General features: G+C 37.4%; 3 protein-coding genes, 9 long non-coding RNA genes, 1 other non-coding gene and 1 pseudogene across 29 annotated transcripts; 10 read left to right on the forward strand and 4 right to left on the reverse strand.

Moving 5' to 3' along the window:
- The first annotated feature begins 22,291 nt into the window (after positions 1-22,291).
- On the forward strand, positions 22,292-24,799 carry LOC140624131 (ral-GDS-related protein-like). Of its 7 annotated transcripts, none has more exons than XM_072810860.1 (5): positions 22,292-22,869; positions 23,287-23,364; positions 23,907-23,939; positions 24,227-24,382; positions 24,573-24,799. In XM_072810860.1, the coding sequence occupies exons 2-5, from the start codon at positions 23,347-23,349 to the stop codon at positions 24,747-24,749; spliced, it is 384 nt and encodes a 127-aa protein (XP_072666961.1). In that variant the 5' UTR covers positions 22,292-22,869; positions 23,287-23,346; the 3' UTR covers positions 24,750-24,799. The 7 variants fall into 7 exon arrangements, with proteins under 7 accessions (XP_072666961.1, XP_072666965.1, XP_072666962.1 ...); XM_072810864.1 differs by having other exon boundaries at positions 24,261-24,382; XM_072810861.1 differs by having other exon boundaries at positions 22,292-22,866.
- Positions 24,800-73,656: 48,857 nt separating this feature from the next.
- Positions 73,657-215,166, reverse strand: KCNJ3 (potassium inwardly rectifying channel subfamily J member 3). 5 transcript variants are annotated; one of them, XM_072811486.1, is made up of 3 exons: positions 214,359-215,162; positions 204,239-204,455; positions 73,657-76,949 (listed from the first exon to the last, which is right to left on the reverse strand). In XM_072811486.1, exons 1-3 carry the CDS (start codon positions 215,058-215,060, stop codon positions 76,363-76,365), a joined length of 1,506 nt encoding a protein of 501 aa, XP_072667587.1. In that variant the 5' UTR covers positions 215,061-215,162; the 3' UTR covers positions 73,657-76,362. The 5 variants fall into 5 exon arrangements, with proteins under 5 accessions (XP_072667587.1, XP_072667591.1, XP_072667589.1 ...); XM_072811488.1 differs by lacking the exon at positions 73,657-76,949 and adding an exon at positions 127,683-127,708 and having other exon boundaries at positions 214,359-215,165; XM_072811487.1 differs by lacking the exon at positions 73,657-76,949 and adding an exon at positions 145,734-146,189 and having other exon boundaries at positions 214,359-215,166.
- LOC140624292 (uncharacterized) lies at positions 120,507-125,520 on the reverse strand. The gene is made up of 2 exons (XR_012023776.1): positions 125,264-125,520; positions 120,507-121,636 (listed from the first exon to the last, which is right to left on the reverse strand). It is a non-coding gene; the product is annotated as an uncharacterized lncRNA (long non-coding RNA).
- LOC140624578 (uncharacterized) lies at positions 126,017-128,848 on the forward strand. The gene is made up of 3 exons (XR_012024053.1): positions 126,017-126,144; positions 126,524-126,605; positions 127,211-128,848. It is a non-coding gene; the product is annotated as an uncharacterized lncRNA (long non-coding RNA).
- LOC140624577 (uncharacterized) lies at positions 166,445-174,709 on the forward strand. Its single transcript, XR_012024052.1, has 4 exons — positions 166,445-166,601; positions 167,229-167,387; positions 172,703-172,847; positions 174,396-174,709. It is a non-coding gene; the product is annotated as an uncharacterized lncRNA (long non-coding RNA).
- A 129,829-nt stretch (positions 215,167-344,995) lies between the features above and the next one.
- LOC140624607 (uncharacterized) lies at positions 344,996-363,247 on the forward strand. Its single transcript, XR_012024077.1, has 4 exons — positions 344,996-345,317; positions 358,891-358,992; positions 360,383-360,533; positions 363,117-363,247. It is a non-coding gene; the product is annotated as an uncharacterized lncRNA (long non-coding RNA).
- Positions 363,248-414,840: 51,593 nt separating this feature from the next.
- GALNT13 (polypeptide N-acetylgalactosaminyltransferase 13) lies at positions 414,841-957,402 on the reverse strand. Of its 5 annotated transcripts, XM_072811433.1 has the most exons (14): positions 957,305-957,402; positions 953,963-954,150; positions 888,281-888,351; positions 846,106-846,351; positions 705,519-705,687; positions 614,050-614,216; positions 613,189-613,396; positions 610,389-610,559; positions 597,571-597,688; positions 569,633-569,813; positions 467,947-468,086; positions 453,439-453,537; positions 429,598-429,732; positions 421,203-421,489 (listed from the first exon to the last, which is right to left on the reverse strand). In XM_072811433.1, the coding sequence occupies exons 4-14, from the start codon at positions 846,245-846,247 to the stop codon at positions 421,304-421,306; spliced, it is 1,716 nt and encodes a 571-aa protein (XP_072667534.1). In that variant the 5' UTR covers positions 846,248-846,351; positions 888,281-888,351; positions 953,963-954,150; positions 957,305-957,402; the 3' UTR covers positions 421,203-421,303. The 5 variants fall into 5 exon arrangements, with proteins under 5 accessions (XP_072667536.1, XP_072667534.1, XP_072667535.1 ...); XM_072811435.1 differs by lacking the exons at positions 421,203-421,489; positions 953,963-954,150; positions 957,305-957,402 and adding exons at positions 414,841-417,260; positions 927,474-927,598; XM_072811434.1 differs by lacking the exons at positions 953,963-954,150; positions 957,305-957,402 and adding an exon at positions 927,951-927,969.
- LOC140624516 (uncharacterized) lies at positions 421,631-422,699 on the forward strand. Its single transcript, XR_012023980.1, has 3 exons — positions 421,631-421,764; positions 421,981-422,097; positions 422,192-422,699. It is a non-coding gene; the product is annotated as an uncharacterized lncRNA (long non-coding RNA).
- Positions 491,390-496,699, forward strand: LOC140624514 (uncharacterized). 2 transcript variants are annotated; one of them, XR_012023978.1, is made up of 5 exons: positions 491,390-491,679; positions 491,800-492,681; positions 494,372-494,476; positions 495,371-495,417; positions 495,588-496,699. It is a non-coding gene; the product is annotated as an uncharacterized lncRNA (long non-coding RNA). The 2 variants fall into 2 exon arrangements; XR_012023979.1 differs by lacking the exon at positions 495,371-495,417 and having other exon boundaries at positions 491,391-491,679.
- On the forward strand, positions 531,675-572,208 carry LOC140624517 (uncharacterized). Its single transcript, XR_012023981.1, has 6 exons — positions 531,675-531,839; positions 565,364-565,516; positions 566,160-566,231; positions 568,166-568,514; positions 569,607-569,877; positions 572,071-572,208. It is a non-coding gene; the product is annotated as an uncharacterized lncRNA (long non-coding RNA).
- On the forward strand, positions 618,087-620,739 carry LOC140624285 (uncharacterized). Its single transcript, XR_012023772.1, has 2 exons — positions 618,087-618,226; positions 618,332-620,739. It is a non-coding gene; the product is annotated as an uncharacterized lncRNA (long non-coding RNA).
- Positions 870,181-872,687, forward strand: LOC140624108 (60 kDa heat shock protein, mitochondrial-like; annotated as a pseudogene).
- Positions 957,403-981,934: 24,532 nt separating the features above from the next.
- On the reverse strand, positions 981,935-982,098 carry LOC140624642 (U1 spliceosomal RNA). The gene has a single exon (XR_012024098.1). It is a non-coding gene; the product is annotated as a U1 spliceosomal RNA (small nuclear RNA).
- Positions 982,099-1,000,822: 18,724 nt separating this feature from the next.
- On the forward strand, positions 1,000,823-1,073,612 carry LOC140624518 (uncharacterized). Of its 2 annotated transcripts, none has more exons than XR_012023983.1 (4): positions 1,000,823-1,000,929; positions 1,002,735-1,002,777; positions 1,064,654-1,064,762; positions 1,072,996-1,073,612. It is a non-coding gene; the product is annotated as an uncharacterized lncRNA (long non-coding RNA). The 2 variants fall into 2 exon arrangements; XR_012023982.1 differs by having other exon boundaries at positions 1,000,833-1,001,167.
- Positions 1,073,613-1,077,218: the final 3,606 nt, after the last annotated feature.

Consider the following 1,077,218-nt stretch of genomic DNA (forward strand, 5'->3'; position numbering starts at 1 on the left):
CTCATCTTGTTTTGGGTTTTCATAAAATAACCAGCTAACTCAATATCATCTATTTCCATCTATTTTTATTCTCAAGCTTATGCACCATGGGTTATAAAACATTTCAGCTGCTCCATCCTAGTTATAATGAGCCCTCCCTAAAATGTATCCCCTTCACATCATTAGCTTTCTTACCCTTCCTACTGTTGCTTACAGTAGTGAGTTCTCATATTGCTATAGACTTGCTTACTTGCATGGTTATAATGGGCTTCGGTTTCTCCATTATGCAGAAAAGTGATAAATGAGTACTAAGAATTAAAGACCAAACATGTAGATGCAGACTATGCATGAAGTCTGACTATTGATATTGTTGCTAATGAAATTTGGGTTCTTACTAAAGTCTCAGCATGATTTTATGCCCCCATAATTACAAACTCTTTATTCTTTTTTACCCTACCTTATTATTCTTCTTCCATAAGAAAATCGTTAGACAAGTTTCCCAAGCAGTAAGTTAGTTGTCACAAAGGTGTTTGTTACCCTGATGCCTAAACAAACCTTGAATCTGAGAAGAGTAAAGTTTACTTTGACCTTACATGGAGGCAATACTGAAAGGAAAACATGAATGGGAAGAGTAGAGAGACTTTGACACCACCGGGATTTGTGGTTTCAAGGTTAAACTTCAGTGGAGTCTAGAGCGCTGTATTCCGTATGCAACTGGCTCCTGATGAAATTTTCATCCCTACATGAATAGGGCTCGAACCTTGGGTCTCAGACAGATAGAGAACAGAGTCTCAAATGTACATTGTGACCCCTTGCTTCTTCGTTGAACCAAGAAAGAAGAGCAAAATAAAACAAACCAAGAATTACTGGCCAGGATGAGGGGGCATGTAATTTTCTAAGGCTTATAATTTTCATGTGATTTCATCTAACATTGTTTTGAACCAGATGAAGATTATTTCAATTTGATTATAGTATAATGTTTGAGTATAAACTCTTCTCTATCAAGACTAGACCTATAGGGGCACCTGGGTGGCTCAGTGGTTGACCATCTGCCTTTGGCTCAGGTCATAATCCCAGGGTCCCAGGAATAGGTTCCTGCATCAGGCTCCCTGTAGGGAGGCTGCTTCTCCCTCTGCCTGTGTCTCTGCCTCTCATGAATAAATAAATAAAATCTTTAAAAATATATATACCTATAATGAAGTCAGTTTGTTATTAAAATTGTTATTGGGGATCCCTGGGTGGTGCAGCAGTTTAGTGCCTGCCTTTGGCCCAGGGCACGATCCTGGAGACCCGGGATCGAATCCCACATTGGGCTCCCTGCATGGAGCCTGCTTCTCCCTCTGCCTATGTCTCTGCCTCTCTCTCTCTCTCTGTGTGACTATCATAAATTTAAAAAATAAAATAAAATAAAATCTAAAATTGTTATTGGTGTGATTATTATCAGCCTTAAAGTAATAAGAAAAATTAATATTATTCCTTAAGACTACTCTTTGGAGTAATGCACTTAGACAATAGACTGTTTAATATAAGTTCATATTTTTTTTGTTTTTAAAGATTTTCTTTATTTATTCACGAGAGACAGAGAGACAGAGGCTGAGACACAGGCAGAGGGAGAAGCAGGCTCCGTGCAGGAAGCCCGATGTGGGACTCGATCCGGGGACTCCAGGATCACACCCTGGGCCAAAGGCAGGTGCTAAACTGCTGAGCTACCCAGGGATCCCCATAAGTTTATCTTTTTAACAGCTTTCGTCACTTCTAAAGACCAATATTTAGAAATATTGCTATTTCTCATACATTGAAATTTTCCTTTTTGAAATAAAATGTATACTATGTTATAAAGTATAAAATATACAAATAAAAGTTATTAAAAGCAAATAAACTATAGTGTGAGGTGTACAACAGGAAGATTTTTCTGTGAACTGAGTATGGGACAGAAAAGTGAGCCAACAACTCCAACGATAGTGCAAAAGCCCAACTACAGATGTGACATAGTTCCAGTAGTCACTGGTAGGAGAGGTAGCCGTAAATCAACACGTATGCCAGAAAGGAGGACTGAAATTTGAAATGTTTCATCCCTTTTTTTTACCCAAAGATTGTATTTATTTACTCATGAGAGAAACAAAGAGAGAGGCAGAGACATAGGCAGAGGGAGAAGCAGGCTCCTCTGGGGGACCTGGGTGTGGGTCTGGATCCCTGGACTCCAGGATCACGCCCTGAACCAAAGGCAGACACTCAACCACTCAGCCACCCAGGTGCCCTGAAACTTCTCATCTTTTGAAAAAACATTAGAATTCTGTCTCTTAACATGTTAGAATATTGATCTGGGAGGAAGCTTCTCTCCACAGCATCACATAATAAAATTAAAGGACTGCAAGGGTCACACGAGTGTCAAAATACTTGGATCAGGCTAGGTATTAAATAAGGGGGGGGGCTAATTATTTGAATAGAGACTTTTACATTTCTTATCTGCAGCTAGATTCATAATCAGTCTGCTAAACACAAACTGGGAGATCATTTTATATAGTAATATGGGAAAATATTATTATTTTTATTTAAGTAAATGATAATAGCAAGAAGGAACACTCATAATACTAACTTACACCAAGCACTACTCTAAGATGTTTTTTATATATTGATTAATTTAAGTCATATAATAACCCACAAGGTAGATACTATTTTATCCCCGTTTTAGAGGCGAGGCATGGAGCAAGTAGGTAGTTGGTCCAAGGCCACATGGCTATTATATAGTGTAGCAAGGATTAAAACTCATACAACTGGCTCAAGAATTGTGGTGTTTACTTTGACCCAACACTGATTTTGACTTTATACTACTTTGACTTTCAAAAAATGAGAGTTACCTTTCTGAAAATTATTAATTAAAAAATAAATTTTTATGCTTGAGACTTGTCAAATTTTCTTAAAAACTCAGTAAGAGAACCAACATATGACTGCTAAGACCCACGTTCCATAAGTACAAGTTGATGTATGAATAAAATCTACCAGGATGTAGACTGCCACCCTGTTGCAGAGGGAGACCCACTTAAACTTAATGAAATCGGTTTCTGTATTACCATAAATCTTCTCATTAAATATCAAATTGTTTTTAATTTTATAAAACCAATAGTAGGCAAATAATAGTCTAATTTCAAATTTTATTGCTAAGAAGAGGAAAAAGAAAGCACAAGATGGCGATACACATATTTCAGCACAACAAACCATTTGTGTAATACTATGTCTTCTATGTATACTTCTCCACTGTGTTTCCTTCTCATAATACGTGTAATTAAATGTTTGAGCAATGAAAACTGGCTAGGGAAATGCAGTGCCTTCTCATATTTGTCAAAATGTAATCACTCAAGATTTATAGGCAATATCTGAGTTTCTACCTTTATTTTTAATAACATCTTTTTTTTAAGTATAAGGCATAAAAAGACAGAAAGTTTATGCTTTATGGCATTTTTAGCCTGATTTATCTAGATTTGCTCCCCTCCCCAACCAACACTGTTTTATCTAGATTTGGTCCCCACCACCCAACTGATTTTTAGTGAAAGCTAAGACACCTTAAGCAGCTGCTGAAAAAATCACTCAAGCTATTTTTTTTTAATTTCTGATTAACATAGGATCCCAGGATGAGGAAGTCATGTAAATTAGCTTTGGACTAAAAGAAATCATATTCTAGGTAAATCAAAGCACACTTTACCACCGTATTGCAACCTGTCTATACTTTGGGAAATAGGAGAATTAGAAACAATTCAATTTAGCCAATAAATTGTGAATTTGTCATTTGTTGGTTAAAATTACTAAAGAATTGTATTTTGCTCTCAAGAGCCTTATGTCCTAAAAAATTGTAAATGCTGAATCAAGTAAAGATACATTGCCTATTTATATTTGGAGCCATCAAAGGGCAGAGAATTACGTGTCATTCATTATCACATAAAAACCATTCTAAGTGTTAGATGATTGATAGTATTTTTCTCATACTGAAATGCAACAACTGTCTAATTCTAGAAGGGAGCATTCAAATGCATGTATGTGCTTAAACTGATGGTGTTTCTTGGTCCCCAACTGTGAGGCTGTGCAAATAAGGTAAGTGTCACTTGTGACAGATAATAAATTCATAAGAAATATCCTTTGGGGATCCCTGGGTGGCGCAGCGGTTTGGCGCCTGCCTTTGGCCCAGGGCGCGATCCTGGAGACCCGGGATCGAATCCCACGTCGGGCTCCCGGTGCATGGAGCCTGCTTCTCCCTCTGCCTGTGTCTCTGCCTCTCTCTCTCTCTCTCTCTCTGTCTCTCGTGAATAAATAAATAAAAATATATTTAAGAAAAATTTGAAATGGTGGGATGATGATGAAATGTGAACTCTATCCATTTGGTCAGCTCACATTATCCTTAGTTTGACTTTTTCTTTAACTGGGAACATTAGAGTTTCCATTGATTGGTTCTTTTATAAATTTCTGGCAGTTTGCTATAGGAAAATCTGGGAATTTCATGCTTTTTTAAGTACCTACCAGAAATGTTTATTTAAAAAATTTAAAGCTCTGGGCACCTGGATGGCTCAGTGGGTTAGGCATCTGTCTTCAGCTCAGGTCATGATCCCAGGGTTCTGGAATGGAGCCTCACCCACATCAGGGTCCCTGCTCAGTGGGGAGTCTGCTTCTCCTGCTCTCTCTGCCCTCTCTCCCCACCCCCAGTTATGCTTTCTCTTTCTCAAATAAATAAATAAAATCTTAATTTAAAACTCAATTCAGAAAAATCTGTTTTTTACATAATCATTGATAGAAAAAAAAAGCATAAACATTTTGTCCACAAGCTGATCAATAGACATAATAATTATATGGTGATCTTTGAAATATCTGGATTCCCAGTTGGAACACCTCTATTCTTCTGTAATACTCCTTAGTTATAAACTCTGTGCCTCCAGGATTTAAAAGACTCAGTATTTTAATGATTGTAGATTAAAACCACAGTCATTTGGCACATAGAAAAGGTTTAATGCATTGCAGGAGGTACCAGCAGCAAGAACAGCAGGAGTGAGCTTTATTAAAGTAGTTTTGCCACCCTTTGCCTATAAAACTCAAGCTGTTCTTAAATATTAGTCCTGATGTAGGTTCCCTCCTAGAAGTGGAATTCTTTGCAAAATTTCACAATGCAAGTTCTTGCCCAGGGCATGTCAATTGGATTTAAAAAAACAACAAAAGAAATAGGAACAAAAAACCTCTTTTATTGGTTCTAAATATTCTGACATTCTTTCTGTCTATATTTTCAACTTTGGCTCTTAAACATATGCTGCTAGATTTAAATGGAAACAATCAAATTATATAAATTATAAAATGTGTTGTTACATTATGCACTTTTGTCCTATAGTATGTGTTCTAGCCAAGCTCCTTAGAACTTTTCAATTTTGGTTGACATCTGGTACATTTCATTTGTCAACCCTATTTTGACATAATTAAGTCCATTTTTAGGAGATTCTAAAAAGTTGAAGTATATAATCAGATCATATATCCAGTCACATCATGGCTTGGACCCAAATGATTCTTGATAAATTTTTAGATTGATCTGGTTCTTGAAGACTGGTTGAGTCTTCTGTTGTGTGTTCATCAGACTGAAAATATCCTGGATTTCTAGCTTAGCTTTCTACTTCTTATAGATTCTTACAGGATTAAAGAAGCAAGTTGTTTCTTAGTGTTGTAAATTTTATAGTGATGCTTTTGGATGTTCCTTCATATGTTATGTGAAAAAAAAAAGAATGAAAATAATTCAGTTTGTGCCAAATTCACCTTTACATCTACCTACATACAATGTTCATGTAGCATGAAGGCATCTGATTTTTCCTTATGGATCCCTGCTGAAAAGCATTGCATGGTCAAGGATTAGTTTTTGAATTTGCAAGAAAGAGAGGTTAAAAGGAAGAATTGGAATAAAGTAGCAGCAGGAGGCATTTAGGTAAAATATAAAGAAGAATTTTACAATCACACTTAGCTAGGTTTTAACTTTGAAAGAACTGAATAGCAAATTAGCAATCCACATTTCTCCCAGCATAACCCCCCCCAACCAAAAGAAGATAGGAATGCAGAGTATCAGAAAGTCTACTGCAGGAACAAGTGCCATTTGGAAGCAGTCTTGTCCTATGCCAGGAAACAAAGCAACCACAGCTTAACAGAATCTAGATACCCCGGGAAACAGAGGCCTCATGTTACTAGATTTGCCCAGAGTTTTCCCACTTCCTTGGTTCAAACATCTCAATCTGTGTACTGGGCAAAGAACAAGAGTGCTTCTATTTTTTTTTTTCTTTTGTCTTTAACATTTCCTAGTGCTGGACCATATCCTGATATATTTTTTATTTTCGTTGATTTGTTTTCATCCCTGTAATCCTGGCTCTAAGAAAGAAGTCCAAAATGCGCAAAGACACATTTCCCCTTTGCCCAGCCCTGAACTCTGTACTTATTAAAGTAGGTCCTATAGATGTCTAAATCCTGTCTGTTCAGGATTTTTGTTTTGTTTTGATTTTAGTTTATCTTTCTTTCTTTTTTTTTTTTTTTAATTACCTTAGTTTCCTTCCAGAACAGAAGAGGCATCTGTCCTGCTTTGAAGTTTCTCCTCTTTTACTTACTTTTCCCTCAAGCCAACATTGCTCTATGGATCTCAGTGCTTGTCTAATGTGAGAAACAGTAGATATGGAATCTTATTGTGTTTTTTCTTTCCAGGGAGGTTGGTAAGGGATAGTGATCTTATGTTTGTGCTTGTTATCATTAAAAAACGTAATAAACCTCTACTGGTCAGTTATATCTGAAGAATAAAATAGTATGGGTCTTTAATTTTTTTTAGTCTCCCTAAGCAAGATAAGATAGAAAGTTAACAATAATTGGAAATCCAACATCACTCTTAGGTGTTAATAATGAGAATTAAGGCACTTACCTTGATTGAGCAGGTAAGGAGTATAGGTAAAAAGAATATTGAATGATTATTGACTCGCCGTGACAGGAAGACCTACTGTAGTGCTACCTTACTGTTTACATGCTACTCTAAGGATTGACCCAATCTCCTTGACTTTCCCTAGAAGAGTGACATTGGAAAATATCTACTGCAATCTAGACATAATTGAAAAAGAGCTAAGATGCTGAATCCATCACCACCATTCATTTAGAGAAAAGAAACCTTGACCATGGACACAGCTGAGCAGAGTTACAATTTTCATGGATTCCTTTTGAAAATGATGGATTGTGAAAATGCATTGCCCTCCTTTCAGCCACAAAACCTTCCTGAAAGGAGAATATAGTTTTACAAATAAATAAATAAATAAATAAATAAATAAATAAATAAATAATAAATAAATAAATAAATAAATCTGTAACAGCAATGACAATGGAAAGGAATGTCCTTATTATAGGACAAGATTTTTAAAACTTCTAGAAGCTATAAGCAGGAGTCTGCTGCATAGGTGTTAAAAGGTGCAAGCATGTAACTGTCGGTGAGAACCCAGGAGAGAATGAAGGTTCTAAATTAGCAGGTATATGCAGTTTGAAGTGACGGATGAGGGATGCAGTAAACTGAAGGCCTGACTGTGGATTAACTGCACTACTCAGGGAGAGTTATGTTAGAATGAAATTGAACTTTAGCATACTAGAGATGGACAACCATTCCTCATCAAAATAATAATAAAAATTTTCTCAAATTATTCTCAATTTTCAGAGTCAAGGGGCAAAGAGTTAGATGGATTAGGAATACAATATAATATCAATTACCTTGACAATGTAAAATTAAAGCAAATATAAATAGTATATGGAAAGGGGGAAGTAAAAAGAAAGGATTTCAGAAGCACTATTTATCTCATATTCAAAAACAGGGAGTAAATAAATACTATAAAATGTAGATGATGCAAAATAATAATGCAAAATAGCATTTAAAGTTATGTAAGCAATCAGTACCAATAAATTAATAATATAACTATCAAACATTGAGAAAATAAGAACACAGGGACACCTGGGTGGCTCGGTGGTTGAGCGTCTGCCTTCTGCCCAGGGCATGATCCCGGGGTTCCGGGATCCAGTCCCACATCGAGTTCCCTGAAGGGAGCCTGCTTCTCCAACTCTGCCTCTCTTTCTGTCTCTCTCTGTGTCTCTCATGAATAAATAAATAAAATCTTAAAAAAAAAAAAAAGAAAAAGAAGAGCACAGAAAGGGAGGGGTAAAATGAACGAAATTTTTTTTTAAAGATGTTATCAGTAGGTATTTCCCCAGTTAATGAAATAAGAAATTAAAGCAAAGCACTGTTTTATAATTATGGAAAAAATATCACGAGAAAAAAATATAACAGAAAGACTGTTGGAATATTGTCCAGGATAGGAACACTGGAGTTGGGGAGGGTGGTTTTAAAGACATGATTTTAACCATAAACTTTTCTATACTAATTGGTTGATATTTATTACATTTTTTTATGACAGACTAACAGAATCAGGTTATTTAGCTCCTGAATTTAAACATGGCTCTAATGTGCATTCATTCTAAGCCACGTTTTCTCAAATGTGATGATGAAGGTAAACTATTTAGCATGATGCCTCTTACATAATAAGAGCTAAGTGAAACCTTTGTCGTTAACCTGCAAGTCAGCATTGACATAGTGATTGTAGAGCGATCACTCCACTACTAGTGTCTGGCCAGTAAGCACGGAGAGCACGTAAGCCACTCTGCTTCAGTTCATATCATATGCGACCTACTAACAGGCAGGAATGATGTTTGGCATAAGGCTTCGAATTTTAACTTGAAGTATTTTCCATGTATTAAAAAAGAACTTCTGTTTTTTATACATCGTTCTACTTAAGTGTAGGTTTGATTGAAGATGACATTAATTATAAGTAAGTCTAATTTGACAAATAGATGATAATGAGATAAATTGAATGACCAATTGAGAGAAAAATATACACTTAGAAAATGACAGTGACTATTCACTGCTCATTTATAGACTATATATACAGTATTTTAAATAATCAGATTTAGTATATTAATAACTTTATTAGTACATACATACCATAAATGTGAGTTATGCTTACACCAAAATAAATCATTTCAATCACGCTGAAATAATATACCTATATTAGGACATTGCTTTTGAAGGGGCTAAAAGTTGAGACTATAATTCCATTTCCACAGAATCCATCATTAAGTTCTATATTAACTTTTAAATTTAACACAGTAAGTTAGTATTTTTTTAAACATAATGAAGTGGTTGCATGAATTTCTTTAAATATTATATATATACATAGCATATCATATAATAAAATCCTAAGATGCTTAATTATTTTCAATGCTGATTTAATAACATTTTAAAAAATAATGATTCAACAGTTTCTTAGGATTCTCAGTTCTCATAGGATAAGTGTACTCTTAATCCCCTTTATCTATTTCACCCATCTCCTACCATCAGTTTGTCCCCTGGATTTAAGAGTATGGTTTTATGTTGTTGTTTGTATATCTCTTTCTTTGCTTATTCATTTGTTTTATTTCTTAAATTCCACAGATAAGTGAAATCACATGACATTTGTCTTTCTCCTACTGATTTATTTCACTTGGCATTATACCTCTAGGCACATCTATGTTGTTGGAAATGGCAAGGTTTCATTTCATTTTTTATGGCTAAGCAATATTCCATTATATACATGTATATATGTATACTACCTCTTCTTTTTTTTAAATTTATTTTTTATTGGTGTTCAATTTACTAACATACAGAATAACCCCCAGTGCCCGTCACCCATTCACTCCCACCACCCACCCTCCTCCCCTTCTACCACCCCTAGTTCATTTCCCAGAGTTAGCAGTCTTTACGTTCTGTCTCCCTTTCTGATATTTCCCACACATTTCTTCTCCCTTCCCTTATATTCCCTTTCACTATTATTTATATTCCCCAAATGAATGAGAACATATAATGTTTGTCCTTCTCCGACTGACTTACTTCACTCAACATAATACCCTCCAGTTCCATCCACGTTGAAGCAAATGGTGGGTATTTGTCGTTTCTAATGGCTGAGTAATATTCCATTGTATACATAAACCACATCTTCTTTATCCATTCATCTTTCGTAGGACACCGAGGCTCCTTCCACAGTTTGGCTATCGTGGCCATTGCTGCTATAAACATCGGGGTGCAGGTGTCCCGGCGTTTCATTGCATTTGTATCTTTGGGGTAAATCCCCAACAGTGCAATTGCTGGGTCGTAGGGCAGGTCTATTTTTAACTCTTTGAGGAACCTCCACACAGTTTTCCAGAGTGGCTGCACCAGTTCACATTCCCACCAAGAGTGTAAGAGGGTTCCCCTTTCTCCGCATCCTCTCCAACATTTGTTGTTTCCTGCCTTGTTAATTTTCCCCATTCTCACTAGTGTGAGGTGGTATCTCATTGTGGTTTTGATTTGTATTTCCCTGATGGCAAGTGATGCAGAGCATTTTCTCATATGCATGATGGCCATGTCTATGTCTTCCTCTGTGAGATTTCTGTTCATGTCTTTTGCCCATTTCATGATTGGATTGTTTGTTTCTTTGGTGTTGAGTTTGATAAGTTCTTTATAGATCTTGGAAACTAGCCCTTTATCTGATACGTCATTTGCAAATCTCTTCTCCCATTCTGTAGGTTGTCTTTGAGTTTTGTTGACTGTATCCTTTGCTGTGCAAAAGCTTCTTATCTTGATGAAGTCCCAATCGTTCATTTTTGCTTTTGTTTCTTTTGCCTTCGCGGATGTATCTTGCAAGAAGTTACTACTGCCGAGTTCAAAAAGAGTGTTGCCTGTGTTCTTCTCTAGGATTTTGATGGAATCTTGTCTCACATTTAGATCTTTCATCCATTTTGAGTTTATCTTTGTGTATGGTGAAAGAGAGTGGTCTAGTTTCATTCTTCTGCATGTGGATGTCCAATTTTCCCAGCACCGTTTATTGAAGAGACTGTCTTTCTTCCAATGGATAGTCTTTCCTCCTTTATCGAATATTAGTTGACCATAAAGTTCAGGGTCCACTTCTGGGTTCTCTATTCTGTTCCATTGATCTATGTGTCTGTTTTTGTGCCAGTACCACACTGTCTTGATGACCACAGCTTTGTAGTACAACCTGAAATCTGGCATTGTGATGCCCCCAGATATGGTTTTCTTTTTTTAAAATTCCCCTGGCTATTCGGGGTCTTTTCTGATTCCACACAAATCTTAAAATAATTTGTTCTAACTCTCTGAAGAAAGTCCATGGTATTTTGATAGGGATTGCATTAAACGTGTATATTGCCCTGGGTAACATTGACATTTTCACAATATTAATTCTGCCAATCCATGAGCATGGGATATTTTTCCATCTCTTTGTGTCTTCCTCAATTTCTTTCAGAAGTGTTCTATAGTTTTGAGGGTATAGATCCTTTACATCTTTGGTTAGGTTTATTCCTAGGTATCTTATGCTTTTGAGTGCAATTGTAAATGGGATTGACTCCTTAATTTCTCTTTCTTCAGTCTTATACTACCTCTTCTTTATCAATTCATCTACTAATGGAAATTTATGTTGTTTCCATATGTTGATTTAGTAACATTTAACAATTTTTAAAAAGATTTTATTTATTTATTTATTCATGAGAGACACAGAGAGAGAGAGGCAAGACACAGGCAGAGGGAGAAGCAGGCTCCCTCAGGGGAGTTTGATGCGGGACTCTATCCAGGACCCCAGGGTCATGCCCTGGGCCGAAGGCAGACGCTTAACTAGTGGGCCACCCAGGGATCCCACATTTAACAATTTTTAAGGAAGTTACAGGTATTATCATGAGAAAAAACAAAAAGTCATTTAGGAGAAATGTATTATGCCGCTATCCATTTGTTGACTGATTAGCACAATGGTGAATGTGATAAGCCTCCATTACTGCTCCAGAGCAATCGCTTCTCGGCCTTTTGGCTAAGATCAAGTGTACTGCTCCAGAGCATATTTAAAGAGTAAGGAATGTGTTTACAACACTACTTTCACTCTCTGAACACAGGAGAGTCTCATCTAGAAGAGACTACAGTGCGTATATTCAAAGCCTTTGTTAAACATGCTTTTGACAACTCCACTGGTGTTCAGGTATGTCAACAAATTTTGCCTTAAGGAATTCTTTTGCATATAATTAACCAACTAGAACAAGATATTTAAACATGAACATGAACAAATATATTCCTGAGGTTGTCAATTCTTTATTAAGATTTTTTAAAAGATTTTATTTATTCATTTATTCATTCATAAGAAAGGCAAAGAGATAGGCAGAGGGAAAAACAGGCTCAGTATGGGGAATCTGACGTGGGACTCGATCTCAGGACCCCCAGATTACAATCCAAGCCCAAAGGTAGACGCTCAACCACTGAGCCACCCATGTATCCCTCTTTATTAAGATTTTTTTTAAAATTTTGTCTCTACATTTTGATAATAACTTAAACATCATACACACACCCACCCCACAGTCTATACTATCTTGATAATCACCTTTAAACCAGGCATTAACAATTGATTTTAATGCCTACATCTCAGTTTAGGATAGATTTAAGAGCAGACAACATATTTTTACTTATTCCTGACTGTTGAAAAAAAGGACTCAGACCTAATTGCTAAGTTTTACATTTGTGCAAGTGAAATTCAAATGTTTTCCACAATGCTTTATAAAATATATATATAGGTTTTTCAGTTCAATTAAAAAAAAACTATTTAGAATTTATCAGATAGGACACCAAAGCACAGGCAACAGAAAAAAAATAGATAAATAAGACTTCATCAGAATAAAAAATGTTTGTGTGTTAAAGGACACTAGCAACAGAGTGGAAAGGCAACTGAAGGAAGAGACTAGACTGCAAGAAAATATTTGCATATCATATTTGTGATGAATGATTAATATCCAGAATATGTTAACTTCTTCCACTTAACAACAACCTGATTTAAAAACAGGCAAAGGGCTTGAATGAATATTTCTTCAAAGAAAATATACAAATTGTTAACAAGTAATGAAAAAATGTTCAATATCACTACTCATTAGAGAGATGCAAACCAAAGCCACAATGATATAAGCCCATGTTGATGACTGGTATAAAAAAGCAAATAACACCCCCCATAAAAACAGAAAATATTGGGGATCCGCAGGTGGCTCAGTGGTTTAGCACCTGCTTTTGGCCCAGGGCATGATCCTGGAGACCTGGGATCGACTCCCGCATACCTGCAGGGAGCCTGCATTTCCCTCTGCCTCTCTCTCTCTCTGTCTCTGTGTCTCTCATGAATAAATAAATAAAATATTTTTTAAAACACAGAAAATATTAAGTATTGATGAGAATGTACAAAAATTAGAACCCTTGTGCCCTTTTACTTTACTGGTGGGAATGACAAATGATGCAGCTCCTGTGAAAAATGGTACGCTCATCCTTCAAAAATTAAATATATAATTTCCAAGTAACACAGTAATTCTACTTCTGCGTATATACCTAAAATAATTGAAAGCAGGTATTGAGCTGATATCTGTATACTAATCTTCACAGAGCCCTTTTTCACAGTAGCCAAAATGTTGAAGCGGCCCAAGAGTCTATTGATAGACGAATGGACAAACAAAATGTGATACATACATATATACACACATACATACAATGAAATATTATTCAGCTTAGAAAGGGAAAGAAATTCTGACACATGCTACAACATGAATGTGACTTTAAGACTTATACTAAGTGAAATAAGGCAGTCAAAAAGGAAAAATATAAAAAAAAAAAGAAAAAAAAAAAAAGGAAAAATATTGTATGATTCTCCTTTATAAGCTAAATCCACACCGATGAGTCAAGGAGAATGGTGGAAGCAGGGGCTGAGGAGAATGGTGAGTTACTGTTTAATGGGTATGAAGCATCCTTTGGGAAGATAAAAATAATTTCCAAAACTGGATAGTGGTCATGGTTACAAACAATGTGAATGTACTTAATATCACTAAATTATACACTTAAAAATTGTTAAAACATTAAACTGTATATTATACATATCATAATTTTTAAAATTATAAATTTTTAAAAAGCTGTTTTGAGGCTGTCTAACATTATAAACATCAAGTCAAGGGAACTCCTTTAAGGCAATTATTTCTTAAAACATGACATTTTAATTTGGGCAGGGTTCTATTGGTCATGATAATCAATAATATTGTCCTTAGCACAAAATAGAAAATGTGTTGTAGGACTTACAAAACAGATTTGAAATTGACCCTCTCAGAGATTATTCCTGTTTAAACATGTTATGCATTTCTTGGCATAGAAGTCATTAAAATTGAGGAAGAGATATTTCAAATGCACAGTCCAAATAATTAATTTCAGATAGAAAGTCATAGCAAATGCATAATCTAATATAGACATTTGTAACTCTCAGAACTTCAAATCTCTGGAATGATTCTCTTGTGTCTTTTCTCTCTGCTGGGACTCAGTCTGAGGCTTTCAAGGACACTAAATCTTTTCTGAACATTTCCCAGTTTTATAATCTGAAAAAAAAAAATCTGTTCTGTTGATACCATTTCTTCCAAAAGGTTTCTAACATCCCTGGGTGAAACAAAGTTAGAACATAATAGCTGTCTTTTCTTCCTAGTACATTATGACAACATATTCCAAAACAAATGACTGAACTTAATATTGCTCATCTGAACAACAGTGAACCATATTTTTTGTGAAATCAACTTACTGAGGTATATGTTGCATTATATAAATTGAACTATTTTGAGTGAATAACTCAGAAGTTTTATCAAATATATACACCTTTTAACCACTAACATAATCAATATATAGAATATTTCTATCATCCCAAAATGTTCCCCCAAGACCCTGTTCAATCAATCCTAACTTCTACCTGTGATCAAGAAACCACTTATCTGATCAATAGAGCTGTAGATTTGGATTTTCTAATGTTCCATTTGTGAAATTGTGCAACAAGTGCTCTTTTGCATCTGAGTCCCTAAAAGTGGAGAAGTTTCTGGAGGAAGAAGAGATATGATAGGTCAGAGAGATCTGAAGCACAAGGAAAACATGGCTCACTGCTGCTGGTTTGGGGATGGAGGGGCCACGCCAGCAATACTGGTGACATTAAAGAACTGAGAGAGGCTCCTAGCTGTCACACTGCAGAGAAATGGAAGTATAGAAATGAAGGGCTGACCCTATGACCACAAGAGACTGAATTTTATCAATGCCGTAAATTAGTTTAGAAACAGATTCTCCCTCAGATAAGAAGGCAGCACCTGGATTTTGGCCTTGTGAGACCAAGAACAGAATCAGTAAAGCTCATCTGGGCTTCTGACTATACAACTATAAAAGCATTGAGTGGGTTTAAGCCACTTGGTTTGTGATGATTTTTTTACGGTAGCAACAGAAAACAAATATAATATATAAAGCAGGAAGAAGAGGAATAATGATAATTGCAAGAATAATTACAATAGAAAAGGACCAAAAAAAAAAAAAAAAAGAAATGATAAATATAGGAAAATGGGGCTCTTGAAAACACTCAGGAAAGAGAAAACATCACAGAAAGGAAAACAAGAAACCTAAATTATTTTAGAAATATAAGAATAACAAGACTAAAGACTTATGCCATTGCCATCTGGATTTATTCCATATTATTATTATATTTAAAATATGGTAATTGGGGTGTATTTAGGAAAGTAAATCATCGGAACAGAAAAGGGTCTGTAAATAGACTTACATATATACAGTAATGTTATTTTTTTTTTTTTTAAAGATTTTATTTATTTATTTATTTCAGAGAGAGAGAGCCAGAGAGCAGGAGCAGAGGGAAGGGGCAGAGGGAGAAGCAGACTCCCCACTGAGTAGGGATCCCAATGCTGATGCCAGGCTCCATCCCAGGACCCTGGGATCATGACGATGTGAGCTGAAGGCAGACACTTAACCAACTAAGCCACCCAGGGACCCCTACAGTGACTTGATTTACAACCAAAAACCCACTACAATTCAGTGAAGAGAAAAAGATTTCAAATAAATAGTACTCAAAAAATAGTACTAAAATAAATATTCATATAAAAACCTCAAAACTTTGTCTATTGCCCCAAACCATGTATAAAAATTATTTTGAAATGGATTTGAGGCCTAAACGTTAAACATAAAACAAGTGGCTGCTAGAGAAAAATCTAGAGCAATAAATTCATAACCTTGGGATAGTAATAGATTTTTAAAATAAGATGCAGAAAATATTTATCATAAAAGTAAAAAATAACCTCTGTTCATCAAATGACAATAATAAGAAAGTGAAAAGGAAAGTCACAGCCATGCAGTAAACATACTTATATAAAATATATCCATAAATATCCAGCATGCATATGAAAATATGTGTGACATTATTAGTCATCAGGGAAATGACAAGTAAAACCAGGAAACAATTATACCCCATCACAGTGGCTATAATTAAAATGATTAGTGATATCAAGTATATACCATGGACGGAGACATCTAGAATTCTCATACAGTGCTGACAGGAGTTCAAATTGATTCAACTGGTTGGAAAATTGGGTATATCGATATGTAAAAATTTATCAAGTCATACATTTATGATTAGTGTATATGTCATTCTTCAATAAAAAGTTAAAAAGCAATGTAGAAATAAGAAAGACAGAGAGAAAAAAATAAAGACATAAGAGAAGACAGTAATTATAGGAAAGTACTATAAACTACATTATGAAAATGAATTTGAAAAAAATCAGTTCTTTAATTAATCCAAAGAACTATACATCTTTAATATTGAATCAAATGATATTTTTGTCAATTCAATTAATTAGTGAAAGAAATGAGACTTAATGACTGAAAAAACCCTGATTATTCATAAATAATACATTTTTAAGCACACAAGCTCCGAAAACAACTAACGAAAAACCTTGAAAATTTATGAGATGTTTCAACAATATTGTCAGCTCTAAAATCAAATGTAAAAATTGATATTATTTCACACACCAGGAACTAGTTAGATAATATAACTTTTAAAATTATCTTCTAAAATAAAACAAAATAAGTTTTAAAAATAAAATTTTTTCTAAATATCCAAATTGTTATAACAAATCTAGAAGTAAGGATAGGAAATGTTGTCCAAAATCATAAAAGATAAATTAAGAAAACATTATTAAAGAGCATGAAAGAAGATGCAATAAAGAATGAGAAATACCACATTGGGAGCAGCCCCAGTGGCCCAGTGGTTTAGTGCCGCCTTCAGCCCAGGGCGTGATCCTAGGGTCCCAGGATTGAGTCTCACGTTGGGCTCCCTGCATGGAGCCTGCTTCTCCCTCTGCCTGTGTCTCTGCCTCTCTCTCTCTCTCTCTCTCTCTCTCACTCTCTGTCTCTTTCTCTGTGTGTCTCTCATGAATAAATAAATAAAATCTTAAAAAATAAATAATACCACGTTGAATGTAAAAAAAAAAACATTTTAAAGATAATAATTCTCCCCAAATTGACTAAATTTTAGCATACCTCCAAAATAATATCAACGTGATTTTTCATGAAACTTACTAAGATATCTAAAAGGCATATAAGGGAAAACAGGAGTAGCCATGATATTTTGAAAAGTAACAAGTTACAGGAACTTGTCCATTAGATGTCCAAACTAGGGGGTTTCAAAGTAATATTAGCCAAACATATTATGGTATGTAAATAGACCGGTAAAAGACTCAAAAAATCATGAAAATGTAGCATAAACAGACCTCTGAATATACTGGAAGGTGTTTTTGGCAGCAGTGTTATACATCAGCAAAGAAAAGATGCACTCTTCCTACAAATTATGCTAGGACAACTGACTCTCCATATGCAGAATGATAAACTAGATGCCTACCTCATACACACTCAAAAATAAATTCCAGATTAATTAAATACCTATATGTAAAAGCAAAATACTGCAACATTTATAAGAAAATATGTGAAAGCATCTTTATGACATCGATGCAGAAAGAGAAAACAACACAGCAACCTTATCCCTGTAAATTAAAAGGAAATCCATGTCTGGGGAAAGTGTTTGCAATACCTATAACCAATTCAATTTTGGTGGTCATTTTTCTTCTAGAAACACAACATGTGCACGAGAGGAACTTGCAAAGAAGTTCTTTGTAGTTCTTTGCAGTTTGGTGAAGTATTGTTTGGAAGAGTGAATAAAAGTGAAATTTGGAAGTATGCGCATGTATACATACGTATATAGAGATATATATGTGTGGGCATAGATTTTATATGTTGCCTATTTGTTTATGCCATTTTTAAATACAGTTTTAAGACATTGCACTTTCCCTTACAATACAGTGCTCATAAAGTGCAGTGTTACTTCTTTTCCCTGTGCACACATTCCATATTCAAGTATCAAGAATGGCCAGATATTTGCTATAGCATCAACTTTGAAACTGCCATGGACTTTGCTACAAATTTGAGTGCTTCAATTTTTATTTATTTATTTGTTTGTTTGTTTGTTTGTTTTTGGGTGTAAAACAATGCTAGTCTATGCTAAGATGGACTTAATCAACATTTTTAATGGTGGACCCAGAGGAGGCACCAGCAGGGCAGGACCTCCACCACCAGGGAACTCCCCAGCATTCCTGCTGGCAAGCCTCTCACACCCTGGGACTTGGTAAGGCTGTAATTGCAGACTTCCCAGCTCTTGCTGTTGATGTTCAGACTCTTCTTTCTCTGAAGTCTGATTCTTATCAAGCCACTTGATGCTTTCATTACATTTGTCAAGAATCTTTTTGTCCTCATCCTTGATCTTGCCCTCAACAGTTGCTTTCATGTTCAATGCATAGTATTCAAGCAAATTCTTGGAAAACACCTTGTCTCACTACTTTTCATCTTCAGCTTTGTACTTCTCAGCTTCCTAGACCATATGCTCAACTCTTCCTTGCTCTCATATGTATACATATATGTATATATGTTTATGTATTCTCTTTGTTAAAATACACACAAACACACACCTATACATATATACGCATACACATATATGCACATATATATTCACTTATGTATATTTGTTGAAAATCCATAAAGTGGAATACTATATGAGTTAACTAATCTGGTTTTTATAATATTTGGATCTACAAAGATACTTACTGAATACATAATAAAAGGGCAACAGAAATGAGGAAAGAAAGATTTTAAAAGCATGTATAATATTCTACATGAAAACTTTGACACAAAATTATATATTAACTGAAAAATCTTAAGCATACATGGATTCACTTATATTTCATTCTGTATTTTATTGTTATTATTAATTTCCTACTTTGTAAGACATGCTGCATTTCATGATTAATGTCCCTTTACCTATAAATGTTATAGTTGTAGATGTCATGGCATGAAATGTAAATATAATAGGACAAGAGCAAGGGAAGACAACGTAAATGTAAAAGAATTCATAATCTCAAGTGGGCCTCAAAAATCCTACAATTTGGGAAGAGCAAGAGAGTATAGTACAAGAAAAAGAAACAAGTCAGCAACGTGAAAATTACTAGGGTCTGTTGAAGGATGAATGAGGAGCCTGATCTGAATGGAGCAGATTTCACATTCTGGGGTGAAGTGGTAGATAATTAGGGATTTAGAAAATAGTATGAGATTATGATGAGCTTTGAAATGAATCAGACACATTATTAGTTGATGTATATATTTCTTACATGAACAAATTAAATATTTTTAATTAGACTTTTTTTGGTTGGTTCCACAATGGGTACGTCAAGTTATCTCCTAGGGAGGATTAATTCTGGTATTAATTTGTTGGCTTCCAGCTGCTTTATCACAAGTTATAGAATGGTCCAGAATGACAATGATGTTTCTACCCTTTAATGATATAAATCTTGCCTTTCTATTCTCCAAAGTTTTTCTCACAAGAAATACAGTCTGTATCTCAGGGAAGTTTTCATAATTTCTTGATGAAAGGAGCCAGAGATGGAGCACCTGGGTGGGTTAGTGGTCTCAACCATCTGCCTTCCGCTCATGATCCCAAGGTCCTGGGATTGAGTCCTACATAGGAGTCCCTGTGGGGATCCTGCTTCTCCATCTGCCCATGTCTCTGTCTCTCTCTGTGTGTCTCTCATGAATAAATAAATAAACTCTCAAAAAAAAAATGTAAGGAACTGGAGATTATTCCAGAAGAGTAGCCTGTGATTGACTTGGAAAAGTCAAGCCACAGTGTGCTTGATTTCTGGATTTGTCCTTTTTCCTGGGTTTTTCTGAATTTATATCTGATTTGGACACTCCCTAGACCTCCACAATCTTCCCTAATTCCCTCACTACTTATTCCCATTTTGATTTATATTAGAAATAAACATTTTCTTCTTTTCATTTAACTTTTCTCCGTAATGTCCAAAAAAAGTTTTGTTTTCTCTGAAACCAGATTGCCTAGGTTGGAATATGAGTTTTGTTACTATCCATGTAACTTCAGGCAAGTTATCACTTTCTTAAATTCTCCATTTCCTCAGCATTTTAAAGATGCATCCCATAGGAGTTTTTCCAAATATCAAGTAAATTAATACCTATTAAGCACTTATAATAATTCCTGTCACTTGGTAAGTATCAGAAACATTAGTCGTCTGCTGTTTCACTATCTGGTATTTATTTGGCATTTCCCCTAGTAACCTCCCACTGATATCCTTGAGGAAGCACCAGTAGTCTCTGTGCTTCTAGAGAAGATTCTACTCCTTTTGCTAGAAGTGGACATCGGACCACAGCATGACAGATTAGAGCAACACATACCCCTAGCCGTAGGATTGATGAGGGGAGGGGCATACAGTCCAACTGAAGGCAATGAGGGGGAGTGGGAAGGGAAGAGTAGGGAGAGGTGCTAGAAATGAGGCAGGTATACCTCTCTTTTTACTTATATAAATTGTGAAAAATGCCAAGTGAAAGTTATCAGTAGTTATTTAATAGGACACAGTCAGAACTAAGACCATGTCTGATTATATTATACATTTTGTATTTTTCTACTTTGAGTTGTGTTTCTTGTCACCTGAAGCAAGTATTCTAAATTATGTACTTGGTCTAAGAAGCTAAGAGAGGATAGTTGCCTTTCTATACTTAGTTTAATCACAAAATCCTTCTTAAAATTAGGAGGTGGTGTTTAAGAGGAAATTGGGTGAATTTTCACAATATTTATTCTTCTAATCCATGAACATGGAATGTTTTTCCACTTCTTTGTGTCTTCCTCAATTTCCTTCAGAAGTGCTCTGTAGTTTTTAGAGTACGGATCCTTTACCTCTTTGGTGAGGTTTATTCCCAGGTATCTTATGGTTTTCGGTGCAGCTGTAAATGGGACTGACTCCTTAATTTCTTTTTTCTTCTGGAATGAAATAGGAGAGATCACAACTAACAGTGAAGAAATACAAACAATTATAAGAACATATGATGAGCAACTATATGCCAACAAATTAGGCAGTATGGAAGAAATGGGTGCTTTCCTAGAGATGTATAAAAACCAAAACCGAATCAGGAAGAAATAGAAAACCTGAACAGATCCATAACCAGCAAGGAAATTGAATCAGTTCTCAAACATTTCACAATAAATAAGACTGGGCCGGGATGGCTTCCCAGGGGACTTCCACCAAACATTTAAAGAATTAATAGCTATTCTTCTGACGCTGTTTCAAAAAATAGAAATGGAAGGAAAACTTCCAGACTCTTTCTATGAGGCCAGCATTACCTTCATACCAAAGCCAAACAAACACCCCACCAAAAAGGAGAATTACAGATCAATCTCCCTGATGAACATGGATGCAAATATTCTCACCAAAATATTGCAATAGGACCCAATAGGACATTAAAAGGATTATTTACCACGACCAAGTGGGATTTATTCCTGGGCTGCAAGAGTGGTTCAACATCTGCAAATCAATCAATGTGATCCACCACATTAATAAAAGAAATGACAAGAAACCTATGATCCAATCAATTGATAAAGAAAAAACATGTGACAAAATACAGCCTCCATTCCTGATCAAAACTCTTCAGAGTGTAGGGATAGAGGGAACATTCCTCAGCATCTTAAAAGCCAGCTACAAAAAGCCCACAGCAAAGATCATTCTCAACAGGGAGGCACTGGGAACTTAGGGGAAGCACTTCCCCTAAGATCAGGAACAAGACAGGGATGTCCAGTCTCACCACTGCTATTCAACATAGTACTGGAAGTCCTAGCCTCACACCACGTCTGCCTTTTGAAGCATTTCCACCCCATCGTGGTGCCCCCATTGAAATGAGGCCCGAGGGGACGTGCTATTGCGATATTCCATCGCTGGAGCCCAGGCCACTTTCACGTGGTGCTCCATGGCTCATCCCACCCCTTCGGGTCAATCTTCAGACCTTCAGCGAGTGGAGCCTCGGCGTGATCGTGGAAGCAGCCTGGGGTGAAAATCCACCAGGGGTGGAGAAGCCGCTGCTTGCTGCTCGACCAGGATCCCCGGGGTGGACACACGCTCCCTGTCGCCAGCCGGTCCAGATGGGGGCCTCTCCCGAACTTGAGAGCCCAGAGGACAGGCCTCCGCCCAGCGAGGGGTTTGCATGGGATGAGGGCCACAAGGATGGTAGGAATAGGGCCCCGGGTCCTCGGGAGACCAAGGGAGGGAGCTGGAATTCTCCCCTCTCCCAGTGAGGAGCCAGGCTCAGGGCGGCCAGGCCGCAAGCTCCAGGTCACACAGGGAGTGAATGCTGGAGCTGAGGTTGTTCTAGAACCGCTCAGGGCAGGCTTAAGGATGACGTAGCACGCAACCCTCTGCCTTGGGTCGGATGTCCGGGTCTGACGTCCAAGATGGTGGGAGAAGCGGCCCGAGGTGGTCCCGGTCTTGAGGAACCTGTGCTTGGCCCTGCAGGACCGGCCAGCTAAGCCCGGAGCCCTGGGGACAAACGTGCAGAGAGTATGGAAGAGGCGGCAGCAGCAGCAGCTGAGCGAGCCCGGATACGTGGCCCCGAGCCCAGAGGAGAGGGCTCTGCCCTGAACGCTGGAAGCCCCCAAATGAGGACAGGTGGGGCCTTCCGACCCCGGCTCTGCCTCCCGTAGCCACAGCTTCTACAACCCTCTATGGGAGGGACCCGGAGGAGGGTCTGTAAAGCTGGAGACAACGTGTCTCTGGGGCAGGGCCCGGGCCACCAACACCCCGATGCTCTGCAGCTCGCCCTTGACCTGCTTAGGAGGACGCTGGTGTTCTCGGAGGGTGAGGGGGGGAGCCCAGGGGAGGCCCCAAGGGTCCTGGTCTGCACCACGTGGGAGCTGGGGCGGGGGCCGGGGGGCTGACCTGTCCCGGGGAGGGTCCCCGTGGACACGAGAGCAGGGCCTCACTCCACACCCCACCCCGACACAGGGTGTCGTCCCCTTCCTGGGCACCTTCCTCACCGACCTGTTCACGCCGGATACTGCCATGGAGGAGGACCTGGAGGTGCGTGGGCCCGGGGCTGGGACGGCCGCAGTCCTGATGTGGGGGAGCACGGGGCCCCTGAGCCGAGCCCGAGCTCTCAGTCCTTGGCAAGTCTGCCCTCGTGACAGGCTCCCCGCTGCCCTGGGAGCGAGGGTCCCGGGCCCACGCGTGGGAGGAGTGGAGGGAGGCTGCGCCTGGGTCACGGGCCCGAGACCGAGTCTGCGGCCCGAATGCCGAGCCGCCGAGGTCAGGCTGGGGTGGCCTCCGCCTGTCCCTTGAGGTTGCTGTGGGGGCAGAGTGACGTCAGGGTCCCCGCCCGAGCGGGCACCGAGCGAGCCTCGCGTCCCCTGCCCACCTGGGGCTCTGGCCTCCCCTCCTGCGCTCCGGGACGCCAGACCCGCCCCCCAGGTCTCCTTTCCCTGGCTCCCGCGGCCTGGCCCGGATCGCAGGCCTGTCCCCGGGGTCCTGGCCCCTGCGTGCCTGGCCCTAGGGCGGTGAGGGGGTGGCGGCAGCCAGGAGCACCCGAGGCCTCTCCCTGATGGCCTGTGCTTGCTGCTTTCCAGGGCAATGAGGTCAACCACCGGGAGAAGAGCAAGGTGAGGCTGTCTCGGGGCTCCCGAGGAGGGGGCGGCTGGGGCTGTAGAGGGGGCCCGGGAGGCCCTCGCCTGGCCTCCGTCCCCGCATGGTCACGCGGTCGGAACGGCTCCCTGACGAAGGGGAAGTCCCCGCAGGTGGCCAGGCCAGCGGCACGGCCATCAGGGACACCTGGCCAGGGCGGGGCGGGGCGTGCTCCCCTCTGAGAGCCAGCTGGGCCGGGGGGAGGGTGCGGGATGGGGCCGCCACGGGTCCGAGACCAGCCCCGAAGGCCTCGCCGCCCGCCCAGGCCCCTCATGCCCCCGGCCTCTCTCTGGGCCCAGGAGTACCGAGTCCTGACCGAGATCCTGCTGCTCCAGGTGCCCGCGGGTCGGTACCACATAGAGCCCGAGCAGCCGTTCCGGGCCTGGTTCCAGTCTGGGACGTGGCTCAGCGAGGAGGAGAGGTGAGGCCCCCAGGGCTGAGGGCGGGAGGGGAGCCTGCTCGGGGGGCCCCTCGGGGATCCTTCTCCTTTGGCTCCCGGGGCGGCCTCCGGCCCTGCTGCTGGGGCTCCAGGCCCCAGGTCCTTGGAAATCCCAGGGAAGACTCCGGAACCGAAGCTCCTGCTCCACTCACACGTGTCCCTCTGTCCTCAGCTACACCCTGTCCTGCCAGCTGGAGCCCCGAGCCTGCCCCCAGACAGGAGGGGCCGGCCGCAGTCACCCCCAGGCCTGAGCCGAGGTGCAGGGGCCTCGAGGGGACGGGCCCGTCTGCGCGACACCACTTCCTCCCGCCTCTTCACCCATCGGGAGGACGATATGTCATTGTCTTAACCAGTAAATGGAAGACTTCAATGTTGTGACATTAAAGCCGCTTTACAGTCCAGGAGTAGTTTGCGTCTTTTACGTCCTATAGTAACCTAAAAGAATTAGAGTCTCATAGTCCTTTTCCATCTTTTTCCCCCAGATATTCTTTCTTTATTCACGAGAGACACACAGAGAGAGGCGGGCTCCCTGTCGGGGGCCTGTCATGGGCCTCAAACCCAGGGCTCCATGGTCAGGACCTGAGACAAAGGCAGACGCCCGGACACTGAGCCACCCAGGCGACCCTCTTATGCTCTTTTTAAACGAGAAATCTTAGAGTCACCAACTCCTGTACGTGGGAAAAAGTAGAGGATCCAGCCTCCTCCCCAGCTACTGAAGGGCATCCCCAGGCCCCCCTTCCTCAGAGGACAGTGTCAGGAACTTGGGCAGACAGCAGAGACACCCCTCAGGGCTGCTGAGATTTAGAGGGTGCAGGGACTTCCACAGGAACAGCAACACCACGACCTGGGGGGCCTGAAGGAGACCGCCCGCCAGGACCACCTCCTGCCCAGGCCAGGGGCTCCCTTTGCACATTTTAAAGGAAGGAGGACATTTTCTTGCCACTTTTTCTGATGTGGATTATTTGGGCTTGGGTTTGGGGTTTGACATTCCCAGTATTCGGAGCGTGGAGTCGTCTAGGTCAACCTCTGCAATTGCATCAACACCAAAGTGGGGACGCACGTAAAGAGACCCGATGCTGCACATGGGCGGCATGGGGCCAGGGGAAGGTCATTAGTGGATGGCATCGGGGCAGGCAGGGCTTTCCAGCCTCAGGCTCGCTCTCGGGGTTCCAACTTCGGCCCGGACCAAGCCTGGAATCCTCCTGGGTCCTCGTCAGCGACCTCTGACGTCCTTTTCCCTCTTGGTGTGCATGAGGGGGAGAGATACTTGTGTTACATGAAGGCCACACCTGGGCCAGGTTCCGTGAACCCCTGTGCTGGCTTCTGAGCTAGGGTCTGCTGCCTGCCCGGACCTCCCTGGGCAGCTCTCAGGAAGGCAGACAGTCCCTGAAGGCCCCGGCTTCCTGGTCGGGGGCCTAGTGGCCGCTCTGCCCTGGCTGGGACCTGACGGTCACGGATCGGTCCCCCTGGCCAGAATAATGGTTTGGCCGGAGACACCCGCACATGCTCCTTGCTGCACGAGGGGACTTTTAGGTCTCTGTTGTTCTGATGTCCGTGGTCCCAGACATTCACCAGCTTGCACACTCAGGCTCAGTGTACACACTTACACTGTCTTGTCTGGAATCGCTAACCGAGCCTGACCCCTCAGGTCTTGTACTTCGGGGGTGTCATGGGGGCGCCTGAACCTTCCCGCCAGGAGCTGCGAGGGATGCCGAATGAGAAGAGCCTTCGGGGGGCCATGGGGGAACGCCACCAAGCTGATGACCTGAGGGATCAGATGGCAATAAATATATCCCTGTGGATGATCACTCCGAATGGGGGAGGGGGCGAGGTGGCGGAAGAGGAGGGTCCCCAGGTCACCTGTGCCCCCACCTTACCTGGATAACTTTCACATCATCCCGAAAACCTCCGAATTCGGCCTGAGACTTGAAGAGAGCAGCTGGAAGGCCGCGAGAGGAGGGTTCGCGCTTCTCGCAAGGTAGGACGACGGGGACCGTCAGGACATAAAAAGGCCTCCGAGGGGGAGGCCCCGAGCAGCCGGGCTAAGTGGGGGGCGAGGGCCCCAGGACAGGAGAGGCCCCCGGAGGAGCAGGAGCTCTCAGGGAGTTGGGGCGGGACCCCAGGAGGGCGGGGAGGCCCTCGGGCTCCCCGGGGCCCCTAGAGCACCTGCGCCGGGGCCCCCACCCCGCGGCCGAGCTCCCCGGAGGGCTGCAGCGCCTGGCGGGGCGGGAGCAGATTCCAGCGGCGCAGGGGACACAGCCCGGGACCCCCTCCCCCGGGACAGGCGGCTGCCGGAGGGCCCAGGACAGCGAGGACGCTGCGGCCCGGCCGGGCTGAGCAGGTGAGTGCCCCCCACCCCGGAGCATCCAGGCCCCTGCGGCCCGGGCGCTGCGCTGGCCACTGCGCGAGCGACTCCAGGGCTGGGGAGCGGCCGCGCCACTGTGGCTGTGCCTCCTGGGGCCACCTGGTACCTGGGGCGAGCAGGGCCTCACGGATCAACGGCTCCCACTGAGCCGGCACCCGGCGGGGCGGAGCAGCTCCCCCAGGTGCACACACCTGAGAACCAGCACAGCAGGCCCCGCCCCCAGGAGACAGAGACTGACCAGGCAGCACAGGGACGCCCCAGGGGAGGTGGAGGGATGGGCAGTCCACAGAACAGGGCAGCCTCGCCCTTGCTGTTTGTTTGCTCTTTGCTGCCCGCCCCCCTTGCTTTTTTCTCTTTTTTTTTCTTCTTCTTTGTTCTTTTTCCTTTTTCTCTTCTCTCTTTTTCTCCTTTTCCCAATACAACTGGTTTCTGGCCACTCTGCACTGAGCAAAATGACCAGAAGGAAAACCTCACCTCATAAGAGAGAAGCAAAAACAGTCCTCTGTCCCACAGACTTTCCAGCAGCGCAGGCCAGGGACCCCAGGGCGCGGCGGGCACAGCCCCCCTCCTGCGGTTCTGGGAGGGGGTGTGGGGGGCCACAGGATGGGGGACCCTCCTGCCTGGGGGCAGGGGGAGGGCACAGGACGGGGAGGACGCTCCCGCCGGGCGCCCCGAGCTGTGCAGGTGAGCGCCCCCGCCCCCGGGTCACCCGGACCAGTGCGGACTGGGAGCTGCGGTGGCCACTGGGGAGCTGACCCCTGGGCTGGAGAGGGGCCGCCACCCCTGGGGCTGCTCCTCCCGGTGTCACCTGTGCCTGGGACGGAGCAGCTGCCGGGGAACAGGGGCCTCCCGGTCAGCGGCTCCCACTGAGCCCGGCACCCCGGGGGGCATCTCCCCAGGTGCACACACCTGGGAGTCAGCACAGCAGCCCCTCCCCCGAGACCAGGGGAAGGACGCGGAAGAGCGGGTCCGGGGCCAGCAGCGCTGGGAAGCTCCAGGGGAAGTCGACGGATTTACAGTATACGCCCCTTTTTTTCTTTTCTTTTTTTTTTTTTTTCTCTTCTTCTTTGGGATTCTTGGCCTTTTATTTTTTACTACTTTGTTTTAAAATTTGTTTTTCTCTTTAGTGGTCCTTTTGTTTTGTATCTTTCTGATCTTTGTTTTCAGTTTCTGGTCTCTGATCTCCCCAGAATCATCCCGGGTGAAATTTACTTGGTCGTGGTTGACACTGTTGCTGCAGGCCGCCCAGAAGGCCACTGGCACTGAGCAAAATGACTAGAAAGAAAAACTCACGCAACAGAAAGAACCGGAAACAGTACTCTCTGCCACAGTTACAGAATTTGGATTACAATTCCGTGTCAGAAAGCCAATTCAGAAGCACAATTATAAACCTACTGGTGGCTTTGGAAAAAAGCATAATGGAATCAAGAGACTTCATGACTGCAGAATTTAGATCTAATCAGGCCAAAATAAAAAATCAATTAAATGAGATGCAATCCAAACTGGAGGTCCTAAGGCCGAGGGTTATGAGGTACAAGAATGGGTGAGTGACATAGGAGACAAGTTGATGGCAAGGAAGGAAGCAGAGGAAAAAAGGTAAAAACAATTAAAAGACCATGAGGAAAGCTTTAGGGAAATAAATAACAGCGTCCGAAGGAAAAATCTACAAATAATTCGGGATCCAGAGGGCACCGAGATGGACAGAGGCCAGAAAGCATATTTGAACAAATCATATCTGAGAACTTCCATAATTTGGGGAGGGAAACAGGCATTCAGATCCAGGAGACAGAGAGTTACTCCCCCCCCCCCCCCAATCAATAAAAACCATTCAAGCCCTCAACATTTAATAGCGAAAATGGCAAATTCCAAAGATAAAAAGAAAACCCTTAGGGCATGGAGACAAGAGATCCCTAAGTCATATGGGGAGAACTATTAGATGAACAGCAGACGTCTCCACAGAGACCTGGCAGGTCAGAAAGGGCTGGCGGGATACAGTCAGGGTCCTAAATGAGAAGAACATGCAGCCACAATACTCTATCCAGCAAGGCTCTCGTTCAGAATAGGAGAGATCAAGAGCTTCCAAGATAGGCAGGTGACCACCAAGCCGGCTCTGCAAGAAATACTAAGGGGGACCCTGTAATAGAAAGAGGAGGCCCAAGGGAACAATCCGAAAAACAGGGACTGAATAGGTATCATGTTGACACTAACTTCTATCTTTCAATCGTAACTCTGAACGTGAACGGGCTTAATGACCCCATCAAAAGGCGCAGGGTTTCAGACTGGATAAAAAAGCAGGACCCATCTATTTGCTGTCTACAAGAGACTCGTTTTAGACAGAAGGACACCTCCAGCCTGAAAATGAAAGGGTGGAGAACCATGTACCATTCAAATGGTCCTCAAAAGAAAGCAGGGGTAGCCATCCTCATATCAGATAAACTAAAGGATCTATCCCACAAGAGGACCTAACAATCATCAATATTTATGCCCCGAATGTGGGAGCTGCCAAGTATATCAATCAATTAATAACCGAAATTAAGACATACTGAGCTAATAATACACTTATACTTGGTGACTTGAACGTAGCGCTTTCTATGATCAACAGATCTTCTCAGCACAACATCTCCAAAGAAACAAGAGCTTTACATGATACACTGGACCAGATGGATTTCACAGATATTTACAGAACTTTGCATCCAAATGCAACTGAATAGACATTCTTCTCAAGTGCACATGGAACTTTCTCCAGAATAGACCACATACCGGGTCACAAATCAGGTCTTAACCAGTACCGAAAGATTGGAATCGTCCCCTGCATATTTTCGCACCATAATGCTTTGAACTTAGAACTAAATCACAAAAAGAATTTTTATTTTATTTATTTTTTTTTTTTACAAAAAGAATTTTGGAAGGACTTCAAACACGTGGAGGTTAAGGACCATCCTGCTTTAAGATGAAAGGGTCAACCAGGAAATTAGAGAAGAATTAAAAGGTTCATGGAAACTAATGAGAATGAAGATACAACCATTCAAAATCTTGGGGATGCAGCAAAAGCAGTCCTGAGGGGTAAATACATCGCTATTCATGCATCCATCCAAAAACTGGAAAGAACTCAAATACAAAAGCTAATCTTGCACCTCAAGGAGCTGGAGAAAAAACAGCAAATAGATCCTACACCCAGCAGAAGAAGAGAGTTAATAAAGATTCGAGCAGAACTCCATGAAATAGAGATCAGAAGGACTGTGGAACAGATCAACAAAACCAGGAGTTGGTTCTTTGAAAGCATTAATAAGATAGATAAACCATTAGCCAGCCTTATTCAAAAGAAGAGAGAAAAGACACAAATTAATAGAATCATGAATGAGAAAGGAGAGATCACCACCCACACCAAGGAAATACAAACGATTTTAAAAACATATTATGAGCACGTATATGCCAATAAATTAGGCAATCTAGAAGAAATGGTCGCATGTCTGGAGAACCACAAACGACCAAAATTGGAACAGGAAGAAACAGAAAACCTGAACAGGCCAATAACCTGGGAGGCAATTGAAGCAGTCATCAAAAACCTCCCAAGACACAAGAGTCCAGGGCCAGATGGCTTCCCTGGGGAATTCTATCAAACGTTTAGAGAAGAAACAATATCTATTCTACTAGAGCTGTTCGGGAAGATAGAAAGAGATGGAGTACTTCCAAACTTATTCTATGAGGCCAGCATCACCTTAATTCCAAAATCAGACAAGGACCCCACCAGAAAGGAGAATTATAGACCAATATCCCTGATGAACGTGGATGCAAAAATTCTCAACAAGATACTAGCCAATAGGATCCAACAATACATTAAGAAGATTGTTCACCATGACCAAGTGGGATTTATCCCCGGGATGCAAGGCTGGCTCAACACTGGTAAAGCAATCAATGTGATTGATCAGATCAGCAAGAGAAAAAACAAGAGCCATAGGATCCTCTCAACAGATGCAGAGAAAGCATTTGACAAAATACAGCCTCCATTCCTGATCAAAACTCTTCAGACTGTAGGGCTAGAGGGAACATTCCTCAGCATCTTAAAAGCCATCTACAAAAAGCCCACAGCAAAGATCATTCTCAATGGGGAAGCACTGGGAGCTTAGGGGAAGCACTTCCCCTAAAATCAGGAACACGACAGGGGTGTCCACTCTCACCACTGCTATTCAACATAGTACTAGAAGTCCTAGCCTCAGCAGTCAGGCAACAAAAAGAAATAAAATTTATTCAAATTGGCAAAGAAGAAGTTAAACTCTGTCTCTTCACAGATGACATAATACTCTATTTGGAAACCAAAAAAAAAAAACAAAAAACAAAAAACAAACAGAAAAAACAAAAAAACCTCCACTCTGAAATTGCTAGAACTCATAGAGGAATTCAGCAAAGTGGCAGGGTATACAGTCAATGCACAGAAATTAGCTGCATTTCAATAAACTAGTAATGACATGAAAATGTGATCTTAAATATGTATCTGGCTATTCCTAAATTAAAAGATATCCTCCTTTAATGTTTGACAGGTTAGAAACATTTTTAACTCCTAATGTCCCTTAAGTGTTCAATTTTTTTGAAAGATTTATTTATTTATTTATTTATTTATTTATTTATTTGAGAGAGAGTGAGGGAGAGTGAGAGAAAGGAAGGAGAGCAGAGGGAGAGGGAGAAGCCGACTCCCGGCTGAGCATGGAGTCCCACATGGGACTCAATCCCAGGACTCTGGATCATGACCTGAGCCAGGGCAGACACTTAATCTGCTGAGCCACCAAGGCACCTCCCTTAAGAGTTTAATTTGATAAAATGTATTTCAGATTAAAAAAAAAAAAAGACTTGAAAAGCCTTTTGGTTACACATTGGGATATTTTCTTTGCTTTAACATCACCTCAACGCTTTCTAGGTGTATTTACAGAAAGAAATATTTTGATTTTGATTTAAATTTTAATATAAACTGGAGTTAATACTGATCTTTCAAAGAAGAGTCCCATTTCACTTTCCCCTTACAATAAAAGCCGGTCATTCTGATTTATTTACTCAATATAACCTGAATTTTAATGTATAGTAAGCCTGCATCTTACGAATTAATGCAAACAGAAAAATAACCTTAAATTAAATTTGGTTTCAGAACAAATGCTTATCCATTTCTTAAATAAGCATTTTGTTCTTTTTCTAAATTTTAGAATAAGATATGTTAGAAAGCTCTCTACCTCTTGTATTGCAGAGATGAAAAGGGAGTCTAAAATTAGAAGCATTATTCAATTAATTTTAAGAATCCTAATAAAATGCAAATACTGATTTAGAAATCTATATATATATATATATATATATATATATATATATATATATATATACATATATATATATAGCACTACCAACCTCAAAGCATTTATTACACCACTGATTGTTCACGGCATTATTTTAAGCTTTGATAATAATCAAGTGTCTTTAGTTACAACGACATCTGTTATATTGTGTTTTTCTAAGGGATAGAAAATACATTATTTACTTTCAAATTCCTCTGCTGTGTGAAATACCACTGGTGATTGGCTGATAATCATAAATAAATAACAAGAAAGCCTATATCAAATTCAGTGTTTGGAAAAACCTTTCCCAATTTTCAAAGAACTATGATTATTTTAATTTAATGTGTGTAAGTAACATTTCTTGGAATATAATTCATATTTGATAAAAATCATCCTTCTAAAAACATATAATTCCATGCATTTTAACAAATGAATACTGTGTTGAAACTATGGAATAATCAGAGTATATTTCACCTCAAAATATCCCAGCAGGGTCTAATCCATCCCCTCCACCCATCCCAAGCCCCTGAAAATCACTGATCTAATTTCTGTCTCTATAGTTTTGTCTTTTCCATAATGCCTTATAAATACAATCATAAAATACATGACTTTATCAATCTGATTTTTTTTTTTTTAATGATAGGCACACAGTGAGAGAGAGAGAGGCAGAGACACAGGCAGAGGGAGAAGCAGGCTCCATGCACCGGGAGCCCGACGTGGGATTCGATCCCGGATCTCCAGGATCGCGCCCTGGGCCAAAGGCAGGCGCCAAACCGCTGCGCCACCCAGGGATCCCTCAATCTGATTTCTTTCACCTTGCTGAATGCTTTAGTGATCCATCTATAATGTTACGTACACCAGTAGTTCATTCCATTTGATTACCGAGAACTAGTCCGCGGTGTAGATATACCACATTTGTTTATCCATTCTCGTGTTGATAGTCATTTGGACTGTTGCCACTTTGGGGCAGTTATAAATCAAACTGCTATAACTATTTGTGTACAGGTCTTTTTTTTTTTAATTTTTTTTTAATTTTTATTTATTTATTTTTTAAATTGTATTTATTTATGATAGTCACAGAGAGAGAGAGAGAGAGGCAGAGACACAGGCAGAGGGAGAAGCAGGCTCCATGCACCGGGAGCCCGATGTGGGATTCGATCCCGGGTCTCCAGGATCGCGCCCTGGGCCAAAGGCAGGCGCCAAACCGCTGCGCCACCTAGGGATCCCTGTACAGGTCTTTATGTAGACATATGCTCTCATTTTTCCTGGGAAAATACATAGAAGTGGAATCTTCGGGGGTCCTATGTTCTGTGTATAGTTTTTTTTTTTTAATTTAAATTCAATTAAGCAACCTAAAGTACATATTTAGTTTCAGATGTAGTATTCAGTGATTTATCAGTTGGGTATAACACCCAGTGCTCATCATGTGATGAGCCCTCCTTAAAGCCCATCACCAAATTACCCCATTCCGGCACCCACCTCCTCCCCTTCCACGCTGTTTGTTTCCTATGGTTGATACACTCTCATGGTTTCCTCCCTCTCTGATGACTTCCTATTCAGTTTTCCCTCCCTTGCTCTGCAGTCCTCTGCGCTGTTTCTTATATTCCACATATGAGTGACACCATATGATAATTATCTTTCTTTGATCCATTTACATCAACATGGAAGGAACTGGAGGGTATTATGCTGAGTGAAATATAGTTAACTTTATAAGATAACTGCCAGGGACCCCTGGGGGGGCTCAGTTGGTTAAGCATCTGCCTTTGGCTCAGGTCATGAACTCAGGGTCCTGGGATGGAGCCCCAAGTCAGGCTTCCTGCTCAACGGAGAGTCTGTTTCTCCCTCTGCCACTCCTCCTGCTTATGCTCTCTCTCAAATACATGAAGTATTTTTTTAAATAATAAGATAGATTTTAAATAAGATAGATTTTGTTTTTTAAACAGACCATTTTCGGAAGTGTTGTACTATACTGCCTTCACAAAACAATTTAGGAGAGTTCCAGGTGCTCTGCATCCTCACCAGGATCTGGAATTGCGTATTTCTACATTTTAGCATTATAGCGGCTAGGTAGAAGTAGCTCAGTATGAGTGTAATTTGCATCTCCTTCATGATTACTGATGCTGAGCCTCTTTTCATGAGTTCATTTGCTATGCATATGTGCTCTTTTGTTCACCTTTTCAGCCACATAATTCACTGGGTGGTCTTATTCTTATTGTTGAATTGTAGTGTTCTTCATAGTTTAGATACAAGTCTATCAGGTCCAAGGGTTTTCTCTTCTGTTTCTGCCTATCCATGGCTTCTATGCTTATTCTTTTTACAATGTCTTTGGTAAAAGAAGAATAGACTTTTTAATTTTGGTGTTTCAATTATTATTTTTTTCTTTATGGTTCATTTTCTTTTTGTCCCAAGAAATCTTTGCCTAATTCAAAGTACAAAAATTTTCTTATGTTTCAACTGAAATTATTATAGTTCACATTTTATATTAGAAGTTCTTCAAGCTAATTTTGTATATAGAGTGAAATAAAGGTAAAGGCTAATTTCATTTTTACATATGAAAGTCTAATTACTGTACCACCCTTTATTCAAAGAACTACACTTTTTCCCTTTGAATTATTTTTATTTCATTGTTAAAAATCAATAAATGTTTATGAGGGTATTTCTCTATTCTGTATTTTGTTTCTTTGATGTCCAAAATGACACTGCCTTGAATTTTCTCAGCTACTGTTTTTTCTGCAGATGTCTTCATTTATAGCTAAGTCTTAAAGTCCATTAATTTGTATCCTCCAATTTATACCTTTAAAAATTGTTTTCCACTCTGATGCTTTTCCATATAAATTTTATAACTGAGTGGCCAATTTTTAAAAATATGGAATTTTGATTGAGATTGCATTGATTTTCAAGTCGTTTTGGAACCAATTTGATAGTTGAACGTATTTTTTTCTCCCAATTCCCAAACATCATACATGTTTCCCTTCACTTAGGTCTACCTTGTCTCCACAATATTTTATAGTTTTTGACATAAAAATCCTTAAATTTTTCATATTTTTGACATTATTACAAAAAGAGATTGCTAAATTTCAATTTCCAATGTCTCATTGTAATCTTCAAATAAAAAAGTCTTCTTGCTGTCCAAGTCTGATGTTTCTGAGTATGTTGGAGATGGAGGTTAATGTACAGTCAGAGGGTCTTTAGTTAAGGTAATAAAGCAATTATTTACAAAAGTTGAGTAAAAGGAATAGCCCATAGTAACAGCTATGATCTCTCATAAATCTAACAGTCAACTCAGTATGGAAGATATTGGATTACATGCTGGTCTTAGTTATTCTTCTGCAACAAGAGGTAAGAAATGATCAGCAGTGGTAGGTTATTATACAAAAAAATAAATAAATAAAACAAAGAAAGAAAAAGAAAAAAGAAGTCTACATTATCTCTCATTCAAATATTAGGTTACCACTGAGTAACTCATAGTTTTAATGTGTGAATAATATCACATTTGTATTCTGGCATTTTAATACACAACATGTTTTTGAAGAAATAGCTTCCATATTTAGAAGTTGATAATGAAACACCCTGGAAAATAAAAATAGTGTAGAAATTATGCAAGAACCTATCAGTACTTTGAAATGAAATTCTCATCAATCTAGGTGTGAAATGAACTTAAGTTGAACAAACCATCATTCAACAAAAATAATGCATCATAAAATAGGAATTGAGTTATGTAGAATTATCCTGCCATATATTAGCAACAATAATTAGAGATTTGGTCCTCTACCACATAAATTTTTGGGCTATGTAAATATAAATATTTAACTGACTTCTGTTTTCTAGGTCTAGGGGCTATCACAATATTCATTTCTGGCCCATGTTACCTTTCTGCCATTTTTATGATTCCAGATTATTTTAACTAAATAATGACCTAAATAAATATGATCTAATAGTTAAAATGATCTAAATTTTTGTCAAAACTAAAATATGATAATGTTTATATCCATATTTTGTTTTGATTGAGGGAATGAGAATCTAAACTGTAAGTCTAGGACAGCCTGAGGGGCTCAGCGGTTTAGCGCCACCTTCGGCCCAGGGTGTGATCCTGAAGACTAGGGATCGAGTCCCGGGTCGGGCTCCCTGCGCGGAGCCTCCTTCTCCCTCTGCCTGTGTCTCTGCCTCTCTCTTTCTCACTGTGTCTCTCATGAATAAATAAATACAATCTTTAAAAAATGAATAAATAAACTGTAAGTCTAAATGTCATAAAAGAAATAAAGGAACAAAATTCTGAAATAAAATCTAACCAAAATTCTCCAAAAATTTAATTCATGAAAAAAATCTGTTTTGCATTACCTCTTCATGTTAATATTTGCTAAAAGAAGTAAAAATCTTTTTTTTATTATAAAACAGACTATCCAGGCAGCCTGGGTGGCTCAGCGGTTTAGTGCCGCCTTTGGCCCAGGGCATGATCCTGGAGTCCCGGGATAGAGTCCCACGTCGGGCTCCCTGCATGGACCCTGCTTCTCCCTCTGCTTGTGTCTCTGCCTCTCTCTCTCTCTCTCTCTCTCTCTCTGTCTCTCTCTCTCTTTCTCTCTCTGTTTCTCATGAATAAATAAATTAAATATTTTAAAAATAAATAAATAAATAAAGCAGACTATCCCATATAGTGAATATCCCTAGGTCTCAACTTATACTATATGCATGTTTTTTTCCATTAAAATAAGTCAAGATCCCATGGAAAAATCAGTGGCTCCATGTCTGAGGAAAGAAACAAAGAAAATGAGCCTGAAAGTTCTCAGTATAATAGAAAGTAAGGGTGCTTTCAAGACTACTAGAGATGTAGATGCTAACCTGCCTCCAAAAGGACTGCCAATGACTTGCATATCTTGTCATGTGCTTATGTAGCTCCCCCAACAGTGAGGAGAGCAGGCTCATGTAATCAACAGGGTATGTAGAAATAATTGTGTGTGTATTCTGAGTCTATGTCATAAAAGACATTGGTACTTGGGCCTTGCTCTTTCTGAAATGAGTTGTTCTGGGGGAAGCCACCTACTATATCTTAAGAACCCTCTAGAGAGATCCATGTGACGAGGAATTGAGGCCTCCTGTCAACAGTAAACACAAACTTGCAAACTATGAGTAGGCCAACACAAAAGTGAGTCCTCGTTTTCATTCAAGTCTTCAGATGATTGCAGTTCAGACAATTGTCTTGACTGTACATTCATAAGAGATCTCAATCCAGAATTACTCAGCTGAGTTGTTTCTGAATTATTGAACAGAAACTATGCAAGATGGTGAAGACTTTTTATTTATTGCTACTAAGTTTTAAAGTACTTAGTAATATAGTAATAGACAAAGCAAAAGGTAAAAAGAAGTAAGGAATCAATTGAACTTGACTTCCACTATAAAAATAGGATACTTTGAACTGCAAAAAAACCCAACAACAACAACAACAAAAAACCTGCAATAGGTTAAACCTCTTCAAATATATTTAAATCCATATGATAATAATAGGAAAAAAAACCCTTAAACTCTTATTTTTCCTTTTGGAGGATACTGGATGATCAGGGCATCACATTGAAAACTTGTAAATATGAGGAAGAACTCAAGTATTATTTATTCTAACCTTTCCTGTATTAGCTAAACATTATGGTAAACAGATATTTGGTGGTGGGGAATCTTATAGATTTTTTTCTACTTCTATGGATGTCAGGAAATGGGAAATCTCTATAATAAAAGCTAAAGAACAGTTGAAAGGTGATGATATTTTAACTCACCAATTCTGTTTGAGATATATAATAAAATAACTTTATAGGATTTTAGCTTCGAGTAAGATGGACTGGATTTTGCCTATTCCTACCACCAGTATAACTAAAAAATATGGATGTTATATATGAAATAGACATAAGGAGACTCTCAAAGGCAGATGGAAGAATGTAGATGGGTGAGGGGCCTTGGGATCTAAAGAATGACACAGTGGTAAGTTTACTGGTTACGTTCACTTCATGTGTATCAGACATGGAAATGAAAAAGCTGGTGACAAGAAATGCCAAATAAGGAGAAATCAAAAACATGCAAAAAGCCTGCTTTCCCCAGCCAACAGACCAGAAAAAGAGCATCTTCTTTGTAAGACAGAAAGTTTTAGATGATACTGAATAACTGCTCTACTTCAACCAAACAACAAAGAAAAAGCTGTGGCCCATCTGCCTGCATGACAATAGAATCTGAGTGGGGAACCTAGACTTCCACCCTGAGAAGGCAGTTGGGAAACAACCCAATCCTCCAGCTGGTAGAGAGACGGGTCGGGGAGGATGATATCAGAAGAGGGTGTGTAGAGAGGTGGGACTTTCATCCACACTGGGTGGGAATGATGACCTTCAGTGACAACGGAAACCACATGGGGAACCTGAGCTTCAAGCACCAGCCGGCAGTAATGAGGTGCCACACTACTGACAGTGGCGTTAGAGGAATCCTAGAGAAAGTCAGGAGTTTCACTTCAACATAACGACAATGAGTCCTCTTCCCACTGGTTGGTAGTGAGGGTACATGAGGAGGCGTAATGAGGCACTTCTCTACTTCTCAGCCAGTGTGTTCTACTGGTGAGCCAGAACTATTACTCTTACCTGGAATCAATTGATGTCAATTTGGGACCTGGACTTGCATTCCTAGAAGGCAGTAGTAACAAGGCAATTTCCCCATTTCCCTGCCAGGGCAATGCCAGAGAAACCCAGCTAAAATGCAAGTTTTAAATAAGATCCAGAGTCTCAAAATACAATACCAAAAGTATCCAAGTTTCAATTAAAAGCCAATCAGGCTTCCAAGAACTAGGAAGATTCCAAACTAAATGATAAAAGGCACTCAGTGCTAATATCCAAATGACAGAGATGTTTGAATTATCCAACAAGGATTTTAAGACAGCCATCAAAAATGCTCAGAGAGAAATTATGAACTTTTTTGAATGAAATAAAAAGTAGAACCTTAAAAAAAAAAGTAGAACCTTAGCAAATAAATGAAAAGGCTCAGTAAAGAAGTAGAAGATATAATAAAAAGACAAATGGATATTTTAGAACAGAAGAAATTCAATAACTGAAAAAATATAATACAATAAAAATGCAAAAAAGTACTCGAAGCAGTAATGGCTAAAAATGTTCCAAACTTGACAAAAGACAATTCTACAGATTCAGGAAGCTTAGTGAATCCCCAAAAGGTAAAATTTAATCCACCTGATTTCAAGACGTATTCAGTTACAGTAAACAAAATTGTAGCATTTTTAATAAGCAGTGTTAGGGCAAGTGAAGATCCCCATGCAAAATATAATAATAATAATAATAATAATAATAATAATAATAAATCTCAATCTATGCGTCCTTCCTTATACATTCCTTATACCAAACTGACTCAAAATGGATCACAGACATACATATAAAACAGAAAACTATAAAAGTTCTAGATTAAAACAACACAAAATATTTGGGATCTTAATGCAAGGCAAAATGTTTTAGACTGGACACCACAAATAGGATCCATAAAAGAAATATCAATAAATTAAACATTATCAAAATTAAGAACTTTTGTTCTCAAGAGATCCATGTAAAGGAGATGAGAAGAAAACATACAAACTGAAAGAAAATATTTGCAAATGTTATATTTGACAGAGGATTATTATCTAGTACATAATAAAGAATTCTTAAAACTCAACTGTCAAAAAAAAACATAAAAAAGACTCAATGATGACAAACTGAGGGCTGCTGATGGGGAGGTGGGCAGGGCATGGGCTAAAGGGATGATGGACGTCAAGGAGGGCACTTGTGATAAGCACAGTGTTATATCTGTGATGAATCACCAATCAGGAATAGAAAATCACTGTTTCTATTCCTGAAACCCGTATTACCCTATATATTAACTAACTAGAATTTAATAAAAATTTGAAACATTAAAAAAACAAATATGAAAGTGGACAGAGACTTGAACAGACATTTCACTGAGGAGAAGGTACAGAAGGCAAATAAGCACATTTGAAGATGTTTGACATCATTCAGCTATTAGGAAAATGCAAGTTAAACCTTCAGTGAGGTACAATACCTATCAGGATGACTAAAATAAAAAATATCGCAACCCTCTCCCCCCCCAAAAAAAATGTTGGCAAAGAGAACTAGGGACAAAAACAAATGCTGGGAAGGAATCCTGGTTAACTTATATATTGCTGGTGGGAACATACAATAATATGACTCTGGAACACAGGTTAACAATTTCTTTAAAAACTAAACATGGAACTACCATATGACCTAAAAATTATATTCCTGGACAATTACCCCAGAGAAATAAGAGCTTATGTTCACACAAAAATCTGCACACAAATGTTCATAGCAATTTTATCCATAATAGCTCAAAACCAGAAACAACTCAGAAGTGTTTCAAGGAGAGAATAATTAAATCGTGTTAACATTCATACATGGACTACCACTTAGCAATAAAAGGAACACACTTTTGATACAAGCAATAAATAAGTGAATTTCCAGAGAATTCTTGATGAAAAAGCTAATCCCCAAAGATTACATTCTGTATATTTTTATTTATTTTTAAAAAGATTTTATTTATTTACTTGACAGAGAGAGCAAGAGCATAAGCTGGGGGAGCAGCAGGCAGAGGGAAAGGGAGAAGCAGGTTCCCCAGAAACCAGGGATCCCAATGCTGGACTTGGTCCCGGGACCCTGGAATCATGACCTGAGCTGAAGGCAGACATTTAACTGACTGAGCCACCCGGGCACCTCTACATTTTCATTTACTTACCATTTTGTGATGACAAAATTACAGAACAGGTTAGAAGTTACCAGGGATCATGGACAGCGTGGGCAGAAGGGATGTGGATAAGGTCCAACATCAGGGATCCCCGTGGTAATGGAAATGGTCTGCATCTCGATGGAGATATACAAATGAAATCTAACTTATGCACTTGGAAATATACTGGTAACATTTGTTTATTGAAAATACATATATATTTCAAGTCTAAATTAAACAACTATAAGTTTTATTAGACTGCATAGATATTTGCCTCATAGATCCTTATGATATTATCGTAAGGCCTAGAAGGTGCATCATGTTTATAGTGCTGGTTTGTATATGACATTGTTAATATTATTAATCATATCACTTATATTAATGATAACCATTCAATTTTTAATAAACATTATTTTCCCCATGTATTATTGCAAATATCAATATTTATTTGATGAATATATCTCTCCATATTTATTCATGCTTTCTTCCATATTTTTCATTAGATGTATTCCCACAAAGAAAATTGCTTAGGGGATAAGTATGCTTTAATTTTGGAAATATAATGTAAAACTACCCTCCAGAAAGGCTGTGTCATAAAACCTTTCCATCAAACGTGTGTGAATGTTCCCATTTATCCAATATTACTTGACCTCAAGGAATGGATACTAGCCAGGAAACTCTCACTTTGACAGTCCCAGAGGGGAATTGCTAGCTATTGTTGTAACAGAGGCGAAGAGGTATTCAGGTAGTGAAAACTTTTATTCAAGGTTGAATAACACAGAGTAAATCCAAAAAGATGGAAAGAGAGAATTTACACTGTTTAAACACCTAAGAAGGAATTCAAGTCAAAATGGGGTAAAATCAATTCTGTTTTTGATAGGGCTGCCTTTATGAAGGCAACAAATGATTGCATTGCTTCAGATAAATTATTATAACAAAAAAAATGTGTATTACTATCTCAAATTGACAATGTGTTATACATTTTCAGCCCATAGTTTGGGGAACATATTCTGATGAATTTCATTTTAGTGCCAAATGATTCAGATCCCCATTAACAGTGGCCAATGTCTCTCTCCATTCCTCTTAGAGCTGTCTACACCTAGCTGTAGGGCTTATGTCCTGCTTTGCTCCACTTTACAGAGGAGGCAATTTCTTAGGGTCAAGAGATTTTAAAAGGGACAGACTTAATTGTAGCTCATCAAATCCCAGTGAAGACAGAAAGACACAAAATAAGCTCCACAGTTTCAAAAAAGTGTCACCAAAACAAAGTCTTTGATTTCTCAAATATAGTAGACAATTTATGGATAAACAATCTAGAGTTGATTTTGATTTTGTACAGATATAGCTGTTTTAATGAATTAATTACATAGAAATTATTTACATAATCCTAGAAAATAACTATAAAACATATAAATTGTCTTTATATCATTTTGATTAAAAAAATAGATTCATGGAGTAGAGATTTCAGGTAATTTATGAAGTCATAAGCACAGTCAGCTAGCCCTGCAGTGTAATCCTGACTCCACCCATCCTTTCCCGGCGTATGACATCAACAAGCTATTTATTACCTCTTTAATCTTCCTTTTTCTTTATCTGTAAAAGGCAAAAGAAAACCTGCCTAATAGTGTTTTTGTGATAACTATAGGTAATGTCATATCTAGTGCCTGATAAAGAAAAAAACTAGCCCGTAACTATTATTTATTGTTACCTTCATAAAGCTGGTGCCTTACAGGAGATTCCACCGAACACAGTGAATTATACTTGTGACCTGCATGTCTACACTGGCCACCCAAACTGGGAGTTCTCAGTGCTCAGCAATCATGTCTCATCTCTGTGCCTTATTATCCAACACGTGGTTGGTGTTACATAAATGTTTGCTGGGATCAACTGAAAAATTCTTCAAGTTCCTAAAACCATCTCATGCCAGATACAGGGATCACCATAATCAATTTTAAAGAAATGAATAGAATTTTTATGTGAATAATTAAAGTAGTCCACGTGGATTTTATGCAATTTAGATCCCTAGTGAGTACAATATTTTTAAAGCTAATCGATGTATCTAAAAATCAATAGTTCATTCTTTATCACCATTATTAATATGTAGTTAGTAGTATTCTGAAGGTTTATAAGCCAGGGTTTGATAAATGTTTCTGAGAATAATTCTATAGTTTATTTAAAATTTATTTAAAATTTTCAGGGGATCCCTGGGTGGCGCAGCGGTTTGGCGCCTGCCTTTGGCCCAGGGCGTGATCCTGGAGACCCGGGATCGAATCCCACATCAGGCTCGCGGTGCATGGAGCCTGCTTCTCCCTCTGCCTGTGTCTCTGCCTCTCTCTCTCTCTCTGTGACTATCATAAATAAATAAAAATTTAAAAAAAATTTAAAAAAATAAAAATAAAATAAAAAATAAAAAAATAAAATAAAATAAAATAAAATTTTCAATAATTTCCTGAAATACTTTGTCAAGTATCAGGAAGAAGATAAGCTGCATATTAAAAATCCTAAAAGAAGAATATTTAAAATTTCACATATTCCAAGAGAATGAAGAAAAATGTTTAAATACCGACACTCACAGGAGAGAAGTTAACCTTGATCTCTTTGTGTTTCTCTTTGGTGATGACCTAGTATAAATGCAAATACTGTTGATTAACGAACTTCTGATGCCAACTGTCTCTATCTCTTATTAACATATCTATGTTCTAGAAGTCTCATTGTTTACTATTATTTATATCATATCATACCATAGCATATACAGTATATATTATAACAAACATATTTATTGTATTAATGTTATGTAAATATTAAAATGTTTTTTGTTTATCAAGTATATGTTATTTCCTATTACTTTTATCCATTGCCTGCGATTCACTCATGGGGACCCACAATCAGAGTGTGGACAGTTTTAGATCTTTTTGACTTTTGTTTTCTTTCTTAGGAATTTTAATTTACTCATCACTTCTGCTATCATTTTATTCCTTTACACAGAGTGTGTGTCTGTTTGCGTGGTTACTTGTCTATCTGCCCCCCACCCCAACATCCAGTAGAGCCAGCTGCTTTTCCTGGAGGAGAGCTCTCACACTCTGTCTTCCAAACCCCAATGTATGCATATGATCTCTACTTCTAACATCCTGCTGTTACGGTATGTTTCAGTGTGATGACTAGTGTGAGTCATACTAATGTGTTCCGATAGAGAAAGGGCAGGTAACCACCTCTCATGTAGGTCATTTCTGCACATTTTTGAAGTGATCTTTTAGAGGAAAGTCCATCCACTATGTTGAACGTTTCAGGCCAGAAGGGAAGTGAAGTTACCTTTATGTCATTCCACCATCCAGTCTACATCAGCTATCTAGAAACACAGAACTGCTTCTTTCCTCATGCATCCACATTTACAGCACGCGGGCAATCACAAGGTTGAGGCAGTTTTCCCCTTTACACATTCCCTAACTGCTCCCTCTACCCCACTAGCTTCCTTCTATCTGAAGAACTCATCATCTCTTGCCTGAACACCCACAGCTGTCTCGCTGGATCCCAGTACCTGAGTCCTTCCAGCTATCACCTGTCAGGGAGACTCTCATGCAAATCACATCATGCCAGGACCTTGTTCAAAATTCTTCACTGGTTCTCATACTGAAAGGTAAATGTTCATGCTTACTACACGACATGCAGATCCTTTGTTGTTTGGCCCACTTTCCCACCACCATCCCTACTCTAATGCTCCAGAAATGTTGAAATATTTGTAGTCTCCAAATCACAGTGCACCGTACACAGTGAGGTAACGCTGTCTCTGCATTTGTAACCCTTTTCTCTGAAGTACTCAACCTGATTTAGTACCAGAAAAACCTTAGTCTTCTTTCAAGTCTTAGATTAATGTCTGTTTTGTGACACTCTATGTGGCTCTTACAAATTAATCTAAAATCTTCAGCTCTTTTCCCATGTATCTTATACATGATACTCATTACTATTAGTGTTTTTACAATTTTTAATTTGCATGATTATCTTCCTACTAACCTATATACTTTTTGAAGATAGAGACTAATTATTGTCACTGCTGCATTCCCAGGCAGCGACATAGTCATGACACATATTAGGAACTCAATAATTATTCGTTGAATATGAGTGCAAGAAGGCCCTGGCCTACCACTCACATGATTGGATACATGAATGGCTAGTTCATTGCTTAATCAACCCATGTGCTTGTTTTTAATATTCATGGATCTGTGGGGAAAAGCTCAATATAGATCACCTGGTTTTCCAGCTCCTACTCTGTTAGTATAAAGTACCCACAGAGAGTTATAGTGGAAAGGGGAAACATGGTCACTGCCAGTGCCTAAATCATATTCCTATGCAAGAGAAACATTAATATTATCTACTTGCTTATCATTTAACATTCTCTAATACATATTTCTAATACTTAATATTATATGCTCGGTATCCTTGGAAATATTCTAAAACTTGTTCGTGGATTAACTCAATCAATGTATAGGTGCTATATAATTATTTTGATTTTATAGATGAGGGAATTGAAATACACATGTTTTGTAGCTTCCCCAACATCTTAGGGAAAGTAGGTGAAGGAGCAGGGATCCAAACACAGGCAGCGCAGCTTTAGAAGTCTATGTTCCTAACCATTACACTATATCACCTTATAATTGACTGTGGTGCTGACAGATTTTGACTCAGTCTGTTTCTAGCCTTGTCTGATGAGCAGTTGGTAAGTCCACCATGAGTTATTTGCAAAAGAGATTGTTTTTAACCTGAAAAAAAATTGAAAAGGTTTCTGTGCAGGTGCCTGGGAGAATTGGAAAGGACTGCAGAAGATAGCATGGTACCTGTCTTGGGTGATAGTTCCTCAGCAGGAGCAATGAACCTGTGCCTGAGGCTTAAGGGGAGAGGAATTGTAACTGAAAGTAAGTTGTTTTTACAAGAGGCACAAGGCACAAAGAAGGTCTCACAATTCCAGATGACAACTCTGGGGAGATTAGCATTTATCTTACTTCAGCATAGAGCACATGGAGGATTTGGCCTCTCAGCACTTTACGGTAGTGCTTCTAAAACTTTAATGTACATAGGAAACCCTTGTGGGGTTGTTAACACGCATTCTGATTCAGTAGGTCTAGGGTGGGTCTGAGATTCTTCATTTCTAACAAGGTCTGGGCAATGTTAACGCAGCCGGATGAGGGATTGCACTTCGAGAATGAGAAGGCTCCAAGGAAAAATTGAGGGATGTTGTTCTAAGGTCTGTCCTTTGAAAACCTTGGCCAATGCATGGACCTCCTAGCTGCAATAGTGATGATGTTCTCTGTAGTCTTGTAGGCTGTGGCCGCCAACAAGGGAGCTCTAACAACCACAACAAACAAAATGCGGGAAGACTCTGCAAAAGAAGTATGAAGCAACCTGCAAACACAAAGTTATTTGCCTGAAGCTTGGAGGTTATTGAGATTTCCCACGTTATTGAGCAGCAGTGGGAAGTCCTACTTAAAATACGAGCAGACTTCTGGGGCGTCTGGATGGGTCAGTCAGTGAAGGGTCTGCCTCCGGCTGTGGTCATGATCGTAGGGTCCTGGGATCCAGCCCTGCCTTGGGCTCCCAGCTCAGTAGAGAATCTGCTTCTCCCTCTCCCCCCGCACGTGCTCTCTCCCTCTCTCAATAAATAGATAAAATCTTCAAACACACACACACACACACACACACACACACACACACACACACACACGCAAGATTCTGATAGTTTGTATTTTCACTTTGCAACTTTGAATTAGCAATTCTGGCCTCTGCTGAACTAATTCTTACTTCAACTCCTCCTTCTGTGGGCATTTGTTTTCTGCTTTACAGCTCTGACCCAGATGGACAGTTGAAGCACTTTTTCTCATTTTTCTCTGAAGACATTGCATTCAAAAACTTTAATGCACAGCAACTTTCAGTGACATTTTTGGGCTGTGAAGGACTTTTATATATCTGAAAAGCGTGCATCTGCTATTTTTTATAAAAGTTCTTTGGCCTCTTCACCTCTGTGCATTTTTCTCCTGCCACCTTTCAGCCTCATGTGTCCTGTTACATGACTACTTCCCTCCACACACTCCATTTCTCCTGGCTAGTAGCAAATTCAAAATTCCCTATTAGTGTTTTATGAATAACAGTGTGGCTGTTGCAGCTGACTCTTGAATAACTTGAGTTTGAACTGCGCGGGGCCACTTATATGTGGATATTTGTTGACAGATACAGCACAGCACTGTAAATGTATTTTCTCTTCCTTATGAATCTCTTAGTAACATTTTCTTTCCTCTGGCTTACTCTGTTGTAGGAAAATGGTATCTAATTGTAAGAATACGGTATATAATACATATAACACACAAAATATGTGCTAATAGAATATTTGCATTATTGATAAGGCTCCCAATCAACACTAGGCTAATAGAAGTTAAGTTTTGGGAGAGTCAGAAGTTATACATTTGTATTGATTGCATGGAGTCAGCACCCATAGCCCCTGTATTGTTCAAGGGTCAACTCTTCTTTGTTTTACATAGACCAAGCCATCCAAAACCCAGCCTTACCCTCCCAGGGCTGCCTTTCAAAGAACGCTCCCCAAACTAAAAATAAAAAGAATTTAAAAAAATTCCTGGGATGCCTGGGTGACTCGGCCATTGAGTGTCTGCCTTCAGCTCAGGACGTGATCCCAAGGTCCAGGATCGAGTCCTGCATCAGGCTTCTTGAGGCGAGCCTGCTTCTCCCTCTGCCTGTGTCTCTGCCTCTCTCTCTCTCTGCGTCTCTCATGAATAAATCAATAGATAGATAGATAGATAGATAGATGATAGATAGATAAATAAATAAATAAATAAATAAATAATTTTTTTAAAAAATTCCTCCTTTAGAGAGTCCCTAGTGGTAGAAATTAAAATAACTTTTCCACCTTTATCATCTATGAATGCGTATTCTTTATTGATTGTCAAATGTATGGGCAGTACAATCCTATGTGTGTCATTAAGGTTTGCAGAGAATTCCACTGGCTTTCACTAATTATTTACATAGAAATTTCCTCTCATCAAGGTTTTTAAAACACGGTTAACTAGTTTGCGTTTTTGAATTATCTTAGCAATTTAAATAAAAATAAAAGTATGTTATTTTTACATACATATTTAAGTTTACATAAATGAATAAAAGTAACCATATACTAAAATGTTTTTAGTCTAGGATAATATTTTTCTTTCTTTTCTTTTTTGTTTTGTTCCTCCTTATTCGTCTTCTTCTTCACTCTATATTTGAGCCCTACTCACACCATACTTGTTAAAAGACGAGTTTCTTCTTGTATTATTCATTGTACTAATAGAAACATAAATAGAGCCATGTCTATCACACACATATGTACACATATATATGGCATGTATACCTGTGCAGAAGAAGGGAGACTGCCCATTTTCTCAAAAATACACCTAAGGAGTACCTCTATAGAAACTCATATAGTTATAATAAAATCTTTTTAATGACTATATTTGACTTATTAAAATATATAAATGATAGAAAAATATGTCTACAAATGACCTTTTCTCGAAAGCAGCAAATTTATCCCCAAGAAATTAGCAAAGAGCAATCAATAAAACCATATCTTTTATAAACTTTAAATTATTTTATAAAAGCAAACATTCAAATCACTAAGCCAACTACAGAATTGTGCCCTCGGGAATCTCACCGTACTTTGTGGTGTAACAACCAAAAATTAAAGTTGTTGGTTATTGTTAAATTTATTAGTAGGAGGTAATTATGGTTTCTCTTGGAGAGAGGCATTGATTTAAAGGTCCGGTTGTTTACAATACCTTATGAAGCCTACATTTGGAACACTTATTATGCTTTTTTATTGACATAAGGAGGTTAGACAATATTCCTTTCTTTTACCCAGCAAAGATCATAAGTACTTTTTCCTACATTTGTAACTTCATTAGAAACTCATAAAGAGCCACAGGCATCATGAGTTGAATGCAGGATAGTTTCATACAAAGACTCCTCTGCATGCTAGCTAGTATTAATAGCTCAGCGGGCACAATGCCAATTAACCTGCATGACCTAAATGGAAAAGGAATACAGGTTGCATTTAAATGCTAGAACAATGCAGAGGATTGTGCTAAAATGTCAGGCCACAGGGTGATTCCAGGAGGGAAAAAAGGAAGATATAAAAAAGAAAAGGCATCATAACCGCCAGAGTCAAATAACAACACATCTGTTTGTACAAGACTGTTTAAATAATGGCCATCTCATGAGTAGTAAATAATGTTTCTGCTTTCCCTTCTGCAGTAGCAGTTCATTATTAGGAGAACAATACAGATATCACCCTGGTCAGTAAAAGACCATTTTCATATCTCAATACCTATTTCTGGAAACCCTTTATATCAGATTGCTGGATTTTTGCACCAGAGCATGTCAAAATGTGCTGTGTGTTGCCACGCTGGAAAGTAAACTGCATTGCTACAGAGGTCTCTTTATCTAGATCTCTTGTCCTGGGTCCCGGCTTGGCCCTTAGTCTTTCTTTTCACAGTAGGAAAAACTGCTAACAATGCTATCTTTGCTTCACAGAACAGATAGCACACACCATTTATGTGTTATTTATTTCTTGTATTTCTTCCCAATAGATGCTCTGTGGCGCTGAGACCTCGATCTATGGTAACATCTTTTACTTCAAACACAACCAGACTCCAGCAATAATCGTCTGGTGACAATAAGAAAGATAAGGGAAGGAGAAATGTAGGAGAATAGGTGTGGTGGAAGGGAGGTGTAGGCGAGAGTAAAGCGAAAGGTAAGAGGTGGAGAGACACAAAGTACAAGAAATGGGAGATGAAAAATAATGCAACTGGGGTGCCTGGGTGGTTCAGTTGGGTCAGCATCTGCCTTCAGCTCAGGTCATGATCCCGGGGTCCTGGGATTGAGCCCCCACATCGGGCCCCCTGCTCAGCAGGCAGAGGAGCCTGCTTCTCTGTCTGCCCCACCCCCAGCTAGTGTGCGCTCTCTCTCTCTCTCTCAAATAAATAAATAAAATCTTTAAAAAATAATGAAACCATTAAAAATGTAAGGACTTCTGCTTAGGAAAGATTCTTTAGGATCCTGTGGCTGTTGAATTGTCTTCTTGACTCAATAAATCTGAGTTAACACCTGAAATCTGTACTCCAACCCCAAATTCTTGTATCATAAATGCTGAGGTCTGTAAGTCAGTTACCCAATAAGATTAGTAAACATTGTTTGCGGTTTCCATCACCCACACATTGTTGTTGGTTGCCATACAATCACGCACACACACACACACGCACACACATATAGACACACATACATACAAGGAGAATTTTTCATGTTATATTACTATTTCAAAATATGTATTGTGTGTAATAATTATAACCTTAGGCAATTTTGCTGAGAAAATAGTGCCAATGAAACTTGGGCAAATTTACAAAGATCAACAGGCAGCTAATAAAACTATCAAATCATACCAAATTTACATTTCATCTTTGTTATCTGACCAAACAATATGGTAAAAAGCTCAATCACTATTACTGATTTATACAATTTAATATAGTTCTTATATTGTATTTCCATTTATAATTTATGCTCACTTTGGTGGTTTCTTGGGAGGAGTATTTTTGTTTTTGTTTTTAACTCTTATGTAGTATGCTGTATTGTGTTCTTTGCTTTAAAAAAAATGCCATATTTATTCAAATATATTTCGAGGGTGTCAACTCAAACATGAAATTGCAAAGTCTATGTCTGAATTTAAAACTCATTGCTTCATTGTTCTACTTAATAAGAGTTTATTTGAATTTTAACATTATTTTAATTCTTCCTTTTAATGGTAAAAAGATTATCTGTGTTCTTATGATGACTTACTATCTGTTTTGCTCTGTGTTAAATTATCCACTTTGAGGACTTACTACCTTCCAATCTACAATAATCTAGATAGTATGGTCATATCATAAAGACAGACAATTTGATGGATAGAATAGCTTCATAATCCAAAATTAAACCTTGCATTTGTGATATATTGATTTTTTTCACAAAGGTGCTAAAGCAATTTGGTAGGGAAAACATGGACTTTTCAACATAATGTCTTGATTGGAAGTGTATATCCAGTCAGATATACACATGCAGATCTTTATCCTTATCTCACACCAAACACAAATCTTAGCTTTAAATAAATGACAGATTTAAATGCAAGAGCTAAAACTAAAAAAAACTTATAAGAAAACATATGAGAACATTTTTATGACTTAGAATTAATCAAAGATTTCAAATATATGACACTAAAAGCATGATCCATAGAAGGTACAAATGATTAACTGAATTTCATAAAAATTTAAAACATTTGTTTTTAAAGACACCTAAGAAAATGAAAAGCAGGGACACCTGAGTGGCTCAGCGGTTGAGCCTCTGTTTTAGGCTCAGGGCATGATCCTGGGGTCCTGGAATCAAGTCCTGCATCAGGCTCCCCACGGGGAGCCTGCTTCTCCCTCTGCCTGTGTCTCTGCCTCTCTCTGTATCTCTCATGAATAAATAAAATCATTATAAAGAAGAAAAGAGGGCAGCGCCGGTGGCCCAGCGCTTTAGCACCACCTTCGGCCTGGGGTGTGATCCTGGAGACCCGGGATCGAGCCCCACGTCGGGCTCCCTGCATGGAGCCTGCTTCTCCCTCTGCCTGTGCCTCTGCCTCTCTCTCTCTCTCTGTCCCTCATGAATAAATAAATAAAATATTAAAAAAAAGAAAACGAAAAGCAATCCATATACTGAGGGAAAATATTTACAGTTCAGATATGAGAAAAATATTTAAATTTTAAATATCCAAAAATAATCTTAGCCCAATAAAATGATAAAAATCTTGGAATTGATAACTCATCAAAGGAAATAAATGTTTGGAGACTAAATACATGGAAAAATGTTCAATGCCATTTATTATGAGGAAATGTACATTAAACCACAATAGAATATCACTTCACAATGAAGTAGACAGTAGTAACTATGGTAAGAATAAGGAGGAATGGGAACTCTTACACCTTGCTGGTGGGGAATAATGGTTTTCAAACCAGTTTGAAAACCTGGTAATTGTCAAGATATTAGCCATAACTTTACATACAAACATTTGGCATACAAAATTCACTTTTGAGATTCTGGCCAAAAGAGAAACACAGGACCGCAGAAAGACTTGTGTGAGAATGTTTATAGCAGCATCATTTATAATAGTCAAAAACGGGAAACACTCCACACCATGTGATATATCCATACAATGGAACACCCATCAGCAAATAGGAAGGAAGAAAGTCCCAAGCATTGTGCTACAACATGGAAGACCCACGAAAGTATTATGGTAAGTGAATTAATTTTATGATTTGATGATTCTATATATAGGAAATGTTCAGGGAAAAAGGCAAACAGGGACGCAGAAAGGAGATTAGTGATTGCCTATGCAAGGGGTAGGGAAAAGTAGTGATTGCAAAGGAGGGAAATTTTGGGGGTACTGGCAATGTCCTAAAATGTTCTAAAACTGGGATCGAGTCCCCCGTCGGGCTCCCTGCATGGAGCCTGCTTCTCCCTCTGCCTGTGTCTCTGGCTCCCTCTCTCTGTGTGTCTCTCATGAATAAATAAAATCTTTAAAAAATAAATAAGATATTCTAAAATTGAATTAGGTGACTGTTGGACAACTTTGTGGATTAACTAAAAATCATTGAATTGAACGTTTAAAATGAGTAAATTTTATGTGTGTAAAAAAATTCTACCTCAGCAAAGGGTTACAAAACAAAAACCTTGTGTACCCTCAGCAGTGAATTCAGCACTGAAACGGTGCTTTGTGTGATGTCATGAGCGTGTGATTGTTGCATAATCATGATTGATTGCATGTGATTTGAATGAATTATGTGTGATTTGCCTGTACTTTTTAGAGGTTTGTACCCGAACTCTCTAAAAAAATCCATACTTATTAAACCTATGTTTACTAAGACTACCTTGAGACTTTTCCTCTCAAGAAATACATTTGGATTGCCTGCGAAGTGGGATGCAGGGACAGAAGGAGAAGTTGAAAACTGCGAGATAGGACAGAGTCAGTTCACTGAAGAGTGTGTTAGGAAAGAATTTAAGTGAATATATTAATTTGTCTATAAGGAATTCTAATTTCCAGAGCCACTCTTTCATTGGACTCCAGTTTCATGTATCCTTTTCTCTGTATCACTAAAGTAATACTTTAAAAAGCTGTAGAAAAGGAAATTATAATCCTGGAAGTTACCAAGAATGACTTGTTGTAGGTTTGGAAATAACACATAAAATCCAGCTGCATTTCTGTAACACATTTGATAGCGCTTCTCATAATACCCTTTAGTGCATTTAGAGTAATGCATCTTCTCAATAGATTATTACATATTTGGTGATTTAGACTTTGGCCTAGAAAATCACATTAAAATCTAATGAAATACACACACACACTGTCATATGTGTCGTATGTACTGTAAAAGTGTGTATGTATATGTGTGGCATATGTGTATATATACATGTATATGTGTATTTAGGCATATGTATGTACTCACGTGTATACACACACACATATATACACACGCATGCTGCCTACGCTGTGCTTTTAGACATACCAAGAGGTAGATCCATATATACTTGTCTTTTCTTTATTATTGTCTTTGCTTTGGATGAAGAACTTGATATTGACAAAGTATTCATCAGGGGTCATGATGGACAAAGGTACAGAGGCAGGAGGTCTAAAGGACAGCAGCAGCTCAGAGTGACCATAATTTGACAGGCCCCACTTTCTTCTCGAGGCATCTGGAGCTGCGGTGCGTCTATGACCTCAGTGTAAGTTGCGGCATAGACTGTCCCTAAACGTTGTCGCTTGGGTCAATGAAAGGTCAGTTAAAAACCAGAGAGGGTGACAGACACGAGAGCCTCCTACTGGGAAACGAGCACGGGGTGGGGGAAGGGGCGTCACTGGGTGACGGGCACTGAGGGGGCGCTGGACGGGACGAGCACTGGGTGTCACGCTAAATGTTGGCAAATCCAACTCCAGTAAAAAAAAATATGTAAATGACGGGACGCCTGGGGGGCTCAGCGGTTGAGCGTCTGCCTTCGGCTCAACTCCTGACCCCGGGATCCGGGATCGAGGCCCGCGAAGGGCTCCCTGCGTGGAGCCTCCCTCTCCCTGGGTCTCTGCCTCTCTCTCTCTCTCTCTCTCTCTGTGTGTCTCTCATAAATAGATAAATAAAATCTTTAAAAAATAAAATAGTGGCAAAGTTGAAATGTTGTTTTAAATATGGTACTAGAGTATACTAGTATCATAAAACAATTTGGGGAGTGTACCTCATTCTCCATTGTCTGAAATCGTTTAATGTTTCAATAACTTAATCCATGACTGATAGAATTTACTAGAGAAACCATCTATCCATGGAGTTTTCTGTCATAAGAATTTTATTTGCTGATTCATTTTCTATAATTACTGTAGAATTATTTACCATTTCTATGCATTCTTTTGTCTGTTTGATAATTGAAATATTTTCTAGGAAAAATTTCCATTTACCCTGAATTTTCAAAGGCATTGACATAGAATGGTTAATAATATCCTTTTTAAAAATCATTTTATTGACTACACATCTATAGTGATACTCTTTTTTTTTTTTTTCCTTGATGTTTTGGTGCCTTCTTCTTCTTTCTTCTTCTTCTTCTTTTCTTCTTCTTCTTCTTCTTCTTCTTCTTCTTCTTCTTCTTCTTCTCCTTTCTTCTTCTTCTTCTTCTTCTTCTTCTTCTTCTTCTTCTTCTTCTTCTTCTTCTTCTTCTTTTTTTCAAGAGGGAGAGTACAGGCACACGTGCATGCGATGTGGGGGAGAGGCAGAGGGGGAGAAGGAGAGAGCCATTCCATCTCAAGCGGCCTGCACACCCAGCATGGGGCTCCATCCCATGACCCTGAGATCATGGCCTGAGCCAAAATAAAGAGTGGGACACTAAACCCACTGAGCTACCCAGATGTCCCATTTTTCTTCTTAATCAATTTTGTCAGAGGATTTTTAAACCTTCACATCTGTTAATCGCCCCTATCTTTTATTTCCTTCATGGTTCATTAATTCTGGTTATTATCTCATTGTTTTGGATATATTTTGCTCTTCTTTAACTTCTTGAGAGATGTTTTTAGTAGATTACTTTTAATTATTTTTCTTTTCTAATATTTGATTGCATTTAAGGTACAAAATTCCTTTGCTTTAACTGCATCTACACATCTTTATAAGTAGTATTTCTGTTACCAGGTCATTCAAAGCTTATCTAATCATTATGACTTCTTTGAACCATGTAAAATTTTGAAGTGTTTTCTTACTTTTTTAGTATGGATTTTTCTAGTTATCTTTGTTTTATTGATTAATACTTAAATTGTGCTATAATTAGACCATAACTTTTTTTAATTAAAAAAATTAAAGATTTTATTTATTCATGAGAGACACACAGAGAGAGGCAGAGACATAGGCAGAGGGAGAAGCAGGCTCCCCACAGAAAGCCTGACACAGGACTCAATCTCAGGACCCTGGGATCATGACCTGAGCCCTAGACTGATGTTCAACCACTGAGCCACCCAGGTGACCCAGAAGTTTTATTTTTGATTTTAGTAGTTTGAAATTTTTTGACACTTGCTTCATGACTCACTCTGACCTGTTTCCTTTTGACTTAAAGTCTGTTTTACCAGTTATTAACATACCTTCCCCTGGTTTATTTTGGACAGCATTTTCATTATCTACCTATTTGCATCCTTGATTTATGTCTCAGAAAAACAACAACAACAACAACAACAACATAGAGTTAAATTTTCTTAACTACTCAATCATACAGTAGAATTGGTTGGTAAATTCCATTTCTATGAGAGTTTGCCGTTTTAACCATAATGGAATTAGGAGACCTGCCAGGCAATTTCTGAACTATGGAAGTATTAATTAAATCAGAATGTGCTTAAAATACCTAGTGTCACAAAATTTAATACATTTTAAGGGCTATTTCAGAATTTAATTGACCAATATTGCAAACTTGTTCCATTTTAGCTGTGATAGTCCCTTGCATATTTATTTGCACTATATAAAATATTGATTGGCAAGAATAATGAGTTTGATTATTTAGTTGATTGATCAACTAAAAGGAAAAAATGACAGTGTGTAGAAGTACTTTTGAAATAGTCTCATTTTTTCACTTTTTCCATACTATTCTTGTTCTAGTTCTGTATCCTAATCACACTTCTAGAAATTACTGGTCTTTCCTTTCACTTACTTGGTTTATGCTCCCATCCAATTTACAGGCAATTTTTTGCTAAACCTCATTGCAATATACTTTATTGCAATAAGTATACTAAAAAATGCTTCCAAAGTATAGTGAGATCTCAAATCATTAATGCAAAAGTGGATTATCCAGTTTTTTAAAAATATAGTAGCAATATTGTTTAAAAACTGAGAACCTGAATAGTCCTTACAAGATTAGGAAGTTCTTATAATTAGCTTGGCTATAACACAGGTACAAGTGGCATCTGAATTCTGGTCCTTGTAGACTCTAACATTATTAGCCAGTCTGGGCCATTTTCCTGGTGAAAGTCATCACTGAAATCATTAAAATTATATCATTTTTTTAAAAGTTTTTTTTTTTATTTGAGAAAGAGAGAGTCAGAGAGAGAGGGAGCACAAGCTGGGGGAGAGGCAGAGGGAGAAAGAGAAGCAGGCAGACAATTAATCAACTGAGCCATCCAGGCACCTCTCATTTGAAACATTCATCTAGTCTACACTAAATAAGATTTATTATTTTGTTAAACTTAAAAAATGGTAAGCTACTGACAAATTAAAATATATCTGTATTTCCATATACATAAAGTAAAACTTCTCTTTATTTTGATTAGCTCATAAATTTAAAGTAATGTAAGAAGCCTCATTATTTTGGGGATATAATCACATATTTAATCCATTTCTCAGTCATATCTGTCTCTAATATTGTATCATTGGTTTCCCTCTCAAATGTTTCTAATATGGCCTATTTTTCATTTGTTTTAAATTTCATGCATTCTTATTCAAAATAGGGAAATAACTTTAATATTTGGACACATTCAAATGTCACCTTTCTACAGGTTTGAGATAACTAATAACTGCTGATCAAAATCCGCTGAATGAAGCCTATCCTTGACGTGGTTTGTAGCTGCATTGTGAACAAAAAAAAAAAAAGGAACAATTTAATCTCATAAAAACTATGAAGACTTGCAGCCTCTTAACAATATTGCTAATATATTTAGAAAAAAGAATTAAGAACTCCTTTAAAGAACAGAATTAAGCCCATGTCAAAAATGTCAAAAAAGAATGCATACATGTGATTCAAATGTTATTCAGTGCCAAGTACCATACACACCTGAAGTGAATTAATGACAGAACAGTCGTATTCAGGCTTTCATCAGGACTCTGTCCCCATCAGTTGTGGATGCTGTGATGTATACCCATCCAATGCCCCTATAGGGAAGAACTTGCTAACCTTTGCTGTGGGGCCGCTATGAGCACAAAGGTCCCAAAGCATCAAGCATGTTTTCTTTGGCAGGCGACTACATTCGGTGTTTGATCAATGAAGGTACGTCTGGGTGGTGTCTCCAGGGACATGCAGTCCCAGCGCTCCGGGGCTGTCAGCAGAACTGTCATGGGACCTGTATCAAGCTTGACTTTTCCTTCTGCTGCTTCCCCAGGTTTCGATGCCCAAGACTCTCCATAATCAGCACCTCACACTAAATGCTTCTGAAAGAATCTAATCTGTGACATCAGAGAATAAGTTTAAGTGTGTCCGTACAAAATAGAAAAAGCTCAGATTGAAGCTTCACAGAACTCTAAGTAGAGGAATTTACCATCTGCATCATCCGACTTGTTGCCACAAGAGGATGTAGATAGAGGTTGATGGATAAGAAAAAGACAACTCAACAGGAGAATGGGCAAGGGTTATAAAATGGACATTCACAGAATTTTGATATGAACATATGCCTAATCCCTCTCATAATGAAAGAAATGCCACCTAAACTTGCACTGCACTTAGGTTTCATCTGCCATTCTGAAAAATGTAAAATAAAACTGCTAATCAATCGTATAGGTGAGGATGGATGGAAAATTGGCCAGTTGATCACACGGAAGGTGAAAGTGTAAGTGGGTGCCGACTGTAAGTAGCTCAAAAGGACAACATTTATGAAAATATAAAATTTATACAGTATTCTTGACCCAGCAAATCCAGTGCCAGGCCTCCATCTTACAGGAGTATCCCAAGACATACTAAATGAAAATAAGAAAGGTTTGGATGACTAAATGTGTGTTTGTAGTATGTTATAGTGTGTGGGAGGAAATGAACTTTAAATATATATATAATAGATAAAGTCCTAAATAATTATGTAAAGACAAATATGTGTGAGAGTGTGTGTGTGCATATAATTTTCTATCATTTCTATGTTTAGAACTGCATAAAATGTCTCTAGAATATTGTGATTAATATGTGTGTTGTATATGGAACATTTCCGGATACATAAAAAATGAACTGGCTATAGTCTTTGCATCTAGGGATGAGAACAAAGCAGTTCAGTGAAAAAATATAGAAGACACACTTTTCACTATATCATCAATTATAAATTCTGAATTTTATACTTGAAATTGCATTAACTATTGGAAAAATAATATTAACCAAAAATATTGAGACTCAAAGTTGTGTCCAGTATGTTATAACAATTACCTTCAGGTCATTAGCTGGAGATGAAGAGTTAATTTCTCTTTAAATCAAATATGAAATTTTTGAGTGCTCAGATTTTTTGGAATTTCCTTGAACAATTCTAGATACTCTTGAATAATTATAGGTTACAAACAATAGTCTCCGCTAACAGCTGTAACATCCTTTATCATTTTTTAAAAATTCTGTCATTAATATTTTTGTTTCTCTTAATTATTTTTAGAGTATCACAGGTATAGGACTTTTTTTTCCTGTCGTCACATGTTGGCATGAACTTGAAGACAAGAATATGTTATTTAGATCAGTCATAGTGCAGTATAAGATGCTGCTTTCAAAAGCTCAGCATTATAGCATTTTTGTAAAAGTTAGATAAGGGAAATTTTCTATAAAGACACATTAGAGAAAAATTTCCTCTCTGGACTGAGCAAGTACACAAAAAAGATGCCCATCTGGGGCACAGTGCAAGTGTACAGAAGCATGACCATGCAGAAGCTGGATATTGGCCCCCAGCCAAAGCACAGAGCACCCAGTACCGCGGGGGCAGCTGCCTTGACCCACCTAAGGATGGAGACAAATTCTAGGGAAGGTTCGGGAATATTGGTTTATTTCATATCAACTAATATAAGTTACATCAAAGAAAACTGACACCTTGTCCTGCCTCCACTTAGGGTGAGCCGTGCATTAGAACTCACATCAGAGAAAAAGAAAAATAACTTTATTCTCTCAGATAAACCAATATAAATAAATAAATAAGCTCTCCTCCAAACAGCCACCCAGTCTCTGCTTAGCTCTAGCCCCTAAATAAATGACACCTTGAGCTTTTTCAGAACCTTCCCTCAGGGGGGAAAAAACAATTTTCCTGATTTTGGAGGGCTAATGTCTGAAAATCTATGACAAGCCTTGCAAACATGATAATTACATGGAAAACATAGCTTTTTATCAACAACTAGTTCCTGTCAATAATCTTGTTATACTTGAGGGTTTTTTCCCTTTATAAATACCTAAAATATTTTTATTTGTGAGTCAATACCTCTTTTTGATTTTAAGATTTTACTTATTTATTCATGAGAGACAGAGAGAGAGAGAGAGAGAGAGAGGGAGAAGCAGGCCCCCTGCAGTGAGCCCGACGTGGGGCTCCACCCCCGGACTCCAGGATCACGCCCTGGGCCCAAGGCAGATGCTCAACCGCTGAGCCACCCAGGGATCCCCCGTTCTGCACACTTCTTAATCTTTCTTTTCTCTAAACTTTCTCTAGACTTTTTAATCTTTCTCTTCAGATCTTTGTCTTACTTGATAATTATCATTTAGATGATGCTTTGGTGGGAGAGTTCGGGTCATACAATATGTACATAGTTTGATTTGTCACGTGTTGAGCGAAAATGATAAAGGTTCGTGTATTTATTCTACTACGCCAGCAAGTCCAGTCAGTATTCTCGAAAAATACTCAGATTGCACCACTTCTCACTAAATACACGGCTGTCTCCATGGTTCTTCTGCCAGCATGAAGCTGTGTGGATTATTGCAAATGCCTCCTAAATTATCTCACTGGGTCATTCCTGCCCCTCACCGATCTATTTTCTTTTTTTTTTTTTTCCGATCTATTTTCAACACAGCAAGTGGTATGACCATGGTAAAATATAAATGAGGTCAATGTCACTCTTCTGCTCAAAATTCTCCCAATAGCTTCTCATTCCACGTCAGTGAATTCATTAAAAGATTCCACACATCTCTATGCATTTCCACTCACCACCACCTCCCATTTCTTCATCTCGCCCTCCTCAGTTATCCCTAGCTACATTGTCCTTGCTGTTTCTTGACATGACATCATCAAACATGTTCATGCCTTGAAATGCCTTCACCCATTTTCAAGAATGTCCTTCTCTAAGAGAGTGTCTGGGACTTCCTTCCCATCTTTATTCAAATCCAACTACCAGGATTCTCAGGCCTTCCTCGCTCCCTCTCTGGCACTTCTTGTCCTTCTGACATTCTTCTAGATAGAATATATCACTCTTTGCATATCATTTTACTTACCTATGTAAAGTTATACTTGCAGCACTGCAATATAGGCTCTGAGAAAATGTTTTTTTTTTTTGAGCGTTTTGTCTTCCGTAAGATGTATTTATTTATAAAATACATCTTTTTCATTCATAGACCATTTGTTTGCCTGCAGTAGAAGAGCACTGGCCAAGCTGCTTAATGCCTCTGTATGTCAGTATCTTCATTTTTACCTTTTTTTTTTTTTTTAAGAGAGCTCTATCTACATCCAACATGGAACTAGAACTCACAAGAGCAAGAGTCGCATGCTCTACCAACTGAGCCAGCCAGGCACCACAATATCTTCAATTTTAATGGGAGCATAATCATTACATTTATCCCCCTGAATTCTTATCTTCATGAGAATATTATGAAGAAAGATGAAAAAGATTTAAAAGAAGAAAATGGACGTAAAGGAGGTGTTATTATACCAGACACATAGTAGGGCTCCATTAATAATAACTACATTAATAATTATGGTGAATGACAAGGATTTACTACATAATTCAGGGAATACTTGTTGGATTTGGTTTCTTCAAACACAATAACCAAAACCAAAGCCAACTGCCTTTTCCTTAAAGAGCTTAGCCAACGAGAGGCTAATTGGCCAGAGAAGACTTGTGTTCTCAGAAGTTTATTAGTATTTGCTTGCCATTCTACATTTGCCAGTACACTTCAAATTTATAATTCCATCTCCTTTTTTTATCTTGCCAATTTGCTTTATTATAATTTTCCTTCCTCTATATACTGTCCAACCAAAAATCATCTTATGAAACAAAGGATTCTCTTTCACCGGTTCTATTATTCAAACTGTGCAATCCAAAACACACAGGCAAACATTTCATATTCCCAGGGCTTTGATTCTCAGAGGGAATTGCAGCCTCCAATGCATTCATCCCAAATAATTCCACTTTTCTTTAAGGTTTTTATTTATTTATCCATGAGAGACACACACAGAGAGAGAGGCAGAGACACAGGTAGAGGGTGAAGCAGGATCCCTGCGGGGAGCCCAATGCGGGACTCCATCCCGGGACCCCAGGATCATGACCTGAGCAGAAGGCAGATGCTCAACCACTGAGCCACCCAGATACCCCTCATTTCACTTTTTAATGTACCTTCTGTTGAGATGTATTCCATTCCCACTAAACAGCAAACAACTTTCCCTTCCACATTATTGGAATTTTACTTATAGGTACCCCTACCTCCTTTCCTGCTGTCATCCCTAACCATATGCTTTTACTCTTTTGACACAAGGCCTAAATGCCATTCCCTAGAGAACTAAATACTGTTTTACAAGCAATTTAGTGATACTATTATTACTTCATTAAAAAAATTACAAATGCAAATGTCAAAATTATTAGGTATTGTTCTTCTGCAATTGGCTTTATCTTAAAGATCACACTGATTATGAAGTGTACTATAAAAGGCCTCGTCTTAAATATGTTCCAAACAAATTTTTGTATTGAATTTTACAAATTAAAATTTTAATATCAGATTTGAAAACTGAACTCCGAAGCTGAAATATGTATATGGCTGTAGTTTTACTCAACACAGTTCAAATATTAGCACCAAAAAGTTATTTTGTTTTTACCCAGAAAAATGATTATTTTAAAGCCACAATTATAGATTGTCCCCTCCCCCCAAAAAAGGAAAAACAAACTTCAAACAAATAATGAACAAAAACAGAAATAGACTCATAATATAAGCAATAAACTAGTGGTTGCCAGAAGGGGTTGGGGTTTAGGGGATGAGTGAAATAGAGAAGAGGATTAAGAGACACAAACTTTGAGTTATAAAGTAAGTCAGTCACAGGGATAAAAAGCATAGCATAGGAAATATAGTCAATAATATTATAATAACTGTGTATGGTGACGGATGGTAGCTACACTTCTCATGGTGAGCATTTTGTAATGTATGTAATTGCGAAATCACTATGCAGTAACCTGAAACTAATATAATATTGTGTGTCAATTTGACTTCCAAAAGATTAAAGATAAAATACATAACATTAAAAAAACTAGTGAAACACTGCTCTTATTTGCACTTTTAAAGTTTTATTTGTGCTTTGACCTCACCTCAAAGAGATACGTGTGTAGATTAATTCAGTTTTAGAAGTGCTTGCTGTTTGAAAGTAATTATTGAATTCAATGATAGAGTGAGCTTGTATGCACAGACTTGTCTTGATACTGGAGTTTCTTCTGTAGGGTATGATTTTTTTAAGGGGAAATGAAAAGCCTAAGTTATCAAAGAGATAATTTGAAAAATCATTCCCTTTAAATGAAGGCATTAGTATAATCTAAGTACTTACATAGAAGATACAAAAAACAAATTCAAAGCAACAAAGATAAATGCCATTTTGGTTTTGGAAAGAGGATAATGTTTTGAAAAGAGGATAATGAATATGTGCAAAAATTGTCATTTTATTGTCTATTTTTATGGGAAAAGCAGTATCACCTTTATTTCTGAGCTTTGATAAATTGTTATCCACATTCGTGTTATTAGAACGTCCTAAGTGTAGCTTGTGAGCTTCTGCGGTGGTTGAGCCAGTGGGCTGTTGGGTCTCCTGACTTACAGACGCAGGCTGCGGGGTAAACTACATGAGGCCCAACTTTCAGTAACCGGCTGCAGACGGAGTAGATTGGCGACTTCATCTACAGTAACTGTCAAGCTGTCCTTCGCAAAAATGCATGTGGGAAGTTAGTTTTCATTTTTCTCTTTTTTGTACAATATTATGCTTGTAAGATTAACATTGCTGTCTGTGGTCTAGTTCCTTTATTTTTATTGTTTTAGAGAATTCAATTACACAGACTTACAATTTATTTTTCCTTTCTACTGTTGTGGGACTTGTGGGGTTTTTTGTTTTATCAACATTATGGACAGTGCTTTTGTGAACATTCTTTCATGTATCCGGCATGAATGTGCCTGAGTTTCTCTAGTGTGTGTATGGAGGAGTGAAAACGCTGACTGCGGCTGGAGATGCCTTTAATTTTACTACATTAGGCCATATTTTCCTATGAGATTTTCTGTACAAAAATAACTAATTGTCCCTCATATCATTTTGCCGGCAAAGTCAGCCCAAATTCTCAGTCCAGTTAAAACACGGTGAAAGACCTTTTAAGCCACATATTTCTGTTTCATTTCTCTGTCTTTTTAGTTTGGTCATGCTCTTGTGTTTGATGTTTTAAATAATTTTATTTAAATTTGGCAATTCTTTGTATTTAAAAGGCTACCTCAGTGTATTTGTGGTTAAGAATCTAAAAGCAGGAAAAAGAGTAAAATAAATTAATAAATACACAAGTAAATAGAAGAGGCACATATTTATAAGGGATAAAAGGGAGGGAACATATCAATTTAAGAATAAACAGGAAATTATATATGTATCTGTTTAGCAGTCAGTGGAAAGCATATTCCAGTAACAGTCTCATTTAACATCGTGGGTAAGTAAGATCTGACTCAGAGGCATACATCTTCAAGTCATTTTATAAATCTCAAAACTTCTGTAGGACTGAATAAAAATGTAATTGTTGAGCTACCTGGAGGTTTGTGTGGAGTGTTACACATTTGATATTTGATATTTTTTTAAAGATGGCAAGAGCAGCAGAGGACATATTCTGGCAAGTTCCTGTTGACCTAGAATTTGGGGAATTTATCTGCTTAAATTGTTAAATTCTTTTCAGAATTTTCATAGTCTCCAAGGCCGAGAGAAAAAAAATTCCTCGTACAATCCCCGTCTCCTATTATCAATGTCTTCACGTAATCCCCAGACTCGAGTGTGGGCAGGACCTGTGGCTGGCTTGAAACAGAGAGTGGCAAAGCTGCTGGGATTTAGACGGTTACATGCACGTGACACATAAGAAGTGTAGCACCTGTCTCTCTCTCCGTTCCTAGCTTTGAAGAAGCAAGCTGCCATGAATCCTACAGCCCCAAGGAAAGTAATATTTCTTACCTGTCTTACTCATATTACTTCTAAGTAGGAGAATTCTTATAATGCATAACTTAATTATTATTCAAAGATAAGCAGGTCCATCTATTTTTCACCCAAGAATGGGAAATCATGAGTCATTTTAATTACACTGTATCAGAAAAATAGCACTCAGCAGCTAGACTGCATGTTTTCTGTTGGAAGCTACCATTGTGTTGATAATGAAAATAATGCAGATTAAGTTCAGTGTCTAAAACTTTCTGCAGGTTGGGAGGAATCAGAATCACACCCCCATTATTATTTGAATAATGTTTCCTCGTACTCTTGTTCTGGAAGAGAATCTGATGTATCCTCACTGGCATGTCACTAACTTCTATTTGGAAGATATCGTGGAAAAGAAAATGAATGGTTCTACACTTTGGCAAATAAGGTGTCATCCCTTTACTAAAAAGAATTATTGGCAAACAATTCAAGCCATGGCATGAAGCAACGGGTTTGAACCATCCAGATTGTTTACACAGAGGCCTGGTGCAGACTAGATTCACTGAATTTTTTATATTACAATACTAGTTTCCTCCTCTGGACTGAACTGAAATTACTTTATAACCTGAGCATCTCCTTTGTAGATAAATACAAAAGTAGTCCTGATGTGTTTAAAAAAAAAAAAAAAAAGCATCAGAGTATTTTATCTATTTTTCATGTCCTTTTTCCACTTGCATATTTATTTTGAAATCACATATATGTGAGTGCAGGTCTCTAAAATAATAATTGTTGCCACTTTCTTCCCTCTCAAGAGCACAATTTTCACATTTCAAACTTTCTGGAAATGTATATAAATGTATGTACACTAAAACATATTAGGTCATTTATTATTTTCAAACTATAATCTAGTTATTTTTTATGCATTGAATAGATATGAATTCTAACACTAATTAAAATAAATACTTGGCTTAGTGATTTGGTGGCTTAGATTTTTTTTTAAACTGTTTTGAGATGGAGTTTGGCTGACTTGTTTCTTCAGTATTGTTTCCTTTTTGTTTTTTGCCAAGTCAGCTGCCCGGAAGCATTTTGAGGAGTCAGGTAAGTCCAGAAATGAATTTTCTCTGAGAAAGCCTTTACACTGAGGATTTTTTCTGAGAGAAAATTGAAAACAAACCTGTTAATCAGATCACAATGTGTCTGCCATGTTTCTTTAATTTTTTAAGAGATATAAATTAAACTTGAGTTGTATGGACACACGGAGTAGAGGTTGGCACATGTCTGACCTAACTAACTAACTCAGACAATATACTGTGTCTGAGTTCATTATTCCAGATATTGATTAGGGGGGGAGGGGGTCAATTCACTTCAATTTCTATTGACATTCCAAATGATCTGCACGATTTTGGGGAGACCAAGAGATATATCACTGATTGGCTATGACTTCATTTTTCTTTTCATAGGTGTGAGAAATTAGCTATAAGCTAAAATTGTAAAGGAGCAATTCTGATTTGCATCTCGTCAAAGCTCACACAGTTACAGGGATGAAAATATATGTGGCTTATATATGAATATCGGTTCACATGTGGTCTACATTGATGGGTCACTCTGCTGAACCCCTGGGTTGAAAGAAAGGGTCAAATGTGTAAACATTTATTTCTTATTGAGATGCCTGATACCAAGTTTTTATTTCTATGCAAGTAGTTATCGGAAAAAGATATTGTGTTCTATATATTTGAAGCTCTCGCAATTTAATCAGTGAATCATTAATTATTAAACTTTATATAGTGGAAAAACTATGGTATTGTGTCAGATGACTCCAATTTATTTGCCAACATTGGGTATTGCATTTTTTAAATTCCATCTTGTACCAGAGATGAACAGGAGTTAATCCTCTCACATATGTATCTGATACAAAATCATCTGATTAAGTGGGTCAATATCAAAATTGTTCTGTTTTCAATCTTCACTTCTTTACAATTCGCATTTTACCATCTTTATTTAAATCGACTTAATATTCTTAATGTAACAAAAAAAGGAAAGAGAGGAAATAAACTTTCAAGTAACACTTTCCTTTGGGGAATGGGTCAGGTAATTTGGAATGCTTGATTGCAATGGTTGAATAAAGAGACATTGTGTGAAAGTCTAATGAGATCTAAAAAGATCTGAAATTATTGGTTCTAAAAAAAAAAAAAATGAAATTATTGGTTCTTGGGGGGAATTGTTGGTTTTATCTTTTTCAGATAAGGAAAACCACATAAAATGATTTCCTTTTGTTTTTCTTACCTGCCAGGAGTGAAATATTACATTCAGTTACAGCATGTATATTAACCTTTGCAGTTAGAATACGTTTTTTGCTTTTTTTTCTCATCTCTCTTGTGTATTTGGTTTTATGTATATTTTTCTGTAACATTTTGTTAGCCTCATAAATTCTTTTTCTGGGGGGTATAAACTATAAAAGTTTAATGAAAAATATATTGGTTTTAATGGAATGAAATTGTGGAGTTCATTTTTCCCTAGTGTATGTTGGAAGAGCAAACTTTCTAAAATACATATCTGATTTCATCATTCTTTAAAAAGAACTTTTGAAGTTGTCTTCAACATAAAAACCCAACTATTTTCTGTGGGTTATAATATCCTTTATAAATAGGCCTCTACTTACCTTTCTAATGATCTTTCATATTAGTCTACTCCTCACATCCCATGTTCTAGTCTTTCTGAACTACTTATATTTGCAAAACATAATTCGGTTTCCAAACCCCGTGAATCTATTCACACCATTTCCTTGACTTTTCCTTTTCATTATCTATGTGATTTCTCTGAAAACACAGTCTTAAAACAAAATACTTTTGAAGATCTTCCCACCTTCTTCAACCTCACCCAATCCCACCCACGCAGATATGAATTTGTCCACCTTTTTTCCCCACAGACTCCTGTGCAGTTATGTTTCAAAACATTTAAAATAAAACATATTTTATTTTTTTAATTTTATTTTTTAAGAGTTATTTATTTATTTATTTATTTATTTATTTATTTATTTATGATAGACATAGAGAGAGAGAGAGAGGCAGAGACACAGGAGGAGGGAGAAGCAGGCTCCATGCCGGGAGCCTGACGTGGGACTCGATCCCGGGACCCCAGGATCGCACCCTGGGCCAAAGGCAGGCACTAAACCGCTGAGCCACCCAGGGATCCCCTAAAATAAAACATATTTTAATTAGCAGTTCGCAATTCTCAAGCAGGAGCTCCCCCTATATAAAAAGACTGACAATTTGGAAAGTTTTAGTAGGACACAGGAGAGTTAAGTAGGACAAGTTTTAGAAGGGAAAGAAACCAAATAAATTATGTAACCAGTGACTAAAAAGTAACTTAGTGATTCAGAATAAATTATTGATATGAATATTGGCCATTCACAGTTTGTGCTCCATTTCAACTGCAACCAACATTTAGATTCTCATCTATGGGGAAAACTGCCTTCTTCAAGACTATATATAATACATAATTCCTGAAGCAATTTTTTCCCTCCAATTTGGTCATCAGTAATTACTTTATCCAGATAGTAACAAGACTAGGGCTTATAATTAGTCTTCACTTTTTAAAAGAAACTGCATATTCCTACCATGGTACAAATCTCATGTACCTAGTATTTGGCACTTAATGTTTTGGCTGAAGACAATGGCTGAATATTGATTCTGTAAGTCATCGAGAATGAAAAATGCCTGGTGTTAAACGTGAGTCTTATATTAGTCAAAAAACTGGACGGATGACAGAGTCCAGTCACATATCCAAATCTAGATATTTTAGTTAAAGGTGTGGATAATGTGAAATATGAATCTAGCATGTAATGTAACATATTATCATACCACAAATTTTATATGTAGGGAAATAGAGAGCCAGTAGAGTCACACTTATATAGGGTTACAAAAATACGACTCTATAATATAATTAATTGTCTCATTCTATACACAATTTCCCTTTAATATAGCTTGCTTTATAAAGCTGAGAAGTCACTTTCGTAGTGAAGAGGGAGAGGAGATAAAAGTGGATAATAAAATAACATTTATTTATTTAGGAATATTTGGTAAGAGAGGAAGCCATAAATCTCATTAGACTTCACAATGGATATAGGGTAGAGGACATGCTATCTTCTTTCATTTACAAAAATAAATCTGCATCTAAGTGACATTTTCCATTTTGCCCTTCTCATTTGGTTAGCCACTAAAATTTAAAACTTGATCAAAGTGTCATCTCCCAAGGGCCCACCCACGGTCTCTGCATGCAGTTCATTGATCATTTGGTTAAAATACAGGGCATTTATTTCTAAAATTAATTTCTAGGTTATAAGCCTTCTGACATTTTAAGGGTCTATGTGGCACAATAATATTTATCTATCAACAAATACTGACACCAGCTTTTAGGTTGATCTAGTGAAATTTAAATACATCTTAATATTGTTTGTGGATCAAAGGGTGGGGTGGCCAGCCAAGAAAACGGTGAATTTGACATACAAGCTTAGATTCAGGATATTTAAGTTATGGATGTTAATTTCAATCTATTTCATGACACAGTTTTACTTTTGTTTTATTTTGTTTTGTTTGGTTTTTTTCTTCCTCTATGAAGAACTGTAAAATAAAACCTGGTCAGACATTTGCTCACAAACTATGACAAAAATAGATTCCTAAGGGAATAATTAAATAATGTCTTGTTAAATATGTTTCCTCACATGGAAGGATGTCATTAATGAAAATAAATGTCTGCCCTTGTTTTTAACTCTACATAAAAATATATTTAGATTTGAAGAGGAAAATATTTTTGTTCAAATTATATTCTCTTTACATAAAAGAGGATAAATAAGAAAAGGTATAAATAAGAAAGGGTAGTAAGGTGGTCAGAATAATGGCCCCTCAACTCCACACCCTAATCTCTGGAACCTATGAATTACGTTAATTTACTTGGCAAAAGGGACTGACATTTGCGATTAAATTAAGGACCTTGAGATGGGAAGCTTATTTTGAATTTTCTAGGTGGGCCCAATGTAATTACAATGGTCTTTAAAAGTAGAAGAGCAAGGTGGAAGAGTGGGAACAAGGTGTGTCCAGCAGGAAAGGCACAGAGAGATTCAGTTTTTCTGATTTTAGTGATGGAAGGAGAGGGAAACCAGCCAAGACTGTGGGTGGCCTCTGGAAACAGGACAGATCAAAGAAATGAATTCTCTTCCAGAGCCATTAGAAAGAAATGCAAAGCACTGCATCCTTAGGGGTATACTGATTTTAGTCTGGCGAGACCCATGCCAGGTCTCTGTCTACAGTCTGTAGGATAATAAATTTCTATGATTTACATTGCTAAATTTGTGGTAATTTATCATAACAGTGGCAGAAAACTAATACAGTTAACTAGGGTTTCTTCTCAAAGTGGCAGATCAAATACAAGAATCAATCTCTGATGCTTCCTGAAACACTCAAAAGAAGGCTTTTAGGGGATTTTAAAGGCATAACAGAGCAAAGATGTCAGAAAAAGGCACACTTTCCTTTGTTCTAATCAAGTCAACTTGTTGATTGCCCCTTTGGCATCCTAAAGACTTATTTTTGGTTAAGGGCAAGACATTATTTAGAATTCAGGCCCCTACACACAACTGAGGATGAGGATGCTGTTCTGAAATCCAGGGATAAAGATAGTCTTTATCCCTGAGCTCACTTGGTTCTCGGAACATTGGTCACCAGGTACCACCTCTGAAAAAGGTGATTAAGAGAGTCTTATCAGGGCAATGTTATTGACCTTAAAGAAGCAGCCCAAAGATACTGACTTCAGGTACATAGTACAACCTTGTCCCTCAACAGCGAAGATGTGGTTGGACTTACCCTATATATTTGCTCGGAGCCTCAATCATCTTTGTAATTGGCCCACTGGAAAATAGGCTAAAAACACATATATTAAAAAATACTAGAAACAAAATGTAAACAGAAGAAATATTTAAAATACACTATCATCAATATTTGAAAGTCCTAAGATCCTCTATCCATGATACAAGGACAAAAACTTCTAAAAAATAGCAAAGGAACATGTAGAGAACCAACTTTTTAAAAAAATCTCAAAAATTAAAATATTATCCAATAAATGAAAATCTTGGAAGATAAATGAAATCAAATAAATGGACTTAAATGCTGACAGATTTGGTAAAATTGTTTATTTGATAAAAATTAAGAAACCTTCAAAAGAGTACAGAGTTAACAAATAAGAAACGATCAGACTATTAGAATGTAATTCCAAGAGGTCTAGCATCCATATAAGAAAAATCCTAGAAAGACAGAAGAGAGGAAAATAGAGGGGTGTAAATAAAGAAACAACTTAAGGCTATGAATTTCCAGATTGAAAGGGTACTGCAAAATGGACTAAAATGGGCTCATAATTAGGCGGATCATCTTGAAATTTTAGAACACAGTGGAAGACTAGAATACTCTAAAACCGTGAAAGAGAAAAATGTTTCACACGAGGGATTAAAACTCAGAATGGCATCAGACATCTTAATAGCCACATTGGCAAATAGAAAACAAAAAAACAATGTCACTGAAATTCAGAAGGAAAGTAATTTCTACACTAGGCCAAACTATTAATATTAATAATGAGGAAAATATTAATTTCAAGATATTAAAGACTCAAAACATTTACTGCTATATTTTCTTTCTCAGAAACTCCTAGAAAATGTGCTGCTCTAAAAAGAATAAACCAAGAAAGATGTAAGCATATGTTCCATGAAACAGGGAATGTGATGAATGGAATCCTCCAGGATGATGACAAAAGAAGATCCCAAGAGAACAGCTATGGAGTAGAATTAAATTTACACAATTGAGCAGGTCAGAATGCTTTGGGGAGAGATTTCCTCAGAAGATAAAACTGTTCAAATATTAATGTGTTTGATGAATTAATAGAAAAGTGTTTATAACTGGCAAAGACACTGGGCTGAATTAATGGTAAGTATACATATAAATAGGCAAAGAAAAAACAAGACAGTTATTAACTCTATGGGAAAAATGCTGTGAAACGTGAGAAAAATGATCAAAACACGTAGGGTCAATTGTGATAGCACTAATGAAAACACTGATAATTAATCTAATTAAAAATATAACAATATAGGAAACTTAATGTAGGGCAGATGTGGTGGAGGTATCCTGGATAGCAGGAGTTGAAATTGAACTAGATCTTTATCTACCACAGTAAAAAGCAAATAGATAATGCTCCCCAACCCCCAATGGAAAATCAAGAAGCAAGATTAGAAGAATGCTTAGATTTGCATATAAATAACAAGAGAACCACCCAGAGAGCAGGGACTACTGTTTGTGGATTTAATTTATCTAAAACTGGCTCAACAGCCTCTCTGAGAATCAGTTTCTTCAAGTGTAAAATAAGGATAATTTCTGTCATGCAGAATTATTGTAAAGACTCAAATGATGTGTGTAAATCACCATGCCAGTGATTGACATGGGAGCTGGGAAACAATAAGCAGGAGCTAAGGATGTGATTCCTAATAGGCAGCAAGGAGCCGTATTTGCTGTTTATAGCATCCACTGATCATGTGCAGCCCAAATACTCTGAAATAGCCATGATTGCAAAGCAAATTTTTTTCAGGTAAAAAAATCAGACTTGGGAGAGAAAAAAAATTCTACTTACTGATTGACGAGGAACACATTATTTGAACTCCACTAGAGCCATAAACTTCAGGAACTTGGCTTTTCAAATCAATTCTAGAAGGTGCCAGGGGAGTTGGGACACATTACCTATCACAGAACTCATCTGATCTCAAATTAGAAACACGTTTTCCTTAAGAAACATTTTCAGGAAAGCTGACTCACCACTTTTTTTAAAGGTGATTTGATATTTAAACAAATTTGGGAAGACTATGCATTTTTCTACTTGACTTATTTTGGCTTTTGAAATACCGATTCGGTGAAGGACAGGATGATCATGAAGATTCCTTTCAGAAATGCAGGTCCGAAATAGTCTGTATTATTACAAGCAGGTTCCATATTACTGAGGCATCTCACCAATAAAGAACAAAAATAAAAGTAACCCTCAAGGAATGAGTTATGATGCATTAAATCATTGTCTCCTGATAAACTGAATCAAGGACTAAGAGGCATTCACTGTTGGAAAGAGGAGAAATGATGAACACACTGTAAAAATTAAACCCAATCATGTTTTGAAAGTTTAATATACTTTTTATAAAACTGAACTTGCAGTACTGAATACATGAATTTATAGTTCTGTAATCTAAATGACCTTGCACATTTAAATAATTATTAATTGCATGCCAGAAAATGCAATTAGCTTGAATCTAACTTGAATAGACTACGTACAATGTAATTTAAGCACAAATTCTGAAGTAGAGCCCACAGAGGTGCTGTGTCAAGCTGAATTCTCTTTATAGTATGGAATTGTAAAAAATTTTCATAATACAGGTAGACTATAAGCCACCCTCTCCATAATCACATTCTCTCCCCAACAGAAGTAATTCATTATTGCCCCATCCTCTCTAGACAAATAGGCTCTTCAGTACTGAGACAACTAAATACATTTCTTAGTATTTAAAGCTACATATAGATGAATTTAAATCCACATAAGAATTTTTCAGAAGTAACTAATGATAAAATATCCTTATTTTTAATTTGCATATATTTACAAAACTGTATTCACATATTGCTGAGAATGAATATTTCAATTGAAGATAGGCATTATCAAAATAATCATATCTCTTTTATTCACATCATTTTGATAAATAGAATGAAATATTTTACCATGACAGGAGCTATACCATGAAAGGGACTAGTTTCTAGTTGTTAAGTAGAATTATTCAGTTCAGTGAACAACATTACATTTTGCTTTCCAACAGTCACCACATTGGTGGGCTGACAATTATCCTGGCTTCAGTTGACTTTTATTCTCTTTGATTTGAGCTCTTATAACTTCCTGAAATGGAAATACCAGAGGTTTATGTTTTATTCAGTCAATAAAATGCATAACTTTTCACTGCTGAGAAAACATGTCATATACAGATTGAACAAATGTTACATGAAATCACTTTGATAAGAAGTCCTGCAGGCTGAAATATATGAAACGGAGATGATCTTTCTTGTAATGATCAGTGTCAAAAAAAAATCAGCAAAAAGAGAAGAAAAAGCAATTCTTTATTTTTATCCAAATATATCAGACTTCATAATTTAGTTTCAACAAAAACATAGAGTCACCATATAATGTATCATCCAAACCAGGACATTCTAAGAGTGAAGGGAGTGCTATTATTAATTACACAGGTACGACAGGTATAAACTGGAACTCCCCTGGGTAAACTGGGACCTCTGATCAACTTAGCAATACGGGCTAACCTGCAATTACATGCAGAAATCATACCTTTCCCATACATATGTGGAAAAGATAAAGGAATAGCATCATTAAGAAAAATTAATTTTGGCAATAGTGTTTCTTTCTCATTATTCAGACCTCTGTTCATGTATCTCTTCCTCCCTAAGCCAGTCACCTCTTCTAAAATAGTCAATTCTTATTCCACCCAGTCATTTTTCCATTTTGCTGTCCTGTTTTCTTCACCTTAAACTGATATTTTGAGTATCTGAAATCATCTCATTTGTGTTCTGTCCCCATAGGGCACCTCTCCACTCTCCTACCAATATGCAATGTTCAAATGGGCAGCGACCTCCTCTAACTTAGTTGTAGCCAAATTTCCAGGAGCTAAAACTACCTAGGACATGAAAGGCATGCAAAAATTTTTGTTGAATGAATGAGTGAATACATTCGGAGAGTTTGTCTTTGGTCCCATAGTCTCCTTGGTACCAAAGACAAATTAGAACGACTCTCCAAATTAAATTATGGCTCTATTTAGTTTTAAGTGTTTGGACTAAATGATCTATGGAGTTTCTTCCACTGATAAGAAATATCTCATGCCCCTTGGACCCCTTTCTCTCTCTGTTACTATTTCATTTCCTATAACCAGCCATGGGATCAAGGGGTAGAGCAGCTAACTCTATTCACAGTGGATGAATGCTCAAGGTTGATCATTTTGCCAGTAACAATTCCCTGGGATATGTTTGCACCTACAGAATTTGGTTGATACAGAGGTAGCCAGACGGTATTATTGTAGTTAATGACAGAATTGTTGATGTAATTATTTTCCAATAAGAAAATCATCACAGGATTGCTAAAAAATGGGAAATGATGAGAGCCCAAACCAGTCATTAAGGATAAGTAAGGATTTTGATATTAACAAGGGGAAATAGCTTAATTCTGAACAGACTTACAGTGCAATGCCCAAAGAAATTTTATAGGAAAATCCATGGTATTTTGATAAGGAACACTTAAAAAATTTCATAAAAGTCTCTGCATTCCAGATCTCTATTTCATAGGTGTTCTTCTGAGCAATAGTTTTTATTTCCACTAATGAGTAATAAATATCAGACCTCGGGGTTAGAAAAATAGTACTGCTAAAATTACTTTGGTAGGCCAGGGATCCAGGACACCAATAAAATCATGGTTACCAAACAAACAAACAAACAAGCCCACATGGGTAAAATATCTTCAATTCATCTAATTTAAAATTCTCTCGGGTATATACATAACATTCTTCCTGAACAGAGTGACAGGCATGGGTGGGATAGTTTCCCCAGGTGCAGAAAAAAGTCTGTCCTGATACAATAAGTGCTACAAACAAGAGAACAGCATTAAAAAAGAGACTCATTTAGACATACGTATTTTAAGCATAAATATTTATCATCTGTTTCATTGTATTGTTGTATCTCCTCAAGAATAAATTATTGGTTTTTAAAATGACAGAAATTCCAGAAAAAGGGTGGAAATGCTACCAACTGACTGTTTGAAACAGGGACCATTAATCATGTAATTTCAAGCAGATTCTGATATATTCAAAGTAAGTTGGCTACTGATGGCTACAATGATTCAGCATTTGTTCAGAGCTCATGTTTGTATTAGATCATATACAAAACAGATTTCCAGGCTTCAAGTTGTCCAGAAAAGGACCAATTCTCAAATTAACTAATTTTCACCTAGTACTAGCAACTTTTAAAAATTGTAAGAAATTTTTAGCATACTGGTATGCTCTACAATTTACAAGTTAAATACATGATGGTTATATTTATGTAGGGCCATAAGTAGCATAGACTCAAGTGACTCCCTCATATAAAGTACAATTGATAACCTCCCAGGACCTTAAACAGCAGAAAACATTAAATCAAATTTTAAAATGACAAATAATTTAAGGCTAAAATATTTGGTATTAATAATTAATGCCAGAAGCCTTCCTAGCCTAATAAAGTAAACATGCACAAGAACTACAACTTTGAACAAAACATCACAATTTTATTAGATATATATGTATGTGTGTGTGTGTGTGTGTGTATACATATACATATACACACACACACACACATATATATAGTTTTTATCGCCCTGAAAGCTATCCACTCATGTTTGGCTTAATACATATGTTAGAAATGTCGTGAAGAGTACCACCTCTTTAAATATATATATATATTTTTTCCAGAATATACAATATAAATATACCATATATAAATCATGCCATAAAACTAAATGCAAAATTTGCACATTATTGCATGCTTGATGTGATAATACATGCCCGTTAATAAGAACTTTCTTACGATGTCCTCCCTTTACACAACTTTGCTTTCTGCACAGTGGCAATACTTGGGAAGAAAGGGTTCTCAAATATGCATATGTGACTGGGGAGAAAAATGTGCCTTTCAGATTCCTTCGAGGATTACCTCATCAGCCAAATATTGGACTATTACTAATTCAAACAGTAAATAATGCCTACGGGGGTGTTTTGTTATGTGAATCGATCAGAGTTCATTTTTCGTAGTTTGGCTGGGAGATTCCCTTCCATCCTGGCTGCTCCTCCAGCCATCTTTTGAAGCTTTGGTGGCAAATCAGCCACTGACTGGCTCATGGGGTCAGACAACATCTTGGTGGTTTTAGACACCAGTTTTTCCTCTGAGTTGCCTGGAACCGAACTTATTCGTTGAAGTTTCATGGGCAAATCTCCCAAGCTGTAGGCTTTTTCTGAAGTCGTAGAACTCATCCTCAAGAGTTTTTTGGGAAAGTCTTCTCTTCCAGTAATTTTCTGCAGCTTAGATGGAAGTTTTGTTGTAATGTCATCCAGTCCATCTAAGCACTCCACAGAATTATGTCTTTCTTTGCTGTTAGTTATGGCTGGTGCTATTAAAGGGGACGACATAAGAAGCATCTCCTCCTGTTCTTTCACACTATAGGGTGGGGTGGGGACTTCAAACGTCGCGTGGAATTGGGAGTAATCAACTTTAAAGAACCCTTCTTCTAAGGAGATAACAGGAAAAAAACGATGACCCCAAAGAACTTCATCTTCAGTGTAAGATGTTCGAGCTTGACAAGTCATCCCTACAAGCAAAAAGAAAATCTTTGATAAATCATGCATAGGAGAAGGATATATGTACAGTCAGTTTGACCTAAGAAATTCATTTTGCTTTCTTATTTAAGCTTTGAACTGTTTATCTAAGTACATGGAATAAAAGAATATGTTAAAGGTTAATAGTTGTTATGCATATACTTTCTCCTAATGAAAAACACGGGTGACTTTCACTGCACATGTTTGGAGGGCAGTACATCAAGGCATAATTAATTGCTTTTTATCCAAAAACTAAAGTAAAAATGGAATAGACCAATTTCAGAACATGTATGTCTCTAGAAGAAGTGGAGAAATCACAAAATCATTGTGATTTTGCTCATGAAGCCATGTGATATATGAAGCAAACCTGATTTCGCATCCAAACGTAAGAAAGATACTTAACTGAGTATAACTCCTCTTCTGTAAAGCATGGAAATACCTGCATCACAGGGACTGCTCTGAGCATGAAATCAAGTAACATGTACAAAAGTGTAAAATGTGTCGTATTAAAGTCCTAACAAAGTTGAGTAAATATAACTATCCCCAGTATTTGCTTAATGAAAAAAAGTTGAAAATATTTTTATACCAGATAATGGAAGGTCACTGTGGTGGTTCCATTCTTCTGGACCCTTAAGGCTTGATGAACTTTTGCTCAAGTCTTAGAAATCTATGCTACAATCAGTAATCTGCGATGTTACCAATTTTATTCCTGCTATAGGAACCTCTGAAACTGGATGCTGGATATGAGAGCTAAAATTTTGCTACTACACATTATGTTACTTGGATATCATTTACCTCATGCTACTCTTATTTACTCAACCATATTGTCTTCAGAAATCATATATTTAGAGTACGTTACTATTAAATCAACCTCTGATATTAAGATGTGAACCATGAAGTACATGAATACTTTTAAAACATATTATCAAATTTCAGTCTTATTTTAGTTCAAAGATGTAATTTTCTGTAAGTTGTAAAATCTACTTTCTTCTACTTGTACTATCAGACTTCTAGTAGAGCCTATTGAAGTGTAAAATGATAGACACATTTTAAAAATGCACCTCTGTAAAAATAAGCATAATTTAGCCAAATAATGATAGTCTTTCTGCTTACATTTTTATTCTCCCTCTGTCAGTTTATAAATAATTTCTACTGTGTTTATGCCTGGAATAGTCTGGATAAAGGGATTTCTCTCTGACTAGTGATCACACATACGATACCAGAAATTAGGATAAGTGCATACTTGAAAAGCCATGTTGAAGATAATTTCTTCCCTAAATCTTTCCAAAATCTTGCCTTTTAAGTATTAGTCATATGTTACACTCATATACCATCTTTTCCCAGAGTTTTTAAAATAACTATGCAGAAGATAAATGCCTATCATATCTCAGGCACTGGGTTAGGTGCTTTCTGCATATTATTTCTAATTCTAAGCATTATTCTAACAAGAAAATATTCTTATGTCCAATTTAAAGGTAAGGAATATAGTGTTCAGAGAAATGACTAACTCTTGACCTTCCCTGGGCACAGATCTAGGAAGCTGTAGAGAAAATACAGTATTACTCCAACTTCTGGGGGTTTGGTTGTTGCTCTTTCTACTTTGCCATGTCTCTATTATTTTAGTTAGGAACCCAATTCTAAACAACCTATCAAATGAACTCGGTGTCTTTCATGAATAAATAAATAAAATCGTTAAAAAAAAGGATGTAGGTACACAAATACAAACATTTCCAACTCAGCAACTCAGTTTTTAAAAAAATTATTTATTTATTTGTTTGTTTATTTGGGAGAGAGAGAGAGAACAGAGGGAGAGGGAGAAGCAGGGTCCCCAATGAGCAAAGGAGCCAGCTAGGGGGCTCTATCCTAGGACTCTAGGATCATGACCCGAGCTGAAGGCAGATCCTTAACTGCCTGAGCCACCCAAGAGCCCCTAAGATTATTTTTCTTTTTAAAATATTTATTTAAATCCCAGTTAGCTAACATATAATGTAATGTTAGTTTCAGTAGTAGAATTTTGTGATTTATCACTTATGTACTCCATGCTCATCACAAGCGCCTTCCTTAAAGATTTATTTATTTATTTACTTATTCATGAGAGACAGAGAGAGAGAGAGGCAGAGACACAGGCAGAGGGAGAAGCAGGCTCCATGCGGGGAGCCCGACGTGGGACTCGATCCCAGGTCTCCAGGGTCAGGCCCTGGGCTGAAGGTGGACACTCAACCCCTGAGCCACCAGGTGCCCCACAAGAGCCCTCCTTAATGAACCCATCACCCATTTAAGTCATCTTCTGCCTGCCTCCCCTCCAGTAATTCCCAGTTTGTTCCTCTATATTTAAAAGTCTGTTTTATACTTTGCCTCTCTTTTTTCTTTCATGTTCGTTCATCTGTTTCATTTCTTAAATTTGACACATAAGGGAAATCTTATGGTATTTGTCTTTCTCTGACTACTTATTTCACTTAGCGTAATCCTAACTCTATCCACATCATTGCAAATGGCAAGATTTTGTTCTTTTTAATGGCTGGATAATATTCCATTGTGTGTGTGTGTATAATATATATTTACATATATATATGTATACACACACACACACACACACACATACCACTGCTTCTTTATCCACTCATCAGTCTATGGACATTTGACCTCTTTCCATAATTTGGCTTTTGTTGATAATGATGCTATAAACATTGCAGGTGTCTCTTTGAATCAGTATTTTTATGTTCAAGATTATAGTTTTTAAATCTGGTTTCAACTCAAGATATTAATGTACAGTCAACCTACAGATACTAATATTAAGCCACTGTAAGCTGGATAAAAGAAAAATGCCTATGATGGTCAATCTGCAGGTCAGACATATATATGACAGACTTCTTTTCACAAACGTTTTCCCAAAATGATGTTGAAAAAAATAAAATACAATTGAAAAGATTTAAAGGAAATAAATACTGTTTCCTAAGGACTTGTGCATATCATAGTACTCTTCCTTGTGGAATTCTTTATCTTATGCTTCTTACTCTAAATCATTTTTAAATAATCCATGCTTAGATTCATAGTTACAAATGTCATTTGAATCAAAATAAATGCAGGTAGCATTAAATGCAGCATTATTCACAGGGCACTATATGAATGCAATCTTAACTGGCAATGGGACTGTTTGCGTACTTTAACCAGATTCCAGACTTGAACAAATGTGATGAAAACTAACACGAGCTCATCTCTGTGGAAACTGGTAAAGCAACAGATGCTGCTACTGGAAATAGCTGGGACTTTTGATCCTTAGATGAAAAACATTTTGTGAAGAAAAGATTTATTCTCTGTATTAATTCTTAGATTAAAAAGCTATAGATTGCTGTTTAATGTATTCCAGCACTACTGTGTTGATTGAAAATGATAGAGGCAATGGAGTCTAACCTTTGTCCCCTTTTGACTTTCCCCCCATCCTGATTCTACCATTAAGCTCCTCTTTAACTGAACACTCATTCAAATAACGAGTCTGAGAGCTTTTTAAGTGAAAATGGCAAAGCGAGTTGCTATTTGACAAGTTATTTCTATTTTTTTTTATTTGACAAGTTCTTAATGAAACTTTCAGAATACCTACAACTCAGTTATTTTCTACTCTGCTGGTCAGAGGTGGGTATGAGATGCTTAAATAGAATAGAGCTACAGGCCAAGGGGAATGTCCAGATGCTGTGACACAGAAAACATCAAATAATCAATAACTTCTGCACAGCAGAGGCTTTATCTAAACCTCAATATAGAAGTTGCTGAGACAGAGAGAGAGAAAACTCCTATAAGGTGGCTGTGTTTTATGTGTGCACTAAACAAAAGGGGAAAAAAAGACAACCTCCTTTAATTAAGCCATGTAACAATAATGATATGCAGTAGTAACAAGTAGTGTTCCTATAGGGCTTACTGTGTGCTAAGGATCTTTCTATTCTAAGCACATTGTACAGGTTATTTTGACTTCTCACAACTCTAAGTACTTGAACCCAGCTCCACTACTAATTAATGTGGGCCCTTGAAAACAGCTATTAAATCTTTTTAATCCTCAGTTTCATCAGCTGTAAATTAAGACCCACTTCACTGATTTTACATAGAAATTGTGAGGGTTAAATTATATAAATTGCACATACAATAAATATTGCTCATTTTCTTCCAGAACAGTCCCTAAATTCAGGCTATCTGACCATGCTACGAGTTTCGTTTATATGCATACACACAACTGGAAATTTTAGTCAAAAAATATATTATTTTTCTTCATCAAATCTGTCCTTTTGTCTTTTTTTTTTTTCAAGTTGGCAGGGTTTTTATAACTGAATCAATTCATAGCTTAGCATGTGCAGCATGTGCTATGTCACCAGCAATTTCCTATTCGGCCCTATGTTATTGGTCTGAGGCTACTGAATAAAGTCTGTAGCTGTTTTTCCTCTAAAGTGCTCCTAAAATTTTGCGCATCCCCCAAGATATCATAACTGTGACGTTCACTTGGCACTCTTTGCTTGCTCTCTGTTGTGTTGCACTGAGCTGAACCCAAGTTTAAATTATAAACTTTCTGAGGAAGTATATGATGTTTTGTTTTGTTTTGTTTTTGATCTTGCTTATAAAACAAAGACACTGTGTACACCATTGTTCAATAATACTAAGGTTATGGCATCAGACTCCTCTGGGATATAGGTTGCAAAGCTATTAAGAATATATAAATTGCTTTCAGAAACTGCAGTTTTCAAATAGATGGAATCTCTTTAAAGCTCAATATATTCTGCTCAGACACTTTAGAGAAGAGTAGAAGTTTCTGGCATGCATTCAACCCAATATTATCCTCTATTATTTACAAGCACTTGGTCTTACAATGTGTTCACAGACATAAACTTGCCATTATTGCTCAAGCTAGGTCAAAAAATTGTTAAAAGGTCAAAAGATAAAAAGAAGAAAAAAAAAACTCCAATTATATTTGTTAGAAAATGAAGTGTCAATGAGAAATTTAGCAACAAAGATTTCAAATGTTAAGTTTCTCAGTTTCCAAGATGAACAAAAGAAAGGAAAATAGATTTTTAATGACAACAAAGAAAATGTTAGATTCCCCAAAAGGAATATAAGTACAGGTGTGAAGAGTCAATGGCAGGTAGAAAATATGACAGATAATTCATGATCATACTGCTAGAAACCTATTTAAGAGACTCAGGGTAGTATTAAGCCAAAGAACATGGGCTTTGAATATGAACTTGGGGTTGCTGTGGTTTTAACCATACACTATTAGTAAGATTTTAGGCATATTATTGAAATTATCTGAATCTTAATTGCTATAAAATATGGATAGTTATAAGGGATAAAAATATATAATTTATAAAGTTATTATTATTACGAGTTATATAATCTATGTAATGGGTCTACCATGTTACCTGGTAAATAATAAAGGTAAATAATTGCTAGCTATTATCAATCATTATTGTTATTGGGGCTCCAATTAGTTAAAAGGTCATTTTAGATATATTTTGATTCTTTAATGATAACTCTAGTTCTCAGAATCAACTCCAAGCTAATGAAATAAATTTTTCACTGTTTCTATTAATTTGACATAAACCATGTTGTCTATACTTATTTGAAATAAGAAGAAAGGCCTATTCGTACATGCAATATAAACAGAATAATGTCTGGAACGGTCAACATGGTTTACCCTGCACAAATGTGACTGACGTTACCATAGTCAATATCTCCCTCAAAATACAATTAACTTCTCTACTGGGTTGACAAGGCACTACTTTCAGTTTTCCACTCTCAATTCCTACAGAAGTATTTCAGAATTTAACCAATACACTTTCAACTGGTTATCACTGCCTTAACCTAATAGTGAAAATGTTCCATTCTTAGAGTATCTCTTTCTCTCTTCCTTTATGGTACCTATTAAAAACATGTTTCTCTGCACTGACAATTAAAGAGCCAGAACAATAGCTACCTAAATCTATCCATTCTATAGTTTTTCACTAAAAATCATAGAATGATTTTTCTAAAACTGATGATGTAAATATAATGGAACCAAATTACTGTTGGGGAATACCCTGCATCATTAGACTGACAGCAGAAAAGATACCTTTCAAAGGGTAAATATAATACACTTCTTGCTTAAAAAATTTTTTTTTCAAATAATGCTGGAATTTAATTATTTTGAAGAACATTATCTCTAGTCGTAGGGAAGAAAACTTTTTGAAATACTGTCTAAAGCAGTAACAGACATGTCAGCTTTTTAAAAATGTTACATACAAATCACAATAATTAAATGCTTGCATTATTCCCTGTTTTTTAAAGCTATTCCTAGAACTTTGCTTTAAAATGTCATTCATAACCACTTTGTGTGGTGTTATGAACTGAATGTTTGTGTCCCCTTAATACATAAGTTGAAATACGAACCTCTAATGTGATGGTACTGGGAGGCAGGGCCTAGTAACTTTTAACATACATGATATTTAAACAAAATAAAATTTAACAAGAAATAAAAAACAAACCACAAGCTTATGAGCCTATCTTCCTAGTTCCTTCAAAATCTAGTTCTAAGTGTCCATTATAGTTTTATCTCTTTAAAAACTCATAACAATAACTACAGCACCTAGTACAAAAAATATGCTAGATCCAAAGTATCTTCTATAAATAGTGATTATCTCTACCATTCTATGAAGTATGTATTATTCTTTTTCTCATATGATAGATAACAATACTGAGGTACTGGGAAGGGAAATAGCTTGTTCAATGTCACATGACAAGACATGGTGATAGTCAAGGTATAAAGTCAAGCCCTCCAATTCCAGAAGCAGTCTTTTTAACTTCTGGGATATCCTCTCCAATGTTCTTGAATAGATGGGTTTCCCCTTAATAATTAGTATTTTCCAAGCATATTACTTGGTCCATGTTGTATCAACTGCTTGAAATGTCGTCTTTCATCCCTCCACCTCTTAACATCATTTCTCATATTTAAAGCTTAAATCAGATGCCATTAAATGCCATCTTGATTTTTCTATTCTAATTTGTCTTTGAAATGCACTATATCATCATGCACACACACACACACACACAGGCACATACACTCACACTTCTCACCCACTAGGTACTATAAATATCTCAGTGACATACATAATAAACTTCATTCAGTGATAATACTTAACATTTATTGATTTATTAAACATCTCCTTTCTGCCAGGCACATGCTGCATTACAAGATGCTATGGCAATGGAATCAAGGATCAACCTACTCAACCTCTATGTTTAAACCTAATCTTGAAAAATGGGTACAGTTTATTACACGGTGCCTGTCTACATGTGAGAAGGATACACTCTAGGATGGGTAAACAGCATATGCAAAAGCACAACCAGCCGCACCCGAATTTAACACACAGTTCTATTTGTCCATTCACTGTGGTTACAGACACGTATCAGATTAGAAGAAACTTCTCAAGGGAGCTCTTATCCATCTTGGCATCTCTAGTATCCAACACTGTGTCAGGTATTAGGTACTCAATGCATTTTCAGGAGAGATACTAGGAGGAATGGAGGAACAGAAAGAATGTGAAGGTTAAAAAATGTCAGTGCCGGGGAAGTCAACTTTTTGAATGATACAGAAAACTCCCACACTGGTCAGTAACCTCCCAGATTGCCAGATCCACTAGAAGATGTCACTGACAAAAATGCAAGGGATATAATTATACAAGAGCCTCTTATTTTGATTAGTGCGGTAAGGCAAGGGAGAATATAAAAATAAATTATATATAATCACTATATAAAATATGAATGAACTGCACAAAGAAGAGAGACTTGCTCATAAATCATATTCAATGATAACCAGTTAGTTTTTTCCTTACACTTTTGTGAAAAGATACACTGACAGATATATGTCTAGATACATCTTCTACAAGGTTAGATTTATTTGCAGTTAGCCGTTAAGCCACATGATAATTAAATTAATTGGATATTTTTATATACTTGAATATGTGACCTTTAGTTAAATCTAAAATTTTGGTGAAATTTCTATCCCTCATGCAACTGTAACTGATCACCTTAGAAAGTGCAGTATATCTATTTTTACCTGACAGTTTAAAACTTGTTTTCTTCCTAAGTCATAAGGCTTACTTTTTGTATAGGCTGCTACATCTTTTTCAATCTCAAACTATAGCTATTTTTTAACATCTTCTTTGGCAGAAATTCAAATATTTTTTTGTTTGCTTGCAGGCTTAGAACAGAGCCTGGATAAATATTTGCAATTCAGCAGTTATTCTGGTTCCATACTTTGCAGTAAAAAGTCAGAGGAGTTTGCTTCTAATTTTTGCTCTTAAGTTATTTAGAGAATCCAATTTAACTGTAAAATAAAGTCTCTATAATTTTATGGACACTTACTGAGTATCTTTTATTCTAGATGTGAAAATGCCAGTTTGCAGTAATAATTGTAAATCTATGATATTTAGCACATGTATTTTAAAAGAAAAATGAATGATTGGCATGGACATGTACATACAAGTCTTCTGAAATAACTGAATTTTCAGCCGCAATATAAACAGGTGTTTAAAAATTAAAGTATTAAAAATGTCCCTATCAATATCATTCATCATCAGGGACATACAAATCAAAACTACAATGAGATATCAGTTGTCAGAATGTCTGTCATTAGTCACAATGGCTAAAATAAAAAACTCAAGAAACAGCAAGTTTTGGCAAGTATGTGGAAAAAAGGAACCTTGGTGCACTATTGGTGGTAATGCAAAGTAGTGCAGCCACTGTAGAAAACAGTAAGGAGCTTCCTCAAAAAACTGAAAACAGAATTACCATATGATCCAGTAATTGCACTACTGGGTATTTATCCAAAGAATACCAAACAAAACAAAACAAAACAAAACAAAAACAACTCACCAAACATAATTTGAAAAGATATATGCACTGCTATATTTATGGCAGCATTATTTACAAAAGCCAAACTATGGAAGAAACCCAAGTGGCCATTGATAGATGAATGGATAAAGAAGTGGGATGGATATATGGATATATATATATATATATAGATATATGTATATCTATATAATGGAATATTACTCAGCCATAATAAAGAATGGAATAAATAATGGAATATTAATCATAGTAAAGAATGAAATCTTGCCATTTGCAAAAGCATGGATGGATCTACAGGTTATTAATGCTAAATTAAATAAGTCAGTTGAAGAAAGTTAAATACCCTATGATTTCACTTATGTGGAATTTAAGAAACAAAACAAATGAATGAAGAAAAAAAGACTTAAATACAGAGAACAAACTGGTGGTTACCAGAGGGAAGATGAATGGGGTGATGAGTTAAAGGGGTGAGGGGATCAAAAGTACATTTATTGTGGAGAGCACTATATAATGAAGAGAATTACTTTTTATATATATATAACCAAGGTCTAAACAAGGAAGAAGGAGAGAGAGAAGAAAAGAAAAGTCAGTTAATCCACTTGAGATTTTGGAAATCAAGTTCTTTGGCCAGATACCCACATAGGAATCGTGAGATAGAATTAATAATTGGATAGTTTGACATACTTGAATACCTCTAGTTAAATCTAAAGTTCTGGTGAAATTTCTATCCCTTCTTTGGTGAAGAAGCTTGCATTTTGTGGCCATACGTACCCATAGGTACCAATTTCCATGTCATTCATAATCAGAAACTGCATTTCTATATATTCTACCAATTTTAATAAACTTTTAATTAGTGATGTTTATTCTTAGATATATCACTTTTGAACAACAAACCAAAACAAGAATTAGAAAATAATTTAATTATGCAGTAAATATTTTCTCTTGCCTAATAAACATTTCAGAAATTAACAAGGTAATACTTCATTTAATCAACCTGAAAAATACACAAACAGTGTATGATTAAATATATATATTATATATGCAATATATAATATATTAATAATACATACATATATATATAAATGAGAGAGATACCCAACATCATTCTGAAACAGTTTGTTCATTAATTCAAAAATTCCATAGGAAAAATAATTCACAAAATTTGTCTGCATCTAGAGGATGAGTCAGAAATGACAGAAATATTTTAAGCCAAATCAAAAAGAAGAAAATTGAGAAACTGATTTTTTTTTTTTAAATGGGAAAGGAAGCTGGTTGGTAGGGTAGGGTGTGGAGAAGGTTGTTTCAGGCATGTTATTATGAAGTTATGTAGATAGTTCATAACAAAAAATATCATCTAATATTTACTGCATCTATATCCTAGGGCCTATGCTAAGATATCTAATTGAATCAGTTTGTTTTTAGGATCCCCCTGGAGTAGTTACTATCTTTTCTTTCAGATGATAAACGTGTCCCTAAAATAAATGGTAAAAAGATATGAAGAGACCTTTATCAAAGAATATATACAGATAGAAACTGATCATATGGAAAGATGCTCCACATTATATGTCATTATGGAGCTAAAAAGTAAAACAACAATGAGATACCCCTAGATACCTACCAGAATGGCCAAAATGTGGAACACTGAAAATAGCAACTGCTGGGGAAGGTACAGGAAAATAGGACTGTTTATTGCTGCTGTAAATGAAAAATAATACAGCCACACTGGAAGACAGTTTGACCATTTCTTACAAAACCAAATATACTCACTCTTACCCTACGATTCAGCAATTGGGCTCTTTGGTTAATACCCAAATGAGCTGGAAATTTACGTCCACACAAAAATCTGCACACAAATGTTTATACTAACTTTATTCATAATTGCCAAAAGTTAGAAGCAACCAAAATGTCCTTTCATTGGTGAATGAGTAAACAAACTGCTGTATATGTAGACAATGGGATACTATTCAGTGATCAAAAGAACGAGCTAATAAGCCACAACAAAACACAAGTAACCATAAATACATATTACTAAGTGAAAGGAGACAATCTGAAATGTCACATACTCTATGATTCCAATTACAGGACATTCTGGAAAATGCAACTATGCAGACAATAAAAATATGATCCGTGATTACCAGGATTTGGGGATGAACAGGAGCCAGGCCGCTCCGTACGATACTACAAGGGCAGATACACGCACTGTGCGTTTGTCTAAACTTAGAATGTGCAACACGGGGCCGCGGGGGGCTCCGCGGCTGAGGGCCTTCGTGGGCCCAGGGCTGACCCCGGGTCCCGGATCGAGGCCCGCGTGGGGCCCCTGCAGGGAGCCTGCTCCTCCCTCTGCCTGCATCTCTGCCTCTCTCTCTCTCTCTCTCTGTCTCTCATGAAGAAATAAATAAATAAAATCTTAAAAAAAAAAAAAAAAAAAAGAATGTACAACACAGCAAACGCCCTCTGGCGTACCCAGGGGCTTGGGCGGCGGGGGCGCCTGTGGCTGCCGGGCTGTGAGGGCGCGCGGGGGCAGCGGGTCGCCGAGGGCCTGCGTCCCGCCCTTGCGCTGTTTCCCGCGCTGTTTCTGAGCCTAAAATTTCTCGAGGTCATTAAAGTCTACTGATAATAAGTAAATTAAAAAGTTTTAAAAATTAAAACAAAAAGAAAGTCAGTACCTAAGAGAGATTATTAAGTAACTTGTACAAGGCCTCATGGCTTCCAAGTGATGGAGCCAGGTCATTCTTTTTTTTTTTTTTTTAAGATCTTACTTATTTACTCATGAGAGAGAGAGAGAGAGAGAGAGAGGCAGAGACTCAGGCAGAGGGAGAAGCAGGCTCCACGCAGGGAGCCCGTCGCGGGACTCGATCCCAGGACCCCAGGATCATGCCCTGGGCCGAAGGCAGAGGCCCAACGGCTAAGCCTCCCCGCCCCCCTCAAGCCCCCCGGTTACTTCTGTTCTTGGAGTTAACTTGTGCATCTCAAGAGCCCTGGTCTAGGTTTATATGCAACATGCCAACCACTTCACGAGGCCATCAACATGGTGGGCCCATATACCAGGGTGCATACGGTGAAAACAAAAAGGCAATGAACATATAAATTTGTCACCACACTTGTCTTTTTCTCTAACAAGTTCTAAATTTTGCTTATTATTATAATTTATGACACCGTAAATAAAGAAGTTTTCAAGACTTTTAAAAAATTTACTTTTAAAAATTGCTTTTGAGGTCAAAAAGAGAAGTCACATAATCAAACACCCTATTTTGTTGTTCTCAAATTTTGTATATTCCAAACACCCTGTTTACTGCATTAGACAATATCTAGCCTACTGTGAGTACACACATCTGTCTTGCTTTACCTAGATTTTTTTTCTCCGCAAAATGAAGGGAGGCAAGAAATAGATATGTTTTCTATGCAGGCTGAACTCATTTCCAAAACCCATGTCTACTGTCAAAGTTTCCACAAAGATAAAATTACACAATTATTCTTTCAAAATATAGAGAAAATTCCCCTCTGTGATTGGAAACCATCATTAATGCTTATCCCGTCAGTGAGGGCTTCATTCCCTCTGATGCTGACAGCTCCGAGTCATTGTGTAGGCTGCTCTCATGATCTTTTAAATCCACTTCTTGCCTCCAGCAATATATATTGTTTTCTTCATCTTTCTTGAGACATCAATTGTTTCAAGTGTATATAACATCTAACAAACCGTGGGAGAAGTAGAGCTCTCTATACACCACTACCATACAAGAGCCAAGGCTCACACCCTCAGAATATGGTAGGATCTTGATGCGGAAATGTTCCTACCACCATACAAGAAACAGAAACTACACCGACTATATTTCAAGACAAGCAGAGTAAACATTCCAAAGTCCAAACTGCCAGAGGTGGATGAACGTGATGCAAAGCTCAGGTTTCTGGGGCCTTCACTAGCACAGTAAAGCACATTTTCATACATTTGATGTCATAATTTTATATTATTTTTATGTTAAAGAGAAGCCCCCAAATGATGGAAGTGTCCATTGCCAGACAGACTTGCACCTGCCAAATGTCACCCCCATGTAATCCAAACAAGGCTCAAGGACTTAGCAGGCCTCCAGTTAGAAAGAGTCACCACTGTCTTGGTGATACTGTTTTAGAATTCATCTGCCCTGAATATTTACTAACCTCGGAAGGAGATTACACGGTCCACATGCCTTTTATAGGCATTTTTTATTTCACCTCAAGTGTGTCCTCACATCTCCTTCATACAAATGGCTCACAGAGCCGCGCTCCTGACCTGACATCAGGCTCCCCCACCCCAGCTGAGCCAGGATCAGCCTTCCACGGCACCTGGCGATCGTCCTGACTCGGGACTCTTCCTCACGATTTCCATTCCTGTCTTTCATGGGCCACTTGATAAATTTTGGCTATGATTACTATTACTATTATTACTATTTTAATATCTACCCTCAGAGACCAATATCTTATTGTGCAAAACTAATTTTTACAGTGAGAGGTTAAACTATTTCCTTGGGATGCTGAAAAAGCTCTATCAGATAAAGAGTATTTGGTGTTGTATCTTGAGGGGAAATTGTACTTATCACCTGAAAAACTGCATCAGTCCACTCACTAGGGGGTAATTGGTGTGTTTTATCAAAGACTGTGGCATAGTCTGACACTGAGAGAAATCACCTCAACTGCTCTATGGAGAAAGTATCTGATCAGGGCAAGACTGAAGCAGGCAGACCGGTTGGGAAGCTTTGGTGAGGGATGCTGGCCCAACAAATGGCTGTGGAGATAGATCTAAAAGATATTTAGGAAGCAAATCTAACACGACTGGACAACTGATTGGATGTAGAGGGTTAGAAAGACTGGCGACCAACAATTTCATGTAGTTAGAATGATGAAAATGGACATGCCATGAAACTTTACTTGTACTCATAAGAAAGAGAAGCTATAAATAGTAAATTAAATCATACCCTTTTATTTTCTGAACTTTCTGATTAAATTTGTCTGACAGTTTTGTACCATCATGCCTGCCAACTTAGAGTCCAAGCAGCCAGTAGCATGAGAAAAATAACCATTCTCATCTAATCATGTGCCATTAAACTAAGAACAATTACTTCCAACTAAACTGTCTCTCCATTCTACTAAGCTCAAAGGAAATGTTATGACCGAAATGTCACCTCAAATCTCAAGTTTCTATATCTGGCATTAATTTCATTAATTATAGCTTCATTGTTTTACTCCTGATCTGCTGACAGAGCACTGCCTGGGTCTCAGCCAACTAATCAGATTAAATACATTGTGCTTTGAAATACACGATGTGCATCTTAATGAAATTGTTTTTCCTAGGCTCCTTTCTGAACAACCAGGTATCAATAATCTTATGGCAATTTGGTGATGTTAAAATATGTATTTAAGGGAAACCCTTAACTTTCTTATAATCAACAGGAATCTGTTGGAATTTGGCCATAATTCACTACTTCTTTGTCAGGAATATAAGAGCAAAATAGGCAAAAATAATGTAGTTTAAGAGCTCTGATGAGACAAAGATTTCTGCCTGTTGTAAGCCAAATAGGCTTATTTCCTGAATACTGCAATTTAAAGAAACATGTGAAATTTGAGTTAGAGAGGCCTCAGGAAATGTAATCTAAAACACTAACTTGTATCAAAGAGGGAAACTGAGGTACAGAGTAACCAACTTTACTTATTTTCATTTTTCTAACTTACTTTCACTTATTATAACACACTTTGGTTTAAAGATGATGTCAACACTAGAAAGGTGAAATGAGAACATAGGCTCAATGACAGATGATTTGAACACAATCTAAATCCTTCCTTTAAAATAAGAAAGGTTATTTTGTCTAAATTCTTGACACTAACTTAGTTCTCTGTATGGGTTTAGTCACATTCTGAGCTGCCCCTTATTTTACTTAACAGCTCTAGTTGCTATTAGAACATGTGAAGGGAACGGCCATCTGTCTCTTTCTCTACTGTCATTTAAAAATAATCTTTGTGTCTCAGTCCTTGGTATTACCTATTCTGAAGGCCTACCAGTTCCTTTCAACCCCTACTTAACCAGGGCAAGGAATCAAATAACAGAACCAAGATAGTGTGGTGGATGAAAATACACTACTAAAAAAAAAAAAAAAAGAAAAAAAAAGAAAATACACTACTAAATAGAGGGTTTTTTTTTTAAGCTTATTACTCTAGACCGAAGTATTATATAAAAACCTACTATATGAAAGAGCATAATAATTCTTTGATATGGTTACTTGGTTAAAAATATATTTTCCACTGTCTTCTGTTTGAAAAACTCAAACTAAATATTCTATCCCTAAATCTATCTAACAATACAGAGCAAATTTTCTTGATTTTGAAGGATATAAAATTGTTCACGTCCAAAGGTATGGACAAGCAGAGAGAGTAACAAAAAATCTTCCACCTTCGCCAGAAGGATCACACTCAAAAGAACAGCTTAGGTGGAAAGCTTCTGTTTTCCATACTGAAAGTGAATAAGCTGGTTTTACCTGAGCTAGGAGTCCATGTTTAACTGCTGTTCTCATTGCCATCCCCTGTTGACCTCTCTCAACCCTGATGGAATTCAATCGATTACTTCAAATCCCCTGGCCAGTGCTGAGAAGTCACCACACAGAAATGCCACCATTCCTGCATCACCCAGCAAACTGGATGATCTTGAACATACTGGAAACTTCCAACTCAACCTTCCTCCCTGCCAGCATTTTGGAATCTACCTTTCCCTCCCTTGGTTGTTCTTGCATGTAGGAAGTAGGCAAGGCTGAGATCACTGAGGGTCCAGTGAGCTATCTAAAGCTGTCAATGACCTATTCTAAACATTTGGGTAGGTTGTCCAAGGTTCAAGTACATAAGTTTTTCAAAAGATGGCTGCTGTCAATGAAATCTATACATCCAGTGATCTTGTGAAAGTGATGCTTTATGATTTTTAAATGCAGATGATAACAGATAACTACTTAGTAGTGATTTCAAGAAGGACTCATTCATTGTATTCTGGTTGTTTATTAAATCTTCTAGGATTTAATTTGAGCATAACTACAATGCAAATGTCAAACTTGTATCACCTATTGAATATGAATGTAATGAAGAACAGAAATGCATTAAAAACCATGTTTTTGGATCTAATGTATTATTAGACTATACTAACATATACATGTTAGTGTGTGTGTGTATTTATAAACATACACTGTTACAGATGGAATACATAGACACCAGTGTATATACACACTGGTGAATATATTCCATCAGATACAGCTAATAAAATAAAAGCCTAGTTGAGAATGAAATATTTAAAGGCACATGTTTAATTAAAATTGATAGTTTTCTGAATATTTATAGAAAGCACCTTTACAAACCTGTCTTTAATTTGCTTACCCCTCCCCATGCACGCCGTGTTCTTCAAATCTCACTAACTTGTGAGACTCCTAGAGATTTAGAACCTGCTGTAGGTTGTATTACAAGCAGGGGCCATCACAAGAAAGGGGTAACATTCTCTTCATACTTGCCATGCAGAGACAGTCTCATTAACATGGGGCAGTCCATTTAGTAAAACATCTGTTAAGCTGATTTAGCAAAAATACACTTTGGAAGAACTGGGGGGAAATTTCTAGGTTACAGCACTAAGCCACACAAATGGTAATGGCTTTTATTAACAAAAAGAATGAGGGCCCCTTTAGAGAACTTCTTAATTGAAATATATTTTTTAAGTATTTCAAGCACTACCCAAAATTATTGCAAACCTATGCTTAGAACATTTTGCTTCCAAAAGTTAGACTTTTCTCAGCAAATCAAAGAAAATATACATTAGTTAACAGATATGCTTATGTCATACTAGCAGAATGGAGAAGTGAAAGAAAATAAAGGCAGACTTATTTATCTGGAGAAATGAAGGATTTGATTTGTCATCTTAGTGAACAGACAGTACCAATAAGAAAGGAAAATGGGGACCTTGGGAGCTCAGATAAACAGCCACAGAAAGAAAAATGGAGATATCCACACTCTAACCTGCTCTTGAACATGCAAGTGTACAAGATGCCTGGAGGCCCCCGAACCATGTATGCTATTTTTGAACAGTCACTAGAAATATATGCAAATTTATTAAATTCAACATTCTGTTAGATGAAGTGCAGGTGCTTTAAATGAAAAGGAAGTTGCAGAAAATAACCCGCTACAAACACACACACACACACACATCTATAAATATACAGGTAGCTTTTATTCAAAAAAATAAAACATTTGGTCAAAATATGCATCACAGAACCGTGCTCTCTGGATTCATCATGCAGCATTTTGCAGCACGTTGGAGCAAAGCGTGTAGCCTGAACTCATAATATCCAATCTAAATACCATGATTATCAGGGTGCTCTTGTCAAAGAGAAACAACTATCCAAAACATACCCACATATGTTTATTTCTAGTTCAATATAAAATTAGCTTTAACATTACATCTGAAAAACAAATTTTAGTGACAACTCTTAACAAATTATCCGTGTGGAAACAGTAGAGGTTTTTCCCACTTTAAATCAAATTAGCAAAACTCCATGAACCGACACTACAAATGACTGATGTCTTCACTAGATTTCCTTTTGCATAAGTAGAAAGAAAATAAGGGTTAAAGATTGTTTAATAAATATTGATGAGTATCTGAAAGTTTTCAAATACAAGGGTTAACATTAGAGAGAAAAATACAAAACAACCGTTTCTGGCCAAAATTCTATGTTCTCTAAACTGTCTCTTTAAGGACATGTGGACATATCCCACAGGACAAAGACCATTTCTTATTAATCTGTTCCCTTTCTAATGATTAGTTGAGGCTGGTACATACTTGGCTCTCAATAAACAATTCATGAATCGTGAGTAGCAAGCTACCAAGGATGACAAGGGGGAAGACAGGGCCTCAGACGGTGTCTCTCCCTCATTCTCCCCTCTCAGTCAAATACGCACCACATCTACCCTGTAAGGTTGACAAATAGGAGAAAAGTATTACTGAGAACTTTTTTCAACAAAAGGTGAGTTCGTGTTAGTTAATTTTACCACTGATCTTCGACTGCTACGATTTCGAAGCCAGCCTGTGTTGTTGGTGGAGTTTAAAAGTGTATTTAAGCTTGCTTGTGAGAGATGACTGCTAACAAAACCTTCTGCATGGGCCCCTGGGGCCCTGAGCCATCATTCCTGAGATTAACTTCTCAAAGTTGCTATTTAACATTTCTCCAAATATTTTAGTCATGTCAATATATTCCTTCACACATGTAGGTATTGAGCACCATACGAGGCACTCGATATAAATTGGTTAGCAAAACAGGTTTGCTCTCCACACTGGTGGATGTGTGAGTCTAGCAAAGGATAGATTTTTCAACACAACATTTCACTGAAGTGTGACAGTGTGATGAATTCCATTCCAGGCCCTTTTGGAACACAAGGCTGAGGCGTTCCCTTGGTTAGAAAGTGAGCTTCCCGAGGTGGATAGTACATGGAAAGATGACAGAGAACAGATAGATTGGAGGAAGACTGTCCCAGCCCAAGACACCCGCATACCAGAACGCCCAGAGGGGAAGCCAGAGGGCACCTCGAGTATACCGAAGGAGACCTGTTATGGACAAAGAAAGTGCAGAGTCCTAAACAGAAGGAAGGGAAAAGACGAAGAGACACCAGCTGGATAGTGACCAGGTCACGGGAACCATGAGGCCATAGTAACCGACTGAACCATAAGAGAAATGCGTAAGCATCAAAGGATTTTAAGTGTATCACATACCTCGCAAGTGATCACTGCCCATTCAGAGCTGCCTCCCGAACACAGACTGCGTAACACTACTGCTGCCAATTACATTACAGCAGTAATACGTACTTAATACATAATACAACCCCATACAGCAGTTTTGCATGTGCTTCACAGGAACCCTTTTGAAAAGACCCCATGACAGTCATTAGTTTGTAGTAATTGCTTTGGCCTGCATCCCCTGAAAGGTTAGCCATTAATGTGTTTTTGTTATAAGCCATCTTGTAGCCACGCGGTCCTTCAGCTGGCTCTCGCAGGATGCTTTCCTTGCGGCTGCACTGGGCTTCTTGGTGTCCATGCGTGACGTGTGTATGTGGCCTATGTCATACGATTTAAAAATATACACAGCTTTCCAATTTAGCAAATGCATTTGCATTTTTCTCAACAAAAAGAATATCATTGCAAGCAAGAGGTATATCTTAAGCTTCTGGTAGATTGTTCACTGGTTTCATTTCAGTGATAGACCCTCAATGAATGAGTGATAGACCCTCAATGATTTTAAATTACTTGGAAAGGAATCAAATTTCATATAGTGTGATAATAATGTCAATATTACAGTGATATAAACTCAAGTGTAGGATAATTTAAGGCAAATAGACTTTTCCTAAATTCACATCCCTGTAGGGAAGCCCAGGTGGCTCCGTGGCTGAGCGTCTGCCTTTGGCCTAGGGCATGATCCCAGGGTCCCGGGTTCAAGTCTCACATCGGCCTCTCCTCAGGGAGCCTGCTTCTCCCTCTGCCTGTGTCTCTGCCCTTCTCTGTGTGTCTCTCATGAATAAATAAGTAAAATCTTAAAAAATAATAATAATTAGAGCACCGAAAATTGTTTTTCTATCTACTACTACATCAGATTACTTTATCCTACTCTTTATTGGTATGCTTGTACACTCAGATGCTGATATTTTTAGAAAATATATTTTAATAAATTTAACAATTTAAAAAATGTCTTTAGCAATATCATATTAGTACATTAATTAAAATAAAAATTCATTTACTTGAAACGATTAGAACCTTACTCATAATCTCCCAGGGATCTTGTATTCCCATTCAAACACAATGTCCATTCTTACACAATAAAGTTCTTAAATGGCACTACATGACTATCAACTACACGGGCGAAACTGATTATAGTTATCTTGTCAATGAAGCAAAGGCAAATAAAGAAAGGTATCTATTTTCCATATAATAATGAGTGTACAGGTTGCCATGGCTCCAATTCTTCTAGTATATGCCACACTCACTATTTCATTTTGCAATGACAGAAACTAAACATAATATATTAAATGTTATGCTAGGTCAGTTAGAGCAACTCAAATGCACCAATGGTTCAAGATAATTATGAGGCACACAGATTGGAAATGAAAACATTATGAATACCTCTGTTAGCATTATAGTTTGAAATTTGCATATAAAAAAAGCTTAAGTGATCTTTTTTAAAAAGATTTTATTTATTTAAGCATGAGAGACACACAAAGAGAGGCAGAGACACAGGCAGAAGGAGAAGCAGGCTCCCTGCGGGGAGCCCGCCGCAGGACTCGATCCCGGGACCCAGGGTCACAACCTGAACCAAAGGCAGATACCCAACCACTGAGCCACCCAGGCGTCCCTTCAGTGATCATTTATATACAACTTATTCCACTTCAGATATTTGAAAACCTGCTCAGTCTCCTTTGCAAGCATCTGCAGATACCATACTTCAAAACTAAATACTGGATTCAGGGAAAGAGTACGCTACTACATGTCTGTAATGTTTTTGTGCAGAATATCATCACTAAGCTTGACAAGCGTACTCCAGGTAGTGAACAGTAACAGCGGCAGGCTGCGGTACTCCTAAGTCCAAAAATAAGAAAGTCGCATGACTGCAGGCTTTGGTGTAGTTCTGCTGTCAGACGGATGCACATTTGTTTGAAAAAAATTAGCATATTCTTTTGGCTTTTTTGGAAAGATTTTGGTACTAGATTCCCATTTAGTCACTAAGCTTCTGAGGTAGGCTTTGCTTTCTTGCAACTGGAAAGCCATCCCAAGAAGGGGGCAAGATACAACTCATGAAGTTTTGTTAAAGTTATTGTGCAGAAAATTATTTGGAGATAACATGGTTTTTCAAGGGCTGGAGAAAAAAAATATTTTTTTGTATACGAATTCATTTCATTTAAGCAAGGGGTTATATTATAAATATCTACATATTGGATTACACATACACGGACACACACACACACATTTCCCCAGTGTTTTGATTGAGGTATATTTTATATACAGTATTATATTAGTTTCATGTGTACAATGCAGGGATTTCGTATTTGTATACCTTGTGAAATGGCCACCACAATAGCACAATTACCGGCTGTCATGCTAGGAAGCTATTACTATTACTGAATACGCTCCCCGTGCTGTACAGTACATCCCCAAGACTTATTTACTTTATAACTGAAGTCTGTGCCTCTTAAACCCCTTTACCCATTCTCCCTCAAGCCCCCTCCCCTCTGGCAACCACCAATCTGTTCTCTGTATATGAGTCTGAGTTTCGTTCTATTTGTTTTGTTTTGTTTTTAAATTCCACACGTAAGTGAAATCATGTGGTATTTGTCTTTCTCTGCCTGACCTCTTTCTTTTAGCATAGTAACGTCAACTTCATGTTGTCACAAATGACAAGATTTCGTTTTTATGGCTGAGCTGAGTGGTGTTCCATCGTGAGTGTGTTTGTATACGTGGACATTTATGTTGTTTCTATATATTGGTTATTGCGAATACTGCTGCAGTGAACATAAGGGTGCATATATCTTTTCAAATCAGTGTGTTCCTTTTCTTCTGATAGATACCTACTAGTGGAATTGCTGGATCATACAGTAGCTCTATTTTTAATTTTTTGAGGGTACTCCATGCTGTTTTTCATAACGGCGACAAAAATTTATACTCACCAGTGCACAGGGTTCCCATTTCTCCCATCCCCACCAACACCTAGATGTTGTCTTTTTGATAAGAGCCACTCTGACACATGTAAGATGATAAATCCTTGTGGCAGGAAATACTTTTAAAATAAAATGTTTTATTTTTTAAAAATTTATTTTTTAAAAGTAAAATACTTTTATTTATTTGAGAGAGAAAGAGAAGAGTAGGGGGGAGGGGCAAAAGGAGAGGGACAGAGATCTCCAGCACATTCCCCTACTGAGTGTGGAGCCCAACATGAGGCTTGATCTCACAACCCCAAGATCATGACGTGAGCCAAAATCAAGAGCCAGACACCCAACTGACTGAGTCACTCAGGTACCCTCAGGTAATATTTTTTAAACATAACTTCCAGCCTCTAAACTTTTGAAGTAGATCATTTTCTAATAGTCAATCACCTAGGGTTCTGCCCATGAAAATCATGCACTTCAAAGGAAATCGTGTCCATGTTGTTGACTCTGGGTGTCCAAGCAATGCATTCTCAATACCAATTTCACACACACATACAAAGGATCCTAGACTTTTTGAAGAATTGGTTCATTTGGGGTCTCAGACAGGAAATGCACAAGATGAGATTCAGACATTTTGTTATTCTGAAAAACAAGAAAACGGTCAAAGTCCAATGGGGTTGTGAGGAAAGAACGAAAGAACCAGGTTGTGAGCTAGGACTGATAAGAGATGGGGAATTTCAGCATGAAAACGAATAATGGGGACCATGAATGGAAACAGTGAATGTATACAAATCTATGAACTCACAGCGGTACTTAAAACCATAGCTGTGGATATAGATGTGTAGATACAGATACAAGGAGAGACAAAGTACTCAAAGAACCAAAAGAAAAGAAAAAGAAAAAAAAAAAGGAAAATCTCTGGTTTTCATTGGACATAGCTAGAACACCAACCCTTTATTTTAAAAATTAGTAATTTAAGGGAGAAAATTAAATTTCAGGGTGTTATAGATTGATTTGGGTTTCCTTAAAATTCATATGTTGAAGCCTTAACCCCCAGTATCTTAGTATGTGACTGTATTTAGTGACAGGTCTCTTAAGGAGGGAATCAAGGTTAAATGAGATCATAAGGGTGAAGCTCTAAGATAATATGACTGGTGTTCTTATTAGAAGAGGAAGAAAATTCAGAGATTCACAAGCCCAGAGATAAGACTACGTGAGGACACAGTAAGAAAATTGCTATTTGCAAGTCAAGAAGAGAGACCTCAGGAAAAACCAAATGTGTTGACATCTTGATCTCTGACCACGAGCCTCCAGAACTGAGACAAATTGCTGTGTTTAAGCCACCCAGTCTGTAGTAATTTATTAGGGCAGCCCTTGCCAACTGAGCTGAGGGCTCTCTGTGTATTATCTTCATGTGATAAACGAAGATAACGCACAGGGTAACTAAATAATTCTAGCTGTTAAGAGCAAATTTTTCTTTGCAGTGTGATTCCAGATAATAAATTATAAAACAAACACAAAAAATTAGAAAAATATCACCATTTTGAAATCCCAAATGAAATAAATGATTATGACAATGATAGTTAACGGATACTGAAGTCATAATATGAAAAGTTTACGGGGGAATTTTCAACATAATAACCTCACTGTGATCACCTGCAGCTCCAGCCCATCTCCATCATTAAAATGGGACAAGTGTGCCCTGATGTGATACAATATTAAGTACACAGCATAGGCTTTGAAGTATTTTTGTCAAAAAGATAAACCTAAATTGAATCAAGCCTTTTGACATAACTTCCAGTTCTTAAGAAAAATACTGGATCCAGTTACATATTCAATAACATGTAATAACATACATAAACCTAGCTCTTCGATAAACACCATGAGGAAGCAGTCAGACAAGTAGAACGTAGGACATTCATCAATTTTTAAAAAATGTTTATAAGGGCAGGACTGTAAATTAAACAAGGAGTCCTTTGAGCCCTGGAATAAAACGGACACCAGTAAAAAAGGACAGGTGAAATCAGAATAAATAAAGTACACAGTTTAGTTAATAATATTGTACCAATGCCAATTCCTCATTTTTATCATGGTTAAATAAGATGTTAACCTCAGGGGAAGGTAAGTAAAGGCTTTTCTGCAACTCTATATGATTTTTGCAGTGTTTTCATAATTGAAATTATTTTAAATTTAAAAATATTTTTAAAAAGAGAGAATGCAAAAGTGCACAGCATATTTGGTTCCTGATTTGAACATATCAACTTATGAGGGTATTTTTTAAAAAGAGAATCTAGAAAATTCTAATATGAATTCAGTATTAGATACTGAATTTTGTAGGTATGAAAATGGTACTGTGGTTATAGAACTACTCCTTACTTTGAAAAAATACAAAAGCACTTAGTGATAAATATTATGATGCCAAGAATTTGACTTTAAAATTCTGTAGGGAGAAAAAAAAGAAAACAAAGCATTGGCTATTTTTCACTGATAGGGTTAATCCGGGGATGGCAAATGGGAGTTCTTATAACATGCTTGCATATCTGTGTTTCTTGGCAAATGTTAAAGCTACTAAAGTGCGTGTATTCCACAACTTTGGCTTGGCCATGCAACTACAACAGAGTTCCAGGAATATTCTCAGTGTCTACCCCCAGCGTTCACTGCTCTGTGTTGCTGAGTGGGACAACTGCTTCAGGACCTTGCGATTGTGAGGGCTGCCTCGCACCTTCTGTGCCTACTCTTAGGCCTGCAGGAGGATTTCACAAGGCAAAGAAAGAGTTTGCAACTAAAGCTCAAATGCTACGGGATTTCCATTACATTTAGTGAGCTACTGAATTCTAACAGAACAAACAGAATGTCATCGTGTTTTGTCCACAATGATGATTTTCAGAAGTCTGAACATTCCATGCATGGAATCACAGAGTAATTAAAGAAGTGCAGTTTCTTAAACATCTACACACTTTGTTACATTACGTAATGATGGCGCTATGCGGATTCTGTTCTCAAGATAGAAAAGTAGATGTCTCTGTTGGAACAATGCTGGTCATATGACAGGATATAGATAGCTCATATATGTCCAATTTCAAAAAAAAAGTATGTAGTTTCCCTCACTAGCCATCTCTGTGAGAAAACATTTTCAAAGTGAACTCTAATCCAAGACCCATGATTCAAGGAGATTTCTGAGATCAGGGAAAGATGTGTTGTTCCCCATAACCTAGAGGAGCCCAAAGTCATATGTGGTATGATAAAAGCATACTCCGTGTCCTGATACCTGTTGTTTTAGTCTGCTTGGCTTATTACCACAACAAAATACCACCCACTGGCTGGATTAAACAATAGAAAGTTATTTTCTTCTGTTCTGGAACCTAGAAGTCCTTAATCAAGGCATCAGCTGATTCATTTCCTGGGGAGAGCTCTCTGCCTGGCTTGTAGACAGCCACCTTCTTGATAAGGCCTCACAAAGCCTTTCCTCTAAGCACACATGAGGTGAGAAAAAAGATCTGCCCTTCTTCCTCTTCTTATGAAGCCATCAATCCTACTGGATTCAGGTCCTACCTTTATGACCTCATTAACTTTAATTACCTTCTAAAGGCCCTACATCCAAAGACAGTCAGTCACACTGGGGATTAGGCCTCCAACATACGAGGTTGGGGGAGGAGCAAACAATCCAGTGCATAGTACACGTCATAGAGTATTTGTTGTAACTCTCCCTCCATCCTAACGAGGAGCTGGGTGGTGGTGGGACGGTGGCGGTGCAGGGAACATCTCTGATTTTTAATGCAAGGACATGGAGGCAGAGACGATTATATAAAGATGACTACCACAGTTTCTAACAGACACGAAATCAGGACATTTCTCAGTTGAATAAATGACTTTGGTTGGACAAGTTTTTTTTTACCCTTCATGAATTTTCTTATTGCCCACATTTTGAATCTGAATTGGTTAAATGTAAAACTTATTTGAGATGTGGGCTGAATATAAGGCACAGAAACAAATGGACAGTAAAACAAAGGTTAAAATAAGAGAACAGCATGCAATTAAAGGGAAAAGATGTAGCAATTAGGAAGCACTTCCCAACAATGAAATCTATTAGAGCAGGGAAAGTTCTCCTGGGGGAAGGATAGAGGTCTTATGGACCAAGTCATTTCAAGTAGACTAGACAAAAATAATCAAAAATGGCATTAGGAGAACAGTCCCTCAAGAGAAAGGCAGGGTAGGAGGTTGATTAGATCATCTAACAGAGCTGTCTCATCTTTAAATTTCCTTGAGTCTAAAATTCTATGAGATTTTTAGACAGTTTGATCACCCAGTAGAGAGATTTTAATTTCATTTTTTATGACATATCTAATAGGTGAACAGCAGTGATCATTTAATCTTGGCCTGGCTTGCTCTCTGGGGCTTGGGTTTCTGGCAAAGCACTAACTACAGCTCTAACATAAACCTCAATGAAACCAATAATTACTAAGTAATCCCTGTGCAGAATTTCCATCAGACATCTAAGGCTCATACCAGCACTGCTAATGTAGAATTATTGAAATTTAAATCAGAAGTGTTTATCCAACACTATGATGAGATAAAGTGATTTGAGACTGCTTATCATGATTAAGCCTGCAGATTGCAGGTTATTATTAGGATGCAAAAGGAATATGAAATTAATGGGAGGAAAACCAAACATAGGTTCTTATTACCAGGGGAAAGAAAAAGATTGTGTCTTGAACGCAATTAATGCACTAAAGCGGTGGCGGTATTTTCTTGTTTCCTCACGTTAATCACTTTTATAACCAAGGACTGGCATGGCTATGAAACAATGCCTCAGGGCTGAGTGACTTGCCAGCAGAACAAAAACAAAGTCCTGAGCTGTCTAAAATCTCTCTCTCTTTCTCTCATAGGCTGCATCTTTTAGATGTGAAACTATTATTAGTGACTAAAGTAAGGGCCAATGAGAAACTGCAGTAAGTTTATCCTTACTGACTCTGAACTACAATTTAAATCCACATTCCCAAGTATTCCAACAGAATAATTATTCACAGTTATATGAAAATGGCATCCCTGGGAAATTATTTTTTCCAAGACTTACATAAACTGAACATTTAACGGTAAATGTTATTTGCTATGACATCTGCTGATGTATACAGAATTTTCTAAGACTTTATAACTCAAAGTTATAAAGAAATCTGTGGAGTCTACCAAAACATAATTATTTACACTTATTAAAAAGCATGTGTATAATGTATTATAGTTCATTGTTTGTGCTTTTATGTTTTCAACAGTTTACATCTCCTTAATATTTGTGGATGGGCTTACAGTTCCAACTCGAAAATGATCTCCCCTGGCTTAGGGATCTCATTCATCCAAATACTACATTGTGTGGTATACATACAGCAGGCACTCCAAAATACGTGTTGTATGAAGGGGAAAAAATTTAAAACAATTCAAAATGAAAAACTATGATTTTGGAGTTTTTCATGAGTTCATGCCAAACTATGATTTTTTTTCAACAGTGATAACCATACTGTAGTGTGCAAACTATCTCTAGAAATGCACAGCTTTTCAAAAATATTGATCAAGTCTCAACAATCAATATTACCTTTCATATAGTTACAGGCAGCAATTTTTACTCATTGTAGGGATTCTTTTGTTTGATTAGGTTAACTAATTTACTCCTTTTTATTTAAAAGTATTCTGAATTTCTCATAAATTATTGCTTCATCATTTCAATTATAAGTAATTTTGAGAATCTACTATATGCCAGGAAAACGAAAAGCTCACGAAATTGATATTCTAATGGGAAAAGAGACAGAAAACTGATAAATAATTGAATAACACCATACCAGGCAGTGATGTGCTCTCTGAAGAATAATGAAGCAGTGTGGTGGGGAACGCATTCACATATTGCGCATTAAGAAACATCTCCCTGTAGATGCATAAATAAAATGAGCAAAGGAAGCTGTGAAAATATTTGGCAAAACAGGGTTTTGGCAAAAGGACAGCAAATGCAAAGGCCCTGAGGTAGATGCAAACTTGGCAGGTCTGAGTAATGGTGGGGAGTTTGGTGAGACTAACAGGCAGGGAGTGAGGCAATAAGTACTAACAATTGAATCGCAGAGTTAGCTCAGATAGGCATGTAAGGTCAATACTGGGTTGACGCATACATTTTCCATCTATCCAGCACTGACTATTTCTGGTGAACATAGGCATTTGTAATAACCTATAAATAAATTACAAAGAAGAACATTGTAGAAAGGTGACTATGTAACCAATATTAATATCTAACACAATTTTTAAAAGAAAAAAAGAGGAGGAAAAATAAAGACCTGAATAAAATACGCAGGAACTTTCCACTATTACCAGTTACGAATACTGACTTTTGAACAGAGGTAGCTGTTGAGATTTTTTTTTTTAATTTCCTGAGTATTCTCTACCACAGAATTAAGAACCATGTGTATTCACCTTTTTAGGACTGAGCTAAATTCAAAACATATGTTGAAGAAGCTAAGAAGAACCTCTTCTTAGGGAGAAAAAAAATGATACAGAAAAATAATTTATAGAGAAATATGGCTTTAAAGGAAGTGTTTATATCAAATAGAAGTCAAATCAGGCCACTCTTCTCAGATCTGCCTGACTCTGGGGGGCAGCAGCTATTCCTGCACATTCAACATGCCATAAATACACACGCCTTGCTTCTGGGTAAGTCACGGTGCCTGCTTTAACTGTCTTACCTATTTATGGCTGTGATCTTTTCCAGAATGGCTTTCTGGCTCCAAAAGTATTTGTTAACTTGTCTCTCTTACAATAAATCCTTTTGTTATCACACTTTATTCTTAGGATTTTACAAAGATTCTAAAACGTTTCTGGGTGGCTACCTTTCACAATAATGCACACGCCATCACTGGTTATAAATTTTCACCTGAAGGCCTTGAAAGGCATTTCTACTCAGACCATTCATTATAAGAGAAAAAGATTGAAAAGTAAGCAAGAATACTTTTTATTAATATACTTCAGTAATATACTGAAGGATTTCCTCTCTTATCAGACATTATTCTTTATATTCTATGCATTCATGTGACCTATACGATTAGCATACCAGGCACTATATGTTTATTTGAAAGCTTTGCTCGTAATGCACGGAATTACATCTGTCCCCCTGGAATGGAGCTATGTCATCTTTGATCAAAAGTCAGACACTTGAGTAAAAAACAAGAGAAATCATTAAATTTAAAAAGTGAAATAATTTAATTTAAAAAGTTAAGCTACTTCTTTTAAAAAAAATGTGTATCAGGTCATAATTTTGACAGAAGTGTTGAGGCATTAATGACAGGGTGGGAGAGAATGTGATAAGACCAGAATTCATGACATAATTTAATTAAAGAGGCATGCGGTCATTGACCAGTGAGTGGCAGCTATGTAGACAGCACTACCAGTTAATTAATACACACATCTTTAAAAGCTACAAGTTGTGACTATTCATCCAGGGCAAGTAAGCTCAATTTTGGAATATATTATAGGGACAATGCATTTATGGTATTTACATATGAGGAAGATGCCAGTTGACACCATCAGAGTTTATAACGCAAGCCGTCCCTGAGTCTTAACACCTTGTACTCAGGGCAAAAAGGCTGAGTTTACAAGATCAGTATGAAGAGTTACATATTTCAATCTCTAATGTGAAATCTGTTTCAGCTCACTGGATAGTATCAACACCAAATACAGGTTATTTCATATTTTGTTGAGCAATTTATAAAACGGGTCCCAAATAATAACAAATATGTCTTGAATAGCGGTTAATTAGTACATCTATCTAAACCTGCACTCTACCAGAATTCCCTGAAGTAGGCAAAAACTTGTCAGAAAAAAAGGGAAAAATGAATTAAACTTTGGATCTTAAATAAATTCTGCCAAATAGAGTATAGAAAGTATCAGACAATAGAAAGATGACTCTGGTCCATGATTCCAAGTATGATGAAAAAGTCTGCTTGGGAAACGAGTGGAGCAGACCTCAGAGGTCGATGAACCACACGCTCTATCTTGAGAGGTCATGGGCGCTGGGTTCTTTGCAGCTGTTCTTTGGGTAGAGGCTTCAGAGGGCTTCCCCCTGGTTTGTGCTCAGAAAGACCACTGTGCCAGCAGAAAGAGAGGCTAATGTGGGCAAACAGGCTTACAAAACGAGGGTGGGCTGCCCCTCCCCACTACTAAGCATGTGAAACTCATAAGCTATCCCAACACACCACTTGGGAGTATGAGTTCCAGCTACTTACTAGCTGTGGAACCTGGGTTAATAAGTTAACATGACGTCCTTACCAACATCAATTCCTGCATCTGAAAAACAGGAATGATAATAATAATATTAACTTGTGGATACTGCCTGGATTGGTGGAGACACTGAATGTAAATATATGAGACACGCAGGAAGAGCTCAATAAATATTGGTCAAGATCATTATTAATGTCCATAACATCTATAATGAAGCTTTTATTGTCCTTTTGTGTGGCTTCACTATGTCATAAGACAGGCAAGTGGACATAGGATCTGGCAAAGTAGATGACAAACTATTTCAATATCTCTTCACCAGATTATGGAGAACTATACTAAATCAAAACAAAATTCTGTAGAGTTTATATCACCTTCCAATAACTGTGCCTACAGGAATGAGAATACAGAAAGATCCCCGAAGTTTTGTTAAAAAAAAAAAAAAAAGATCCTTAAAAAAAAAAAATTCTTTAGTCTGAAACAGGGGGTTTACCCTGGAGACACTGTTACCCTGGAGAACCACTGTCTTACTGCAAAATCAACGTCCTACAAGAAATACGAAACAATGTCAGAAAATTTCTAATTTATTTTCTCAACAGAATTCAAAAGATTCTGCAGCTTTCACAGTACAGCACTCGTGATACACTAGGAAAGCTTAGAGATTTTTTTTAAGGTTCTTTAAAAGTATAAATATATATGCTCTATATAGATGTGTAACCTATTTGTTGTCATTTTTGTCCTTACTCTTCTTTGTCAACTAACACACTGGATGCACTCTGTGCCCTACACACCATGACACAGCAGTCTGTCAAAATTTCATTGATTATATAACCGCCTGTATGGTCTACTGTGCTTTTGATTAGAATTGCATTAAGTTTTGAGATCACTTTGAACAAAAGTTTTCCCTTCTTAATATTCACTCTTCTTGTCCAGGACAACAGCATTCAAATTTTGTGTAATAAACAGTCAATAAGCATTTATGAAATGAATGAATAAATGCTACCCAATTACTTTTTGAAATGCTCTTAAGAAAGGTCCTAACATTTCTCTTCAAGATTATTTCAAAGCATTTTGTGTTTTTGGTAAATTAAATCTTTTTCTTCCTGCAGAAGAAAAAGATTTAATTGTCACTATTTAAAGGTGTCACTATTAAAGTTTAAAGGATGCTGAGCAGAACTTTTTCCTTTGCCCAACAATTGGCAGCATAGGAACAACTTTTTATGAAAACCCAAAGGAAGCTGTATTTTTTTTTTAAGAGAATTACATGCAGCAGGGCTAGATCCTTCCACCAGACTAGTCAAGTGTGGCAAAATTGTACAACAATACCACCTATCCACTTCTCTGTCTACTATCCCATTTCTCTAAGATGGCTGAAAAGCACACTAAGAATTACTTCCTACCTGGGCATTTCTGAAGAAGGCTGTCTTACTGGAGGAACTCATACTGTAGGATGGAAAGGGACAACGGTGTGGTTAGCTGACAGGGGCCAAAGGGAGACAAAACTGCTACTCTCCAAGAAGTGAGGGGTGGACTTGAAACAAAGTTGAAAACTGTCTCCCAAATACTCTTATCTTTACTGAGGAAGTTACTTTCTTGGCAAAGACTCCAAACACATACAGAACCAATTCAGACTCACCATCCTCTTTTCCCTATCACATAGGGATGAGATATGACATCTCATGAGATATCACATCTCATCCCTGTCCCTGTTAGTTAACACCTATCATATCTCCTGTCTCTCCTTTGACCATGCATTCCAGACAATTTAGAAGGGGCAGAGGACAGATGTCCCCTGAACACACTTTTTCCCCATAAGACTCTAAATGGGTATACCACGGTCTTTCCCCACTCAGGTCCCTTACCTGAATTGGACTGTGGCTGGGTTTTAAATAAGTTATTATTTGTGCTTAAAGTAGTGTGTGGCACTTATTAAATATACAATAAATGTAATGAATTTATAAAAGTGAAGAAAGTTACCCAAGCTTTATCTCACACAGAAACAAATCTAGTCATCCTATTTCCACTCTGGACAAGAGAATGCAAAAGACATCACAACAAAATGTTCTAAAATAACATTTAATTAGAACAGTAAAAGGGCTACCCATGAGCAATAGCAAATAAAATGTCTTCATTCTGACAGTTTTTTAAGAGTTTGAAACTGAAGTACTTGTCCAGAAAGTTTTATATATCTAGATCTCAGTCTGTACCTATCATAGTTTCTTTTTAATTGATCTAATAAATGGCCTAGCCACAATGAGTTCAAACAAACATTTAAATTAGACACCCATCTAGTTAATTTTGGTTAAATATTTATTTATTTTTATTCATCTGTACTTTATTTTCTTTTAAAGATTTTATTTATTTATGAGAGACACAGAGAGAGGCAGAGACACAGTCAGAGGGAGAAACAGGCTCCATGCAGGGAGCCCGACGTGGGACTGGATCCTGGGATTCCAGGATCAGGCCCTGGGCTGAAGGTGGCGCTAAACCACTGAGCCACCCAAGACTGCCCTATTCATCTGTACTTTGGTACACTTTTGGATATTTTTCAAAGGGTAAAACAACTGCTATAGTAGCATTTAATGATTTCATTAATATAAATTTATTTGGGAAGCCAGGTTTAAGATATGCTGAAACTGTTTCTGGGTCTTCTGTTTTGGTTAACTCTCTGGTCTAGTCTTATGATTGTTTTTTGTAAGTACATAATCTCTTAATCTCATTAATTGCTTTAAGAATTACTTTTATGATATTCTGTTTTTTATTTAATTTTTAAAGATTTTATTTATTTATTTGAGAAACTGAGCAAGAAAGAGAATATGAGTGGGGGAGAAGCAGAGGGAGAGGGAGCCTGATTCGATGTGGGGCTCCATCCCAGGCCCCTGAGATCATGACCTGAGCTAAAGGCAGACGCCTAACCTACAGAGCTACCCAGGCACCTCAAGATAGATTGTTTTTGTTTTTTGTTTTTTTTAACATATCCTTGTCTTGCCTGTTTTTCTTACTCCTTGACCTTAATGTAGAGAATATATCTTAACCATTTAAAAAACCCTATTTAATGCCCTGTGCATATAAAATACTCCGTATATGGAGTACTAAACTAAATCTTGGATAAATGTAAGTAAAATAAACATGTGTATGCATGGACGTGTATATATCTGTAACCTAAATGATGTATAAGGTCATATGCTTTATGTGAAATAGTGTTTTTTTTTTTAAAGATTTTATTTATTTATTCATGAGAGACACAGAGAGAGAGATAGATAGGCAGAAACACAGGCAGAGGGGATCCCTGGGTGGCGCAGCGGTTTGGCGCCTGCCTTTGGCCCAGGGCGCGATCCTGGAGACCCGGGATCGAGTCCCGGTCGCGCTCCCTGGAGTCTCCTTCTCCCTCCTCCTGTGTCTCTGCCTCTTTCTCTATGTCTATCATGAATAAATAAATAAATCTTAAAAAAAAAAAAGAAAGAAAGAAAGAAAGAAAGAAAGAAAGAAAGAAAGAAAGAAAGAAACAAAGGCAGAGGGAGAAGCAGGCTCCATGCAGGAGCCCGATGAGGGACTCGATCCCGGGTCTCCAGGATCATGCCCTGGGCTGAAGGCAGACAGACACCCAACTGCTGAGCACCGCCCCCCCCCCCCCAGGCATCCCTCCCATGTCTCTTTTATGTGATTCTGTCTGAACTCATTTGAACCATCAAATTTTTCAAAGTCCTATTTTCTAAATTGGTAATCACTTTAAATTTTATCATTTTCCTTAATTTGTGAATGATAAACAATTTCAAAACAAACTAATTCTAACATGCCCAAGTTTCATGCCATAACTATCATCTGAATATAACGAGCATTTAAAAGGAGGTTGATTCGATATCAATTAAAAACTAATTTAAATCTAGGTATAGCCCTTTAATCGAAAAATTCCAGAAACCTGGATGCCAAAGTTTTACAAAGTAAAAATATAATCTTTTAGTTACACCTTGTTTCAATTTGTAATTCATAGGATGTGCCCACTTTGAAATTATCCCTGTACTATCATCTACTAATTAACTAGGAAAAGAAAAAAACAAATTTACAATCCAAAGTGTTATGAAAATGTTTTCTGAAACAGAAAAAAAAAAAGACATGGATATTTCATTTATGAGTACAAAATAAGCCGACTTCCCAAGACTTCTACTTCATCTTAGCTTAAGGCTTCTCTACTCCTCAAGTTTTTGCTCCTCGCCAGCCACTTACACCATTTCAGCAACTGAGCTACCCCGGATTCACAGCAGGAAACACAAGAAGGATATCCTGCCCCAAATTCCCGTCACTTCCTTTTAGCCTCTGTTTAGTCTGTTAGGTCAGGGTTTTTACCAAATACTGTGCGTCTACACCTATTTTTTTTTTTTTTACTTTTTTTTTTTTTACACCTATTTTTAAAACCATTCTCCGCCAGTTAAGTCTACCTCTTATGTACACACACCTACAGATTATGATTTTTCCCCTACACGTCTATTCCAATTGCTGAATGGACTTCTTAAGAAAATTGTGTGTTCTTCTCAGAATTGCATTTGTTTTTCAAAGTACTCAGAAGGCCCCTTTTGGGACTGTACCTATATACTTCTCTGTCCCTTCCGATTATACTAGCTTTTCACCAACTTTAAAGCAATTTTAAATGTTATTTTTTATCCTTATCTTTAAAACTGATTTGGAAATGAACTGTTGGGACATAACCCATGTGTAACTTGGGGGCTCTCTAGAATTTTATACTAAAATATAGAAAATTTCAAATGATGTAATCATGGAAAATTGATAACATGTAAATATTCAGTATTATACACTATTATGTCAAATGTTTAATAAGGTTAGGACCATGGCAAACATTGGCAAACATTTCTACAGCTGAGAATGTGCCTCTGAGTTAAATTGACCCAGATTTTAACATCAGTGCCATTACTTTTAGTATGTGAACATGAATAAGTGCTTTAACTCTCTCTGTTTTGGGTTATTCATCAAAAATGTGCATAGCACCTAGTTTACAGGGCTGGATGCTATGTCAATGCATCCTGCACGATACCTGCCACCTGTCACAGTGGGTGATGTAAATCTAAGCTATTATTATCTGATAAGAAATTCAGCAGAAAATCTATCACGAGATTATGGTAGTATATGAGAATATGGTCCTCCATTCCTACTCATTGACTACTTCTTCACATTAATAATGTGAAAGATTTGGTAGACAATTGGGAAACAGAGTTTTTGCAAATATGAACAATAAAGAAAAATTAAGAAGGATGTGTGACTAAAAAGCAAAGCAAGTGACAATATCAGAACTAGCTCTACAGTAAATTCCCTTGTTTAGGTTTTTAGTTAAAACTGGCATTTGTCAGTTAAGTTGACAATATAACTATATCTTTATAACTATTTCCTTAGAGATATCCCACAAGCCTGTATCCTGGATTCAATGTCTACCAATATTTTGTGCCACATACTGTGCTGGGCTATTTTTCATGTATTATCTTTCATATGTCTGGAAAACTACTCTTTGGAATAGATACCATTTTTCCTATTTTTTTTTTTTTTTTTTAGGATTCCTTTATTATTTTAGAGAAAGAGTGTGTGAATGAGTGCAGGGGAGGGGAGGGCCTGAGGGAAAAGGAGAATTAGAATCTCAAGCAAAGTCCCTGCTGAGTGGGGACCCAGAGGCAGGGCTTGCTCTCAGGACCGTGAGATCCTGACCTAAGCTGGACCGATGAAAATGAACCATCCAACCGTCCTTATTTTTACTATTTTATAACCAATACCAATGCTCAAAAAGTAAAATGTCTGCAGAAAAATCATAGCTAATAAAATTCTAGGATTCCAAATTTTGCAACAGCCCCTCAGAACCCTGAAATCTTTCTTAGAAATAGAAAAGCTTTTTTTAAAAAAATAAGGTTAAATACCTTAATATAGACTCAATTTTAATACTAATTATATACTAACACATCTCTTAGATTTTGTAACTTTTCGTGTGCTTTTTAATTGTTTTTTTCTGTTCAAAAACAGCACTTAAGTAGCACAATTTTCTGTAGCAAGAACACCATTATTATTCATGTACAATGTAATCAGCATTATTTACTCATTTTTTATTACACCCCAGCTCAAATTCAGTATTAATCTTGACTACATTTCATTTCCATGCCACAACATATCTTTATTGTAATAGATAGCTTGTTAATGAGACGCTCTAATTAACTTCTCATTCTGATTTCAAATCCATGACAGAGAAAACAATGTCCGCGTACCCCCATGTCTACATATGGATTTTAATCGCCAGGATTTAAATCCTAGGTTTCTGGAGTTATGATTAGAGATACATAATTGAGTTCAAGACTAAAGGATACAAGCATAATTAAGGACAGGCAATCTAGATTGTCCTGGTCCTTCTCTGAAGCAATTTGCTCAAAACCACCATGGAAATATGCACAACTGGCAATATTAGCTGCAAGCACATGTGAGATGACACAACCAAGTCGCAGCAGGGGCCGGAGCAGACAACTGCAGCGCTGCCGCAGGTCCCTCACCCAAGCCACACTGAATCATGCTGCCTCACCGAGGACCCCCCCCCCTTGTCCCCACCCGCACTCCCTACATCCCAGGAGACAACTGAGAGACCGAAAGGCTAGAGACAGTACAACAAGGGAGCTGCTGCCAGCAAACCAAGCAACCGACCTTCAAAACCCTGGAACCACCACCTAATGGGTAAATGGGTAGCAGGTTCTTTCATCAAAGACCCACATAAGCAGCTCTACATTATTCTTGATTAAAGTAGGATCAGAATCAAATAGCCAGAACAGGAGAAAACCCCAAAGCGGCAGCAGCAGAGCCAAACTACGTTACAACATACTAAGAAGATGAGGATTAAAAAAAAGAAAAAGAAAAAGAAAATGGGGCTGAGGGGCTAAACTATCTTTTTGTTCTTTTTTTTGGTTCTGTTAGAATTCTCTGTGTACACAAAAGGGGAGCCTGGGAAAACAGAGGGAGGTAAACACAATTCCTTCTTGGCAACCAAATCTAACAACTGATATATGTGTTCTCTCTTAGAGTTGAGTAAACAGAAGCAAATAAATACAAACTCCAGGATCAATAAATTATAAATACAATTAAGAATAAATTTGCTAACACGTATAGCTCTATTTGCCAAGCAGTCTTCTGAATATTTAACGTTTCTCCCATTTGATCCTAACAATAAACTTCTATAGTCAGTGGCACTTTATTTCCATTTTTTAGATCAGAAAAATGAAGCCAAGTAACTTAGCAAATTAAGGTAACTGATTTGCCTGAGGTCATGCAGCAGACCTGAGTGAGTAAAAGTGAAATTTAACTCCGGCATCTGGCTCCAGAGAACACAGGCCTAATACTCACTTTTTCTTCTAGATCTGTGCTTTTGAAAAAAAGAAAGTAAGAATGTCTAAGAAAGTTCTAAAACACTTAGTGGGCACCGCCTCCAAGTCAGGGGGGAACCAGATAGGCAGGTTTTTAGAGACTGAAACGTCATGGGAGCTTGCTCCTCTGATAGGAAGGATATCACCAAGGGTCCTGCTTTCACACAGCCACCTGCCAATTAGGCTTTTATAGTTTTTACTTAAGGCGTAATCTATACAACAAGCAAAAGCTTCCTCTAAAGAACTATGGAAAAACACAACAGTAAAAAATTATTTTAAAAACAGGATTCAAAACACACTTTTGAAAATGATTATTCGGTATCATCAAAGAGTGTCAAGCTCTATGAAACAAGACAATGGGCCAGAAGGAGAAGACAAGCTAGAATAAACAACATATTATAAAGAAGCTGGCAGAAAAGAAGGATAAAATGCAAAATAGTCTAAACACTGATGCTTAATTAAAAACCATTCTGAAAGCAGTAAAAACTCAAAACTGAAAATTAGTAATATAGAGGAAAAACATTAAGTACTCTGAAATTTTTTTTAAGGTCACCGAACGAAAAGCTACAAAAATACAACAGATGTGAGGGAAATAGAATGAAGAGCAAATCTATATATGCATTCCCATTCCTTCATTCAACAATATTTATTTTTTCCTAGTACTGTTCACAACTCAAAACTTCTTGCTTCCAAAATCATGTCCAAAAACAATAAATGAATAAAATAAAAAAAATAAAGGAGTGCTTGGGTGACTCTGTCATTGAAGTGCCCAACTTTTGATTTCAGCTCAGGTCAAGATCTTAAGCCCTGTAACTGGGCCCCGGCTGGGTGGGTGCGGCCTGCTTAAGATTCTCTCTCTCCCTCTCCACATCCTGCTCCCCACCCCGCTCCAGCTCATGCACTCTCTTTCACTCATAAATAAATAAAATTATATCCATTTTTTAATAGAATTCATAAATGGAGAGAAGTTGACCTCTCACCCTCATTTGTCTGAGCTGTGATTGAATTCCAAGAATTCTCATAGAATAAATTAGAAAAAAAACTAAGCTATATTCAAAAAATATGAACAGTAAACTCTCCAGAACTAGGGACAGAGAGGAGCTAAAGCTATAGATCAAAACAAGTCACCAAAGAACAGACAAATGTAACACACAAGAGCCAGCATGTATATATTTTCTTGACTTTTTTTTTTTTTTGGAGTGTCAAAAGTAATGAAAATAAACTTTTTACTGTAGAGTCCAGTTATATGCATTGTTAATCCCATTGCCTCTTTCAAGACCAGGCATAAATGTTACCTTTTCATTGACTTGGTCCTGACCATCCTATTTAAAATTACAACCCACTCCCAACGTAATCCCACTCCTCTGCTTTTATTTATCCTTAGCACTTAGCACATTGTGCCATATAATTTCTTATACATTATGTCTAGAACATAAGCCCAAGGAGGAATTGAATATTTTTCTACTATTCATTGATAAATCCCAAGAATAGAGAAGAGTGCCTGACACATATTAGATATTGTTAGTTTTATTAAGGAGCGAAGTGCCCACCAAGGGGACAGAGGGGAGGAGGCTACATATCAGGCCTCAAGTACCCACACTTGGGAGAAAAACCAGAAATGTAGTTGGCATAGAAGACTGGGGTCAAATCATGAAGAAGGGTGTTTTATTCTAAGAAATTGGAAGGTGGTCCTAGAGGCAATGGAATTTAGATTTTGATCTGTCCTAGGTAAAAGAAGAGCTGGCATTTGAATCCAATGGGCAGAGACCTAGAAACACCCGGGAGTTGAGTAGACCACGGGCTTCTTCATCCCTCCTCTCATTCCCTGCTGATCTAGCACAAATTCATAGACCCTTAGGTAGAATCAGCAAATACTCACCATCTTACATATTCAGTCTTGTTTCTGTCCCACTCTAACACATACACACATGCCTGCATGCACACACACACACACACACACACACACAGCCTGTTCCTCAGCCACAGCAGTCTTGTTCACCACATACCAAATATAAGAAACATGCTTAAATTTCAAAGGTTTCCAGGTGAAGGTTTAGTACTTTACGTATGTCAACTCTCCCAAAATATATCTGAAATTCAGTGCAATCTTAATAAAAATCTCAAGTTTTTGTTGTTTTTTTCTTAGTAAAACTTGTCAAGTTGATCTAAAGTCCATCTGGAAGAAAAATTGTGCAAGAACAGCCAAGATATTTCTGAAAAAAAGTAGAACAATAAGGGAGGATCAGCCTTTCTTAATATCAAAACATACAAAAGTTTGCAGTAATTAAGATAGCATTGTTTCAATGCAGGAATACCTCAACGAAAAGGAATAAAGTCTGTAAATATTGGAACCTGAGATTTAGGATAAATTTTAGGATAAATAAACTATATGACATTTGGTGCAACTTCATTTAGTGTTAAAAACAACAGAGGCAACCTAAATGTTCAACTTAATAATGGTTAAATAAATCATCAGATATTCCATAAAGTACAGTATCTAGGGAATAATGCCAACAATATAACTTCCAGGAAAAAAAAAGAAAAAGAGTGTGTGTGTGTGTGTATATGTGTGTGCAGTGTAAATACATATGTATGCACATTCTATATATATATATATGTACATACGTGTACATATATATACACACACATAAAATATGCTTCTATTTTTGTAAAATAACACTAAAAACAGCAACAATAACAAAAAATATGTTTGCATGTATGCATGAACATGGCTAAAATCAGAAAACACATGAAAACTGAATGGTGAGCCTTGAGAAGGAGGGATTTTTCACTTTCTACTTTGAAGAGTTCTATATTATTGGAAATTTTAAACAAGGGACATATTTTATGTTTTATTTTTGTAATTAAATGTATACTTGTGCATGTATCAAGGTATCAATTTTCAGGTTTTAACACATTTATTATCTAATTTAAGTTTTATATCAACTTTGTGAAACACAACCATATATTAATATTCAATTTTACAAATGAGAAAAGAAGTAAAAAAATGCTCCATTAAATATAATCAGAATGGTTATACACTGGAAAGTGACAGCCCTCTTTAGATGCCAAGCAACTAGAACATTAAGCGATGCATGATATGTCTTAGTGAATGCTCAGTGACATGGATAAGAGACATATTGCTTCTAAAAGCCAGGACTGTAAACACCACGTTTGAGACCCTTCCTTCTCCCATTCTCTGAACAGGTAAGCCCTTTGCTCGACACCACGTAACAGCAACGTCCACAGGCCTTTGGTCAGTAACGCTACAACAGAATGGGCCTAAAAATGGGCCTAAAAAATAGAATGAACTCGGCCAGTTAGAGCCACAGATTCTGAAGCAAGGATTTTTAAAAAGATTCTACTTTTAAAGAATAGTGTACACAATTGAATTTATGGCTCCTCCTAATAAATATATTCTGCAACTGTTAAAAACCCTTCCAAATTTAAAGTAACAAACAGCAATAAAACTAACAATCATTTGGCTTCCTAGGTAAAACTTTAAATGGTGCCTGCATAAAACCATTCATTTCTGTCATACAATATCTTTTTTCATAAGTATTATCCCACAGAAAACGGTACAACACGATTGGAATACAGCGACTCAAAATTTAATAAGCAACACAGACATCTATATTAGCTTTTCAAATGTTAAATGCTGTGCCTGAGCTTGATAGAAAAACATGACCCAGGATCCTCAACTGGATTAACAGCCAAAAGTTGTAACTTCATTGAACGAGGTGGTTAGTATTCAAAAAACACAAAACAAATAATTATGTTAATATATATCAGTGAAATCTCTAAAAGAAAATGAAAAAGGCAGGTAATTGGAATACTTAAGCATTGTCCAGACAACATAATTGGAAAAACTGCATTTTTCACTTTTGTAAGAAGATATTCTGAGCAGCTTGGGTGGCCCAGTGGTTTGGCACCGCCTTCAGCCCGGGGCGTGACCCTGGAGACCTGGGATCCAGGCCCATGTCAGGTTCCCTGCGTGGAGCCTGCTTCTAACTCTGCCTGTGCCTGTGCCTGCCTCTCTCTCACTCTCTCTCTCTCTCTGTATCTGTCATGAATAAATAAATAAAATCTTAAAAAAAAAAAAAAGAAAATATTCTCCAGGATTTTATTTAAAAGATTTATTTATTTATTTTAGAGAACTTTTGTGAGAGAGAGCATGAATGAGGGGAGGGGCAATGAGAGAGAAATCCAGCAGACTCCATGCTGAGCAGGGAGCCCCACACAGGGCTCCCATCCCATGACCCCAAGATCATGGCCCCAGTCAAAACCAAGAGCCAGACACTCAACCTCCTGAGCAATCCAGGCGCCCCTAGGCAAGACTTTTTATGTGCACAGAAATCCATATAGTTCTGTTGAGTGCCTACTTGACTTGGCATCTCTTCTGGATGTATCTCTTGAGTGTCATTCCTAGAACTGACTCTCTGTTGTAGATCGTATATCCTAAAGATAGATTTTGATTGCTTCAAATAACCTTACATGATTATGCAACTTAGCATTCTATCACAACCTCTCTTTGGACGCTCAACTGCTGCTTAATCCATCACCCATGTTATGCAAGGGATAGCAGGAGAAAGGCCAATGAAAGAAATCTGAGATTTAGTAAAGAATAACAATGGTCCGGGGTTTTGTGAATTGGTCTGCAAGGATATTCCAAAGGACACCCTTCTCTTAGAGTTTGAGCTACTGTCATTCATACTACAATGGGGAAATCCAATTCCTCAAAATCCAATTTCTCAGGTAGAAATCTAATTCTCTAAGTCTTCTCCTACTCTGTAATGATGCATTGGGCTCCAGATCAATTTAATAGGGAGAATAAAAAGGAAAGCACCTCACAAAGAAATGCAAAAATAAAACACTAGGTATTCTTTTTATGACTCCACAAAGGCTTGCTTTTCATCTGTGTATTAGACAAAAGAACCATTCATAATTTATTTCATCAAAATGAAGGATTAAAAAGAAAAGACTTTCAGCCTGTTAGGTGCTCTTAATAAGCTAAAAAAGTTGAAAATTTTTAAATATGGAAAAAGTTATGTTCGAAGATGGTAAAAAAATGTGTTTTAGCATTTAAAGTTTCTGAAACATTTATAAAAATCTAATAGATAATACTATTACATTATAATAGTGAAATAGCCAAAGGGAATTAATTTTAACAACTGACTGCCCACTAAACGAGAGGATTAGATATATGTATGTATATATATGTATATACACAAACTCACATATACATGTAAATATACATATATGCATATGTACATGAACATATATGTATAAATACATAATATAACAGGCAGTAAAATATAACATCAGTTCTTTTACAGAAGCAATTCTACTTGATTTTTGTTTTTCTAGGTGACAGATTTGTGATCTTCAATTTTATAAAACTCATTTTCCTCTAAAATTGTGGAAAATACATCATAAATGTACACTAAGCCCATCTAAAGGAGAAATGAGAAAATGGACATAATAAGCTTCCTTAGGCATAGAACATATGGAAAAAGTTAGCAAAAATGAAAGAAGCTCTGCACAGATGAAACCAGTATATATATATTTTTTAATACTATAAGTCTGAATATAATCTACTAAAGATTCATGATGTCCGCCAGCTATTTACTGAAGAGCACTGATTTGTGACAAGAGATACAGATGTTGCATTTTTCACAGAGAACATAAAAGGAAATCATGAGTGTTCAAATAGTAGATTTTCCAAATTGGCAGCTTGTTAATCAGATTATTCCAAGATACTTGCAAATATTACTAAGCAAATAGCCTTTCTTGATCAAGCTTCCTTAATGTCCTATATTACAGATCTGTGTTCCTTACTATGAGTTTCCTGATGGCCACAAGATTGTTTTTTTTTTTAAGATTTTATTTAATTAATTAATTAATTAATTTATTTATTTATTTATTATTTATGAGAGACAGAGAGAGAGAGAGATTGAGTGAGACTAGGTGGGGAAGGAGAGAGAGGAGCAGAGGGAGAGGCACAAGCAGACACCACGTTCAGCGCAGAGCCCAGCACAGGGCTGGTTCTCACCACGCTGAGATCACGAGCTGAGTAAAATCAAGAGTCGGACACTTAACCAACTGAGCCTGCCGGGCACTCCCAGTATTTTATACTTCTTTTTAGATCTCATCACACAGTGGTGGGATATAGTTTGGGCATTAGAAAAGAAAGCAATACACTGTAACTGCTCTTTGATAAGGAAAGTATGAAACGATGTTGACGGATGTTCAGTATGTCCTCAGTTACCAGACTCACTGAATACCTCCTATGTGCTGAGCGTTGCGCACATACTTACATGGACTGACCCGGGAGCTAAATTACCTTGGATTGAAAAGGATGAGGAGTCAGATCACTTGTTTATTATTCAACAACCTTTAGTGCTTCGCATAACTGGAAATATCCATCAAAAGTAATGATCACACTTGTTCATAAATTAGATTCATTATGACTTTGAGGGCAAGATGCCATTTGGCAGGTTAATCCCCTTTGCTGGGGAAACGAAAAGAGAATTTAGCTGTTAGTGCTCTTCTAGATATATTTATTCCTGGATCTCTTTCTCTCCTCCACTCAGTCATACCGCAACATATTGCACACTGCTTCAACTTGGAACAAGCACCAACTTCAAAATTCAATTTGGAAAACCTTAAAAATAGACTGAACATATCATGACAAATCAAACGTTTTGAAATAACACTGTTGGCAAGGTGGCTTTTACTTAAAATTGAAAATGTTAACATTTTGCAAGAAGGTGAATTATTTTTCTTGGCAGATATGCTTTAAAGAACATTGAAAGAAAATACTGAATAAGAACAAAAGTTTCTAAAGTAAAATCAGTTCTCTTCAAAGAAATAAAAACATCAAGGAGAAATGACAACAAAATATATATTATTTCCTATCTGACAAAAGCCACACTATCTGAACAAAAGCTTCCCACCAGAAAGCAACAGAAATTCGTACTCAATAGCCCCGGATACAACATTACAAAATATGTTCATCCCAGTCTTCCAGTTCGATCTGAAATGTCAGCTTTTAATTCCGCGAAGCCCACCTTCCCCATGATCGGCACCAAGGAGTTTGCAGACACCCGCGCCCCACGCCCAGCGAGCGCGATCCGCCCGGAACACCTCGCAGCAGGTGCGGGGTTGGGGGGTGACCTGGGGGCCCAGGGCCGCCGCTGTGCCTCCAGGTGCTGCCCCCGCGCCCTCCGCGGCCACCGCTGGTGGGGCTTCCCACTCGCTCCTCAAGCGGTGAGTGTTGGGGGCGCCAGGCCCCCCGGACAGTGGCTGGGCCGACAGACGGAGGGACTGAAGGTCAGACACCGGCCTCGGAGAAGCACAGGCTCAGCCCCGTGTGTGTAGCTGCTGATACGGGACAAAATTCCAGAAACTCAAGATGCGAACCACGTGACGTGATGCTCTCATGCAGAACGTGTGTGTCCGCGGGTTCTGACCCACATGTCGCCGTGTGCAATCACCTGGCAAAATTCGCGTGTGTTGGGGGCACGGGACGGGACGGAGGGGCACGGGGGCCAGGAACACGGGACGGGACGGAGGGTCACGCGGGCCGGGGACACGGGATGGGACGGGACGGAGGGGCACACGGGCCGGGGACACGGGATGGGACGGGACGGAGGGGCACGCGGGCCGGGGACACGGGACGGGCCAGAGGAGCACGCGGGGCCGGGGACACGGAACGAGACAGAGGGGCCGGGGACACGGGACACGATGGAGGAGCACACGGGGCCGGGAACACGGGACACGACGGAGGAGCACGTGGGCCGGGAACACGGGACACGACGGAGGAGCACGCGGGGCCGGGGACATGGGGCACGACGGAGGAGCACGCGGGCCGGGGACACGGGACGGGAAGGAGGGGCACGCGGGCCAGGGACACGGGACGGGCCAGAGGAGCACGCGGGGCCGGGGACACGGAACGAGACAGAGGGGCCGGGGACACGGAACGAGACAGAGGGGCCGGGGACACGGGACACGATGGAGGAGCACACGGGGCCGGGAACACGGGACACGACGGAGGAGCACGCGGGGCCGGGGACACGGGACACGACGGAGAAGCACGCGGGCCGGGGACACGGGAGGGAGGGGCACGCGGGCCGGGGACACGGGACGGGAAGGAGGGGCATGCGGGCCGGGGACACGGGACGGGACGGAGGGGCACGCGGGCCGGGGACACAGGACACGACGGAGGAGCACGCAGGGCCGGTGACACGGGACGGAGGGGCACGCGGGCCGGGGACACGGGACACGACGGAGGAGCACGCGGGGCCGGGGACACGGGACGGGAGGGAGGGGCACGCGGGCTGGGGAGACGGGACGGAGGGGCACGCGGGCTGGGGACACGGGACGGGACAGAGGGGCACGCGGGCCGGGGACACGGGACACGACGGAGGGGCACGCGGGCTGGGGACACGGGACGGGACGGAGGGGCCGGGGACACGGGACACGATGGAGGAGCACACGGGGCCGGGAACACGGGACACGATGGAGGAGCACGCGGGCCGGGAACACGGGACACGACAGAGGAGCACGCGGGGCCGGGGACACGGGACACGACAGAGGAGCACGCGGGCCGGGGACACGGGACGGAGGGGCACGCGGGCCGGGGACACAGGACACGACGGAGGAGCACGCGGGGCCGGTGACACGGGACGGAGGGGCACGCGGGCCGGGGACACGGGACACGACGGAGGAGCACGCGGGTCGGGGACACGGGACGGGACGGAGGGGCACGCGGGCCGGGGACACAGGACACGACGGAGGAGCACGCGGGGCCGGTGACACGGGACGGAGGGGCACGCGGGCCGGGGACACGGGACACGACGGAGGAGCACGCGGGTCGGGGACACGGGATGGGACGGGACGGAGGGGCACGCGGGCCGGGGACACGGGACGGGACGGGATGGAGGGGCACACGGGCCGGGGACACGGGACGGAGGGGCACACGGGCCGGGGACACAGGACACGACGGAGGGGCACGCGGGCCGGGGACACGGGACGGGAGGGAGGGGCACGCGGGTCGGGGACACGGGACGGGAGGGAGGGGCACGCGGGCCGGGGACACGGGACGGGACGGAGGGGCACGCGGGCCGGGGACACGGGACACGACGGAGGAGCACGCGGGCAGGGGACACAGGACACGACGGAGGGGCACGCGGGCCGGGGACACGGGACGGGACGGGATGGAGGGGCACACGGGCCGGGGACACGGGACGGGACGAAGGAGCACACGGGCCGGGGACACGGGACACGACGGAGGGGCACGCGGGCCGGGGACACGGGACGGGAGGGAGGGGCACGCGGGTCGGGGACACGGGACGGGAGGGAGGGGCACGCGGGCCGGGGACACGGGACGGGACGGAGGGGCACGCGGGCCGGGGACACGGGACGGGACGGAGGGGCACACGGGCCGGGGACACAGGACACGACGGAGGGGCACGCAGGCCGGGGACACGGGACAGGAGGGAGGGGCACGCGGGCCGGGGACACGGGACACGACGGAGGAGCACGCGGGCAGGGGACACAGGACACGACGGAGGGGCACGCGGGCCGGGGACACGGGACGGGACGGGATGGAGGGGCACACGGGCCGGGGACACGGGACGGGACGAAGGAGCACACGGGCCGGGGACACGGGACACGACGGAGGGGCACGCGGGCCGGGGACACGGGACGGGAGGGAGGGGCACGCGGGTCGGGGACACGGGACGGGAGGGAGGGGCACGCGGGCCGGGGACACGGGACGGGACGGAGGGGCACGCGGGCCGGGGACACGGGACACGACGGAGGAGCACGCGGGTCGGGGACACGGGATGGGACGGGACGGAGGGGCACGCGGGCCGGGGACACGGGACGGGACGGGATGGAGGGGCACACGGGCCGGGGACACGGGACGGAGGGGCACACGGGCCGGGGACACAGGACACGACGGAGGGGCACGCGGGCCGGGGACACGGGACGGGACGGAGGGGCACGCGGGCCGGGGACACAGGACACGACGGAGGGGCACGCGGGCCGGGGACACGGGACGGGAGGGAGGGGCAGGCGGGTCGGGGACACGGGACGGGAGGGAGGGGCACGCGGGCCGGGGACACGGGACACGACGGAGGAGCACACGGGCCGGGGACATGGGACACGACGGAGGGGCACGCGGGCAGGGGACACAGGACACGACGGAGGAGCACGCGGGCCGGGGACACGGGACGGGACGGGGGGCACGCGGGCCGGGGACACGGGACGGGACGGAGGGGCACGCGGGCCGGGGACACGGGACGGGACGGAGGGGCACGCGGGCCGGGGACACGGGACGGGACGAAGGAGCACACGGGCCGGGGACACAGGACACGACGGAGGGGCACGCGGGCCGGGGACACGGGACGGGAGGGAGGGGCACGCGGGCCGGGGACACGGGACACGACGGAGGAGCACACGGGCCGGGGACATGGGACACGACGGAGGGGCACGCGGGCAGGGGACACAGGACACGACGGAGGAGCACGCGGGCCGGGGACACGGGACGGGACGGGGGGCACGCGGGCCGGGGACACGGGACGGGACGGAGGGGCACGCGGGCCGGGGACACGGGACGGGACGGAGGGGCACGCGGGCCGGGGACACGGGACGGGACGGAGGGGCACGCGGGCCGGGGACACAGGACACGACGGAGGAGCAGGCGGCCACAGGCGGTGACTCCGCCCTGGCTTGGTGCCCCAGCGCGGAGCCTGCGGAGGACGCGAGCCGGGCCAGCGGGGGGCGGGCGGGCCTCCGAGGCCGAGCAGGGCCGGCGGTGCGTGGCCGTGGGCAGGCGGCGGCCCAGGCGCCCTCGTCCCCCGGGAGCTGCACACGCGGGCACGTCCCCACGCGGAGGCGCAGGCCGCCGCCCACTCGCTCTAACCGCAGCGTCCGGGCTCGCGCTTGGCCCGAGGCCTGGAGGCGCCCCCGGCCCCGGAGGCCCCGCCGGGGTCCGGGGAACCCCACGGTGGGCCAGCCCGGGCCTAGGCGGCCCCGTTCCCTGGAAGCTGCCCACGGGAGGGCGCCCTCGCCAGCGCTCCGTGGAGGCCGACCCCGGGTTCTCATTCCCAACCAACCGCTTTACGTGCCGCCCGCAGCCGGGGCGAGGCGTCTGTGGCCACGGCCTCCCCGACTCCGTTCCTGCCTCCACGACCCCGGCTTAGCATCCCAAAGGGTCACTTTCTTCCATTTCGGCGGGTGGAAGCGTGTCTGCGAGCACGCGGGGCGGCACAGGTTAGGGCCCAGGGGCAGGGCGGCCGCGTGTCTAGCAGCCGGGCCCCCGGAGACAAGCGACCACGCGGCGACCAGCACTGCGGGCGGCCACATTCGCTGCCGCCGCGGCCACCTGCGACCGCTGTCACCCCGCAGGACCTCGCGGGCCGCCGCACCGTGGCGTCAGCGCGTCCACCGGAAGGCCCGCCCCCGGACGCCGCGCCGCAGCACACACGTGCCCTCCTGAGGGAGCGGCCGCTCCGCCGACGCCCACGGAAGACACAGGCCCGGGCGGCCGCGCTGAAGCTCCTCCCGCGAGCAAGACCGGAAACAGACCCGCAGCCTGGCGCAGGCGCGGAGGCGCCCCGTGTGCGGGCCGAGGGGGCCGCGTGGAGCGCGCAGGCGCGGAGGCGCCCCGTGTGCGGGCCGAGGGGGCCGCGTGGAGCGCGCAGGCGCGGAGGCGCCCCGTGTGCGGGCCGAGGGGGCCGCGTGGAGCGCGCAGGCGCGGAGGCGCCCCGTGTGCGGGCCGAGGGGGCCGCGTGGAGCGCGCAGGCGCGGAGGCGCCCCGTGTGCGGGCCGAGGGGGCCGCGTGGAGCGCGCAGGCGCGGCGGTGGCGCCGTGGGCCGAGCCGGAGCCCCGCTCCCCGCTGCTTGCACGGCCGGGGCCAGGCGCCCGCTCGTCCCCGCGGAGAGCCCTGCGGTCCTCGGACCAGCGCCTCGCGCTCCGGGACCTCGTGCTGTACAAGGTCGGGCCGCGGGCGGGGGGCGGGGGGCGGGGGCTGGCCCTGCACGGGGCACCCGGGAGCCGCCTGCGAGCCCCGAGCGGACCGGGGCGGCGGGAGGCCGTGCACTGCCCCGGGGGCCCTCGCAGCGGCCGCTCCCCGCACCCCAGCCGTGCCTCGGGGGCTGCTGCGCGCGGGGGTGCCCCGGCCAGCGCCCTGCTCTGGGCTCAGCTCTGGGCGCGCCGCGGGGCCTGCTTGGCACCTGCTTGGCACCTGCCGGCCGCGGGGCTGGGCCCAGGCTCCAGGACCGGTCCGCGGGCAGCCTGCCTCCTCCTCCCCGCCTCGCACGTAAATAAGCGAATTCTGCTTTTATTTCTGTTTTTTTTAATGGTACTAATAATAGAAATCACTTCAGGAGAATCAAATGAGGTAAAGCATGTGTCAGCAGTTCGCAGAATACGCTGGACTCAAGCATCCAAACAAAAGTAAGACTTTTAAACATTATAGCCTTTTATTTTTTTTATTTTTATTTTTTAATTTACTTATGATAGTCACAGAGAGAGAGAGAGGCAGAGACACAGGCAGAGGGAGAAGCAGGCTCCATGCACCGGGAGCCCGACGTGGGATTCGATCCCGGGTCTCCAGGATCGCGCCCTGGGCCTAAGGCAGGCGCCAAACCGCTGCGCCTCCCAGGGACCCCGCATTATAGCCTTTTAAAAGTCCCTTGGAGAACATTCATCCCCGCCCTGAACAAACTTTAGGGCTCGCCCTTGAGAGTTCTAACTACTTGCAGACATTACTACTACAACTGGTCTTCTAACCATTAAAACTGACAAACTGCCCTAGCTCAGGAAAACCAACCAACTTCAAAGGTCAAAAGTTGGGGCAGGCCTTACGTTTTGTTTTTGTTTTTTAAGATTTTATTTATTCATGAGAGACAGAGAGAGAGAGAGAGAGAGAGAGGCAGGCTCCGTGCAGGGAGCCCGACGTGGGCCTCGATCTCGGGTCCCGGGGTCACGCCCTGGGCCGAAGGCGGCGCTGAACCGCTGAGCCACCCGGGCTGCCCGGGTTCTTTTTCATTTATTTTCAGTCTGCTTGTCCTTCAAGCCCCAGCTCCTTGTCTGAGCCTCCGCCTCTAAGCATCCTTTGGGCCTGTACACTGTGGGAGAATGAAGAACCGTGAGGATAAAATCAGAGTCTCATCTAAGGCTGCTGACATCGGAGCGCTAGGAAGCTCGACGGGGACCCTCGGAGTCATTCAAAGTCCTCCCTGTCTTCTCCGTGCTCCCCTCACTGCCCACTCCTCAGCAGAAGGGGCGAAGCCTGTGGCCAGACTCCCCAGGACTCTGCTCAACTCCATTCCCTCTGCCACACAACTTCTCTCAGCTACAGTCACCAGGGCCACTGGAGGTGCCTGGACTTGGGAACATATGCCTTCCCGTTGAGAGCTCAGCCAAAACCCCCCCAAGATCTTAATCATCAACAAAAAAGAAACACTCTTACATCTTACGATGACCTTTATAAACCTGTTTGATTTCTTTGAGGGGAGGGGCAGCTTTCTTCAAAGCGCTTCAGTCTCACAACAAAACTGCAGTGAGAAATGAAAGACAAGCAAAAATAGTTAAACATTGATGTATCCTTCATCATCCCCACCAGTCATTCACTTAGGAAGCCTCAGAGTAATCGGAGAGGCTCAGATTCAGGACAATGACGTAAAAGGAGTAATGAACACAAGTGGAGGATATAATTGAGGTTCATGCAACAATAGGGAATCATTAAAAATGTCAGAGGAGGGTGCAAGTTATGTTTGGTGTCTGCTGCTCTATTTCCCTAGCACTCTGCTTGTCAGAGTAAGGCTTACTTTAAGATTTGTTCTACGCAGGACTGTCTCACCTGTGATGGCAAGATACACGTTCTAGGATACCCTTTTAGTGCTCTGTGTTACTTTGAACAATTTGGTTAACATGTCTTAAAAGTTGTGCTACTTTGGACTTCTGTTAAAGCACTGTCTGTTACCAATCTGTCATGAAAGGGAGCCAGGGCCATGCTCCCCATGAGAACAGTGTTTGCAATACACATCAGATCAGTTGTCCTCCACTTCTCCTACATGTAATAAAGCAGCTGCTTGTTACCAATCAGACATAATGGAACTTGATTTCTATAAATTCTCAGACATCCTGAAGTATTAATAATATCATTATTAGAGAAGCCTGATCACATTAGTGTTCATTTTATATTCTTTTATTTTGCTTCAAATGCTCTCTGTTGCAAGTTCCCCACAACTTCTTTAAACTTTCTTCTATCTACCTCCTTATCTTCAATATCCAAAGCTTTTCTTGTTTTGGTGTTTTAGCACCAATATTACACATTTCCCCATAGAATGTCAACAAAGACTTCAGATCCTAGATGACAATCTAAAACATCTGGGTGAAAATACACATCTATAAAGTTGAAGACAGAGGATAAAGGAAAATAATATCTCTACATATCTTCTGTGGATATCTCTTCATCTTGCCAGGAGGAGTTAATGCTTAAATAAACTAATAATATCTAACATTTGAATGCTGCTTTGTATATTTTAAGGCACTTTTGACTTCAGAGTGGACGTCAACATCATTCTGTAAAGTATATCAGAAGCACAAGTACAGTTAGTATTTTCCAAGGAAAGTTGGTTTTCAAGCTCCCTTTGCCTTCTACTTCCTAATAAAGCCTCCCATAAAGCAAACTCACACAATTCAGATTCTTCTGTGTTTTCTTCACATAAAAGCCCCATGATGTTCCAAAAAAAAAAAAAAAAAAGAAAGAAAGAAAGAAAGAAAGAAAGAAAAAGAAACCAGAGTAAATTCAAAGAGATAGTGGGTTTAATTTCCCCTGGGGGCACTATCTTTATTTTATGCCTTGCCTGATGGCTATGAGGCCCTAGATACATGGTAACTTCTAGGCTTGTTGGTTAGAAAGAAATCTAATACTCAAAGATCCTTGTGCTTCTTATTGCAATATTATATAGCTAAGAAAAATATCAGGCACCAAATCTCTGCGTCGTCAGCAAATTAAGGATTATGGAATTAATATAACACAGGATAACCAATACTAGCAAAAGTTAACACTCATATAAAAGTTATTGACCACCTGTTAAAGGTTCCTCAAACTATAAAACTGAACTTCAGAGTAAAAATCACAAATAAGTCTGAATCAAGAGCAGATAATAGACTTTAGAACTCTATATCCACACCAAGGCAAATTTGGGGTAATTTTTTTCTCTTCAGTATATCCTTATTTTTCATGCAGCATGTACTTCATTTCTTGAAAATCAGCTGTCAAACATATTTGACTAGTAGTTCTCACACTTGAGTTGAAAAACATTTCAAAATCACATAGTGATATTTTTTCATCTATCTTAAAAACTATAGTAATATTAATTGCAGGAAACAAATATATTTGAAATCAAGATTTTAAAAATAGGGAGAACGGGTGACTATGCAAACCACATGTCTACAATAAATATTACTAGCTATTTTAAATTTTTCCATCAACATTTACTGAAAAGACTAGTTTTGCAAGCAGACAAGCAGCTGTGGGTATCAAAGGAACAGAGAAAACGACAAAACACCCACTTAGGCATAAGAAAACTCTATCCAGTAATTTTGCTTCTTGTCCAAATTGAGAAAAGACTGCCATATTTCTCAGTTGTACCAGCACAGCACCTGAACTCAAATTTGAGAATACCAGCAACCTATGGAATACACCAGGACCACTTGCCCAGTTCACAAGCTTACATTTAAGTAGCCCCTTACTAGCAACTGGATACAATTATTTGAAATAATTTGCTATTTTCTTTATTATGGCTCGATATTTCTCCTTTGCCAGGTGCACATTTTAGATAAACTATATTTATGTAGCTTACATTTACCTTATATATGGTAAAGGCTATAGATACATGATATGCATGTGTTTCTTCTTACTCTGATTGGCCTCTTTTCTGTACCTTAAATATTGGTTATCTTCAAGGCTCTGTCCAAGCACCTCTTACCTAGCTTTTCATGCATTTTGTAGCAATTTCAGCTACTCCATTTCTTAAATTTCCAAACTGAAGAAATGGGTGTAAACAAATGCCTAGGTATCTTTCCGAACACTCTTCACTCCACTCAAGGAGTTTTTGGCCAATTAACACAGTGTGTTGGATTATATTACAAAGGATAAGATTATTGTCAAAAACTATTGAATCTCATTTAGTTGGAGAGCACCAGAGAATGAGAGTTAGAATATTTGAAATGATTAGCAAAGGATGGACAACTTTTCAAAAGGCAAAGATGAAAGATGTTGTGTTCCAGTTACACAGAAAGTCATAGGAAAAAAAAATCATGAATGCAGAAGGACACAGAGTAGGTTTAAGGAATCTGAGAGGTAGGGCTCGAATAGTAGGTATGGTACACCACACTATCTACATCTAAATCCACCCAGGCATTGGCTTTTCCAATATTTCCATCAATATTTATTGATGCTTATTATGAGAACTGGATTGGGGAAGTTTGAGAAAACAGGAAGAACAACAGGGGGTTAATAAACAACTCTTTAATGCTTGGGGCAGTCACATTTCTACCTGGGTCCTGGGTCACTGGGGTTTCCAAGGGGCCCCCAGTGGTCGCTGCGGTGGGAAGGAGGTTGAAAAGGAGGGAAAAGCCCAAAGGGTTGACTCAGTCATTTGTACAGAGAAGCTCCATAAAGATATGTTGAAATTCTATTGAGGTTTTTATTCAAAAAAAAGGTGAAAGTGCAAAAAAGAAACTTGCACACATTCTTTCTAGTGGCAAAAACAAAACAAAACAAAACAAAAAAATCACTTATTAGAAGGATTCCAACTAAAAAAAGCCAACCAATATCATTCATTAACAGCAGGTCCCCACTTGATAACTCAAGATTCCTCTAAATTGTATAGTAAACTACATTTGAAGACACAAAATAGTATTCTCTGGTGTATATTTGCAAACATAATGTTCTGCTTCCCCTCTCACATGGAAATTACCCTCTGATATACTACGGCTACTTCATTTTGGGTTTGCTTTTCAATTAACAATAAATTTCATAATTCTGCTTTTGGCAAATACTGTGTTAAACAAGTATATATACACGTTCTTGTTTTTTTCCAGTTGACTAAAATGGAGTTATTTTTATGGTTATATCTTTATTACAGCAATACTGACGGTATCAAAAATATTTTGATTTATTTTGTTTTGGCCCAAGTAAGATAATAAATAATAAGGAAGTCTTGTGTATGTATGTGTATGAATATATATTTCTCTCCATTTATTATTTAAGAATCCTCTCTCTTCATATATATCTGCATATGTATAGATATACACAACTTCATGGTACAAAATACAGTAGCATCAAGTACTAAGAAACTTTTAACTGCAAGGAACCTGGAGATGACATTTCATTCCTCATGCAAAGTGTGTCTGATAACTGATTGTTAATTATATAGCTTTGATTGATAGTACCATTGATCTCAAAAACATTCTTTTTTTTTTAAGATTTTATTTATTTATTCATGAGACACAGAGAGAGAGAGAGGCAGAGACACAGGCAGAGGGAGAAGCAGGCTTCCTGCAGGGAGCCCGACATGGGACTTAATCCCGGGACCCCGGGGGTCACGCCGTGAGCCAAAGGCAGAAGCTCAGTCACTGAGCCACCCAGGTGTCCCATTGATAAACACCTCTAAGATCCATTTTCTAATGTCTAAGAATTAGTGAAATATATTTTTGAGTAACTTTTGTCAGGAAAGGCTTGGTTTCCAGTGTCGGCAATGTTCCTGGGGGTCTCTGGAGGGAAACTTTTATAACTTACCCTCTCTGGTTCTCAGAGTGACAGGATAAAAATTTCATCAGAAATTAATTGAACACTGAATGGAATACTGAATTCTCTAACTGGTGATTATTTCAGTTGTAAATATATGGAATCAAAAGTCTATTTCGAATTTTCTATCAGATGTGGAACTCTTTAAAATAGCTTTGGTCTGATTAGAGTATAATCAATCCATTCCTTAGGAGATAACCTTCATATCACAACAGGTAATCCTAGAGGACACATACCCATCGATTTCAGGATTGAGGCGTTAAAAAGAGATGATGACATTTCACAGTTGGACCAGACATTTAGTCACTGGTTTTAAATTCATTTGCTCCAAATAAAGCGGTGAAGGGCTAAACTGCGTTCTCCCACAACTGTTATGTTGAAGCCCTAAGCCCCACCACCTCAGGAGGAGATATAGATATAGGGACTCAAAGATGTAAGTTAAAATGAGACTATTAGGGTGGGCCCGAAGCCAATGTGAGTGACGTATTTATATGAAGAGGAAATCTTAACACACAGAGAGACACCACAGATGAGCCTAGACCAAGGAAATCCTTTGTGAGGACAGGGTGCGAAAACAGCTATCTGCAGGCCGAAGACAAAGATCTCAGAATAAACTAAACATGCAGACACCTTGATCTTCGAGTTCTAGTCTCCAGAACTGTTAGAGAATTAGAAAAAAAAAAAAATCCTGTTGTTTAAGCTCCCTAGTGTGTGATATTTTGTTATGGCAGCCCTAGCAAAGTAATACAATGATTTTACCATCCATCATCACCACTCACGTGAAAGAGAATTGCACATTTTCATTAGTTATCATAAGTTCTCTCTGAGAGGAAGGCTGATAGCTGCAACATTTGCAGTAATACTTCACTTACATAATGCGGCCCTGTCCTACCCGCTATTCAGAGTGCCTGGATCACAGGCCAGTGAAGCTCTCCTCTTCTTCTTCCTTCTCCTCCTCACTATCAGCTCCATCACCCCAACAACAAAGTCGAACTAGAATGTTGTAGGTACTATTCAAAATGCTTTCTATATGAAATCATTTAATTCTCATGATTCTAGATTTACTGTGTTCATTTTATCAGCTGGGAACAGACCCAGAGAGGTGGGCAACTTGGCCAAAGACACAGAGCTAGGATAGAAATCTAAACAACCCAACTACAGACAACTCCATAACCACGACTTTATAGGGTTTAAACACCTCTCTGCCGTTTAGAAAGTGAAACTGTCTTCCATTTGGCTCAATTACTCTCCTTGAAGAACTTGAATCTTTTTTTTTTTTTTTTTAAGAACTTGAATCTTTATTTCAAAAGTCCAGTCCACTTTTTCCCAAAGATTTTTATCATTTATATAATGCCATTAGCTTTTTGGCTAAAATAGATAAACAAGCTAACATTAAATTCTGTTCAATTTAGAAATGGTCACAAATAATATCTCTCTGATATAGGATAAGTTTTAAGTATTAAACATTGTTTGAAAATCCTTGGTAAAAAAAAAAAAAAGAAAGAAAATCCTTGGCAAATCTACCAATTGGAAAACCAAATTTACCCTTGGCACGCTTATTGATATATCATTAAAGAACTACTGTAAAACATAAATCAGGTATATTATAAACCTCAAATTTTACCTCCCCACAGGAAAAAAAAAATAAATTGGGATTTTTTAAAAGCTTATTATATGAGCAGAGTAGCCAACTCCTCCATCATTCACTCATAAATCAATGTTAAATTTCATTATGATATGTGTTTGAGAAATTGTTTTTCTGCCATCTAATCCAATCAAATAGCAATAATCCAAATACATTCTAAGGTTGTAGCACACATAGAATTTAAAGTGGGCATTTAAAAAAAGAGTAATGGAAATAGTTATCATTGAGTTTCTTGTATGGAAAAGAAATTCTGTCTCTTTTTGTTCAGAAATACTGAGTAAAGGTACCTGAATTGAAGAAATCTAACTGTACCACTTTCTAGCTGTGAGACCTTGGCCAAGTTGTTTCACCTCTTCCTGCCTCAGTCTTCTCTTCGGTGCGTATAATCACAATGAGTAGTACCTCAGGGTTTTTATGAGGATTTAGCTAATATTTATAAAGCACTTAAAACTATAATTTGGCCGTAGTATCTTCTACGTATGTTTTTGAAAGACACGGAAATACTATGATTCTGTAGTAACCCAGGATGTTAGTGGGGCGGAGACGGTGTAGTAGGAACCCTTTCCTTACCGCCTGGTGAGAACCCACAGCTCCAAAGTTTCCCTGTCTCTGTATCATTCCAAGCGGAACAAAGAATCCAGCAAACAAGGAATAGATCTGTGAACATTACTAAAACTCATTTAAAAAATCTGAATCATAAAAAATGCACCAGGGAATGCAAATAAAAAACTTTAAACATCCCTGACTATGCCAACACTTAAAATCCAAGTTACTTTTTGTTGCTCCAATGTTGCCTCCGGATGTTTCCTCATCAAAAACGTACTAAAAGGACTGTTTCATGATTTAAATGCGGAGCTCTTCATTCAAAGGAAATATGAAATTTTGTCTTAAGTAATGTAATTTTAGCCCTTATTCTGCTTTTGTATCTTTTTTTTTTTTTAAGATTTTATTTATTTATTCATGAGAGACACAGAGAAAGAGAGAGGCAGAGGCTCTCTGCAGGCTCTGTGCAGGGACCCGACGTGGGCCTCGGTCCCGGGACCCCAGGATCACACCCCCGGCCTAAGGCAGGCGCCAAACCACTGAGCCCCCCGGGGATCCCCTGCTTTTGTATCTTTACACACCCTGATCAATGGGGAAAGGGGACAAAACAGGGATGGAATTCCCTGTGCCTGATCGGAGCAGGACACTACAAAGGCCTCTCCTCCGAGGGGAGCCCGGGCCGCTCCTTCGGGGCCGGGGCGCGCAGCAGGCTGTGCGCTCACTAGGGGCCCGAGATCCCGCCCGCGGCCGCCAGGGCTGACCTGCACGCGGCACGCGGAGGTCCCGGTGTGCGCGCATCTTACGACCCGGAGCGCATGGGCACGGTTCTGACCGCCTGCCCGGGCCTCACCACACTCCTGCAGTCCCGTGCAGGTCACCGACTGCAGCCGACGTCTGCTCAGCGCCCACGATGCGCCACTCGCTGCTCTGCAGACCTCGCTGCTACAGACGCCTGCAGCCCTTCCAACGCGGGGAGCAGCTGCACCCTACTGCTCAATGGGTATGCGAATGGGTTCGTGAGGAACCCACGGAGCTCCCACTCGAGACACGGGGGCAGCGTGGGAGGGAGAGCAAGTCACAGCCGTGCCCACAGCCCATCGCCATCGGGAGCCGCTGCGTGAATGCGATCGAGGTTATTAAGCGGTTCCGACAAGGAAGATTAACAAGAATTGATCCGCTCACGTCGGGGCCTATTTCTGGCTCCGGCAGCCTCGTGCCTGCCCCCGACTCTCCCCGCGCTGCTCAATTCCACGAGCATTTTAGTCATTAACATGCACATAACTTAAGCACAAATTTCTAAACAGACTCTCATGGCTAATTCTTGCATCTGTACTTTTGTTTCATCGGGTGCGCTTTCTTTCTTCCCTTTCTAGCCCGTTCTTTCTACCAGCTAAAATGCAAAGCTAAACCTTCTTTGGAAAAGTTGGATGCCATGTTTTACTATTAATGTATTAATAGTAATAATGTACATTACTATTAACGTACATTGTATACATATATATACATTGTAATCTTAATGTATATCATTGAACGTGGGATGGTAGAAAAAATGTAGTCTTAAGGCTCATCTATGTTCCAGAGGTGAGTTAATTTCTTAGTGCTACTTCAACAAATGATCACACATTAGTGTTTCAGACAAACGCATTATCTCACGGTTCTGGAAATCAGAAATCTGAAATGGGTCCCTCTGGGCTAAAATCAGCATGTTGGCCGGGCTGCAGTCCCTCCTGGAGCCTGTCGGCTTTTTCTTCTTCTAATGACTGCCTTACTTACTGGGCCCATGGCCCCCTTCCATCCTCAAGCCACGAATGGCCAGTTGAGTCCTTCTCACATCTCAGCACTCTAACACTGACTCTTCTGTCCCTTCCCTTCCATATTTAAGGACCTCTGTGATCACAACGGATCCACCCAGGTAACTCCGAATACTCTCCCTAATTTAAAAGTCAGCTTGTTAACACCATTATCTCACCCACCACTTTAATTCCCCTTTAGTAAAGCCATGTAGTAAAACATAAGCAGAGGTTCTGGGAGTCCTAGGTGAACATCTTTGGGGGGACATTATTCTATCACCAAAGGCATTCTTCCTTGATATTTAGAAATCAGGGGCAGCCCCGGTGGCTCAGCAGTTTAGCGCCACATTCGGCCCGGGATGTGGTCCTGGCGTCCTGGGATCGAGTCCCGTGTCGGGCTCCCTGCATGGGGCCTGCTTCTCCCTCTGCCTGGGTCTCTGCCGCTCTCTCTCTATCATGAATAAATAAAGAAAATCTTAAAAAAAAAAAGAAATCACTCCCATCAATCTTTCTTTCAAAACAAGAGGAAAGATTAATAGTTTCTAAATTGCTGTGTATGGCATCTGCATGCTGTATATGTATAAAACAAGGACACCATAGCCACCAACTTCCTGAGAAAAGTTTGTCCTTATAATCCAGCTCAAATATTTCTTCATAAGTAAATTCTTCCCTGGCCTTTCCAAAGGAGGCTATTTTTTTCTCTGTATTCCTTTAAATGAAATGATATGTTTATTAGTCCATTAGTGAATTTATTACATCACTCTCGAATCTGTACTCTCACATCTCATTCTGTCTCTGTCTCTCTGTCTCTCTGTCTCTCTCTCTCTCTCTCACACACACACACACACACACACACACCCTTATCTCCTGTCCTTTCTGCTACTCTCTCCTTTTTCTTCCTCTCTGCCTGGGATTTGATCCCTTTGAGAGCAAGGGCTATACAGTTGCCATTTTTTCAACCCATTCAATATGTAACAAGCTTATTGGTGGCACTTCAATACTTGTGAAATACAACTTATTCTTTTATTATGTCATATACTATTATATAGTGTTATATATTATATATAATTATTATCATACTGTTACTATTAATATCTAGTTACCCTACAATAAGAAAACTGACTTTCTCACAAGACAATAGCACTGAGGCACATTTTGAAGGCCATAGAAAATAAAATTCCAATACCTCATCATCATAATCATAACTAGAAGAGCACACGAAGAGTCAAATTCTTTGAGAATCTGAACTTGGGAGCTAATTTGGGAGATTTCCTACCTAGTGCATCATTCAACCATCACACTAAAAACTAGCCTGGTAAATCCCATTAAAGCCCATTAAATGGTTGGTAGTGGGAGCTCCCATGTTAGAGAAGCAAGTATTTTAAACAACTTCAAGTTGCTAGGTATCACTCAGTCTGCTCTATACTTATCAATTACTTTGTACAAGTTCCATAGACACCAGTTCCAAGACAGAGATAAGTAACTTCAAACTGACACACTTAAACTTCTCAAATCATTGTGCATTCAGTGTTCAAATTATACAATGTGATGAATGTCAAAATACTGTAGTACATACTCTGTACTACATAAAAGTTGAATAAACCACTAATAGATTAGCAATAAGTCTTCTTTCATTTTTGAAAAAGTAATGCTGTTTTATTTGATGTCTATTTTGTCCCTATGGAATTTACACACATTTAATCCTTATGGGAGCTTACTGAGAGGAATACTAGTATCTCTACTTCATAGGAAGAAACTAAAGTTTAGGGTTTTATAGCAGTCCCTTGTTGCTAAGGTCACAAAGCTTTAGCCACCTCCAATAACTAAGCCCATGCCTCTAAACTGCAAGCTTTTCTACTTCCCATGAACCTGAACAAATTACGTGATAAACCTCTTTCTGCCATCAGAAAAGGAAGAGAACGGAGAACATGCCCAATCTCAAATATATAGTCAAATTATTGTTCTTCAAAAGAGGCCTATGAATACCTACCATGATGATTAAATAAATCAATAACAATCAAATGAAATAATTTCAGTTTCTGAAGCTATCATTTACATGTTTACATACATAACTGTCTTAAGGTAAAACTATGCATGTCTAACTCTATAATAATTCCCCATTATAGGCTAAAAGTTTGAAAAAAGGTTAAAATCTTAAATGGTCAAAAACAACACTCTCTGAGTGATACTACAGAAAACACTTCCTAATCTAGAAATCTCAGTCTACAGGCAAAATTTACCAAACAGGGATCTGTCATTTATTGTTGAAAGAGTCTCAAAAGAACAACTTGATTTGTCATTTTGCTTTGGCCTTTAAGTACTTCAGTTCAATATAGTAATCTTGTTTTTTTTTTTAATTGGAGTTCAATTTGTCAACATATAGCATAACACCCAGTACTCATCCTGCCAAGTGCCCCCCTCAGTGCATCACCCAGTCACCCCAACCCCCCGCTTACCCCCCCTTCCACTACTCCTTGTTCATTTCCCAAAGTTAGGAGTCTCTCATGTTTTGTCACCCTCACTGATATTTTCACTCATTTGCTCTCCTTTCCCTTTATTCCCTTTCACTAATTTTTATATTCCCCAAATGAATGAGACCATATACAGTAATCTTGGTAACAGCATACTAACCAGAAGCTGTAATTGATCATTAACTGTTTTAATTTCTTAAAAAATGAATATTTCTTTATATCAATCCTTTGAAATTTACTTTTTTTCAAAATACAAGTTCTTTCAGTGAAAATACAAAATAAGCCTTTCATTGGAAAAATTTTGAAGAAGCCTTTAGTGTTTAAGTAATCATATTGTGATCGATATAAAGATTTTTCAATAGAGTCAGAAGACAACACAACTTTACAGGTGTCATGCCTAGCTAGTATTCTTCCTTTGTGATTTCTAGTTATTCCCCTTGTTGTGAAGAATAAGTAAGAAAGAATAAGTCAATGAACACACTAGGGAATATCCACTATATGGCACACAGAGTTTGTGGATGAAGTGGTTCATTAACTTAGTTTTAGGTTCTTTGCCATTAAAGCCCCACCATTAAAGCTCCATAGTCATGTTGATATTTTATTTCCTAATGAAACCATAAAGTTATCACCTATATCCCTTCAGTTTTCTTTTGTCAACTTAGTCTATATACTAAATTGGTTCAATTGACTCAGAGTAGCTAAAGTTGACAAAATCAGTAGGTTTATACAAAAAATCTTTTAAGCCTTTGAAATGAGCATCAATGAACACTGCACTTCAAAAAAAAAAAAAGTTAAAACACTCCCAAAGTCCCACATATTTTAAGAGAACAGTTGGGTTCAGAAGAAGGGTAGTTGCTGATTCAACTAACAATATCACCACTTTCTGATATCCTACACTATGCAGAAATATTAAAAGTATCAGTTCATTAGCAAGAAATGGGAGAGGAGAAAAAGGTGAAATTTAAAAAATAACAGATTTGACAGAAAAGAAGGAAGATAAGTTACGAATTTCATAGGATTGTTGATGGCTGTATAGCTTGCCCTGGGTCAGTAATTTCTGACAGCAAAGTCAACCTGGCTAAACCAAGAAATGTATGTGATGTTAACTAAAATGAAAAAAATAATTTTGCTTAAGTTTGACATACAGGCACACACACACACCACTACACACACATCCATACATTAGAAGAAAAAAAAAACAGGAATATGATCTAGTCACAGAGAGTTAATGAGGCCTCTTGCTATTCAATCCACACATTCTCAATGAAAACCATTTGTAAAGACCCTACTTATGAATAACATTTTTATTTATGTGTATTGTGTATGAAGAGATGTTTTCAGGGTGGGTTTACTATTTTGTCCCATCAGACAAATTTAACTCATGCTCCAAATGCATCTTTCCAATTTGATGACCCCTGTGTGTGTGTGGAGGGGGAGGGGGTGGCAGATGGGAGGGGAGGCAGAAAATCAGGTGAGAGATTTCTTGAAAAAATTTCTTTAGAACATTTAGAAACTGAATGATTGATATGTGTGATGATGCCATTTTAAAAAAGAATACTAGAATATAATTCCACTGTTCTGAATTATTTTTAAAATGTAGAGGTGTTTTGTTTTTGTTTTTTCCTATTTATTGCCAAGATTGTTAACAAATGTGAAAATATAAAACAAAAGATAATAAGATATCAATAACCTTGTGGAACATTGCTAAATGTCTAGTATTGTCTTTTTTTTATAAATCTTTTTTTTAATTTTTATTTATTTATGATAGTTACAGAGAGAGAGAGAGAGAGAGAGAGAGAGGCAGAGACACAGGCAGAGGGAGAAGCAGGCTCCATGCCCCGGGAGCCCGATGTGGGATTCGATCCCGGGTCTCCAGGATCGCGCCCTGGGCCAAAGGCAGGCGCCAAACCGCTGCGGCACCCAGGGATCCCCTAGTATTGTCATTTTTAAGGGATTATCATTTACATCACTTAACCACAATAAATTGGTTTTTTGTTTTTATTTTTAAAGATTTTATTTATTTATTTATGAGAGACACAGAGAGAGAGGCAGAGACATAGGCAGAGGGAGAAGTAGGCTGCTTGCAAGGAGCCTGACATGGGACTCGATTCCGGGGCTCCAGGATCACAACTCAAGCCAAAGGCAGATGCTCAAACACTGAGCCACCTAGGTGCTCCAGTATATGTTTTTTCTTCAATGGAACTAGATATTAACTCAATATAGTCAAGAATTAGTTTTTTAAAGTACTTATCTGTCTTTATGAATCATATCATACAAATATGACCATGCCACTGAAAGAATGCTTCCTATACTAAGTATATGTGACGATTTCAACAATGGAAAGGACCGGTTTTATAAAATATACCATTCTTACCATGGTTCGAAAATTACCATGAAATGTCTGGTATCTTCAGTCTCAAGTGCATTAAGTTTAAATAGTTTATGAATTAATTCATTAATATGTATATCACTATATTATGTGTACTGTAGTGGCCAAGGCAGGCCACTCCCAAATGTGCCACTTTGGCAGGCTCATTATATTGAGCTGAAAACAGTCAAGGCTCAAAAGTCTTAGGAAGAAACTCTGATACTGTTCTCTTTCCCACAACAATGCTTAAAAGAATTTAGATAGAGAACCTGCTCTAGAAAGAGAGCTGTCAACAGTGATAACTACATTTAATATGAACTAGGTCTGGGAACCAGGGAGAAACCTCCTAAGGCCTGTTTAATCAAAGTCTTCTTTGAGTTCCCTTGTTTCCATATGGCCCAACAAACATTTATTTACCAAACATTTATTCCTTTTCTTCATCTTGTGAATTGCAGTCATTCCTTTTGAAGTCCCAGACCAATACCCCTCTTTTCCTTAGTTTAGGATGACTATGTACCTCATTTTGCTTGACTGTTTTGGAATCTAATGTCTGTGTGGATTTTCGATACCTACAGAATGAAATCTGATTTTCTTCTATTCATCCCTCATGTCAATTTGATTCTTAACTAAGCTAGAAGAATCTTGAATGGTAGAGAAAATATTTCCTCCCCCACAGTACCCACAGAACTTTATCATAACCAACAGTGAACTACTGCTTTTGTTGAAGTTCCTTCCCATTTATTCTCCAAACTTTCAGGCCGATAGGGAGGGTGAGAAAGGGAACCATGTGAGTGAAAGAGCAGAGCACCAAGTATCCCTTCTGCTGAATTCCTTTTTAAAATGTTCATGGTTTGACAAATGAAGATGCTACTATGAACACAAAATAAAATAAGAAAATGCAATTTCAGTATTTTAGAAGGAAATTTTATTTGCCTCATAGACAAAAACTGGGTTTAGCTAAACTGTTTTCTCCCCCCTTCCCAGAATTTCTTTTATCTCCCAAGTTTGTCCTAGCCTAGGTCTTGCTTTTTCAATGTTCATTGAAATTACTCATGCTTATATAATTTAGCTGATTTTTTCTTTAAAATCCCAAAGGGACAGCAGGTGTCATTTGCTATTTGAAAATAGAGCCTTTTTGTGAAACCTTTCACAAGCCAAAATGGTGTAAAGCAAAGAAGCAATTACCATTATTTATATTGAAAATTTTTAAGCATTCTCAGACCCCAAAAAATAACCTCTCCTGGGCTTTTCTGATACTTTAGGACACATCTTGCTAATGATTCACAAAATAAACTTAGATTTAAAAAAAACCCCAGATGGTCAGAGATGCACTTCTAAACTACAGTGGCTGGATACTCAGATGCTGAGTGTAGTTCCCATAGAAGGAGCTGGGTGGCATCATTCTTCTTGTTCCACGTGAGTACTGCCCCTGTATAAGCTTGCTGCAAAACATGTTTAACATTTTGTACTTATTTATTTATTTATTTATTTATCTTTTTGCCTTTTTTAGTAAAAGAGAAAATACCTTTTGGATTTTAGTTAGTGAAAAGAGGTCATAATGTAGGTGGTATAAGGGATCTTTTGAAAAGCAGACTTTTGAAAAGAAGGATACCTGTACATTGAATTCTCTTGATTTTAAAATAAATATTGTTACATAATGTCACTTATAAAAATGTGTTCTAAATTCAATAATATATTTAATTAAACAGTGTTATTTGATCATTTTTTATTTTGGCTTATCTCATAAAATGTACTTGAACTCAATTTTTTTTTGTAAATGCAATTTTTTATACTTTAGTAGTCTGTGATATTTAGAAAAGGGTTAAACAAAAAAAATTATGTATTAGGGAAATATTCAACATAGAAAAAAAAAGATACTGAATTCTGGGAAGCAAGCAGCACTGTACTACAGAAATATAATACAAAAAACAGAGATAAGTGGTCTGGCAAAAATGTCCTGCAAAATGGTGGTTCCTGAATAGCAAAAATAAATTGGCTAAGTTCCTTCATGATATTTAAAAATTTTTCTCAACTAGAAAGATATACATTTTTTGTGATACTCCATAAATATAATGAAGAAGGCCATATCTTGAAAAAAATAAAAGTTAGCAAAAATAAACTCAATGGAAGAGGCTAAAAATAATAGAGGAATAAACATGTGGTTGTTTATCTGAATTTATTAAATAAAGAAGTGTCCCATTATTATATTGTCATTATAAAAGCTACAATAAGTGACAGACAAAAAGGCTAATTATGGTTTTTTAAAAAAACTGTCTTTTCCCCTTTTCTAGCAAGTTAATAATTCTAAGTTTTTTTCGATGTATTATAGAATTGCTTCCACACATTACTTATAACACTGGTAATTTTAAGTGGAGTGCTTGGTTTTCATCAATGCTCATTATAGTTTTAACCATTTCATCAAAATACTTGCCCCTTTATTACTGTAGTTAGTTCCTTAACCAATGAAAGCACATTATTGCTCTAAAAAAATAAGTATTTTCATTATAATGATGAATTTAAATAATTAAATCCTAGAGTAAGTTAATGATGTTGCAAGAAATTTTAACATTAGTTAGTTCTGAATAAAAAACATTAAGCCAATCAACTATCTTACTTCGGATACTTCTATTATGGGGTACAATAAATATTGTTATGTGTAAAAATATCTGATGTAAAATATTACATTGACTCTCTGACCACAAATCACTACCTTAAATTGAAATACTGAATCAATGAAGTGACCAAGAGGTAGTACATGCATGCAGCCTTCTTTTATGTGAGAGTTGTTAAGCCATTCTTGGAGATGGAATGAGGCAGAGTTACAGGCATGGAAATTAGTTTCTATTTAAGGGAACTAGTTCTACTTTCCTTTAAAGCATTTGTCCTGGACCAGTGAGTTTTTTTTTCATTGGGAAGATGTATCATTTTAAGCCTTATTTGCTGGAAGTAAATGATGACTGGCAAATGAAAGTGGGTTTACTTGTAGGTAATTAAAATATTAAAGCATTATGTACTATTTTTTATTTAATAAAATAGGAGACCAATATCTACTCTTGGTCAATTTAATTTGTCAAACCACATCTGATGACCTTTTTATGCAGCTCACTGGGACGCCATAAATAGAAATACTAAGGAAGAACAGAATTAAAGAAAAACATTCTAACAATTATGCATTGGTGGTATTAATAGCTGCACAGTAAGTTTAAAAATGGCTGAAGACTAATGAATTTGTATCTAAAAACTCACTCTGTCAAAGTATTAAGAAATAATATAATGATTTACACAAATGTTTATAGCAGGTGTAATTTACATATTAAGAGATGCTTTCAAGTATGAATATTAGACATACAATCACTTTAATAACTCTTTAAAACTTCTAAAAGTGCATAAAGGAAAAATGTGCAACCAAAAAAGGGATAGGTCTGAATTATTAAAATAACATTAAAATACAGAATACTAGTGCTATCCAAGTCAGCATAAAAAGGCATTAATTAAAACACAATTTCACATGACTCTGGCTCAACGGTTCTTGACATGTGGGAGAAAAAATCAGTTTGGCAGCACCACGGATCTGCTCAAAACCGAAAAATATTGCAAAGCCAAAAATCATTTCTAGATCATAAAAATCTGTCCCCAAATTCTAGGTACCTCATATCCTAAGGCTGTCCTCAAGCTACCCTCAAATTCCTATTTTCAGAATCACACTTAAGCCAACCACTTAGTAAAACAGCCATGGTCCAAAGATATCCCAGATTTAACACCACCCTTCACACACACAGTCTTAAAAATCATATTTTGGTGCTAATCTCAGCAGTTACAAAGAAGAAAGCAACCCGTGGTGTCATGCTTGGAGGAAATACAGTAAGTCAGTCAAGGAGGTGTTTACAGATTAAAAACAAAGACTAAATGTATTAAAATAATTAAAACAATGTAAATTAAAGGTTAATTTTAATAGGTAGAACATGCCATTTCCCCCATATAAAATCTGATAACTTTTAATCCAGGGTCTCTTGTTAGGTCCCATACTTAATACATTTAACTGTCCTGTCCCAATCTGTTCACTGGAATTTGCCACCCATTTCCTAAGGCCTGATGGATTATATATCTCAGAGCACTAAACATGCCAATGATTTTAGTGGAATAATAATAAGGTAAATTTAAATTTGCAATTATTATTTTAGTGCAAAACTGAGTCAGTAAAAATACTTCTGTGAAAAAAAATCCTCATACGTGGTTAACTGCACAGCTTGAGGGATTAAAACTTTCTGAGCTTTTTATTTTTTTAAGTTTTTATTTAAATTACAGTTAATTGACATACAGGTAATATTGTTTCATGTGGTTACATACATGACCCAGTGCTCATCACAAGTTCACTCCTTGATCCTCATCACTTTTTTCACCCATCCCCCACCCACCTCCCCTCTGGTGACCATCAGGTATAGGTAAGAGTATAGGTAAGGTATAGTAAGTGTCTGTTTCTGGTTTGCCTCTCTCTTTCTCTCTTTTCTCCCCCCTTTGCTCATTTGTTTTGTATCTTAAATTCCACATGAGTGAAATCATATGGTATTTGTCTTTCTCTGACTGACTTATTTCACTTAGCGTAATACTTCCTAGCTCCATCCATGTCACGCTGAGATTGGTAAGGCAAGAAGGCTTGAAAAGATTGCCACTGCCATTTCTGATCTGGCTTATAAGAAATAGCCTCTAAGAGCAGAAGCTTAAGGATAATAATTCAAAATGAACCTCAGCTTTCAAATTGCTCTGATTTTCTGAGTTAATGTTTAAAATCAATCAAATGTTTTAGACTAAGGTGACCATGTATAGTCAAAAATCACATACTGTCAAAAATCACACTCTGAAAACAAAACCAACTGTTAATGTAGATTTTATATTACTTGTGTTTCAACCATTGCATATTCCATGATGCATTTTAATATCCATGAATTGCACATTGGAATTGTCTTTATTCCAGCAGTGATAAATTTTTTAAAAATGAACTGAGAAGCTGTTACCCATAGTCATTCTCATCTTTTATCTCTTGCTCTGTCTCTTTATTTCATATAGTATCCCATTGAGAAAATACATGAAAATGAAAATTTAGGATGAGGCTGATCTCCTGAGTATATTATGTAAATACAAACATATCCTGCATCTCTGCAAAAAAATAAGTAAAACATTTATCACTGTTTAGATTTCTTCCTAAATTCAAACTTTCATTACAGATGATTGGTTGTCAGTGTTGGCTTAAGGCTTCACTCAAAATCTGTCACCTTTCCCAGTATTGATTTATGTATTTTTAGCAGCTTGACACGAGCTCTTCTTTCATTTCCATCTCTGTATCTGTTCCAGCACACGTGGAGCTAAACTTTCTAAACACCACATGGTTTCTGTGATTGATCCTAAACATAAACAAGAGGAATTTAAGCTACTATATTATTCAAATACTTAATGATGAGTCACCTTTTGTGCGAAGCTACCACTAATATTGTGTTCCAAGTTCCTGATCCAGTAACATGCATAGCTCACCTCGCTATTAATCCCTCCTTTAAGGATCCGGAGTCTGGCCCCTGATCTCAACCTAAGGCTATGGTTTTGCCACCTATTAACAACATTGTCTGCTACCTAGAATCTACTTCCCTCTTGACCACTGTCCATTCTTTTTCCACTGGACTTGTAGAGCCTTCTAACCATGTGGGAAATAGCTGATATCACCTGTAACAGAGCACAACCTCTTGATAGCTGGCCCAAGGTACAATGGGTTCACCCTTTTAAAATACAGAATCTTTCAACCGTGTGGTTGGGTCTGCCCTATTTTGGCCCTTCACTCTTACCTTTTCAGCTATCCCAGCCCAGTAATTCCAAACTTTCCTGTAGATTCTTTCTCACTACCATGAAATTAGTTTTTCATTCCATTCCATTTTTACAAAGCAATTCCCCAATGTTTTTATCTAGTACTTTCATGTTTTCATGGTTTATATTTGAATATTTGATACGTTTGTAATTCATCTCATGTTTATGTGAGGTACGGATCCAAATTTAGTTTCTTTTCTTCACGGCTGCTTACTTGTCTCAACATAATTTATCAAAAAGTCTTGTTATTTGGTTTCTTTGTGGGGATAGAACTACTAATTTCCCCTGTTTTTTTTTTCCTCTTCCAAACAAATTATTTTAAACAAATGACTATTAAAAATCAGCTTTTTGAAATCTACAGTTTATGAAAGGAAATTAATATTTTAACTATCACAAATATATCACATAAATCAAATTATTTTGGCACTTTCAACATGATGGTTTCAGTATTTTACTCTAAAAGAGTCCAACCAGGAACTAGAGTAAAGAATAGCAACACTGCTTCTGATAAACTAGTTAATGAAAACTACAGGATCTTTATTGATTTTTATGATTCCTAACCTACATCCAATAAACAAACAAAAAAAAATCTTTAAAAATAACCAGGATTGGATGACAGAAACAGAAAGCAACTCCCTTACATCAGAAAATCATCTCATTAGTAATGGCATGAAATGATCAAGATACTCCACAATAATACATTTTCAAAACACTGCAGGCAAGAAAGAGAAAAAGAAAAAAAAAACTGAGGCAAAAAATCCTATTTCTCAGTTTCTTCAATCTGCCAAATATGATGTATCCCATTTCCAAGAGCTGTGCTGGAACAGAATTCAGGGCTAGGACAACTTCTACCCACATGACTTCTAGTCATCTTTCCAAGAAGTCTCCATGATACAGATTGCTAACTAGCTAGTTTGGTGCATAGTATCTGGAATTTCAAAGAGAACTGTTGAGAAGAGGAGTTCTATGCAAAGGTATGAACTAAGGAGAGGGTGTGAGAAAGTAAAAGAAAGCTCATTATTATATGCATCTGTTGTAAGTATGTTTAATACTGGGAACTGCAGATTGTTGAATTTCCTGAAATGACACAGTTAAGAGGTAGAACTTATTCTTAGTTTCAGCCTTAATAGGCAGACACTATGGAAATTAAAACATAAGTAACAATAGTTTTTTAACTAAAATTTCTTCCTCTTGTTTTGAATAACCCCCAAGTTTTCTAAAATCAACCCTATCTTCTTTGAGGATTGAGCTTCAACATAATGGCAAAAGAAAACCTGCAGCCCATATCCATTTTAAGTTTCTTATCATATTTTCTTTTCCAAATCATCATGATGCATCACATCATAAATACATTACAGTCAGACCGCTTAAAATATGTTACTGCTTATATAAGGAACTAGAAACTAGTGTCTATAAAAAGAAAGCATTTCGAGTGGAAATGGTTAAACTGGGTAATGCTCAGACTTCCAAACTGTCTCTCCTTGTCACTCCCTGATTGCCTCAGTCATTTTCTTCATTAGTCCTTTGTCCAAAAGAGATATCTATTTGTCTATTCATTAAGTAGTTAGGTTCAAACAACCTACTCATTATTTATGTCCTTAACAATTTGGTAGTTATTTTAAAAGCCAGTAATAGAAATCAAAAGAGAAACAGTTTTTATTCCATTCTTAAATAGCCACAGTTACTTGTTAATGGCATGTGTACACCTATTTGTCACCAAACCATTTCTCAAATCCTAGAATCAGTTTGAACATCATGACCCTCATAATCTGTTCTATGTTGATTTTTCTTATGGTAGTTGCTTTGTATCACAGCAACCATCAAAAACCTAGCTTCCCAAGATACGACATCGTCAATACAATACAACCTAAGTTGAAACTGAACTAATGTTACATAGTAGGAAACAAAGACAACTAAAATCAAAGTTCATTGAGTTTACAAATGCATATGAGTGCCAGATCTACACAAGGCAGCATGCTAGACATTAGGAATATGGGGAGGAACCAGGCAGCAAAGGTTACTTCCTTTCTGGAATTTACATTATAGCAGAAACAATTAATGCAAAATATGCCAATAAGTATTCATTCCATGATTTTTTTGTGATAAGTTTTACAAAGGAAACCAACAGACAAATTTGAGAATAACGGGTAGAAGGAATCAAGTAATTTCAGGACATAAGCTTTCCCTCAATAAGGAAATACTATTTGCAATAAACTCTAAATTTAATGGTTTTCAATGGAGGGTGAGTTTGCCCCCCATGGGACATCTGACAGAGTCTGGAGACATTTTGGTTGTCACGAATGGGAGGTATGCTACAGTCACTCTAGTGGGTAGAGGCCAAGGATGCTGTAAACGTCCTACAATGCATAGGACAGTCCCCATGCACTACCATACCCAACAAACAGTTTCTGACACAAAATATTAATAATACTCAGAAAGATTTAAATAGGCAGAAGTACATACGTGGGTTACTTTTGCAGGTAGAGGGCATCAGTGGGCATTCCAAGAAAAAGAACTGCACATGCAAATACTCTTAAATAGTTAAGAACATAGTACATATAATGAATCAACAGAAAGCTAGTATGGATGGAGGCTAGTGTAGACAACTGCAATAATTCTCAAAAGTAACTCAAGGAAATTAGTAGGAAATATAATCAAAAAGGAGATTTTACCCAAATAATTCTTAGGGTACCAGGACAAAGAGTGGTAGATGGGTAGAAGAACAAAGAGCATTTTAATTATTGAAGCAAGTGCCTATATACAGGATTCAACTTTTCCTTCTGCTGTAAACTGTGACACAGCATGCAAAGTAAATGATCTACACAAAGGTCTACATAGTCCTTAAATGGCTGCATCATAGCTTGTGTTGGCTACTGAACGGCTGTAAGATTCTGCAGGTTGATCAAGCATAATTTGATCAAGCCAAAAAACCTGGAAGGATGGAAGAGAAGGGCATTTTATAATCAGAGATGTTTTCACTCTTTAGCTTCCATTATAAATTACTTCCATTACTTCAGACATTGACATTTCTTCTGGTCCAAAACTAATTGAGATATTTAGAGCATTTTTAATACTTAAAAAGTCAATGATGTAGTAAGCTGACGATGACATTGATAGCAGAATGGAGGGAGAACAGCTCATTATTTGAATGATAACTTTGGATAATTCAGAAGCAGAAGAAGTGACTGGAGGAGAAGGAATATATAATCATGTTGGTAAGAAATACTGGGACTCCTAACAGTCTAGACCTATGCAGAACCATCTGAAAAGGACAAAAATAGAATGCTATATAGGAAAAAATCCAATGGGAGAGTCAAAGATTGCATTTATTTTTTTCTCCATACTGCACTGGTTTCTAAGCCTTAGTAGGTAGCCACAGGCAAGGGACTATATAAATTCTGGTAGCAGCACATAAAACAAATTTAAAAGGTGTACACTCTAATGTATTTAAACTTTCAATAACTAGGTAAAATTCTCACAAAAATTGTTGTTAGAAATTTAAATCCCAAAGTCACAAATACAAACATTGGATTGATGAGTATTTTCACTATATTAACTTATTTCATCACCACAAGAGCTCCGCAGGCTTTAGGACTGTCCCAATGTTACAGAGGAAGAGACTAAGTCCTGGAAAAATTAATTGGCCTGAAGAGATAATTCACGATAGAATGAATAATTCTCTGCACTTTCCAGCAAACCACTTGTGGGCCATTCCAAGCCCTTGCTCCCGGTTGCATCCTACCCAATCTCCCACCCCTTTCTTTCTCTAGGCCAAATAGCTTAAAGCTTCCCAGTTTTCCCAATAAGCAGGAGAGGTTACTTATAATATTTTCCAGTCAATATTTAATGCAACGTAATGGCCACAGTTAGAAAGGAACAATTCCATTTTGGTTACCAGTTTGTTTCCTCCTTCTAGCTCCCCTGTGTAGGCCTTGGGAAATAGAGTCTTTCTTACCGTATCCCTCCGTAAATCACTTGACAGCTTGTATATACGATCTCAACTTATTTTTCCTAACAACTCCTGGAAGTCGGAGATGTTATAAACCCTATTTTTGTGCGTGTGTGTTTGTGTGCACCCATGCACTCATACGCATGTACGTGCACAAAAGTTCCCACGAGGTGAACTGGCTGGTGAACTTCGTAGATAAGTGACTATCAAGTCTTCAAATGTCTACTTCAGATATCACTTATCACAAATGATTGTCTTTCATATTTTCAAACTGGCTTAAGCCCTGGCCCATTCCCCAGGGGCCTATGGATCCATCACACATGAACATTTGATAAATGCTGACACATCTGTGTATGCCTCAACTCCTTGGTCAACTTCACTAAAGCAACAAACTTCTTAAAATAGATACAACATTTGTTATTTGATACATAATCGTAAAGACACTTTCTTCTTCACACTGAATCGGATCAGAGCTTTGCAAAGCAATTTCACCAGAAGGCACACTTGTTTCCTTTTGCTGCTGTAACAAATAACCACAAACTTAGTAGCTAAAAATCAACACAAATTTATTGTCTTACATTTCTTGAGGTCAGAGGTATAAAACTAACGTGTTGGTAGAACTGAGTTTCCTCTAGATCCACTTGGGGAGATGCCATAACTTGCCTTTTCCAGCCTCTAGAAGCTACACACATTCGCTGGCTTGTGGCCACATCAACCTAGCCTCTACTTGCATCAGTTCCAACTCTTTCTCTGCTTCCTACATCCCTCAATCACTTATAAGAACCCCTGTGATGACATTGGGTCCACCTGGATAAGCTGGGATACTCTCCCCCTCTCATGACCTTTAACTTATATGTCTGCAAAGTCCCTTTTGCCATGTAAAGAATATATTCACAGGGTGTGGGGATTATGACACAGACACCTTTGAGAGGTCATTTTTCTGCCCACCACCAAAGGTAAATTTTAAAAAGTATCAAAATAATCACATTTTACATAATTCTCACAGGCTCTGACATAGTCACTTCAAGAATTTTTTTTTAAGATTTTATTTATTTATTCGTGAGAGACAGAGAGAGAGAGAGAGAGAGAGAGGCAGAGACACGAGCAGAGGGAGAAGCAGGCTCCATGCAGGGAGCCTGATGTGGGACTTGATCCCGGGTCTCCAGGATCACATCCTGGGCTGAAGGCGGCGCTAAACCGCTGGGCCACCCGGGCTGCCCTCACTTCAAGAATTAAAAAAAAGGGATCCCTGGGTGGCGCAGTGGTTTAGCGCCTGCCTTTGGCCCCAGGGCGCGATCCTGGAGACCCGGGATCGAATCCCACGTCGGGCTCCCGGTGCGTGGAGCCTGCTTCTCCCTCTGCCTATGTCTCTGCCTCTGTGTGTGTGTGTGTGTGTGTGTGTGACTATCATAAATTAAAAAAAAAAAAAAAAGAATTAAAAAAAACTAATCTAATTCATATTTAATGATTAAAACTAAAAGTATTCCCTTTAAAGTACAGAATAGGAATAATATCAATGTCAATGAATGTCATATACTTTATTCAATATGCTTGAGTGTCCTAGAAAGCATAAAACAAGAAGAAAAATGTAAACCATATGAAGATGGAAAGATCATGCAGTTGCAAGTCTCCCCAAATACATCTAAAAGTTTCAATGAAATTCCAATCACCAGTTCAATAACATTTTTTTCTCTAAAATTGAAATCCTGAAATTATGTAAAAGATAAAACAGTCAAAAATAATATAGGGGCACATGCTTTATAAGATCTCATGACTTATTTTAAAACTCTAGTAATTAAAATAATGGGGAGATGGTATAGGGATATAGACAGATCTCTGAAATAAGATAAAAGACTAAAAACTGATGCAAGTATAAACAGAAACTTGTGAAGCTGGAAGCAGCATTTCAATTTGGTGGAGAAAATATCTGATATTTCTTTTACCTAAGTCATCCATCCACATGCAAAAAAAGATGAAGTTAAATTACTTCATATAATACAGATAAATGAATTCAAAAGGGATTACAGATCGAAAATGAAGAATAAAGCTTTATAATATTTAGAAAAATAAAACAGAATGCCCTAAGACTATTAGATTAAGAACAGATTCCAAAGATAAGAGCAAACTAATTTTAAAGAAAGACAGCAAATCTAACAACAAATTGAAATCTACTGTATTACAAAAACTCCTCCATAAATGTTTAAAGCCAAAAACTGGAAGAAATAGTTATAAAACACATACTGCATAAAAGATTATATCCAAAATAATCAAAGTATGTCTACAAGTCATAAAATAATAAGCAATTCTGGCAATGTGTTATAGTACTTAGAAAATCTGTTGAGGTACACTCCTACCACCCTGCATTTCCTTCAACAGTTTGTAGCTTTAAACAACTGTCTCATCTTTCTAAAATGATATTCAGTCAGCAAGGCCTGTAGTACATAAAACTGGAAACAAACAATCCATCAATAAAACATTGATGAATGAACATTATATTCATGCCATGGAAGACTACAGAGCTGTTAAATGCAGGAACAAAATCTAAGTTTCCACAACATATAATGAAGTTAAAAAAAAAAAAAAAGCAAATTGTGAATGATATAATTTGCCTGCATTTTAAAAACAGAAAAAGCAGGACACCTGGGTGGCTCAGGGTTGAGCCAGGGTCCTGGGATCGAGTCCTGCATTGGACTCCCTGCATGGAGCCTGCTTCTCCCTCTGCCTGTGCCTCTGCCTCTCTCTCAGTGTCTCTCATGAATAAAAACATCTTAAAAAATAAAATAAAAATAAAAACAGAAAATCACTATTTATAAGGAAGCATATAAATATAATGACATTTAAAAAAACTTTTCATGAAGAAATGGAAAGAAAAGTATATTTAGGTTCTAGTTATTTGTGTTCTTAAAACACAAAATCTGAAACAAGTATTTCCTAAAGTAAACAACTGTTAGATTTTGCATAGGAGATACGCAAATGTTTCTTTTCACTTGTATCTTTAAAATATTTTAAAATTAAATTTAAAAAGAACCAGATCTAATGGTAATAAGCAGACTTCCAGAACCACATTGATATCAAAATTGCAAAATCCTTCTGGTACATGTGAAAGCTATCCTTGGTCCAAACACTGGACTGAGGTGTCTGTTTAATTCCACAAAGGACTAAGAATTGACAAGACTGTTCCAGTACTGTTTGTTCCAAGGTTCAATCCGATTCCACACAAACCTGTACTTAACAGCTCTGACACTCATTCTGGGTTGGGCACAGATACAAACATCATAAAAGGGAATTTAATGGAAGGATTAGGAGTACCATCTGTTCATGAGTCAGCAAAAACAGAGAATTTCCATCAGCATTTTAATTCTTTATTTATGAAACTTGTTTTACTGCTGTCAGAGGCCTCTAGGGCAAACCCAAAAGTCCAATCAACAGTGTGAACTGCAAACTTGAAATCACTAGGCATAATGCCCTAAAGAAAAAACTTAAAAAGAACTGTCATGACAAATACTTTCAAAGCACCCTTTTGCTTTAAACTGGGCTCCCAATATACCCAGTTTATTATTTAATCTAATAAAGGGATCAGCATTTGTTTCACATCAAAAAAGAAGCTTTATCCCTCAACACATTTTACCTATTGTCCAAGATGGTAATTCCTCCCGGAACATTCAAAACCAGATATGCTCTTACATCACTACCCTGTGTGCTTCATGTCTTTATTCTATTGCATTTAATCTACTACTTCTTTCAAAGGCAACACTGGGTATAAATTCTGAACAATGTGCTGACGAGGTGCCATCCTCACCACACTAAAAACAATCCTTATTCTGGGATTCTGATTCTCCACCAAAACCCTTGTAAATACACTGAGTTTAATGTAAAAAAATAATCACGAGATTTTCTATTGTCAAGAGATTTATAGGAACTTCACTTGGTTGAGATTATGTTCAATAGGCTTGCAATGCTATGTCTCCAATCTTAAGCACAGAATTTTTTTTTTAAGATTTGCTTATTCATGAGTGACAGAGAGAGGTAGAGACACAGGCAGAGGGAGAAGCAGGCCCCATGCAGGGAGCCCGATGTGGGACTTGATTCTGGGACTCCAAGATCACGCCCTGGGCTGAAGGCAGATGCTCAACTGCTGAGCCACCTACATGCCCCAAGCACAGAAATTTTTTTAAGATGTCATAAAAATCAGAGATTAAAAACTAAGCTTACAAAATAGAGCAAGGTATCCAGTTTTTTTTTTTTCTCCTTCATACCACATAATGCTATCTCATAGGGAGAGAAAAAAGCCAAAATGTGCCTATACATAAAGTTGGGAGATACAGGAGGAATTTAAAGAGGGAAAAGGGGCAAAGAGTTTACTTGGTTGAGTGAAAATTATATTTTAAGCTCCTATTCCTACTTTTGATAGTCTAGAAGCACTATTTCTGATAAGGGAACAGCCTGAACCAGCTGTCGCAATACTAAACCTTCTTCCCAAAAATATTCGTTTCACTTATAATACTGCTCTACTGCTCACAAATACAAAATCAGCAGCTTTCCTTAGTTGCTCATCTAGAAAGAGCCAAGAAAAAAAAAAAACAGAAATGGAAAGAACATTCTGTTGCATTTAAATACATCTTGATTTATACTCTTGATTTATACTATTTTATCTATTAATATGTTGTATTTCATTCTGAAAAATCCATACTTACTGTGAAAATATTTATATGGTACTTTGACACTTGAAAGTATCTTTTAAATTCATTATTAATGTCTTCATAATGGCCTATGAAGTTATCATTATCATTTTTCTTTTTACCTATTTCACTTGGAAGGATACAGAAGCCTAAAGATCTTAAGTTCTTTAACTTTTCCAAGATCGTACAGTTCCCCAAAGGAGATTGGAGTAAAAAATCCTCTCACATAAACACAAGTTTTATAGAAATCTAATAAAGATATTCCCAATATATAAAAATATTAATTTATTTGATATTCATTGAATTGTCAAACATGAGTCACAATTAGGCTAGAGGATATCAGCACTTGAGTACAAAATACAGTGTTTTTTTGAAAAATAAAACAACAGGCAAAAAGTTCTTAAAATAAAACTTTTCAAACAGGAGGTAATTAATATATTTATAATGATGACTATTACAATCACTACTATTACTTATATTCATAGACAATCACTAACTCCCTTTGGTACTAGTATCAAGTCATATTGCATTTACACAAAATGAAGAAAATAAAAAACTTAATGGAGGTGGCATCCATATCTAAACATGAAATTCCCATTGATTTGAGATGAGGAAGACAGAGATTAGAATCTAGGATTGGTCAAATGTTGAGAATAAGAAAGAACGTACCACATATGCTGTTTACAGAAAGATATAAACTGTCAGGAAATCCAGGAACCATGACGTAAAATGATAAAAACCATCAAAAATGAAAGGAAAAAGAGAATGTCCTCAAAGTAGCATCTTCAAGGGCAGATGGTGCTGAAGAATGCCAGCATACTTAAAATGCAACAGAACTAGTGGTAGAATCTTCCAGATATCTAGATCTATATTAATTATCACCAAGTCACAAAGTGCAGGAAAGTTTAATTAACCTATCTAATATCATAAAGCTAATAAAAGCCAGAATCAAAATCCAACTGTCCAATCTAACACACTAACTTTTAGATGGAACTGTTATATTTTTTATAGTCTTTTTGTGTAAGTTCATTTCTATGTAAACTTAAGAAGCAATAAAGAATATATCAGTCTAGATTCAATATCAAACAACAACAAAAAAGAAAATGTGAATGAGAACTTTAGGATAAAATAAAATGTCTGTTTGCCCTCACAGGCTTTATGAACTTAAAATGCTAAACATAATCTAGTATACTATAATAAAAATAAAAATTATTTGAATTTGACTACTTTCTGTGGCCACATATATTCATAAGGATTCTCCTTCTTTTGGTTATTAATTTTGTAGGCGGAATAATGTTTGTAGAAACCTAAAATATCAGATTAAAAGTAAAATATTCAACTAATCAGGAATTGAGCAATTAAATTCTAAAAACAGCCTATGTGACAAAATTTGTCAGAATAAAAACTAGGTAATATTTTGAATTTAATGACAAGTCAAGAATCAGTCATAAGAAAGTACAAAAATATGACAAGTCAACCCGAAGAAAAATTAGAAGAAAAACGAATGTTAATAGAAGAAACCAATGACAAAAATGGCATTTGTATAATAAAGAACCTCAATAAATCCAAAAGTTTATTCTTCGAAAGCTTTAAAAATGTTGAAAGACCTGAAGCAGGACTGATGAACAAAAAGAAGAGTAAAAACACAACACCAATTACAGGAAAGAAAAGAGAGGCATCATTATAGATCTTACAGATATTACAAAAAAAAATACATAATACAAAAATATCACAAACAGATTTGCATCAATAAATTTGACAATTTAGAATAAATGCACAAATTCTTTGGAAATGCAGCTCACCAAAACTGATACAAGAAAAAATAGAAAATCTGAATAGTTCTCTATCTGTCCAAGAAGTTATATTTGCAGTTAACACCTACTACAATCTAAATGTCCTATAATGGATGAATGGATAGAGAAACACACAGACACACACACACAGAGGAATATTATTCAACCATATAAACAATATTATTCAACCATATAAACAAAGGAAATCCTGCCACTTGCAACAACATGAATGAAACCAGAGGGCATTAATGCTAAGTGAAATAAGTATATTCCATAAAGACAGAAAACAGAATGGTGTTTGTCAAGGGCAGGTGGGAGGGGAAATGGGATGATGCAGGTGAAAGGGTACACGGTTCAGTTACAGGAAGAAGTTCTGAGGATACAATATACAGCATGGTGACTGCTGTTAATTATATGGTACTGTGTATTTGAAAGTTGCTGAGAGTAGGTTTTAAATCTTCTCATCACAAAAAAAAGAAAAAGTTAACTATGTTGTGTGAGGTGACAGATATGCTATTTGCTTGATCTTGGTAATTATTCCACAATGTATAGGTATATAAAATCATCACATTATACAGTTCAAATATGTACCATGCACAATTACTTCTGTTGATTACAGATGACCCTTAAAAAACTTGAGTTGGAACTGCGAGGGTCCAATTATACACGGATTTTCTTCAATAAATATGGCACAGTACTGTAAATGTACTTTCTCTTCCTTATGATTTTCTTCACAGCCTCTTCTCTAGCTTACTTTATTGTAAGAATACAGTATATAATATGTAGAACATACAAAATATGTGTTAACCAACTGTTTATATTATTGGTAAGGCTCTAGTCAATAAGTAGGTTGTAAGCAGTTCTGGGGGAGTTAAAAGTTATATATGGATTTTCAGCTGTGGGAGGGGTCGATACCCTTAACTCCACATTGTTTAAGGGTCAATTGTATTCCTCAAAAAAAAATTTTTTTAAACCCTGCTACAATAAAAATTCCAGAGCCAGATAACTTTACTAATAAACAGTATCAAATATTGAAAGCAGAAATAGTATCAGTCTGAAATTCATTCAAGAAGAGAAACTGTCTTAAACTTGGCAAACGTAAAATATGTATAATGTATATATTTGTTATATAGACATAACAAATTGTAGAATAATAGATCTTATATAAATAGATGAAAACTTGTATGTTAATTCACCATTATATTTTTTAAAAAAGGATAATATACCACATATTGAAGGATTTACTGAAGGAATACTTGTTTGAAGTTAGTTGAAGAATGTCAGGTTGATTAAATACCCCCAAATCAATGTAATTTAGTACAACCATGGAATAATAGTACTTGGTAGAAATCAACAATTATTCATGAAACAAACTAAAAATAGAAGGGAACTATTAATCTCTGAATTTTTCTATAAATCCAACACTAATCTAAAATTAATAGTTTATTTTTAAGAAAGATAATTAGTGCAAAACTAGGAAAGTCCAAGTAAGGTATGTAGTAAGGAATCATTCAAATTAATGTGAATTTCCTGGTTCAGACAATTACACCATAGCTATGAAAGATAACATCAAGAGAAGTTATGTGAGGTTTTAAGTTGAAATTCTCTGCATTATTTATGTAACTTTTCTGTAAATATAAAATTATTTCAAATTAATAAAGTTTTTAAATGAAAGATAAGGCAAACTTTATAGGTAAATGAGCATCTATGTATTTATGAAGTAAACACATACTTTTTTTTGGAAATATTATCTGAATGATATTTAAAATCGGTCATATATTAATGCCAAAAAGTCCTTCTCCTACACTCCCACCATAGCCTCTGGAAGTGTTTCTCGCTTGCATTCTTTCAGAGTTTCAGATACACTCTATTTTCAAAATATAATTTTAAAACTTGGAGTAAAAGTCACCACACAGTTAAAAAAAACCAAAAACCTATTCACGTTGTGGTATGCAGTTTGCAGAAACAGAGTAAGTATGAGAATAAATTCCCCCTGGAAATTAAAGCTTGGGTGAAGGACAAGGTATTTATGCTTCAGTACTAAGACCTAGAACAAGTTCTTTTTTTTTTTTTTTTAATTTTTTTATTTATTTATGATAGTCACAGAGAGAGAGAGAGAGAGAGAGAGAGGCAGAGACACAGGCAGAGGGAGAAGCAGGCTCCATGCACCGGGAGCCCGACGTGGGATTCGATCCTGGGTCTCCAGGATCGCGCCCTGGGCCAAAGGCAGGCGCCAAACCGCTGCGCCACCCAGGGATCCCGAACAAGTTCTATAATTAAGATAAACTCTTATAGCCTTAAATCTGGGTGAAGGCAAAAATGAACAATAAATGAAATAAAGGAGAAAATGTTCCTAATGTTACATCAACACAATTTGAATAAACCAACATGCCATGCTTCTTTTAAATGGCAAATCATTTTGAGTTTCAAATCAATCAGAAATGCTGCTATTAAAACATTACTAACTTCATGGGAAGGGCATACTTGGCATAACCTGTACTGAAAGTAATAGGGAGGTGTCATATTATTGGCCTTTGATTTCATAATTATAGTTTTAGCAATCCATTACAAAGAAATATTTCAATAGCTCAGAAAGGTTTGCTACAATAATAGTTATCACATTTTAATTCACTTGACAAAATCTGTGTCCAGTAGAGAGGATAAGGGTCTTCATCTAATATCAACCAAATACAATTGCTGTCTTAGGACAATAACTGGTACATAAAAATTGCTTAATATTACTTCTATTAGACGGTCTCATACACTGATTATATCTATTAAATGTTTTAGACATGATAACTTGTTACATGTCATGTATGCTTTGTTTCTGCCATTCTTCTTTTATCTCTATTCATGATAGTTTTAGGTTACAAAAGATTTAACCTGCATTTAGTCATGTTAGGAATAGCTTTCTTTCCTTACTTAGAGTTTTATATCTTTATGTTTGACAGTTTAACAGAATTCCTAACCCCTCATGTCTTACTGGAACAATTATTATCCCAATTTTACAGTTGAGAAGACCAAGGTATAGAGAAGTACAAAGGATTACAAAAGATCTAAAGAAGAATAGTTGAGAAATGTTTGGACCCAACAAATAATACATACTTAAGAAACTCTAGAAGCCTACAAATAGCAAATATTTAAGGAAAGGCCAGTATTAAGCTATCACTAATATTATGATTAAGGATGCACTAAATAGATTATTTTTAGTAAACTATTTTACATTAGAATTTTGTTTTAACCAGAAATATGTCTCCTTCCATTTCTTCAACTTTTTCTTATATCCTTCTATAAAATTTCATACTTTTGTGTACCTTCCACATTTCTTCTTAGATTTATATATATATATTGTAGTTTGTTACTATGAATGGATTTGATTTTTCCCATCCCATTTCCTAACTGGTTATTGATGTTGAAAATGAAAAGTAATGACTTTTGTTGTATTACTTTTATGATGGCAATTGCACACTTTAAAAGAAAAAAACCATTATCACTTTGAATACAACAAAATGTTCTTTCTGTATTCAGTAATATTTTTTGTTTGTACTCAAGATAACATCAAGCCACTTCACTTACATGGATAGTTATAAGAAGGAATTAATTGAAATGAAAATAAAAGAAGCAACATTTCTTTAAATGAGTCAAATGTAATTTTAATAGATGTTATAAGCTGAATGGTGCTTTTCCAAAATTCATATGCTGAAATCCTAACTAAGCCTCAACATCTCAGAAGGTAATTGTATTTCAAGTTAGGGCCTTAAAAGAGGTAATTAAGTAAAAATGATGTCACCAGGGTGAGTCCTGGGCCAATATGACTGCTATCATTAAAAAAAAGAAAGAGAGAGAGATAAGACCTACAGACACAGAAGAAAGACCATGTGAACACACCGAAGGACAACGTCAATCGATAAGCCAAGGAGAGAGAACTCAGAAGATACCAACCCAGCTGACACCTTAATTTTGGTCTTCCAACCTGTAGATCCATGAGAAAAATACATTTCTGTTGTTTCCACCACCCAGTGTGTTGGCCTTTGTTTAGGCAACCCAAGCAAACTAATATAATAGAAGCAAATAATGAAGTCCCTTATTGTATACTGGGAGATATAATTCTATGATTTTGTGATGTCTTATGAGAGATCATCTTAGTCTTTTAACCTTTTACAGTGAAATGTAATTAATATACAGAAAGGATCACTTAATAAAGATGTATACTATAGCTTACTGGATACCAATAATATAGGACATATTCTTTGTCTGGAAATCAATTAAGGGAAACATTAATAATAAAGGTAAATACGGGAGAAGCAAGCTCCCTGAGGGGAGCCCAGTGTAGGACTCAATTCCAGGACCCCAGGACCACAACCTGAGCGGAAGGCAGATGCTCAACCACTGAGCCACCCAGATGTCCCGTTATTTCTATCTTGTAATAAGGTTATATATGGCAGATATAGCAACTATAAGATTGATGATAAATAGTGTTTTTGTTGTTGCTTATGTGTTTACCTATTTATGACTGACATGAAATAATGGAATCATGCCACAGTTCAGAAGCTATTCTAATAGAGGGCATAATTTCAAGATAAGAATTCAAAGACAGCCATAGATAAAGAATTCTAATCAGTTTTGAAATAAGTCATCCATTATATTAAATAACAAAACATCAATTTTTTTAAAGTTCCATGGCTTACATATATCTGTTTTATCTAAGACTTCAGTATAGATATATTTTTTAAAGATCCATTTATTTGACAGAGAGAGAGTGAGGAAAAAAGAGCTCAAGCCGATATGGAGAAGCAGAGGGAGAAGCAGAATGCCCACTGAGCAGGGAGCCCAATGCAGGGCTTGATCTCAAGACCATGGAATCATGACCTGAGCTGAAGGCAGACGCTTAACTGACTGAGTCATCCATGTGCCCTGCAACATAAATATTTTAAACATATTAGCAATAGTAGCAGTACAATATTATTATGAATTAGCAAAGCTTATAACCAAAACCTATAGTTACTAAAGCTAAAGCTTCTATTAATGGCCTGATTAATTATAGCACCATAACATGAGTATGTTCATATAAAATGTAAAAAAGCCTTTTACATGGACCTATTTCATTTCTATGTTGTACATAATGTTTATATAGGTCAATAGTTTAATATTGTTTGATGGAAGAGGAACACCTGGGTGGCTCAGTCAGTTGGGCATCCTACTCTTGGTTCCATCTCAGGTCAGGATCTTAGGGTTGTGGGACTGAGCCCTGCTTTGGGATCCACACTCAGTGGGGAGTCCGCTTGAGATTCTCTCCGTCTCCCTTTGCCCCTGCCCCTATCTGGAATAACTAATTAAATCTTAAAAAGATATTGTTTGATGGGGGAATTACAAGAAAAAGATAATTCTGGAAATGTACCATTTTTTTTGTCTGATCTTATTTATTTTGTCACTCTTAGAAAATCTCATTTTTGACTGGACTCAGACTTAGAGGTAGAAGCTCTCAGAGAGGATAGCCTCAGCCTCCGTCTCTTGGCAATGGAAATGTACCATTTTAATTGGAGAGCATAATTTTCAGTTTCAAGTCCCTACAAAGGTAAGTGAATGAATATTTATTTAGTGGTTAATACACACTATCACCACCCCCTCAGAAATAATCTCTTCCCATTTTACAGATGAGAGAAATAAGTATCAGAGAATTACATTTCTTTGCCAAGGTCATAAAACTAAGTGACAAAACCAGTAGTCAAGCACAGTTTAATATACAGAAAAGCAAAAGACAAAATTATCTTGAGTCATAACCTTCTGAAATGAGTTACATCCTCACAGAGTTCAACAATTTTGAGTTACATTTATGCAATATTATGATGATCAGATACAACCAAAACTTGCATTGACTCTTTGTCCACAGCACACCTGTAGAATGCTGAGGTCAACAGAGAACTGGTTTACCTCCCAGGCGTTGGCAAATTCACCATCTTCATGAACCACAATGAGGCAGATTTCCTGAAACTTTTGAGCAAATCTAACTTTTCCATGGAGATGGAAAAGACCCTCTACTAAAGTAGATATCTGAGAAAACCTTAATGTTTTAGGGCTACTTGGTCTCAACTAAATGCATTTGAAAGGTTTCTGACTTATCAGTGAATCTAGGAAGTAATGCTCAGTGACTAAACTCCTAGATGATAATTTACACAAATCAATAGCTTCTATAAGAACAGTCTGACTTCTCTGTGGACACAATTCACTGCACCAACTGCCCATTCCAAATAAAAATGAAGGCAGTGATTTCTTATCATGCGATACATCTGGTATCTTTAAAAATGAAGTGAAAATGATCTCTGCTAATGTTGAATCATGGAAATATTAATAGTCCTCCACTACAATGAATCTGGCCAGTTGAAACTTATAAAGTGCTTTGCAAACCATTTCATTTTTCACTATTGCAAGGGAAAAGTCAAGTAGCTGACAAATAATTGTTAATATATCCATATCTGTAGTATATTTACCAAATATCTAATCTCGTAACATCATATGATGCAATTTCTGTTTTCTTAGTATATCTATCAGTGTTTCACTGACAGTTTGGTTTAAAAAAATTCAGATTTTATCACTGCTTTTTGAGCATGTCATTACCTATTCTATTTTCCTAATATATCTGACTGAAGAAAAGTATAGGTTTCTAAGCAATCTGTCAATCAGAGTATAACTCATAGTTTTCGATTCACTCATTGTTATTTTTTTATTTTAAATTTTTATTTATTTATTTACTTGAGAGAAAGTGTGTGTGTGTGAATTGGGGGGAAGGGCAAAGGGAGAGAATGGGAAGCCGACTCCTCATGGACTATGGAGCCAGAAGCAGGGCTCAATCACAGAACCCTGAAATCATGACCTAAGCTGAAAACAAGAGCCAGGTGCTTAACTGACTGAGCCACCGAGGTGCCCCGCATTCATATTTATTCTAACCTACATCTTACAATTGAATGTGTTTGGTTCCAAGTCACTGGACAAAGGGTACCAGGTATCCAGGAATGTCACAGAGAATTGTTTCTTCACTTCCTCTTACTAAATCATATCATACTCCATAACAATCTGAAAGAAAAAAATGGCCTCTAACAGAAAACCCACATAGAACTTTCTACTTCTCAGGGTTTTTTTTTAAGATTTTATTTATTTATTCATGAGAGACACAGAGAGAGAGGCAGAGACACAGGCAGAGGGAGAAGCAGGCTCCACGCAGAGAGCCCGACGTGGGATTCGATCCTAGGACCTCAGGATCACGCCCTGGGCAGAAGGCAGATGCTCAACCACTGAGCCTCCCAGGCATCTCTATTTTTCAGTTCTTAAAGGGAACAATCAAGGTAAGATATAATACTTCTAAGATGCAAAGATATTTTTATGTTTTACAAAAGTTTTATCTGAAAGGTTGCTATATCTCTAGCACATAAAAGAGAAAGAGAAAAAAAAACAGACTCAAGCTATTTTAGAAACACTAATGTTGTGCCCTACCACCTCACTCCATCGCTTTCCAGAATAGGAGCAGAAACAGCTAAGATTCATCCTTGTTTAATGGTCCACAGGAAAAAAAAAATATTGTATACTAGTCCTCTTCTTAAAAACACACCTTGTTATGTTTTATTTTGAAAAAATAAGCAAAAGAAAAAGTGAAGTAGAATACTAATTAAATTTTCTTAATTTCCTCCCAAGAATTCTTTAGTCTTATCTCTCACAACTTTTCTATTTTGCAAATAATTCTATAAGAACTAGAGAATATTGCCCTAATCACACTGATAAATGAGTAAAAGAAGTAACTGTTAATAGTGCAAAAGGCATATATTTCATAAGTATAATAGTGACTTCTCAAGAGAGACATTATTTTCAGTTCACTTATTACTTAATAGACTATAGTACAACTTTAAAGCAGTACCAGTGAAAGTAGCAATGAAAAAGTACTACAAGTTTGGTACATAGCACTTATCATACAAAAAATAATGTTCTGGGGCTTCCCTGTTCTTTCACTAGCAACAGCAGGAAGTATTTTGCCTGTTAGAAGCCTCTTACTGTCATTTTACAATAGGCAGGCTAGATTTTATTGCTATGATCTGAACAATGTGCTATTATTGCTCATTTAGATAAAAACTTGCCCATAAAAATTATGGTGTAATTACTTAGGAAATGTATTTCACAATGATTTTCCAGGAAGTTATAGCAACAAAACATCCAAGGAAAGAGTTTGCAGCTTATTAATTTCCTATATTGCTTCAGAAGCCTTTATGAACATTGTGTCCACTATGATCTTCTTCAAAATAAATAAATTTCTGAAATATATATACTTATATATAACATATACATATGTGTGTATATACGCACATATATATATTGTATGTATGTATATCCTTACCACCAGTAACGATAACAGAAGCAATGTTAGTACACGCCTTTATCATTTTAGTATGTTTGTCTAAGAATCAAAAATTTCATGAATTTCCCTGAGAGGCAACCAGCAAGTAGATTAGACTAAATACATTTTACAAATAAAAAAAGTTCAGACTAGATATACTTATCCTTGTTCCTCTGGTTGAACATAACTCAAAATCCTAAACACTATATATAAAGGAAAAAAAAACCCTGAAAGCTGGAGAAACCGAAAAAGTCAAAATGGCAGGGAATCCCAATGACCAAAGTAAGACATGGCAACTAAATCAGTGTTGGTTCCTTTATTTTCTGTTTTAAGATTTTATTTATTTATTTGATAGGGAGGGGGCAAGAGAGAGCACAAGTGGGGACAGAGGGAAAGGGAGAAACAGATTCCCTGTTGAGCAAGGAGCCCAGACTCAGGGCTCCATCCCAGGACCCTGAGATCATGACCCAAGCCAGGGGCAGACACTTAACCAACTGGGCCACCCAGGTGCCCCAATTCAGTGAGTTTTCTCTTTGCTTCATATATTCCAGACTTGAAGTAAAGAACTGGCAACTGAGAAACTCCAATGGGCACAGATATAAAAGCCCCCCAAAAAGTCTGCTTTTTCTAGCCAAAGGACAAGGACAATGGCAGTCCACCAAGACTGAGAGTCAAACACCACCGAAAAACTTTTGTTCTGTCCCATTCGCATCTGCAAATATTAAGTGAGGAGCCTAGATTTCCATCCTTACTGGACGCTAACAAATTATCCCCAACTTACTGCTAGAGAGGTCTCACAGAAAACTGAGTAGATGCCTCCCACCATCGCCCTTGCTGGCAGGGGAGACCACATGTGGAACCTGGACTTCTACCCCCAGTTGGTAGTAACAAGGTGCCCTCCTCCTTCCTTCTTTTGTGATGGTGGTGAGAGTGTCACAGTGTAGTGTCATAATGTCAGGGAGGCCTACTCGAAATAAAGAATTTTCATCAGTAACCATGACAACCCCTTCAGCTCATAGAGTCAGTAGAAGCCACCTGGGGAGCAAGAAAGTGGCATTCCTAAACTTCCCAGCCATGGACGTATTAGTGGAGGCCTAGTAGGGGGACAGGATTGCCACCCCTGCCTAACAGTAAGGAGGGCACTCCGATGTCAGGATAGGGTGAGTGAGAACCCAAGTCTCATAAAATGTCCATTAGTCATCCCAAGAACCAGGAAGGTCCCAAACTGAGTGATAAAAGACAACCAGCAGATACCAAAACAAAGAAGCAGATATATTAGTTATCTGAGAAATAATTTAAAGCATATATCCTAAAAATGTTTGAATGACCAGTTGAAAAAAATGCTTAAAAAATGGGAAAAGTCCCAGCAGACATACTGCAAATATAAAGAAAAACAAAATGAAATTTTGTAAGTGAAAACACAATAATTGAAATAAAAATTACCAGGGACAAAGAATATTAAAAAATGGTAAAAGAGCCAATCCACCAAGAAGACATAACAACTCATAATGTGTATGTAACAAACAGCATAGATGAAAAATACATTTTAAAAAAAGAGAAAAAAGAAAACTACATGAAACAAAATTTGATAGGAATAAAAAGAGAAATACACAAATTAACAACTATAGTTGGAGACTCCAAAACCCCTCTTTCCACAATTCATAAAATAACTACAGAGAAGTGTAAGAAGGATACAGAACAACTAGAAACATCATTAATCAATAGGATCTAATCAACATTTACAAAATATTCTACTAATCAACATCAAAATTTGCATTCCTTTCCAGGACCCACAGAACCTATACCAAGATAGAGTATACACTGGGCTATAAAACAAACCTCATCAACTCGGAGAAATTTGAAATCATGCATCATGTGTGCACCAACCACAACCAGAAATCAGTGACGGGAAAATAAAAGGAGGGGTTCCAGGGTGGCTTAGTCGGGTAAGCATCAGCCTTAAGCTCCTGTCATGATCTCAGGATCCTGGGATCAAGCCCTGCACTGGGCTTCCTACTCAGTGGGGAGGAGTCTGCTTCTCCCTCTTTCTCTGCTGCTCCCCCTGCTTGTGCTCTCTCATTCACACACACACACACACACACACACTCTCTCTCTCTCTCTCTCTCATATGAATAAATAAAATCTTAAAAAAAGATAACAAGAAAATTTCCAAATACTTAGAAATTAAACAACAAACTTCTAAATAATTCATGGGTCAAGTGGAAGTTTTAGAAAAATCAAAAGAGTACACTGAACTCATGAATAAAAAATACAATGTATCTTACGTAGTCCAAGACAGCTAAAGCAATGCTAGAGGTAAATTTACAGCAGGAAATACGTATATCAGAAAAGAGCAAAGTACCTTATCTCAAGGACCTAGAAAAAGAAAAGAAAAAAAAAAAAAAAAGTAACCAGAAAAAAAGAAATGAGCACATGCCAATGAATTGAAAAAATAAAAACAACTAAAAAAAAATGTTACAAATAGCTTTTTGTTTAAAATGATCAATAAAAGTGACAAATCTTTATCAAGATCTAACAAAAAATGAAGATACAAATGGCCAATATCAGTAACGAAACAAGGGACACCATTATAGACCCTGTAGACATTAGAATGTTATTAAGGTAATACTACAAACATTTTACAGACAAAAGTTTGACAACTTTGATAAAATGAACTAATTCCTTAAAAAAATAAACTAACGGGATGCCTGGATGGCTCAGTGGTTGAGCATCTGCCTTCGGCTCAGTGTGGTCCTGCGGTCCTGAAATCAAGTCTTACGCCAGGCTCCACACAGAGAACCTGGTTCTCCCTCTTCCTATGTCTCTGCCTCTCTCTCTGTGTCTCTCATGAATAAATAAATAAAATCTTAAAAAACAATAATAAAATAAACTAATACAAAAGAAAATAGAAAATTTGAATACTCTAGCTGTAAAGAAATTGAATTCCTAGTTAAAAACTCCTAAAATAGATATCGTCAGGCTGGTTTCACCACAGAATTCTACAAAATATTTTTAAAAGAATTAATACCAATTTCCAAATAATCCCTTCCCAAAATATAGAAGAGAAAGAAAAAAAATCATTTTTTAAAAATTTTTACTTATTTATGATAGTCACAGAGAGAGAGAGGCAGAGACATAGGCAGAGGGAGAAGCAGGCTCCATGCACCCGGAGCTCGACATGGGATTTGATCCTGGGTCTCTAGGATAGCGCCCTGGGCCAAAGGCAGGCGCTAAGCTGCTGCGTCACCCAGGGATTCCAGAAAAGATCATTTTATGAAGTTAGTTATCACCCTATTACCAAAACAAAAACAGTAAAATCCAAAGAAACCTACAGATCAAAATCCCTCATGAATACAAATGCCAAAATCTCTAACAAATATATGCAAATAAAATGCAACTACATATAAAAAGAATTATAAACCATGACCAGTGAGGTTTATTCCAGGAATGCAAGGGTAGTTCAATATTTAAAAATCAATCAATATAATCCTATATTAGCCTACTAAAAAAGAAAAATTAATCAATTGATACAGAAAAAGTATTTGATAAAATACCCATTCATAATAAAAACACTCAGAAAAATAAGAATAGAGGGGAGAGTTTTTCACCTTTATAAAGAAGTCTACAAAAACTATATGTAATGCTATATTTAATGTTCAAACAACTAAATGCTTCTAAAAAGGAGAATAAAGCAGAAATGTCCACACCAGGGGCTCCTGGGTGGCTCAGTAGGTTGAGCATCTAACTCTTGATTTCAGCTCAGGTCATGATCTCAGGGTTGTGAGCTCTAGCCCCAAATCTGGCACCTCTCAGTGGGGAGTCCGCTTGAGATTCTCTCTCTCTCTCTCTCTCTGCCCCTCTCCTCACCACTCATATGCACTCTCTCTCTCTCTCTCTCTCTCTCAAAAAAAAAAAAAAAAATGTCCACACCAATAAATTGTATTCAATGGAGTGCTAGAGGCTCAAGAAACATAATTGTACAATTATGCAAGAAAATAAAATTCATTCACATCAGAAAAAAACCTTATTAATAAAACTGTGCTTTTTCATAGACGACATGATTTTCTATATAGAAAAATCCAACAAATAAAAAAAAATTAAAAAACCTCCTGGAACCAGTGAGTGCGTACAGCAAGGTTACAACAATATGTCATAGTCTATTCAGGCTGCTAACAGAATTGTTATAGACCGAGCAACTTATAAACAAACAGAAATGTCTTTCGCATGGTTCTAGAAACTAAGAAGTCCAAGATTAAAGCACTAGCAAATTTATTGTCTGGTGTAGATCCACTTCCCGGTTCACAGATAATCATCTCTTCATTGTGTCCTTACATGGCAGAAGGGGTAGCAGAGCTTTTTTGGGGTCTCTTTTCTAAGGACACTACTGCTAATCAACCTCCAAAGGGCCCCTTCCAAAGACCACATTTTTGGGGGTTGGATCTCAATATGGGGGGTGATGCAAACATTCAGTCTATATCACAGTAGAATATATATATAAAAATATCTATTTTATTTCTATATATAAGCAATGAACACATAAATACCCAAATAAAAAAAGCATTTGTGATTAATTAAAAAATACTTAGAAGTAAATCTAACAAAACATATACAGGATCTGTATGCTAAAAAACTACAAAATGTGATGGAATAAATCAAAGATACACATAAATGGAGAGACATACTTTGTTCCTGAATTGGAAGATGTGAAATAATAAAGATCTCAATTATCTTCCAAATTGAACTATAGGTTTATTTTTTTTTTAACTTTTTTTTAACTATAGGTTTAAAGCAATTTATTTTAAAATCCTAGCAAGATGTTTTACATTGATCAGTGAAATAAAATAGAGTATTCAGAAGCAGATGCACACAAATATGCCCAATTTCAGTTGAGGTATCAAAGTAATTCAACAGAGGAAAGACGGCCCCTTCAATAAATGCTGCTAGAGCAATTCAACATCCAGTGTCACACACGAAAAAATGAATCTTGAGCTAAATCTCATACTTTATACGAAAATTAATTCAAATTGATAAAAGATGTAAAGGTAAAATATGAAACTAAAAAATTGTTAGAAAAAAAATGGAAGACATGTTTTGGGATCTAGGGCTAGGGAAAGGACTTATACCCAACACCAAAAACACCATTTGCAAAGGGCAAAGTTGATAAATTGGATCTCATCAAAATTAAAAACTTTAGACCCTGTAAAGAATATCTGCAAACTAGTGTCTGGAATAGATAAATTTCAAAATTCAAAAATTTTAAAAACTACAATTAGAACATGGGGAAAGGAAATTATCCATTTTACTGAAAAGAATATACAGATCTATTTTTTTATTATTATTTATTCATGAGAGACACAGAGAGAGAGGCAGAGGAAGAAGCAGGTTCCCTTTGGGGAATCCAACACGGGAACTCCATCCCATGATCCTGGGATCAAGACCTAAGCCAAAGACTAAGACTCAACCACTGAGCCACCCAGGTGCCCCAGGATGTACAGGTTTACAGATGGTAAATAAGTCCAATACAGTTAACCAGTAGGTAAATGCAAATTAAAACCACAATGAGACACCTATGGGAATGGCTAAAATAAAAAAATTCATCAATACCAATACTAGCAAAGATGCAGAGATGTAAATGGTACATTATGAAAAAGAGGTTGGCACTTTGTTAAAAAAAAATAAACATATATCTTTATGTTTGCATTCTTGGTCATCCAGAGAGATTAAAAATTTCTATTCATGGGGCAGCCCAGGTGGCTCAGCGGTTTAGCGTCTGCCTTCAGCCCAGGACGTGATCCTGGAGTCCCAGGATCGAGTCCCATGTCGGGCTCCCTGCACGGAGCCTGCTTCTCCCTCTGCCTGTGTCTCTGCCTCTCTCTCTCTCACTCTCTCTCTCTGTCTCTCATGAATAAATAAAATCTTTTTAAAAATTTCTACTCATATATAAATACATGAATATTTATTAGAAGCTTTATTCATAATAGCTAAAAAATAGAAACAACTCAGATATCATCCAAAGGGTGAACGGTTAAACATAGTGTGCTAGATTGATACCACAAGGTTGTACTCACAATACAAAAACAAACAAACAGAAAACCACACTAGTGAAACGTAAAACAATCAGGATGAATTTCCAGAGAATTGTGCTGAGTGGAAAAAAAATCATAAGGTGTTACATGTTGTATGCTTCTATTTACATGATAGTCTTGAAGGGACAAAATTAGAGAATTAGAGAACAAGTTAGTGGATCAGCTGTTATGGAAAAGGAGAATGTGGGAGGGAAGCAGGGATGGCTCTAAATGGGCAAAATGGGCAAGCCACGTAGTGATGGAAATGTTCTGTATTTTGACTGTTCCAGTGTCAGTTTGTTGTGATACTGAACTGTGGTTTTGTATTTGCATATCCCTTAGGGGAAACATGGTCAAGGGTACAGGGGATCTCCTGTATGGCTTTATAAGAGCATATGAATCAACAATTATTGCAAAACAAAAAGTTTACTTAAAAAAATTAAAGCTCAAAAATGTTAATTGGCCCTGAAATTGGCAAGAAATATGCCCACACCCTTTCTACTGAGTCACTCTGCCTGAGTTAATCAGAGTAAAAAGACAGGATAGAGTCACAATAAATGCTTGAAATGAAAGAAGTAATCAGAAAGGAAGAGCTGACTGTTCTAAAGGAGGCAGATCAGGAGAAAAAGCCAAGTCGGAAACAAGGTCAAGAATAGGAGGTCTCCGTCAAAAGGTTAAACCAAAATTTTAAGATTTCTGCTTGAAATTTTTTTTAACAGTTCACTGATTTATTAGATGAGCAAACATATATCCATATAATCAATGAAAACTGTATGATATATAAAATAATTTTTTAAATGTTGGGAATTAGCATCACCATCCATTATTGAAATAACAAGAAAAACTTCACAGATTTTATTCAAACACGAGAAGTGGGTAACTCCTTTAAGACCTCAAATGCCAGTGGGTGTCTGGGATGCTGGAGAAAGGCACCTTTGTAGGCAAACACACTCCCCTAGAGATTTGGAGAGTACATCTGATGACTAATGTTTCAGAAAAATGCTACTGAGTTAAAAGATACTGCATGGTATTTTAATTAGGACAGGGAGACTAACACCAAGCTACTCTCAGCATGGCTCAACACTTCTGCTATGAAAAAAGCAGACGTAGGGAAGAGGAAAATGAAAATGCCTAGGAGTTTCAAGCACTTGGCTACCTTACTCCTGATGGCACTTCTCCATTTTCACTGGTTACAGGTTAGCTGCCATGTGACAAAGCTACCCAGGGACCAATCTGAACCAGAAGTCAACTGACGAATATTTATGGAGGACCCGCCAAGAAATAGTACTTGGGAAAAGCATTGCATCAAATCTGTCAAAAGGATTTAAAAATGTAATAAAGGTAAAATTACAAAAAAAGTATATTATAAATAGTGCCATTATGAACATCAAGTTCAAGAATAAACAGGTCAGCGGTATAGCACTATGACTTGTTCCAACATTGACTCACTATGTACCTTTCTTTGCACAAGTTTCTGAATGTCGTTGAAGTTCTCAGCTTCTCCATTGATAAAGTTAGAAGATTTTAAACATAGCGTTTTTATAAAGAGCAAATGAGAATACAGACATTGATTGCTTGTAAAAAGGAAAAAAAAAAAGAAGCAGAAAAATCAAGTCTAAATTTAAGTCTTGTTCCCAAGGCTAAAAAAGATATTCAGGTTATAAGATATTTGACTAAAGCTTCTTTTGTATCCTACAAATTAAATTGCCTTACAAACTTAAAAAAAAAAAAACAGTTTACATTCATCATATTCCCACCTTAAAATATAATTTTGTGTTTTTAAACAGTAAATATGCTTTTTTAAATGAGTATTCTAATTAATGCCTATGAAATTCATGAGTTTGCCCAGATCCAGATCTTGTGGACTCAGCTGAATTGAACCTAAACCAAATACTAGACTTCCTAGTGGAAATATCAAATATAGTTCCACTACAAATCTGAGTAAGAAATTTAATGAGAAAACTGTCCTTATGAGGAATCATCATGATTGTAAAGCAGTTGACTGAGTCTTTGATTTTTTAGCTCTAGCTCAATACTATAAAGAACCTAAGAGGTATTCATGTTAATTTCTAAGCCCTTTCATCAGCATACTCACACTATTATCACATATCTATTTATGGTACTTAGATTCATTGCTATAAAAATTATGACTTTAACTGTCATATACATAAGCCTATCTTTGCAGATATGTACTTTTTATAGATCATTTTAGCAAAGATAAAGCTATTCTAGAAATCTATAATTATAAATAACTATGGGATATAGTTATCAGTAATTTAATAGACACAGAAACTTTGTCTCATGACAAAAAAGACCACAAATAAAAGATTCCAATCTGTAATCTGAATATATTCAAGTATTTTTCATTAAAGCAATGTTATTTCAGGACAAAGTCATCTGTAGATATGCTGCAATACATAAATGTCTTTAAATAAAGCTTTCCTAAGCTTTTCTTCCTAAGAAATGTCTTTCCTAAGCTTCCCTTAGGAAGCTTTATAATCTGAAATGAGTAATTCAGTAAATCCTTTGTGATTTCACTTTTAAAAGACTTCAAAGTAAGTTAAATAGAACCAACAAGTGACATGAAAGTGTGCCTTGTGAATAGCAAACTTGATTCCACAATTGTACTACGCGTTCTTCATCTTATTGGATTTGTTGCTGATGTCAGGATTGCTATTCACCTTTCTTCCCAAGAGCACTTCGCACAGTGTATTCTCTCCCTCCTTCCCTTAGACTTGCCAATAATCCATCAATTTTCTTGCCCATTTGAACAAATCAAGCTTGGAGTTCAGTGCTCCTTCCTGAGATATAGATTCGGGTTAGGGAGGCAAAGAACATATCTTTTTGCTCTGGTTTTTTTTTAAGATTTTATTTATTTATTCATGACAGACACAGAGAGAGAGGCAGAGACCCAGGCAGAGGGAGAAGCAGGCTCCATGCAGGGAGCCCGACGTGGGACTCGATCCCGGGTCTCCAGGATCATGCCCTGGGCCGAAGGCAGGTGCTAAACCTCTGGGCCACCCAGGTGCCCCATTTGCTCTGAATTTTTACTTGTATTTCACGGTAGCAAGAAATGTGGCCAATGAGCATCAATTTTGGAAATACACTGGGATTCTCTCCATGACCTAATGTATGTGTGATGTCTGCAAATATCCATAAAAAGTTATTCTTAGTAAGGTACAAGTCACTGTACAATGCATCTAATAAACTGAATTTTCTAACCTTTGTGATAACATCCTTTATATGCCAATTAGATTTTGTTGTTGCTGTTGTTTATTACTTTGGACAGAAATATTGTATCATTGTAGATTTGTCAAATTGCCCTTGTATTTTCATAGTTTTTATTCTTTTATATTTGTTTTTGAGTCTTTTTTTATTTTGTCATCTAAAAGGCAACAGCACTATCATCTAACATACTGTACCTTTTTTGACAATTGTGTTTTTCTATTGAAGGCACCAGTCTCTATCTATTACCTGATATTTTCTAATCATTGAGTTCCTTTTGCCTGGTATACCTTTGTCTATCCATTTGCTGTAATATTTTCCTCTTCCTAACGGATTCATTTCTTTGTCATGCTAAACATCATGAACGAGTCTAAGAACCCCCTTCAAACAGGAAAGTACCTCTGGTCATCAGAGGTGAAGTACTGAGGTTTCAGCCAGCTTTATTTTGCTCTTCTTTTAGTCTCTTTCCCTCAAACCAGAACAAGGAAATTCTCGTTTAGACTCAACAACTGTTCTCCTAGGTTTACCAAGGTCACAAACACTGAAGTCAGCAGAGGAGCAGAGGGCCCCAAGGGGACCAATGCTTTAGCAGACTCTTCTCTGGGGGGGAAGAAATCTGTTGTGGTTCCATAGTGAACAATGTCTCTTTGCTCTGAAGCCAATTTCAGCTTCAATTTTTGTTTTAAATTTTTCTGCTCTGATTTCTCCTTCACCCCACTTGTTGAACACATTTTAGAAATTTATCAAACTGTCTTATTTTCTGGGTGTATATGCTTCCTGCTTACCAGGATTCTTGCAGCCTCCTTTCTCCGCACATACATTTTTCTGCCTTTTCAGTGAAGTTCGGGGAAGGATGGGGAGCTTAAACTCCTACGTGTCACATGCCATTTTGAATCTCAAGCCAATACTATAAATTACATTTTCAGCTATGATTTTCCATATAGACATTGGGAAATAAAATTTTTTGCTCAAATTTATCCAAGTCTAGCTACTTCCATAACCAGAAGATTTTAACAAAGAAAATACATGTCCTGATATCAATAAAATGATTGAATTCTCATAATTTTTAACATAATCAATTCCTTGTCATCCATTTAAAGATCAAATGAAGAAATAAAAAGCCTGAATTGGGAACGGAGAGGAAGCAAAACTTCTATTAAAATACAAGACTGGAGAATGATATAACAAAGTTAAACAAAGTATATTATTATTCCTCTGTAGGAGAAATAAGGCAAATGTGGCCCAAGACAGGTTCATAGAATCCTGGAGGTAACCGAGCAGTGCAGTATGCTTCCTATCAGCACGTGGCCTAGAGTCAGGCTGCAAGGGTTCTTAGCTCAGATGCACCATTAGCCAGCTGTGTGGTTTTAAGCAAGTACTTAACTTCTGACAATCAGGTCATCTGCCATATATATAAAATATGGTACCAGTGTCTGCCTCACAAGGTGATGAGAGGTTTAAATAATACATGAAAACACTTAAAATAAGGACTCGCACATAATTGCTCAATAAATATTTCCTAAGACTTTCTAGATTATTGAAGCTGTTTTTTTCTCAGAAAGTACAGATGTAGTCCTCTCTAGAAACAGTAGTACAACATTAATTCCAGTTACAGGATTTTCTAAGAAGCAGTGTCGTACTGAGTAAAATATTCAGCTATGTGGTACCTAGTACAAAGCTCAAGAAAGATGACTGAAGTGTTTTGTATTGATCTTATTTGTAATTTGTATTATTTTATGTCTAGCTGAATGCAGAGCCAGAACTTGTAGACTCTGACAACACAGAATTTGTGTTTTGATTTTATATCGTGTGCCACAGTAAAATGATTTTAGATGAGAAAGTTGCCATTTTTTGTTATATAAAATTTTCACCGAAAAATATAGGAAAATTAAAAAGAGTCAATACTAAAGCCGACTCTTTAAAAGCAAAAACCCACCATCTGTAGCAGGAGGACTTCATAAAACCCAGGGGTGTCTTCTTACCCAACTGTCAACACCAGGAAATGTGCCAAGGGGACAGATGCTAAAATTGGAAAGTCTCATCTAGGGCGTGACATCAGAATTCTATAATTTCTCTCTAAAAAAGCATCAGTCACCAACACAGCAACAAACTATTAAGCAGAAAATAAAACCAACCTCCTTAATGAAGAATGGCTTCCATTAAGTAGTTTTACTACTAAAACTCTATTACAAAAATGAACATACTGGTTTGTGGGATAGGAGGTAAAATCTGTATTGAGCTCGTTTCCAAGAGACCAGGAGGTATTTTTTTTAATTATTGGCAACAACAGGGAACATATGATCAATAAGGAAAATAATAACAGAGGCCATAACCAAAAATAATTTCCATGACAGTGCAGAGTCAAAGAAAAACAATAAGGAAATCTCTCCTACTGTTTTAACAATACTCTAACGAAGACTTGATAATGAAAATTGATAACACAAAGGTTGCATCCGGCATTGAAAATGGACAACAATCTATAATTAACAAAATTACATGGGGAGTTGATGGTCCAGAAACAGATATCCTTCACTAAAACATACTTCATGCTCATTCAAGAATTGCTGAATTTGGATCTTCACTCCCATTAGATTTTCACTTCTATCAGACAAGAAATTTGGCTTTTAGGATTTTAGAGTCTTCAGCTGTTTTACAGCCAGGCTGAATCTGAAAGTGCACTTGCGGCTTTAGTATCTAAAGTAGAGGTTGCAAACTTCAAGCATGTGCCAAACAGGTGGGTAACACGAATGAGTGAAGCCAGCTATGTGAGAACTGTGGGAACCCAAAGAGAGGATGCCCCGGGTACAGGAGACAGATGCTATTTAGCTTCCTGATAAAAAGCAAGTCTGATATTGTGAAATCTCACTTTTTAAGAGTTAGTTTTAAAATCCACATTTGTATTTGATTCACCAAGTTATGAAGTGTTAGAAGAAGAAACAAGGGGAGGAGAAAGAAATACCAAGCATTACTTTAAAACTATGGGTACCAAATACAATAAACTAAACCCACCACACAGGTTGCCAGATGGTGATCTCAGAAGGGTTTCCATTATAATTAAAGCTCATAAGGGTAAATATAGCTGTTTTGCTTGTTTTGCTTTGTTTGGGGAGTATGAGGATTTAACAATACATACCCCTAAAAATCACATGACTTTTTAAATAAAGATAAAGCCTGTGATTTGCAAATTCTGTTCAGGTTTTTAGCATGTGTGTATACATAGATCTAAACTGGCTAAGAAAAATGAGATTATAAAGCTTTATTCAGCACTCCAATATCAGAAGTAATGCTAGATTTCTCAAGAAATCAAAAGAAAATGAGAGAAATCTAGCAGTTATTTGCTTTATTTCTAAAAGGTAAAAGAGTAATATAAATTTCTATTTGTGTTTCAGGTGAGAAGCACTAATGTAACCCAGTGTGGTTGCTCGTTGGCTTACTCAGTGTTTCAGAGGAAAACAAAATCATGAATACTGACTGTTTTAATGAGATATGAGCTACTAAATACAATTCTAATGAAAGACACTGAGATAAATATATCGTCCTTTCTCCTTTTTAATATATGAGTAAAAACAAATGCAGTAATAAAAATACACCAAAGGCAATAAGGAGTACCAAAGGTGAGTCAACTTCAACTGCTCCTTCACTCCAGGAAACCCTTATTACCCAACTTTACTTGATTTCATTCTCAGGAAAACCTATAAGGAAATTTTCTTACCACCTGCCAGACTTTTCCATTTCTATACCTAAATGTCTATTTACAGAAAAGAAAACTCCTATATATGCTTATATGACATCATCATGCCATATTAATCAGTTGCCGAGCACAAATGAAAATGCTGATTTTTCAAATATCAAAATAAGGGCAGAAAGAACACATTTGTCAAAGCATATATGGCAGATTATATCTTGAAGTATTAGCCTGAGTCCTATAGCTTGAGTACTATCCTGTATATTTGTGTGCATTCTTGCCAATACTGAATATCCTACCCAAGGCCCCACGGATTACGGGTTTTCTACTTGGGCTGGTGTGAACCAGAATTCTCCCTGGCTTTGTGTGACTTCAGCTATTGTTCTCTCTTAATCCCTTTGAGTGATTTACTCCCTAGCCTTGGGTAGCTTCCTCAAGCTCATCAGTTGAAGATCACAGATTTCCAAAATTCTAACTCTTTGTAGCTCTCTTCTCTCAGGCATTCTTCCTCATGAGCAATAGCCCCTTTGGTCCTTCTGGGCTCCCAATCCTTTCCTTCACCTGAGGGAAACCTCCAGGCTCACCCGGGTGCCCCCTCTCTGGTCCACAGTCTGGAAACTGCAGTCAGTGAGCAGGAGCAGTCGTAGGCCTCACTTCATTTGTCTCCTGCCTCTCAGGGATCATTGCCCTCCCACGTCTGATAGTCAACATCCTGAAACTTGTTTAATACAGTTTGTTCTTTTTTAGATGTGTCAGGTGAGAAAGTATACCTTGTCTCTGTTAGGCCATCTTTGCTTCACTGAATTTTTTTTCTTTCATGGATCTATAATTTAGAGTAAGAATCTAGGGGCACCTGGGGGGCTCAGTTGGTTAAGCATCTGCCTTCAGCTCAGGTCACAATCTCAGGGTCCTGGGATCGACCCCATGTGGAGCCTGGCGTGGAGCTCCTTGCCCAGTGGAGAGTCTGCTTTTTCCTGTCCTTCTCCCTCCCTCTGCTCATGTTCTCTCTCTCTGTGTCTCTCTCTCAAATAAATAAATAAAATCTTAGAAAAATAAAAATAGAAAGTAAGAATCTGTTCTTTTCTCCCCACATTCATCACCCTTTACAATTCCTATTGCTTCATTAAATATACCCATTGTCAACCCTCAGCGTAGGAAAGTAGTACTAGAAAAGTTAAACCAGGGTAGCCACAAGCCGAATCCAATGTTAGGTCTTCTTGTTTCTGTTTTCTTGCTTTTCTTACTTAGGACTAGTGACTCCCTGTCACTTTCACCCACTCTGAAAAGGCAAGAAACAATGGCAAGAAGGTAAGAGATCCCTTATAGGTTTGATTCTCTTTGTTTTGAAATAGACTCAGATTCTAGACATTAAAATGACTGCAACAAGTGCTGAAATACTTAGGTTTGTGATTTGTTATACCAACCAATGTTATGCTAAGTTCAGGAAAACCATATATAACTTACAGCAATGAGAGAAAAAAAGGATGGAACAAAACGAACAAACTCCAAGAAACACTCAAAAGTCACTGAGTTTCCAGAAACTAATGTCATAATAATACATTGTACACTGTACCCTGGAGCATTAAAAGAAACATAGAAGCCTTTTCTTACAGCCAAGAATTATAATATAAAATCCAAAATTGAACTTACTACATATTTTATTGTATCAAATTAGCTAAAACTGCTTAAGCCACACCATAATATCTTTCTATGAAACAGGCCAAAGCCAATCACTCAAAATCAAATTTTCTCAGTTCTGTTCTCTTTTGCTTCTTCTCAAAGATATTAGATATTAATGGGGATTAAAAAAAAGTGAAATATACACCACTGAGGACTTTCTTCAGAAATTCTGACAATCCTGAAGAAATAAATATTAAAATGGTAATTAAATGAAGTCATCTATGATAACATATAAAGAAAAAATTAAATTTTCAGAACAATTGGCAATGTCTCTAGATATGCCTAGTTCCACTTTTAACCTTCTTAATATTCAAAAACAGTTTGTACTAGCATCAATAATTCAAGCAAATTTAATTAACTACATCCCAGCTGAAAACAGAATAATGTAAGATTTTACTAAGTGTATTTCCAGGGTTTTCCCTTCATGTTGGGAGAAAAGTTGCCATATAATTAACCTATTCTTACCCTGTAAGGCTGACTGTCCTGCAATCTCAGGTGGTTTGTGTCAACAGGAACACTCAGTGGTGCTCATTCCAGGGGCCTGGAGCCAGGCCCACAACAAGGGGGCAAAGTCTAGCGAGCTAAACCCCGTCACTACCCCTTGACTGAACATAAATGGAACCTGTGTACTGAGCCGCCTGACTTGTTGTGGATGAGAAAAATGTCCATCTTTTTCCCCATTTTCCTGCTTTCCAATTCAGTCCATGGGATCTCATTTCTTCAGTAAATGACAACCTCTCAGCTTTTGGGTAGCCTTGGGGTCAAGAGCAGTCCTTTACTGATGGTAACAATTCACTCTTACTCCTAAATGGTTCGTTCTCATCTAAAATCAAACTTGGCGGGATGAGCACTGGGTGTTATGCTCTATGTTGGCAAACTGAACTCTAATAAAAAAATAATAATAAAATAAAATAACTTGTATTTCATATGTAATTTTTTCAATCCACATCAGCAGGGGCATGTGGTGGGATCCTTCACTCTTGGTCTCCTCCCTCACCCTCTGTGTCTGCTGCTTCTGTGGAAGTGGAAAGGGCAGTGGGAGTTGGGTGTAGAGAGAGAGCTGAGAAACACTGGCACCTCCGGGTTGCAGCTTGTCCAACACTGGCTGTCTTGCTCTCCATCCTAGCAGTCACTAGTTGCTGGTTCTTTTATAGGACACGTGTATGTGTATGTTGTGTGTGTGTGTAGGGGGGAGACTGAGGCACCTTACCATTTCTTATGACTGGTATTTCACAAATTCACTTTCTTTGTTGAGGCAGGCAGCTGGGATATAATGACTTGCTAGCAAGAAGGAAGACTGGGTGGCTCAGTCAGTTGAGCATCCGGCTCAGGTCATGATCTCAGGGGTCGGGGGACTGAGCCCTGTGTCAGGCTCCCTACTCAGTTGGGATCTGCTTGTCCCCCTCTTTCTCTGCCACTCCCCCTGTTCACACACACACACTCTCCCTAAAATAAACAAGCTTTAGAAAAGAAAGAAAGAAATCTCAGACCACGGGAAATCATTCCAGATTTTCTTCTGTTAGATTCCCCTCCCCTCCAGCAGGCAGCCTTCTTGGGCAGGATTCCCCTGAGGGCCTCAGGATGGATGCAGCCCAGCCTCCAGCAAACGAAGGCACCCTTACCATGCAAAATGCGAGATACGTTGGCTGTTGCCAGCAAATTTCCAAGAAATCCCAAGAATTCAGTCAGTGAGAACCAAATATGAGTTTAAATTAGAGGTGGTTGTATCATAAAAGTAAGGAAGTTTAAGCTTTGTATCATTCCCTCCCCTCTTGCACGGCCGTTTCCAAGTCTCTGGAAAGAGCCTTAACAATGTGTTCAGATCAAATCAAAAACTTTGTAAAATTCACAAAACTAATGTAAAGAGGAATATAATTAAACCACATCTTGCATAAGCTTCCGGTCCCCTGAAACTAGAATCTTCCCTATATTCATTTGTGCTCACTGAACTGCAAGAGGGATAGACACGTACCAAATTCTCTAGGAACTCTCATTAGGATTTCCCCTCAGCCATCTTCTATGGGATGCGGTGGACAAATGCCCCAGGAGAGCGAACTCCCCAGGAGGCTGACATTCACATTAATCAGTCTCAATAATACCTTTCAAAATGGAAGTTGGCAATGGGCGTTAATAGTAACTGAATCAGTTCTGCTATTTTTTGGAAAATCCTACATAAAGGTATTCAGCACCTCCTTTATATACAGCAAATATCATTTAGTAATTTCAGCTTTGAGCTTCAGCTTTAAAATGCAAGACAGTAAGACATTTTTGTGCAATTCCCTACCACACAAGCATTCACCTGAGACAGCACAGGTGGGTATCACTGACTCAAGCTTCCCCAGGCATCTAAAACAGCTTCCACTTAAAATAAAAATGATAAAAATATTCGGAAGGATATATTTATATTTTATTTTCCTGAAAAAAAAAAAACACTTTTTCCCTTAAAGGGACAATGAAAACAAAGCTGACAGTTTGCCAAAATGTTTATTATATCTCAATGAAAAGCAAAACACTGTAGATTATTTTGCAGAAAGTAAGAATCTATGGTTTTTAAATTTAAACTTACAATTAATATAGAGTAAGAAAAAATTACTTAACAATTGGGTTTAAAATAGCCAATTCAGTAAAAGTTATAATACAATAACTAAAAAAAAAAAAATAAATTTAATTCTACAATTAAAAGAAAAGGTAAAATGGAATCTGCTAAAAATAAAATGTTTTGATACTCAAAATGGGTTTTTATCATAGGTAGACTGGCTAGTTTAAGTTGGTATAAGGAAACAGATTTTGAAAACCAAAAGGCATACATAGCAGCAATAGGCTAAACCAAAAATCAGTACTGAAATTTTCATTTGTTTCCTTTTTCCAATGTTGTGCTGGGCTGACTTGGCCTCTATTTCTTGGAAATGCACTAAACATCTGATTTATTTTCCACTTTTAAAGTAAATTACTGATAAAAGCTAAATGTGTTTTTGTACTTTCCATCCTTGATTAATCCCCTAGTGCTTTCAAGTGATCTGTAAATAATACAGATCACATAATGCTTCTGAGTGATATCTTGCCCGATTGTTTTCCACAGGCCCAGAGCCACATACTGAATTTTGATGTGCAGTTCATGAAATAATGCAACGATGAACAGCTAATGAGTTACTTGGGATGCCAGTCTGGTATTTTGTCCAGGAAAAACTTCAAACCAAGTGATGATACAAAGGGGAAAAAAATGATTAAAGCCACAAATCTTTTGAATCCTATTCCAAAATATGACCCTGTAAGATGTTTTTATGTTTCTAAAGAGTCCATTGAAGTCTAGAATTCATTTACCTAAACACCAGTGGGTGAAAGTATGGACTGCCAGGAAGAAAAGGAAGTGAGGGTTGAAATAGGGAGAAAAATATATATAAATCCTATGCTAATTAGGAAACAATGACAAATTTCATAGCAACAAAATTGTCCTGAGATATCTAGGACATTTAGAAATTTAAAATAGAAAGACATGTAGAATCAGACAAGGTGCAAAACTTATTTCTTAACCAGCTGTGCCTCTACAGATAGTTTCATAATGGCAGGAAAAAATGAATATATTGTACTACTAGCAGTTTTTAACCTATAATGTAGGTATCTTGGCTTTTCTCACAAGGATTAAATGAAGACTTTGACATATAAAAGGCAAGTACTCTCAAATTGTGTCCTCATCCACAAATATGAGAAAAATAATGCCTAATTCATGTGGACGTTGTTGAGTAAACAAAAGGCATATTTTAATGAGTTTAAGCGCTTTCCTGGCACATCATAATCAATATACTACAACTGTACTATCACTACATGTCAGTAGAGCACAATGCTGACTTTTTGGCACAGAAAGACTCCCTAAAATGAATTAGCATTTTCATCTTAACAACTCATTTAGTAGGAAAAAAAAAAAATGTTTATCTGAAAATCCATAGGCTGATCCAGGAATCCTCTCCACTTAAAAAAAAAAAAAAAAAAAAAAACTGAATTGTTTTGTTTGAAAAAATACTGAGAGACTTTTTTTTTCAGAGCAAGATACCTGTCTCCTATATGAAAAGATAATTTCATTTGACAATAACTATATAAGACAGTAATGTATAAATATGATCATTAATTCTATAAATAAAAGGTACTAGTTATATGTATTAGAAGCTATCCAAAGAGGTTATCTGACTGATTCAGAACAAGTTAAGTATGTTTATAACCTGAGTATTTTTTAAAATGTCCTTGAATTAACTAGGGAAATTCTCTTATTTGCAAAATAGCTAAACTAGTGTAGGTACTTTGACAAAAAGCACAAAGGCAATAACAACAGAAGCTGGTAATTTTAAGATAAAAATTTTTACCATATATATTTGAATTTTTAAAATGGTCCAGAATTCTACTCATCCCAAAGAATATCTTCATTATCCAACAACTCCATCTCTTATTTTGTGTTCCTTACAGAAGGACACATAGCTAGGGGATCCCTGAGTGGCTAAGCGTTTGAGCGCCTGCCTTTGGCCCAGGGCGTGATCCTGGGGTCCCGGGATCGAGTCCCACACTGGGCTCCCTGCAGGAAGCCTGCTTCTCCCTCTGCTTGTGTCTCTGCCTCTCTCTCTCTCTCTGTCTCTCATGAATAAATAAAATCTTTTTTTTAAAAAAAAAAAAAAAGGACACACAGCTACCAAATGATACCACACTGCCTCAGTCCTTCAAGCCTTTGCTCTTGGTGCTGAGTAAATTTCTATTCATCTTTTATTTTTTTAAAGATTTTATTTATTTATTTATTTATGAGAGACACACACAGAGAGAGAGAGAGAGAGAGACAGAGACACAGGCAGAGGGAGAAGCAGGCTCCATGAAGGAAGCCCGACGTGGGACTCGATCCCGGGTCCCCAGGAACATGCCCTGGGCCAAAGGCAGGGGCTAAACCGCTGAGCCACCCAGGGATCCCCTCTATTCATCTTTTAAAATCCTCATGAAGTGACACTTCATCACAATCGGCTGCCTTGATCTCAAACTCGCAGGAACATTTAATCATACTTTCCTCTACAGGGCACTTCTTTATTCCATGCCCTTCTATTATTATATGAATCACACCACAGAGTTTAAATGAATTACGTATTTTCTCTTTTAAAAAATACACTAAATTACTTTTTAAATATGATTTAAAGTTTCAGTAGACCCACCACACCACACCTCAAGTAGGAGTAATTACAGCTTATTGGAGGATATGATTTAACAATACCTTGTAGATAAAGGACCATCAACTGGAAGTACATTTTTAATCTGTGATGAGATTCAAACTAGAATATGTTTAGGAAAAAAGCTCCTTGTATGAATGCACAATTAAGGATAACATAAAATTGGATATTTCCATAATATTTTATATGGGCTCTAGCATTTATTGTTGTACAGTTAATGAGTTAGTGAAAAAACTGTATGCACTTTTCTTTCCTTAGACCTTACCCTTATTTCATACTAAAAAAAAAAAAAAAATTGTAGGTTAACACCAAATGACTAGACTGAATAATTTTAATATTCCTCTACCACTAATTTTTCTTACTTTATATTAGCTTTTATAGGAAAAACATAAAACGCTTGCATTTTATTATTTGCGTCTTTAAATAGAAGATATACCATTTAAAATCAACAGTTTTCATTATATACCTATTAACATAACCTTTAAAATTTGGTTAAGAAAGATTTCCTTTTTTCTGAGATTATCCATTCTCCCATCATTCTTACAAAAACAAAACAAAACAAAACAAACTACCAAACACCTCACCTTACTTAATTCAAGAAATTACATACAGGTAAAAGCAATCAATTTCTAAGACTCTCTTCTGGTTGGAGCAAGGGAGTTGGAGGACATTCAGACCAAGGCAATGGAGAGAAATTTTCCTAGGACATATCTTTCCTGAATACATCAAAGCCTCTCTAGGAGAAAGCTCTGTTGGTCTTTCCTCTTCCCCATTCTTTCTACCTGTAAAGGTGTAGTAGCCTTCACAACCACTAGTAGCAAAGGCAAGTGTTGAAGATGGCAGCACACCACTGGAGGAGTCTCGGGACTCCAGGTGGGCCTTTGATGGCATCCTGGAGCAGCATGACCAATCTGACTGGCTGCTCTGAACACAGGGTTACAGGATAAAACTAAACTTCTAGCTGTTGAAGTCACTGTTGGTTGGATCTTTTACTATTTGCCATCAAATGCATGGCTAACTCATATAATCTTATTTAGGAGGAAACACTGCAGATATAAATCAAGCTTTCTGATTTGAAGTTATTCTGCTTTAAAATTATTTCATTAGGATATGCTTTATAATAAAACATTAATTGTTCTTATTCATTCTGTTTTTAAAAACTGATTTATATAGTGCATATTTCTCTAGATATGCAGCTAGTCCCCAGTCCTTGCTTGTCACTAATGATGAGAAGTCACAATAATTAACCTTTTTTGTCAGTCATTATAGGCCAATATACTGTTTTACAGGTGATTGCTTATAAATGGAGTAAGCTATTGAAAGATACTTTAAAAAATATAGTATAACAGAATGAAATTAAAAAAGCCTAAGTCAATTATGAGTTAAATACACAGCTTCTGGGGATTCCTGGGTGGCTCAGTGGTTTAGCGCCTGTCTTCGGCCCAGGGCGTGACCCTGGAGACCCAGGATCGAGTCCCGCGTCAGGCTCCCTGCATGGAGCCTGCTTCTCCCTCTGCCTGGGTCTCTGCCTCTCTCTCTCTCTCTCTCTTTCTCTCTCTCTCTCTCTCTCTGTGTCTCTCATGAATAAATAAATAAAATCTTTAAAAAATACACAGCTGCTGATAAAATAAGATCTGAGAGATAGTCTGAATGTTGGATACTATATTCAGGTTCATGGACCAGTTCTAAAGGAACTTACATGACCATGGCTTAGCTAAAGGAAAGGCCCTTACTCTTGTTATTCCATGACATTTTGTAGCATTTAATTAAAGGACAGGTGAAATTCCTCTATGTCTGCTGGCAAAGATAATTTTAAAAACTAAGTTTTGCATGCAACCTTTCCTAGCATAAATAAATACAATTTTCAATTCATTCTAGTCATGCTAAACCTGCACTTGTCCATTAAAACCTGCTGGAACTGAGGAAGCCTTCACTTCTGGTACTTATCAATAAAACTGCTTTGTAATTTCAGATAAGAGCCCATCTTTGGTCAAAGTTTTAGAGAACTATTCTAATAAGATAGGTATATATTACATGCTAATTCATTATTATTCTCCAAAAATCTGTTTAACAACTCCCTATTATTTTTTAATATTTTATTTATTTATTCATGAGAGATACAGAGAGCTAGAGAGGCAGAGACACAGGCAGAGGGAGAAGCAGGCTCCATGCAGGTAACCTGATGCGGGACTCAATCCCGGGTCTCCAGGATCACGCCCTGGGCCGAATGCAGGTGCCAAACCGCTGAGCCACCCAGGCGTCCCATCACAACTCCCCATCATTAATGATTTTGATGACAATGATAATACTTATTAATTTTATTGGGTGATCCTTAAGTATTAGATCATATACTAAGGACATCCACTATAGTACCTTATTTTAATATAGTTTAATCCCAACCTCAAAAAAGATACAGAAATAATATCCACCTCCATTTTACATATGAAGATACAAAGGAAAGAGAAATTCATCATGCCCCAAATCATGTAAATACATGGTATAGAGACTCTAAAACCAGACAATCTGATTCTGAAGTCTATACCTGTAATCAGTGTGTACACTTATTCTCTCAAATTCAGTAGCCCAACACCTGAAATATTTTAAAATCAGCAGGTTGAAATATCATGCAACACCTTCTCCTATAGCGCATCAACTCTGCAAACACTGTATCTTTTTACTAAGCATGACACATTTGTTCCAGTGGCTTCAGGAACCCACCATACAAATTCTCAGAAAGTGAGGCTATTAATAGAGAAGAGGTTACTGTGACATCACCAAAGTTTTGAAAATATATGATCTTTTTGAAATCCCCCTTCCAACCTGACATCAATAAAAAGTGGTCCAGAGAATTATATGGCTACTCCAACATCAGAGCAGAGTGTTTTAAAATACATAAAGATGAGCACATAGCATGTAGACAAAAGTAAACCATGAGACTATTTCTATAGAGAATAAACAATGTCAAGGGTGTCAGTGGTTCTACTGGCTATAACTACACTGTCATGAAAAAAATGAGGCCACAATGAATAACCAAAATTGTATTTTTACTAAACATATATGCAAGGACACAAAATATTATTGAAATTTTGATACAGACAGAAGAGTTAAAGAAACATACCTGAACAATAATGGCATAAGTGAAATACTAATAAGTTGAAAATTACATGAAAAAATATTTATTTTCATTGATCAAAATCATTATATTTTACATATTATGGAATTTTATGATCTTGTAAAATATTAAGTTCCTTTTGCCTTAGCAAAAACCAGACAAGGAATATTATTTATATATAGTAAATAGAAGAATTTACTAAATATTATTGGATTTAGTAAACATAACATGGCCAGTTAGAAGCAGAACTGGCTTCTAACTCAGAGTTCTTTTTACCATAGTAGCAGGCCATGTAGGTGTAAGACTATTCTAAATGCTATTTTTAAAAGCTAATACCATGTATAACCTCTGCAGTCCAAAAGTTTTCAATGATAATCAATATAATCAAATTCCATAACCTCCGCAATTCTAGGAGTTTTCAATGTAATCAAATTCTCAATGTGAGAAACCACATAAAAGGACCTATAATATTCTCTACACACCAAAAGATACAGCTTTGAATATAGTTTATACCCTTTCCATAAATTAAGTTTCAGATTATTGGCAGATGTTTGTAGATAACAAATAGTTAATAAAAATGGAAAGTCAAGACTATTGTGGAGCTAGTTAAACAGTTTAACACAGAAAATTAAATACTTCTAAAGAAAAATATTGTAAACAGAACCATGAAAGTTCATGTCTTTAAATAGGTGGCATAGGGGTGGGGGTGAGTAAAAAATAGCAGACAGACACAATGAGTTTGAAGATGCATTCCTACACAGGGCTTAAATGCAATACATGGTCTGTACATCAGGTCTCTAAATTCTTCGAGTCTTTAAATAACTTCGAGAGGTAAGTGGAGAGGATACATATTATTACGACTTCCAAAATAAATGAAAACCTTCAAAGAAAAAAATATCTGGCCAAAACACCCAGATGTTTGTTTGGTTGATGAAGGATACAAGATATAAAAGGTAGAAATAAGAAGAAGAAAAGTCTCCAAGAGATAATTTTGGAGACAAAACAAACAAACAAAAAATATTCATTGTGTGACTAGTGAATGACAGGGCAGGAATGTGATCAAACTAGTAACAATTTGAAGAATTTTTTTTTTGAAAAAAAAAAGGCTATAGAGGATATTATTACCAATGAAATTACATTTCTCAAAGGAGATTTTTAAATGTAAGAAAATTATTTTTGAAACATGGACCATTAAGCAGCAAAAGAATCTCCTATGGGAAACATTAAAAGCCCAGATGAGTCATTAAAAACTCTTCAGAGTCAGATAATACTTCTGCATTTCTCAGCTCTGTATTCATTTCTCAGCTCTGCATTACAATATATATGTAGGTTCAATTTTTTTTTACTTATATTTATAGAGAACGTAAGGTAAAACATTACATGGGTAATGTAATAGTAATACAGAATTTACTTTCACCCATTACCTCGGATTTTATTCTCTCAACCAGTTAAGATCCTTATTTTCCATTTTGAAACCATATTATTATAGGGGCATAGCAAATTTAAGACACAAAAACAAGCAACCCATTCCCATGACCCATAATTGTTGGCATTATTCCAGAAAATGAAAATGAGTCGGAGAAGGAGGCATTTTTCAACAGGTTATGCTCTCTTCTCACTTTTGCTTGCAGAGTAAAAGCCACTGCATGAGAAGGAAATGTATAACAACTTAGATCGACCTTGGCAACATGTCAAAAGAAAGTCTTTCAGCCCTTAGGAAAATGGACTTATCTCTACCTTTCCTGCCTCCTAGATCAAGTTGAATGCATTTGGTTTAAAAATAGTGCAGAATTTGTCGATATTTAGGACTTACTGAATTGTTTATCTTAAAACAACATAGATCAAAATAATAATAACATAATAGCAATAATAGCAACTCTTAGTTAACCTTAAGTGAGCTCATCAGAAGACATATATGTACACACACATTGACATTTTCGTGGTATCTCTTAATTGGATATTATCACTAATGGACTAATCTCCATTAGGATAAAATTTGTCATTTTATCTTCAAAGTGTCCATCTAATTTTAACATATATCAAATTTCTGAGAAATTTTCTTAGCAGAGTTGTAATATTTCTTAACTCTCTGAAAGACAAATGAGGCATGATTCAAAACCATCTAGAACTTCATGTTAAACTATAGAGTACAAATGCATAATTGGATGAATTCAAATATCTTCACAGATTTCTTCTAAAAAGTGTTTTTAATCCCACTTCTAATTTAAAACTATTTTTCATAAGAGTGTGTGGAGGATCTTTAAAAGATCACGTTAAAGACAAATTCATTTTAAGTATCTAAATATTTTTTAAAAGAATAAATTTGTGCAATGAATTTTGGTTAAAAAATAGTAACTTCGCCTATCTCATCTGACAGGCAAAATGTACCTATCATATTGATGTAAAGGTTTTTTTTTTTTTCAAAAGCTAAATGAAATGAGAAAGAGAACATTATATACAGTACTATTTACTTTATACGTTATAATCTGGAGATTTTAAGTACAAATCTCATTGTAGTTTTTGATTATCTACTCAAAAACCTGTACTACTTTCTTTTCCATCTGATAAATTGAAGTTCTGGCATTCTAGGCCACCCACAACCTTCTTTCAGTACCTTTTCTGGCCTTACCTTTTACCCAGACTTCCTACATCACACTCTTCAGTCCAAATATGAATGTAGAAGCTCTTCTGCTATGTAGTCCCTGCATCTTCACACTCCAAACCTGTACTCTTTATTCATAAGTATCTTCACCTTCATCCTCAGGCACGAAACTTCATCAAGGGCAACAGGGAAGTTTACATACTTCAAGTTTTCAGCAAACCTTCCTCAATAATCTAACCAAAATGGGTGCTTCTTCAAGCTCCCATTAGCAACAGACTGCCCACCTCTCATTTGAATTACTGCTGCTGCACCCAACTGAGCCACCGACCGCTGGTTCTGCCCCCTTTACTACTTTCTCCATGGTCAGCCAGAGTGATTATTTTTCCTAAAACACAATCGTGATCATGTCACTTTCCTGCTTAAAAGCTATCTGTGGCTCCCAGTGACTCATAGCAAAAAAGTACTAACACATATATAACTTAAAAGTACTACATTTTCCAGCCTTTACTTTTCTAGTACCGTCATCTGAAACTTTTTCCCATTACCCCATATACATCCTGTCTTTAGCCATATGAATCTCATTCAGAACCTGAAACATAGGAAGTTTTCACTTTTCCTTATTGTATTTGTAAAAAAGGACTTGGCAATGCCATTCAAAACCAGACCGATTTATAAGGCATAAGTCTCCTAACTACCCTTCCCCTCTGCTCAGCTAGGCAAGTAGCTGATCTGATCTAAAACCTCAACCCTAGTAATAGAAAATCCTTGACATGTCTTAACAAATTATAGTCTCCATAATCATAAAGTATGTTAAATTAGAGAAGCCAGAAATGCATTTAAATAACTGAATCATTGTTAGTAATGAGAATGCCAGAATAAGAGGCAAAGCGCAAAAGTATATTCCAGACTGTTCCACCAACTGCTTCTGACAAGATAAGCAAGTTGTTTTACCTCACTGAATCATGCTTTCCATTTCCTTAAAATGGAAAGTTTTAACTAGATTATCACTAAGAAGCATTTTATCTTTATAATTCTATAATTCCAATTCTACAATTATAAGACAGTTGTTTCAAAAACCATGAATGTGTCTCTTTTCTTCTTCCTCTCAACTTTTTCTGGTTCTGATGATACTATGATTTCCTGTGTAAAGGAAGAAATATTGCTTCTTCAAAGCTAAAAGTAGCATATTAGATTTTACCAAGCATATCCAAACCAGGGAAGACATCATACCAGGCATATATAATTAAATGACCAATTCAAATAAGAAATGATATTTTAACTGGTATCTGTACTACTGGTCTAGTAGAACTAGGAACATAGGAGGGAACTCTATAAAGGTTAGGAACCTTCCCTTGGCACATTTTAGACAAAATTTAAAGAGCAAAATTCAGCTCGGCTAGACTGAATTTAAGCAATATTCAATAACTGAATTAAAAACAAAAGACCATCAGTATGCTGCACAGAATGGACATAAAAAGTTCTGAATCAAACTCTTTCCCTAGTTTTAGCGAGTTAGCCTAAAAAACTTAAGACATCTAAACCTTATAATAAAGGACTATTGTGAAGCATTACCAGTCCACAATTTACAGGCTATAACATACTAAAATCTTAGCTATGTGAAGAGAATAAGCCTTATACGTACAAGAAAGCCTGGCATTTCGTGTATAAAAATGAAAACGGAGAGTAATGAAGCATATTTGAAAAAAGGCCACTGGGAGAAATGTAGAGCAAAGCAAAACCAGGAAGAAACAGATAACACATGTTAAGACATTTTTGGAACCGATAACGCTAATCTGAATAAATACACATATACAAAGAGGCTACATCATTTTCTTTCTACATTCTCTAAGTAGTGCTGCCAAATATGGAAGGATTGGAGCCATTTCTGGGGAACTGCTGACTCAGGAGCATGAGTCAGAAAGTAAACCCTCAGCACAGAGAAAGTACTAAAAAAAAAAAAAAATTGTTGAGAGCTCATACACAGACATTCAGTTCATAAGGTCCAAACCTTCTCTAGTCATCAAAGGGCCATGCACTCCTCCTTTCCCAAACTTAGCCCCTCATATTATATGCATTTAGAAGAAAGTTGTCCTTCCAAGAAACCAAATTACACCTATATCTAAATGTTGAGGTGGGGCAGCCCGGGTGGCTCAGCCCAGGGCCTGATCCTAGAGACCCGGGATCGAGTCCTGCGTCGGGCTCCCTGCATGGAGCCTGCTTCTCCCTCTGCCTGTGTCTCTGCCTCTCCCTTTCTCTCTGTGTCTCTCATGAATAAATAAATAAAATCTTTTTAAAAATAATAAATAAATAAATTAATTAATTAATTAAAAATAAATAAATAAATGTTGAGGTGTAGCACAGAGTTGGTACTGCATGTGACTATGATGGCTCTAAAAACTAATGGCAGGACATTTTCCATCTTAAATGACAAGAAATCTAAAATAAAAATGAAATTAAAATAAAATAAGGGCTTAAATTATATTAAAAATTAATTTAGAGACATACAAAAAATTGTTTGACAGTAATTTAAGGGAGACTAAGATGCTCTTTCTCCAAAAGCCTTTAAGATCTAATTATCTCTCTAAAATGGCCTAGACGTCACTCTTCTCTGAACTAGGCAGCAGCAATGGATCTGAGCTATTCGCAGGCTTATGAGTATATTTTTGGCAGAGGAGGTTCAGCAAGTACACCCCATACATAATCAACACAATTAAGGTCATTCTCCAAGGGTAAGTCTTCCTTGAAAAACAAAAACATTATCTTCCTCCTTTCTCCTCTGCCCCTTGACAGGCCCTTCTCAATTTTGTGATGGCACTCTGTTATCATCATTAATAAATATTAAAATACCATAGTTTATACAATAACTTTATATTATTTATAATCCCATTCAACATATGTTGAAGAGCAGCAACGACTTTCTACTTGAACATCAATTCTAAGCTCTCCTGAGCTGAATGGGCCAATGACCTTAGCTCTTTTTCAGACATGGCCCAAGCATAGGAATCACAAAGGAGTAACTAATCAAAACGCAGCAATGTCAAATTGGGTCTACGATCCTGATCTGTCAAAATAAACTCAGTCTATCTGAATCTCAAATCTTACTCACTTACTATATCACTTTTTATTAAAAAACATATTTACATTTTTATCTAATCTCTGTAGTCTCTACAAAATTTATCCCAGAAAACTCTTAAATAGCTTAGCTTTAATGACTAAGAGCCAGTGTTAGTCATAGTAAAAAATTGTGAAATTATTCTTTTTAACTTTACAGTAAGCATAATGATAGTCTCCTATGAAACAATAAATAACCATAGACAGTGTTCTGGTCTAATGTATGCGTTGCAGTTTCAGTGATCAGAATTCTCTCCATCAGTGAGTGGCACTAACATCCTTACTTGGCATTTATATTACATTTTCACACAATGTTCTACAATAACTATCACATTTTGTTCTTGCTTATGATGATGAACAGCAATGCATTTTAATTCATACTCATGATTTTCACTGTTTTTCTATCCATATTAATTTGCATTTAGCTACATTGATCAGCCCAGTATGAACTGACACAGAGCTTCATCTCTGAAGATTTCAGAAATTTCAAGAGCTATGTTCTCTTTCATTTTTACAACATATCAATGTGATAGATTAGGCCAAGATGTTGCAGTTGAGTAGTTAATTCAATAGATATACGTGGCTTTCCTAGTTGCAGGATTGAGGCATTCTCAAACTGTAATATTCTTAATAAGAATCACCCAGTGCTTGTTAAAAATGCAAATTTCCTGAGCCACAAACACCAAACATTTTAACACTGTAAATCTAGGTAAAAACCCAGATGTCCATATTTTAAGAACTATACCATGGAATTTCAACACACGTAGTCCCCAAACTTCACACTGAAAAATATCTGAGAATGTGTTAGTTAACGTCTAAACTGTGAAGTTACTGGTCTTTGGACTATGCCACATCTTATCCCAAAACTGCTTTACCCAATTACAATTACCCTATGCATATATTTAACAATTAGTTATAGATAAAATTTCCTGGCTTATTTTATTCATATAAACCATAGGTCAGATTGTGACAAATTTGGTCTTACCTTCCCCAATCCACCTCACCCACTGTAACTAACTGACCCAGACCAACCTCCTGCATGGCAAATGAGAAACTTCTATCCTAAGATGCTAGAATTCTACTAATTAAATATCCTATAAAATATGCAGTGAAAATAATCAAGAAAATAACATATGTGAAAATAGTCTTTATAACTTTTTGGGGACTCCAGTGCTGACAAAGGTGAAGTAAGGAAAATGGTGGAATGATTCAATCATGAGTCTGAAGAGACCCAGTGCACTACTAATAAAGTAAACTTCTCAATTGAATTAAAGCAGGCATTTAGGAAGGCTTAGCTAAACATTCCTGACTACTAAGCAGGATGACCAAACATCCCGTTTTGTCCAGGACTCCTGATTTTAGCACTGAAAGCCCCAAGCCTCAGAAAGCTTTTAGCCATCCTAATTGGCCACTCTACTCATACTTCAATATTTAGGCATGAAATTCGTAAAGTACATTAAAAAATCCCTATAGTGGTCTATCAAAGAAAATTCTGATTAAGTAGGATTTTACTTAGGAATTGCTCATAAAAATTGAGGCCTTAAATTAAAAAAGAAATCATGGCACCCTAAGATCTGAGTTTTATTTTGATAGAACAAAATATTGAAAAGGAGTCTCTAAAAAAGGGAAAAAAAAGTCACAATTAAGAAACAATAAGTACTGGGACGCCTGGGTGGCTCAGCAGTTGAGCGTCTGCCTTCGGATCAGGGCGTGATCCCGGGATCCGGGATCGAGTCCTATTGGGATCCCTGCATGGAGCCTGCTTCTCCCTCTGCCTGTGTCTCTGCCTCTCTCTCTCTCTCTCTCTCTATCTATCTCTATCTCTGTCTCTCATGAATAAATAAATAAAACCTTTTAAAGAAAAAAGAAACAATAAGTACTTAACAAATATGTAATCATAGAAGTTACTAAGAAAAATGTCCATTGATATTTCCAATATATACAGATCCAAATGTCATGGACTTTTAGCTGATAAGGTAGAAAGTCTTCTGAAACACAAAAAATTACTTTCAAAGGTAAAAGCAATCTGGGCAGGAACAAGAAAATCAAAGAGTTAGACAGGCCGCCTGTGATTTAGGTCCTGGCTACAAGAGTTATGAGCTCAATGCTAACAATTTAGAATCTGCAATGAAGAAGGATTAATAAAATTTCCAATGGTCATAAGAGAGCTGCCTCATTTACAGTTATGACTAGAGAGGTTCTTGACTACAATTTTCTGATGAATCATTTAGGAGTAATGATTAATTACAATTAATAAAGTTAAATAGTATAAGATTAATTACAATTAATAAAGTTAGTGTAAGGGAAACTGAGGCACATCTCAATTACTCAGTGTTGAACTTCTGCTCTGTGACTTACTCATTAGAAAATTTCAAACTGTTTTTCACTAGTGAAGAGAAGAGTCAATGTCTTATTTGTGCTGTTTTTCTTTTTCTCCGTCTATCATTTTGTTTCTTTGGGTGCCTCAGCTTCTAAGTAGCCTGCACAACTTCAGTGGGAAGGATCCTGGGGCCCTTGTTCCCATTCCTGTTTAATCACAACTAACAGCTTTGAAACCAGAGGCCTTTTTCATTAGTTTCAACAGTCACATAGTTGCCTGAGCCAGACAATCTCACACAGGACCCAATTACCTCTGGTCTGGCCTACTGTAGCAGCCTAATAACTCGTCTGTCTCCGGTCTCAGTTCCATTCAATCCATCCTCCACCTGCAACCAGAGGGACCTTTCAATCATGCAAATATAATCATGGTATTTTACTGCTTAAAATCTTTCAAGGGATTCAGTGCCTGCAGAATTAGGTCCAAACTATGACTCACCGATAGGCTCATCTCCAGCCAGTTCCCCTCCACCTGTTCTATACCCTTACCATACCAAATTACTTGACTCAACAAAATGAAGTGTCACTTCCTGTCCCTGTGGCCAGAATGCCCGGCTCTCTTTACCCTCCTGATGACCTTCTGCTTCCCCTTCCTGTCTCAACTCATGCCACATCCTCTAGGGAGGGCCTTCTCAGACCTTTTTAGGAACAAATCCATCAGTGGTCACTGTTCTAGTCCCCTACACACATGCTTCACACACTCTGTTTGAGCACATTTGTTAATACTCAATGTCACTCAACTTCTTTCTCCCTGTGGATATGAGCTTCTTCATTAATCATTTATGTAGTACACTAATATAGATAATCAACAAATATGTATTAACTGATTTCCTTTTGGGACTTCGAAAGCCAGCTTTTAAAAAGAGAGGAACTCTATTAAAATCAGTTAAAAATAACAACAAACAGATCAGAAGTGTTTCCTGGAACCTATGAAATACCACTTAAAAATATCTATTTAAAAAGTCTTCTATCAGTCTTAGAAGCTTACAGTTTATCTGGAGATATATTAAAGCACATAAGTGATAATTGTGAAAAACTATATATATATATATATATATATATATATACACACACACACACGCACGTAAAGAGAATTTTTTTAAAGATTTTGTTTATTTATTTAAAGATTTTATTTATTTATTCAGGAGAGACGAGGGCAGGGCATGGGGGGGGGTCGCGGCAGAGACACAAGCGGGCTCCATGCAGGGAGCCCCATGCGAGACTCGATCCCGGGACTCCAGGATCACGCCCTGGGCCAAAGGCAGGCGCTAAAGTGCGGAGCCACCCAGGGATCTGCCCAGAATTTTTTATAGTAGTAGACAGGCTACTGTATACTGGGGACATGGTTGTTCATAATAATGTGTTAGTTATGCAAGCAACTTCTACATAAAAAGAAATGCAGACAAACGAGCAATATTAACTGAGAATTCATTAAATAAAACTGATAGCCCATAGGTACAATAATTTCAATCTCACTAGTAATCAAAAAGAATAATGTCAGATGGGCAAAAAAAATTATAATATCCATTGTTGGCAAGGTTATGAGGAAATGGGTGCCTTCATATACAGTTGTAACCTGTTACCAACTTTCTGTAGAGCAATCTTAACATACGCATTAAAAACTAACAGATTTATATGCCTCTTTCTCCAAGAATTCCATCTCTAGGAATTTATAGAAAGTTGATGGTAAATAAATTAAAACTATGGACTACAAAATATTTACATTATTAAAAGGAAATGCCTAAAAATCCCAGACTATGAGACACCATAAATTAGCATACGATAAAGGCATTAAAACTAATGGTATAGAATTATAATTTGATGTGAAAGGTGCTGATGTTATACAATAAAGTTATAAAACAGTGCATGTAGCAAACTAACAGTTTATCTGAATGCAGACACCCAAAAGGTTAATGACCAATATGGTAAGAGCATAGTGGTTGAAATCAAGATTAGTTTATATTTTGCATATTTGTGTTTTTATTTGTTCTATAACGAGCATGTATTTAATGGCCCTTTCATAGTAAATACAGCTTTTTAAAGAGAATTATTAAAGAAAATATAGACTAAAGAAAAAACACATACAAGCAAGACAATAAATATGGCAGTGAAAATGGTATTATTGCAGACATGGGAGTCAGGGTGAGCATCAGTGTATGGACATTACAGCAAAGAAGAGCAGCCTAATTTTCTCAGGAATAAATATGTGCATTTTGATACAGCAGTCGTTAGGGATTTTTGAGCACAGATATATCATGGAAGTCATGTTGCAAGCAAATTTACTGGGCAATAATAGCGTGTAACCTGCATGTAAGAAGAGATCCTGAATCCACTCCTGAGACAGCTACTGTGAGGTAGAAGTATTATTAGATAGGCTTAAAGAAGAATTGAAAGACATCAGTAAGAGAGAGAGGGCAACCAAGTACCTTCCCCTTGGAGGCTTTACTAATCCCCATACCTGGAAGGCCCCTCCATTAAGCTCCACTTATATTACGGTGTTTGGTCTCAGCTGTCACCATCTCATTGCAGCCCACCCTGATTTCCCTATGCTCCCAATCCCTCTTGCCTTGCTTTATTTTTCCCACAGCACGGATCACTTTCATCATTTCAGATGAAACCCTTCATTTTGTTTTCTGTTTCCTACATAAGAATAAACGTCCCTATAAGGGCCAGAATTTTGTTTAACATGTCCCCTAGGATCAAAATAGTGCTCAGCCTATAATAGTTCTTCAACAGGAATTTGTGGAATGAACACTGGATGTAAAAAGGGGAAAAGGTGAAGAGTATGAGGTAAAACTGCAAACACTACTAGCTACACACCTTCCAAATGAGGATATAATTTGAATGTAAGATGATGGCTTGGTATCTGGACCAGGTGACTGAGTTCAGATGGTGGCACCCACGTAAGGGCAGTGTTCCAGAAATTAACCCCACGCACAAGAGCGAAGCTGGTGAGAGGCTTCCTAGCTGAAGAGAATTGGAACGGTGAACCTGTATTCTATGAATTTGTTTTTTAGAAAAAGAGCAATAAAAGGTGAGTGTCTAGATTTGAAAAGAAAGAAGGCAAGACAGAGGTTTACATTTATAGGAAAGAGGAGGAGGCAGTGATGCAGGACATAAGGAACAAACAGAAAGTAGAAGTCTCCGAATTCAGGGGAGAACCCTGAGTATGAAGGGGCAGATAATGGGTTTTGTATTTTTTTCAAAGACCTCGAAATGTCTGAGAGCAAATACAGTCAACGGGATTTTAGGCATCAGGTGTGTTAAGTATAGGAGCTTGAGTCACGGGTGGTAGGAAACAGAACTAGCTGTAAAGGAGATGGTTTTGGAGAAGAATAAGGACACTTTCCCCCATAGACACCCAGAAAGAGAAGATAATTATGAGAAAAGGATAAGGAGAGTAAAAAAAATGTATAAAAATTGAAGTGTCACATTCTTTTTGATAGAATAGGTGGAGATGATATGCCAAGGAAAGGATAGGACAGCTGGGACTGGGGACATGGAAAGAGAGAAAAGGTCTAAAATAGATCCCACGGGGAGAGAGCCTGGGAGTACAGAAAAGACAATTAAAAAGACTGCCAAATAGCAGCAGAGAGCAGATTGAAGTTTGAAAGCATCCAGTTCTAATGAGCCAAATCTGCAATGCTGTTTGCCTCTAGCAGCGCGCTCTCTCCTGGGAAAAGAAGCAAAGGGAGCAAGAGTCAGAGGTAACACGGGTTTAGGAGTTTGCCGGACCAGTAAAGAAGCAAAGGTTATTAACGAAGAGGCAAATCTTGGGCTCCTTGTTGGGAGTGAAAACCCAAAATCATCTGAAGCAAGGAAGGCAACAATACCTGAGTCTAATCACTGAGGAGTATTTCCAAGGAAGTAGGGAAAGTAATGATTGCTTAGCTCTGAGCTGAAAGCTAAAACTTTCAAGGAAATTCTCATTTCTCACCACCATCACCACCATCACTCCTGCTGAGACTACAAGAGTAGGAAGAAGCAAAAACTAAAAGAGACCAGAAGATTCGTAAGCGACTCCTGTGTGTGTGTGTGTGTGTGTGTGTGTGTGTGTGTGTGTTGGGGAAGGGGGGATGGATATGACCACTAATACAAAAAGAAGTGGTAACTATCTAAGGTTTTATGCATTTCTAAGACATTAGGGTCATTTGTTTTAAAATAAACCACAAGGCAACCCACTAGGGGGAAAAAGTATATTTTCTTTGTTATAGACAATTTGAGATTTTTACCATAAAAATACAGGCTTTGCTTTCTCATCAAATTCCAACATTTCCCATTGGTACATGACAGGCAGAGACGGCCCGTCCACCTCAATGACCTCTCACTCAACTCTCCACATTGTTTGCTCTGCTCCAACCACCTCTGCCTTCTTTTAGTTTCTGGAACAAATCAAGCGGACTCCCAATTTAGGACCCTTGCCCACCATGCTGTTCGCCCAGACAGGCCCAGGAGGGCCTTCTTGACAGTCAGGTCCCTGCTGAGTGTGGCACCTCAGAGAGAACTCCTCTGTCAGCCCACAGAGCTCCGAGATACTCTCTTTATTTCATCAACTGGTCTTGTAGTGGGTTTTATTACTGACACATTTTATCTGATAACATCTTGCTTATTTATTTTTCTTGTTTTGCCATGTGCCTTCTCCACTTAGAATATGGCCTCCATGAGGAAGGGACTCTGGCTGCCTTGGTCACCACCACACCATCGACATTCCAAAGAACTACCAAGCACACAGCATACATTCAATTATTTGTTTAATGATTGAATGAATGAAAACAACTTAGTATTTTAATGTTAAACACAATGGAAAGTTACACTGTGTACATGTTTACTCACAAAACTGCATACCAAAAAACTAAGAAGTAAAAATGGCAATACTGCTTTTTCAAAACATCCCAAAATATCATACCTGTCTTATCATAAGCAATGAATATTATGAGAAAAAAAAACTGGATTGTGAATGCAAGGAGAAAGGAGGAAACATCCCTGAAGATGAGCCTAAATATATCTCAGAAAAGATATAAATGATCAAATGGACATAACAATGTCTATGTTATTTTTGCCAGGCTCAGAGAGGTCTGGAAATATATACAGATTTTACAGAATTTGAACAGTGTGGGATTTAATTAGTTAGGGCACATACGCAGATAAAATGTCATATAAGTTTCCCTCAAAATAATTCTGTAAATTATGAGTAATGTCTCTGCTGTTTGTCTTTCTATATTAGATCTAGCAACAGGCTTAATTAAGAGGGTAAGAAGAAGGCGATTTTAATCTCTTCTCCATAAACAGCAATCTCAAAATAAGAAATTCAGGCTCTAGTCAAGTTTTCATACTTTCTATGGAAAGTATTTTCTGCTGGTTCATGGTTACCAAAAAAAAAAAAAAAAAAAAAAAGTAGGGAGTAGGAAATGTTAAAATCTGGAGTCTTAATGAACAATTCTATATACAAAACTCTGAATGACCCTATGTAAGACAGTATTTATGAACCCAAATCCTCTGGCATCCGATAAAGATGTATCAGTTAAGTCCATTACACAGGTATATTTTCAAAACAACTCCCTTCAGTATTCTCTTAAGATGCCCATGTAGAAGCCAAAAATCAAATGGTTAATGAATAAGGAAACTTCAGACAAATCCAAATTGAGAGACTTTCTACACAATACCTGTCCTATAGGAGCATCAAGGTCAAGAACACAAAGTAAGGTTGAAGACTATTCTGTCTAGAGACGGAATAAAAAAATAAATAAAAAACAAGTAAACAAGTGAAGGGCATAATCCTTCAACTGATGTTGAATAGGGCTGGTGGGAGTGGCGGTGGAGGGTGGCTATGATGGAAACTACTAGGACAACAGATGAAATTTGAACATTGTGAGCTAAACGGTAGTATTCCATCATAGTTAAATTTCCTAATTTTTTTCTTAATTGCACTATGATTTTATAGAAAAACTTTCTCATTCTTAAGTAACACAAACTAGAGATAAATAGGAAAAATGAATGGATGAATGGATGGATGATGCATGAGATCAATCAATTGACTGACTGGCCTAGTGAAAAATTTTGAAAACTGTCAAGTGAAACAGAAACCTCACTGATGTTAGTGTTCAGAATAACAATAATTAGTAAACAGCTGTGTCAAAGACAAAACCATATGCAATAAGAAATAAATCAATAAAAATTGCAACATCTCCTATGTAAGCCCTAACAATATATTAAGTCAATAAACAACATGGATAAAAATTTAAGTTGAAATATACTTATTGAACTAAAAGCTCTTGTAATTGGTTTCATTATTAATAGATGTTATATTAGAAATATGCTATGACATCATGTCAATTTTAAGTCAAAAAAATAATTGGAAATAATATTTTAACCATAAAGTAGTCCACAGAAATCAAATTCCAGATATAGGTTGATGCTTTAAATCTTTAGTCACTATCCTTAAAAATCTTAATTTTTAAACTGAAGCACTAATGAAAAAATGATACAACAAGCAGCTTTGAGGTAGTTATTATATCATTCTTACTTTACAGAGAAGGAAAAGAAGCTTATAGAGAGATTAAGCATCTTGCCCAAAACTGAAACAGTGGTATGTGATAGATGTACAAAGATTACAAGGGCTTACCGTCTCCTACTCCTGGGACAAAACTCTATACCATGGTGGGAGATTTTTCTATCTATTTATTTATTTTTAGATTTTTCATTATGTAATATCTCCCACCTTCGTATAAAGTTTGAACACGTCCATGTTACCGCCAATGTTACTTTCAAAATTGCTATAGTTTATACATAATAATTAGCATTTTAGGATTGAAACGATATTGATAGAAAAAAAATGAGAACTAAAATATCTTTCCTTTACTTGCACAAAGCACAAAATTCAAGACACACATATATATGTATACATGCATTTGTTATATATGTGTGAGTGTGTGTGCGTGCACGCACGTGCACGAGAGTATAGATGTACTGATACTACATCAGTATCAATGATCTAGCAGGTTCCTAACCAAATGGGCAATACTCAGACCCCAAATAATATACTCTGATTTATTGTTTCTTTCCTTTGCAACCTTGCTCTCCCCACAGCCTTAGCAAATTGTGAATGTTTGGAACACACCAATGTTATAGTGCATCTTAAGGAATAACATACAGCACATAGCTATACCAAAGCAGGAAAAGAAGAAAAATCTCTTTTGAAAAATTTTTTGGTCAAGGTTCAGCTGAGGAAATCTACTGACCCACTTTGAAATTAAAATGCTGCTTTAGCACAGACACACACAGGGGATTTTCCACTGAGGTTGCACATAGCAGCATATCAAAGCTTTACCAATGACACCCCGAATCACCATCCCCAAGGCAAGAATATGCATGCTGAGTTTAGGCAGCTCACTAATTACCCTGAACTTATTTTAACCTTAAATCTTTAAAGAAAAATTATGATTATAGGAAATCCAAGTTTGCAATTAAACTAGAATATCATAATCACTTCTAGGAGTCATCTCAGTTTCCTTTTTTTTTTTTTTTTTGCCGTATTCCTGAGTTAACATTATATATGCAATCATCACAACAGTAATCTTCATTTTCAAAGTGGTGTCAACTTAATGTTACAAAGCAATAAGAGAGAAGTCATTACTTTCATTATTATGAACTGAGACATTTCGACCAATTCATGACAGATACTGTGCATGTAACATAATGCTATTATAGAATAAAGAAACTTGATGACATAGCTATGGTTTTACTCACCAGTTGTTTCCACAATGCCTTCTAGGATGACGACAATCTCGAACTGTTCAGTTTGCATGCTTCGCTGGGATAGGTCATAAAAGGGGCTTTTGGCATCGATCACGTGGCAAATTGTGAGGGGGGAAACAAGAAAAAGTTGATCTGCCCCTGTACTAAAACCTACATCCAGTTCAAGCTGGTCAAGGGGAAGGAACTCACCCTCAGGTGTCTGCCGAGACTAGACAAGCACACAGAAAAAGAGAAGAAATCACCACTTGTACTGAAATTTTCAAGGCAGCCCAACAGTAATTTACATCATTGCCAACATTCTGCACTATCAATCATCTGCAACAAAATCCAAACAAATCATTATGCAGCTATGTTCTAGCAAACGGGCCGAAATCCCACATAGCTCATGGGGAACATACATGCATTATTTATAATATACGACTTACTATAATTATCCTTCCCTAACTCATGAGCTTTGGAGAAATGCCTGGTCCAACAATGGCTGTTAGCACAAACTGTGGAACTGAGTGTGCATGTGCTACCGCTTGACATAAATCACTTCAGGATAGCTCACTGCGTGCCAGATTTGTTTTCCTCACAAAGCCAATAATAAGTAGGCAATTCTTAGGGAGTTTGTTAGAGCTGAAAAAGGTCGATCATAATTTCAGAAAAGATTTATTGCGTCGTTACAAAGCAAACCAGTGATTTTTCTAGGACTTTTGAAAGGTAACAGATATAGACTTTAGTAGAAACGTGAAGATGCTATCATGTTATGTTATGTACCCAACAGCTCATCTGATACAAAGAAAGGCATATGCTGTTAGCTGATGGCTTTCAAACTCTAATAATAAACCACATTAAAGTCGTTTAGCTATTTATTTTATGAATTTTAAAATATAATGTAAAAATTGTGCTAAACTCAAGTTTTTTAATAGAAATGCAATTAAAAATCTACACTGGGTAAACTTGCAGCTTACTAAAACTTTCACAAGGTAGTGGTATTCGGTCTCTATATAAATCATTATGAAACTTAAATTGCTTACGTGCTAAAACTCTGAAAGACCACCTTAAAATGACTATGAACAATCAGCAAACCATGAAAGTTACCTTCTTTCTTTTCTATTCATTCTTACTTTATTTTCCACATCTGTTCCTTACAAGGATCATATATAAGCAAATATTTGTTTGATTTAAATTATGATACTGATAAGGGTTAAATAGTTGCATACAGAAAATTCTGTCGGAGTGGGAGCTTGCTGATGGTCCAGTGGGGCTTGGAGGAATCCAATATATTTAACAGACTCTGCGAAGCTCATGTAACAAACGAAACAGAATCTGTAACCCTGCTCTGTCCAGTGAAGTGGTATTTTAAAGATAAAATCCTTACTCTCTGGTAGGGTGAGGGTTCCAAGAAATACCTTGGCATTTTAAGTGGAGTAAATGAGTCTGCAAACACTGAGAAATATGGTTTAGTAAACTGTCTTCTGACAACACTGAACCAAGTTAGTGGGAGACCGTGGTCTCCACAGCAGAATCAAGCAGGGAAGCTACTTTGTAATTAGTGATCCTCCAGAACTTTATTTGTGCAGAAAAAAAACAATGAAAATGTTGAGACTATTTTTCTTCTACGCCTTGTGAGTAGTTGACTAAAGAAGAGTAAAAAGAAAAAGAGGAAGAGAAGGAGAAGGGAGAGGAAGGAGAGGAGGAAGAGGAGGAAGAAACAATGATCAGTGACAAGAAAAAAAAATCCATGGAAAAGCCTGATGGTCCAAAAATAAAAACAGCAGCTCTAACAACCAATGCTGGAGAAGCTAGACACTTCAAAGCCAGTAGAAGTTACCTATCTCTCTAACTTATCCTCAAATTGATAAAATATGGATGAGATCGGCATCCCTCCAACTAGAGAGCTGTATAAGAAATATTGATTAATGCTACAAAATAAAAGCCAAAACAAAATAAAAACAAAAACCTGGTGTCATTGTTCTCTCATCTAGTAAGAAACAGGTGCTATATAAACACAAGGTGGTATTCTGGTATTTATAATTAGTGAACAGAATTTGGGTCATTTCACTAATTAAGCTCTGCTTTTTCTAAATGTTCATTAAAATAATTCCTTAAAAAGTCAATTTCCTATTTATTTTAAAATAATTCTCCCCCCAAAAGATCTATTTTTTTCTGATTTTTATATATACACATCAAAACTAAAGTTAATCTTCCTTTTTTTAACATTTGCTATTTATACCTCTGCCTCATTCTAAAAGCTGTAATCTGTTAACTTTTATATTTCCTGATCATCCAACACGCCATGAAGAGAAGTGGCCTAGAAACAAGCTATCAAGAGAATGCCAACCTAGAATAAGAAATGTCTCATTTTTAGCAAAGCAGTTAATTCACATAAAGGTAATTTAGACTCAAACATATATGAATCTGTTCCATTCACTATGGAGCTCCACAATTTTGTCTTCTGGGTCTTGTTCCTTCATGCGAGGCCAACAAATATTTCAATTAGCAATATGCTCACCTCCCTGATTTGTGTTTGTTTCTCTGACCCTGTAATAGACTGGGAAGCCTATTCATCACTGTGATGAACACAAAGCTTTTCTATTTCAAGGAGTGAAGAGTATGGTTTTCGTGTGGCAGGTGCCTGGAGTACTGGGATTGTTTGAGGTCGGAGCTCCTGGCTAGAGCAAGGTCATCTATGAGTGCTCAGCCCAATACTTAAAATGGTCCCCCCCCCAAAAAAAATGGTCCCCAAACCTACATATGCTTACCAAATACATTTTCAGAAGCATACACATTTTACTACAGGCTTACAAGGAATTCTAATCTAGGCTTTTCTAATTCTGTTCCAATTCCAGAGATTCTTCTGGAGCATAGGGCGGAAAGAAACCCTATGTTAGTTTGAAGTCTCTCAACTTGTGTAAGTGGAGCGAGAGAACTTTTGTTCCAGGAACTGTGACACACACACGTAAATGAAAAGGAAGGACAGAAAGGAAGGAGCTATATATGTGCCGTCACAAAGTTAAAGTACGATCTCTATCTCAAGCGTGTGATAAAGCAATAGCACTGATACTGTCAGTTTCTAGTTTTCTTATTCAGCTATCAATTGCCATATTTCATCCAGGAATTTTGATAACAAGCAGAAAAACTGTAGACAAAAATCAAGCTAACCTTTTCTTATTATGTCACCTTAAGAATTATGACATAAGAAGAAATCCTTCACTGACAGAGCAGTGTGCTGATAGTCTACACTATCTCCTTTAGCTCCATAAGCCTCCTAATCCCAAAGGGAATTAGGGAATGCAAAAATCATGACTATTTCCTAGATAAAAATGTATAAACAGATATGGTCAAGATCCATAATAATTCAAAATAATTGCCATAGATTAGATTGATGCTAGTAAATTATTAACATTTCTGAAAATCTGATAACTAAGGCTGGCTTAATTTGATGAAATAACCATTTAGGATCATAGAATGACTGAATGAATAAGAAAGTAAGAAGGAGGTACAAAAACAAAAGAGTCCGTGGAAAATTGGTAATTCTTAACAATTTAGAAAACAATCCTAAAACACTAGGACCTGAGAATGATCCCCATACGATCTTTATTTTCAATTGTATGGAATTTGGGGAAAGAAATAAGGACCTTTCTGCCATTTTAAAGCTTTTCTGGTTGATAGCATTATAGCAACTTCTGGGAGATAAGAAAAAAATTAAAGAAATCTAAGGCTCGTAGTTTATTTAAAGTTACTGTGTAAAAAATTAGGAGTAGAACATCATCGATATTTGAAATGGTTTTGTAGAATTTAGGATGTGGCAATAATTTCTAAGTTATTCTTCATTATAAAAATACTGCTATTTAAAAGTAGTATTTTGTTTATATACATTTTAATTATATGTAAATGTGTATATGTGTAAAACTTAGGACTTATGCCTCATCTCAGAGTCACATGTACTGATTTCAAACAAGCAGCTAATATCAAATAACTCTGAACTTTCTTAAAGTCTAAAAGAGGCCTACCAGATAATTACAAATTCTGACTAAAGGTGGAAAAAGATTCAAAAGTCACAGATGCCTGGAAGGGATTATCAATGTCATGGACTTTATAGACAAATAGCTTTTATATTACAGATGAAAGACTACGGAGTACATGTCCAAAGACACACACACACACACACACACACACACACACACACACCACTCTGGGTTGCACATTCAGAATGGCTCTGGCATCAGCAGATCCTCACTTGGCCACCCTCCTCCTGTGGGATTTGCAACCAGTTGTCCACATTCATTCAACAGGAACACACTCCACCAATACAATCAATCTCTGCGCAGCCTTTCTCCCATCTCTCTAACCCATAACAGCATTCTAATTATAACCATTGTGCTCTTTCCTAGCTCGGAGGGAGGCTAGGGGAATTCTGAAAAGAACATTTAATTACTACCATCTGATTCATGAGATGTTCCTCCATCATATTCTAAGCCTTGTCCTATACCCCCACCACCTCCCAGAAGTGTCCAAAGGAAAAGGGTGCTGAGGGCCAGAGGAAAGGACAGGAAAAGACAGGAAAGGAAACTACGAAGAGAGGGCAAGCCCTTCTTGCCTACCAACTCCCATCACTTTACATTTATCTGTGATTTCATTTCTCCTCTTTAAATGTGCAGTATGTGAGAGACTGCGTGTGTGTGTGTGCGTGTGTGTGTTGAATATATGCTGAAGTCACAGAGAAAATCACAAATGAAATGAGGCTGGAATGCTATCTGCAAGCTAAAATTAGGAAATAAGTCGAAAGCAGGTACTAGAATGAGCAAAAATGCCCTGTGGCTTGAAGCTGTTCTGGCAATGGTTTTGGGACTCAGACCAAAATTCAAGTCAGGTATTGCAAAGAATGGACCCAAAATTTTATGTGGGCTGTCTATAATTAAATTGTACATTTCTTTTGACTCCATGAGCTTGAAATCCCGTCAATACTCAGGTAGATAAAATATAACCAACATCAAGTCTAAAATAAAAAAATGTAATGCTAAGATAATCATCCCATTAAAATGTTTGTTTTTTATGAAAAGAAAGTGCCTTATAGAATGGAATGTAGTTTATCTTGTACTAAGTTGTGTGAGGCTTTTACACTATTGAAATGAAAGAACAGCTTTATAATTCCCTGAGGGCCTTTTATGGAATTTATAATAACCGTGGACAGGATTTGTAACCCTACGTGCACATTTCCCTCCTACTCACCAAACACCCTCAAATCCATCAAATGCTTTTCCTTATTTCTCTTTATCATTTGTTCTTACCTACTGCTGTTTATTTGTGGGTCTTTATGTCCCTTATTTCTGTTCACACTGTATTCCCCTGGACACAAGCCACCCCATATTTTTCAGGAACCATAACAAACATTTTTTAAAAATATTACTACTGTTTTTTAAAAGAATGAAAATTCTATTTTTAAAAAAAGTTCTGTACCTATTGGAGAACTGTCCTTGTGTCAAACAAGGCAAAGCTAGACTAAGTAGGAACTGTGCTTTCTCTTTAAAGACATAATGAATCCACCTGAAAAAAAAAAAAATCACCAACCATAACAGGATCTAGCCCTAAGAGTTCTGAGGAACTCGGTCTTAGGCTCCTGAAATATTTTTTTAAATTTATTTTTATTTTGAAAGAGAGAGAGAGAGAGTGCAAACGGGAGGAGAGGCAGAGGGAGGGTGAGAATCTCAAGCAGACTCCATGTTAAACACAAAGCCCGACCTGAGGCTCGATCTCACGATCCTGAGATCATTACCTGTGCTGAAATCGAGAGTCAGATGCTTAACTCACTGAGCCACCTGTGCACCCCTCCTTAAATATTTTTACTGACAGCCTGTATGATACTAAGAACAGGTGTGTTTATTAGGCATCCACTTGTGGACTTACTTTTGAACGGAAGTAACTAATTATCAAAACTAGTATCAAAACTAAATTGGCCAAGACCAATTGGTGAAAAGAATCAGTCCTACAAAATAAAGTAACACAGAATCAAACACCTAACTGCATTTCAGTGCATGGTATGAGGCAATAACAAATAAGTATATGAAAAAAATCAGGAATCATGTGGTCCAGAAATAACTGTGGTTAAAAGACTAATATAAGGTTAGGACACATGAAGGAGATGGAGACCTTATTGGTTTTAAAAATAATAAGTTTGCCTTTTATTGCATCTGCACTTGCTGACATTCATATGGGGAAACCAGATAACATCCAAATTGAGTATCCATATAAATAGAAAATAAAAGAAGAATACAAAAAGAATCTTTATGATACATCAGAAGGTGACTGCACACCAACTGCCTTTCAATAAGTGAAAATTAAGGCTGCAGAGCTGCACTCCTAGGAAAGAAAATTATTTGCTATGGGTAACAATATGAAGAAGTACAATTATACTTCCATGAAAAAAGTTATCCTTACTTCCATATTTCAAAATCTGGATCCAGCAATAATTGATTTTAAATTTTCTTTATGTAAATATACTTTGTGTGCCCATATAAGTCCATGATGGCCTCTGGATAATAAGCCTGTAAATTCCCGAGCAGTGTATCAAGAAAGATTATTTAAATCTTCCCTAACAAGATGTACATCTAGGGCAGTCAACCATTTGTGTTAGATTTATAGAAAGTCGGACTGAGATTTCCAAATCCTTTAAGCCTACCGCTAAATTACAAGGTCCAGAGTTTGAGCCATTAGCCTCAAGTCTCAGGCATTTTTATTAAAACTTGCAGCTAGATGATACAATAACTTAACATGAACATGCTATTCATTGGTTCCTATATCTAGAATTTTTAAAAAGAAGATAACTAAAACAAATTAAAAGCCCAAATAAAACCTCAATATGGGAATGAGAAGAGGAAAAGAGAAAGAATACTCATTTTAAAAGCATTTTCTAAGCTATAATTATAATCAAATTACAAATTTCAAAGAATAACTTCCAACTGTATCCTTTAATTTTTACTGAATCTGATTTTTTTTAATCTCTGAGCAGAAAAAAATCTGACCACTTCAGACATAAAGTTGGAAGAACTATATTTGAATATCAAAATTCATTTCAGTATTTGCAGGCTTAAAAGACAGGAAGAGAGTTGAAATAAAATCTGCATTCACATAGGGGTGCGTGATTGGCTCAGGAGGTAGAACATAGGACTCTTGATCTCAGGCTCCTGAGATCAAGCCCCATGCTGGCTGTAGAGATTCCTTAAAGAATAATTCTTTTCATATAAGTCAATAACAGAATTAAAAATAAGGAAGTTATAAAAAAAAAACTTTTATCAAAACTTAGAGAATTCAAGAAATATGCATGAAAATTTATAGTAGCAAGGATATGAAAACCATATCCACATTCTTACTGTCTTCCCGAGAACAGAAAATACTTTATAATCATTAAATAAGACTCTTCCATCAATACTGGTAGATAAGCTTTTATTCAAAAAATAAGTAAACCATAGGAAAATATAAATGAAATTAAATTAGATAATAGGAGGAACATAGACTATAACTGTTATCATTGGATGTTGTTTTTATTGCCATTAAATTCCAAATATTTATCTGTATTAAAAATACTTCAACCTTATATTTAAAATGCCAAACAAGGCTTAAAAGAGGAAACTAAATATGGGTAACAATATTTAACAAGAAGACCGGTATCAAAACATTCTACATATTACTTATTCCATGGAACAGCTAGCTCCTTCTTTCAAAATACAGTTGGCTGTTTTAGGTCACTTCAATCTCAGTCCCTAAGAGAACCTAAGAGTAACTTATTAAAGGTAAATCTCCCCTCTAATTCTGTGAATGTTATTAGTTCCCTAATAAAACAGGACTCCTTTTTAATGAAGTCTAAGGAAATGACAAGAACTATGAGAATTCATTTTAACTACTGTGGCTACAGGAAAACAAGCTGCATGATGAACTGGCTGGCCAAAGAGCTGCCACTGGCCAAGCTCTCATTTCACAGAGAGCAGGACATCATTTCACCATAATTTTGTTTAAATATAAATTGACACCACATGTCAATTTTTTTTTTTACTCCTACCACTGACATCTTCTAACAAATCAAAAGCAAAGAATTTTAAAAGAGTATTATATACATTCTTTTTTTCCATATATACATTCTTTTAATTAGAGATTGTTTTATCACCTTGTGTTATATATAGCACCCTGCTCCGAATCTGTCAGCACCATAAATCTCTTATTGTTCTTAATCAGGACACTCCTTACGGTATATGCATATGTGGTACGTGGCCTTTGCCTAAAACTCATTATCAGTGTCCTGCACCACTGTTGGACTGGATACTCCAGATTCATTGTACCTTTGTAAAGACAAAACAAAACAAAACACACAAACACAAAACTGATATGTACATTAATTCTAATTTTTCCGGCTTTGTTAAACCACAATTCGATCAAGTCTAGGAACATCTAAAAGATGTTGTCTCAAAAGATACTTCTTTCAATTACTGACTTTATATATTTGAAAAACTAGAGAACAGCAATAGACGACCGTTAAGGGCTAATTTTATTCTTCCAATATTCAATCAATGTGGTAAACTATTCTTCAATAAGAATCTCAAAGTGACATGTAAGCGTGAGTTCCCTGACAGGGATGTCTGCACTACGTTAATGAGGTGTTCCTGTCTTCCACACAGGCCTACCTTACAGAGAGGTTATCTATCTTGATCTATGCATAGGAACAGGCACATACAACTGACACCCATGCAACAAACATGTCTACAACACAGCTGCCTAGCCTAATCCAAACGACTCAGTTCAATTAATGGTCAAAAACACAATATGCTAAGTTAAATAAGAACTAGTATGCAGCACATTGAAATTATGAAGAACATGATTTGAGATTATTTTTTCACAGTTATTTTAATGAACATGCACATCAAAACTCAGTTGAAAATTTGCCACTAAGCTTTACAGAAGTTAGTGGTTTTTACCGTCTATAGTGTACGATGTGGAGTGACGGGACAACTGAACTACATTAATTCTAACACTTTGTTGAGCAACATGATTGAGGAATGATTAGGGCAAGATCTTATAAATGAATAATGAAAATGACACAGGAGCCAAACTTTCTAAAAGCACTTTTAACTACAACGTAAGTCAGGGCAGTGTAAAACAATACACTTGCAGAGTGGCACTGAAATTTCGAAGGCAAAAATCTCCAATATTCATCAGCTTTTCATTTTTTTGATGCTAAGTTCTGAATCTGGCTGTCGTTCTCTATGCAATCTCGGATAAATTCTTAAGATTTCACTTGAGGTCATCCCTTTCCATTTATGAACATTTGAAAACTACCTGAGGCAAATGCCTCAAAAAGTCGAATTGGAAAAAAAAAAAAAAAAAAAAAAGTTTGAATTGTAAGAGACACACCGAGAGAGGACTGAACTTTTTATTTCTCATTGCCCGGCTCTGGGCGGGTGAATGAGCAGCGCGGGCTTCTCTGGTCTGCAGGGTGCCCTTTGGGGGGGCCCGGCTGCGGCACCGGCCGAGGGAGGGCAGCGCGCTGTGCACCCACACGCGGTGCCAAGAAGCAATCTTCTTAAATGGATGCGGAGAAGCTTCAAGTGAAATCTGCAATCGACAACGGCTTCATAGAAACTGGCAATTAAGAATAAAACCAACAAGAGGCTCTAGAGAAAAAGCACTCAAGCTTTCCCGGAATACTTTTCCAGGAAAATATTTAGTAAAAGAATGAAAATCGGAACGAACCAGGTGTCGTTTCTCCCACCTCACTGACTACTTCTCAGGTCACTGCGCTGGTCCAAACGGCGGCCCCGCAGCAGGTGCCGCGGAGCCCACAGAAATGATCCACCTGCCGATCCGGGGGGCGGGGGCGGGGTAAGGCAAAGCCCGAATGAAAGTTAAGGGACTTCGGCACCTATTTCTCCCGGACGAGAGCCGCCCGGTGTCGGCAGGGCGGGGGGCGGCCGCAGGGCCCAGCAGCCCGAGCGAGGGCCGGGGAGGGCCGGGGAGGGCCGGGGAGGGCGCCCCCGGGCTGGGCTCCCGCCACCCTCGCGGCCCTGGGGCTCCCGGCGGCCTCGAGGGGCCCGCGCCGGGGGCGGGTGCGCGGCGCGCTGCCCGGGGCGCCTACCTTGAGCAGCTTGCAGCGGATCTGCGCCGACACCATGTGGCTGTTGCGCAGGTTGCCCACCCGGAACATGAGCGTGAGCTTCCCGTCCCTCATGGAGATGACCGCGTGCTCGCTGAACATCAGGGTCTCGGCGCGCTTCTTGGGCTGGGACATCTTGATGAACATGCAGCCGATGAGGAAGGCGTCCACGATGGAGCCCAGGATGGACTGGAAGAGGAAGAGGATGATGCCCTCGGGGCACTTGTCGGTGATGTAGCGGTAGCCGTAGCCGATGGTGGCCTCGGTCTCGATGAAGAAGAGGAAGGCGGACGGGAAGTTGTAGACATTGGCCACGCAGGGCGTGTAGTTGCCGACGTGGGCTTTGTTCAGGTCGCCCCGGGTGTAGGCGATCACCCACCACATGGACGCCATGAAGAGCCAGGCCACGGTGTAGGTGAGGATGAAGATGAAGAGGTTCCAGCGCCACTTGAGGTCCACCAGCGTGGTGAAGAGGTCCGACAGGTAGCGGCTCGTCTCGCTGCCCAGGTTGCCGTGCTGCACATTGCACCGGCCGTTCTTGTCCACGAACCGCTGCCGCTTCTTCTTGGGCACAAGCTGCTGCTGCGGGCCCGGGCCCGGCCCCTGGGGCTGCAAGCCCGCGCCGCTGGACGAGGTGGTCACTACCTGGTAGTCGTCCCCAAATTTCCTTCGGAGTGCAGACATAATACGGAGGGGCGAGCCAGAGTCCGAGCGCGAAGCGGAGGCGCCGGCGGGCGCTGCGCACCGGCCCCGTAAGGAGGTGGGGGCGGCGGCGGGGGGGGCGCCGAGGGGCGCAGCGGCGCCGGCCGGCGGGCGGGCGGGGGGCGGGCGGGCGTCCCGGCGCTGCCTCCGCGCTCAGCCCCGGAGCGCAAGTGTCCTCCCGCGCTCGCCGCACGACGGACGCGGAGCCCAGGCAGCCCGGCGCGGTTGCGGCTCGCGGCGTCCCCGGGCTCGGCCCCCCCGCCCCCCCGGCATCCCGGGCGCCCCCCCCCCGCCCCGGCCCTGCCCCCCGCGCCCGGCTCCCGCGGCTCCCGCGGCTCCCGCGGCTCCCGCGCCCGCTCGGGAAGCTAACGGCTCGCCAGCCGAGGCCCCGCGCACGGCCACCTCGCCGCGCGCCCAGACCCCGCGTCCCCCGCGCCCCCGCGCCCCCCGCGCCCCGCGCCCGCCTCCTACCCTGTGGCCAAAATCCCGCCCAGAGGCGCGGCGCCGGGCCGGTGCGACACCGCCCCCCCGCCCCGCGCCCCGCGCCCCGCGCCCCGCGCCCCGCGTCGGAGAGTTGCCGGCGCCCCTGGGCCCCCCGCCCTCGCAGGGCCCGGCGCCCGCGGCCGAGGGGCAGGAGGCGGCGCTCCGCCGCGGTGCTCACCCCGCTCTCCCGGCGCCCGGCTCCGCCCCCGGGCTCGGACGGGGGCGCCCGCTCGGCCGGCCGGCGCGGGGCTGAGGCTCCCGGGGCGGGCGCTGCAGGGCCCCAGCCGAGCTGCCCGTCAGAGCTGCGGTCCGCGGCGGCGGCGCTCGGGCTCTCCGCGTGCTCCGGCGCCCGCCTCCGGCGCCGCCCCCGCCCCGCCCCGGCCCGGCCCCTCGGCGCGCGGCGGCTCGGCTCGGCCCGGACCGCGGCGGGCGCGTGGGGGCGCGTGGGGCCGCCCCGCAGCCGAGCCCCGCAGCCCGCGCCCCGCCGCCCGCGCCCCGCCGCCCGCGCCCCGGGCCCCCGGGCTGTGGTCGGAGCCGGGGCCCCGAGGCGGGCAGCTCCACCGGCCTCTGACCCCGGCGCCGCGGGGCTCGCGGGGCTCGCGGGGCTGGGAGGGGGCGGCGAGGCCGGCCTGGCGCCCCCCGCCGGTGCGGCTCCCTCCCCGCCGCCGGGCTCCGCCGGAGGCCGCGCAGCCTCCCGCAGCCTCCGCCCCCGACCGGGACCCGCTCCCCGGGCGCCCCGGGCCCCGGTGTCAAGGGAGCGGAGGGCGCGGGCGCGGGCGCGAACGGGAGCTGGCGCGGGGCCCCGGGCCGGGCGGCGCCCCCGAGCTCGCTGGGCCCCGCCCGCTGCAGGCGACCCCGGCCCCGGCCCCGGCCCCGGCCCCGGCCCCGGCCCGCGGCGGCCGCGCCCCCCGCCCCGAGCGCCGCAGCGGCCCCTGCAGGCGCGGGCGGCAGGCCTGGGACCGGCCCTCCCAGGCTGGCGGGGACCGCAAGGGACAGCGGAGGGCGCCCGGCCTGCGCTACCCACGTGCGGCCTTGCGCGAGCCGCACGCCTCTCCCTCTCCGAGGCCGGCCTGGCCCTGCCCCTGCCCCTGCCCCCGCGCTGCTGCGAGTGGCCTGCGGGCTGTGCAGGGCGTCACGCGGGCGCTGCAGGGGCGCGGGCAAGGTCGGGCCTGCGGCTCCTGGCGGGCTCCCCCTCTCCTGCCGACCCCTCCCCGACCCGCTGCCCTTGCCGGCTGCCTTCTTCCAATGGCTGAAACCCACAGGGCAGAAAGGATCCCCAGCCTTGTGCCTCGGCCCCACGTGCCCCCCTTTCTGAGTGTTCTTGCCCTGCTGTTGCAGGTTGCGGGCGCTGTCAGCCCCAATGCACCCGGGGCAGGGAGGCCTGCGCCGCCCCCAGGCGCCCGGGTCAAGGCCCCTCGGGTCATTTTCCTGAGCGGGTTTTCATCGTCTGCGTGTTGTCTCTCCGCCCCTGCATCGCAGCAGCCCCGGCGCGTCAGCTCCACGGGAGCAAGAACTTTGTCTTGGTCACTGCTACGCCGAGGGCCGGGACCCTACCAGTCACCCACCCCCCACCCCCACCCGCGGCCCACCGCAGATATCTGTGGGCTCAGCAACAAACGTGCCATTCTGTAACAAATGTAGCAATCTGCAGGGCTAGAAACTCCACATACCTTGAAACTCTCTGAGTAGTACTGAATTAAGTCCTCACTAAATTAACTATACAATTTAATATAAAAGAATGCATCAATTTTTAAAAAGCGTTATTTTCTGTGCTTGTTAGCTTTGGAGCTGCTATTCACCGAGCTGCCAAGTCCTTTTGATTGTACTGCTGCGCTGTCTCTCAGGATTGCCCCCCCCCCCAAAAAATGTTACTTTCTTCAAATCCCCATTTCATTTTAAGCCCCAAGTCAAATGATTTTCTTGTCTCCAGTCTTTGACTCCTTCAACGTGTCTCAGTGTCACTAGATCTACCTCCTTAGAATCATATAAGCTTAGCAGTGGAATGGAGACCGAGGAGTTCTCAGATTATGTCATTTGATGATTTCATTTCCAAACTTTCATGCATTCCTACTCTTCAAAAAACACTTCTCTATGAAAAACCTTTGCCATTTTTCCAAAACCAAATTTATAGACAGATAACTTTATACTTCAAGAGACATGGTCTAGTCTAATCCTCTTATTAAGGTGCCCGGCCTGGACTCTCCTTGCGCTCTGCTGTGCGCCTCCTCCAGGGTGAGAGCAAAGGCCCTCCACATATGGCCTCACCTGTCTTTCCACAGTTATCTCCTACCTTCCCTTAGTGTGGGCTCGGCTCCAGCCCACTTTGGCTCCTAGCTGCTTCCCAGACCTACTCTGCATTAACTTCACTTGCTCAACTTCTTTCTTGTCACGTAAATATCCCCTTTTCTATCCCTGAAAGGTCCAAATCATCATCACTAGAGTGTAGGGAAGGGAACAATTTCTTCAGCTTTTACTTCAAGTGCCCCCACCTCCGTGAGACTTTATTCTGTCTCTGTCTCTTCTCTGCATTCTCATTCCCCTAGATTTGTAATGTGGCATTTATTTTTTTTACCCTCTAATCTGTACCTGAGCTCAAAATTCACCAAGATTTCCCCTATACAATGGCCAGCACCCTGAGTATCCACCTCTTAATATTTTGATACTACCTGGTACCGTGGATCTCCAATCTTTCCTTGCTCCTGGTAAATAATTAATAAAATCTTAGAGAGAACCAAAATTTGCTTAGCCTACTATTCTGTGTCAGGCAATGTGTTTGGAATTTTATGATTAGTATTTACATAGCTCGAAAGATGGTGCAGCAGGGATTTCAAAACACGTCTGGCCATTCTCAAGGTCCTTATTCTCTTAGAGCGACGGTACTGCCTGATAAGTTACATATTTTTCAGGATGCCGTCATGTCACACTCTAAATGTGACTGAGCCTTTGACCTGTCTGTGACATTGAGTCCAACTCCTTGGAAATGTTTAAAGATGAACCAAACTCATCTTCCCCTGTCAGGACAGCTGCTTCCATGATGCTGCTCTGGAGGGCAGCCAGCCCCGCCGTGCTGAGGCCAGGCCGGGTGTGTGGGGGGATAGATGACAGAAGGCCACCTAATCAGGTGCTGTCTGATGAGCCCAAGTAGAAACACCGCCAACAGTGGGTCAAAGGAAGGAGAGGCACACAGCTTCCGTCAAGGCCACTAGGCCAGAAAAATCGGGAAACTGTAACTACAGAATACACAGTGGTTCGGAGTCTAACATTTAAAGATAAGGTGGTGGATTATAAACAGACTACCATACCGTTTGGGGGCTGGGGAGGGGAGGCAGGCAAGGGGAATCAAGGCTATATTTAACAACAAACTCCGTTAAGAACAAGCTTCCTACTTATTCTGCCCAGAAAGTACTTCTGGCGATATCTTATTTGCTGTGTCCGGAATTAGTAATATCATGAATAACTATAACTCCAAAAATGAAGGATGTGATTCTGTGTCTTAATACTAAAAAGACATGACTTTGCACATGCGCTCACCCTATTATGTAACTGAACAGTGTAGGGAAGAGTATATTTAATGTAAAAGGAAAAAAAAAAAAAAAAAAACCCTCTGCCCCTGAGAAGTCCAAATTCTAAAAATGACTTAATCGGCCAACTGTGAAAAAAGCAAGGCTTTGAACATCTCCGTATACCTGGGTCCTTCTTCTCGTCACTTACTTATTGCCACTGTGACTCCTACCATGTGACAGTCTGCATGGCCAGAAACATTAATTACTCTCAGGTGAAAATGACATTGTATTTAATATCCTTTTACTCCTAATCCTACCGTTTTCCAAAGTACAATGAAGACATGGGCAGGCCTGGGGATCTGAAGTGCTTATGCTTCAAAAGGTGACACATTCCGTTGCCACCATAAGTTCTGCTATATCTGGGAAGAGGTCACCCTTTGAAATTCTATATGCAATTTTTGGCAATAGAATGGTGTTACTTTTTTTTTTTTTTTAACCCTCCTAAAAAAAGAATACTGAAGTTATTTTCTCTCTTGCCAAAAAGAGGGGAAAAAATGAAAAGGAGAAATCAGTTGGAGATTTGATTGTGCAGACTAGGGACTAGAGAAGCACTGCCATGCCATGGCAATGACTCATCTAGCCCTTGATCTTGGCTCCAAACCCTGGCCTCTGCCTGAGGATTCGGAGAAAGGCAAAACGCCATTGTCACTTGGAAGCCATTTATTTAACAAGGTTTTCCTGATTTAAACTTCTCTTTACTCCCCTCTTTACTCTTGTACATGGGAGTACTCTGGTTTATGAAAGAATAAGGCCTTTTAAAAGAGCCTTCCAGAACTCAACATCTGTTAAAAAAAAATAATTATTATTATTCTATTGGCCCCAAGGGTTTGTTGGCAGAGCATCAAGGAAAAATGACAAATTCCCGTCTTTATCCATATGAGTTGAAATTCTATTTCTAAGGATCTCTCCCCTGAGAACATCAGCGAGGTCCCAGATATCAAAATAGTGTGCAAGAAAGTTGCTTAGTTCAACACTCAACATGCACAAACCATGTGCCTAGTCCCATGCCAAGGACTGTACAGGTCATAAATTAAGACAACATCATACCAACAAAACCATTACCGACAACAAGAACAGTAATAATTAATACAAGGTGGCAAGCGCATGAAGGAAGAGGATTGCTGTCAGCATTCAGAGAAACAACTCTTTTTAGGAAATACTGCTCTAGCTAATGTGAATTTTCCTTTTTTTTTTTTTTTAATGTGAATTTTCCAAACCTACTAAACTGGCATTGCTTACATGTTGCTGAGCATTAAGTCACCTCAGTCCAAATGACTTTAGAAATCTGCAGATTTATTTTTAATGACAAGGTTTCTAGCAGAAGAAATAATTTGTATTCATTTTATGGAGCCTTGGAAACGCGGACTAAAATTCTGGAGGAAAAAAAATATAACCAGTAGCATTTTGGAGTTGGTGGAGTAGATTTTTCATTCTACTTTTCTGTGTGGGTAAATACAGAAAAGATTGGGATCATTTTCCAAGATTGGAAAACAAAAGGGCAAATTTTGTAATTCTATTTTTAAATTGTAAAACAGATGGACAGATTGTGTCAATACAGTTTATCTTGGAAGCAGATACTAAGGCAAAGCTGGGAGGTAAAAGGTTCCTTAGAGGGCAACATCCAGCACAGATAAAAGGGAAGGAGCAGGATGAAGCAGCAGGTGCCCATAGGCTGCGGTGCTAATGGGACACCAAGGAAAGGCCAGAGGAGGCAAATCTGAGTAGAGAGACGCAGACTATGATGCCAGTTTGATCAAATCTTGGCCGACCTGGGGGAGGGCTCGCGGGCAAAGGTCACCCAGTAGAGTGGTGTCATATTGGGCAGGGGTGGCCTGGCCTGACGGGCCACAGAGCTGTCACGGGCTGGGGCTTCTCTCAGAAGGCAGGCCCTCGGGGCTGCTCGTGGGGGGGCCCACCCCAGCAGGAGGCAGGCCTTCGGAGAGGGGATGTGGGCGGTGACCCGGGGCCGCGGGGAGAGAGGTGGAGCCTGTCAGTGTTGCCTGAAGCTTTGTCACCAATTGCAGACGCACCAATCGGACAGCGTCTGTCTGAGTCTTGAGGTTTTCCTGAATCACGCGCACCTGCTGGAGTCCGAACCTTCCTTTCCGTGCTTAGGGGGCCGCGCTGATGGCCCGCGGCTGGCCCAGGCGCAGGTGCGAGGCCCGCGCCCTCCTCGGCCACAGCGGAGCAGGTGCGCGGCGGGGACACGCGGCGCCCGGAGTCCCCGGCCCTGCCCCGGGCGCTGACCCTGCCGCCCGCCCGGTGCGCGCCGCGGGCTCTCCTGGAAGCCGAGCGCCCACCTCCCAGCGTCTCCCCGCCCCTGGGGGGCCGCGGGCGGGCGGGGGGCAGGGGAGGAGGCCCCCGGGTCGCGGCCTGCAGCGCGGCTCGCAAGGGGCACGACCGCGCCGGGCTTCTGGGGCCCGCCTGCCCCGTTCACCGCCCAGCCGTGGGCCAGAGTCGCGCGCCGGCCGGAGCCGCGGGGCCTGGATCCCGCGGAGCGGCTCCTGGGGGCGGCGGCGGTGAGCAGGGGGGCCGCGCCCCGGGGGACCACCGCCCCCCACCGCCCCGCCCCGCAGCGCGGGGGGACGGGGACGGGGGGGGGACGGGGACCGGGGGCCGACGACCGGGTCCCGCGTCCCACGCGCGGGGATGTGCGGGAGGCCCTGCGCTGGAGGGCAAAGCAGGCCAGGAGGTGCCCCAGGCCGCGGCCCTCGGACGACCGACGACCTGGGGCCCGCGCTCCTTGGCCGCTTAGGGACGCGCTGCCGAGTGACCTGTTGGGCGCCGCGTGGGAGGTGCCCCCCGGGGAAGTGGACCTGAGCCCTAGGAAGTCTGCCTTTACGGTGTCTCCTCACCATTATAGGAATCAATAATATAATGAATCAATTTAAATTTACCTGAATTTAAAGAGGTAAAAAGAAAGGACAGAGGGGGAAGGAAGGACGGGAGGAAGGAAGAAAGGAAGGCAGAGCCCCAAAACCCGCGGCACAGCGGAGGGACACGGCCGCGATGCCCGCCCCGCCCCGCCACCTGCCCCGCCACCTGCCCCGCCACCCGCTCCGCCCCGCCACCTGCCCCTCCACCTGCCCCGCCACCTGCCCCGCCACCTGCCCCGCCCCGCCACCTGCTCCGCGTCGTCTGGACCTGGAGACGGAGGGACAAGAAGTACAGAAATAAAGACAATAACCGCTGGAAACCAGACGTCACTTTTGTGCGGGCTTATTTCTAGGTTTCCTCCTAGTTTTTATTCAGGAAAAACTCTCAAAAACTGTGATTTACCTTTTCCCTCAGGCACAGATAACTGCTTAGAGTGACCCGGCGAGAGGACAGTGCGGACTCGCCCGGTCGGCGGTTCCGCATCCACCACCCGCAGCCAGGCGGCCCGCGCACGGCCGAGGAGGGCCTGGGGATCAGTTTGCAGGTGGAGCGGCAGTGCATGAAGCCTCCGCTTCCTTCTCATGCGGGTCCCCCTCCAGCCGACAAAGTAGATGCTTAAAGCCATTTAGATTTCCAGTTGAGTAAGTAGCAATGGTTCAAAATTGATCTGAAAGTAAAAATTAGGGGGAAAAGTAAGAATTTCATGCAACTTGTTCATGGGGCGCTTCTCCCTATTGAGTATGACCTTCTATCTACTGATGATAATACCGGGGCTCTAGAAATATCTTGGTGTCGGAGTGATAATTAAAAGTAATGATTCTCCAAAGCCATTCTTTTCCCTCTCTCATCTTTATCTACTAACCGGAAAGCCAAACAGAGCTGAGATGATTGACAAATTTTCTTAGATTAGTGAATTTTTCTGTTAGAGAGAGTGGATGGGTGTTAGTACTCTATTATGCACAGAACATAAAGAAGATGCCTGCTGTTCAACACTGACATAGCAATATTGTTTTTGTTTCACACCAAGTTTCCTTTTGCGTTAAGATGAAAAAAGAAAGAGAAATATGCTGTGAGATGACCAAATAATGAGTTGATTTTCTCTACCCGTGGAATGAAATTTCTTTCAGGGAGTTCTTTTTAGTAAAATCAGAGGATAAAGGTGTAACAATTAGCAAGCAGAAAGAGAGAAGAACGATGTAAAAGGGCGGGGGAGGGGAGTGTCCGGAGCCCAGTCCCGGCTTTCAGTAACACGCATGTTCTTTTTTGCATTCCGTCAGGCTGGAGCTGCCTTGATGAAATGTCCTCACGTATTCTGTCAATGTCAGAATGCAAACATCACTAAATAAACGCTGTGTCAAAATGTCACGTAGTGATTATTTATGCTTCTTGACAACACCAATGAATGACAAGGCTGCCTCTATGGCAGAAAAAGGTTGCATACCAATTGTGAGAGGTAACATAGATGAAGGACAATGTAGACATCAGAATTCATTTCAATTAGGCCATTAAATTAGATATGTTACCAATAGCCAACACAGTAAATACTACTCTAGTTCTCCTGAAAGAAAAATATCAACTGAACAACTTAATGCAAACCAGTCAGGAATTAACATGCATTTGTGAGTCTCTGCTATCAAGTAGATAGTCATACTGAAAGAGAAGGGTCATTTATTTTTCTTCTTTATTTGCTCACTGTTTCAAAATGTTCCTTCTTCTGGAATTGAATTTGGAGTCCACAGTTTTAGAGGAGGCTGCAATCACTAATGAAGTTTGGATAACACAGAACAAACCAAATGACACAATGATAAAGCCTTGGCAATATACACACAAAGTAGCTAAGATATTCAGGCCCTTGATTGTTCCCAAATCCCATAGTGTCTCCAGTTCCAATTCTGGGTACTCATTGAGGAGTAAGAGGCATAGCATCAGTCATTGGACAACAACACATACCATGAAAATATTCTAATCAAATTAATCAGTAAAACTGTAAGGTTATTATAAATCTGTTATACCTTGTAAATATTGGAGAATAATTAATAGGTACTATCTTATTAGGGTTAACATTCTATTAACATACCACTCTATTAATCATACTGACACATACCATGCTCAAAACACAATTCAAAGTCATGTAAATCACTATGATTTTTAGGATCTTGACTAGTATGACCTTTGATACTGCCATAGAATTGTTGGAGTATGAACCCTTGCTTTGAAGTTTCTAGCTGTGTGATCTTGGGCAATTGATTAATGTCTCTGGGCTTGGCTTTTCTCATTATTAAAATAAAATAGAAATGGCTACCACCTCTTTGGTGTAGTCTGATGTGAGAATTAGATGGGAAAACCTAAATAAATCATAGAGCCTAATATCCAGCGCAAGATACTTTCAAGTTCAGTGAAAAGCAAATCAATTCAAAAATTATCTTTAACGGAAGAACAAATCCTCATGGAGAACCTCTAATTTACCATAGCCCACAAATAATTTTAGAACTACAGACATGTACTGAAATGAAAAAAAAAAACTTAATTCAAACATTTCTTATGTTTTCACCTTTCTTTACAACGTTGTAGGGTCATAAGTTACATACGTACTCGGTTTACTCAACTCAACAGAACTAAGAATATGTTTGCTTTTATTCCCTACACTTTCCCATTGTCTTGCTCCTGTTGATGTTGGCTGCATCTGAAGTGAACCAACACTGGCTCTGCTATTCATGGTTTAACTAGTACCTTATTTACTCAGGATGCCTTTGCCTATCAATGGAGAAGAAATCCACTTACCATCTTAACCCCGCCACCCAACCTCACCCCAAGTCTTTCCCTTTATTAAGAACAAAATTGGCTTCTTGGCAGTTCAACAAAAAGACAGCCCCCATGCATTCTCAGCAACAACAAAACTACTACTAGAAGCAGAGTAAAAGAAAGCCTTTCTTAATTTTTCTCTGTAAGAAAATGATGAAAGAGCCATTCTCCAAACACTTCTTATGAAGTGAAAGTGTTTGGGCAGACTCTAGGACATTCTGGGAGTGGATGGAACTATTTCCAGGAAAGAACTCAAGAATTGCTTGTTAGTTCTGGAGGGAAGAAGAAAGAAACGAGTCAAAGTGGCATTAGCACTGAGATGGGCAGCCTGCCACTCTAGGAGCTGACCCCCTCCCCACAAGATAGTCTTTTCCAGAGTTCAGCAGTCTGACGATTGCTTTTCATGCCAAAGAAGTGCCTGGAATCCCCACTCACCTTGATACAAGGCAAAGTCAAGGTGGTCTTGTAGGTGTAAGAGCTGAAAGGTAAAGATATGCAAGAAGAAATAGCTCCTAAAAACAGAGAAATCTCTTAGAGATTTTGCATTGGATTAGGCCATCAAAGTTCAAATCAAGCAGGAATCATTCAGTGAGGGCAATGGGACTCCAAAGTGACCCTTGCTTTATTCTTAATTTTGTTTTGAGGGTTCATTTAAGAACATTTTCCTAAGTCAAACAGATTATGCAAATCTGCTTTTTCCCCATTAACCTTTCATTGTGTTCTGGTTGTGTTCAATGACACAACTGAAAAAAAGCTGTTTAAAATTCAGAGATAGGGGTAGACCCGGCCAGCAAAACAACTGTGCAAATAAGTATATAGAAACACTAGCAGAGTGTCTCAAATAATGACTTGAGAAAGTAAATCCACATGACATAGTAATACACATTTAAATTGGTGCTATTTAAAGCCAAAATAGCTGTACTATACAAAGTGTCACTGATACTTCAATTCTACATGACTTTCAAACAGTATGAAAAGCTGTAACTTCAGGGGATGCTCAAATAAAAGCAAAAAATGCAGCAGTGATATACATATCTATAAAATTTCCCGAGAAACATTTTTATGCACACATTCTAGAGCAAGAGAATTTCATTTTCAAAAGCAAGAACACTTATATGTAATATATTAGCTTCATATAACTGTTATGAAGAGAATATGGGGGAAGAAACATTTTGTATGGAGAGCATGTTTCTCAGAATTACATACTATTCACCATCTATTCGCAGGAAGTTATGATTGGCTGCTCTCATACCAGGGCTAAGTAACTCATGATCCTAAGCATCTTCTAGGACTGTGACTGGAGGCAGAGGCAAGTACAATTCTTAGAAAGAAGGAGGATCAATAAAACAGATGGAAGCCGATCTACCCCCACCGAAGCCGGGTCGGGGCACAGAATCCCACCAGCTTGGATCTTCCCTCCTTTCTAATGATCCCCAGGAAAGCTCGGGAACTCCGAGGGCCCTGAGGGGTGTGGTCGATCTTCCCTGATCCTCTGGGATTCAACAGATGAGCTGGAAGGGAGATGGAGTCGGGGAGAAGAGCCCACCTCATCACAAACCACGGCCACTTCTGGGGTTCTCTGGCATGGGGGTGAATGATGAGGCCAACCCGATGAAAATCAATTCCTCGAGGGAGCTGAAGGCTTCGTGAACTACCCACTCCTTCGAAGAGAAGAGACACGGCGGGAAGCTGGCGAGCAGGCCCCGGTCACGCGGGGGCGCCTGTGCCGCAGGTGCGGTCTCGGGGCGCCTCCCCGCGCCCCAGGGCCTGACCCCCCGAGCGGGGCCGAGCGCCGAGGGTGTCCTTAATCGAGGGCACGACGACCCGCTTCAGTCAGGGCTGTGTGGAGGAAAGTGTTGGGTGTCCCCACGCGGGGCAGGATCCCTGTGAAGTATGGACAGGGCAGGACAGGGCAGGAGGACTTGTTTCTGAAGAAGCCTGGTGTCTGCGCATCGCATCGCATCGCACCTGCAGGTGCTCGGGCCCCGGCGGCCGCGGCGGCTGTGAGCCCCGCTCGGGGGCCAAGGCCCGGGACAGGGCCACGGTCCTCGCGCAGGGCCCAGCTGGCAGCGCGCCCGCCTGAGGGCTTTTGTTCTGTTTTGCTTTGTTTTTCTCTGCTGGGGCCCCTTCCACTCCCTAAGGGGAGGCAGAAGGGGACAAAGGAGAGACCCTGTCCCTTGGCCAGACCTAGACGCGCGCCTCGACAGCAACAAGCCACCAGCAGGGGATTCCCTAAAAGCGGGGTGACGACGGCAGAAGGCGCATTGATTGCAAAAGAAAATGTGAGCATCAAGCACCAGGGATCAAGAGGTTAGCACAAGAATGGGATTGCATACACCTTAGTCTTTCTCTTCTTTTTTTTTTTTTTTTTTTTTTAAGATTTTATTTATTTATTTGAGAGAGTGAGACAGAGAGAGCACTAGAGAGACAGAACGAGCATGAGTGGGGGCAGAGGGACAGGGAGAAGCAGGCTGCCTGGCGTGGGGCTGATCCCAGGACTCTGGGATCACGACCTGAGCCAAAGGGAGATGTTTAACCAACTGAGCCACCCAGGTGCCCCTACACTTTACTCTTTCAAGCTTTTTTTTTTTTTTTTTTTTTTTAAATTTTTTTTTTTTTAAAGATTTTATTTATTTATTCATGATAGTCACAGAGAGAGAGAGAGGGGCAGAGACACAGGCAGAGAGAGAAGCGGGCTCCATGCATCGGAAGCCCGACGTGGGATTCGATCCCGGGTCTCCAGAATCGCGCCCTGGGCCAAAGGCAGGCGCCAAACCGCTGCGCCACCCAGGGATCCCACTCTTTCAAGCTTTAAGAAAATTGGGCAGATTCCTCGCCCCACTTAGAATATTCCAGTCATTTCACATTGTGTTAACTAGACATCAATAGCTCTCTGGGGCTCACGTGCAGTAGGTGCCCTTCCAGCCTAGTTGCCTTACAAAAGATTGGATGTGTGGGTCCCCTCCCCCTGTGCTCTTTACATTACAAGACAAATTGAGACCAGGAGTTACTGGGGAATCCCTGCAGGCAGCTCTGCTTAGAAGACTCCTCCATCTCGGAGGCCCCGGGAGTTACTGTCCCTAAGCGGAGCGCGAGGCCTAGACTCCCGAAGCCCCGGGTGCTGTGTTGGCCTCCGCCCTGCCCCGGCGCTCTCGAGACCAGATGTGTCTTCCTGGAGACACAGCCGTGGCTACGGTAGAAAACCCCAGTTACCAGGCCCAGGAGTCTGGAGGGAGAAAACAGTCTCCTCGGTGTGCGGCGGACACAGCTGTGAGGTGCAGGCAAGGCGCTGCCTCACCTGGAGCCACATCTTCCCCTCAGCAGCTCTCACTGTGCCCACTGCTGCCACCCCCCACCCCGACTCTCACGGTCTCATATTCATGACATGACAGAGAATTCAAAGGACTTGAACCTCAAGGGCATTAGCTTCTTTGACTGAGGATTTTCTCTTTTAAAGAGATTGTGAGTGTTTCTTAGCGAGCCCGAAGAATTTCCTGGCTGGTGTCGTCCAATTGCAGATGGACTGTGCTGGCTGCCCATAAGTCCTCCCTCAGCTTCCCACCCCTGGGAGTACATCGCCCACCTTCTTTGCTTTCTTAGCAGGAACACCCTTGGGAGCCTCTCCAAAGTGGCTCACCGCCAGCTCCCCTCTCCAGACACTTTGTCCCACCGAGCACAGCTTGCTCACAGTGAAAGCCTCTTATCTGGCTGCCGGGGCTGGTCCATCAGGCATAGCTCCTCATTACACTTTCTAGGTGTGATCCAGGTTCTTGTTCCGGTGTTCCTCAAGCCCCAGGGACTCCATGACAAGCTTCCCAAAATAGTCTCTTGAAATTCTTTCCATCTGGCTCTATCTTCCTCGTTCCCTCATGGCCAGTTGTGAAGAGGACACATAGTAATCCATCAACTCTTTACAAAGCAGGTCTCATTACAGCCTTTGAAACCTCAAATAATTCTTTGTTTTCTCACCACCAACTGGAAATGGCCAGTGGAAGAGTATTGGCTGAACCACTTTTGTAATATTTGAGCAAGTCTCAAAGAAGACTGGCACTTCATTTCAGAAATAGAGGGACTTGCCAACTATTGTATTGTTCATAACTTCTAGGCTTGTGATGGATGGAACACAACTGCAAGAAGGATCACATTGCACAATGCTCGTACTGTATACGGATCACATTATGCATTAACAGAACAAAGGAAGAGCATTTTGAAAATAAAGAAGAAGGTGGAGAGAATTGATAAATCTCATATTTAAAATGTGTTGTGTGACTATAATAAGTAAGCTGGTGAGACCTCAACTGGACAGATTATATACCCAGAGTCCCACTTAATATCTGATTATGAAAGAACTCCAAACCAGAGAGCCAATGATGGGTTCTTAATAAATGTTGTTGTTATCGTTGAGTAATATCTTAGCTTTGGATCCATAGAAAGTAGATCGTGAAGCAAAGACTGATAGGATAATACCCCTTTGTTAGGGAGGCTACTCCCAGACAGCAAGAGTAAAGGAAAGGGGGCTAAGGTAAGAAAAGGAGAAAGTCCGTGGAAGCTGCAAGAATTGTATTGACTGGCTGACTGCTCCAACTCAGAGACCATTTTCTGAGAGACAGTGTAGACTATTGCTTCTCATGACACATCATCTGAAGTCAAAGGCAGAAAATTGATCTTTAGCTTTCCCCTCTACCGTCTGTCATTGCTTGGTCAAGTATATGCCCCAAGGAAATGTATTCCACTTATACACACACGCACACACACACACACGCTATTCACACCTATTTCTTCATTGGACAGAAACTCACCTTTTACTCCTCTGTGTCAGTAAGGAAGCCGTAGGGCAAGAGGCAGGAGGCAGGAGGCCTGTGTGGTGAAGTGGCCCCCAGTTAGTCTTAGCAATAGTCACGGAGCTGGAGCAAGTGAATCAGAGGACATGCAAGAGTTTTGATGGGACCATTTTGAAATGATGCATATCTGAGATGGATAAATTAACTTCTAGGTGGAACAGGGGCATCAGCTTAACCCGTATGCCACATTTTGCCCTAAAATGAATGCCATTAGATTGAAGAATTAAATATAGAATATGAAACTATCAAATAGAAGACAATGTTGGTGCATATTTAACATGTCTAGAGAAGGATTTCTTTTTTTTTTTTTTTACTTTTATTTATTTATGATAGTCACACACAGAGAGAGAGGCAGAGACATAGGCAGAGGGAGAAGCAGGCTCCATGCACCGGGAGCCCGATGTGGGATTCGATCCCGGGTCTCCAGGATCGCGCCCTGGGCCAAAGGCAGGCGCCAAACCGCTGCGCCACCCAGGGATCCCTAGAGAAGGATTTCTAAGCACATCGGCAGCTGAGGAGACTGCAAAGGAGAAGCAATGATAAGGAAAGCCAAAACTCTGTGCATTTCCTGAAACTTTTTACTTCTTTCTCCTCATTTTCCTGAATGTTTTTGAATTATATTTTTTTGGTCTTCTCCAAAGGCTCTCGTTCCTTAGTTTTGTACACATTACTTAAAAAAAAAAAAAAAAAAAAAAAAAAGATTTATTTAATTTATTTATTTTGGGGTGGGGGGAATGACAGAGGGGACAGAGAGAGAATGTCAAGCAGGCTCCCACCTATCACCTATCGTAGAGCCTGACTTGAGGCTCAGTCTCATGACCCTAAGATCATGACCTGAGCCAAAACCAAGAGTTAGACACCTAACAGACTGCACCACACAGGCACTCCTCTATACACATTACTCTTAGCCAGATTCCCATCCTGTTTCTGTTTCCTCCTTATTACATGTGCCTTTGAATGTTCTCATCCATAGTCCCAACTTCAGTTATCTATAGGTTGATTACTTGCAAGCAAATTTGTCAACCTTGATCTCTTTTGAGATCAGTATTTCTGCCTCCAGTTGGATATGTCCATGTTGTTGTCTTCCAGGCAACTTTGTGGGTTCAAGTTTGAAATTAATACCTCTTTTCCCTCCTCTCCATTCTGAGATGTTATTAGATTTACCATCCATACCATATCCTAAGGTACAAATCTTAGGGTGAACTTTGACACTCCTTCCATCCTCCTTCCTTCCTCATATTCAATATGTTGGTTTCTCCTATCAGTTCTTCTCAGAATGTCTCTCATATCTGGCCTGTCTTCTTCAATTCCACTGTAATCGCTTTTGTCCAGAATCTCAGGATCACTCATCTGAAATATTGTCATAGTTTCCCATTTGTTCTTTCCCTCACCAGCCTCTCTACACTAAAGCCCCTCCACCACAGTTCTGCCAAGTGATCTCCTTGAAAGCATTTTTAATTGATGTCTCTTTTCTGCTGTTACAAACTCTTCCTGTTCCCACTTCTCACAGCAGGGTTATGCTTATTCGAAACCATTATTTTGTTAACCTGCGTTTACCTGGAAGACAAAATATAATTCTCCATCCCTTGCCACAGTCTGTTTGGGCCTCTATTAAACATCTAGGTCATAGTTTTGCAATTTACCCCTTTATGTGTCTGAAAATCCCAAACCAGGCTTTCCCTTATAGCAGAAGCTCTATATAATTCATATTTGTATGTCCCAGAGGATAATATACTGCCTAGAACAAAGAAGAATTGCAAAAATGGTTATTATTGAATGAGTAATTAATGACAGGAATTGCTAAATTAGTAACTTCCAAAATATGCCCAGGAATATATTAAATAATGTCATATAAAAATATGGTTTTGTAGATAAAACAATTTTAGCAAAACAAATGGAACAATTTTTTTTTAAAGATTTTATTTATTTATTCATGACAGTCACACAGAGAGAGAGAGAGGAAGAGACATAGGCAGAGGGAGAAGCAGGCTCCATGCAGGGAGCCCGACGTGGGATTCGATCCCGGGTCTCCAGGATCGCGCCCTGGGCCAAAGGCAGGCGCCAAACCGCTGCGCCACCCAGGGATCCCGGAACAATTTTTTTTTTAACTGGAGAACTTCATTAATGCTCCTTCATTAAGGAGCATTAATAGCCCTTAATGTATATCACAACTCTTAAAAAAATCAATGCAATATAAAACATTCACTGAACTTTTTGACTTGTGAACCAATTTTTGAGATAAGTACTGTCCCAATGAAATGATTTTGGAAATGCTTTTATATACAAATTTACTAATTCACTATATAAAAGACAGTAAAGACAGCTTCTTTTCACATGTCTTTATTCTTCAGAAGAATATGTAACATGACTCAAAGTACAGTTTTCTTATAATTATATTTAGAAATTCTGTAAGGCAAGTGAAAGCAACTTAGGGCAAGGTTAATTCTTCAATGCCACCCCAAGCAAATACCATAGGTTATGCATTCCATGCAACCACAGCAATAATACAAAGCATCGTGTAATTTTTTTTTCCTGGGTTGTATTCATATCCTTCATGAAACTGATGGTTCAAGCCCTTGAGAACTCCTTTGGGCAATCCTGATAATGAAAGAGTGCACACTGATCACACTGTGTATATAGTAAACCAAACAATTCAAGAAAATAATAACTACCATGTGATTCAATGATTTCAGGAAAAAAAACCCAAATTACTCTCAAATTTCACTAAGCAAAAAAATGATTTGCCATGTTTATTAAAAGGCAAGTTCTGATTCCCTCAATCTGTATGGGGTCCATGAATCTGCCCTTTAAGATTTCCTTGTAATTCTTGTTCAGATAATTCATAAATTAACAGATAACACCTTATATACCCTGACTTTAATTATAACAGTCTATTAAAATGTTACACAAAGGAAAGTAAATAAACAGTGTGATGAATGATTTTATGTGACAATTTGGCTGGGCCACGGTGCCCAGATATTTGGTCCAACATTATTCTGAATAGTTTCATGGGGGAGTTTTTGGATGAGATTTGAAATTAATCAGTGAATTTCAAATAAAGTAGGTCGCCCACTACATGATGGGTGGGCCTTATCTAATTAGTTGAAGGCTCAAGTTACAACAAAAAGCCGAACACCTCCCTGCCCACCCTTCCACCCAAGCAAGAGGAAATTCTTCAGAAGACTGCCTTCAGACATCATCTGCAACATCAGCTTTTTCTGGCTTCCTAGACTGTCTTTGGACTGGAACTACAACCTCTCCGGAGTTTCTAATATGCTAGTTCCCTCCATCGGAATTTAGACTTGCCATAGACCCCACAATCACAGGAGCCAATTTCTTTGAATGAATGAATAAATGAATGAATGAATGACTATCCTCTTGGTTCTATTTTTCAAGAGAACTCTGAGTGATATAAAGGGGGACCCATGACAGTAATTATACAATGACTCTAGTCCCAACCTTGTCAAGCTCGAATATGTAATTCCTACAGATTGGTTTGCTTGCACTCTAAAATCTTCTGAGAATTCCCATTCTATTTATTCCTCTACCTGTCCTCTCCATCATGTATGTCTGGTTAAATCAACCAGACTATATCCCTGGAGCATCAGAAATAAAACTGATAAAGTAAAATCAACTTCTCTTGAGGTTCCGAAGAAAAGGATCTTAGGTATTTATACTTTGAAGTCAGGGTTGAGAACCATTCATCCAGGACCTTATGCACCATATCAAGACCAGTGGCTTGTTTGCTTCTTTGTTTTGATTTTAATTCTAGGAACCATGGGAAGCTCTTAAATAAAAGAGTGTCCTTATCAGGGTTGAGGGCTTTTTTTATGCTCATGTTGGCAGCCAGGAGAGTGTGAATTGGGTGAAGAGGGACACATGCAGATACAGAAGCTTAAGTGACTTGAGTGAGAGAAGTAACAGTGAAGAATGAAAAGTTGATGGATACAAGGTTTATCAAGAGATGAAAATGACAGCAAAGTATCAACTTATTGGGTGTGGGCTTTAGAAAGAGGGAGGGTGTCAGAGCTGACTTCTAGATTTTTACAAGCAATAGATGATAGCAACATTCTGACATTTACTAAATAGGAAATGATGCAAGAGGATCAAGTTTTAAATTCTATCTTGGGCATTTGAGTCTGAAATGCAAGAAGTTGACTATGTATGTGTAGAGTACAGATATAAATTTGGGAATAAATATCACACTCACAAACTCAGTACTCTCTCTTCTCTAGTAACACACTGGTTCCAGGGAGTATGAATTATTATAGAGATGAAAAGGGCCAAATTAGGAAGAAAGTATGAAATGTTGCAGTAAGGACAGTTTTTTTTTTTAAACTTATTTAAAGTATGGTCAAGATACACTTCTTTTAACTGTGCTTAAGATACTGCATTGCTTGATCTGAGAAACAGGGAAAAAAAGAGATCAATATACTTTCTAAATAATCCTTCAAAGCATTTCTTTTCTTCTCTATTTTTCAGAACGGAAGGGAGGTCAGAACGAATAAGCAGTTTCCAGTGGCAGTTGAAACCAATAATAATCTAACTCTAATCATTTCAATAAATGTTTCTCTGGTTTTTATTTAAGATATTAAAAGATCTAGAGGCACCTGAGCGGCTCAGTTGGTTTTAAGCATCCAACTCTTCATCTCAGCTCTTGATCTTGATCTCAGGGTCATGAGTTCAAGCCCCACATTGGGCTCCATGCTGAGCATAGAACCTACTTTAAAAATATATATTAGGGATGCCCGGGTGGCTCAGCGGTTTAGTGCCCGCCTTCAGCCCAGGGCCTGATCCTGGAATCCCAGGATCACGCCTTGAGCTGAAGGCAGACACTCAACCGCCAAGCCACCCAGGTATCCAACTCAGGTCTTGATCTCAGGGTCACGGGTTCAAGCCCTGCATTCACACTGGATGTGGAGCCCATTTTAAAAAAATAATAGAATCAAAATTAAATTTAAAAAAACCCAAATAAATGTTACCCAATGTATCAAGAGAACTGTTTTTCCTGACTGCAGGTTTTATTTTTCTGGCAAATCTGAAAACAGTGACCATGATATCAGAAAGTTGTGGGTTACTAGAGAACAATAGTCACCAAAAGTTTAGAAGATATCAGAAGTGCTTCTCTGAGGAAAACTGAGTTTCCCAAGAAAATGATCATTCTCTTGTGGCTTTGAAGACTTCAGATATAGACTCTATAATCACTCATCTCTAAAGCTGACAGAGCTGTAGATGCAAACAATGGTCGATAGCAGTGCAAGATATGGTGCCTTTCTTTCTGCAAATACATTCTTCCAAAAAGATAAAATAAAAGATATTGACAGATTATTGACATAGAAGCAACTGATGAAAAACAAGATGAAACAAAAAATTTCTTATGAACATAGGAGAAATAATTTATGATTTGGAAATTTATTTATCTGTTCTTCTATGTTAAAAACTTAATCTTGTTTGATAAAAAACTTAGACTTACTCATTGTAATAGAAAAGTTCAAATCAATAGTGAAAAACCAGTGGTGAAAGAAACTCAAGTGACCCCATACTCACAAATATCAAGCCATTTGACATCCGTTTTTACCACTGGGGTTGCATTTTTTTTTTTAAGTAATAAATCTGGACAGTCCCAGTGGCCCAGCAGTTTAGCACTGCCTTCAGCCTGGGGTGAGACTCCAGAGTCCCAGGATCGAGTCCCACGTCGGGCTCCCTGCATGGAGCCTGCTTCTCCCTCTGCCTGTGTCTCTGCCTCTCTCTCTCTCTCTCTCTCTCTCTCTCTGTGTGTGTGTGTCTGTCATAAATAAATAAATAAAATCTTTGAAAAAAATACAGTAATAAATCTTTTTTAGATCTTAAGAGTTCACTGTAACTACTCAAGGTCTCCCTTTGGAAGGACCTAACCAGGCTGTCACTTAATAGGACTCACTAGGGACATTAACTGCCCACTCATCTCCTTGGCTGTGGGCACTGTGACTGGCAGTAGACTCGTAGGACCAATTGTTAAGTATTTGGAATATCTCTTCTGGCCCTACCTAAGTCTATTACTGGCTAAAACTTGGAGGAATAGTTATACCTTATCAAAGAGATTTGGTTAATCCAGAACGATACATGGCATAAAGAGCGTTCATATTTAGCTTTGAAATGTATTTTTGTGCTAACATTTGAATGTGTGTCTGATGTTCTGAGAAATTACTTCAAAGAGATTAATGAAGCCATACTGTGAATACCTGACTCAGGAGAGCTGGGAAGTCGTCCAGCTTTCTCTTCATTCTGCTTCCCTGCTGCACTCCTCTCTGACACCCACTCTCTGAAACCACAACGAATAGCTGCAATGTCTTTTAGAATAATGTCAGTCCTTATAGAAGGAGAGATGAGAGTTTCAGTATCAGACTTTTTTTTTTTCAGCAGGCAACACAGATTTAAAACAGAAATAACTACATTTGTTGATTATATCTTCAGTATGCATGTTCCTGGTTTTCATCTTGGAGATCTCAGGGCTTCCAGGAAAACTAGCTCTCCTCCCAGCTTCAGGCATGGGAAGGTGACCTAGGCACCCTCCCCGCTTTGGATGTGGGAACGTGACCATGACTCAGTACGTCCAAAGCCCTTCACCACAGTCATGGGTTCAGGGCTAAACATTCATTCTAAACTGGCCAATGACAGTAAACCTCATGATTTTGAAGTGTTGTAACTGGATTCCCTTCCCTTACACAGATGTGAGGCTTATACCTACTGCAGTCATTTTAATGAAGTCATACAAGAGAAACCAGTATTTGAAGATGGACAAAGCTGAGAGACAGAGCTGGATCCCTCACAATAGATGAAGTCATGCCTGAAGCCTGCTCTTCTCCTGCCACCAATATATGCACTTAACCAAAAATTTCCTATATTTTTCTAGCCAATTACAGTGGGCTTTCTGTTATTTGCAATGTAAGGCCCCCCCTAATCAAATCAAATGCTGTGAATTAGACCTGCCTTTATGCAGTTATAATTATACTGGCATGCCATCATTGTCAACATTTTACAATATTCAGAAGAAAGAGTCTTATATCATTTACAGGTATTTCCTTTGTTATTTTCATAAGTAATAATAATTTTCTTAAATGTGTTAGAACCAAAGACAAAAATAAGTCAATAGTCTACAAAGTTAATGAAGCAAAAATAATGCTTTGTCATTTTTTGAAATATGATAATACGTATAAATATATAATGAATCTTTCCTGCTGAATTTTTCTACAACTATTTCTTTGATGTGTGATCAAGGTTGCACAAAAACCAATTCACCAGATAAAATGTTGTCACTATGACTCTGTATCTGCTCAGAAGTATTTAAAAAATTAAGAAAAAGAGCATCGTGATCTAAGGTTGTATTACTCTTATTCAAGCCTGTAACTAGGAAATTGCATTCTCCAAGAAAATTCTTAGAAATTTTTCATTAGCCTTGCCCTGTAGTCAGAACAACTGCAGTGAGCCTTCTCCTACGAGTGCTCACTGACACATGCTGCCAGGATAATGGCTCTCACAAGCACTCCGCTTTCGCCTGCAGAGATGTGTGGGACCAATTGACAGGCTCATCATCAGCAACAACTGGCAAATAGGACTAAGGACACAATGGAAAGAAAAACCCATTCCAGCCGCAGCAGACAGAGAAAAAGGTGGAAAGAGAAAGTTCAGTGATGGAGGAGGCAGTTTGAATGGCTTCAGTTGCAGACTATACGTTAGAGTTAGCAACTGAATTCTGAAATTTAGCAGAATCAGGGATTTCAAAAAAGTCATCGCAAATCAATAGTTGGTTTTGGTGTGGAAGTGTTCTAAAGGAAGAAGCTGTCCTTACTCTATAACTAGGCAAAGGGATAAGTGGTCTTATCTGTTGAGTCCTTATTTCCTATAATTCTATAAAAAAGGAATTTATTATATCATGTTATATCATATCATATTGTATATTGATAATCAAATAAATTATATAATATTCATGAACATTTTTTTCTTTTTTAGTACATGGATCCAATGTGAGGTTATCTGTCCCTCTATCCTAGCCATGAACTTGTAAATAAAGAGAAAAATAAACAGGGACACCTGGGTGGCTCAGCAGCTAAGCATCTGCCTTCGGCCCAGGGCATGACCCCAGGGTCCCTGGATCGAGCCCCACATCGGGCTCCCTGCAGGGAGCCTGCTTCTCCCTCTGCCTGTGTCTCTGCCTCTCTCTCTGTGTGTCTCTCATAAATAAATAAATAAAAATCTTAAAAAAAATAAACAAGAAAAAAAACAAGATTATGATTATTGAAGTAAACTATAAATATAAATTGTAGAGAATTAAAGCAGAAAACCACAAAGCACCCTTATCATTTTAGCCACAACATCATCATCAGTATGGTCACCAGCATCTTCATAAAACAAAATGACTGTCAGAGAGCAGTACTCTATGGCTGTACTCTATAACTTGTAGAAGTTAACATACATACTGTGAGACTGTATTATCAAGAAGTGGCTTCTCTGCTGTGAGCAAAGAGGAAAAAAAAAAAGCCCAGTGAGCAACTGTTGAAGTGCCAACAGAGCCCCATAAAAAGGATCATAGATTCTATATAACAAAACATGTCCAAATGCAGGGAAAGTTGCATTCTGTTCATGACTCAATAACCTTGGCCATAGAAATATTGCAACTAACTCTCTACTTTCTAACTTCATGGCCACTCAGCATATTTTTACAATAATTTGGCTTTTCACATGGCATTCCCTATAGCAGTGAATATAATTATTCCTCTCATTGATTATTAGTCATTTGACGTTCATATTTTTTTGTATCAGATCCTTGTTAGTATATTAAATAGTAGACCATCCCCCACAATCATATGGATCTCCAAGTTTACTTTAATTTATAATCCTGAGTAAAGGAGGAATAGACTTTGAAACAAGGACACCGATCCATACAGCAAGACATCCTTTCCAAGTAGCATCCCATTCTTTTTCTTTGTACCTTAGGTTTTCTGATGATCGTTACTCTTCCCTCCCATTTGCCAAAGGAAAAAACCTTATTAATAATGATTCTAATTGTCATTTTTGCTAATTCACAATATCATCCTAAAAAAATTGGTTTATGTGAAAATGGTTGCAAAGGAGGCTGGGAAAGGAAAATGTATATATTGATTCAAAGGAAAGCATATATTTGATAAGTAAAAATTTTCTTAGTCATAATAGTAAATTGAAATACTAGAAAAATTCACAAAATAATGAGAGGCTAAACTACAAAAAATGGGGCAATGGATGGAATTTTTCACATTTGTCAAATTTATAGACACATTTCTAATGAGGATGTATGTTAGTATCAATCTTGCGAGTAGATTTCAAAAATCTTAAAAATGCCTACAGACTTTAACTGAATACTCAGTTACTCAGATAGGATTCTAAAGAATAATTCTTTAGGCAGAAACAAAGTTCATCCACAAAATATTCACTGAGGCATTGCTTGCAACCTAATAAAATTGGTCAAACTCTATGACCTACGACACCAACAAAAATATTTAAAGAAGCTGATATATCTATTGACTCTATTATAAAAGCAATGTTTACTAAGATGTTGGAATAAAAGAAAATACTTATACTAGGGCTTTTTAAAAATTTTAATTCCAGTGTGGTTAACATGCAGTGCTATATTAGTTTCAGGTATATGATATAGGGATTCAAAAGTTGCGTACAGGGATCCCTAGGTGGCGCAGCGGTTTGGCGCCTGCCTTCGGCCTAGGTCGCTATCCTGGAGACCCGGGATCGAATCCCACATCGGGCTCCCAGTGCATGGAGCCTGCTTCTCCCTCTGCCTGTGTCTCTGCCTCTCTCTCTCTCTCTCTCTCTGTGACTATCATAAGTAAATAAAAAAAATTAAAAAAACAAAAAAACAAAAAAAAAACAAAAGTTGCGTACATTATTCAGTGCTCATCAAGATAAGTGTACTGTTAATCTCCTTCATCTGTTTCATTCATTCCCCACCCACCACCCCTCTGATAACAATCTGTTTGTTCTCTAGAATAAGAGTCTGTTTTTTGGTTTGTCTCTCTTTTTTTTTTTTCTTTTTTATTTCATTCCTTAGATTCCACATATGAGTGAAATCATATGGTATTTGTCTTTCTCTGACTTGTTTTACTTAGCATTATACTCTCTAGATCCATCCCTGTTGTTGTAAATAGCAAGATTTCATTATTTTTATGGCTGAATAATATTCCATTATATATATAATTATATATTTATGTATATCATATATACATATACTGAGATAGATACACACACACACACACACACACACACATATATATTGCAATAACATAAGGGCTCATATATACCTTTGAATTACTGTTTTTTGTGTTCTTTGGGTAAATACCAGCAATGCAATCATATGACAGTTATATTTCCTACTTTTTTTTAAAGATTTTATTTATTTATTCATAAGAGACACAGAGAGAGGCAGAGACAGAGACAGAGGGGGAAGCAGGCTCCATACAGGGAACCCAACATGGGACTCGATCCCAGGACCCCAGGATCATGCCCTAGGCCGAAGACAGATGCTAAACTGCTGAGCCACTCAGGGATCCCTATTTCTAACTTTTTGAGGACTCTCCATACTGTCTTCCACAATGGCTATACCAGTTTGCCTTACCAGCAACAATGCATGACGGTTTGTTTTCCTCCACATTCTCACCAACACTTGTTGTTTCTTGTGTTTTTGAATTCAGCCATTCTAACAGGGATGAGGTGATATCTCATTCTGGTTTTTTTGCATTTCCCTGATGATAAGTGATATTGAGCATCTTCTCATGTGTCTGTTGGCCATCTGCACATCTTCTTTGGAGAAATGTCTTTTCATGTTTTCCATCCATTTTTAAATTGGATTATTTTGGGGGTTTTGTGTAGGTTCTTTATATATTTTGGATACTATCAGATATGCCATTTGGAAGTGTCTTCTCCCATTCAGTAGGTTGTCTTTTAGTTTTGTTGGTTGTTTCCTTTGCTATGCAAAAGATTAAATGTTGGTGTAGTCCCAATAGTTTACTTTTGCACTTCTTTCCCTTGACTCAGGGGACATATCAAGAAGGATGTTGCTATGACCAATGTCAGAGAAATTACTTCCTGGGGTCTCTTCTGGGACGTTTCTGGTTTCAGGTGTCACATTTAGGTCTTTAATCTGTCTTGAGTTTATTTCTGTGTATGGTGTAAGAAAGTGGTCCAGCTTCATTCTTTTGCCTGTGGCTGTCTAATTTTCCCAGCACCATTTGTTGAAGAGACTTTTTCCTATTGTATATTCTTGCCTCCTTTGTCAAAAATTAATTGACCATACAATGGTGTGTTTATTTCTGAGCTCTCCTCTATTCTGTTCTATTGATCTATGTGTCTATTTTTGTGCCAGTACCATACTGTTTTGATAACTACAGCTTTGTAATACAAGTTAGATTCTGGTATTGTGATACCTCCAGTTTTATTTTTCTTTTTCCAGATGGCTATTTAGGATCTTCTATGGTTCCACACAAATTTTAGGATCATCTGTTCTAGTTCTGTAAAAAATGCTGTTGGTATTTTGATAGGGATTGCATTGAGTGTATAGATTCCTTGGGTAGTAGAGACGTTTTAACAATATTTGTAATCCCAATCCAAGAGCATGGAATGTCATTCCATTTTTTTGTGTGGTCTTCAGTTTTGTTCATGAGTGTTTTATAGTTTGCAGAGCACAGGTGTTTACTTTTTTGGCAAACTTTATTACTAGGTATCTCATTATTTTTGGTGCAATTATAAATGGGATTATTTTCTTATTTTTCTGTCTGCTGCTTCATTCGTGTATAGAAATGCAACAGATTTCTGTATATTGATTTTGTATCCTGTGACCTTACTGAATTCATTTATCAGTTCTAGTAGTTTTTGGTAGTCTTTAGGGTTTTCTGTACATAGTATCTTGTCATCTACTACACTAGTTTTTTTTAAATAAGTAAAAGGACAGGGATGTCTGGGTGGCTCAGTGGTTGAGCACCTGCCTTTGGCTCAGGGTGTGATCCTGGTCTGGGGATCGAGTTCCACATCAGTCTCCCTGTGAGCAGCCTGCTTCTCCCTTTGCCTATCTCTCTGCCTCTCTCTCTCTTTGTATCTCATGAATAAATAAATAAAATCTTTAAAAACATGTATAAATAAATAAATAAACAAACAAAAATTTATAGGTACAACTTAAGTAATATATATCATATAAATTAATATTTAAGAGAAATAGTATATGAAAATAATAATATTCATCTTTGGATGGAAGGATTATGGGGTTTTTTTATCATGTTTTTCCTTTTCATATTTTCAAAATTTTAATTTTTATTTTTTTAAAGATTTTACTCATTTATTCATGAGAGACAGAGAGAAAGAGAGAGAGAAAGAGAGGCAGAGACATAGGTAGAGGGAGAAGCAGGCTCCCCATAGGAAACCTGATGTGGGACTCAATCCCAGGACCCTAGGATCATGCCCTGATCTGAAGGCAGATGCCCAACCACTAAGCCATCTAGGCATCCCTCAAAATTTTTAATACAAGTCTCCATTTGTTTTATAATGGGAAATTAATTCCTCTTGATTTGGTGTTTAAAAATACTGGTTAATAGGGGGATCCCTGAGTGGCGCAGTGGTTTGGCGCCTACCTTTGGCCCAGGGCACGATCCTGGAGACCCGGGATCGAATCCCACGTCAGGCTCCTGGTGCATGGAGCCTGCTTCTCCCTCTGCCTATGTCTCTGCCTCTCTCTCTCTCTCTGTGTGACTATCATAAATAAATAAAAATTAAAAAAAAAAATACTGGTTAATAGAAGAAATGATAACTATCACTCTAGATAAATTGATTTATATATTATATCTCTCTCAAGTATTTCTTTTAAGCTTTTTTCAGTCTTTAAATCAAACACTGGTCTTTTCCTAATGTATTCACTTAGCCTAAACATTTTTCTAGTAAGTGGTGCCTGGGTGGTTCGGTCAGTTGAGATTCAACTCAATTTCAGCTCAGGTCATGATCTCAGGTTCATGAGATGGAGTCGCACCTTGGACTTCACACTCAGTAGGAAGTCTGCTTGGATTCTCTCTCTCTCTCTCTCTCTCTCTCTCTCCCTCTGCCCTTACCCCCATGCTCTCCCCCACCTCTTTCAAATAAATAAATAAAATATATTTTTTAAAATTTATCTAGTAAGCTATTGAGTGAGGAAGGGCAGAGAGGTAAGCTGTCCAATTTGCTCTGTCCAAATGCAGTTAGTATTTCTGATATATCAGACTTATTTATACAAACGAGAATATTAACAAACCCTATCTAGGTATGTTATGAGTTTGTTAGGACTGCCATAACAAATTATCACAGACTGGGTGACTTAAACAACAGAATTTTTTTTCCTCACAATTCTGGAAGCTGGAAGTCCAAGTTCATGATGTCAGCAGGTCAGGTTTCTCTTAAGGTTTTTCTCCTTGGCTTGCTGTTGACTATCTTTTTGTTGTGCTCTCATATGAACTTTTTCTGTGGCAGCAAACATCCTTAGATTGTTTTGTTTTTCTTATAGGGACAACTGTCATATCAAAATAGGGTCCCAGCCTTATGACTTCATTTAACTTTAATGACCCCTTTAGAGTCACATCCTGAGATACCAATGGTCTGGGTTTCAACATTTTGAGGATATTTCAACATTCATTTTGAGGATAGAATTCAGCCTATACCAATAGCTGTTCTAATATACTGTATAAAATTACAAACATGTAAGAGAAGTTATTTATATTAGTTTCCTAAAATCAAGGCAAATGACTTACAAATCAGTACAACTTGACCAGGAGATTATATATATAATTACAAAACCTAGCATAATATTTTAATTTTTAAAAAATTTTCCCTGCTACATTGAGATATAGTTGGCAAAGAACTTTGTGTAATTTTCATCATGATCATTTGCTACACATATGTATTGTGAACTAGATTAGTTAACACATCTGTCACCTCATGTAATTACCACTTCTTTGTCTATAGTGAGAATATTTAAGATCCACTGTATTAGCAACGTATATGCTATTTGGAAAACTAGATATAAAATGTCAGATGAAGGCTGTTAAAATTTTTTTTTGTCAGGTAGAAAAATTACTTTAAAATGATATCCAGGGGTACCTGAGTGGATCCGTCAGCTAAGCAGCCAACTCCTGATTTCTGCTGAGGTCTTGGTCTCAGGGCGCTGGGATGGAGAGCCCCACAACACGCTCCATGCTGGGCTCGGGGGCTGCTTCCAATTCTGCCCTGATCCCTGGCTCACATTCTGGCTCTCTCGCTTAAAAACTTAAAATTAGAATAAAATAACATCCAAAATAAATTCATGAGATTTGGGAACAGGGGGAAAAAAATCTGTTATAAAGAACCAAATGATGGCATCTCATGAAGGCAAAAATAAACAAATTACTTATTTCTAAAGAAATAGAGCCAAATATTTTTATTTCTTATTACCTAGTTGGAATATTAGAAAACATGTTAGCTTAATACATAAGTTCAAACTGGTAATAACCCAAATTCTAAAGTACCAGATAGAGAAGCTTTTATAATTCTTGAAGGAAAAGGCCTTTGGCATCATCTATTACACTATAGTAAATGATCAGTGAGCATTGTCTACTTGGGAAAAAGTATAGGCATTGACCACCTAGTTAGTTCAAAATTTTTTTCTTTTTTTAAAGATTTTATTTACTTATTCATGAGAGACACAGAGCGAGAGGCAGAGACAGGCAGAGGGAGAAGCAGGCTCCATGCAGGGAGCCCGATGTGGGACTCGATTCCAGGACCCAGAGATCACCACCTGAGCCAAAGGCAGGTGCTCAACCACTGAGCCACCCAGGCATCCCCGAAAATATTTTTCCTAATCAAATTGTTATATGTAAAGGAACAGTTACTTCAGTTTTAAGTTTCCTGAAATATACAGCATTGATTTTTGCTGCTATTCACATCTAACACCCCCCCCCCCCCAGAAAAAAAAATGAACAGAAGAGGTCAGGGCTACTTTACTAACACCACACTCTTAGTTCTCTTACAGTAGCATTTTCTTGTAGATATAACAAGAGAAAAAGAAGTGACTTTGGAATTAAGAATGGTGTTGGTCACAGGTTTTGAAGGCTCTAGTTTTCCAGACCAAATTTCTCTTATGAAATTGAAATTAAAACAGTACCTGATGTAGGAAATCATTGGGGTTTGGAACTGATGGCCATGAAAGAATTCTTGAAATGTCTTCAATGAAAAAAAGTGGTTTTTTTAAAGCACAGGACAGAACCCATGAGCAGAAAGGGCTGCACTGGGAGGGTTGAGGAGTGGCCCCATATAACTTTCAAATTGGGGTGTTGAGGGACAGCACAAGCTTCCAAGGAATTTTAAAAGCAAGGTTTCTAGGACCTTAAGGTGACTAGCTATCGCTAGGAAAAGGTCACTTATATCATTTAACAAAAAGTCCATCATGAGACCCTTCAGATATGTATCAGTGGGTCATTTGCTTGGAGGATGATTGCTAACATATATGCTGGGGGGTAGAGAGAGTGGAAGTTTCCAAAGGAATTCTATATATTAAAATTGACTCACAGAATCCTGGGGGGAGGGGGAGGGGATGATTGCCTTTGTCCTTAGCAAAATGTCAACATCCAAGCAGCTGAGCTTCTTTGTTTAAATATTTTTTTATTTTTATATTTTATTTTATTTTTTCAGCTGAGCTGCTATAGGAAGGTGACTCTACCTGTTTCAAGGACTTGTCAATGGGGTGTAGGGAGTAATAAGGACATTTAATGTTTTCTTTTGTCTTTGTTTTCCACATCAGTACCTAGTATTTTTAACTACTAAACAAATTGTTGTAAAGATTAAATAAGATAATGCCTGTTAAATGCTTAACTCAGTACTTACATCTGAATATGGAAGAGCTTTGTCTCCTATTCTATCACCTTCTCTCTCTGTCTCTCTCTCTCTCTGTCTCTCTCTCTTTTTTCCCCCAAAGACTAGTGGAGGGGAGGTTTTGGATTTTTTGGAAACCAGGAATGTAGAAGTCATATCAAAATCCAAAATTATTATTATTATTATTATTATTATTATTATTATTATTTTAGTTCATGCATTTTTTCTTTAAGTAAGAGCAGCCCTAATATTTCCTGTAGGTTAAAAAGGTTGTCTCCACTGCAACATTTGTAGATAACTACCAGGAAAGACTTCTTTCAAAAAATACCTACTCTCTTAAGGCCTGTTGTGTTATTTTCTAGGACTTTGCATTGAATAATTTATCTGCTGAAGTCAAGCATTGATCTGTACTCTTTACAACAGAAATATCTTTACAAGAGTAGGTTTCAAGCCTTTCTCTTTGGTAGCAGAATGCCTTATTAAAACAAGCCCTAGTGGCATTTGGAAAAACAAAACAAGTAAAAACAGGACTACTCTGATAGAAGGAGACTCAGGAAGTCAGGAGTCCAGAACACCAAGCTAAAATAGCAAATTTCGAATTCCAGCATCTTATGGCAGGCATGTTTCCCTGTGAGTGAGTTTACCAATTGATTTTCCACGAAGGCCGCAAAAATGACAGGTGTATCTGACCACAGAAAGACAACAGAAAATAAGGTGTCTTTGGAATTGAGGCTAATACTAGTTGGCCCTCTCTGAATCTTTATTCTCAGCTATGGCTACAAGAAGTATATGGACAGAACATACTTATTTTCCAACTAGGCTGCTTTTCCTAGAATTATTTTATCAATGGTCCCAGTTGCTCACCAAACCATGCAGCTGTCTATCTTCAAGAAGTACATTTTCATTTAGAGGCTTATTTAAACGCATATGCTATTATAACTTGTGCAAATAAATGTCTCAAATAGGGCTACAGATTTTTCAATGCCTAGGTGGTACTGGAGTACTTACGCTAAGAAATTAACAGCCACCACTTCATTGACTGATTTGAAAATTATCTGCTCAATTATAAGGCATGTAGCCATATCCAGATGTTCATTAGTTATTGCTTATTCAGAGGATTGGCTATATTGGTCTTCATATATTTTTAGGTTTATTAGACTGTGAAGATATACTGTAATTACGAGATGCAGATGAGCAACCATCTGCAGATATTTCTCCTCCTTTCAAGGACTTTCAGATCAAACTGAGTCATATTCCACTGATGAGTTTCCCCTGGATTAAAGCTTTAGAGCACTGTAAATGACAATAATTATGGTGCCGAAAATATGTTTCTTTGGACTGGAAACTTCCTTTTCTGTCCTTTCATGCTTTTAAAATAACTTTTAAAATGAACAATGTCTTGTGTGATATGTTAATAAGCCCTTTAGGTCAACATTATTATTATTAGTTATGTTTTAAATGGACTATTATTGATAAATGAGCAATTTATTTTTAGGTCACAATTTAAAGAGCATAAACAGCAACTGAAATATTTGATAATAATTCTCAAAGACATATCTTCAAACAGTTAGTCACCTCAAACATCCTATCTCAGTTGTGGTGCGTGTCTGTTTTACGGTATTTTGAGAACTATTCATTGGAAAGGTCTACAGTAGAAAGGTCCTCTGGAAGTTTTCCAGGTATTCCTGACATAACGTCACATGGTACATTGCAATTCTAACAGCGATTTTTGCTCATGAAAATATGAATTTACACAGATTATTTGAAACAGAAATATTTTATTGTTTTTTTCCTTTGGAAGATTACACAATCAGAAATATATTATTTTAATATTATGGAGCAAAATAGGATAGGCATACCTCATTTTATAGAGCTTTGCTTTACTGCATTTTGTGCACATCGAAAGTTTGTAGCAACCTTGCATCAAACAACTTTATCAGCACCACTTTTCCAACAGTATTTGCTCAATTTGTGCCACATGTGCTAATTCTCACAATATTTCAACCTTTTTCATTATTATAATTATTATGGTGATCTGTGATCAGTTGTTCTAACTTACTGAAAGTACAGTTCATGGTTACCATTTTTCAGCAATAAAGTATTTTTTCATTAAGGTGTCCACATTGTTTTTTAGACATTTTGCTATTGTACAATGAATATACTCTAGTGTAATATAAATTTAACTTTTATATGTGTTGGGAAACCAAAAAATTATTTAACTTGTTTTATTGCAATATTAATTTTATTGCAGCGGTCTGGAACCAAACCCACAAAATCTGAGGTATGCCCCTATGACTTTGTATGGTATCTTGGAGAACACCAGGTTTGTTTTTGAATTACAACAAATAGGCTTTGGGAAGATAATTCAGAGATCTATAAAACTAGTATACCCAGTTTTAAAGATTCCATCCCAATCTCGAGGTTACAGTATTCAACACACATCTATTGAATGTCTAAAATGGGGAAACTCTGTCGAGTATTTGGAGGATCAAAAAAAACCAAACATGGTTTTTGATGTCCTGCTTACGAACTAGCTGCGACAGATGGACATAAAACTATTCTATCATGGTAAGAAGAATTAAGCTGATGCCAAAATACGGACTCAAGCAATATCCTGGGTAAAGGAAGCCGAATAGAAAGGATTAATTCCGGTTGGGATTTCTCAGACTCTTGTCTGCCAAGCAGTTCCCCTTCTGGTTTCTAGCTCAGCCCTTTGAGTATTTATTTTATTTTTATTTCATTTTTATAAATTAGGTGTAAGGAGTCAAGACTCCCTTTTAAACTCAGTTGTGAAATCAGAAAATCAACAGAACAAATGGAAAGCTACTTAGCATGCCATTGGCAGTGCAAATTAAAGCAAAAACAATATACCCCGGGCCCCCACCAAGAAAAGAAAAGAGAAAAAAGTTGACAAAATTTGGTGAAAGATGGAGAAACTGGTACTCTCAAACGCTGCTGATGTGGGTGTAAATTGAAGGTACTCAGTTTGGCAACGTTTACCGTAATTAAAAATAATCTTACACAGAAATTCATTTTCTGTATATTTATCTTAGAAAAATAGACATATAAAACCACAAAGAGGAATGTTCAGAGAAGCCATTTTGAAAGAGTAAACTTTAGAATCAAATTTATTCACTAAATCTCCAGCAGGATGTGAATGGCTAAATCATTCAAGAATGAAGCAGATCTCCAGATATTAAAATAGATCTCTAAGGTATCAAAATGATAAAGTTTGTTATGAAGAATAAAGAAATCCACACTTAGAAATAATATATATCTCTTTAGGGGTACATACATGTGTATGTAACTGCAAAGAAGCTGTTCTGCTAAAGTAGCTTAACCAGAGAAAGGGAGAGAGGGTATTAGAGGTGGTTCAGCGTCAGGTCATATATGGAATAAAGCAAAGGATGATCAGAAGCAGAAGTAAAGCAAAGGGACTATAGCCATAAACAGATCTGTGATCCCCAGAACTTGTTTTTAGTTCCACGTTGTGAAATTTTTATAGGATTAAAATGGATTGCCAGTACCTGGACCTTGGGTTTGCCCTCCACTAGTTCTTTCTCACTATAGAAATCTTTAGAGAATGTGGAGCCAAATACAGAGGGTCATCTAATTAACAAGCCCCAAATTACTACCCCATTCTCCATTCATATCTCTAGTGTCTGCTTACAAGGCATTTGCATTATTTACTCCTGATTAATCTGTTACACCTTTGAAACTGAAGTCTCCAATAAAACCTCTGGTTTTCATTGCTTTGTAAAAAGTTTTTTGAACATCTCCTTTGTCTCTTCTTCCATTAGTTGGTGAGTTGAAACCTTGAAATCTTATACTACAAATTGAAGAGTCTGACTTCTCCTTGATTTGATTCATTCTATTAGTAAGTCTAAGATTTATTCAAGTTAGAAACTTCTTTTCTTCTTTCCTACTATTGCCCATCTTGGCAATTTTTCAGCAATATTCACATTAATATTCATGAGAAGGTGGATTAAACTTGAAATTCAGATCAAATACACATTTTGCATTATAGCAGAGCTAATAAAAATTTATGTGAATAGGACTGTTTCTACATGACCAAAATAAAGACATTGAATTTTCCAGAATCTATTTTCTCATTTATTATAATCTCTGTCTCATTTTGCCAAAATATTCAAAAGATCACTTATTTGCAAAATTCATGACATTAGTATTTGCTAAGTTTTTCTCTTAAATACAGGATTCACATTTGTTTTCTTATTTAATGAATGCAATGTACTGAATATCATAGGAGCTCATTAAATATTTGTGAAGCTAATGAGTGACAAATAAATGTATATTCAAACTGAATCTGCACAAAACAAGGATATAAATCTACCAGTATTCTAAAATATTAATCGGTTAATTTACTGAAGATGACTCTGACTGCAATGAAAATAATTGCATCTGATTTAATATCTGTGTTTCATCCCTCTGACAAACCGTATAGCTAGATTTTTATCCAAGGGCACAGTCTTAATCCATTGGGCTGCAGTGACAGAGTGCCATAAAGGGGCAGCTGAGAAATGACAGAAGTTTATTTCTTACAATTCTGGAGCTTGTAAAGCTCAATATTAAGCACCTGCTGAGTCAGCACGTGCTTGCGAGAGCCTGCTTCCTAGAAATTTTCTCAGTGTGTCCCCACGTGGCTGAAGGGGTGAGGGAGCTCTCTTGGGCCTCCTGTGAACACGAATCGTGCACGCTCCACCCTCAAGACCCAATCATCCCCCAAAGCTCCACCTCCTAATACCCTTAACATTGCGGCTTAGGGTTTCGACATATGAATTTTGAGGGGAACACAAACCTTCATTCTAAAGCAACCGTCTCGATGCGCCTGGGGGGGGGGTGGGGGGGGCTCAGCGGTTGAGCCCCCGCCTTCAGCCCAGGCCATGATCCCAGCGCCCCGGGGTCGAGGCCCGCGTCGGGCCCCTTGCAGGGAGCCTGCTCCTCCCTCTGCCTGGGTCTCCGCCTCTCTCTCTGGGTCTCTCATGAATAAACAAAATCTATAAACAGAAAAATAAATAAAGCAACTGCCTTGTTATGCTCATTTTCAATTTTATATGTAACCCTTATAATGGGGGAATACTACACATCCCTAGAAATAAAGAGTTTGTGTCTGGAAAACTGGTGGTGCGATAAGACCTTAATTCTGTAGCAGCCAGGGAGGAAAGCCACGAGACCCTCCAAATCCCTGAATCCTAACGCAGCGTACGTGGGGGCTTCCAGGAGCGGCCCGGGATCGAGGACGGCTGTTGAACGAATCCCTCATTGGTTCCCGAGCGCTTATTTATCTTGGGAGCCGGGACCGACCCCTGCGGGCCACAGTGCTGGGAGGCTGAAGCGGCGCTCGGCCGAGGTGCGGTGCAGGGGCGCGGAGGGAGGCGGAGGCTCGCCCTGCTCGGCGGGACCCCAGGACTTCCCGGCACTGCTGCAGGCCCAAAGGTCGCCTCGGGGCGCGGGAGCCCACGGCCGCGGCGCCTCCCTGCTGCCTCCCGCCCGCCGCCCTCGCCCTGGTCCCGGCGCCTCGCCCGCCCGCCCGCCCGCGCCTTAGCGCGCTGCGCTCGCTTCCCCGAAGCTGTCATCCCGGGCGGGGGCCTCGACGCCCCGCCCCAGTGGGTGCAGACACGCCGTGGGGCTGAGCGGGCTCAGTGGGGACTGCAGTCGTGCCCGTCTGAAGGCTTTCGTGGTAGCTGCCACGGGTGAAACAGGCGCCACGGGGCTCGGCTGGACCAGCCGCTTTTATCTTGCGTATTTGTATTTATTTATGATAGTCAGAGAGAGAGAGAGAGAGAGAGAGAGAGAGAGAGAGAGAGGCAGAGACACAGGCAGGGGGAGAAGCAGGCTCCATGCACCGGGAGCCCGACGTGGGATTCGACCCCGGGTCTCCAGGATCGCGCCCTGGGCCGAAGGCAGGCGCCACACCGCTGCGCCACCCAGGGATCGCTGTCTTGCGTATTTGTAAAATAGGAGAATGTCTCCGCGTTCTTAGCCGGGACATTTGTCAAGACACACAGACGACAGAGGCCCAGAGGGGTGAATACGACTCCCCTACTGCAGATCCATCTCTAAAATCCCCGTGTACAAGGTCGTGCTTTCATTTTGCTCCAACAGACAAAAAAGTACCGAGAAAAACCGTGTGCGCTGCGGGCTCCGAACCGTGTCCTTTGCGGGGCTTGGGGCCTCTGGGCGCCCGGAATCCTCCGTGTGTTAGGGTCGCTGGGACCCCGGCACCAGCACCGGGCGGCGCCGACCCCTGGGTGGAGCAGGAGGCTGGGGGGGCTGGGGCCAGGGGGGGACAGGCCCCGGGGGAGCGCTGGGGCCTGGGGGGGGACAGGCCCCGGGGGAGCGCTGGGGCCTGGGGGGGGACAGGTCCCCGGGGGAGCGCTGGGGCCTGGAGGGGGACAGGTCCCGGGGGGAGCGTTGGGGCCTCGGGGAGGAGGACAGGCCCCGGGGGAGCGCTGGGGCCTGAGAGGGGGAAACAGGCCCCCGGGGGGAGCGCTGGGGCTGTGGGGGGAGGACAGGTCCCCGGGGGGAGCGCTGGGGCCTGTGGGGGGGGAACAGGCCCCCGGGGGGAGCGCTGGGGCTGGGGGGGGAGGACAGGCCCTCGGGGGAGCGCTGGGGCCTGGGGGGGGAACAGGTCCCGGGGGGAGCGCTGGGGCCTGGGGGAGGGGAGAGGTCCCCGGGGGGAGCGCTGGGGCCTGGGGGGGCACAGGTCCCTGGGGGTAGCGCTGGGGCCTCGGGGGGGGGGGGGTGGACAGGTCCCCGGGGGGAGCGCTGGGGCCTCGGGGAGGGGAGGATAGGTCCCCAGGGCGAGCACTGGGGCCTGGGGGGGGACAGGTCTCCGGGAAGCGCTGGGGCCTCGAGGAGGGGCACAGGCCCCCGGGGGGAGCGCCCCGGCCGAGTCCTCCCCCCCAGACATCTGCAGGGCCAGCTCGGCTGATCACCCCACAAGCCAAACCAGGACAAAAACCGTTCTGAGACAAAAAAAGATGAATTTCAGAAGTTTTCAAAGCAACGCCTGAGGCCCAGCAGTCAGTGGCACCCCGCGGGTTTCGTGGGGCGGTGGAAGAACGGAAAGTGTCCCCCAGTTCACCTCGGGCTGAGGACCCGTTAGGCTCGGGCCGCCGCACCCTGGTGGGGCCCCGCCGTCGGGAGGGCGAGAGCGAGGGCAGCGGGCGAGCTGGCGGGGGCAGGTCCTCACCCCCACCCCCCGTCACCCCCGCACCAGCCTGGGCCCCCGAATCCCACCTGACAGGTGCACGGAGCGCCGGGCGCTGGGGACACGGGCTTGCACCCCTGACCAGGTAGGAAGGCGGGGAACGGAAGATGGGGGGGGGCCGGGGACCCGGGCTGGGGGGCCTCGGGGACTTTACCTCCCCCCGATTCTCCCGGCGGAAAGGGCTCCGCGGGGGCTCGGGGGTCGGGGGGCTCCAGTCCCCGGGTCACTGTCGGGGGTCACCCGGGGGGAGCGCACCCGCACCGGGGAGCTCGGTAAAGGGGGGCGCCCGGGGCCTCGGGGAGAAGCCGGTGGGGGGCTCCGGGCGGGGGGCTGCGTCCTCTGCCTTCGGGCCGCGGCGGGAGCGATTCCAGCAGCGCAGGCCCCGGACCCCAGGGCGCGCGGGCACAGCCCCCCTCCTGCGGCTCCCGGGGGTACGTGGGGGGACACAGGACGGGGGACCCTCCTGCCTGGGGGCAAGGGGAGGGCACAGGACGGGGAGGACGCTCCCGCCGGGCGCCCCGAGCTGTGCAGGTGAGCGCCCCCGCCCCCGGGTCACCCGGACCAGTGCGGACTGGGAGCTGCGGTGGCCACTGGGGAGCTGACCCCTGGGCTGGAGAGGGGCCGCCACCCCTGGGGCTGCTCCTCCCGGTGTCACCTGTGCCTGGGACGGAGCAGCTGCCGGGGAACAGGGGCCTCCCGGTCAGCGGCTCCCACTGAGCCCGGCACCCCGGGGGGCATCTCCCCAGGTGCACACACCTGGGAGTCAGCACAGCAGCCCCTCCCCCGAGACCAGGGGAAGGACGCGGAAGAGCGGGTCCGGGGCCAGCAGCGCTGGGAAGCTCCAGGGGAAGTCGACGGATTTACAGTATACGCCCCTTTTTTTCTTTTCTTTTTTTTTTTTTTTCTCTTCTTCTTTGGGATTCTTGGCCTTTTATTTTTTACTACTTTGTTTTAAAATTTGTTTTTCTCTTTAGTGGTCCTTTTGTTTTGTATCTTTCTGATCTTTGTTTTCAGTTTCTGGTCTCTGATCTCCCCAGAATCATCCTGGGTGAAATGTACTTGGTCGTGGTTGACACTGTTGCTGCAGGCCGCCCAGAAGGCCACTGGCACTGAGCAAAATGACTAGAAAGAAAAACTCATGCAACAGAAAGAACCAGAAACAGTACTCTCTGCCACAGTTACAGAATTTGGATTACAATTCCGTGTCAGAAAGCCAATTCAGAAGCACAATTATAAACCTACTGGTGGCTTTGGAAAAAAACATAATGGAATCAAGAGACTTCATGACTGCAGAATTTAGATCTAATCAGGCCAAAATAAAAAAATCAATTAAATGAGATGCAATCCAAACTGGAGGTCCTAAGGCCGAGGGTTATGAGGTACAAGAATGGGTGAGTGACATAGGAGACAAGTTGATGGCAAGGAAGGAAGCAGAGGAAAAAAGGTAAAAACAATTAAAAGACCATGAGGAAAGCTTTAGGGAAATAAATAACAGCGTCCGAAGGAAAAATCTACGAATAATTCGGGATCCAGAGGGCACCGAGATGGACAGAGGCCAGAAAGCATATTTGAACAAATCATATCTGAGAACTTCCATAATTTGGGGAGGGAAACAGGCATTCAGATCCAGGAGACAGAGAGTTACCCAACCCCCCCAACCAATCAATAAAAACCATTCAAGCCCTCAACATTTAATAGCGAAAATGGCAAATTCCAAAGATAAAGAGAAAACCCTTAGGGCAGCGAGACAAGAGATCCCTAAGTTATATGGGCAGAACTATTAGATGAACAGCAGACGTCTCCACAGAGACCTGGCAGGCCAGAAAGGGCTGGCGGGATACAGTCAGGGTCCTAAATGAAAAGAACATGCAGCCACAATACTCTATCCAGCAAGGCTCTCGTTCAGAATAGGAGAGATCAAGAGCTTCCAGGATAGGCAGGTGACCACCAAGCCGGCTCTGCAAGAAATACTAAGGGGGACCCTGTAATAGAAAGAGGAGGCCCAAGGGAACAATCCGAAAAACAGGGACTGAATAGGTATCATGTTGACACTAACTTCTATCTTTCAATCGTAACTCTGAACGTGAACGGGCTTAATGACCCCATCAAAAGGCGCAGGGTTTCAGACTGGATAAAACAGCAGGACCCATCTATTTGCTGTCTACAAGAGACTCGTTTTAGACAGAAGGACACCTCCAGCCTGAAAATGAAAGGGTGGAGAACCATGTACCATTCAAATGGTCCTCAAAAGAAAGCAGGGGTAGCCATCCTCATATCAGATAAACTAAAGGATCTATCCCACAAGAGGACCTAACAATCATCAATATTTATGCCCCGAATGTGGGAGCTGCCAAGTATATCAACCAATTAATAACCAAAATTAAGACATACTGAGCTAATAATACACTTATACTTGGTGACTTGAACGTAGCGCTTTCTATGATCGACAGATCTTCTCAGCACAACATCTCCAAAGAAATGAGAGCTTTACATGATACACTGGACCAGATGGATTTCACAGATATTTACAGAACTTTACATCCAAACGCAACCGAATACACATTCTTCTCAAGTGCACCTGGAACTTTCTCCAGAATAGACCACATACTGGGTCACAAATCAGGTCTTAACCGATACCATAAGATTGGGATTGTTCCCTGTGTATTCTCTATCTTTTTTTCTACTCAGTTTCAATTTTATATGTTTGAGGAAGGACAAAATGACCCTAAATATCTAAGTATGACTTAAGGATCACAGAATCTTGCAAGAAGTAAAATCGCCATGTGAGATTTTCAAATGTTCCTATTAATTAACTTTAAATTTAAAAAAGTATACAAAATGAGTAACCAAATAAAATGCCCTTTTTAAAAACAATAAATATACTAAGCTCCTGCTAAACCCTGTATTTAAAGAATAAGTCTTTTAGCTTCAAATAGTGTTACAGTTTTAGGATATTCCAAAGTAAAAATCAGGTTAAAGTGTACTAAAAATTGAGGAGAATACTTCAGATCCACGTTCATGACCACTTCTTGCAATTTCTCCATCTTTGGAACTGTGTATTACAGTTTTTGCAAAAGAAAACCCTGCCAGCAAGATAACTATGATTAGTAAGCTGTGTTTTCTATTATCCAGAGCTCTCCAAAAATTCTCCTGCTGGGATGACATTTGCAAGGTTACTGTACCAAAAAGCATTTCTTTTTTCAAAAAAAGAATTTAAATATATTTTTACAGATCCAAAAATGAAGAAAACCAAAAACTTCACTTTCTATAAATTGGAAGCTTGTAATACATATTCTAATATGAACATCATACATAATAATAGGAAATGCTTTTAAAGTATTTCAACTGAATATCTAAGTTTAGGTTTGAATTTAAATTCAATTTGAAAACTGAGCAATGTATTGTACCAACAGCATTCACTTAAATAAGTCATTTATATAATTAATATTATAAATCACATAAAAATTAGAATCCTAAGATGAACTAAAGGTAGCCATAATATTTTATGTAATTGATCTATTATTTATGCAAGATTGAAATTAAGAGTAAAACAGACATATACATCCATAGACATATTATTTGATTAGGCTTATTTTAAATCCTCTATTACAAGAGTAAAGGGATGTTTTCCTGAAAACATGGTACAGTTACTGATAGAGCTTCAGAGGCAGAGCTGGAGTCCATCAGTACTTGTCTGGGAGACGGATGTAAGCTCAGGGGAAGGGGACAGTTTCTATGGATTGGAGCTCTCTGCCTGGGATGCCCTGACTGGGAAACATCCACCAGAAGACTGAGCTATCTTTCGAGGATGATCACTAGAGGATCAATGCAGGAACAGTGATCCAGAGGCCCTCTGACAGGAATCTCAGTGCACATTTTCATGGACCAAATTGAAAATGAAGTGGGCCTAGATTAATTGTCAGGAGAGGAAGATTGGTTTTAAATCAAGGAGAGATCTTATTTTTTTTTTAATTAAAACAATAATGTCTCAAAAATATCACTACCATCATTATCTTTATTATTAGGAAAAAAATCATAATAATATATTTGTTTCCACTATTGTAAATAGCTATGTAAACCTTTCCCACCCGCTAAGATGCATAATAGAGCAGCATTAAGTGTACTATAGTTTTGTGTTTCCCAGTTAATACATGATGAACATTTTTGTAGGATTTTACCTATTCTTTACAAAAATTGATGAAAACACAATGATAATAAAAAATAATGATCATGAAGATGAGGATGACAATTATACCAGTTGAGTACTTTTTATATGCTGAACAGTCTTGAAAATATTTGGGGATAATTATCTTATTTAATACTCACAATCCATTTACAAATGGGTTATGTAGCCAGTTTAAATATTTGTCCAAGCATAGAAATCATGTGGTAAAACCAGTCTTTACACCAGGTAGATTCTCCAGGCTGTTATATGATAATTTTCTAAATAATGAAAACTTACTGTAGAGACCTAATAGAGGCAATTACCCATCAAAATCTGAGGGGAGGAGAATTTCCGATGCCAAATGTGATTTAATTTGCATTTTCCTCTACCTTCTTAAAAATAAGGATGTATGCATTCCTGTATAACCCTTCAGTCTATTAAATGGCATTAAAGATGATAATTTGCATTCCTTTTTGAGACTTCAACTTGACTTGTAAGAATTAATATTATTTTGACATTTCTAGGAAGGATTCTAGGAATACCTCTGGAGCATAGCTATTAGCATGCCCAGATGAACTAGAACTTTTTCCAGGGTGGAAGGAATGCTACAATGTGTCATAAAATCTCAAAATATTTTAAGAATAAGACCAGATTCTTCACTAGAAAGGACTCAAGTAAACATCCCTGAAAGGGTAAAGTGAGCTTCAATGGGAGGAGAGCTTAGTTCTTATTTGTGTCCAAATGGTAGCAATTTGTATGGGCTGATTTTGTTTTATTGTTATGGTAGTGGAAAGAAAGGAACCCCGGGGGGGGGGGGGGGGGGGGGCGGGCAGCCCGGGTGGCCCAGTGGTTTAGCACTGCCTGAGGCCTAGGGCGTGACCCGGGGTCCGGGATCCAGTCCGGGTCGGGCTCCTTGAGTGGGGCCTGCTTCTCCCTCTGCCTCTGTCTCTGCCTCTCTCTCTGTTTCATAAATGAATGAATGAACGAATGAATGAATGAATGAATGAATGAATGGAACCTAGGACAAAAGTTTACAGCGTTGCAGTGAAAGAATTATTTTAGAACCTAACAGAAACTTAGAGAAAACTCAGCGCCCCCGCTGCTCCAGGGTAGCTCCGCGTCAAGGAGGTAACATCTGCGACATTCTTCTTTGTCTTCAACAGGACACGTTGGGAATTCCAGGAACAAACTATAAAGGAAGACTTTTCCTAATCATTTGGTTTGTTGAAAGAGTAGCCAAGAAAAAGAACATTTGTTTGCAAACAATTAGAACTACTTACATTCTACTTAAGTCTATTCATTATCTTCCTCATGCATTTAAACTATTCCTGTCCTGGAATAATGCCCTCAGATTTCAGAAATTCGCTTCCACTGAAATACTGAGTCTAGGCAGCTTTGTATAGGAGTCAGGAATTCCTGTAGTTTCAATGTGTGTGTGTGTGTGTCTCTCTCACTCTTTTTTTTTTTTTTTTTTTGCCATCTCCTTTCTGAGCGTCCTTTGGCCTCACAACACGCCTGGAATCCAAAATTAATTCCCAGCTTCCTGTCGGGAGCCACTCCCCACCTGGCTCTGACTCCCCCCGAGGATTCCTGCTGGGCTTGAGGGAAGCAGGAGCCCTGACCCGAGGTCCTGCGAGGAGCTAGTGCAGAGGGAGAAGAGGGCGTTGAGCTGAGACAGGTAGGGCCTGGGAGGTCTGGGAGATGAGGAAGGACCAGCAAAACAGACTGTTAAAGGTCAGGAAGGGCTTTATAAAGAGGCAAGAAAGCAGAAAGAGGAGATACTGCTCTGAGGTTGTCACACAGTCATTAATAATGGCAACATGTGGGTGAGTTTTGACCCGGCGAGGTGGAGGGGAGAGACTTTGTTGAACACATGGGACATTTAGTAATGATGCAGCTGTGCTCAGACACTGATAGGGGACTGAAAACCAGCCTTCCAGGAAGGCCTACTCCAGACCCCATTTTAAAAGCTTGAAAACAAGCCTTGAAAGCATCATGAGAAATCGAATTGTAAAGTCCCATAGAGGTTCTCTGATGGCCCCAGCATCTTAAAGTTTGCTTGGATAATAATAATAGTAATATATAGACTTTTCTCTCAATATGTTTGCTTCATTTAAAATAATTAACTGGCATTAATTACTGTGATCAGCTGAAAATTAAAAAGGCAGTTAATGTTATGATCAAATCATCTATATACTATAGCCAATTTCTCATGTTCTTTTACCTTTATTTCCTACACCTTGTTCCTCATTACAAACATAAAATTCTATCAGATACTCCTATAAAATAAAAGCATAAAGTAAAAAGTTTAAGAGGAGACAAATTCAGGGGAAAATGGTAATGAGACATCATCATTCAGCAGTGAAATATTAATGCCATACAGAAATTCTCTCCATGAAATTCAATATTGATTATAAGAGGGAAATTTCAGAAATGGATAGGTATATGACATGTTCTTCCCTTAGGTTACCTCTGATATTATTCAATATATAGCTTTACTTGTTCCAAAACAAACTTCTGAGAGTTCAGAAGCACAATGAATGCATTTAAGCTTTGATCCGGCAATAATTCCAGATCTAAAAGTTTATAGAAATATGTATATTCTCACATATTTGAAATGACATAAGTGCAATGACATTGATGAATTGTTTATAATGTATTCGTTTATCTTTTTAAAGATTTTATGCATTTATTCACGAGAGGCACAGAGAGAGGCAGAGACATAGGCAGACAGAGAAGCAGGCTCCCTAGAGGGAGCCGAAGGCAGATGCTGAACCACTGAGCCACCCAGGTGCCCCTATTAGGTACAATTTATGGTGTTTAAATAAACTACATTCAGTCACTAATGAAAGACTATGAAAGACTGTCCAGCAATGAAACAAAATATTGTTAGGAAACTATAGAGTTACATTGTGAAGTTGAAGTTGATCCAAGGACATCTTTTCTCTTGGCTCTGACAGAATAATCTATGTATTTTATCTACTTCACCCCAACACAGATTTCTGAAACAGTGAATCCACTTGGTTATATTAAATTAGCAATTTTGAGGCATTGAGTCTTCTTTATAAATCATGGTACATTGCATATACTTCTCTTCTGCATTTCAATAGCAAATATGATGTTTCTCTTACTCATGTTTTTTTTTTTTTTAAGATCTTATTTATTTATTCATGAGAGACACAGAGAGATAGAGAGAAGCAGAGACACAGGCAGAGGGAGAAGCAGGCTTCACACAGGGAGCCCGATGTAGGACTCGATCCCGGGTCTCCAGGATCACGCCCCGGGCCAAAGGCAGGCGCTCAACCACTGAGCCACCCGGGGATCCCCCTCTCCTACTCATGTTTTGCATTGCTTACTTCTAATTTTATTTTTCTGTTACATTATGTCTGTTACATTATGCAAATAACAAACTAGTGATCTATGTGATATAAAATGATGTAATTTACCACTTTCTATTATTTAAATCCATTTTTAAAATTCACTTTTCGGGTTAGGCGTTTTATTGAGAAAGGTCATATTTAAGATCTCCCAGGTCCATCAACATTGGATGAAAAAGTGCTAATTTCTCAGAGCATCTCAAAAAGTATTTATTACTTTTTATAGCTTCCCTATTTTTTCTTGCCAGTTGCAACATATTTAAAATTAGAATAAAATAATACTGGAATTATATTGTCTGCTAAATCAGAAAGATAAGCATTTGTTCAATGTCTTCTAACAGTGGTCAAGAAAGGGAACAATTTTCACTTTTATTTATTTTAATACGATATAATCACCTTTAATTATGATAAACAAAATATCTAAAAGGTAAAAACACACACATACACTTACATATTCCATATATATAATAAACAATTGCAGAGTGGATGTCCAGATAGCAAACCACAAGACTCTAAGAGGGATAAATGAATAAGCTTGATGTTGTAATACTTCTTTCTCATAGCTTTAAGGAAAGGAAGGAGCACATGGTAAAACCAATTTCAATCAAGGAAGGTAATGTGCAAAAAAAAAAAAAAATCTGGGAAGAATTCAACCACAAAATTGATGTGTGCCTGGTGAAAAAAAGGATACATATTGAACATGTATAATGATATTCTTGTTTGTTCTTTTCAAATTGGTTTTGGCTACATATTCATATATATCCAGCTTACTGAGTAGTATATTTTTAAAGTGTATGTTTCTTTTTAACCACCCTGTGGGTGATGGGGAGCTAGGAGAGGAAAATCATTAAAAGGATTCAGTTTCAGACATTTACCTGGCTTAAAAGACAGGAACATATGGAGTACAATCAATTGTATGAACAATTTTCCTATTTTGTTTATTATTTTTCTAAAATGTTTTACAAAAAGTGGCCTCCTGATAGCATCAGAATCCCAGAAGAGCTGGTTATTGCAGCCTGTTGAGTGAGAAGTAATACAGATAAATCTATAACCAAACTAGTGACATCAGTTCAGATTGACAGATTAGAAATATCAAAATGGTTTGGGCAAAGATATCTTTTCCTTTATGTCCTATAGGTGGGTCTATAGAATTTGTAACTTGGCTTGATTTTAAGATTACTTAGCTGATAGATATCAATAATCAAGATTCGTCGGTAGTACCAACTAAGCTGAATTTGTGTTGGCTCTGAAAATCGCATAAATACTCTATTTTCAACCACAGAAATTATAGGCTGAGTGCAAGTAAGGTCTGAAATCCTTCCCAAAATTATCATAGTGTATTTTCTGGCTTTGATTTAAAAGTTGGTTTAATTCTTATAAATAAATAAGTATATAAATAAGAGCATAAGGTCATTAACACATATCAAATATTTTTCTTTAAAATCCATGATATATAAACTTTCTGGACTATAGAAATATGTGAAAATCTGTTCAAAGCTACTGAGGAAGTGAAGTTGACAGTGACAAGTGGCTTCTCTCAGTGTTAATCTGTGAGAAATATCTGTCAGATATCTCGGATAGTGGAAAGAGCCCAGGCTTAGCCTCAATTTGCCCACTGTGGTGGAATGGGTGTCTAGGATATCCAACACAGCAGGTGACCGTTTAATTCTATTCGCTATTCAGATCTGGGGCAAGTGGAAATAGTAGGAGTTAGGGTTCTGGTTCCCAGTTCTGAAGGAATCCAGCTCTGGAAGGAAGACTGAAGAACACTACAAGTGTTTGGAGAGGAATAGGATCAAAAACAGGAGCTGAACCATGAACTACCGGATAGAAGACAAGTCAGGTTAGGAACATGAGGCAGGGGGCAAGATAGCAGAAGAGGCTCTCTCTGAAGGCAGTGGAGTTGCAGCTCAAGGCATGATGTAGAACTCAGTAGGCAACATTAGGATATGAAATTCCAAATGAAAACTATACAAAAATGAAGTTTGCCTTACACTATGGGATCTAGGTAATGCTGATGGATGAAATACTAAAATCTTAACAAAGGCAAGTGAGGCTAACAAAGCATAAACTGCATTAAAAGGCTGACTTGGAAACCAGCATGGGTTTACGCCTGTTGGTGATGTTTTAATAACTCCCTCTATAAAGAGAGGAGAGATGCCAGTGTCTTGGCCATTAGCCAGAGTTGGACATGCTTAGCAACTAGTGATGGAGTGGTATTATCAAAACCCACCTACTTTATACCTTTTCAAACATACGCATTTATGTTCTCACACACAAAAAAACGCCTTTATGTCTTTGAGCCAATCTGAGCTCAAATAAGAACATTCTACTCTCTACAGAATAAATTGGCATTAGTCTCAGTCTCCATTGGCCACAAATACCTGGCTAAGCAGTGGGAACCTCTGTGTTTACCCAGCAATAGACTCCCTCAGCCAGTTATGGTGATTTTAAACCACATGCTGGTGATGCCAGGCCTGTACCACAATGGTCTTTCCCTGGCGGTTATTATTTGACCAGAGATGAACACATATTGTACTTGGTCCTATCAGTCTGAAGGGAAAACAGCTTTTATTTTCACTGTTATATAAAATAACCCTCTCCTTCTCTTTTTTCTCTCCCCCCCATTCTCCCTCTCTTCCTCTTTCTTGCTCTCCCCCTCTCCACAAGCATATAACTCAGTTGCTTCTAAGAAATCATTCAGCGTTGATGAGGAAAGCAAGCCTGAAAAAGAGTTTGAAGTTGAAACTCATTGCAACATTTGAGATAAATACTCTCCTCATGAAACCGATCTGAATCAGGTTTTTGTTCACTGCACTCAAAAGCATCTTAACTGAGAATGGTTTTCTTTTCCTTTTACTTTTTTCTTTTTTTCTTTTTCTTTTCTGAATATCTCGACCAGATCAGATCCCTCTGATCACAGTCTTTTCTCTTTTCTTGATCTACATGCCTCCCTGGTTGATTTCATCCATTCCCATGGCTTTAATGACTTTCTGTGCATTGACATAGTCATGTCAGAACTCACACTGAACACCAAACTCATCTTTCCAAGTGTCATTAATTACCTCTTCCCGAGTCACCAAAAAGCTCCTCAAAATCTTCATTCTAATACTGAAATTCTCATCTGTGTCAATACTACCTCCTCCTCCGCCTACATTCTCATTATTTGTTGTATTGTTCTCAACCTCACTTGAAACTTCAAGATTTCATTCTCAGCCTGTTTCCAGCTCTCATCCAATCAGCAGTACATATTTGCCTTTTCTATTTCCTAAGGTATCCCTGAATTCATTTCTGTTTTACTCTGTATTATGGAACTCTAAGGGCCAAGGTTTTCACCATCTGTCACACGGAGAGTTCTAATGTCTTCTTGTTTGAGCTCCCAGCCAGAAAGTTCTCCTTTTCCCATCAATCTTTGAGACATAAATGCCAGAGTTTATCCTCCCAAATACAAAATAATGATAATTCACCCTTTTTCCTTATGGGAGAATCAAACTGCTCAGCCTGTTTTCATCCATTGCTCTTCATGATTAGACCCCAATCCACCCCTCTGGGCTTATTTTCTTCTACTACCAACCCTTCACACATTTCTAGCCTCCAGTCTGGACAAGTTTGGTTTGTACGTCTCATTTATCTCAAGCATACTCTCATTCCTCTTGATGCAGCTCTACATGTCATACATGTTTCTTCTGCTGCTTCACATGTCCTGACCCCAATACTTGCCTAGGAAACTATTAATTATTCTTCAATGTCCAGCTCAGAATGTCTCTGAAAACTCTGGCTGGGAGAGCCTCAGCTCTCAGGGCAGAATTGATCTCCCCCTTGCTCTGCTTCAGATCACAGGTTCACTTCTCACGTAGCATTCCCCACATCCTACTCTCATTCATAGCTCATGAATCTGGATCTACTTGAAACCATTAGCACTTTGAAAAAGACAGAACGCACCATTCACCTGGGATTTTCTCAGACCACTTAACACAGTGTCGGCCATATAATATTCTTGTAGGAAAATCTGGAGGAGAAAACCCGCAGGATCTCTCAGGGCTCCAAATAATGGGCCGCACAACTCTCTCAGGAAAGGCTTAGTTTGTATCAGTTGGAGTCTGTGCTAATTGTACTCATCACTCTGCCACCTGGCAAGTCCACTTCACCTTCCAGGCCATCCTCAAGGACAAATAACTTGGAAACTCCTCTTCCAGCGAAAAGCTGTAAAAGTACATAGCTAGGTCCTAGGCCTAAATGGAAGAATAAAGATAATCATGGATTCATTTCTAATAAACAACCCGCTACACCTAAGGCTGTTATCGGTGAAAAATTCATGATGTGCACATGTACAAAATGCAGGGAGGTTTGAATGAAATAATTAGAGGGATACAAATTTATATAATGTCTTGTTTTTTTATTTTGGTTTTTTTGTTTTGTTTTGTTTTGTTTGTTTTTTGTTTTGCTTTGTTTTTGTCCCTCTGTTACAGCTCTATTGGGAATTTTTTTTTTTTTTTTTTTTTTTTTTTTTTTTTTTTTTTTTTCCACAGAGTACAATCCTTTCAGGGTAAAATGTTTTACCGGAGCAGGGCAGAGGATGCAGAGGCAAACTTGTCTCGACCCAGACACTGATCACCTCTCAGTAGCCTTCATAAAGAGCAGCTCACCATATGTGCTGTAACACCTTGTGGGACACAGTGACACTGTTTTCAAGCTCCCTGACCGAGGCGATGGTCTGCTGCCAAATACTAGGTGCTATGTTCTTAAGTAGTTTTGCAATGGTGTTAGATTCTAAATGTTGCTTTGCCCTTTCATGCATGAAGGTCTTGGCACATGGATCAGGAGGCTCTATATGGTTTATGACAATATAATTATTGAGTTTCATGTAGGCTTGACATATTCGTGAAAAAAACAAAGTTACCTAAACTGGAATCAAATTGTCATCATGAGACAAGTCTGAATAACAGACATGTTCCCAGATGAATCTGTGCTGGAATAAATGTATGAAACTCCATTGTTTATGTGTGGCATATTTATATATTGTAGCCACATTCTAAGCTTTTTTCAGTAAGAAAACAATTGAGAAAATCTAGAATAAGTAGTTCATTAATGCATTTAAATGTCACAAAAATCATGTGAGACACTGCTATTAAACCCATTTTAGAGAAATTGAATTATAGGGTCTTAAAGCAACTTGTTCAAGGGCACAAAGCTAGTAAGTGGCAGAGCTAGTAATCAAATCCAGTCTGGCTTCACAGCCTACATATTTGATCACTATGCAAATCGCCTCTCTATTTAGTGAGGTCCAAGGAGAACAGAAGGCTTTCTGAAACAGGTAGAAACATTTACTGCATATTGCTGAGGTCAAGATATAAAGCCAGTTATAAAATGTACTTTATTTTAGCTTTTAATCATGCTATTTATTTACACTTGTGGCATAACCAGATTTTGAATATTCAGAAGTCACTTACATGTAAATTATCTAACTTCTGTTAATTTAACATGATTTAATCATTGAATTGTATATTTGAAAGTAATCTTGAAAATATACAACAGCAAACAAAGGCCTTGATGTTTCAAACAGCCAATTTGAATACTTCCAAAACAATAAGCAAGTCATTCAGGGTTATTTTGAAGTCCAACAGAAATCCAACTTAATCAGTAAGTCATGGTCATGTGGAGTATATTGCATGGCACAAATGAAAATGCAAGGGGTAGTTCCCACAGAAGAGAGGAGTGAGCTGTACAGTCACCCCAAAAAGGGAGTCTGCAATCGTATTAGTGAATTAAATTATTTAATTAAAATTATAATTAATGGATCCCATTGACCAGCTTACCCTATCATTATGAGCAATGAAAAAGAAACTCTGAAAAATAGAAAGTTTCAGCTTAGGAGATGTGAATCAAAAACTGCTAGAATATGTCCAGATCAAATTAAGAGACACTTGCTCCCTCACCATAAGGGATGCTATCCAGGTTTCAACTTCCTATGGGCGCCGAAAAGTGAAATACATTCAGAAAGCAGAATGAAATCGAACTCATACCAACAAATTAATCTTTCATTAGTGAGTAAAAACCACATATCCTCATCCAATCTCAAAAGTTAGATAGTAAAAATCCCAGGAGCTTAAGATAGGAAACATACTAATAAAGCTTGAATATTCCATTTATGAGTAAAAACAAGTACAAATCCAAACTTTAATGCTATCATTTCCTAATTTATCAAGTCCAGCTTCCATCTTCAGGTAATTTATTTGGGGTAGACGAAATATCTTTATATGAGTCATACTGAGGAAGAGAAGGAAATGTTTATAGTGTAGAAAGCTTGATGTGGAAAAAGGAGGAGATGCTAGTACTGGCATTTCCATATCAACCCTACAACGAAGGGGAGAAGGCACTCTGCTGCACAAACTGAACTAATCCCAAGGAAGATTAAGGGAAATAGAGACACATTTCAGACCTTTTTAATAAATTGCTATCAATCCCCTTTGCTTTGACTAAACCACCAAAGCAGCAATCTGGTTCTTATAAAAAGGAAGGAAAAGGGAAAGAAAAATGAATATATATATATAGTGTGTGTATATATATATCTACACATATATATGCATACATAGTGTATATACATATATGAATAATATATATATAAAATACACACATGGAATCTTAATTGACATTTTGAATGTCATAGAAAGAATGCCAAATTTTAGCAAATTTTATATGGCCCATCACCATAAATGCAAAATTCCTGGTTAAATGGGTTTATACAATAAGAGAAGACAGTAGAAGGCTCTCTGCTATGATAGCTTGCAGGGGACAGGGGTTAAGTGTGATGTGGTAAATAGAAGTTCTGTGCCCCAATATTTTATAGGTTGCCATATTTATTAATTCTTCAGTGATATTATTCACTCATCTTTCTAGAACACTACATGTTCTGTGGTTGAGAGGGCACTGAAATTACAGCCAGAAAAAATGGGCTTATGCTGGGCCTTGTCAGGTGCCATCACTTAGCAACAGTAATTTCACTTCTAAAATGGGGGAAATTGGGACGCCTGGGTGGCTCAGCAGTTGAGTGTCTGTCTTGGGCTCAGGTCGTGATCCTGGAGACCCGAGATCGAGTCCCACATTGGGTCCCCACACAGAGCTTGCTTCTCCCTCTGCCTGTGTCTCTGCCTCTCTCTGTATGTCTCTCATGAATAAATAAATAAAATCTTTAACTAAATAAATGGGGAAAATAAAACCAAAGTAGTGTATTTGTGATGAAGATTGAGGTTGCATGTGAGACCAGCTTATAAGCACACCTGTTCCTATACTATAAACTATAAAATGTCAGACAAATAATAATACTGATATTAGTAATATCAGTAATAATAATAGTAAAAGTTACTTTTGGCTACCATTTGTTAGTGTTATAATAGTACATTATTACCTGGTTCTAAGGCATGGATTTTATAACACTGAATTTAGAACTAGAAGAGACACATTAACGCTCTGCATATGGTGAAACTTTGTACAGAAATACAGGATTCCCTAATCAATATGGAAACAAGATTTTTCAGCTTTAATGCTTGTTCTCTATACTTCCTCTTAAAAATGTCTATGAATATATCCAAAAAGCCAAAAGAAATAGTATCACTGGAACTAAAGATAAAATTAAAATCATATATCAACGGGCAATAGAAAGTTCATGAATTTTATTGTCGGTGATAATTTATTGAGAAGCAGAAGCTTGAGTAATGCATGATGTGCTTTATCTTTGGTAAACAAACAAACAACCCCCCCCCCCCAAAAAAAAAACCTTAAAACATATTTCTGGAGTTCTCAGAGTGTGGTCTTGGGACCATGAGCCTGACAGCATCAGCAACAACTGGGAATTTGTTAGAAATGCAAATTCAGCAAATTATAGGCTGCAAGCTCTCCAGGTGATTTCCATATCCACTCAAGTTTGGGAACCATGGGCACAAACACAAAAAACATTGAGGAAAATATTTTGATTCATGCCCGTCCTACAATTTAACTCCAAAAGAATTTGCAGTGGCCCAAAACAGATGTGTAATATTATTCCTATTTTCAGGTGAAAAATTAAGAAACAGGAATTAAGAGATTTGATCAACCCAGCAGAATCAGGAAGTCAGAGTTAATGTGCTAATTATTTGACCTTGAAGATTATCTCTTTCTTGACCATTTATGCTTATGTTTTCTGTAGCTTTAAGACCCATAGTTTGAAAACTACTTAAGTAAACAGAAAAAAAAATTTTAAAGCTTCTTGCTTCTTGTCTTCAAACACTATTGTGGAGATGCCTGGTGGCTCAGCGGTTGAGGTCTGCCTTTGGCTCAGGGCGTGATCCTGGGATCCTGGATGTCCCCCATGGGGAGCCTGCTTCTCCCTCTGTCTGTGTCTCTGCCTCTCTCTCTCTCTCTCTATCTCTCATGAATAAATAAATACAATCTTTTAAAAAATAAAAAAATAATAAAAACTAATGATAAAAGACCAATCTACAACATACCATAATAATTTTATATGTTATTTTAATTCCAAAGGTAGAAAAAGAAAATTCACAAAGCATCCAGGCTCAAAATAATGTCATGTTGGAAGTAAATGAAGATCACCGAAATGAGGACAGAAGCTATTTACCCAAAACTGGCTATAGCCAGGGTTTAGCTATCATCACTTGGATTTGCCAGAGCCCTAAAGGCAGACAAGGAAATGGGAAAACTTTATAGTGATGAAAAAAAAAAAAAATAGAATGCTTCAGGGATGTTCTGGTTAGAAGTTGGCGGCCCGAGGAGGTAGGCCAGTCAGAAGCAGGGCATCTAATATGCTTGGTTAGGGGAGCATCTTTGGCTTCCTCTCATTGGTCCTGAGTTAGAAGTAGAGGCAAATATGGGAAAAGCTGGAAGTCCTTGACCATCTCCTGACCATGCCAAGCTGAGGTCCACGGAGGTAGCGCTTCAGCTTCCCAGGCGTCTTGTGCAGAGGTTGTCGGTCAGGGCCCTACTACTGTACAGTCTTACTATTCATACCAAATGAGTGAAATAGTTAAATTCTCCTGTTTCTAAGTATAAGCTTGCAGGCAATAAAAATTCTGTTTGGTCTTAACCACTTCTGTGTTTATTAGACTTGTATAGACTAAATACATCAAAAATATTTATAGGATTTCAAATATTAAGAAAACCTTTCTTGATATTCTAAGAAGTTTAAACCAATAAGATGCAGAAAAGTATATGAGAATATTTAACTGACATTTAGATAATGATTTTCTGAGCTTAATAGCAATAGAGGATATCACCAATATCTCCAAGGAAAAGATGAGTAGATTTTACTGCACAAACATTTATGTAAATTGAAATGAAAATGTAATATTAAAAATGTACAAATATAAGAATAAAATGTTTTTTATTATTTTAATTCCAGCATTGTTGACATATGGTGTTATATTGGTTTCAGGTGTACAATATAGTGATTTGGCACGTCCACACACCACCTGGTGCTCATCACAAGTGCCCTCCTTAATCCTCATCACCTAGTTCCCCACTCCCACCCCCCAACCATCACTTTGTTCTCCATAATTCTCTTGGTTTGTCTCTCTTTTTATCTTTGCTCATTTGTTTTCTTTTTTAAGTTCCACATATGAGTGAAATCATACGGTGTTTTTCATTGACTTATTGTGCTTAGTATTATTTTTGAACATCATTTTAGTTTCTCATCTTTTCTTACGTTGTTTCCTACAGCATGCACTCTAACAATGAATTTCTGATGTAGAAATGTTGATTTGTGAAAAGACCCCTTACGTGGAGGGCAGTGAGAGTGAAGAAAGAAGCAGACAAGGTTGGGAGGTGGCAGGTTTAGTAAGTGAAGGAATCCACGAGCCTTGACTTGGGCAACCACAGACAAGCAAATCTCAGCCCTTGCTCACCAGAACCTTAAAAGCTTGTCCAGAATCCCTGACTGGGTGCAGTCCCATAGACCCTCCCGAGGCCTCTCAGCAACACATTGCTCCCGTGGGAACAGTGGGCAGAAGCTGCATCCCAAGACGGGGGAGGCAGTGACCAAGCCTCTGGCTGCTGGGCTCAGCTCCTTGGCCAACCATGGTCATTTCCTCTCAATTACCTACTACCTCCTCCAACAAAGGAATTGTTTTTCACATAAAAATTCACGCTACCCTCCCCGCCTGCATCCCCCCACTCCCACACACCCAGTTTTTGTTTTTAAGGTTTTTTTTTTTTTTTAAATTTTTATTTATTTATTCATGAGAGACACACAGAGAGGGAGAAGCAGGTCCCAAGCAGGGAACCCGATGCGGGACTCGATCCAGGGACTCCAGGGTCATATTCTGTGCCAAAGGCAGACGCTAAACTGCTGAGCCACCCAGGGATCTCCAAAAAAAAAAAAAAAAAAAGAGTTTTTAAAAGTAGAAGGACCCACTGATGTTCATACAGAAAGGAAAACAGGCCCTCATATCCATTACTTATAGAAGTGCAAAATTGTCCTGTTTTTAGCAGGCAATTTGACAAAATAAATCAAATGTTTAATTGCAAGTATTCTTTGACCCTATGATGACAGCCACTCCTAAAAATTTACCCTAAGATTTTTGTCTCCACTCGATTTTTCTATCTCTTCAGGATATCGATATGGTATCCCAAGAGTTACAGGAGGCTCTAGGATAAATATGGTACCTTTTCTTCTCCTGGCTCATGTGTTGAGGCAGTAATAAAAGGAAGTCTGATTTTTTTCTTAAACAACTTGGTTATATATATATGCAAATTAATCAGTATTGTGATTTGATGCCGGAGTATTCATTTTTTCCCAAAATCAGAGAAGTAGCATTTCCATGAGCATAAATTGACAAACATGAAACTTTCCTTTTAGTAAATTGTAAAATACAGTCAACATGAATTGAGCTAATGGCTACTCTTGGCTCCTTTGAACAATAAAGCTGGATTATATGAGGTTTTAGTGAGCTCTAAGAGTTCACTGAGATTTGTATCTCTACATGTCCCAGTCATTTATAGTTTTTCTCTATCTTTTAATCCATCCTCAAAGAAGTATATATTCTAATAAATCGTTAAACTTCATATGAATGTTGCAATTAAACTTAGTAACATTTCACTTTGAGTTCCTTATTAACTGCAAATATCTTTTTTTTTAAATGAGAGGCTAGTAATTTTAATATCAATTTATGTGTCCTTTTTAAAAGTATAATTTTAATTGAGAATGTGGAGTTATGGATAAAAACAAATTTAATGCACAACTTAAAACTCTGATAGATAAGATAGAAAAATGCAGTACATAAAATCCTAAGTCTCAAGTGTTTGTCATTATACTGACCTGAGGCTTCTGATATTGAACATCACATAAAAGACCTGTGAGAGTGATAGTTCTTGTCAAAACCTTTATGCATCAGAATCTATTTCATTATTATTCATCAAATACATGTTGCATTGAAGGTTTTGTTTTCTTGATTTTTTTTTTGATTATACTCAATGGACTTACATTTAAAAAAATAACGAGCTTGAGTATTTATTTTTATTTTTATTTTTTTATTTTATTTTTTTATTTATTTATGATAGTCACACACAGAGAGAGAGAGAGAGAGAGAGAGAGAGAGGCAGAGACACAGGCAGAGGGAGAAGCAGGCTCCATGCACTGGGAGCCCGACGTGGGATTCGATCCCGGGTCTCCAGGATCGCGCCCTGGGCCAAAGGCAGGCGCCAAACCGCTGCGCCACCCAGGGATCCCCGAGTATTTATTTTTAAATATTGGTTCTCCTAGAGAAATATATGCTGTATTAGTGAGAAAGAATGCTCTGATAGAGTTTTTAAAATCTCTTGTATTTATATTTTTTGCTATGGAAGGAGAAATGGACAAATATATGGTTATACACCTATTCATGGGCTGTGGCCAATGGGTTAGCTGAATGGTGAGGGAGTTGGAAGGAATATGAAAAATTGGTGGCAAGGAAACATGAGGTGTGGGGACAGATCTTTCTGAATGGGCAAAAGATGTGAAGTTATGTGTGTCCCATAAGGATACTCACAATAGGGTAATCTCAGCAGAGAGGATTTTGATACTCAGGTGGATAGGATGACCTGTCATAGAAGGGGTAGCTTTTTGTCTTTATTAGAATAAATATTCTAGATACAGATTTGCTTTCCCTGCCCACAATACTTCTGCCAAACTACTGCCCCTGAACTTACAGAATGCCTTATTTACCATCATGGTATTCCAAACAGTATTACCTCTTAGCAAAGAACTTACTTTGCAGGGGAAAAAAAAAAAAAAAAATGTGTCAATGGACCCATGCTCATGGAATCCACTGTTTTTTTTTTTTTTAAGATTTTATTTATTTATTCATGATAGACATAGAGGTGGGGGGGCAAAGACATAGGCAAAGGGAAAAGCAGGCCCCATCAGGGAGCCCAACGTGGGACTCCAGGATCATGCCCTGGGCCAAAGGCAGGTGCTACACTGCTGAGTCACCCAGGGATCCCCACCACTGGTCTTTTGATAGAACAGTAGAATTATCTTTTGAAGGCCAGCAGAAGCTAGGTGGTGATACTTGGCAGAGCTGAGGCAAGGTTCATTAGAAGGTTGTATATGCTTTGAATAAGTATCCAGTACGTGGTGTTATTTCTCCCATAGCTAAGATTCCCAGGTCTAGAAATTAAGAGGTAGAAATGGAAATGGCACCACTCACTATTACTTGCCCTTAGTAACCCACTAGCACTTTTGCTTAATTCCCAAGCCTTCATCCTCTGCTGGCCCAGAGGTCTCAGAGGTTCCAGGGGTAAAAAAAAGTTTTCATCAAGAGATACAATTATTCTGCTGAACTAGAAGTTAAGACTGCTAACCGGGTCACTTTGGCCTCCTCATGCCTCTGAATTAAGAGTCATGGGAAGATGTTAGGTGCTGGCTGGGGTAGCTGGGTGTGACTACAAAAGGGAAATCGGACTACTCCACAGTGGAGATAAGGAAGAGGATGTGTGGAATACAGGCAATCCCTTAGAGCATCTCAGAATTTTCACACCCTGGGATAAAGGCCAGTGGAAAACTACAATAACCCAATACAGGCAAGTCTACTCAAGGACAGAGCCTTCAGAATGAAGGTTTGGGTCACTCCTCCCCTGCTCCCCATAAAGAACAATTACCAGCAGAAGTGATTGCTAAAGGCAAAGGGAATCAGACTGGAAGGTGGATATAAATATCAGCTACAATCACATGACCAGTTACAAAATTGAGGACTATAATTGTCTTGAGTACACCCTCCTTATTCTGTTACAAATATGTTTGTGTGTGTGTGCGCGCAGGCATTTTTGCTTTCTTCCCTCTCTTACTCGATTATCATGTAACCTAAGATACATGACCTATACCACATAATTTAAGTCTGTTAATTTTACATCATAGTACTTAGGTTATAAGATATCAAGGAAAAGAGTAAATCTCACTCAAGAACTTTACCTTTTCTGCTGGGGAAGTAGTTAGTGTATTTCGGTTTTATGCAAGACATTTGCATCATGAGAGGCAGAGTTATTACCTTCCCAATCTATTCATTTGAGGATTAAGCATGGTTTAAGAAGGTGTGTATTGGTGCCAAGTCAACAAGGGCTGATGGTCAAAGCGACCGGGCCACAGAATGCCCAGAATATTTAATAGCTGGTTAAATATTATTTCTAAGTGTGTTTGCAAGTCAAGTAGATGGCCCTCTCCAGTGTGTGTGGGCATCGTGCAGTCATCCTGTCCCTTGAGGGCTCGAATAGAACCAAAAGGCAGAGAGAGTTTGAATATGCTCAGCCTGATTACCTGCTGGCGCACCAATCTCCTGCCCTCGGCACTTCTGGTTCACAGGCCTTCAGCCCTGGATTGCTGTCTGCACCATCAGCTCCTTACCTCTCAAACTTTTTAAGCCCTGGCTTACCTAGGTCTCTCACTTTCAGATGGCAGATCGTGGGACTTCTCAGCCTCCGTAAGCATGTGAGGCAATATTTCATAATAGATCTATTGGTTCTCTTTGTTTGAATGACCCTAATATGCTTATCTTCAAAAATAGCAATTGTATGATGCTGGCATTGATAAATTCTATACGGAAAGAGCTAAGTCTAAAATTTAAAAGAGTTAATTAAAATTAAAACATCAAGATAAAAATTTTATTTTTGTTTGTATTTTGGATATTTGGGGATTTTTATATTTGGGATATTTTGAAGCCATATTTTACATTAAACTCAAAGAATTGAGACTATGAATTTTCTAAAGTAACTGTATACTTGACAATAAGTTTAATTCTTTGAAAATTATAGATTCTTTTATATCAAATATTTCAGACAGGCCTTACTCCTTAGAATGTGTGCAATATTCCTTGAAGATCCAGACAGCTTTACCACATGTCAGTAGTGGCAGGCATCTATATACAAATGTTAGTGAATAACAAATTGGTACAAAAACAAATGATTTAAGATGTTCAGTTAATCAACCCGAAAATGTGGAACAAATATTAAAATGATTTGATTTAATTTCCATGTATCTGATGCTATGTATCTGATGTAGGGCACACACTATATTGTATAGTGTTAGTTCCTGTCATATAATGATTATGATTTCTTAAATTGAATTATAATTTACCATACAATATTAAGTTAGTTTCAGATATACAATATAGTAATTTGATATTTTATCGTTATGAAAATCACCATGATAGGTCTAGCTATCATCCGTCATCATACAACATTATTATAATGTAACTAACTATATTCTCTATGCTGTATACTATATCCCTGTGATTTATTTTTCTAATTGGAAGTTCGGTACCTTTTAATCCCCTTCACCTATTTTGCCCACACCCCCATGCCTCTCCTCTCTGACAACCACCAGTTTGTTCTCTGTATCTATGAGTCTGTTTCTGTTTTGTTTGTTTTGTTTCTTAAATTCTACATATAAGGAAAATTATACAGTATTTATCTTCCTCTGTCTATATATAAGTGAAATTCTACAATATTTATCTTCTTATTTCACTTAGCATAAAAACATCTAAGACCATCCATGTTGCCCCAAATGGCAAGATGCCATTCTTTTTCTATGGCCAAGTAATGTTCATGTATATATACATATGTATGTGAAATATATATATTAATATATAGAGCGAAATAGATATATGTATATACATCTTCTTATCCACTTGATGGACACTTAGGTTACTTCCCTATCTTCTTGGATATTATAAAAAATGCTGTAATAAACATAGGTGCATATATCTTTTCAAATTAGTGTTTCCATTAGTGTTTTTATTTTCTTTGGACAAATACCCTGAAGTGGAATTACTGGATAATATGGTAGTTCTACTTTTAATTTTTTGAGGAAGCTCCATACTGTTTTCCACAGTGGCTGCACCCATTTACATTCCCACCAACAGTGTATGATGATTCTCTTTTCCCCACGTTCTCACCAACCCTTGTTATTTCTTACCCTTTTGATAAGAGCCTTTCTGACAAATGTGCAATGGTATCTCATTGGAGTTTTGATTTGCATTTCCTTGATGATTATTGATGTTGAACATCTTTCATGTGTCTGTGGGCCATTCGTATGTCTTTTTTAAGAAAGATGTCTATTCAGGTCCTCTGCTCATTTTTAAATTATTTGGTTCTTTGTTATTAAGTTGTATGAGTTCTTTATAAATTTTTCACATGACCCCCTTATCCAATATATCATTTACAAATACATTAAGAATAATGTGTTTATGTATTGTGGGACACATGTAACGTCTATGTCATTAATTATAGTACTCAAAAAATCATTTGTCAGGTGTCTTTCTCTACCAGAAACTATGGTAGAGAATAGAAAAATGCACAAGCTATACCTCCTCCTCTCAGGAATTCTGAGTCTAGTGAGCTTCAAAATAATGAAATCAAAAGACACAGGTTTTAAAAATGTGGACTATGAAGGGTAAAAGAGAATTATGGGGAAAAAAACCTGAGGATGAGGTGCTCTAAATCCTTCTGTTTCAATGGAATATGTAAATGCCTAGTGTGGTCTGCTAGTCCCTGGATGAGGAGTGCATGTGTGTGTGTGTGTGTGTGTGTGTGTGTGTGTGCGCGCGCGCGCATGCACATGCCTGGGCACATATGCCCATAGGCACAGCTGATAGAATGAGAAAAGACTTGCCCATGAGTAGAAGCCATAGAAGCAAAGGAAAGGAGGACATGACAAAATGCTAGGCTTTTCTGCCAATATTGCTTATTTCTTGATATCCACCGGAGAGTCACACTTAGAAATCATAGCTTTTCCTTAATGCACTGAGTTCATGACACTCTGGCACATGACAGATTGATCTTACAAAGAAGCCAATTCATCTTCTATAGATGGGAGGTTTGTTTCACAAAGAGTCATTCAGAGAAGGAAAAGGGAAATTATGAGCTAATATTTATTGAAAACCAAAGAGAATAAGGAGAGAGACACATATTACAGCACATATTGAGAAATACACTTGAGAACAATTGTAGTAGATGCCAATTTGCAGTGTGCTCTAGGGTAAAAATGGGGAGCAATGGAAATGATTTTCCAAACCCAAGGTAAAAATGAATACAAAGTGTAATAACACTAATAATATTTGTAAATGAGACACTCAATTGCAGAATATTTTTATACCCTGAATCCTGGTGCTTTTTAATTTTTAGATATAAATTTGGTTAAATTTCTTCTATTTTAAAAATGATTCCCTCTGCTATAATCTTCTTTAATATATAGTAATAGAACAGCTTGAAAGCTTCCTCACAGAAGGTTGCCACAGCAACATCCCTTCGATATGTATGCATGGAATTGGGGGGAGGGGGTGGAAATACAGGTGAAATGCAGTGGACTATGGAGTGTAATTTAGTTGATTTTCAAGGGAGAAATAAAAAAATCCAAGGCACATGGAGAAAAGGGAAAAAGAGCAGACTGCAGAACATGCAGGCCATTTCAGTATTTGTCACCTCTGTTCTCATATAACTCTGAACACACCTCTTGATAACCTAAAACAGAGAAATGCTATTTCTGAGAGACAGGCAGGATGATTCTTAAGGTAGGATCATGAACACATTAGGTCTCCAGGCTGGCCCACAGCCAGAGTTAACGTGAGGTAGCTACCCAAGGGGGAAGCTCAGCTGCCTTGAATACCAAGTGTTTGTATGCCTTTGCCAATATTTGTATGCTTTTACACTCTAAAGAAAAATGGACTTGAATTTAGCTATTACACCCTCCTCTTGAACACTTTGGTCCCAGTGAAAGAAGATGTTCCAGGCCAAAAAATCCAGTTACATTTATGAAGAAGGCAGTGTTTGACTTAAATATCACTTCTCTGCTTCTTTTGAGCATCAAAAAACCCTCAGTACTCAGGTGTCTAATACCAGTGGACATGCTGGGCAGCATTCAAATTTTAAGACCTATCATTTCATCTCCTCCCTAGGATTTCCTTCCCATACAATTTTCCCTTTTTTTTCCCTATTTACATGGAAATGCACATTAATTTGCCCCTTTTCCTCAGGATAATGGTAAATAATTTCAATCAATCTTATAAGAAGGGCTAAATTTTATTGAGATACTGTTGGCCTATCAATGCTAAGCCCTTTGTAGATATTATCTCATGTAATACTTTAAGGTCAGAAATGTGAGTGTTAATGGTGTTATGTCCCTTGAATAATGTCACACAACTAATATGTGAATGAGCCAGGAATTGAGCCTGGCTCAACTAGAGTATGATCTCAAGGTTGATGCTCTCAGCCATCACATTCACTACTTCCTACTGACTAACCCATGGGAGACATCTATGAGCTGTAATGCCCTAGAGTGTCTTTCTTTTCTTCTGGAAACAATTTCTTTTTCTTTCTTTCTTTCTTTCTCTTTCTTTCTTTCTAGGGAAATCTTTAATGCATCAATAGAAAGAATTGATTATGAAAGAGATTTCAGAATGGAATATCTTTGGCCCAAACTCTCAAATTCTTCCACACAGTGACTATTCTTTACATTCTCACTAACATTTTTGTTTGAGTCTTTGCTCTCAGGAAAAGATCTCACATTGATATTTATGCATCTGTCTACCTCAGTGTCCAATGTCAAGGGTGTAGGCCTCTGAGGCTTTTCTGGGTGACACACTGCTCCCTCTGCTGGACTACGGAGGACACAGAGAAAAGCATCTTCAAATCCTACAGTTAGACAAAGTACCTACTTTTCTTTATGATTATCGAGAAATTAGGAGAGACAAAAATCACAAGGAATTCAAGGGTATGATGGTTTAACACAGCTGAAAAATACGGATTCCAAAGAGACTTGTCTTGTCCCTAGCACAAATGTGCCTTCTGTGACTAGATTTTATTTTTTTATTTAGGAGGAATGGAAAGATATATTATTCATACCAACAGGAGAAGCTGACTGTTGTCATCATGATCTCTTTTGAAGATAGAGCTGGCATAATTATCTTAAATTTCTGCTCTTTGTGAACCATTTCTGGTGTGTAGACTGCACAAGGTTTATTCTTCTGCGAATCTTTTATAATCTAGAAAAATATCAATGTTAAGGAATATGTACTGACAAGATGAAGCAATTCATAGCAGAGATAATCTAAGTTTACTACAATGTAGACATGATTCTGAATTATGTGTAGTGTGAAAATATGGCAAAAGTAGTGGCTGAGTCATTCCAAACCTTAAGACTTTATATAAGCTCAAGTAACATGGCAAGATTCACGATTTGTTAATCTTACTAATTTATTCATCCATTCATTCAACAGACACTCATACAGTTCTGACTATGTAATAGACTCAGAGTTGGCCAAAGGAAACTTTTTTTTTTTTAATGTTCCCCCAGAAGCAAACCCTCAGACAGGGTTTGGTTGTACATTGTGTTTCTCTGGGAAGTGATCTCAGGAAGTACCTGGGTAGGAGAAAGGACAATGAGACAGGTAAGAGCAGCCAATGAAGGGTGTATTAAGCCAGTTACTACTGTCGTTAAAATTTAATCATGCTGGAAGGCAGTGTAGAGCATGTGCCTCATAGTTTTCCCATCTGAGGGACAAGAGGGCTGGACTATTTATATATCAGCTCTTTAAAGTCATCAGTTGAGGGCAAAGCCCCAGCCAGGGGGAAGAGGTGATTAATTCCTATGGCCCCCACATAAGGCACTGCCCCTAGAGAAAGCTCAGGCAAAGAGACATAAGAGTTAGCACAGTAAGTAGTAAGTCTCAGGGATTACAGCAGCAGACCCCTCACACTTCTGCTAGAGATCCCCAAAGTGGCTAGGGCACATTAACTGGCCTAGAAAGAACTCAAAGTTTAGTGAGAGATGGAGGTCAGGAACAAATGGGGTGATATGTGTTGACCAAGATTGACCTGAAAAAAGAGAAATGCCCTGAATTATCTGTGGTTAGAGGCTAGATGATAAAGATAGTTGGGAAATAAGTCTGTCCCTAGAAGTATAAGTCATTAATAAATTAAATAATATAGGCCTTATCTTTTGAGGAAATAGAACTTCGGTGATCCCTGAGAGTCAAAAGAGAGATTCAGTGAGAGAGGTTCAGGGTATTGGAAGTATTTTTTTTTCCTTTTTTGGTCACACATAATGTTGTAAGATAGAAGAGTATAGGAAAGGAACTTATTACAATTTTAGTTGCAAAACATAAGTTTTGGGACTCTCGGATCATATGTGTAGAGAACTATTTAATGAAGAGTAAATACTGTATATAGTTTTCTACAGAATATTATATCTGTTTTGTGACATGTTCAGCTGGTCCCTAAAGAATCTGATTTTACTGTGGGTCAGCACTGAGAATATCATTACTAACCTACATTAAATCAGTCACACTTAAACTTTTAGGTATGGAACTAATAATATTCATGGAAACTTGTTTAAGCAAAATGCTTTCCAGTTCTCATTATATCATCCAATGCCAATTTTGAAGACACAAATGAAAAATTTTCTTGCTTCAATTGAAGTAATGATATGCATTCTCCCCTCTGATAACAAAAATGCTATAACTTCTTTTGCCAATATTACCCTGGCTGAAAGGAGCATGGAAACAATCATGAAGCTTGTTTGTTTGTTTGTTTTTCATTTACCACATTGGTCATTCACTATTTTATTCAGTTGTGATTTTCCAACTCTATTATTATCCTTGTGAATGTGTATGTGGCTGAAAGTACTTTAGAAAAATAAGCATGAATAAATTCTAATGAGAAAATAATTTTTGGAGCAATGTAATGTTTTAAGGAATTATAACATATGAACATCCAAAGGGCATATGGCTATACATAGAATGAAGCCACTTATTTATGCTAACCCCGGGGCATCAGAATCACTGCTCTGTCTTCACCACCACATGTCTTTTATGCTGATGTGATTTACGGTCTACAGGGAGTCTATGATATAAATATACCTGCATTTGAACATAATGAAGCAGCTGATTTTCTACCTCTACACACCTAGGAAGAAGACCCAGATTCCCTGAGACTTAATTTGTCACTTTAAATTTATCAATGTACCAGATCCTCAGAATAATCCCATGAGGTGAACCCCATTTCATACCAGCTAAGTAAACTTGCTAGTAACAGAAGAGCTCAGGATACAAGCAAGTCTGTCTGAATTTAGAATATTCTTTCTGCCAAAACACTTTATTATGACTTTCCTCCTCCAAGTCTACAGACAATAGTACATAAAGAAGAAACGAGATGTGATGTATTAATGCACATCAATGTCTGGTGATTATAAAAGCTTATAGTGATTTATGTAAAGCTTCACAATGCCATGTTAGCACAGACAATTAATTGTAGCGCATCATTAACTATTTTTGTCATGTAATGTACCATTTCATTCTTTTGTGCTTTAAAGAATAGTTTATAAGCCTCCACAAGCCTTTTATTTTAATTTGTACATATGTATTCTCTATGGAAACGGAGATTAAGTCCTCCAGGTGGCCGGCTCCGGTGGGGAGCGGGCGGCACCTGCGGAAGGCACCTGAGCTAACTCTTTGCTGGCAGAACCCAAAGCAGAGAGATGGATGACAAGGAAGAAAGACACACGTGTGGGAAAGCAAAGTGGCCGCCAAGAAATGGAGTCAGCGTGTCTCTCCAGCCCGTCGGCTGTAAAGGAGGCTAGTTCGGTCTTCTCGGATCCGCACGTCCAAGTGAGGCAGTCAGCACGTCGTCATTTCTGCTGAATATCAAGGGCAGCCGCAACAGATGACCTCATCATAAGGAAGGGTGAGTGGCTACAGGTAAGGGGTTTCTCTTTTCCAGGTTCACCTGACCTCCTAGATCCTTTCACGGACAGTAAGAGCAGTTTCACAGGCCACGGGTAGTGCAAAAAACATCATTTAAAGTACTTGCTGTGATTGTTTGGGCAAAGATGCCTGGGGAGAATGCTACCTGTTATTACAGTCAAAACCTTGTTAGCAAGATCAATTTTTGCCAAGAGTGAGGCTGAAGTGAGAGCTTCACCTCAAGTGATGGTCACCCATCTAGTTACAATTACCAATAGTGTTGGAAAATGTCAAGAAAATGTGTGATCTGGACACTCCTTACACCATGGCACTGTTCTCCGACGTGACCCTTGAGCTTCTGCACCAGAATCCCGTAAGGGTAGTTTCTAAAATCTGTCAAATCAGAACCTCTGGAAGTGGCAACCAAAATCTGAATTTTTAAGCAACAGATCAAGCATATTTTACATTGAAGTTGGCCACCATTCACCCTGTTATGCCATCAAGCTACTCTTGCTTGAATGGGAAAGAAGTAACTTTTCCTTACTCTCTACCATCAAGTAAAATTGTCACGTTGATGAAGATTGTTTATAATGAATGAATGCTTATTTTTCATCATAAGTAGTCAAAATTTTAAAAATTCTGAAGCTTGAATCTCAAGCCTTAAGCTAATTTTCTTTTATTATCATATTTGAAATACAATAATTCAAATAATTCACATCAAAGTGATAATTGTTGATTAATAGTTAAATTGTTACAAATACTTTAGAAAACATAATGACTCAACCTCTATATCCTTCAAACCAGGGCTATCATTTTAACAAGTGTCCTTGTCTCTCTTTATACCAAAAAGGATTTCAGTAATGTCTGTGGCTGGTTTATCATGGGACTACCCAGAAAGTTCGGCCAGTCTGATTACTATGGTTATGAACAAACCATAATTTTTAAATTTGGGGTTCCTAGGTGGCTAATCCTGTCACTTGCTATTTGTAAAGTTCACTTTATAAAAGGAAAGCGATTGAATACTCTACAATCTCATTTTCTTCTGAGATTCTGAGCAATTATGTGTAGCCCAAACGGATTAAGATAGCTATAGGTAGAATAGTGATAATTAGAGATTAGTGAAAACCTAAGAGGAAAAAATAAAACAAACAAAAGAAATCCTAAATAGACAAAAAGTTGATGAAGCCTTGGTTTCTTGCAACCATCTTAAGGTGAGATCATTTCACTGGGAAATCGCTTTAGCATCTATAGGCCTTGAATAGGACCTGATTCAGTAGTGCTACATGAAGATTTCAATATCGTTCTCTCACCTGAGACGTATAAATTAGGAATTCATTTTTCGAAAGAACAAGTCAAAATTAAATTAACAGATCTTGGTAGGATTTCTAGTCTTTCACAACTAATGACCAATTTAAGTTCTTCATGCTCTTATCAAACAGCCATTTAATAGAATATTAGTACTAAAAGGCAAATAGCATTAGTATAACATCGACTTCAGAAACTATATGATATTTATAACATATTACTTCTAGCTCAAGCAATTACAATGGACATATTAACACAATAAATCAAAATTTTAAATCCATTTTTTCACTTATTTACTTATGCACTGATTTTTCATCAAAATTAAACATCTAACAAATGTGAAGTTTTGTACACTCAGTAAATTAAAGAAAGAATTATTTGGCATATGTCATTTATGTGAATTCATTAGAGTCTACATGTGGAAGAATAATTTTTAAGTCTATTTAATTTTACTTCTGTGAAGTGCTTACAAATACTAATTCATGTAATCATCCTCACAACAGCCCTATGAGGTATCATGACTACTGTCATCTCCATTTTTCATATAAGCAAAATCATGGCCCAGAAAAGAACTTGCCCAGGGTCACACAGTTAGTAAGCCCTGATGTAGAATGATTCAAACCCCATTTAAAGTTCATGTGCTTAATGGCTATGCTCTATTGACTTTGACACGGGACCACTGTTAAGAAGTAAAAATATAGTCATCCATATAAACCATTTTATTGTTATGCTTTTTGGCCTGTATCTGTATTTTAATCTGGAAAAAATTACAGGCCTTTTAGAAAACCTTCCTACCTACTACAATGGCTTTATGACACTTGCACAAACCATTACAAGCGCTCTACTTTGTTAATTGTCCAGAAAGTAAACTCAAATTTTTTATCCAATAATTTATATTTTTTTCTACAAGATAGCTTTATTAGTTGCTATAGATAGTAATAACTACTTATAATTTATAGAAATTACAGTAGAATTTCTAGAACTCTAGAGCTAAAAATGGGATACCATGATGACTATTTTAAATAACTCAGTTGGAAGATAAAGCTCAGAGAATTGAAATACTTTGCTTGCTGTCAATATTTAGTCAGCTTCTGTCTGCCCAGAATCCTTGCCTCTTCCCTCATAGGACCTCAATTTTCTATCGAGGAATGACCTGTCCCCCATTTTGGTCATCTTGCAGGGAGTAAACAACTGACACTGTGAATGTTGATAGGGCCACATCTTCCCTTCTCTTGGCCAACTATACCTGTGGCCTACGTATGTCATCATCTTCACCCTTCAAGGTGTTTAACCTTGAGCATCTGAGCTAAGTATGAAAGAATATTTATGGATGCATTATCCTAGTGGGATGTGGTGAGAGTAGCTGATTATATGTGGTGCCTCAGACCTGCAGCTGACTTAGCTTTGAAACAGTTGTTTTTCTTATTTCTAGCTCTTCAGAAGAATCACTGGCTTTAGTCTATTCTCCTCAATCTCTCAGCCTTACATAAATCCTTATAATAAATCAGGATTTAGTTAAAAAGGTAGAATTGGTTTCTGTTACTTATGACTGTGAATCCTAACATAAATATCTTGCCAATTTCTTTGCTCCTGGTCACACAAACAGAAAGCAGACAGAAAGGACTTGAATGAGCCCTACTTGAATTCTCACACCTTTTCACAAAGAAATTCTGCTTCTCCCATACATACAGTACTCTCACTGTCCTTCACACCCAAACTCTTGCTGGGTAAACACTGGTTTCCCAAATCCCAGAACCCTTTTTCTCTGAATTATTTATCCAAATGATTTTTTTCTCAAAATAAAGAAACAAATCAATGAAGAGAGAAAGGGGGTACATGATGGGGAATAAACTCATTCTATAATATTACCCATATTGCATAGCAAATGTATGGTTACCAAATAAATTTTCTGAATGAGGAGCAAAATTTATTGAGACTTAGACAGCAATTGTAGAATTAAAGACTTTTGAAAAATGGAATGAGAGGGCAGTACGATATCCATGCAAATAGCTTTCATTTCTTTAAAATGCATACAATATTCTGTAATAAATATTATATGTAACTGCCCCCATCCAAAGTTCTCCTGGGAAAATTTATGACTCATTACAGAAAACTGCCTAAAAGCCCATACCCTGTGATAAGACTCTCCTGAACCATAATTACAATCAGTGGTTTAAAAGTTGTTTTCATATAAGAACATTAGAAGTTTTCATTCCTTCGGATTATGGTAAATAACGTAAAATAGAGAAATCCGTTATGTCAACAATCAGAGATTTTTGACTTGCAAGGAATCATAGTGATCATCTAGCTCAAAATTCACATACTTATAAATGTGGAAGCAGGGCTCCTGGGTGGCTCAGTCAGCTAAACACCTGCCTTCAGCTCAGGTCATGATCCCTGGGTCCTGGGCTTGAGCCCCACATCGGGCTCCCTGCTTGGTGGGGAGCCTGCTTCTCCCTCTCTCTCTGATTCTCCCCCAGCTTGTGCTCTCTCTTTCTCTCTTTCTCTCTCTCTGTCAAATAAATAAATAAAACCTTAAAAAAATAGATACATGTGGAAACATATGGTCAGGCTGATAAAGTAAGTGACTAACATAAGATCATAGGGCTTATTAGTGTCCTTTTCTGACTCTAGGGCTAGTCTTTGCCCTATTACACTCTACACATGGTAGACAAATAACTTCTGTTTTGTTTTTGGTTATTATAATGTTTATTTTTCAAATTTTATTCACTAAATTTCATAAAACATTGCAATTTACAATCATGTTTTATTAGGCTTGCTGTATCATCTATTATAAAGTATTATAATACTTTCAGACACCTCGGGCTTTGGAATGTCCTACTCCACTGAACAAGGCCAGGTTACAGAGAAATAGTGTGGGTATATGGAACCATGGAGCAAAGAAGCCCGATGTAAGAAGCAATGCAGAAGCAAAGTAAAATAGAAAAATACTCCAAGCAAAGAGAAAATACATCAGGCTTAAGTCTAAAAGAGAATAACGTGGGTTTCTATTTGACAGGGAAAGGAAATGCTCGATGGGAAACATTAGAAAGGAAATGATTCATGGCACTTCACTTTAGTCTTTATACGTAAAAGATGTCACTTGTGTTCAGACAAGTGGAGAAGGCCACACTGCAGGGAGGAGGGCAGGAAGTTATTCTGACATAGTGAAGAATAAGATGACATGGATGGACTCTTTATACCTATAGGAGCTACATTTTAATGATTTAAATAACTTTTCAATATCCTATCAAGTTAACATAAATTACTTTAACATTCAGAGAAGAAAGATAGATGTAAAATATGGAAAAACTAAAGACGAAAAAAATGATTAAAGAAATGGAAATTCTTTAAATCTACTGCCAAATCTTTCAATAAAGGATTCTTGTTGTTATAATTACTCAGGACACTGAGGATTACACTTTCTGTTAAATTTCTGAACTCATATAGGTTGCAGAGCCATGCATTTATTAAGCAGTGTGGAGTCTCATCAGAATTTCCTTCTGCCGCTACATGTATACAGAGCGCTGATCTCTAATTGATTTAATACTACACATCTCTACGAAGCAATGACACTTAGCATGATCTTTAATACTTATTTTCTGACTAGTGTCTTTATACTGTAGCCACTCATCAATTGCAGAAATTAATTAGATCCTCCCTGGGTAGCTGAACATCAAACACTGACAGCTTGTCAAATAGTCATTCCATGACTTCCCAGAGACATGAGAGTGATCACTTCACACTGCAGGTATTTTTGACACTCTGACTTAGCAGTTTCCATACTTTGCTTCTATTGAAAGCCAAAGCTCATCAATGCCTGAATCACCAAAAACTGTGGCTAAAGCTCTTAAATGGCATCTTCTGCCCCAGATTCCAGGAAGAACTTCTTAGTGACAGGTTAGGTGGCATCCCACCTTGGCAGTGCTCCACAAACCCATCATTTTACCTGATCTTTACTTAGAAGAAGGTGGATAGGGTATCGTTTTGAAATATAAGGGCAGGGTCCAATGTCAAATAGGCAGCTGACTAGAGAATTTTGCTATAACAAGTGCCCTTTTTGGGTCTTTTACACTTTTACACCTTTGTCAAAATACACTTCTGTTGCTTGAGAGATGCTATTTAAAAAAAAAACAAAACACTAATCTGAGTGAATAAAAATATAGAATTTAGGTTTTTTAAAAAAAATTTTACTTATTCATGAGAGACACACAGAGAGAGGAGAGGCAGAGACACAGGCAGAAGGAGAAGCAGGCTCCATGCAGGGAGCCTGACGTGGGACTCGATCCAGAGACCCCAGGATCACAATCTGAGCCAAAGGCAGATGTACAACCATTAAGCCACCCAGGTGTCCCTAGAATTTAGTTTCTTACATTAATCAGAAATGGTTCAGAAGCTAGAAGATAAGTACACATTAATCAACAAAACTAGAAAGCAACCTACGGAATGGGAGAAGACATTCACAAAAGACATATCAGATAAAGGGATAGTATCCAAAATCTGTAAAGAACTTATCACGCTCAATACCCCAAAACAAGAAATCCAGCCAAGAAACGGGCAGGAGACATGAACAAACCTTTCTTCAAAGAAGTCATACAAATGACTACCAGACACATGGAAAAATGCTCAACATCATTTGGCATCAGGGAAATATAAACCCAAACCACAATGAGGTACCGCCTCACACCAGTTAGAATGGCTAAAATGACACACCATGGCTAAATGTTTATTTAACAACTCAGGAAACCAATATTGGCAAGGATGCAGAGAAAGGGGATCCCTCTTTCACTCTTCGTGGGAATGGACACTGGTGCAACTACTCTGGAAAACAGTATGGAGATTCCTCAAAAAGTTAAAAATAGAATTTCCTTATAATCCAGCAATTGCACTGGTAGGTATTTATCCAAAGGATACAGAAATAGTGATCCAGGGTACATGCACCTCAGTGTTTATAGCAGCATGTCCACAATAACAAAAATATGGAAAGAACCCAGATGTCCATCAACAGATGAATGGATAAAGAAGATGTGGTATGTATATACAAAGGAATACTACTCAGCCATCAAAAATAATGAAATCTTGCCATTTGCAGTGACATAGATGGAACTAGAGGGTGTTATGCTAAATTAAATAAGTCAGTCAGAGAAAGATAAATACCATAAACCAAACATAGGAACATAGGGGAAGGGAAGGAAAAATAAAATAAGGTAAAAACAGAGAGGAAGGCAAACCATAAGAGACTCTTAAATATAAGAAACAAACTGAAGGTTGCTGGAGGGGAGGTGGGTGGGGGGATGGAGTAACTGGGTGATGGGCTTTAAGGGGAGCACTTGGTGTTATGTGCAACTGATGAAGCATGAAATTCTACCCTTGAAACTAATGATACATTATATATTAAATTAATTTAATTTTAAATTTTTTTTAAAAGAAAATAAGTACACTTTGATGAAAGAGAGAAGCTTGAAAACTAAAGCTACTAATTAGAGAAAATACGTAGGTGAGACTCTCCGACAGTCACAGAACAGTGTTAATGCGCTAGATTCTAACAGCAAATGACTGAACAAGGACCAGGATCAATATCGAAATTTGCCAATGTCCTGTTCAAGTTCATGAAACTATGTTCCAATAGGGAGCACTTTTAATATCAGATCTTCTCTACATTCTCCAAATGAGTAAACAACAGATACTGGAAACTCTGAGGTTTAGGCAGATATTAAGGGCGGTTATCGCCGAGGTAACGTTCTATAGAATTAACAAATATCAAAATATTCCAGAAGAAACATTCTTAAGGTATATTGCAATGGTGGATATTGCTGGTTGCCTACCTGTAAGACCATTCTTTATGCTCTTCCACCCTTGCAGATGGGACTCTGATTTTGTTCAGGTATTAGATGGTCACATGTTTCGGGGAAGATGAACCTAAGACAATAATAGTAGTCTCATTAGTTTTGCCATTATACTTGATTGCTTAGACTAAGCAACTGTTTAAACTCTGGTTAATAAGTGCAAGTCTAGTTGACACCACCCAATTCTTAGAAAGGGATACAGTATAAGAACCAATGATTCTTCTGTGATATCTGGAACTAAAAATCATCTCAGGGCCATGATGAGAGCCAGTCTAAAAAGAAAACTCAGTGTGATGAAACTGATAACACAACACAAAAAGATTGAAAGAAAGTACCCTTGAGATTATATATATATATATATATATATATATATATATATATCCTCTCAATCAATCTAGCAGTTGCCCTAGTTTTTTGGATTTATTAGATAAAAATATCTCATTTAAAAATGAGTTGTGTTGGTTTTTATTATTTGTAGCTGAGAAAATCTTAACTTTATATAGTAGGCAATTTGTGTCACCAGTATGGATTTACAACTCTATTTCTTCTTTAGATTGGAGTGAGTGAGATAGATGGAATATAAATTCATGAAAAGAAGATACAAATCAGCAGTAAGTGAAAAATACGGCTGCTTTATGAAACAGGACCCCAAACAATATGTAACATTGCCTGTTAAAAGCAAATGGCTCAATCAAAATTAATTCATCTGTGAAGGAGACAACAAATATTAAATACGCTGACAAAACTAATAGGAAGCAGACATTTCCAATTCAAAACACAGTATTATACCCAGTTTGAAGAAAGTCTACATTCATCATGCAAATGGAAGAAAACACTGTGGGAGGAAGAAAGAGACAAAGTTGGGGTGATTATAAGGAGATTTGGAGGAAATTCTAGTCTACTAAGCGACTGTAATCCTTCAAAGACCTCTCCTGGGTGGGTCAGGTAGTAAGTTACTTGACTACCAGAATCTCAATCCAGCAAGCAGTCTAAACCTGAAGCTTTAAAAACTTCCTTAGCCTCCCTTCTGGCAGATAAACCCGAGTCTATCATTAACCCTGCCATTTCCACACCAATGTGATTTTTGAATTCATCCCTATTTCCTGTGTCTATTACCACTCCCATAATCCAGACCTTTAACACAACTGACCTAGATCATTTTAAAGATGTCTAATGGATCTCCCCACTGCTAATCCCCACATTCTTTCTTACCATTATCTTTCTAAAACACAAATTTGGTAAAGTCAACCTCCTGCTCAAAAATTATTCACTGACTCGTCACTGAAGGCCTAGAAATTAATGCTCAAGCTCCTTATCACAGTTTCAAATATGTAGCTTTCAATTTCATTTCCTACTGTTGCCAGTGACATTAAAAATGTTCACTTTTTCCTCATAAAGTCATGTGCTTTTTGTTCTATTTTTAAAATCAGACACACTTCTACTTACATGCTTTATTTCATTCTGCTGCTTTTTGTATTTTAGAAATAATTTCATATTCAGATTTGCTTTGCCTAGAATCTCTTTGTCATCTTTAGGCCTTGCTCCAATGCCACATTCTCTGTGATACCTTCCTCAAGTCAGAAATATTCTCTCCTGTTTCAGTCCTGGTGGTGAGATGCCTGCACAATGACACAGCCCTTTCCAAAGTCTCCCTGCAACATTTTGGATTACGAATGTGACTGAGAGTTCTCTGGGGTCAAGAACCAGCTACCTTTTGAACTGGTCTCTGTGTCATTGAGTAGAAGATATTAAGGCCTGAAAGGTCAGAGAGAAATGAGAAAAATACCATTCCAGTATAGGTATAAGGTAAAAATTTAAAGACTTCTCACTGAAACATTATTTTACTTTTAATATGAAAGATTCTACAAAGAACCATGCTACTGCAGCATATTGCTTTTTAAATAGAAGCAATGTTAGGGCAGATTTACCTGTCACTCTCCATATGGTTTAATTAGAGTCCACTCGTCATATCTTTTAAAAGCATAAAATAGATCCTATCTCTTCCATAACAAAAATCCTTGCTGAATATCATTAGAAAATAAAACAAAAAAAGTCCTTTTTTACAAGGTCTATAACATCCTTTTCAATCTGGCCTCTGACGCCTACCTCTGATTCTTATCACTTACTTCATTCATCCAGCCTTTTGGGGCCATCTGAGTGGCTCAGTAGTTGAGTGTCTGCCTTTGGTTCAGATGGTGGTCTTGGGGTCCAGGGATTGAGTCCCATAGCAAGCTCCCTATGGGGAGCCCTCCCCACAGGGAGCCTGCTTCTCCCTCTGCCTCTGTCTCTGCCTCTCTCTCTCTGGGTCTCTCATGAATAAATAAATAAAATCTTAAAAAAAAAAAAAATCCAGCCTTTTTTTTTAAGCCCCTCATCAAGCTCATTCCATGCCCAGTGGTTTAGGACTTATAGTTTTCTCTGCTTGAAGCCTTCTTAGACCAGACATTTGTACAACTGGCTCACTCATGTCTCAGCTCAGATGTGTTCTTCCTGACATGGCCTTGCCACACAGAGTGTTTGGGGTTTTTTTACTGTCTAAAGTTTCCCTGATTAGAATATAAAGTCAATGAGGGCAAGACAGATTTTGACTTTCCTCCTTACTGCTATATCCCCAATACAAAAGTTGAGGAACGTAAACATAGAACACAGTTGGAGATGAATAGATATCTGTTGAGTGAATAAAAAGATGAATGAGTGAATAATATTTTTTTTCAAAAAGAGTTCATTTATTTATTCATAAGAGACACAGAGAGACAGGAAGAGAGAGGCAGAGACACAGGCAGAGGGAGAAGCAGGCTCCATGCAGGGAACTCAACGCAGGACTCGATCCCGGGACTCCAGGATCAGGCCCTGGGCCAAAGGCAGGTGCTAAACCGCTGAGAAACCCAAGGATCTCCATGAATAACATTCTTAAAAATATTTTTGGAACATGCTTCAGAGGAATGGACCTCAGCATCCTACTGGAAGTACAAGAGTATTATTTAAACTGAAATTGTGATGCACTGGCCTTTCCAAACAACTTCCTGAATTAGGAACACACTGATTGAGGGCAGTTTCGATATGAAGATTAACTATGTTGAATAGATTTTTCCTTACAGTCTCCAATAGAATTGAGTGTAGTTTTTTAGATTCTTTTAAAATATCATTTATTTGCACAGCTAACATCATACTCAATGGTGAAATACTGAGAGCTTTTCCCCTAAGGTAGGAACAAAACAAGGATGTCCACTCTCACAACTTTTATTCAGTACAGTGCTGGAAGTATTATCCAAAGCAATCAGAAAACAAAAAGATACAAAAGGCATCCAAGTCAGTAAGGAAGAAGTAAAACTTTCACTTTGCAAAGGGCATGATACTCTATACAGAAAACCCTAAAGGCTACACCAAATAATTACTAAAACCAATAAATAAATTCAGTAAGGTCACAGATTATAAAATCAATATACAGATATATGTTGCATTCCTATATACTTTAATAAAATAGCAGAAAGAAAAATTAAGAAAATAATCCCATTTACAATAGCACCACAAAGAATAAAAATCCTAGGAATAAACTGAACCAAAGAGATGAAAGACTTGTACTCTGAAAACTATAAAACACTCTTGAAAGAAATTGAAGACCACACACAAAAAATGGAAAGACATTCCATGCTCAATTATTGGAAGAACAAATACTGCTAAAATGTTTATACTACCCAAAGTAATCAATGCATTTAATGCAATCCCTATCAAAATGCCAACAGCTTTTCACAGAATAGAGTAGACAATCCTAAAATTTGTATGAAACCACAAAAGATCCTAAATAGCCAAAGCAATCTGGAAAAAGAAAAATAAAAATGGAGGTATCACAATACCAGACTCTAACTTGTATTACAAAGCTGTAGTTATCAAAACAGTATGGTACTGGCACAAAAATAGACACATAGATCAATAGAACAGAATAGAGAAGAGCTCAGAAATAAACACACCATTATATGGTCAATTAATTTTTGACAAAGGAGGCAAGAATATACAATAGGAAAAAGTCTCTTCAACAAATGGTGCTGGGAAAAGTAGACAGCCACAGGCAAAAGAATGAAACTGGACCACTTTCTTACACCATACACAGAAATAAACTCAAGACGGATTAAGGACGTAAATGTGAGACCTGAAACCAGAAACGTCCCAGAAGAGACCCCAGGAAGTAATTTCTCTGACATTGGTCATAGCAACATCCTTCTTGATATGTCCCCTGAGTCAAGGGAAAGAAGTGCAAAAGTAAACTATTGGGACTACACCAACATTTAATCTTTTGCACAGCAAAGTAAGCAACCAAGAAAACTAAAAGACAACCTACTGAATGGGAGAAGACACTTCCAAATGGCATATCTGACAGAGGGTTAGTATCCAAAATATATAAAGAACCTACACAACTCAAAACCCCCAAAATAATCCAATTTAAAAATGAGCCGAAAGACATGAAAAGACATTTCTCCAAAGAAGATGTGCAGATGGCCAACAGACACATGAGAAGAGGCTCAACATCATTTATCATCAGGGAAATGCAAATTAAAACCAGAATGAGATATCACCTCATGCCTGTCAGGATGGCTAAAATAAAAAATCGAAGAAACAAGTGTTGGCCAGAATATGGAGAAAAAGAGACCCGTGTGCACTGTGGGTAGGAAGGCAGACTGGTGGAGCCACTGTGGCAAACAGTGTGGAGGTTCCTTAAAAAATTAAAAACCATATAATCCAGCAATTGCACTACTATTTACCCAAAGAATATAAAAGCACTGATTTAAAGGTGTATGTGCACCCCTATGTTTACTGTAGCATTACTCACAATAGCCAAATTATGGAAGCAGCCTAAGCATCCATCAATAGAGGAGTAAATAAAAAAGATGTGGTGCATGTATACAGTGGAGTATTTTTTGGCAATATAAAGGAATGAAATCTTGCCATTTGCAACAACATGGATTGAACTAGAGAGTATAGTGCTAAGTGAAGGAAGCCAGTCAGAGAAGGACAAATGCCATACGATTTCACTTATATGTGGGATTTAAGAAACAAAACAGGAGAAAATAGGAAAAGAAAGATAAACCAAAAATTCCGTTGTTTTCCTTATTTTCTAAGCCACTTTTTTTTGGTTTCTTCCCCCCCCTCCCCCCCATAGTGTTGTTTCAGTTCTCGCAAATCTCTTTCATCTTATGAGTTTTGAGACAGACCTGATGGGAGCAGTAAGCTGCTTTTCAAATTATGTTTCTACTGGAAAGTAGAATTTCTGGGGGAAAGTCCCGCAAGTCCAAGGTTTGGCTTTGTCGCCTTCCAATTCTTAAAACAGCTTTGGGGATCCCTGGGTGGCGCAGCGGTTTGGCGCCTGCCTTTGGCCCAGGGCGTGATCCTGGAGATCCGGGATCGAATCCCTCGTCAGGCTCCCGGTGCATGGAGCCTGCTTCTCCCTCTGCCTGTGTCTCTGCCTCTCTCTCTCTCACTGTGTGCCTATCATGAATAAATTAAAAAAAAAAAAAAAAAAAAAAAACAGCTTTGTGTGGCTCGTTAAGGCCGCTGACCTGTAGCTGGGAAGAGGGGGCTTGGATTTTACTGAAAATCCTAAGTTCATATCAAAGCAAAACGCTTAAAAAATACCCAGAGTGGGGCAGCCCGGGGGACCCAGCAGGTCAGCGCCGCCTTCGGCCCAGGGCGTGCCCCCGGGTCCCGGGGTCGAGGCCCGCGTCGGGCTCCCTGCGTGGGGCCTGCTCCTCCCTCTGCCTGGGTCTCGGCCTCTTCTCTCTCTCTCTCTCTCTCTCTCTCTCTCTCTCTGTCTTTAATAAATAAATAAAATCTTAAAAAAAAGAAAGAACAAAGCACGGAGCGCAGCAGTACAGCCAGACCCCAAGGGCTCTCCTTCCCCGCGAGCCGCGTGGACCCGCGTGGACCCGTGGACCCGGCGGGGCGGGGAGGACCGTCCTGCGGCCGCGCAGCGTCCAGTCGGCGGGGGGCAGGCGAGGGCGGCCGGGCGCGGGGCCGAGGCGGGGCACCCCGGGGCAGGGGCTGGCGGCGATCCCGTTGGGCCGCGGCCCGCCCCACCCCTGCGACCTGGGGGGCGCCGTCGGCCTGCGCGGACCCTCCCCCCCTCCCCGTCCCTCCCTCTCCCTCTGGGTCTCTCTCCCCCTCTCTCTGGGTCTCTCACGGGTGAACAAGCAAACGAACTACTGCAACGAGGAGGCACCAGGCAGAAGGGACGTCAGGGCGTGGCCCGGGCACCGAACCGAAGCTAACGCTGTGAAGGCCTCAAGTCACTGAAGGTAGATCCGAGCTCCCAACGCCCCTTCTACGGCCCGCTCCGCCCCTGCAGGAGGGACCTCCGGCCGCAGCTGGTCGCTGACTGCCCTGTGCGAGCCCCTCCCCGGCCCCGGCCCGGCCCCGGCCCCGGCTCCGGCTCCTGCGGTGCTCCCCTGACGTCAGCTCCGGGGGGATGGGGGGGCCTCGGGCTCCACGCTCGGTGCTCCCCTGACGTCAGCTCCGGGGCATGGGGGGGCCTCGGGCTCCACGCTCGGTGCTCCCCTGACGTCAGCTCCGGGGCATGGGGGGGCCTCGGGCTCCACGCTCGGTGCTCCCCTGACGTCAGCTCCGGGGGGATGGGGGGGCCCTGCCTCGGGCTCCACGCTCGGTGCTCCCCTGACGTCAGCTCCGGGGCATGGGGGGGCCTCGGGCTCCACGCTCGGTGCTCCCCTGACGTCAGCTCCGGGGGATCGGGGGGCCTCGGGCTCCACGCTCGGTTTCCCCCCTGACGTCAGCTCCGGGGCATGGGGGGGCCCTGCCTCGGGCTCCACGCTCGGTGCTCCCCTGAAGTCAGCTCCGGGGGGATGGGGGGCCCTGCCTCCGGCTCCACACTCAGCGTGCTCCTCTCTGCCCCCTGCTCCTCCCCAGCTCGTCTCCTCTCTCTCCCTCTCTCATAAATACATAAATAAAATCTTTTTAAAAAAAGATTATTTATTCACGAGACACAGAGAGAGAGACAGAGACACAGGCAGAGGGAGAAGCAGGCTCCATGCAGGGGGCCCGACGTGGGACTCGATCCCGGGTCTCCAGGATCACGCCCTGGGCCGAAGGCGGCGCTAAACCGCTGAGCCACCCGGCTGCCCATAAAATCTTTTTAAAAAATAAACAAGGTCTTAAAAATTTTAATATGCCTTCCTTCATCTTTTAAAACTTTCAAATTAAAACCTGTAGAAGATTCTAATATTCCACAGGTGAATAAAGAAGAAGAACAAAAAGAAGAATGAAACAAAAGATTCAAAATTGCCAAGCTCTTGTTTCATTAAGTGTGAGAAATAATATGAAGATAGAATTTGATTAAGTGTATTTCATTTCAACCAGAATGTGCCGAAAGGAATAAAAAGCTGTTCATAAAAATGATTATTGAAGTTTTCCAATGCAGTAAAAATCAAATGTCAGGTAGACGCTTGTCATAGATTTACAGCTTGGGAAATAAAGAAGGAAACACATATCATATAAAATCTGTCCCCTTCCTGAGGTCCTACTGGGGACTGCCTCCCAACACCCCTCGAGCGGTCTGGAATCATTCCTGGGAGTAGGGCCGCTCGCTTCCCTAATGGGTAATATTAAGCGAGGCGCAGTGAGGCCGTTAATGAGAGCGACTCTCTCTGTATCTACACACACAGGAGGATTCGGGCGGCAAGGATCTCCACCCACTCATCTGAATATTGAGCAAGTTGATCATCCTGGGGAAATTTGACAAGACTTCGGGGAAACTGTAAGGAAGAAACACATTGACTTGAAAAATAGCAAAATGCTCTAAAAATATTATTATGGTAAAGATCACATGCGAGATGATGAGATTTCGAAGAGGCACACATATGCAGTCTTCCGAAAATAGCACCATTCAAGAGACTTAGGATGCTCATAACATCAGGGAAAGAAAACGAAAAACCCAAGTATTTTACTACTTAAAGTATTTTATCTGCACTTTTGGGGGCCTAAACAAGGGTGATGTCATTTGGTGCTTTGAGCGTTGCAAGCAGATAATAGAAACAATCTATTTCTACACGAAATATGAAATTTTAAAACTTGACGAAACTAATCAAGTCCTGACATATCTCTATTTAAATTGATATCAACATATCTACAAACATGTTTAGTGGAAAGCAATTCATAGCTACTGTTTTGCAGATTAAAGCAAAGCTATCCTGTCTCATGTGATTATTATAGGATTCCCACCAATCCAGGTTCTAGCAACCTAATCCCTGCCGGTAATCTGCTTTCACCTGTTGCTTCTAGTTCCAGAGATCGGCGCTTAATATGTGTCTATTAATGAATAGATAGAGGAAAACATATGTAAGTCAGTAACTGAGTAAATGGTAAACCCCTCATCTTTTTGCCATAGAAATAACACTATTTTAGCCTAAAGTATTCTCTAGGGATAGTCCACCAAAGCCTCAATAATTTGTTTAGCTAGCTCTCAATACATTTGTAAGTCCGAGGTCAGTCTTCTGGTTGCTGCTGCTGTTAGGTTGTAGCAAATATTCCAAGTCTGCAGTCTGCAAACCCGAGGGTTTTCTTTTTTTTTTTTTTTTCCTTTACTCTTTTCTTTCTTTTGTGACAATTGATTAAGAAATCGGCCTCCTGGGGGATCCCTGGGTGGCTCAGAGGTTTAGCGCCTGCCTTCAGCCCAGGGCGCTATCCTGGAGTCCCGGGACCGAGTCCCGCGTCTGGCTCCCTGCATGGAGCCTGCTTCTCCCTCTGCCTGTGTCTTTGCTTCTCTCTCTCTCTCTCTCTCTCTATCATGAATAAATAAATAAATTCGTTAAAAAAGAAAGAAAGAAATCGGTCTCCTTCCTTAGTATGGTAATATCTGATGTACCATAGCCTACTGAATTTTAAAACTGCAATCTGCTCGAGCTCACAAGGATACTGTACAATCGAAATTCATTTCCGTTTAAGCTAGTTGAGTTAATTATCACATTGCCAGTCAGTAAGGAAATAGCAGGGAGATCTATGGATAGTGATCATTTGCTGCTTTAGAAAGGATCCCAAACCACCATTTCAAACATGCTAACAAGTATCGTATCGACATCTATACAATGAAATAAATGTATAGATTTCTGTTAGGCTTTACCCTTTACAAGATTTCCTTGATTACACTAGACCTGGTAAAGCATTTGTACTTCACCATACTCTTGATATATTTTGGTACCATGCGTTTTTGCTAATAACTATGTAACTTATTTAACTTTTAGGGTCTTAATTTATAGTCTCTGCAACTGGATGTGGGACTGAGGGGGTGAGGGAGGAGGATGGGGGTGTACGGGCGAGGGGGAAGGGGCGAGGGGCTACCTCTCCCAGGACGGGTGGGCATCTGCAGCTGGATGGGGGGCGACCTGGGGGGCGACCTGGGGGGCGACCTGGGGGCGGGTGCAGGCCGAGGGCAGCAGGAAAGCGCGCGGGGCGTCGAGCATCCCGTCCGAGCCCCCTCTGTCCCCGCATCTCCGGTCCTCGCCCTTCCGCCGGTGCCAGGGGCCAGGGATACAAGAGTTGTGCCAGGAGCAGGGGGGCACCCGGGGGTACCCGGGTCCGGGGGGGCAGGAGGGGAGCGGGGGTGGGGCCGGCACCCGGGAGGCTGGGCGGGGGGGGTGGTGCGGACAGAACGCGTGGAAGTGGCCTGTGGCTCCGCCACGTGCTGAAAGGCGCGGAAAGCCGCTTTCTAAGCATCAGGAAGGGGACAGGCCGGACCTCAGGGGCGGGTTAGACGCTCAACACGCGGCGCTGGGCGGGTCCGCGGCAGGTCCGTGGGCGCGGGGGCTGGGGCGCCCTCCCGGGGGCTGGGGCGCCCTCCCGGGGGCCGGGGCGCCCTCCCGGGGGCCTTCCTGCTGCTTGAGGCCGGTGGGAGGCGGGAAGGGCTGCCCCCGCCGGGACCCCGCTGGCCGCGCCCCCGGGTCCCCCCGCCCCCCGCTGTGCCCCCAGCAGGCAGGACGCACGGAGCCCGAGGGACAGGCTCGGGGCCACGCGTGTCGCTGCTGTGCAGGTTCTGTGGCCCATTCAGCCCAGCCCCCAACACAGGCAGGCCGGGACGCTCCGAAGACAAGGGAATAAACAGGAAAACGGCTTTGAAAAATGACCGGCTAGTGTCTCTTGCTTCCCTAATTCCATTAATATCCCTGTAATCCCATTACAATTTCGGTGTGTCTTCCTTTAAAAATATTTGCTCCCCAGATACGTTTTTAAGCCTATATAAGAAGCAAAAGAACATCCTAGATTTATGTGTGACTACAGATGAGTGAGTTTCTTCTAAATCACTCTAATACAATGAGGGAATAGTACATCCAGAGGAGGCGACAGGGACTTGTCACAAGCACCGGCCTTCGGAAGGGAGAGCTCGCAGGGGAGGACGCGGGGCGCGCCAGGCCCCAAGCACAGTGCGCCCAGGCCCCGCAGCGCAAACCAAACGCCGCTTAAGGCTCACATCTACAGCGTCGCCAGAGCCCTGCCCCTGGGTAACTGGAACCACTTCTCTGGGGGTTTCCTTGGGGTCACACAGTCAGGTATATATTCAATTAAAGACAGGTCGGGGTCACGAAAGTCTAGCTTTCTTGCCTAAAGTTAGGAGGGAATCTGCATTCCAGAGAAAGCTCTAGTTCCTTGAGGGATACACGGAGGCTGCAATCACCTGATGCCGGGGACTTGCACTGCTGCTCCCTCTGTCCCATCGGGCTCCTCTCACTCCTGTACAGGTTTTGTCTAATATCGCTCCCTTAGCAAATCTCTCTCATGCATACAAATCCTCACTTCAATCTCTGTTTTTAGGAAAACTGACACAATGCAGAAGATAAGTCATTAAAAGTAGGTTTTTAAGTCCCTGGCATCTCTAGACATATTTAGCACAGGTAGTGAAGCTGCAAAGACTCTGCCTGACATTCTGGAAAATATGTCTGCATCACCTCTTTACAAATCAGGCTTTTCTTGTTTTGCAACTATGCTGAGAGCCTTTGGTTTCCTTTATACTCCTCAGTAACACACATAAAAAAAAAATCTGTGAATAAATATAAATTTAAAGAATAAAGTTAGAGAATCAAAATCCAAGGAAGAAAGTTGACCTCAGCAAGTTGATGAACAGAAAAGATGTAAGGCAAGGAAATTGATTATCAGCAGGAACCATTTCAAGTTCACCCTAACTCAGTAAGTGCATATATAACTGGAGCCAGGTATATTTAATGTTCTAAAACAAATTGGGCATACAATGAATTATTCTGACCTACATAAAGCTGGCCTACATTTACAGATTTTTTTTAACTTGATGCAATTACTTAGAGAATTTAAATACACCTTCTAAATCCTAGCAATTATTGAAAACAAAATATAAAAGTGTTACATTTTAGCAAATTTACAGATGTTTTGCAGCTAAAAGAAGAATCTCAGGGGCGCCTACGTGGCTCAGTGGATTAAGCATCTGACTCTTGATTTTGACTCAGGTCATGATTTTAGGGTCAAGAGATGGAGCCCCAAGTAGGACTCTGAGGTCTCTCTCTGTCTCCTCCTCCCCACCCCACTCGCATACTCTCTTTCATTCTCTAAATAAGTTAATTAATTAATAAATAACAAATGTAATTAAAGAATCAATAAATTATACTGAGAATTTTTAAGATTTTAAATGGAATCATCTAAAATGCAAGGGATATAGTTAAAAGATTACTTTGAAGGAAGTTTATCAAGCTAAGTGTATGTATTAAAAGAATAAAAACTTTTAAATTAATGAAACAGTCATTCTACGAACTAAGGAGAGTGGGGGAATCAGCAAATAAACCCAAAGAAAATAGAGGGAAGGAAATAATAAAGAGCAAAGTAGAAAGTAATGAAATGGAAACGCACATATAATGAAGGATCCACAAATTGATTAAGAAAGGAAAGAAGATACCATAAAACAATTTCAGGGATGGGAAGGTATGCATTACTACAAATCCTTCACACTACAAATATGTCAAAATATTATTATGAATATTATACCAAGAAACTAAAAATGTATATAAATAAAAAGACAAATTCCTTTAAAAATTCAACTTTTAAAAACTGACTCAAGAAGAAATAAAAACATTGATGGAATCCAGAACTTACCAAAACATGACTAGTCACTATTCTAGTCATTGAACACATGAAAACTATGCCATGCCTGTGAAAATTTGTTTTGACTAAATGAAATCTTTATGAGTCTGCTTTGGCAATTCAATTCTTTATGTAAATAGTTCTATATCTTCTCAAATAAAATACTGGGTTTAAATTTCACTGAATACTGATAATAGTTTTTGTAGAGCATGTTCTATTTACTCTATTTGGAGGGGGGGCTTTATTTGGTGTTTAACTTTATAAAATAAGATTTCAAAATAATGTTTTATGAAATGTAACATATTCAATACACTCCATTTTTTTAGTTCCAACGCATTTTATTTGAAAGTTATTTAATAGAATACTGCATAAAATTATTTAGCAACTTATGTAATGTTTAGCAGCTTGCAATTGTGACAACTTTCTATGTAGCAAGTTGTTATGAATAATTCCAAAAAACCTGAAATTAAGAGTATATTATAGAAACATTTATTCATAGCTGGTGCTTCTAAAATGTAAAGTGATTTTCAAGGAAAATCAGGGACATATTTAGAAACCCACTATCACATGTATTCACTATGCAGTGTCAACTGGTCTTCAGTGTCATAATATTAGTCAAGTATCATAGCTAGAGAATCATCTCTCACACAAATGACTCAATTTTCTAAGGCTGGCAGCTATTCTGGGCTTTAAAAATAATTTTAGTATTCTGAAAAATCTGCTTTTCCTCCCTTTTTTTATTTAAATGTTGTTTCATCATCTACACTCAGGAAATTGGAAAGAAAGTCTTTCTTTAGGAAATAATATATGTATATATAAAGATATAAGTATAAAAAATGAGGTCAATTTTAAAATTGCCCTTTTAATAAGTAGTACTAACTTCACTTTTCTGTATCTGAATAATAAATGTGACCACTATCTATGGTTTATTCTATATAAATTTATTTTTTATCTCTCTGTTTCTTGAGGAACAAGTTAAATTGCAATACAGTATAATGCTTCAAATACAATCCTGCACATTGTTCATATCAAAACTCCATCATCAATAATCATCTATATCATATAATCATATAACAATCATATAACCATAATCATATGGTTAGGTGCCACAAAACTAAAACTATACAAAGTTTGTTTATCACATTAATTTTTTTTTTTCTGAAAACCAAGAACTTGACATTTTGGAAGATTCCACCGCTATTCTCATCCCCCTTCAGCATCTACCTGTGTAGAAAGAAACTCCCAATTCCCTAATATAAAATTGTACAATGCTAAGCATAAAAATGTTAAGTAAAGGAAGGGACTCCACAGTTTAAAAAGAAAAACAACCATTTTTTTAGAAGATTTTATTTATTTATTCATGAGAGACAGAAAGGCAGAGACACAGGCAGAGGGAGAAGCAGGCTCCCTGTGGGGAGCCCCACGTGAGACTCATTCTCAGGACCCTGGGATCACAACCCGAGCCAAAGGCAGACGCTCAACCACTGAGCCACCCAGGTGTCCCAAATCATATTTTTAAAAGATTTCTCAAGAGTGATGGAGAACATCGGCACCATGTGGGGGGAAACTCACTTCACTTGCTTATGTTTCCATAGATTAGTCTAAGCCTTTTGGAGGAAAAATTGGCGAAATGTTGGAAATTTGTGCATTGTCTTTGTCACCAAAACTTCATTATTTAACAATCCATATAGTCTCTTGTATGCAATAATATGAGTGTTTTCCTTGTCGTATTGCTTGTAGTAGCCAAACTATCAGGATAATTTAAAAGGTTATTAACAGGAAAATGTCATTTGATCATAGTACCATGAAATACTATGTGGCCATTCAGTAAAAAACGTAAATATCTTTGCACAGAAATGGAAACATTGTGATGCTTAAAAACTCTCTTTACATTTTATAATCATATAGGTTGGAGAAATAGAAGCATTCACACATTGGAAAAATAAAGAGAATACAAAATTGTAAGAAGAAAATACAAACAAAAGAGCAAAGAAAGGTATCAAGTTTTCAGTTTAAGCGCTGTCTCTACCTTTGAAGAAATTGATTCTAATAAAATAGCTCTTATTTTTAACTCTTTTCTCTCTAATGAGTCATTGAGGAATAGTAGTGTTTCCTGGTGAACCACCTGACTTACCATTACCAGTGAAGCGTATTACAGATTAATCTCACGGGGCATGCTTCTGCCACTTGCATTCACGATTGCTCTCATCAGAGTTAAGGCGTCTCGTCAATCTTCTGACTGGTCTCCTGCAGCTCTACACCATGCTAACTGACCTGTTAGTACAAACTGAGGAATTGAAATAAAATCTACATTGTACAAGTAAGTTTAGCAAAATAAATTTGTTCATTTTAAAAATGAACAAAAAAATATGGCACCTAGTATAGATCACCTAGTATAGATTTAGATGCTCAATCTAAAGCATCTGAATAAAAAAACTAATATTAATCTCAATTTGACAGTCATTGCCATTTATGAACTCAGGGACATTTTTATTCAAATAATGTCTAAAGTCATTTCTCCTCATTAGCTGGTTGTGACACTTAAAAATGTGCACTTCCTCAAGTTTCTTTCTTATTGCACAAGAATATCTGTATAGATATTTTATACAATGAAAAGTTGAAGAGACTGGAGTGAGAAGTTTAGGCAGCTTTATTTTATTTTATTTTATTTTATTTTATTTTATTTTTTTTAGATATATTTTATTTTTATATAATACACATATCTTAAGTTCCCGAATTTCAAACATGAACAATACAATTTCTAATCTCTCCTATTCACAGGTGCCGCTTTTGACAATTTTCAACTCTCTTGAGTATCCAAACCCTCAATCATGTAAAATAATTCAACGTTCTTTAAATCACTCATTATAATCAAGGTGAGATGCATGATTAGTCATTGTTATAATGAAAGGGGAAGATGTAAGTAAATATTTATAAATAATAGTCAAGATGTGATCACTCAGATGAAATTCATTTTCCACAAAGGGTGATGAAATAATCTCAATGTTGACAATCTTTTCTGTTGGATATAACATAATTAAAAGTAAATATTAAACTATCAAGATTGCAATTTATTCATTTTATGAGCTTAAATTGCTCAAAGTACAAAAATGTTTCCATATAGAAACCTTCATTTTAAGGTACTACATGTTTAACAAACAAACAAACAAATACCTTTCACCTGTATAATGTTATTTAATCTTCATAAAAATCCCTAATAGTACATTATGTAATTTTCATTTTGGAGATGAGGAACCTAAAGTTCAGATAGAACAAGGATCTTACACAAGTTCTAGGGCACAGATTAATAAATAATAATAAAATTAATGGACTTTGGAACTACACAGTAGATTCAAGTCTCTCTACTTCCTATTTATTGGGTGATTTCATTCAAGTGACTGAACTCTGTCTCTCGGTTTCCTCATCTATAGAATGGGGTGATGGATATGATAGTACCTTTCTCAAAGCCTTATCATGATAACTAAATGAGTTTTAACATTCCTGGGACAGTTCTTGGCATGCAGAAAGTGCAATATAAGTGTCAGATATTATTGCTATAAAACTGATAACTGATAGAGTCTGAACTTGAACTGAAGTCTTCTGACGTCAAATTTGGAGCCAGAAAAACCTAGATTCTAATTCTTACTGCACTATGCAAAGGCTGTGTGAATTTTGGGACGAGCATTTTCTTCAATTGGGAATAAAAAACACACACGTACATAACAGACGACTCATGAGGTTAAATTTGTCAATAATAAAGAAACAATAGGGATCCCTGTGTGGCGCAGCGGTTTAGCGCCTGCCTTTGGCCCAGGGCGCGATCCTGGAGATCCGGGATCGAATCCCACGTCAGGCTCCCGGTGCATGGAGCCTGCTCCTCCCTCTGCCTGTGTCTCTGCCTCTCTCTCACTGTGTGCCTATCATAAATAAATAAAAATTAAAAAAAAAATAAACTATATCAGTGTACTACAGGAGCCTGATGTACACCAGCAGGACTGTCCCACTTCCAAGTCCTGAGCAAGTACTTTTATGTCTCTATTTACATATGATATGCTGATTAATAACGATTTTTATGGAAAGCTTAATGTACACAGTGCTACATTTCTTGACTCCTTTACTTTTTAAATTCAATCTACAAGGCATCATGGTCATTTCACAGACAAGGAAACCAAGGCCGAGAAAGGTTAGGCAACATATCCAAGGTCATAAAACTAAGTGATGGGATGAGAGTGAGAATCTGAACAGTTTGGTATGAGGTACTGGACATTCTGCTGCCTCTGAGCATTTCCATATTTAGATGTGCTACATAACGAAGCAGTTCTTAATGTGATTACTTTTTTTAAAAGAACACAAAAAAACTGCTATCTATTTTGGTAACCTAGGAGTCAAGACTGTCTAAAAATGCTTCCTCTACCAAATATCTAGAAATACTGGAATAAATACAACATTCTCCCAAATTAAGCGATATGCCCAGAGGCCAAAAATGACAAGGCACAGAAGTTAAGAGTTTTAAAATCAGTTATTAGGAGTATACCCGTCTCCATGGCTGAGAGTCGTGACTTAAAAAGTAAGCTGTAAACAGGAGAGGGGGCTTTGGATGCAAGCCAGGTGGAGAGCTGATATGCCCCACACAAAACTGGGTCTATAAAATATGGATCTATTTACTGGCCAGCAAAGGGGACAGGCTAGAAGTATATCTCTCCTGGCCAGGGCTCTGGGGAGGAAGAAAGGTCTCTAAGAATTCATTATCCCTGGTTTGTGGTGCAGATTTATACCCTGTGTGGTCCAGGAAATCCTAAACAAAGAAATGGCTCAAGCCATCCAGATTTTAGCACGGAAGAGCCCTTAGCTCAGGTAAACACAAATCATTTCTCAAGGAATTCACCCATAACACAAGGCTCATACTATTTCCATGGATTAAAATCAGTCGAATGTAAGCTTACAAATCATATTTATAAAACAATGTGGAGTGAACATTCACAATGAGAGCTGGCAAAAACAACACACATCAGTCCCACAAGGACTTCATACATTTCAATTATAGGATGTGGAATACAAAACAGCATATCAAAGAGAAAGACAGCTTTCTTAAAATGCAAATTAATTAAATGATAAAATAAATGCTTTAATTATTGATAAAAGAAAAAAGAACATGGCTGAGGAACAGGATGCAATTTTAAAAGTCTAGGTAGATTTGAAAGGAAATCAAATAGTACTTCAGGAAATGAACGCAATCATTAAAAGACAATATAAGTCTAAGGACAGGTTAAACAGCACACTTGATACCACTGAAGATGGAATTAATGACATGGAAATACAGAGGCATAATCCCAAATGTAACAGATGGAAAATAAAGAGTTTATGCAACGTGAGCGAGTGGACGGTCTTACAGAAGTCTGTTTGGCTTCCTGTTACTCTGACTCAGGGCGCATATTGGGGTAGACTTCTTAACAGAAGAAAAAAAATAGGAAAGAATATTTTTAAGATTTTTAAGATTTTTAAGATGTTTAGGAAAAGTCAGAATTGAACTATTATTGAGAAATATGATTTAAATATAGTCACTGAGATGCAAAGGTAAAGCAAAGACACTTTCAGACAAACAAAACTGGTTTTATCGCCAACAGTCTCACAAATGAACTTTTTGAAGGATGTCCTTCAGGAATAAAGAAAATGAGAAAACGAAGCTGCAGAAATGTCTAATATTCAACACACTAATATAAAGAAATGAGAAAATATGTAGTAAATGCCATCAAAGACTAATTGAATAAAACAACAATAATAGTAACAGCAACATCTGTTTGGGTAATAACAGCTAGAAAGAACTGTGGCCCTATATAGCAATAACAGTAAGACAAGAATGAAGGAAAAGATAGAAGACATTTTTAAAATGTTATATTATTTAGAAAGAAGGTAATGATTGATTAGGTTTAGACTTCATGAACATGGAAAATTTTTAAAGTAACCATGAGAATATATACACAATGTTTAACCTCCAAACAGTTGTATTATAGAGAATCTAAGTAATATAAAAGAGGACAAAAAAAGAATGGGAAAAATAGAAAAAACAGGTCTTACAAAGGCACAATAACAAGTGGTTGAAATAAATCCAAATATCAGTAACCACAATAAATGTGAATAGAATAAGAACGTTTAGAGACCAAAGATGGTCTGAATGCAAAAGAAAATCAACTTGCATATTGTTTTATGAAATTTGCTTTAAAAAAATGAAAACAAAAAACACAATCCTTTTATACACACACACACACAAAGAAAAGAATACTTAATAAAATAATACCCCCCAAAATGCTGCTGTTCATATACAAATATGAGGCTGAAAGAGTCTTTAGGACACAAAACAGGAGCCAAAAAGGGTCACTACTTAAGGATCAAAGGTTCAGTTTATCAGAAGTACTGTACTTTTCATGACTTAGAAGTACGTATTAACATGGCCTCACAAAGCAAATATTCTCCATTAAACAGAAATTTTAACTCGCTCACTAAATGATAGATGAAACTGACACAAGCATATAGAAACAATACAATTTATCAGCTTGATTTCTCTACCTCCAAAGTTAAAGAATGCATACATCTCAAGCTTCATTAGCAAATAAACAAAATGTTATATTTTAAGGCGTAAAAACTGTCAAATATATTTTAATAATTGTTTCATATAAACTACAATCCACTAAGTTAGAAAGAAATTTCAAAGAATTAACCAGGAAAAAAAAAAAAAAAACAACCATACGCCTAAACGTAAAACAAACCACTTCAAAATAACTGACTGACAAAAAACTCATATAAAAATAGAGCAGGTCATGAGCAAGTTGGATTTTTACCACTAATGCTAGGATGACTTAACAATTAAACACAGGGGATCCCTGGGTGGCGCAGCGGTTTAGCGCCTGCCTTTGGCCCAGGGCGTGATCCTGGAGACCCCAGATCGAATCCCACGTCGGGCTCCCGGTGCATGGAGCCTGCTTCTCTCTCTCTCTCTCTCTCTCGTGACTATCATAAATAAATAAAAATTTAAAAAAAACAATTAAACACAGATTAATATCATTTATCACATCAATATCACATTTATCACATCAACAACAAAAACATGACCAGTTCAATAATCATGGGGACATAATTTTATAAAAGGACACAGCCATTTATAATAAATATCATTATTACATTAGTAACTTCTTTCATACATGATAAAAGGTGTTGGTGACAAGACATAGCGTGCTTGTCAAATGTTTCATTTTCCCCTAAATATCCCATGGCCTTCGTTGGGAGACAGAGCCATACGACTACTTTTGCCCAAATAAACAGATATCACAGAAGGTGAAACTGAAAAGACTTAATATGAAATAAACATATAAGAAAACATTCAACCTCACTATAAAACAGAAACATGCAAAACAATGACATGATGGTTTATACTCTCATACCTACATATTGGCAAACGCTGAATGTCTGATAATGTCTACTGTTGGCTGGAAATTGGAGGACAGGGAACTCACACAAGGCTAGTGGGTACGGATTAAGATAATGGCTTTAGTAAACAATCCGGCAGTATTTTGTAACCTTGAAACTGCTCATAATTTCAACATATGCTCCAGTTGTAGGACCCTCTGTAAGCCCTTCCCTGCTCCCGCAATAGTCTGAGGCAAATCTCTCATATTTGTGCTAAATTATAGAAATTTTCATTAGAGTTACAGTGGACGTTAGTTACCTCAGGCTTTCCAGCATCCAAACAAACTTTCCCTCTTGGGGAAATACAGGAAGTTAACCAGAGAAGGTTTTGTTATTTGTAAACAACAATCTTGTTTTCTCACCAACTTACCTGAGACTAAGGCAATTATCTTTTCATAGCTGTGTGCTCAATATCTAGCAGAGACCTGGCTCATGGTAAACATGCAGACATGACCATTTAATTTAAAATTGTCAAGTAGTTCCTGGGCATAAATTATATTCTATGCAAAACAGTTCACTAGAACATTATTTGTGGGGTACCTGGATGGTTCAGTGGTGGAGCATCTGCCTTCAGCTCAGGGTGTGATCCCGGGGTCCTGGGTTTGAGTCCCAGATCAGGCTCCCCGTGGGGAGCCTGCTTCTCCCTCTGCCTGTGTCTCTGCCTCTCTCTGTCTGTCTCTCATGAATACATGGATACAATCTTTTTTTAAGACATTATTTGTAATATCAGCATAAAAACTTAACAGTTATTTTAACTATTTATGGTGGATATTTATTTATGGTGGATATTCCTTAGTGAAGAAGTTGTTCAAAGATGAATTCATGGGATCCCTGGGTGGTGCAGCAGTTTGGCGCCTGCCTTTGGCCCAGGGCGCAATCCTGGAGACCCGGGATCGAATCCCACCTCGGGCTCCTGGTGCATGGAGCCTGCTTCTCCCTCTGCCTATGTCTCTGCCTCTCTCTCTCTCTCCCTGTGACTATCATAAATAAATAAAAATTAAAAAAAAAAGATGAATTCATTCCACATGCAAGACCTGGTTTATTTTATAGAGCTTTCTGTTTCTTCTTATTTTATATGTTATTTCCAAGGTACTATTTTTCTCTACTGGGAACAAATTATTTTTGAACTCCAAGAACCTGAAGCAACTGTCAGAATGGTGTGCTTCACATGTGACAAAAATCCATTTAATTTAGAAATGGAACTATTAAAAAAAAAGCCACAACTTACATATATGTGAAATGCTTTTCCACTTTATGAACACATATGGCCTTTCCCTGTCACAAGCTTCCTGTGTTCAAGTGTCCATGAGACATATGATAATTTTCTGAATTGGAAATCACGGCAGTCTTGAGGAACAGGGAAACTTTGCTTTTCTCTCCCTCTCTTTCTCTCTCTCTGTCTCTGTCTGTCTCTCTCTCACACACATTCTTGTACTGAGTATTCCATGGCATATTTAGGGAGATCAATACAGCTTCAGCTTTGTTTTATACAGCCGGGCCCGTATGGTGGTGACTGAAGGTTCATCTTTTAATTGACTGTGCTCCTAGAGATCACCAGAACAGATCAAAATGACTGGCTTTTAATTTCCTTTGGGGGCAACTTGCTGGCCTGGGCAATGCTGAATTACCATCTTGCCTCTTTTCTTTTGGAGTTTGTCCCTTTGAGCAACACTGCAATAGCTGCTGGCTATGCAATTAGGCATCTCGGTCTGCCTCTCCTTCAATCTTTTTCTCCTTATTAAGCTGGGAGGAAAATGTTAAGGCCCTAGGCATTTGCATCTATTAATAGGAAGAGAAGATTAACTGTCACTGTTGCACAGATGCATGATTAGTAGACTGCTGGTGGAGTTCTCTTTTATTTCCTCCTTTTTAGTAACAAGGAAGCTGTAGGCATCACTGCAACATCATAAAGTGACGCTGCAGTAGGACCTCTAATCTGGCCTCTGATGGGAGCTTATTGGTGTTCTGTCCCGAATTGTCCATCCACAGAATTAGGACAAAGGAAATAACTCGGCTTAGTCCAAGATTCTCATTTCACGGAGAAACTATATAGAGCTCATGTGACCTGTCAGAGGACAGGTAGGTTATTAATAACAACGCAGAAACAAATACAGTATCTAGGTCTCTTGCTACTTTTAACCCATCATATTGAACTTGTTATTTCACTTATTAATTCAGCGTCAGGATTTAACATTTTCCACAAATCAAATATTTAGAAAATTATTCTTTCTGGAATAATACAAAAATTTATGAACAGAATTGCCTGAACAGAATTACTAGAAAAGAGTTAGCTGTAAAGTCTGATATGAGGAATTCCAAGAGATGTTTTACTTAATTCCAAAATGCTATGTTGGAACCATCTGATGATTCTCAATTTACATCATTCATTGAGGTCTAGCTTTCTCTTCTTAGAAAAAGACAATTTAAAACATCATTATGTAGTTAAAACTATGTAAAATTAACTTACATAATTATGTAAGTTAAAAATTAGCAAACACTGAGAGGTAGTATGTCACATAATGAAGCAATCCTCCAAGCGTGATGCCTGGCCCAATCACCTGGGAACTCGTTAGAAACCGTCAACCTGAAAATAAAGAGCCAAAAGGAGAGGCAAAAGGGTGTTTATCTGGGATTAAAGAATTGTAATTCAGGGAGCAAAGGTTCAGGTAGAAACTCAGTCTCCTATTTATGAGATGAAAGTAAAGAAGTTTTATATGGAAAAGGAAAAGAGACAATTCCAAGAGTTGAAGGAAAAAAAAATTTTTTTCTAAAAGCATCAACCAGTGAAGCTGATCTGGGTTCTGCATTGATTGACTACTGATTTTATCTTCAGAAAATCCACAACTATCAATCCTTACAATTTGTTTAAGGAATAAATCTGGTCTTGTTAACCTAGAAATATTTCTGCCTTACCTAAAAATACTCGTGATTTTCTTAACAAAAGTGTTTTGACTCTAAATGCAGTTTTAAGAATTTTTTTTCAATTTAAATAAAAGTTAGTTGAATTTCAAAAAAAAACCCCAAACAAACAAACAAACAAAAACCAAACCTCATATCAGACTATCCAGCTAACTCTTTTCCTTCATTTAGGATGTCCTTTCTTCTGCTGACTTCTCACACAATTGCTGAGAACAGTTGCCATTTTGCCCAGCCCAAAGGTCTGGCCTGTTTAAATGGAAAGAAAGAAAGCAGGTTCTCTGCTTGGCTGCTCCAACACCATTCAAAAATGGCTCCACCCATGTTGGTTTTTCATAAAATGCAAATTCTCAGGACACACTGCAGACCTACTGCATCAGAAACTCTTGGAAAGGCATGTTAAGGAGCACCCACACTATTCAATACATGTCAAAGTTGGAAGAACCTTGGCTGAATTGTTCAGAGCACCGTCTCTGAAGTCAGTCACTAAGTTTGAATCCCAGTGAGCCACTTAGGTGTGTGACCTTAGGCGAGTCACTTTATCTCTGTGCTTCAGTGTCTTCTGTAAACTGAGAAAGGCATGTGAATACTACGTATTTCACAGGGTTGTTGTGGAGATACGTGTAGAGCATACGCTTAGCACATGATAAGCATTATGTACATTATACATTCTTATTATTAACATATCACACTACAACTAATCTACTATTTTAACTGACTAGAATTTGGTATCAGGAATGGACTTGAAGAAAAAGACTATTAGAATAATAGTCAAAACAAAAAGATTTTTAAAAATTCTACGGGGAAGACAAACATGAGTTGAAGGCCTCACTGGGCTACCTAGAATTAAGGCTGCTTATGGACTTGCGGGTCTCTACATATAGTTAAGACTCATTTGCCACAAAAATACAGTAGAAAACAAGTTGTTATATCTCAATTCTGCAGTAAGAGAATCTCTAGAGTCCTTTATACTGTTTTCTAGAGCCACCTGTAATTTTATGACTATATTTTTGACATTGTGTTTAAATCCACATCCAGCAATTCTGTGGCAGAGAGTATTACTTCCGGTTCTTTCTTTTGTGGTGAATTCTTCCTTCTAATTATTTTGTCCAGGGCACAGTGGCTGTATGAGTGAGCAGAGTAAAAACTATCAACCACAACCTAAGTAAAATACACTCTAGACAATTCTGAAGAGGTCAGAGAGCATAAAATAAAAGAAAAAGAAGAACAGAACAAAATAAAACAAAAGGACCACTAAAGTGAAAAATAAATTTTAAAACAAAATAGTACAAATAATAAAAAAAAAAAGAACTAAAAAAGAAAGGGGGTGATGAGGAAGTGGTGATTAAGGGAGAATATAGTCGCCCCAAGGGGACCTAGAGGGCGATCCTTTTGGTTCTGAGTGCATTTTGTTCTGTAGGTTAGAAAGATGCTCAATTCCTAATGGAGCATCTTTTGCTATAACCAATAGCAATTGAGCTCAATTGCTATAAACCAGCAAAACTCATATATAGAGATATCCCTTCCATATATCTGGACCACAAAACATTGACCACAAAAACAGAAACAAGATAAAGGAGGGGGCGCAGAATGGGAAGGAAGAGAGAATATAGTCTCACAGAATGAACCTGCACAGTATTCCATTTGGTTCTGGGTGTATTTTGGTCCATATGTTGGGAAATATATGAGTTATGTTTTTTGTTTTGTTTTGTTTTTTTCTGTCTCATTTTGTTTTATACTGGTGGAAGTTAGTACCTTCTATTTCTCAAAATTACATTGAATACCTTGAAGGGAACCCAATAATGAAGGATATATCTAAGATGTGTAATTGTAGAAATATGAAAGTCAAAAAGGAAAATGCTTAAAAGTGAAGACTTGGTAAAATATTATATTTAAGGCTGAAAAAGGGAAAAAATAATGGAAATTTTTAGCCTGAAATATAAACGAATCATAATGAAAAAAAACCTCTAGTTCTATATACTGTTTTCCCTCAGTCCTGGAGATTTCCAGCATTGCTTGGTCAGTTAACTTGCTCTTCCCTTGTTCTTCCAGCAGTTCTTCTGGAGCAGGGATCTGCTGTGCTGATTCTCAGGTGTCTGTGCCTGGGTGGAGATTGCCCCCTCCCTTGCCAGGTGGCCCAGCTCAATGTGAGCTGTTTATCCTGTGAGGCCTTTGTTCCCTAGAGGCCCCACCTCTCCCAGGTGAAAGGCAAAAAGAAGAAAAAAAATAAAAAATGGTGGCAGCCAGATCTCCAGCTCGGAGCCAAGATCTCCCTGCAAGTACTGCACCAAGTACTGAACTGCAGGCTCCCAGTCCACACTGGCCTAGATGCTCCTGGGGGCAGGCACGGGTGCATTGATCTGCAGAAATTGAAGGATGCCCAACAGCAGGAGATTTCTTGCTGTCCTGTGCCCTCTTGGGGTCTGTCTCTACCAAAGGGAATAGAGGTCAGCCACCTCCGTCTGTTGCCAGGCTCTAGGGTAAAGGGAGCTCTGGTACTGGCCCCTATGGCCCACAGGCTTCTCCCAAATGTCCCAGAGGGTTGCAGCACTCCAGCCCTTTATCAAGATCCATTTGGGATGAGCTTTCTCCCAAGTGCCCCTATTCTTACTGTGTTTCCGAGAATATTGAGGCTTCACTGCCCCTCCTGCGAATCTGCCCTATTTCCCTGTTGAGCACTTTTCAGTCAGGGAAGACTCAGGCAGAGGTTTTTAAAGTCCCCACTTGTCAAGGGCTTTCATGCTCTGGCTTTCTGCAGCTTTCTGTGGCCTGGCTTTCATGCCTAGGCTTGCCACGGCTAGGCTTTTGGACCCAGTTTGTCTGGCTCCACTTTTGGGCCAGTTTGACTGGCTTTCCATGGCTCCCCTCTCCCACCTTTTTTCTTTAGCTTCCTACCTTGTTAGAAGCAATCACTTTTCTTTCTGTAGCATCCCAGCTGTTCTCTCTCTACATCTCAGGTTGAATTCGTAGGTGTTCAGGATGTTTTAAAAGTTACCTAGGTCAGTTTGTAGGGCCAGATGAATTGAGGACCTCTACTCTTCCACCATCTTGACTCCTCCTAAGCATTCTCCTTCAATGCACTCTTTGGGATATACAGTCTTAGAAAGACTTTTATGCCTATCAAAGAAATTACGTCAAAAATTAATAATTATCAAAAAAATGTCACAGGCTTAGGTTGTTTCCCTGGTGATTTCTACCATATATTTAAGGACTAAATGATACCAATTCTCTAAAATCTCTTCCATCAAATAGAAGAAGAAGGTATGTGGCCTAATTCATTTTGTGAGACCAGAAGTATCCTATTGCCAAAACCAGTAAAGACATTATTAGAAAACTATAGAGCACTATCTTTCATGAATATAGCTGCAAAAACTTCAAAATATTAAGAAATCAAATCTAATAATATATACAGTGTATAAGTTATATAACACTACCAAGTGGGATTTTTCTCAAATATGCAAGACTGGATAAACATTTGAACATCAATCAACCAATGTAATCTATCAAATCAACAAGGTAAAGAGGAAAACCATATGGTTCTATCAATTGAGGCAGAAAAAAAAGTGACAGAACCCAACAGTTGTTGTTAATAAAAATTCTTAGCAAACCAGAAATAGAGGGGAAATTTGCTCCACTTGACAAAGAACATCTAGAAAAATTACTGTAGTCATCTTGATAGAATGTACTCTCGATATGATATGATATGATATGATATAAATGACCCTTTGGTGTTTTTCCTCCCCAAACATGTAACTTCCAACTGATCATGAGTCAAACATCAGGCAAATCCCGGCAGAGGAATATTCCGTAAAATATGTGGTCAGTATTCCTCAAAATTGTCAAGGTCCTCAAAAACACAGAAAATCTGAGAAACCCTCATAGCCAAAGGCATTTAATGAGCCACGGTGACTAAATGTCAGGTAATATCCTAAAAAGAATCTTAACTGAAGAGGAAAATTAGGTAAAAACTAAGGAAGTATGAACAGAGTACGGATGTTAGTTGATAATATGTATCAGTATTGGGTCTTTAAGCATCACAAATGTATGTGCCAAGCTAAGGTTAACTACAAAGATACTTAAACAGAGGTATAGGAGACCTCCCTGTATTAGCTTTGTAGTTTTTCTGTAAATCACATCTGTAAATCAAAGGAAAAATAGTTCATTTTTAAAAAGATATCAAAAGTATGAAATGTCATCATCCACATTTTCTAAACAGCTTTGTATTTACAAGTGTTTGCTGCAGACTGCCTTACTTGCCCTTAAAGAGTATATAAACTTTGCTCCATCCTCAGAGATTCTCTCTACCTTCTTTATGCTGTGTGTTTGTCACGTGGGTAAAGTAGAAGAACAATTTGGAAAACGCTGTATTTGTCTCCTATCATAAGCAGGCCTCATTTTATAAGAAATATATATTTTTTTCTTAAAGATGTTATTTGTTCATTCATGATACACACACACACACACACACACAAAGAGACAGAGAGAGAGAGAGCCAAAAGCAGAGGCAGAGGGAGAAGCAGGCCCCACGCAAGGAGCCCGATGCAGGACTTGATCCCGGGTCCCCAGGATCAGGCCCCAGGCCGAAGGCAGGTGCCAAACCGCTGAGCCACCCAGAGATCCCCTATAAGAAACATTTGAATCATATATTTTCTTATATTTTTTTAATAAGAAAAGAACTTTCTTAACAGTGATAAAGCACATTTCCAAAAGTTACTAAAATGAAATAGTTATTTCTGTCACTTGCTTCCAGATTATGCCTTGCCTTCCTTAGCCCTTTTCAGCTACAGGCATGGAGGCTGCTAAGTGCCAGATTAAATCCTGCCTTCTGGGCCACCCGGGTGGCTCAGCGGTTGGGCACCTGCTTTCAGCTCAGGGTGTGATCCTGGGGTCCTGGGTGTGATCCTGGAGACCCGGATCAATTCCCACATCGGGCTTCCTGCGTGGACCCTGCTTCTCCCTCTGCCTGTGTCTCTGCCTCTCTCTCTCTCTCTCTCTCTCTCTCTTTGTGTGTGTGTGTGTGTGTGTGTGTGTGTCAGGAATAAATAAATAAAATCTTAAAAAAAATAAATAAAATAAATCCTGCCTTCTTTCTGAGCCGACTCATATTTATTAGTCTTTTGACCTCGACTAGGTGAAGTGTGAGCTTTCTGCCCTGTGCACGGCGAGACAGCAAGTCTGGTCCTGGACATTTATACCCACCTGCACTGGCTTCTTCCTCTTTCCAAACTGGCCCATGTAGCCAAAATGCCATAATGCCTTCTGGCTTAGCCTGGAGTGGACGTAATCATACTAATATGGTACAGAACCTTCTGTCACAAATCATAATCCATCCTAGTTTCCCAGGAGGGTTATTCAATATTTGAAAACAGTTATCAGGTCACCCAGAAATGCATTTTCTCCAAACGAAGTATACACACAGCTGGCTCCAACATCATGATTGTCCTTCAAGAAAGGCATCTTCCTTTTAGATATGGTCCCAAAGACAGGACTTTATCTCAGAGTTGAATTCATTAATCACCATCAAGTGTTTATGAAAGTACTAACATTGCTAGCATATGGAATGGTTTCTAGATTACACAGAAATGTGAATGTCGCTGCCTTTTAAGTTCTAAGAAGTTTGTAAAAAACAATTAGAAAATAATGAAGCATATGATAAATCCCCATTCAGTATCTAGCCATGAAATTCTCTGAGAATTAAGAAGAATCAGGGGTCACTTCAAAACTTGATATAAATAGGGAAGACTTTTTGGAGAAGCTGGACCTTGAAGGATATCAGAAATTTTTCTCAGAGGAAGAAAGCTGTTTCCAGTAAGGGAGAATGAATGCGCACATCATCATCATCTTCTGTTTAGACTTCAGTATATGGCATGAGACAAGCAGCTTCAATATGAAAAGCTTGAGAAAAAGGTAGATGATTCTGCACACAGAAGTTCTCTACCAGTCCAGCCAGGCTTAAGACCTTCAGGAGTTTCAAGGAAAATTCTCTGGGTCTACCTCTTAGCCCTCAAAGGCCTCACTCTCAGTATAACAGAGACATGGGTTGAAAACCAACACAGACACCAAAGTGTTCTAAAGATCGTTTATGGTCCAAAATAAAAAATTTTGAGTCCTTGAAACTTTAGAGTCCTCCATCTCAAATGTGGGGCTAATCTGGCATAAAAGGCTGTGGAAAATAAGAAGCCTTAATCACAGCAACAGAAGACTCCTGGGATTCTGATCTGACCTTCTACAGTCTTCACTCTGACCACTGACTGTGATTAGATGATTTTGAATCTTTGTCCACCTGGGCAGTCTTTCTGATAACAACACTAACTAATTAGTGAAGGTTCTCCAGAGACACAGAACCGATTGGATGTGCGCACACACACACATTTTATAAGGAATTGGCTCACGTGATTATGGAGGCTGAGAAGTCCCAAGATCTGCAGTTGGTGATCTGGAGACCCAGGGGAGCTGATGGCATATTTCCAATTGGAGTCCAAAGGCCTGTGAACCAGGAGAACCAATAGCGTAAGTGCTAGTCCGAGGGTGAGTCTGAGGGCTGAAGAAAACTGTGTCCCAGCTTGAAGACAGTCAGGTGGAGAGTAGGTTCTCTCTTAATCAAATCTTTTGTTTTATTCAGGCCTCCAAGGGTTGTGAGACCTATCCACACTGGGGAGGGCAATCTGCTTTACTCAGCGCACTGACTCAAATGTTAGTCTCACTCAGGAACATACTCACAGACATGCCTGCAATGATGTTTAATCACATATCTGGGCTTCTGATGGCCCAGCTAAATTGAAACATAAAATTAACCATCTCACTAATATTTTCTGAGAACCTAACATATTTCTGCCACTTAAGGATTTTTATCACACTCAACTTAATCTTCTCAGACACTGAGAGGTCAAGACTAACTATTATCTCTCTACTTTTCCAAATGAGGAATCACAGATACAAAGGTTTTAAGTATCTTTTCCAAATATCCTTCCTATAAGTGGTGAGGCAAGATCTATCTGACCCCAGGGCTGGCTAAACTGCCATGTCATACTAACTGACCCTACTGTCTCTGTGCCTTGGGTCTAATGAGCCAGCCAAAGGGCTACAATTCCAACTTTGATAGCAGTGGTTGCTCTAATGAAAATGGACTTAAATCACAATTGTGACTATTGATAAACACAGTAAGATTGGCTGAAGAGCTGTGATCCCTACTCTTATAACACGATGGTAGGAAAGGAAAATCCCAAGGCTTTCTGGGGAGTGGTCTAGAAAATCTAACCACTAGAATATGGAGCATATGAAGGTGAATAATAGTAAATAATAACAAAAATTCAATGGCATCTGTAAGAATTGAGATGTAGTGCCCTTTAGAGTTTGGCTGATTCCATCCTAAGAGTAAACTGAAATCTAAGGGAGTTGTTTTTGTGATTAACCCAAGGATCCATAGGTTGTTACATCTAAAGGGTTAAATTGTGGAAAATCTTGAATAATAGTGGCCATATACATACTTTATGTTATGGTAACACCAAACTACTTATGGCTCCCTGCTCACTTTCAGCACTGCTGCAGACATCTATTAAATGATGTGCTAAAGTGTGCTCCTAGCTGCTGGAAAGAGCCAGGAATGCACACATCCTTCCCAGAGTCCACTGTCAAACACTGAGCAGCTGACCACTGCCTTTTTGCCCTCGTTCTGCTGATCACTTTTCCTTCATGAACTTCCTTATTTTCAAAGCTACTGACACATCCACTAAAACTCAGCTAATGTGTAACTCCTACAAGTAATTCTTTTTTTTTCCCCTACAAGTAATTCTTAAACCGTTTCTTGATGCTTTCTTTAATAACACCTCATGCATATGTCTATATCATTATCCTTTGTATTGTCTTAAAATTGTGTCCAGGCTTCTCAGAGATAGAACCTGTGTTATTTAATCCCTGTATTCCCAGGACATAATAGAGATCCCATCATATAGTCGATGGCCAGTGAATAGGCAGGGGATCTACCAAAAGTTTTGGAGCCCAGGGTTTAATAATAATCAGATGTGCTAGAAGTCCTTGCTACATAAAGTGTGGAGGCTGGGCCAGCAGTACGGGCATCTCTCGGAAGCTAGTTAGAAAAGTAGACTCTCAGGCCCCACTAGAGACCCCATGAGTCAAAAATCTGTATATGAACAGGACCCCTAGGTCTATGTATGCACATCCAAGTTTGAAGAGCACTGGACAAAGAGGAGGCAATAGTAAAAGATGACAGGCTTCATTCCTTTGTTTTAACGTCAAAGGATGTCTCAGTATTTTCTTCTTTACAAATTCCTATGACGAGATCATAGGCCAGGAACAGGCAAAACATATTAATTTTCTCAAAGAACCATGGAACTAATTGAGAATTTTTTTGTGGAAAATAAAGCCATGTTACTCATAGAAAGCAGGCATTTCTTTAGAAAGCTCATGATGGGAAAAACAAACCAAAAACCTCAAAAATCTCACGATGAAACATGAAGCAACAAACTTGTTTGGAGATATAATCAGGCTGAAATTAAAAATACTTTAACTAAGATGCAGTCTAAACTGGATGCTCTAACTGCTAGGGTTAATGAGGTGGAAGACAGAGTGAGTGTCATACAAGACAAGTTGATGGAATGGAAGGAAGCTGAGGAAAAAAGAGAAAAATAATTAAGAGACCATGAAGAAAGGCTTAGGGAAATAATGATAGCCTCAGAAGGAATAATTCATCTTATTGGGATTAAGAGGCTGAGAGAGACAGAAGACCACAAAGTATATTTGAACAAATCATAGCTGAGAACTTCTCTAATCTGGGAGGAAACAGGCATTCAGATCCAGGAGACAGAGAGGTTCCCCCTTAAAATCAATAAAAACCCTTCAACACCTTGACATTTAAAAGTGAAACTTGCAAATTTCAAAGATAAAGAGAAAAATCCTTAAAGTAATGAGAGACAAGAGATTCTTAACTTCTATAGGGAGAACTATGAGATTAACAGCAGACCTCTCCACAGAGACCTGGCAGGCCAGAAAGGGCTGGCAGGATATATTCAAGGTCCTAAATGAGAACATGCAGCCAAGAATATTCTATCCAGGAAGGGCTCATTCAGAATAGAAGGAGAGATAAAAAGATTCCAAGATAGGCAGAAACTGAAAGAATAGGTGACCACCAAACCATCTCTGCAAGAAATGTTTAACATTCTTAACACAATTAAACATAATTGTGTTTAAACAATTCACAAAAAAGGGACTGTATAGGTAATACTATGACACTAAATTCATATCTTTCAATACTAACTCTGAATGTGGAAGGGCTAAATGATCCCAACAAAAGATGCAGGGTTTCAGACTGGATAAAAAAAGCAAGACCCTTCTATTTGCTGTCTACAAGAAATTCATTTTATTTTATTTATTTTATTTATTTTTTGTATTTTTTTGTATTTTTTTTTATTGGAGTTCAATTTGCCAACATATAGCGTAACACCCAGTGCTCATCCTGTCAAGTGCCTCCCTCAGTGCCTGTCTCAATTTAGACCTAAGGACACTACAGCCTGAAAATGAAGGTATGGAGACCCATTTACCATTCAAATGGTCCTCAAAAGAAAGCTCGGGTAGCCATCCTCATATCAGATAAACTAAAGTTTATCACAAAGACTATAGTAAGAGATGAAGAGGGACACTATATCATACTTAAAGGGTCTATCCAACAAGAAGACCTAACAATCATGAATATTTACGCCCCTCATGTGGGAGCTGCCAGGTATATAAATCAATTGATAACCAAAGTAAAGAGATACATAGACAATACATTAATAGTAGGAGACTTCAACACAGTGCTCTCAGCAAAAGATAGATATTCTAAGCACAACATCTCCAAAGAAACAAGGGCTTTGAATGATACACTGGACCACATAGATTTCACAGATATATACAGAACATTCCATCCTAATGCAACTGAATACACATTCTTCTCAAGTGCAAATGGAATCTTCTCCAGAATAGACCACACACTGAGTCACAAATCAGGCTCAACCAATACCAAAAGATTGGGATTGTCCCCTGCATATTTTCAGACCACAATGCTTTGAAACTAGAACTCAATCAAATAAGAAATTTGGAAGAAATTCAAATACATGGAGGTTAAAGAGCATCCTACTAAAAGATAAATACGTCAACTAGGAAATTAGAGAAGATTTAAAAATATTCATGGAAACTAATGAAAATAAAAATACAACCATTCAAAATCTTTGGGATACAACAAAAGTCCTAAGATGGAAATACATTGCAATACAAGCCTCCCTCAAAAAACTGGAAAAAAGAGCAGCCCGGGTGGCTCAGTGGTTTAGCGCTGCCTTCAGCCCAGGGCCTGATCCTGGAGTCCCAGGATCAAGTCCTACATCAGGCTCCCTGCATGGAGCCTGCTTCTCCCTCTGCCTGTGTCTCTGCCTCTCTCTCTGTGTGTCTGTTGTGAATAAATAAAATCTTAAAAAAAAAACATATTATGAGCAGCTATATACCAATAAATTAGGCAATCTAGAAATAGATGCATTCCTGGAAAACCATAAATTACCAAAACTGGAACAGGAAGAAATAGAAAACCTGAACAGGCCTATAACCAGGGAGGAAATCGAAACAGTCATCAAATACTTCCCAAGACACAAAAGACCAGGGCCAGATGGCTTCCCAGAGGAATTCTACCAAACATTTAAGGAAGAAATAATACCTGTTCTACTAAAGGTATTTCAAAGGATAGAAAGGGACGGAATACTTCCAAACTCATTCTATGAAGCCAGCATCACCTTGATTCGAAAACCAGACAAAGACCCCACAAAAAAGGGAAATTATAGACCAATATCCCTGATGAACACAGATGCAAAAATTCTCAACAAGATACTAGCCCATAGGGTCCAACAGAACATTGAGAAGATTATTCACTACGACCAAGTGGGATTTATCCCTGAGATGCAAGGCTGGTTCAACACTCGTAAAGCAATCAATATGATAGATCATATCAACAAGAGAGAAAAAACAAGAACCATATGATCCTCTCAATAGATACAGAGAAAGCATTTGACAAAATACAGCATCCATTCCTGATCAAAACTCCTCAGAGTGTAGGGATAGAGGGAACATTCCTCAACATCTTAAAAGCCATCTACGAAAAGCCCACAGCAAGTATCATTCTCAATGTGCAAACACTGGGAGCCTTTCCCCTAAGATCAGGAACAAGATGGGGTGTCCACTCTCACCACTGCTATTCAACATAGTCCTAGAAGTCCTAGCCTCAATAGTCAGGTGACAAAAAGAAATAAAAGGCATTCAAATGGGCAAAGAAAAAGTAAAACTGTCCCTCTTTGCAGATGACATGCTACTCTACGTAGAAAACCCAAAAGCCTCCACCCCAAGATTGCTAGAACTCATACAGCAATTCGGCAGTGTGGCAGGATACAAAACCAATGCCCAGAAATCAGTGGCATTTCCATACACTAACAATGAGACTGAAGAAAGAGAAATTAAGGAGTCCATCCCATTTATAATTGCACCCAAAAGCATAAAATACCTAGGAACAAACCTAACCAAAGAGGTAAAGGATCTATACTCTAAACACTACAGAACACTTCTGAAAGTAATGGAGGAAGACACAAAGAGATGGAAAAATATTCCATGCTCATGGATTGGCAGAATTAATATTGTGAAAATGTCAATGCTACTTAGGGCAATTTACACGTTCAATGCAATCCCTATCAAAATACCATGGACTTTCTTCAGAGAGTTGGAACAAATATCTTAAGCTTTGTGTGGAATCAGAAAAGACCCCGAATAGCCAGGGGAATATTGAAAAAGAAAACCAGAGCCAGGGCATCACAATGCCGGATTTCAGGTTGTACTACAAAGCTGTGGTCATCAACACAGTGTGGTACTGGCACAAAAACAGACACATAGATCAGTGGAACAGAATAGAGAGCCCAGAAATGGGCTCTCAAGCCTATGGCCAACTAATATTCGACAAAGCAGGAAAGACTACCCACTGGAAAAAGGACAGTCTCTTCAATAAATGGTGCTGGGAAAATTGGACAGCCACGTGCAGAAGAATGAAACTAGACCACTCTCTTGCACCAGACACAAAGATAAACTCAAAATGGATGAAAGATCTAAGTGTGAGACAAGAATCCATCAAAATCCTAGGGGAGAACACCGGCAAGACCCTTTTTGAACTTGGCCACAGCAACATCTTGCAAAATACATCCAATGAAGGCAAGGGAAACAAAAGTAAAAATGAACTAGTGAGACTTAATCAAGATAAAAAGGTTCTGCACAGCAAAGGAAACAGTCAACAAAACTAAAAGACAACCTGAAGAATGGGAGAAGGTATTTGCAAATGACCTATCAGATAAAGGTCTAGTCTCCAAGATCTATAAAGAACTTATTAAACTCTACAGCAAAGAAACAAACAATCCAATCATGAAATGGGCAAAAGACATGAAGAGAAATCTCACAGAGGAAGACATAGACATGGCCAACACGCACGTGAGAAAATGCTCCGCATCACTTGCCATCAGGGAAATACAAATCCAAACCACAATGAGATCCCACCTCACACCAGTGAGAATGGGGAAAATTAACAAGGCAGGAAACCACAAATGTTGGAGAGGATGCGGAGAAAGGGGAACCCTTTCCCTCACATTGGGAATGTGAAATGGTGCAGCCACTCTGGAACACTGTGTGGAGGTTCCTCAAAGAGTTAAAAATAGACCTGCCCTACGACCCAGCAATTGCACTGTTGGGGATTTACCCCAAAATTCAGATGCAATGAAACGCCGGAACACCTGCACCCCGATGTTTCTAGTAGCAATGGCCACAATAGCCAAACTGTGGAAGAAGCCTCGGTGTCCAACGAAAGATGAATGGATAAAGAAGCTGTGGTCTATGTATACAATGGGATATTCCTCAGCCATTAGAGACGACAAATACCCACCATTTGCTTCAACGTGGATGGAACTGGAGGGTATTATGCTGAGTGAAGTAAGTCCATCGGAGAAGGACATGGATGCAAAAATTCTCAACAAGATACTAGCCAATAGGATCCAACAGTACATTAAGAAAATTATTCACCATGTTTAAATCTCTAGATGTTGGCTTACCTTGAGAAAAGCAGTTCCTCCAGAGTCAGCAAGGACCCAGATGTTAAAAGATCAGAATACAGATAATAAAGACATCATTGATACATGACTCTAGAGACTTCTGGTCCAGGTAAACAAATCTCACTTGTAACTCACTGAATTCTTCTGTCTCCAAATTTCAGGGTGGCATTTTTCCCTGCAACCACAGTTCTCCGATGGGTCAAAGAAAAGACATTGATTTTTTTTTTTTGTATTCAGCTTTTGTTTGGTGTAAGAAAGAAATTGAGGACTTTGAACCTCATTACATATCAGAACAGAAATCAGAAGTCTTCAACTTATTTTTAATTGTTTTGCTGACTGTAGCTTCATGCCAAATTGAAAGTATTTGCAACAGTTTCCAGATTCAATGCAATTACCCTGAGAAGTCTCTTCATATGGAAATTTTTGCTCAGCCTAGGAGTGAGATGGCATTCATTCATACAGCAGTACTATGTGCTTTTATTTTGCTAAAATGTAAAATGAAAACATACAAAAAATATTATCTCAGGGTATCATTTTTCAGGAAACTTCCAGTAAATTATTTTCCTTAGGAAGTTAGTTATTCAAACATTACTTAAAGCAGCTAAGAAATAAATGACACAAAACTATAGTAATCTCTGTTGTCATATGCTGACAAAAGAATTGGACTAGAAAGCCTAGTACTCATGTTTGAGTTTTGATTATTTCTTATAAGCTGCATATTTTTACAAATAATTCCCTCCCAAATTTCTCAGTGTGTGAATTTGGATAATATTACTTATTTTTCTAACTTAAAGTGTAGTTGGGAGCATGAAAAGGCACATGAAAGCTTTAAATTATAAAGCACTACAGAAACATAGAGGGGGTGCGTGCGTGGCTCAGTCAGTTAAGTGTTCAACTCTGACTCTAGATTTTAGCTCAGGTCATGACATGAGGGTTTTGAGATCAGCCCTGGGTGGGATTCTGTGCTCAGTGGGGAGTCTGCTTGAGATTCTCTCCCTCTTCCTCTGCTCTGACACCCCCTCATGTGTGTATGTTCTCTCTCTAAAATAAACAAAATCTTTTTAAAAAGAACTGTAGGAAAGTCATATCCTTATTAAGATTTCCTATACACACTCTCCTAAGTGTCCATTTTAAAGGGGACAGAGAGCTTTTAATTCTGGCTGAAAGAAACCACAGCCTCAGACCATACACACGTTAAGAATAAGTACATTGAATAGCCACAGAGAATATTGATGGAAAGGGGACATAGATTCTATTCTTGAATCTCTTACCTGTAGCTTAGTGACAGAGCCTGAAAGACTGAGATTAAAAAAAGAAGAAAAATGAAAAGAAAAGTGAAGAAATAAACAAATGAAGGATAACAAATAAGACTTATCAAAATAAACAACCAATTCATAGTTTCACAGAACAGTTAACTAGCTAGGGAGTTTAAATTGCCTCCAGGACAGGGTATACTCCTGCTAGTGACTGATGTAATCAAGTGTGGACTCCCAGCACATATTACTATGTCTGTGACCAATAGAGGGACTTAGATTCTTGGCTTGGTGATATATCTTTTTCTTTAGCAGTAAATTCAACTTGAATGACAAACTACAGACAGAAAATGATAATAGACTAAGCTTTGGGTGTTAACACTGGGCAGAGAATTTTATTCCCCCATAAACATCTGCTTAGCTATACCATAAAGCATAGAGGTGATGGCAAAATTTTCCCTAAATTATCTGTTTACCACAATTGTGTTTATATATTTTTAACATTTAATGTAGTGAAGTTTTATTATCCACAATTTGTTTATATCTTGGTTTCATAGCACATACCAAAATGTCTTCCTAAAGTCCAAATGAATTCACTTTCCTTGGATATCCAATGTTAGGAAAGCATATGGAAGAATTAATATTATTAAAATGTCCATATTACCCCAAACAATCTATACATTCAATTCAATCCCTACCAAAATACCAATAGAATTTTTTTTTTTACAGAAATAGAAGAGATATTCCTAAAATTTGTATGGAACCACAAAAGATCCCGAATAGCCAAAGCAATCTTGAGAAATAACAAACCTAGAGGCATACGCTATCTGACTTCAAACTACATTATGAAGCTATAGCAATCAAAAGAGTATGGTACTGGCATAAAAAGAGACACAGAGATCAATGGAACAAAATAGCCCAGAAATAAATCCATGTTTATATAGTCAATTTACAATAAAGGATGCAAGAACATACAATGGGATAAGGAAAAACTCTTGAACAAATAATGTTAGGAAAACTGGATAGCCACAAGCAAAAGAATGAAACTGGATCACTATCGTACACTATACACAAAAATTAGCTCAAAATGGATGAAAGACTTGAATGTAAAACTAGAAATCATAAAACTGCTAGAAAAAAGCATAGACAGTAAGCTCTTCACATCACTTTTGTAATACTTTTTGTGGATTTAAGTCCAAAAGCAATGACAACAAAAGCAAAAATAAGCAAATGAGAATGCATCAAACTAAAAAGCCTCTCTACAGTGAAGGAAATCACCAACAAAATTAAAAGGCAACCTACTGAATGAGAGGATTTACAAATTATATGTCCAATAAGGGATTAATTGTCAAAATATTAAAAAACTCATATATCCTATAAAACAAAATAAAGCAAACAAATAAACCCAACTCAATTAAAAAAATGGACAGAGTAGATATTCTGAGTAGATATTCTTCCAAAGAAGATATACAGAGAGCCAACAGACACATGAAAAGATGCTCAGAATCACTAATCATCAGACCCACAATGAGATATCATCTCACACCTGTAAGAATGACTATTATAAAAAATAAATAAAAAGTGTTGGCAAAATTAGAGAGAAAGAGAGTACTATACACCATTGGTGGGAATGTTAATTGTTGCAGCCAATCTGGAAAACAATAGGGAGTTTTCTCAAAAAGTTGAAAACAGAACTATCATATGATTAAGCAATTCCACTTCTGGGTATTTATCTGAAGAAAACAAAAATACTAATTTGAAAAGATATATGCACCCCTCTGTTCACTGCAGCAGTATGCATAATAGTCAAGATATAGAAACAACTGAAGTGTCCATCAATAGATGAATGTATAAAGACATGGGGTGTTTTTAATTAATTATTTATTATATAATTTATTATATATATATAATTTTATATAATTATATATATATAACAGAATACTACTCAGCCATAAAAAAGAATGAAATATTGCCATTCATGATAACATGGAAAAACTTGATGTTATTATGCTAAATGAAATAAGTCAGGCAGAGCTAGACAAATACAATGTGACTTTGCTTATATATGGAATCTAAAAAGCAGAACAAAACAAAACAAAATTCATACAGGCTGCCAGATGGGAGGAGTATATGGGGGGTGAGCAAAACAGGAGAAAGGGGTCAAGAGACACAAAATTCCTTCCAGTCATAAAATAAATAAGTCATGGAGATGTAACGTACAACATGGTGACTATAGTCAACAATATTGTATTGCATATCATGTAACTTAATACAGTGATGGAGAAAACTAGATTCATTGTGATGATCATTTCTGTAGTGTATACAAATAACAGATCATTATGTTGTACACCTGAAAGTAATATAATGTTATATGTCAATAAAACCTCCATAAAGAAAGAGTATAATCATATCAATTTTATTTAATTCCCATAATGTTCTTGAAAAAAAAGTAAATAGTGCATGGAATACTGTCATATTTTTATTAAGTTAAAATATTGATGTAGAGTTCTTAAGCAATTTTCTCAGATGCTAACATTTAACAGAGTAGAACTAATTTTCTTTTTCTTGTTTTGACTACTCAACAGTACTTTTACAGAATTTTTTAAGACTCTTGCTTAAATTTTAATGAAGGCAGTTAGTCCCCAGAAGAACTTAATAAGGCATCAATTGTTGAAAGGTAAATACAATGACTAATTATTTTAAACAGGCCATTTCTCATATATATATGTGCACTAAATAATGGAAAATCAGCTTTTGAGGGTGGATAGGAAGACAGGTTAAAGTGTAAAAAACCTTTGAGGATAGCGACTGAGATTAAAAATTAGATCACAGATTCTGTAAATTTACCAACTATGTGTTAATGTAATTAAAGTAAAAGCAATAAGAAATGAATTCATTTATCTTTGTTGTTTTCTAGGAAACAACTTCTAGTAAATTTCAACGTTTCAGCAATAACTAACTCAAACTGTAATGCTACTTTAAAAAGGAAATTAGGGGAGAGCTTCTAGAGTATAACCTTGATCCCAAAATTGTTTTTTTTTAAAAGAAGCTCCTGAAATAAGCAACATTTCTAAAGAGATTTTGGTGGACTACCATTGATTTCTGGTCTATATCCTACTTTATTTGACCAATGCACATAGAAAAAGATCTTTAAAATGTACTATTAGATGCATAATTTTAATGTATCACAATATAGATAGCTCATTGTGCAACAAAATACCTTTGGTATATAAGACATAAGGTTTTTCACTACATAAGCTAAACACTTGGTATATTTAATGCATATTTATAGAGTAAAGCTATTCTTTTAAAATTTGTTCATATTTTAGGGGCAGCTGGGTGGTTCATTCAGTAAACATCTGACTGATTTCAGCTCAGGTCATGATCCCCGGGTACTGAGATCCAGCACTGCATCGGACTCTGAGCTGGGTGAGGAGCCAACTTCCTTGAATACAGTTCCTCCATTTTAAAATTAATGATATCCTTCTGCCACTTTACTTTTCTATAAACCATAAAACTTCTCAAAGAGTAGCCTGCCTAACCCTGTTTCCATTCATTCAGCTCTAACTCAATCTATTTAAAATTACATTATTTTATATTATTTGGATGTATACATTATTTAAAGTAATATTTTAAAAATTAATATATTCTGAGCCTTCTGACAAAATTATAGATGAATTTTCCTTTTTATTTCTGCACAATTTTAAAACAATGGGTACATATGATCATTCACTGTAACATTATATTCACTACAAAAAAATTAAATGTCTACCACTAAGGGGCTAATTGAAAATAATTAATAATTTTTAAGTTAGAGAAGGCAAAAAAGGCAAAAACCTGAACAGTTCAGCTTTGCTTCCATAAAAAAGAAGAAATTATATAAATTGAGTACACAAAACACATGCATATTTGCTTGCTTTTGCATTAAGATGCATTGGAAATATAAACCCAAAGCAAAAGTAGACAACTACAGGAGGCAGAAGTGTGCTAGAAATAAGAAAGGAAGATAATTCTTTGAAAAAAAGATAATACATAATTTTTTACTTTGAGCTATATATATGTTTTTATCTATTCAAAAATATAGAACTGCACAAAAAACAAATACTAAAATTTAAAAAGATAGATGTAAGTGATTCTAGCTATTTATCAATTTGCTGACATTACCCACAGAAGGGGGGATATTACATTGGGAGACTTTTAAACACTGTATCAAGGAGGTATATATATTGAGGAGGAAGGAAGGAAGGAAGGAAGCAAGAAAGGATGGATGGAGGAAAGGAGGGAGGGAGAGGGAAAGGAGAGGAGAGGAGAGGAGAGGAGAGGGAAGAGAGAGGGAGGAAGGAAAGAAAGAAGGGAAGAAAGATCAGCAAAGAACTCTTAAAACTTGGGATCCCTGGGTGGCGCAGCGGTTTGGCGCCTGCCTTTGGCCCAGGGCACGATCCTGGAGACCCGGGATCAAATCCCACGTTGGGATCCTGGTGCATGGAGCCTGCTTCTCCCTCTGCCTGTGTCTCTGCCTCTCTCTCTCTCTGTGACTATCATAAAATAAATTAAAAAAAAAAAAAGAATCCCACGTCGGGCTCCCGGTGCATGGAGCCTGCTTCTCCCTCTGCCTGTGTCTCTGCCTCTCTCTCTCTCTCTCTGTGACTATCATAAAATAAATTTAAAAAAACAAAAAAAACTCTTAAAACTAACTCAATCAGGTACAATGTTAGTGTTAGCTATTACCATTGTAATTTTGACAGCATCCTAACCATACTATAAGATAAAGCAAATAAGTAATTATGTTTATATATTAACATTATTATGTACTAAGATTCTCAATGCAGAAGAGATACCAAAATTCTATAAAGCACACTAAATTAAAAAATATCAATATAAATACATGATACCTATATAAAAAAAAAGTCCCAGCTCTGTTCCCTGACAGCAAGTAGAATTACCTCAATACAACTCAATAGCGGCCTTAGTTCCTAAATCTTGGTTTCCAAGAACACCCCCAGCTAAAAGAAATCAGAACTTGGTGGAGTAATTCCTAGTCCAAGTAAAAGGCAGGGGAAATACAGGAGAATTGTAGGACATCGTCTCATGCAAGAAAGTAAGAAAGAATTCAGAGACTATTGATGTTTTATCAAATGGGCCCTGGAAACAGACTTATCACCAACCAAATTTGGTAAAATATAAACATCTTAATAATGTCTGCAATTAATGGTCACACACTGAATACATAAATATCGATAATGAAAATGAAAAAAGGAAAAGGAAAAAATCTCATATGCCATTAATGAAGTTGACTATTATAGGAACTCCTTACTCCAAAATTAGAGATTAAAAAAACAATCATTTACCCTGCATTTTAATAAGGCACTGGAGTTCACACCAGTGAATGCATTAGAAACACAAACCTAAAGCAAAAGTAGACGACTACTCATCATTAGGTAAAAATGCTACCTAATAAAAGACGAAAAAGTGATAGTATTAGAAAAATACAATTTTGCAACCCCCAATGAAATAATTGGTTCATATAAGTATCATTAATAGATGATAAAACCATGAGGTCAAATGTCGGTAAGAAGCGGGTATTTGTACATTACCCCATAGATTACTTTCTGAATGTGAAGGAAAAGGCTCTCCAAAGAAAACATCTGGCTGTCACTACCTTAACCAAGTGAGCAAACCTAACACCACTACCTAGCATAATTACGCTTCCTGATGCAATGCAATATGAAACACACAGTACCCTTGATGAAATATTCTTGCCAAAAAATGCATTAAAAACCTAATCAAACCTTTGGTCCAACTCAAAGCGTTCCTAAGTAATTTCATTATTACATACAAATCAGTAATTGGTAGATGTTTCTATTTCTCTATATCTTCTCTAATAACTAAGGTTTTTTTTTTTTTTACTATGTATGACTGATTATGGACTAATATTCAACAATGTTTTAATTTCCACCTCTATGATTACCTGTTAACTGGAAAATATTTTTACATCTTTTCATTTTATGGCTATCCATCTTTCCTCTTCTCTGCAGAGAAGACAAGAAAAAATGCAGAATCCACTTTTTTATTTGTGGCAAGAACTTTACATAGATTGTGTTTACACTGTTAAGTATATGAAGACAACTTTTCTTATTTTGATTATGCAATAGAATCACCTTGATTACACAATAGAATCACCAATGAAGCTTTAAAGATATCGAAGCCTAGAGTGATTTCATACAATTCAAATTTTTTATGTGCTTGCACAAGCTGCTACTGTTCCCATTTTCATAACTTCACCTTGGCTTTGGACCCTGCCACTTATACATTGTTTGTTATCATTATCCCACCCACACCCATCCTTTTTTCACCTTTCAGTGAAGCATCCACCCAGCTTGCTGCTGGGTTTTCTCTCATTTTTGGCATACAGAACTATTTAACATATTGTTGGGTTATTGGCTTTGTTATGTCAGCATAGCTAACCCTTTTAAATATTGCTTATATGCTCTATGTTTCACTGTTACTTTTTCTGATATTTTGAGGGAAGATGCTAAAATAATGAGTCCCTGTTGACTAGGTCCTCTCCATTTTCAACCTGACAATTACCTAGATCATTAAAATCAGTAAGGATTTCAATTCTTACCTTATTCAGTCAATGAGGTCATAAATACATTTCACCTGCTTTCTATCTGCCACTCACTCTACTAGGCCCTGGGTGGGGAATGATGAAACCACCATCTTGCTACCCATCAAAAGAAAGAGAAATAAAATAAAAGAACAAAATACCTGTCATTTAGCTCACAACCTAATAGGAGAGCCAGTCATCAGATAATTTTGCAAAACATAAAATTACAACTGTGGTAAGTATTAAGAACTGGATATCAATGAAGCTATACTGATATAAAATTTAGACAGTTAAGTTGATCACTGAGATTAGGAAATCTTTTCTGAGTTATTGATGGTTGAGCTGAGACCTAAAAAAAATGCGTGACATATGGAAGAGCTGAGTTTCCTTTTACTTATTACTGTCTTTTTAAAAAAGATTTTATTTATTTATTCATGAGAGACACAGAGAGAAAGAGAGAGAGAGAGGCAGAGACACAGGCAGAGGGAGAAACAGGCTCCATGCAGGGAGCCCGACGTGGGACTTGACCCCGGGACTCCAGGACAATGCCCCAGGCTGAAGGCGGCGCTAAACCGCTGAGCCACCAGGGCTGCCTACTGTCTTTGAAATACTGTGTGCTATGGTGTAAAAGAAAACATAATGTACGAATGATGGAAGAATTATCCAATGTTAAATATTTCATTGTTATTTCCTGTGACTAAATCACCAATGACGGAGACAGTCTGTTGTCTTTGATTTAGTAACAATAGCAGAATCTAAATAACCCAGGATAGACTCTCTCTTCATCATACATCGCTATATGATAGGAATCAATCATAATTTTCAAGAGAATCCCCAATCTACTGCTTCTCCAATAAATGTATCTTTCCACCTATAAGTACTTGTGACCTATGCTTTTGAAGAAATGCCAGCTTGTTTATCCTTTACTCTGCTGTGGTTTTTTCATGTGAAAGTATTTCATGCATTCACACATAACAGGAATGTTATGTTTTTTTCATACTGTCTTTCATACACTCTTTGTTAGAAGTACTTTTTAATTAAGACTCAATAACTGAAGACTAAACAAGAAAAATTATTTGAGGTTAGAATTTTCTAGTGATACTGCTCAGTGAAAATTTTTTTGTGAATACACCAGAGTTAGAGGTCCAATCTATTCACAAAAGTTTTAGAAAAACATATCAAAGTAAGAGAAAGGAAAAAAAAGAGAAATAACGATGATTCAACTCCTGTACAACAATAGAGAAGATATCACTTTTCTACAATAAAATTTGGAACTAAAAACAAGTGGTAATTAGTTACTACCTTCTAGTTAAAATCACTTAGTTCATTCATCAATAAAGGCAATAATACAAGGCTTTTAAAGTTCCACCTGCTGAAGAAATTCCAAGTTGTGCTATTCTGGCTTAAGAAGAATGTTCATTCCTGAAAGTTAAGAATGCAAAATATAGAATATCCAGTTGCACGAATACCTCAATATTCTATAGTTATAGACAAAGAATCTATAAAAAAATGTCGGGAGAGTGCAACACTCTCTTAGCAACCAGATGCTAGCAACTTGCCAATATTCTGCAAACATGACTCTAAACTGCTTTGTGGGAAAGCTTCCTTATTTGTGCAAGAAACTGGAAGAGCCGGAGATAGTTAACTTGATGTTGCCGTTGAATGAAAATGGAAGAAAGAAAATAAATCCACTGGAAGTATATGACAAATATATATGAAAAATGAGGATTATAAAGATAACTCAGTAGTCAAAAATTCTAGACCTTCACTCCCAAAAGTGCAAGGGATTTTATTTCAGTGCAAATAATCCTTCATTGTACATAGAAAATGTTAATCGCTCATTGGTTTCTCCAAATACCCAGTTTACATTGAGTAGAACTTCAGGTGCATCACATTCTTAGAAAAGCCAACTTCTTTTTACATATATACATGCATAATTACGTAGCTTTCATAAATACATATGTCCAAAAGTCAAACATGATTTTAAATATTGTAATATTATAGTTTTCTTCCCTTTTCCTCAATTGCCCAAAAGAGGACTCATTTGCATTCTGAGATATTCCAAATACTCTTGATATTGGATGAGCAACACTAAAAAAAAATCTTCTACTCAATGGAAGATATTGATTTTACCTGTCATTCGGAGCACATGCTCAAAGCAGGAGTGTCTCAGTTTATTTATAATGGGTTCATGATTTCTTTCATCTTGCTCTTCTACAAGTTAGATATAACAATATTCATCTTTCTCTAAATTTATTAATTTTTAATTGTGAAAATTGAGGAGTTCTCAACACTTATCACTCTATCAAAAGGTTTTTTTTTGCACAGATGTTCTAACATATACACAAAGAAGAAACCTTTATATCATGTTAACAATCATCATTCATAACAAAATAATATAGAAAATTCAACTCCACTAAAAAAAACTCTATGTGCCGTTATGTTAAACTAGATTTTCTTCTCTAGCAATGGTTGGATAATTATTTTCACTGAGTCATATAACCATATAGCACATCCCTTTCACTATTAAAATATTCCTGTTTGGAGAATACTTTCAAAATCATGTTCTTAATTTCTAACAAAATAATGAATGCTTCTTCTAGGGAATGCTTTTGTCAGGGATTTGATAAGTGTTCCATTGAACTATATAAACTATAATTGCTCCCTAGGTACTTAGTCTATGTTAAGGGTCTAGTAGGCAGAAGAGTCACCATTTTGAAGTGAGTTATTGGCCTTGATAATTAGGGGAAAGTTGGGTTGCTATTACACAAGGAGAGCATTTATGAATACGCTTAGCACCTAAGTGACAACTTGGGTGTCACTCTTCACTCCCTTGGTCAACGTCACAGTAAATAGTCTGAGAAAGCCATGATTGCCTAAGACACAGAACCCTCAGAGACAACAGTCATGCCATCAGGAAGACAGGTTCATTGTAATCCCATAAATTTTCTCAGACTTTATATGATGAAATGGATCTGAGCCATACAAAGATTGGTCTGTAAAGGACCAATGCTGCCTTTATCACCTAGACCACCTTTAGGATTAAAAGCCTTATTATCCCAGCTACTGGGAATATTGCCAACAGATATCCTTCACCTATCAGTCCCCTTGGGGAATTGCCTTATTTAATGAGACTGTCTCACTCAAGGCCATTCTTTCTTCTCAAGACAGACCACAAACAGTGACTAATTGACATGGGGTAAAGGATTGGCCCTATTGACCCAACCTGGGGGCAGCTCTGAAGATTCATCCCAGTAAAGTCAGCTGATTGTTTATAAAACTATCTCTCAGCCTAATCTGGCTCCTTTTCCTTGCCTTCCACAAGCATTTCCCCCAACAGCACTCCATGACTAATCTCCTACTGGCTAAACAAACAAATCAACTGTGGAAAACAGAAAAGGATTTAGAGTATATATTTCAACTCTTATTATTAAAAAATAATTTTTATGTTATCTTTGTTCTACACATGTGCTGTATATGATTGTTCAGTATCTTCATTCCCATATTTTTTCATATACTTGCACTTCAGAGGCAGGAAAGCTAAACATTATTTTCCCAGACTCTATTATTGCTAGAGTTCTGTATATTGTTTAGGTTTTATCAATGGTTGGAAAGCCAAGGCAGCAGGCATTCTCCTGGTGAGAATGAAACCATTCTCCAGAGGCTGTTCCTGCTGGTGAACAGGGCAAAGACATGTCAAGCAAGAAGGAAGTAGAGTTCTATAGATTTACTTGCTCATGACTAAAATAGAGGTACTCTATGAAGAGGTGCTTCATTAAGACAGCACCCTCAAATATCAGCTTTTTGGGGACTATACACTTAAATTTCTCTTATTTCAACCTTAAGTTTTATTTTATGGCATTATTTGCATGTATTTTTTCAGTTTAAAAAGTGAGACATAGGGATCCCTGGGTGGCGCAGAGGTTTGGCGCCTGCCTTTGGCTTGGGGCGCGATCCTGGAGGCCTGGGATCAAATCCCACGTCAGGCTCCCAGTGCATGGAGCCTGCTTCTCCCTCTCTGCCTGTGTCTCTGCCTCTCTCTCTGTATGACTACCATGAATAAATAAATAAAATCTTTAAAAAATAAAATAAAATAAAATAAATAAAAAGTGAGACATAAAGCATTAATAAAATAGTTTATTTTTCAAATTTGCATCCATAAAATGGACAGCTGATTTTTTTCTCATTACCTAAATAAGAACAGGGAGCCACAACAACTGGTTTTGTCCATAGGAAGCAATGCAACATATCTTTAGAATATAAATTCCCAACTCCTGTGCCAAGCTCTCATCACCAAATTCTACAAAACTTTCCAGCAGACTTGTTATATGAAATTTTAAGAACTGAAATCTATTTTCTGTATTAGACATTCTATTTAGAGGAACAGCACATACTTTTTAAAAATATATATATACATATAACTTGAGGTTATAAAGTATATATTTCTTGAAGAGCATGGTGATATACCTGAGCATTTTTAAAATAGCTCGTATAATTACATTATTTCATTTGCTCAGCAGGATAATTCTAATACTTTAGGCTGAAGTGTATGCTTCTTCAGGTAATGTATATGGTCTTATATTTCTGTATTTATTGCACAAGTACTATGGATCTCAAACAGATCTGTACATACAGAACACATATTTTAGAAAAATGATACACAATTTCAAATGAGTAAGCTTTCCACTTGCATAAGCCTATGAATTTCATTCCCTTTATGGCATCCACCTCACATGAAGCTCCATCTTGTAATTCCTCTATTTAACCTCTCCTGTAAACATCTTCCCCCACCTCACGCCACACTCCCAGATTCCTTCCACAGTAATTATGACATCTTTTAGCCTCTGGTGCTGTCTACAAAACTGGGAAAAGATAAAACCCCTCAGAATTAATGGACTACTTGAAAGTGAATAAGGTGATGTCTGAAGCTCTCCAAGAAGTATGTTCTGATGCATGTTGGTATCAATTACAAAAATACCATCCCTAAGATGAGTATTTATCTTGAGTCATGTATTCTTGGTAAATAGTTTCCAAGAGTGTTTTCATTTTAAGAGCTAATTTTAGGATATTGTTTTTAAATCCTAATTTGCAAGAATTTTGCATGCCAAAAAAACCTAGCTTCCTAATAGAGCCGAAAAGGCTATAGATAAGAAAAATGTGGTAGATTTCCAGAGGCATCACAAGCCAATTAGATAATGAAAGAAACACAAGAGCCCATGCACAGAGTTAGCTATTCCCATCATTATCCTTCCTAAAACAAACCCCTGTAGTTAATACAGGTTGAGAGCAATTCTAAAATGGTACTATTGTCCAACAAATAGAGAATAAATAATAGCTTCTTGTATTTCTTTAGCACTTACATGCCCAAACTCTTAACTACAACACTAGACTTCCTAGTTTATTCAGATTTCACATTTGTCTTCTATAATCCTGAGTCACCTAATTCCTCTGTATCTCATTATATCCATCCAGGCTGAGAAACAGAAACCACTCTAGAACTTCAAACAAAGAGTAGTTAATAGAAGAAAGAACTGATTCTTAAAGTATTAGAAGGGTCAGGGAATGAGAGAAAGTAGTATTACCCACTGCCCATCTCCAAGGCTGCTACTGGGTCACCAAATGCTGTGGAAATGTCACCTAGATAGATAAGCAGGCAGTTAAGACCACACTGACGCCACCATGAGAGCTTGAAGTCTGCACTCCATCTGAAGGGCTGAGCTGCCCCCACCCCCACCCCCATATTCCTAGAGCCAACAGTGACTTCCAGTAGTTTGCTTTTGCAGAAGACAGAGCAACAATAAGATGGCTTCCTCCTTAAATTCTACTCCAAGACAAGTGCCTCACTTTGGCAGAACTTAACCAGCAAACAGCCGGCAAGAGAGTCCAAGAAATAGAATTTTAGGTTTCTAGCCAATAATATAGGACAGAGTGAACGTGGGATTGAACTCAGAAACATATTTAGCATATTGATTTATGCACTCTTCCTAGAGAGATATCGAATAATTATATTTTAAGGTATACACTAACGACATACATGAGTATGATCTATAATATAGGAAAGGTGTGCTGTACTGGTGTGGTTACCAGAAGCAGTGTTCTGATAACCGTTTTGTGGGCTTGGGTTGCTACTGGTGGACCCTCCATGTCTTTTACAGCTTTTGTTGTACACTGGAAGAATTTTACTTATTGAGAACAGCAAATTATACCAAGAGCAAGTGTCTGTCCCATAATAAGCACATAACTGATCCTTAAATATCTCACCACTATCAGGTCTGCTAACAAGTGCTGCGCTGCTACAGGCACAAGCAGAACCTGTAATATAAACTATCAATAGTTCCATTAAAGTCTTCTATTAGAACAGTCTTAATTGAAAATAGCTTTTGTGACTGCAGTCCATACTTTATTCAGTAATAGATCATTTCTAAAGCACATAGTTGTTTATGATGCACTGTATTCCAGATTCATGGATTTTCAAATTTTTTGAAATAATATTTAAATTGGACAATCTGTGTGTGTGTGTGTGTGTATACATGTGCATGCGTGTGAGCCCACACAGGGTGAGACATGTTGAGAAAATGTAACACAAAGATCTAAATACTTAGGGATATTAATGTCAAGGCCATAATATGAAAATAATACCTCCCGAGAGAATGCTGGCTAAATGAAAATCTAACTTACATGTATTTTTCCTTACTATGCTGTAAGAGGTGGGAGACAAACATTTCTAAAAAATTGTCAATTGACTTTAGAGGAAACTACGTCTAATATTACAACTCTAAATGTAATGTTTCTCATATATTTCTGGTCTATCAAATTTGAGCTGCTCTTTGTTTTTCTGGCTTACTCTTTTTGAGTTAGAAATATCTAGTAAATCATATCAAATGCATTGTCTTTTCTTGATAGTCTTTTTTTGCATTTTAATTTATTAAAATAGATAAGATTCTATGTTGCCCAATGCTATTTTTGTATATACTTCTAGGATAACTGAGGCATATTGTATTAGTCTGCTTATACTCTGCAGTGTTTTGTAAACAATTGTATACTTAGGATATTTGTAATTATTGTGAATTAAGTTGCTATGTGGTTATTTTCTCTTTTTTTGTATTTCTAATATTCTTGTTCTGTTATAGAATCTAGGGTTTTATTCTGGCAGAGTGTTAGAAAACTGTATTTTTCTGTGTTCTGGAAAAAAATGTACATATATAAAAACCATGTTATTTGATGTTGCCTGGATCTATTGACTTTAAGGTTAGAAACTAGGATGGAGGGTTAGGTTTGAATACCATTTATTTTAATTAATAGAATATTCAAATGTTATACTGTTTCATGAGTTAATTTTGGGCACTTTTATTTTTTGAGATTTACTGAATCCATTCATAAAGTTTCAAGTTGTAACATTGTAATGTAATTTTTATTAAGATGTTTATTTTCCACATATATAGTTCTAACCCTATTCTCATGTTTAATATAGTTTCTTAATATTTGTTGCCAACAATTAGGGATCAAATCATGCTCCCCTTCAAAATTCATATGTTGAGTTCATAACCTCTTATATTCTAGAATGTGGCTGCTTCTGGAGACAGAGCCACTGAAGAGCTAATTATGTTAAAATGAGGTCTTCATATTGGGCCTTAATCCAATCTGAATGGTATCCTTATAAAAAGAGAGGATTACAACATAACAGGAGAGACACTAGGAATGCCATTAGAGAGAGGAAGGGACATATGTGGACACGTAGGGAGATAGCTATCTTTAAGCCAAGGACAAAGTCTTCAGGAAAAACCAAAACCAAACCTACCAACACCTTGATTTGGAGTTCTAGCCTCCAAAATTGAGAAAATAAATTTTTGTTATTTAACCCCTTTCAGTCCATGGTATCCTGCTATGGCAGCCCAAGCAGACTGATATACCTGGTAGTGATCAGATTTATCAAGGGTTTGTTATTTTATTTTTCCTTTCCCTAAGACCAACTTTTAGTTTTATTAAGTTCATAGTTTTAAATTTATTTCATCTTTAAATTACTTCTGTTTTGGTTTTTATTAAGTCTCCTGTATTTTAACATGTAACCTATTTCAGCTTTTTTTTCTATTTTTTCTAAAGTTCCATAGTTTTATAAGTATATACTTAAGGTTCATTCCATCAGTATATCTATCTAGTCCTTGCTTTCTATTCATTTCTAAAATTTATAATTCCAGTGGTATTTTTTTTAACCTCAAGAGTTATTTATAAGGGGTTTATATAGAAATGGATTTTGCTTGTTTCTTTTTTTGCTATCTCTTTCTAGAGTATTGCACTGCTTTCACAGAACATATTTTATATAATAATATATAAAAAGAAATACTTTCTCTATAGCTAAAAATATGGCTTATTCTTAAATATTCCATGGGTGCTTTACTCACTCATTCTTTCAACAAACTTTTATTGAGCAACTATTTTTGTGTGCCAGGCTGCAGGCAAAGGAGGGAACAGCACCATAAACAAGAAACAAGGTCAGAGGTCTAGAGCTTACGTTTAAGTTGAGGGAGACCGGGGCGCCTGGGTGGCTCAGTTGGTGAAGAGGCGCCTTCGGCTCCGGTCATGACCCAGGGCCCTGGGATCGAGCCCCACGCGGGGCCCCCGCCCCACGGGGAGTCTGCTTCTCCCTCTGCCTCTGCCCCTGCTCATGCTCATGTTCTCTCTCTCTCTCTCATAAGTGAAATCTAGAAAAAATAAAATAGAAATGAAGGAGACAAGCAAATAAAATAATTTCAAGTCATAATAAAATTTCTAATAAAAACCGACAAGAGCTGAGCGGGGGCACAGGCAGGCCTCTGGGGGTGGCGGGAGCGCTGAGCCTCTCAGCAGGCGGGGGCGGGGGGCACTGAGGGCTGCGGGGCGCTGGGCCCGCCCCCCCCAGGCCCGGCCCCGCCCCGACCCCCAGCCCCGGCCCCGCCCCGCCCAGGAGGCCCCGCCCCCCAGGCCCGACCCGCCCCTATCAGGAGGCCCCGCCCCCCCAGGCCCGGCCCCGCCCGGCCCAGGAGGCCCCGCCCCGCCCAGGAGGCCCCGCCCCCAGGCCCGGCCCGGCCCCGCCCAGGAGGCCCCGCCCCCCAGGCCCGGCCCCGCCCCGCCCAGGAGGCCCCGCCCAGGAGGCCCCGCCCCGCCCCTCCCCCCCGCCCGGCCTCGTGGCGGGTCCCAGGCCCGGCTGCGCGGCTCGTCCTCGGCCCCGCGCCTGTCGCCGTCGGTTTCGGTTTCCATTGGTAGGTGATAGTCCTGGCTCTGTGATTTCCCGATTCCCGTCCCTGCCGACTCGGTGGCACTGCCCAGCGGCTTGGGCCCGTCAGGACCGACCCCCGCCCTCCGGTCCTTCCCGTTATTTCAGCGGGATCGGGGCCCGCCGGCAGCTTCCCGGGCGCGGGGCGGCGGCGGGAAAACACATGTGGGCGTGTCTATGCTCCCGGAATACACAGGACAGACCCGGAGAAACGCAGAAATTCAAAAGTCGCTAAAGCCGCGCCTCGGAGCTGCGACTCCGCCTCTCTCCAGCCCCCGACAGGCGCGGCCGGGACCCCCGACTCATCCTCCTCTTCCAGGTCCTGCGTCTCCTACCAGGGTCACTTGTGCCGAGGCCCGGGGCGCCCAGGGCGTGACCCCGGGCCCTGGGGTCCGAGACCGGCCGTCGGGCCGCAGGGGCCTGCTTCCCCCTCTGCCTGGGGCTCTGCCTCTCCGAATAAATAAATGAAATCTAAAAAAAAAGCATAACTTCTCCATTTTCATATTTTCACCTGTGTCTTGTTTCTTAAAAAAAAACAAAAACAGAACGAAACAAACAACAATAAAAAAACTGCTCAAAATAATCAATATGCAAAAGAGACCTACTTTAGATGAGTGTTGTCTGCTCCAGCTCGTTTATTTTTTTATGATTGGTCATTCAGATAATCAAATTTTACTGCTCATGTATGTTTGTTCTTATCCATGTTTTCTGACTCACAGCCCCAAAACCACTTGGAATTTCCTAAGTAACAAAGGTTTAAAGGTGTCTCATGTTAATAAAGTGACTTTTGGAAGGCACCTAAGGCTGGGGCTGGTTGCCGAGAGAATCAACCATGTGATTAGAAGGTTGGGACTTTCAGCCCTAGCCCCTGGCATCTTGGGAGGGGAGAGAGGCTGGAGATTGCTCAATCATCAATGGCCAGTGATTTAATCACTAGTATATATATATATATATATATATATATATATATATATATATATAGTGAAATTTCCATAAAAACCCAAAAAAGACCGGGTTCAGAGAACTTCCAATTGATGAATACTTGGAGGTGCTGGATAGTGACATGCCTAGAGAGGGGAAGGAAGCTCAGTGCCCAGTTCCCATACATTGCTCTATGCATTTCTTCCACCAAGCGGTTCCTGAATTATATCCTTTAGTAATAAGCCAGTGATCCACTAAGTAAAATATTTCTCTGAGTCCTGTGAGCCGCTCTAGCAAATTAACTGAGCCTAAGGAAGAGGTGGTGGATGCATCTGGTTGAAGCACAGTAACAACCTGGGCTTGTGACTCACATCTGAAGTATGGGGGAAGACAGTCCTGGGACTGGATCCTTAATCTGGAACCTGATGCTGTCTCGAGGTAGCTCAAGTCAGAATTCAGTTGAACTCTCGTGGGAAGGCTGCTGGTCTCCAAAAATAGTAAATTGGTGGTGTGGGGAACTCTCTGCCATGCACACAAATTGGAATTGGTACTAGAACCCACCGTGTATAATAATCGGTATATTCTAGTGAATTATTTAATCAATGAATGAATAATGCAGAATGATTTGGTACCCCCTACATAACGTATTTGAACCGAAGAAAAGGAAAACATTTATTGTGCCCTTACCAAAACCAATGCACTTTGTATATGTTTTATATAATCATACATTAAAACAATCCAATCTAATTCTAGCTCTAGTATACTTGTTTTCTTACCTAAGACCCCCGAGTTAACAGCTAGTTTAGCCAAAATTGGAACCCATGTTTCTTGTTTCCAAATCCTTGTTCTTCTCGATCCCCAACAAAACCCAAAATCCATAGCAAATGAGACAATGTTGTTATACACAATTATCATTGTTAAGAGACTGATCTGAGGGACTCCTAGGTGGCTCGGTCGGTTAAGCATCTGCTCTCAGCTCAGGGCCTGAGATCAAGGCCAGTGGAGAGTTCCCTGCTCAGCAGGGGAGTCGGCTTCTCCCTCTGCCTCCCACCTACTCGTGCTCTCTCTCTCACTCTCACTTTCTCTCCAATAAATAAAACCTTACGAGGAAAAAAAAAAAAAGAAAGAAAGAAACCAATCTGCAATTCTGAAATAAACTGACATGGAAAGACCACATTATATTCAGAGAAGGATGAAAGAGGGAAAGAATGGTTAACTACAGAAGGGCATTTCTAATAATCAGGGACCTTACCCTGCGCTGCTACTAGCATTACCCCAGAGCTCCCATCCTGTTCGCTGACAGTTTATAGAAGACAATGGCTTTAGCATTTGTTGCCATGAGAACACTGATTATATTTGTTTGTTTTCTATTTCAAGCTGCAGATTTCTCACTTCAGTACTTTTAATAGTGACAAAAGAATAATCAGTCCTACTCATCACTCATCTTTCCTTTGGTATGCTTTTAAAAAAATTGGTCAGGGTAATATTTTATAAGCTTGGTAAATTGCTAAATTTTTCACAAAGAATGTTGTCCAAAATATTAGGCAGCACAGCAATAATATAATACTAAGTAACATAGCAAGTACATGGCAATGAATATTTACAGGAATTTTTAAATTGAGGTAAATTTTATGTATAATGAAGAACAGATCTTAAGTAAAGATTCTGATGATCTTTCATTGATATAATCACTCCTATCTGCCAAACCATCAAGATGTAAAGCATTTTCATCACCCCATCAATCAGGGCCAAAGCACCTAACTGTTCATTAATAGGCACTGGTTACACCAGTTATGGTAAAACAGACTATGCACTCTTTTATTTCAATAAAGCATATCTCTATGTATGAACTTGAAAAGTATTCCATAGTATATTAAGTGAATAAAAGCAACTCCCATAGGCCAAGATCAAATGTATTTTTAAACCTCACATACGTGTATGGTGATTGATTTAAGTAGGACATGAGTAACTATATTGATGTGTTTGTCATTACCCAGAACTTGATTTGTTAATGGCACTATTTCTGGGAAACAACAGAGAATGGAAAGAGAGTAAAGCAGTATCTGTTTCAAACCAACAAATGATACTCCTGAAATAAAGAATAAATAAAACAAAGAAGCTAAATGATACAAAGAGACAAAAGAGAAAAGCACTCTCTGAGAACCTAGTTGTTCTTTGCAAATTGCCAGTGAATGGACATGCCATATAAAATTGACTTTGCTCATTTTTCTGGGTAACTTGGGGACTTTTTGTCTGAAAATCTGGATATGCGTTAGATGAGTAACTGCGTAAATAAAGTACCTGATGGAGACCATTTATCCAGCTTACTTCAGGAAAATGGGTAGATAGCACCTGCACCTACTTTATTCTTTACTTAAAAAATAGATTTTAAAAGATAGCAGTAGCCCTGGAATCATCTCCTAATGAAATATGAAATCTAGGAACTTTATCTTCTTCTATTACATCTCGGGCATTGTCAAATGCCCAGACTCCTTCCTCTGCTGAAGAGAACTGGTTACTATAACAACCACTGCAGCAGGGTTACTAACCACACACACACAAGCAAAACCCACAACCTCGAACTGATGAATGTTCCTGTGTTCACAGTTTTATCAGGTAATTTAGAAATGGACAGCAATGTAATAAGAAAGGAAGAAAATGCAAGGGACTTCAAATTAGATATTAATGCAGAAAGCAAGTTTAAACGAAACAGAGGCCAGAGGGAAACCAGCGAAGGAGCTTGGTGGCTTCCACGTTGCGCTTCAGGCCTCAGGGCTCTGGCTGCGGAGGACGGTCGGGGGGCGGCACCGTTATTCAGAGAAGCAAAGGCACAACCTCACTTGACAGCCAATGTGTGTCTCTGGCTGAAATAGGAAAAGCTAACCACTGATGCCAGACAGAGCGATGAATGTCTATTTCCAAAAATGCACCCTGATTTCATAATAAAGACTACTACTGGGAGAGGTAAGAGCCTCTGAAGTACGAAGTTGGAAGCTTTAATTTTTATTTGATACTGGAGGTAGCATCTCTCCTCCTTTCCTTATCACCGTGAGTATAAAATTACGTAGCTTTCTTAAAAAGTGATTTAAAAGCAATTAAGTTTCATAAAATACAAGTAATATTTCTTACTCATAAAATTTAAATAACCAATATCTATAGTTTATTGATAAGCTGCTTTTTGTCATCATGTTTTTAATATTGTCATTTTTCCTTTAACAACAAAAACATTTACTCTATACCTGAGACTCAAATAATACCCTTCCAATACTTCTCCATAAATTTAAGACTGAGTAAAAGATGAAAATAAATTTAAAAATGTACCAAGAGTGGGTGAATATAGGGAATTTTCAAAGTCTGAGTCAGATTATAAAATATATTTTTTCTCTGAATCTCAAAAAATACATATAACCTTTGATTAAACTGTCTCCATTATATGTATATTTGGTAGTCAATCAGTAGCCCTTTACCTTTTAGGATTTAACTACATTGAAAATATCATATTCTTGTTACGCTGCTAAATTTCCTTCCACACAAGAGCATTATGACCCAAACATTTTTACTCATTTAATGGAGCCATTTTTTTAAACATTTTATTTATTTTATTCATGAGAGACACAGAGAGAGAGAGAGAGAGAGAGAGAGAGAAGAGAGAGAGACAGAGGGAGAAGCAGGCTCCATGCAGGGAGCCCGACGCGGGACTCGATCCCGGGTCTCCAGGATCACGCCCCGGGCTGAAGGCGGCACTAAACCGCTGAGCCACCCGGGCTGCCCTAATGGAGCTATTTTTATAACTGTTAGAGAGTAGGTATAAAAACGACAATCTCTCATTTTAGCCCAGCTTTTCTGAAACTCAGAAGTAGTCAAAATATTTTGAAAAAAACAAAAAGATGTGCAATCACCTCGTCTCAACTGAGTTCATGTATACCAAATTCTAAACTAGAACAGTATTTTTACAGTGAATTGATAAATATTGGTAAGCTTTTACTACTGAGCTGGAGTGTGTTTCCGTAAACACCAGACTTAAAACATTCTAGATAACTGTCCTGTATGTTAGAACAGTGAACACTAGAAAACCATGACAGAACATAGCCGGGAAGGTGTGAGCGGATAGCTTTAGCAGTAGTGTTGGTTTTGTTGGATCAAGTACTATCCGTGATTACGTTCAGGAATCACCCACCATGTTAACAAAGGCAGACTCTATAGGAAACTAGGAAAGGAAAGATACAACTTCCCCCCATAGCCTGCAGAATTTCTACACCAGTGAAATAGCATTTTCTGTGGCTATGAAAATAAGAGCATGTTTCTAGACTTTAGATTTGATGTATTCCTATCTTATAATAATAGTAAAGATAATAGTAGGCATAATAAATTTATAATTAGTCTCTATGTTTTTTTTTTCTGTTGAATTTTTTGTGTGTGTCAGGAATTCTGTTAAATTTTTTGGTTGTTTTTTAATGTTTTCTAAGGGATTTCAAATATGCATTTTGTTCTTTGCCTTCACTGTAAAAAAGATTCTACTAAACTAAGAAAAATTGAGATTCTTTTTGTTTGTTTGTTTGTTTTAAAGAATTTTTTATTTATTTGAGAGAAAGAGAGAACACAAGTAGTGCGGAGGAGCAGAAGGAGAAGAAGCAGACTCCCCCCGCCCTGAGCAGGGAGCCCAATGTGGGGCTCCATCCCAGGACCCTGGGATCATGACCTGAGCAGAAGGCAGACGCTTAACTGACTGAGCCACCCAGGCACCCCAAAAATATTCTTTTCTAATTAATGATATTTGAAGTTTCATTCCACTTGTCCACACTTGACTGATATCTCAAAATCTAGTTCAAGTCCCTTCTTCATGAGGTTTACCCATTTATGTCAGCATTAAGTAATCTCTCATTCCAAATCTTAAAATACCTAATATATTTTGTTTTTGTGGCACACATTTACTACTGAATAGTAACTGCCATTTACATGAAGTCCTTGTCTTTAACCCTATTTCCCTAAGGCAGTAGAGCAGAAAATATGAGTCCTAGAGCTTTTGTAATCTCATGGGAGCTAGCAGATTTTCTTGAACACAATAATGGTGATGATAACCAGATATACATGTATGGACCTATTATTTTATTGACTGTGGTGGAAGGTATGTACATGAGTTTAATCCAAACTCCACCATATATTAGCTTTGATCAAGTTATTTAATATTTCTAAGACAATATATTAAGGCCTTCGTAAGTATTACCTCACTTAAGTTGCAAGATAACCTTGCATGACAAGCTGCGATTATTAGCTCAATTTATGACTGAAGAAAGGGTAACCTGGGGAGCTGGTTGAAGGGCCAAAGTTAGTCAATAAAAGAGGGCAGGATCTCCTTGATTGAGAGTCAGAGCTGTGGTCTTACTCAGAGAGAGGTGTAAATTTCCCCAGGAACATGAGACTATAACCCAATGGACAACATAACAATTTGTTTCAAGAAAAACATGTTGGGTGTATACTTGCTAGCGAAATGGATTTCCGGGTTATCGGGGGCCGACCAGGGGAAGTGAAGAACCAAGCATATGAACCCAAAGGACTTTCTAACATTAACAAGTTGGAACTGTTAAAGGACTACTTCCTATTTGCAGAACTAAGCTAAAAGCCTGCTGTTCTCCCTTACACTGGGAGGCTGGGTACTCTTGGTTAAATTTGGTCCTAAGTTTCTCCAAAATGAGTAAGGACATGACCTGCCAGAGGAGGTCTGACGTCAGCTAGCCACAATTACAAGGGTCGTTGTCTTCAACTACAACTGGGCATTTGGAGTTGAAGCCGGTTTCCAATTAACCATTCAAAATTAAAACAGAATGTAGAAAGGGAGAAAAAGGAAATCTCTCAAGCACTTCTGCTTTTTAATAGGTTTGACCTTTTTAAAGTTGAATTTTGTGACAGTCTATGCTGCAAGAAAACCTGGAAGAAATAAAACTGCAAAGTTCTAAAAATATGAAGTACAAATTGTAATTTTTAAAAAGCATAACCACAATTCAGCTCAGATGTCCTAAGTACAAATACCTCTTAATTACCATCCCAACGCTCTCTAAGGCACACAAATAGACACAAATAGACGGTCTTTTCTGCTGTCTCCCTCTCTCCGCCAATTCCTCTCCTCATGGCTGTGCTAGCAGATCTATTTTGTCATAACTTCACTCAAGGATTAAGTGGATAGTCATTGGTTACATTCCTTCAGGCTAAAGCTCGCCCTCTCTTCTAAGTGCTTATGCAAGTGGATGTCTCATTTGCATTAAAGGTCAATGGCCACCCAGTGTGTTCTAGAGGCAAATCAAGAATTAGGAAGATCTGTTTTATATGCTATCACTTTTCAGAAAACTATAGCAGTTGTAAGACCCTGCCTAAGTCACAATCATTCTTGATCTCAGTTCTCTCATTCATGAGATAAAATTTTTCTAGATTATAGCCAAGGATGAAACTTCCATTCTATGCCTGTGAACCTACCTATCCTGCACAGCTTCCACAACTGTAATCTCTTCCATATCTTCTCTAACATTAGTTTATGTTTCTTTGCTCGTTATTAGGCACTGTCCTCCCCTGAGCTGATTTTCAAGCTTTTTCTACTATTCTATACCTATCCCTATCCATTTTCTTTCTGAATTCACTTATTCATGGGATCTCAACTGTCAATTAACTGAGACTGAATGCCAAATTTTCTATCTCCAATTCTATAACCATCATGTAATATCATTTTTCCAGGTGATTTATATTAGCAATAGAGATCATAGATCCTTACCATAAGGTATTTTCACAATCCCCAAGTTCCAGATTTTCTCAATCTTGGAGTCAGTTTATATTCCTTCAACATTGTTGTAGTTAATTCGCAGCTAAGTATTATTCTTTCTACAAACTTTCCTTTTGAGATTTGAAGTCACCTGCACCAACATAATTCAACTATCAGGAATGAGACCTGAGACCATTAATATCAACATAGCTCTTTGAGGATATATTTTCCCCACGAACATAAGACTATAACCCAATGGACAACATAACAATTTGTTTCAAGAGAAAACATTGTTTTGCATCAGATACGAAATCTTCATATCCAGTAGGATAATCAATGCCAATGCTGGAGGAAGCACTAGGTAAGGAAACATCTGAAGATGGAGTCAGAAGATCAGAGGAAGCACCTACCAGTCAATGTGAGAAGCCATTACTGTGATGCTTTACCTTATGATTTTGGCTTGGGTATTCTTTATTGGCCTTGCAGAAACATAATCAGAATCTGAATTTCCTTTTAACTGACCTTCCTTACTTTCTTCTCCTTCATTGGTTGTAGACTTTCCATGGCTTCATTTCTATTTATCCTTCACAGACATTTCAAACAAAAAATATCTTGCATACCTAACCCCATCTTGTTAGAAATGTCTAAAGGTGGAGTCAGAGGATCATAGGAAGCACCTACCAGTCAATGTGAGAAGCCAGCAAATGCAACCACCTCATTTTATCTGCTTCTTGGAAGACCTGAATTATTATAACCAGTCGTGATGCAGCAACACATAACTGAAACAGCTGTCCATTTTTCCACATTTGTCTAAAACTGACCTCATGTCATATAATGAGATTCTATTCAAGGAAGTTATGATTACAAAATGTTCAATTATTAATGGTTATTCCATTATGAACTTTATGTAAATCACAAATTAGGGAAAAATATCCTTTGTTCAAGACAAGCGTTCTCTTATTTTTAATAATATGATGTGTATTTTGAAAAGAAGTATCACATTCTCATAAAAATGTAGTTTCCAGGGTCACGTGCTTATAATGAGTGATCAACAAATCCTTTCTGAATACCTGTTTTCTGAGAGGTAAAAAGCCCTGAAAACAAACTGATAAGACACGGTGTATCTTCAAGAAGCATGTTTTGTATAATGGAGAAAATGAATAGACAAATATAATCAACAATATCATGAGGTTAACTCCTGGTTGCTCTATTCTCTTTATCTGTTCATTACTGGAATAGGCCAGTCATTAACGCCAGGAATGTCTACATTTGGCTAGGGTTTGCAAAAAGAGCAGTGCAAGGGAAGATAAAGAGCCAGCAAAGGGGAAAAAAAATAAAAACAAAAAAGAACTTAAAAAAAAAACCCAAAACACCCTAATTATAGACTCAGTGAGAATTGGAATGGTTCATGGAAAAAAAAAGTGGGACTTTCAAGGTAAGCCAGGCCTTTTCACACGGGCAGCCTCATTTTATTGCCAAAACAATCAGCAAAGTGGAGAACTCTTTCCTAATATAGAGAACTTGATGCTTAGAGAGCTTGAGAATCCAGAGCATCAAGGATTCTTTACATGGCAGAGTGAGGATTCAATACCCCTCTGCCTAATGTCTTCAAACATGGTAACTTACTGGAATTCAGAGAATAAGAAAGGAAATTTGAAACCACAGAAGCTAGGAAGAAAGAAAACAGAGAAAAAATTACATTAATAAGTAAGAGGTCATTAGAAACCTTCCAGATTACAAATTCATAAAGTGGGAAATAATCCCATTTCAAGGAGTATGTAATTAAGAAACCACAACAAAACTATTTAAAAAAAAAAAAAGATTAAATTCAACATACATCTCCCCCCCTCCCCCCCATTTTTCTTCTAATTCCTGGCTGATGGAAAGTAAAAAAATCTTCAAATTCCCCAGTCAAAACCCTGGGCCCCCTTTGAAAGAAAAAAAGATTATTAAACCAGGCAAGTTAGCTCAATGAGTTGTTATAAATTAACAATAATAATAATGTCCTTCATTGAGTGGTGCTGTGTCAGACAATGCATTCAATTTTTATCTCATTTAATCTTTCCCAGAGGATGTGGAGTGGGCTCACAAAGTTAAAATTCATACAGCTTGCAAGTAGTGGAGCCAAGTTTCAAACCTAGGCAAAAGTCTTATGTCCATATGCTTTTATTTATAATTTAGTTGCTACCTTAAAATTGTGTTTGCTTGGGATCCGTGGGTGGCTCAGCGGTTAAGCATCTGCCTTCGGACCAGGGCATGACCCTAGAGTCCCAGGATCGAGTCTCACACTGGGCTCCCCACAGGGAGTGTGCTTCTCCCTCTGGAGGGTCTTTGCCTCTCTCTGTGTGTCTCTCATGAATAAATAAATACAGTCTTTTAAAAAAAAAATTGTGCTTGCTTATTTTTAAAAAAAAGTCTTATAACCACATGGTTGAAATTCCAAATGTTAGTAATCAATGTTAGATTCTTATATGTCCTAAAAGAAAAATTTTAAGCATAAATAAGCAAAAATGTATATATATATATATTATATATATATATAAAACTGCTACTTTTAAAACACAAACTATCACACACTGTAGACTTCTCTACAACTCGCTTTTTTTTAAGTTACTAATTTTCAATATCAGCTTAGTAAAAACTCCTTTTTTATGGCCACCTAGTCTTTTTTTTTAATCATAATTTGTTAGCCAGCCCACTATAGGTGGACATTTAGATTATTCTCAATTATTTGCAATTATAACCGTTAATATCCTTGCACTTACTTCATTTTACATTTCTCCCAAACTCCTCAGTCTTCCTCTCCATGATGCCTCTCCAAGGACCCAAATCATTCTTAGTATAACTCTGAGATAATCTTTTTTAAGTTAGAACATTTTGGGATATGCCAATCTGTCACTGTAGTGTTTTCCATTAGGCAGGGAGGTCTGAACATGAATGTTTACCTCAAAACATTTGTTAAACCAATAGAACAAATGGGAGACAAGGTTAGAAAAAAGGGTGAATAGAGTTTGAGGACAGTTAGGAGTGACAATCAGGACTAGCCAACAAGAGGTCTTTCCTAAATAATGACTCCCATGTTTTAAGAAAAGCTGCAGGCTATTCACAAATGTATATCACAGCTAAAATAACCTCCACAAATGTATATCACAGCTAAAATACCAAATGTGTTTTGGCAACTAATTCTCTCACCAAACATTTTGCCTGATGCCTAGACATACTTTAAAGAGCTCTGGAAGCTAGAATAATTAGTCCTAGAGGTTATTTTTTTTTTCCTCACCCATATTAATTACTTCTTTGGAGAGTCAATTCATAAAACTGAACAACTATCTTCAGCAAATCTATTTTATTTTGAGCTCTTTGGAGGATACTTGTTATATAAACCCACAGTAATGTTATGAATGATACCATTCTTGTTAATAACAAGGACTTTGGAAGTTTTAATGCTTCTATTTTGAAGATATTTACCTAATTTTATCTGTTCTTCTCTGAACACTTGTTCTTTCTGGTTCCCTCTTTCTGATTACACCAATCCCATTCCATTGCAATCTTACCTCACCCTATTAAGGAGAATAAGCTTTATTAAAGCTCTTTAAGGGCAGGTCAGTAGAGTGAAACCCTCATATATTAAAGTCAGAAGCTTAGAGGATGTTCAATAAACGCTATTGCTGTGATGATGATAAAATGACATTTGCCCAAGATAAGTAGGAATTAAGACAGAGGAGAGTTCTTTAGCCCTAGATTGCTCGTTTTCTGTTAACTCCTGATGATCAGAGGTTGAGCAGTCTCCAGTACGTTAGTGTCACAAAGAAAAGTTTCATTGTTATAAATCTTGCTGTAGAAAGCTTAACAGCATACAAATGATATAATGAAAATATTTCTCATACACACTAATTTACAACTAACTTTTGTTCTGAATTGAATGATTATGAAGACATTTATTGAGTGAAATTATAATCAAAGGGATAAAAGACCAGAAGCTGTTTCTAAAATGTAGGTGAACACTTCCTCAAGCAAGCAGTATCATTCAGTTATGACTTCATTAATCAAACATTTATTGTGAGCCTACTTTGTGCCAGCTGCTAGGATAAGAGCTGATGGTGTATGAGGCATGAGCCTGTTTCTGTCTAGTAGGAGACACACATATAACCAAATGAATGGTATGGAACAGTAGGGCTATAGTAATAATAATGATAATAACTTTGAAAACTAAGAGCTGGAACGACCCAACAGGTTTCATTTTATCCACTAAACCTCAGGGGTTGCTGTTAGCTTCTAGAGCATGATTGAGAAGGGTTTGAAATGGAGCCAGAGACATGATCAGTCAGTGATGGCTAATGGGATGGAGGTCAGCCTGCATATTGTCTATTTATCGTCTCTGCTGTGTAATGCAGAAAAGGTGTATGCAGAGGAGGGAGGTGACCTGAGGTTTCAGAGAAGAGTTGACATCTGTGAAGAGCCTTGAAAATTGGACCTGTGAAGCAAGTGATATACAGTAGTCAAAGCAAAGGGGAAAGTATGAAGAAAGACAAAAGTTACAAAGTAGCTGCAGTGTTATGTTCACCACTTCCTGTAACTAGAAAGTGGGTTGGAAAAGAAGCCTGGGAATGATAGGCTAGAGTTCAACAGGAGACAGTCATAGGTCCCATTTCATGTATGCCGAGGAGCTGGGACGTAATCCCCCAGGCCAGTGTTCCTGGGAGCTCTTATCCATAGATCACTTGTATCAGCATTTTCCAAGCTGCTTGTTAAGACAACCAAATCAGGAAGTCTGGATATTCTGTTGAGAATCTTTATTTTTCACAAGGTGACTAAAAGTTGGGATCCCATGGTAGGAAACTAGTATAGCATGAGGATCAGACTTTTCAGGAAATATTCACGTTGAGCAGTTAACCCATGTGTTCACAAATATTTCCCACAGTAGAGGTGGCCAGGCCGGTGTTCCCTAACTGGCACCTGCCTCTCCAGGTCCTCCTCACAGGCCAAGCCACAGCAGCATTTCAGCTCTTTGAGTTTAGTTAGTAAGAACCTGCAGTGTAGTGAGCAAATTTTAATGCTAGAATTTAATTGAAATTGGAAGAGTGCACTTGGTTTAATCCAAGCAATTTTTTTAGTAAATTGGAGCAAAAGAAGCTATTTCATCCTGGTCAGGAGCATATTTTCAGCTGTGAAGATAAAAAGCTTTAGCAAAAGAATAACTCTCGGTCATCACGATTGTCCAGGTCATGGCTAGGTTTGCAAGCCTTGCTTACTTTCAGCTGCAGACTTTGCCTGGTTCATCACGGAAAGCAAAGAAAAAAGCAACTGTTATCTAATGGAGCGCCCTACTTCATTAGGTGAACTGTTCCTGGCAGATCAGTAGTCCACACCACCTGAGATGTGTTCCCTGTTTACATGGATATATAATGAAGTATACACTTCAATTATTGTTGTTGTTTATTTTTTCTTTGAATGAAGTTTCATGAAATATACCCAGAGATTTCAGATAAACATAAGAAAGTCCTGAGAGTTGGGAAGTGATTACTCTATAACAGTTTTTACTATTGTTATTATTTTATGGTACATGTGATAGAAAATACTCGTTACATGATGTTTATTAGTACTAGGTCACTCATTCACTTCTTTATTCAAAGGAAATGTATTGCTTTTATAGCATAGAGACTCTCCTGGAGACTCATGACTGTGAATATAGTTTAAACTATAATAAATGCTTTGACGGAAAGTCACATAACTCCATGGACTATCAATTAGGATAAACAGAGTACATATAGGGTTAGGGGGAAAAAACCCTAGACAGTGACACTTGTTGTTGAGCTGTGAACAAAAAGTAAGTAACTGGAGTAAGTAATGATGAATTGGGGGAGTGGGAGTGGATTCTAGGTAAAGAGAATTTTTTATTTTCAGGCAGGGAGGATGACCAGTTTAAGGAACATAAAATGGCAGGGGTGGAGTGAGGGAAGAGTTTGTGCAGGTTGAGAATGAAGATTTATGTAGGGGCAGGCTGTGCAAAGTCCTCAGCCTTGTATAATTTAGGTCTTTTATTCAAGCACTTAATAAAATCAGTTAACACTTATTAAGTATACAGTATATATCAGGTTCTGTGAGTTTATTATACATAAATGGCTGTAGGATATGTTACCCAGAGAACCATCCACCTTTCAGCACTGACACACTCATTCTGCCAGCTGCCTGGAGTGTAGCCTGCAGACACACCGCCCAGTCCTCCTGCACTGACACTCCCATCCCTTGAATTTCCCTTGACCAGAGCAGCTTCCTTCTCTAAGATTATGTCCATTCCCTGGGACAACCCTCACCCAATGACTGACTAATGTAGTTGTACAGGCCTCTCCCCTTCATTATTGTGAAGTAAAAACAGTTTATAAAAAACCAGTATGCATTTTTATATAAAACTATAAAACTTTTCAGTGAATGAGTTCATAACAGTTTTTTTGGCTACTGACTTATCAGAGTGAACTTTATCTGAGAATTATGGAATATGCATCATCATATCCACATGTAAACTGCTTTGATTCCTCATATAAAATAAAAGTAGCATAATATCAAAAAAATAATAATCAGATAATCAAATAAAATGGATTTTAATATAATTGGTCAAATACATTGAAGGAGGCAAGCAGAGTTGTAGAGATCGCTTTATCAATCAGTAAGCAATTCATAAATGCCAAGTTAAAAAGCAGATTTTCTTCTTTTCTTATCTATATCTTTGCATTGATTGATATTGTTGAACCTTTCTTAAACTCTGTACTCTTGTTTTCATGACATTATATCCTCTGGTTTCTCCTCAAATTTTTCTGATTATTCCTTTTCTCTTTTAAGGGGTCCTCTCCTTGAGCCCACTCTGAAAGTGGAAGCAGTCATACAACTCAACGCTCACATCTATTCCTATCACTCTTTTCACTTGTACTATTACTCTATTTTATTGTGCTATTGACTGTTCTCATAATTTCACTCATTTTTATGATTAAGCTACTTCATAATTTTTTTTTAATTTTTATTTTATTTTAGATAGGCACACAGTGAGAGAGAGAGAGGGGCAGAGACACAGGCAGAGGGAGAAGCAGGCTCCATGCACCGGGAGCCCGACGTGGGATTCGATCCCGGGTCTCCAGGATCGTGCCCTGGGCCAAAGGCAGGCGCTAAACTGCTGCGCCACCCAGGGATCCCTAAGCTACTTCATAAATGATGATAAGAGATTTTCCAAATGTCTTTTTTAATCCTCAACTTATTCCTCTGGCTTAAAATCTCCACCTTCAGGTGTTTGCTGTACAGTTTGAAACCTGGGTATAAAAACTCAAAATAAACCAAAGCAAAAAATCCTAAACAGAAATCTTAGGGTTTTTTTCCTCAAAGTTATTTTTTCTTCCATCTTATCTATCTCAAATTATGACTACATGTATTTATGTCCTGTGAGTCTTCCCTCCTAAATATTTATAAAACCTGTCCACTATTCCAGACCCAACCTCCATTTGGCAAAAGCAGGTTTGTTTGTTTGTTTGTTTTACCTCTTTTTTGGCCTCTGACCTTATCTACCTGAAATTTATCTTTCATTCTACTACCAGAGTGATCCAAGGAAAAATCCAAATTCAGTGTGTCTTTTCCCAACTAAGAATCCCTCAGTGTTTTCTTACTTTCTGCAAATATATTCCCAAATCCTTAGGTTGACACATAAGTTTCTGAAGATACGGACCCTGATTATCCTTCTAGTTCTAGGTCTTATATTCGTTTAAATGATTCATGGAGCATTCTATATGGTATTCAGTAGCACACAAAACATATGGAGAAATGAATTAATAAATTAATGCTATAAATATTGTAATAGATTATCATGGATGACTGCACAAAAAGATCTATGGGCAATAAAAGCGAAGTAAAATACCAACATTGCCGATAGCTAAGCAGTAGTGGTGGATAATAAAGCAGCTGATAGAGCAATCTGAACACATATGTTGCACCAATAAGACAATGAATTTGTGCACTGATTGGTATCTGTTTGCTCTAAGACTAGACACAAATGAAACCACCTCAGAACAATTGGGCAAAATCTTTTGACAATGAAATATTCCATAATACCATTCCCATTTTAAATAGTCCTTACCTTTTTTGAATTAGAGACCACTTCTATGGCAACTAAATGAATGCTAATGGCACTTTTAGAAGAAAACTGTGTATGAACCTGCCTTCACAAAGTTTTACATAAAAATTCAGTGCCTTCACTGAGCTTGGCTTAAAAATTCCTGCTATGATCAATCTTTAATGCTAATTAAATGACCCCTATTGCTTGGTTAGGTGAGGCTTAAGAGTTATATCAAGAAAAATTGCAATGGTATTATATACTCTTAGAGTAGATGATAAAACCAAAAGGCAAGTGATTGGTTTAAGAATATTATTAGTAAAGATTTCTGTTATTAAGTAAGATGTGTATCCATATCCTAAGAGTTTCAGAGAGGCATGTTGCTGAAGTAGATGCATACATGATATTTGAGCGTACATCTATTGGTACAGAAACAATTGTGAAGATCAAAAACATGGCTATTCAGACTTAATCTAAAAAATCCAGATGGTTGCCTCACGTGTATGTTAATTTTTAAAATATATTTATCTGGACTTTTAGTTTTACTTTTCCCTTAGAATTTAGGACACACACACACAGAGAGGCAAAAAGAACAATGCTTTAGCATCACTCAAAGCATTTAATTAGTTAAAGAATAAACATTGCCATTCACTTGTTTGGCCCCCTAGGCAAAGATGACATTATTTAAGGAAAAGAGAATGAAGAGCTGAGCCATAAGTGGGTGATTCAGAGCTGTATAAACACCACTCCTGGAGTATTCAGTATGGCTCTTACCCTTCATCAAGCTCAGGATTGAGAATCAGAATGATATGGATGATTTCCCCATCTTGCCACTTTGCCATCTGTCCTAAAGTAATCATTATTTTTCTACAACAATTGCATTGTGGAATCTTCATTAAGGAACAAACCACTACTCGGAACAATCAGGCTGGCATTGGGGCTGTTGGCCCAGCAAAGCACATCATTCATAAATTCCACATGGTCCGCATATGGTGGTTCCACTGCAGTCAAAACTGAAAGTCTATAGTTTTACTCTGATTGAGAGCTTAGAGACTAGTAAATCTAGTAAATCAAGCTAAATTTCGGTTTTACCTAAAGGAGCAAAAGTCAAGACCTTTGAAGTCTTCTTAATCGTGGGCAGTAATGGAATAATTAGATACTTTCACTTTACGATGTGTTCATTGACCACAGTTCTGCTTAAAGCTTCCCATTTGATTTTTATTCTTTTCCTTTGTACTCTGCTGTCAGCAATACAGATGTCATTTGAACTGGCTCACAACCACTGAAATGAGTGAAAGATTTTGTGTGTTTGACAATCTAATAATGTCACGCCCTACTAACTCTCCCTAAGAATTGGAATAATTTTAAATGATGTGTACTAGATAAAAATGCCAGATCAGTACTCTCCTGATCCCTTTGTTCAATAGACGCGATCAATACCTGCACTAGCATACACGACCAGTGTGAAGCCCCGTAACGTAAAGTAGGTTTCAGCAATTGGGAGATGGCCGTATTTATATATCGTTATGCAATAATAGAAACAGAAAAGATCTCATCAAACTACTTTTGTTTTATGTTCTGGTGTGTCATTCATTTCTTTTGCTTCTGTTCTCTTTGCTTCTGTTTGGCAGTTAGTGAAAGTGAATCACATATGATAAACAAAGGTCAATCCTATACATACAATTATCTATGAATTCTTTTTCTTAAAATATATGAGATATTTAATCCTGATTCTTCATGCTTCTGATGGCTAACAGAAATATCTGGGATATTTTTGGCAGACTCAAAACTGGAGAACACCAAGTCAGCATGGGAGAAATGGCAAGTTGACATACGTCACATCTGTACTACTTTCACAAGTTCCTTTTTGTCTATGCAGAAAGGTAGGGTGTTCTTCTAAGTCAGATATGATATTTTACTGGGTAGTATAAAGAATTAGGAAGAATGTTTTCCACAATGTATTTGTAGAAGAAATGGAAATCTACTTTTGTCAAAGAAAAGTAGTTAGGAATTTTACAAGAATAATCCACCAAATTATTATTTTATAAATAACAATTGCCCTTCCCAGATATGGAAGCAAAAATTAATACCTTCTCTAATATCTATGTTTTGCCAAGTTTAAATCTAAAATATGGTCAAATATAGGTGAAAAATACTTTATACCTCATAGGATGGCTATTATAAAAACATAGAAAATAAGTGTTGGCAAAGACGTAGAGATATTGGAATTTTATATTGTGAATATAAAATGATGCATCTACTTTGGAAAACAATATGGCAGTTCCTCAAAAAACTAAAAATAGAATTACTATATGATCCAGCAATTCCATTTCTGGGCATATATTCAAAATAATTGAAAGCAGGGACAATAGCCATATTTATAATAGCATTATTTACAACAGCCAAAACTTGAAAGCAACCCAAGGTCCATCAACAGATGAGTAGATGAACAAAGTGTGGTATGTACATACAATGGAATATTATTCAGCCTCAAAAAGGAAGGAAATTCTGACAATGCTACAGTATGGATGAACTTTGAAGTCATTATGCCAAATAAAATAAACCAGTCACAAAAGCATAAATAATATATGATTCCACTTATATGAGGTATCCAAAGTAGTCATAAAGTCTGAAAATAAATAAATGATGGTGGCCAGGGACAGATCTGTAAGAGTCCTGGGGTATATGATGGTGATTGTTGTACAACACTGTGAACATATTAAAACCATTGAAATGTGCACTTAAAATGATTAAAATAGTAAATTTATGATACATATATTTTGCCATAATTAAAAAAATTAATTTTTACAGTTTTATTTATTTAAGCAATCTCTACACCCAACATGGGGGTTGAATTCATGACCCTAAGATCAAGAGTCACATGCTCTTCCAACTGAGCCAGCCAAGCACCTGAAAAAAAAACAAAATAATTTTTAAATGTAGATGAAATAAGTTTTTTTTTTTTTTTTTTTTATTTATGATAGTCACACACAGAGAGAGAGAGAGAGGCAGAGACACAGGCAGAGGGAGAAGCAGGCTCCATGCACCGGGAGCCCGACGTGGGATTCGATCCTGGGTCTCCAGGATCGCGCCCTGGGCCAAAGGCAGGCGCTAAACCGCTGCGCCACCCGGGGATCCCATAAGTATTTATTCTTTCTTATAAAGTTCCTATAGACCCAAATACAATGGTTGAATTTTTTGTCTATATTATTTTGTAAATATAACTAAAGTGGCATAACTGAAAATGTGCTCACCTTTCTCCTGCCTGTACAGTTCTGCTGCACTTCTTCTGTTTCACCGACCTGAATTTTCTCAGGGTTTAGCTAACTGCTGGCAACTGCATGGACACAGCCAAAATAAGGACCCCGCTTCCACCGTGAGTGACTTCTGTGGAGCTGTCTGCACAGATCAGTCATGGCAGCAGGTAGCCCCAGATTCTTGACAATGGAGAAATAATTTATTAAAAATTTAAAAATTAGAGAAAGCACTCCCTTTGAAAATGTGGTAATGAATGCATTTTTTATAATGAGGGAAAATGGTCTGGAAATACAACACGAAGTACTAATAGCAGCTGTTCTTGCTCTCTTGAACTATTTATATCTTCAGTTTTGTCCATTGTATAATAAGTAATTGAAAGATCAAAAACAAAAATAAAAAGAAAAGAAAAAAATGTAGTTTTTTTCTACGGAAGATACTAATATTCTGATAAATATAGATCACTCTGGAATCACATCTCACTTGGGATTTGATGACCTTCTTTTCCAACTCCAAGACTGCTTTTTTATGAAAATATTGTCCTCCACTGACGTTAATAACGAGCTCTATGTAGCACCATCTGCAGGTTTAATTAGTGTATGTTTCCCGTCTTTTTTCAAGTGATTGATGTAAGTGATGCTGAATGTGAGATCCCACAGGATTTCTTCAGCATTCCTCTCGATAGCTCCCCTTTACTCAGAATTATCTTTACCCTCTTGGAGCTCAGTCATGGCTCAGTCCACTACGTAACTGACTCTTTGTTCAGGTTGTGATCTTGGGATCATGACCTCAGGGTGGTGGGACCAAGCCCCACTTTGGCCCCTCTAGCCAAGCGCTCCGTGCTCAGCAGGGTATCTGCTTGAGATTCTCTCTTTCCCTCTCCCTCTACCCCTTTCCTCCCTCACTCTTCTTCTGTCTCTAAAATAAATAAATAAATAAATAAATAAATAAATAAATAAATAAATAAATATTTAAACAAAATTAAGAATGATCTTTACCCTCTAATGTTTCCTATATTCCTCAGCTAGCTTCTAATCCAAGCTCTGTTTCAAAGGAATATTGACAAGCTGTCTCTGAGAGAGAAAAAGACTATTTAAATCTTTGTAACTACTATGGCTCTTAATTTTTCTTTTTTAAGATTTTACCCATTTATTCATGAGAGGCAGAGACATAGGCAGAGGGAGAAGCAGGCTTCCTGTGGGGCGCTTGATGAAGGACTCAATCCCAGGACCCTGGGGTCACACCCTGAGCCCAAGGCAGACACTCAACCGCTGAGCCACCCAGGCATCCCATCCTTTAAATTTTTTTAAATTAAAATTTACCTCTTAAAAATACATTGTATAGATGACACTAATGCCACAGGAACATTAAATCATTTTCTGTCATGGTTTTAATGCTAGTCTCATGCTCAGACATTGGCGCTTCTGTTGCAACTACAATTCTCTCCTGACAGAAAAGCCAGAGAAACCCAAGGTTGTTCTGAGGTGTGTAATATAGGCAAAACCAAGGAAAATACATTTCTCACTCCTCGAACTAGCTTTGTAATGTGACAACCAGTACCTCAGTAGAACTGCCCTTAAGGGGGCTGATGCTGAACATCCCAGAAAATCATGGTATCTACTCAACTCAGTTGAGGGTAACCATTCATGGTGGATCTAAACTTGGTTTTGAGAAACTGAATTGAGGTTGTTTGTAGATACAAGGCTTTTGAGAAATAAAGCAGCACTAAGCATTTTGAATACTGTTTTAATTACTTGTATTTCTTAGTTTTCATTATGCAGGCAATTAGATAAGTTTCTCCAGCATGAAAATAGGTCAATCAACAATTGTTTTATATTCAGTATTTTAAACCAAAGAAGGAGTCCATATTCCAAAGGTTTAAAAAAATTGTACAATAATTATCATCTTTAAGGAAAAATGCCACTAGGATTTTAAAAAAATTTAACTCCCACTGTATCATGCTTACATTTTTTCAAGGTTCTCTCTGTGCTCAATTTGCAAGGGTAATTTGTCTCCAACACATTTCCATTATCTAACAGTGCCCCTTATTTCTTTACAACATCAGAGTCCCAGACCATGAGGACACTGATGTCATTTTGACACACAGGCTGGCCCTTCCACCTAGACAGCCATCTGTGTTCTAGATCTTCACTTTTTTCAAATTCTAATGTAAACATAACTTTTCTCTGTCTCATTTTATTAAAAACCACATTTTAGTGAAGACTGCCTAATCTGATGAACTCAATGCTAATTAGTTCATAAGACTCCATGGTAAAATCTTTGGTAAAAACTAATCTACACCTCCTAGGGACAATTAACCTAAAATTTATACTGTGAGATTTCAGACACTATTTTTGGACTTAAGGAAGGAAATTTTTCTTTAGTCGCCTCATTGTTAATATCCCTTAATTATTTGCTACTTGACATGAGGACCTTAGATTTCTGGGTCGTCACTAGACCCAATCAATAATAATCTGAATTTCAACAAGATTTCTAGGGATTTATGTAGACACTAAAATATTTGGTAAGCACACTTTAAGTCCCATTACACTAATATTTACATAATAATACTGTATATGAATACTAAGACAATCCATTAATGCATTAAGACTGATGCACTGTGCATTAATACTAAGACCCAATATTTTGACTGTTATTCTGTGCAGGCACTGTGATAAGGACTTTGCATGTGTTATCTTACTTAACCTTCACAATAACTCTATAAAGTAGGTGTCTTATTGTCATTTTTCAGATCGGGTGCAGAACCTGAGAGGTTCCATAGCTTGTTCAATTCACAGAGCTGTTACTTGGAAGAATCAGCTGTTAAACTCAGCCCCACTGGATGTCTGACCATGAGAACTCAACCGAATTTTCTTTGTGCAGGTAGGCTTATGCTATGGCATAAGCCCATATGGCTATGGGCTTGCTTGGTAAAATAAGGAAGGTGTAAGGAAATGACCCTGGTGGGTTTACTATACCTAGCGGTGGTTGCATCCTCAGATGGAAATTGCCAGGAATAGCACTTTATCCATCCAGACTGGCTGAACAAGGCTCAAAAGCTCATAAATCTAAGAAATGATAACACCTATGACCTTCTCTGTTTTCTTGCTTTTTCTCCAGGGTCAGTTTAGCACCATTGTTAGCCATGCAAAAATTGATTTTTGGAGAATTGACCTTGCCTTGTCTCTACATTCTATGTTACCATCCTGGGGGATTGAAAATCAAAGTTTCAGATATTAGACATTTCCAAATATATCAGTAAGTAACTCTGCTTGCCTTTTCAAAGAAGCAGTATAAGGAAAATGTTTGAATGACTTTAGGAATGTAGCTTTTCAGACAGAAGCATACAGAAAGGACAGTATGAAATGGAAAATAGCCAAGAGGGAATTCCAAAATTAGTTTACTCTTTTTCTAAGATTTTCTAAAAAAATTTATTTACTCATGAGAAACACACACACAGAGAGAGAGAGAGAGAGAGAGAGAGAGGCAGAGACACAGGCAGAGGAAGAAGCAGGCTCCATGCAGGGAGCCAGATGTGGGCCTCCATCCCAGGACTCCAGGATCACGCCCTGGCCTGAAGGCGGCGCTAAACCACTGAGCCACCCAGGCTGCCCCCAAAATTAGTTTAATATGAAAATTCCTCTTTTGATGTACAACTATATAGGATTATTTGTATAATACAGAAGTGCTTAAACTAAAACAGAAATTGAAACCATTCCCAAACTTGTCCTTAACAATTTTACTTTCAGAACAACCACCATTAAGCTACATGATTAGTTTTTAGAGGGGCTATCTCCATATCTAGCACTTATATCATTTTAATTTTCAAAAATTGAGATTATACTAAGCATGTTATTTTGTAACATGCACTCTTCTCTTAATAATAAATTATGAACATATCTTAGTGTCAGGATGTGAAGATCTATGCCATTACTTTAATGGCTATGGGTAGTCCATTGCATGGAGCCATATTATGAAAGGAATAATTTTTTTATGAATAAATATTTCTGTCCTTTTATTTTGCCATTATTGCACTACAATAAGTGTCCTGAACCCATATCATTGCAGACTTACATCCTAATATGAATACCGTGAAGGATAACTTCCTTGGTATACATTTAAGAGTAAACTTGACCTACATTGCCAACTTGCTTTTTTTTATGTTTTTTTTTTTTTTTTTTTTTTGGTTTTTATTTAAATTCCAGTTAGATAACATGGAGTATAATGTTAGTTTCAGGTGTAGAATTTAGTGATTCAATACATATACAACACCCAGTGCTCATCACAAGTGCCCCCCTTAATCTCCATTACCTGTTTAACCCATCCCCCCACTCACCTTCCCTCTGGTGACCATCAGTTTATTCTCTATAGATAAGAGTCTGGTACTTGGTTTTCCTCTCTCTTTCCCCCCATGTTTGTTTCTTTTCGTAATTTCCACATATGAGTGAAATCATATGGTATTTCACTTAGCACAATACACTGTAGCTCCATCCATGTCACTGCAAATGGCAAGATTTCATTCCTTTTATGGCTGAGTAAGATTTCACTATACATAGGTACACACACACACACACACACATACACATACATACCACGGATTTTTTTTATATATTTATCAATCAATGGACATTTGGGCTCTTTCCATAATTTGGCTATTGTTGACAATGCTACTATAAAAATCAGGGTGCATGTGTCCTTTGAGTTAGTATTTTTGTATTCCTTGGCTAACTACCTAGTAATGCAATTGCTAGATCATAGGGTAGTTCTATTTTTAACTTTTTGAGGAGTCTCCACACTGTTTTCCAGAGTGGCTGCAGCTGTTTGTATTCCCACCAACAGTGTAAGAGAATTTTCCTTTCTCCACATCCTCACCATATCCTGTGTTTCATGTGTTGTAAATTTTAGCCATTCTGATGGGTGTAAGGTGATATCTCGTTGTAGTTTTTTTTTTCGTTGTAGTTTTGATCTGTACTTCCCTGGTGATGAGAGATGATGAGCATCTTTTCATGTGTCTGTTGGCCATCTATACGTCTTCTTCAGAAAAACATCTGCTTATGTCTTCTGCCCATTTTTAAATTGGATTGTTTTCCGAGTGTTGAGTTTTATAGGCTCTTTATACTTTGTGAATACTGAGCCATTATCACGTTGTTTGCAAATATCTTCTCCCATTCCACAGAATGCCTTTTAGGTTTGTTGATTGTATCTTTCACTGTGCAGAAGGAATCTTCCTGCTTTGTTGAAGATTAATTGATCATATAATTGTGTGCTCATTTCTTTTGCCTCTTTTTGTGCCAGTGTCATACTGTCTTGGTCATTACAGCTTTGTAATATAACTTGAAGTCTGGAATTGTGATGCCTCCAGCTTTGTTTTGCTTGCTTTTTCAAGGTTGCTTTGGCTATTCCGGCTCCTCTGTAGTTCCATACAAATGTTTGGATTGTTCTGGCTCTGCGAAAAATGCTGGTGGGATTTTGATAAGGATTGCATTAAATGTGTATATTGCTTTGGGTAATACAGATATCTTGACAATACTTTTTCTTCCAGTCCATGAGCATAGAATGTTGTTCCATATCTTTGCGTCACCTTCAATTTCTTTAACCAATATTTTATGCATTCTATACCTTTTACAAACTCTTTGGTTAGGTTTATTCCTAGGTATCTTAAGGTTTTTGGTGCAATCGTAAATGAGATCAGTTCCTTGATTTTTCTTTCTGCTGCTTCATTATTGGTGCATAGAAATGCAACAGATTTCCATACATTGATTTTGTATCCTATGATTTTACTGAATCTGTGTATCTGTTCTAGCAATTTTCTGGTGAAGCCTTTCAAGTTTTCCATATAGAGTCATCTGCAAATAGTGAAAATTTGACTTCCTCTTTGCCAATGTGGATGTCATTTTTTCTTTTTGTTATCTGATTGCTGAAGCTAGGATGTCCAATACTATGTTAAATAGCAGTAGTGAGAGTAAACATCCCTGTCTTGTTCCTGACCAGAGAGGAAAAGCTCCCAGTTTTTCCCCATTGAGGATATTAGCTATGGGGTTTTGTATATGGCCTTTATTATGTTGATGTATGTTCACTGTAACCCTACTTTGTTGAGGGTTTTTATCATGAGTGAACATTGTATTTTGTCAGATGCTTGTTCTGCATCTATTGAAATGATCATATGGTTCTTAATCTTTCTTTTATTGATATGGTATAGCATGCTGATCAGTTAGTGAATACTGCATCATCCTTGCAGCCCAGGAATAAATCCTTGTCTTTGTCCAATTTGTTGGCATGCAGCTTATCATAATATTCTCTTATAATTGTTTGTATTTCTATGGTGTGGGTTGTGATCTCTCCTCTCTCATTAGTGATTTTATTTATTTGAGTCCTTTCTCTTTTCTTTTTGATAAGTCTGGCTAGGGGGTTATCAACTTTATTAATTTTTTCCAAAGAACTAGCTTCTGCTTTCATTAATTTGTTCTTTTTTTTAATTTATTTAGTTCTGTATTATTTATTTCTACTCTAATCTTGATTATTTCTCCTCTTCTGCTGGCTTTAGGTTTCATTTTTTTCTTCTTTTTCTAGCTCCTTTAGCTATAAGGTAAGGTTTTTGAGACTTTAATTGCTTAAGATAGGCCTATATTGCTATATATTTCCCTCTTAGGACCACCTGCAAGCCAAAGGTTTTGGACTGTTGTGTTTTCATTTACATTTGTTTCCATGTATCCTTTAATCTCTTTTTTCATTTCCCAGTTGACCCATTCATTGTTTATTAGCATATTGCTTAGCCCCCATGTATGTGTGGTCTTTCCAAAGTTTTTCTTGTGGTTGATTTCAAGTTTCATAGCATTGTGGTCAGAAAATATGCAGGGTGTGATCTCAATCTTTTTGTACTTGTTAAGGTCTGTTTTGTGACTCAGTATGTGATCTATTCTGGAAAATGTCCTGTGTGCATATAAAAAGAATGTGTATTCTGCTGCTTTAGGATGGAATGTTCTGAATATATCTGTCCATCTTGTCCAGTGTGCCATTCAAAGCCATTATTTCCGAATTGATTTTCTGCTTAGAAGAACTGTCCATTGATGTAAGTGGGGTGTTAAAGTCCCCTACTATTATGGAATTATTATCAATGACTTCCTTTGTGTTTGTTATTGTTTTATATACTTGGGTGCTCCCATGTTGGGTGCTAAACATTTACAATTATTAGATTTCCTGTTGGATTGCCCCCTTTATTTTGATATAGTACACTTCTTCATCTCTTGTTACAGTCTTTGGTTTAAAGTCTAATTTGTCCAATATAAGAATTGCTACCCTAGCTTTCTTTTGACATCCATTTGCACGATAAATATTTCTCCATTCCCTCACTTTCAATCTGCAGGTGTCTTTAGGTCTAAAATGAATCTCTTGTAGGCAGAATATAGATGAGTCTCGTTTTTTTAATCCAATCAGACATCCTATGTCTTTTGACTGGAACATTTAGTCTGTTTACATTCATAGTAATTATTGATTGATATGTATTTAGTGACATTTTATTACTTGTTTTGTCATGTTTCTGGAGATTTTCTCTGTTCTTTTCTTATCTTTGTCACTTTGGTCATTCCTTTCTACTCAGTGTCCCCTTTCATATTCTTGCAAGGTTGACCACCATTAGTGGTCATGAACGCCTTTTGTTTTTGTTTGGGAAACTCTTTATCTCACCTTCTATTCTGAATGATAGCCTTGCTGGACAGAGTATTCTTGGCGGCAGATTTTTGTCATTCAGCACATTGAATATATCATGCTGCTCCCTTTTAGCCTGTCAAGTTTCTGTTGAGAAATCTGCAGTTAGCCTCATGGGTCTTCCTTTGTAGGTTAGGGACTTCGACTTCTTTTGTCTTGCTCTTTTTAAGAATTTTTCTTTATCTCCATAATTTGCAAATTTAATTAAAATATATCTTGGTGTAGGCCTGCTTTTGTTGATTTTGATGGGAGTTCTCTCTGCCTCTTGGATCTGGATGTCTGTTTCCTTCCCCAGATTTTCTCAAATAAATTTTCTGCCCCGTTTTCTTTCTCATCTTCTTTTGGGACTCCTATAGTGCAAATGTTATTACTTTTGATGGTGTCATTGACTTCCCTAAGTCTATTCTTGTGTCCCATAATTCTTTCTTTTATTCTGTTTCATTATTTTCTGTTATTTTATCTTATATATCACTTATTCATTGCCCTGATTCTTCCATTTTTGTGTTCATTGCATCAAGTCGCTTTTGTTTTTTTGTTTTTTTTTAATTTTTTTTTAAATTTTTATTTATTTATGATAGTCACAGAGAGAGAGAGAGAGAGAGAGAGGCAGAGACACAGGCAAAGGCAGAAGCAGGCTCCATGCACCAGGAGCCCGACGTGGGATTCGATCTCGGATCTCCAGGATCGCACCCTGGGCCAAAGGCAGGCGCCAAACCACTGCGCCACCCAGGGATCCCCTCAAGTCGCTTTTGAATCTCAGTTATTGCACTTTTCACTTCTGACTGATTCTTTTTAAGCTCCTTTATCTCTGCAGTAAGGTCCTTCCTGAAGTCATTCTTCTCTCAAGCCCCATGTGTATCATTATGATTGTTGCTTTAAATTCTCCATCAGGCATATTACTTATACCTGTTTTGCTTAGATGTCTGGCTGTGATCTTATCTTATTCTTTCATTTGGGATGAATTCTACTCTCTTGGCATTTTGTCTAAGTCTCTGTCTTCTCTAAGTCTCTGTCTTCTCTATGTTAGAAAAACCCATTATGTTTTCTGCTCCTGAGAGTAATGGCTTTATGAAGAAGTAATGGAGTGTCCAGGGCCTGATACTTCAGGGTGTGTCTCTGGTGTGTGTCCTGTGTGCTCTGCTGTTGAGTTTTGGCTGCTCTGTCCTTCAGGCCAGTAGTCTGCAGAAGCTCTTCTTACCTGCAATGGGCAGTATTTGACCCTTGGCCAGAGTGAGATGAATTTTGACTAGGTGTGCTCTGGTCTGCTTGTTAATGAGACCTGATACTCCTTCCACTAGAACTGAAACCCTGCAGAACTCTCTGGTTGGGACATGTGGTATGGGCAGGGGTTTCTGCTGGTCTCTTAGGGGGAGGACCTTGTTGTGCTAGGATTGAGGCAACTTTGATCAAGAGCGACAGCCATGCCAAAGTCCTGGGGTATGGGACCTGGTGTTAGCAGGTTAGGCAGCCAGTGTCAGAACTGAGCTGCTTGCCACAGGTGGCTCTGTGGGGGTGAGAAATGGTGCCAGCTGGCTTCTTTGTCCCCAGAGAGGCATCTCTGTGAATGCCACACCTTAGGAATGTGTTCCAAAAAGAAGAAGAATCTCCCACTGTGTGCCCTAGATGTTCCACAGATCTCTGTTTCCATACCATCTGTGAACCCTTGCACCCAAGTTGTTTGCTTGTCTTCTATCCAGGAGCAGGGCAGCACCCTGAGGGTCTATTGCAGCCAAGTCCACCAACCTCTAAAACTCTAGGCTTCAAGCTCCTCTGGTTATAAGAACTCATAAAAACCATCCCCTCTTATTTTCCGAGCCAGTGACTTTGGTGAAGTGTTCTTGTGCGATTCCTCCATGTTCCTCTCTCTCACCATTCCCTGTGACCATAGCATTGTGATCCATTTCTCCCCAAACCATGCTCTGAATTCCTCCACCTTCTTTGATATGGCTTCTTCTCTCCTTTCAGTTGTGGAGTTTGTTCTGTCTGTCTTTAGGTGGATTTATGGGGTATTTAGAATGATTTGAGAGTTACTTAGCTATGTTGGAGGAAAGAGACAAGTCTAAAGTCCTCCTAATCTGTCACCATTCTAGCTTCTCCCAAAATTATTCTTTTTTTTTTAAAGATTTTATTTATTTATTTATTTATTTATTTATTTATTTATTTGAGACACAGAGAGAAAGAGACACAGGTACAGGCAGAGAGAGAAGCAGGCTCCATGCAGGGAGCCTGATGTGGGACTCGATCCCGGGTCTCCAGGTTCATTTCACATCCTGGGCTGAAGGCAGCGCTAAAAGGTTGAGCCACCCAGGCTGCCCAAAAATTATTCTTTTTTAAAAAGTAGCATCAGTTGACAATCCCTTGAGTAGTGTAAGAGTCTTCATATTGGTTACCTCAGACTTTTACAAATTTTACCTATATGACAGCTGATAAGTTTTATCAGTATTTTTATTTTTATTTATTTGACCATTAGCAAAACTGAACGTTTTCAAATTATTGATCAGTTATATTTCAATTTTTTTAAAGATTTATTTATTTATTTATTTATTTATTTATTCATGAGAGACACAGAGAGAAAGAGGGGGGCAGAGACACAGACAGAGGGAGAAGCAGACTCCCCCCCACAGGTTGCCCAATGTGAGACTCGGTCCTGAATCCTGGGATCATGACTTGAGCCACTCAGGCATTCCTATATAATTTTTATAATCTCCTATTTATATTTTGCCTATTACATTTGAATTATTTTACCTATTTTGCACTTGAAAGATTGTATTATTATCTATAGGATTTATTATGTATTATGGGTATTAATACTTTTCCCTAAGTTATGCACTTTTTCTTAGCTTATACAAATACTTTAAATTTTAGGAAATAAAATCTGTAAGTATTTATTAAAAAACATTATCATGAAAGCCAAGTTACCATATGCTACAATCCATTTTCGTGTGTGTCTGGAAAATATCATGCATATGTTTATCAAGCAAAACTTAGAATTTAATATATTAAAGCCTGATGCTTCATATAATTTTTGGTCATCATCAGCACAGCTAGAAAAGTTTTTATTTATTTGTTTCCATTCTTTATTTTTAGGTCTTAATAATGACTTCCTTTTTTTTTTTTTTTTTTAATAATGACTTCCTAAACTATTTTTCTTGGCAGTCACTTTGGACTGAAAGTCTCATCCTAAACTTTTTAAGAGTTCAAAGCTTATAAAGTAAATAAATAAATACATCGTGTCCACAGATCTCTAACCTGGAGTTCACACTTTTACTGCCCTGTGCTTTGAACTCTAATAAATGTGATAGATCACTACCAAGGAACGTTATTCTTTCAAACAAACTCTGAGATTCAGGAAGATTCTATGCATCTTGTGAGTCAGATGAGAAGAGCAGAGAGAGGGAGAGAGAGAGAGAGAGGATCTCAAACAGACTCACCACGGAGTGCTTAGCCCACCACAGGGCTTGATCTCAGGATCCTAGGCCAAAATTCAGAATCAGACACCTAACTTTCTGAGCCACCCAGGTGCCTCTAATAATCTAATTATTTTAAAGCACAGGTTTAATCATTGTTAACACTCCAAAAATAAAATAAATCTCAAGCTTGTCATTCTTAATTTTTTTAGAAAGCATTTTAAAATATTGAGTCAGTTTTACCTACCTAACTGTTCACTGGCCAAGTGAATCACAATACTATGTAACCTACTGACATATTTTTAGGATGTAGAGACAAGCAGTTTTAGGGTATGTGATCCAACTCTGGATCCAGATACAAAATATTTACCACCATGTGTGACATCCTCTCTAATTTCCTGTTTGACTTTTTTATACATATGTCAAGACATTACAACACTCCCTGTATGAAATCAGAGCTATTAGATGTTAATATCATGTAACTTAATTTGTGAAAAATACAAAACAAATATGCTGTTTGGGTGCCACTTTTTTTCAGCATATGTTTTATCCTCCTAGAATTACTTGTCTGACAACAGGTGGCCTCCTAAGAATACAGAATGACAGTTTTTTAGTAACTGAACTATAAACATTTCTTCCTGGAGGACTAGCAATGCAAGTAAACAAATCACAATTTTCACATTAGCAGATTTGAAGAATAACAGCTAAAATTTAACTATTAAACATAAAGTGATCCTAGATATTATTTCTGTCATGCATAATTAAGGCAGGAGAATGCCTATGTTTTTGAAGTATTTACCAATAAATATATAAACATGGTCATTCTGTTTTGTTAACTAAATTTATTAAAGGTTATGTATATACAGTAATGATTTTGAGACATTGGACATAAATCATTCCTTCCAATCAGAGGTATGCCTCTCTAAGTGTACTAAATTCATAAGAAAACTTTATGGCACATGAAGAGAATAGGAAAGAGGAATGTTCTTATTTAATGGTGATTATTGATGTTGACATTGACCTCCATTATTCCATGCTCTTTAAAAAGCCATAACTAGAACAAGCAAAATTATAATGACATTTTTTAACTTTCAAGATAAGGACTTTACTGCCCAGGATTAGTCTCAAAATTAAAGCAATGGAGTCATTCTCCTTTTTTATTAAAAAGAGCATAAGAGCATGTCAACTCTATTAACAATTACTAGTGTACATCTCTTCCCATAAACATTAATCTCCTTCCATTTTATATTCTGGAATAGAAAACAATTATGTACTCAATAGTCCTTATATAATATTCTGGTTTACAAATGATTATGGTATGCAAAGAGAGGATTTATTTATTTCCAACAACTGAGCTAATGAAAAGATACAGTTTCACTGCTTCATTACCAGGACCTAAAAAGTACATCAACGTATCTTTTCAACATATCATTTCTTGTATTTTTTTCTGCTGCATTCTTTGATCAAACTTAGGCTATTTAATAGGAAGTAAAAACAAGACTCTTCTGTTTGGGATTTCAGACTGAGGTAAATAAAGAACAGGATGTGCCAAAGAACCCTCACTTTCTAAAGCATCCATCAAAGGCTAGCCCTCTCTCCACCTCCAGGCTACAGAAAGAAAGGCTGCGAAACACCAAAAGGGAGAATGCCTGGGAAAACTTCTTTGCAAAGATAATTAAAGGACTGCATTTTTTCCCTTGCCCCTTTGCTCAGAAAAGGTAGAACTTTCTGTCTTTCTCAGTCCTCTTGAGTGGACTTTGAGAACTTTGAGAACTTGGAAGTTGGGTGCCCACAACAACTAGTATCTTCCTCATATGTAAACAGTAGCATATGGTCAAAGCCTGGCTGGCGCTGCCTCTATAAGAAGAGAAACAGAAATCTGCAATGGGAACAAGCCATTCTTCTACCAATGACATAGCAGAGGTGCTTGTTTCCAAGAGCCACCTATCGGACCTACAGAACTGAGTTAGAATGGAATTACCTTGAAAGGAAGCCCACACACAAGGCTTAATTCAATGGCCAAAGTCAACTCAACAGAGTGTCTTTTTACAATAGTAGCCAAGAGCTGAAGAAGTCATAAGCAGCCATCTGGAAGAAGGTGTCACCTGTGAAGAGCAAGGGTGCTATGGGAGGTCACAGGGTGGAACTTCAAAGTAGTCACAAAAATCACCACATGAGAAAGGTAGTGTTTGGGCATCTCACAGAGAGAACTCCAAAGACAAATTTAGAGAGCACCATTCAAGTTAGAATTGGTCAACCCTCAGCTTGAAACTGGAGGTCTGAGAGAGGCAATTAGCTAGCAGAAAAGACGGTACAGATCCACAGTGAAGCAATCTTTCATGGCCCCTCTTCCCTGCAGGCTTCCAAGCCCACCAGGCCTGGGCTGGGTGTGCGGGAATGCAAGCTTTCAATCAAATGAGAAAGTGAGGATTTTATTTAGATTGAACTAATATTTTTATATATTGAAAAATGAGATTAGTATTTATTCCTGAGAATGTGTGGAAATTCTAAGGTATCGCAGATACCTTAGAATTTACACGCAGAAAAGGGAAGAAGGATTTGACAAGAGTTTTCAAATAGAGTAATGCAAAAAATAATAAATTCATTTTCTAATATGGCCAATGCTGCCTCCTTCTCACTGATCCATCAGTAAATCAGTTACCTGTTTTTTTTTACCATTCACATTCATGTGGTATTTCACAGCTTATAGAGTGATTTAATGGAATTATCATATTTAATCATCATCAAAAATTTTATATGTCAGAGTAGATATCCTTGTTCTTCTCTTTGAGGTGAAAAAACTAGGTCTAAAAAAATGTGAATTGCCTTGCCCAAAGCTATAGAACTAGTACCAGTGAAGGCAAGATACCACCTTGCCTTGCCACCTTAGCACCCTTCCCTCGGCTCTTTGCTCTCAAATGGACTCTGCCAGGGATGAGTAGACTTGGGATTCATTCATTCATTCATTCATGACTGCCAACTACCCTGTTTCTCCTCCTGTTTTTATTGTTGTTCTTTTTCTTTTTAAGATAGATGCACCACTGCATACTCAAGTATTTGAGCAGAAACTTAGGACAGTAAACTCACTACTCATATATAGCTGGTGACAAGCCCTTACTCTTGTTTTTAAAGAGCTTTATGATGTTTAATTTACATAGGAAAAAGTGTGCACATTTATGTGTGCAACTTGCTGTTTTAACATATGTACACACCCAAGGAATCATCACCACAGAGAAGCTAATTAACATATCAACCAACTCCAAAAATTTCCTTATGACCCATACCTCCCTCTTATCTCTCCTGACCTTCTCCCCAGATACCACTAGTCTATTGTCAGTCCATATAAATTAATTTGTATTTTATATAAATGGAGTCATAGAGTATATGCTCTTTTTTGTCTGATTCCTTACATATGCCATAATTTGGGGGAGATTCATTTGCAATTTTGTGTGTATCAATAATATCTTACTTTTTATTGCTAAGTAATATTTTCTTTGATGAATATACCATAAGTTGCTTATCTAGCCATCTGTCGATGAGTGTGTGGGTTATTTCTAGTCTGGGGCTATAAAACAAGGCTTTTTTGAACACTTTTGTACAAGCATTTGTATAAATATTTAAATTCTCTTTGATAAATACCTAGGAGGAGAATGGTTGGATAATATGGTAGCTATATATTTTTAAGCAGCTGCCAAAAATATTTTCCAAAGTCGTTGCTATCAGCAGTTCATGAGAGTTCCAGTTCCTCCATATCCTATACTATCTTATACTTGGTATGATCAATCTTTTTAACTTTAATAATCCTAATAGGTTTCTAGGGTATATGACTGAGTACTTTTAATATGATGTAACAGTTGATATTGAGCTTTGCTATCCATATATCTTATTTGGTAAAAGGTCTGTTCAAATTTTTTCGAGGGCTTTTTGTTCTCTAATTAGTGAGGCTGAAAGTTCTTTTTATATTCTGTGTATAATTCCTTTATCAGATTTATTATTTGAAAATGTTTTCTTCCAATCTTTTGCTTATCTCATTCTCTTAATATTTTTAAAAAGCAGAAGATTTTAATTTATATGACATTCAATTCATTATTTTTTTCTCTTATGGATTATACTTTTAGTATCACTTAAGTGTCATCCTAGGGACATCTAAGAAATCTTTGATCCCAGTCACAAAGATTTTTCTCCTTCTTTTCTAGAACTTCCATAGTTTTAGGTTACACAGTTATTAAATGTTTATAAAAAGTGAAGGCTATGGAGTTCTTTCTTCTCTTCCTCCCTCTTCTTCTTTGCATTTAACTATTACTATTGACTTGCCATTAAAGAAGAAAACAAACTTCCCTTTCTTCATTGAATTACTTTTGCACCTTTGTCAAATTTCACTTGTCCAAATATATGTGGATTTATTTCCAGAGTCATTGTTCTGTTTCACTGATATATTTGTCAATCTTGGCACAAATACCATCCTCTGAAAATTACTGTAATTTTAGAATAAGTCTTAAAATCTGATGGAGTCAGTCTTTCAACTTTGTTGTTCTTCAAAAATGTTTTGGCTATACCAGGTTCTTTGAATTTCCATATGAATATTAAAATCCACTTGTCAATTTCTACAAAAAAGCTTTGCTTGTTTTTTTTTTCTTTTGAGATTGCATTGGATCTATAGATCCAATTGGGAGGTTTGACATCTTGACAATACTGAGCTTTTGATTAGTGGAAATAGATAATTTACTTAGCTCTTTTAAAATTTCTCCCAGCAAGATTCCATAGACTTCAGTGTACATATAGACCTTGCATATTTTATTAGATTTACCCTTATTTGGCTGAGAGACTATGTAAAGTAAAAATAAGTTTTCTGGGGCATGAGAACTGTAGACTTCACTTTATAGAAAAAGCAAGGAGCTACACTTAAGGCCTCACACAAACAATTGTATATAAAATAAGACAATAGGTTCCCCTGAAACAATGACTAGTTCATGTTGATAGAGGTGTTAAGTGGGGGACTGAAAGGGGGTGGTAGGCTTATGTCAGAATGAGCCTTCTTGAGAAAAACCTAGAATGAGATGACAGTCAATGAGAGAAGAAAGCCTGGGACTTTTGTGCATGTAATTGATAATGTTATAGTGATGAAATTAAAAGAATATTTGTAACTTGGTCTACAGTGGGTACTCATGTCCCCTTGGCAAATAGATCAAATAGATCCATCTGTGATGGATAGTGTAGGCACTGACCTCCCTAGAGTCAAAGTTATATGACTATAGTGCTTCCTATGACAGCCCAATGCAGTTGAATAGTAATGTTAAATGAGAATCCACATGACTTTAAGAAAGAAAATCACTCGAGTTCAAGTCATAAGTGTATTTCTTTCCTTCCTGCACACTCTTGAATCAACCAGGTTGTGGGAAAATATTTGGTATTGAAATGCCTTGCAGCTTTGTTAGCTCCCTTGAGTGGCAGTTGACAGTTCTGAAAGGCAATGGCCTTGAAGGCTGATGAGTCTCCTACCCATCCTGAATCCCAGAGTTATTTTTACTCCACTATCGATGCACATGACTGTCCTTGGAGGCCAAGTGAGCCACACTGATATGATATTTCTATTGCTGAGGTGAGGGATTGGGGTGCAGCCAATGGTTTTATGTGATACCTTTGGGTAGTGGATAGCACTGTAAAAAAGAATGGCAATTGAAATAAAACAAATAATTAAACAACTATTTTAATGAACTATTCAGGAATACTGGCAAATGAAAAGTTACAGGGACTAACTTGATTATTCTAACCACACCTAACAATTTAAGTGTTGATGGGATAATGGTGACAGTGCAAAGACCAATTTAAGGAGATCTCTTGACATTCATTTCATAAAGTAGTTTTTAAAGACACGTTTTATCTTACCAATATTTTTATGTCTGTAGAGAACTTCATTCAGATCACACATTATCCCACTCTTCATAAATCACTCACCAACTGACTTCAAACTTCGATTCACTCAATTCAACACTTATTGAGCAACTAGCACATACCAAGCATTGAATTAGGGCTTGAGGGGATTCTGAGATAAATAGACCATAGCCTCCACCCCCCAGGGGATCACAGTCCAATAGGAAGGAGAGACACACACATCAATAATTTTAAAACAAGGGGATCTTTGATGAGTGTTTCTACAATTATGCTGTGGAAAGAGAGATGAAGTCTGGCTGTGTGAAAGAAGCTAGAAGAGCACTTTCTTTTCTCCCATTGATGACTTTTCCAACCTCCTCATATAAGACTAGTTTTTGCCCACCATGCTATGACATATTCTGAAGTAGAAAGCTTACATTGGCAAGTAAATAATAATTAACTAGCCTTGGTTTGGTGAGAAAAAGAAATCTTACACACAGAAAAAACAGTCTGACATAGGTGATTTCTAACTGAGGTACAGTGACTAAAGGACCTGGCTCTCTACCCTGCCAACTTCAGTAGTTGATTGTTTATTATTTAGCTTGTTACTTCCTGGTTGCAAGGGGGATACCTCAGCTATACATATCATCTGCTATCCAATCTATCCAAAGTAAGAAGAAAGGAATAAGATATCTCACTATTCCTTTATATTCAGAACAAAAATCCTGTGCACTAGCATCCCAGCACATTTCTCTTACATCCTCTTTGCCAGTACCAAATCGTTCTTACTCCTAAAGGAATTACTTAGCAAAAGGGAAAGTAGTCATCTTACTTGTCTTTGAGCAATCATGGTCCATTTCCTGAATCTGTGGTGGGGCCTGCTTTCCCTGAGTCTTTTGTTGCCCAAACAGATCTGAAAATGTGTGAACCAAAAGAGAGTTGACAACCAACAGTGTCTTCTGGGACATATTCCTATAACCAAAGACTCAGAGATTACACCGTCACTGAGACTGAAATGACTAGGCCATGACCAAATCTAAAATAATTTTTGCTGATAAAAAAAAAAAAAAATCATGGGAACAGGGAAAGTGAAATAATGGAGGATAAGGAATATGTTCACAGCTCCGTCAGGGGGTCTTGGTGTGACATTAAGGCACAAGCACCTACATGCCTGATTCTTAAGCTGTATTTTGATCCCTACTTTCAATATCTCACTTAAGTAAAATTATACAGTATTTGTCCTCCTGTGGCTGACTTATTTCATTTAGCATAATGTTCTCAAAGTTCATCCATATTATAGAATATGATGTTCTTTCTGTCTTGGGCTAAATAATATTTCAGTTTATATATTTACCACATTTCCTAATGGCTTAGAATTTTAGTCAAGCAGGGTGAAAAAGTTCTAGAGTCCTAGAGATCTGCTGTATAACAATGTGCATATAGTTAACAATACTGGAATGCACACTTAAAAACGTATTCAGCTATATGCACACACATACACACATGTAGATGCCTCTGTCACTAGAGATACTGATTTTCAGGTTTAATTTGTGCCTGGAGTTTTCTTGATTTGGGTTTTGGTTGAGTTGGTTGTACATTTAAAGTGTAACTGACCAAGACAGTCTTCTTTTTTTTTTTTTTTTTTTTTTTTTAAGATTTTATTTATTCATGAGAGACACACACAGAAAAAGAGAGAGGCAGAGGGAGAAGCAGGCTCCGCGGAGGGAGCCCTCAGGCCAAAGGTGGTGCCAAACCGCTGAGCACCCCCCCCCCCTCCACGGGCTGCCCGACCAAGACTGTCTTGACGCTTTTCTTAGCTTGATTAAACTTAAAACAGCTTTTTTTCCCTCACTGTAGCCCTCTACCCTTCCTTTTCTTAGAGCATTTACTTGTAAATTTTCTCTCTGCTCCTTTGAAATCTATGCAAATCTTCTCCCAGCCTCTTGCTAGTTTTACAAACTAGGAAATGTCTTTCTCAAGGACCTGCTAACCAGGCTGAGATAACCCCCTTGTCTCCTAGTGTCTGTGGGAGGGTAGGAGGCTAACGTGGACGGATGGGCTCCCATTAGTGAACACAGATGTCCTACACCAAGAATAACATTTGTAAACTCAGGAATAACTCGACGTGTTCACCACAGCCCACTGGTGAACATCCTCCACTGCTCCTCCCACGCTCACTCCACCCGCGAGAGGCCTGTGCTTTGTCCCTGCACAGGCGGCTCTTTGCACTTGACCTGTGCTCACCCCTATCGCTGACAAGAGGATAGGAATGAAATCCACTTCTGTCCACCCACCTTGACCAGCATGACTTTTTCCTTTAGCGTAAGCACAGTTAGGAATATCTAAATGGCTTTAGAAGACCTTCTCTTACTGTCAGTCTGCTGAACCTCAAGAGACCTTCATTTCCCCATCTACCCTCATAAAATGGCTGCACAGATGAAGCGAGATCCGCACACTCACTCCCTGACCTGGGGTGAGGGGCACTCAAGAATTTCTTCCCCTTGGGGACAATAGGTACATGGCTAAGGGTTGGACAAGCCGACTTCCATAGGCTTCGGTTTATTTACTATAAGTCTGCAGTGTTTCATTTCTCTATTTGTCAATACAATGCTAGAAAATAATTTCACTTCATAGGGACTGCTATGATTAGCCAATTTTATCATTATTCATATTTTAAGAATACAGAGTAGCTAAAGAGTTGAAATAAAGAGTTAATTGACTTGCATTTTCAGGACAATGAGTAGTGATTATATTCTGGAGTTAGCTCCCATGCCAACAAAAGAATATTCATGCAGGCTGACCATCTTTCTCGTATCTCCTCTACTCTAACCTACCTTAATGCTCTCTGTGGACATCACCCTCTAATCCATCTGCCTGCTTCCCATCGTGTTGCTAATGCTGGGCTCTCTTTCTCTTATTTTCTTCCGTTTCTATTTTTGTCTATTTTTACTTAGCATTTAACTTCACACGTGTGTTTGCTTACATCCCTCTCTTGAGCCTCACACCTTTGCCATCAGTAAGGGAGGCAACGAAGACTCCATTATAATTTAAGAAACTGAAAGAAGTACTTTCCAAAATCTAAGCAGGTATCCACTGGAAGCAGTTGGATGAAATTCCAATGATCTAACTCCAAGCTCAGTATAGTTTCTATTTTGCCAGGCTAACATATTCCAAAATAAGTAATCGACATACCTCTATATTTCTAGCTTTCATGAAAATATCAAGTTAAATATCGATCTCCAGGCTCCTAGCCTTTTATACTCCTCTTCCTTAAGCTACCTGCCTAACTAAAAATTTTTAAACTGTATTTATTTATGAGAGACACAGAGAGAGGCAGGCAGAGACACAGGCAGAGGGAGAAGCAGGCTCCAGGCAGGGAGCCCCATGTGGGACTCGATCCCGGGACCCCGGAGTCACACCATGAGCCAAAGGCAGAGGCTCAACCACTAATAGCTAAATTTTTAAAATATTGCCAGGACTGCTTGTTACCCGTGTACTGACTAGCATATTTACACATTTCGAATATGCTTAAAGAAAGCTGCTGATTCAGATTAGGAGCTATTGGCGAACTCTTCGCTGCTGGTGCAGTAGCCCGGCTGCAGGATCTCGGGGCCCCGCATGGCAGTGGCCTGGCCCCGCACAACCACTCGCCCCAGACCTTTCTTTACCGCAGCTTGTCTCTCTGTGTTAGCATTCTTTACCCCAAGGCTGGGCGTGTTGTGGACATGTATCAGAGCTGGATAAAGTCTGTTGTCAGATAAATGCTTTCCTAACTATAAAACCTTTTAAGGAGATGAGTTGGTAATGGACTCACCAGGTCTTGTCTAAATGGACTCATTCACAGCCAAGTCCCATTAGGTGAGAGAAAGTTTGCCTTCTGATATAAATCAAGGCCTCAACTGTGGGCCTTTGGGTTAAAGAACACAAATTATTTATCCCACCACTGTAAAGGAATTTTAAAACTTCATAGTAAACCTTTTTTTTTTTTTTTTTCTGTTGGCATATATGAGAAAAATTTAACCCCTCAAATAGAAAATTAGGCTTAAACTCAAAAGTTACTCCAAGTAATTTGGGATTGAGATAGTTAGCCAGATGTTTGTTTCCTTAAATTTTCCTTAAAATTGTACCTTTCTTTATACTGAAAGCTTTCTGTATTTTTAAAAATTATGTTTATATGTTTCAAAATCTAACAGTTTATTGAATCTTATATCTAATAACTAATGCTTGTCTTCTTCCTTTCACGATGATTTGAATGTTACACAATCAGATGAAATGATAAGAACCTAGTTTGAACCGTGTGGCTCCAGTTTTAGTCCCTGGAAGTAATGGGTAGAATGACTTTTTCCCACATATTCTTCAATCTGAAGTTCATTTGGGCTGTCAGTTGTTTTAAAAAGAAATATCTCATGTTAATATCCACCTGCCATTACCACTGTCCATTATCCCTTACTGTGAATTATTAGCATAAAAATAACATCTATGTTGTCAAGGACCGAAACAAAGGGATCTGTTGTCTTTGAAGGGGAAGAAATGATATAAAACTAAATGGATGGCCAGAAAGATGGAGGAGGACAATGTTTAGACATGGAACACTAGAAGCTCCTAATTCCCACAGGGAGGAAGGAAGAATAGGAGTGGAGAAAAGACAGTGACAAAGATAAAATTAGTCTATTTTCAGGATACCCTTGAAAATTCTTGCTGTAGACACTGCTGCCTAAGGTAAGAAGACATTAAGTCTAGCTTAGTGGTTGCCAGGGTGGCTCAGTCGGTTAAGCACCTTGAGTTCAGGCCATGATCCCAGGGTCCTGGGATCGAGCCCTGGGTCAGGTTCCCTGATCAGCAGGGAGTTGGTTTCTCCCTTACCCTCTGCCCCTCCCCCCTACTCACTCTCTCTCAAATAAATAAATAGAATACAATAAAAATAAATCAATTGCCTAAGTCATCCCAAGCTAAGTTCCCATTTTCTATATACAAGTCCTTCCCTCTTTGAGCAGGAAAGGATAGGGGAAAAGGATTACTAATGACATGGGAACCTGCGTGGTGCTCCCTTCTTCAGTGTCAAGGTAGGGAGTATGTGTGGCATATGTTGACTATAGAGCTGGTTGCCTGTGAATGAGGAGTATGGGCCAGATCTGTAGCAACAATTCCCTGGAGACTGCAAATTCAGGTCTCAGACAAGAAGATATGTTTAGAAGTCGGAGAGAACTTTCTTTCTCTCCCTACATGGAAATCAGCACTTTAAGTACCAGTACGCAGAGAAAGACCATCCTCTGGCAAGCATACTGGCATTCCAGGTAGGTCGTGGTAATGGCAAGACTTCGCCAACAAGATCAGATAAGACTTGAGAGGGAATCAAAGCAGAATGGGAAGAAGCTATGTTGGGACTGAAGCTGACAGAAAGATTTGAAGGTACAGGCGAGGCACCCCTTTGGTAATGGTAGAAACAACAGACTTCTCAGAACTGTAATTAAACAAAAATGCAAACATTCAAAAGCACATTTTTCTTGGTGAGGGCTTAGACATATTGATCCTATGGTAGCCACTACTCTCTCTCAGGTAACCATGCCTGGACCGCTGTTTGCCATTAAGACTGTGGGCAGAGGACCTGAGGAAGGACCAAGCTACTCAGGGCCGGTCTTACACATGAAACTCAGGAAGGAGGCCACTTAAGGCCTTTACTAAAAGCTAAGAGCCAACTGCCAGCCAGATCACTTTATCCATTTTCTGAGTTACCACTGTAAACACAAACTCATTGACTCTTTCCACCTAAAATAAAAGATTTACCGTTTGGGAAAGGCCTTAAAAATTTGTATTCATCAGAACTTTCATGAAGACTAAAATATAGAACTATTAGTACTGTTTCCAGGAAAACCTTTTCTCCAAAAATGAATGTAGGTAATTTTTTTAGATGAGCCCAGGAACCATTTCTCCCCTAATTCAAAACAAGGGTTTATTCACCAAATGAATGTTTGCTGGGTGTCACTTGGGGCCCAGCACAATGATGGGCTCAGGAAACGCTGGTGACTGAAGGAAATACAGCCACCGCTCCGACTGATAGTACCGTGTAGTGTAGATAGTTGAGCCTTAAGGAAATATATCCAGTGACAAAATTCCCCAGAAGGAGAAAAGATCCCAGCCTGCACTTCCAACTAGATTCCTGGCCTTGACTAAGGATTGGATAAGAACTCCCTAAGGGGGATCCCTGGGTGGCGCAGAGGTTTGGCACCTGCCTTTGGCCCAGGGCACAATCCTGGAGACCCGGAATCGAGTCCCACCTCGGGCTCCCGGTGCATGGAGCCTGCTTCTCTCTCTGCCTGTGTCTCTGCCTCTCTCTCTCTCTCTGTGACTATCATAAATAAATAAATCAATCAATAAATAAATAAGAACTCCCTAAGGAAGTGACAGGAGGAGAGAGGGGGAAGATTAAAGAAGTTAACCAAATAAGATCAACTCAACTTGAACTCAAACCAAAGTGACTAAACAGCACACCAGAGCCTCCGCAGTCTGAGAACAAACTGCAAGAGATGTGGTTTGGCCTTCAGCCATAGCCTGATCTTTATAACCACATGCAGTGTACAAGGTCAGAGCTACAAGACTGGGGAGAAGGAAAATGTTGTTCATGTGGCTGACACAACCTTAGGAACTCCCTCACAATCAATACTTTTATTAAATATGATTTCCCGGGGTGCCTGAGTGTCTCTGTTGGTTAAGTGTCTGACTCTTGATTTGAGCTCAGGTCGTGATCTCAGGTGCTGAGATGGAGCCCCGAGTCTGGCTCTGCATTGGGTGTGGAACCTCCTTGAGGTTCTCTTTCTCCCTCCGCCCCTACCTCCTTTCTAAAAGAGAAACAAACCAACAAGTAAACAAGTATCAGTTCAAACTATCCTCCAGTTCAGATTATCAGGCTTGCAGATAAGCCTGGCATGCTGCATGCACGGGGCACTGGTCCCTCCTGTTCCCTGCAGTTCCTTAAGGAGCAGCAATGACGCTCATCTGTCATCTGTGTCGTCATTGCCCTGTGATGACAGGTATTACTTCAGAAGTATGTAGTAAAATTTGAAATATTCTTAGCCTTAAAAGTTCATCAGTGTTTTAAACATGTCATTGTGAAATAGTAGGAAGAGCATTCCTAAAAAATGGAAAAGCCTAGAAAAGACACAGACGTGACAGCGGGGATTTAACATTCATGAAGCCTTTGTCTCCCAAACATGGCAAAATCACTCTGTGATCCGGAAAGTCACTTATTCTCATTCTACTACATGTTCCCACTTATGTTAACCAAAGGGGACTGTTATTTTGCTCTTCCTCCAGCTTTTAAGTAGAATAACACAACCTGAGCGCACTCAGTTTTCTTCTCTACTTTGTTCTTCTTGACTTTAGGGGTTTTTGTTTGTTTGCTTGCTTTCATTTTTTAAAAATTTTATTTATTTATTCATGAGAGAAACAGAGAGAGAGAGAGAGGCAGAGACACAGGCAGAGGGAGTAGCAGGCTCCCTGCAGGGACCCCGACACGGGGCTCGATCCTGGGTCCCCAGGATCACGCCCTGGGCCAAAGGCAGACTCTCAACAGCTGAGCCACTCAGGGGTCCCTGTTTGCTTTGGTTTTAAATTAATGAAGTGTTTCCTTCTCTGATTTCATAAAATCTTGCTCTCCACCCCTATGAGAAAGTAAGGCTATTACGTACATGTAGCAATTTGAAGAAAAATAAGATCATAGGTGTGAAAACAGCCTGAGCTCTGTAAGAATATTATCATCATCACCACTTTTGAGAACTTGTATGTCAGACCTTTTGTTAGTAAACAGTAAACATGGATTATCTCATTTAATTTTCAAGACAACCATATGAAGTAGGCATTATTACTATCCTGTTTTACAGAGGAAAAACTGAGGCTTGGAGAGAACAACTTCTCAAAGGGATACATTTAGTAAGTGTTAGAACTGGTAGTTTTTCTTAAATCTGTGTTCTGAATTATCTCCTTACCTAGTACAAATTATGTGACTCTTCATTTATAGCTGGATTTTCAAAAGAAGAGGAAGAAGGAAAAAGAAGAAGGAGAAGGAGAAGGAAGAAGAAGAAGAAGAAGAAGAAGAAGAAGAAGAAGAAGAAGAAGAAGAAGAAGAAGAAGAAGAAGGAGAAGAAAGAAGAAAGAAGAAAGATTTAGCCTGCCAAATAGCAAGGTGAATTCTCAGAAAAGTCTTTTTTTCTATTTATAAACTCAAAGCTGAAAAGGTGACAGCAGGAAACTTCCTAGGCAGCATCCTTCAGTGCTCTTACCTTTCCAGGTAACAGGAAGTAATTCAGATAACAAGTCTATATACTCATTCCAGAGGTTTTCTGTTCAGGCCTGCCATCTTGGAGGGAAACTCCAGGTGGGTAGTCCCACCACTCTTAAGATCCTGGCATGTTTTATTTTCTCCTAAGAAATTCAATCTAGTAGACTCAGGTATGAAAAAGATATGTATGTATAAATAAACCAGGAGGAAATTAATTAGTAGTGCCATCCTTTCCAACGGTTTTGTGCAAAAAGCATACAGAATTTTCAAGGAGGAGTAAAAATAGACCGAATTCCACACCCAGTTTCCTGCCTTTTAAACACATTTCCTCGAGAGCATTTGAAACCATAGTTTCAACTTGCTAGGGGAAACATTAATAAAACCCTGAGAATATTGTAAGATTAGGATATATTCTCTTCCCATCTTTGTCTTTTAAAGACCGAATTCCATCATCTCCTGTAACTGGAAATTGCAAAGCTTGGTTTCTGAGTCTGAAGATTCAAATCTAAAATTCTTTAAAGAGCAGAGCATAAGGAAATACTTTTCTAATTTGACCTTAAATAATTCAGTCCTCAGTGGCTAGAATTTGCAAATTCTATATTCAGAAAATAAGACCCTGTACATGAAACTCTTTAATTTTTATGAAACTAGAGGACAGAAGCTACCATTCTGCTAATTTAGACAAAGCAGGGGTGCTGGGGGGTGGATGGGTAGTTGGGAGGGTACTAGCTTAGTTAAAAAAAATTAAAAAGAAAAAGATTTTAATGACCAACATGCTAAATGTGTTACTCATACACTAACTTCTTAGGTCAGCCTATTACGGGTCAGGCAGGCTGCTAAGGATTTCTACAAGGGCGTCGGTACCTACCATACGTTATCCTCTACTATAGGTTTTCAGAGCAGAATAATAAAGAGGAAATGGGCTTCTGGTTTAATTTCCAGTTTAGCTCCTTACTATTTATGTGACATTAAACAAAGCAGTTCAGCTGTCTGAGATTCATTTACCCATCTGTAACATAAGAGCAAATAATGCTTATTATTACAAGCATTAAATAAAGTAATGTGCATCACAGAGTGGAAACTGTCTCCTAGATTTCTTTGTATCTTCTGCAGTGCCTAAAATATAGAGCTTTACTCATCATTTTTTTCTGAAGATTATCAAATGCCATTTTCTGAAAAGTTATTATTAGTGTTATCCCCAGAGCAATAGTAATTGGCACAATTCCCTTTTACATAATGGTACCAGCAACATCACCTAATGGTTTCAATTTGTAAGGTCCACACACATAATTTTATAATTTTATGGCCTTCTTTCCAAGGCGCTGTGCAAAGAAGTTAATTGGAGAGTTTGTCTTTGGGACTTTCTCCTCTGAACTGAATGGCCTGTGAATCATTCCAGGCGTTCTGCTCACTTTTCTCTACCACTCCAAAGGCCTGACCCACTCCAGTCACTAAGGCTTGTGATTTCAACGAGCTCTAATCTCATTTTGATAGGATGCTTCTAAACATTGGACTGAAAAAGACTCATGGATTCATTCTACAAATGTTTGTGAGGTGCCTGCCGTGTATAGGAATTGTTGCTAAATGTGAAAACATTATACGTGACACAGGCTATTAAAAATTTTTTTGGCTTCTATTCTTTTTAAAACTTTCCCTCTTTTTAAAATTTTATTTATTTATTTGACAGAAAGAGAGAGAGCACAAATAGGGGCAGCAGCAGACAGAGGGAGACGGAGGAGGAGGCTCTCTGTTGAGCAGGGAGCCCGACCTGGGGCTCAATCCCAGGGTCCCGGGATCATGAGCAGAGCCGAAGGCAGACACAACCGACTGAACCATGTAGGTGTTCCTGATTTTTTTTTTTAAATCAAGGCTTTACCCAACATCAATCAAATCGCAAGTAAGACCACGTTGATACCCTTAAGATGGCTTATTTTATAAAGATTAAATTAATAATGGATCAATTCCAAAGGTCTGTAAGAAAGAACCTTAAACTCCTCGGTATTAAGGGAATGAAATTGAAAGCAGTAGGCAGAGACTGGAGGTGATAACCACTTTCTTCCTGCTGCATACTGGAAGCAAAGACATTTGAATATGAGTCACCCTCCTCAACAGCTTTAATTAAAGGGCTAATTACATGTGTTGTTCTAGAATAGAACAAAGAGAATCAACCCAGCAGATTTTCCAGCTAAGACTAATACAGATATGCACACACATTTTGTAAGAGAATAGCCCAGAAGTCCTCGATCAAATTGATACAGAGATTACACGGATATGAAAACATTTGCTTCCGATTTTGATCAAGGGGGAAGTACCTTGGGTTAGGAAACTGAGATAGATAAAAGTCAGTGCCAAGTTCATTGCTATTTCCCATTTTAGGGTTAAAAAGAAGTTTCACTTTTTTCTTTTAATACTCTGATTTATCTTGGTGGGATAAAGAACTTTAAATCATATTCCATGTTGTCTGTTCTGGAAGATCTTGCTATTAATCTGTTGCCATCCTTAAATACAGTAGAAACTTCTTTTAGTAGGTGTATAGCAGAGGTCTAAAAAAATTCCCTTGACCTGTTCATTGTTAGTTCAGGGAAGAATAAGAAATAAAAACGGGTAAGATATATTTTTGAAAACTAAAGAAAGAGATGTTCTTTCTCTCCTCACTTCCTGCCTCAGTGAAATGTCTCTCAGGAAAGTTAATACCCTCCAAAGGCAGTTTGGTCTTCACTCCATTCTGGTCAATATTGGAGGATGGAGGTCCTGACATTCACTGTTTTCTAGCAGTCACTATTTCTTAGAAAGCATTCTTCACAGCTCAGCTTTTTGAAACTACCTTGCTTGATTCCTTTCTAATTATCAAGTTACCGTCTCTTCTACTTGTTTAAGAGAATTCATGAAAAATTTCTACATCTAATAGAAGTGATATAAACCTTGGATTTTTGTTTTTTGTTATGTATTACATGACTCATCTATACACCTCTTTTGCTTACCATTGTATTTCCATGCCCAGTGCCTGACATGCAGACCACGGTACTATTTATTAAACAGACTGATGAATTTCATTTCCATAGGAATTACCTCCCTTCCACAAGACCAAGGAACAAAAACTCCTATCAATGATGCTTACTTCTTATGAGTTACGGTAAAATACATGCTTTACGAGATTCAAAATCTTATTTTTTTTTTTTTAAGATTTTATTTATTTATTCATAGACACACAGAGAGAGAGAGGCAGAGACACAGGCAGAGGGAGAAGCAGGCTCCATGCAGGGAGCCCGATGTGGGACTCGATCCCGGGTGTCCAGGATCACACCCCAGGCTGCAGGCGGCGCCAAACCGCTGCGCCACCAGGGCTGCCCTTTTATTTTATTTTTTTTTTTTATTTTTTTTTTTATTTATTTATTTTTTTTTTTTTATTTATGATAGTCACAGAGAGAGAGAGAGAGGCAGAGACACAGGCAGAGGGAGAAGCAGGCTCCATGCACCGGGAGCCCGATGTGGGATTCGATCCCGGGTCTCCAGGATCACACCCTGGGCCAAAGGCAGGCGCTAAACCGCTGCGCCACCCAGGGATCCCCGAGATTCAAAATCTTTACCAAAATGAAACTTCAACAGATTAACTGAGACTATGATCTTTAATAATATAATCGGCATAATTATCATATCTGACATAGAATAACTATCAAGAACACTTCTCTAGAGCCATAGGATTTGGAATGAAATTCTGGCTCCAACACTTATTACCCATGTGATTTATGTAAATAATTTATAATCCATGTGCTTTGCTTCTATCACCTGTGTTAACCACCTCATAGAGACAGCTTAAATAAGATTACCTATATGAAGGGCATTAGGATAGTATCAGGTTAATAATAAGTTGTTGTCTACATTACATCTATTCCATCTTATCTTGATGTGGAGGATCTTGGGTTTCCAGGAACCTCCCAATTGCATGCAGGGGAGTTAGAGTGAGTATTGAGAGAGCAGACCCACCCTCATTTCAATGCTCCTGACTCAACCCTTTTTTTACCCTTGCATTTGCCATGTACTCGGAAATGGCATAGAAAGTGAATATAGAGAGAAGGGAGTATACAAATCGGGAAGAAGAATTGACACTACTCTACCCAAGTTGGAGGCCCAGAATTCACAGGCTCTGTGGAAACAAATAAAGGCAACCTCATTTTTTTCTTTTCTTTCTTTCTTTTTTTTTTTTTTTTTCTCTTTTGAGAGAGAGAAAGAGAATAAGAAAATGAGTGTGTGTGCAGAGGAGGGGCGGAGGGGCAGAGGGAGAGAGAGCATCCTAAGCCGGCTCCATGCGCAGCACAGAGCCCAAAGTGGGGCTCGATCTCACTACCCTGAGATCATGATGTGAGCCCAAATCAAGAGTGAGATGCTTACCCGACTGAGCCACCAGGTGCCCCTAGGCAACCTCATTCAGAATGGACCGGAGAAACCATGAAGGAGGTGCTGTGCCACCTATACCCCTAGCTGCAGCATAACCAGCAAAGAAAGATGAGAATTGTCTCGACAAGGAAGAGTATTTTTTGCATAGGAAATTTAGCTCCTCTTTTTAAGAAAAAGAATGAAAATCGCTCCGTGCCCCAGCAACAATGTACTAACCATTGCTTGCAGCCAATGAGGAACCACCACAACCTCGAACTTCTGCTCTTCTCCAATGAACTTTTGTTTAAAACAACCCTTCTCACTTTCCTCATAAACCTAATAAAAGCTGCCCTTCCATTTGTCTCTTCAGCTCTGCCTATGATTCAGTACAGCTTGCATGTCCCAAATTGTTATTCTTCTGCTATTCCAGAAAAAAACTCATTTTGCTAGTAAATAACTGGCTGCTTTATTTTGAAGGTTGACAGCTCCAAAAGAAGGTAGCAACGCCTGCCAACCTTACTGTTTCTCTGCCCCCTCAATTTGGAGATAGACAATTTGGGTTCTAGTTCCAACACTGGCACTAATTGTTTTGGGCAAAAAAATTTCAGCTGCTGGGGCCTCTTTGTTTCCTCCTGTGGAAAAAAGGTTAAATGAAACGATCTCTGTGGTTCATCTCAGCTCGAAAGTTGCATGATTTTATCGGTCTTACCTCTTACACTCTCCTCAGAAGGGATTATTTTGACATGATTTTTATTAGTGTCAAAATTATTAAGTAAAATTTTTATTTTGGCTAATAATTGCAACCTTATAGCTGTTTGGTTGTAATTTACCTGCAGTAAATATCACCAGCTTGTTCGGTAGTAGACAACTATACTTGCCAAATGGAAGCATGTGGGTTCTAACCATTACGATTGCTTTCATCACCAACAGCATCATTATTGATTTCAGTAGAATTGAAAAGCATCACTTGCACAGGATTTTATATTATATGGTATTGCTGTTTATCCCGAAAACAAGTGAGACATATTTAGGAATCGCAACATCGGGTGAATTGTTAGCTGCACTTTTCTGAGGATTTTGCTCTTCTGCATTTTAGTAGCTCTCTTGTTAATTATTGGAAATCACCTGAGGCAGAATTGAAATTATATTCTTGGAAATACACAAAATGTTTTAGAAGTTTAGCAATATATATCCTAAAAACTTCAGCACAGAAGAGACTGAACTCTGCCAAGTTAGGGTACGTTGCTTCGTCTGGGAGAGAGCATCTCTGCGGAAAATGAAGGCTGTCTTGAGGACATATACATCAAGGCTCATTGTGTTTCAGCTACCAGTTTGAAAGGAAGCGTTTCAACATTTCCAGGCATCTCATTATTTTCTTAGTTTCAGTAAGATTCCAAATGACCTTTAGAAACATTTTGAAAAATATTCTCTGATGCAAACTTTGGAGGAAAAAAATAATGCCCTGAGCAGTCAGACACAGCAGACTGCTGTCTGCCAGCCATTAATATACCCTATGGATCTACAGCAGGAGGCAGACTCCTGGAGGATGTATTTTCCAAATATTAGCAGGGTGAAAGCTGCCCTACTCTAGTGGGTATATTTGTGCAGCTGCTTTGGAAAACATCCCCTTGATAGGGCTCCAGTGAGCAGCTTTTTCAGCAGCTCTTTCTTTTCTTTCTGGTAGTTGCTGAATCTCCTAGAGCTGGGGTAAGCATTCTTTTGTCTAATTTCTCCCAGACTGCTGCATTCACCCGTTAATTCCCTACCCACTAAGCACCGCCGCTCAGGTGGGCTGGAGAACAAGGAGGGCAAGCATCAAGGCACACATACCATCTTCACAAGAAAATCATCAGGACACGGTTTCTTTCACCAAAGGGGGGGTTGTAAATGACATGCTGACCCCTGCTACGTTAGGAAGCTTGAGTCTGGTGGCCCCTTACCCATCTCAAGGAAGCTGGGAATTTGGAATTCTAGGAACAGTGTCTCAAACTCATTTAACCTTGAGATTGTGCTGCTGTTACATTATATCCCTATGATTCTGAGTTCATGAGATAAAACTCACTTATTGGTTTAAAAGGACACAACTCTCACAAATCAAGTGCTAGAAGACGTTATCAAAAGGAGATAATAAAAATCTGAATTTGGGGGCTGAAAAGAAGTCGTAAACTAACTCCTAAAAAGTAGTTCTAATTCATAGTTTTAAGACTATTTTAAAGATTTACAAAGCAAAAGTCTTTTTCTTTCTGTAGCTCTGTTATAAAACATTAATTTAAAACCAGAAGGGTGGGGGCGCCTGGGTGGCTCAGTCAGTTAAGTGACTGGCTCTTGGTTTCTGCTTCAGGTCACGATCTCAGGGTCACGGGATCGAGCCCTGCGTCAGGCTGCCCGTGCAGGGTGCAGTCTGCTTGGGATTCTCTCTCCCTCTCCCTGTGCTACTCCTGCACCCCTCCCTGCCCCGCCGCTCACACACTCTCTCTCTGAAATAAATAAATAAAATCTTAAAAAAAAAAAAACACCAGAAGAATATTTTACTTCCTTTTTAGTCATTGAATATTAGACATCAGACAAATATTAGAAATATTGCTAAGCTAGATTCTCACTTCAAGGGCAGCATCCTGCTCATTATAATATTTTGTTTTCACTATAGAGTAACATGCATACATATTCTATCCTTTAGGATATGTAGAAAGGGAAGAAACATACAGAATCACACAATTTTCAGGTTTTCAAAGAGCTCTAAATTAGACTGCTTCTAAAAAATGGTTTCTTCACCAATAATTGAGCTTTGAAAAATTTTAGAAACCAAAATATACATTTGTTCAAAAAATGTATAACTCTTATTATGGAAAATTGCAAATATACATTGAAAAAGAGAGAATAGAATAAACTCCCACATTCCTATAACAAGCTTCAACAAACATTCTGCTTTATTACTTCATCAATAATTTTTTTTCTATATGTAGGTAGCTAGGTCTATTTATTGAGTATCATATTGAGGATCCCACTGCATTCCATCACGGGACAAATTGTATCAGTTGTCTGACTGTAGTATTATAAGGAGATTCATCAATAGTTTCCTATAATGTCATCCATTTCTTACATCCCTGTCAAATTTGCACTGAAGGATTTTTGCATCTATTAATGTTATTGCCTAGATATATTTTTCCTTTAGATATTGGACTTACATGACTTTCTAGTTTTAGCATTCCTCCTGTATTGATTAACCTTGACTCTTACATAAAGCAGATCTTTATCAACAATTTGATGACTCTGAAGGTCTACTGAAGACAGAATAATGCTTGATTCTTCCTCTTTGTCAATTCTCAAAATAATTTGAGTTGGTGCCCTGTCTTAAGGAAGTCCAATAATTTTTGCTTTGCTTTGTAGTTTCTTCTATTTTAGGAATCCATGGATTTTAACATATTTTATGATTTTTCCATTGTAGCCATTATTATTATTTTTTATTTTTATTATTAATTATTTATATTCAAGCTATCCTGTCAATGCCAGTGGCTCCTGGCTCCTCTTCCTTTGTTGGATTTCTTGCTTTTCGGTGCAACAGTCTATTTCAGGTTCATCTTGTACATTTCCTGCCCCAGCCTCTGAATCAACCATTTTCCCAAGAACTGTGGTTTCTTTCACTGGTAGGTTGCATTTAGGGATGACAGTGTGGACATTAGGGATGATCCTTGCTTCTAGAACTCTTTAGAGCTAGAAAAACTACAAACTATAGAAAAACAATAAACAACATACAAATTGTGGAAACAAGAAACATCCGTGAATTCATACTGATGTTTGGAATTGGCAACACAGGGTTTAATGTGTAACACTGTCAATGATTTTTAAAATACATCTATTTTTTGTTCTTCAAAAATTTAGGATTCTGAATGATATTAGCATGATTATATTTGCTTTATCTTAAAATAATATACATGTAACATAGTTTGCACATGTATACTATGTAGTTTTGAAATACAATTATCCACATTGTCACTAAAAATGAGCCTGCCCATTGAAAGCAGTTTACAATATATATGGTTCTTTTCAGAGCTTACTTCTATATTTTGGGTCTTGTTCTTAAAAGTCATTTTGAATAGCTTCCATACCTGGTTATTCAACTAAGTTTACATACTAATAGGTTTGTTTTTGGTTTCTTTCCATTTTAACCGGTTATTTTCACTTTTTTCTGTTTATTTTTGTTTAATTTCTTTGGCTTTTAATTCATGAAAAACACTGACGACATGATTTCAAAGTCAAAACTATGAACTAAAATGCTTTCAGTGTCCAGGTTTACCCTCTTCCCTCCTTACCCTTTCCTTGCCACAGAGAAACTCTTTTTCTTACTTTCCAGATTATCTTTCCTTTTCAAAAAAAAAAAAGAAAAGTTAGCGTACTTTACATACTCTTCTTAATCGGTTAGGATTTGCTCAGTGAAGGGGAAGCACTGTGAGGAATATAAAGGATTTATTGTATGGATTAGACATGCAATCAAGAAGGATGGCTAAGCTGTCTATGTCAGCCTGGTGCCCCTGGACTTGGTGCGGGACTTGAAGTCAGGAGGCCCAGTGGTCAGGAAGGAATGATGCCCATGAAGGGTGGGCAACAGGGGCAAACCTGAACCTGTGAAGATGCACTGGAATCGACATGTCTCTCCTCTGCACTGGCCATGGTGTCCCGCCACCTCCAGGCCCCTGACTTTGATAATGTGGATACCTGCAAAAGAGCTGGAATGCTTTGCCACAATGTCAGCCTGTAACATGACCAGTAAGTATCTGGAGAAGCTGAGGGAGGAGATCCAGGGGGATTGGAGGAGCTGCTTGTTGGGCTGCTGCCCTGTGCAGATCCACCACAGTGACAGGCACAGTATAAGATGTGATGGTGCCTGACCTCACGCTCCTCTAAGTATGTGTCTAGCAGCTGATTCTAATCAGTCTTCAAATCCTATACAGACTTTGCATGTAGCCAACCCTAACATGGAAGTGTGCATGAAAGGGAAGAGCAGAAAACATAGCTCCAACGAAGCTAACAAAATACAGAGCCATCACAGCCTTTGTCAACTTGCTATCCAATAAATATCCCTCTTTTAATCATACTTAAGTGCCCTCAAAAATTCAATAACAAAATCATGATTCCATCTAACATAATGCAACTGTACTCATGAAACCAAAACATACCACCCTCTTTCCAAAAGAGGACACAAAGTTCTTTTATTCGTCTTGAGAGATGCTCATTCTTTTTCTTTTTCTTGCTGAAGCATGTTTCCCTTTGGTGTTGTAGAACTTAAATACCGACATGATGCTTCCTACTATTAATACATTAGATAGTAGAGAATGGTGGAGTAAGAAAAATGTGACTTACATATATGTATATATACACACACACACATGCACACACGCACCTATACACATCTATATGTGTGTGTATTTATATCAAAGTAAGGAAGAAATATTTATGACTGCCAATTCATTTCTTCAACCTGACACATGGTCATAACTGATATTTATGGTGATCTTTCATAATACCTTCTATATCCGCTATGGCCTCGGCAAGCACCTTAATGGATGATGATTCCTTGCCTAGTGGGTGACCTTATCTTCATTCCTGAAGGCCTGGGCCATTGGAATTGGGGCCTCTGTTGAGTCATTCTAATCACCACTGGCTTTAATGACAGGACATGGGAGTTCACAGAGGTACCCTAAAGGATCTCCTGAGTCTAGCCGTACTCCTTCTTACTCCTATAATATATTGGCAACCCAATTTTCTGTGATATTTAGGATCAATCTAACCTACAAGTACAATAAGTCCCTTTTGCCTATTGATTCCAATTCAATGATCCATTCTCTTATTCCCTGGTGGAAGAATTTCTCCCTTGTAATTTAAGACCTCCATATGAGCAGAGCCCAGTGTGGCAGAGAGAGGGAGCAACTACTATATCTCTGGGGTTCTAGACAGAGAGGCCAGTCGCATTCTCAGGTGGAGATGCAATCTCAGATTCATAAATCTTAACTATGGGAAAAACCTTACTATATATTAGTTATTCATTTAGAATATACACAGCATCCTGGAAAATACACACAAGGCATAGCAAACAAGCTGCTCCCATTACCGAATGTTCAAGGGCTAATCCACACAATAAACATGAACTCATTGCTGAACTTGCCGAAAATTTAGTTTCTTGGTCAGAAGTGATGAGATGGTGGAGTATCATGAAGGCAAATAAAGTATATTTTCAATCCAAGGATGGTGATTTGGGAAGTATTGCGGGAAGGGAGGCAAATCCACATCTAGAACTAGTGCCTGTTCCAGTGAAAATAGAGAGTACCGCCCCATCCATGACGATTTTTTTCGTCAAAAGTAATCAACCTGTGATTGGCAGAAGTTAACTGCCACTTAGGACCTAGTCTTGGAAGTGTCATAACTCTCTTCGAGCATGCCTTATTAATTGAGACAGTCAAGAAGGCTCCCAAGTTTCAAAGGGAGGGAGATCTACATATTTACACACTCTACCTCGCGAAGGAGGCATAGCAGGGTTACGATGAATATGTTGCTTTGAATGAAAAATATGTTGCACAGTTCCTGGAAAATATAATTGGCTATTCCTCTATAAACTTGTTTTTATCAAATACGTGGGTATTTGAAATCATTACAGAGTAATATTGACAGATAGTATTATTTTATGGCTACATAATATTCCATTATGTGATTATATTATAGCTTTTTCAACTGGCTCCTTATGATGAATATTTTGTTTTGTATAGAAAATAGGTTCTGCATACAAAAATAATTGTTATACAAATAATGCTGTAACGAATATCCTTGTTCAAAGGTTGCTCTTTTTTATTTTTATTTTTTGTGTGTCTTCAGAGTGAAAAGTATGCATTTGTAAATTGTCTATTTTTTTCTTTTTGATTCAGATTCACTGGGAAACAAAATATTCTATTCTTTTCTTGAGCACCTTTTATTCATAGATTCTTAGAGGGATGCATTTGTGGACTATAAATTAACATTATACAATAAAAACCAAAAATATCCCAGACATATTTTGAAATTATAGTACACATTACATAACAAAGAAGCAATCATTGGATAGACAATATATTAGAATATTCATTATGCAGTATTGTGTGGTTTGTACCTTGATGAGAAAGCAAATTAATCCTTCTAGCTGCTCAAACAAGTCCACAAAAAAAGAGAGTCTTTTTTTAAAAAAAACATTGATTTGTTAGGTGCCAGCATGAAATTTTTATGACTACATGGGATGCTGCAGAAAACAGTGATCCATGCTGTTTCAGATCTATTTAAAAGCAGAATTGAATTTTGATCCAACTAAGTCTGTGGGGATTTCCTATAACATCACACTACAGCTTTCTCTGTGAAAATGAAGATTTTTTTTTCTATGATTCAAGTAAAAAAATGGATTCAGTCTGTCAAATCTAAGTCCACATGTACCAATTTCATTAACCTTTTCATTGAAAAACACCGTATTTATGTGAGATAATTCAGCTCTAAGAATTGAAACTGATGATTTTCCCTTTTTTTTTCCCTTGGCATTCTTAGTCATGTTAAGGTGTGAAGTGTTCTAAGAAGTTCAAAATACCTGAAGTAGAATGTTCTTAAGCTGGTATAAAAGGATGCCGAAAAGAAATGTTTGACGGTGATGAAAATTCAGAAATTATTATGGAAGAAGAAATGGGATATTGGAAAAAGATGAGGCTTCAAGACATAGGAGACCGAATAAGCCACTCATGTAGGATCAGTGAGAATAAAGTAAGGACATATTTATTGTAGAAGCAGGATAGATAAGACTTAAAACAGGCACTAAACCAAAAGTTGAAATACCCAATTTTACACTCTATCAGCCTGCAGTTAGGACATTTTCATTAAAAGGAAAAAAAAAATTTTTTTCATTAGGTAGAAAAGGGATGAAATCATGCCATGTGGGTTTACAACTTACCACCTTCCTGGCCCCCTTTTATTTTCTCAGTCACCTCCTATTCAGATTTCTCTTTCCATGTCTTCTCCTTACATGGTCCCCGGGTTTTGTTGACAGTTTTCTCAGTTTTTCAGTCTACATTAATGTTTTAGAAACTTCCTTGAATGTTACTTATAGTAATAAATATATTTTATATTATGACCCAGAACATAAACAAGTAAGTTTTAAGAAACAATACTTTCTTCCATTACGTTCAATACACCCTCACATTTTGTATTCTACACAATCCTAACTACTCAATTTCTATGTCACCAAAAAAAGAATTCTGTTTTCCACCCACTAGGTGGATATTGAACATTGCACAATGCCTTAGAGTACTTGCTGTACACTAATGATTTCCAAATCTAAAACTCCAACCTGGATCTCATTCTTGAAGTCTAGACCTGCATTTACATGTGTTTATTAGGTAACTTTCTATAAATGTCCTACATGTATCCTGAATTCAACTATCAAATTAAAACTTTCTCTGTTCTATTTTCCAACTTAATGAATGGAAGCAACATCCACTTCGTTACTGAAAATGGAAATTTGGGAGTTGTGCTAGATGGAGAAAAGAAATCATTAATCAATGTTTTTTGACAGCAAGGATCAGAAATCTTGGCTCAAACTGATTTAAACAATAAGGATATTTATTGGATCATTGAGGTTGGCTTAATTCTGGCTTACACTTAGGAGCAAGAAACTTCTTTCCTCAAAGCCCACAGAAAAACTCCCCTGGTATCTCATTGACATGAACTGACATGCTCATTTTTAAACTAACCACTATGTTTGGGGAAGCATCAAGTGCTGATTGGCTTCATAAACCAATCCCTTTGCAAAGATAGATTGGATAACCTATCATGAATATCCTCTGAAGTTCCCTTATGTGATCAACTTTTCTCGAAGAACATGAATTATATCCCAGAGGAGTGGCTGTCTGAGGGAAAATTAAAGTTCTGGAATGAAGAGAGAATGGGGAAACGGTTTCTAGTTAGTCAAACAATAATAGCATTTTCACATGACAAATGCATCCTATCTCTCCTCTCCTGCCAAGCAACTATGTTTAATCCATCACTTTTCTAGAACATGCTCAAATAGCCCTCCAATCACTCTGAACTGAGCATTTCTGGCAACACTTTAAATTCATCGGAGTTATCACTGTGTTGTACGGTATTTGCTAGCCCTGCTCTGAATTTTTCCTTCTACTTCGTCCCCACCCCCATCACCTATTAAGTCATACAATTCCGTTTCCGACACAACCCACAAATCACTCCTAAGTCACAGTTCTATTTCAAGGTCTAATCCTTTCAAGCCTAAACTATTGCAAAAGTCTCAATTTCTCAACTCATCCCTTCTGATTTTAAAGAGGTATTTCTGAAATGCAAATACAACCATGTCACTAGCATGCTGATAATCCTTCAGTGATTGCCCGTTGCCAAATTTTTATCAGGCATGCTGAGCTGTCCATGACCTGACCTCTTATTTCTTATTTCTGTTTGCCCCATATAAGCCCTATGCTCCTGTCATTGGAAATCTCATACAATTCCTTAAATTGTATCATCAAAATTCATCTTTATGCATCACATATATTACTTCCTCTGCTCAGATAGTTCTCCCTCCTTACCTACTAACTTTTTCTCACTGAGACATCCCAGGGTTCCCCATGATATATGCCTTGCTGTAACACATTAATAAACCTAATTTTGTTTGACAGTGGGTATGTTTCTCATTGTCTTTAGGCACTGTGCTTCATCAGTATACAGCAATGCTTCATGGCATAGTCTGGCAACAAAAAAAGCATCACCTGTCTTAAAGACTGAGGTATAGCAACATCTCAGCATACATTTAACCTAAAATCTAGTGCGAAGAGCTCTAACAGGAGATTTAGGGAAAATGATGAGAATGTAGAAAAGATTACTTTTGGCAAAAATCCTGTATATGAATGCTCACCAAGCAAATCAAAGACTTTATCAGAACCCCTTTCCTAGCAAAGAGAAGCTGTTACACATTGTTACCAAATGTTTGGCCCTTAAAGGAAGGAATTTCATCTCATTGCACTTCCAATTCCCCATCTCTTAATTAATGTATTTCTTTGATCCACAGACAGAATAAGAAATGAAAGGGACAGCTCTCTTCATCTTACCACATTCCCAGAGAGACTTCCCCACCGCAGTGATGCTGTAGTGTTTCCTGTTTCAGTCTGACTGGCCTGTTTATTAATGGACTCCTGTCCATGTGGAATTTGGAATCACATAAGGTGAGAGTCAGGTGGAGTAGAAAGCCTGAAAATAACATTGCCTAGAAATCTTAAGATTTCTTAGAGGAAGTCTGATTGATGATCATCAGTATTTGTAAACAGGAGATGGATAATGGAGGAAAGTATCACAGAGCTAATGTGTGGGCATAAGGCAAGATGTATGTTTTGGGGAAGAAAATGGGGTGTGGGGAGAGAAGCGCAAGGCATGCATCAGGTATAGAGTGTGGGTAAGAATGACAATAACTAAAGACGACTTAAGTTTCTCCATGACTTCCTTAACACTCTTGGGGGTTTTGGGGGGGGGGGTGGGTTGTTTGTTTTTTAAAAATTTATTTATTTATCTATTTGAGAGAGAGAGAGAGCAGGGCAAAGGGAGAGAGAGAATCTCCAGAAGACTTACTCCCCTCTGAGAGCAGAGCCTGATGCAGGGGCTCCATCTCAGGACCCTGAGATCATGACCTGAGCCAAAATCGAGAGTCACATGCTTAACTGACTGAGCACCCAAGTGCCCCCTCGACACTCTTGTTTTTGTGGGTGAGCTTTAAAGGAAGAGACCAACTTCAAGTGTTATAGGCCGGAAGGTGTCTCTCCCAAAAGATATATTGGAATTCCTCCAGTACTTTAGAGTGTGGTCTCATTTGAAATAAGGTCTTTCAGGTGTGAGACAAATGAGGTCATTATCGTAGGCCCCCTAATCCCATCCGACTGGTCTATGAAAGGGGAAATTTAAAAGCAGAGACAGACAGGCACAGAGAAGACAATATGGGAGAAGATGCTCAGGTAACCTGAGTGATGTTTCCGTGTAAGTCAAGGAACACCAAGGATTGCCAGCAAACACCAGAACCAGAAGATGCAAGGAAAGATTCTCCCCTAGAGCCTTCAGAGGGACCTGGCCCCGCTGATGCCTTGATTCCAGACTCTAGTGTCCAGAATAGTGAGAGAATACATTTCTGTTGTTTAAGCCACTCAGTTTTTGGTACTTTGTTAGAGCAGCTCTAGGAAATGAATGCCCAGAGAAAGCATCCTGAAGACAGATTGAAAGAGAATGGCAGTCTTGGAAGCCAACAGGGTTAGGTCAGCTCCAACAGGGCAGGAACCCTTACAGAAAGCTCCGCTGCTCTTCCCACCCCTGCTCTGCTTATAGAAAACGGCAGGAGTACCTTGAAGCTTTATTTTCTGAAGTTTCGAAGAGGATGGAATTCAGATCACCCAACTTTAAGCTCCAAACTTATTCTATGAAATCGAGGGGACCACAGAAGGATGGTGTTAGCCTGGTTCCAAACTTATAAGATACCTGTTGTTGTTTTTTTAAGATTTTATTTATTTATTTGAGAGAGTGACAGTGCACACACAAGTCAGGGGAGCAGCAGGTAGAGGCAGAGGGAGAAGCGGGCTCTCTGCTGAGCATGGAGCCCAATGCGAGGCTCCATTCCAGGACCCAGGATCATGACCTGAGCCTAAGGCAGATGCTTAACCAACTGAGCCACCCAGGGGCCCCTCTGTTGTTGCTGTTGTTTTTTATTTTTTTAATTTTTTTTAAGATTTTACCTATTTATTCATGAGAGACACAGAAAGAGAGACACAGAAAGAGAGAGAGACAGAGAGACACAGAAAGAGAGAGAGACAGAGACACAGGCAGAGGGAGAAGCAGGCTCCATGCAGGGAGCCTGATGCAGGACTTGATCCCGGGACCCCAGGATCACACTGTGGGCGGAAGGCAGGTGCTAAACCTCTAAGCCACCCAGGGATCCCTGTTGTTTTTTAACTAGAACTCTCTACACACTTACACAGACACACAGGTACACACTAACTGATGAATGATTTTGAAAGGATTTTCTTCAATAGAATTTAAGAATGGTTTTATAATCTAGGATTATGTGCATTGACTTTAGGCCTACGTTTTATAACTATTAGAAATTTTTATTTTAAATCTTTACTAGAAAAACCCATCATGAAAACACTTGCTTTGGCCTCTGAATGACTACCTCTGAGATTTTATCCTTGCTATCATAAAGCTACTTTTGTTTCGAGCACTGACTCAGTACCACATCTTTCCCAAAGACAATATACTAAATGACATTATATTACTGTAATATTGCATATACTCCATTCTACTAGACAAAATTATGAAGTTATATTCTCAGATGACACATGAAGGGAGGAAAAGGTGACAATAATGTTGATGTCTTTTCATAATATCATTATTTAACTATCTTACTGATATGCTCCTAGAAAGTAGAAACTGGGTCTATTAAAATCACTCACAAAGTACTTAGATTTAGTCCTCAGAAGATAGGTGCTTAAAAATAATTTCAGTGATTGGTATTAATAATAAAATAATAATAATTTTCATATTATTATTTATGTTGTTCATAGAACACATAATTTAAAATGATTTAAGTGATGAGTATTAATTAATATTCATATTACTTTTGTTAATCATATTATTCCTGATATTATTTGATAATTTAAGTCATGAAGCTATTCACTCAATTTAACCAAATATAAAGTGATTTACTTTTTCTTTTCCAATGTAAATTTCATCCTTGCTTTGATCTAATTATAACCCTTGTCTGTCATTGCTATGACTTATTTCTAGTTTTGTCTTGACTTTAGAAAGACTTTCTCATTGGGTGCTATAGGTTTGGGGAATCTATTTTATGGGAGGCAGAATTATAATGGCCTCCTTTACAAAAAGTCATACAGAAGTAAAGGTTTTGGTTACAAAGAGATGGAATTACAGTTCATAATCACTATACTCAGCTGCTTTTTAATAAGCACATTTTTATACTTCAAGCCATTACATTTTAAAAGTAACTAATATAGCCTATAACATATTTTTATTTTTATAAAAGCTTAAAAAATAATCTCAATTGAGAGAAATTGTATTATTAAGCCTCATTTATTTTCTTGTTTTTGTTTGTTTGCTTGCTTTACTAAAACACCAAACATTGAAGAAAAAAGTCACAGTCATTTAGTTTAAACCCTAGGTACATTAAAGGTGTGTACAAATTTTACTTTATTTATAATATGGTCTATTGTACATGCTCTTTTTCTTTGGTGTGTTGGAAATAAGAGTAGATAGAAATAACTAGTTTCTTTCGTATACCCTCTTAACTCATGTACAATTGAATGCTTTGCATAGGTTACAGTCTTGTAAGAAATATATGATATGCATTTCATCATTTACATCGTATAAATAAGGAAACAGGCTCAGCTAGTTTATGTAGTTGATTAGCTAGCATAATCCTATTTGCATGTGCCTAAAACCCAACCTAAACCAGTTTAAGGATGAAAGGGAGTTATTGATGCATTAGTCAAACAAAAGAAAGGATGAGATTGGTTAGTGATGCTTGGGTCTATGACCCTAAACTCCTTAAACTCTCTCTTTTTCATTATCCTCTACTCTTTCTTTGTCGTTTCTTTCAACTCATTCCTTTGTGAGACTGGAACATAGGCTCTTTTAATTGATTCTTAGAGAAAATGAAAATATTTCTTAATAGTTCCAAAGAGAATGCTTATTTAAAAAAAAACCTAATTGGCTTAGCTTCTATCACAAGTCCATTTCTGAAATAATCACTAGAGTTAGGGACAAAGAGTTCCATTGACTTGTTCTAGATCATGTGCTCATTCCTGTGGTCTGGGTTTGTGACCTCTTATCAGAAGAAGGTATGAGGTAGGGGTGATGGTAGTGGTCAGCCCATGAAAGCAATGTTTCCAAGATACTTTCCCAATGCTGTGATTGTCGATTTACTTGTCATCTATCAACTTCAATGCTATCTTTTCTAACACAGAATGTTATTGTAAAATACATTTGCTATAATTATGGAGGTTTTAGGTTTAAAAGGAATCAAACTATATTTTTTTAAACATTTCTTTTTTTTTTAATTTATTTTTTATTGGTGTTCAATTTACTAACATACAGAATAACCCCCAGTGCCTGTCACCCATTCACTCCCACCCCCCGCCCTCCTCCCCTTCTACCACCCCTAGTTCGTTTCCCAGAGTTAGCAGTCTTTACGTTCTGTCTCCCTTTCTGATATTTCCCACACATTTCTTCTCCCTTCCCTTATATTCCCTTTCACTATTATTTATATTCCCCAAATGAGAACATATAATGTTTGTCCTTCTCCGAACTATATTTTGAAGGAATATCGCAGACATTCTCTTTTGACTGTACAGCTTTGACCTGGAGGGGACACTTCTTATTTTGAAGCAATAAAATAAATAGTAGTTATAATAGGCAGGAAGTCACAAATAAGTGAATATCACAGTGAATGTGTGAGCATTTTTCTCTACCTATCTCATCACGACCTTAATATTCAAGCTACAATTTCATCACAGAGCGTTAGTCAGAAACTAGGTTTACCTAATTACATTAGCTCAAGAACATTAGCTCAAGAACATTAATTTGAGAATGATTTTTTTAAAGATTTATTTATTTAGAGAGAGAGAGAGATGTGAGTTGGATGGGGGAGGGACAGAGGGAGAGAGAGGGAGAGAGAGGATTTCAAGCAGACTCCCCACCGAGTGCAGATCATGACATGGGGCTTGATCTCAGGACCCCCGAGATCATGACCTGAGCCAAAATCAAGAGTCAGGTGACCAACTGACTGAGACATCAAAGCGCCCTGAGACTGATTTTTTAGCCATATTCTCCAACCATGGAATACTAGCATATAAGCATAAGGATTCATGTTAATATACCCTTCCTGTTTTCAGCGCATTTGGGTTAGCAGATCATAATTCTTATAAGCTATGCATGTTATTTTAATGAGGGAAATATTTCTTCTCACAGAGATTTATAAGAATTTCAATTAAAAAAAAAAATCTCGGGCAGCCCTGGTGGCTCAGCGGTTTAGTGCTGCCTTTAGCCCAGGGCCTGATCCTGGGGACCTGGGATCAAGTCCCACATCAGGCTCCCTGCATTAGGCCTGCTTCTACCTCTGACTGTGTCTCTGCGTCTCTCTCTCTCTCTCACTGCATCTCTCATGAATAAATAAATAAAATCTTTAAAAAAAAAATCTCTCACTTTTCTCTTCAACTCCTTCTCTTAATCCTAACTTCCATTGCTTCAGATCTTAGCAGATCTCCAGGGTGCCAAAAGATATAATCCTTTTAATTGTGTATTTGGTTGGCATGTAAGTGGAGGGAGCTGGCTGGGAAAAAGGAGGGAAAATCTGATTGAAACATTCTGCCTGAGTGGAGAATAAAGAATGAAGAGAACTCTTCTGCTTTGCTGGGTCCCTTACCCTCTTTGAAGCTTATGACTTGATGAGTCCATTTGAATTTAGCTGTTAAAAAAGTGTAAATAGGTGTTTTTTGCCTGTCTTTAATTTTTGGATAATGACATTAGATAGCTATGTATGCAATAGTTCTTTGATGGTTAATTGTAATACACACTATAAGTCCACACACACACACACACACACACACACACCACTGTGATCACTTACTTGCACAAAGGGTTCTTAAACTAAGCTTCCTAGCAAAATTCAGAGTATAAGTCAATTAATTTATCTTTTTGAAGAATCCAACATTTGACCAAAAGGAATAGTTTCAGAATCACAAACTATACCTATAGCCAAATGTTTCTTAGTGACTTTCTCTGTAAATAGATTAAAAATTAAAAAAAGAATTAGAAAATATTCCAAAAAGTTATTGCGGGAAAAATAAATGGTTCTAATTTTCAGTTCTTGATAATAATGATATTTTTAAGTTCAAGGCTATAGGCAACTTCATTTCATAAAGTCAGAACTAATTTACATAATGACTCCTGCATAGGCACATGTACCATTAACTTGAACTTTGCTATAATTCTATCTTTTGAAAAACAAAGCAGCAATAACTCCAGTAGCATTGGAAATCTTTTGAAAATATTTATCTGTTGAACCCAGAATCAGGGATCAGTAGAGCTTATCATAAAGAGTTTTGTGTTTCAGTATGGTAGCTACTGAGGAACAGCTAAAAATGTTTGCATTCTGGGTCTCTGCAAATCTAAGTTGTTTCTTTTCAGAGAAGCTGATCTGAAGAGCTTCTTACATAAAGTTCCTAAATTCCGGCCTGTATCTGCCTCAGGGTGCTCTAGTTTAAATTCTGTTCCACTGATTGTGGGGCCACAGGGATAAACACAGGGCTTTTAGCTGCTTATTGTGCAAAACAGAAACCAGTTTCCCCCACAGGGTGGAGGGATAAGATAAACACAAAATGCCTGGACATTTCTTATCTATCAAAATCATCCTTTGTGTCAGCTCTCCTTCTAGATGGAAGAATCAACAATAAACATGCCAGGCACAGCATAAACCTGCCCCGTGTACCTTATATTTTGTTCAAGAAGCATTTACCTGGATCATCGCTAACCCTCCTGCGCACTCTTTGAGGTATGCTCTCGGTGGTCTTGTTGGCTGATGGCAACCAGCATGTTCGCCAGCTTCTCAAATATGTGGCCAAGGTGAGGTGGTAACATAAGTCACCTGGTTTCAAAATCGGTAGTCTTCCTACTACACTCTAATTATAGGGTTAAAAGGTCAGGACTGGCCTCCATGGTTATTATCTAAGCAAGAATAGCTCTTCTGGTACTTGGCTGGTATTGAAATAGATTTGGCGGGGCGGGGGGAGGGCAGGGGGGGCAGGGGGCATCTGAGTGGCTCAGTGAGTTAAGCATCTGCCTTCCGCTCTGCTGGGGTCATGATCCCCAGGTCCTGGGATCCAGCCCCATATTGGGCTCCCTGCTCAGCGGGGGGTCTGCTTCTGCCTCTCTCTCTGCCCCTTCCCCTCTGTTCATGCTCTTGCTCTGGCTTTCTCTCTCTCAAATAAATAAATAGATAAACTCTTTAAAGATTTTATGTATTTATTTGACACAGAAAGAGAGCACAGAAGCAGGGGGAGTGGCCGACAGAGGGAGAGGCTTAAGCAGAGAGCATGGAGTTGGGAGTTGAAGATGGGGCTAGATCCCAGCACCCCGGGGTCATGACCTGAGCCCAAAACAAGAGTCAGACACTTAACCATCTGAGCCACCCAGGCACCTCAATAAATAAAATCTTTTAAGAAAAGAAGAAAGAAATAGATTTCTGTCAAGTACAAGCAAGTGTCATTAGGTCCTCAGAGTCTGCCCGCTGTAATGTAGCTCACATGAGACTGTACCTTCCACCTCTTGCCACAGTGACGTAGTGGTTAGAGCCTCCCGGATCTGCCCATTGCAGATGGAAGAGGACAGAATGTCATAGTGCAGAGGAGACACCACTTCAGACCTGAGAAACATAAGAGAGAGAAGCCCATCTACTCGCTCATCTTCAGGGACTTGTGAACATAAATTTGACCCTAATAAAGGGCGGAGCAGGGAAAACTTAATTTTAAGTATTTTTTGAATTTGAAATTTAGAAATTTGTACTATGTGTTTTCTTTAAATGTATAAACAAACACTTTTAGGAATGTCTAAATGGTATGCATGTGGTTTTCAGAAATAAAGCTTAGAAATTACAATAGATTTGTACAAATACTGTTAGTCTGTGATAATAAACTTTTTTTTTTTTTATTTCAGGGGTTGATCACATGTCTAGCTGCCTTGTCATCCTAACATTCCATTATCCTATCACATAATATCATGCTTCTATTAGAGGAAAAGTGCTCATCTGGGTCATATCAAATTTAATTACTCTAATACTCATATAATTATGGAGTTGTCTCAAGTTCCAAATGCATCCATTATCTTAAAAATTAATAGTTTTGCAATGAAGAAAGACAGTGTAATCCTTTTAGTAGGAGGACATTTAAAAAGTAAAGGGGAGGTTAAAATATCAACACAAAAATAACAAGAAAAATCTTAAAGCCCTTCTCTCTCTGCCTCCCCCTTGACTTCTGCATATAGGAATACAGCACACCAATGGGAGAAAAGATGAAAATTAATTTGGCAGCCAACAAATAATTTTTGGATGCCTAGTACATGTTGGGCATTGTCCTAGACACATGCAACATATCACAATGATATTGAGATCCCTGCTCTTTGGTACCTTCAATTGGTGAATGCTTGGTAGGGGTGGGAGTTGGAGAGAAAGAGGTAATAAGGAAGCATTTAAAATAATAATGAAGTAAAAATAATAATAATAATAATGAAGTAAATTAGATAATATGTTAGCAGGTGATAAATGCTTTGGAACAAAACAGTGAAGTAGGGATATGGATTGGTTCATCTGGCCAGAGAGGGGAGGTAGGCTACAGTATTAAAACAGGTAGAAGGGGATCCCACTGAGAATGTGAGTTGTGATTGAGGTGAGGAATTTAGCATGTGGATATATCAGAACCACTATTACTGGGACCCCCTGGGTGGCTCAGTGGTTTAGTGCCGGCCTTCAGCCCAGGGCATGATCCTGGGGTCCCGGGACTGAGTCCCGCATCAGGCTCCTGAATGGAGCCTACTTCTCCCTCTGCCTGTGTCTCTGACTCTCTCTCTCTGTGTCTCTCATGAATAAATAAATAAAATCTTCAAAAAACAAAAAAGAACAACTATTACTGGCAGAGGTTCTAAACCAAGAGCATGCCTGGCGTGTTCAAAGAAATAGCAAGCAAGGACAGTGACTGGGATGAAGCTAACTAAGGAGAAGCATTGTAGGAAAGGAGGCCAGAGACTCAATAAGGAGGTCAGATCATGAAGTGCATTTTAGGCTCTTGGGAGGGACAGCCTTTTGCTCTGTGTAAAACAGGAAGCCACTGGAGGGTTTTGAGCAGAGGAGAGACATATTGGGTAATATTTTAGAGCATCATTCTGGTTGTCTGTTGAGAATAGACTAGAGGACACAAGGGTACAACCAATTGCAAGAGTACTGCAGTACATTCAATGATGACCCCGACCAGTGTGAGGTAGTGAAGGTGTAAAGAAGGGATCAGACTTGGGAAATACTGTGAAGTGAATCAGTATGATTTTCTAATTGAGAAGGAGATGTCAAGGACACCAATATCTTTGGACTGAACCACTGGAGAATGGAGTTGCCACCAACTGAGATGGAAAAATCTCTTTGGATTGAATGTATTTGTAGGGTAAAGTAGGGAGTTCAGTCTCATACACATAAAGTTTGGGATGGGTAGTAGTCATCCAGTGTTGAGTAGATAGTCCGATTTGAAAGAGTTTGGACCTGGGGAGAGACTTTTGGTAGTGAGCAGCACATAGCAGATCCTGAAATCCATAGTTCTAGAAGAGATCCCCAAGGATGTGAGTGCAAATAAGAGACAATGACCAAGGCTTGCACTCTCGAGCACTCCAATAACAAGGTAGGAGGAAAGAGGAAAGCTGCCAGGGCAGGAGCTGCAAGCCCTGGTACCACTCATCTTTTTGAAGGCCACCTTCAATTGTTTAGACAGTCTTGAGCTCTTAGTCTCTGCCTTAAATAAGCCATCACGTGGTCTACAATGAGTGTTTGCTGCACCACACTCACATGTCTCATTAGCAGAGAAAATTGTGAACAGATGTTTGCATGTTTATCTAGGTTTCCACTCCACAAAATTGGTGAAGACATTTGTCAGCAGAAATTCAGTCAACTCTCTATCTGCCAACTCTTTCTGATAGTAGAGGCTGAGGTTGGTAATTAATATCCTCTGTCATGTGGAAAAAAATAATTGTCACAAAAGAGGGAGTTAGCAGAGACCAGTAAATAGGTCTTCCACTGAGGAAGTGGGAATGTGTAGTTGTTGAGCAGAAGAGTCCACATTTTGTTTCTACCTGGTGCTGAAGAGAAGCAAAACAGGGTAAGGAACAGGACTACCAAGCCTGAGGCGGGTGGAGCTGCTTTACTCAACGAACCTGGGGAGCCCTGGAAGTGCAAGGCTGTACTGCGGGCTGAGAGTGAGAGAACACAACACGGCAGAAAGTAAGTAGGTGTAATAGGGAGTCCCACCTGGTTCCAGAAAGCCAAGAAGGGGCGTGGTGCCTGTAAGACACAATGTTTAGTGGGGCGCCTCGGTCGGTTGAGAGTCCAGCGACCCACTGCTGATTCTCATGGGTGGTGGGATGGAGCCCAGCGGGGCTCTGCGCTAGGCCAAGCAGAAGCCTGCTGGAGTTCCGCTCCCTCTGCCCCTCCCTTTGCTGTCTCTCTTTCTCTCTCTAGAATAAATAAATAAATCTTAAAAAAAAAAAAAAAAAGGTACAAAGTCTAGAGAACATCCTTTACTCTTACAGTCATAGAAAAAATTTTCAGAAAACCAATGAGATATTCATGATGTTTGCAAATAATGAGCTTCTGAACTATGCAAACAATACTTTAGGTATGTTTTCTTCAGGACAAAATAAAATATGAAAAGAATGTTAGAATACTCCCATTCTCCTCTGTTCTCTCTCTCCTCTTTCCTTTTTCTCCCCCTCTTCCTTCTTTCTTTTAATTTAGCAGATGAAATGATATATGATTTTCTCCCTTGGGTCTATGGTTAGAATTGAAGGGCTGATCCTGGGGGATCACTGTCCCTGGAGTGGGTAGTCTCCTCCACCCTCCGCCCTAACCCTGACAGACTTTATTCCAGGCCTCCAGTATCAGAGGAAGGAACTGGCCAGGACTCACAGCCTTCTGAGAAATAGCTTTCATCATATAATATGAAACATTTTAGCTTTTCTGTTTCAAGTCACTTTTATAAAACAGAAAGAGAAAAAAATATCAGTTTCAAAGACTTTTAGAACAAAAATAAATAAAATGATAAATTCTTAAAATCATTCACAGTTTAATGTTTCTATTTTTTTTATATTTTTGCTATCAAAATTGTACTAGGATCACGTTTTCTTACTGCTAAGAAATATCCATAGGCACTTAATCATTTATTTAAATTACCTACAAAATGGAGCACAAGCATAGAATACTGAACTCATTTATCTGTTTAAGATGCTAACAATTTTTTTTTAAAAAAAGACAACATATAGGGATCCCTGGGTGGCGCAGCGGTTTGGCGCCTGCCTTTGGCCCAGGGCGTGATCCTGGAGACCCGGGATCGAATCCCACATCGGGCTCCCGGTGCATGGAGCCTGCTTCTCCCTCTGCCTGTGTCTCTGCGCCTTTCTCTCTCTGTGACTATCATAAATAAATAAAAATTAAAAAAAAAAAAAAGACAACATATAGCAAGGAAAACTAAACTGGCATTTTTTTAATTCTACAAGAACATATAAATATCTAAATTTATAGCAAAAGAACAATTGTACCATTTAGTAATGCTTACGGTTTTTAAAATGTGTAATTCTTTATGCACAAGCTACTTTTAAAAATGTTAACTGTGTGCCAAGCATATATCTAAAACATTTTTGAAATTATTTTGCTTTAGCTGTGGCTACACTCAACGGAAAAAAAAAAAAAGAAAAATTGTATAATCAAGTTCTCTTTTTTCATTTGTGCTATTTTTAGCAGAAAGTACAACTGAAACCAAGCAGCAGCTTACGTTCATTTTTACACCAAATTAAATGCATTATGGAAATTTCATTTTTTAAACCATTATAGATTTGGCCTTCATCATCTAATGTTCCATTCTCAAATTCATTAAAAACTAAATATTAAGTGATTTGTTCTCCCTCGCTAAAAACGAAAACAAAATAATTTTATATAATGATGGTATTGGTTTACATACGAGTGATCTTTAGCTTAAAATATGGTTAACAGGGACGCCTGGGTGGCTCAGCGGTTTAGTGCCTGCCTTTGGCCCAGGGTGTGATCCTGGAGTCTCGAGATCAAGTCCCGCATCGGGCTCCCTGGATGGAGCCTGCTTCTCCCTCTGCCTGTGTCTCTGCCTCTCTCTCTCTCCCTCTATGTCTATCATGTATAAATGAAATATTTAAAAATATATATATGGTTAACAAAAGAGCTGCCCTGTGTCACTAGTGTTTCAAAGAGATTTTTTGAACACATACAATGGAAATTGCCTTTAGAATTCACTGAACAATATGAAATAAACGTTGGACACAAATGTACACCAACTATCTAAACTGCATTGCTAGTGTTCATTCAACACCGCAGATTCCTTCAGTAGCCGACACTCCATAGCAGTTGAGCATGCTGCAGTCACCGCGGAGTGCTCACGGGACCTCCGGAGAGTGCTGACCTTGCCTAGTCATGCTTAGACATGTTGGGGAAGAAGAAACAAGTGGTGGGTCGTGGCCGAATCCTGAAACACGCACACATTGCCTTCAGACTTAATTGAATGTTTGCTGTTCAACTGAATTGGAAATTTATTCAAGGTTTGCAGATATCTTCTCTGCAGAAAGACAGCTTGTGGATGATGACACATCCATTGGGATCTTGAATTTCTTGAATTCTTCATATTTGTTAAATTAGCATGCTTTAGGATCTGAATGCGTGGAAGTCTTGCCTCCTCTGATACTAGACTGAACATGTACAAATAAGATGCAAATCAAATGTTCGTGACCACATATGATCATCATTTCTCAAGTGGCAAAAAATGATGCAGGTGGGCAGCCAACATTCTAAGGTTTACTGAACCAATTCATACCATTCTTAACTCACCACCAAAAACAAAACAAAACAAAACAAACAAACAACAACAAAAAAAACAAAAGTAAGGTCATTCCTGCTGTTTTATAGCAGTAGTTCTTTCTTTCTTTCTCTCTTTGCTTCCCCCCCCCCGCCCCCGCCGCCCTTTTTATTTATCAGGCTCTTTCTAAGAACCATGGCAAAAGCAAATTTATGGGTTGTGTTTACTACTCTAGAAAGCTCCATGGGGAGGCCTCGAAATCTGCGCTGATTACCCTGCAGTCTTCAAACCTGCATAGCCTAGAATCTCTGCAATGTTCACAGCAATAGATGGTCTAATGCTCTGTGTGAGCTGTAGACCAATCATTTTTAACTGGAACATAATTCTATGGAAAATAGAAGCAAGGGGAGGGAATGCTCCGTTAGTTACTGCTTAAGAGGCTTTGCTTTCCTGAAACCTGTTTTACCCAATAATTCCAAGATGTTCTGTAATCTCGCTGTTTCCTGTTAATTTCTTTTTTTGCTACAGATCTTTATCTCCTGTGGTATTATTTGGTAGGACTAATCATTTAAATATGAGAGGTAGTGGGAAGAGACATATCTCTAAAGAATCAATGTATTTATCACAAAATGTTTGATGAAGACATTTTTCTCATTATTGTACCCTTTTACTTTATTTTTGAATACTTTTTAATTGAAGACAATATTAGGTTATATTAACAATGAGGCGTCCTGGCAACACTGCTTATAGTTCTCTTATCCCCAGGCAAGCCGTATTACAGATCTGGACGTCAGTCTTCTTGGCTGTAAATGAAGAAGCTAGGGTCATCTGCAAATTCCGCTCAGTTACTATGCTTGTGTTCTGTTCATAGGCTTGCACTTAGAAAACAAATTAGTAGTAGCTCCTATGAAACCACGAAAATACATATGATTTTTAAGAAGACGATACATCCCCATCCTAACAGTGAAAATCTCGCTCCTTCAGGTAGGCATTGAATACAACCAAAAAATAAAAATTTTGTCCTAATTAAGCAACTTACATAATATAGCAGCATGTTTATAAAATGTCGTATTTCACTTCCATAAGGCAGGCTATTTTACCACAAAATATAGTCCATATAGTCCATAATTTAATGTAAAGAATATTAGGAAGAAAATCATCATTTGGAGACAAAGTTATGCAAATCTTGTCTAAATATATTACTAGATTTTAAAATTTAAAATGCTGTGCAAAAAAAAAAAAAGATATACAGTAGCACTTAGCAACTTTAACACACATTTTTCAGTTCATTAATTCAAGAAATATTTAAAGAATACTTACTTTGTGCCCAGAACTAAATTAGATGCTGGGGATACCACAGTGAATAAAACTGGCAAAGCCTGGCCTTTATGGGGCTTTCGTTCTAGGGGGTGTGATGAGAGCGCTGGAGAGGCCTCACCGGTGGAGGGTGACAGGCCACCTACAGGTGATGGGCAAGGCTGGAGGGAGAAGGGTTCCCTTCCCCAGGACACATACTGGACAGAAGCTAAGGCAAGTGAGGTGAGGGAACTCTGGGCAGGGGGAGCAAGACAAGAAGAAACTGCCTGGAAGCCAGAGGGGGGCAAGCAAGGGGTGGTGCTGGGGAGGGAGGCTGGCTGGCTCTGCGAGTGTGGCCTGGTGCCCACGGGCCCCAGGAGCGAGGCCGCGCTCACAGGCCTTGAGGCCCTGTGGGGACCAGGCTAGAGACACAGGGCGGTCTCTGGAGGCTGTTGTCACCTAAAGACTGTTGGAGGCAAGGGTGGAGAAATCAGGGACCCCAATCATAAGCGTGTTGCAGTTTCAAGAGTTAGAGGCGGTGGCACCCAGTGGGTGCGGTGGGAAGTTGCTGGTTTCTGGTTATGTTTCAGATGTAGAATCAAGGGAATTTGCTGATGGATTAGATGAAAGTTGAAAGAAAAACAGAGGAATCAAAAGTGAATTGAGGTTTTTGATCTCAACATCTGGAAAGATGGACCTGGCCTCAACTGCTGTGGGGAAAACATCAGGGAGGGACGTTTGATATCATTTGAAATATTTGTTAGTCTAGCTCCACACGTAAGATGAGTGGCTTGTGAATCCAATCGATATGTTTAACGTTCTCTACTGAACACAAGAGGTATTTTTGCTTAAATTGGATGTGATTCATTGTTTTTTGGTGTTTTATATTTTATGCCTTTTTTTGGGGGGGGTTGTTTATTAAACACTCTAATACAATGTGTTTAAACCATCTGAGGGTTCTTTGAAATCTTCTCTGGCATGAAACTTACACAGTTTTAATTTTTCCTATATTGTTGCTTTGACAGTAATGGACTTTCAAATATAGAAAATGCTGCTGAAAATGTGTCAAATTCAGTTTGCACAGAGCAGCTATAATTTTAAAAATTTGTCATTGACCATTTTGTAGATAACGTAAGCATTTTCTTTGACAAAATCACAATAAGTGGAACAGATAGTATAAAAGAGTTCTTGAGTGTTGGGGCTTTTCAAGTTTAAGAAAGAATGCTGTGCAGGGACATTTTACTGTAGTTTAGTCATGACTAGGAAGACAAGAGAGCAAAATGGAAAATGTGATTGTTAAGTCAAGCCTCGTTGTCTTGTGAGGCCACTATCAATTTAAGGCAGTGGTTCACTGGTCCTTGGGCATCATAGCTTCCTGTGAAGTTTGCTGGAAGCTACAGATTCGTTTCTCAAAACAATATGCCCCAACATTCTAACTTTTGTTTAAAATTTTAGGAGATTCCAAGAATCCCAGACAACTTGAGGTGAGGGGTGTGTACACTTGAAAGAGTAAACCTGAAATGCTTCAGGCTGTAGCAATCTTCTTTAGAGTTGTACCAATATACAGCCAATAGAGGAAGGAATGCTAGCTGGGGAAATCATGTTACATTTTAGTGACCTTCAGGAAGTGTCGTCCCTTTCATTATAAAACTGTGTGTGTGTGTGTGTGTGACAGAAACAGACAGAAACAGAGGCAGAGAGACAAAAAAAAAAAAGAGTTTGTGTGTAGCCATACTGATGAAAACTTTCTCTCAGAGATTTTTAAGAAAAGATGAGGGCCAAAGATGTAGTATCTTCTGCTCCAGAGGATGCTTCTTCCATTTCCCCCTAAATTTCTTTCCGTAGCCTAGTGCACTTATAATGAATGAGTCACATATGTTGAGCAACTTTAGGGGCATTTTAAATGGTGTCAGATCCTAAAACTTACTAGCACAAATCTCAGATAAATTTTCCTTCCTTTTCACATCTTCTGCTCATGTATTTTGAACACAAAGGGTTTTAAGATGGAAAAAGAACATGTGAAGCTGTCTATTATTGTCTCCCTCAAACTATAGTTTATGGCAAATGATTTTAAGCAGTTTAATTAAAAGTTTAATGGATGTGTATAGAGCTCATTCCCCCAGTGAAAACTTTAGATACTATTGCATGGCAGTGAAATTCTGATAGTAGTGCATTATTTTTTAAAACATAAAATTAAAATGGTAATAGTGGTCCAACTAGAATCTTCGAATGCAAAATAATTAAAAATTATGGCCAATCTTCTACGCTTCACCTACAATTCTGTACAGCATAAGAGACAAAGTCACTCTCTAGAGTGAAGAGAAGAAAGTCCATATGGGTCCATGGTTAAGAATTGAGTTTCCATTAGCAACTCTGGGACCATGATGATTGTTATGCTCAACCTATGTTAGGAGTGATTGCAACCAAAACAGTATCTTTTAAAATGATTTATTTTTTTCAGTGTAGTTTTATCTTGCTCCCCTCAATGCCTACCTAGTTTCCTCTGATTTCATGTACTTGAAGTTGAACTTTCAAACTCTCCTCCATTTACTCTGTGATGCTTTTATATAGACCCTTTGAGAAGTCAATATCCAATTTAATTTTTCTCTACAAAATTGAAACCTATCTTGTACGATGAATTCACTGCTTAGAAATAATTCAACATGTGGCCTTGTTATTAACATAGAAATTCAACATGTTTCCATGAAGGTCCATTAGAAACAGAGTGAGTTTTTCAAACATTTGATGATATATCATAATTAAAATATTTCATAAGGCATTTACATTGTCTCTCTATCAATCACTATGACAAGAAAAAAATTAAAATAAGCCCCTGACTGATCTTATGAGATGAGGGCAATAGAGGTTATTTTTTTTTTAAAGCAAACACAATTTATTTTTCAAGTTCTTCTGGTGTTTGATAACAGTTTGCTGTTATTTATATATTGTATGTGCTTCTTTTGATCAGATACAAATTTTAGTAGGGAAATAAGCAAACATTCCTAAAAATGAATTATAAACAACTGTATTTTAGAATACTAAAAGGATTTTAAAACTTTCAATTCATCAAAGTTAATATCTTTCCCTAATTGAGATAATGGAAAAACAAAAGTGTAGACACTTTCATGGCTTTGGGGAAACGATCTTCACGCCCCCAAGGTCATGTTCCTTAGCAGCCACTGTTGGGATCTGCTTCCACTACAGTCCTGCATGGTAGGCACCATTTTGTCTTCTTCAGAAGGTTCATCGAGGCATTGGTTACTGTTAACATGTCTCAAGGTGAGTCTCTGTAAAAGATAACCAATAATCAGTGCAACCTATTTTCATATTTAACTTCGCTAGTTCATCAGATTAAGTCTCTTTTTAAAAAAATCCTTTATAATTTTTTTAGTATAAACACAGGGATATGTTTGTAAAACAAATAGTGCAAGAGGCTCTTAATTATTATACAAGTTTCACTGTTAGGATTTCATCAATTTCTAATGCACCTTTATCTGCAGATGGTTAAAGAAATTGGCTGACATTCCTCATGCATTGCCAAGAATTCAGGCTCCTTTGTAAAAAGCCCATTTGTGAGCTCTGAGTTCACTTGAGGGCTGCAAATATTAACATGCTTTCACAAAAGCTTAGTTTTCTTAGGCATGTGTTAATTCAGTAACCATTTGGTAAACATGCAAAGAGATGTCACAGCTGTGACCCAAATGAACAAAACCGCTAGAGATGTTCCCATTTCAAAATACTAAACACGCCATAGTATCTGTGTCTATGAGATATTCAGTGTAGACAAATGATTATCATAGCAACAAAGACCTGTTACTTGATAGTATGATCATCATATTTTGATTTTCACTTTTAAGCATCTTTAAAAATATCAATATCAAATATATAAAATATATTTTATATCAAATATAAAATATCAAATATAAAAAAGATGTTATGGTCATGTGTTTTAAAATATCATATATGTATCTTACTTTCGGCATAATAATGATATTCATTAATAAGCACACTCTCAGTACCAAATTCAGATAAACATTTTAAGTCCACATGTTTTATACATGTTAATTTATGCACACAAATTATATATATTTCTGCTCAGTTTCACAGGCAATGCCTAGAATTTTTTTTAAAAGATTGTATTTATTTAGTCATGAGAGACACAGAGAGAGGCAGAGACACAGGCAGAGACACAGGCAGAGGGAGAAGCAGGCGGAAGCTGAAGGCAGATGCTCAACCCCTGAGCCATCCAGGTGTCCTAGAATTATTTTATATGCACAACTGCCAACCAGAAGAAAAGTGTTTGAATGTATGGGAGGTGATTTGCAGGTATATCTCAAAAAGAAAGTGCACTATATACTTTTGTTGCCAATACCTAAATTAAAGGCAGACAAACTGTTTTTGTGGGAGGCGGCTTTTGATATCACATTGGATTTAAAAATGCGATGGGGGGCATGCCATAAAAATGGTGGAGAAACATTGCCTGGACAATTGTCATTTGTTTGCATTAGGACTGCATACATTGGGCTGCACCGCCCTGAGGAAATCCTGAACGGAGAATAAATAGGCTTGTGGTGGGATGCTTCATAGTCAACGAGCAGGAAATTAAAAGTTCAAGGTTTTTGGATGTGAAGGGGATTTCAAGATTGAGACCTTTGTTGTTCTTTCGAAACACAAAATAAAGCTATTTATACCAAAGAGAGAGGGAGTGAGAGAGAGAGAGAGAGGATGAAATGGCCAAAGGCCAAAGATAGGCAAGAAGATGGTTGATTTATGCTTATGGTGCCAGAAATAGTGCTGTTGCCTTATGAACCAGTAACCAACTTGAAAAAAAAGATACAAAACTAAAAATTTTTTTCTAGAAAGTTTTAGTAAAAATTAACAAAACATTCTTTATTTTTGTTACATACTTGAGGTTCTGTGTGTATATATATGTCCTCTTTCAAAAAAAGCCATTTACCCTTGCTTGCTTCTAGTAGACCTTTTTTTTTTTTTAAATGTATGTGACTTTAAGGATCAGATTGAGTATAGGTTGTCAAGTACACAAACAATAATCGTTTGTAAAAGATTAGTATTTTTTTTTTTTTGTAAAAAGTTTTTTCTTTGAAGGAATTCATCAATAGTCCAAAGCCACCATCCAAAAGGTAACAAACAACTCACCAAAAAACCTCTCCTTCCTAATGTAGTGCCTAGAAAGCCAGACATTTTAGGGTCACCTAGACCTAAGGTGAATTCCTGCTCTCCCCTTCCGAGCGGTGAAGATCCGGGCGAGCTACCCAACCATTCTGAGGAATCGGATTCTTTGTCAGAAAATGCTTAATTATACTTATGGGTATTCAAAAATGCCCTTTTCTGCTTAAAAAAGTCAACTTTAGTCAACTGTGTACCTGCGATCCTTTAGCAACCTGACACGTTTCTAGGCAACACGGCTTCTGGCAAAAGTAACCTCCGGAGGGTTAGGTGCACCTGCATCTGATCACCTCATCCTGAGCACCTGCCAGGAAAGCGAAGCACGGCCCTCCCGGGGGGCGACCCTGTCATTTGGCACAGGCCGGTTCCGCGGAGCTGGCTCCCCCGGGCTGCGCCCACTCCTGGGAGGTCTGCGCAGAGCAGCACCTGCGCTTTCTGTCCCAGAATCTGTAAGTAAACTTGGGAGACGAACCCAGATCCAGACGCAGGGAAACGCCGGGACACCTGCGCCCCGATGTTTCTAGCAGCGATGTCCGCAGTAGCCACACTGGGGAAGGAGCCTCGGTGTCCATCGACAGATGATGGATAGAGAAGCTGTGGTCTATGTGTACAGTGGGATGTTCCTCAGCCATTAGAGACCACAAATACCCACCATGTGCTTGGACGTGGATGGAGCTGGAGGGTATGATGCTGAGTGAAGGAAGCCAGTCGGAGAAGGACAAACATTATATGGTCTCATTCATTTGGGGAATAGAAACAATAGTGAAAGGGAATAGAAGGGAAGGGAGAAGAAATGGGTGGGAAATATCAGAAAGGGAGACAGAACATGAAGACTCCTAACTCTGGGAAACGGACTAGGGGTGGTGGGAGGGGAGGAGGGCGGAGGTGAGGGTGACTGGGTGACGGGCACTGAGGGGGGCACTTGACGGGATGAGCACTGGGTGTTATTCTGTATGTTGGCAAATTGAACACCAATACAAATAAATTTATTATTATTAAGAAAAAACAAACTTGTGAGACGAAATGTCTAGTTAAGTCTAAGAAGACCCCTTGTTGGGCGTCCCACTACCAGCTGTGCTTTGGAAATGGACTAAGATAATCTGTGTAAATTGCCTTGTGCACGAGTTCCCTGGTCAACATGTCCAGACTCTCCCAGCTTTCTAACTCCTCTCAAACGTAGGTTTAACGAAACCAATGCCCCTTCTCTCCACCCCTCTCGTACCTCCATTCAGCCTGGTCATGCCCATTCCCAGCTCAACGGTGTCTTCTACTAACCTTTAACTGGTTCATTTGAACCCGAATAATGCCCTAACTTCCCGCGTGCTGTCATAGGGAGGTATTGCACAATGGAATGGCCTTTATTTACAGGCTAATAACCCCCTCAAGATCAAGAGTTAGGATATATTCTTATTGCGCTCTTTATAAAAATTCCATAACAGGTTTTTGACAGGAACTGAAAAATGATTCATTTTATTGCTCACTGAGGAGATATTCACAAATCACACAAGTGATAAGAGAGAGAATTTTTAAAAAGCTTTTATTATTATATCACTGAGCCAACCACAAAGAAATACTTAGATATAATTTATAAAGTTATTGAAAATTACATCTTAGTCTTCAAAAATACATTTGCTTAAAGCTTCAGGGTTTAAAATAATAAATTCTAGAAAAGCTATCCTAAATCTTCACACAACAGAAGTATCTGAATAGAAATGAAGAAAATTAACTAATTTTAATATTCCAAAAACAATCCATTTTTTTGGCTATGTTAGTTTTCCTTTTAACTAATTTGTTTCAGTTCTAATGCAAAATCTACTGTTATATAAACATGGCTATAGTTAGCCTAAAAAAAGAGCTAATATGTCATAATGTATTCCATTAATTATATTTATGCATATATAAATATTTGAAATAAAGTCAAAACTGGAAAATACTTTCTAATTAATAATAGACCAAACACTACTTAATATAGTCAGCCTCTAAATTAATAAGCAGCTAAGAAGTAAAAGAAGAATAACTCCATGGAGAAATAGCACATAAAGATTTTTCTTAAGTACATTTTAAAGAAGTTTCTAGATTTCAGTAACAGAACATAACAAGAATAGTAAAATAAATTCAATACAACACAAACTTCCAAAACTTATTAGAGAACATAATCAGTAGGATTCTTGAAAATAGTTCTAAACACTTCCATTCTTGTATAGTTTCTTAGTAGCCATTTTTGCAAAGGGCTATCATTACATGTTTCCACAGTGGGCTGCTGGGAGCCATCAGCCACTTTGCTTACTGAGAGACAGGATTGGGTGATTATGTGAAGAAGAGTGTGGGTCTGTTTGACAAAGAAAATAATGAATAATGACAAAATCAAGTACAAAGGCAGTAATCAATCAATCATACTCGGCAACGTACAATTTCTACTGGATGAGGATGGAAAGCACACGTCACAATAATTGCATCCATGGAACTCTGAGCCACATCCTTTTAGGTGGCTTTAGTATCAACTGCATGAAGTAGGGGTAAATGAAGCTGAGACGGGAAGCTGGGGAAAAGCCTGAGATCAAACGGTGAAACACTTTGAGCAAAAGGTTATTTTGGACGGAAAAGGTATATTCTCAGGGCTCATTCTAGTGCTAAAATGTTGTTGGGTGCTCAGTGGGTTATTTTGTGAGGAGGAGATATTCAAAACCGTTGAATATCCAGAGAGTTTTCAATTATGGTTTTTGGCATCTTTATTCCTTTGCCCTAAATTTGAGTGGGAGCCAGGGGAAAACCTAGGGAATAATTTAGCTTTAATTTAACTCTTTGCTTTACTTTGTACAGGGTGATACTCGGATTGTTTCCACATGGCTAACCTGTGCTAAAAGAGTTGCACGTGGGCACTGCCACTTTCATCTAAATGTCAATGATAAAGTCAATGAAGAGCAGAAAAAGAGAAAGGTCAGCTCCCCTTATGCTCTTAATTTGACTTACTTCTCCTCAGCACAATTTGTAATTAATTTGTTTCTTGTTTTTTTATACATTTCCTGGTCAGGAACATGAGCTCCAGGAAGGCCAGGACCTGCATACATCGTCAAGCCCAGTGCCTGCCTGCCCACAGGGTTCACTTTTTCAGTTTTGACTGAAATACATAGTTGATCAGCCAATGCAGAAAATAAATTCTGATAAAATTAGACTACATCCCTTCAGCAGCTTACTGGCCACAAATAGTTGGATTTCCCATTTCAAAGACTTAATTTCTACAGTAAAACGGTAGATGAATGGTTTATAAAAATACAAAAGATGACAGCATATATAATACATTTTATTTATGAAATGACTATGTTCACTACATAGTTCGATTTGTTAAGGAGGCTAGTTTTGTTTTTTTAACCCTACGTGAATTTCCTGTCTAAAATTTCCTGTTTAAAATTCCTAAGCTTGATAATCCTCTACCTTCAGTGATGTTTCTTTTTATAACAAATTTTTCTTGGTAAATGTCATGTTAACATCAAAGACCCCAGTGCCAATGACTGTGAATTTAATCTGTTATTAAAAAGAAAGATGACTTCTAAAGTTGCCCTTGATTTAAAATGAAACAAAACATGATTTTTCTTATGCTCAGAAAATATAACTACAGAACATAAATACAGTATATTTTTTTTCCATAATAATACATTTGTAATATTTCCCCCTAAAATAATATCACATGAATGACCATGAAAAAAATTCAAAGAATTTCACTCCTGGTACTTTTGAAAAGGCACTAAACCAGAAGGAAAATTAGAAATCTCAAATAATCCCATTGAGAAAAAAGGTATTTTTCATTTTAAAAAACCCACAAAAACATTTAGTATTTCCATTTGCTTGAAAAAGAAGTTTATTTACTTATTTGTCTGAGTAGTCTGTCTAGAAAAGAATATTAATATTTTATGTGTTTTCCAGTTATTTTTGTGCTTATATTATGCAAATTTATTAATGGTAGCCATCCAATTAAACATGCTTCCACTTTATCGTGGGTTTTCTTATCAGTCTTATCATCTTTCTTATCATCAAAATAATCTAAAAACATAAGAAATACACAGTTTCTACAATGTAGATTTGCCAAAAGTCATTTCACTTTTCCATTTGCGGAAAGTATATTTTTCCAATTTGGAGCTATTAGAAATAATGCTCTAACAAACATCTCCGAACATCTCTCGCCACATCTATAATCATTTATTTAGAAATGATTCTTAGAAGTGAAATCACAAGGTCAAAAGTATGAACATTTTAAAACATACTAGAAAAGTTTTAAAAATTCTATAATAATTATTTTGTAATAATAGCAGTACCACCTAACATTTCTTGTGCTTATTATATGCCAGGATACTGTATGCATATGAGTTTTACTATACCTACACCAGTGTTATATGTCCAATTAAAAACATTTCTTGACATAGGATAAGGAAAGAAATAGATAAAAGAATACAGATGAAATGATTTTTATGTACGTATTTTTGATAATTATAAAAAGCCAAGAAAATGAAAAAAAAAAGTTAATTTAAATATTTCTCCTGTGCGGATTATTCAAGGCCTTGCATATGTTTATACTGGGTGTACATTTTTTTTTCTTTTAAATATTCTTTTTTAAGCATACCAGCCCTTACCATACTTGTTGCAAATGGCTCTCACAACTTTGGAAGACTGTCATGTTAACTCAGTTTTGAAAGTAATGTGACATACCAGCTGACATGAAGCATACTGCCAAGTATCTTTTCCTTTGCTTCATTTAAAATATTGACTGAAAACAGGGTAATATGAACCCTAAGCTAGTACTGGTTTTTGTTTACAACATTACTCAATTTTTCTCCTCTGAGGTATGAAGCACTAGTATTTCATGACAGAATTTTAGCCATATTATTTTAAGATGTGCAAGAAAATGATTAATAATTCCCATCTTTAAACATATCTATATGGTTTGCTATTTGAGACAAAATGTGTCATGGAGTATCCCTAAATCTGTCCTTTTGAAGAGGCAATTACTATTGAAATCAGACTACAAAAACAAAGTAAATGACAAAGTAAGACTTTCAAATTGTAAAATCAAGTCATACTTTTCTACCTTTTTATTAAAAAGCACTAAGTGGAAAACTTGATAATTTAATTAACAAATAGTAGTGACTGCATGGTCAATTAAAGAATCAACTATACAGGCCTCAGTTTAAAAGATGTCATACTAAGATGAAGTTTAGTTGGAAGAGTTAAAAAGTTTAAAAGGAAAATCAACTAATTATTACATATAATGATAAACAAAATAAGAAAAAATAGACCGTTACAGATATTTAATAGCTAAGGTAGTAAGATTTCCCCTATTGATGAAGTACAAAATCATAATTCAAAACAATTAATATAACAAAGTTGTTATTTAAAATGATAACTATGATGTCCTGATAAGGTGAACTGTGTTTCTTTAGAACAGAATATGAGTATTCTAAAGACTAAGTGTAAATGTTTAAGACACAAAAACTAAAATTATAATACTCTACTATTGAAATTCCTATTCACTAGTTGAGTCTACATAAGAAACCACAGCTATGGGTCAGTGGGAATACAGACAGGTAATACTAGTAAGATACACACAGCCTTCTAAAGGTAAATTGAGCCACTCTTTACTAGGAGTGCTACACGGGGAAAGGGCGGGTTGCCACTATAGATTACTACTTACCTTGAAATTATATTGCCATTTACCTGCTTTCTGATGAAGGTAAATAAAAAAAGGAGGTATTAAGTAAAGTCTAAACTCAAGCTTCTGTGATTTCAGTAAATATCAATCTGACATATTTTGCCTCCTGAAAAAAATCCCTTATCTTGTGACTCTGGGAAACATTTGATACAGATGGATATTGAATTCATTTTCTCAGTCAACTTGCTCAGTCACATGAAAAGCAAGACTTATTTTTAGCCTCATATTTTGCTCCCATGTTTTTTCTTTTTTGCATAGTGTTTGTTGAGCGTAAGTGTTCTGTTCTAAAATTAGATTCTTACGCTGTATATAGCTGCTTGGACGTTCAAAAAATGTGATTATGTGTACTTATTGTCGAAAAATGTAAATTTCAGATGGATTGGGACACAACTGCAATGTTCAAATAGAATATAAGAAAATCTGAATAAAATAGAACGGATGGACGACAGAACTTTGTAAAAATACTCTTTAAAATATTTCAGTGAGATAAAATCTAGGGTTCCCTTTTTTTTTTCTTCTTTGTTATAATTCTATGGCAATGGTTTTCATAGCACCAAAGTGTTGAGGTAATTTATTTAAGAGATTCTAGACAAGGTAAGGATCTTGTAGTTTTGCTTATGATGCTCAGTTGCCCCCAAGTCAAACACGTTTAGCCAGCTGTAAAATAGCACCAAATTAAATTCATGGCTGTGTTGAAAAACACTTAGCTAAGAAAGTAGGAACTTTTACATTTCAAATCAAAGTAGGCCCAAAACATGTATTTACTAAGCCTCTGCTTAGTTTCCTTCAAATAAAAGGAGAAGCAGTTAGATATTAATTGTTTAGGAATATGTGTAAAGTTTGTAAGCAATTAGACCATACTGACAAAGTAGTTTCAAGACTTCATCTAAATAGACAATGTTTGTTGCAGAACATCTTCCCCATTATTAAGGAAAGGAGAAATTCTTCGTGAATAAAATTTGGTAGCACAAATAAATGATAATATTAAATAATTCCTTTCATTTAAAATAGTATATACATTTAGCTTATCAGAGCAGCATCACTCGGGATCCCTGGGTGGCGCAGCGGTTTGGCGCCTGCCTTTGGCCCAGGGCGCGATCCTGGAGACCCGGGATCGAATCCCACATCGGGCTCCCGGTTCATGGAGCCTGCTTCTCCCTCTGCCTGTGTCTCTGCCTCTCTCTCTCTCTGTGACTATGATAAATAAATAAAAATTAAAAAAAAAAAAAAAGAGCAGCATCACTCAAAGTACCTAATTGTTTCTAGTGTTTCAGTGACCTCAAGAGGCCATGCAGTGTAGTAGAAAGATGGCTGGACTCAGTGCCAGAAACCTGGGGTCTAAACCGAGAGGAGCTATCTAACACTCTAAGCTTACAATTACTAATGGGGAGAGCACAAATAATAATATTATCTTATAGGGCTATTGTTAGAATTGCTTGAGAAAACAGATGAAAGCATAGACACTCAAGAACTTTTACTCCCTCCTCTTTCTCCCCACTGCTCACCTAAGAAGCAAACAAACTTGATAGACTCTATATTTTGAGGCTTTATGATACTGTTTCAGTTTTTCTCCTCTGGATATTCTAGTAATTCTGCTCCTAATTACGACTTGCTTTTCTAAACCTGAAAGTACTGGGACGCCTGGGTGGCTCAGTGGTTTAGCACCGGCCCTCAGCCCAGGGTGTGACCCCGGGGTCCCGGGATTGAGTCCCATGTCCGGCTCCCCGCAGGGAGTCCGCTTCTCCCTCTGCCTGGGTCTCTGCCTCTCTCTGTGTGTCTCTCATGGATAAATAAATAAAATCTTAAAAGGAGAAAAAAAGTACTGTGGGTGATAAAGTGTGAAATATTTGATCCGTTCACATTGCGAGGTTCCCAATTGAGCTGATGACTAGCTGTCTTTGAGTGTGTTATTAGAACTGAACTCTCGTCCCCGCCCGGGTGGTGTGATCTTGGGCCTACTCTCCTCCTGATAAAGGCTGAAACAACAGGACTTTAAGAAAAGTTTTAACTCTTGTAATTCGTGAACTCCACCAAGTTTTATTCTGCTTTGATAGCAACCACCTCCGAGGTTTCTCAAAGAAAAATAATTCTGCCTTTGACAGCAGTAGCTAAAGAATCAAATTAAAGAAGTAGCAAGCAGCACTTTCTACTTCCCACGGGTCAGACGCCAGAAGACCAGTGCTCCTTGGCAGGGACTCCTCTCTCCCATCTCAGCACCCCTCACCCTTCTGCTCCCTATCCTTCCCCTGTCTCTCCTGGAGGCCTGCCATTTTCCAAAGCGTATTTATGCTTTTTCCTGACTTTGCAACAATTCCAACAGTGTATAAAAAGACTAAGGAAGATAAGTAGATGTTTGGCCACTGTCTAGACCTATCTGTCTCAAACTTTAATATGTATGTAAATGACCCGGGAATTTGTCAAAATGCAGATTCCCAAATAGTGTGTTTGGTAGGGATCTCAGATTCCTAATTTCTAAAAAGTTCCCAGGTGTTGTTACTATTCCCAGAATCATACTTTGGGTGGCCTGGGTTTGGGACTATTCGTAGACTAAAGTGACTCCAAGTACTGTATTTCAATTTCTTTAATAAAAAAAAAAAAAAAAAAAAGTCTCTTTCTTTCTGACTTTTTCACAAATAAAATCTTATTTCACAGCTGAAATTTCCAAAAAGGCAATTCATTATTCCTACACTTATTCTTTTGTGACTTCTCCACATCATGATTTAGACATTCATATATTTGGCAAAAAAAATCTACACTATAATTTAAAATGTTAAATGTAGACAAGTTGAACATCACAATTTAATTTTGAAAACATAAACATATAGGAGAGTAAAGTAAGCTGTGTTATGTAATCATTACAATGATCAGACTGTTTATTTGAGAACCATTTCTCGACTTTTTTGGTATATTATGAGCTTTTTGGTGTGTGTTTTAGAAACAAAGTTTCCATGATACAAAATATCAGAATGCTGGAAATATCCTACAGTAGATAACTACTAGTTATCCAAAATAGTAAATTTACAAAAACCATTTTTAATTCCTACATGAAGCAACCTGTTTTTTTCTCTTTTCTTTCAAAATCCCTTAGTATTCAACAATCTCTCTACTGGCTGATTAAAACATCAACGAAATATAGCTACATGCCAACAATATAGTTATTTCAGAAATTAAAGAATCTGAGTTATGACTATAGCAGCCATTATCTGCTCCAAAATTAAAGTTTGAAGGTTAAAAGTAGTATTCTGAAATGCAACCCTCTTCATCTTATAAAAGTATATATACTCATTCCCCTTTCCGTAGAAACATATGCTAGATTTCTTTATTTTTAGTGCAAGCCCAATAAAATCCTGGGCTCCTGATGAAAATTAAGGAGCAACAGCAACAACAAAAAAATTTCTTAAAAAAATACAACGTGCAGAATTTCTCCTTTATCTGTACATTTATCTGTATTTTTCCTCTTGGAAGAGGGAGGAAGCCAAGGTTCCAGGTTTACCCCCATGTATTATTGAAGGAAATATCTTCTGCAGCCTTAATAGGAAAGGTGGTGATGATGAGAGCTCAAGAGAAAAACGTGGGGGTCAAACGAAGGTGAATGAGGTATTGGAGAGGGAAGAGTCTGAATAGAGCACACTGGTGTATTGCGTGAAAGATTTAGGATGTTTGCCCTTCATTATGTCCCAGAAGAAGAGTGTTTTATGTTCAAAGAGCTTGGCTATCTTATATAAATTTTAGGGGCACATAATTTTACCCCTACATAATCAGTTTCAAATCACATAAAAATTCAGTAAGTTGTCCTGCTAAAAAGCTACATCGTGCAAATTGAAACGACATTCAAAAAGTTTTTAAAAAGAAGACCTTGTTGCAGTATCAATAATATCAACAACTCCGTAGATCGGTCTTAAAAATGTTACACTTAGGTGGATCACTGCATTTGTGAAACTCATTTGGCTCTAGCGCATTATTTATCTTGCAAGAGTAGTTTCTTATCTGAAATAAGTCACCAGCAATTTAATAATGTGGAAAATGTAACACAGATGACCCAATTCATTTTGCTAAGCCAAGGGAACTGAAAGAAATGAAGCTGTTTCAAGGCAACTTCCTTATGGAAAAGAAAATATTTCTTTTTTATTAGCTCCATCTGATGGCTGATCTGATTTTTACACACTGCCTGACTATAAATCCCCAACAGTAATTTTATTGTTTTCTCTCCCTCTCTTCTATCAGAAAGATGTGCTATATTGAGAAAACGCCCCTTACCTGATTATGTGCCTTATTAATGAATTTTGCAAAGTATTTTTCTATTATAAAGAGCATTCATGCTAATCTTACCAGCTTATTTCTTCTTTCCCTTAAATTGAGAAGCATTAATATTAGATTATAACAGTGTAAAATTTGGAATTTGAAAAATGGAAATATTGTTGATATCGTCCTATAGTGTGCATCTTCATACATACCTGTCAGTTAGGCACAGCTGGCTCCTTATGTTAAGCATGTAAACATGCTAACATGTTTTAAGCACTTAAAAATGACCTTATTTTTCTTATTCATTTTTTATGCTAATGAACTCATTTGACAAAACCTATACTATACCATTCTAACGCTATCAGTTAGAAGCCTGTATGCTTGAAAATACAGTTCTTCCAGTGCAGAAAAAATAGCTTAGGATTTAAGTGCACTTGAAATATATAACTGAGTTTAAGCTTTAAATAATAAGTAAATTAAGGAAAAGACTATACCTCAGCATCATATTCCCATAACTGATTTCCTCTCATGTGGTGGCATTTTAACATGATTACAGGTCCACTGAGTCTAGACACATCCAAGCACAAGTCGTCAGTTCGGATTTCTTTGTCAGCGGTGTAAGAAAATACCTGAAAATAGAAAATTCAACAAATAATCTCCTTAAAAGCAAAGAAGTCCCAGTATAGATTTCTCTGTGGAAGCATTCATATCAACTTGTGTTTCCAAATGGTCTCTGCTGTGTGATCTTGAGAAAGCTAGTTTACTTCTCTGAGTCCTTTTCCTCAACTGCAAAACAGAGACAGTGTTATCTGTTTTATAGGGTTTTTGTGAAGTCCCAATTTAACAAACTAAATTATTAAACACATATTATTTGCTGGCACCATATTTCCTGCACTGTACTTGCCTTATATATCTCACAACAGAGTCAGTAAAATAAAGTTTGTTAACTGTATGGGACCCCGCAGAGGGCAGTCCCTGTTCTCACCACCGAATGACCAATTCCCCGATTCTATAGAGAGGATAATGTTTTTCATTAAGACATTTAAATCTTTCTTTCCATAAGAATTTCATGTAAATTTTATTAAATATTGTCAGTGTGTTTCCAAAGGCTGTAGAATTAGCTTCTCTAGAGGCCTCATTAAAGAAAGGTAGGCCCTACACTTAAATTTCTCATATGGTTATAGCTGAGCTTGGCTACAATTCTTCTAAAACTATCCAAGAAATGATAAGGTGGATTGTAGATTCATTGCTAGCTATTTTAAACCGATACTATAATAATCTCTACTTTTTAAACTCCTGGTGTGAATAATTTATGTATAGCATTGATTATTTAAGGGTCATGAGAGTTGTTAATAATTATACAAATTATTTTCTCCTGTTGGCTCTGATAAGCATGGCTCAGTATTCTGTGGGTATTTTTTTCCTTACAATGTCAAGACGGAGTGTAATGAGGATCTTTTAGGTTCCCAAAGCAGTCTGATAAAATTAAAGGAAGTCAGCTCTACAAATCCCCTATAAACTCTGGAGCCCTAGTCTGTAAGCTGAACAAGTTAGTCTTGAAAGGTTTCCCCCTTTGGGACGCCTGGGGGGCTCCGCGGTTGAGTGTCTGCCTTAGGCTCAGGGCGTGATCCCGGGGTCTGGGATCCAGTCCCACATTGGGCTCCCCATGGGGAGCCTGCTTCTCCCTCTGCTTGTTTCTCTGCCTCTCTCTCTCTGTGTCTCTCATGAATAAATAAATTAAAAAAATATATATTTGAAAGAGAAAAAGAAAGAAGAAAGAAAGAAAAAGAAAGAAAAGAAAGAAAGAAAGAAAAGAAAGAGAAAGAAAGAAAGAAAGAAAGGAAAGAAAGAAAGAAAAGAAAGAAAGAAAGAAAGAAAGAAAGAAAGAAAGAAAGAAAAGAAAGAAAGAAAAGAAAGAAAGAAAAGAAAGAAAGAAAGAAAGAAAGAAAGAAAGAAAGAGAAAGAAAGAAAGGTTTGCGTCTATAGTATGCGGACTCAGGGCTGCCCCGAAAATCACAAGTGGTAAGAGGAAAATTCAGTCAATGATAAGGAAATTCTTCACCAAGGTTATACATTCTACTCAACAATATAAAAACTTGAGAAGTATATGAAGTTCATTATATACAATATATTATAGATTTCCTGTACGGCATTCAAAAAAAAATTCCTATCTTTAGTACTTTTTAATGTTCATAGTTTTAATGGAAATTATGAGTAACCAAGAGAATAAAAGAAACACCCATCAGATATAAGTACTATATCCTTTCCAAACATGGTATTTATTAATACAACATTTAATTTAATACAAACATATATAGTTAAATAAATGAATCCAGTAGTAAGTCTTAATTTGAAAGAGGGAAATTTTTCAAGAAATTTCTCTTATCTTTTGTTTTAATGTGAAGTATAATTTTCCACATTGAAATTATTTTCTTTTAGTTGTAGACAGATGTCAATATAATGGAGACACCAAAGCATCCACATTTGGCATTAATTTTGTATGATGAGTATAATCATGGCATGAACAATGATTTCTCCTCTGGTCTCTTATGATAGTTTGGAAACTTTACCTGTTGAGAGAAGTCAACCACATTTTTATTGCTTAATTCCTAATGGTACTTCATTCTATGGTCAATCAGTAGCTATCTTAAGTGATTTATATTTAAGAAAGATATATTTGAAAAAAAAAAGAAAGATATATTTGTAGAATATTTTTTGAGCCTATATATATTATCTGAAATTATCTTTCTTTGGCCTTTGCACTTGAAAAAAATTTTAACAGATGTTAAAATACTTGGTCCACAAATAATTTTTCCCTTAAATAAAATCTGTATATGATTCTTTCGTTGTTTTCTGGCATTAATTAATTTGTTAACAAATCCTAACAAATAATTAATAGTATTAATTTATTCCTCATACCTGAGAATCTTGTTTTTATGCTGGAGTGTTCCAAAATGGTTTTTATTCTGTACAACAATAAAAAGTCAGTGTATATCAGTAAATACATGTCCTTCTTGATTTTATCTGGAAATTATCAGGCTCGATCTCAATTATTTACTCTTTGAATCTATCATTTTTTTACCCATAATTGTCATCTTTGTGTCTTTTTGTATCTCCTACCACAGCAGGTTCATGGAATTCACTTTGGGATAGACTAAAATTTTATAGGCAAAGTACTTTGTAGAGATCCGGGTACACAGACAGCAGTCAGTAATTGATATTTAGGGTCATTACCCCAGGCTTAGAGGTGTTCTCAGAATGTGGCCTTGTATATGGATTCCTGCCTTGATAGTACATCAGTTCCCGAAGAATTTTAGGACAGGAGCCCAGCAGGCTTTGCTCTTGCTTCTCTATGCCGGTCCCTAGGCACACAGTCTTGAGGAGGGGGTCTCATACTCGATGACAGACCGTCTTGACTCTTGCAGCATATATATTCACCCCTGCTGAATTTCTTATGACTTTGGGAACAACTTCAAATCTTGTTTTAGATTCCCGAGGAAGCAGGTGCTCAATACCCCCATCTGAGTTGGTATGTGTAGTTCCCGGCAGAGTATCTGCCCAATCTGTTCTCCTGCTGTCGTTTAAACCTTTATTCTTGATTACAGGTAAGATTTTCAATCTTGAACACATATGAAGCACATTAGCTTAAGCATCACACATGGTGATGACTTTACAAGATTGAGTTCCTCATTTGTGAAGTCTGATTGTATGTTTTTAACAAAAATTGGACACTATTCCTCCCTTTCTAGTTATCAAATTGCTTTATCTTTGGTTATCAATACTGATTCTTGGGGCAGCTCAGGTGGCTCAAAGGTTTAGCGTCGCCTTCGGCCCAGGGTGTGATCCTGGGACCCGGGATCAAGTCCCATGTCGGGCTCCCTGCGTGGAGCCTGCTTCTCCCTCTGCTTGTGTCTCTGCCTCTCTCTCTCTGTTTCTCATGAACAAATAAATAAAATCTTAAAAAAAAAAAAAAACTGATTCTTACTAAAACTGTAAATGAGTTACACAAATGCTAGATTTAGCATGTATTTTTCAGTTGCTCCAATGCCAGATTGTTTCGAATAACAATTGGTTAAGTCAGTCTCATCACCTTAAAGGTGACTAGAAGCAGAGTAAAATAATCAATCTCAGTGTCCTTCCACCATTATTAAAGACGAATAAACAGGAAGTTAATATTGAGTACCTATCTGTGTTAGAAACCATGTGTGATATGACTCATAAATATTAAATGAATTTGCCCTGTTATGTTGTACAATTACATCCCTACTCTTATGCAGACCAACTTAACAGTATTGCAGAGCATAGTAGAGCTCTTTACATGAACCATACAGATGCAATAATTTATGGTGCTTTGGAAATTCTATTTTGCATCTGATCTTCCTATGTTGTAACACATAGAATTATGAGCCACCCAGCATCACACATCTTCCTTTGTTGTCTGTTGGTCAAGGTAGCACTAGAAACATGACTAAAAAGGCCGTATTTGCTCAATTGTTTTAAGTTTAGCTATCTTAGAAGAAGTGCTAGGTCCTTTGTTCCATTTTGAGGGCCTTTTCCAAAACTACTTTGATGCCTATAACAATTCAGTTTTTATTATCTCATATTAGTTTGCTAGGCTGCCATAACAAAGCATCATGGACTGGGTGGTTATTAATCTCCTCAGAGTGCTGGAGGCCATACATTCTATTGGTTTCTTTCGTGGACCTCTCTCTCTTTCTTGTAGGGGACCATTTTTACCCTGTGTCTTCTATTGTTTTCCCTCTGCCGGTGTTCTAATCACTTCTTCATATAAGAACATCCATATTAAATTAGGGCCCACCCTAATGATCTCTTTTTATCTCAATCACATCTTCAAAGACCTTATATCTCTGACTGTAGTCTCATTATGAGATACTGGGATTAAGAGTTCAACATGTGAATGGGCCAGGGGTGGGGACAGAGGAGCACAATTCAGCCCCTGACACCTACCAATTCCTTACACTGAAAGAAAGAATGCCTCTTTCCTATCCCCTGAAAACTACAGGTTTTGGGGCTTACTTGTCCAGGACCCCTGGGAATTGAGTTCAGAAATTAGAATGATCTGTTTAATATTATTAATTAAAATTCTAAAAGAAATGTAATCCCAAATCTTCTCCTCTTTCCTAAATTGGACCTGCTTTGGGTTGGAAGCCTGCCATGGGAAAGGGCTTGGTTGACTTCTCTTATTTCATCATTTTGGGAGCTTCATTTCTTTCTTATCTCTCTTGCCCACACCCAAATTCCCCCAGGCTGCTAATTGGGTTTTGATTCCCCCAGGGTGGTAAAGGCATCGGAGTCTTACCTAAATTGTCTTTTGATAACTCCTTCCTGTTCTCTGGCATGGCAGAGATTTAAAGCCCCTTCTCCAGAGAATGTTCATGGTTCTTTAGAGATTCCCGCTGCTAAGTACCTGTCACTGTAGTGCAAATAAAAAGGACAATGCATATTTTATAAGTGGGCCACTTTTTATGACTTGACCAACTTGGGGAGCAAAGCTGACTCAGGCAATGAAGTCACTACAATTCAGTTATCACAGGGCAGCTTTCCTACGTGAGGGTCAAGCGACAGCCTGCCCTATTCCCCAAGAGCAGGAAGCATGTAGCAAGCAAGCTCTTGGAATGGTGTTCCACGGGATGAAAATGAAAACGCAGGATCGTAGGGCCCTGCTTGCTGGCAAGGGTTGCACCCCCAGGAAGCCGCCCCTGCCTTGAGTCCTCCTCTCAGTAAGGTTTGTTCTTGAAGCTAGAATCCCACCCCCTCCTCTCTGGAGGGAGGGCAACTGGTCTTTTTATAGAAAACCTTAATTTTCTCCACCTTGTGATACCTCCTGTTATGGGTTAAATTGCATCCCCCAAAAGAAATGCCGACCCTCGGGCAGCCCCCGTGGCCCAGCGGTTTAGTGCCTGCCTTCGGCCCAGGGCCTGATCCTGGAGACCCGGGATTGAGTCTCACATCAGGCTCCCTGCACAGAGCCTGCTTCTCCCGCTGCCTGTGTCTGTTCCTCTCTCTCTCTCTCTCTCTCATGAATAAGTAAATAAATAAATAAATAAATAAATAAATAAATAAATAAATGCTGACCCTCTAAGCACCTCTGAATGTATTTGGAAGCAAGGTCATTGCAGATGTAATTAGGCAAGTTACCATGAGATCATACTGGGGTAGGGTGGACCCTTAATCCGAAATGACTGGTGTCCTTAGGAGAAGACAGAGATGGAGCCGTGCACAGAGAAAAGTGCCTCTGCAATGATGGAGGCAGAAATTGGAGTCATGCGTCATCTACACGCCATGGGTCTTGCAGGCAAACACCAGAAGTTAGAAGCAGCAACAAATGATTGTCCCTTACAGGTTTGAGAAGAAATATGGCCCTCCTGACATCTTGGTTTGAGACTTGTAGCCTCAGGTATTGAGAGAGAACAAACTTCTTTGTTTAAGCCCCTCACTCTGGTTGTTTGTTACGGCGGCCCTACAAACTTTGTAGCCCTCCTTTTATTCCATACGGTGGTTGAAAGGTCTAAAAGTCATGGAGGCAGTTTCTAAATTGACATTGCACATTTTGCATAGGGAGGTCTGATTTTAGATTTCACATTTATCATGCCTCGGTGTCTGGGCTGAAAATCGTAACATCCAATTTTGCTTTCTGAAAGCATCAATCATTTTTACAATCATTTTTCTATTTGAATATATCTTCAGAGAGTGGTTTTTTACTGTGATGGGGTGAAAATACCTGCTTTTATTGCAGACTTTATAGAGACCAGATTAATTTCTGTGTCTGAATTGAGGTACTCAAATGAGTTTAGGAACAATTCCTAACATATGAAAGGTGACAGCCAATTCCAATGTCAGTTCCTTTCAATCTTAACATTTTTTTCAGAGAAGGTAAGCATTTTCATTACTTCACATATGCGTGCGATTTGTTCTGGATTTTTCACTTTGGGGAGTATGTTCAAAGTCATTTATTGTATATTTTTTCAAATACAAATAAAGCATCTCAACAATTTTCAAGGACCGTTGGGAGAATGAACTAAAATATTTTGCACAGTGCTTCGTTTCACACAAGGAAAGAACGTGTCTCTACCTACCGTGCTGAAAATCCTCATCTTGTATAGTCAGTTTTTTAAAACTTTTATCTTTACCCCTTTGAAAAGTTCGAAATTTGTAAGATCCTAAGCAAATCTTGCTCAGGGCGGCCTAGGCAGCTGCTCCCCAAACTGGGGAAGCAAGTCGGGCGGGGCCGCAGGGCAGGCGGGGGCGCGGCGGGGGCGGGGGGGGGGGGCGCGGCCCGGGACCCCCCGCAGCACACACCCTGGTTCTTATGGGTCTACACTACGTTCTCGTGTAGCCCGTGTGTATTTAAAAGGTCCATGGGCATATTTGATTCGGCTTTACTGTGCGGGCTGTGAGTTGTGTAGACCTGGCACCGCGTTCGTGGCCCGGCCGTCCTGGGGGCTCCCGGTGTGCGCTGGAGAGGCCGATCCCGCGGCTCCGCCAGCCCCGCCAGGGCCTCCCCGCCCCGGGCCTCCCCGCCCCCAGCCTCCTGCCCTGGGCCTCCCCCGCCCCCGGCCTCCCTCGCTCCGGGTCTCCCCGCCCCCAGCCTCCTGCCCTGGGCCTCCCCCGCCCCCGGCCTCCCTCGCTCTGGGTCTCCCCGCCCCCAGCCTCCTGCCCTGGGCCTCCCCCGCCCCCGGCCTCCCCGCCCCCAGCCTCCTGCCCTGGGCCTCCCCCGCCCCCGGCCTCCCTCGCTCCGGGTCTCCCCGCCCCCAGCCTCCTGCCCTGGGCCTCCCCCGCCCCCGGCCTCCCTCGCTCTGGGTCTCCCCGCCCCCAGCCTCCTGCCCTGGGCCTCCCCCGCCCCCGGCCTCCCCGCCCCCAGCCTCCTGCCCTGGGCCTCCCCCGCCCCCGGCCTCCCTCGCTCCGGGTCTCCCCGCCCCCAGCCTCCTGCCCTGGGCCTCCCCCGCCCCCGGCCTCCCTCGCTCTGGGTCTCCCCGCCCCCAGCCTCCTGCCCTGGGCCTCCCCCGCCCCCGGCCTCCCCGCCCCCAGCCTCCTGCCCTGGGCCTCCCCCGCCCCCGGCCTCCCTCGCTCCGGGTCTCCCCGCCCCCAGCCTCCTGCCCTGGGCCTCCCCCGCCCCCGGCCTCCTCGCCCCGGGCCTCCCCGCCCCCAGCCTCCTGCCCTGGGCCTCCCCCGCCCCCGGCCTCCCCCGCCCCGGGCCTCCCCGCCCCCAGCCTCCTGCCCTGGGCCTCCCCCGCCCCCGGCCTCCCTCGCCCGGGCCAGAGCCGCCCCGCCCGCCCCGCCCCCCCACCTCCTCCCGCCGCCTGCTGCCTCCTGCGGCCGCGCCGGGTCCTTGGGCCTCGGGGCCCGGATCCCTTAGGTATTTGAGGTGCGGCCAGTCTGCGGAGTCTGTTAACAGGGACCCAGAAGGGTAAGTTATCTTCAGACGCTCGCGCACGCAGGGCACAGTTTTCTTCTCCCACCTTGGGTAGGAACAGCCCAGGTGAGCTTGTATTGAAGTAGTAAGATTGTTTGACAGCGAACCCGAGGCCCTCGGCTCTGCGACCGGCTTTCTCGGCCGTCCTCTCCGGAGGCGCCAGGCCTGGGGTGGCCCGACGGGGGGGGGGGGGAGCAGGCCTGGGGAGGAGCCCCCGACGGTGGGGGGCAGGCCTGGGGGGGCCCGACGGTGGGGGGAGCAGGCCTGGGGGACCCGACGGGAGGGGAGCAGGCCTGGGGAGGAGCCCCCGACGGTGGGGGGGCAGGCCTGGGGGTCCCGACGGTGGGGGGGAGCAGGCCTGGGGGGGAACCCCCGACGGTGTGGGGGGAGCAGGCCTGGGGAGGAGCTCTCGACGGTGGAGGGGGGCGAGCAGGCCTGGGGAGGAGCCCCCGACGGCGGGGGGCAGGCCTGGGGGGGAGCCCCCGACGGTGGGGGGGAGCAGGCCTGGGGGGCCCGACGGGAGGGGAGCAGGTCTGGGGGGAGCCCCCGACGGTGGGGGGGCAGGCCTGGGGGTCCCGACGGTGGGGGGGGGAGCAGGCCTGGAGGGGAGCCCCCGACGGTGGGGGGGGAGAGCAGGCCTGGGGGGGAGCCCCCGACGGTGGGGGGGGTGCGCAGGGGCCGTGGGTCTGTCCGGCCTGTGCGCGGAGCTCCCGGCCGGGGCCTGGGGCGCCAGCAGCCGCGACGCGCTGCCCCCCACACTGAGGCGGCGCCGGCACCTCCGCGGGGCGGCCTCATCGCGGCCTCACCGTCACCCGCACTGGCTTCTCGCCCGGAGCCTCTGCTGGGCCCCGACACTGCGGACGTGCGCCCCCAGGCCCCCCGCGCTGCTCCGGCCCGGAGTCGGGTGACCCCCGTGACCTCGGGGGCCTCGGAGGTCACCCAGCTGCTTCTCCCCATGACCCCGTGGGCCTCGGAGGTCACCCAGCTGACCCCCGTGACCTCGGGGGCCTCGGAGGTCACCCAGCTGACCCCCGTGACCTTGGGGGCCTCCGAGGTCACCCAGCGGCCCCCCCGTGACCCCGGGGGCCTCGAGGTCACCCAGCTGGGTCACCCAGCTGCTGCGGCCCGGAGTCTGGGTGCCCCCCGCCCCCGGCAGGCCCAGGCGGGGCGGCAGGTCACCGGGCGGCGGGCCCGGGGCAAGGACACGGCTCCCCTGCGGCCTCAGGAGCAGCGGGTGCGCGGGTCACGGAGCCGCCCCCCACGTGCCCTGCCCCCGGGACTAGTTACCTGCTCAAAATGCAGGCTTGTAATCCGCGCTCGCTGACATGGTCTCATCTTTTATTTCTAAAGTCTTGCTGTCCCAATAACAAATACTGAACATAGGTTTCTGAACACTATGGAAACAATTCTAGGACAAGAATATGTGCCCAAGAATCACTTCTTGAAGTAAAATGAAAACAATTTGTCTTTGGGATCTCTAGCTCACTTTGTAAACTACTGAGCAAGAGAGTAAGGTACTATAGTAAGCAGGATTCATTAATACAATAATAGATGGGACATTTCTGTTCCTATTCTATATTCCTTCTAGTTCACCGTTAAATCTTCCCATTTTAAACACCACTGATGTTACAGTCTATGTATGTTTAATACTTTACTCTGCCTGAAGGGTTTAAAGGAAGTCTACATTTTAAGAACTCTGATATATATAAGCATTATGCTCCAGGTACTCATACTTTACCAGTGTAGCACCAAAGAATAGAAATTGCAAGTTTAAGCCCAATTGGATATCCCACTAGACAGGCTTGACTGTGCAGATGCCGGTTTTTATGTGGCTGTGGTAGAGTTCTCAGGTGGCCCCAAGATTCCCATCCCTATATACTTGCGCTTTATACACACTCTCGCCTTGAGTGTGCGTGAGACTGTGCTTGCCAGGAAAGTCACTCCACAATTACTTTATGTTATAGAAGACCTAGAATCAGCCAACGTAAAGAGGTTTTCCTACTGGCCTTGAAGACACACACTGCCTGTTTGGGAGGGCCAGCCTAGCAGGGGGACTGGGGAAGTATTCCCTTCTGCTGCTGAGAGCAACGCCTGGCGGAGAGCCAACGGGAAAAAAAAGCTACACACCAAAAAGCAAAATGATGGAAGCTCAGTTCTCCAACCAAAAGGGACTAAAATCCACCAATAACCAGGAAGCTTGGAAGGGGACCCTGAGCCTCCAGTGAGGTGTCAGCTCTGGCCAACACTGATTTTAGTTCTGTGAGACCTACATTGGACCTGAATTAGACTTAGGGAACTGTGAGATAATAATTTTGTGTTCTTGTAAGACACCAAATTTGTGGTGTCTTGCTCTACAGCGATAGAAAACTGCTACAGTGCCCATTAGGAAAAAGGAAATACATACAAAAATTAGAATGATCCTTATGATGTCGTATATCTTTTCCCATGCGATGTCTCTATTGCTTATTTATTCATTCAATCGTTCATCCATCTACTTATTCAATAAATACTTTTAGGTATGTTATGCTTTAGGCATTCTCTGAACCATATAGGCTCTTCATGAAACTTTGAATTCAAAACACAAACGTTTAATTGGGTGCCAACATTTTTGTAAAGGTTTCCTCCACTATTCCAACCTGCCTTGAACTCTGTTCTCCATGTTCTCATTGCAATGATTTTCTATAACAAATTATTTTTCTCTTGATGGTATTCTCTGCTATATTTCCCCTGGTGAGATCATTCCTTAAATATTTATTCTCTAAACAATCTATCCTCACACATATAAATTGCAAAGAAAGTCAAATGGATTATTGGATAGGATAATTTCCTTCAGTCATAGGCAATTTAATACATACTTTCCCTCTATCACTATCTCATTGGGTGATACCATGGAGCACCAAGATATTTGGTCTTTGAGGTTCTTATTGATTTATGCCTGCAAATGAAAGATAGATGTAGCAGCAATAATATATACCATTCATGTGACACCTTTATAAACTAGTCTATTTGTTTTAGAATTTTTAGCCACAAATTCATGGTGAAAGACTTTGTGCCATCCTTCCTGAATATATTTTTACCGGTATTTTGGTAATGTGTCTTATCTTAAAAGGTTGCACTTACACTGTATCATTAGGCACTTCTTGGAAGTCTGGTATATGGCATTGGATAAAAATGACAAAAATGATTGAATATATAAAATATATTAAAAGCCTCAAAAGGCAAATTATAATGTCTTAGATGGCACAAAGATACACTTTCTATCAGTTACAACTGCCCCTTATCTGTAAAAGTAAATTACTCTTTAGACATAATTTAAAAAATTAGCCTCCAGATTATTACAACATTTGTACTGGCTGCGAATAAAACTAAATTTTTCTAGGTGGTTTCAAGCTTAAAGTAGTCCTTTTTATTTCTGGTGTTCCTCATTGCCGCAAACAAAGATCAGGCTCTAGTTAGTTTGCTAGTTAGTTTGCGACTGAAACACAGATTCAAGGGCAAGTAGTTTAGGAGCCAGATGATCCCAGGGAAGACTAGCAGGGGAGTAGGAAAGGAAAAAGAACTAACAAAGCACATTACAACTAGGCCCACTGTGGATAACTAGAACTTACAGCGCTGCGGCTCTCTGCTCTAGAATAAGCGGCCCCCCGAGGGGGGAAGGAGCTGGGGATAATACCCGCCGGCGCCCTCACTTTGCTCGGGGCCCTCCGGGGGGGGGATCAGGCCCGGGGTGGGGGGGGGGGGCGGCGGGCAGAGCGGCTCTGCGGCAGGTGCTCAGGCGAAGGGTAAAGCTTCTGGCTCCGGAGGCTGGGCCGCCCGTACTGGAGAGAAAGCCCATGCCCTTTAGGGCGGCCTGCCCTGTGTTAGGCAAGAATGAAGTCATTTTAAACATATTGTTTATGGAGATAAGTTAGGCCTCATCCTATGTGTTTCTTCAATGACCTTTCAGGATAAGCATTGTATTTCCTCTCGTTACAAATGAGGAGGGGGCTTGTGTGTGTGTGTGTGTGTGTGTGTGTGTCTTAAAGGTTTTTGTAGGTACTCATGAGAGACACACAGAGACACAGAGAGAGGCAGAGACACAGGCAGAGGGAGAAGCAGGCTCCATGAGGGAGCCTGATGCGGGACTCGATCCTGGGTCTCCAAGATCACGCCCTGGGTCGCCGAGGGCAGGTGCTTAACGGCTGAGCCACTCAGGCATCCCCGGGCTTGAAAATGTGAAATAAATTCCCCCACTCATTCACTTTATAAAACCCGTCTCTGACATGTAGCCTATCAGCCTCCCAAATCCCACATCTTTTCACACACTTAACATTTGCTTCTTGGATATTTTTAAAAAAATTAAACTCTAAAAAAGTGAAAAGAAAAGAAAAAGAAAACGTTTCTAGCCTATTCAGATTTCACTGTTTTTCCAAAAAGAGTCCATTTGATCCCATGTTCATTTTTTTCCAGGATCTCATCTGATACCACATTACATTGAGTCATCATGTCTCCTCAGCCTGCTCTTACAGATGCTCAAATTCTCCTCTTTTTGATGACTTTGACAGTTTTGAGGAGCACTGGTTAGGTATTTTATAGAATGTCCCTAAGTTTGGGTTTGTCCAATCTTTATCTTGTGGTTAGAATGCTTTTGAGAGGAAGACCATGGAGGTGAAGTGCCATTCTCATCACATCATTTCAAGGCTGCATGCTACCGACATGACTTACGATGTAGAGCCTTGCTCACTTACCCAGGGTGATATCAGCCATGTTTGTCCATTGTCGAGTCACCCACCACCACCACCACTACCAGCTTCCATGTTTTACTGTTTGAAAGCAACTCAATAGGCACAGTCCACAAGCAAGGTGGGCAAGAGAGTTGGAAGGGGGATTATCTACATAAATTATTTGGAATTCTTCTTTATAGGAGATCTCAGAGGTCAATTTTACCATGTGTCTAAAAACTTCAGTCAAAAATTGGGGGATATATCTTTATATTAGATTTATCTGTAACACACTAAGACTCCTATCATAAATTTTGTTTGGGCCACTTGTTTCCCTGGCAAGATGAAGAAGAGGTCTCTTTAGTAGATGCAGTTATAATGTGACCATTTTTGACACATAGAAGTGGCACTTGCTCTTAGCAGTGTGTGAGACGTGGATTGAACACTGTCCATTGTGAGCTATAAAGGCCACTTTGACCATTCCTTGAAGTTACAAAGAGCATAAAATGCACCTCTGAGTTTTTCAGGCTTATTTTTTTTTTATTTTTATTTTTGCAAAAAACAGTGTCTCAAAAAAATTCTGCATATCCTCACTGATACACACACATTTTATACTTTTTTTAAATAAAAAGAACATTCCCTAAATCTACTTTTAAAAGTTAGCAAACTAGAAAGTTGGAGTGGAAATATACCTACCTGGTAGGTTTTCATTAGACTAAGATCCTTTATTAGAACTTGGAATGGACGCTAGGCTGTTCCTATGGTAACCTACTGAAGCTTTTTTTTCTTTAATGGAAACATCATTTCTGTATATACTACATGTAGCTTCTTGGTCTCTTTTGGATCAAGTCCTTTGATAAGAGAATAAAAGAAATGAACTGAAAGAATGTTCTATAGTCTCTCCCCACTTGTGGTGAAATTATACTTGGGTACTAAATAACAAGAATAAAAAGCCCTTTTCATCTGGGCTGTATTCACCTTGTCATTTTTAATAACACAAGTTCATGTCCAGGTATTTTCATGAGGTTGTATTAGAAACAGGTTACAAGCTCTCCTTTGACAACCTTTGCAGTCTGAAAGCTCTTTGCTCCTTTTGTCCCTTCAAATAAAAATTCCCTTGCTTGACATTTACATTCTATTATAATCTTAGCTCCTCTCCTTATAAAACTTAATGTTCTTCTCTCCTCAGTACAGACCTTCTACTCCATTTGGGCCAGTATCCTCACTGTCCTTGCATATGCTCCATTCTCCATGCCCAGCGGCAGCTTGGTGAAGCCTTCCAGACTCACCCCTGCTCTTAGCAGACCTTTTTCTGAATGGCTCCTAAGGCAAAGGCATCTAAATATATTTTTGTTTCAAACATGATTGTTTTGTATTCTCATCAAGATGGAGTATAGAGATTGTGCCTATTTATTTGTTTATATTTCATCTTATAAAAAGGTGGAAGTAGGCTTGAATAGAATTTTACATTGATATGTAACACGCCCACAGTGAGAAATGAGAGAAAAAAAAACCATCTGCGTAAACAATGGTAATGTTTACAAGAATAAAAGAATCCAATATAAGGCCAATATAAATATTTTTTCCAGAGAATACTCTTAATTTCCCCTGGATGAACCATGTGTTTGGCAGTACAAAAGAAAAGAAAAACCTGTTTCACAGGAGACAACCCATTCTTCCTAATGCTCAGTGCAGTAAGAAATTCTCTTAGGGACACTTATGGAAGGCCTCCACGTCCATGAAACGAATAGCATCTTTATCAACTTCCTTATTCACAAAAAAAGAGTTTGAGTTTTGGGTATATTTTCACATTCGTCTTGGTGACCGTACATTGCTGGGTATACATACAGTGTTCAAGGAACTCTTGATTAACGGAGTTTTTTTTTCTTTAAACCAGTAGGTTCTGGTAACTGACAGGTTGCTCAAAATTTTCACATTGTTCTGAGACATTCTCCAGTAACATTACCTGTTACTTCTCTTCTATAAAATTTAATAACTATGGTAGAATTAAGAACTCAGTAAGATGAAGAGTATTTTAGGAACAGCAAAGCAAGTAATTAGAAGTATGGATTCTGCTTGGCTCCAGGTGAATATAAAAGTAGGCTAGCCAACTCTGTTAATTTAGAAATCACAGACATTGTTCACCTTAGAAGCTAATAAAGTAGCCTTTACTACTAGATAAAGCCAAGATGAAATTATTACCTCATCTACTATAAACTGCTTCAAATGGTAAATTCAAATAATTATTTATATCTTCAGTGAAATTTAGGCATACGTGTGGTCTAAGGGGGAAAAACAGGAGGTCATTTCAAAGGACTTTAACGTTCTTTATATATAGTAGATTCATGCATTCACATTATCAATTTTTTAATATTAAATATACGAAAATGTCGGCAGGAAGATTACTTGAACAAGGAAATAGCTTAGAGTAATAAAGTAATAATAAGACTAAGATGTTAAGTGAAGAAGAATTATACTAAGTCAGGAGAAAAGCACTTGATAAAATGGAGAAAGGAATGAGGTTCAGAAGATTGAAATAGCGCAGAGGAGAAAAGCTCAGCTGGGACTAAATGGTTGAATGCAGTCAGGCTTATGTTGGAAATGTTAGCGGAAAGCTTGGAGTCTGTACTTAACGTGGGCTGCAGAGGAGATAAACAGGTGAGCTAAGGGAACAGACTGATGCTGCTAACATTCTTCATCTAGTAGATTTTTGTGCTAACAGCTTAGCTTTCTCAGTAAGAAAAGTTCTATTGAGGGTGTGAGATAAGAGAAGTAGTGTGTGTGTGGGTGTGTGTGTGTGTGTGTTGGGATTTTATTAAACGAGTAGTATTGTACTTTTTTCTTTCTGAGAGTGTGTGATATTTAACTTTTTAAGGGAAGTCTTAAAAAAATTCTGAGAATCCCTTAATTAAATGAATATAAACTTACCTGAATTTCCCAGAAAGCTCAAAATATTTTAACATTTAACCCTATAGAAATTTAAGGCCTGTAGAGCATAGGATGATATGATACATCATAACTAATTGATTAATAACAGAATAAATATTTCTTTTGTCCTGCTACGTACACTGACGTAACTTTGATATCGTTGTTGATTCCCTAGATGACTTTTATTTTTTTAAAAGATTTTACTTATTTATTTGAGAGAGACAGAGGGAGAGAGAGGGAGAGGGAGACGTAGACTCCCCATTGAGCAGGGAGCCCAACTTGGGGCTCCATCCCAGGTCCCCGAGATCATGATCTGAGCCGAAGGCAGACGCTCAACCGGCTGAGCCACCCAGGAGCCCCCAAAAAAGACTTCTTGAGGACTGTTGTTCCTCTAAGTTTAGTCTGGTATCCCTCCTTGTTGCTTTCTTTATCAGGAATCACAGTAGAAATTTTTATCATTTCAACACCAGGAATAACTGAACCTTTCTGAAGGTGGCTTGTTTTTATATTATTGACACAATGAATCATATAACCAACTTCCTACTGAATAGCTAGAAAGCTCAAAGCCAAACGTGTGTCTTATTTAAAAGAATGTAGAATTTCAGGGAATTAATTGTAAGTACTTTACAGGAAAATAGTAAAATTGCTTTCTAGGTTAACTAGAGCTGCCAATTTTTCCATAGCTTTTGAAAAAAAAATCATGTGACAGATATTAACTGTCGGTATGTAGACATACATAAAATTACACCTAGAGGAAAAGATAAATCTAAGAAATGGCCAATATTAGTGCTCATTTTATAGGAAACCTTAAGAAACAAGTTCACAATCACTGAGTAACTCCTACCAAGGAAAGACGGAGGTTGAACACGATAGATTTGCTATTTGTTTTTATGCCAGGACACACTCTAACCAGGCAAAGTAGACAAAAATCATACCCTACGTTTAAGTTCCTGCAAATTTCAATCGCTTCCAAACTTACTAGATATTCCTTTAATATAAATAATGATGCTCTTCACTAGCTTGCCTGTATCCAGCTCATTTAAACATTTAATGAATAGTACATGCTCCTTCTTTCCTCCCAGGCCATTTCATTTCACTTGCAAATTTACCCTGGTGATTTTAATTCTATTGTGCAAACTTTACTAAAAGGGGACCAAATTAATGTAGAAAGGGCTTCTAAATAATTATAGTACTGATAAAAATGCAAACTGTAAAGTCAATTCATTTTCGTTGGATGAATGTATTCATTACAATCTGTGAGTACATTAGAATGCATTACTAAAATAATTAAGCTTTTTCTAAGAGAGGGTCTGTATTGAGAGAATTTGTTTACTCTCAAAATTTGTTTATTGGCATAGGTTTAGATTCTTCTTAGATACAAGTAGTTACATTTTAGAAGAGGAGACATTTGTCTGAAAGTATGGATAAGACCTAATGATCTCTTCTTTACCTTGGCAGAAAACTAGGTTTTAATAAATGGCCAGCATAAGCTTCCCTAAAGGCTTGCTACCTTGAAAAATGCCTGTGAATCATTTACTACAATAAATTACATGGAATGTTTCCATATGCTTTCTAGCTCTCTCCAAATCAGTGGCACCAGGGAGAAAGAGAAACATTATAAATGCATTTGCTAAAATATGAGTATTTTTCCACCGTTCTATATTTTTGTCTTTAGAAAAAATGAGTACAATATGTATTGGGGCTGAGTTTTCACCTTTTTATTACCAAGGTTTGGGAACCCAAAGGGAAAACATTCACCACTGGATTTTTAAAAATTTTATACTGACACTTGTTATTAAAGAAAAATGGTTATTTTATAAATATTATATTAATCTAATTTGTACTTAATTATAAATATATTTTATATAAACGCTAAATAAAAAATAGTGTCAGATATAATATATGGCCAGTAAGATGAAGGTCTTTTTGCCAATTTTGATATGGGCTCCTTTAAGGTGATGTAAATATCACTTAAAAGCACCTCATTAAAAAAGAATGGTATTTTTACATCAAAAAAGAGAAAGCATAAAGGCAAGCAGTGATTGAAATACATAAACTATTTAAAAGTCTGCACATCAAAATACACTAAAAACAAAATGTCATCAGAAAAAATATCTGGAACAGGTATCACGAAAGGTAATAGTCTCCATAAAATATTTTTATAAGTGGACAAGAGAGACAAGAACTCCTTCAACCACCAACGAAAATGTAAGCAAAAACAAAAGCATAAACCCGACTAGAAGATCTACACAAAGTATTGATGTCAGTTTTTGAACTGCTTAAGTGTACTGATAACATTAGAGATACGATTTAAAATAAGATAAAATGTTTCTCCCATACTAAATTGACAAAGATGAAAAACAGAACAAAGCAAAAATATAATACCCGTTTAGGGTTGTCTACTCCCATCACAATCCTGGGGGCGAGGGCTTGGAAATCAATACAAATGCAATGCACTTACTCTTGATGGGGAGTCAGCGAGATTTAGATTCAAATTGGCTTTACCTCCTAATCATATTACCAATCTCTCAGGGTTCCCATTAGACTCATGAGTAAAATCAGGATAATAATACTAGTACTTCATAGATTGTTGTGGGAATCAAAAGCAGTAATGTATGTACAATATTTATCATAGTGCCTCTTTGTAATTTAGTGATTAGTCCCATTAGACAAGTAAAACCTTAAAAAGGACAATTTGTCACTATATATTAAAAGCCTTATAATGTTGCATAAGTTTTCACTTATCAAATTTACTTCTAGACACTATTTCTAAAGAAGTAAATACGGTGCTCACTAGATTTTAGCTACAAGTTTATTTATGAGCTTCATCTGTAACAATAAAAATTCACTAATGGTACTGTGTATAAATAATAAGGGATTGACTAAATAAATTACAGTGTGTATTCATTAAAATATGCCCTGTTAAGGTTTAAGAAGTTGTTAGCCAATGGATAGCCAAAAAGAAGCTACATTATTTGTTTTTTTTTTTTATTTTTATTTATTTATGATAGTCACAGAGAGAGAGAGAGAGAGGCAGAGACATAGGCAGAGGGAGAAGCAGGCTCCATGCACCGGGAGCCCGACGTGGGATTCGATCCCGGGCCTCCAGGATCGCGCCCTGGGCCAAAGGCAGGCGCCAAACCGCTGCGCCACCCAGGGATCCCCCGTTATTTGGGTTTTAAAGAATATGTCTTAAGTTTGTGAGTGGAGTAGTATGCGGTCAACACTGCAAGTAGAAAGAAAAGGATCAGTGAACTGCAGAGATGGGAAAATGCACAGAGCTTACAGGGAATAGACATAAGATATATGTCTGCAGCACACACACACACAAAAACTGTTACAACATCAAGGGAGGCAATGCTGGGAAGTCAGATGAGGATGAAATTATGTGGGGTTTTGTTTATCTACATAACTAAGGAATACATAATTAAGGAATTTTTATGTTAGTAACATTGGGCAGTGGAGAATTGCTGGAGATTTTAATAAACGTTTAATTATAATGTGGCATATACAGAATGTACGTATGGAATTCCATTTGACGTGTGGAAATAATGAGGTTTTCTGACCACATAGGTGAAAGAAGACACAGGCTACAACAAAGATAGAGGCCCTAGTTAAAGAGTCTTAGTGATAGGAATCAAGATAAATTACTTTCATGCAAATATTAGGATTGGGTGACCAATCAAACTTTAGAAGTGTCTATGTTGGGTTTCAATTTTGGATGCTTATGTGAAAGAAGAAACTGAGCACAGTCTGGAAATATTTGAGTTTGAGATGCCTGTAGAGATTCCCAATAATTAATTGGCAACAGATTCCAGAGTTCAGGAGAGAGGCTGGGGTTGAAGATACAAATCTGAGTCATAAGCATTGTAGGAGACATGGAAATGCTTTCAGGAATCAACTTCATCTTTTCAGAAGTATAGAGAAGACAATCCCATAACTTTTAGTGACATACTTTCTACCAGGAAACCGTAAGGTTTTTTCACTTATAAAAATTTATGTTCAAGTTTTAATCAAATTCCTATTTCTGCCATGCTTTTGAAAGTGTTTTATGATCACCATATTATTTGTTAATGAAAGCATTTCAAGAACAGATAGGAATGGACTTTTTCTAATTTTGTCATTATTCCTTGAGACAGAAGATTCTTATTACTAAGGTTCTAAAAGAATACCTCAAAAAAAAAAGAATACCTAAAGATGATCAAATGTTGAATGTAATAATAATTCTACACTTGGTGCCTTATTTTTAAAGTATTCTTGCTACAAAAACTTCCATGCATTCTTTCATTTATGTGGCTAGTTTTTACTAGGTGCCTACCATATCCCAAGCCCTGCAGATGCTAGGCGTGAAGGGAGAATATGTTGGATATTTGAGTGTTTAAGTGTTTAAGAAAAAGATTTTCAGCAACTACTGAAAAGTAAGTTTCTTCCTGATATCTCCAAGAACATAAAAAAAAAAAAATTACCAAAACTCTTGTGCAAGGAGAAATGGTTAAGAGATAATTGTCACAAGCATAAAGCACCTTCTTTTAGAAATGAAACTGAGTGGAAATGCTAAAAAACAATCTTAACATTTGTTATGGATTTTGTGTAAAAGCAGGAGTGAGAAACTTGAATATTTTTTATGGGTTGGGGCTACTTTTAAAAATTTTAAACTAAATAACCATAAAAATAGATACCACTTCCATGGTAACATAAGAATAAAAATAAAAACAGGGAAGGTAGCTCTGAGAATAAATTCCTAAAATCTGTTCTTTTAAAAAGTAAGTAAAAAATGTAAATATGTCCCTAATTAGGGACCGACTAGGATTAATCATCCAAGAAATATTGAGTTCCATCAAAGTATAAGTTATAATAGGGTTTTATGTGATGGTTTAATTTTTTCACAATACACGTTAAAACAACAGGAAAGGCAATTCATTTCATTAAGCTTAACAATACTATAGGAAGTGCTGTGCATTTACCTTGCCTCTGGCATTAGCCACTGAATGGACGCTTTTTTTTTTTCTCTTATAGAGAAAAGAGAAACAATTGAGAATAGAAATGGAAATATGTAAAGAGAATAATTAATGGCAATAGTGAGTATATGACAGGCTAGTGTTAGTTATTAAACTTTACTAATCTTTAGAGGAAAAAAAATTGGGCAAAAGTCTTTTACTCATTTTACAAATCAAATATTAAAGCTAAAAAATATGAAGTAATTTACCTTAACTGACCCAATTAATCAGGTTAGAGCAATGCTTTAAAATGATACTTTTATTTTAGTCATTTTCTCTATTTTTGTTTAATTATGAAAGTAATACATATTATACAGAAAAATGTGGGGTAAAAAGTATAGTTTCTAATTCGAACTCATTCTTCTCACCAGAAGTAACTATATTCCAGGTAGAGTTCTATTCATTTCTAACAGATTATGTTGCATCTATATAAATATAGACATTAGAGATGCTTTATAGAGAAAAATGTTCACATATATTTTTTATAAATGAGGTCATTCAAAGTAAAATCTATTCTAGATTTTTTCCCTCCTTTTAATTTTCCATGACAATACGTATAGACCTCTTTCCCTCACTGTGGTGGCTATGTACTATTCTATACTATGGATGCACCACAATTTATTTAAACATTCCTGTCTTGGTAAATATTGAATTGGGTCCATTGTTTGTGTTACAGCCAAAAGGTCTCCTGTAAACTGTCTCCTATGCATATCTGCAGACATGAGTAACTATTTATATAGATGGAAAAATACTGGGTTTAATTTCTACCTTGCCATTAAGTTGATAATGTAGGGACATTAGGATATATGCAGGTATGGGTTTTTTACTTATTGTGTGTTCACTTTATTTATGAATCCCTAAGATCGGTGTCTTCACATAATTTTGGTTACGATGACAATAACAGCATTCTATGGCAATGTCTACATAGTACTGAGGTATAAGTTTATTGTTCTAACCATGAATTCTTTCATCTATTTCCTTGATTATTAGTTATTAGTTACCTACCAAATCCCAGGCCCGTGGCCAAGTACTGGAGATGAAGAGAAGAATAAAACATAGTCCCTGCCAACAAGGTTATGGTACAGTGGAATAGTTTATTTCTGGGTATTTGAACACTTATAAATGAATAATTTATAACAATACATAATGTATTTTTTAACAGTATAATGTAATTTTCAACAGTGATGATCCAGGTGTTTTGTGTCATTTAGACAAATACAGGTCTATGACTGGTAATCTTTTTAACATGAACTATGGCAACTTAAAAAATCTATGAGGATAATTCATCTAGGTTGTCATCCTTATCATTACCTATTTTCATTTTCACCTGCATTAGAACCAAAATGATGTCATAAATAATGTGGGTTTTTGGAATTCTGTAGGTCATCATGGAGCAGATGATCGATTAACATTTTTCATAAGCTGTTGAAACACATTCTATTTGTCATTGAAACATTGAAACATTGAAACATTGAAACACACTTCTATTTGTCCACTCAGTATCCATGGTATATAGACCGTGAGGACATTTACACATTAAGTCTAGTAAAATATTCTGTGTTTTTGTGCTAGAGGAATTCAAGTAAAGTATTTCTAGTCAAAGAGACTTAGAGGAAGGGTGTAAAGCCTTTAGGAAATCTTGTTTTTCCTAATAAAGGGACAGTCGTGGCTACTAGAGCTCTTCTCTACCCCGATTTCTTCCTGCCTTGAATGTGGATGTGATGTCTGGAGTTTCAGCAGCCCTCATGTGATCAGCTGATGATAAGAGTTAATTTTAAGTATTGAGGAATAGAAAGAAACTTTTTGTCTTTTGACAAGTCACTGAAGACCTGAAAAATGTCAAGAGTGGACTACCTTCAGATTTCTTACTTCCATTTGTGAAAAAAATTAAACCCTCCACATTTAGTCCTCTAACAATTAAGCTTTTTGCCATTTCCAGTTAAATTCATTGGGATTCTATTGGTTTGGGTAGTAGAGGCCTCTCACATTCATTGTGAATCAGTACAAAAGCTGGACCATTTCTGAATGCTCTGCCATTATTCTCTCTAAATTGCTCCTATTTTCTTTCACAAAGTTATTTTTCTTGCTATAACTTAAAAACATTGATTTAAATATCTTTCTGCTTAAGTTGAGATTTTGGAATACAAATTAGGATTTTAATCTTTCTTTTGTTTGTTGTTTAAGAGGAAAATCTCATTTTTGAATGTTCTCTATTAAATCACAGAGGTTCTATTTGAAGTATGGTGTCAAAACTCAGTAGGGTTATTGCTTTTTCTCTGTAGATTCTTGACACATTCAGCTGCATTACCAGTGCATTGCCAGTATAACCATGATGTTGTGCTACATAGAATAACTTTTACTTTCTTATTTCACTCTAATGAACTAGATTAAGAACTCACTGGTGCGTTTCTCCTCGACTTTTGAGGATAACTTGTCTACAGTGGATTAGCACCTAAAACTCTGTTATGAATTCCTACACATTCCAAATTTTGCCTCTCAAGATGGCCATGACAGCAGGGCTCCTCCACCTGAAGACCCAGAGCTAAGCAGCCTCCACATGAGTCTTCATCTGACATCCATGTGCAGAGCCACTTTCCAACATTTAAAGAGAGCACAAGAATCTTTGTTATAATATGACAGATCTCTGATAATTGGACTGCAACACACAAAAAAAGCTATCCTAGACTTTTAGTCAGCCATCAGTTTTGTTTAAATACTACATTTTTACCTCGTTCAAAGGGTATCTTCAGATACCCAAAGCAAATATATAACAGGTGTGCTTATTTGTGCATTTTAAAATTTTACTGAATCTCAGAAATTCATAGAAAACATGATATACATAAACATTGACAAAATAAATTTAGAATAATCACTAGAAATTTAGAATTAATTTCCCAATGTTGATTGGGAAAACATCGTGATTGTTGAGGGATTATTTTATACTATTTAGTTAGTAGAGCAAAATGTAGCCTTCATTTGCTCATACATGGTAAAATGAGACATGTCTAAAATATTTGGCTATCTTCATTAATTGGGCTCACTGAAAGTGTTGTCCTATTTATTAAATTGTGTGGTGCTTTCTTAAGCTTTCTTAAGATACTTGGGGTAATAAAAGAGCCAAATAAGTTCTTGATTTGAGGGCCCATTAATTTCCTAAGCTAAAACTTTATTGTTATTGGCATGTGAGTCATGTTTTACTGTGATAGTTTTCATAGCAATATTTTCCCCCAAAGATGAAGCTGATAAAAAAAAAAAGAGAGAGAGAGAAGAGTTTACCTGATTTCCTCCCATACCATGGCAGTTGAATATACCCACTTTTTCATTTTCTTTGCGGCCCATGTTGTCTAAACATTGGTTGGTTTCAACATTTCTTATCTAGAGGAAACACACAAAAACAGAAGTCAGATAGTGATTTAAATCAGAAATTCTGGGGCACCTGGGTGGCTCAGCGGTTGAGCATCTGCCTTTGGCTCGGGTATAATCCCAGGGTCCTGGGATCAAGTCCCGTGTCAGGCTCCCCACAAGGACCTGTTTCTCCCTCTACCTGTGTCTCTGCCTCTCTCCCTGCATCTCTCATGAATGAATAAATGAAATATTTTTTAAAAAATAAGAAAATCTTCCTGGTATCATCAAATTGTATATTGATAACAAGATGATACATGTTTGCAAGGAAATTTCTCCAAGAAGAGCTCATTGTTTTAAGTGTTTCTTTTTCTTTTTCTGTCTATTCTTAATTTTGTACAAATTCTGATCTCCTACTAAAGTAAATTTGAACAGCAATGGCATTGTCATTAGCAGCTAATCAAGAGGCACTCCTCATTTATAGCATGGTATCAAAGAAAGGAAATATCTACATATTACAAATTATTCTTTCCTAAATCCTTTTAAAATTAGGACATTTGCCAAATTTCTCTAAAAAAACAGTCTATTCTTGAACTCCTGTGGCAACATATGCAAAGGAATTGAAATAAATTGGTTAAATATTCAAATTTATGTGTTTTTAGACTGCCTTATTACTAGATGTTCCATCCTATGTTAATAAAGATTAATTATTGTTTATTTCTGTAAATATGTAAAACATATTCATACAATCTTTTCATTCCTAATGCCAAATGTAATGGAAAAGAGTTGACCCTAAAAAAAGCTACTGCAAGACTAAATGGCGATTTCACATTAAAAATTCCTTAAAAACAAGATTAAATTGCCAAACATAAGATGCTTGGTTTATACTCAAATACTACATTAGTTCCATAATTAATGTAATGTTAATATGTATTTGAAACACATGTAATTGCGAAAGCCATTTATTGAGTTTAAAGATGCTAAAATTACTAAATCAAGCACAAATGAATAATCAAAATGGCATTTCTAATAAATGGAATGTTTTTAAGTCTTCCTTTAGTCTAAATCCCAAGTATGTATTTATATTTGTCCATTCAGCTTCTGAAAAGTTCTTATCTCTGACTCGTTAGAACATGTATATTTTACTGTTCACTCATACATTACTTGCATATATATCTGTTTTGTTATCTATGCTTTAACCACATGTTTCTTCATATTGGCAAATGAATAAGATCAAAAACTTCTAAAGAGGATGGATTAGGTTTATGTGAATCACTCTTTTGTATGACGTAGAACCCAAAAGTCAAGTAATGGTTCCTGGAGTTGGGAAAAATGGTGTGATTTGCATTAGGGCCCCAGTCAGCAATTAGGAAGAATAGGGATTGGAATTCATACTTTGGAAGGGTTGGAAGAGCTGAGCAGAATTGTCAAGCCCTGTTTAAATGCCTTGAGATTTAGAGCAGGATTATAGATGCTTTCCTCAAGAAATCTGAGCTGCAATCCATTAGAAAGGACAGAATACATCATGAATATTAAAGAGAAAGGAGGGGCGCCTGGGTGGCTCAGTAGGTTAAGCATTGTTCTTGGTTTGGGCTCAGGTCCTGGATGGAGCCCCACCACTTCCTGTGCAGAGAATCTGCTTCTCCCTCTCCTTCTGCCCCTCCTCCTGCTTGTGCTCTCCCCCCCCCCCCGCCTCTCAAATAAATACATAAATCTTTAAAGAAAATAAAGAGAAAAGATATAAGCTTCAAGAAGCAAAATCATGTGCAAGTCCCATACTGGTGGGTTTAGGTTATCTGATGTAGGTTGGTTCAGGCACTGGAGGATATGGAGACTATATCCAAAAGTTCAAGATTTTGGGGGGACCTTTAGCTCAGATAGGATTGAAAAAGGTAACAATTTATATATGATGTAGCATATCAGTCTGCCTATGCTTCGCATAATCTAATCAAGACATAACATACAGGTATATTCTTCGGTCCTTTCTATTGACTTTTCTTGTCAACATTTCATAAAAGGCAAACTTGAGAAATGATAAAATGCTGTGGATTTATTATCCTAAAAAAGTATAGAATAGTGTAATTCTATAATACTTAGGGCAATAAATATCTCACAAAGTGATTAATTCACCTTTTATGTAAGCTATGCAATGCAATCTGATTCAAAAGACCTCTGCTAGGTTCGTAGTACTTGAAGAGACACTAGTTAATAATTAATAGGGACTCCAGGCTGAATCATTTATAATATTTTGTCTCTTTGCTGGATGACAGATTCAAAGCCATATTCAGGCCAGTACATACCTTGACAGAAGCATTTTTAAGCATGAGGATGACCTATCAATAGCTTATTCTGGCTGCTGTGTGGAGAACAGACCAGAGGGAGGCATTAGTGAAAGCAGAGGACCACGTAAGGGGAATCTTGCAGTCCTGCCAGCTACAGATGATGGCTGCTTGAAATAGTAGGATAACAATAGAGGTAGATAGGTCAAATTTGGCATTTTTTTCTTTAAGATTGATTGATTCTTTGATTTACTTTAAAGACATAGAGATACAGAGTGTAAGTGTATGTGGGGGAGGAGCAGATGGAAAGAGCCCCAAATAGACTTGCATGGAGTTGTGGGGAAGGGGTAGCTTGATCTCAGGATGCCAAGATCATGACCTGAGCCAAAACCAAGAGCCTGACACGCAACCCACTGAGCCACCCAGAGGTCCCAAATTTGGGAAGCTTTTAAGATAGAACCAAGTAAGACTTGCAGTTGAATTGCATGTGAGCTATGACAGGGGGAAAAAGACATCAAGAAGCATTCTAAGGTTTTGCTTGAGCAAACAGCCAAATGATGTTTCTGTTTCCATTTACTGGAAAAAACATTTTGAGTTCTTGCATGTTGATAAATACATCTGTGGCCTTTCTATTGAAAATCAATTTGGTATATCTGAAATTCTTGGCTCACAATCTATTTCCTTGAGTAATATTTAAAATATTATGCTATTTACTTCCAGCACAAATAGTTGCTTTTGAAAAGTCTAATGATAATCTGGTTTTCTTTACCTTATTCTTTTTCACAAATGTCCATTTGCCTGAATGCTAAATTAATTTTTTTCTTTTCTTTAAAGTTTAATAGATTTATCACAATGCATCATAATATTGCTCATTCTGGATCACTTTTCCAGATACATAGCATTCCTTTTCAATGTGTAGTTTCCATTTTACTTTCAGGTGCATGTTCTTAAGTTATAGGTGCTCATGTTCATTTTGTTTTATGGCTTTGATTTTTCTCACTAGGAAATCCTATCATGTTGGATCTTGTTGCTTATCTCTCTATATGTCACCTTCTATTAAAAGTGAGATTAATGGGGATTTCTGGGATTATTGACTCATGTGTTGTTTCAAATTTAGCCTTTGATTCTAAATGAATTCATTCCTTAATTTCTAAATCTTTACTGCAATTTTGGCTCTTATTTAAGAGGTAATATAAATTTTATTTATAGCATTGTTTTCTACATTTTATTATACAATTTCTTTTAGCTTGTTCTGAAATATTAGGTTATATTTTTCTTGTCCGTGAGCATAAAGCTTTGGTGTCCTTGCATTGTTTACAGAGAGATCATTCTCCTCACGTTATCTTTGTGCTTCTTGTGGCCATCCTCTCTTACTATTGCTGTTCTTATTATTCTATGAGTCCAATTCTCCTCCTCTTTTAAGAGAGAGGGTTTGATGAGGAGATCATTTCTTGCTTTTTTTAAGAGAGAAGGTTTGATGAGGAGATCATTTCTTGCTTTTCTTTTTTTGGGGGGGAATCACCTGGCATCTTTAAACTATCCAAGTCCACACATTCCCAGTTAGTTAGTAGAGGGTGTAACGTGGCCATTGGAGGTTTTAAAAATCTCCCCAGGTAATTCTAATGTGCAGCAAAGTTTAGCAACCACCATTCTGGAGGGAGGTGTGCAGTGTCTTGATATTATATGGTGACATGACAATTACAATTACTTTTCCTTTTTAAAGTAAGTTCTTTTTCAGTGGTTCCCACCTGCAAAGCTTTTAGAATATACTTCCGATTGGCCTCATCATCATAGACTATGATCCAAATGGTCTGGAGAAGGACCAGGAGACAGTTTAAAGCTCTGCAAATGATTGGAGCGTATATTCAGGGTTAAAACCCCCTTGAGCAAGAGAACACAATAGAGTACTTGCTAGCTGGGGGCTTAGCTGTTTTGTGGATCATTCTGAAAACTCTGGGCGCTGATGGAAAGAAAAGGTGGTTTTCATAGTAAAGGTGATTCCTTCAGTATGCAGTGGGGAAGTTGAAGGGCAAACATTTCCAGCTGTCCCTGACAGGGAAGGTTCACATGGGAGACCACTTCTCACTACACAAGTCTAGCTCTCCTGTTCCTGCACTTTTCTGAAGAGTTCAACAAAATTGCCTTCTATTTTTTGAGATCCCCTGGTTGGTTCTATTCATCGCTTATATTTTCTTTTCTTTTTTTTTAAGATTTTATTTATTTATTCATGAGAGACACAGGGAGAGGCAGAGACACAGGCAGAGGGAGAAGCAGGCTCCCTGCAAGGAGCCCGATATGGGACTGGATCCCAGGACTCTAGGGTCATGACCTGAGCCAAAGGCAGACGCTCAACTACTGAGCCACCCAGGTGCCCCCCTTTTTATCCTTTAAAAAAAAGATTTTATTTAAATTCAATTAGTTGACATATAATGTATTATTAGTTTCAGAGGTAGAGGTCAATGATCCATCAGTCTTATATATAATACCCAGTGCTCATTACATCCTTAATGTCCATCTCCCAGTTACCCTGTCCCTCTCTCCCGCACCCCTCCAGCGACCTCAGTTTGTTTCCTGTGATTGAGTGTCTTATGGTTTGTCTCCCTCTCTTATTCTGTCTTGTTTTACTTTTTCATCACTTTTGTCTTCACCTGGACTTTCCATTTTCTTTGTCCCTATTGTCTCTACCTCTTCAACTGGGCTTATTCCTTGAAGTTTCTCCTAAGAAGGAACTTCAGCTAGTGAGTTTTTAAGAATTCACAGGTCTCAGGTTGCTTAAGCCTTTCAGACATTAGAAAGGAGATTTTTCAGTGACTTACAAAGTGGATTGTGTAAAAACACCTCTCTCAGTTTCAGCTACTGTTCTCAAATTGGCCTGAAGCAATTTCTTATGAGTATCTGTTGGCAATTTGGGTGTTATCTGGGTCTCATTTCCATCGGACATCCCATCGCTTTCCTTCCATGGAGTATCCCATGGTCATGAAATTGATAGCTCGTATTTTGGGATTTGTGAGAATACTTGCCACTTAATTTTGTGGTCAGTGTTTTCTATCAATTTTTGGTTTTGCTATCTGAATGCTCTTTCTGTTTTAACTGTGTCACTGGTGCCACTACTTTTTTTTTTTTTTTTTTTTTTTTGATTTCCAAAATAGACTGATTTGGGGGAAATTCATGAAAAGAATCCTGTGCTAATTTGGATATATTCTAACTATTCCACAAAGTGGTTTGGTAATTTCTGGACATGTAATATTACCTGTTCCTTAGAATATAGCAGGGGCTAAGAAGATACAAAATAGAAACTCAAGTCAAATCTGGTGAGGTTCCTAGACTTAGGATCTAGACTAAAAACAAATAGGAGTCAGTTGTTTAGGACAGCTGTCAGAATGAGATGGGGTGACTGCTACTACCATCGCCACCAATAATAATAATTAGCAATTGTAATTGTATATGCTATGTGCTGTTCCGAGCACTTATGTGTAACAGGTAATTTATTACTTACAATCAATCTATTATCCTCATTTCATAAATGAAAACATTAAGATACAATGAAGTTAAATAATTTGTCCAAATAAGGAACGTTATTATAATCCTGACATCCAGATAAGCAGGCAGTATTTGTCAAAAAGGATGTGTGGAAGGAGCAAGAAGGATTGAGTTGTAGCCAACCAGAGTAAACATAACAATAGGTCATTCAGATAATGGGAAGATATATGGAACAAGAAACAAAAGCAGGCTAGAATCAGACGTAGGGGACCAAGTCAAGAAGACTAGATGCTGAGTGCCACACTGTTGGGCTGAGGTCATGTAAATAATTTCTGGCTATGGCCAAGATGATATCAGACACGAATAGGATGGGACATAGAATGTCAGGAACAGAAGAACCAATAGCCAACTAAAATAAATAAATAAATAAATAAATAAATAAATACATAAATAAATAAATAAGACCCTTCATCTGGATAGAGACAACATCAAAAGGTTTATGTTGCCATGCACACTTAGAAGGCAAGTTAGTGTACACTGGGGTTGTTTTTAAGTCAATGAACCCAACACCATGGATATCTGCTGTATTTTCTTAAAAATATAAAAATGATCACCAATGTGTACTGACAATCTTCATCAAACAAATCTTACTACAAATTGTAAGATGTCTCTGTATCTTATTTTTTGAGATGCAAAGGATGATCTGCTTTAGGATGATCTTGTGTGGTTTTAAAATCAGAACCTTTCTAAGAATGCCCTGGAACCTCAAAGAACATTGTTTAAGCAAAAAAGTGAATTTTAAGAAAAACTTTGATCTTGTCACTGGTACCAATTATCTGACAACACGAATTACTTGGTCATGACATTAATTCTGAGAAAAATCTAGGCAAACCACTACTCATGATCTTCATTCATTAGAAGTTCCTTACAGATTCTGTTTTATGACCTGCATTCACATAAGTAGAGCACACTGGTAGATCTCAGGTCTTTTGGTTCATTCTTTAAGTTATGGTATAGTTTTGAATATGTGGCATAGGGCCAACATAGTTTTAACTTTAATTGTTGTCTGCTTTGATTCCTTTGTTTACACATAATCTTTTATTGCTTGAAAACAATTTTTAATGACATAAAATTGAGAGTATTTTTTACCACTTGTGTTTTTATGTTTGAAATCAGCAAGTCTTTTTCTAAATGTTTCTACTCAGCAGCATCCTTGGTAATGTTCTTACCGTTTACAAGTTTGTTCATTAGCTTTTGCTCCCTCTGCTGGATTATAATAGCAAGAAACAATGAGAACTCAATTTTTAAAAAGGGGCATATACTCTTCCTCACCCTCATACCTTTGCATTCCAAAACCAATATGTAAAATCCATGCTAAAGATAATAATCTAAACTTAAACTAGCTTTTTTTTTTTGCTTTAATTACTCCAACACATGCTTATCCTTCAATTGCACATTATGTTACTCATTATCGTTATTTTACACATGTCAACCTCGTTTGGTTTCTCTTTACTTGAAAAGAAGAAATAGGCACATTTGCAGTGAATTCCAGTTTAATGTTAATGTTTCCATATTATAATTGCTCTAGTGAATATGCATTTAAGTATATTTTCTCTTTACCAAATTGTGCATAAATCAGAGGGATGAGTGCAAAATCTATATATTTAACAAGTCCAAGCTGACTGCTATGTATGTAGGGTTTAAAATGCCCTGTTTGGGCCTCAGGGCAGCTCAGTTGATTAAGCATCTGAGTCTTGATTTCAGCTCGGGTTATCAGGGATGTGAGCTCAAGCCCCAAGTAGGGCTCTGTGCTGGGCATGGAGTCTGCTTAGGATTCTCTCTCTCCCTCTCCCTCTGCCCCCTCCCCCATTCAGGTGCTCATTTGCTCTCTCTCAAATAAGTATTAAAGAACAAAATGCCCTGATTAATGACTACAAGATCTAAAAATTCTGATTACGTGAATACTTACCCCTGTGCAACACATACACAAAGTATAGAACATTAAATGTTTTCTTTCTTTTTTTTTTTTTAAGATTTTATTTATTTATTCATGAGACACAGACAATGAGAGAGAGGCAGAGACACAGGCAGAGGGAGAAGCAGGCTCCATGCAGGGAGCCCGACATGGGACTCAATCCTGGGTCTCCAGGATCACGTCCTGGGCTGAAGGCAGCGCTAAACCACTGAGCCACCCGGGCTGCCCTAGAACATTAAACATTTTCATTTATTTTGGTGGATAACAAAAGCAAACAACAAGAACACCGGGAGAATTCAATAAATGCCTAACTGGCATATAGTTTGTAACCATTTTTGTGTGTGCCAATATCTACCTGAGTAGTGAATGTAGAATTAGTTCTAGTCTAATTCTCAGCAGTGTGAAATAAAAAATATTTTTTTTAGGTGATAAACTCACTCATTTTGTCCACAGGTGGGCTACAACAGTCTTTAAAGTTACATCCAATGAAGAGTAACATCTTTTTTCTGTACACAGGCATGTTCAGTTACCCTACGTTGAAAATCAGCTACTCAGTCCCAAAGAGTTTGTGAAATATATCGTGTGTAAAGAGAATGCGCACATTAGTGTACGTCATCTAAAACAAGGCTTCCGCACTGGTTATCCTGATGAAAGATCAGGAAGGCTGTGAATCTATAAATAGATCTCCTGATTACCAACAGAGGGTAAATCTCTAAGCATCTTTGCATCTGACTTTGGCAGTCATTGATTGGCACCCTTAATCCCTGCAGCCAAGCAGCTTCACCTGCCTATTTTTAGTTACATAAATTTGCTTTTTAACAATATTTATGGAAAACAGTAACGATATGTACCAGAACCTTAACTCACTATTATTGTTAAAGGAGACAAAAGGCAAAGGAGTTCTGAGATTGAGGAGGTAATATGAAATGCAGAGACTAATGTCTAAACATCTTCAAAGCCATATGCAAATATAAATGGTAAGCCTCTAGAGTTAAGTCACTTGGCTACAGAAATCCACTTCTCCCTGTTGCCCTACATAGCTCACAATACATTTTTTTTTTCTTAAATGCTGGCTTGTCATAGGCCCCCAAATTTGAGGTCTTACAACTTTAGAATCCCATTTTTCAATGCTTGAATTTGCCTTTATATTTTCAAGATCAAAACCTGACATGTTAAATCTATATAAGCTAAAAGGCTAGGAAAGAATTTAATGCTGCAAAGAACTTGACTTCCTCATTCCATTAGGATATGCTTACTGAGCCTAAAAGGCACATGCTTCATTAAGCTACTTAAAGGTTTTAGTTCAAAGCAATTGCACAGCTTTTAACTTCCCATTGGAAATTGCATGTAATTCATGGGCTGGGTAAAGAATATTTCAATTACCTGAATAAAATTCAAACAGCAAATTAAGATACTGATATCAATAATTTTCCTAATGATTATTTTGGTGTGATCTAGGATAATGAGAAACTGATATCATATTTGCATCTTCCAATACAGCTAAGGGAGTTATAAAGAGAAATTGACAGATAAGAGCTAATATTCACCAATACACTGCAATATTACATAATAGGTTTTGAATAACATTGAAACTTGAGGAAATTATAAATTGTTAAATCCTACCAATTTCACTTTAAGTGATGAGGGCATACAAATATAAATAAATAAGTATATATATATATATATATATATATATACACACACACACACAACAAAATCTTGTTAAGTAGGTTGGACACTTGATACCTCCTTGAGGCTCTATTTGCAAAGAAAAAATACCTTCATTTATAAGGAAAGATAGCTTTGTATTTTCTTCTAAAAATGGTTAATGGTAAGCAATGAGAAAGAAAAATGTTTAAATAAATGTCTGTTATCCATTAACAGTTCATTCCAAACTCATTATCAAAATGTCTGTCTTAAATTATGTATACATGACTATGCAAAATCAAATTGGGAAGTAGTGTTTGGTAAAATTGTCCTTCTGTTTCCATGGAAACAGATGCTGGATTGTATCTCTCTTTAAGGCTGGTTTTAAAGTGGAAAACTACAGCACATTAATACCCCACAAAGTTTAAAACAACACATTCTCACAGATTTTAAAAAAAAATTATTGGGGGTTTTGAAGCAGCAGTTTATATAGCATGACTATATACTTCATGTAGGACATCTTTTATTTCTCTAAATTTCTTTTTTATTTTAATTATTTATTTGGGAGAGAGAACATCGGGAGGAGTAGAAAGAGAGAGAGAGAGAGAGAAAGAGAATCTCTAGCAGACTTCCCACTGAGTGCAGAGCCCAATCCGGGACTTGATCTCATGGCTCTGAGATCAAGACCTGAGCCAAAATCAAGAGTCAGACACTTAACCAACTGAGCCACTCAGACGCCCCTATTTCTCTGAACTTCTTCACTATTTGTTTCTTTTTTGCTATCTCTCCTGCTCCCATTTCAGCAGAATGGCTTAAGAGCAAAGGGCTTCCCTTATTTGACTTTGCATCCTTAGCATGTAATACATAGATTCCAAATCCACTTCTTATTTAATGAAAGCATTCTTGAATAAACAAACTGTAATAATACAAGCTATTTGGGGCACTTGGGTGGCTCAGTTGGTTGAGCATCTGCCTTTGGCTCAGGGCGTGACCCCCGGGTCCTGGGATCAAGTCCCACATTGGGCTCTCTGTGGGGAGCCTGCTTCTCCCTCTTCCTGTGTCTCTGCCTCTCTCTGTGTGTCTCTCACGAATAAATAAATAAAATCTAAAAAAAATCAATAAATAACAGAAACTATTTTGTCTTTCTAGCGATAAGAAAAAGTGAGCATTAGTATCAGACTAACATGTCTTTGAATCCTGACTTTACTAACTAGCTCAGTGACCCATGGGTGAATCACATAAAGTTTCTACATATCAATTTCTATTTTAAATTGGGATCGTAACAAAACCCAAGTCATAGAGTTGAGATTTTTGAATAATATAATTGTTATAAAGCATCTAGCATAATATTTGACTTATTAAGAAATCAACAAATGGTAGCTATAATAATTACGATAACTGTTACTACTGGCACTCTACTACTTCTTGTGCTAAATGCTCTAGATCTTCAGTCATCACCACATCCCTTTATGATTATCTACACACTGCCAAAAGCTACAGAGAGAACACCTAGTGCCACTCAAGTTGTAAGCAATGAGGTCAGGATTTCAATCTTCCTCTGATTGCCTCCAAGGCCTGCAATTTTTTTAAAGAACAAACTGCCTCTTCTTGGATATGTCTCAAAAACCCAGGAAGGCGCAGTCTCTTTCTTTCAAACTATTTCTGTACATTAAAATATGGCCGTCTGACCTATCACAGAAGACAGCTAATTTAAAATCAGTAGGTTGTACAAAGGAATTTGCCTGCAGTATATTTTTACTTTTTCAGGAAGTCAGTTAATTAGGTTTCCCTGATTTGGTGCAAGAAACCATAAAATTGGATTTTTAGCATAGAAGTAAACATATAGTTTCTGTTTTACAGGCCTTTCTCAGGAATCACTCTGGTGGCCCCAGAAAATTTCCAGAAAGTCCTCCTTACTCCTATCTGTTTTGTTATAAGGCCCTGCTCATACTCCCTTTTAGAAAAAGTAATCGATGTTCACTCATCAGCTGGGGCTACTGACTGCAGTGGGAGAAACACTAAACAAGAATAGAAACATGCCCTTCGGGATCCCTGGGTGGCGCAGCAGTTTAGCGCCTGCCTTTGGCCCAGGGCGCGATCCTGGAGACCCGGGATCGAATCCCACATCGGGCTCCCGGTGCATGGAGCCTGCTTCTCCCTCTGCCTGTGTCTCTGCCTCTCTCTCTCTCTCTCTCCCTGTGACTATCATACATAAATAAAAATTAAAAAAAAAAATTAAGAAACACGCCCTTCGTCTTAGGGTATGGTCAGGTTCACAATTGTTCAAATAAACTTTTCAACAAAGAAATGTAAGTATTAGATATGGGGGATCTTCAGAAGCACTAGATCATAATAACTGGCATGCAAACAGTGTTTTGTTTTATTTTATTTATTTTATTTTATTTTATTTTTTAAGACTTTATTTATTCATGAGAGACACAGAGAGAGGCAGAGACACAGGCAGAGGGAGAAGCAGGCTCCCTGGGGGGAGCCTGATGTGGGACTCGATCCTGGGAACCCCGGGGATCACGCCCTGGGCCAGAGGCAGATGCTTAACCACTGAGCCACCCAGATGTTCCAGTGTTCTAGTTTAAAAAGCACTTGCATAATTTATGTATTGAATATAAACCCCTGTAACAGTGCATAAATAAAACTTTCATATTTGAAAACAATGGCAACAACCCTCCCCCTTAATAAAAGCAAACAAAAATTTTAAAAATAGAACCCTGAGGCACAGGAATATTAAGTAAGTGGAGTCACACTTAAAAAGTCATACAGGAGTGGCTCAATCAGTTAAGCAGCCAACTCACTTTCAACTCAGGTGATGATCTCATGGTCCTGAGATCAAGCCATGATGGGCATGTGCTCAGGGAAGTCGGCTTCTCTCTCTCTCTCTCTCTCTCTCTCTCTGTATCTCTGTCTCTCCCCCTTTCCTTTCCTTCTGCTCCTCCCCCCAGCTCACACTCTCTCTCCAAAATAAATAAAAAAATCTTAACAACAACAAAAGCGAAAGCCATACATTCACTGTTATGCCATGTGAAACTTTGCACTACATTATTCAGATTAAGGTTAAAGAGATGTAAATGGAAGGATTCTATAAAGAGATATTTACATGGCTAATAATGAAGAGGAGATCTGATGACTAGAGCAGGGATGTGGACACAGAAAAACAGCCTTTAAAAGACAATCCAGCTCGGTTCCATTAAGTTTCAGTACTTTTTGCTTTAATTATTTTCTAATCAATCAAATTATGTGTATGGATTAAAGTGAGAGAGTGGATAAAGTTACAGATTATTATTTTTGGCAAATGAACCAAAAAAGTGTTAGATTGTACTCTACACATTTTCAGATATTCTACTATTATGACCTAAGAAAATGGTAGTTCCAAAAAAAAAAAAAAAAAAGAAAAAAGAAAATGGTAGTTCCAACCTAAGGACAAACTTAATTATTTTCCAAGTGCATTGTATAATTTCTGTCAAAATGCTTTAATTAAACCCAATATTAAATTAGTTTTGATTCCCAAAACTAATCCCTACTAAGTGGGAAGTTACCAATTTGGGACATATAATTAAGAAATGGTTCTTATTTCAGATGACTGAATATATATTACGAATATGTTTATATGATCATAATGAAGCCAACTACATATTTCTATAGATAACGGATATTTTGGAAAACAATGGTAGAGGATCTATGGTTTTCAGTGGGCCTACAAAGTCAACACGATTTCAGTAATAGCACTAAGATAGGCTCAGTAGGTTCAGCATCTGCCTTCAGCTCAGGTCATGATCCCAGGATCCTGGGAGGCAGCCCCTGTGGAGCCCCACATGGAACCCCATACGGAGCCTCAAATCAAGCCCCATTTCAAGCCCGGTACTGAGCCCCAAATCAGGCTCCCCACTGAGCAGGGAGTCTGCTTCTCCCTCTTCCTCTGCCCCTTGCCCGCTCATGCTCTCTCTCATGCTCTCTGTCTCTCTCAAACAAATAACATCTTTACCAAAAAACCGAATAACACTAAGGTATTACTTGCCGTTTTTTTTTTAAGGTTTTATTTATTAATTCATGAGACACACACATAGACACACACACACACAGGGGGGTGGGCAGAGACACAGGCAGAGGGAGAAGCAGGCCCCACGCAGGGAGCCCGATGCGGGACTCGATCCCAGGACCCCGGGGTCATGCCCTGGGCCGAAGGCAGCGCTAAACCGCTGGGCCACCCAGATGCCCTTACTTGCCGTTTTTACTCTCACTCCTCGTGAAGTACAAGGAGTCCCGCAGAGGCTACGTGGTATGTGCTGCACAGTAGGCCGAATACCAAAACAGATACAGGACTCCAGGTAACGTCTATTAGGCCATGCAGTAATGCAATTTACAAAACTATAATTGATGCTAATCTTACTATCTGACTTTACTTTGGAAAATATGTTTTTAAAAATGCATTATTGGGCAGCCCGGGTTGCTCAGTGGTTAGTGCGGGCTTCAGCCCAGGGCGTGATCCTGGAGACCCAGGATCAAGTCCCGCGTCGGGCTCCCTGCATGGAGCCTGCTTCTTTCTCCCTCTACCTGTGTCTCTGCCTCTCTCTCTCTCTCTGTGTGTCTCTCATGAATAAATAAATAAAATCTTTAAAAAAATGCATTACTTATATTAATATGTAATGTATAACATTGTTTTTAATGAATAAATGGGTTTTACAGTTCTCAGGCTGAGTTTCAATACAGTGAATATTAATAATTTTAACCCATCTAAACCAAAGCTCTTGGGGTTCACAATAAATTTTAAAGAGCGGAAGGCCCATATGACCAAAAAGTTTCTGAACTGCTGATAAAGAAACAAGAAGATACTATTTAGTCTTAAACTATCCTCTTACTTTCACCAATTCCAATGATAAAGACCTTTATGGTCCTTGAGACCATTAGTGACTTGAAAAGTTATTTAAAATAGATCTATTTAAAAGCCCTCAAAGCATTTTATTCATAACATAAAAAATATTGAGCTCCTTTGAAATTGCTCCATTTGCAAAATATATTTATAACTTAACCAAAATAAATAATTCATACCTCACCAAGTGAGTAATAACGTCTTGGGATCTGGGAGTCTGGATAGATGTTTTCAAGGTACCAAGAAAAGGGCTTACACTTCAGATTTTCTCTTAGTGTTTTTCTGACTGACACATCTCCATAATCCACTTTGACAACACCTGGAAATTTTCAGAGAAACACAAAATCAGTTTGTGCTATTTTCAACTTAGTACGGTTTCACTCTGTTTACTTTGCTATCAGTTTTTTTCCCTCCATAATTATAATTCCATCAAATTCAATTGCATATGCAGCTGCTACTACACTGATTTTCTTACTAGGAACCAATTAGTACATGAAATAGATATAAAAAAACAGCTTTTCCTTTGGTTATGACTTTTCAAATGCAAATATTTATCACCAAGTACTTATACTTCTTAGATTGAATAATTAATCAAATAAGTGTAAATTGGTATTAATTTAGCATCTCATAATCAAAGCTTAACTGAACTGTGTGATAATGTGGTTGTTCCTCTTTAACAAAAATTCTAATCCTCATATTTTCAAAGGGTCTTTTATTCACCGCCATAAATTTCATGATAAATTTATATAAATATGATCCCCACAATGAATACTTATGTGTTCTAACTTTTTTCTTCTTGAACTTTTATACTATCTAGATTTACCATAGACCTGATTTTTCTTTATTTTTTCCTCGTATTCTTTTATGAGTTTATGTGAGCCACCTCAAATACTTGGATAAGTATGTCATTAAATAAATAGACTAAAATAAAGAAATGGCTTATACTCACATGTGAGCATTAGAATTTCAGTTCATATAATAGCAGAATATATGAAATTAAAAGTAAATTTCCTTTGATGATCATAAAATGGTGCTTTCTAGTTGAGAATTAAAAATAACAATTTTTATATAAAAAATACTATGGTGACATGATTTGCTCATTACTATCAATATTAAAAATTATTTGGCTGAAATGACTAAATAACTGAGAGAAGATTGCGTTTCCTAGATTATGTTGACAAGATCTGTGTTTAACATGTTTCTTTAAGATGAACAAGCAACCAGACTTAGCACAGAAAAAGAAAAATGGCCCAGTTCAGTATATTTTATGCCAGCTAAGCAACAAAACCTAACATTTGTTTCATAAAAAATGAATAATATTTTAGACAATTCAAATGTCTATAAATAATGACATTATTTGATTATTTGAGTTGCCATATTCAAAAGTGGCAACACTCTTGAAGCTTATCATCTGTTAGTTTCCACCTTTCCCTACTATTCCTCAAAAATTCTTCTTAATTTTTGTTTTTCCAAAATTAAATGCCTTAGTGTTGTTAGAAAGCATTCTGATGATACATAAGCAGCCAAACCACTTCCTTCTAAAGGCAGTATTGATCTTTCTAGCTGGTGTTTGGACAAAAAACAACACGGTCTTTGGGGTTTTTAAACACATAAATATTTGCTTTCAAAAGAAACCTATTCAGAGCTTGCAAAAAAGAGGCTGGAAAACATTTACAAGATAGATCATTACAAGAATTTCTCTTTGTGTTACAGGCTGTATCAATTGCAATGATCTAATAAATAGTCTTGAAATTCATATAAAGAAATTCCATTGGACCCGGGGAGGGGAAAGGGGCACTGTAGCTTCAGAGGATTTAATTCACTAGTTTTGCTGTTCTGTTTCATTTTTGAGTGGGCAAATTTAATTGAAATGGCTTATTTATGTATCAGTATTCTTCCTTTTTCATCATATTAAAATGTAATAGTCCTGGCTCCAGAATTTTTCCCTAGGAAGCTTTTATAGGCAGTTTCTGATTGGAAAGGAGTTTGAAGATTCATTTGCATATATTTTACATTAGATAAGAAAAATATTAATTGCCCACATTAGATTTGGCATAGATTTGGTTGGTGGAAAACGACATACTATTGAGAGAAGCTAAAATCTTCTTACCCTACCATCGCAAAGCCACCCCTTGGTATTACCCACTGCAACATGGGTTTTGTCTTAGTTTTAGATAATTACTTTAATTACTGTTATAAAAACATTAAAAATACTGTGGGCTTATCATAATATGTTGGTGAGGATGTTTTTTTTTTCCCTCTGTAGCTATATTTTCATACTTTAAGTGATATACTATGACAGTTAATATCCAAAATTTATAGAGAACTTATAAAACTCAACATCCAAAAATTAAGGCAGAAGACATGAACAGACATTTCTCCAAAGAAGACGTATATAGATGGCCAACAGACTCAAGAAAAGGTGCCCATAGTCACTTATCATCAGGGAAATGCAAATCAAAACTACAATGATGTATGAAGTCACAGCTGTCAGAATGAAAATCAAAACACAAGAAACAAGTGTTGGTGAGGATTGGAGAAAAAGGAACCCTCTTGCATGGTTGATGGGAATACAAACTGGCACAGCCACTGTGGAAAACAGTATAAAGTTTCCTTAAAAAGTTAAAAATAGAGCTACCGTATGATTCAGTTATCATACTACTGTGTATTCACCCGAAGAATATAAAAATACTGGGACGCCCGGGTGGCTCAGCAGTTGAGCACCTGCCCCTGGCTCAGGTGTGATCGGCGGTCTCAGGATCGAGTCCCATGTCGGGCTCCCTGCCTGGAGCCGGCTTCTCCCTCTGCCTGTGTCTCTGCCTCTCTCTGTATGTCTCTCATGAATAAATAAATAAAATCTAAAAAAAAAAAAAAAACAACTAATTCACAGGGTACAAGCACCCCTATGTTTATGGCAGCATTATTTACAATAGCCCAATCATGGAAGCAGCCCAATTGTCCATCAATAGATGAACGGATAAAGAAGATACGCTGTATGTATGTGTGTATGTGTTGATAGATAGAAAAATAGAGATCTATCTCTCTATATATAGATATATATCAATATATATTTACTGATATATAGAAATATTATTCAACCACAAAAAAAAAAGAGTATAATCTTGACTTTTTTTTTTTTTTTTTAATCTTGACTTTTGTAATGACTTGGATGGAGCTAAAGAGTATAATGCCATGTGAAATAACTGAGGGAAAGACAAATACCATATGATTTCACTCATCTGTGGAACTTAAGAAACAAATGAGCAAAGAAAAAAGAGGCAAAACAAGAAATAGACTCTTAATTACAGAAGATACAATGATGTTACCAGAGGGGAGGTTAATGGGGGATGGGTGGAGCGAGTGATGGGATTTAAGGAGTGCACTTGTTGGGATGAGCAGTGAGTGGTGTATGGAAGTGCTGAATCACTGTATTGTACACCTGAAACTAATATAATACTGTATGTTAACTATATTGGAATTATAATAAAACTAAAAAATAAATAAAACGACTATTAATTGAGCCCTCAAAACCAAGCGAGATATTATGTGAGAGACAGCAGTAATCATCCAGCATTCATGTGTTTCTCCACATTTTTCAGCCTCTGCAGTTAGGCAAGGGCATTGACTGCTCCTAACCAATAGGAGGAAGGGACAAATGTGACTTGTCTTTTTTTTAAAGATTTTCAAGTTATCTCTACATCTAATGTGGGACTTGAACCTACAATCCTGAGATCAAAGTTGCATGCTCTACTGACTGAACCAGCCAGGTGCACCCAAAGTTCTTTATATCCCTTTATATATTTTTTCCCAAGTTTTTATTTAAATTCTAGTTAGTTAACATACAGTGTTCTATTTATTTCAGAAGTAGAATTTAGTGATTCATTACTTACATAGAACACCCAGTGCTCATCACAGCAAGTGCCCTCTTTACTACCTATCATCCAGGTAGCCCATCCCCTACCCATTTTCCCTCCTTTGACCTTCAGTTTGTTTTCTATAGTTAACTTTCTTACAATTTGCCTTCCTCTCGTTTTCTTCCCTCCTTCCCCTGTGTTCATCTATTTTGTTTCTTATATTTTACATACGAGTAAAATCATATGGTATTTGTCTTTCTCTGACTGAGAATGCTATTTCACTTAGCATAATACCCTCTAGCTCTATCCACGTCATTGCGAATGGCAAGATTTCATTCTTTTTTATGGCTAAGTAATATTCCATTGTGTATGCATACCTCTTCTTCTTTATCTATTCATTGGTTGATGGACATGTGACCTCTTTCCATAATTTGGCTATTGTTGATAATGCTGCTATAAACATCAGAGTGCATGTGTCCCTTTGAAACAGTTTGTATCTTTTGGGTAAATAACAAGGTATGACACCTTCTGGCTCTTTTTTCTTTTATTACAGGGACTGTGGAAGCCTTGTGCCCCAGCAGGTATGGCTTCAAGGTGATGAGGCCTTTGTTAGCCTGTATCATTGAGAGATCATGAAATAGAGTCTGAAGTATTCAGTTCTGTGGCTTGAAGTACAATCTCACTTGTTTCCCAAACTCTTATCTGCAACTCAAACCTCTGAAAGTAGCTCATTCAATTGTTTACCCAACAATTTAACTGGGATCTTAAATAGGCATCTCAAATTTGACATGTCTAAAATAGTCCTCTTGATTTTCCAACTTCATTCATCTCCAAGGTTCTTCATTTCAGCAGCTACCACAAATACCTACCCATTTTCTCAGGGCAACAACATAAGAGTAATTATCTTTAACTCACACTCACATATTCAGCTCATTAACAATTCCCATTTGTTCTACATTCACAATATATCCTCAGTTCCTCAAACATCCCTTTGCCATCCTAGTTGCATAATCTTTCATCTCTTGCCTAAAATAGCATTGTGATAGGCTTCTAAAGAGTCCCCCTGACATCTTACAATTCTTTATCTATCCTTTATTGACTCTTGCCTGCTCCCTGGACAATATATTTGAAATACAAATGAAGTCATGTCACTACCCTGCTCCAAAGCTTCTGATGAATTTTTTTTTTTAAGATTTTATTCATTTATTCATGAGAGACATAGGCAGAGGGAGAAGCAGTTTCCCTTGAGGGATCCTGATGTGGGACTCGATCCCGGGACTCCAGGATCATGCTCTGAGCCGAAGGCAGATGCTCAACCACTGAGCCACCCAGGCGTCCCTTCTGATGAATTTTTCATTGTGCTAGGAATAATTGAAAATATCCTAACCATTGCCTAAGACCCTTCATGAAATGATTCTTGATTACCTCTATGACCTAATCATTTGTATTCACTACATTGTGGTCACACTGGCTTTTTTGTTTTTTTCTTTATGATTTATTTATTTTAGAAAGAGAGATTTATTTATTTGAGAGAGATTTATTTATGTGAGAGAGAGAGTGCATGCATGCATGGGGGGAGGGGCAGAGGGAAAGAATCTCCAGCAGACTCCCCACTGAGTACAGAGCCTAAAGTAGAGCTCGATCCCAAGACCTATGAGATCATGACATAAGCCAAAATCAAGACTTAACTGACTGAGCCACCAAGCAGCCCCTATTGCTTTGCTTTTTTTCAAATATCCAAGTTCATTCTCAATTCATGGCTTTGTGCTGGTTCCCCCCCCCCCCCTTCTAAAATGGTATTAACCAGGAACTTCTATGAGTTGTCTTTTACTACACTCAAGCATCTGTTAAGACTTCACTTTCTCAGATTTGCCCTGCCCTTCCTATGTAAATTGATCCCTTGTTCCCATCATTCTGGGTCATTCATTGATCTATCCCTCTATTTTACTTAATCTTTCACCAGGATACTTAAAACTGCTTGACATTATATTATAGACTAATTCTCTTATTGCCTACTCAACAAAAACTTTGAATAAATTACTCAATCACTTGAAGCCCAGGGTATCCTATCTGATGTCTTATATGATGTTGGGAATACTATATAATATCCAAAAAGGCATAATGCAGTGCCTGACATATAATAATTGCTGAGTACATATTTTACATTGTAATGGGTACCTCTTCCTGCTGCATGCCCAACATCCCTCTGCCTTCTGATAAGAGCATTCAAGTTCTTTAAGCAATCATCTCTCTCCCACTTTTGATTTTTGTGGTTTGGTGACCACACTGTCCTACCCACCTTTCCAGCTCCAACTGGGAACATAGGATAAAGGGATATTGCCAGGGAATTTGTTTAAATGCAGATTCTGATTCACTTAGTCTGGAGGGAGGCCTGAGAATCTGCATATCTAACAAGCCCCCAGAGGATGTTGCTGTTGTTCTGGCCAAATTCCAAGTAACATCCAAGACAATCAAAGTGTATCATTTTTCCATCTTACACACACCCATCATAATGATTGGCTCAGGAATGGGCCTATGAACCAGCCAGCTTAATAAAAATATATAATCTGAGAACCTGTTAGGACTATTAGGAAGCTGAAGCTGTATTTCCTCTGGAATTGCTAGCTGTAAAGATGATTTAAGCCTGGAGCTTCTGAGGCGACCATATAGAGAATGCCTAAGACAATGACACCAATCAGGAGTGAAATAAACAAACAGATGGAAAGAGAAAGTGGAAAAAAAAAACCCAAAATACAGAGTCCAAGACAAGATTAAGTCAGTAGATATTTAGTGTGTTCCAACTATACACAAGGCACATTTTCTAGGCACTTGGAATACATCAGTAAACAAAACAAATTAAAAATATCAGGAGTTTACATCCTGAAGGAGGGAGACATATACAGTAATACTATAGAAGTGGCACATGCTATAACAAAAATAGACTCAGGGGAAGGAGGAAATATTGCAATAGAATGAATCTTAGTGTATTTTTTTTTCCAAAGGCATCTTATAAAAATTGCAAGTTTTTAAGATAAGTTTTTCAATAGAACTTGCATAAACCCCGAGAAAGCTCTGACAACTAGATAAAGCTTCATTATAAGTTAAAAGGAGTATTTTAATTAACTCCCAGTTTGTAGGTATGATTAATAAGTAAATGATAACACACACAGGTTTGTTATACTTTATTTAATAATCTGTCCTTTATTCATCATTTTTAAATGTATTTCAGGGTAGCATTAACTTATATATGTAGAACAATCATGTTTTAGATTTTTAAATAATAGATTGAAGATCATCATAATATAAGTTAAGCTCTTTCTTAGCAGATGGCTAATGGGTCTATAGTTCTGGTTTCCTGCAATCAAGGAACCTGATGAGAGAAGAGCCTGATTATGGACCAAAAAGCTTAAGAGTTTTCTGTATAAGGATACACAATGCAGCATAGCTTGATGCAGAGAAAAGGGGGAAATGACTTCCCTTAATCAGGGATGCCTAAATAGATCGGTGCTATCTCTAATCGTCAAAATACATATATTGAAATAATTAGGTCTGTATAAGAACATGGAAAAATGTTAATAAAAATATAAAGAATTTTTATTATATTGATGTTATAATAAAATAAAATATATGAATCCGCCCCCCCAAAAAACCCCAGAAAAATAATAGTACATTTGCTTTGCTACTAAAAAAACAAAACAAAACAAAACAAACAAACAAAAACAAAACAAAACAAAAAAATTAAAAACTTTTAAAAGGTCTACTATTTGGGGGCACCTGGGTGTCCTGATCTCATGGGTCCTTGGACTGGGCCCCACCTCAGGACCCTGCTCAGCAGGGAGTCGGCTTGAAGATTCTCTCCCTCTGACCCTCCTGTGTGTGCATGCATGCTCTCTTTCTCTCTCTAAAATGAATGAATAAATCTTTTTAAAAAGTCTCCTATTTTCTCCTTAAGTACAATTAAAACTGTGCAGCTAACCAACGTTTTTTTATATACGGTGATATCATAATATATTTGCATATCATAGTAGACTATTATATATAGTTTCAGCTCAGAATTTTTAAATATACTTTCAAAATTCCCTGTTAAGAAAAAAAATCACCTTCTTTATTTTGTTATTTACTTTGAAAATTTATCATCATAAGCTTTATGGCTAAGGATCTACATTTTCTTTCTCCTCAAGAGAAGTAATAATAAAAAAATCATTTTAAAGCCTCCTAGAGATTCCTATATTCCAGAATATCTAAATACTATATTGTGTCAGAGGTTTAGCAGGTTACTCAGAATATTTTTCTAATTTAAAACTATTCTTTTAAATCACCATTTTTATTTTTTTCCATTCTTGATATACATGCAATTACCCATGCTCATAACCACTCATTGGGAAGTTACTGGACAGAATTACATTAACAGGCTGATGGCACATGCCAGCTAATAATATACAGGGATTATCTGTTGGATTTACCATTTCCTATTATTAATGCAATTTTATTTTAATGGAATTAAAATAAGATAATGAACTGTACAAAGATCATAGCTTCTATGGAGAGGTTTATTACAAAGAAGCTGTAAATATAAGACAACTTGTCAATTTATTTAAGTCTGTCTGAGCCCATAGTCAGTCAGGATGGGCAGATCTTGAGGCTGAAGTTTCTAGGTAATTGTCTCAAACTTCAGATCAATTTGGCAGTAAAAGTCTCATATTCAACTGCTTGCTCCCTGACCAATGAGGATATGGGAAATAAGAAAAATGAATCTGCAATGGCCTTTAAAAATAAAGGTCAATTTAGTATCAGTTAAGACAAATGGACCATAAAGTCTATAACTGCTAGGAAAAAAATTCCAAGTAAAGATGTTAAGGCAGTGTTGACCACCTCTCAGAAGCTAGAAGAGCCAGAGACCTAGTAATCTGCTCCCTAACTCAGGTATTCTATGGAAAATCCCAAGGAGATATTGAGCCAATACAAACACTACTGATCTACTTTTTGGCATTTTTTTATCCCGTGTAGTAAGGAAAAATTTGCATACAATTTATATAATGGTCTTTTAAAAACTTAGTTATTTGAGAAATATGGATTCATTGCAGATAATCCTAAAACAGTGACAAGTATGAAAAGCAAAATAAAAATCATCTGTAATATGACTACATTTACATTATGGTAATGATTTTTTTTTTAAAGATTTTATTTATTTATTCATGAGAGACACACAGAGAGAGGCAGAGACACAGGCAGAGGGAGAAGCAGGCTCCCTGCGGGGAGCCCAATGTGGGACTCGACCCCAGGTCTCCAGGATCACGCCCTGGGCCGAAGGTTCGCTAAACTGCTGAGCCACCCAGGGCTGCCCTGGTAATGATTTTTCAAGACTTCTATTTATGGATAACTGTAAGATATTTTTCATGCAAAAAATGATTTACACTGTAGTATGTACTTGCAATTTATTTTTTCCCTAAAACAGTATGTCATGAACACTTTTCAGGTTATCTAAACTCTTCCATAACTTTGTTTTTAATGCCTCTGTGGTGTTCTATTTTACAAATTGGTAATGACTTATATAATGTGTCCTATCCTTACACATTCAAGTTGTTTCTAATTTTGGACTTGAAAAATCAATGAACATCTTTGTACATTTTTTTTCCTTATGCCCTTGATTATCTTATTAGAATAAGTTTCAGGGGCACCTCAGGTGACTCAGTGGTTGAGCATCTGCCTTCCACCCAGGGCGTGATCCTGGGGTCCCGGGATAGAGTCCCGCATCGGGCTCCCTGCATGGAGCCTGCTTCTTCCTCTGCCTGTGTCTCTGTCTCTCTCTCTCAGTCTGTGTCTCATGAATAAAGAAATAAATCTTTAAAAAATAAAATAAAAAATAAATAAAAAAATATATATGTATTACCTAACCCACTTTCCAGAAAGCTGTTCAAATTCACATACCATTACACATACCAGGTGTAAGAAGCTAATTTCCCTTCCAGAACACTGATTATTTTAATTTATCCTTTAATTTACTACTTTTTATTATGTGGAGATAAATGACATCACATTATTATTAAAACTGATTACTAGTGCCTTCCAGGGATGATGGCAGCATATGAATATGCCAAGATAACAGCCACGTTACTATGAATAACCCAAAAACAATCTGAAGACTGGAAGAACAGACTCTCCACAGCTAAATGTGAGAAGAGGCCACATCCCAGAGGCTAGGAAGGGCAGAGAGGAAGTCAGGAGCTAAGCGGACCCACTGTTTCTTCAGTTCTTGACACATATTGTATCGTTATACCATCCTTGAAACAGTTATGTATTTCATAGTCAATGACATCTTATATTTGCTCCTGGAGAGACTTCTTGAGCATGTGCACACTTTTTTTCCTCTTTGTGGAATAACTAGCCAATTGCAATTTCAGTAGTTATTCATTAATTAATGAGCATTTAGCTCAGTGCGTATTTAAATACATTCTGGGGCAGCCCCGGTGGCGCAGCGGTTTGGCGCCGCCTGCAGCCTGGGGTGTGATCCTGGAGTCCCAGGATCGAGTCCCACATTGGGCTCCCTGCATGGAGCCTGCTTCTCCCTCTGCCTGTGTCTCTGCCTCTCTCTCGCTCTCTCTCTGTCTCTCTCTCTCTCACTGTGTGTGTCTCTCATGAATAAATAAATAAAATCTTAAAAAAAAATAAATACATTCTGATTATTGTCTGAAAAACTTTCCTTTGATACTTCAGGTAAAATCAAGAAAGTACCAAAATGAAAATTTGCTGAATGGTTGAGGGAACTTGAAAGAAAATCTCAGGGATGAAAAGGTTTTCACACAGCCTATGTCACTGATCGTCTTGATGGTGTTGAGAAGAGTGGATGGAAAGCACATGCATGCCAGCAAATCTGCACTAAAAAGTGGCTTAAAAAAGTCAACCTCCAAATGTGAAGATGCTTGATTAATTCATTTTGCTTATTTAAAAAAATTCTGTGTATGTATAAGAATGAGATGTGATCAAAAAGCTGTCTGAATTAGTTTGTCTAAAAGACTTCCTTTAATAGGGACATAATAATTTTTTTTTTTACATTTTTCTTGAAGATTTACTTATTTACTTGAGAGTGAGAGAGAGCATAAGCAAGGGGAGTAGCCGAGAAAGAAGCAGACTCCCCCCTTGTGCAGGGAGCCTGATGTAGGACTCAATCCTAGGACCCTGAGATCATGACTTAAGCTGAAGGCAGACACTTAACCTACTGAACCACCCAGGTGCTTTAGGACATTCTATATGGAAAAGAGGTTTTACATTATAGTTTAATTGGAAACTTTTTCTTAGTGGTATATAATCAAATGGTGATCTTTAAATTGATGGTAGCATAAATTAGGTAAAATACAGTACTTCCACATTTATCATCTGGTTATATTTTGATAAAAACAATGAATTAAACATCAGATATCTTTACTACAGGACTTCTCATAACTTTTACTATGATAAAGGGTATTTTATTTTAAGTATTTTTATTTTTACTTATTTTTTAAAAGATTCTGTTTATTTATTTTAGAGACAGAAATTGAGCACATGTGAGTGGAGGGAAGGGCAGAAGGAGAGAGAATCTCAAGCCAACTTCCTGCCTGACATGGGGGGCTCAATCCAAGGACCCATGAGATCATGATCTCAGCCAAGATGAAGAGCCAGACGCTTAACTGACTGAGTCACCCCCGCATCCCAAGAGTATTTTTATATCCTAAATGGGTGATATTCTCCAAATTTATTTTTCTTCTTCCAAAATTTTAAGACAACAGTGCTCCACTGAAAACATTTTGAGAAACACAGTTTTATCGTGTTTTCTATATCTAAGCAAATACCTTAGTCTTTCATAAGACATAAATTGATCCCATTAGGGAAAAATCTTTGTGGGGAAATTCTAGATGCTGTTCAAATTTTTTTTCATCAGTCAATTTCCATCTTAAAATATTAATTAAACCAAGAAAATGAAATACAAACACATATTTGTTGATGTGTTTATGTTTAGCCCCCAGAACATTATCTGGCACCAATGGACATTCCTTAGATACTAGTTGCCTGACTCTCAGGTACATACTCTCTTTTTCATCCTAGGCTTTCTGTTTCATTTTCTCTTTTTCTCACATGTATGTTTATAAGACATTACTATATAATTTGCTTGCATGACTCAGAATCACTTCTTTATACTTTTTTTTTCTTTTCTTTTTTTTTTTTTTTTTACTGCTTCTCCCTCTACCTGGGTCTCTGCCTCTCTCTCTCTCTCTCTGTCTCTTATAAATAAATAAAATAATAAAGGATAAGTTTTAGAAACAATGTGTTCTGATAAATTATGTGCTGATTTTAAGACTTTAAAAAAATATAGGGATGCCTGGGTGGCTTTATACTTAAAGTCACCCAGTATAAAGTACTTTATACTTGTTGAAGTATTTGAGATGTGTATATATGTGTGAGGGAAGAATAAGTCTGTGCAAAAATTTGTTTCTACATTGCTCCTTGGTCTCATTAACAATTATTAGTACTTATTAAAGTACATTTTCCTAGTCTAAATATTTAGTCAGCATTCTTGTCTGCAAAGCCAATAAGATTTAAATGTTTTTAAATTATGAGTTATGAAGGGAAAAAAAACCTACCACGACCCAGAAATCTTATCATCCCATCTTATTAACTCACACAATATCTGAGATAATATTATTATAGCACATGTTAACACACACAAAAAAATATCAGATACACCTAGTCAATTCTTGATTATCAGAATGTAATGTAGGGTATGCAGTTTTTCTAAAAAGAAAAAATGACTTCCATAGCATTTAAATATTTCTATTTACGCAGCAAAGGCAAAGAATTCTTATTCTTCATCTAATACACAACAGAAGTACGCAGGCTCAGGAAATAAGCAGCCTACTCTTCTATTAAGGGATGATGTGCCTCTCAAAGTCCATATTCACAATAAAACAGCCAACGTAATAGGCAGCATTTAGGGAGCACTTACTACATGTCACGTACTTATTTAAGTGTTTTACCTGTTAACTCAGTGAATAAGCACATTCTCAGGAAGGTGCTATTATCACGCCCATTGAATAGAGAAAAGAACTGAGGCCATGTGAGGTACACATATTGCCCCATATGACCCACCTAGTATGTGGCAAAGCCGAATTCACGCCCAGGCAGGGTGAACCAGCCTGTAAGTGCCCTGGTGTGTTCTTAATCTCCTTTAGCCCTATCTGCATATAAAGTGGGACGTCAACAACTTAACTCTGGCCCAGATGCCCTTTCAGTGAGAGGCATACCGCACATCATCTCAGGATCCTCAGGGCTGCACTACTGTAGGTGTCATTCAAAGTTTCTGCCCAAGCATTTTTCTAAACCCAAATTACTAATAAAATGAAGCTGAAGTGCCACACACCTCTGCACTTGCCACGTGCCGGGTCCACGTTTGTGCACCGTGGTGCTTTTCACACATGTGCCACATGGGAAAAACGTACAGTCCACAGTCAGGGTCACTGGGTGTAGTGGATATGCCAGTGAGCACAGCATGGGCTCAGATAAGAGCAAATCGTTCTGAGAGAACACATTGATTTCTGTTTTGAGAAAAAACCTGCAAAAATATACTCCATCTCCACTGCCTGTCAGTGGATTTCCCTCTTCTGTCCTGAACATACTGGAGATGCTGAGCTGGGAAGGGCTGAAGGAGAGCCGTTGGCCCCCCCGGGGGCTGTGTTGTTACTGCAACAACCGAAGACAAACCTCTCAGTAAGCCTGAGCTTGACTTGGGAGGCTGGGGGTGGTAGAGTACACACTGCTCCCGGGGTTTCCACGCAGTGTTCATCCTCTTCTAGCGCCTGCACTAGTCGTGTCAAAGACTCGTACCTAGAACAGCGCCAAGGGTATTGACTGCGTACAGGGGGAGCAGCCGCCACCCAGACCGAGCGAGTGGGTGCGAGAACCTCCCAGCACCTCCTGAGTAGGGCCAAGCAGGAACGAGGAAGACAGGCCACGGGGGTCAGCGGTGCTACTGTGAAGCTAGAACATTCTTCGACACAATGGGCTGTGCTCCATCACACACAACCCTAACACGCCTCTCTCCTTTTGGGAGCCTCGCATTTTGCTTAGGACGTCACTGGCCTAAGTCTGTGCCACTGGCCTAAGTCTGTGCCGTGTGGTGCAGCGAGGCCTCGGGTGGCTCGGGCTGCGGCTGCGGGGCGGAGGGGCAGGAGGCCAGCGGCTGGAGGACGGCGTCCCGCATCCTCGCGGGCAGGTTGCTTGTTTGTCTTCTGCTGAGGCCTCGACTCGCCTGCAGGACGGCGGAGCATCCTGAGCCCTTGCCCTGGTGTTCGATGCAAACTCTGAGGACTGTCAGGAGTGCCCTTGAGCATAGACATCCTCTTGCAGGTGTGCACTGCTGGGGCTTCTCACATCCTTTCTCCTGTCCTCTGACTTTACTTGTTGCAAACGGGTTAAAACAAACCAAAACCCTCAAAACTAGTGATCGAAAACATGGAGGAGTGGGGAAAAATTCAATGCGGTGGGAATTTACTGATTAACAACTGTGTAAAATCACAGAATCGTATCAAAATTGTAACTGTTTGAGTTACGGTGAGCTTTCACGGCTGGAGAGGTGATGGGCCTGCGGGACCCGGCGCGGCCGACAGGTGGGAGCGCGGAGGCTCGAACCGCGGGAGGGCGGGTCAGGGCGCCAAGGGCCCCAAGGGCTGCTCCTTCCCTCAACTCGGTCTCCTCGATTCTCCTGCGATGCACACGGCGCCGGGTGGTCGGGGACGACGCGGAACCAGCCCTCTGTATGGTTTCTTCCCTCACAGTTTAATCAGCCACCAAATAACCAACAGAAATGAAAATGACCAAATGTAGAGTCACCAACGTGTTTGAGCGACGTTAAAGGAGGAGAGAAGGTCCCCGATGCTGCGCTGCCTACGGGTGGGTCAGGGAAGGCTTCTCGGAGGCAGCGGTCATTGGGCGGAAAGAGCAATCGAACGTGGGTAAGAGAGGACGGAGAGCGAACTGGGGGGCGTCATGCGAAAGGCCACCTGGCGTCGTTTTTTAGGGACATGGATAAAATGGCTCTTACCAAACATCACTCACTTCTCTTTTCTGTATTATTTTCTGCGGCAAACAGACTCCAGGGTGGCCGGGCTATACCCACTTCCATCTTCAGACGGGGCGGGCCCCTGACCTTCAGTGTGGGCAGAGCGGACGCCGGCTTCCCCCCTGCTCCCCGCCGGCTTCCCGCCTGCTTCCCCCCTGCTCCCCGCCTGCTTCCCCCCTGCTCCCCGCCAGCTTCCCGCCGGCTTCCCCCCTGCTTCCCCGCTGCTCCCCGCCTGCTTCCCCCCTACTCCCCGCCGGCTCCCCGCCTGCTTCCCCCCTACTCCCCGCCGGCTTCCCGCCTGCTTCCCCCCTGCTCCCCGCCTGCTTCCCCCCTGCTCCCCGCCAGCTTCCCGCCGGCTTCCCCCCTGCTTCCCCGCTGCTCCCCGCCTGCTTCCCCCCTACTCCCCGCCGGCTCCCCGCCTGCTTCCCCCCTACTCCCCGCCGGCTTCCCGCCTGCTTCCCCCCTGCTTCCCGCCTGCTTCCCCCCTGCTTCCTGCCTGCTCCCTGCCTGCTTCCCGCCTGCTTCCCACCTGCTTCCCCCCTGCTTCCCGCCTGCTTCCCCCCTGCTCCCCGCCTGCTCCCCGCCTGCTTCCCCCCTGCTTCCCGCCTGCTTCCCCCCTGCTTCCTGCCTGCTCCCTGCCTGCTTCCCGCCTGCTTCCCACCTGCTTCCCCCCTGCTTCCCGCCTGCTTCCCCCCTGCTCCCCGCCTGCTCCCCGCCTGCTTCCCCCCTGCTTCCCGCCTGCTCCCTGCCTGCTTCCCGCCTGCTTCCCCCCTGCTTCCTGCCTGCTCCCTGCCTGCTCCCCGCCTGCTTCCCACCTGCTTCCCCCCTGCTTCCCGCCTGCTTCCCCCCTGCTCCCCGCCTGCTCCCCGCCTGCTCCCCGCCTGCTTCCCCCCTGCTTCCCGCCTGCTCCCTGCCTGCTTCCCGCCTGCTTCCCCCCTGCTTCCCGCCCGCTCCCCGCCTGCTTCCCCCCTACTCCCCGCCGGCTCCCCGCCTGCTTCCCCCCTGCTCCCCGCCTGCTCCCCGCCTGCCTCCCGCCTGCCTCCCGCCAACGCGGGGATGTCACAGCTGGTGGGGCCGAGGCTGCGGTGCGGACGCTCCCCCGGCCGCGGGCTCTGGTGCCTGAGCTGCCCTGCGGTGGGCGGCCCGGGGCGGGGGCGAGGTCCCCGAGAAGCCGCGGCACAGCCAGCAGGGCCGGGCCGTGGGCCGCAGCCGGGACGGACCGAGCCCGAGCGGGGCCGCAGCCCGGAGGCCCCGGAACCGGGCGGCAGGGACGCGGGGAGTCTAGGCCACTCGCCTCCTACCGATTCCTGCCCGTCCGCGGAGATGATCACTGGTTCCTTATATGCATTGTAAAAGGCTTTTACAGGGGGACGCTTAGACTCTCATTCAAGAATAGGTCAGGGGCAGCCCAGGGGCGCAGCGGGTCAGCGCCGCCTGCAGCCCAGGGCCTGGTCCTCGGGTCCCGGGGTCGAGGCCCGCGTCCGGCTCCCTGCGTGGGGCCTGCTTCTCCCTCTGCCTGTGTCTCTGCCTCTCTCTCTCTCTCTCTCTCTCTCTGTGTCTCTCTCTCTCATGAATAAATAAATAAAATCTTAAAAAATAAAATTAAAAAAAAAAAGAATACATCAAGACATTCTAACCCCCCCCCCTTTTAATCTTTATGGTCTAATAAGCGTTAGACTGAAAACTGCACAGAAATGGAGACCTGCGTGACTAAGTGCAGCACTTCACATGTGAATGATCCACCTGAGTGTGGATTCCAGATTCCATGGGATGAATGAGCCATACGAACTCGGATAAACTCCTTAACCTGTGGAAGGTGCAAAAGAAATAGTCATTGTAGTGACTTCATAGGCTGCTGAGGAAATGAGGAAGGTAGTACGCTCAAAGTACCATGGCGTGGAGTGAGCGCTCAAAAATCTTAACTACTATAATGTCAAAAAAGCTATAAATGCCTTTTGTTCAGGTATACAGACTTTTTGCAGTAAAGTATTTCATAATCTAATGACAAATTATCATCTTATTATTCCAGTTTTTGTATTTTTAGATACAAATGAGAAAATTTTCACGTTTGACTACATTCCTGCTGCTGGATTGGAACAATTTTAAGGCAATTTTCAGTGATTTTAGTCATACATTAAGACATTTGCAACTGCAGATAGTAGTAATTAAGGCAGTGATTTACAAATATTTTCACAGGGCTCAATGATCTTAATCACTTTAATAGTTTTTAATGTAGTCTTTAATCTTACTTTTTTTTGCTTCCTGCCCAGTGTTCACTGTTTACTGAAGTAAGGAGTACTCTGCAAAGTTACAGATTTTATCACAAATTTTTAAGAACATTAATAGTGTATGGTTACCATGTAGTATGATTAAAAATTTCTGCCTGGCAACAAACCAATGCTGCTTCAGTATTTTATAGAACATAAACACTTGGACCTAATGCATATTTGGTGATTATTAACACATTAGCATAATTTTATATTTTAAATAATTTCTAGATAATTAACTTTTATAAGTTTTAAAAAAAATTTTAGGTATACAACATGGGAATCAAAAAGTCTTGTAAGAAATTGACTATGTGGGAAAATATTAGACCATGTTAATAGACCAAATATGAATTACTTTAAAATTATCTACACTAAAGTAGTATTTAAATTTTGTCTCATAGCCTTATAGCCAAGGTCTTTACTCTTAAATATGGTCAATCGTAACACTAACAAAACGTTAAGGACATTTTAACAAACCTTGTTAATAAAAATTCAATTTAAGGCTTTCTTAAAAAAGGAGAGGAAGCTCCATGGCATTTTACATGGTGAGTTTATTTCATTAGAACATATTATTAGTCCTTAGCCAGTCTGACATGTGTTATTATACATAAATATAAAATTTCCAACTGTCCTATCAAGATGGGCTAAAGACATAAAATTTAGATGGCTTTTGAAAAAAAAAAATAGTTGCTGATGTGGTTTTGTTTTCCACTTTAAAAAGAGCTAGGTATCATTTATTAAGCAGACCTTAAGTATTTCCAGTCACCTATTATATGTTCTCTGAAATACTATTTTTATGATTTTATATTTTTTATAGTATAATAAGAAATTCTCATGAGACAAGCTCTTAAATATTTTTTAAGTTATAATTTATCAAATTTTAATTGGACAGTGGTTTCTTTTAAGTTTTTACTTATTTGAGAGAGTGTGCACATGTGGGGGGGGGGTAGGGCAGAGGGAGAAGGAGAAGCAGACTCTCCACTGAGCAGGGAGCCCAGTGCTGGCTCCATCCCAAGACCCTGGGATCATGACCTGAGCTGAAGGCAGATGATTAACCCATTGAGCCACCTGGGCAGCCCCAGACAGTAGTTACTCAATTATGCAAGCAAAGGCAGAAACATCAATGACAAAATGATGCGGGTCAATGGTTAATCCAAAGGAAAAAAAAATTTTGACTTTATAAGATAGAACTTTTAATACATACTTTTATAATACAAGAAACTGTTGCAGCCAACCTGCCCTCTCCATTGTTTCACCTTGACAAAATAAAATTCAATTTTTATGCATGTGTAAACTATTTTAGATAAGGCACATACAGCAGAGATGGAATAATGGTTTTGACATAAGTTTCCTAGAATTCAGGCTTTTCCTATGAGAAGGAGGTTCAGAAAGAAGTCATTCTTCCTAATATAAAATATTAATTATACACTTCCTCATTATATCAAGAGAAAACGCACCAAATTGTACATCTCAGATCATTCATAAGGTAGTCAACCAAGAGGTTTTAGTAACACTTGTGACAAATGAATAATTCTTAATATGAACATCAAGTAAGTGTAGCAGAACCACCTCATGCTATGATCCTTGTGAACTTCTTAAATGGGATTTTAATTTAAATGCAGTGTATTGGGATGGGATTCCCTAACAGAGAATTGGTATTCCCTGTGACAGTTCCTCGGACCGGAAACTGGAGGTCAAATAGGGAGTGGGTCTGAAATTTGAGTAGTCTACTTAGCTTAAGGGTACTCCCAGATGCTGGGGTTATATGAATGCAATCCCAAGGAGGTAGGCCAGGAAAGCCGAGCTAAAAACAGATTATGTCCTCAAAGACCCCTGAGCCTTTCCACCAATAGGGCCACAGTGCCAAGTAAGGTCAAATCACTAAATTCTTTCCATGTGGCCTTTCCTAACTACCCTATGTAAAATGGCACAGCTACTCGGGCCCAGTCCCTTTTCATGATCTACTAATCTGCTTAGCTACTATCACAATCAAGCATACTATTTAATTATTTCTTATTTACTGTCTTCCTACTATAAGTGCTCCACAAAGATAAGGATTATTGTCTATTTTTTATACTCCTAGATCCCCAGGACCTAGAAGAATGACTGGCACATATTAAATAATCAATAAATGTTTGTTAAATAAATAATTAAATTATTCCTTTTAAGTCAGATCAACTCATTCTATGTAACTTTTCATTTTTGTTTCCTTTGTAAAGTTTCCCTTAAATAATTTAAGGTTAATGAATAGACTAAAGCCACAGAGTGATTCTGTTATTTCTTTCTAAATTTAGAATGTTTGGGCTTGATTTTGTCAGGGGAGAAAGTGCAAAGAAAAAGCCTATTTCTGTTTGTCTATCTCAAATGCCAAGAAATTTCTGATGCAAAAATAAAAAGTTCTCGGTGTCAATGAGCATGGGTTATAGATATATGATAAAGGTTGGTCATAAAAGAGACAATGAACAGAACATAGACAATTCAAAAAGAGGAAACCACAGGACTAAAAGAGGTCCTTACTAAAGAGAATTACTATCACATCATGTTTATAATTTAATATTTGTTGACTATACTTACCAGGCTAATGTATATTTTAAATAAACTAGAGTATCTATTATTCTCAGCAAATCATTTCACAATCCTCAAAAATCCTACTTTAGGAAGTTTTTCAGATACAATCATAAGGTCATATCTCAACTGGGTAGAGTCTAACATTCTAGGATACTCCAGATTCTGATGCTAAGAGTATTCAAAATGAGGTCAATGGCAACCCTAATGAATTCTATTTTAGCAAGACTTATTCTTTTATAGATGTGAAATTATGTATTCACTAACTCGAAAAGGAAGGAATTTAAAGTCCTAGGGAACGCACCTGGGAGCCTTTAGATATTTGTTGTAGTTTAGAAGACAAATCAACACTTTTATGCTTTATGTCTTCAACCAAGGCTTACGGGACTGGAAAACTCACAGATAATAGTGTCCTAAATATCTGTGAGTTCTAAGTAAAAAGGCTTTTTGTTTTGATTTTTAAATCTTGTCTTATCTGCCAGATATTCACCCAAAGTTATAACCAGACATTAACCTGTAACTTCTAATTCATTTTCATTCGGTGTGCAGACAGTATGATTTTCACATGAATCAGGATTACAAATTCAAGATAGTTCAGTAAGAGATGGACACCTGAAAATTAGGCTGCATGTACGTCTGCATTCTGTTGACGGAATTTGTTTTTAAATGAAGGCCTTAAATTCTAATGTTCAAAAATCCAAACTACTGAGAGGGAATAGATCTTGACCTCTTTGTACTGACTCCGTGAAAGATTACAGAAAAGGAATATTACATGACATTGTTGTGCCCAAGATCGCGAATCCGAGAAACCCCGAGGAGCCGACCCCGATGCAAACACACGAGGGTTGATTTAGGAGCTGGAGCTTGGGCCCAAGTGTACCCCACACAACGGAGCAGGGACTTGGACCCCGAGGGGGGTTTCAGCTGAGTTGTATGGGCTGGTCTCGGGGACCTCCAGGAGGGGGGGAGGAATCCCTCAAGTCTGTTTACATTTCTGATACGGGCCTTCAAGGGCATTGAGCTCTGTTCTCATTCTAATAGGGGCTTCCTGCCCTTGGCTTGGGCTCTGTTCTTATGCTAATGTGGGGCTTTCTAGGGCGTTAAGCTGTAAGCTGCTTTCTTCCTGTAACTGAAGTAAGGTGAGGTTCAGCTCTTATTCACTGGGGCCTGGGATGGCTGGACTTGTGCTAACGCTGAACTTAAAGTGGAATGGCCTTCATTTGCTCGGCCTCCACAACATCTCACATTGTATATATTGCCTCTAGTGTAGTTCAAAGTATCCCCACGAAAGGACCCTGCAATTATCTGTGTGATGCAACATATCAGCAAGAAGATGTGTCATTAAGTAACATGAGCTGAACTCAAACTAGGGCCACTGTAATGCAGATGGGATTGGTTCGTGAAAAGACAATATTTAGAAAAAAAAATGAGGTCTGTATTGTATAAGTAAAACAGAACATCCCATTACTTTCAATTGGCTTGATATTCCAAGTTAAAGTTATTGTCATTACAGACTTTATTAATAGAACTTTTTGGCTGAGTATATTACCATTTCATATCATTTTTTTAAGGGAAAAGGCAAGGTATGCATTTCTTTTGACTTCCTTGTGTAACATAAAGCGGGGGTTATGTTTTGTAAAATCTGAATGTGTTCATTAACAACTAGAGTCTTAAAATGAAATGCAATTTAAAAGAATTATGAAATCTCCAAGTGGACACACCGGGTTTTGCACTGCCGAAGGCCAGAGAAAATCTAATGTGGACTCACGTAGTCTCTATTACTCAAAGAATCCAGTAGGTGGAAGCCTTTCCCTTTTAAAACTCAAACTGCTTCAAAGGCCTGTGGTTGTGTTTGCTATTCCTGTGAGAGGAGCCGGAAATAGCTGGGTAGTGTGGGGGGTGGGAAGCACTTGCCCTCCTCCTCCTAAGGGCACATCACAAAGACCACAATTGACCGGCTTCGTCCGTGGTTTGAAAATCGCATGATCAAAGGCAAGTTGTTTTGACCCCCATGAGGTGAAAGGGAAACGGAAGAACAAATAAATCGATTGATTTCTGGAGCCGGGCTCTTGGTGGCCGCAGCTTGGTTGTCTTCCTGCATTAGTGTCCACAGGCTTGTTGGCCTCTCTCGGTGGTGAATTCCTTAGGCTGGTGACTACGTCTGTTTCCTTACATCGTGGCTCTTTGCTCAGAGGCGCAGAGGACCCGCCGCCGGTGCTCAGAGCTGCATGGCCCAGGGTCTGTCCCGAGGGCGGCTGCTGAGCGCCCTGCTGGGATCCGCTGTCCCCGCCAGGGGGTCCGGCCCCTCTCTCGGGCTGGTGACGCTGCCTCTACCAGAGTCCTGAGCATGTTGTCTGGGGACGCCTGAAGATTGATCTTACCCTTTGTGGAGGCCGAGAAAATTAGGGCCAGACCCCCTCAGGTCCAGCCGTCCCAGGCCCCGGGGAGAAGGGCTCACTTCAGTTACGGGGAAGGGCAGCCCCGGCCTCGGAAGCCCCACGTCACAGTGAGAGCAGAGCTTAAGACATCCCCCCTTCGGGGGGCCCCTAGGCCAGCCGGGAGCCCTCGGGGTCCAAGGCCCTGCCCTGTGGGGTCCTGGGGCCCAAGCTGGCCGGGGTCCAAGGCCCTGCCCTGTGGGGTCCTGGGGCCCAAGCTGGCCGGGGTCCAAGGCCCTGCCCTGTGGGGTCCTGGGGCCCAAGCTGGCCGGGGTCCAAGGCCCTGCCGTGGGGGGTCCTGGGGCCCAAGCTGGCCGGGGTCCAAGGCCCTGCCCTGTGGGGGGTCCTGGCGCCCAAGCTGGCCGGGGTCCAAGGCCCTGCCCTGTGGGGTCCTGGGGCCCAAGCTGGCCGGGGTCCAAGGCCCTGCCGTGGGGGGTCCTGGCGCCCAAGCTGGCCGGGGTCCAAGGCCCTGCCCTGTGGGGGGTCCTGGCGCCCAAGCTGGCCGGGGTCCAAGGCCCTGCCCTGTGGGGTCCTGGGGCCCAAGCTGGCCGGGGTCCAAGGCCCTGCCGTGGGGGGTCCTGGCGCCCAAGCTGGCCGGGGTCCAAGGCCCTGCCCTGTGGGGTCCTGGGGCCCAAGCTGGCCGGGGTCCAAGGCCCTGCCCTGTGGGGGGTCCTGGGGCCAAGCTGGCCGGGGTCCAAGGCCCTGCCGTGGGGGGTCCTGGGGCCAAGCTGGCCGGGGTCCAAGGCCCTGCCCTGTGGGGTCCTGGGGCCCAAGCTGGCCGGGGTCCAAGGCCCTGCCGTGGGGGGTCCTGGCGCCCAAGCTGGCCGGGGTCCAAGGCCCTGCCCTGTGGGGGGTCCTGGCGCCCAAGCTGGCCGGGGTCCAAGGCCCTGCCCTGTGGGGTCCTGGGGCCCAAGCTGGCCGGGGTCCAAGGCCCTGCCGTGGGGGGTCCTGGCGCCCAAGCTGGCCGGGGTCCAAGGCCCTGCCCTGTGGGGTCCTGGGGCCCAAGCTGGCCGGGGTCCAAGGCCCTGCCCTGTGGGGGGTCCTGGGGCCAAGCTGGCCGGGGTCCAAGGCCCTGCCGTGGGGGGTCCTGGGGCCAAGCTGGCCGGGGTCCAAGGCCCTGCCCTGTGGGGTCCTGGGGCCCAAGCTGGCCGGGGTCCAAGGCCCTGCCGTGGGGGGTCCTGGGGCCCAAGCTGGCCGGGGTCCAAGGCCCTGCCCTGTGGGGTCCTGGGGCCCAAGCTGGCCGGGGTCCAAGGCCCTGCCGTGGGGGGTCCTGGCGCCCAAGCTGGCCGGGGTCCAAGGCCCTGCCCTGTGGGGTCCTGGGGCCCAAGCTGGCCGGGGTCCAAGGCCCTGCCCTGTGGGGTCCTGGGGCCCAAGCTGGCCGGGGTCCAAGGCCCTGCCGTGGGGGGTCCTGGCGCCCAAGCTGGCCGGGGTCCAAGGCCCTGCCGTGGGGGGTCCTGGGGCCCCAGCTCCGCCGCGCTGGCCTCGCTGTGGCTCCCGGGTGCCTCGGACTCGCGGCCTTGGGCACAGCAGCCGGCCTGAGGCGTGGATGCTCGCGTTCTAAATGACTGATCAGATTTAATGATTCCGCTGCGTTAAGGCGCTCCTGGTCGCCGGACCGGCTGGTTCGCTCTCGGTCTCTTGGAAACACTTTCAAACCTCAAGAGACTTAAGATGTCAGCGTTCGAGCGCTTCCCGGCTCAGGGTAAGCGACGTACTTTTGTCAGTTCAAATCTCGATGTGGAAGTCACACTTGGGCAGGAAACCCACACCGTCCCTTAATGCTAAAGGGTCCGCTGAATGCTGATTTCCCGTGTGTCCACAGGTCAAACTAACGCAGGGATGATGCACGAGGGCAACCTGTGCCCCGGGAGCCGGGCCCGGAGACCACACTCCGCACCTTCCACGGACTCGCCTCCCATCAGTCAACGGCGCCCGCTCCCTCTGTGACTCAATTTTGAAGTTGATAGTTAAGCCTTAATTTAGAGCCTTATCTCTGGTAATGGCTCTTAACTGCTTTAACTGCTCATCAGTTTTCCTTGTGCTAAGCAAGAGTCATCAGCTCACATTTCATTGAAAACTCATTTAACCATCTCCCATATGCTTTTAAGGACAAAAAAGCAATACACTTAATTAAGATTTGAAAAACAACAGCTACAACGACTTCTCTAGGTTAATAGTATGTAAGCTATTCTTTCTTCAACAGGCGGAGATCTGGATAAAATATTTGAATGATGTTTACTGAATACTGGAAATTCATCATGTATCCAAATGCCTTACAGCGATGCAATTAAACAATTTTCTAATTTGCAAAATAGAGGGTTTCATCTCCCAGTCAAGCCCCTATTTCTGTACTGCACAAGAACAAGGCAGAAGGAAGCCGGAAAAGGGAGGAGACCAGAAGTAAAGGAAATACCCCGTTACAAGTGGTGAACTGTTCCAGCTGACAAGTGTGAAGGGGGACCTCACAGAAGGCTCAGGAGGGTTATCGCATATTTGAACACAACGTTAGCCTCACAACTTATGAGAACAAAAATAGCACTCAGATGTATGAAATCTGCCTAAATAAGCAAAACAAGGCATGATACACATAAAACCCACAGAGCTATGAGTATCTGTGTTATTACTCATATTCTATTTACAAATCTTTAGAAGTCCTTAAAGCAGTACTCCTGCTACCCATGTAGTACACGGTTACAAAGTCAAGGTAAGATTTGTACCCAAGATGCACAACCGTTTGTTTTAATCATTCTGAGATCAAAACGGAGTTTGTGTCTTTGACTTAGCTGGTTTGTACGACAAAGTAATCTTTTAAATTAATTATTTAAAATGTACACATGAGATGTTCATTTATTTTAAAAGTAGGTATGGCTTCTATCCAAGATTCTGGAGAAAAAGAAAGTCCAGTGATGGGGTTCTTCGGTCTGTCCATATTGTCTTTGTGATCTTCAACAGATAATATATATTTTTTGCACGTCGCTTTTCTTCTTAGTCAACTGGGGAGCTGGACTAGATGATCTGTAAATTACCTTCAAGGTCTGGAATTATTAGAGACATGGGCGGACAGAATCAAAGAAAGAAGGGACAGAAAAAATCCCATTGCCATTCAGATTCAAGTCTCAATTTATTTTTATTAAAAAAAAATTTTTTTTAAAGATTCTATCTATCTATCTATCTATCTATCTATCTATCTATCTATCCAGTGCTGGAGCCGGAGGAGGGGGAGAGACAGAGAGAGAGGAAAAGAGAGACTCCCAAGCAGAAGTGGTGAGGAGTGCAGAGCCTGACAGTGGCCTAGATCCTACAACCCTTAGATCACAACCTGAGCCAAAGTCAAGGGTTGGTAGCTTAACCGACTGAGCCACCCCTCAAGTCACACTTTAAATTTTGAGAACATACATATAATAGAACTTTGATTTTGTCCTGTCCTTCCTGTATTTACTGGAATGTCTAAAACAGCTAAGTTCAATGTTTCTTTTTTTTTTTCTTTCTAATTAATGTGTTTCCTCATATATTATGCCAGATGCCTCAGTCTCAGCATCTGGTAATAAATTACAAGTGCCAAAGCTTTATTACAAAATAAGGAATTCTTTGTACACATTATTAATTTTTCAAACTGTTCTTGTGACTTTAATCGACTTTAGCATTAAAATACTTAGTGAATTATTTTGAATTTTTAAAAACAAAATTTAATTTAGCTTATCTTAATTCCTAGAAACAGTATCCTTTAAAAAATAATGTTCTTTAATATATGTTCTATATATTTATATATTTATATATAAATTTATATATAAATGATGAAATGGAAGGCTAAGTCTATCTTCTAACTTTTTTTTTCTATCTTCTAACTTATTTTAATGTTTTAAAAAGGAAAAAAGTAAATGGAGTTTATAACATTTTGATTATTTGAATTCACCTGTAAAAGGCATGATTTTTTAAAAAAAATATAGAGAAATATATGCTTACTATGAACAACTTCAAATATACAGAAAAGGAAGAAAAATAAATAGTCACACGTAACTCACACTATCCAGAAATAAGCAAAAGTTTTGTTTTTTTTTTTACCACGTTTCAATATTTATATTTATTTTTCATCTAACTGAAAACATACTGCATTTTACATTTTGGAGTTTTTAAATATTTTATTGTACTTTCTAAGCAATTTCATGATGAAAAACACTTTATAAATATTTTAATGCATACATGATAATCTGTTTGATGTACCATCATTTACTCAGGCTCCTATTGTTGACAGATCTTATTCCTGTAAAATATTACAAGTAACCGTGTGATAAATACACTTGTCCATAAATATTTGCATGAATTTTGTAATAATGTGTAAACCTCTTTGTTAATAGGGCTCCAGAGACTAAAAATCTCTTTTCTATTGCCTCTAGTTGCTAAGGAAAATTTACAACCACACAAATAAATCAGCAAAGCAGAAGAAATAGTGAAGTTTTCCAAACCCTAAGATCTTTAGGCCCCCTGGATTATTAGTCTGAGTAAGTTCTATTCTTCTGTCTAGATGAACTTCAAGTTAGTGTGACTATAAAATCTCACTCAATTTGCTGTTTTTATATGTTTTGAATTTGGAATGGATGTGCAAGTTTACCATTTTGTGTAAACCCAAGTAACTTTCTTGTAATCCAAAAAAAGGGGCTTATTTGCTTTTTATAAAGCCATTAAACTTTAGAATCTTCTCAAAAATGTCTGAACTGAATTACCAAAAAGTAGTCTTGTATATACTCCAGTCTTGATGAAAGCATCTCTTCCTTTCTACTATGTTATAATAATGTATTGAATATGATTTTGAACAATAGAGTTCCATTTTGTTACTGTATTTGTCTATGTCAGGTGTAAGCACTTAAACCTACTCTTTTAAATCTAGAAGAGCTCTGTGTTTTTTTTTTTAAAGATTTTATTTATCTATTCATGAGAGACAGAGAGAGAGAGACAGAGGGGGTGGGGGCAGAGACACAGGCAGAGGGTGAAGTAGGCTCCATGCAGGAAGCCCCGCCTGGGACTCGATCCCCGTTCTCCAGGATCAGGCCCTGGACTGAAGGTGGTGCTAAACAGCTGAGCTACCCGGGGCTGCCCTTGATAAGCTGTTTTGAATAAATTGTTCATTCTACCTAAATATGGGATATGTGAGTATTTCTAGACATGTTTTGCCAAGCTTTTGATCACAATGACCCCCAAAGATTAATGTTTCTATGGGAAATAAACATTTAATGAAAGCACTAACATGTATGAGGACTATCTTTTCTAATCATTATGAAAATAGAAGATATGAAAAATTATGGGCAGGTTTATAAAATTGTTTTTGAAAATGAGTTTGTTTGGGGATGCCTGGGTGGCTCAGTTGGTTGAGCGTCCAACTCTTGATTTCTACTCAGGTCGTGATCTCAGGGTTGTGAGATCCAGCCCTGCCTCAAGCTCCATGGTGAGCATGAAGCCTACTTGAGATTCTCTCTCCCTCTTCTTTTGCCTCTCCCCCCGCCACTTGTATTCACATGCTCTCTCTGTCTCTAAAAAAAAGAAAAAAAGGAAAGAAAAGAAAATGAAATTGTTTATTAAACCTAAGGACATGTTTCATATCTTCTCTCCACTCAGGATCAGACTACAGCTGCAAGTCAGGCAAAATGAATTCCTGCACGGTAGAAAATAAAAATGTCTACTCCTGCTAACAGAAGATAAGATACCTGAAATTATACAGTTTTGGGTCCATTTGGCCTCCTCAAGGACTTACTCTTCTTACTATTGCCTATCTTAGCCTTAATCATTAACTTCTCCCTTTCTGCTAGATCATTTTCATACATACCCTCTAAGTATTTTTGATAAAAAAATACAGTCAAAACTACAATAACAAGAGACACTTTTCATGCCATGCTGTCACCTTCTTTCATACACACAAAATAACTTCTGGAAGGAAACATTTGACAAAAGCATTTCTCAATGCTGGCAGCATATTAGAATTCCTGAGGAACTCTTAAAATACTCCAAGCTCTAAAGATACTGCTAAGTAAGCTCTTTCCTCTATACCTTTCCTCCCTCCCAGAAGCTCTGGTTTAACTGATTTGAGATTAGACTGGTTTAGGATTAGACTACCGATAACTTCCAAAGTTCCATAGGTAATTCTAAGATGAATCCAGGGTTGAAAGACATTAGTTTCTATTCTTTTTTTCAATTCCCATCAATGCTACTCCATTGAAACTCTACTACCTGAGGTCACCAATCACTTCCATGTTATCAGATACAATAGTCACATTTTGTCCTCATCTTACCTTCTCTTCAGCATCCCAAGTGACAATTCCCTTCCTGACAGTTTACTTTTTCTCAGCTTCCACAACACCACAGTCTTCTGTTTTTTGTTTTTGTTTTTGTTTCTTTTCTTTTTCTTTTTTTTTTTTTTCCCCGTCTAAACAGTGACTCTGGATTATCTTTGGTGCCTCCTCTTTTGCTAGGTTTTGAAATGTTATTACATCCTGAGGTTCAATTCTGAGAATCTTTGTTTTAATCTAAACTTTCTCTTTAGGGAGTCTCATTTAGTCCAATGGGTTTAAATACTATCTACATAGCTGACTCTCAAATTGTTAACATTAATCCTGACAACTCAATATTTGTAAATCCAACTGCTTATTTGACATCTATACTTGAATATCTAGGAGGGCACCTCAACAACTACAAAATAAAACTCTGGATTCAAGTCTACTCAATCTGAAGCTGCTCTTTTCTAATTTTCTCCATTTATTTTATTATATTTGATTTTTAAAAAGATTTGATTTATTTATTTGAGAGAGAGAGAGCATGAGTGAGAGGAAGAGCAGAGGGGGAGGGAGAGGGACAAGCAGACTCTGTGCTGAGTGTTGAGCCCTTCTGAAGGCTCCATCCCAGGATCCTGAGATCATGACCTGACCCAGACCAAGAGTTGGATGCTCAACCAACTGAACCACCCTGGCACCCCTCAATTTTCTCCATTTAAGCAAATAGGTATCTCTAACCACTCAGTAGCTAATAGTTAAAATTGAGATTTTTTTTTTACTTCTATTTCTCTTATAATTCTCCTCCATCCATCTATTAGAGGGGACCACTCTACTATGATATATACCAGTTTCGATTGCTATGCCATCCTGCTTATCACAGTCCCCTTTAAAACTACCATGAGTTCCCCTTTGGGCTGTGAAAATAGCCTTCAAACTAGTTTTTTTGCTTATACTCTTTCTTCTTTATATTCTATACCCCAAAGAGCCACCAGAGTAATTTTTTTGAAAATTTAAGTCACATTTTAATATGCTTTACAAACCTTCCAAGGAGTTCCTACAACCTAAAATAAAATCAGACTCCTTAGAGCAGTCTAGAAGACTCTGCACTAGCCTGTCTACTTGTACATCTATATCTTGTAACAGTCACTCCCTTATTATGCCTTACTAGCTACTGTGGACTGATGTAGTCCCTCCTCCCCCACATTCAGATGTTGAGACTCTAACCTCCAATGTGACTACATCTGAAGATTGGGCCTTTAGGACATAATCAAGGTTACGTGACATCGTAAATGTTGGTCCCTAATCCGATAGGATTGGAAGCTATGTAAGAAGAGGAAGAAGAAAGATCTCCACACACCCACAAAGAAGAGGTCCTGTGAGCACACAGTGAGATGCTGACAATCTACAAGCCAGGAAAAGAGGCCTCAGCATAAGTCCTCTCTCACTGACACCTTTATCTGGGACCACTAAGCCTCCAGAACTATGAGAAAACAAATTTCTGGTGTTTAAGCCACATGGCCTACAGTATTGTGTTACGGCAGACTGAAGAGACAGGCTTTCTTTCTTTTCCTCAGAAACATCAAGCTCATCCCTGTCTCATGGTTTTGCATCACATCTTCGGCTTGGATCATACCAGATCCCTACCTTGTTGGACCCAGTCGTTGGTTCAGATGCCACTCTCACAGAGAGACATTTCTGAACCACCCAATCTAAAGCATCCATCTCCTCCAGTTGCTCTTACACTATTTTATTTTTTATAGTATTTTGTCTTTGAAATTGTCCTATTTGTTTCCTTGTAAATTATTCCTCTATTCCACTAAGTTGAAACTCCATGAGAGCTGGAACTTCATGTGTCCTGTTCACTGTAATATCTCCAACATTTAGAATACTGTCTAGCATGTAGTAGTTGGCTGACAGATGCTTGTTGAATTACCAAATATCTAGAACTCATAAGAAATTTAATAAAGCCGAAAGGATTTCTGCAAAAGAAGACTAAGTGCATGATCTGAGAGATACTTAAGTGGTTTGAAGGAGCTACATGAGATATTGATACAATAGTGACAAACAGGCATTGATTAAACAGAGGTCTTTGATTTCTTCCTCTCCTGAGAACTGGCTCTGACTGGGTAGAAATTTTGCATAGGTATTGCACTGTTTCTTAAATAATATTCACAAAGCCCATAGGGATTGTGATTTTACTTCATTTAAGAAAACTGAAGCTCATATAACCAAAGTTACAAAGTAAGCAGGATTTAGCCCAGTCTCTGTTCTCTCAACAGTGTCATGCTCAAAGTCCCTTTAGATACAATGCTATTTGAAAGAAATTTTGTCTTTGGCTTTAAAAGTTCCCCAAGGGAAACTTTGTCTTGGATAAATCAAGTACAATCCACAAGAAAGTGAACTTGGTGGCCCCTTAAAGTCTCTACCAGATGCTTATGATTCTAGAATATAATGGAACCTTCATTTAATGAACTGTGGTATAAAAAACCAGCAAGCTCTGACTTGTGAAGGAAGTTAAAGAGAACGGTGCCTCAGTAGCATCTTATTGCCACCATCTCTTACTAGCCACCACAAAGTTGTAGAGAATTTTCTGGGATGTCCTACTGAGGTAATAATTATAATAGTCAACATTTATTGAGTATTTCCCTTCCTAGGCCCTGTTCCCATTACTATTTGATGCAAGTGTTACACCCCATTTTAGGAATGAGAAAACTGAGGCTCAGAAGAACTAACTGTGAGGCATCCAACAAGGCAATGGCAGAAACAGGATTCAAAGATAGGCCCGACTCCAGAGTTCTGGCCCTCTAGGCCAACTCAGCACAACTCCCTGACTCCCATTAGTCGATTCCTCCAAAATAAAAACCCAGTGGTATTTACTTCACAGGTAAAACATAAACAAGGTAATTTTAGGGAGACATGTGATTGAATATCCTCCATAGAAGAATTGCCTTCATCCCACAGAAGCAGCACCCATGGTTCTTTCAGAGAAACCTGCAGCTGGTCAGCCCACTCTCCCAGAGAGGGCTTTGCTATAGATAATAGCAATTGAGATACAATGTTGGTGGGGATTTCTATGTTGAGGCTGGCTTCGTCTGAGCAGTCCCTACCTATGCATTGTCTAAAATTCCAGGGGAACAAGCTCATAGTAAAAATATCAAAAAATATTAATGTGAGCTTTTCTTTTTTTTTATTTATTTATGATAGTCACAGAGAGAGAGAGAGAGAGAGAGAGAGAGAGGCAGAGACACAGGCAGAGGGAGAAGCAGGCTCCATGCACCGGGAGCCTGACATGGGATTCAATCCCAGGTCTCCAGGATCGCGCCCTGGGCCAAAGGCAGGCGCCAAACCGCTGAGCCACCCAGGGATCCCTAATGTGGGCTTTTCATTAGAAAGTTGTAGTAGCAAATTTGTGAGATGACCTTTTTTCATCAGAGCCAGAAATTTTTTTTCACATATTTTATCCAAAGTATTATCTATTGAATTTTCTTTTAATCAAAGTAAATTCATTGGAGACATATACAAATAGTTGGTCCTCAGAGGAAAAAACTCCCCATATTTCAAAATTCATTTTTTACTAAAACCCAATCTTTCCTACCTGTATTACTGGCCTATTGAGTCTTTAAAATGTAGCACTACTCATTTTTCAACCACAAATCAGAAAATATTGTGTGAATCTCTATTATCATAAATTATTATACCTCACTCTTGAAGTTTCTATTTTTTCCCCCAGCATTCCCATTTTCCATGACAAATGTTTTCATTCTAACTGCTTTTGTTCCATTATTATTCTACCTTGGACAATTTTTTATCCTTGCTTGTCATCCAAAAATGCTTTTAGATATCTCTACCTTTCCCACTCTTGCTTTATCAATAGAAAAATTAACAAGGTCATGAAAATTTAGCCTTATTATTATGTTCCCTGTCAGTTAGAATGATCTGGCTTGTGTCATTCGTGTTTTATCTCTTCATTCATGGTTTATACCACAGTTGTTTTATCACCAGGAACTTTCCATACTGCATAAAGCAGATTCTATTTCTACCCATTACAGCAATTCTAATTAAAAAATAAAAAGTTTACTTCTCAATTTTATAGCCTTCAAACTCCCTCCATCATTATATATATATATACATGTACATATATGTTTCTCTTTGATTAGCAACACATATTTTCTCCTGTTCTTTTAGGATTCAACCTTTCTTTCTTTACACTTTTAACATATTTTTAATGGTGGCCTCCAAAATTTTGGCATAACTCAAAGGGTTACACCACTAATAACAACAACCACTTATCGAGATTTTACTATGTCCTAAGCTCTGTGGTAAAATCTTATGTAGACAGTAATTTGAGATAATTTTTTCTATAAAAAGAAACTGAAGATAATGAAGGAAATATTACCTTCTCAATGTAACATTAACTAAAAATTGACAGAATTTGGATGTAAAGGTAGGTATTTCTGATCTGTGCTGCTAACTACTCTACTTTGATTCCTCCAAGTATATGATCAAGAAATTGTATTGTGTCATAGACCAAATCAATTTAGGGCTCTATTATAATATATAATTTGCTTATGGTACCCTAGATTTAAGAAACATATCACAGTGCCCATGATATCTAAATAAATGAAGCTAGAAGGTAGTAGCAATAAAATTCCTTCTCAGTGTCCAACCAGGCATCAGGAAGAGTACTCCATGGTATTTCTTGATTTACATCACTCATAATCCAGTCTAGTCGGTCCTCATGCACTTCATTGTTTGACCCAGTTGTTGGGATTCCTGCACCTTTAGTGACATCTTGGAATTGACTCATATATGACCTCCTGCCTCCAAACTTGGACTTGCTTTTTCTGTGTAACTATTCTGTCCTCCCTGGTGACCTCTTTTTGTATGCTAATTATTGCTCAAATCCACCCAGGTCTCTATCCATTTCATTGAGAGGATTCCCCCTATTGTATGCCAATCCCTGGCCAGTCCCTTGACAGATCACCTTAATTTTCACCTGATAATTTTCACCTGATTAACACTATTCAGAAGTCTTGACATTATATAACACATTTTGGAATTAATGCTGATTTGGAGAGATAGGAACTTGATTAAACAGTTTAACTCATTGTATTTGATATCTTATTAGTTCAAAAGAGAAGAGATGTCTCTAACATCCATACATATATACACATATAGACATACATACATTTATATTTATATTCGTATTTATATAGAGGTATACACATAATTATATACAGGTATTATTGTGTTTATGTATACACATACATATATAATATTTTTCTAAACTATACATTAGACAAAGACAAATTTGGAAACTTTTTTTTTTAAAGGAGACAGGAACACTATTACTATTTCAGATGTAATATCAGATTGGTAACTAGGGCCTTAATATCAATGATAACATCATTATTGGTAACCAGGGCAATTTTTGAGAAGGAAGAAGAAAAATAAATAAAAGAATAGCCCAGGCTGTGATGTGCCACTAAATCTTTCCTAATGGCTTTGGCATAAATCAATGTTAAATGATGTATGTGCACGCAATCAGGAAAATATTTAATGTATTATTAATTAAGATTAATCACAGGAATATACCAACAGCCCTTAGTTCTCATCAATGATATTTATTTCTTAAGTACTCCAGTGCAAAGCATAAAAGCATTAGATGACTGTCAATAGCATTGACTTTATACTAATGGACATAGGGCTAGGTCTCTTCACCAAGCTGGTATTAGGTCAGTTTTCTCTGGAGGGAAACACTCATTACTCTGTGCATTGAAAACATCCTTCAGAAGATTTGGCTATCAGGGGGGATTTCCTTTTATAGAGATAGTTCCTTCTATGAAGTAAATAAGACTGTTTAGTCAGTCAATCAATCTAATTACATTTATTGAATATCTAACAGGAAAGAATGCAGGCGATGGAATCCTAAGCCTATGGCTGTTTCTACTTGCTCTGAAGTATTTCAGTATATAATGTATAGTTTAGAAAAAGGAAACAAGCATTTCCTTGTTTTAGTCAAAATGGCAAGTCTGGGTCCATCCATAGGATAATTGTGCCAGAGCAGCCCACATTACTTTATGGAATAAATATACTTTTGTAAACTGAATCTTAACTGTATTGGGGAAACTTATTCTTTCAAGCAATTTTGGTATGAATCATTACAATAATGTCACATGAGGCTGTGGAACTTTGTGTAGTACAAATGTCACATTCTATAGAGTTGATTTTTTTTATTGTTTTTTTTTAATATTGGGAATTTAAAAAACGGAACAAATCTTTTTTCTTTCTATTCTTTTTTGGTGGTAAAATTGTGTTTTTATTGTTTGTTTAAATTTAAGGTTATAGTTGGGAACAATGTGCATAAAAATATTTATATTCAACAACTGATTGGATTAGGAGAAGAAAATGCCTATTCTTATATCCTCAGAGCCTAATGTGGCAGCAGACATGGTGAAGGTGCTTAGTGAATGGAACATGAGTAAAGAGAACCATTCAAAAAGAAGCAAGCAGTAGAGCAGAATGTGAAAACCACCCCAACTAACTAGGATTCTATTTTTCTCGTGCTAAGTAAGGGTTATTGAACTAGGATTTCTAGGAGGCATTAAATTGGCAATTATATTTTTGCAGGAAAATATAAGAATAATATAAATGCATACGTAAATTCTTACGTAAAATATAAGAATGTACATGCATAGGATAACAATACTTAGTCTTAAAAGATGGATTAAAAATTAATTTCTAATACGCAGCATTTTAGGTGAGATCTGATTTCACTGGGTCCAAAATAATCCAATGATATTAATTTGCTGTACTTTCTAATTCCTATTACAACATTTTCCATCATTTCTTGATGGAGTTCCCTAGAAATGATATGTTCACCCTTCAATCTTCAAGGCCACTCCTCTGTAATCATCAAATTTTGCTGATTTCCCACAGGAGAAGTAATACTGAACACTATGTTAATGCTTTACAAACTTAGGTTAAACGTGTTCTTGCCAAAAATGAGGTTGCATTACGAGGCTCCCAGAATATGTTAATTAAAAATTGTTGCTATTTTAACTCCATGAGATAAAATTACAAATTCCCAGAATTATAAGAGTTGTGAATTATGTCTTTGCCTCAGTGCAGTATCACTTGCCTACAAATAGGTATTCTGGGATAAACTGAATTCTTTGGGAGAGAAAACAGTAATTCATCTCTGCTCAATATATTTTCATTGTATCCTATTCAATACATAAACCGTGTGATTTTTTTGGCTTATGCAATTTGCAGGTGAAGGATGATGGATTTTAAATGCTCTTTACATCAGAAAATAATTATTGGAAGGTAAATGAGATTGTTTCGCTTTTTAGACACCCCTCCCCTTAGTTAGTTTCATCTGATGGCTATAAAGGGATTAAAACTTTTATGCCAACCCACTGAGCAGCACTGAAATGTGATTCCTTTGTAGCAAGGATAAAGCACTTGGGTGATATTTTCAGATGAATAAAGACATTGACTTAAAAACACAATTGCATAAACATGATGTGGAAGGCACAGGTCTGAGGAGTCAATTCAACACTTCTATTTAACTCCAGTCTTTATCTTTTATATTTATTCTAAAAGAGCTTCACATAAAAGCTCCCTCCAGACAAAGAATTTGCCCACATTTAAATTTCAGGCTATAGACATAACCATTTCATTTCATCTTGCTGCTCTTTGCTTTTTTTTTTCATATTTTGGAGTGTGCTTTAATTTTCTTTCATTACTATAATGGGTCAGAGTGTGCAGAACAGTGATTGCAGCAAAATTGCATTTTTAAAAAAGGTCGTGCAATTAGCTGATGGATTGATTGAGATAACTCTGGTTGGCAGAGTCCTCACTAGGTCCATCACAGAAATCCATAGAATAAATGATCAAGACATTTACCCAAAAAAAGATAAAGCAAATGCCATAGACATAATTCAGAGTGCTGTTCTGAGAAGGCTGGAGGCAAGCCAAAGTTTGAGAACATCTGAGCTGTAACGGGAAGACAGGGATGATGAAAGAGAAGTGTTTCAAACTGGAGTGAGCTGGTTGGACAGGCACACATCTGGCTCACCAAGTCTGTCGGGTTTTTGACACAACTAAGGTACTGCAGTGCCAGAGAGTTACAAAACTCAAAGCTGCATTCAGAAAACTTCAGCAAGTCCCAGAGATCAGTGATATCGGGTGAGAAAAAAAGCAACAAAATAGAAGTAATGAATGCATTTAAGCTTAGAAAATATCACTTGGTTCAAGTAAATCAGATATTTAAAAAAAATTCTGGACAATGACAATTTAAAAGCTGTGTAATGAAGTTTGGTACCTCAAAAACAGACTACAAATTTTATTTGTGACAAATCTATTATGGTGAAAACTCAATTAATGTGTTTAGTATTTTAAAGACTTTAAAGATGGATCTGATTATTGAGCCTATAGAGTCTCCTCAGTCACAAAAATAAGTATAGAGAAAATGAAATATGGAATCTCTTCTTTAATGTAAAAGCTTCTATGAGATATATGTTAGGGGTGACTCATGCATTAGCAAGTTTAGCGGGTTAACTTCTGTTACAGAACCACACAGTGTCTAAAACTATAGGCAGTTATTTAGCTCACAGCTCTGCAGGTCAGCAGTTTGGGCTTCCCCTCCCCCCTTTCTTTCCTGGTTCAAGTTTAATCTTGTCTTTGGGAAAAGCTGCTAAACCGATAGGGGCTGGTTTGTGTATGACAATTTCGGGTGGGAAGGCCGGGATGAAGTGAGACCTCTCTGCACACCATCTGTCACCTTTGGACAGGCTAGGACTGGCGTGCTCACATGCCAAGCTTTCTCTACCAAGACAGAGGAAGGAAGCGCACAGTCCTCCTCAGTCCTAGGCTCAGAACGGACATTCTGTCAATTATGCCACAAAAGCAAATTGTAAGAGCAGTCCAGATTCAAGAGGTGGAAAGACAGGCTCACTTCCTGACAGGAGCGAAGCATTTGTGGTCATTTCCTGGGGGTTAGAGTAGAAATTTCTAAGGACCATTCTGATTCTTCTTGCCCATGTAATAATAATAGAGTACTATCTTTCTCTGTGGCCACTTCGCTCTTTACATATCTTGCCTGCCTACTTTACTCCTTGTTTTCTGTTTCTACAGTGATAGTCCAGTCAGTGTCAATTGCCTGTGATTGCGTTTAGTGGTGGTGGCACCTCTTACTCAGAACTGTGAATAAACTAAATCGAGTTTGGCAGTCAAGGAAGAGTTACCTTAGGAAATGGGTCTAATTAGTTTTCCAAAAATAAATCAGGCCTTAGGGGAGTACTAGTAGCTAAACCATGAAGTCCCAGGAAAGTCAGCACTAAAATTCAAGGATTAGGAGTCACCGTTCAAGGCCAAGGTGGATAATATTAATAAAAAGACTGGTTTTCTACATTCAAAGGCTAAGAAATTGAGTGGACATTATTATTTTGCTAATCAACATAGCATAAAAATAATAGGTAGCATCTGTTAAGCACTTCACTTATCACACAAAGTAGGCTAAGTAAGCTCTTTACATTTAGTCTGAAGGCAGTTTTGTGAGGTAGACACTATTTTTAAATTATTATTAAGTTACATTACATTTTATAAATCATTTTAGTTTCATACAAGAGGAATCTGAAGATTAGAGAATACCCTGTATTATAGCAAGATGAAAAACTTTATACACCTGTTAAGTGGTAGAGCTAATATTTGAACCCAAGACAGTCTGACTCCTTATATTTTGCTTTGAATCACAGAATTATATGTCCATTCCAAAAAAGATTACAGCCAAAAGAAATACTAGAGACAACCTAGTTACATTTTAGAAAGGTTGATAACTTAAGCCAAAGTCACATATTTGGGCAGTGTCAGAATTAGAACCATGATATAATTTAGGTCACACACACACACACACACACACCTACCTTGAAAGGAATGTTTATAAAACACACACGTGTGCGCACACAGTATATAGATACAGTGTTCTATCTGTTGATCTATGCCTATTTATCATTATATCCTACAGTGTTGATCACATTCTGCTCAATAAAATCTTCCTTAAACTTAAATAATCAAACAAAAATAAATAAGATGTTCTTTTAGGTGTTTTAGTCTCAAAAATACACAGGAAAAAGTGTCTGTTCAGATCTATCTTCTTTCCTCACCAACTGCTCCAAGCTCCAATTACCCTTCTACATGATGCACTGTATTTTCATTTCCCTTGCTTTATTGAATTCCCTAGATTTTTCACCAATCCCGTCTTCACCCTGCTATCCCAAACCTCCAAAGTACAGTTCATCTTTATGGCTAACTCAGATGCAATAACAGCCCTCGGATGAAGTAATGTCACCCTCTCTCCTCTGACTTCTTGGAGCCTTGTATTCACATAGCTTGCATAGGACTCATTGCCTGATAATTATCATGATCACACACCTAACAGTTCCTTGAAAGCAGGATGTCTGCTTTATGTTTCTTTAAATCCCTGGTGCACAGTATACTAGTCGGTACAAATTATATACTCAGTAAAAGTTTACTGAGTAGTCTCATTTGTGAGAACAGCCTTTCTTTGGGACATCCATCCACCCGCAGGTACACTGTTGCAAATCTCTCACTCTGTAAATGGACATGGAGTCAGAAGCACAGCCCATTGATGAACACTTCCAGTGGAAAAACAAAAGCCCACAGTCGTTTTAAAATATGTTTTGGGGATCCCTGGGTGGCGCAGCGGTTTGGCGCCTGCCTTTGGCCCAGGGCGCGATCCTGGAGACCTGGGATCGAATCCCACATCGGGCTCTCGGTGCATGGAGCCTGCTTCTCCCTCTGCCTGTGTCTCTGCCTCTCTCTCTCTCTCTCTCTCTCTCTCTGTGTGACTATCATAAATAAATTTAAAAAATTAAAAAAAATGTTTTGCTTTCTGCCAAAGCAGTACCTTGTACTGGAATAAAACCCAATCTTCTGTACTGCCTCTGACACCTTCCTCTCCTGTCTGGCCTTTCTAAACCTCCACGATCCACCTAGGAATAGGAGATTGTCAAAGAATTGCCTATTCCCTTAATAATCAGGAACATGAATGTTTAGACGGTTTTTGTGTTAAAGAACAAGCTTGAATGAAGAACCAATGAACTGTATCTGGATTATCATTTTCTTAACATTGTAAGCAACAGCAGTAAACTAGGACATAAATGTTAATGATTTTCCTTTAACTGAAGCCATCCCATCAGCACTCTTGCATTCAGAGCAATGAGTAAGCTACTGTAACATATGTATATGTGAATATTTGCAAACACCCCATCTAGGAAGAAAAGCAGTCGATGTACTACTGTATAACTCAAAAGAACACGATTATCTTTCTTTTTTTACAAGATTTATTGCCAAGCTTTTTTTTTTTTTTTCAGATTTGCTAAAATTCATTAACTACATTTTCAGAGACACAATATGGTCCCTTCATCTGATATTTATATATCTACTCATTAAATCATAGTATCGTTTGCAATGCTTATTTTTGAGATCAAGAGCTGCGTTTTCATTCAGTTCACCTTAACAGATTGCCTTAGACAGCATTCTATCACAATAGGTTTAAGAAAATAGCCATTCTAACTCACAATCCATTTTACTGAGGAGCAGCAATCTAATTCACATTGATTTTGAATAAACCTTTACATACCCATCTGCTCCATTTTAAGCTGGACTTGTACAAATCACTGCATCAACATGCACTAAGTAATCAATGGGTAAGGAAAATCATTATTTACTGCTCAGTAATTGCATTTACATTCAAATAAAATATAGTAAAATGTGCAAGGCCATTTTGGAGAAAGAACAAGTGACCCATGAGTCACAAGCAGATTGCCTTCCTTTTAGTAGAAGAGCTGAGGAATTTTACCAGAGAAGTAAAGAGAAAGTCATAAGTTTCATAATAGCCTAGTTTTAGCCTTCAAGGACCAACATAGTTGTCAATATTTTCATGATCTTTCAATCCTAGGAACCCTCCATTTGATAAACAGCAGTCCCAGGAACAATGGCTCCAGGTACCAGTCCTCTTCTCTGGATTATGACGAGCTCCAGTGCCGATCTGGTTTCTGCCCACCTGCTCACTCTTGGCTCTGAACCCTCACTTTAACTATCCCTCTTGTTGTTTGAACTTGGATTATATAGTGGGTCTCTCTACTGTCTAAATCTGTTCTCCCTAGTGGGTTATAGCTTGGACTCAGCCCACTCATCCCACTAATGCTCTGTCCTTATGACCACCTCTAACAGGATACCTGGCCTAGTTCCAACTCCATCTGAACTCCCAACTCTGGTCCCATTAGTTCCAGATTGCCACTGTAGGCCTCACTGTGAAAGGTCAGAAGGGAGTCAAACAACAGCAATAGGAACAAATGAAATACCTTGTTATTTTGATTCTCCACACTTTAGTAAGGCAGTCCTATGAGCAGCAGGATAGATAAGCCTAGGTTTGTGCCACACAGCATAATGGAACAGATGGGCTGTGATGAAATTGCCCATCAAAATTTGTTTTGTCCTATTTTATTACAGTGATTCAGGCAAGGAATGTAGATTGAAATAAGGAATGGCTGAAAATAGGTTCTGTTTTTAGTGAATTTCAGAGAGGTAAAAAAAAAAAAAAATTCATAGTACCATGAGTGCAGGCCACACATCTCATTCAGTGTAGCTTCTTATATAGACTAAAAGAGCTGGAGACTGCACTGGGGAGTATCTGAGTAGTAAAGCAAGATGTATACAAATTGGAATAACATAAAGAAAACAGGCAAGTACCCTGTTTAAAGATCCTGCAAATCTGTGAATCAAATCAGCAAACAAAAACATATTTTGAAAAATGAAAAGATGTTAGTCCTGAAGGAAAAAAAATAAACAAATAAACAAGGCCAAAATAGCACTAATTATGCTTCTTTTGTGTGGTACTTTTTAAACTTTCCTATTGTTTGGAGTAAGTTATTAAGTTGCATGAAAAAGTCAAGTGATTTGGAACTTATGTACTGTTTTAATACATAAGGCACTATAAAATTTAAAGAAAAGTAAATGTAGTTTTATGTTTGCATATAGAATTGGCTTAGAATGATAAGTGATCTCAGTCTGCCGATCTTCAACCAAAGCATCCAGTAAAATGTAATCAACTCTGAGTTCACATAATGAAAGAGTAGAGAAAAAACTTCTTTTGGAAATACCAAAATTTACTTAAAATAATCATCTTACGACATAAACAACAGATTCTTCTAAATGAGTGATTCACTAAAAGAAATAAGAGGGAAGAAAGGTTAACATCAAAGATAACTGGATCCCTCTTCCATGGTAAAAAACTTGCTGTTTGGAAGAGCAGTCTTGCCAGTTTTAGTGTACCTATGTAGTGCTCCGTGTAATCCCTGTCAGGGCAAAGCAAATAAAATGATTTTATGAGGTATCCTATTAAGTAATTCTATTAAGCAATATGCAAAAATGTTTACATTCTACAGAAATATTTAGTTTGTAAGGGCATTGTCCATGTGAAGCTCAGATATGCTCAAAATCTATGGAGTCAGAAGACAAGAGAATTAGAGGTAATAAAGGAGGAAATTTAAAATATTAATAGTTTCATTTAGTATTCATTTAATCAGTAGTTTATTTTATAAAGCCATAAACATAACAGGGCTGCATCCTGCCATTTTTTATCTTCTGGAAGGCATACACCAAAAGATCGATGATATCTATCTATTCCTGCCATTGCACCAGCTAAATGTCCGACATGACTGACAGCGATGTGTTAGAGAATGTCCTGATCACCTCCACTGAATGATCATCTCTGCCTCTACTACCGGTCAGCTCAAACAGCTGTAGATCCGTTACAGATGGCGAACGTGGAAGATCAGAGGATTTGAGTAGCTTGCTCAATGTTACAGAGAATTTCAAAATCAAATCTTTCTCCAACTGCTCTCCACCAAGCACAGTCTCATGATTGCCTCTTGCTAGTAACTAAACTTAGCTAACTAAAGATTTTTTACTCCTTAAATATCAGAAGCCCCCTACACCTCCTACACCGAGCAGGTAGTCAAAGAAGAACCAGGAATGGTGGGATCCCAAGCCACGCAGTAAACTCTAATAAGGTTACAGAAACTCCCAAGGAAGAGATACAAAGTCAATCGGAAGATAGATCTACTTTCTCTAATTCCTAATTTGATGTTTTTTAACATACTGCCTGAGTCTCCACACCTTTATTTCTTTTCAATCAACCCCAAGGTTAATAGAAACAGGTGTTGTCAGATATCCATAGTTACCTAGATCATGTAGAAAACCAAAAGCTTTTTCTTAAACAGATAACTGTGTCAACTAGTGGAAAACATGATTTCTAGGTGATATGGTACATATCAATTTGAATCTTAACAGCTAAATATGTATTTAGTGTGCTTCAATCTATAATTTCATAGTTTAAGCCCCAGTTAAATTGTGATGATATTTAAAACCAATTTAAATAAAAAATAAATATAGGTTAGGATATGGCAAAAATAATAAACGATGCAAATTAATGACAGGTTTGGGGAATATCAATCTAAAGTAGAATACATTAACATGGAAAATTGAGAAAAGTGGTTATTTACCAAAAACTGTACCAGTGATAGGGCTTCCTAAGTAGAATAATTCAGTAAAAGTGATAAAATACTTTACCTAAATATGAAATATGCTAGAGTGCTCCATAATATTCAACCTATAAAGTTTTTTTCCAAAATAATTTATTTCTCATGCATTGCTTTATTGCTATATTGATTTCAAGAAATGATTAAAAAGCACTTTTTCCATGGGTCTCGGTTTCTCATAACTAATATCCAATCTGAGCAAATTGAAAACTGGCAATTCCCAGGCTCTTAAGTGAAAACACAGGATTTTAGAGTCTGAGTTTAGAAAAAATCAGAATAATACACTGGAGGCACATTTCTTCAGGTTTTTATCCCAAAGAGTGCTAAGAAAAGTCTACCTAAAAGCAGTTAGATTTAAATTTACTTGATGAATAGCAGAAAGCTAACAGGAAGATCTGTAGATACCTTTGTTGAAAATAAAGCAAACAGGGTTTTAAGCCAATTCTGAGAGGCTTTGCTCACAAATAGTAATAAAACAGTGATCAAAGAGAAATCATTAGAAATTGTGTTTAGTAGAGATTTAGTGAACAATATCAGACCCAAATGAAGTCAAACAGACATGTGTGAAACCATTTTAACTTCAAGGGAACTTGATGACAACGAAATTCTGTTCTCAGTAAGAACAAGTGGCAAAGACATTGGCAGAAAGAAGCAGTACTGGGACTCTAACTCCTACCATTAATGAGGGAATTTACATCTTGCCTTTGTTATATTGGTAGCAAGAGGAAAAATGTAACTTCACAGTCCATCATCAAAAATAATGTGATTTCAGAACATAGTGTCTGAAGTTCTAGAACATTATTAAACAAACAGTTTTGCTTGAGGAAAGTACTTATTTTATGCAGTCTCCTAAACAACAAGTTGTCCTGTGGATGCTACGAGATTTTATTATTACATTTATAAATAAACTCTAGGGTTATCAGCTAAGCATATCAGCAATAATGAAAATCAATTCTTCATAATTCTATAATAAACTTTTCTGATTTATATTTTATGTTTTTGTTTCATATGTATGATTTTAATTGTTTTTTAAAATGTATTTATTTATTTATTAATGAGAGACACAGAGAGAGAGGCAGAGACACAGGCAGAGGGAGAAGCAGGCTCTCGGTGTGGAGCCCGATGTGGGACTCGATCCTGGGACTCCAGGACCACGACCTGAGCTGAAGGCAGGTGCTCAAACACCGAGCCACCCAGGAGTCCCTTATATATGATTTTAAAAGGCAGTGGCACTGTAAAATGTAATATACTTCTTAGGTATTACCCACCAATATCTGAAACATGTTTCCTAAAGACAAATCTCAAACAATGTCAACCAGAATTGCAATTCATCTCACATGGCTTAAGACACACTACATTTGCCTAAAAAGAAATAATGATCAATTTGTCTATAATAGTGGAAATTCAACCTGTCAATATACATAGCAATAAATATGTTTAAAGATTTGGGGCCTTCATCAATACCTATGCTATGAGTATATGCCAAATACCTATTAGGCACCAGAATCAAATATGTCTCATTCACAAACATGGGTTTTCCCCACCAGTTTCATTAAGACTACATGGCATCCTCTTTCAGGCCCAGCAGTGAAAATAACCAACACAACCAATAAATTAAATCCATAGACAACTACCAGGTATCTTTGTGGTTACAAGAGTACAGGATAAATAAGAAATAGTCCAGATACATATGGACATTTCAATAATTAGCTCTACATTTGTGAAATCATAAGTCACATGTATCCATTTCTATAGAGAAATCATGTTACTTTCAACCTCTGAGAAGTTTTACATATTTCATTGCTTTAAATTATGTGTAAATAATTGAAATTCACTTTAAATTATGTTTTAATAATTGAAATGAGTCTTATTAGGAACTTTTTTTCTTACTAGGAACTTTCAAAGAATACCTACCTTCTCTAGAAATATTTGAAACACTGCATTTTCCTAAGATGATCAATCCATTAATGACAAAGTGCTAGTTAAACGTTTAGGGACTCAGCAGTTAGGTGCCTGCCTTCCGCTCAGGTCGTGATCCTGGGATCTGGGATCAAGTCCTACACTGGGCTCCCTGCAGGGAGCCTGCTTCTCCCTCTGCCTATGTCTCTGCCTTTCTCTCTAAGTCTATGTCTCTCATGAATAAATAAATAAATCTTTTAAAAAGTAAAAAAAAAATGTTTAGATATATAAAAATTTAAGAAAAACAAAAACTGAGTTGTTATTTTAGAAAAGTATTCATATAAAGTGCATATTCTTTGCCAGCCCCTTCTGTACCTTCCAACAGGGTAAAATAGCCAATTATTGTTTTTAGATGGTCCATTAGAATGGTAGTTATCTTTGTTACCCAGCACAATCTTGAAAAAGAGCCAATTTGAAAGACTTATACTATCTGACTTTAAGACTTATAAAGCTATAATAATCAAGATAGTGTGGTATAGGTAAAAGAACAGACATACAGGTAAATAGAACAAAATGAGGAGTCCAGAAATAAACATACACATAGTTACTTGATTTTCAACAAATATGGCAAAGCAACACAATGAAGAAATGAAAATATTTTCAAAATTGGTACTGAAATAAATATAGGCAAAACAAAACACTCAAACTCTACCTCACTACACATAAAAAATAATTTAAAATTGATCACAGACTTATATATAAAAGCTAAGCCCATAAAGCTTTTAGAGTTAGTATAGGAAAATAAATGATGTGGAGGTAGGCAAAGAAGTCTTAGGATATCATAAAAATCACCATTGATAAATTAGGTTTCATCTCAAGTTTAAAAATCTGCTCACCAAAAGACACTATTAAAAATGAATAATAAGCAAATCAAAGAGAATACTTGCAAAACATATCTGACAAAGAACTAGTATACAAGATACATGAAGTCTTCCACAAGTCAATAATATAAAATGACAACTCGCTTATTCAAAATTGGAAAGTATGTGTACGGAGATATTTTAAGTAAGGATATTCAAAGGGCCAATAAGCACACAAAAGGTATTCAACATCATTAGTTACCAGGGAAGTGAAAATTAAGAGGAGATACCACAAGGAGATACCACCATACATATTCCAGAATGGTAAAAATTAAGAAGACTGATAACATCTAATCTCTGTGTGGATGTGGTAACCATAACTTTCATATATTGTTGGTGGGATTAAAAGGTGGCCTGATTATTTCTCATAAAACTTAAATATGTACGTATCCCATGACTCAGAAGTTCTACCTCTAAATATTTATGGAAATCATATGAAAGCAGATGTTCACAAGAATAATTGTTCATAAATGTCCATAGCACTTTGATTCGTAATAGCAAAACAAAACCAAATTGAACAGGAAACCACCCAAGCATCCAATAATAGGATAATTAATTGAATAAACAAAGTGTAGTATATTCATATAATGGCATTCTACTTAGCGATAGAAAAGACCACTAACATATGCAATATCACAGATAAATCTAAAAAAAAAAATGTAGAGTCAAAGAGGCTTTGCACAACGGAGTGCATACTGTGTGATTCCATTGATATGAAGTTTAGGCCACGCATCAGATTTGCATTAGAGTTGCAGCTGCCTTTGGGAGGACGGTGAAGAGCAAAGGGCAATTTCCTAGAGTGATGATAATGTACTGTATTTTGAATACAGTCGGATTACATGGTTGTATACTTTAGTCAAAACTCAGAAATACACACGATATTTATATTTCATTGTATGTAAATTTCACCTAAAACCCCCCTCTAAACAAATACTGAATTTAGTTGGTGCTATTTAAGTATCTAGTGCTGTTTAAGTATTTAAGTATTAAATACTTAATGTTAAATATTAAGTATTACATACTTAAATATTTATATTTACATAAAGTATTACATTTAAGTATTCATGGGAAGTGTACTGCTGCCTGCAATTTGCTTTAAAATGCATGAAAAATAAAATGGATTAATATGGAATAGCTTCGGTAGACAGATAGTTATGTGATAAAGGAAGTGGACAGTAAGAAGTTAATAGAATGTAGGTGGTTGAGTACATACTGATTCTTGGTAAAGTTCTGTTAACTTTGCTGTATGTTTAAAATTTTTCATAACATTTTGAGGAAAAGTATACTATTTTATCTACAGTAGAATAGTAGAAAGGTAACATTACTACTAGAACATTAAAAATATATACATAGGACACTATATCCCCTACAGCAAAATTATTTAGGGTGTTTCACCTCAATATGGACTATAAATGGACAGTGATATCTTACACATTAAAATTGGTTTGATAATGACAGATTAAAAACTTCTGTTTTCCTCATCAAACACCATCCTTACCAACAAGATTTTAGAAATCATTTGAACTCTGTAATGACATCCTTAAAAGTTTAGAGGCACCCAGTGGTTTCTGCAAACTAAAGCAAGAACAGTATTTTTGTAGTACTTCCTCATGCATCTTTGATCACTACTCTGTGAAAGGTTGTTCATATAAAAACTACCTTTCTCTTTCATGTTAAAAAAAAGCTTTGAGCTTAATTAAAATATAATCATAATTATTCTTTGCATTTTGTGACTCCCAACAATATATTTGAGTAGTGCTTATAAATCATTAAAACATTTAAACACTTTTTAGTGAAGTGCCCAAGGCACTTTATGTTTCATTGATGTATATTATTTTATCTATTTTGAGAAAACTGATTTCTAAGGATAATGTGAACTTGCTAATTTCATACCAGACAATATCTCAGAATTAATGAAATGCAAAAGACTTTTACTTTCAAGTTCCTTTTTTAATGTTCCCATTTTTAACAGTAAGACTAGAGACAAGCAACCTAAATGTCCACCAATAGATGAATGGATAAAGGTGTCATGTGTGCATGTGTATCTATCACGTACACATGCACACACAAACATACACCACCACCACATACAATGGAATATTACACAGACATAAAAAGGTTGAGATTGTGTCATTTGAGAAAACATGGATAGATCTAAAGAGTAATTATGCTAAGTGAAATAAGTCAGACCTTGAAAGACCATATGATTTTATTTATAAGAAGAATCTTTTTTTTTTGTTGAATCATTTTGTTGTATACCTGAAACTAGTGTAATATTGTGTGTTGACTATTCTCAAATAGAAAAATAGTTATGAAACTATTTTGCATAATACACATACACTACTCATTAAATAGTACCTGATAAATTATTTTAGTTAATTATCAATTCAGTTAACATGATTTATCAAACAACTACAATGTGTCAGTCATTGTGCTAAGAAGAATATACTGGATTTATAGACTTGCACAAAGTTGCCAGTCTTCTCATATTGAACACATAACGAAAGAAGCATTATTGATTATAGTACCAGGGAAGAATATCAAGGCAATCTTCCAAATATGACCAGGAATTTAGCTTTTTGAATTCTAAAGAGAGAGAAGAAGCTGAGGAGCTTTCATGTGTCAGATGCTGATGTCAAGGCTGCATCTGTCCCATAGAATCCCATCCTCTGTACCAAAGGAGAAAGCTTAAAGATGGCTTCTCTCATTTTCCTGTGACAAATACCATAATGTCTGAAGAGTAACATTTACATGTACCTTTGTTGATGCATTTCAAAAACCAAGACTATTTAATCCAAGAAAAAGAACTCATATGCTACATATTTAGGGAAGTATTAGTTTGAGTCATAAATTGTTTGCATAGGCAAACAATGTCAAGTATCAGCATGGTTCAACTAAATGTTATTTTTAAAAAGGTAATTCTTCATTTGACCTGTTACAATTCCTTAACTGACTAATTCCAAGAATCAAATGAGATGGCAAATGTGAAAGTACTTATTACACTTTAAATATACTTTGTCAATACAACCTGAGTTTGGGAAGAGGGAAAACACTGGGCCTCATGCAAGACTAGGGTGCATTAGCCAACTTGTAAGTGAGTGGGGATTAAAATTTAAAAGTTGTTTGCAAATTCAAAATCAGTCCATGGAAGATAGAAATCACATGTTTATTATTACATTCCAGCTGAGTCTAATTTCTGCCTGGGAAGGACCTAATGCAAGGATCCAGGCAAGAACAAAACCAGTATCATAGAAACAAATGGGAAGTCCCAGCATGGAAACACTAGCATGCAGGTAGAGGACATGAAGGCTGGAGTACAGGAGAAAGAATTGGCATGGAGATATAGGGTTAAGAATTTTAACAAGATAGGTTTTTGAATATTAACTATATAGGAGGCATTATGTCAATGCCCTCTATATCCATTATTTAGTTTGAACTGGCAAGAAATCCAATGAGAAATATACTGTATACACATTATTCAGATGGTAAAATGAAGCTCAAGGAGTTTGAGTCACTTGACAAGAGTCGTACAACTAGTAAATGGCTGAGTTGATGTTTGAAATGGGCAAAACTCATGATCGTTCCATAACTTTCTACAAGAAAACTATCCAGTCCTCAGAGATAAAGGCCAGTTCTCCATTCCTGAGGAATTGCCATTCAAAGTTAGGCTCCAGGAACCAGAGGAATGAGATTAGATACTACCATTAAGACTAACTGAATGTTGCTCCGAGAAGATACTCCCAGTTGGACTCTGCACTGGACTTGCAAGGTTCTCAGAATGCTAGAGGAGGCTAAGTAAGGAGGCTTTCACTGGCAGAGCTCGAGGAGGCTGAGTGGAGACACTGAGTAGGAGGTACACTAACGACTCCTACACTAGTAGGTACACGAAGGCACTCTGGTAGTCGTGGGAATCATTTCGTATAACGGTGGCCATAGAAAGGGAAGGGAGGTGCATTGTCGACAAGGATATGAGCCACCCAGTCAGACTGACTTGGATTAAGTTCAAGCTTTGCACCACCACTTGCTACAGGGCAGACTTCAGGAAGTTATTTTATCTCAAATTTGCCTCAAATTTCTCATTTGTAAATGAGGAAAAAATAAAAGCACCACCCTCATGGGTTATAAGTCTTAAATGAGGTAACATAATGAAGGCATGGACAACACTTAGAACTATGTATCATAATATGAGAAAGCACTCAGTAAAACAGTAGCACTTGTTGATTAGAAATCTATGTATTTTACTTTTTAGAAAGTGTTAAAAAGTAAATGCCTGCTTCATCTACCTGAGAATTAAAGCCAAGTTTTAGGGAAACCAGCTTGGCACAAAGTTAGAAATTGGCCCACAAGAGGACCAGGTTGTGCAGAGCTGTGGCAGGGCAATTGCAATGGCACGTCTGTGGTTTAGTTTATTGATTATTAGGGCATAGGCAAGGCAGGTTAACTTAAAAATATGGGGTTAAGGCAGGTACAGTGATACTGGGTGAATGTCACCCGTTGGGCTTCACTTTATTAATTTATTAAAAGGGGTAGTGATATGTATTTCATAGCCTGGTACAAGTGTGTAATTATACTTCCTAAAGGGGAACAGTATGGAAACCAGCTCTGCATTATTATCAAATGGCATTGAAAAGTATTTTAAAAAGTTCCTCATGGAACTGAAATGTATAAAAAATTTATATGAAATAATTAGACTTTCTGAGAGATGGTGCATTCAGTAAATAGTTTGTCTCAAAGAAAAACAAGCCCTATGGTTAAGCTTTTATAATCTATGGTTGATTAATATGTGTGTTTTACTTTTTCCTTCTTATATGCTTATATAAAACTACTTGCTTTATTGATCAAAATGGTTAGGACCTATATTTTTCCTTGTGATAGAGATGCATGGATCAATACAGTCTTATAAGAGATTTATTTGTGTACTAGTGACTGCGTGATCTCATAAAATAGAGCTCTGGTCTTTATTGGAATTTTTTTTTTTCAGTTCAGCTCTAAAAGTTCACATCTGCAAACTTCTAAACATGCAAGAATCTTGTAATGCTAACTTGGATTTTCAAGAAAATTTTTTCAGCTTTATTTAATCTGAGATCTTTCAAAATAATGAAATCATGTTTACGACATTTCTGAAAGATGTTCCATGGCCTTTGATGCATAGACTGAATCAGAACTAAACTGTGCTAAGTCATTCCTGTCCCTCAATTCCTCCCTATGTTCTTCATGATGGAGACCAGAGCTCTTTATGTGGCGTCCACGAACCTACATGGAACTATTAACTTCCTTTCCCTCCAGCTTCAAATTCTGCATCTCTACCTTCCCCACCTCCAGCTCCAATCCCACTCCAATATACATATCCTAATCTTCAGTAATAAATATTTATTATTCTTTAATAATACAGACCTTAATACACACACACACACGCACACACACACACACTTCCTCTGTCATATTCTTCTTGAAGTGGAACTACTAGCTTCTACTGGTCATGTAAGACATGATTCAAGTGTGAGGTTCTTTGGTAATCCTTTACCTGGTCCCCACTCCTTTGCTTCCTGCTATACAACACTACTTCCTGTTTTTTTTACCCCTATGTCTCCTAACTTGAATATGAGCATATGAAGGCTATTGTACCTTTTATCTCTACATTCCTAAAGCCAGTATGTTCATTTGCACATAGTAGGGAATCCGCAAATGTTTTTTAAATGAAGTGCAATAAAAATCACCTTTACTGTTGACTCTGAATTAATGCTTTTATAATTCGGTTGCCTCTGCTTTACCCTTTTGTCCTCGAATCCCACAAGCTCTATGTTACTGAATCTCTCTTGCTGTTAGCAGCACCTAAGAGAACGGACATCTAGTTTTGATCTGCACACGCTTTAATAAGCAGAGCTCTCATACTTCAGCAGACTTGACCAACATAGCCCTCCTTCTGCTTCTCATCCAGCATTGTCAGGCTCTGCTGCAATCATGAGCAGGACTCAAAGTTAATTAACACTGGACTCATTTTACAGCCTGAGGGCTTAGATGGCCACTTATCAGTGTCCATAGACTTATGATATTAAGTTTGCTAGGTTGGACATCTTCCTAACTTTAGCCTCTGGACATGCCCATCTCCTTCCCTCCTGGTTTCTTTCTTTGCACCTGTGTCACCCTAGGGTTTGGATTTACTTCAGTTCCCTGACCTTCCCCAATTTGAATAATTTCACAGTAAATGAAACCATGGTGAGCCAGATCCTAAAGAGTGACTTGTGATAGCTTTAATTTTGGATCTAATAGCAGTGTTATTTGTGAATGATTTTATGCAAAGAACATTTTGATTTCTTCTACTTTCTGAGGAAAATATTTATAATTAAAAACAATTATGATGTTCATCCATATTTTGGCCAAGGAGGAGAAAAACCTGCATGTCAGTCCCTGTTGCTAAAAATTCTTTGAACTATTTTGCATGGTACTTAGATTATCCTTGCAATTCTCCATAAGCAAGATAAGAGGAGTTGTGTTTTATCCACATTTCATGGATAGAAAATTGTAACAGGATAAATTCACTGACTCATTTCCTCATTCATGTACCGGATTATTAATGATAATTAAATGGAGATCCTTTGATCCCTACTTTATGGCTCTCTCCTTGGATTATACAAACCTGTTTACTGATGACTGCCCATGTGAACATTCTTGGTACTCTCTAGAATTGCATTTGATTAATAGAACAAGTATGAGTTATGGTATTTTCAGTAGTATGGTAATTTCATATACTTTGATATTTAAAGTATTGTAATGAATCAGCAACAGAGGTGATCTTGAAGTCATAGTATTCATTTCTAAAAATCTTGTGAAAAAAATAAAAAAATAAAAATCTTGTGAAAAACAGAGAAAGGCAGAATTATTAGAAGGAATTCACTAGTCTTTTCATTTCCATGACCCTTTAAAAAGTTCTAGAAAGGCTCTGTTTGATTGTGACTATGCTCTTTCATCCTTAATGCTCACCTCTGAATAATGTGCAGACTCCAGAGAGCCAGATATTCAAGTGCGTTTCCAGGACCTTGCAGAATAAAAGTGTCAAGGACTGCTTTGTGAAGGCTTTCCTACAGTCTGGTATAAAATGGTATTGGGACTTCCTCAAATAGATTCCCCTGCTGGGACACACAATTGGGAAGCAACTCATAGCACATCAGAGACAGGCCAGGCCCAAACATGAAATAGATTCTGCGGCTTTGTTATGAATATGCCAGACTTCAGGGTCAACACTCTGGTCAGGAGGGAATGCACACTGTTTTCCAAAGAAGCTCTAGGACCTGCTAGGAAACTCCACTTGTGTGGGTGTCTCTTCTCTCTTAACTCTAAATTCTGACTAATAGAAAGTACACTTAAACAAAGAAAGCAAATGTTTAACACTGTGAAACTATTAAGCACTACTAACACTATGAAATTGGCAGTGAATATATTAAGTACCTAATCAAGCAAATGTGCTAAAACAACAACAGTAAACCGTTTGGGCAGCAATTCGTAAGAGTGGGTTCTTTCTACTCTGAAATGACTAGGAAGTCATTTCACATATGAGACAGAATAAATCTGAAGCAGGACTATAGAGATTAAGGGCCAAGAGTTAGGAACAAAACCAATATTAGAAGTACCTACTACTTGGTAAGTCTGTGACTTTGAACTTCTGTTGTCCTATCTTTGAAAAAGGGATATAATATAACTCCTCGGCATTGTGATTAATACCAAATAAGATGAAGCATGAGAAGTCTTGAGCAGGACACCTGCTTCCTAGTAAGGGTCAATAATTATTAGCTATTTCTGAGTCATTTTAACATGAATGTACCTGATTTAAAGAAAAGTCCTGGTAAGGAAAGTGGTCTTAGAAATATTCCAGGGGGATCCCTGGGTGGCGCAGTGGTTTAGCACCTGCCTTTGGCCCAGGGCGGGATCCTGGAGACCCGGGATCGAATCCCACGTCAGGCCCCCGGTGCATGGAGCCTGCTTCTCCCTCTGCCTGTGTCTCTGCCTCTCTCTCTCTCTCTCTGTGACTATCATAAATAAATAAAAATTAAAAAAAAAAAATTAAAAAAAAAAAAAGAAATATTCCAGGGAAGGGATCCCTGGGTGGCGCAGCGGTTTGGCGCCTGCCTTTGGCCTAGGGTGCGATCCTGGAGACCCGGGATCGAATTCCACGTTGGGCTCCCGGTGCATGGAGCCTGCTTCTCCCTCTGCCTGTGTCTCTGCCTCTCTCTCTCTCTCACTGTGTGCCTATCATAAAAAAAAAAAAAAAAAAAAGAAAAAAAAAAAAAGAAATATTCCAGGGAAGAGACTATGGACTGAAGCAGCTGGATCTGGATCAGGAAGCCAAGTCCACTAATTTTTGGGTGTATGATTTTAGAACTTAGGCTCTCAGAGCCCTAGTAGCTTCCTCTATGAATAAGAATAATACCTATTTCTGAAAGTTGTAGTTAACATGAAATAAGCTCATACATGCCGCAAGCACCTACTGCAGTGCTTGGCTAGTCCCTTTAGCCTTCATGGGAAATCCATGGATATAATCTTTGTCCATCATTTTAGTTGAGCGGAAACAAAAAGATCAAACATTTCTTTCATGACCTCTTTTCTGACAATACAACCTTTTAATTGTGTTAGCTTCAATATTATGAGCAAAGACAGAGGTAAGGACAAACAAAAATATATAAGCAACTGATTGTTAGAGAATAAATTTGAGTTTTTGGCCAAACTATTGGAGAATGAAAGATTTACAACTTCAGAAGAGATAGAAAAAAGTTACAAAGAAAAATGAATGCAGGTCTGAGTATATAAATACTTAAAAAATCATACCCTCAAGCTACGTTACCAAAATAGGAAAAAGAAAGCATTTGTAATAAAATATCATATTTACAACAAACATGAGAGATCAGGGTTATTTCTTTTATATAGTATGTGCTCACATGAATTGATAATGTACTAAGACCTTGATAAATAAATGGGCTAAACCAAAATAGACTTTATAAAAGAAGAGACACAACTATTAAATAAAACAAAATATCCAGAATTTTTCTTAACCTAACATATAAACTAAAATATTGAGACAGAACTGATCTCCTATTATTTTAACATTTGATTAATACTACTAATCATGAGGTCTAATAAAACTCTAATGTTCTAACATTGAATTTCCGCTCTCTTTCAAATTTTTTGAAGTTATATTATTCCTGAACTTAATTTTTACATAAAGTACTTGTATATTAGACAAACAAGTTTGGAGTAGTTGATTGAAATTTTCATACCAGAATGAGCCACATGGAACCCACAGTTTACTGCTCTTTACAATGATTATATATTAAATCTTTTTTTTTTTTTTAGAGTATTCCTGGAAACTAAGTTACATGGATATTTGATCAGAGTCTATGAGAAAAATCAATGCACTAGGCAGTGTTATATATAAAAATTAAAAATATAATGTCGGCTGTGATTATATGATATTAAGGATAAAGCTTTAGAAATGGGAAGAAGAGGCAAGTCTTAAAGAAAGAATGGACAATTGACAGAGTAATTATAATTTTTGACATTTCCCTAACATTTTTTTTTTTTTTTTGTAAAGCGCGGTCATCCTTGTTTCTCTCATCTAATCCCTTCAGTGAGGCTGTAAGATATGTATTATTTTGCTTTTGCAGAAGAGGAAACAGAGACTGAAAGAAGTTAAACGACTTTCTTCCTCAAATACAGATGGTCAATAAAGACTTCAGCCAGGGCTTGAGCCTCAGTCTCTTGATTAAAGGTTCTTTACTTTCCACTCTGCCAGCCTGGATGGAATAAGTATTAATATATGAACTTCAATGATAAAGAATAAATAGAGATTTTGGACAGAGAATGAGGTACATAAGGAGGGAATGAGCATATACTTATTAGGTTTTTACTGCTTTTGAGAACAATAGATAAAAAGTTCTGCTGTTTGCTGGAGTAACTGCCTTGAAGGCCAGAGTTGGACATTTGAAATTGAAAGGTTTTGCAATAAAGAGAAGCATGTGCATCCGAGACTATGTCAGTAGTGACCAGCTCTAAGGATCTCCATCCAGAGTCCACTTCCACAAACTTCAATAATTATTGGGAGTTTGTACCCCTATAGCATTCCTCAATATGTCTCAAGAGTGATTTGATTTCAGGGCTTTGCTTTGGGTCAAGCATTACTCACTCTATTCTGGAACTGTGCTATCTACACAATTTAAATTAAAATAAAATTAGAAAAGCAGTTCCATAGTCATTCTAGGTACTTTTCAAATGCTCAATAGGCAATACAGCTAGTAGCTACCATGTTGAACAGTGTGAAATTACGGAAACATTTTTTTTTAATTTTTTTAATTTTTATTTATTTATGATAGTCACACAGAGAGAGAGAGAGAGAGAGAGAGTGAGACAGAGGCAGAGACAGAGGCAGAGGGAGAAGCAGGCTCCATGCACTGGGAGCCCGACGTGGGATTTGATCCCGGGTCTCCAGGATCGTGCCCTGGGCCAAGGCAGGCGCTAAACCACTGCGCCACCCGGGGATCCCTTAGAAACATTTTTAATCATCGCAGAATATTCTACTGAATAACAAGTTTCCTAGAGCTTGTTTATTTCTTAATGGGGGGAAAACTCTTGATTCTGGGAACATGGGAATCAACAAGTTGTTGAACAATTTGGCAAGTTTGAATTCTTTCCCTGGGGTTGTTCTTGATCTCAGAAGACCATTTGTCTCATGATCCGGGTGTTTGCAGATTTTTTAAAAAAGACTTATTTATGTATTTGAGAGAGAGCTAGAGAAGGGGGTAGGGGCAGAGGGAGAGAATCTCAAAGTAGACTCCCCGCTGAGCATGAAGCCTGACATGGGGCTTGATGTCATGACCCTGAAATCATGACCTGAGCCAAAACCAAGAGTTGGACACTTATCCGACTGAGCCACCCTGGCACCTCATGGGGACTTTTTGTACTTTTAAGTACTATTAACTTACTAAGGTGTCAGGAAACAACAGCAAAGGCTAGAAGAAATCACATCAATCAAGAGCACCATTCGGAGTGAAGCGAGTGTATACTTATCTAAGGTTTCTTTGAAGAGCCCTGTCTCGGGAGACATACAAAAATTGCTCATAGGAAATCCTACCGTTCCTGTCTTAATTCCCCAAATAGAAAACCTTCAGTCATTTTCAATTTGAAGAAAAGTATAGTATATAGAGTTTGTTTTTAGCAACAATCACATATTGTTCTGAGTCTCTGTCTTTCTGTATATATATTTTAAGATTTTATTTATTTATTCATGAAAGAGAGAGAGCGAGAGAGAGAGGCAGAGACATAGGCAGAGGGAGAAGCAGGCCCCATGCAGGGAGCCCGAAGTGAGACTCAATCCTGGGGCTCTAAGATCAGGCCCTGGGCCGAAGGCAGATGCTAAACTGCTGAGCCACCCAGGGATTCCCCTATCTTCCCATATTTTTAACCGCAGTATGCTTGGAGCCTTTAAGACATCTTCTCATGATCCTGGTACCCATCACCTGATCCTAGATAACTTCTCAAGCTCAAAATTTATCCTGCCTCCTTTATCCATCTGTTGTCAAAATATACCTTTCTATAATTCTCTCCAGTTGATTGCATTAACTAATTTTTGTCTGTGTAGTTAATGATTAATGCTGATAGGCATAAAGAGAATGTCCTAGAAATAAGAGTACTTGGATTTCCTGTGTGGGTGGTAGTTTTGCAAGACTGTATCCTTGAAAGAGAATGAAAAATGGAATAAGACATCCTGGATTTAGTTCTGCTTCCGCCATTTCTAAATTTGTGTAGTTACAGGCATAGTATTCAACTATCCAACCATCTTGAGCTGGAGTTTTCATTAGAAGAATGAGGACAGCAATACCTACAACACATGGTTTTTGCAAAGATTTAATGGGATAATGGATTTGGATATAAATCCATCCTAACAAGTCTCCCCCATAATGTCAAGCTAATATCTTTGCCAGTTTTATTTTATTCCTTTGTGAAAGCATTGATGTCAGCTCAAGGGCTGTTTTCTGCAGAAAAATTCAGATGTCCTTTAACACTGTCAGAATGTTATTTGTTAGTCTGAAGATAAAAGGATGACAGTAAGAGCAACATAATGGCATGTTAAAAGTCTTTGTCAGGGCAGAGAACAAACAAGAACTTCTATTTGTGAGCTGTGTTGTAGGAGTTAATTTGCTTTAAGTTTTGTAAATTTACACCATGTAATTATGCAGTTTGCAAACAAGGTCTTTTGTGCTTTAAAAGCAGAAAATTTTAGATCTGAGGTTAATGTTACTGCCTGATAAAGGGCTTGTAAAGATCATAGAGACAGGGTGCATAAAACCTTCCTTTAGATATTCCATCAAGTCATGGGTCATAAGACTTACAAAGAAGAGAGAGAAGAGTGTATATTTGGAGCCATCTTCCTATTTCCAAGGCACGGAGGTGCCACTCAAAAACACTGTCTATAAATAGACAAGTGACCGAATCATAGGTCTTCTCAAAATGCAAAATGTTCTTCTCAGGGGTTCAGTTAGGCCCAGGAAAACAGTAAGAGCAGCTACCTTCCCACGTCTGAATAGCTCATATTTTTAAAAAATGTATTTTCTTAATTATTTCATGCAGCCAAAATCTCTAGGACTCTTTTCCAAATATACCAGTAATCATGGGGAACTTGTTTCATTGCACACAACGCTGCAGCCATGATTTGGGATAGTGTATTCAAGATGACCTATAGCCTCTAGGATCTCATTCACGTGGGTTAATTCAAGTCAGAATACCCTCTGACAGGTGCAACAAAGGCATTTTGGGGAAGGACATGGCTGTACCGTGTTGACTGATTTTTTTTTTTTTTTGACGTAAATTTCAAAGGTTACACATAAAGACCAGAGTATTTTTTAATGAAAGCTCTAGTATGCTACTGTGGGGCACCTGGGTAGCTAGGTAAATAAATAAAATCTTTAATAATAAAAAAAAGAAATAGTATTCTAACGTATCAGGTCTACGAAACCACACTTATTTGTACCTCCTTCATTATAAAGTTGCTACTTATTTGAGCACTGGTTTGAAAATTTTTTTTGAGTAAAGGAATGTGACATTTAGCATTTTATCTCCAGATCCCAGGAAAGTGCCTATTACAGTCTTTCTTTCTTTCTTTCTTTCTTTCTTTCTTTCTTTCTTTCTTTCTTTCTTTCTTTCTTTCTTTCTTTCTTTCTTTCTTTCTTTCTTTCTTTCTTTCTTTCTTTCTTTCTTTCTTTCTTTCTTTCTTTCTTTCTTTTTTAAGATTCTATTTACTTATTCATGAGAGAGACAGAGAGAGAGGCAGAGACACAGGCAGAGGGAGAAGCAGGCTCCTCGCAGGAAGCCAGACGATAATTTTCTTTTTTCTGGTGTTCTTGTCTGGCTTTGGCATTAGGATAATACTGGCCTTGTAAAAGGTCCCGACGTGGGACTTGAATTCGGACTCCAGGATCACGCCCTGGGCTGAAGGCAGACTCTAAACCGCTGAGCCACCCAGGGTTCTCCACAGCCACTTTCTTAAAATGAATTTCTTAGGAGTAAATGTTATGTAATTCTAAAGCAGGTAATAAATAGTCTTTACTATTGTATTTCTAAAAAATCATTTTAATTCACCTTTCTCTAAATCTCCAAATCTCCAAAGAAGACTTTGAGAGGACCTGCTGGAGCTGCATACAGTATGTCAGGTGCTGATACCCCATATATTTAGTTCCACATGTAAAGACTGTGGTAGAGTAAAAGAAATCCCAGAGCTAAAAATGAGTTCGTATTCTGATATCTTAGTTGATCTCTCTGATCCTCAACTTTCTCATCTGTAAAATGGGGTAGCAAATTCACAAGAAATGTGATAATTTACAAAGTACATAGCAGATGCTCAAGGGACGGTAATAGGTTCAGTGAGCTTAACTCAGGCAAACTAAATGTGTGTTCCACAAGAAAACATTTTAAATATCTTTAAAATATCTTTAAATGATAAAAAAATTCTTTAAAATGAAAAAAATATATTTTTGATTGTATAATGTACTTTACATACATATACGTGTATAGAATTGCATAAACCAGGAGTTGTCATATTTTTGTGTAAAGAGCCAGACAGTAAATATTTTAGGTTTTGTGGGACATATGGTCTCTGTTGCAATATTCAGCTCTGCTACTGTAGTGCTAAAGCAGCCCTAAATAATACATCAACAAATGAGCATGGCTATGTTGTAATAAAACTTTATTTATGGATGCTGAAATATGAATTCTATAGAATTTTCATGTCATAAAATATTATTCTTCTCATTTCCCCCCCAGTCTTTTAGAAATGTAAAAAACATTCTTAGCTTACAGGCCATAAAAACAACAAGAAACCAAACAACAAAAACAAAGCCAACAGGCTGGATTTGTCCCATGGCCATAGTTTGCCAACTTCTGGTATAAACCAAGCCATGTATACTGAATTTATGGGTGGTTTAGGGAATTTTCAAGATTATGATTACTATACAGTTTTCTTCCTTATGTGCTAACTTAATAATTCAACCGCCTTTTGAGAGGTGGATTAATGGTTATTATTAGTGTGTTTGAGCTGCATTAGCACTCAACCCTTATTTGATCTCATTTTCTCTACACCTACTCTCTTGCTGAACTCATCCAGTGTTCTGACCTGAAAATCACCTGCAAATTGATGACTCTCAAATTTATATCTTCAGCCTGAACTTTTTTCTTGAACCCTAGATTCATATTTCAAAAACCTTCTTCAACGTCTCCACCTGGATGTCTAAAGTTGATCTCAAGCTTAATGCGCCCAAAATTAAACTCATGATCTTCCTTCTAAAATTGTTTCTCTCATAGTCTTTCTATCCCAATTCATGGTAACTCCTCTTTCTATTTGTTCAGGCAAAAAACTGATTCATCCTGATTCTTTTCTTTCTCCTACAGCACACATTCAGTCTACCTGCAAATACTCTTGGCTCTATCTTCAAAATATATTTGAAATACAATCATTTCATTTCATCTCATGTTAATATTATTATCATCTATCACTTGAGTTATTGAAATAGGCCCCCAACTGTTCCCATATCCATGCTTCTAAACTTCAGTTCTCTACAGTCTATTCTTTTTTTTTTAATTTTTTATTTATTTATGATAGTCACACAGAGAGAGAGAGGCAGAGACACAGGCAGAGGGAGAAGCAGGCTCCATGCACCGGGAGCCCGACATGGGATTCAATCCCGGGTCTCCAGGATCGCGCCCTGGGCCAAAGGCAGGCGCTAAACCGCTGCGCCACCCAGGGATCCCTCTACAGTCTATTCTTAATATGAGATTCAGAGTAATCTGTTCCAATCTAAGTTAGATCTTGTCACTCCTAGTGTTCAAGACCATCTGAAATAGCTCAATTTCACTCAAGAGAAAATGCTAGAGTTCTTGCTTTGTCCAACATAATGCACTCATAGTCCTTATCTCCTCCACTCCCTCTCCCCCAACCTGCTGGCCTCATATTCCTCAGCTCTTGTCCAGCCCCATGGGTCTCCTTGTTGTTCTTCAGGCATGACAGTCACACCTGTCACACCTGTGTCTGTAATATTGTACTTAATGCTTCTCACATAGATTTTCACTCAAATGTTACTTTCTCAATGAGGCATTCCTGATTACTGATTGATTTCATCCAACATCCCACATCTCCATTCCCCACGCTTTGTTTTTTTTTCCCATGCTTTGTTACTTCATTTTTCTCAATCACATTATCACTATTTGACAAATACTGTACAACTTATCTACTTAAACCACCCTATTAGAATGTAGTCTTTATGAGGTCACAGATTTCCATCTGCCTCTTTTTCACTGTGGTTCTCCCTACTAAAGTAGAATAGTACCTGGTATAGTGGGACTTCAAAATGTATTTATTGAATAATTGAACATTTTAGTGCTGCAATTGTGGTAAATTTTTTTCTTTGTGCATGCCTATATTTCCTATTTAAAAAGTAGAAACAAACGTCAGATCAAGAGACACAAATGTTAAGAGTTAGTCTTGGATAGGTCACCTTATATTTGTGTGAACTTGGGTAAGTTCAAAAGTCTATCATATGAATTTTTGTCTGTATGACTAAAACAAGATAAAGTGATATATATTAGAGTACCTGGATGGCTCAGTCAGTTAAGCATTTGCCTTCAGCTCAGGTCGTGACCCCAGGATCCTGGGATGGAGCCCCACATGAGGCTCCCTGCTCAGCGGAGAGCCTGCTTCTCCCTCTCCCTCACCCTCTGCCTCTGCCTCTCCCCCTGGCTTGTGGGCTCCCTCTCTCTCTCCTTCACTCTCTCTCTGTCAAATAAATAAAATTAATAAATATTTAAAAAACAAAATTATATCTTACATATGTGTATATATATGCAAGTGTATATTTATGTGTATACAAAGTATATATACATATATAATGAAGTAAAATGATAATCTATGACTGCCTCGCATGGATTATTTTGAGGATAAAATATAATAAGCATTTTTGAAAAAATATTTTGAACTATTAAATGCTATTCAACATGAGATCATTATAAAGAGGTTACTATATATATTTCTACTAATCATTTTAGGATAAGCAATAGATCCAATTATATTCACATGTTTATTTCTGTTCCATGGACTATATAAGCTGAGCTTAATGAAGGACTCATTTTGAATCTCAACTCAATTTGATGGTATATTGATTTTTTTTCTTCAGCTATGGAAGAAGAAGGAGAAGTCTTGAAAAATTTCAATTTTACCATCAATATCAATACAGTACATCAGGTGACATAAGAAACAATGAAAAAGAAATGAATTGGAAAATATTTTATTAAGTTGAAGTCATTAATGAAACAATGTCAAGCAGCATTAAAAGCCAAATAATCTTCCTGTGCTGTGTTTAAAGAATATATGTGTCATATCCATGAAGAAGGTTGAGAAGGAATGAAGGGGTTCAAGGATGATTAGTGGAGTTGCAACTAGAAGATAGGGGATGAGGGAAACTTGGTCTCCTAACCAAGTTAGAAAGTTAGGGCAATGGAAATGAATCTGCCAAGAGATTGACAATGGGAATAACATAATACTACATGCTGGCTGGCTTAGGAAGTCTCAACAGGTTCTATTACTTAAAAGCCACAAACAATATTCCAATGCTTTCCACATCTATCATTCTGCGAGATAGCTCATTTTAAAATCAGTTTGTATAATAATCATCCAATGTACCTGCAAAATATTCTTGTGATAAACATAAAACATATGTTTACAAGGCATATATTGCAACTGAAAAAGTATATTCTATCTAACAATAAACCTCTAATAGATTGAATATAAAAATCCCTTCTGGGCAGCCCAGGTGGCTCAGTGGTTTAGCACTGCCTTCAGCCCAGGGTGTGATCCTGGGGTCCCGGGATCAAGTCCCATGTCTGGCTTCCTGCATGGAGCCTGCTTCTCCCTCTTCTTGTGTCTCTGCCTCTCTCTCTTTCTGTGTCTCTCATGAATAAATGAATAAAATCTTTAAAAAAAATCCCTTCCAACCACTGGGAAATAAGCCATCCATCTGAGAAACTCTGGTGTACACAGAAAGAAGGCTTAGGCCCCAAAACTATTCCCAACAAGTTTTTACCACTAAACAATGTTCAAATCATTCCTTGGAAATCAGAATTTAAATAAATAACTGGCAAAAAAAATCAATAATTGGTAATGTGGAGGGCGAGAAAATTAAGGCCATTCCACTTTAAGTTCAGCTTTAGCACACGTCCAGCCATCCCAGGCCCCGGTGAATAAGAGCTGAACTTCACCTTACTTCAGTTACAGGAAAAAAAAACAAGTTTACAGCTTAATGTCCTAGAAAGCCCCACATTAGAATAAAAACTGAGCCCAAGCCAAGGGCAGGAAGCCCCTATTAGAATGAGAACAGAGCTCAATGCCCTTGAAGGCCCCTATCAGAATGTAAACAGAACTTGAGGGATTCCTCCCCCCCCCCCCCCCAGGTCCCGGAGACCAGCCCATACAACTCAGTTGAAACCCCCCTCGGGGTCCAAGTCCCTGCTCCGTTGTGTGGGGTACACTTGGACCCAAGCTCCAGCTCGTAAATCAACCCTGGTGTGTTTGCATCGGGGTCGGCTCCTCGGGGTTTCTCGGATTCGCGATCTTGGGCACAACAGGTAAAACCTAATTGTTTAAAATCCATCGTTACTAAAGTATGTATTAATTTGTGTGTGTGAACTGAACACAATTCAAAGCTAAAACTATCTCTAACCCTGTAGAGATTTGACTATCTCTAGTCAAATATGTTTGTATCTAGGCTGGAGAAGAAATCCTGCAATTTCACTCCAAATAATGAGATATTTCAAACATCTCATTGTGCCACAATACTTATTAAGGAGGATGGTAAGTACTGGACTATATCAGGACATTTTAATGCTAGTTTAAAATACGTTTATTGGGATCCCTGGGTGGCCAGCGGTTTGGCGCCTGCCTTTGGCCCAGGGCACGATCCTGGAGACCCAGGATCGAATCCCACGTCGGGCTCCCGGTGCATGGAGCCTGCTTCTCCCTCTCTCTCTCTCCCTGTGACTATCATAAAATATACATACATATATATATATATATATATATTATCTCTCTCTCTCTCTCTCTCTATATATATATATATAGAGAGAGAGAGAGAGAGAGAGTCATTGCAAAAAAAAAAGGGCTTGCTAATTACCCAAAGTTCCTCCAAAATATTTTTTAATATTTTATTTATTTATTCATGAGAGACACACAGAGAGAGAGAGAGAGGCAGAGACACAGGCAGAGGAAGAAGCAGGCTCCATGTAGGGAGCCCGAGGTGGGACTAGATCCCAGGTCTCCAGGATCAGGCCCTGGGTGGAAGGCGCGCTAAACCGCTGAGCCACCCAGGCTGCCCTCCTCCAAATTTTGATCAAATTATACAACACTATTACCTCTGTTAAAGAGTAAAGCAAGTCCGAAAGCCTAAACAAGCTATTATATATAGAATATACAGAAGATAATGATAGATATACCTATTGCATATTAGTTACTCTTTGGTTTTGAAACATCTTGTATTAATATAAGCTATGACAAAGCAACATTAGTATGATGCATTTGAAAATTAGGTTCAGAGAGTAAGTTAAATGACAGCAGGGTTTGTGCCTGATTTTGCCCATGACTGAGTGCTTAGGTGTGTGGTAGGTGCTCAGAAAATATTTGCCTAATAAATGAATAATTTTTACAACCATCTTATCTTTGACCAATTACCTTAGTCCTCAGGTGCATCATGTACTTCTCATTCATTAAAAACATCGTATGTAATAGCAATTTGTATTAGCCATGCCTTTTATTTTCTTTATTCTGATTCTTTAACATCTGGGACTTTGTTGACCTTGAATGGACTGACCCTCCTAGAGTCCGTTTATTTCTGGAAATAGTAAGCAACCTACCAGGGAGCATTCCTGTCAAGTGTAAACCAACCAATACAGAGCCCACAGCCCAGTGACCTCTTCTACAGTGCTCTCACACTTTTATAGGGCTTTCCAGGGGCCAAATATCCACTTACCCTAACCACCCAGAGCTAGGTACCAGATGACAAGGGACAGTCCCTATATACTAGAGCCTGATGAAAACATTAAAATAGTTAATCCTAGTCCTGCTCACCCTGAAGTGCCTGTTCTGTCCCATGGAAATCACAACAGAGGCTCTTGTACTAACACACTGCCTCATTCCCTCTGCCTCCTGTCTTTCCCCAAGTGGCCCCCCTATGTTGTGCCTGTTTCTAGGGATCTGTGAGTTCTGACAGTCATTTTCATCATACCTGATTAAAACAAATCTCTGTGAGAAAAGGTTTCATTCAAATTGTGGGCAAATGAAACAGAACTCCACATTTGGAAAAACAAATGATCTCATGAAAACAATGGGCAAGTCCTCACCAATGAAGTTAGCAAAGATTTTAGGTTAGTCATTCTGAGTATAATTTGGTGCTAACTTTCTACTCTGGTAAGACATTTTGGTACCACTTAAATCAATACTGCAAAAAGTAACTTGTGACAGAAAAAAACAAAAACTAGCTAAAATGCCTAATGAAACAGAATGATGTCAATAATGTATATTAATTGATAACATACTGTATCTTCTATGGAAATGTATAATATATTTTCAAAGAAAAATATAAAAAATATAATTCTACATTTGCAACAAAATATTTATTTGCTTATTCATATAACAAAGACTGGAAGGCTAAACACTGAAATGCTGAATGAGTACCCTATGTTGTGAGTTCATGGGTTCACGGGTGTTTTAAATACTTTGATATAAAAATTTTAAGTATTAAAAGATAGAGAAATTAAATTATGTACCTATAAATCTAGGTGTAACAAAAGCGAACATTTTACCATATTAGCTTCAGATCTCTTTTTTAAAAAATAAAACATTATAAATACAGCTAAAATACCCTCTTCCTTAACTCCCTCCCTATAATCTACCCATAGAGCAATTATCTTCCATATACTTTTTTTTTTTTACAGTTTCAATGGCAAATAAATATTACTTTGGAATTAGGAAAACCAAATTAAATTTGTCTGGTGTGGAATTGTAATACCTCTTCATACTGAACTAATGTTAATATGCATCACTATTTTATTTTTTAAAGATTTTATTTATTTATTCATGAGAGGCACAGAGAGATAGAGAAGCAGAGACACAGGCAGAGGGAGAAGCAGGCTCCATGCAGGGAGCCCGATGTGGGACTGGATCCCTGATCCCGGGATCAGGCCCTGAGCTGACGGCAGGCGCTAAACCACTAAGCCCCCCAGGCGTCCCACCCAGATGGCTTTTAAAGCATCAAACCAGAAAATAACTTCAATATCCTGAGCCAATTAGGACTCCTGCCCCAGGGATTTACCGGTTAGGTGAACCAAAAAGTCCTGGCATCAGGAAGTTCCATTCTGGGGTAATGACTTTGTTAACTTGAAATAATTTCACTGTAGTTCCTTTAGTAATAAATAGTGGGACATTAACATTTTAAACAACTGAATGCCAAGCTGTAATCACTCCCAAGAAATTTTAATCAAAAAATAAATTTGACCATTCTCTAACATTACAATTATATGGACAAAACTAGTTGTTTTATTAAGTTTGCTTAGACAAAATAAATTGTCCAGGATCTCCAAATTCTAATTTGAATTTTAAAAGCACCCTTAAATATAACCTCACCTTAAACAAAACGCTCCCCCTATAGGGTAATGTTGCATTCCTTTGGTGCTTAATAGCAGAAGTTCTACATGTGAAATAAACCCAATTGATGATTGGAAATGTAAATTGACCCCTGTGGTCTCAACAAAACGAGAGCCAAGAATATCCTTCATTAGAGTGCAGCAGTTATCCTCCAAGCGCACGGGCTCTGTGCCTGGGTTGACAAAGCTTTCTGGTTTTCCTGAAGGGTTGGCCAGGAGAGGGCCACTTTTAAAAGAGAAGCAAAAAGTTTATTGCTTTTGACTTCACAAACTGCACCTCTTATTTAATTTAAAATATTTCTACCACCATCCATTCCAGTTACCCCTCACAATCAGTTCTTTTAATCCCAAACCCAACGAGAGCTAATTTAACCAATTAGACTTCTAGATGTGCTCGGTAGTTCCAAACGCAGCTGGCATTCCATTCCTTCAATCCACCATTCTTGTTATTCAGCCCTTCGGTATTATAATATATTTGTCATTCATCCTGTGCATATATGCTCTTTTACAGCCATTATCTATGTTATTCATCTCAGAATCCCTAAGGCTTTCTAACGAATTAAAGTACCAAGTAGATAATTAATGAACAGACGCTATAAGACATAAATGTAGACTTAAAGGTGATATAAGGCATAAAGGAAATTGTCAGATTATGAAAAAACTTAGTTCTTTTATTTTACCATTTATCTCAATATTTTACCTTCTAATGATTTATACTAAGGATGGGCAAAGATTTAGTTCCAAGACATTCATTTCTATGTTGCTTATGGCATATTTAAAATGGCCTACAATTCTAGTAATTAGAGTTTGAATAGTTTTGAGTAATCTACATAATCTAATCTAATACAGTCATAATTAATGAAGTATAAATATAATTTCTGAATGAGAAAATGTTCAAGGTATATAAGTTGTTTTTCTTTTTTTCTATCTAGAGATTAGAATAATATATATAAAATGTTCACGGCAATTATTATTGGTATTAAAGCTGCAGTTATTTCTCATTGCCTTTTTTTTTTTAAGATTTTATTTATTTATTCATGAGAGACACACAGAGAGAGAGGCAGAGACACAGGCAGAGGGAGAAGCAGGCTCACGCAGGGAGCCCGATGTGGGACTTGATCCGGGGACCCCAGGATCACGCCCTGGGCCGAAGGCAGAGGTTCAACCACTGGGCCACCCAGGGGTCCCTCATTGTCTTTTTAAAAATATTTTTTATTTCAAATTTCCCACATGGCCATTCATTTTATGATAAAATATGAATTATTAAAATGATCAAATAAAATGGTTTAGTGATTAAAGTGATTATTTTTAGCCAGTAGCTCGAGTGTGCATTAAATGCACAAATTCTTTATCTAGAAAGCTTTATTCTTTGAGAGAAATACAATTATATTTTTCCGTTTCAAAATAATAGTGTTTAGCATTGGTCATTTGTTGACATACTCATTGAAGGAAGTAAAGAAATTTGCAAGTCCCTAATTACACAGTCATATTTTCCAGAAAATTGTCCTACTTTCCCCTGTTATTTCCTATTATAATATTAATTGTGAATTCAATTGAAATAGCAATGAATTCTTTCTATCTCTGCTTAACTATGAAAGAAACGCCAAAAAAAGTTTCAAAATATCAGTGTTGAGCCGACTCCTTCTGGTGGTAAATCAGTACCTCCCGCTCGTGTAAAGGCAAGTGGCAGCTTACCCCTTCTCCTAGACAAATTGAAATGATGAAGATCTCTCCCTGATAAAGGAAAAAGTGAGTTGTTGTCCTACCAAATCAGCAAATGGCAGCGGATGCTTCCTGTGAAACCAGCCTTTTGTTTTAAGGAATGCAGCTCATCTAGTGTCTTTGCTTGGATAAGAATCTCGGCAGGTAACCCTAACCCCCCCCCCCCCCCCAAAGGCCTTCACCTGCACTGCAGCACCTGGCAAGGCCCCACAGCCCGAGCTCGAGCTCGCGGCGGGCGGGCGCTGCCCAGCGCGGGCCACCGGCCACCACTCCCGTTGTTTTTGAACTTTCATTGTGATGGTTCCTCAGGGACATTTCTTTTTTCTGCTCTTTCATAGAATGTTTAAATATTCCATTCTATATCCTTACAAATGACATTCTAGAAGATCCCCATAAGATTTTCTTTGCCAAAAACAGAGAAATAAGATGTTTTTTCATTCCACTAATGTTCAAGATATGATTCCTCAAGCTATTCTCAAATTTTTGAAATCATTACTCCTATTATCTTGAGAGTTTTTTTTCTGCCTGCACTTATGAAAAATCATAGGATACCGTAGCCTTCTACACACTGTAAGTTCATTATGGATTCTTATAACATCCACCGAGATAATTCACTGATGTCCGAGAAATCAATAAACACCCTTTAAACTGAATTGGAACTAGAAGCATTTTCAGCCCTGGAAAAATTTAAGCTGTAAATAAATATGACACAGTGAACAATGTGGTTTTTCACATCTAGCCCCCACAATCCCTGCACCAGAACTTTTCCTTGGGGTCCCCATTTCAAACAAAAGCAATTACCATCCACCCACTTGTTTGCATCAGAAAACTCACAGTCATCGTTGACTCCTTTCCTCTCTGAATGTAAAGCTTTTTTTTTTTTTTTTAGATTTTATTTATTTATTTAAGAGAGCGACAGAGCATAAGCAGAGGGAGAAGTACAGGGAGAAGCAGGCTCCCTTCCTGTTGGAGCAGGCGCCCCAGGCAGGACTCAATCCCAGGATCCTGAGATCACGACCTGAGCTGGAGGCAGACACTTCACCCACTGAGCCACCCCGGGTACCCCCGAACTTAAAGCTTTTAAATGATCCACCTCCGAATTATTCCTGGACTTTGTGTACATCTCTCTATTCTCACTACTATACCAGTTTAGGCCATCGACAGCATTGAGCCTTGTTCTCCACCACTGACACCTTGCAGCCTCCAACCTCATGCCCGCTCCAGTTCTTCTACCAAATTAACAGCAGACAGATCTCTCAAAATAAAATGAATTCACTTTCCACTTAGGTTCTTCAATGGCACCCGTGCCCTGTGAGATAAATTCTTCACTGCTGTGTAACTCTTCCAACCATATCGAATTTCTCACTTTCAGCTCCTGGAAAGCATCATGCTTTCTCTTAGTTCTCTACAGTGACAGACTTTAATCTTTCTGTCAGAAAAACTCCATTTTCCCACTAGTCTCCTTTTTTCCCTGGCTACCTTCAGCTCATCATTCAGGTCTCTGCGTAGAAATCACTTCACTCAGAAGAGTGCTCTGACCTCCTAAAACTATTTTCTGAAGGCTTCCTCTGTGTCCAGCTGTACATTCTTCCAGCCTGCACCCTACTTTTCAACTGTATCCTACCTGCTTATTTACTTGCCTTTACTTACCTCTACGGGGTAACAGGAATGAGAACAGGAGTATGACTTTATGTTCAACATTTGTTAAAAGGAGGGGGATTCATTCAAGATTTCACAGCAAAAATTATTCATATACATTTCATTACAACTTCAATTTATTGTCAGATGATTAGAACTACCTGATTTTCTTCCAGCCCAGGCTTGCTTAAACTCCTTACCCCTATCTTGAGTACCTTACATAATGTCATCATTCCAAAGACATCACACTTCTTTAATGTTGTTCCAATTTTTTCCCCTCTCCTTTCAGAGGCTGAGATTTTTCTGCCTTCTGTACAAATACAAATACAAATACAAATCCATTTCTCTCTCACAAGCAAGGTTCCTGTTTTATAGCTGACTCCTTCCAATGCCCAAGCAGCAAGGATGTTAAACTTAATAACAGACTTCTAGAACCCTTCTTCATAATGGCCTTTGTTGGAGAAGCCCTCTCTTTCCTGTATCCCTTCCATAAATGCACCCATGTGACTAGAAAGCATTGTTGCAGGCGAAAAACCCTCACTTGCTCAGCACCAGGTTGAAGCAGCTGTACAGCCTTCCATTATTACCATAGTTTCTGAAGACTAAACTCATGTGGCTTTCCTTTTCCCAAACGTCTCTATTCTCTGCCATGTACTCAAGCCCTCTCCTTTCCTTGCCCCTCAGAGCATACTTAATACTAATGGGTCTGAAAGGAAAGTTTAAAACAGTATAATTTTTCAAGAGTCAGAATTTCTTGAGGCCCTACTAAGTCTTAGGCGAGGAGCCTGGCAAGTCTTGGTAATATGAAAAGGAAAAGATAAGCTTCCTAAAACTCTCCCTTGTTGGAGGCTGGGCCTGGGGCAAGTCTTGGTAATATGAAAAGGAAAAGATAAGCTTCCTAAAACTCTCCCTTGTTGGAGGCTGGGCCTGGGGTCCAGGCAGATTCACAAGCAGATCATTGCAAAGCACTGTGGCATTTAAATCCAAGGTTTGAGCAATTCTACAGAAGCGTTGGCAATGGAGTGATTGATTTGGTTGGGAAAAATTAGGAAAGGGAACTGTGAGAAGTAGGAAGGCTTCTAAAAGGACAGAACACAACTATGTGCTCTGGAAAGATGTGTGATTAAATAGATTCCTTATTTTTTTCATTTCCTTCTGTTGTCAGATAAAAACAAAAACAAGACTAATGAATTTTCTGCATTTGCCTGTAGGTTGAAATATCATTTCATAAATTTCCCCTGTTTCAACAGACACCTCACCACTAAGCTGCCCTGGGGGAGGGAAGTACAGGACGCAACTCTGGATGAGTGTGAGTGTGAGCACCAGTAAGGCAGCCCAAGCCGGCCCCGGGGCCTCTCTGATGCTGGCTGAGCACCTAGAAAAGGCAAATGTGTTATCACAAAGAAGCCCTTCAGCTGGTTTGTTTGAATTCTCTGCATCTAGAAAATTGGGTCCAGTAAAGAATACGACTTTAAAAAAAGATATCTCATTTGTAAACCATGAGGCAGAGCTTCATTTGATTAGATCCTCAGGTTTTCTGTGGGGTACTTAGGAGGAAGTCATCCTTCCCATTTTACAGATAAGCTGCTGCGCCTCCATAAAAGTCAAGGATTTACCAAAACTAGAGAAGTCTTGTAAAATCAGGGCTTGGGTTATCTAGCTACAAAGTCTGTGTCTATGTTCCTCATTTCTAGACGTGGCAAGATAGAAAGCTATCTATTTTGTCTCTAACACTACATTCACACACACACACACACATATAAAATTCATATTTATAGTCACTTAACAATGAACCTAATTCTTTTTAATATAACCAAACACTGGCTTTTCTCATAGGTCATAATGTCTGAAGCAATTTATTTGCTGGAAAATATTGGGTAATTAGACAAATTGTAAATTCATGTGTTAAATGTGCTTGAATCAATAAACATTATTTTTATTCATCTGTTCATTCATTCATTCAACCTCTTGTCTATTCTCCTGTGCACATACAGGAGAGCATTTGTGCCAGGTACTGGGCAAAGATATATGAACAAATCAAAGTCCTCACCCTTGAGGATCTCCTAACTAAGTAAAAGATATAAAGAAAAGCACATAGTTATAAATGCAATTTTAGGTACCTAGATAAAGTATCATAGGAGATGATTCAGCACAAAGGTAAAAGTTGAACAAGATTTTGAAGGCATTTTTCAGATGAATAAAGCATAAGGGTATTCTGGGCTGAAATAAGAGCATATATAAAGATACAAAACTGTTAGCCAAGTATGAGAAACATGGTATTTTGAATGCTAAACCCAAGAAATAAGAATTTTAAATATTTTCCATAAGATAAAATAAATTATTTAAGCCACTACTACTGCATTGAAACCCAAAATAGATCACATAGAGACAGCACATAGCTGCTGTTTAAATTGTTCAAACCAGTCAAATGAATTTCTTCCTTAATGAAGATTGCCTTAGGCATTTGCCTCCAGAGCTCCTGTCTCTTTCACAAATAACACGTTTACCTTTCTCTGCTTCTGTAGCAAAAAGCAGCTATCAATTTATTCCAAGAGCTAGATGTTGTAGTTTTAAAGACAAAATTAAAGGTGTTTCAAATTAGTTCTCACTACTTGGGGACAGATGTTCACATGGTAAGACCTCCAAGTTGTTGATAAAGACAGGTAACATTCAGAGTATAAAAAATAACACATAAACATTACATTCAATTCAATCATATCTTCACTTTCTTTAAACTGACTTTCTAGAAATTTATTTCCATTAAATTTCTAGAGGAGTTGTTATTTGTAATGAAAATGATATTTTTGAAAAATAGAGCTACAGGGACATTTCTAAATTAAATAATTGTAGTTGTTTAATAGATTTTTTCCTACCATAGATTATTTCAGAGATAACCTTATCAAAATCTTGCCACATATTTTCTCTCCATTTTCAAAACCTTACATTATTTTGTCTCATGTGTAGCCAATGCCTTGATTAAAGTTTTATTTTGCATTTCATTTTAATAACGAAATAGTGTTATAAAGTGAATATTTATGATGAGCTCTAAGTTTTTCTTTAAGTCCTCATAATGACAAAATAACAAGGTGCCCAGGCATGTTAATGACTTCAATCCTACTTTTGTCATATTTTTTGTCCTTGCCACTCTTCCAGCCAAGACAAGGGATTGTGGAAGAAAAAAATATTGTGTATTGCAATTATTTTGAACTTACATTATTAGAAAGGGAGGAGGATTTAAAAACAATGAGAGTTATGGTAAGGGGAGGGATAAGATTACTTTGTTTGAATTTAGGTCATACTTGTTATTTAAAGTCATACTTTAGGTCATTTTATTTTATGAACCCATAAAATGTCATGTGAGCTATAATGTGTAACACAGCTGAACTTGATGTCAAATGGGGTTTAGAGTAAGGTGTGAATTTTTGATCCATGGTGTGGAATGGTCTGAGTGAAAAGATTAATATTCCTACTGAGATACATTTCAGAGATTTCTGGAAGAGTTGAATGCCCAAACTACTGGTTCCTGGATACACAGAAGCAGAGGAAGCTGGGAATCAGACTACCTTCACTCTTACTTGACCATAGCATAATGGTTTAATAGAAAAAAAAACATGTATATATTGGGGGAAGGAGATTATTAATATCTGTCTTAATTTTACCATTTTCACTTTGGCCAACAGGTGAGGGAACATGAGAATTTTATATTAATTCCATTACCTTTGTGTTTTTTTTCCACCTCCAGCTGTGCAAATTTTTCCACCTCCAGCTGTGCAAATTTGATTGGGATCAGCCTCAAATACTCACAGAGCATGTTATGCTAATGGTGGATTTCTTAGGCCCAACAAGCAGGAACAGAGGCTCTTATCTCCTTAGCATTTCCTGCTTGCTTGTGGTTAGTGAACATGTGCTGGTCATTCTTTCTGCTCTCAAGTCTGTGTGTGTTTTAATTTCCTCTGACTGGGTTCCTAGATAAGATTGTATCTTCTCTGGAATCTTGCTATCAGAATGGGTACACTAGATCTGCCTGGCTCTATTAAGTGATCTTTGTTTCTCATTTAGCTTTTTTTATTATTGTTGTTGTTGTTGTTTGTATATTCCTGTCAGGAAATAATTAGCTAAGATATAAAGGGGGGTGGTAAGTTTAGATATGAGAACTTCACTATGGCTTCTATTTCCAAAAACATGGGAGACCAGATGTCCAGAGAAACCACACTGACCTAGTCCAATAGCAAGAAAACACCTGCTACCTATTAAAAAAAGATTGATGAATTTTATTTTAAAGATTTTATTTATTCATGAGAGACACAGAGAGAAGCAGAGACACAGTCAGAGGGAGAAGCAGGCTCCCTGCAGGGAGCCCAATGGGGGACTTGATCCCGGTCTCCAAGATCATGGCCTGGGCCAATTGCAGTTGCTAAACTGCTGAGCCCTCCAGGTGTCCCAAATTTGACTATATTTTTAAAAACCCTTCAATTAATCAAACTTAAGGTGACTAAAATCACAAGCCATAAACTGGGTGAAAATATTTTCAATATCTATAAATAACAAAGAATGTAGACGGAATAAACAAAGAATACCTTAAAATCAATAAAAGATCAAAAATTTAAAAATTAACAAGATTATAAGCAAGCTTTTAAGAAGAAATATTGATGGCCAACAAATAATTGATGCTCAACCTCATTAACAAAATGACTACATGGAAAATTGATACATAAATATCAATTGCATTTTTACACAGTACTGATAATCAGCAAAATATAAAAACATTTCCATGTTACACTATTTTAAAGCCTGAAAATACCAGTGTTGGTGACGGTGTTGGATCAATGGGAACTTTGTGGGCAGTAATCCACTGGTGAGACAACTTTGGAAAAACACAAAGATTTATCTGATTAAAAAAAATTGAACTTGCTCAGTAGTTTCACCCCTAAGACCATACCATAGATTAGTGCTTTTAAAACCTTAATAGCCACAGAACAATATAATAAGATGTAGATTCTGATCCAGTGGCTCTAAGGTGAGGTATTTGTAATAAGCTCTAGGTGATGCTGCTATTGCAGGTCCACGGACCACACACTTTCAGTAGCAAGCCCCAGAGAATCTCGGCTACCTGTACAACAGGAGTTTTGTAAAAGAATGTTCATAGCAGCACTATTTGCAATAAGAGACAATTGAAGACAATCCAAATATCCATATTTGGTAGCAGGAATAAACACTTAATGATACAGTTATACCAAAAAACACTAGACAGCTATGAAAATGAACTATAGGGATAAATATTAGAAACATCATATTGAGCTAAAATGTATGTTCCAGAAGAATACTTACAAAATACTTCCAGTTATGAAAAAGATCAAAAACAAGCAAATAAACATGTATGTGGTAAAAACTGGCACGGGTTGAAGGAAAAGACTATCACAAAATTGAGGATAGCATTCAACTCCAACAGCAAGACCCTCAAGACAATGCAGTTAAGAAAAGGCACAAATGGACACCTGGGTGTCTCAATCGGTTAAGCATCCAACTCTTGGTTTCGGCTCAGGTCATGATCTCAGGGTCATGGGACTGAGCCCCACACTGGGCTCTGTGATCAGCACCAAGACTGCTTCTCCCTCTCCCTTCCCCTTTCATTCTCTCTCTCTCTCTCTCTCTCTCTCAAATATATAAATAAATAAATGAAATCTAAAAAAAAAGAAAAAAGAAAAGGCACAAGGTGCTTTTAAGGTGCAATCAGTACCTAGTTTTTATTTTTATTATTTTTTTAAAAGATTTTATTTATTTATTCATGAGAGACACAGATTGAGGCACAGACGCAGGCAGAGGGAGAAGCAGGCTCCATGCAGGGAGCCCGATGTGGGACTCGATCCCGGGTCTCCAGGATCAGGCCCTGGGCTGAAGGCGGTGCTAAACCATTGAGCCACTCAGGCTGCCCTAGTTTTTTAAATAGCATGTTGGGTACAAGGATGTTTAGTTTGTTTTTTTCTTCAAACTGCTCTTTAGCATGCTAAGGCTGGTTTTCACAATAAAAACAAGTCCTCTATACTATATCCCTAATAAAATGTAAATTGATATAATGTAAATGTCAAACTAAAGAGGAAAAGAGGGTCAGCAAAATTTTAAAAAAGTGAGTATCAAAACGCATGGACTGAGGTACCTGGGTAGCTCAGTAGGTTGCCTGCTTTCTGCTCAGGTCATGACCCCAGGGTCCTGGGATCGATTCCCACATTGGGCACCCTGCTCAGTGCAGTCTGCTTGTCCCTCTCCTCTGCTCCTCTCCCTCACTTGTGCTCCCTCTCTCAAATTCATAAAATTTTAAAAACATAACAAAATGCATGGTCTATATATGATTGATAAAATTTGAAGGCAAAACATAACAAGAGAATTCAGAAAAGGCAATTCTGCCAAAGTGGTATGATCAAATTTACAGGTCTCTGACATTCTAATTGGATCTAAAAAATAGATTTTAAATATACAGAGGAGTGCATTGTTCACAGCATATCCCTTAAATATCTTCTATTAAGACTTTCAGTAGAACCCACAAATTATATATGTCAACAGTACTCCTGTAGTAAGAGTTTAAATTGCAATGATGATTTTGCTGATTAAGGTCTTTTATGTAAGTTCTGGAAACTTGGTGAACAGAGTGTATATTGTTGAAATTAAAGAGTGCTCTTCCCATACTCTCATCCAAATAAAAGTACACCTCATCTCCTCATAGAGCAGGGCCCAAGGACAACCGATAAGAGATTTCTTTAGGAAAGTGTCCTAATTACTCCCCAGCACTGAACTAACATTTCACTGTAAATCTCCCAACACAGATTATAGCAGAGATAATATTAACCTAAAAAAACTGTGCCAAGCAGGCATGACCAACCATACCCAAGACTAAAGGAACCTTTAGCAGTGACCCAGCAGAGTGTCAAATTTAAAGCAACAGGACTCCTGGTGGGTAAGCCAGAATGACCTCACTGCAATATGTGCCCTTGGCACCCGAAAGGTTTACCCTCTGCAGAGAATTGTTGACACCAAATTTTGCATGTTGGAGAATGTTTTCCAAAAGGATGATTTTTTATTCTATTTTCATAGTTAATTTGATGTCTGTCCTGACAACTGTAGGATAGCAAGGGTTTTGCATTTTAAGGCCAATTCTGACTTTATAAGGCTATGATCAATGACATCTTTTGTAGGTAAACAAAGTCATGTAGATGCTGGCTTAATAGAGGGTAGAGACCAGGATCTCAGCTTCTGTCTTGTCCAAAAGGAACTGAAAAATTGCCATTTAAAAAGATACAGCTGTTTCAGCAAATATCCATATTGCTGCAAGAAATTACTAGTTTCTGGGGGGATTTTTGAGCTATGTGTAGAATTGCCAAATGCTAAAATATAGGATGTCAAATGTATCCGTGTAAATATGTACCAAGTATCCAATATTACACAGGACGCCCCTAACATTAAACTGTTATTTGTTGTTTATCTGACATTTAAATTCGACAGGAAGTCACATTTTGGAGGAGAGGGGGCTGGAGTTTCTTCTGTATGGAGTAATCATAAAGCTTAATGATTTGATTTTAGAATGAAGGGGCTCAGTGTTGGAAGAACCTGTGCAATAGATATTTCCGGGTCCAGAGAGCAACATGAAGGTTAACCAGAGAACATAAAAATGAGCCTGAACAATTTCTACTAGATTTTAGCGTTTCTCAAGCCTTAACACGCCCCAGTATCACCAGAGAGCTTGTCAGAATGTAGATTCTGTTAGAGTGGGATCTTAGATTAGGGCTGTCATAGCAGAGCCCCAGGGACGGGGGAGGGGGGGCTTAGAAGCAACAGACATTTACTTCTCACCGTTGTGGAGGCTTGGAGTCTGAGATCAGGGTGCCAGCAGGGTCTGGCTCGAGTAAGAACCCTCTTTCAGGTCTCAGACTGCTAATTTCTTGTGGTATCTTCGCATGACAGACTTTAGAAAGCCTGAAAGCTCTCCAGGTTCCCGATTCAAGGCACTGATCTCAGCCATGAGAGCTCCGTCCTCACGACCCAGGTATCTTCCCCAAGGCTCCACCTCCCAATATCATCATTTTGGGAGGCCAGGATTTCTACATATGGATTTTGAGGATACACCAACATTCAGTTCCATAAAAGTGGGTCTAGAATGAAGACTGGAACTGCATTATTGACAGGCACGGGGTGTTTGGCGCCCGTGGAGCAGAGAGGGGCTGCTGCAGTGCTTCTCAGCTTCAGTGCCCATTGGAAGCAGCTGGAGGCTTTTTATTTTATTTTTTTTTAATTTTTATTTATTTATGATAGAGAGAGAGAGAGAGAGAGGCAGAGACACAGGCAGAGGGAGAAGCAGGCTCCATGCACTGGGAGCCAGATGTGGGAATCGATCCCTGGTCTCCAGGATCGCACCCTGGAGGCAGGTGCCAAACCGCTGTGCCACCCAGGGATCCCTGGAGGCTTTTTAAACACAGATTCCTGGGCACTGGCCTCAGAGTTTGTTTCTGAATTGCCAGGTGACGCTCATTTGGCTGGTTGGGCCCACACTGCCAGAACCACAGGACTGAGTTTGCCGGTACAGCTGATCTCCATATCTCTAAGCTAGTTGTGCACTACATTGACCAAGTAAAACTAATTACACATAATGAAAAGGAAATACCTTATTTTATTTTTTAAAGATTTTATTTATTTATTCATAGACACACACAGAGAGGCAGAGACCCAGGCAGAGGGAGAAGCAGGCTCCACGCAGAGAGCCTGATGCGGGACTCGATCTCGGGACTCCAGGATCAGGCCCTGGGCTGCAGGCGGTGCTAAACCGCTGAGCCCCCCGGGCTGCCCCGGAAATACCTTATTTTAAAAGTAAGTTACAGAAATAAGGCTAAAGGGAAATCCAGTTCCAAGACCGTAAAGTCTAAAACCAGTGCCAACAGTCAAACGATCTTTTGCCTTCAAGACTCTGCCTCATTTACGTTTAGGGAATTGGAATGCCTGAATCTGGAGAAGCCCAATCAGTTACTTTAATGGAGAAGTAAGTGAGGAATTCTGGTTACCGATCCTACATTCAAATTTAGCAGTCTTGTATTTATTATTATTATTAATTATTATTATATTATTATTATTATTGGCTTGACTCTTTCTACATGTAATAAGCATATTATAAAGTTTAATAATTGGGCAGCCCAGATGGCTCAGGGGTTAAGCCCGGACTTCAGCCCAGGGTGTGACCCTGGAGACCCGGAATCAAGGCCCGCATCGGGATCCCTGCCTGGAGCCTGCTTCTCCCTCTGCCTGTGTCTCGGCCCTTCTCTGTGTCTCTCATGAATGAATAAATAAAATCTAAAAAAATAAAAAATAAAAATAAAAGGCAGATTCTGATACAGTGGCATCTTATTTAAGGTTATTATAATAAAGTGCTATAGACTGGTATTTCAAGATAGCCTTAAATAATTGTGTATCATATTAAGAACAAAAGCAAAGCTTTCTGTTCTGGCATGGCCATGAGCCCTGAGGTAGCTTGCTCTCCTGTGAGGCTGGCCTGGCTCATTTCTCAGGCTTATGCTCAGGGATGAGGATATTCCTTTACTATTTGTCCAAGATTTCCAATAGGAAACACTTGTTATTTCCTTACCCAACCACTTTTACAGGGAGCTAATATGTGTCAGGATTTGGCCTCATAGAGATGAGACAGTGGAGAGTCTGGTTACAGTGGAACCACAGTTTCAGGACACAAGGGAGGATGGTGGTTGGGTCTCTTATAAAGAGACAGGACTAACAATGAGGCAAACACTTTTAACAGGTTAAAATGTGTCACAAATAAGTTTGAATCTCTTTGTTGGAAATTAATTACTACTTCTGGAGGTCATGTCCAAAGCACTAAAGCAGAGTTGAAGTATTCCCACCCACTATTCGCAGCTGATAGTCCCAAGTGACCACATTATGTCCAGGGAACAGTCAGCCCCAGGATCACTCTGTTTCAATGCGTGGCCTTACTTTTGCTCTGTCACCAGAACCATTTGTATCCATTCTTACATTTTCTGTTTCAGGGTCAGGACTGGCCTACTAGTCTTCCTTACTTTCTCTGCAACTTATTTTCTTTCTCATGGCCATGCTAGTTTAACCCATTAAATATAGAACTTGAAAGAGGATTGATACCTTTAGGAAGGCCATGGGCTTCTCATGAAAATGAATATACTTTATCTCCACACCTGAGCTTTGCAAAAGATGCTGAGATAGCATTAGCCAAGCCATGACAAAAGCATTTTGAAATTTGTCATTTAAATAAGCACAATGTAAAAACATAAATCTTCAGGCATTGTACTGCTCATCAACATCTAGAGGACCAGGATCTGATTTAATCTATTAAAAATAGTAAAGCAAATTTGTAACCTTTGCCTATGGTTTTAAAATTAGTATGAACAAGACATACTTATGCTAACAATTTGAACAACCTAGAAGAAATGGATAAATTCCTAGAAATATAAAACCTCCCAAAATTTAATCAGGAAGAAATAGAAAATTTGAGCAGATCAATTATCAGCAAATAAAATTGAATCAATAATCAAAACTCTCAACAAACAAAAGTCCAGGACCAGATGGCTTCACAGGCAAATTCTACCAAATATTTAAAGAAGAGTTAAAAAAAATAAATAAATAAAAAATAAATAAAGAAGAGTTAATACTGGGGTGCCTGGCTGGCTCAGTTGGAGGAGCATGCATGTCTTGATCTCAGGGTTGTGACTTCAAGCCCCACATTGTGTGTAGAGATTACCTAAATAAATAACATTAAAAAAAAAAAAGAGCTAATACCTATTCTTCTCAAACTATTCCAAAAAATAGAAGAGGAAGAAAGACTTCCAAATTCGTTCTATGTGGCCTGTATTACCCTGATACCAAAACTAGATAAAAATACTATCAAAAAAGAGAACTGCAGGCCAATATCTCTGATTAACATATATGCAAGAATCCTCAACAAGTTATTAGCAAACCAAATCCAACATTAAAAAAACTATTTACCATGATCAAGTGGCATTTATTCCTGGGATGCAAAGGTAGTCCAGTGTTCACAAATGAATCAATGTGCTACATCACATCAACAAGAGAATGGAAAAAACCATATGATAATTTCAATAGACATGGAAAAAGCATTTGACAAAGAGCATTCATTCATGATAAAAATCGTCAATAAACTAGGGTTAGAGAGAATATACCTCAACATAATAAATGCCATATATGAAAAAAAGTACAGCTAATACCATCCTCAAACGTGGAAAACAACTTTTCCCTTAAGATGAGGAATAAGACAACGATGTCCACTCTCATTGCTATTATTCAACATAGTACTAGAAGTCCTAGCCCTTAGACAATAAAAAGAAATAAAAGACATCAAAATTGGTAAGGAAGAAGTAAAATGTTGACCATTAGCAGATAAAATGATACTATATATAGAAAACAAAAAGACTCCACAAAAAAACTATAAAAACTGATAAATAAATTCAGTAAGGTTGCAGTATACAAGATCAATACAGAGAAATCCATTACATTTCTATACACTAATAATGAGACAGTAGAAAGAGAAATTAAGAAAGCAATTCCATTTACAATTGCACCAAAAATAATAAAATATCTAGGAATAAACTTAACCAAGGAGATGAAAGACCTGAACTCTGAAAATAAAGCATTGGTGAAAGAAATATAAAATGACACAAACAAATTGATAGATATTCCATGCTAATGGATTGAAAGAACAAATATTGTTAAAATGTCCATATTATCCAATGCAATCTATAGATTTAATACAATGTATATCAAAATATCAACATAATTTTTCAGAGAAATAGAGTAAATAATTCTAAAATTTGTATGGAACCATAAAAGGTCCCAAATAACCAAAGTTATCTTTAAAAGAAGAACAAAACTGGAGGCATCACAATTCCAAATTTAAAGATATGCTACAAAGCTGTAGCAATCAAAACAGTGTAGTACTGGTACAAAAATAGACAGAGATCAATGTAACAGAATAGAAAGCCCAGAATAAACCCACATTTATATGGTCAATTAATCTTTGACAAATAAGGCAAGAATATGGAATGGGAAAAATACAGCCTCTTCAACAAATGGCTTTGCAAAAACTGGATAGCTACAGGTACAAGAATGAAACTGGACCATTTTCTTACACCATACAACAAAATAAATTCAAATAGATAAAAGACATAAATGTGAGACTTAAAACCATAAAAATCCTAGAAGAGAACATAGTAATTTCTCTGACATCAATTATAGCAGTATTTTTCTAGATAGATATGTCTCCTAAGGCAAGGGAAACAAAAGCAAAAATAAACTATTGTGACTATATCAAAATAAAAAGCTTCTGCACAGCAAAGGAAACAACCAACAAAACTGACAACTGACAGAATGGGAGAAGATATTTCCAAATGGCATATCCAATAAAGGGTTAGTATCCAAAATATATAAAGAACTTATACAAAATAATTCAATTAAAAATGAGCAGAAGACATTAACAGACATTTCTTCAAAGAAGACATACTGATAGCTAACAGACACAGGAAAAGATGTTCAACATCATTCATCATCAGGGAAAATGCAAATCAAAACACAATGAGATGTCACCTCATACCTGTCAGAATGGCTAAAGTCAAAAACACAAGAAACAACAAGTATTGTTGAGGATGTGGAGAGAAAGGAACCCTCATGCACTATTGGTGGGAATGCAAACTGGTACAGTCACTGTGGAAAACTATATGAATAGAGATTGAAAACAGAATTATTGTATGACCAGGAATCACACCACTAGGTTATTTGCCCAAAGAATATGGAAACACTAATTCAAAAAGATATATGCACCCTTATGTTTACTGCAACATTATTTACAATAGCTACTTTTTGGAAGAAGCCTAAGTGTCCATCAATAGAAGAGCAGATAAGATGGGGTACATATGTGTGTATACATATATTAGTATGTAAACACACATACACACACATGTATGCACATACACACATATGTATACACATGTAAATACACACATATGTATACACAGGTATATGGAATGGAATAATACTCAGCCATAAAAAGAATACAATTTTGTCACTTGCAACAACATGGATGGAATCAGTACAATGCTAAGTGAAATAAGTCAGAGAAAGACAAATACCAGGTGATTTCACTCATATGTGGAATTTAAGAAGCAAAACAAAGAAAAAAACAGACAAGCCAAATAACCAACTCTTAGCTGTAGAGAACAAAGTGCTGGTTACCAGAGGGGAGGTGGGTGGGAAGATAAGTGAAAGAGGTGATGGGGAGTACAATCATAAAAAAATAATAATAAGTACACTTATAATGGGCACTGAGTAAAGTGAATTCAGAATTGCTGAATCAATATATTGTATACCTGCAACTAATATAACACTGTATGTTAGCTATCTTGGAAATCAAAACAAAACAAAAAAGAAATGGTTGAGAATAAAATAAAGACAATAAAATATCTAATAACAATAATAAAAATATTAAAGTAACAAAATATTAAAGAAAGAACAACTAAAAAAGACCTAGAAAATGTTTACTAAATGATCTTCAAGAGCACCAAAAGGCAGACCAAAAAAAAAAAAAAAAAAAAAAATCAATGAATCTGATTATATCAAAATTAAGGATTTCTCACTGGAAGGATGCAGGAAAAATTAAGACAAAGTAAGGGAGACAAATTGGGTTGGAGGAAATTAATTTGGCTCAAGATTTCTCCACATTGACAAATGGTGATTAGAAGGCATATACTTCTAGTTACAAAATAGATAAGCCACAGAGATGAAAAATATAGCATAGGGAATATAGTCAATAAGATTGTGAAAATGTTTTTTGGTGACAGATGATGACTACACTTATGATGAGTACTGAGTAATATACAGAATTCTTGAATCACTATGTTGTACACTTGAAAATACCCTTAAACTGTACGTTAATTATACTTAAATTAAAAATATGTAAAATAAAAAAAAGATTTCTCCATATTGACCTCATTATATTGTTTTTATTTTTGAAGTATGTTAATGTATTATATATTCAAAATAAGGAGACATTTAAAAATTTAAATATCTTAATTAAAAAGCCACGTACAAAGTTAAATAGGCATCTGGGAGAAGATATTTGTTAGATTCTGCAAAACTACTACTTGAGGGAATTCTGTGACCCAGAAACTTTGCTCCTGGACATAAATCCTCCTCCTCATTCTTATATGGGTCCATAAGAAAATGTATGTTGCTAGTGCCTAGAACAGTGTTTGGCACACAGTGAATATTTGATATTATTTGCTGAGGAAACTAATAAGTTAATGGTGGCAGTGAGTTGGAGCTACTTTGGATAACCATCTAAGAAAGGACAAATAGTTGAAATGCAGAGGATTCCCACCATTGAGGGCTTTGCAGCATATAGATGTATACTTAGAAATCAGGAATTAGTGTTAAAATCATAACGTTTATCTTATGAGAAGAAAAAGGGGCATCTAAGTGGTGAAGTCATCCAACTCTTGGTTTTGGCTCAGGTAGTGCACTACTTAGGGTAATGAGATGGAGCCCGACCTTGGCCTCCCTTCTCAGGGCAGAGTCTGCTTGAGATTCTCTCTCTTTCTCCCTCTGCCTCTCATGCTTGTGCTCTCTCTCTAAAATAAATAAATCTTAAAAAAAAAAAAAAGTGAGAAGGGACGCCTGGGTGGCTCAGCGGTTGAGTGTCAGCCTTTGGCCCAGGACATGATACTGGAGTCTGGGGATCGAGTCCTACATCAGGCTCCCTGCATGGAGTCTGCTCCTCCCTCTGTTGTGTCTCTGCCTCTCTGTCTCTCATGAATCAGTAAATAAAATCTTAAAAAGAGAGAGAGAAAGAAGATAAATGGAGAAAAATGGGGATATATAACTCAGCGGCATTTATGCTAATTAAAAATAAGTTGACCCCAAACAAGGTACATTTTTCAAGCAAAACATTCAAATAAATATACAAATTAAACAAATTAAAATGGTTGCCTAGAACAGGGGATTAAGAGAATAAATAGGTGGATAGATAGATGATAGATAGATAGATAGATAAGCCTTAGCCATGAACCAAAAGTAGGATTAACTGAATCTTCTTTAGGGGGTCTGATTGTGACACATTAAAAGTGATCACAAATACTTTGCTATTCCTTCTTTTGAGAGAGAGAGTATAAAATCTCTCCTTGGTTTTGTTTCCTCTGAATATTTGCTTAACTAGTAGAATGTGGCTAAAGGAGGCCTGTTGGGATTTCCAGGTCTCACTCATAAGAATCCTTGCAGCTTCTGCCTTGCCCTCTGGAAGCATTTGCTCTAAAGCTTTCCCTAGAGCCTCCTTGATAGTTAATCTGAGTACCTTAGGACCACTCTGCTGGAGAAGCCACAAATAAGCACTTCAGTTGACCATCCTAGCATAGCCCAGCCTTTTGGCCATCAGGGCAAGGTGCCAGGCATGGAAGAGAAGCCATCTTGGGCTCTTCAGACCAGCCAAGTGCCAGCTGAATATCGCTGAGCGACTTCAGTCAACACCGGATGAAGCAGAGGAAGTACTGCGTTGAGCCCTGCCTAAACTCCTGACCCAAAGAATCATGAGACATAAAAAAGGTTCTGTGTTAAGCCACTAAGTTTGGGGATAATTTGTCATGCTGTAATAGAAAATGGGAATGAAGACAAATAAATAATAAAGCCTGACTACTACCAACTTTGAGTACCAGGAATCAGGGATAAAATTATAAAGGACTGAAGGATTAAAAGATGGTTTGCATCCTGAAACAGCTTCCTACTGTGAATCAGAATCCTTCAAACTAAGGATGGCACAATATCCAGTTATATTTCTACTTAATTGTTCTGACAAGTTTCAACACCATTCATGATAAAAACTCTCAACAAAGTGGAGTTAGAGGGAACATACCTCAAGATAATAAAGGTCATATATGAAAAACACACAGCTAACATCATACTCAATGGTAAAAAAAGCTTTCCTTCTAAGGTCAGGAACAAGACAAGGATGCCCACTCTTGCCATTTTTCAACATAATTCTAGAAGTCTTAGCCACAGCAATCAGACAAGAAAAAGAATTGAGAGGCATCCATGCTGGTAAAGAAGAGTTAAATTGTCACTATTTGCAGATGATGGGATACTATTCATAGAAAATACTAAAGATTCCACCATAAAACTACTAGAATTAATAAATTAATTCAGGAAAGTGGCAAGGTTAATACCAGGTTAATTAATTAATACAAAATTAATATCCAGAAATCTGTAACATTTTCTATACACTAACAAGTCACAGAAAAAGTAAAAACAACACTACTTAACAATTGCCCAAAAAGAATAAAATACCTAGGCATAAACTTAACCAAAGAGGTGAAAGACCTATACTCTCAAAACTATAAAGCACTGATGAAAAAAATTGAAGATGACACAACCAAATGGAAAGATTTTTCAGAGAGAGAAGCAGACTCCATGCAAGGACCTCGATGTGGGACTCAATTCCAGGACTCCAGGATCACGCCTTGGGCCAAAGGAAGGTGCTAAATGGCTGAGCCACCCAGGCATCCCAATTAACATTGTCAAAATGTCAATATTACCCAAAGCAAGCTATAGATTCAATATAATCCGTATCAAAATATCAACAGCACTTTTCTTTTTTTGTAAAACTAGAACAAATAATACTCAAATTTCTATGCAACCACAGAAGACTGCAGATAGCTAAAGCAATACTGAGAAAGAACAAAGTTGGAGGTATTCCAGATTTCAAGATATACCACAAAGCTGTAGTAATCAAAACAGTATTGGTTCTGGTACAAAAATAGACACATAGATCACTGAAAAAGAAGAGACAGCCCAGCAATACGGCCACATTTATAAGGTCATTTAATTATGACAAAGGAAACAAGAATAAACAATGGGGAAAATACAGACTTTTCAATAGCTGGGAAAACTAGACAACTACATTGATAAGAATGAACTTGGATTACTTTCTAACACAATACACAAAAACAAACTCAAAGTGGACTAAAAACCTGTATGTGAGACCTGAAATCATAAAAATCCTAAAAGGTAATAATCTCTCTGACTTCAGCCATAGCAACATTTTCATAGACCCATCTAAGGCAATGGAAAATAAAGCAAAAATAAACTATTGGGACTACATTAAAATAAAAATCTTCTGCACAGGAAAGGAAACCATCAACAAAACAAAAAGACAACGGACTGAATAGGAGAAGATATTTGTAAATGACATATCCAATAGGGGTTAATACTCAAAATATATAAAGAACTCATACAACTCAACACACATACACAAAAAATATAATTAAAAATGAGCAGAGGGGCTGAATACACATTTTTCTCAAAGATTACCTACAGACAGCCAATGGACACATGAAAAAAAATGCTGAACAGCACTTATCATTAGGGAAATACAAACCAAAATCACACCCCATGCCTATTAGAATGCCTAAAATCAAGAAGATAAGAAACAACAAGTGTTTGCGAAGATGTGGAGAAAAAACCCTCATGTACTGTTGGTAGGAATATGAATTGGTAGAGCCACTATGGAAACCAGTATAGAAGTTCTTCAAAAAATTAAAAATAGAAATACAATATGATCCAGTAATTTTACTACTGACTATTTACTCAGGATGAAAGAATACACTAACTTGAAAAGATGTATGCACCCCTATGTTTATTGCAGTATTATTTACAATAGCAAAGATATGGAAGCAACCTAAGTGCCCATCAATAGATGAATGGGGAAAGAAATGTGGTATATATACTTAATGGAATATTACACAGATATAAGAAAGGATGAGGTTGTGCCATTTGACGTACACAAGGATGGACCTAGAAAGAATCATGCTAAGTAAATAAGTCAGAAAAAAATGGAATACCACATGATTTTACTCACAAATGGAATCTTTAAAAAGATACAGAGCAGAATCAGAATAATAAATAAAGAGAAAAAACTGATGAATGCCAGAGGGGAGGGGAGTGTGGTTCAGCAAAATGGGTGAATAGGAGAGGGAGATACAAGTCTTCAGTTATGGAATGAGAAAGTCATGGGGATAAAAAGCAGAGCATAAGAATACAGTCAACGATATTGTAATAACAAAGTAATGGGACATATGGCAGCTATACTTGTGGTGAACACAGCATAATGTATAACTTGTCAAATCACTAAGTTGTACACCTGAAACCAATGTAGCATTATGTGTCAACTACACTCAAGTTAAAAAAAAATAAAACCCATAGTTAGAAAAAAGAAAAACTACCAGTTTTATGATACAACAGTTGTACTCCCAGGACCATATGAACATAAATGCATTCATAAGCTCATCCGAGGACAAGTACACAAGATCCCATAGCAAGAGTGTTCACAATAGCTCCAAACTTGGAAACCACCCAAATGCCCATCAACAAAAAGATGAATCAATATAACGTGTTGTAGTCACATAATGGAATTCTACATAACAATGAGAATGGCTGATCTACACAACATTATGTCAAGCAAAAGAAGCCAGACACAGATGAGCACACCCTGTATAATTCCATTTCTATAAAGTTTAAGAACAGGCAAATCTATGATCTTAGAAGTCAGGATTCATGGAAGGGTAGTAGCCAGAAGTGGCATGAGGCGCTTCTAGGGACAGGGGAAGTAGGATGCTTTGGAATGTTCTAGTGCTTGATCTGGCTGCTGGTTACACAGGTGTGTCTGGGGTTTGAAAACCCATTGAGCTATATACTTACAAACTGTGTACTTTTATGAATCATGTTCAACTTCAATATAAGAAAAAAAAACTAAAATCAAATTTGTGGAGAGTGAAGATGCTAGTATATTTACAAATAAAACACAGCTTTCATGCCATGGTTCCTACTAGATCACATATAAGTAATTTTCCTCACATGGCTACCACCCTCCTCTATTACTCTTTACTGCAACCATGGGGAAGAAAGCTGCCGTGAGTACACTGTGGTGTCTGACACAAATGACCATTTCTGGGCAACATCTCTATTGAGTCTACGCTAAGAAGCCTGGCAAGAAACCCACATCTCATTGCTTTGCTTTCTCGTTTATTTCTTTGTTAACAAAATACAGTGACTCTAAACACAGGAAAGTGCAATGCAATAACGTAGAGCACAGCCTAGGCAAAATCTCCTTCTATTGTTCTTCAGCCTATCAGCACTGGTTTCCAACTTTTCTTATTTTATTTGAGAATGAGGAAATTATATTTTCATTGTCAAAGGTGGAGACACTAGATTGGTTAACTGTTAATTTGAGATAATAAATTATGTTCTAATTGTATACTTTACAGATTTGACAGGGAAAAATCTAACCTTGATATATAATTTCTCCTGAAAATGTCTACTTTTCAAATACTGATTCACAGTATTCACAGAAATAATAGTTAATTCTTATATTATACAGACTCCCTCAAAAACAGGACTCATGATTATGGGAAATACTTGATTTTGATAATATTTCATCCAAATCATCTGTTTTATTGTTGAACATACAAGCATCAAGATGTCCACTAGCAGTGCAACCATCAGGCAGAAATAAACAACAGTAAGAAGGAAAGGTCATTTTACAATTTTGGGGTTGACTGAATATAAATTACAATAGATGCCACAGGATTTTAATGGCAGGAGTCAGAAATTGCGTGGATGCTTGCTACACATATTCTCTGGAGAAGGATTTCATAATTGTCTAGATTACAAAATAATTTCATAGGAGAACTTTTTTTAGTTTTGGAAAGAAGGGTGCTGGCAAATATTATTATGGCATGTCTACTTAGTTTTCCAAATGTGTAGGGAAATCTGCTATCAGATTGTAACCTATAATGTAACCTCTAAGGATATTTCAATCAAAATGAGAATTTATATGGCTTTACCTTCCAATATATTAAAAGTAAGGAAGTTTTATTATTGCTAGAGAAAATATAATATATTAAACAGTCAAAAAATCAGATTGAAATTAGTATGTCCCAAACAATTGTTAATCTGGAAAAAATATACATACGCATATAAATGTGTGTGTGTGTGTGTGTGTGTGTGTGTGTGTAATCTTTCTCAGGTGGAAAATAAGCATATGTAATAAGCATACATAGGCATATGCATATATATATGCATGCATACATTTTATTATGTGGAAAAATATATCTTCCTATATCACTACATATATTTCATATATGTATTTCAGCACAATTTTTCTTTTATATCTGGTGTAACCAAGAAATTGAATAAGTTTATGCTCTATTTTGCAAAGTTTAAACTTACTACATATGAAAAAGTAATCTTAATATAATCACACGAATTAATAAGATGTTGGCAAACACATTATCAAGATGAATCAGAATTTGGTGACATCATTGTTTCTTCAAAGAGATAGCTTTTCAAAAACTATCTTTTTGTAGATAGAATTTCAAGGAAGGACATTTATTTTGGGTGTCAGAGAAGTCACTGAGCTAGAGCACTTACTTGAAACTGATAGTCCAAAAGTCTAAAACACTTACGGATTTTCTCTAGATTTTGTTAAGATGAGCATTTGTCTGCATAAAAGTCTATGTCCCACTCAATGCCATAATGATTGCCATCTCTGTCAGTCCACTTATCCCCTCCCAGAGATAGTCCCTTCACATACAGCTTACCCAATGCCTTATAAGCAGAATGACTAAATAATTGATTGCTCAAATCGGGACACTGTTGTGAGTGAAAGGGGACACAATTAACAATTATGCCCAGATATCAAACATGCACCATGACTGTCCCAAACAATCAAATGAGTATATATAGTTACCTTTCTTCAAGGCTTCCTGTGTCATGGTTGAAAAATTTATTAGAAGTTTTTCATTTTGAATTGAAATCTGTTTTTTTTTTATTTAACCAGGTGCTAATAAATATAATGTGTTTTTATCCATTAATTTATAAGTTTCTCTGATAGTAGAATTTTAGAGTAAGAAAGATCTGGTAAGAAATCAAATCCAACTTCTTATTCGATTCTCATTAAATCATCTCTAAAAGACAGACATCTAGCTTCTGTTTGAATATTTCCAAAGATAAGAGGCTCATTGCATTGCAAATTAATTTGGTGTATTTCTGGAAAGCTTCTTGATCAAGAACTTAAAATTATCTGCTTATAATTTCTTCTCTTCCAAATCTGTACAAATGTCTAAGCTCTTCCACATAATATCCCTTTTTAGTAAAAACATTGCACCTTCTCTTACCTTATATCCCAATCAAAGCCCCCCTTCCTTCCACTGCTGTTTATATAGATTGAAAGCTAGTTACATATAGCTACATCCAATTTGGTGTTCATTTTGATCAATCAAATAACTTATTCAGACATTTGAGATCTATGTTCTCTAATTCCAATGTTAATTTTTTATTGGAAATATAGTTAATGCTGATATAATAGAATTTCCTAAATTATTCAGTTGTACAAAATCCCTAATTAATCTGTTTTCAAATTTTGTTAATTGAGATGACGCACCAAAAATGCACAAAATTTATAATATAGAATAGTCTAAAAATTAAAATAATGTCATTATGGAGCTCATATAGTAATAGCAATCCTGACAATAACTTTCAGTCATAAGAACACCATCACTATAACTTCATTTATCTTATTTTCAGCTGTATAAATTATAAAGGTTTAAATGTTTGATGTTTATCAATATTTCCATATATTTAGAATATTCTTAAGTCAAATTGCTAATATGTATTATTTTAAAATTTCTTGCTGAATAAATAAATAAGTAAAATTTACTTGCTAGGCCTAACTAACCAAAGATGAATGCTAATCTGAGTTCTTCATTTTCATTATTTTGTCACTTTAAATCTATTTGTAAACGATAACAATCTCTTAATTTTGACTCATGTCTCCTGCAATTAAAACATGAGTTAGTACTTACTTCATTGACTATGTGCTAATGAATCCAAGTGTAGGTTTGCACATGGTCTAAAGTAGAGCTTTTGCATCAGGTGGCTTACAGGCAGCTATCGAGTCACCTGCCCTTAAGGCAGTGACAATCCCACAGTAACAGTGACTACTTCATATCAGTGCTGCTTCTGGTAAAAGCAGGCAACAAGCCGATTTGTCAAATAGGCATCTTAACTTTTCAGAAATTGTTTCCACTTTCCTTTGCAAAGCCCTAGCCCTGTCTTCCTAATTCACCTTTACATCCTGGCCTATAACTATTGCCCCACATTCTTTTCTACCGAGGACTCACTGCAAAGCTCTTTAGCTTTCTACCCCACTGGATAAAGATAACTACTAACCATAGAGTTTTTATTTTTTATTTTATTTTTTAAAGAGATGTTATTTATTCATGAGAGACCCAGAGAGAGAGGCAGAGACACAAGCAGAGGGAGAAGCAGGCTCCTCACAGGGAGCCCAATGAGGGACTTGATTCCCAGACCCGGGATTATGCCTTGAGCCAAAGGCCGACGCTCAACTACTGAGCCACCCAGACATCCTGAGGTTTTATTTTTTAGACAATTTGTGTTAACATGCTACAGAGGAGCTACTCCCCAAAAGACTGTAAAGTATTAGGATGCTGAGGTAATCTGTCATTAGTGTTTGATATCTGGTAGGCAAGCATGTGGCTAGTTTTTTTTTTTTGCTGTTTTATTTTTGCCAAAGATTATTTTAAGGAGCTTCAATTTAGCACGTTGAGAAGTTTAATCCACCTACTATCATTATCTATTATCTAGAAAAGATTGTTTCCTTATTCTCTAAATGCTATCTTTGACTCTGCTCACTTTTCAGAGAGTATATGTAAATAAGTAACTACAGAATTGAACTCAAATTTTATTTAAAATAGCGACAAGATGCTGATAACATAGAAATCCAGGCAAAGATAATCTATCAGAACACCTAATGTGGGAGACTGAGCCTGAGAGTATTTGAAATAAGAAATATATAATTTGTAACCATCTGACCATCAATAACTATGTAACTGACTACCACTGAGTGTCAATGAGCCATTCAATTAAGTTAGAATTGAAATTTAGTGCAATTGATTATATAAGTGTTAAGCTGTTCAATTTTAGTTATGCTAAAATTAAGTAATGAAATTGGGGCACTCTGAAGACGACAGGATGAAACTAGGTACAATGAAGCCTCTGTATGCACCTGGATCATGCTTGATCCATATTTAATGCTCTTACATTAAATATAAAACTCTTAGCTAACTCTTGACAGTAAAAATCCATGACTCTTACCCAAGTGTTCTTGATCATTTACACAAATCTGAAAAACATTGTAATTTCCTATTTTGCCTAGTTGAACACATCTTAAAGAAATGAAAATTAATCATGACCATCCAACTCATGGGGTAGGATTTACTTATTGGAAATTTCAGAACATTGCAGAGGTTGCACACACACACACACACACACACACACACACACATGCATGTACACACACAGTGATTAAACTAGAGCTATATCTGTTTCATTTGAAGAAGCAGAAACTAAATGTATGAATAATTTTGGTATCTAAATCCTAGAAAGTACTGATAATTCTGTGAATAAATCTGTATTAGAATTTAAGTAATATTTATTCACTCTAGAAACTAGCCAGATTTGGTAACAATAAAATTATTTGAGGGGCTAATTATCTGAGCTTCTGAGTTGTTAATTAAAGACTCAGGATACGATGATACACCTTTACTGTTCAAATTCAGTATTTTCATAACATTCAATAAACATAATTTATACCATCTGTTTATTAACTTTCTGAACCATGAGTATAATTCAACATACTTGGAAAGAATTGCTGTAATGGGAACTGATATAATCATTTAATAGATTTATTTAAAATTATAACTGTTAAAGCTGATTAGCTAAAGCTGATGTAACTGTTGAAGCTAATATTTTTATTTATGTTCCATGGATAAAGATGATAATACTTCCCATAAAGAGAGTCATCTGATGGCATTCTGCTTATATTATTTCCCAGAAAGATCACTACATTCTTAAAAAAAAAATCCCATGCATTTTACTAAACTTAATTCACTTAACAAACACTTCTGGCACATTCTAAATTTGTCAAGCTTGGGATAGGGTTGTGGGGGCATGTTTTAACGAAAAATAATCCCTAAAGCCATAAAGGCTAAACCAGTCAGATTTCCCTTCAACAATTATTCTTTTTTAAGATATCTTTTTGTATATCAATTGTTAAAATATGTGTAATAGTCTGGAAGAAAACATGTGCAGTGTATATAACATACAGAAGATTAGTTATCAGAATACATAAAGATCTATGAATATATAAAAGGGCAAAAGATATCCCAAAGTAAAATGAACAGAGGATATGAATAAAAAGAAGAAATCCAAGTAATGAAAAAAGATGTTCATTCCTAGTAGCAATATGAAAAAAGAAACTAGATATATATGTAAATCTATATGCAAATATAAATAAATATGCACATATATGTGCACATGCACATACATATGCAAAAATAAAAATCTTGAAAATCTATAGTGGCGATAGTACATTGTAAGGACTCAAGAGTTCTGGTGGGATAATGGTTATAGTCTTTTTGAATGGAAGTTTTGAAAACATTTACCAAAATATAAATGCACATATTCTTAGACCTAATAAGCCAACTTCTATGAGTATATCTAACTAATAATAACAAATATCTAACACTAATTGAGTGTTTAATATTTGCTAAGCATTGTATTAAGTGCTTTATATATCATTTTTCATTTAAGTCTCAAAAACTTTATGGGGAAGACCCTATTTTTATAACTCCCATTTTAGGGTAAGAAAACTAAGTATAGATAGGTTAAGTAAATACAGATGGGTAACTTGGAATGAGGATCTGAGTTAATCCAGGCAGTTTTTCCACCAACTCTCTCTCTCTTAAATTGCTATGTTCTTCAGAAATATCCTTCAGGTTCACAAAGATATTGTTTCAAGAATACTTTTGTAACTTTTTATAATAACAGACAACTAAAACCTGACAAATGCTTGTCATTATTGGTATGATTAAATAAGTTTTAATATATCAATGCAATATAATACTATTTAGCTGCAAAGTGGAATGATATAATCCTATGTGAATTATATGTAAAATATTACAGGACATACTACATAGTTAAAGGAAATTAAAACAGTACATATTATATGATTTTATTTACTTAATATATGTATATATGTCTGTATATGTATGCAAATGCATAGGAAAAGGAATTGAAGTATGGACATCAAATGCTTAAGAGAGATTTATTTTAGGGAAGGGGGGACAACAGTGGTGATTGAAACATGTATTTTATTTGCCTCTGACAAATACAGTAAGAAAAAGTTGAGCTCAATGAACTCTAAAAACCAACCAACCAAATACACAAAAAACCTCCCCAGATATAGTTTCTCTATTCACATAGCTTAATGGAGGGAATAAATACTCTAAAAATGCATAAATGCTCCAACACGCGAAAACCATTGGAGTTCTCAGGGAAAGGAACATAAATCTGATCCGTGAATGATGAATGCACGTGGATGATGATAGCACTTTATGCAGAGGTAAACTCATCCATTAACTCATCAAATACTATTAACTCATCAAATACTATTTTAAACATATGCAAAAACCTAAAAGCTGGAGGGAGCATCCTGAATTGTAGTCTCACCCAGTGGCACGTGGAAAACTAGGACTGAAAACATTTGGAAGAAAGGCCACAAGGCTGGGTGAGTGTCAGGTCACACAGGGCTGTGTTGGCCACATTTCGGGTTTTTGATTTTCTGGTAAATCATTAAAAGGCTGTTAGGTAAGTGAGGGATCAAATGAAATTTAGTTTTAGGAGTGTCCTCCAGCAATATGGTAAAAGTAAGTGAAAAAGTGGGCAAGCTTTGAGGCTGGAGGCCCATCGGGATAATCAGGAGTTTCTCTGGATGCAGATGACTGGAAGAATGAGGGTAACTGAAAGGATTTGAGAAAACTTAGCAGGTACACTAGAAAGGACTTAGAGATTAATTTGATTTTGATGCCTGTGAGTGAGAAAGAGAAATCAAGTAAAATGTAGGTAGTTCACATCAGTAATCCTTTTGAATCTTGACGGTGTGTCCCCCATGTACTAAGCGCTTAATTTCGTTTTTCATTTAAACTAATTAAATGTGACGTAGACAGTTTATTTTTTCAAGACAAAGGCAGCATCTTTTCTGTGTTTGTATCCCCCCTACCTGGCACATAGTAAAGATCATGGAACTTAATGTGTTTAATGAACCATAGCAAGGAAAAATGGTTGCCTGTCCACTTACCAACAACATTGAGTATAGCTGTCCTTCCTTACTTCCACATTTAGCATTTCATGGTATCAAGCAGATAAGTGAATTACATGTTATTACAATATAGCATATTAAAGTGATTTAAAATTTTCTCATTATTTCATACTTACTCAGTGATACCATGGTTGATTCTGCTGAAAAAGTGTTTATTAAATAATAAAAATACAAAATTCATAGGTTCAATGTACTTTATGTTCAGAATTGCTATACTCATTTCAGATTAATTCATGTTTACCCAACCAAAAACTGATATCCCTGGATTATTAAAAAAAAACAAACAAACAGCATGTTGCACATTTTGTGGGAAACGTTAAAACCTGTGCTTATGGAATCAGCCTGGAACCACATTTTTATGACTTACAAAAGAAATTAGGCCCTACATTCAAAGTGTTGGTTATTAAATATTGTATCTTTAAAAAATCAGCATGTTGAAAAACATTTGTATTTCATAGATAAAAATTGTAGGAGATAGAAATGAATATAGTTCTTAAACTTTAAAAATGATCCAAAGATGCTGCTAACAAAGGCTGCCTTTGATGAACTGATTTTTCTAAAGTATTTTTAAAAGGTTAGCAAATCGAGTTAACCTTCAAAATAAGTTCAAGGATGTGTTTCTAAATGTGTGGTTTCTGTTTATCTGGAATACAGATCAAAACGCTGTGGTATTGCCAAAGGAAAATAAGCTGTTTTCCCAGTTACATTACAAATATCTTTAAAGTCTGCTTTGGGGATCTTTAAATTCTGTTTTCTATTTGCTTTTTCTTTTCAAAACAAGAGCACAAGCTGTTCATTAAGAAAAGGAAGAACAACTGGAGGTTATATAAGGACAGCTGCTTCTACTCACCATGTCAACTGATAAACAGTTAGACATCTACTGCCCCCAAAAGAAAATCAATATTTATAGAAGAGCCAGAGTTTCAAATATATGGTTAGTGTTATGACTACACTCGATTTTAAAGTTCTTAAGCTTTTTACCTGTGACCACTAGGAAAACATGCTGCCATTTACAGTGGGTTGCTCTGTGAAAAGTGGTTTCTGCTTACATCACTTCATTTCAAAGAATTCGCTCGGACAATCGGATTGCCTCAAGCTGAAACAGCAGCCCAATTACTAGTAAAAACTGCCTCAGACTTTAAAAGCCTGCAGGGCTTTAAAAATCAATGATGCTATAGTATTTGCATCCTAAAAAAGGCAGCCAAAAAGCAAACTAAAATGTTGGAAACGTGTTCTTCAACACTATTTCAAAGTATTTCTGCTCTTCATTCATCTGTTTGGGAGACATAATTAGACACTGCCAGTTCTATCGATATTGCCAATGGCTAATGAGCACAGGCAAAGACCATTAGGACATAGAGCAAATATTTTGAAAAAAAAAATCAGAGAAGGGTAATTCACATACATAGTTACTTATACATCCCATTGTAACTTTAAGCTAATGGGGGTCATGAGAAAAATAAAAATCAGCATGTGTAAAAGTAATCTTCTTTCAAGTTTTTGGGCTCCTGTATTAGGTTGCTCTATTACAGAATGTTATTATCTACCTAAATTGTGTCTGTTTGATTTTATATTAGTCCTGGAAGGGAAGATTGTATTACTGTGTGCCCCCATAATTATGATGTAATCATCACACCCTGAGAACACAGGTAAGCCAAGGGGACCTTCTTTTGGGATGGCAAACACAGTGGCATGACATCGCAGATATATGAAGGGCACCTTTCATCTCTCTCATATCACTGTGTCCTTAATCAGGGGTTAGATCAGAGAAATGGGGCAAAGGCTCCCAATTTGCTGCAATTCTTGTGAGTTTCCCTGGTATAGAACAGACATCCATAGAGAATTCAGTAGAAAAGAGGAAACATAAGTGGCTTCCTTTTAAAATACGTGCATTCATTTAGTCATTCACTGATTCTTCTAATTATTTAACACATAGTGTTTCAAGGACTGCAAAGTGACAGGAAAGTTGCTAAACACAGTAACTACAAGTCGTTGGATACAGAGACAAGTAATAAACATAAAACACTATGGTGCATGGTAATAATGGATTGGCCATGACATCAAAACTGCAGAGCATACACTTTTGAGAGAGAAAGAATACCGGGTTTTTTCAGCACAGAGCTCCAGCAGAAACCAAATAATAAAGTAGGTATGGAGTATCTTATGGGGTATATTGAAAGGAAGCAAAGTTGTCAGAATTCATTTTATAAAGGCTCAGTACTTAAAGATCACATTCTGAGCAATTGCATTAGAGGAGAATAAGATTCCGTGATAGAAGCTCTGGTGTAAAAAGTGAGAGTCCCCTCACAAAAGATGCCCAACCACTTGGGCAAATTAATAGAAAACAGATTGATAGATCATTCAATCAATAGATACAGATAGATATTAAGAGATACATGAAAAAAAATATTATTCCCTAGAAAGAATTATAACAATTTCCTTAGCCAGATTAAGGAAGTTCTAGAGAATTACACAGAACTCGATATAAGCTCTTTAGAGTTTTTCATAAATACATGGGTGTGTTTGTGTGTGTCTATGTATATTAGAGCAAAGGATGTAAGTCTAAGTGCAGATGTGCATGCATGTATTCCCCTATTATCCCCACGCACCAACCATTCTCTTTACAAACTTTCCTGTTACTCAAGAAGATGAAAAATAGAATCCCAACAATTCTAGATGATAGCAAAGAATCCATGATTTTAAGAGTATCAGAAACCATCACTAATGACTAAAATCGTTATTCACTCAAAAAATGCTCAATATCATACGACTCACAGATTCCTGATTTTCCAATACAACCTATTTTATCTATTTTTGGATGCTCTGAAAGCTGCCTAGGGCTAGAATTGTTTTTGGCATCCAACTCTAGTTTCCACTTATTTCCCTTCCTTTTCCACAGAAGCAATTTATTGTTTTGTGTTTTTGGTTTTTCCTGTTTGCCCATACTACCAGCAGGCAGGTCCCATGTTCAGCAATGCTGACAGTCTCGGAGACATATAGAAACATAAATGCCCATTAGGAAATTCGTAGATGTTTTCAAACATATTCCCCAAATGTCCTCTTCCTGGTTTCCAAAATACCTTTCCAGATTTAAATGAGCCCATCTCTTAAGAGCAATACGCTTCCAAATGATATTTATTGTAATGTAAAAATTACACTTTCCAGAATATACACAGTCCCTGTTGAGCAACATAAAGTCAATAGTTAAACAGTTAGCAAGCTTTCCTTTTTACCCTTTAAACTCTAACACTTGTCACTTCATTACTGTTCGAGAAATGGTTCTACCATTTATCTGCCTTTTTCATTCAATGGAAAAATTATACAAAAGACTAACACAGCACTTTTAACAAATAATATTCATTGTGAGTGGATATAATACACTTGGTTGAAATAATTCTCAATTACTTATATTCCTGAATATGAATTTATATAATCACACATAACACATTTCTTTCTTCCGTTACTCCTTTCTTCATATTTGAGTTTATATATTTCTACAAGTAGTGATTTGAATTCAGAAAGGATCATCAAAAGAAAATGAAAAGGTTATATAAATGTCAACGCCTTGCTATGAATTTTACAGGTTCTTGCGGAACTCAACTCTGAGTATCTGGACTGGCTTTCTACTATAAAGAGAAATACTTCTATGCGTGACATAGTTCCTGACAATAGCTTCTTGACATAGAAGAAGCTTGAAGAGTGTGACAAAAATCCTTCTTAATCACACATTTACACATGCATTGCCCTCATTTTTCTTTTGCATAGTAATACTGGATCTTAATAAGAAGGCTTATACTGCTTATTGCCTCTTTATCTACAAAAGAAGAGTTTTTACAGCCTCATCTATACTTTCAAAAACTAGAGCATGCCAGTTAGAAACCAAACTGGTTTTTCCAAACCATGTAATACATTTTAACATACAAAAAGAGGAGGTGAGCATGATATTTTGTTCTCGTTCTTCTGGGCTATATAATAATGGCATTGATGAACACATGGCTAAACATAAACTATTGAAATAGAACTTTAAAAATTACTTTATCAGTATGGTTGGATCCCATCATATGAATTTATGTTTTGGTCTCTGTCTAAACTTTGAGATCTTGATAGCCCCTGTGTCTTCTCTTTGTTTGTGTCTTCTCATAATGCCTCATTTCCTTAAAAAACAATGTAATGTTATCAGAGGTAATTTTTATAAGTAGTATGTTGGAAAAATTCTAGAAAATTATAAAAATGAGATCATAATCATAGCACCCGGGTATGGAATTGTCTCACTCCTTTTTTTTCTTTTTTAGTTCTTTTAAAAAAATTAAAATTCTTTATTAAAATGTATTTTCCTTTTAAATTCTTTTTAAATGAATTTTTTAAAATAAATGATTTTTATTTTTAAAAATTTAGAAAAGTATAAGGAAAATAATGAAATTACTCCTAGTGCCACCATTCAGAGATAGTTGACCCTTACTTTTATTTTCATATCTACTCTCTGTGACTAAAGTAGGATATTTTATTATCCTATGTTATGCTTTTCCACATATCAATGAGTAATTGACAGTGATTTAATATTTTTTAAAAACATAAATTTTAATATCTGCATAATTTACCACCCTATATCTTCAGGAAATCATTTAGTCAGTAGAAAGCATCTCTGTTTAAACATTAACAAAATTTCTTACCAACTCAGCCAGGTTTATTTGTGAAACAAGGAAATATAAGATTACTTCTCCTTAAAATTTTTTTTCCTTAAATTGAGCTAATACATGTGGATCTCTCTGTGTACTGCTTACTCCCCTTTTCTAGCATAAAACTTGTGCCATGAAAGAAACAAAGAAAAAAGAGTATTTAGGCATTTGAGAGAAATGTAGTCTTTCTCACTTTAGATGAAAAATGGCTTAATAGTGCAACTTTCACAAACACAATTTTGGGCATTACTATGGTGATAAACAACATTTTATTTAAACTAGTCGAAAAGTAGCAATATTTGTAGAAACAAACCTTCAGCATGTTTAAAATTTTATTTTCCCTTGCAGAGGAAAAAGACGTCAGATTTATTTACCTGGGGATATGATATAGAAGAAATCTTTAAATTCATCCATCCAAACTTCTGCTAGTCTCCTGTTGTTTTTGTTGATGACATGACCAGTGCCACCAGGGAAAGTGTATGGAGTTGCCTTCCGAAAAACGTGACCAACGTGGGAGCAAGTCACAATCTCCAGAGAACCTCCACATTGCCAAATCTGGGAAAAGGAACAATCATCATATCACAATCATTATCAACAATGCAGTAATATTTTCTAACAAGTAACTGAGGCTAACTAAGTCCAAATCTTTAGATTGTACATGGTTCAAGCAAACATTAGATAGATACAGAATTTAGAGCTGGTATACTAGCTCGGCAAAAGTTTCTAATTTAGAATACTTTGATAGGTGTAAATACTACAGCATTGGATTTGTGAAACTAAGATGCATTTATTTTTTCATGTGCCTTTATCTACCAAATTTTCAGTTTCTAGTAGTTAACCTATTTGCTACTTAATAGATATTTAGTATCTAAGATCTGCCATGATTTAATGAATTTGCACACGTTAGATGCCATGGTAAAGAACTAAATTTGATTTGGAGAAAAACCAACTATATTCCATTCATCTGCACTTTTTAATGACCATTAATTCTCAGCTGTCCCATGACCCCTGTCCCTTACAACTTTGGATATGTCATTCTTATTAAAATGTGTTAGGACTCCTTTACATCTGCACAACATGTATGCATCCTTCAAAATCTGTCCCTGGTCATTTATTCTAGGAAGCTATGTGGAAAGGTTTAGTATTTTGTGACTTTTGTACTTTAAACATCCTTTTAAAAAAGATTTATTTTAGAGAGAAAGAGAGAGCACATGCACAAGCGGGGGTAGGGGAAGAGGGAGAGAATCCTCAAGCAGACTCCCCACTGAGCACAGAGTGCAGTTTGGGGCTGGATCCGATAACCCATAAGCTCATGACTTGAGCTGAAACCAAGAGTCTAGCACTCGTCCAACCCAGTCACCCAGGTGCTCTTTGAACATCCTTTCATGAAGAATGATTACAGTCTTATAAGCAATTTTTACTTCACTATCTCTCTCTTAAAACTATAAACTCCTAGGAAACATATGTCATACTGTCCTGGACTTACTGTGCAGTTGAGGCTAGTTATTTAGTATCCCTAATACATTTATTTCTATGAAATCACATTGTTTAGCCTTAGGTATACTAATAACATTATGTATATGTGCATGGTATATATAGATATCCAGACATATGACACACACCTGCATATGTTTATTACATACATGTAACACATAGCTTTTGTGCCACATGTTATTTATCCCAATAAACAAGAGCCATAGTTATCAGTATATATAATTGGAAGGATTGGATTTTATACTGTAACTAATAATTGCTCTTATTTTAAGGAGAGTTGCTTATTTTGAAAGATAAAGTTTTCCCCAACTGGCCTCTTAAGCAATACTCATCTTAGAAGATGGTTGTCCTTGGGCTTGGGTAGCAGTAAGACACGTTCATTTTTTCCAGAAGGTGGGAGGTGCCAAATAACAAATTGTATTCATCAACACCGGCTTGTGCATTACCTATGCGATCCTTTCTTTCTCATTTTCCAATTGTTTAAGCAGCATAATACTAAGAGTAAAGAAATTTCAACCTAACACTAAAATGTAAGTATAAAATATAAATGAAATACAAAATAATATAATTCGCTATACCCTCAAAAGACAGGATAGAGCATTCTTAAATAATCAAAGTTTTTAACTGGTAACTCTGTCATCTTTGTAGCATTAAATCTATAAACTGTCTTGGAATTAAGCAATCTTTACATTCTTCCGTCCCATTATGAGGGAGGAAGTTGATCCTTCTCCTATCAAAGATAAATCAATACTTGTATGTCAGTCTAGACCATATGCCTAAGTCTGTCTTAGAACGTCACTGGTCTAGTTCACCCCTGGATTTCCTCCAGAAACATCAATAATTTTGCTCATTACTAGATTATGGTTACCTTCACATAACATCTCATTAATCTCCTATCTTTAAAACAGATTTAAAAAATAAACACTGAAAAGGTTACAAACACATCAAAAGTCCTTCCCTTGGTCCACATTCTCTTGGTTCAAAGTATCTCATTCTCTGTTTCCCTTCAATGTAAATTAACATAAAATTTTAATGGATACATGTTGTTTGCCTTCCGAATTTTCATCCACCTTCCTACTCATAGTGAAATGCTGTTTATTTTGGTAGCTCCTCCAAAATTGCCATGGTGAAAAACACAAATTTTTCCTTTAATGAATATCTAGTGGACTTCCTTTCTTGGATTGTCCTGCTTTTCCTCCCTCCCAGTACTCACTGTTTATATGTTTTTCGCTCTAAATTTATATTGAAATGTTAGCTTCTACCTTCCTTTATTCATTCTCCTGATGGTCTTATTCACTCCTGTCATTTTTTTACATAGGATCTGAATACTCAACCTCAACAGTGACATCTCAACCCAAGCCTCTTCTCTGGGATCCAGACTGTGTATTCAAACACCAACTTGGTATCTGCTCTCACATGTCTCAGACGCACCTGAATAAACAAGTCTGAAGTGGAACTGTTAGTTCATCCCTGCCCTATCAGCCAGGTTTTACCTTTTTAGTCCTTTTAATCATCAATAATTGGTGCCACCACTAACTCAGGAGGTCAAACAAACATACAGACAAATCAAAACAACAAGAAAACCCAAAACCTCAAAACCATAAAACAACAACAACAAGAAAAAGAAGGAAAAATGAAAAAGTAAACAGAAGCTCCTCCCCCTTGGTCTTGGTAAACCCTAGAGGTCATTATTGACTTTTTTTTTTTCATCACTTATATTCAATCTGTTAACAAATCCTGCCTTTGCTATCTATAAAATTAATAATTCTCTATATATCCATCTCTCTCCATCTGTCCACCACCATCCTTGTCTGTCCACCAACATCTCTTGTGTTTCAATTGCAGTAGACTCTTAATTGTCTTGCTGCTCTCACTGTTGCTCTCCTATAATTCGTTTTGAACCGAGAAAGCACAGTGGTCTTTAAAAAAACTAATCATTTCATTTTACTTCCATGTTTAAATACTTCCATAGTTTTTTACTGAACTGTGAATATAAACCAGATCCTTCAGCAGGGCCTCGCAGGCCCTACGCGATGCTCTCCCGCTGTCAGTCAGCACTGGGGATATTGGCCCTCTGCCATTTCCTGGAATAACAGATCGCATACGCTTACACAACAAAGCCTCCATGCGTGCTTTCCCTACACCTGGAATATGACTATGGACTATCGGACTGCCTCTGTCCCATACTTCTCATCTTGGCCAAAGCATCCCTGCATCACAGAGCTCTTCCCTAATTTCCATATTTAAAGGGCCCCTCTCCAATTGTTTTCTGAATTAGCACCTTATTTATTTCCCTCTTTGCTTATCACAACCTGTAGTCTATTTATTTGTTTGGCTGTGCACTCCCCGCACTAGAACATAGACTTTAAAAGGGCAACGGAGCGATCTGGTCATTGTTTACCCCTACCCCCCACCTGTAGCCAAGCCCGGTGCTGGTTACACAGGAGATGTCACTGCATGTTGGTTGAATGGAAACATGAGTAACTCAAAATTAACTACCAAGATTAATATTTAAAAAAGCATCCGTGGCAGAATGAGGAGATTTAAACAGACATATTTTGAAGGTGTTTTAAACAGCATTATATTTTTGGTATCAGATTAAGCAGAGTAGTCTAATGAAATGAAATGCCACTGTTATTCCACATGCTCTGGGAATTGAGGAAGCTCTTTGGAGGTCACAGCACAACAAATAAACATTAGAAATGGTTGGTGACTTGTGACAAACAAGTTGCTAAATGATACAGTCTTAATTTTTAATTTTACTAAAGTAACCATTTAGGCAAATTCACATTATCACTCTCTTAAAAACATGATTTAGTGAAGACTCAGGTATTTGTGCTGTGACTGAGCCGTTCAGCAAGGAGCCCCAAATTCAGAAGAAATAGCACATGGTGTGTTTCACTGGGGAGGGAACTTCAGATATTCTCTTCATTGTGCAGCGTCCACGGCAGGGTTCCTCCTCCTCTGCGGATGAGGCACGAAGGAAGAGCTGCTCTCCTGCTTCACCCAGCTCATGTGGGGGAGCCACAGAAGTGAAGGAGATGCTGGCATTTCACTCCCTGTCGGATAATTGCCAAGCGGTAAAATCATCAGACGGTGCTGGTGTTGCCATCAGTACACAGCCGACTGTAATGAGTGAGATCGTGGGAAAGCTGCAAGTGTAAGGAAAACCCTGATTCTAGTAAACTAGGAAACACTCCTCTCCTGGAGAATCCTGAAGGTGGCTGCAGGGGGGAGGGGGTAGGGGGTATTGCCCAGCACGTTGCAGCACAATTGGTAGAGGTTCCAGTGACGTAGCAATCCTGGTAAGGGACAGTCTTTGGAGAACTGGCCAAGACTTTTGTGGTTCCCCAACTCTACAGACCATGGAATACAGAAGAGGGAAAATGAGCTGTGAGACAGCAAGATGGCGGATAAGCAAGATGTTAACCTTGAGAAGGCAGTTGCAGACCATACAGAGTGAGGGAGAGACTAAGATTTAAACTCTCTGCCAAAAAGCTCTTGGATAACACAGACGATAGAAGGTGAAGCTGAGAACACATATGAGGAAACAATGAAACTGTGCATAGAAGACTCGTGGATGAAGGCCAGTAGAACCAAGTGCGACCAAGTGAGCCAGCAGCAGGCGGCCATCGGAGAACATTCAATCAGGCAGGGCCTGACATTTCTGTAGCCCTCCTATTTGACATGCCCTGGGGGAGTGGGACCCCAGAAGACCCTGCCTTCCCCTTTCCAAGTGCTTCTGTCAGCATGCGCCGGGGGAGAGAAGAGAATTTGAGGCATATACCGCTTATGAAGCCAAAGCTTTAAACTGAACGTTACTAGTATTTTTAATAACTGAAAGTGGCTAGAAAGCTATTGAGTATATCCTCAGTGACATCAGGATTGGAAGGGAATATTCCTCACAGCATTATACAATGATTAGAGGGAAAAAATCATTTTAATTGTGCTTCTTTAAATTTAGCCTGCACAATAAACCCTGTCACATACAAACCAGTGACTGACAGCTGGCTTCTGAGTTCACAATCTGCCTTTTTGCAAATACGGATTACCACTGTGGTTAGGTAAGTGAAGTCACTTTACTTCCACTCTGTCACTTCTTGGCATTACCCTGGTTTGTAGGCTTCTGGATTCTTTGTCCCAAATAGGTTCACAGAAAGAAGAAGGAAATCTACTTTGAAAATATTCAAAAATTAAGTTCCAGTGGTCTGTCTCCTTTCCCACCTAACAGGCAAAGGTAAGGGGATATGCAAGTGCTGATTTTTGATTACCATGCTAATAGGACTGCAATAGGACTTTGTGTGCACATGGACAGGCCTAATGCAGTAATGGCTGTTGACTTACAAGACAGAAAGCAGACTTGGCCCTGACTTTGCTCCCCACAGAGGGAGGCCATTCTTACGTGTATTTGGGAGAGGTGACACAGGTAGAGGTGACTGTTCCGTGACTCAGTATCTCTTGGCTGAGGCTTTGCTTGTGAGCTACAGACTATTGAATAGAATGGAATAAAGTAAGTACCTCTCCCATCGCCTTCAGTGCTCAGAGAACGTGTGGATTAACACTCTTATTGCGCTTCCCAGGTAAAGCCTCTCCTCAACATTTGCACGAAAATGAAAAGATTGAGATAGGGATGCATAACATCACTCGTTAATTAGGCTGATATCTGGTCATAATAAGACCTAGTTAGTTAATACAAAAACAAAACATTTAGTTGATCAGATGTTGACCAAATGGTTACCCTGTACTCAGTAGACACCCCAGTAATGTGAAATAATTCAGACATAAAGAGTTTACAGAAAACCATATGGTTAAGTATTAAAGCGGGAATAACTCAAACTGAGTAGGGACCCCAATAATTACCACGATAATTTTCTGTAGCATATTCTCAATAAATATTTCAGAAAAATGGAAGAAAGGAAGCAAAGAAAAAAAGAAGGAAGAATATGACACAGTCATTAAAAAGCTGGGCTTGGAAATAAGGGAGTAGAGCTCCTCCAGCAGTTCTGTCGCTTACTGTCTGCGCATACTCGTGAAGCTTATTCAGGTCTTCAAGACTTTAACTTTTCCTCTGAAAAATAGAGATATAACACCTACTTCCTAAGACCCTAAAAAGATAGTGTATATCAAGCTTTGTGCCTGACACCTCATATGGGACGAAGCAAAAGGTTATCTGCATATTACTTAACTTTTATCGTTGTTTTTGAGGGAAACCAACACCTGTAGTGAATGGACCTATTGTTGCTTCTTTAAAAATACTTTGTTTAAACCTTGGTAAGTTTTGCCTCTTATTGGAATTGCAATATTAACATCCAGGGTTTTAGGTACAGTGCAGAGTTTAAAAGAATAACCAATTAGTTTCCAATTAGAACACTACATTTTGTTCTCCTCTGAAATTATTTTACAGTGTCTGAAAAAGCAGCAGAAACTGAATAAAACATGAGGTTTCATCCACATGAGCATGTGATGTCCAGATTACTTTGAATCTCGGAGCATATCTGATGGTTACTTTCCAGGCTTCCTACGGATTAGTATTTGCACGTTGTATCTCTCTCAAGTAAATCTGACCATGGACGAAATACAAACTGTCCTTTTATCCACAGAGGATTGAAGCTAGCCAGTCACTTGTTTTCTTTCCCAGATATTTTTATGAGAGTCTTTTGGTGATAGAAAAGGTTATTAATCAAAATGTAAAATGCCCATTGCTCATTTGACTATCTGCTTGATTTTCTTCCCCCAGCTAGAAGACAATTAACGAACATCCATTATCCTTTTCATGTTTTTTGGCACCTACATCAGTGACATTTTAATTAAGGTTCATAAACTTCATAAGCTCCAACTCTGCAATCTCAGTTCTAGTGCTACTATTTCTAATTTTACAGCTGTTGTGCCAAATTCATGCAGCTGCTTGTTTTTATACTAATCTTTATCCCCCCACCGCCAGCCCACACACAGGCTATCTCTGGCACAAAGTCACTGTTTAATATGGCCTTAGTAACAGCAACAACAACGTACCGTAGAGGCCGTGCGGCACCACGGCTGTGAGAGTGTAGACGCTAGCTCCTGAGGTCACATCCTAGCTCCGCCACTTAACAGCAGGGTGAACTTGGTGACTTTGTCTTTCTGGGCTTCATGTTTTGGGTAATAACATGAGACTGACAGAGTAGACCTCAGAGGGTTGTTGTGAGGTTGTGGTGAGATCAGTGCTCATAAAGATACTTTGCCTTTATGTGAAAAATGAATCAAGATGGAGTAAATGGGAAAGATTTATTGAAGAGACTGCCCCAATAATCTAGGAAAGTGAAGAAAAGGACTTGGATCAGAGTGATGGGATTGGAAATAGAGAAATGTATTAACTTGATATGATTTGGGGAATGAAGACTAAAGATTAATGTATGTGCTTTCCCTTTTTCATGTTTCCCTATCAAGCCCAACATATATTTTCTTCTGGGGTGGACAGTTCTTAACTGTGCCAGCTTTCATGGATCTCAGTTTCTACTGACTCACAGCAGCTACCACTTACAACCTCACTCTACGCAGCTCTCAATTCTCTATAGAGTGTCATGTAAAAAGTTCTTGTGTGCGCACGTGCCCATGTTTGTATATATATATCTATGTGCATGTATATTTAAGTATATGTATATATCTTATTTACATATATCAATCATTTCCCCAACCACATTATTATCTCTGAGAAGAGCATCACATGTTTCACTTTGTGAAATTGAATATCATCATCACATGAAATTAAAATTTACTTTGTAAAATTGAATTTCATCATCATGTTTTACTTTACAAAATTGGCCTAATTCGCATATAGCAAAAAAAAAAAAAATCAGAACTTAAATATACCATTTAATCAGGGTTTGCAAGGTTTAAAAAATGTATAGCTGATCTTGGAGCTCAGTACATATTGGCTGACTTACTGATTTATTATTATTGATACAGGGAAATCTGGAAAATGACACAGCATACAGAAAATGTAACCATAAGATGGAATTAGAAACGAAAGTGATTATTTTTTTAGTTCTGGCAAAGGGAAAACTGAAACAAGAAAATGATTACTCAGTTTTCACAGTATTTCATTCTGTTTATTGTTTGTTTCAAATAACCCATCTCAGCACTTTAATTCTCCACTTTGTTTATACATATTCAAGTAGACTGATGACAAATCCTTTAATTCTTACAACTGAAACAAAGTCTAAAAGAGACTTCATAGAGATGGTGCAGGCACTGTGATTCTTGATAGGCTGGCACAATCACAAGTGACGAAGTCACTAATTAAAGGGAACAGGTATAAGGGGTTCAGTAGGCATTTTCTATTTATTCTTGTTATGAAATTTGCCAGTTATTCCTCATAGTTGTTTTGATTGAGGAAAAGTCTTCTTTAATTAGTTGGCTTGACTTGACCTCATTTTCACTTCACAGTGTAACTGGGGAGATTCATGTGATCTGGAAGGGGAATCTAGAGCTGGGGTCACATCCTGATATCGTAACATCTCAAGATAAAGATTCTCATACAGCAAGCTGCTGTGGCCTGTAAGTGTGTACCTGGGTTGCAAGAAATCACAGAGTCAGCCTGCCCAAACAATGCATCCAGTACTTGGTAATTTAGTTCTTAAAACAAAAATTATCATTTAATGGAAAAGAAAAAGCACTAGATTTAATATCGGAAAACTATTCTTGAAATAAACACAAACTGAAAGTAAAATTTGGAGTAAGTCACTTAGTCTTTTTTTTTACAAGATTTTATTTATTTGAGAGAGAGCACAAGAAGGTGAAGGGCAGAGGGAGAAACAGATGTCCTGCTGGGCAGGGAGCTGGATGTGGGGCTCAATCCCAGGACTCTAGGATCGTGATCTGAGCTGAAGGCAGATGCTTAACTGATTGAGCCACCCAGGTTGTCCAATAAGTCACTTAATCTTGAGAGTCCTCATAAAATTCATACGTAAAAGAAGAGAAATTGAGGTTGATAATAGCTAAATTTTCTTCCAGATTTCTAGGATTCAGATTGATCTCTTAAAATTTTTTTTTTAATTTTTATTTATGATAGTCACAGAGAGCGAGAGAGAGGCAGAGACACAGGCAGAGGGAGAAGCAGGCTCCATGCACCGGGAGCCCGACGTGGGATCTGATCCCGGGTCTCCAGGATCCCGCCCTGGGCCAAAGGCAGGCGCCAAACCGCTGCGCCACCCAGGGATCCCACAGATTGATCTCTTTATATGGGACATACAACCACTTTTAAGAATCAGTTTTTTAGATACGAATGATACATCTCTCTCCAAATTTTAATCAACATTAGGCAAGCTGACTTGACTTTAGCTGTATTAGAAGGACATGTTGTGTAGATATTATTCTCTGATCATGAGAAAGTATGAAAGAGATAACACTGTAAAACTTATGAGGCAATCAATGTGGGGTTTTTCCCCCTCAGATTTGGGAGTTTCCTAGTTTAGAAAGGTTGCAAATAGTATAAAAATCAGGGAGGGGCACACCTGGGTGGCTCAATGGTTGAGCATCTGCCTTTGGCTCAGGTCATGTTCGGGGGTCCCGGGATTGAGTCCCATATCGGGCTGCCTGTATGGAGTCTGCTTCTCCCTCTGACTGTGTCTCTGACTCTCTGTGTTTCTCATGAATAAATAAATAAAATCTTAAAAAAAAAAATCAGGGAAATAACAAAACTACTCTTGTTCTCTCAGAGAATGAGGATTTTTCAGGAAATCAACATATATTCGAGTAATCTAAGTATCTTCTTTTCATATTGGCAAATATGAAATATGACTCAGACAAATCTGAGTCAAACTTACACTATGTCATATCCCACCAATTTGCTACTAAATTTTCCAGTTATCAGGTAAAGTACCTGATAAAAAGTACTTATTATCCTTGGGCATCTTGAATCTGATCTTTTTGTTTTTCAAGGTTTTATGTATTTGAGAGACAGAGAGAAAGCAGCGGGAGGGGTGGAGGGAGAAGCAGGCTCCCCGTGGCGAGCCTGATACGGGCCTGGATCCCAGGACCCCAGGATCACAACCTGAGCCAAAGGCAGATGCTCAACCACTGAGCCACCCAGGTGCCCCATGATTTCTTTTCAACTTAGAAATGAATTTCCTGAAAGCCCGAAGTTCAAAATGGACCCTTTCATACCCACTCACTTTCTACAAGACCTAACACATTAATTCTGAAATAAATGTCTTCAAGGAAAGTGTCCCAACCCATCTTTATCTTTTTGCTTTGCCAAAGACCTACCAAATGACTTGGGAATTAGTGGTGGGAGGGAAGGGGACATGGGTACAAGGAAGGCAGAGGAAAAGAAGATAGAGCAGAAGAATAGATAGGGGTGCCATACTGGGTGTGGTTTGAAGTGGGGGGTCTGTTTTGAAATGGAGCTAAGGGAGTGTGCATAGGAGCCGGCGTATGTGAGGCGGTAGGGTCACAGACACGGTCTTTTTACCTCCTCTCCCACTGTCCTCAGATCCAAGCACCTGTCCCCAGCAGTCAACACGCGTAGTGGAGACACCGCCAGTTCAGAGGCACCAATACTTTATGGTGTACATTCTACTACCTATCACTTTTTGCCTCTCAATGACTTTCTTTGTCTTGGAGCTTTCTGACCTTCAGAATTACCACACATCATAGCTACTGTATTTCTTGGTGTCAGGAGACTTGTTACTTGTCATTATTCCACATCTTATCAGGACTGCTGATATTGAAGAAATTCCCAATTCTCCTTTAGATCCTGATTGTGTTAAGGCAAACCTTCCATCTTCTGCCTAAATGACATGTATGGGTATAGCAGGCAAGAAATGAAAAACATAAAGCAGCCTACCGGATATTGCAAATCCTACGTAATATAAGGTGGTTCTGGTTAAGAAAATTAGTGTCTGGCTTTTCATATTTACAAAAAAAAAAGTATTGCTTTTTATATTAGTATAGATTGGTGCAAGCAGATAATTCATAAAAAAGAGCGGAAGTAATATGAGAAGCGGTCATACTTTTTCAGCTTTCAATGATCAATGATTTTAAAGTGTGATAAGTACTAGAGGTTTTGGAAGTATTTTCAGAGAATTTTAGGGGGGTATTAACTAAGACAAGAGTAGAATTAGTGGAATCTGTGCTTTCCTCATTGTACAGTTGACCCTATCAATAAATCTTGAATGTGAAAAAAACTGTATGTAGATGAGATCTTTGAGAACTAGATGGGAAAGGTCTGTGACTTACTAAATGATATTCGGGTCAGGTATTTTGCCTTCTACACTGGTGCGCTCCCGGGTCTGATGATCCGACTGCCTGTCCCATCCCAGGAACGGCTGCTGCTTCCAGCCGCAGAGCAGCTCCCACAGCTGCGGGTGCGGCCCTGGATTGCAGCCCGACGCTTCTCTCCGGGCCAGTAGACCACCGGGGGGCCCAGCTGCCCTGGGTCACGGCGTCGCCTGCCTCTTCCAGATGCCAGAGATACTTAAAGAGAAGGTGGATGGGGTCAGGGAAGGAAACCTGGTACCTCAGGAAGAGGCCCTGCAGTTACTCGCTGCGCTCTCCGGCCGTCGAGGGTCTACCTCAGGACTGGGCCGAGGCATTTTATGTTTAAATGACATTTCCTTTGCAAATTGTGAAGTGGTCAAATGCGTTTCGAATGTAAGGCCCGGAATAAAGTGGAGAGGAAGAAATGGCCCCTCCCCTCTCCAGCATTTTTCTTCAGGCCCGGCTGGTGCCTCTTTGCAGAGGACATCCCGGCCACCAAGTGTGTGTCCAGCACCGTGCGGGCTCCGGCCTCGAGGAGCTCACAGCCCAGCCAGGGGCCACCGTTGGTACTGGGCGCAGTACCGTCCACTCATCACTTTGCATTTGACAGTTGAAGAGCAGCCTTCAAGGGCTGGTTTAAGAGGTACTTATCCTAACACTAATCCCTTCATGGGCAGAATTTTCTTTTCCTAGTTTTTAGTCAGCTAGAGACATTTTGTTCCTTGTCAAGAACCTGAGACATTTTTATCGGAAGCTATAAGTTTTGCTTCAGATAAATACCTTCCCTAGGGAGCCCATATAGAGCTCTAATGCTATCAATGGAAAACTATGATTCCCTTCCAAAAAACCATCTTACAGGCATCTTTTTTTTTTTTTTTTGCTATAAAATGCTTAGTGAGATAAATGTGAAACATAAAACATCCATATTGATGTCACCTCCAGCACTCATTACAAATACCCATAAGACCCACTGTGAAGGAAAATAATACTCCTTTGAGTTTTTGATCTTTTAAAATAAATTGGTAGTAGTCAATATACGCTATAACATACTTTTAAAAAAAGTGAAGAAATAACCATGAAAATAGCTACATGTAGCATGTCACTTTGCTCACTTAGTCACAAACAAGGAGAGTGCAGTGCAAAGTTTATTTGTCCAGACATGATGCGCAAGCACAGCGAAGAGAAGTTCTGGTCTCTGTTTTGTTAGAACTGTAAGATGTCATTCTCGTGACATTTAAAGGTTCTTTAATAGAGAACACCAATCCCGGTTCAAATGCCTGCTAAAGGTGTGTTTCATCCAAAATTTGCTCTTCTTATCAAACCTGGATATCAGGACCACCCTCTCTGTGGAGAATTCCCGGCTTTCTACTTCTTTGCCTTTAGGAACAGCTGACTGACTTTCTATGCATTTCTACCTTGAAAACATCTCATGTTGCCTTAGTTGCTTTAGGAATACAAGTCAACTCTTCTCTCCAAAGTTAACCCCTGCCCTTGGGATCTTGAACTCAGAATAGAGGAGGACTAGTCTTGGAGCAGAGGATGTGGGGTTGATGTTCAGTCCTGCCGATTTCTAGCCACATGACTTAGTTTCTTTGAACCTCAAAACCATTATTTAGAGAATAAGACAGTGATGACCACTCACTACAGTGTTCTGGTAAGGACACAGGAAAATGATGAACATAAAACTGGTACAAACTAGAAAGTGTTGAACAGAAATCCCTTAGTATCTTTAAGATTCTTTCAATACCTGCAAGTATTTTTCTTAATTGTGCCTTCCTCTTTATTTTTAAATATCACCTACTTTTTCGAATCCTTCCTATCAGCTTACATTTTATCTTACCCCCACATGACAAAATAAAGGAATAGCAAATATAAGATAATCAATGTGATCATATTTACGCTTTAAGTTACTATGTGTTTTCTACTTGCTGGGCAACTTCTTAAAAGAGTTTTTTTTTTTTCCTCTACATATCTTCACAATCCAATTTTCTTCACATCTTATATTCTAGTATCTTGATTCTATCATCTGCAACTGCTCATGAAGCTTTTTATGAGCTTTCATTATTCTTTCTTCTCTGTAGCATTTGACACTGTTGACAATCACCATAACTTTCTAAGTTTTCGTGATATATACTTGCTCTTCTCTGACAGTCTTGACTTAGCATTCAGTTTCCCTTTTTTTCTCCCACCCCTAAATGTAGGTGCTACCTAAGGACATGCCTTCCTATTCTGCTCTCCCTATTTTCTTTCTTGGCAAACTCATTGATTCTCACATGCTCATTTAATTATAAATTCTGTAAAGCTAACTCTCAAATCTGTCACCTTCTCTATACTTTGCCTCAACATTGCAACACATTTCCAACTTCTTCAGGTATGTCTTTAACTTCCCATGACCTTAAAGAACCAGGAATTTCTTCTCTGTTCTCCAACTATGAAAAGAAATCTTATAGTTCCTAATGTCTTCTCTAGCAGGGTCAGGGAAATGATCAAGGAGCATGAGCTTTACATCAGTCCTAATCACTATCCAGATACATCTTTATAGAAATTGTGTGGGACACTTTGCCCTTGAACAATTTATTTATATTTCCTTATCTCAATTAAAGAATTGTAGAAGGCATGATAATTGGTCAAACCCCAGTAGCTTTGTTTGACTGGTTTAAAGTATAGAATATAAAAAAAAAAAAAAAAAAAATAAAGTATAGAATATAAAATTAGCTGGCCAGTTAAATCCCAGAATTTAAATATAAACACGAAGAATTTGGCTGGCCAATTAGATAGAGAAAAAATAAAAAATTGGAATTGCATATTGCTGGACTATGAAGTAATTAAATGAATAGAAAAATGTAGTCAAACATTTGATAATGGAATGTTCATGAAGAAATATATTTTAGTATTTACACAGCATGATGGTGTAGAGAAGAGCTAAGAATTCTACACCAAAATTTTGATTTCAATTTTACCCTATTCGCAGTGTAAACCAGTGGCTAGTTAGATTATAAAAGCTAAGGATTTTTAATTCATCAGGTTTGAATTTTTGCAGATGTAGTAAGACTGTTAATTTGGATTTAGTTTTAAGGATAATTTAAAAAATCTACAAGTACAAAATAAAATAAAATAAAATAAAATAAAAACTTAATAAAATTTAAAAAGATCTACAATTACCTTTTAAACGATACTTAAAAGCCCATTTTATTGATACTTAATACCCAAATTCTGAACAGTTGGATCTAAGTATTCCCTCCACATTATTTCACACCTTCAAAAGAATCATTCCTAGTATCTAGAATGTTATTGCTGAAATCAGTCAGCCTTATTTAAATAAGTGTCATAATTGCTTTCCTTTTTTAACTACATTTCTGGTTGACTAGAACAACAGTAAAACGATTGGTAGTCATGTACTTAAGATAGACATCACTAAGTGTGACAGTATAATCATAGCTTAAGATGTTGCACATTTATTGCAATAGTTACCATAGAGATTTAAATTTAGCTCTTTAATAAAAATTGCATGAATTCAAGTTCGAATGCATTAATTTTGGCTAGTAAGGTGCACGAGGTTTCCCAACTGAATGCATATAAATATAGAAACAACAGTTTTGGAATTATGTCCTAGAAATCTTTAAGGTATCAAATACTGGCATATAAAAATAATTGCTTCAATTTCATGAGTTTTTAGTGGATACTTCATTAATTCTGTCACTTGAACCCTAGTTCTGAAAAATACATATTTCATAATTTAGTTATATGTTATTCATGTAATTTTCAAGTGGGAAAACACAAGGTGGGGAGACCAGACATTCTAGCCTAAACTTATGTATGGCTCAAAGCACAAGGGAGACCCACGGGACTATAGATCTGAGAGCTTGGGATATTTGTGATCCTGTAGACTTGGAATGCAAGAATTCAGCTCACCATTTCATAGTTGCCTAAGGCATATTTTCTTTTTCGAGAAATAGAGAGTGCATAAGTGGGGGTAGGGGGATGAAGGGGTAGGACACAGGGAGAGGGAGAAAGAATCTTTTTTTTTTTAACCTATTTACTTATGTTTAAATTCAATTCATTAACGTATAGTGTATTATTAGTTTCAGAGGTAGAGGTCAGTGATTCATCAGTCTTATATAACACCCAGTGCTCATCACGTCACATTCCCTCCTTACTGTCCATCACCCAGTTACCCCATCCTCCCACTCCCCTCCCCTTCATCAGCCTTCATTGTTTTCTATGATTAAGAGAGAATCTTAAGCAGGCTTATGCCCAGCACTGACTCAGATCTCAGGACCCTGAGATCATGACCTAAGCTGAAATCAGGAGTAAAGATGCTTAATCCCCTGAGCCATCCAGGTACTTCAGGTTTTTTGTATTTACCCTATCCTGCATTATGCTCTACCCTGAATGTTCCCTACTTAAATAAATACTTGGGCAACTGGATTCTCCTTGTCAATTGGTCTTAACTAAAATACTTCCTCAGAGGTCTTCCCTGAACACTCTAAGGTAATGCAGGGCTCTGCTCCTCATTTTATTTTATTCAATGTGCTTGTCTTTATCTGAAATTAGTGGGCTAATTTGCTTTACTCATTTATTGTCTACCATATACCTCTAGCATAAGGTTATAAAATTAAATTACTATTAGTACATTTTCTGAACTAAGTTTACAAGGTTTATTTGAATTTAATGTCAGATTTATTCCATTTAATCAAGCCAATATATATCAATGATCCTTAAAATTTCAATACTAGAAATGTTTTTTAGAAGTTATTTGGAAAATAAATATTTCAAAGTTAATTCACAGCAGCACATATTTAGACACAAAAAGAAAGCTAAATATTTCATCATCAGAATATTTTAGATGCCCTTCAAATATAAATCAGTAGGATAAGTGCTTGTTTCTCAGCACCATTTTCTATGATCAAGTACACTTAATGGGAGGTGTTAGTAAAATCTGGCCATAACAGAAGGTGTCAAACTTTTCTGTGCAATAATCTGAGCACATTAACATTCTTCATATAGCTGTTTTTATTACCATAAATTTAAACAGTTAAGTTCTTTCATATTTAGGATCAGAAGGATCATAAATATTTTTATAGTAAATGTGGGTGTGTATGAGATATTTGTGTGTATTAGCAGAGAAAGATGAGAAAACACAGAGTTGGAGTGTGTTTCCCAACATTTCAGATATTTGTCTCTAGTACAGATTGTTAGTTTCTTAATGTACTAAAACTCATGAAAAAAGCCAGGTATACCTGGCCTATTGAATATATACATGGAAATTCTGCTGAGAATGTTTGAAATAAGCCTCTATTTGTTAAAGAATAACATTGTTAAAGATGTTTTTTTTATCAGAGTTGAGAAATCAATAATTTCTCCTTGGTGTACCTTTAATTCTATTAAGTAGTTTAATCCAAGAAGATAGAACAAAATTTAGAGTTATCTTTGAATAAAATATATTTCCAAAGTGTATTTCTGGATAAATCTTATAAAAATATGATTTATCTCTGCCTTATACATTTATGGAAATGTATTATTTATATCATGTTTATTCAATTTCTTCCTCTTTCTATACTTTTAATTCCTATCCATCTTCCAGGGTTTCATAATTCCCTAATTCTCTCAATTATTTGAGTCCCAACTCCTTCAGGATGTCTGCTGGTACCACACTCAGCACTCATTTGCAATACAGACCTATTATGCTATAAACTTTAAAAATTCATATATTTATTGTTACATTATATCCTTTACAATAATAACTACTAAAGACTCACATTCTAGGTCTTTATAAATATTTAATTATTTATACTCACATAGACTCACATACACATAAATTAGAAGGATAGATATATAAATGGATAGAATAAACAGTGGAGACAGAAGGGGATAGACTAGATGAGTATTGATAAATATAGTATATGTTTACATTTTCTTCAGAAACATGTGATAAGACTGTGAAAGATTGTGGAATAAAAAGCAGTAAATATTATTATTTCAAGAAGACATTAGATTGTAGTACTGAGTACAACTCAAAAATTATTTTTCCAAAAAAATCACTTTAAGAGATAAATACATGACTATAAAAAAGAGCCAGAGATTAATAACAACTTCTGACATACCTAAGCCTTCTACAATGCCTTGTATATCTAAAACTATGTCTCCATGTAGTAAGTTTGCAAGGCAAAGAATCATACTGATGACTATCCAATACAAGTTTTTTCTCATATCTGGTTTTATGAACCAGAAAGTTTAAATGAAGAGGTATAGTTATTATATCAAGATAACCAAGCCTTAGACTATTGGAACTTTATTTTTTTATTTTTTAAAATTTTTAAATTTATTTATGATAGGCACACAGTGAGAGAGAGAGAGAGGGGCAGAGACACAGGCAGAAGGAGAAGCAGGCTCCATGCACCGGGAGCCCTATGTGGGATTCGATCCCGGGTCTCCAGGATCGCGCCCTGGGCCAAAGGCAGGCGCCAAACCGCTGCGCCACCCGGGGATCCCACTATTAGAACTTTAAAAGCCAAATAAGTTCTGTCAAAGTTTGAGAACATTGTCCTAAAGTTTGATTAATATCTAATTTCCTGTTCACTTGATTTTTCTAAGTGACCATGTGAAATCAGGTGTTTTGTAATCAAACATTCAAAATAAAATTCTAACACCTTTATTTTGGAAAAAATAGAGTCCTTTATAGAAACCTTAGTTGAATATCATTATATGGCTCCTATTGACCCAATCCTTAAACATATATAATAGATGTAACACAGTCTTTAGAAACAATGTCTTAGCTACCTCTTACCTAGAAATATTTTATTCTGTTTAGCGATTAAATAAAGAGATATGTTTAAACAATGGTTGAGGATACGGTGGTGGCCCAAATGCCAGAAGATTTAATCATAAGCACAGAAACTAAAAATTCAAGCTATTTGCAATGTGTTTAAGGTTTACCTTGCACCAAATAGGTAACCAGAGGGAAGGTTGCTGGACTGAATAATCATTAACATTGGTTTATATTCTTTAATGAGGCTATACATGAACATGATATCAATTTATGACCTCTTAGCCTTTTTAAAAAATTATCATTTATTTTTTTAAAGCTTTTATTTTTATATGATTTCTACACCCAATGTGGGGCTCAAACTCAGAGCTCCCAGATCAAGAGTCTCATGCTCCACTGACTGAGCCAGGCAGGTGCCCCACATCCTCCAACCCTCTGCCCAGCCTTTTTCAAAAAAGAGGATATTAGGGTACAAACTTTCAGTTATAAGAGAAGTAAGTTCTGAGATTTAATGTACAGTATGGTGACCATAGTTAATAACATTGTATTATATACTTGAATTTTGATAAGAATTGATCTTAAGTGTTCTCATCACACACACAAAAGGCGACTATGTGAGATGATGGATATGTTAATTAGCTTGATAGTGGTATAATCATTTGACAATATATATATTTATCAAATCATCATGTTGTAAACTCCAAATATATACAAATTTTGTCAATTATATCTCAAGAAAGCTGGGCAGAAAAAGAGGCAAAGACATCTCTATATTAACGTTAAGAGAGTGCTTTATCATATTTAAAGAAAAGGGTTCCACAAAACCATAGCCACCAAAATTGTGAATAACACATGAACATGGTGAGATTAAGTTCACTTAACTGAAATATTTCTATTACAGTCCAGTTTCTATGACTAGCTAGCTAAACAGTCAAGTTTTATACACTGACATACAATCAACTCTGCTCAAATTTGCATGAATTAAATTTTAAAAGAGATGGAATTCTAACAGAAATAGACTTTTGTCTAAAATTATTTCTAACAAATTACTGTAACTGACATTTTTACTCATCAATATTTTAACTATGTGGGCATTTCTAGCAAGTTCTTTACTTTCTTTGCTTTCAAGAACCTGCATACTACAATCCTCCAAAAGTCTGCAAACTTCTTTGCCTCATTTACCATACTCTTCTGCTCAGTAAGAACCTTTGCCTTTCATTTTTCCATTATTTATTATGTCAGCTCTCATTTCTTTTCCACTTCATTGCTTGTGCAATTTAGAAATAAATGGATTTCACATCATAAGACATTTCACTTGGTTATATCCTTCAGATAAATATACCACTGTTTTCATTGTGATTTGGAAGAAAAAGAAAATTGAGGCACTTAATTTTCTTATTCCAACCTTCTGATTAAAATACTGGTTATTGATAAAATAGTTTATATTTTAAGGGCAATGATAATAATAAAATTAATATTTCCATAGTCTGATATAGCTTATTAAAAACTCCTTTAAGTCTCATTTATTCCACACACTGTCTTGAGAGGTAGATTGTTAGACTCCCATTAACAGGATATTTAAAATAACTGGGCTAACATACAGTGAGAGTGTAAAGTACAGAGGTCTACAGTTGACTAGATACCATCCATTACATTTTCTCTATATATCTCTCTTGTTGGTGGGTACTTGCAAAGAGAGAGAGAGAGAGAGAGAGAGAGAGAATGTGTATGTGAATATTTTGACAGCTTTACTGAAGTATAATTAACATATATAGGCCTGCATAATTTAAGTTGCATATGTGACATCATCATCATATTGCATATGCACATATTGCAACATATGCAACATATGAGTATACCCCTTACCCCTCAAAGTTTTCATGTCTCCCCTCCTTCTACCTTTCCTCTCCCCTCCCAATACCTTGTTCCTAGATGACTTATTTGCTTCTTGTCTCTTATGGACTAGCTTTCATTTACAAAAATTCTATATGAATGGACTCTTACAATATGTAATCTATTTTGTCTGGCTTATTTGATTCAAAGAAATTCTCTCAAAATTCAAAATCTTGTCAGGTGTATCAAGAGTTCTTTAATTTTTCTGAGTAGTATTCCATGTATGGACAAACCATAGTTTATCCATTCACCTTTTAACGAACATTTGGATTGTTTCTGCCTTTTGACCGCTGCAAATAAAACTGCTATGAACATTAGTGTATGTCTCTTCTCTTCGTATGGACATTTGCTTTTCTTTCCTTTGAGTAAATACCTAGGAGTTGCTTAAGAAATCTTGAGCAAAACTGGGCTCCTGGCCTCGGTGTCCATTGAAAGATGAATGGATAAAGAGACTGTGGTCTCTGTATACAATGGAATATTCCTCAGCCATTAGACACGACAAATACCCACCATTTGCTTCGACGTGGATGGACCTGGAGGGTATTATGCTGAGTGAAATAAGTCAATTGGAAAAGGACAAACATTATATGGTCTCATTCATTTGGGGAATATAAAAAATAGTGAAAGGGAATAAAGGGGAAAGGAGAAAAAATGAGTGGGAAATATCAGAAAGGGAGACAGAACAAGAGAGACTCCTGTGGGAAACGAACTGGGGGGGGGGTGGAAAAGGAGGTGGATGGGGGGTGGGGGTGACTGGGTGATGGGCACTGAGTGGGGCACTTGACGGGATGAGCACTGGGTGTTATTCTATATATTGGCAAATTGAACACCGATAAAAAATAAATTAAAAAAAAAAAGAGGGCTCCTGGGTGGCTCAGAGAGTTGAGTGCCTTTGGCTAGGGTCATGATCTCCGGGTCCTGGGATAAAGCTCCTCATGAGTATCCCTGTTTAGTGGGGAGCTTGCTTCCCCCTCTTTCCTTCCACCTGCTTGTGTTTTCTCTCTCTGTCAAATAAATAAATTAAATCTTTAAAAAATAAAATAAAATAAAAGGGCAGCCCGAGTGGCACCGCGGTTTAGCACCGCCTTCAGCCCAGGGCCTGATCCTGGAGTCCCAGGATCGAGTCCCACGTCGGGCTCCCTGCATGGAGCCTGCTTCTCCCTCTACCTGTGTCTCTGTCTCTCTCTCACTCTCTCTCTCTCTGTGTCTCTCATGAATAAATAAAAATCTTAAAAACGAAAAAAAGAAAAAAAAAGAAAAAAAGAAAATTAAAAAAAAGAGTAAAACTTTTCCAGAGTTATTGTTACCATTTACATTCCCACCTCCTTTGCACGTTCTTCAAAATTCTTTACCAATATGGTCCTTTTTAATTGTAGCCATTCTAATAGATGGGTTAGTGTGATTTCATTATGGGTTTCATTTCATTTCTCTAATAACAAATGATATTAACGATTTTCTCATGTGCTTACTTGCTATCTTTATGCCTGCCTTTGTGAAGTATCTGTTCAAATCTTTGAGCCATTTTTAATGGGTTGATTTTTATTCTTAGTATTGAGTTTTGAGAGCTTGTTTTGTTTTGTTTTTCTGGACACAAGTCCATTATCAGGTATATTATTTGTTGCCAGTTTCTTCCTGTCAGGAGCTTGTCCTTTCAGTCTCTTGACAGAAGCTTTGAAGAGCAAAAACTTTTCATTTTGATGAATTCTAATTTGTCAATTTGTACTTTTTGGATTGCCTGTTCAGAAGTCAGAACAGTTTTTCTTTTATGTTTTCTTTTATAATTTTAAGTTTTATATTTTTTGTTCGTTGTCATAATTGTCAAGTTTATTGTCATAATGTTGTTCATAATATTACTTTATAACCCTTTAAATATCTGCAGAGTCCATAAGGGGGTTACCTTGCTCATTCTCAATATTGGCAATTGTGTCCTCACCCTATTTTTCCTATTTAGTTTGGCTAGAATATATCAGTTTTATTGATCTTCTCAAGTAAACAGCTTTTAATTTTATTGCTTTCATCTAAACTTTTAGGGAAGCCTGGGTGGCTCAGCGGTTTAGCGCCACCTTCATCCCAGGGCCTGATCCTGGAGTCCTGGGATCGAGTCCCACATTGGGCTCCCTAGATGGGGCCTGCTTCTCCCTCTGCCTGTGTCTCTGCCTCTCTGTGTCTATCATAAATAAATAAATAAATAAATAAATAAATAAATAAATAAATAAATAAAATCTTAAAAAAAAATAAAATAAAAAAATAAACTTTTACTCCTTTCTATTTCACAATTTACTCCAATCTTTATTTTTTCCTTTTTCTTATACATATTTGGGTTACTTTCCTTTTCTCTATTTTGTGAAGGTGGAAGCTGAAGTCATTAATCTTAGATATTATTTTTTTCTTTCTAATATAGATGTTTAGTGTTCTAAATTCCTCCTAAGTATTGCTTAGGGGTACCACAAACTTTAATATGCTGTGTTCTCATTTTCATTCAGTTAAAAAATATGATTAATTTCACTTTTGACTGTTTCTTTGATCCACAGGCTATTTAGAAATGTATTATATAGTTCCCAATGTTGATCTTTCTCCGTACCCCATGAATCACCCTGGGTGGAGAGCACAGGCACTACTGCTGGTCCTAAGTGAGCATTGGGCAATAAGCTTGCAATCTTGCTGATTTTTTTACCCTCATTTTTAGTTGTTTTCTCACACATATGCACTGATTAGTACTCAGTATTTCCTGAGTTATCTCTGTGAAACCCTCTCTTCTCACATATTCTATCCAGCTGCCTAGGGTCTTCCCAGACATTTGGCTTCATCTTCTCAACTCAGGAGTCCACCAAAATCTGCCAAGGTCCCCTTCTGTTGCTGACATCTAGACAATTTCTCAAGGCAGTAAACTGAGGCAAGCTTAAGGGCTCTCGTTTTTGTTTCCCATCTCTCAGACCATTGTCCTGCATGACCTGCTATCTAATGCTTTAAAACTCTTACTTCATATATTTTGTCCATTTTTTAATTGATTCAGGTCTGTGTGTGTGTAAATCTTGTACCTGTTGCATCAAGTCTAGATGACACTTGAGTGTTTTATTTCAACAATATGAGTATGGGTAAATATTTAAAGTCTAGGTTCCTAGGATGTCTGTAGTTATCTCAAAGGATGTTGCAGCTATCAAAAATGAAAGGTTCTTTTTTTTTTTTTTTTACATTTAATTTCTTTTCTGAGCAGAGATGTTTTAAAACCACACCTTGACTAAAACTTAGAGCAGGAACATCTTATCTAAGTATTGCATATTCTTGTTTTAAAGGGATTTTCATGTGTATTCTCTCATTTGATTATTTATCGTCAAGGACAGATTATCAAGGTCAAGGTTGTTACTATCTGATGATTAAGAATGTTGTGACTTGCTCAAAGTTGCACAGCTTACAACCAATACAACAATAACAACTCTCATTTATGACACACTTTATGTGTGGTATGTAGGGTACTTAGCACTATTTATACAACCTCATTTAATCTACCTCAAAAACATATCAGGAAAGTACTACAACCTTCCTTTATCCAGGTATAAGCAAACAAAAGCTTAAAAGACATGCTACCTTATCCAAGTTTATACAGCCAGGAAGTGCTCAGCCAGGTTTTGAACTCAATCACCCGGCTCCCATTTTTGTAACCACTAGTCTACCTTTCAAAGAAGTGGGATACTCTTGTGACTGCCTTCTTGTTCTCTTTTTCCACGACCTCAACTGGTTCAACAATGGCAGATTATCTCATTTTAAAAGGAACAAAACATTATGCATTCTTGGGAATACTACTCCTGTGCTATTGCTCATAAAAGGCAAGGACTTTGGGTGATAATGCTGTTCGGGTGGTACTTACGTTGGCATCAGGAATATCATTTAAAGATAGATGACTCTTTTGATAGAGGTAAATTCATACCATACTAGGTTCATCTTGTCATCAACTATATGGATATTCATTTCTAGTCTGTCCTACCTAAAATTTCAATCCCTACCCATCTCCAACATCTATCATCATATTCCTCTTTCCTTCCTTATGTTTTCTCTTTAACAATTATCACTAATATTTTAATATATTTTACTTCTTTTGTTTATTGTTTGCCTCCACTAAAATATAAGTACCATAAGGACACACAGTTTTGTCTGTTTTGTTCACTAATGTATCCCCTACAACTAATGAATAAGAGCTCAACGAATATCGGTTAAATAAATTAACGTTTATGTTTAAACAGTATTCTTAGGATTTATGTTATTTTTAGTGTGATGTCATGGAGTGGAGAGCAATATATGAGACCAAGTTTTCAGAAGCATTAGGATCTACCTGTACACATTCACACCATTGTTAAATGTGTTATCATCTAGCATAAGAGGCTAAAGCCTGTAAGAGGAAGATAAGATCACTAGATGAGGCAACCATCTCAGAACCGTGGAGGAAAATCACATTTGCTTGTTAGCTCCTCCCTTCTTTCCTGATAATACTATCAGCTGTTAGGACTATCTTGTTATGAAGATATAAATCTTAGTGGGGGAAGTAGTGGTACAATAATAATATAGCCATTGGCCTCAGAATGCTACAGTTCAATTCTCAACTGCTCTACTTATAAGATTTATAAGTATTAGAAGTCACTATTGTTTTATACCAAAGATGTTTATCCTGAGAAGTCAAGGGTTTCTTCCACCCTTTGAAACTATATTCAGACTTGTTGCGTATAAGAGATAGGATGTATCTTTCTTGGGAGGTCTATAGTTTTCATTCCATTTTCAACATCTCTCAGTACTTACAGTAGTCGGGGCATCAAAGATCCAGTGATACTGTTATGTAAATAAATCCACACAAATTCAATCCTTTGATTTGCCTTGAACTCCTTAAGGCCAGCCAAAATCCTCATGTTTTGCAAGCCCTTAATATTTCTGTTTTTTACTTACCCTAAGCTAGAGCTACAAAACACTAACTTCGTTATTATTATATTCAGCTTTTCACAGTGTAGGTTAAGTGATTTGCCTATATTAACATGACAGAGACAAGAAAATCTCATACATATTTTTATAAAATAAATTATCACATTTTTACTGTCAATATTACCTATGTATCTCTCTCATAGAAATGTGGTTCTTTGGTAGCAAAATTATCATGCCTTATTCATTTTTGTAGTCTCAATATCTGAAAAGTATAAAGCACATACTACATGCTCAATATATGTCCGTTATATAATGATTGACCTGGATATTAGTCTAGGGTTTTCTGATTTTAAACCCTCAACATATTATCATTTCATTAAGTCATATACCTTTTCATGAAATTATTCTACAGAGAGAGTCTCATTCTTTTCCTAATATACTGTTCTAGCATTTTCTCTTATTCAATATCTTCCTTAGCTAGAGTACTATTAACACATTTACATCCACATCATAAAAAGAAGAGTAAAACATGAATCAAGAGTATAATAGAAAGCAAAATATATGTTTTGTTTTTTCTGAAAGCATATGGAAACTAAAGACAGTGATACATTTTAAAATATTCAAAACAGTCACTTTTTACATTAGTCTCCCCTTATCCATGGGTGATATGTTCCAAGCCCCTAGTGGATGCCTGAAACCAAAGATGGTATCAAATCCTACATATACTATGTTTTTTTTTCTATAGATACATACCTATGGTAAAGTTTAATTTGTAAATTAAGCACAGTGAGGGATTACCAGTGATCACTAATAATAAAATAGAACAATTATAAGAATTTACTATAATAAAATTTATGTGAATGTGGTCTGTTTCTCTGGAAATACCTTATTGCACTGTACTCACCCTTCTTGTGATGATATGAGATGGTAAAGTGTCTACATAATGAGATGAAGTGAGGTGAATGATGCAGGCACTGTGACACAGCATTAGGCTACTACTGTTGACCTTCTGAAAATACATCAGAAGGAAGATCATCTGCTTCTGCACTACAGTTGGCCATAGGTAACTGAAACCATGGAAAGTGAAGCCACAGATAAGGGGGTGTTACTGTGCTTTATTTCTTTGTAATGTCAAATAACCAATCACAACTAACCTCCTGTGCCATTTTCTAGGGGTCTGGTCATTCTTATGGCCACCAGTTGCATTTCACTCTGTCCATCTAGTATCTGCTTCACCTACCATATTCCCAAATCTTCTTTTTTGGTGCATTGATGTATCTGCTGCATTTCTCATGTTCTCCTGGTTTTTCATATTATTCCACTAAGCCGCTCCCTAACAACCTTTCAATTAGTTAAAGAGCATCCATCCAATATGGGAACTATGTGATGAAAGTTAAGGGAATCCATTGGCAGAGAATCAAGCTTAATAGGTGAGAAAAAAGAGGTGAATAGAAATCTTAGGAAGAAAAGGTGAGCAATAGGATCACAGATAATAGCAATATTGTTATATTGATATTTTTTTCTTATGTAATCCCAGCAAAACATCCAAGGAACATTGGTTAGTGAATGGGTAAATACTCTCATTGCTACATCTTAGGGTAACTGCAAATTTTCTTTTTAGCTTTTCAATGGACTACCTTCCTTTAGCCCTTCTCCCTTCCTTTCCTCTTTCCTCCCTCCCTTCCTTCTTTCCTTCCTTTCATTTCTTTGTTTTTATTTTTTTAACTGTCATCTCTTATTTTCTGCACTATGAGAACTACTACACCCAATGAAAAGTTTGGGTCCCCAAATATACTTAAATTTGTGCAGATATATGATGTGCGTGGTGTCAAGAATACATTTCTGAGTATGGTACTTAATCTTATGGGGCAAGTTCTAAACTGACCATAAGTACATAAGCCAATATGGAAAGAATAAAATTCCATTAGCTAATGATGTTTTGAAACATTTGTCTGTAGGAAGCTTTATAGGCAAAAAATGGCATAATAAGACCATTATTCTAAAATAATTCAGATTATCTGAGATCCACTATATCCCACATTATATAAATTCAAAGTAATTTTTATTCTCAAATTTTGACTTTTCTTACACATCATATATTTATATTTTATTAGTGAAAAACAAATGACTTTCTAAATGAGAAATTAAAAGTCTTAACTCTTGAACTTCATGGATAAATATATCTAAACTTTAATAATTTCATTGCATAATTTTGGCAAAATTAATATAGTATTTTGAATATTTTATGTTAAATTCTAGGAAGGAAGAAAGAAAACAGTATTATTAACTTAATTCATTTAAAAATAATAATACATGTGGTTTGAAGAAAAAACCACTATTCTAGCTCTTATCATTTGTTAGCATGAAGGCACATTTATGTGTCTGTTTTTTAAATTTCCATATACAACAAAATATAAAAATTATTCATATGCTCTCCAATATCATATGCATGAAGGATTCATCCTTAATTTTCACTTGCTTGGAAGGCCATTTAATAAGTGAATTTGCATTATTCAAACTGATTCATCAAACAATAATGTCTATAGTTGTGAAATCAGTCATGCTACTTGCAGAATTATCCAGAGTTCCTTTGACCACAGGTTATTCTTAAAGGTATTTGAGAATAACCCAGACAGCACTTGCAAATTCAGGTAACATAATTACTTCCAAGTTTCAGTTTGAAAACACAAAGTGATTTTACAGGGTAATGCTTTATTTAAAAAATAAAGCCCTTCTTTATTTCAAAAACTGAAAGCCCTAAAGTCTTTGTACGATGAATAAAAGAATTATTTTTGAAAACTTTAAAGATAGCTATAATTTCCCATTTAACAGAAATATTGCATGCAAAAAGACTAGCAAAGCTTCTGAATAAGTATTAAAATGACCAACTGATCAATAATTTGCATCACTTCACAAAAAAATAAAAAAGATTTGACAGTAAATTATTGGCTCTATATGTGCATGCTACAGCATAGTGTGTTCAGAGTAAAAAAAAATAAAGTAAAATGCAATTACCCTAAAAGACATTTCAAGATTCTCTCCACCCCAGATATCCATTCCTGCATCGTAAGTTCCTATCTCTTCAAAGTAGTTTCTGTCAATAGAAAATAGGCCACCAGCCATAGTAGGGGTCCTAGTTGAAAAAAAAACAAAAAGAAAAGAATATCTTTTGAAAACAATGTGTGGAGTTTAATGAGACTGTAGCAAATAGTTTTGAGACATTTTAAATTAAAAAAAAAAAATAGTACTCAAAAATCTCAAACTAGCAACATAAAGCCAAGGTGTCAGAGGTTTAAAAATTATAAGTAGCATTTTATTTCACATTTGCTGTAAAACTAAATTTAGATTAGTCTATATCTTTCTTATAGGTGATCAAAGAGATAAGGAACACTGGCCCCCTAAGAGGGGGGCATCTCTATTCTTCTGCAAGGCAGAGTGAAGAGAAGTGAGTGCTCTTAGCTCTACCCTTAAAGAGATTAACTAACTGGTCAGGAAGCTAGCAGTTGTGATCTTTTGTCACCTAATTATAAATCATTTTAATGTGAATTCTAGAAACCTGTGGAAACGGTTTCTCTATGTAAAGATCTATAGTCTATTTAAATATGAAAACTATTAAACACTGTAAAATGTTTATAGGCAATAAGTATCTAATGATAGTTACATTAAGTATTTTTTTGAGGTAAGAGCTTTACATATAATGGTTTATTCTCCTTACCCAAGTAAAACGATAGAGTTAATTATACGACCCTATGGATAAACATAAATCCCGTATCTATTTCGCACAGATTCTAAAAGTTCTTCCCAGGAATAAATGCCGTTTGATTCTCACAATCAAATTTCACATTGATTTGAAATTTCTCTATAAGAACACGAAGTTAGATGTTAAATTTTCGAAAGATTACTTATTAACTCATTTTAAAAGATTAATTAAAGTCAGTGGTTAATGTATGAACTATGCATGTCTTCTTATACAAGTAGTAGGCGTTGAAACTAAAAAGAAAAATTCCGGTTTTTCACAAATGGATCTATGTATACTGACAATTATTATCGTTTAATGTTAATTGTTGAGTAGAGGTTTTAAACCTTCCTAGCACATTAGAGACACTTGAAGCACTTTTAAAAAACACATTTCCATGCTTGGGTATCACTCTCCACAGATTCATATTTAATTGGCGTGGGGTGGGTCCAGACCTTTGGTAGTGTGTAAAGTCCCCTGGTGATTCTAATGTGCTACTAAAGAAGAAAAACCTGTCTAGGGAATTTGAAATGCTCATCCAGAGTCTGAGGTTGTGAAAACAAAACGAAAAACAAATGTTGCTTTTCTCGAGATTATATGCTCCTCTGCCACGGGATATGCTCATGTCCTCTAATTGAACAATGTAGTTTATTGAAAAACCACCAAATATTATTGTACTTGGATATCGACCACATTGCAAAGTTCTCTGTTTCTCCCGGTGCTCTCACTGGTTTATATGCAAGCAATGAACTGTCCATCAGCTGGAGGAGCAGAGCCTCCTTAGTCTCAGAACTATTTTATTGCTTCTGGCCTTGCTGCATTGCTATCAGGAACAGTATCATTGACCTTCTGAGTTATAATGAGAAACACTAACAGAGCTAAACAGATGGTAATTATGGAGTAGCCCCGACCCTCACCTGATTGGGGTTTTGGAACTCTGTGGCAATAACTATACAAGGTGTAATAGTGCTGGGTAGTCTATTTAATGAAACTAGGAACAAAAATTGCTGCGATTATCTTATCATAATGCAAGCAAGTGCTTCAGAATGTTAAGTGATGCATTTTTAATGATCAGTTCAGAGTGCTTACCACTTACCTATTTACTAATAAAGCACTGATGCACTTAGCTTAAATACATGCATTGAAGTTCATCTTACAGTTGGTCATAATTTGTATAAATTTGTGAGAAATGTATAATAAATGACTAAAATAATTTAAATATTTAAACATAAGAATGACTCAAAAGTTTCAGTTATGCTTAAAAAGTAACAAAAATAAGAACATAAAATCACAATTCCTCAAAAAAAAATCTTGTATTTTCTGAAGACAGATGCTCCTAGAGAGGTTTTTTTTTGTATTTGCACTGTCAGCTCTCTCAAACAGTCCGAGCCTGTGCCTTATGTAATATCTACAGCCATAGCCAAGGTTATGCAACATGTTCTATTCTAAGTTAACTGTTCTGTACTGTCCCTAATGAATTATCTGCATAGGCCTGTGTGGACCTTGAGTGCTCAGGGTGCTTAGAAAATTAAAAACCTATATATGTCTTGAAATTATTAACCAATTCAATACCTTTTGTGGGGAGGGGAGAATAATCAGCCCAGTGGCTGTGCATATTACGTACCACGCACGCAGTAGGTGAAGGTGAACTGAGTTAGCAGAAGTAAAGCCCTTAGCAGGGCTCCCAGCACATAACAAAGAGTTAATAAGGTCACGTGGTGTATCTTTCTTTGTCATCCTCATTGCCAATAATCATTCATAGGTCTTGAGTGTCCTTCTCTTAATTTTGACTTCCCAGGGCAGCCCCGGGGGCTCAGCGGTTCAGCGCCGCCTTCGGCCCAGGGCGTGACCCTGAAGACCCGGGATCGAGTCCCGCCTCGGGCTCCCCGGATGGAGCCTGTTTCTCCCTCTGCCTGTGTCTCTGCCTCTCTCTCTCTCCTCTCTGTGTATTCTCATGAATAAATAAATAAAATCTTAAAAAAAATTCTTTTTGACTTCCCATACACATCCTCAGTTTGGATTTTAAAATCACTTGAATCTCCTTCAGGTCCAAGAAGTTGAATCTGAAATGTGCCTCTCTGAACACAATTTTCTCTTTTTTACCCCCTCCTGTTTCAGTCCTACGATGGTCACTTTTTTATCCTACATTGGTGTTTAGGGTTCCTTAGCTATTCCTTATTCTCACATAACAACCTCTTTCAGAAATTGTTCCTTTCCTTCCTCTTACTCTCTCCAAGGTTCCGCCATGTCAGTGAAAAAAAACACAAAAAACAAAAAAACCATTTAGCATTCTAAGTTCTCTGTCCTTTCCTTATCTGATTCTTTTCGTAGCTATCAGTGTCTGGGTAAGCCTACCGGTGCATTATCCACTGTGCTCCCAGGATCCAGAGAGTCATTGAAACAGTAACAAGATGAGGTCAACTAGTAATACTTCAAGTCCCAGTACTCTCTGCTTAGCCTACAAACAGCTACCAATCCTTTTATCTGTGTTAATTTGTTCACCTGTCTCATTTTTTTTGACTGACCCTTATCTAAAAGTATTGGGCTCTTCTCAAAACACTGGAGATTAAGGCAATGCATAAAATCACAGTTTCCTCAGCCATGAAATCAAAACTCCCGGTCTCTACCTCAGTATGTGTATGTCCCTTCTGACCTCTTTTCCTCCAGCCTCAAAGGAAAGAATAGCTCCTTTCTTCATTGTGACCTAACATGCACTCTATTGCCCTCAGCCAGCTCTTTCCTGACTACTCTTTCAGCCACTTGCTCATTGACTATTACATTTATGTATTATACCTTTGATTTCTAGATCATCCTCTTGAATTTATGGTACTGCTCAATCAAGTTCTGTCCTAAACCCAAATAGTTCTTCACTCCATCCTACTACTCACTGAAATGAGGGATATTTACTTTCTATTCTCTTCACTGGTAACCTTATTGAAAAGATAAAGTTTCTATAAACTCCCTCAACTCCTCTTAACCTTCTAGCTGGAATCTGGATCCTGCTCCCACCTCTAGAATAACTTCTTGCTAAAAGGGCCTTGTTGATTCTGAACTCCAATAGGTTTTCCTTAAAATGTCTTCCTTTGGAAGCATTTGAAAACAATTCAGTCTCTCTGCTTAAAACACTTTTCACCTCTGATTCCAATTGCATTTTTCCCGAGAGGCTTCCTGTTCATCTTATGGTTCTTCTTCTTCTTTCTTCCTCTCCTCTTTCTTCTTCTTCTTCTTCTTCTTCTTCTTCTTCTTCTTCTTCTTCTTCTTCTTCTTCTTCTTTTCTAAGATTTTAATTTATTTATTCATGAGAGACAGAGAGACAGAGAGTGGCAGAGACAGGCAGGCTCCATGCAGGGAGCCCTACATGGGACTCCATCCTGGGTCTCCAGGATCACACCCTGGGCCAAAGGCAGGCACTTAACCGCTGAGCCACCCGGGCATCCCTCTTATGACTCTTCTTGATCTCCCTTCCTCCTCTTTCCCTTGCTGGCAGTCTCAAGTTCCTAACTGCATATTTGTAACATGAGTATAATATACAATTACAATAGTGTCTTGCACCTGTGAGCACTTAATAATTTTTCTTTGTCCCATTATGTCAGGGGAACTTTCCTCTCCCTATACTCCTTACCTGTATAGCCTCCTTCATTATATGCCTGTAATTGTCCTCTCTGTGAGACAGAGTCCTAGTCTGTGCTTTTTTTTTCATTGTTTTTTTCTACATTGTTTGTGTTTATCTAATTGCTTTCTATATGTCTTCTTAAAACAATCCCTTTGACCCTGCTAGGGGTGTACAACTTAGCACTGAGGATGTGCTACCCGCTTCCACATATGCTTCTCCTTCAATGTCCTCTATTTCCTTCCAGAATCTCAATATGAAATGATAAAACCCCATTTAGCAACTTTTGGATAGCTTTGTTGGTAAAGCTCTGTCTGACCACTGGCTCAGGTTATGATCTCTCAAGGTTGTGAGATTAAGCCCTGTGCCTGGTTCCATCCTGAGCATGGAGCCTACTTAAGATTCTCTCTTTCTCTCTCTGCCTCCATCCTCCCCTCACCCCCCCCCCCCCCACATGCATACTCTCTCTCTCTCTTAAAAAGAAAGTAGGAAGGAAAGAAAGAAGAAAAGAAATTCCAGCTCCTTATTGTGGCATCAGTAATGTGGTGCCACCCAAAGAGCACTTCCATTCCTTTTAACTCTTTCCCTGTATTCAGTGTGTAACTGTTAATAATAACTTTACCAGCCTGGTAAACGTGTCCACATCCTCCCCCTCCCTGCCCCCTCCCTGCAATCTGGATATAATCATCCCCTTCTGCTTCCTTCAGCAGCCCTCAGTCTCTTTCTCTCTCAAGGCACTTTGTTACTTCTTGTTGAGTATAACGCTTATTTCTGCATATATTTTACCACCTATATATACATATAGCTAATATGTTGGTTTAATATTATTAGACTATTAATAGACAATTGTTAAATAAGTGAAATAAACAAATAAGCATGTATCCCCATGGCCACAAAACAATCTATCTGTAAATTAAAAATCACCTGCAATTTTATTTCTGAAATTACAAAAATAATACTTTCTTCACAACTGCTAAACTGATGAGTAATGAAAATGCCTTTGCTAATTCCAGGATTTTATCATCTGGTAGAGGTTTGGGGAATTGAGTTTGATAGTATTTTAGAATTAAAGATACAAAGCTTTGTAAAATGTAGAATATAGGAAAGGACTCCAAAAAAAAAAAAAAATAAGCATTTGACATGCAAAAATACTGAAGTATTTCACCAGAAGTTGGCAAATGTAAAAAAAAATATGATAGAACACATTTGATGATTCAGTAATGCTAAACTGTGATGTCTACATTTTCAACAATAAGATGATATATCAGGTATTTTACACCAGGATAACCACCATGTATGTGAAAAGCAGGTAGACTACAGGAGATTCAAGAGGGGAATAAGTTTAGTTTTTAGGAGCATGGACTTTGTATCCAGATTGACTGGGTTTAAAACTCAACCCCACAGTGTGACCTTCAGTGAGCTACTTAAACTCTGTGTTCCAATTTAATCATCTATAAAAGGAGGATACATGTATTAATGTATATAATACTATTAGAATAGTATCAGCACAAAACAAGAACTACACATTTTAAAAATTAATTTTAATAAGGAAAACATCTGTGTTTGGCAAGATTATAATCAGCTTTTTAAAAATTATTTTCAGAGTCTAATTAATTTTTAATATAATTGTAGTATTTTAGAACTCTAAAAGCCCTATAGATCTGGCCAACCAAACTTAGTTGCAATGTGTTTAAATGACTTGTTCAAGAGCCCCCAGGTAGTTAGTGGCCCAATTAAGGAAACAATCTTTCTTTTATTTCCCTTCCCTTTTCTTTATTTCACTTCCTTCTTTTTTCTCTCCCTCTTCCTAAGTACCTCTCTTCCTCTCTACCAATTAATCCTCTCTCAGTGTATCCATATACACCAAAGAACTTGGGGTAGCTAATTAGAAATACACTTTCCCTGGTTTCTAGCCCCAAATTTATGCACTGTATTTTCCTATGAATTTTACCACTACTCTTCAAAGCAATTTCTTTCAAAGTTTTTGAAACATCATTTCTTCTCACTAGTCTTTCCCTTTATAATAGGATTCTATTAATCTTACTCAGTAAATAAGTAAGGTCTCTGGGAAAAAAATCTAAATATTTGAGACTATAGGACAGTTTCAGGCTGTATTTTGCAATGATCAAATAAACACAATATCTACACTGTAAGTACTTAGCTTTGTGTTAAGAACATTTCTCATCTATTATAAGTCAAAATAAAGAGAAATGATAAACATATTTTTTTACACAAATATGAGGCATAAATAGCTGAAATATTCACATAATCTTATTTTTTCAAAATCATTAAATATAATTTGGTTAACCATTTTGCATGTTTAGAAATCAAAGGAAAATTAGATGCTGTGAGTTTCTCTCCTTTCCTCCTTTCTCTGTCTACTATCCCCAATATAGAAAGTGGAAGAGACAGGAAGGAAGCAAAAGCAGAACTTATTTTATTAGAGTGGTGAATAATCAAATGTTGAATATATTTAAAGGTTTTTCAGAGAAAATAAATGGGGTTTAGTGAAATATTGTACACCAAGATATCATTTGAACATATACTTGTGTAAGAAGATGATGCTTTTGCTAGAGAAGAAACTATCACTTTAAGAACCCATGCTGGTTTAGGCTCTGAAGAAGGAAGAGAGCTCAATCTTTCAGTCTGTGGAACACAGTTTCAAAGCTATTTTTAAAGGAGAAGAAAAAAAAAAAAAAGAAAGTTCTGCTTAGTATGGGCAAATGGCTTGTTTTGCTGCCAAAGATCCCATTTACCAACAAGAATTGGAATCAAATACCTTAACTTGTACTTAAATACCTATATGCCAGGAAAGGAATAGTTTTTTTTTTCTCCCATTTTCCTTAATCCTTTTTCATTTTTTTTTTAATTTTATTTATTTATTCATTCATGAGAGACACACACAGAGAGAGAGAGAGGCAGAGACACAGGCAGAGGGAGAAACAGGCTCCATGCAGGGAGCCTGACATGGGACTTGATCCCAGGTCTCCAGGATCATGCCCTAGGCTGAAGGCAGCACTAAACCGCTGAGCCACTGGGGCTGCCCCTTAATCCTTTTTCATAATCCTCACAACAAACTAAGCTTCCAAGAGGATGTACAGTAATTGGTGCAAATTTTTTATCTTTCCTTTTACTTTCATTTTGCCCGTAGGAAGAGTCAAAATAAACAATGGGGCCAGATGTTTTTAAATGTTTTGGTTAATACCCTGTTTTCATCTCATCTCAACAGACTGCTAGGAAAGTCTTGTAAATTATCTTCTAAACTATTAGGAAATAATATAATATAAATGTGGTGTTTTCTTTAAAGAATATAGATTAGCATACTCCACCTAAGGTGGGATTTTTTTTCTTTCAAAAACAACATGTATTAATTCTTAACATAAATAGGTAAGAATGCTGAACAGTTGGTATATTCCTAAGTTCAACTTTTTCCTTCAAAGTCTTTGTTCTTCACATAAGCATGTGCTTATGCTTATAAGCCTTCCCTGTGCTTTGTGTTAGTATCTCCTATTATAAAAATCACAGGATTTGAGAGCATCTGTCTCTGCTTCTTTTCTCCAAGGTAAAAATATATTTTCATTGGATTGAGAAAAATAGAATAGAGAAAATCTGACAGACAAAAATTAAGAAATATATTTTTAATTTCCTATTAAATAATAGGAAATATTGTGTTTCATTTGTAAAACATTTTACAGAATAAAATAATAAATAAGTGTTTTTTTATTATACTTACTAGAGGAACTATAAATTAGATTCTGATAATTTTGAGGGGGAATCAAACTGGTAAACAGTATCAAAAATATTAAAACAAATTTTGTATTTCTTAATTGCATAATTCTAAAAAGATCACATTATATAAAAAAATCAGAAGACAAAATTGGCAAAAAATAAAGTGTAAAAAAACTTCCAGTTGTTTTTATTTTTTATTTATTTTTTATTTTTTTATTTTTTTTTTCCAGTTGTTTTTATAAACAATAAAAGAGCTGTGGCACCTAGGTGGCTCAGTCTGTTGAGTGAGTATCAATCTCTTGATTTTGGCTCAGGTCACGATCCTAAGGTCCTAGGATTGAACCTCATGTTGGGTGCCATGCTCAGTGGGAGTCTGCTTGAGGATTCTCTCTTTCCCTTTGCTCTATCCCCCAGTCTTTCTCAATCTCTCTCTCTCTCTAAAATAAATAAATACATCTTTAAAAAAAAAAGTAAAAGAGCTAAGTAAATAAGATGCTAGTAGCCATTACAATTTTTATTTTTGAAAAAAAATTAATGGCATAGATAAAAATATATCCATTTTTAAACTGTGGAGAAATCTGTCCAAAAAGAAATGTTCTGGAAGGATATATAGTAAGATATTAAAAGAGGTGGCTCATTGGTGTTCTCCTTCTTTATACTTTTAGATACTTGTCACATTTATTTAGTGATGCATATATTTGTTACCTTACATTTTCAGAAATAAATTTAAAGTCACTCCTTTCAAATATATTTCTCATTTAATATGTTAGCACTTCATGAGTTAAGCAAAACGGAATAATTTTCCTTCCCACAGATGAGAAGAATGTGTTATTTCTCAATTGAAGGAGTTTGAAATAAAATCCAGATCCTCCAAAGAGAGCTTCAATGCTTCTTCTATGATATCATACTATAAGTTTACAGGAAATAATAAATGTGAACATACTATGAGTTTTTCACAATAAAGGAATAGTAATTATAATCTGAGATATTATAATAATGTTTAATTTATTTGATCTTCTTTATAAATTTCTAATTCCAGTTGAGAGTAAAATAAATGTATAATATCAGAAAAATGTTAATAAAAAGGGATATCTAAGTAAGTGAAATGTGTAAAGAATAAAACCCATCATTACATCTATGTTTGATTTATTATGATAGCAAATATTAGAAGAGAATATAAGACTCTTTTGTTTTACCTTAGGAAGATACTGAACATGGTATTCCAAGTAAGAATGAAGAAAGTCATGTCAAGAATTTTAATAATGACTAAATATAAAAGAGTCCATAAGGGTAAAGAAAGTTATAAAGACGAGAAATAACTAGTAGGTTTTTAAACAAAGTAATCTATTTTAACTAATGAGAAATTAAAGTAGAAAGTAATATCTTGATAATTATTTATTGAGGGTTACTAGAGGGCATAATTAGGGAACTAAGAGTATTAATAAGGTTAAAGTCAGATTGTTCCAGAAGCACATACCACTCTAGCAATTGATGTAGTCTAACTCCTGTGCATCAACACTCTGGCCACATGGGCTCCCTCATTCCCTTGTCTAGGATATATATAGCCAGCACCAGTGAGCTGCTTCAGAGCAGAGAGAGCCAGATTCATCTTTGTATGTGCAGAACCCAGCACATGCTCAACAATGGGTAAGCATGTACATTTGGATTTGTAATCTAAGTCATTTCAATAGCCTGAGCCATATCACCTCAAAAGTTATATATACCAGAAAAATGTATAATACACCCTAAACTAATGATATTATTTGGGAGATTAACTGCACTGACAGATAACTTATGTTACTTGTTGCCTGTTCCATGAGGTAATACAGATGCATATTCATGCAGAGCTAACATGTTTGATGAGTTCAAACTCAGTCATTTCCCAGGCAGTAGCCTCTAAGTCACAAAGTTAGAAGATTATAGCGAGGCAAATAAAATCAACATGTGAGGTTGATTAGTTGCAATAAGCTATTTCTCTCACCTTCGTCTGGGACACAGGTACCAAGAAACATTGCTTAAAGCAAGAATGATGACAAATGGATACTGATTTTCAGCCTCAGAATCAGGAACACACAAAAAAAAGGGATTGGAGTACTGAGCTAAACTTTCAGGCCATTTCTAAATGGTAGCTTCTACTCAACTCCACCTGATGGTGCCAAGTATGAATACATGACCATTGTAGTAAGATCTGAATTTTCAAGAATAAATAAAAATTCATATTTTTACTTAGAACATCTCATTTTTAAAATGTTGGTAATTTTTAAAAATGTAAAACACTGTATATGCCAAAACCCCCACAACTACAGAGCATGTCTGACACACAAGCTCCTGGTTTATGACCTCTGGTTTAACAACTTGATGATTCCTACTGTTGCACATATAATTGAGACACTATTGAAAAGTCGTATACTATGACTGCTAAAATGTCAAGGAGAGTTTACTAATTAAAGAAAACCAAACATTCAAGATTATGTGTGCTATTATTCCATATTCATAACTTCAAAATACCAAGTATTTTACAAACTTCATTTAGTATCAAAATGAAAATATCAAAGCCAGACGTTGACAATAGAATAATATCCATAGCCATTATAAATTTTACTTTAAATGTGGTATAACTAAGGCTAAGTCACAAGTTCAAGTTGGTTCCCTATGCATGATTGTATTTCTAAATGATGACTAGCCAATTATAGTCGCTAGAAAGTTCTGTCATAACTGACATTTTAAATGAAGCATTTCACTAAGAAAACTAAAATTTAACCTCATTTTAATCACCTTAGCTATTCAGAATTCTGTTAATCAAGTAGGAGAAAAAAAATTTGTCTTCAACACCTAGAATGATTTATCTGTTTGTACGAATGTGAGAAAAATGATCACGTCTTCGAGTAATAGATTACAAGTACAAAGAAAGTTCACATTACAGCTATGCTGATGAAAATTACATGCAGGCTGCTACAACACAGCCCGTGAATTAATTAACCTTTTGCCATAAAAATCTGGAAACTTCAGCAAAGACTGAGGTTTCTCTGTTTCTCTTGTTCCAGCTCCCTCAGCATTTTAGAAAGTAAAATACTGTGCTGTTACTGAGGGAAATAGATAAAAGATACTGAGATTTTATTGGGTCTCCATGTCACTACAGTAAAAACACAAGTTGCGGTCAAAACATAGCAAGTTGAATGTTTCCTTTTTTGTTTTAATTAATGAATGATGAGAAATAATGGCTGATTGCTATGTAGATATTTACTTTTGTGAATGAGATCAGAAATTCCTTTTTTTTTTTTTTTTTGAGGTCAGAAATTCCTAACCATGAATGTTGGCTAACTCTTAATTATCTACCTTTTCACTCTGAGAAAATCAAGAAAATCCTTTTGCGAATGTATTTAAAAAACCAATGCATTTTAAAAAATATATCTTTTGCCAATGTGTTTAAAAATAACTACATCATCTTTCAAACTTCATTCTCAGATGAATAAACACATTATATTTGAGTGTAGTAGTCAAGTATTCTGATAATTTTCACGTGGGTTCCGAAGCTGAAAAATCAGGTAACATTAAATGAAGCCATGATCTGTGAAAACAGGATTTCTAATAAACAATGGTATTAAGAGTGACTGTCTTTCCTCAGCTGGTCAAGATCAGCGGTCAATAAGCTTAGTGAATTTGAAGATTACAGCAAGATTTAAAGACTATTAAGTTATACTTTAAATGCTGAAATAATAACTTCATGTTTTTATGCAATTATTTGGAGCCACGTTTTATTTTTCCTCTTTGATGTAGCAATATCTCCTTAAGAGGATTAACTGTCTCAATATTAACTGTTCTATAACAAAGTTGTTCTCTTCCATGAGCCAATTTTTAGTTTTAATTCATTCATTAGGTAATTAGTCTTGCCAACAGATAAGTCATTACTTCAGTAGGTTAGGAGACATCCTTGTTTAGATAACGGGTCACAGATACTGTTTTAGGATGTTAGAGCAATTCTCTATTGTTCAAACTAAATCATGATTTGCCAAATTTATCTTTAAAAAGCAAAACTAGTGATCTCCCTCTCCAATATGTTGTTAGGAAATCAAGTTTTGGTTGCAAGCAAGTGATACACAATAATATGTTAAAATAAGAAGGTGGTCATTTTATGTAAATAAAGTGAGTAATGCTGATCTAGACAACTAAAGATACAAATGATATTTCTTATTTTGTATTAAGAGCAAACATATTTTATGAATCAATACTTCAAATTAAATAGCTATTTTAGCTAATTTAGATCAAACAATAATATCTGTCATAATTGTTAATATATTAAAATTTTCCAAATGGATCTTTCTTATATAACTATAAGGAAGACAGCTCTTTGAAGTGAGTAAATTTAGAATATCTACCAAAACATTTTTACTTATTTCAATTTTGAGAATATCTCTATTATAAAGCATATACATTTTGGTAAGATACATATTTATTGGAAGCATCAAGGCTGTCACACAGAAAATTCGCAATAAATATATTTTGAATATAAGAATACACAAAGTTTCAAAAGAAATTTGGCACTTCTGCCAATAATTAAATTTACCTGTGCTAATTTAAACTAAATTTAATATTGTCATTGATTCTTAGATAATCATGTAAGCAATGATAATGTAAATGTGTATATGAATAAAAAGTATATGCCTTTATAAGACTTAAAAATGAGAGCACAAATTCATAATACTCCTTAATTATTATAGAAATAAACATGCTAGCCTTTGGAAGATATGAGCTACATACCTTACAGGTAATGTTCTATCTCCTTTCCTTCTATCCATTTCTCTTTGGGGAACAGGATACCAACGGAAATTCAGTTTCCAGTTAAAACCCCCATAAGTCATGTCTGACCCAGCCATATATTCAAAGGTATCATCACTAATTACATCAATGATAGGGCATACCACTGTTTTCCTGCAGAAAAATCGAAACCAGTTTACATATAAATAATAATTTAAATACTACATTAGCTTCTTCAGATCCAGTATAGATGTTAAATTGAAATTTAATCATTTTGTTACTTTAATATAACTTTATTTTCATTTTATCTTTTTTCTTTATGGAATCATTTCCATTTACATTTCCTTACAGTCTCTACTCCATTCTATCATTTACAATCTAATCAAATACACTAATTGGTCTTCAAGCTGATATCCAAATGTATTCTAAATACTAACTCAGCAGAATGAACATGGTCTATTTTTCATAAAACCTCCACCCACAGCATGATTAGTAGAGCTACTTCGATATTATGCATCATTTTAGTAAGAGCCCACTGAAAAGCAATAGCATGCAGAAATAGTGAATGGATGATGACGAATTAGACCTGGTATTTTGAATCTCAAAGGGTATAGGTTAGTTTAAAGAGTTCTGAAAAAATTTTCCTGGGGCCAATATCTACTAGAAAAAGTAAACAAGTAAAAATCAAGAAACAGAAGCAACAATAAAAATCATCATTATCGGTGTAAGTAAATGTTTCCTCTGAAAGATATTAGGGACATAACAATTTCTAAGTGTGTTGACCTAGACCTCAGAATTAACTATAACAATCTGCATATTTTAAAATAGGGAAAAATAAGCAATTTAAGTTTCTGTGTTGTATCTAAAGATCTATTTCTTCTTAAAGTTAAGAGGGAGAGCCAGGAGAGTGGGTGTTCTTCATGGTGGCTTTTTTAGGATAAGTAACTTCCACAATAGGAGAAGACTGGATATTCTTTTAATCCGTGTTATGCTTTCTCCAGTCTTCCTCTACTCCTGGCTTATATGTTTTATTTTGAGATATCTGTCATCTCTATAGCAAATGTTCAGGTCTACTCAAGTTTGCATTGCTTGTAGCTAATTCCAAAGAGCAGAGCTTATTTTTCATATCTGATGGGAGGTAAATATACAAATATGCTTTTGAATCACCCAGAAATGTGGAAAGCAAATAGATGTTGTCCATTATTTTATTCTGGTTTTGTAACACCAGTATCACAAATGCTCATTTTCAATTAGGTTTTCTATTCCACACAATTGGCCAAAGCCTAGAGTTCTCAGAAATCAATAGAATTCATCTAGCCTTGGAAAAGTTTCTTGGTAATTCTGGCCCCTACAAAATCAATGTCTTTCTCTCTTTCTTCATTAAATTTAATGACAATTTGTAGGGAAGCAAAATCAGATCTAATAATCTTGAATAGCACTTTATTATCTAGTTATGGCAACTTTAGAATGTATAAGCAGGACAAGACATTAGAATTCATTAGATGCAAATACAATCTAAACATATTGTTAGATTAAAAAATAAATGATCTATGCATGATGATATTGAACAATATTATATTAAAAATTCAGTAAGTTGAATATGAAACACATGTTTAAAAAAGCAGCATAATGTATGAAAAGTTGCCAGGAAATGCATTTAAGATGTTCTAAGTTCATTTTACTTTGCCAGTCTTACCCTCCTGTGCATACTGTACAATGCATGGCGTGGAAAAATGTTATTAGCTGTGTACTACACTCAGTTGACTAAAAGGTTCCCACTGCTTTCTTCAACTGCTATGCTTCATTTTACTGACAACCTCCATCTATCTTCCTGGCAAGTACCAAATCCTGCCGATTACATGATGTAGCTGGAGGAGCTCACACTAAGCAGCCCTTGTCTTGGAAGCTTAATTAAAAACTGCAATTTTAAGAAGACCTTTCTATGGTAAGTGAAATGACTATGCAAACGAGGTGTTATGCAATGCTTTGTTATTGTATCAGAGCATTCTACACAGTTGTCTTCATTAGGTACTTAGGGATTATAATCATTTATCATCAATGTTTAGGAATATCTGTAAGAAAAGCTTGTACTTGATAGCATCATTAGCAGAAAGAATTGCAGGTAAGTATCAGGTTTCTTAATTTCTATAAAGTGCCATTCAATTTTTCAGATTTCACAATCTGTATGTACAAATTGGCAACATTGTTTAAATAATTAAAATTCTAATAGTTGTGCTCTGTTTTCTGTTTTTGTTTTGTTTTGTCTGTTTTACTGTGATTCCATACAGTGGGATGTATGAGTGTGTGTCTTCATTTTTAAGATCCTCTAGGTGGTTTTGAACCAGACTTTGAATAAGGGCAGTGAACACTGGTCTGGGAATGGAAAGAAATATACTGTTGCTCCCAACACTTCTAGTAACTGGGACAAGCTACTTAACTTCTTTATTCCTCTCAATTAGGTACAGATAAGAACATCTATATTATGTATCTCACAGGGTGGTTGTGGGAACACAATGAGGTGCTTTGAAATGTATTTTATAAAACATGACACTATGTCAAACTGGACTCATTTCTATCACCTACAAAATGAATAACATTTTTTCCTGTTTAAATTGTTTGATTATTTCTTAATCAAATATTAATATCCAGCACAAATAAGGCTTTATTAAATGGGGGAGGGGTGCTTTTTAAAAGCTAGAAAATAAACTTCCTAAAAATAGCAATTTATGAAGAAGTTTTGACCGCTACCTAGAACTGTCCTAACAGGCTCAAACCCAGGCAGACATAATGCATGTATTCTTACCTGTCTTCTTTTATTCTTGCCAGCAAAGGCTCCAGCCATCCTAAGGTGCATTCACAGTGTGCATCGAGAAAAGTTATGACCTGCCCTTTTGAAGCAGCTGCTCCTCGAAGGCGGGCACGTATTAACCCAGAACGTTCTTCCATTCTAATAATTTTTACCGGCACCTCTAAATTTTTCACATAATTCTCTAATGTCAACTTGAGAAAATCTGTAATGTGCAATAAGAATTTATAAAGTTTTGAAACTATTTTAAGACATAGAGATACTCCTGCCCAGATGGAATTCAACACATAGAAATGGTAGCCAGCTCCTATTGACATTATTTGGGATTAGGTGAAATAAATATATAGAGATTTTATCAGTAATTTAATATATATTTCACAATAACTCTATCAAGTTGACTGGCAAAGATAAGGATATAATAGGAAGTTAATATACCAGACTCTAATTTAGAAATTGGGCCACAAGAGCACAAATGAAGACTTATTTATAAGTTATGTTGCTTTTACCGACACACACACACACACACACACACACACACACACACAGATAAATGTCCTCGAAATCGTATTAATGCTCAATCATATTATCATTTAAGCTGGAAAAAAATAAACATTTTAAAAAATCACTTCGGCTGATTTCTTAGGTTAGTACAGATCAAATGAAATCATGAAAGAAACTGAAAGAATTAGTTTCATATTCCTGGAATTGGCATTAACCAGGTATATTGATGAAAATCTGATAGGTGATTTCAGGGCTAGTATAATTATAAGGAAAATACAGATCATTGGCTGGCTATCTATTTGACCATAATAAAGTGTTCTGATTAAAAAATATATATAGTGGGAAAAATATTTATACCTCTTTCACTAGCATCATCTACCAAGATGACTTCAGAGAGCAGATAACGTGGGGAACGATTTATAACACTATAAACAGTTCTAAGGAGAGTGCTCCAAGCTTCATTGTGAAACACAATGACTACGCTTGTGTTTGGAAGTTCATCAGCGTAGACCTTTGTCTTGCATCTGGAAAAGAAAGAAGAGAGACATGCTAATAAATTCATTTTTCATTCTGATCATTGTAATAAAAAATATCCCTGGTAACAACTTTATACTTGAATGCCCCTTACTAAGGAAACATTTTATGATTATGTAAAATAATTTTCCTTTTAATAAATGTTGTAATTATGTGGCATTTTGAAAATTAAATATGCATAATTACTAATATTTTATTTTAATTCCATTTTTAAAGATTTTATTTATTTATTCATGAGAGACACAGAGAGAGGCAGAGACACAGGCAGAGGGAAGAGCAGGCTCCTTACAGGGAGCCCGATGTGGGATTCAATCCCAGGACTTCAGGGTCACGTCCTGAGCCCGAGGCAGACACTCAACTGCTGAGCCACCCAGATGTCCCTTATTTTAATTCCTGTAGGGAACAAAGCAGCATGATCTCCACAAGTGTAAGAAAGCCAAAATAACATTCCAAGACTATCAGTAGAAGACCAGGGTACAACAGGGACATAAGAATTCATTTAGTGTATATAATTTAATTCCTTGTTTAGAAAAAAAAATAGTATAACTCAAAAAGTCTTAAGAACATGAAAAGACATGTTCACAGGGTTTTGAAGCATGTAAAACTGAGATTATTTTTCTATTCTAAAATCTAGTCGTGTGTTTTCCATTCTGTTTGAATATGCTATAACCATGTCTACTTTGAAGGAAGAGTTTAGGGGCTAGGATTTACTTTGCAGATTGGAGGTCAAGAAAAGGTGAAGGCTACCAGCACTTCCCAAACTCTGATGTGCATAGGAATCACCTAGAGATTTGTTAAAATGCAGATTCAGGTTTAGTCAGTCTGAGGTGAACCCTGAGAGCTGCATTTTCAAGAAAAAACTTTTAGGTGAAACAGATGATACCAGTTGCACAGAGCCCACAATAATTCTCATTACTTTTAAAAATTGATGTTTTGAGAAAAAACTTAGTTTTGCTTATAAATCCAAAGAAGTCCAGATTTTACTTTTCAAGAAATCAAATTAAAAAGGTACATTTGGATAAATGATATATGTAGTGTCCTAGGTGATCAGGACAGGCAGATGGTCTTCATCCCCAACAACTTGTCAACATTCAGATATTTAAATCATGTAATTATAAAATTTTAGAGAAAAAAAATGTCATTGGGTATCTGGAACAGGAATAGAAGTTTATTCACCTTAGGTTATTGTTTCATATAAAATGTTCTAAAGGGCTAGAGAATTAATTCCATAAAATAAAATGAACTAGATACTTGCTACCACTCATGAATGATCTAATGCATGACACAAAATAAGTATTAAAATTAGTCTTCTTCATAGATGAGTGAAAAAATTCAATAAAATGTGGGGCATAAGGGTATAAAATTAAACAAATACTGATTGTATGCCTATTGAAACATTAATCATCTTTTAAAACAGTCTAAAATATCATCTACTTAGTGAAATCTACAATATAGTCAGGCAAGAAGGTACTGTACCTGAACTACGACATTTTTTCTGTATATATTTATTTGAAAAGCATTCATTAATTACTCACATTATAAAACATATTGTGTATATAGGAAAATCAAAATTTACTGAGAAAAAGTTCTTTGATTCACAGCCATCTTCTCCCATTCTAGTGGCAAGATTCAAATGGGTTCTTATATGCCTCATCAGCATGTGACTTAGGCATCCAAACAGTTTATTACCAAATGGACTCAGCCACCTTTGTGAATCAGACATGTTCTCACCATGATTTTCCTCAAACCTTCATTCTTCTGGCTTAACAAAACAGCATACTGAGCAAAAAGTATGATAAAGACCATCATGATTATTATCAATAAAGAAATAAAACTGGAAAATCAGGCTGAAAGCATCCAACAGTCAACAATTACTGGCTTAACCCAAGGATATAAGGGCTTACCAATATCGCTGGAAAAAAAGTGATTTATGGGTTTTTTTTGTATGTTATGTATGCATGTATGTTTATGATTTGTATTCTAAATGCCAATAAAGAAAAAAATGAATGAGATATTTAGATAGATTTTTTTAAGTCTTTCATTTATTTAAAAGCTGATGTTTAAGGCAAAACAAGTTAACTGGAAGGCAGTAAACACAGAGGGTGATTTGAAGCAATGTGGATAGCTTTGATGGAAACCAGCCAGGTCTTGGTCTCAGGAGTTGAATATGGGGGGACCTTGGAATTCCATGGGTCCATCCCTTATGTTTTTTTTTTCTTTCCTTCAAGGATACTTTTTAAAATTTTATTTGAATGTAATTAATCAACATATAATGTATTATTGGTTTCAGAGGTAGAAGTCAGTGACTACACCCAGTGCTCATCACATCACGTACCCTCCTTAATGTCCATCACCCAGTTACGACACCTCCACACCCCCCTCCTCTCCAAGGACCCTCAGTTCGTTCCCTATGTTTAAGGGCCTCAATGGTTTGTCTCCCTCTCTGATTTTGTCTCATTTTATTTTTTTCTTCTCTTCCCCTATGAGCAAAATAAGTCAATCAAAGAAAGATAATTATTATATGATCTCATTCATACGTGGAATTTAAGAAACAAAACAGAGGATCATATGGGTAGATAAACCTTTTAAAATACCAAACTAAAAGCAATATTCAAATCCAGCTTCTTAAAATACATCTATCATGCTTTGTTTTTGTTAAAAAAATCTACTCACAATGTTAATTTTATATTCAATATATATGACAATAGATAATGAACTAATTTACTATTAATGTAACTATTATGTTTAGAGAAAATTTCTGCTGTGTCATTATTTAATGTAGCATAAAAATAAAATGTGGCTAATATGTTTATTAATTCTTCCTTTTCTTCCTATGTAAACAATTATTTAGCACAGAAAACTTTCATCATAAAATAATTTCTAGAATAATATCAATTATTTTCAATGTCAGTTTATCCTCCTATCTGCAGTTCATAGAGGCTTATGAACAGGAGTTATTTCCATGGTTTCTTTTTTTTTTTTTTTTTTTTTTTTAAATCAGTCTTGCTTTATTTTTTTTTTATTTTTTTTATTTTTTTAAATTTTTTTTTTTAATTGGTGTTCAATTTACTAACATACAGAATAACACCCAGTGCCCGTCACCCATTCACTCCCACCCCCCGCCCTCCTCCCCTTCCACCACCCCTAGTTCGTTTCCCAGAGTTAGCAGTCTTTACGTTCTGTCTCCCTTTCTGATATTTCCCACACATTTCTTCCCCCTTCCCTTATATTCCCTTTCACTATTATTTATATTCCCCAAATGAATGAGAACATATAATGTTTGTCCTTCTCCGACTGACTTACTTCACTCAGCATTTCCATGGTTTCTAATGGGGTTGTGATACACTGTACTTTTACCATTTTCTGTATTTCATCACATCTACTGTTTCACCCGTAGTAAGATACACCATCATCTTATGTATTACTAGGAAAGGAAAAAGTGTCAAATAAATCACAGCATATACTTTCTTATCACTAGAGTCTATTTAATACCTAGATAGAGCTTATGGAACAAGCCTTTAAATTTACTTGAACATAGATTTCTATCAATATTGTCATGCTTGTTTATAAATCAGTCACATCAGCTTTATGTTGCTTTGAAGTTTCTTTCATCTATTCTAAGAGGCTTTTTCTAGCTTTAGGTTGCATTGCTTAACATCTGAGAGGCATACACTAAGCACACATCTCAGTAACAAAATATAAAATGGCTTCATCTTCTTGTGGGTATCTTCCTTCATACTATAAAGTTATGCTTTTCAAATTTTAAGGGGCAAAGAAATGATATGGGCATCTTGATAAAATGCAGATTCTGATTCCGTAGATTTGGGATGGGCCCAAGATACTGCATTCTTTTTTTTTTTTTTTAGGGGGCACAGAAGAAGAGAGAGAATCTTAAGCAGGCTCCATGCCCAGAGCGAGCTGGACTTAGGATCGACATCACAACCCTGAGATCTTGACCTGAGCGGAAATCAAGAGTTGTATGATTAAACAACTAGCGCAGGTGCCTCAAGATTCTGCATTTCTTGTTTTTTCTTTCTTTTTTTTTTAAATCATCACTCCTAGTTTATTTATTTTTTTAAAGATTTATTTATTTATTTATTCATAGAGACGGAGAAAGAGAGAGAGACACAGGCAGAGGGAGAAGCAGGCTCCATGCAGGGAGCCTGACCTGGGACACGATCCACCTGGGACCTGGGACACGATCCAGGGTCCCGCTGCACCACCGGGGCTGCCCAAGATTCTGCATTTCTAATGAGATCTCTGGTGATATTGTTGCCTGGTTGACATGATAAGAAATAAGGCTATATAAATCAGTCAGCTGTTGATTAGCAAGAAAATATAGAGTTGTGGTCACTGCTCCAACAATGAACATTTGCTTCCTCTTAGGAAATTTAACACTTGTCACTGTTTCCTTGCCTTTCTTTTCATGCAATAACTTTTTGTTCCAATATTGAATCAGACTGTAACTTCTCTGAGGGAATGTTGAATGACAATTAACTCTGCACCTGTAGTATAAATAGTGTAGTTAATAACTTAGGTGAAGCAGGACTATGTGAACAGTCATGACCACATTCATACAATCTTAGGAAATACGGCTTCTATAGCAACTGCCAGCTGGTTGACAACGATTCTAACTAACCATCGACTGTAAAACTCATCCTGATTTCAGACGCGTAAAACTAAAAGGGTGCATCTTAGAACAGGTGAATAGAATATGAATAATTGTAATAATTATTACAATGATTACAATAACAGGTGAATAGAATAATTTCTTGTTTAGCCAAGAAAGAGTACTAAATGGGTTATTTAGTTTTAGTTTTCTTTTCTTTTTTTTTAAGATTTTATTTATTTATTCATAGACACAGAGAGAGAGAGGCAGAGACACAGACAGAGGGAGAAGCAGGCTCCATGCAGGGAGCCCGATGCGGGACTTGATCCCGGGTCTCCAGGATCACACCCCAGGCTGCAAGCGGCACCAAACCGCTGCGCCACCAGGGCTGCCCAGGTTTTAGTTTTCTGTGTGTGTGTGTTTGTGTGTGTTTTAAAGACCTTTAGGTATCTAAGTTGTCAGAGCTTTCAACTCACTGTTTTTTAAAAAAATAATTAAAAACAAACAAAACAAAAACAAGAGGGCTATGTGATGCAAGTGGGATAAGTACTTAGATTGAACCTTTCTAAAAACCTTTTCTTCTGACACATGGCAAACAACTTCTTTGTGATATTGCAAGAATTATTTCACACTGTCCACCTCAGCTTTTTTATCTTTTACATAGTAAGAATAAAGTAGGTAATCTGAAATGTGTAGTAGACATTGCTTGGTCTGCAGATTGAAGCTCAAAATCCCCAAATGGTAGATTTGGAAACAGCTTTCAAACTTAACTAATACAAATGTTCATTTTACAAAATGCAAGTCTCAAGTCACAGAACTGGTTCAGTATTCTGCATAATAAAGTAATAAATAATATTAATATATTTTATTCCTTAATCATATTAGCAACAGTGGTGATTTATTTCCCACACTATATGCTACATCAAATGTTTTAAATGATATTATTGCTGTCTGGAATATTAGAAAAAATTTGAATTTAAAAATATGCCTTAATCTTACATTCAAATATATTTCTTTAAAACAAATAGAGAAATAGCTATTCCCCTGGAATCATTTGATTAAAACAAAGCACAGAAAACAGCTTTCATTGAAATTATGTACATATAGACCAAATAAGCTTTTAGCAATCTGTCCTATGAAGATATTATTATTCTTTTATGTAAACATCTAAATGGGATTGGCAAAAGTTGACATTATTGTGGGAACACAATGCATATGTAATTAACTTGGAGAGTAAAAGTGGCAGACTGCAATAGCAATTTTCATCAATTTGAAGGGAATATTTGATGCCCACTACTCAAACTAAGGTCCTGAAATCTGGTATTCTAGTAAAATCATAAGCTTTATTATAATAGCATTTCATATTTATACTATATTATGACATGCCAAATCTATAATACTTGAAGTGAAAGTTTATTTCTTTTTAATTCTGTAATAATATATCTATGACTCTTCATCTTGGCTGCACATTGAAATAATCCCATGAGCTGGAAAAAAATACTGATGTGTGGATTTCAACCACAGAATTTCTGACTTAAGGTGTCTAGGGTGTGGCCAGGTGCAATGGGATTTATAAAAAGATCTCTGTTGGGAATTTGAATGTGCGGCCAGAGCTGGAAAAGGTTGTTTAAAGTTCTTTAACAGAAACATTGGCTTTAAATATACATATATGTGTGTGTATGCATATATATACATCTATCAGTGCACACGTGTGTGTGTATAAAACCTTTTTCTTGCATCAACATTTTAAAATAAGATGCTTAAGGTTAATACATCTCTTTTTGCAGTTATATCAGGTGAAATGAATAAAGTGCATTTTCCTATAATTGTAAGCACTGAAGTCAGAAAGTCTTCAATTCCTTTACAATATTTTCTGTCATCTGAAAGTACACTAATGTCATCCAGTCTTCTCTGTATCTGCTGTTGATTTATAAATATATGAGAAATAAACCCAGCTGCTCTTATTTAGAGAGAATATGGGGGTAGAATTTCCAATGTCTGGAACATGGAAATACACTGAGATAGCATACCTATTTACCATCTTTCCCCTCGGCTATGCACACATTATAGGAACATAGACTGTTACAATTTGATTTTATCCTTTTCAAAACCATATTGATGTTTTCAGATAAGTTACTGAACACAATATGCCACATCAAAGAAAGAAAAATTGACTATAAGATGAGAATGTGAAATCACAAAGGATCCATAATTATACAGTGGTTTAGTTAGACACAATCCATTTAGGACTACAAAGACTGTCAACATCGTAGTTTGCATGACTTGTTGAATTGCTGCTCAGTGAGTCAGTGGTTACCTTTTACTGCCTCAATCAAGAAGATTAATAATAGTAATTAAAAATAAAGACTTACAATGCAAGTCCTCTATATACTTCTTATTTTTAATAGCTGTGGGAATTGCCTTGAACCTTGCAGAATTATGTGTGGTTTCTTTGTTTCCCAACCATTAAAATTCATATTCACAGAGGGAAATTTCATCTTTTGCCAATGCATCCATGCAAAGAAAACTCGGGCAACAGCAAAGTGATTCTTTCATAATAACTGAACAGCTTGGGGCCTCAAGTAAAATGAAGCACTTAATTTTGCATGGGTTTCTATATGTTGATTTATATATTATGTTGCCTTCAACAATATTGACTAATTGTTTTTAAAACTTACATGTCCCAAGCACCTTTATTTTAAAACCCAGTTGGACCCTGTACTGATTCTTGGCCTATTTGCTATCAGATCTACTTCTTGTACCTTCTGTTCTCTTTTAAGTATTTGGAAGGGTGAAATGGGAGGGTGACTGGGCTAGAAGCACTTCCAAAAATCCCTTGCTTGTTGCCTTCTGCTTGAAATACATCATAAGGAGACACCTGGGTGGCTCAGGGGTTAAGCGTCTGCCTTCAGTCCAGGATGTGATCCGGGAGACCCCGGATTGAGTCCCACGTCGGGCTCCCTGCATGGAGCCTGCTTTTCTCTCTGCCTATGTCTCTGTGTCTCTCTGTGTGTGTCTCTCATGAATAAATAAATAACATCTGAAAAAAATAAATGCATCATAAGGATCTCAAGTAGGAGAGTGCCATACTGTAGGAAACAGGAACAGAAAGCCAGGGAATTTCTTTCTACATCCCTCACTAATCTCAGAGACTGCACAGCCCCCTTCTTCAGCCTTGTACCTCGGGTATGCCTCAATCTTTATGACATATGCTTTTTCACAATATAGCTACCTAATTCAATAGGCGAGGGGATTCTTCAAAAGAAGGAAGGTTAATATTATTTACTCTGCCTTTTCAGAATTTAGTACTCTGCATATCACAAAATACATTTAATAAGGGGTTGATGCATGGAATCTTCACAATGAGGCAGGCTACGTATGAATTATCAGATCAACTTCTTGATCATAGCTCTGTATTGTTATTGTCTGAACTAGAGGAGTAGAAATACCAGCTTTCCTTTTTATCCTTCTTTTTTTTTTTTTTTTTTTGTATCTTCAGTTGGTTTTGTCTTTCCAGCTTCTGGAGTCGGGCAAATAAACGAGCTGAGGATAGGGAGGTGAAAGAGTATAAGGTCTGCGAGTCTGTGTATTATAACGCAGCCCCCTCTAACACAGGTAACATCATTCCTATTTGGCATTTAGAGCAAGCTCTGTCCCTGGAAACTATGTTGGCCTCCCTGTCCTGCCATATAGGATCCGTGAGCAGACTCATTAAATTTTGGTTTTGTCATCAAGTAAATAGAAGGAAGACTGCTGTTATTTCTATATTGCAGAACTCTTACAGAAAACAAATGAAACTATACAGGGATTATGTGAATGTAATTTATTATTATGCTATTTCTTACATTACGAAGCACTGTACAGAACATTGCAGATAAAGCCTATGATTATTTTGGGTCAGCTTTGCTGCTGACAGGCTTCTGCACATTGCCGTGTTCTAGTAACTTGTCTTTTGTCCTCAGTTCTTGTGCCATTTCTACCTCACTCCTGGGTCTGGTGTCTGGACGTCATGGCAGGAGAGCTGCTTTACTAGTTTGTCTAGCATAGTCGTGTGGAAAGCAGGTCCCGCCTCTTTCTCTTCCAGTCCTTCTAAATCATTTATTGCCCTAATCTTACATATCTCTGGCTGCCTGTGGCTGCCTGCCAGTAAACCTTCCTGCTTACTTCCCTTCATCTCTGCTTATTATTTTCTGCTGGAAAAAACTCCCAGGGCCATGTTCTGTCTGCCTGCCTCTGCTTCCTGCCTGCTCTCGAATATCCGTGAGCTCACTATCTAGCACCTGGCTCCCCGCTACTAGCCCACGACTAGCTTTACCCTGTGGGTTAGTCCAATTATCAAACATTGCATTCCTCAGCCAGGGGTAGGCCATCTCCTCCAGCAGTCAAGCCCTGATGTAAGAAACATCAGAATAAGATAACCAATACTGAGTGATAAACATTTTTTAAACTCTTAATCACACAGAAGACATCTGAGTATATTGCTTCATTCTCATTTGACCCTGAGAACTGAAACCTCCTGCAACCACATAGGTTAACTATCAGAATTATGACAAAGCTATAAACTCATAAATAGCCTTACTGCATGCTACAAGAACTTCCAGAAAATAAATGGATTCAAACAATAAATTGCTCAAACGATCCCCTTCTAGGGATAGGTTGAGAATAAGTTGCTCAACTGTCTTCTCAAGATGATATAGAACTTAACTAGGCAAACTGCTTATCAATTGATTTTATTTTCCTCATTATGTCCACCGATCCTAAAGTATTATATCACATACTTGACCAGTCTCAGAAAGACTCCTGCATTGAAAGATCAGTCTTAAACCACGTAAGTCCAGACCTCCCAATCTCTATAAATATCTACCTTAGCCTCCTCCATGCAAGACTCCTAGGACTCTATGCCAATGTGGTAGTTATTGTGGTGGCCTTTTATAGAGTCAGCAATTCATAATCCTTATAACATTCCTTATGGATTAGTTATATTGTTACTCCCATTTGATAGTAGGTCAAGAATCTAGTGTTCAGATGAGTTCAGTACAATAGTCTCTTCTTATCATTGGAAGACACATTTCATGACCTTTCCAGTGGATGACCGAAGCCATGATAAAACCGCACCCTATATATGCTATGTTTTTCCTATACGTGTATACTCATGATAAAGTTTATCAAATGGGCACAGTAGGAAATTGACAGCAATAACCAATAATAAAATTGAAAAATTGTAACTATATATTGTAATAAAAGTTATATGAATGTGGGCTCTTTCTCTCAAAATATGGTATTGTGCTATATTCACCTTTCTTGTGATGATGTGAGATAATAAAATACCTACATGATGAAGTGAACTGATGGGAATAACACCAGTACCATGACCTAGTGTTAAGCTGCTTTTGACCTTCTGATGATAGGTCAGAGGGAGGATTATTTGCTTTGGTAATTTAAACTCAGCCTCAGGTGCACTAAGCTAAACTATGGATATAGAAGACTATCATTTGTTTCTAAGTGATAGAACTGGGATTCAAACTCTGGAACTCTGACTATTCTATGTTTTCACAATAAAATAAGGTCTTTCCCCCTAAGGGAGAAAACTGCCTTTGTTAAGCAGAATTCTGTGATAAGGCACCAAGGGAAGCAGGTATGAGCCTGAAGGTATGCATTCCCAGGATACAAAGGAAATCAAAACTACTGGAGCTAAACTAGATTGGAGAAACCTTTGCTTCCCTCCAGGAGACTGGAGATTGAGGCAGAAAACAGTAAGGAAAGGAGTGAAAAGAGGCTAGGGAGAGGAGATAGCAAGTAAAATAATGGGAAGCTAAAGAGTCCAGGAGCCTTTAAAGTGATGTATACCTTTTTTTTTTTTTTTTAAGATTTTATTTATATATTTATTCATGAGAGACACAGAGAGAGGCAGAGACTCAGGAAGACGCAGGCCCCCTGCAGGGAGCCCAACATGGGACTCCATCCCCCGACCCCAGGATCACACCCTGGGCCGAAGGCAGATGCTCAACCGCTGAGCCCCTCAGGTGTCCCATGACGTGATATCCTGAGGACATTTTTGTTGTGCCCAAGATCGCGAATCCAAGGAACCACCGAGGAGCCTACATCGATGCAAGCGCAGGACGGTTTATTAGCAAGCTGGAGCTTGGGCCCAGGTGCACCCGACCCAGCGGAGCAGGGGCTTGGACCCCCAGGGGGGTTACAGCAGGGTTTTATGGGCTGGTCTAGGGGACCTCCAGGAGGGGTGGAGGAATTTCTCAAGTTCTGTTTACATTCGGATATGGGGCTTAAGGGCATTGAGCTCTGTTCTCATTCTAATATGGGGCTTTCTATCAGGGGTGTGAGCTCTGTTGTCTTTCTGATATGGGATTCCCTGCCGAGGACATTGAGGACATTCTGCAGTTTTTCCCATAAAGTTCAGCTCTTATTCACAGGGGCCTAGGATAACTGTAGTTGTGCTAATGCTAAACTTTAGGTGGGATGGCCTTAATTTTTCTCGGCCTCCACAATTTTATTTACTTTTATTTTTTAAAAAGATTTGTTTGTTTATTTTAGAAAGAGAGAAAGAGAGAGAGGGAGAGAGAGGAAGAGAGAGAATCTCAAGTAGACTCCGCTGAGCCGGCAGCCCACGCATTGCTCAATCTCAGGACCACTGTGAAACCAAGAGCAGGATGCTCAACTGACTGAGCCACCCAGGTGCCCCTGGAAGACATTTTAAAGGTGAATTATATCTAAAGCCCATATTTGACTACAGTGTTGCAATGTAACCCATCCTCCTCTCCTGTTGTCCATTATATGCACCCTACTCATAGATGTACTGAATTAGTGGTTATGTGAGCACGTCTCTATGTTGAGAAAGAAGCCCTGTTTAGTATCTGGATTGTGCTGTGAGGAATAGAAAAGTCCTCATAAAAATAATCACAAAAGAGTGATTACCACCAAGGAACTGAGTAAATATCAGAAAGGGCTCTGGACTTCCACAGATTATTCTTTTGGGGTTTAAACTGACCTGACCTTGACTTTAACAGATTAGGTACACTCAGTTGAATCCGGTTTATATTAAAAACAAAAACACAAAACTTTATAGATCTAATTTTTACCAAATAAATGGCATTTATACACTCCTGTTAGAGTTACTCACATGATGCCAATAGTTATTTATTTTTAAGACATAAATGTGATTATTGTACAAGGAAGTTTTGTATCCTTTCTATTGTGATGAATTCTCCTAAATTTTGGAAATGAACTATAATCCAACTCCATAGCTAAAAGTAAAAATAATATATTTGAGTAAATGCTGTGTGTAGCTTTGTGGTTTTGGAACATGAATTTATGATCCCGGGTCTCCAGGATCAGCCCTTTCTGTGACCTCTCAATATAACTCTTTCATGCTATTGAAAGTATTTTAACAATGAAAATAATTCAATGTTATTGAAAATGATAAATATAATTAAAGTGGCTTTCCAACAAAATTACTAATATTGCCATTTATAGGTTTAAGTCCTTATATTTATTAGTGAAAATAACACTAATTTTTATATCAGTTGGCTTGGATTCTGACTGAATTGAGCTTTGCTTGGGCCATCATTTATGTCAAGTCAACTTAACCTATGAACTTAAATACCCTGTGTTATATATATTCGCAACTCATGCTTTCACTTCTCTGAGAAAATGAAACCACCACCCACCCAGGTTCAAAGCCAGACACTTTGATGTTGACATGACAGTGATGGTGACATTAGGAGTCCCCAAATCCTGAAGATTCCTCCCTCAGTATCTTTCTTATGCTTCGTGCTATTGCACCCTTTCCATAGACAATCACCTCTTTTTTCAGTTAACACATGGGGTCAATACAGTGCATTTATGGAACATTCTTGATCCCCAAACTATATCTTTCTCAATGCAGACCAAAATACAGATCCAAAAATCTACTCTTTTCTTCAAATGTTTATGATGCCTCTTTCATTGCCTAATGCTAAAATCTAAAGGCTCTTCTAGATCGGGCTCAGGCCACTTAATGTTACTTTCTCCTCTCACTATAGCATTTAACTCTTAGCAATATTGAACATCTCAAAGCTCCTTTAGGAGACAAATCTTTCTCATGCCTTTATCTCTAGAATTCCTTGTATTTACTGAAGAAATTACACATAGTGTTCAAGGTATGGCTCAAGTCCTGCTTCATATTTTCCCCAGGGATATTCAATTGTTCACTGTCCTAAAATACTGATACATTTTATATATTTATTCTCTTTTCCTTCTCATATAAATAAGTTATTAGGTTATTCAACACATTGAGGAAACGGAGTCACTGTGAATGTGTGGGAAATTCCCTACAATGTTGTAGGTACAGTTTTCAAGAAAAGACAAAAGATTCCCTGAAAGGATCCCTTTTGTCTTAGTTTTTTTTTTTCTTTTAATATTTTATTTATTTATTCATGAGAGAGGGAGAGAGAGAGAAAGAGAGAGAGAGAGAGAGGCAGAGACACAGGCAGAGGGAGAAGCAGGCTCCATGCAGGGACCCCCACGTGGGACTCGATCCCGGGTCTCCAGGATCACGCTCTGGGCTGAAGGCAGCGTAAACCGCTGAGCCACCCTGCTGCCCCTGTCTTAGTATTTTTCTAATGAGAATTTCTAGTCATAGAATTATTTGAAAATTAAAAAAAATTACTTATCAAATACTTGAGAATTTATATATATACTAAACTATATATTGGTTATAAATCATACATTTGTGAAAGATGGAATTACTGAGAATAAATGAAATTTTCTTTTTTTTTCCAGAAATATTTATTTAAAAAAGAAATTTTCAATTGATCAAGCAAAGCTCTATATCCGGAGTAAACTGTGATAGATGATGTTTCAGAGTAAAAATCTGTGTCAAGAACAGCCAGGTGCTGGCAAGGGATGAAAGCGTCACCATGGGGTGCCTAGCAACAAGCAAAATGAAGACATACCAATAGAGAAATTGGGGATATTTGCAGGACTTAGTATCCAATATCAGGGACCAAATCTAGGGATGAATTCAGAAATAGAATATTGCAGTCCCTGAAATATCAGAGAAAGAAAATAATTCACTATGAAAAAACTGGGGTTCTGCTTTTATTAGATCAAGCGTATTGATACACAAGTTCAAAAAAAAAAAAAATACACTCCGTTCATGGACCAGGTATTTATTACATGGAAATTAGATTTTAAGATCAAAATGGTAATGAAAGAGACACACAGGATTAGGAAAGATGTAAAATGGACATGTTCAACTAGAATCAGGGCCACAACCAACCTATCCTAACCATTGTGTCATTAGAAAAATATGCTCCTTCTGGACAGTGGAGTCCTGCTACCAAATACATAAAAGCAAATAGGCCTCTGTGCCCAGAAAAAGGCCCTCCTTCTTCCAGCCTTGACAAGGCACACAGAATTATAAATAGAGTGTATACAGTCACTTTTTAGCTGCAGTGCACACAGTTGACAACTCTGTAAGGATGCCCTAAGCCTAGAAATCCTTTAATTATCTTGACTATGAAGACAATTAGTTCTGTTTCCAGAGGCACAACTGCATCTTTAGATTATGAATTTGGGATAGAATGAATAGTGGGGAGAAATTACAGAGGTAATTGTGCATTTTATTTGAATAGGGTCATATTGAAGTGTCTACATGTATGAAGTCAAATATGTGATAATTTTTTGCTTTGGCTCAGAAAATGTTTTCATTTATTTTTTATTTCATTTATTTCTAGGTTTGCTTACTATAAAGGACTGTGTGTGTGTATATTCATCTACACCTGTATCTATAAATATATATACATACAAATCAACATAAGTTATATTTAATAATATTCAATGAAATTGAATATCATGGATGGATTTCTAATACTGAAGAAATGATGCAGGGAACTATATTTTGTTCCCTGGCATAGAATTTAAATACTCTGTTATATATATTCACAAAACTATTTTAAATCCATGAAAAGAACAAAATTAAAATCAAAGTCCCATGTGTGAAGTAAATGCAGAAATTAAAGGATAGAAACCAAATTGCATTACCTACTAAAATGGAATATTAAAAAATACCAAATAATAATTGCAGGGCTTAATTTCTACTAAATTAAGTATCAATTAAAAGACTATATGCATCATGAATTTCTCTTCTTGTATATTTCTCCACACCTAGTTTTAAATAAGAAATGAGTATTTTTCCTTCACAAGATTTTTCATTGAGCACAGCCATTGTTACTAATGGCAGCAAGAGGACCATCATTTAGGGGGAAGGCAGATCTGTCTGATGTTTCCACATCATTAGATTCAGGTTCAGGGAACCATTTTGGATAAGGTTGCATCATTCTTAGTGCATCCCAGCACGAGGTCCATGATGCTGACATGTACCATTACCAGTGTTAACAAGGATCACTTGAGTCGGTGGTACCTGTCAGGCTTCTTTAATGTACAGTACTTTCCTCATTATAATAAATAACTTGTGAGAAGATAACTTGAGATTTTGTATATTTTTTGTTTTTATCAACATTTCACCTATTATACTATCCATTGATGATTATTGCCTTTAATATATATCTTGTGCATGCATTTTTTCCATACATTTTATTTTTTATTTTTTATTTTTTTAATTTTTATTTATTTATGATAGTCACACACACACACACACAGAGAGAGAGAGAGAGAGAGAGAGGCAGAGACACAGGCAGAGGGAGAAGCAGGCTCCATGCACCGGGAGCCCGACGTGGGATTCGATCCCGGGTCTCCAGGATCGCGCCCTGGGCCAAAGGCAGGCGCTAAACCGCTGCGCCACCCAGGGATCCCTTTCCATACATTTTAAACGGTATCCTGTGGTAAATTTCTAAAAGAATTGTTGATGCAAAAAAAAATAAATAAATAAAAATAAAAGAATTGTTGATGCAAAGGTAAATGAATATATAATTTTTATAGATATTAACAAATCTCTCAGTATAAAGGTTGTACCAATTTGCTTTCCCTTCATCAATGTTTCATAATTTTTGTTTTCCCATAGATTTGCAAACAGAATGTATTATCAAACTTAAATTTTCACCAGTCTGCTAAATTAGAAAAGATATCTCAAAGTAGTTTTAACTTGCATTTTTCCAATTGGGAATGAAGTCAAATATTTTTCAGTATGTTTAATAGTCAACTTTGTCTCTATGTGTGTGTTTGTGTGAGTGTGAGTGTGTGTCTGTATAAATATCTGTTCTAATTCTTTGTCCATTTTTCTATTGAAGGTTTTGTTTGTTTCTTTGCCTGTTTTGCTTTGCATCCCTCAATTTTTCGGACCTTCATTCTACAGTGATATTAACCTTTTATCACTATTTTCTATTGTTTGATATTTGTCCTTCCATTTTACTTATATTTTGCCATGCAAATTTTATTTTATGCATTCAAATGTTTCAAAATTTTCTTTTATTGTATGTGCATTATAGTTACAGATAGAGAGTATTCCCTTCACTCACGTTACAAAGAAATTGTTTTGTTTTGAATTTAGGTTGCCGGTTGATATGATACTTATTCTTTTGTATGGTGTGCAGCATGGATCTAATTATATCTTTTTCCGAATAACTAATCAGTTGTTTCAGCCTCACTTATTAGCACTAGGACAGTGATTTCAGACATCACTTTTGTCATATATTAAACTTCAATTTATTCTTATAATTATCTCCTATATTTTCTATTCATTTCACTTTTCTGTGTTCCCATGCCCCACTATCACACTATTTTACTTTTTTTAAAGATTTATTTATTTGCGAGAGAGGGAGAGAAGGAGAGAGAGAGAGAGATAGAGAGACAGAGAGATTGAGTGGGGGGGGGGCAGATAGAGAGAAGCTTCAAGCAGACTCCCCAATGAGCATGGAGCCCAAGGTGAGATTTGATCTCAAGACCTATGAGATCATGATCTGAACTGAAACCAAGAGTCAGATGCTTAACTAACTGAGCCACCCAGACACCCCCACATTATTTTACTCATAGAGCTTTATACTATGTTTCAATATCTGGAAGACTAGTTCTCTTTTGTAGCATTTTTCCTTTGCTTACCTAGTTATTCCGGCATGTTTATTCCCCATGTGAGGCCCATTATCCATCATATTTTAATGCATTTCAAAGTATCAACACACTCTCCCTCCCTAAACTTTGCAGCATGCTTATTAAGTAGAGTTTGAATTTTAATCAATCTTTTCTTTTAATGTAAAATTTAAATGCAATGAAATGTTAAGTGTAAATTTCCCAAACTTTGATAAATACATGCACTCGTATAACCTAAACTCATTTCAAGTTATGAAACATTATTATAACTGCAGAAAAATTTCATAAGCAAGTTTTTACCCCCAAATCAACCCTTATCTACTTTTAAAAACCATTACTTTGCCCTGGTATTATATAGTGAATGCTCTTCTATATAAGACATTCTATTCTCTCTCTCTCTCTCTCTCTCTCTCCACACACACACACACACACACACACACACACACACTCACAATTAAAAAAACAATGTAAACTCCTCTTTTTACTCCCCCAAAATCTGAAGAACAACCTTATTACCAAGTATTTTCTGAAGTATAATGAATAACTGAAGTCAAAGTAATCTTCGTATATCAACTCCTCCCTTCCCATCATTTATACCTCATAAATGTCCTGAGCCTCAACTGTTATTACTAAATGTAACATAAAATGCCATGCTTCAGTGACTGCAAGCAATATTGAAATGTCAAATATATCTATTCTTAATTTCAATGTAATGTTAGTTAAGAGCAGCCATTACTATTGAAGAATGAGATTCCTGGGTGATAAATACTTTTACCTGTAATAAGATAATTTCCAAATGATTTATTAAAAATGAAGTAATGAATTATAGCAAAGTACACCAGCTATTCGTCTACAATTAGATAGTGAAGAGAAACAGTGAACATAGTGACTGCCAAATAGATTTGGTATCGGTCCAGCAGCCTTTGCATGTTGCTGATATCTATTCCATTGAGCTATATTAAAAAAAATAGTATGTATTTACCTAATTTCAGTATTAAAAAATCCCAGATCTGTGTTTGATTAAAAAAGGACTTAAAAAAAGAAAAAAAAATGTATATCAGTATAATAGTTTCATCTTTTAAATATTTAAAACTATCTGATTAAATGCTTAAAGGTGATTGTTTTATATCCTAAAGAAATTCTAAATATTATCTTCAAATAAATTAACCAAGAGCTAAAACTTTTGATTTAAAATAGTAGAAATCAACTACTTAAACCAAGTATTTCTCCTCTGCTAAATGTCATGTCTGGACTAGGCCTAAAACAACCTCTTAATATAGTGTTATTTATGATTCATTTAATCAATATGCTTTTTCCTTTGTCTGTAAATCCTGTTGCAATAGAGACAAAATTGCTCCTCTTTTGTTCACACAGCTCCATAGCTCCTACTGCTTCAGTGATACAGCCTTGCTGATCCAACCCATTTCAAGGACTCACATTTGCGAAACAAGTCCCTGCTTGAAGAGCCAACATATGTGCATCAGTTCTTTTTCCTCATTTCTCTTCTGGAGAGATAACTATGTTGGGTAGATTTAGCTTCTATTTCCTCATTGCAACTTCTTTTTCATTAGTTTCTAGATGGCTTAGACTCCTGGAACCAGCAATCAGAATTTACTCCATGGGACACTTAACCCAATTTCCTTTCTGGAGAATTATACCTATAGAGACATCCAGCACCAAGACATAGGGAGGAGAGAGGTGGAAGTTGTCAAAAGAGGAGGGGGAAGTGACTGGTAACAATGTCTGGGGCACCCGTAAGAGACCATGATTCTCACCATCTGGAGCAATGTTATGTGCATTTTTCTTATTTCCTGGTTTTACATTTTATTTAGTATCCACAGAATCATTGATGAGGAAGCACCTTACAAACCATCTAATACTTTCAGTTTTATGGATGGGGATACTGCATCACAGACAAAGAAAAAACCTGGCAAGGCTCCCAAATACATGGTAGCTGTGCTGTCATCAGAATCTAGATTTTTGAACTCACTGAACAGTGTGACTTTGCCTCTTCAGTGCGTTCAGGGGCTATTGGGGGAAAATTTCCCCATAAAATACACATGCTTTACATATTTCACCTTTTATGAAGCATATAACAGATTAAAAAACAAAAGAAATAGGCCAGGTCAAAGTTCATTCAATGGTTTACTGAAAATCATTTTAAGGATTAATAAAATATAAGGGACTCCCCCCTTCCCATTTTTGTATAGTCTATCTTTGGTTTTCTTATTCTTAAGCCTTCTTTATCTTTCATGGGGTGTTTAACACGCACATTTTCTTTTTCTTTTTTTTTTAAAGAGTTTTTATTTATTTATCCACGAGAGACACACAGAGAGAGAGAGAGAGAGAGAGAGGCAGAAACATAGGCAGAGGGAGAAGCAGGCTCCATGCAGGAAGCCCAATGCGGGATTCGATCCCGGGACCCCAGTATCATGCCCTGAGCCAACGGCAGACGCTCAACCACTGAGCCACCCAGGTGTTCCAACACACACATTTTCATTGAAACAACACAGTACTGATGAGGAAAAATGGTGACATGTTTCAAAAGTCTTTTCTCATTGACTAATAATTTATGTAATTCATTATAGAATTTATTATAGCATTCTTTAGTATTTAAATTTTATCTAGATTAAATATTTATTTTTATTAAGATGTTCTACATAGGATTTATAGACAAAAAAGGATTCTTCTTTAGAGGGAGTGGGATTAACCTGTAAATTGTACAAACAGAGCAGGTAGGTATAGAATAAAGGTATGTAAAGAATAGACATTGGAAAGAAAACATAAGAATTGTGGGTGTTCCTGAAATGCTAGGAAAAGGCACTCTTGCACAGCATTTAAATTTTTTCCCAATACAGCAAACAAAGCTTGAATTGAGACGGCTATGGAGGAACCACTAACTATTATAAAGATATGTTGTAGTTATTCCATCTCTTAGAGGACTACAGTAGTGTGGCCCCTTGGAAAAGAGCAAAGGCCACTTTCTGCTTTACTTCAAATACTAATAAAAAGTAAAAATACTGACTTTCTACAATAAGAGAAAGAAGAGATGTTTTCAGCCAGGGCAAAAACAAACTTCATTTTAATATGAGTCTTTGTGTTCTCAAAGAAAATGCTTTCACATCATAAGAAAGGCTTTAAGAGTAGTGAGTGAACAGAGCTACTATCTGGAATCTAGTTCTTTTTCTATACACTGCAGGAAAGAATGAGTTATCACTAGAATTCATTATAAGAAGCCTCAAGTAATGTTTCTTTTTATTCTCCAAGGAGAAATTACTACAGTTGTGATTGTCAAATTATTATATACTCAAGGTCACTTCTCTCTTGGATGTCAAGTGGTATATTATGGATGCCAATTTTAGGGAACCAAATCAACCTCAAGCCAAAAGTCAAAGGAAATACATACCTGACCAACAAAACAGTTCAATTAGGTGAAGGACAAAGTCAACAAGTTTTTCTCAAAAGAATCCTAATTACAATAGACGTGGCTTTAAACACAGTGATGAGGATGATTCACTCTTGATTACTGATGTTACAACTTGCTTTATTAGTGTAACACCAGAACAGTAGAATTCATAATAAGATATTCAATTGTAGAACTTTGAATGAGATCAAAATTTTAAGAGCTTCTATCACAAAGTCATAATATAAAATATCCAAGTTAAAATAACATTTGACTCTTCAAAGATATACATGAGCATATTTATGCACACATACATATATGCATATTTGCACATATATTTTTAAGATTTGAAGTGAAGAAATGAATGAAAAAATTAATTTAAGATCATGTAATGCAGAAGAAACTGACTTTAAAATTGCTGAGAGGAGGTAAAAACTAGAAATTGGGTGATTCCTTTCTTTGGTACTTCATTGAGTAATTAGTTTCTCTTCAGTTTTTTTGGCCTTCAAGACTTTTACTAATTATAAGATTTATGTCAGTTTCTTCATTCCACTTTGTAATCTCTATCACTTCAAGTTTTCCTGTGTACTATACATTCAAACTTTTCACTTATGACTCATGGATAAAATTTACTTGGAACATATGGGAAAATCATTCATGGAGGGAAACGTTGAATCAACAAGATTCTGGTATTTAGTGAAGTATATAGAAGCGGATGTACCATAAAACTAAAGAAGACCAAGCATCAGACCACTGCACAGCCCATTCAGCACATTCAAACTGATCATAATTTCATGATCATAATTTTATGATCATAAATGTTATTGCTATTATTATTATTTAAAAGGGGGGAGGGGCAGAGAGAGAATCTTAGGCAGGCTCCATGCCCAGTCTGGAGCTTGGTGTGGGACTTGATCTCAGGATCCTGAGATAACAACTTGAGCCAAAGTCAAGAGTGGACACTTAACCGACTGAGCCACCCAGGTGCCCCCACAAATGTTATTTTTCTCAGAGAAGATCCCAAATGAGTTTAGGTTCCAAGTCCCACAATCACATATCTGCCCTGGAAGTTGGGTATGATGTGTATGAGACAGTTCCTCATTTACCGGAAATTAGCTTGCTTCTTGCTGAGGACCATCTCGTCTCTGTGCATTATGCATGTAGAGGTCATATGTACCCACAAACTGAAGGTTTCATCAAACCACAAACTCTGCTAAAAACTGTCAGTTCCCAGGTGGAGAGTGGCATTCTTCTACTTCAGCAGGAAACAGGACCTGAGTGGCACAACTCAGGGCCAGTGACCACAAAACTATGCTGGCACTTTGATAGCTCTAGTTCCCCCCAAAATACCCAACGCCAAGTCCATTTGAAAACAGCTCAAATGAAAGCAGGATTGGGCTGGTGGGACATGGTGGGTTCATCATAAACATAAGCTGAAATGGCTTATTTCTAAGAGACTTTTGAAATGATGAAATTCAATTTGAGTCATGCTTAGGAGGCAGGCTTTGGTACCAGAATGCCTAGACTCAAACCCTGACTTCATCATTCACTTTGGATGGGACCTTGGTAAAATGACTTATCATCTTACACCTTAATGTCCTCAATTTTAAAATGAAATTAGTTACAGCCTTTATCTTATAAGGGTATTGGATCAATAAAAAAAGCACTTGGCACAGTGCCTACATCATAGTGAGCATTCAATAAATGTTAGCTATCCTTTATTAGTTACTAGTTATAACCTTTATTAAAGTAGGCTAGGAAACAGATAAAAATTAAAGATATACTTAGGAGATATCTGCATTTTGCTGACTGATTTTGAGTGTGGGGAAAGATATGGAAAAGTCTGAGGTGACTCTTCACAAGAAGAGACTAATAGAGATAAGTGACGCTCTAAGAGGAACTGGTATGGGAGATGTAAACGGAGAGATTATGCATTACTTTAGGTTATATGTTGACTGATAGATCAAGAAGATATGGAAAGCAAAAGATAAAATGTTTGAAGCTCTGAAGTTAGTCAAGGTTCAGATACATAATGAGAAATCATCAACAGATGATTATTCACAAAATTAATAAAAATGAATGAAAAATATGCGTCAAGAATGGATACTGATGTTCAAGACGTGAGTGGCAAAAGAACCATGGAGGAGCCTTGGAAGGAACTCATGAGTACTGAATAAGATTCAAGATAAAGTGATTGTATAGCCAATAGTGCATAGAAAGAGAAAGACTGAAAAAAATCTCTTGGATGCCCCAACAAGGAGTTCAACCCTTTGGAACCCTAACTGAAAGGAATTCCAATAGACAGTCTTGGGGGACAGAAGATTACACTAGTCGGAGTAATAAATTGAAAGTAAGTAAGTAGAGACAGTCAATTGAAAATTTCTCTAGAATTTTGGTGGTTACAAAAAAGTAAGAAATAGTGCAACAATTGGAGGATTTGGGGTCAAAGGAGGGCATATTTCTTGGATGTAGGTTTGTTTACCTAGTTGTTTGTATGGTAGATGTGATATGAAATTTCTTATAGGCTGAGAAAAGTTAGTAGGGAAGGAAGGTTTGAAGATTGAGGAAATAATGTGGTTACTGCCACATTTCTGTCTATGGCTGATGATGGCATATTTAGAGAATCTTACCTTTCAGAGGTTTTGATTAACATGAGTAAACACAGTCCTGGCTGAAGCCAACACCCCACGTGACTACCAAAACTAATGCTAATGAAAGTAGCATCATTCTCTGTTTTGTTCACTGCTCTATGTATTTGGCCTTTTATTGACTAGCTCTTTTGCCAATTTTTTTTATTATTTTTATTTCCTGGAATCTAATATCTGATGCACATCAGATGTGATATTCTGGTGTCCTGGAAACTGAAATGTCCTCCTGGCAGCATACCATGTCCTTGTTGGGTGCTTCCTGTTTCAGTAGATATTCCTAGTCTTTCCTTGCAATATATAGCTTCCAGACTACAATTGCTTAGCAAGAATCTTATTCTGGATGATTTTGTATATCCTTAATGAATTCTAGAGGTGATTAAGTACACACAAATTCTGTTCACATAGACTCTTGAAAATAAGTCTTAAAATGCTTGCCTGAGAAATATTTTTTTTCACTTTCTATTTTAAATATTTCTATGCAGTTTTAATTTATTGTTATTATATTGTTTTGGTTTCTGTTGTTAGCCATATTTCTTTTAGAATCAACTAAAATGAAAATTGTTTTAATCTTAACATTGCAGAATTCTTATATTACTGGAATGCAGATTCTGCAGCCAGGGTTTTTGGGTTTTATTTTGTTTTGTTTTGTTTTTGATAGATACTTCTAAAGCTTGGTATACATGAAGGAATCATCAGAGTCAGCATGGTCTATAAAATTCATGAGGTTAACAACTGCCAGAATAAGTGTATAATATCATTTGATGTCACTGAAATCAATAGGTATATAAATTAGAATAGAACATATAATACATAAAATTAAAATACAAATGCAAAAATGTTGATAACCTTTCTTCCCACTAATTTACACAATTATATCTTCCCTTCAAACACATTGAGCTGGTTTCCAAATGTACAGCCAGATGTAATCCCCTCCAGAAATAGTACTTTGCTCAGTTTTATGTTTCCAAATAAGAAGTTACATGTGAGTTATGCACTAAATAGTAAGAATTTCAATACTGGAAATTGAAGTTTAAATTTTATTTATTATGTTCTTCAGAGACAGTTTTATAAGAGGTAAAGCAAATAAGTAATTCTTTTTACCCCTTAATAATACAAAGTATAAAAGTCTTTTAGGAAGACAGAAACAACTTGAATAACTTTAAATAAAAAGAAATAAAAATAAATGTAAAGTGTTTAATATAGTTGCCATATATAAAGAATTTTAAAGAAAAGGAAACAAATTATTTCTGTATTTTCTTCTTAACATGTATATGCAAAAACATTGATAAAAATCTATAAAACGTGATTACCCTGGAAGTCCTACGTATACCAGACTGTAATGCATTAAAAACAAAGAAAAAGGAAACCTTATTATAATATATTTTGGATATCCTTGTTGAGCCTCATTCTAATAAATTAAAGGGTAATATTTGGAGATTTTTATTTATTTTTTATTTTTTTAAAGATTTTATTTATTTATTCATGAGAGACACAGAGAGAGAAAGAGATAGAGGGACAGAGGGAGAAGCAGGCTCTCTGTGGGGAACCTGATGTGGGACTCGATGCTGGGTCTCCAGGATCACACCCCAGGCCGAAGGTGGCACTAAATCGCTGGGCCACCGGGGCTACTATTTGGGGCTTTTAAACCAGTCACATTTCAAATTCATAATATGTTATCTTAATCAATAAGAAAAATAATTAACAAAAATGCTTCATATAAGGGACATAGGCTCCACAAAAAACTACATCTTCACTAACTTCTTGGTTTTTACTCTTAATATATTTTACTTAACCTGGTATGTCCAAAATATCATGTTTCAACATATATTCAATATAAAAATTATTGAGGTTGTCTGCTTTCCTTTTTTGTATTGTTTTCGAAATCAGTGTCTATTTTTACATTTATAAAATGTCACAATTAGTATCAGTTATATCAGTTATATTTCAAGCGCTTGATAGCCTCATGTGAAAACTTGCTCCTCTATTTCACTAGCCTCTTGGATTTTACTGAATGAAAATAATCAAAAACCAATAAATTTTTATACCTAGAAAATGATGGATATAGAGATATATATTTGAAATATATATGAGAAACGGCTCTCTAATGTTCCATCATGCAATATGATATATTTATATAATATATATACAATATATATATGCAATATAATAGGTTTTTAGTCTATAAGAACAAAGACCCCTCAGTCACATCAGCTGCCAGTTCATAATGATGACATATGCTAAATCTATCTTGAATATCAAATTGGAAAGGGAAAACACTCCCCCAGTGTGTCTTTCACAGCCAGACCAGAACACAGCTAGTTAAAACTTGCCACATTTCTGGCCAAGGACCAAACGCTGCCCACTGCAGGTAAGGAGAGCCTCTGCAGACCACTGGCTTGAAGGACATAGCAGTCAAAACCCAACACCAGAGGACACAGGGCACACACCAGAGATACTCCCTGCAGCACCAGGCCCTGGACACTAGGTAACCTCTCCTTCATAAAGCCATTACTCTCAGGAGCAGGAAACATAACTGGCTTTTCTAACACATAGAAGAAGGTAGGAACTTAGACAAAAGAAAAGAACAGAGGAATTCATCCCAAATGAAAGAACAAGATGAGGTCATGACGAGAGATCTAAATGAAACAGAAGTAACACGCCTGATGGAAAATTTAAAGCCCAATCATAAGGATACTCGTGGGGCTTGGGAAAAGAATGGAAGCCATCAAGGAGACCCTACTACAGAGGTAAAAGAATTTAGTAAGAATCCATCAGAGATGAAGAATGCAGTAAGTGAGACCGGAAATAGGATTGATGCAATGAACAGCTGGAAGAAGTGGAGGAATGAATTAGAGATGTAGCAGACAAAATAGCAAAATAATGAAGCTGAACAAAAGAGAGAAAGAACAATTATGGAACCAAGAATAGATTTAGGGATCCTCCACTTCACTTGTTAGTTCTGATCAACAAATGTTCAATAGTGCTTTACAAATTGAGCAATTCTGGGACACAGCTGGGTGTCCTAAAATTTAACTCACTTCTGACAGTATGTACCTGGAGTTGGAATCAGATCCCACAGATTAAGGGCTCAGTTCCACAAGACTGCCTACTTTCCACCTCAAATACTAATCACAAGGAGAGCCTATTACCTGTGCTTCTGACTGATTCACTATAAATCAGAGGTTTCCACAACCCCCTCCTCAGGTTTTATTAATTTGCTAGAGAAGCTCACAGAACTCAATAAAACAGTTTACTTACTGACTGCCCTTTTATTATTAAAGAATATAATTTAGGAAGAGGCTGATGGAAAAAATGTTTTGAGCAAGGTGTGGGGGGAAGGCTTTGGAGCTTCCATACTCTTTCCAGGTACGTCACTCTTTCTGCATCTCCATGTAATCACCAACAGGGAAGATCTCTGAACCTGTCCTTTTGGATTTTTATGGGGTCCTCCAACATAGGCATGGTTGATTAAATCATCGGCCATTGGTGATTGAACTCAGTCTCCAGTCCCTCTTTTCTCCATGGAGATCAGGGGATGGGCCTGAAAGTTGCAACCCTCTCCTCAGTCTAGGTGCCATTTTCCTCTATGTTAACTTCTCTTTCTACACGTGGTTGGAGAATTTGCCACTAGAAATTTTTGGCTTAAATATTCTATGCAGCTCAGCAATACTTCCGAAAAATTTGACATTACCCCAAACAATTGAAATTAAAGTTGAGTGAGTGTCTCACAGATCATCTTTAGTTGTGTGTCATTCTTGAATCTAATACTGTCGTTAGGGTAGCAGGCTGCTCTTAATGGCACACCCATCACAAGACCATCCCTCAGGGTAGGAGGCTGGCAGCATTTCCACTCCACACAGCCTGATAGTAGGGAAACAACGGAATAATGTTATTTAATTGGATGGGACTGAGGATGAGAAGCAAAAACAGTAGCACAACAACCAGGGTCCACATGTTGGATCACTAGTAGGATGTTTCAGTGCACCGTGTAATACATGGTGAGGGTTTAAGTTAAGGAGATGAGAAATCAGGGTTGGATTCAAGACAAGCTTAGGACAAAAGCAAGATTGACATTATTTGAAGAAGGATTGGTTATCGGTTATAGGAGAGATGAAAGAGAAGGGAGATTTCCTAGTACCCCATCTTAGTAAATAGTTGGAATTGTAGAGTTAGTCAGAGAAAGAATCCTATTGTGGAATAATTAGGACTGATACATTATGTAAGGATGTCAGTAGGATATTCTAGCACGCAGGTGGACCTCAAAAGAGAGATCTGGACAAGTGAAAGTTAAAATTTTTTAATTGAATGAGAAAATAAAGAAAAATTGGGGAAGTGAAAAGAGAGAAAAGACAGGAATAGAACAGATAGAGAGAGGGAGGCACATGAGAATGACTATGACTAATTCTCAAATAATTATGAACAAATTGGAACATGTGAATAATTTTAGGTAAACATGAAATAAATGCTAACGAGTATTTTTTTTTTTTTTTTTGGTCTCATCTATCTTTTTAAAGGTGAGCTATCTGGTTTTAAAAATGTGATTTTCACAATGCCTGGGTAGCTCAGTTGGTTGGGTGCCCAACTCTTGATTTTGGCTCAGGTCATGATCTCAGGATCATGGGATCTGATTCCAAGTTGGACTCTGAGCTCAGCATGAAGTCTGCTTGAAATTCTCTCTCCTTCTCTTCCTGTATCTCTCCCTCTCACACTCTCTATCTCTCTCTCAAATAAATAAGTAAATCTTAAAACAAACAAACATGCATGATTTTCTACTTCTTTCTCTCAGCTTCCCAGGTTTATTTCCAGTCACCATTTCTCCCAGGTGTATCAACATCCAAATTCTTGCCATCTACCTTGTGTCTACTCCTCTTCTTTTCTCCCTACTAAGAAAGATTATCTTCCTCTCCTCCTCAATTCCCTATACTTGCCTAAATGTTCTTTTCTATTTTCTAGTCTGGTATCTGCTATGTTTTTATTTTATTAATTTGAATCGGACTTCATGAAGAAAGTTTATGCATTTATATCTGCAACCTGTTTTCTGCTCGTCTGTCTACAACATTTACTTTTAAACTAAAAGTCACTTGGCAACTTCAGCCTCAAGATAAAGAAAACTGATTATTTCTGCAACTAAATCCACACTATTTCATCTTTATAGCAACTATTACCAATCTAAAGAACAATATTCAATTACTGGATCAGTCCTTTGATTTCAATATCCAAAATGAACATTATACTTCCTGTATATTATAAGACTATAGAATATTTTGAAGTTTATACTATTTATTTCTACTTTTGTGATAAAAAAGTAGATACCGAAGTAGAAAAAATCTGGAAAAGAACATGCACAATTCTTAATAATCATTGTATTTTATTGAAGGGATTATACTACCTGTATCTTCAACCTCCTTGCATGTACTCCACTGGATTATTTCTCTAGGCATTTAAACTTGCTCTAGTAGTATCCACTGACTTAAAAAAAGAAGTGGGGGAAGAAGGGAATGTATGTTTAAAATGTTTTCTTGTTTACATATCTCCAAAATGGTATCTTTTCCCCAAATACTCTATACTTTTTCAAAGCCAAAGGTTCTTGAAGGTTCTTGAGCTCAGCATCAGCATTATATAAGTGATGGGAGAAAATATCAATGCTGAGGCAGTAAAAAAATGTTATAGCTTAGAAGAAAAGCTTATCTGCACTTGCTGTCTCCACTCTGCTTCTCATTCAGTTTTAATCCCAATTCAGTCTGACTTCTGAACCTAGCATTTTAGCAGAATTGCTTTGGAGAGTATTACCAATGATGCACTTTTCCAAATTCAGTAGACGTTTTGCAGTTCTCATTGTGGCAGATCACTCACAGGTACTACGCTTTTCTCCTGACTTTCTTGCCCTACTGTCCCTGGGTTATCCTGTTAACTATCTAATCATTTCTCGTCAAAAGCATGCTTGTGGGGAAGGGAAGAGAGAGAAGGAGAGAGAGAGAATCTTAAGCAGGCTCCATGCCCAGTGCAGAGCCAATGCGGGGCTCAATCTCCCAACTCTGAGATCATGATGTGAGCTAAAATCAAGAGTAAGATGGTTAACTGGGTGAACCACCCAGACACTCCTCAAATGATATTTTAAAACTGGAATTATGATCATATAATTCCCCAATTTGAAATCATTAAATGGCCATCATCACATTTAAATGAAATACAAACTCCTTAACATGGCCCTCAAGACCCTGCATGATATGGACCATGCCTACCTCTCAAGTCTCATTGTTTGACATTCTCCTGGTGACTCATATATGTAGGCACATTGACTTTCTTTTAGTTCCTTAAACGTGCCAATATCCTTCCAGTGTTAGGTCAGGTTTTTCTCTTTGATGGGAATTTTATTCTCTACTTTCATCTGGCCAGATCCTACTCATTCTACTGTCCTCAGCTTAAATATATATATACCCTCAAATGTCATAAATAAATATTACTCTAAATCTAAATTTCTCAAAGAAGTGGACCCCCTCATAAATTATTCTGTCTCACCTGTCTTTTCCTCCTATTTATCACAAATCATAATTACAGGTCCATTTTGTAGTTTAATAGTTTATTAGAGATCTTCTCAACTATAGGCCACACTGGTTCAGAGTTCCTTTTGGATAAATCACATTGTACTCCAAACATCTAACAAATTCCAAAGCACATACATTCGATAAAAAAAAGAATAAAATGTTATGATTTAAGATATATTTTACTTCTTATCACCAAATGTTGGTGGCATTTTCTAATAACTAGAAATTCATAAAAAATGGAGAAAACCCAAAAACATACAGGAAAAAACATATACACACTTCTGTTAGGATATATCATCCAAGTCTTCAAGGAGTTTCAATAACATTTTTTTTACATGAATATGTCAGAAAGTTAAAATAAAGAAAGATTGTGTGTCATTCTAGTTTAAAAACTAGGATAGAATGTTGATATAATATCATCCTTCAAGAAGCTTACATTTGCTGATTTTGTCAGTATAGATACACAGACTCACTATCGGAACTGTAAGAAATATGCAATGATCACTCTTGAGACAATACCCAAATGATGTACTGACATGTAGGGCAATTTTTGAAAGGCTAGATCTTTTCTGAATTTTTTTTACTGGAAAGAAACTTTCTAGCAGCATTGGAGAGCTCAGCATCAGCATTATATAAATGATGGGAGAAAATATCAATGCTGAAGCAGTAAAAAATGTTATAGCTTAGAAGAAAAAATCTTTAGCAGGAGATAGTGGAAAGCAAGTGCAATTCAGTAAAAGAGAATCCTAATTTATAGATTTGGTCAGAAGTTATTAACCTAAGGTCCATCCTTTGGGTCCTATTCTCTGAGATTATATGAAAAGAGTGTATTTATTTGCATACTTGCATTTTGCTTGGGAGAAAAAGAATCCTAGCTTTCTCCCTCAAGGTTTGTGACCTAAAAATAGGCCAACAACCATAACAACAAACCCCCTATATCCTGAAATGTAATTAAATTGGCTTTTATGAAGGATTGGAGTATTTTCATTTTTATCAGTTGAAAATATCATTTACTGCCACTTATTGATATTCTTTTTAAATTCTGAATTTTCACAAACCCTTTTTTTTAAAAAAAACAAACCCTTTTTCTTTCCTTATTTCCCTTTTTAAAACCATCATGCTTTCCTGTTTTTGTGTTATACTCAAAACACACTGAAAATTCTGACTCTGATCGGGAACTAGATCGGGACAGTCTAGAAGGGACTTGATCAGTGTTCATAAAGTTATACAGAAAATGTAAAGAGAATTATATGGACTTATTTGTCAAATCTTATTTACTATTATTATGGGTGCCCCTTCTAGCACAACAGAGACAAAGTTAGTTAAAGTAAAAAGAATTTCTACTTATTAGTATTCAATTATCTAACACACTTATGGATCTCATTATAAAAAGTATTCATATGCAATTAAAATACATACAGATCCAAAGAAATTAGGAAGTCAAACTGTGATAAGTGATTATGAAAATATGACACTAGAGGGCATTTAAAGTAATAATAATATGACACTCGTCTAAAGTATGACTAGTGCATTATAGGCATAAATATTCAATAAGCAATATACACATACACACATAAGTGACTAAAACAGATAATGTAGTGCTTCAGATATAAGATTCCAGGGTCAAGCAGATCTAGTTTGAATTTTGCAGTTCTGTGACTTCATGTCTCTGGGAAACAGACTTAACCTTAGTCCTATATTGTGAGGATTAAATATGAAAACATAAATGCTCAGTAAGCATTACCTAATGTCATTAGATTTTATACATTGTTAACATTACATTCATAACACTGTATTAAATAATTTTATATTTAGTTTTATATCAATGCAATATACAGATTAATTTTCTGACTCTAAGTCCTGTTTTTCTCATAAAAAACAGTCAAGAACCCCGGAACTCAGTTCATCTTTTAGGTACATATATTACATTTACTGAATAATATAAGTGCCAGACACATAGAAAGGATCATCTATTAATCAATATGGTGTTATTCCCACTCTTTTTATAGCTTTTTCTGGAATAATATTTTGATTATTAATTCAGTTTTTAGAAGCTATATGATATATCTCCTCTTTCATCTAATTGGAAACTTAGTAAAAATTGCTATCATCCTTAACTATTGCTAAAAAAAATACCCTAACTTTTGTGTAAGTAGGAATGAGCTAAATTAGTAGCAGAATTATAGAAAGTAAATCAGAATATTGCTGTAGAAATACACTGAGAACTCCCATGTCAGAACTGCATATGCTCCCTTAGTCCTAACATCACCTAATACTATGGTTTCTAAGCGGACTTATAATGACTATGTGAAATATGACTGCACAGGGGACAAATTGACCAATTAAGGTTCAGGTCAGCATGGAGGTGTTGCTAGTTTCAGTTGGAAGTTTCTGGTCACATGCTTTATTTTTCAGTGTTTTGCTTTTTTAATTCAGCTACCCCTTATGCCTGGATTCCTCGATGTAGTTGATCACCTAGTCTTTATTCAGTCTACACACATTCACCAAGTGCCTACTATGTATCACTGTTACATGTGATAACAACAAACTCCTGCTAGTACTGATAATTATAATAAGACAACAATAATCACAATATAACTGATACTTCCCAAGCACTTCATGAAGTGTATTAACTCAGTCACTCCCCCTACACAGTAGTGTGTCATTCTCATTTTTCTGATGAAGAAAATAAACCACACAAAATAAGACAAGGTCTCAGCCTTATAGAAAAAAGTCTAGTGAGGAGGTTGATAATGAACAGATCCATAATAAAATGCAGCATAGCAATGATAGCAAAATCCACAGGCTATTAAAGGGAGGGCAATAAAAGTATTCAGCAAAGGCAGAAAGAAGAACAGTATGGAGAGGGGAAAGAGGAAGACATAATTGGTGTTGCTAGAAAATATGACACGAAATAGAAAGTAGTAAGCAAGACCCAATGTTGGAGAGGCAGCCAAAAGCTCATTTACACAGGGGCATGGATGCCCTTTCAAGGGGTTTAGACTTCATCTCTGTACTTAATGAGCTCATAGTTAATGATCAACAGAGGTTCTTGCTTAGGAAAGTGGTATTTTTAGATGATACATACTTAATTATCTCTCTGGTAGCCACGTGGAAAATGGATTTGATGGAGACAATACTGGCGGGAAAGACAGCACTTAGAACATTATTGAAGTCATCCAGGTAAGAGATCACAAAGCCCTAGCAAAAGACTTGATGTGAGTGGTGACGGGGATGAACAGATTTCATAAATATACCCCAACTGCTGATTCTGCATAGTGTAATAGCCTCTTTATTCTTGACCTTGGACTTACCCCTTAACTCCCAAATCCTCTTCCTCTTATACCCCTAGACAAACCTCGTCCTAAACTTAAGATATTGAGAAGGTAAATACCTGTGTTTGAATAAGTAGACTTATTTAGAACCACAGCTTTCACTCAACTAAAGAAAAAAAATAAAAGTTTTCAAGAATTGAACTTCCCTTACCATAAACAAACAGTAAACATAAAACTCAGAAATGTGCCAAACCATGTAAAATGGAGCTTATAAATAAAATGTAATGCAAAAGAAGACTTAATGAAGTTTAAATAAAGAAAACTAAAGCATTGTTTTTTTTTTTCTGATACTAACATTGGGCATATTTCAAAACTTTGTAATAAATAATCCCTAGAGGGGATCCCTGGGTGGTGCAGCGGTTTAGCGCCTGCCTTCGGTCCAAGGCATGATCCTGGAGTCCCGGGATCGAGTCCCACATCAGGCTTCTGCATGGAGCCTGCTTCTCCCTCTGCCTGTGTCTCTGCCTCGCTCTCTCTCTGTGTGTCTCTCATGAATAAATAAATAAAATCTTAAAAAAAAATAAAATAAAAATAAATAATCCCTAGATTTTTCAGTCACTGGGAGTAAAATGGAAAAGAGGCCATTTGATAATTATGCCTTGGGAGGGTTACTGATAAATTAGATACACAACAATGTGTGTCTCTACATGACACTTACTGACTTAACTTTTTCATCCTGCAAAAAATAATAATAATAATAAATAATAAAAATGTGATAGAAAGAGGCACTCCTAGGAACCAAATATCATCATTGGCATAAACACTGTGAGAATTAGAAACAGCTACTATTAACAAACAAGACATGTTGGAAAAAAGACAACAATAGCTATAATAAAACAAATAAAATGCAAGTCATATATGTAATTCTAAATTTTAGTTGCCACATTAAAAAAGGTAAAAAGAAGCAGGTGAATTAATTTTGATTAAATAAATTAACATATACCAATCATTAACATTTAAATGTGTAATCCACTTAAATATTACTTAGATAATTTACACTTTTTTTCCACCAAGTCCACATTTGTACTTCATCCTGACAGCATATCTCAGTTTGGACTACGTAGGTTCCAAGCGTCTGTAGAGTCAAGTGACTAGTGGCTACTGTACTAGGGGACATACGTGTAGAGCACAGGATACTACACTTTTTTTTTTTTTTAAGATTTTATTTATTTATTCATGATAGTCACACAGAGAGAGACAGAGAGGCAGAGACACAGGCAGAGGGAGAAGCAGGCTCCATGCACCGGGAGCCCGATGTGGGATTCGATCCCGGGTCTCCAGGATCACGCCCCGGGCCAAAGGCAGGCGCCAAACCGCTGCGCCACCCAGGGATCCCACTACACTTTTTTTTAAAGAAGAGGTTAAATCTCTTTTAGAGAAAACTATGAAAATACTATTATTTAGCCACTTATTTATTAAGTACTTAGTTATTTTATCCATTCATGTAATAAATAGTGCTAAGCCCTTAACATGTTTAAGGACCTGTGTTAAGGGGACACCCAGATGATTTAGAAAAGATTCTGCCCACATGGTGATTACAGATTAGAAAGAAAATACTTTCCATCCAGCCAGCCAGCCAGCCAGCCAGCCAGCCAGCCATCCACTCATCCTTCCAACCATCATCTATCACTCATTCAGTTTGCAAAAATAGAACATAAGCCATTCACTATATTAGTATGCAGGACTAAAATGACTTATAAAGAAATAATTACAGTATGGGGTGAGACGTGCTAAGTAGAGACAAATCCCTAGCTGCCCCCAAAGAGGGAAGAACTGACACGAGGAAAACCTGTAAAGGAACAATGTACTCACCATGAGCAAAGACACAGATCACAAAATAAGATGGTATGCTTGAGACTAGTCATAGTTTTATGTGATTGGCTAAGAGGGTTCTTATGGGGGGAGGAGAGAAAATAAAGGTAGAAATAAAGATGGAGACAAAACTATAAAATACCTCTAGGCCTTACTCAGGACTTCTGACTGTATATTATGGGTTTGGGAAACTGTAAAAGCCCATGATGTTATTGGCTTAGAAATTTAACTTTGTAGGTGCCTGGGTGGCTCATTCGTTTAAGCATCTGCTTTTGGCTCAGGTCATGATCCTCAGGTCATGATCCTCAGGTCCTGGGAACAAGACCCACATCAGGCTCTCTGCTCAACAGGAGTCTGCTTCTCTCTTTCCCTCTGCCTGCCCCTCAGCCTGATTGTACTTTGTCTCTCTCTCTCTCTGTCAAATAAATAAAAAAAATATTTTTTTAAAAAAGGAAGAAATTTAACTTTGGTAAAGACTATGGAAGATGAATTGTAGTGAGATCAAAACTGGGGAAGGAATTGTTAGAATGTTATAATTGAAAGCTTAAAAAAAAAAGAAACTATACTAAAGTTGTTTCATAATTCAGGAGGTTTTACGATGGAAAAAAAGAAAGTCAAGGCAAGAATTCAAGTCATCATGCATTGAAATGTATTTATTTTTTCAATAAATATGTATTGCATATCTACAACTGAGGGATCCCTAGGTGGCGCAGCGGTTTAGCGCCTGCCTTTGGCCCAGGGCGCGATCCTGGAGACCCAGGATCGAATCCCACATCGGGCTCCCGGTGCATGGAGCCTGCTTCTCCCTCTGCCTGTGTCTCTGCCTCTCTCTCTCTCTGTGTGCCTATCATAAATAAATAATAAAAAAAAAAATTTAAAAAAAAAAAAAAAAAAAAGGAATATGATAATAATAAAACAAAAAACTCTTATATTTTACTGGGAGCAAATTTTGATTAAATCAGTATACAATTTAAAAAAATATATTTTAAGTCCCATAAAACAATTAAATGGGGTAAAGTAGTGAGAGAGAGAATGGAGTGATGGAATTAGAGTTAGGCTGATTAGAGAAGCGTCTCTGAGGTGGTTGATAATTGAACATCAACCAGGAGTAAAGTGCCTCAGAAGATAGCAAAGAGCAGTGGTCTAGAGGGTATGAGCTTCAATGTCCAAAGAATAGAATTATGGCCTGTGTGTCTGGATCAAAATGGACTTGTGGGAATGTGACAGTATAACTGTGGTCAGAGATGGGCAGAGGTCATATTATTGAAGGCCTAGCAGGTAAAGGACTTTGTTTTTTATTTATTGCAAAGTCGTTACTAAGGCAGTGACAATGACAGTATCATACTTAGTTTTTATGAGGTCTCCTGTTGCTGTTCTGTGGATAATGGACTGGAGGTAGGCAACAATGGAACTGCAAGCAATGGCAGTGGCATATGGTGGCAGCCCAGGAGTCAGAGAGAAGTGAATTGATTCAAGATACATTATGGAGTTAAATGAATAAGTGTTTCAAATAGTTGAAACTGAAAGCAGGACACCAGTGAAAAAGAAATATCCATACAGACTCTTGGAGTTTTCTCCAAGTCACCGGGTAGAATGTGTTGTCACGCATTCAAGCAAGGAAGCTAGAGGAGGAAGAGATGAAGGGGCTCGGAATCAGGAGTTAGGGAGAGCCTCCAAGTGTCTAGTGTGAATGACTTTGAAAGGAATTACAGGACTAGGAGAAGGCTTTTGTTGCTGTTTTAACTTAAATTTAATTAGCCAACACAGTGCAGCATTAGTTTCAGATAGAGTTCAGTCATTCATCAATTGCTTATAACACCCAGTGCTCATCATGTGCCCTAAGAGGAGGTTTTGTAGCAAAAGGGAAATAACAATAAAAATACATATTGAAAAACGTATATATATATATATATTATAAATAAAATACATAATGTGACATGAGACATATCATAGAAAAGGCAATTCAGTTATAGCTGGGGATGCCAATCCTGACACCTTGACAGTAAGCCTTTCAACCTTGATAAATTGAGAGCCTCCTATTGCAGAATATTAATAAGGTGTTAATCATCCAGATGTTTCACATGAAAATAGAATTGGAAGTTAACAAGGAGGAATATGAAACAGACTTTTATTCCCCATCGTCTTCAGCCAGGATTCCTCAAGGCAAAAATGGCTTAGTGGTTCTGAGTACTCACAATGAACTGCATTATGATGTTTCTCCCTACCCCCAGTTGGGTTGCAATAGGTTTTAAGTTCTGAGATACTTTTGCTTGGGGATCAGTTACAGTCCCTCAGAACAAAAGAGTAGACTGGAAAATGTAAGAAATGTATATTTCACCAGATGATGTAGAAAAATCCAGATCAATGGTTTCCAGGCCCCATTTCATGGACAGACTGAATCATAATCACCTAGATTACATATTAAAAGTATTTTACTTTTGTGCCTCAAAATTAGTACAGCAAAACATCCAATGTTAGATTAAAACTCTTCATTTTTATTAATTTCCCTGGGTGGAGCTCATGCCCAGTTAGGCTGACACCACTGACGGGGGTCAATTGGGATTATCGAGATATATATATCTTGATGTGCAGAGGAATATGGCCTTAGCCAATGTGGACTATCAAAAGACAGTAGTCTTTAAATAAAAACAAATCTTGTTAATCTATTTTTGATAGAATATCATTGGGTGAAATGCGGGTAAAATTATAAGAAAATTAGTGAATATTCAATTTATAAAGTCTGTATCATGACAGAAGTTTAGACCTTAGTATTGGCCACCAAATAGCCAATAAAATCCCTGAATTTTCTCAGGCCAGCAACCTATTACTTTACTCTGTGGCTTTAAGTGAGTCTGGATTCCTGGACCACGGCGAAGAAAGAGAAAACCGTTTGTCATAATCCTAATTCGTGAAGAATCCTCCCGAAGGATCTGTATTAGAAAAACCAAAAAAACAACAAAGCCTCACTACTTCCTGTCACGTTTATATGAATACAAAAGCAGAACTGTTCTCAAGGACGTTGAGAGTAGTTTTCTCTTAAAAAAAAAAAAATCTTTAATCAGGGAACACACAGTGCTCACTCTGTGCAACAAAAATATAATTTTCCCTTCAAATTCTAGCTCAAATATTACCTTACTGGCATTTTCCCTGACTACTCTGATCCAGTTCATTCACATGAAAGGCCAAGTTTTTATTTTCTCCACTACAGATACTCCATTAAGACTTTACACGTAACTGCTTTATTCTTTCATATAGTTATTTACATCTGTTTTCCCTGCAAGACATAGAGCAACTTCTCCTGCAGCCAGGCATTCAGCAAGTTTTTCGTAAAACAATTCTGGACTGATTAAATCTTCATGCAAGCAGGCTAAGAAGTATAAGTACCAGAGGGTGACTTTCACCAATGTAGCTTAGTTGTGAAAATGTGACTGTCAAAGGACAAACTGCAAACAGCAATAATAAAGTTGGGTGAGTCTCTCAGTCTTTGAGATGTCAAGGACAAGTCACCGGGTGCGCCAGTATCCATCCGTACAAGTCACTCCCATGGAACACAAATTTCGGTAAACGGGAAGCAATGCCAGACAAATCAATCTTCTTGGACATATCTGTTCAACTAGATGCCAATTCTGTAAGTGAGAAGTCGAGAATTCTCGAATACACATGCTTATGGCAAAAAACATTTAGAATTGACTCTTACATTATCAGAACACAAATGAAGATAAAGGAAGCCCATGAAAGAAGCAGATAACAAAAAATGCTTTAAAAGATGTGGTCTAAGGAATGACATTAGATGGTCCATGATTTCGATCGTCTCCGTACGTTTAAGTGTATCTAAGCCCGTTTGGAGTCGTTATTTGAGGGGTAAAAACCCATGTCACCCTAAATAAAGTTACAGGGTGATGATATACACATGTGCCATCATCACTAACATCTCTCATCAGGACTGCTAATAGGTGTGAGACACTTTTCAATGCCATGCTTCACAAAGCAGGTAACAGATGCGTTGGGCTCAGGGCTTCCTTCCTAAATTGAATTTCTGTCAAGAAAGCAACAGCAACAAATCAGACAAAGCTTCTATGACAGGCCAGGATTTCAAAGTGCACCTAGAGAGAATTATTTTCCCACACTGTCATCAACATACATTCATGCACGACTTTCCATTGCCTTTATTAACCACCAACATTATAATTTCATCACTGTGAAGTCATTCAGATTACATTATTAATACCTATTAATACAACTCTTTAGAGGCTGCCCAAGATTCCTTCAGTTAGCCAACTGAACTTGATCAGCACAGCTCTCACAGACTAATACAACATAATACTGTGACTACTCACACACACACACACACACACACGTATAAAGTGGCTTTAAATGTAAAAACTGATAATATTCCAAAATAGCTCTTTTAAAGTTCATTTAGTTGTTGTGAAATTGGATTGCATTTTCTTAGAAAAAAAAATCATACAAGATGTTCAATTTTCTAGGCTAGCCCTAAGGCCTCTTTAGCTCACAATATAGCTAAAAAGTTGAAAAGGATCATGATCTGTGTTAGCTAAATTTTATAGTAGCATTTCCACAGGAAAATGCATTTAAAAGTAGTGCAGTGGCTTTCTCTCCATCCCTCTTGCCATATGCCCTTGAGATCATACATTCACATCTTTGGTGGGATCCTCCTTATTCACCACCTTCACCCCCATAGTTAAAGCAGTGAGGGCTTTTAATTGGATGTACAGGAGATAGGGAAAAGTATGCTTCATGTATAAGTCAAATAATAATATCTAGATGATTGACTTCCATGCAAGGACAACATCTAATTCTCTGTTCATGGTTCAATGTATCATTATGATCCCTCAAGTGAAAGCTTTCAGAGATAACAACTTAGAGACAACATTAATGCCTTAATAGTTAGGTTTCTTTGAGTTAATCCTCCCCCCCAGCAAAAAACAAAAAAATGTCTTGCTAGTGGAAATGATTTTACAACTGCTGAAGGTATGATTTCTGAGGAGTCCGCAGAATATGGCAACTGTGCGTACCTCCTGAGATTCCTGCTCTGCAATTATAGATCAAGGACATAATGCATATCTGAATAATGTATTATGCTTTTAATCTAAGCCTTGATTATTACAAGTCTTAGAAATTTCAAGACAGAGTTCAGATAAAAGATTTCTTACCCTAGGGTCAAAAAGCCCTGTCTTTGGTGTCTGAAAGAGACATGTTCCAAAATTAGATTTAAAAAATCACAGATTCTCTGTACGCTAATAGTATTACAATCTCCAGTTTTATGTCCCTAATCAAATTTTATGACAAAATTATGAGACTGATTATTTTTGTACTAATAAAAGCTTCTAACATATACATAGGCAAAAATTATTCCACTTAGACATATTTTGTTTAGCTTCTCCTGTTAACTCTAAAACCCCCTCTCACTTACTACCCTGTCTTACAAATAAATTGCACAAAAGATAAAAAAAAAAAATCCAGTTAATGAAACCACTGTGACAATGGATAACGTGTTAAGGAAGAAAAGTGACTAACTCTCATGCTTCTTGAAGTTTAACGTACCCACTCTGTGGTCGTGTTTGATTATGAAGGAAGCATATGCAGTTTAAAATCTTCCATAAAATCAAGGTTGAATTTTATTTCAAGTCTACTAGACTTAAAAAATAATTTGCAATGCACTTTAGTTTACTTCTTAGTGTAAAAACACTTCTCCTTTCCTCTTGCATTCAATTTTTTAGGGTAACCATATAACAGGTATATTCCATTAACAGTGAAATATTAAAATTTAGATATAAGACAAATTTAAGAGACATTAATGGAGGAACAGGATCAGCTTGCTGAACCTAACAGAACAATTATTTTTTAGTAAAAGCAATACATGCAGAGGGCTAAAAAAATACAGAGAAACATAGAATTAAAAGCCACAATCACCCATTAACCTCTGCACTCTGAATCCAGTTTTTTAGATGCAAGCACTTGGAAGCTTTTTGTTATTTCTCCATAGCTACAAGCACTAAAACTATTTTTTAAAAAATCTGAATACATATACTTGCTTTATTGGATTATTTATCAATTATCAAAATTCTGCTATGCTACGTTCATTTATTTCATGCTTCTCTTCCCCAGTATGGTTGCAATACTATTGTTTATTAGTTGCATTTGTATAATTGCAAATACCATACCTATATCTCTTGCTACATCAACCATAGACAGCATGTCTTGATTTCTCAGTTTTTCAGATAAGCATATTAACTCCTCAACTCTTCAAATCTTCCCACTTGATCTTCTTATTTGTGGCTGACATTTCACTTTTTATTTTGTCAAGGTTAATAACATTTATTTCTATTCTGTAATCTCAGCTGAAAAGGCTATACGCTCAGAAGTATCCCTCAGAACCCATAATCTCACTCCAAAAAAGTGTTGGAAGTTAACAATCTTTTTCAGGATCTTCTCTACCCCAATTTCCTGTTCCAAGACAGCAGTCATATGCTTAAGATAACATACAATACAATAACTTGAGGATGTTGAGGGAATATATCCTAGAGATGTTGGAGGTGGGGGCGGGGGAGATTCATGAAAGATATGTTTAAATTTCTAAAAGGCTTTCATGTGTAAGTAGAATTTCTATATGGCACCAAGGGAATAAGATAGTAACAGAATGATTCATGTTTTGATGTAGGAAGCAGGAAACAATGGAACCAATCAAAATTAGAACTCAAATGCAGGCTGAATGACCACTTAGCAAATACATTGCCGAAAGGCATTCAAGCGAAAGTTCATGAAATGATCATCATAAAAGAACCTAATTCTTTGGAACTGCAATACAAAGAGCATCAAAAGAACAATAACTTTCATTTTGAAAGTCCACATCTATGATTCAAATGTGACTATTCAAACACAGTTTTATTCGTAATTATCAGAAAGTTCATATAATATTACAACTTACCAACAATGACCAGCGGTAGCTTCCTGTTACTGTCATCATTGTTTTGAAATACACATTAATCCTCATATTGATCGAATCAAAGCCTTTACATTGAGTTTTATTATACCTTGCTTTTTTATTCTGTCATTATGTTATCTCTGAGTGTATGATTAGCTAAGAAATTCATTTCCTGTGTTTGGTGTGACTAACACAAGTGAATTAAAAAATAAATAAATGGAAATAAAATAATTAAAGGATTATAAAATTTAAGAGTAAACTTTTCTCTTTCTCTCTTGAAGTACCATTAAGATTTTTTATGTTGTATGCTTTCAAAATCCCAGACAACACAGCCTTAAGCATGAAAGGGATCTGAAAAGTTCAGAATTCTCTGACTTCACATATGGTTCAATCTGACTTCTCACAATGTCATTAGAGTCTTTTTAAAAACATTTTTTTTTCTGAGTATCATATCCTTTCAAAGACTGGCTTTACTGTAACAGAAGTAGCTGCAACAGTTCCAGGCTCTGCAGATTTATATTCCAACTTCCAAAAGAGAAACTGTATTTCCCCACAGATCGTGGAAGAAAGAGGAAGCTTCTTACTAAGGAGACACCAGCAAATATTTGCAGTGTAGCATTTGTTCAAAGTGACTTACAAACCCAGGCCACATGAAATTCATGTGGGCAGGAGCAAGGATGCCACAGACTCAGCGTCTAGCCTGGCTGGTCACTATTACCCAAACAATAGACCTATGGATAGGAGCCCTATAGTTCCTCCGGGTGAAGCTGGGGTTACCATGAAGGGGATGTGGGGCAGCAGGAAGGATGCCTGCCGATGGCAAAATCATGTATTTCACTATAAAAGGTAGTTGTGCAGCTTTTTTTTAGGTAGGTTTGCATATAATTCTCTAATGCTCTAAAAGCTGAGACACAGTAATTCATTAAAGCCCCATGTCTGCAACTTTTTCAAAACTTGAAGAGGTTCGTATTTAATTACCACTAAGAAGCTATGAGCCCAATTCCCTGTATGTGTGCAAAGCCTGAAGCGCTATTTATAGCTAAAGGATAGACTTAGAAGACCTCTTTGTCAGGCCAAAGGGTTGAAAATCTGAGACATGCTAGAGGCAGAGGAGGATCAGAACGGTAGGACTAAAGTTTAATTAACGGTGAACTATTTTATCTGAATAATCTGAAGTGAGCAGCGGCCTTTAAAACTTACAAGAATTATGATTTCTTAGGAATTCTGTGTTTTGCTGGTTGGTTGAGTACACTTAGTGATATGTATTATTTGATCATGTCTAAAGAAAAGAATCCTGAAAGAGAAATGGTTGCATTTCTCCCATGGTAAGTTTTAGAAAAAAATGGAAAACAGTTCTTAATTGCATCCAAACTTGAAATGCTAAGGACAGCAATTTCAACCAAGAAAGTGTGGTAGTGGCCAATTCTGGTGCCTGAAGACAAAAGTCAGGAGAGAGAAAGAAATTCCCAGGAAGAATATTTCTGGTCCCCAGAAAAAGTAGTCTGTACCAAGGGATGAATTTATTCTCAAAAGGATCCGGCCGAAAGACTGCAGTTGCGGGAGGCGGCAACAGAGCAGTTGCTAAGAATGTGGCTCTGGAGCTGACTCGTATAGAGGCTGTGTCACTCGTAAAATCCTGGCTGTGTCACTTATGGATTTGTGGCTTTGGGCAAGCTGCTTAATCTCTTTGGCCACAGGTGCTTTTAGGTGGAATGATGATATTAACAACTCCTAGTTCGTTCCACTTTTGTGATAACACCATGCAAGGCCCCTGGAATAGTGTCCCACTTCCCAAAAGGCCTTTACTAAATGTTTGATAACAGTAATACTGCGAAGGTCACCTGGAAAGTTTAGCCTGAGAAAACTACAGTTTTGCTCTGGAAGGAGCAGTGGAAATCTTGGGGAAAGCTGAGGTACAACGACGTTCAGACGCACCGTCTGCATCACATGCAAACAACCAGTTCCCCACCAATCGTACAAAAACGAGCGTTCTTTCTAAGGTGCTTAACAGAAACTGTGATTTCTCTCTTTGTTTATATTTTACTTTCATAGATAAACTTTGACACTTTGCTCCTCTTTCCAGTTCACTTTTTTATTGCATGGAAATGGTCTCTGCCTCTCACCTGAGATCTCTGGTAAATGTTCACACCGCACAGTCGTCGAGAGTCAACAACACCCGCCATGGCCACGGTTAGTATAGAATTAGTTCATGACTATTCAACACGGTGTCATCAAACTGATTGATACTGTCCTCTGATAGCAGTTACTTTCAAATTTGGCTGCATAACAGAAACCCCGGTAATATATATATATATATATATATATATATATATATATATATATATATATTTTAAAGAAGGACCCATGATGAGATACAAATGCTAGCTCAGTAAGCCTAGGTTGATGTTTAAGCATCATGATTTTTTAAAAAAAATTGTTTTGTAGTTCTTATGAGCTCAGAGTAGTTCTGATGAGCGCTCCAGAAGCACTGCAGTGAGAAGACACCACCCTGCACTGCTAATCACAGCTCACATGTGTCTGTTCTTACCAAGTGCCTGGTGTGACTCAGTGTGGTTTACGTGAGTTAACACACTTGACTCTCAACTCCCCTAATCCTCACAGTTACCCTACAAGGCAGACTGCTATTAGCATTCCATTTCACAGATGAGGAAACTGAGGCACGGGAGGTTAAGTAACTTGCCTAAAGTTACTTACAGCAATGCTAGTAAGAAGTAGAGGGAGGATTGAAATCCAGGAATCCAGGTTCCAGAAGCCACCTATTGCCTGTCAATACTAGAAAGCAAAGCAAACTTTTGACATTTGCTCTCAAGGAATCCGTGAAGGAAAATTAGGTGAGGGGAATTTTTACTAGTTGTTACCTCTATGGCAAAGGGGACTTCTGTGCACCGCTACAAGAGCTTCCTGGGGCAGGCAGTGAGCTTCTGTCAAGGTCAGGACTATGATTAACCACACACCAGGTGTCTATAGGGAATCAGCCTCTCAGGGGAGAGCTGTAGAAAGAGAAAAACTCCTAACTTCAAGTGACACGAAGTCATGGTCATGGTTCTCCAGGAACTACTTGCCTATAGCAAGCTGGTCAGCTCCGAGGAAGGCCACCTATGTGCCCCCAGAGACAGCTGTCCCGGTTCTGGAAATGCACTAGAAGGGCACAACCTTGCATGTCCTCTAACCTGAGCTTATGGGTTCTATTTAATAATAATGAAAAAAAAAAAAAAAAAAACAGAAAGAGATATCAGTGCCATATAAGTTTGTAGGAGAGAAGAAGCAGTGAATCATATGGATGTATACACATAATGTCTACTCTCAGCTGCCTTGTGCACAGCAACTGTACATTATTTACAGGTATTTTTAAACAAAATTATTTGCTGTTATTGTTCAGAAATAGCCAGAGATATTTGTATTCTTATCCTGATCTGAAGCAAAACACATGTGTGCTTTTATATATATATATATATATATATATATATATATATATATATAACAAATATATATATTTGTTCAAATATATAACAAATATATATATATATTTGTTCAGAAACATAGGTATATCCACACTACACACAGTAATAACATGGTATTTTATTAAAATGTTTTTTTATTAAAATGTTTCAATGCATGTGTGACTGGTGTTTATTCTTTAAATATTTTAATTAGTATTTATCAATAACTCTTTTTCTCAACACATGGAACTTACAGCCAATTTAAAGAACTCAACAAATTTCAACTTTCATTGTAAGCTTGAGCAATTAATGAGACTTATTAATGAAACATTTTAACTTATGTGTTTCTAAAGCACAGACTAGCTCTTGGCAACAAAGATAGAGTAAACATTTTATTCAAGCTACACCTAAGCCTTAAGTAAATCACACACACACACACACACACACACACACAAACCCAAAACTTAAAACTTAGGATTTATTTAGAAAACTTCTAAAATCAACCTCTAAAAAAACTTCAAAAAGTATTTCTGAAAGTTTTATGTATTTGACTTAAATAGAAAACATTTATTAGAAACCTACAAACATGGATCTAATTTCTAGCTAAGGAGAATGAGAAAGTAAATTTTATAAAGATAAATGTAAGATGTCATACCATGTTCACTCTCATACCCAGACAATGGCCAAACAAGTGATTTTATTTCATATTTGCCACCAAGTATAAACGATCGTGTATACTATGTAACTGGTGACACGTGAGAAACACTGAAGACGAAGCTGTGTTGTTGGTCACTGAATCCTGCTGATTGTAAATGTAACCCAGCTCCACCTGACCAGCCTCAGGGCCCATCAGGGATATATCATGTTGCACTTCTCTTTGATTTTGTTTATTTGAGAGATTTGAGAGGGGGCGAGGGGGAAGCAGACTCCCGCTGAGCAGGGCGCCTGAAAAGCCTCGACTCACCCTCTCGCCAAACGCAAAGGTGATGGGGACCTTTACGCAGCGCCGGGCCTGGAGAGCTCGGGCCGCGCGTCTCCAGGTCCCGGCGCCCCCGTGGGCCTCCCCGGGATGCCCCCAGCAGTCACACTCCCTGGCTCCCCCCTGGGCCTTCCCAGCTGTGTTTGCTTTACGAACTGTAGTTTTCCATCCTTTAAAATCTAAATAAATCTAAACTTAATGTATACTTGCCCAGGGCGAGGAAAGTCAACAGGCCGAGAGTGGGAATGTTGAGCGCGAACATCTGCCATCGTTCCCGTTGGAGATGCAACGCGACGTACCCCTCAGTCTCAGCAGCTTGGACAAGCCTTAATAAGCAAATATTTTGGGATCCCTGGGTGGCGCAGCGGTTTAGCGCCTGCCTTTGGCCCAGGGCGTGATCCTGGAGACCCGGGATCGAATCCCACATCGGGCTCCCGCTGCATGGAGCCTGCTTCTCCCTCTGCCTATGTCTCTGCCTCTCTGTGTGTGTGTGTGTGTGTGTGACTATCATAAAAAAAAAAAAAAAAAAAAAATTAAAAAAAAAAAAATAAGCAAATATTTTTGTCCACTCCCGTCAATCGTCTCCCATCTCCAGCGCTCGCCCTGCACGCCTGGAGGCGCGGGGTGGGTTCCCCCACGTTCCCGCGGGGCGGGGCCGGGGCGGGAGGTGCGGCGGCTCCCGCGGAGGGACGCCGCGGGCCCAGGTCCCAGCCTTGGAAGGCGGAGGAGGGAGGACAATATGCAATGTCGAGCATCTAGCGTGTTTTTCATTAAGTATTGAAATAATCACATATCTGATATGTTGCGTAAAATAAAATATATGCTATTGAAGCGAATGTCACCTCCTTCCAAGAGGAGCCCCAGGTGCCGGGACCCCAGGAGGAGCCCCCGGTGCCCGGACCCCAGGAGGAGCCCCCGGTGCCCGGACCCCAGGAGCAGCCCCCGGTGCCCGGACCCCAGGAGCAGCCCCCGGTGCCCGGACCCCAGGAGGAGCCCCCGGTGCCCGGACCCCAGGAGGAGCCCCCGGTGCCCCTCCGCGGCGCAGCCCCCGCCTACGCGCTCCGCACCCCCCCGCCGGCCCGCGGCGGGCCCAGGACACCTGCGCAGCGGGAACGGGCGCGCGGCCGCTGTGAGCCCCCGACGCGGGGCTGCCTCCGAGGTGCGGCCCCGGCGGCCCGCGAGCTGTCCCAGGCCCCGCAGCCCGGCGCCCGTGGGCGAGGCTGTAGGTGACACTGGGCAGGGGGCGCCCAGCGAGGCCGCCCGCGGGGACCCTGGAGGCCAAGCACCGAGTCCCGCGCCCCACGCCCCACGCCCCGGCCTGAGCATCGCTTCTGCTCCTGGTCCTGCGGCTTTGATGAGCCCCGCAGTCCACGCGGCCAAGCTCGGGGCACACCTGCCTGAGCAGCCGAGCAGCCCGTTGCAGGTACAGGAAAGCGGCTCTTCCCCGGGGCTTGTCCCCAGGCCGCCTGTTCTGTCACCAGGGCGCCGGGTCACACGGGTCGGGCTCGAGGGCCGCGGGTCACACGGCGGCCACCACTGCGGCGTGGGACCCAGTCGGCTGGTGCTGGACTAAGCCCGGCTTCCAGGTCACCCGTGTCACCCCGCAGTCCTATTACGATGGAGAACAGCTTCCTTCTCTCCACACGCTAGTGTTGAAAACATCAGAAAGTCTAGGGATACAAATACGAGAAAGACCGTAGCTATTCCAGTTCCAAGTGTGTCTCTTCCGCCACCTCATTCACAGCTTTTAATCTTATGAGACAGGATTGTTCAATCTGGTTTTCATATTGGGAAACTGAGGCACATCAGTTTAAACCCTGATTCAAGACTATGACAGTGAGTGGGAGAAGCAGGGACTTAAAAATATTTTCAATCTAGGGCAAGGTGTGAAAAAATGAAAGGCAGTATTTTTAAGATAATGTTTGTGTTTTAAGAATGAAATAAAATGTACTTTTTTTTCTGTCACGATTGTTTCTAGCATAATATTAAAGTAAACAAATTTAAGAAAAGTCTTATCTTACTCCATTTGTTATAAACAAGTACTAATAAAATATTCACCGATCTAATTTAGAAATAGTCTGCTGTTTATCAAATGTTCTTTGCTGTTAGGAGATTAATATGCTTATCCTTCCTGCTCTAACATTAATAAATACTAATTAACTTGCATGCAAGACTTCAGCTGGGCTTATAATCATAGCATTTTTTGTGTTTCGTTTCCCCAGCTGGCAGTCAGCCTAATAACGGATTTTATTTTTATTCAACATGGATACATTTTGCAACTGTGAATTGTAGTGACTTTTAATAGACCTACTTTTAAAACCCATAAAAATGAATCTATTAAAAAACACTGTTACTTGTCTGCTCAGTAGCCACTCCCTTCCTTCAGGGAGGGTACCTCTCTAGATATGGGGACCCTCATCATCTCAAACTTTATATAGGCCGCGTGGGGACTGCCATGACTCTTTAGTTCCAGGTCATGATTTCGTGTGGTGTTGATCAGAGTGTTCATCTGATCAAAGTTGGGCCAGTGAGTCTCTTCCTTGTAATTTTTGGATGTCTGTTTAGGGGACTCAAGTTACTATAAGATGAAAATTTGGGAGGCCTTGTTTTTCAATATTTGGGAGAAGTTGTACAACAGGGTGAAGAAATGAAGCTAAGACAGAGAGAAAAGCAGAAATGAGAGAGAGGGAGAAAGAGGTCTGATTCCTGGCTGCATCACTACTCTGTCCCTGGCTTAATTATTCTGTAAAATAAAGAAATTCTTCTCACCAACATTAGAAAACAAAAATGCAGATTATTTATCTCTTTTTGGTGAACTAGTATGAGCTGTGTTTCTATTACTTATAGTCTACAGAGCCCTATTAAAAATGCCATAGGAACAAAGAAGATTTTTGTTTTGTTTTTAATTGTAATATAAATAAAATTCCATCTTTAATATCTTCAAATTATACTGCAAATTACTTGTACTTCTTTCCTCCACCCTCAGTTTTTAATTTCTAAATGTGACCTCAGGTCATTGGTAAGTTTGAACCCATATGATTCTCTACTCTTCTAGAGTACCTAGACCCTTTAGTATGATTAATGAGTCATGCACTGTAGTCGTGATCAAGGATGGATTACCTAACCATATGTTTATAAATGTACAATTGGACTTACTAGCCCAAAGTCGGATATTTGAAAGAGGAAGAATCAGGTAAAGAAATGTTAATACATTACTGCAGTATTTCCTAAATAGTTTCAAAACAAAACTAGGATGATATTTGCCTTTATTTCAGAGTTCACATTTGCACTGATGGTGTAAAATCAACGGTGGGGAAAGTGTTGGCCCCTTCAGCACCAAATTGTACTAGAGATGATTAAATTCTTCACCTATACACCTCCCAGTAAGAAGTAATAGAAATACATCTCCCTGCAAAAAAAGCAACACAATAACAAATACCTTTTAAATATTTTGTGTCATGAAATGGGAGGATGCTTGTGATGATTTATTTTATGTAGTAATTTGACTGGGCTGAGGGTACCCAGATAGCTGGCAAAACATTATTTCTGGGTGTGTCTGTGAAAATGTTTCCAGGAGAGATTAACATTTGAATTGGTGAGTAAAGCAGATGGCCTTCCCCAGTGTGGGTGAGCATTACCTAATCCGTTGGGGGACTAAAGAGAACAAAAAAGCCCAAGGAAGGGAAAATTTGCTCTCTGTCTCTGCTAGAGCTGAGACATCCAACTTCTCCTGGCCTTGAACATTAGGACTCCTAGTTCTTGGGCTTTTGGACTCAAATAGAAATTTATATCATCATCTTCCACTCCACCCCACCTTCTCAGGCCTTTAGATTTGGACTGAATTACACGACTGGCATTCCTGGTGCTCTATTTTGTACACAGGAGTGAATACACACACACACACACACACACACACACACACATATATATACATCCTACTGGTTTTATTTCTCTGGAGAAACCTGACCAATCAATGCCTAAAGCACTTGAGCTATAGAGACAAAGATGATCGTTGTCTAAGGTAAAGCACCCAAGAGTTTGAGTCACGAGCTAAACCAGCTACCTGTTCCGTGGAATGCCATTATCACCCAGTGGCACAACTAACTCACAAACTATCACTTAACAATTAGAAATTTGCTTGATATTTTCTTGAAAATTAACATAAGTATTTCTGTTGTTTTGAAGGAAGACAGTAGCAGATTTTATATCAATGGTATAAATTCAAGACTTAAAGCAAAAATTACAATTTTGGAAAACTTGAATCCTTCACTTTGAGCTTGAGAGCTTTGTATTCAGCCTTGCAGATATGTAAAAGTTCCCTGAGGAGACTAGTGTGATTTCAACCAATGTGATTTTTTTAAAATATAAATCTGTTAAATTGTATGATAGGAAATGCATAAAATCTTGAAGATTAGCAAAATTTAGTAAACAAAGATTTTCCAACAAATAATGAATAATGTTATCAAGTTTCATGAGTGAAAGATTTTAAAATACTAGAGTAGAGGAACGCCTGGGTGGCTCAGCAGTTGAGCATCTGCCTTCAGGTCGTGATCCTGGAGCCCCAGGATCCAGTCCACATCAGGCTCCCTGCATGGAGCCTGCTTCTCCCTCTGCCTGTGTCTCTGCCTCTCTCTCTCTCTCTGTGTCTCTCATGAATAAATAAATAAAATCTAAAAAAAAAAATACTAGAGTAGAAATAACACTGATAGGATTTCAGATTCTACATTGTAGGTGATCTTTAAGAAGCTACCATTACAAGGTTCTGGTATAGTATAAAATATATTCATAGTTATCTTAAATGATTATTAAAATACAACCTCCTTTTCTAATTATACATCTCTGTGAAGTCTAATATTCTTTATACACCTAAATCAAAGCAACATTTCCAAGATTGAATGCACAGCACATATGAGAATTCAGCAGTTTTCTAAGATTGACATGAGATTAATACTACTCTTGTTAGTTTCTAAATTTGTAAAATACAGTTACTTTTCATAAAAATATTTTATTTAACACATAATAGGGTTTATTGTTATTTTTAATGAATATATATACATATACATATATATGTAAAACTGTTTTGAGTTCAAATATGATAAGTATCATTTATAAACATATATAAACAAATTTTGGGTTCTTCAATAATTTCTAAGATTAAATTTTGAGAACTGTTGATTTACTTTCCATATTGATAGTGAGAAAGAAGAATCTTTAATGATCTCAGAATATAATCAACATCGTTGTAAACAAAAAGCAGCTATTTGAGGCTGTGACTAGTTCTGATCATGGTGTGTTCAGTAGGCTGACAACTTTCAAACATCTAGAAATACTTCTACTACATTCACAAAAAAAGGTAATAATTCGTGCTTTTGCCAGTTGTGCAACTAGAGTTGCCTGGGAGAAACAAAACATTGAATGAGTTTAGTAGTTAATGGCTGGCATAATTTTGGAAGTCAGGCAGCCTGAGTTTGAAACTCTATTTCTCAATTTCCTGGCTCTGTCAGCCTGACCATTTATTTGACCCCTATAATAAGCAACTGTTTCTTTATCAGGGAAGAGAGCTATGGTAGTACTAACCTCAATAGGTTGCAAGAAGATTAAATAAACAATGCATAAAAGTTATTTAGCACAGTATCTGGAATTTAGTAAGAATTTTCTACATATCAGTCAGTATTTCAAATTATGTTATCACAATTACTATTACTCTTATTAGATTACCAGATTAAAAGACTTTCTTAGAGAAGAGAGATAAATAATTACCAATAATAGATGGGAAAAAAAAGAGAGAGTCTGACATGTTCTTAAAGAATACACTTAGCTTAGACAGAAAGCACATGACTAAAATGGCGAAATATTGTTAATATTTTTATCTGTAATTCTTTTTTTTTAAGAAAAATCATTGTTTACAATCTTCAAGAAGGATATAAATGCATCTTGCTGTTAGCTGGATCAAATAAAAACTAAATCATTTCTATTTTTATTTATGAAATCCAGTAACTATTTAACAGTGAATTGAAAAACTTAAAAGGCTATATATCTCATGTTGTGGAAGTTGACAAACCCAATACTGTAAAATGCAATATGGTACTGCTTCATCTTGAAGTTTTAATTATCCCTTTGGGGAAAGCACATATTCATTTTAAATCAAGCAATAAAACCTAAAATCACTATTTTACTCAAGTACTTAGCAGAGAGAAAAAATGTTTATGTAAATAGGAAAAATGTTATAAATATGAGCACTAAATAAATGCATTAGTGATAGGAAAGCCTAAGAATATTCTATCTTCAAGGATAAAATAGTTTTCTTTGAAGGAATACATTCTTATTTTGTTTATCTGCATCTGGATTCTGATCTTAGTTCTAAAACTTATTCTCCCATATTATCAATATGGTCTACAAAAAAATTAAAATGAGTCAACATATAACAATGAAAAATTTATTAAATACAAATGAGTATATCCATGAACACTTGTTTTATCATTAACATGAACAGTTACTGACATTGAAAGATAGCCATAAAATTAAATACACAGAGTAGATTAAAAAAAGGTATCAGTGAAATCTGCCTATGTAACACACAGATGAATTGGATAGCTATATATGCAGATCGAGATATCTATGTAAGGATATTGGTTTAGAAGAAGTTTGGGAATATGAATAGCAAATGTTTAACTATGCTTATTTGGGGAGGTGATTCTTAGATTCTTTATTACACAGATACAATTTTGGGGGAAATTTTTCCAAATGGATTTATTACATTTAAAATCAGAAAGAAAAGATCTATTCACTTCAACAAACACTTGTAAACTATAGAAATGTGTACTTTTCATTAAGAAATTATAAATATAGATATGTAAAAGCAACATTTACACTAATTTTTAAAATAAGTGGTTTGTAACCGAGGAAAAACAACACACTCACACACACACACACACACACAAATGAACTACCAAACATATTTAACATTCTAGTTATGCGAAAGTAATGGAAGATAAAAGAATAATAATTATATATAATCAGCTTTTATTTTTAATGCTCAGGAAAACAATTTCCATGTTGCTATGAGTCTGCATATATTTTGAAATAGCTTAAAATAGTTACTGAACAAAAAGCACAAAACCCTGAAATGATTATGAGAAGGCTACAGATGTCACAAATTATTTTTCAGGCACTAATGCCTTCAATGCCATCTGTATTGTGTGTGTTTGGGTTGGTTTAAACAACTTGATGACACCTTCATAAATTGGTATTCATGCTGAGTATGTGAATTGCAGTACAAAATAAGCAGCATATTTCTGTAAATTTTGCTGTGAAATTTGTTTTCAAATCAAGCACATAATAAAACGCACTCTAAGTCAGCTAGAGAGAAATGTGTGTCCAAAAACATCTGCCTTCCAAAGTATCTAATTGGATATGCAGTCAAGTAACAAACAGAATTATGTCAAAGTTAGCTGCAAACATTCCCTAAGATTTTCATCATGAAAGAGGGCCCCAAAACCCAAAACACTGACACTCAAATGTCCTTTCTTGAAAAACTGCTTTGCCTGGTATGAAATGGTAGCTGAAGCCTCTTTAAGTTATAAATGTCAGATGAAGGAACAGCCCTTAAAGTTAGCATTTCATATGTCTCCATAGCCTATTTCAGAATAAAAAGAACAAATTCAAGACATTTTATTTTACAGTGAATATTAGTAAAGTCCTTTGACACTCAATCCTACAATCCTGAAAAAAATCACTGTTTTAAGGAATTACTTTCCACATTATACATAATTTCTCCCACCATCTCACTTTGGAAAACTTTATGTACAGATCATTTCTAAATGACTATGAGAAAATCCACAGAAGAAGTGAAATCATATGTGCAATTTACCACCAAATTTCCCATTTTGTAATTTAATATAATGAAATCATCCTGAAAAATAACTATATATTTCACATGTGGATTCCTTCATCCATTTATGCATGTAGCCTTTTATTCACTGGTCAGTTACTGAATATTTACTACATGTTAGCAAAAGAAGAGAAAGGAAATCTGGTCTCTAATTTGCACTCTACAAGAGGAAAATAGATGTGTAAAAAATAATAAGGAACTCTATACTAAGCTCACAAAGGTCTATACAGAGTGCTCTGGTAAGGGGTACTGCTTACCATACCTGGGATAGAGTTAGGGCTGTAAGGGGTTAGAATAAGTTTCAGAGGAGGGAGATGGGTTGGGTGGACCCTCTTGGTGGGTCATGAGGTTATCAGGTGGATTTGATGAGGAAGGGAATTCTAGAAAAGGGAACAGCATGGTAAGAGGGAATGTCAGTAAGAGCAAAGAGAATGCTCTAGAACTCCAAGTTAGTTCTGCACGTCTAGATCATAAGACACCTCTGGGGCAGTGGCTGCAGATGAACTTAGAAAGGCTGTCTGAAGGAGTTTTAAATGATGCCAAGGCATTTAGAGTTAGGATGTCAGTGAAGGGTGTTAGGAAGAGAGCCATATGATCATATTTGCATTTAGAAGATAATTCTAGCAGACTTGTGAAAGAAATCGGAGCTGCTGAATAGGCAAGGCAGTTGACCGCAGAGCTAGTGACAAGGAGATAAATCAGGATGCTATTGCAAACCCTCAGCCAGCCAAAGATGAGGACAGTGCAACTGGAAGAATGGAATGAGACTTGGGGAACCTATTGACAGGATTAAAGACATTGTGGCTATTGGGATATGCAGGGTAAGGAAGAGGGAAGACATGCAAAATTCTGAGTTATTTTCTCATTTAGTAGTGCCCATTTTTTTGTATATATATTTTTATTGGAGTTCGATTTGCCAACATATAGCATCACACCCAGTGCTCATCCCGTCAAGTGTCCCCCTCAGTGCCCGTCACTCAGTCACCCCATCCCCCTGCCCACCTCCCTTTCTACTACCCCTTGTTAGTTTCCCAGTTAGGTGTCTCTCATGTTCTGCTCCCATGTTTTAAATATTGTTTCTTCACTCTATATTCTATTTCCCATTCGAAAACTCCCTGTCAAATCTGTCAAATGTAAAAATTCAGAAATGTTTTGATATAAGCTGGTGATTCTGAGTATTGGCTTTACAGGCTGGTAGGCCAGTAGACAAGTGCTACTTCTCCATTTAGTGCTTGTGCAACCTCAGGCAAGTTGCTTCCCCTTCTAAGCATCTACCTCATGGATGTGAACTGAGGAGTCAATGAGCTGTGATACATAAGGCACCTGGCACTGTACCTGGCCCATCAGAACAATGACCACAGCTAGGCACAGGACTAGCCGAAGATACAGTAGTAGTGGCCCTTCACCAAATGTTCTCAAGAGCAAAGGATGTTAAATATTGATGAATCAAATGACAATTCTGCTCTTAAAACTTACTTTTGGATGATTTGAGTGATTAAGGTGTGAGAGCTTGGTGTATATAAATCAGGATCCTAAAATGGCAAGTTGGGCACTGGGGCAAACTGATAGGTCTTGGCCTTTCAAAAGAGAGGGACTACCACTCAGCTGTGGAGCATTATTATGCTAAAAACCTAGCCCAGTATGGCCAGATGCTTTTTTGTCTGGCATCTCTACATATATACAAAACAGATTTTATTTCTTATAGCAGTTTTAGTTTTAGAGAAAAAATAAGCAGGAAATATACAGTTCCCTTATACCTCCTTTCCCACTACAACCTCTCCTATCACCACAGTTTCTCCTATTACGAATATCTTGCATGAGTGTGCTATATTTGCAATAATTGCTGAACCAATAGAGGTACATAATTATTAACTAAAGTGCATAGTTTACATTGGTTCACTCTTTGTGTCTAGCATGCATTCTATGGGTTTTAACAAATGTATTATGACATGTATCTACCATTACAGTATCATGCAGAATGGTTTCACTGACCTAAAAATACCCTGGGCTTCTTCTCCTTCCCTAACCCTTAATCCCTGACAACCACTGATTTTTTTTTTTTTTTTATTTATGATAGTCACACACACACACACACACACACAGAGAGAGAGAGAGAGAGAGAGAGGCAGAGACATAGGCAGAGGGAGAAGCAGGCTCCATGCACCGGGAGCCCGACGTGGGATTCGATCCCGGGTCTCCAGGATCGCGCCCTGGGCCAAAGGCAGGCGCCAAACCGCTGCGCCACCCAGGGATCCCAACCACTGATTTTTTTTATTGTTTCTATAGTTTTGCCTTTTTCAGAAAATCACATGGTTGGAATCATATAGTCTGTAGCCTTCTTGGACTGCCTTCTTTCACTTGCCAGTAGGCATTTAAGATTCCTCTGTGTCTTTTTGGAGGCTTGAAAGCTCATTCTTTTTATTGTTTTTCTTTTCAATAATTAATTAATTAATTTATTTGAGAAAGATTGAGAGAGAGAGAGAGAGAGAGAGCAGGAGGAGGGCAGAGGGGGAGGGAGAAGGAAAGAATCTCAAGCAGACTCTGCACTAAGTGTAGAGCCCAACGTGGGCTTGGATCTCAGGACCCTGAGATCATAACCTGAGCCAAAACCAAGAGTCAGACACTTAACTGAGCCACCATCTTTTTATTGTTGAATAACCCTCTATTGTCTGGATGTCCCACAAAATAATTGCCTTTTTCTCTTTTCTCTTTTTTTTTCATGAGACTAGAATTCTAGATCATTTAAACACAAGATCTTTAAGTGTTTGAACATTGGCTAATCAAAGGAACCTCTCCATTAGGATTGTTTTCCTTTTTCCTTTTTTATGTGGCAGCATTCATACTATTATTCATAATACACTTGTATCTCAAACCAAAGTTACTGCTTTTTCAGTCTTTTGATACCAGGAGTTCATAAAATGAGTTTTTCATTAAATTTTATGTTCCTCTACTAGAACTTGAATAACAACAAAAACATGGATTATTCTGACTTCCGAGAGGCACATATTCCCATAACCAAAGAGACATAGATTTAATACAGAATAGGAAATGTTCCTTTTGTTCCCAAGTGTGTGTGTATGTGTATATATATAACCTAAGTAGCACAGTCCAAGGCTATGATTATCATTTCTACTTCTCAGAGGAATCATTGACATAGGGTTTCTTACCCTGGTTTCTATTTTCCCAGTGGGGGTTCCTGGGTAGAAATCAGGAGTATGTGAGATTAAATGGGAAAAATATATATTTCAGTAATTTCTAAATGGAAGACAGCACTTACTTTAGTTACATATGTAAGCAGCAAACCACAGACATATTGGAGTACCTGTTACTTTGACACTAATAGCAATCATAAATATTTTCATAAGCACATCACAGTTGCAGGCTGTGATTCTGGGATTATCCCCTATGTTTAACACTATTTTGAAATTATGGCAGTTATTGGAAGTACCTCAAGCTAGAGGTAGGACATACTACTCTGCTACAAATTTGTTTTAAAAATTTTGGTGACTATATTTCAATATACAGTTAACCCTTGAACAAGGCAAGGTTTATGGGTGCTGACCTCCTAACACAGACAAAAATCCACACATATCATTTGACTCCTTGAAACTTGACTTCTAAGAGTCTATTGTTGACTGGAAGCCTTACCAATGACAGAAACAGTGGATTAATACATATTTTATATGTTATATGTATTATATTCACTATTCTTACAATATAGCAAGTTAGAACAAAAAATTATTGATGAGGAAATTGTAAGGAACAAAAAATACATTTATAATATTTTACTGTATTTATTAAAAAAATCCACATATAAGTGGACACACACAATTCAAATATGTGCTGTTCAAGGATCAACTGTAAGCGGCTTCTTTTTTTTTTTTTTCACATTTTGTACATTCTGAAAAGGGGTCCATAGATTTAAGCATATTTCTCAAGGAGCCCATGACACTGAAAGTTTAAGAAAACCTATTGAAGTTGGTAAAAAAAAAAACCCATCTTTCCTCTTCCAGATTAGCACTAAGGATCCCACTGTCTTGAATTATTCCATCCAGAATGGTTCTCAGCTCTGCCATCTGACTACTGTCTCTTATATGCAGGATCGATATTAGAGATGTGGCTATTGAGACAAGAGAAAGACTCAGCTCTTTCCGAATGAACCTCAGGAGGTTGAAAGTGACATGTTATGTGATCAGTGTGGATCTCCATAGGTTGAACTGACCACAGTATCGATTAGGAAAACAGCTGATATGAACAGATTAGCTATGCCACATACTGATATATCTACTGGACTTAGTCCAGAAGATAAAAAGAAAAAAAAAACCCTAAAAGTAAAACTGTTCAAATTATTAGTTAAATTCCTAATAGTATTTATTTGGTAAGAATATGCAGATTACTTGTTCTTTTCAAAGATTCGAAGATGTGAATTTACAACCTCTCTAATCAAACTAACAAAATAATAGGGAATATTATACATGATTTGCTCAGGAAAAAGATAATGGTTATTATAACTGCATTCAAATGAAATAATACCAGCTCAAGTTTTCAAAAGAATTTATGATAAATCTCTTTTTAATATGCAGAGACTTTTTAATCAAGCATATGGGAAGCAATATAGTTTTGTTGACAAGAAGAATTTCCTTATTTCCCCAAGACTAAAAATATTTCCTTATGATAATAGATATGCAGCAAGAAAAATGTGGTGATGATCTATTATAGTCAACAGTAACAAATGATGACAAAAACAAAAAGTCCTACTTCCACAATTGCTTCAAATTTCAAAAAGCTTCAGCTTTATTTCTCAATGCCAAATCTAAAAAAGTTAGTAACCCAAAAGTTGAATGCCCTATAAATCCTTACATAGGGGAAAAGATAATAGAAGCTGTATCTTTAAGTAAATCCAACAAAAGTCCAATACTTCTACTAGTCTTTCTTAAAAACTTCCCTTCACTAGAAAAGATTTTAGACAAGTAAATGTTCGTTTTTCAAATTTTATCTGTGTTTACTCCATTAAATGCCTTCCAACATTCCCCAGGACCGTATGTATCCTTAGAAAATCCTCAGATTTTCCTGAAAATTTCCTGAAATTCTTATTTAATAATGCTGTCCTACACCTCATTCCTTCCCTGTTTCTCAGCCTATTTTGACTCTGCAGACCAGTGCTTACATCAGGCTCTGACTGTGGTTGCAAATGCACCACACTGCACCTCCTTCACGTGAATATTGGTATTTGATGACCGGTTTGCAGAACACTCTGAGGTACCATCTAGCTGGGGTTCTCTTAGACCATCTAATATATCAATGAACAGACTGAGACTGCACAATTGCAATGTATCTTAAATTTTCTTCCAAAGATAATAAACTAGGAAAATCCTAAATGAGGTAGGTTAAGAAAACGTAACGAGCTAGGTAGGTGATGGAAACATATTGCAATGAAATTATGCCTATCTAATTTAAGTTCGAAGAACATTTTTATTGGGAATGGTCATTTGAAATTGACCTTCAAACACCCTACCCTCTTTGGGTTTTCCCTATTTGGCAAATTTAGCTAAAAGCATCAGTTTTTTAGGGATCCAGGTTCATATTTGATATTCAAATTCAAGGCAAAGTGAAGGTAAAACTCACTTGCTTAGCTTAACACTGAGTGTATATATCTGTACCTATATTTCATTCTTATACTGAACACAAATGTCATATCTACTGAACAACCAAATATCAGACGGAAAGTGAGAGCAAAGAATTAATAAGAAACTCATAACAGAGTTATTATAACCCACAATTTACTACCACTTTCACAAATGGATTATATCATTAGTGACTCACAGCAGGCCAGAAGTACAGAACTCTCAAGTGGAATCATCTTGAAATAGCTGATAAAACAAGCTGTGAAGCTGAGAAACAGTTTAGCACTTACGTGTTCATACTTCGCTGATGCTTGCCTTAATCAGGCATCCAGAGCTTCTGTTTCAAAGTCAAGAACCTCAGAGTGTCCAAGACACGAGGCTAGCATTTTGCTTGTCTTTCCTGATTATTAACTGTATTGTCCAGAGCAAGTCTACAAATCTCTTGAAATTCCGTATCTCCCATCTGTGAAATGGGATTATTACCAGATTTGCCAAGAATTTCTGTCTTGAAATTCAACAGAAATATAGTAGGTAGGTGAAGTCATTTTATATATTGAAAGTATATACACTTATAGTATAGTTCTTATGCCTACTATGCTTCAAGTTACAGTGAAATGGTAGGAATTGAAGACAAGTTCCTAGAGTACCAGGTAGTGTTGACCCCCTTCCCATTTCACCTGTGAATGAGAAATTTATGGCTCGATAGGGAGTGGCTGGGGACGGAAGACTCTCTGTCTGGGAAATTTGTTGAGAAAACTTCTTCCGTGCCCAATATGTAGTGGTTCAGTCTTAAAAATATTTCTAAACTCAGTCACTTTTTTCAGCCAGGAAAAAGGACATTGACATTGATGAGTGTTTAATAAAGCCAGACAGATACTACAGGCTTTAAAGATATCAATTTTTTTTTTGATATTAACAAACACAACTGAAAAAGGCCAGGCTGGGAAAGTTTAAGCAAATTGCTCAAGGCCCTGCTATAGCTTGCTAGATTGTAGAGTTGGTTGAAGCCTTTTGAATCTAAATCTTCTCTAGCAAACTACACAAGTTGTTGCAGAAGATTCACTTGTTAAGTCTTTTTATCATCCATCCTGGAAATGTTCATGTTGGCATTTTATTGTAGGTTCATTTTATTAGTTATTCATTTGAGGGAAATATAAAATGACATCACAAGGAAAAAGTAACAATACTCAGGTGCTATTCCAATAATGTAGTATACAATGTAGAGTTTTACATATTTTAGCTCACCTGATTTTCACCACAATCTTAAAAGATAGGTCTTAGTATCATTATTTCCACTTTAGAGATGAGAGAGGAAGTCTGTGGCACTAGCCATGATGCTATGCTGCCTCTCTGGTAGAAGCAATAAAATTAGGAACTATGTGATTTATTGTCCATACTAGGCTCTTATTTATTAAGAGTTAACCAGGTATAGACCTGAGTAAATGACATATGGTATATGGTTACCATAAGCCTAATGAAGAGAAGTCCAGGATCATATCTCATACCTCTCCCCCATCGGCTATAGTCATGGTGAGCCTATCACTTAAAGTATGCTCTTCCTGTGGTTAAGGATGAGTTCCATGGTCCAAGCAAGCCAATAAAAAGGCTGCTTTTGTTTTGTGTGTGTGTGTGTGTGTGTGTGTGTGTAGTTTTTTGTTTTGTTTTGTTTTGTTTTGTTTGCAATTTAAATCTTGGTCTGCCTAAAACCCAGCTGATTTTTTTTCATTATGGAAGCTATGCTCCTGCTTCCTGGGTCTCTGGACATACTTTGTTCTTGTGCATTCAGACATTCATATCTACCTCTTCCCCTTGGATTTTGTGTGTTACCTTATGTACTATAAATTTATTACTTTTTGGTTAAGCCAGTTAGAGAAGGATTATCCTTACTGAAACCAAAGAAACATAATTGGTACATAGATCAACCTAGAGGACGGTGTACATAAAAACTGCTTATCATTTACAGTTAGCATCTCAAAGTTCTTGTAAATCTGAAGTAGAATTTTTTATATGACATAAAACAGCAAGAACTCAAGGGTTCTCCATGGGGTTAGTGTATTGGTTTCTTACGGCTGCTATAACAAATTACCACAAACATGGTGGCTTCAAACAGCACAAATTTATTATTTTATAGTCTGGAGGCCAGAAGTCTAAAAATAGTTTCACTAAGCTGAAGTCCAAGTGTCAGTAGGGGCGTTTCTTCTCCGGGCTCTGAGGGGGAGGGATTTCATTTCCTTCCCATTTCTAGCTTGGAGAGGCTATTGTAGTTCTTGATTTGTGGCTTCTTCCTTCATCTTCAAAGTTCATCCCTCTAATCTCTGCTTTTATTGTCATATGGCCCTTTCTCTGGCTCCTTCTGCACCCTTTTAAAGCACCTTCATGATTACACTGATTACACTCACATGATTACCACTCAATTTAGGTTAATCTCACCATCTTAATATACACACATCTACAAAGCCCCTATTGCCACATAAGATGTTATTCACACATTCTGGGGATTAGGATGCAGACATGTACCATTAGGGGTAGAGGAAATGGCATCCATCATTCAGCCTACCAAAGCTGGCTTCTTAAATTAATACTTAATGAAATGCTATGGAAATGATAGTCTATCACAGGAAAAAGACGTCTTCAAAGAAGGAAAAATTGTTTTTTTAATATCCCAAATCATCATTCTATTTATAAAGATTCTTGATAATTAAAAAAAATTAATAGTTTTTATATATGTTTTGTTTTAAATGTCATTTAGTGCACCAGAGTCAAAAATTTCAAACAAGACTGATTGGAGCTCCTGACATGGTATGAACAGATGCAGAGTTGGGACTGAGAAGAGTTTTTCAATGTTAGAGTCTCTCCATATGTATATCTTGTCCCCAAGTTCTTCTTATGAATTTGGTGAGACCTGAATACTGGGATTCATCATTGAACATGATGAGTGCTATAATGTGTTGCCCAGTTCTTCACCCAGGAAAAAAGGACTTACTTATCCAAGCTTTAGGAGGGCTGTGGGCAAATAGCTTCAATTATTGGCCTGGTTTTGGAGAAGGCATGGACTGAAGTGGGCTGCCTTCTCAAAGCCATGACCCCTTCCTAACGTGTCAGAATCTAATGATTGATCACCCAGGGGGGTAATGATCTGGCTCACTCGTGTCAATCTGGGGCCCCCCATCCTCAAAGCGCTCGCTCCATAAGGATAGCTGCAGCTCCCATGCAGACTGTATCACCTGACTCAGTGATGTGCTGCAATCAGCCAGGACCATCTCACAGAGCTGATCTGTGCAACCAACTCTTTTCTACTTCAGATCCAGTGACATTAAGTGGGTAATTTAAAATCAGACATAGTGAGAGAACTTATACCATGGAAAAGGACAAACCATGTAAGTCAGGACTTTAACAAAGTTGCTGTTATTCCAGAAAGCCAGATATTAAACATTTATCAGGAAAACACTGGAATTCTTCCACTGCCCAATCTTTGATTCTTTTTTCCCAAAAATATTGAACCCAAGAGCATTCCCCAGTAAACCTACTGCAAGATAATTTTTCAACCTGCATCACACCCCCACCCCCCCCACACACAAACTAATTTGTAACACTTAAGATACTACATATTTATTTCAATCAGCTTGTGAAATAATTTTGAGCCAATTTTAAATCAAGAATTTGATTTGATGGGCCATCAGCTTTATCTAATGTGTTAGAATTTTTCACAAGTAAGGATATTATTTTATATAACTAAAATATAACTATTAAAATAAAGAAATAAGAATTGATCCATTACTATTATTTAACCCACAGATACTATTCAAATTTCACCAATTGTTATAATAATGTCTTTATAGCAAAGGACTCGAATTCTAAATTGTGAGTTGCATATGATTGTCATATCTCATCAGTTTCCTTCAAACTCAGGTTATCCTTGACGTCTACGACCTTGACATTTTGAAGTTTATAGGTCAATTTCTTTGTTGTCATTCATGTTGAATGTCCTTCAGTTTGGATTTGTTTAATGTTCCTCATGATTACATTCAAATTATGCATCTCTGACAGGGATATCGCACAAGAGCTGCCACACACTATCAGGTGAAGCAGGATTTTGATTCATTCCATTGCTAACGGTGTTCACTTTCATTATTTGATTAAGGCAGTCCACTGCATTTTCTTCTTATAATTAATAAGTATTTTTGTATGGAGGACCTTTGAAACTATTTAAACTCCCCATTGCTCATTTTGATAATGCCTCTCTATATAGTCATTTATTCATAACATTATAGGGTCATGAAATCTTATTTTATTCAATAGGTCATTGTCCATGATAGCATTATTTATTTCAATGCTAAATTTGTCCCAAGTATGGGTGGTTGGAGCCCCTTCGACTGGCTTCTATGTCCTCCATCATTCTTTATGAACTCCACCTGACTTTCCTGTACAACAAGATGTTCCAAGATCATCTCATACTTTCTTTGCCCCAGGGCAGCAATTAGGAACTTTGGTTTCTTTCTTTTAGTGGAGAGTGGTATTAAGAAATCCAAGGTATGAGTGCTCACTGTTATTGGGATGACATTGCTCCCAAGCCTTTCAGCAGTAGATGTACGTGTGTGTCTACACACACACCCAAACTCAGACATGCACTTGCACACTTACCTTTTCAAGTTTATTTTTATCTCTTTCTTTCTCTATATATTAAAACCCAGATGTTGACATTGCTATCCTCAATTCCATCCCAAAAATACAGGGTTCATTCTATTTTTTTCCATTTCCATGTTTTAGCTCCATTTTCTGATAGTAAGAAGCCTGACTTATTTGATCAACCTCTGTATGCAACAAATCTCCCACAATCATCTTCCCCACACAAATGAGCTCTGAACCTCAGCAGGGGGTGCCACCTGAGTCCTACGTGGTCATTACGTCACCCGCCCCATGCCCTGACATGTAGCTCTGGATCACTCTGCCACCCAGCAGCCCTCCTTCCAGAACCCAGGCTCCAACATCCTTCCCTGTGCCAGTTCCTGCATGGACAATCTATTCATACCACTTGGAGTCCAGTTGCTTATGTCAAATGCCTCTTTTCACACGATGACACCCTGTATACCTGACTTAGCTTTGGGACCACAAACTGGCTGGCCCCCACACGAAAGCACTCTGAAAGCACTCTGTATCTCATCCAGGCTCTAACACCCTGTTCTGGGAAGCCCTCCTATGAAGATGTCTTCCCCATGCTGTTCAGGTTCTGACATCCCATGCCAGACCACTTCCCAGTAGGTTGCTAGATTTGCAAAAGTTCTGATACTTGGTTCAAATCTGCCATCTTGTGAGGACTCTGCCCTCACCCAGCCTGGGCTCTCATGCTATCTGGTTGCCCTCACTGCACTCTGCAGGCTCTGACACCTTCATCCCACGTGAATGCACTGATGCCTTCTTTATCCGACATGGGAGCTGGCTTTCTGATCAGCTGACTATGGTTCTCCCACGATGATTAGCCCCACCTAATGGCTTTTGGACTGAAATGTTTAGGAAGAGAAGGGAAGTGGGAAGGAGGAGGGGGAAGCCTTGTGTTTTATTTCGAATGTGAAGAACTTTACTGTTGTGATCGTTCCCAACAGTTCATTCAAAAAGAGGCTCCTTTTCTTTTTAACCTTTCAGACATTTAAACTAATTCCTGAAAACTGCTTAAACATCAAAGGCTCAATTAGTACTAATATTCCTTTGTTAGGCCTAGAAGAATATAATTTTTTAAAGTGCTGTATGTGTTGGAGAAACATATCGATTGATGTTGCTAAGTTTTCTGGCATACAAGTTACGTCCTGTGTAGTACTTTTCACTTTTCCTCAGCTGGAATGCAAATCCCACAATGTGGAGAACATGTTTAACTCCTATTTGCGATCATAGGATCTGGCACAGTTCCTGGAACCTTGTAGACCCGAGCAATAGGCTTAGTGAACGAGTTAGTTGAGTTCCTTTAAACTAGTCTTCCAGAACAAATAGAAAGCTACTTTGTTAGGGTCATGAGACTTTCGTAGAAACGGCCTGGCATATCAGACCCAGGCTATGACATCCAAACATCTCACACAGAGCCTAAGATAATAACCATCTTGGGCCCAAAGATCTCAAGCAAAACAAGCCTCTGTGCACTACTCTGTTGAGTTCATCATCAGCTGAAGGTCTCTGCCACCTGTGGAGAATGACCCAACGATACCCCTTTGAGTGAGTTCTTCTATTAGCTTTTCTCTTTGTGTAATTTTCTTCTCAGCTTGGAATCCAGATCCTGCTTTAATTTCACCTTCTCTACCAAAAACTACAATCAGTGCCCCTTGGTAATGGTTCTTTCAGGCTCCTTCATCTGACAGAAACAAGCAGAATATCCTTTAGATTTTCTCACCATAAGGAATTAGAACCTTATGTTATATCTTATGCCAGAAAATGACATTCCAAGAATTCTGATACTCATGAAAACTGAATTTAACAAAAACCCTCAAATAAAATGTAAATAAGCATTCATATCATTTTAGTCATATCTTGAAATGATTAAATACCCAAATCAAGGTTTTATCCTTTCTAAAGCTGATTTTATTTGCAGTTTAGTGATATAATGCCACTTAGTGTAAGTATATATATAATCCTATTAATTTCCAATTTCTGAAAATTGAAAAGGACCTTTCGTCAAATGGATATAGGATGATTCCTTCCAAATTTATTGATGCTTTTTGTTTTCATAGACAAAGAGGCAAAAATATTCAAACAAAATATCAAACTTCTTCTACTACTTAGTACTATTTTTATTGATCTTACTTTCACATTACCTTTTTTTTTTTAAGTAGAATTCTACTATTTGTATTTGCTTTCTTTCTTTGAGTTCTCTTTTGGAACTCTTTTTGAAATAATTGGCACAACTTTCATTTGGTATGGGATTTTCACTTGGATTTCATTTTTTTAGAGTGCATTTATTAATTTGTTGAACTAGTTTTTGGACTATTTTTTGGACTTTTGGACTATTTTTAAGATGATTTACGATTATACCAGATTGGCCCTAAAATATTATTGAATTTCTGGATTCATAATTTCTTTTCCATTATCAGTTCTAAACTTTTTTTTTCTGCCTTCTATATTAGGACATTAGAATAATTAATACATTGCCTACACTATGTCTGCATGGTTGTGTAATTGCTATATACATTATATAAATACATACCCCAGCATCTGTAATTCAGTGTGATGAAAAGGCCTTGCATTATTTCACATGCTAAGTGATCTAGTGATCTTTATTAGACAGAAGATACATCTTAAGAAAATCTTCATTTTAAGAAAGAATCTTAGAACTGAAAGAAAGCTTGAATGACATCAAGATAAAACCTCTTATTTTATAAATGAGAAACACAGACCTAAGAATGTAAGTGATCACATAACAAGTTAGCTTATGACAGAAGATGATTTTTAAAAATGATTTATGAACTCTTATACAATGGTATTTTTTAGACCCCCAGTTTAAAATAGGTTTTTCTAATGCCACTACTTAACTTCCAACACTTTTACTAACTTCCCACTGTTATGATCTTGTTCTTCAGGATATTCATTTGTATTTATAATTCCTTTTCCTATAATACCTTCAGTGTTATTTCTGTGTAGATACCATTCTAAACTAAAGAATATATCCACACAAAAACCTGCACATGGATGTTTATGGCAGCTTTATTCATAATTCCCAATCTTGGGGACTACCAATATGACCTTCAGTGGGTATACAGACAAATAGACTGTGGCATATCCAGACAACAGAGTATTATTCAGTGCTAAAAAGAAATGAGCTATCAAGCCATGATAAGACATGAAGAAAAATGTATATTGCTAAGTGACAGAAGGCAATCTGAAAAGGCTATATACTGTACAATTCCAAGTATATGGCATTCTGGAAGAGCAAAACTGTGAAAACAGCAACAGGATCAATGGTTGCCAAGAGCTGAAAGTTGGAGAAGGGGGGTTGAACCAGCAGAACACAGAGGGGGGAAGGTGACACTACCCTGTACAATATTTTAATCATGGCTACAGGTCAATACATGCTTGTCCAATCCTATAGGATGTACAACACCAAGAGCGAACCCTAATTTAAACCATGGACTTCGGGGATTATAATGTATCAAAATACAGTCATCAGTTGAAACAAACGTTAATGGCAGATGTTGATAATGGAGGTAGGAGTATATGGGAAACCTCTGTACCTTACTCTTGATTTTGTTGTACAACACTGGCACTCTATACATTTAACAAAAAGAAAAACTTACAGGAAAACAAAACAAAAAAAAAAATTAAAGAAACTAACAATGACCCCTCGTATTAAGTATAAAATACACAACTGCCTCCAAGAACACACAGCCACCCTAGCCACTATATGTTAAATGGAAAACTGCCCCAGTTATCACACAGCCACCACGGTCTGGCATCAAGCAAACAATGGCAGTGAGATGAACAGTGAAACACTCATGTGTTCAAAGAACACGGGTTGAAACACAGTTTTCGTCTCTTCTCATAAATGATTTTGGAACAACTAACCACTGACGTGATGACAATGACACTAACTCATCTGATGTTTGGTGTATACATTGTAATACAATATTTGAGTGGGAAATATAATTCGTAATAATGGCCATAATAATTGTATATGGGTCCCTACAAACACAATAAAGACAGTGTGAAATCTATTTATTTATTTATTTATTTATTTATTTATTTATTTATTTAAAGATTTTATTTATTTATTCATGGGAGACAGACAAAGAGAGAGAGAGAGAGAGAGAGAGGCAGAGACACAGGCAGAGGGAGAAGCAGGTTCCCTGCAGGGAGCCTGACGTGGGACTCCATCCTGGGTCTCCAGGATCCCGCCCTGGGCTAAAGGTGGCGCTAAACCACTGAACCACCCGGGCTGCCCCTATTCCATATTTAAAGGTGGTACCAAACTAACTGTATCCTGATCATAACTTCGTGAAGATGAAACTAATAATGTGCCAACAAATACTTTTTGGTAGCCATTTTTAAGCATAGTGGAGATGGGCCAAGTTCTCCCAGAAAGCATCTGCCATAGAAAGGCTGTGATCAAAACATACTCATCTCACGTACACCTCATGCCTTTCAGGCCTCCTGTTCTCGGGGCTGCAGTTTTGTGACACAGTCTATTAAGCACACAGTTGAAGCAATTCACTTCTGTTAAAATCACTCACAGCTGAACTGCCTCTCACACAACCAAAACTGTTTATAAAGTCACTAAATATCTTTTTAAAAGTTCTTATGCTATTTAGGAGTTGTACAGGACACAAAAATTTTACATTTAATGGACACTTCCTCGCAACCCTTCTACCAGTAAAAATGTCTTTGTTACTTAAATTCTGGTATATGACCACATTTTCCCTTTATTGGTTTTTTGTTTGTTTCTGATACAGAGTATTTATATTAGGATGGAATGCTGCAACAAAATTTTTCAAAAGAAAAATAAACTTGATTCTGTTATGTTGCTCACCCTTATCTTTTCTTATAAACTGATCCTCTTGGCTATAACAAGACGTTTTAACAAAAACACTGAAAAATGTTGCGTAATTTTCACTCTCCAAGGTAAACATTTAAAGGTCTTATCTCATCCTATAGTCTCTGAATTCTTTGGATGGGATTATCCTTTTCTCCCTTACTCCCAATGCTACTCACATAGTTATTTATCCACCACCCTCTGGGTTTCTTTATTTGAAATCCACACCATCTGTCTCAGCCACCCACTTAATCATCCCTGTTGTTCTCTCTTGTCCCCACTCCCACCACAATGCATATCAATTCTGGACTCCCTAAAATGATACCACGGTAGGATTCACATTTATGTTGCTACCCCAGTCCACTCCAATCATCTAGTTTGAAAGTGCATTTGGCAGCGACTTCTAGATACTTTAAATGTAGACATTTTCATTTTAGTTGAATGCTCATTGATAGTATAGTACATGATCCCCAGACCTCGGATATACACTCATCGAACAAAGCACCCTGCAGCATTTCATAGCTAGGTATGCTCGCCTTTATGATCTCAATCTTCTTATTGTTACCCCTTCACTGCTGTTTCCCTCTCAGTGTCCCCTGCCTTCTCGCAGAACTCAAGACTCTCAGAAAGAGTACAATTGTGGAGTCAGAAAGCCTCGTGCAAATTCTGGCTATGCAACTTGTAGACAGTCTGAGAACAGATAAATGTGGATAGGCATAATGGGATTTAAAAAAATAACTTGTTCTTGGAATTTCAGCAACTCAAGACTGAAGCCAACTAAAGCTGGGAAGACAGCAGAACTGGTACTGTGACTGTATCTCTATCATCCACCTCTAACTTCAATGAGAGGAGATTAGGAATTTGGAGAAAAATTCAATGAAAGGAGGAGATTCAAAGCTATTGAGTGTATGATGTTTTTTTCCTACATCTAATGCAAGGGAGAAAAAGTACTTCATACTTAAGCCAAATGACAGAGATCTAAAAATATTCATTCTCAGAGGTTGTGACTATCTTTAAGAGATCAGCATCTCCCTTTTTTTTTTTTTTTTTTAAGATTTTATTTATTCATGAGAGACAGAGCAAGGAGGGGGCAGGGGGCAGAGACCCAGGCAGGTGGAGAAGCAAGCTCCATGCAGGGAGCCCGACCTGGGACCCGATCCTGGGTTTCCAGGATCACACCCTGGGTGCTAAACTGCTGAGCCACCTGGGCTGCCCAGCATCTCCGTTTTTGAACAGATGTTTATTGGTTTTTTAATTTTAAACTGAAATGATGTTTTGGGGCCAAACAGAATGCAATGAGAAAGGACTTGAAGAACTGTGATCTGATTTACTTGGTGTTGGAGACAGGCAAAGCAGGAAGAAGCATCCTAGAGGAGTCTGCAAGGGTGGGGTAAAATAAAAAGTGGGCACAGAAGCGCATTTCCATGTTATATGTGGCATGGAGCCATAAGTCTCAAATGGCAAGTAGACATGGTGGGAAGTAGCTGGACTCACAGCCTCTCAATGGGTTCTATTCCATAGAGCTGCCTGCTGAAGCTAGGGAGCCCCAGAAGCAAGTGCTGGGGTGGCGCATTACCCAAAGCAGGAACTGAGTGGGTGGACTGAAAGAAGTTTTCCTGGGAGCCTTTGGCAATTATAGAGTGAAGAAGTCTCCAAAATGCCCCTCACTAAAAATCAAAACACAGATACCTGTCACATTGAGGGCGACCGGCTAGTAGCCCACGCTGGGCTGCATCATTTACTATTTGAAAATGAGACTTTTCTACTAGCTTAAAATGGCCAGAAAAGTGCAGATAAGGCAACCAAAGCCTGGGAAGGGAGATCTGGCATCATATTTAGAAGAAATTGTGGGAGAAAGCATTTCCAATAATTCAGCTCAAACAAAAATGCCTCTTCTTACCTCAGTTTTCTAAATTGTAAATGAGAATAATGCCATTTACTTTTTAAGACTAATTTGAACATTGGAGAGGAAGACTAAAAGTTGAGAATTTTTGAGCACCTAGCATAGTGATTTGCAGCTACTAGTTTCTCAATAAATGGATGCTAAGAAGGGACCCCCAGTTTGATATTTAACATTTTGTCAGTCCTCTCTTAGCTATCGTGAAATTCCAACTGGTTCAGTTTTGCTCTGATCTACTTACCATATTGTAGTAATTCCCAACAATGGACAATTTGCAATGTCCATTTTTCCTTTTTCTGCTTCAGGCTAAACTGTTATGCTGGAAAGAGAACTAACTTAGCCCAATACAGATCTACACTTCTTTTTTTTTTTTTTTAAGATTTTATGTATTAGAGACACAGCGAATGAGAGAGAGAGAGAGACAGAGACACAGACAGAGGGAGAAGCAGGCTCCATGCACGGAGCCCGATGCGGGACTCGATCCCCGGTCTCCAGGATGACACGCCGGGTTGAAGGCGGCGCTGAACCACTAAGCCACCGGAGCTGCCCCAGATCTACACTTCTATCATCATGTCAGTATCCCTCTGAAAACTGATAACAGCTTTATTATTATGAAATCAAAGTCAAGGATGCCTGGGTGGCTCAGCGGTTGAGCATCTGCCTTCGGCTCAGGATGTGATCCTGGGGTCCTGGCATCGAGTCCCACATTGGGTCCCTGCATAGAGCCTGCTTCTCCCTCTGCCTGTGTCTCAGCCTCTCTCTGTGTCTCCCACGAATAAATAAATAAAATCTTTAAAAAAATGAAATCAAAGTCAAACTTTTCTGCCTGTCTCATCTTCAAAATACTATCAGTATATTATTATTCATCAATTTATAAACTCAATCAACAAATATTTATTGAGTGTTCATCATAAAACAGAGATTCTTCTAAGAGCAAGGGATATGGCAGTGAATAAAACATAAATCTCTTCATTCAATGAACTTATGTTCTAATGAAAGAAGCAGATAATAAGGAAGATAAATAAGTTAAACATGCTCAACATCAGGTAGCCAGTAGTATAAAGGGGAAAAATAAAGCAGAGAAAGGAGATAGAGTGTCATAGATGGGTGTAATTTTATGTAATGTGTCAGTGAAGACCTCAGAGAGGAGACGACGTTTGAGTAAAAACTTTGAAGACAACAAACCATGTAAATGTTCAGAGAATAAACATCCCAGACAGAGGGAATAGAAAGTGCAAAAGTCTTAAAGTGGTAATGTTCTTGGTGTGTTCCAGTGTTCATTTATATTTGGAACTGAGAGAGAAATCAGGTGAAAACTAACAGAGAATGTGCAGGAAGCATGGAAAGTCAAATCGTCCAGAGTTTTGCAGGCATTGAAAAGGGTGGCTTTTACACGGAAAGAGATGCAAAGCACTGAAGATGTAAGCCAAGCAGTAGTACAAAGTAAAGTAGTGGTAGGATCACTCTGTTATGTTGTTCTGAGACAGAACAAAAAGCAAACAAAACAAAATATAAACACTTAGGTGGTTACTACTATAATTCAGATAAACATATTTGTAGCTTGGGCTAAGATGACAACAGTGGAGGTAATGGGAAGAGCTAATATTTTGAATTTGTTGATGCATCAGATGTGGAGTACATGAGAAAGAGATTGCTTAAATGAGACTGTAGTATTTGGCATGAGCAACTAGAAGAATGGATTTTCCATTTCCCAAGATGATGAATTCCAAGAAAAGTGGAGGTTTTATTAGGGCCTCATCCGGTACTGAGTTTTGAGTCTGTTGTTTCAGGTTAGTGTTTGACATTCAAAAGAACAAATCAAGAATGTGCTGCTGCTCAATTCTGGATATGAGGTTTAGACTAGAGAGCGAGATGATATTTAAAATGAAGAGACTAAAATAAATAAATAAATAAATAAATAAATAAATAAATAAATAAATAAATAAAAAATGAAGAGACTATTGGAAGCTACAGGGAGTGCCCGCAGAAAACGGCCACCTTCGAGGACTCCTGCTTGGGACATATCTGTATTTAGAGGTTAGGGAGAAGAAGAGGCACCAAGAAATAACAAAGGGAAGGAATGGTCAGAGAGGTAGAAGAAAAATTAGGGCAGCACAGAGACTTGACAGCCAAGTGAAAATTTGTCTCCAAAAGAAGAATCAACTGTATCTCTATGCTGATAACCCGACGATAATGAGGACTGAGGACTTACAATTGAATGGAACAATGAAGAAATCGTCAGTGACTTTGGCAGGCGCAGTTTTGCTGGTATTGCAAGAATTCAAGTTAGCTAGATGAGTTTAAGACAAAACGGAGGTGGGGAGGGGTTGAAGACAGGGGCCGCAGCCAATTCTTTCAAGGAGGTTTTGAAAAGGAAGAACAGACGTACACGTGAGAAGTGTTGTCTGAAGAGATGCTCTGTTTATACACTTGTTTTCAAGGAAGAATCAACAGCATGTTTGCCTCCTGTTGAAGATAAGTCAGGAGAGAAAAAGGAATCGGCGATGGAAGAGGTGGGGGGAACTGCTGGAGTCTGCGCTTGCGAGAGAGGGGACAGCTCCGCCCCTGGCCGGGGGGGGGGGGGGTGGTGGTGGTGGGTGGGCGGCAGGAGGAGGGAAGGCGGGGTGCGGGGCAAGGTCCCTGTGATGGGAGGCTGGGGGGGGCGTGGCAGGAGGGGAAGGCGGGGTGCGGGGCAAGGTCCCTGTGATGGGAGGGCGGGGGGCGTGGCAGGAGGGGAAGGCGGGGTGCGGGGCAAGGTCCTCCCTGTGATGGGAGGCTGGGGGGTGCGTGGCAGGAGGGGGAAGGCGGGGTGCGGGGCAAGGTCCACGTGATGGGAGGCCCGTGGGGGCTTCTCCTATTTGCTTCTGGTTTGCTCAATAAAATAAAAAGTAAGATTATAAACTAAGAGAAAGGATGTCCTGGAGGCGTGAGGCAGTGCTAAAAGTTTGAAATAATAAGTAGCGACGTGGAAGACAGACTAGACAAGGGAAACGTCGGACGACCGCTGGCGGCCTGCTGGGGCGCGATCCCGCCAGCACGACCACGTGGCAGGCCCCGGCAGCAGAGGAGCCTATGGCCCTGGTCTCTCCCCCTTTATCCATGTGAGTTCTGCCCAGTATTTAAGGGCTAACCCAGGGTTCACAGTCTCTAGGAAGTTTTTAGTAACATGACTCTTTGTCTTCTTTTCCCCTGTTTATATTCGCTAGTGTTCTCTAGTAACTGAGAGCACACATTGGGAGTTGCACTGCCTGGATTCAGATGTCAGCTATAGGACTTGGGAGAATTTTCTTAAACTCTGAGAATGTTTTCCAATCCATAAAGCAGACACAACAAAATACAAGATATACTTCGAGAGGCTTCTGTTGAGAATTCCACGGCATAATTTAGGTAAACTACTTAATATAATGCCCGCTAGGCAACAAAAGTTCAATGAATATTGACATTTACTATTATTTAAAAAATTATTATGTATAATTAATTGATTTATGTGGAAAATCTTTTTTTTTTTTTTTTTAAGATTTTACCCATTTATTCATGACAGACACAGAGAGTGACAGAGACACAGGGAGAAGCAGGCTCCATGCAGGGACGCCATGTGGGACTTGATCCCGGGTCTCCAGGGTCATGCCCCAGGCTGAAGGCAGCGCTAAACCACTGGCCACCAGGGCTGCCCAAAAAATCTCTCTTTAATCACTATGTTATGTAAGTCCATTAAGGATCGGAACCATGTGTTATATTTGCTTTTAAATTTCACACAAAATGGTGGTCAGAAAGGAAACATTGGATGAGTATTTACAAAACTGAATTTTATTTATTAACTTGCATTGTAAATTTTAACTTTATCTTACATACTATGATACAATACTTTATGGAGTGCCTAAGTGACTCAGTTGGTTAAGTGTCCAAATCTTGATTTGGCTCAGGTCCTGATCTCAGGGTCATGTGATCTAGGGATGTGCCTGTCTCCTAGTTCTTTCTTTCTCTCTTTCTCTCTCTCAAAATAATAAATAAAGTCTTTAAAAATAGTTACTTTATAATAGATCTTTCTATTTTAATTTCTTAGATAATTAACTAATACATTAAATATAACCAACTGGCCTCCTGTATTTTAGTAAAAATGTCTCTATATCTCTACCACCTCATTACTTAAGAAAAAGTCATTAAAAAACGTAAAAAAAAAATAGAAAGAATGCCTTTACTCAGGGAAAAAAATAAATCAAGACTAATAAATACAGCAAATGATGGGCAATATATTTTTATACATATATTTTCAATCCTAAAATCATAACTATTATTCCATTCCAATATATTCCATATATTTCAAGTTGGACATAAAGTGTACAAAATGAAATTTATGTATTTTTAACACTGCCTTAATATGTTTTATTTTTTGAAACTGTTTTAATGCAACAAATTATATAGGAATATTAAGGTATTAAATTAGGCTGAATACAAATTTTCTCATTTGCATAGCAATTATCATTAAGAAAGTATATTGGCTTCAGTAAGGACACTTTGCAAGGTCATGAAAATATTAATTATGATATACAATGAGAACTTTTTAGGTGTGTGCCAACATCTCCCATGTCAATAAAATGACTACTGTCACAACTATATTGAATTATATTGACTATGAAATCACATATTCCTCAGAAAAATAACACTGAAAGTTGGCATTAGAAACAATCTAGGCTTCCTTTAAGGCACTGATATGTGCACAGACAACACCTGAGGGATGGGAAAAAATACTGAGGAAGAATTTCATACAGAAGTCAAACATTCCTTCCACATAGGATTACTCAATAATAGCAGAACTCTGGTTTTTTTTTTTTTTAACTTGAATTAATCTTCAAATGTTTGTTAAAAAAAAAAATCTTTATTTTTTAAATTAGATTTTTTTTCATACGGTAAGTTAAAAACTACACATTTTTAAACCCAAAGTCTACCTTTCAAGGGCCAATTTTAGAAATAGTAGAATCTCAAAAATTTTTAAATTATATTCTGCCCATTTATGTTAACACTATGCAGATAAATGTAGCATCGGTTTCACAAAGGAGAAATAGAAAATGAGAATATTAATTGGATTTATGATCTCTGTTCCACATCTTTTCTTTTTAATTTGAGAAACACTAGAACTTTCATGTGCTGGCAAAAACTGCCTATATAGATAACAATAGTTTCCACGATACTTTGGTTTATCTCATGTGCTCATGTGTGGAATTAATTTCACTATGCAGGCTAGAATTAGTATTTGAGTACGACTCTGTGTGTGCATCTGTGTGTGTGTGATCACGTGTGTAGAATCAGCAATACCGCCAATCTCCTAGTTACTCAAATGTGAAACAGTACAGTCATCTTTTGATTCCTCTGTTTTCTCTTTTATATCTAATCAGTCACAGGATATCATTCAAAATATACTTGGAATCATCTCTTTTCCCTCCTTTTAATTTGTTTCAGGTTTAAAATACACACACACACACACACACAGATAACATTGAAAATTCAATTATATGCCTATCCCTCCTGAAGCCCACCTGAATTTGGTGTTTATCTTTCCCCTTCATTTTAATTTATCATTACATATTGCTTCATGTTTCTAAGACAATTATTCTAGACAAACTCTTTATCTAATCATATCTACATGAATATAATAGCCAAAAGGAATCCTATTAAATTCAAGCTTTCCTCTCTATAGTATCCTCCATATAAATAAAATGATAGAAATGTTTCTTCCTAAATATCATTTCCTTCATGTCATGTTTCTCCTCCAATACCTCCTAATTTCCTTCCATGACATGTCTTAACAAAGGCAGAAGCATTGTTTGTAGGATTCTTCACCATCCTCCCTAGGCCAATGATCTGGAATGGCCATATATATATATATATATATATATATATATATATATATATATTATATATTATATATTATATATTATATATAATGGCCATATATATATTATATATAATATAATGCATATATATATTATAGCCTTCCATTCTCATTGGGTTGTTTCCTCACAAGGCCTCATGTACTTACTGTCTAAACTCTATCATCTTTTTCCATTCCTCAATTATCCAATATCTGCATTTTAAATTTTTTTCTTTTTTCTTTTTTTTAGCATGCAATCCATCACATTTTATTCATATGAGCTCTGATATTTAATAAAGAGTATAAAAATAAACACTTATGCCACAAGTCACATAGAATAAAAATGCAGATTATAAAAAATTAGAAATATAAAAGTAGGTACATATAAAAACACTTATAGTCCTAAATAACTCAAGCAGGAAAAAGATAAATAAAAATATAATTACCATGGTAGATTTTAAAACTAAAATTGAATTATCTGATTATTCTATTAGAATTTGCCAAATAAGGGGGACCTGGGTGGCTCAGTCATTTTGGTGTCTGCCTTTGGCTCAGGCCCCACATGGGGGCTTTCTTCTCAGTGGGGAGTCAGCTTCTCCCTGTCCCTCTGCCCCTCCCCCCATCAGGCTCACTCTCTCTCTCAAATAAATAACTAAAATAAAATAAGAATTTGCAAAATAAAAAAAAAAAGATTTGATCAATTTAAATATATAAACTCTTAAAAAGATAAATGAACAAATAGCCAGGGAACATACCCAAATTAACCTATAATCCAAATTCTTAGCAAGTACTTTCATTGGCTCTGTTCTTAAAAGAAATGGCTTGCTTCTCAGTGCGCTTTTATTCCTACCCAGAAAGTTATCTTCTTTCTGTCTAAGTCTGACTCCATACACATCCATTCTATTTAGCCAGGCTTCAAATACACCCACTCATAAAACTTTCCTTCATCTCAAGTCCACACAGTGGTACTTCTAAATTCACACTTCCAGGTCCAGTTGACCCCAGAACAACACAGGATTGAACTATGTGGGTCTACTTACACAGATATTATAAATGTACTTTCTCTTCCTTATGATTGTCTTAATAACATTGTCTTTTCTCTAGCTTTTGTTATTGTAAGAATACAGTATGTAATACATATACAAAATATGTGTTAATAGACAATTAATGCTATCATTAAGGCTTCTGGTCAATAGTAGGCTAGTACTAGTTAAGATTTTTGGGAAATATATACAGATTTTTGACTATATGAGCAGGGTTTGGTGCCACTAACCCCATGTTGTTCAAGGGTCAAGTGTACTATAATTTTGGGGGTATTTTCTATTTTGCATGCATATTTTTCTGCAATGAAGAACAGTATCTGCTGGTTTTCATAAGTACACAATTAGATCTTAACAAATGATGAATATGAAAAATAATTTAAAAATTGTGTTATAGAAAGATGAGGTTGTGAATGAAAACTGAAAACTATATTTGAAACTCTGGGAAGAAAGTATCTATCATCAAAAGAATGTTCAAAAAACAAAGTTGGAAGTCTCACACTTCCTTATTTCAAAACTTATTACAGAGCTACAAAGAGCAGAAATACAACTCAATCAAATAGGATCGAAGGCTCAGAAATAACCCCTTACACATGCAGTCTAATGTTTTTTAACAAGGGTGCCAAGATAACACAATGGGGACAGAATAGGCTTTTCAAGAAATTATGTTGGTAGAACTGTATATCCACAGTTAATTCAAAATAAATTAAAAACCTATACACAAGAGTTAAAAACTCTTAGAAGAAAAAAAAAACATGGGGGGGGGGGTGTCTGGGGTGGCTCAGTCAGGTGAGCATCCAACTGTTGATTTTGGCTCAGGTCATGATTTCAGGGTCCTGGGATCAAGTCTCATGTCTGGCTCTGCACTCAGTGGGGAGCTGCTGCGATTCTCTCTCCCTCTCTCTCTGTCCTTACCCCTGCTCACATGTGCTCCCTCTCTCTCACGGTCTCTCTCTCAAATAAATAAATAAATAAATCTTAAATAAACACAAGGAAAAAGCTTTATAACACTGGATTTAGCAATCATTTTTTGGACGACATAAAAGCAAAGGCAAAAAAGGTAAAAAAGATAAACTAGACTGTCAAAATTTAAAACTTCGGTTTTGATCAAAGGATAAAAGCAACAGAGTAAAAGTGCACATTACAAAATGAGAAAAATTTTTACAAATCATATATAAGGAGTTAATGTCTAAAATATATAAAGAACTCCTACATCTCAACAGCAAATAAACCCCAAATAATATAGTTAAAACATGGGCAAATGACTTGAACAGACATTCTGCAAAGAGAATATACAAATGACTAAAAAGCACATGAAAAGATATTCAACATCACTAATCAGTGACACTAAAACCACAAGATATAAGGTGTCCTGGTGACTCAGTGGTTATGAGTCTGCCTTCAGCTCAGGTCATGATCCTGGGGCCCTGGGGTAGAGCCTATATCGAGCTTCCTGCTCAGTGGGGAGTCTGCTCCTCCTTCTCTCTCTGCCCCTCCCCCTGCTTGTGCTCTCTCTCTCTCTCTCTCTCAAAATAAAGCAAAACTACAAGATACCACCTCATATGTAGTATAATGGCTACTCTCAAAAAAAAAAAGAAAGAAAGAAAGAAAGAAAGAAAAAAAGAAAAGAAGAGAAAAGAAAAGAAAAAAGAAAAGAAAGAAAAGAAAAAAAGTAGTGTTGGCAAAGATATGGAGGGACCGGAACTCCATGCATTGTGCAGCTGCTATGGTGAACAGTAGAGTGCTTCTCCCCAAAATTAAGAAATGAATTAGCATATGACTAAGCAATTCCACTTCTGGGTATATATCCAAAAGAATTGAAAACACAGTCTCAAAGAGATATTTGTAAACCCATGTTCACTGTAGGATTATTCACAGGAGCCAAAAGGTGAAAGCAACCCTAGTGTTCATCTATAGATGGATGGATAAAAATAATATATACATATAATGAAATATTATTTAACTTTAAAAACTTAGGAAATTTTAACACAAACTGTAACATGGATGAAACTTGAGGACATTCAGCTAGGTGAAATAAGCCAATCACAAAATAACAAATTATATAGGATTCTAATCATATGAAGTACCAAGAGTAGTCAAATTCATACAGACAGAAATTTGAATGCTGATTGCCTGGGACCAGGGATAAGAGGGAATATGGATTAGTTGTCTAATAAATACAGTGTTTCAATTTTGCAAGATCAAAAAACACTTCTGGAGATTGCACAACATGAATGCATTTACAGAGGAGGAGGAAAAATACCTTTTTCTCTACCTTCTTGTTTTTAGTACATGAGTCCAGTACATTAAACTGACAAAAGAAAGAATAACAAGAGAGAAGGCACAGAGATTTTATTTGATGTTGATAATTTTGGCTTTTATGTGTCTGGAGGCCCTCATGGAAAATAGTGAATATCCAAAGAAGTGCTTAAACTTGGGAGTTTATATATCACTTTAACAAAAGGTGATAAATTGTAGAGGACTGACAAGACAAAAACAAAACAAAACAAAACTCAACAACAACTATGTTTTGGGCCCGTCAGTGGTGGCAAATTGTGAAAAAGCAAACATATGAGAGAAACTAATGGTAGGTAAGGGTTAGTTAGTAAGTCTAGTTTAGTTTATGCACAATCATCTCAGTGCCATCTCTATCTCCAATGAAAAAGCTTGTCGGTCTCCTCCTGGTCCAAGAAAGAGGGACACCTTTGAAAGAGACATGCATGCCTTGTTTGTAGGCAGATGGGAGGCATAAGAGAGATTTACCTGTGTCTGCAGTTTCTCATTGCTTTCAACTTAAAATAATCTTTATATCAGAGTGGTATATGGTTTGGGTGGCATATGCTGATCCTCTTCATACTTAACACTACTAAAATGTACATTTAAAAAGTTAATATAATAAATTTTATACGATGTATATTTTACCATAATCTTAAAATTTCAAAGTAATAGGGACTCCTGGGTGGCTCAGAGGTTGAGTGTCTGCCTTCCACTCAGGGCGTGATCCCAGGTCCGGCATCGAGTCCCACCCCAGGTTGCCTGCTTCTCCCTCTGCCTGTGTCTCTGCCTCTTTGTTTCTGTGTCTCTCATGAATAAATAAATAAATAAAATCTTTAAAAAATCAAAGTAATAGTGTCAAAAATTAAATAGAGATTGTTGAGGGGTAGTTCAAGTCTAAATTGGGTTATGCAACATGCTTTCTGCTTACAGTGATACACAAATGTGTCCCTGAGAACATACCTAGAAATGCTTTGCTCCACTTTCTTATTTGAAAGGGAAGTTGTAGTGTAATAATATTATCCCAATGATAATAATAATATCAGTCATCACCATTTTTGTCAAGTATATATGTGTTAAATGCATACATAAGCACGCATGGACATACATTCTTACACACCACTTTTAATTTGGGTAGTGAAATTAATTCCACACATGAGCACATTACATAAATCAAGTATTGTAAAAATTATTATTATCAAATTTTTTGCCAGCATATGAAAGTTGTAGTAATTCTCAAATTAAAAAGAAAAGATGTGGAACAGAGATGAGAAATCCAATTAATATTCTCATTTTCTCTTTTCCTTTGTGCCATCAAAGCAATAGTTGTCATATTTTAATTCATGGGAAAGGTAATCTGTATAAATTGACAAGTACACTTAATGAGATTGAGCACAGAAAAAAATGTATACTAGTTTATTTTTGTCTTACGTAGTAAATAAACTTGTTGTTCAAAATTCGTATGCTGCAGCTCTTCCACTAATGATGCAAGACTGCTCGAGTCTTTTTCTCTTTATCAGCTTGCATGTGTGCATACAGAAGAAGCAGTTATTTGGTCTAGGATATAAATAGCTGAAATAAATCTCCTATTTCCCCATTTTTTCCCTGATGAAATATATTTAAATGCCAGCTGCATTATAACCTTCAAATAACTCAATACCAGAACTTGAAGTGCTATTAAATGTCTGAATACAAGTAAATGCTAAAGAACCTTTGCATTTTGTTTTAATTGCCCATAGCCTTTTTATAAATATTCACCCAATAATTACTGTTAATTTCTTATTCAAAAATAATTGCAGACTAAAGGGAAAAGCCGACTGCTTAAAAAGTTTCCTCACTTCATTGAAAAAGGGAGCCTAGGACATAAGAGAATTCCACAGAATAATAAAAATAATAAACATAATTTCACCAGGAACTCAGGGCAATCCTATTCTTACATTGTGATTTTTGCAATTATAGCTGTGTTCATACAATACTGTCAATTAGTTGTTTATGTAAATATTTCCCTTTCACCTCCTCAGAGTCAGGGTTTGTTATAGGCATTGATTTGTTCTAAAAGTTAAATTTGGGGATGCCTGGGTTGCTCAGTGGTTGAGCGTCTGCCTTCAGCTCAGGATGTGATCCAGGGATCTGGGGATCTAGTCCTGCATCAGGCTCCCCGCATGGAGCCTGCTTCTCCCTCTGCCTGTGTTTCTGCCTCTCTCTCTCTCTCTCTCTCTCTGTGTCTCATGAATAAATAAAATCTTTCAAAGAAAAAGAGCTAAATTTGTAGTAGGTATGTGACATGAGCTGTTTGATTGGTCGACTAATTAATTCACTGGTTTAATCACTGAAAAAAACTGGGGCCTAGAAAACGAATGTCTTGCCCAAGATCTAACAGTGAACCACAGAGACAGGTCTTAAACTTACCTGTTTTGGCTCTTATCTAGAGATTTTTCCAAATTACTTGAAAAATCTCTCTCCACAGTTGGCTTTTTCTTTGCCTTTTTTCTTTTCTTTCATTTCTTTCTTTATGTGCTTTGCATGTAATGGTACAGAGTCTGGTAACTACCTCATTGATTATGGTCGCAGTCATGTTTTCTCTGCTTCTAAGACAGCCTAGAGGCATGAAATATCATTGACTACTGATGCCCAAGCAAAACAAAGTATGATTTTTGCTGACATTCATTGGATATGTATTTCAAACACTATTTTCAAAAATAATACCAACACACACACACACACACACACACACACACACACTATACATTTGCTTAAAGATTATTCCTTCACTTTTGTATCTTTATGGAGTTTTACATATCCATAGTTTCATTATATTTCTAGTGTTGACTGTTCTAGGGACCCAGTAAATATTTAACATCTCTGTGTATTAGTAAAAAGAAATTATAATGTTTAGGTGTTTAAAGTCCAATCAACTTACACAAATGTGAGTTTCTCAAAGAGGCTTTCCCTCAGTACTCTATTCTCTATACCTTGCCACTCTTATGTCTCTTATTTATTCTAAATTCTCTGAAGCAGGAACTTAGTTTTGTTCACTGCTATATCTCAAGCACATAGAACAGTATTTGGCACATATTAGCATATTAAGTGCTCAAAAATAATAATGCATTTAATGTTTCTTAATGGAATTTTTTATTTGGTAACTCTCTAAGTCTCTCTCTATAGCTATTAACATAAAAATCTTATGTTAAAATCCAAACAAAATGACATCTATTTACTTGCTTCCTGGAAACAGTAATATTTAAGCCCTATACTTACAATCTAAATTACATAAATTTACAAAATCTTAGAACCTTAATTGTTGAGGAGCATGGTGACAAATCCCTAATGCTGACCATTAACACATTAAGCTGATATTCATTTTCCTCTAAGTTCCAAATCAGTTGGAATTTTATGACATTTCAGTTTTTTTTTTTTTTTAAGTTAGGGAGTTTATGGGCAAAGGAGAGAGAGGGGTAGTAACAACTGTTAGTATTTTTGTTTATATGTATATGCAGACTACAACAAGAATGCTAGAACTGGAGGGACCTCAAAAAAGTAAGAAATTTAGTAAGATCTTCAGCCTTAACTGCACTTAAAATATCCTATTATCATAATTCTTTATAATTCTATCATTTTATTTGCTCAAATAAATAGTATATATAAATGTATTACCATATTAATAGGAATAGCAAATAAGTTAATTAATTAATGTAAATATTCAAACGTCACTAGGAATGAACATTCCAGAACTTAATCCTAACTTGTCCTGATGTTTCACCAGAATTACCTCAAGGAAATAATATTTTTATCTAGTCTCTTCTATGTAAAAACATGGGATATTTACTTAAATTTTCTGATCGGAACACATCTTCAAATATTTGTAGATGGATATTAAGGCCAAACACAATATTTAAGTATTGGCATGATTTTCTTAATTCAGTCAAGCCAGTTTAAGGCTATATTCTAGTAAAATATGCTGAGATATTTGAACAAATTAACTGTGTGGTTCAGATACTTTGTGAGTAACAACCAACTCAACTTTTCCCTTAAAATAAAGTTCTTTTTAAAACTATCCCTTAATGCCAAATTTGTACACTTTTATATAATTTTTCAGTCATCACTAACTTACTGAGTTAACTAACTCATTAAGACTAGCTTAATGTGTTCATATTTTTTAAGATAAAACTATCCAAAAATTGAAATGTAACTAATACCAAAATTGAAAAAAAAAGTTTTCTACATCAAATAAATATTGACAGATTTCTACTTCTTTTATATAATAGTTTGGATATCTGATTCATGTGTTTTTCAACATTAGTTTCTCCCAGTCACACAATTGAGTCATTCAACATAACTTGCAAATATCTCCAGTAAACCTCCCATACATTTTACGATTTGTCTAGAAAGTTTGGATGGTTTTTATGTCTTCTTACTGATAGTATATGCTATGGTGATGCATAAAAATGAAGTAGAAAATTATTTATTTCATTAATATTATTTCAGACTATTTGAAAAATCTCAAAATTCAAGCAGTAATAATCACAATAAACAGGAGGTGGTTTAAGATGGAGATGTAGAAAAATTCTCATCTTACTTCCTCCCATAGCCACATCAAATCTGCAGCTACATGTAGAGCAATTCCTTCTGAAAAAATACCTTAAAACTAGCTGATCAGCTCCTCCATAACAAAGGATAATGGGGTTATATTAAGATGGATGAGAAAGGCAGAGTCTTGGTCTCACCAAAAACCCCACCCCGGCACAGCAACCCACAATCAGCAACCCACAATCTGATCATAATCAGGTCTTAGAAATACAGAGACTTTCCCTGAGGAACAAGAGGTTCATGCTCTTCATCAGGTACCCCAACCCTTGAGACCTGCAATGAAGAGACAAGGCCCTAGGATGGCTGGCTTTGAAAACCAACAGAACTTGTGTGCAAGAAACCCAAAGGTTTGTAGGAAGCTGAGAATCTCTTCTAAAGGGATCACATGCACATTCAGGTACCCCAAGACCCAGCACAAAAGCAACAGTTTGAAAATCACTGTATCAGTGTGAAAGAGATTCATTTGCTAATCTTAAAGTGTCTGCTGGAGTTGCAGGGGTTTTCTGAGACAGACATACTGGGGAACACCATTTTGGGGCTCTCATTCTACTTGGTAGAGCCAGTGATGGAGGATGACACCTTTCACACTCTTCTTCGTGCCAGTGAGCATGTCCCAACCCCACATTCTCCCATGGCTTTGCTAAAGCTGGCAGGTGCATCCCACACCAGTGCTCCCCTATTGCCTCACTGAAGCTGGCAATCATGCCCAGGCCCTGCACTACACCATAATACCACAAAACTAACAGGAACACCCTAGTCCCATGGTCCCCATTGCCCCATTAAAGCTGGTGGGTGCAGTCCATATAGGAGATGCCTCTTGAGTGCTCAACTATAGTGGCAAGAGGGGTTTGTATTTCTGGGCCCAACAGTACTGAAACAATTGGAGAGACCTTTTTTGACAGGCTAACAACCCCAGGGCACAGCACAGACAGAAGACTGAAACACTTGAATCCTTCTGTGAAAACACCTATTTACCTGTTCTGGAATTTCAGCTTAAGGGGTAAGCTATAGGTTCAGCACATGTCTTCAGAGGATACAGAGTTCTCTTGGGGAACACAGGCCAGGGGATGCCATCTTTGTGTTCTCACATGACTGTGCTAAATAGCCAAGCAGTACCTCCCAGAAAGCAGTTTATATAATCATTTGAAGCTTTGATTTTTACAATTGTTGCCAAGGAGATACTTCCCAATCACTTGGTCTGGAGGCCAGGAGGGTTTACAACTGTAGTCTCACAAGACTGTATATATTAGCATGCTTTAAAAGCTGTTGCCTGAGGGTTTTATTTCCAATCAGCCTGAAACGAGGGGCTAAGATCCCCCCCTCTGAAACAATGAAGGTCTTGATACAACCTCAAATATAGGGACAGTTCAAGAATAAATCAGACGGTTTAGATAACTGCAAAGGTTTGAGAGACACCCTAGAGCTAGGGCAAGGTTGGAAGACAAAGTTCATCTTCCACATAAAGCCTTTCCTTTATGATCGGGAGAAGTAGGTGTTTCTCTTAATACATGGGTACAAGCACAAAGAATCAAGGAAAGATTGAAAGAGGTAGGTGTTTCTCTAAATAGATGGGTACAAACACAAAGAATCAAGGAAAATGAGGAAACAGATAAATATGTTCCAAATGAAAGAACAAGTCCCTGGGAAAAAACTTAAAGAAAGGAAGATAAGTAATTTACCTGATAAACAGTTCAATGTAATGCTCTAAGGATGCTCTTGGACTCAGGAGAATAATGGAACTTTGACAATAACAGTAAAATATAAGAAAGTACCAATCAGACGTCACAGAGCTGAAGAATAAGATAACTGAACTAAAAAGTACACAAGAGTTTTCAACAACAGACTAGATGAAGCAGGAAAAGGATTAGTGATCTGGAAGACAGGGCATTAGAACTCAACAAAGTAAAGTAGCAAAAAGAAAAAAAAAATAATTTGAAAAAGTGAAGATAGCTTAAGGGGCCAATAGGACAACATCAAACAAACAAACAAAAAACATTTGCATTATAGGGTTCCCAGAAGGAGAATAAAGAGACAAAGGAGCAGAAAACTTATATGGAGAAAGAATAGCTGAAAACTTCTCTAACCTGAGGAAGAAAACAAATAACCAGATCCAGGAAATCCAATGACTCTAAAAAAGTCCACTGGAAGGTATCAACACCAAGACACATTATAATTAAAATGTCAACACCTGAGATGCCTGGGTAGCTCAGCAATTAAGCATCTGCCTTGGCTCAGGGCATGATCCTGGGGTCTGGGATCAAACCCCACATCAGGCTCCTTGCAGGGAGCCTGCTTCTCTCTATGCCTATGTCTCTGCCTCTCTCTCTGTGTCTCTCATGAATAAATAAATAAAATCTTTAAAAATAAATAAATAATAAAATAAAATGTCAACAGTGAAATATAAGAAATAGTGAAAGGAATTTTGAGGGAAATGAGGGGAACTGAGTGGGAAAAATTAGAGAGGGAGACACACCATGAGAAACTCACTCTAACTCTGGGAAACAAACAAAGAGTTGTGGAAGAGAAGGTAGGTAGGGGGATGGGGTAACTGTGTGATAGGCACTGAGGAGGGATGGGATGGGATAAGCACTGAGTGTTATACTATATGTTGGCAAATTGAATTTAAATTTTAAAAATGTAAAAAATAAATTAGTAAGTAAGTAAATAAATAAATAAAAAGTCAATGGTTAAAGAGCCTGCTTCTCCCTCTGCCTGTGTCTCTGACTTTCTCTCTTTGTGTGTCTCTCATTAATAAATAAATAAAATCTTTAAAAGAAAAAAAAAAGAAAATTATAGGTCAAAACCCAGGATGTGCATAAATGCAAAATCCTCAACAATTATTTGCAAACTCAATTCAATATTAAAATGGTTTTGCATAATGATCAAGTGGAATTTATTTCTGGGATGCAAGGATGGTTCAACATCTGCAAATCAATCAATGTGACGTACCACATTAACAAAATAAGGGATAAAAAATTCACATGATCATCTCAATAGATGCAGAAAAAGCCTTTGATAAAGTTCAACATCCATTTAAAATAAAAATGCTCAACAAAATGGGTATGGAGGGAATATATCTTAACATACTAAAGGTCATATTTGACAAGCCCACAGCTAATATCATACTGATTGGTGAAAAGCTGTTGCTCTATATCTAGGAAAATGACAAAGATTCCCACTCTCTCCACTTTTATTCAGCATAGCACTGGATATACTTTCCAGAGCAATTTGGGAAAAAGGAGAAGCAGAAGGAGGAGGGTAGAGAGGAATAGGAAGAAGGAGAAGAAAAGGAAGAAGAGATGAAAGGCATTCAAATTGGACAGGAAAAAGTAAAACTCACTAATCATAGATGACAAAATTTTGTACACAATACCCTTAAAGAGTCCTAAAGAACTCTTAAACGTGATAAGCTAATTCAATTAGCTAATTCAGTAAAGTTGCAGGATAGTAAATCAATATACAATATCTGTTGTTTTTTTATACGCTAACAACAAGCTATGAGGAAGAGGAATTAAGAAAACAATCCCATTTACAATTGTCCCCAAAAGAATAAAACACTTAGGAACAAATTTGATAAATTTAATTTAAGGAGATGAAAGACCTGTACAATGAAAACTATGGTAATGATTAAAAAATTGAAGACACAAATAACTAGAAAGATACTCCATGCTCATGGATGGGAAGAATTAGTATTATTATAATGTCCATATTACTCAAAGTAATCTATAGATTTAATGCAATCTCCATTCAAAATTACATGCCTTTTTTTTCACAGAAATAGAACAATCTCAAAATTTATCTGGAACCACAGAAGATCCCCCAAAACCAAAGCAATATCTGGAAAGAACTAAGCTGGAGGCATCATGCTCCCTGATTTCCATGTATATACAAAGTTTTAGCAACCAAACTGCATGGTGTTGAAATAAAAACAGACCCATAGATCAGTGGAACAGAAGAGGGAGTCCCTAAATAAATTCATGCATATATGGCCAATTAATTTATGAAACAGGAGGCAGGAACATACAGTGAGGAAAAGATAGTCTCTTAATATATGGTGTTAGAACAACTGGAGAGATACAAGCAACAGAATGAAATTAGACCGCTATATACTCAATGTAAAATTAACTAAAAATGGGCTAAAGACCGGAATGCTAAGACCTGAAACCATAAAAGTCCTAGAAGAAAACAAATGCTATCAGTTATTTGACATCCATCTTGGTGATGAATTTTTGGATCTGATTCCAAAGTTAAAAATAAGAAAAACCTCAGTGAAGATATCACCTCAAAACTGTCAGAATGGCTACCATAAAAAAGACAAGAAATAAGTGTTGGCAAAAGCGTAGAGAAAAAAGACTGTCATGCACTGCTGGTAGGAATGTAAATTGGAACAGCCATTATGGGAAACAGTATGGAGGTTCCTTAAAATATTAAATATAGAACTATACCATATGATACAGAAATTCCTCTTCTGGGTATTTATCTAAAGAAGACAGAAATACAAATTTTGATGTTATATATGCACCCTTATGTTCATTGCAACATTATTACAATAGCCAAAATATGGAATATCCTTAGCTTCCATCAATGGTTAATGAATAAATAAGTGGTATATATACAATGGAATACTCAGCCATAAAAAAGAATCAAGTCTTGCCATTTGCAACAACATGGATGGAATTCTATGGAATTACACTAAGAAAAATCAGTCAGAAAAAGAAAAAAAAAAAAAAGAAAAAGATAAACACTGTATGATTTCTCCTACAGAGGAATCTAAAAAACAAATGAATAAACAAAACTAATACAGAGATTGGTGGTTGCAAGGGGGCTGGGAGAAATGGGTGGATGAGGTCAAGAGGTACAGACTTCCAGTTATAAAATAAGTAAGTCGCAGGAATATAATTTACAGCAAGATCATTATAGCCAATAATACTGTGTTGCAAATTTGATAGGTGCTGAAAGAGTTAATCTTAAAAGTTCTCATCATAAGAAAAAAGTTTTGTAACTTTGTATGGTAATAAATGTTAACTAGACTTATTGTGGTGATCATTTCACAGTGTATGCAAATATTATATTACTATGTTGAAATGAATATAATCTTATACATCAATCACACCTCATCTTAAAAGAAAGGCATGTGGTGTTCAGAAATTCTTGTTACAAAGATGTGTCTAACTCACAGACACACCAAATAAGTAAATAAAGAAAACCAGTATAAATATTGCATTTTATGTAACTTTTATGGTAACCCATTTGAGTTCTCCATTTTAAAATGCTAATTTGTTCCATATTTTAAGGCTTAATTACTTAAGTACTTAATTTACTAAGTGACTCTTAAAAGAAGAAATACCATTGGCCACAAATATTTTAAATGATGCTTAGTGAAGATTTTCCTTCTTTTCTTAAAGTGATTGTTCTGTATACAAGCAGCTGTTACCTTAATTATCCCATATCTGATATAAAATTTGTGTTCTTAGAGTTAAAAATGAGGATTTCTTAAAAATCCGAAATAGTGTTTATATGTTTTTCCTGAATAGGTATCACATTTATCCATTTTATCACAACATGGTATATAAAACAAAGCAAGAAATGCATTATTATAATAGTATAAACAACATCTAAAATGTTCAAAATTATTTAGAAGAATATGCTTACTGCATATCTTAAACGTGTCTATGTACAAACATACAAATATTGACATAACTACCTGTAAAATGATACAGGTCTTTGGAATGCACAAATGTAATATTCAATGTTTCAGTCATTTGCTAGAAGCCAAAGATGTCTATAGTTATGTGTTGTTTTTTTTTTTGAGAGACATTTCAAAAGCATACAAGGGTGTACAAAACCAGTTACTTAGCTATCAAGCCTCTGACAATCCAGCCCCACCATCTCAACAAGATTTGATTACTCTATTTTGGTCTTATCTGAAGTAATTTAGAAAGGAAAAAAATCAGATTTAGTTAATATGATGTTAACATCACTATGCTACTTATAACGAACGCTTTATAGGTGGCAAACATTATTTGCATTAATTGTGATTTTATTCTATATGGAGAAAGTCATTACATATCTAAAGAAACAACTTCTATTCACATAGAAATGGGGTCTGCAGCATATTTGTAAAGTTGGAGATCTTCAAAGGTCTCAGGACATATCTTTTCTAAGCACCAAGAGTTTGCTTTATAATACTAGATTACTAGGATGACAATACTGCCACTAAATATTCTGATTTTTATTATACCCACTTAAAATATGTTCAACTATCTAGAGCATGGCTTACAGTTAATCACAAACAAGCTGAATTTGTCAACATCATTTTGCAAGCAGTATCATTATTTCCAAGTGAATATTTCTTCCATGGCTGATAACTGAACATTCTAATTATAAATAGTACCATAAATTGCTGGAATCCATAAGAAATAATGTTTAAGGGTCAAAGAATCATACAGGCAATTGGCCATTTTTACACTGGAATAGCAAAGCACATAGTTTTTCAACATGAAGTATAAGAACTTTCCAAACAGGCAAGCAAATAACCTATCAAAAAGCACGTTTACTCTGTATTTGGCAAGATAAAACAAAGCAAAGCAAAAAGATCTCATGGAAAGAAACCTGTTAGGCTGCATATTCTGCAATGTCTTTGCAAGTAAACTATTTTTCTCTCCTAGAAAAGAAAATAGTTCATATTTCTCATTATATGCATGCACAGTACATCCCTGCTATGGCCCAGGTATTCAGAACCCCAGAGATCCAGACGTTCTGAGATATTGTGAGATATAGAGATTACTAATATAGAAGATTATACAACACATGTAAACTCACCCTTCTAATCTTACATCCGGTAGACTTCTGTTAAGGGCAATCAAATCACTGGCCATAAGGTTAAACTGATTGATTTTAAACAGTTCTTTCATTTTCTCCTGGTCATCCTTAGGAATCAGCACAGCCTTTCCCATTTCTCCTGGCCCTTCTTGATTTCTTGAAATAACAGCTGTAAGACACACACAGGTATACACACACATACAAACATACAGATAATGAACTGAATAAACTCATGTGTTAGATTAGATTCTACAATCTATTATTTATACACTGGCTTAATAATATAAACATCCAGTCTTTATTGCTTACTTACAAACCATACACTACACTAATGAAACGCCTATTTTAATCCATTATCTCAATGTTGTGTATTGTCTTTTAAGTGAAGAAATATTATATGACTTGATTAATCATTAAGATTTAATAATTAAGCAAGTCAAACCCCAAATCTTAAAACTTTTCTGTCATATTTTTTAAAAAATATTTTATTTATTTATTCATGAGAGACACACACTGAGAGAGGTGAAGACACAAGCAGAGGGAGAAGCAGGCTCCACACAGGGAGCCAATGTGGTACTCGATCCCGGGACTCGGGGATCACGACCTGAGCCAAAGGCAGTGGCTCAACTGATGAGCCACCCAGGCGTGCCATCTGTCATATTTTTTTAAATAAAATTATTAGAGAGGGGATGACCTTGGATACTGGGCAGACAAAGTTGTACAAAATAAAAGAGAACTTTTGAAAATATACCAAGATAAATTTATTCTCACATTCAACTATATGTTTTGATATTTTACATGTCTCTCCTCCCACTACATCTTTATAAAAGCAAGCAACTTTGATAATCCTTCATCTCAATTGCAATTTGACTCCCTGTCAAAGCATTTTCAAAAAATACAAGGACTTTCATAGTGGTGACATGTAATTTCAAATGTCAAGTTGAATTTGAAACTATGTGCCCGGTAAGTGGAACTTCACAACAAAATTCTAGGCTTGATTATTTATTAAGAGAACTTAGGATCCCATATAAGGCTGATGTTTTGGTCATTGCCCTACAAGTTATCACTACACTAATGTCCCTTTTTGCTCTAACGTACATGTTTCAATGTGTGTGTGAGTGTTTGCATGCATATGTGTGTATGTATGTTAATATATAATTTTAAAAATCTAGTCAACCCTTAATTTACTCTTCATAATGATGTTAAGTTAAAATGAAAGGAATGTGGTCTCGTCTTGACTCTTACAATGTGTTGTTATTTCATAGTTCCTAACACATTAATTGTACTGAAATGAGCTTCCCACATTACTTAATAGGGCAAATATTTGGATCCAGATTGCCTTAAAAATTTGCAAAATTTATAAAGGATATAAAGCTTGTCAAAATAATTTGTAAATTATTATACTTCATAAAAATACAAATTCCAAAATAATAAAATAGGCTTGAAACTAGAAAATAGTAAACAAACTTTTGTCTTCCTTGATGTTTATAGTTAGAGAATACCAAGCCTGATATTGCTAGGACTAATAATAAACAGTTGGATCACCCAGCTGACTATTCCCTGTGAAAGGTTATCCTGACTTTGGAATGGCATGAGTCAGACTATAAAGGAGAATAAGTGTCTCTGAGAACCTTCAGATATGAGCACCAAGAAGGTAATAAGCCTGGAAACCCTCTGATACACAGGAAAATAATAAGAATTGGGGAAAATTTTAAATGAAAAAATTACGTGTTTCCAACTTGAAACTATTTAAGAAGCTATCATCTAAAGAAAGTTTCTAAAGAGCCTCATTCAGTTTATGAAGCAAAAGTAGAAATGATGGCAGGAATTTTATGAGAACACGTTTTAATCAATTTAAGAAATAAAATTCTAACAGCAATATTTTACTTTCGGAGTTAGTAGCTTATTATCCCCCAAATCAGATGAAGTTAGTGGAGTTGGCTTTCAGTGAATTTGTGCTCTTGCTGAGATGCTGGATTCAGAGAAGTATTGAGGTTCCTTCCATTCCTAGGGTTTCTTTTTCAAGTACTGATACCACAAAAATTGTTAATGAATTTCCATAGTTCTCTATAACTTTCAAATGAAGAACATATCAGGCTACATGATACCTACTTACCATTAATATTTTATATGTGTGTCCTATTTTTTTAATTAAGGTTACAGACTAGAATATGTCATCTATCTGTATGTATAGGAGATATAGACACATATGTATACTTTATCTATCTATAGAGAGAGAGATGACATACACTGGTCTATAGATAGATAAAGTATATGAATATATCTTTATATCTCCATACATACAGATAGATGACATATTCTGGTCTGTATCCTTAATGCCAGAAAAGCAGGATTAATTTTTTTCTGACAATTTTTTTTTTTTACTTTTGCAGACAATAAAGAATGACCTTAAAAAACATTAAATATCTCAAAAAATATAACAGAGAAAAAATAAAAATGGCTCATTAGTCCACTTCCCAGAGATAACCACTATTAATATGTTGGTTCATATGCTTTTCCCTCTTTTTGTTGATATAGACTAGTCAAAATATATTTGTGTCTTTTCACACACATGGAATAATACTATTAATACTAAAACTTTATTTTTTCAAAGTATTTCTTGCCTCTACTTTCACATAGATTGATCTTATTCTTTTTAGTGGCTTTGTTGTATTCTATTCAATAAACCTAAGTTTATTTAACTGATATCCCAGTTGAATAGGGGGCTTGTTTTCAGATCTTTACTATTATAAATGATGCTGCATAATATTTATAACAATATTATCTTCATTACAAAGACTAATAAACATCTCTCAAGTACTCATGAGGTGCCAAACACTTTCTTACACACTTTATAGACATCATTTCATTCAATTCTCAAAGGATAGTGAAATCTAGACATGCTATGTAACTTGCCTAAGCTCACATATCTAGAAAGTAATGCCGTTAGAAACGACAAATACCCACCATGTGCTTCGACGTGGATGGAGCTGGAGGGTATTATGCTGAGTGAAGTGAGTCAATCGGAGAAGGACAAACATTATATGGTCTCATTCGTTCAGGGAATATAAAAAATAGTGAAAGGGAATAAAGGAGAAAGGAGAGAAAACGAGTGGGAAATATCAGAGAGGGAGACAGAACATGAGAGACTCCTAACTCTGGGAAACGAACTAGGGGTGATGGAAGGGGAGGTGGGCGGGGTGTGGGGGTGACTGGGTGACGGGCACTGAGGGGGGCACTTGATGGGATGAGCACTGGGTGTTATGATATGTTGGCAAATTGAATTCCAATAAAAAATATCTATATTAAAAAATAAAGTAATGAAGTGGTAATTACAACTCAGGTCTGTCTGATTCTAGAGCTAAAGCTCAACACTCACTCAGCAAATACTCCTGTGCATACATTTTTGTATGACTTGTGTTAGTACATATGGTACATTTATAAACATAGTATCGCTGAGTCAAAGGTTATGCAATATTTGAACTTCAAGATGTATTTTCAAATTAATCTCCAAAAAGTTTTACCAGTTAGCAATTCCTTATTGCAGAAAATCAGAGCACTACTTTCTCCATTCTCTTGTCAGCATTGTATAGTATTATCTTCCCCCCCAAAATGATAGGCAAAATAATTATATCTTAGTATTGTTTCAATTTTCATTTCTTTAATAATTCACTCTTTTAGTAATAAAATGTATATATTTAAATATCATTCTTGTCATCAGCTGTTGCATTATACCTCATATGCCTATCATCTCTGTTTTGGAGAAATGGCATAAAATTCTCAAGAAAGTCGGTTTGGGTGTGTGTGTGTGTGTTTAAGTGTGTGTGTGTGCAGTACATTATTCATTTTCTGTATCGCCACATATATCCAAATTCCTTGTTTTATTTCTGTCCTTAATGCCTTTGGAATTCCTTTCTGGGGTAAACACAGCCAGTTGTCATGCTGCCAACAAGTTCCCATTATTCAATTCAACAATCAGTTAAGGTTTCTTTTTTTACTTTTTTATTTATTTTTATTTATTAATTCATGAGAGACACACACACACAGAGAGAGAGAGGCAGAGACACAGGCAGAGGGAGAAGCAGGGTGCCTGACGTGGGACTCGATCCCGGGACCCCAGGATCACACCCTGGTCCGAAGGCAGCCGCCCAACCTCTGAGCCACCCAGGGATCCCTCAGTTAAGGGACTGAGCAGGACTTGGGCAAGGTAACCGACAAGAGAAGACTAGGAACACACCATTTAAAGTTGCTTTTTTTTCCTCATAAAAATGATGGCAGTTATGGAAAGAGAGAAGAAAAACTTTTTGAAAACTAACGTGATATGAATTAATACATATGTAAATACATGCATATGTACATGGTATTTTAAAAGAGCAAAGAGCTCAAGGGAAAAATAACATTAAAAGAGCTGTTCAAAAATTTTCTTAAATTTTAAAAGTCCTTCAGAAAATAAAAAAGTGATTAAAGAATTTGAGGTCAAGAATTCTTAGAAATTAAGAAATCAACTCACCATTCACATTTCTTTTAGATTCCCTCTATAGGGGCACCTGAGTGGCTCATGGATGACCATCTGCTTTTGGCTCAGGTCGTGATCCTGTGACCCCGGGGATAGAGTTCGATGTGGGCCTCCCCGCAGGGAGCCTGCTTCTCCCTCTGCCTGTGTCTCTGCCTCTCTCTGTGTGTCTCATGAATAAATAAATGAAGTCTTTAAAAAAATAAAAAATAAATAAATTCCCTCTATACACTCCAACAGGTGTATATCACATTGCAGAAAAAAATGCACCAGAGTCCACAAAATGCTACCAAGTCTAGGAAGCAGTCAGGAGTTAACATTTATTTCAAGTGGAAAAATGTGACACTCAGCATCTTATGGCATGAAGATCAAGTTAAGGCACACAAAAGTACTTGGATTTTGCAATATATTCAAAGGTACAGCCATTTGCTTTGCCTAACATTCTCAAGACAATAGTTTTGTCAGTGGTAGTAAGTATGATCATGTTATAGAATTAACATCAATAAAAACAAAACTGTCATAAACAGTATCCTTAAACTTAGAACCAGTTAGCAGCACCTATAATCATTCTCCTTAATTATTCTCATTTTCTTAGAGGAGAATAGGTAACAACTTAATGTGTATCAGGTTAAGTGTTTCCTCCCTAATGTTAAATACTTTTTTCTATAATAACCTCTAATGAATGCATGTTTGACATTTTATATTTCTTTTCTTTTGCATGAGCAGATCTACTGACATTTTTCACCTTGTTCAAGCAAAAAAGAAAAAGAATGCTAAGTAATTACAATATAGAACTAGCCTTTTTCTTTTTCTGAGTGTTACTTGGAAGAATGCATCTTGCTAGACAAGCCAGTATTTTTCCTTCAATTAATATAAATAGGAAATGGGACAGATTAAGGGATTGGGTATGTAGTTTATCTCTGATCTGTAATTTGTTTAAAAAGCAACTCCTATTTTTTTCTAACCTGTTCATTTCTCTCCTTTATGTAGCTTAAAAAAGAAAAAAAGACCACTGACATCCACACAATATCATGTCCCCCAAAGCCAAACTTTAAAAAAAATGAAGCATCATTATTTATTTAACTTTTCTGCTCTAACAGGCAAATGTAACACAAAAGGCAACAAAATCTACATTTTGATTTCATGATTATTAATTTGAATATGAATGGAAATGTCCCGATTCCAAAGCTGGTTTGAACTGCAAAAGTAATATACTGTGCTGTAAGTCATTTTTTCCCTAATTATATGGTGAAATCATTAAAAAATAATGATTAAGCTCAGTCAAAATGACATTGTAAAGCTTGTAGAAATATAAAAGCAGAATCTTTACATATATGTGCATTTGTATTTTTTAAACATAGTTCACGTTGCAAAGATTTTAAGGAGATTTACTTTTATCTTAGAATTCCTATTGCTAAGGAGGATAACTACCTAAATATAAACAAACAAACTGATCAATCTATCAATGGGATACTACATATTAATTTCATTATTGGTTATGTACATTGTATTATGAACATACTTTTTTCAATTGCAGACATGTCCCCTTAACAAAGAGCATTGTTTATTTGCAAAAAGAGAGATAAGACAGTCTGTATCTAGAAAAAAGTTACTAAGTGAGAAAAAATTTGCTTATTTATTTTATATATATCTTATTTATTTATTTGTTTATTTCAGAGAGAGAGAGAGAGCACATGATCCATGGAAGTTGGTGAACAGAGGGAGAGGGAGAGAGAATCCCAAGTGGAATCTTGCTGAGCACAGAGCTTGTTCCGCAGCTCAATCCCAGGACCCAGAGATCATGACCTGAGCAGAAATCAAGAGCTGGACATTTAAATGGACTGAGCCATCCAGGTGCTGCTTAAGTTGACTTATTTATTTATTTATTTATTTATTTATTTATTTATTTATTTATTTATAAGATTTTATTTATTCATGAGAGACACAGAGAGAGAGAGGCAGACACACAGACAGAAACAGAAACTGGCTCCCTGCTGGGAGCCCAATGCAGGACTCGATTCCAGGATCCTGGGATCACAACCTGAGCCAAAGGCAGATGCTCAACCTCTGAGCTGCCCATGCGCCCCCTTAAGTTGATTTTAGAGTAATAACTTTATTTGGTTAAAGAACACAGTAATACACGATGTATGTTAGTAAAAGCATCATATTGAACCAAAGCCTAATGCTATTCCATGTGCCATGCTCTCCAGGGAATTACTTCAAATCGCATTTACATTTTCAAATTTACTTAGTTGATCATTTCCGTATATTTGCCTTTAAAAACATTCTTTTTGGTGGCAATATAGCTCTTCTCTCACTTTTATCGTCTAATTGTCAACTGTAATAAATTTAAAACTCTGACTTTCAGTCTCTCCCACCTTTGAATACTGATCCTTCATTGCTAATCAATCAATTTCTCTAAGACAGCATTTTTTTTTCTCATCAATCCTAAATGTGTTTGTGGTAGAGTTAGAGATGAGGAAATCAAACCAGCAGTGGGACCACACTTCCACCATCAAACTATTTTGTCTTCTCCCCACAGTTCCCTGGGCCATGCTTGTTTGCTAATTCTAAAGACCCTGAATTTGTCAAGGGTAATTTTTGTTTAGGAACAAGGAACTTTATATTTACTTACTTAGGCGTATTTCTGTTCGAAACAGTAACAGACTTTAAATATAATAACAAACGCTGAATATATATTTAACAATCAAATTCATTCTGTTTAATGTATAAATAGCAATTCACCTACTATCTCTTTGAAGAAGATCTATATACACCTTTTATGAATCTGACACATTTGGCAATAACATTTTTTTTACTTTTTATCCTAGCCATTACATGGTGTTCTGATTTCTGTCCATTACATTTCAGCAACTAGATTTTTATGTGGCAAGAAAGTTGTAAATAGCAAGCCCTTGACTAGATCAAGTCCAGCAGACATTAGCTACTGTTTCCCAGGAGGGTGCCTCCCATTAAGCATTAATAAGGTAGTAGTTTCATCAGATAGCTAAGTGAGAGATCATCTGCAGAACTGAAGGGTCACTGATTTCCAACCAAATTTTTTCCAACCAATTTTTTATTTTTAAAACTTTAAAATTTTTTCCAACCAATTTTTATTTTTAAATAAAAATATATAATTTGTATGATAATATATGCTCATTTAAAAGAAAAGAAGATGAGAGAGATAAAGATGAGAGAGAGACAGAGTGGGAGGTAGGTAGGCATTATGAAAAAGAAAATGAACAGGGATCCCTGGGTGGCGCAGCGGTTTGGCGCCTGCCTTTGGCCCAGGGCGCGATCCTGGAGACCCAGGATCGAATCCCACGTCGGGCTCCCGGTGCATGGAGCCTGCTTCTCCCTCTGCCTATGTCTCTGCCTCTCTCTCTCTCTCTGTGACTATCATAAATAATAAATAAAAATAAAAAAATTAAAAAAAGAAAATGAACAATCATTGAAACTCCTGCTTGAATGATTAATCTCCACAGAGACATACTATTTAAAATAGAATCATTCAAGCACACAGAATTTTATCATTTCATTTAGCATGGTCATCATTATGAATGCTCATTTTTATCCTTTGAAAAGCAATTGTGGGAATCTTTCTAAATAAATATGTAAATCCATACCTACTTTCTATCGGCTGCAAAATATGCCATAGCTTGGCTATACCATGATTTACTTAACCAATCCTTTCTCACTGAACATTTATGTTGTGTCAATAATTTCTATTATAAATCGTGATTCAATTAATATACTTCCTTATGCATCCATCCTTACAAATTTCTCTGAAAATATGTTTTGAAAAAGTGGCAGAAATTTAATGAAGAAACATATTAACCATGCTATATAGGAATTATTCTTTTTATCACCTCTAACTTTCCATATTTCCTTTGGCTGGGAAATTTCTTCTATTCCTGATGACCAAAATAGTCCCTGTTCACCAATATCAACTTTAAGGAAAGGTAAATATTCTCTCCTCTATGATTTTATAGCTCGTTTACCTTACTCCATTATCCTATTATAATAGTTAATTATCCCTACCTGTTCACATGTTATGGCAGAGCGTCTAACTATTGAGTCCATTTTCTCTCCTACCTGTGCACATAGCCCATACTGCATTCCCCAGCCTCCTCTGCAGCTAAATGCATCTTGTAACTGAGGACAGACATGATATGATCCAAACCCAGGCCTAGTGATTCTTGATGTTCTTTCCCTCAATACAGCAATTCCGGAAGCCACGTTGAAAACAGCAGGGCTGGGGCACTTGGGTGGCTCAGTCTGTTAAGTGTCTGACTGTGGATTTCAGCTCAGATATCAGGGTTGTAAGATCAAGCCCTGCATCAGGGTCCACGCAGGGTATGGAGCCGGCTTAAGATTCTCTATCTCCCTCTCTCCTCCCCCGCCAAAAAAGAAAGAAAGAAAGTAAAGAAAACAGTAGAGCCAAAATAAGAAGACAGCAACATGGGGGTGTGAATCACCACTTCAAGGAGAGCCACTGACTGATAAGGTACATATGTTGCATAATTTACATGAAAGAAAAACAACTATATTTTGCTAAACAGTTGGGATTTTGGACCTATCTATTATACATAGTAGTGTTATTTTTATTAATGCACTTTGCTCTTTCCCCTTTAGTCTATGAAGACTCACCAATGCATTTTACCTCAAATCGGTGCTGGTACTGTTTTTTGTTTGTTTGTTTTTTAAATTAGGTTTTATTTTTTATTTATCTATTCATGAGAGACACACAGAAAAAGGAAGAGAGAGAGGCGGATTCCCCACTGGGAGCTGGATGCTGGACTTGATCCTAGGACCTGAGGATCATGCCATGGGCCAAAGACAGACGACGCTCAATTACTGAGCCACCCAGACGTCCCATGACACTGGGTTTTATAACCAGAAAGAATTCAATGTGGGAGACCAAGAGAAGCCAATGTAAGTACCAGAGGAGCAACAGGCTGAAGAGACCACTGCGAGCTTTGGGTCCCAGTGCCTGGTACTATTCATTCATCAGTGAACAAGTTGAAAAAGGTAGAAGAAGGCTTTCAGACAACCTAGTTCTATGGAAAGACTGATGAACAGAGGAGTTAAAATAGAAGTTTTTCCCATCTGAGAGATATGTAGAAGAGATTGTGGTATTTAAAAAATGAAAAACCTCTAGTTTACTAACTAGAACTTAAATTAAAACTTTAAAAATAATACTATTTTGTATACTTGAAATTTGTTAAAAGAGTAGATCCAATGTTCTCACCATAGGGGAAAAAACAAAACAAAACAAAACAAAACAAAAGCAGAACTATGTGAGGTGACAGATATGTTAATTAGTTTCTAAGACCATACCACCCTGAATGCTCCCAATCTCATCTGATCTCGGAAGCTAAGCAGGGTCGGGCCTGGTTAGTACTTGGATGGGAGACACATATATTAAAATACCACATTGTAGGGACGCTGGGTGGGTAGCTGCCATCGGCTCAGGTCATGACCCCGGGATCCCAGGATCGAGTCCCATATCCGGCTTCTGCGAGGAGCCTGCTTCTCCCTCTGCCTGTATCTCTGCCTCTCTCTCTCTCCCCCTCTCTGTGTCTGTCATGAATGAATAAATAAATCTTTAAAAAACAAAACAACCAAAAAAAACAACAAAAAAACCCCAAATACCACATTGTACATCATAAATCTAAAAGATTTTTGTCAATTATACCTCAGTTAACTTAGAAACATAATGAATGAATGAATGAATGAATGAATGTTATATGTCAATGCACATAAGTACTATAGTGGGTGCCCATATCACACCTTCCTATAATGCTTTATACAAGAAAATGAAACATAGCTTATAATCTTTAACTCAAGAATTCTTTTAAAAAAATTATATTCTCAGGAAGTATAGATACGATATGTCCAATGTTTTACCAATATAGGTGATTAAAGTCGTATTATGTGTCTGTACATGCAGGTGAAAATAAATGTATATTCTCTCCCTGTGTATACGCATATGCACACGCAGTAAATACTATAAGCTGTATTATATATAATGAAACCATACAATAATCAAAAATTTCCTAGACAAAAATATTTAATGATATGGAAGATGTTCATATTATTATCAAATGAGAAAAAGAGATCATGGACGAATGTTACAAAATGCCCATTTCTATAAAAAATTAAGTTCCATGATGTATGTGTCCTTGTCAACAGTGAAGATTAGTAGCTATTCATTAGATTAGGAGAGCTTTTACATCCTTTCTTTTGAATTATCTGTATTTTCTCAAGCAGTCCATTGCCTCGTAAGGCGATTTCAGTCCATATTAATCAGAAATCTGGCTTCAGTGAAGAGAGACACAACTTGCTGTGACAGTGACAGGTTCAAAGTAAAGTCAGTAGATAATGGCGACATGAAAAAGGAGGGATCAGTGTTGGGTGGAGTTCCTGAAGGAAGGAAAGCTTCTCACTGTATGAAATGAGTGATGAAAAACAGGTGAAAAACAGATACATCACCCAAAAAGAATTATGCTTTTTTTCCCCGGCTGGAAAGTTCTTTCCAGGAGCTTCAGTATAACTTACAGATAAGGAAAACATTTAGTAGCTGAGCAAAGACAAGTAGCAAAGTTCTTGGTTTGTTTTTAGGAAAAAGCAAATTCCTATATTAGTATAAAATGTTTTACTTTGTTTTTCATAATCCTTAAAAAACGTTGTACACATCTATTAAGCTAGAGCTATTCTTACATACAGTAAGAGGTTGTTTGGCACATGTTAGAGTCAGAAGTGTTTCCTGGAAACAATTGGCCCAGCGTTTAAAGTGTTCACTGAGGTAATAAAATAATGCTGAAATATGAAATTATTTCCGTCTACATTAAGAATGAGCTTCCTCATTAAAAGTATTTAAAAGGCCCTCATCTTGCAATAGCTCTAGTAATAGCCTTAGTTTGAGATTTAAGTAGGAAATCCCATCTTCCTACCTCTGCCTACACTGCCAAAAAAAAAAAAAAAAAAATTCTTTGGAAGCAAAAGCAACAATTTAGGCTGTCAGCTGCTTCGGGAAGCCCTCTGTAAAGGCACATTTCAGTGGAACAATGGTCATTTTATTTTATTTTAAGATTTTACTTATTTGAGAGACAGAGAGAGCAGGAGCAGGGGGAGGGGCAGAGAGAGAGAGGGGAGAGGGAGAAGGAGGCTCCCCACTGAGTGTGGCCTGGCACAGGGCTCTATCCCAGGACCCTGAGATCATGACCTGAGCAGAAGTCAGATGTTGTAATCAACTGAGCCACCCAGACACCATAACAATGGTCATTTTAAAGAAGCCCCTTACATAGCCCAATATTTAATATAAATTGTTCTTAAGATACACAATGATAAACTCCCAGCATTGATATATCATCACACATATGATTCATCAAGTTTGTAAAAATATACCCACTTTACCCACCCCCTTACCCCCTTGCCCAGCCTAAAGGGAGAGATAGCTTGAGGTCATGATCTACACTAATCTTCGAGCAGTAGCTGACAAGTTGGGCCACTGGTAAGGGACTTAAAAGAACCCAATTGGACAGTTGATGACAAGAAGTTCTGATGAAGTATAGGAGTGGTCCCCTTCGAAAGAGTATAAAATATGGATATTCATGTCCCATTTAATCTTCCAGAGAAGGCTGACACTGCAGAGGGACCTCAATAATCAGAAGCACAAAATTATCTGTTCTATAGCTATGAGTCTTCATTTTTGTTAATCCAAGTGTTTGCTCAATGGGAAAGATACTAGTAGGTCAGGATAACACAAGGGGCCAGGTTTGACAACATGAAATTCTCTTCATGGTTGATCTGCTTATGGCCAACCAGTGTGCTGATAGCAGAAGACAACACAAAGCCATTCATATGACACCTTCTGCCTAACCGGTATGACCTTGGTTCTACTTGACTCCTTTTATCACTATGGGAAAATATGTTTTCTTGCAGGAAGAGACATATCTGGAATCTTTCTTCTCTGGTCACAATTCTGTCAGCATCATGACTTGTAGGCTTACAAAATCCCTATTTTCTTTGGATTCTGACATAATCTTACTTCAGACAAAGGGAAGTAGTTTGCAACAAAAGAAATGTGTCCATGAGCTCACCCCCAAATCCACTGGTCTCACCATCTACAAGTAGCAGATCTGATAGAATGGAATAATCTGCTAAAGACTGCTGTAGCATCTTTAGAATGACAAAATCTTGTGGATTTGGGACAGCGTCCCACCAGATGTTATAGACCTTACACCATTATCCAACACATGCCATCTCTCCTGCTGTCAAAATGCACAAGTCCAGAAACTAAGGAAGGTAGTGAGAGTAGCTTCTTTCAGCAAATAGGAGAAGTGCCCTAGTTTCCACAGAAGAAATGCTTCCCCTAGACAACACAATCTCTGTTAAATTGGAAAGTGAGTATGCCCTCAGGCCATCATAAACTCCTCAAGCTCTTCAATTTAGCAGAGAAAGGGACTACAATCATTGAGGTTGAGGTGATTGATGCTATTTAAGAATAGGAAATCAGATTGCTGCCACACAATGGAGGCAAGAACTATTTCTGGAACCTAGAGGTTTCTCTAGATTGCCTCACTTCTATAAAAGGTCAGGTAACAGAATAATGAAGAAATCCAATCAAGGCAGAAGCAATCAAAGGCTTATACCCCAAGATCATATCACCAGATAAAGAATACTATAGCCCAGTCACTGACAGAGCTTAGAATACACATTGAATGGATGTAGCTTAAAAGAATATACAATTGTCATTTAAGGTCATATGAGAGGTTACATAAGTAATAGGACTAAGGAAGCTATATTTTATGTTAATTAAGAATTTCTTCCCTCACTTTTCCCCCTAGATTATCTTACATAAAGAGTACTGAGGTTTGCCAACATTTTAGATTTTATTTGGGGATACGACTAAACTGACATCAAGTCATAAGGTTATGGTAGGTGATGGGATTCATGTATCCCTTGTATTAGAGACACATTTTTTTTCATCTGGAAAAGAAAAGATGCCAAGAATAAAGAGGAATGGAATGCAGAAATTTTCAATTTTCTCTTGCATATCCACACTCCACTCTCTTTCTCAAACTATACCCAAGGAGGCTGTCCTGTATGGACTATATCTGTGCACTTCCTTCTCTGGCTTCAGATTGGATCCGGCCAATGGGAGTAACCAGTAAGAGTTTAGAGGGTGGCAAAAAATAAAGTCAAGATATCTACTCCTTTGGTTCTTCCTTGGAAAATAGACATCATCTGTCCCCACACCAAAGGCCACAGTCTCTGTCAGGTGACCCTCTGCAAAAAGGTATGAGGTTTTTTTATTAGCTCATATAATTGCCTTCTCCCTTTCCATTCAAGGTCTAGGAGTAGTGATGACTTAACCCCTGGTACAACCAACCATTCCTTGTTTTATCTAATCTCTATTGACTCCTGTGTAAATAGTTATTGTATTACACTTTCCTTGGCTACTTGCTGAAGTGTACATCTATTTCCTGTTGATAAAAATTTTTAGAAAAGTAAGTGAGAACTGTAGTGGATACCCCACTTACATGATACAGTTTATAGTTAAACCACTCTAATAACCACTCTAATAAGCACTTAACCCATCATTTTCTTTATATTCAATTCTACTTTTCAGTTAAACTCCCTAACATGCTTTCCTAAAAGTCTTCAACATTTTTTGGTGTCATATTCTCCAACCAATTAAAAAATATATGACTATATATCTGTAATATATTATGATTATCTGTTAATGACTAATAAAGGTATTACAGCAAACCAAAAATAGAACATTTCAAGTAAGGTAAAACATTTAAAAAAAATAAAATAATTCTAATACTCTCGTTTTCTACCGCATCCTTGAGGTGCATATAGTACATTCTGGAAATCATTGTCAATAAATAAATCATAGCATGCATTTCTTCTTGCTGTCAAAAAATAGTTGTTTGTTGACATTGTTGGTTCATTGGCTGTTATACAGATACTATTTCATTCAAGTATTCACCTCACAGTGCTGAGCATGGGGTTGATCCTCTTACTGATTATTCTTAATGGTATAATATCAGGAAAAAGAAAAAGTTAATGTATAGGATTTCTTAGGTCAGAAATAAGGATTAGGTTCAAGTGGTAGATGTGTATTGTGATAATAACATTGTCACATTTCATAGAAAAAGGTATGTTGAGGTATATATATGTGAACTGTATATATATATATACGTGAATTCTGATGAGGTGTAGTTAAGTGGGGTTGTGTGGAATACAAAACCTGGAAAAGGAAGTTTAGAATAGTGAACACATAGAGTGGAATCATGAAAGCACAATTTGTTTTATTCTAAATATCAATATTTATTCTAAATATCAATCCGAATGTATTCCTTCAAGTCAGGTTAAAATACTGCCAGTTTCTATGGCACTAAAAACATCAATAGGTCAATGAAGGTTTGTAAGGTTTACAGTTCTAAATGATCAGATATAATCCTGAAAGAAAGCTTATATGATTCATCAGTAAATTTATAAAAATGAAATTATATCAGTTCTTCAATTTATCTGTCCAGTAATGGACTCAGATTTCCTATTACCTAACTGATTCCTTGATCTTTAAATCAGATCCTTTTCAGAAGCCCTAGCAATAATTTCAATACATCAAAATTAAATGATGTAAATTTGCTACAAGGGGCCCCATCATGTGAAATGTATCATTTTGATAATTATTTTTTTCATAGAGGAAATTTCTACTGGAAGAAAAAAAAGTCCAATGTTCTACCCAAACTAAAAGCTAACCTCAGCCTTCCCATATCTAATCACTACCTGCCCCCTACTGCCACCCCTTATGTTTATGTTTTGGACATTCCAACAGTTTATTGGCCACCTGCATAAACCAGCTGCTGATCTTTGTAGCTATTCATAGTTATTATAAATCTTATCACTTAACATTAACTTAACTGAATTTTGATTTTCTATTACCTTTGGGCATTTTCTGTTAGTGAATAATAAAAGCAACCAGGATGTTAATAATATGCCATAATAAAAAAAGATTTTATATTAGTCAAAAAATTAAATAGGATGTTAGCTGAATAGTGTAAAAAGGTCATTAAAATTTCAGAAATCCATCATATATATATATATATATATATATATCCTTTTTAAAGTATCCAAATATGTATATTTGTCCTTTTTAAAGTATCCAGATAACTCAGAAACACAACCATTCAAAGTACCCAAGACCTAAGTCAATACTCACTTAATAAGCATTTACTGTCTGAGCCAAATATATATGATAATTCTAATATTTAAGTGTCATAAAAATCAAGATGCTCAACTTTCAGCAAGGTACATGTCTAAATGAACATAATCATTCTTAAAACTCATCAGAACTACATGAAATATTGTCAGGTAGACCCTGGCTTTTATTATCTAAGCCTTGTTTTTATTTTTTTGTTTTTTAAAGGGACTTTTGGTTATATCATAAGGTTAAAGGCATATTTTGGATACTTACCTAGACAAGCTACAGATTAAATTAGTGAACCAATGTAAAATAACAGTCTTTCGAGTCTGAGGATAAGCAGTAATCTCTTTCTTCTTCTTTATAGTTTCCTCTTAAAATCCTTAACATTCTACCTGTTTATAGAATAAGTATATATATGCACATATATACACATATATATGCTTATATTTATGCAAAATTATATAAACACACACATGAACACATACCAATATATAGACTTTTTGTGTAATATTTAAAATATCTTATTGATAATACTTTTTTTAAAAAAGATTTTTATTTATTTATTCATTCATGAAAGACACAGAGAGAGAGAGAGAGGCAGAGACACAGGCAGAGGGAGAAGCAGGCTCCATGCAGGGAGCCCGATGTGGGACTCAATCCCAGGACCCCAGGACCGGGCCCTGGGCTGAAGGCGGCGCTAAACCGCTGAGCCACCCGGGCTGCCTGATTCTACTCTTTTCTTTCATATTTGATGATTTCATCTTCACCTTTTCATAACTACATATGAAACTGTTTAATTTTCATTATGTATGCATTGCTAATTTAAGTTGTGTACTACATAAGCCTATCACAATAGGTTAAATTTGTTTATGGAGATTATGCACTTAAACTTGATTTTCCAGATAACCATGAACCTTTTGAGGTATTTTTTTTTAATTATTTTAACCTGTAGAAAAAAGTAGTTTACTCTGACATAGTTCACTGCTGATGGTTAGTAATGAATCTGGTTTTCTATAGGAATAAGTAGTAGTAGTCACTTTAGCAAACAGCTTTAAAATCTCTTTATATGGGGGGTTTTGTCATCCAATAGGTAATTCCATTGCAATTTATGGTTAATAGCTCTTTATTCATGCTACTGGGAAGGGACAACTAATTTAACATCTATCATTATATTGTTATATTTTCACAGTTATTTTATATTTACTCTTTTGCATCACTGAACCAATTTGAATCCTTTTTTTTTTCTTATTTTATAGCACACCAAGGTAAAACTACTTCAGTGAATTCAAAATGTTTTTTTTTTTTTAAGTGCAACTATAAGAAGAGTGTTCTTTTAGAAGTGGCCTTTAAGATTGCTTATTGATCAAATTTTAGTTCATCTTCCATTATAGCATAGCAAAAGCATTTCACTTTTTAGATATTTCACATTTCACCCTTAGATATTGTTTCCTTCAGCTCTGTTTCTTCACTCCGGCCCCATTTTTCCTATGTGCTCTCCTATTTCATGAACTCTCCAGTGAGAGATCAGTTGGGTGAAAAAACTGGACAGGTAATATGCATGGCCATATTAACTTGCATTCATCAAAACCCACACCCTGCATATCTTTTAAAATTATAGACTCACAATATATCAAGATTGGAAATTCAGTTTTGCCTGAATGCACAAAAGTTTTGAATAGAGAATTGCTTAGATCCAGAGTATCTCTTTGCATTAGCTATTTACGAAATAAAGTTGAGTTCAGTGTGCAAGTCAATCTTACAAATCATCCATGGTCTTACCAATAGTTCATGATAACTTAAAGAGTAAGAATATGTGTCTCAGGAAAAACAGACTGATGGGAGAATAGAAAAGATAGAACAATGGGTAAAGTTCCTTTTCATATTAAGCATCACAGGAAACTAAACAGAATCACATGATAGCAGCAACTTGCTCTTTCCTTGCCGATTAACTGACATAATTTGCTCACTCACTGACGAGCAGTCACGGATGCTCAGCTTGAGGTGTTGAAGAAGGTTCATTACCTCTTTTGTAATGAAGCATCTGGGACCATTATGTAAAGTCATTCTGCTCATATAAAGAGATAATCCTAAGACTTTAAAGCAAGCTATATATGGAGGTCCAAGACAGAATTAAAAGTTTAGTTTTCATGATAATCATTTCATGAAATTCCATTCATATTGGTCAATTTTTTAACCATATAGACTAGCAAAAAGGAAGTGAGGAAGATGAAACCAAATTTTGCCAAGTTTAATTGTGCAAGGTCCAGTGTGATACGTTCCTCATAGAATAGAACTAAGGAATTCCCTGATCAACAAAAATTTGTTTCCTCAGAGTTTTTACATTTCCTCCCATTTTTTCCTCAGCTAATGTAAATTATTGCCATCTTTTTTTTGTCCTATCAGATGCCACTGACTTATTATCAAGGCATTTTGTAGCCTTTTTTTCCTACGTCCAAATTATCTACTTCATGCAGATTTCATTTTTCAAGTTTGGGACAGTAGTTCACGAAGCAATTTCAAATTCTTTTCTCATGCGTATTACATGTTGAGTTATAATTGTTCTCATGTAATTGGATGTTTAATTTTCATAAGTGTTGGACATGTGGGAATCGTATCTTCATGGCAATGTCAATTCAATTCAACAAGCATCTATTGACTTCTCTATGCCGGACTCTATTTGGGATACTTGGCATATATCAGTGAACAAGAGAGAAAAAAAATCTCACTCCAGTGCTTCTTACATCGTATAATATACATTCTCTAGTTCTGCTCTACCCACCAAAAGTTTCCATTTCTTTCCACATTATTCATTCTTATAAGTACTACTAGAAAGTTTCCAATGAAAACTTGGGCTAATGTCCAATAAAAACAATAAAAAAAGCAAACAGTTAGTACTTAAATTGTGTTCCTGTGCTATGCACTGTTCTAAATGTGTTACATATATTGTCACTTAATCAGCATAACAAGTATATGGGGTGGACACTATTTACCATCGTCCCAATTTTATGGAAGGGGAAACACAAAAAATACATAAAGCTTAAATAACTTCCACGTTTGCCCAGTTTGAGTGAAGCCTTGATAAAACCAAGGCAGCAGAAGCTCCGATTTTGTACTATTTATACACACACACACACACACACACACACAGAGTCCTATATCTGTCCAAAATCTCTCCAGAAAAGTGTATGTAGCATTTCTTTTAAAGTGGTTACTTTAATTATGTGTTCAATAGTAATTCAAAACTCAGTTCACAGTCTCTGATCTAGCTGAAATTATGCTGTATATTTAAAGTCAATTTAAAGGCATCAAATTCCACTGAATAAGTCTTAGAGCACAGTAATCTCTCTTTTTCTTAATCAAATTAACTTAATCTTACGGTTACTGATTTAAAATTTTCCTCTTTAATTCTGAGCTGATCATTCTCCATGTTAATTCAGAGAATTCATATTTGTTAAAAATAATTAAATTTTCCCTACAAGTGAGGGATATATTGTATTAACAAAATAATGTATATATTTCACTACTCCCGAATACCATGGTTTTCTGGGTTGTGACAAAGCATAGGCAGTCTACATTTCCAAATATGTTATTCCAGACAAAATGATTCTAATAATTGTATAATTATTTCTGCAGGAAATATAAAGTACCTTTAGATAGTAATTTTATTTTCATATTTTTCATTGGACACAGATCTACAACAAAATATAAAAGAGCAAACTTTACTACATCACATTAAATCAATTTAATACATAATTGCAAATGTATCTGGTTCTTATTCTGGATTCATTGTTCCAGCCTGTGAGCACATTTCTTCTGGCTGGAAACCTGCAAATGGTGGATATGTTTGTTTGTTTGTTTGTTTTTTTATCACACCCCTATAATTATTAGATATATAGCTTCATTATCTTGAATATAAATGAGACTGCCCTCCTCTGGATGATTAAATATCTCTTAAGATAATCAAGCAGATTCTAGTTATGTCCATCTTCAAGTAAGAGAGAGAAAGAGAAAGAGAAGGAAATCCAGTATGTTACTAATGTCAAGGTTAATTCTTGGCCATCATGGTTAAGACATACTTTTCAAGACAAACTTTAATGATGTATTATTCAAATACAATATACTCACATGTGTAGTTCAATTCCTGACAAATGTACCTACCTTTAACCACTATTCCAAACAAAAAGCAGACAATATCCATTATCCTCAAAGTCCCCGTGTTTGTTTCCAGTCACACAACTGCTCAGACTTGTGTTTTCTGTCACTGTAGTATAGATTTGTTTTTATAGCATTTGTATAAATAAAATGATATGCAGCCTTTTGTGTCTGACGTATTTCCCGCAGTATATCAAGATTCATCCATTTAAGTGAATATATCAGTAGTCATTTCTCCTGAGTAAATACCTAGAGAGTAATTGCCGATGGTATGGGAAGTATACTTTAACTTCATAAGAGATTGCAAACTTTCCTCTAAATCACATTCCTACGACAGACCCAGTTGCTCTACATCTGTGCACTGCTAGATATTGTCATCCATTCTGATTTGGTCCTAAAAATGATATGTAGTAATATCTCATTATAGCTTTTTTTAAGGATAAAAATATTTTATTTAGTAGTTTTCTATACATTTATAATGTAAATATTTAGACATAGGAAATAGTACCTACCCTTCCTATCTTGATCTCCATCTGACAAGTGTTTGGAGGCGAGCTTATACTGAGGCATCGTGGGGCAGTAACAGGCGAACAGTTACTTTCAATCCCCGACACCACTCTAGAGAGGACTTTACAGAAACATGCCATGGGCTGCCTGGGTGGCTCAACTTATCTTGACTCTGTTTGTGGCTCATGTCATCATCTCATGGGGTGTGATGTGAAGCCAGGGTTGGGCTCCACACTCAGCACGGAGTCTGCTTGAGGAGTCTCTCCTGCTGCACTCCCCCTCCCCCACTGCCTGCTCATGCTCTCTCTCACACACACACAAATAAATAAATCTTTAAAAAAAAGAAATATGTGTTTAGACGGGAATAAAGTCATGAAATAAAGTGAAAAAAAAAATAAAAATAAAAAAAGAAATAAATTTTATGTTAACACGGCAGAAATTCTTTCTCTAGGTTAGCATTATAGATGCTGACCTATATATTTCCATGTGTCAGTTAATCATGGTCCCATTTCTGATCTATTTTTTATCTCAGAAGTGTCTAAGGATGTCCCATCTATTTATCTTGGTCCTTACTCATAACAACAGATCTTTTCTTGTAGAAAAATATCAAATACTGATATTCATTTTTTTCTGATACACTTTCTTTATGTAAATCCGTTTTTGATGTGTTATCTTGCTCCTTTAAAAGAACTTTCAAAATTTCTTATAGTACAGTCTGCAAACAATAAATTTTTCTTAATTTTTGTTACAGAAAATGTTTATTATTGAAGAACAGTTTCATTTGATATAGAATTCTACATTGGTAGTTTTTTTCTTTTTAATACTTTAATAATTTGACTACTCTCCCCATTTGCAAAGATTCTGATGAGCAGCTGGCTCTAATTATCGTCATTCCTTTCTAGGTAAGGTTCCTCTCCTCTGGCTGCCTTCAAGGTTTCTATTTGTCTTTAGTTTTGGGCAATCTCAATATGAATTGCCTAGGTGCATGGTTTTTATATTTATCCCACTTGTGTTTTCTGAGCTTCTGGGATCTGTGATTTGAGGAAATAAATCATTGTGTCTTCAAATATTTCATCTTCTCATTTTCCCATTCTCCTTCTGTCCAATTACATAAATGTTGTATTTCTTACTTTGTCCCATAGTCTTGGGTGTTGTGTTTTGTTTTGTTTCCTTCTCCAACCTTTTTTTTTTTTTTTTTTTAGGATTTTATTTACTTATTTGAGATAAAGTGAAAGAGAGAGCAGAAGCAGGGTGAAGAGCAGAGAGAGAGAGGGAGAAGCAGGTTCCCCACTGAGTGGGGAACCTGGGGTGGGGCTTGATCCCAGGACCCTGTGATCATGACCTGAGCCGAAGGCAGCTGTTTAATGGACTGAGCCACCCAGGCACCCCCTTCTCCAATCTTTTTTATCCTTGCATTTCAGTTTGGGTAATTTCTGCTACCTGATGTTAAAGTTTGCTATTTCTTTCTTTGGCTATGTTAAATCAGGTATGAGCACTTTGAGTACATTCTTAATTTCTATTACTACATTTTTAATATCTAATATTTCCTTTTAATTTTCTCTCATAGTTTCCATATCTCTACTGACATTACCAATCTCATACTGCATGTTGCTCACATTTTCCATGAGACTCTGTAACATATTATAATAATTTTTTTAAATTCCACATCAGACACTTCCACCATCTGAAAGATGTCTGAATCTGGTTCTGATAATGACTATATTGCTTCACATTATGCTTTATATTGCTTTTTTGGCATGCCTTGCAATTCTTCCTCGAAAGGGAAATTTGTACAAGGTGATACATACTGAAGCATATAGGCCTTTACTATGAAAATTTATGATAATCTGGCTAAGAGTTGGGTTGTTTGATGTTTATCCTATTCCATTAAAGTTATATATATTAATATAATTTAGATTCAATAAAATTCATTTTTATTAAGATTATTTTTGACAAATGTTGACAGCATATAATTACCACCAAATCAAAATATAGACTACTTCCAGACCAACAAGTTTCATTGTGCTCATTTGCAGACAATCTGCTCCTTATAATTCCAGCTCCTGATAATCATTGTAACTGTCATGTTTTTCTTCTTTCCTAGAATTTCATAGTAATAGAATCTTACCCCCCTCAGTTTTCTGTGTGTTTTTTGTGTGCCTGGCTTCTTTCACTTTGATTTCAGTCCTGTTCTGTGCGTCAGTGTGTTCCCTTTTATTAAGTAGTATTTCTCAGTAAATATTGTATGGGAATTTGATTACTTTCAATTGTTGCATGTTACAAATATAGCAGCTTTGAACATTTGCACAGGGACCATTTTGTGTATGTATTCTCTTGATTACATATTAAAGAATTAGATTGGTGATATGTAAGGTAAGTATATGACAAAATTTATAAATTACCAAACTGTTTTCCAAAGTGTCTGTATCTTTTTCCATCTCCACCATCAATTAATTTGATTTCTAGTTGTTCTTCACTGTAGCATCTACTTAGGCATCCTCGTAGATGTGTGCTCTTATTTTGGATTTAATTTGCATTTCCCTAATGCTATGATGTGAAGCATCTGTTTATATGCATATCTATCATTACATTATCTTCTTTGGTGAAGTGTCTGATTCAATTTTTTGCCTCTTTGTTTTACTTTGGTAGTCTATTACCTCTGTAAATTCCATATCTATAAGTCTATTATCTATATAAGTTATAAAGTTAATATATAACTTTATATATTATGGATAAAATCCATTATAAGTTATATGTTTTCTGCCACTTTGTGGTATATTTTTTCTTTTGAAAAACAAAATTGAAAATTTTTATGACGTCCAACTTCTCAATGTCTTTTTCCTTTATGATTTGCTCATTTGTGTCCTACCTAAACAATCTTCACCTACTCTAAGTCATTGAACTTTCTTCTACAATTTTAATAGTTACATCGAATATATATAGCTCTACAATCCATTTCAAGTTAATTTTAAATGAATAAGTAATTAGATTAAGGTTCATATATATATAGTTTATATAATCATATATATATATATGGCATATATATATATATATATATATGGATATAGATAGTCAATTATTTTAGCACCATTTGTTGGAACGACCTCTATCTCTAATCAGTTACCTAACCAAGGTTGTTTAACATCAGTTGACCAGATGCCTGGGTGGCTCAGTTGGTTAAGCATCTGCCTTCAGCTCAGGTCATGATCTCAGGGTCCTGGGATCAAGTCCTGCATTAGGCTCCCAGCTCAGCAGGGAATCTGTTTCTCCCTCTGCCCCTCCCCCCCGTTCATGCTCTCTTGCTGTCTCTCTCTTGCTCTCTCTCTCCTACTGCTCTCTATTAAAATAAATAGTCTTTTAAAAAATAAAAATAAGTAAAATCACTTGAACAATAGCTGTTTATCTAAAGCAATAATAATAATAATGTTACTAGCTGATATAGCATATAGACAAGTGAAATGAATGAAATAAATTTCATAAGGCTTATGATAGAGGAATTAGTAATACTCTATTAAAAGATACCTGTATTATATGTGAAGTGGTATAGCATCATTTCAAAGTATACTTAGATTAGTTTAAAATGTATGTATGATTGGAAACATCAAAACCTCTCTTTCAATTACTGGTTGACCTAGCAGGTAGAAAATCAGTAAGGATATAGATGACCTGAACCTGAAATCAGTAGAATATAGAACCCTCTGAATCAACTTGATCTAACTGACATTGACAGTAGGTGGCGAATACTCCTAATGAGAGCAAAATACACATTCTTTGCAAGCTCACTTGGCAGACTCCACAAAATACCATATTCGGAAACACAGAACACACCATAAAAATTTAAAATAATAAATAACATACAAAGTATGTTTTTAGACCACAATGTAACAAAACTAAAAACCAATATGTATGAAACCTGTATGTGGAAAATTATAAAACTTGGATGAAACAAATTGGACGTAAAAGTATAGGAAATATTCTATTTTCATGGATTAGTAGACAATACTAGTAAAATATCAATTATTCCCAACTTGATCTATAAATTCAAAACAAATTAAATCAAAATCTCAAATACTATACATTCCACATTTGCAATCTTTTCTATTTATCTACCCCTCTCCAATTGTATAGCTAATTCACTTTGTTTGATGATCTACTCAGCAGGCAATTATTGACTGTCTCCTATTAGACATGCACACCTCAGAAAGGAAATGATGAAATTCATTAGATGTAACTCTCCTGATGGAGGAGGTGGCTCCACTTTGCCACCTCTTAGATGCATCATTTGTCATACTTTTATGGTCAGGATCACTTGCTCCTTTAGCACCAAGTGGCAGACCTGCCACATTAGTTGTATGCATTGAAGAGGAAAATGAGGGCTGAATGGGCTTCAGGGACTAGCAGAGGCTCCACCAGTTACCTTGGTTTGTCAGCTTTGGTTTCCTTACCTCATCAATTAACCAAGAATGCCCCAACCAATTTTCATATATTCATTCTAGAGCTGGTTATACAATATGGTGGCCAGTAGCCACATGTGGTTATTTTAATTTAAATTAATTGAAATAAAATAAAAATTTAGTCCCTCAGTTGCAATAGCCACACTTCAAGTACTCAAGATTCACATGGGGCTAATGGCTACTGCATTGGACAGTGTGAATTTTAAAACAGATCCATCATAGCGAAGAGTTCTATGAAACAGTACTGACTAGATTCTCTATACTAATCCAAACAGACTTTTGTTATCCTATCAAAGTTTCTTATAAATGTCAAAAAAATCCCAATTTTGCTAAGATCCTTAAATCTTTTCTTAGCAAAAATCTAATTCTGAAGAAATTTTCACAGCCTAATACTTATCACATTAGTCATATTTAATGAAGACTAGGAGTACTGCATTATGTGAGAAGGAAGAGTCTTTTTTATTTTTAACTTATTTTTATTATTTTTTTAAAGATTTTATTTATTTATTCATGAGAGACAGAGAGAGAGAGAGAGAGAGGCAGAGACACAGGCAGAGGGAGAAGCAGGCTCCATGCAAGGAGCCTGATGTGGGACTTGATCCCAGATCACACCCTGGGCTGAAGGCAGGCGCTAAACCCCTGAGCCACCCGGGGATCCGCGAGAAGGAAGAGTCTTAATGGAATGATTAATAAAGGTTCAAATATCAGAATATTTCTGGAGAGATATTTCAGTGATTTTATAATGTGACTGAACAGAGTATATTATCTTTCATGTTAGGTTTTTCAAGATAAATACAGAAACAAGCATTTTCTTAATTCTGATTTATTTATAATATTTTCTTTTAACTAGAATCAGTTGCTGGATAGAAAATTAACTTTTCTTTCCTCCTACCATCATAGCACATCATTCACTTATAACAGTATTTCTCTTATTTAGTGTCATCCCAAAGGTTTTGTGTTATTGTTTGCTTTTGTTTATGTGTTCATCTGGCCCACTAGTTTCTGAACTTTGGGAAAATGCTTTAGGAGAATACTAAAACCTATACCAAATTTCCCCATGAAGCCTAGTATATAATGCTTTGAATGGAGTGAGCACTTAAACTTTACTGAAATAATAACTGAACATTAATTTGAAAATATGTGTAATATGCCAATTTCCTGTGAAAATAAGGACTTCTTAGAGTGACAAGAAACACAAGATGTGATCTGTGTGTGTTCTAAGGCTTAAAAAAAGATTTACTTATTAATTTTATTAATTTACTTATTTATTTCTTTATGTATTTATTTTGAATAGATACGGGATATGTCCTCCCCAAATATCCCATGTCACATTTCATAGGTCTGCTTGATTCTCTAATTCAGTTAACCATTTGGTTTTCATACTAAGTAACCTATGTCTTACAATTTAATCTTATCCTTAATAAAAGTACCACTTTAGCCTGCTACCACTAACATCTTTTCAATTTTCCAGTTTTTTAGAACTTCTGTAGGAAACAGGGTTGCAATTTATTGGTATTCCTCACAATCCTTGTCAGCAAGGACTATTAATTTTGGATTTATCCTGGAGGCAATAAGAAGTTATTAACAGCATTTGAACTACGTGGTGTAAGTATAGTATTTTATAACTAATCAGTAGTAGCAAAGGGAATGGTTGTTTATGATAAAAATGAGAAGCAAAAATATCTCTTGAGAAAATTTATGAGATGACATTTCTGTGTGTACAAGTCTCTCAGTCTCTGTATATACAAGAGATGAGAAGGCTTTGAGAACCATTTCAGTGTTGAGACTTTTGTCTTGTTATTTTTAACTGAGATTGAGATTACTATAAACCATTTCAATAGTCACTGCCCATAACCAGCTGTAAAGATGGCATACTTTTTATGGACCACCTCTGATTCACAAAAAGAGTATTTGTCTCTTTTCTCCACTCTACCAATTATGCTAACTTGATATGTTCTAGCACCAGAAGCCAGAAGTGAAGGAACAGAGTTAGGGGAGTGAGGTTTAGAGGGATGAAAAACACTCTCCAGAACCTGTGATTTTATTTTATTTGAATATGCTACATAAATTCCACTGGAAGACTTAAAATTCTATTTTGATTTGTCTGTCCAAAGAAAATACATATTTTAATAAAAGTGATAACTTAAAAATAAATAAAATTCTTCCTTACTATATATACAGTAGAATACGCAGACTAGATTACCTATTCTTCGAGTTGCAAGGAACCTCAAATCATTATCTTGTCTAACACCATGCTAATAAGAAAACATTATCAATCATGTTTTTTAGATATGTTACCTAGGGAGAATAAAACCAGTTATTTTAATCTATATATTTTGTGGTTCAGAGTTGCTGATAAATGCACTTTGAAAATAACAATACTCAAGTTATAAGAGTTTATGCTTAATTCTTAAATCTTTCATAAGGTACAAGATTAAAACCATTATATTTAATATTACAAATATTAAAGCCAGTGTCTTTTAAATTATGTAAATTATTTAATTTCTTATGATTTATTTAGATGAAATTATGCAAATTCTAAATTATCCTATAAATAATCCATGTTATTCACATCTTTTTAAAGTTTAATAAATAGGACATTTTGGGGGATAAATCATGAATAAATAGAACTGAATAAACAGAATTGCATTCTATTCAGATATTAAGAAAAATAATTCTTTTTTCTTCTTCCAGAGAGCCCATAGGCATTATGCATAGTGAAAGAGATTTGAGGACAAGGATAAGTTGGGGGTGGAATGCAAAAATTAGCTTATTTTTGGCAATGATTTGAAAGTAAAAATTAAATTAAACCTTAAAATAAAGATTCTTGACTCTTCTTTGCCCCATAGATCCCTTTGATATTTTAGTGATGCTCTTGTAGCTCTTTTCAGATTAATGTTTTAAACAGAGTAAAATATATAGGATTAAAATATAACCAATTCTATTAAATATAATAACTAAAATGTTTTTAAAAATGTATGATACAGTAACATGAATTCTTCTCTGCTAGCACACCATGTAACATGATCTAGTAGTAAATCTAGTATCGCCAGTATTAATGCATTGATGAGACTAAATGATACGTAATGATATTAGAACATTTAGACAATGCACTGACAGTTGAAGGAATCAAAAAAGAACAGCCACTAAAAATGCCACTGCAACATTAAATTGGCTGTATGTGAACAACATAGGTGAGATGTATTAAGTCCTAGACATTTCCAATGGGAATTCTCACTTTGAAAACATTTCTCACATCCATCAATTATGCATCATGTAGAGCTGGTAAAGACATTCATCCTACATATAAAAGTATATTTTTCTATTAAAATTTTTTTTCAACTTTTTAAACTGTACCTAGAGTCACTGAAATAGGCATAGGTGTTAGGAAATTAACTGATGCAAAAATAGTAATATGCATTATATTATTTTGAACATAAAATTACTTTATCTTTTCTCCTTAATCTAACAAATAAATTAGAATTTTCTAAATGCAGGTTATATGAGACTAAGAGCTCTGGAAATGGAAAAAATTGAAGACAAGGCCAAGCAAGATAACTAACTAGGAAAAGAATTGTTTACATTTAAACCGAGAGAATGTGTTAAGTGAATAATATTTTCCTTTGAAAGTGAAGCAGTCCGCCAATTAGACATCATGCAAAACTCCTCAGTGCCAAGTTAAATACTGAAATGCATTTTTGGGAGACAGAGAAAGAGAGAGGGGGAGGAAGGCAGAGAAAAACAAAGATAGTCAGAGACAGAGAAATGGAGAGGGAAAGAGAAAATTTGATTACAGAATTATACACCAATTAAAATGAAAAATCTTAATTTTTATTTGAACAGAAACTTATTTCCTCAAGCAAATAGATCTTTAAAGCAATTTTAAGGAAGAATTACTGCTGGCAAATATTTTTTTTTACATATTCGCTATATTGTGTCTTAAAACTAATGCCTTATTAATCGCAAGAACCTAGGGTAATAAAGGATAATAAGAATAGATGGTGAAGTTATGCAGCATTACACTAAGGCTTTGAGAGTACAGCCAATAACCTCAGAAGGGAACATGACATTGTCCAAATGAACTCTGCTCTTTTTTGTGTGTGAAGGCACTACACTTTGCTACCCTGGAAACTGCCTGATGGCCCAAGTTTCATAAGAATCCGTCCAGCTGATTGATTAATGGACTATTGAACAGCAATGAGTTTTGCATAAAAGAAAAAAACTTGAGAGAAACAATAATAATAACTTATCTATACAGAACATGTGCTGAGTTATAAAGGTATTTTACACTTATGCACTATGAGGTAACTCTTCATGCAACACCTAAATGCCAAACACTAAACAGTGTCAGGCTTTACATTAGTAAGTAACCACAAGATCACTACATCAAAAGATCTGACTTTTATAACACCATCCAACCAAGTTCCATTTATTGCCTTCTATGGCTATATTTACACACTGCTTTTATTCAATTTAACAAGCACTTTGTTGTGTTGCGGGGATGGAGAGAAGGACTAGTATTTAAAACAAGATTACCTGGGTGTGAGCTATGCTCTGTGATATATTCATTGTGTACCAAAGTATATTGGGCAAAGATATGCATCATCTTTTGATAAATTTGCAAATTCATTTGCAAAATTAGGATAATAACTGCCCCGTGAAATGTCTAGAATCCTCATTAGTTTCAAATGAAATAATGTCTGGCAAAATGCTTTAAACATTACAGGGTATTTAATGTGGCATCTCTTTCAAGAAGTCTCCCGTAAACTCTTAGTTTGGCCTATTATCCTTCTTTTAGTTATATAGTACCCTGTGCAAATGTTTACAAGAACATTTATATTGTTAATTCATTATCCTCATCAAATGCATACAGAAACTATGCACTATTCATTTTTATAGTTGTAGAGGAGAGTATATTAGAGATACTGAAAAAATACTGCTAAATTGGATTAAGCTAAAGTTAAAAACTGAAAAAATGTGAAGTTACAAAGATGATGGCAGAGTAGAAGGACCCTACACTTGTCTCATCCCATGAAAACAACTACATAACTATCAAACCATCCTAAACGCCCAGAATCAACCCGAGGACTGGCAGAACAAACAAAAAGTTCAATAAATGAAATGAGAAACACATTTCATGGAATAAAGAGCAGGCTGGAAGAAATAGAGGAATGAAATAATGACCTTGAAGACAGACTATTGTGAAATAATCAAGCTGAAAATAAGAGAGAAAAAAGAATTATGCAAAAAGAGAATAGACTTAAGGAACTCGGTGACTCCTTCAAACATAAAACACTTGTATTATAGAGATCCCAGAAGAAGAAGAGAGAGAAAAGAGGGTAGAAAAATTATTTGAAGAAATAGTAGCTGAAAACCTCCCTAATCTGGAGAAGGAAACAGACATCCCGATCTAGGAGGCATAGAGAACCCCCAACAAAATCAACAAAAGTGTATCTACACCAACAGATTTTGTGATTAAAATGGCAAAATGAAGTGAAAAAAAAAAAAAGGTAGTAATACAAGGGGTGCCTGGGTAGCTCAGTCGACTTAGCATCCAACTTCCTGTTTGGAAGTTGGACAAAATCTCAGGCTGTGATCTCATGAGTAGGAAGTCTGGTTGAAGATTCTCCCCTCTACTCCTCTTCTCTGTCTCTGTCTCTGTTTCTGTCTCTAGAATAAATAAATTAATCTTAAATAAATAAATAAAATCAGCAATTCAAGGTAGACAATTACATACAAAGGAAACTCCACATGGCTATCAGTAGACTTTTTTAGCAGAAACTTTGCAAGCCAGAAGGGAGTGACACGATACATTCAATGTGCTGAATGGGAAAAATCTGCAGCCAAGAATATTGTATTTAGCAATGCTATCATTCAGAATAAAAGGACAGATAAAGAGTTTCCCAGAAAAATACAAATTAAAGGAGCTCATGACCATTAAACCAGCCTTGTGAGACATATTAAAGGGGACTCTGATTGGAAAGACAAAAAAATGACAGTATGAAAATAGAAAGCACAAAAGCAATAAAAATAGACTTCTGTAAAATACCAGTCAAGGAATCACAAAACACAAGGACATAAATGTGACACAACATAAATAAAATGTGGAGAGAAAAGGAATAAAGAATAGGTTCAAACTTAAATGACCATCAAGTTAATATACACTGCTATATGCAGAAGATGTTATATACAAACCTGGTAGCAACCACAAATTAAAAATCACTAATATATACACAAAGAATAAAGATAAAGAAATCCAAATATATCATGAAAGAAAACAGGCAAACCATGAAAGAGAAGAAAGGGTCAGAGAAAAATCTCCAGAAACAACAAAAAAACAATAAGATGGCAATAAATACATATCTATCAATAATTACTTTTAAGGTAAATGGACTTAATGTTCCAATCAAAAGATATAGGGTAGGGTAAGAAAATGGATTAAAAAAACAACAAGACCCATCTTTATCTACAGAGAACCCATTTTAGACCTAAAGACACCTACAGATTGAAAGTGAGGGGATAGAGAAACATCAATCATGCAAACATGTCAAAAGAAAGCCAGAGTAGCAATACTTAGACAATAGATTTTAAAACAAAGATTGTAACAAGAGAAAAAGGAGATAATATATAATAAAACAAGGGACAATCTAACAAGATTAAATTATTATAAATATTTATGTACACAACATGAGAACACCCAAATACATAAAACAGTTAATGATAAACATAAAAGAACTAGTGAATAGTAGTAATACAATTAGTGTGGGGGATTTTGACACCCCATTTACGTCAATGGACAGATCATCCAATCAGAAAATCAACACATTGGATCAGGTGGATTTAACAGATATATTTAGAACATTCCATCCTAAAACAGAATATGCATTCTTTTCAGTGCACATGGAACATTTTCCAGACTAGATCACATATTAGGCCACAAAACAAGTCTCAACAAATCAGAAAGATCGAAATCATACCACGCATCTTTTTGACAATACTACTATGAAATGAGAAACCAACCACAAAAAAAAATCTGGAAAGACCACAATCCAAGGAGGTTAAATAACATGCTACTGAATAATGAATGGGTTAATCAAGAAATCAAAGAAGAAATCCAAATGTACATGGAAACAAATGAAAATGAAAAAACAACAGTTCAAAACCTTTAGACAAAGTTCTAAGTTCCAAAGGAAGTTCTAAGAGGAAAGTTTATAGCAATAAATATCTACCCAAGAATCAAGAAAAATCTTGAATGAACCACCTAACCTTATACCTAAAAGGGCTAGAAAAAGAACAAAACCAGCAGAAGGAAGGAAATAATATAAGATTAGAGCAGAAATAAATGACATAGAAACTAAAAAAGCAGTATAACTGATAATTAAAACTAGGGGCTCGGGATCCCTGGGTGGCTCAGCGGTTTAGCGCCTGCCTTTGACCCGGCCCGATCTTGGAGTCCAGGGATCGAGTCCCACATCAGGCTCCCGGCATGGAGCTTGCTTCTCCCTCCTCCTGTGTCTCTGCCTCTGTCTCTATGTCTATCATAAATGAATAAATGAATCTTTGGAAAAAAAAAACCTAGGAGCTGATTCTTTGAAAAGATAAATGAAATTCATTAACTTTTAGCCAGATTCATTAAAAAAAAAAAAACAAAAAGACTCAAGTAAAATTACAAATAGAAGAAATAACAACCAATGCAACAGAAATACAAACAATTGTAAAAGAATATATGAAAAACTACAGGTCAACAAAATAGGAAAACCTAGAAAAAACAGATAAATTCCTAGAAACATACAAACTACCAAAACTGAAGCAAGAAGAAATAAGAAATTTGAATAGACTGATTATGAGCAAGGAGATTGAATCAGTAATCAGAAAACTCTCAATGAACAAAAGTCCAGGACCAGACAGCTTCACAGGTGAATTCTACCGAACATTTAAAGAATAGTTAATACTGTCCTTCTCAAACTACTCCAAAAAATAAAAAAGGAAAGAAAACTTCCAAATTCATTGTATGAGGCCAGCATTACCCTGATACCAAAACCTGATAGAGATAACACAAAAAAGAGAACTACAGGCCAATATCTTTGATGAACACTGATGCAAAAATCCTTAACAAAATGCTAGCAAATAGAATTCAATAATACCTTAAAAGACCATTCCCCATGATCAAGTGGGATTTATTCCTGGGATATAAGGGCAGTTCAATATTTGTAAATCAATCAGTGTGATACATCACATCAATAAGAGAAAGGATAAAAAAACAACATTTCAACAGACATAGAAAAAGCATTTGACAAAGTACAACATTCATTAATGATAAAAGCCCTCAACAAAGTAGGTTTAGAGGAATATACCTCAACATAATAAAGGCCATACATAAAAAAAACCACAGCAAACACCATCCTTAATGGAGAAAACCTGAGAACTTTCCCCTAAGGTCAAGAACAAGGCAAAGATGTCCACTCTCATCACTGTTATTCAACAATGTACTAGAAGTTCTAGCAATAGCAATTAGACAGCAGAAGAAATAAAAGGCATCTAAATTGGTAAGGAGGAAGTAAAACTTTCACTATTTGCAGATGATATAATACTCTCTATAGGAAACCCTGAAGACTCCACCAAAACACTGCTGTAACTAAAAAATGAATTCAGCAAATTTATGTCCCAGGATACAACATCAATGTTCAGTATCTGTTGCATTTCTACACACTAATAAAGAAGCAACAGAAAGAGAAATTAAGGAAATGATTCCACTTATAATTGTACCATAAATAATAAGATACAAGAACAAACCTAACCAAAGAGGTGAAAAGACCTGTATTCTAAGTACTGGAAAACAATCATGAAAGAAACTGAAGAGGACACAAAAAATGGAAAGACATCCCATGCTCATGGATTGGAAGAAAAATATTGTTAAAAATGTCTACACTATACAAAGCAATCAGATTTAATGCACTCCCTATTACAATACCAAAAGCATTTTACAGAACTAGAACAATTGTGAAATTTTATGGAACCACAAAAGACCTCGAATTGCTAAAAAAACAATTTTGCAAAAGCAAAGCAAAGCTATAGCTATCACAATTTCATACTTTAAGATATATTACAAAGCTGTAGTGATCAATACAGTGTGGTACTGACACAAATATAGACACATAGATCAATAGAACAGAATACAAAACCCAAAAATAAACCCACAATTATATGGTCAATTAACTTCCGATAAAGGAGGAAAGAATATCCAACGGGAAAAAGTCTTTTCAATAAATGATGTTGGGAAACCTGGACAGCAACATGCAACAGAATGAAACTGGGTCATTTTCTATAAATGAATTCAAAATGGATTAAAAACTTAACGTGAGACCTGAAACTAGAAAAAATCCTAGAAAAGCACTGGTAGTAATTTCTCTGACATCAGCCATAGTGACATTTTTCTGTATATGTCTCCTGAAGCAAGGGAAGCAAAAGCAAAAATAAACAATTGGGACTATATCAAAATAAACACTTCTGTACAGCAAAGGAAACAATCAACAAAACTAAAGGGCAACCCACTGAGGGGACACAGTATTTGCAAATAACATATCTGCTATAGGGTTAGTATCCAAAATATGTAAAGAACATACACATCTCAACACTCCCAAAACACATAATCCAACTAAAAACGAGCAGAAGACATGAACAGACATTCCTTCGAAGACATACAGATGGCCAACAGACACATGAAAAGATGATCAACATCACTCATTATCAGGGAAATACAAATCAAAACTAAAATGAAGTATCACCTCATACCGGTCAGAATAACAAAAATCAAAAACACAAGAAACAATAAATGTTGGCAAAGATGGAGAAAAAAAACTCTCATGCACTATTGGTGGGAGTGCAAACTGGTGAAGCCATTGTGGAAAACAGTATGAAGTTCCCTCGAAAAGTTAAAAATAGAACTACTCCACAATTCAGTAATTGCACTACTGTATGTTTACCCAAAAAATGCAAAAACACTAATTCAAAGGGATATATGTACCCTTATATTTATAGCAGCATTATCTACAATAGCGAAATTATGGAAAGAGTCCAAATGTTCACTGATGGATGAATGGATAAAGATGTGGTGTGTGTGTGTGTGTGTGTGCGTGCGCGCGCACACGATGGAATATTACTAAGCCATAAAAAGGAATGAAATCTTGCCATTTGCAATGACATGGATGGAGCTAGAGAGTATAATGCTAAGCAAAAACAGTCAGCGAGAGACAAATAACATATGAGTTCACTCTTATGTGGCATTTAAGAGGCAAAACAAATGAGCAAGGGAAAAAAAAGGAGACCAAGACAAACCAAGAAACAGACTCTTAACTATACAGAACAAACTGATGGTTCCCAGAGTGGAGGTGGATTGGGGGATGGGTGAGAGATGTGAAGGGCTTTAAGGAGTACATTTGTTGTGATGAGTACCAGTGTTATAAGGGACTGGAATCACTGTTATTATATACCTGAACTTATATAACACTGTATATTAACAGTACTGTAATTTAAAATTTCCTAAACGTTTAAAAATGCTTAAGAGCATTATTTTTACTACAGATAAGCAATTTTGGGGTTTCTCTTAATTTCTGCAATAACTGATATTCTGGTTACAGATATCACTTAAAAAAGAAAAAGCACAAAAGAAAGACAAAGAGAAATCCTCTACTCTCAAATAGTTATAAAAATACAGTTTAAAACATGTCACATCTCATTTTCTTTATTCATATTATTTTATTTCTTCCACAACTGAGATTCTTTCAAGACATAAGTAGGACTATATTATGCTCCTTTAAATGGGACATGAAATCTTCTGAGCTTTTAAATACCCGAGTTTATATTTAAAATGTTGTACTTAATGCTTTAAAAGTTCTGAGCACTCTATACTTACTTTTTGAACAAGTATAGGATAGAATCCAAATATTCACATGGGTGTGGCACAGAAACTAGAGTCATTTTTCTCTACGTGGAGTCCTTTACACCAAAGAAGTACCAACAGCTGCTGACACTCCACAATATTCTCTGTACTTATATTTCATGCCTTACTTACCAAGTACATGTGGTATACTTTTATTATTGAAAATTCAGTGCTCATTCACCTGCCCTCACATAGTTATCATTATTAGTGTTGATTATTGAGTAAATGATGTTCTGGTGCAGCTGTAAACTTCTCTTGGTCTTGATAATGTTAACTAGTCTCTAAGTACATTCCTAGGTATGCTTAAAGCAGCTTCTGATTCTAGCAAGAATAATTGTACATTTTAAGTATTTGGCTATGCCAGTGCAATTCCAATAGTGACAGTTTTCAGTTAATTAAGTTAATTGGAGAAGATATTTTCAGCATTGCAAGAGATGTAGCCTACATGGAGCATGCATTTCAAATTGAGTAGTTGCTTTTAAACTCCAAAATATCTATATTATAACAGACATTTTGCATATCTCATTTAGTCTAGCAAAACACCTTCACAAAAAGGATAGGGCCTCTAGTGCATACAAAATGTCAAACATTTGCCTCAATTTTCTTCTTAATAATTTTAATTAGCTCTTATTTTAGAACCAAATTAGTTTTAAAGAGAGCAGTGTAGAGTAATTCTTACCAATATAGATGAGATCTATCAAAAACAACTCCAGTTAACTTGGCTGAAAGTTTACAATTTTTCACAAGAGGACTCACAGGCTTGAGCAGCTGCAACATAGACTGTCAAAGCACCAACGTGAAACCATCTGAACAACCATACACAACCACATTACAGCATTTTTTGCAGACATGAAGCATGAAATGCCTCCACTGGCAGCAAGATTCTCTGTACTTAGCTTGTGATAATAGGGTTGCCAGACAGGGTTTCCGCCTATCTAAATTTTGATAAACTCCCGGGGTATCATTAAATATCCGATTATTTCAAAGCAGTCCCGTAATCTAAATGATCCATTCAGTTACTGACTACAGAGCCCTTCCTGGTCACTTGGTAAATCTCCTTAAATCATGAATTAGTATCTAGATGAAAATTTAAAATTACCTCAATAGAGTGAAAAATAAAAACTTTCAGTTTAACTACCATATGTCATTTTCTGACAGAAATGACTATAATTTTGAGGAAAAGGGTTTATTAACATATTTATAGATTTTTAAATGATTTCAATAATCCCCTATTATAAAAGATGTGCAAAATAACATATATATTTGGGTAAATGACCTTAAATTCTTCTATTTAAGACTGTTAAAAACACATCTTAATTATAAAATATAATCAGCAAGCATGATGTAAGATAAAAAATGACAAAAGGCAACTCATCTCTTTTATTTAGCATATTTTAAAATGCCTAATACAGACTATATATATTTATATGATCATTTGCTTCAGCTTGTGAAGATTTTTTTTAAGGTCTTGAGTTTTTGAACCATTATAATCAATATCTTGTCCACGTCGACCATCTTTTACATATGCAATTAGCATGCCTTTTTGTCTTCACTCTAATTAATGATGAGTAGAGCATTAAAAATTGAAAACAGATGATTCAAAATTACCTATATTGGTTATATATACTGAAATATAGAGGGGATCAACAGGTACAGAAAAAATTGAATATATATATATATATACAACTTATTTATGCATTTATAAAAGTAAATAAAATTATGTCAGTACTAAAAATAAACCTATCACATTCAATAAAGTAAAAATATAAATTAACTTGTATAAACGTATCATTCTACATTGATTGTATTATCTCCATACCAAAATGGAGATCTTCATAGCAAAACTGTAATGAGAGACTTCATCAAATATTTTGAGCACTAGTCTTCAATACAACTTTAGCAGCAAAACAGGGCTAGTTACTGTGGAGGAGCAGCGGACAGGGAAGGAAAGAAGAATCTGATGCGGGGCTCCGTCTCATGACCCTGAGATCATGACCTGAGCCAAAATCAATCAAGAGTCGGTTGCTTAACTGACTGAGCCACCGAGGCGCCCCTATGCAGTCTGACATATAAAGCAATTTTTATGGTGACAACAGTTGGCTCTTACTGAATTAATCCTTTTCATTCCTACTGATAATATTGATAATTCTATATTTAATCATTAGTCTGGTTCATTAAATTAAGAACTCTAAGTCATTATGCAAAAGCTTCTAATAAAAACATCTGCTGTTTCTTCCTATAACAAGGAAATTTTATCCAATACAGTGAATTAAATCTGTTAGTGTTGCATTTTAGAATTTTAAAATTTAAAACAGTGCTGATGAATAGATATTTCTGTTGGGTAACTGTATGACATACATATTTATGTAAAATGGGACAAAAATTAGGGTCACGTGAATAGGATAAATACAAAATTAGAATATAAAATATCCTAATTGGGAAAAGTTATTTTTATAAAGCTAAAGGAAATTGGAGTTGAATATCTGGAGTGACTTCCTAACTATGAAATACAATAAATGAATTAACGGAACAGCTTCCTGAGACTCTGGAAGAAGCTCAATCACAGAGGTTATTTTAAAATAGACTGGGAAAAAGTGCTGAAGACACATTTTGTAGGATAGGAAATGTAGGTTTTCAGAAGGATAGAATGAATAAATGAAGTTTGCTATTTTTTATGGGCTTATATTTTGGGATTGCATTGATAAAATATATTTTAAATTGCAGGCAGCCAGCATTTCTCATCCCCCAATTCAGGTCTGTGTTGCAGCAGCTCTATTCTAGACAATGACTGAGAGACCTGGGCTTTCCTCCTTTATTGAGCCTCCACTCACAGGTATAGTATACCCCAGCGTGACAGGCTGAGAAAACACCTGGTGGGCCAAGAATAGTGCGGCCCTGATTATATTTGCCCCAAATGACACTTGTAGGGCAAAACCTCAATGCTAGCAGAGGTAAACTACCATGCCTTCCTGATGTCCTGCTTGTGAGGCAGGCATATCACTCTTAACAAAAGTAGACCACTGTCCCACACTCTACTATGGAGTAGTCAGGCACAGAGACTTTGCAGAAGAGTAAGAGGGGTTGTAAGGACAGATAGAGCTTCAAATTCTCCCCAAAGGAACTGACTTTGCTTGAAACAGAAGATGAGGAAGATCAAGCCTAAAGACGTTCTTTTTTTATAACAATGGAGATTTTGGAAGTGAGCATGAAGAGGAGACTGGTAGCTCGAATGGAGTAACAAGCTAAACTGTAGACCCTTTACAGTTCACCATAGAGAACCAGGTAAAGAGATAGTAAGAGTCCTCCTGGGTTCAGAACAAATCTCAAAGACCAGTCTCTAACATTATTCTTGCAAAAATGTCTGAATTGAATTGGATCAGACTCTGGAGAAATTTATATCCCCAGGCACATTTAAAACAATAGAGCAGTCAGTCTGTAACTGGTGTTGAAGAACAAAAACCATGTTTGATACCTTTGTGTAAAATGCTTCCCCAAATTGTTCTGATATTTTATTTTTAAGAAAAGCACTTACCACTACTTTTTGACTATACGTAGAAACGATTAACTGTGTATAGAGAGCTTTTCTAGAAAATATTACTAATAATTTTAAAATATGTAGATTATGGAGGGCTAAAGTAGGATTAATGAGCAAAAGAAAACAATGTTGGATTCTAGGTAAAATTAAAGGACACAATAGTTTCTCCTTCATGTCTCCTAAAGAGAAAACAAGAGAAAAGAATATGAGAATATAAACAGAAGAGATAAAGGCCATCGTTACTTTGGTAAGATCAATAAGAGATTCAAGGCTATTAAGAAGAATTATAAGTGTATGGGGTACAGCCTGGGGCCACTTGTGTTTAAACTTTTCACACTGTATTATAGTTATCTGTTTACATTTATTTACTTATAATCTACCTTGTTCAAAAAGGATAGAAGACAATTTACAGAAACATTTAAAATTTTCTGATACAAAAGCATTGTCAGAAACTGAAACACAATTGGTAGCACAAAGCCATGGATAAGTCTTACAAAAAATGCTATAAGATTCAACACAATCAGGACGCAAATTTAGTTCTCTCTCTCTCTTTTTTTTCTTAACAAAGAAATGAGAAAAACATGAATAGAGTTTCACATTTTTATTCCAAGAAAAGTATACTGTTGCTCTGAAAGTCAGTCTATTATTCCAGCACTGAAGTCTGATAGAAACACTTCCCACATGTACTCATTCTGGGAATAGTGAGTAATGATAGGAAAATGGAATACACATATAGTGGCATCTTAGATCAAACTTATCCATTCTGAACATTATTGAATTTATAACATTTTTTCAATTGTTTTTCAAGATACAAAATAAATATATTTGAAGACTACTGATCAAGCTAATATAACCACACTTTAGAGCAATAAACTCTTTTAACTATTTAGAGTCAGCAAGCGATGAAGGTAGACAAATTGATAGCTAGACCTGGACTATTAAACTCATAATGATTTATGATATCAAATCAGTCTCACTAAAATAAAATTAATTTGAAGAAATTCCAAGATAGACTTGTGGATGTTAAAAGGTCTCTGTAAAAAAAAAGTATCTGTATAATCAGAATATAATATGTGCTATGACTTCTACAAACCTGTGCCTTTGGTTAATATGCAATATATTTTAAGGCTCAATGATTCAGAGAATTTTTTAAAAATAATGTTGCACAGCCTTTATCTAAGTTTCCACTATCCTGAGCAACAGTCTGAAAAATTAGCCAGTGGCATACGTGGTATCGTTAGAAAAATATTTCTTTTTGATAGTCAAGGTTTCTCAGTAGTACAAAATCTGCACAGTGTCAACAATCCCCAATTCCTTTCAAAAGATAACTATCTTTTTCTTTTCCCTATCAGGGACCTGAATTCGCACCTGCAAACGTTCAATATAAATAACTAATCCTCTCACGAAAAACAAATACTGATGCCACAGTGCATGTAGTGAACTCAGTTCCATCTGTTGCATCACAAGCTGGATTTGCTTTTTTTCAACCAGAAGATATTTTGGTTTTGTATAATGGTATACCTATCAATTCATGTAATCTTCTCTAACCAGTATAAGATACATTCTTGAGGGCATCAATCTGTAGGGTCCCTCTATGTTATATTTATAAAATTTAAAAGTATAAATAGCTATACTCTGCTTTGGTATATATTCAGTTCCCAAGTTGTACTTTGATTATTGGTTTTCTGAAAGTTAACACATGTTTTAAAGTATCACCAAAACAAATTCAAAGGTAAATCCTCTGTGGGCAGAGAACTGCATTCATTTGCTGACAAAAATCAGTGTTCTGAATACAGATGCATACAATAAAAAATTTTTAGATGAATATGTAGAACATCGATTACATTTACAAATCTGTTAGCCCTGATAGCTGTAGCTAAGACAAACCCATCCTAATATATATATATATATAAAGAGAGAGAGAGAGAGAGATTTCTCTATGCAAGAAAACAATATATATATCTCACTAAAGAAAAAAGGGAAGAGGGTCTGGACAGTTTCGTATTACAGCTTGGTGTAGTGTGTCTAGGAACAACGGGCAGCAGCCGCAGTGTAATAAATTCCCAATGGCTACTACGAGTGGTGCTAAAAATTAAACAAGCCAAATTATAAATTACTTATGAAAATAAAATCTTCATGAATGAATTCTTCATTAAAGAAATTCAGAAGATGGGAAATCAACTCCATTTATGCATAACGCTTAAAATACATCATCACATGTAATCTTCACAGATGCTCTGTGGTATGAACAAAAGGAAACTGAGGCTGATTTAGGTAACTCGCCTGAATTTACTTCAAATAAATGATGGAAGCAGGAGTCAAACCCAAGACACATGAACTCCCAAACCTTTATAGACCTTCCCTTATAATACACCTCATCAGAGAACACAGGCTCATTCACAGTCTCCTGTCTCTCATAAAGCCACTGAATTTTGAATGAACCTTCCGTCTCCCTAATTTGTGAATTTGGATGCTTTTATCTTTACAACTAGCTTTGTGAGGCAAGGCTGCACCTGAAAGCAGTAAGGGTTCACAGGAACAAAGGAGAGTCATTCTCACATTACTCCTACAGTTTGCATTAAAATTATAATTGAACTTTGTTTTACTCAGCAATTAGTTCCAATTCACAATTTTCGGTTGTCACTATTTTAAACCGAGGCAAAAAAGTAAAGAATATTCTTCTTCATTCAAAGAAATGATCTCAATAGGTATATTTCTTTCATCTAGAGGGGTTTTTAATCTTTTGAGAATTAGCCCTGCCAAATATTTCTATTTCCTGAGCAGGGCTGGGGAAGTAAGAGGGTGAAGGGGGACTCAGCTCAGCAAGAATATAAATATAGATCAACTCTGTGCAATTGGGGTCTCTGGCATTTTCATTACAGAAAATGTTCTGTAGGAAGAGGCAGAGGGCCAATAACTAAGCATGACCTTGAAATTACTTGAAAGCAATTAGTTTGCTTTAGTGAGCAAGAAAAAAGTAAACAGTGACAGAGAATACAGTAATTTCTTAAGCAAGAAATTTGAGTGAATATCCAAAATTGATGCCTGTGGTCAATTATTCAAAATAAAAAAAAGATTTCTAAACAATTTCAAATACGGTGTATTGGATTGGTTTATACTGAGGAGCAAAAACAAAAGAATGGCACTTAGAATGAAGAAGGAAATCTTTATTATACACAAAGCTTTTCTTAAAACCGACAGCATTAAAGCTTACCTGAACATTGACATTGAGCTTCCCTATTAGTTTAGCTGAAACAAATACCTGTGTTATAGGTGGCACAAAAGATCGGTTTTAAATACTTGTGATAGAGGCAAGTGAAAGCATTAGTATTATTGTAAGCAGTTTCAGAATATAATATGATCTAAGTATATTTAAATAATTTAAGGATTATATTATACTTAACTTAAAATCAATTCCCTGAAATTTAATGGGCTTACCTGAGAGTTGTAATATTGTTTCGTGGACTACAACTTAGTTTTCAACAGTCCTTTTCATGTTCAAGATATATCAATTTAATTTTTACAAAACTCAGATAGGATTTGTATTGTATAAACTATATAAGTCAAGATTTTTGTTAACCAGTTCAGCAACAAATGCCCATATTAAAAATTAGCTTACTGTAGAGAGAATGTCCAGGAAAACATATGTAAGAAATTTAATAAAAAATGAATTTCTTACATTCCTTAACTTATAATAAAAAAAAGTGACATTTACAGTTAAAATATTAATTTGGGACCATTATTGCTTGGGATCCTAAAAACAGCAACCATCAGATGGTGTTTAGGCTAAATATCTCCAACAGGAAAAATTAAAAAGTGTATTTTTTTAATTTCCAGAGGCAGCCTATTTGCATACTGAGTAACTCACCCAAACCCCTTCAATCTGCCCTCCATTCCCACCAGATGGACAGTCTCAAAACACCTGCCCCTTTAGTCCTTAGGTTCAGAATACTGCCTTTCTCCCTGCCTATTGTCCATAGAAACATCAAGGTTGAGTTATTCATCATAACAGTTAACGCTCAGCACTGGCAATCTCCCTTTGTTACTAAAGCCTGTCACTGTCACCCTTCCTCCCATAACATCATTTCTGTTGCCTTCTTCACTTTAGCAGGGACCAAACTATAATTGCTTTGATTGCCACATAAAGGGAAATTGCAAGCAGGGATGTGGTTGTTACCAGATGAGAGGACAAACAGGTGCTGCTTCATTATCAATGGTGCAAGACCTTATATAAAGGGGACTCCTAAACACATGTATCCACCCATCAGAGAGCAGAGGAGGGAAACAAGATGTCTTTCTTATCTTTCAAGTCCTCCTTCAAAGCCACTCAAGAAAGCCTGTTCCTTCTCCAGCTCAGAGAGATGAATAACAGTGACACTTACTCCTTGAACCAATCATTGTATATTTATCATTTGTTCCTTTGAGGGAAGGAACTGTTTGTTGCACTTCATCATATGTATCATAATCGACCTGCATGTAAGGTATGCTTAAAACACATGCATCCTTAATTCAGAAGGTGAGAGTGTTAAAGCACTGTAACCATCATGTTTAACATCCTTAATTTAAAAGTGAGGAAACACAGGTACAAAGAAATTAATAGATTCAACAATTAAATTAATTTTCAAGGGTTATGAAATGAAATTGAAGAAGTTTTTAACGTCATACATAAATTTTAACTGCTTTGGTATATAAAGAAGAAAAAAGTTCTGGCCTTGGAGCAACAGGCCAAATGTCAGCTCATCTGTCTTTGTTTTGTGACCTTAGATCAATTATTTTACTTCAACTTCATTTTGTATAAGATGAAAATAAAATGTATATATATTGTTTATAAAACAAAGGACATAATTCATTAAATAAATATATATCATAGAACTATAGGGGCACCTGGGTGGCTCAATTGGATAAGCATCCAACTGACCTGATTTTGGCTCAGGTCATAATCTCAGTGTCAAGACCCACATCCGGCTCCACACTCAGTGGGGAGTCTACTTGAGATTCTCACCCTCTCTCCCTATGTCCCTCTCCCACTCTCTCTTTCTAAAGGAACTAAAATAAATCCTAAAAAAAAAAAAAAAAAAGAGCTCTTCTTCTTCTTCTTCTTCTTCTTCTTCTTCTTCTTCTTCTTCTTCTTCTTCTTTCTTTTCTTCTTCTTTCTTTTCTTCTTCTTCTTCTTCTTCTTCTTCTTTCTTTTCTTCTTCTTTCTTCTTCTTCTTCTTCTTCTTCTTCTTCTTCTTCTTCTTCTTCTTCTTCTTCTTCTTCTTTTTAACTTTCTGGCCTATGGATATAAGGAACTCCTCAAAGTTAAGAACAAGCCTACCAGGATAATCTACCAGGATAGGGAAAAGTAAACTGGTTTCTAAATTTTAACCAAGAAGCTAACAACCTATGCTATTTTAGAAGAAATCTATCATATTCATAAAATGTTTAATTTTTTTTGGTTGTATGAACAGGAAATTTTTTGAATTAGAGCCTAGAGATGAAGAAAATCCAAGGCTCAAGCATACTTCTTTATTGTGGTTTAACCACAGTGTCCATTAGAGGTTGAGGCTACTTTATACTGTTAAACACCAGATATATTACTAAAGCATGAATAAGATAAATCAGTGGTCATTGACAATGGTCTACATTCAAAGCACACTACATTTGGATCATGATAACATTCACAACTTTGAGAAGCTTCTCAATAGCATGTGAAAAGTCATTGCAGTATGGGTAGGGTAAGGTGGCATAATTTGAATGTGGTTTACAGTAAAAAGACCTGGCACCAGAGTGTGTTTGTGGTCTATGGCCTGAGTTTTGGGTAAGAGTACTTTGGAATGATAATGCTACATCCATCATAGTTCATCTTACTTCTATCAGCTCACTTGAAGTAAGGACTAAAATAGAACTGCTGGTACTGCCACATAGAGAAAAGTGATGGCCAGTGATGTGGATTTTCTGGTAAGAGGATACAAGGACACTGCTTGATCAAAAGTGATACAGGTCACTAGAAGATAAATCATGAAGAGAACACAGAGCAGAAGGTAGTAGGCTAAAAGAATGCCTGCTCTGTCTCAGGTAGGCAGATTTGTATGCTGATATTGTGGTGGTGGCACATATGGAAACGATGTAGAAGGAAAATAAAAGTGAAAAATCAAGAGAAGGGTACTACATACAGTGCCCTGAAACAATGGAGAGATTTAGATAGAAGATGAGTCTGCAGGCTTCATAACTTCTCTGTGGAGTTTTCCTACAATCAGCTTGGATTACAGAGGTTCCCCAGGTGCATCCAGACAATGAGGACATAAAACTTGTCCTATGTGTGAGAAGTATAGGTGAATCTTGGATGCACAGTAATATAAAATATAACACCAAATGCTTCAATGTGAGCACGTAGCATGGTGACTTATCCTAGAGGCCATGGAAAACATGAAATACTAAACGTTCTTCAAAATCTAATATTCCTGTCCTTTCTCCCAGGGACTAAATCTGAGATATCCTGACTTCTGAGTTTACCCAAGGAACTATAAAATTTCTCAACACTGATGAGATGAGTGAAATACTTTCATTAACATAAGGTCTCAATTTATGAAGAAAAGGAGCTGAAATCATCTTGCTTTTGTATCATCTTTTGAACAGCCAAAGTATTAGAGAGAAATACAGGTGTCTCTAGAGCATGGAAGGCCGCTTTAGATTCTGTATGTCTTGGAATTTGGCCAATGTTAATATGTCAGGAAAATCTTTAAAAAGTGACAAGTTAAAAAAAAAAGTGCCAAGTTAGAAATCAAGTAAACACTCCTCCCCCTTGCCACTTCCTTGCAGGAAAATCATGTTTTTAAATGAACCTTCAGGAAAAACATTCTAAAACTTCCTTCCATTGACTGCTTGATCTAGCATTTAATCATATTTGCAGATTGATATCCTTGCTTACGTGCATTTTAACTTTTCCTTATTGCTACTTATCTCTCCCTTCCCTTTATTTTCTTCATTAAAATCTAAAGGAGCCACTTCAACACCTTGGTTATAAAGGTAATATTCAATCCTTCCTCCTCCTCTCTTCTCCGCCCCTCACTCCTGACTACCAGCTTCAAGCAATCATCAGAGGATAAGACTGGAAAAGAGCAGCTGTATTCTAGTTCATGTCCAGTGAATTTCTGCAGAATGAACGGATGTTGCACGCAAAGCAGCCAAGCTGTCTCCTTAAAGGTTTCCACAGAATACCTCTTTCCTAGTACCCTTTGTGGGAGTGATACTTGCACAGAGCATCAATTCTATGAAATAAAGAACCTTAAGAAAACAAAGGGATGAAAGGAGTCCAACATATTTGGATATATTATATTCAAATATACTCAAGTCCAAAATACTAACTGTAAAAACAGATAAATAAAAGGATAAAATGCAATGTTTATTTTGCTCAATTATCTTTCTTAGTACTGTCAATCTTGTTAGTCCTCAAACTAATTTAATTTTACTTTTATGTAAGTTTTAACTTCTTATCTTTGATGATGATTATTATTAAAAAGGAAAGCAATAGTAGTCACCTACCTAAATGGTCATTTTATGTACTTAAAAGTGTTATTTTTATCAAGTGTCTAAACCTTTTTAAAAAAAGAACATTTCAGTTAAAGGAAACTACTTCTATAATGTCTCTGTCAGGATTGAAAAACCTGCTTTTATTCTGATCCACAAATATTTATCACCGTACTGTTTTTGGAATCCCATAAGAACTTCTTTTTCTAAAAGCTCTTTAATGATACCCCATTAACATTCATAATTTTTATCTAATTATAAATCCATCAATAAACATTCTGGTTATCATGAAGTTCTTTTTTTTTTAATTGGAGTTAAATTTGCCAACATATAGCATAACATCCAGTGCTCATCCCGCCAAGTGCCTCCCTCAGTGCCCGTCACCCAGTCACCCCAACCCCCCGCCCACCTCTTTTTCCACCACCCCTTGTTCATTTCCCAGAAGTAGGTGTCTCTCATGTTTTGTCACCCTCACTGATATTTTCACTCATTTTCTCTGCTTTCCCCTTTATTCCCTTTCACTATTTTTTATATTCCCCAAATGAATGAGACCATCATGCAGTTCTCTATATCCAAAAATCTCTTGATGATTAACTGTATATGTTGATTAGCTTCTACATCCCTCTATGTAACAATAGAGCTTTCAAAAAATTATTCCTAGATTTGAATATTTTTATGTATCCTCAATGCCGTGGCCATGGGTTTAATCATTATAGTCACTTGACAAGAAAATTATATTGAAGGAGTAATAACTACATATATCATGTGCCAGGAACTATTCTACACATTTTATAAGCATTAAGTCATGTAATCCTCAAAAATCTAATGATAGGTAGCAGTGTTTTCCCCCTATTATTATACTTGAGAAAACTGAGGCACAGAGAAGTAACTTTCCTTAGGTCACACAGCAATCTGGAATCCAAAACACTAGCAATTTGACTCTACAGTCTGTTCTCTCAACTACTGCATTCACTGCCTTTCTTCAGAAAGGCAAACGTGTGGTGTAATTTATTGTCTACCATTTATCTAACATATGCATAGTATTTGATAGTTTGGACAGATAGAAAAGGGAAAGAAATTAGGATCCCTCCCCACAAAAAGTTCACCACATAAATAAATAAACCAAACAGGAAAAATATAAGTACATTTAAATGACTATGAGGCAAAAGCTTATCTCAATGAAGATGTCAACAATTGTGATCAGGGAGATACCTCTATCAATTCTAACATTATTTAGGGACAAAGAAGGTTTAAATAGGAAGCTTCTTCCAATGTACATTAACTCTACTTGGATATCTTGTAGCTTGCTTGCTTGCTTACTTCCTTAATTTGTCATTCTGTCTATCCATCCATTCACCACCCACCTACAATTACAATTTGAGAAAAACTTTCATCTCAAGAAGGAAATGTATGAATCTGAAATGAGAAAATAATTTTAATTTTCTAGATTTATAGCACCAATTCATTAAACATAGATTCTATTGTAACACAAATGACAGGATTGTATGTGGAGTAAATGAACTACACAAATAATAAGTTATGGATTTAAAGATATTTAGCAAACCAGATGGTAGTCAACAAGTTAAAACACACTCCTCCAAGAAGCAACATTCCACTGATAAATTTCTATTCCTAACGCTTTAAATTCATTTGGTAACTGTTTCGTCATTATAAGACTGATTATATTGAAAGTTTTTTGCAGAATATTTGCAAAATACCCACAGTTTTGGAAAGGAAACAAAAGTCACCCATTTTCCCACAAGACAGTTCACAATTGAACTGCTGTAAAAAAAATCTGGTATCTATGTATATTTCCTCCTACTTTTAAAACTGAGATCATCTTCTCTTTAACAATTTGTAGATTGCTATTTTTACTCAACACTGGAAAATTAATATTTCCTCTGATGCATTATTTGAAGACACTTCAAATTACCACATAACATTCCTTCATATGGACAGACCATAACTGGTTGAAACTTTATTATTTTTTCAAGGTTTTCTATATTAGAAACAATGCTGGTACATAAATATTTCATTGAAATTAATGAGTATTTCCAAAGGATAAATTCCTTGATGTCAACATTAAAAACATTTATAAAATCTTGCTCTATTATTTTAGGTTACTTTCCACAAAAGTTGGGTCAGTTTAGCTCTCAGTATATGAGAATAGTCATTTGACCACAACCCCATCAATAATGAATGTTATTTTTAATCTTTGCCCATTTGGTAGATTAAATGGTTTTTCATTTTAATCTAAAGAAGTGTTTACTCACAAATAATGTCACAAATAATATGAGGTATATTTTTGCTTGTTTATTATTATATTTATTTTGAGACTCACCTGCTTATTTTGGATCCTGTGGTCAGTTCTCTGTGTGGAATTTATGTTTCACTTTTAAGTTTTCCAATTTCAAATGTTATATACCAACCAATAGGAACCTTGTAACTATAAGTTGTACCAGGACAAATAATGAAGCTGATAAACTTATAAAAGCTTATAAACCAAAAAGTCCCTAAAGATTTCTACTACACAAACAAGCAATGTTGAAATTAATGAGGTTTTATAGTTTATACTAGGTTGCATTTATAAATTCCCCCACCGAGCATTCAAAACAATACAGAATCTCAGGTCAAAATATTTTGGTCCTTTTCACTGTTACACTAATCAATTCTTAGTGTACATTTTATTATTTATTATATTCTAGCTATTAAAACTTTAGAACTGTTATTTGGCTCCTTTAAGATATTTGTTATTTTAAATGGTAGCTAAAATGAACTAAAATGAACAGATTTTAGAGACCATCTTGGGAAACACTACAAGTATTGGTAAGTTTCATTTATAGTATGCAGCAATGAAGGAAACCCAACTTAGAAATTTACTATGCATTAGAGAGAGATATTACTTCATGTATTTGGCAGTGAAATCTCTGTAAGTATTTACATGACTAGTACTCTTTAAAACTTGCCAAAGCCCTTAACTACTGCCCAATAGAGTACTTTACAAAATGTGCCTCAAGGTTAACCATTCTTCTTTACTTCTTTGAGTTAGTGCCAGGTTAAAATTAGTCAATGCATTCCAGTAGATTTAGCATTTATCAAAGAAAACGGGTCCATGTTTAGACAATACATAACAGAGCTGTTATATTTATAAAATACCATAGGTGCAATGTGATTTTTACTGAACATAATTTATTTCCTATCATCAGGCCAAAGCACGTCCCTGAAATCAAAGTACGTGGGCTTACACTCTGCTCCACCATTTTTTAAGCCTCTGAGCATGGATAAGTTATGTAAGCTCTCTGTACCTCATTTTTCTTATCTATAAAATATCAGAAACGACTATACCTAATGGAATAGATTTTATTTTTTGCTCCTAATTATTTAAAAAGTACATGGAAACAAATGAAAATGAAAACACAATGGTCCAAAACTTTGGAATGCAGCAAAACTATCTTAAAAGGGAAGTATATAGTAATACAGGCCTACCTCAAAAAGCAAGAAAAATCTCAAATACTCAACCCAACCTTATACCTAAAGGAACTAGAAAAAGAACAAGCCTGTAGAAGGAAAATAATAAAGATTAGAACAGAAATAAATGATATAGAAACAAACAGTAGAATGTATCAATGAAACCAAGAGCTGGTTCTTTGGAAAAATTAATAAAATCAGTAAACTCCTAGCAAATGTATCAAAAAGAGAAGAGAAACAACCCAAAAAAATAAAATCATGAATGAAAGAGGAGCGATCACATGCAACATCATAGAAATACAAACAATTATAAGAAATTTATGAAAAATTATATGCCAACTAACCGAGCAATCTGTAAGAAATGGATTAGTTCCTAGAAACATATAAACTACCCAAACTAAAACAGGAAGAAATAGAAAACTTGAATGGGATGCCTGGGTAGCACAGTTGGTTAAGTGTCCAACTCTTAGTTTTGGCTTAGGTTGTGATCTCAGGTTGTGAAATCAAGTTGCACATCAGGCTCCATGTTGAGTGGGGAATCTGCTTGAGATTCTCTCTCCCACTTTCTGTGCCTCTCCCAGTTGTGGTCTCTCTCTCTCTCTCTCTCTCTGTCCTCTCTCTAAAATAAATAAATGAATCAAAAAGAAGGAAAGAAAACTTGAACAGAGTGATAACCAGTAAATAAATTGAATCAGTAATCAAAAATCTCCCAAAAAGTAAAATTCCAGGGCCAAATGGCTTCTCAGGGAATCTACCAAACATTTGAAGAAGTGTTAATACCTATTCTTTTCAAACTGTTCCAAAAAATAGAAACATATCCACATATCCACATATCCAAACTCCTTCTACAAGGCCAGCATTATCTTGATTCCAAAACCAAGGACTCCACTAAAAAAGAGAATTATAGGCCAATATCCCTGATCAACATGGATACAAAAATTCTAAAGAAGAAACTAGCTAATCAAACACAATGTACAAATAATTATTCACCATAATCCAGTGGAATTTACTTCTGGGTTGCAAGGGTGGTTCAATATTCAAAATTCAATCAAGATGATACACAACACATTAATAAAAGACAAATAACTATATTATCCTCTCAATAGATGCAGAAAAAGCATGTGTAAAAGTATAACATCCATTCTTGATAAAAACCCTCAACAAAGTAGAGATCGAGGGAACATCCTCAACACCATAAAGGCCATCTATGGAAATTCCACAGCTTATATCATCCTCAATGGGGAAAAACTGAGAGCTTTTACTCTATGTTCAGATAAAAGACAGAGATGTCCAGTCTCACTATTACTATTTAACATAATACTAGAAAGTCCTAACCTTGGCAATCAGACAACAACAACAAAAAAGACATCCAAATCTCAAGAAAGAAGTCAAACTTTCACTATTTGCAGACGACATAATACTCTATGTAGAAAACTGAAAGTACAAAAATCTGCCATTCCAAAAAAAAAAAAAAAAATCTGTCATTCCTATACACCAAAAACGAAGCAGCAGCAGAGAAATCAAGGAAGCAATCTCATTTACAATTGCACCAAAAACTATAACACACCTAAGAATAAACCTAACTAAAAATGTAAAAGACTGGTTCTCTGAAAACCACAGAACACTCACAAAAGAAATTGAAGAGGACACAAAGAAATGGAAAAACATCCATGTTCATGGATTGGAACAAATATTGCTAAAATGTCTATAGAACCCAAAACAATCTACACATTTAATGCAATCCCTATCAAAATACCCCTGGCATTTTTCACAGAGCTAGAGCAAACAATCCTAAACTTTGTATGGAAGCACAAGAGACCTTTAATAGCCAAAGCAAACTTGAAAAAGAAAAACAAAGCTGGAGGCATGACAATTGTGGACTTCAAGTTATATTGCAAAGCTGTAGTGATCAAGACAGTATGGTACTGACACAAAGACAGACACAGAAATCAATAGGATAGAAGAGAAAACCCAGAAATGGACCCACAACTATTTGGCCACCTAATCTTTGACAAAGCAGGAAAGTATATCCAATGGAAAAAAGACAGTCTCTTCAACAAATGATGTTGGGAAACCTGGACAGCCATGTGCAAAGAATGAAGCCTGACCTGTTTCTTACACCTACACCCAAATAAATTCAAAATGGATGAAAGATCTAAATGTGAGACAGAAGTCGTCAAAATTCTAGAAAGCAACACAAGCAGTAACCTCTTTGACGCTGGTCATAGCAACTACTAGACACATCTCAGGAGGCAAAGAGAAACAAAAGCAAAAATGAGCTACTGGGACCTCATCAAGATAAAAACATTTCTGCACAACGAAGGAGACAACAACACTAAAAGGCAACCTTTGGAATGGGAGAAGGTATTTGCAAATAATATACCTGATGAAGGATTAGTATCCAAAATCTATAAAGAACTTGTCAAATTCACCCCAAAAACAAATAATCCATTAATAAATATCCAAAAGACATGAGTAGACATTTTTACAAAAAAGACATCCAGATGTTTAACAGACACATGAAAAATGCTCAACATCACTCACCATCAGGGAAATACAAATAAAAACTACAATGAGCTATCTCACCTCATACCTGTCAGAATGGCTAAAATTAGTAACATAGGAAACAACAGATGCTGGTGAGAATGCGGAGAAAGGTGGTGGGAATGCAAACTGGTGCAACTACTCTAGAAGACAGTATGGAGGTTCCTCAAAAAGTTAAAAATATAAGTACCCTATGACCCAGCAATTGCACTACTAGGTATTTACCCAAAGGATACAAAAACATGGATTTGAAAGGGCATGATATTTACAGCACTATTATCAACAATAGTCAAATTATCAACTGATGAATGAATAAAGAAGATGTGGCATATATATGCAATGAAATATTACTCACAAAAAAAAAAGAATGAAATCTTACCATTTGCAATAATGTGGATAGAGCTAGATTGTATTATGCTAAGTGAAATAAGTCAGTCAGGGAAAGATAAATACCAAGTGACTTCACTCGTAACTGGAATTTAAAAAATGAAACAGATGAACATACGGGAGAAAAAAAGAGAGAGAGGTAAACCATAACTATAGAGAACAAACTGAGGCTTGATGGAGGGAGGTGGTCAAGAGATGGGTTAAATGGATGATGGGCATTAACCAGGGTAGTTGCTGGGATGACCACTGGGTGTTACAGTAAGTGATGCATCACTAAATTCTACTCCTGAAACTAATGGCATATTAGTTCACTTGAATTTAAGCAAAAACTTGAAACTAAAACCAAAAATAAATAAAAATTTCAACTATGGAAAAAAACATCAAAAGGCCTATGATCATATGGAACAATGTAAAACTCATAAGTGATATTAGTGATGAAAACAGATAAAAATCACATTCAAACAAAAATATTTATTCCACTAGTAAACTGAGAGTAAATATTAGAATATATTTATATTAATATTTAAAACATCTCTGCAGTACAATTCAGAGGCACATACCGATAATTACAATTTTAATTTGGGGGGGAAGCAATTTTGGATATATTCTGAATTATGATTGAAGAGCATCTATCACTACATTATTTACAATAGCTAAATGTGGGAAACGTATCTGATCCCCAATAATAAGGTTTTAGTAAATAAATTATGGTATAGTATACAATTAAATTCTACTTAGGAAACTAAAACTGTTACAGAGGGATATTAATAATACCTAAAATGTTAATTATTTATACATATATATATATAAATGGCATATATATGTGGAAATATAGACATACATAAATGGAGTATATATGGTAACTATTAGTAAAAACAAATACAGATGGGTAATTGTCTTGTCTTTTATATTTATCTTCAATTTTTGCATACATTAATTTCACAAATAACTTAAAATTAAAACATACTAGGCTTTACTCATTGCTTGGATGTGGCTGGAAACTTAAGGAGGAAAAAAAAAAAGAAATCTTTCTCATAGCAATGTGATGCAACAGAAATAGGAAGGTCTGTGGTGCTGAGAATATCCAGTCTGAGTCTTAACTTTCCCACCCTCCATGTGATTTCAGCTTCATCCACGAGCCATGTTTTTCACAATCTACAAAATGGTGATAGTAGTACCCACTTCACTGGGTTGTATGAAAAGGAAACAAAATCCTGCAAGTGAAAACCTGATTGTTCTCCTTAGACTAGCACCTTAGCATGCATAGAATAAGAAAAGGTTGACTGATACTTTAGACCTCAAGCAAACAAAATATTTCTCCTGTTTTTGTGGTTTATTTGCATCTTTTCACGGTATAGCAACCCAGTGGTGTCCTCTTTTTCCTGTGTATTTACCCCAGGGACTACGCCAAATAGCACTATTTCAAATGGCAGTAAAATCACTAGTCCGAAGACCCTCCTTGTAATCGCCCTGTATAGCTGCCATTTTTAGAATAACTTTTTGAAAGACAATAATGAAGCTTTATATTATTGAGATACTTGCAGGATCCCCAGGGGACTCAGTGGTTGAGCATCTGCCTTTGGCCCAGGGCGTGATCCTGGAGACCCATGATCGAGTCCCACATCGGGCTCCCTGCGTGGAGCCTGCTTCTCCCTCTGCCTGTCTCTGCCTCTCTCTCTCTCTGTGTCTCTCATGAATAAATAAATAAAATCTTAAAAAAAAAGAGAGAGATTTGCAATATACAGTATAGCAACTCTCAAACTATACTCTCTAAAAAATGATTAAGGACCCAAAGATCATTTGTTTCTTTTGGCTGTATCTACCAACAATTACTGTACTGCTAATTAATACTACAATTTTTTAAAGTTATTATTTTTAAATGTAAAATAGTAATAAATCTAATACACGTTAACATATAAAAAATTTTAATGCAAAATTATTATTTTTTGAAAACTAGTTTTCTAAAAACTGAGAAGAGTAATGTTTTAGTACATTAAAAGAACTTTATAATATTTAATAAAAAGCTAGCTGTATCTTTATATAAACTACTCGTGAGGGGATCCCTGGGTGGCTCAGCGGTTTAGCGCCTGCCTTGGTCCCAGGGCATGATCCTGGAGTCCCGGGATCGAGTCCCACATCCCTGCAGTCCCACATCCCTGCAGGATGTCATGTCTCTCATGAATAAATAAATAAATAAAAACTTAAAAAAAAAAAAAAAAAAAAACTTAAAAAAAAAACAAACAAACAACTACTCCTGAGTTCAATCTCTTACAATAATAGATTGCTTTGGTCACATTGCTTTGTTTCATTTATGTATTCTATTAGAAAATGCAGTAGTATAATAATGGTATTTTTCCTATTATTATGGATACTATCTTTTGGTACTACATCAAAACTCAACAAGAAATCGTTTCTTAAAAGTTATTTGCCATGTAGAACGTGAAGTCACAACAATGAATATTTCATACTCAACAAGGTTTAATCTATTGGTCTACCTGGCACTTTGCATGTTTTTTTTTTAATCTACGTCTAATTTTTTAGCATCATGCAGTATAATATCAGGCATAGAAAATATTGATTCATTGAGTTAGCAGATCTGCCAAATGTTAACATTTCATATGATATATTAAAAAAATCAGCATATTTTCATACATCATCACTATTATCCTCAGAAAAGTCTAAAGTATTAAAGTATCAAGTTCACAGTGAAGAATACAAGTTTCCCAAAATTCTACTTTTTACTTGAAAGTATTATTATCATCACTGGCAATAAACACTGCTATTTGTTTTCTTTGAGATGAATGATTCACTTCATATTTCAAGGAAAATGTCTGCTTGATTCCCGGCTTTGAACACCCATAATTTCTCTGTCAGTCAGATCTCTTTATTAATAGCTAAATGCTAAAACTTCTCTTATCTCAAACTTGAACCTTTATCACCATAGTTAAGAGGAAAGGGTAATAGATTATTATTATTATTAATTATTTATTTTTTTGGTGGCTTTCAGCAGTTTCTTTGTTTCTTCTTCCAAGTCCTCTCATATTCTTCATTAAAGGATGCCAGTCTTTTACCTCACCCATATTACTCTCTCCTGTGTGGCTCCGATGCTAATTTAGATTGTCCTTTTAAGCCAACTATTCTGCATGGGGTTATTCATACATAGAACTATATGATAGCATCCTATTAACTCTCAGAAATTTCAGAAATCTTTTTATATAGTGAAGTTTCCCTTATTTAGTGACACAGGAGGAACATGAATCATAGACCACTTTTTCACTTCTTCTTTATTTCAACACCAAATAAAGAACTCTGTTCTGTGACGGGCTCAATAAAGGTAGATTTCTAAGTGCTTGGATGGCAGCTCAGCTGTGAACCCCCATATATTTAAATGTCACATGCCAAGCACCCCTAGAAACAGCCCTCATTTATGTTCCTTCAGCCCTCAATAGTGAAAGCTCTAAGATTCTAAATTCTGGGTCATCATGTTACTAGTCCTAAATGTGCATTCTAGTGAAATTTTCTCAGTAATGAGGTTTAAGTGTCACAGGGTCGTCATCTATTTATTGAATATCCAATATGTACCATGAATTGTGCAAGTCACATGAAATAGAAAATGAATAATACTACATACTTCTGTTAAATGGTCATTTTCAAATTAATTTTTATGTATGGAAAGAATCACCATTTTCATTAAAAGACCATCTTTTCCCCAAAGCATATGTGGTGATCTACTTCTGTACACTGTAGTCTATCCTACTGGTTGCCTTTTTGATCCTTGAACCAATTCCATTCTCTATTAACTCCTCTAACTTTATGATGACTCCCCAAATTTGAGAGCATGTGTTCTTCTTAAAGACTATTGTTGCTATGCTATGTCTTTTGAATTTACATGTAAATATTAGAATTATCTAATGTCCATCAAAATAAAAGACAATGCTTGTATATAAATTAGAATAGTAATAAATCCATAGATAAATTATATTCTCCATTTATTTAGCTCTTCACTAAGTTCTCTAAGTAATTTTTTAAGGCGGAATATCTCACACATCTTTGAATTCGCTTCTAGGTATTTTATGTTTTTATGCTATTGTAGACGGTACTTTCATTTATTTATTTTTTAAAGATTCTATTTATTTATTCATGAGACACACAGAGAGAGAAGCAGAGACCCAGGCAGAGGGAGGAGCAGGCTCCAAGCAGGGAGCCGGACATGGGACTCAACCCCGGGTCTCCAGGATCACGCTCTGGGCTGATGGCGGGGCTAAACCACTGAGCCACTCCGGCTGCCCTAGATGGTACTTTTAAATGTTCATTTTATACGTTTTTGTTACTAGAGTATAGAAGTTAAGTGATTTTTATATATTGACCTGTATCTATAGTTGACCATTCTGGAGCTTTTTTTATTCTTTTTGCAGTTATGTGCTTTCATTTGGAATTATTTTCCTTCAAGTAAAGAAATTTCTTTAGTATTTCTATAGTGAAAGTTGCATTACAGTTGTTTTTGTAAAATATTTATTTTTGTTTAACAATACTTGTTTAAGGGCAGCCCGGGTGGCTCAGCGGTTTAGTGCTGCCTTCAGCTCAGGGCCTGGTCCTGTGGTCCCGGGATCGAGTCCCACCTTGGGCTCCCTGCATGGAGGCTGCTTCTCCCTCTGCCTGTGTCTCTGCCTCTCTCTCTCTGTGTGTCTCATGAATAAATAAATAAAATCTTAAAAAAATATTTGTTTAAAGTAAATATTTGTATTTATTTTGTACAAATTTTTGAAGAACAGAGTACAGAATCCTTTGTTGACTTTTTTTTTTGTCCTTTTATTGATATCACTTCATGTTTTTCTTACTTCTGTAGGAAAAAGTCTGTTGTCAGTCTTAGTGTTGGTTTTCTAAAGGTAATGGATATAGTCTACTTGGAGTATCTTTAAGATTCCTTTTTATCTTTAGTTTCAAATATTTACCTCCACCCTGCCTTGGTGATGTTTCCTTTATATCTATACCACTTAGATACTGATAAGTTTCTTAAATCTGTAGATTGATATATTTCATCATATTTGAAAAAAGGCTCAAGCACTATTTTTCTAATCTGTTTCTTCTCTTTCTGAGATCTTAATCATTTGTATTTTTGTCTCTCTTGGCAGCATGACACATCTTTTACAATATTATTTTCTTTTTCTTGTACCTTTTTTAAAAAAAATTATGCTTCAGTGTGTATGTTTTCCATTAGCCTGCTGTGAGTTCACAAATTCTGTCTTCAGCTGAATCTAGATTCAGTTAATCCTCATCCAGTGAAGTTTTAATTCCACTATTGCATTTTTCAGTTCTAAAATGCCCATTTGTTTTTTATAAATATTTAAATTTTAAACAGTATCACCATGTGTAAGACAAGTTAGGTCAAATTTGCACTGTTTCAGACTCTATTCCCTTACCAAAGTTTACTGTTTCTTTCAAGTGGCCATTTTGGAGAGATACAACTATACTAAAAGCTACAACTCTATCCTTTGGGTACCTGTAAAACTGTGCCTTCCCTTTGTTTAGGAAGTTTAACACCAATCTTGGCCTTGTAAGACTACTGTCTAAACTTCACTATCTCTTACTGGTTTCCTTTAACCCAGCCCATACCTTTGCAAATATTTCCTTTATTAAGTTTTCCCTTATACTCACTTTTTCTGTGTTATCTTTTTATTGCAGGAATGTTATCTGATTGATAATGCTAATGGGAAAAAAAACCTATGAAAAATGTAATGTATTTAAATACTGAAAATATTTTCAAAACAGAACCTTACCCAAAATTCAACTTAGTAGAAGCAGTGAAATAGTATGAATAATTACACATTTTGAAATATCTGCATGGGCTGTTTCTCAGACAAAAATAGATGAAACAAATTTAATCATGTTAAGAAAGCATCACATGTTTCTCAAAAGAATTCTACAGAGTAGCTTAACATAGCAGTGCATATACAATTTGGTAGGAATTAAATATATGTGGATATGAGAGGCAATGCCTTAAAAACAAAATGGAGTCCAACCTATTTCTGATCAAGTCTTTATATTATAAATTATTATCACTTAACTTTTATCACTCATTGCAGCCATGGTCAAGACCCCAAAGATCACTCAAGGGAAAAGAAGTTGCAAAATTGCTAACTTAAATACAAAACCCTGATTATTTTCCCCAGCTTTTTTCTATCTTCCCTCCATCTTTTTTTCTCAAAATATTCTATCCATATGTTACAACCAAATCCACTTGAATTCTACCACTGAATATTAATATCGGCCAGCTGGGTAAAAGGGAACATTATCATTCAGTTTATGGTAACTCCATCTTCCAGTTGCTCAGTCTCAAAACCTTGTGGACATCCTTGATTCTTACCTTGGTCTAATACTGCAAATCCTATCCATCAACAAAAACTATTAGTTCTCACTTTGAAACATAGAATCTGACTCCTTGTCACCTCCTTCACTGCTCCATCCTAGTCTGAACCACCTTCAACTCTCACCTAAATTACTATAATAGTCTAATTGGAATTATTAATTCTATCTGGACTCTATCAAACTCTCTTCTTAATATAGTGGCCAGATAATCCTCCTAGGATAAAGCAGACCATGTCACACTCAAAACTCAACAATGATTCTTCTGTTCACTCAAGGTAAAACCCAAAGTCTATAATTGTTTAAACCCTTTGTGATCTTGTTCCCATTACTTCATAAAACTTATTGCCTACTAATTTTTAAGTTTCTCTCTCCTCTAGTCCAATTGGCTTCCTTGCTGCTCCTCAAATGCAGCAGACATGATGCCACCTTGACAGTAGCTATTCTCACTGTTCCATACGATCAACTAATCAGATATCAACAAGACAAACTTTATATATTTGCTCAAATGTCAACTTTTCAATGAGGGCTTCATAGACCTCCAACTTAATATTTATAAGATGCCCCTCATCCCACCATTTCCTATCCCCTCTCTTTCTTAACTGTTCTTTGTTCAACAATGGTCATTGCCGTATAACTTTATCAGTTATGCATTGCATTCATTATTGATGGCCTCCTGTGAATCAACTACAATGACTGGCACTATTCAAATGTTCAATAAATATTTGTTAAGTGAACTGATGAATTAATACAGTCAACAAATGTGCATTGAGTGCCTTCAGATTTTTTTCAAATAAATATTTATTCTGTAGATTAACCACAAAGTCTAACTGATATTGAAATCATAATATTGATTTTATTACACACAAAAAAACGAATTTTTAATATCTGAGTAAATCCTTTTTAAATATTTATGTGCATATATTTCAAAAATAAAAAAATGAAAGACTTCCTTGTTATTGGTCCCTCTTGTCTCTGTTCTGCACTTCTATTTTAGCTCCAAGCAGGATTAAGTAGCTCTACTTCTCTTTGCTCCACCATGTCACTTAATATCTTTAATTGGGGTTATCTGTTAATGTATCTATTCCACAACAGTTGATGAAAATTTCCTGGGCAATGTCTAATATATTGACTTTAATTTCTCCAGCACTTAAAGTCAACACTGTGTAAATATTTAAAGAATAAGAAGGAGACAAAAAGGGAATAAGAAAGTACATGGATGTCCCTGTACATCTTTGTTTTGCAAACTGTCAAAGTACAATTATTTCAAAACTTAAAAAACAATTAGTTTTCCTTCTTTCCCTTTTCTTAATTTTTTTCTTTAGTTTTAAGTAGTCAAATAAAAGAAACCCATACAGAAGCCCAGTTAAAAGGATAAAAACTCAGCTTGACTAAAATTAATTAATTTATATATTCCTCATTGTTTGTAACTTTTTAGTTTTATATGTGGGTAATTTACTATTTTCAAAATATCATATCATATAAATATGCTAATACTTTCACTATTTTGACACTCTTCATCTTCCTTAAAATACTATGAAAGATTTGTAACAAAGTCACAGAACCTAGGTCATGGTGCTTTAAGCAAAGACATATTTAAATACTTAAGTAAAATCTGAACTGTTCTTATTATCAGTATCAGCTATAGGCTTGATTCCAAATTCCCATTTATTTAATGATAACTCTACCATCAATACCTTTAAGTACAGTAAGAAGAAAGACTGAAAATTAACTCAAGTACAAAGAACTCAAGAATTTTTTAAGTACTATAAAAAACATTTGATGTATGAATTTGAAGTTATCAGGACAGTTAAATTGATCAACTAATATAAAAACTACATCCCGGGATAGGCTGATTATTTTGTCTTAGATTAAAAATGTAAGGATACTAGGATATTTCTATAATGAATAAGATAAACCTAGCTGTCCAGTAATACTTAAATTATTATAAGCAAATAAAATGTATTTCTAAAAATACAAGTCTAAACTTGGGATTTTTTTTTAACACGTTAGAAGGCATATTTATAGGAGAGTGTCAACTCAACAGAATTATATTGACTTCTGGCCAACATGTTTCCAATTATCTTTCATATAGAAAAATTATTTTTTTCTTTCCAATTTGGATATAAAAAGATGCACAGCTCTAAGAAACAGAACAAAATCAGCTTAATACATTTTTCTTAAGCTTTTATCTTTATGGGAGATCAGGAATTCTCACATGAAAAACATTCTTTCACGGAATTATAACACAAACATAAAACTTCTTATTGGCTTATTTAACAGTAAAATTTAGATTTCAGTTAATCTCCTTTGCCTGAGAGAAGACTCAATTCTTGACCTAGTAGAGAGATATATTATGTATTTAGGTTGAGAATGGCTATTAGATCATACCCTGTTTGTCTTTGTTCTTGTTAGGTACAAGTCTCTAAAAGCTCTCCTTGAAAATGTAGTATTCCTACTGAGAATAAATCTGAAACTACAAATTTAACAAAAGTGCATTTGTGAATACAGATACTAGCTTACCTTAGTGCTGTCTTCGTAGTTAGCTCCATTTTTTAAAAGTGAACCCCATTTACTTTTCTAAGATTACTCTAATTGCATGAAACAGCTTCCCTCCTCCTATCCCTAGAGTTTTCTTCCTTAAAATTGCACCTCTAGGATACTTCCTCCAATTAATCACTCCCACTCTTAGAGCTGAAACTCAAAGCAATCTTGTAATTATGTGCTTATCTCTAACTGTTTTAATGATTATACATTTGTTTTGTCTCCAAAAATGTGTATATGTTGCCAAGGCAGGAATATGCTTAAATTGCTGTGAATCCTATGGTCCGATAATAAATTGTAGATGAGTAATGGACTCATCACATTCCCACTTAAGAAAAAGGCATTGTATTTACTTCAATTCATCTACAACTGTAATTCCATAAACAATATTGGTTCCATTAAAAAGAAAAAAGAAAAATAGTTACATGTTAGAAAACATGGTTCAAGAGGAAGGACCTCTGCTGTGAATAAATCCATCAAAGATATCCTGCCTTCTCACAGAGAGAACTGCTGCTTCCATGTGATAGCTGCATCTACATAAGCTAAGTAGCAAAATAAAACATTATATGAAAAAAATCCCTACTTATGAGGGAACTCATATGAGTGGAGAAATAATTATGTGGGATTTACTGAACCAGAGTCTAGATCCTTGATCAAACCTCCAATTAATTTTGCCTAAAGAGAGTAATTTGTCACACATATGCAAAGAGTTACAATAGGAATTCTTTTACTTTTAACAAAGTTATGTCCCACAATATATTTTACCAATGTAATTAGACATTGAATATATCATGCAGTGCACTGAAATCATACAGAACATTTAAAGATTATTTTAAGGTGTGCTCATAATTTCTAATTTCTTAGGTATTTTATTATGGATATCATTTTCACTTCATAAAGCTTCCTATGAAAATACTTCTACCAATAATTTTGCTGTCAACTTGATTTTTTCCCCTCCTACATACAGGTTGCTCTGTTGGCTACTAGCATACATTCTTCAAAGGATGTTATAAATTAAAGAATAAGGTACCCATGCTCCTGTCTGCCAAGAAAGGAGTCAATAAAGAAGGGAGGAAACCACTTTCTGAATATTTGTACACAGAAAGATAATTTCTGAGGGATTTATGCATATGCCTGTACACTTAATTTTTTAAAATGGAAATGAACATTTTTTTCCTATTTAACTTAGGTTTCTTAAGAGAGAAACAAAATATTTCATGAATAAATTTCCTTTCCTTTTTTTTTTTTTTTTTTTTTTTTTTTTGAGAGAGAGAGCGAGCAAGTTTGTGCATGTGTGAGCAAGGAGCAAGTGGGGAGAGCGGGAGAGGGTGAATCTCAAGCAGGCTCCATGCTCAGCACCTGAGACTGACATAGGGCTGGATCTCAGAACCCTGAGATCATGACCTGAGATGAAATCAACTGTCTGACATTTACCTGACTGAACCACCCAGGTGGTCCTATGAATAAATTTCTTAAACACTAGAATACGTAATCAGGTGCCAGTAACTCTAATGGTGGGGTTTATAATCATTTTATCACAAAATCTTCCATCTTTGCTCTACATGTAGATTGTAGCAGAGGCAGAGAACATCACTTCAGAGCATAAAAATTAAAACAGGTTATTTGAAATTAACAATTTCAATGTTCAGAAACCATTTTGGAAAAAATTAAGGAACAAGCCTACAAAACATTTGGGGCAGGAGGTGGGGTGGAAACAAAAAAGGAAACCCAGAAAAAGAACTGAACCTGTAACATGGAAAGGAAACAACTCTATATGGAACACTTCCATATATATGGCATCATATAGATGTAAAAGATAAAATATTAAAAACAAATATATTTGAAAAAAAGCTCCATGTCATTTGCAACAACATGGATGAATCTAGAGGGTATTAGGCGAAGTAAAATCAATCAGTCAGAGAAAGTATCAAATTATTTCACTCATATGTGGTTTTAAAAAAAATGAACAAACTAAAAAAGACACTAACAAAAACACACTTTTAAATATAGAGAACAAGCTGATAGTTAAGCAGGTGGGGGGGATGGGTGAAATGGGTGAAGGGCATTAAGGTTACACTTATGATGAGCACTGAGTAATGGATAGAATCTTTGAATCATTATATTGTACACTGAAACTAATACAACTCTATGTTAATTACACTGGAATTAAAATTTTTAAAGTTCCATGCAAAAAATGAATATTATATTTTTTAAAGATTTTATTTATTTATTCGTGAGAGACACACAGAAAGGGGCAGAGACACAGGCAGAGGGAGGAGAAGCAGGCTCCATACAAGGAGCCCGATGTGGGACTGGATCCCAGGACCCGGGGATCACTGAGCCAAAGGCAAGTACTCAACCGCTGAGCCACCCAAGCGTCCCAAAGCATTGCATTTTAATATAAAGAGTAGAAGTAAAGGAGAAAAATATTGAGTATAAAATAAAGGGACAGTAAATAAATAAAAGTTCCTTAGGCAAAAATGATAGAAGGAGAAAATTACGTGTCCAAAGCCTGGTACTTATCTGTAGGTAAAAAGTAGGAAATCTCTCAAGACTGTTAAATATATTTATCAACATCCATCACATAATGGGACAGATAAACTATCAGTTTCTATACGGAAAGGAAAGTCACAAAAAGAAACAAAAAAAGGGCATGAACATAAAAATGACTCTCAACGTTAGTCTTTCACCTGTTGTTGGCCCAGATTCAAACTATAGATTTCTTTAAATTTTACTTATTGAAAACGTAAGCCACAAAGCCACAAATTACCTAAACCTGTTATGTTTTTCATTATCTACAAATATCCACTCTACTGTTTGACATAGGATCTAAATGCCCCAATATAAAAATGTTAGATATGGTATCTACCTCGCCTGGGAGGCAAGACAATCCTATAGAGGAACAGAATGTGTTTTAAGTAAAAACAAGCTAAATTTATTGAGTAATTACATGCTAAACACTGTCATTTACATGCATTATTTAATAATGATCCTATGGGATAAGAACTATCAGTACGACTATATTGAGAAACTGTGGTATAATGTAGTTAAGTGATTTGCCCAAGGATGTGCATGTTGCAGGCTGGAGGAGGTAAGAAGAATGTGCTGAGTGTGGAGCCCAACGTGGGGCTTGATCCCACAATCCTTGAGATCATGACCTAAGCTAAAATCAAGAGTCTGACACTTAATCAACTGAGCCACCCAGGAGCCCTGAGCATAACTTACATTCAGAAATTTCATTGTTTTTGACGTACAGTTCTATCAGTTAAAATTATGTAACCACCGTCAGAATCAATATATAAAATACTTCCAACACATAAAGTCACCCTTTTTAATGAACAGTTCTGTTAGTTCTGTAAAACACACAGCTATATAACTGCCACCATAATCAAGACATAAAGTAGTTCCTTCACCTTGGAAGATTTCCTTGTGCCCTTTTGTGGAAAATCCCACCCACTATTCCCTTCCCTTGGCAACCATTGATCTGTTTTCTGTTTCTCTAATTATGCTTTCTCAGAATGTCATCTAAAAAGAAACATACAGCTTATAGCCCTTTGTGTCTAGTTTTTCTCACTTAGCATAGTGAATCTGGGATTTATCCATGTTGTTGCATTTATCAGCAGTTAGTTCATTTCAATTGCTGAGAAGTATTGCATTGTACGGATGTACCAGTTTGTTATCCAGTCCACTTGAAAGACCCTTGTTTGCAGTGATTGTTCTTTGCAGTGAACATAGTTGCTATAAGCATTTCCATGCATGTAGTTAGGTAAACATAAGTTTTCACTTTCCTTGGGTAAATACCCAGATGGAATTGCTGGGTCATGTAGTGACTGTAAGTTTACCTTATAATAAACAGCCAAACAAATTTCCTAAGAGACTTTTCTATTTTGCATCCCACTAGCAATGTATGGATTAAGTTGCTCTCTATGGTACCATCATTTTGGTGGTATTGTTAACCATTTAAAAAATTTTTTCTTTTATTTTAAGCAGGCTCCATGCTCCACAATGTGGAGCTTCAACTCACACCCTGAGATTAAGACTTGAGCTGAGATCAAGAGGTGGCCATTACTGGGGACAGGTGCCCCAGTTCTTAACCATTTTAACAGGTATATGGTGATGTCACATTATGGTTTTTTTTTTTTTTTTTAATTTTTATTTATTTATGATAATCACACAGAGAGAGAGAGAAAGAGAGAGAGGCAGAGACACAGGCAGAGGGAGAAGCAGGCTCCATGCACCGGGAGCCCGATGTGGGATTCGATCCCGGGTCTCCAGGGTCGCGCCCCCGGCCAAAGGCAGGCGCCAAACCGCTGCGCCACCCAGGGATCCCACATTATGGTTTTAGTCTGTATCTCCCTAATGACTAAAGATGTTAAGCATGTTTATATCTTCTTTGCTGAATATCTATTCAAAAAGTTTGTCCTTCTTATAATTGGGTTTTTTTTTAGTAATTATTGAGTATTGAGATTTCTTTATATAATCTGAATAAAAGAACCTCATCAGGCGTATGATATTGAATTATTTTCTTTCAATTTCTGTCTACGAGTAGGCTGATTGTATTTTCATTTTCTCAACAATGTCTTTTGAAGAGCAGATGTTTTTAATCTGATAAAAGTCGATTTATCAGTATTTTTATTGTATGGTCTGTGTTTTGGAGTTGTATTCAGGAACCTTTGCCTAATTTAAGCACATAAAAATTTCTACTATATTTTCTTCTGAAAGTCTCAGAGTTTTAAATTTTACATATAGATCTGTGACCCATTTTGGAGTTAATTTTTGCCTATAGTGCAAAGTACACAACATTCATCACTTACTCTTCATAGGATGTCCAATTGTTCTAAAACCATTTTTAAAAAAGGGTAACCTTTCTTCACGAATTGCTTTTGCATCTTTTTTGAAAGTCATTTAACAATGTAAGGGTGTCTCTCTCTGGCATCTCTATGCTTTTCATCCTGAAGAGTATGTAGGAGATAAATGTCAGTAGCATAATTTAGATATTGCCAATCAATAATATTTTATATATTATTTTTATTTATACTTATGTTTATATTTATATACTTCATTTTAGGAGTTTAAAGCACTATTATTAGTCTTCTGCTTTTTAATACAAAGTAAATAGATTTTTCTCCCAATTTTTGTATATGAGAAATCAAACACCCTAAAAGGAAAGGGCTGAATTGATATAAAATGCAGGTTATAAAAGTTTGAAAACGGCGTGAAAGTTTAAAAGAAATTAAGATTTATTTAAGAAAATTACTATTTTTAAAAGGGAAGACAGGAAGGAAAAGGAAAGAAAAGAGGAAAGTGAAGGGATATAATACTAGAAAATGGAAAACGGGAGCCATTATTGAGCACCTACTATTGGCATGGACCATAATAGGTGATTTTGCATATAATTTTTGGTTTTTCTTGAATCAACAGGTTTTTTTTTTTAATTTTACTTATTTATTCATGAGAGACACACAGAGAGAAGGAGGCAGAGACAGAGGCAGAGGGAGAAGTAGGCTCCATGCAGGGAGCCCACGCAGGACTCGATCCCAGGACCACGCCCTGGGCTGAAGGCAGACGCTCATCCGCTGAGCCACCCGGGCGTCCCTGAATCATCAGTTTTGAGACCAATGTATTCACCCAGTTTTTAGAGAAGCCAGCCATAGAAGTTAAGATTCTTTCTCCTAATTCAAATTTGATCTTATCATACATCTGGAACCAAAAGTTATTCCTCATATATCTTTAGGAGCCAAGTTCTTTTGGGTTCCTAACCAATCACATCAGCTGTGGAAGTTTTGAAGATACTTACAGGGAAAAGTGACAACTAAAATAATCAACCCTGTAGTGAAATGTGAACAAAGAAGCCATGTGTCCATTCTTCAACAGTCATTTAATGAATACCAGCATATTGAAGGTTCTGTGCTGGGTGCTTTAGAAGAAAGAGGAGTTAAGACCCTCTCCAGCTCTTACACTTACTTACCTCAAGAAGAGAGAAAAGATATATTCAGTAATTGTGCTTTGAAAGAAAAAAAGAAAGAGATTTAGTAAAAGAAATGTAAACAAAGTGCTAAGGGATGTTTGGAAGACCAGGAGAAAAAAAAATCTAAGTGAGAAGATTAGAGACAGCCTGGGAGCAGAGTACACTTGAACTGGTATTTCTTAGAATAACAGAAAAAATGAAGCCTTTATTTAAGAGGCAATACTTATTAACAAAGATTTCCAAGAAGTCAGGTATTAGTATAACCATGAGAACAAGTAAAAAAAAATATTCAAACAATTTTCTATTACATCCTAACTTTGATTTTGCTAAAAAGTATGAACACTGAAAAATATATAGTGTTTTACAAATAAACATGATTTCCAATAGATCTTTGAAAGTTTAGAGTTAGGATAGGACACGACTCTGAATAAAATGCTTTGTTAAATAGGATAATCACACAGGCTACATATAAACTGGGTATAGTTGATACATTGGAATAGAATTTATAATATGTTTATCTAGAAAGGAAAATTTCTTATATCTATACATCTCATGACATTCATCTATTCAATGATATCTGTATCAGTGAGTATGTATATTCTATTTAAAAGGAAAAGCCTTAATGAAATAGATTCTTTAGCTTGATTTGTACCCTCATTATTAACTGTTAAAAGCTTCAACTTCAAGAAGGAATGAGATAATTTTTCACCATTTGCTTCTTTCAGTAATTGAGATTTAAACAGGGGTTAAATTTAACAAGTTTTACTCCACAGAATAGAGCATTCTGCACATTTGATGTCTCCTTGGCATTATCTTCTGATTTCCACTCAGACAATGAGATGAGATTCATGAGATGATAGGAGAGATATCATTACTGAGAGTTAGAACGACTACTGGCTCTTATCTGAGATCACTCCTCAGTCTGACACAACACTGCCCAAGTTTCCAAGAGGATATTCTATTCTGGAGTTTATAATACCCTATGTCCTTGGATGCAGAGTCAAATATTGTGTCTCTGTTAGAAAACAGACTTAAATACTCAGCTTTAGTTACTGTAACAACTTATGACTTCTTTTAAAATTTTCAATAATGTATTGTTACTTTCTAGTATAGTACAATATAAGGACAGTATTTCTGAAGGGAATATTAATTATTTTAAAGATGAGAGTGTAGGAAAAGGCATTAATAAAAATATTAAGTATTGGAATATTTCACTATTTTAACACAACTCACTTTCCACTCTTCCATATATGCAGTACATACACTCTATATCTCTATGTATCATATATATGTCACATATCTATGCCATGTGTTGCATAGAGCTCACGTATACTTATGTTTATGTGTGTGTGTGTCTCTGTGTGTATATATACTCCGTGATATTATGAAGCTTCAAAAAGAGAGCAGCAATCTCTTCACATATTCCCTCTCTGAGTACCTCACTATTTCTGATACTTAGCTGTTAAAATGTGGATTCATATTTCAATATTATTTCCTTCCTAAATTGACTACTGTGTTTTTTAGTATCAGAGGAGAGATCCTCAAGGCTTTACAAAAAATGGAGAGCAGAGAGTTTCATCATTCTCCAAATCCTTTTGATTGTCTTCATCAGGCTTTGAAAAACTCCACCAAGGGGAACTGCACATCACAAGAGGTAACCCAAGTTCACTTTCTCAGCAATAAATGTGAGAAAAGTTTATCCAGCAGACACTGTGAGTGAGCACAAAAGCCCTGGCACTAGAGCCAGAGAAACTAGGATTAGTACCGCTTTTGCCACTTACTGCTCCACCTACCAAGCCCTTGTCCACCCAACAGCTCACTTTTTCCTACCATATCTGTATCACTCTACTACTATGATTTTTTAAAAAAATTACAGGAAAGTTATACAACTGCTAATTACATTACATTTAAGAACCCTTGTTTCTCTTTCTCTCCATTCTTGATTTCAATTTTGATTCTGTAAGACAAAAAAAATTAAAAGAAAAAGAAAGTGGAATTGACAAAAATTTTGCACCCAGTTTTTAGGTAGTATATTTAAAATCACTTATTGACAAAAAATTACCCAAGTCAATAAGAAACACTTAACTGAGAAAGGAAAATATATATTTACAAAGAGTTATAGTCTTATTTTGGAAAGATTTGTAGGTATTCAAGGAGAAATGGTATCCAACAAAATGAAAACGAAGTAGTTTAAAAAATCCTATGAGGAAGACTGTAGGATACCATCTTCCAAATGGAAACAAAAGAAAACTTTTTCTTACAGACTAAGCAATAAAGAGGTAACCCATTCTTTTCCAGCTTGTCACCTTACCAATAAAAGATTATGTAACTTCTTCACATGAAAACCTGCTATAGTAACTACTAAATGTGAAAAACTCCATTGGGCTCTTAGAGTTACTATATATTTTTTAATAGGAAAGAGAATCATTTCCCATTATATCTGGTAAATTTTGAATTCTGGATTCATTTGGTTGATTTTTTTATTTTTTTGATTTTTACACTGTAGTATGATTATTTGTATGGTCTTTAAATATATATATATTTAAATAAATAAATAAATAAATAAATAAATAAATAAATAATAAATAAATATATGTCTATTTCACAGACGAGTATATCATTAATGATGTACCCCAATTTTCAAGTAGCAATGGACTAATGGATGGTAACTGACACATGCTGATCATTTCGACTGATCATAAAGAGATGCTAGAGACAAGGCTTGATATATCATTATACTTTGAGATTCCCACATATACACTGAACTTTTTTTTCCCTTTCTATTGGGTCTTTGAGCCATAATAATTTCCACTTATACATAATTTTGAAGGATGGTATACATTTGACTGCCATGTATTTTATTTCTCTAGTGAAACAGTGGCTCTATGGTACTTTTAAAAATTCCCCCACACTTCATCTTTCTACACATTTAACAATGAAATACAGGAGTACACTTTGATGAATACTTAAACTTCTCTCTCCTGCCCCCAATGCTACTTTAGTCAAAGCGCTCTGTAGTACATGAAAAATATCAGGCAGTAATTACTTCCATTGCTGATAATATTTGAGTTAGCTCTGATAAGATGTAGGTATAACTTGTTTCATCCAAATGAGATCTTCATGAAAATGTATGTGATCAATTTTTTAAGTCAATTATATTTTTCCATTGCTACACATTATTATTTTAGAAAAAAAAGACATACCAAGATGTTTTTGCCTCATGCTATAATAAATTATGTGTTACATTTCAGCTACCTGTTTTAACTATAAAAGAAAAACTGTATTACAAAATCCCAATGCTAACAGGCAAAATAAAGCATCAGATTACCTTCTGTAAGAATCAAGCAATAGATATAATATTTTCCCAAACAATGTTTTATTTGTCAATCAAGTATTTTTCAGTGATTCTCAGCTGAAGACAATTTTGTCCCTTAGAGGACATTTGGCAAAGCCTGAGGGCATTTTTAAGTGTCATAACCAGTGGCGCATGATATTAGCTAACAGAATCTAATAAATGAAGCCAAGCCTATGGATGCAACTAAACATACTGCTTGCACAGGATAGCTCTTCCAACAAAGAATTATCCAGCTCTTGTGGTGTCTGGGTGGCTCAGCTGGTTAAACACCTGCCTTTGGCTCAGGTCATGATCCCAGGGTCTTGGATCAAGTCCCACATTGGGATCCCAGCTCAGCAGGGACCCTGCTTCTCCTTCTCCCTACTGGCTTGTGTGCTCTCTCTCTCTCTCTCACAATCTAACTCTCAAATAAATAAAATCTTTTAAAAAAATCTGAAAAAAAAAGAAAAAAGAATTATTCAGCCCAAAATGTCAATAGAGCCAATGGTGAGAAACTCTAACTGAAATTAATATCACAATAAGATTCTAGTACAAACAATATTAATACAAAATGATTTTTCAGATTAGTAAATAAGTTTCAGAAAATAATAATAATAACTCAGATGTAGGGAGTATTTACCACGAACCAGGTGCTTGCTTTATTAACTAGCTTACTCAGCATTAATCAGAGTCCTATGATTTGGCCATTACTATTGTTATCAGCATCCTATGGATGAAAAAATGAGACTTCAATTTAATTAATTATCTTGCTCAATGTTACCCAGCTTCTAAGAGGCTGAGTCAGGATTTCAACCCCAGTCTGCCAACTGCAGGTCATACATTCTTGACTATATCACTACATTGTCTTCATGTTGATCAGAGAATCTGCTTTCTGATATAGATTTTTAAAAATTGTGTTTAATAAGATCTATAAAACTCCCTCATGTATTATTCTCTAGTGCAAAATTTCATTTTTGACGATCAATGAAAGTTCAGGCACACAGCAGATGTCACTAAATCATTATTTATTAATTTATGGAGATTCTCATTTCAGCTTTAGCAAATGTACTCAAAATGTCTAGAAAAATGAAAAATGAAACTAAGTGAAACATATCACACTAACAAGAAAATGAGAACAGAAAGCACTTAGCCTTGGTATAATATTACAAGTGTAAAAGCAAGTTAGAGAAAGATTCATTGAATCATCAGGATGCCTCAGACTTTCAAGTACAGCAGAAGTAAGCTATATGCCACCAAAAATTCACTCAGAGAAAATAGAAACTTACTAACTAGAAAGTCTGGTGTATTAGCTTGTTACAACTGCCATAACAAAATACAATAGATTGGATGGCTTAAATATCAGAAATGTGTTTCTTACAGTTCTGGAGGCTAGCGGCCCCAAATCAAGGCGTGAGCAGGTCTAGTTTTTCCTGAGGCCCCTCTCCCTACTTTGCCAATGGCTGCCTTCTCTGTGGGTCCTCAGATGGCCTTTCCTCTACAGTGCATCCCTGGTGTCCCTTCCTCTTCTTATAAAGACATCAGTCATCGTAGATTAGGGCTCCATCTTTGTAGCTTTCATTTTAATTTAATCACTTCAAAGACTGTATTTCCAAATATAGTATATTCTGAGGTATTGGGGATTAAGACTTCAATATTAGGACTAAAGAGTACATAATTCTCCAAACATACATCAAGGACAGTTCCTAAGAAGATACGACTTAACCTGCCAAGAACTTTTCCATGAAAGATTGCTTTAAATAGTTTGATATATTTTTTAAAGTATATATAAAATGGCTATTCTAAAATAAATAGAACTGTCTCATCCCAAGGCAGCACCCAGTTGCTACACCAACTTATGACTTAATGGTAAGGCTTAGTATCTTAAGTTGGTAAGGGAAGGCTTAGTATTTTAAGACTTAATCTTATGGATCTTGATTTGAGCTCAGGTCATGATCTAAGGTCTTGGGAATAAGCCCCATGCCCAGACTCAGTGGAGAGTCTGCTTGAGGACTCCTTTTCTCCCTCTGCCCCACTCGAACACACACACTCTTTCTCTCTCTGAAATGAATAAATCTTTTTAAAAATGATAGAAGTATGTTAATAGCACATAGAAATAGTACTTTAGGTAAAATCAATGGGTTACTACATGTCAAATATTTCACACAAATCCTAGAATGCAAGAAAATATATTATCATTATATGAGATGGGAAATTGATACTTGGCAAAATAACATCCATTATATCAGTGAATAGCCAGTTTATAACCAACTCAACTAAAAGAAAAGCAGTATTTTGCTATTTTCAAAGGCCTTGTAGTCTTTGCATATGTTTTATCAAAAATTATCACTGGGACACCTGGGTGGCTCGTTTAATAAGGAGTCCAACTCTTGATTTCAGCTCAGGTTGTGATCTCAGAGTCATGGGATCAAGACCCATGTTGGGCTCTATGCTCAGTGTGGAATCTGCTTGTCCCTCTGTTCCCTCTGCTTGTGCATGCTCTCTCTCTCTCTCAAATGAATGAATGAATGAATAAATAAATAAATAAAAATCTTTTAAAAATTATTGCTTATGCTCAATATTATTTGAAACTGAAAAGGAAGCAATTCAATAAAGCAAGTAAGATACTTTGAAAATAGAAAAAAATACTTTTTAAGGCAATACTTTTGAGAGATATCAATTTAATTGCATTGAAGATTATCCAAAACCTCATACATAAATTACAATACGCTTCCCAAAGTTTCTTAGGCAGTTTCTCTAAAATATTAGTTAGGGATCCCTGGGTGGCGCAGCGGTTTGGCGCCTGCCTTTGGCCCAGGGCACGATCCCGGAGACCCGGGATCGAATCCCACATCGGGTTCCCAGTGCATGGAGCCTGCTTCTCCCTCTGCCTGTGTCTCTGCCTCTCTCTTTCTCTGTGACTATCATAAATAAATAAATTTAAAAAAATTAAAAAAAAATAAAAAATAAAATATTAGTTAGATGTTGAATTATTTTTCCTTTTTTAAGTCATGGTTCAATATCTACTTCAGTGAAATTATTTTGTCAAGGTAGTTTTTAATGACAGACTTAGTTTTTATACTCTTGAACTTAGTCTTTTCATAAAGTTAGTTTATATGTTAACTTTGCAAATTTTATTAATTCTTACTTCTCTGACTTGGACTTTGTGCCTTTGTTATTAACATCTTTCCCATTCTCCTCATTTACTTATTAATATACATCTACTTCTGTTTTCAAAATTTAATTAAAATCTGATCTCCTACAAAGCCTTGTATCTTTAACCAAGCCAAAATCTTGCTTCACTTCCCTTTTAAACTATGTATCAGCCATATTTGCTCTGACACTTTTCACATATATAAATGTTAATTCTCAGCTGATATTTTGAAGGTATAAGTAGACTTTCCATTTCCTTTATGCAAAACAAGTATTCATTAAATATATATATGTTTTTAAAAGTTTTATTTATTTATTCATGAGAGACACACAGAGAGAAGCAGAGACACAGGCAGAGGGAGAAGCAGGCACCTCTCAAGGAGCCCGATGGGGACTCGATCCCTGATTCCGGGATCTGGCCCTTAGCTGAAAGTAGACGCTCAACCACTGAGCCACCCAGTGTCCCTCAATAAATATTTTGACTTAATTAACTTAATTATTAATGTGTTTATTACTTATATGTTAGACCTGGTTTTTAATTCAGTTTGCTTCAGTTGGGCGGATATTTTTTATTTCCTTAACAACACACATGTTTTGCCACTGTTGACAACTATTTCATAGATATCTTACTTCTGTGTGTGTGTGTGACATTTCACATCTTCACAGTAAAAGTGTGAGAAGAGATTTAGGAAATGTTGATATTTCAGGGTAGCACAGTTATATTCCAGGACAAGGGTGATGTATCATGGACTCTTTTTTGTCTTTTTCCTTCGCTCACATTATTCCTTCTATATGCATTTTGCTTTTTGATAACGACAACTAACATGGAGCCCAACCTAAAGCTGTACAAGTTCTGGGTTCAGTGTGTCAGTCATGTCTCTCCCACTACTCCAGGTGCTCTCTAGGGTTCATCCACACTGTCTTCCTTTCATTTTCTTCAAAGAGACTGGCTGCCACCATCATGGTGACTTTACACATCTTAGTGTCACTGATTTTGCACAATTAACTCAAATCATTAAGATATTAGCTCAAATGCAGCTTCCTCAAAAGGGTTATGAACTCTCATATTAGGTTAAAAATTTTGTTATATAGTCATATACCACCCTAGACTGCTGCTTCATAGTACTTAGAATTGTGTTGATGTCTGTCTCTCCACCCAACTAAGATTAACAGCATTCACAGGAGCACGCGCTTCGCCTCTGGAACACAGCTGACACATAATAAACATCTATGAAATGATTGAAGTCTTCTTATCTGTGCTGCCATGGCACACGTATTTTTAAATATCCTTTCATGCATTTATTTAATAAATATTCAATGAAAGCCTTATACAGATGAGGCATAATTCTAAGGGCCGAGGTAAAGAAGTGAATAAATGGAGTGCCATCACCAAGAGGGTGGCACAGGCCAACCCTGATGTTGTGCCCCCCACAAGAAGAACAGCTAACAGCTATTCCAGAACAAGACACCACTGAGAGAATCCCAGAATGTGGGGGTGAAACTGATGCATCGCTGCACCTCAGAGACCATGACAGACGACACTGGAGGGGCAAGGGAAGGGGCTGCACACTCAGCTCAGTGCCCACCCACAGGCCTGCACAGCACCTCAGGGAGACACAGATAATCCAGACGGGGCAGCCAACCTCCCGCAGAATGCGGGCCCCTGGGTGGAGAGCCCCGCGCTGATCGTGCACCCCGAGGACCTCGCAGAGGAACCTGGAGGCTCGGCTCCTGGGAATCTGACTGTGATAGAGAATGAGAGAAGGGCTCGCAGCAAATAGCACATGGATCTTGGCAAACCAGGTTCATCCTCGCAGTGGCCAAGCAGCAGATTTGCTCACCTGCACTATCAAGTGGAGATGCACTCTGAGCTGGGAGTTGGGGGACACACATCTGGAGGATTCTCAAATGAGGCACTCTGGCGACTGAAAGCCCGGTTTGCCTGTGTCCTGGCACGGTGCTGAATCCCAGCCCCTTGGAGTGTCTTCCCGTCTCATGTGAACCAAAAGGCTGGCAACAACTTCTGGAAACTATGCAATCCAGTGGTGCTCAAGCCAGAGCTGCTCAGCTGCACAGCAAATCCAGTACCAGCATGAAGGTGTCATGGCACAGACAGTCAGGGGGATGAATCCAAGCCAAGGCTGAGAGTAGCCCCCAGGCCCTCCTGAGCAGCAAGATTGGGAATTGAGAGGAGCATGGAGAGGCCCCTCCCCTTCCCGCATAATCCAGGGGGCTGGGATTTAGCCCCGTCTGACCAGAAGGGTTGGTGAAAACACCTGAAAGCTGTGTTGCCCAGAGGTGCTTTGGCAGAGGGAAGGACAGACAGAACCAACAGTTTGCAGAGCAAGGCCAGTGATCCCATTAGGCCAGTGAATCTCGGGTGCAAGTCAGTTTGAGTTAAGACAAAAAAAGCTGCGCTGGCTTTAGAGCTGCTTCCCCACTGCACCCAGGCAGAGAATCTGTAGCCCCCACCCCACCCCCTCAGTGCTGGATTCAGCCTTCATTCATTCTAACCAGGGGCCCTAACCAGAGTGCACAGGAGGCTGTGAAACCCATTCATCAGCCCTATGTACTGTGGCACTTGAATAGAGAGGGCAGCATATGGCTTCCCTCATCTGCAGAGCACACTGGTGACCTCACCTGAGCAAGGGATTCAGTATACACTCGGCCTGATTCAAGCCTCCAAACAGTAAGCTGCACAGGGCTCTGGCCTGCCTACCTGCTAGTGCAGGGAAGCTAATCCATAGCTGAATTTAGTATCTGAATAGTCCCACGCATCCCTGACCCTGACCACAGAATTTAGCCAACTATCAAGCCCATCCAACAGCTTCACTTGTAAATGAAACCAAGCCATCTACAAATTCAATGCAATCCCTATCAAGATTCCAATAGCAGTTTTTATAAAAGTAAAAACAAAAACAAAAACAAAAACCTCCTGAAATTTATGTGGAATTTTAAAAGGCCTCAAATAGCCAAAGAAATTCTGAGAAAGAATAACAAAGTAAGAGGTATTACACTTCCTGACTTCAAGCTATACTATAAAGCTATCATCATCAAAATGGTATGGTACTGGCATAGAAACAGACAAATAGACCAAGAGAACAGACTCAAGAGCCCAAGCAACCAATATGTAACAAAGGTTCCAAGGATACTCAATGGAGAAAATTTAGTCACTTCAATAAATGATGCTGGGATAACTGGATATTCCCTTATAAAAAAATAAAATTGGACCTGTATTGTATACCATTCACAAAAATTAACTCCAAATGGATTAAAGATTTAAAAGTGAAGCCTGAAACCATAAAATTCTTAGAAGAAGACATAGGAATAGAGCTCTTGCCATGGGAGCTGGTGATGATTCCTGGATATAATACCTAAAGCACAAGAAACAAAATGAAAAATTTTAAAGTGGGACTACATTAAACGAAAGGGCTTCTGCACAGCAGAAATAAATTGTTGAAATTAATTCAATTGTTCAATTCAATTGGTGAAAAGACAATCTACATAATTGGGAAAAATATGTATGTATGTATTTGATAAGTGGTTAAAATTCAAAATATATAAAGAACTTACACAACTCCATAACAACAGAAAGAAAATAGCCAAATTAAAAAGTAGGCAAAGGACATGAATAGACATTTCTCCAAAGAAGATTATAGAAAAGGCCAACGGATATATGAAAAGATGATCAACATCACTAGTCATTAAGGAAAGCAAATTAAAAACATAACCTAACACCTGTTAGAATGGCCATCACCAAAGGATAATAGATAAATACTGGAGTGGAGTGGAGAAAAGGAAACTCTTGTGCACTGTTGGTGGAATTCTAAATTTGGTAAAGCTACCATGAAAAACAGTATGGAGGATTCTTAAAAAATTAAAAATAAAAAATATTTTAAGATCCAGCAATTCCACTACTGGGAATATATCCCAGAAGGAAATGAACGCTCTAACTTGAAAAGATGTCTGCACCCCCAAGTTCATAGCAGCATTATTTACAATAGCTAAGACATGGAAATAACCTAAGTGATCACTGACGGATGAAGAAGTTGTGAGATCTATGGATATTAGTCAGCTATGAGAAAAAAAAAGTATGTCCTGCCATTTGCAACAACATAGATAAAACTAGAAGGCCTTATACTAAGTGAAATAAGTCAAACAAAGAAAGGCAAATGTATGTTCTCTTACTGATATGTGAAATCAGAAAAACAAAACAAACAAAACAAAACCTCATAGGAAAAGATACCAGACTTACAGTTGGCAGATGCAGAGGCAGAAGAGGGTATCCAGAGAGGCAAATGGAAGAAGGTGTTCAAAAGGTACAGATTTGCCATTAAGATAAATAAATAAGTACAGGGGGCATAATGTACAACTCTGTAACTATAGCTAACATTGCTGTATAATATATAGGAACGTTATCAAGAAAGTAAATCCAAAGGGTTTTCTTTCCAAGGAGAAATTTTTTCTTTTCTTCTATTGTATCTACAGCGGCAGACGGATGTTAGCTGAATCTATTGTGCTAATAATTTCACAATATATGTAAATCGAACCATGATATATGTCAATGATTTTTCGATAAAATTGGAACAAAAAGAAGTAAATAAAATGATATCTGCTGTCATAGGTCTAACATTACATTTGAGGAGAACAGAAAATTAATAGATGATAAAGATCTCTCTTGAGATGATAGATTGATAGATAAACAAATAGATACAGATAGATAATTAAGAAGATTTGCGGAGTGTTGTGCACTTAAAAAAAGTGATTATGATATTGCCTGGAAGACTGCTCTAGACTGGGTGGTTGGGGATCACCTCTCTGAGGAGGTGACATTTAAGCTGGGACCAAGAAATAAGGCTCAAATGATAATGTAATATATTACCCTGTAGTAAGAGTCTGCTAGTTTGTCTACCCCATTAATCCTAAGACCTTTCTTTGAAAGCAGGAATTACATTCTCAGCACATAGGATCATGAGCAGCACATAATAGATAGTACATATTCCTAAGGCAGCTGGGAAAAAACAAAACTGTGTGATTAATGAGACAAATGTCATCATTTCCAATGTATGTGCAAGGTAACAGATACAGAGAAGTGAAATGATAATGGACATTCAAACAACCCAAGTTCTACTTGAGTTCCACCCATCAAAATCTTGATCTTGTTCTTCCTTTAAAGAGCTATGAGGGATCCCTGGGTGGCGCAGCGGTTTAGCGTCTGCCTTTGGCCCAGGGTGCAATCCTGGAGACCCGGGATCGAATCCCATATCGGGCTCCTGGTGCATGGAGCCTGCTTCTCTCTCTGCCTATGTCTCTGCCTCTCTCTCTCTGTGTGTGACTATCATAAATAAATAAAAATTAAAAAAAAATAAAGAGCTATGATATACAACCAATAAGTTTGCTGCATCCAGTCACAGAGTGGATATATTTAAAGTGGGTAAAGACACAGTTATGGATTGTATAGAAAGAATATCATGTAAAATGACTTTTATAAATCAGTTATAAGACATTCCAGTTTTAAATATTAGGTATGAAGATACAAAATAAGTTTACCAAACCAGTTTATACAATGCCATGGAAAGAAACAAATGTTGTCAATCTTAGTGTTTATTGTCAGGAGATTTACTAACTAGTCAGAAAGACAAACAGGAGAAAACTCACTATAAACCATATGAAATTTGATGGAAACACAGAGGAAACACAGAGGAGGCAGTATCCACATATCTAAATGACTGTTCAAGGTACAGAACAAAAGAAAATACACTGGCCTTTTCCCTAGAGCCTTATAAAAGCTTAACAATCCAATGGAAAGGGACGCCTGGGGGGTTCAGTCGTTGAGCACCTGCCTTGCCCCAGGGTGTGACCCCGGGGTCCCGGGATCGAGTCCCACATCGGGCTCCCCGCATGGAGCCTGCTTCTCCCTCTGCCTGGGTCTCTGCCTCTCTCTGTGTGTTTCTGATGAATAAATAAATAAAATCATTTTTAAAAATCCAAAGGAAAAATTAATCGATATGCTTTTTAACTGAATGAATGAGGTGTTCCTTGTTAAGTTGGCAAAGTGGTTTTGCCTACTCTGAATTTTTCTCTTTTTCTTTTTGTTTCTTAGAAAACGGGGCAAATTAGCAGTTGATTTGAGACTGGACTCAAATTATGGTAACTTATTATAAAGTCTGAGACTCAGCCCTGTGATGAGGAAAACATCATACTTCAGCTAATCTTTCGGTTGGTTTTAAAGATTATACAGAAACAAAAAGAAAACAGTAAAATCAATATTTGAATTAGATATGCATTATAAACCTCATCTCCAATATCATGATAATCTTGAAATTAGCAGTTTCCTATTTAACTGTAGCTAAATACAATTATGTTTTATATCATAAGATAAAAATTCTATGGTATCTGTATAAATTCTTATGTCTGTTTAAAAAATATGCTCTCAAAAAAAAAATATGCTCTCAACAAGTTAAGTCAGGCTGAAGGAATTTTTAACTTCTCATTTGTCAATAGGTTTTATGGTCATTTTAATGATTTATGTAAATTAATTCATGGTGTACCTCTTCTCTTGTGTGTAAATTTAATACTGTGTTTACATTTGTTTTGATTGATTCTGTCATAGTATTTGCTCAGAGAGAAAAAAAAGCACATTTTCTAAGATAAAAAATACAATTAGAAGGCAATGAAAATGTTACATTTTCTATCAAAGGAGTCCCTTTTTAAAATTTATATATAATATACATAATTTATATATTTTTGTATATTTATAATATACAAATATATTATTTGGGTAAAAATATTTTTAAAATAATAATAAATAAAAGTAAATATATTATTCAGGCTTCAGAAGCAAGAGGGGAATGCTAAAAAGTAATAATACACTTGTTGCAAAAATCAAGCAAAATTCCATAGTCTAAAAAAATGTCCCAGAAGTTTCCCTGTTTAAACTAGCATAAGTAATTTCTACCATAAAACACATTCAGGCATGAAAGAAGCCACATTTCGTGAAACCCTTCACCGGTCATGAAATCTATAAAATAAAGATTTTTATCAAAGAACAAAATAACCATTGAATTCATAATACCAATCCATCTGAAATGTGTGGTAATTGGTAATTGTGTCCTACTCATAATAAAAAATCAAGCCAAATGAATATAATCCCATGCCTTAGCTGCAGTCTCCAAGTTTCTTATATGTTTGCAATTATTTCTACTGATGAAGTTTCATATCAGCAGTTTCTACAAAAACAGATGTTCTCTTTAAAATTACCATATTGTATTATACAGAGGATGAGCATGTCTTATGAATAACAATTTTTAGATTTGATACACAAAGTGGAAAAGAAAATATTGATGTTTATTTAAAATAAAATATTTTACTTTTGTTAACTTTCTCCTATATTTTACTGATGAAATCATTTTTTTCTCCAGTTGAGTAATGACTACCACCTACCATATAGAGTATTTCCAATTAACCCTTTGATGCATAAAAAGTAAGAAAGAGTAGGGATGCCTGGGTGGCTCAGCAGTTGGCGTCTGCCTTCAGCCCAGGGCATGACCCCAGGTCCCGGGATCGAGTCCCACGTTTGGCTCCCTGCATGGAGCCTGCTTCTCCCTCTGCCTGTGTCTCTGCCTCTCTCTCTCTCTCTCTCTGTCTTTCATAAAAGAAAGAGAAAGAGAAAGAAAGAAAGAAGAAAGAAAGAAAGAAAGAAAAAGAAAAAGAAAGAAGAAAGAAAGAAAGAAAGAAAGAAAGAAAGAAAGAAAGAAAGAAAGAAAGAAAACATTTTTCCTGAATAAGTTTTATCATCAAAGTAATTTTATGATAAATTGTTAACAATTACCATTCTCTATATGTCAGGAATCAAAGAAATTTAAAGGTATTACTGCATTGATTCTCATAACAGCTCCAAGAAGCAGGTATTATTGTTAGTAAAACACAGAAGTTGGATATCTGCCCAAGACTGTGCAGTTAACTTGTGGTGGAACAAAGGTTTGAGCCGAGACAGTATGATTTCAGAGCCTATACATTTATCCATTCTCTTTGAACCTCCCAATAAAAACCTTTCTTAATCACAATATGTCTCATTCCATGCACCACAATACCAATGGCAAAGAGCCATCAGAAAGATGCCTTAAATTTCCAATTTTTTGGTTAGGCTTTAAGGGGCTCCAAAATGACCTCCTTGATCTGTCACATCCATATTTTAATTGTGCATATTCTGGATTCTCCCCCATTATCCAAACTACAAGTGTGTGTGTGTGTTCACACATGTATCTTTCTTGTGCAGTAGATGGTGATTCAACCGAGATAAGACCAGGTATCTACAATACCTATCAAGTGTCTGAAAAACACACAACACACATTTGAATGAATTATTTTCTAATGAACAAATACATGAATGGGCTAACAGTAAATATGTTATTCAGTAAAATGACCTCAAAAAACATACTTTTTATACATGAAAGGCCAGAAGTAGGCTATGGATGGCAATGAATAATTACACCTGAAATCTGTATAGTGTTTACAGGTTTAGGAATTACCTTCACACATATCATTCAATTTTCAAAATATCATAAGGACTACATTGTTGTCTACACTTTTACATAAGGAACTAAGTTTCATAAGAAGCCCAGCTAACGACCCGTCTCTAGGAAGTGACAGAACCACACTCAAAGACATGTTTCCTTAAGATGGGTCATTTTCCATTCCATACACTGCACAAAAAGAACAAGGTGCACCTTAATTCATAGCCCTTCTTAAAGGAAAAGATTTTATTTATTTATTCGACAAAGAGAGAGAAAGCACAAATGTGGGGTAGGGCAGAGGGGGAGGGAGAAGCAGCTCCCCACCGAGCAGGGAGCCCGATGCAGAGCTGGACCCCAGTACCTGGGACCACAGCCTGAGCCGAAGGCAGACCCTTAACTGACTGAGCCACCCGGGAGCGCCTGTTTATGCTTCTTGAAGATTGATGTGGTGTATCAAATCACCTGAAATTCCTCAAAAATATATATAGTTTTTAAATAATAAAAGGTTAATAAAATGGTTGCTTCTGTTTCTAAATACGGAAGTATCTTTGTTTTTTTAGGTACTTTCAGAAACTATGTTTTCTAGAACAGTGGTTTTCAAACTTCACTGCACATTAAGATTATCCAGGGAGTTGGGGTTTTGTTTGTTTTTTTGTATTTGTTTCTTTATTCTTAATATCCAGTCTACCCACAAAACATTTTAAGTCAGAAGCCCTGAGGCTAGATCCAAGGCATCAGTTTGTTTGTTTGGTTTTGTTTCATTTTTTTATTTTTTATTTTTTTAAACTCCACAAGTGTTTCCAATGTCTAGCCCAGTTTGTGAATCATCCTTCAGGCTTTTCCCAGTTTCTTGCAGTATTTTATTTAGCCCCTCATTGGCATAGTGGGCAGCTCTCCTTTGTCAAAGAGGTCAAAGTAACAACACATGATGATGTAAAAGAAAGGGAAAAAATAAGTTTTAGTTAAAAGAAGAAAATGTGTGAAAAAAGTCGTGTGTATGTATACACACACACACACACACACACATATACCAATACAGACACAGAGCCCAGTAAGAACATTTTCTTGCCATTATTTGTGTGCATCAAATGAGTTAATGCTAAGTCAAAGCTGATTCACACTTTTGGAATTGAGTCTGAGATGTACGAACTGCTTTGTGGTAAGGCAATATTCTCTCAGAAGCTTTTGTTTGTCATCATTGTATCAATTTTGCATAAGTTAAATAGCATTTACTATGATGGTTTTTACAATTCAGAATCTGTGGCTCATAGTCAAGGCAATTAGAATGTATCAGGTCTATCAAGGGATCAATTTTTCTATTTTATTTTTTGCTTTTATAAATTTAAACAAAAAGGCTATAATATGAAATACTCTCACTTTATGATTAAAATGACCCCTAAGGAAGTCATGTTGTGATAGCAATATTTCTCAAATTGCACACTAATAGCTGGCAAATTGTATCAATAGGTGGTACAAAAATTCAATTTGTCTTAATAAATAATTCTTCAGAATAGATATATTTATATGTATACGGAAGAGAAATAACCAAATAACTCTTATTATGGATAAGTCAAAAACACTAGAACAAAGAAATCATCAGAACATTAGTAAATAATAGTCAGGTTTATAAATCTATCCACAGTGAAGACTTACTAGGTATCTTCATTATTAGTCATGGAAGGAGAACTTTACCTCAAAGAGGATTATTTGTTCTTTATTTTTCCCTCCCCAAATGTGACTTAAGTTTTCAACCCATATTTGTAACATAATAATGCTAAAATCCCCAAACACGTTCAGGGTATACATACTCTAGATTTTGCTAAAGAGTTTCTTAGAAAAGTGATTTAGTTATGATGTGTGCTTGTTACAAATTCATTTATTCAACAAATTATCCAACAAATATTATCAAACATGTACTATGTTCCAATCATTGCTCTAGGCATTAATAAATAATGTAGTGATCAAAGTAAGTCTGTCTTCATGGATCTAACATGCTGTTTAAGCTTAAAAATTGATTAATACTTTAAACCACTCCAATTTGAGAGTTTTCTACTTTAAGGAAATTATTGTTTAATAATAGCATGTCAGACATCTGTTAAGTTTCTAACTACTCCTAAGGCACCTGGGCGGCGCAGTCAGCTGTGTCAGACTCCTGGTGTCTGCTCAGGTCCTGATGTCAGAAGTGAGATGGGCCCTGCCTCTAGGCTTCATGCTCAGAGGGGAGTCACTTGAGATTCTCTCTCCCTCTCCCTCTGCCTCTCCCCGCTCCTGCTCTCTTGCTCTCCAAAACAGATAAATCTTTTAAAAAAATTTTCTTACTATTCCTATTTGTGATTCAGTGATGAAGAAACAATTTGCAGTGACATTAACCATGTAGACAAAATATAAACTAGTTACAGGCTAAAAATCTAGGTTATACTAAATCCTAGTGTCCACTTGACCTCCAATTGACCATTATATCAGATGAAAAGAATTAAGCTATAGGTTGTTCTCATTCATTTCTATGGCAAATATGATTTTAAGGTGAAGTACTTACTACTAAAATGACCACGCATGCACGCACACATGTGTGCATGCACACACACACACACACACACCCCTCAATAATGAGAATAGAGATATTATTAATAGTAAGAAAACCAAAAGAAACTTTGCCTGACTCTAATTTTACTCTGAAAATTTATTTTTTGGCCATTTCTAAAAGATTACATAAGTGGAATCATAGCATGCAGTCTTTTGTATTTGCCTTCTTTTACTTAGTAAAATATATCTCTGATTCATTCTTCTATGTTTTTGTGTATGTCAATAGTTCATTCCTTTTATATTAAATGGTTGTTTTACAGTTTGTTTATCCATTCATTGGTTGAAGGGAACCTTGATCATTTCCATTTTTTATGGTTATGAATAAAGCTCCTAAAAACAATTATGTACAAGATTTTGTATGAACATAAAGTTTTATTTTCTCAGGTATTTACCTATTAGTGCAATTGCTAGATTATACAGTAATTGTATTTTTAACTTTATAAGAAACTGACAAACTGCTTACCAACGTGACCATTTTACATGTTCACAAGCAATGTGAGCATGTTCCATATCTATACTGTCCAATTGTTTCTTATCCTGTCTAGTATCCATTACTGTCAGTTCTTCTTTGTTTAAAAAAGATTTTATTTATTTATTTATTTATTTATTTATTTATTTATTTATTTATGAGAGACAGAGGGGGCGGCACAGAGACACAGGCAGAGGCAGAAGCAGGATCCATGCAAGGAGCCCGACGTGGGACTTGAACCCGGCCCTCCAGGATCACACCCTGGAATGAAGGCGGCGCTAAACCACTGAGCCACCGGGGCTGCCCAGTTTTTTTTTGAACTACAATAAAAGGTGTGTAGTGATATCCATTGTATTTTAATTCGCATTTCCTTTATGATTAATGAGGTTGAGCATCCTTTCATGTGATTATTTAACAACCATAAATATTCTTTGGTGAAGAGCTTGTGCATCTTTTACTCATTTGTTTTCATTGGATAGGTTTTCTTATTTTGATTTGTAAGAATTCCTTATATATCCTGGAGCCAAGTCCTTTGTTACCTAAATGATTTGGAAATATATTCTCCCAATTTGTGGCTTATCTTTCCATTGTCCTATCAGTGTCTTACACAGAGCAAAAAATTACTTTGACAAAGTTAAATATATCAAAAGTCTTCTCTTATGGACCATGACTTTGGTATCATACCTAAGAATTCTTAGTCTTATCCAAGACACAAAGATTTTCTTGTATGATTTCTCAGAGTTGTACAGTTATGGACTCTATCTTTCCCCCTAAGACTTACTATTCAGATAACATTGGTTTCTATGTAGAAAACTCTGAACAATCTATAAAACAACTCCTAGAATTACAAAGTGAATCTACTAAGGTTGCAGGCTACAAGGTCAATGTAAAAAAAAAAAAAAAAAAGAAATCAATTGTATATTCACATATCTCGTTACTTTTCTTAGGGGGAAAGTATTCAGTCTTTCATTAATAAATACAACACTGGTTATTTTAATAGGCATATTTTTCATGTTAAAGAATTATCCTTCTATTTCTAATACTTTGAAAGGTTTCTCATGAATTTAAGTTTAATTTTGTCAGATGCTTTATCTGCATCTATTGAGATGGCATAGATTATCTTCTTTTTTTCTATAAGTATTGTGTATTACACTGTTTGATTTTCAAATGTTAAACAAGCTTGGGATAATCTAGATGAGCCCAGTTGTTGACGATATAATTTCTATTTAATACATAGGCCTTTTTTCCCCTGAAACTTTGTTGAAGGCTTTGGCATCCATTACCACCTATTGGTTGGTGGTCTTGTTTTCTTTTTGTTTGGTTTGTTCAGTTTATATTTGGTTTTGGTATTAGGTAAATCCAGGCTTCAAAAAATGAATTAAGAATGTTCCTTCCATTTTCTGGAAGACTGGGTAGTATTTGTATTTCTTCCCTAAAAGTTTAGTAGAATTTATAAGTTAATCCATTTGAGCCTAGACTTTTTCCTTATTAAGTGTTTTTTAACTACAGATGACTACTATACATGTTTTCATGAGGTAAATCTGGTATTTTCTGTCATTTAAGGAATTGGTTTATTTCATCTAAATTTCTGAATATATGGTATGAAATAATATATAGTAATCTTTCAATATCTCCTTTAACATTGTGAGGTATGTAGTTATATTCCTGTTCATTTCCAATTTTGACAGTTTCTTCCATCTCTCTCTTTGTATTCCCTCTTGGTTAGTCAAAGTTTGGTCAGAGTTTGATCAAGTTCAATGCTTTTTTTTTCCTCAAACACTAGCTTTTAGCATAATTAACTTCTTTATTCTTTATTATTATTCTTTATTATTGTTCTAAATTTCATTATTGCTCATATCTTTATTTTTTTCTTCCTTCTGCTTCCTAGAGATTAAATGTGCTCTTCTTTTTTTTTTTTAAGATTTATTTATTTATTTATGATAGACAGAGAGAGAGAGAGAGAGAGAGAGAGAGAAGCAGAGACACAGGAAGAAGGAGAAGCAGGCTCCATGTGGGGAGCCCGACGCGGGACTCGATCCTGAGACCCCAGGATCACGCCCTGGGCCGAAGGCAGGTGCTAAACCGCTGAGCCACCCAGGGATCCCTGCTCTTCTGTTTATAGTTCCTTAAGGTAGAATATTTGATTACTGATTTATGTCTTCTCTTCTTTTCTAATATAAGCATCTAATGCTATGACTTTTCCACTAAGAGTTGTGCTGGTTCTATTCCACAAATGTCATAATTTCATATATTTGATATTAAAAATATTTTCAATTCCTTTTGCAACTTCTGTGGAGTAATTAGTAGTGTTCTTAATTGCCAAATATTTGAGGATGTTTCAGATATATTTCTTTGTTTTAAGTTTAATTACTTATGTTCAGAGAACATGCTTTCTATGATTTTTATCCTTTTGAATTTATTAAGGTTTATTTTATGTCCTAGAATATGGTCTATCATTGTGAATGTTCCATGTGTACCGCAAGATAATGTGTATTCTGCTATTGTTGTTTGGACTGCTATATAAAGGTCAATTTGGTCAAGATTGGTTGATTAAGATGCTCAGATCTTTAATCCTTATTTATTTTCCTTCCAGTTGTTTTACTAATTACTGAGAAAGGAACATTGTAGTCTTCAATTATAATTGTGGATTTGTCTGTCCCTACAATTCTACTCATTTTTGTCTCAGATTTTGAATCAATGTTGTTAAGTAAGGATACTATATTCTCTTTCTAGCCCACATTGCTTTTAAAAATTAGATAAAGAGTTTAGCTAAATTCTTTTTTAAATTTATTTTCATTGAAGCATATTTGGCATACAACATTGTATAAATTTAAGGTGTAAACTTTTTGATTTGCTACATTTATATACTGTAATGATTGCCATTGCAACAATAATTAGCACTTTTATCACATCACTAATTACCATTTTTTTAGTGGTTGGAATAATTAAGATCTAGTTTGTCAGTAAGCTGGATGATTACTATAGAATATCATCATTACATTAACATTTACATTTACATCATTTACATTACATTGCCCATCTATGCTGGGCAATAGATCCTTAGAACTTATTTACTACTCATTGCAAGTCAGTACAGTTAAATAACATCTCTCCTATTCCCTCCACACCAATCCCTTGTTAATTTCCATTTTGCTGCTTTTATGAGTTTGGCTTTTCTAGATTCCACATATAAGTGATAGCATACATTACCACTGACTGGTGGCATTTATCCCAGGCAAACAAATGCTCACAACCTGTCTTAAATTTCTGGTTGGCTGCCTGCCCTATGACCTCAGCTCTCTGATATGTTCAAGAAAAATTGTGGATTTTCACATTGTCCAGATTTTTCTTATTGTTTTATTTTTGTTGTTGTTGTTATTGTTTTAAAGGTAGAATGATGCTGCTTCTAGCTTTCTATAGGTCATGTAGAAAGGAGAAATCTCTTGTTAGTTATTAATCCATATATTGTATCATATTCCTTTATGAAGGCATGATTATATCCCATAAAATGTAGCAGAATTGAAAGCTCTAACTGAAGTATAAGCAAATTCTAATAAAGCAAATTCTAATAAAGTATAAGCAAATCTAATATGTCAGGTTAAATAATAAATAAAATTTATGCACTCTAGCAAAGCCTCAATTACTCTAAAGAATTGGCTAAAATAATTACAGAAAAGTTATCCATTATTTATTTTAACACATGGAAATGGAATATTTTAAGATGTTAGGAGATTAGAAATTGGCAATTATGTTGACTTTTAAATATATATATATTTAAATTTTATAGAAGGGGTAAATGAAAAAACAATCCTCAAATGATAGTGATACTTATATAAAACTTCATGCTTGGGAATATACTGGTGCAAATCACTAAACAAAAAATCAATTTCTGAGCTCTAATAAAATTACAGACTATTGAGTAAAAAAAAAAAAAATCATCATGCCCTTGTGAAGAATAAATTTATCAGACTAATTGAATTTATATCCCTAGCAAAACAATACAGGCAAAATAATAAATTACCATATGGTGTTACTTTATATAACTTCTGATTTTACCCTCAATGAAATAATTTTAAAAATCCAAAACATATTACTTATGACAGTGTCAATATTTCCTTCAGTTCATGTCACTGTCAGTATCATAAATGCTCTTGCATGCAAAAAGAGATTCAGCATTACCTAAAAGTTTACCATCCTTCTTTGGCTACAATGCTCTAGAGATGCAGCTGTTCCCATGTAAAGACCAAGGTGCACTTCTGATGGCCAAATACCCAATTTTATATTTTTCTTAGACAAAGTTTACTAAAAAAAGAGATTACATAAAATCTTTTTCATTCACAAATATTTTTGAAAAGATCGATTGATTAATTGATTGGAAAGAGAGAGTGAGTGAGGGGTGAGAGAGAAGGAAAGATAATTTGAAGTAGTCTTTGTGCTAAGCACAGAATACAACACGGGGCTTGAGATCATGACCTGAACCAAGATCAAGAGTCATATGCTCAACCAACTGAGCCACCCAGGTGCCCCCACAAATATTTTGATATATAATATGTAATAACATGTCAAAAACTATATTTTTATAATAAATATTCTGTTTAATTTCTTGTTCTAAATTCAAAATAATATTAAATTTAAGTTTATGGAAATGCCTTTGTCATGAAACTGTTCTGTGGAAATATCTGGAGATATATTCCCAATCTCTATTTATTCTTCTATAATATTTCTAGATATTACTATACAGAATTTATTTTGTTCATGGTTTCCTAACATCCTTTCCTTAACAACGAGAATTTTAAGTTTTCTAGACATTAGGTCTCAGTATCTTTCCTGCTGAAAAACATAACTCTTTAAAAATTTTTTATTTCTCCCAGGAAAGGTTATGCTTGAACAGATCTAAGCTCTTATCTTTAGCATTATATTATCTCACACATCATTTGAATGACTCTGAATAGAGAACTAGCATATTTTGGTACATGAAGGAAGACTCACCTGTGATGATTTTTCTCCAATTAGATATGTTCTGTCCATTCAGCACTCTGTCCCTGCTAATCCCAGGCAATCTCTAATCAGGATCTTTTTTTTTTTATGATCAAACGCAAAATTGTAATCAGCTTACTATAGAAAAATAGACACCGAGCAAGACTTCCATCTAGTCAACAAGTCTAATGCTCTTCCATTAACATTGGTCGTTACCAGAAATGTAACAGAAAATTGTGACAAAGATTTGTTGATATAGGTAAAATAGTCTCTGACTCATTTTCTTTGACTTCTACATATTGTTTGAAACTGTTGAATTTTCAACTCTATATTAAACTCTCTACTTTTAGATTCAGAGACACCCTGCCTCCTTCCTGTCCTCTATCTGACCTTTCCTTTTCAGTTTCCTTTGCTATCTCTTCTGAGTGCAACATAAATGTCTGAGTCCTTGACTCTTTCCCTTTCCTACTCTAGATGCCCACTGGGACTTATTCATCTATTCTCATGATGAGCCATACTCAACTAGATCTCCAGCTCCAAGATATCACTTAAGGTCCACATTTATATCTTGTTTCTATGGACTGAATTGTATCCTACCAAAATTTATATGCTGAAGCCCTAACCTCCAAGATAATTTGAATCTGGAGATAGGGTCTTTAGGTGCTAATTAAGATTAAATGAGGTCATAAAAGTTGGACGCTAATCCATGGGACTGTGTCCTTATAAGAAGAGAAGGAGAGAGTGAGAGAGAAGTCACTTGCTCTCACTCCACTCACTCCACCATGTGAGGACACAGACAAGGTGGTTATCTGCAAGCCAGGAGGAGAGCTCTCACCAGAACCTGGTCATGTTGGCACTCTGATCTTGGACTTCCAGCCCCCAGAGCTGTAAGAAAATAAATTTCTGTTGTTTTAGCCACCCAGTTAATATTATTTTTTAAATGGCTATGTAAGCTGTCTGATACCCTAGATGACTACTAGTCATCTCTACTGGGATATTCAACAGGTAGCTCAAGCCAAACACATCTAAAATAAAACTCATTATTTCCACTAAATATGCCCCTCTTCTTGCATTCTATAACTAATAGGACAAGCCAGAAGATTGAGAACAATTTGAGATTCTCCTTACCCTTCAATTTCTGAATGCCAACCAGTCATCAACGTCATAAGTTATCTTTTCAATATCACCATACCTTAATATCTCTGCACTACTAGCATGCAAATGTTAGATCTCATTTCCTACATGGACTATTTCAGTAGATTTCTCATGTCAAGTAGCTTCCTCACTTCTAGTTTACACTCAAGCAATCCATTTTCTGCTGTAAAACAATAAACTGAAAATGTAAATCCACCAAACCTTCATCCAGCCTCAAAACTTTCAATTTTATCTATTGCTTACATAATGGCAAACAAGCCTCCTCTACCATGATCTAGGTCCTGCTTACCTTTCTGATTTATCTCTTGTTGCTTCATATGTACTGTCCTCTCCAGTCACTTATTCATATGTCAAGACTTACTCAGTTCAAGATCCAGTTTACCCCTAAGAAGTATTTGGTTTTTGTTTGTTTGTTTGTTTGTTTGTTTGTTTTCAAGTAGGCTCTATACCCAGCATGGATCCTAACATGGGGCTTGAACTCACAACCGTGAGATCAAGACCTGAGCTGAGATCAAGAGCCAGACAATCAAATGACTGAGCCACCCAGACACCCCAAAAAGCATTTTTACCCCCCTTTCCTCAAAGAATTGACTGACCTGAATTTGATGAGCATAATGGTTTACAAATCTCTTTCAATTAAGGCTCTAATCTCCTCAAGGTAAGCAAATACATTTCATTGCATCAAAATGTTTGCAGAGTAAACCTTACTAAAAATTTGTTGAATGAAAGAAGTAATAAAAAGAATCACAGCTCCAATAAGGTACAATTAATATTATGTAAGTTAAAAGACAGAATGATTATAAATAGGAAATGGTTAAATGTTGGTATAGTAAATAAAAAACACCTCCACAAATCATTTTGTTAATAAAAATAGTAGAATATATAACTGTATAGACTGCTGATCATGGTTCAGTAAGGATTTGTGTGTGTGTGTGTGTGCATGCATGTGTGCATTCATGGGGGCATACACAGAAGATTATCAGAAAATATATCAAAATATTAACAGAAGTAACTTCTGGATGGTGGGATTAGAGTTAATTTTATTTTTGTTAATTTGAACATGTGCATTTTTAAAATATGACGAAATTATTACACCTATAGTCAAAAAATATATTAAACAATATTAAAATGTTTAAATATCTAAACAATCAACTTGATTTCAAAGCACGAGAGTGGTAAAGCTTTGATTTAACCTGTGTTTTAGTCAAAGTTCTTATGATGTAAAAATGAAGCAAAATGAATGGAGAAAATAATATGAGTGGACCTCAAAGAAGCCAATAAAGAACAAGGAGGTATAAACATGATTCTGGGAACTAAAATCAGGGAATAAAAAGATGGGTGTGACCTGGATCTCTATTTCCTGTAAGATATCTAATCTCTTGATCTTGCTTTTCATAAATCTGTTTCCTACAATCTCCTCCCCCTCTCCCCTCTGGTTTGGCTTTCTCTGCTTTTGTATACACATAGGCCAACACGTAGAGAACTCTTTCATTCTGAGTTTACATTATCTTAGTTTGAGTGAGCACAGAGACAAATTTGCACGGAACCTAATTCTAAACATCTGAGAGAATGTGATTGGCCTAGCTTGCATAAGGTGTAGCCAATCAGCTGTGTCCAGGCTGCTGAGAAAGGGTCTCACAGAATTAACATTTTAGAACCAGTTCCTTCTCACATATAAGTGGCAGTTTACAGAAGAAAATAAATCCCAATCAATAAATAACAATGTAGTAACAGCAAAATAAGTAAAAATGTAAAATATTTTTTCATTCATATATTTACTAGGTGTATGAATTTATAGCTGAGAATATACCGTCTGATATTTCAAAAAGAACAATTCTTAGATTGCTTTTACCCTTGAATATCTAAATATAGATATAGATGGGAACAAAAGAATATGGTAACAAAAATAATTATATGTCTGCATACATTGTTCACTCTTCTGTTTGACCACACAAGTATCTGATTCTCTAAAAATCATTCAAATTTCATTAAATTAAAAAGATATATAGCAAAGATCACCAGACATGACATCAGAGGACCTGAGTCTGATTTGAGTTTTTCCATTTAGTATATATATATATATATATATATATATATATATATATATATATATATGACAATCTTAAATCATTTAATTTATCTGATTATCAGTTTCCTCAAATCACTTAATATCTCTGATCATCAGTTTCCTCAACTGCAAAATGGAGAGAATGAAATCTGACATGCTTGCTTCTTTATACTGCTATGAAGATTAAAGTCGATTAAAGGTACACGAATAAAAAATAAACTTTTGGGAGCACAAAAGTCAGCAATATACAGTGATAAATGTCAACAAAGTATTTCTATGTGTATTAAAAATATAAATAAGAGTTTGAAGACAATACCTGTTATAACTAAGGGTGATTTCAGCATTTCACATGTAGCTATATAATGTAATGCCAAATATCCTTCATATCAAGACCAAAATAAAGTCCATGATGGGCATGTCAAGTTGCAGTGGGAAGATATAAATAGAACACATTTCAAAAATAATAAAAATATTTATTTAGAGAAGAAAAGTTAACTCTATATTTCAGAGAAGGGCTGAGGTTTTGCTCATGTTTGGCAGAGAAACCTAAATACTTTTGCCATCAACTAGGGCAAATTAATTTTTGTGTGTTTAAAAAAGAAACAAAAAAAAATTTTTGTGTGTTTATGTAATAAAAAAACTGCTCATTACAGACTTCCCAAATTACTTGGAAACTATTTAGATTTCTGAATGCTACTATTATAAATAACACCTTGGTAATTTATAAAAAACAAAACTTTAAATAAGGAGTAAAGTAGTGTACCTGTTGAGTAATTTCCTAAGACAGAGTTCTTCTGTTTATATTATAATGTCATAGCAATTAATTTAATAATTCGATAGTTTTTTAAAAAACAATGAATATAGTATGGTTCCAAAGCTAGTACTTGCATACTCTCCATTCCTACTCATACGGGTAAGTTAAAAGTACATGTGAATATAATTTCACTTTATAGTTAATATAGAGATAATAGGAAGTATTACATTTAATGACTCACAATTTTATACTCACAAATTTCATATTTGTCAATACAAGCAGAATCGACAATTTCCATTCTGTAGATGAAAAAGGAAGGTCTCTAGATTCCTAGTCCACTGCTCTCCCTGGGGTACCATGCTCCTATGGACACGCTGTTCTTTGCTGTGTCCAAGATCATGAGTTCCTCAATAATCTTTTAGTAACTATATGATAATCCTCCCAGAAAGAAAGGCTTCTTTCTGCTCACATTTGTTACACCTTCTCCAAGTCTCTGTTTGTACTTTCCTACCCATACTCTCAGAAAATTGTTAGTAATGCCCTATTCTTTCTTCTTACGCTCCTACATCCTTTTTTTTTTTTTTTTTTAAGATTTTATTTATTTATTCATGAGAGACACAGAGACCGAGAGAGGCAGAGACACAGGCAGAGGGAGAAGCAGGCTCCATGCAGGGAGCCCGACGTGGGACTTGACCCCGGGACCCCGAGATCAGGCCCTGGGCTGAAGGCAGCACTAAAGTGCTGAGCCACCCAGGCTGCCCCTAAGCTCCTACATCTTAAGAAAGAAAACCTTCCCCTTGATGAATAGCATTTTCCTTTCAATAATGAACATGTACATCACATCTTTTAGCCTTTAAATGATGACTGCTTATCATTTAAAAGTAAAAATTATTATTGTTATTCAGTTTTCTGGTTGTTTCATATAAGCCATTCAAATTACCTGGTTGGCTTGATTTGTTGAAGGGTCTGACCCAAAGAAAATCTTCCCAAACTCTTCTGAGGAAGCTAATCATTGAAACTCAAGTTTCAAAAATTGAATCTGTAAAACTTGCCTCCATGCTTATAAATTACTGATCCCATACTCTAATCATATACTCAACAAACACACTTCTGTTTTGTTCACGTTGTCCAAATTTCCATTCTAAAATGTAAGATTAACTCATAGAAAATAGAGAGGGGACCATCTAAAGTAATTTAGAATGTATTAAACTAATTGACAGTTTATAATATTAAGTATTTCCATGCCATTATCCATCAAGGGCACATGTTTCTAAAATGGTCCATGTTATTCAGTCAATTATTTGCCCAGAGTGGAACACACATAATTATGCATCATTAATATATATATTAAGCCAAAGAATAACCTAATTTGGAACCATCTGTGCTGGTAAACTGCCTAGAACAAGTAGATACTGATTAGTTTCATTTTGGCTGGCATCTCTGTGGCCATGGCACCTAAACCTTCAGATTTTCACATCAGCATTCAATTGCTTATAGGTAATTGTTTTTTGTTATATAAAATGTTAGGGGACTACAAAGATTTAAAAATTTAAAGAAATAATATAGGATTTCCTTTTCAGAGAGGAGAGTACAAAATCATGGCACTAACAAGCTATACTGGAGGAAAACAATTGATTGTAATTAGTAACATTAGAAATATTTGAAAATAAAATCCTCCCAGTAGATATAATCTTTTTTAAATTTAAGCTTTTGTTCATTTCCTCCAAGCCTTAGAGTAGCTAGTGTAAGAGAAGGCAGTATAGTCAGTGATATATATTTCCATGGCTAAAAAAGAAAAAATAAATTTTAAAATCCAGAAAAACGTAAGTAAATTTGCTCACTGAAGATATACGGCGAGGAAACCACAAGAGACATGGCTAAGGAAAGAAAACGTGGGGACTCACCAGACACAATGTACAGATACTTCTTATTGGTGTAAATGATACAGAGTCCCACCTACTGATTGGAAATACTTCAGAAAAAGGATTTTCTTGAAAATTCATCAATGAAGCCATGCCTTTGTCTTATCTAGTATCAAGAAGTAAATATTTTTATTTTATTTTTTCTCATACTTTCCACTCATGACTTAAAACTACTTAAATCTTCTAAATGAGATTTATTCTAATGGCAATAATTTACATTTTAAGTTATTGTGGCAAATATTAAAGAATTAAAGTACTTCAAACTTTGATTTTGGAAAAGTAGTAATTATCTGTTTCCTTTATTTCCTATGGTAACATGTGTAAAGCCTTGTTTCTTCAGTTAAATAGACATTTGTCTAGAAAAGATTGGATACATATAGCATATGTTCTGCTTTGGTTTTATTTTCTATTTCATACATACATCAATTAAAGGAAATTATATGTTTTTCTATTGGTGTATTTATAGTGAGGTAGATATAGAGAACTGTCAGAAAGGTAAAAGGTTGCAGTAAAAGCAACTAGAGAATTGACCTCAAACAGGAAGAAATCATTATAAGGTCAGATAGGAAAAGAATGTGGTATTATGTTGCAAGATAATGGATAACCCAAATGTCCTTAAAGGAGAGCTGAGTGATCTGATTTGATTCTCTGCCTCAAGAGAGAGAAAGATTTTGGATGACCCTACCAACTATAATGAGATTCTAGTAAAATGTAATGAAATAAATTATAAACTGAGGTTGGACATCCAGAGGCCAAAATTTGATGAACATGGGTGTAATTGGGAAGCACCAAGGAAGTAGTAGATAAAGGGAAGGAGTGGATACATGAGCACTTTATATTTTCACTGCATATAGAAAGGATTCTCCACTAGCATTTTTAGATGAGGCTGTACTTGGTAATGGACTTCCTCAGGATTGTACATGGAAATAATTTTTGGCCCTGGAGTATTGTACTACTAGAGCAAAGTTGGTATCAGGATGCAAGAGAGTGAAAAGTGGGTATCCCTTCTAAAAAAAAATCAAAAGTATATAAATGCATAAAGAAAATATTAAAGTTCCCTTCTTCTCCCATCCTCTTCAACTTAATCCTAAGGTAGCAACTAAACATTATATATTAAGAATTTGGTGAATACTCTTGCAGTGCTTTTCCCAATTATATAAAATCCTCTTTAATGAAAAAAAAAAGAACAGATTATACAAAGTCAATTCAAAACACTCAATTCAGAATATGATACTAACACAATTTGGGAATGAAATGTTTAGAAATGAACTATTCAAATTATGTAATCAAAACCTTTCATTAGTACTATTGAGGATTCTTAGAGTTTCCATGGGTCAGGAGTCCAAGCACAGCTTGGCTATGCCATCTGCTCAGGGTCTCATAAGGCTGAAATCAAGGTGTTGGCCAGGCCATGTTCCTTTCTAGAGTTTAGTAAGCTCACATGATTGTTGACAAACTTCAGTTCCCTGTAGTTACAGGAATGAAGTCTCTGTTTCTTTGCTGGCTGTCAACCAGGGGCTACTCTCAACTTCTGGAAGGCCACAAGACCCTCTCATACAATGGTTGCTTAGCACTGCAAGGCCAGTTGAGAATCTGTTTCACTAGAAAGGGCCCAGTCACTCTTTCAAGAAATTACCTAATCAGGCTCACCTAGGATCACCTCCTTAATAATTAACTCAAATCTGCAAAATCCTTTCACTTTCATCATAGAGTTGAATCTAATCTCAGTATGATATCCCATCACATTCTGAGGTCCTCCAACACTCAAGAGGAGGAGTTGTTGAGAGCCATCTCAGAATTCTGCTGAATTAATGCCCCAGTAATGGGGCATCACCTTACAATTCTATCAGACAAATATATCCAATGTGTAGCCCTTTAGTGCTATCAAATGAAAACTTGGATATTTACCACAACTCCTCCTCGGTACACTCCATAGCCCTGGAAAACTATCAAAAACTCTGCTTGGCTTCTTAACCAATAAGTCTCACTTGCCAATTGGCAGTTACCAGAAAAAGAAATCTGTGCTGAATGTTGGGCTCCAATCTCTACTTCCCTTCTTTCCAGGATCCTTGACCCCTCTCCCTACCTTGGTAACTATTTGGCTTTCAAATAGTTGGCTATAAGGGTATTTTTAAGCTTATTTTTATTTTATTTAAGAACAACGAAGTCTGGTTGTTCTTATTAGGAATGTTAATCTGCAACAAGTGGGTCCACCATTATTGGAACCCAAAATTGATTCTCTGGTAGTTTATGAGATTTTATTCACAAACAGAATTTATAAGATATAGCATTAACAGTAAAAAGCTAGCAAATGGTTCAGTTTGAAAGAAAGTTAATTTCTTTTTTAAAAATCATTAGAATCTGTGAAGAATTAGAAAATAAATTTTAAAAGTCAGTTGTTAATGTTAATCATGCTATTTAAATGTAATTTTTATTGATAATACTCTACACTACCAATGACATTAAGCAAAAATTTTAGTACATGCATCAGAAATGATATTTTTGAAAATGCCCTCTTTAAATAATCTATAATTTGCATGTTATTATTTTTAATAAGTTACCACTAATGGAAGCAGCTTCCATTTTGAGAATAATTCATTCAATGAGCTTTGAGAATTAAGAATCTCACAGAATTATTCTAATGTAAAAATTTTATAGAACAAAATAGATGTTCGCATAATTACCACCAAATTTGCACCCTTTACACTCTGTTAATTAGTAACATTCAAACATGTGGAAGAGTCTTTCATATGCTTAATTAATAAATGCACTCATTTTCCTTAAAGTTTTAAACATTTGGTTAATATCTCTAGTTAACATTATCCACCTCAGTGCCACTCATAATATGGTCCTTGTACAGGCAGCATTAGCAACACCTGAGAGCTTATCCAAAATGAAAATTCTAAAACACCCTATTCCTAGGCCTACTAAAAAAAAAAAATCTTGAGGTGATAGCCAGAAATGGGCCTGTTAAGTCTCTCCAGGTAATTCTTTTTTTTTTTTTTTTAAGACTTATTTATTTATTCATTCAGAGAGAGCGAAGAGAGAGGCAGAGACACAGGCAGAGGGAGAAGCAGGCTCCATGCAGGAAGCCTGATGTGGGACTCGATCCTGGGTCTCCAGGATCACACCCCGGGCTGCAGGCAGCACTAAACCGCTGAGCCACTGGGGCTGCCCTCTCCAGGTAATTCTTATGTACACTCAAGTATGACAAGCATTTATCTAGCTCATCTTGATAGCAATAGGAATTTTAACAACAAAACAAATAGATCAAAATGCATTTGTGAAAATTTCCCCTTATATTTATACCCATTTTTGAATTAGTCAATAAACTGTCCCATCGACTAGGAAGGGAACAATTAACCCACCACATATTTGGATTGGCCTCTGGGACTAAAGGCAAAGGGCCAGAACCTGAATGTACATTCAAATATTTCTCACTTCCACATGATGGTTTGGAGCCATAAATTCCACCATAATGCAGACAACTGAACAATAAATCAAAGATACTAGTACTTCAGCCTTGCAGACTATGCAGTGAGAATTTAAAAGGGGATTTTAAAAAATAGAGCAGTGGGCACAAGTTTCCAACATACTGAAAATCACTCAGAATAAAAGCATAACCCTGAAAACAAAATTTACAACCAATAAAAAACATGATATAAGTAATCAAACTTCCAAAACTATAAGTTGGAGTATCTTGTTTATAATTCTTCTAAAAGGTAAGACAATTTCTGCTTGTATATCAATATCAACATGATTTACCATTTTACCAACCAACAATTTTAAATTACTTTTAATAAAACCATGACATAAATTTAAAGTTTAATTATTTGATATGTTTGAAAAAGACAAAATTCAAAAATTTGTAGTATTCACAGACTTAAAAGCAGAAAAACCTCAGGTCAAAGAGTGACACATGCACCGAATGTATCCACTTCCCTCACATTGTTATAATTCTAAAACCACATATTATGGAAATCCTGTATTAAAAATTACCAAATTTGTCATTCCTTTCTTTCTAACTTTAATACACTCTTTAGTTATTAAATATTTTCCTAAGACTAAAAGCAATCAAATAATATGCAAAATGTTGATATTACTGATCAACCATTCACCTGGTATTTTGCTTATTAGCATTGTGTAAAGGTTCTTGTCTTTGCAATCAAGGATACATATTTGAAAGATAACTATGCTGTTTTATCCTCCCCAATGAAAACATTTTAATACCTGTTCCCTCAGTCTTAGTCCCCTCAACAATCAGAACTAATAAAGGAGGAAAGACTATCCATTGGAAGAAAGACAGTCTCTTCAATAAATGGTGCTGGGAAAATTGGACATCCACATGCAGAAGAATGAAACTAGACCACTCTCTTGCACCAGACACAAAGATAAACTCAAAATGGATGAAAGATCTAAATGTGAGACAAGAGTCCATCAAAATCCAAGAGGAGAACACAGGCAACACCCTTTTTGAACTTAGCCACAGTAAATTCTTGCAAGATTCATCCACGAAGGCAAAAGAAACAAAAGCAAAAATGAACTATTGGGACTTCATCAAGATAAGAAGCTTTTGCACAGCAAAGGAAACAGTCAACAAAACTAAAAGACAACCTGCAGAATGGGAGAAGACATTTGCAAATGACATATCAGATAAAGGGCTAGTTTCCAAGATCTATAAAGAACTTATTAAACTCTACAGCAAAGAAACAAACAATCCAATCATGAAATGGGCAAAAGACATGAACAGAAATCTCACCGAGGAAGACATAGACATGGCCAACACGTACATGAGAAAATGCTCCGCATCACTTGCCATCAGGGAAATACAAATCAAAACCACAATGAGATACCACCTCACACCAGTGAGAATGGGGAACATTAACAAGGTAGGAAACCACAAATGTTGGAGAGGATGCGGAGAAAAGGGAACCCTCTTCCACTGTGGGTGGGAATGGGAACTGGTGCAGCCACTCTGGAAAACTGTGTGGAGGTTCCTCAAAGAGTTAAAAATAGACCTGCCCTACGACCCAGCAATTGCACTGTTGGGGATTTACCCCAAAGATACAGATGCAGTGAAACGCCGGGACACCTGCACCCCGATGTTTCTAGCAGCAATGTCCACAATAGCCAAACTGTGGAAGGAGCCTCGGTGTCCATCGAAAGATGAATGGATAAAGAAGATGTGGTCTATGTATAAATGGAATATTCCTCAGCCATTAGAAACGACAAATACCCACCATTTGCTTCAACGTGGATGGAACTGGAGGGTATTATGCTGAGTGAAGTAAGTCAGTCGGAGAAGGACAAACACTATATGTTCTCATTCATTTGGGGAATATAAATAATAGTGAAAGGGAATATAAGGGAAGGGAGAAGAAATGTGTGGGAAATATCAGAAAGGGAGACAGAACGTAAAGACTGCTAACTCTGGGAAACGAACTAGGGGTGGTAGAAGGGGAGGAGGGCGGGGGGTGGGAGTGAATGGGTGACGGGCACTGGGGGTTATTCTGTATGTTGGCAAATTGAACACCAATAAAAAATAAATTAAAAAAAAAAGAACTAATTGAGAGACTGTCACTAACGGCAGTGAAACCATCAGAATTAAGTACTGACCTATGGACCCAGAAATACTAGCTGCAAATTGACCTTGAGTGGTCAATCCACAATACTTAGTAAGAAAAGCTGATCTCAAATTATTTTAAGTTCCATGTTCTGTCAGAAACTACACTCTTTCGATGTGTTGTATTTAACTCCATTTTATGAAGTCAGATCTACAATAAATAGTTTAATATTTTTTACCACATAAGCTAATCAAGAGTTGATTTACAGATTTTAAACAAGTTATCAAGATGTGAGTATTTAAAATTATTAAATATATAAACAACCTTGAAAAACGGAAAATTTCCAATACAGATATGCAAATGTTTACAACTAATCTATTCTTAAAAGTTGATAAACAACTTCTGTATATGCAAATATTTCAAATGTCTATACTAAATTAAGGGTACTCATGACAATATTCTTTATCATATTTAGAAATATATGACTTATCCTAGTAAACATTTCAAATTTCCTAGATGATATCTTAGATAATTTATAGTGCTACTAAAAACAACAAATGTTTCATTGAAAAACAAGTTAAAATAATAAAAACACCTTCCTTATTCTAAATATTTAAATTGGATCATGGATGCACAGTGGGCTTACACACATTTTTTGAAAAGCAAGAAAATAAAAATCAATGCCACAAAAATGTGTGCAGTTTTGTAGCATATCTTCTAATATGCTAGTAAAATTTGATCATATTAATACTGGCTTCTATAGTGAATTTGAATTTGAAAGAAATCATTTGTTAATTTTACTATTAAAAGAATACTTTTAATTTTACTATTAGTATATTAAATAATACTAATATTTTAATCTGTTTTATCTAGTGAATTTATAGCCATTTTTAAAAAATTTTTATGCCATCTATTGAATGTCAACTGGATATTTAATTTATAGTAATCATTTATTGTTGATAAACATAGCAATTTAAAATAGCTAGTAATTGTACACTTCGGTGTTTGAATTACCTACATTTTTTTGTGTGTTTATAAATAGATTTTTCATACTTGCTAAGAATTTAAAATATATTAGTCATACATAAGCACCTTTTGAATTTCTCAAAATTACTTCACGAAGTAAAGCTTGGACTAACCTTTCCTAAACAAGTAAATGATTCCCTAGACTCAATCGTATCTGATTTCACAGTATATTTTTTCTCAAAGTAGACATCTGTAAGGCTTTAAGGTTTTAATGTTGGAAGAAAACTGAGCATTAGGGAAATACATAATATATGCAAGAAAAACAATCATAACAATTAGTTTATTTCTGGAGCACCTGGGTGGCTCAGTTAAGCTCTGCCTTCAGCTCAGGTCATGATCCCAGTCGGGGTCCTGGGTGTCCTGGGATCCAGCCCCTGCAGCGGGCTCCCCACTGATGGGGAGCCTGCTTCTCCCTCTCCCTCTGCCCTTCCTCTTAGCTCACACTCTCTTCCTCTTTCTGTTTAAAGAATATTAGTTTACTTCTACTAGCCTCAAGGAAAATAATTAGTCTAATAGGCTTCGGTGATGAGGCGGCACTTATTGCAGCCAGGACTTTCCTGCTTTTTTATTCCATCTTTTCTTCTAAAATAAGGGGGGGAAAGACATGAGTACTACTATATTTTCCCAGAGTAAAAAGATAATGCAAGACAATATATTACAAATGCACTTTGTTTTTTTAAGGAGAGTTATAGGAGGGGATATCTATAATCCAGAACAACCTACCACTATTTCTGGGATATAATTCTGTGATCTTAGAGGCTCAGGAACAAGTTATACAATCAGATCATTCAGTGTACAGGGTGAATCCAACTTTATCCATACATGTATTTTTCAATGAATTATATAAAATATAAAATGAATAACTGAGTACTAAGTTACCTGATCCTACTCTACTTTAGTTCTCAGTTATGTGTCCACAGACTAATGTATGTTGCCACACGCATTCTAAGTAGCATTAAACATTCCTGACATTCACTGTTATTTTATTTTCATCAAAGAGCAATTTGTGCCTAGAATTTTTCTCTTAGAGATTAGTGAAATGAACAAGTGTATACTATCCTTGCACACTAATTTTAGACATACATATGAAATACTTAGATACACTGAACTATATTACTACTTCATTTCACGTTTTTACTTTGTAATATTCAAATATTTAAATAAACACAGTGATTGATATTTTAGTTATTTAGAAGTACTCAAAGACTGAAAGCATAGCCTAAAGATATAGCAATACTAATTCACTCATTTATCAAATTCCAGGACAAAATAATCAGATAGTACTATGTCTCTAAAGAGTTTAGCTCCCCCAAACAGGGCAACAATTATCAAATTAAGGGATGCCTTGGGGGCTCAGTGGTTGAGCCTCTGCCTTCAGCTCAGAGTGTGATCCTGCAGTCCCAGGATCAAGTCCCACATTGGGCTCCCAAAGGGGAGCCTGCTTCTCCCTCTGCCTGTGCCTCTGCCTCTCTCTCTGTGTCTCTCATGAATAAATAAATAAAATCTTTATAATTATCAAATTAACATTTCACTTATGTAATTTCACTTTCCTATTATTTCAAACACATTACTGAAGCCATTAGCCTCCTATGTTATTTCTTTGTCTATAAGTCCAATCCTGTCCCCATGTCTGATGATCTTCAATACACTGAACCACACCAGCCCAAAAACATCAGTAATGTCATTACCCTCCTTATAAGAAAGTGGAAATCAAAGTCTAAAGATTAAATAATCTCTAAAGGTTAACATGGCCAGGAATGGCAGAAAGGAGAATTAAAGGTAGGTCAAGACCTTCCCCTTAACCACTGCATGATAATATCTTTGTTTAATGCATCCTATAGTAATTATTTGCTTATAGTTCTAGTTTATAATCCCCTCAATAATATGAACTACACCAAATTCATTCTCTTCTTGTAACTTAGCCCAACAAGGCTTCATTAGTACTTCTTTGTTTGAAGGGAGAAGCCCTGCCTGAGGGAGAAATGCTCTGTACACTCTCCCACCATGGATTCCCTCAGACTTGGACCATGGGGCAAGTTTAACCTTTCTCCTTTGAGTCTTGCCCACATCCTCCAATGCAGCTTCTCCCAAGCTATCTGATTTGGGTCAACTCTCTGGACTCCTGGTCCCTTACTCTGTTTCCCTACTTGGGCTTCTCCTCAGGCCTCTCCAGGCCAACCTTTCCACTCAGTCAAGGGTCAGCTCCTTCTCACCTTCTCTGTCCCACTGCAATTCAGCCTTAGCCAACAGTTTATTGAAATGAGTTGTACACTATTCCCAACATTACAAAATAATTTTCCCTCCCTCCTCCCATCAAGGCTTCAGTTTTTATGAAAGTTATATGATGATTTGTTCTGAGTATCTTGGAGAAGATTTTGCTGAGTGAAACTCTGAGGGTGGTTTTGTTAAAGTTGTCTTGCTTCTCTTTGCTCCATTTCCCAAAGGTCAGTAGAACATATGTCCCCAGAGTTTTGAAAGTCACCACAAGTGAATTCAGTCAGAACTCTGGGCACCCATCCCAAATGGAAGTCGATTTGCTAGCTTCAGTTGTTTTCCTCTTCCTACAAAGCACTTGGGCTTTAGGCTAATAGCCAATTTTGTGTTGCAGTCTGCTTATCAAATGTTGAGACAATAGCTATCACCACTTGTACCCCAATTTTCTAAAATATTAGTCTGAACTAGCTCAAAGTTGCAGAAGAAAGTTTTTAGTTCCGCTTTGTAAGCTGTATGGCTAGAGGAGTCCATATTAGATTATTCATTTAGATTTGTTTCTAGCACAGCTCTGGGATATTTATCATTCCATATTCTCAAACCTACTCTTTGTTTTATTTTCCACAGTAACAGAGCACCACTATGTGCAATGAATGTCATGTCAGACTCTACCACATATTTTTAAATATGATTAAGTGAGCCTAATTCCCTTATAACAAGGATCTCTAAAATATATCATCCTCCAGTGACTCATTTTCATTTCTGCATTAAGTGTGGAAAGACTTTATTCTAAGAAATTGAAAGTGCATATTAGTTATTTATTTATTACAAGTAAGAGATATAGGATTCTAACATTGGCAATCCATATAATTAAGTGTGGAAAGTCTCTAAACACAAATTATGATACAAGGACACACTGTTGCTTTTCTGTGACAACTCTACCTTTTTACATCTTTTTCTCTTCTTCATCGTTTTGTAAATGATAGTTGATTCACACAGAATGCCATCTCCACTGTTACTAATCCTGTGATCTTGAGCAAGTTATATAACCTCTGTGTGCCTTTATATATATGACATATATATAAAATAATAGCATTCATTGGAAACCTTCAGTTAATATAGTTATCATGCTATCAATAGTATGCCTCTTTGAGATCAAGAAACATTAAACTCTTGATGCTTTGCTCCATTTCAATGAGCATACTTTGATATATTGTTGATCTTTTTGTTTTGTATCATCTCTGTGGGTTAATATCATCCTTCTTAGAGTAGAACTAATGCCATTGTCATCTGGCAAGTTTATTTACCTATAGAATTTTCTTTGTCCAAACTTTGTCCAAAATGCATTTTGATATGCCTCAATATGCCTCAAAACATCACTTCAATCAATATCTTTCACTCCCTAAGACTTCTCACTAAATTCCCAAGACATATGAGGGGAGAAAAAGAGATGCACATCTTTTTACTGCTACAGTAGTATAATGTGAATAGATATTAGAACAGTTCTCTGTGATTTTCACTCTCTCTCTAAAACTGCCCTGGGCTTTGCCACACTCATCTACATTTCCTCCCACAATCTACCTTGCCAAAAATACCTTTCCACATCTTTACAAATATTCAAATTCTACCTATAAGCTCCAAAGAGAAGGGTGTGCTCTTCACTTCATCTCGATGCTACCATGCCAACTGCCCTAAAGGGGAAAATTAAATGGGTTGACTTTTATCATTATAACTAGGCCACATATATTTAATGATTGATACCTTAGAGGAAGGCATATAAATAATCAGGTAAATACTAAGCATTTTCTGCTCTACTCATTTCCTGGGACCTAAAGGATGTGTCTTTTTTAGGCATAGAGGGATATGATCTGAGATTCAGGTTTCTATTTAGAGCTTGAAATATATGATGTAGACCTATCACTGTCCTTTGATTCTAGAATATTGAGGCCAAATAAAGCAGATAATAGAGTTTTCAAAAGAACAAAATACACCATTGTAAAGTATTACTTTACCTTCTTTTAAATTCTTATGCATTAATTCCTTAGAAAATTCCCAGCAAAGTTTGAATAAGAAAGAATTTAGGGATCCTTGGGTGGCTCAGCGGTTTAGCACCTGCCTTTGGCCCAGGGCGTAATCCTGGAGACCCGAGATCGAGTCCCAGATCGGGCTCCCTGCAGGGAGCCTGCTTCTCCCTTTGCCTATGTGTCTGCCTCTCTTTCTCTCTGTGTCTCTCATGAATAAATAAATAAAATCTTGAAAAAAAAAAAAAAGACTTCAGGTATCCCAGATGCACTGGTCAAGATGTTTTAGGAATAATAACTAATTGTCATTCCATAATTGCACTTCTATCTATCATTGCAAGCATGTGGCATGTCCAGGTTCAGAAAAAAATCCAAAGTTTCACTAGGATCTAGAAGATCCTATATTAGCTGCCTTTTGCCTAACTTTCCACATGAATCTCTTATAATTCTAGCCTCCATCCATATAGCTAAACCCAATTTGGCCTTAATTCCTTGAACATGCTGAGCTCCTTAGAAGCTTCCACAATTAGAATACTAATTTTCTCAAAATACTAATTTCTCAAAATACTAATACAAGACACTGAGTCTTCCACTCTGACATGGAAATCTAGTCACAGTGATTGAGATAAACTTGACATAGAAGGTTTTAGGGGTGGAAAGGTTAAAAATAAATGCCAACCTACTTTACAATTGTAAATGTTCATATATTCAAACTGGGATGCTAAGAGTATGTATCTCTGTTAGTGATTTTCAAATGTGTGATTATCAAATCCTGATTGACATTTGTTATACCATCAAATATATTGTAGTCCTAGTACTTACTTACTTTTTTATTTTTTATTTTTTTAAAGGTTTTATTTATTTATTCATGAGAGGCACACAGAGAGAGAGAGGCAGAGACATAGGCAGAGAGAGAAGCAGGCTCCATGCAGAAAGCCTGATGTGGGACTCCATGTGGGACTTGATCCCTGAACTCCAGGATCACGCCCTGATCATGAAAGCAGAGCTTAACCACTGAGCCATCCAGGCATCCGACTTTTTTTTTTTTTTTTTTAAATAAGCGTAGGGCTTGACTTCACAACCCTATGATTTAGAATCTCATGCTCTACCAACTAAGCCAAAAAGGAACCCTCTAGTACTCATTGATTACTATAAATTATAATTAAAACTAGAACATCTCATTTGGAAAAGTAATGATATCTACCTTTTATTTTAATAAATAATATATATATTTTTAGTATTGCATGTCTTTCCTCTGATTTGGAGGTCCAAAGTCAAGAAGAAAATATTGTAATCTCTAAGTGATGATCTTCCAGAATAAATCAACCTCCGTATTAATGCACATAGCTTTTGTTATTTGGAACCCAACTATTTACTATTGAAAGCAAATATAAGGTAATGGCTTAGAAAAGAGGCAAAGTCATAAAAGCATAGTTGTCTTTTTTATTGCCAAAATCAAATAATAGGAGAAAGCCAGCTCCCAGGGGCTCCTCCTCAGTGTTTCAGTATCTCATCAGTGGAAATGCTATCTAGCAATTTCACATTACTTGTAGATAATGCTTGATAATCTGGCCAAGGGCCAGTTTTAGAACTAATAAAAGTACAAAAGTGCTCTGACCTGGACGACTGTGCTGAGATCCCATAACAACTTACACCAAGGAAACTAAATACAGCCAAAGATTTCCAATAAAAATGCAGCATTGCAAACCATCACCAAATCCAGCTTTCTGAATAGCATTTTAATAAATAATGAAAAAGGAAATGCAGCAGACAAAATAGATGACATTTTCTGGTGACATTCGGTCAGGACATGTTTTCAGGTATTGTCAAGTAGTTGTTGGGGTAAATTCGTAATCTACAGTTTGCTGAGATAGGTGAGAAGGAAGTCTATTAATGTGTGAAGCTCATATAGTCCATAAAACTACTAAAATGAAAATGATGCATGCAAAATTAATTTTTTTCTAGAACTTATCATTTTGTATATTGCCCTTCAGTATTAAGTAACTACTATGCAAGACACTGTGTTTGGTGCTGAAAATACAACAAATAAAATGAACCCCCCCCCCCCGCCGCCCACAGGAGCTCCCAGTCCGAAGAAAAATTCACAAGTAAATCTAAGTTTAATGTAAAAATTGATGCAAAAGAATATGAATAGGAAGCAAACAGGAAAGGAATTCTTCACACAACCCAACTACCAATGGAGAAGGTATACTGTATGGATGAAGGTGAGAAAAGGAGTGTAGGCAGGATGCTGTCAAGAGGACTTCAAAAAAAAACTGGCCTTTGAACTTATTTTGTAAGGAAAAGGATTTAAGAAGAAAGCAAGAGGCTTTCTTCCTAGGAAAGTGATGCTCTTAGCTGAAAACTAGAAATAATGAGCATATTTAATTACCTAAGAAATGGCATTTAATAAGTCACGAAAACTAAGTTGTAATCAAAATAACAGCCAGTACTCATTGAGAGCTTACTATTTACTGTTAAGGGCTATACATAGATAATTGAATTTAATCCTATGAGGCATACATAATTATTTTTCCATTTTGCAGATGAAAGACTCTTAAGTTCAAACATCAAAGACAAGATTTGATCTTGAATAGCCAATTGAAAAATTATGCATATTTTATTACAGAAGTCCTTAAAGAGGTAGACAATGGAACTGGGTAGTATTAAGAGGAGATTCAATAATGCAGAATATAAGAGCAGTAAACTTGATAGTGATGAACAGCATCAAAAATAAAACAAAGGGGAAAAAAACCCAAAAATGGAACAGAAGCATGAGTGACCTGTTAAATAGTAAACCATGGTTACAAAACCCAGATCAGTGTTTCCAGGAGCTGAGGGGAAAGGATCATGTTGGTGATTACAACTGTATACATTTGTCAAAACTCATCATAATGCACCATTAAAACTGGTGAATGTAACTGTTTACAAATTATATTTCAATAAAGCTGATTAAAGGAAAAAATTGGTGAGAAACTCACCATTTGGCTTAAAAAATTGTGAAAATAAAGGTTTGTATTTATGTGATTCAAATAATGAGATTCAAATATTATTAAAGGTAATAGTAATATTAAGTAATATTATTTATTATTACTAATATATTACAATAGTAATACTAATATATTAGCAATATTAATTTTAATATTATTACTAATCATATTTGAGTAGCACTAAAGGTAATTGTTCTCTAAATTTCACTTTTCAGACATATATGAATGTTAATTTCTCTACATTCTATTAGTATATCAAAGTCTTCTGGAGCTAGTATAATATCCTTTATTACACTACCTCCAAATACACTTCCAAGTATCTAGGTGAAACTACACACAAAGTGGTTGTGTTCTACATCAGAACTATTCCTGATTATTCAAGTAGTCAATTAAAACAATAAAGTTTTCATAAACCTGAAATAAAATGCCTCTATTTTTTCTTCTTTCAAATTCCACAAATATCCTAAGACATGAGAACTCAAAGGAAGCATTATATCACTAGTAATCATCTCTGACCACAATACAATTTAAGAATTAAGTATTTTATTGCATTTTTAAAGCGGTAGCTTCTAAAATAAAAATTAGCATTTGATGGATTTCCTTTAAGAAGCATTTTATTGAAAAAATAAAGCATTAAAATTAAAGATGACAGACATAATCAAATATGATAGATCTTTCCTTAAGCTGACCAGCAAAATTTATTGCAGTTCTGTGATACCATTAAATATTACCTGTTTTATTTTCACATTATCTTTCCTTCGCTTTAGGAAGAAGCACAATATTTTCTCTACAGAGAATAAGGTAAGTGACACCACCTTTCTTGAAACTGCCAGTATGTCACTCTACAAAGGGCACAGAATGAGATACGTTCTTTTAGACCATATACACTGCCACATGTTAAATGGGTGTTAAAAATTAAAATAAAATGCCAAAGACATAAAGAGTTTCAGTGAAATAAATTACACTCAAAACCTTCTTATTACTTTATTATGCAAATAAGATCTCATTTCAGTTTGTCATATTTAGAAATCAGTTTGAGAGAATGTTTTAAGCCGAAATCTTTCATTACTGTGAACATAAACCATCCATTGAACACTTCAGTGTTTGGTCACAGACCAACTTTATCAAATAACCTTCATCAACCCAAAAATGAAATGGGAGAGAAGAGGAGGAAGGGAATTAACTTACATTATTTATTTATTTATTCTTTTTACATTATTTAAATGAATAGTCTAAGCTGTAGTTTCTAATACTTACCGGGTTTATAAATAAATACCTGTATTATTTATCTTACCTTTATACCTGTAACATTTATCTTAATTTTAATTTCTTAACAAGAAATTACTTAATACTTTTTAAAAGAAAAGAAGAAAACCATTTTGTCATTGAATTACATAATTTGAAGAAAATATTTTAATGCGACAAATAATTATATATTTTTTAAACTACTATAGTAACCTGCATCAGATTTATTTGGAAGTTCTATTCCAGCTCAGAACTAGCAAAGATTAAAGTAACACTTGTATTTATTAAAAATATATAGTAAAAATTAAAGAAACTGTAGCAAATTTCACTACATACTGTTGATACCAAATTTCACTACCTACATAACAGAGAAAATTAGTTTATAAGTGAAACAGACAAAAAAAATGAAACAGACCTATATCAAGTTTACTTTCATGTTTCTGACAAATTAACTCTATAAAATACAGCTACTTTTCACTGAAATTATTTCCAGATAGACATTGTTCTCCTCTTGGTAAATTTGGTCTTTTTTTTTTCTCTCTCTTCATATGCTAACAAAAATTCTCACCATCAGCTACCTGAAATATTCTCAGCACTCTGGTACAGAAAATATCAAACTTTTATTGAAAACACACTTTCTTTTTTTTTCCAGGCAGATTAAAAACAACTGTCATCTGTTTAGTTTTGTGCTTTTCATATAAAGCTTATATTTATATGATCATGAGAAAATTATTTTGAAAAATGAAATGAAACATGATGTTTGGTTAAGATCATTCATCCTATTTCTGAAAGTCAAGGTAGAAATTATAGCTCCATCGTGCCACTTGTTAAGGGAAACACAGAGTGAATCTTAGAATAGGCCCTGTATTACCTGCTAAAGGTAGTTGAGCTTCTCACCCACCAAAGGGAGTAGCTAGCTATGCTGACAGATGCTGTGCAGAAACTAATCTGTCCCTGTCTTCAATATACCAACTTGGTGACAGATGATGGCTGCAACTTACAACAGAATTTGCAGCTATCAGCAACCTATTTACAGATTTGTAAAGTGAAATGGCACAGGATTTGTATCACAGTAGAAAATGCTTTGCATACATTTATAACCTCCACATTTTGAAATCCATTTAATCCTTCCACTGAAAACAGATCAATATTTAAATAAATTTAGCAGTATTTACTTACTAAAATGAGCCAAGTACGTTTTAATCCTTGCAAATGGATCATAAAGTTTAATTCCACAGTAAAACTTCTCTCTGAGCCTGGCACTTTGATTCTTAACGTTTCACTGGCCTAAAATGATCAATGTTGGAACTGTGTTTGTTCCCATGGATTGTAGTGAAATATGAGAGGGAAAAAATGTTAATTTCTCTCAGTAAACATTTGTTCCAGTTGAGTGTCAGTCTGAAAGAGCATCAGAAAGCTGAAATTATACCTTTTCAGTTCCTGTAGGACAGGGGCATTCTGTGCCTGGTAATTGTTTGTCCTTCAAAGCAAGAAAAAGGGCAACATCACCCCCTAATCCTGAAAATGACATTACAGTAAGAGACATGATACAATACCCAGTACGCTAATAATAAGACTATAGAAAAAGTGACTAGCAAGACAAACTGCATCTCAGTCTATTCCATCTCAATCAGAGGAATATCTGCATTCTGTGCAACTGGTAAAAATCTGCAGGCCGAAGGGAGATAATCCGGTCGAGCGAACCACTGATCTCAGGTAACAAGGCAAAACTCACAATACAAAACTGTGGATTGAAGCAACTTTACCCTCTTGTTTCTGAAAATTATCTTTCAAGTATATCAGAGAGATGAAAATGATTTTGCACAATACCAAATAGTCCTTCCAATCCAGTATTTAGTCTGGAAGATAAGTATGAGTATTTGCCCTGTGTGAACACAGATCACTCATTATCCTTTAATAATGTAGCAGAGAATTTCCATTCATAGATGTAGATATTTTTAATTAAAAAAAAAAGAATCCTTGGGGTGCCTGGGTGACTTGGTCAGTTAAGCAGCTGCCTTTGGCTCAGTCAATATCCCAGGGGCCTGGGACTGAGCCTTGCCTCTGGCTCCTGCTCAGCTGGGAGAGTCTGTTTCTCCCTCTCCCTCTGCCCCTCTTCCTGCTGTGCTCCCACTCTCTCTCTCTCTCTCTCTCTCAAATAAATAAATACAAATTTTAAAAAAAATTAAATTTAAAAATGAATCCTTTTAAAAGTAAAATATAATTTGAAATTGCAGTTTATGTAGTAGAAAAAAGTAGAGCCCCTTTCCATGAAATGAGGTTAAAGGCCTGGGCACCTATGCCCCAAACACTTCCTCAGTACACAGGTCACTCTCAGGCTCCTTTATGGTACCTTAGGACTCCGAGAAACAAAGCTCGCAAACCACTGCATGCATTTAAATCCTCTGTAATTCTACTTCTATTTTCTACATTTTCAAGAAAGATAAGATGATAGGTTTCCTAGATTTATATGATTAGTGCAGAAATAGTTCCTTTTATTTGCCTTAAAATGATAGTTTTCAAATTTTAAAGTTGCCTCATGGTTCTCTAAGCTTCAGAAACATGTATCTAAATGCCTACTCAACGTTTTTATGTGAATCTCTCAAGGGCAACTCAAGTGCAACATGTCCAAGATTAGACTTGTTTTCTTAGCAAAGATCACTCTCCTCTGTGCAGTAGTACAATCAGGAAACCTGGAATCATTTCAGTCAACTCCTTTCTCACTTATCCCCAAACAACCTCCAACTGTCTCTAAGCTAAGCCACTACTCTCCTTAAGTCTTTCTTTCCCAGACCCATCTACTCTTCCTATTCTCCATCTCTGCTGCCATTAAACTGGTTCGAGTTACCATTATGTCATCTTCCAAACTACTGCAGTAACTATCCAACAGGTCCTCCCTCCCACTCACTTTTCAGGTTTTCTAATCTATTTTTTCACACGACAGTTAGTTATGACCTTTGGGCTTCCCTATTTAAAATCCTTCAAGGGTGTCCCACTGCTTTTAGAATTAAAAGCAACACTCTTAATATAGTCTAGAATGATTTGACCACACCATTAGCCTCCTTAGTCTCCATCGTCCAGCAATTACTAGCATTTTCTCAGGCCCTCAAATCTGGCAGCTCTTCCTTGCTCTAGGGCCTCAGCACAGAAATATCAGGTATCATTTACATGTCATCATATCATTTGAAATTGGAAACATAATTGTAAATCAACATGCGATTCTATTTTTAAAGTTTATGTTCCATATTGGCTGGACTCTGGCTCACCTTTTTATCTCCACACATATCATGATGCCTTGTACAGAACAGAGCTGAATGATTATCTATCAGTTGAATTAGTAAGTGATAATATGGAATCTGGGTAAAAATATGACTTATCTTTCATCTGATTTTCATGGACTTTTGACCAGATTAAAAACTTTGAATCCTTTTTAGTGTCTTTTTTTTTTTTTTTTTAAGATTTTATTTATTTATCCATGAGAGACAGAGGAGAGAGAGAGAGGCAGAGACACAGGCAGAGGGAGAAGTAGGCTCCCTGCAGGGAGCCTGATGTGGACTGGATCCCGGGTCTCCAGGATCACGCCCTGGAATGAAGGTGGCGCTAAACCGCTGAGCCACCCGGGCTGCCCTTTAGTGTCTTTTTAAGAAGAGATCAGTCTCATTTTAGATTCTGAAATTGCGCATCTGTATTTTTTTTTCAGCTTAGTTATATCTTTAATGAGGTTAATGAATGTCTAGAATTACCCATACAAAATGTTTTATTTGTATGTTGTTCTGTACAAACACACATGTATACATAACAACATGTATTATATCCTATACAAAGATTCTATTAGAAAGTGATTATGATTTTATTTGTATTTTCAAAGCTATTACTGATTAAAAGGCTCAACTCTTCAATATTCTTTTGAGCATCCAGGCTTATAAATAACTATTGAAATTGACAAGCATACAAAAAGGCAGGATAGTAGAAGAGGAACATGTATTTGGGTCACTAAGTTTTGGCAGAGACCATAATCTTAGATCCCTACCTCCATGTAACCACAGTGAATCCATTTTTAATTTATTACTGGATATTTAGTTGTAAGTGCCTCTAATTCACTTACAGATATTGATCTGTTCAAAAGCAAGGAAGCTTCTACTGCTACATTAATTTTTGATCCTATACCCCTCAGCAACCTGGCAAATTATTTAAATAAGTGTGCCTAGGTGAATTACTGAGAAGATTCATGAAAGTATCCATATTTAAAGTTCAAAACTATTGATTTGGGGCAATTTATTAAAGGAAAATATAAATTAAATAATTTAAAGAAATTTTGTATGTGCTTCCTTTAGATACACCAAAGTAACCTAGATTTAAAATGACAAAAATCATCCTCATCATCATCATCATCATCATCATCATCACCATACTAATAGTCTTTTCAGAGTGTTGATCATATGCTAAGAACTATACAAAATTTTCTGCAGACATAACTTAATCCTAATGACAAACCTATGAAGTAGGTATTGTTATTGTATTGTCATTGTCCTCATTTAACAGATGAGGAAATGAAGACTTAGAAAGCTAAGATACCTGCTAAAGGTCACACAAAGCAAGGAAGAAAAGCAGGAGTTCACACTCAGGCTGCCTCGATGCAAGCAGAGATGATAATCCAGGCCTAGGGCCTCAGCCATTAAGAAAAATGTAGGGAGCTTCTTCAGCTCTTCTTCCCTCTACTACCATTTTAGTGAAGGAGGATAGAAAGTTTCTGACTCTGCGACCCAGCAAGCCAGCAATTAAATAACAGCTTTGGGAGCTTATAGACAATAATCTGTCTTCTTACCTCAGAGAAATTTAATTTGCATTGAATTCAGTACTCCATTTGTAATGTTCTGGGAAGCATGGATATAATTACTTAATAGAACATGTTTGGAAGATCTATGAAATCCATTTACTTAGGACATGGTATAGGCATGAATAGTATCCTCAGGGAAGAAGCTTATACACAAATAACAATAATTAAAGGCAATATTTTAAAAAAATACATAACCCCCAGGTTTGAGACATCATATTTCTCTGGAGGATTCAGGGAAGACTTCAAGAGATAGAGGTATGAATGTGAAGAAAAATTAGAATCTCAATAATTGGACCTGCTACATTTTTAATGCGCAAATGAATAAGCTGAAAATCTCATTAATACAGCGATTCTGATTTAGTTGATTTGGATGGAACCTAAAATTCTGCATTTGCCAAAAATGCTCCAAGGTGATGCCACTGCTGCTGGTTTAAGATCATGCTTTGGAAAGCAAGGGGAGTCTAGAAATATAAAATAGTATGAGGAAATCTACAAGGTAGGAAAGAATCTTCCTATTTAGAAGAAGAGTCAGTGGCAGCACTCTTTCCCTGAGGAAGCAATAAATGGAAAGGAATATTTAAGTCAAATTTTGAAGGGCTTTGAATAACACCTTGTTATGCTGAGATTTTATTACACACACATTACTTATTTCCAAGGCTTTCTCAAAGAAAAGCATCCCCTGAAATTGACGAGAGCAATATTTAAAAGAACTTAAACATGAATGATTAATTAAGGCTACTATGCCCTCAATTCTTAGAAGAATATGCCCTTAAAAATATTCTTTAGATGGAATCATTTCAAAACTTTATTCTAATTTATTTTAAATGTACTTTCAACCCTATAATTTTTTAAAGTCTAATTTCACACTACTTTCAGTCAGGCATTGAAGACAATCATATATTATCATGTTACTCATTTTTTACCAATAATGTTCTTAAAAATGTATAAACATCAAATGTTCTGCAGCAATTAATTACTTAATAGTATACAAATAAATATATAATTTATTGTAAATGGTCCAGTGCAGAAAACTGATAGAAAAACTGTTTCTGGGCAGTCCCCGTGACTCAGCGGTTTAGCGCTGCCTTCAGCCCAGGGCGTGATCCTGGAGACCCAGGATCGAGTCCCATATCGGGCTCCCTGCATGGAGCCTGCTTCTCCCTCTGCCTGTGTCTCTGCCTCTCTCTCTGTGCCTCTCATGAATAAATAAATAAAATCTTAAAAAAAAAAAAAACCTGTTTCTGCAGTAAAATAAAATGAATGCCTCGTTTCCAAAACAAGTTATTTTCTCAAACATTTATTATTCCAAATGTTTTACTCACTCAGCTCACATGACTCCAAACAGCCTGTTCTTAATAGCAAAATTATTTTATTTATTTAACCTAAGCAATACAAATATTCCTTTGATAAATTAATACCTGATGAGCTTAGAAGAAAATTTAGTTTACGTATAGGAAACATCCATGTTTTATTAGGCCTGAAACTTATTATTTTGGGGAGATCTTATTACAAAAAATACAAAATTGAAATGGTTCCTGATCATATGGGACCCTAAAGCTTATGCTCCAATACCTTCATAGTAAATAAAATTCAGTTTAGTAACTATAGAGCCCACATTCCTTACATTAGATCATCGATTGACTGATTAATTATGGAGTATCTAGCATGTTCCCAAACCATAAAATAGGATTATTCTAGGCACTGAGAATGAATTTGAGGGAAACACAAAATTTTCATCATCACAGAACATATAATCTATAGGTGGGAAACACAATAGATAGGACAAATCCAGAATACGTAATATGATATGGGCCATGAAATTAAAACAGGGTAGGAGGAGACAGAGAATAGCTTAGGAGTAGCTATTTCAGTGGAAGTGGTCAGGGAAGGTGTGCTAGAATTTGGTATTTAAATTGAATCCTTTAATGAAAAGAAGCCAATAGCTGGACTAAGAGGGAGTACTTTATTTTATTTCATTTTATTTCAGTTTTAACCATAGTAGGGTGAGGAAGTGACCAATAAATATTTGTTGAAATGTTAAATGAATACATCTGGCAGAAAGCATTTTGAATAAAGTAGAAAATGCAAAGACCCTGAGAGGAGTATGCAATTTGCAATTTGGAGGAATGGAAATAAGGCCTGTGAGCAGAGAAAGATAAGTTATGGAGGGAATGATAGGAGATGAGGTTGTAGAGAGAGGCAGGGCTAGATCACTTTAAATCAATGGTTCCCTGCCAGGTTGCATATTAAATCATCTGAAGAATTTTAGGAAAAAAAAAAAAAAAAAAGAATTTTAGAAAGCACCAATGTCTATGTTCCATCAGAGACCAATTAAATCAGCAAAAAGAGGGGGAAGTGGTGTTCAAACACAAGCATTTGTTTTTCAGCTCTCCAGTGAATCTGATACGCATCCAGTGTTAACCAATGATCCACAGATTTCAAGGTACAATAAGAATTTGGGTTTTAGTCTACTGCCAAGGAAGGCCATGACAGGGGTATAATCACACACACACAAGAACAATAATGTCATGAAGATATATATTGCCTTGAATTAAAATTCAGAATAAATACATTGCCCAAATTTGCCTTTTCCCCTACCTGATTTGTGCATTTATACACAAACAAAAAGAAAACAACAAAGACAATCATAGGCAAAGCAGAGAATGATATAAAATGTTATCTCTTCTAAGAGTGATATCCATACAATATACTAATCAAGAATTCTGAACGTCTCTCACTCATCATGTAAGGAAAAAAAGCTCACTTCTTCATCTAGACTATTTTCCATTATAAAGGCCTAGGAATATTAAACTGTCAAAACCAACTTCTTTTCCTTACACATAACTACAATTCCCTAGGATCTTCAGACAAAACAAGTAATAGAAAGCTTGAATCAGTTTTATCTCTAAAATCTGAATTCTTCTGGGAGCTCCTTGATTTCCAGAAAGCAAGAGAGGAAAAATCCCTCAGTTGTTCCAAGGCTGACTTCCATCCTTCCTCTTCACCACCACCTCCTCCCAATTCTTGATACTCACCTACAGTTTTTTCATAGTACTTATACCTTCTAGAATACTGTTTCTTATTCATTTATTCTATTTATTGTTTACTCTCCGCTCTAGCATGTAAGCTCCACAATAATTATGTCTATTGTGTTAACTGATTTATCCCAATATCCAGAGAAGTACCTAGCACATAGTAGGCACCCAACAGACATTTACTGAAGGAAAGAATTAAAGAAATGCAGTCGTCATTCCCATTTTCAAAATGAAGCAGCTGAAACTCATAATGGCACATGAATTGTACAAGGTCACATATTTAGGAAATGACAGATTTAGGATTAAAATGCAGATCTTCTCACACTAAGATCCATGTGTTAACCACCATACATTAAATATTTTGTAAAGCGGGCAGCCCCAGTTGTGCAGCGGTTTAGTGCTGCCTGCAGCCGAGGGCGTGATCCTGGAGATCTGGGATCGAGTCCCACATCGGGCTTCCTGCATGGGGCCTGCTTCTCCTTCTGCCTGTGTCTCTGCCTCTCTCTTGCTCTCTCTAAATGAATAAATAAATAAAATCTTTAAAATAAATAAATAAATATTTTGTAAAGCATTTAAAGCTAAGACTAGAATTTTGGGCAGTGGGCAGACTATAGAAAACCTCTAGTGCCAGAGAGGAGTTATGGAGTTATGACTTTGAACTGCCATTAGTAGGAAGTTATTGAAGGACACTAAGAAGGCAAGTAACAGCATCAAAGCAGTGTTTCAGTAAGATTTATCTGCCATCAGTGTGTAGAATAGATTGGAAGGAGAAGAACATCAAGGCAGCCAAGATAGTTCAAAGAAAAAAGCACAAGCCAAAGATAATTTCAGGAACTAGTCAAAGCAAAGTCTATAAATCATTGGCAGCATCAAATTAGTCTTCAGCTTTTGAAATGCAGACCTATTATAAATGTTCATCCAACAAATATTTATTGAGAGCACACAATGTTCATAACAGCCATCAACAGACTCTTCCAGACATTTTATGTCAAGAGATAAGATCATCTAATATAGCCATGCTCATTTCATTCCACTCGGTGGGCATGAGAATAGCACAGACAAGTTATATACCTTCAAAGAACGACTATAAAGCAAAAGTAGAAAAGGGTATCCAAACTAGATCAAAGTTTATTCATTCACCAAATGGTGGTTCTATACCTGCTCTATGAAAGACACTCTGGCAGATGTTTTCCTGAGTCACAGATGGATCTTATCCTAAATACAAAGTGCCCTTAGTGAGAACAACAAAAAGTGCACACAAATAGCTGAAAACATAGAGATTATAATGGACGAAGTTTAGATAAGGTATTAGGTAGATTGAGAGGGAAAAAAATGGGTTACCTTCAGTTTAGGATTGCAGAAATCTTAGGTGATTTTCTAGTAATTGAACTATAAAATATGTATTCCAACAGAGCACATCAAAAAATTATATTCGTGGATTTTGGGTAATTTTTGGTAAACATCAATAACTTTAAATGATACTGGGTACAGCAAATATAATGATAGTGATAAATTTCAGGGAGAAATATTATAAAACTCATGAGGGCAAAGGCAAGTTGCAAACTGTACAGGCCCTTTCATGGGGACTATAATTTCTGAACAGGGCACTAGGTTGGAATCCTCAAGGCTTTCAGTAGATTTAGCTTGGCCTCTAGTACTAGTCTAACTTTGACAACTGATCCACTTTCTTGGATCTCCATTTCCTTTAACAACAATCACCACCACAACAAAAAGACTATGGACCACTTATCTCGCCTTCACAGATAGGAGTTTTATCATTTATTTTATTGATTGATAAATTATATTTACATAAAATTTGGTTTGAAAAATGTATTCTGTGTCATTGAAAATTTTGAGAAATTTGAAGATAAGCTAGATGATTTCTAAGATTTTTACAAGATCACTCAATAACTATTTTTACATCATTCTTTTCATTTGCTCTTTGTCATAAGGGTACCAATTCTAAAGTGTTATATGAGTTCTATCAATAAGGCTATTTCATAGATTACCCCAAGTGATCCATACTAAGTTTATTCTGTGTACCTATTATGAAGAATTACATGCACATATTATGACATAGCTTCCAATTCATTTGTAGCTCCTTTGGTCATGAGAAGTGAGAACTTCAAATTAAAAAATATAAATGATCACTCCAGAAGTCTGTTCATAAAGTTAGTAAACACCTGTATATTCTCAATATTTCCTAACTTATTTTCTACTATAGGTGGGTGACTTTCTTAAATATATATCCATATCTTCATAGAACACCAAAATATTTTATTTTTATCTTAATATTAAGGTTAGAAAGATTGGAGAAGTGTATTTGTAGTAGCATCTTCAAATTTTTTTAAAGATTTTATTTATTTATTCATGAGAGACACCGAGAGAGGCAGAGACACAGGCAAAGGGAGAAGCAGGCTCCCAAGCATGACTCGATCCTAGGACCTGGGGATCATGACCTGAGCCAAAAGCAGAACTCAACCACTGAGCCACCCAGGTCTCTGCATCTTCAATCCTGATGAAGATCTCTTAATATCATCTTCAGTATCTTGACTGAACTACTTTGTGATTTGAAACAAGCCATGTCTTTACTCTTCCTGTATTTTTAAGACCAAGAAACATTTTTTAAAATGGTTACTAGTAGTTGTTTCCTAGGGCCACCATAACAAATTACTACAAACTCAGTAGTACCTTAAACAAACCAAAACTTATTCTCTCACAGTTCTAAAGGCTAGAAGTTCAAAATCAGGTTGTCAGCAGGGCCATGCTCTTTTCCAAGGCTCTTTTCTTTGCCTCTTCCAGCTTCTGGAAGGTACTGCTTAACTTGTGGCAGCATAAATCTAATCTCTGCCTCTATTTTCACATGGTCTTCTTTTCATTTTCATGGTCTCCTTCCTGTATGTCTCTCTCTGGTCATTCTGTCTCTTTTAAGGATACCAGGCTTGCATTGAGGGTCCACCCTAATCCAGTATGATCTCTTAATAACTACACGTGCAAAGATTCCATTTCCTAATAAGGTCACATTCAGAGATTCTATGTAGGTATGATTTCTTTCCAGACACTACTCAACTCATAACACCAATTTGTTTGATATAATTTATATTAAATATGAAAAATAGTACATATGATAATACACACATTTTTATTAATATAAAGTTATGTGAAAAAAGCATTATGCTTTTAGCTGTGGAAAACCGGTATTTGAAAACTTCATGCTTCCTTTATATATCGATCATGTTTATATACTATTTATATTCTGTAAAGATTTCTAGTTAGAGTCTTGAAATGATTCTCTCCAGTGGTAATTTATTTTTGGGACAAAAGTTAAATTTTTGCTCTACAGATCCTTTCATCATGATAGCATAAAGCAAGTAATCACTCAGTATTCCTTGCCTCATTCATACATCTGATGTTCCAGGTACTCATAGGCACCAGAATCATAGCAGTAAACTATATAGACTGATGTTATTGTCAGGAGGAGGGAGACAATAAAAGAAAGTCATGTAAATAAGAAAAATATATAATATTTCAGGTGGTAAAAAAATGCAGTAGGGGAAAACAAAATAAAAAGAAAGAAAAGTTCAGGGATAAGGAACAATTTATATTTTCAAATCATAGATGCCATGAAGCCCATGCTCTATCAGTTACATTTGAGGAAATGTAAAAAAAAAGTGAAAGGAAAAAATAAGACATGAAGACAACTAGAGAAAGAACATTACAGACAGAAGAGTCAGTAAATTCAAAGGCCCTGAGGTGACATATTCCAAGAACAGCAAAAAAGTCAGGGTGAATGGAGTAGAATGAACTAGGGTACATTAATAGGACTTGAAATTTTGGTGACTTCAGCACAGGAGTTATAGAACTTGGTTAGGCCATTTTTACTCTGAATGCCAGAGAGCCATTGGCATAGGAATGGCATGATGTGATTTAGGTTTTAAAAGAATCATTCTAGGGGCACCTGGGTGGCTCAGTGGTTGAGCATCTGCCTTTGGCTCAAGTCATGATCCCAGAGTCCTGGGATCGAGTTCTGCATTGAGCCTGCTTCTCCCTCTGCCTGTGTCTCTGCCTCTCTCACTGTGTATCTCTCATAAATAAATAAATAAATAAATAAATAAATAAATAAATAAATAAATATTTTAAAAAATGATAAAACTAAAAAAATATATCATTCTAGCTGGTCTGCTGAGAATAGATGAAAGGTGAATAAGGATAGAAGCAGGGAAGTCAGTGAATTGGTGAGAAGTGTTTGAATTCTGAATATATTTGAAGGAAGAATAAATAGGACCTGCTAAAACGGAATGTGGGAGAAAGAGAAAAATTATGGATGATTAAGATTTTTGGTTTAAGCAACTGGAGTGTTGAGGCTGCTAAAAACTGAAAGAGAAGACTATAGGTAGAGAAGCTTGTGAGGGAAGATCAGAAGTACACATTTTAAAATCAGTAAGTAAGTCAAGATCAGAAGTACACATTTTAAACTCAGTAAGTAAGTCTGAGATATCTCTCAGAATCCAACAGACTTATATCAAGTAAGCTTTTGTCATAAATGTCTAAAAAATAGGTGAAAAGTGTGAGATGGATATATGAATTTGGAAGTTGTAAAATTATAAGATGGGCCATAAAGCAAAGAAATCAGATTAGATGAGATTGCTAAAGGAGTAAGCATAATAAAGAAGAGATAAATTAATTGAATCCCACCTCCCAGGCTAGGTCAACACTCACAGGTAAGTTGAGAGAAAGAGCTTGTAAAGGAGTTTGAGAAGGAGCACTCAGCAAGGGAAAAACTCAGGAGAGTGTGATAGCCTTTAAGATAAGAACAAAGTATTACAGGAGGTAGAAATGATGAACTGTTTCAGATATTACTCACAGTCAAGAATATAAAGGCTGAGAAGTGGCATTTGGATTTAGCAAGATGGAGACTTCATGGAGTGGTGTTCATAAAAGCATTTTTGATGAAGTCACTGTAGAAAGAACCTGACTGGTGTGGTCTGTATTTAAGAGAGTTTATTCAAAGACACTGTGAACAAAAAAAAAAAAAAAAAAAAGATAATTCTCTCTTAACTTCTCCATAGAGATATCTGAAGAGTTAATGACATGGCACATGGTACTGGGAGTGTAAGGCTTGGCATAAAGGAGACAATAAATGGTAGCTCTAATGATGGTGAAGATGTTAATGCACACAATCCTTCCAATTCAACAAGAGTGCCAATTTCCTCAAGAACAATTTCTCACCTCCTGGAATCTAATCTTTTGAGATCTAGTTCACAGCTCATATAATAAATAATAGGTAGAATTAGGCATGCTCAGAATAGGTGCATTAATAATGAAATATATAACAACAAATTATGATATATTAGAATAATGTACAGCCAATAAAATTGTTTTAAGGAATATTTGATGATGCAGATAACTATGCAAAATATAAATTGAGAGAGCATTGGGCGTTATACTATATGTTGGCAAAATGAATTTAAATATATATATTTATATATACTAAAGCAGGATATATGAAATAAGATCCCCATTAGAAATATAAAGAAATAAACCGAAACTTTAATTAAAATTGTATGTGTCTAACTTGTAGGTGTTTTTCATATCCTTTCTGATATTCTTCTACATTTAAAAAACATTTTTAAAATAAATATTATGTGTTACTGTAACGTGAAAGAATAACCTTCCAGAGAAGGAATCATATATTATATATAAGTGATTTTTAATAATAACAATATTTGAAAAGCATTTTTACTTAAAGGAACAAGGTTTTGTTTTTAGAGCTAATAACTCCATGTAAATATTGTGTACTAATGTCTCACTGTAGAGCCTTTTATGATTCTTAAAGAAATTTGTTTAACATACCTATTTAATCCTTAAAAGAGAGAAGTGAATTCTATCTGGATCACATTTTTGGTTAAGTACAGAACCATAATGTAATCCAGATCTTAAAACCATAACATCAATGTTCTTGCCATTATAATATTTTATATTATATCCCCACTTATTGTACTAACATAATGGAATCAGTATGACAGACCTATAAGAAAATACATATGAATATATTTACAAAAAGTGTAAAACAAAAAAGATACAGGATGTTGGTAATAGTAATGCCAAATAGAGCTTTTAGATGCATATTCTATATATTTCCACAGCCTCATTTTACTTATCATACCTTTTTATATTTAAATATGGTAAGATTCAGTTGTAACATACTATTTCCCTTTGTTATCATGAAAAAAAACTGATTCTCAAATACAGAAAAATAATAGGTCTGCACCAAGCCTCTCATTTTACAGGTCAAGATAGAATGGAGAACACACTGACTGGCAAAGCCAAGATTGGAACTGCAGTGTTCTCATTCTCCTCAGTAAAGCTGTCTGCAAACTTGTCAAGTGTTTCATCAGATAACAGAAAGTTAAATAATCAAAATAGCTTAGCTCTGAGATATGATTTAGAAGACAAATCAATGGAATCAAATAAACATGTAGATATGAAGACCTTGGTAAATAGAACGATTCTCCACATGTTCTTTTTTTTTTAAAGATTTTATTTTTTATTAGAGAAAGCGAGAGAGAGAGCACAAGCAGGGGAGGGATGGAGAGAGAGAAGCAGGCTCCCCCTGAGATCATGACCTGAGTGGAAGGCAGACGTTTAACTGACTGAGCCACCCAGGTGCCCCTCACATGTTCATTTTAACATTACGAATCGGTAATGAGGGGAAAGATAAATCACAAGTAATTACTGAAAATAATACATCCTCATTCCTATACAAAACATAAAATACATATAAATCAGATCACTCAATGTAAAAACAAGTTTAAAAACAGAAAAACTTAAAAGAACTGGTGATTACAAAGACCTCTCCTGAACAAATTTTTCCTCCAAATGCAGCCCAAAGTTTTTTTTATTTTTCTTCCTGTCTCCATAGAGTTTACTTGTACCACTAACTGTGTCACAGTACAGAGACAGAATTTCACCACTACCTAGATTTTGTCATTGTTGAATATATCTACAGTGGCTTATATATCACATTTTTAAGCCAACATTCATTTATCTTCATTTCAAAAATCTGTACATCATACTTATACTCAGTGCTTAATGGTAAAATTTAAATGTAAGTGCAATAAAAGGGGAATCCTTTAAAAAATTGTGATTAGATAGTACTTTAATTAGGGGTGCTGGGTGATCAGTCAGGTAAGTGTCTGACTCTTGATTTCAGCTGAGTTCATGATCTCAGGGTCCGAGATGGAGCCCCACGTCCCCTGGGCTCCATGCTCAGCAGGGGGCTGCTCAAGATACTCTCAGTTTCTCTATTCCTCTGCCCATCCTCCCTGTTTTCTCACACTCTCCCTCTCTCAAATAAATAAATAAATCTTAAAAAAAAGAAAGTACTCTAATTAAAATTATAAATATTGTGGTGACATAAGTGTTTTCATACGCTGACAATGAGATGTGAAGAGTGTCTTTCCAGGAAGTCATTAGATATATCTATGAAGAGCCTTTTAAAAGTATGTATGCCTTTAAAAAGGTAAATTCCATAACCATGAATCTAGCCTAAGAATGTAATCAGCAACATTTTCAATATTCTCAAACTTCCTAAAAATATTTTATGACATTACTTTGTGGTAAAAAAAAATTAGAAGTAATTTACAAAAATGTAATAAAAAGTACTTAATTATGAATTTTAGTATATATATATATGATAAAATTTATGCAGCCATTAAAATCATGCTTTGAATAAATATTTCATGCAGAACAAAATGCTTATGCTATGTTAATCAAAAAAATAAAAATATTAAATTTTGTTTTATGATGCCAATTTCTGGGTTGAATTCTTGGTTATTTTTCTTCTTTATTTTTATTTGTATTTAAATGTTTTCTACAATAAATACTTATTGATTTTATTATAGAAAAAAATAGTACTATTTTAAAACATAGTTTCATGTTAGATTTTCATTTGCCTTCAAAACAAAACGTTTAAAGATTTGGTTAGTAACATTTGGGTACTTTTCAAGTTATATAACAAAATTTACATGCTTTACATATAATATCCAGTGAATGCTAGAAAGTGAACTCAAATATTCATAATTGAATCATTCATGTAAGAAATAGGAAAGTATATAGGTATATACTGAGGAATATTACATGAAAATATCATGCTTCTTTCTAAAATCCATGCCTTTTTTATCTTCAAAAAACAAATATTTCAAGAACAGCTGGGTTTTTATTTTAGGAAAAAAGTAATCTTGACTCTCCACACCGTACACAAAAATTAACTCAAAGCTTAAAGGCTAAAACCATAAATCATATAAGAAAAACAGAGAGATTAAAAAAAGTCATCATGGCCTTGGCATAGGCAAAAATTTCTTAGGTAGGATACAAAAAGAACAATAAAAATAATAAAAATGATACACCAGACTTCATCAAAGTTAAAAATCTCTGTTCTCTGAAAGATACCTTTTAAATAATTTTAAAAAGCCACAAACAACTCAAGTACAAAATAGGCAAAATAATTTGATAGATATTTCATAAAAGAGACTGGCAAGAAAAAATGCAAAGTTACTCAGTAACACTAGTTACTCGGCCACAAAAATTATATCAAATGAGATATTATCACAAGTTTACTGAAATAGCTAAAATTGAAAGCACTGTCTATGAAGTTTTTTGGCCAGATATCTCTTATGTCACTGATGGGAATAGCAAATAGTTTAACAACCTAAAAAAATAAACTGGCATTATTTTACCAAATTAGAATACACTTAGCATATGACTCAGCACTACCACTACTTGATATTTACCCAAGAGTTGTGAAAACATATGTCCACACAAGGATCCTTGTACAAATGCAGCAGCTTTATTCATAACAGCCGTGGAACAAACCCAAATGCCCATCATCAGGTGAAAGAGTAAACAAACTGTAGTCTGTACAGTAAGTGACAGGATACTTCTCAGCAATAACCATTGAAACAATTAATAGCTTGGATTAATCTCAAAACCCTTATGCTGAGCGAAAGTAGCCAGATACAGAGGAGTTCATACTGTTCGTCTTCATTCATCAGATTTTCTTGAATAAGTAAAACTAAGCAATAGTCACAAAACCAGATCAGTCGCTGTCTGCATCTAGAGTGAGGAAGTGGACTGCGCAGGTGTAGTCTGCCTCACAGAGACAGTACACACAGGGTAACACAGGCTAGATTCGGAAGGAAAAAGATAGTCCCCTGGCTATCAATGTGTTCATTTGGGCTGCAAAGCATATTATATGCACCAATAAAGGATAAAAGAAATAGTTTAGACTAAGTATATAAACAATAAAAGTAAAAATAATTTTGCCATGATAATTATTTCAAATATCGTTAAGCATCAAGTTAAACTGAACATTCTATATCCATGAGAACCCTTGGGAAGTATCAAGCATGTCAGGCATTCTTTCATTCACTTAATAATTATTCACTCAACACCCACTATGAGCCAGGCAATGTTTCAGGTGCTAAGGATAGAAGAGGACAAAACTGAAAAAAATTCTACTTAGCTGTTATCTTTCTGCTGAAACATAGCCCTTCAGCAAAAATGGTTTCCAGTGGTTAGAGATCAAATTTGCCCATCCCCACCGTGTTGGTGGGCTATTTGGTATATAATTTTTGGTATATAATTTTGCCCTCTATTAAATCAATTCAAGTCTTTATGGAATTGCCCTCGAAAGACAGATAACTAGTCTTATTCATTTTTTTTCTTCTAATATCACATATTCTCTGTCTTCCTGATAGTACAGTCTTGATAGGCTGACATTTCATTCACACGATTCTGAATCCCTTTCTCCCTTGCTCAACATGAAAACAAGAGTGGCTTCTTTATCTTCCTGTCCCCTGCTCTGATGCAAATCAAGGATTCCAGTGTTCCCTGAAAGAATTGTTTCAGCTTATTTAATACTAAATTAGTAAAGATTTTGACCAGTGAACTTCCTAAAACAACATCTAAATTCGGAAACGGAAAACATTCTTGTTCCTACCAACTAATTTGCAAAGTGAACAATTTAAATGACTTAATATTCCATTTACTTACCATTAAACTCAAGTAGTTCTAATGAATGAATAAAACGCTAATGTCTGAGTCTTTATTTATATAAAGATAAAAATGTCTTGCACGTATAACTAACAGCATTGCATTCTCCTTCTAAACCTCAGCTGACGATCAACACACCTTTCCTTTTCCAGAAACTTTCAGCGGTTCCCCATTTTCTAGAGAAGGTCCTTTAAATTTGTCTCTATTCCAACTTTCAACCTAAAATCTAGACATTCCCTTTATGTCTGATTCTGCTTCAATCCACCGATTCACTGCTCTCTCATATCCTCACTTTAATAAATGGATTAAAGAATTGTATCAATTGGTCCTATTAAGTTTGGGGGAAAAAAATAACGCTTCACTGCTGTTCAGGACTTTTAACTATTTGTTCTAAGACTTCAGAGCTTGGCCCCAAGAGAGCTGCCGGGGAAAGTGCCACAGAAGGCCTCCCCGCTGCAGGGGTTCAAGAGGCACAAGACCGCCGAAGCCTGAAATAAGGCAAGGGGAGCCTGTCAGGATACTGTTCTCTTAAGTATATTAAATAAGGTATTTTTTACGCAGGGTCAGTGGCCATCTCCTATGTACTCCAGAAACATCCCTAGTTGTGTAAATATTTCATAAATTAGCATATAAATCTTAAGACTGTTTTTGCCTAAAACGAGTCTGGGCGCACCTCATTGGACGGCTGGGAATCTGACTCAAAGTCTGGGTTCAGAAGTCTGACAAACCAGTTTGTGAGCTCTTTCTTCCCTCTTACTGGTTATTCAATCTCGGGGAATTTAATCTGCCTTTGTAGGCCTCAGTGTCACATATGAAAATGAGGATAATAATACCTGTCCCAATGCTATGTTGAGAATTCATCAAAACAGTATATATAAAACATCTGACACAGTGAACTTAATCATTGCTCCTTATAACAATTTATTTTCATTCCTAACATTAATATGTCTATGTGGACCGGCAGAGGGATCAGAGTGACTTGTGGATAAAGAAGTCCAAAGCAAATATCAAAGGTCATAATTTTATAAGGCCTGTAGATTTTTGAACACTATTTATAAATTTGATTGAAAATTTTCTGGGAAATCTATGTTCTCCATCCAAACTGTGTCTATATGCCTTACTTTTGGAATGACTATAAATATTGTCGCCTGAAAGTTCCAGTGGTTATCCTAATTTATTTATTATTATTTTTAAGAATTTATTTATTTATTCATGAAAGACAGAGCCAGAGAGCCAGAGACACAGGCAGAGGGAGAAGCAGGCTCCATGCAGGGAGCCCGATGCAGGACTCAATCCTGGGACTCCACGGTCACGACCTGGGCTGAAGGCAGACGCTCAACCGCTGAGCCACCCGGCGTCCCTGTCATCCTAATTTATTAAGGGCAATTCCAATACTGACAACAACACATTTTAATCAATCACATTCATCTACCCTACCCCCAATACATGACACCATATTTAAAAAATAATAATATTAAGGGAAATTTGATGTTAGTTTTAATACTTTACCTCACCAGTTTTCAGACTTCCCTCACACTTGCACACAGGAACTCTTCTCTGAAGCACCAAAGGTTAATCAAACAAAATCAACAAACATTCAGTGTTTAATAAATGACTGCATGGGTAGGTGTTAATGTTATGAGGAGATCATCTAGAAAGAAATAAAGGAAAGGCTGATGCAATAGTCCACTGTCAAGATTCCAAGAGAATAAGGCGACCTGTGTCCTTGGGTTTATGAAGGGGGAGGAACTCAGTTACTCTCCCAGGTGGGATGAAGGGAAACACAGAAGTATAAAATTGGGTTACTGGTCAGCAATTCCATTCCTTTTCTTGACTTCCCTCAAATCAGAGCAGCAGTGAGAAGGTCTTAAGGGGACACAAGTGGTTAACAGTAACTTTTCAAAACCTTAAAATGCCAGGTAAGGTGATACTGCTCTATTAATGATCCGAAATCAGAGGATCTCTAGGAAATATTTTCCTGACTGGAATTTATACATCCTACTAACCAGGGAGACCTGGCGGGTGTCCACAGTGCGCTGAGTGAGGACAAAACAGTCATTGCAAGTTTTTAGCATATGTACTCCATACTGGTAGCCAGATGAAAGCATGATACCTGAACTCTAGTACAAACTGACATTTATTGATAACGAAATTCTTTACTTAATTAAAGATTAAAGTGTTAATAACTAACACCTTAATAACGAAATCCTACTCTACTGGTTGTGAAAATTCTGGCCCTCCCCCTTAACCTCACCATGGAAAAAAAGAAATTTTATACGTATAACTATACATATGCAGTCTCTGCCTCCAGTTCCTAGCAGAGAGCATCTCTAACCCTTGTAATTTCCTAAGTGATAAGACCACTAGGAGCATCTCTTGCTCTAATATTTGGTCTTTGACACGGAACTCCTAAATCACTTACAATTGATAGAAGTGTCTGTTGTAAGGGAGGGTTGATGGAAGGGAGGTGGGTGGGAAGATGGGGTAAATAGGTGATGAGTATTAAGGAGGGCACTTGTTGGAATGGGCTTTGGGGGTTATGTAAGTGATGCATCACTAAATTCTACTCCTGAAACCAATACTCTGCTAAATGCTAATTTGAATTTGAATTTAAAAAATAAAATAGAAAAAAAGGAGTGTCTTTTGTTCTAATGAGGCAACTCTCGGTGGGCTCCTAAATGGCTCTTTGCTGGGAGCTGGTCATCAGAAACACCACACCATGATTATAAGCTTGTAACTTTCAGCCTCACTCCTATCCTCTGGGAAGGGGAGAGAGGCTGGAGATTAAGTTAATGACTGATCATTTCTTTGTGATGTGGCCTCCATAAAAATCCCAGAAGTATGGGGATCAGAGAGCTTCTGGTTTGGTGAACACATCTACCTGACAGGAGGTGGCACACCCAACTCCAGTCGGGACAGAAGCTCCTTCCTTTGGGATCCTTCTCAACTTCAGCCTATGCATCTCTTCATCTGGTTCCTTGTTCATGTCCTTTATTACATTTTTTGTAATAAACTGATAAATGTAAGTACACATTTCCCTGATTTCTGTGAGACAGTCTAGAAAATCAATATTAAAGAGGATGAAGGAAACTCCAATTTGTAGCTGGTGAGTCAGAAGTACAAGTGACAATCTGGGCCTTGCCTTAGTTATCTGAAGCGTGGCAGTCCTATGGGACGGAGCCCTTATCTTGTGAGATCGGATGTTAACACTGAGTAGATAGTCTCAGAATTATGAGACACTCAGCTGATATAGACAATTGCTTCCTGTGGAAAAGAGCCCACACATCTGGTGTTAGTGGTACCACTATGAGTGGTATGTATGAGTAAAGGAAAACACAGGAGTGTTTTTCCCATACGCTCACTCTGACTCAGTTTCTTCATCCTTTCTTTTCGTTTCGTTTCGTTTCGTTTCGTTTCTTCATATTAAAAAAAGAATACTTCACAGATTTTTTTTTGGTAAAAAATTAATGAGTTAACATTTGGAAATAATTTAGAATAGTTAACATCTTATAATTATTGTTACTATGATCATTACTGGCTATGTACTTATCTTTGTTTACATATAAGCAACAATTCCTACTTAGATACCCACCCCCTTTTTGTAAAATCTTGAGCACTCCCCCCTGAGTGTGAAGCCCAACACAAGCTCAATCTCATGACCCCTGAGATTATGACCTGAGCTGAAATCAGGAGTCCAACACTTAACCGACTGAGCCACCCATGTGCCCCCCTCTTTGGGGTTTCTAAGCAAAATCCTTCCATCATATCACTTCCATGTCGCTACTTCTCATCTCAGACCATGCATTATTTATGGATTGGCCAAAGTTAGATAGTGAAAGAGATTACTTGTCATAGTTTCATAGAACATACAATCATTCTTTTGAAGACCAGGATTTTTAAAAATCATGACTCATATTCATTTCATTCGACAGATGGCAACTGAAGCCCAGAAAGATTAATTAACTTGCCCTCAACCATAGGCCCTTAGTGGGTCAGCCAGGAGTAGGATCCACTACGGTAGAATGCTGATGCAAACCTACCACACAACTTCAAATTTGTCCAAAGTGTTTCTAGATGGACTGCAGAAACACTGGTCGTTTTAAATACCTCTTCGTTCAAATATCTAATTGTTCCAGCTTGGGAGGATCACTAGTTAGCATTCCATACCAGTTAGGAGTTAGAAATATCCTTCAGTGCATTTTAATTCTAAGTGGCCCCAGAGTAGAATGAAAAAGTTAACATGCTCCCCTAACAAGTACTTATGTTACCAAAAAGAAATCATTTAGAAAATAGGAAAATAAAAAGGATTTATATGTCTGCATTTAATATTGAAACAGGCCTACATGCTCCCATAAAATCTCTGAAATAATCTTTTTTAAAAACAGCATTATTCAATAATTGATATGTGAAAATTATAATTCTGACTCAGTAACAAAGATTTAATTATATTGCATATGCTTCATTCTTCAATAAAATAGAAAAATGTAATCCATTTTAGAAAAAAATTCGATAGAAGTGATGGTTAAGTTTGACATTTGGAATTTAATAATGCAGCCAACTTCCTACTGAACAATACCATTCAGTTGCCTAGCAGGTGTCTAAAATTCAACATGTCTAAAATAAACTCTATGTCCACCCTCAAATCATCTCCTCCTACATTATTCCCCTCTCAGGACATTGAACCAAATAACGCCCTCAGAAACCCAAGACTTCCTTGACATTCCCGTATCCTACACCTGCCAGAGCCAGACATGCATCCAGCTCCCATATTTCAAATATCTTTTCATTTTACCCACTTCCATCACACCTCACGACCACTCCTCCGCTCTAAGTAGGCATCACCGCCTACACTGAATTCATGGGACACTACCATGCCTTCCTACTCAGCCTCCCTAAAGAGAATGGCTCTTCTTCAATCCATTCTCCACACTGAATCCATAGTGATCTTTTCCTAAGACAAATGTGATTGTGTCTGCTGTCTTTGAAATCCATTCGGTGGCTTCCCAGTTTTTAAATCCATTCAGTGGATCTTATTCATTTAATTACCCATGAAATACAATAACAAATCAAACCCACATAAAAAACAAACTAGGACACTACTAATGCCCCATATTTAGTCAAAATATTCATCCCCAGTTCATGCACCTACCTCACTTAACACATGACAATAAACACCCTAAATTCCATTATCATAATTGATCTTGCTTGCTTTATATAGTCTTGTTGCATCTCTATATTCTTAAAATGTCTATTTTTAAATTTTAGTTGCTTTTAGTTTTTCAAACTATATCATGTTATTTATCATCTTTGAGGGATATAACTATTATATTATCAAACTTCATTCATATATTCATTTTAACTAACATATACTATTCTCTTATACTGAAATATCACAGTTCATTCATCAGCTTTCTAACTGATAGGTCTACAGATTATTTTCAGTTTTATTTTTATAAACAGTAGTACTATGAAATATTTGTCTATGTGGAAGAAATTTTGAGTGTATGACTATGAGTGATGGGTTATATGTGAATGTTCAGATTTCAGGAATAAGGCACTGCTAACTAAAATTATTATAAAAATGTGGAGATCTGGGTGGGTCAGTCAGTTAAGTGACTGACTCTTGGTTTCGACTCAGGTCATGATCTGATCCCCTGCGTCAGGCTCCACACTTAGCGCAAAGTCTACTTAGGATTTGTCTCTCCCTCTCCCTCTGCTCCTCCCTACCTTGTCCTCACTCCTCACTCTCTCATTCTCTCTCTCAAATCAATCAATCAATCAATCAATCTTTTAAAAGTGTGAGATGCATCCCTTCTGACACTTGGTATTATCAGTAAATTTAATTTTTGCCAATTAAATGGATATAAATATGTCCTGATAGCTTTGGTCTGTTTCTCTGATCACTATTGATGTTAATTTTTCCTTCATAAGTTTTTGTTGCTATATGTGTTTCCTTTTCTAAGAACTATCTATTCATTCCTATCACACATTTCTTCCTATTGGGTTATTTGCACTTTTTTTTTTTTATTAATAATAGTGTGTGTATATATATATTTCTTTTAACATCTACAGTTTGTAACTACTCTTTTAAGGTATATTTTAATGAAACAACTTTCTCAACTTTAATATGGTCAAATTTATCCATATTTCCTTTTATGTTCAATGTTTTTTGTGTAGTATTTTAGAATTTTTCCTTAATTCAAGGTCTTATAAATGCTTATTTTTTTCTTTCTTTTTTAATAATAAATTTATTTTTTATTGGTGTTCAATTTGCCAACATACAGAATAACACCCAGTGCTCATCCTGTCAAGTGACCCCCTCAGTGCCCGTCACCCAGTCACCCCCACCCCCCGCCCTCCTCCCCTTCCACCACCCCTAGTTCGTTTCCCAGAGTTAGGAGTCTTCCATGTTCTGTCTCCCTTTCTAATATTTCTTATCCATTTCGTCTCCCTTGCCCTCTATTCCCTTTCACTATTATTTATATTCCCCAAATGAATGAGAACATCTAATGTTTGTCCTTCTCCGATTGACTTATTTCACTCAGCATAATACCCTCCAGTTCCATCCTCGTTGAAGCAAATGGTGGGTATTTGGCATCTCTAATGGCTGAGTAATATTCCATTGTATACATAAACCACATCTTCTTTATCCATTCATCTTTCGATGGACACCGAGCCTCCTTCCACAGTTTGGCTATTGTGGACATTGCTGTTAGAAACATCAAGGTGCAGGTGTCCCTGCATTTCATTGCATCTGTATCTTTGGGGTAAATCCCCAGCAGTGCAATTGCTGGGTCGTAGGGCAGGTCTATTTTTAACTCTTTGAGGAATCCGCAAACTACCAAAACTGGAACAGGAAGAAATAGAAAATCTGAACAGGCCAATAACCAGGGAGGAAATTGAAGCAGTCATCAAAAACCTCCCAATACACAAAGGTCCAGGGCCAGATGGCCTCCCAGGGGAATTCTATCAAACGTTTAAAGAAGAAACCATACCTATTCTACTAAAGCTGTTTGGAAAGGTAGAAAGAGATGGAGTACTTCCAAATTCGTTCTATGAGGCCAGCATCACCTTAATTCCAAAACCAGACAAAGACCCCACCAAAAAGGAGAATTATAGACCAATATCCCTGATGAACATGGATGCAAAAATTCTCAACAAGATACTAGCCAATAGGATCCAACAGTACATTAAGAAAATTATTCACCATGACCAAGTAGGATTTATTCCCGGGACACAAGGCTGGTTCAACACTCGTAAAACAATCAATGTGATTCATCATATCAGCAAGAGAAAAACCAAGAACCATATGATCCTCTCAATAGATGCAGAGAAAGCATTTGACAAAATACAGCGTCCATTCCTGATCAAAACTCTTCTGAGTGTAGGGATAGAAGACATCAACATCTTAAAAGCCATCTACGAAAAGCCCACAGCAAATATAATTCTCAATGGGGAAGCACTGGGAGCCTTTCCCCTAAGATCAGGAACAAGACAGGGATGTCCACTCTCACCACTGCTATTCAACATAGTACTGGAAGTCCTAGCCTCAGCAATCACACAACAAAAAGACATTAAAGGCATTCAAATTGGCAAAGAAGAAGTCAAACTCTCCCTCTTCGCCGATGACATGATACTCTACATAGAAAACCCAAAAGTCTCCACCCCAAGATTGCTAGAACTCATACAGCAATTCGGCAGTGTGGCAGGATACAAAATCAATGCCCAGAAATCAGTGGCATTTCTATACACTAACAATGAGACTGAAGAAAGAGAAATTAAGGAGTCAATCCCATTGACAATTGCACCCAAAAGCATAAGATACCTAGGAATAAATCTAACCAAAGAGGTAAAGGACTATACCCTAAAAACTATAGAACACTTCTGAAAGAAATTAATTTTTTTCAACTAAAAATTCTAGTTTTATTGTTGACTTTAATAAATCCAAAGTTTATCTTGATTTATTACATGAGTTAGGCATCCAACTTCATATTTTCCACATGGATTACCATCTTATTTCCAGATCCATTTATTGAAGAAATCTTCTCTCCCCACACTGATCTGCAGCACTCCTGCCATATTCTGAATGTCCAACATGTGTAAGTCTACTTCTAGAGTTCTAGAGTCTCTATGCTATTCTATTAAGTAATTTGTCTACCCATTGTGACCCCTTGTACCAATACTACAGTCTTAATTACTCTAATTTTATAAGAGCTCTGCAGCTTTCTCATTCAGAAGTATCCCGTAATCTGTTATTTCATAAAAATTCTAGTACTTTCCTTTCCGTTGTCCATCTCTGAGCTATGTTCTTTTCTCTTCCTTTCCTTTCTTTTCTTTTTCTAGATATAATTGATGCAGAACATTATGTAAGTTTAAGGTGTACAAAATGTTGATTTAATGGTACTTAAATAATTGAGGAATTGATAAATAAATAAGTGTATCTCAAAAATTAATTCATAGTGTATGCTCATTCTGGGTACTTAAAACTGTTTAAAATTTAGGACTAAAAGAGATCTGAGAAACCACCTACTCCAAACCTTTTTTTTTTTTAAATAATGGAGACACATAAGACCAGAAGGATCAACTTTTTTTAAGTCAAAAAGCCAGTTTTAAGGAGAACATGAAATTTTCAGTCAAGTACAGTTTACACAGCATCACCTGCCTGTATATAAAATATTAAATGTGTGGCACCATTCCTAAATAAAGTTAATATTCTAAAATAATAAATAACAATAGAAAATACAATTAAAACCCTAAAGTCATTTCCATATGCTCAAGACAAATATTAATGTACAACATTAAACAAGTCTTAAAAATAAGGAGAATACAGTTTAATTTTACAACTTAAGTATGAGAAAAAATTACTTGTTTTGCCTTGCATCATTAAATTTCACATTTTGAGATTTAAGACTGAGCATTAAGGACTTAAATCAGCAAAGCTGTACTTTTTTGTACTTGCAGAATAAGCTGTCATAGTTTTGCTGAATCAGACGATGACATATTTTTGTGACCAATCTAGATGGCTCTATTCAACAAATGACAAAGTGATCATTCCAAACTGATGAGATCCACCAAAACACATTTCCACTTTCAGCCAAGCAGCAGCTCAACTGATTTAACAAAGAAGTAGAGAAGGAGGATTTTTCTCTGGGATTTTAACCAAAGATGAGCATATCAATCCCCATGTTCATCTATCAAAAACCGATAGACTCATAAAGTTCTCCTCTTTGAATAATTCTAGCATAAAGGCATAAAATATGCATATAAACTACCTAAATGGGTCTAGGCTCAGTCACTTCCAATGTACTTTCAATTTTTTTTGCCAGTCAAAAATTACAGTGAGTCAAACTCATTTTGAAAAAGAGGAAGATAGAATTTCTTCAATTGAGCAAGAGCATTACTGCAATCTAAAGTGAAAGAAAAGTTGAAAATACTCTTTTAACAAAACTAATTTTTGGAAACGCTCTTCTGTGTTTCCTAAGCCTCATATAACCAAATAGTATCAATGAAATTATGTTTATTCACATACTTTGATTAATGAATAACCTCAAAAATATCTGTAGCATTAAAAGTAGACTACATTCATTAAACAAAGGCAAAACTCATGTCCTCATGTCAGTAATTTAGATTCTCTTTTTCAAAAGGTACAAACATTCCAAATGGGTCTCAAAGCTTGTCTTTTGTTATATTTATTAAAAAAAAAAAACTTTTGCTAAGTAGAGAATTAATATAAACTAGATTTCAAGAAAAACAATATTTAATATAATGATAATAAAACTAATTTCAAGCATCCTAAGTATGTTAGAAGCACCCCTATACTAGGAGTATTATGGAAATATTTTAATAAATCTAGAAGTTGTTAACAAAAAGCATAGAGAAAGTTATTTGGAATAACTGCAGAAAATGAATCCCTGTAACTTGACTTAAAAAAATCACCACTTTAAAAATCATTAGGTTTCTTATGTAGTCATTGAAACTGGTCCATAAAGAAGGATATAATAGTGAGCTAATGTGACGTTAATTGTGTACTTGAAATTAGAAAGGCATCAATCTGGTGCCCATAGATTGAATCTGGCCATCAATATATGTTTTGTTTAAAAAGTTGTTTGTTTTAAAAAAAAAAGTTTGTTTTATTGTTTTTGGAAATCTGTAGGTGTGTCATGTGTCCTTACCTTTTGCTACCATCTCCTCTATCTCACTTCAGTAGCTTTTCCCTTTTATGTTATGTGTTTAGCCTCCAAGGGCTTTTCCTTCTGGAAGCCTAAACTTTAAATTCAGTCCAGTTTGAATGTTCACAAAATTGTTCCTTCCGAACCATCATCGAACACTGGAATTATTAAAATTGGAAGGTACCTTGGAGGTTAGCTAACTCTTCTCATTTCTTCCAACAAGACTCCTGAGGCTGAGAAAGTAGCTTTCCCACAGTTAAATGGACATTAAAGTTCTGACAAAATGCTCTTCTAACTCAATAGCTTAAAAAAAAATTCCCTATTTCAAAGTTTCATGTTTTGTCAAGAGTCACCACAACTCTCATCTCTATAAAAGCAACATTTGCTTCATAAGCACTTACCCCTGAGTGCAGGTAACAGGGATCTCTCCTTCTTGTCATCACATTTGTTACATTCACTGAAGTACAGGAGTAAGAAGACGTCAACAAGAACCCACATCAGTGAAGTGGCTAGAACCACCTTGCAGTAAACAAACCTCCTCATGTCTTCCCTTGATTTCTAGTTAACACATAGATTGGACACAGATGCTACAGTGATAAATCCAAGCCACAGGGGTGAGCTCCAATGTAAAAGCAGGATGCATCCCACTGTATTAAAAAAAGGAGGAGGAAAAGAAAATTTCATTATTGTATAGTTTGTTTTGCATAAGAGATATAACATGAGATTTAATATTTCCATCTATATCAGCACTCAGCCTTCAAATTCAGAATGAAAAACCTAAATAAGTGAAAACTGTAAGCAAGCCAGGTGGCTAAAATTCTAACAGCTAATCCCAGATCTGTCACTACTCTGCTGGGCACTTGACAACTCTTTGATTTCTTCAGATTGTATTCTTTTCTTAAGAAGTCCTATCATGAAACTCTGTAGAGCACCAGATTGTCAAATAGAGGAACCCTGAATTTACCGGTTCAACACTTCTGAGGAGCCAATACTGCAGAATCAGAAATCATCCTGGGATACAATATATGATAGTAGCTAAGAACTGACCTTTATACACAGATAGGCCTGCATTGTTCACCTTTCTGTGGGACTCTTTAAAAATTTTTTTTTAATATTTATTTACTTATTTGAGAGAGCTAGCATGAATGGGAGGGGCAGAGGGAGATGGAGAAAGAACCTCAAGGGATCCCTGGGTGGCTCAGCGGTTTAACCCCTGCCTTTGGCCCAGGGCGTGATCTTGGAGACCCGGGATCAAGTCCCACATCGGGCTCCCTGCATGGAGCCTGCTTCTCCCTCTGCCTGTGTCTCTGTGTCTCTCTCTATGTGTGTCTTTCATGAATGAATGAATAAATAAAATCTTAAAAAAAAAAAAAGGAAAGCAAATCAAAAAAAAAAAGAAAGAAAAAAAGAAAGAACCTCAACTCAAGCAGACTCCATACTGAGCCTAGAGCCCGACGTGAGGCTGGATCTCACCCCACAAGATTACAACCTGAACCAGAGTCAGACACTTAACAGAGTGTGCCACCCAGGCTCCCCTCTGGGGAGCCCTTTTAAGCCTCTGTTTTCTTGTCTATAAAATGAAAATTAAAATGCCAAACCTAAAGATTTGCTATAAGGACTAACCACAATAATGCTTGTAAAACATCCTGCAGAATAGATAATTATTAATATTAACATGAAACAAACAAAAATTCTCAAATTCTCAAAAAGGACTAATGTATGAAATAAGTCATCAGTTACTTAGCTGTAAAAACCCACCTGGTCTGCAAAGAAAATATCCACAACAAATGTATATTTTAGAATACATATTACACATTCAAAAAAATTAGCAGAAGGAAAACAAAATATTAAAGTGACTTAAAATAACCAAAGCACAAATTCTAAAAAAAAAACATAAAATATAAGTGCAAAATTATTGAGAGATATTCAAAGGAAGTGTAGAATTAACAATGTAAACATATTTTTAAAATTTATACTATAAAGAGTAATGGCTACCTCATTAATTTATTTACAATAAATTTATAGCTAAACCATGTACTGTAAATATAACAAGCCAAAAATATTCTCATATCATTTGCTACATTTAAAATAATATCAGGGTGCCTGGGTGGCTCAGTAGGTTAAGCGTCTGCCTTAGGCTCAGATCATGATCCCGGGGTCTTGGGATTGAGTCCCCCATCCAGCTCCTTGCTCAGCGGGGAGCCTGCTTCTCCCACTCCCTCTCTCTGCTGCTCCCCCTGCACTCTTTCTCTCTCTGTTAAGTGAATAAATAAAATCTTCAAAAAAGTAAAAATAAAAAATAAAATAAAATAATATCAATTGTGGGGCTCCTGAGTGGCTCAGTCAGTTGGGTGTCCAACTCTTGATTTCAGCTCCCGTCATGATCTCAAGGGTGGTGGGACTGAGCCCCATGTTGGTTGCTTGGGATTCTCTTTCCCTCTCCCTCTGCCCCTCCCTCACCCCCACTCACTCTCTCTCTAAAAAAATAAAATAAAATAATATCAACTGAAATATAAAATTTCTGATGTGAGCTGGAAGTAACATAACATAAGTAACATAGTGTTGGAAGATATTGGGAAGAAGAGCTATTAAATACAAAGATACTTGGAATATTTCATAAATACCTGTCTCAAAAACATCAAAGTGCAATTTGCTGAGGCAGCTCTTTAAATTAATGGCAGTTGACTCTGGATCATAAAGCAAAACAAATGCTGCTGCCTGTTATAACCTACCCAGACTCATAATGAATTAAAATTTAGAGTGACAGTTGAAAAAAATCAGAACAGAGTGTATTTTCAATATCTACATTAAATTTACATGTATTTAGCATACAAAGATTAATAAAAGAAAGGTGCAAAATGTGCAAATCTAGGGAATACATGATATTTGGGGTTTATCTGTTTGCTTATTATTTTTCTTGAAAAAATGGCATGTTAATTATCTCCTTTATTTCACTTCAACTCCATTTTTCCATAAATAGTATAACTAAACATTGGAACTCAACCATTAAACTTGATAACAGGGGAATAATTGCCTATGTATATTTCCTGTTGCTTTGTGTATTCTTTACTGAATAGGAGATATGAAACAATTCAAGTCAAATGTTCTTTCTTTGGTCCTATGATAAAGTAGTTCCCTTCAGTTTATTGTGGAAAAAAAGTCCCACAGAAAAGCATATATGACACTGATGGTTACCAAATGGCCATTCCCCAGATTTAGGACAGGAATATCTTAAAATAAAAGATCCTATAATAAAATATCTTATATGTTATACAGAGATCTATAATAAAAGGCATAACCAATATCATCCCTGGCTCTGTCATCAAATGAAAAGATATCTCTGGGTAGGCATTTTGCCGCTCTGTGCTTCACTGCCTTTACTTGTAACATATTTCCTGTCGTATTCACCTCACAAAATATTGTAAGGCTTAAGTGAGATAAAGTATGAGAACATTTTTAAATGAAAATATAAAAAATATTATAATAAAAAATGTGAAATCACTTAATATTAAATATTAAAAATGTCTAAGATAAGACATTTCCTAATAAGAGCTTAACAGTTAAGGTTATTCGGAATTTAATATTAACTTTAGTTATAATAAAAAGTCAAAACCATATCTTATTGCCATTTCAAGCATTATTCAAATTATTCTAATTTCATAGCCTGATAGAGTTATATATCAAGTCATTAGCACTGAGGGAAGTCTCCTAACTATTTTAAGTGATAAAACTACACTACTATTTTAATTTTTGTTTATTCGTAAAACAGTCTTTCCTCATATATTTCAAGTTCTATATATCTTTCTCTCTCTGTCTCTCTGTCTCTCTGTCTCTCTCTCTCTCTCTCTCTCTATATATATATATATATATCAAGGTATATCTCTACCTTGAGAACACCTCTACCTTAAAAATACACTAAATTTTATCATTTATAAGTTTTATCTGCTGGCACTCGTGTAATAGTAATCTCATATATTCTTATACGCTTCACAAGAACAAAACTGATTGAGCAAAAAGATGGTATAATATACACACTAACAGTAACCAAATAAGCACAGTTGGTGGCCCACGTTAATTTAAGAGAATCAGCATCTGTATACTGTTTTTATTCCAATAAGCTTCTACTTATTTGCAAACACTTCTCGATTTCTCAAACCAAATCCAAGTTCTGCAATAGCACTGGCTTGCCAAACCAATGTGGAACATGACTAACTTGCATAAACTACAGCCTCTTCTATCTGAAAACACAGCCCCTTTCCTAATTGTTTCACTCTCTTTTGAGCAGTTATTTCTCTCTAAAAGTATTTCTCTAGGTGGGAATACTTTTATTTTTTTAGGCAGCAATACTTTTAAAAGAAAATCATCAAGTACCATCTTGCTAGTCAATTGCCTTTCTTTTTCTTCTCGCCCACCAAATCATATCAGACAGATATTCTATGACCTATTACAGGATTTTTGTTTAAACATATGCACCATTTTCTTATTGATCAAAAATAGATTTCAAATTTTAAAACATCTAGATAGAGCTTAGGAATTTAGTGAATACGTTTTTAAATAAGGAGAAAAAGGGTTTTTGTTTGTTTTTGAATTAGGAGGTTATCACTTGCATGGAGAGTCTACTTTAGTTGCTACTAGACATATTTTTTTCTGTACTCATATATTTTATTTTGTAGAAAATTGCATAATAGGTGCAAATTTATTCAATCTACTTTGTGAGGCTATATGTCAGGCTGCCAAAGGATCCCGGGAGCTAGTATAGGATTGCTGCTAGTGCTCCTAGAAGTCTCAGGCACCAGCATACTTCAAGTGTCTTACATAGCTATGCAGGAGCTTCTGTGAGCTGATGACTGGACAAATGTGCAGAATTTGCTATACGGACTGATAAATCTAATGTGTAAGCACTGAAACAAATACTCTGCATCAGCCACAGGTATGCTTGACAGGAAGACTGATCTATGTATGAATGAAGATCAAAAGATCAAGATGAGCTACCCATAGCCTAAACCAATGGGTCCACTATAAAAAAATCACAAACACACAGGAATGTATACTAAGAGAGAAAGAAGCAACAATGATGCCAAATGAATGTCTATGTGGAAAAAGTGGAATAGAATTTTTTTAAAAAGGCCTTCACTTGCATTTCAACTAAGGAAAGTTGAATAACTCATATCATAAAATGTGACTGTTAGGAGGCACCTTAGCATAAGATCTAAAATTATGTAGTGCAGAGTTAGAATGCCATGGGTTGAATCCGAATTCCAATGTTGACTAATTGTATGACTTAATTCAAGTTACTTATATCTATGCCTCAGTTTCCTAATCAGAAAATGTGTACAATAATAACCTCACAGGCTATGATGAGTATTGAATAAACTAATGCATGCAAGCACTTAGGAGGGCTCAATATACATTAGTTATAATCAGTAGTAATAGTAATTAATATTATTATCATCATGAACATCATCAAAAGAATGAGAGAAAAGAATGAGAATTTTCTTTGCCCATCCTTTCAAAAGTAGTATATATTCAGTATGTGTGTATTCAGGACATCAGAGGACAAGATGAGCATCACAAATACATTTATTATTAATGATTGTATCACAAATTATAGCATTTTATATTTAATAATCACAAATACAAGTTATACCTCATTTTTTAAGGCAAAAACAAAATGTTTGTATAGCTATCATTTGATCCTCTGATGAATATCTCTCTGACCCTTTTCCTAATTGTTCTCTTTGGCAGGGACTTGAGTCTCCAGACTGTTCCTTACATATACAATGCCTCAGGGTATTTGCATATGCTGTTTTCTCTGTCATGGCATGGTCAGGGCTCCCTGCTCTTACTTCCTTCAGACCTTACTTCCTTCCTGCTCAAATGTCAAATCTTGGAGAGCTTTCCTATCAACCTATATAAAATAACACACACAATGTAGTCACTCTGTACTTCTTAACACATTTTATCTTTCTTCTTTGTATTATGATCCCCAAACATAGTAAAAGATTAATTGGATTTTCAATTTGTTTATTAGCTGTTCCTCTTTCTTAAATAGTAAGTTATATGAGAACAAGATTTCACATGTCTCACATATTCCTTTTCTCACTCCAATATATTTAAGTTTTTAAAACTCTAGCACTGGGGGTTGGGGGGTACGGTAACTGAGTGATGGACATTAAAGAGGACACAAGATGTAATGAGCATTGAGTGTACAACTGATGAATCACTGAACTCCACCTCTGAAACTAATAATACACTATATGTTAATTAATTGAATTTAAATTTAAAAAACAAAAATAAAAATTTTTTAAAGGAATAAACAAACAAACAAATAAATAAAACTCCAGCACTGGTTGTTATGGATTGTTATTATGAATTTTGCCACAACCATCCCCCAAAATTCATATGTGAAGTCCTAACCCCCAGTATTTTAGAATGTGGCTGTACTTGGAGACAGAGTTTTTAAAGAGGTAATTAAGGTAAAATGAGGTCATACACATTGGCCCTAATCCAAATGACAGGCATTGTTATAAATACAATATGACACAATCAGAGGAATGATCAGGTGAAAACAGAGAAGGCAGCCATCTATACACCACAGAGAAAGACCTAATGAAATGAATGAAACAAAGTCTGCTGACACATTGATTCTGAACTTCTAAAAATCTGTGAGAAAATAAATTTCTGTATGTAAGCAACCCCGTCTGTATTATTTTGTTATGGCAGCTGTACCAAACTTTCCCCTATTCCATTCCTACAAGCAAACAGATGACTATGACTGGAAAGGGCTCCCTGCTACTCCAAATACACGGGCTGTTCTAATTTTTACACTATAAACTCACATCACACTACAAGTAGGCTTTCAGTGCTTTGCTGCAATCCTGCAACAGTTCCTAATCAAATCAATCTCCATCTATCAGGAGACTTTTGCAGCTTGTTTTCTTTCCCCAGACTGCCATCCCCACACTTTTTCCTCTTAGCCCATCCTGACACTTCTACATTTAGCAGAAAAGATATACATATTTGAAGGAGTGCTGTGCCTACTGCCATGTTGGATGTATGAACTTACTTGTTTCTATTACTGCCAAGCCTAAATTTGCAAGTCCAAGTGTTACGATGGATGACTGTCCTGGGAGCCCAACACCCTCTGCTCTCATGTAGGATTTCACTTATGCATTGCAATTGTCTGTTCTGCATCATTTTTTTCTCCCCTAGTAAGTCAACGCTATTAAACCAAAGATGCTGTATGAAGAATCATCATAAAATAAACTAATTTGACCCCACATCCCTCTTCAGCTATTCCTCTAGACCTTGCTCACCTTTAATACAACACTTCTGGAAAGAATTATGTATAACCCTGTCTATATATCCCATATCCTTAACCTCATAATTTTGCTTAAATTCAACAGGCTTTAGCCCCTGCCATTATATGGAAACCTTATTTGATATAATCACAGCCAATGGTCAAAGTCAACGTCCAATCCTCAAGCACCATTTTACATAACTCCCAGGTAGCATTTGACATACCTTGGCCAAAAACCTCATACTCTTTTTCCTTTTTCTTTCAGCTGTAGAATTTACCGATTCATCACCTACATAAAACACCCAGGGCTCATCACAAGGACCCTCCTTAATACCCATCATTGGTTTAATCCATCCCCACCCACCTCCCCTCCAGTAACCATCAGTTTGTTCTCCATAGTTAAGAGGCTGCTTCTTGATTTGTGTCTCTTATTTTTTCCCTTTGTTCATTTGTTTTATTTATTTATTTCTTAAATCCACATATGAGTGAAGCTATATGGTATTTGTCTTTCTCTGACTGACTTATCTCACTTAGCATAATACTCTCTAGCTCTGTCCATGTCATTGCAAATGGCAAGACTTCATTCTTTTTATTGCTGAGTAATATTCCATTATACACATATACACAAACACACAGACACACACTTTATCCAAACATATCCAACTGTTTTTCTCAGTTGATGGACATTTGGGCTCCTTCCATAATTTGGCTATTGTTGATAGTGCTGCTGTAAACATTGGGGTGCACGGATACACCCCATAGGATACATAAATCCTTTGGGTAAATACCTAGTAGTGTAATTGCTGGGTCATAGGGTAGTTATATTTTTAACTTTTTGAGAAACCTCCATACTGTTTTCCAGAGTGGCTGCACCAGTTTGTATTCCCACCAACAGTGTAAAAGGGTTACCCTTTCTTTGCATCCTTGCCAACATCTATTGTTTCCTATGCAACTTTTTTTTTTACATCTCTTATTTGATCTTGTAGCAAATTCTGTTGGCTCCACTTTCAGATTTGACCCACTTCTTACCAATTCCACTGCTGCCACTCTAGACCAAGCCACCATCACCACCTTGACATACTGCCTTAACTTCTTTATTTAATTTTTTTAATTTTTATTTATTTATGAGAGTCACAGAGAGAGAGAGAGAGACAGAGACAGAGACAGAGACAGAGACATAGGCAGAGGGAGAAGCAGGCTTCCATGCATCGGGAGCCCGACGTGGGACTCGATCCCGGGTCTCCAGGATCGCGCCCTGGGCCAAAGGCAGGCGCTAAACCGCTGCACCACCCAGGGATCCCAACTTCTTTATTTAAAAAATAATTTTATTGAGATACAATTTACAAACCATATAATTCGCCCATTTAAAGTTTGCAGTGCAATGGATTACAGTATAGTCACAAAGATATGCACAAACACTTTTAGAATACTTTCATTATCTCAAAGGAAAACAGCTTCCCTTCACTATAACCTCCCAATCTTCCCATGGCCCCTAGTTCTAGGTAACTGCTAACCTAATTTCCGCCTCTTACAGAGTTGTCCATTCTGAACTTTCATCTAAATGGCATCAAACAATGTGTGATACTTTCTGACTGTCTTCTTCACTTAGCATAATATTTTCATATCCATGTTGTAGCATATACCAGCACTTTATTTCTTTTTCTTCACAAATAATATTCCATTGTATAGGCATACCACAATTTATTTATTCATTTATCAGTTTGTCTATTTTGAATTGGTTATTATGACTAGTGATATTCATAATATAAAAATTTTGGTTATTATTAATAATGTAGCTCTGGACTTTCATGCACAAATATTTATATGGACACATGTATTCATTTCTCTTGAGCATATGCCTAGAAGTTCTATCACTCAATCATATGCTATCCTTATCTTCTTTTTTTTTTAATCTTTTTTTTTAATTAATTAATTTATTTATTTATGATAGTCACAGAGAGAGAGGCAGAGACATAGGCAGAGGGAAAAGCAGGCTCCATGCCCCGGGAGCCCGACGTGGGATTTGATCCCGGGTCTCCAGGATCGTGCCCTGGGCCAAAGGCAGGCGCTAAACCACTGCGCCACCCAGGGATCCCTATCCTTATCTTCTTAAATGCACTCCCATAATAATCTCTCTGCACAGAAGTCAGGATGATCCTGTTAAAATTTAAATTTAATCTCTTCTGTGTTCTGTTTACTATTGACCAATAACTTTCTATCACATTTAAAATAAATTCCAAATCCTTATCTTGACCTATAGCATTCAACCAAATCTGGATCCTGACTGCCTTTAAGACCTCACCTTCCATCTCTCTTGCTCCTTCACTCAATGAAATCTAGAATCTTCATGCTTGAAGTTCTCCGTGAACACTCTTTCCCTAAATAATTCAATGGCACACCCTGTACCTTTTATTCAGATCACTGCTCATATCCTTAGAGATTTATTTTCTGGACCAACATAATGCCCTGCCACCATCTATGTCATATCCTTAGAGATTTATTTTCTGGACCAACATAATGCCCTGCCACCATCTATGTCATATACTTAGATAATTTATTCAGAGTGCATATCACAAGTACATGTTTATTTATTGCTTACTTTCCCCATAATATTATGTCCATTATTTTCCATGCTATTCTTAAGATACTAAAAACAGTTTTTAGCATAAAATAGGTTGATGAACATTTGTTGAATGAGTGAATTAAAGGACTGAGAAGTAAAAGCTCCAATAAAAATGTGGTAAAATTAAACAAGTACTGGCAATAATAATAATGAAAATCAAAAACATAATATTTGTTTGGCTCCGCTGTAGGTGATCAGTCACTCTAAATTGAAAATAAATACAAACTTGTTAACTGACATAAAGCTGTTCTCTCCTTCCATGCCCTCTGACACCTATTGTCTGCTCTAATCAGATCTCAGCTGTTTTAAGAACAAAAAGATGATTAAGGATAAGGTTGAGGGGGACGTCTGATGGCTCAGTGGTTGAGTGCCTGGTTTGGCTCAGGGAGTGATCCTGGGGTTCTAGAATTGAGTCCTGTATCAGGCTCCCTTGAGGGAGCCTGCTTCTCCCACTGCCCATGCCTCTCTGCCTCTCTATGTCCCTCATGAATAAATAAATATATAAATAATCTTTAAAAAAGAAAAAGGATAAGGCTGAGTTATCCTGTCACCAGAGTGGACAGAAGGCCATATGTACCTCCTGTACAATTATGGTTCAGAAGTTGGGGGGGGGAGTTGGGGGGGGAAGGGCTCATACCTATAACTCTGTCTGAGTGTGGCAGGTTTAGTACAGGCACCGAAGTCACCAACCTACCCAAGTCACAATCCTGCCTGGTCTCAGGCTATAGTGCTGCTGTCATAGTCTAATCAGCCACCTTTGGCCATACCACTGTGGCCCACAAAACTAAACTGGGTCGTGTTTTTTGATTTCCAGGCCATCCACAGTCTGACAATAGTATGTCTTTCATCATAAAGGCCACCCAACAATAGAACAATAATGACAATATTAGATATATTTTCCACACTTCCTACCATTCAGAGTTTTTTGATGAATGTTGGAATGACATCCTCAAAAAAGACTGAAAAAAATATGTGACCAACCTTCTAATCACCTCCCAGTCCATCCACTTGAGCAAAGCAGTTGGCTCACTAAATTTGGCCTTTCTCCCCAAAAATTCATCTTTTCTTGATCACCTACTAATGATCTGGATGAAAGGGGTAGGAAACTATGTAAAACTATTTTGAAAATACAAGATTCCACTCATCCTTTGCTGGACATGGCACATTTTTCTTTCCTGTAACAGGAACCCCAAGCCAACCTGATTAGTATACTACTAGGTAACAGCCCAGGCAAAAGAGAGACTAGCATATTCAAACTTAATTCTGATACAGCCATCTCTTTTCGGATCAACAGGGTCCTAGAGAATGGGGATAATAAGCTCTTGATTGTATATACTGCTAACTGAATCCCCATACAATGGCTGGTGTGGGCCAAAAAGAAAGGTATTTGTAATCTTTGTAAAACTGTCTTTTTCCTACTTACTTTTAACTCTGCCATATGAAAGGTCTCAATCAGAGTAAAGATGATTGATAAAAACAGGTGAAGTTATATTTATTGAGCTAAGACACAACAAATTTCATGGCTTTGGAAGAAGATTAAAATCTTGACACCTGGGTAGAAAATAGATTGCATCCCAAAGGATAGAGGAAAGGGGTGGTGTCAGTTCATGTTCTCTCTGTCACCCAGATCCAACATCAGAGCCTGGCAAAATAATCACCTGGCCTGCCTGGGTAAAGCAGCTCCTGTGGTTGGCACTCTGACTGCTATTATTACCTAAACTTGATTTCTGAAGAGTAGAACTAATTTATAGTCTTTTGTAGGTCTGAATTTTAATATAAGCATGTGTTCCTTTGAGAATAAAACTTTGACCTTAATTATAAAAAGCAAAATATTCCTTTAATTTATCCTACAGTTGCAACTGAATGTCTACACAGATGTCAACAATGTGTTAGGCACTAAAGATAAAAGATATAGACAGATATAAGCCCTGTCTTCTGGCCTGGGATCCAGGAGGAGAAACAAAAGGGTACTAGAATAGAGGTAAGAAAGGATATACGTGAAACATTAGGAATATTCCAAAATATGAAACTTTTTTTAATGTAGCTATTATATATAATTATTGATGTTGAGACAATGTGCAACAAACAAAGTTATTGAGCATGGCAACATTGGAAGAGTGAAGTTTTATGGAGAATGTTTATAAGGCAAATGCCACTTGTCAAGACAGTTTGTTATACATTGATCTTTATAGTCATGATTATATATAAGAATATGCATTCTATGAAGATGCCATGAATGACAAAGCCTAAAGTATATGTTACTAAGACTTAACAAGCAATAGATTATCTTTAGAATAATAAAATTAAGTCTTCATGGAGTAAGCTTGTAAAAACCTACTTATGACTCACAAAAAGATAATGAAATTAAGCAGTTTTAAAAACTGTATTCATCAACGTAAAATTTGCTCATCATTTATTTTTTTAGGTATTATTTAATGACAGCTCAGGATTCATCTTATAAAATAGCATACTAGTAGGTAAAGATTTTTCATGAATAGTTACCAAGAAGGGAAAACAGAAATCCGAAATGTTCAACTGGAGATAAAACCTAGAGATTTAAGACAACAGTAAAGCATTTAGACAGTTCCCAATAGATACCTGGCAGTAAACTGGCCATCTTCTGTCATAAATCACATGATTAAAAAAGAAAATAACTGTTTCCACTGAGACATCAAACCATTAGAAAATCTTAGCTTCAGCTTCCTAGCTTCCTACCCTTAAGGCTTTTGAATTCTTCATAATAAAAGACGTAAGGCATGAATTACAAGTGTTCTTTATTTGAAATGTGGAAGGGAACATAGCTATTTCTTGTCTAGGCTTTCTTTCTAAAACAGAGGCATTTACTTGTAGAAGATAATGAAAAATAATATTAAGTTATCTTTAAAATTATATCAGAATCACTCTGCTCCAGCTGGCAATTAGTGGGAGACAAAAAAAAAGTGAAGTAAAGACCAAGAAAAGCTCAGAACTGTAGGACACAAAAGGTCCCCAGCAGCACAAAGTAAAGGATGTAGAAGGGATTTAGCCACAGAAAACCCTAGAAGTAAAATTAGTTAGAGCTCCTTCCAGAAATTTTATCATATAAATGCATAAATGTAAATAAAATTTTGTTTGCCTGCTTGAATATTTTAATATGCTGAATTTTGTTACCTTAATGATACCTGAAAGAAAGGCACACACTTCCCAAAAATAAATTTTAAAAGTATTAACAGGTAAAATATTCAAAATCCTCCCTTAAAAAAAAAACCCACCTTAATAAAATTACCATAGACTGTTTATTACTTTGATTTGCAGCTTGTTTATGTTTTTTATTTCCTGCAACTTTCCTGGTGAAGTTATTAATCATAAATTAAGTGCTTTAAAAGATAGGCAATTAGAGGGAAGTAGTAAATAAAGAATTAAAAGTCAGAATATTGATTAACTAGTCCCCAATTAATAGCAAAGTAAAATTATTATATACTCAAAGACTAAAAAGTCATATTCTTATTATTAGCAAAGCAATCTTGTCTTATAAAATTGCTAACAACTGTAACTTGTTAATCAATATAAAGCAATCTAATATAATGGAGTATATAATCCAATAATAGAAAACATAGAAGCATTATAAATTAAGGATATTTTCCAAAAATATATGAGAAAGGGAACGATATACTACCTCTTTACAAGATTTAAAAGTTGAGCATTATATGTACAAGCAAATGAACCAGCCCAAACACAAAGCAACATTTTCCCTGCCATATGGGAAAATGAGTAATTAATTCATTTAAGGATTTTGCTAGTTAAAAACAATGTATTACAATTAAATAGTTTTTGACAAAATTATATTTTAGGATGAAATGGGTCCTTTTTTTTACTTTGTGGGTGGAAATGTAAAATGATAAAAGCTTCTTTGGAAAGAAATGTGGTTTACTAAAAATAAATATGATTTTTAACCTATTTTCTTAAAAATAATCATATACTTTGAACCAGTAATTTCTCTGCTGGAAAACCCTCTGTAAAAACCCCATATTAGAGAAGACGGCAGAGTAGTAGAGTAGCCTGGGCTTGCACTGTCCCTCGAACACAGCTCGATCAACATCAAATCATTTTGAACAACTAGGACATAGATCTGAGAATTAAGAAAACAATCTGCACAACTGGAGGGAGTGAATGTGACAGAAGCACATCCAGGGATGTGAGTTGGGGGAGAGAAAAGCTAAGGTGCTAAGGAGGGGAGAGAGCCCCTTTTGGGGAGAGAAGTCAGGGAGAGAAGTAGATAGTGGGGCAGTGGGGTGCCTAGGGTTTGCACAAGATGATGTGTTGTGAGGATGTCCTGGATCACACTGGGAGAAAATGATCCCCTTCCTGGAGTACATTTAGAAAGGCATATATTGCCTCTCCAGGGACAAAAGGCCTGCTGGGAGCCACTGAGCAGCCTTTCAACAGTAGGGGACACAGATGCAAACAGAAGGCAACTAACCTGGTCACAGCTTTTTGCTGTGCTTCACCGTAGACCCCAGGCACCTACAAAGCAGTGCAACTACTTTTCTGGGACAGATCGGTGCCCAGTGCAGTGCTGCCAGGCTCTCCCAGGAAGGGAACAGGTCCTTTAAGATTTGGAATTTTGATTCCCAGCCACTGGTTAGAGATAAAACACAGGAGAACTATGGCACTGGGCATGCCCCTGGCCTGGGCACAGACAGGTTGATCAGGGATCCGACCAAAGCCTGGGACACAGGAGGGGAGATTATTCACTTTTCTGTGAGGCCCTCCTAAGCAGCAGGAGCTAGGAGTTCTCCTCCCTGGGATGAGAGGGAGGGATGATGCCATCTTCCACTCCACTCTCCCCGACCCCCAATGCAGTCAGAATTCAGAGAGAAACAGCATTGCCAGTAGAGGCTGGAATCCCCCACAACAAACCCTACTCCCCTGCACTCAGCACCTGAATCTTTACCAAGGCAGGTCTGATTGTGAGCCAGTCTAGCTGGCTTTTACCTCAGAAGACCATCACAAGCCCCCTGACATGTACCAGGTCTGCTGATGATAGAGTGCCCTAGAGTGTCAGCTTCAGGTCTGGCTGCATTAGGATGAGCTTTTCTTTTCTTTTTATATTTTATTTTATATTTTATTTTTTGTTAGTTTTTTTTTTTCTTTTGATTCAGGCTTATGAGTTTTTGTTCCTTTGTTAGTTGGTTTCCTCTTCTCATTTTTTGGATCAGACTTCTTTTTTTTCTTTTTCCTTTCTTTTTCTTTGGAATCAGACTTACATTTGTTTATATTTGTTTGTCTACTTATTTTCTTTTTTCTTCCTTTCCCTTTTTTCTTGAATCAGGCTTTTTTTTTTTTTTTTTTTTTTTTTTTTTTTTAAATCAGGCTTGTCTTAACAAACAAATCAGGGCACACTTAGTTAGAGATCCAAACACTCTCCACTGCAAGCAAGGAGGAACTCCACTGAGGTCTGACCTGTGGGAAAGCTAAGACATAGCAGAAATGCACAAAGCATACATCAGAAACACTTCCTGAAGTTTCAGGCTCTGGACAGTGTAGACCCTTCTTGATATAGTATTACTCTCAGGAGTAGGAAACATAACAAGTTTTCATAACATGCAAAAGACAGAAACCTAGATAAAATGACAAAATGGAGGAATTCTCCCCAAAAGAAAGAACAAGAAAAAAATCACAGCCAGAAATTTGCTCAAAACAGATATAAACAATATATCTGAGCAAGAATTTAGAACAACAGTCATAAGGATACTAGCTGAGCTTGAAAGAAATGTAGATGACACCAGAGAAACCCTGGCTGCAGAGATAAATGACCTAAAAACAGGCCGAAATAAAAAATGTTATAACTGAGAAGTAATGCCAACTGCATGTAAACATAACAAGGATGAAAAAAAATAGGTGACAGAGAAGATAAAATTATGTAAAATAATGACACTGAAAAGAAGAGGGAAAGAAAACTGTTAAATCATGAATATAGACTTAGGGAAATCAGTGATTTCACGAAGGACAATAATATCTGTATCATAAGAGTCCCATAAGAAGAGTGGGAAAAGGGGGCAGAAGATTTATTTGAACAAATTACAGGTGAGAATTTCCCTAAATGGCATAGGAAATGGGCATTCAAGTCTAAGAGGCACAAAGAACTCCCTCTCAAAATCGACAAAAACAGGTATCACCAAGACATATCATGGTGAAACTTGCAAAATACAAAGAAGAGATCATTCTGAAAGCTAAGCACAAAAATTCCTTAACCTACAAGGGTAGACATGTAAGGTTAGCAGCAGACCTGTTCACAGAAACTTGGCAGGCCAGAAGCATGATACATTGACCTTGCTAAAAGGGAAAAATATGCAGCTAAGAATACTATATCCAGTAAGGCTGTCATTCAGAGTAAAACGAGACATAAAGAGTTTCCAAGACAGGCAAAAATAAAAGAGTTCATGAACACTAAACCAGCTCAGCAGGAAGTATTAAAGTGGACCCTTAGAGTGGGAAAGAGAGACCAAAAGCAATAAATACTAGCGCTGAATAGAGACAATCTACGGGAACAGCCACTTTATAGGTAATATCCCAGCACTATATTCATATCTATCAATAATTATTCTGAATGTAAATGGGCTGGATGCTCGAATCAAAGACATAGAGCATCAGACTGGATGAAAAAACTGTGTCCACCAACATGATACTTATCAAGAGATTTATTTTTGACCCAAAGACACCTCTAGATTGAAAGAGAGGGCTGGAGAACCATCTATTACGCTGATGGACATCAAAAGAAAGCTGGAGTAGCCATTCTTATACCAGTATGTAAGACTGCAATAAGAGATGAAGAAGGGCACTGTATCACAAGAAAGGAATCTATCTAACAAGAAGATCTAACAATTGTAAATATATATATGCTCTCAAATTGAGAGCAATCAAATGTAAAAATCAATTAATAATGAACTTAAAGAAAGTAATTGATAATAATACTGTAATAGTAAAGAATTTAAACACGCCACTCACAGCAATGAACAGATCATCTAAGCAGAAGATCAACAAGGAAACAATGGCTTTGAATGACACACTGGACCAGACAGACTTAACAGATATATTCAGAGCATTTCATCCTAAAGTAAGCAGAATACACATTCTTTTCAAGTGCAAGTGGAACATTCTCTAGAATGGATCACATACTGGATCTCAAATCAGGCCTCAACAAGTACAAAAAGATTAAGATCATATCAGGCACATTTTCAGACCATGACATTATAAAACTTGAAGTCAACCACTAGAAAATATTTGGAAAGACCACAAATATACAGAAGTTAAAGAACATCTTACTAAAGAATGAATGGGTAATGAGGAAATTAAAGAAGAAATTTTTAAAAATACATGGAAGCAAATGAAAATGAAAACAAGACAGTCCAAAACCTTTGGGAAGCAGCAAAAGTGATCCTAAGAGGAAAGTATATAGCAATGCAGGCCTTTCTCAAGAAGCAAGTCTCAAATACACAACCTAACCTTACACCTAAAGGAGCTGGGAAATGAACAGTGAATACAGCCTAAAACCAGCAGAAGATGGGAAATACTAAAGATAGGAGAGGAAATCAATAATATAGAAATAAAAAAATCAGTAAGATAAACAGAACTAAGAAGTAGTTTTTTTGAAAGAATTAAAAAAATGATAATCCCCTATCCAGACTTATCAAAAGGAAAAGAGAAAGGACCCAAATAAATAAAATCATGAATGAAAGAGGAGAGAACATAACCAACACCACAGAAATACAAACAAATATAAAATATATTATGAGCATTTATATGCCAACAAATTGGGCAAATTGGAAGAAATGGATAAACTCCTAGAAACATATAAACTACCAAAACTGAAATAGAAAGAAATAGAAAATTTGAACAAACCCATAACCAGCAAGGAAATTGAGTCAGTAATCAAAAATCTCCCAACAAACAAGAGTCCAGGGCCAGATGGCTTCCCAGGGAACTTCTACCAAACATTTAAAGAATTAATTCCTATTCTTCTGAAGCTATCCCAAGAAATATAAATGTAAGAAAACTTCCAATTCACTCTGTGAGACCAGCATTACCTTGATTCCAACACCAGGCAATGACCCCACTAAAAAAGAAAATTATAGACCAGTATCCCTGATGAATAGAGATGCAAAAATTCTCAACAAGACACTAGCTAATTGAGTCCAACAGTACATTAAAAGGATTATTCACCATGACCAAGTGGGATTTGTTCCTGGGCTGCAGGGGTGGTTCAATATCCACAAATCAATCAACATGATACACCACATTAATAAAAGATGGGATAAGAACCATATGATAATCTCAATAGATGGAGAAAAAGCATTTGACAAAATATAGCAGCCTATTTTGATAAAAAAACCCTCAACAAAAAGGTAGGGATAGAAGGAACATACCTCAACATCATATAGGCCATATATGAAAGACAAACAGCTAATATCATCCTCACTGGGGAAAAACTGAGAGCTATTCCCCTAAGAGCAGGAACATGACAGTGATGTCCACTCTCACCACTGTTATTCAACATAGTACTAGAAGTCCTAGCCTCAGCAATCAGCCAACAAAAAGAAATAAAAGGCATCCTAGTTGGCAAGGAAGAAATCAAATCTTCACTTCTCACAGATGACATGATACTCTATGTATAAAATCCTAAAGACGCCACCAAAAAAAATTGCTAGAACTGATACAGGAATTCAGCAAAGTTGCAAGATATAAAAATCAAGATAGAGAAGTCTGTTACACTTCGATACACCAATAATGAAGGAACAGAAAAAGAAATCAAGGATTTGATCTCATTTATAATTGCTCCAAAAACTATAAGATAGCTAGGAATAAATATAACCAAAGAGGTAAAAGATCTGAAAACTATAGAACATTTATGAAAGAAATTGAAGACGACACAAAGAAATGTAAAAATATTCCATGCTCATGGATTGGAATAGCAAATACTGCTAAAATGCCTAGGTACTACCCAAAGGAATCTACACAGTCAATAAATCCCTATCAAAATAACACCAGCATTTTTCACAGAACTAGAACAAACAACACTGAAATTTGTATGGAACCATAAAAGAACTCAAATAGCTAAAGGAGTGTTGAAGAAGAAAAGCAAAGTGGGAAGCATCACAATCTCAGACTTCAAGCTGTATCACAAAGCTGTAATCACAAGAGAGTATGGAATGGACATAAAAACAGACACATAGATCAATGGAACAGAATAGAGAAACCAGAAATGGACCTACAACTATATGGTCACCTAATCTTCAACAAAGCAGGAAAGAATATCCAATGGAAAAAGGACAGCCTCTTCAACAAATGGTGTTGGGAAAACTGGACAGCCACATGCAGAATAATGAAACTAGACCATTTTCTCACACCATACACAAAAATAAATTCAAAATGCATAAAAGACCTAAATGTGAGACAGGAAACCATCAAAATCCTAGAGGAGAACACAGACAGCTACCTCTGTGACCTTGGCTGTAGCAACTTATCACTAGACATATCACTGGAGGCAAGGGAAACCAATGCAAAAATGAACAATTGGGGCTTCATCAAGATAAAAAGTTTCTGCACAGCACAAAAAACAATCAACAGAACTAAAAGGCAACAAACAAAATGGAAGAAGATATTTGTAAATGACCTATCTAGTAAAGGGCTAGTATCCAGAATCTATAAGGAACTCATCAAAATCAACATCCCAAAAATAAATAATCCAGTTACGAAATGGAGAGAAGACATGAGCACACATTTCCCCAGAGATCACTTATCATCAGGGAAATACAAATCAAAATCATGATGAGATATCATTTATACCACACAGAATGACTAAAATTAACTCAGGAAAGAACAGATATTGGCGAGGATGTGGAGAAGGGGAGCCCTCTTGCACTATTGGTGGAAATGTAAACTGGTACAGCCACTCTGGAAAACAGCATGGAGGTTCCTCAACAAGTTAAACATGGAACCACCCTATGATCCAGCAATTGCACGACTAGGTATTTATCCAAAGGATACAAAAAATGCTGATTCAAAGGGGCACATGCACCCCGATGTTCATAGCAGCACTACCAACAATAGCCAAGGAGATAAAGAAGTGGTATATATACATGTACGTATATAGAAGTGTGTATATACACAATGTGTGCGTGTGTGTAATGGAATATTACTCAGCCCTCAAAAAGAATAAAATCTTGTCATTTGTAACACCATGGATGAAGCTAGAGAATATTATGTTAAGCAAAATAAGTCAGTCAGAGAAAGATAAATAGCAAATAATTTGACTCATCTGTAGAATTTAAGAAACAAAACAGATGAACATAGGAGAAGAAAAAATAAAATAAGATAAAAACAGAGAGGGAAGCAAACTGTAAGAGACTCTTAGCTATAGAGAACAAACTGAGGGTTGCTGGAAGAGAGGTGGGTAAGTTAAATAGGTGATGGGCATTAAGGAGGGCACTAGTTGGGATGAGCACTGGGTGTTTAGGTAAGTAATAAATCACTAAATTCTACTCCTAAATCCAATACTATACTATATGTTAACTAACTTGAATTTAAATTTTAAAAAAGTAAATAAATAAGTAAAAAATAAAAACCCCATATCAGAAAAAAAGCTTTTACACATGGAGATGGTACAATGGCATTATTTATTAATTAAAAAGAGTTCAGGGACGCCCGGGTGGCTCAGTGGTTGAGCATCTGCCTTTGGCTCAGAGCGTGATCCCGGGGTCCTGGGATCGAGTCCCACATCAGGCTCCCTATGGGGAGCCGGGTTCTCCCTCTGCCTCTGTGTCTGCCTCTCTCTCTGTGTCTCTCATGAATAAATAAATAAGATCTTTTAAAAAAAGAGTTCAAAATAGATACATAGTCAATTAACAGCATATTATGCTATTAGAAACTTATTCAATTTTATAGTAACATGAGAAAAACTTATAGGATACCATAAAATTCAACAAGTTAACATACACACCTGTTTATATACTATAATCACAACTACTTTTATTTATTCTTATGAAAGTCCTGGAAGGAACAGGTAGGAATATGTGGATTTTGTTTTGTTTTGTTTTGCAATTCCTCCTAGTATTTTTTTCTAATTTTCAAATCACCCAGAAATAGCATATATTATCTGAATTAAGGGGAAATATATGTTTTATTTGAAAGCAAGTAAGAAAACTACCATGTCGGAGAGGTGGAGTGGGGCCAGGCTGTGCAGGGGTCGGTGCTCAGCAGGGAGGCTGTTTGATATTCTCTCTCTCTCCTCTCCTTCTCCCTCTACCCCCTCCACTCTCTCTCTCCTAAAATAATGAAAGTTTTAAATATCAATTAAAAGATAAAATAGTCTGATTTAAGTATTGTTTTCAGATTTTTCTCTTTTGTTTCCAAAAGTCTCCTGTGTTACAGAATCTATGTGACTTTGGAAAGATAAAAGTTTGCACCCATGTCAAATTCTATTAACGCTTTACATTCTTTTCAGGAAATTGGCAAACTTTCCTAACCTGAAGTCCCATGCAAGATTCAGGAACTATCTTTTTCTGGCTGCACTTGTGGTTTGGGTTCCAAATAAATACCTTCCCCCAAACCATCAGGGCCAGTATTTAAAAGCAATCATTGAAATTGGGGAAGACTACTTCACTTCTACTCACTGTCACCATTGCAGCCTAAATTTCATCAAATCCAACTAAGTTTTTACAGAAGAAATAACACGAAAGAATTTTGGGAAAGGAAATTTTAATTTTAATTTAATTTTAATTTTAATTTTAAATTTTAATTTAATTTTAATCTATTCAAGGCATACCTACTTGAACTCCAAAAGGTTCCTTCCTTCCATATGATTTAGATTCAAACAGCACGCTAACTTGAAGTACCTGCGAACTACAGTGATTGCTGCTACAGAAAAACATGGTCTTCTATCACTAGTCTACTGTAATCTGAAAAAATCATTATGGAGTTAATGACAAAGATGATTAGATTTGAAAATCAAATAACCATGAGCAAAAAAAAAAACTCCCTGTTAAAAGAAGACTCCCTGTTATTTGTTTTATTCAGACAAAAGAAAAATTAAAGAGGAAGATGTAGTGTTCAACAAATATAATCTATCCTGTAGTCTGTTTCCAAATGTCTAATCTAAAAATGCTATTTTAAATGGCCTTAATTCTCATTTTAATGCAATAATTAAATAATTTTATGCCTCTGGTCACCAAAAACCTCTGGTCACATGTGCATTTATCACTTTGTGCCAGTCATTGCCAATTAAATCAACTTCTGGAAACAATTTTTCTTTCAATATTATTTACCAGAAATGAGCTATGGGGAATATGGTGGGAGGCTGGGGAACAGTGGGGAGCAGGAGAGAAATGATGATCACCCTACTCAATCTTAACTCAACTGTCAGATTCTTTTCTAGAAATGAGATCTTATAGTTTACATTAGAACAGTGAGGAAACAAGTTATTAATAGACAGTTTTTCTTATTACAGTTTTTGAGTCAAGGTTCAAATTCCAAAAGCAAATAATTCATGAATTTTCTGCAAAGATTTTATAGTTTTATACTTCAAATAGCAAAAGCATAAAGCTTCAAGATCAATAACATCTGATTTGTCCAAGGAAAGGCTCCACTATGTGGGGCTGAATGGTTATAATGTTTTCTTTTGATTTTGAGAAGCATGGTAAATACATTCTAACCACTGACTGGCATCCAAACAAATCAGTAAGTGTACTCCATTCCAAAGTCTCTTATCTATTAATTTCAGTGGAACAAAACAGCACACAAACTGAGAAAGAAAATGCTATGATTCCTCTCCTGCAAAGAAACATAATCAGTATAAAAATTCTCAGATTTCCACATCCGTTCAGCTCCACCCCAGCAGAACAGCAATCAACATTTTATTTTTTCTTTTTGCTTCACATTTCTGGCAGGTACCTACAAAGACAGCAACCAGAATCAATGAAACCTATTACTGATGCATTGGATATTTTTCTTTATGCCATTTTTAATTCCTAGTTATCCCCACTCTTCCCATTTTATTAAATTATATCTCTCTTTGATTATATTTAAGTCGTGTTTTTCTTCACCACATTTTTATATTCCTTCTTCATTCATTCATTTGCTCTCTATAATCTCCTCTCTTTTCTTTCACTTATAAAAGTCACCTAGCCAAGATTTTTTTTTCTCAATTTGCAATTGGCTCTGCCGGATATATTTGTTAGTGGTTTCTCCCATTCTTTCCCCAACTTTTCTATATTTTCTTTCTCTTCTGTGGAGACAACACCGTATCTCCCGGCCATCCCAATATTCTTCCGTTATCTCCACTTGCCATTTTACAGAAGCTCCTTTTCTCTTATCCCAAGCCTGAGAACACTTTTTGATTTTAAGAGAGAGTGTATACATGCAAACAGAGGGAGGGTCAGAGAGAGAGCAAGGGAGAGAGAAAATCCTTAAGCAGATCCCCGCTGAGCACAGAAACCACCACGGGGCTTGATCCCAGGACCCTGAGATCAAGACCTTAGCTGAAATCAAGAGTCAGACATCTAGCTGACTGAGCTCCCCAGCTGCCCCCTGAATGCATATTCTAAGTTATTTCTTCATGATAAACCAGAGCAAAATAATTGTTGACATCTAGGAAAGACTGTGCTTATAGTCATGTGCTAGTATTGAGATATCGAAGAGGCTAAATAAGAGCAAAGCTATCTATGTATCAAAGAGCCACAAATATAAAAATGTTGCATTTTGTTGTTGCTGTTGCTTTTCTCTAAAAATTCACCACTTTAGTACAGTTAGGGGTATTACATGGACTTTGATTCAAGTCCCACCACCACCACCCTTTCATTTGGAAATACTGGAGAGATGAATTTACCTAGGCTAACTCCAGTTGTTTGCAAGTGCCAATAAGAGCAATACCTACTTGTAAGGTCATGGTAAAGATTTTATATATATATATATATATATATATATATATATATAATGAAATCATAGGAACTGGCACATAGTAACTAATCAGTACATGTGAGACATCGCTATTTTACTGTGATCAATATTATGATGAGCAAAATAATTTAATACAATTTGAAAAGAGAAAAGCATTTAAGATACATTTAAAATATAAGCTATCTATTTCACTTAGTTGGTAAACTGAAGTGCCGAAGTGCCCTCAGCCCTATACCAAGTGCTTGGGACAACTTACTTCACTGAGTTTATAATACAGCAATTCCAGATAAAAGCAAAGACCTAGTCAAGACTAAGATTTCTGAGGCCAACATCATTGCTAAGAATGCTGATTTTAGGGATCCCTGGGTGGCTCAGTGGTTTAGCACCTGCCTTCAGCCCAGGGCATGATCCTGGAGTCCCTGGATCGAGTCCCACGTAGGGCTCCCTGCAGGGAGCCTGTTTCTCCCTCTGCCTGTGTCTCTGCCTCTTTCTCTCTGTGTCTCTCATGAATAAATAAATAAAAAATCTTTAAAAAAAAAAAAAAGAATGCTGATTTTACACCTTCACTCACTCCTGATGGCCTGCCTTGCTGCCTGCACACCCTATAATTGCTCCACAGAAATGCTTTGATTACCAACAGTATTTTGCGAAATCAGGCCAGCCTCCACTGGCTCTGGCACCGGCTCCCCACCTCACTCGGGCCTAAGCCAAAGATGTAAAATTTGGTAATGATGCCCAAATCTTAACGCTTCAAGGTGTAGACCATTTAGTCAAGCTGTAGCCATTACTATGGGGCCAAAGGGGAGAACGGTGAATATTTAACAGAGTTGGGGAAGTCCTAAAGTAACAAAAGATGGTGTGACCATTGCAAAGTCCATTGACTTACAAGATAAAAATAAAACTATTGGTGCTCAACTTGTTCAAGATGTTGCCACGAGGGATGGTGCGCTGGCACTCTCTATTGTCAAGGAAGGCTTTTGAGAAGATTAGCAAAGGTGCTAATCTTGTGGAAATCAGGAGAGGTGTAATGTTAGCTGTTGATGCTGTAATAGCTGAACTCAAGAAGCAGCCTAATTCCATGACAACCCATGAAGAAATTGCTCAGGTTGCCATGATTCCTGTGAATGGAAACAAAGGAACTGGCAACATTATTTCTAATGCAATGAAAATGCTTGGGAGAAAGGATATCATCACAGTAAAGGATGAAAAAGCACTACATTGTGAATTAGAAATTATTCAAAGTATGAAGTCTGATCGAGGTTATATTTCTCCATTCTTTATTAATACATCAAAAGCTCAGAAATGTGGGTGTTTACATGGCTGGTTAAGCACTGGACTTTGATTTCAGCTCAGGTCACGATTTCAAGGTCATGGGATGGAGCCTTGAGTCAGGCTCCGTGCTCAGCGGGAAGTTGGCTTCTCTCCATCCCTCTCTGCCCCTCTCCCTTGTGTGCACACGCATGTGCTCTCTCTAAAATGAAAGTAAGGGGTGCTTGAGGGCTCAGCTGGTGAAGCACCTGTCTTTGGCTAAGGGTCCTGGATCAAGAGCCACGTCAGGCTCCCTGCTTGGGGAGAAGCCAGCTTCTCCCTCTCCCTCTGCTGCTCCCTCTGCTTCTGCTTGCACTCTCGCTCACTCTCACTCTCTGTGTCAAATAGATGAATAAAATCTTTAAAAAACAAAACTTAAAAAGTGAGAAATATGAGTTTCAAGATACCTATGCTCTACCAAGTGAAAAGAAAATTCCTAGTACCCAGTCGGTTGCACCTGCTCTTGGAATTGCCAATGCTCATCACAAGCCCTGGGTCCTAATTGCTGAAGATGGGGATCGAGAAGCTCTGAGTAGTTCTGGTTCTGGTTCTGAACAGGCTAAAAGTTGGTTTTCAGGGTGTAGCAGTCAAAGCTCCAGGTTTTTGTGACAATAGAAAGAACCAGCTTAATGACATGACTATTGCTACTGATGGTACAACATTTGCAAAAAAAGGACTGACTCTAAATCTTAAAGATGTTTAGCCTCACAACTTAGGAAAGCTGGAGAGGTCATTAGGCCTAAGGATGATGCCACGCTCTTTATTTTTTTAAGGATTTTATTTATTTATTCATGAGAGACACAGAGAGAGATTGAGAGAGAGGCGGAGACACAGGCAGAGGGAGAAGCAGGCTCCATGCAGGGAGCCCGACGCGGGACTCGATCCCGGGACCCGGGGTTACACCCTGGGCTGAAGGCAGGTGCTCAGCCGCTGAGCCCTCCAGGGGCCCCAGTGCCACCTCTTAAAGGAAAAGATGACAAAGCTCAAACTGAAAAATATATTCAAAAAATCATTGAGCGGTTAAATATTATAACCAGTGAATATGAAAAAGAAAAGCTGAATGAATGGCAAACTCTCAAATGGAGTAGCTGTGCTAAAATTTGGTGAAACAAGTGATAATAAAATGAATGAAAAGGAAGACAGAGTTGCAGGTGCCCTCAATGTGACAGCAGCTGCTGTTGAAGAAGCCAGTGTTCTGGGAGGGGCTGGGCCCTGCTTCAGCTGCATTCCAACTTGGATTCAGTAACTCCAGGTAACGAAGATCAAAAAACTGGTATAGAAATTATTACTAGAACACTCAAAATTCCTGCAATGGCCATTGCTAAGGATGCAGGGGTTGAAGGATCATTGACAGTCAAGAAAATTAGGCAAAGTTCCTCAGAAGTTGGTTACGACACTATGCTTGGAGATTCTGTGACTATGGTGGAAAAAGGAATCACTGATCCAACTAAGGTCATAAAAACTGCTTCACGGGCAGCCCGGGTGGCTCAGGGTTTAGCGCCGCCTTCGGCCCAGGGCCTGATCCTGGAGACCCGGGGTCGAGTCCCACGTCGGGCTCCCTGCATGGAGCCTGCTTCTCCCTCTGCCTGTGTCGCTGCCCCTCTCTCTATCTTTGTGTGTCTGTGTCTCTCATGAATAAATAAATAAAATATTTTTTTAAAAAAACCCTGCTTCGCTGAATGCAGCTGAAGTGGTGCCTTTGTTAACTACAGCAGACATCGTAATCATTGGAATTCCTAGAGGAGAGAATCCTGTGATGGGAGCAACGGGCGGAACAAGGAGGTGCTATGGGAGGTAGCATGTTCCATTTCCTAAAATAGTGCTTTACCATTTTTAATGAGCTGTGAGAGGAAGCTCAAGGAAGAGCTCCTCAACAATACCTTCAGAGAAGTCAGCTGAAGAAAATAAGTGACGAAAAGGCTGGCTAGAGCATCTGGGTGGCTTAGGTGGTTAAGCGGCCAACTCTTGATTTCAGCTCAGGTCATGATCTCAGGGTTGTGAGGTCGAGCCCCAAGAGGAGACAGGCTCCATGCCCAGCGGAGAGTCTGCTTGACGTTTCTTTCCTTCCCTCCCCCTCTCCTTCTACCCCTTGGCCCACAGATGAATAAATAAATCTTTTTTAAAAGGCTGATATTTAAGAAAATCACTATAACCATCAGTTACTGATTTCATTTGACAACATATGACCTTTACTGCTGTCACTGTCCATGGCTACAGATCATTTATTTTGTATTTTTGAATAAAAAGACATTTGTACATTCCTGATAATTGAGCACAAGAGCCATGTACCAATATACTGCTTTCAACTTAAATCACTTAAGGCATTTTAACCATTATTCTGTTAAAACTCAGGATTTTAGTGCTTTCCGTCAGATCAAAAGTTACGAAGCAGTCCTGCTGTGGAGAGTAAGAATAACTGTCCACAAAGTAGAGAAATATCCAATTATGTCACAGCCTGTGTGTAATAACAATTTCTTTAAAGTTTCAAAGAGGACTGATTCTATTATTTTTATCTTGCTCTTTATGCACTTTGTCATGTTAAAAAATTTTTAAAAAGTTTATTAAAGAAAAACAGAAGTTTTAAAAAATATGTTGGTAGCCTCTGATGATTCTGAGGCTCCTGTGGGACATACAGGTGGAGCTGCCAGATGGTAGGGGAGTACCAGACCTGAATTTCAGGAGCAGTGAGGCCAGAGGAGTCCGCAAACCAATGTTGGCTACAATTACGGCAATTGATAAAATTTGTTCAGTGAGAGTGTGTGAGAAAAATCAGAGGGTGCCACAAACAATGTCACAGAGTGCCAATTTAAAAGAAAGGTAAGCCCACCAATGAGAGTGTGCACGGCTGTCAAGGGAAGGAAAAACAGGAGCGCAGTATTATAGATTCCAACAGAGAGAATAAGGTAAAAGAGAGGACATGCTCAACGGTACAAAGTCATGCAAAGAGATCAAAGGTACATCTTCTACGTATCGCTCCATGACTCACTTTTGTGACCTTAGAAAGAATAGTTTCAGACAAATAGAAAAAGCATGCCAGCGTGTTGAGGTGTGAATGGAGGATGCAGATTTGGAACATCTAGTTGTGAGCAGAGAGAAGTTTTACAGAAACTGAGTGTAGACTTGGAATAAAGGGAGGATTCCTGCACTGGTTTGTTTTCAAGGGGAAAGAGCCTCTGTTTTTTTTGTTTTAAGATTTTATTTATTTATTTATTCATGAGAGACACAGAGAGAGATGGAGAGAGAGGCAGAGACGCAGGCTCCAGGTAGGGAGCCCGACGTGGGACTCGATCCCGGGACCCCGGGGTCATGCCCTGGGCCGAAGGCCAGCGCTAAACCGCTGAGCCACCAGGCGTCCCAAGGGTAAAGATCCTTTGACATGTATAATGCCAATGGGGAGAAGTCAGGAGAGTGGGAGAAGGCTGAGGATACAGAGGAGAAAAAAGATACTCCTTGAGTCACGGCTTTTAGACCAGAGACAGGTGCAAGACCCAGGCCGTGCAGGAAGGCCTTGGCTTGGGCGGGACAGCAGCGTCGGAGGGGGGAGAATGAAGGGATTCAGGGGTAGTGATAAGTCAGCAGGCGCTTCCTATCTCAAGCAGCTATTTTCTGTACGTGCCCACAGTTAAGAAGGAGGACAGGAGAGCACTGGGGGGGTAGAGCACAGTACAGCAGAAAAGGCTTTATAGAACACTGTGGAGAGTGGAAGATGCCTTTCTAGGAAAACACATAAAAGTTGCATCTCAGGGTGGAGGGCTCTGCCGAGGTCGAGGTCGTCAACCCAGAGGCTCATCTCCTCTAAGGCCCGACCTCCCGGAGGGGCTTACACGTGCCTCCCTCTCTTCCTTGTTACCTTTACCTTCCACGAAGAGGGACAACTGCAGGTGGTGAGCATTTTATTCTGTACTTTCCATTTTTTTTTAAAGAAAGCATATCAATGTAAAACTCAGATTATTTTAAACATGACCGAATCAAATATAAAATCTCAAAGGATTTTTAGCTAACATGGTTTGAATGTGCTGAAAATGACACCCTTCCCTTCTGCATCGTTAACCTCTGCCCTCGTACCTGTAGACACAGCGAAGGAGGAAAACACGGTGAAACCCAAAGAATTTCGCTCTAAGCTAGCTGCATGTTGCTAGGGGGCGGAATTGTATGTGGTCGTGACTAATGCGGACAAGTGTTCAAGTGGCACTCTGGTTTCCTCTCTCCCTCCACCCTCCCTCTCCTTCAGCTGGACCCTTCTGTTTCCAAGATACCTTCTAGTCTGTGTCTCTGCTGCTCAATTGGGTGTCTCTGATACCGACTGGGGTTGCCTGGCAACATGACCACCAGAACACTCACCAGCCTGTGTGGCAGCTCTATTTTTTGGTTCGCAGGTGGGAGATGTGGATAGAAATGCATGACGTCTCCACGTTGCAATCTTGTTTCATTTCAGTGATCATATAATGAAGTTTATTACTTAGAATATCATTATTATAGTTCATTGCATTATACAGTATTGTACAGAGGTCTTTATTTTTTGTCATAATTATTACTACTTCCAGGAAATTTTAAAAGATTGAAATTGCCCTGGGGCGCCTGGGTGGCTCAGTGGGTTAAGCATCTGTCTTCAGCTCAGGTCATGATCCCAGGGTCCTGGGATGGGGCTCCCTGCTCAGTGGAAGCCGACTCCTCCCTCTCCCTCTGCCTCTCCCTGGCCTTGTGCTTGCTCTCTCTTGCGTGCGCTCTCTCTCTCTCTCTCTCAAATAAATAATAAAATCTTTTTTAAAAAAGTTGGAATTGCCTTCAAAATACTTCATTCCTAAAAAATAAATAAATAAATAAATAAATAAATAAAAAATACTTCACTCCATTTTTAGAAGCTCATTACTATAAAGGCAAATTTCTTGATATTAAAGACCATGGTTATTTTTTATTAGGATTCAATTAGCCAACATATAGTCCACTATTAGTTTCAGATGTCGTGTTCAATAATTTGTCAGTTGTGTATAACACACGGTGCTCATCCCATCAAGTGCCCTCCTTAATGCCCAACATCCAAATACCCCACCCCCCACCCACCTCCCCTCCAGCGACCCTCAGTTTGTGTCCTGTAGTTAAATCTTTCATGGCTTTTCCCCTCTTTGATGATTTCCCATTCAGTAAAAACCATAAGATTATTGACAGGGAAGAGATATCTATAAGGGGAACGTCTTGGGAACTGAAAAGGTTCTGAATCTTGGTCTGCATAGTAGTAACACAAGTATATAGCTATGTAAAAAGCCAGCAATCTATAAACTTAATATTAGTGCACTTTACACACTTTAATATACATGTGATATGTTTCAAGAGTTTCAAAAAGTAGCAATAAGATGAATAATATACATACACATATAGAAATAGAGACTGTATAAGCTTGATTCATGTAGTTTGGGAACAAAAATAATCTCTAAGCTTTTTTCACAGAACATAGTATCTTCTTAAAGACTGGGCACTGCTGTTGTATTTAATCAGTTTAACAATAGAGACTCTTTTGCCATATGGCAACCATGCTGTAACTAATAACTTGCTATTTATAGAGAAGGAGCTTTAACTGCCAATTCGGATGGGCAAATTGAGGACAGCAGACAGCACCAATAGCCACACACTGCAAAAGATTTGCTCTTTGTTTCAGCCTCACTGGCTCACAAGCAGAATGCCTGAGATACAAAGATCACATCTGGAAATTTATCTCAAGGAGATACCTCATGCACAAAGTCACAGACATGCCTTGCTGGTCTGACTTCTGAAATGCCTGAGACCCACAACCTTCTAAAACATAATGTGGACAGAAAACTAGATGGGCAAAATCTAACAGGAGCTTTAAAACAGAGATCCCTGGTAGCTTTATTTTACTGTATTTCATTTGTAACACTTTATTGTACAAGCTCTACACCACAGTCAGGACATTTTCCATTCTCTACCCACTGGACTTTCTAGAGACCTCAGCACTGAAACTGTGCAGGTTTTAAAAGTACTTTTACAGTGTTCTTATTTATTTGATCCTCATCACGGCTTTAATATAGATTGCCCATTTTATAAATGAGTCCTGTAAGGCACAGAGAATTTAAGAGACTTGCCCAAAGTGACACACTTTATCAAGGCCAATGATCTCCACAGCCAGAAGTTGAAGCCAGTTTTTAAATACAGCACCATGGTGTTCAATTAATATCTATTGTTTCTTTCCAGAACTGGCAAAACCCCACAATACGGCCAGTTCCTGTAAAAATTCAACTCTGATTTGAGAAATTAAGTCTTTATCACTTTATTGCTGGTTTTTAGGATGTTTCTTTTGACAAGAGAATATGTCTCAGGCAAGTAAAACTGCATAGAATCATGGTGCGCTTTTTTTTTTTTTAAAGGTTTTATTTATTTATTTATGAGAGACAGAGAGAGGCAGAGACAGAGGCAGAGGGAGAAGCAGGCTCCACGCTGGGAGCCCGACATAGTACTTGATCCCGGGTCTCCAGGATCACACCCTCAGCTGAAGGTGGTGCTAAACCGCGGAGCCACCCGGGCTGCCTGAATCGTGGTGCTTTAAAGCTGTCAAATAGAAGTAGAGGTCAGCTTGTCGACCTACTTGACTTGTCAGCTGGCAAAACCAAAGTCCAGAGAGTTAGAATGACTCTCACAAGTTCCATAGCTTCTAATGGTTAAATTCAAACTGGAACCCATCTGTTTCTTGGTTTGACATTACATAAAGTGCTGCTACCATAAACCTAAATTTTTAGCAATATTCCACTATAGTCTGAAGTATAAAAATGATATATTTAAAGGGTAGAAATTGAGACTCTCAATCCCATCTAAAAGAGAAAGCTTTACCCAAGAGAAACAAAGGTAATGGCCTTTCTATCATACCAATCAGTATTAGGCTTGAATAAGCTCTGTCGTCCCTTAGATAACTGAACCTGATATAAGTTAATCTATGGTGGGTGACATGAAACATACCATTTATTGATCTTTTCCTATGCGATAGGTGTTTTGCATATATTATCATATTCAATCCCGACCAAAATGTTTCGAATTAGTAATTATCATGCCCCTTTACAGCTGAGAAAGAAAAACAATTTAGGATAAGAACCTTGGCTCAAGGTCACATAACTGATAATTTGCAAAGCTGAGATCAAAATGCAGCCAGCGCTGTTTTTATGATAGATTTTGTGTATTTTAACCCACACCATCCTAGCTCATAAATCACATTACCAAAATGTATTCCTCATATTCTAATTATGACTGAGACTTCTAAGAGCCCATGCAATACCTGCCTTCCCCTTCTCTACTCGGGACAAGTACAGAGCCATTGTGTGTGCAGCAAAAATACTATATGTAACAGCTTATTTTGCATCGAAGAACAGTGATGGTTAGGGATAAAATATTGGGTGCAGTTTCCAGGGAACTCTTTGAAGAAGGCTAAATCAGCTAGTAGCATGCCCTTTTGCCATTGCATTTTTTTCATCCTTGCTGCACAGAACACAAATGGCTGTCCAGTGGTCATCTTAAACCACTGGAAAACCCTTGAGGATGAAGTCATATGGCCAAGATGGTAGAACAGACCTATCAAAGGAGACTAGATTCCCTAATGAGCGAGGCACCACAATTCCAGCCCCACAATGCCAGTGGCCAGACTTCCTTTTGCAGGAGAAAACTTGAACTCCACCTTGTTTTAAAACAGTATCTTGTTACATATATTCCATTGAGCTTCAATTGCTCACAAAACTGTGATAGCAACAACTCACTTTTGTGTGGAAAGGCTATAAAGATAGCATTAATTTAGGACTCTGGCTCTGGTAAATGCAGACTAGGTGAAGGAAAAAATTGCTTTGTAAAATTTGAAAGGCTGAGTTAAAACATATGTGAAAAAAATTGCTACTTAGAAATTTAAAAGCCAGCAGAGAATATTGCTCTTTTCCTAGCAGTAGGAAAAGGCCAGATAATCTACAAAATAATAACTCTTCTTGAGCCCATCAGAAACCTGGAGTTGCAAGACAAAGAGATTAACTGAATTTGAAAGGATAACAGTCATTGAGGAGAGACAGGACATATGAGCATTTTCACCTTTGACAGAACATGAGAGGAATAGGCACTCATTATGAAAGCAGGTATGAAGAAAACAGCTAAAATAGTAACAAATACTTGAAGGCCGGAATAGGTCACCAGAATAACATAGACACCCTGGGATCCCCCAGACATAAAGGAATATGCGCTCATTCATAAGCTCTTTTTTCAGACATCTACTAGTTGCTTAGCAGAAAGATTGAGGTCAGGGCAAGAGACCAGAAAGAGTACTTTGGTGTCACAAAATAAAATCTTTTCTGATTCCTCAGACCCTTCTCTATTGCAAAGTAAAATTTAGCCTTTTAGGAAAACAACTCTCACAAGCCCAATGCCCTGGAAAAGATCCACAATTCCTGGGAAGGAAGTAGAAGAAAAATTCATCCGGCCCTGTTGGAGGAACAGGTAACTCTTAGGTCCAGATCTCTGACACAAAGCAGAGATTTGCTACCACTGGTAGAACAGGACCTTTGTCCACAAAAAACCCCACAGAGCCAAGGAGGAGCTTGGGTACCATGGGAGGAATGGGCAGGAATGCTGAAAAAGCCACTCTCCGAGGTCCAGATGCAAAGGACATGTGTAAGGTTGAGACTGGAGCAGCCAAGGAGCCCCGGACCGTCCTGCCTCTATCAGAAGCACTGCCTCAAGTAACAAGCAATACCACTCTGCCACCTGGGAAGGTTCAAGGGTGCAACAAGAAACGTACTCTGCTATGCAAGCATGGGGGACATTCCAAAAGAGGAGTGGAGAGAAGAAACAAAAAATCCTCTAGCACTCTAGGTCCCACAGTAAGAAGAAAACAGCAGATCTGCTGCTTCCTTGTGAAGTCTTTGAGAAAAAATCAATATAAATCATCAGAGTAACAAAAGAAAAAAGAAAAATCATTTGATAATCTAAATAGATACAAAGAAAGCATTTGATAAAACTCAAAACCCAGTTATGATGAAAAACCCAGAAAAAACAGGAAAAAATAAATTTCTCAATCTAATATGATATTTATCAAAAAACATTATAGTAAACAGTATTAATACTAACACGGTGACATTGTTCCCTTTGATTTGGAAATAAAAGCAGAATTTCCACTCCTCCCACTTTCATTAAGCATTGCTCTGGACATTCTAGCCAATGCAATAAGATATGAAAAAGAAATAAAAGTGTAAAGCTTGAAAAGTATTAATATTATCTTTAATAATATTAATATCATAAAATTTGTATGAAACTATTCCTTGAAGAAATACACAGCAGGAGAACCTGTTTTAACAGATACCGTGAATAATTTAAAAAGTGACCATAGTTGAAACAGCGTAATAATTAGCAAGAAGAAACTAAGAGACCAATTAAAAACAATAGTTAAACGCACTTGGGTGGCTCAGTCAGTTAAGCATCCAACTCTGGATTTCCACTCAGGTCATGATCTCAGCGTGGTAAGATCAAGCCCTGCTTAGGGATCCACACTGGGCAGAGAGCCTGCTTAAGACCCTCTCTCTAGCCCTACCCCTCAAAATACAGTTGGCCCCCAAAACACTGACATGCATGGATATTTAATTTATGATAAGGATGGCACTGAAGAGCAGTGGGCAAAGAGAATTTTCAGTATGCTTCTGTAATAACTGGATATTTAGTTGGAAGGAAAACGACTGACCTCTACCTCAAACCAGGCACAAAAATGAATTTAAAAGGAATGATCAAAATGTAAAGAAGTAAAAATATGATTATAATTAAAATTAAAAACTTTTCCTCCTCAAAAATGCCATTAATAAATTGAAAAAGCGGGGACCCTGGGTGGCTCAGTCATTGAGCGCCTGCCCTCAGCCCAGGGCGTGACCCCGGAGTCCCAGGATCGAGTCCCACATCAGGCTCCCTGCATGGAGCCTGCTTTTCCCTCTGCCTGTCTCTCTCTCTCTCTCTCTCTCTCTCTCATGAATAAATAAATTTTAAAAAAATTGAAAAAGCAAGTCACAGAGAGGAAAAAAGTATCTTTAACATATAATTGAAAGGAGGCACTTCATTCAAATAAGTTAATTTCTGCATATTAACAATAAAAAAATTAATACAATAGAAAAATAGGCAAGACACTTGAACAGGTAATTTACAGACAATACTTTTCATATGACAACTGAATCATGTAACAGAACCATATTATTCAAAGGGAAATGTAAACTATTCTCATCAGAATGGCTAAAAGTAATAGGACTGATTATAAAAAGCATTGATATAGATGAAATAATGGGAACTCTCATACGTTACTGACTAGAGTGTAATTAATATAACTACTTTGGAAAACTGTTTAGCTGTATCTACTAAAATTGAAAATTTGTAAACAATATAATTGAGCAATTTCATCACTAGTAGAAATGGATGTATATGTGCAATAAGAAACATCTAAAAGAATGTTCATAGCAGCACTATTCGTAATTGCCCAAACCCAGAAATAGTCCAAATATCTATCAACAACACATGGATAAATACTCTGTAGTACTTTTCTACAAAGGAATACTACATAGCCATGAAAAACCACATAAGCCACACAAAAACAATAATGAAACTCTGATATATAAGTTCAAGAAAGGAAACCAGACACAAAGGAATGCATATTGTAGGACTATTATGTATATAAATTTAAAAATTAAGCTAAACTAGCATTTATCATACATTTAAGGATGTATGATAAAATGTTAAAACTATAATGAAAAGCAACGAAATGATACAAAAGTTATGAAAATGTTATCCCTATGGAATTGGTGGAAGGGAGTAATGTCTGGGAGGCAAAAAAAAAAAAAAAAGCAAGGTTTCTGAGATGCAGAAAATGCTCTTTCTTGATCTGTATGATGAAACGACATAGGTCTCTGCTTGTAAAATTCATTGTCTTGTGCTCATCATACATAAAAATTCACAATAAACACATTTAAAATGGCAATAATTATTTAATTAAATTTTATGAATTAAAAGCTATGATAGGGATCCCTGGGTGGCGCAGCGGTTTAGTGCCTGCCTTTGGCCCAGGGCGCGATCCTGGAGACCCGGGATCGAATCCCACATCGGGCTCCCAGTGCATGGAGCCTGCTCCTCCCTCTGCCTATGTCTCTGCCTCTCTCTCTCTCTCTCTGTGTGACTATCATAAATAAATAAAAATTTTAAAAAATAAAAAATAAATAAATAAATAATAAAAGCTATGATAGATGAGATAAAGTTCAATGAACATAAGTAACATCTGTTGAGAATTGACTGTGTGTTAGGGACCACTGTAAGTGCTTTATCTCATTTTGCCTTCACAATATTCAGAAAACATACTAGTTTTCCTATCGCATTTCAAAGATGAAGAGACTGAGGCCAGAGAGCTTACATAATCGACACACAAGATGTCACACAGCTAAAATCACACTTTACAAACATCACAGAGCTAGAGAGGTCTCCTTCTGGGATCTGAACCTATGCAATAATATGGTTCCAGAGCCAGGCCCCTGAGCAGTAGTAATATAATGTATATGCTACTTCGCCAGTACAGAAAAAGGAGAGATACTCTCTATGTTAGGTGTTAGATTTTATTTTCCTCTGTCAAAATTATTGTTTAGTATGATGGTAAACTAACTCTAAAATATTGGTCTTTCATGCACCCAAGATATTTAATCTTTAATTTAGCGCTCTATCCTTGTTTCATTTTAAGCTGTGCTAAGGAAGGAAGACAAATCATATTAAGATGACATATTTACTATTCTAATTTATAATTGAGCAATATTATAAATTATACTGTTCCTGTTGCCCAGCATAGAAATGAATGTAGCTAAGAGATTCATCACTAACCATAAGAGATATTCTTCCTAAAAGTCCAAAGATTTTCCTCCCCATCCAAAGACTTAACTGAAGAAGGAGTAAACTCTGACAAAAAATCTGTTATTCTGACTACTGGTAATGTCATTTTCCTGTTCAGTCAACCTGGAAAACTCAGTTATTGTTTACAGGTGTACAGTGGTTACTGCAGAGACTCTAGAGTTTGACTCAGTGGGCCCAAGTATCACTTTTGCTATTTTCTAGCATTTGACCTGAAACAATTTGCCTGGCTAAATTCTCCCTCAGTTCTTAAAGAGAACTGAGGGAGGTGGCATGAGTGTCTACCTCTCAGAGTTGTCTGATGCAAAATTAAATAACCAATATAAATCATTTGAAACAGGGTCCAGTACCTAGTAAATGTCACACAAGTGATGATGATGATGATTACTCCCTGACCTCGTGTCTTTCAAAGCCTCGCCTGTATCTATTCCTTCTCTCCATTCCTGCTGCTACTACCTTAGGTCCTACCTTCATGCCTTATTTGCATGCTGTTACATTTTCCTAAAAATTGTGCTCTTGTCTACACGTCTTCCAACTGGAATCCATTGCCAAAACACTACCAGATTAATATCAAAAAGGACATTTTTAATTCACAGGATTGGCCCTCCCACACGTTCTTTTTTTTTTTTTTCAATTGCCTACCAATTAAATTCAAAGTTCGTACTGTGATTATCAGTATTTCCTACAACCTAGTTCCAGCCTTAATTTTCCAGTGTTATCTGTTTTTAGTCTAACACAAGAAACCTATGCCGTTGTCAAACTATTTAATTTACCACTTACTGAATGTGAAGTATTCCTCTTCAACTCTAAGCTCAGGTATGACAATTCCTTGACTTATCTGTTAACATTTTTGACCTGCATCAAGATCTAGTGCAAATGCAATCTCCATGATGAAATCTTGAGCCAATGCAGTCCAGAATTATATCTTTCTTAAATATCCTCTAATGTTTTATTTTTTTCACATATATGCAATTGTTTCATTATTTCTCAAATTATTTAAAACAGCTTTATTGATTTGATTACTTTAGGCTGTTCTCATGATATCATATCCTAATACAATAGCCTTTATATATGCCTGTGCCTCTTATTTCCTGAAATTGAACACAGAATTTTCTTGAGAGTCATTTTTATCTTTACCTTCCACTTGCTCTACTACTAAACCAACACAGTGCTTCTCATATTATAGAAGTATGCAATAAATATTTATTGAATTAAGTGAAAACAGAATCACTAAATGTAATCACTAGCTTTGTTTTTTCAAAGACCAAATCTAAAATTGAAAGAAGTATTCTAAATCCTTTCCTCTCAAAACCAACCGCACTGTGAGATTACCCTTTAAGGGCAATAATATTTTAAATACTAGTAAGTTTAAAAATATCCCTTATGTAATATGTTGCTGACACTTTGTTCAAGAAGTGATGTGTGACTGGGACTGGGATCAGTGGATGACTGAAAAGGAAAAAAGATGAAGATCCCCAAAGAGATGACAAGGACAAATGTCAGGGATTCCTGGGAGGCTCAGCAGTTTAGCGCCGCCTTCAGCCCAGGGCATGATCCTGGAGACCCGGGATGGAGTCCCACATCGGGCTCCCTGCATGGAGCCTGCTTCCCCCTCTGCCTGTGTCTCTGCCTCTCTCTCTCTCTGTGTGTGTCTCTCATGAATAAATAAATAAAATCTTTTCTTAGAAAAGGACAAGTGTCAATGCCACCCATGTGGTGTTGTAGAAGACGCCCCTCAATGATGAGACACCTGAAGATAACAAATAGTGAGGGGAATCATTAATTAAGTCAAGCTGAACTCTTCATTTCAAACTTTTCTGCACTGTATGAAATGGTGGAAGGATCACAAGAAAATGGTGTGGTCAGTCACTTCAAATTCTGAGAAGTAGCATAAGATATAGTATCTGCTGCTAGCAAAGAAGCTTTTTTTATTTTTTAAGTTTTCTTTACAAAAACAACATTTTTAAAAGGCAATTTGTTTCAGATTGCTGAGTGGCCCCTGAACACTTACTCTGTAACAGGGAGAAACTTAGCATTGCTACTTATATTGCTTCTATTTCCCTTGCTGCTACAACCTATAGCTTAGAAACTTCTGCTATGCCCTGCCATGTAGACATGGTACAGCTATGATTTGCAAAAATCAGTCTTTACTCAAAACCTACTTCACCCAGGAGATAAAGAAACAGAGAAATGATTATGCTCTGATTAAGATTTACAGGAACAGCAGGGTGCCTGAGTGGCTCAGTCAGTTGAGCGCCCAACTCTTGATTTCAGCTCAGGTCATGATCTTAGGGTCGTGGCACTGAGCCCCAGAAGGGCTTCTTGCTCAGCAGGGAGTCTGCTTGAGACTCTCTCCCTTCCTGTCTCTTTTCTGCCCCTGCCCCACTTATTATCTCTCTCACTTTCTCTAAAACAAATAAATAAACAAACCTTAAAAAAAAAAAAAAGATGTACAGGAATGGGAAGACCAGATGCCTGCACGTGAAGATGAACTGACCAATGATAAAGAAGTTACATGACCTTCCTTGGATCAACAAACATTAGTCACCTTCAGACAACAACCCTGTCCCACTTCCCCTTTGCTAATATAAAAGTAGCTCCAATCCCGTGTTGAGGGAAGATGGTTCTCTCAGATAACAGTCGGCCACGTACTTGGTTTCTGGCTTTCTGAATAAAATTGCTTTCCTGGCTGCAACACCTCTTTCAACTTACTGGCCTGTTGTGCAGGAGCAGAATAAGATTGGACTGGGTTACAAATGTGAGGCAATTGTCATTTATTATAGTTGAAATTCAATAATCAGCTACTTATTTACTAAAGAACTCATATGTATGATCTGAAGTTTGGGAGCACTGTGTTCATGCAAATAAAAGAAAGATCAGCCATAGAATTTCAGTCCTTCACACTCATGTTAAGAGTATAAAGAACTGGGCAGCCCGGGTGGCTCAGTGGTTTAGCACCACCTTCAGCCCAGGGTGTGATCCTGGAGACCCGGGATCAAGTCCCACATCGGGCTCCCTGCATGGGGCCTGCTTCTCCCTCTGCCTGTATCTCTCTTCCTCTCTCTCTCTCTCTCTCTCTAATAAATGAATAAAATCTAAAAAAAAAAAAAATTAAAAAAAGAGTATAAAGAATAAATGTTTGAGAATTAGATCAGTCTCAAGCTTTGGTCCCATGAATGACAGATTTAAAACATCCTATTGCACACTCTCCTCTTACAAAAAGATTAGGATAACACACCTACCTCATCTTATTGCTTAGAAAAACTGAGATACTGAATGTAAAATGCATGGGATAGAGTAAATACTTAGAAAATACTGTTTCCGTGTCCACATCACTTCAAGTTCCATGAACTGTTTCATAAAGCATTGGATGAGATTATTCCCTCAAGTGAATTGACCATCATTTCAACTACTACTTTATTTTCTATCTGTAAGTTTGTCCTCTTTCCAAGTATGCATTTTAGACTCTGTAAGCACTTCACAGCTACCCCCTCTTCCCCAAAAAGCACACAAACACACTTGCAGTCTAGGTATGCAGTCGACACACACGAGGACATATACGTGTGCTGATGTCACTTGCTGTATATAAATGTTGATTACCTAAGTAGTTTGTTTTTTCACTAAGAGTTCAAAATAGCAGAGATGCCTCTACATTTATAAAGGCTGGACCTTAGTTTCTTTTGGAACATGTCAATAAACGTTATTCACTGAGAACTGTTTTCGTATACTTTGCATGACATGATTATGAAGTCATGCTTATTAACAGACATACTTGAATTGAAATATCAACTTACTAAGTAGCTGGAATTCGGCTGCACCTTACATGTGTTAACTCATACAAATGAAGTAGTTCCCAATCTTACATCCATTTTAAAGAGACATTAATTTGTTCAACCACACAGCTAATAAGTGATAAATCTGGTATTAAAAACCAGGTGGTCTGGATACGCAGCATGAACCCCTAGACACATACTAGGCCATCTTTTTTTTTTTTTTAAGTAGTTTTATTAGGAGACAACATAAAAACATCAATGCTGCCATTATCACTTGTACATTTTTTAGAAATCCTACTTTAAAATTGTCCTCCCAATCACCTCATTTCATCAAACAAGGAATCTGAGCATGTGAAAGCTAGGACTGATTCTGCGGTCCCTCCAAACTCTTAAAATATAACATGAGGGCAGCCCGGGTGGCCCAGCGGTTGAGGGCCCAGGGCCTGATCCTGGAGACCCGGGATCGAGTCCCACATCGGGCTCCCTGCGTGGAGCCTGCTTCTCCCTCTGCCTGTGTCTCTGCCTCTCTCTGTGTCTCTCATGAATAAATAAATAAAATCTTTTAAAAAATAATGATAATAATAACGTGATTTAATTTTATTTGATTTTTTTTTTAATGAAGGAAATAAAACCTTAGAGAACTTCAGAACTCTAATTCTAGGGACACCTGGGTGGCTCAGCGGTTTGGCACCTGCCTTCAGTCCAGGGCGTGACCCTGGAGTCCCAGGATCGAATCCCTCATCGGGCTCCCTGCAGGGAGCCTGCTTCTCCCTCTGCCTGTGTCTCTGCTTCTCTCTCTCTGAGTGTCTTTCATGAATAAATAAATAAAATCTTTTTTAAAAAAGAACTCTTCTTGATGAATTAAATATTGATACATAGATAAAAGAACACTAATTCTAAACTGTTTTAATCAAATACTAAGATCACCTAAAAATACAATGTTTCTCAGAATCTGCATTTGCATTTCTTCTATCCTAGTTCAAAGAAGTCCAAGTTGAGGAACTGGAAAACACCATTTGAAATAAAAGCAATCAAATGATAGATAATACAGAAAAAAGTACAATATTTCAGGATAATGCTTAAGCAAAACAGAAATATAAAGAAAGTATCAGAACATGTTTCAACTCCTAAATATTCAGCCTCTTAGAAGACTTATTTAACTTTACGTACATTAATAGGTAGAGGCAGTATTTTCTGAAAAGTCTTGTGCTCAAAGCCCAGACTCATCACTTTGAGTAGATATTGAGCAAGGTGTGAAAACTTCTTGACCCTCAGTTTCTTTTATTTATAAAACAAGGATAAAACTAATGATCTTAAAATATTTAGGGAAGAATTATAGGCAACACATATAAATTGCCTGATTCACAGTAAGTCTTAGTAGTCAGCAAATCTTAATTCTTAATTCAATATTTCTTTTAAATCTCCATAACAGCACGGGCTAATACACTAATATTTCCTGCACTCTTCTCAATTTATGATTCAGAAAAAAACTCACCCAAATATAAGTGAGAAATATTATGTGAAAGTTATGTAAGTGGAGCAATAGTAAAATCTGTCATCAGAAATCTTGAATTTATACAACTTAATCCAGAATAGCTCATCAAATTTTATCTTTTATATACATTTTGCCTCAATATTCACAAATATCAAGAACCATAAATAGAAATGTGTTCTTTTATGACTGCCAAATTCATTCAGCATGACTGCAACTGAGTGGAAAAATAAAAATACATATTACTTACTGTATGTGGCGTTTGGCAATTTCAAAATGATTTGCAAACATTCATCCTCAAAATACTCCTACAATATGCATCTGTGAAAAGAAAAAAAAAATCCAAAAGAGTAAGCAATTTGCCAAGGTCACAGAAAAACTAATCCAGACCAACACACACTTAAAGAACATATACTTTAACATACTGAAATAAGGTTTTGCAAAATGTCTATTATACATCTAGCAAAGTATAATGGGCTGATGAACAGAAATATTCCCAACTATATACAAATATTCTATATATTAGTCAAAGAGGATGCTCTTAAGAGGTAAGAAGTCTGCACAGTGGCTTCAGAAATATATGCAAGAAACAGTTTCCCCAGAACACGCCAGAATAACATAAAAGCAATTCGAAAGTATGAGATATTTATAAGTAAATTTAGGTTGGAGATTTGAGGTGGTTATTAAAATATTTCAAGCTTTTAAAATGTACTTTTGTTTGATATATGAAGATCACTGAGTTAGAAGAGAATTTTGCTTGATTTATCCAGAGATTTGCACCAATTCACTTTGTAATTGCATTTCAATAATAATTGAAAACCATGCACTGAGAAAAATGCAGGCATGCCACTTGCACACCTTACAAAAATACACAAACATCCATTTTTTTGTCAGAAAGTTACTAATAAGGAGAAAGTTAATCAGATTTTATTAATTGATTTGTTTGGTTTAAAGGAGAGGTGTTGGGAAGAGCACATTAATTTCAAAGCTCAAAATATTTCAACTTAAATGGATTTTATCCTACTGGGTATGGTGTGCCATACAAGAACTGTTCAAAAGAAAACAAAACAAACATACCTAGTGATAATCAAAGTGACCCTTTAAAGTACAAGGTAGATCAAAACCACTATAGACAGTATAAAGAGAAACCCTCTTAAGTAGCAAGCATCTTTAGGGGAACATGGGACCTCAGTGAGGAGCAGAATCTGCCCAGAAAGATTTAGTTCATGGCGCTAAACAGGGACATCAGCTTCCTAATGCCGGAGGTGTACCTTTGTGTTCACCAAAGCCAAATGTAATTAAATCAAAAGTTCAACAAGCAGAACAGGCATTCGGAGTTGAAAACTTCATTTATCTTCCTCTAGTGAATGGAAGACAACGAGATGACACTGGCCTCCACCTGGCACAAGAATGAATGATTTTACTAATGCTCACTCAACACAAAAGGTCTCAAACGAGAGGAAACTAGATAGAGGTAACAATTTATAGTTCCATGTCAAAAGGGGATTAAGAAATTTCTAAGAAATGGTGTATTTCTATAAATTTCATTTTTCTAGGTTTAAACCTTAGAGCTTAATAGTAGATACTAATTTATGTCCACAAATAATTTCAAAAGAATTATGAAGTTATAACAATTAGCAAACCTATATATTTCTTCATATTTTAGCATATTCACCCTCATAGGCAAGCGAACTGAAGTTAATACTAATCACATGATTTGCCCAGATTGACGCAGCTAGTAAGAGGTGATCCTAGCCTATGAACCAGCTTTTCCGACACAGATTCTTCTCACTACAGCCCCTGATAATCCTTACAATGCATCCAGAGAAGAGGGTGAAAGCTGGGATATAATAACCAAATCTGGCCTTACTGACATGTTTTGTTTATCCCACACCATGGTTTTGAAACTATTTTTTAAAAATTGTAAAGTAGGAGATTTCTCAGAATAATTCTCATTTCTAGCTTCTTTGAAAGAGCAAAGATTTTGTGAGGCTGGGTTCACAGCCTCCAGAGAACAGAGAAATGCTTGCCCCTCCTGAATGTGGCATGCTTTCTGCACTCAGCTATTTCCTACTTTTGCAAGCTACCTTCTACCATTTGCAAGCACTGGAGTGTTTTGTTCCCAATCCAACTACAATCAGACCTCTTTGCTGTGAAACTGGAGAGGAGAAAATCTTCTTAATTACGGTCAAAAAGCTTATTTCATTAAATGAACCAATGGCTTCTAACTATATTTCACTGGATTCTTATAATCAGGTATTATTGATTAGTTACCTTGTTTTAATCTCTGTATATATGTTTTAAAATTCCATGGGCTTGAATTTCCATTTGTTTAAATATACATTTGATAATTTTAATTTTTTATAAGTTTTCTTTATTTGAAAGAAAAAGTGAAAGAGAGCATGAGTGGGGGGAACGCAGAAGGAGAGGCAGAGGGAGGAGCAGACTGCCTGCTGAGTAAGAAGCCGAAGGCAGGGCTCCATCCCAGGACCCTGGGATCATGACCTGAGCCAAAGGCAGACGCTTAGCTGACTAAGCCACCCAGGTGCCCTCATATTTGAAAAATTTTTAAGCTAAGGGAGAAATGTATAAACCAATCAATTGGTACAAATCAAGGGACTTTATGATCTAAAATAATGATTTTACATTTACTGTGAACACATCTTCCAGAGACATACTTCCTAGACTGACAGGTTTACTATTTGATAAAATAACTATAATTTATATAATTATAATTATTTAATATTTATAATTATTTAATAATTATAATTTATATAATTATAATTTATATAATTATAAATTATATAATAATTATAATAACAGAGAAAGAAACCTTCAATTTAACTAAATTAAACTAGATTAAGAGAACACAGACCAGAACACAGATGAAGGTAAACATCTGCAATCCATAAATCCTGTTGCATCATGGCATATATTGCAAATAACTTGAAATGTTAGTATGTTCTGTGTAATGCTTTAAAAACACAGACCTGGAATTCTGGGTAGTTGTGGTAATACCAGCCATTTATTTTTTTTTAATATTTATTATTTATTTATTTATTTATTTATTCATTCATTCATTCATTTATTCATTCATTCATGAGAGACACACACACTCAGAGAGAGAGAGAGAGAGGCAGAGACACAGGAGGAGGGAGAAGCAGGCTTCACGCAGGGAGCCCGACGCAGGACTCGATCCCGGGACTCCAGGACCAGGCCCTGGGCTAAAGGCAGGCGCTAAACCGCTGAGGCACCTGGGGATCCCCAATACCAGCCACTTAAATCTGAAACTTTTCCCACATTCTTCAAAAAATATACAACCAAAACAAACAAACAAACAAAAATACAAAAACCCTAGGTCTTCAGTATAACTGGAAGTTAGAGAATAATAATGTCAAATTATCTGTAAACAGAGAATTAAACACCAATTTCCAAAAGAGTTATCTTATAAGCTCACAATAGGTTTTATAGGGATCTAAGGAGTCCAGAAAAACTGTGAGGAAAAGAGGAAAGCAAACGTCCTAAGAGTGATACAAAACTGACTTTCAGAAAGTTACTGAAACTATGAAAATGTGAAAAACTATCCAGGCATTTTAGAACATGTACACAGGGAGGTGATCAAAGTATATAAAATTCAAGGTGATGACCTTTTTGTTTGTTTGTTTGTGTTTGCAGGGGGAGGAGTAAAGCATTTAAAAATGATGGGATATGTCAAAAGGACAGAGGCCTCATCTTCAAGAAGTTCTTACCAGTCATATCTAGGACAATTGGAAAATCAAAATAAATGATTATCATAAAGAATTAAGATTCATTATAGAGAATATAAATATAAGAGAAATGAATAAAATATATAAGGAAGAAGAAAAACATCTTCCTTTGCATGGAATGCCACCTAACAAATGTAGATGTCTTGGTGGTGTCAGAAAATCATCACTAAACAAATGGTTTATTGAGTCAGTCAACAAAACACTTATGGGACACCTGGGTGGCTCGGTGATTGAGTGTCTGCCTTCGGCTCAGGTAGTGATCTTGGGGTCCTGGGATCAAATCCTGCATGTGGCTCCTCGCAGGGAGCCTGCTTCTCCCTCTGCCTGTGTCTCTGCCTCTCTCTCTGTGTCTCATGAATAAATAAAATCTTTAAAAAATAAAATAAAAAACCCCTTGTGGATCAGCACTTACTTAGGCGTGAAAGTGTGAAGAGCAAGATATTTCCATAGTCTTAAAGCACCTTCTCACAAATCACTTATTAATTACAATGGGGAAAATAATAACTTTCAGTGCAGAAACTTGGCAGAGACTACCTTCTCTAAACAATCAAAGACAACGTCATCACTAATAGATAAATGCACATGAAGTGCCTCGTGCACCTGAGAAGGACCCAACATCACTTCTGTGGTATATACATCTGCCAAAAATGCATCACCTGAATCAATCATTTGGAAATATCAGGCAAACCCAAACTGAGGAAAGTCCGAAATTATCTTCAAATTCAGCCACTAAAGACTGAGAAAATGTTCCAGATTAAAGGAAGTTTAAAAGGCATGAAAAGGAAAAATAAAAAAAAAAAAGGTATGACAAGCCAATGCACATGTGATCCTAGATACAGTTACGTAACAGTATTTAGTTGATAATACATTATCTTAATTTTCATAATTCTGTGTTTACATAGGACAATGCCTTTATTCTTAGGAAAGACATACCAAAATACTTCAAATAAAAAAGCATAATGTCTACAACTTATTCTCAAATGATTCAGGAAAAATACATATATGCACATACATATAATCATGATGTAAACAACTAATGAATCTGAACAGAGAATATTCCGTGTTCTTGAGCACAATAATTGCAAGTTTTCTATACATTTGAAACTGTATCAAAATTTAAAACTAGAGGGCAGCCTGGATGGCTTAGTCAGTTAGGCGTCTGCCTTTGGCTCAGGTCATGATCCCTCGTTCCTGGGATCAAGACCTCCTTGGGCTCCAGCCCTCTCCAGGCTCCCTGCTCAGTGGGGAGCTGCCTCTCCCTCTCCCTCTGTCACTCTCTCTCCTCCTCCCATCCCCAAGTCCCCATGCTCTCTCTCTAGCTCTCTCTTGCAAATAAATAAATTAAATAAAATCTTTAAAAAATATTTGCAATTAGAGAAAAAGGTAGAAGTAAATAAACATTTTACAATCATTAAGATATTTTGGGATCACAAAAAAATAGACAAAGCAAGTGATGCGTTTTTAAATCAAGAAAAAAATTAAGAAGGTAAAAAATAATCATTGGCCAATGATCTTAGACAACTAAAATAACAAAAATCCATGTATCTATCTCTATGCACATTCTCCAGTATTTTACATATTTTATATTTATATGTAATTTATACATTAAATATGCCTACATTTAAAATAAAACATTGTTTATAATTTATGTGTTTACCTATGCATATTAAATATACAAAATATAGGAGAATGAAAATAAATGTGCACTCTAGCCTCAGGTTTTTTTTTTTTTTTTAAGATTTTCTTCATTCATTCATGAAAGACACAGAGAGAGAGAGAGAGAGAGGCAGAGACACAGGCAGAGGGAGAAGCAGGCTCCCTGCAGGGAGCCTGACATGGGACTTGATCCTGGGTCTCCAGGGTCATGCCCTGGGCCGAAGGCGGTGCTGAACCACTAAACCAACCGGGCTGCCCTAGCCTCAGATTTTTAAATAAACAGTACAGATAATATTATATCAAGCAAGTGTAAAGTTAATAATGAAATTTTATTCACAAAAAAAGTCATCAGAAATTAAAGAGAAAAAAAATAAAGAAGACTATCAGTCTTTAAAGGTTATCAGTATAAGCGGTTTTTCCTTATAAAGTTGTTTTTCTAAATAAAAAAAAAAAATCCCCAGGTTCTTTTTTATGAGTTTAGAAAAAAATTTAAAATAAAATCATCCTTAATTCCTAAAATAATATATTTCATGTAAACTACTCTTTATTTCCAGACTATTCTTTAAAGAATTATAGCATTTAGACTATAAGTAATTTCTTTTTACTTAATTGTGAATTTCTTTCTGTAGCAATACCATGTTTTTTATCATTACAATACAAAACCATTTCACTCATGGAAACCCCATACGTGCCGTTATTTATATTGTATTTTTCCATACGTAAATTATCAAGCATCTATAACCAAAAAAAATTAAAAATAAAAACACTGTGGTATCCATCCTATGTCTTATGTCATAGCATGATTGTTTCCTTAAGATAAAACACCCAGAAGGGGAATTGTTAAATCAAATAGTATAAGACTGTTCAGACTTGATAATATTTTTACTAGATTTATATGTTAAATAGTAAGTTAAATGACATATTCCTATTCATATTAGTTTAATTATATTAATAATATTTAACATATTCAATTAATATTGATATGCACAAGTATCATATTTGAACCCCACAACCAGGTTATATTTTACAGCCAGTGGGTCATGGCATAGTATCTGACCCTAGTTCTTCATACTGTCGTATCTTGAGTTGGCTTCTGTGCCTTCTTGGTATTACACATGTTAAGCTGAACTACCTTTTAAGAAGTTTTCAAAGAATTACCTCCAAATTTGAAATAAAAAACTGTTTATATGGAAAGGAATGGAAACTGAGCAGTTTTAGTAAAATAATTGTTTATTTTTGGAGGAATTAACACAATTCCTTATTCTCTTGCAAAGCAACAGCCAAGCACTTTCTAGGACCTAAGGAAGGAAAATAACTACAAATAGGTGAACGTGTGTTACAGTCTTGTAACTGGGACATACAACAGGATTATTACATGACAAGTGGTACAGGTGAAGGCAGGAAACACCACAGATTCCCCAGAATAATCCAAGCAGCCATCCTATGTCTCATTTCTAATTATGGCAACAATGTGTTACAATGCCTACATATTTCTATTTTATTTACACTATTACCATTTACATCTTATTACACTAGATATTATCCTTTTTTTAAGTGTCACTTTAATTGATGGTTCTCAACAATCTTCAACTTTCTTCAGCCATCTCTCTTTCCTCCTATATTCACTTTGAATTCTTGCAAATCCATTACATATTTAGCATCTTTCTAGTCTGCAGTTTCCATATTTTATATTCACTAATTCTGGAGATTAATACAAATTTCATTCAATGTAAGAACCCACTCAACCTTCTGAAGTCTTCGTTAATCTGCCCTGGCAGGTCACTGATCCAGTGACAATCACAAGTTATGCCTCCCCTCACATGTCATGTAAGACAAAAACAAAACTTTACTGAAGTGAAGATATACGAACTCTTGCTTCTAACTCATATTTATATCTTGTCATTGTATCAGAGATTAAAATTAGATGAAGTCAAGGGATTTACTTCTCCAAAATCATGTTAGTTGTTACTTCTATTTGTTCTGCTCCTTTGAGGTGTATGAAAATCAACTGTCTTTTTTATTGATTCCTCTATTTTCCTAGGTATCAAAGGAAGCAGATTAATCTGTAACTTCTAAAGTCATCACTAGTACGTTCTCGCCCTCTCCCTCCCCCTCCTTCCCTCTCTATCTCTCTCTCTCTCTCTCTTGCTCATTCCCTGCTCCTGACATTTTCATGTGGCCTTCAAGAATCCTAAACTAAGTCTGTTGCACAATTTCTACAGTAAATATGACTCGATTAAAATCCTACGATAATTTCAATCATGAAAAGCATGACAAATCAGAAGCTCCTGGATTCTGTACATTTTTTAAATGTAATGCTTCTGAAGACCATTAGGCAACTTATAGGAGGGCATAATTCCATATCGAGTCTATACACTATGGCTAAATGTGTAGGTACTGCCTTGACCAAGTCCCTGGACAGCTTTGCCCTTGAATGCTCGCAGTGTGTTCTACATTACAGAAGTATCTACACTGTGGCATTCTCTAACTGAAAACTATTTATCTATCCCTCTTCTCTATTTGCCCAGCTTGGGAGAAGTCAAGACCTGTTTCCTAACTCAAGCGGGCCCTCAGTCAATTCGTTGATCCCTTCATTTTACTTCATTTTGTTGTTGCTGAATGTTGAAGGAACTGGCAAAGTGTCTTTTCCAAATGTTTACCAGCCTCTCCATGCAAAGCGCTTTAAATACCTTCCCCTTCATCACCTGCTCCCGTCTACCTGGAAATGAGAAAATGTTGACTTCTTTACCTCTGGAGATGAAAGCTGTAATACTTTTGCTTAACTCACCCCACCCCACTCTTGGCAAACATGCATTGAAGCATAGCATGTATTATACCCTTCACTTCAGGATTTTCTAGTCTCTGCAGAAATTTTACCTTTTCCTTTATTTATATCTCTTTTGACCTATTTCACTTGCATTAAGCTATTCTAAACTAATTAGAGATACAGGCAAAATGGGTTTTTGGAGAATTTCACCATGTAAACCCTTAAAAGTAAACAGAGTATATAACAATTAGAGATCAAATACCTAAGTTGTGGTTTGTGCAGATAATAGAATGCTATGCAGTCACAAAATTCATGTCTCAAATAGCACTTATTTATATATTTTATTTTAAGTATACTTAAAATAATACACTTTCTAAAATAATATGAATAAAGTAGCAACTGCATAATTATAAATATATATTTATATTTGCATATATTATGTACAACTCAGAAAGACTGAAGGACTATATAGCAAAATGTTATCTCTGAATGATGTGAAAAAGTAGTACTAATTTTCTTTTTTATTCTTTTCTTAATTTTGCAAATCTTCTTCTGCAAATATGTTATAATCTAAAAAGAAAAAAAATATTAGTGGAAACAAAAGCAACAAAACACATATATGGGAACAAAATGCACAGCTATATATCAGACAAAACTAGCATTAAAAGAGTTGGAGATGGGCAGCCCGAGTGGCTCAGCGGATTAGCACCGCCTTCCGCCCAGGGCATGATCCTGGAGACCAGGGATAGAGTCCCACATCGGCTCCCTGCAGGGAGCCTACTTCTCCCTCTGCCTGTGTCTCTGCTTCTCTCTCTGTGTGTGTGTCTCTCATGAATAAGTAAGTAAAATCTTAAAAAAAAAAAAAAAAAAAAAAAGCTGGAGACTAGCATAGACAAAGTTGGGGCATTATAAGATGAAATTGTCAAAAAAATGAATAAAATGTGATTTTTTAATGTGATGTGGTTAGATCTGCCAGTTGCCTCCCCAATATTTATTCTCCCCTTCATTGTTGCTATGTGCACCATTTTATCTATATAAGATTTATTTATTTATTTATTTATTTATTTATTTATTTATTTATTTATTTAGAGAGCAGGGAAGGGACAGAGGGAGAGGGAGAGAGATCTCAAGCAGACTCCATGCTGTTTGTAGAGCCCGACATGGGGTTCAATCTCACAACCCTGAGATCATGACCTGAATCAAAATCAAGAGTTGAACACTTAACCGACTGAGCCACCCAGGTCCTCCAGCTATGTGCACTTTTATGCTCTTTGGCCTTTGCCTGTCTGAAATGCAATATAATGATTAGAAGTCTGACCCTTGTTTTGAGTGCATCACTCTCAGGATGGCTACAAGGAGCCAGAACCTGGTGATATGATAGAGCTCTCTTATTATGCTTGGGCTACCAATATCAAGATATCACTAATTTCTTTATGCTATTCTGGGTATACACTGAACACAATTTCTAAGTGATATATATTATTTAAGAATTTGCAGGTAAGAATAAAGAAAATGTTTCTCTGTGATGGCTTTAATGATTATTTGACCAGCATATATTATCAAATATTATGGTTCATATACCAAGTCATAATTAAAATGAAGAATTTGAAGGAGTTCAGAGAAGAAAAATGGTAAGAATTAACATTTAGGAAATTAGGATACAATAAGAATTACTCAAATAGAGAAATTTATATTTCCTAAAAGGAAATATTTAGTAGTTTATATTTAATTATAAAAGATTTTTACAATTAAAATCCAAATAATGAAATAGCATTAAAAGTATCAGGAGGGGGAGGGTCTAGGTGGCCCAGTTGGTTACGTGTCTGCCTTCAGCTCTGGTCACAAGCCCAAGTCCTGGGACAGAGCCCTATAACATGCTCTCTGCTCAGTGGGGAGACTGCTTCTCCCTCTTCCTCTGACTTTCCCTCCCTGGCTCAGGCTCTCTCATGCTCTCTCTCAAATAAATTTTAAAAAATCTTTAAAAGTAGAAGAGATTATAGTAGGCATTGAAAATGAATTCCCAGAAATTAAAAATTGTTTAGATACTAGTTAGTTTTTAAAAAAGCAAAGATTCGGGATGCCTAGGTGGCTCAGTGGATGGGCATCTGCCTTCTGGCTCAGAGTGTGAGCCTGGGGACCCAGGATGGAGTCCGGCATTGGGCTCCCTGCGTGGAGCCTGCTTCTCCCTCTGCCTGTGTCTTTGCCTCTGTCTCTGTCTCTCATGAGTAAATAAAATAAATTTAAAAAAAATAAATACATACATAAATAAATGAAATAAATAAAAAGCAAAGACCCCTTTAACCATCTTTAAACTAAATTCAGAACTGAGGCCTTTCAAACCATAAGATCCAATTAGAAACAGGGTATGAATATATGATGAACTTTAGGTAGAGACTGTTAGTTTTATATTGTATGTTTTATGGTCAATAGTTGTGCTTTCTTCATGTTTTATTGTTTAAACACATAACATTGGTATTAACATTTTGAGAACAAGTTAAATTTCATCAAAAATATATCCTTTACTCCACTATCTCACCCAAATACATAGTGTGGCAGTTTGTCTTTTCTTTTCTTTCTTTTCTTTTTCTTTTCTTTTCTTTTCTTTTCTTTTCTTTTCTTTTCTTTTCTTTTTTTCTTTTCTTTTCTTTTTTTTTTTAAGGTTTTATGTATTTATTCATGAGAGACAGAGACAGAGGCAGAGACCCAGGCAGAGGGAGCAGCAGGCTCCTTGCAGGGAGCCGGATGGGGATGGGGACTGGATCCCGGTCCTGAACCGCTGAGCACCCAACCGCTGAGCACCCCCCAACCCCGCCCCAGTTTGTGTTTTCTAAAGATGGTCACAACATCCCCCATCCAGCATGCTCTCCTGCTAGGCGACCCGGACATTCCACCCATCCCAAGATGAAGCTTCCCCCTTTCTCCCTGGAATCCCAGCACACCCCAGGACCGAGGCTCTGCCCAGGGTGCAAGTCCTACTGTGGGGCCGGCCGCCCTGCAGCGGGCCAGCGCCTCTCCTCTGCCTCCAGCCCCCAGTGGCTCCAGTAACAGTCCTGGCTGGCTGCCCCGGGTAGGGGCATTCAGGCCTGACACGGTGACTAAAGGAATGAATTGGACACCCAGTTCATCCGGCTTTTCGAGGACTCCACCACCAGCTACCGCCTGATCGCAACTACATGAAACATCCTAAGTGGGAATCTCCCAGCTGAGCCCAGTCAACCCATAGAGCCATGAGAGTTTATAAATAAATTGCTCTCTTAAGCCAATACATTTTGAGGTAATTTTTTGCATAGCAATAAGATGACCAGAAAAAAAATGTGATCATCCTGGAGTCTAAAATCTAGAAGAATAATGAATTAATCTAACGTCTTTTATGTATGTACCTGAAATTATATATAAACATATACAGACCAGCACGTGAATTGTTTGTATGGTAGTCTATTTTTCTCTGTCTCTACCTCGATCTATGCAAGTTATCTTATTTCCAGTTAAAAATTTTTCCAAAAAAAGTTTTTTTTTCCAGTGGTTTTCTGACTACACACACACACGCACACACATGCACAGTGTATAATGTATTTGGGACCCTGAGTACTGTTTTTTTGTGAAGAATTGACAATGGGGAAAGCAGTTTAAATTTGTTTTCTGTACTCCCCCCAAACAGAACTGAGACCAGTAAGACCAATAGGAAAAGTTATAAGCAATCATGTTTAATCTCAGCTCAAGGAAAAGCTCTCCTACTGTGAGGAATGCCAAAACAGCATGGGCTGCCCTAAGAAAAGGCCTAAGGAGAGTTCAAGAAAAAGTTAAATATTCACACTCCAGACATATGGAAAAAGATTTTAAGTACTGGCTAGTTGCTGAAATTAAATGGTTTTTAATCACCCTCTTGAATCCATGATTTTGATAAATTTCGGGTGATTACTTTGGAATACATTACACTAATATTTTTATATCCCTATCATATTCCAGAAAAAGATACGAGGAATGTCACAAAGATTCATTCAATAAAGCATCATTAAATTCATAACCCTTTCTCCACTGAATCAATATTTAACAATTTCTCAAGTCATTTATTGAATAACTAGCTATGTTATGGACTTTGGTAGTCCTCAAGGGAACGATGAGAAATATGATGCCTCCATTGTGAGAAAGCATATAATCTAAATTGGGAGATGGATGAGGACACAATTAACTATGATAATATGGTTTAAGTTAGCAACAGCAATAGGAACACAGTGCTATGGGAACAGAAAAAAAGAATAGAATGACTCTAGCTTGAAGACTTGGGAAAATTCCTTTTTCTTTTTTAAGATTTTATTTATTTATTCATGACAGACACAGAGAGACACAGGCAGAGACACAGGTAGGCTCCGTGCAGGGAGCCTGACACGGGACTCGATCCCAGGTCTGCAGGATCACACCCCGGGCTGAAGGCAGCACTAATCCGCTGGGCTACCAGAGCTGCCTGGGAAAATTCCTTTAAAATGTATCATTTGAACTGAGGTGTGCTGGAGGAGATAAGAAATTCAAGGCTGAAAAGCAGTGTGATAACAGAAAGTGCCATGGACATCCCTACCATGTCCAAGTAAGAGAGAAGTAATCCAGAGAGTCTTGAAAATAGGTTTGGAAGGATTAAAAGATGAACTATGAAGCTACAGAGGCCATTTGGGATAAATTTTTACAAGTGATCTTGAATGATACACTAAAGAATTTGAAATTTACTCCGTGGAGATTTCAAGGGTTTTGACACCCAGGAATGACATGTTCAAAATTACAGAGAGATCCCTCTATTGGCAAGGTGGAGTATGAATGGACTATGTGACATGGGGGAGCTTGCTTTAGAAAAACATTTTGGTTTGAGGTTTAGACTACGTACACACTTGGCTAAAAGCAGGTGGGATGACAGGATCACCCTTCAAGACTCCTCTCAGTCTTAAACTCTGTGACTTCGGTCCCTTGCAAAAGAAAGGAGCTCCAGACAAATTCTTACAAATGACAGAGGTTGCAGAACCCTCAGGCCACTCGGGTGAACGTCATACAGACACCGCCATTTCAAACACCCATTGAGTTTGATGAGAAGTAGCACAATCTTTGACTACCTGATGATGGAATTTGAGAGGGAAAAAAAATCACAGGGAAGACATTAACATAGCACAGTGTGGAAAGGCATTTTCAACTATCCTACTGGGAAAGCCAGATAGAAATCTGAGTGACCTGAATCCTTTTTAGCCTGCGTCATTTTCCAAAGTAGCATCTACTATCTTGGAAGGCCCAGGGGACCTATCTGTACATGTGCAATCTAATTAAATGCATGTAGTAAGGACTTAATTGTGTAGGACATTTTGCTAGGTACAGCACAAAAAGAACTGTGTTGGACTGCCTTCTTGGACTTCATAATCTACGAACGACTGACAGATGTGGACATAAACCTACATGAAGAAATTAGAATGGTTTCATTAAACTATACTAATGCAAAATACGTGTATTTACACTGACTGCTTCATGAGCATCAATATACAGGACAACTCCTTGATTAGTTCCATTTCAAAGGAAAGCACAGCGAAGGGTCAGAGAATAAATACCAGTGACCAGATCTCACTCCTGAGACTTGCTGTAAGAAAAAGAGAAAGTTCAGTCCTGTTCAGCTTGAACAGCACTCAAAGCCAAGGTCAGTGAAGCAGTCCAAGGCACAAAATGCCACAAGACCGCAGGTGCCTGAAGAGAGGAGAAACGCGCCAACCATGACACAACATCAGTTCTGGGGTACTAGCTCCTTTTCTTTCCTTCCTTCTTTATCACTGGTGTTGGTGTTGGGTCATTCCAATAAGCACATGTGGCCTTACAGAGTGAGATCTATATATGTGAAGGAGCAAAACAGTGAGAATTCATAAAATATCTAATAAATAGAAGGCATGAACCCAGATTAAGAAAGCACCACGTGAAAAAGTTAGAAATTGGGGTACAGTGTGATTTTTTTCCCCGAGACTAATACATGCTGTGTGACATCAGAATTCTTAAGTCCTCTGAATGACTTGCTTGATGGCAATCAGCCAAGCATATCATCAGATTGCAGTTCTAGATACAAAGGACCTCACTGTCCTTCAAGCCCCTGCACAATGAACAAATGAGGTGTGCATTTTCCTAGAAAACATAGCCATGAATAACACGGTATGAACATAATTGCAGAGAAACAACACAAAGAAAAAGTACATTTTCCATAAAATACCTATATGTAGTAATGTACTCAAATCATAAGTTAATGTTAATATTGAAACATGATAATTATATTTATGGTAGGAGGCCTTTCCTTGTAACACGTGGCCTTATGAAAATATGTAGCTCTATTTTGCAGATGCTGTTCAACTCTGAATAAGAAAATAATCCTAAGAAATGGGAATGAGAAAATCATCTTTTTAATAGTATGACGCTTCAGTAAGGCAGAAACTTGACAGGAAGCAAGAAGAGCAGATGCCCAGAAAAAAGGATTTTGCCTAGGGGACCCCCAGGGTTTTAGAATTGCAAAAGCATTCAGTAATAGCATGAGGTGAACATGAGCCCATTGCTAAAAATTCATTTGTAAGCATGTGCCACTTAATGAAATTTTGGAAGCACCTGACCTTGCATTTACATGTTGCCTTAAAATAAATGGATCCAAAAACCACTGTCTAGATTTATTAATTGATTATGAATGCTTACTGCTTAAGAAGCAATCTTTTCATGCACCAATCAAGGATACTTCTGGTATTAAAATGTGGCAACAGTTTACTGGCCCACAATTACATATGTCAAGTTATTGTGAGATATAGCCCTTTGGCTAACTAAAAGTGCATGAGGTTCAGGGAATTACAATAAAATGACAGATGTGTATAATTTTGATTAAAACCACATAATAAGGATGCCCGGGTGGCTCAGCGGCTGAGCGTCTGCCTTCAGCTCAGGGCGTGGTCCTGCGGTCTGGGATCGAGTCCCACACGGGGCTCCCTGCATGGAGCCTGCTTCTCCCTCTGCCTCTGTCTCTGTCTCTCTGTGTCTCTCATAAATAAATAAATAAAATCTTTTTAAAAAATCACGTAATTTTTTTTCATGGCAAATAAGTACATATATAATATGTACATACAATAAATATAATACATATATGAATAAGAAGACAGACAGAAAATAACATCAGTTAAAAATGACTAAATGTGGGAGTTTTAGGGTGTGTTGTTATGGAGAGAAGTGACAAGGTGCTAGGGCATATGAAAGGTTTTAAGGATGGTAAAAAACTAAAACTACTGAGTGAAACCTGACAAGATAGTTATACTAAAAACAAGGTTTGAGATAATAAAATTTTAAAAAGTTGGACCAGAATTTAATTTGGTCCCAAAAAGGTCAAAATAAACTCTGTAGTTAATAAAGCAACTAGAAGTCAAGAATAAATTTGAATTATCAGAAAATAAGATCAGTATTTCTTTTTTAGTTTGAGTGGTACCCAAGCACAAAATAGTGGAGGTCACACAGAAAACATCTAGGGAACCCATAAAAACGAAACTCGACTTTCAGTAGAAGCCCTTTGGGAAACACATACACACACATACACACAGGTGGTGGGCAACAGCCCAGTCCTATGACAGGAAATCAAAGATACCTTTGATTTAGATTTAGTTAAAACTGCATTGCAAAATCAATCTTTGCTAAACATTCTACATCTTGGTTTTATATTTATAATGATGGAGAATATTTTTTGTGAGTTACTAAATTCAAAACCCCTTGTTAAGCAAAATGAAAACGGATCACAAAGCAAGCTTACAAGGTTAATTGTCAGTGGAGTATCACCCTATAAAACACAGGTGGCATAATATTTTGCCAGAGAGACATAACAGTACAAGAAAATCATTTGTCTGTGACTCAGTGTAAACTTGATTGAAAATTGTTAACTGCATGCTGATGTTTCCAGACATCACAAGAGTTATAACTTGATTTTAAACATTTCCCATTTAGAAATTCTTTACGAGATTGTAGAAGCTTATAATAAAGTTTTTATCAGTAACTTTTAAAATATTATTCAGGTGGCACACAAAACTTCATGACGGGAGGGAAAAGGAGTACTAAGGAAATGTAAGCTGAGGACTCCACATTATTTCCAAGCACTACTAGAAAACTGAATCACAGTGAGGAAAAAAAAAAAAAAGAAATAAAAAGTTATCTCAATAATTTAATTATTTGTAATATGAAAAGAATTTTTAAATACAGATAAAGCACATATATTATTTAATAACCTATAACACCACTTCTTATGTAATGAATGCTCACAAAACATGTTAGTTAGCCCTCTGTCACTTTTTTAAAGCAACTATTCTATTTTACTGAACGTGTTTTTGGAGTTGAGGAACTTGTAGGTTACGTTAAACAATTAGTTCTGGAACATTTCAACAGCCTGCAAATGATTCAGAAATAAATCAAAAACAGCATGATGCATCATTAGATTCCCACCAGAAGTTCATTAATTTGTATATAATTATCATTTGTTCAAATTATTGTGGAGGAAATGAGAAACTATCAGTGTTTAAAACAACACATTTTCTTCATACGATAAGAAAAGAGAATTGAAATTCAAATATTTCTAAATGAGAAATCAATTATAATTTGCTATTTCAAGCTATGTGTTCCAAATTAAGAAAAAAGAAATCTCCAATTAAGCATTTATTTAAAAAGCATTAAAAACAATTAGATGTCATATACTGAATATGAAATCTCTGTCTCTAAAGCACAAAAAATAATATGTCACATCTTTTTCATTCAGGGACTGAGGCTAGGATGGCAACATGTTTTAAAATTTTTACTATTTTTTGTATTCACACACACACAAAGCTCCCATCTTTCCATTTCTCTTAGGGTCGTCCTCAAGAAAAAATAACGAAGTCAAAGCTGATCCAAAAACCAAAGGGAAAATGGAGGATGACTGCTCCACTTAACCAAGAACACCTAACAAAAATCAGCAGTGACACCTATTTTCCAAATAAAGCGAATAGAAGCTGAATACCCTTTTTCTAAGCTAGATGCACTTTCTGCAAAGTGGCAGTTCAGTGTTAAGCATCGTGTACAATTTGTATAATATTATGATATAATATTCATCGTCATGTATCTTTGCTTTCACACGGTTACCTTCTCTCTTAAAGAAAATGTCTAAATATTTCACTAATACAGTTTAAATGTACTTATGCTTTGCTTGGCTTCAATCCTATCTTGGATTTCTATTTATTTATTGTCTCCTGGGATCTGATTTTGCAGTTACTCTTTACCATAACTCTTCCAGGTCTGATCATTTTATTTCAGAAATCGGTTAAGCAGGCCAGATTTACTAGGCACCTGTCATGCTAAATGCCAGTAGAGGACTCTGGAAAAGGAGGTACATTAATAATAGCTAGCATTTGTTGAGCGCTTGCTAAATGCCAAGCACAATAATTGATACATTACATGCACTGTCACCTCAAACCTCATGACAACCTATTAAAATACTTATAATTATTAGGTGGGTGAAAATAAATATCTAGCTCTTACTATTGTGAGAATAAAATGAGCTAATCTTATGAAAAGCACTTAAAAGGGAACCTCATGCCCGTTAGAGACCCAGGTTTTTTAGTGTTAGCTATTATTACTATTACTCTCATTTTAAAGATCGGATAACTAAATTCCACAGAGGCTACGCAACTGTCACTTGCCAGTCTCTTCGTAATTGGATGAGTCATAGATTCTGAACTGCATTTATGCAAGCCCCACGGTCAAGCTTGTATCTTTAACACAACCATGTTTGTCTCCTCCAAACTTGAATATCTGCCTTTTTTTTCTACCTTATAATAAAGGGATAATTTGTATACATAAAGGTTCTAATTAACTGCCAAGAATGCAACTTTAAAAGGAAATTTAATGGATTCTTGATTCATCAAACTGAGTGATATAACAAGACAAAGCAACTCTCACTGAACTCAAGTCACTGTCCAAAAACCAGACGACTCAGAAAATGGTAAAAGGAGGTATCCAGAAAGATTGTAATCACAAGCTGTCAACAGAAACCAGATATTCACAGCTTTAAAAAATGCCTCACAATTTTAATTTGTTTTCTTCTTACTTCAGAATCCTTTATCCTTTCTACCATAAAAATACTCGATTTTGGAGGCATACTGGTGGCTCAGTCAGTTAAGCCGCCAACTCTTGATTTCAGCTCAGGCCATGATCTCGGGTTCCTGAAATTGAGCCCCACCTCAGGCTATGTACTGAGCATGGAGTCTGCTTAAGATTCTCTTTCTTCATCTCCCTCTGCCCCTCCTCTGGATTGCACATATTTTCTGTCTCCCCCACCCAAAAAAAAAAAAAATATATACACATATATTAAACATATCAATTAAAATTAATTTTTCCCAATTTTCCACAATACCTTTTTGTGCTGCATTTGTCCCAAGCTATGGAGGAAAACTGGGAAACTTCCTTCCTTTCTCTCTCTCTCTCTCTCTCTCTCTCTCCAAGTATTACAAATTTTCTTTTGGTTTACTAAACTGATGTTCATAGTTGTTTTTTTTTTTTAAAGATTTTATTTATTTATTCATGAGAAACAGAGAGAGAGAGAGAGAGAGAGGCAGAGACACAGGCAGAGGGAGAAGCAGGGAGCCTGACGTGGGACTCGATCCAGGTCTCCAGGATCACGCCCTGGGCCAAGGGCGGGTGCTAAACGGAGCCACCCATCCGTCCCCTGATGTTCATCGTTAAAAGATGCTAAAGCACACACACATACGTAGCACGCATATGCATGCATGTACCACACATACAGAATTCTTCCAATAACCAGCAGGTTAGAAATCTCTCATGAAACACATCTGTATTCTCACATTTATTAGGAATAGCTAGCATCTTTAAGGAAACTATTTCTGATTAGCTATGAAATTAAAGTGTTAGCCCAAATGATAAAAAGCAGTGAAAAATTCAAGATCAGCTGCCAATGGAAGATGGCACTATCCTCACATCTGTGTAACAGTGGAATGCCCACCTTTCATCTATCAATTCTTCTGTGAATCTGCAGGCACATCAGGTAGTCACAGTAACTGGTATAATTTAATAACACAGAAGACTATAAAATTTACCATCTCTATCTGGAAACCACTACAAAATGTTGTTAAAATTACTGCTTAGTGCTACTAAAATATTCAAGAAAACAGAGGTGGAATGGAGATAAGAGCTTTTAAAGAAGCTTTGGTACTCCTTTGCATTTTTACATCAGCAAAAAAAAGATACTTTTTTTTAATTATAAGGAAATAAAGCCTTGCATAATGAAAAAAATTCTATCAAAACAACCTTATTTGGGAAGTGATTGTTCCAGATTAATAAAACAAAGAAGCATACTTCTAAGTTGAGTGGTCAATTCAGTTAGACACAAGGTAAAGAAATAAAGAGAATGAGGACCACTGTTAAAAAGGCAATTAACACCTTTATTAAAAAGGTAGAGCAAATAAGAACCTGAGTCAGTGTTGAGAATTGGAAAAATTCACTTCTTTCTTGAAGAAAATAACAGGCCTATCTTTGTAAAATAAACAGGAGAAGAAAAAAAAAAGAGTAATACCAGGTATTTTTTCATACTAGTTGCTCTATTTTATTTTTTACGTTTTTATTTATATTCCAGTGAGCTAACACGTAGTGTAACATTAGTTCCAGTAGTGGAATTTTGTGATTCATCACAAAATGGCCAGTGTCCTCCCCTCCTCAGTACCTATCACTCATTTAACCCATCCACCCACCCACCAATTGCTTACTTTTAAAGATGAGGAAACTCAGCTCCAGAAAAGTTAAATGACATGCTACAGACTTGTAAGCGGCTTTTTCTGGACTAGAATACAATTCTCCTCTTAGCCTCATGATCTTTATAATTCAGTGGGCGACCGCCACTGTGCTAGCGTTCAGCTCGGTATTTAGATTTCTTTATGCAGTGCGGCCCCCTGCGCCAAATCCAAGCAGTTCCACTTCCCAGAGGGAAAAACATATTTAATTGTTTATGACTTCCACAACAGACGCCTTAAATTCAAATGTCTTCATGGATCACGTTGATTTAACAGAGTAATTAGAATTTGTAAAAATCTAGAGAGTATATAAGCACCTAAATGCAGCCACATTAAAAAAAAAAAAATCAAACTGAGGCATACTTTGACCCCACGTATGGACCCAAAGTATTTTAGACATTATCCAAATTATCCCACTTGCCACATTCCCCACTTCCCCATACGCTTCCTCTTAATATATCCATTATTCCTCCTCTTGGTTATCTTCCTAACTTTAAGGAATACGTCATCACTGCTATTTATTGTCCTCAACTGTAGACACTCTCTCTTGACCCCACTCTGTAATATGCTAATCTTCTAATTTCCTGCTACTCCAAAACTCCTACCAAACTTGGGGCCCTACCATCTTTGTGTTTCCTGTAACATTATCAGTGCTGACAATGTTTGCATTCTGTGCTACTGTCATGATTATCTTTGACATTTTACCTAAAGATTGATACTAAAACTAGAAAATCAGTAAATATGATTTATATTTAATTAACATAAACTATGTTCATTTTTTTTTTTAATTTACTATTTGAGAGAGAGAGAGTGAACATGAGCAGGGGGGAAGGAGCAGGGGGAGAGGGAGAGGCAGATGCCCCATGGGCCAGGGAGCCCGATTCAGAACACCATCCAGGACTCCAGAACCGTGGGCTGAGCAGACACCTAACCAACAAGGCCGCCCAGGGGCCCTAAAATCATGTCCGTTTAAGAGCCAACTAAAATTCTATGATTACTTTCTCGCAGATTCTTTTCTTTTCCCTGGAGTTTCTACTCTTTTTCTCCCGGCACTATTTTTCTTTTTCTTTTCAAACACATCTTGAACATGAAATGTCGTGCATGTCGCCTCTTGTCAGAGACTCTCATTGACCTGGGCCCTGCAAGGCACTGGAACAACCTGAACTGCTCACCCGGCAGGACTTCTTCGTAACTATCATGCCACATGTCTTTTTCTTTCTCTTAACTAGACTTTGCTGGAATTGGATTTCCAGTAATTTTTTAAGAAAGGTTATATTTGTGGAAAATATATTTAGCCTTTGTATGTCTGAAATGTCTTTATTCTAACCTTGCACATGATTGATATATTGAGTGGATATGGAATTTTGAGTTGCAAATCATCTTTCTCCAGAAACTTGAGAATTATTCTACTAATCCTTGTTTTTTATTGAGAAATAATTGATATATCTCAACCAACATCTGGTTTCAGGTGTACAACACAGGGACACAATATTTTGTATATGCTATGAAATGACGACCATAATAAGTCTAGTTACCATCTGTCACCTGCCAAGGTTAACACAATATTATTGACTATATTCCCCATGTTGCACATTGTATCCCCATGATTTATTTTTTTTTAATTTTTATTTATTTATGATAGTCACAGAGAGAGAGAGAGAGAGAGAGGCAGAGACACAGGCAGAGGGAGAAGCAGGCTCCATGCAGGGAGCCCGACGTGGGATTCGATCCCGGGTCTCCAGGATCATGCCCTGGGCCAAAGGCAGGCGCTAAACCGCTGCGCCACCCAGGGATCCCCCCATGATTTATTTATAACTGGAACTTCATAGCTCTCGAGCCCCTGCACCCAGTTGGCTTTTCCAATCCCATTCTCCTCTGGCAACCACCAATCTGCTCTCTGTATCTATGAGTCTGCATTTTGTTTTATTTCTTAGATTCCATATATAAGAGAAATTATGTGGCATTTATCTTTCTTTGTCTAACTTCTCTCACATAACAGAATACCTTCAAGGTCCATCCATATTGTTTCAAATGGCAAAATTTCACTCTTTTTTTGGTCTGAGTAGTATTCTATTTTATATATATATATATATATATATATATATATATACACACACACACACCATATCTCCTTCATCCATCAATAGACACTTAGGTTATTTCCATATCCATATTTAGTCTACTGTAAATTATACTGCAATAAAAACAAAGGTGCATATATCTTCTCAAATTAGTGTTTATGTTTTCTTGGGTACATAACTAGACATGGAATTGCTGGACTGAATTGCATTTCTATTTTTATTATTTTGAGAATCCTCTATACTATAGCTTTCCACAGCAGCAGCATCTTTTACATTCCCACCAGCAGTGCACCAAGGTTCCCTTTTGTCCACATCCTCACCAACATTTGTTATTTCTTGTCTTTCTGATAATAGCCATTCTGATAGATGGAAGGTGATATCTCAGTAGGGTTTTGATTTGCATTTCCCTGATGAATAGTGATGTTAAGCATTCCTCCATGTGCTTGTACTCATCTTATTTGGAAAACTATCTATTCAGATCCTCTGCCAATTTTTAAATCAGATTTCTTTTTGTTATTGGGTTATAAATTCTTTACATTTTTTTAAATTTTTATTTATTTATAATAGTCACAGAGAGAAAGAGGCAGAGACACAGGCAGAGGGAGAAGCAGGCTCCATGCACCGGGAGCCTGACGTGGGATTCGATCCCGGGTCTCCAGGATCGCGCCCTGGGCCAAAGGCAGGCGCTAAACCGCTGCGCCACCCAGGGATCCCCTCTTTACATTTTTAAAATGTTAACTCCTTATCAGATATATGAATTGTAAATACCTTCTCCCATTCTGTAGGCTGCCTTTTTGTTTTGTTGCTTGTTTCCTTAACTGTGCAGAAGCTTTTTAGTTTGATATAGTCTTATTTGCTTATTTTTATTTTTGTTTCCCTTTCCTTTGGAGTCAGATCATTTTTAAAAATTGCTAAAACCAATGTTTTCTTCTACGAGTTTTATGGTTTCAGGTCTTACACTGAAGTCTTTAATCCATTTTGAGTTAATTTTGGTATATAGGAGAGGAGAGTGATCCAATTTCATTCTTTTGCATGTAGCTGTACAGTTTTCCCAACATCATTTATTGAGGAGACTATGCTATCCCCAGTATATATTCTTGTCCATTTTATCATAAATTAATTCACCATATATAGGTGGATTTATTTCTGGGCTTTCTATTCTGTTCTATTGATCTATGTGTCTGTTTATATGCCCACACCATACTGTTTGATTACATAGCTTTGCAGTATATTTTGAAATCAGGGAGCATGATGCTTCTGGCCTTCTTTCCTCTTTCTCAAGATTGTATTTGGCTATTCAGAGTCTTCTGTGCTTTCATACAGATTTTATTTTATTTTTTTAAGATTTTATTTATTCATGAGAAACAGAGGGGGGAGAGAGAGAGAGAGAGAAAGAGAGACAGCCAGACAGGCAGAGGGAGAAGCAGGCCCCACACAGGGAGCCGGACATGGAATTCAATTCTGGGTCTCCAGCATCAGGCCCTGGGTCGAAGGGGGCACTAAACCGCTGAACCACCCCGGGCTGCCCTCATACAGATTTTAGAATTATTTGTTCAAGTTGCAAAAAATGCCATTAGGTTTTCATAGGAATGGCACTGAATCTAGACACTGCTATGGGTAGTATGGTCATTTTAATATTAGTATTGATTCTTCCAATATATGGGCATAGATTATCTTTCCATTTATTTGTATCTTCTTCAATTTCTTTCATCAATGTCTTATATGCTTTTCAGTGTGTTTTTACCTCTTTGTTTAAATGTATTCCTATGCATTTTATTCTTTCTAGTGTAACCATAAAAGGAATTATTTTCTTGATTTCTCATTCTGTTAGTGCATGATTAATGTATAAAGAACACAACAGATTTTGTATATTGATTTTCATTCCTTCAGTTTTACTGAATTCACTTATTAGTTCTAACAGGTTTTTTTTGGTGGAGGTTTTAGGGTTTGTTTGTTTGTTTTAAAGATTTTATTCATTCATGAGAGACAGAAAGAGAGAGAGACAGAGAGAAAGAGAGACAGAGGGAGAAGCAGGCTCCATGCAGGGAGCCCGACGTGGGACTCAATCCTGGGACTCCAGGATCACGTCCTGGGCCGAAGGCAGGCGCTAAACCTCTGAGCCATCCAGGCGTCCCGGGTTTTTCATATATAGTATCACATCATCTAATAGTGACAGTCTGACTAATTCCTTTCCAACTTGGAGGCATCTTACTTCTTTTTGTTGCGTAATTGCTCTGGCTAGGGCTTTTAATACCATGTTGAATAAAAGTCAGGAGATTGGGCATCCTTGTCTTGTTCCTGACCTTAAAGGAAGAGCTTTCAGATATTCACTATTGAGTATATTAGCTATGGGTTCGTCAGCTATCGTCTTTACTATGTTGAGATATGTTCCCTTTATACTTACTTTTTTGAGAGTTTTTATCATAAATGGATGATGCATTTTACCAAATATTTCATCCACATCTATCAAGATGATTATATAGTTTATATCTTTCATTTGTTAAATGGTGAATCACTTTGATTAGTGGATGTTGAAATATCCTTGAATCCCTGGAACAAATCTCACTTGATCATGGTGCATGATAATACTAATCATCACTAAACCCAATTTGGTTTGCTAATATTTTACTGAGGACTTTTGCATTTACGTTCATCAGGACTGTTGGTCTACAATTTTCTTTTTTTATGGTATTCTTGTCTGGTTTGGGTATCAGGGTTATGTTGGACTGGTAAAATGAGTTCAGGAGTTTTCCCTTCTCTTTAATTTCTTGGAAGAGTTTAAGAAGATAGGCATTAAATATTTGAAATGTTTGGTATAATTCACCTCTGAGGCAGCCTGGTCCTTGACTTTTGTTTATTGAGGCTTTTATTACTATTCAAAATCTTCTTCTTAGTAATTGGTCTATTGAGATTTTCTATTTCCTCATGATTCCTTTTTAGAAGGTTGTAAGTTTCTAAAAATGTATGCATTTCTTCTAGGTGTCTAATTTGTTAGCATATAATTGGTCATAGTAGTCTCTTATGATCCTGCATATTTCTGTGATACCAGTTGTAACTTCTCTTTCATTTCTGACTTTGAGTCCTCTCTTATTCTTGATGAGTCTAGTTAAAGCCTCACCAATTTTATTTATCTTTCAGAGAATCAGCTCTTAGTTTTATCATTTCTATTGTCTTTTAGTGTCTATTCCATTTACTTCTGTTCTAACTTTATTACTTCCTTACTTCTACTAAACTTTGGCTTTGTTCCTCATTTTCTAGTTCATAAAAGTATAAAGTCAAAATGTTTATTTGATATCTCTCTTGTTTCTTGAGATAAGCCTGTTGCTATGAACTTCCCTCTTAGAACTGCTTTTGCTGCATCCTATAGATTTTGGTATGTCAGATTTCTGTTTTCATTTGTCACTCAGCATTTCTTCTCCTTTTATTTCTTTTATGACCTAGCAGTTGTTCAGTAACAAGTTGTTTAATCTCCACATATATTTACTTATTTTTTTAAAACTTTTTTTTAAAGATTTTTTAAAATTTATTTATTCATAGAGACAGAGAGAGAGAGGCAGAGACACAGGCAGAGGGAGAAGCAGGCTCCATGCAGGGAGCCCGACGTGGGCCTCAATCCCGGGACTCCAGGATCACGCCCTGGGCTGCAGGCGGCGCTAAACTGCTGCGCCACCGGGGCTGCCCTCTCCATGTATATTTATAGTTTTTCTAGTTCTCTTCTTGTAATTAATTTCTCATTTCATACCACTGTGGTCAGAAAAGATGCTTGATGATTTCCAACTTCTTGAATTTATTGAGACTTGTTTTATGGCCTAACAAGTGATACAGCCTGGAGAATATTCCATGCGCACTCGAGAAGAATGTATATTCTGCTGTTTTTTGAGGAGATGTTTTGTATAAATTAAGTCTATCTGTTCTAATGGGCCCTTTAAGGCTAAGGTTTCCTTACTGATTTTCTGTGTGAATGATGTAGTCACTGATATAAGTGGGGATGTAATCTACTATTATTGTATTGCTCTCAATTTTTCCCATTAGGTCTGTTGATATTTGCTTTATATATTTTTGGTCTTCCTATGTTGGGGTGCATACATATTTATAAATATTATATCTTTTGCTAGACTGACCCCTCTATCATTATGCAACACCCCTCTTTGGTTTTTGGTATGTTTCAGGGTATACTTTGTCTGATAAGCATGTAGCTACACCAGCTTTCTTTTTGTTTCCATTTGCAGTGAATCTTTTTTCCTTCCTTTCACTTTCAATCTCTGTGTGTACTTATTTCTGAATTGAGTCTCTTGTAAGCAGCACATAGATGTTTTTTTTTAGTCCATTCTGTGTCTTTTAATTTAGTCTCTTTTTCTTTCATCTTTTGTGGTTTGATGACTCTTGGTGTTATGTTTGCATTTCCTTTTGCATTCTCTTTTGTGTATTTATTAGAAGTTCTTTTGTGATTACCAAGAGGTTCACATATATCATTCTCTGTATATAATACTATATTTTAAATTAATGGTAACATGAATTTGAACACATTCCAAAACCACATTTCTACCACCACCACCCCCCAGTACATTTTATGTTTTTGATGTCACATTTTACATCTTTGTATTTTATGTAGCCTTTAACTAATTACTGTGGCTTTCATTTTACTATTTTTATCTTTTAACCCTCACACTAGCTTAATAAGTATTTAATCCATTTTCCTTCATATATTTTTACATTTTCCCGTGAGATTTTTACTTGATGTTTTCTTATTGTTAATTAATGCCATCTTTTTTCAGCTTAAAGAAGCCTCCTTAATATTTCTTAGAAGAATGATTTAATAGTGATGAACTCCTTTGACTTTTGCTCATCTGGAAAACTTTTCTCTCTCCTTCAGTTCTGAATACTAATCTTGCCAAATAGGGAAGTTTTCAGACATTATTTCTTCCAATAAGTTTTCTCCCTCTTTCTCTCTTCTACGTCTGGGGCCCCTACAAAGTGAATATTATTCCACTTGAGGCCCCACTGGTCCCTTGGGTCATCTTTATTTCCTACTCCTTTTTTTCTCTTTGCTGCTTTGTCTGGGTGAGTTCTACTGTCCTGTCTTCCAGTTGACTGGTCTGTTCTGCTTAACCAATCTAGCACGGAACATTTCTGGTGTAATTTTTCAGTTCAGTTACTATATTCTTCAGCTCTGTGATTTATATTTAGTTCTTACATTTTCTATCTCTTTGTTCTTTGTTATGTCCTGTGTTCACTCATTCTTCTCTAGAGTTTGGTAAGTATCTTTACAACCTTACTTTGAATTCTTTATCAGGTAAAATACTTATCTTCATATCACGAAGGTCTTTTTCTGAGGTTTTCACTTATTCTTTTGTTTGGAACATATTTCTTTGTTTCCTCATTTTCCTTGACTCTCTTTGTTTGTTTATATATATATATTAGGTGAAACAGCTACCTCTCTAGGTCTTGAATGTGTGTCCTTATGTAGGTGATGAAACTTCTCATTCAACCTTTCCCTAGCTTTTGCTGGTCTCTCAAAACTATCTAAACTACTCAATTTTTTCTTGATATGCTCCCATTTTTGAGAGTATGGAAGGAGCTGTCAGTTTTCCAAGGGAAGTAATCTCCTTTAACACCTAGTTTCATTCAGACTGACTGCAAGTCAGATGCTCACTCAGTAGCTTTCAAAGTATGCAAATATATATAGTCCTATGGTGCCACAATTGTAATCCCTGATGTCTCTAGGCCAGATCTGCAGGTGTCCCTGGATAATAGTTCCAAAAACCAGGACTCCAGATAAGTTTATAAGTTCCTTTCTAGGATGATGTAACAAGGCCAAGAAAGAATAGAAGGATGGTTTTTCCCTGTTCTCATTCCCTGGGAGCACTCTTTAAATCTATAAACATGCATAAAACCAGAAACAGAAACATGTCCCTCTAGCTGAAGCTCCAGACTAATCGGCCTTTTTCACAGAAAGACTGCATTTATGTTTCAGTCTGCTCTTTGTGCAGTGCTCTGAAGGTGGTAGCCTGCCAAGAACTGCCTTTCCAAATGTTACATTCCCATGGAGCTCAGGAATGCCAGCCCCCTTGGCCACTAGGGCCAGGCAAGTAAGAGGCCTCCCCTTTTAGAGACTGCATGCATCCACTGGCTTATGGGCAGCTGGAGAGTATAGGGTAGCGCACACTTGCTGACTTCAAAAAGGCAGCATGAAAATGTCTGTATGCATGCCCATAGGCTTTAGGAATAGTGGGACAGCGCTTTTTGCCTGAGCACTGCCACTGCCTTCAAGCTAGTAGTAGGAGAATGCCATGATCACTCATACTTGCGAAACTTAGCCAAGGAGCAAGGGAGTGTCGCAACCATCCAGCTAACCAACGTTAGCTACGGAACAGGAGAATGCCACAACAATTCATACACACCTGACCCAGCCAGGGAGGGGAAGTGCTGCAACCACTCCTGCTCTCTGGCTTCACAAGGCAGATAGCGCCATGACTGCTAGCCCTTGGCTGACTTAGCAAGGCAGTGGGAGGGTGCAATGTGTGAGCTCACCCACCTGCTGGCAGGGTAGTTTGGAAAGTGCAAAACAGCATTTGCCAGCACCTTCATCTCTGGGGAGAGTTTCAACTGTCCTTTGTTCCTCCAACAGAGGCTTTCAGATCAGCAATTAAATCTTCACATGCAGTCTACGTGCTTTTCTAATTGCTGTTTTTTCACTGGGTCTGAGGTGAGTGAGACTACACATGAGCCATTTAAAAGGGGAGTCTCAGTTTCCTACAGTACTTTGGCTCCTTTGTACATTGGCCTCACTCTCATTTTGTGGACTCATCTCTCTGGCATGGATCATGGGGAGTTGGGGTATCTGATGTGAGGCATCAACCCCCTGATCCTTCAGGAGAAGTACTGCACTGGTAAGATCCCTCCCTATTGGGTGTGGCCATGCGAGGGTGTGGTTTTGGCTACGTATGTCACTGCCTCTCCTACCTTCTCAAAGTGGTCTTTTTATCCTCCAATGTAGAGGGGTTCATGTAGTTTTCAGAACCTTTTTAGAGGGAAATGATTCTTACGTAGCTGAAGATATGGTGTGTCCAGGCAAAAAGGTGCATTCAGAGTCTTCCTTCACCACCATGGTGTAGAATTCTCATATTAATTCTTTAATATTTGTTCTACTATATTTTTTATTCTCTTACAGAACTCTACTAGAAAGTCACACTTCCGGGACATTCACCACAACTCTTACATTTTGCATTGTTTTTCTTTTCATTTGCATTGTTATTTTATTAGAAATTACAAAATTTCCCTTAAACTACTGATTTCAAAAGCTTTAATTTCCATAATTTTTCTTGTTCGTTTATTGTGTCTCTTGCATATCAACCCTTGTTTTATGAATGCAATATTTCTTGCACCTCTTCAAGAATTCTAATGTTTTTTAGCTCTCTTATGATCTTTTAATTATCTGTACCGTGCAAGGTCATTTTATTTTTAATCATTTTTTCAGTTATTTTGGTCTTTTTCATGTTGCAGACTTCTCTTAACATTTTTTTTCTTAAATTATTTATTAAAAGTCTGGTAATCCATGGTTGTTATTTTATAATTAAGAAAGAAGGAATAGAAAATACTGAGTCCTCTGTACTTGAGTGGGTCCTATTGATTAAAAGACTTTGCTGTGGGATAAATAAGTTGATGATCACTAGGCTTGAAGAACCTAAGTGCCAAAATAAAAGGGACTTTATTCTAGGATGTAACCCTAGTTGCCCTTACTGTCCCTCAGCCATTTAAGTAATTTCACTAGTATGTACTAAGGGGTATAAATGAGACGGTTAGTAAAAAACACTTCTTATAGGGATGAAACAGAATTGGTACATAGTAGGTTGATTATTCCAACTATACAGTTGATTAATTATTCTGTGTCAGCCCCAGTGTCTCACTTCTGTCCTTTATTTTCTTGGCATTGTAGAGCTTGAAGTCTTTGGGGACTTGTTTAGAGCACAGTGGCTCCCTCCACAATTTCAGGCCACTCTCCTATATCTTTGTTTCCTCTGCCTTGCTTTACTCCATCCAATTTTTAACAGTCTTATATCTTTTTGACTCTTTAATGCTTAAATTAATGAGGTTTCAAGAGGATATATAGTAAATAAAATAAAAATACGTATCAATCCTTCCTCTTAAAATGTATACTCACCTGTTTAAAAGCAAGTCCACTGACCTAGAGAAGCTACGCTTAAAACGCTTTAAATGAAAGAACCCAAGAACCGACAAAATTATTACACTATTGAATATCAGCATAGTCATGATGGCAACAATGTTGTCCTTAACGATTCAAACAAGGCTCTCTGTTGAAAAAATGCAAACTGCGCACTGCACAGGTCTTAAGGTACACAAAGTAAAAGCAATACTACTGATTTCATGTTTATGAAATGCCTTATACTCTATCCTTTTTGTGGAGAACGAGACAACTGATTAACATTCTCAGAAAGAAAAATTTATTGACGTTCAAAATTATTTAATGAGATAGTTGCAAGTATCTTACATTTGTGAAGGTTATTTTTCCTTACAAAAGGAATGGAAATGATGCATACACGTTATCCCACTTGAATTAGAATTTTATATAGATAATAAGAATTTGTGCATTGTAGAAGCAAAATGGGCCTATTGTTGTCTGCAAGAGTAAATGAAGTGTCTCATAACTAGCAATTCAATGTGTTAATTCAGCTGCACCATCCAATTACCTACGATTCATCTCAACTTAGTGCACAACAATAAAACTCTTAAAAAATCTGTGACAAAATGTCTTCTCTACATTTATCAAATAGAGGAAACACTATCCAAAATCAGGGAGTGGGAGCCACAGAAAATAAATCATTAAAACTGCTCTCACAATCTATCAGTTAATAACATAATAAATTTTGACACAAAGTCCATAGCCGAGGGTTAGTAATAAAACACATACTGGGTGTTTTATACAGAAAGTCTGACCAAGAAATGCAGAAACCATGTGGCGACTGAAATTGGCATCCCCTCAAATAACACAGCATTCCCTTGGAGCCACGGGCCAGCCAACTGCCAACTGACCACAGGGCCCAAGCACACAATTCTAAAAGTAGACAAAGGTAATGAGATGTGAATTTAACATCCCCAGCCTCCTGCTAAATGACCCAGATGCAAAAGCCAGAACGTCTGTCTCTTACCTGCTCAGAACTAACTGATGAAATGGATAGTAGCTTTTTCTTTTTTAATTTTTTTAACAAATCAAGGGCACTAATAGTCTAGCCCTGCTACATGTGGATTTATTAAGCCATAGAACAAACATTGTTTAGAGTAGAGAGCACCATGAAGAAGGAAGAAAGGAATGGACGGAGGACAAAGGGAAAGATATGGGAAAAGAAAAAGAGTATTGGGAAATAAGCACATTATTTACTTAAGAAGAAAATACAGAGGCACATGGACAACCTACAGGAGATGTGCAAGATCTGAACCATATTCCTGGACAGTCTGACTTCTAACATTTTTTTTTTCAGCACAAATGACATATAGTCCCATCTAACACTGAACTGTCAAGAGAATCAAAGAAAGACAAGCCTTGTGGATTCAGAAAAAAAGAGCTGAAAATTGCTCTGAGAAAAGGAGGAAAACTGTACTAACTTTTGATACTAGGCTAGTTAGTAACCCCATAAACCTTCATTTCATTTATAGACTCTGAGAATAGAGTCCTGTTTTTAAGTGCAAATTTTAGTTTTAAAAAAACCAGGCACATGGAATGACTCATGATTGAGAGTATCTAATTGAAATAATTTATATAATCTAATCAATTGTCAGTTTTAAATAGTACTTATTTTTTTAAAGACTAAAGAAAAATCGTTAAAACACTGTCCTAATGCATTAAACGAAAATAGTAAACAATAGAAAGGAGAAAATTTATTGTATCAAATATTAATACATCAGTTCTTAAAAATTACTAGTGATTACAAATTAGTAAAGATATGCCGCCATACAAAAAAAAAAAAACTTAAAACACTTGAGGAAAAAAAAAAAGAAAAGCCAGAGATTTCAGCAGGATTTCCTCAATCCTTTCATAAAGACTTAATGTAATTTAAACATTTTATCAGCAATATCACAGGAAAATAAGCTATTTCTTATTAGGTCAGTTACAAATCTCACAGATTGAAGTCTATATGGAGAAATCTTAATGACTTAAGGATTTAAATTTTTTCTTCCCGTCTCTTGCTATATCTTAATTTCTTCCTATTTTGGGGATGAGGGATTTGGGGGTTGTCTGCATCTAAATAGAGACAACAATGTTACTGAAGAAATCTACTCCGATTTTTCCACATTGTCTCCTTCATAATTAACCATCTTTCTTAATCCAGTGCTATGACTTCTATAACATAAACATTTTTTTAGTTTCCCACTCTAGAAATCTGATTTGTTGGTCAGGTTTTCTTTCTTCATTATTTTTTGAAGATTATTTATTTATTTATTTATTTATTTATTTATTTATTTATTTATTTGAGAGACACAGTGAGTGAAAGAGAGCACAGCAGCAGAGGCAGAGGGAGAGGGAGAAGTAAACTCCCCCTGCTGGGCTGGAAGCCCAAAGTGGGGCTGGATCCCAGGACCCTGAGGTCGTGACCTGAGCAGAAGGCCGACGCTTAACCGACTGAGCCACCCAGGTGCTTCTCTTCGTTCATTTTTAAAGGCAAAACTTACTCCTATAGGAAACAAGACCTAGGAATCTCGGTTCCATTCTCAATGCTGCTACTTTGAGTGTTATGGCGTAAAGCAAACTGTTTTGTTAATCATGTCATCAAAATAGTATAGTCCCTGCCCTGTCGCTCATCAGCTTAGTCTGGAACAATTCACTTAACCTTTCTGGGTCACAATTTCCTTGTGTGTAAAATGGAGGTACTAATAAAATGTACTTTGGAGGGTTATGATGAAATGAATTGGTATTTGTAAAGCACTTAGTGTCCAGAACATAGTAATTTCTATCTTTTTTTTTAATAAATAAAAATCAGTAAATTTGAAAAATGATGAACTATCTGACACTAAAAATAGATTCTGTAAACCCATCCCAGGCAAATGAGAACCTGTATCGGTGGGATCTGACAATCTCTATTAAAATAAACACACGCACACATGCACACGCACACAAACCGCTTTAGGTAATTTCAATGTCAGACTGGTTTGTTAGCAAGGACATTAAATGATGCCTTAGGTCAATTTAGCTACATTTCACATACCCTCACCGGCATTTTTTCCCTCTTCAATGGCCCCAATGGTCACTATCCAAAGTAAGCTAGCTTTTGACAGCATCGGTCAGTCTTAGAAAAGCAGTTAGAAGTTTACCTTTGCAATGGTCTTTCTTACCTAAAGCAAAACTGATTTGTTCTCACCAAGGCAAACAAAGAAGTGACAAAGGAACAAGATGACCCCCAAAGGCCCGAATGCACCAGTTCCAGTTCGGAGGAAGGACAGAGGAGTAAGCTCTTGAGACACGCTCCTTTATTTCGGCCCAGCATTCCCCTCCCGTCCCAGGACACAGACTGGCATGGTCTCAGCGACAGTGATTTGCAGTTTACCAGGAAGGATCGAGTCCCCTCCAGTTCTCCAATCCTTCCACAAACATCGCCAGAGGAAACTGCGGCGAGACCAATGACTAGTTTCTCTCCTGGATCCAAACTCCATTGCCCAGGCTGGCGACTCGTCAGAGAATGGATAGCTGTAAGGGTCGTGTACGTCTCATTATGTCACGATGTGACCACCACGCTCGTCTGCGCTTCCATGGGCACGGGCTGCGCGGAGGACAGGATGCTGCAGTGGCTCAGACTAAGAGGGCTTTCCCAGCACACACTACAGAATGCGGTGAAATAAATTACCAGACTGTGATACAATTTTCATCAGTCTTTGCTAAATTAGAAAAATAAATGCAATGTAGAAAAACGCAGAGAAAGCTAAATTTATTCCATTTTAAGAACTATATTTTGATATTCAGTTCTGCCCTCTTAGCTGGTGTACAAGTGTCTACTCTTTATAACACAGCGGTGATATAAGTAGACTTTTTAAATCATTCTTACCATGCAAAAGAAAATGTTCACATGGAGGCTGGCAGTCAAGTTTTAAAAAAATTTATTAATCAGTGAAAATGTCAGCCTAAGAACTATTAGAGCCTTGGCATCAGAGACAGAGACCTGGTGTGACCCCTCACACTAATATATAGTAGCTCTGTGATTCTGAGTGAGTGAGTCCTCACTTATACAGTGGGGACAGTCACACTACTTACCACTCATATGGTTATGAGGATAAGATGTGGTACGACTTATTAGGCATTTATCCACAGTACAAGGACAAAATAAGAATCCAACAGATTTTAGTTACTTTCTCCGTGTGTAACTCAATTTGCCATTTTTAAATGGCTATACCTTCACGTAGATTCATTTCCAAGTATTTGTTCCCATTTTTCTTTCCTTAGATTAATGACAGTATTGCATAGGGGTCCTGATAGTCATATAAATCTCATTTTCTCCATCTGAAACTAATTATATAATAAAAACCTCAAGAGGAAATTAAGTCAGTTATTATGCTTCTGATCTATGAGAACATAATCCTCCCCATATGTCAAAATCCATTTTTTTTAACAAAAAAAGAGGTGCTGTGCTTATAATATCAAGGCAATTAATATTAGGCAAGAGATTAAGTTGACATTTACTACTATCTCTGAGGTGTAATTTAGAATATTTTGAATATGCAGGGTTTGCTTTAAATTCTTCTGTTTAGAGTGGCTACTCAGCACTTGTATTATGAACACCAAAATGCCAACTAACAGTTTAATCACACTTCCTATAATGTTCTATGAGAGCTTAAATTAAGATTTAAGTGACATCAATGTAGTTTAATGTATCAAGCAGAGCCCTAATTAATTCCACATCATGTTAAAACCCTGCTATGCTAGATCTTGGACAGTTCCCATCTATCTTAACAGTAAGCAGTTCTTTAAAAAAAAAAAATACAAAGGAAGTCTGAATATTTAATATGAGCAGCGTTTTAATTTTCTCACATCACAGAAAATATGATCACAAGTGTTCTTATCTATGATGGTAACAGTCACAATTTTCTCTACATCCCTCTCAAGCTATAATGGGAGGATTAACCGTTAAAATAGAACAATTTTTAACCAGTGATATTCTGTATCTTGCTTTAGGTCTACTGTTTATGTAGTAAACATAAGAGAGAATCCAGGAGTTCATAAAGACAATAATTACATGTGCACACTTGAGTGAAGTTGGGCCCCTAGAGGAAAGGCACATCTCCCTACTTTCACTTACATTTTAAACGCTGGGCCCCAGAAATCTCTTAATAATCTGCAGTTAAAATTTTTCTAAATTAAGAATTTTAGCTTAAACAAACAGGTCCTGACTCATATAAGGAAAAGAAAATTAGAAAACTCTTAGCTAAAAATGAATTTTAGCTAGTTCATTTACAAGGGAATGGGAACATACATTCATCACAGGTATCTTTAGCCACCTGTAATTATTTCTTGGTAATCAAGCAAAGACTCATTAAAAATATTTTTATAATATACTGCATTGAAAGCATACACATAGGTTGAAATCTGAATCTAGGAGAAACAATATCAAATGAATAAAGTCCAACTGATTTCCGTTTTGCTCTAGAAGATAATCGCTTTATAACACCCCAAATGGATGACCAACTGCTACTGAATTAATGTATGCATTCATTTTCACAAATTTCTTTGAATTTTTTCCGTATTAAATTTCACAGTAGAAAGCTGGACTCTTCAAAAAACACATATGCCTGTAATTGAATAGCAGATACCCTTAATTAAACAATGTGCTTTAAGACAGAAATTGTAAATTGAAGTATAACCTGGGGAACCTGGCTGACTCAGTCACTAGAGCATGTGACTGGTCATTTCAGGGTTGTGATTTTGAACCCCATGTTGGGCACAGAGATTACTTAAAGATATAGTCATCTTTCAAAAAAGCCTGATCTGTTAAAATGACAAAAGATTTATTACAGCAGATATTTAAATGTGATATATGTGTTTGAACATATACTTAGTATGTCTGTGTGGGTGAGTGGGTAGGGAGGTGATAGTAAGAAAGGCCATCAGATAGACTGTCAAAGTCAATAGGAGTCTTGATTTGATATTTCACATGTGTTTATTCTGATGACACGAGCAGACGGAAGGACTGAGAACCAAAACCCAGTTAAAATTCTTTGAATAATTAGGCATATGGTCACTCAGACTTTAAAGTAGTGATCCTGTAAGGCCTCGTTAGATTTAAGATGTGTACATTTCCTACTACTGATGGCAGTGCAAACCCAAGAAGATGATAAATTAAAACTCCCAGTCAAGAATTTCTTGTTTATTCAAGAGGCAAGAGGTGCCGCTTGAGATTGCGATATCTAACAAAGCCGATAAAGGATAAAACTATAGGGACTGTTCATTTTCATAAAGAACAATGAACCCTTATCAAAGTCATATACTACTGTTATTTATTTCACTCAGTGGACTTTATTCATACTTTATTTTCAATCATATCCCTTACTTATACGTGGTGTTATTCAGAAACACCAATGTTCTCTTCATTCGTCCAACCAGAAAGAATAAAAATACTCATTTATTGCTTTCTGTCACCCTCTCCCTAAAATGACAAGTTTTAAAAGCTGCACAACCTCTATTGCATAGAAATGTTCCTGTTAGAACTACCACTTCTCTGGGGGAAAAAACAAAACAAAACAAAACAAAAAAACAAACAAACAAAAAACGAACTACCACTTCTAAAAACCAAGTAAGCAAAACAGAAACATTGTATTTCACTCTGATAAAATTGTTTAGCCTGAAGTGAATGCACATGAAGTTAAAAAGTTAAAAACGTCTCCACATTATCAGTAAGAAATCAGAATACATTTCAACCAGTATCAGAATTTCCACCTTTGCTCTGTCTTTGCTATTTTTTAAATATAAAACATTGGATACGATGTCAGGTGATCTGTGAATGATATTTTTAAAACAAAATGGCCTTGAATATGCTCCTGTACGATACTCATGGCAAATCCCCAAATGTTTTAAGAAGTGACTGCCCTATCATAAAAAAGCAGCACTGAATAAAACAAAAGAACAACAACAGGTACAGCCTCTGAATTCCTACCGGTACCTTGTATCAGGAGGCTCTACATTTTCAGGTACTTGGGCAAATTTTCATATGCACGTAGTATCACACCTCTCATACATATTTGAAGCAGTACGGAAGCCTATACATTATTTAAGGCAAATGATTCAGTTTGCAGATCAATTTATAGCCCCCAAGTATTTTCAGCTGACAGATCTGTTTACATTAAGGGAACTTCTCACACGTGAAAGACCACATAAAAGTTTCACTAACAAACGATGTCACGTTCCGGTTTACTCTCAGGTAGGAGGATTAGGGGATGCTACGCCTAAGAGTCCCTAAAGTCATCTCTTCAATTCCGCAGTGACTTGTTAGAGAGCATCAGCCAAGCTACAGACTTGCGAGGGGGCGAATGCAAGCGGTGAAGGAACCAAAAAGGCACCGAAGAGTCTTGTTTCAACGTCCCTTCTGCTAGTCCTCAATCCCATTCATAAAAAGACTAAAGGAAACAGAAAAGGAAAGAAAAGGCCGCAGAATCCAACCTCCTGTGCGCGGGCCCCTGGGCAGAGCCTGTGCTCATCCCGCCGCACCGCGGCCTTCCCGCGCTCACCAGGCGCCGCCCCCCCCCCCCCCCCCCCCGTGCCGGGGTCTGCACAGCGGGACCGCGGCCGTCCACGCGCCACTCCGAGGTCCGGAATCCGTCTACACCAGCAGCACTGAACCTGCTTTGCAAAAGCTTCCTTTTCTTCCTCCCCAAACCTAATCCCAGACACAGTGCCTCTACTGAAGGCAGCAGCTTAAGCCCTGGAATGGGATGAGCATCACACGAACAGAGAATTAAGGGCTTTTACTCAAACAAGCAGGAGCAGCCAGAGAAAATCCTCAGCGGAGCTGAGGGTGGGCAGGGGCATAGGAAGGAATGTGCAGTCCTGGCCTCTGGCAAACGGGGCAGAGAAATGCACTGTTCTCCTGTTCGAGGCCTTCCTTAGGCTACGAGGATTCTCCAAAAGTATCCATCTGCGAAGTCACTCCGGCAGGGCTTTAATGTTAGGGCGCTAAGTCTGCAGAGGGGGAGGAATTCATAGAGATCGGGGAAGGAAACAATTAGCAAGGCCACGTACAAGTCAAGATGAAGAAAAGGGAAGGTTGGGTGAAGGCAAGGGGCACAGTCCCCGAAAGGGAAAGGGCCGAAACAGGTCACCAACAGGGCGACCTGACTTCTCAGTGTTCTCAGAGCAGCCAGGGTGGGACCCCGGAGGGCGCGCGCAGGGCGGGGCACACGCGCGCACCCACACGGCGGGGAGGCCGGCGACCCGGGCGAGGCAGCCCACGCGCGACCCCGGGACCTGGGCCCCGAAGCCCCGAGCCGCCCGCGTCCAGGGCAGCCGGGCGTCTCCACCCCGCAAGTCCGCGTCCGCGCTCGCCGCCCGGGGCCCCGCGCTCTCCTCCGCCGCCGGGAAGCCCCCCTGCCCGGGCCCCCGCCCCCCGCCCCCCGCCCCGGGCGACCGCACGCGCAGCTCACCGAGCCTCCTGCCGGCCCGTGTGCTCGCGGTCGGGTGCGGGAGGGACAGACGGGCGGCGGGCAGCGCAGACCCACGGACGCCGCGAGCCGGGGCAGCAGGGGCGGAGGCGTCCCGAGAGACCCGGGGGGCCGGGGGGGCGAAGGGGCGGGCCGGCGGGCGCGGGAGCCGCGGCCCGAGACCGAGTCTGACGGGGAAACTGAGTCAGAGGCACCGGCGCGGGCAGAACGCGAGGCCGCGGGGCGCCCAGCGGAGACGCGGCAGGACAGGGGCGGCCGTCGGGGAGACGCCGGCGCGGAGGTGTGCGGGCCCTCGGGGGACCGCCCGCGCCCCAGGGCAGCCGCCGCGCGGGGAGGAGGTGCCCCCGGGCCCCCGCGCCCGCAGCTCCGCCGAGTAGCGGCAAAGGCGGGCGGAGGGCGGGCGGCGGCACAAAGTTCCGCGCCTCCGCTCCCCCCTCCGCACCTGCACCTGCGGCGGCCGACGCGCGCCCGGGGGCCGGGGGGCCGGGGGGCCGGGGGGCCGGGGTCGCGGGGGCCCACCCCCAGCCCGGCACTCGCTGCGGGACTTTGCGGCCCCCAGCCGCGCCCCGGCCACGGAGGCCCCGCGGGAGACGGGGAGCAAGAGGGCGACGGAGACCTGCTGTCGTGGCCGCGGGCCCCGCGAGGACGGAACGGCGCTCCGCGCGGCTGCAGCCCTCCGCCCGCCCAGGGGCCGCCCCGCCGCGCAGCCCGCGCTCACCTGCCGCCGCGCCTCCCTACACCTGCCCGCGGGCGCAGCGCGCCGCCTCCGGCCTCGGCCCGCGCCGCAGGGCCGCCCTCATAGCGCGGCGCCCGCACGCCGCTCCGCCAGCGGCCGACCAGGCGCAGGAGGCGGCGGGGCTCCGGCACCTCGTCACCCCGGCTCGCCGCCGCCGCCGCCGCCGCCGCCGCCGGTCCCCGCGCCCCCGGCCCCGCCCCCGCCGCCGCCCCTCCCGCCGCCCCAGCCCGCGGGCTCTCACTGGGCTAGGGCGCGTGACGTCAGCAGCGCCCCGGCCCCGCCCCTCCCCTCCGCCCCGCTCTTCCCCCTCCTCCTCCCTCCCCCCTGCTCCCCCTCCTTCTCCCTCCCCCCTGCTCCCCCTCCTTCTCCTCCCTCCTCCCTCCTCCCTCCGCCCTCCTCCTCCCTCCTCCCTCCTCCCCCCTCCGCTCCCGCTGCTCCCCGGGCTGGGGCGCTGCGCACCGAGCGCGCTCCGGCTGTTCTGCTCCGGGAGCTGCGGCTCCAGCGCTGTGCACAAGTCCCGCGATACTTGCAGGCCCCCCCCAGCCCCGGGTCCCCCCCGCGGGGCGCCGAGCGGTACTTGCAGGCGCCCCGGCCCCCCCAGCCCCGGGTCCCCCCCGCGGGGCGCCGAGCGGAAGCCGGCCGGCAGGGGCGAGGTGGGGGGCGCAGCAGCGAGCCCCTGCGGGGTGCGGGGCGCGGGGTGCGGGGTGCGGGGTCTCTGCGGGGAGCGCCGCGGGGACAAGGACCGGGCCGAGCGCTCGCCCCTCACGGATGCGTCCTGACCCGGCGCCGCCCGCACGGGGACGAGGACGAGGACGGGAGGCGCACGCGCCCCTGCGCCCCGCAATGTTTTCGGGAGAAGGACGGGAACGGACCGGCCCGCGGGGGGCGCAGCTGGCCGGGGGCGGCGGGGGCGCAGCGCTCGCTCCTGCCTCCGCGGCGGGGGAGGCTCCCTCCGGGTCGGCGCGCCACGAGCCCAGCCCTCTGCTTTGCCCTCGAGCCGCCGCTGCCTCCTGTGGCCTCGGTTTTCGTGCCCGCGAGGGTGGAACAAGGGTCCTTTCCCGCCGCGCCCGTCCAGTGCCCCTGCGCCGCCTCCGCGGCCTCTTCTCAGTTTATTTGGCAAAACGAGGGGAAGCTCTAACAGCTACTTTAGAACTGTCAGTGTCGGGCACGGAGGGGGCCCTTGACGGGACGAGCACTGGGTGTCATACTATGTGTTGGCAAACCAAACTTCAGTAAAAGTATACATATAAAAATATTTTTAAAAATAAAGCTGTTAAGATTCGTGTCGTGCAAACATACTATTCTTATCTAGTATGCCAGTGACATTCTGGACTAACTATACTCAAAAGGAAATTTCTAGAAATGTTATCTTTTCGTGAATCAATCATTACTCAGTTGATGTGATGACTATACTTACTGTCTTGTCTTATATTGTCTATCCCGCCACCCTTCCAACTATCGATCACGAAGCATCTAGCGGAGGTGATTCTGTGCGTACGTGTGAGGACACAGGATGCCACTCATAATATCAGGGACACTCTGGAATTTCTCTCTATTGCTCCCTCTTGTGAGTTCCAGTTCTACTATCAGGCTACTCACCTCTGCAGGGCACACTGAAAACAAAGCTATGGGCCAGCAAGTAAAAGGTTGAAGTTCTAATGCTGGCATAGCCACTTACCAGACACATATCCTCTCAAGACATATAATCTCCCATCCTTACATTTTTCATCTCTTAAAAAGGTAGCAATGCCATTTTGCAATTTTTTTTTTAAGATTTTATTTATTCATTCGTGAGAAACAGAGAGAGAGGGGGAGAGAGAGAGAGAGGCAGAGACACAGGTGGAGGGAGAAGCAGGCTCCATGCAGGGAGCCCGACGTGGGACCCGAGCCTGAGTCCCCGGGATCACAACTTGGGCCTGAAGGCGGCGCTAAACCGCTGAGCCACCCAGGTTGCCCCCATTTTGCAACTTTTGTGCTAATATTTAACTCAAGCAAGAATAATAATTCTAGTTGGTTAAGATTATATGTTGAACAAGATATTTATGTAGTCCCAAAGTATCTCCCTGGGAATTATTTTTTTTAAAGATTGATTTTATTGATTGGTTAATTGACTGGGGAGGGGGGAACACCAGGGGAGGGGCAGAGGGAATCTCCTGCAGACTCCTCTGAGCACAGAGCCCGAGGCAGGGGTTGATCTCATGACCCTGAGACCATGACCTCAGCTGAAACCAAGAGTCCAATACTTAACCAATTGAGCCACCCAGGCACCCCTCTCCCTGGGAATTCTTAGCTTTTGCTTTATAACAAACCATTGCCAAACTTCATGGTTTAAAATAATAAAACATCTGTAATTTCTCAAGATTCTATGGGTTATCTTTGTAATTTTCTGCTCTGGCTGGCTTAGTTTGGGCTGGATAGTCTAGGAGGGCCTCACTCACTTGTCTGCTGGTTGTCAAGTTGATTGGGGGCAGGGCTTGGCTGGGATGGCTCATCTTTGTTCAATCTGCTGTCATCCTTCAGTAGGCTAGCCTTGTTTTCTTGAGTAAAGGTACTTTCAGAGTTCCAAAAAGCAACAATGGAGTGCAAACTCCAAGGTAGAGCACTTCCCAAGATAATGCTGACAGAAATCTGTCAATGTCCCATTAGCTCAAGGATATTATGTGTACAAGCCCAGATTCAAAGGATCGAGTAACACATTCCATGTTTTCATGGGAAGAACTACAAAATCATACTGCAAAGAAGAATACATACACAAACGGGAAGCACTTGAAGCCATTTTTGTAATCTGCCAGAGATTCATAATTACCAGGGGATTAAAAAAATCCTTGTAGGCAATGAATCTAGTAGTAGACATCATCTTAACCAAGTGATCAGGGTTAAAATCACCAATGACATCATGAGCCTTATGATGTGATGCACAGAAAAGTACACAATGTAATTTGCTTAGTATTTCAGACAAAAAAAAAAAAAGCAGAATCGATTTTAACCATGAAGAAAGCAAAAAATAAATACAAATTGAAGAAAATGCAACAAAACATCTTGTCTGTACCTTTCAAAAATATGATTGTGATGAAAGTCAAAGGCTGGAGAGCTATCCCACACTACAAGGGATTAAAGAGATGTGAGTCCGAAGCAATTGGATATTGGAGTCCTAATCCAGAATTGGATATTGAACTGGAAAAAAAATAGATTATTGGGACAATTGGCAAGATATGAATAAAGTCCATAATATCCAATCTATAGATCTTATTTATGTTAAATTACATTTTATTTTAAATCAACATTAAATGTTCTAATTTTAAGAATTTTACTATAGCTACTGTAATAAGTAAGAAGGGTAAGAAGGAGATGGTAGCTACATTTTATTCAGAATCATTCGGTAAAGCTATAGAGAGAATGATTAAGGATATGGAACCAAATTTTAACGGTTGGTAAATTTGGAAAAATAGTACCAGGGAATTTTTTTGTGGCAATTTTGCAACATTTTAAAATTTTGAATTAATTTTATTTAAAAAATGAGAGGAGAGGGACACCTGAGTGGCTCAGTGGTTGAGCATCTGCCTTCGGCCCAGGGCGTGATCCGGGAGTCCTGGGATCAGGTCCCATATCGGGCTCCCTGCATGGAGCCTGCTTCTCCCTCTGCCTGTGTCTTTGCCTCTCTCTGTGTGTCTCTCATGAATAAATAAAATCTTTTTAAAAATAAAATAAAAAATGAGAGGAGAAACGATATTTGCTTATCTTACAAGAAAAATAAATGCAATTATTTATGTGACTGAGTATTGAAAGTAATAAAAATTTATATTGTACTTTTTTCAATTAGAAAGCTAGAAATTTATCTTTAATCAGTGAAGAGTTATTGAAGATATTTTTTTAGATAAATGGGATGACCAATATTGCCTAAGTAATCATCTATAAAGCATAAAGTCATTTAAATGGAGAATATACTAAAGACAGAAATTCAGCAGGTACAATTGATCAACATGTGATTAACTGAGGCCCAAATGGAAAGCAAAAAGTATATTATCTAAATATATAGATAGATGGAGGGAGGGAGGGAAGGAGGGAGGGAAGAGGAGAGAGACATTGCTGAAGTTAAATTGTTAGGTCTTTTTTTTTTTTTTTTTTTAATTTTTATTTATTTATGGTAGTCACAGAGAGAGAGAGAGAGAGAGAGAGAGGCAGAGACACAGGCAGAGGGAGAAGCAGACTCCATGCACCAGGAGCCCGACGTGGGATTCGATCCCGGGTCTCCAGGATCGCGCCCTGGGCCAAAGGCAGGCGCTAAACCACTGCGCCACCCAGGGATCCCAAATTGTTAGGTCTTGAAAAATTATTAGCAATGAAAGTGAAGGACAGAAGTGTTACATTACTGTGAGAGTTTAAAATAGGTTGACTAGGAGAATGGAGATGCCATTAATAAGAAATGCAGGAAGCAACAATTCTGTTTTCTAAAACAAAAATCTAAAAATACTTCTTACAAATTATAATACATCAGTGGACTCTCATTGTTTTTAGGAAATAGTCTAAAAGCCCTAACAAGTCTTACAAGAATCTCTCTGATCTGTATGTATCCTGATTATCTCCTCGGTGTGATACAATGACTTAAGCACTGGGGTAGGTACTGAAAGGTAAGGAGGAACATAAAGAATGCCCTCATGAAACTTAAAGAGTCTAGCCCTTTATCTAGTGAATATGTTGAATATTCACCATGCTCTGGGAATACAATGGTGAGCAAAAAGATAAAGACTCTACCTTCGTGAATGCTACATTTTAGTATAATATGTCCTAAACAAAAAGCAAATATGTACTTATGTCAGATGATAATAAATTCTCAGAAGAAAATTGAAACAGGCTAAGAGCTGAGCTTTCCAGCTAGTGTACCACAAATGGTTAACAGATAGCCCATGATATACTGACCACTTCAACCATCAGAAGTGTTCAAGTAAGGTGGCTTCGAGTTGCCAGAGTTCATAGACAGGTAGCCTCTGGTCAGAAGAAGCTTATTTAGGGCTCTTTGTAGGATGGCCTGAACAAGTGGAATCTGAGTGTGTCCCATTCTTCTTGAAGGTGACATAGAAAAAAGTTTCTAAGTCTGAACATCTGCCTCAGCATTCAGCTACAGACCCAGTGGCCTGCAAGGACTCATGAAATGGTTTGAAGATATTTATTTTAGTGGCCAAGAGACACTGCATGTAGTTTAAAATATAGCCCATTGCAGAAAGGGGAGCAAGGAGCCTGGGCAGGAGATTCCAGTGAGCGTAGCTTTAGTTAATGACCAAAGTTCTAGCAACACAAATATACAATAATTCTGTACCATATGCTGATTTGTTATTTTTGTGATAGCCATGTCAGCTGCAGATTGACTGCTCTCATAAAGCCTGAGTATTTTTCAAATACCATGTAACTAACTGACAAATATTTTGTCATAAAAATAAAGGTATAAAATCTTTTATACCTACTTTATGCAAACATTTTCTCACCCTTGATGATAATTATTATATCATCATTTAAAATGTCATAATCAGGAAAAATAGCTATTTCAAATATAAAACCTGTTATTAAAAAGTTCATTTCATGGAGGTAAGATCTCATTAAAATATTTTTTAAGATTTTATTTGGAAGTCTTACATGATTCTCTAGACCTTATCTTCTTTAATATATTACTTTTATAATAATTTAATATGTGGGAAAGGTAATTAATTTTTAACCAAGCTCCATACTTCTATACTCACATTTGCTCTAGTTTATCTCATGATTCAGAAAGCCCTGGATCTTTCTTAGCATCTAACAGTTTTAAATTTACATTTTTCCATATTTGTGTGATTTGTCCGTTTTCTCCAATATACAATGGGATGCACCAGAGTAAAGTATAGGTTTATATGGCAGCAATGGAGGTGCAAAATTGTAGCTTCACTCTAAGCATAGTACCTATTGTAAACTTCAGTTAAATAAATCAATTAATCCAATCATTTATTAACCAATGGCTGAATCTCATGTGTAAACCTTCCTCTTTTTCATTTTTCCTTTCCCCACTAGCTTTTTTTCTTTGTTCTGAATTCTTTGTTGGGCAATAATCATTAGAGGAAATGGGGTGACTGGATGGCTAAGTCAGTTAAGTCCCAGACTCTTGGTTTTGCTCAGGTCCTGATCTCGAAGTCGTGAGCTCCAGCCCCTCATAGGGCCCCACACTCAGCACAGTCTGCTTGCTCCTCCCCCTGCCCGCGCTCTCTCTCTCTCTTTCAAAAAAAAAAGGAAAAGAAAAAAGAAAGGAAACAACTAATTTCAGCCCACGACAATCTTCAGCACCACGGAGAGCGACACACGCGCCCCCTCCAAGCCAACTTTGCCTCCATGCCAGCCTATATAGCATACATTGACAAGCATGAATAAATAGGTAGAAAGTAGGACAATATGTAAAAAACTATGCTACTATTCAGCATTCATAAACAAAGATATGTAAATAAATGGACAACAGAACAATGTGGAAAAGCGCTGTCATTCACATAAAGGAAGGTGGTTTTCCTGTCACTTAGCATCTCTATATCTCCATTAAATCAAGACGCAAATATGAAGCAAATGTTGAACACCATCGGAGTTCAAACCATAAAGCAACAACATAGCCACTACCTCAAAAGTTTTTTACTTATGTATACCATATGGATATATATTTCTTTTTAGAAGATAGATTCCTGGAAAGCAGGAGCTGCATCACTGATTCCCATGGCTCAATATAACATTTGGCACATAATAGTCATTTATTTATTAAATATATACATTAAACTACATCATCCAGTAAATAACATTTCACTTGCATATTAAAGTTCATGAATAATCTATTATATTGGCAAAACTATGTACACACTTCAGAATCTAATAATTTTCACTTAAAATTTGAATATAAATGTTTATCAAAAATATTTACACAGTAGGTAAACTTTATTGGTTTTCATGTTTTAAAACTATATTTAAAATATCACCTTCTTGTAATGAAGGATTTTCCAGTGTGTTTTAATTACTTGTTTGAAGGTTTACTCATAACTTCAACGCACTAAAAAATATAATAACCATAAATCCTTTAGTCAACAAATAGCTACTAGAGCCCTCTCCCCATCAATGCACAAATGTAAAAGTCATTGTCTCATAGAGTCAGAGGAAGTAAGATATAAGGAACAAAGAAATATATCAAAGCCACTTTTTAAATTCTAACATTGAAAAAGACTCCCAGATTCATATTAAATTTTCTTACTCAGTCTTATCCAATTCAAAGAAAATTATTTATGTTGTCAAACAATGTACAAAATTTGTGTGTACTGGACAAGACAATTTTAAAAAGGCAAACTCATAATTATTCAATGTTTAACAAGGAACAGGAAGTAGAAATTAAGTGGAGTGTCACAAATTTTGGCGTTTAACTAAATATCTCATTAGAATCTGGATGAAAAGGAAAGAATCTGTTTCACTTTAAATCCATCTCCATTGCCAAATTGATGTGAAAAGGCAATTGCCTCAACATCAAAGGATAGAAGTATGACTATCACTTAATAGGAAAAGATGTCTACAACTTATAGGATTTTTCAAAATTTAAGTAAATAAAAAGAAGATATTTTTATTTTGAAAGAATAGAAGCTGATATTATACTAAAGATTAAATATAAAAAGAGAACATGCTATGAAGATTTTTCATTAGCCTGAAATGAACATGCTATTAAGATTCATTCATTAGTCTGAAATGCATAACAAATCATTAAATCAGAAATAAGTAATAATTATATTATGATATATACAAAAGAAACACATATAACATATATACATATTATATCTACATAATTCCTTTGAAAAGTAGAAAACATTTTATAAATGTAAAGTATAATAATAACAAGTGTAGAAGTAAAACTTAGCAGATTATTAAAAACAAGAAAAATGATGAAACAAGAGGCCTCATAATTCTAAACTCAATAGACAGTATTAAGGAAGACTCGTTAGACTATGTAGCAGTGTTTTGAAGTAATATTGCCTTAGAAGAGTCATTAGTATCATATAAAAGCAATCAAGTTTATTACCCGTAAAGACATTAATGATATATACTCTGAGAAGAATTCCATAAACATGGAAATTGGCTTTTCATAATTTATATTCTAAGATTTTAGCAATTACTCAATTTTGTAAAGAAAACAGAATTAAAAGTACTTAAGCATATCTTTTCCCAAGGAATATACAAAGAAACAATTCTCAAATGTCTTTCCAGACTTCCTGTTATATCAATTTGGCTGACATCTTTGTATTGCTTCTCTGAACAGAGGCCACTATATATATACATGTGTGTGTATGTATATATGTCTATATATGTGAGTATATGCATGTGTGTATTTGTGTGAAAATATGAACTGTAGGGATCCCTGGGTGGCGCAGCGGTTTGGCACCTGCCTTTGGCCCAGGGCGCGATCCTGGAGACCCAGGATCAAATCCCATGTCGGGCTCCCGGTGCATGGAGCCTGCTTCTCCCTCTGCCTGTGTCTCTGCCTCTCTCTCTCTCTCTCTCTCTGTGACTATCATAAATAAATAAAAATTAAAAAAAAAAAGAAAATATGAACTGTAATACAATTCTTTTTCATGAAGTGAATTCCCAGAGTTATCTGTAATTGTTTTAAGTTTCTTGAATGTGAAAAATTAATTTTTATAGCTACCTCTCATTAAACATACAATGGGATTCTATGCATTTGGCATAGAGGTGTTATATTGACTTTCAAGGATTCCTCAGTAATCCATGGTGAGTGATTTTCAGAGTGATTAAAATTTTAAAATAATATTTCCCTCACAAACACAAATCTGCAAAATATGTCAATTTCCAGTAATTAGATTTAAAATTTTGATAGTAAACCTAGTGCCATGCCTCTAGGCACTTATTAAAGCAAGGAAAGCACAGCAAAAGTTAACTATATTAGAATCAGCTTTTCAAAAGTGGTGGGTATTTCTGCTTCCGTTTTCATTACAAATTATACTATTAGTAAGTGTAAAGTCACACTCATATTTACTCATTGATCCAGACAAAGTCGTGTGTGTTTTTCATCTACATATTATCATCCTTGTTAGACTCAGGGGGCCCAAACAGTTTGCAGGCTTTGAACCAAAACAAACATGGATTAAATGGCCAGTTCTGTCACTTAGCAGCTATGTAACCTTAGGAATGTACCTCTTTGAGAAGTAGTCACATTTGTGGTAAATAAGTATTCATATTAGTACAGTAATAGAATTTTTGAGAAATAAACGACGCAATACATATACTTGACTCATCCTAGACACTCAATAAGTGATACTATTTTTGTGTTCCCTGTACTGTGAATGCTATTGCTAATTTTTAAAGACAACTGGGCTTTAAGGTGAACCCAGGAAGATTTCATTTCCTCTGCAATGGGGACAACTTAGAAAAAGGAATCAAGGTGATCAACACCATTTGGCTATATATCAAAAAGTGTCTCACTGTTTTCCCCCTCCCAAAATCTCTAAACTCAATGATAGTCCTAACTTATAATCAAAATAAGCATTTGTACTAAGAATAGTCTCCTAGACCTAATTACTCCCCATCATAGGCACAGCCATGCATGCTCACATAAGCACACAGATTCCCACGTTGAAATGTAAGTTCCATGAGCTTTGCCTGCTTTAGCCATAGAATTATCCCAGTTGACAGAACTAAGTGCCTGCCACTTAATAAGGACCAAATAAATAGCATGGATCATCTTATTCTTCTCTCAATTATCCCTACATATGGGGAAAAATGGCTTTTTATCAGTCTCTTCGTGACCAGCCTTTTAAATAGCCTTCTCTCTAAATAGGCAATGAATGCTATTTTCTGTGAAGATCATCTTGCCAACAACCACCTGCTGAATCCTCCGTAAACTTTGCATAAAGGAGAAGAGGATAGAACAACCGGTTGTTCAACAAAGTAGCTCAATCCTATATTCCTAGTTTGGCCTGAACTTTGCTTAGCCAACTCTAGCAGCTACGAAGATGTCCTAAACTGCCTAAGATGTGACAAATGTAGGAAGCTCTTAAGAAAGAAACAGGTATAGAAGTATGATCTGTTTCTCAGGACTCAAAAACACTTTGATAATAACTCCAACATTTTCAAATTCAGAACATTTCCCTATAAAACATAATAGGAGATAATTTCCATTTTACCACAATATTTTGCCTTTTGCCAGTCCAATTTCCAGAGTTTCAGAAGAAAGTAAAAAATCCCTGAATAAATTAATGTACTGGCATGTAATTTACTACCCATTATTGAGAAGTAGATAATCTAGGACTTTTCTTCCTACCTTTTTATCTACCTTCAAACTATTGAGTTTTTATTATCAGTGCCAATGGAAAAAGGAACTAGTTTTATACATACAAATTATGAACTTCATCTGTAATATACCATCTACAGAACTATCTAAATAGAATTCTAAGCCAATTATTCTATTAATACTGAACAGTATTGCCACATTTACTACAAGGCTTTTGCAAGGTCTTCCATTAGAAAGTAAAGTGATGAATTCTAGATTTAAAAATAAATATATACTCTTTAAATAGAAATTTATATAGATATTTCAATAACATTTAGAAAATGTTCCCAAATTTGCATTGTATAGTCACTATCCGTGGTCCAGAACCAATCTATGTTGCTTCTCTTCTTCTATCTTAGTGTTTAGCAAAAGCTGGACAGTGTTTTGTTTACCTATTTCTTCTGTCAAGTACTAACCTCTCATATTTTGAGATAAGTATCAAAGAAAAATGTTGTCAAAAATAGCTCATTGGGGGATAAAAGAGCGCTAGTCAGTTTCCTGTTTGTTTCTTCTGTTTCTCAATTTGTCATATTTTAAGACTTGGTACAGGAAAATGAAAACTGATACCAAAAGATGTAGAATAAGTAAGGAGAGACATCAAGCCAGAATCTAGCTGGAGACTTGTCAGATTATGAAAAATAGACATAGCTACAAAGAACAGTCATGAGGGTTAGTAGCAGTATTCTAGTGACATAATGACTCTAGTAAAAAAAGTCTGTGAATATAAATTTTTTATATGTGTGTCTTCACATGACAAACAACAAAGCCCAACAAAAGAAACTGATCCAATATATCCAAACTGATCCTGAAAATCAGGTTATTTATCATTAACAAAACCTTGATATCTGGCTTATCTTAAAAATTAGAAGAGAGAAAAAATTGAACCCACCTATCAAATGCAAAATGGAGCTAATTCACTGGACCAAGCAGCTATTATTTCTCACATGGATATTAGAATAGCCTCCTTTCTCTAGCCTTGTTTTCCTCAAATCTATTCTCAATGATGCAGTTAAACTGCTTTTAACCCAAATTAGACCCCACATCACTATTCTGCTCAAAACTCTGTCCACCTTCACAGCTCATGCAGTGCAGAGTCCTTATGGTGGCCTGTCTTTCTGACCCTTTACCATTCTGCTCTAGTCATAATGGTTCTTTTTTCCTATTTTTATAGTTCAGGCATGATTATACTCCAGGGCCTTTACATTTCCTGTCCCCTCTGCCTATAATGACTTTACCCGCTGAGAGTTCCATCTTGCTCTCTTGCTTCCTTCAAGTTTTGACTTAAATGTCATGTTTTCCGTGAAAACTAACCACCTGTACCACTGACACCCTTTTCTCCCTGCCTAGTTGACTTTCCTCCATGGTTAACACCACATATAAATTTTACTTACATATATTATGCTGTGTTCCTCTTATAACATCAGCAACATTAGATCACGTATATTTTACTTCTTGCTATATTCCCTGACCTAAGAACCATACCTTACACATAGCCCATACTCTATAAATTGCTTTTAATGAATAAGTGATGGTGTATGATTTACCCTACTTTGCTAATGAGGAAACTAGAAGTTAGACATATATAACTTGTCTAAGATCACACCTAAAAAAATAAAAAGCCAATATTCAAACCTTGGCACTTTGATACCAAGACTCAATATCCTAAATCTTCAGGTTGCAATATCAAAAAGAGGTATGTGCTTTTCAAAGAAGCAGAAAAAAAAATTTTTGTGTGTGGAGGTACAGAATGTTGCTATGTGAATAAATATGCTAGTTCTATCTTTATTTTTTGGTATTATCTGTCTGACCTCTGTAAAAATAAGAGATCGTGACCCTTGATTTAAGTAGTGAAAATAGAGAACAAACCAGTGTTTTTAGTTGTATTTTGGCCCTATTGTTTTTCTCACAACTGCCCACCTAGCCGTCCTGCTCTATTTCCCCTGGATTTGAGTTAGTCAGTACTACAGGGATATTTGTCTGAAATTGCAGCGACTTCTATTTTTCCTCCTTTGAAATATGAATACCTTTTGAAGCATAACTTAAAGTTCAAAAATTACATGTACATAGCTCTGTGAATTTAACAAAGTGAATATATCCTGTACCAGTGTTGTACAGGTAAGTATATAACAATCAGCTGCCCCACCTCAAAACCAAACAAAAAGCACCTTGAAAAAAACATAATTTCCATGGCATAAATACCCCCCAGCATGGCCAGTTTCAAGCTACCAACTTGATATCAAACAGCTTGCAAACTTAAACATTTAACAATCAATTCTTGCAACCTGATGAAAGCCAGCTTCAGCATATCACTAAAACTCAAGGCACCGTATCACGTTTTCTACCTAATTGCTATTTCCCTCTTCACCTCAAGTAACCAGTATCCTGACTCCCAACATCTATTTTTGAACTTAATATAAAGGAGAAATGCACACTCCTTTGCATATGGTTTCTTTTTCTCAACTTTGTGTTTATGAAAGATATCCATGTGTTGCAAGTAGTGGTAAATCATTCATTTTCAGTGCAGTATAGTATTCTATATTATGGTATAATTTATCTCTTCTTTAGAGTTAGCAAACATTTGGTTTGTTTGTAATCATTTTTATTTGATTACTGTAATCATTGGTTATAGTATTGCCATGAAAATTCTCATGCATGTCCTTTGGTGAACATGTGTATGCATTTTTGCCATGTAGTACTCATCATACCTTCTTCCTAGGAGAAGAATTCTTAGATCAGAGGATAGATATATCAGGTTTATTAGAAACTGCCAAAAATGGTCCAAAGTGATGGAATGAATTTACACCACTGTTTAAATTCTAGTTTCCACCACTGTGGAAATTCTAGTTTCTCCACATCTTCTTCTAGGCAAGGGATTTTCAGTGTTTTTAAATTTATGCATTCTGGTGGATATACGTCATTTGGATTTAAATCTATTTCCCAGAGGGTTGAGATTGAGCACATTTTTATATGTTTAGTGAACCATTTGGACATTCCCTTTTGTGAAGTGGTCAGTTTAAGTCTTAGGTTTATTTTTCTTTAGGTTACATGGTTGATTTGTAGTTCTTTATATATTCCAAGTGCCAGACCTTTGTTGAGTACAGGTACTAAAAATATCAGGGGCTTACATTTTAATGCTCTTAATGGCATTCTTTAATAATGAGAAGTCCTTTATTTTAAAATAATCTAATATATCTAATGTATATATATATGTCATCTACCTAGCTTTCTAACTACCTATCCATCCACCACAGCTTTGAGATACAATTCACACACCTTTCAATTAACTCATTTAAAGTGTGTAACTCAATGGTTTTTAGTATATTGATGGAGTTGTGGAACTATCATCATGACAAATTCTAGAACATTTCATCACCATCCAAATAAACCCCATATTTTTTTTTCAGTGACTCCCATTTTCCACCAATTCTCACCAGCCTTAGATAACTTATCTTCTTTCTCTCCCTCCATATTCTTCATTTTACATATAAACTGAATGGTCTTTTGTGGCAGGTTTATTTCATTTACCATAATGTTTTCAAGGTTCATCCAAGTGGTATTTTGAATCAGTGCTTTATTCTTTTTTAAAGCTGAATGATATTCAAAAGTAGATATGCTACTTTTTTATTCATTCATTCATTCAACATTTGTGTTTGTTTCCACTTTTTGACTATTATGAATAATGCTGCTAGGAATATTCACATACAAGTTTTCATGTGGACATATGGTTTCCTTTCTCTTGTGTATATACCTAGAAGTGAAAATGCTGAGCCATATAGTAACTTCATGTTTAACATTTTGAGGAATTGCCAGACTGTTTTCCAAAGCAGCTGCATCATTTTACAGTCCCACCAGCAATGTATGAGGGTTACAGTTTCTCCATATCCTTGACAATACGAGTTATTATGTTCTTTTGATTATAGCCATCATAGTGGGTGTGAAGTGGTATCTTTCTGTGTCTTTGATTTGCATTTCTCTGGTGACTAATGACGTTGAACAGTTTTTCATGTATTTATTGGCATTTGTAATCTTCATTGAAGGAATGTCTGTTAAGGGCCCTTGTCCATTTATTGTTTATTTTTCCTTTGTCCATTTGAATCAGATTATTGTTCTTTTTATTATTGAGTTCTAAGAGTTCATGAAGGAAATTTAATGTTTAAAGCATTCTGTTTAAGAATCCTCTCCCTACTCCTAGGTCATGAAGATATTCTCCGATTTTAAATTCTAGATTCATTACTGATTTACCTTTGACATCTGGATCTGTAATATGTTGGCACTAATTTTTATGTAATGGTGGAGGTCAAGATTAAATCTTTCCATGTGAGCATGTGATCAATTCAACATCATTTATTGGAGAAACAATCTATTTTCCACTGTTCTTACAAATTTGTCACAAATTTACTGTTTACATAGACGTAGGAATGTTCCCAATGTCTGTACTAATAGAAAATCGATTTCATAGCAATATCAAATTGTCAAAACTAATGTACTATGACAACGTTTTTTTTTGTTTTTTTTTTTTTATGACAACATTTTGATTTCTGTAATGGAAGTTGGCCATTTTTCTTCCCATTCTTCTTCAAGATTGATCCAATTATTCTTGGTCCTTTGCATTGCTATATAAATTTTAGAATCATTGTGTCAATTTCCCCAAAAAATTTATTTGGTTTTCTTTGAGTTATATGAAAACCAACATTACTTTGTAGATAATTGAATCTTTAAAATATTGATTGTCCCTATTTATTAATGTTATATGTTCCCATTTATCATGTTCAGTTTGCTTTCCTTCAATTGTATTTGAAGTTGTCTTTGTAAATATCTTATACATTTTTCATTACATTCTAAGAGGTTTTATTTGATAATATAAATTGTATTTTTATATTTATTTTTAAAATCATTTCTTATATATAGAAACATATTTATATATTATTGATTTTATATCCAGCAATATTATATCTAGGAACCCATTATTTCCAATTGTATTTGTATATCTGCCATTACTTTTTGATTTTCTAGATTCTTAGTTATGCTATCTACAATAATGACAATTGTATTTCTTTCTTTCCGATATTTATTTATATAGAGAGATTTATTGGGGTGTAGTTAACATACAATGAATTCACAGCTTTAAATGTACAATTTGATTAATTCTGACATATGTATATACTCTTAAAACTATCATCACAATAAATAATGAATATATCCATCAGTCCACAAAATTTCTTCGTGTGTTTTTGTAACCACTCCTTCATGAATCTCACACCAACCCCCTTCCCATTCCTACGCACCAGTTATTCTGCTTTATGTCACTACAGATTAGTTTGTGTTTTTTAGAATTTAATATAAATGAATCACACTGTATATATTGCTAAGAAATATTCCATATACCTATCACAATTTGTTTATCCATTTGTTTGTTGTGGATAGCTAGGCTGTTTTCAGATTTTGGCTTCTACAAATAAAGGTGCTATGAACATTTGTGTACAGGTATTTGGGTGGATATATTCTTTTTTTCTTTCTTACTTTAGTTAAGTGGCTAGATTGTATAGTTGGTATATGTTTACTATTTTAAAAAATCACCATACTCTTTTCCTCAGTAATTATATCATCTTACATTGTGCATTCTGCTGTTGTTTCATGTAGAGTTCCATAAATTTTAATTAAGCCAAGTCAGTTGATAGTGTTCGTCAAGTCTTTTACATATTTACTCATTTTCCATATACTTCTATCAATTATTTTTTTAAATTTTATTTATTATTCATGAGAGACACAGGAAGAGAGAGAGAGGCAGAGACACAAGCAGTTTCCATGCAGGGAGCCCGACGCCGGACTCGATCCCGGGTCTCCAGGATCAGACCCTGGGCTAAAGGCGGCGCCAAACCGCTGAGCCACCGGGCTGCCCACTTCTATCAATTGTTCAGAGAGGTTTGTTGAAATCTCCAACTATTTGTAATTTTACCCGTTTTTCCTTTCAGTTCTATGCATTTTTGCTTTATATATTTTGAACCTCTGAAAATCTTGATGGAGTTATTTACTTTATCTAATATGAATATAACCACTGCAATGTTCTTTTGATTAATATTTGTGTAGTGTATATTTAAAGTGTCTTTTATTTATTTTTTTAAATTATAGATCTTCTTTTTTTCTTAAGATTTTATTTATTTATGAGGGAGAAGCAGGCTCCATGTACCGGGAGCCCGATGTGGGACTCGATCCCGGGACTCCAGGATCAGGCCCTGGGCCGAAGGCAGGGGCTCAACTGCTGAGCCACCCAGGGATCCCTTAAAGTGTCTTTTATGAAGGCAGTAAATGCTTGGGTCTTTTGTTGTTATTTGTTTTAATTTACTCAATTTGTCAATCTCTGCCTTTTCATTGTGCTTAGATCACTGACATTTTATATGACTGTTGATATGGCTGGATTTAAATCTACCATCTTGCTTTTTGTTTTCCACTTATTCCATATATTATTTCCTTTTTCCTCTATTTCTGCCTCTTTTTAGACTGAGTAAATTTATGATTCCATCATAGCTTTCTTTGTTTTATTATTACTAGTTATAACTCTTTGTGGTATTGTTTTGGCAAATGGCTTAAGGTTAACAGTGTACCTCTTTAAGTTATCACAGTCCAACTTCAAATAATATTAGATCACTTCACATGGAGTAGAGACCTTTACAACAATGTGCTTCATTTCCCCTCTTCTATCCTTTGTACTATTCTTGTCATACATTTTATTTCTTCATATGTTAAAATGTCCCAAGGTATTGTTATTACTTTTGCTTTAAATAATTCCTTATCTTAAAAATAGATTTTTAAACTAAGAAAAATGGTATTTTATATTTATCTAGGTATTCACAAATTTGATGCTTCTCATTCATTTGTGTAGATGCAGATTTTTACCTGGCATCATTTTCCTTCTGCTTAAAGAATTTCATTGCCTTTTGCTATAGTGGAGATGTGCTGGCAACCAATTCTTTCACCTATTCTGTCCTTAATATTCCTTATTTTAGCTACTTTCAAAGATACGCTTCCTTATATATGATGAGGATATAGATTTCGAGATTGTGTTTTTCTTTCAGTATTTTAAAGGTACTGCGGCACTCTCTTACAGTTTGAATTTTTTCCAAGAATTATATTCTCATTTTTATCTTCTAAAAATTATGTCTTGTTTCTCTTGCTAATTCTCAGATTTTCTTTATTAGTTATTTTAAGTAATTCAATTATGATAATCCACAGGTGGTTTTCTTGTTTCTTATGCTTGGGATTGTTGAGATTCTTAGAACTATGAGTGTGTAGTTTCCATAAAATTTGGTTAATCTGTCATTAACATTTTCTCTATTACTTCTCTCCAAACTTAATTAGGGTCTCTAGTTATATCAAGGCTTCTTGAAAATGTCCCACAGATCCTAATGTTCTTTCTTTTTCTTTTTCTTCTTTTTTTAATATCTCCTGTATCATTAATTCAGTTTTGGTTATTATTCTACAAGTTTACTAACCTTTCTTCTACAATGTCTTATCTGCATTTAATCTCATCCTACACATTTCTCATCTCAGGAATTTTTTCAGTGCCCGTGTCTACTAATTACCATACATGTGTTTTCCACATCTGTTCCTACTGGCTGATTTTTTTGCCACCTTCTGAACCATATTTTCCTGCTTCTTTCCTGGTAATTTTTGGTTGGTTGACAAACACAGCGAATTTTCAGACTGCTGGAAATGTTTGTATTTCTATAAATATCTACAGGCTTTGTTCTGAAAAAACAGCTCATTCCTTCGGTAAATGGTTTGATTTGTTTAAGGCTAGGTTTTGAGCTTTGTTAGGCAGGACCAGGCAGCTTTTACTTAGGGCTTTTTTTCCACCATCACTGAGATGATACCTTTCTGATTATTCTATCTGTATCCTACTAGTAGGAACAGAAACTATTCTCAGACCTCCGTTAACTCCAAGGATATGCTCTCTCTGCTGGGGCTGGCCTCAGGTAGTTTCTTATTCACATATACTCATCAATTTTCTGCTGAATATTCAAGAGGCCATTGCTGATCTCTAGAGTTCTCTGTGAAGCTCTGTCCTCTCCAGATCTTTACCTTGTAAACTTAACTTCTGCCTCCCTGACCTCCCAGTTCTGCTCCTTCAACTCAGGTAGACTGCTGTGATCTGCCAGGGCTACCCCTCCCAGCATTCTTAAAGTCATAAACTGTGGCAATGGTGGGACTCACCTTGTTTGTTTCTCCTTTCTCAGAGATCACGGTTTACGATTGCCTGAAAACTATTGTTTGATATATTTTGCTAGAAGCAGAATTCAAATATTTTTATTTGTATTCCCTTTTCCTATGTCATTTCACTGCTCAGTGAGAATACAATATTAGATTCAGGTCATTATTGAGGTTTAAGAGCAGACATTGTAGTCTTATTCCTATTCTCTAAGGGAAAGCTTTAGATATTTCACTATTATGATTTTTTTTGTATAATTCTGTGATGCTCTTTTTCAGTTTAAGTTAGTTTCTTCTATTCCTAGTTTTATCATGAATGAATTTTAACTTTTCTCAAATACTTTTTCTCTATTGAGATGATAATATAGTCTTTACTTTCTTAGTATGTTAGTGTGGGGAATTACATTGACTGTTGAATGTTAAAAGGATCATACATTCCTGGAATATATCCAATTTGCTCTGACATAGCATTCCTCCATGTTTAATTGGCTTTGATTGTTAATATTATATTTAAATATTATTACAGCTAAACTAATATGAGAGAACCTGTAATTTTCTTTTCTTATACTGTTCTGGTCAGGTTTTGGGGTCAAGATTTGCTAGCCTTGGAAAATAAATTTTCCTATTCTCTCTGAAAGAGTTTTCATCTTAGTAATCTTAGTACAATATCTTCCTTACATATATTGTGGAATTTACCAATTAAACCATCTGGGCCTACAATTTATTTGGAAAGGTTTTGAAGTACAGATTCAATTACTTCAGTAACTATAAAAACCTCCTATTTTCTATTGCATATTATTTCCACATGGGGTTAGTTTATTTTTGACCTAAGAATTTATTTCCCTAAGTTTTCATATTTATGGCATAATTATTTTTTCATTATTTTCTCATATAAGAAATATATGTTTTTATTACCCATAAGATCTGTGGCGGTTTTCACCCTTTCTAAAATTCCTAATTTTGGTACTTTGTGTGTCTTTTAACATTTTGATAGATATTACCAGATTAATTTCATTAGTATTTTCTAAGAAGAAACATTTGGCTTTTTTGGTTTTCTCTGTTTTATATTTGCCTTCTAGTCATTAATTTCTACTCTCATATTTATTATTTTTGTATTTCTGCATTGTTTGTATTTAACATTCTTTTACTTTTCTGGCTTCTTGAGATGGAATCTTAAAGATTAAATTTCAGCTTAAAACAATAATGGACATCATGAAGACTTGCTGAAACCCTCTTGTAACCCCCAGTGCTGTGCCCTTTTCTCCCTGTTTCTATGTTCTTTGTCGCTATTAATGTGTACTATAACCTTCTTCAGAGAATTACCATCAGGTACTGAAACTACCTCACCTATATGGAGATTTCTAAGTGCCTGGGAATTTAAATAGATTTCCTCAGCTATCTTGTATCAGTGCCTCCAAATCACCTAGTTTCTGACTTGTCATTGAGACCTTTCTCAGAAAATTGCCTTTGGATTACTTGAGCAGCCTTGATTATTTGGAGAATTTGAAGTACCTAGGAATTTACATCTTCCTGGAACAGACCACAGTCAGTTACACACTGATTCAGAGGTTGAAAAGCTAGCTCTCTTGCTCCTAGAAAAGACTCACAATGAGGTGCACTTTTACCTTGGGAGGTCTCCACAGGATCAGACAGGCTGAGTCTTTAGGTGAAATCACACATTTCTTGGGTTTTTACATTTTAGCAACCCGATTTCTCCACTACCTAATCAGTTTATCTCTGGAGCATTTCCCAATAAATTCTTGATTTAAGAAGTGCTTCTGTGAGAAACAAACTTAAGGCATACTATACATTTTACTATAAGTGCTGGTTTAACTGGATAACACTAATTTGACATGTATCTTATTTTCATTACCACTTAGCTAAAATTATTTTCTAATTTTCATTATAATTACGTCTTTACCCTTGGATTATTTAAAAGTATCCTGCTTGTATTTCCAAATACCTAAGAATTCTCATGTTCTTTTTGCCATTGATCTTCAGCTTATTTCCACTATGATCAGAAAACATATTCTGTATGATTTCATTCTTCTGGAATTCGTTGAGATTTTAGTATACACTCCATATGTACTTCTTGTTCACTTTAGAGTGCAATATTATGTGTGTTGTGTATGTATAAGAGCACATATACTTGTTAAAGATGATATTCAAATCTTCTATATTACTGATTTTTTTGCCTGCTTGTATGAGTTATTAAAAATTTGTGTTCAAAATAGTTTATGAAAAAAAATAGTTCATGATGCTTATATATTTGTCTATTTACTCAAATCTGTCCATTTTTTCTATACAATTTGAGGAGAAAGCAGTAATAGATGCATTAAAATGCATAATTGCAATATAAATAATCTATCCCAATGGATCCCTTTATCATTGTGAAATATGTGATTTATCATGAAATCTTTGATGATTATTTGACTACACTGAATTTTTCATTAGTTTTTAAATGTATTATATTTTCCTATTCTCTACTTTAAACTTTCATGAATCCTTGTATTTAAGATGTTTCTCTTACAAAGAGCATGAATTGTGTTTTGTTTTTATTTTCATTCTAGAAGTCTTTATTGAGGAGAAAAGTGCCATAACGTGGACACCTACCCATGTTATATCATTCTAACCCTTCATTATCTTTGAGCCTATAAATTTGTAGATATGCAAATTATGTCTGGTTTGGTGGAAATTCAATTGCGTTCCCTCCTATCCTATGGAAAAAAAGTTTGTCCATGTATACATATTCATTTCATTATTCCTGATTTATAAATGTACCTGTTCTTAGGGTTTCTCTTTTCAATTGGCTATAATATATGCCAGGTTTACTCATGACTATGAGTTAAATAAACTCTTTAATATGTGTTTGTTTTATTTCTGTATAAAAATTGTGAATTAATTTGTTATGAAAATTATCATGATCTTCAAATGAAATTATTTAAAATATTTGCATTTAATGTATTTTTTGCTTAATTTTAAATCTAACACCCTACAGATGTTTTCTAGTAATCCCTTCATTTTCCTTTTTTGATTAATCAGTTATTTTCCTCATTTTTAAAACTCTCACTCACTTGTTAATTATACATTTCTCCATGTGTTTATCTTTTTTATACATCATAATTTACTGCTGTAGTCCTATGTTTTCACAAGGATCATTTTGCTTCTGTTTGAAGAACTTTCTTTAGTATTTTTTAGTTCCTATTTGTTGAAAAAAAAAACTTTCTAAAGTGTTGTTAGTCCAGAGACTTTACTTACTTTGCCTTTATTCTTGAAGGGTGTTTTTACTGGATATAGAACTGTAGGTTGATGATTCTTCTCAGTACTTTATTTTTTTTAAGATTTTATTTATTCATGAAAGACACACAGAGAGAAAGAGGCAGAGACACAGTTAGAGGGAAAAGCAGACTCCATGCAAGGAGCCCAACGTGGGACTCAATCCTTGGTCTCCAGGATCACACCCTGGGCTAACGACAACGCTAAACCACTGAGCCACCTGGGCTTCCCTCTTCTCAGTACTTTAAAGATATCATTTCACTTTTATCTTTTCATTTATTTCCGTTGAAAAATCAGTTCTCCATCTTGTTTCTTCTTTGATAATAGTATGCTTTCACCCTGGCTGCTTTGAAGATTTGTGTTTGGTTTATAATCATTTGACAGTGAGGTGTACAAGTATGATATTCTATATTTATCCTGAATGGGTTTTAATGAAATTTCTTGGATTTGTGGCTTAATATCTGTATTAATAAGAATTCTACAGAACAAATAAGATGTATGTATTGTGCATGCACGGGGTGTGCATGTGTGTGTGTGTGTGTGTGTGTGTGTGATAGATTTGACTCATGTAGTGATTTGAAGGCTGAGTAGTCCAAGGATTTGTAGTTGGCAAGCTGAGACCCAGGAAAGACAATGTATAGTTCCACTCTAAGTTCAAAGGCCCAAGAACTAGGGGAACTGGTAGTGTAAGTTCTAGTCTGAAAGCTGGCCAATTCAAGACCCAAAAAGAACCAATGTTTCAGTCCCAGTCTAAAAACCAGAAAAGACCAAGGTTCTAGCTCAAGCAGTCAGGCAGAAGATCCCTCTTACTAAGCATTTTTGCTCTATTCAGGCCGTTAATTGATTGCCTACATTAGAGAGACAATCTGCTTTACTCAGTCTACTGACTCAAATGTTAATAACCTCCAGGAATGCCCTTACAGATACACATCCAGAATACAATTTGACTTTAATTATTGGCTATTTTGGGGAACTCTGGAACCTAGTCAAGTTGACACACAAGATTAACCATAGCAATATCTATTGAGAATTTTGGAAAATATTCACCACTATTTATTCAAAATTTATTTTGCCCATTCTCTTTCCTCTCCTTCTGAAGACCCCTAAAATACCAAATTTTTGTCTTTTTATCATGTCTCATAAACCCTTTTTATATATTTTCCATCCTTTTTACTCTAAGCTTCAATATAGCTATTTCCTATTGACATATTTTCCAGTTCACTAATCATCTTTTCCACTATGCTTAATATGCTATTAAATACATGTATGAAAACCTTAATTAAAGCTATTCATTTTTGTTTCAGTTCCAGAATGTTCAATATATTCTATTTTATATATTTCAGTTCTTGGTGACTTTTTCAATTCTGTCATATATTTTCTTGGACATTTTAATCTAAATTATTTTATTTTTTTAAAGATTTATTTATTTCAGAGAGAGAGAGAGAGAGAGAGAGCGAGCAGAGGGTAGGGGCAGAGGGGGAGAGAGAGAGAGAGTCCTAAGCAGACTCTAATGCAGAGCTTGATCTTACCACCCTGAGTTCAATATCTGAACCAAAACAAAGAGTCAAATGCTTAACTGAGTGTGTCATCCAGGCACTAATCTCAGTTATTTAAAGTCCATGTATGGTTATTCCAATATTTGGATTACCTGGTACACTGTTTTTCTATTTTTTAATTTTTTTTAATTTTTATTTATTTATCATAGTCACACAGAGAGAGAGAGAGAGAGAGGCAGAGACATAGGCAGAGGGAGAAGCAGGATCCATGCACCGAGAGCCCGATGTGGGATTCTATCCCGGGTCTCTAGGATCACGCCCTGGCCCAAAGGCAGGCGCTAAACCGCTGTGCCACCCAGGGATCCCATGTTTTTCTATTTTTTAAATATTTTTTGTCATTTGCCCTTCTTTTGGAATTCTTGATATTTTTATTTTTCATTATATGCCAGTCTTTAATATTAAAAAAAATGCAAGATTAACTGAGGTTCTGGCTAATATAATATCTCTCCAGAAAAACAAAACAAATAAAATACATATTTCTGCTTCATGGCAAGCAGTCTGAGTAAGAAAAGATGACTATTTGGTTTAGGATCAAGTTGGTTTGAAGTTGTTTTTCAGTCCTTTGTGAGAGTGAGTATATTTCCAGTTTACACGTCCTCTTAGGTTGTGATAGTTCTAGGTTCCTAAATGTATATCTTGAGTATTTTCTAGGACATCTGCACTTTGATACTACCTGATTTCCAATATTTGTCTCACCAGCCCCTAAGACTGTCAAAAATCTGCTCAGTTCCTTATCCATTAAGTGCTCCTTTTTAAAAAACTTATTGGCCCTTTAGCTATGCATGATATGAATTGGCAAATAATTTTAAAAGGAAAAGGGATAAGGAACGTCAGGCTTATTTCTATTTACTTCCCTTCCTTCTCACCATGGCCACCTTGCTAGTTCTCTGATGTTGTAGGTCAGATTTGGGGCTTTTTTTTTTCCATCTTTTCTGGTTGTTCCCAGTGACAAAGTTGTGCCACAGCTAGCTATTTTACCATTATTGGAAATAGAATCTCTCGAAATCTCCACTCTCTTTTTCCACATCTGCTGTATTTTCTTTTGTGTAGGAAAGCACATCCCCTAAGATTTCAATTCTTGCCTCATTTGTCTTCCCTTGAATCAACAAGCTTAAATTTTAAACCTGAAACATGTCAACAATGAAAATCATAAAAGTAAACACCATCTTTTGTGTACTTTGTTATGAGTGTTAACTTCAACTTTCTAGATCTCAAAAATACATTGTTATAGACACAGACCACTTACTAAACAAGAACCTCATTAGAATTCTGTATTTACAGATGTTCTGCTTCAAACTTGAAATCTAACCATAACACAGATGCTCATGTGATTTTCTCAAAACACAGGCGATTACTGTGTAGTAAAAAATTATTAGAGAAAGTGGGGGAGAGTATAAATACCATGTTGTATATTTCAGGAAATGTCTCAGTTTGGGATGAGATAGATATGTGCTCAAATCCTGACCTGACCATTTATTACCTATGTAACCTAGGACTTCATATTTTCTACTCCTCAGTTTCCTCTTCTGTAAAATCAGTCTCTAATATTTATATAATATGAGGAGTGTGCAAATTTAAATGAAATATGTATAAATATCTAATTCAAAATCTCCTTGACTCAAAAATAAAAATAAAAATAAATCTTGACTCAATAAATATTATTCATATTTTTTGAAAACAATTTCCCATGCTAAGTAAAAGTATCTAGAAATAAATTAGAATTATGCTGGTATTTTATGTTTTAATATTACAAAAGAACAGATTATTTTAAATTAAATATCTATATATATTTTATTTTATTTTATTTTTTTTTTTTTTTAAAGATTTTATTTATTTATTCATGAGAGACACACAGAGAGAGGCAGAGACACAGGCAGAGGGAGAAGCAGGCTCCATGCAGGGAGCCCGACGTGGGACTCGATCCTGGATCTCCAGGATCAGGCCCTGGGCTGAAGGCAGCGCTAAACCGCTGAGCCACCAGAGCTGCCCTATATATATTTTAAAGGTCAAAATTTTCATGTATAAAACAAAATGAATTATAGCAGAGAGGCTCAAAAGAATTATTTCATAGGAAGGAAAATATTAAATAGCTAAAGTTCTTACTGTAGAGCCTTTGTACTTAAAAGGTTAATTGCCAAGAGTAAGTAATAGTGTCATAAAACCACCTAAAAATTAGAAGTAATTGAAAGTAAACCTTTAAATTGTTATGAGACTTTAAAATACATTTCATTTAGTAGTATAAAGCCCTGCACATTTAAGGACAGTTGAAGTTGTTTTCTGATTCTGAAGTTGTTTTCAGAGAATCATGGCCAGTTTAGAATTGTAAGGGGTCTTATTTTAAAGATAAGAATTATCCGGAGGCCTGAGTGGCTCAGTGGCTGAGCTTCTGCCTTCGGCTCCGGGCCTGATCCCGAAGTCCCAGGATCGAGCCTCACGTCGGGCTCCCGCATGGAGCCTGCTTCTCCCTCTGCCTGTGTCTCTGCCTCTCTCTGCCTCTCATGAATAAATAAGTAAAATCTGTGGAGGCCGAGAAAATTAAGGCCATTCCACTTTAAGTTCAGCGTTAGCACACGTCCAGGCATCCCAGACCCCTGTGAAGAAGAGCTGAAATTTACATTGCTTCAGTTACAGGAAAAAAACAAAAGTTTACAGCTTAATGTCCTAGAAAGCCCCACAATAGAATCAAAACTGAGCCCAAGCCAAGGGCTGGAAGCCCCTATTAGAATGAGAACAGAGCTCAATGCCCTTGAAGGCCCCATATCAAAATGTAAACAGAACTTGAGGAATTGCTCCAGCCCTTCTGGAGGTCCCCGAGACCATCCCTGAAAACTAAGCTGAAACCCCCCTCGGGGTCCCAGTCAGTCCCTGCTCCGCTCTGTCGGGTGCACTTGGACCCAAGCTCGAGCTTGTAAATCAACCCTCGTGTGGTTGCATCGGGGTCGGGCCCCTCGGTGGTTTCTCGGATTCGCGATCTTGGGCACAACAAAATCTTTTAAAAAAATAAAAAATAAGAATTATCAGATGTAGAAAGGTTAAGTTTCCAAGGTTACACACAAAAGAAGTCTTGAGAAAATCAAAGATCAGAATCTATACTGAATACCTTTATTTACCTTTTGAATTGCATTCTCCGTCCTTCTGCATCCTGTGCTATGGCCCGCGGGGCACCTGGGTGGCTCCGGTGTTTGAGGAGCAGACTTGATTTTTGCTCAGGTCACGATCTCAGGGATCTCAGGGCGGTGAGATGAGCTCTGCACCGGGCGTCCGGTTGACTTCATCCAATGGGCAACACTATCAACAGCTTAGAGGGAAGCAGGAGAGTGAGGTCAGGGTATATAGTCCCCCCACTGCTTCTTCCAGGGTAATTCTGGGCTGACTCTATTTCTTGTTTAAGGTTGTATTTTCTGCCAGTCAGTCTTCAAGACATCGCTGTTAAAGCAATTGTTACAGAGCCTCAGGATATTTCATTATACCTATGGTTTACCTGTGGCGCTGCCTTTTATTAAGCAAGCATTCCTCAAATTACCCTATTGCATGCACCATTTTTTTTTAATTTTTATTTTCTTCCTGTTTGGATCTTGATGCATACAGAAACCATATCTTTAACTGGGAGCTTAGAATTTTGTGTTTCATTAGTTAACATTTTCTCCTTTTCAACATGGTGATCAGATTATTGCTGCTAGGAAAGCTGTTGTTTTAGTACACAAATTATATAGAATGACCCAATTCACAAATATGTTCTCAAGGCCAATCATTCTCACATAATATTGTTTATTCCTATTTTTGTTCCTTAAAATGTAGTTTCTATTGTAAAAGTAAATTTACGTGTAAGAAAACTAGGATAGGGGTACCTGGGTGGCTCAGTGGTAGAGCATCTGTCTTTGGCTCAGGTCATGACCATGATTCCGAGGTCCTTGGATGGAGTCCTGCATCAGGCTCCCCACAGGGAGCCTGCTTTTCTCTCCCTATGTCTCTGCCTCTCTCTCATAAATAAATACATAAAATCTTTAAAAAAATAAAAATAAAAAATAATATTTTTTTACTCTTAGGATAATAACAACACAGTACCAAACATTTCAAAAATTCAGAAAAATAATCTATCCAGAACAGTTCAATGAAATGCTATTGCCAGTGGATTTATATTAAATTATTTGTTCATTTGTGTGTTTATTTTTCCATTTATAATCAAAGTTCCTCAATGTATTGGGGCAAATTTACATAGAAAAATGCAAGTTGATAAGCAACTAATAGAGGGGCACATGGTGGCTTAGTTTGGTAAGCATCCAACTCTTGGTCTCAGCTCAGGCCCTCATCTCAGGCTCCTGAGATAGAGCCTCACATGGAGTTCCATGCTCAGCAGGGAGTCTGTCTGAGATTCTCTCCCTTCTCTGTCTCCTTCTGCTCCTTCCCCTGCTCTCAAAGACACACTCTTCCTCTCTTTCTAATAAATAAATAAATCTTTAAAAATAAACAAATAATAGCTACTATGTGCCAATAACATTAACTGGCAGTAGAGAAAATAAGTATAATCACCTACCAGGAGGACCTTCCCCTGTTCTTGATTCCCACCACTTCCTTTTTTTTTTTTTTTTTTTAATTCATGGGAGACACAGAGACATAGAAGGAAAAGCAGGCTCCTCACAGGTAGCCCGATGTGGGACTCGATCCCTGGATCAGGATCACACTCTGAGCCAAAGGCAGACGCTCAAACATTGAGCCACCCAGGCGTCCCAATTCCCACCACTTTCTTTTTTTTCTTTTAATTTTTATTTATGATAGTCACAGACACAGAGAGAGAGAGAGGCAGAGACAGAAGCAGGCTCCATGCACCGGGAGCCCAACGTGGGATTCGATCCCGGGTCTCCAGGATCGCGCCCTGGGCCAAAGGCAGGCGCCAAACCGCTGCACCACCCAGGGATCCCCTCCCACCACTTTCTAAAAGAAATGTTTTAAGTTAGGTTCTCCCCATTATTTTGTCATCCTCTGGTGGTCATTTAACTGGTTATAATGTTCTTTTGTCATGATTGTTACAGTATATTTACCAGAACATTTAAGATAGTGTTTTGTTTACTCCCCATTTTGAAATTATTTTTTAGTTCATGAACCACAATGACTTCATTAGTGGTTTATAAAAGAGAGGCAGTCTAGCATAGGCCCAGATTTTCTAGGGTCTAATGTTACCAATGATAAAAAATAAATTTATCAATGATAAAAAAAATAATAAATACTCCAAAACAGTTCAGGAAAGTTCAGCATCCAATGAAGCCACAAATTATGAGTAATATATGGACTTTAAGTTCAGAAATACTGCAAAATGGTTTAGATAATTAATTATAATATTTTTCCTTGTCACGTCAATAAATTCTCCATGTGTTATTTTACCTTTTTTTGAATCCAGCTATTGAAGCCATACCTAAAGTAGCATGTTGTTTTCAGATATCATTAGATATTTGCCAAATGGAAAAGAAAATCTAGGATTAAAATCTTTAAAATTCCTTTCTCTTACCCCAGGATCAGTAGAAATGATCAGTCCATATTGCTTAATTTTATTGAGTACAATAGGCAAATTCAATGCTCCTGCTAAGTTCACTACTCTGAAAAGAGGCATGGCTAAAGTGGACATGTGTTACTTAAAGCAGATTAACCTAATAATAAATTTTAGAGTGGCCAAACTGCCTCAAGCTGTGTGGGCAAGTGGCCTCATTACCCATCCAAACCTAAGAGTTAATAGGTTGGTTTTCATAAATCTAAAACTTGTTCATAAGATTTTCATTTAAAATATTTTAATATGCCATCAAAGAGAGCACTAAAATAATCATGTAAATATATGTGGTAGGTGGATAAACTTTATTCTTTTATATCATGAAGCATAGACTCATTGGCTTTAACAAACATTTATGAATTTTGAAAAGCAAGATTCCGATTTATGAAATTTCAATGTAAAAAAAAGTATAATTTTAAATGGGAAAAACTTCAAGATCCCAGTTTACCAGAAACTATATTTATTTTGTATAGCATACAACCCAAACCCCATTCACTAAATTATAACTTTTTTAGAACTTTATTCTTTGAATTACTTTCCAATTTTTTTTTAAAGATTTTATTTATTTATTCACGAGAGACACAAAGAGAAAGGCAGAGACATAGATGAGAGACAGCAGGCTCCCTCTGGGGAGCCTGATGTGGGACTCGATCCCAGGACCCTGGGATCACGCCCTGAGCTGAAGGTGCTCAACCATGGAACCACCCAGGCGTCCCAAAGTACTTTCCAATTGCTCAAAGAATCACTTGCAGCAAAGATTGTATCAGAGCCTTTGAATGATAGGTAATGACCTTTATAATCTCAAATTAACTGACAACAATGAACATCATTGAATGATAAAACAATTCTTATATTTTGGAATTGTATATATTTTGTATGTGAGTTTCCTTGGGACCCCACAGGTAAGACTGACCGTCATGTCCCTGTAGTCACTGACTCTGCAACAACTAGATTATTCAGTGATGTTACATGCTTGGTTAAGATTCTCTTAATTAGCAGAAAAGAAGTCTACTCAGGCTAGCTAAGGATAAGAAGACATGATTATGAGCTTATAGGTGACAAAGGTCTAGAACTAGAATGAAAAAAGGAACTCGAGGGACCACATTCTTCCCCCTTCTCGCTCATGGTCTAAATGATCTTCATCTGAGTTTCTACTTTCCTTTGTATGTCTTTTCTGCTTTGCTCTCAACTGATTTACTGCCAACCTACTCTGCTTACTCATACTTTGTGGTAGTTCAAATATTTAACTGGAAGATTTATTTATTCAATTTATCCAATCTGAAAAGCAAATATTTACTAGGCACAGACTATATTCTAGGTATGGATGACTTCATTTTGCCGTAGCTCCGACTCTGTCTCGTCTTCTGTCCGATTATCTTCGCCTATTCTGCCTCTTACAGAGCCTGTGTATGCCTCTTTGTCTTTCAAATCGAAGTTCTTCAAAAAGAAACCTGCCCTCTGCCGCAGAAGTTGTAAATTATGGCTCAAAGTTCATTTTAAGCATTCGGATCTGTTTTGTCTCAAGCGCGTACATTGGCCGCCCCCCGCCCCCCCGCAGATCTTCAATGATTAATTCTGAACATTTAAAAATTGAGAAATCTTTACCGAAAGGAAAAAATATATATCAATGTCTTGTCATCTCTTGCAACCAACCAACCAACCAACCAACCAATCAACCAACCAACCAACCATCCAACCCAGAGGCTCTCCCAATGTAACCAGCCCTGCACAGCGGAGCCCCTGCGCCCCCCGCCCCGGCCGAGGCCCTGCGCCCCCTCCCCCCCCCCGCCCCCTCCCCTCCCTCCCCCGCCCCGGGCCTGGAGGCAGCTGGTCGCGGGGACTGTGCTCGCCGCGGGACCTTTCCAGGCCCACGTTTCCCGCCTGACCTCTGGGAGCGGCCCAGTTTGCTCTCCCTGGTCGGTCCCGTTTTAGCACTACATTCTAGAACAACCAACTACATTCTAGAAGAGTGGACAGCCTGTGACTGGGCTTCCCTCGGATAAAGCACAACCCGCCGATCCGGAAAGGGCAACTTTAAAACCAAAAATACCGCCACCTAATTAACGGGAGCTACAGGGGATGCAACCGCCCTCGCAAGGGGATGAGGATGTGCGGGCCAGTATATGAACCTTTTTATTATAATGAAAACACACTTGAATGTGTTTAAAAACGAACTAAAGGATTCCATCAGAAGATTCAACAACTTCCATCAGTAACATGGCTTAGAAATCCTACACCGCTTCTCAGCATGGTCACTCTGAAGCCTAAAGGGTGTAGCCACCCGACAGGATCCCCAGAAGGGGATGGAGTAGAAGGGTTCCCTGCACAGGAACCCTTGGGCTCCCGTCGTATTGTGGGAGCTGCTAAATGAAATCCCCCCAAAATGTTTCTCCTTGGAAAATTGATTTTACAGTCTCTGCTTCTGATCTTGTAAAGCGGGGTTTGGTAAACTACAACCCGTGGCCCAAATCTGGCCTGCCGTCCGCTGTGTGAACAGAGTTGTGTTGGAACCTAGTCACAGCCATTTGTTCCCTCTTGTCCAAGGCTGTTTTGTCCTACAGAGAGTCCATGAGGGACTGTGACAGAGACTGTGGGGCCCACAGAGCCTAAGATATTTACTATCTGACACTTCACAAAAAATGTTGGCCTATCCCTGTTCTAAAGAAAGTCATAGATAGGTTCCCAAAACACATTACGAAGTTGCCCTTAGATTGCAAATTCCCCTCTGCCGAACGTAGAATATAAATTCTGCGTGAGCTCAATTTAACTCCCTCATTCTGACGTTGGTGGAAATGAAGAAATGCGACAGGGTATGGTCAGTAACATTGACTCACATCGAAATCTGTTAGCAAACAATCAACTCTGCCTTTAACTGAAACCCCAGGCTTTGATTTTCTGCTAATCACAGTCCCCGCATAAACCATTTGAATCAAAATAAAGACCTTTATCAGCTACATACCTCATTCCCTGAAAAACTTAAGTCCCATTAAAAACTCCATTTGTTTCCAAACTTCTTTCGATGACGAAATTGACCTATCCAGACTCCCATACTGAAAAAATGAAATTTCTTTTATACCTTTACAGATCACATCATCGATAACACTTGTAATTCTCTATAAATAGTATTTTTAAGCAGTTCTTGCCTTTTTTAGCAACGTCTGCTGTGAGATTTCTTGTCTTAATAGTCTCCACTCTGCCTTTCCCAGTTTTTCCCAGTAAATACACATTATGATACAGACATTTGCCCAGATATTTAGGTTGTTGTAGGTTGTTCTTGATGGTATAGGTAGGTTCAATTTATGCTAGCGTAGGCTTTTAATATGTACTCTGTTGGAAACACCTGCAATGATTATCCCCCCAAATATATAATTCTCTTCTTTCATTAACCTCAGGAAAAAATAATTGCTTAAAATGAAAATAGAAATAAAATTTCCTTTTATTCCAGCAATAACTAGCTAGAAAGCATATTGGAAAGTCACCCCCTGCATACAAACAGCAAAGTATAAAATATTTCATAATTAAGTAGAAATGTGTAACTTGAGCACAGAAATAGAACTATAAAATTCTTAAAAACTTAAAAGAAGTGAATAAATGGAGGTATGATGGTCATTTTTATCTGTCAATTTGACTGGGCCATGGAGCGCCCCGATAGTTGGCCAACATTGTTCTGGGTGTTTGTGTAGGATTGGCTTTGGAGGAGATTAACTTTGAAATGGGCTGAGTACGGGGATTGCCCCCCAGGTGTGGATGGGCCTCATCCAGCCGGTAGAGGGGCTGGGCAGAGCAGGGGGGCGGGTGGTCACCCCCAGGCGGGGCGCTCCCCTCTGACCCAGGGGCTCGAGCTGCGCTCAGGGTGCTCGGGTCCCAGCCCCTCAGCTCCTCACGGGGGCGGCCCCGGCGCCGGGCTTCGGGGCCTCTGCACCTTGTAAGGAACCCGCGGGGCTCCCGGGCCGCCTGCTGACTCGGCCGCACGTCTGGGGGGTCTGTGCCCGCAGCCGGGTAGGCGACAGGTCAGGGCACCTGCTGTGGACTCCGCGGCCCTGACTCCGGAGGGGCACACCGGGGAGGGCTGCTGCGTCGCGGTCCCCTCGCTGAGACCCTCAGCCCGGGGGGGGGGGGGGGGGGGGGGCAGGCCGGGGTGGGGGGGACGGCCGGGGGGAACGGCCGGGGTGGGGGGGACGGCTAGGGGGGGCGGCCGGGGTGTGGGGGACGGCTAGGGGGAGACGGCCGAGGTGGGGGGACGGCCGGGGGGACGGTCGGGGTGGGGGGGACGGTCGGGGGGTACGGCCGGGGGGACGGCCGGGGTGGGGGGGACGGTCGGGGGGCACGGCCGGGGGGACGGCCGGGGTGGGGGGGACGGCTAGGGGGGGACGGCCGGGGTGGGGGGGACGGTCGGGGGGCACGGCCGGGGGGACGGCCGGGGTGGGGGGGACGGCTAGGGGGGGACGGCCGGGGTGGGGGGGACGGTCGGGGGGTATGGCCGGGGGGGCGGCCGGGGTGTGGGGGACGGTGGGGGGGACGGCCGGGGTGGGGGGACGGTCGGGGTGGGGGGGACGGTCGGGGGGTACGGCCGGGGGGACGGCCGGGGTGGGGGGGACGGCTAGGGGGGGACGGCTAGGGGGGGACGGCCGGGGTGGGGGGACGGCCGGGGGGAACGGCCGGGGTGGGGGGGACGGTCTGGAGGGACTGCCGGGGGGACGGCCGGGGTGGGGGGACGGTCGGGGGGGACGGCCGGGGGGACAGTTGGCGGGGCTGGGGCCGCAGGGCAGGCGCTGGGGCGCGGGGCCGTCAGGGAGAGGACGCGGCGACCTGCGGCGGAGGCTCGGGGCCTGCGCGGGCCGGGGCTGAGGGTGGGGCCCTGGGGTCCTGCGGGCGGCGCGAGGGAGGCGGCGCCCCAGGGCGCCGGGCAGGGGGCGCTGCGGGACTCGGGGGGCCGCGGAGGACAGCGGGGCCGGGAACGGGGGTGAGCGCGGCCCATCGGAGCTGCCTTCACCGTCTCTCCAGCATCCACACTCACAAGCGAAAAAAGACCTTTTTCTTCTCCGCGCCCCGGCTGTCGGCTCGCCCCCCCAGCACCGCCCGCCTCCGGTTTCCAGGATGCATCCAGTTACTCCTGCCGGAGCCTCCCCCCCCCCCCAGGTCCGCGTGTGACCCGCCGCTTCCAGCCTACCCCGTGCTACCTGGGTGCAAGCGCCCCCTCCTATCCAGTCCCCCTGCTGACACTATTGCTCACCCTCCCAACTGCCCATTTGTCACCAAGCAGCTATCACGGCTTTCTACGGGACCCCTGAGTGGCTCAGTTAAGCCTCTTCAATTTGGCTCCGGTCAGTGATCTCAGGCTCAGGAGACCCAGCCCTGCCTCATGCTCCAAGCTCAGCAAGAAGTCGCCTTGAGATTCTTCTCTCCCTCTCCGTGCCCCTTCCCCCTCTCCTCTCTCTCTCTCTCAAATAAAGAAATCTTTTTAAAAATTTAAAAAATAAACATAAATAAAATAACAGGTAGTGTCATTTCCTGGAAAAAAAAATATCCAAAAGTTTGTCTCATTTTGGGTTTCCTCGGAAGCAGACCTTCCTTCATCAAGCAGATGAAGCAGATAAAGATCCAAATACAAAGAGCTTATGGGACACGTAATGTCAAAAAAAAAAAAAAATACCAGTAGGAGACTGAGGATATAAGATAGAAAAAGCGAGGAAGTCATACATAGTGCATTATCGAGCAAGCTGCCACTATAAGCAAGTGGGGGTGAATTCCATAGGGAATTCCAAAAGCCAGTGTAGACCATAAGATGTCCTTCAAGGTATCCTGCTGAAGGCCCAAGATTCCAGGTCTAGCAAGTAGCAACTCATTTTCTGAGGCTGTTCCTTTAAGGATGGATGCTGTAGGCATTGATTCTCTGGCATTATGGTGCACTATTCTTTCTGGTGGAGCAGGCTAGATGGACAGAGAGTGAGCGAACGAGCATTCAGGCAAAGAAGCATAGACATTGGTGATGGGAAGTCACCCGTGGGTGCCCGGATATGTTAAGCACCAAAGAATTAGAGATGAAACACTGGGAGCTAAAGGCAAGTGCAACTTTTATATCAGTCTTATCCATTCATCTCTTACTTAATCCCAAGAAAACGGCTTGTTATATTCTTTCCGTACATAGAGACATACAACAGTAACATAATTGATCCCAAGCTAAAACCGATATATTATCATTTCCTTCCTCTATCACTGCTTCCGTATTCCTTTTTATTTTGGTCTGCATTTCTGTTGCTCTAAGTCAGCCCCAAGCACTTATTAATATTTGGGACAGATAATTCTTTGCTCTGGGGATGTTTTGTCCATTGTAGGAGGTTAAGCCCAGGCCTTAACTGACTAATGCCAGTAACACACCTTTTCCCAAGTTGTGATCACAAAAATGTCTTTTCCAGATATTCCCAAAGATTCCTGGAGCAGGAGCTGGGGGGCCTACCCCCACATTCATTAAGAACCACTGGGTGAAGAGCCTCCTGGGTCATCATTACCATCAATCCTTAGGGGCCTGAACCTGTGGTCACTGTCAGGCTACGGCTGTTGCAACTGCCAAATCGTGGCTATTACCAGGAATAAGAGAAAAAAGACCCAGTGAATCCCCTACGTTTCAGGCATAAGCATATCTAACTCCATTATATAAAAGCAGCCGTATCTTCTCATGCAAATCAGATTCAGGATGCCTGGGTGGCTCAGCAGTTGACCGTCTGCCTTCAGCTCAGGGCATGATCCCGGGGTCCTGGGATCAAGTCCTGCATTGGGCTCCTCGCATGGAGCCTGCTTCTCTCTCTGCCTATGTCTCTGCCTCTTTCTCTCGGTCTCTCATTAATAAATAAATAAAACATTTATATAAAAAAAGAAAATCAGACTCAATTCTTCTTGCTAGTAATTTCTTTCTTTATCAGCAGGTCTACTGGTAGGAGGCATCTGTAAACTACCAGGTGGCCACCAGAATTTAGGTTAGTGGAATCTGATGGAAGTCCCATCATCCCATGCCTTGAACCAAGAACTCTGGTCCAAGACAACCTAAAGCTGTGGAAATGACAATAGTATAAAGTATAAATAGTATAAAGTGAAGTGAGATAGTTCATTCCTACTTTTATTTCTCTGTTCTAAGGCCCAATTATTCTACTTGTTGGGAACAATACCATATATTAGCCACTGTTTCAAAATATATACTGTAACTTGAAAGAGAATGCCCTACCTCCGTAAGGTTTGCATCTCTAGATATCCTCTCAGAGGCCATCTGTATCAGTTTTCTATAACTGATTAACAAGTTTTGATGAACCTAGTAGTTGCAGACAATTCCCATTTATTAGCTCATGGTTCTGTAGGTTCAGGGTTTCACCAGACTGAAATCCAAGTGTTACCTGGGCTGAGTTCTTATGTGGAGGCTCTGGGGGAACAGTCCACTGCCAGACTCATTCAGGTCATTGGCAGAGTTTAGTTCCTTGTGGTTTTAGGACTAAAATCCCCTGTTTCCTTGTTGAATGTTATCCGGTGCCACATTCAGCTTGTCAACAGGGCTCACATTCCTTGCCAAGGGGCAGGAACAGTACATCAAATTGTTCTGGTACTTTACATGTCTGACTTCCCCTTCTGTCACCAGCCTGAGAAAATTGCCTTTAAGGCTCACATGATTGACTCTGCTCAGATAGTCACCCTATCTTAAAATCAACTGATTTTTTGGAATATGAATTACATATACAAAATCTCTTTACAGCAAGACCTAGATCAGTGCTTGGTTGCCTAACTGGGAGAAGGTGTGTGCATACCAGGGGCTTGGAGTCTTGGAGAGCCATCTTAGACTTCTACTTCAGGGCACTGTCAGTCTGCCAGCTTCTACATGATATGGAATAAGGCAGAAGCACTGGGTACTATTGCCATATGCCTACTGTCACACCTTTTTCAAAAAGAGGTAGATTCCTTGGTCCAAGAATGTATTATACTGGATTCCCATCTTGATAAATCAAAGACTCTCTGAACTTTTGAATAATAGTGCTAGTTGAGTCAGTGTTGGCATGAAAGAGAAGCCCATACCTATAACATGTATCCGTCTAAACAACATAAATTGATGGCCCACCATGGGTAGACATGGTCTGATATAAACAGTTTGTGCCAATTTACTCTTAATCTGGAAGAATGGGGTCTTGGAGTTTTTCTCTGAGGCTGGTTGTGTGTTCAGCAGCAGCAGTAGTTATATCAGCCTTGGACACATTCATATGTTCCATCTTTCTTCCCAGGGCCTTTCCATTTTAGATCTATATTGCAAGCAGTGGGGTGATTCAGGGTAGACGCTGGCCAATCTCAGGGCATAAACACCCTACCACCAACTATCCAGTATGGTGGATGCTCCTGGTGGTCATTACTGTGAGACAAAGAGATCTACATATTTTGTGCTCATTTCCTATAGATCCATCCACATACTTCTTTCCTAGATCTCATTTGACTGGATTCTTAAGGCTTTTCCCTTCTGGGTTCCTGACCGTTCAACCAAACTATTTTCAACTGGTTAGGAATCTGTGTATACCTTAATTTCAACCACTTCTCTTTTCCTTCTGAATTGATAACTAGGTTTCCTGCTCAAAGTTCTGCCAATTAAGAGGATGCCCCCCTTACCACTGTCTTTCAGGACTGCTACGACCTGGAGCCATAGTATATAAGTGATCTGTTTTAAGCTTTCAGTATCGTTATAAGTCAATCCATCTTTTTTCAAAACAGCTTTTTTTGAGATATAAAGTATGTACCATACGATTCACCCATTTAAAGTATACAATGCAAGGCTTTTAGTATGTTCTCGAAGCTGTGCATTTATCATTACAATCCATTTTACAACATTTTCATTACCCCAAAAAGAAAAGCCCTTATCCATCATCCTCAAAACCTCCAGCTCCTCCAGCCCTAGGCAATCACTAATCTGCTCTCTGTGTCTATAGATTTGCCTACCCTGGGCACTTTATATAAATGGAATTGTAAAATATGTGGGTTTTGTGACTGGTTTCTTTTACTCAGCATAATGATTTTTAAAGTTTATCTATGTTGTAACTTGTATCAGTACTTAATTTCTTTTTAAGATTTAATAATATTCCATTTATAGGTATACTACTTTTTTTTCCCCCCTACTCATCAGTTGCTGGCCTTTGGGTTGTTTCCACTGTTTGGCTACAATGAATAATGGTTCTATGAACATTCAGGTACAATTTTCATATGGGTCAATACACCTTGGAATCCAGCCAGGATTTTCCTCCTCCATCAGATGGTCCCAATAAACATCCCATGAAACCCTATATGTGATTACATCGAGGGAGAGTCATTGGTACAACAGATGCCCCAGAGCTCTGAGCCATCTGCTTAGAATTGATCCCAAATGTAGCAGTTCTCTTGTATAGTGGATTGTTGCTGTTCCTGCCAGATCTTATATCTTAGTGGATGAACCGACTAGTTTATCATGGAACCATAATAAACTAGACAGTTGCATAGACATTTAAAGCACTCTCTCTCCCAGGGCCTAATACCATAGCAGGAAATGTTCTTTGAACAGTGAAGATTTATCTTCTGCAAAATGTATGACCTTGCTCCAGAACCCAAAGAATCTGCTTGGACAATCTTCTACTGGAGCTTGCCTGAGACTCAACAAACATATTGCCCTTATTTACCACAGACACTTCTAGAACTCTGGAATTTGCCAGATCACATGGACCAAGCAACAGGACTGCTTGTACCACAATCCAAACTTGTCACAAAATTGTCTTTGGCTCTAGATCCTATCAAAACTTGCATCCTTCTAAGTAGCCTGATAAATGGATCAGAGACATACTCTTATGTGTGACTCCAGCAGTGCCTGCTAGTTTTTATTGTATTTAAAACTAAAAGCCAAACAATGTGGCATGGCATGCAAATCACTTCATGAGCTGCCTTTCATCACTGACTTCCACCTTAGCTCTACCCACCCCTTTTGCTTACCATGACTTTATCACTGCTTCTAGAACATGCCAAATTTGACCCATCTTATTTGACCCATCTTCAGGCCTTTGCATATTCTGTGCCTCTAACCAGAATGCTGTGCCAATACATCTCCTCAGATTGCAGTCATGTCCAGGAGTCATGTTTCTGTTCAAACACCTCCATATCAGGTTCAGAGAGCCCTTCCCTGACTGCCTATGAATTAGTTCTTCCCTCCATGCACTCCTTGCTTTGAATTCTTTTTCATTCTAATTCTATTTCATTTCTTTATAGAAAATATATTTGGAATTATAGCACATATTTATTCATTCATTTATTTATTGCATTCCATAAGAATGTACATTTTACAGAAGCACGGAACTTGTCTGCCTGGCTCCCTGGTATATACTTTCCATGTAGCATACTTGCTGAATGAGTGAATGAAGAAAATAGAGGAGTTGTCATGGATAGTAATTTTATAGAAAAAAGAAACTGACATTTTAACTGAATAAATAAATGTATCCTAGTGTGTAGGATTAAAAACTTGGGTTGGTTTTAGAATAAAGAATCTCAGGTGTGAAGTATTTCACAAAAAATACAAAAGAATAAACCTTCAGCACATTTTGATGGAACACGATAATAGGAGTTGAGACCTATAACAAAATCTTGCCTCAGGATTTTATGACAAGTAACTATTTGAAGACATTTTTCTAAATGCCATTATGTGTAGAAAAAAATATTAAGAATGGGAACATTCTTAATTTACGGCATGCAGAGTTTTTGACCTTACTTAACCAGATCTGCACATCTCGCTTACAGCTATTACCTAAAAGTATTCAGGGTTTTGGGAGAATAATGCGTCTGAAGGAGTAAATCTTACAGGTATTAAAAAATTATGATTTTCTCATTTGGAAGCTTTATTGGAACCACATTAAGGGATATATATGTGGTTATATATATAATGGTTAATGTAGTTGTGGGGCTCTATCTGAATAGAATGAAATAAATGTACGTTGTCAACAGTTTCCCCAAATGTCCCCAGATACTGCACCTAAATTTATACACAACAGGTTTATACACAACAAGATGGGTGTACGAACTCTAGGAGGAGGGAAAGATGACTGAACAGAAAGTGTGTACAAAACTTAATTTTGTTTGTTCACAAGCTCATTAGAAGACGACACTATCAATAGATTTATAGTATCCAGAACTAGGACACAGATAATGTTTTATATTGCTCAGACTCTCCAAATGAACTGTATTTCCATTAAAAGATATATCAGCCAAATGTAGCTTCTATGTAAGAGAGCTGTCAGGCTAGTGAAAGATTTGGAAACAATGACAGAAGAGGGAGCATGTAGTGCAAACAGTAGGCAAAAGCTTGTGAGGAAGCATGGTAGCTGTCTTTAGTACTTAAAGAGAGTGCATATACAGAACTAAGAACAATTAATAATATTTACAGAGAGTTGGATTTTATTTAGTTCATTCTGTGGAGACTCTTTCTGACAAGTAGAGGTGTCTTAACATGATATGAAGCACACTGTTCAACTCCTCCCTACCCCCTTTTATGACATTGAATTTTCTACCTCAGACAATGAAAAGAATGAAAAACTATATTTAAGAAATTCATTGGGCCATTTGACACTATAATGGAAGATATAAATTATACACACACACACACATAATATAAATATATTCCTGAGAATGTACAACATCAGGAGGGAGCCCTCATGTAAACTATGGACTTTAGGTCCAAACATAATGATGTTTAAAGGCAAGTTCATCAGTTGTAACAAAGGTAGCACTCTGGTGGAGAATGTTGTTAATAGGGAAAGGTATGCATGAGTGAAGAGCAGAAGTATATGGGCAACCACTGTACCTTCCGCTCAGTGTTGTTAAGAACTTAAAACTGCTTTAAAAAAAGGTATACTGTATATATATGTGTGTGTGTGTGTATATATACACACACACACACATATATATACATAGTAATTCAGTTGGGCCAGAATTAGGGATAAAGATTAGCATTCATAAAGCCTGAGTCAAAAGGTCTCTGGACTGGGTGGAGAGAACATAGGAGTGAAAACAACCAAGAATACTGATTGGCAGAGGGTAAAGGAGAAGACATTATCCTGGCTGATTTTATCCTGGCTTGTTTTGAACATGGTGAAGAGATTTGAAATGTGGCTGGAGTGTCTCTAGTCCTACAACTTTGGCAATCAAAGATACAGGATCTATTTCTGTTTCTCCCCACCCCATCCTTTGAAACTAGGCTTCTGTCTTGTTTTATTTTTTATTTATTTATTTTTAAATGTATTTATTCATGAGAGACACACACACACAGAGAGAGAGAGAGAGAGGCAGAGACACAGGCAGAGGGAGAAGCAGGCTCCATGCAGGGAGCCCGACATGGGCCTCGATCCCGGGTCCCGGGTCTCCAGGATCACGCCCTGGGCCAAAGGCAGGTGCTAAACCACTGAGCCACCCGGGCTGCCCGTGTCTTGTTTTAATAAGTAAAATGAGAAGAAGCAATGATGTGTCTGTTCTGAGTCTAGACTTTAAGATGCCTGGTAGCCTCTGTCTTTTCTCTTGAAAGGCAGCTACCATGCTATAAGTAATTCCAGATTAGCCTGCTGCAGAAAGGGCTATGTAGAGCCCAAAGGATGAGACACCACAGGAAAGAGAGAGTTGATGTGAGGAAGCATCAAAGTGCCAGGTAGGAAACCTTCTTGAAACTTTTAGGCCCAGCCCAGCCGCCAGATGAATGTAATTGAGTGAGTGACCCCATTGACAATATGTGGATTAGAGCAACAGCCCTGCTAATTCTCACCCAAATTCCTAACCTACAGAATTATAAGAAATGAGAAATTATTGTTGTTGAAAGCCCTCAAATTGAGGGATTATTTATTCTACATCTATGGATACTTGAAACACTAGGTGTTTAAGATCAGCAAACGTTTTTGTATCAGGCTGAGATTTCTTTTTTTTTTTTAAAGGTTTTATTTTATTTTTTAAGATTTTATTTATTTATTCATAGACAGAGAGAGAGGCAGAGACACAGGCAGAGGGAGAAGCAGGCTCCATGCAGGGAGCCCGATGTGGGACTCGATCCCGGGTCTCCAGGATCACACCCCAGGCTGCAGGCGGCGCCAAACCGCTGGGCCACCAGGGCTGCCCCAGGCTGAAATTTCCAACCACTGGTGATATTCAAAATAGCTTATGCACAGGATAGGTAAGGTTGGATTAGATTTGAGACTTAGATACTATAGGAACTTCCTTCCAGGTCCTCTGCTTTTAGGGGAAAAAAAAATGAGATAAAGTGTGTTTTCTCCTATAAGAGTAATGAGGATATTACAGACTGACAGTTTGGGTCCCCCCCAAATTCATTTGTTGAAGCCCTAACTCTTAATGTGATGGTATTTGGAGATGTCTTTTGAGAGGGAATTAAGATTAGATTGGGTCATGAGGGTGGGGTCTTAATGATGAGATTAGTGGCCTTATAAGAGTAAAAAATATTCCTCTCTCCCTTTCCGTTTTTTCCCTTTGGTGTGGTGTGGTGTGGTGTGGTTTAGTGTGTGTGTGCCTTGAAGAAAGGCCATGTAGAAACATAGCCAGAAGTCAGCTGTGTGTTACACTTGCCCATACTTTCCTACCTCTATTTCAGTAATATTATTCCATTCATTTGTAATAGAGAAATGTATACTTAGATTTTGAATCCCTGGAAAAAATATAGATAAGAGTTCAAAACATGCTCTAACATAAGTAAGAAATGATAATGCAATGATGAACCCAATAAGAAATCAGATCTCTGTAAAAAGTTGATAAGAAATGAAGCATACAGATAATAAGAAAAAGATGAGATAAAGGAGAAAGCCATTCTGAAATTTTTAATATATTTCAATCTATCAACAATATTGGTGAATAAGATGACACAAAAATTGTATGTCTGTATGTAAAATGGTTCAGAACTTTTGTAAGGATGAAGAAAAGCTGGAGGATCTTTTAAAATCAACATTCCTATAAGATATTACTGGTTACATAAGATAAAAAAGGGAATACTTTGTGAGCACAGGGAAAGCAGTATATAAACGTAGAGAGACATTGCCAGTGAGCTTCCGATTATATCAGAGTAGAAAAAGCACTGGGTTTCCCTTGCTTCTACCTCAGATAAGCAAAGAAATAAAAGCACAGTATTAAAGGGAAAGGAATATAAATTAGAACTGAGGAGGAAAATAATCTGTAGGGAATAGCCACAGAAAAACAAGTCTTTCCTGTTGTGGGTACAAAGTAAATAGGGTTAGAATGATGTGTAAAAACGAAAATTTTTTTGGAGGGGGATAAAAAACCGAAAAGTTTTGTTTTGTTATCACAAAGAAACGGTAGAGAGAAACATTTTTTTAAATGTATTTTTTAAAAATATATTTTATATATTATTTTATATGATCCCGGGACCCCAGGATCATGTCCTAGGCCAAAGGCAGGCACCAAACCGCTGAGCCACCCAGGGATCCCCGAGAGAAACATTTTTAATAACAAGTTAGGCTATCCTAGCCTTCTAACTGGTATTTTGGGACTTTTAGTTTCATTTTTCCTTCTTTGTAAAACTTCTATCATTATCATATTTTTTATAAAAAATTGAGGATATTCGCAAGAAAAAGAGTAATGAAGGAAACTAAAATATCTTATGTTCTATGATTTTGCCTCTTTTGAATCACATAAATACCTAGATGGATTTAAACTCAATATAGAATGTTCAAAATGGCTTTACTCGTGGTAGTTCCACACTTAATACAACTCAAATGCCTCTTTGATAGGCATATATATATATATGCCATATATACATCCCATTGTATCCCATATATACAATGGGATATGACATAACAATAAAAAAGAATGACCTATTGTATTAGCAAAATATAGCCATTTACAGGTATAGCAAACAACAACACTAACCAAATACAGGCACAAGAAAAAACATGGATGAATCTCAAAGATATATCGAGTGGAAGAAAAACACACACAAAAGAGTTCATTCTATATAATTTCATTTAGAGAAAGTTCAAGAACAGGTAAAACTAGCTGATGATACTAGAAGCCAGAATAGTGGTTGCCTCTTGAAGGTGGTGGAGTAGATAAGAAGGGGCACAAAGGAATCTTATAGAATACAAGACATGTTCTAGATCTTGGCCTGGGTGGTGGTTAAAATAATGTAAACATGAACAAATAATTGTTACGCTGCATAACTAAGAGTAATGTACTTTACACACTATTACGTATATTATATCTCAACTTAAAAGAGGTCGAGGTTGAAAATATGTAGAGGCTCTGTGGCAAATGTGTTGATTCTGAAGAACTCTGGTGTGAGCACTTCAAAAGAAAGACTGTTGTTCCCCAGAGCAGCTGAGCCTGAGAAACAAAAGGAGGCTTGTGCAACTGACAATTGGAAGAACCGTCCTGCATATATTAAGACATCACAGGCAGGGAAAACAAATAGTGGTTTAAATTATGAGCCCTAAATAAAGAGCCACAAGGGTGGAAGCTCCAAACTGTGGGCTTTGGCTTGCAATCCATCTACTTCTCATGTGGGCAACTCTATGTTGCAACATCCAACAATGGTAGTTGCCGAGATTTATTTGTTCAGCAATGGTGAGTAATTCTTCTACGAAATTCAGGAGAACAGCTACTAAGAAAATATATGTAAAAAGTAATTACCAGGAAAAAGCAGAATACAAATAAGACAGGGATAAAGGCAATGAAGATAAAGGCAATAAAGGCAGATAATTGCTATGATTACACTTTAAATTTGATTCAGCTGCTCAGCAGCCAGGGAACAGAGGTATAGCTAATCAGTTTTTTAATTCTCATTGTCAGGAAAGAAGACAAATATCACTCTCCCAAAGGAAATAAAAGTTTGTCTGGAATCAAATTTATGTCTAAATCATCCACTGAATCCAACAAGATGGTAAAGTAGAAAGATCATTGAATTGAAATGAAAGGACCAGGATTTGGTCAAGAACTCATCACGCTCCAGTTGGGTACTTGTAACCTTTATGAACCTCAGCTTCTCTATGTTTAAAATGGTAATGTTAATAATATTAACAGGTCACGTCACACAGATATGCTTGCTATGTGCTGGGTGCTGAGTTAATTCAAGCCTCGCTAAAGCCTTATTAACGATGGCCTTTATACCCATTTTACTGGGGTTCACAGAGGTTAAGTGGCTCCAAATCAACACGTAGTAGAACAAAGATAATCAATTCTTGTTTAACCTAATTTGCTAAGCGGTTTTGCAAATTACATGTGATGCTTGGTGAGTCTTTCTGAAAATATTCTGCAGAGTGAAAAATTTAATTTTAAAAATTATTTTAAAATTTAAAAAAATTTAAATTTAAATTCACAAATAACTATTTTGTACCTATTTTTAAGCAAAGCATTTTGCTAGACGAATTTACTAGACAAGATACTAGACAAATTGGAGTCCACAAAGATGTAAATTGTCTTCTGCCTTGCTTTAATAAAGGATCACCACTCTCTAAAGGCTTTGGCCATGACAGCCCCTCATACAAGAATGTCATCCCTTGACTCCATCTATTTCCATGCTTTTCCAATCATTCTGCTGATATTTTCCACAGCCTCATTATCTCCTTCTTATTCTTCAATTCTCACTCCCCAGCCCTCCTTATTCTACTTAGCATTAATTGAAATAAAGAATACAACTGTAAAATGACAGAGATATAAGCAAAAAGAAAAAAAGAGAGAGAGAGAGAAAGAGCGCACTTGTGGTGAGGGTAAAGTATAATAATTTTTTAAGGTTTTATTTATTTATTAATGAGAGACACAGAGAGAGGCAGAAACACAGGCAGAGGGAAGCAGACTCCCTGCGGGGAGCCAATGTGGAACTCGATCCCAGAACCTCGGGATCATGACCTGAGCCAAAAGCAGATGCTCAACCACTGAGCCACCCAGGTTCCCCAACAACAATAATTATAATAACTTTAATTAGTCTTAAAATGCAACACAGGTTACCAATAATTTAATCGAACTAGAGATAATAGATAAAAACAAGACAATTATACACAATGCTTTAAATAATTTTTGTTTCTCCGATGTAATTGGAGAGAGGACTTCAGGTCACAAAGAGGAATTTTTCAGCTAAGAAATATTATAGCACATTTGTAAGTTAATGGGAATAATTGATTAGAAAGAGAGAAATTGTTGATGCAAAGGAAATAGAAGTTATTTGACACAACATCCTTATGCAACAAGAGGAAATGGGATCCGGTACATAAATGGAGGGACTGATCTTTAATAGGCATAGAGACAGGCCATCCACTGTAACAGTGGGGAAAGAAAAATACAAAGGAGCAATACATAATGCAGGTTGTCTCCAAAACTGCTGTATCCTCCTCATCCTTTCTAACATAATTCAAATTATGGTAAGATAGGCCTACAATCAATGGACCCACTTCAATAGACTAACCAACCATATTTCCTTTGGGTAACAATTGGTTTAGGGGTAGGTACATGATCCAATATACTCAAAGAGACATCAGAGAGAGTTTATTGAAGATATGGGGAACTTTTCTCCTCCTTGATTAAAAAGAAGAGATATTCAAAGGAAAACTCCTGCTATCTATGTTCGGGTATATTGGGCCATGATGTTGGAATTGTGACAGCTATCTTACAATCAAGAAGATCATAGTGAAACCACCCAGAGCCCTAATGTTTTTGAACTACAGAATCAATTAGCCTTGAAACCACATATCTCTGGTTTTCTCTAGAGTGATATTTTGGGGCAGCCCAGGTGGCTCAGCAGTTTAGCGCCTCCTTCAGCCCAGGGTCTGATCCTAGAGTCCCGGGATGGAGTCCCCCGTCGGGCTCCCTGCGTGGAGCCTGCTTCTCCCTCTGCCTGTGTCTCTGCCTCTCTCTCTCTGTCTCTCATGAATAAATAATGTCTTTTAAAAAACTAAAGTGATGTTTAAAATTCTATTTTAAAACCAGTTTAGGGGGCACCTGGATGGCTCAGTGGTTGAGTGTCCACCTTCAGCCCAGGGTGTGATCCTGGAGACCCGGGATCGAGTCCCACGTCAGGCTCCCTGCAGGGAGCCTGCTTCTCCCTCTGCCTGTGTCTCTGCCTCTCTCTGTGTGTCTCTCATGAATAAATAAATAAAATCTTAAAAGAAAAGAAAACCAATTTTAGTAGTGTATTTTGCTGCTTGCTGGCAAAAGTGTAACTGGTTCATGAGCAATGAGTATATGTAAACGGAGATTGAAAGATGTGATCATAAGAAGACTTCTCTCCTAGTGGCTTCTAGGTTATCAGTGAAGCAAAAATAGCTTTTACTGTCAGTGAAGAAAGCGACAGGGTTTATGATATTTGAAAGAAGGGAAATATGAAGCAGTCCTTCTGATGAGTAGGCAAGTATGGCTACTACGAAAATCTAAGACTGCTTCGCACCCCTGAGTGCCCGCTGAGGATCAGGGACCATAAATTCGAAGTGCAGAATGGTTAGCATGGTCTGTTGTTTCTTCAGGCGTGTTCGGATGTCCAGGGGCAGCACAGAGTAAGCAGAAGGACGAGCTTAATCAGGCTTGACACTTTGCCAGGCACCTTGTGAAAGCGCTAGAGGAAGGCAAAGGAGTCAAGGGCCTCTACAGGGGAATGATTAAAGTGATTAATCATGGAGGCCTGCATGAGGAAAGAGAAAATTGAGAATAAGATAAGGCAGATGGGACAGTGAAGAATAGGTTGAGTCAAAGGATTGGATGTTTCAACAGGAGCAAGAATTGGAGAGAAGAAGCTAAAAGAGAAAGAGCATTTTGAGAGGCCAAGTATTGAACACACCAGTAAAGTGGAGGTTATAGTTACATGGAATAATAATAAAGTTAGAAAGGGAATGAGGTGGGTACTAAGATATTTAACAACTAAAAGAAGAGCCTTGCAAACTCTAGATGACAGGAAAACTAGCAGAAAATCAGCCTGAAATCAGGCACTCCAAAAGGAAAGGAGAAATGGGCTGCAAGCAGTAATGAGAAATAGGACGGACAGTTGCACCCCTGCCAGGCCCCATGGTAGCGGCACATGGCAGCAAAATAGGCACAAATGGAGAGTGTTGTAGGAAAAAGATGAATTTTATGAACTTCAGTTTCCTTAACTATAGAATGTTGCTAATATTGACTTTCTAGAGTAGTTTGAGGATAAAATGAGATAACACATAAAACACAAGAAAGCTGTCAGCATTATAAATAGAACAAAAAACAGTCATATCCCTGTAACTCACATTTTAAAGTGCCTACCACAGTGTTAAATATAGCTCTCTTGGCTATTTGTATTGACTTTTTACTTTGTTCCATGCGCTCATAAGTAGACACTGAAGAGCCAGTGATGAGAAATTTCACCTTTGTGTGGTAGCCTTCAAAACCTCAGGTTGAGAATTCATTTGAAAATGGTTCCCAATTACTAGTGCAGCCAGGCATATATCAAAAGCATATGCAAATTTTCACTAGGAAAAAAACACTCACCTCTAATCCAAGCTTCAACCTGATTTCCATAAATAAAGATCCAAAAATTATAAACTCATGTAAAAAAAAATCACAAAATGTACAAGAAGATAAGATGCCATGACATATGGAAATACTAGACACTATAATCTCCAGATCTCAAAACTGGATATTGGAATTATCAGACACAGACTAAAATAACTATTTATAATATATTTAAAGAAATGTAGTAAAATCTTGAAGATAGGAACACAGAACAAGAAACTTTGACAATACCAAGTTCATTTGTAAAATAACCTATGAAAAGGAATAAGACAATATCTAAGATACAGACAATTTCAAAGTTATTGGCTCCTTTTTAAACTTGGTGATGGGGACATGAGTCTTCATTGTACCACTGTTGTTCATATCTTTCATATTTTTATAGATATTTGTAAATACACAATAATTAATAAACACGTTAAATAATTTTAGGCTACTCTAAAAAATATTGCATAGCCATTCAAGAGGATGCAGTTAAAGTAGAAATGGAAAATATATCACAGACATATTTTTTTCAGTGAGAAAAAGTAGTCAGTGGGTTATAGGTATACCCTGATTGCATTTCTATAAATACACAAAAACTTCAATAAGTTTATGTTTATGGTTACTACTACATATGTGTCTATATGCCTAGGTATTTCTGCCCATCCTTCTATCTGTCTGGCACACATATGAAGGGTCAGAAAAATCTCTGGTAGGATATACACCTGTGTGTTACAAGGAATAGCTTATTGAGAGAGAAGACAGGACGGTGCTAAGAGAAGAAATCCACTTTACTTTGTGGTGGTGAACACAGATTGCGCACACTTAAATAATGAAGATGAAGACTTCGTAACCACCACTGGCCAAGAATTTTGCCAGCCACCAAGACTTCCAGTCCCAATTACATCCTTCTCTCTCCCCACAAAATATCCACGGTCTTAACTTCCCTGATAGCCATTTTTGTTTCTTTCTAGTTTCATCACCAGAGTGTATATCCCTAAGCACCGTAGATTTGCCCAACGTCAAAACAAAATTTGGGGGCAGCCCCAGTGGCACCCCAGTTTAGCACCGCCTGCAGCCCAGGGCATGATCCTGGAGACCCTGGATCCAGTCCCACGTCGGACTCTCTGCATGGAGCCTGCTTCTCCCTCTGCCTGTGTCCCTGCCTCTCACTCTCTCTCTGTGTCTCTGAATGAATAAATAAAATCTAAAAAAAAAAAAAAAAAAAAAAAATTGGTATGATTTTCAATCCTTTAGTCTATAAGTTTCCCCTCCTTTCCTTTGCCTTTACGATTTATAGTTGAAGAATCTATTTGACCTATGGCATTTCACACAGGCTAGAATTCGCTGATTTCAGATGGATTTGAAAGATCTCTATGTTCCTCTATTTTCTCCAAATGGACAGGTAAATCCCGAGGTTTTTTTTTGTTTTTTTTTTTAAATTTTTTATTGGTGTTCAAGTTACTAACATACAGAATAACCCCCAGTGCCCGTCACCCATTCACTCCCACCCCCCGCCCTCCTCCCCTTCTACCACCCCTAGTTCGTTTCCCAGAGTTAGCAGTCTTTATGTTCTGTCTCCCTTTCTGATATTTCCCACACATTTCTTCCCCCTTCCCTTATATTCCCTTTCACTATTATTTATATTCCCCAAATGAATGAGAACATATAATGTTTGTCCTTCTCCGACTGACTTACTTCACTCAGCATAATACCCTCCAGTTCCATCCACATTGAAGCAAATGGTGGGTATTTGTCATTTCTAATAGCTGAGTAATATTCCATTGTATACATAAACCACATCTTCTTTATCCATTCATCTTTCGATGGACACCGAGGCTCCTTCCACAGTTTGGCTATCGTGGCCATTGCTGCTATAAACATTGGGGTGCAGGTGTCCCGGCGTTTCACTGCATCTGTATCTTTGGGGTAAATCCCCAATAGTGCAATTGCTGGGTCGTAGGGCAGGTCTATTTTTAACTCTTTGAGGAACCTCCACACAGTTTTCCAGAGTGGCTGCACCAGTTCACATTCCCACCAACAGTGTAAGAGGGTTCCCTTTTCTCCACATCCTCTCCAACATTTTTGGTTTCCTGCCTTGTTAATTTGCCCCATTCTCACCGGTGTGAGGTGGTATCTCATTGTGGTTTTGATTTGTATTTCCCTGATGGCAAGTGATGCAGAGCATTTTCTCATATGCATGTTGGCCATGACTATGTCTTCCTCTGTGAGATTTCTCTTCATGTCTTTTGCCCATTTCATGATTGGATTGTTTGTTTCTTTGGTGTTGAGTTTAATAAGTTCTTTATAGATCTTGGAAACTAGCCCTTTATCTGATATGTCATTTGCAAATATCTCTCCCATTCTGTAGGTTGTCTTTGAGTTTTGTTGACTGTATCCTTTGCTGTGCAAAAGCTTCTTATCTTGATGAAGTCCCAATAGTTCATTTTTGCTTTTGTTTCTTTTGCCTTCGTGGATGTATCTTGCAAGAAGTTACTATGGCCGAGTTCAAAAAGGGTGTTGCCTGTGTTCTCCTCTAGGATTTTGATGGAATCTTGTCTCACATTTAGATCTTTCATCCATTTTGAGTTTATCTTTGTGTCTGGTGCAAGAGAGTGGTCTAGTTTCATTCTTCTGCATGTGGATGTCCAATTTTCCCAGCACCATTTATTGAAGAGACTGTCTTTCTTCCAATGGATAGTCTTTCCTCCTTTATCGAATATTAGTTGACCATAAAGTTCAGGGTCCACTTCTGGGTTCTCTATTCTGTTCCATTGATCTATGTGTCTGTTTTTGTGCCAGTACCACACTGTCTTGATGACCACAGCTTTGTAGTACAACCTGAAATCTGGCATTGTGATGCCCCCAGATATGGTTTTCTTTTTTTAAAATTCCCCTGGCTATTCGGGGTCTTTTCTGATTCCACACAAATCTTAAAATAATTTGTTCTAACTCTCTGAAGAAAGTCCATGGTATTTTGATAGGGATTGCATTAAACGTGTATATTGCCCTGGGTAACATTGACATTTTCACAATATTAATTCTGCCAATCCATGAGCATGGAATATTTTTCCATCTCTTTGTGTCTTCCTCAATTTCTTTCAGAAGTGTTCTATAGTTTTGAGGGTATAGATCCTTTACATCTTTGGTGAGGTTTATTCCTAGGTATCTTATGCTTTTGGGTGCAATTGTAAATGGGATTGACTCCTTAATTTCTCTTTCTTCAGTCTCATTGTTAGTGTATAGAAATGCCACTGACTTCTGGGCATTGATTTTGTATCCTGCCACGCTACCGAATTGCTGTATGAGTTCTAGCAATCTTGGGGTGGAGACTTTTGGGTTTTCTATGTAGAGTATCATGAAATCCCGAGGTTTAACATGCCTCCTGTTCAATCCCTTTGAGAAGACTATATAGGCATATAGTCTTAGGCCTATGCCACATGGTTTCCGTGTGTGTGTGTGTGTGTGTGTGTGTGTGTGTGTGAGATGTTGGTAGCTGTTGATACTCCATGCCTAGATCCATTAATTCCTTGGGATCGAAAACTAGTGACATTCCAATTCTATCATTTATTGCTTTTTTTTTAAAGTTGAAACATTATTATAAAGAGATAGTCTTCTCATTTATTATTTATTTATCTTTGTTTCAAGATAAATGCTTGTTTCCCTTGAATTATCTGTTTTTTAAGAGAACATACTGATGGATTGAAATGAATTTTAATTATCCTAATTAAAGTATGAATTATCTTGTCCCTCCAGTCATGGGAACTTCTTTAAATTGGCTCCTTTTGACCAGACCCAAGTAATCTTTGATAGCTTCATCACCAATTTTTATAACAAAGTTTTCTGATTTTAACATTTCCGCCCCAGATCTTCCATCAGATATTTTTCCAAGCAGCCCTAGTATCTTTTTTTTTTTTTTTAAGATTTTATTTACTTATTCATGAGAGACACAGAGAGAGAGGCAGAGACACAGGAGGAGGTAAAGCAGGCTCCATGCAGGGAGCCCGACGCAGGACTCATCCCTGGACTCCAGGATGGCGCCCTGGGCCAAGGCAGGCGCCAAACCACTGAGCCACCCAGGGATCCCCCGCCCTAGTATCTTTTGATGGTAAGTGGTATTTCAAGACTACAGCTTGGGTGCTCAGTGTGAGATTCTAATTTTTCCTGAGATGATCGCTGTATCTGAACTTTGGTGGTGAAACTAGATATAAAAATGTGTATACATACACAATACAATATACAGACATATACATACAATATATATGCATATACTATAAATACATATTTCAGATATATATATCTTTCTCAGGATAGATACTCTTGATTTTCATAATTAAATTTCAATTTCAAGTTTAGTATTATACAATTTAAAAATTAACTATTTGGTATGAATACCTACCATTTACAATGACGCGGATGGAACTGGAGGGTATTATGCTGAGTAAAATAAGTCAATCAGAGAAAGACAATTATCATATGGTTTCACTCATGTGTGGAATATAAGAAATGTGAAAGGGATTATAGGGGAAAGGAGGGGAACTGAGTGGGAAAAATTAGACAGGGAGACAAACTATGAAAAACTCCTAACTCTGGGAAACAAAGGGTTGCAGAAGGGGAGGTGGGGGGCGATGTAGGGTAACTGGGTGAGGAGGGCACTTGATGGAATGAGCACTGGGTGTTGTACTATATGTTGGCAAATTGAATTGAAATAAAATTTAAAAAAATTAATTAACTATTTGTATTACATCTTTCTTCCTCACAATAAATCAGAATCCTGGTTTTAATTCCACCAGCAATCATAGAATTAGCAAACTCCATAATTACTCATTTCCCACACATTACACATAGTTTTAGAATAACAATAATAATGTCAGCACATCCACTGAAAACTCTCAAAAAATATTTCTGAGCTATATCAATATCTATCAATCAATCTATCTATCTATCTATCCATATTTCCCACACTTTCTCACCATTCTTGATGGAGATGTGGTATATCCACATGGTCTGGGTATACTATACTCTTTTTTTTAAATACTCTTTAATTCTCATTTAGAATTAATTCTGCAAGCAACTATATTTAACATTTATCACTAGTTCTTATGTCAATGTCTCCCTTGTTATCTTGATTGTCTAAATGGTTGCCCTCTACTAGATTCCTCAGAAAAGGGAACCATATTTCCTCAGTTTATACATTTCAACAACAGTTTGTAAACTTTGTGTGAAAAAGTCAGTTTTGCTAGATGTAAAATTTGTGGGTAACATTTTCATTTTTTTTTTTAAGATTTTATTTATTTATTCATGGGAGGCAGAAGGAGAAGCAGGCTCCATGCAGGGAGCCCTACGTGGGACTCGATCCTGGGTCTCCAGGATCACGCCCTGGACTGAAGGCAGGTACTCAATGCTGAGCCATTCGGGCTGCCCAACATTTTCATTTCTTGAGTTCTTATTCAATTTTCTTTTGGTATAAATCACCAGTGTGGAAAAATTTGATAACAATATAGTTTTCCTTATAAGTCAGTTGCTTAATTTACTATTTATAACATTAAATATAAGGTACAACTTACAATATTAAATGCAAGGACATTTAGTGCACTCTTCCTTTGATTTTTTCCCCAAAGATTCCCATTATCCATATGCTGGCATTTCTTTGACTATTAATAGAACTACTCATTTCCTAATTTAATCTTTTTTATCTTTTCCCTGTTCTTTTTTGATTTTTTAAAAAGATTTTATTCACTTATTTATAGAGAGAGACAGAGAGGGAGAGAGCATGAGCAGGGGTGAGGGGCAGAAGGAGAGGGAGAAGCAGACTCCCCACTGAGCAGGGAGCCTGACTCAGGACTTCGTCCCAGGACCCCAGGATCATGACCTGAATTGAAAGCAGATGTTTAACCCACTGAACCACCCAGGCACCCTGATTTTTTATTTTTATTTTAATCTTCTATTTCATAATTTGTATGTTAATATGTATTATAAACCATATTTCCTATGCTTTGATACATATTTTACTTTATATATATTTTTATTATGTTCATTTGCTCTTTTTTTTTTCTTTTTTAGGGGGAAAGCGCGAACGCAGTCCCCCACTACCACAAATTATGCAGTCGAGTTTCCCACATTTGGGGAAATCACAGGGGTCAGCACATCCGGAGTACAGTGGATAAGCCTCGCCCTGGGAAAACCACCTTCGTGATCATGGTATCTCCCCTGCCAGGTAAGTATTGTTCATTTGCTCTTATGTTTAATTTTCTCTCTCTTTTTTTTTTTTTGTTAAAATTTTTATTTATTTATGATAGTCACACAGAGAGAGGCGCAGAGACACAGGCAGAGGGAGAAGCAGGCTCCATGCACCGGGAGCCCGATGTGGGATTCGATCCCGGGTCTCCAGGATCACGCCCTGGGCCAAAGGCAGGCGCTAAACCACTGCGCCACCCAGGGATCCCTGTTTAATTTTCTCTAATTTAAGTTCTAAATATTTACTATTTTCTCCAAAGTGCTTGTTTTAAGATTTTCTAATTCTTATTAAAGTTATTCCCTTCATTGTGTAACACTTTTCACGTCTTCCAGCTTATTGAGAAATAAATTGTAAAATTTTTCATATTTTATATGAACATATCTTTCTGGTAGGATTTTGTTCTCTGCAGATATCATTCTGCTCTTTAACTTTCTTTTTTATTATAATATCATGTATGAGATTGACCTTATACTTTCTGGTCATTCTTTCGCTCTTTTGCAAGGCATCAGCTACATTTTTTCTTCTAATAATTACTAAATCATTTACTCAGAACTTCTTCAGAGGAAAAAAAATTTAAAGCATTTTTTTAAATAAATAAGTAGAACACAAATACATTCTCTCTCCTTTTAACTAGTCACTATGTTTTTTTGAAAACCTAGTGGGAAGAAAAACAGAACCATCAGATACTGGATTTTCATTTCTAACCCTTGTCACCTCCCACCATTCCCTTTGTTAGCAGAATCTTATTTATATCTGCCCCTTGATTTTCTTCAGAGTAACCTAATTTCTACTCCAATTGCCATGTTCCAAGCCAGACATTCCATTCCTACTACCGATGCTATTTCATTGGTTTAAGAATGTCTAAAGAGGGGATCCCTGGGTGGCGCAGCGGTTTGGCGCCTGCCTTGGCCCAGGGCGCGATCCTGGAGACCCGGGATCGAATCCCACGTCGGGCTCCCGGTGCATGGAGCCTGCTTCTCCCTCTGCCTGTGTCTCTGCCTCTCTCTCTCTCTCTCTCTGTGTGTGTGTGACTATCATAAATAAATAAAAATTAAAAAAAAAAAAAAAAGAATGTCTAAAGAGGCTCTTGACAAATGCAGCTGGAGTTACTCCAGCAAGTTGTGGGTTTGGGGGATGGAAAGTAGGGTAGTGGTTAATTGTATTAGTCAACTCAGGCTGCCATTAAAAGTACTACAACTAGGTAGCTTGAACAACAGAAACTGATTTCTCATTGTTCTGGAGGCTGTGCAGCCCAAGATGAAGGTGCCAGTAAGCTAGGCTTCATTCTGAGACTTCTTCTCTTGCTTTGCAGGGTGTCCTCACAAGACATCTTTGCAAGCACAGGGAGAGAGAAATCTCTTTCTCTTCCTCCTCCTATGAGGCCACCAATGCCATCGGATTACCACTCCACCCTTTGACCTCATTTCACCACGATTATCCCCTTTCAGCTCTGTCCCCTAGACTGCCACTTTGAGGGTTAACCTATGAGTTTTATAGGGACACAATTCCATCCACAGCATCAATGACATGAAATAAATTAATGATCTGAAATAAAACAATGAAAATATCCATTTGAATTTGGAAGATGGAGAAAGGTGAGTTTGGAAAATGATGAAAAGTACAAGGTACTGCTTAGTCTAATAGGGTAATGTTGTTCCTGAGGAAGAATCTAAGCTTCCAGGGGCACCCTGAAATTACAGACACTGAAGTAGGGGAAAACAAGACGTCAGCAAAATAAGAATCTCCAATTGGCTATAATGAACATTGAATCTAATTTGTGTTATGGTTGAAAACACTGAAACTGAGGAGAATGAAGATCATATACCCAGAAAGTAGGAGAATCAGGACTCCCTCTAGAAATATTGTAGGTCAACACCAGTGTTATTTCTAATGCATTCTCTCTCTCCCTCTGTTGCCATTATAAACCTCACATTTTTTTTCTGATGGTGGATGCTAAGCCATGAGCCTGAAGTTCTATTTTGACTGAATTCCATTCACTAGTTCTACAAATATTTCGAACTTTGGTTTCTGTAATGCTGTGACTAAATGAAATAGGCCAGCATAGGAATACGAATTTGTGAAAACTGAAGGAACGTTGAAGCTATTTCTCCTCTGAAGGATGAATACTCTAAGTTATAAAAAATAACTCAGGATGTATTATTCCAGGGATATTTCATGAAATTGACGTTCATATACACTGATGCTTAAGAATTGTCAACCAGAAATGTGGTTGTAAGGATTAGATGAACTCATAAGCACAGCAGAGTGAGCAGTGCCTGGACATGATATAGAACTCTTTTTCTCTCTTATAAAATTTGGAATACAGTGATTGAATCAAATGACATCATTCATCTCTTGCAACTAATACTAGAGTGACTAATAATAGAGGAAACCAAATATCCTAAAATAAGAGATTAATGTGATTTTCATTAAAATGTGTATTTTCTGGCTAATATAGAAAAAGCAGAGTAGGAACATTCAGGATTTTTTTTTCAGTTTTAATATGGCATCTGATTATAGCTGATTTCTTGAATGAACTCCATGGTAATAGTACCACTACTCCATTAATAGATGCTAGTGTTTAGAAAAAGCCTTGAAGACAGAAACCCTAATAACTATTCATTACTTCTAATAAAACTTGAGGGCATGTGACATTTTTTCAATCATGGAAATTTATAACAAAAATATTATCTACATAGAAAATGTAATGTAATACTCTGCCTTAGCAGAGTCCTCATATGTATCAATATAAAGGCTGACTAGTGGTAAATTAACTATACATGAACATTCTGCTCAATAAGGATCACCAAAATGACTTATGCTTTTGAGAATTTTTTTGTATATTTTTTTATTGGAGTTCAGTTTGCCAAGATATAGTATAACACCCAGTGTTCATCCCGTCAAGTGCCCCCTCAGTGCCCATCACCCCATCTCCCCCGCCCACCTCCCCTTCCACTACCCCTTGTTTATTTCCTTGAGACTCGAGAATTTTTTTAAAGATTTATGTATTTTAGAGAAAGAGCAAGTGTCGGGGGGGAGGGGCAGAGGGAGAAAATCTTAAGCAGACCCAATGTGGGGCCCATCCCACCTGAGCTGAAATCACCAGTGGGTTGCTTAACTGAGCCATCCAGGCATCCATGCTCCTAAGAATTTTAATGAGAATCTTAGAGGGTTGTTAGTCGGTTAGTGTTAAAGACAGAAAAGACATAGGAGGCAAAAAAAAAAAAAACAACTTTGTCACTATAGAAGAAGAGGAAGCAATTGATAGTATGCAAACACAATGAGTAAGGAAAAACCATATATATGGGTGACGGGAGGGAGAGAGAAGGAGCACTAAATGGAAGAGAAATTAGTTGGCAGTGATAGAGAATGGTAAATCACCTTAACAGGCGAGGCGAGATTGATTATACAGCAGTAACAAACAACCTACATTTTTAAAGCATGCTTATTTTTCCCTCACATTATGTACAACATAGGTCAAAGGAACAGTCCCTATACGGTACATGCCACTCCCATGGTGAGAAAAGAGAGAGCTTCTGTTTGCAAATAGCATTTGTTACTTTTTGTTCACATTTTTATTACTAAACTAAATTATACAATCAATTATGTACTGCTTGTCTTTATTGTGATTTTATTTTTACTTCATTTCAAAGATTGTCTGAAGGTGTAACTGAATCCCACAGGAGTACTAGCTTCTGTCCACAAGGGAAGGTTTTCAATTCTTTTATAAGGCACTTGCAGTGACCAAAAATAATGTAGCTGATGGGCTCTTCAGAGAAATACTTGGAGCCTCTGATCTCTACCCAGGCTGACTGGAGGTGCAATAGGAAGCAGAGTCATAGGAAACGTCCTAGAGTTATCCCGTGAGATTCAACGTGTTGAGCCAATGTGATTAATTTTTAGGACGGTTGATCTCCCGTAACCTGCATAAAGTGAATGTTATTTTGTCAGTCCAGAGAGTCATTCAAAAAGGACCCTTGGTCAGATGACAACACATTTCAAAAGACCAGGAATATCGCTGATCGTTTTTTCTAACCACTTATGGAAACATAGCTTACCTCTTTCCAATAGTGATTTATAGCCTAATGGCAATGCTTCTGGGCATTTTTCTCACTCAGATGGAAGCTGGGTGCTAGATGCTTTGATTGTTTAAAAGAAAAAAAGTCTTCTGTCCATGGCACATCTAACAGACTTGCCACTAGGCTGTTATTCACCTCTCTTGCGGGTCTGCTGACAAGGTAAGCATTAATTGTGGTTCAAGTGCTAGCTTTCATGTTAATGCTCATTAAATGCATTTATTAACTCTTCCTTTGATAACACGGATCATACAAAATTAAAGCTTAAAATATTTCTTTCCATTCATCAAAAATTGTGACTAAAAGGAAATTTTAGAAATATACTCTTCAACTTAGTGCATCAAATATGTAAAGGAAGAGACTTCTTCTCCCTTTAAGATTTACATTTATTTGCTGAAATTATAATATATAGTTTTTGTTCAAAATGGAAGGGCTGACTAACTCTAACTAGGCAGGAGAAGACAGCCTGCCATTATTTATTTTTTAAATTATGGCACCAAAGAAAATATTGACAAGGCCACTTTCACCCTCATGAGATACTACACAAATATCTATACTATATACCTCATTACATTAGAAACAGAAAATTTTGACCAAAAAACTGTATTTTATGTCAATGACTTCTATATTTATTTGGAAATATGTATTGAATTTAAACATTTTATACTATGCAGAACATTTTCTTTAAATTTCAATGTAAATTAATAATATAAGTTTTATTAACTGATTATTTTTATAAGCAATCATTTGCCATGGCAATTAAACAGCTAGAGCTTCATATTAGCTATTTAAACATTAGCAATTTCCGTGTCACTTGATTGTTCGTGGAATAGAAATATGAGACTTTGTTGAGTTATGACAGATATAATGCGATTTATTAAATAATTCATAATGCAGGATCACAGCACAGGTAACCTTTTGCTTTGTGTACGTGTCCGTGTAACACCTTGTATTAGAGAATAAATGTTCTCTACCGTCTCTCCTCTGTTACACAATAACCCCCCCCCCCCCCCCCCCTCAATCTGTAGCACACCAGAAGCCTGACCATGGGCCGTAATGGGTCACGGGGACAATATTGATGCTATGCATTGTAATGAGCCACTTCTTGCATTAAATATTTTATGTATAGGAAGTCTCTATCTGCACAGAAATGCCTTCATTGGTAAGTTGCAAATGTGCAGGAAAGGAATTGAAGTGATGATTTGTACTGTTTGATCTGGAATAAGAACACTCCATGGGGAACAAGGATGGAAGCTCTTCTCCTAGTCCTCCAGTAGAACTGATCTGTCATTGCGTGCCAGCCAAGGGCACGAGCAGAGGAAAGAACCCGTGTTTATAATAGAGCACTCCAGCCTACATAGCTATCAGGAGCATAGAATGCCCAGGTGTGGTTTGTTTTAAGTAAATAATTGTGAATTAACTGCCTGTGGGCATAGGTCTCTTGCCCTTGATATAGTAGGTAAATTTAAGAAGCTTAGGACTTCGAGAATAACTTTTTATCAACTGGAAAAAACAAACAGACCTAATGATAATATGTGAAATAATCTTTTCCAATAGTGAATATCCATGAAAGGCTCTCTTGGAGGAATCAATTACAACCTGAAACTGGGTGTAATCTAAGAGGAAATTATGCATATTTTATGTAGAAGTCATAAAGCAAACTTTCACAGGTTATTTTTATAAGATGCTTCTGCCCACCAAAAAAATAGAGGAAATAGGTGCCTTGCTGAATTTGTTTTTCTGAATATGTCACTTGTTTTGGGTCCAGTAGGTCATCAGGTAGTTACTATGATCATTGGCAGGTATGTATCAGGTCTGAGGCCAGGTTATTCAGCTCACTGTTTCCTCCATTGAGAATAATCCTTTTAGCTTTGATGTCAATAAACAGAGAGATCATTTTCTACTACCTTAGTCAAGGAACATATCTACAAAATTGGCTAATGTGCTAGAATTTTCCCAAATCGATTCCAATTTCAGCCAATTTTCCAACCAAACTGAACAGTTTAATGCAGGAACATTATTTTGTCTATAAAATTATAATATTATAAATGGATTGCCAATCAATAGCAAGATACTGCTAGAGCAACTCTCTTAAAGAGAAATGAATACAAACTAATACAGCGAGGTGAGAAAAGGCAAATCAACACATTTAGGCTACTCACCAGCACCCTCACATAAAAGTCAAATCTGCTAGGTCTGTGTAGACTTCTCTTTCTATTTTTAATATAACTGTTGCCTGTGTTTTGAAACTGTGGTAAGGAACACATAGAACAAACTATGGTAAATCATTATTTTATCTATAAGTAAAGTATTTCCTTACCAAAAATAGGAAGGATGAATCTTTTACTATGTTACCATTGCTTAAATTTGTCTTCTTTCTGCTTCAAAAGATTTCTGAAATATCACTTTAATAAGTTATCCTATACATAACAAAGTATATTCTCAGATATTCAGCCACTACTCATTGGTTTTCAAAATTTTAAACACAGTTGTTTGGCTTTAGGTTACTATATTAAATTACTGTTTATGGTGCTAGAGTTCTTTTTGAATAACTGATGATAAGCTAATTATAAAAGAGAAATGATTTAGAAGGGAGAGACATTTATGGAAATCACCAGTGAAATTAACAACAAAAAAGGTAAGAAGCTAAATTATTACCTAATAATTTAAAGTTAAGATTTTTTTAAAATAAAAATTTTGCATGTTTTTGAATTTAAAGTGAGATTTAATTTAAAAGTTGATTAGCCTAGAGATGCCTAGGTGGCTCAGCAGTTGAGCATCTGCCTTTGGCCCAGGGTGTGATCCTGGGGTCCTGGGATTGAGTCCTGCATCAGGCTCCCCATAGGGAGCCTGCTTCTCCCTCTGCCTGTGTCTTTGCCTCTCTCTCTCTCTCTCTCTCTCTTTCGGCGTCTCTCATGAATAAAAAAATTTTTTTTAAAAAATTGATTAGCCTAGAACTTAAGAAAGAGAAATAAGTCCTTTTTGACAAATATATTTTAATTTCAGTATTAGAGCTGTCCATGTTTATTTCTTGGCTTCCAGACTGAAACGGAACCCAATTTTTTGATACTGACTACTAAAAAAGATCCTTTGTAGTAAAAAGGACAATTTTTCTACCTTCTGAAAATTCAAAGTAATCTAACTAATTGGTATCACTATCTATCTATCTACCTATCTATCTATCTATGGCATTAATGTGTGTGTATATATATATATATGTATATATATATATAGCATTAATAGACTCAACTTTCTTATAAGAGAAAATCCACATATACTGTGGGAAATTAAATTCCTGCGACTGCCACATTTCTAGAGTATTCACTCATCTGTTTAATATGTGTGGGTTTTTTTTAAGATTTAATTTATTTATGAGAGAGAGAGAGAGAGAGAGGCAGAGACACAGGCAGAGGGAGAAGCGGGCTCCACGCAGGGAGCCCGACGTGGGCCTCGATCCCAGGACTCCAGGATCACACCCTGGGCCAAAGGCAGCGCTAAACCGCTGAGCCACCCTGGCTGCCCTAACATGTGTTTTTATTTTGTTTGCATTTCAGGTGTTATACAGATGCATGCAATATTGTTGGGATAAAATATAAAGAAATGCTCTCAGCCATTCGTTTTACCTTCTGGATTAGATTATTAGTCCTTAAATCCAAAGATGTGAATTTCCCTTTGGTACATAACATGTAAGGCAGGAAGGCTATTTTATTGTGTAGAAAAGAACCAAGAAAATTAACACTACCATTATCCAGTTTTGAAAGAGTATTCTCTAAAAATAATAATAATGTTTCAGTTTTGTAATTTTGATTACAAAAGTGAGAAAACAGAAAGAGCGGTAGGAAGTAGTAAATTTGGCCATGTCATTTGAAGAAGTATCAGTTGAGAAACATTCTACTGTACAAGTAAAGGGTTAAGAAGCTAAGTTTTAGATTGCTGAATATTATGCTCAATTTCTGAAAGATGTTGTGGGTCTGGACTGCAGAGAAAAATTAGTAGAACAATTTTGTCTCAAAGAACAATGTTAAAAATGCATATATTTGGGATCCCTGGGTGGCACAGCGGTTTGGCGCCTGCCTTTGGCCCAGGGTGCGATCCTGGAGACCCGGGATCGAATCCCACGTCGGGCTCCCGGTGCATGGAGCCTGCTTCTCCCTCTGCCTGTGTCTCTGCCTCTCTCTCTCTCTCTCTCTGTGTGACTATCGTAAATAAATAAAAATTTAAAAAATGCATATATTTTTCAAAATTCTGTAGAACCTATATTTTAAAAATCTATAAAACATTACCTCAGAACACCAAAGCCATATTAAATAAATGGAGAGATCAACTGTGTTTCTACTAGGAATAGTGTATTTATTGTAAAAATGCCAATTCTTAGATTGATTATACTACTTTGCTGAAAAACTATTTGACACTATAAATCAAATGCCTTAAGAACATGCTTATCTTCTTGTAGACATTTATCTCAAAGACATAGCATAACACAAAGAAGCATTTCTACATGACAGGAAAGTCACTTTCATGACCAAGAGTAACAGACTGATCATCACACAGAGTATAAAAAGCTTTAGTATGTAGTCTTCAAAAGTCCTGCATGGAAAAATATTTAAAGCTGTTTAAAACTTTTATGCATGAATTTTAAGTGATAAAGATAGGTTACAGTATAGCATCAAATGTCACCTCAATATAATTAAAATACTCAAATAAGTAATTACATATAGACATACATAGAAAAAATCCACTAAAGGTATGTACCAAAATTTTATAGTGATTACCAACAGACAGTAGAATTTTATTTTATAAATTGTATAAATTTATAAAATAAATTTATAAAATTTATTTATAAATAATTTTTATAAATAAATTTTTAAATAAAATTTCTATTTTATAAAAAATTTTCCATAGCTTCCAAATATTCTTTCATTGATATAGTTTATGAATTATGAAATATTTTGAAAACAAATGTAGAGAAAACAATACGAATGGCACACCTTTCAAATTTAGTATATATTAAGTTTTTGAGTTATAGAATTAGAAATAGTAAACTGTATAGAGAAGGGGTAATAAGGAAACATGATGAGCCAGAGAAGAAGGATTCCCCTGAGAAGATGCTATCCATTCAGTAGATGCAAGGCTGGGCCTTGCCAGCTGATAGGAGAAGGAGAAACCAGACTGAAATTAAAATGGACCCTCAATGCAATAAGGAGCCTATGAAGGTGACTGATGAAAAAAAGGGAAGTGAGGAAAATAAGGAGTGTAAAAGATTTTTCTAGTATATATTCTCATCTATGAAAAGAAACAAAAATCTACTCTCAGGAGTTCTTTCTTTTATTTTATTAACTTTAAGATTAGACCATCTCTTCTCAGCTTCAAGATACATTTATAGCTGGCCAACTTCTAGATATTTCTTTCCTTGGCTTTTCTACTGGATTCTCCTTCTCACTCCAGTCTTATTTTCTGCAGTTTTATTCTTGCCATGTTGATATTTTTGCCATGCATTTTCTACCTCAGAAATGTAACGTAGTCTTGGGATACAGAGTTTTATATCAGTATGAAGTAGACTCACTCTTCAACTTCAGGATCTCTTTGGATGAATTTACTTCCATCTTTATATTAAACCCAACAAATTAATCATTTCTCACCACACACCAAATTTCCCTTCCTGACTTGTCTATTTTGAGTGCTTCTGTAAGCATTTCTCAAAGCTCAATAGAGGGGAGGTTCTTCTTTCAAACTCATTGACCTGGCTGTTGACAGACCTCAAAAGATTTCTTAACCAGCTAGCTCAGGTGGTTGTTGGAGTTTGCTAGGGCTGCCCTAACAAAGTACCACAGACTGGGTGGCTTATACAACAGACTATATTTTTTCACACTTCTGGAGGCTAGAAGTCTGAGATCAAGCTGTTGGCAGGGTTGTTTCCTTCTGGGAGCTGTGCAGCAGAATCTGTTCTAGGCCTCTATTCTTGGCTTGGAGATAGCTGCCTTCTACCTGTGTCTTCACCTTGTCTTCCCTCTGTACCTGAGGTTCATATTTTTTTCTTATAAGGATTCTGTTCATACTGGATTCATATTGGGCTCTATTGACCTTATTTTAACTTAACTAACTCTGAAAAGTCCCTATCTCTAACTACAATCACATTGAGGTCCCGGGGGATAGCACTTCAGCATATGAATACAGCAGATAGGAACATAATTCAGCCCATAGTAGGAGGCCTCAGGTTCCTACTAGCTGTTGACCATGTCAGTTCCTTGTAGTATCGTCCTGTCCACAGGGTACCTCACAAATGGTAGCTGGCTTCCCCAGAGTGAGCAAAATAAGGGTCTAGGGAAAGTAAGCAAAACAGAAGCCAGAGTCTTTCTGTAACTTAATCTTAGAAGTGACACCCTGTTACTTTTGCCATATTCATTAGAAGTGATTTCTGTCCCCATTTGTTTGTAATTCTCTGTAATTGTTACCTCTTTGTCTCATCCTTGATTATTACTAATTCTAGGACAATAAAAAATGTTGCATCTGGATCCTATTATATTTAGATCATACTGTTGTTTTTTTATTTCAAGGCAATTCTTCTAGAAAAATAGTTGCCCCATCTTTGGCACTCTTTCTGAGATACGTGAAAATCAAGAATATTTGACTTCATGTGTTGGCTAAACTAAAATCTCCCTGTCAAATGGCAGACGTTTCCTAGTCACAGAGGGGTAATCCATGCTCTGGGGAGTAACTGGCTACTTGCTGTAGCCTGGCATGCACACCAAAGCTTCATCCTCCAGTACATGCTGTATTATCTCGACTAGAGAAAAAACTAATCAATTCTCTACAGGTGTGTTCATTCTAATTTGGTGACACCACAAAGTCTGAAAGTGCACTCTTTTGCAACCATATGAGATGGCAGGGTGAGGAGGGAGAAAATGAGGCAAAAGAAAGTCATGTCACATTCTAGAACCAGCTCAGTGACAAAGCTAGTGTGACAACTTTACAGTTTCTGACACCACGAGTGTTTTGGTCCAGTGTGCTGCACTCCAAAGTGGCAAAATGTAATATTAAGGCTGTATGATGATTCTAACATTTTATGCAACAAAACTCCAATTTGCTGAAGCAAATGCACACAATTCCTCAGTCCCTTTGCACATGATGCTTGTTCTGCCAGGAATGTCCACACCACTCTCATTTCACTGAGCTAACATCCACTGTCTCTCAGGTCTCAGTTTACATGACTGTCCTATTGTTATATCCATCCGACCATTCCAAATGTTCACTAACAAACTATCACATGTTTTATCCCACTGTATTATAATCTCAGGTTTATCCATCTTCACTATTAAACCACAAGCTCTGAGGAGACAGGAGTAATGTGCCTCTTAGCCATCACCGTATTCCTGGCACTTAATCCAGTGTTTGGCACATGACAAGGATTCAAACTACTACCATAAGGGAGTAGGCAATATCTTACTGCTCTCAAATTTGAGTGGAACGTATACTTTTGAACATATAACTTTAAAAATCCCCCAAAGGAACACTGATTGTGTGTCCCCTAGTCCTGCCCTGAATTCTTTTTCTTATCAGTATCTATAAGATATTACCTAATTGTTGGCATTAGGACTTGTAAGCATCAAAAAGATTGTAGGGAGAGCAAACGATTTTTTTTATATAAGAGTCTGTTAGTAAAAGCAAAGACTTACACTTAATCCTAAGGACCAGAAATGTGATTGAAACTGGGGACAAGAACCAAGAGTTTGAAGGTAGCTAAAATTTGTAGCAATAAGAGGTTAAGCGTAGGCGAGGACTGCCCGGTGTGATTACAGTGAACAGCACTGAGAGAGATCGGTAGCTCACCTTGATAGTTTAAATGACTTTAATGGTTCAAGAAGTAGGCTAAAGTGCGGTGTAAGAGAAGTAGATTAAGGTCAAATGTGCAGAAAGATAGCTTCAAATATATAAATCTTAAAAGTCTGTCCAAAAGAAGATTGTATTACGAAGGATGGCATGATTTAAGATATGTGTTACACAGAGCCATCATAGAATGGATCATTGGCAAGGAAGAGAAAAACTATCTTCTGGTGGTCAGGCAGATAGCGAGCAGTTCGCCAAAGCTATCATTGACTCTGATGGTGTCTTGCTGAATCATGCATGGTGTCAGAAGAATAAAGAATTTTTTTGAAAAATGAATACATTATATTCACCACACATGTTACACTAGATGGAAATGAAGCTGACGGTGAACAAAACATAAACAGTTCTTGATTTATTCAGAGACTACAGGGGCTGACAAAAAGAAAAAAGTGAAAATCTTCTTGTTGTACTATGTATGAAATTACTTTTACATCCAAGAAAAACCAGGACCAACTTAGCTATCGTAATCCAGATATTTTATGAAAACTGTGTGCGGTCTCTAGTAAAACTATCACTCTTGAGAAATTACACTTTTTCTTTTTTATTGTGAATGTGAAAATATACAGGCCAGCTTTGCCTTCCAGATTATTTTTATAATATAAAAATGGAACACAGCAATGCATTTGGGACTAACATTGACAGCCCTGCTCATAACAATATATTGAAATATTAAATGTACTATTTTAAAAATCTTTCTTATATATCACAGTAGTTGAAGTTAAAATATACTTTTTTTTGAATTGCATCATACATTTAATGTTACCAAAGTTCTGAAGTCTGAGTACTAATAATATGGTATGTGCACTTTAAGAAATAAGCCACAACACTGCATTTTATTTTTTTTATTTTTTAATTTTTATTTATTTATGATAGTCACACAGAGAGAGAGAGAGAGAGAGAGAGAGAGGCAGAGACACAGGCAGAGGGAGAAGCAGGCTCCATGCACCAGGAGCCTGATGTGGGATTCGATCCCGGGTCTCCAGGATTGCGCCCTGGGCCAAAGGCAGGCACCAAACCGCTGTGCCACCCAGGGATCCCCAACACTGCATTTTAAAAACAGATGTAGAGATTCAGCTGCAGTGTCTCTTAACCTAAATATTTAATTTTTAAATAAGTTGAAAATTGCATCAGTGCCACTGGCTCAATTTTCAATGAAAGACAACACACTTCTTACATTTTAACTACTAAACAGCATCTTTTCACAGGCTCAGAACAGAAGTCAAGTTTTGAATAAACAGCACAAATGAACTTGTATTCTTCATCTCTATGCATAAAATTCTTTACAAAGAAAACAGGAGAAAACAATTTCATCACCCTAGGTATGTGCCCATTCTGCAAGTCAGTTCATTTATTGTGTATTTACTATCCACCAGGCACCAGATCAAGAACTCACATTGTTTGGCCTTTGTAAAACCTTAACAGTAGGTCATCCCAAATTTCATCTGAGAAAGCCAAGTTTAGAGAGGTTAAGTAATGAGTCCAAGAGCACACATCTAGTCCATTTTAGAGCTGGGATTTGAGGCTAGATCTGCTTCAAATACTTGCTTTCTTATTTCTATTCCTTTCTATGTTCTCACTTGCTGTATGGATTAACTTCTGGTGTTCAAAGAAGAGGGAAGAAACAGATTTAAAAATTAATTAAAAGTTTAGAAATAGAATTTATAATAGAGATGGAGAAGAGCTAGGATTATTTAGCAAAGAAAATAGGACTAAAAAGTCATTTAATATGATTACTTTTGTACTAAGTTTCATCTTTCATCAGTCATCAAATACTTGGAAATGGAGTTCAATAGGTTAGAAAAGAGACCATTTTAACAGACATTTCCACTGTTCCCGATGTCCTGTTCTCTCCTCCCCCATGTTTTTTTTAGTATACTCTATCCTCAGTGTGGAGTTTGAACCCTGAGATTAAGAGTCATATACTCCAGTGACAGAGCCAGCCAGGCACTCATCACTTTTTGGTTCTGGAGGGAGAACTGTGCTCCCAGGCCTCTTAAAGTCAGGTTTGCCACATGGCTGTGTTGGCCACTGAAATGTGAGTGGGAGAAAAAGGTGTCAGTTCTGTGCATGAACACAGTGAATTGTCTTTGCTCAATTTTCCAGTCCACTTGTCCCTGCCACAACTATCAAGGGAACTAATATGATATGTATTTTTGTAATTAAGCTGCTGACATGTTCACGTTCTGTTACCCTAGCAAATCCTACCCTATCCTGACTGATACAGATATTACTCCTTCTAACCAGATGAGGCCACTCTCATATGAACCCATTTCAGGGAAAATATGAACTTTCTCTACTACACATGTATCCTTTTAATATATAAATCATACTAGTAATTCTACCATAATGGAGGACATGCACTCTTAATAATTTTCGTCTGTAAAGTGCAAACACTTTTGGAAGGATGACACATAAAAGTTTATCAATCACCAATGTTTCAAGGCATATTAGATAGTTCTAGCTAACAATAATTCTGTGTAAATATTAGGCATGCATTTGATATAAGTGGGCAACTCCAAGTCAGAACAAGGACAGGGAGAGTCCATAAAATAGCTGATAATAAAAGAATCTAGGAGAGTGATAAAAGGAGAGCATTGAAAACCATAAAAAGTTAGTTTCAGTGCCATGCTAAGTAAAAGGCAGGGCCCCCAAAGGAGATTGTATTACAGATTTTACTGTTTAAAATCTTATGCTTTAAAGTACATGAGAGAAATTAGGTGAGATGGTTTTTTATTTTTTTCATTTTTATATAACATTTCATGTGGTCTCTCTCTCTCTCTCCCTCTTTTTTTTTTTTTTCAACATGGGGCTTGAACCCATGGCTGAGATCTGAGATCAAGCCTGAGCTGAGACCAAGAGGCAAGCACGTAACTGACTAAGCCATCCAGGTGCCCAGGTGCTCCTTGTGTGGTCTCTTTTGATATAGAGAAATATAAAACAAAAATGAGTGTCTTTTAATGTCCCAGCCCAGATAACCAATTTGATAGGAAAAAGAAATATGTACACATGTTAAGAAAGTTTAACTATCTTATAAAATTACAAAATTAAAGTCAGACCTCCTTCATCCCAGCCTTCTCTTTCATCAAAGTTAACCAATTTTTATATATATTTTCAAAAGATTATTCTCCTATAATAGCATCTAGTGTCATCAGCATCTCATTCTTCATGTCTATCTTCATATGACTTAGGTTTCTAATTTATTCAATTTTAGGATATAGATGTATTCTTTGTATTATTCAAAAGTGTCACATCATGCAAATACCTAATAATGACTATGGAAAGGTGTAAATATCAACACATACCTAATCTTTATAATAGTCACCAAGTATTTTATTCAACCCAGACCCTACTGGAGGACAATGGAGTTGTCCCTAGCTGTAAAAATAATATAATATTTTTCATATATCTTGTCATTAATCTGCAAATACATCTTAGAGGTAAATTCTTAGACCTGGAGTTACTAAATCTAGGAATTTGTACATTTTTAATAATTTGGATAGACATTGTCAAAACTATTGCATCAGTTTGCACTTTCACCAACAGTGTGTGCATGTGTCTGTTTCCTGATCCATTTCTTTTTTTTTTTTTAAGATAGATTTATTTATTTATTTATTTATTTATTTATTTATTTATTTATTTATTTATGATAGACAGAGAGAGAGCGAGAGAGAGAGAGAGGCAGAGACACAGGAGGAGGGAGAAGCAGGCTCCACGCCGGGAGCCCGATGCGGGACTCGATCCCGGGACTCGATCCCGGGACTCCAGGATCGCGCCCTGGGCCAAAGGCAGGCGCCAAACTGCTGAGCCACCCAGGGATCCCCTCCTGATCCATTTCTTAACTTGAACTGGGTCTCATCATCTAATTGTTTTCAACTCTTATGGAGTGTAATTGACAGATAAAATGTTAAGGTATACAACTTCATCAACTTTAAAAATTTTCAAGTCTTATATAGAAAAGGTTATATCTTTCTTTGCTTTTAAATTATGAATGAGATCAAGTGTCTTTAATATTTTTTGGCTTTTTAAGTTTTTGGAAAAAATTTGTTCATAATATTTTAATCATTATTTAAAGTAATTAATGCTAGTGGAAAGGTTTATTTAATTTATCAAAAACATCAGTGAATTTGTATCTAAATCAGTTTTGTTCTGTGCTATATTTTTATGTATATACTATTGATTTCTGAGGAGGGAGAAAAGAGAAATGGAGAAACTGAGTGAACATAAGGTAAGATGAAGATGATATAAAAGTATAAGAGAAATAAAAACAACTAAGGAAGAAAGGAGAGCAGTGATAGGGATGCCTGGGGTTCCGGCATCAAGTCCCACATCGGGCTCCCCACAGGGAGCCTGCTTCTCTCTCTGCCCATGTCTCTTGCCTCTGTGTCTCTCATGAATAAATAAACAAAATCTTAAAAAAAAAATAGAAAGCAGTGATAAAGTAAGAAACAGAAAACCATGACAACAATCCTTTATTGCAGCATTTTCCCAGAGCCACATAGAGATAGAAATAAAGGTAGTAGATTTCATACAAAGAAGAACATGATTTCTGACTTTTTCATGTATTATGAATTCAAAATATTTGCCAAATTTAAAAAAATAGATGCCATCTTCTCTTTGTTTAGACTATGACTAACAGTGATTCTAAGTTACTGGCATGATACTTCTGACAATTACTGTAAAGTTTTTGTTTTTTTTTTTCCTTCTGATATTAAGATTACAGTCTCTCTGTTCTGGTTTTAGATATAATTTGAAATTAAGGTTCTATAGTAGACATACACAAAGGAATTCGGCTTGCAACTATATAAACAAGTGATGTAAATTATTATAATCTTAGTTCACTAACTCAGAGGAAAATATAACTTTATTTTTCTGTTGTACTGCTTAATTTTGAGTATGAGCTCTCATTCTAACTGGATTGAGGATTGAGGATTCTTATTTAAGCCATTTTAGAATGATTACCCTTGACCATTTACCCATATCCCTGGGATTTCAGGTGAAGAGGTAGAGTAGGTGGTACAAAATGTGGGGATATGACTGGTCTACCTCGGTATCTGTTCTCAGGGGCATCCAGTGAAACCCAATCCACAAAGTGCATGCTGACTTGTTTCTAATTTGGATCTTAAGCCATGTTGGGATCCACTCCTTTTTCTGTTTTATGTTTCCATTCCTTTAAAGTCTAAAGAAACAGGGCAGGGCTGCCCAAAGTACACGAGACTAGACCTACTGATCCTGGGCACTGCCATCTTATGGAGAAATTCTGAGGGCCTATCTCAAAAAAACCCTTTAACCTAGAAGTATTATGTAATAATTTCTGGGCACATGCCTTAGCATGTAAGCTTGGTAAATAGAGTCACTAAGCTTAACATCTAAGCCCTTTGTCTACTTTTACTATGCTCATTCTGTTTCCCCCATAACAGTCAGTTAAAATATCCAGTACAGGGTAGAAATAGGAATAGAGGTTCTAGCAGGGAAATATTGCAAGATTCATCACGATACCTCAAAACTATTGTTCATAGTTTAAATGTTCATTTATCTGTGGCCTAGGTTGTGAAACTCAAAACCCAAGAATGGACTTGGCTTGTTTCCTCTTCCTTTTATGATACTATTCCTTCCCTGAGGCAAGGTGCACAATGCTTAGCTGATTGCATGTGAAGATGGTGACAAATAAAAAGAAACTAGGGGAGGAAACACATTGGGAGTATTAATCACAATACTGTCTTGTCCAACACCACTGACAACATTCTAGATTTATTTCCTAACCAAGAAGTATGAATAAAATGTTCAAATGATTTTCAAAGTTTGAAAATTTCTAAACCAATCACTGTTGTGCTTAGCAGTTCTACAACCACGCCCTTTATAGTTGCTTAACTAGGTATCTGGAGGGGATCCCTGGGTGGCTCGGCGGTTTAGCGCCTACCTTTGGCCCAGGGCCTGATCCTGGAGACCCGGGATGGAGTCCCACATTGGGCTTCCTGCCTGGAGCCCGCTTCTCCCTCTGCCTGTGTCTCTGCCTCTCTCCTCTCTCTCTCTCTCTCTCTGTGTCTCTCACAAATAAACAAATAAACTCTTAAAAAAACAAAACAAAACTAGGTATCTGGATCCTCTCTTACCCTCCTCACACACCCTCCTCACACTTATTAGAGGGCTGCATTAGCTCTCCCTAGAAAATGTACCAGTTTACAATTCCAGCGGTGAACTCTTTGAAAGGCACAGCTTCTAAGTCCTCTACGCTACCCACTCCTGCCACTGCCTCTCATTCAAACAGGGAACACAGAAACACTGGGAAGTGTTGGGTGCACTGAACAAAGATGACAGAAATGACTTATTCTTTCCATTAATTTTGGATTATTTCTTCTTCATGCATTTATAATTCCTTGCAGAGTTTTATTTCAATTTGAAGCAATCTTGATTGCCAACAAATCCTATTTAAAAGCCCTAAGCTCACAGAGGTACTTCCTATAAACATCTCTTCTCAGTGGTTTGGAGTTATTGCAAAATATCGATCAGTTTCATTTAAAAAATAATAAAATAAAGCAAAAAAAAAAAGGCAAAACAAAGCAAAACTCCCACAAGTAAATTTAGTTCACTCAGAAAGAGTTTAAAGAAGACAGGAAATGATAAAACCACTTTTCACTGTGGGTACTCCATTTTCACTGAGGAAAAACTTGATTCAGACATGTTGACAGGCTAAAAGCAGCCTTGGCTGGTCAGAGGAGAAACTTACTGCCTTAGTAATCAAAGCAGAGAACTTCTAAAATAGAGACTCCAGGAAGTGTTTCATCCAGGGGAGGCACAAAGCCTGGCTGCACGAAGGTTGAAGCAATTACTGAAATGTCAGGGCTGCGCAGCAAAGAGAAGGTACAGAGGTTCTTATGGAGGGTGACAGGCTTTTTTTTTTTTTTTTTTAAACATTCACTTTACAAATGTTTTCAGTAAGCGTGTGCTTCAGAGGTAGTTAGTTCAGAAATCTTTGCAATAGATAGCATCAGGAATGAAAGCCATGAGCAATTGAGAAATTGAAAGAAGCTTCTCTTGGATGTTAATGCTTTGCTGGAATTGACATTTTGGAGCTACAAAAAGTCATTTAATAGTTGCGGTAAGCACCAAGGATGTTTTGTCCTCGGAGAAAGGTAACAGGGTGCTATGGGGGGCTAACCAGGGGAAACCCAGGGTTGGTGCTCTCTGCATACATTTTAAGGGAAAACTTCAGAGATTCTCAAAACTCCAATCTTATACAGATGTTTTCAGAAAATGCGCACAACCAACTCTGAAAAACTCTACCCTTTGGCACCTTAATTCTTAAAAATTTCTGGATATAAACTTCAAAAGTATCTACACCACTTTCTTCAAGGGCACATCAATGGAAATAGAGTTAGTTACTTGCCTTTTGCTTGATTCCACAATGGTATTTTCAGCTATGTCAAAATTCTGTGTTAAAAGTGGACAGACACAATAGATTTTTCCTTATTTTAATATTAGCATCTGTACCAAAATTATTCTTCTCTTGTTTCCTACTCTTTTACTTTTTTTTTCAATTATGGGGTCACCATCCTCATTTGAAGGGTGTTTTCATAATTTACTATGAACAAATTTTCTAATCAATAATCCTAGGGTTTTACTAAAGGTTACAAGCAGGCTGGATTAAAAAAGGAAAGAAAAAAACAGATCTTTCAGGAGTATATTTAAGGTGAACAATTTCTGATAACTGTACAGAACTTATTCATTCCATATTATTCAATGCATTGCTTTATGTTTGACAAAGGCCATAGAAAGGCAATAGAATTCCTAGCCTTAGAGAGATCAAGTATACAGCTTTTAAATATTTTTAAGGCAGCATAAAATTAAATATAAGTAGTATTATATGTGCTGACTACATGATGACAAAAAAAAATGTTAGAATTAGTGTCCTTAACCTTACTTGGAAATTATATATTTTGGTCCAGATTAGGTTCACGTTTGGGAAAAGAATGAAGAAAGTTTACAGGTAAAAGGGAACTTATTATTAGTTAAGTGAATAGTTTGTGTGATTATATGAGTGCTTTCCATATAATAACTTGCAATTTCACCCTTAAGTTGAAATCTGAAAAGAGAGTAGACAATATCAACATATGAATGAGGCAGTGTAGGGTTACTATGCAACCTCCTTATTGATTCTGACAATATACTGCAAAACTAAATTGCAAAGTTACCTTAATAAATAAAATTAATAATTAATGATATTATGTTCAGTGTCAATATTTGACTTGATTTCATTTCTATCAATATATTGTATCCAAATTAATGTCCTAAATTAATTTTTAAAAGTGAAAGCATTGTGATCTATTTTTATGTCTATATAACATTAGTAATATATGAGGTGCTCTAAAGAGTACAGGAGCTTCTTCCTCCACTGCCTCTACCCTCCCCATCCTCCTCTATTTACTTATAAAAAAGAAAATAATTTTGTATTACTTCTTATTTGACTCATTAAGCCAATATTCCTTTGTAAAAATGCTCTGGATTAACTATTTCAGTAATAAAGGAACACGATTCAGATGTTTTCTCCTTTCAGATAATATACTAGAACATTTGCATAATTTGATCAGAAGTACAGAATGAGAAATTATTTTTGTTTTGTTTTGTTTTGTTTTTTTGGTCAATTTTTACATGGATATGTGTAAAAGGAAGAAGAAAGGGATTTTCCTGTCAAAGGGATCATGGAAACATGTAAGTATAGATTGATGAATGGTTTGCTGAACCAAGTAAACTCTGCATTCACCTGAAAAGCACTTAAACTCCTTTTATGTAAGACATAATCAAATCTATATCCTATTCTCTATTTTTCTTGATAATTGCATTAGCAATATCAATAATTATTGCAATAGTAATTGCAATAATTCTCCTCTTAAATAATATTTTTCTGATTATGAAATTAATTTTATATATCAGAGAAAATTTGGAAAAGGAGAAAGGAAAAAGAAAAAAAAGAAACCACCTATAAGCTCACCATCCAGTGATACCTATTAAACAAGTTTTATATTTCAGAATTTTTTCTTGATTTTTTCAAGATAACATTTATTGTATTTATATGTAGTAATGATTTATTATGATTACTCTCTACATTATTAAAATTCTATGTATATTAAGGCTGTAAATACATGTTTGTCTATATAACATAATAGGCATTAGTAGGTATTTCAACAACTTCATTAATTATGTCAACTAATATCAATTATAAATGAAAGAAAGAGTGAATGAATATTTGGTATTCCTGGCTCTAGGTATCCTACATTACATTTAGATTTAGATATACATTAACATTAACACATGGTTAAAGTTAAAGTTAGGGTCAAATTTATAATTAGTGTTATACATGGTTTGTTATTAGAATCTGCTTTTAGATTTTTATTAGATTTAGGTTTTCTAGCTAAATATGGTTTCTAAAAAGTGTATAAGTGTTAAGTTTCAGGATAGGGTAAGGGTTAAGATTAGTGGAAAGAAGTAGACCATAAACAAAATTGTTAAACTATCAGGAAGGTGTGACTTGAAGTTTTCAGAAATCTTCACTCTACTTTTTCTTCAGCAGCCTGTTACGGTGCCACTCACTCTACAAACTTGATTAGACACTCTCACTGAAGTGTGAAAATAGCAATACTTTCTCCAGATAGCTTAAATTAAAATAATCTCTCATCTTACTTTTATCTGGTTTGGCTTTTTAGATAACTAAAATTTTTAAATATTGAGGTGGCCTCCTACATGGCATGACCTCAGGGAGGTTCAGAGTGGCCTTCTCTTGAAAGGAAAGAGCAAGACAAAGAAGAGAAATATTTTCTCCTTGACACCAAAATTACTTCAGTAAGGGAGCCTGATATTCTGTACCACATAAAAGTTATATACAAATACAGTTAATGTAAAAATAACTCATTGAGCTATATTACATAAAGTGGTAAATGACTAATTTGATTTCCAATGATGTAATAAGAACAGATTTGATTGTGACATGAGTGTTTAATGAGTGAGAGATACAGGAGCTAGGTAAGAAGAAAAAAGCATCTGAGAAAAATAAAAATACAATAGAAATGAAGTCTAAAGCACTTGAGCACATATTTTATATTTTTGCCAAGACAGGTCCAACTATAGGCCCCAGAGAGATTACATAAAAAAAATGATAAATTCACTAAGCATTTTGAAGATACTGACCTAAAATGGAAGATCTAGTCAATAGTGAGTTCTAAAATGGCATGTCTGGAAAGGAGGAAAGAATATGGACATATATAGAAAATGTTCTTTCTAGTTAGGAAATAAAGACTCACATGTCCAATACATATAGAAATAAGGTGCTGGAAGCAAGTTTTGTTTGTTTGTATAGTTTTAAGGGTAATCTTCATATGTTACTTAAAAGCAAAACCAAGTTTAAATAAGTTGAACTGATAAAATCTGAGTTATAGGTCTTACTAAATTCTACTACAAGGAAAGAAAAGTAAACTGAAATCTGTATTTGACTTTATGAGACAAATATTGCAACCAAATGTGTCACCTTTAAATGATTCATTTAACAAAGCAAAGCACAGCATTCAAGCACGTAAATCACCATTTTTAGTTGCATGGCTTATAAATACATTTTGTCACCAACCATTTTTCTCTTTTTGGTCTAAATAAGGCAAAATATTTATTTCAATAATTGGCTTTTCCAAAAAGATGTTAAATTGATACTAGTAAATTATTCATGTATGTGAATATTTTATATATATAAAATTATATATATTATATATAAAATATTTATATAAATATATTATTTATATAATTAGCCTCTAAAGACAATGTTTTGCAATTCAACCTTAAATCCTGTCTAGTTCTCAATCAACTCTAAGTACTTAAGAAAGATAAAATATATGCTTATCAGACTCCTCCAACTTTACTGTATAATCTTATTCTTTTGGTTCTTAGATAAAAAATTTTTGTAGGAAATCACTTTTTCCAAAATCCCTGAATAACAAGCCTTCTCTGTTGGAAATGTGGAAGTAACTTCTTGCAAAATCAATATGGTATAATAATTTATCGGGAATAGTCACTTAAGGCTACAGAAAGTATCCATTGCTTTATGCTCTGGTGGAAAGGGTAAGTGGGAGATGGGGATTTGGGCATTTATTGTAATTATATTTAAAGAATACTGATAAATAACTTGTCAGGATACATTTTTAAAATAACCACCCACAATAAATGTAGCCTAGTTAAATAAAGAAATAAAGTTTGAATATTCATCAAACCTAAATTGTTAACTATCCAAATTAGGATGCTCTATGAAAAGTTCACAAGCCCATTTCTGGGGAAAATTGTGAGGTATGTGCAGATTCATAATTCCCCTTTATAAAATAGTTTGAAATGAAGAGAAAGAAAGAAAAGAAAGAAAGAAAGAAAGAAAGAAAGAAAGAAAGAAAGAAAGAAAGAAAGAAAAGAAAAATACAACATCAACACTGAAACCAGGCAATGGTTCTAGCGTCAGGTTATAAAATAAGAAATATTAGCCAGTTATATTTCAATTTGGATAATTTATTCAAAACAAAAATGTATTAAGCACCCCACATGCTATCTGGGGACTAGAAGGTATGAAGAATGAAGAATGAAGGAAATAAACAGAGATCTTACACAAAACTGTTTTGTAGAAGATGGGCTTGCAAACCCCTAGGAGAATCATAGTAAAATTATATATAACAGTTGTTGAAGGAAAATCTCTCAAAGAGGAGAGCAAAAGACAAAGATATCATAGATATTGGATAGGAACTGATAGATACAATGGAAAGGCAAAGTAGATTAACATAGTTAACATAGGGATAACTGATATGATTGGAGAATAAAACTGAAATACTAAATTAGGAAAATATTCAGACTAAAATACAAGATAACTCTCCTGACTGAATAACGATTGACTCACTGTAATCCAGAAAAATAACAAAATATGATACTGAGACATAAACTTCAAATTCAAATAAGTAATCTTAAGAAATCTAGATAACCATGTCTATGTCTTCCTCTGTGAGATTCCTGTTCATGTCTTTTGCCCATTTCATGATTGGATTGTTTGTTTCTTTGGTGTTGAGTTTAATAAGTTCTTCAGAGATCTTGGAAACTAGCCCTTTATCTGATATGTCATTTGCAAATATCTTCTCCCATTCTGCAGGTTGTCTTTTAGTTTTGTTGACTGTATCCTTTGCTGTGCAGAAGCTTCTTATCTTGATGAAGTCCCAATAGTTCATTTTTGCTTTTGTTTCTTTTGCCTTCGTGGACGTATCCTGCAAGAAGTTACTGTGGCCGAGTTCAAAAAGGGTGTTGCCTGTGTTCTCCTCTAGGATTTTGATGGACTCTTGTCTCACATTTAGATCCTTCGTCCATTTTGAGTTTATCTTTGTGTCTGGTGCAAGAGAGTGGTCTAGTTTCATTCTTCTGCATGTGAATGTCCAATTTTCCCAGCACCATTTATTGAAGAGACTGTCTTTCTTCCAGTGGATAGTCTTTCCTCCTTTATCGAATATTAGTTGACCATAAAGTTCAGGGTCCGCTTCTGGGTTCTCTATTCTGTTCCATTGATCTATGTGTCTGTTTTTGTGCCAGTACCACACTGTCTTGATGACCACAGCTTTGTAGGACAACCTGAAATCTGGCATTGTGATGCCCCCAGCTATGGTTTTCTTTTTTGAAATTCCCCTGGCTATTCAGGGTCTTTTCTGATTCCACACAAATCTTAAAATAATTTGTTCCAACTCTCTGAAGAAAGTCCATGGTATTTTGATAGGGATTGCCCTGGGTAACATTGACATTTTCACAATATTAATTCTGCCAATCTATGAGCATGGAATATTTTTCCATCTCTTTGTGTCTTCCTCAATTTTTTTCAGAAGTGTTCTATAGTTTTTAGGGTATAGATCCTTTACCTCTTTGGTTAGGTTTATTCCTAGGTATCTTATGCTTTTGGGTGCAATTGTAAATGGGATTGACATGAGAAAATGCTCTGCATCACTTGCCATCAGGGAAATACAAATCAAAACCACAATGAGATCCCACCTCACACCAGTGAGAATGGGGAAAATTAACAAGGCAGGAAGCCACAAATGTTGAAGAGGATGCGGAGAAAAGGGAACCCTCCTGCACTGTTGGTGGGAATGTGAACTGGTGCAGCCACCCTGGAACACTGTGTGGAGGTTCCTCAAAGAGTTAAAAATAGACCTGCCCTACGACCCAGCAATTGCACTGTTGGGAATTTACCCCAAAGATTCAGATGCAATGAAACACCAGGACACCTGCACCCCGATGTTTCTAGCAGCAATGGCCACAATAGCCAAACTGTGGAAGGAGCCTCGGTGTCCATCGAAAGATGAATGGATAAAGAAGATGTGGTTTATGTATACAATGGAATATTCCTCAGCTATTAGAAATGACAAATACCCACCATTTGCTTCAACGTGGATGGAACTGGAGGGTATTACGCTGAGTGAAGTAAGTCAATAGGAGAAGGACAAACACTATATGTTCTCATTCATTTGGGGAATATAAATAATAGTGAAAGGGAATATAAGGGAAGGGAGAAGAAATGTGTGGGAAATATCAGAAAGGGAGACAGAACATAAAGACTCCTAACTCTGGGAAATGAACTAGGGGTGGTGGAAAGGGAGGAGGGGTGGGGGTGGGGGTGACTGGGTGATGGGCACTGAGGTGGGCACTTGACGGGATGAGCACTGGGTGTTATTCTGTATGTTGGTAAATTGAACACCAATAAAAAATAAATTTATTATTATAAAAAAAGAAGTAATCACCAAAAAAAAAGAAATCTAGATAACCAGCTCAACACATAGGAAAAATATAGGATATTTGCAGACTTCTGTTATTCAGTATTAAATGACAAAATACAATCAATTGGGTTTTGCTTCTAGTGTGAGTAATATTTCCACTTTTAACACTTTTAGCTGAAGTGCAGGCACTGTGTAGGAAGGTTAAAACTCTGGCAAAAAAACCCCACTGTCTTTCGGGTCTTTGAAACAGAGCCACTGGAGAGTCAAAGTGAAATCTTAGCAAGGAAAGAGCTAGAAAGGGACTATCCCCAGTCCTATGCATAACCTCTGCTCAAGTCTCTGGCTGAACCTGAACCATGCATGTGTAGAGCTTTCACAAAGCAGCCCATCTGAGATGTGAGCTGTCACTTGAGAGACAAACAATGGTTGCAGTTTGAGTTCAATGAAATTAATAACCTGAATGAACACAAAATCTCTCCAAAGATTTGAACCCAAAATCTCCCTCTCAAGGAATATTACCAAAATGAAATTCCGCACAGCAAAACATTTGCAGTATCTAGGATGTAATACCAAATTACTCATCATAAATAATCCTGGAAATTTTTAATAAATCTGGAAGGAAAAGACCAATGCCAAAATGATTCAGAGTTTAGAATTAGTAGAGAAAGAGTTAAAAGCAGCAATTAAGTAAAGAAAAACATGCTAACAACAAAAACAAAAAGTTAAGAAATTACAGTGTAGAAATAGAGATAGACATAATAAAGATTCTGGAGATAAAAATATAGTATCTGTTATTAAAAATACATGAGGTGGGTTTAACAGCAGACTGGAGATATAAACAAGTCAGTGCACCTCAGACCCCAGTGAGATAAAAGATAAATAATAAGGCAGAAAATGTATTGAAAATAGTTTCACAAGTACAATAAAAAGGCAAATTTAAAGAGTCAAAAGCCTTAAAGAATCTCAAGCCAGGGGCACCTGGGTGGCTCAGAAGTTCAGTGGCTGCCTTCAGCTCAGGTCATGATTCCAGGGGCCTGGGATCAAGCTGGGATCAAGTTGGGATCCGGCTGCGATAGAGCAGGTCTCCTGCTCTCCTCTCCTCTCCTCCCTGCTCATGCTCTATCTCTCTCTCTCTCTCAAATGAATAAATAAAATCATAAAAAAAGAATCCCAGGCAAAAAAATTATAAAATTTAGATAAAGTAGACAATTCTTTGTAAAATAGAATTTATCAGAACTGACAGAAGATGAAACAAAAATTCTGAATATTCCTATATCTATTAAAGAAATTAAATTTTCAACTTGTTATCAAAAATCTTTCCAATAAATAAAACTCCAGGCATAGATGATTTCACTAGTGAATTCTATTAAACATTTAATAAGTGAAAAACACCAACATTATGCAAACTCTATCAGAAAATAGAGACTGGCATAAACCTACTATCACAATCTGACCAAGACATTGCTCCTCAACAACAACAAAATTGACACCAGTATCCCTCATGACTATGGATGCAAAAATATTTAGCAAAATATTAATAAATCAAAGCCAGCAACATATATGAATGATAATTTACTATGATCATATAGACTTTATCTCAAGTAAGTTTAAGTGATAACATTAATAAAACAATAATAATTCACACTGTATACAGAAGAATAGTCACGATGGGTCATTCTCTTAAATGTAAAAATCTAAAACTGTAGGGTTTTTTTGTTTTGTTTTGTTTTGTTTTTTTTAAGATTTGGGGCAGCCCGGGTGGCTCAGCGGTTTAACGCCGCCTTCGGCCCAGGGCGTGATCCTGGAGACCCATGTTGGGCTCCCTGCATGGAGCCTGCTCCTCCTTCTGCCTGTGTCTCTGCCTCTCCCTCCTCTGTGTGTCTCGAATGAATGAATGAATGAATGAATGAATGAATGAATGAACAAGCAAACAAACAAGTTATTTATTTACTCATGAGAGACACACACACACACACACAGAGGCAGAGACACAGGCAGAGGGAGAAGCAGGCTCCATGCAGGGAGTCCTTCATGGGACTCGATCCTGGGACTCTGGGATCATGACCTGAGTTAAAGGCAGATGCTCAGCCACTGAGCCACCCAGGTGCCCCAGAACATGTGACTCTTGATCTCAGGGTCTGAATTCAAACCCCACATTAGATGTAGAGCCTACTTAAAAATAAAAATATTTTTAAAGAGAAAAAAGATTCATGCAAATAAAATTAATTAAAATATTAACAAAGAAACACTGGAAAAATAAAACCCTAAGCCAAAGCAAAAGAGATAGAAACAGTAACATCAGATAAACTCAAGATGAAAGTTATTACGTAGGACAATAATGATTAAGATAGTTTGGTTATACTTATGAAATATAATATCCATAAACATATTACTTATATTTATTTCTATAACAAATATTTATGTAGCTTGTATTAGAAACTAAACAACAGTCTAAAAACTTTACAGCAATTGAATGCAAACAAACTATGAGGGACTAATAATTATCTCTATTTTGCAAATGAGTAAACTATATCATTTAAATAATATAGTAGGTAAATTCTCATAGATCTTTATGTGTTAAGTAATATTGTTTTATAATATATAAACACAACTGCCTCAGTATAAAGAAACTGGAATTGCAATAGAACTACTACATAAAATTTTGATATATTTTTCTAAGTCTCCAACAAATATGTAGAAATCATAATGAAAAAATATTTAAACAAAGATATTGAGTAGCAAAAGTAAAAATGGAAATCCCCCAAAAAATGAATGATTAAAAATGCAAAAAGCATTTTCCTAAACCACTTTTATGTCCTGACTTTCCTGACTCTTGAAAATCATTCTCTTCCTGCTTACCTGCTTGCCTTCTTCCCTGAGCAAATCTATAAGCTACTTAGAGTGCAGGCTCAGGGTGGAGCCCTTCTCTGTTGTGAGGTGATGGAGCTGAGCGGGATGAAGAGAACATCTGTGGTTGAAGGAATCCTAGCATGGAATAGCAGATCCCAAATGGGTTCAAGGAGAGCTTTCCCACTGGGAGGGTGACGGCAATTGTGGGAGTCCTAGCAGCAGCCCAGGATACGTTGTCAGAGGCCGTGGGAGTAAAGAAGGATCTGCATAGTTAGGGATGTAGCAGTAACTGCAGCCCTGGGGCTAGGCTGAATGTGTTGAGGAGGACAACTGCATGGCAGCAAGTGGCATCAATGGCAGCAATGACAAGTGCTAAATTGCATTCCAAGAGATTTAAAATAATGGAAATGGATTTCTCATTGTCAAAAAAAAGGGAGGGACAAATACCAGTATTGGAAAAGTGAAATATAAAATGAGTCCTACAATGCTGGATTGAAGTTGGGTGTAGTGGGGCATCTGGGTGGCTCAGGTGGTTGAGCGTGGGACTCTTGGGCTCAGCTCAGGTCATGATCTCCAGGTTCTGGGATTGAGCCCCACATTGGGCTCTGCACTCAGCAGGGAGTCTGCTTGAGGATTCTCTCTCCCTCTCCCTCTGCCCCTCCCACTGCTTGCTCATGCTTTCTCTCACTCTAAAATAAATGTCAATCTTTAAAAAAATCAGATGTATTAATGTGAAACTAATTTTAAAAATAGATGATGGATAGATTGAAATACACTTGAAAATGTGGGTATTTGGGGACTCCTGGCTGGCTCAGTGGGTGGAGCATGGAATTCTTGATCTTGGGACTGTGATTTTGAACCCTGCATTAAGTGTGGCAATTACTTATACATAAAATCTTTTTTAAAAACAAAAGAAAAAGAAAATGAAGAAAATATGAGAATTTGGGTATGGAATATATATTGTGGATTTATATTTAGAATATATATTGGAATTTATATTTGGAATAGACATTGTGGACATGTACATGTAATTCTAAATTCTGTCTGCTGATAGGGCACAGAGGCAGTAATATCCTCATGGCAATAAACACACCTAGTTCCTAGATCTTGGTTTCTAAACACAACTCAACATTGAACAGAACCAAAGTTCCAAAGAATTATCTGATTCCAGGGTTTGAGAAAGGAAAGAATAATGTGATCCTGCAACATCTTAAAGATTGAGAGGGTATGTCAAAAGGACACAAGCACTACCTTAAAGGGATTCCCCCCACTGAGCAATTCTGAGGTAATTTACATATAAAAATAAATAGTGAGAGCAATCGTTTAAAGCCCAGCGAGTAGAGTGTGAATCCATGAGTTCACACTGATTTAAATGCATAGATGGATAAATGAATGGGGAGAAGAAAACACTTGTGATGGATTGTCGACTAACAAATGTAGAAGAAATGATAGGGGAAATGAAAAGTCATCATTTGAAAACCCAGAACACCACTAGATTCTTGAACTGGTGGGTAAAAGGTTGACAAGGAATAGAATGTTTACATGATCTCAAAGCACTTCCCCACAAAATACTTTTTAATTCCAAATGCAAAAAAGAGTAATTTACAATGAAGAAAACTGTCAACCATCAACTTAAATCAAGTGATCACAGGGAACATTGTGCATAATGGGACAAATCAAAATCATGTAGTGCTGCTAGAAAGCAATAAAATGATCACAGTATCACTTCTGTGATATTTCTCCCAAAAATTCATGACCTGAATCTAATCTTAGGAGAACATCAGACGACTCAATTGAGGCACATTATACAAAATTACTGCCCTGTAATCTTAAAAAAGAAAAAAAGTTCCCAGCGAGGAACTGGGAAATTCTTCTATATGGAAACCTGAGGACACATGACAACAGAATGTGGCACATAATTCTGGATTAGATCCTTTATGTGTAAAGAATAGTGGTAGGACAATTGGTGAGGCTTGATCAGGTCCGCAGAGGGTACAGTTGCAACAGCTGTCCTACCATAGTTATTATAAACCAAAGTCAATGCCTCTCCTCATCAAGGACATGATCAAGACTACTGGCATCATCACAACATAAACACATACACATAACAATAACAAACACCTATATTTAGAATTTTTTCCAGTAACATAATTTTACCTAGTTTTAAATTGCAACTTCTTAAAAAGGCATTTTACTTTGTGTGTCACTCAGTAACATTGTATGTGTATGACAGCTTAATACTTTAGATGCATGAGAGCTTGGAGGAAAAAAGTCTGTTCTCTCTATAGAACAACATAAAATAATTTATTAAAAAAAAACACATAATAAAACAGTGGGCTCCAGAGACCAAAATCAAAGTTCTTTTATCTTAAAAAATTCCATTAAGCAAGACTTGCTGTCATAAATAAAAGCAGGTAGGGCATGCCTATGGATATTAATTAACTCCCTGAAAATACAGTTCCAAATATGACAACAGAACATACTGTAAAGAATCCCTGCAGCTGTGACTCTCATGTTTTGTATTTTAGGCAATATCAAGCAGTGATTTTTGTCACTGTGCAAAGCAGCCAGGGAGCAACAGATATTGATGGAGCTTCGGGGTTCAAGTTTGCATCACTAGATACGCAAGGAGAGGCAAAAGACAAGACTGATCTGGTCTTGATTGTGGCCCTCTAGTAATTTATCCTCCAAAATTCAAAAGCTTAAAAACAAAATGCCAACATGTATGGAAAAATTAAAAATAAAACTAATGGTCCCAAAACATTTAACTATGATTTAGGTGAAAACTACTTGCTCGACCACAGTATAATTTTCAACCTCAAAAGTAGCACAGAATACAATTTTATCTGGAGTCACAGCCTAGAGAGCGATGAATGCTACATTTTCAGCCCCCTGGTTGCACCTCAAAAGAAATGCAAGCCAAGTTACCAGGCAGGATCCATCCCTTTTGCAGCCAATCAAAACTTACCAGTCTTAGTGCATGTGCATGACATCAACTGTTCACAGTTTAACGGTGCAGACTTATGCCTGAGCCCTTGCTCATGCCCCTTCAGATTCCTCTCTAATCTTGTTTGTACCTACTGTAAATTCAAGAGCCCAGACTTGTCAGAACTGTGTTTTGACAAGTTAAGTCAAAACAGTTACAATTCAGGTGATTGTTTTTGTTTACCCACTAGAACTTCTGATTTTTCTAGTGACACACCCGGGGTCCACACACACGAGGAATGGGCAAACCAATGTTTGTGTGAAGGCATGCTCATTATAACCTGTTATGAAACCAAAAAGCAAATTCTCTTCCTGGTAATTGTTTTACAGGCTAGAGGAGAAGACCTCCTAAATACAAAACAAAAACAAGCACATTTTTGGGATGTACATGGAGTTCGTCAGAGGCTAGCAGACTAATTTATGGTACTTGCAATATAGTCACTGACACACGTGACTTAAGGCAGTGACAAGACTTAGTCTCTTAAACAATAGCTACCTACACAATAAAATAGATACCCAACTTGGTCCTGAGCAATGTGAGTGTCTGAGATAAGCACGCACATTGACTTTCTTGAGAAAGGAGAAAGCAGAAACACCGAAGAATGGAAAAGGAAGACTCTAAGATGAATTGTACATTCTCAAAGAGAATGCTGCTGAATGCAGAGTAGAGGGGTTTAGATGTCTTAAATGGACAGTTTGCTGGAAAGTGCACACTCCTGTGTTATTCAGAATGATTTAACTTACAGTAAGTCTCACTCCACACGTTTGCCTGCTATGAAATGAATACTTTGCCACTACATGCCTGCAGTGGCTTCACTTTAGACCACCGCATTATTGCCAATAACCACTTGCTCAATAGCAGCTGTAAGTACCTTACGTAGAGATAAAGCCACTTTTGAGATTTAATAATACTTATTCTCAAAGTCTTCACTGAAAAAGGCTGACTGGCACTGTTGCTGGAATTAGCCCTTTTATAGATAACAGAAAACAGTTTCCTTAAAATGATATTAAGGCCATTAGGAAACATAGTAGCATGAATGTGCAAATGTGTATGCATGTGGGTATTGGGTACGAGAGAAATAATTAGGTAAAGAAGAGTAGTACCCAACTAATCTTATCACGGCGGCCTAAAGAAAGTCATTTTACAAATATTAAAATGTTTTTACCATTAGGGAACAGCATACGAACAAAGAAATGCAGATCCTGTCCTTTTGAATTTTACAGAATGACTTAAGTGGCAGGCTAACCTCACTAGCTCAATTTACTGCAGAGTCTAATCTCTATCAATGAAAATATGATGGGTGAATAGGATAGATTATCTACAACCCAATAACATTTATATTTTGTTTGCTAGGAGTGCTTTCATGCATAATAACACAAGGCTAATCAAACAAGGGTTTGTTTTTCCTCGTGTTACAAGATATTAAAGGTGAACAGTAGCTAATGTTGGTCCATCTCCCCAATGACTCAGGATCCCAACATCTTTCTGCTTTTTCACTTTGCCATGTCTACACGTCAAATTCCTATCGTTAGGCTCACTGCTCAGGGTGGCAATGTGGCTACTACAACTCCATAACACAACACGTTAAAAGGCAGAAAGGGTAGGAGGGTGACCACAGCTGAGAAGGCACTTATCCTCTGTCTGTATGCTTTTATTAGGGAACCAAACATTCCAGAAGTTCCCAACTGACAAATATACCCTTATATTTCGTTGGCTAGTATCAGATCACAGAACGGAATCCAAAACCACCTTGCTTGAAGCTCAGAGTCCTCCATCCTATTACCTAAAGAATAATTGCTCTGTTACTGAAGGTAGAGGAAATACGTAAACAAGCAACCGAGTTTCTGCACATGTTTCATACCCATTTGCAGACTCTTCGATGGTGTGGTTTTTTTCTTACATGAATATGTTCCTGTTCATTTGCTGATAGAAAAATGTGATTCAGCCATTGCATATATTTTCAAGTCTAGAAGATGCTGGGGTAGAGTTTTTAATTACATTACAACATAAAAACTGCTCTATCCAAAAATTAAATCCATGATTTCTGCCACATTAACCCTTTATGATAATCAACTACGATAACTGCTGCCAAACAAGATTGTAATGTATAAAATTCTGTTTCTTTTCATTCAATATAATGTACCCATCCACATGCTCACATGAGTTAGGCAAATGATTCAAAGCTAGTAAACATGAAATCAAAAGATGTTACAAGAGGGTATTGTAATATCTGTCTCAAAAACACAGGGATGAACCTTGAACCCCACTTAGTGATCTGCTCTGGGTTTAGCATAAATGAATCTATCTAAATTCACATAAAATCCAGCGATATTTTCACTCCAGCAAAACTTCTAGAATATTGAATTTTCTACTCATTGTGTTTTCCCCGTAGAGTATCAGGTAAGCCAAGGACTCTAAATAATATATCTTTTTTTCTAAAATGAAAAAAAAAAAAAAGAACATTCTATTCATTTCAAAAAGAAGCACTGGACTATATCACTATTTATTAGCACTGGGACTGTCAATGGCTGCTGATACATACAGCAGTAAAACATATTACTTAAAACAAAACAACATAAAATGGTTGTGTGCATTTAGTATCATCACTGGCTAAGGAATTTGTTCTCCGGTTTTATTTACCAGGTATCTTTCTCATAGTAGATTACAGTACCTACATATTGGAGACAGAGTTATGTCAAAACATGAAACTGACAAATATAAACAATTTCTTAATTAATTTAATTCTTAGCTGGAAATCTTAGTTTCATTGTAAAGATTAATAATTATGTTTAAAAATAGATTTTACCACCAAAAGTGATTTAGATTTAGTCTTCTACATGGTGAACTTTGGATCTTGTATTTATATCACTCTGTATCACACTAATATGTTTCAGTAATGCCAAGCTCCACTGTTAGTCAGGTGTAGACCTGGTAAATGAATAAGCTAATGGGACCACTGAGACTACATGTTATTTTAATATTAAACTTAGATCTTAATCTGCTTCTACCATGTTTAGACATGAATAAACAACTTAGATACCTGCAATGGTGTGTATCAAATATATTCCTCCTCTACCTAATAAAAGATATTTGCAGCATTTCCATACTTCTTTAAACAACATATATCCACATCCTCCCAGCTTCATATAAACCTTCCAAATATATAGATTTAAAATACAGCTGGACAAGATTTGAGATTTGAACTACTTTTATAATTGAGGACACTGAGGGCAACATGACTTACTTGCATTTTGAGAGCAAAGCTAAAACTAAAATTCAATTCTTATAGATCATAGCTTGTTTTTGTTTTTTATTTTTCTTTACAACACAAAATTCAATTCATAAAGGGGTAATTATCATTTGGGGGATCTTATATGCATTGAAAATATGCTTGAAAGTCAATCAAATTCATATGCTTAAAATTACAAAACAGGAGAGAAACTAAAGAGAACAAATAATGGAAGTATAACATGTTCATAATTGGCTGTCTCAATATTAAAATAGTTAAGTGATCTTTACATTCAATGCATACTAATATCCTCGTGAGATTTTATTTGTAGAAATTAAAAATCTGATTCTAAAATTTGTATGGAAAAGTAGTTGTCAAAAATAGCCAAGACAAATTTAAAGAACAAAGCTGGATGATTTATCTAACAGAGAGCAAAAACTTTTATAAGATGTAGCTAAGAAAGTATGTCATAGGCATTTTTTCATGATGTTCAACATCATAGATTTAACCATCATGAAAAGATGTTCAACATCACTCAGCATCAGAGAAACGCAAATCAAAATTACAATGAGATACCACCTCACATGAGTTAAAATGACTGAAGTTAATATATAGGAAACAGACATTTTCAAGGATTTGGAGAGAGAAGAACCCTCTTACACTGTTGGTAGGAATGCAAACCAGTACAGCCACTCTGGAAAATTTAGTTGACCTACAATCCAGCAGTTGTACTAGTAGGTATTTACTCAAAGGATTCAAAGGTACTAGTAGGTATTCACACAAAGAATACAAAAATACTGATTCAAAGGGGCACATGCAGCCTGATGTTCATAGCAGCATTATCAACAATAGCCAAATGATGGAAAGAGCCCAAATGTCCACTGATTTACAAATGGATAAAGAAGGAGTGGTATATGTACAGTGGAATATTACTGAGCCATAAAAAAGTCAGCCAAGTTTTCATTTCATAAAACATGAAATCTTCCCATTTGCAATGACATGGATGGAGCTAGAGTGTATTATGTTAAGTGAATACAGAGAAAGACAAATACCATATGATTTCACTCATATATAGAATTTAAGAAACAAAACAGATGAACACAGGGGACGGGAAAAGAAAGAGAGAGAGAGGGAAGGGAAGTAAACTATAAGAGACTCTTATAAAGAACAAACTAAGGGTTACTGGAAGGGAGGTAGGTGGGGGATGGGCTAAATGGGCGATGGGTATTAAGGAAGATGCTTGTTCTCATGAGCACTGGGTGTTATATGTTAGTGATGAATCACTAAATTCTACTCCTGAAACCAATATTACACTATGTATTAACCAAGTAGAATTAAAATTAAAAATGAAATAACAAAAAGAAACAAAGAATTTTATTGGCATAGACAGAAAATTGACCAATAGAAGAAAACACAGCCCATAATATTTTTAAAATTTTATTATTTTTAAAATTTTATTATTTGAATATGTGACACATATATATGTGTAAGTATATGTATATACATATGTATATACACACGTATATATCTCGCAGTGTTAATATATTCATCTGAGTTACGACAAAGATACAACACAGTACATGGAAGAAGGATAGTATTCTCAATAAATGGTGCTGGGTCAAGTACAATCCACTGGAGAAAAGTAAATCTTGACTCCCCACTATATGAAAATTAACTCCAGAGGGACAGAGATCTAAATATGAAAGGTGATATTATAAAGCTGTTAGTGACAAACACAGCACAATAATTCTGTACCGCATTAGGCAAATGTCTCTGAAACAGGACACAATAAGCAGGAACTACAAAATTAAAAATAATAAATTAGACTATATTAAAATCAAGAACTTATGTTTATTAATATTGAGAGAATGGAAAGTCAATCCATCAAAAGGAAAAGATGTTCATAATACGTACATCTGGTGAAATATTAATATCTAAAATATCTTAAATAACTCATAAATCAGTAAGAAAAAGTCAGAAAATCCAATAGAAAAAAAAGGGGGTGGATTTTTACAGGCACTCCATACAGGAAAGTGTCCAAATAACTTTATATGTTTATTGCACAAAAAAAGTGCTCAATTACATTAGACAATAGGAAATGTAAGGTAAAACTGCAATATGGTACTATTACGCACCTACCAGATGGGCTGAAATAAAAAAAATACAGAAAATACCCAGTATTAGGCTTGGAGAAATTAAATTTCTCATAGACTATGTACAAATGAAAATTGATAAAGCCACTTTACAAAACTCTGACACTATCTAATAAAGCTCAACATGTGTCTACACTATTATCCAGCAACCCCATTCCACTCCAATCCTAACAGAAATTAATGTTGAATGTTCATAGCAGCACAATTTGTAATAGCCGAAAAGAAAAGGAACTCCCAAATACCCTTCAACAGTAGAATGGATAAATTGTGGCCTATTCGTGCCATGGAATAATAATACAATAATTAGAATGAATGATGTACATAACTATGCAGAAAACTATGGGTAAATACCACAAATCTATTAAGCAAAAGAAACCAAAAATGATACCTTATCAATCTGTTTATGAAGAGTTTCTAAACAGACAAAAACAATCAATTCTGTTAGAGATCAGAGTAGTATTTACCCATGGCTAAGTTAGTAATGTCAAAGTAGCAAGATTAAGATAATTCAAGAGAAATAGATTACTTCAGTATAACCCTAAGTGTGGTCTTTTTGCCAATGGGTTTCTGAGAAAAGTAAGCTTTAGAATCTATCAAATAACTGGAATTCATGATGATTAACTAACGTCATATAGGTCTCAATATTGCTGTGTAGAAGCTCTAATTGTGTGATTTCAGGTGAGTACCTGGGACCCCATGAGTTGCTAATAATCATTTTTTAAAAATTTTATTTATTTATGATAGTCACACAGAGAGAGAGAGAGGCAGAGACACAGGCAGAGGGAGAAGCAGGCTCCATGCACCGGGAGCCCGACGTGGGATTCGATCCCGGGTCTCCAGGATCGCGCCCCGGGCCAAAGGCAGGCGCTAAACCGCTGCGCCACCCAGGGATCCCGCTAATAATCATTTTGAAGAGGAAGCAAGCTACTTAATATTTGTTTCCTTAATATGAAAATAAAGGTAAAAAAAAAAAAGTGGGGCAGTCCGGGTGGCTCAGTAGCCCAGGGTGTGATCCTGGAGACCAGGGATTGAGTCCCAAGTCAGGCTCCCTGCAGGGACTTTGCTTCTCCCTCTGCCTGTGTCTCTGCCTCTCTCTCTGTCTCTCTCTCTGTCTCTGTCTCTCTCTCTCTCTCTCATGAATAAATAAATAAAATCTTTAAAAAAAAGGCAAAAAAAAGTATGTGAGCTAAATGATGTGCTTTATATATGACTTTAAGACAAAGACATTTCTTATATGGAAAATAGAAGAGATAGCAGTTTGGGCCTTCATTTTCTGAATGAGTTTATTTGGCCTGAAAACACCCAGGTTGGAGTAACCTTTATCAAAGTTATTTTGCAGGAATTTCATTAAAGTGTGGCTTGCTCAACTATATTTATTTACACTCAAATTATGTCTGCACCAAAAAAATTAACCTAAAATATTTATTCCCTATGGAAAAAAAGAGTAAATTTGCAGTTTTTTAAAACTACAGAAATCGTGTCTATGAGAGTTACTAGAGAGTTACAATGCGTTGACTTGCATCGATTCCAATCAATCACTTTCATTGAACTTTCCCAAATGGCTCAAGTTATAATTTAGAGTAACTAATGTATGAAGTCCATGTACATGGATAGCTGTACTACATTTGAGTAATTTTCCCACTTAGGTAGGTGAGTGCATGTTTGTGCGTGTGCTTCAAGTAAAGGACCACACAAACTATTCCAAACATACATGAAATTTGTTAACATTTTCCTCAGAAGTCCTCATTTTAAGATTGTGTTGTAATTAAAATCTTCCTCAACAGAATAATAACTCCATATCAAAGCAAAAAGTCATTGTTAAAGAAAAAATAGAGGCTCTATGCATTTCCTAGTAATACTTTAAAAAATTCTTACTAATTAAGATTACCATATTTACACACAAAAGAAAGTACAAAAAATGTTTTATGATTTACTCCAAACAAAGGAGGAAGAAAACCCTTTTAAACATTCAGCATAATGTGAATACTCTATAGAGTGGAAATTCAAGGAGCACCCCTTTTTTCATATGATTAAACGGTGTGGCACATTAGGAATGCCAATTAAAATTTTAAATTATGTTTTTGGAACTAACGGTCAGTGGCATCCATCTTCCTCAAAAGTAACATCTGTGACGTTGGCAGCACAGGAGTAGATTTTTGGATACTATGGGTTAGAATATCATAAGCTGTATGGTTTTTTTGTTTTTTTTTTTTTAGTCTCCTTGAACTTTTCTCAACCTACCCCTATTCATTTTTTTTTTAAACTTCCCATGGTTTTATATTATCTTGGAATTTAAAGGAAGAACAACTGCTTCTTGGTTATATTAGCTTTTTTAAAGGGTCTTTGGACAAATACAGAAGCAGATACCTCTTCATCATTGATTGTATAGTAAGGCAGTAACTTTCTGCCAACGCTAGTTAAGCCCCCAGAAAAAGGTTTCTTGCAAGCTAGCCACATGAACATAGCAGCGTCCAGTGAGTTGAAGGGGACTACAGATAAATCCAGTCTTTTCATGTGACAGAAATTCAAACATTTGATAACATCTGTGGTGGTTACTTTTAGGCACTAACTTGACTCGGCTAAGAAATGTCCAAAAACAAAAACAAAAAGAAATGTCCGGATAGCTGGTAAAACATCATTTCTGGGTGTGTCTGCAAGGATGTTTCCTGAAAAGATTAGAGATTAGCCTTTGGATCAGTAGACTCAATAAAGGAAGTCCCTTTTCAACCCACGCGGACAGGCACGCATCCAATCTGAGAGCCCAAATAGAACAAAAAGGCAGAGGAAGAGCTAATTCTCTTTGAGCTGGGATATCCATCTTCTCCTGCCCTTGGATATTAGAGATCCTAGTTCTCAGGACTTTGGACCGTGGGACTTATACCTGCCCCACCTCCCCTCCCCACCCTGCTTTGCCCCACACCCCCTCATTCTCAGGCCTTACTCAACTGAATCATATCACCAGCTTTCCTGGTTCTCCAGCTTGCAAACAGCAGACTCCTCAGCCTCCAAAACTTTATGACTCAATTCCTATAATAAACAAATCTCTTATATCTTTAAATATCCAGTTGGTTTTGTTCTTCTGGAGAACCCTGAATAATACAACATCTAAGCCATAATTATTATCTCAACTTCTCATTCTGGTTTTCTCTTTTCAAACCAAACATTTTAAGTTTCTTTAAGCTACTACTGATCAGATGGTGGTTGCAATTTTTCTGATAATATCAGCACCGACTGTAAAAAAACAGAAAACTAAGGCTTAGGCTCCCCGACATCATCATCGTCACAGAGTCACTAGAATAAAAACAAAGCCAGGGTTCCAGTGGGAGTTAACCTCATCTAGTTCATTACAACCAACAGACAATCCTTCTCTGGAACTCAAGAGTAATCTCGTGTCATCCCTTCCTACGTAAGACATGGAATCCTTGAGCTTAATGAGACATCTAGTGTAAAAGCATATGGTTTAGATACAGATTTCAAATGTCCTGTTCAGTAGCAGCACATGATGCTTGTATAGTGCCTTCTGCTTTCAAAGTGCATTCTAATCCTGACCCTCACAAGACTGTGAAGTCAGCAGAATAGGAGTTACTATTAACAATATGCAGATGAGAAAGCTAGGGTTCACAGAGGTGAAAGAACTATAGGTTCTCACAACTAATGAGGAATGGAAACAAATCTTCCACCCAGGATTTCTTCTCATGCCTAGTCCTGGCCACACTTGGCTACCTCTTCATGCCATGGAGGTATAAGAATGTGCAGAGGGCAAGATTTGAAGGACACCTGGTAAGCCTATACAGGCAGACGTCACCTCCATGAGTTTTGTGGGCCTCAGACTCCAGAATAAGGATTTATTCTTGTGGAGTTAAAAAGTTTTCTAACTTTTAAAGAATAGCTTGTACAATTAAAGAAACTAAAAACTAAAAACCTTTAACCTATACCAGAATATCTTTCAGCAGAGAGAGCATTAGTAGGAGACATTGAAGGACACTCAAGACAAATTTCCCTATCTTATTTTTTATGTCCCGGTACAAGCTTTTGATGATTCTTAGTTCTGTTTTTGTCTCTTTTTGTTCTGGTTCATTTTGTATTTGACTCTTAACAACTAGTTTGACCTCTTCGTCTCTCAAATGATCTCCTACCTTATTTTGTAAGCATCTATTTTAGGTTTGCATTGTGATAGTCATAATAATTAAACTGTATTTGTTTTCAAAATCATTTCCCAAAATTTATAGACTTCATCATTTTTTAAAGTGAATTTTACTAACATGGTTAGAGGAAAAGGAGAGGTAAACAGTATTCTCAGAATTTCAAATGAGTCCAGAGCAATGCCAAAGGGGAGAGTTTATAGACATCATGTGGCTTTCAGTGAAAAATTTACTAATTTTTAGGTATTTTTATTTCTTCTCTCTACAAGGTTTGATAACTTTGTAAGTAAATCTAGTCCTAATTAATTGATTACTAATCACTAAACAGTATGGAAAGTTTTGACTCAACACTTAAATAAGACTTCTGCTGGTTGCTATACAATCTGTTCAATTTTTACTCAAGGTAAGCCAGTTACCAGACTATTATATTAAATTAACAGTCATTACAAAATCCTTGGTCTTTAAAAATTCGACACATTATTAAAATATTAAACATTTGTGCTTCTTCCTTTTTTTTCTTGCTATGAAACGTTCTATTAGAGCAGAACAATTAGCTGTAAATATTAGATATAGGCACTCAAATTATGTTATTTTATGTAAGTGATAATACTGAAATAATTCTTCAAGTTGGGTTCTTTCTCTGTATCATACCATGTTCAAGTTTTTTTCCAGAAAAGAAAATTCCAAATAATTTAGGAGCAATTCCTGAGAAAATATCCTACCTAAAAATGCATAAATTGGTGCCCTGAAATAGTTTGGAAGTTTGCTCTTCTGTACAATCTTAAATCTGTGCTAAGAATGCCACAGTAGTATGCTTCACTTACTGTCTAAAAGAATACTGCAGTGGAGTGGAATCCCCGCAGAATGGAAGTAGAACTTGTTAATATGCACTTTTATTTCCCCTACGTGGCAACATTGCTAGCAATTAGGAACAACAAACAACCAGCAGAAGGGAAAAAGGCAAAGCAGAATGTTTATTTTTTGAGAGGTTCCTCAGGGAACGCTTTTGTGTCGGGGGAATGAACACTGCCACCCAGGCAGGGGAGCTTCATTGCTTCCGAAGTGCCCCAGCGATGCTGAACAAAGCTATTCAAGCAGTTCTTACCCCTTCATCTTCACTCCTGAAGTGACAAGGGCGTGGTTCAGAGTACGCCAGGTTAGATGTAGGTAAACCAATGTTATACGGAATCAGTGTTTTTATTATGATTCAGGATTCATCTTGACAGGAATAGAATCTCTTTATGAAGAACCTGAAAATATTACCGTCTATTATGTTTGAGTAAGAGGCTTTCCCATTTGGCTGGTGTGGGAACAAAAAAACCTGAAGCTATTTGTTTTTTAGCTTACTTTCTATAGCATTAGAATTAATTTTGTACCTAGAGGTCTGCTAATTAGACATAGCAATTCTTTTCCAGTGTTAAGTGGATACTATTCAAAACTGAGTAAGTCATTAGTGAGCCATTAGAAGGTCTCTGGCGGTCATTGTAATGACCCCCAAGTTCAGTCATTATACCATCCAGGTATTTTAGTGGACAGCAGTGCCCAATACTGCAACACCTCACTTAAAAATTTTAATCTGAGCTGTGTGCAATTCAGAATATTTCCTACTCACAAAAGTAGGAAACCAAAAGTTTTTGAACCTCAGAATGAGGTGTCATGATTGGCTGGCCTTGCTGCCTGGGAACTATCCTTCCCCATCGAGTGTGCTCTAGAGGTCTTGGATAGTCCATGGGCACAGAGTTCCTCCACGCAATGAGGTTCTGTCCCATTGTTCCTCTGGCTCCCATTCACTTCTCTAGGTCCTGCCACGGGTGAGAAAGCGACCGGACACTCCACAGAGCACCGTGTTTTCTGTGCCTCTCCCCCAGCGCTTCTCAATCCTCAGTTCTTAGTTAGAAATGAGAGGCTCAGCACTGCCCTTTCCACGGTATGAGAACAAAAGGAATACTTAGTATCCCAAAGTCCCTTAGTCAGAAAACCCTCCCTTGACCCCTTCCCCTATATGTGTATAAAATGAAAAAACACCAGTTTGAAACTGTGGCCACTTTCAGCTCTGATAAGCCAATCCATGAATCAGATAAAACAATGAGAAATAGAAGAGGAAGCTAAGAGGCAAACCAAAAGAGATGGTGAATTCAGGGCTGAGAGCGTTAAGGTAGGACAAGGAAAGAGCAACAGGTAGATTAAAGGTGAAGGTCTGGACATCGCCGGAAGTAGGAGGAAGTATTCCGGCCCAAGCCTGCTGGGGTGCCCTTACATCAGCCATTTGCTTCTTAAAAGGTTGACAAGTAACACATGCCAAAGACTGGAGATGGAATCGCAGCCTTAATTCATGTACGTTTTCAGAGCACGTTGTGTTTAAAGTAATACAAAGCCCCGAAACCTGCTGGGAGGACTGCAGGCGGCAAAGCCCTTGGCCTCCACCATTTAAAGCTGTTAAGGGCGGTGCACCTGCCACAGCCCAGAGAGCTGCTGACTCCTGAGGAGCCCAAGCCGCGCCCCCCGCCCCCCGGGGGAGCTAAGGACACTGCAGAGCCGCACAGCAGCCAGGCCCTGGCTCTAAAACTGCCAGTTTGTTCTAGACTTCATCCCCAGATCTAATCACCTCCAAACCCATCGGTAGCGATTAACACTTCGTAGGCACACACTAAATACCCTTGATTACAATGAGCCCTTCTAGATTATTTTAAATGAAAACTGCACACCCCCCAGTGAAATGAATGAACTACTGAGCCGCATGAGCCCAGCAAAGGGACTGTACGGTGAAACCAGTATGAAATCCCGAGCTCTCCTGTCCCTGCAGGCTGAGGGTTCACTCAGAGCCAGGCCCCCAGAGCCATGGTAGTGCAGAAGGACAGACGTTAGACACCGACAGAGAAAGTCACCTTGTCAGACCTATCTTTTATATTCATGGATGAACTAAAGGAATAAGGAATGTGAAGTCTCCAATTGGCATTTGAAATTTTAATTAGCTCTCAATTAACAACTAATCGTAATATTTCCTGCTACTGGCATTTTAGAAAAGGTATAAAGGAGACTTGAAGTGAGTGAAAAGGAGGAGGTAAGGGTATGTATAAGGTGGCATTACCCTGTTTGTTTGATGATCTAGATTCAGACTAAATGGTAAGATGAATAAGTAAGCCTTACAACTCAAATTTGGGGACACAGGATTTTGTCATCTTCACTGCATTGCTTCATTTGAGCTGGTGGGGCTCTTGGGAAGATCGAATAGACACATGTAGTGCCTTTTATATAGCACTTGATCATTGCCTAGTTTCCCCTTCCTTAATTACACCTGCAAATTGTTTAAGTGTAACAGTTCCAATGTTTCACCATCCATAGAAAAAGGTCTATGGCCATGTGATTTAAAAACATGATAGCCGGGCACCTGGAGGACTCAGCAGTTGAGCGTTTGCTTTCTGCTCAGGTTGTGAGGGTCCTGGAGTCCTGAGATCGAGTCCCGCATCGGGCTCCCTGCATGGAGCCTGCTTCTCCCTCTGCCTGCATCTTTGCCTCTCATTGTGTCTCTCATGAAAAAAAAAAAAGCTTAAAAAAATAAAAACATGATAGCCACATATATGCCTATAAAGTATTTCATGTAATTACATAACTGAGATATGTGATATGGAACAGATCTCCAGATTTTTTATTGGCCTGTGAAGGCCCTCCCAGGTAAACAAGTGATAGAAATTTTAGTAATGAGAAGTGTGTTCTACCTCACTGGAAATATCAATTCTAAATGAAGAAGACAAAAAAAAAAAATGTGTCTAAATCTTCAGAGGAAAGTCCCAGGTCATCAAGAATTCACCACAATGTAGGACAGATGTAAGGAATTTTTCTGGGATACAGAAACTGCAGGAAGAAGCAATGTTCCAGTTCAACACTGGCGTCATTCAATGCCTCTGCCTCGGGCCTAGGAACTTCCCCCGAGACTTTGGGAGAGGGTCCTAAAAATTCAGAGAGGTGGCATAGAGGAGAGAAAACAAGTTATTTAGAGCAGTATTCATAGCTAGAGAAGAGGAGGCAGTCTAAGAACTTCAGAGATGTTGTTGGCCCGAGAACAGAAGTGGCAGCAAACAATATATTTTGGGAAGAAAGTTGAGGGTGTAAGTGATGGTGGGATAGTCGTCAGGGTGCTGGCAGTTTGGGGTTAATATTTGATTTTGCTCCTCTTGGCTGTGGTCATTGAAGGGTGGAGCCTCTCTACAGAAGAGCACAGAGCCACAAGAGACAGATAGTAACTAGCAGAAAAGAACGGACTTCAGGCAAATGTCAGTGTGAGAGACACCGAGCTATCAGTAAGGAGGGGGGAGCCTGGGAATCAGGACGTTTGCAGCTTCTACAATATTCCTGAGTGGATGGTGGAGATCAGTAGCACAGTGACGGCTGCTCAGTCTTTGTTGGTTCTCAAGCCAATCTGTCCAAGGGAAATAAATAAGAGTAGCATCTATTTCAAATAAAGCAGAATGTTAAAATATATTTTATCTTTTATCTAAAAGTATCTCAGTGTGGTACTTGTTCCAGTTTCAGGAATGATATTATTTAACCAACTAATCTTTGACCTATATATCTCTCTGATTTAAATTCCATATTCACCATAGATCTTGGCTTGTGCCATCAATAGAGTGCCTGCGGTGACTCATCTCTATGTTGACCTCGGTAGTAGTTTCTATATAGTTGAATAACAAGTTCGCACAGCACAGCCTATTTATTTTGTTGGCCTCCATCCATTCTTTTACAAGAAGACTAAAGTGAATCTATTTATTTATCATCCCCCTATGGGGCAGAATGTGACAGCTTTTCAAAATGGTAGACCAACATGTTTTGACCCCTGGGGACAATGGTCTTTGCCTGGTCTGACTCTCAAGTGTCATCTCCAGTGAGTAGATACTGACTACGTATCACTGATAATGGTTTTTAGAAGTGATGATAGAAGAGATGGTCATGCATGAGAGCAGTCTTTGTGCCACTTATAAAAGATTATTTCCACATAGTGCACTTCAATGTTACATGTGAAGGCACTCAGAAATAATCTTGCAATGGGGTGGCAGGCCTCTGTCCCTCTCACCCCTGTGGGTGGAAGAGAACAGGTTTTAACACAACTCACCAGGTAAAAAGCCCAAGACTTTTCTATGCTACTACAATGTCCTGTCTATTCTCTTCAACCCAATAACTATTCTCTAATGACAATAAACTTAAAAACATAGCCACAACTCCAAGGATATAATGAGATTCCCATTTTCAATTTATTTACTTTTGTAGACGAAAGACTTATCCTGTTATAGTGACATTCAAGCTTTGATAAGAATTGTGGGGTAGACTAGAGACAAACTGGAATGATATTGGTTAAAAGTTGAAGAAAGAGTTAAATCCCAGTGAGCTTATTTTTTGAAAGACAAATAAATTGGCAGCTTCCATAATTTCTAAGAATATCATATCCAATAGCAAAACTCTCATATTGAAATAATATAAACATGGTATATAATCAAAGTACATTTTTAAAATAGTTGATAAGAATTGGAGGCATAAGAATTATTATTCTCTGGATATTTTATGATATTTTCTAGATATTTTATTTTCATCTGAGGTTTCTAAAGAAGGAAAAAAAGACAATTTCAAGTATAATAATCACCTCAAAAATAATCACAAATCACCTATTTTATTTCTAGTGGTATCAAAAGAACTGATGTTTAGAGAATTTTAGGTTTTTTACTCAAGCTTTCAAAAATACTTGCTTTCTTCTCCATACGCAAGCCGACTGAACATCCTCATCCCCTTGAAGTTGTGTACATTTGCCTTGGCAAATAAAATATGAATAAAATTAAAGCCCATTAGAGCTAGTGTACAATTATGTGTCCCTTTCCCCGTCACAGAAACCAGTGGCAATCCAAAGGATGGACCCCGTTTAACTTGCATTGCTAAGTAAATCAAACATGGAGCAGAGTCCACAGCCGACCTAATGATGGACACATAGCACAAGTCAGCAACAAACACTGATTGCATTATACCGATCATGAATTTGGGTTTATTTGCTATTACTGACTGAACTTCTTTTGATGGGTATAATTACTTTTTTGTTAAAGAAATGGTACTATTTATTAGAAAATATAGCTTTAGTGTCAGACAAACTGGAATTGAAATAGTAGTTCTACCACTATTTAGTCAGGTGGCATTGTTAAGATTCTCAACTTTTCTGAACTTCCATTTACTCATCTGTGAAATGGGTATTATGATAACTACTCACAGGATGGCTACATGAATTACAATGAAGAGATGTAGAGGATTGGACAGAGTTTCTAGCATGTCATATTGAGCTACACAATATACAGCAGCTTTTACAATAATTATCTCCTAGAGAAGACTATAGATTCAGCTATTTCAGGTTACTTATGATGACATCAAGTTCTAACTTGAGGCCAGATTTTTTTTAATGTTTCCACTAATGTAACACCATGCACACTCTGAGTGTTATAAAGCTACAGATTTAGCCCAAATTATAATAGCAATTTTTATGAATCCATTTCAGCATCCTGAGCTTAGTAATTTTGATAAATGATTCCTTCAAAAAGTTGGCTTTAGTAGTGACGGAAAATGGTTCAGAGAGCTGAGCTTAGACCTGAATAATTGTACAACAAAGTTTCTGTGGCAAAGCTCGGAAAACAGGGCCTTGATACAATGTTTTCAAGACAGGTCTTTTCACTTGTGGTATAAGTATTTCTTGCTTATTTTTTCAATAACATCAAATCTTATATCCTAGATTCCTATTCTTAAAGGAAATAGCTTAAATATAAAGAGACTGGAAAATAGTGATCTTTGGCAGCATGTGATCTCATTACTCTTGGAAATCTGTACTCTTGAAGACTACTTGATTCTTAAAAATAATCAAATTCACAGTGGCAAATAAGAAATGAAATATATGAATTTGTCAATGTGACGTATATTCATTTGCCATAACAAGTTCACTTAAATAGTTCCCAATGTCTATGATGATCGTTTTATCAACAAATTGATAATTGTAGGCGACTTCCCTGACTCAGGCCACCTCTCTGAGTCATGGAACCTCGCCCAGGAGCGCTCCCCATTAAAGCACTCTCGAACCTAAAAAAAAAAAAAATTGATAATTGTATTAAAAGAACTACACATGGAAAAAATGAACCAAAATTGGTGGATCACTGGATATCTACTAATATCCAGTAGAGAAAAAGCATAAAACAAAAATAGGCCCTCTAGGAGCCATAATTCAAAAATAAAAATATATATTCCTTCTCCTTCAAAGGTTAATGTGTGCAGTTCAGATGATAATTGTACTAGGGTTCAGAAGAGAGAAAATGATTTAGACCAATTGTTCTTAAAATGTGTTACAGGAACTCCTAATGGTCATTGAGACCTTTCAAGGGATCCACAAGGTCAAAAGTATGTTCATAATAATAACCAGATATTATTTTGTTTTACTTTCATCCTGAGTGTATGTGGAATTTCTAGAGGCTTCATAAGGAGTGATGATACCATCTCTGTGACAGCCAATGGAATGTGTAAATTAATATTTTTGTATTCTAAAAAGTTCTCAGTTTTAATTTCTAATCAGTAAATATGAATAGATAAACCTATAAGAGTTCTTTGGGTCCTCTAAAAAAATTTAGGAGTGCAAGGTGATTTGGAGAACTACTGATTTACATTAGAGCTATAGTCCTATTTTTAATGTTATTTATTAACAGATTATTATTATACATACCATCTAATGAAATTGGAAGAGTGAATGAATGATAGGTTTGAATTGTTTACACACAAAATAAAGCTAATGGACATATATCTAATGAGATGGACAATTGTTCTGTGCTGTAGAGCAGTTAGGAATGGATGGTAGTTTTATTTTACATTCAGTCACAAAAGCATATATACATACATACTCTACAAAGGTAGGATTGTATGAGAGAAGAAAGTTGCTTTGAGGTCACTGGGAGGCCAGTGAAATTCATACTCTGATTTTTTTTTCTTTTTTTAAAAATTTTTATGACAGTCACACACACAGAGAGAGAGAGAGAGAGAGAGAGAGAGGCAGAGACACAGGCAGAGGGAGAAGCAGGCTCCATGCACCGGGAGCCCGACGTGGGATTCGATCCCGGGTCTCCAGGATCGCGCCCTGGGCCAAAGGCAGGTCCCAAACCACTGCGCCACCCAGGGATCCCCATACTCTGTTATTATCCATGCTTTTTCTTTATTCTACACTGAACAGACATATGCCATTTGTCGCAGGAAGCCCTTTGTCCTCTACTCCACACCTCTCTTCTAATGGAAATCACTTTAATTTAAAAATAAAGTTTGTCCAAGAAGGTCTTCACCCAGAATATAGAAATTGGGAAATATGGAAATTAAAGTTAACTAGAGCTCCCACCATGAAAGAAGAGAATGAGAATGGAGAGAACTGTTTCAACATGCTGAATCTAATATTGATTTCTTTGTATATCTGTGGATTATCTTCCCTTCTTTTTTTTTTTTTAAAGATTTTATTTATTTATTCATGACAGACACACACAGAGGGAGAGAGGCAGAGGCACAGGCAGAGGGAGAAGCAGGCTCCACGCAGGGAGTCCGATGTGGGACTCGATCCTGGGACTCCAGGTTCACACCCAAAGGCAGACTCCCAACCACTGAGCCACCCAGGTGTCCCATCTTCCCTTCTTTATACCAAAAAACTTCCAGCATCTTGATGTCATTTAATGTAGGCAATGGATCACCAACCATCAGTTGTTAGACTATTCAACCAAGAAGAAAATATGTAAAAACCCCCATTTGCTTGAGTTCAAATTCAATCCTGTACTCCTCTGCTACTGCATTCAAATCAATAATCTTGGCCTCATACAAAGTTATGCTCCTCCTGTTATATCCATGGTTTCCATAACTAACACACATAACCCATGTTTTTGTTCATGCATATATCCACCTCTCAAGTTTGAATTTATGATTAGTCACAAAGAACATGATAGGATAGGACTCTAGTTATAGGTGTGGCAATAATGTGAGGTAGTAGAGGAGCAGCATGAAGAGAACTGGCTTCCCACTGAAAGTAACTATCTCAAGTAAGCTTGTCCTCAAGCAAGACAGCAAAGGAGGGAGAACAAAGGAGGCTCAGATGTAATAGCACATACAGGAGGGTCCTGTACTATTTTTGTGATAGGGAGAACTTAGGTCACATGTCTGCATCCAGGTTCAAAGGAAGCTGGGAAATAAAATTCTGGCTTCTATTTCAGGAAATATGAATTTGAAAGGTGTTTCGGGCAGCCCGGGTGGCTCAGTGGTTTAGCGCCGCCTTCAGCCCAGGGCTGATCCTGGAGACTCCCTGCATGGAGCCTGCTTCTTCCTCTGCCTATGTCTCTGCCTCTCTCTCTTTCTCAATCTCTCTCTGTGTCGCTCATGAATAAATAAATTTTTTTTAAAATGGTGAGTGTTTCTCCAAATTTGGATGGTGGATAAGAACTGCAAATATTATGAAGATCCTCATAAATTGGTTTTATTTCTTCAGTATTATGAGGAAGGATGTATGTGATGATAAAGATAAAACATATGGCTTTTTGATTCTAATCAACGGCAATGTTATAGAAATCAAGGCATTTATTCTTAAACTCCACAATTCAGATTCTATTTTTCCAACATCACTTTAAAGATAAAAAAAAAATCAGAAAGTCTGGGCAATGATTTTTTAAATCTAACACCAAAAGTACAAGCAACAAAAAGCATAAATTAGCAAGTAGGACTACATCAAACTTAAAAGCTTCTGCAAAGCAAAAGAAACAATCAACAAAATGAAAAGGCAATCTACTATATAGAAGAAAATATTTGCAAACCCTTTATAGGTGTTTAATATCTAAAAATTAAAAAGAATTCATATAAATCTGTAATGGAAAAGCCCATAAACAATCCAATTAAAAAATGGGCAGAGGAACTGAATAGAAATTTTTCCAAAGAAGACATCCAAATGGCCAACAGGTACATGAAAAGATGCTCAACATCACTGTCATCAGAAAAATGCAAACCAAAACCACAACGAGATATCATCTCACATCTGTTAGAATGGCTGTAATCAAGAAGACAAAAGATAACAAATGGGAAGCGTGTAGAGAAAAGGGAACCTTGTGCACTATTAGTAGGAATGAAAATTTGTTCATCCGCTATGGAAAACCATATGGATGTTCCTCAAAAAATTAAAAATAGACCTACCATATGATCCAGCAACTTCACTTCTGGGTGTTTACACATAATGGAACATTACTCAGTCATGAGAAAAAAGGAAGATCCTGCTATTTGCCACAATGTAGGTGGACCTCAAGGCATTATGTTGAGATAAGTCAGACAAAGAAAGACAAATACTGTATGATATCACTTATATGTGGAGTCTAAAAAAGCCAAACTTGTAGAAACAGAGAACAGAATGGAGATTACTAGGGGCTGAGGGTAGAGGAACCGAGGCGATGTAGGTCAAAGGGTACAAATTTGCAGTTAGAAGATGAATACGTTTCTGATATCTAAGGCATAGCATAGTAATTATAGTCAACAATACCATATTGTCTATTTCAAAGTTGCTAAGAGACTAGATCTTCAAAGTTCCCACTACAAAAAGAAATGATAATTATATGGCATGATAGAGGTGTTAGCTGATGCTACAGTGGGAATCATATTGCCATATATAAATGTATCAAATCAACAGGTCCTATGCCTTAAAGTTACACAATGTTATGTCAATCATATTTCAATTTAAAGAGTCAAGAAATGTTCATACAGAATGTCTAGATAGTTCATTCAGGATCGAGTAAATAGTAAATGCCAGAGGACTTCATTCTACAATCCATCCTCTTTTCTTCTATGCTATATAGGGAAAGAACAAAAATTGCAGCAGAAATTATATTCTAGAAGGGAAGTAAAAAATAAGGACAGTAAAAATGATGGGAAAAGGAGCAAAGAAAAAGGTTCATTACGCTAGAGAAATATCAGTATATGTTTAGGAATATGAAGGTCTATTTCATGATGCAATCAATTGAATCTCTTCCCACATGTATTTATTTATGTGCACACACATATGATTCAATGGAAATGATTCAGGAATGAGACCCTGCTCTGCCCATCTCACTAGGTCATTAAATGTTAAGGTTATTTGATAATATTTAAATCATCTAATTCATTGATCTCTAGTTGAAATATTATTCTCACAGTTTCAATTTCAAGGCAATTCTGTAGTGAGTTTTAGGGTTTTAATTTTTCAAGATTATTCTTCATAGTTGTCCCAGCACTGGGACAGTAACTTTTTGAAATATATTTAAATAATCACAGTAAAAGATATATCCTATAAGAAGAAGCATATATATTTTGCAAAAGCTAATTGAAGAGGAAAATAACTATGACAGATGCTATTTTAAGTGGATTTTTCAGTAGAAAAGAAATAGTGCTCAGGAAAAAAATCTTACTGCTGTAAGATTGTTCAGCAATTCTTACAATTGCCCCTACGTATTGTTCTCAATTCTTTCATCCTTTCTTGATCTACCCACTTTGCCATGCTGCTCTGCATTTCCTCCCATAAGAATCAGAGGACATTTTCCTAGCCCTGTTGATGTTTTGCCTGGGCCATGTGATTTGTTTTGACCATGTAATGTTAGCAGTTGTGCTAGGATCAAATAATTGAAATGTATTTGTGCTGTTGGGTTTGCCTTCTGGTATGCTTCTGGTATTCTTTCCCCTTAAGAAGAATAGGTTTCAGATAGCTGTTGGTCCAAGAAGAATAAGAAACCTGTGGAATGGGCCTGGCCTTAACCTAGTTTGGAGCCAAGTCCAACAAACCAAGCCTAGATCAGCTGAGCTGCAACTGACTGCAGACATAAGAGTAAGGAACAATGGATATTTTTGCATACCACTGCGTTTTGTGGTAGATTATTATCAGTGACAATAGCTTCATTACCTTGTTTAGTAGTGGGACCTCCATCAAAGAACAGAAATTTCTTATAAAATCCTGGAAATGCTGCCATGGCTTTCATAAAAAAATCTACTGACCCATTAAGGCAGATAGGATTACAACCTTTATTTTACAGGGAGAAAACAGAGACTGAAGAAAGTCAAGTGACTGTTCCAAGACTAATCAGTAGAGGAGTCAGAATTCAAAAACAACTTTTACTCCCAATTCTGTACACTCTTCCAAATCCTGATTTTGGCAATATTTGTGTTAGAAATATGGTGCAAGAACAAATTTCTGCACCAAAATCAACATCAGCTGCTAAATCTACACATACAGCAAAATATTTGGTACAGTCTACTTGGCTGCCTTAAAGAATGCTGAGGTGTGCAATGTTCAGTGGTTGACATAACCATTCCAAAATTCACTCGATCAGTATAAATGAGATTATTGAATTTCCACCACAACCCCAACTTTACTGTTAGAGTTTATCATATGACTTGTGAGTGCATCCAAGAACTAATTTGGTGGCAGTCCTCTGGGATATGTTTATTACATTTAAAAATATATATTAGAAAGATAAAGCTCTATTCTCATGCTGCAATAAACCCTGTGTATTGTTAATCTGTGTGAAAATATTTGGGTTTCTATTAACCTAGCTGCAAGACATCAGCCTATATTTGCTATCTGATTAGAAATAAGTCATTGGCTCAGATGGCATTTATATCCCAGGAAGAAGGTGGCTGCTGTTAAGAAGCAGAAAAATGAAAATACTATTCATTCCAAAACAGTTCTCCAAAGTCACATGCATACTCAAACAAAAGCCACTTTGCCTATTTTATTATAATTTCAATAAGCTCCAAAGCTTTAAGAGACATTTTTCGCTCCTATATTGAAAACTGAGGTGCATTTGTACATTGAAAGGGAAGTGCATTGTATTTTCAATGAGAAAATTATACTCATGCCACTCACTGTGAGTTGAAAATTAGAATAAAATTAGAGGAAGCTTTTGAAGGCATTTAAGGAAAACAATATGATGCTCAAATAATACAGTTGTGTTTAGTGTCAATCGATGAATGGCTTCTTTTTCTTAACTATAATTTTTAAAAAGTAAAAAAAAAAATCCCATTTAGTATGCCTATAAATAGTTTAGCCTTAAATCATGAGTTTTTATGATTGGGCCAAAAAATTATCTCTATGAGTCAAACTATTGAGTCATATATGTGTTTTGATGTTTTGGTAATTAAAAATAAGTTTTGGATGTAAAAGTCACTTCCTATGATTCTAAGAAATCTATCCTTAAGACCTAATATGTTGAAAAATGTAATGAAATATTTGTGGAATAGGAAAAATGGCATAATCCGTTCTATGTTAATATTCCAGGGAATATGCTTAAGTAATTAGAAACATAGAAATTCCCATCTGGAATGATCTTTAGAAATAATCAAATCTACTAACTGAGCCAGCCTGGGGAAAGCCAACAAAAGGGGTCAGATTTGGACAAGAGTCAGTTAAAACCAAAGGTAAAACCAAAGTGTAGGAACATATCAGGGTCAAAGGCAAATGGATGCCTGGTGGTCCTAATTGTCTTTCTCTTCCTTTTCCGACGGGTGGGAAGAAAGCAGTAAAGGCCTGCCCATCCTGGAGGTTTTGTCTATTAGCTTAGCTAACACCAGGGTACGGTCCTCATTTTGATACAGCACAATAACTCTCAACTCTGGCTGCACATTAGAATCACCTGGAAAGGTTTTAAAAAATATGATACCCAGGTGTCACCCTCCAGAAGCTGGGATTCAACTGTTCTTAGGTAGGGACTAAGTAATTTTTAAATCACCCTGGGTGATTCTAATATACAGCCAGAGCTGAAAATCACTAATAGCTAGTCTAAACCTAGGCAACAAAGGAAAATTAAATATACTTTTAACTCATTCATTAATCCATTTGCTTATGCAATAATAATCACTCTAAAAGTAACTATAAATAATAATAGTTTATAGCTAATAAGTCTTAGTATATGCCACGCTCTGTGCTAAGAAGCTTGCTTGTCACTCGTCTTTCAACCATCCTGAAGTAGCTTCTATTCCGTAAATGAGAAAACAGAGGCTCAGGTCACACAGGGAGTATGTGGCAGTGCTGGCATCCGAGTCTGCCAGCATCCCAAACCGGGTTCTTGACTCCCACTTAGCCTCTGAAATATCAATGACTTGTAAAAACTCTTTGTTGAAAAGCCAAATTCAAAACAATTTTCATGCCGAGACTACACCATGATGGAGATAATTTAAATTCCTAGTTCTAACACTATATACATTTTATCTTTTTGCATAGCTTCAATTTGACAAATAGGGTTGGCTGGGGCTTAGGAGTGGGGGAAGGACAGGGGCTCACGTGCATCTCTTCCAGGCCTCTTCTAACAGAAGATGCTGTGGGCTTTAACCCCCAGTGGGTTAAGTTTTAAACTAAAACAAACCACTTAGGCATTTGATACTGGAAGGAAGAAAGGAAGGAGAAGAAGGAAGGAAGGAAGGAAGGAAGGAAGGAAGGAAGGAAGGAAGGAAGGAAGGAAGGAAGGGAGGGAGGGAGGGAGGGAGGGAGGGAGGGAGGGAGGGAGGGAGGGAGGGAGAAGGAAGATCAAATACCTTATTTCACCCCAAAGTAGCTGTGCCAAAGTGTTTCAGGTGACCTGACTGCTGCTAATGATGGTAGTATAATCCATGTTCTCACTACTCTTTGATACTGTCTCTAAACAGAGTATATACTGTTATCTACGAGCTGTTTGCCTGATAGTTGGTACAAGAGAAAGTGCAAGATGCAATTAATGCAATTCTACTTTCAATGTGGAGTGATAAGGATTAACATAAATAAGGGCCAGACAAGATGCACAAAGAGGAATAAGATTTCAAGGACCATTTAATCACCCTATACTTAGGCAAACAGAAATTCTAACTAGAGATGTTCATGAATAAGCTAAATGAAAATGAAAAGCAACTCTTCAAAGATACTAAGAAGATAGAATGACAGCAAGGAAGGAAAGGAAGAAAGAAGGAAGCAAAAGAAAAAAAGGAAACATAAAAACTCTGTTCTAAAAAACTGTGCCCTTAAGAAGAAGAAAAATGTATGCAAATTAAGTTTATATCCCTTAGGACTGAAAAAGAATCTAAAGAATGCAAAGTGATAATGAAAGAATAACACAATGAAAACATTTACCCCATTAATAAATAATAAATAAATGAGATACAGTAAAGAACGGAGTCAGTAAACTAAAAAAAGAATTCAGTGTTTTTATTCTTGTTTTTGTTTTTAATGAGGAGGAGAAAGAGAAAGATGGGAAAGTATTTCAAAAGCATAAAATAGGTATGGAAAACAGACATCATGCTTTAACTCAAACTATCTCAGAGAAACTATTAGCAAAACATTTCACATTGTTGAAGCCAAAAGTCCGTCTCTAAGCCTCTTGTTCTCTATTAGGATCATTGAATTCAATCTCTTCATTCTCTCCACTGAATCCTCTCCCTTTTTGGCTTCCAGGACCCCCCGAAGCCTTACCAGTCTCTGATTTCACCGGCCTCTACTCCTCGGTGTCTTTGCTGGTTCCTCCTCAACTTCCTCATGTTGCTGTGTCTTAGAGCTTAGTCCTCACTCTTACTTTTTCCTATCTGTGCTCACTCTTCCAGGTGATACCTGGTTTCATGTCTTTGATCATTATCTAATATTTGATGATTCCAAAATATACCTCTTTAAAATAGATCTTAGCTCAACTCATTGTTTCATATATTATTCTTATTATTTATAATTACCATCTCAATATGTCTAAAGCCAAGTTCCCAGTATCCTCCCAAATTGTTTCCTTCGAAGATTATGTCATCCCAGTTAATAGCAACTCTCTTCTTGCTGTTATTGAGGCCAAAAATTTGAAGGGATCCTTCATTCATTCTTTTTCTTATACACGACATCCAGTCCATCACTTCCTCCCGTTGACTACTTACTTAAAATATATACAGAAACTCATCACTTTTCACTACTCCCACTGCTACCACCCTGGCCTAAGCCATTATTATCTTTCATCTTATTATGGCAATAACTTCCAACTGCTTATCTCCTTGCTAGACTGACAAGTGCAAGTCAATTTTAAAATACAAGTCAAATTATGTCATTCCTACATTTAAAACTCTCCAGTACATCTACATGTTATTCAGATTAAAAGCTAAAATCCTTATTAGGACTTCTGATTCACTGTGAGCTGACCCACCGATACCTCTACTTGATCCCCACTATTCTCCCTCTGTCCATTGGCACCCTCATTAGTTCTTGAATAGGTCAGATATTTTTCTGCCTGATATCTCATTAATTCAGCTGGTCCTGACTTTTACTAAATCAAGTACTCATCCCTAAAGTATTGGTCATCATAGTGGATCTACCCATACTTGGTTGCTGTGAGGGGAACAGCTAATCTTCAGGCCTGGAACTATTATCCTTAGAAAGGCCTGTTTGCAATGTTGGTCATCTGGTGTCTGGAAACTTGGATCTGGGGGAAGGTTCCAACCATTCTTTGACAAGAATGGGTCACTTAAACTTTTTGTACAATGTGTTTTATTCTGAGTACCTGATTTCTTTGTGGAAATCTGCTATTTTGTTACACGTCTAGAAGGTATATAAGCTATAAGCCTCCAATAGATACTCTGGGCACTGAGTCTCTGTTGATTTCCTCTGGTAGGCAATATTTCATTTGTGTTGTGTTGTCACAACTCATTGCTGAAGAAATTAAGGGTATCCTGTCTGACCCTACTGGGACAAGATTCTTATAAACTTATGCCTGATTTCCTCTGGACTTCATTCCATATGTCTTTGCTCTTTGTTGATTTTTCTTCATATCCTTTTGCTGTAATAAATCACATCTGTGAGTACAAATATATGCTGTGTCATGTGTGTCCTCATGAATCATTGAACATGGAGGTTGTCTTGGGTTCCCCTACCACGATGCTATAATCTTTCACAATTTAAAAAATATATATACTTAAAGCTTATTGTCCAATCATAGTTTCTTACATAGTCCTCTTAAATAGAAATTAGCAGATTTGTGAAAATTTTCTCATCTATTATTATGTTTGTTTTTATTTGAGCAAATCAAATTTTAAGTGTTTAACTCAATGACTTTTACAATACAGATCTTTCTTGATTTACAATGTAGTTATGTCTCGATAAATCCAGCGTAAGTCAAAAATGCATTTAATACATTTAATACACCTAACCTACTGAACATCATAGTCTAGCCCAGCCTAACTTAAATGTGCTAAGAACACATATGTATGTTAGCCTACGGTTGGGTGAAATCTTCTAACACAAAACCTATTTTATAATAGTGCCTAATATCTCATGTAATGAATACTATACCAAAAAGAAAAGAGCAGAGTGGTTGTATAGGCACAGAATGATTGTGAGTGCATCTGTTGGTTACCCTTTGATCCTGTGGTTGACTGGGAGCTAAAGCTGTCTGTCACTGCCCAGCATCATGAGAGAAAATCCCTGCATACCACTGCATGCCATACTGCATACCACTGCCTCCAGAAATGATCGAAATTCAAAATATGGATTCTACTGAATTCATATCACTCTTGCACCATCATAACGTCAAAAAAATCTAAGTCAAACCATTGTGAGTCAGGGTCCATCTATATATGTGTAACTCACCTGTATCAAGATAATAAATATTTCTAACACACACCCCTGTGTACCATCCTATCGATATTCTTCAAAAATAAACACTATTTAAGCTTCTGATACCATAGATCGATCATTTGTATCTGTTCTTAAAAGTCATTTAAATGTGAGAACTGGGGTGGCTTAGGCAGTTAAGCAAACAACTCTTGATTTTGGCTCAGGTCATGATCTCAGGGTCATGGGATCAAGCCCCATGTTGGGCTCCATGCTCAGCAGGGATTCTGCTTGAGATTTTCTCTCCCTCTCCCTCCTCCCCTCCCCTCGCCCCTACCTTACTCTGTCTCTCTCTCTCTCTCTCTAAAATAAATACATCTTTAAAAAAGTCATATAAATGAATTCATATAGGATGTATCTTTTTGTTCCTCATTATATCTGTGAGATTCATTGATAGAATCATATGTAGCACTAGTTTTTAAATTTCTGTCAAAAGATCTTAAGAAATTCTTCTTGGTCATATACCTAGTTTGAAAATAGGCAGCACAGCAGACGTAGATGCATGGGATCCTAGAATCACCTACACAAGCAACTTTTTTGTAAATTTAGGAGATCCTGGGCCCTATTTAAGATGCATTTGATCTTGGGCTGCTATATATGCCTAGTTTTATGACATGATAAGCAAGATAATACTCATTGATGATGGACTTCCCAGACCATTCAGAGCTCAGGAGTAAACCTAAATATGTTTCACAAAAACAGAATTATTATTTGAAGAAGAAGGCATGGATTTTTACCAAATTCAAAGGGTCTGGGTTGTGATTCTACTATTGGACTTTACAAGAGATGACAGACAGCATTTCCGAATATTACAAAAATATCAATTATCATTGGATCTGCTGGGTCAGAAAATTCCAATGCATGGCAACTTATATGTATCCTGGACCAGCTTCAGAGTTTTTTCTTGCTCTGAAATTTTCTCAAAGCTGGATTAAATATTGAATGGACTGTAGAGCACACTCAAATACGCCATATATTGCTTCCAATATTCAAAAAATATCCAACCTCACTAGGGTGGCTCAGTCAGTTGAGTGACCCACTCATGATTTCAGCTCAGGTCATGCATGATCTCAGAGTCTTTGAATGGAGCCCTGAGAACTTGGAGTTTTTCCTTTCCTTCTCCTTCGGCCCCTCTCCCTCCATTTGCACTCTCTCTCTTAAAAAAAAAATAATAAAATTAAAATTAAAAAAACAAAAAAGTCCCACCAAGATTATAGTTTTGGGAATATAATGTGCAAATTGTCCTTCACTTGAAGGTAATATTACAACATTAACCTCACCAGTGGGCCTCTAGAAATTTCTGAGGTAGTGGCATAAAAGTTTCATGAGACTTATTGTTCCCCACCCTCTAGCACGCATGTCGTATAAAAGCACCCAAGAAACCCATTCGTCACTTTCAAACAGTAAAATAACACCAATGTAGTAGACCACACATGTGTCCCCAAATGTGGAATAGCAAGTGGATCAACATTGCTGGAAACTAAATTAAGATGATGAAGGTAGGCTGCTGTCCTGCTAAATGAAAGCAGATTGCTTCTGGTGGTCTTTGCTAATCAATAGAGAGAAAACAGTTTTTTTTTTTTTTTTTTTTTTGTGCCAGATCAATAGCTATATACCAGGACCTAGAGCCTGGGTTGATTTAATCCAACTATAGAAACAATATCTGAAATAGTAGCAGTAGCTTAAATCAAGACTGAACCATGTTTATGATAATATATTTTCATTCTCCAAGAAACCATTTTATTGCTGTACTGGACAAAAAGAGTCATCACATACATAGCTTTCAAGTCTTTGAAGATGGGATCTATAGTATTTCCAGAGATGTACTATTTTTTTCTTTTTAAAAATTATAAGATACGGAACTACAATGCCTTAAGTATACGTCTTGATAAATTTTTAAGAAGTCATCATATAACCAGCTGCCAGATGAACAGAACAGTACTAGTACCTCCAAAACCCACCTAGTGCTCCCTTCTAGTCACTACCAATCCCACAGGTAACCATTATCCTCACTTCTAAGAAAACAGATTCATTTCCTGTTTATATAATTCATATATAAAGGAATACTATACTATGTACACCTGTGTATTTTGCTCCATACTGTATTTGTGAGATTGATCCACACTGCTGTGTGGAGTTATGCATCCGTAATTTCCACTGTTGTACAGTATTCCCTCATGTAACTATATTACACATTATTTAATTGATCTAATAATATTAATAGGTGTTTGACTAGTTCCTGGTTTTGGCTAATTCAAATAGCATCACTGTGCACATTCTGATATATGTCTTTGGAGGATAACAGTATACAATTCTGTTGAGTATATTCCTAGAAATGGAATTTCTGGCTTATAGGGCATGTATATATTCAAATTTATTAGACATTGCCGAACATTTTTTTCCCAAAGTGGCTGTGCTCATTTTTACTATCATCATCATTGTATGGGATTTCTAGCTGTTCTGTATCTTCACTAACACTTATTTTCAATCAATTTCATTTACAGCTCTTCTTGTATACGTACCATATTTCAATAAAAAGTTCACTAAAAATTTTCACTTAAAAAAATGAGTTAAAATGTTCAGTGATATTGGGAATCTACCAACTTGTTAAGATCTGAGAGCATGACAGTCCCTCAAGATAATCATATTCTAGGAGAATTTTCTCCCATCAGGAGCAAACTTCTTTTGTACAGGGCGAGACAGTAAATATTTTAGGTTTTGTAGTCTGTACAGTCTCTTGTAACTACTCAAATCTGCCACCGAAGCCTGACAGCAGCCATGGACAACATGGAAATCGTGGAAATGAATGAATATGGCTATGTTCCAATAAAACTTTATTTACAAAAACAGGTGGTAGGCCATGATTTGCTGACTTTTACTCTAAGTTAAAATAATAGTTTGAAAAGAATTTGAGAATTTCATGAAAATTAAAAGCAACAAAACAACTGGGCAGTTACTTTGGTATATATTAAACATTTGGAGGTAAAAATATTATTCACCTTTCATTTTGTAAATATAAAATTTTGAGAAATAATTTTCATGAGATGGAATATAAAAGGATATATCTAAGGAACATATTGAAAGCTTACTTTTCTTCCTACTTCCTATTTCTTATAACTTTTAAAGGCAATTTTTACTTTCAGGCAATATCTGAAGGTACTTACTCTTGGAAGCTGATAGACTCTTCTATATATCTAAGTCATAATTTGGTTTTGATGGATTTGGTGTTTTCCACATGAATCCAAGTTATTGCACTAGAGAGTTACTGAAGCTCCATCAGGATCAAAGATTCAGTAAGTTACTCTTAATTGTTATGCAGACAAAAAACAGTACTGATATGGGTGGATGCCAAGCTACATAAAAAGTTTTAAGGTGGAAGATAAATAAAATGAATTCTGAAGAAGAGGTGGATATTTCTTCTTCTGACACCACCAACAATAAAGTCAATCGAGAATAAACAAATAATTTGAGAGAATTAGTGGGGCCGAACTAAATGTGTGTTCTAACGATGTTTCACACCACTTGTCACCATTCTGCATGGTTGAAATGCTTAATAGAGCTCCCTGATACCCAAGTTAAATATTATAATATGTAATGCGATGTGATTCTCAAGCAGGAAAAAAATAGGTTAATTACCCTATTGTAGCCCTTAGTTGGAATAAAATACTCTGCTTTACCCTATAAAGCAACGAAGAGTTCATTGTGTAATGATAGTCAGAAATTGCACAATACAGGCAGTGACCCGCAACTGTTAGGGAAATAGGCTAGGAGCAATGAACTATGTGAAAACAATATGCAGAAAACTTACGTATAAATTCACACTAATATTTACCATAATAAAGTTCATCGTATTGCTCCCATGAATATCATTTGTTCTTGTGTATTATCTGTATCAAATTTTAACTTCTCCCAGGAAACCTGCAAATTGATGTTTGACTTTTCAAATAAGTGCTTTAACTATTTTACTGGCCTGAGATATGCATGTATTCTCATCCTTAAGAGAAAATATTGAGATAAGACTTCAGAGCAAGCTGTCGATTTCATCAAAAACTCCTATCGCTTGATTTTTTTTTTTAAATACTGACTTCTGGTTTCTGAAGGACGGTGGTAGTTGAATGTGAAGGGTAAGTGTTTCTTGTTATGCCATTTATTTCCTTCATTCTACCATCACTAGTTTGAAATGAAAATACAGAAGCTCCCAAGAGATATCAAAGCATTTACCATTGAAGATAAACAGATCCTAGAAAAAGTAGTTACTCGGAAAAGATTAGAAATGATGGAAAGTGGCAAAAGATATTTTTCCATTTATTTCAAAGCCAGCATAAGCAGATTGTGCCTGGAGGCAGAGAGTCTCCTTGGAACAGTGGTACAAGTTGAGAGGCATCTAAAGGCCAAGGACATTTCTCTCTCTGGCCTCACTGTTGTACTTATTCCTTTCAATAAAATGCTCTCTTAGATGAGTAGCCTTGGAGAATCAAGACAGATTAAAATTATAACAGACATTAGACAATGTATAGTACAATTACTTAATCCCCTCCAAACACTGAAAGTTGTTGAAATGAAGATCATTTTGAACTTTACCAAGAGAAATTTCTCAAAGTTAACCTATCCAATTATGTACACACAAACTGTACTTTGGCTGAAAACTTTTTGTTTATTTTTAAAGATTTTATTTATTCATTCATTCATTCATTCATGAGAGACACGGAAAAGGAGAGGCAGAGACACAGGCAGAGGGAGAAGCAGGCTCCATGTGGGGAGCCCGACGTGGGACTCCACCCCGGATCCCGGAATCAGGCCCTGGGCCGAAGGTGGACGCTCAACCGCTGAGTCACCCAGGTGTCTCGATGAAAACTTTTTAAATTAATATTGGCTTTTCCAATTTCCACTGATTGTCCTGACCACTTACTCTGTATGTGTTAGACACTGTGCCTAGGACTTCACCTGTATTTTATATAATTCTTTCAATCACTTAATGAAGTTGTAGAAACTGAAGATTGGAGAGTTAAAGCACTTTCTCAAATTTCACACAGTGATGGAATTTCATAGCCAAAATTTGAAGCCAGGCTTGTTTGTTATCGGAACTTGGGCATCACTTAGTATGCTGCACATTTCAATCTACATAAAAACCTTTGAAATATCTGAAATCAATCAATGGAGCTTTCGTGATTTTTCCTCAAGTTTTCTCAGTTTGTTTTTTTCTCCTAAGCATTTGCCTAGCTCTCATAACATCCTTGAGCCTTGTTACTATAGAACAATTTAAGCCATGTCCTTCAGCCATGGAAACATTTTTGTAGAGGTGTATGTATAAAACCAAGAATAGGACTGAACTTTTTCACAATTACACTTCGTATTATTATGCACATCAAATATTTCAAGATCACAACCCAGCTGCACTTAACACATGTCATAGTAACTAGTAATCTGCAAATTGCATGAGAAAGTCACTTGGGGTCTCAACAAACCATTGATGAATGTTGAATAAAATTTCTAAGGTACTACATTATCAATTTGTATCAATATTTATTTGAGAGCAGGTGTTTTGACTGTCTTTTGAGGATAGAAAAGCACACATAGTTTCCACTGGTAGATGAGAACAAGTCAAGTACAGTTTGAATTCTGAGCTGGAATTCAGGAGGGAAGACCTTTGTTAGATATTGATTGCGGAATGTGTATAAAGGGAAAAGCTGAATTGCAGAATAGTAGAGGAAGGGAGTATAAAATGAGAGGTAAATGTTAACAGAGTATTATAGAAATCTGGGTAATCAGAAGTAATGAGATAAATTTAAAGAAAAGAAATTGGATACTCAAAGACAGTGACATTAACACCTTCCACTGTTAAATAAATGCCATGAATATGGCAGGAAATCAGAATAAATAGAGATAAGGAGGCATTTATGGGGCATCCACAGCTAAGTCACCATATGCTTTGATCATCTCAACATAATTCTCCAAACAGAAATTGTACACAGTGCAAATATTGTACATGTCATAACAGTGAATATGCAGGATGATGCTTAGTTGCTAGGGCAGGAACGTATAATAACCTTACTCAAGAGAAAGTGGTCACACCATCCAAGCCTAGTGCATAGGAGAAACAGCTTGAAAATTGCATCAGAGGTTACCTTCTAAAACTAAAGACTGAGGGGTAGAAACTTACCTGTGCTTATCTGTGTAGGGACTTCACGTTCTGCAGCATTTTAAGTCCAGGCCATTTTTCTCGTGAAGGAAGGCATGACACCATGCCTTTGGAGTGTATCTCCTGAAGGACGGCACTTTGGGATAAGGTTTAGATTGCAGCACAAGGCCACTAGATTTCACAGTGGGGAAGATTGTGCTGACTAATGAAAAGCACTTTTAGTCAGATGTGGAGAACAGAAAACAATGCAGAATGTCACAGATTAGGTCATGGAGGAGCAGAATGAAGAAACAGAGGTAGTAAATGCGGAATTCTCAGAGGAGGGATACAGAAGGGAAGCTGAAAATGGTGTGATAGCCTGAGGAAGAAAGCTAGTCTTTTGTGTTTGTTTTTTGTCTTTTTTAATAGCGAGAAGTAAAGAGATGGGCATATTTGCAGATTCAAGGGGTACAGTCAGTAGTGAAGAGGAGAATATTAAAAAGGAGAAATAATAGATTAAAGAATATTCAAAGATTAAAGAAATAGTAACAAGAAAACTGCAGAGAAGGAGAAGTAATTTAGTCTCCCAGATATCTTTAATGTTATAATGACATAATCTAAGGTCACAATGAGGTCTTTTCAGCATAGAATCCAATATCTACTTGATTTGTCTCTGAAAGGTACCATTTATCAAGGAAATTTTACCATTTTATGCCAGTGCAATTCCTGAAGGACTAAGATTTTATCCTATTTCCCCTTTACAAAGTTTCTCCATCCACGTCAGGTTGGAACATGTCTTCTAGCTTAATCAAGGATTCACTACAGTGTGTATGTCCTTAGGGAATTTGGTGGGGTTGTGCCCTTTTGTTGAGGACTTGTCTCTATAACCTTGTCTTCTCAGAATCATAGAGAGGGGCTTGTCTTGAGTCCTTTAAGATAGAAAAGCAGAAGTTATTTAGCTTCACTAATGGCTATTCATGGAAAACTAACACTAACTGTATCTGGGTTTTATGTATAGTGTACCTCTCTAATCATTTTAATGGTATGGACTCATGATGAAAACAGCAATCTGGCAAATTATTCATATATAACCATCTCTCATAGAATAGGCAATATTATACTCCTGAGTGAGAGAAAGGGGTTGGACTAGGAACATACTGCATGTGGGTCATGTGGACAGAGAAGCAAAAATAAAACAGCTCATAAAGACAACTAAAATTTTTCATGGTCATTCTTACCGACTGTAGAAATGCATTCAGTGGTCCAGAAATGCATTTACTCATGTTTAAATCAGAGGTGATCAAGTTTAAGAGAGCTCATGGACATTCTGTAATTCTTTGAAAGTGGGTATATGTTTGTGAAGTTCATGTACAGAGAGGAATCCATAATTTTGTATTCTCACCACTTGCACATTGAACATATTTTCACTCTTTTATACAAATTCTAATCTGATCACATATATATGTACACATATATGAACAACGTATACTTGTACATTGATATCTGCTGTTTATTGTCTACTTTGAAAAATTCTCATCTTTTTTTTTCTCCAGGTAGGAGGTGAAAACTTTTTAAAATTTTCTTTGAGGTAGTAGAAATGGCATATTTATATTCTGTCTCTATAGGACAAGAGATAAAACAGCTGCTATCTTTCCAGTCCTCATTTATCCCATGGCATGACACATTTACTCACCTCACAATGTACTCTACTTATCCTATTTTAAAACTTCTCTTCCCTTATCCTTTCCTATATTTATTTATTCATTCATCCAACCATTCAACAAATGTCTATTTAGTATTTTCTTTATGGAAGATGAAACATGGTCTCTGCCCATAGTCTTGTGGGATGGAGGTAGAAAATCAGTTGATAAATATACAAAACAATAAAATCTAGGGTAGATAATAAATTCTTTTTTTTTTTTTTTTAGATAATAAATTCTACATAAGATAAAAACTATGGTGTGGAGATCAAATAACAAAGGATTATACTGGAGTGGATTTGCTTTACAAGCATGAGAGTATATATCAAGGAAAGTTTAAGCAAGATTCATGAGAGAAATTGAATTTGGACTGCGATTGAGTAATGTCTGGGAGAGGGAGATAATGGGGAGAGAATGCACATGACAGGCTTTGCCACATTAGATCCCAAATTCAAAGGATGCACATAATAATTTGCAGAATTAAACTGATCTACTGAGGTCTGGATTACTGGTAAAACAGTAGTATTAGTAGTAGTATTATAAAAGGCAAAAGAGAAGATTTATGGGAAGGAAGACTTTAAATTTAATTTTGGATATTCTATGTTCAAGTTGTGGGAAGGGAGGGCACCTGGGTAGTTCAAGTCAGTTATGCTTCCAACTTTTGGTTTCAGCTCAGGTCATGATTTCAGGGTCGTGAGACTGAGCTCCACATCAGGACTCTGCACTCAGGGGAGGAATCTGCTTGAGAGTCTCTCCCTTTTCCTCTGCTCCTCCCTCTGCTTGTGTGTACTCTCTCTTAAATACATGCATGCATATATACATACATACATGCATACATACATACATCTTTAAAAAAAAAAAGTTGTGGGAAGGATAACCAGGTAAAGACAATCTCAGAAAAGAACCAGAACTGGACAGATTTGTCAAAATTTTAAGATACAAAAATGCAAGCTATGCACTATGCATAAAAAGTGTACATTTCTAAGATGAATTAATTGTGTTTATCGTTATTTTCCAAATGAAGAAATTGAGACAAAGAGATATACCATGATATATTTAGTGGGTCAGTGGTACAGACAAGAGAAAAACACAAGTACAGAATTTTCTTCACCAAACTACTTTTATAAGTCTCTGAAGCTGTAACAGTCAGGATTTGATCAGAGAAGCAAAATCACTAGGAGTATTATAAACAATAAGAAATTACAGGAATTAGACTTCATGCAGTCGTGAGAGCTGCTTAGGCAATCAAGAGTAATGCTGTTGCCTCTGCATATTTTGTTTTCCTAAAGTCAGTAGGGATGGAATTTGGGAAGGATATGTAAATTTATGTAGAGGAAGGAAGGAAAAGCTGGAATCTGTGAGGACATCAGGAAACCCCAGAGATAACTGGTTTCCATGCCTATCTCTCACAACTTCTAATCATAGTGACGATGCAGGTGGTACACATGATAAGCTGACACTCTTCCCTCCACAACTGGTCATGCATCTGGCCCAGAATTTAGAGAAGCTAAAGAAAGAGATCCGACAGGAACTGGGAAGCTGCAAAAACAACAATTGCCCCACACAAACAAGGTGAACCAATAGATGATCAACCATGTGCATGAGCTTCAACGGTGCCTGGCTCTGTCCTGACCTACAGAGCATAAGGAGATGGCTGCTCCTTAACTTCTACTCTCCAAAAACTGAGTTAATTTATTTTGTGGCTTACAGAGAAAGATTGAGAAAGGGGACTGGGAAATGTAGTTTCAATTTAGCCAAGTTGACATAATACAAAGCCCCCATATTCTATCGCTTGGCAACTTAACACCATATTTGAATCATCCTAAACCATGTTCTTCTAATCATACCTAACACTTCTCAATAAATACAATGGCAAAATAGTGCTTCTATTTAATATGATGTAAATATGCCAACTACAACCAAAAATATGCTGGCCTCTCCCCAAAAAGTGTATCAACTCCTTGGGGCACCTGGGTGGCTCAGTCAGTTAAGCATCCAACTCTTGATTTCAGCTCAGGTCATGATCTCAGGGTCCTGAGATGGAGCCCAATGTCGGGCTCCACCGTGGGCATGTAGCCTGCTTAAGATTCTCTCGTTCCCTCTCTCTCTTTGGTGCTCCCCACCTTCCCTCTCTAACAACAAAAAGTTTATCACCTGTATCAATTCCGTTACTCCATCTTTGGATATGCAATTCTTCTTCTGGTTGAGTCACTCTCCCCTTTGGTATTTTATAATTTAAATAATGAGATATAACATTAGTTACTATTAATACATATGTGAATAGTGGGATGTGGGAGAGGAAGACAACTGATTCACATTACACCTATATGGCCATATAAAATAAGGAATACTTACAAATACTGCAGATTCTGGCTTTTTGCAACTGATCATGTGGTTGAGCCAGTATTTATAATTTTCTTCACCCATTCTATGTTTTCTTTGCCTTCAGTAAGCACTTGCAGTGAGCGTAGTTCTTTGCCAGATGGGATGACCCAAATCTTCATTTCTTAAAGATTTGAGACATTAAAAGTGTTGCCTATATTGTGTTGTTGTAGATTTTTTGACTTTTACAACAGGATGTACAAGAAGACACTTCAGGGGAGCGTCTCCATTCCAGACATTGTCCTCCTAACTTCCTTTGTGTAAAGCATTCAGGTTTTTCCTTAGAATCAGGATCCATCAACCTAGCCAGCAGAGTAAACCTCTTCCTTGACTATTGATTCGTTGGCATGAGAAATCCAAACTGTTCAGCTATTCAACATTTGTGTGAGTCTGAATCCTATTTTTGGTATCATATTTCTCTTGTAGTTACTACTGCTACCTATAAAATTGCACCACAACTCAGGGGTGTAAAATAATAACAACTATTTTGCTTTGCATGCCATATGTGGTCAGGAAGTTGGGAAGGGCCTACTAGGAAAATCCTCATCTGGTTGCAGCCAGGTGTTGGCAAGGAGCCAGTTGTAAAAAAGGGTCTGCTATTAGGGATGGCAGGTGATGCTGCAATTCAAGGGGCCTATCAACCACAATGACCATCCATGGCCATCTTACCACAGCAGTCTCAGTGGGAGGCAGTATTTTTTACATGGCAGCTGGCATCTACCAGAGTGAACATCCTAATAGAATCAGAAAGAAGCTGCCTGGTCTTTTATGACCTGGCTTGGGAAGTTGCCTGTATTCTTGATTCCACTGTCTTCTGTTGGTCAAAGCAATCACCAGACTGACCTATTTCAAGGAAATGGTATATCAACTCCAATTTTTTTTCAAGATTTTATTTATTTATTCACAAGAGACACAGAGAGAGAGAGAGAGGCAGAGACACAGGCAGAGGGAGAAGCAGGCTCCACGCAGGGAGCCCGACGGGGGACTCGATCCTGGGACTCCAGGATCACACCCTGGGCCGAAGGCAGATGCCCAACCACTGAGCCACCCGGGATCCTCCCAAATGACCGTGTTCCTGAAGACTGCAATTGTGTCACCTGTAGTGTATTATCATTTCAGACCCTAGAACATCTCTAAATGATCATTGAAGGTATTCAATAAACACAGAGAATCAAGGATGAATGAATGCACAAATAAGTATATGCATGTTTGGAAAACATTTCTTTAGGTAGACAAACTTACTTTGTGAAATCTTTGTGTTTTACTTTCCTTAGAAATTCTTTCTTCAAAGATGAGATAGTCTATGGCATGAATAATTAGTGATTCCAGGTGAGTCAAATTCAAATTAATAATGACTTTATATTCATCACTACAGTTGTGTGTGTGTGATGAACCATATTGTCTGATTCAGAATTCTACTACACAGCCAGCCATGCCAGGCCCCTGTTGTTCTGGCTTGTTCCTAGGAGAGCTCCATACACATGAAGACGTTTGATTCCTCTTAATGACGATTATGACACGCAGTCAGAAAATGAAGTTGGGTGACCTTGGACTCACGTCATTTAATTCCCTAGAGGGACACTTCTTAGACATGACTTAAAACCCCAAGCTAGGGCTCAAGAAAGAAGTGAGAATTTGAGTGATTAAGACCTTGTGCTGTTTTAAACTATCACACCTAATTTAATGCAATTAAGCATGACTGACACTTTCTTTTCAGGAAGGAATTAGAAGCAAACTGGCAATGAGAAAGAACAACTTCCCTTACCCGGAACAGACGGCTCTCCCCAGGGTGAAGTGAGCTCATTAGCAGGGCAGGATGTCCACAGTGAAGGGGGAGCACTCTTATTGTCAGCTGCGGCCATTTACTTTATTACCCTAAGCATAACACTGTCCCTCAGTATAGAGCTGCAGAAGATTGTTCTTTGGGGGAATTCTTTAATTGGATGAGATTTGTTGCAGCCATATTTCAAACTGACACTCAAAATGTCAATCAGTTACTTTCAGGTAATGAAATCGATCTATTGTATTTCTGTGCAGCACACAGAATAGCTTAAAGCTCGGTAAACATTTTTTTTTTCACTTTTTTTCTGACATGGCCAAAATTAAATAGTGATTTATTGTCAGAACATTACAGGGAAGTTTACCAACTTAAAGTATATTATTTCCAATTGGCCTCTTCTCATCCACCCAAAGGAAACCTTGAAAAGTCCAATTTTATAACATTGTGGTTATCATACCCTTTGCTGATTTTAAGGAGCACAATTTATCTGCTTCGGAATACACTTATTTTGTATTATCTTTATACATACATACATACATACATACGCTTATTTTTTAATTTATAAAGATTTTATTTATTTATTTATTTATTTATTTATTTATTTATTTATTTATTTATGAGCAACACATAGAGAGAGAGGCAGAGACACAGGCAGAGGGAGGAGAAGCAGGCTCCATGCAGGGAGCCCGACGTGGGACTTGATCCCAGAACTCTGGGATCACGCCCTGAACCAAAGGTTGATGCTTAACCACTGAGCTACCCAGGCGTCCCTCTTTATACTTTTAAAGGTAAAATTGAATGCCTATAGAATCTCAAATCAAGTATGTCTACTGACAAAATTATCATTAGATATTCAATTTCTTACAGAAAAAGCAATCCTGGGGTTTACTTTTATTGTTGCCTTTAAAGAGTTCCTTCTCCCCACCCTTGCTCTTGTCCTTGCACCTTCCTTCCCAAGTCTCCCTGTGTGGATCTGATAACACTGATGGGCAAGCTGGGGGCACCTCAAAAGTGTTGCTATGGGAATGGATTGCTTGAAAATTCCTACTGAATAGTCTCACTCTCAGAAATAGTATTGAGGTTGCAGACAAAATGGTAGAAAACTAGCTCTGCACAGAAAATGAGGGTAATCCTAAAAACTTTGTCTTCAGCTTTCATCTATCTAATAAGCATAATTCTGGCTTTGTGAATCCTTTGTAAACATTTGCTTCATTTATTTTAAGTAGTGAACTCAGCTCCCTGAAGAAAATTCATCTCAAATAAATGATTTATGTAAATAGAGCAAGGCACTTTGATTATAGAAGATGATTATTATTTGGATAAAATGAACAAATCATTCACTGCAGTGTATGTTCATTAGAGAATACTCATTAAAATCAGATAAACAAATTGTTACTGAGGAAATTTGAATGATAGGCTGCTTGATCTTATGGAAGCTATACTTTGTTAAGTCTACAGAGCAATGTTGTTAGGCTTGGCTTCCCGATTATCAGAGAGGTCTAAATAGTCATTTCAGAAATCAGTCTGTCACCGTCCCAGGCTGAGTTCCCTGGGAAGCAGATTGGTGGGATTAATGTGCAGCAGTTTAGTGGAGAATACTCCTAATATAAGCATCTGTGGGGGAATGAAGAAAGCTGAACTGGGCAGAGGAGTGGTTGAACTTTGATGCAGTTGCAACAAAGTCTCAGCCAATCATAATGAGAAGTCTGGAACTAGGATGGCCCTTTAGACTTGACCCAGTTTGGAGCAGAGAGACTAGACCTCGCATCCCTGCATCAACCAATCATTACACTTTGGAATGCCTTCTTGAAATGCTTATGGGCCATGCCTTTCATAACCCAATAACCCTAGCATCATAATTCAAGAAACTTTGAGTTATTCAACTCTTTTTATTCAGAAACTCAGCTAAGAGAAGTTGGCCATCAACACTCCCAGGAGCTGGGAAATGAGTACCATAGTTCTGGAGTGGAGATCTGTGCAACGAATCACAACATCCACTATTTCAACAAAACTGAGTATGCATATCCTTGGCACAGCAATCTTACTTGGAAGAATCTATCACAAAAAAAAAAAAAATGGAGTAATATGTAAGGAATTCTACGTAAAAAAATTATATCAAAAATGTATGTTTTAAGATTTTATTATTTGAGAGAGAGAGGAAGAAGAAGGGCAGAGGGAAAGAGAGAATCTCAAGCAGATCCCATGCTACTCAGAGCCCAACATGGCGCCAATCTCAGGACCCTGAGATCATGACATGAGCCGAAACCAAGAGCTGGACACTTAACAGATTAAGCCACTCAAGTATCCCATATCAATATTTTTATAATGCGAATTTTATAAAGAGACATTAGTATGCTTAAAAATGTGAATGGTTAAATGCATTACAGTATATCCACACTGTGAACAATTATAAAGCCACTGAAGGTAAATTAGATCTATATACACTACTCCGAAAGGATCTTCACAATATATTATGTAAAAGAAAAAAAGTTGCAGAAGTATGTTTGGTCCAAATTTATTTGCATTATTCTTTTTGTAGAGTGAGCAAGATTTAAATTAGGCATTATTCAAGTGGCCATATAAGTTTTACGTCCATGGAAGATAGCATGGATGAATTCATACTAGGGAGTTAATAATTATTTACAGCGTTGTTTGGAGAAGACTAATTGTTCCTTTATATTGTTTTTCTTGTTACAATGAGTATGCTTTCACTGAAAAAAACATGGAAGTGGAAAAAGAGATTAAACTTAGGGATTCTATGTGCCTCAGAAGGTACATGCGAAGAATTTTAAAACGGACTCTGAATCAAATAAATTATTTTTTTCCTAGTGTTTGTAACCTTCTCCACATCCTACTGGCTTTGAGCAGCTGAGCATCCTTTCTCCAGAAAATATACATAGTCAAATGTCAGATAAACATAAGTATCTGTATAATTACAATATTAGGGAACTTGGACCTCTCAAAAACAGAGTTAATCTTCCCCAATTCCAGTATAGCTTTTTTTGTTTTATCATTGAAGAAACTGTAGCTCAGATAGGTTAAGTGAATTGCTAAGGGTCACAGGTTTGTTACTGGCAAAGCCAGGTTAGATCCCAGGTAGCTCTTTCTCCTGTCACATGAATCCAGTGCTAAAGATCTGTATTCTTCTAAAGACATTCCCCTGAACGTTTTTATATTTTTCCATATAAACCTGGCCCCTTAATTTCTTGTGATGGATTACATTACTGCTCCCAGGTATTCACTCCCTCCTCTGTAAAATGATTGCATACGTTCATGTATTGCTGGTTGACCTACAGGCCTCCCTATGAAGAATGCTTCTCCATGCCAGGGTCACACTTGGCCACATGGCTTACGTTAGCCAATGGGAGTAAATATGACTATGCCCCCATCTGGGCAGAAACTTTAAGAACAATTTCAAAATTAAGCTCTAACTCTTGCTCTTTTCTCTCAGCTTTGAGAATAACATGTCCCAAAGAGGGTCTGCTCCCTTAACCTGGCGACATAATAAAAAGGCACACAGAATAGATCCACATTGTTGAACTACAGTAACCGGCAGGTAACATAAATGAGAAATGGTTTTGTAAACCATAGCCACTTGAGGGTCTGTTACCATAGAAGAGCTAATATATCGTACACCTGCTGCTTCCGCAACCTTTTCTATCTCAACAAATGGATGCCTCAACACACTTAAGCCAAAGTGATCTTTCAAGTATGTAAATTATATAGTATTAGTTCCTTACTTAAAACTCTCCCATGGCTGCATATTACACTTCAGATGACTTCCTAAGTCCTTCTCCTGGTCCACAAAACCCTGTGTGATTTGCCTTCACTTCCCACTACTTTCCTCCTTACTCATGCTAGTCCTCGTCCGCTTGTCTTCTTTCTCTTCATAGAATATGCCAAGCTTGTGCCCTCTGCCTCACTCCCCGCTGGCCATATTTCTGGTTAACTCCTTACTAATAGGTCTCTGCTCAAATCATTTCATCAAATAGTTTGTATGACCAACCTAAGTAATGTTGCTTTCAGTTCTCATTGGTCGTTTACTCTTATACTATTTTATTTTCATATATTAAAATGTTTATGCACTCAGATCACTTTTTGTTAAGTCCTTAAAGAACTTACTGTAGTGTCTTTTGTACTATACTTGTTTGAGTATGTGTCTTGCCCCTCAACTAGACTCAAGAGAGGCTGGATAAGATTGGGGCTTTGTGGGAATAAGCAGAATTTAGATAGGCAAAGAAGATGTAAATAGAGGTTGGAGAGGGTAGAGCATTTTACTTATTTTTGTGTTCTCTACAGCATTTACTATGAGGTACATGTTGGTTGAACTGAACTGAAACCTAAACCCAGATTTTTTTAAAAAAGCAGAGAGCAGGGATCCCTGGGTGGCGCAGCGGTTTGGCGCCTGCCTTTGGCCCAGGGCGCGATCCTGGAGACCTGGGATCGAGTCCCACATTGGGCTCCCGGTGCATGGAGCCTGCTTCTCCCTCTGCCTGTGTCTCTGCCTCTCTCTCTTTCTCTCTCTTTGACTATCATAAATAAATAAAAATTAAAAAAAAAAAGCAGAGAGCAATAATTATAATTCCTTGGATTTTTCACAGAAATGTCTGATTTTTGCAGATACAGACTCTGGTGACTGGTGTTAGGTCCCGGCAAATGTATAAACCGATACTTATATAAATGCTATAGCAATTCCTGCTACAATTGATGGTTGCATTTCCCATCACAATTGCATTTCTGTGCAATAGGAAATTGTTCATCAAGTCTTAGAAATGTATTATGAAATGAAATTTTGCAATAGGGCTAGGTCCTTTTCTATTTTTTTGTTATATCGTGGTCTATAGGAAAAAATTATAAATGTTAATTCATAAAATCATGATGATCATGCTGTGAGTACAGCAATCTAAATATATTGAAATGACAGATAAACGTACAATTTAAGACACAAACATGGACCAACATATGGGTTTATTTTCCCTTGCATAGTGCTTAAAACCTGTTTCAGCAAATATTCACAACTGAAGGAATTTCACAAGCATGGATTTCTGGATTGCCTTGAAAAATAAACGAGGTCTGCTAACACCGAACATGCATTCCTACACTGCCATAATTTGCCACTAAAGCATCTTTTCCATTTTAGATAAGGCATGTAATTTCCAAATGACTTGCTAAACTTTTATCTATCTTGTCCCTGAGCTTGGGATTCCAATAATACATATATAATGCACACTATTATATCTAATAATAACAAAATAAGGATTATTTGATAACTTTTAAAGATGCCAATCAAATAAAAATACTTATTGGAGGTTTATGGGAAAAAACACTGTGGTGTATGGTTTTTGAAGATATAAATAAATGTTATGGCCAAGACCCTGCTCTAGTTAGGACAGAGGAGTGCCTATAATCTACTGCACTAAGACTCATGGCCACATAAAGACATGATTAACCACATGAGAGAGAGTGAATTTACTAATAAGTACTACTTCCAATCAGTGCTATGGAAGTGCAAGGAGACAACACCAGGGCCTAGGTAATCGGCCACCAGCAGAGGTGGGATATGATCTTGATTTTGAAGGAATGAGTGGGATTCAGATAAGCATGACTATATTAAAAGGGATGCTTTGAAAGAACAGAGAGTAGTCAGGTCAAATGACAGAATGAAAGGTTTACATAAAATAACAGAAAAGATATGGGTAGAAAAATGTTATAAGACAGTATTTTAAAGGGGTCTTGAATGAGACAGTGTCTATGTCTATATATATATATATATATATATATATATATATATATATATAATTACATGTGAAAGGTCTAGAAATACAGTTAGTTGCCTAAAAGCATGTTCTTTAAAAACTCACCTCAAGCCTATGCTGCAGAAGGTAGACTTAGGTATATTAATAGATCAGCCTGGATTTTCTACATCAATCGAAGGATGTTGGCAGCAAAATGGAATCAATACCCAAAGCTAGCCAGAGGCTGTGTGTGAGGCTCTGAACGGTACACATGGAAGGATAATAAGAGCCTAGGCTTGTTATACTAGAGTGAAATCTGCCAAGTTGGTCTCAACCATATGCTTAATTGGTTTATGCTATAAGAGGCTAATTGGAGATTAAAAAAGAAGTTAACTTAAACTTGAGAAACTTGGTTCACAGAGCTATTTTATTCTAAAATGTGTAATGAATGTAATTCCAGATGTAGAATGCTATCTGTGGAAGTAACATGGCTTAGTAATTGAGAGTTCGGCCTTTACACTCAAACATTGCTTCCTGACTGTAACCTCCCATCTCCTAGCACTTTGACTTTAACATGTCATGCAGTCTCTCTCTATTTCACATCCCTCAACTGTGAAATGGATGATAAAATTAGTATCTACTTCATAAGGTTATTGTGGAATTAAATAGGAGCAATGCATATAAAATGCTTCTTACCATGCTTGTCACCTAGCAAAGGTGATTTTTTTTCTACTTCTGTTGCAGTAGCTCCCTACCAGGCCCTTCTTAATTCTCTTCCCTCTTCTGTTAATTCTGAACACTGCCATGATGCACACTTCTAACTCTCCCCTTCAAAACTGTAATAATTCCTTCAGTACCTAAAAATATTACCCTCCCTTCTTTGCTCTGGACTTTCTATCTGAAACCTGTGTCTGCTGTGTATTTTCCTAGAGCATCCTCATATTACCAAACTGAGCATATTTTCCATTTCCTCAATATGCTCTGTGTTTGCTATGGTAGAGCTGAAAACTTCTGAAGGGTCACTATTACCTACAACCCTACTGCAAGTTTCATTCATCCCTTTTTCATTTTTCTCTCCACGTTATTCATCATTATCTGCTCATTATTTAGCTGAGGATCTGGGCTATTGCCATCACCTTCTTATTTTTCTTTCCCATTGCTACAAGTCCCAAGCCCCTATTAAAACTGGAATTGTGCTTCCTATTCTGTCGGCACCCTCAGGCCTTAACCTCACGTCTTAAACCTTATCCCAAAGTCTGATGTTGCCCATTTCAAGAAATTTAGACCTAAGCTTTGACATACCTCTTTTCCTTCGCAACTCTGAGATGATCAGCTAGAAAGTTGCAATAGTATATTCAAAAAACATTCTCCACCATGACATAATTTTTTCCTTGACATTTCCCCCGACTAGTAGTCTTAGAATTACCTAGGTGACATTTACAACAAATACAAAAAATAATTCAGCCTTATTGCTTATGGAATCATTTGTCTTGAGGCTTAATGGTTAGAAGAATTCTATCACTATTTTAACAATATCTCTATTTTTTTCTCTTGCCTAAGATTCAACAAACATTGAGTGTCTACCACATTCTAGCTATCGTGTGGGTTGCAGAAAAAAATAGGTCAAATAGTCTCTGTTCTTTCATAGCCCACAGTTCTCTTTCTCAGGCAAATCATACTCAAGTGAAGTATTTTTCAAACATTTTTGATTATCCCTGTTTAGAATATTTTCTTTACATGATGACCACACATATATAATAGTAGCACAGATGGTCAGACAAACATGCAAAAATCACTTACATTGTGCTATGACAGTTGCTATAATTGAAACGTGTGCACATTGTCTAGTTACGGTTTTCATCTTATTCTTTAGGATTTGGCAAAGCATCTTCTGTAGAGTAGGTGCTAAATAAATACATGCAGAATTAATAAACTTGTTGGCAGGATTTTAAAATTAGCTCTTTATCACTAAGACATTTCAAATTTAATTCATAAGCAATTTAAAAGGTTTAATTGGTGAGACTTAATCATTTACATTTTATTTAACATGGTAGGCAATGTCTTCTAATGATAAAGATTAAATGAAATACTGATATGAAATGTTTATATGTGAAGATGCCAAACCACTCAAGGGACTTACTTTTAGATACCTCTTGAATTGTATACCCTTGGCTATAAATTTGCTTACTTTATGGCATCTACCTTACTCTCACCTCCTGATTTTTAGTGCCTTCTCTCAATCACACAAATAATACTACAGGTAAATGAGCATTCCTTAAATATTCTACTAATAATAGTGAGATTTTTTTCTTATATGAAGTAATGAAGATTTAGGAGCTACCGGTTTCTACCACATCCTAACTTCTATAAAATGTTGGATTTCAACTTCCTCCTGGACATAAATATAAAAATACCCTATTCCCAGATCTTTGAGGCACCAATAATACCAAATGGGCTTGTGTGTGCTGTTCTTTCTTCACTTGATCCATTTTTCTTGACAATTAGGGTAGCAGTTTTCAAAACCATAGCTATGCACAATTCTTATGTTCATGATTTGGATCTATTTAATGGTAGTTATCAAAATCTCCATCTCCTTTTAGAGCATTTCAGCATCATGTTGGCAGCAAAATACACACACATACACACGCACATGAAAATCTCTTGAATCAAAGGATCAAAAATGACTGTTAGGGGAGACCAAAATCTAAAAATATAATTTATACAGGGAAAATGCACCTGTGGAATCATATTTGGTTAAATGTCAATTGAACACTTTCAATAATGAGAAAATTATCTGCTTTCTGCCTCTTAAATTCTATCAACTGGGATGCCTGGGTGGCTCAGGAGTTGAGCATCTGCCTTTGGCCCAGGGCATGATCCCACAGTCCCGGGATCAAGTCCCACATCAGGCTCCCTGCATGGAGCCTGCTTCTCCCTCTGCCTCTGTCTCTGCCTCTCTTTGTGTCTCTCATGAATAAATAAATAAATAAATCTTTAAAAAATTCTATCAACTAACAAACACAAAACAATGTTTACTACCTCAAGTTTTGGGGTATGGGTGAATTACGTGTAATAAATAAGTCAACTCTATACAGGCTAAATCTGTGCTAGTCCTCCAGAGAAATCAGAGTTGTACTGGCCAATATAGAATTCAGGGAATTTGGTGTGGAAGGCAATTATTTTAATAGTGGGAAACCTGAAAAAATAGAGCCCTCCCAAAGAAAACCTAATCTAACTACCCTGATGAAACAGATCTAGCCTCAAACTATACTATGGTTTGGAAAAGTAGAGCAGCATAGCTGCATTATTTGGGCATTCATGAAGGGAGTATGCTCTCAGGAGGCTGAAATAGCTGAAATACTGACAACTGAGAGCTTTAGCAATAAGTTACAGAGCCTGTAAGAATTGCAGAACTACTACTGTAAAGCAAATTCTTCTCCCCAACTCAGCATCCAAGAGATCATCATGTATACCACAGCTAGTACTTCTGATGAACAATAGTGACATAAGGCATCAAGACAAGACACAAATTATGCTCAATATAGTTGATTTAAGATGATAGGAAAGCAAAAGAATTTTCAACCTCATTAATTGCGTAACTAAAATTGCATAACTAAGCAAACTCAATTACCCTATTATTTTGAAATGGAAGAACATAAATCACTTCTGTGCTTCCACTGTTAAAAAAAAAATCTTCAGTGGTGCCTGGGTGGCTCAGTCAATTAAGCAGTGACTCTTGGTTTTGGTTCAGCTCATGATCTTAGGGTCAGGAGACCCAGCTCCATGTTGGGTTCCATGCCGAGCATGGAGTCTGCTTGGGACTCTCTCTCTCTCTCTCTCTTTCTTGCTCTCCCTCTGTCCCTCCCCACCTGAGGTGTGCACTCACTCTCTCTAAAAGCAAAACAAGATCTTTAAAAAAAATCTTCATAGACACAGTGTCATCCATTTCATATAAATACTGTGGGCTCTTCCTCACAAATTTCAATTAAGTAAGCTTACCTTCATTCTGACAATTTGCAATAGCATCTGTGTTAAATTTTATCTTGAGGGATTCACCTATAATGATGACTGTCAAGATGCCTTTGAATCTAGATTTGCTGTTCAACATATTTTCTGTCATTTATGACATTATTTGGTACACTGGTTTGATAAAAATGTTTTCTATGTGTCCATGCAAACAATTTAATATCTTAACAGTTAGCTGTAGAAATTCTCAACCATATATAAAAGAAAATGGTATAATACAGTTCCATATACTTGTCACCTGTAACTCAGTTTTAACAATTTTCACCTTTTGCTAATTTCATTTAATTTCTTCCCCTACTCATCACCATCTACCATTCCACCTATAAATAACTCATGTAATATTTGTATAATTTGTATAATATTTCAATAAACATGGAAAATAACTCAGTATACATTTCTAATAAGGCCTTATTAAAATAACCATGATGACATACATATGAAGTTAATAATATTTTGTTAATCTAATACTTAATCTATAATAAAATTTCTCTACATAGTTGTTTTTTTTTTCAAATCAAGATCCAAACGAGATCTATCTTAAAATTTTAATAGTTCTTTCCATTCTTTTTCTTATCAATTATTGCTGAAAAAACTGGGACTTATAATATTTCCCACATTTGTGCTTTAGGTTTTAAATTTTATATTGTTTCTCCATCTATCATATTTCCTGTAATCTCAGAACTACAGACTTAATCAGATGTAGGTTTAACTATTAGTGGCAATACAGCATAGGAGATGGCATATACATCTTAGTGCATCTTATCATGAGGTATATAATATATAAATGTCCAACCGGACAAAACTGAACAGTTGGTTCATCTGTTTCAACCTGTCTTCTCCATCTATCTTTTGCCTAATATTTGAGCAGTCTTTGATGATCATTGTCTAAATTCATTATTTCACTAAGTGTTGCTACATTATAATTTTCCATTCTATCATTCTTTCTTTCAAATGTTTATTATCTGAGAGTCTCTTATAAAGAACTTTTTCTCAAATACTTGGTTACTCTGAAATATTTACACAAAAAAAGTCAGAAAAAGTGCTAGGTTTTTTCCCTTATTTATTTTTCAAAATAATAAAGTGTCCAATTAACTTCTTAATATGATGCTACTTTAAAATATTATTATGAACACATGTATATGTATTTTAAGTGTTTTGATATCTTGTGGTCTTTTATGGGAGAGGCATGTTCAAACTATCCCCTCTTTAATCATTAGAAACTACTTGAAATTGGATCTTCTCTTGTTCTTTCATCTTCATTTCATACAACATAGAATTGTATTAACAAATATTTCAATAAACAAAAGTTTAAAAAATACTTTTTCAGACCTAAGCACAAATAATGTGCTTATTAAAACCAAGTAATTTCACAATAACTTTTTACCCAAGGTCATGCCTTTCCCAGGAAAGCCAACACTTGACCAAAAGAGGTTTACAAAAGTCCAGGCATTTTGTCTCTGTGTGGGACTCTTTACAGGGAAATTCTGTCTTCAAAACTCCCCAGAAGATTGAGGGAGATTTTGTTGAACCTAAATCAGTTTTTCCTCTATCCAGTCCTGCTTCTCCCTCTCATTCTTCAAATGTAGTTGATTACTAATAAATATGTTTCATCTCAATTGTTATTTTCAGCAGCTGCTACCAAGGAATCCAACCTATGGCACAAATATTCTATGAATTTGGACCTCAAATTACTTGACTAACCCAGTTACAAAAAAATAAATGAACATATGAATTTTCTACTGTGTTATCATGAATTCTTTGACATATTATTAATAGAGCTGTTTCAAATTTTAGAATAACATCAGAATTTCTGCTTTAAGTGGTAAAGAAACTAGAAGGGATTTCTAAATGCATATGGTACTAATTACATTTGGAGTAACTGGTGACATTTTGCATTTTTTTTTAACTAATGGCAAGAATGGAAAGGAACACATGTCAATCATAGGTATTGGCATTTCTGCCTGTAAATTGATAAATCTATTTGTCTTATAAAATTATTATCAAGTTCAAGTTAAATGAAAAATGCTTTTATTTATTTTATTTTTAAAGGATTTTATTTATTTATTCACGATAGACATAGAGAGAGAGAGGCAGAGACACAGGCAGAGGGAGAAGCAGGCTCCATGCCGGGAGCCCATGCAGGAACCGATCCAGGGACCCCAGGATCACACCCTGGGTCAAAGGTAGGTGCCAAATCGCTGAGCCACCCAGGGATCCCCTGAAAAATGCTTTTAGACCTTTGATAAGAGGTTCAGGTACTTGAAGTTACCATATTATAATATAACATATGTGTTTAAACCCTCAGAGATATCACCAAAATTAAAAATTTAGAAAATCTACCTTTATACATGACCTATGAGACCCATACAACAAAATTTTTATTTATATGTAAACTAGAATAAAATAGATCAAAAGGAAGGAAAAGATTTTGAAAGGATGATGATTCTACTTGCTTCTTTTTTTTTTTTTTTTTCTACTTGCTTCTGTCTTTGGTTCTCACAGTCTTCTTTCACCATTTGGAACCCCATCAGCTAATAATATCTGGGAAGCTTAAAGGTCATTCACGCAGAAAGATATCCACTAGTGCAAAAAAATTATGCAAATGTTATTTTGAAGTTGGTAACCAGAAGCAAATATACAAATAACAGATATAGGTACCATATCTTCTCCCTTGATAATAACTGTGTGATTACCACCTAATACATTTTAGGTAATGAATGCCATCAACCTAATGGGATTTATCTACTCTGCTCACTTTATGAGGATCTTACCTTCCTCACACTCCATTTCTCAACACTTGCCTAAATCCATTATCATAAAGAAATAGAATACAAACATTAGTAGAAACAGTATGTTTCACCAGCACCATGGTCAGCCCCAGTACTTATTACTATACACAGTTATTGTTCTTCTCATGGATAAAATGCTTTCCACTTCAAGAGTATAATCAACATAAAGACATAAAGATGAAAGAAAGTATTTAAGGGCTGTGTGCAGGTGAACTCAGAATATTCTCCACCTGGGGAAGAAAATGGCATATTAGGGGAACGACAGACAAGGGATTGTCTCTTCTGTACTGAGCCATTAAAGGATTTTTTTTTTTTCTTTTTGAGAGAGATACAGAGAAAGAGAGAAGCATGTGCACATGCACAAGGGACAGAGAGAGAGAGGAAGAGAGAGAATCTTAAGCAGCCTCCAAGCCCAGTACAGGAGCCTGACGTGAGATTCAACTCAAGGCTGAATCTCACAACCTGGAGTCATGACCTGACCTGAAACAAAAGTCGGATTCGTAATAGACTGAGCCACCCAGGGCCCCTAAAGTATCTTTTCATTCACTCACCATGGCCCTGTTACAAATGCCAACAGTTGTTCCATGTAATGTGATATGATCCCTGGCTTCTTTCACCTAGGTTGTCCTTACTCATGTTCATTAAATCTTTTTTCTCACTCTGAAAACAGATTCCATCCCACAAATCTGATTCTCACTTCTGATCCCTTACCAATTCTTGGGAACGCTTCTTTTATCTTCCTATATCAGCATTTGTCTTTTTTTTAATTCCCTGAAATCCTTTGTTACCCCTAATCGGTTAAATACTCTCACTCTGTACATTAGCCATTAGTTCAAGCAGTCTCGACTGTACAAATCTGACTACAGGAGATGCGAATGTGCACCATACCCAAGCTTCCATTTTATAATTCTTCAACCTGGGTGGGAAATGCACTTTGTTTAAAATAGTTCAAACACAGCACATCAGTTCATTAGTCAAGAAAGTGTGTTACCTTAATACTTCTTCAGGGTTCTAAATTATTTCATTTTGTAGATTTTTTTCTCTTAGTTGCTGAATAAATAGCAATTTCATTAGAAATACAGATGCTTAAAAAATCTTAAAATTATAGCCTTCTAGCGAATAATATTTTTCAGAGGCTATTAAATTTTTCTTAAAAGTACATATATATGCTTTTAAGCTGTGAGAAAATATTATTTTATTTTTATTCAGTCAGTCAGTCAACACCTATTTTTGGTAGTTCACTGTGTATAGCAGAGGAAGAACAGATATGGCATCAGAATTCCTGAGTTAAATGTTATCTTCATCATTTATTATGATATCCAAAAGAGCCTCAATCTACTCCATCCATATTTGGTATTTTTATCCACAAAACAAATAATGATAATATTTTTCTGCATATTTCATAAGGCTGGAGTCAAATGTGATCATGTAAATGTGAACTCATTTTGCAAAGTATAAAACTCTCTCCACAAATTTAAGATTTTTAATAGCATTTTGTGTAAAACATTAGAATGGGTGCTGGTTGGCTAGATATCTGGTATAACAACAGATCTCCCTGTCACTCTATAATGTCTTTTCACTACTTCATTTTTGGGCTGGAAATAAAAATGTACACATGAGAAAGAAATGTAAAATTAAGATGCTGTGTAAGTCTTGCCAGAAACATTTGGAAATAAGTGTACTGTGAAACAAGCATTTATCTCACCTATAAAAATGCTTTCCCTAGTCTAGTTGTCTCTGAAAACACCTGGAGACATTTTTTTTTTTCAAAATATTCCTTCTCCAAACTAAGATTATCTTAATTTAGAAAACCTATAAATCCTGATGAATAAAAAACAGTTCAATATGTACATATGATCATAGACTTAAGTCGATGAAAGGTTTATACTTACCTAATTTTAATTTTTCTCTAAGTTAAAAGAAGCATACTATTCTGTTTTAAATCATTTTATCTCAGAATCTTGTCAGAACTTAAAAGAAATTTTAGTGCTATTAGAGAAAAAGCTTCTGAAAATCAATGAAAAACAGTTAATTGTATACTAGGGGAAAAAAACCTGTCAACTATGCTCCGAATATTATTATTACAATACTATAAAATTATACTATTAAAAAAGAAAAAAGTATATTTGGTAAAAGCACATTATATTTAAAAGGCTGTTAAATTTTAATGTGTAAAATTAAGTATATAACTCAAGATTTGAGCAAAGACACATCCAGACTCTTGCTCAGCAGAGAGTATTCTACCATGAAGCACACATTTTTCTTCATATTCTTATAGGATGTAATCTGAGCTAACCTTGCCTCTAACTCTTTACAGTTAATTTTTATAAATGTTTTTAATTACGGAAAATGTTTCACTACAGTGAGGAGCTGGGCACTTGCCATATGCAGATAGAGTTTTCTCTTACATGAATTTTATTTTATTTTTAAAAGGATTTTATTTATTTATTCATGAGAGAGAGAGAGGCAGAGACACAGGCAGAGGGAGAAGCAGGCTCCACGCCAGGAGCCAGATGTGGGACTCGATCCTGGGTCTCCAGGATCACACCCCGGGCTGCAGGCAGCACTAAACTGCTGAGCCACCGGGGCTGCCCTGAATGCAGAATTTTTATATTCTTTGCCTAATCTTGAAAACACAATTATATACAATGTTGGATTTCAATGCAGGAAGGATCTACAGGACTAATAAAGGGTGAGGGTATAGCCAGTGAGTCAAGAAGTAGGCCCAGGTTTGGTGGTGGTGGTGGTGGTGGTAGTGACGGTGATAGGGCTGTGAGGAAGGGGTTGTCATTTTTATACCTTTCAGCTTGGAGCGGAGGCCATGACACATAATACATTACATACAATTTCCCTGGAGCCTGGATATCAATCAGAGAAGAAAAACAAAAATCTAGAGATCCTCCTACTAGTGCTGCTCACAGCTCCATATTTCCTTTCCATTTACCTCCACCTGAATGAAAACTGAACTGCTCTTACAATTATCCCACCCTTCAGAGATAAGGATGGGATTTAATGAGATCTAAACAAGATCTAATTGAACGGTGAAAGGATCAAAGAAGAATGAATTCTTATTCAGGAGAGGAAAAAGTTAAGGAACTCTCATTCAGAATACATTTATTTCCTGTATTTTGCATATATTAGAATGCTATCAGCGTTAACAAAATATTTATATTACTTACATATAAAATGAATTTTATTTTATATACTATTCTTATATCCAAAGTTATTAAAGTTTTCCATTTATCTTCATAATTTATTTGTTGATGATTTTCTTTGCTATTTAAACAGTTATATTATCTACAAATAATGACAGTGTCCTAGTTTATTTCCAATCCTCACAGGTTTTATTAGTCTTACAATACTGGCTAAGATTTCTTGAACAATGTTGAAATTGTGACAATAGATATTACCTTCTGATGAAAGAGAATTTTAAAATGATTTAAGAATAGTTGTTCTAAAAAAGAGAATAATTGTTCTAGGTTTATGTTAGACATTCTTTATGAAGGTAAAAAAAAAATTCTATTGCAGTTTGCCAAAATCTTTTATAGTGAGTGGCTATTGAATTTTGTCATTTTTTTTCATCTACTGAGATGATATGCTAATATAAATGACATTAAATGATTTTATGATATCAAACTGCCATTCCATTTTTGGGATAAATCAACATCAGTTTAGATGTATTTATCTTTGATATGCTCTACATACAGTTTGCTAATATTTTTGAGTGTTTTTATCTACATTACTGGTGAGATTAAAATTTCCACTTTATTATTTTTTTTTCTAACCACTGTTAGGTTATGTAAGTACCTAAGAAAAATTTTTAGAATTTTACTCTTCTTCTATAATTCAGAAATTTTGCATAAGACTGAAATTGCTTTTTCTTCAAAAATTTCAAAAAATATGGGGCACCTGGGTGGCTCAGATGGTTAAGGTCTGCCTTCAGCTCAGGTCATGATTTCCAGGTCCTGGGATCAAGCCCTGTGTCTGGCTCCCTACTCAGTGGGGAGTCTGCTTCTCCCTCTCCCTTTGCCTCTCCCTGTTTGTGTTCTGTCTCTATCTCTGTCTCTGTCTCTCTCTCTCTCTCTCAATGAATAAATAAAAAATCTTTTAAAAATATTTGATAAAATATGGATCTAGTGGTTTCTTTGGGCTAAGGTTTTGAATATAAATTCAATTTATTTAATGTTTATAGAACTACCTTGCCTTGACATTCTCTTTGACCTTTTATCAGCTTTATGTTAAATTATATTTTCTTCAAAATTTTTCCAGTTATTAAAAGTTTTAATATTCATTGCTTTATAGCTGTTTATGATATTCCTCTCACTCTTTACTGCTGCTATATCTGTAGTTTGACTCCTTTAAAGACCCTACTGTTTTGCTTATTTTTGTCTTTTCTACCTTTTTCCAGATCAGTCTTATTAGAGATTGATCTATTTTACCAGGTTTTACAGAGAAATAAGTTTTTTTCTTCCTGAGTCCTTTCCATATTTTATTTTCTAATTTGTTAATTCCTTCTCTTAACTTTTGCATATCCTTACTTCCAATTGCTTTGTGCTCATTTCCTTACAATTTTCCTAACTTCTCTATTCAAATTTTCTTTTTAAGCATACAATTTAACATTTGAGAATTTAGGACTCCTTCACCCCACAAATTACAATAGGTAGTATTTAAATTACTAGCGAATTCTAATAATTTTTAATTTTAATTGCTAAATTTCTTGGCCTATCAATTATTTAGGTGTGTGTTCCTTACAAATATATTACTTCTATATATGTTTTCAAGTTCTAATATAAATGCATTTGAATGGAGAACTGGTGTGATCAGATCTGCATTTGAATTTTGTTGAAAATCACTTTATTATCAAGGTAATGGGAAATTTGTTAAAAGTTTCAGTTATACAATATAATTTTTTTTAAGATTTTATTCATTTATTCATGAGAAACACACACACAGAGAGAGAGAGAGAGAGAGGCAGAGACATAAACAGAGGGAGAAGCAGGCTCCATGCAGGAAGCCTGATGTGGGACTTGATCCCGGGGCTCCAGGATCACACCCGGAGGCGAAGAGCTGAAGATACTCACTCAACTGCCGAGCCACCTAGGTGTCCCAAAAATTTAATACAAACTTGAAAAACATTGAAGATTAAAAATTAATAAAAGGCAACAAGCCTAGAAATATATCCCCTAGAATAGCCAAGAAAATATTAGAAAATACAGTAGTCCCCTTTATCTGAGGAAGACAAATTCCAGGCTTCCCCCTCCCCCGTGGATGTCTGAAACTGCAGTTAGTACCAAATCCTATATATACTATGTTTTTCCTATATATACATACCTATGATAAAGGTTAATTTATAAATTAGGCATGATAAGGCCTTAACAGTAAGTAATACTAGAACAATTATAACACTCTACCATTATAAGAGCTATGTGAATGTGGCCTTGCTCAAAATATCTTATTGTACTATATTCACCCTTTTTGTGATGAGATGAGATGATAAAATGCCTACATGATGAACCCAAGTGATGTGAATATGTGGGCACCATGTCGTAGCGTTAGGGTACTATCTTCTGATATGTCAGGATGATATCTGTTTCCTTGGTTGACTGCCAGTAATTGAAACTAAGGAAAGGAAGACTTCAGATGAGGGAGGACTACTGTAATTATAGCGAGAGCTTGAAAATCTGGGCTTTAGGGCAGTCTGAGTGGCGCGGCGGCTTAGTCCCGCCTTTGGCCCAGGGCCTGATCCTGGAGACCCGGAATCGAGTCCCGCGTTGGGCTCCCTGCATGGAGTCTGCTTCTTCTCTCCTGTGTCTCTGCCTCTCTCTCTTTCTCTGTGTATTTATTCTCATGAATAAATAAATAAAATCTTCAAAAAGAAATCCAAGCTTTAAAGTAAAGCATGAAGATAATTTAAATAGCTTAGTACCCCCACCAGAATAAACAACATAGTTAACTGAAGAAAAAAGAAGAATCCAAAGAAATATATCCAAAACATCTGAACAAGTATAAAAGTTTGATATGTGATTGAAGTGAAAGGTTAAGCCCTTCGAAAATATTGCTAAATAGAATTTTATTAGATGACTTATATAATTAGGATATTATAAACAATAGTTGGAATACACTAATAGAAAAAATTGGTTAAATAATTGGGTAAAAAGCACACAATTTGATTTGTACTTTTTCCCATGCTATATTCCCAAATAGATTTTAGGTCAAAGTGCCAAAAATAACAATTAAGAAAATAATATAAGTAGAAGAAAATATGAGTATTTTCTAAGCAGAGCAACAAAAGCAGATAATCATAAAGGAAACTCACATAAACTATCAGGATTGGTCTGAGAGCTGTTAATATACTGTGGCTCTTATCACAAGTAAACATAAAGCAAGCATTAATCCTGAATTTAAAATAATATAATATAAAATAACATAACCAATGAGGGTTGGGTGGCTCAGTTGGTTAAGGCTCCAACTCTTGGTTTTGCCTCAGGTCATGATCTCATGGGTCATGAGATGGATCCCACAGTAGGGCTCCACACTCAGTGGGCAGTCCACCTGAAAGTGCTCTCTCTCTGTCCCTCCCCCAACTCAAGCATGTGTGTGCACTTTATCTCTCCCTCTCCCTCTAAGATAAAGAAATCTTTTTCAAAAAAATAAAATAACCAATGAACTTAATAGTGCTAAATCCAATGATCAGTCTATCTTATTTACTTATCAGCAACATTTTAAATAATCAATCACTCTTATTCCCCAAAATACTTTCTCCACTTGGGTGACACACTCTTCCGGTTTTCACCCTACCTTACTCGGTTCTTCTTCTCAGGCTCCATTGTTGGCAGATTCCCCAATATATCTAAGCTATGGGTCCCAGATGATCTGCCTATCATTCTACCCCTCAAATCTCTCCTATGATTCTGACCCAAATTCATTCTATTTCAATCACCCCAAACATCTCTAGCCTTTGCCTTTGACCTCCTTCTTCTTGGAATGACCCTGCCAAGGTACCTGAAAAAGTTATTCCTTTACCTTCTTCAAGGAATTACAGTGGCGTCCCTGGCTACCTACATAAAGTGGCACCCTTTTTCCATGCTCCCTTAATTTGCTTTAGTGTCCTTCATGACACTCACCAATTGATCTGCTTATTTCATGTTTATTTATTATATGTCTTCTCACTCCAACCTTCATTAAAACTATTGCTCCATGACAGTGAGAATTCATGGATCCGTCCTCTGTGTATGACAATTAGTAGGCACTCTATGAAAGATAACTGAATTCATGAATAAATGAATGAACATAGTATATGTCCAATTATTATTGAATGATGCAATCAATCCTGTTCTCTTGTAAGTTTCTATAGCACTTAAAGTCTGTATCATGTCAGTTAGAAGCTAATTATAAAGTTTTTTGTCGATGGTTACCAGTTTAAACTCATATGCAGAAACCATATTTTAAGTTTCTCTTACATTTGCCACAGTACTTGAATTACTTCTCAAATACTGGCAGGTGCTCATAAAATCTTGTCTATAGATTAAAATACTCATTGATAACATGGATCTAAAAGCTCCCCCCAAAATGTAATAGATTTGCTGATATTTCCCTTTCTCCTTCTGCAATTTTTTTTTTAACACAGCTAAGAAATAATCACATTGGGAATCTTCACTTCTCAGTTCTCCTGTGTCCTATGCAAAAGAAGCCTTAGTGAAGTGAAAGGAGCAAAAAGGCAGAAGAGGGGAAGCCAGAATTGGAATTCCTACTGCATGAGCAAATCTTTTGGGTTTGCCCTGGGGTACTGTTGTTTAATTAAACATCAGGTAATAGCAATATCTTGAGCTTCCTTCCAGTTAGAATATTTAATTCAATTGGGATGAGGCAATGTGGACTTCAAAGGGAATTAACACATCATATAGATTAAACATAAGATTTGAGCATTTTAGAAATTCAGCAATTTGGTATACGACCAGAAAAATATTACAAGCTTGAATAACCACAAATGATGTTGTAATATAAACATGCAGAAAGGATCCTAAGAGTTTATTTTATTTACTTCAATGTAAAAAAGAAGTTTCCCTCATTTTGTTGCCTTTTCTTGAATTTAATGTACCCCTCACCCATACATGTTACCTAATATGTGACCCAGCAGTTCAGCACTGTAACTTACCCCGTCTGTCTCCTTGTCAAAGACACAGAATACTCTTTCACGGGAACATTTTACTCAAAAACATGTATCAAGTCACCTTTCAACCTTGTCTTCTCCAAGCTAAACTATGTCAACTGTTTTATCTTCCCTTCACAGATTTTGCTCTCTACTGTAGTAATTTTTATAAGTCCTCCCTACTATTTCTTTCTTTCTTAAATGCCTAGAAATTTAGCATCCAATAATGGGACACATTTATTTCAGAGGGCTTAAATGGTGCACAATATTACAGAAAAGCAGCAAGAGCTCTGACCTAAGAAATGAAAAGCCTGGATTCTGGTGCCTTCTTAATTACCCACCAGAGTCGCCTTGGAGAAAGGATTTACCACCCTGAGCCTTAATTTCTCCAAATTTTAAAAACCAGGGAAATATACCACTTTACCTAATGGGGTCTTTGACTGGGGTAGGAGAATGCATCACAAAATATAAAGCGTTTTGTAACTATTTATGTCCTGTCAACCAGACTAAAAGGAAATTTTCTCCACTAAAGAAAAGCTACAAGATTTTTTACACACTAATGTCATTGCAGGACGCCGAATTTCTGCTTTTTTTTTTTAGGAGAGTTGAAAACTATTAAATATGATTTTTGAGCCTGTTTACCAGGGCATCTTTTTAAATGTATATTGTGCTATTCACGTCTTTATCAGATAAAGTAATGGGGAGCAGAGGAAGACAGTAAAAAAATGACTAGGTAACTGCTTGTCTTGGTTTAAACTCTTCGGGTTCAAAATGTTACCGAGTTTCAACTCTGTGAAATTAACCCGAACCGGGTATATCCGGCGGGGTGCACGGGGTATCGGGCGGGAAACAGTCTCCTCGCGGAACCGGTGTTTGGTGCCTGATTTCCTTCCGAGCCAACTGCGTCCCCGCCTGCGCGCCGCGGGGGCCTGGAGCCCGGGACTTGCCCTCCGCAGCCATCCGCAGCCCGCGCCGCGCGCCCCGCACCCCGCGCACACCCACCCACACCCCGCGCACCCCGCGCACACCCACCCACACCCCGCGCACCTCGCGCACACCCACCCACACCCCGCACACCCCCGCACCCCGAGCACACCCGCACCCCGCGCACACCCACACCCACACCCCGCGCACCTCCGCACCCCGCGCACACCCACCCACACCCCGCGCACCTGGCGCACACCCACCCACACCCCGCGCACACCCGCACCCCGCGCACACACCCTCTCGTGTTTACACATTGTTTCTCTTAATGTTATCAAATGAAGCATTTTCCCATGTCTTTTTTCTCCCTGACTTAAAACATCTGAAATTTAAAAACCTATTTTCTAAAACCTGCACAAAAATCTGATACTAGAAGCAAAGCCCCCAAACGATTTTCGAGGCCTTCGAAGTTGACTGACTTACACCACACAGAAACCACAAAAGCAGTCTCCACAGATCTCTAGTCAGTACGTAAAATTAGTAGGATCTGGGGTAGGACTGGCCTGGAACACGGGACCAACCACCCTTCCATGCTGCAGATACAATGACGCGTAGGGAGAAGCACCCCTGCATCTCCGCAAAACTCATCCTTTGGTTAAATACCTTGGTACATATTTTCAAATATGTACGTGTTCAACTTCTTGCCCTAGGTTACTTTTAGTGACATGGCATTTCTTACAGTCAACCAAGTAAGTTTCCTTTAATCGCCAAGATCGAGAAGGTAATTGAAAACAAAACAAACAAAACTTCCACTGTCCTGGGGGTAGGCGGCCAGAGACAGACAAATTCCTCTGTAAACACTTCTTTGGAACACCAGGAACTCCCTTCCGACTACCGGAGGCCACAGGGGTATATATATATATATTTTTTATATTATTATTATTATTATATTCATTTATGATAGTCACACACACACACACACACACACACACACACACAGAGAGAGGCAGAGACACAGGCAGAGGGAGAAGCAGGCTCCACGCACCGGGAGCCCGACGTGGGACTCGATCCCGGGTCTCCAGGATCGCGCCCTGGGCCAAAGGCTAAACCCCTGCGCCACCACCCAAGGACCCCGACCACAGGGCATATTGTGATAGACACTGTGCTTCCTCTTATGACCCGCACTTGAGAAGTGGTAAAAATTCTCAGAAAAAAAGTAAGTTTTGTCTTGGTAGGTACTCAGAAATGGGTCCACTAAAAGAACTAGGCAAGGAAAAATAATAAAGCACAAGTTTTATTCTAAAATCTTACCTCCATTCCTTTTCTTGGAAAGTTCATTTTCCTCTCTTTCAACACCCATTTTCCTCTAAAGTGTCCCATGCTTCCTAGGAAATCTGCTTTTTTAAATCATTACTTTTTAGCATCAATACTTCCTGACTTTCATTTTCACATTTGTAAACTGGTGCTAAAGTTGTAATTTATGCCCACAAAGACCTTTATTTTTGTTCCTCAGTCACTAATTCATACTCATAAGTTAGTAACATAATGTGTTGCTTCTCCCAAAGACGTATAGATGAAGAAGAGAGTCTCTAAGAGTAGTGGGTTCATGTATCCCCTTCTCGGAGTGAATATCCTAAAGAATAATTATAAAATATCCCAACAGTGTATTATCGGAGGACAGTCTGAGCTGAGTGGATAGTTACTACATTCTACTACTTTCAACACATTTACGCTACTTTCAACAAAAATGCTCTTCTGAATATATAATTCGAGGTAGCTGACAAGGTAACAATTCTAGTTTGATTATTTATCCTTATTTACTTATTTAAGCTCAACATTTGTTTCTTCTAGGTAAAATCATAAAACTCAAAATTATGTAGGACTCTTTTATTGAAGAACTTTGCCAGTGGTTCTGGGCTACTGAGTCCCTATATAACTTCTGTTTATTTTCCTGACAATTTGTCGATATACCACACAAAGTAACGGAAATTCTTCTACATTGCATCTGACATCTTTCAATGACATGATGGAAAATCATGATCTTTTAGTCAACAGCATTCAAAAGGTAGCTAATCAGATTTTTAAGTCTTTAGGGTATGTAAGATTTAAAAGACATCAGGAATTATTAAAAAGAAAGATTGACGGTTCTGTCCACAGACTTTATTGATTACAATATGATATTTATAAAACCACAACATCAGAGCAAAAAAAGTACTATAAATATTTTGCTATGAAAAATCCAGGGGCGGTTATGTAGGATGCCAAAGAAATACTAAAGGCTTTCCTAGAACATCAGCATCAGAATTCCAAAGATCAGAGTGTTCTGAAAATAAGGTATGAACACCACACTTAGAGATGGTACCCGCTGGGGGATCCCTGGGTGGCTCAGGGTTTAGCACCTGCCTTTGGCCCAGGGCGTAATCCTGGAGCCCCGGAATCGAGTCCCACGTCGGGCTCCCCGCGTGAGCCTGCTTCTCCCTCCTCCTGTGTCTCTGCCTCTCTCTCTCTATCATAAATAAATAAACAAACAAATAAATATCTTTTAAAAAAGTTAAAAAAAAAAAAAAAGAAATAGATTACCCTTTGGACTCATTCATTAGCCACTCCGTAAACACTCTTTAAGACTCCTTAAAGGGAACCAACTTCTTAAGAGAACGCAGCAGATAATTCATCACCAGATGATGGGTGTTTCCCGGCAAGGGGGGTGGGGGGGGGGCACTGTAGTATGCAAACAAAGAAAAGAGATTTCTTGCAAGAGACTATGGTTTTAGAGCATC

Source organism: Canis lupus, chromosome 34, assembly GCF_048164855.1.
Source record: "Canis lupus baileyi chromosome 34, mCanLup2.hap1, whole genome shotgun sequence".
Lineage (NCBI taxonomy): Eukaryota > Metazoa > Chordata > Mammalia > Carnivora > Canidae > Canis > Canis lupus.

Bases quoted from the DNA above. Each gene is read 5' to 3' on its own strand.
- LOC140624131 (XM_072810859.1), top strand. From the start codon at position 23,089: ATGCTCTGCAGCTCGCCCTTGACCTGCTTAGGAGGACGCTGGTGTTCT. The intron at 23,365-23,906 runs GTGCGTGGGCCC...GCTGCTTTCCAG, and splicing joins CCATGGAGGAGGACCTGGAG to GGCAATGAGGTCAACCACCG. The intron at 23,940-24,226 runs GTGAGGCTGTCT...CCGCCCGCCCAG, and splicing joins ACCACCGGGAGAAGAGCAAG to GCCCCTCATGCCCCCGGCCT.
- KCNJ3 (XM_072811486.1), bottom strand. From the start codon at position 215,060: ATGTCTGCACTCCGAAGGAAATTTGGGGACGACTACCAGGTAGTGACC. The intron at 204,456-214,358 runs GTAGGCGCCCCG...GTGCTTGTCTAG, and splicing joins TCCGCTGCAAGCTGCTCAAG to TCTCGGCAGACACCTGAGGG. The intron at 76,950-204,238 runs GTGAGTAAAACC...TTTTGCTTGTAG, and splicing joins AGGCATTGTGGAAACAACTG to GGATGACTTGTCAAGCTCGA.
- GALNT13 (XM_072811433.1), bottom strand. From the start codon at position 846,247: ATGAGGAGGTTTGTTTACTGCAAGGTGGTTCTAGCCACTTCACTGATG. The intron at 597,689-610,388 runs GTATGTAGCTCA...TTTTTCAACTAG, and splicing joins GATAGAACATTACCTGTAAG to GACCCCTACTATGGCTGGTG. The intron at 453,538-467,946 runs GTATGAATTATT...TGTTTCCTCTAG, and splicing joins GTTATTACTCACTTGGTGAG to ATAAGAAATGTTGAAACCAA.